Here is a 1,152,828-nt window from a genome sequence, read left to right as displayed (position 1 = left end):
GGCTGCTATTACAACCATTGAAGAGAAGCGTGTAAGGATCGATGAGCAACAAGATCAAATTCACAAATGTGTCTACCTCTCTGCAAAGCACTCTGTCTTGATTAAAAAAAAAATAACTTGAAATTGACTAGGGAGGCAGTGTTGTTTCCCTGTAGATTCCAGTACATTATAAAAGGCAAGACTTAAAAACACACAAACATTAGAATATTTGAAGGCAGCAAAAGTTATGACTTGTTCTCCAACTCTGAACCAAATACTTGTGGAAAAGATTTTAATGACTAATCCCTTATCTTTAGAAGAAGAAAAAAATCTGATTTCTTTCTTTGCTTTGAAGTTTCTGAATATTTCTGGCTGTTTGCCCCACATTTTGATCTTTGGATAAAGATGCTGTCCCCAGGCTCCTTGCCTTCTGAGGTCCACTAGGAAAATCTCTCTGAAAAATTTTACACATATTATGTTTAATACTTGATGGCCAAAAGATTTCAGGAAAAATCTAAACATACACTCAGATGCAAAACTCTATGATGCTCTGCAGGAACATGGTCTGGACACAGAATAGAGTGGTGCTGGGGGCAAGAAGTGACAGCTTCAGCCAGAACTCAGAGCAGGCTCTGCCTCTCACCTCTCCTCTGTCCTGAGGCATCGCTCTTCTTCCAGGTTCCAGCCTCCCTTCGGTGGGCTGGTTCACAGCAGACATTAGGTTGCTCCTTGGAAAGGGAGCAGGACTTTCCTTGGAACTGAGCTAAGACCATTCCACTGTTTTCAGCTTTAAATTTTGGCAATTTCAATTCCATGTTATCAGCCAGGGAACACCTTTTCAAATCAAAATCTAGCATCTGCCTAATTTTAATTTGAAAGAAGTCTTTCTCATTTTGGGCAGGGGGGAAGTTAACATTGTTTTTAAATGTTTGCTTGTTTCAAATTGAACTAAAACCAAACTCAGTAGAAAAAGATTTTTATGTTTATTTGTTCCTCTTTGAATTTGCTAGTCAAAGTCCCTTTAAAATGATGTGTATAGAAACCTTCCAAAAATTATCTTTTTCTGCTTGCTTTTATTTATAAAAATATGTTTGTATCAATGTTATGTATTATTTTTACATATTTCAACCCTTTTAAAATTGTGTTAAGGATTGTTTAAGTCAACCCTTTAACAACTGAAAAAAATTATGTCCAATTATATATGAAATACATGAGTGCCCTCTCTTGTCCATTTCTAAGTAAAGCAGTTTTTGTAATCAAAGGATTTTCTCCCTTTAGTGTCAGGAAACCAAATCAGCCATCTCTAATAATATGTTATTTGCCTTCTTTCTTTGAAAATTTGATATATAAATATATGATATATTCCATTAAGAGAGGAACTTAATAGAGGATAATGAATTTTATAGTGAACACCCTTTTTGCAAGTTAAAATGATAACCTTTCTAACACTGATACCAGTTTTAATACAAATATACATATATATATATGTTTTAACCTCAGACGGTACATTGAATGCAAGTAAACCTAACATTCAAAATGAGTTTTATTTTCATTTTGACTGAAAGGATTACATTATAAGCAAGCTCTAATTTCCCAGGAAGTTAAATCTATAAATGATAATGTTCTTGATTTCACTTTTATTAAACAACTGAAGGGAAAGCAACACAAATATATCTATTGTTTGGAGCCAATAATTCCTCATATTGAAAAAGGAATTCATAGGGCCTGAACTCCATCTCAGGCCTGTCCATGCTGGCTGTGCTCGGCTGCCTCTCCAGTGGACTCTGAACTCTCTGCTTAGTGCCTGTGAGGACGACAATGGAAGGATAAGACCCCCTCCAGACAGAGGAATCCTGAAGATCACATCTAGGCTACTCATTGCCTAAGAGGAAGCATACCGTAATCACATCTGTCTCCGGACAGGTCATAAACTTTTTTCGTATCTGTCAAGATGTAATCACAGGCTTATCGATTATTAACTGGTTGAAATGTAACTGCGGGCTTATTGACTATTGGCTGTTTAAGACACGTACACATGGGGCAGGTGGTGGGTTTAGACACGTACACATGGGGCAGGTGGTAGGTTTAGACACGTACGCATGGGGTATAAAAGATTTTCACAAATGCTGGACGGGGTCCTTGGCTAAGAAGAGACTCTGCCTTGGGCCCGCCGGCGTAATAAACTGCACTCCACTATCTGCATTGTCCTTCTGAGTGAGTCTGTTTCCCGGAAAGCGTGGCTATAACAATATTACTGCTCAGTGATGGAGCTGAAGAGTCACACTATGGTGCTATGAATTGTAAAGAACATTTACTTACCATTTCTACAGCCCTACAATTTTCCTCAAGGGGTATTGAACCAGACAAAATGTACATAAGTCTTTGTGCTTGATCTGAAAGACAAAATTGGAGTAGAGATTTCAGAATAGAAAGACCTTATATGAAAAGAAATTTAATGTTACACTCAATGAGACTAATGAGGAATGCTCTGGTAGGTGTCAGGAGCCTTAGCCCATTTCAATTTCCATTCCTTGAAAGTTCTGAGTAAGTAAGAAAGTGCTGGGAACTGTATAGTTGCCTCCTGGAATCTCAAATGAGACAGTCTTTACCATATATCCATAGCATTCTGTGTAAAACATTTCCTGGAAGCAGGACAGGAAGTTAGATTATGAGAGGGATTTTTGTAAGAGCAGCACAGGTTTCTAAATCGAAGAATCTAGACCCTCAGCTCTCATTACCCACCCCACCAGGGTTTTGCACTCTTGTCAAATGTACTGATTGCCACATGAGGTACTGTACTGTTACCACCTCTGCAAATCTTGTGGCAGAAATACTACAAGGATCAAGGTGGTCCACACTGAGTCCAGGAAGAGAAGCCCTCACCAGGTTCTTTGCAGAGTCTAGGATCACATGCTCAAGAATGATCTAATATCCATTTCCTTCTCCATATGCTGTAAATGATGCTGTCTGATTACCTTCCACATCCTATTTTGATAGGGATAGAGTAGGAAAAATAGTTTAGAATTCCCACCGGGGGATTATAAACAGAAAGGGAATTTTAAGAGACTTTGGGAGACTGTTGTCAGCTGATGACCACTCAAGAAAAGACTCTAGTAAGCAAGCAACAATCACATATGTACTTAAAGTACAAGACAACAGATAAGTGGTTTGAATCTTATTACATGAAGTAAGGGAGTCCTTAAAGAGAATTTTTTCTGCATGTAGCCAAGACAGAAATATAGGTGAAAAGGGAAAGAAACTAAGTGCAAGTGGATATTATACTGAAATCTGAGATGAATTACCATATTTTAGTATATGTTATCATCCTTCTGCTAAATACATATGATTTAAAACTTACCGTGATAGTCCCAGTTAGACCATATGGGGTCAAAGGAGGAATTAATGATTCAAGTCTTGACGTTTATACAAGACTGAGGAAGAAGGTGATCTTCTCCCCTCCCAAATCTTCCTTTGTTTATAAAAATGTGTCTCTGTCTTTCTTGGGCCTGTACTCCCTTTCTTGCCCCTTTGTATCTCTCACAAGCATCCCATGATAATAAACTCACTCTTTGCCCACCACTTTGCCTTACACTGAATTCTTTCTGTGATGAGACAAAGAAAGCTGGGCTTCAGGAAGTCCTGGGACTGAGTGAGTGGTTTCAATTAAAAGATAAGGGTTTGAGTCCCCTCCTAGGTCAGGGACTGTGGGTTCAAGTCTCAATATGAGGTGTGGCTCGGTTTGAGTACCATCTAGGTAGGAGCGTGGTTCAGTTTCACTAAAGAAGGTCTGCTAAGTATTGTAAACATTAGATGACTGGTCACCAGAATTGAACCTGATACTGTGCCTTTATCAGGAAAATCCATTCAGTAATTAGGGATATCTTCACAACTTCTCTAGAAAGTGGAGCCTGTTACCATTGCTATTTTACCTTGAGTGGTTAAATAAGTTCACCCATAATGGCCAAATTTACTAGACGGAGCTGGAATTTGAACCCAGAAGCCCAGCTCTGGGGTCTATGTTATACCTTATGATAGCCCTTTTCACCACACAAAAATCTTACCTATTTTCAAGGCTCTATTAAATTACATCCTTTCCAATCCTTCTTGATTCTCTTAAATGATCATAATTTCTCTCTTCTGAACTTCCATAACACTATCTTTAATCTTTCTCTAGTGTCAACTTCTAGCTGCTGATTTTATTATTTATCTATTTATGTTTTTTTTCTCTCTCCAAACAAACTGTAAGGTCATCAGAGTCATATTCATATATAATTCATTTTTATAGGAAAGAACACTTACAAACTTGATGGTAATTCATGAAAAAGTTAGCATTTTATTTAAAGTTGATGGATTTATAAGCTCTCAGTAATGTATTCACTTATTCTCCCAATATTTATTGAGCTCCAAATGATATGGCAGACCTATCACTAACAGCTACAATGATAAATGAATAAGCCAAATTGCAGACAAATTTTTATGAGGTAACTAATGGATTAAATGAGATAATATTCTAGTCACAAGTCTTCAATTAACGCATGACCTCATTATTCAGTTCAGTTCAGTTCAGTCGCTCAGTCATGTCTGACTCTTTGCAACCCCATGAATCGCAGCACACCAGGCCACCCTGTCCATCACCAACTCCCGGAGTTTGCTCAAACTCATGTCCATCGAGTCAGTGATGCCATCTAGCCATCTCATCCTCTGTCGTCCCGTTCTCCTCCTGCACCCAATCCCAATCCCTCCCAGCATCAGGGAACCTAGACAGCATATTAAAAAGCAGAGGCATTACTTTGCCAACAAAGGTCCATCTAGTCAAGGCTATAGTTTTCCCAGCAGTCATGTATGGATGTGAGAGTTGAACTGTGAAGAAAGCTGAGCACCAAAGAATTGATGCTTTTGAACTATGGTGTTGGAGAAGACTCTTGAGAGTCCCTTGGACTGCAAGGAGATCCAACCAGTCCATCTTAAAGGAGATCTGTCCTGGGTGTTCATTGGAAGGACTGATGCTGAAGTTGAAACTCCAATACTTTGGCCACCTCATGCGAAGAGTTGACTCATTGGAAAAGACCTCATTATTAACCGTCAGTTATTCATGGAAAAGTAACTTGCTGATCAACTTTACACCATTATTGACAGAATAATTCAGAGGCTGTCCACTGTATGTGAGGAGGTTTCTGGGGAACATTTTGGTATAAAAGTTAGTTTAGGAAGGTGAAAAATTCAGGAGATGGATGATGGTGAGACTTGCACAACAATGTGAATGTACTAAGTACCACTGAACTGTACAGATGGCTAAAATAGTATGTTTTATATTATATGACTTTTACCTCAATAAAAGAATTTAAATTTTAATAAAAAGTAGGCATTTTAGACAGAAAAAGGTTGCAAATCATTTTTACAAAAGCAAGGAGCCAATAGTTCCAAAGAATATGAAATTTTCTAATGTAAAAATATGGGTAGCCACTTGAAATGAGTTTCAGATAATATTTTTAAAAAAAAAGAGCACTAGCAGAAAGAGTACAGAGACATGGAGTTTTTAGTAAGAAAACATAAACCAGGATCTAGTTCTGTGTCATTCATCAAATATCCTCTCTATGTGATCAACTTGCCTGAAAAAGGTGAAACTTATTTAACATCATTACTTTCTGGGTTAAATTTTTTCCTGAAAATCTCTCTTTAAAGTGTTGTCCAGACCTGACTTTGTTCACCAGATAAAATTAAACCAAATAGCCTTAAGTTGTTTTGATCACTGATGAATGAGATTTGGAAATGGGGAGTCTAGAGTCTATGAGAAATTGCAGTCACATTGAGGTGATTGAGACTGCGTGTGGTACATCACTTTGATTTCTTCTACTTGGCCCATCTCAATAGATAACTTCTAGCCAATTCAAGTTTGCAAAACAAATAAAATAATCTGACAGCTTGTAAGTGTGGGAAAGGATGCTGGCTCATTTCCCTAAGGACTTATCTAATAGAAAGACCATATATTATATGAAAAAATATATAATTCAACATTTCTCTGCCAGAAAAGGCAGCCAAAATTTTTATATTGTTCCAGAAAGAAAAAGATCTTTCTGCAATTTCCATTTACTCCTTCCTTACCCAGACTTGACTCTTTTGGAGATAGAAATGGTATTGCAACAGTTTCAGGAAGTGAGCTTTAAAGCACAAAGAAGTTTCACTGCACAAAAAACCCAGCCTCCCTCCTCTTTCTCAGTTGAAACCTGTTGTGGTCTTTAGGTTCTCTGCTCTCAGTTTTGGCTTCCTGGTTACCTACATCATCTATTTCTCTGTCTTGTCTGACCCTTCACCACAACACTGGTATTCATTGTAATAACATGTGGGCCAGAATGAGCTCACACTGATTACCACAGAGTGTGTAATTCGATAGGAATTTTATTATAATTGAGCAATCGTTCTTATATACCTATATGAAAAATTTATCTGGAAAGCGAATTACAGCAGAGTGTTTCCCCAAGGCTCTTAATAACCTTATCTATTTTTAGGAGTTCTCTCTCCATATTCCTGCTCTAGACTAATTAGCTCAATAGACTTGACAAGAAAAAGAATGAAAGAGGCAGAGCTGTTTAAGTTATTTTTAGTCCAAAGCTGGGTTTATTATTAGTACCATGTCCCTATTGTGCCATTCTAGAGCATCCAAAATAATCTGAATGGAGTGGATAGAAAACTAAATTGAACACCAATCATCTACTAAATACTTGTTTTGCTTTCTTTCTACCCTACTCCCACCCTCTTTACATATTCAGGTATAGAGTAAGCATATGGTTTCTCCGGTTCAGTAGCTTACTGTGGATTGTTTTCTCATTTGTTTTGTCCTGGATAGGTGGCAGAAAAGGATGGCTATTCAGGTAGGTCTCAGGGTGGAGAGCAAAAAAGGGAATTCATTTTTATTTGTTCCTTTAGAGATAATAAACTGTTCTTTACACAGGTACTCTTATTCAGTACTCATAACTAAGCCAGAAGTTGCTTAAGTTGCCTTTATAAATAAGTAACTGAGTCTTCAAGAGGATAACATATCTCAATATACTGTTAGTTTTTACCATTTAAATATTACAGTTCCAAGCAGAGATTTATGCAATAGAAACTGTTTCTTTTTTCCCTCTACCCTCTCCTCAAATCACCCCCCTAAACACACATACACAAATGTACAAATTTAGACAATTATATACCTGTACCACCAGGCTCAGGAAAGCCTATCGTTCTAAAATGGGAATACAGTTAAGCATTTCAGTTGGTGACACTTAATAGATAGTGTGGCCATCAATGTGATGAACTAATACATCCTAAATGTATATCTTCACCCCCTAAGGCAAATTGTTCTTCCAGTTGTTTCTCACAGTTCCACTTAGTCATCCCTACCCCCTCATACTACCCATGCTAGAATCAGTTATCATAGTCATGTTTGATGATTTTCATATGGATTCTAATAACAAGTCATTTAGAGCAGACCTGCCCTTGGGGAAATGACTTAGGTAACTCCCTCCACACAGTATTAGCCCAGTTGACAACCGTGCAAAACATTTGCTTTCTTTCCTTTACTCATTTTGTTTCACTGGAAATCCAATGAATTCTTTCTTTCCTAATTAGTTTTCTGCTCAGGAGCTTATCAACTTTGTCTCTTGCAAACTAAATAGATCAAACAACTCTAGATCTTAGGAAACAATAAAGTTAAATCATTTGGGGGAGAGGTTAAAAATAACTCAAATCGAATCTCTATTGGGCTTTGGGGAAAACAAAAATGTTAATGTTTCTTTCAAATTGGCTGGCTGGGTTCATTTTTTGTCTCTAGCATGACAGTAAAATGCTTTTTTCTTTTTTTTATCAACAGCATGTCAGTGTTTAGATAAAACAGGGCAATCCTAGTCAGGCTTTTCCACTCCTGCATGAAGACAAGCAAAACCGTATGTTTTGTCAGTATGGATTTTTCTCCACCAAGCTCGTCCCCAGCTTGGTTCTACATAAATGTTATTAAACTCCACATTAAACAGCCTGCGTGTGTGGGTACAGAGCCCAGAAGCGCCTGACAGCTAATGAATAAACATATACTTTATTTCTAGAAAGGCTTTTTTAAGGGTATGATGGTGCCTGAATACTTTTGGTGAGAAGACCCATTTATTTTGTTTAAAAAACACATACACTCACATGGAAATGCAAGTAAACCCTGCAAGTATCACTCCAGTTGTTGACTTTATAAAGAGGTAAATCTCTGACGATTTTGCCTGAAGGATGTCAAGAAGACTCAGCCCCATTCAATTCATAGAAAATGCTCCTGTTGCATTTCCAGCTCCAAGCCCACCCTCAGGAGTCTGGTGTCATTTACCCATTTCAGGCATTCTGCAGAGCACTTATCTCTTTTTCAAAACATGAGGACTTGTGAATATTGAGTTCAAAGGGCTTTCCAAAGCACAGCCAGTTTAGCCCTTATTTGGAGAGAGAAATAAGGTTTAAAAAATTCTAACAAGGACAGCAGGTATACCCAATATAGAGTTTGGAATTAAATTTTCATTCCTTCATTGTGTGTGTGTATGCAGGTGCGCGTGACTATGTGTTTATCATTATTGTGTATCTGTGGACTCACATTATTTTACTGCTGTATGAAACATACACATGCCTAGATTAAAGAGTTTACCTTCTTGTAGCATCATTATAAAATGAAGGATTATTTATTACTTTTTGTCTCATTATTAATGAGCTTATTATCCATCTTGCCATAATTTCTTTCTGAGATACAAGGTCATTGATAACTAAGGATATTAGCACAGAAAGTTACCTACACTACATGTATAGCATGAACTTTATTCATTCAAACAGTGTATATAGAACTACTGAAACTAGAAGAGTAAGTGTGTATAAATTTCCACATATTCATATATATATATATATGGGCTTTTCAGAAAAAAAGCCTACTCCTAACCACACCCCACCGTAATGCCCCCTGGTTTACCAAAGCAGGAGGAACCACTCTGGTAACTACTCCTTTTATGGATGGCTGAAACTTGTATCACCCACCGAACACAATAAAACATTTGAGAGCTATTCCCCATAACAAAGTGGACATGTTCAAAAGGAAGTCCAGGGCAGTGATAATTGTTGACTGCTTCGTGGACAATATCCTGGGCTCATCTTTGCATCATCGCCTTGGCACTGGACCTGTGACTAACAACCAGTCAGCCTGGAACTGTGAGCCTCCTGATGAACTCTGTGCTTTAGAACAAAGCCATCATTCTAAGGAGCAGTTTAGTGTGTTAAAATGAACTGAAAGAAGGCAGAAAGTAAAGGCAGAGAGATACAGGCGCTCTGCTGGAAAGTGAGGTCATTAAAAATAATGAGCAGTCTTTCACTTCCTTCTTTTTATTAACTTTCTGCAAAGGACAACCTGACACTTTATTTTTCAGCACAGTCTCCACTTTTACTAATATCCGTTAGCAGATGGCTAAAAATTTTTCTACAACATGCCCCATAATACTTAGAACCACCCTGGAGAACATTCAGTGTCTTTTCCTTTCCCCTTTTCACTTTCTACATTTTAAAATTGACTTTTCTAATAACTGCCTCTAAACTAAACAAAAATGTACCACCCATCCTCACCTCTAAAATATCTAAAGATAGCACTTTAGGGGAGAGTTAAAAGCAGAAAGCAAGAACAAAAAAAAAAAGACTTGAAATGCTCATCCTAAAGGAAAATTCATTCTGAATTTCTCCCTCCAATTGCCTCTGCAGTGCTAATTCATGCCCAGGAATCTTTTGGAATAGTTTCCACAATTATGGTGCAATATTGCATTCAGAATTCTGATAGGAGAAGAGAAGACTGAACTAACTGGATGAATGGTCAAAAGCCAGAATTTTAGTCTTGAAGAGATTTCTATTATGAATTATGACATTTACTGCTCTAAGTTGGTACTGTGTTCCCTTGGAAACCTGCTGCCTTAGTGCCAAATAACGGAATTGAACCCTGATCTTTTCTACTTGTAGTTAGTAACTTAAGCCAAGCTTTTGATCAAAGGGAAGGAAGCACAAAGCTAAGAGCTTAGGAAATTACTGGCTTGACCAGAAGTCATTGTGACCTGTTGGAGCCAAGTGACCCAGGCTTATATTAATCAGAGAACAAGAGAGGTAGTATTTGAGTTCCTATTATATATCAGGTACTTGTCAGGTACTTTATTTATACTATTGCATTTAGTCCTCATGCAAACCCCATTTTTATCCATGAGTGATATGTTGAAACTTAGGGTCCATCTTTTCATTATTTCATTCAACAAATGTTTCTTGCCCAATAACAATGTTCCAGGCACTGTGTTAGATGCTGGGGATACAATGAGAAACTGGATAGACATGGTGCTTGCCTTCAACAGAACTTTTATTTAGTGAAGATGACAGGTGCTGCATAAGTATTTATAAGCCTGATGAGCATTAGAGAAGAGGCAACAGGGGCATGAGCATGTATATAAAATAGAGAGATCATTTACTCAACCATTCAACACATGATTATTGGGCTTTCACAAGACACACTAACTTTGAAATCTATTGCAAACTTCTGGCTTGAGAAACCAAGTAGTGCTCTTATGGAGATGTACTGTGTTCTAGATCACGGACATGTTCTATATCCTGTACATGTGGCTATTGAACTCCATGTAATTAAAGGACTGAATTTTAAATTTTCATTTAATTTAAATTAATTTAAAGTTTAGTTTTTAATAGTTTTAAACATTTTTTCCTTTTTTAGTTGAAGTTTAATTTACAACATTGTGTCAGTTTCAAGTACACAGTGAGTATGCAGTGATTCAGCAATACATACACACGCGTGCATGCACACACACACACACACACATATGTATACACATATTCTTTTTCAGATTCTTTTCCTTTGTAGGTTATTATAGAATACTGTAAAATTCCCTGTGCTATACAGTGCGTGTGCTAAATAATTTCTTTGGTCATGTCCAATTCTTTGCAACTATAGACTGTAGCCCACCAGGCTCCTCTGTCCATGGGATTTCCCAGGTATGAACACTGGAGTGGGTTACCATGCTCTCCTCCAGGGGATCGTCCCACCCCAGGGATCAAGCCTATGTCTCTTACATCTCCTGCATTGGCAGGCGTGTTCTTTACCACTAGCACTACCTGGGTCCTTGTTTACCTATTTTAGATATAGTGGTGTGTATATGTTAATCCCGAACTCCTCCTGGTTTATCCCTCCCCACCCCCAGCCCTGCTATCCCCTTCAGTTACTATAATTTTATTTTCTCTGTGGGTCTATTTCTACTTTGTAAAAAAAGCACATTCATATCATTTTCTTTTTTTTTTATTTTTTTTTTAATATTTTTATTAGTTGGAGGCTAATTACTTTACAACATTTCAGTGGGTTTTTCATATAAGTGATATCATCCGGCACTTGTTTTTCTCTGACTTACTTCACTTTGTATGGTCATCTCTAGGTCCATCCATGTTGCTGCAAATGGCATTATTTCATCTTTTCTTGTGGCTGAGTAATATTCCATTGTATATGTATATGGTCGTGGTGGTTTAGTCACTAAGTCATGTCCAGCTCTTTGCAACATTGTGGACCATAGCCTGCCAGGCTCCTCAGTCCATGGGATTCTCCAGGCAAGAGAATTGGAGTGGGCCCCCATGTCCTCCTCCAGGGGATCTTCCCAACCCAGGGATCGAACCCAGGTCTTTCACATTATACAGTCTTTACCACTGAGCCACCAGGGAAGCTAGAAAATGGCAACCCACTCCAGTATTCTTACCTGGAAAATTACAGAGAGTCATACATGAGTTAATGGCTAGATTGGACATGACCAAGCGTGCGTGCACACACACACACACACACACACACACACACACACACACAGAGTTAGTAGCTACCATATTTGACAGTATAATTCTAGACGATGCCCAGGTGCCTGGAAGGATTTTAAACTTGCCTCCTCTGTCATTGCATTTGGGGATATTTGAGTATCAGTTAGACTTCCCAGGTGGCACTAGTGGTAAAAAATCTGCCTGCCAATGCAGGAGACATAAGAGACATGGGTTCGATCCCTCTGTTGGGAAGATCCCTTGCAGGAGGGCATGGCAAACCACTCCAGTATCCTTGCCTTGAGAATCCCTCGGACAGAGGAGCTGGTGGTCTATGATCTATAGGTATGCAAAGACTTGGACACGGCTGAAGCGATTTAGCATGCACATATGGGTATTGACCAGTCTAGGAAGCTTAAAGGAATTTGTTTCTGCTGGAGTCATATTCAGACTCTTCTAATATATAAGATCATGGCATCTGGTCCCATCACTTCATGGCAAATAGATGGGGAAACAATGGAAACAGTGGCTGATTTTATTTTTCTGGGCTCCAAAATCACTGCAGATGGTGATTGCAGCCATGAAATTAAAAGTTGCTTGCTCCTTGGAAGGAAATTTATGGCCAATCTAGACAGCATATTAAAAAGCAGAGACATTACTTTGCCAACAAAGGTCCATCTAATCGAGGCTATGGTTTTTCCAGTAGTCATGTATGGATGTGAGAGTTGGACTATAAAGAAAGTTGACTGCTGAAAAATTGATGCTTGTGAACTGTGGTGTTGGAGAAGACTCTTGAGAGTCCCTTGGGCTGCAAGGAGATCCAACCAATCTATCCTAAAGGAGATCAGTCCTGGGTGTTCACTGGAAGGACTGATGTTGAAGCTGAAACTCCAATACTTTGGCCACCTGATGTGAAGAGCTGACTCATTGGAAAAGACCCTGATTCTGGGAAAGACTGAGGGCAGGAGGAGAAGGGTACGACAGAGGATGAGATGGTTGGATAGCGTCACCGACACAATGGACATGAGTTTGGGTGAACTCTGGGAGTTGGTGATGGACAGGGAGGCCTGGCGTGCTGCGGTTCATGGGGTCGCAGAGTCGGACACAACCGAGGGACTGAACTGAACTGAACTGAATATATAGGAGCCTTATTTATATTTGTAGGGTGGCTCCAAAGAAGACATAAGGTAGCTCTAAGAAACCAAGTCCCGTCTAGACTCCAATTAGATCCAATTCCCAAACAGATCAGCTGCTGCTGCTGCTAAGTCGCTTCAGTCGTGTCCGATTCTGTGAGACCCCATAGACGGCAGCCCACCAGGCTCCGCCGTCCCTGGGATTCTCTAGGCAAGAACGCTGGAGTGGGTTGCCATTTCCTTCTCCAATGCGTGAAAGTGAAAAGTGAAAGTGAAGTCACTCAGTCCTGTCTGACTTTTTGAGACCCAGTGGACTGCAGCCTACCAGGCTCCTCTGTCCATGGGATTTTCCAGCCTAGAGTACTAGAGTGGGTTGCCATTGCCTTCTCTGCTAAACAGATCAGAATTAGATATTAAATTGAAAAATTCTACTGGGGTTAGTCAATCTGGAATAATCCAGCATTAATTAGGACATTTCAGTGAAGAACAGAATCCCATATTTCCCTGCAATCCCTCAAAAATGATGGGTTCCAAGCGTTGCTAACATCATGGTTAGAGATGACAAGAGCAGATTTGCCTCTGATTATCTCAGTTACCTATAAAGGAAGATTATTTAAGTTTCCTCTCCAATAGGGTCTGAGCACTGCTGTAGGAAATAACACTGCCATGCACATACATACACCTTTTTGGTGTTGGTGACTATCAGACTTGGTGACCATATGTGCTTGACATAGTTGTTTTAAGCATTCTAATCAGGGAATAAAGTAAGAGAAAGGATGATTTAAGCCTAAATAAAAATGGAACTGAAGTTGCTTTACATTCTCTTGCCAAAGCACCTAATTTATCACTACTTTTAAATACAAAAATGTTATCAAGCAATAAATAAAATTAGTCTTGTCAGATATTTCATTATTCCATGATAAAATTTATTACACTGCATAAGCTCCCATATTTGCTAGGTCTCTTGGCCTCAGAGACATATCCTTTTAGCTCAAGACTATTTTTTAATAACATACAGTATGAAATACTTCATATTCCCTCTTGGATGGGATGACTTGATTGCTTTCCTTTGTCTCTGCTTTGGATCTACTGGATGCTACTTCCATAGGCAGCCACTTGACCTCACATCCCCTAACTCTGAGATGATGCTTAATGCCTCTGATGTTACTGCACCTTATTACTCACTCAGGCCAATACTGACAGACTGCTGCCTCCAGGCCTGCCATGGGATCCAGCAAACACATCAGGAAGCAACAGGAATTAGAGTTATAATTACCTCTTGATTTATTCTCAAGGAAAGGAATCAGAACATTAAAAATATGATGCATATTGTGTTTTAGTATGCTTGCCAGCTGCTAATTATCTTTTCAAAAATTGATCTTATGCAAGCACTGTTCAAAAGAAAATTGGCTTGGGGTGTGACTGACATCAGATAATTTCATGAAAAATAAAGTTCCCATTTAATGAAAGCCAATAATATTCTAAGATATATATTACATACATTCACTGTTACATTCAGTTTTCACAACCAGTGAGATAGAAAAAAAATTCCTATTTTTCAAGTGAAGATACACAACCTCTATGAATCTCAACAACTGGCCCAAGTTCACTCAGTTTGGAAATCACAAACTCATCTAACTCCTGCAGTCTGTGTTATTCTCATTCTGTCATTCTGTTTTCCTGTGAATTAGGTCCTTGGGAGGAGAAAGAGAAAAAGAGAAATGAGAATTGGACAGAGAGGGGGAGGTGTACAGGGAAGAACGCCAAGTTGTCTTATTTTATCAGGTTAGTAAAAGTGATAAAATGTCTGTCTTTCAATATATATCCTTTACCTTTGCCTCATATAATACTAGGCACAAATGAGGTATTTCTTAAGTGAAATAAATGTTCAAAAATCTGTTCTCAAAATATTCATTTGAAATATATTTTTCAGTGTGCATTATGTGCAAGCATTCTATTAAGTACTGGAACACTGGGGAAAACAAGAAAGAAAAGGCTTAAAGTCTGGTGGACAAGATAAAGAGACTAAGAACAGCAACGAGCAGCATAAATTCCAGACGATGCTGAGGACTATCAGGTGAGTAGAGCAGAGTGATGTGATCTCATGCTGTGAGTGAGAGTGAGGAGCTGGGGCACTAATAATTTAGATGGAGTTCTCAGGAAGTGCTTACTTTAGACCAAAACTTGATGATTCCAATAAGGAATTATCAAGATCTTGAGAAAAGTGTCACACAAATGAAACATCATATTGCATGGAGAGTGAGAAAAGGGAGGAATCAAAGATTTTTCCTGGAGTTTGTTTTCAGCAACTGAGTAGGACATCAACACTTTACTGAGACTGGAAAATTCAAAGGAAGCAAATGGTGTGGAAAAAAATCAAGAGATCAATTTAATTTCCAAAAGGCATTTCTATAATATTTACTTTTGAGCTTTTCTTTTTTGAACCAGGTAAACTCTTAAGAAACCTGTATGCAGGTCAGGAAGCAACAGTTAGAACTGGACATGGAACAATAGACTGGTTCCAAATAGGAAAAGGAGTATGTCAAGGCTGTATATAGTTACCTGCTTATTTAACTTGTATGCAGAGTACATCATGAGAAACGCTGGGCTGGAAGAGGCACAAGCTGGAATCAAGATTGCCAGGAGAAATGTCAATAACCTCAGAAATGCAGATGACACCACCCTTATGGCAGAAAGCAAAGGAGAACTAAAGAGCCTCTTGGTGAAAGTGAAAGAAGAGAGTGAAAAAGTTGGCTTAAAGCTCAACATTCAGAAAACTAAGATCATGGCATCTGGTCCCACCACTTCGTGGCAAATAGATGGGGAAACAGTGGAAACAGTTGCTGACTTTATTTTTTCTGAGCTCCAAAATCACTTCAGATGGTGATTGCAACAATGAAATTAAAAGACACTTACTCCTTGGAAGGAAAGTTATGACCAACCTAGACAGCGTATTAAAAAGCAGAGACATTACTTTGCCAACAAAGGTCCATCTAATCAAGGCTATGGTTTTTCCAGTGGTCAAGTATGGATGTGAGATTTGGACTATAAAGAAAGCTGAGTGCCGAAGAATTGATGCTTGTGAACTGTGGTGTTGGAGAAGACTCTTGAGAGCCCCTTGGACTGCAAGGAGATCCAACCAGGCCATCCTAAAGGAGATCAGTCCTGGGTGTTCATTGGAAGGACTGATATTGAAGCTGAAACTCCAATACTTAGGCCACCTGATGTGAAGAGCTGACTCATTGGAAAAGACCCTGATGCTGAGAAAGATTGAAGGTAGGAGAAGTGGACAATAGAGGATTAGATGGTTGGATGGCATCACCGACTCGATCGACATGGGTTTGGGTGGACTCCGGGAGTTGGTGATGGACAGGGAGCCCTGGCGTGCTGTGGTTCATGGGGTCACAAAGAGTCGGACAAGACTGAGTGACTGAACTGAACTGAACTGAAACTTGAAATAAAACATCTTAAATCTGGTGACTTTATATGAAGATTTTATACACTTAGTGAATCCAACAAATATTTCCATTTTGAAGCAAAAACTACAGGAAATGTTTATAATAATTTTTAAAAATTGGTTGTATTTAATAAAAAGCCATTCCAACAGGTGTGAGATATTTCATTGTGGTTTTGATTTGCATTTCCCTGAGGATTAGTGATGTTGAGCATCTTTTCATGTGTTTGTTGGTCCCCTCTAGGTCTTCTTTGGAGAAATGCCCGTTTAGATCCTCTGCCCATTTTAATTGGAGGATAATTGCTTTCCAATATTGTGCTGGATTCTGCCATACATCAACATGACGCAGTCACAGATATCCATATGTCCCCTCCGTCTTGAACCTCCTTTCTATCTCCTATCCCCTCTGCCCACTTTTAACCATCAGCTTGTTTTTTGTTGTTATTAAGTTATAAGAGTTCTCTATATTTTTTCAATATTAACCCCTCAGTGAGGTTGTAGAGGAAAGGAAACTTTCCTATGTGGCAGTGGAAATGTAAGAAAGTTCAACCACTATGAAAACAATATGGAGGTTCCTTTAAAAATTAAAAATAGGACCATCTAATTCAACGGTTTCACTTCTGGGTATCTGAAGAAAACAGAAATACTCATTCAAAAAGATATATGCACCCCAATGTTTTTTGCAGCCCTATTTATAATTGGAAAGATATGGAAACATCCATTGATGGATGAATAGATAAAGAAGACATTAGATACACACACACACACACACACACACACACACAGAACACAATGAAATACTACTCAGCCATAAAAAAGAAGGAAATTTTACCATCAGCAACAGCAAATTTGGACCCTGAGGGTTTTATGCTAAATTGAAATAAGTCAATCAGAGAAAAGCTAGTACTGTATGATTTCACTTATATATGGAATCTGGAAAACAAAGCAAATGCATAAAACTAAACTAAACTCAGGTACAGAGAACAGATAAGCGAGTATCAGAGGGTAGGAGTGGTATAGGAATGGGTAAAAAGGGTGAATGGGTCAGTTCTATAATGAAAAATAGTAACCATACATTGGTTACAATATACAACAAAATTGGCTCTGTTTTACAGATTTTAATAAAGGAAAACAAATCTTTGGGATATGTCATTTCTACTTTTTCAGACTCCCTAAAGAATTTTTAACTACTCAGTTGTATTCCTGAACATATTTTGAAAAGAAAGCTTGTGTTAAGTCAAAATTCAATATTCTGTTTGATCTACTGAAGAGTGTATAGAACGTCATAACAAAAGCCTTATTTTCTCATGCTCTTCTGTTTCTTGGACTTGAAGAAGATTAATAAAAATCTATTATTTTAAAAAATGCAGTGATTTTATAAAGTCAGTTTTGGAAGGAAAAATACCCTAATTATTTGTTACAATGCAATAATTGCTACAAAGGTGGCAAGAAGAAAGAGAATCATCTATTCTGTGTGGGAAAAGGAGTCAGATTGCTTAACCCAGTCTTGAAAGATAAAGCATTGCTTTAGCTGGCAATTGTTAGGGTTGTGAGAAGGACAAGCTGAGCTAGCAGAGACATAAAAGCCTGACTCTTTCAGAGAACATAATTTGCCACACGACTGGACACTTTAACATTCTACAGGTATACGCACCTTAAAAGAAAAAAAAAGTCACTTGTAAAACCTTGAGATCTGATCTTTCTTGATCTTTCGTTCAGCTTTTATCAAAGTATCTTTGCTCTTCTAGTTTTAGGACTACTTTAAAGATATAATATCAGAGATGATAGAATCTTAAAAGTAGATTGACTTTTCAAGTCGTTCTATGTTACCTTAAAACTATTCCAAAGAAATTATTTGATGTTTTAAACATAATTATCTACATATTTGAAGAGATATTTGTCAGAGTACTGACATTTGGCTGAAATTTTTATTCTTTAATTTTATATGTTAATATTATGTATTACTATTCTCTGTAAATATATCATTTTAATATAAACTCCTGGTGATTATAACTTTTCATGTACTTAGAGATGCCTATAAGTAAAAAGCACATTCAGACACAAACTTAATTTGAATGTAATGTGTATCTTAGCTAGTTTTTTGACCTAACAATTTAATCTCCATAAGTTACTGGGAATATTGACTTTATTTAAAGATAATTATAAATTCCAAATAATTTAAAATATGAAGGCTATATAACTCGGTCCATTTCTGCTGACTATTAATTATGTGATTAAAAATATGTATTTGTTAATAACAGTGGCTTAGATAATTTCTAATTTCTCATCTATACTTAGATTTAGCTGATAGCCATTGTTTATACAGTTTGATGATTTCTCCTTGTTATTCTAATTGTGAGAGCAGGAGAGTATGCAAATTACTGGGAAAATCTCCTACTGATAAGCTATGCAAATGAAACTTCATGTGAGTGGATATATTCTTTTGCGCTATTAATCAGTTAATTAAATGCTCCTAAAATGCAAGCATGTCAGGCTGGCCCCAGCTTTCAGGTCTCCAAAGAATCTCTTATGTTGTCAATAATGTAGCCAAGATAACAAATGTATATGCTCTGCGTTTAGGTTTAAAGGGCTGGAGGCTTTTAGTTATCTATGCAAAGACCCCAACCTATCTATCATACTATTTATAATAATATCATTAAAATCCAGAGCATACCTGGGGTAGTTGAACTGCTCAGCAGGCAATATCATAATATATGAGCTTTCCAGGCAACAGTTCTAAGGAAGAAAATCTGTTCAAAGAGAAAAGAGGGGAGAATTTCAAGTATTGTTTGTTTTCTTTTTCAACTTGGCTTTTCTACATTCCTTTTTCTAAGATGCCATTTGTACATACAAATCACTCGGTTTATTTTTAAAACCCACACATGGAGGTATTGTTTTGTTGTGGTTCGTCCTAGTCAGTAGAGGCCCTAAGCCTCCCATTGTGAGAGGAAATGAAGGGTCTTAGGCTGGATCTTTAAGAAGCCTCTGTATACACGTGGCTCCTTTTATCTGAGGTTTGTAACTGCTGAGATTCAACCTCAAACTGATTTCCAAAAGTAGCCTACTGAGAAAATCCTCAGTCTCTAACTCAAGATACATTAAAGAGGCTGGTCACAAAAATGAAGCAAAGTTTGTACTTACATTAGGAAGCAAAAGAACAAAGTCACTTTCCTGGTTCATCTAAAGCTCCTTCAGATGTAGCAGTATGCTGAAGTCACCTTACTACGAGGGGAGCCAAAGCACTTTGATAAAGCACAACAAAACATCAAGATGGATGAGTTCCCAAGACATCTAAATGAGATTTTTTTTTTCTTTCAGCTGCATACACCTGGAGAATGTTAAAATGTCCTGTCATGTGGCAGATATGTTCTTTCCATAGAGCACTTACTTGTATGCCAGGGTTGGCCCAGAGTGCCCTCCCCCGGCCCTAACATTTGCTTGTTAAGGAGATGCATTTTCTTCTAGGACTGGAATAAGAGTCTCCTCAAATGCAATTCCCTTCTCCAAAAGGGTAGAGGACTGTCTTCCTTCTTTCTGCCTTTGTAGCAATTATTACAGTACTGTGTTACTTATTAGTAACCTGACCTACAGATTAGATTGGACGAAGTTCCACGAGGGCAGAGGCATTCTTGCCAGGTTTGTACCCCTTGGACACAGCATGTGGTAGAACTCAATAGGTATCTGATGAATTGAGGCAGCAAGATCTGATGATCGGAACCATGTGTTCAAATTTAGGTTCAGAAAACTGGATCATCTGAGTGCTGGTTCTGATGTCTTCGGATGATAATACACTTTCTGGCACTTACTACCATCTAGCACATTTGTTTACCTGGAATGGGAAATTTAACCACTTCAAAATTGCAGGTGTTTCTCAGAGAAACGGGAGAGGAAACTAATAATAACTAACTAATAACTAACTAATACTAACTAATAACTAACTAATCTTTTCAAGTAGTATTATCAGACAAAAGAGAGCAATGTCATATTTTTTAATAAACTCATAATCAGTTCTTCACTGTCATTTTCAGAATATTTTGCAAAGCTAACAAATTTCTCTTCCCTCCTTGATTCATTTTTAAGCACTGTGTCTGCAAATCACCTAGGGAAAAAAGTCTCGGTTTATTTGTGAGAGGTTGATTACAATAAACTGGAAAATTCTGAAAGAGATGGGAATACCAGACTACCTGACCTGCCTCTTGAGAAACCTGTATGCAGGTCAGGAAGCAACAGTTAGAACTGGACACGGAACAACAGACTGGTTCCAAATAGGAAAAGGAATACGTCAAGGTTGTATATTGTCATCCTGCTTATTTAACTTCTATGCAGAGTACATCATGAGAAACGCTGGGCTGGAAGAAGCACAAGCTGGAATCAAGATTGCCGGGAGAAATATCAGTAACCTCAGATATGCAGATGATACCACCATTATGGCAGAAAGCAAAGGAGAACTAAAGAGCCTCTTGGTGAAAGTGAAAGAAGAGAGTGAAAAAGTTGGCTTAAAGCTCAACATTCAGAAAACTAAGATCATGGCATCTGGGCCCATCACTTCATGGAAAATAGATGGGGAAACAGTGGCTGACTTTTTTTTTGGGGGGGGTGGTTGCTCCAAAATCACTGCAGATGGTGACTGCAGCCATGAAATAAAAAGTCACTTACTCCTTGGAAGAAAAGTTATGACCAACCTAGACAGCATATTAAAAAGCAGAGACATTACTTTGCCAACAAAGGTCCATCTGGTCAAGGCCATGGTCTTTTCAGTAGTCATGTATGGATGTCAGAGTTGGACTATAAAGAAAGCTGAGGGCCGAAGAATTGATGCTTTTGGACTGTGGTGTTGGAGAAGACTCTTGAGAGTCCCTTGGACTGCAAGGAGATCCAACCAGTCCATCCTAAAGCAGATCAGTCCTGGGTGTTCACTGGAAGGACTGATGTTGAAGCTGAAACTCCAATGCTTTGGCCACCTGATGCGAAGAACTGACTCATTTGAAAAGACCCTGATGATTGGAAAGATTGAAGGTGGGAGGAGAAGGGGACGACAGAGGATGAGATGGTTGGATGGCATCACCAACTCAATGGACATGGGTTTGGGTGGACTCTGGGAGTTGGTGATGGACAGGGAGGCCTGGTGTGCTGCAGTCCATGGGATCACAAAGAGTCGGACAAGACTTAGCAACTGAACTGAACTGAACTGATTGCATCTCTGTTGTAGAAATCTATTTTACAAACATTTGTGAGATATCACTGCCCTTGTAAATGGTCTAAGGCCTTTAATTAAATGCTGTTAAAGATAGTTAACAACTGGAAATAAAAATTTACCATAGAAACCAATTAACAAAGCCAAAAAAATATATGTCCCTCTTATCCCCCAAATAAACTAAGAGAAAATACAGAATTGCTTATCAAATAATAGAAGTTGTAGTGCCAGTAACTATTCGAGCCAATTTTAAACCATTTCTTGAATTTTAGGAAGGACTGGTGTTCTGTTTGTTTGATGCTATTGTCATCAGTTAAAGGATGTCCCTATCTGAACTATAATTAGACACAGAAACCCTGATTTTTTTCCCCATTCAGTGGAAAGTGTTAGGTACAAGCTGGTTCTTTGCGGTTGCCAGCTAGAAGCAGGACAAGTGATGTCGAGATCCAAATAGCCTGCACCTTGACCCCCACCAGCATTACCGTCATCACTCTGTCTGCCCTGCCGTGTGTCTGACTACCCTCATCTATGCTGGGCCAGTCCAGAGCATGAGCTGAGTGCCACAGATGCTTCTGTCAGCTTCTATCTCAGAGCACACGGCAGCTGCCGAGGGTCACCCTCCCCAGCAGGCACCGCTGTGCCTCTTATTAGGTGGCACATGGACTCAAGATCTTTAATCACTCACCATCTGGTACAGAAACCCTGTATTTGAATATTTCAATGGCTAGTATAATTGTAGTGCTGCTTACCAGCTGAATATCAGCCTTGCCTAGAAAGTTCTAGTCTTTATAGGTTGCTAAATGATGGAAGTCTAAGTCTAATTCCCTTAAATTAGCCACGTCATCCTCTAGAGCCTGCATCATAATTTCTAGAAACTTGGCTTTGACACCCAGGAACATGAAGTGAGAAAGCAAAATAGACTACCTCTTATATTGTTCAATTAAATGAATCAAAGAAAAATGGGCACTTAGTACAAATCAAGCACTGTGTATTTTATCTCATTCAATCTTTATATCAAATCTGTTTTGAAAAATTTTTATTATAATATTACAAGTGAGAAAGCTGAAGTACAGAGAAGTTAAACAAATTCCTCAAGGACTAGTATTCTGGGGAGAAGATTAGACAGAATTCACATCTTCATCTCGTGGTCATCAGAGTCTGTACTTTTAACCACCATTTATACTGTCTTTCTGTTAAGTAAATGACTGATATATTTTCTCTAAATGATCGGCCTGCTGTTGAAAGCATAGAACTTTGATTTGAATTCTGGTTTCCTTACTTGCTAGTTGAACCCTTAGCAAAATTATTTTATCACTTGTAAGCATCAGTGTTCTCACCTATAAACTGAAACAGTAAAATCTTCCTCAAAACAATTATGAGAATTCAATAATATAATAAAAATAAAATGATCAGTATTGTACCTGAATATAATAAGTCTTTCCATCCATTATCTATTCCTAAGTGTAGCCCCTGGGCTTATCTGTCCATGGATTTTTTTTTTTTTTTCCCAAAAAGAATACTGGAGTAGGTTGCCAGTTTCTCCTCCAGGGGATCTTTCTGACCCAGGGATCAAACCCATGTTTCCTGCATCTCCTGTATTGCAGGCAGATTCTTTTCCCTTGAGCCACAAGGGGAAGCCCTTCAATAAGTCTTTAGTTCCTCTCCTTCTCACCAGGAGGACAATGATCATGGTTGGCTTGTTGTTATGACAATAATCATACTCACTAGCTGCTACAAATGTAGCCCTCAGAATGTGGCCAGAGCACCACTCTCTTTCTCTTACTTACATTATTTCATGCAATCTCAGCTACCTTCTTTATGGATGAGATTATATTATTTTATCCCCATTTTACAGGTGAGGAAGCAGGAGCAAGATATTTAGATGACTTGCTTCAGGTTACCCACAGAGAGCAAGTGTGGAGCCTGGATTTTCATCCAGACAGCCTGACTCCAAAGTTTGAGCTCTCAGCCACTACATTCATTCTTAGGATTTACTAAGGTTTCAGTAAACATTTGTAGAAGAAACATATAATTCCTGAAATTCCACAATTATTATTTCTTTTGTTAGCTTTAAGACTTCTGATTCCTAAGTAATATGAAATCTAATGGTAGACTGTTATAATTTTTTACTTGAACTTTTATGAATTTGTTTATTGGTCCTGTAATGAAAGCAAATTTTGATAAAAACGAGAAAATATGATGAAGTAAGAGACCCAGTTAATAATCTATATTAAAGTTGAGACTCAAAATTTGGTTCCAAATTTTCAGTAAATGGATAAAGTAAAACACAAAGCAGAAAATAATTCAATTGCAATACATCTTCTGGTCTGGATTGTCTCAAGAATGCACCAAATATAAACAATAAAATCTTAGGTATATATTAAAAAAAGAAAATCTTTGGTAAATGCTTTTGAATACTTCTACTTTGTCCTTCAATTTATTAAGAGTTTAAAATTGATTCCTGTATCATGTACAAGTAGGCCATCTGGAAACTTAGACACAAACATTAATAAACTTAGTTCATGCTAAAAATAAATACCCAAATTGTTTAATATGATTACTTGATCTCTATTATTTCTTTTGAGGATTTACACAAAATGTGTAAGTCCAAAACAAACTTCTAAGTATCTTCAGTGATTTTAAAGAGATAAAACTTCCCTGGTTAGATTTATTTTCTCTTCTTTACTGATGTTATCAGTGAAATAATTCCATGCAGTGAATTTTCTAATGTATTTTCTCACATTTACTGTGTGGCAAAACCCTGAACCTGACAAATGGGAAATAGGTTTAACTACATTATCCTTAATGTGGGTAAGAATTCCTTTTATTTCTGAGAGGTTCCTAACTGACTAGTCATGTAATTAGTAATGTGTGAAGATAAAAGTCATTTAAAGGTCATCAATAGCAACCCTGTGGTATTAACCTCTACATGTACAACCAAGTATCAGACTACATGGAAAAGAGAAAGATCTGAAGACCACTGAGCCTCTTGACATACTAATAACTTGAAAGTTGGCACATACCAATTTTTAAAGCAAAAGTTCTTTATGAGAGATATAGTGTAGGTCTGATTTTGAACTCTTGGATAAAGAATAACCATCTCTCACTTGCTTGAAAATTAACAGGACGCCAGTTACAACCTATCTTGAGCTTGAAATGCTCTCAAGAGGAAAATTCAATCATTTAAAAAGACAATAAACCATATGTGTTTTAGATTATAAATTCTAAAACTAGTCTTGGGATAAGTCTTGCCACTATCTTTATTGAATCTCCTCTTAAATGTCCTCATCTTTAAAGGGTTGCTGTAAAGAGTTAATGAAGTAACACATGTAAATTGCTAACACAGTGCCTGAACACATCCTTAACTCTTCCTTTGCCAGCCATTTGACCTTGGGAAACTCACCTACTTTGCTGTGCCTCAATTTTAGTTCTTACATAAAATAAGAAATATAGTACAAACTTTGAAGGTTTGCTATGAGAATTAGGAAACACGTGCAAAAATTTCTGACATTTAGAAGGTACTTTACAATTCCAAAGCAATTTTCATATTTGTGCATTCTGAATATGCTCTCTGATGCTTTTGAATTCTTTTTCTTGCTCTTAAACCCTCTGAGATATGGTCAATATTATAATGATTCATGTTTTGTCCCAGCAAAGAAAATCTTTGTTGTCGTTTCTACTTAATATAATTCTGAATCACTTGGCTGAGCAGCAGAAGATAACATAATATTATAAATCAACTATGCTTCAATAAAATAAAGTTTAAAAAAAATAGTGTCCAGAGAGAATAGAGTCCAGAGAGAAAAGTAGGTCTATAAGAAATCCAATGTGATTGTCAGTTTTCTGACTATCATATCATCCCACTGATGAGAACTTATGTGTTTGTCCTGGTAAGCCTATTCCAGATCAAATCAGACTCAAACTTTCTTTAGCCATTCATATTTTCTAGTATCTTTCAATGCTCCTATCCCCAGATGTACACACACACACACACACACACACACACACAGACAAACACACAAAATCTGAGATGGGTTTATCATCTAGTACTGCATATTCCAGCAATATATCATTAACATAAACACACTGGCAGGAATTGTAAGACTTCTAAGTCTGTGTTCTTTTGGCAAAATGTTCTATGGAGTGGCATAAGAGCCAGAAGCCTGAACCAACACAAGAGAGGATGGGATGGAGGAGGGAAAGGCTCGAAGGTGATGTCCATACTCTGCTGGCCCGCTTCAGGCCAGTACCCCAGGCTGGCCTCCAGCATGACTCCATCCAAAGCCTCCTCAGAAGACTTGGCTGATGTTACTTCCTGCCCCATCAGATTTGGCTCAACCACTTGAACAGGCCAAAGCCTGCTAAAGAGTCTGTTACTAGATTCAACGTTCAGGAATAGGGAGGAAGGGAGAGGAAATAAGGCAGGAGCTGAAACCTGTTAAAACACCATTATCTCCCCGTAAATGTCATCTTTTGTCAACAGAGCTCACATTGAAGACTTGTGAAAGGTTTGAAATTCTAAAAGGAGTTTTCTGTGCTGGACACTCCTCCATATTCAATGTAAGACTCAGAATAATGTTAAGTTTCTAACAATAAGAACCTGAAGAACATCAAAACCTCACCCAAAAAGAGAGTCAAAATAACTTAACAGGTCAGAACAATCATCATCAAAAAGTCTACAAACAATAAACGACTGAGAGGGTGTGGGGAAAAGGGATTGCCTTTACCTGTTGGTGGGAATGCAAACTGATACAGCCACCATGGAGAACAGCATGGAGATCACTTTTAAAAACTAGGAATAAACCTATCATATGATCCAGCAATTCCATGACTAGAAATATACCCTGAGGAAACCAGAATTGAAAGAGACACAGATACCCCAATCTTCACTGCAGTACTCTTTACAATAGGTAGGATGTGGAAACAGCCCCAATGTCCATCGACAGATGAATGGACAAAGAAGCTGTGGGACACATACACAATGCAATATTTCTCAGCTATAAAAAGGAAGCCATTTGAGTCAGTTCTTATGAGGTGGATAAACCTAGAGCCTATTATACAGAGTGAATTAATTCAGAAAGAGAAAGACAAATATTGTATGTTAAATATCGCATATATATGGAACCTAGAAACAGAGTACTGACGATCCTACTTGCAGAGAAGCAAAAGAGACACAGACATTGTGGACCCACTGGGGGAAGGAGAGGGTGGGATGATATGAGAGAACAGCATTTAAACATATGCACTACCATAGGCAAAATAGATAGCCAGTGGGAGTTCAATATACGATGCAGGGAACCCAAAGTCGGTGCTCTGAGACAACCTAGAGGGATGGGATGGGGTGAGAGGTGGGAGGGGGGCTTAAGTGGGAGGGGACATATGCACACCTAATGCCAATTCATCTTGATGTATGGCAAAACCATCACAGGACTGTAAAGGCATTATTCTCTAATTTTAAAATAAAATATATATTAAAAAATAACCTGACACAATTAGTCTATTCCACCAAGACTGTCTTTGAAAGAAGATACCTTGTTTGTTTAGATATTGGACTTAATTTTTAGAAGAAAAAATACATATGTCAATGTCGAATGAATCGGGAAGAAAGTCAGTTACATGTGGAATCACAGTGAGAAACGCAAGTAGGTAGCTCAGAACATTATCCTTCAATACTGTTTTTGAGACCTCATAGGTAAATATTTATTTTTTAAATTGCAGTATTATATACCTAAAGTGGGCTTCCCAGATGGTTCAGTGGATAAAGAATCCCTCTGCAATGCAAGAGACACAGGAGATGAGGGTTTGATCCCTGGGTCAGATCCCTTCCTGGAGGAGGGAATGGCAACCCTCTCCAGTCTTCTTGCCTAGAAAATCCCATTGACAGAGGAGCCTGACATGCCACAGTCCATGGGGTCTGGCGTCACAAAGAGATGGACGTGACTGAAGCAGCTGAGTATACACACCTAGAGTACTGTGGAAACTTTTGATTTTTTTGAATGATGTTGATGATGATGATAAAGACTAGGCTTACTGTATGCCAAACATGACATTCTGAGTTGTGTAGATAACTCACTTAATCCTCATAACATCTCTGTAAAGTAGGTATATTCTCATTATTCCCATTTAGCTGAGCAAAAGGAGGCACAAGAAACTTAAGAAGATGTCCTTACCCACCTAGCAACCTACAGAACCAGGATTTAAACCCATACTGCCTGGCTCCTGAGAACACAGCATCCGCCATCTCACTGTACTTCTTCTTAGTGAATAGCAGTCAATTTTTGCAGTCACTGAATCCTTCTAGCTTGCAGACTAAGTAATTCTAGGGATGGAAGCCAAGGATGGTGCTTAGCCATTCAAGGTGCACCCTCCATCCTCTGAAAGAGCTCCAGTTTGATAAGTTGCTGCCTGCTGGAAGCACATTGTACTATATTTCCTTCTCAAATTCTCATTCTCTGATGACTTGTTACTTTCAGGTTGTTCTCTGCCATAGCTCTATTTCATACTTTGGATGGTGACATTTATTCTACTTAGCTCTTAAATCTTCCTAACATAAAATATATATATATATAATATCTTTGCTTTGCACTTCTTACACAGTTTCTCTCTCAGAATAGGTTTGTTTGGGCTTTGCTGTTCTGTCTTCTGCAGCTGGGATAGAACAGTCTGGAGGACTAGAGGACTAGAATCCATTTGAATTCTGACAACTCGATATACAAGTGTGCCATATGCTTGAATGTGTAATGTCTTGAAGATACACTTTCACCATGGGCCCTGACCAAGACTGCTTATCTTTAGGAACATAACAAGTGAAGACTTTATAGTGGTTTCTCAAAATTATTGAATATATTCCTAGGCCTACCTCAAATCTCCTGGTAAAATTGTAATTATTCACCATGTGTTTGTAGCACACAAGTCAGCAAATGTTACCCTTTGGCTATTTACTGCAGGCTGGAGATTTATCCAGGTGCCTCCATGAAAGTGAAAGTGAAGTCGCTCAGTCGTGTCCGACTCTTTGCGACCCCATGGACTGTAGCCTACCAGGCTCCTCCCTCCATGGGATTCTCCAGGCAAGAATACTGGAGTGGGTTGCCATTTCCTTCTCCAGGGGATCTTCCCAACTCAGGGATCGAGCCCGGGTCTCCTGTACTGCAGGCAGATGCTTTAACCTCTGAGACACCAGGGAAGCCCAGGTGCCTCCATACATCACCCTGAACCAGACATTGGGCTGTTGGAGGAGACTAAGTGGCTTTTTTTATGTCCCAGCTGACCTATCACGAGCAACAGGACCGTGAGTTACTAAGGGGAGCAGGGGTGTCACAATCATTGGTCTCTATCCAGACTCAGCCAAAAACTTAAAAGAGAATGATGATTTTTCTTTAGGAATTAATCCAACAAATACTTGTTGAGTATAAATTATGCACAAAGTAGTGTGGTAGGCTATCAGTTCAGTTCAGTTGCTCAGCTGTGTCCAACTCTTTGCAACCCCATGGACTGCAGCACACGAGGCTTCCCTGTCCATCACCAACTCCTGGATCTTGGTAGGTTATGGGGCTAAACAGTTATAATAGTAGTATTAGTAGTTGAAGTAGTAATGGTTAATATTTTTAACTTCTTTCTGTGTTAAGCTCTGGGCTAAGCACTAAAAATTTCTTTTCTCAGTTGGTCCTCACATTATGCAGATCTTTTTATCTCATTTTAAAATGGGAAAACTAAGGCACAGTAAAGTAACTTGTTAAAGTTACAGATTCAGTATATGAAGGGGCTAGATTCTAGTTCTGACTTCAGTCTGAATCCAGAAATCTCTTTGACCACCCCATGCACACACACATTTGTAGGATAGAAATCAAACAGATGTACTGTCTATGCTTATTCTTGCTCCAAGAATTATAAACATCTCTCTGTCTCAGTCCCTCTTCAACTGTATCAGTGTGGGTGAGAGTTTTTTACTATATGATGTCAAGAGTTCAGCCACATTAGTGTGGTAGTTGCACACTAAGCAATATTTCAGACATTCTTCCTAGGTTGTTATAAAAGTAGCAGAACTCACAGAAACATCTTGTCCACAACCATGGTACTTTGAATTTTTTATTATAACTCCTGATGGCTAGAGCCACAAAGTAAGAGGAAAAATGGCTGCTGATTTCTTGTTGAACAAGCTGTTACAATGCTTTTTTTCCCATTGCAACTGCTGTAGTCTAGAGTCACATATCACAATATTTCATCTTCCATGTGTGTTTTATCATGAGAGGTTCACAATAGAATATCATCTTGATTTTTAAATTGCCAACATACTTTGGATCATAGAAAAAGCAAGAGAATTCCAGCAAAACATCTACTCTGCTTCACTGACTATACTAAAACCTTTGAGGTGAGTAGCACAGGAAACTGTGGAAAATTCTCAAGGAGATGGGAATACCAGACAAACTTACCTGTCTTCTGAGAAACCTATATGCAGAACAAAAAGCAGCAGAACTGGACATGGAGCAATGGACTGGTTCAAAATTGGGAAAGAGTTACATCAAGACTGTATATTGTCATCCTACTTATTTAACTTATATGCAGAGTACATCATGTGAAATGCTCGACTGGATGAGTCACAAGCTGGAATCAAGATTGCCAGGAATATCAATAACCTCAGATATGCAGATAACACACCCTAAAGACAGAAAACGAAGAGGAACCAAAGAGCCTCTTGATGAAGGTGAAAGAGGAGAGTGAAAAAACTGGTTTAAAACTCAACATTAAAAAAGCTAAGATCCCGGCATCTGGTCCTATCACTTCATAGTAAATAGATGGAGGAAAAATGGAAACAGTGACAGACTTTATTTTCTTGGGCTCCAAAATCACCATAGATGGTGACTGCAGCCATGAAATTAAAAGATGCTTACTCTTGGAAGAAAAGCTATGAAAAACCTAGACAGTGTATTAAAAAGCAGAGACATCGCTTTGCCAGCAAAATCCATACAGTCAAAGTTATGACTTTTTCAATAGTCATGTATATGGATGTGAGAGATGGACTATGAGGAAGACTGAGTGCCAAAGAATTGATGCTTTCAAACTGTGGTGCTGGAGAAGACTCTTGAGAGTCCCTGGGACAGCAGTGAGATCAAGTCAGTCAATCTTAAGGAAACCGACCCTGCATACTCTTTGGAAGGACTGATGCTGTAGGTGAAGCTCTAATACTTTGGTCACCTAATGTGAAGAGCCAACTCATTGGAAAAGACCCTGATGCTGAGAAAGATTGAGGGAAGGAGGAGAAGGGGGAGACAGAGGATGAGATGGTTGGATGGCATCACCGACTCAATGGGCATGAGTTTGAGCAAGCTCCAAGAGGTGGTGAAGGACAGGAAAGCCTGGCATGCTGCAGTAAACAGGGTCACGAAGAGTTGAACATGACTGAATGACTGAATAGCAACAACTAAGATGCAGGTGTCTAAGAACTACTGGGCAATCAGGTCCTTCACTGGTAATGTTTTATTCCTTTTCAGACATTAGAGCTGTTGGCTAGAAGGTTAAAGCCTGGAATCATGATAAGACAGTAAGCAGACTTGTGTGACATGCTGCAAAAGTTAGACTTTAATTTTATATTATTCTGTCCCAAATGCTCCAACTCCCAATGATTTCTTCCCAAAGTCTAGCCACATTCTTATGCTAATATTTGATAAAGACTTTCTCCTTGACCGAACTTCAGGCAGGCTCCTCTGAGAGGCTCCTCCTCTATGACCTTGTGCTCTGCTTCTGTTGTGCTTTGCCCAGCTTTAGCAAAAATCCTGCTGAGTCAGATTAACAAAAATCCCTTCCTTGATATTTTATCAATCTGGCCTAACTTCAGCAAAAATCTTGTCAAGTCAGGTCAGCCAGAATCACCTTAGCTTTGATATTTACTCAGTTATTTTCTATCCCCCGCCCCACCTTGTTCCCTGGCTGTAAATCTTCACTTGTTCTTAAACTGAATTAAGCACCATCCCTCCTTCCTACTGGAAAACTCTCTCTGCAGTTGTCCCTCTTGAAAGTTCTCCTTACCATCTTTAACACATGTCATGAAAAGCCTTTCATTAACATTTTTAAAATACTCTTGTCTGTCACTAGGGATGATTTTCATGTCTCTTCTCACTTTCTGAAAATACATGTTGGTAGGTTTTTACCATATGGACCAAACCCAGAAAATGGAGACCAGTTGAATCATTCAAATTCCATCTCCCTGACTTAATCTGGTCATTCAGATCATTCCTATAAGGGTCCTAAATCACACTAACATTCTCCCTGAGGATTATTTCTAACTGGTAATGAAATAAACAAGATGTGTTAGTTATAATTATAAAAGGCTTGCATAACTCAATTAGGGTTTCTGGCAGTTAGTTGATCAAACAATTTTTAGATTATAGCATTTTCCCCCATCTTTCCTTTTGTCCTCTTCTTCCTATTCCTTCTCTTCCCATACTTGTTTTTCTTTTTCTTAAAGAATTTCAAAATCAGGAGCAGATTCATTCTAAATAAACTCTTTCCAAAGTGTACATTTATGCTGGCATAAATTGGACAGGACCCCCAATACAAGGATATTTTCTGGGGGAATCCCAATTTTCACTGTAGAAAGCTGCCTTAATCTGATCATTCAGATTGCTCCTATAAGAATCCTAAACTACACTAAATTCTCCTGCAGGGAGACTTTCCATCAGTAGATTTTCTCCAGGTAAAGAAAGGATAAAATGAAAAATTTCAAAAATTTTGGCATGCAAGTTTTGAAACTATGATTTGATTTTCTATAATTATGAAAAATATCAAGGATCAGATGCAAAAACTAATAAATAATCACCCATTCACTCATAACTCAAATTCATCAAATTTTGGCATTTTCGCCATAATTTTTTAAAGTTACTGTTTTAATAGTGTTTCAGATTGTTGAAGCTCACAATGTATGTTTTCTTCAGTTCACTTTCTTTCCTTCCCAAATGTAACGACTATCTTAAATTTGTGACTTACTACATCCATAAATGTACTATCATCACAAATGATATATTCATTGAAACATTCTATCTTTTGTGCATTTTGAAAAAGTTTATTCCATGTATATATATAATTCTTGTACATTAAAAAATACTGTATATATAATTTGGGTTTGTATGTTCTTTAATATTCCGTATTTATATGTCCATTTTCTCCTGCTGATGGACATTTAGGTTGTTCTCAATTTTTTCCTACTATAAATACTTAGAAATTGGTGCTCTCAAGTTAAACAATGACAATTTTATAGAACATCAACAACAAACAAGGCCATTCTGTGACTGTGATAGGACAAAAACCTGGTGTACTATGTAATTATACTGAATATAGACAGAAACATGAACCTGGCTCAAAAAATAAAAATGACCAAGCATCCCTCTTTCCTGGCTAATAAAAATAACTGTTTCTCCTTTTCCAATTACAGTTTCAGATTCATTCTAAACTTCCCTCTTTCTATATAAATTCAGTTCAGTTCACTCCCTCAGTTGTGTCTAACTCTTTGTGACCCCATGGACTGCAACATACCAGGCTTCCCTGTCCATTACTCCCAGAGCTTGCTCAAACTCATGTCCATTGAGTCAGTGATGCCATCCAATCATCGCATCCTCTGTCATCCCCTTCTCCTTCTGCCTTCAATCTTTCCCAGCATCAGGGCCTTTTCAAATGAGTCAGCTCTTTGCATCAGGTGGCCAAAGTATTGGAGTTTCAGCTTCAACATCAGTCCTTCCAATGAATATTCAGGACTGATTTTCTTTAAGATGGACTTGCATTCCAAGGGACTCTCAAGAGTCTTCTCCAACACCACAGTTTGAAAAGCATCAATTCTTTGGCGCTCAGCTTTCTTTACAGTCCAACTCTCACATCCATACATGACCACTGGAAAGGCCATGGCCTTGATTAGTTGGACCTTTGTTGGCAAAGTAATGCCTCTGCTTTTCAATATGCTGTCTAGGCTGGTCATAACTTTCCTCCCAAGGAGCAAGCGTCTTTTAATTTCATGGCTGCAGTCACCATCTGCAGTGATTTTGGAGCCCAAAAAAATAGTCTGCCCCTGTTTCCACTGTTTCCCCATCTATTTGCCATGAAGTGATGGGACCAGATGCCATGATCTTAGTTTACTGAATGTTGAGCTTTAAGCCAACTTTTTCACTCTCCTCTTTCACTTTCATCAAGAGGCTCTTTAATTCTTCCTCACTTTCTGCCATGAGCATGGTGTCATCTGCTATCTGAAGTTATTGATATTTCCCCCAGCAATCTTGATTCCAGCTTGTGCTTCATCCAGCCCAGCATTTCTCATGATGTATTCTGCATATAAGTTAAATAAGCAGGGTAACAATATACAGCCTTGACATACTCCTTTTCCTATTTGGAACCAGTCTGTTGTTCCATTGGAGAAGGAAATGGCAACCTACTCCAGTATTCTTGCCTGGAGAATCCCAGGGACAGAGGAACCTGGTGGGCTGTTGTCTGTGGGGTCACACAGAGTTGGATACGACTGAAGCAACTTAGCAGCAGCAGCAACAGCAATTGGTACATCCATACATCCAGTAGTCATGTATGGATGTGAGAGTTGAACCATAAAGATGGCTGAACACTGAAGAACTGATGCTTTCAAACTGTGATGTTGGAGAAGACTCTTGAGATTCCTTTGGACCTCCAGGAGATCAAATTAGTCAACCCTAAACAAAATCAACACTGAAGATCCATTGGAAGGACTGATGCTGAAACTGAAGCTGCAATGATTTGGCCACCTGATGTGAAGAGCCAACTCATTAGAAAAGACCATGACTCTGGGAAAGATTGAAGGCAGGAGGAGAAGGGGACAACAGAGGATGAGACTGTTGGATGGCATCACCGCCTCAATGAACATGAGTTTGAGCAAACTGTGGGAGATGGTGAATGACAGGGTAACCTGGTGTGCTGCAGTCCACAGGGTCGCAAAGAATCGGATATGACTGATCAACAACAAAGACTTTAACAGTACTTGAACCAAGAACTTCCAAATGTACAAGCTAGATTTACAAAAGGGACAGGAACCAGAGATCAAACTGCCAAAATCCATTGGATTATAGAAAAACCAAAGGAATTTTTTTTTAAAAATCTACTTCTGCTTGACAATACCAAACCCTTTGACTGTGTGGATCACACCAAACTGTAGAAATTTCTTAAAGAGGTGGTAATACCAGACCACCTTACCTGTCTCCTGAGAACCTATATGTGGGTCAAAAAACAACAGTTAAAACTGGACATGGAACAATGGACTGGTTCAAAATTTGAAAGGAATACATCAAAGCTGTATATTGTCACCCCTGCTTATTTTACTTCTTTGCAGAGTACATCATGGGAATTGCCCAGCTGGATAAATCACAAGCTGAAAACAAGATTGCTAACAAAAATGTCAACAACCTCAGATATGCAGATGATACCACTCTAATGGCAGAAGGTAAAGAGGAACTAAAGAGCCCCTTGATAGGGGTAAAAGAGGAGAGTGAGAAAGCTGATTTAAAACTCAACATTCAAAAAGCAAAGACCATGGCATCTGGTCCCCTCAATTCATGACAAAGAGATGGGAAAAAATTGGAAACAGTGACAGATTTTATTTTCTTGGGCTCCAAAATTTCTGTGAACAGTGACTGCAGCCACAAAATTAAAAGATGCTTGCTCCTTGGAAGAAAAGCTATGACAAAACTTTGTTGTTGTTGTTCAGTCACTAAGTTGTGACTGACTCTTTGCAACCCCATGGACTACAGCATGCCAGGCTTCCCTGTCCTTCACCATCTCCCAGAGCTTGCTCAAACTCATGTCCATTGAATCATAGATGCCATCCAACCATTGGATCCTCTGTAGTCCCCTTCTCCTCCTGTTTTCAATCTTTCCAAGCATCAGGGTCTTTTCTAATGAGTAAGTATTGGAGCTTCAGTTTCAGCATCAGTCCTTCCAGTGAATATTTAGGATTGATTTCCTTTAGGGTTGACTGATTTGATATCCTTGCAGTCCAACAGACTCTCAAGGGTCTTTTCCAACACCACAGTTCAAAAGCATCAATTCATCAGTATTCAGCCTTCTTTATGGTCCAACTGTCACATCCACACATGACTACTGGACAAACCATGAGTGTGAAGTCACTCAGTCCAGTCTGACTCTTTGTGACCCCATGGACTGTAGCCCACCAGACTCCTCTGACCATGGAATTTTTTAGGCAAGAGTACTGAAGTGGGTTGCCATTTCCTTCTTCAGGGGATCTTCCCAACCCAGGGATTGAACCTGGGTCTCCCGCATTGCAGGCAGACGCTTTACCATCTGAGCCACCATGGAAGCCACCAAAAAACCATAGCTTTGACTAAATGGACCTTTGTAGGCAAAGTAATGTCTCTGATTTTTAATATGCCATCTCATAGTCTATTACCCTCTTATGCCCTCAATCTTTCCCAAGATCAGGGTCTTTTTCAATGAGTCAGCTCTTTGCATCAGATGGCCAAAGTATTGAAACTTCAGCAACCATCCATCCAATGAATACTCAGGGTTGATTTACTTTAGCTTTGATTGGTTTGATCTCCTTTCTGTCCAAGGGACAAACCTAGACAGTGTATTAAAAAGCAGAGACATCTCTTTGCCAACAAAAAAACAACTCTTCTTCCTTTTTTCACAATCCATTCCATTCAGTAGCTCAGTCATGTCCGAGTCTTTGTGACCTCATGGACTGCAGCATGCCAGGCTTCCCTGTCCATCACCAACCCCTGGGGTTTGCTCAAACTCATGTCCATTGAGTTGGTGATGCCATCCACTAGCAATGTCAGTAATAAACACTTACCTAGTAATATGTCCTAGGGTCCAACTGACAAGTATCTTATATTAGCTCATCTAATCCTCACAAATATCCCATGTTGTGTGTGCACTTTATTACAGCTGTTCAAAGATGAGGAAATCGGACAGAGAGTTTAAGCAACTTCCCTAAGGCCATTCAGCTCGTATATGGTTAAAACAGAATTTGAACTCAGGTAATCTTGCTTTCGGAGAAGGCAGTGGCAACCCACTCCAGTACTCTTGCCTGGAAAATCCCATGGACGGAGGAGCCTGGTAGGCTGCAGTCGATGTGGTCTCGAAGAGTCGGACATGACTGCGCAACTTCACTTTCACTTTTCACTTTCATGCATTGGAGAAGGAAATGGCAACCCACTCCAGTGTTCTTGCCTGGAGAATCCCAGGGATGGGGGAGCCTGGTGGGCTGCCGTCTATGGGGTTGCACAGAGTCAGTCACGACTGAAATGACTTAGCAGCAGCAGCAGCAGTCTTGCTTTACGGTTCATGCTTTTGGAGAAGGAGAGAATTTAAATGTTTGTGTTCATAGCTTACTTTATGCAGACATTGTCCAGTCTCTATTTTGAAATATTTTTCTAATCAAACTATTTTTTAGAAAGATAATTTGTTAATTACATAAAGGCAATATTCAGGGATAAGTCTGGTTTCATTGGCAAAAGCTATGGAGCTGGCCTCTTCCAGTCTGCTTAGTCATGGCTTGAAATCCTAAAGGAAGATTCTCCCTCTTTCAGGATCCACATATTAGAAATGATCATATGCATAGATACACTTTACCTTTTCTTCTCAACTATCTCTGTTTTCTCCAGAGTAGGATGTTTTCCAGTGTTCAGGTGGCAAGCTTCCTTCTGCATAATACACACCTAGAGCTGAGAAGCGGAAGGAATTGAATCAGCAACCATCCCCAGCCCCACTGCCTTCCCCTCACATAGCTTTTAATCTTTTTAAAAAGAATATTGTTTAGCTTGAACTTACAGTCTTTGTACGCATGAAAGTTGGGGTTGGAATTAGATTGGGTTTGTCTTTAATCACTCCCTGTTTTTTAAGTAGGCAAATCTTTAACAAAATTATAGCTTTCTCATTTTTCCCATGACTGTCTCTCACAGAGCTATTAGAGATTCTATTAGGAAGAGAGTCCCCACTGGTTTTTTCCTCCAGAAAAATTTCACCTTCACACCTGTCTTTCAGTTTGGATTCTCATAGTCTCTGGACTACTGATGGCCCTGTGCTGTTATGGACTTGTTTTATTTAGTATACAATTTCTATAATTTAATGGGGTTGAAGAGGAAGAATCCTCTCTATCTGTCATCTTGAACTGGCAATCAGAATAGAAACAGATTGTGAATTCTTGAAAAAGATTTCAAATTTCCCTAGATACATTGCTTGACTTTTACAGGCACAGAAAAATTAATGATTGAATGACTATTTCAAACAAAACATAGCCATCTTCTATCACACAACTGGAAGTATGCCAATGATCACAAAGCTTGTAGAATTTTGCAGAAGCTTTTCTTGGCTTCTCCGTTGGTGGCAAATATATTTTGCCACTTGCTTTCATTTTCATTTTATTTTAGAATTAATTCTCCAGAGTGCTGTGCTATGCTTAGTCACTCAGTTGTGTTCGACTCTTTTCGACCCCATGGTCTGTAGCCCGCCAGGCTCCTCTATCCATGGGGATTCTCCAAGCAAGAATACTGAAGTGGGCTGCCATGCCCTCCTCCAGGGGATGTTCCTGACCCAGGGATCAAACCCAAGTCTCCCACCTTGCAGGCAGACTCTTTACCAGCTGAGCCACCAGGGAAGCCTAATTCTCCAGGGTAGGGTGTCTTTTTTTCCAGATAACGTAAAACAAGGAATAAAACTTTTTTTAAAAAATATATAATATAATAATATATATTTTAAAAAAATCTCTCCATAATCTTTATATTTTGACTTATCAACCTCAAGGTTAAATGGGAAATTATTATAATAACTTGTAAAACTAAAATTATAAAAGTCGCTCATGTTCATTATAAAAAATTGGGGAAGACATACAAACATAATAATGAAATAAAACATATCTCCTAATCTTATCATCAAAATGAGGAACTTCTTGAATCTCTACTTGGCCTGTGAGTTCTCAAAGTGTTTAATAATGAGAACCAAGAAATTTATCAAGGACTTCACTCATCTGGTCTTTCTAATGATCAGTCAGTAAGTTGCTTTCCCACGGTCATACAGCAAGCAGCTCTAATGAAGACTTTAGAATTAGTTTTTCTTGACCAAGGCATAACCTAAGCTCTCAAAGATTTGACAAATTGCAATTTTTTTTATACATGTTCTCTTTATTTTTTTATTTTTTGGTCAAAATATAGATTCTTTAGTCATTCTGTCCTGACTCTAAAAGTCAGCAATCCCAAACCTGGCTTGCCAGTATTTTTCCTCTTTCTGTTTGTGCAAGTAAGATTTGGAAAATGCATGTGGGTTTTGAAACTCCTGCTGCACCAGCCACGATTTCCCATAAAACTGGGAACATTTATTTGTATATATGAAGACCTGGACAGCAGTACTTGGTCAGACGTGAGACAGATGTATGTGTGCACAGCTGTTTGTGTTTAAGGACAGAATACAGACATAAATAAGGTTAGATATTCTTGGTTTGATGCTAGAATATTTTCATACACCGTATTCAAAGGAATATTTGTCAGAACTGAAAACAAGGGGAAATTTATCAGAAACAGAGCACAGACCCCTTCCCTAGAGCCAGGAAAAACAAAACCAATATGCGCCTATGAAGCTACAGTCTTTTAAAATAAACTTCACTGTACAAAAGAAAACCACCTTATTTATTCATAAGAATATTGTCAGTTAGTACTGTCATTTATGAAATTAAAGACCAGAGGCAGATTTTTCTGGCTTTTCTGTTGCTATCAAAATTGCTATTATGTAGAAAGCTAATAACACTTGAATAGAAAGCTCCATGAAAGAACACTATTGCTGTCTTTGTCATTAAGTTTCCTTCTTTGGCTAAGACATACTAACATCCTTTTTCTTTCTTATTAAAAAGCTTGTAATGAAACAAAAACGAACACTTCTGTAGTATATATCAATGGCCAAATGATTTCCAAAGATGTTTTCTTGTGCTTGATACAAAAAGCATAGAACAAAAAATGACAACTCTGAGACTCAGGGTCACAGAATTTTCTAAAGAATCCTGGAATTTGTTTTATGAGATGATGACCCTGAAGTCTGGGAAGTGTGCCTCAGGAAAAAGACTAACGGAGTTTTTAAAATTCCTTTGTTTTTATTCTCTTTAGCTTAATCCAGTTAAGAAACATTATTTACATTATGTTCTATATTGATAAAGTAAATTAATTTTAAAACAAAATTCACTCAAATAACCTTTTCTAATTAATGGTATAGATAATACTTATTTTCACACTATATCTGCCAAGATTTTCACATTTCAAATGCTCCTTTCCCTCTCCCCAGGTCTTCCCTTCAAGAGCAACTCTTCAAAGTAACTACACATTTTGTTTAGAAAGCACTCTTGTTTTGATGAAAATCCTAAAACAACTCCTTTAAAGGGTTTGTTTAAAAGAATCCAAGATGCAGAGATATCCGTAAGACTGAAATGTTACACTTTATTTACACAAGTTCAGACTTTGAAGAAGTGTTTTGTTTTGTTTTCTTGTCAACTCAATAAATCATATTGAGAATCATGGGTGACTTACAATGTTCAAGACCCAAAGAAGACAACTTAAAGTAGTCTGTCCTTTTAACCTCTACTATGATAACTTGGTCATTATTAGCTTAAGACATGATGAAAACAGAAGACTAAAAGAATTTGCTGTCAGAATTTTTGCCTATGTAATTGAAGTATTTTATACTATGTCTCAAATCAGAAACACTTGCTAAGATTTTACATGTCTTCAAAAATTGTAAAATTTCTCTATATAGCCCTTGTTTATCGCAATTTTGAGAATTATATATTTTAGGTCATTAAATATAAAGAGAAATATAACCGGAAAACAATGGAAAGAAAGTAAAATTATGAAGCAATGAAAAGTCCTTTTCATTCATCTCATATACTTGAAATTAATACATGAAGCAGTGTTAGAAAGAAGTTCATACTGTAAAACGAAGTATGTTTTGATTTCCATGGATATACAGTAGCATCATAATTTGGAGGGGAAAAAGTAACCTGAAGAGTTATACATTCCCAAGAGGAAGTTTTTAAATTAAATTATTTTTTGTGTAAACTTCTTGAGAGAGTTCAAATTTTGTGACGACTATTTTATTCTCAGTCTATTTTTTGCTTTGAGTACAGCAGTTCCTCTACATGCAAACCTTCAAGCTGTGAACTTTCAAAGATGCAAAAGTGTGTTCCATCAGCTTCAGGCATGAGTGAAAACTGCAGCTTGCCTTCCATCTCCTATTGCTGATGATCCTTCAGCTCTACCGTCTCCCACCACCTCTCCCTCCTCCAGTCAATCACTCTTCTTGCCTGTTCACTTGATGCCAGTCCCTGTGTGCCATCTGTTGTACTGTACTACTGTACTTTTCAAGGCACTGTACTTGGAGATTAATTTTTTATTTTTGGCTTGCTTTTTATGTCTTATTTGTGTGAAAAGTATTATAATAGGTTTATAATTACAGGACAGTACTATATAGTCAATTGTGTTAGTTGGATACATAGGCTAACTTTGTTAGACTTAATGAACAAATTGGACTTTCGAACGCACTCTCAGAACAGAATGTTTTTTTTTGTATATAGGGCACTTTTTACATAGTGTTATGAATAAAGACTGAAGGCTACTAGCAGAGAAATAAAATTTGCAAATTTACAAAGTAAAGTACTGTTGTGAGTCACAAGAAAAATTATGCACTATATGATGATGCAAAGATTTCCCCCAATACCTGTTTTCCCCAATGCCTGTCAATGTAATACCTACAGCACTGGAGGGCAATGGCTTGTTTTCTTCTTGGTCTTTAACCTTGGACTTCACCAGGAAAAACAGGACCATATTTTAAGTCATTTTTTTATACTACCTACTTGGACAATGTTAGTTTTGTAGAAGAAAGAGCCAGTTTCCCCACATGAAAAATAAGAATAATACATCATAGTCCATCTGATAGTATCACCATTCCCAAGAGCGTTCCGTGTGGAACTTTTAGGCCCAGGCAGTTTTAACTTCTTGGTATCAGAGGAGCATCATCACTTCATCCTGTTCCCATAAACATGTATCCCAAATTCTCTCCTTTGGTTCATTTTCTATGACACCAGCCTAACATACACACACACCATTCAGTTTACTATTTCTGAGCCCGAGCAGAATCACTCTATCAGGTATAGACTTCTCACTGGGCCTGAACAGCCTCTGTGAAGCCCAGGCATTGTGTGTTTGTGTTTGTTTCTAGATCCCATCAGGGGGCTACTCCCCATCATAACTCCTCAGTGGCTCAGCTATAGAGTTCCTGGCCAATGAGATGTGAGTGTAATGGGAAAGAGCTAGAGTTCTGCCCATCTCATTATAAATGAAATGTTCCAAGTGTACAAAAAATTGTACACAATGAATCTCTGTGTATAATCTCTATATATAATAGCCTTATTAAATCTCAGTATTTTTCCATATCTGCTTTAGATCTCTCTTGTTTGAAACAAAGTATCAGTAGAACAGATATGGTTCAGTTCATCATGCCACGCACTTTGAACCCAGTCCCCCCTGCCCATGACATATATGAAGATCAACAGTATTCCATATTTGATGGATATCATTTCCTTGAGTGGCTTTGTACCTTTACTGTATCCTAAATATATCTATAATCCTTGTGTATTATTGACCTGTTTAGTTTACACACAGATATTAGTGTCATTTTTGTATTTCATTCTACAACTCTTCTTTCTTTCAACATTATATGGTTGAGATTTTTATCGATTTTGAGTTATTGCTATGTGCATACTCAGAAATATATAATAATTTAGAACCTAAGATATGCTCTTTATAATGTTTATGCATTCTATAAAAAGTACACTCATTGTAAATAACTAAATCCAAAAAATATTTCAAAAGCACTTCAAAAGTATGTTGTTGCAAAACTGCCAAATTAAACTCTATGTTTATGCATTTTGCCAGTAGACAAGCAATTACTCTGTAGGAAATGTCCTCAAAAATGAACAAATTAGTTGACATACGAGACTGCATGGCATGTTCATTCCTTACTTTTAAGATATCAAGAATCTCTCAGGCAACCAACTGAGAGCTGGCAGGAGTCTCTGACCACCAGAAAGGAAAATGTAGATCCACACAAAACTCAGTAGGCTGAAAGAAGGAAGAGAAAAAGAGGAGGAGACTGAGCTGGGACCGGATCTGCACCCAGGGACTGGGGGACCTGAAGCAGGGATGATGTCCCCACATCGGCAATCAGTCGGGACAGAGTAGGCATGTTTGAGGCTGTCAGAGAGTGAAGCAGCTGATCTGTGACTGAATGGAGTGAGGACTACACAGACGATTTGTGCTGCAGGCCTACATACCCCAGACAGGGACACAAGCCCCCTGGAACGAGCAGCAGCTGGGAGCTGGAGTCTAGAGCCTGGAGAGCAATCCCAGCGCAAGGACTGCTGTTGACTTCAGGAAGATGGCTGGAGAAGACAGGAGGGAGGAGGCTGCAGCACAGAATGCCTTTGGAGGAAAGCCGAGCAGCCGGGGAGGCAGAGTGCTACTGCTGATTCGTGCGCAGAGGGTGAAGCCATCACTGTAACCACTCTCTCCCAACAGGCTGGTGTCAGCAGCTGCCCAATAGAGAAAGACTTCAAGGGTAGACCTTTGAGCTCCTGACACATTGCACAATAGAGAAGGTCCAGCCAAGAAGACCTTTTTGAGCGCCAGCTGATAGAGGCTAGAAAAGGATTCTTACAGTTTATATCTTCTGTGCTCATGGCCGCTGGCTTCACTGCACGCATGCCGCCGCTGAGGTCTCCACAATTCAAGAAGCCCTGGTACCTCCACACTCGGTCCTCACTGCAGAAGAGCTGCCAGAGGCTAGCAAAAGACTTTAGTGGCAGCATATCTCCTGCACTTGTGACTGCCAGCTTCCCTGCATACCTGGCACCACCAGGGTCCCTGTGATCCAAGCAGCCACACCACTGCCACACTCAGTCCTCCCTGGGGAAGCGCTGCCAGAGTCCTAAAAAGGCCACATTTCCTGTGTCTAAGGCCTCCAGCTTCCCTGTCCATCTCTCATCGATGGGGTCAATGCAATCCAAGCAACTGTGCCACCTCCGCACCTGGTCCTCACTGGGGCAGATCCCAGTCCACCAGGGCAGCCTTGGGAGCAGACGCCTGTGGATGACTCACACGCAGAGGTGAGGATAAAACCACAGTTGAGCTCCAGGTGTGGAACGGCTAAGGAAGAAGATTGAAAACCTTTTCACCAGCTGTACAAGCTGCAGATTAAATCCATATGATCAACGAGGTAGATTCTGTCTATGGAATATAGAAAAGGACAATCATTGTTCCCACAAAAGAAAACGCCCTAGCTCTGGCAGCTGTGGACATTGGAGGTAAGAACACACAGGAGTAGGACCAGATTAGCATCTGAGTTGTCCCCACAGTAGGTCCAGAGACCAGATCCAGAAACCAGTCCTGCTCAGATTTGGAGGGCCTCCTAGGAGGTAAAGGTGGGCTCTGGCTCACAGTGAGGGAAAGGAGGCTGACAGCTGAAACTCAAGAAAAACATTTATTATTCTTATATTCTGATTCATTCCATAGTTGGTTTTAGGGATTCCCAGGTGGTGCTAATGGTAAAGAACCTGACTGCCAGTGGAGGAGACATAAGAGACTTAGGTTCGATCTCTGGGTCGAGAAGATCCCCTGGAGAAGGAAATGGCAACCCACTCCAGTTTCCTTGCCTGGGAAATCCCATGGACAGAGGATCCTGGAGGGCTATAGTCCACAGGGTCTCAAAGAGTCAGACACGACTGAAGCGACTTAGCACATGTAGGTGGCTTGGAATCTTTCTCTTCTTTTTTCTTCTCTGCTGCTGAGGTTGTTGTTTTTTATTGTTGTGATTATCTCCATTTAGGCTGTTGAAAACTTTTCTCTTTTCAATCACAGTTTATTTCCTTTATATACTTCTACTTCTATGTTGGCTTACTGTAGTTCTGTGTTTTTTTCTTTTTTTTTTTCCACCATGTTTCTTAGTCTGTTTATTTTCTTTGTTTTATACTTAAGTTGGCACTCTGCTATGGGCTTGTTTTCTGTTATATTTAATTTTGTTTTGAATTGGTTGGTATCATTTTGATTTTCCTTTGCTCATCGAGTCAGTCTCTTATTCTTTGTTTTCTATGGACTCTTTTGGTTTTGTTTCTCTGTGTATGTTCCTTTGTTTTTGTTTCTTTGTCTGATTTTGCCTTTACCATTTGTCTGGGGTTCTCTTATGTTGCTTTCTTGTCTGTTTGTCATTTGTTTTAATCTGATTTATTGCAATAACAAACAGTTTGTGGGATCTTGGTTCCCTGACTAGAGATCAGGCCTGACCTCTGGAGTGGGAGTGCTGAATAGAGGACACTAGACTGCCAGAGAACTCCTGAACCCAGGGTCTATTAATCAGTGAGAACTCCATGAAGGCCTCCACCTGTATCCAAGATTATCACCACCCAGCTGCCAGCAACACCCAACGCAGGATGCCTCACCCAAATAGCAAGCAAGACAAGAACACAAAGCCAATCATCAGCAGGCAGGATTCCCACAAACACAACAAAACCTGCTTGTCACACAGACTTGCCCATCAGAGGCAAGAAAATCTCCTCCCACCAGAATGCAGTTACAAGTTCTTCCCAAGACAGAGCCTACATAATCCCCTGGACCAGCCTCAGCCACTGAGGGTGGAGAACAAAAGCAAAAGCAACTACAACACTATATCCAGAGGAAAGGAGACCTCAAACAAAGTAAATTAGATAAAATGAAAAGACAGAGAAATATTGTGGAATGAAGGAACAACGTAAAAACCCACAAGATCAAACAAACAAAGAAGAAATAGGCAAACTACCTGAAAAAAAATTCAGAGTAATGATAGCAAAGATGATCCAAAAACCTCAAAAACAGAATGGAGAAAATGTAAGAATCACTCAACACATTTAACAAGGGCTTAGAAAAAATAGAGAATTAACAAAGAATTATGAATAACACAATTACATAAATTAAAAATACTCTGAAGGGAATCAAAACCAGAATAATTGAGACAGAAGAATAGATAGGTGAGTTGGAAGATAGAGTGGTGGAAACATCTGCTAAATAGCAGAATAAAGAAAAAAGAATGAAAAGAATTGAGGATAATGTGAGAGACCTCTGGGACAATATTAAATGTACCAACATTTGAATTGTAGGGGTCCCAGAAGAACAGAAAAATAAAGGGTCTGAGAAAATTTTTGAAGAGATTACAGTCTATAACTTTCCTAACATGGGAAAGGAAATAATCAAGTTCAACAAGTGCAGAGAGTTCCATACAGGATAAACCCAAGGAGAAATATGTCAAGACACATATTAATCAAACTAACAAAAATTAAACACAAATAAAAAATATTAAAAGCAGAAAGGGAAAAGCAACAAGTAACATACAAAGTAAACTCCATAAGGTTTGCAGCTGATATTTCAGCAGGAATTCTGCACACCAGAAGGGAACGGCAGGATATATTTAATGTAATGCAAGGGGAAAATCTATAACCAAGATTACTCTACCCAGCAAGGATCTCATTCAAAATTTATGGAGAAATAAAAAATTAACATACAAACAAAAGTTAAGAGAATTTGGTCCCATCAAAGCAGCTTTACAACAAATGCACCAAATCCACCACATTTCTTTTTTCATGGGATTCTCCAGGCAAGAACACTTGAGTGGTTTGCCATTTCCTTCTCTGGGATCTTCCCAACCAAGGGATTGAACCCGGGTGTTCTGAATTGCAGGTTTATCCTTTACCATCTGATCCACCAGTTTCGCTAAAAATACTTCTATATAGGCAGGAAAAACCAGAGAAGGAAAAGACCTACAAAAACACAGAACAATTAAGAAAATGCCAGTAGGAGCATTTATATTAATAATTACTTTATTTTATCTTTTATATTAATAATTACTTTAAATGTAAATGGATTAAGTGTTCCAACCAAAAGACACAGACTAGCTGGATGGATACAATAAGAAGACCATATACATGCTGTCTACAAGACCCACTTCAGACCTAGAGACACATATAATGAAAGTGAGAGGATGGAAACAGACATTTCATGCAAATGGAAATAAAAAGAAATCTGGAGTAGCAATTCTCATATTACATAAAATAGACCTTAACATGAAGAATATCATAAGAGGGCACTAGAAGGGCACTAGAAAATGATCAAGGGGTCAATCCAAGAAGAGACATAACAATTGTAAATATTTATATGCCCAACATAGTAGCACCTCAACACATAAGGCAAACACTAACATACATAAAAGGGAAATTGACAGTAACACAATAATAGTAGCATGCTTTAACACCCCACTTACACCAATGGACAGATTAGCAGAAACCAAAAAATTAATAAGGAACTACAAGTTTTAAATGACACATTAGAACAGATAGACCTAATTGATATCTTTAGACATTCTATCCAAATGCAGAAGAATACACTTTCTTCTCAAGTGCACGTGGAGTTCTCTTCAAGATAGATAACATCTTGGGTCACAAATCAAGCCTTGGTAAATTTAAGAAATTGAAACTATATCAGAAATCTTTTCTGACCACAACACTATGGGACTAGATAAAATTTACAGGAAAAAAAAACTATAAAAACACAAACACATGGAGATGAAACAGTATGCTTCTAAACAACCAACAGGTTACTGAAAAAAATCAAAAAGGAAATAAAAAAATCTGGAAAAAATGACAGTGAAAAACATAATGACTCAAAACCTATGGGATGCAGCAAAAGCAGTTCTGAGAGGGACATTTATAGTAATATATCCTATCTCAAGAAACAAGAGAAAAAATGACTAGACAACCTAAACTTATATCTAAAGCAACTGGAAAAGGGGGAGAAAACCCTGAAATTAGTAGAATGAAAGAAATTATAAAGATCAGAGTAGAAATAAATGAAAAATAAATGAAGAAAATGATAGCAAAGATTGATAAAACTAAAAGCTGGTTCTTTGAGAAAATAAACAAAATTGACAAATCACCAGACTCATCAAGGAAAAAGGGGAGAAGACTCAAATCAACAAAATTAGAAATGAAAAAGGAGAGGTTACAACAAACAATGCAGAAATACAAAGCATCATAAGACTATTAGGAGCAACTATATACCAATAAAATGAACAACCTGGAAAAAAATGGATAGATTCTTAGAAAAGTTCAACTTTCCAAGGCTGATCTAGGAAGAAATAGAAATTATGAACAAGCCCATCGGAAGCATTGAAATCAAAACTGTGATAAAAAAATCTTCCGAGATACAAAAGCCCAAGACCAGATGGCTTCACAGGTGAAATCTATCAAATGGTTAGAGAAGAGCTAACATCTATCCTTCTCAAACTCTCCCAAACAATTGCAGAGGAAGGAACATTTTCAAATTCATTCTGTGAGGCCACTATTACCCTGATACCAAAACCATACAAGGAAAACCCAGAAAAGGAGAATTATAGGCCAATATCACTAATGAACATAGATGCAAAAATCCTCAACAAAATTCTACCAATAGAATCCAACCACACATTAAAAGGATCATACCCCATAATCATCAGGTTTATTCAAAGTATGAAAGAATTTTTCAACATATGCAAATCAATCCATGTGATACACCATATTAACAAGAAAAGATAAAAGCCGTATGATAATCTCAAGAGAGGCAGAAAAAGCTTTTGACAAAATACAGCACCCATTTATGATTAAAAAAGAAAACTCTTCATAAAATTGACATAGAAGGAATCTACCTCATCATAATAAAGGCCATATATGATAAACCCACAGCAAAAATTATTCTCAATGGTGAAAAATTGAAAGCATTTCTTCTAAAACCAGGAACAAAACAAGGGTGCCCACTCTGGCCACTATTATTCAACAAAGCTTTGGAAGTCCTAGTCTCAGCAATCAAAGGAGAAAAAGAAATAAGAGAAATTCAAATTGGAAAAGAAGATGTAAAACTCTCACTGTTTGCAGATGACATGACGCTATACATACAAAACCTTAAAGATACTATCAGAAATTACTAGAGCTAATCAGGGAATTTAGTAAAGTCACAGGATATAAAATCAGTACACAGAAATTCCTTGCATTCCCACACACTAACAATGAAAAATCAGAAAGAAAAATTAGGGAATCAATCCCATTTACCATTTCAGCAGAAAGAATAAAATACCTAGGGAAAAACCTATGTAAGGAGACAAAAGAGCTGTATACAGAAAATTATAATACACCAATGAAAGAAACCAAAAATAACATAAACAGATGCAGAGATACACCATGTCCTTGGATTGGAATAATCTATATTGTGAAAATGACTGTACTACCCAAAGCAATTTACAGATTCAATGCAATCCTTATCAAATTACTAATGGTAATTTTCACAGAACAAGAACAAAGTATTTCACAATTTGTATGAAAACACAAAAGATGCTGAATAGCCACAGAAATCTTGAGAAAGCAAAAGGGAGCTGGAGGAATGGGCCTTCCTGACTTCAGACTATACTACAAAGCTACAGTCATCAAGATAGTATGGTATTGGCACAAAAACAGAACTATAGATCAATGGAACAATATAGAAAGTTCAGAGATAAACCCATATAACTATGGAAACTTTATTTTTGACAACAGAAGCAAGAATATACAATGGGAAAAAGACAGTCTTTTCACTAAATGGTGCTGGAAAAACTGGATAGCTATGTGTAAAATAATAAAATTAGAATACTTCTTAATGCCATTCACAATGATAAACTCAAAACAGATTAAAGGCCTAAATGTAAGACCAGAAACTATAAAACTCTTAAAGGAAAATATAGGCAGAACACAATATGACATAAATCATAGTTATATCCTCTATTACCCACCTCCTAGAGTAACGGAAATAAAAACAAAAATAAACAAATGTGACCTAATTAAACTTAAAAGCTCTTGCACAGCAAAGGAAGCCATAAATAAGATGAAAAGACAACCCTCAGAATGGGAGAAAATAATAGCAAATTTAAAAATTGACAAAGGATTAATCTCCAAAATATATAATCAGCTCATGTAGCTCTAACCACAAAAACAAACAATTCAATCAAAAACTGGGCAGAAGACCTAAAAGGACATTTCTTCAAAGAAGACATACAGATGGCCAACAGATACATGAAAATATGTTCAACATTGTTCATTATTAGAGAAATGCAAATTAAAATGAGATCCTCACAAAAGTCAGAAAGGCCATCATCAAAAAATTTACAAACAATAAATGCTGGAGAGGATGTGGAGAAACAGTTGGTGTCAATGTAAATTGATATAGCCACTAGGGAAAACAGTATGGAGAGATCTTTAAAAAACTAGGAATAAAACTACCATATGACCTAGCAATTCCTCTGCTGAGTATGTACTCTGAGGAAACCACAATTCTAACAGACTCATATACCCCAATGTTCGTTGCAGTATTATGTACAATAGCTAGGACATGGAAGCAATCTAGATGTCCATCAACAGATGAATGGATAAAGAAGTTGTGGTACATATACATACAATCAAATATTACTCAGCCATGAAAAGCAACAAATTTGAGTCAGTTCCAGTGAGGTGGATGGACCTAGAGTCTGTTATACAGAGTGAGGAGAGTCAGAAAGATAAAAGCAAATATTAACACACCTATATGGAATCTACCAAAAGTGGTACTGATGAACAGGGCAGCAACAGAGACAAAGACATAGAGAACAGACCTGTGGGCCACAGTGGGGGAAGGAGATAGCTAGATTGAGAGAGTAGCATTGAAAGATATATACTATCATATGTGAAAAATAGCCAGTGGGAATTTGCTATATAATGCAGGGAACGCGCCTCATTCTGTGACAACCTAGAGGGGTGGGATGGGGTAGGAGGTGGGAGGGAGGTTTAAGAGGGAGGGCATATATGTATACCTATGGCTGATTCATGCTGATATATGGCAGGAACCAATACAATATTGTAAAGCAATTATGCTCCAATTAAAAATAAGTATTTTTTAAAAGATTAAATTGTTGTTAAATAAAATAAACAAAATTTTAAAAATAATTTTTAAATTAAAGATAAATTTAAAAATAAATAAAATTTTTAAAATGATACCAAGATTCTATACAACTTTTAATATTCATCTGAATAATTTATAAAAAAGTTATTTCAACAAAAATGATTCTTGAAGTGAACATATGCATACAGATTTATTCTATTAACAGTTGGAATGAAATACAATGACTATTCATTTTAATTATTGAAATGTTGTCTGATACAGAAAAATATAATGAGCTCATCTCAATTTGTGTGAAAAATTACATCAAATATATACATATATTTTTTGAAAAAGGAACAAGCTGCTTAGATTTACTGAATCAATTGTAAAAGTTACAACCACAAGAAGGAGCCTTTGTGAAAAATACAAGTCACATATTTTGTTCCTAAATTACTGATACAATGATGGCAAAGAGCCAAACAAAGAAGGAGGTAGTGAACAGAAAGTGAAATATTAAATCTACTGATTTATGTTTCATTAAGGTGTTATCTAAAAACATATTGTCAATTGTTAACTGACAATATTTGTTAAATAGGCTTAGACCTTCCCTTTTATTTGTATATTATTTAAATTATATCAATATATTATTAGCAATGGCAATAACAATAAAAACTACATATTATCAAGCTTAATATTTGTATGAAGTGTCAATAGTGTATAGATGATATACTATACGTAAAATACATACATTATATAACATAGTTTTCTTGACAATCCTTTAAGGTAGGTTTTCAAGGGGGGTTTTGTTTGGTGTTTTTTTATTTTGTTGTAGTTCTGTTTCATCTTATAATTTAGGAAATCGAAATTTAGAAGGGTTAAGAACATTTTCCAAAGTTACCCAACTAATAATAAATGGCAGATTCAAACCCAGACCTATGATATTCTAAAGTAAGATTGCCAAATTTAACTGATACATGTGTGACAGCCAGTTATTTTGAATTTCAGATAAACAACTAATAATATTTATATACAAGTAAATCCAATATAGAATTTGGGACCTACATGTGCTAATTATTTGTTGCTTATCCAAACCTTACATTTACCTGGGAATCCTGTTTTCATGGGCAACACTACTCTAAAACTAATTCAGAGTCTTAATCTGTTATTTTGATCTCAAAAATTAGGAAGTCTGTCATGGATGAACAGCCATTGTTTTGCTTGTCTAGACAAGTGAAGGTCAGTGATCTGGGTCTAGTTGCCCTTTCACCATCATCGAGTAGTTCATGGTTTCCCAAATTTTAGTGGATGTAAGTACCATCTAATGTGCTTATTGTAAGTACACATTCTCCAACAGCCTTTGGCCTGTATACTCCTAGAAGTAATATTTTAACAAGACCCCAGATGTTTCTGATGTAGGCAGTCCTTGGCCTGTTGCTTGAGAAACAGTGAAATAGCTGGTTTACTCGAGAAAAATATAATGACATTGGTAAATGTGTTAGAAAAAGTAAAAATCATTTTTAAGGACAAGGTGAGACACCCTATGAAGTCTGACTAAAATTATTAGAAATGCAGTTTGAAAACGTATAAGCTGAGAAAAAAATCTAATTGAATGTCACGCTGTCATGACACCCAGAGGTCAATAATATTTCTTAATGGAGTAACCAATTAAACTCAATGTTCCTTTGATAGGCTACTAACTCCAGTACTCTTGCCTGGAAAATCCCATGGACAGAGGAGCCTGGTAGTCTGTGGTCCATGGGATCACTAAGAGTCGGACACGACTGAGCGACTTCACTTTCAATTTTCACTTTCCACTTTCATGCATTGGAGAAGGAAATGGCAACCCACTCCAGTGTTCTTGCCTGGAGAATCCCAGGGACGGGGGAGCCTGGTGGGCTACTATCTATGCGGTCGCACAGAGTCAGACACGACTGACATGACTTAGCAGCAGCAGCAGCAGCAACATTCTTCTGGATCCTGGCCATGGGAATTAAGGTTGATATTCTTGAATGCGCAATATACATCAAAATTTAATGTTTCCTTTTCTTCACTGCAAAATTACTCATTCCCATGACAAAGTCTACTTTAACTATTTAGGTTGGCCATTCAGGGCAGAGATGATTCAATCAATCTGATCTTCTTCCAGATTATTAATTACTTTGTGATCCTGAGAATCTTCATGTAGATTAAGAAATTAAAATCAGAACTAATTTAAATAAATGAGTGAAACTAATTGTTTTTCTGCTAAATGGTATAAAGGAGCCCAAATCCCAAGAAATCTTAGAAAGATATCATTAAATTACCTTGAAGTTTTATCTCTCCATATTCTTTCAAATGCTGCCTGCAGGCATTCTAGCATCTGTGTTTTTAACCCTTTTTGCTCTTTCAGTAAGGTAATGAAAATGAGGGTAAGAACCAGGGGAGATATACTAAACACGGGGATGAAGAGTAAATACTAAAGACATTTTAATGTTAGAATGAATAGGACTTGGAAATTTATTCAGTATGTAGAATGAGAATAATATCAATTTTTCTCTACTGTCATCATAATGATCATTTTATTAGTAATTCTAAGTCATATGATGTCAATTTTGGTGTCTATTGGACTGTGAACAATTCAGTTTCTTTTTTCCTTAATTAGAGGATGGCCTGATGATGGCTATTCTTTTAAAATGTCCACTTTCAGCAACAGTCTCACTTCCCCTGTTTTGCTCTTTTCTCCCTCCTAAGAAGAATTGAAAGCCACCAGTAGGTGACAGTTGATCAAGACATTTACATTAATAATCTTAATTTTCTACATTATCCAAAGAGTTTTCACAAGTTGTGCATACTTAAAGACAATGATGGATAGGTTTTGACTTGCAGTTAATCTCAGAGCCATGGCTCAGTTAACTAGGTACCATGAGCTTCAGAGAGGTGATGACATGTGAATTATTTCCAGCCATAATAGACACTGAAACCCTTTTTTCTGAGGTTCCTGTCATGGACATGATGTTCCATCAAATATACTTGCACAGACATACTCACTTAAAACTGTATATTTTATTTATGTTAACAAATTTTGGACTTACAGCAGGAGACTTGTATAGGCATTTTATTCCTCCATGAAGATATTTTGTTGTATGTCACTACTCTTTCTGGATAGTTGAGTTGCTGGGTAAATGAGATCGTACCATTCTGTCCTTGCTAGGAATTATATATTCTCATCAGTAGATAACATGTGTAACCCCACAAATCTAAAGAATTCTGGGTTCTCTGCCTTTCCACATGAATTTTTTAGTTGGCTTATCAATTTAAAAAAAAAACAGTTACTCAGATTTTGAGTAGGATTGCATCAAATCTATAGATTGATTTAGGAAAGATGGCCAGCTTATCAAATTGAATCTTCCAATTCATGAACATGGTCTTGCAATTCATGAAAATATTCCTCTACTTGTTTAAGTCATCTTTATTTCATAAAGTTTATTTTTAAGTTCTAGAGTTTCCATTTGGTTCTTTTTTTTTCTTTTCAGCTGAATTTTCATTTCTCTATTGAGACTTTTATCCACTGAAAACATGTCTTTTCATGTCTTTTGGGTTTTTTTTTTTTCTTTCTGTTCGGGGTTTCGTTTTACTTTATTGAGAAGAGTTATAATATTACTTTAAAATCCTTGTTTGATAGTTTCAATATGTAGTTCATCTTAGGTTCAGACTGGATGATTTTTTTTTTCTCTTGAGAATGTTTCTTTTTCTTGGTTTTTCCTACGTTGGGTAATCTTCAGTTGTATCCTGAGCTTGATGAATATTAAGTTGTGAGGATTCCAAATTCTGTTCTTTAGCTGTGATAAGCATTTGCTTTTAGCAAGCAATTTTCTCCACTGAGCTTGAACTACAAACTGCTGAATTTCTTGAATGACTTCTTTCATCTTGGTTCAGGTCTTTTGCCTTGACCTGGGTTGCTTGACTCTGCTTCATGTGTTCAGGTGTCAGTCCAAGTGTAGGCAGATAGAAGTTAAGGATTCATATTTTGGCTCTTACCCTTGTGAGGTTTATCTGCTCTCCTCAGTGGATCACATTTTGGGGATACATGTTTCTAATTTCACTGGCCAGAATGTCTGGATCTTTCCACAGGAGCCCCTACTCTTTCTCTGTTTATTCCCTGGAGTGCACGTAGCCCAGGATAAGAGCTGCTGAGAGGGGAATGTATTTAAAGAGAATGTCCCCTGTTTGCTCCTTCAAGCGAGCATAGACTCCCCATCAGTCGGTCTTCTCCTCACTGTCTAGTACCTTCAGGTGACTGTTTTATGTGTTACTTCCAAGTTTTAAATTATTTTCTGCCGATTTTTCTTCCTAGTAGTGTCTTAATCCATTGATCTAAGAAATGAAACCCTCTACATAAAAATCTGTTCTTCCAAACTACAGAAACACCATTGAATCCATGAATTCATCTTGGAGTTGTTTGAAATACCATCTCTACCCCACTAAAAACAACTCCCTAAAATTCTGTTGAGTCCAACATGACTATATTCTCTCAATTATTTAGTGATGGTCATTCTTTAAAATCTAGTTTCCAGTAATAATTCATGTTACCATGATATTACATTCTTTCTTTCATCAGTATGGTCATCAAAGGCAAAAATTTCATAGCAGTAAACTCCTGGTCATTGTTTTCAGAAGACTTTAAAAAAAATAGGAGAGATGCTGTATAGTTTTGACTTCTGTGAGATTTAGAAGTTCCATAGGAACTTCACGCTGTCCTTCATGCTTAACTCTGTTTTAGGTGTACTATCGTGTTCTGCCAAGTTTCTTCTTGACACCAGTTTTAATATCTCTTTTTATGCATTGGATTCACCAATTTACTCATTGCATATTTATTTTCTAAACTTTAGCTTACTTCTCCTAATTGCATTTTTTTCTCTACTACTTATCTGTTTCCCCTGTTTTCTTCTCTTTTAATGGGCCACCCACAAAGCCAGTAGCCTACCTTTACTATAATTTTTAACTGAGCAGTTTTTGTATCATTCTTTCATTCTCAAATCTATGCCCATTATGACAGAGACTGGTTACAAAATTCTGCGTTTCTTTCCTTCCTTGACATCGTCCATTTTCCCCCAACAACTGACTTAGAGTTGTTCTTGGAATAGTGTAAATATTTGCTTAGGATTTTATCCTAATATCCCACTCTGTGAGACATCCATGCTGCTAATACAGCAGAGATATGTCACAGAGAATTTTTGACATTCTACAACTTAAACTTAAGGGGATCATTCTTTAATTAAAATTTTTTATCTTATTTCTGCTCATAAACAGCACTGAATTTCTCAGGTCCCTTATTTGCATTTTTCATTTCCTTTAGTTATCATGTCTTGAGGTCTTGACTAGACATCATCAGAAAAGTCATTTTCACTTGAGTATGATTAACAAATGGAATATCTCTCTTAGGCATACTCTAGGTTTCTCAACAGTTTCAGAACAGAGCAGATCACTGTCAGGGCCATTATCTTTGAGTATCCAAAATCACACAGGTCTGGACATGTAATCAGAGAGGTCAGACAAGATATAAATCAGCTATCAATAATTATTTTAAAAGTATCTTTTACCTGTAGGTTAAAAAAAAAAGATAACGTATAGTTCTATATGGATAGAAAATAGTTCTGCAGTACTTACAAAGGAAAACCTAATAGTAAGTTGTAATTAAAAACATTAGCTGTTTTCCGTTGCTATCCTTTGTTCATTTTCCTAATAGGTTGTCTTTGTACTTTATATAAATTAAAGAAATTAACCTTTTGCTTGTTAAAAAAAAAACCACATTAGCTGTTTTTAGTAAAGTCTGGGAATTAGTGATGTAGGGCTGGTGAGATGGCAGAATTAAAATATTCTTACAGTTTTGCTCTGTCAACAAACAAGTGTGGGCAAGTAACAATGTGCAAGGTCTTATCTTGGTGAAGAGACACGAAGCTGGGAACAAAAATGACTTCATGTGGTGGGCAGTGGGTGAGTGTCTTATTTCTACAGAAGAGTGGAGAAATATGTATTTGATTACAAGCATCAAAAAAGGAAGGGTGTTTCTGGGAAATTGACCTCCGCTGCAGGCATGTAGCCAGAATCTGCAGAACAGGCTGGTCAGGGAGGGTGGTGGGCGTTCGGGGCTCAACCCTTTACAAATCATCTGGGAGCAGCAAAAAGGAATTTCTCACACCTGGTCGGAGCCTTGCTCTCTGTGGGTGGTATGGTCCACAGCTGTACATAATCTAAATATGCTAGCATCTTTTATGAGCTGCCTGTGGTAGAACACAAGAACATAAAAATATTGTGACCTAAAGAAATTGCCCTGCTTTGAACTCTGGGAAAAGTTGTAAACATTGCTGACATTTCTTGATGTCAATTGGATTGTAGTTTCTAGCATTCTTTCTTAATTGATTTTGACTTGACTGAGACATACTGATAACTACAGTGTCCTTAAGAGTTATATCTACAATTGTTCAAGAGTCTTTAAGAAACTAGAGCACAGTACTAAAATTGCTTGAGATAAAAGTTTAAAAATGACTTTAATAATCATGAACATAAAGAGCCAGAAGAAGAGACTTTTAGGCAAAATCTGAAGATTTTTATTTGTCTCTAATGTCCATAGCCTATTGAACTGGATGCTGTCTGAGCCATCATGCATTCTGTGCTTGCTTGCTGTTTGGAATGCCCTTGGAGAGGGTTGGGGTTTCCTTTCTACTTTTCATACAAAATTAGCACACTTAATAGAGACAGCATGCCTATATTCAACTCCAAGGTCATTGAAAAGGGAAATGAATAGTTCAAAACAAGGAAAAACACTAATTTTAACACATTGTTTGATATGTCTGTTTTAGTATATTATACTAAATCTAGTGAAAAGAAGGGGGGAATGTATTAATAAGCTATTACATTCGAGCAAAGTAAAAAAGACACTTATTTGAATTAGAAGTAGCAGCATGACATGACCTTCTGGGGAAAGGGAGGTAATTGGAATAGGTTGAGCTTGGGACAGGCTATATGTCTATGAGGATGCTTGACAAAGACAAAAAATATAAAGCATGCTAGAGAAAAGTTGTACCTACTGACAGGAGTCAAATGATCAATGTCCAATGTCTGCTAAAAATTGAGAAGATTTAGAGAACAAGCCATTCTATTAATAACAAGGATCAAATATTTTGATATGTTTAACTGATACATCCTCTTTCCTATAACTCTGATTGGGAAATGGAAAATATTAAGGAAACAAAGAACCAAAGAAATAAAGAAAGAAACATGAAAAGAAAGAAAGAGAAGGAAAGAGCAGTCCTGCTGAGTTGACACAGATGGCAGTTGGGATCCTGGAATGGGGAAATAAGAGCAGTCTTCAGACAAACTGAAGCCTCAGTTCACTGAGGAGTACTCTGGGCTTTAGGAAATTGATATTTGTTTTGCCCAGTATCTCAGTAAACATTCTGGAATGTACTGGAATTATTTATATGAGCCACTTGCTTCTGATGAGTGGGCCAGTCCTCAAAACAGCCAGATGTGAAGGAGATCAAGGAAGAAAGCCCTGTGAGAGTTACAAACAGCTTCTTCTGGCCTGGTAGAATCCTCACTCCTGCAAGTGAGTGATATCACTCACATCCCATAGCTTTTGTCATTGAAAACATTTTGCATCCTAGTCTGCTGGCGTCTGTCAGTAACACCATTACCTCATTGTAACAAAGGATAAATTCTAACTACTAGCAGAGGAGATAGCAGAATTCCCTTCTAAGTTAGCAAGTGGAAATTTTTTTAGGCAGCAAAGTCACATATACAGGAATATAAAGAGAGCAGAAATAAAATCAAATGTATTAATGTATTAATATAACTAAAAGATGCATAAATATTATTTACAAAATTAAAAGTGATCAATATTAATTCCCTTCTTAAATGATTTTTGAGATTAGGTTAAAAAAATTAGAAAATATATTTTAGGTAAAATGTACTACAAACTAGGTAATAATAAATAGATGAACACAATGGAATGGGCAAAAAGTGAAAAGCAGAATGATAATATTAATAACAGAGAAGGTATAATTTAAGAAAATTACAAAATAGGGTAATGACAATATATACTAACTAAAAGTCATAACTCATATACATCAAATAAAAAGAAGATAAATATACAAACAAAAATAAATACATATAGAACTTGATTAAAAACTTAACCTACAATGTCAGATTTAGTACAACTCCTTCAGAATCAGACATACTTGGTAGAATACATAAAAGAAAGAAATATTTTTTAAAAACCAATCTACTCCATTATTTCTCCACAAACAAGCCTAGATGAAATAAAAAATAGTAGAGCTTTTACATGCTACATTTTTTTCATCATAAATCAAATAAAGTATAAAAAGATAATAGGAAGTCTTATATGGAACTATCTGAAAATTAGGAATTATCTTTCTAAAGAAACTCTAAATAACAAGCTAAAACCAAAAATTATCAAACTATATACAGAAAAAAAAGAAAGCATTATACCAAAATCTCAGATACAGCTAGAACTGGAATGCCTTCAAATATAAGGAAGAAATACAGTGTAAAACCTAAGACCGGCAGAATTAACCAAAAAGATACATGGAAAAAAATCAAATACAAAATTTCACAGCTGATTTTTCTCTAGTCTTAAGAACAGGTAATCTCAGGATATGTTGGATCTTTACCTGACTATAGTAAAAGGATATAAATATTCTTAGTTTATTTTATCAAACCAGACTCCTCAATACCAAAACCTGATATGTATGCTCTGTGCTTAGTCATTCAGTCATGTCCAACTTTTTGTGACCCTATGGACTGTAGCCCACCAGGCTTCTCTGTCCTTGGGAATTCTCCAGGCAAGAATACTGAAGTGGGTTGCCATGCCTTCTTCCAAGGGATCTTCCCAACCCAGGGATCAAACTCAAGTCTCCTGCATTGCAGGCAGATTCTTTACCATCTGAGCCACCAGGGAAACCCTGACAGAGTACCAATAAAAGAGGAAGAGAGAGACAGAAACAGTGAAAGAGATATCAATAGAGACATAGAGAAAAAAGCGAGAGAAAAGAGAAAACTATTGGCCAATCTCTAAATACAATATTAGTTTAAAACTCTGATTAGTAACTCAAAAACTGACCATTCTATGACAAGGAACAGTTTATCAAGGAATACAATGTTAGTTCAATACTTTCTTCTGCTTCTGGCATACCCATTCGATGTTTATTAGACTGGTAACATCCTACAGCATTTGAATGTTCTGTTCTATTCTTTCCACTCTTTTTTCTCTTTGTGTTTCAGTTTGGGTAATATTTTTTGACCTCTCTTCATGTTCACTTGTGCTTTCCTTAGCTTGTTGCATCTACCCGTGGGCCCATCAAAGGCATTCTTCTTTTCTGTTAACACACTTTAGATTGTTAGCATTTCCACTTGATTTTGTTTGAATCATGCATCTCTGAAAAAAATGAGATTATGTTCTTGTTGGGGGTTGTGTTCTATGTATGTTAATTACTCCTTCTGCATTTTCCATATTCAGTTGAGAAAGGTGTATTACAGTCTTCACTAAGATAGCAAATTTGTCTCTTCCTTTCTTTTTAAACTGTTATCGGATGCATACAGATTTATGATTGAGATATCTTTCTACTGGAAGAGATCATTATGTAATGTTCTTCCTAATCTTCAATAATGCTCTGCGTTTTAAAGTCTGTATTGTCTTTTGTAAGAATAGTCACATCAGCTTTACTTTGGGGAGTGTTTGCATGCTATAGTTCTTTTTTTCTTCCATTTTCTCTTTTTTAATTTATTTTTTAATTGGAGGAAAATTGCTTTACAATGTTGTGCTGGTTTCTGCCATAAAACAATGTGAACCAGTCATAACTTTATATATGTGTATATATATGTGTGTGTATATATATATAAAATATATATAGCCTCCTTCTTGAGCTTCCCTCCCCTCCTCACAACTCACCTCTCTAGGTCATCACAGAGCACCAAGCTGGGCTCCTTGTGTTACACAGCAGCTTCCCACTAGCGATCTAATTTACACATAATATTGTATATACATCAATGCTACTTTCTCAGTCTGTCCCACCTTCTCTTTCCCCACTGTGTCCACAAGTCAGTTCTCTACATCTGCATCTCCATTACTTTCCTGCAAATATGTTCGTCTGCACATTTTTCTAGATTCCGTATATATGCATTAATATACTATATTTGTTTTTCTCTTTTTGACTAACTTCAGTCTAGATTCATCCACATCACTACAAATGACTCAAATTAGTCTCTTTCTATAGCCAGGTAATATTCCATTGTATACATGTACCACATCTTCTTTATCCATTTATCTGTCAATGGACATCAAGGTTGCTTTGATGTGCTGGCTATTGTAAACAGTGCTGCAATGAACACTGGGGTACATGTGTCTTTTAAAATTATGGTTTTCACAGGGTATATGTCCAATAGTGGGATTACTAGGTCATATGATCACTTCATTCCTAGTTTTTCTTTTTTTTTTTTAATGAACACATATCAAAGATTTTATTCAATTCCCTTAATTGAGGGAACCAGCTATATGCTAAAGCTGGTTCAAATAGCATTTTAAGGACTCTCCATATAATTCTCCACAGTGACTGTATTTCTTTTCAAACTTTCTGTGTACTTATATTTAAGAGGTCTCTAGTAAGCTGCCTGTAATAATCTTTTGACCCTTCATCCATCTGACAATCTTATTCTTATTTCTTTAACTATTTAGTCAATTTACTGATAGACAGGTAGATGTTTTTCCCACATCTTTAAGAAAGAGGCCTGTCACCCTGAGACAGGAAGCATTACCAGAAGAATGACTTTCAGCAACAGCTCCCTCAGGGCCTGCCTCCGTCGCAGGGGAACGTTCACCTCCACATTTCCCTGCTCTGTCTAGGGCTGCAGCATTTAGAGATTGAGCTGGTTGTAAATGCCTGGCCATTTCAACACAACCTAGGACAACTCTGAGGGCAATACCTGCCTCAAGAGCTCCCTGCCAAGTTGGCAAAGAATGTGTTGCACCTGAATTTCATTTTCACCTATTGCTCTGCCCAATTCTCCTCCCTTCGCCATTGTTAAGCACGATTCTCATGATTCTAGTTCTCAGCTAGAAGTTTTCCTTGGCTTTTTGCTGTAATTGAATGTCAAATTTTTATCCCAAGATATTTCTTGTTTTATAATTCCTATTGCTTACGCTTCACTCAAATCAGACTCTTTAGCGCTCCATTAATGTATCCCCTGGAGAAGGAAATGGCAACCCACTCCAGTATTCTTGCCTGGAGAATCCCATGGAGGGAGGAGCCTGGTGGGCTACAGTCCATGGGGTCGCAGAGAGTCAGACACGACTGAGCAAGTTCATTTTACTTTACTTTACTTTAATGTATCCCCAAAATCACCACTACTTGCCATTTTCCATGTTATATTCAGTCATTTTCTCTCTAAACATTTGCTTTAGAAATCCTACCTGTTATCAAAGTCACTGTTTAAGTACTACTTCTGTTATGAAAATTTCATTTATGCTCCAGCAAGATCTCATGAGTTTGCTTGCCTCTACATCTTCCTGTTGTGTGTGTGTGTGTATTAGTCGGTCAGTCTTTGAGACACCATGCAGTGGCCTCTGTCTATGGAATTTTCCAGGCAAGAGTACTAGAGTGGGTAGTCATTCCCTTTTCCAGGTGATCTTCCTGACCCAGGGATCAAAACCAGGTCTTCTGCATTGCAGGAAGATTTTTTTTACCAGCTGAGCCACCAGGAAAACCCCATCTTCCTGTTATATAGTTTTAACTTGTCCTTTGGTGCTTACTAAATTCTGTCTAACATTATACTGACATGTATATCTCTACTACCAAAATGTAAAATTTAGAAGTCAGGTAATATCTGGTAAAATATATACATTCATTAATCACATTTTGCTCAACAAAGAATAATAAACATTGGTAAATGAATAAAAGAGTGAGTCACATAAGTATTCAAAAATAAACTGATGTCAAATTGTATAGAGATTTTCTAGTGTGGGAGCCTATTCTCTCCCCCTTAAACTTTGCTTTTCACTATATTTCTGCAATCTTGGGGGTGGGGCTATTCAGACTACCTGTAGCAGTTGCTTGGACCAAGGTCAACCTCTTCCTTGCCTCTTCTGTTTTAGCCTGACCACCTTCAAACCCATCGCACAGACAGAGATGATTTGGAGCAAGTACAAAATATTTCGCAAAGCAAGATAATATGTTTGTTTTAATTTACAGTCAACCTTAAAGTTTAAAAATTCAGTATTTATCCACACAGTGCTTTCAGCACCTCAGAAGGATAACATAATTCAAATCCAAAGTGCCATTATGTTGTTATCTTCAGTTTCTCGGGTTATGAGGTCATGCTTATTACTCATGTAGTTGGATACTTTACATTTAACAAATACTTCCCAGAAACAGTCCCACCCTAAATAAAATTGTTCAAAGTAAAGACTCTTGGTTTTAAAGTATAAATAAATAAATTATGAAACTTGGTAAAATGATCTTTTAAACCGTATTTGGAACAAAAGAAGGTCAATAAAAAGCTTTATAAATGATGCAGAGAAACATTTATTTCTGCATCAGCTAAATTCCTTTCTCTTTCACCTGTGAAGGATCAATTGTCATGTTCTACAAAACTATATGAGTCATGAGTTTCCAACAAGTACTTGTCATTACCCATCATCAGCTTATATGGACTTGGAGTTGAAGAAAACAAGCACAAGAGTCTCAAATTTGAAACATTAATAATACAGTTGAAAGAGATTACAGCAGGAGATCTCTCTCCCATCACTGGATTATCTGATAAAAGCTATTTGGGTTGTATTTACATAAGAAAAATAAAACTATTTAATTCAGCAAATCTGGTTTTTGAAATGGATAAATTAATAGCTAATTGATGATGTGCAGCCTGTATTTAATACATATAAATCATGTAAATAAAACAACATATATGTTGTGATAGGTATAATTTTAAGCACTCCTGTCTCTACATTCCACCAGTAAATTGAAAATTAGCTGAGGATGAACATCAAGGTCAAGAGTGAGAACTCTGAAACCAGACTGCCTAGATTCAAAAGCCAGCTCCCAAATTAACTATGTAGTCTTAGGCAAATTAATTAAAATCAAGGTTCCTATGTATTGCTTACCTTGATTGGAGAGTTGGTTACTGGATGTAAAAATTTATCAAATTCCATTTAACTGAACATTTAAAATGTGTGGATTTTATTTTGTATAAATTATATCTCAATTAAGAAGAACAAAATTGGTTAAAAATCAGCATTCCTGTAAGAAGTGGGGGGGAAAAAATCACAGTAGTTATCACATAGGTTTGTTTCATGGATTAAATAAGATAATGCATTCAAAAATTCCCATCAAATCATAACTGTTATTATTTGAATAAGCCATCAAAATTTTGCAAGGTAAAATTTGTTTTGAACTAATGAGGAAACAGTCTCAGAAATGTGTACTAACTTGCCAGAGATTTGAAACAGAGCATTAAATCGTGGTCTGCTGAAGGCCAGAGTTTTCTGCACTCTAAGAGAAAATTACAGTGTGGATGTTTTAAAGGAAACTTAAAGTTGGATTCAATGAGCAGTTAAGTGGAGATTCTGGTTTTTCTTGCAGTTTCACCATGAGAAAAGAACTCAAAGATTCAAATGTTTTAGTTTAAAATATTCTGCTTGCAATAAATTTTAGTTTAAAAGTTTACGATTGAAAATCTTATAGTAGTAGTAGTGTTAATTGCTCAGTCGTCTCCGACTCTGCGATTCCAGAGACTGTCGCCCGACAGGCTCCTCTGTTCTTGGGATTTTTCAGGCAAGAATACTGGAGTGGGTTGCCGTTCCTTTTTCCAGGGAATCTTCCTAACTCAAGGATCAAATCTAGGTTTCCTGCATTGCAGGCAGATTCTTTACCATCTGAGCCACCAGGGAACGAGATATAATAGAAAGGAATAGTAATATTAGGGAAGATAGGAACTTCATTCTTGCTTTCTGCTAGCTACTAAAGGACTATTTCTTTGTCTCAACTATGTTTAGAACTGGTAATTTTCATACTGGCAGCCTAATGGATGATACTACAGAACAAATAAAGAGACTCTATTTCCTCATCAGGCATATGGAGAGATGTACATAAACATATGAAATTGGCTGCAAACACATTGGTTATATGGTCTGAAAAAAGAAAACCACTATGAAATATATGGTTTGTCTACATAAGCATATTTCCAAATGACACTTTGTAGGTTATGAAATATCTAAAATTACTTATCATTCTTATATTTTAAAAGTTTCCAAATTTTTGCTAAATTACAGATGAAGTTAGCTCCACTGTTTAGCTCATCACCTTTTGCCATGTGATGAGTATGATCTTGGGAATTAAGCAACACTTTAAATACTAAGTTATAAGCTTTGATTCTATGGAAGTATTATGAACTCATTTATATATTATTATTCATTCTAAGCTTTGTAATTCTAACAGTTTTTAAGTTTTTTTATACAGACCATTTTTTAAAGTCTTTATTGAATTTGTTACAATATTGCTTCTGTTTTATATTTTGGTTATTTGGCCAAGAGGCATGTGGGATCTTAGCTCTCGGAAAAGAAATCAGTCTCACCCCCTGCATTGGAAGGTGCAGTGTTAACCAATGGACCACCAGGGAGGTCCCTGAAATTCCAACATTATAAATAACTTATTTAAAAGATTTGACTATTTTTAGAAACCTTATTTAAAATGCTTTTTATATCGCTTTGTTCAGTTGCTGTCATATTCAACTCTTTTCAGCCTCCTGGACTGTAGCACACCAGGCTCCTCTGTCCTCCACTATCTCTTGCAGTTTATTCAAATTCATGTCCATCTGAGTCAGTGATGCTATCTAACCATCTCATCCTCTGTCGCCCCCTTCTTTTGCCTTCAGTCTTTCCCAGGGTCTTTCCAATGAGTCAGCTCTTCACATCAGGTGGCCAAAGTTTTATAGCTTCAGCTTCAGCAACAGTTTTTCCAAAGAATATTCAAGGTTGATTTCCCTTAGGATTGACTGGTTTGATCTTCTTGAGATCCAAGGGATTCAAGAGTCTTCTCCAGCACCACAATTCGAAAGCATTGATTCATTGGCACTTAGCCTTCTTTATGGTCCAACTCTCACATCTATACAAGACTACTGGAAAAACCATAGCTTTGAGTAGATGGACCTTTCTCAGCAAAGTGATGTCTCTGCTTTTTAATACTCTGTATAGGCTTGTCATAGCTTTACTTCTGATAAGAAAGCATCTTTTAATTTTGTGGCTGCAGTCACCATCCACAGTGATTTTGGAGCCTGAGAAAATAAGTCTGTCACTGCTTCATTCTTTCTCCTTCTATTTTGCCATGAAGAGATGGGACTGATGCCATGATCTTATTTTTCTGAATGTTGAATTTCAAGTCAGCTTTTTCAATTTCCTCTTTGACCCTTGTCAAGAGATTCTTCAGTTCCTCTTCACTTTCTGCCATTAGATTGGCATCATCTGCTTATCTTAGGCTGCTGATATTGCTCCTGGCAATCTTGATTCCAGCTTATGATTCATCCAGCCCAGCATTTTGCATGATATATTCTGCATATAAGTTAAATAAGCAGGGTGACATAATACAGCCTTGTTGTACTCCTTTTTCAATTTATATAGCAGCATCTTAATATAAAAAAATCACTATGTTTCCTTTATTCATCCATTAAATAGCACTAGTAATCACATTCAGAAAGAAAATACCTGTACTGAGTTTGGTATACAAAGGCATCTTCAATGAACTTTCAGTTTAGCGAGGGGAAATCAAATTTATGCTGAAGGGACTATGATGAAAATCAATGACACCATTTAACCCAGGACCCGTGGGAACAAAGCAAGAAGATATTTAGGAAAAGGCAATTTATTCTGAATAGAGGAAGTTTGTATGTGAAAATCTTATCTTTGATACAATAAGAATACAGTAAAGAGTATAACTGAGGATGATCTGAAAAGAGGAATCAAAATAAGCAGGTGACACAAGAACAAAGATTCAAGAGGAGAAAAATAAATAAGAAGATTAATAGCAATTGGTATAACTAAACATTTCGGGTAGTAGAGAAGTGAGAGATAAGTATTTGAAAGGATGGTTGGAATCAGAATTTGAAGGTCTGAGAATGCTAATATAAAGAATTTGCACTTTTATTTTTACTCTCCAGCCTCTGAAATCCTGGCTTTATCTTTAGCCAAAGCAGTGGTTCTTTTTTTTTTTCTCCATTTATTTTTATTAAAAGCAGCGGTTCTCAAAGTTTTGTCTAGGAAACATCAGAGCCTCCATGAGGTTTTCAGAATCCATGATACTATCTTCATAATAATAATAAGATATTCATAGCCATTGTCGCTCTCATTGTCCCACAGGTTTACTGTGGAGTTTCCCATGATGTGGGACATCACAAAAGATTAAAGGCACAAGCTGATGTAAGAATCCATGTGTCTTCTCTTAAGACAGACATTAAAGACATTTATAAAGCAAAAACACATGCCATTTTTCTTGATAAGTGTGTTTTGTTTTGGAGAATATAGCTAATTTTTATAAAAATGTATAATTTACATCAACATGTATTGGCTTATTCAAGTTAATTTATAATAAACTAATAAATATTTTTGAAGTTCTGTTTTATTTCATATATATATACATATATATATGAATACTATACATATACCTATATCAATGTAGATGCAATGTAGATGTAACTCAGCTGAACCAAAGCTCTTTGGAGTCTTCACCAGTTTTTAAGAGCTTAAAGAGGTCCTGAAACAGACGGTTAGAGAACTGTTGCTGTAACAGTAACTTGGCCTTGGTACAATTCTATCATGGCTTCTAGAGGACACATCCAGCCATTTTGTAAACATGGGGAAAATTGATTCAGTCACCAAAATAAAAGAACATAATTAAACAATTTTAATAAGCTCATATATCTAAAAGTATAATTTTGACATGTAATCAATGTAAAATGAGGTATAATGAATTCAAAAGAACATCATTTAAAATCCCACTTATCAATTCTTCTTGAGACTTCAGTGAAAAAGCTTTTCTACCAGAGGTGCCAAATCCATGTTCAGCTCATTTGGCTCAGACCCAGGTCTCTCGAGGTCTCCCTGCTTCAAATCACCTGAGCAGCTGTCTTCAAAGGAAGATTCCTAGGTCTTACCAGAACTTCCAATCATCTCTTATGGAAAATCCCATATACATTCAATCAAGAGTTGCACATTGAATACTGCCATTTAAAATTCTTGTTTTAGGATATTTGTGGTGTACTTAAAGATTTGACATGTGAAAAAAGCATCACAAAATGGTGGTTAAAACATGCATGGTGTCAGACATTTCACTTAACTGGAATTTCAGTTACCACAGATACAGGTGTTTTTCAACTAGAAGGTATCTCGTTGTCAGGCAACAGTTGAGAACCCTGACCTTTACAGAACTTGTCCAGAGAAAAATAGTTACTCATGGGTCCCTGAAAGTGAAAGTGTTAGTCACTCAGTTCTGTTCAACTCTTTGCAACCCCATGGACTGTAGCCCATCAGGTTCCTCCATCCATAGAATTCTCCAGTAAGAATACTGGAGTGAGTTGCTATTCTCTCCTGCAGGGGATCTTCCTGACCCAGGGATTGAACCCAGTTTTTGCATTGCCAGATTCTTTACCATCTGAGCCACCAGGAAAGCCTATGGGACCCTAGTGAGACATAAATTCATCAGACATCACTCTGCCCTCACGGAAGAAGAAAGTGTGGATAAAACCTGAACTTTGGAGACTTTAAGGTATACAAGAGAATCACCAAAGATTACAAAGCCAATATGTACTATATGATCATTTACAGAAAAAAATTGCTATCTCCTGCTCTAAATGAATACTTCTTAAACATTAACAAATTAATCTTTCAGAACTCTTGTTAAAATGCAGGTTCAGTGGATCTGGAATCAAGATTCTTATTTCTAATCAGCTCCCAGGAGATGCTGCTGGCCCACTGGCCACCTCAGAGCAGGTGTGAAAGGCAAGACTTCAGGTCAACTTCAGTCCTACTGAACTGGAAGCTGTTCTTCACCGGGATCCATGGATAAACCTCATGCCCACTAACAACTAAACCAGAACTGACGTAGATTACAAAAAAGGGTGTGACCCTTGACTTCAGACAAAGCAGAACCAGAATTTCTCCTTATTAGTCAGGGGGTACATGTGTGCATGCAAAGTCACTTTAGTCATGTCCAACTCTGCAACCCTATGAACTTTAACCCACCAGGCTATTCTGTCCATAGGATTCTCCAGGCAAGAATACTGGAGTGGGTTGCTGTGCCCTCCTCCAGGGGCTCTTCCTGACCCAAGGATCTAACCTGCATCTCATGTCTACCTGCATTGGCAAGTGGGTTCTTTACCACTAGCGACACCTGGGGAGCCCAGTCATGGGGGTGTCTGCATGCAGCTCAAATTCTCCAAGCCCCCATTTTTTCCACTTCTAAAGTAAGGACAAGAATATTTTGTTCACCCACCTCATAACTATTGTGAAAATCAAATATGACAATGGAAACAATTTATAAATAACACTAACACATATTGAAGCTTTACTATATCCAAGCTACTATGGAAATTAATTTACAAATAAAGAGATTGAGTATCAGCGAGGCAAAACAACGTGTCAGGATTCACATTGCAAACCAGAGAAGAGTTAAACTGGTATTTAGTCCCAACCAGTGGTTACCTGCTCCCACACTTTTTATGACCATATGATTGTGCAACTTTGAAGTTCTTTCAGCCCTATTCCAGTGTCTGTGTTGATGACTTCTATTTTTTTTTGCAATCGTACTCCAAAATATATCTCCATGAATAAATGAAAGAAATCTACAGTCTGGGGAATAGGGAAAATGCTGCAAACCATATTGCACACATTTGACCTTGCCAAGAAGTCAAAAAACAATGAAATAAATCATAATTGTCTGAACCCATATATTACATCAGAGCAACTTTATTAATTAAGATCAAGCTTCCAGAAATCCAGGAATGGTCAACTGTTAGGCTGACTAAATCGTATATTGAAGGAAATAGCGGTATACACATGCCTCAATTATACAGTCTCCTGATCTTTGAAATCACCTTTGAGCATTACTCTCAGGACAGTTTTTGGCAGCAAAGCCTCCATCTGCTTATAATTTCCCTTGCATTTTCATGGCCTTTTTCAGTCCTTGCTGCTTTACCCAGCAGGAAGTCAAATTGAGTGAATCATTTTCACCAGGCAATCCCCAACTCTGCAACTCACTTTCATTTTCCCTTCATACCCTTAGTAGAGGGTCACAGCCCTGGAAAACTGTCTTTGAAAGAGGAGCAACAGCATCCTCTACTGACTGTGGGTTACAACGTCAAAGGGGCACCAGTTCACTTCAGCATTTCAGTGTGATTTGCATCATTCTTCTCTAGTGCCCTTATCAGTGTTTTTTATGTCTTTATTTTAGGCTGTTTAAGAGTGAAAATAAAACCTTGGTATTTAACTTTTAAAGCCACTTTATTGAGGTATATAGCTGACATGGAAAAAACTGTACATATTTAATATATACAACTTGATGAGCCTGGAGATAAGACTAAACTCATCACCACAATCTATACCATAAACATACAAATCAGATCACAAAGTTGCCTTCTACTCTCTATTATGATTATTATTATTTGTGATAAGAATGTTTAACATAAGATCTGTTCTCCTGAACACTATTGGTGGGAACATAAATTGGTAGAGCCACTGTTGAGAACAGTATGGAGGTTTCTCAAAAAACTAAGAACAGAACTACCATACGGACCAGTAATTCCACTCCTGGAGATATATATGTGTGTGTGTGTGTGTGTGTGTGTGTGTGTGTGTGTATAAGCCAAAAACATTAATTCAAAAAGATACCTGCACCCCAATATTCTTAGCAGCATTATTTACAATTACCAAGACATGGAAGCAACCTAAGTGTCAATCAACAGATGAACGGATAAAGAAGATATGGTTTATTTATATGTAATGAACTATTCAGCATAAAAAAGAAAGAAATTTTGCCATTCGTAGTACTATAGAGAGTCTCAGAAGGCATTAGGAGAAGGAAATGGCAACCCACTCCAGTATTCTTGCCTGGAGAATCCTATGGACAGAAGAGCCTGGTGGGCTGCCATCTATGGGGTCTCCAGAGTCGGGCACGACCAAAGAGACTTAGCAGCAGCAGTAGCAGAAGGCATTATGGTAACTGAAATAAGTCAGACAGAAAAAGACAAAAACTATATATCACATGTGGAATCTAAAATATACAACAAAGAAGAAGCAGACTCACAGATATAGAGAACAAAGTAGTGGTTACCAATAGGCAGGTGAGAGGAGCAATATAGAGGTGGGCGAATGGGAAGCACAAGCTATTGGGTGTAAGATGGCTCAAGGATGGATTGTACAACATGGGGAATACAGCTAACATTTTGTAATAACTATAAATGGAAAGTAACTTTTAAAAGTGAGTCCCTGGTAGCTTAGCTGGTAAAGAATCTGCCTGCAGTGCAGGAGACCCTGGTTTGATTCCTGGTTCAGGAAGATCTGCTGGAGAAGGGATAGGTTACCCACTCCAGTATTCTTGGGCTTCCCTGGTGGCTCAGCTGGTAAAGAATCCGCCTGCAATTCGGGAGACCTGGGTTTAATCCCTGGGTTGGGAAGATCCCCTGGAGAAAGGAGCAGCTACCCACTCCAGTATTCTGGCCTGGAGAATTCCATGGACTGTATAGTCCATGGGGTTGCAAAGAGTCAGATATGACTGAATGACTTTCACTTCACTTCACTTCAACTTTTAAAAATTGAATTAATTTTTTTTCTTTTTCTTAGATTTTAAAGTACACAGTCTCTCAACTATCCCTGAGACTCTAGGTTTCCAAAGAGGTACACACGCAATCTCTCTATACATATAACAGGTTTGTATACTGTGAAACTAGTCCATAAAAGCATTATCCATGGTCCCACAGGTCATGATAAAAGTAGCAATGACAGCTAACACTTAAAAAATTTATTGGAGAGAGAAATCTAGGAAAATGGTGTAGTAAGAATCATCAAGAATCTGTTTTCCCACCTAGAAAACAATTGTACCAGCAGAACCTGTCTGATATAACCATTTTAGATCTCCGGCGCCTACTGAAGCTTTGCAACTTCCAGGGGATGGCGTGGACAGTAAATTGTGATCAATTTTAGTCAATTTGGGGCCTTCCCTGGTGGTTCAGATGGTAAAGAGTCTGCCTAAAATGCAGGAGATCTGAGTTTGATCCATGGATTGGGAAGATCTCCTGGAGAAGAGAATGGTAACCCACTCCAGTATTCTTACCTGGAGAATTTCATGGACAAAGGAGCCTGGTGGGCTATAGTCCATGCGGTCATATAGAGTTGGACACGACTGAGTGACTATCACACATACTCAATCAATTTCAGATTTAACTCAACAGCATACCCATACACCCTCCCCGTTCCCAAGGAAGACAGTCATGATATGTTCCTGGAGCAGCCTGCACATAGCTTGAGGAATCCAGGGTGAGCAATAAGGACCTGTCCTGAAAATGTGGAGGACACATGTTTTGTTCACTGTGAGCTGCTTCTGATCATGACAATACACATATGAAGACAGGCAGTTGCTATGAAACACATCCCCACATCCACACCCACTGTTGCAATCCCCTCACCCTCAGCCTAAGGAAACTTCCAGGAAATTTAAAGGGCGAGATCGTTTTCCCTCCTTTGCTTTTCTCTTTTGCCCCTATTGGGAGCCAGACATTAATGACCAAGACATTCAAAAGCAATTGTATTTGAATTTAGAAAGTCACTGTGCATGGTTTGGAAAAGAGGCAGACTCAAAAAAGATCTGAGAAGACTTTACACTTACATCCAAGTTGACTGTTGTTTCAGAGACAGCCTATAACAGTCCAAACCAAGAGAGAAACAACAAAAAGCAAATCTTTTTTGAAAAAGAGACTCTGATTGCCAGAATTTCTACATAATTAAATTTAAATGTTCTATTTTCAACAAGATGTCACAAGCGAAGCTGCTCAGTCATGTCTGACTCTTTACGACCCCATGGACTATAACCTATGAGGCTCCTCTGTCCATGGAATTTTCCAGGCAAGAATACTGGAGTGGGTAGACATATCAAAAAAACATGAAAGTACAGACCATTTGTCGGGAAAAAATAAACCAACAAAACAAAAACGCCCCTGAAAAAAGACTAGATGGCAGACCTACTAGATAAAGATTTTAAGAAGATGCTCAAAGAACTGAAGGAAGACTTAGAGAAAGTTAAGAAAATGGAAATAAACAGAAATAGCAGTAAAGGCATAGAAATTTTGTAAAGAAATTTTTAAAAACTATAATTGAAAAGTAAAATACACTAGGGAAATTCAAAGGAAGGTTTGAGTGGCAAGATAACCCGTTAACTTGAAGACAGGATAATTTAAATTATCAAGTCTGAGAAACAGGAAGAAAAACAATTGTAAAAACAAATGTGAATAGAGCCTAAGGGACCTGTGCCACATCCTTAAACAGACCATCATATGAATTGTGGGAATCCCAGGAGAAGAGAGAAAGGGACAGAGAAGTTATTTGAAGAAATAATGACCAGGAACTTTCCAAATCTGATGAAAGACATGAACGAAAGTGTACAGTAAGCTCAGTGAACTCCAAGTAAGATGAACTAAAAGAAACCCAAATTGACACACATTAAAATCAAACTGTCCAAATTCAAAAAGAAGGAGAGTATTGGAAGCAGCAAGAGAGAATCAACCCATCACATTCAAGTGATCCTTAATAAGATTTAGGACAGATTTGTCACTAGAAACTTTGGAGTTCAAAAGGCAGTGAGCTAATACATTCAAAGTGTTAAGAGGAAAAAAAAAATCAACCAAGAATCCTATATCTGGCAAAACCAGACATAGGTTAAGACATTTCCAGATAAACAAAAGATGAGGGAGCTTATTACTACTAGTCCTGCCCTGCAAAAAATGCTACAAGTAGTCCTGAAATTTGAAATGAAAAACACTAGCTAGTAACTTAGTTATAAGAAGAAATAAAGATGCCAATAAAGGTAAATAAATGACTCATTATAAAAGCTAATATTATTGTAAAATTGGTTTGCAACTCTAATTTTTTTTCTACATGATTTAAGAGAATAATGCATTATGAAAATCAATTACTGATTTATGTTTTAGATCACATACTGTATAAAGCTATACTTTTGTGACATCAATAACTGAAAAACATGGGAAGGAGCTGTAAAAAAATGCTTGTGTGTTTTTGAGGTTAAGCTGGTATAAATTCAAATTAGAATATTGTAACTTTAGAATATTAAATGTAATCCCCATGGTAACCACAAAGAAAATAGTTATAGAATACCACTAAAGGCAATAAAAGTGGAATTAAAATACTTTACTAAAAGTTATTGACTAAATACAAAAGAAGACAATAATTCAGGAAATGAGGCACAAAAATGAGGTACAAAAAAAAAATTCTGTACACCATAAGGCATACAGAATATAAATAGCAAATAACAGAAGTAAGCCCTTATCAGTATTTACTCTAAATGTAAGAGAATTAAACTCTCTAATTAAAAGATAGAGATTGGAATAATAGATAAAAATATGATATGCTGTTATGTTAATTATATGCTGTTTATAAGAGACTCACTTTAGTTCAAAGACAAAAATAGGTTGGAAGAATGGAAAATAATATTTCATGCAAATACTAAACAAGAGACAGCAGGAGAAGCTATACTAATAGACAAAATGACTTTAAATCAAAAAAAGGTATGAGACAAAGAAAGACATCATATATAAGTAAGAGTTTCAACACAGCAGGAAGATAAAATAATTAGAAGCATTTACACACCTAATAACAGATGACAAACATACATGAAATATAAATGGACAAAATTGAAGAAAGAAATAGACATTTCTGCAATAATAACTGGCGACACCAATGCTCTACTCTCAATAGTGGATAGAGCAATCAGACAGAAGTAAGGAAATAGAGAACTCGTAACACAATAAACCAATTAAATCTAACAGACATATACAGAACACTGTAACAACAACAGAACACACATTCTTCTCAACTGAACAGTGGACATTTTCCAGCAAGGACTATATGTTAGGCCACAAATTAAGTCCTAATAGATTTAATAAGACAGATATCATACAGAGTATTTTTTATTTATATAAATATTATATTTCATTTAACAATGAAGTTAGAAAACAAAATAGAACTAAAACTGGAAAATGCACAAATTTGTAGAAATTAGACAACACACTCTTAAACAACAAATGCATCAATGAAGAAATCACAAGGGAAATTAGAAAATACTTAAGAGATGAATACATTGAAAATTATGTGAGTGCTGTCTCATCCGACTCTTTGAGACCCTATGGACTATAGCCTGCCAGTTTCTCCTGTCCATGGGATTCTCTAAGCAAGAATACTGGAGTAGGTTGCCATGTTCTCCTCCAGGGGATCCCACCCCAGGACTTAACCTGTATTTCTTGCATTGGTAGGTGGGTTATTTACCACTAGCACCATCTGGGAACATAACAAAAACAATGCTAACCAGGCAATTTACTGTTACAAGCACATTAAAAAAGAAGAGCTATCACAAATCAACAAACTAACTTTGTAACTTAAAGAACTAGAAAAGAACCAACTAAAAATAAAACCAGCAGAAGGAAGAAAATAATAAGGATTAGAGTAGAGATAAATGAAACAACAGAAAAATAATAGAGAAAAATCAATAAAACCAAAAGTTGATTCTTCGAAAATATGAACAAAACTGAAAACCTTTATTTGGCCTAAGAAAAGAGACAGTAGAACTGAATAACTAAAATAAAAAATAGAAGTGGAGACATTACAATCAATAATAAATATAGACAACAAAAAGGATTATAAAGAGTAAGATGAGGAATCGGGTGGAGAGGGAGGTGGGAGGGGGGATCGGGATGGGGAATACATGTAACTCTATGGGCTGATTCATGTCAATGTATGACAAAACCCACTGCAATGTTGTGAAGTAACTAGCCTCCAACTAATAAAAATAAATGAAAAAAATAAATAAATAAAATAAAAATATCTGTATAGCAGGTAAATTAAAAAAAAAAAGAGTAAGATGAATAACTTTGTGCCATCACATTGGATAATTTAGATGAAATGGACAAATCTGAGAAACACAAAACCAATCAAGATTGAGTCACAGAGATACAGAAAACATGATTAAACTGATAACTAGTTAGGAGGTTGAATCAGAAATCAAAAGCATTCCAACAAAATTCCTGAACTTAATGGCTTCACTTGTGAATTCCACTGAACATTTAAAGAAAAACTAACACCAATTTTTCTCAAACTTTAAAAAAATAATTTGAAGGTGAGAGAACACTTTCTAACTTCAAATTTCTCATTCTCTGAGGTCAGCATTCCTCTAACACTGAAGCCAAAGACACTAGAAGGAAAGGAAACCACTGACCAACACCCTTATGAACATTGGTGCAAACTATGCAACAGAAAATATATACTTGCATATAAAGGACTAATATCCATAATAAAACCCAACAATAACAGCAAAAATAAACAACCTAATTTAAAAATGGGCAAATAACTTGAATAGACATTTTTCCAAAGAAGATATATGAATGACCAATGAGCACATAAAAATGCTAAATTTATTAATCATTAGGAAAATGTAAATCAAAACCACAATGAGATATTACCTTATATCCATGAGTGTGGCTACTATCGAAAACATGAAAAATAACCACAATCAATGAAGATATGGAGAAATTGGATCTGTCCATGGGATTATAAAATGGAGCAACCATTTTGGAAAACAGCATGAAGCAGTATGGTGGGTCCTCAAAAAAATAAACACAGAACAACCATATTATCAATAATCCCACTTCTGGGTATACACCCAAAAGAAAAGAGATCAGAGTCTCAAAGAAATTCTTGTACGTCCATCTTGACAGAGCATTATTCACAATAGCTAAAACACGAAAGTAACCCAAATGTTCACTGACAGTTGAATGGAAAAGCAATAGATGGTGTGTACAATGGAATATTATTATCCTTAAAAATAGAAGAAAATTCTGACACATGCTACAACATGGATCAACATCAAATAGGGAATTATTGTTTAATGGCACAGTGTTTCAGATTTCCAAAATGAAAAGAGTTCTGAAGATGGATGGTGGCAATGGCTGAACAAATTATGAATGTACTGAATATCCCTAAACTGAATTTTTTTTAATGGGTAAGGTGGTAAATATCATGTAATGCATATCTTACCACAATAAAAATGTTTAAGCAAAAATGATTTTTAACCTAACTTATGAACCTGACCTAGTGCCAAATTTTTATAGATTAATATTCCAGCCACAAAGTGAGAAAGATATTCCTAACAGCTCACATGTATAGTTACAACCATAATGTTCATAAAAAGTTTGTGATTTTCCCAAGGTCATAGAGCTTACATAAGCAGCAGAACTGGAGTGTAGACCTTCAGAACCTGCTGTTTGGTCACCATAGGCCTTTGGGGATTATTTTCTATGTTTAACATTAAAGAATATAGCTAATTTAGCACTTTCTACCATTCAAGGCATATTCACAAACAATAGCCCATTTAATCTCATAATTTATATATTAGGCAGGCAAGCAGTGAAATTTTTCTTCCCACCATTTTACAATTTACAACATTGAGGTTAAAGCTGTGTGTTTATTATGAGACCCAAAAGATAGAAAATGCAAAGCACATCAAAAACTCAGGCAGACTTAACTATGAAACACTGTGAATGAAATCTTTTTGCTTTGTTTGGTAAACTGAACAGGTTTTGTGCATTAAAAGTGCTGATCTACTCCATTCCAGGACTGGAATTAAATACACAATTAAATACTAAATAGTTTTGTTTCTTCTGGTTCAAAATGGCAGAGTAGAAGGACAGGCACTCATCTCCTGCTAGAGGACCAAAATCACAACTAACTGTTGAACAACCATCAACAGGAGGATGCTGGAACCTACTAAAAGAAGATACCCCATGTCCAAAGACAAAGAATAAGCCTCAGCAAGATGGTAGGAGGGGGTAATCATGATAAAATCAAATCCCATACCTGCTGGATGGGTGACCCACAAACTGGAGAACAATAATACTAAAGAAGTTCTCCCACTGTTGTGAAGGTTTGGAACCACATGTCAGGCTTCCTAGCCTGGGGAAGGGACTGACAAAGGGACTGGGAAACCCCAGGGAAGCTGACCTTGAAGGGCAAAGGGATTTGATTACAAAACTTCCACAGGACTGGGGGAAGCAAGGACTCAAGTCTTGGAGGGCACAAACAAAACCTTGTGCACACCAAGACTCAGAGGAACGGAGCAATGACTCCAAAAGAGACTGAACCAAAACTACCAGCTAGTGTTGGAGGGTCTCCTGTGGAAGCCTGGGTCAGCAGGGACCCACCACAGGAACGGAAGGACTGGCAGCAGCTTTCTGAAAGGTCCCCTTTGGCATAAACCCTGTTGGAGGCCACCATTAACCCAACCATACCATTAACCCAACCATTAGATCCAAGAGCTGGGTTGCCTCAGACCAAAAAACTACTAGGGAGGGAGCTCAACTCCACTCATCAGCAGATAACTGGATTAAGTTTTACTTGATTAAGTTTTCATTGTAAGTTTTACTATACAAGGCCCTCTCAACAGTTCAGTTCAGTCTCTCAGTCCTGTGAGACTCTTTGTGACTCCATGGACTGCAGCACTCCCGGAGCTTAATCTAACTCATGTCCATCGAGTCAGTGATGTCATCAAACCATCTCATCCTCTGTCGTCCCCTTCTTCTCCTGCCTTCAATATTTTCCAGCATCGGGGTCTTTTCCATTGAGTCAGTTCTTCCCATCAGGTGGCCAAAGTATTGGAGTTTCAGCTTCAGCATCAGTTCTTCCAATGAATATTCAAGACTGATTTCGTTTAGGATTGATTGGTTTGATCTGCTTACAGTCCAAGGGACTCTCAAGAGTCTTCTCCAACACCACAGTTCAAAAGCATCAGTTCTTCGGCACTCAGCTTTCTTTATGGTCCAATTCTCACATCCATACATGACTACTGGAAAACCTTAGCTTTGACTAGATGAAACTTTGTCAACAAAGTACTGTCTCTGCTTTTCAATGTGCTGTCTGGGTTGGTCATAGCTTTTCTTCCAAGGAGCAAGTGTCTTTTAATTCCATGACTGCAGTCACTATCTGCAGTGATTTTGGAGCCCAAGTAAGTAAAGTCTGTAACTGTTTCCATTGTATACCTGTCTATGTGCCATGAAATGATGGGACCAGATGCCATGATCTGTTTTTTGAATGTTGAATTTTAACACAGCTTTTTCATGCTCCTCTTTCACTTTCATCAAGAGGCTCTTTAGTTCCTCTTCAATTATTGCCATAAAGGCAGTGTCATCTGCATGTCTAATGTTATTGATATTTCTCCCAGCAATCTTGATTTCAGCTTGTGCTTCATCCAGCCCAGCGTTTCTCATGATGTACTCTGCATATAAGTTAAATAAGCAGGGTGACAATATACAGCCTTGACATACTCATTTCCTGATTTGGAACCAGTCTGTTGTTCCTTGTCCGGTTCTAACTGTTGCTTCTTGACTTACATACAGATTTCTCAGGAGGCAGGTAAGGTGGTCTGGTATCCCCATCTCTTGAAGAATTTTCCACAGTTTGTTGTGATCCACATAGTCAAAGGCTTTATTGTAGCCAGTGAAGCAGAAATACATGTTTTTTGAAACTCTCCTGCTTTTTCAATGATCCGATGGATGTTGGCAATTTGATCTCTGGTTCCTCTGCCTTTTCTAAAACCAACTTGAACATCTGGAAGTTCACGGTTCACATGGCGTTGAAGCCTGGCTTGGGGAATTTTGAGCATTACTTTCCTAGTGTGTGAGATGAGTGCAGTTGTGTTAGATAAATATAAATTCAAACGGTTGAATACTGCTTTCTACCCCCATCAGATCAAAAAAAAAAAAAGTTGACATGTCACTGAGTATGTAGATATTCTATTTTTACACAGAGGCAGTGGTAATTTACATTTATTCCACCCCTTTAGAAAGCAGTACTCTGGCAATTTCTGGTAAAGTTGAAGACAGGTGGACATAAAATCTTACTGTTCCCAAGGATCTTCTCCCTCCCTTGGGAGAAGATTGGGAGTCCTCACTCATTCCCATACATCTGGCCATCCGGCCCTGTAGGGGAAGTATATTTCCCTGTCCCATTGCCTAGGATTTGGTCATGTGATTTAATTTGGCCAATTGAATATGAGTATACATGGTACCCCTTCTATAAACAGAAGCTTTTAAAGTCATTGCAAATTTCTGTCAGCCCCATGCCCATATTTCCATAAGGGTGTACAGTAGGCAGGAGCTATTTCCATCGAAAGTGCAACAATTAGAGTAAAATGTTTCAGAATTTCTGAAGTGATTTTTGAGTTATAGACTTTTTTTGGTGAAGAATTCTTTTTTTCTTTTTTTTACATGTAAGGAAAATAAAAGCAAAGTCCCAATGTATCACACAAATATCTTTATTATTCAGATGCTTATAAATTATATGATTTTACTTATGAATAAAAACATTTCTAAAACATGTTATACATTTCATAATAATGTTTGTAACTGGTTTCAGGCACATAGTGCAAAATACTTCTTTTCTGATACAGAGATCCCTAAATGTTTATTTAACCACATTGGTACAAAATTGCTTTAGTACCTTATATGGTACATTACATCCCTAATAGTTTGAAAAAGAAAAACTTTGTGGGTAAAACTACTACACTACTATTTACTGGCAAAAAATTTATTATTAGATTCAGTTTTATTGGTTTATAAAGTAGGTTGTCATAGAAAAATATTATCTATGATTCTTTTAAAATCAAATGGTTGTATAATACACAATTAAATTATTCACCTAAAAAATCTCTTAATACCTGAGCATTTACTCATGAATAGTTAATTTTTATACTATCTTTCATGTTCTGGATTTGAGAGACCTCAGATATAAAATAACTTGAACTCTCTAGTAGAAATTTTGCATATGTAAATATCATTTTATATTTACCAAAATAGGTTCTTCCAAATGTCAATAATTCTTAATTTTCTACTTGATTAATAAAATACAGTACAAAACTTTGAAAAAATAATTTTTTTAAGAGTAGACATATAGGCATATAAGTTATAAAGACATGATACAATATAAACATTTTAAAAACAATGTATTGCTCTTATAAGTACAATCAAATTAGAGGTAGGTGTTTTTAAGTGAAATTCTACTATATCATATCTTATTCTGTATTATACCCACAAAATTTCATGTTTAGTATTTAACCCAACTACATACTTTAATTACAAAACTATACTATATTTTAGGATGATTTTTTGAAGCACCATAATGCAAAATTAAAAATTAAAGGAAACATAAAACAAGGTATCTAAGCTGTATCAGTAGAAAGTATAATGGCTATGTACTTTTTTGTTGTGACTATTGATTTGCTATTCTCCTGACAGATTCAATAATGTTTATGATTTAAGTTCATTTTCCTAATTTTTACTTGCTCCATTTTAACAAGTAGAATAAACATTTCATTGTACAGTAGGATGTGAGCAGAGATTTACATGTGTGCTTACAGGCAGAACATAATTCTGGTCCAGTGTAATCTGTTACCAGCAGTATTATCTTAGCACAATTCAAACATCCCTGTACGCCCAACCATAAATTATTTCATCCTTTTAAGGATCCTGACTAGAACCATGTATCGTTCAGTTTATTTCAAACGCCTTGAAAAACTAAGCAGTGACTGACTCCTCATGAGCATCCTAGAAAAAAGGCACAAATATTTTAGACATAAATCTCAGGAAGGACTAAAGAAACAAGCACCAGCTATTTGCAGGTTCCAGAGAATGTCTCCTCTTTGGGACACACTTTCCTTCTGAATGTTCACACTACTTGAATTGGGAGACCAGTAGTCATGTGAGGAATACACTTTCCACAGAACCCTCCACATCTGCCATAGACTTTGGTTCCATCCTGAAAATAGAACAGGCAGAGATACAGGAGAATCTGTTACATGCTGGCATCTGTGTGTACAAGGCAGAAAAGCAAACACTTTGAACCATGTGGCTGAAATAATCAGCCAAGGTTTCCTATAACAATCACACTTGAGGTCAAAGATCATGACATTTCAGGATTATTTGAAATCTGTGGTCACAGGAATTAGAGAACCCGAGATTCATATTAGCCACTTGATGATTATAAACCACACTCTACGTTAGACAATTCATCTCAATCCACGTATTTTTCATCAAGGTATCTATTCGCTTCAGTGAGTTTATTAAAACCTCTCCCAACTTGTTGTCCAGTGTTTCTCATCGACTGAATGAAAGAAAGGTACTATGGTTTTATATAAGATTCTCATAGACTAAATAAAAGAAGGATTTTATGCAAACTTGACCTTAACTTCAAACATCTCCTGGAAGCATTAGAAACACAGCTTGCAGAAAATACAAAAGGTGATAGAATGGAGGGAAGAAACTGGATTGAAAGTAATAATTATAATTAGACACAGAGGCAGACACAACTTAACGACTAAACAACAACAAAAAGGAGATTCTTCTTTTATTTTTGAAAAGCAGAGCTGCTAACTGAGGAATGGGTGGGCGGAGGCTGGTGAAGGAAGTGATGAGAACAGGACAGATTTTCTCTCCAGACTGTCTTCCACCTTTAGGTCCAAAAGTCAAAAGGCCTTTTGATCGGATGAAACAAAAATAGTTTGAACTCCTATGGTTTCTGAAGAAGATAAGTTTTGCTTTATTTATGTTTTTGTTTTTTTAATCTAAGTAGGGAGGATAGAAAAGGAAACTGGGTTCCTGAAACTTTTGAGGGTAAAGAATGTTTTGAGATCAGGGGCTTTTGAAGTTGCCTCTTCTTTCAGAGGCTTTCTATACTCTAGAGAATCTGAGTAAACAAAGAGGATGGCAGTAAAAATTCCAATTTATATACATTCCTGTTCTCAAATGGATTAAGTAAACCCCTAATCTTGTTTAAATTTACTAGGAAATGAAAATATGTGTTCATTTCCATAAGTACATTTGGGTTTCATAAGTCAGAGTTTCACACCATGTGTCAGATCTTAGGAAATACCTTCATGCGCAAAATCTTTGATTGAAGGAGAAATTCTCAATTAAGTAAACAAATAGTCTTTACAATAAAACTTAAATAGACATGAAAGGAATGGTTGTACTAAATATTCATTTTTACTGCTGCCCTTGGCCAGCTGTCATTTAACCAGAAGATACCTAACAACTAGATAAAGTCAGAATATCTCATTGCACTAAATTTTATACCTGCTCAGAACACATTTTAACTAAGTAATTGATTTATTTCCATTCTTCTACCCAAAAGGATAAGACCTAAATTTGCCAAATAAATATTTAGAAATAAATAGCCATTTTAAAAGCCTACTGTTTACCCATATGATAGAAATAATAAAAATCGAAATTCTTTAATTATTAAACACAATTTCATAATAGTCAGAAATAAACTATTTTAAGGTCTGCAAATATCAGAAAATTGAATTTCATTTACAAGTAGTATTCATATATAGGAATGAAGTCACTTTTAGCAAAAGAAAGAAAAACTATAAAACCTTGGAGTAGGCAGGGACTGTTGATGGTACTGATTTAAATGGTGCAATATAGATGAGAACACAAATTATAACACAGATCCTGATTTAATGTAGATAGAGTCATGCTATCTAAGGTGTGGTGATTCTAAGTACCAGCAGCCATCTCATAAATTTTATGTGCTAGCACACTACACCAGCACCAAAATTAGGAGGATAATACATTAGATAATACTTTAGATAATACATGTACTATAGGTAAAAATAAAATCCCAGTGCACTGGCCCTGAGCGCCCTGAATCATGCATTGAACGTGGACTGGCGAACTATTTCACACATGGTATTATACATGTTTCAATGCTATTCTCTCAAATCATGACAATGTTTTCTAAATAATGATAGATAAGGAAAATATTCATACAACCATAAAAATATTCCTAATTCTTGAAGAAACTATAAAGGATGTTCATTAAATGACAAATGACTCCATCACTAAATCACTAAATCAAAGCAGTGAGGTAAATAAACCAAAAATTTACCTCTCACTTTGAAGTATTAAAACATAAAAGTCTTTAATAATTAGAGTATAGCTAAAAAGACTACCTCTTTGTGAAGCTCCGTGTTTCAAGCCATTAGCCCCAAACTTGAACTACTTAAATCTATATGCTCTGGCACTTGATTTCATGTACAGATACCTATAGCCTAAACATGAATGTGAATATATATAAAACTTCCATAAGCGCATGAATAAAAATGAACCCCATTCCAAAATTTCATAAGTTAGTTATACCTCGTCATAATGTAACATACCCCATTATATGAAAGAACTCATTAGTCATTAACTTCATATAATTCTGAATTTAAGGTAGAGGAATTTAACAGTACTTCACAGCACAGAAGTATTTCAGACAGGCTTTTTGGTCCAGCAGGACTTACCTGTGATCTGTGAATGATCACAGAGGCATAACTGCCCTGAGCCAGCCACTTTGCTGTACTGGATATCTTCATCCCAGTTCCTGCCAAATTAATGCTGAACTGTCCCTGGATTATAGATAAAAAATAAAAAAAATAAGACCAGATGGAATTAGCATAAAATATTTAAGCATGTACTTGGTTGGAAACACATGAATTGGCATGATGTAAAAAACTTGCTTTCCTAGATTCTTTAGAAAATGAAGGAACATTGATACAAACCATACACTTTCTTACACTAAAGAAATGAACAAGCTAAAGAGTTTTTAAACTGATTACAAATAAATCTTCTCAATTACCAGGGACAACGGAAATAAAGCCAGATAGTGTTATTTGTTGAAAAGTGATTCTGTCCAGTCCTAGGACTCTAGTGATTGACAGTTAGAGCTTATACTCCTGTTGCATCAGCAACAGCACGTCTAGACAGAAGGGGCGTCATAGGGACTGGTACCAGACTAGCACTTACCCAGTTTCAATTTTTGACTCCTCACTGCTAACTTCACGGATAAGTTACACCTATTTCATGTATTTCCTTCTGTTACTGTGCCCTTACATCTATCACACAAAAACTATTGAATACGGTATTGTGGTCCCAGCTATCACATCCTTTTAAGTACCCAAAAGTGTTATGCAGACGTGTGATGCCACATGAATTACAGACATAGAATGTGAGCCCCCTAGTGGCATTATGCGCTAATTATTTTCAAGACACAAGAACCATTTTATGTCAAAATATTCTAGACTATCACTGCTAAAAACTACACTTTAAATATCTGTTAAGTAAGAAAGTGCATGACTAAAATGGGTAAAATTTGTGGCATTTATGTATATGATCTCACAGTACAGAATCACACAAGGAAAAGCTGAAGTATTTAATGAATGCTAATTAAGCCCACACCAATGTTCAATATACATATAGATTTAGAGCAATATTAGGACAATCTCAGATCATATCACAATATTCCATGGCCTAGGGCACAGGAATCTTGAGCAAAACTGTGATAAAACATTAAGGGTTATGTTACATGACTGGAAATATTATCTTTCATGGAAACAAAAGTAAAATGGATTTCACATATATTTGTAATATAAATTACTATAATTGCTAAAAATTATGCATCAATTCAGTTTACTAAGTTAGATTTCTTATCAATCACATACTTATTTAAAATCAAAATAGATTCAAATGCATTTATAATACAATGATAACATATGCAGAATTTTCCCCAAAACAGAAATAATTTGTTCTAGATAAATTCTAAACAAAGTTTATTATTATATACATCATTTGGTTATGGAATTTAAAATACCTGTAAGTTTGCTTCTTTGATGTAATCCTAGAGTCCAAAAGAAGGCCTAGGAACCCAGTGTGTGTGCATTTGGTCATTCAGTCATGTCCAGCTCTTTGCAACCCCATGGACTGTAGCCCTCCAGGCTCCTCTGTCCATGGGGATTCTCCAGGCAAGAATACTGGAATGAGCTGCCATGCCCTCCTCCAGGGTATCTTCCCAACCCAGGGATAGAACCCAGGTGTCCTGCATTGCACGCAGATTCTTTACTGTCTGAGCCAACAGGAAGGCCCATGTAGGTACTCAGTAAGTGTTTTTAAATGGATGAATTAAGTGCAACATTATAAATATTAACTTTTAGCATCATAAAAGTTAATATATAAATACATATCTAAACCCTTTATACTTGTGATAATGAATGACATTAACACTAGACACATCAGAAGTTTATATTAGTAAATATTTAAATTAAAACTAATTCTAAGGATATATTCTACTATTTGATACTTACTCATCTGATACAGATTTTGAACTAAATACTTAATCCCACATTAACTCATGTCAGCTTCTTACCAAATAAAAGAAAGGGAAATATATTCTGTGAAGTAGCTTTCCTGTAACTAATCATTTATGGCACTCTTGTTGTGTTATGCAGTATTTTCACATCTTAATATTTATCATTTACCTCCCTGCTCGATGTTGCTAGGAAGCATTCAAATGTATATGCACTGGAAGTGAAAGGAAAAAAATCCAACTGAGTAATGAGAGATTCAAGTGGCCATTAACACAATCAGTTGGGTCTAGAAATATCTATTGCTTCATTTCTCCAGATTAATTTTCAAGAGCTTTGTTTATGTCTTTAGTCCTTCTTCAAAAGTTACATAATTATATCAAGAAGTAGAAAAACGGTTCATCTGAAACTGGGGATGATATCAATTGAGGTAAAAATACATTTCACTCATTTGTTCAAACCTGAGTGGCAGACTTGGTGTCAAGTAGCCACAGGAGTGGAAAGGTCATTCCTTATCCCCACTCCCAAGACGGGCAGTACTAAAGAATGTTCAAACCACCAAACAATTGCACTCATCTCCCGTGCTAGTAAGGTTACGCTTAAAATCCTGCATGCTAGGCTTCAGCATTATGAGCACCAAGAACTTTCAGATGTTCAAGCTGGGTTTAGAAAAGGCAGAGGAACCAGAGACCAAATTGCCAACATTTGCTGGATCACAGAGAAAGCAAGGGAATTCTAGAAAAACATCTACCTCTGTTTCATTGAGTACACTAAAGCCTTCAACTGTGTGGATAATAGCAAACTGGAAAACTCTTAAAGAGACAGGAATACCAGACCATCTTACCTGTCTCCTGAGAAACCTGTATGCTGGTCAAGAAGCAACAGTTAGAATCTTGTACAGAACAACTGACTGGTTCAAGATTGAGAAAGGAGTGTGGCAAGGCCTGTTTACCGTCACCCTGTTTATTTAACTTATAAGCTGAGCACATGTGAGAAATGCTGGGCTGGATGAGTTACAAGCTGGAATCAAGATTGCCAGGAGAAATATCAACAACCTCAGATATGCGGATGGCACCACTCTAACGGCAGAAAGTGAAGAGGAACTAAACAATCTCTTGATGACGGTGAAGGAGAAGAGTGAAAAGGTCGGCTTAAAATATATAAAAAACTAAGATCATAGCAACCGGCCCATTACTTCATGGCAAACAGAAGGGGAAAAGGTGGAAGCAGTGACTGATTTCCTCTTCTTAGGCTCTAAAATCACTGCGGACGGTGACTGTAGCCATGAAATCAGAAGACAGCTGCTTCTTGGCAGGAAAGCTATGATAAACCTAGCCAGTGTATTAAAAAGCATAGACATCACTTTGTCAACAAAGGTTCATACAGTCAAGGCTATGATCTTTCTAGTAGTCATGTATGGTTGTGAGAGCTGGACCATAAGGAAGGCAGAGTTTCGAAGAATTGATGTTTTTGAACTGTGGTGCTGGAGAAGACTCGAGAGTATCTTGGACAGCAAGGAGAACAAACCAGTCAATATTAAAGGAAATCAACCCTGAATACTCATCGGAAAAGACCCTGATGCTTGGAAAGATTTAAGGCAGAAGGAGAAGAGGGCGACAGGATGAGATGGTTGGATGGATCACCAATGTGATGGACATGAACTTGGGAAAACTCTGGGAGATGCTGAGGGACAAGAAAGCCTGATGTGCTGCAGTCCATGGGGTCACAAAGAGTCAGACACAACTTGGTGACTGAACAACAACAACTATGGGAGTACAGAGAAAGGTCTTAGTCTTGATCTGAGAAGGGAAGCATAGATTGGTGGTTGCCAGAGGTAGAAGTCAAGGGGAAGGGAAGTGTGTGAGGGTGGACAAAAAAGAAAACCTTCCAGTGACAAGATAAATCACAAGTGGAAGGTAAGGTGATTCAAAAGAACTAAGAATTCAACAAATAGGAATGTCTTCCTTGAATAATTAGCATCATTAAAGGAAAATATACTTATGGATACGAGGGAAAGCATAGAAATAGATGCAAGCTTTAAAGTTCCATTTGGACTGACTGCTTGGTTCATATGTTCCCACTATGTCATTAGGTTTTATAGTTTTAAAGTTTGTTCCACCTATTTTACTATGAAAGGGGTCTATAAATCTAACACAATTTCAAAAAGAGAACTGATTCTAAAATTTATGTAAATTTATATTTCTTTTATAAAGAAATTAAAACAAGTTTGAAAGAAAAGAATAAAGTTAAAGGACCCACACTACTTTGTTTTAACACTTAGTATAAAGCTATCACTGGAGAAGGGCACGCAACCCACTTCAGTATTCTTGCATGGAGAACCCCATGGACAGAGGGGCCTGGTGGGCTTCAGTCCATACGGATACAAAGAGCCAGACACAATTGAGCCAGACACAACTTAGCACACATGTGAGCATAAAGCTGTCACAGGTGGTGCTAGTGTTAAAGAACCTGCCTGCCAATGCAGGAGATAGAAGAGATGTGGGTTTAACCCCTGGGCCAGGAAGATCTCCTGGAGTAAGAAACAGCAACACGCTCCAGTATTCTTGCCTGGAAAATTCTATGGACAGAGGAGCCTGGCAGGCTATGGTCCATGGGGTCAAAGAGTCGGATGCAACTGAGCGCACACACACACATCCACACACAAACATAAAGCTGTCATCACCAAGACAGTGCTGTGATGGTGGAGAGACATATGTCGATCAATGGATCAGAACAGACAGAAATAGACTCACACAAATACGTCCAATTGACTTCTTTTGGCCACACCACATGGCAAGTGGAATCTTAATTCCCTGACTAAGATTGAACCTGTATCCACTGCATTGGAAGCATGGATTCTTAACCACTGAACCACCAAGGAAGTCCCCTCCAATTGATTTTTGACAAAGGTGGAAAGGAGAGAAACAACTGCCTTCTCAACAAATGATGTTAGGACAATCAGATGTCTACAGGCAAAACTCTTCCAACTTTATTCAAAACTAGTTCAAAATCAATCATAGGTCTAGATGTAAAACATACAACTATAAACTTTTTTAAGAAAACACAGCAGAAAATCTTTGTAACTTGGACTAAGTCAAAGAGTTCTTAAATAGGACATTAAATGTCATAAAGGGAAAAAAAATGGTAAATTTGAATTCATTAAACTTTAAAACCTCCACTTAGTGTAAGACACATAAGAAAAAGAAGAGATAAGGTCCAGACCATGAGTAAACATTATATACAACAAAAGACTTGTATCCAGACTATACACAGAACTCTCAGGACTTCACTGGTAGTACAGTGGATAAGAATCTGCCTGCCAAAGCAGGGGACACAGATGTAGAAAGATTCTATCCTTGGTGTAGGAAGATTCCACACGTGATGGGGCAACTAAGCCCATGCACTTAGAGCCCATATTCCACAACAAGAGAAACCACTGCAATGAGAGGAACACACACCACAACTAGAGAGGAGCCCCTGTCACCACAGCTAGAGAAAGCTGGTGAGCAGCAACAAAGACCCAGGGAAGCCAAAAATTAATTAACTAATTTTAAATAAGGAACTGTCAAAACCATAAACATTAATGAACAATTAGGAAACAAAAAACTCAATTTTTCAGATGAGAAAAGACTTGAATATACACTTTACCAAAGAGGATACTCAGATGACAAATAAGCACATGAAAGATGCTGAACATTATTAGTGAAATATAAATTAAAACTACAAAAAAGATATCACTGAAGATAGGGAAACAAAAAACTTGAGAATACTAAGTGCTTACAAAGAAGAAAAACAACTAGAAATTTAATCTTTGCTGATGGGAATTAAAAAATGGTACAGTCACTATATCAAACAGTTTGGATGGGGGCAGGTAGAGGGGAGGTCCAAGAGAGCAGGGATATATGTATACTCATGACTGATTCACATGGCTGTACAGGGGAAAACAATACAACATTGTAAAGCAGTTATTCTCCAATTAAAAATAAATTAAAACAACAACAAAAATAGTTTGGCAGTTTCCGATAAAGTTAAACATCCATATAGCATATGACTCTACAATCTCACTCATAGGCATTTCTCCCAGAGAAATAAAAATACATGCTCACACAAAAGCCTGTACACACATGTGCATATCCGCTCTGTCCATAATTTCCAAAATCTATAAACAACCCATTTTCTTCCAACAAATGAACACTGTAGGATAACTGTATGCCATCTGAGTGATGGAATCATGCTTAGCAATGAAAAAGAACAAAGTACTGACACATGCAGCATGCAAAAAGACAGATGGACCTCAAAAGCATTACGGTGACCAATGTAATGAGAAGGAGGCCAATCTCAAGAGGTTACACACCGTGTGACTTCATTTCTATGACAGTTCTATGTCATCCCAGAAAATGCAAAACTAAAGCAATGGAGAAAAGATCAGTGTTTACCAGGAGGTAGGTGTGAGGGAGTTGTTCTATATTCAGATTATGGTGATAACAACATGAATTTGCATACATGTTTAAAACTGTATACTAATAAAGGCAATTTTACTATTATCTTTTTTCAACTTAAAATGTGAATGTGACCCAGCAATCCCACTTCTGGGCATACACACTGAGGAAACCAGATCTGAAAGAGACACGTGCACCCCAATGTTCATCGCAGCACTGTTTATAATAGCCAGGACATGGAAGCAACCTAGATGCCCATCAGCAGATGAATGGATAAGGAAGCTGTGGTACATATACACCATGGAATATTACTCAGCTGTTAGAAAGAATTCATTTGAACCAGTCCTAATGAGATGGATGAAACTGGAGCCCCTTATACAGAGTGAAGTAAGCCAGAAAGATAAAGAACATTACAGCATACTAACACATATATATGGAATTTAGAAAGATGGTAATGATAACCCTATATGCAAAACAGAAAAAGAGACACAGAAATACAGAACAGACTTTTGAACTCTGTGGGAGAATGTGAGGGTGGGATATTTCAAAAGAACAGCATGTATACTATCTATGGTGAAACAGATCATCAGCCCAGGTGGGATGCATGAGACAAGTGCTCGGGCCTGGTGCACTGGGAAGACCCAGAGGAATCGGGTGGAGAGGGAGATGGGAGGGGGGATCGGGATTGGGAATACATGTAAATCCATGGCTGATTCATATCAATGTATGACAAAACCCACTGAAATGTTGTGAAGTAATTAGCCTCCAACTAATAAAAAAAAAAATAAAAAAATAAAAATAAAAAAAAAATGTGAATGGGTATAACATCTAAAGAAAAAAAATTCCAGTTGACTTGAAAACAAAACCCAACTACATTCTATAGGTAAGAAACACATTTCAAACAAAGTGACTCAGAAAAGCCAAAATTAAAAGTATGTGCGGCAGTGAAGAGATAATTACTGTGTTGACTTACGGTGATCGTCTTTAAAAAAATTAAGATAAATTAATTAATTTTTTAAAAAGTATGTGCAAGACTATAAGGACTTCCCAGGTGGTGCCAGTGCTAAAGAACCTGCCTGCCAATGCAGGAGACATAAGAGACATGGGTTCAATCCCTGGGTTGAGAAGATACCCTGGAAAAGGGCATGGCAACCCACTCCAGTAGTCTTGCATGGAAACCCATGGACAGAGGAGCCTGTTGGGGTTCCAGTCCATAGGGTTGCAAAGAGTTGCACACGCCTGAGGTGACTTTGCACACACACATGCACGCAAGAGTATACCTGGAAAATGGGCATAAAAAGAGAGCACGTGTAGCAAATCCTGATAATGTAAAATAGAATTCAAGTCTGAAATCAGAAAAATATGACAAACAAGTGCTAAAAACCATGATCCACAATGAGGATATAACACACGAATATTATACGTCAAGGAACACAGCTACTTTTATGAAACAAAACTACAGGAGATGAAAGGAGACATAGGCAGAAACACCCTAATAATAGGAAATTGTAATATACCACTTTGAGCAATAAGATAGATCAAGAGGACAAGAATAAGGAGAAAGAGGACCTAAGCAATATAATCAAAAGGGTAAGCAAATATATCTAGCTCGACACATTATAATAAAGAATACACATTCAAAATATTTAAAAACTGGCTCCAAATACTCAAAACGTATGCTGGCCATGATCCTTTGGCACTGGGTATTTCTCCTGCTCTTGTGTAATCAATATTAATTACAAAATAGATAAAGAGATACACATTGGGGATTTCTCTTTTTTGTGGCTCTGTGAAAAGTACTAAACATTTTACTTCACTTCACTTTTGATATGTGTATTCTATAGTCATATCACACTCCTTAACTTCATCTTATATTACAAGATGGCAAAGTTTATTTTCCCTAAAGATTGCCATGTGTGTCCATTCTCTTTTTAACATTTATGTCCTGGGGTGCCCCTATCATATGCAAACACAGAGGATGTGGTTTTGATGAATGCTAAACAACAGAATAAGTTCTTTCTGTGACATGAAACATCTGGAGAGTATTCATGAAAATGTTGTATAAATTAACACAGAATCTGGTTTATATATTTGACAGAATATCTTCAAGAATACTGGGCAGTTTGTATTCTTAGTAACAGTAACTTCAGGCAATTGCACACAGACTGGAAAAAAAAACAATGGGCATATCTTTCTTTGACAGCACATACCTATGCCCAATAACATCTAATTTTGGAAATAAAGATTTGTGTTCCAGAAATGCCTAGAGAACTCTGTGGGGAAGACATCTCACCTTGATGAACAGGAGGAGCATTTTATCACTATAATGATTCTGCCTTTGACTTTCTCTAGGATCTTAGACAGGTTGTTGACACAGAGTGTTTCTTTCTCCAACTGTAAACTGGGGTTACCTAGTTTATAACTACAAAACTTTCTCAAGATATTGTATGGGAAAATGACCATTATGTTACTTATTTGTGTATCAGTCTCCTGTGAATTTTATTGATGTCTCATTGACCAGGGGCTTCCGAGGTGGTGCAGGGGTAAAGAATCTGCAAGAGATGCTAGAGACAAGGGTTCAGTATCTGAGTTGAGAAGATCCCTGGAGAAGGAAATGGCAACTCACTCCAACATTCTTTCCTGGAAAATCCCATGGACAGAGGAGCCTGGCAGGGTATAGTCCATGGGATCACAAAGAGTCGGACACAACTGAGCGACTGAGCACAGCTATAAACGTTGGTCTACAAGTCTCTGTGTGAACATATGTATACATCTTCTCATTTTCCAGACCTTATTCAATTCAACATGTTATAAAAAGGACCAGATTTCCAGAACTTCATGATCTTCCCAAAATGATGGTACCTTGTAGCAGACTCTTAACACCTCCAGGAGGCATCTTCAATTTCCTTCTCTCTGATTATATCAAGTACATGACTGGAAGGAAGAGATTAGAAGGAAAATGGATTATTGGACAAAGCTGAGCAGTCTTGACATGACTTGGTCATTGGAGAATGAATAATCTCCATTTAAAACAGTCAAAATGGAAATGTTATTTAAAAATACATATGTGAGGGAAAAGATTGTTTAGAGTGGTAAAAGTTTTAGACTGCACATCCTTGACCTTAGAACAGTTGTTCAAAGAGATGCAATATAAAACTTCAGAAGGGGGAGTTCATCAGGGGAAACACAGTCCTGGGAAGAGAACTAGATAAAAGGTGTAGGTCAGAGAGTCATCGTCTTGGAGGGAGACCAATTGTTTGGTAGACCAACATGAGTGAAGGAGAGAAAGAGAAGAATGGACATGAATCAAGCTAACCAGGCTCAAAGATTGAGTGAGAACTTGAGATTCCTCTGAAAAGTTATCTACCTTAAAAAATAGACTCAAGAGAGGGAGCACTTTTGGAAAGGCAATTTGAAGAGACCTGTGGACTAAAGAGTGAAACATAGGGAACAATAGGAATAGAGGGGAATTTCCTCAACTCAACTTGATAAAGAGCACATACCAAAAATCTGTAGCCAATAATACAGTTAATGATGGAAGTCTGAATGCTTTCCCCCTAAGATCAGAAGCAATTAAAGCATATTCACTATCGCCACTCTTCAAAACGCTAGAAGTTACAGACATACGTACTAATATAATTCTACCTATATAATAGACCAAAAAAAGACAAAAACTATGGAAAGGAAGACTAGATTAGTGGTTGCTAGGGGATAAGGTGAAGCTGGCGGTGCAAGGGGAGTAGTTGTCATTATAAAAAAGTCCTTGTGATGATGAAAAAGTTCTGTATCTTGATGTGGTGATGTCAATATCCTAGTTGCAATATTATACTATAATCCTATAAGATGTTACCATTTGGCGATACTGGGTACATGGGATCCCTGTATTATTTCTTAGAGCTACATGTCAACAGTTATCTCAAAACAAAATGTTTCATTTCAAGCATTAAAAAATTATAAAATACAACAACCATTTAAATTGTCTTGAAATTGTCCTAAGGTTATGCAACAATTGGAGAAACATTTATTCAAGAAAATCTATGAAATCTAGGTTAGAAGAGTAAGCATCTGTGACATTTGAACCATGACCTGTCTATGACCTGTCCTCTCTTTCCCCCATCTCAGCAAGATGATAGCTCCACTCTTCACGGGTACAGCTAAGAACAGAGGACTTTATTCCCCCCAGCTAGCTGTTAGGGATAAGCTTTCTCCCAGGGCAGCAGGGGGCAGCCGAGACACCAGCACTCCTCACACAGCTCTGCTACAGAAGCTGAATCAGAGGTAAGAACTGCAGAGATCTGAAGCTCCTTTCTGCCACTCAGTCCTTACTCATAGATCAGGAGATCTGCCCCAGGCACGGTCGGCCAAGAACTCAAGGCCGGAATCATTCCCACTTAAAATCACCGGTAGGGCACAGGTTTCATGCTGAGCAGTACAAGCCGAGAAGACCAGGGAATAATGTCAAGATCCAACATTCTGCTTATAGACTAGGGATGTTATTCTGCAAAGTGGGATGTGCCCACTCAACCCACGGAATGGGTGCAAAGGCTCTCCCTCGGGGAAAAATCAAGTTGCAAGAACATAAGGTTTCACAGATTTTCCTAAGTAGCCTGAGTATTTGGGACAGAAAATGGGGACGTTCAAGCCTAAAGGGGCTATCGAAAAAAAAAAAAAAAGGATTTTAGTGGCTTGTAGTTAAGAGCAGCATGGTGGTAACTGGGGAAGAGAGCAACAAGCAAAATAGCAGGCCAGACCTCAGTATAACAGAGAAAACCAGGGAAAGAGATAGCTAAGAATATTTCTTTTTGAGGTTTTTCTGACCTGACCTCAAAGACTGACCTATAAGCCTATGCTGGCCCTGGGGCTTGAGTTTAACTGGCTCAGACCATAGAGTAATTTATGCCTCCAGGATGTTATTGAAAGAACAGAGCCATCACCTACCAATTAGTAGTGGGTAAGAGTTGAGTGTGATATCAGTAGAGGCAGACCAGCTAGAAACTTCATCAAAGAGAGCCCGGCTAAAAACACTGTTATCCCAGAAGGACTGGGTGACTGTGTGCGTGTCTAGGGCTGAGTCCTCTGACACTGAAGGCTACGTATCACAAGGGAAATAGATGTCACTCAAATAGCCCAGTCAGGAGCTAAACAGATAAACATCTAAGCAAGCAACAAACCCTAAAGGGGAAGGAAAACTTAGCATCCACTGTTGCTAAAATATACTATCTAAAATGATCCGCTTTCAACAAAAAATTGTGACACATGCAAAGAAACTGGAAAGGATGACTCATATAACAGGGGAAAGGCAGCAGAAACTGCCTTTGAGAGGTTTCAGATGTCAGACTGTGCAGATAAAGATTCAAAGCAGCTATTAAAAATGTCCAAAGAACTAAAGAAAACCCATGCTTAAAAAAGTAAGAAAAGTATGATAATAATGTCTCATCAAAAGAGACTATCAATAAAGAGATAAAAATTATATTTATAAAAAGATCTAAAGGATAATTCCGGAGCTGAAAAGTACAATAACCAAAATAAAAATTCACTAGAGGGGATCAATCAGCAGATTGGAGCTGGCAGAAGAAACAGCAAACTTGAAAAGAAACCAATAGTGATGATACAATCTGAAAAAATAGCAAAAAAAAAAAAAAAGAGGAAAAATGAATAGAGCCTCAGAGAAATGAAGGGACACCATTAGTACACCAAACCATGCAGGATGGAAATACCAAAAGGACCAGATAATACATTTGAAGAAATCCTGGCTGAAAATTTTCTAAGTTTGGTGAAACTACATTAATCTACACATCTAAGAAGTCAAAGATTTCAAGTGAGTAGACACAAAGAGATCCACATCCAAATATATCACAAGAAAGATGCTGAAAGTCAAAAACAAAGGAAAAAATATGAGAGCATCTAGAGGAAAATAAGCACATATATGGGAATCTCAGTAAGATAAATCACTGAGTTCTGTTGTTCATCTAGAAGCCAGAGGAGAGGGTGATGGCATATTTAGACTCACAGACTTAGGGAATGAACTTACAGCTGCCATAGAAGTAAAGCATACAAGTAAAGATAATTTTATTAATAGCAACTATAAAAAACATTATAATTGTATGTTTCTTTTTATTTATTCTCAACTTATTTAAAAGTAACTGTATAAACCAGCATGTATGTAATCATACAATTGACAAGCAATATACAGAAATGTGGGCTTCCCAGGTGGTGCTAGTGGTAAAGAACCTACCTGCCAAAGCAGGAGATGTAAGAGACACTGATTTGATCTCTGGGTGGGGAAGATCCCCTGGAGAGAGGCATGGCAACCTACTCCAGTATACTTGCCTAGAGAATGCCACAGACAGACGAGTCTGCTGGCTATGGTCCACAGCCTGCAAAGAGTCAGAGATGACTGAAGCGACTTAGCACACATGCATACAGAAATGCGATATACTTGAGAAGATTGCCACAAATGAAGCAGGTGGAACCAAAGATGTTTGGGAATAATTAAATGAAAGCAGCTGATAACTGCAATCCACAGGAAGAAATGAAGAGAATCAAAAAGTTTCATACCAAAAAAAAACTATGAAATTTAAGTTCTCTCATTTCTTACCTTGAAAAGATATAAAATTATATAGTGAAAGTCACTCAGTCGTGTCTGACTCTCGGCCACCCCATGGACTATACAGTCCATGGAATTCTCTAGGCAAGAATATTGGAGTGGGTAGCCTTTCCCTTCTCCAGGGGATCTTCCCAACCCAGGGATTGAACCCAGGTCTCCTGCATGACAGGTAGATTCTTTACTAGCTGAGCCACAAGGGAAATCAAAAACCCAAAAATTATATAAAGTAATATTATAAAAATGTATTGTGGGTTTGTTATACAGATAGACGGTATATGCATTACAAATACAACAAAAAAGGGAAGGGGAAAAAGTATATGTAGGAGTAACACTTCTATGTCACTGTAATTAGATAATATAAATCTGAGTAAATTCTATTAAGATGTACATTGTAAGCCCTAGAGCAACTATTAAGAAAGCAATTAAAAATATAGTGAGAAAATTATTAAAGATATTAAAATGTTACACTTGAAAACATTCACTGAATTTTTAAAAAACAGTAAAAATGGGACAGAAAACCAGAAATGATATGACATATAAAAAACAAAATGGCAAATGGCAAAGATAAATTCAGATATATCAATCATAACATTAAACAGTCTAGTCAAATGGCAGAGATTCAACAAAATGCTCTCTGTAGGAGACACTCTTAAGAGTCAAAAATATATGAGTCAAAAGTAAATGGGAAAAAAAAGTAAACAGGAGGAAATACATACACCATGTACTATAAAAAAGCTGAGTTGCCACTATAATATCAGATAAATTAGACTTTAAAACAAAAAATGATACTACAGATAAAAGGGAACATTTGATAATGACAAAAGTGTCAATATATCAGGAAATTATGACAATTATAGGCATACAATCATGTGCAATAAAAATCTCAAAGTAAATATATTACATACAAAGTAAATGAAACGAAAAGATTGATGTGAGAAGTAGATAATTCAGCAATAATAGCTGCAGTTTCAATAGATAAAATAACTAGGCAGAAGATCAACAAGGAAATGGAAGAGTTGAACAATACTTTAAACCAACTAGCCCTGACAGACATCCAGAGAACACTTCACCCAACAACAACAGAACACACATTCTTTCCAAGCACACACTGCACATTTTCCAGGATAGCCATATGCTATGCTATAAAACAAACCTCAATAAATTTCAAAAGATTGAATAATACAAAGTGTATTTTCCAACCACAATGGAATGAAAGTAGAAATCAAAAACAGAAGGAAATGTGGGAAATTCACAACAGAGGATGAGAAGGTTAGATAGCATCACTGAGTCAATGGACATGAATTTGAGCAAACTCCAGGAGATAGCGAAGGACAGATAAGCCTGGTATGCTGCAGTCCATGGGGTCGCAAAGAGTCAGACAAGACTCAGCGATGCCAGAACAAAAACACTACACTCTTAGATAACCAGTGAGTCAAATAAGACATCACAAATGATAATAGAAAACACTCAAGATGAATGAAAATGAACGCACAACACCAAAACTTCAGGAATGCTGCAAAAGAAGTGTTTAAAGGGAAATTTATAGTTTTAAACGCCCATACTAAAAGATAAAAAGGCTCTCATACCAATGACCTAAACTTCTACCTTAAGCACTGAAAAAAAGGAGACCATATTAAATCTAAAGCAGGAGAAGGAAAGAAATGATAATGGAGTGGAAACTGAAGAAACAAATGAGAAAAATTACAGAGAAAATCAGCAAAATCAAAAGTTGGTCTTTTGAAAAGAACAAAATTAACAAAATCAAGAAAAGATGGGAAATTCAAATCACTGAAATCAGGAACAACTGTGAATCTTACAGGAATATAAAGGATTATAAGGCAATACTATGAACAATTGTAAGCCAACAATTTAGATAACTTTGATGAAGTGGACAAATTCCTAAGGAAAAAAAACTACCAAAACAGACTTAAGAGCTAGAAAATATGAAAAAATCCGAAAAAATCCACAATAAGTAATGAGATTGAATTAGTAAATAAAACAACATTCACAAAGAAAAGCCCAAGCTCAGATGGCTTTGCTGGTGAATCCCACCAAACATTACTTTTCCACAAACTTTTCCAAAAAACTAGAAGGGGAGGGGGGTACTTACCAATTTATTCCATGAAGCTAGTACTTCCCTGATATCAAAACCAGACAAGGACATCACAGAAAAAGAAAATGATAGGCCAATATCTTTTCTGTAAACAGACAAAAAATTCTCAACAAAGCATACCCAATCTAGTGACATACAAAATGGATTAGATATCATCAAGGATTTCCCCCAGGAATGCAAAATTGTTTCAACACACAAAAATCAGTGTGATACACCATTTCACTATCACTACAGTAATGAACAGTAACCACAGGATTATCTCAACAGATGTAGAGGAAGCATTTGATAAAATCCAACATTCACGATGAGCCTCACTGGTGGCTCAGTGGTAAAGAATCTGCCTGTCAATGCAGGAGAAGCAAGAGACACAGGAGATGGATTTGATCAGGTCAGGAAGATACCCTGGAGGAGGAAATGGCAAACAACTCCAGTGTTCTTGCCAGGAAAATCCCCAAAACAAAAAAGCCTGGTGGGCTACAGTCGATAGGGGGTCACAAAAGAGTCAGACACGATTGAACATACACACACAACATTTATGATAAAACCACTTAAATTAGGAATAGAAGGGCACTTCCTCAAATTGATCAAAGGCATCTACAAAACACAACTAACACAATAAATGATAAAGGACTTAATGCTTTTCCTCTGCAATCAAGAATAAGACAAGGATGTCCACTGTAGCCACTTCGATTCAACAGTATACTGAAAGTTTTAGACAGTGCAAAGAGGCAAGATAAAGAAATTAAAAAAATATCCAGACTGCAAAGGAAGAAGTAAAACTCTTTGTAGATAACATCCCTCTGTACACAGAAAATGCTAAGAAATCCAACAAAAATTATTACAACTAATAAATGAATTTAGCAGGCTTGCAGAATACAAGATCAATTTACAAAAATATGGACAAAAATTAGTGATTTACTGAGGCCTCAGATTTTGCAGAGTGTCTCCTTACTGGAAAACTCTGATAAAAGTCTTCTTTACCTTAAACTGGAGTCTTCTGTCTCATTAATATCTCCTTGAGTAACACATACTGATGCCACTGCTCTCTCATGACACTCTCTACATGTTTAATGATAGTTATCACAACCTCTCTCTCTCTTCCTGGCTACCTTCTTCATTTTCTTTACATAACATGACTTAAACCTTCCCCCTTTTCCCCCTGATTCTACTGCTAGATAAATTAAAATTTTATCTTTCTCAGACAGAAAATTTTAAATGAGTATAATATTCCACTGTCAAGTACAAATAAATCTTCTGGTCTCGACATTGTGTTTTGGTACCTTACAATTATACTGGGCAGTTTAGACATTACTACATGGTCTATATGAGTCATATTGAACTCAGCGTGGTTGAATAAAAAAACCTAAGTCACTTTCATATCACTTTGCTGTGTGCTGTGCTTAGTTGCTCAGTCGTGTCCGACTCTTTGCGACCCCATGGACTGTAGCCAGCCAGGCCTCTCTGACCATGGGATTCTTCAGGCAAGAATACTGGAGTGGGTTGCCATGGCATCCTCCAGGGGATCTTCCCAACCCAGGGATCGAACCCAGGTCTCCCCCACTGCAGGCGGATTCTTTACCTACTGAGCCACCAGGAAAGCCTAAGAATACTGGAGTGTGTAACCTATCCCTTCTTCAGGGGAACTTTTCGACCCAGGAATTAAACCTGGGTCTCCAGCATTGCAGGTGGATTCCTAACCAGCTGAGCTACCAGTTCAGTTCAGTTCAGTCATTCAGTCATGTCCAAGTCTTTGTGACCCCATGGATTGCAGCACATCAGGCTTCTCTGTCAGGCACAAACTCCTGGAGCCTGCTCAAACTCATGTTTCCATCGAGTTGGTGATGCCATCCAACCATCTCATCCTCTGTCATCCCCTTTTCCTCCTGCCTTCAATCTTTCCCACAATCAAGGTCTTTTCCAATGAATCAGCTCTTCACATCAGATGGCCAAAGTATTGGAGCTTCAGCTTCAGCATTAGTCCTTCCAATGAATATTCAGGACTGATTTCCTTTAGGAACCCCCAGGGAATCTGACTTTAGAGGCCAGTGGGATTTGATTACAGAACTTCCACAGGAATGGGGAAACAGACTCTTGGAGGGCACAAACCAAACTTTGTGTGCACCAGGACCCAGGAGAAAGGAGCAATGACCCTACAAGAGCCTGAGCCAGACTTGCCTGTGAGTGTCCTGGAGTAGCCAGTGAAGGTGTGGGTCGACAGTGGCCTGCCATGGGGTCAGGGCACTGAATAAAACAGCCCTGGCAAAGTCCTTTAGAAGGACGTCACCATTATCGCCATTTGGTTTAGTTGCTAAGTTGTGTCTGACTCTTGCAACCCCATGGACTGTAGCCTGACTGGTTCCTGTTAGGACTTTTTACTGACCAAGCTAAGGGAAGCCCATTACGCCATCATAGTTTGGCCTCAGGCCAAACTACAGGCAGGGGACACAGCCCCACCCATCAACCGAAAACTGGATTAAAGATTTACTGAGCATGGCCCCACCTACCAGATCCCCCCACAGTCATTCCCTCCAATCAGGAAGCTTCCACAAGCCTCTTATCCTTATCCATCAGAGGGCAGACAACTAACCAAACTGATCACTTGGATCACAGTGCTGTATAACTCAACGAAACTATGAGCCATGTCACGCAGGGCCACCCAAGACAGATGGGTCATGGTAGACAGTACTGAGGAAACGTGGTCCACTGGAGAAGGGAATGGCAAACCACTTCAGTATTCTTGCCTTGAGAACCCCATGAACAGTGTGAAAAGGCAAAAAGATACGACACTGAAAGATGAACTCCCCAGGCAAGTAGGTATGCAATATGCTACTGGAGAAGAGCAGAGAAATAGCTCCAGAAAGAATGAAGAGGCTGAGCCAAAGTGAAAACAATGCCCAGTTGTGGAGTGACTGGTGATGGAAATAAAGTCCTCTACTATAAAGAACAATATTGCATAGGAACCTGGAATGGAAGGCCCATGAATCAAGGTAAATAGGAAATGGTCAAACAGGAGATGGCAAGAGTAAACATCGATTTTTTAGGAATCAGTGAACTAAAATGGATTCCAGACGAGCTACTTCAAATCCTAAAAGATGATGCTATTAAAGTGCAGCACTCAATATGCCAGCAAATTTGGAAAACTCAGCAGTGGCCACAGGACTGGAAAAGGTCAGTTTTCATTCCAATCCTAAAGAAAGGCAATGCCAAAGAACATTCAACCTACCACACAACTGCACTCATCTCACCTGCAAGCAAAGTAATTCTCAAAATTCTCTAAGCTAGGCTACAATAGTATTTGAACTGAGAACTTCCAGATGTTCAAGCTGGATTTAGAAAAAGCAGAGCAACCAGAGATCAAATTGTCAACATCTGTTGGATCCTAGAAAAAATAAGAGAATTCCAGGAAAACATCTCAGTTCAGTCACTCAATCGTGTCCAACACTTTGTGACCCCATGGACTATAGCATGCCAGGCCTCCCTGTCTATAATCAACTCCCAGAGTTTTCTCAAAACTTGTGATCTGAGCATTTCCTTTGCCTAGATTTGTGCTTGTACAGGACTGAATGCATTTTTATGGGGAAAGAAAATGAACACAGGCCACATCTTCATTAAATACAGTGGAGGATGGATAATTAGTATTACAAAAGATGCTCTTTTCAATCACTTACTCAGTAAAGGAATTTTCCTGCTTGGTATCTGGCATTTGTGTTTCTCTACAAACCATAAAGTTGAAACCTTTATTTGTAATTTTCTTTGTACAGTATGCCAAATTAATATCAGTTCAGTTCAATCGCTTGGTCATTGACTCCTTGTGAACCCATTGACTGCAGCAAGCCAGGCTTCCCTGTCCATCGCGAACTTCTGGAGCTTACTCAAACTCATGTCCATCAAGTCAGTGATGTCATCCAACCATCTCATCCTCTGTCCTCCCCTTCTCCTGCCTTCAATCTTTCCCAGCATCAGGGTCTTTTCTAGTGAGTCAATTCTTTGCATCAGGTGGTCAAAGTATTGGAGTTTCAGCTTCAGCATCAGTCCTTCCAATGAATATTCAGGACTGATTTTCTTTAGGGTAGACTGATTGGATCTCCTTGCAGTCCAAGGGAATCTCAAGAGTCTTCTCCAACACTACAGTTCAAAAGCATCAATTCTTCGGCACTCAGCTTTCTTTATAGCTCAACTCTCACATCCATACATGACTACTGAAAAAACCATAGCTTTGACTAGACAGACCTTTGTTGGCAAAGCAATGTCTCTGCTTTTTAACACGCTGTCTAGGTTGGTGATAATTTTTCTTCCAATGACCAAGAATCTTTTGATTTCATGGCTGCGGTCACCATCTGCAGTGATTTTGGAGCCCCCAAAAATAAAGTCTGTCATGTTTCCACTGTTTCCCCATCTATGTACCATGAAGTGATGGGACCAGATGGCATGAACTTAGTTTTCTGAATGTTGAGTTTCAAGCCAACTTTTTCCCTCTCCTCTTTTCACTTTCATCAAGAGGCTCTTTAGTTCTTCACTTTCTGCCATAAGGGTGGTGTCATCTGTATATCTGAGGTTATTGATATTTCTCCCGGCAATCTTGATTCCAGCTTGTGCTTCATCCAGTTCATCATTTTTCATGATGTACTCTGCACATAAGTTAAATAAGCAGGGTGACTATACAGCCTTGAAATACTCCTTTCCCGATTTGGAACCAGTCTGTTGTTCCAGAAAGGAGTAAAACATGGTTGTATATTGTCACCCTGCTTCATTAATTTATATGCAGAGTACATCGTGGAAAATGCCAAATTGGATGGAACACAAGTTGAAATCAAGATTGCTTGGGGAAATATCAATAACCTCAGATATGCAGATGACACCACCCTTATGGCAGAAAGTGAAGAAGAACTAAGGAGCCTCTTGATGAAAGTGAAAGAGGAGAGTGAAAAAGCTGGCTTAAGGCTCAACCTTCAAAAAACTAAGACCATGGCTTCCAGTCCCATCACTTCATGGCAAATAGATGAAAAAACAATGGAAACAGTGTCAGACTATTTCCTTAGGCTCCAAAATCACTGCAGATGGTGACTGCAGCCATGAAATTAAAAGACACTTGCTCCTTGGAAGAAAATCTATGACCAACCTAGGCAGCATATTAAAAGGCAGAGACATTACTTTGTCGACAAAGGTCTGTTTAATCAAAGCTATGGTTTTTCCAGTAGTCATGTATGGATGTGAGAGTTGGACTATAAAGAAAGCTGAGTGCCAAAGAATTGATGGTTTTGAACTGTAGTGTTGGAGAAGACTCTTGAGAGTCCCTTGGACTGCAAGGAGATCAAACCAGTCTATCCTAAAGGAAATCAGTCTTGAATATTCATTGGAAGGATCGATGCTGAAGATAAAGCTCCAATACTTTGGCCACCTGATTCAAAGAGCTGACTCTTTGGAAAAAGCCTTGATGCTGGGAAAGACCAAAGGCAGGAGGAGAAGGAGATGACAGAGGATGAGATGGTTAGATGGCATCACCAACTTGATGGACTTTAATCTGAGCAAGCTCAGGAAGTTGATGATGGACAGTAGAGCCTGGCACGCTTCATTCCATGGGTCACAAAGAGTCAGACACGACTGAATGACTGAATTGAACTGACTAAAATGTACTGAAATGAGCTACCAGGGTAGCCCTCATATGCCTTTACCAGGTTCTATTTGTATTTCTGAATCTAAAATTTATATATTTATCTCAGTTAACTTTTTTCATATTCATTTGAGCCTATAATTCTAGTGACCTCCTTTAAGTGCACTTCTCTAATACAGAAAAAAATGCTCTTTTTTTTTTTTTAACATTAAGCATATCTTCCATGCCATTTGATGGAAATTGTGAATATGAAATTCCTAGAAGAGACAATACTAGCAAACTATTGACTATTTCTCTTCAAAATGACATCAATATTATAATTAGTCTTCCTGTGCATGATTTTTTAATTTTCTATAAATCTACCCAATGATGCTATATTCATCTAGATTTTATCTCTCCAACTTATTATAAAAATATTGCTCACTCATAACAACTTTATGAAATCCTTTATTAAAAATGAGATAGTAAATTTCTTCCAGGAAACACACTTTGTACTAAAAATCTCAAAGGTGACATAAAAAAATATATGAAGAGAACCCTGGAAAAGAAAGAATAAAACCAAGAAGACATGGAAATGTATTACTTCACAAATAATAGAAAATCATTCTGAGAATGTTACAGGCCCAGGCAGCTAAAATAACTGATGTTAGTAGCAGTGTAATGAAAATCACATGCTTGTGATGCATTTCTTTACCTTGTAATGTATGTCTATTCATTTCTAGGAACTAAGTGGAAAGATTAAAACTAATAAAGCATTGTGGAAGGAGAAACAGGATCTAAACTATTTTAAATTCTAATATTATACCTTTCAAACAAATGCAATATTAGCAAAGATGCTTTTCTTCTAAAGTTTATCTATAAACTTTGCAATAAATTTCATCTAAGAAGTTAGCATTTTCTATTTACTTGTTTTTTGCAGCACTGTGGTCAAGAAAATAAATGAGAAATATTATTAATTTTTTTCAGTGAGAAAATAATAAACAAATATGAAATACCTGTGGGCATCTGGCAGCACTATAACAATCTCCAGCTGTGGCAAATGGAACTGCATTTCCAAATATTGTCTGGGCAAAAAGAAGGTCTGTAGCTAGAAAATAATAAATGAAACTCTTTAGCACTGAGACACTGTATTCAAATCTTCATTGACTACAAAGCACATGGTCTTCACATTATATTCTTAAATACATTCATATAATTAATCCAAAAATTTAAGCAAAAATGTTGCACAATTGTTGTACATAACATAGATCAGGCTCTCAAATTTTTATTTAACATAAAAATGTTCATCTCAAAAACTGCCCTAGAAATGGCAGGGACATCTATAACTAATCCAGATATTTTAAAAGCTAAATATATGCTCTATTGTATTTTATATCACAGTGAACATCTAAAATAGAAAAAGTGGGGTCAAGGAAAAAAATTAGAAGAAGCATTATTTAAAGATAAATAGATGTGGAGACATGGGTTGGCAAGGGCTTACTACAGGGATGGTGGCAGTGGAAGGTCCCCTGGTGTAACCTCCCTTGGAGTTCACCATTAACCCTACCATAGAGTCTGTAGATCCCAGGTTGGGTCACCTCAGGCCAAACAACTACCAGGGAGGGAGCGCAAACCCACCCATCAGCAGATAATTGAATTAAAGCCTTACTGAGCAAGGCCCTGACCACCAGAGCAAGACCCAGTTTTTACCATCACCATTCCCTCCCATCAAGAAGCTTACATAAACCTCTTAGCCTCATCCATCAGAGGGCAAACAGGAAGAAGCAAGAAGAATAATAGTCTCAAAGCAGCTAAAACAAAAACCACATTACATAAAATTAATCATGATGAAAAAGCATAAAATTATGTCCCAGACAAAGGGACAAGATAAAACCCTAGAAAAACAAGTAAATGAAGTGGAGATAGGCAATATTCCAAAAAAAGAATTCAGAATAATGGTAGTGAAGATGATCCAGGATCTTGGGAAAAGAATGGAGGCAAAGGCAGGAGGTGAAAGAAATGCTTAGCAAAGACCTAGAACTAAAGAACAAACAAACAGAGATAAATAGTACACTAGAATCAACAGCAGAATAACTGAGGCAGAAGAACAAATAAACGATCTGGAGGACAGAACGGTAGAAATCTCTGCCACAGAACAGAATACAGAAAAAAAGAATGAACAGAAATGAAGACAGACTAAGAGACCTCGGGACAACATTAAATGCACCAATATTTGCATTATAGGAGTCCCAGAAGGAGAAGAGAGAGCGAAGGACCTGAGAAAATATTTGAAGAGATAATAGCTGAAAACTTCCTGAACATGGGAAAGGAAATAGTCAACCAAGTCCAGGAAGCAAAGAGAGTTCCAGGAAGGATAAACCAAGGGGGAACACACCAAGACACACACTAAAGAGAAATAGGAAATTCCAGTGGTTAGAAGCTTTCACTGCCCAATGGCCCAGGTTCAATCCCTGGTCCAGGAACTAAGATTCCACAAACTGTGTGGTGTGACCAAAAAAACAAAAAAATTTTAAAAAAGATAAATTATGACAAAGCAATACACAAGTGCTTATAGAGAGTACACATATCAATTCATTTAGGGAATTCAAAAATACCCAGCTAAAAAGTGTGCTATTTCTTTGATTTCTTATATTATTGCATTATATCATTATTTCATTCCTTTCTATTTTATTTTTGCTAATGGTTAACAAAATTTCTTGATTGGCAAAAATGCTGGGGATTCTACATAAAGTATCAAAAAAGTAGAGATTTTGGCTCAAAAATAGAAACCCTGAAGATAAGCTGGCCCAATCACTTTTTCATTTTTAAATCACTAAATAATATTCCAACCAATGTTCATTCAGTCAGTGGCTCTCACCTCTGCTAATGTTGTTTGAAATACTTTTCAAGAAGACTGCAAGACCATTGCATGCCCTAGTGATGACGCCAGTCCCCTAGAGGCTATCCCCAAAGGTAGCATTTCTGGAAATATTTATCATATCTCTAAGGGCAGTTTCCAAACCCAGGAGGCCTTCCATGGTATGCCAGGTCAGCTTGTACCCAATCATGAGAACAAGTTGGGTGTGCCTTTTCCTACCTGCATGCAAAATGAGCTCATGTTAGTAGCTTAAAATTGGTCATGGTGGGAATATATATATATGTCAAGAAACTGACAAATACTACAAATCAAACTTTTTTCCTGGTTTTTAAGAGTTGGTTGTTGAACATTTACCCATTGCTTATGCATGGCGCTAGGGTTAGGCTGAGGCAAACAGACACAATTTTCAAATCATCCTTTGCTATGGTCTTCTACACCATTACCTGGATAACCCAAAAATAGCTTTCACTTAAAGGGTCCAAAGAAAGCTGAAAGCTGAAGAATTGATGCTTTTGAACTGTGGTGTTGGAGAAGACTCTTGAGAGTCCCTTGGACTGCAAGGAGATCCAACCAGACCATCCTAAAAGAAATAAATCCTGAACATTCATTGGAGGGACTGATGCTAAGGTTGAATTTCCAATACTTTGGCCACCTGATGCGAAGAACCGGCTCACTGAAAGAGATGCTGATGCTGGGAAACACTGAAGGCAGGAGGAGAAGGGGACAACAGAGGACAAGATGGTTGGATGGTATCAACAACTCAATGAACATGAGCTTGAGCAAATTCCAGGAGAAGGTGAAGGACAGGAAAGTCTGGCATGCTACAGTCCATGGGGTTGCTAAGAGTTGGACACAACTGAGTGACTGAACAATAACAGGTCACAAGCTAAATGCAATTATCCTTTCATGCCACGATTAACATTTCATGCCATAAATCCCCATATTCTGTCTGTTAGAAAATCACAGAGTGTGCCTCTTTAATATTCCTCTCAGGTTCTCAGGCTCTCTGTCTTAAACCTCATCCTTAATAACTTAGACCCTCATCACTTTCTATCTGAACTATTATATTATTAATAATATTAGCTTTCTAATCATCTTCATGGATAAAATTTGCTTTCCCTCCAACTAAATCTGTTTCCTCCTCTGTTTATACTTTTACCCCAAAAGTCCTCATAACTTATAAGATAAATTCAATTTATAGTTTAGTATACATTGTTCTTCATGATCTTCTTTCTGGGAAATTCTTTAACAAGCTGCTACCAATGTCCATTCAATTTATGCTTAGGCAAAATTGGATGACAATCTATGATGGAACCAAGATGCTTCACCATTCCATATTGTGTTCAAGATGTCTCTGACTCCTGAAACTCAATTTTCTCTCTTTGGTTAATACAAATTTGGCTTCAAGATTTCCTCAAGATAGCTTCTTGAGGAAAGTTGACTCATTCAGCAAATATTTCTTTAGAACATATTATGTATTGGGCATTATTATAAGTACTGAAAGTGAATGAAATAGGGCCTGATGGACCCTGAGAGCTACCAGAGAGAGAGATAAGTAACAGAGTAGACACTATCATATGTTATAGGTGATTATTGCTCTAGGAAAAACAAATAACCAGGAAAAGGACAGGGGAAAAGGAAGTTTAGGCATGAAGAGGGTCTGGGATGCATTCATTGGGAAAGTACATTTAAGCAGAGACCCAAAAAATGTTAAGTGGTAAATCCAACATATAACTGTGGGTCAGTCATTCTAGGCAGATAGAACAGAAAGTGCAAAGGCTTTAAGGAGGGATGGGGTAGATGCTTGATGTATTCAAGGAACAGCAAAGGGACAAGTGTGTCTGAAGCAGTTCATGCACGGGAGGAATGTAGACGGAAAGAGCAGAAAGGTAATGGGTTGGGAAGGCCATGTTGAGTTTTACTGGCCACTGGAAAGGTTTTTATTTTATGAGTTAGATGAGAGATGTTTGGAGAGTTTTGAGCAAAGGTTGGAGGTGTTAATAAGATGAAATGAGATCATGTGTGAGGCATGACATGGCTTATGTTTTATGGATCACTCTGATTCTCTGCTGAGAAGAGAATCTAGGTCAGGAGTAGGAGGAAAGGTGAAAAGGAACTTTAGTGCTACCAGAGTAAACAGGGATGCCACTCCATAGGCATAACAATTCAGGTGGAAGAAATAATATAGACTTCCATCAAGGTGGTAGCTAATGAGGTAATGTCAATGCAGGACTTGGTGTGTGTCTTAGCTCAAGCTGCCTTAACAAATTCATAGATTGGGTGTCTTAACAGAAACTTATTTCTCCCAGTTCTAGAACCTAATGTCAGGTGCCAACATCATCAGGGTCTGATGAAAGGCCCCTACCTGGCTCGTAGAACTTGGTAATGGATGGCATGCAGGTGTGAGAGAAAGGGGGGAGTTAAAGATGCTGCTGTGTTTCAACAAGAGTAACTGGAAGATTATAGTTGCTATTTATTGAAATGATAAAAATTAGGGGTAGAAGGAGTGGTTGTGAAGAAACACTGAAAGTTGAGTCATGGATACATTGTCAGATGCCTATTAGATGTAGGTATGCTGAGAAGGGAGTTGAATCTTGAAATTCAGGGCAGCAGTCCAAATTGGAGCTATAAATTTGGGACTGTCATTTAATAGATGGTGTTTGAAATCTGTAAGTTGAAAGAGACCTCTAAGGAAATGATGGAGTCCTGAATTTCTTCAATACTCATTGTTGTAGAAGATAAAGAACCAAGTTTACAAACAGTGAGAAAAATGGAAGAAAGAGTGACCAAGACAGGCACCAAATGATGAGTGTGTGGACTCCTGGAAGCCAAATGCTGCTGATGGATCAAGTGAAATGAAAACCAAGAATTTGTCATTAGATTTAGAGAAATGGAGGGAAACCTGGTGAAGTAAGAGAGAAAGGAAAGCTTGCTGAAATAATGTTCTGGAGTTGGTTCAAAGCAAGAAACCCAGAGCACAAGTAGAGAGGGCTGCCTCAGATGGGAGCGGGAACAGTTCATCCACAGTAACCGGGAGAGAAGGCAAAATCTATAGGTCAAGGTTTAGGTGGGTTAGTAGTTGTGATGTTACCAAAAGTGGGATCCAACTGCTTGCCACTCTAAAGCTAATAAAAGAGTCAAGGGTGGTGAAAAGGAAAGGTTGCTTATTTCAGAGGCCACCAACCAGAGGATTGGGCAGGCTCCTATCCACAAACCAATTCCCCCACCACTGACAGTCAGTGGGCAAAAGCTTTTATAGACAGAGGGAGGGGGCGACAGGCAGAAACAGCACAGTCAGCTCTCAGAGTGGAATTAGTTATGCAATAGTCTGATCAGAGTCATCCTGATTGTTTTAAGCACAGTTAGTCTTTAGTTCCAGGCTTTCCAGGTGGTGCTAGTGGTAAAGAACCTGCCTGCCAAGGCAGGAGACATAAGAAACTCAGGATGGATCCCTGGGTCAAGAGGATCCTGTGAAGGAGGAAATGGTAACCCACTCCAGTATTCTTGCATGGAAAATTCCATAGACAGAGGAGCCTGGAGGTCTAAAGTCCATGGGGTCCAAAGAGTCGCACACGTCATGCGTGCACACACACACACACACAGTCTTCAGTTCCAGGATCAGCTTCTTCCCATTTCTTTGAGGCCAGTCCTCAAAAATTGTGGCAGCTTATGTGACAGCTACAGTCTGATGATCATCATGTAGTTATCTTCTTCAACCTGGTGGGAGTTTCAGTATCTATAAGACACCTCAAAGGATATGGCTCAGGATATTATCTGTAGCCCTTGGGAAGGAACTGAAGATCCTTGACTTTGCTTAATGACTACTGGTCTCCTTTGACTGTTTTCCTTTGTTTCTGCATTTTCTCACTTCTCTGATTAAACTTACTCTTTGGCTAAAGTTTCTCTACAGACAGAAGGCAGGCTGAGGACATGAAGGGCAAGGACTAGACAGGGTCCTGCTCCATTTCAGTGGTAGTTTGCAGAAATTCCATTCTCGTTGTTCTTAGTTTCTCAGTGAGAGAGGAAAGAAGATCATCAGCAATGACGGACTAGAGTGGAGGTATCAGAAATTTCAGAAGCTTGAAGCTGGAGAAGAGGCTGTGAGTTAAACATTGAGAGGAGTGGGGAAGGAATGGAGTAGAGTCCATGCAAGCTCAGGAGTCAGCATTTAAAGTATATCAGTCAGGAGGCCTGTGTATTATTTGCCATACACAGATTTCATGGTGCAGATGCAGAGCAGGTAAAAGGTTTAATTTAATCAAGCCTGGGGTTCTGGCACACCAGTTTGAGGAAGGACAAAAGAAAGCAAGTGGAAAGTGATTACATTTAATATTGTATCTTCACAGCCCAGCCCAATGCCTGGCAAAATGGCAGGTTTGTTAGATAAATGAATGAAAAATAAAAAGTTAATGAACAGCAAATAAGTTCCTACAGGGAATTTACTAGGTATGTTGCAAGTATTGTCTCTTAATTCTATCCAAAAACAAAAGATAAATAAATAAAAGAAGGAAAGAAAACATAAAAATAAAGAAAAAGCTTGATAGGCATCTTACTTTAGAAAAGAGGGGATTTAGGCTTAGCCAGAGATGCCCAAGGTCACAGACTAGGAAGCGGATGAAGAGAGCTTACACTCAGGAGTCTAACTTCAGTTTATGATCATATCCAAAGCAGCATAATGCTTCCCCACTACAGTAACGGTGGGTGTTTAGTAAATGGTAGCCACTATTACTAACAGGAATAGTTCACCATCATATGACTGCAAGTTAGAGATTACATATTCATGCATTCACTGTCTCAACAAACTTTCTTTGTTTCTTTTTATGATTTAAGCACTATGCTAGGCTTTGGTGATTTAATTTTGATTCAGAGTTTCTGCTTCTGAAATGAACTTCTTTGCCTTTTCATGTCACTATGTAATATCCAGGAGGGTAGACTGTCTGCCAGTCAGTGTATGTCAGGGTTCATAAATATACTTAAACTTTACTGTCCTATCAATTGCTTCCTAGAAAGGCAGCAGGTCCATAATCTGGGGTGGGTGGGAGGGACTTTATCTCTGCAATGCCAGTTACTAACTCCAAGAAGTGGGGCAAGTCACTTAATTCTGCAAGTGCACCTTAATTTTATCAATTGCAACAACATGATGAAATACTGCCTTATCTAGTAAAAGGTTGTTAAAAAAAATCAAAGGAGACAAAGCTTAAGAAAATATTAGACAAATTGTCACCTGAAACTAATGCTAATTATTACTTTAAACCTTTGCAGAAAGCTTATTGGACTACATCTAAAATATTGATTTCCTTATTTTTAATGTAATTTGGAATTTTAGGGTAGAGGGTTATATCTTGGAAGGGTGATATCTTTACTACAACAGTATCTTTATTAATAACAGTGTCACTACCACATTTTTATTAAGAATCCCCAAGGTACATGTTATTGCATCGAAGTATGTAGCTAATAACATTTTTTTTTATTTTAAGTAATTATTGTACAATGCTAGAGCCCAGTCACCACATACACCATATAGTATATTGTTAAACTTGCATTAGCAAATAAATGTTTCTCATTTTACAACTAGAGATTCAGTACTTACTTTTAATTTGCATGGAAGTAAGATCAACTCTTATTTTGCTAAAAACAGTGTGTCCAGCAGCCAGATAGTCATTTTTACATTCACAGTCTTGCCTCCTGCTTCCATTAAAAGGACATTCATATGGATTTTGTAGTCTATAACAACATTAGAATATTTTACTGTTAGGTACAGTTATTAGACCATAATGTAAATAGTAACTTTGGAAGTGGGAGGGAAAAAAGAAACCCTCTTCAATATCTTTTGTGTCAACAAGTTAAATGTGAAAGAAGTAAAAATCACTCAAGGTTAACATACAAAATGATCAATGGGAAAGTCAAGACCAGTTTGTAGAAAAATAATTCAGCTGAGTTCTCCTAGCTTTTGTTACCGGAATCAACTTGATTTCTATGAAAACATACACAGGTCTTAAATTCTACCCTCCTCTGTCATCCCATTGCTCACCCACAGCATCCTTCTTATTCAGTCTTTCTGTGAGTACATGTTAATATCCAAAGTTTAATTACTGAACAGGCATGGACAACATCTGGCTTACGTTCTAATATGTCCACCTGCTCTTAAATTACTTGTCCCGCTGCGAGCTATTCAACTACCACTCCGAACTCTGGAACTTCTAATTCTCTTGATGGACCATAAAAATGCACAGAGAAGGCAAAATACAGCTCATACCTAAAACCATACACTTCAGAAAAGTTGTCTTCTTCACCTTTGACCAATGATATATATTCCTTAGGGTTCTGCAAGTGCATGCCAGCACAATAGATCTAAAGGGAAAATACAAAGATCTGGAAAAGCTTGTTTCAAAGTCAATGGTCAGTGTTAAAATCAAATAGGAACTGTTTACATAATACCTTTGTTATTCTTCCTTTAATGTTAAGGTAATAGTCACCATCCTTGGTAATGTTGTTTTTCACTTGTATTTCTTTACAGCTGGTAAATGTTTTACCTTCAAGGACAAATACAGCTTATCAACAATGAACATATTACAGACACAACCTGAATTTAACTTAATTACACCAATATTGTTATATTCTGAAAAAAGAAACCTTCATTTTGTGGAGTGTATGACTACTCTAAATATTTTTTTTTAATTTGCATTAAAACTTCTTTAGAACACTTAGTTTCTAAATAGATTTTTGAAGTCTTTACTTACAGTCACTGACATAACATTTCTTTTGAGCATCTGGTTTTAAATGCTTTAAACATAAATCACTGGACAGACCATTATCGGTCATGCATTCCACTCTTCTCTCCATCATCCCAACTCCACAAGTCACAGAGCACTGTGAATAGAATAAAATTGGAAGGTAAACTATAAGACGGATAATAAGGCCAGTAAATACACATCTCCTCCTCCCTGACTAGGTCCTTTTGGAACAAACTGATGATCAGTAATGGCCAGGAGGCTGGAGAGTCACAGGGAGTCTAATCCTTAAGAGACTGAATCTATTCTTTCTCAGTTACTGACTTCTTTCCCTTCATTTTGTATAGTTACCTCAGCAGTATGTTGTAAATACTTGATAAATATTATTTAATGATGGTTATTCAAACTCCTGAGTTTTTACTCAGTGATACATGTTAAGTTTGCATAGCAATATTTACCTGCTTTCTATCAATTAAATTGGAAATGGAACAAGGTGCAAATAACCTGTATTACTCATATGCTAAATTTATTTACTTTTTCACTGAACTAAAAAATACTGCTTAAGTATCTGCTCAAAATGCAAGCTACTGTGCCAGGCTCTCTGAGGAACAGACACAAGGATTAGTTATAAAGCAAGTTATAGGAAACATAGAGACTAAATATTTGTACAAATAACTGACATAGTGATTGTTAGAAAACAGGTGGATGAGACAACTCTGATATCTACATAGATGTGCAGATAACCATACACCCCACAACTAGAAAGTCTCATTCATAAGATTTTAAATTCATAATTACATACTGACCTTGCTCCATTTTCCAACTTTCCAAGTGGCCATATGCAAACAGGTCCTAAAATTGCATTTGTAAACCTGAGGGGAAGGCAGCACAGGACACACTCGATAGTCTACAGGCCACAGCTCATGAAGCTTATGTTTCTCAGTAGATTGGACCCCAATGCAATACGTAATCCTTTGTCGATAACTAAATCCACAGTTACCTGCACACTGAAAAATACAGTGTTACAAGGGGTAAAGAAGATGCCTTTAAACTTAACCAGGGTTCACTACTTAGGGTCTCCCCACACAATCCTATTTATTAGCTTCATTTACAGATGGGTAAACAAAGGTTCAGAGACATTAGGCAACTTTCCCAGTAAATGGAAAGGATCCAGATTCAGGACTGACTGTCTATTTGTAGTGCCTATGTTTTTTCCTTGTTTTTTTTTTTTTTTCTTTGCTTATTCTTCTTGTTGATATTTAAGAATCGCTTAACTGAATGAAAATTTATCTCCTGATAAGCACAGATTTGGAAAAACAAAACATCAATGGTTCTTAACTGAAATAAAGGACATTTATTAGTCTTAATATACTTGTAACTCTATATAAGCATATATATATATGCTTATATATATATATAGCATACATATATATATAGCATACATATACACATAGCATATATATAGCATACATCTATCTTCATAGACACAATGTGATGTATATTGCCATTGACTAGAATAGGTAAGTGATTTAGATATAAATGAAAGATCCAGAGCAAAAATGGGCAAATAGATTTCTGACTCCAGAAAAAAAGGAATAACAAGGAATAGAGTTACCATCTAACCTAAAACAACAGAAACACCTGGACAAAATATATAAAACAATAGCTCTTAAGACACTGGATATTAGGTAGTAAAGGACAGTGATTGCTGGGAGGTGGAAACAAAGTGACCCTGTAATTCCTCCAGCTTCCTGCCTTGAGAGAGCACCCAGGTTTTGGAACAAGGAAAGGGACGCCAATGGGACAGCAGAGTTCAGACTAGTGTAAACATGTAAGGACACCAACTGAGGCCAAGGGTGGACTGATTAAAAACTCATGAATCACTGTATCTGGCTCTCACACAGGACCAGATATAGTGTCAGTTCCCTTCATTCAGACTGTAAAACCTTATATACATGCAGCAATAGGTACCGTATTCAAAAGGGTCTTGTGGCACAGTAGAGGGGAATAGCTAACCCTAGACTAAGCAATGCACTGTGCAAGCATGCTAAGTCACTTCAGTCATGTCTGACTCTTTGTGACCCCATGGACTTAACCCTCCAGGTTCCTCTGTCCATGGGATTCTCCAGGCAAGAATACTGGAATGGTTTGCCATGCCCTCCTCCAGGGGATCTTCCTGACCCAGGGATCAAACCTTAGGTCTCCTGCATTACAGGCAGATTCTTTACCATCTGAGCCACCAGGGAAGCCCTAAACAATGCCTTGGCTTTGGGATTTTTTTTACGTAAGACCAGTGTCACAAAGTACCTGTCTCACATAAAAAAACTGTAAGAGCTAGACAAGAGCAAACTGCTTACAAACAAAATAACTACATTCTGGAACAAAGTTCAAAATATACATACAGATACAGGAATAAAAACTATCCAGTAGCCAACACAATAAAAATAAAAATTCACAATAAAAAATAACTGGCATGGAAAGAGACAGGAAAATATAAACTATGATGAGAAAAATCCATCTATCAAAGCAGAGCCCGAGGGGTGAGTGACATCAGTGAAAATAGCAGAGCAAGGATGTCTGAAAATATTCTCTTCTATAAAGGCAGTGAGAAAACTGGCAAAACTTGTGAAAATCAACTTTTTCTGAGCTCTGTAAACTAACCAAAGGCTTGTAGCAATCCTGGAAGCATTTATTAAAGAAATAAAGCTAAATCTTGGTAAGAAGAGTTTTGTATGTTTTAGTTTGCCCTATTCCCATTCCCCCTCTTCAGCCCTATTGTGTCCTTGAAAATCAATATCTCAGCAAACATAGCGTGGAACAAAAGCCTGGAAGCCACCAGAGGAACTGAACTGTCTAAGCCTCATTTCCAGAAAACTATCATTATTTGAACTGTTTGGTGGTTTTCTGAAAGACCTCCCTTGCAAGTCTTTCTTTATTTGACTTTACTCAGCACTTGCCCAGTGCTAAAAGCCTTCTCCTTGGGGGTATTCTTGGACACAATTAAAGGCTATGTTTAACTTCGCAACTTCCACAGGAGGTGGGTAAGCAGGCAATCAATGGGCAACCCAAAAAAGCTTAAAGGCAAAAGCTTGGAAAAGAAATGTCCACAGGGCTTTAAAGGCTCCAGCAGAATCATAAACAACTAGGAGGCCACGGACATCCACAAGTTTATCCAGGGCTGTCGCAAACTTAGGAAATAACTGAGAAGTGTCTACACTCGGCCTCCTGACTGATGTCAAGGTTCTGCATAAGCAGGAAGTAAAGTTAAGGAACAGTTGTCTGTTGAAGGTGCTCACACATGTACACAGAGCCCCTTGGCAAAGACTGGAGATTATTGGCTCCAAATAACTCAGAAAATAATTACCCAGTCATATGTTTAAAACTAATCACACAGAGACTTTAGTGACCACATGTGACAAAGAAAACAGACGTTACAGCTAGTTCAGAAAAGTCACAAACAACAACAAATAGTAGTAAACAAACTATCGGGAGATGGGAGAACATGTAAAGAAAGCCATGTAGACCCATAAACAAGTAAATAGGTTTAATTAATATCAAAAAATTTCATGCAACCAAAAATCTAGGACTAGAGGCTTCATTGGTGAATTGCCCCAAATGTAGAGAGAAGAATTAACACCAACTCTTCCAAAACACAGAATAGAAAAGAACACTTCCTAATGAGACCAGTATTTCCCTCACGCCAAAACTAGATGAAGATATACCAAGGAAGAAATACTATAGACCAATATCTCTTATGAATATAGATGCAAAAATGCTCAAGAATACACTAACAATCCCAGAAGCAAATAAAAAGGATTGTACATCAAGACAAAGTGAGATTTATCCCAGGAATGTAATATTGTTTCAATATATGAAAATCAATCAATAGACTACATCATAGGAATAGACTCCTATACAAAGATCACAGAAGTATCGCAATAGATGCAGAAAAAGCATTTAACAAAATCTAACACATTTTTATGATATAAACACTAAGAAAACTAGATATATAAGGACATGATAATAGAATCTACAAAAAAATTCATAGCTAACATATTTAATTATGAAAATTGAAACGAAATTTCCCTCATAGAGGAAGGTGTCTGTTTTTACCACGTCTGCTCAACAGATTTGGAGTTTCTAGTCAGGGAAACTAGGCAAGAAAAAGAAGTAAAAAGCATCCATATATAAAGGAAGAAGTAAAACTACCTGAATTTGCAAATGATATACTTCTGCATATAGAAAAGTAATCTACACAAAAAAAAACTGGCCTCCATAAATGTGTTTTAACATACAAAAATTAATTATATTTCTGCACATTATACATGGATAAGCAGAAAATGAAAAGAGTACAATTCCATTTTCAGAAGCATAAAAAATTAATAAAATTCTTAGGAACAAAGTTAATCACAGACATGTAAGGTCTGCACAATGAAAATTATAAACTTTAAAGCATCCTTGAGAGAAACTAATAAGACCTAAATAAATGGAGAGACAGGTCATGTTCATGGATTAGAAGACATAATTAAGATAACAATATTCCTCAACTTGATCATGATTCAGTGATGCTGAAGTTTACACACAATATGACAAGCTGATCCTAAAATTTACATAGGAATGTAAGGGACACGGCATAAGCAAATAATCTTGAAAAAGAAAAGCAAAATTTGTTCCCTCCAGTTCCTGATTTCAAAACTTACTATAAAACTACCTTACTATAAAACCATGATTATGTGGAACCAATATAGGGATAGACACATAGGTCAGGTAACTGAACTGAGAGTTCAGAAACAACTCTTCAAAGACAGATAATTCAATGCAGAAAGAATAATTTTTCCAAAAATTGTGTTGAAACATCTGGATAGCCACATGCAAAAGGATAAAGTTGGATCCTACTTCACATCATATACAAAAAAAAATACAAAGTGGATCGCAGACCTAAATATAACAACTAAAGTTATAAAATTCTTAGAAGAAAATATAAGCTTTGTAACCTTATTTTCTTAGATATGATACCTAAATTATAAGTGAAGAAAAATAAATCTGACTTCATCAAATTAAATACATTTGTACATGAAAAGACACTAAGAAAATGAAAACACAGGATGAAAATTTACAACTGACATCACAGAAATACAAGTATCATAAATGATTACTGCAGACAATCATATACCAACTAATTAAGCAACCTAGAAGACATGGATGGATAAATCGATAAATTTCTAGAAATGTACAGTCTCCCAAAACTGAACCAGGAAAAAAACAAAATATATGAACAGACTGATTACCAGTAATGCAATTTTATCAGTAGTAAAGCTACTCTTAAAAAACAATCCAGGACCAGACTGCTTCACAGGTAAATCCTACCAAACATTTAGAGAAGAGTTAACATCTATCAATTCAAAATATCTATCTATTCAAAATAGCCAAAAAAATTGATAAAGGAACACTTTCCAATTCATTCTACAAGGCCAGCATTACCTTGATACCAAAACTTACAAGAACTAGACAAATATCTCACACACACACACACACACACACACATACATACACACAAATACAGGTCAATATCACTGATGAACATAGATGCAAAAATCCTCAACAAAATATTAGCAAACCAAATTCAAGTGAAGTTCAGTCCAGGGATGCAAGACTGTTTCAATATCCACTAATCAACATGCATGATACACCATATTAAGAAAATGAAGGATAAAAATCATATGACTATCTCAATAGTACAGGCAACATACCTAAATATATTAATAACAAAAATTATATATGATAAACCCATAATTAACATCACACTTAATGATGAAAAGTTGAAAACTTTTCCTCTCAGAACAGGAGCAAGTCAAGAATTCCCACTCATCACTTTTATTCAATATAGTTTTAGAAGTTATAGCCATAGTGGTCAGATAAAAAAAGAGACAAAAGGCATTCAAATTGGAAAGGAAGAAGCAAAATTTTCACTATTTGCAGAGGACAAGATATTATATACAGAAAACTCTAAAGACTCCACCAAAAAACTATTAGAACTAATAAATGAATTCAGTAAAGTTGTGGAATAAAAAATAAATGTACAGAAATCTATTGCATGTCTATATATTAATAATGAACTGTCATAAAGAGAAAAAAATTTTAATTCCATTTATAGCCTCCTTTAAAAGAAAAAATATCTAGGAATATATTTAACCAGTAAAGTGAAAGACTTGTACTTTGCAAACTATAGGACATTGGTGAAACAAACAAAATAAGACACGTAAAAACAGAAAGATATAGCATGCGCATTTGGACTGGAAGAACTAATATGTTAAAATGTCCATACTACACAAAGTCATCTACAGATGTAATGCAATCCCTATCAAAATATCAGTGGAATTTTTCACAGAAGTAGAACAAAGAATCCTAAAATTTGAGTTGAATCATTAAATGCCTGGAATAGCCACAGCAATCGTGAGGGGGAAAAAAAAAGTTGGAGGTACCAAACTCTTTGCTTTCAAACTATACTATAAAGCTACAGTAATCAAAACTCTATGACACTGGCACAAAAACAGACACATACATGAATGGTCCAGAACAGAAAGCCCCCAGATAAATTTACGCTTATGTGGTCAATCAAACAACAAAAAAGCTAAGAATATACAATGGAGAATAGACAGTCTTATCAACAAATGGCATTGGGGAAACTGGACAGCTACATGCAAAAGAATGAAACTGGACAACTTTCTTACAACTTATACAAAAATAAACTTAAAATGACTAGAGATTTAAATATAGTGCCTGAAACCATCAAACTCCCAGAAGAAAACATAGGTAACATATTCTTTCACACCAGGCTTAGCAGTGTTTTTTCTTTTTTTGTATATATCTCTTTAGGCAAGGGTAACAAAAGCAAAAGCAAATAAATGGCTCCTCAGCACGTTAAAAATCTTTTACATAGCTAAGGAAACTATGAACAAAATGAAAAGACAGTCTACTGAATGGGACAATATATTTGCAAATAATGCATCTGATAAGAAAATACCAAAAATAAATAAATCTACACAACTCAGTATCAAAAAACAAACAAACAAACAAACAAACAATCCAGCTACAAAATGGGCAGAGACTCTGAATAGATACGTTCCCAAGGAAGACATACAGATGGCCAACAGACACATGAAAAAATGTTCAGCATTATTAATCATCAAGGAAATTCAAATCAAAACCATGATATCACCTCATACTTGTCAGAATGGCTATAATCAAAAAGATAATAAAAAAAAATACAAGAGTTGGCAAGGATGTGGAAAAAAGGTAACCCCCATGCACTTCTGGTGGAGATATAAATTGATACAGTCACTGTGGAAAATATTATAGAGTTTCCTCAAAAAATTGTAAGTAGAATTACCATATGATTCAGGAGTTTAATTTCTGGATATTTTTCTGAAGCAAATGAAAACACTAACTCAAAAAGATATATGCACCCCAATATTCATAGCACTATTAATTCCAACATCCAAGATATGACAGCAATCTAATTTTCCATAAATAAATAAATAAAGTATATACTTTATATATACACCTTAAACTTGTACAGTGCTGTGGGTCAATTATACCTCAATAAAACTGGAAGAAAAAAAATTTTTTAAGCAGCCAACTAGGCAGGGCCAGCTGCCAAACAATTCCGGGTAGTTGATTTCACAGTTATCACCGCTTGACACTTCAGAAATGCACCAGAGTTTAACATGAATGTGACTATTCTGTATTTGCACCATTTAATCTCCCAGCGCTTTTAATCCTTAGGTTAATAAACACACTATTACCTGCTCCCATGTTCAAATTCAGACCCAGTTTCAACTGTATCAAAGTTGAGACTCAATTTTACTTTCCAAGAGTGAAAATCCTCAATTTCCTTTCTTTGCCTTACCTGGGATGAGTCTCCTGTTACCACGATATACTTGCAGGGAGAGTTTCTGCACTTTTTCATCGTGAGAGGTCTGGCTGCAAGGTCACAGAAACTCTCTCTCACTTGAACGTTTTGTGCATCCATGCACTTGACTTGCCGATATGTCTCTCTCTTCTTACACGATATTGAGCACTAGAAATACAATGATGAAGTGAAGAACACTCTCTCACGGAACGGCTGGGTGCAAGTTTACTGACAATACTCACATCCAACCACTCTCCGGCCACCCAGCGGTACTGCATGCAGTCCCGATGCCAACACTCTCTCTGAAAATGAGGCCGTGTGGATGGATCACACTTTTCTTCCGTCACTCGACCAACTCCTCTCTGTCTGCAGTACACATCCCTTTGCTGAACTCCGGAGCCGCAGGTCACAGAGCACTGTGAAGAAGCCCAAACGATTTAAATAATCAGCTAACAAATATCAAATTATGTAAAAAAAAAAATCACAAAATAGAGTCATGACCTATTTTCTTGTTTCTTTTAACATAGCCTGACATTATATCACGAATAAGAAAATACATGCAGGAAGTATTTTTAACATTGTCTGGTCTGGAGCAGCTATTTGAATACACAAATAGATGTTCTTTATTTTGCAATACTTATTCAAGTTGTATAGAAAGTTTGACCTGATACTCCATCCGAATTGGTAATTCTCTTCTGACCTAAACATGCTTAACATCTACAAAATTTGCCACAACAATCAAACTATTCTACTATTACATTGCTTTTGAAAATTATTTAAATCCTTACACTGTAGCATAATTTCCCTCAAAGCAACAATAATTTCCAAGTTTGGGTTCTATTCATCTTTATACCTACAGTAGGTACCATAGCTTGGGAGTCCAAATATTTGTTGACTCATGATTATATTTCAGTAGAGAGATATTTGAGGAAACTGCCTCAGCTTACAGTTTACCTAGGCAACCTTCCCTTAACCTCTCCAGGTCTCATTTGCCTTATCTGCACAAAAAAGATTTTGCGTTGTTTGTAAAATTTCATAGAACTCGTCCCACACATTTATTCCTGACAGTAGATCTCCAAAGAAGTACCAAGACTGAAGTCCTGAGACTCAGAGATGTTAAGTCATTTGCCTGAGCTGCTTCCTGGAGTCACTGGTGAAGCAGATTTAAGCTCACTTCTTTCCAAACTCCAGACTTTGAGCTCTGCTTGTGCTGCCTCCAGGGAACGGAGGACTTGGCAGCATCTCAGGGCTTTTTCAGCTCCGCAAGTCCAAGCCATAAAACAACAGAGCTTGACCACAACCAAGAGCTGTGATGCCAACAGTAATAAAGTATGGACAATGCCTAAGGGTATTTATTTAATTTGTGAGCTTGGTTTTTATACTCTTTGTTATTCCAGAAGGGATTGGAGGTCATATTGAATGTTATGTGGGCCCTTATCATTGTTCCCAACTGTGATAGTATAAGGGTAAAAATTCAGGTTTTTCATTAAGGTCTTTATTTCTACAAGATTCCCAGAGTCATTGATCTCTCTTTCCTAACAGTAAATATTTATCTGCAGAATATGGTTTCATCATGAATTTTAAAAAAGATTTAAAGCCCCAAATGCTAAAAAATTTAGTTTACTTGATAGATTCAAATTTCTCTTATAGACTCTTATAGCAGTTTTACTCTAGAGGCCCCTTTAAATTTAGTTTTTTGTTGTGTCTGTAAATAGCAACCACTGACTCAAAAGAGAATTTTTATATTATTTTTTAACTTACGAAGAATATTCTGCATATCTTATACATGCATGCTAAGTTGCTTTAGTTGTGTCTGAATCTTCATGATTCCATGGACAATAGCCTACCAGACTCATCTGTCCGTGAGATTATCCAGGCCCTCCTCCAGGGGATCTTCCTGACCCAGGGATCAAACTCCTGTTTCTTATGTCTTCTGCATTGGCAGGCTGGTTCTTTACCACTAGCACCACCTGGGAAGCCCGTAGGTTACTTATACTAACCCTCAATTAATGCTTTTGCAGTTGAATTTTGCCAACTTATTGAATGTTTTATAAAAAAAAAAAAAAGACATGACTCCTTTGTATGCAGATAATAATCACATATTACTTCGTGTATTTTGTCCAGTGCACAATTTTAAGCCCGCAAAGATGTTGGGATGTGGTTTTGCTTATTTGAACCTCTGGTGAAAATGTTTAGCCTATAAAATAAGACTCCTGTGAACATTTTCCAGCAATAATTACAGATATATAAACTATATTTAGAAAACTTTCTACCTCTAAACCTGAAAAAAAAATATTCCTGAAAAAGAAATTCACAAAGGGCAGCTTAGTAAAAAGTTTTGTCAGACAAATATAATATTGTGTTATTCAATAATCCAAGTTTCTGATTGATCCTGACTGACCATGGCACAGGTTTAGAAGGCCTCTACTGAGGCCATGAGTAACTACTATTGTGGAGCTCATCCTCAAGGGAAACAAACCAACAAACAAAAAAATGAAAAAACTGGACTATTGGACTACTGCTTGCTTTTCATTTCATTTTTTTTTTAAGAGAGAAGAATATAAAAGAGTAAACTGATGTATTTCAGATTTGAACAGAGAAGAGAATCCATTGCTTAAATGAAATATTTCTTAGCATAGTGTCATCAATAGCCCTAACTGCCAAGTCCAGCAAAAACTTTTCATGTCTTTTCTTAGTTAATCTCACTGACACATTCCGCACCACTAACCATGTTCTGTTGAGCCATTCTGGCTTCAATCCTATCTGGTCCCAGGTACTCTCCTCTTGGAGTCCTTAATTGACTCTATTTTCTTTGTTTAGCCTTTAAATGTTAGTGTTTCCCAGGGTCTATAACTTGCTTCTCTTTATACATTCTGAGATCTCTCTGAGCAATTTCTTCTATATAGCAATAATTTCTAAGTCCGTTCTCTCCAGCTGGAATGGCAACCCACTCCATAATTCTTGCCTGGAGAATTCAATTGACAGAGGAGCCTGGAGGGCTACAGTCCATGGGAATGCAAAGAGTTGGACACAGCTGAACAACTAACACTACTTTTTACACTTTTTTATGTATTGACAAGATTTTCATGTGTATTCTACATAGATTTGTCAAAGGCACCTCAAATCCAACATTTCCAAAGGAGAAATTATGGCCTTTGCCCATCAGCTCCTCTTCCAGTTGTAAATGCTGTGAAGATATGATAACTCACTCTTAAGTCCAGCAATGTATTGCTATTAGAATGACCTCCCAAAGTATACCCCTAACTCCAAAATAGGCACCTTTATTCAGCAGGTTTATAGAGCCACATATTTATAAGCATGCTAAATTTTGTCTTTCTTTAAAAATCCAAGTAACTCATATGAAGGCAATTTGAGGCTGTTATTACAAGTGTGACACAAATAACTGATTTAAGGCACTAACTCGCCACCACTGTATAATTTAATTCAGATAGGAAAAGTCTGCCAAATTTCCTACCTATGCATAAACGTACTACAACACTACAACTGTCCAACACAAGCCGGGACAGTGGAAGTGTAGAAGATAGATTTTAGCCAGTCCACAGGTCCAATAGCCACGTTAGCTACTACAGAACAGAGATGAAGAAATGTTAGAACATGCTTTGCCAAAATGGGTTCATTAATGCTAATTCACTCTGTCATTTAATAAACAATCATTTAAAATATAATAGTAAACTCCTTCCTCAATGCATTATTTATAATTTCTTGTTAATGGAATAAGATTTTGATTTTATTATAGTCAGTTATTGGAATTATTATAGTCAGTTATTGAATCAGTATTGGAGCAGTAGTAGAGGATTTTGAATTAAAAAAGACTGTAGAAATATCTAATTCCAATTTCTCTTCAGTACTGAAATCTATTTTATAGCAGTGGTGAATGAATGAACATCAAATCCATCCAGACTTCCATAGCTTCAATATAGGTACATTCACTATATCATGAAAGCATTCTGATTTTGGTTTGGCTGACTCTGAAGTTAGCAAATTCTCTCCTATATTGAGCTGAAATATTCTTCCTTAAACTTTTACCCACTGTGTAGAATCTGTCCTCCCTACCAACATAGAACAAATACATACTGACTTCCATGTGAGAAAGTATAAAGATGTGAGGCCTGGAACTGTGGCAGCTATTTTATGACCATTAGCAGTTGATCAACAGAACTACAGAAATCTCAATCCAGCACCCTTGCCATTGTAGAACTCCTGAATCTAACTTAAATCTAGTGACTTTCTGATTTTATTATGTAAAGAATAAAAGTCTTTGAGTTCAAGCCACTAATAATCAGGGCTTTTCCTGCTTGCAACAGAATACAATGGAACTTATACAGAATAGTTACAATTCAATTGTGCTTCTCTGGGGATTTGGTAATTTGCCAAGACTCTTCTTTTAGTGTAGGTCTCAGAATAGGTACTACTCCAAAAATCTGAGCAGAATTTATTAGTGCAAAGATATGAACACTTCATCTATTAATGTAATCTAATATGTTGCTAGTGATTTAACACATGATCAATAGAACCTTCAGTTATTTACCTATGATGTGTGACATCCGTGTATACCCTAAATTGATGCAACAGACTTTATTATATATAAATAAGCCTGTAATGAACTCAACACAAAATAGAAATTACATTTCTCTTGAATGCATTATTATGTGTAGCCCAGTGACATTCTGCAATTGTTGACTTTAGGTTCTTTGTAAGAGGAGCAATAGGTTGCTAAGAGAGTAAAAGACGTTGATAAGAAAATATAAAGACAAGCTAAGGTAACATAAAAATAAAATAATTATGGCAGCAATTACAGTAGGGAAAACTCAGACCAGTATTCAAATGCTTGCCCCCTCCCCATCGCTTCCTGCCAGTGACCTGCACAAGCTACTTAAACCGTTTAAGCCTTGTTTTCTCATATACATAATGAATAATACCTACAATTGTGAGGAATACAGAAGTCTCTCACATAGTGTTAGGAGGTCACTGACCCTTGCTGCTTCCTTCCTATTCCCATTTTTTCACTTTACTTACAGAGATACAATTACCCCTGCCTTGAAATTTTCTCCATACATGCCTCAAACCAAAGAGTATTAGTCATCTCAGCTCACGCAAAGACAGACTGTCTTAAGTATCAAGAAAGATGATAAAGGAAGAGATTTCACAGGCAGCAGACAAATGCAAAAACAGAATTGCTGGCACTATTGAGAAGCATATTCACCCAGTCCCAGAGCAAAGAGACATCCTCCTTCACCATGGGCTCCAAGCTGTCTTCCTGGAAGAAACACTCAACCTGCGTATAAAGATGAGGGGGCCCGTGGGAGCTTAAGGCTTACTATCTTTTTGGATTATAAAAAGACATATATGTATACAGTGGAACTTTTTCAAGTATGACTACATACATAGGTGCATGTGTGTATTTTGGAAATATAGAAAATATGGAATTGCAGAAATACCAAATCACTTAAACATGCCAGCATTTAGCAGAGAGTTTCCAAAAAAGTTTTTTCCAGATCAGGGGGTTTGGGAAAGGGGACACTAACCAATAGATCTGTGAGATTTTGGGAACTCATATCACCTTTGGATCCAGCTCTGATCTTAAAATACTAGAAGGAAAATGATGGGTCTCTAAGAAGGGGAACCAAGTAAGTGAATGTAGTCACAAGGCTTTTGATTCAATAGCAAGTCCTGAGATTAGGTCCTTTCTAAGCTGTCCAACAGGTTTCCCTTGTTCAAGGGGAGGGGAGAATTGTGAACAACTTTTTTCTGAGCATGTTAACTATGTTTGTATGGCACTGAACTAAGCATGAGACATGAGGAATCTAACACCAGCCTAGCCTTAAAAACTTGAATTTATAAGTAAACCTGGTACTCTCAAATGGATAAAATTAGGTGAAAACATAAAAAAATGTCTGGTTCCAAAAAGAAGAGGATGAGCCTTTTTTTTTTTTCTTTTTAAATGATTCTAGTATTTCTGTTGCATCTAATGGCATACATCTGGACCTAGGAGATAAAGAACTCTATGCAGTAATGTTTTTCCCTGTTTGGTTACAGTCATTAAAATGCATTACTAATACCTTTCATTTAAAAAAATGATATCAAATACCAAATCAGAGTGTTAACTTCAAAACTCATTGAGCACCTCTGTGGTCACAATTTGCCAAACGAATCTTTCCATTAGAGGTATAATGTAAAATAGTAATAAAATGAAATTATTTTCTAGTGAGTGCTATTAAAGCAATGTTACAATTTATGCAGTCAGAACAAAGTAGCAACCAGTAATTACCTCTTAACTACCTCTGAAATTACGCTTCTGTTAAATATATTATTATATGTAGCACAGTGACAGCCTGTGATTGTTAACTCCATGTGAGTACTTTTTATAGAATAAATCAAAAACCAACGACTTCACAAGTGGTCATTTGTTTCTAGCAGAGTTTTGGGTTCTGTGTGGGTGTATGAAGCTAATTTCTATGACAGGAAAACCAATTCAAAGAGAAGAAGGTCGACTCTGTACAAAAGCATCTGTATTTTTTATAGTCTTTACATATTCATATCTGTATCTTAGAAACCCCTGGAATATGTTCCTTTAGTGAATCTTATATAACTTCAGACTTGGTGGCAAGCCAAGGCCAAGTTGTTCGCACCAGTGATTGATTCGCTATTGCAGGACTGGAGGTCAAGGGTCAGGAAGAGTCCCTCAAGAATAGCAACCACAGCAGCTGCAAGGCGGCGAAAGAGTCCTGGGGATCACCGGGGATACTGGTGGCCAAAAGGGGCGTCTCTCCCACTCCCATCCCCCAGCATCTCCCACCTGACATCAGAATTGAAAGGTTTCTGCCACGTGCTGGGTGCAGTGCCTTTGGAATGTTTATCTCTCCAGTGGAAAGCTGCTTTGTCATTACCCTGCCACATCTTGGTCCAGATACAATAAAGCCTACCCCTGCCTTAAGCAAAACCACAACATGACAAATGTATAGATTAAGAGATGGCAGGTCCTTATTTTTTGCAACTGAAATATAGAATTCAAACTAAGAAGTAGGTAGCTCCATACTAAGCTGGGCACTTAGTGAACAAGATATCCATTGTATCTAAGATTTCGAGGCCTGTGATAAAGAAATAGGCATGGTTAGATAAGTGGTAAAGAATCTGCCTGCCAATGCAGGAGACACAGGAGACACAGGTTCAATCTCTGGATTGGGAAGATCCCCAGGAGGAGGAAATGGCAGCCCAGGTCAGTATTTTTGCCTGAAAACACCCAAGGACAGACGAGCCTGGAGGGCTACAGTCCCTGGGGTTGCAAAGAGTCAGACACAACTGAGCATGCACTCACGAAGACTTTAAACTAAGTCATAGAAGGATTAAGACTTCTTCCAGAGCTCATACTATATGTAAGTAAATAATGGCAAAAATATATGTTAAGAGGTCACCTGGAAACAGATGATGATGAACTAGACTGGGGTGGTTGTCATGGAGACTCAAGAGTGACTCTGATGGAAGAATTGAGAGGAACTGGGGAGTAACTAACTCTGGGGTCAAGGGAAACAGGATAGACCCAGTGTTTCTTGAACAACTTAGCGGGTAGTAGTGGCATTCACTAAATAGAACAGATTAATATGAAATCTTTTAAATCATGGTCTCTGCTAAACCACGAAAAATAATTTCACTTACTGAGTGTGCATGCTCAGTCACTTCAGTCATGTCCAATTCTTTGCGACCCCATGGACTGTAGCCCACCAGACCCCTCTACCCATGGATTTCCAGGCAAGAATACTGAAGTGGGTTGCCATGCCCTCCTCCAGGGCAATCTTCCCAACTCAGGAATCGAACCCATGTCTTTTGAGTCTCCTGCATTGACAGGTGGATTCTTGTCCAGTAGCACCACCTGGGAAGCTCCAATCTCAAGGAGTGAAGGATAAAATTTAGGGGCCCAGGGGAACCCCACTTCCAGCTCCTATCTGAGCCCCTATCTTCCTAATGTAGCTCCTACATCAGACAGAGACAAGGAAGTTCCGTCAACAGAAGATGGGTTTCTTTTTCCCATGGCAGGACTAACTCTTTAAAGAGATGGATACATACCCTGAGATACAGCAGCAAGGAGCCAGGTAGCTTTGCTGAAAGCATAGCCCCACTGAAATCAAGCCTCAGGAAATTATTCTGGTTAACATTTCTGGCCTCATTTATGTTTTTCTCCTCTTTACTATTACCCATGCTGATCTTCGCTGAACAACCACATTCAAATATATGCCTTTCCAAGTTTAGATTTGGAGTTTACCTCTCTGAGTGTGCCAAAGCAGTTATCCATCAGCCTTCTTCTATAACCTGACATTCTTAGCCCTGTTCTCATCTCAGTATAAGCTTTGATTTTGCTGAGTCTTCCCAAGTGTGTCCACTCTGGCCTTAGACCAGCCAGGCTCCCTGGTTCCGTCATGTCCCTAACTCTCAAACCATCTCCAATTACGATCCATCTGGAACTTACCAGTCCCTTTTCCAAGTTGCTACCTCAGCTCAAATCCAAGACTTTAGTGTGGTAACAAGGCAGTTACTAAATACCTCAACATATATATTTTACTGTTAGACCACCTGGAATAATGTTATCATCATTGGTAGCCTCCCTAGTATTTAGTAACAGAATTTCTTGTAAAGTTTATAGCCCCCAAAATAATCAAGACTAATTTTTTTTATTAAACTATGAACTTAGCAAACGTGTTAACACTGTATAGTATCAATTCAGAGCATAGTGTGAAAAAAAATGTGTATTAGAGTAAAACACATTTAGTGGCATAAAAGTTTCAAGGTTATTGAAAGCATGCAGAATGAATTAAGATTTTCTTTTTAAACGCAAAAATACATATATAACCATAAAACACCTTACATACCTCCTTCCATCTGTTGGCTTTCCATGAAGGGCATCGGACAGATCTACAAGCTTTATGTGTTCGAGGTTTCCGTAGATGACTGCAATATTTTTCTTCTAATTTCCCATGGAATTGGTCAATGCAAAGCACCTCACGGTATTTTAAACCTTTACCACAGGAAGCTGAGCACTGGAAGATAAATATGAATGCACTTGATTCATTTTACCTTGACTGATTTATCTATAAGAAGCAGGAAATGAACCAATCAAAACATCATTGCTTTGATATTTTCATCAAATTATACTTTGATATTTCCAAGGAGAGAATTTAAAATTTGCCAGTCTGCCCTAGACCATAAATCGATGTTGGTATCATAAGGTAATCATTTATTTTATAAAAAGTATTGATTATCTACCATACACCAAGCACTCTTCTGGCACATAAATGCTTTAGATCTTTTAATGTTAAAGACTATCTGCAACTACCTACTATTACCACACACATTCCAATAAAAAACTTGCTTTCAATTTTTGTACAGTCATGTCCTACTCTATTTTTAACCCTATATGTCTTGCCACAATGCAAACTATGTTTTGAATGTTAAAAAAAAAAAAAACTCTCAATGTAGGAAAATAATGAGAAAGCAGAAATTTTTTTTTCAATGCATTAATTTATTTGGCAGCATTGGGTCTCAATTGTGGCATGTGGGACCTTCCATTGCAGTGCACGGACTCTAGTTACAACACACGACTCTCCAGTTATGGCAAGAGGGGTTAGTTGTATCATAACATGTGGGTCTTAGTTCCATGACCAGGGATTGAACCTGCATCTGCTGCATTGGAAGGCAGATTCTTAACCACTAGACCACTAGGAAAATCCTCCAAATTTATTTTTTTTAAGCATGATTCAGTTGATTTTTTTTCTTTTAATCAATCTGGCAATGGTATCATTCCAACACAAACCCTCCAACTCTCAGGATGTTGATAATTTTCAGCATGACATATGCGCCAGGGAAGAGTTAAGCTAAGAAGACATGGATTCCAGATAACTCCTGTCATTCTTCTGGGATAGCTGGTCACATATGGTTTCATTTAGAAACATATACTGAGTTCTGAGAACATTGGATAATATATTATGCATTTTATGTGTGAGTTCAAAAACTGAGTATCTAATATAGACTGTAAGTTGCCTAAATATTTTAAATTAAAAAATGAACAGTTTGAGGATAATTTACCTTTGTTAAATTTGCAATGCTATTTCCCATTTGAATAGGCAATTAATTGAACTTGTTGCCTTGATTATTGAGGCTTATTACCATGTCTGAGATGTTCTCTTTCCATTAACACCTACACCCTTATGTGTGACTTAAAACATTCTTAATTCTGTGTGAATTGCTAACGGACCTTCATAAATTGTATTGTGTTCATTCTTTCTTGCTCTTGATCTTCTCTTTCATATCTACCTTTCTTTATGATGTGCTTCTCCTGGCTGTTTATCTTAGCCACTTCCCTGCCTGCTTCTTGACTTCAGTGTTTATTTTTTCAAAGAATATAACATATTTTATACTTTAGTATAAAGTATGCTAAACTTTTAGTATAAAGTATACTAAACTTTTAAAAGTCACATATTGTTGAATACCAGGCATATATTATCAGGGAGTATACATACATGTTCACACATAGAAGATTGCTTTTACCAGCAAGGACCTACCGTATAGTACAGAGAACTATACTCAAAATTCTGTATTAACCTATAAGGGAAAAGAATCTGAAAAATAATAGATATACATGTATGTATAACTGAATCACTGTGCTTTACACCTGAAACAAATACAGCATTGTAAATCAACTATACTTCAATTAAAAATATATTAAGCTGTGTTGTAACACACACACACACACACACAAAGAAAGTTTTTCTTCTCAGGTTCATATTATGTTTTCTAACTTTTCAATTGTGACCTTTTGAACAAAAGAGCATTCATGACTCTCCCTGAATGTCCCTTTTAAAAAGAAATCATTTGTGAATAGTCATGATATGAATGCAGCAATACTTATGGAAGATGGGAAAACATTTATTATTTTATTCTTTCTATGAATATTATTGAGTTTCTATCATATACCAAAAGTAGCATATAAATATAGACTCATTAAACAACTCTTGCCTTTGAGTTATCCTCAAAGCACTTATAATCCAGATGACACATATCACCTATTAAATGAATAATGCCAGAGTACATCTTAAATAATATTACTCAGTAAAGATCAGAATAAAAATACAAGACAGTAAAAAACCATTAAAATAATACAATAAAATTTATGATTAAATTAAGACAATCATGAAAAATAGCCATTTCTTTATGGGGTATTTGGTAAGCACTCAGGAAGATGTGACATTTAAACTCAGTCTTGAAGATGTAGGTTTGTTGATGGGCAAAGGAGGATGGTCTTATATATTTGTTTGATGTGTCTTATCTAGACATTGCCCTTGTGTCTCTGTTTTTCAGCCTTCTCATAGTTCTTTTATCAGTGCCAAGAATCCAAGAATCTCACAGTAAACATGCAGTAAATTGTTGATATTTCTTATAAGAATGACCAATTCACTTATGAAACTATGTAACACAAGAGGAGACATTCAGCCAAAGATACTACTTTAGAATGCATTTCCTCTATAAGCAACACCTTTGTATGGAACGTAAACTGTGACACTCTAATTCACTACTAAAGTGAAGACTGGCTTCTCCTCCTCTAACTCAAACTCTCCTTTGATTCTTTCTCTTCTTTGTTATTCTAATCTGTGGCCAAGACTATTGTTAAACATAATTTTAAGCATACTGCTTTTTTTCTTTGCTCAAGAACTGACAATGCATCTTTATTGTCTTTAATAGTAAACCAAACTTACACTCTTTGCCTTCTTGATCCACCAAATTTCAGTCAACATCCAACCTCGTATTCTGTTTATTTTCAACATACAACCTTTGCTCTAAGTGGGCATAATATGATTACCTTCCCTTTAAGGTGACATCACTCACAACAATGCCTGATTGATATTATTTCCTTTTACCTGGACTACTCACTTGCCCTGGTGTTTCTAAATAGTATTTATCTTTAAAGCTTAAAGTCAACTCCATGGACACATATCATTCACTTCCTTGAACTCTTCTGTCTCACTCTGCTTTGAGCACTTCATCATTTTCTATTGTTGTCACATCCTTTATCTACCCAAAGTTCTACAGGTCAAGGACCTTTTAGATCACCCAGGTGACCCACAACTGGTAGGTACAATAAATATCAGCTGATTAATTGATGTTGATCCTGGGTGCAAGCAGTTCTAATTTGTTTTTATTAAACTCTAAAATGATTTATTAAAACAGCTTATATTTCCATGAAATATATTCATTGGTATTAAACTCAAGGTCTTCTAGGAAAGATAGGCAAAAAATATAAAATCAAAGAATTGCTAACTAAATTATGCTTCAATAACACTTTTAAAGAACTCTTTCCCCAGGATCTGAAAAGTAATACATATATTATTTTGTCATGTCTGATGAATTTCATGTGGGGATTTAAGTAAAGAGAATATGTTATGCAAAGAGTCATGTTTTAGTTGGAATGAGGCAGTCACACTGTAAATAAGTAGTGAAATATTACTTTCCTTCTCTCAAACTGCAATACATTCTGAGTTGTAAAGATTCTAAAAAGATGGCTTATTTGATGGAAAGACTCAACTTGGCCGTTCTTTTCTCTGGGATCCAGTAATTCTTTTCATTGCTTTTCTCTATTTTATGTCCCTGATACAATTTTATCTCCTTGAAGATATATTAACACTGTATAACTCATTTCCAGCATGCTTCTCAGAATTTTTTCTGTAAAAATCACCTCTACACCTTTGACAGACAATCTCCTTCTGAGATTTTTCTGTAAATACTGTACAGGAGTAGTTACAGGAAGTGGTGACATTAAATACAAGTAACCTGAATTGACTATTCTTATAAGTTAGGTGAAGACACGTGCCTATTTAATGAAAACAGAACATTTGAAGCAAATGTAGAATTTGCAAGCCCTAAAAATGCAATGGAATATCCAGAATTGTGCAGGCTGGATGGCACATTCAATCCCAAAATGGACAGTTGGAATTAATGAGTCCATTCTCACAAGATTAACTTTGGAACAAGTCTAGTTTTTCAAGTGAAGTTGTATATAATTACAGAGTAAGATTCCTTCCGATATTATAAATGTGGACTATTGCTCTGTTTGTTTACATATAAGGATACTATAGAAGAATAAATAGACAATTTGTGAGAAAACTTGTTGATTAATTCTACAAACTTAAAGTGAAAGACAAAATAAAATAAGGAAATGAAGTTCATCTAGCTCCAGTTCTAGGAAATGGAAAACCATGGGGTCTGTGTGTGTGTGAGTGTGCACACACATTAGACTTTCATAAATTTTAATGGTGATCTAGGTCTCTATCATCTCTGAAAGTAGTGGGAAACAGACTGATACTGGGTTAATTAGTTTGTATCCTAATTAGAAAAAAAAATAGCCCTGAAAAGTAACTATTACACTGTACATTAGCCATGTGTAAATTGCCTTTTATTGACCACAAACTGGGTGACTTTAGGTAATTTTTAAAATCTCATTCAACCTCTATTTTTCATATGTAATATTAGTAAAAGAATAACTATTTCATATAAAAGTCTGGGTAAAGGTAAGGAATGGAGGAGGAAATGGCAACCCACTCCATTATTCTTGCCTGCAAACTTCCACAGACAGAGGAGCCTGGCAGGCTACATACAGCCCATGGGGTCACAGAGAGTCGAACACAACTGAACACATGTCATGACATGACACAAAGGTGAGGAGAAAGGGATTTTTTACACAAGAGAAATGGCCAAACTCAGAAAACTCTAAAGAATTTATAAAGCTACAGCAAAATGCAAAAGTAAATTAAAATTAATAAAGAATCCTGCAAAATATAATGTTGATTACATGAAGGACAACCTTGAAAATGTCTCTCATAATGTAAAAGAGAATGGGAAGATGACATAAAGAATATCATTTCCTGGAAAATGCTTTGCTCATCCCCAGATCAGGACCTTTGTACATGTCATTTCCTCCAATCCTAACACCTTTCTTCCACAGCCTCCCTATAAATTTTTCAGTGCTAAATTTTAAATCACATTCCTTCTCTCCTTTCCTGATATCAGAGCCCAGACTAGATTAGGTGTGGCTGTTACACAGCTTTTATACCTCAATACTCAATTACCTGTTCCATATCTCATTTACCTGCTAGACTATAAATTCTCCTAGGAACAGACCTACTGTAGGAAATCATGAAAACTAGAAAGAACCCAGAATCACTTGTTTTTAACTAAATGTGTTATGAACTATTCTTCTCAAAGGAAGAAGTTAATTCCTGTGTACCATGAACCATAGGTCTTCTAAAATAATAGCTATTTCACTGGTGGTACATGAGCTGATTTAGATGATATGTTTTAAATTTAATGCTTATTTTACATAGCAATGGTCACCCTCAACTTTAACTAAGTAGATTAAAAGATAAGAACGTAAAGTTTGGCCTACTGAATAACAAGCAAAGTCAAAGTTAAGTGTAAGAATTAATTATTAATTATTTTAATTAAGTTTGACTAGAAAGAGCCTGGCGGACTACAGGCCATGGGGTTGCAAAGAGTTGGACAAGGTGGAGTGACTAACATACAATTTATAAATACATTTAGAAAAGTATCTAGACTAGAAATTTGCCTAGAAATGCTTATTTCAATTATTTCTAATTGAAATAAGCACATAGTATTCTCTATGAACGAAGGAATATATTTTGTTTCTATGTATCCTACATAGTATTCTCTATGAACGAAGGAATATATTTTTGTTTCTATGTTCCTTATGTAAACTTTAGCTAAATAACTCTAAGGATAAGTATTAAAACTAACATTTGATTCTTCATATTCAAAAATTATTATTATAAATACCTAATATTAGAAAAGAGCTCTAACATCAACTGCAAGTTCTACATTACATATTTTTAATGACTATCAAGATAAGCAACCAATCAGTGAAAGTACAGATTTTAGAGAAAAACAGCAATTCATATAGATTCTTGGTTTTCAATTTAAAATTTCTAAATTAATTTGATATATAGCCTAAATAATTTCCAGTTTTCTAAATGGACTTCAGCCAGTAAATTTGGTGATGACCCCATTTTTAAAGTGAGCAGAGTTAGTCATTCATGGTCAATTCATCATAACTAGAAGTATCTTGTAACAATAAAAGTACAGCTTCCTTAACACTCTTCTTCAATTGCTGATAAGGAAAATATTGAACTATTATCAAAATTTGACAGTACTATTGTAAACATTTTATTCAATATTGCACTTTTTTCACAAACCATTTCAGGGATGGTTTAAGTTATGGCATTTGGTTTTTCAGCTGTCAGAAATACCTTGACTTTAGTTTTGTAATGATGTTATACAAAAAATGATTAACAAGAAAATGTAAAACTGGATATAAATAAGTTGAAAGTGAAAGTGTTAGTCACTTAGTCGTGTCTGACTCTTTGCGACCACATGGACCGTAGCTCGCCAGGCTCCTCTATGGCATTCTCCAGGCAAGAATACTAGAGTAGGTAGCCTTTCCCTTCTCTGGGGAATCTCCCCAATCCAGGAATCGAATGTAGGTCTCCCACATTGCAGGCAAATTCTTTACCATCTGAGTCGCAAGGGAAGCCCTATTAATCAATTTATCTTTGCTTTTCAAAATTTTTGGACTTTTCTGATTGTTTTTTGAAACTAATTCTTAAGTCATTAGGCAATCTGATGAAGAAACAATTTTTTACTTTATTTATAGATATTGCATCATCTCTTTGTGTCATATACAGCAAGGTTCACAGTTGTTAGTTGACAAAGTAAAAGCTCACAGCCAGATGACTGGATGTCATGTCTACCTGATTGCTTATGGTGTGGCAGATATTAGCTAATTTCTTCAGACAACCGAGAAAAATCTGCTACCAAGTGACAAAGGGGTTCACACAGAGTCTGTTTTAGGAGAGCTAAACTCACAGATATGCAATCATTCAATACACCTTCTTACTACAAACCCAAAATACTTTCCATCAAGACAAGTGCAACTGAATGAAAAGCATCCATTTACAAGGAATAAAATGGAGTGATGTAGATTTAAACACAAACATATCGTAGTAGCTAAAAACATAATCAGGTATTTGAAGTGTCTTTCTGGAAACAATTTGAGAGGATTAGTTGTGTTTTTCTTAGTCCTTGTGGCAACTCCAAAAATATCAATGGATATCTCACTGTAAGAATATGTATTATTTATCTTTGTTTTGTACTTTTCAAAACTAAATTGTCATATACTTCTGTAGCAAAACTAAATTTAAAAATTTTTTCATGGGATATTTTTGATCATTATTTTTCTAGAGAACTTTTTAGAATGACATTTTGGTGATCATGTTAAATGCCTTTGTAACATTTATGAAACAAAAGATTTGTCTATGAAATGACATATTACAAAGGGAAATAATAGAGCTTCAGGTCAAACAGACCAGAAATTAGATATCCAGCTGAATAAAACACTATATATGTTTCATTTTTTCTTTCTGATTTTTAAGAATAAAGAAGCTAAACAAACAAACAACAACAACAAAAACAGGCCAAACCTAAACCCAGGAGCAGCGTGGTTTTTGAAATTTCAGGAAGCCAATGATAACTATCTACCTAAGAGAAAAGCCCCCCAACAGAAAAATTGAGGGGTTCCCAGGTGGCACTAGTAAAAAAAAAAAAAAAAAAACTCTGCTGCCAATGCAGGAGACAAAAGAGACATGGATTTGATCCCTGTGGCAGGAAGATCCCCTGGAGGAAGGCATGGCAGTGCACTCCACCATTCCTCCCTGGAGAATCCCGTGGACAGAGGAGCCTGGGGGGGCCACAGTCCATAGTGTTACACAGAGTGGGACATAACTGAAGCAACTTAGCACTCATGCATGCACAGAAAAATGTTAGATGTGAATCTTGTACAACTACTTTGTAATTAAGAGCATTCCCTACAATGGTAGAATACTATTTAAAATTGAGCACCTAAATTATTAGAGAAGTAAAACATTAACATAGCAAGAAACAGCCAAAGTATAGTAGAGCATCTCTGTGTTTAAACAGAAGCACACACACAAAAAAGTCAAAATATGCATATTAAATGTAGTGTCAACTCTATAAAATAGTACTGCTACTGTTCCTTTAATTCAATGCATATGTGCAGTAAGGAGTAAGATACTAAATCTATCAACAGGGACCCCATTCACAGTATTTCCTGAAAGATTATACTTAGAGTTTTAAAGTTTAATGGAGTCTGAAAATTTCCTTTTTAACCTGTTACAGACACCCTTTGACTATGTAGCTTTAACAACCTAAGACAGCATTTGGTTTCCAAAACATGTACTACTGAAATATTTCATTCAGTTGTACTGCATCTGATTATATTTGAAATTTGCAAATTCAGACATCTAAAATATTTCAGGTCAGGTTTATTTGCAAAGATGTTTGAGTTTCAACTTAAAGGACAAAGAAACATATGCTTAATAAGAAACATATCCAATAAATTTTCACTACATTTATATCATCATAAAATTAGAACACTTACATTTCTATTTCATGTTCTAAAATTTTATTTTTGAGTATATATGTATATATTTATGTACACACACAAAATACATTTACAGTTCAAAGCTAATCAATGCAACATGATTATCTCATGCATAATTCATTTGGCTAATTCAATCGTAAGTAATGTTTAAAGATAATTTACTACATATAGAAAAGTTTTGTGATTATTTGCATTTTTAAATGTAAAACCCAAGGCAAAATTGCGTTAACTCAAGCAAGTACTTTATACAGAAATTTTCACTTATCATACATTATTTTCCACACACAAATATTAGAAAATCAGAATGAAAAATCATCCCAGTAAATGATAACTAAAATATTCAAAATTGGATTCATTTTCTTCAACAGTAAGACTTGACAAACAATCATTACAAACCCAGAAACATAAGTTACTGAACTCAGGTTTATTGCACTAGAAGCAACAGTAAATGTAATTCTAATTCAAAACATAAGCACTAGCAAAAAATTATCAAGAAAAACTGCTATTAATTTAAAGTTTATAGTTTATTGTTTTAACTTTCTAATAGTATGGTTTGTGTGTATTACAAAGGAGTAATGCACACTTCAGACTCCTCTATAAAATCTGCTTAGCAAGTGGAACTCATCTAAAGAGTTCCTATTCAGAGATCTTATTGACTCTGAGTAACACAAATCCTTACAATTATATGGCCACAGGACTGAAAAATGTCAGTTTTCATTCCAATCCCTAAGAAAGGCAACGCCAAAGAATGCTCAAACTACAGCACAACTGCACTCATCTCACGCTAGTAAAGTAATGCTCAAAATTCTCCAAGCCCGGCTTCAATAGTACGTGAACTGTGAACTTCCACATGTTCAAGCTGTATTTAGAAAAGGCAGAGATCGAATTGCTAAAATCTGTTGGATCATTGAAAAAGTAAGAGAGTTCCAGAAAGACATCTGTTTCTGCTTTATTGACTATGTCAAAGCCTTTGACTGTGTGGATCACAACAAACTGTGGAAAATTCTTCAAGAGATGGGAATACCAGACCACTGGACTTGCCTCATGAGAAATCTGTATGCAGATAAGAAAGCAGCAGTTAGAACTGGACATGGAGCAACAGACTTATTCCAAATCAGAAAAGGAGTGTGTCAAGGCTGTATATTGCCACCCTGCTTATTTAACTTACATGCAGAATACAAGAGAAACACTGGGCTGGATGGAGCACAAGCTGGAATCAAGATTGCCGAGAGAAATACCAATAACCTCAGATATGCAGATGACACCACCCTTATGGCAGAAAGCAAAGAACTAAAGAACCTCTTGATGAAAGTGAAAGAGGAGAGTGAAAAAGTTGGCTTAAAACTCAACATTCAGAAAACTAAGATCATGGCATCTGGTCCAATTACGTCATGGCAAATAGATGGGGAACAGTGGAAACAGTGGCAGAGACTTTATTTTTTTGGACTCCAAAATCACTGCAGATGGTGATTGCAGCCATGAAATTAAAAGACACTTACTCTTTGAAAGAAAAGTTATGACCAATCTAGACAGTATATTAAAAAGCAGAGACATTACTTTGCCAACAGAGGTTCATCTGGTTTTTCCAAGAGTCATGTATGGATGTGAGAATTGGACTATAAAGAAAGCTGAGCACCGAAGAATTGATGTTTTTGAACTGTGCTGTTGGAGAAGATTCTTGAGAGTCCATTGGACTGCAAGGAGTTCCAACCTGTCAATCCTGAAGGAAATCAGTCCTGAATATTCATTGGAAGGACTGATGCTGAAACTGAAACTCCAATACTTTGGCCACCTGGTGTGAAGAACTGACTCACTGGAAAAGACCCTGATGCTGGGAAAGATTGAAGGCAGGAAGAGAAGGGGGCGACAGAGGATAAGATGGTTGTATGGCATCACTGAGTCAATGGACATGAGTTTGAGTAAACTCTGGGAGTTGGTGATGGACAGGGAGGCCTGGCATGGTGCAGTCCTTGGGGTCGCAAATAGTCAGACACTACTGAGTGACTACACTGACTGAATTGAGGGAAGAAAAAAAAATGTTATTGTCAATATGAGAATAATATAAATCTTGTCTATTTTTAACAATTTGTTACGGGCCATTATTGTGCATTTACTTTTTCTCGATGTTTTTATACAAATGACAACAATTGGGACATTACTTTTGTTAGATGGTATGGCACATTCCATGATGCAAACCCACTCCTATTTTATCTCCTGTGAGCTTACTTTCAGAACCATGAGCATCTGCTTTCCTGAATGGAACAAAGCAGAAAACTATTCAGTGTGGGTGGACCATAAAAAGTTAAGGAGATCAGAAAAATATCAGAAAAACACTAACTGATACCTTTAAAAATATATTGACTTTCAAGGCATTACTTACTATGGTAACATTTACAAAATTCTTAAAATCAAGTGCTAACAAAATAGCAGGATTTACCATTTCAAGTTTCTTCAAATGTTTTGCACTAGCTGTGGGAATTAACAGAAGTCTGCTTTCCAGTAGGGGTATAAGGGTCTGAAAAGGAATATGTACCAAGAATTCTCCCATGAGAAATAAAAAATGAGCTCTGGGAAGGCTTTGATAAGGGAAACGTCAAAGCTGAAATTAAAGGAAGAATACCCATAGCACCTATTTATGTCTATTTGTGATATGCAATAAAACTTGTGAGAGAGTGTTATAAGGATTAATTCTGAGTGATGTTAAGCTAATTTTAAAATTATCTTAATCAGATAAATGTAAATTATTTATGTTAAAATTTAAAGTTGTGTTTTATAGTTTTTACTATTGTGTGGAAAATGGAATAATAAAAAAGACATGAGGTTAGAATCACAGACCTACACTTGAACCTCAACTCTCAGCTGTTGAACAGCCTTGGGCTAGATGCTTAACCTTGCTGGTCCTCAGTTTTCTCATCATAAAGTGGCAATAACAGCACCTACACCTCAGGGAGGTTGTGAGGTTAAAGGTGATAATGGATGAATGAATCTAAAACAGTGCTTGACACAATACTCTAAAGTCATATTAAATCTCTTTTCCCCTGTCTTTTTTCTTCCTTTCCCAGATCCTCAGGAAATATAAACTAGGTCATGAAAATACAATCTATGGGGTAGGTTTCTTTATTAAACCCTTGAATGGAACAGCTGCATTGTTCAATGCTCTTATATTTTACAACTCATTCATAGGTGAGAGAAGCAGGGTACCACTTCAAGTGAATTTCAGTAAGACCCTATCTTATTTTTCCTGCAAAATAATTCTGTTTACCAAGATACTAAAAAACACATCAGACATACCTCAAGTTATTTCAGAGTGGAGAGAAAGAAGAGAAAGGACAATAGAAAGAGAATAGACATATGGTCAAAAAACCATAATCAATTTCAGTTAAAAATGGTGGAGCGACCATATGTATTCATTTCCCCTCCCTGATCGATTTTCTTTTTCAACCCACAATATCAAAGTAAATAAACTAGATTTGGAAAAGATGCAAGAAGAGAAAAGAAGACCAATGTGAAGCGAGACAACCTAGTACCAGCAGGACCAGTGAGTGGCTCAGTACCTGGATGTAACAAGGAAAGCTACAACTCCTCCACTCCTCTTTAGGCAGGGAGTGAAAATCGCTCTATCCTGTCTGACTCTGCAACCCCATGGACTATACAGTCCATGGTATTCTCCAGGCCAAAATACTGGAGTGGGTAACCTTTCCCTTCTCCAGGAGATCTTCCCAACTCAGGGATCGAACCAGGTCTCCCACACTGCAGGTGGATTCTTTACCAGCTAAGCCACAAGGGAAGCCCAAGAGTACTGGAGTGGGTAGCCTATCCCTTCACCAGCGGATCTTCTGACCCATGATTCAAACCAGGGTCTCCTACATTGCAGGTGGGTTCTTTACCAACTGAGCTATGAGGGTAGATTAGGGGTTTATTCTACAGAGAAGTTAAACATGGGAGCCCCAGGACTGAGGATGCTGGAGGACGAATAAGGGAATTCTGCGCATTGAATTCTAGACCCCTGGTCTCTCGGCGCGTAGTACTCTTGCTCACAGGCAAGGCAGTCCAGGGTCCTTCTTTGAGAAACAGGAGTCTCCAAGAGAAATGATCTAAAATAGTGACTTAAAGAGGGAAAATCACCAGCCACTAAACTCTATCCAAATGCAGTTTTATATCAATTCTCTATTGCCTAACTCTTAAGTAAGAATGAGCTGCAGGGGATTACCAACTTTAGGGGAAAAAAAAAACAACTTCCTTAGGAAAACCAGAAAACCACCCCCACTCTTACCCTAAAAAAAAGGGTCCAAAGGATAAAGAGACAATTAAGAAAGACTCTCCCTTCAAAAAACAGTTATTAACGAGAGGTAGACTAGATGTTATATGGACAAAAGAATAGACTAGTATGACCCCAAACAATGAGAAGCCAAGAAAAGATTTTGAATAATTAAACATATCATAACATTAATAATTCAAGAGATGGCTTAGACATTGACAAAGTTTCCGATTAAGTAAACCCCAATGATAGAGATAGAAAATAAGATAATAAAAACTAAAGAACTAGAGGATCAATTCAAAAACTCTAATGTTCAATGAGAAAGAGTTGAAGAAAAGAAAAACAAAGAAAATAGTTGCATAGATATTCCCAAAGAAATAATAAAATTGATTTTCTCAGCACAGATCTCCTTAATGAAAAGGACTATAGAATGCCCATGGATTTCCCTGGTGGCTCAGATGATAAAGAATCCACCTGCAATGCGGGAGACCTGGGTTCAATCCCTGGGTGGGGAAGATCCCCAGAGAAAGGATTGGCAACCCACTCCAGTATTCTTGCCTGGAGAAATTCCATGGACAGAGGAGCCTGGTGAGATACAGTCCATGGGGTCGCAGAGAGTCGGACACGACTGCGTGATTAAGCTCAGCACATAGCATAGCACAGAATGCCGAACAAACAATTTCATTTATTTATTTTTTGCTCTTACTAGAGAACGATATTTATTTTTTTTTCATTTATTTATTTATTTTTTCAGTGGGTTTTGTCATACATTGATATGAATTTTAAACACACACACCCTGAGCCACCTCATGCAATATCAGAATAACAAGGACAAGGATACCAAAAGTTTCAGTGGCACAGGCACGGAGTCAAAGGCACTTACAACAAGGATTCAGAATCACCAGATTTCTCGAAAGACTAAAGAATCAGGTAATGCCTTAAAATTCTGAGGGAAATTATTTTTCTGCTAGAATTCTATAACTGGCCAAGTTATCAAGGAACTATGAGGACTGACTAAAAACATTTTCAGATTTGCACAAAAGGAAACATGCATCTCCCATTTGTCATCTTTCAAGAAGATACGGGGAAAAGTGTTTTCATATAAAAGAGTAAATAAAAGAAAATATGTGAGATGCAAGAAAAAGTCATCAAATAGAAATTGAGTGAAAAGACCTCACAGGATGAGAGAATGATCAACAAGTTTAGTTCATCCTAACCAGATCAGAGGGAGAAGATCAGGGTTTGGGGGTGGGTGGCTCTGGGAGGAGTTTAGGAAAGAGAAACTATCTGAGCATTTAGGAAAAAAAAAATTCATAGAACTTTTATATAACGGTTCAAGCTTGAAAGAAAAAATAATAATTGGAACGTTAAAAAAAAAAACTAAGCAAATTTTTAAAGGAGGCAATTATTAACTCTAGGAAAATCGAAGAGTTATTCAAGAAAGGAGCAGTGCTTCAAAGCACACTACTTGACTTCACAGTGACATGAGAAAAACTAACTATTGACTGAATCAAAACTCATTTGGGGTACTTCCCTGGTGGTCCAGTGGTTAAGAATCTGCTTTACAATGCAGGGGACATGGGTTTGATCCCTGGTCAGGGAACTAAGATCCATGTGCCATGGAGCAACTAAACCCTCATGCCATAACTACTGAGTCTGCATGGAGAACACTATTCATTACTTTATGAAAACATGAAAAGCATGCTTCCCAATTTACTTTTGACATAAAATTAGAAGGATTTATTTAACTGACAAAGGATTATTCTCCAAAATATACAAGCAGTTCATGCAACTCAATATCAAAAAAACAAACAACCCAAGCAAAAAATAGGTGGAAGACCTAAATAGACATTTCTCCAAAGAAGACATACAGATGGCCAACATGAAAAGATGTTCAACATCACTCATTATTAGAAAAATGCAAATCAAAATTACAAAGAGGTATCACCTCACCCAGTCAGAATGGCCATCATCAAAAAATCTACAAACCATAAATGCTGGAGAGGGTATGGAGTAGAGAACTCTCCTACACTATTGGTGGGAATGTAAATTGGCACAGCCACCATGAAGAACAGTATAGATGTTCCTTAAAAAAATACAAATAGTACTACTATATGACCCACTAATTGCACTACTGGGTTCATAAGCTGAGAAAACCATAATTGAAAGAGACACATGTACCCCAATGTTCATTGCAGCACTATTTACAAAAGCCAGGATGTGGAAGCAACCTAAATGCTCATCAATAGATGAATGGATAAAGAAGTTGTGGTACGTATATACAATGGAATATTACTCAGCCATAAAAAGAAATGAATTGGGATCATTGGTAGTGATGTGGATGGACCTAGAGTCCGTCACACAGAATGAAGTATGTCAGAAAGAGAAAAACAAGTATCAGATATTAATGCATACATGTGGAGTCGAGAAAAGAAGTACAGATGAACGTATTTGCAGGACAGGAATAGAGATGCAGATGTGGAGAAAGGACATGTGGATACAAAGGGAGGGAGAAGGAGAGGGATACATTGGGATAGTAACACTGACAGATACACACTGCCATGTGTAACACAGACAGATAATGCAAAGTTTCGTATAACACAAGGAGCTCAGACAGCTCTGCGATGATCTAGAGGAACGGCGTGAGGCGGAGGAGGCTCAAGAGGGAGGAGATGCATGTATACTTATAGCTGATTCACAATGCTGTACAGAAAAACTTACACAACATTGCAAAGCAATCATACTCCAATAATAAAATTTTAAAAATAAATAAAATGAATCCTGTCACTGGAAAAAAATCAAAAAATAAAATTCAGATATAAGAATTTAAAAAGATATGTGAATCCAAAATATTACAGAAAAATAGACGTTCTATACTTGTGCTTAAAAATATCTACTGCTATGGATAAATAAAATGATTCATAACCCTATCATATACTATACATATTAGGCTTATACTGATGTAAGACTAGTATAAAAAAGGACTAGGTGACTGCTAGGAACTGAATTTTGATGCAGTATTGATTATATTGGGCACAGTGTTCATTATCAAAGGCAGCAATATTCTTTCTAGCTATATTCTTAACAGTTAGACCATTTTTGCCAATGAATGAAATTCTAGATGTCAGATTTTGCAATTGTGATGATTGAAGAGCTGAACAAAACAGATATATTTAATGAGGAAAACAGAAAAATAGCTGCCTTCAAATATTTGCCCTGTGGAGGAGGAATTTGATGTATTCTTACTTCAGGGTGCAGAATGAGAGTTACAGATGGATATTTCATATATATAAATTTCAGCTCAAAATACAGAACAGAAATCACATAATTTACCTAGAAAGATGTGGGTTATGTTGTGTTATGTATAGTCTCCAACCTTTAGAAATGTTCGTCAATCTAGAAACTGTGTATAATTCAGATGAGGAACTTAGTAATGTATGCTTTGTGTAGTAGGGTAGGAAAGAGGAAATTGCAAGTCTTTTCCAATTTTAAAGATATAATACCCCAAAATGTAAGAAAACAGTATTTTTAAAATATTTCAATTATCGCAATGTATCTAACTCTTTAGATATATATACTTAGGGGTTTATTTTAAAAATTGTATTATTTACCAAAATGAGAAAATGCAAATTCGGTACATGTAAATTATAGGACATCCTTTGGTTGGAGAACATGCCATCCTTTAATTCTTAAGAATTTCAAATCAACTTTATAGTTTTATATTGCCTCATTTACTATGACATAGGTATCAAATGAAATCCTGAAGTTATTCCCAGACTTTTAAATTTTAATTTCTGATAAAATAGTTTTTAAAAAATAATCTTTTTATTACAACAGACGTAAAATAAACACATTCCAACTAATTTCTCCTTTAATATATTTTCTAGAAATTTCCTAAGCACTCTATATAGAAACATTTTCCCTATAGATAAGGAAGTGAGTTTTATTTACAAGGTTTCTACATATTTTGACTTTAAAAGTAACTATAAAGAAATCCTCATAGTTTGATAGTGACCCAGTCAAAAAAAACTTGAAAGTGAAAGTCATTCAGTCGTATCTGACTCTTGCGGCCCCATGGACTATCCAGTCCATGGAATTCTCCAGACCAGAATACTGGAGTGGATAGCCTTTCCCTTCTCCAGGGGAATCTTCCCAACCCAGGGATCGAACCCAGGTCTCCCTCATTGCAGGCGGATTCTTAACTTGAAGAAAATATTTAATTTCATAAAATACAAAAAAAAAAATATCTCCAGAGCTCTTCTCAATATAACCATAATCTTAAATGGCCTATTTAATATATCTAAATAAATACCATATCCTTCTTGGCACATTAGAAATTTAAATATTAGGATGATTTTCATGTTTAAATTATGCAACAACAAAATTAACTAGACTTTCTATCAAAGTATGCATACACATTAAAGGTGCTGAAATAAAGAATAAATGAGAATTCTAAACAATAAGGTCAGAAACCATATCTATAAATGTTTACTGAATAAATGCTATATAGAAAAAATGTATGAGCAAATACACACAAAGATTATTTAAATATGAAGTTTATGCTATCTGAATGAGGTAGAGTTGGATGAACTTTAGTTCTATAAAAATTATACAGAAAGGAAAGCTTCATCTAATTTAGATCTCTTTCCTCAAGATTTTTGATGTTGTCCTGATTCTATGGGGTACCCTGTGGGTCAGCAGAGATGAGAAGAATGCAATCTTCTGGTTGCGTCTAAAATTAAGATCTTGCAGCAAAATGCTGACTTGGAAATACGAGCCCATATGAACTCCTATTGTTCTTTGGAGCTTGGACAATGATGTGGGAGAAGCCAAGCCTGGTTATCTTCCCTATTCCAAGATGTGAAAATGCTCCAAAGGCCTAAGAATAAAGAGTAAAAAAGTTTCCCTTAGATAGAAGGGTGCAAACTTTGGCGGTAGAATATGGAAATATTTTTTATTAGTGTGGCAGTAAAAGTTTCCTTTTATTCTTTCATTCTCCTATAAAGACTATATTCTCATAGAGCACACATCACCATTTATACAGTATAATTTGCACATTTTAATTCTCATACTATATTTAATGATATCCCAAACATAGTGAATAATCTTTAATCACAGAAAATGATTTTTGGTTCTACCTGTCGAATATTATTATATTTCAGTTTGTTTATGGTGGGTAAAATCTACAATAAGAAAGAAACTTTTGTGAATACTTGTATTGTTGTTGTTTAGTTGCTAAGTTGCGTTTAACTCTTCTGAGACCCTTTGGACTGTAGCCCACCTGGCTCCTCTGTCCATGGGATTTTCTAGGCAAGAATACCAGAGTGGATTGCCATTTCCTTCTCCACGGGAATCTTCTCAACCCAGGGATCAAATCTGTGTCTCCTAGATTGCAGGTGGATGGTTTACCACTGAGCCACAAAGGAAGCCTGAATATGTCTATACCCTGAAAAGAATTACACCCTATAAACAAAAATAGTTCTACTGTGGATGAGCCTTTTTCCGGCAATCTTAATAACTGGACCAAATTCCCCAGAAATCTGATTACTTGTCACAGTATTTCCAATTATGTTTTTATTTAGATTTTGGAACTAGGTTGAAAACTGGCCTGGAAAAGATCAGTTTTCATTCCAATCCCAAAGAAAGGCAATGCCAAAGAATGCTCAAACTACTGAACAATTGCACTCATCTCACACGCTAGCAAAGTAATGCTCAAAATTCTCCAAGCCAGGCTTCAACAGTACGTGAACCGTGAACTTCCAGATGTTTAAGCTGGTTTCAGAAAAGGCAGAGGAACCAGAGATCAAATTGCCAACATCTGTTGGATTATCAAAAAAGCAAGAGAGTTCCAGAAAAACATCTATTTCTGCTTTATTGACAATGCCAAAGCCTTTGACTATGTGGATCACAACAAACTATGGAAAATTCTTCGAGATGGGAATACCAGACCACCTTACCTGCCTCTTGAGAAATCTGTATGCAGGTCAGGAAGCAGTTAGAACTCGACATGGAACAACAGACTGGTTCCAAATAGAGAAAAGAGTATGTCAAGGCTGTATATTGTCACCCTGCTTATTTAACTTATATGCAGAGTACATCATGAGAAACACTGGGCTGGATGAAGCAGAAGCTGGAATCAAGATTGCCAGGAGAAATATCAATAACCTCAGATATGCAGATGACACCACCCTATGGCAGAAAGTGAAGAGGAACTAAAGAGCCTCTTGATGAAAGTGAAAGAGGAGAGTGAAAAAGTTGGCTTAAAACTCAACATTCAGAAAACTAAGATCATGCCATCTGCTCCCATCACTTCATGGCAATAGATGGGGAAACAGTGGAAACAGTGTCAGACTTTATTTTTTGGGGCTCCAAAATCACTGCAGATGGTGACTGCAGCCATGAAATTAAGACACTTACTCCTTGGAAGAAAAGTTATGACCAACCTAGACAGCATATTAAAAAGCAGAGACATTACTCTGCCAACAAAGATCCATCTAGTCAAGGTTAGGGCTTTTCCAGTGGTCATGTATGGATGTGAGAGTTGGACCATAAAGAAAGCTGAGCACCAAAGAATTGATGCTTTTGAACTGTGGTGCTGGACAAGACACTTGAGAGTCCATTGGCCTTCAAGGAGATCCAACCAGTCCATCCTAGGGGAAATCAGTCCTGAATATTCATTGGAAGGACTGATGCTGAAGCTGGAACTCCAATACTTTGGCCACCTGATGGGAAGAACTGACTCACTGGAAAAGACCCTTTGGCTGGGAAAGACTGAAGGCAGGAGGAGAAGGGGACAACAGAGGATGAGATGGTTGTATGGCATCAGCAACTCAACGGACATGAGTTTGAGTAAACTCTGGGAGTTTGTGATGGACAGGGAGGCCTGGTGTGCTGCAGTCCATGGGGTTGCATAGAGTCTGACACGACTGAGTGACTGAACTGAACTGAACTGGAACTAGGTTAGAGTTATATTTCTTGCTGTTGATAAATTACACATTAAAAGAAACATTTGTCTCAAAATTATGATAGGCATAATTATATGTATAATTTGTGTTGTTCTAGTCTTTTCTTAACCAGCTGTAATATGTACTATCTTCTATCTCTTGATACTTTTGTATTTTTACCCTCCACATATAGTGCTGCATCACTAACACATTCTAACTGCTACGTAAATATCCAGTACTTCTTAGTAGATCAGTGATAATACAAAACAAAATATATGAAATCTTTAAGTAATGAGCCCTATGTCAACCACTTAACCTATTGTTCCTTTTAATACTAAAAAATGTCCTCTTTAGATAGGCACTATTTTATACTTTAAGAAACAAAATCTTAAAAATGTTAAGAAACTTTTCAAAAGTTACTCTGCTAAACAATAGCAATTTCAACCCAAACCTTGGCGGTGCTACCATAACTCTTAATCTCAAGATGTAGGAGAGACTTAATATTTAAAGATTCAGTAGGTTTAAGAATAATAGTATTGCTTGAAAGCTTTTTTGGTAAATGAAAAATTATATTTCTCTTGGTGAAGTCAAGATTATATTCTCTTACATGAAACTAATACCAAGCTATACAGCATCAAATGGGCTCTTCAATCTGCAGTTTGTAATCCTAATACTCAAGTCCTTGACTCATTGCCCCAAATGTTTACTCTCTCCAAACCCAAACTTAATTGATCTGATAATTACCAACCATGACTTTTCTCAGCTTTATTATCTTGACAATAAAGTACTTGACAAGGTTTTCTCTTATACATCTTTTCCTCCCATTTGTGAAGTCCAGTAGTTCCATGAATCTCTCCTCTACCGGCTTCATCTACTCCACTTACAGTTTGAGTGCTCTGAGTCATCTGTAAATATGTGATAATAACTGAATGGTCCCTAAATCATCACCCTAAATTTTTAGAAGAGTCCTGTCCTGGATTGCTCTAGTCTCTCATGTTCTGAACGTTTTCATGATGAGAAATGACTATTATAAATCTTCCTAAAACACCATTGTGATCCTACTCCAAAAAATTCAATGGCATATAAAAAAACTTACAGAATTTTCGACTTTTAAAACTCTCAAGTATAATACTCATTGGTCCTCCTTGTTGCAGCCCAAGTCATATTTCTAACTTTATTCCTGCCCCTTTTCTCTCACAAACCAACTGACACCAATCAAATGAAACTACTCTTTTGGCCTCTGGCTTTGCTCAGAGCGGTCTCCAATCTGGTACCTCTTTTCCCATTTAAATCCTCTTTCTCTATCAGGGCTCACGCCTTCTTCAGAAAGTCCTACGTTTCTTCAACTGGATACATAATATTTTCTGACTTTCCATGACATTTACTTCTGCCTTGTTGCAGTTATTTGTGTATTTATTTCTCCCTGAACTGTGAGTCCCTTGAATACAGTATGTCATTCTTATTCATCTCTAGCTTTTTTAGCCCAGTGCCTATTAAGGATGGACTCTTCTTGAATGGATTGATGGGAGATTTTTTTGGCAGCTCAGAAGCCACCATTCCCTTCAATAGTTACTTCCAAAGTCTCAGTTTTCCTGGGTCACAACTGCAAAATGTCAAAAGTTCAAGAAGATTGAAAATAGCTCAGAGTGGTCTTAAAGGGTCACCTTAGAGCACAGTTACAACTAGTATAGAAGAATTTGTTATGTGATCTACCAAAAACTTTGTAGTCCTTCATTGAACTATCACAAATATATGAATATAATATGATATATATAATTATATCACATGATACCAGTTTTAGTACAAAGGTCATATCACAATAGGACATCATAGAGTAACTTCCTATTGGATTTAGTTACATTGGTGTGTTTAAGTACAATCTTAGGGGTGGGGGAGTACAACCAGGAAGCAGATGATAGCGTCTATGAAAACAAATTACATAATTCCAGTCTTTACTCTGTAGTGTATGAGATTTTAGAGATGTTACTGAACCATTAAGTTTTAAGTGTATCTCAGAGACAATGTGATTCAATGGAGTGTCCAAAACATTTTTAATGATTTCTGTTCACATTTGTTTTTACCTAAAATAAGAAAATAAGCTTTACTATATGGAGTTATATGTCAGCCTGATATGTCAAGCATATAATACATCAGGTATCCTGGAAGGGAGATCATCACTTGCAACTCACCTTCAGGGTACTCACCAGATGTCACACACACCCATTTAGAAAGATGAATGATTATAGTTACACATTTATACATCTGTAACACTCTAATGAGATGAGTGTCATGACACTGCTGCTGCTTTTTTTCTGTTTTAGGCCCAGTGTGCTAAATCACTTCACTCATGTCCAACTCTGTGTGACTCTATGGACTCTAGCCTGTCAGGCTTCTCTGTCCATGGGATTCTCCAGGCAAGAATACTGGAGTGGGTTGCCATGCCCTTCTCCAGAGTTTTACACATTGTATTCAGAGTACCAAATGTGCTCATGAAGATGAATTAATTACTAACTCTATTGCAAAAAGAGGCTTGCCCAAAATTTGCCGAATTTTTTCTATGATAATGATAAAAATGTGATACCTGTCAAACAAATAGACTCATAATCTCTCTTTTAAGTTAAAGGAGACATTTAACACTGGATGAGAAAACAGTGCTTCTGGGGGACTTCCCTGGTGGTCTGGTGGTTAAGAGTGAAATCCCAATGCAGAGGATCTGGGTTCAATCCCTGGTCAGGGAACTAGAGCCCTCATGCCTCAATTAAGAGTTTTCATGCCACAGCTAAGACCTGGTGCAGCAAAAATAATAATAATAACTGCTTCTTTAAAATCCTTCTCCTACGGAGAGAACATTTTGAAATGCTTGGAAGTATTTCTAGTGTTATGGGATTTGTTACCATAAATATACCAACCATAAAAAGTCTCCATTGTATATTTTTAAAACTTTGGAACAAAATTTTCTAATATGTTTAAATTGTTTCCAAATCATTCAAAGTTTCACTGAGTTTTAACACTATTTGTTAAAATACAAAGATATAACTACTTTTAGTATAATACTTTTCAAGAAGTGAATGACAGAATGGAAAATGGAAATTTGTAAAATTTCAATAATTTTTTTTCATTAACTAGAATATTGGATTTAAATTGAATTACTACCTTACAACAGGAACATTCAGTGGTAAAGCTACATGGAGATACGCACTTTTGCAAAAGTAATTTTTTCAGCTATGGAAGCTACTGAAATCACATATTGGAATAAACCAGACTTTTGAACCACTACCTGTGCTGAACAAAGATTTTAAACTAATGAAAATAATGAAACATTCTACCACTTTTTAAAAATGAGATGACTATAACAAAAGCTCACTATTGAAAAAAGAGAAAAATATTATCCATAAAATAAAAAATATATTAAATATTCTTCTTATCCTCTTAAATTATTTGTATCTATTCTATAAATTACATTTATATATTAGTTTATGCTTGTACTGTATAGATATATAATAATATATAAGGGTATATGATCAAACTATTTTACTGAGAAATATACATATAATTAAAAAATTAGAAATTGTCTAGGAATGTCAAATAGACTTTTAAAAATATTAATGTTTGACTTTGTTGTTAATTATATAGGTATTAAATCTTATTCTCAAGCTACTAAAAGTTGATACAAAATTATAACAAAAAATCAGAGTATCTAATAGATATGCTAATAATGCCTATATACCATATATATAGTCTTATATAGCACATAGATATTGTAGAATACTGAGACTATGTTCTTCTGAAACATCTAAAAATCTATTTCCAGAGATTCTTAAATATTCTGAAGCACTATGCCTGGAAAAATAGAATTACAACAGAAACATGATTGTCTATTTTTTAATATTAAGAAAAAGACATATATCATAATTTAATGATATAGTTAACTTTAGTAACTACAAACTATAGTTAACTATAAACTATATAAAATTTTAGTTAACTATAAACTATAATGATAAAGTTAACTTTTTAGTTATTTCAAATTACATTCTAACTTCACTCAACCAAACACACACACAAATGTCTTATTTACATTCTCATCATTAGATTGTCTCCTTCAATTTTGCCTAGATTGCACATGTCAAACCTGCAAGGCCCATTTGTGCCTCCAAAACTGTTTTCAAAGCATCACAGCTAGGGCAAACTATAAATCAGTCCACATCCTCCCTTTTGGTGATTCATGAAATCTATGCATACACAAAAAAGAGAAAAAGATGTTGCAATTACACAAAAACTAAAGTATTCTAGCATAGAGACTTCAACACCACTCATCTCTTGCCAGGTTGTAATGGAATATATCATACTAGTTTAGGCTTTCTAGAAGGATTTGTTGGAAGAATAAGTATGTTGTCAAGTACAATACTTATTATAAATTCTTAAATAATTATAGTCTATTAAGCCCCTAATATTATGAGTCTTCAATATCATAAATCACAAGGTTGTTACTGAAAAGAGATAGGAATCCCATTCTGCTTCTGACCATCTGTTTATTTAGTACATTCACCACTAAACTGCAAATTCCTTGTACACAGAGACTGTGCCCGACCTACTTCTAGTGACTAACACAATGCCTATAAAATGTAGTGAATGCTCAGAATTTAGGGGAGTTACTGAATGTACCATAGAATGGTACGGCAATATAACAAATAGAAACATTATTTCAGTAGATTTCCATGATAAATTGGTAATGAAGTAGATTTCCAGCCCTTTGCTATACTTATATGTGTCTTCTCCAAATTTGAGAAAATAACCAATTACTATGGTTTTACTGAACACTGCCCTTTACAAAGAATTGACAGCTTCTTGAAACCATTTCCCCACACATTACCTTGTTCCCCTGGCTGCTGCTGGACTTAGGAGCAATGGAGGCAGTAACAAGTTCCTTTTTGAGTGCGTTCCACCTTGAGCAGGAGCCCACCCCCTCCACTCAGACCCTCAATGTTCTTTTGTAACACAAAACTATTAAATTGACAAACTGCAAATTTACTAGGTGTGTGCTGCTACCCCATGCTCATTTCTGAAAGTGTTTTTATTTGTCACATTCCATTGTATCTTAATGGAAATTTAGTCATACACACACACACACATGTATACATATATATGTTTTAACACAATACTACAGGAGGGTACTATTTTAAAAAGAAATGCTTTTGGAAAAGCACTAGGATCAAGAGGGTTCAAGTACCAAGGTTTCATCTTTGTAAAAAATATTTTTTCTTAATTTTAGAAGAAAAAACAATCTTAAATGAAAAAATTATTATCTTTACTTCTGTTGGATCATCATTAACTCCAGAAAACAATGGAATGCACATTATTTTCTTACCAAATATGAACTGATTTTATGTACAGAATGAAAACATTATAGGAAAATGAACCACTTAAATGAGGCCTACAGGGAAATATAGAAAAATTAATATAAATTTATTTAAAGAGCATTTGCTAAAATAGTTTATGTTACATGTAGTGCCCCTCATTTTATAAAAGAAAAATAAAAATTTTACTTACCTTTTAAAGACTATCCTGAGCATGAGTACATCTATTAATTTACTAAGTTTGCTTACACCATAAATTTTTATTTATTTATAATATATGAATATTAAAATTCCTAGTATTTAAAAATTGATAGCTCAACAATAAATCTTATTTTTAAAAACCAATGTTAGTTTCTAATAGGATTAAATAAAAATAGCAGTAGCTTATATACATACTCAGTAAAATTATATGAAAACATATACTATTCAACAATTAAATGTTTAATAAGAAAAATTAACAATTTGTTATTTAAAAAAACCATCAAAAGAAAAGAGGCATTCTTTACAATACAGAATCGGTTCAGTGACTTAAAACATTTTAGGTATTGGTTCAAGGAATAAAAATACAACATACACGTGAATTAAGAAAAGCACAAGGCCAACAACACATCATTAATAAGCAAGGGTTAAAATACAATCATTTCACATTGACTAGTCACAAAAATGCAGTCATTAACAGATAAGCTTTCTTTCTTTCTTTAATCATGCTTATAAATTGTTACAACACAAAGTTTCCAATATGGAGAAAATTTAAATATATATTTACAACTTTATTCCTAGCTACATTTTAATTATTTAGCAATTGGTATTTTAATTTTCCTTCAAAATGAAAACTGTTTAAAATTTCATGTCATTCATATATGTATACTTATATACATATACACATTTTTCTTAGTTTTCTAACCTAGTAAATAGGATCTTCTGAAATTAAAGTTATGCATTAAAGAATATTAACCTGATATGTTAATAAGAGGTATTCTGAAATCTGGCTAATATGTAGCAACACTGAAAGAGGTAAATTAAAAGGTTATAACTGGTTTTAACAATAAAACTTCAGATCCCTAATCCCTTTTAATATAAAAGGCTAATTTAAGGATTAAAATTCTTCATATAATAAGAAATCCAGGAACTTTAATGATATATATTTACTTTATTAAAAGTTAATAAATAAAATTATTGTAATTTTTAAAATTATCTTCAATTTATCAAAAAATTTACAGTTCTTTACTAGTGCAAAGACTGAATTAATCAATGAACTCCTTTGTGGAACAGACATGTAATAAACAATGAAGAATTATATACTTCTATTTTACTATTTTGTAATTTGAAATTATTGTTTTCTTGGTCACTTGTTTTTGTGAGGTTGACAAAGTTATCTCTGCAAAGGGTCTTTAGTGAACATTCGGGTTTTTCACTTATGACATACCAAAAAACATCATGATACAAATTATTGGAGTATAGCATTTGATGCATTCCAACACAATCAAAATTGTGTGAGGTTGTACACCTTAAACTTATACAATATGACTACATATCTCAATAAAGCTGGGGAAAAATTATGTAAATACTATAGTGAATATGTAGAAAAAATTGATAAACCTTAAACTATTTGAAAATATTAAACAAAGGATGAAAAAAATCTAAAACTGACCCCAAATGAATATTTGCAATTCCAACATGCTATAAATTTAGATATGTCAAATTTTTAAAGTTTCATGATGTTTATTAAATAGAACAGGAATCAACAAACTTTCCCCAGAGGGAAAGTCTCTATTGTAGAGGGCCAGTCTCTATTGTAAAAGCCTCTTTTGAGTCTAAGAAAGTCTCAAAAGCAGCCATAGATAATACATAAAAAACGTGCATGACTGTGTTCCAATAAAAGTTATTTATAAAAATAGACAATGGGCCAGGTTTGATAATTTGCTGATCCCTGATATAGAAGATCTGATTCAAACCACTTAATTTTAGGAACTTCAATATATAACACAAAGCAGAAGCATGAGTAAATGTTTAATGCTTTGTGAATGAATGAATTCATGAATGAATAGGGAAAATAAAACCTTTATGTCTGTTGTCCTAATTGAGGCAAATTCCAAGAAGGCAATCTATGGATTAAGTCTTATTAACGACTAGGCTTATAATTAAACCAATAAAACAAAAGAAAATGTAACAGATACAGTACAGAGAAAGTGAATTTCCAACCAAAAACGACTAACAAAAAAAAAATCTATCGTGACTTCTTACAGGACTTCAAATCTATCCAATTAGATTGTAAACTACATAGGGTAACAAATATGTCTTTATATTATCACGACAGTATAGTCCCTAGGATACAGCAGATGGTCAGTGAACATTTTAAGTACGTATGTGAATGCTTTCCATAGCAAAATGCTTTTGTTAGTTCCCAAAAAGTTATGTCTCTCTAATTCTAATGCAGCAATTTAAGATCTTCCCATAAAGTTAAAACGCTCTGCTGTTTTGTATCAGTCATAGTGACTAAAAAGATGAATTTAGTCTGAACTAGAACTTGACCTATTCTTCAAATAGCATGAATTGAAACAGGTTTACATTTCACTGTAAAACTTTGACCTGGGTGAAGCAAAACAAGTGTATACATCAGGTTCGGATATAAAATCAGAGTTAATTATTTTCCAAATAAAGAACTGCTTAACTTTATAATCTTAATTATAAATTAATTTAATTTAATAAATTTATTATAAATTATAGACTCCAATCATTTTATCTCCTGAAAGAAGTATACTTGGTTGTATGTGATTTGAAATATCAAAACTGACCAAAATGCTAGTTTCAATATATCTATATGTTAATTATTCTTCAAAGCCTGGGTAGTTGAAAAATACTAGAAGAAATTAATAATTCATGAATATTTATGCATTTTTGTCTATGGCTTCAAAAAATAAAAAATTAAAACAGCCCAAAACACAGTAACTCCACACAGTGGAAGATATGAACATTCATATAAATTACAATATAAATCATACTTTTTCATGATGTATGTAACAAATTGTAAACAATTAATTTACTTTGTGTAAGTAAATTTCTTTTTTAATACAATATTTTCACATTTCCAAATAAAATATTAAAGTTTAACAATGATAAAAAATGTTATTTGCTTTTAGATCAGTTACTGGACATTGACAGACAAAAGCCACAAACAGTTATACACTCAAACAAGACACAGCCTTAACTTGCCATTGTTACAAGCACAATGTTAACATTATGTACAAACGCAAATAGTAAAACATTTTCAATTAATTTGTGGCAAGCCAAAAGTGTACTGGAGAAACACACTTCCATTAGATTAGTGCTATGGTTCAAAATTCACTTATAAAAAATAAATATCTATAAAACTATTATATATATATATGTATACATTACAGTACTTGAATGAATTCTCTTTCAAACTATCAAATTTAATGACACAAGCCAAGATGTCCAATGGTCTGCTTTTAAAAAAAATTGGAAGATAAAATGTGTGCATCACAATTTATAAAGAGAGAAAATTAAAGTAAAAGGGACAGAATAAAACAAAACAGAAAGATAAAAATAAGAGTACTATCGTACCGATTTCCATGGTCCCCGATGCCATGATACATCATCAGGGCAAGCATGTACCTGACACTGTACCACACTAGGTGGCTTGTTCAACATTTCACAGTTTTGCTCTTGTGACAGTTGGCCATTGGGAAACTGACATATCACAAATCTTGATTTTATTCCTCCTCCACATGTTTGTGTACACTAAAAATAAAAAGGAAGATAAAGACTATGTGGCTTCAAAGAGAATATTATGTTGGTTTATTCAGTGATGAGTACATAATCAGAATGGCTAAAGCTTAAAGTTTATCCTTTCTTCATAACTCTCAACATTTCTTCAAAAATAAATCAAAGTTGCAGTTCCATCCTTTTTTTTAAAAAGACAAAATTTTGAAAATTAATACTGTAATAGGTAATAACTACATAATGTATGGTATCCTATCAAAAGATGACTATGTATCCATGAAGGGAAATCTAAATTTATAAAGATAGAAAGATGTACAGTATATCTATTACATGAGAACAGCAGGTGGCAAAGCAACATTATAATTAATGAACTGATTTCTGAAACCTACACAGAACTAAAGTCTGGCAGGAAATGTATCAAATATTAAAAGTTCATATCTTTTCACAATGTTTCAAATTATTTGAATTTTCACAAGAATTAACTCAGAACTGAAAAAGTTACTTTCATTTTGGAAAATAGTAAAAGTATATTTTAAAGACATACTTTTATATTTATTAACACCTGATCAGAAGTGTATCTTTAAACAATGATTTCCAAATTCCCTATGGAGAGAAAATAGGTACTGAAAATCATTAAACAGGGGACTTCCCTGGTGGTGCAGTGGATAGGAAACCTCCTGTCAACACAGGGGACAAGGGTTTGATCCCTGGTCCGGGAAGATGCCACATACTGCAGGGCAACTAAGTCTGTGCGTCACAATTACTGAGCCTGAACTCTACAGCCTATGAGCTGCAACTACTGAGCTTGCGTATTGCCAACTACTGAAGCCCATGCACCTGGAGCCTGTTCTCTGCAACAAGAGAAGCCACTGCAATGAGAAGTCTGAGCATCGCAATAAAAAGGAACCCCAGTTTGCTGCAACTAAGGAAAGCCCAAGCGCAGCAACAGAGACCCAGTGCAATCAAAAATAAACGAGTTAATTTTTAAAAAATCATTAAACACAAATATTTGACTAATTAAATTAGGTGGCTTGTTTTATTTATCCAAAGCCAATGTAAGTCTTTCTTCTTTCTCATGCATAATATAGGTGGAATTAGTATTCATTGCAACCATTTAAAAAATTATCCTCATAATCCCAGTGCCTAAAAGGTCAGGATGTGAAGAAAGTGCTCAATAATTGATAGCTATTTCATTTTAGATTCATCAAATGAATGGTTCCATAATTAGGATATTATCATGGCCTACATATCGCTGTTTTTCTGTCTTTGTATCAGTCTAATTTTCTAAGAAATTAAAACAATAATATATTAGTTTTAGAGAGGTATTAGGAAGTCACCTACTGGCTAGCACATAGGATTCTGAAAAAAATCTGGAGTATGTATTTCCTATCATAAATGAGTGATTTATACCACGACACAATGTTTAGTAAAAGATTATAGTTTTACTGACTCAATTTTTTAAAAATCTGTCTAGTATAGTCAAGTAAGATTATTCAACAGTAAGGGTATGAAGTGCTTAAGTTTCGGTCTTAGGGATGACATAATTTCCGCAAGTTTAGGAGAGAGTAGGACTTACTTCTCCCCAGCTTCCATAGTTCCACTGTGGACAAGGTCCTGAATCACAGTGCGTTGACTCTGGGGGTTTGGATGCTGCATCGCAGTAGCTGGCACTTTGTCCATTTTCGTCCTGGCAGACCACAACTCTGCGCTGAACACCTCCAGCACAGCTGCTAGAGCACTGGGAAGGATGGAACACGGGAACACACAAACTGAAGATTCCACGTCACAAAATTACATCATAAAACACTAAAGCAAAAGAAAAACGCTTCTTTGACTCAACTTCAAGCTCTCTAAATTTTCTCTCTCCCCCCCTTTGGAATTTTCTAATTTTCTCTCTCCCCTCCTTTGGAATCATAATTTGAAAAAAGAATATCTGTCAAAAAAAAACCTGGGTATTACTAGGGGTTTCATTAAAATTTATTGATAGGAAGGTAAAGCTTTAAAGTTTGCCGTAAAAAATTCACCCTTGTCCTAGGCGTTAACTAAAAAAGAATTCAAGTTTTCAGGTCTCACTAGAAAGGAAAAAAAACAAAACAAAAGATAATGTTAAGTTTCTCAACTATCACATTGTTTTTCTTTACTTGGTATCATTAATCTCATACAAGATACGAACCACAATTGTACTTTTTGTACAAAGTAATCATGGTTTTACACCAGCTTACTGCACTGTTACCATGGTAATTTCTGGGTTTGATTTTTTTTCTTCATAGACATTGGTAAGCTTAAGACTTAAAAGATTTCATTTTTACTATAATGTACTCTTAAGATTTTTTTCAAATGGATTCCTCTGTAATCATAATATCACATTAGTGTATAATTCAATTAGAACTCTACAGATTTGCAATCTGCATCAAAAATTGCTTAATCTTTTTAAGATTTAAACTACTGATCTTCAGAAATAATTAGCATTAAAAGCCTCTGATGTCATTATGTACATATCTGTTAAAAAGGCCATATAACATAACAAAATTACAGAATTAGTATAACTCAATAAAGAGGGCTTACTGATCCCCATGGTCCTGTTCTCCACTGGTTTCCTCTGATTGATGGATGGACTCCCTGATTTTGATTATCCTCTGGTTTGTGAGTTAATGGAAAATTCCTGCCTGGAAAATGGCTTGGCTGCTCAGAGGAACTCGGAAAGTGGCTGTACGTGGGAGGGCAGGCTGCCAGATTACATTCTTGTTCTATCACAGGGCGGACTTCATGGTCACAGTAATTCTCATTAACTGGCTGATGATAGTTGATGCATAAAACTTGTCGAGTCATTTTTCCACGGCCACAGGAAGCTGAACACTGATCACAAATTTAGCCAATAAACTGCATTACCTCAAAGTTCAAATATTATATTTAAATTTCTCATTTCACTTTTTTTTGCATAAAAGTACTTACAGGTGACCAATTCCCTGTTTGCCACTCTCCACAAGGGCTAAAACAGACAGCTATTTCAGCTGGTCGGGGTAAGTGGGCACAAAATGATTCATCTGCTATTCCATCGTGAGCATCACGACAACTTACATAGCGGGCTTGAGCTCCTCTTCCACAAGACACGGAGCACTGAAAAATTGAATCATACCAAAGCATTATATAGGACACTCCCGGATCCCTTACACTTGGTTGTTGTTCTAATTTCTGAACCTCAAGATTCTTGAAAAAAGTTAATTTATAAATATTATCATTTCTGAGTCAAAGACAGGGCAGTGAGTATTCCAATGAGTTTAAAAAATAAACTTCACAAATCAGATGTTTGTGATAATAAAACAAAACACTCAACATTTCAGAACAGTGATTAGCTATTTGTCAAAATTAAAGAAACAGAAAAGATTATAGATAAGAGAATCTTAAGATAACATTTAAGACAACTCTGAAAGACCTAGGTAATAGAGAAGATAGGATCTCATAATTAAAATATTCAGAGAATATATGAAACTTAAAAATATTTCTTTCATGTACGACTGAAGCAAGTGTATATTCCAAATCTAATAAAAGTCTAATATCACATCTGCTTCTCATAACAGCCTGTGACATAAATATTATCATCCTCATTTGGTAGGATTAGAAAACAGACCTAGAAAACTTAAATTCTTGCCCATGGAAACAGAGCTCTTGAAAGACGGAACAGGATTTAGTCATTAAATTACCTAATTCTAAACCCTATGCTCTTTCAATACCATCTCCATCAAAATACCTAAGAATGAATGCATATATTAATTTGGCAAATCTGGAGCAACTATTTTGTGGATGCCTGAAAGCCTCCATAGTAGAAATACTGTCTCTTAAAGAAATTCACTTACTGGGGTCCAAGAACCATATCGCCATTGTGCTATCTTTCTCATGGGAACAGCTGGCAAGGAAGTGGCCCCAATTTTAGGGATAACTGGGCAAGGTGTAATAATACAATCCTGTTCAAAAGAAAAATGGACCTCATAAAACATTAGTGAATTAACCACTCTGATTGATACTAAATCCTATACTTCTTTCAATTATGTAACTCAAGAACAGCTACATAGTAAACTACAAATAAGTGATATAAAGGTTTTTATTTTCCAAAAGTACAAAGTACTATCAAGGGCTAGAAGTGGATAGTATGACTCTGAAGGCTAAGTTTGGATCATTCTGCCTGATGATTTAAAAAGAAAAGAGTAATAGTCTTTCAAAAATAGCACTAAGCTGAAACCTTCTGAATGAACACAGATCACTACCTTAAGCAACACCACACACTTGAGAAGTTCATTATACTCCTAATAATGCATCATCCTTCTGTAGTTCAAAGGATGGAAACATAAATTATATGAGTTATCCAATATCAGATAAAGAGTAAAAACAAATCCCTCAATAAAGCTGGCAAAACCAAGAACAATAAACTCTCTGATGCCCACATACATTTTTAAGGCATATACGGTTAAGTGGAAAAATACATATGGAAATAATTTTAACACACCAATAATCTTCCTGTATCAACATTGTTGTTTATAATCCATGGAGAGGTGTCGTTTACCTGCCTGTCACTTGGGCGACTAGCTCCATGGCACAGTCTGTCATCTAGCATTGCACTATGTAGCTCGTTAACACATTTCACAGCACGCATCTGGTACCCCTGTCCACACGTGGCTGTGCACTGAAGAATATAAGCAGATACCAAACACCATTGCTCAGACATTACATAAACTTAATTTTCTTAACATGTACACAGTTAAGAATGTATTTTCAGTAGATGTTTTTATTAGTCCTTTATTCCAGATTCTAGATTTAAACTGAGCAAATTTAATCAATATACATCTTTATTCAAATTTATATAGATACTAATAAAATAGGCAATACCAAAGAATGCTCACTACCGCGCAATTGCACTCATCTCACACGCTAGTAAAGTAATGCTCAAAATTCTCCAAGCCAGGCCTCAGCAATACATGAACTGTGAACTTCCAGATGTTCAAGCTGGTTTTAGAAAAGGCAGAGGAACCAGAGATCAAATTGCCAACATCTGTTGGATCATCGAAAAAGCAAGAGAATTCTAGGAAAATATCTATTTCTGCTTTATTGACTATGCCAAAGCCTTTGACTGTGTGGATCACAATAAACTGTGGAAAATTCTGAAAGAGATGGGAATACCAGACCACCTGATCTGCCTCTTGAGAAATCTGTAGGCAGATCAGGAGGCAACAGTTAGAACTGGACATGGACCAACAGACTGGTTCCAAATAGGAAAAGGAGTACGTCAAGGCTGTATATTGTCACCCTGCTTATTCAACTTATATGCAGAGTACATCATGAGAAACGCTGGGCTGGTTGAAGCACAAACTGGAATCAAGATTGCCAGGAGAAACATCAATAACCCCAGATATGCAGATGACACCTCCCTTATGGCAGAAAGCAAAGAAGAACTAAAGAGACTCTTGATGAAAGTGAAAGAGGAGAGTGAAAAAGTTGGCTTAAAACTCAACATTCAGGAAACTAAGATCATGGCATCTGGGCCCATCACTTCATGGCAAATAGATGGGGAAACAGTGGAAACAGTGGCAGACTTTATTTTTGGGGGCTCCAAAATCACTGCAGATGGTGATTGCAGCCATGAAATTAAAGGATGCTTACTCCTTGGAAGGAAAGGTATGACCAACCTAGACAGCATATTAAAAAGCAGAGACATTACTTTGCCAACAAAGGTCCATCTAGTCAAAGCTATGGCTTTTCCAGTGGTCATGTATGGATGTGAGAGTTGGACTATAAAGAAACTTGAGTGCAGAAGAATTGATGCTTTTGAACTGTGGTGATGAGAAGACTCTTGAGAGTCCCTTGGACTGCAAGGAGATCCAACCAGTCCATCTTAAAGGAGATCAGTCCTGAGTGTTCATTGGAAGGACTGACGTTGAAGCTGAAACTCCAATACTTTGGCCGCCTGATGAGAAGAGCTGACTCATTTGAAAAGACCCTGATGTTGAGAAAGATTGAGGGCAGGAGGAAAAGGGGACAAGAGAGGATGAGATGGCTGGATGGCATCGTCGACTCAATGGACATGAGTTTGGGTAAACTCCAGGAGTTGGTGATGTGAGGGAGACCTGGTGGGCTGTGGTCCATGGAGTCGCAAAGAGTCGGACATGACTGAGCGACTGAACTAAACTGAAAATAGTGAAATTGAAATGGCAATTATTATTGTATCTTTAAAAAGTTATCATGTAAAATTCTCAATAGAAGCTTCATATTTTGGTGGCAGAGTCAATGCAGTTTAGGAAAACTAACTAGTTTTCAACATTGACCTGGTGTGTGCATGTCACTTAATATACTAAATAAATTTTGAAGAGATAAAGAAAGAAAAGAACAGGACAGTGTTAAAGGGTAGATGAGAGCAGGTTTCCTGGCAAGTATGGCAATCTGCACAGAATACTAAACTGCCCACAACTCATCCATCAGATTATCTCCTAGTCACCTTTTGGCAAAACTTCCCAACAACACCTACTCTAAGTACAGTAGACAGAATAATTTAGGATGTGAAAATGCTTATATTTTACATAAAGTTGATGGAAGCATAAGTTGTTTATTGAAGTATGGTTGATTAACAGTGTTATGTTAATTTCTGGTGTATAGCAAAGTGATTTAGTTATTCATATATATATTCTTTTTTGTATTCTTTTTTATTATGGTTTATGGCAGGATGCTGAATACAGAAATTTTTGGTATCGTGGTTAACAAAAGTGAGTTAAAAGTCAAAGCTAGAATATTTACCACAGCAAAATTAGCAGGACTGAAAAAATTGTATAGGTACTGATTTACATTTCAGGAATCTTTCTCCAAAAGCCACCCGAAAATTAGATGGAGCCACTAAAAGACTGAATATACTATAATTCTGTGCTATTCTGTAATGACGGATCAGAGCGGAAATCCATATACTGTCATATACTCACAGAACCCCAAGGTCCTACTTGCCAGGAAGTACATGCATGAAGCTCACAGGGTCTCTGCGACTCAGGCTTGGTGCTTGGGTCACAGAAGCCGTCACTGAAGCGGTCCTCCTTCAGCTGACACCACACCTGCCGCCGCTTCGCTCCTTTCCCACAGGTAACCGGACACTGGGAAAGACAGCTGACCGTTACTGTCAGCATCAGTCAGCACAAACACCCCCAAAACCGTAACGGTCAATTTGCATATTCAAATACAGTTAAAGATCATTCCTAAGGACATTTTCCCTCCACGCCTCAGAAAAACCAGAGATACTCATGAGGTAAAACCAGCCACCCCAAACTTCTGCTGCCCAAATCCCAGCACAACATCTACTTGTTCCAGAAATAAAGGTACAAAACTGACCTTGGAACAAGTATGTATCTCAGCCTACTGTGCACACCATGAAAAAGTACTTAGTCACTCAGTCATGTCTGACTTTTTGTGACCCCATGGACTGTAGCCTGCCAGGCTCCTCTGTCCATGGGGATTCTCCAGACAAGAATACTGGAGTGGGTTACCATGCCCTTCTCCAGGGAATCTTCCCAACCCAGGGATCGATCCCAGGTCTCCCACATTGCAGGTGGATTCTTTACCATCTGAGCCACTAGGAAAGCCCACTATGAAAATGGTTACAGATTAAATACCAGTTATGTCATTGTTGGTCAGACACTGTAAATAGCTTAAGGACAAAACATTTTGAAATTTTACTACCTTGATAATACAATTATTTACCAAATGATAAAGCAAATTGAAATATTTTTTGAATTACATAGCCTTCCATTACAAAGATCTCCTGTACAACGTGATAATAGTTCTAAGCCTCAAGTGTTTAATGTTACCTCACTCCACTCACTAGTGGCCCAACTGGGACAGGAAAATTCATTGCAATTCTCTATTGTCACTCGGGGAAGTTCCTGGCATTCTCTGTCAGCAAGACGGTGGCCAAAGTTATTTATACAGTAAGATTCTCGAGACCTCTCCCCTCCTCCACAACTTCTGGAACACTGATTAAAAAAAGAAAAGTGGTGAGAAATGGACACAAAATAAAAATTTTAATAAAACGCTACTCTGAAGTGACAAATATTTAATTAGAAGTAAAATGAAGGAGCAGCTTTTCTTAAGCTATACTTTTTTCTTTGTACCTGAGACCATTCTAAATAATGCCACCTTGTTAAGACACAATCACCATGGCAGGGTTCTCGGGTTGGAGGTTTAAGTTGGTCACCACAGTAGTGGTCATCTACTGGAACAGTCTGTCCTTTATGAATGGAATACTTCATACAGTGGATGTCCAATGACTTGTATCCTTGACCGCAAAGGGTTGAACATTCACTTTTGCCAATGATGTGCCACCTATAAAAAATGATGTTATTATGCTTAGGAGGTAGGCTGATGAACACAATTTAAAACATGGATTAAGAAAAATTCACACATATAATTCAATTTTTAAAATTATGTTAGAATTTATGGACAAGCCACAATAAAAAAATATTTGATATATCATTAATTTAGTGATGAAAACTTCTTAGAGATCTTAGAGTCCAAACTTTCATTATATAGATGAGAAAATGAAGCCCAGTGATCCTGTGCATTCAAATGGTATATATGCTTGGCTTCTGTCAGAAATTTTACTTTTCTCTAAATAAAATTTAACATTTACTCCAAACCCATAAAAATGGAGCTGTCTGATTAAAGCTGGAGGTAGAGAACCAGCACTACACCCAGGCATTTGGAGGAACCCCAAGCCTCACCCTAGAGGAACCCCAAGGAAATATGGGTTCTCTTCCTAGGAATCCCAAGCCTCTCCCTAGACTTTTGAAAACAACTGGCTGAGATTAAGATTGAGATTAAGGTTACTTAGTAGCAGATCTAAAACTATAACCAAATATATCTGACCTATAATCAGGTGGTGTCTCCCTATGCAACATCTTTATTTGACTGAGGATCAGAAGAACATCTGGGAACATGACTACATCAAAAGCCTTTAAAAGTTGGTAAACTTGTCTTTATAAAGCATATCACATTTTCTCATTAACTCATATAATCTACTTTTAGACATGTTTTCAGAGAGAACATTTATTTCCCACAAGTAAAATCTGCCAGCGTTAGCCAAATTATCCCAATTACAGTCTAGCAATCTCTCAGACAATATGAGTGCAGCAATACTGCAAAGAAGAGAATTCATGGAGCTTCTTTCCATCTGAAAAGCATCTCAAAGATTTCGTTGCACTTCACTCTACTGCAAGGCAGTGGATGCAACTTGTACATGCCGTCCTACCACTAGCCTTCTACCATATGTCTCCAAACACCACCACAAATACATAAAAATTCTCACCCTTGCTGAGTAAAGGAGATTCGGGCCATCCCTGAATGTTGACTGTCACCTGCTAGATGGGGTTATTGCTCTTAGCTTCACTGTAAGACCCACCACAAGAAAACAAATGACAAGGATTTTAGAAGGAAAAACTTGCCTGCCATGATCTAGGATCTCGTTACTTACAGTTTAATGGACGAAATGCTGATAAGGTAGACAAGTCAATCTATTGATTCTCTAATCCTCAAACTTTAAAAGTTTATTGGTACCTGAGTTCAGTGGGAATTAGAGGATCAAGCTATTAAATGTATTGTTTCAGAGCTTTAAACCATAGGTTTTCAGATTAGAGTTTTTCTGTATTTATTTTACGGACAAATTTGTTTCCATTTCTTACAAAAATATCGAGGTCTCTATACTGAAATTAAGTAAATACTATGAAAAAAAATCTCAAACCCAATTGTTGAGTTTCACAATAAATTAGCAGGTCTAAAGTTTTTTAAGGGAATGGGAAAGGACGGATATTAATTACATGTCCATCTTATACCAGGCAGTAGATTCTTTATATCTTATCTCAGTTATTTTTATCTGGTTACATTATACATTATTTCTCTTTTACTTACCTTAGTTCACAGTCTGTATTGCACCTTTCAGTCACCAGCAATGGAAGTGGTAAGTGGTCACAGCTTTGATCAGACATGACCATATGATCACTCTTACGTATACAAGTAATTTTTCTTCTATGAAGACCTTGGCCAAAGTCAAATGAAAATTAAAAATTAAATGAAAACTCACATAAGGAGATGTTCCATAATAATTTACTTCTGCTAACAGCTTGAAGGATGCAGCTAAGAAAGCAAAAACAATTCCAACATAGGATATAAATAGGCTAGCATATTGAACTAGTCAGGAATGACTTTCTACAATAAGCAAGCTGAATCCTGAAACATTGAGGAGTTTGCTGAGTAAGGAGATGTAAGGAAGGTGGGACAAGTGTGTGAAGTAGGAAGAAATTTATTACAGCTGGATGGAAGGGTTGCTCGTGGAGAACTGAGTGGTCAGGGTCCATGCTGATATGATACAGTATGCTACTGCTCCCCATTATTTGCTTGCCTTTTCGCTGTAACAAAATCACACATCTCTACTTGCTACAACATTTCTATAACTTCCTGGAGGAAGAGCAGACTTCCCTGCCCATTGACAGCAGGTTTGTGCCAACCACCTGGAAGGGAATGTGACTATTCCAGTTCCAAGCAGAAGTTCTAAAAGTCTTTTCTTGCTTCTGCAAACTCTTTTCTCTGTTTCCAAAACACCTTCTCCTGATGGGGCTGATCTTTCAGCCTGGAATCATGAATGAAAAGGTAGCATGGTCAGAATTCAGTTGATAATAATGGACCAATTGGAATAAATGTGCCACATGAATGCAAGATGGTAATAATAGGAGAACTGGGGAGGGGTTGTGGAAGAAGAGAGAATATGAGAACTTTTTATAGTTTTTGCTCAACTTTTCTATAAACCTAGTGTGAAAGTGAAAGTCGCTTAGTGGTGTCTGACTATTTGTGACTGACTACAGCCTGCCAGGCTCCTCTGTCCATGGAATTCTCCAGGCAAGGATATTGGTGTGGGTAGCTGTTCCCTTCTCCAGGGGACTTTCCCAACCCAGGGATTGAACCCAAACCTAAAACCCCTCTAAAAAAAATAGTCTATTAATTTGTTTAAAAATGACATGGATGCAGATAACAAGCTGAAGAAGAGTCAGAACCAATTAGCAGCCACCACACAGTATGAGCAAGAAATAAACATTTGTTGCTTTAAGTCATTGAGGTTTAGCAGTTGTTTATACGGTACATAACCACAGTCAAGGAAACTTAGAGAAGTCAGAGAGGCCAGAGTAGACTGAACTTTGCACTTTTTCCAATGAAGAGACAGGAAAAAGTTCAAGCTGTCAGTGGCATGATCAAATTTCTGTCTTCTCCAAGTTCAACTGTATACTTTCAGTTGGCGAAACATGAACATGCATGTTTATCTCTGCATGCATACCATCTGAAATAACTATAAAGAATTTTGAAAAGGCAAAAACCTGAAAGAACAAAAAGAATAAAAGAGGAAACAGTAGGCAGGAAAAGGGAATTTTAAATATGAAAAGAAGATGGAAATTACTATTTTAACAGAGCCAAGGAAGCTGAAACCTGAGCCTGTGGAGGAAGAAAGTAAGAAACAAACTATTCATGCCACAGAATCCAAGCAAAGCCCAGGAATCAAAAACACCTTCAGGTTCCTCTGAAGAGGTGAATGTGTGAGGCAGAGGCCTGAAAAAATGGAGAAGTGATCGAAAAGTAGTCATGAAGAACAGCCAGACTTCCATCTAAGAGTCAACAGTAGCGCCATCTAATAAAAACAATGTGAACCACATGTAATTTTCCATTGTCTTGTAGTGACATGAAAAAGTAAAAAGATACAAATAGCCAAATAGGATCATTTCCACACAGGGTCAACAGAAACACTATCGATGATATATTTCCCATTCTTTTTTCATACTAAGTCATACATACTTCAATGGGCTAGCCACATGTGGCTAGTAACTACCATTCTGGATAGCATAGCTCCAGAGCAGGTGAATTTGGGGGCACAGACACAGCAGCTGAGGGAAGCTGGGGAAACACTGTACTGAAAAGAGAGGGACTCAATAAAAGTCTCCATACTGAAATGATGAGATTCAGGCCCACTGGGCTCACCCTCCATTTCCCTCTGGCTCCAAACCAATTTTTACAGTTTCTCCAGTCCCCTCACTGGCCAGCAGAAGATGGGAGAATTCCTTTCTTAGAAAACTCTTTAGCTCAAGAAAAAAAGATTAAATAACAGCGACATTTGAGCCGTTCCCCCAATGACATAGTAAAGAACTATAAGAAGACTTATTTAACCCACACAGGACTTTCAATTAGCATTTTAGTCTTAAATATGAACAAACATCAAAGGATCAGTAGGCAATTTAGGAAAGACAGTCACACAAAAGAGACCAAAATAAGCAGAAACGGAATTAAGAGGAAACCCATATGTCAGGGAGCAGAAGAAAGTTCCAAAACTACAATTAATACTCTCACAGACACAGGTATTGCATCCACGAAACAAAAGCAAGCTGTTGATGAGAAACACTAAGAAAAAAATGTACATTTGGAGAGAAAATTATGAGATAAGAGATCAGACCAGGAGGCTGTATATCCAGATAATATAAATTTTACAAGATAGAAGAGAAATTTTAATGTAAAGACATTATCAAAGATATCATACATAAAACTTCTCAGATCAAAGAATCTGTGTTTCCAGTTTGGAAGGCGTCCTAATTACCAGGAAAATAGATGAAAGGAAAAGCCAAGCCAACACACATTGTCCTGTCATTTCTCACTCCCAGAATTTAGGAGGGGAGACACAAAATTTCCATACCAGGAAGTATCATATCCAAGCACTGGAAACTGGAAAACAAGATTTTCAGCATTCTCAAGGAAAATAATCTATCTTAGAATTTTATACGAGCCAAGCTATCAATCAAGGGTGAGGACAGAAAAAAATGCCATTTTCAGACAGGAAAGGTCTCAAAAACCTGCCTTGCTTTCTCAGGAAATTTCCGACAGATACGTTATCCTCCGTGGAGGAAATAAAGAGTGGAATTCACAGAATTTGGGCCCAGGGAATCCAACACAGAAGAAAGTTAAAGAGACCTCCCAGGATGATGAAGAAGGGAAAGCGTGTGATAACAGCCGTGTCACAAGCCTGAAAAGCAACATGGCCAGGTTAGAGCGGAGAGAAGAGGGCCAAGGGAGCAACAGACAAGAAAAAGGAAAGGAAAGCTGAAACCAATGCACTGAATACAGAGCTCCAAAACATTAACACAGAATTTACAGCGTTCACAAAACGTTTGGAGCCTGATCATTTTCAGTGACAGGGAAACAAGGAAACAAAACTAAAGAAACTTCACTTTAGAGAAACCCAAAGTGACACGCATACAAAAGGAACTATGATCATAGTATATACTTTGTGGCAACTGAATTACTAGCTCCTTTCCTTCTATGGGAAAGAGATCTTTCCTGGTCCAGACTCTCAAACTATCTCAAAATGCCTTCTCCAGCCTTTCATTTTTGGATCTTGTTGTGTGTTTATTTGGTGTGTCCCCCAAATTTTAGAATGTTCCTTCATTCAACTATGTATTTAGATTTCTTCTAGCTCCTCATATCTACTGCCACAGACCAGTTTACCCAGTTACGCTGGAATGCTAGTCCCAGATGCCCAAACCACTTCTATATGCTCTTCTATAAAGCACATTCAGATTCTTTTTGTCAAAATGAATGCCTCCGTCGTCTGTGTTACCAAAGCTTTGTTCTTACTTGCAGTGTTTGCTCCAGTCAGCCTGGCATCATCTACTTCAGTCTCCCTTCCCGGAGACCCTGTTCAAACAGGAATGCCTGTTTCCACACCAGCATCCGGGCACTGCTGTCCTAGAACCACAGGACCAAGTCTGTGCCTTTTGCTGGGATGGGATACCTCCACTCCTTTGGTACCTTGAGGTCAGTTTGTTAACATGCCCTTCAAGCTCCCATCTGTAATTACTGCCTCTGGCCACCTGCCTTCTCTCAGCTCATTTCTGAACTGTTCTGAGCTGCTTCTCCGCTGACTCACTGCTCCCCTAATTCCCAGACCTTGTCTCTCATGCCCCTGGGCACTACTTTTCCACTCCACACCAATTTCTATCTTCCCATTTCACCTCCTCAAACTGCTCACTCCATCTTTCCTGGGGTCTCCTCGATGCATACTTGTGGCACAGCTTTTATCATTTAAAATTAAGAAACTTTACTCATTCTTCTGTTTCATCCACTAGACTTTAAAAACTTTAATGCAAAATCAGGGTCCTAATAATCCAAAACAAAATAGTCTGTCAATAAACATTTACTGATTCAAACAAACGTAGCCAAACACAACCAGGTATTCATAATTACAGATTGCCCAAAGACACCAGTCTCTTCATTTGCTTTTCTACTATAACTGCACAGCTTTTTCATCCCCGCTGTACTCCTTTTAGTTATTAATCCATCAGTACAAACACATTTCCCTGTGGTCAGAGAAGGGAAATAAGAGAATGAGAGAATGTTGACCCCACAAGACTAAAAGAAGGAGATGGGTGTCTGGGAAAGTGGACGGAAGGAAAAGGACAAGAAGGTGAGCATTTCACTAGAAAACAGTGTCACGGTAAGGGACCCTTTCTGTAACTGCAAGAAAGAGATTAACGATGTGGTAGGAAAGGAGCTGTGATGGAAAATGTTGAAAAGGGTTGAGATAAGGGAGGCTATTAAGCATAAGAAGCCTAGAATGAGTGGAGAGAAAAGCAGACAGAGAACAAAGACGGGAAATCTTTGTAAGTCTGTGTGGTATAAGTATGTGGGTTCCACAAGCAGCCAGACTCAAGAGCACCCCAAATTATACCAGCATGCCACAGCTGAACTTATGTCCTTTTATTTAATTCTAGTGTACCTTGACACATTTTTGTACAGTCTTGCCATGGTCCATATGGGTCCCATGTGAATAGATCACTCTTCTCTTCCACGGGGATATTGAAGGAATAGCGTACGTCAGGGTTGTATAGATTACCCACACACAAAACCTCAATAAAAATACAAAGGGGCACACAATCAATTCATAAAAGATATATTCTTAAAAGACATCACTTTGTGTTTAATAATAAATACAAAGCACTTACTTAAGCATCATATTTTACTAATATGATTAAAACTGTCCTAGTAACAACTACTAAGAATTTACCTGCAAAACAAGTTCTTCTTCCAGTCGATCAGTACTATTAATCCTTTCAATTGAGTTGTTTGAACCACTGTATTCAAAAATAGCTCCTTGTACGTTGATTTCCCTTTTGGACATACTTACAACAAAATTCCCATTCAAAAGAAAATTCCCTTGAGTGTCCGATAATGCTGTAAAAGGATAGTGCTCATGAAACAGCAAAACCAGTCAACGGTCCAGAAACAGTTTTAACTTTTACAATTCACATTCTTTTCTTCTGCAGTTAGAGAATATAAATATAAATTAATATGGAGGAAATAAACTTTATTTTACTATAAAGTGGTATCTAACCCATAAGCAGCAAAACTTCAGCATATTAGCCAAACCCATGAAAATACATTCACTCTATAATTTTTCTTTCTGAGAAGGTCATCGTCCACAAAGCATGCAGCACCAGGAGAGACATACAGGAAGTGGAAAAACAGAGAGAAGTCATGCAGACAGATCAGCTAAATCAATCCTGGTCATCCACGGGGAGGAAAGAAAGGGCAGCCAGGCTGCTGTAGTGTTCTGTTTACCTTGGAAAACATGTACAAAGCTTCGACATCCTAGGGTCAATATTTCAAAAGCCCATCCCACTCCTCCCTCCGTAAACATCTGGACCTTTTTCATGGGAGGCACTCATCATTGCTCACGCCTGTGTGAGTGGCTACTTTTTCAGAACCCTCCCACCGCATCCTCTGTTCTTGCCCCTGGTGATTCTTGCTCTTTCCCATGGATAGGTATTAACATCAGCCTGTCAATTAAGTATATGTATGTCTCTCTATATACTAATATTTACATGTGTATGTGAGTACGGAACAGAGTATGTATTCATAATTTGTTACTTTTGTAAATACAAAATTGCATGCTCTCCACAGTGCTGTGGTAGTAAAAAGACCACAGGACTCAGTACAGTTGATTTAAATTCAAATTGTTCCAATTAATTACTATGTGATCTTGGATAAACTACTTGCTTTTTAATTGCATAATAGGAATAATAAAAATTCCCAACTCACAGGGTTTTAATTTGAATCAAATTTGGAAAATGTTTTTAAAGTGTATAAATTGTAAAGCACTGTGCTGTCAGTTTAAATTTTCAAGAGGGTGTCTAATATTTCAAATTTTACACTTATAAAACCCCCATGTTAATTAAATACATCTTTGCTGATTTACTATACTTCTCAATGGAATAATCTTTTTGGAAAACACTTACTTGGTCTTCCAAGAAATCCTACCCAAAGCACACAAGTTACCATGACTAAGCTTAACAAATACTACACACCTTGAACCAATGCTAAAGGAAATACTACCAAATATGTCTGGTGATTCTGTGTCTTTGTAGACTATTGTGATTGTCTTTATACACTACAGTGAATTCAGTGAAGAACCAACAAAATGAAAATCACTCTGTAAATTTGCACATTATCAGAAGTGGACAGGCCTGTTTAAAGGACTGCCTGTTACACTAAAACTAAGGGAAATAAAACTTTACTGAGAAAAACTACATGTCATCATTTTTAGTTACCAAAGCAAATTACAAGTCCTTTCTAAACACCCCACACATATATTTTGCTCCCCTGTTTAGATTTTGATATTTCCATTAGTATTTCTTTTACAAAGTATACTGATATTTTAGTAGTAAACATTTCTAATCTTTAAACTTAAGCAGAACCAAATATCTACATTTGGATCCTAAGAGAGACATAATAAATTATCTATAATACATATGGCATATGTCTATACCATATGATATATATGGCATATATCTATGTATATGCAAAAGAAAAAGAAGTGCAACTAAATGTAAACAGTTAAAACATTTATATTTGATTTTCTTTGGGAATTTTTTTTTGCTTTTTTTTTATAGAGGTAAAATTAACAAAACCAGAATTAACCATTTTAAATTGAACAACTTGATGGCATATAGTGCATTCACAATGCTGTGCAATCTCTACGAGTTTTCTAAATTTTTTCATCACCCTGGAAGGAAAATCTGCATCCATTCAGCAGTTGTTCTTTCTACAATTGACTTTATAAGGCCAAACATAATTTCTGAAATGGGCTGTTCACTATAGATTCAGATTCCCAGTCAATTCAAAGCATTGATTACTTGAGCCAATATTTCACATTTCATTAAAGTGAGGCAAGTGTTTTTTCAGTATCAGCTTTATATCACCAGCTTAGTGAATTACATGTAAGTCAATATTAAGGTAAAGTAATGTAAGTCAATATGTAAGTCAATAATCAGACAGAAACAAAGATTTGTAAAGCATTCTTTTCATCTCTGGGCCTAAGTGAAATGCTTTAAACTATAAGTCAATTTCCAAAAAGTAAATAACAACTGAAATGTATACTCTAGCAATAGCTAAAAGACAATATATTAGGACTATGTTCATTAACATCTAAAAATATGAAACTATAGCTCTCTTTCTGTAATATAAGAGCAATAAAAATACAATCACAATAAAAATTATATTTAAAGACTTGTGCTACATGGTAAAGACATTTAAGAAAACAAATTAAAAACACTTCCCTTCCCTGGTGGCTCAGATGGTAAAGCATCTGCCTACAATGTGGGAGACCCAGGTTCAATCCCTAGGTTAGGAAGATCCTCTGCAGAAGGCAATGGCAACCCACTCCAGTATTCTTGCCTGGAAAATCCCATGGACAGAGGAGTGTGGTAGGCTACAATCCATGGGTCGCAAAGAGTTGGACACGACTGAGCGACTTCTTTCTTAAAAACATTTAACCCCAATGAGGTTTACAACTAGAGAACTGTATTCTAAATACACACACAACTTTAACTGAATATAACCTCTGGTTATCTAAAACACCCTCATGGGGAAAAAAGCTTAATTTGTCTTCCAGAATTTAATTCAGTATCTTTAAAATGGGATATGGTATGTAATTCAAAAAGAGAACACATATATATGTTCTCAGATGACTTGGCTTAGTCTGAGCCGAAATTGCATGTTTATTCAAGGGACTCTTCTTGCCTTCTAAGAATTTACAACCACAGACCTCCATGAAACTGCACATACTGGCTGCCATTTAACTAAAAATGTTTACCCAGGTAATTGTCATCTTCTGGTTTTCCAGAATAGCTGTGCTGAAGAATATCAATGTTTGTTGCTCCTGGGGGAATCTTTACAACGACATTATAACCTGCAATATAATTTTATACATGTTAACTTTCACAAAAAGCAGATGGCCCAGAGGCTAGTACTGCTGAGTGAAAAATCTGAACAGTATAGTCAGACTTAATTTCATTTTATCTCTGAAAGATGATATGTGCTTATTCTTTTTGAATCACTGTCTTATACAAATTACTAAGGATTAAGAAAAAGTGGTTGTTGTCTAGAAATATACAGTTTGGGATTCTTAAGGTGTACCTCCTAATTTCTCTTACTTTTAAATTCTGAATATAGAATAAAAATGAATCTAGTAATTTAGCTCCTAAACTACTTAACACACACATTAATTTTTAAATGTGACCAATACTTTTACATTTTATACTTCCTAATGGGGAAAAATACAGGATTCCAAATGCTATTCACAAATCCGGGAGATATAAAAATAGTTGACCATTGCTAGATGTTTACACAGGCTCAGTGAGCAGCAAAATAGTGAACGTTAAAGAGAAATATTTTTCTTAAGCTTTTATGTTCCAGTGTAAGTAGAAATCTCCATAGCCATTCCCCAAATTTTACATTATTTTTTAAAGTCTACTAACAAATTGTCAAGAGAAAAGTAAAAAGTTTACTCTAGAGAAATGTTTTATGAGACCAAATTCAATAACACTGGCACTTCTCAAAATATGAGGAAACACTATATCAAATATACATTACATTACATATACAAATATACATTAAACAAGAAACATTTTTCCTGCACTAAAAGCACTCATGTCACATCGTTTTCCAAATACTCTCAGGTTTTAAGTCAACAATTAATTCTGCTCTAGCGATATTATTCTAACGTTTTCCTTTCTTTTATTAGGATTTTCCTCTTTCATTTAATATAAAAACAAAAAGAGTTGAAATTTTTCATATACATTAACTTTTATAAATATGAAATTAACTTTAGAAGAGGAAGTTTTAAAAGAGGTTAAGTCTCATATGAGATTATCTTGTGTTTTCAGAGCAGCCTTATTTATTTATATCTTTAAGATATCATATTTAAATAAAAGGTGATAAATGGTATGATTATTCTGTATACATTAAACGCATACTGGTTGTAAATTATAAGCCGACAAAAATAATTTGACTCATGATTCTTTTTCACTATAAAATGTTCCTACCAGCTCCACTATTTGTCTTTGCTATGCTTTTCAAGCAAGTATTCCAAGGCATTGCCAATGTGACAAGATGAAAGCTATCACTAGGGGGCAGTAATGTGACAAACGCTGTTCAGAACCTGCACCTGAATTTACTTTTTCCATTTGCAAGCTGATTAATTCATAGCACAATTTTAGCAAGGTCAAATTCTCATTTGGTGCAATTGGCCTTATATAGCAAAAATACGTTTCAGTGAATACAGACCAGACTTTGATAAATGTGTGCCACTGGTGATAAAAAGGGACCAAATATATATGGGTCCCAAGAAATAAAGAATCATAACAACTAGAAAAATAATGTCAAATCACAACAACTAGAAAAATAATGTCAAATAATCTACAACCAGTATGCGTTTAATGTATAAGAATAGTCATACCATTTATCACCTTATATTTAAATGTGATATCTTAAAGAGATATAAATAAATAAGGCTGCTCTGAAAACACAAGATAATCTCATATGAGACTTAACCTCTTTTAAAATCAAATAATGTCAAATAATGCCAAGTAACTTAGATGCATAAGCATGACCAGAGTAGTAAATGTTCTATACTTTTCATATAAATATAGTGTTCTAAATGACACTGCTTTAATTGAAGCAATTCTTACTAACTTAAACAACTCTGTTCAAAAACATGTGAATACAATTTGAAGCCTAACAATAAAACTGTAAAACATACATCATTTATTTTGCAAAGAAAGTTTTAAAGGGTTGTTTTTATTACCATAAAAATAAAAAACGTTTCTCAGAAAATTTAGTGGAAAATATCTGATATATTCTCATAAAAATTTTCAAGAAAAATGAAGCCATGGCCAAATAGCAATTATATCTGTAATCCAAACTTTCTGAAAAATCAAATGTAATGATAATTTCAAATTAACATTTAAGTTAATGGCTTCATCCTTCACCTTCAATCAGTTTCAATATATCATCAATAAAAAACAACAGATAGGCCAGGTCACACAAAAAACAGGTGGTTCAGATGATTAAAAATAATTGAAAGCAAATTTCCTGGAAAGATTATAAACATATACAATATAGATTACAGAAGCAGCAGTAAAAACACTTCATTAACTGGTACGACAGGGGGACTATTTACACATCATTGTCAAATTGTACTGGATTTATTCTAATAAATGCACCTAAATTTTTTTTAAGAATTAAACTTGTCTTAAGCAGGTAAATTCATTAATTCAACCATACAACTTGTACAAGATTTAATTAATCATTTTGAACTAAAATACAGAATAAACAATAACAAACCAACACTATTATTCCTTAATGATATAGTCCCATTATTATACCCAAAGAGAAAATTGGGAAAAAAATGCAAAGCTCACCATAATGTGCGCTGTTGAAGACACCTGCCATTGTCCTGCAGGAGGAGTTATCCCCACCACACACGCCACATTTGTCTCTCCTGGCCTTGGAGTTTAACACATGATCACAGCCAGCTTGCTTCAAGATACAATAATTACAGTCAAGATTATTAAAATGACCAGCGAAGCACTAATGGGGCTTTACAAAGTTCTTTCCAAAAATATTCTTTCAATTAACAGGAAATTCAATACAACAGGATTTTTTCAGGATAGCTAATGATCTTGTTACATGTACACCAGTATTTTCACACAGCTGTTCACATAATTGAAAAAGCACTGTTTTTTAAAGGGTCATCTACATACTTCCTGCATCAAAATCCCCGGGTGTGGGATTTAAAGATAGATTCTCAGATGTTTTTCAAAATCCCTGGAGGTAAAAAACTAAGAATCCACATGGTAACAAATATTGACAGTGATTCCTATTTCCATTATTTGAGAGTAATTCTTTAAGGACACGTGATTCAAATGGGACAAAAAGTAACACACTATAGTAACTTCAAAAAGAGGTCGTTCATGATTTACATTTTTTTTTAACTTATGACCTTAGAATTCTGGGGATAAATAGCATATCTGAAAGAAATAACTTATTTCTTTAAAATTAATATCCAGCATAATAAAGTGTTTAAGAAAAAAATGAGTAAATAAATAAAGGTGAGAGTAGAGTGTGACCCAAGGCTTGGAAAGAACAAATGCAGCTCTTTTCCACACAGACGGTGCCCTCTGCATGCACTGCAGTAACATTTAGTTCTTTGGAACACTCCTTTAAGTTTAGTGATCAGGAGAGTAAGAAAAATTCATAAGCCTCATGACTTTGTATTTACAAGGTAAATATTTCCAAAATGAAAATTTCATCCAGATATTTTCTGAAAGTAATATGCATCTTTATGTTCAAGCACATGTCATATTTTCTCATTATATCTGACTTTCTGGGGTTAACTTAGATAAAACAAGTTTTCAGGCACCAAGTGCCCTTTTTCTCACATTTAAAAGTCAGATGAAGTGAAGTGAAATTCACTCAGTCGTGTCCAACTCTTTGCAACCCCATGGACTAGCCCATGGAATTCTCCAGGCCAGAATACTAGAGTGGGTTGCCTTTCCCTTCTCCAGGGGATCTTCCTAACCCAGGGATCGAACCCAGGTCTCCCACATTGTAGGTGGATTCTTTACCAGCTGAGCCACAACAGAAGCCCAAGAATACTGGGGTGGGTAGCCTATCCCTCTCCAGGGAATCCTCCTGACCCAGGAATACAACCTGGGTCTTCTGCATTGCAGGCAGATCATTTACCAATTGAACTACTAGGGAAGTCCAAAGCTATTTCCAATCTGTAAGTTACTTTCAGTTTCTCTAAACATCTCATTAGCCCTTTGAGTACAAGGCCTTTATCACCTAGGTAATAGATGTTTGGTTATAGGGAGAAGAATTGGTCGTATTAAGTTCCACTTAAGGAATGAGTTCACAAGATGATACTTATATTCTTTAGACAACATTCACTATCCTAGTTCTCAAACTCACCATCCATGTTTAGGATTGCCTTCTGCAATTTGCACGCTTTAATTCAGGGACTCATCTGCTCTCACCTAGAATCCTGCCTGCGTGCATGTGTGCTAAGTCGCTTCAGTCATGCCCAACTCTGTGCAATCCTTTGGACCACAGCCTGCCAAACTCCTCTGTCCATGGAATTCTCCAGGAAAGAAAACTGGAGTGGGTTGCCATGCTCTCCTCTAGGGGATCTTCTCGACCCAGGGATCCAACCTGTGTCTCTTACATCTCCTGCATTGGCAGGCCAGCTCTTTACCACTAGCACCACCTGGGAAGCCCCGCTAAATGACCTACCTAACTCCAGTTTTCCAGCAACCCAGTACATTCTGAAGATTTTAACATGCAAATCAAATCACATTTCTTGCTTAACTCCAAATCCTTGGATCTTCAAGGACTTCAGGAAAACACTTTCATATAACATCAGCTGGTGGCCACCTCCAACCTGGGTCCCTTACTTCTTCACCTTTCTAAAACTTTCTTATCCTAATAATTAGATCCAGACTCACACCCTGCATGAGCCTTCCCCAAATCCTTTACCCACTTCCCCATAGAATAAGACACTCCATCAACAACGTCCGCAGGCCACCCTACAGATAAGCCCACAGCCCTGTGTGTGCCCATAGCCGCCACAGATCTGCCACCGTGTCAGAGGCAGGAGTTCTTGTCTATCCTTTCATCTCAGTGACTGGAACAGTATGTTGCATTCAGAGTGTGTGCGTGTGTGTGTGTGTGTGTGTGTGTGTGTGTGTGTGTGTGTGTGTGCTCAGTCATGTCTGACTCTTTTCAACCCTGAGGACTGTAGCCCTCCAGGCTCCTCTGTCCATGGAATTCTTCAGGCAAGAATACTGGAGTGTCCATGGGATTCTTCAGGCAAGAATACTGGAGTGAGTTGCGATTTCCTCCTCCCAGGGATATTCCTGACCCAGGGATCAAACCTGTGTCTCTGTGTCTCCTGCATTGGCAGGTAGATTCTTTACCACTAGGGTCACCTGGGAAGCCCACATAGAAATTTGGTAAAAGTTTGTCGAATGCATACAAGAAGTAGGAGAATGGACAGAGGGTGGGAGGATATCACTGCTTCCAACACAGAGGGAAAAAGTGTCACCACAGAAGGTCATGTTCAAAGTAGCAAAAGGACTTTGCATTCCTTGGGTCCTGAGACATCTTAGGAAGTTGACTTCATCCCTCATCTTGATTTTGAGCACCATAGGCAAAACAAAATCAGCAAATTCATCTTACTGCTTCGTGAGTCACTCCTGATGACAAAGAATAGCTCCTAACCATGTTCCTATAGACAGCAGGGCAGTAACAAAGGATGCTGCACTGAAATTCATAAGAATGTACATCAAGTTGCAGAAGTAATAGCTGGCTAGAAAAATAGAAGGAAAACAGTATTTGGAAAGTCATTTTAAATGAAGTAATTTTACTTACCCGACACAGACCTTGAACACAGATGTCATTTGTTTCAGTTCCACAAGGAGTACCATCGGCAACCCTGTCCTTCAATTGGTAGAAGTTAGTGGTTCCTGCCACCCGACAATAGAGTTTGCAACGATCTTTTATGGCAACTGTAAGAAAAAGTCAAATTTGGGTGGACAAGAACACAAGCTGTGTGTTCCTTTGTCTCAAAACTGTTTACAGCAAAAAAATATTCTAATTACTTACTCCCACTGTACTTTGGAAGCCACCTCACGTTAGGGGAGAGACCATTGATGTTGAAATGTTTACCATCAAAATCAGAGCACTGCTTCTCACGGAAGTCTTGCTTGCCTTTTGGACATGAATCAGTGTTACATGATCGAAATTTCATCCTGCGGCCAACACAGTACTTGCCTCCGTTTCTTGGCCTAGTCAAATTCATTACAGTTTAAAGCACATCAGTACAAGGTTATTTCTGCCATTTCATTCTAAAACTGTTCCATCCCTTTCCAGGATCCGGAAAACCACTGATGTCCCACTAACACTTTTTGTTTTTAACAGAAGTATGTAACATGGTTGGGAAGCAACTCTGAGGTTAATGAACTATAGAAAATCCAGTTTAACATGGACATTGTGGCCCAGAGGGCAGAAATGATGTCTTATTCACAACTAGATTAACTAACAAGGAACTAATGGTGGGGATTTGTTTACTCATTTTGGAGGCAGGGAGACATATAGAGTGAGCCAAAGATGATAACAAAGGAAGATGACACCATGTTAAAACTAAAAAGAAGTATATATGACTCTTTGTTGTGTATATCATACGTATCACTCAATTCAAAGAATTTCATGGTATCAATCTATAGACATCCAACTCCATTTCAATTTATGTTGGAAGATTAAAAACTTATATGAAGACTTTCAGCATAATTCAACTATTTTAAAATTCAAATAAATTAAGTCGTATTCTATTCATAGTATGGCATATTTCTGTATTAAAAATTCTTTACTTATATCTATAATAAGAGAGCCATTTTTTAAAATTCTTATGAAATCCCTAAATTCTTTTAAGTATTTTGGTGAGCAGGATCTGTGCTTCAGTACTTATTCAAGCTAAAGACACTGAAGCAACTATAAGATGAAAATAAGAAAAAGAAAATATGACATGACAAATTATACCAAACAGTAAGAAACGGTAACAAAACTACCTATTTTACCCAGGAAAACCAAAGCACAGTTGAAAGGGGCCAGGCTCTTTCAACAAAAGCACAGTAAAAGCAAAAATGCCATTATATTACTGTCATTATTTGCAACTATTTCTCAAATTTACACTAAGTCAAAAAAAAAAAAAAGAAAATGGCTGTCTTAACTCAAATTCTTAAAAGCATTTTACTTTTTTTCTTTTTTAAGGTCTGAATCTACCAAGATAGAAAGTAATATGGCTTAAAGTATTCCAGAAGTTTTCTGAATCTCAGAAACTTACAGACTGACCTCCAGTTTTAGAAGTGAATGAAACTGATGTTTACTTTCTGGTGCCTTGAGATAATCTTAATTTACAGTGACATAAAAAAGACATACTCGGGGCGATTACAGAGCCTGCTTGTGCTTTTGATTCCACCTCCACATGTTCTTGAACAAGAACTGTAAGGTCCCCATGGTCCCCAATCGCCATCTACAGGACGTGTTTCCATCTCTTTATTTACACATAGCCCATGGTGGCAATGCTATAAAGTGACACAAAGAGAAATGATTCATGTGTTATCTAGTTAGGACATCACAGTAACAAGAACAACAGCAGAAAGACCAGTCAAAGAAAATGCATGCAACTTTAAGCAGAATGTTATCAATTCAGAAATGAAATTACATTTGATACCATTTTGTGACTATTTCCTGAGTATACACTGAGTAACTGTAAACAGAGCAATAGAATGCAAAAAAGAACAAGAAATTTACTGTGCTTATGAGAGCTAGAGTCTCACTGGAGAGGGAAGACCTATACCTGTGGGGAAACCTTAATAATGAAAAGTATTTTTGAAAAAGAAGCAAACAAATATTTGATTAATATGGTATATAACCATGCTTCTACCTTTTATGCAAAGGTATCTATATAACCATGCTTCTACCTTTTATGCAAAGGTATCTATCACGCTCCTACTCTTTTAGCTAACTTTCTACTCTATCTTATTCAAAGTCTCAAAGATCACTTTGTTTCTTGTTTTCATCAAGAAAGTGGAAATCTACAAAAGAATGTGTCCAAAATCTCCCACAACCTCTTCTACCCACCCAACACCCAGAATCTACCACCATCCCTTCTGCCCAGTATTCAGCCTTCCTGCCCATTTGTAGACACGAAAAATCCAAAACCAGTCCCTCCATCGTGCAACTAATCTCATCTCTTCTCACCACTCCAGCAATTCTCCCATCTCTCCTACATCATCACTGTTCCAGTCGCCACTGTATGAAAGCTAACCAAAACTGTAGTCCATGCCCAGATGCTGGTCTTTGAACTAGTCACTGTCAACTGGGAGAAAATGAGTTACAAAAGATGAAAGTAAGCATTTAGAAACTTTCAGAAGACTTAGAAGATTTTGACAGATTAATTTTGTTTATTAAAGCTAATAATTATAAAATCAGCTTATATTTGCTTTATTTTTTAATATTTATTTATTCATTTATTTTTGGCTGTGCTGGGTCTTTGCTGCTGGTCATGGCCACTCTCTAGTTGTGGCAAGCAGAGTCTACTCTTTGTTGCAGTGTGTGGGCTTCTCATCGCAGTGACTTTCTTGTTGCAGAGCACAGACTCCAGGCAAGCAGGCTCAGTCGCCCTAAGGCATGTGGATTCTTTCCTGACCAGGGATCGAAACTATGTCCCTGTGTTGGCAGGCGGATTCTTAACCACTGGACCACCAGAGAAGCCCTGTTCTATTTTTAATTGTGGTAAAATTCACACAACTAAATGCACTCTCTTAGCCATTTGTAAGCGTAGAGTTCAGTGGCATTAAGAACATTCACATTGCTGTGCAGCCATCACATAGAACTCTTTGTCTTCCCAAATGGAAACTCTGCACCCATTAAACCTGACAACCACCATTCTACTGTTTCTATGAATTCAACTGCTCTGTATATTTCATATAACTGAAATCATACAGTATTTGTCTTTCTGCACACGTGCTAAGTCTTTTCAGTCATGTCCCACTCTGTGCGACCCTATAGACTGTAGCCCGCCAGGCTCCTCTATCCATGGGATTCTCCAGGCAAGAATACTGGAGTGGGTTGCCATGCCCTTCTCCAGGGGATTTTTCCCAAACCAGGGATCAAACCCTGTCTCTTAAGTCTCCTGCATTAGCAGGCAGATTCTTTACCACTAGCGCCACCTGGGAAGCCCATTTGTTTTTCTAGGAATGGCTTATTTCACTTAGCAATATGTCCTCAAAATTAATCCATGTTCCAGCATGTGTGAGAATTTCATTCCTCTAACAATTGAAAAATATTCCATTGTATGTATATATCACATTTTCTTTATCCATATATCCGCTGATGGACACGGGTTGCTTCCACTTCTTAGCTATTGTGAATAATGCAATTCTTTGGGATATATACCAAGAAATTTTTGTGTTAGGTTACATGTTTCCATTTTTAATCTTTTTGAGGAACCACCATTTTGTTTTCCTTTTGTTTTGGCTTACACTTGGAATATCTTTTTTCATTTTATTTTTACCATTTTGTACAATAGCATGTTTAAAAATGACCAGAAATATTTAAAAAAGAATCCTAGTCCTTTACAAGAGACAGTTTGAGAAGTACTCCACTCATTCTTTTTAAACAAAAATATTAGATCTCATTTCCTTCACCAGTTATTGTCCTATTTTTCCTTGAAGGAGTTGTCTTTGTTCATGGTCTAACTCTCTCCACCTCTTCTCTCTCAATACCCAGAGGCTTTCACATCCCACTTTCCACGAATCTACTCATGTGTGCATCACCAATGGCCTCCAGGACACCATGACCAGTGGCTAGTTCTGTCTTTGCCTTCTTTGACTTCTATGACATAGTGTGTGACATAGCTAATCATTCTGCCTCTTTGATACACTTTTTCTTCTCTTAGTTTCCAGGACCCCACACACTCTTGGTTTTCTTTTCTCTTTAACGATTTCTCTTTTGCAGTTTCTTCTTCCTTCTAACCTCTAAATGTCTCTGGGCTCAGATCATAGTCCTTTAGTCATCTGTTTCATCAATCACTCCCAGTCCAGATCTCTTTCCTGAACTCCAAACTCTATGGACAGCTGCTTCCTCGTTTTCATTTCAATGTCTAAGAGCCACTTCAAGGATAGCCTATCCAAAGTGGAACATGCCCCCTCAAAATCTGCCGAGTGGATCTCAGTTATCAGCCAAATACATAGTCATCCTATCTCTTCCTCCTCTAATATTCCATAGCTAATACATTAGCAAATGCTCTAGTTCCTTCAAAAACATATAAAGTTGACTTTTAATCATCACCTGACTTGAGCCACCAACATCTATTTTACTCCAACAGCTCCCTGAGTACATCTCCTCCTCGTCTACTCTTGGCCCTTAGAGTTTAGCCTCAAAAACTGTCAGAACAGCCATGATCCTTTTTTAACCTAGTTTAAAAATTAAATCAAATTAGGTGACTCCTCTGTCAAGTCTTTCAATTATCTCACTTTGAGTAACACAAAATTCTCATAACACCTGAAAGTTTTTCTAGTAATTCCCATGCACCTCTCTCTCTCTCTTCATTCCACTCCAGTCAAAATGTCATCTTTGCTCTTCCCTGAACACTCTAGGAAAATTCCAGATTTAGAAGTCTGGCTGTTCCCTTTGCCTGGAGCCCAACTCCCCTGCAATGTCCTCATAGCAAACTCCCTCACTTCCTTTAAAACAGCTCATTAGGCAATTTCCAATAAGATCATCCTTGACCATCATATTTTAAATTGCAATCTGTCCTCTCCTACAACACAACATCTAATCCCTTTTCTACTCTGTTTCTCTTATTTATGGTGCCATTATATTGTTTGTAATACTGCAGTATCCAACTAGAATATAAGCTACAGGACGGGGGCAGGGATCTTTCCTCTTTTGTTCACTGATATATTCTGAGTACCTAGAATAGTATCTGACATGTAGGAGGCCCTTGACAAATTTTTGTTGAATGAATTAATCCTATAACCAATATTATTAGCAGAAAAAAAAATGCCTTGTGCCCTCCATTAGAACAAGTCATTTAATATGAGAAAGCCATACTAGAAGTGAACAAAAACAAATCTCAAAATAGAATATACTGTGTGCATGTAAATTTTGTGGGCATCTTCCAGAAATGTTTAAATAATCCTGGCACATTCCCTTTTTATTTATTTATTTCTGAGGGAATAGAGCATGAAAAAGAATGTTATGTTGTTCATTGTGTAGTAAAATTAACTCATTGTCAGATGGGTTCAGCATGTCTACATGCAAACAGATTTACTACAAAAAGCGTTTAACAGACATCACCCATGTAAGATAGTCACAAGATAAAAGAACTAAAGGAAAAATTATAGGATATTTGTTTAAACTTTCCTTGAATAACAGGACCTCTTAATACTTAATATGGCTAATGCATAGGGGCTTACTATTTTCAGTTAATTTTTTTAAAGGGAGTTTATACCTAGCATGATTCACATTTTATGCCAAATGTCACCCCTACTTTTAATCTACATGGGTTTTAAAGTAGGTCTCAGTATCTCACCATATTTATCTGGATTTCAACAAACCCATGCTCCATACTGTCTCATTGGGGAAATAGTTAAGTGAGCTAATAAAAAAAGCTCAAAATTGATAATAATTAGGATAATACAAGTCAAAATAAGAATTAAATTCTATTTTGCACCCCCTAGAATGGCTAAAAGCTTGTTAAGGCTAACAAAATAAAAAATTGGCAGAGAATGCAGAACAATTCAAACTTTCTTATATTGGTTGGTGAGTCTAAAATGGTTCACATCCTTTGGAAAATAGTTTGGTACTTTCTTATGAAGTTAAACACACACCTACCCTATAACCTAACAATTTACTCAAGAGAAATACAAACATATGGCCACAAGAAGATTTATATAAGGATGCTCACAGTGGCTTTATACATAAAAGCCCCAAACTTGAAATGACCCAAATACCTATCAACAGAAGAATGGTAAACAAATTATAGCACAGCTGAATTAAACTGTAACATAAAAGAAGAAGTACAGATGCACACAATGATATGAATAAAATTCAGAAACATCATGTTGAACAAAAGAAGCTTGACCCACTAGCTCCTAGCCAAGAGACAGTATACTAGATAGCTTCATTTACTTTAAAATAAAGAACAGACAGGTGATGGGGCAAAGATAGCAGACCTTGAGTTCACCTCCTCCTAAGGACACACAAAAATTACAACTATTTATAGAGCCACTATCAATGAGAGTGACCTGAAGACCCGAAGAAAAGACTATAATTAAAGATATAAAGAAGGGATCACAACAAGATGGGTAGGAGGGAACATTGTATAGTTAAGACCCACACTCCTGGGTAGGCAACCTACAATCAAAAGAATAATTAGAATTGCAGAGGTTCTCCCCAAGGACCCAGAGGTCTAAACCTCACAGCAGGCTCCTCAGGCTGGGAGTCCTGCACCAGGAACACGAGCCTCACAGTGTCTGGCTTTGAATGCCAGCAAGGTTTACTTTCAGGAAAGTCAGAAAAATGTAGGAAACAGAGACTCCACTCTTAAAAGGGACACACACACACACACACACAAAAATATCACATGCTTCAAGACCCAGAGAAGATGCAGAAATTTGAAAGAAGCCTGGATCAGACCCATTTGCTGATCTTGGAGAGCTTCGCTAAAAGAAAGAAAGCATCTGGGACTCACCCTGGTAACACAGAAACTGACAGAAGGCATTCTAGGGAGCTCATCCCACCACGAGGACACGGCTACTGGCAAGCACCACTTTCACTCCTCCTGCTAGCTTACTAGCATCAGGACCTGGCCGCACTCACTAGTGTGCTGACACACATCTTGGGTCACCCCATGCCAAGCAGTTACCTGGGAGTGAACACAGACCCATCTTCCAGCCAGCCAGTTGCCATAGAACCCACTGAGACCCCAGCCACTCCAAAAGCTGGTCTTGCCCATGAGAAGGCCCAGGACCCAGCCCCAACCACCAGTGGATCATCACTAACCCCAAGGTTCCAAGGGATTTGCAGCCAGCCATCAGAGAAGATTCCACCCAGCAGGGGACAGGTACAAGCCCTTGTAACCCCTGGGCTCTGGCCATACCACCTGCTGGCCCACACTGACTCTGGGACCAGCAGGGCCCTGAAGCCAGGAACCCAGACCAGATTCAGCCACCAGTGGACCAGAATCAGTCTTAGGGCTTCCTGGGCCTTAGCCTACCCACCAGGAAACTAACACCAGCTCCAAGACATCCCAGGTACCCAGGGACCCCAGAACCCAGCTCCATTCACCATGGGCAACTACTAGCCAGATTCAACCACTAGTGGGCAGGGACAAGCGCCTAGACTCCCTGGACCCCACAGACACCATCTCTGGGAGTACCATGGCTCCAGAGCCAGCTGTGTAAAGACCTGGCCCACCCATCAGGAGGCCAGCACAGTCTGGGACACCCTTGGCCATCAGCGGGCTGGCATTAGCTCTGGGACCTCTTGGGAACCTCAGCCAACTGCCCTGGAATCGAGGTCCAACCACCACTGAGCCGGCACCAAGACCAAGCCTCCACTGACCATGCAGACAGCCACATCAGGACCCATCCAACCTGCAAGGGGCCAGCTGTCTCCACACAAGAATCTGGCAGCCAATAAGACCAAGAAGGCTGAAATCATATCAAGCATCTTTTCTGACCACAACTGAAATCAACTACAAGAAAAATTTTGCAAAAGAAAAAAATAAAACAGTGTGAAAGCTAAACACTGTGCTACTAAACAACCAATAGGTCATGAAAGTAATAAAAAAAATACCTAGAGACAAATAAAAACACAACAATCTAAAATCTATGTAATGAAAGCAAATGCAGTTCTATGAGGAACATTTGTAGCAACACACACCTACCTCAGGGAACAAGAAAAATCTCAAGTAAACCTTATACCTAAACCTTATTCCTAAAGAAACTAGAATTAAAAGAACAAACGAAACTCGGTGTTGGTAGAAGGAAAGAAATTATAAAGATCAGCAAGAGAAAAAATTAATAAAATAGATACCAAAAAGAGCAGAAAAGAAACTAAGATCAAAGAAACTAAGAGCTGATATTTGAAAAGATAAACAAAATTGATTATTTAGACCCATCAAGAAAATAAGGGAAGGCTAAAATCTGGTGACTCAGTGGTAAAGAATCTGCCTGCAGTAGAGGAGATCTGGTTCAATCCCGGTGTCAGGAAGATCCCCTGAAGGATGGCATGGCAACCTGCTCCAGTATTCTTGCCTAGGAAATCCCATGAACAGAGGAGACTGGCAGACTGCAGTCAATAGGGTCTCACAGAGTTGGACACGACTGAAGTGCCTAAGCAGCAGCAAATCAATGAAATAAAAAATGGAAAAGAAGTTACAACTGCCACCACAGAAACACAAAGGATCCTAGGAGATTACGATGAACAATTACATGCCAATAAAATGGACAACCTGGAAGAAATGGATGAATTCCTAGAAATGTACAATTGTACCTGATTGAATCAGGAAGAAAATATAAAAACACCAGTTTATGAAGTTCACTAGTAATGAAATTGAATCAATAATTTTAAAACCTCCCAACTCTTGAAAGTCCAGAACCAGATGGTTTCCCAAGTGAATTCTAACAAACATTTAGAGAAGAGTAACACTTACTTTTCTGAAAGTTGTGAAAGTCGCTCGGTCATGTCTGACTCTTTGCGACCCCATGGACTATGTAAGTCCTTGGAATTCTCCAGGCCAGAATACTGGAGTGGATAGCCTTTCCCTTCCCCAGGGGATTTCCCAACCCAGGGATCAAACCCAGGTCTCCCGCATTGCAGGCAGACTCTTTACCAGCTGAGCCACCAGGGAAGCCCATTCTTCTCAAACTATTCCAAAAAATTACAGAGGAAGGAATGCTCTGGAATTCATTCTACAAAGCCAGCATCACCCCGATAATGAAACCAGACAAAGGCATCACAAGAAGGAAAATTACAGACCAGTGTCACTGATGAACATAGATGCAAAAATCTTCAACAAAATATTAGCAAACTGAATTCAACAATACATTAAGAGGATCATACACTATGATTAAGTGGGATGTACTGTTCAATATCTGCAAATTAATATATGCAATAGATCACATTTCATTATCATGGTGAACCCAGTCACTTCACATCATGTTGGCAGATTTACATAAGTTTATCATTGATGCTAGAATGGATAAGATACAGTATGATTGACAGTTTGTATTAGAGATACAATGTATTCAAAAACACTAAAACCAATAAAGTTCTGAAGAAACCACTTAATACTTTCATTTATATTTCTCTGAATTTTTTAGGAGAAATGTATACAATGGTAAATCCTTAAATTTGGGAGTATTTCAGATATTTACTGACCTACTTATGGCTAGACACATTTTTAATAACAAGACTATAATATGCTTAGATAAGTAAATGTCCACATAATTATGTAACTATAATATCCATCTGCTTTATCTTGAAAACAGGATAAAATTTAAATTCTAATTCACTTGAAAACATACATCAAACAAATACAGCAAAAACATTAATTCAACTAGCAGAAGAAAATATGATGGTGAATAATGAAGCGTGCTGCAACACAGAGCAATCACATCCGTGGATAATCTCTTGATACAAAACTCACCCTTGGAGAAAACCTACCATCCCAGGACCACAGTTCGTTCCATCTGCGAGTGGCATGTGTTGAGTGCGACAGCCTTTGTGGACTCCTTCCGCACTGGTGCACCAGAGACGCCTGCATTGTTTCTGCAGAGTAAGAAAAGGCAGGCGAGCAAGAGTAAAAATAACACTACGACCCCCAGATCAGGTCAGTATCATGCATTGATTTATAAGCTGATCCTAGATACTTCCTGGTTTCATGGTCAGATAAGGAAACAATCAGTAATAATCTTTAACTAGGGCTTCACTGGTGGCTCAGACAGTAAAGAATCTGGCTGCAATGTGGGAGACCTGGATTTGATCCCTGGGTTAGAAAGATCCCCTAGAGAAGGGAATGGCTACCCACTCCAGTATTACTGCCTGGCAAATTTCATGGACTGAGGAACCTGGTGGGCCACAGTCCATGGAGCTGCAAAGAATCAGAGACAACTGAACAACTAACACAGATACACATAATAATCTTTACTAAGTCAGTCTTGGTCATCGATTTTCCTCTAAACACATAAAAGGGCAACATTTAGTTCTTAAAAAACTGGATTATCATCAAACACTGAACAATGGAAGAGATGACTTGGAGCGGAAGCATTCAAAATTACTGAGACAGTTTTCTCTCTTTGCAAGACATTTTTCTAAAGGATTTTTTGTTGTTAAATGTTATTCACAAGGAGTTTCCAAAAGTCCCTTTTGATCCAACAGTGGAATGTATGAATAATGTGCATAGAAAAACTGTATAATGTATACTGGTTTCCTATTTTATAAATATAATGCATACTTTCAATTCTTGAACAAAGGGTTCTGAAGTTTTCACAATATATGAAAATCCACAGAGGCTCACAGGAGCTATGTCCAAGATAATCCCTTTCTTTGAATTTAAATTCAAAGTTCATTCAGTGTCCAAGTCAGTAGGAAAAAATGCATTTTTTTTATAAAAAATAATTGAGGTAAATCTTCCCCTCTTCATAGTGGATATTTAAAGACATAAAAATTTGTTATTTTAAATTTAAGATTTTAGGAATAATATTCATTATATTCATTATGCTTTGTATGTCCCTACGCTCGCTGTTAAGTACCTTTCATTTATTCATCCATCCATTCATTCATTCATACATCATTCATGTATTCACTCATTCAACATTCAGTAAACATTTATATTTTTGGCTCCTATTATATGGCAGATCTGAACTAAACCCTGGGAATATATCTTTATTTATAATGAATGAACAAGGCGAGATTCCTGGTTCAATGATCTTCACAATCTAGTAGTATAGTAAGCAATTTGGCAAAGGTCTGCACAGGATTGAAGAAAATGAAATGCATATTCTGCTTGGAAAAGTAAGGCATGGAGTCACCAAAGTACTGACATTTATTCGAACTAAATCCTAAATTCACCCCCAAAAGAAGACAAAATCTTGGCTACAGATTCAATAAAAATGTCAACTCAACTTTTCCAGTGGAATTTTAAAGAATCTAACCTATGAAAAATCCTTGAAACCAATTATAAAGTAATGATTAAAGAAAACTAAACAATAGGCTCCAAATTTCATTCCTTTGGATTCAAATCTGTATAAAGGAAAATATAGTCTATGAAATTCTTGGGGTCTTTAATACAATTCCTTATCAAAGCATTCGCATTATCTCTCCCACCCACAAAACAACATCATTTGAAAATAACCATTTGAATGCTTTTAATTTTCATTAACCTGTATGTGACTCTGTTTTCTGACTGAGGATATTTCATAGGATTTTGTGAGAGTTAAAGATAATTTTTAAGTATCTAACAAAGTAAAAGTGAAAGTTAATCACTCATTTGTGACTAACAAAGAGTGACTCTTTGCGACCCCATAGACTATAGTCCACCAGGCTCCTCTGTCCATGGGATTCTCCAGGCAAGAACACTGGAGTGGGTAGGCATTCCCTTCTCTTGGGGATCTTCCCAACCCAGGAATCAAACCTGGGTCTCCCACATTGCAGGCAGATTCTTTACCATCTGAGCCACCAGGAAAGCCCACCTAAAACAGTACCTGGTGTATAATAAGTATTCAATAAATTATAGTTTCCCTTTTTTAAAAACCTCTTTCTGACAAACACCAAATTTTTCTAATATTTAAAAATCAAGATAAATTCAGCATACTACCTGTCCAAGAGAATAAAGTACATTTTGAAATATATCTTAACTACAACTTTACGGTAGTTTTCAAACAAAAGAACACAATTTTCCTTACTAAATAGGGACACACTTGTGATCCAGGACCAAACATAAGTTCACATTGCTTGTTTACATCATACATTAATCCAGGAAGCTGTGAAGATAGATCGTATATTCTTCCATTTGGTTTGTCAAGGAGACATTCCCCATGACCAGTACTGCAACGACAGGGAACAAAATATTGTGAATACACATGGATGTACTTCAGTGGAAGATTCTTTACCACATTTTTCTGTAGCTCTTCACTTTCAAAGAGAACAGCAGTATTTTTTCATAATTTAAAAACCAACTCACATCAAAGTCAATAAGAAAACCTCACAGTTTATAAAGGACTTATTCTATGTGTTTGTTCTCATTTAATCCCCACAACTGCCTTAAAGATAAAAAAAATTTTTTAAAGAATGATGAAAAATAAACAAAAATTCATCGAATATAACATTTAAAACATGCATTCCTATGTTGATCACACTACACTTTTGGTCTGCTTTACTATCCAACAGGAATGCCCTATATCTAATGTCCAATCTGTCAAAATGTAAAAAGTAACATTTTCAGATCATCTGAAAAAGTTCGTTTATAGTTGACAACAAAATAAAGGAATTTCAGAAAGTGCTATGCTGTCTCTGTCTCAAAGAGATTTCCTTAGGAAAAGAATGTAATGCAGAGTAAAGAATGCCAGCTCTGGGACTTTGCATTTGGGTGTCACCACTTTCTGAATTGCATGGTGTGAACAAGTTAGTTAGTCTCCCCTGAGTCTAAGACTTCTCAACTGCAAACTGAGAGTAGAAATGGCTGCCTTGCAAGTTTCTATTAAAGTGCATGATTTAATATCTTTAAAGCAGTTTGCAAAATAGTAGATAGTGGCAAAAATGTGTATTTGCTACTCCTAGTTTGTCAAGTAATATATAGTTTATGGAAAACTGAAAATGTTCAACCATTCCAACTCAGTTAAAAGCAACCATTTGTTCAACTTGAAATAATTAGAAGAAATATTTTAGGGGGAATTTTTTACTGGCTAGAGGGCAGAATAAATTTTGCCCAAAAATATGAACATGTAACTTTTAAAATACCCATTGGCAAGAATCATATCACCCCCTCCCAAAAATAAGCATATCTACTGGTATTTTTAATCAGCGCTTCAGTCAGCAATTGAACAAAGCTATATGCCACCATGTACAGATCAGCAACTATGTGCTATGCTTTTAAATCAAGTTCCCATAGAAGGATAAATAACCACTGCTAATCATAATTAATATATTCCAAAAGATGGTTTCATTCATTCCCGTAGTTCTCATAGAGATAGGTAAGTGAAACTGTATAAATTGGTGATTAGAATCTGTAGTAGAAAAAAATCAAACAATATTGTGTTTATACCAAAAGATTACCTGGAAAGAGTATGGCCTTGCTTTTAGAATGAGTTTCAATAACTAGGATAGAAACACCATTTGGATAAGCTGGGAAGCAGAGAAATGTAGCAGATGAAGAGGCAAGGCCAGATCAATCTGAATCTGAGCTAGCAGTAGCCTCCAAAGGACAGGTAAACCCAGAGACTCCACATCTCTTTAGGGAACTATTTGAAACATTCATAATTTGACTTCAGCTATTCTCTGTCCTTCAAGGACACCTCAAACTTGAGCCACTAAAACTCCTCTCAGAATATTACTTAGCAGCTTCTGAAGAAATACACAAGGAAATACACAAGGAAGCTTTGATTCCCATTAAGCATCCCCCTAAGAAGGAGTTTTTATCATAATAGGAGCCCAAATTTTTTTTTAAAAATGATAGCTCTTAATTAAATCCCCCACCAAAAAAATATAGTTAAGAATGAAATAATAAAACTCTTTTTCTTTAAACACCCATTTGTACAGTGGAAGCAAACTTAAATTTAAGTAATAAAAAACTCAACAGAGATTGAACTATTCTAAAAGAATACATGTTTCAAACTTTATAATCTAATAAATGTTCAATTATGTAACTAAAGTAACATGAAATCACTTACTCTAGGAATTCAGTGATATATTTCTGACTACATTTTGACCAGGTCCAAGGACTTGTGTGGTAATTTAAAGTTGGAGCCATGACATGATACTGATGTTTAATTCCAGTTTCCTTACACTTAAAACTATCATCGTGTGGAACATTAAACCTAAAAATAAAAATAAACACTTAAAAAAGAATAATAAAATGTATACAACATTAGAAACAGATCTCTTATTTTATAATATAATCTAAAATGCAGATCAATCTGATTATATCAGGATTTGTACTCTTGATCTCTTCATAAAGTACTGAAATGCTAAGGTTACCTTCATGTCTAGAAGTACATGATGTTTAAGAAATAGTAGATTATAACTCTGATCAATAGCACAGTCTGTTGCTTTGGTATGTCAATTTCAACAATCAAACTATTTGGATTCTGACTCATCTCATCACAATATTAACAAAGCATTCACATAAAAACAATTATAATTTCCAACATGCATACCCGAGGCAATGTGTGTGGGAAGATAAGGTAAAGGTTCTACCACAGTAACTTCCAGACTACTGACTATCACTACAGAATTAAACAACAAAAAAGCTTCTTTAATTCTTAATCCCATATCACTTTATGCTTCCCACCTATTTCACATGAAACAGCTTAACTGTTCTTTCTGGTTTATAATCATAAAGCGATGACTGATAGAACTGGAATAATAAAAATATTCCCAAATGGCAACCAAATCTTTACAAGGGCAATGACATTATATGATCAGCTGGCCAGCAACAGATTCTACATATTTTTTGAGGACCCCAGTAAAAATTACATTTAGAAGGAATATTGAAACCACTTGATTCAGTCCTTACCTGTCAAAATTTGTACTTAATATCAGTGTTTTAATTAAACTACTTACTGATATTCTAAACACACCTAAAGAGTTTCTCAGGAAGAAAATAAAAGGTAGTATCCTTTGCAAGAACACTGTACTAGTTAAGACCCTTGGTAACCAGCAAACACTGCCTTCAGGATGTTACCGCAATGCATGGTATACCTCGGGCATGCTGCCAAACCTGCTCTACTTCAGCAAACAACGTAAAAATCTGAGTGTGCGTTTGATGGGTGGTCATGAGATAGAACTATGTTACAGGAAACTGAGGAGGAACTAGCTTAATAAAAATTATATCTGCCTGAAATTATTCCAGTTAAATACACTAAGGATGTCAAGGCATGACCAGGAAAAGACAATGCAGTTCAAGAGAAGCATCTCCAGCTTCAATTCCTTATTAGCAAATAACAAAAAAATCAAAGGAGTACTGTGGGTACATAGGGAATCATTTTTCAGAGGATGAATTTCTAGGGGTTTCTGACTTTCTATGGGAGCTTCACGGGTATCTTGGGAAATCATGGCCTCCACATTCTTAGAGCATAAAACCCCAGGAGAATTTTTAATAATACAGGAACAGTTAGGAGTATTCCAAATGTTTACCAAAAAAAAAAAAACAACAACTATGGATCTGGGAGAAAAAGTTTTAAGAGAATATTTCAGTGATTAAGAAATTCCCACAGACCACATACTCTGTTGGGGCTCTGAGCAATAAAAGCAAGAAATGAATTGATACTACAAATATTTGGGGGAGTTCCCTAGAACCAGGGGACCCTACAGGCCCTCCCATAAGACGGTAGAGCACAGTACCTGGTCATGCATAGGATAACAAGGGATAGAGGCCAGAAGTGCTTGTCATATAATCCAATACAGTAAATGAAAGAAAAGAGTTCCAAAGTCCTAGTTCTTTGCTTAGTCTGTTGATCTGTGTAGCCTGTCTGACCTAACATAGATCACAAAAGAGCCAGAGTTAGCATTTCAGGGGTTAAAATTGCACCACTAATATTTTGTAAGGATATAAAGATGCTAATTACTCAGTTAAAGACAAAACTATAGACATCACGCAATGCTGTGTCGAAGGCTCACTACCGAGGCGACACAAGGTACTTACACATGACCAAGCTCATGGGCTATGGTGAAGGCAGCACTGAGTCCATTTTCTTCACTAATAGAGCAGCTCCGTAACGGGTCACACAGGGTACCTAGTTCTGCTAAACCTGGAAAATTTCATATTTGTATTTCAACAAAATGGGGAACAGCAGAATCACAAAGAAAGCACTAAAGCATTTACCACTTGGCATTACCACTTAGAAATAAATGCAGAGTTGACTGTTGATACTGCACAGATGTTTTATACGGCAAAGAAAAAAAAAAAAGAACAGAATGATTTATCTGTAGCTGAAACCATATACTTTTACTGAAGAAGATAATCCAAAATGTGGGATAAGCAAACAATTTTTTAAAAGACAGGAAAAACAAAAGGCCACAGGAAGAATGAAATTTTAGGCCACATTAATGTTATTAGTAGGAAAGGTAATGAATGTCTAAACTGGTAACAGTACTAATAAAGAAAACACTCCAGAACAATATAAATTATAAATTTTATTTAGTTTTTTAAAGCTTTGAAGCAGCATACACTTATTCAATTGCCATATAATAATTAAATGACTAAAAACATGTTAAATACTTAGAATAGTGCCTGGAGTTAATAGATGTTAAATAAGGTATGATAATGACATAATCATTGGAAGCACTTGATTTTGTAACCATTTCAGCAGTGGAAAACGTATCACACATCAAGATCTAGCCACTCATTTAAATCGCAACTTGCAACTGGAATTGCTGCTGAAAGATGATGACAATATGAACTGGCTGGACACCAAAGACAACAGTTACAACTGATATAGTCTTTTAATCTGGGATAAGAAATATAAAATAAATGCTCATAACAATATTCCATATTTCATCATCAAGTTAGCATTCCATTTTACTTTTTAAAATAACACCATGGCTTTTACTATTGTTATCCTTCAACATTTGCTTACAAATTTATATTCTCCTCCATGATGATTCCTTTGATTAAAAAAAGATTTTCATATATACAATAACCAGTTTCTTACTGTAAAAATTTTGCCTTTAGAAATTTCTTAATATAAAATAAACAGACATATTAGCTGCTGTGTTTTAGGTCTTTCCTATTACATGTGCCTAAAAAAAGAAATAGAAGTTAACTAAAGAATCTAAAAATACAGGAAAAAAGTCAGACTGAGTTCATTCACCATTACATTCTTAACAAAAATAAAAGATGTCCTCTTTCTGACTCTAATGCCAAAAAGCCTTGCTTGGGCAAAGTCCCCCCAAAAAGAACTTTTCCTTAGTTAGAATCAGGACCAAAGCAAGAAAGAAAAAAAAGAAAGATATTCTTTCTTTAATAGTCCTCTGAGAAAGAATGAGAGAATTATTATTTTCTTTAAGATTTTAAAATTCATACTGTATGGGCAATTTTTAGTCAATTTCGTATTTCTCCTTTGACAAAATAAGTTAAACTGTACACATTGCTTTTTAAGAATATGTGCTGTTCCCTTGCTCTCACTAGCATTTTCAATTTGCCTAGTGGCTCAGTCCCAATTGTACTATTCACTTACAGTGCTGGGTATTTGAAATACAATATTGACTCCATGGGTTTCCATGGTGGCTCACACCATAAAGAATCTGCCTGCAACGTAGGAGACACGGGTGCAATCCCTGCATTGGGAAGATCCCCTGGAGAAGGGAATATACCCACTCTAGTATTCTTCCTGGAGAATTCCATGAACAGAGAAGCCTGGCAGGCCATTCATTGCCCATGGAGTAGCAGAGAGACATGACTGAGTGACTAACACTTTCACTTTTCACTTTTTTCATTGACTCCATTACCACCCAAACTTTGCTTCATGCTTAAAGATGGATGGGACTTCCCCATAGCTCAGATGGTAAAGAATCTGCCTGCAATGTAAAAGACCCAGGTTTAACTCCTAGGTCAGGAAGATCCCCTAGAGGAAGAAATGGCAACTCCTTCCAGCTTAAAGATGGATATATTCTAAGTTGAAAATCTTAGTCACATGACATATCTGTAAAAATTAGCATTGCATATGATTAAAGATTAAGCTCAAGCATCTCCATTAGATAAACAAGACTAACAAAAATCAAAGTGAATGTATAGCCTCACAGTACCAAGCAGTTAGCTGAGAATTTATGCCTAGATTCACTCATTTTGATTCAGGGCTCTCTAAAACTTGGCAGAGATATTAATAGAATAAACTAGCACAGCTCAAATTTGACACATATTCCCTGTATTTGAAAGTGCAAGAAGCTGCACAGAGTCACCAATCTATCATCTTGAAGACTAACAACAATTTTTAACTTACTTTGTAAAATATGCCCAGAGACTTAGACAACAATACTTGCAAAAGGAGATATAAGCAGGAAACCTAGTAATTATTGCCAGTATCTTGTATTTGTTATTAAGAACTATTCTTAGTTATTTTTTCCACATATTTTAGAAGGGAAACTAAAATACTAAAACTTGGGTTAATACAAGTTGTGTAGCCTTGGGCAAATTATTTATCCTCATTTGTAAAATTGGAATAATATGTCTTCATAAGTTTGTTGTAAAGATTAAATGAGTAGTGTAGTGTTTGATACATAGGCACTCAAATATATCAGCTATCATTATAGTCACTGCTACTCTTGATTTCAAGGATAATAGGACTACTTTGATTTGCATAGTCTAAGTTTCTAGACATCAGTATGATTTATGTGCACAGGAGTAGCTGAAAACTGCAAAAAATGAATGGGGAGTGAATAACCCAAAATGTCTAGCATTAAATCATTTTTAAAAATAGAAAAATATAGCAAATATATTCATATTAACTTTTAGTATAAATATGTGAAAACAAGGCAAAGATAATCTAAGAAATATAGAACATATATGAGTACCAAGTCACTTCAGTTGTGTTCAACTCTTTGTGACCACATGGACTATAGACTGCCAGGCTCCTCTGTCCATGGGCTTCTCCAGGCAATAATACTGGAGTGGATTGCAGTACCCTCCTCCAGGGGATCTTCCTGACTCAGGCATCAACGCACGTCTCTTAACATCTCCTGCATGGCGGGCGGGCTCTTTACCACAAGCACCACCTGGGAAGCCTAGATATATAGAATAATACATCTAGATATATAAATATATCTAATTATATAGAATATATCTACAAAGTTAGAGAATAGCTTGCAAGGAGAAGAGAATGAGGTCTGTTGTAAAAATTAGAGTGGCAGGTGCCTGCTTCCACTTTTGTGGAAGATTAACTTCTAGACAGTCCTTCTACCACAAAGAAACACATCCAGTAATAAAAACTACTTTTTATTTATTTATTTATTCATTTAAAATTTTTCCATTTATTTTTATTAGTTGGAGGCTAATTACTTTACAATATTGTAGTGGTTTTTGTCATACATTGACATGAAAAACTACTTTTTAAATGAATATTGAGCTCATGATGTATGAGAACTATCAAAGCCCCACACCTCCGAAACCTAAGATATAGTCTCTCCCTGCCCATCTCATACCTAATAATGCATGCATACATACATATAAACAATTATATCATGTGAATGAAAGTCGCTCAGTTGTGTCCAACTCTTTGTGACCCATGGACTACACAGTCCATGGAATTCTCCAGGCCAGAATACTGGAGTGGGTAGCCTTTCCCTTCTCATGGGGATCTTCCCAACCCAGGGATCAAACCCAGGTATCCCGCAATGCAGGCAGATTCTTTACCAGTTGAGCCACAAGGGAAGCCCCACATGATTTATATCATGTGCAAAATCCTAAACGGCAAGCAAGGAATAGTAAGGATAGGAGTTACTCTGACAGCAAATACTGATAAAAGCAATATGATGCAGAGACTAAGAGCTTGCTAGAGGAAGCTTCAAAGTAGAGGATCTGATTCTGAAGTCTCTGCCTTAAGTCAGGGACCTTGGTTATTAACACCCTTCAGATTATAGCAAAAACAACTGAAAATCTCTCTAGAGAAAAGAACACTTTCTAAGCAGTCCACCACTAACCTTATGGATGATTTTTATAAAAATATGAACTTACACTTAGAGATCATGAAACATACAAACAAGTAAACACAGGAGAAAACGAGCAGACACCACACATTTGGCTATCAGATGTTTAGAATACGGTAACTGCCAAAGATGGAATATAAAATTACTCCAAATACAATGTTTCAGTAAATATGAAAGGCAACAATAAATATGAGCAAATATAAAAAGAGTATAAACAAAATAAATAGGCAGATTTTGAATAACAACTAAGTAGAATATTTGAAATTGCAAAACATGTCGAAATGGAAAATTCAGAGGATGAATGAAATACCAAATTAGATACAGACAAAGGAAAAAACAATAAAATACACATTAGAGATGCTGGAATAAAGCATGAAGGTAAAAAGAAATAAAAGGGTGGAAAACAATTATAATAAATGGAAATGGATTAACTTTGGTAGTAACAAAGATTATTATGGATATAATTTTTAAAATCCAATTATATGATGGATGTATCTAAAGAAATGAGACTCTGAAAAATTGAAACAAAAGATATATCCAGCAAATATTAAACAAGAAAGAGTTGGACTGGTTGTAGTATTGCTAGACATAGTATTATAAAAATAAAATTATAATGACTATATTTTCTTTAAAAAGCATTATTAGAGATAAAAAGTCACGATACAACTGCAAACAGTTCAAATCAAACTTATATGCGCCTAATAAGTTAATAAGTTAGCCCAAAAATAGATGAAACAAAGTATCTGAATACTGTAATTGAAGAAATTTTAATGTCAAATTAAAAATAAACAGTAACAAAGATATATTCATGTTTCAGGTTAGTGTCCTAGTAAGCAAAAAAAAAAAATAGTAAATACATAGTTGATTTGAACAGCATAAATTGATTTGACAGACATAGTTAAGAATACACATTCTGTGTGAACATACACAAACATTTTTTAATTGACCACATAATAGATGATACAGTTGAAGTCTAGCATGGAGGATTTTGAGCATGACCTTGGCTAGCATGTGAAATGAGAGCAGTTGTGCGGTAGTTTGAACCTTCCTTGGCATTGCCCTTCTTTGGGATTGGAATGACAACTGACCTTTTCCAGTCGTGTGGCCACTGCTGAGTTATCCAATTTGCTGGCATATTTAGTGCAGCACTTTGACAGCATCACCTTTTAGGATTTGAAACAGCTCAGCTGGAATTTCATCACCTCCACTAGCTTTGTTGCTAGTGATGCTTCCTAAGGTTCACTTGACTTTGCATTCCAGGATGTCTGGCTCGAGGTGAGTGAGCACACCATTGTAGTTATCTGGATCATTAAGACCTTTTTTGTATAGTTCTTATGTGTATTTTTGCCACCTCTTCTTAATATCTTCTGCTTCTGTTAGGTTCATACCATTTCTGTCCTTTATTGTGGCTGACTTTGCATTAAACGTTCCCGTGGTATCTCTAATTTTCTTGAAAAGAACTCTAGTCTTTCCCATTCTATTGTTTTCCTCAATTTTTTTTTTTTTTTTTTGGCATTGCTCACTTAGGAAGGCTTTCTTATCCCTCCTTGCTATTCTCTGGAACTCTGCATTCAGATGGGTATATCTTTCCTTTTCTCCTTTGCCTCTCTTCTCTTCTTTTCTCAGATATTTGTAAGGCCTTCTTAGACAACCATTAGCTTTTTTGCATTTCTTTTTCTTGGGGATGGTCTTGATCACTGCCTTCTGTACAATGCTATGAACCTCTGTCCATAGTTCTTCAGGCACTCTATCAGATCTAGTCCCTTGAATCTTATTTGTCACTTCCACTATATAATCAAAAGATATTTGATTTAGGTCATACCTGAATGGCTTAGTGGTTTTCCCTACTTTCTTCAATTTAAGTCTGAATTTTGCAATAAGGAGTCCGTGATCTGAGCCACAGTCAGCTTCTGGTCCTGTTTTTGCTGACTGTATAGAGCTTCTCCATCTTATATACACATAGAGAGAGCTTATATAGAAAACTTCCAGATGTACAAGCTGGATTTAGAAAAGGCAGAGGGAAAAAAAAAAAAAAAAGAAAGAAAAGGCAGAGGAACCAAAGATCAAATTGGCAACATCTGCTGGCTCACAGAAAAAGCAAGAGAATTCCAGAAAAACATTCGCTTCTGCTTTATTGAATACACCAAAGCCTTTGACTGTGTGGATCACAACAAACTGTGGAAAATTCTTAAAGAGATGGAAAGGAAACTACCTTACCTGTCTCTTGAGAAACCTGTATGCAAGTAAAGTAGAAACAGGTAGAACCGGATATGGAATAACAGACTGATGCAAAATTGAGAAAAGAGTACATCAAGGCTGTGTATTGTCACCCTGCTTATTTAACTTCTATGCAGAGTACATCGTGCGAAGTGCCAGGCTGGATGAAGCACAAGCTGGAATCAAGATTGGTGGGAGAAATATCAATAACCTCAGATATGCAGATGACACCACCCTTATGGCAGAAAGTAAAGATGAAATAAAGAGCCTCTTGATGAAAGTGAAAGAAGAGAGTGAAAAAGCTGGCTTAAAACTCAACATTCAAAATGCTAAGAACATGGCATCTGGTCCCATCACTTCATGGCAAATAGATGGAGAAACAATGGAAACAGTGACAGACTTTATTCTCTTGGGCTCCAAAATCACTGCAGATGGTGACTGCAGCCTTGAAATTAAAAGATACTTGCTCCTTGAAAGAAAAGCTATGACAAACCTAGACAGCATTTCAAAAAGCAGAGACATTATTTTACTGACAAAGGTCCATCTACACCAAACTATGGTTTTTCCAATAGTCATGTATGGATGTGACAGTTGTACCATAAAGAAAGCTGGGCACCTAAGAACTGATGTTTTTGAACTGTGGTGTTGGAGAAGACTCTTGGGAGACCCTTGGACTGCAAGATCAAACTAGTCAATCCTAAAGGAAATCAGTCCTGAGTATTCATTGGAAGGGCTGATGCTGAAGCTCCAATACTTTGGCTACCTGATGCGAAAAGCCAACTTACTGGAAAAGACCCTGATGCTTGGAAATACAGAGGCAAGAGGAGAAGTGGATGACAGAGGATGAGATGGTTGTATGGCATCACCAACTCAATGGACATGAATTTGAGCAAGCTCTGGGAGATGGTGAAGGACAGGGAAGCCTGTTGTGCTGCAGTCCATGGGGTCGCACAGAGTCGGGCATGACTGAGTGGCTCAACAGTAGACCAACAGGTGACATCAAAAGACTTCAAAGAATGGGCATCACATAGATCATGTTCTGCAACTACAATGCAATTCAATAAAAAACAGTAAATCTCGATACATTCATAAAATTTTAAATGCATTTCTAAATTAATAAGTATAGTTAATAAGTGAAGAAATCATGATGGATTTATACATACTTAGAATTTTTTAATTTTAAATGTCATTGAAAATATCTATAAAAACATGTAGGACATAGCACAATGATACCTTGAAGTAAATAGGTAGTCTTAAATAACAAAATTAGAAAAGAAAAACTTGGGGGGGGGGTGGTTTAAGCTAAGCAAGCATAAGCAAATTGGGGAAATATGAGAGAGAGAAAGCAGAAATTAAAGAAATAAAAATGAGATTAAAAGAAAGAGTTGATCCTCCAAAAAAATACAAATGTAATAGACAATTTTTCAGTGAAATTTATCCATTTAAAGAAGTTCAAAAAATATCAGAAATAAAATGAGGCTTGTAGACAGCTATAGACGAGAGTTTAAAAGAAAAATGCTATGAGAATAAGTTATAAATTTTACTACTGAACGAAACGGTGTAATATCTAGAAAAAACCGTTTTTAAAGCACATTCAAAAAGATTTTTTTTAAGTCTGATTATCCTTGGAGAAATTAAATGGTAAAGTATATCTCCACACAGGAAAGATAAAACCCAGATGGTTTTCTAGGTGTGATCTTCCAAGCTTTCAAGGTACAGATCACTCCAACACTACATAAAATCTTCCAGAAAATGGGAAAAGAAACAATATACTCCCAACAAATTTGGCATGGTGAATAAAACTTTGGTATCTGTGTCGCTGTTTCTACACTCATGACACCAACCGTCTCACTGTTCACACTGTCCGCACTTTTTGCTGAACCCAGGCTAACAAGGCGTGAGCTAAGAGGCTGGAAGGAGCCATAGGAACGACAGACACGTTTATTCTCTCCTGGCTGGCACAGTAGCCATAACACGGCCACTCTCCTGACTCACGCAGCAGTCGGAGCAGCAGCCACAACATAACCATAATGCAGCAGTAACATAGCCATGACATAACCTCATATAACATAACCATGATGCCACTCCAACGTAGCCCCAATGCCATAGCAGCTAGGGCTTTTATGGTGAAGCTCTGATGGGCGTAAGGCATAAAGCAGCTTGTGACCAAGTGATGCCCATGTGCAGTGCTATAAGTGATCTCAGCTGTTACATAGTTATTATTTACAAAACCTGCAGTGAGACAGCCTGACCAGGCCATCTTAGCTAATTTGCTCTCTCCTCACAGTATCAAAATCAGACAAATACAATCAAAGGAAGGTCATTTCACTCCTGAAAATATATGCATGGAATGAAATCTAGTGGTGTGTTTAGAAACAAAAAAAAGAAAGAAAAAAACCTAAATCAAGATTGGTTTAGTGTTACAAAACTCATAAAAGGAATTCATAAGATTAAAATAATCATATCATCATTTCTAGGTCTGCAAAAAATGTTTAATAAAAAGTATACATTTTATAAGTTTCAGAAAACTATGATAAGTTTATCAGCCAAGAAGAACCTGTGGCAAATATTGTTCCTAATGGTGAAACTTTACAAATATTCACTTTAAAATCCAGGAAAAAAAGGCTATCATCATCATTTCTATTCAACATTGAACAAGGTTTTTCCTCTTACTAAAAGACAAGGAAAAAAAAACAAGGAAAAGAAAAAGATTTTTAAAAAAGGAAAGAATATTACAAGGATTGAAGAAGGGGAAGAATAACAGCCATAATTCACAATGACATAAATGCCCACAGGTAAATTATGAGATTAATTAATGAATCAGTTGTCTATATTTAAAATCAATAATGCAAATAATTTGTCATATTTCTATCAATCAACATCATACACCAATACACTAATAAAAGAATTAAATGAAAGTTGGGCACGATAAACTCTGAAAGAAAATAATACATACTACTAAAAAATATTTTAAAAGACCTTCATAAATAGATAATTGTTTCATAATGACTTAACATACTGGTCTAAAATTTTTATAGGAGATCATAGGCCCAAGAATAGCCACAAACTCTTGAAGAAAATTAGATGACGTTATATACTCTATGAATTATGATGATTTATTATAGAGCTATATAATTTGAATTTATGGAATTGGTAGATGAACTAAATAAAAAGTATTGATTAATGAAATAGCAGGATGTTTGCACATGCCAGTACAAATAGAAATTTCCTATGTGGCACTGCAGATTCTAAGGAAAAGCATTGCAAATTCTAGGAAACTAATAAAAACATGAACTCAGGATATCCACACAGAAAAGAACTTTACAAAACTGGAGGCTTATTTGATACCATATCAAAAGAAACTCAAATAGTATAGAGATTTAAATGTGAAAGGACAAATTTTTAAATCCTTATGAGAAAACAGAATAATACATTCAGATTTTGCACTACAGAAGACTTAGAAGGCTATAATTTCATTAATAAGACATAAAATTTCTAACTGTAAAATTATAAATTCAGCTACAGTATACATTTTCATACAAACACAACAATAATCACTAAGGAACTAATCATTAAGAGATATTTACAATACATATAATCCAAAAAGGGTTTGGTATCAAGAAGTTATAAAGAACACTAAAAGGCATAAGAAAATGAAAAGTACTACAGCAGAAAAACAGGCAATTTTTTTTCATTTATTTCATTCCTCTCGGAAAAGATACATAAATGGCTAGTAAATATATAAAAAGATGTCCAGACTCATTAGTGACCAGAGAACTGAAAATTACTACTATAATGAAATACATTAAATTTAGATTGGCAAAAATGAGAAATTTGAAGATTCTTGTATTGATAAGAATATAATCAAAAGGAATGCTTATACACTATTGATAAAAAATGTAAATTGGTACCACTTTAGAAAATAATTTGGTATATCTTATAAAGTTGAACATGAGCACACTTAATGACATGAAATTCTAATCTTAGGAAAATGTCTTATAATAAAGTTCCTAATAGAAAAAAGCTGGAATCAGCCCAAATATTCACTGACAGAATAAAGACATGTGAACTGTGGTTGAAATATTGTGTAATAGTGAAAATGCATGAACTAGAGCTCAAAAATAAGCATACTCAAGCAATTTCTTTTAAGAATATATACAAGTGCTATAAAACTATTTTTCCAAAAAATGGAAGGAACAGGCACATACAAAATTTATGCAACTGGTTATCTCTTGGGGAAATGCAAGGGCTAGAATAAGGACTTAGAACAGGCCATAGAACAGTACTGCTAAATTTCTAATTCTTAAACCTAATTCATAAATCTGATAGTGGATTCATGGCTATTCATTTTCTTTTTCTTGCTTTAAATTTGCATATAAGTTGTTATGTACTATTTTGTATGGATCAAATGATACACAATAAAATACTTTAATTTAAATATGTCAAGCTTTGCACAGCACTTGATATTTAGTCATTGTTATATAAATAGTAGTTCCTAATATTCTTTAAAACTTATAGAGCAAAAATCAAATAATAGTGACACTATAATCATTAATCAAGACAACTAAACAAAATGATTAATATAAATTAAAAGAAAGATAATCTAAACATCATACTAAATAATTCAGTAAACAATTATATAAGCTATATTTACAAAATAACTTACCTAAAGTGTCGCATTTCTCTCTAGCTCCACAAATGTCTTCCCTTAAAACAAAAGATTTTGAAACATTTTCAGAAAATATTTTTGCAACAAGCCAAAGCAAAGATAAAAAAGCTTTAATTTTGACATGTCTGTTGCCCTAAAGTGACTTATAAGATCTAGTTCTCTCAAGTTCTCAATAAGTTTAAATCTAGAGTAATGCACCATTTTTGCATACCAATAAGCAAATAGGTACAGTATAAAAGTGACTGCTATAAACAGCTGAAGCTTAATCAATTTCAATGAAAAGCTTTCTTAATGTATTTTTCACCTCTCTGCCTTTACCTTTGCAGTAGTATATGTAATACTCTTTTCTTGATGTTTCAACATCATTACGAACTTCAGCTATTATTCTCTGCTGCAAAATAATGATGTTCTCAAATGTTACCAAGTTGCTTAAACTTTTTGCTTCTGCATTACTCAGTCTCTAACCATTCAATATGACAGTTCTCTAGTCTCTTTCCCCATGGTCTCCTCATTTTAGTCTGTTATCTCTGGCCATAACCTAGGGCATTCGAATACAGTGTATAAATGTGAGTCAATTCTGCTTTAGTTTGGAAAACAGATAAAGCACATGGACTGTGTCAGTTGTTTTACATTGACCGAAGGTTTTCATTTCAGGGTTCTAGAAAGTCAAAATTTCTCTGAGTCTGACCTTCAAGCAAAAGATTTTTTTCCCCTTTGGCCAACCAACCAAGCAAAACAAACTACAAACCTGGGATTCTTATACCATGACGGTTGCTAAAACAACAGTGTGAATTAACAATGTACTTGTAAAATAATCATTTTATAATAATAGCAGCTCTTTCATATAAATAAACAGGGTTGAGAAAAAGCCTAGCAAAAGCAGCCCGGTAATTAGATACACACTAAGCAGATAGATTTTTTTCTTAAAGTATAAGGAGTCCAAAATAAACTCAGAGGCTTTCTTTACCAAGCGACTGGAAGGTCAAATAGGGAAGAAACAAAATGCATTCTCAGTTCCATAACTATGTTAATTTTCAAATAATTTTCCTAATTCTGTTATTCTGTCACTAACATAATAAGGAAATCATTTTGTTTAGGTCAAGCCATTACTTAGCAACCTACTGCTGCTAATTTCCTAAGGAAATCAGGCCAGTGCTCTGGTCTGAAAGAAACAGAAGAATGCTTTCATTCAAGGGTATCTTTCATAATACAAGTTCTCTCTCAAGAACACTACTATGTACTACTGAGCGAGAATTAAGGTAACAAGAAGCACTAGTGACCATGCAGGAGAGAAAGGGTAAGCGATTTCATTGGAAGGGTTATTTCTAGAACTGTACCTTGTAATAAGAACAGCAGTATCATGGTGGGATGGGTGGGCATCATCAAGAACATTCTGAGTTTGTTGCCATAAACAGAAGTTGCGTAACGTGGTCGCTGCATTAAAACTGATGACTGGTCCTTCCTACGCACAAAAAAAATCAACAATTCAATATCACATCAAAACATTCATGCCCTCTCCCTTCCAAACTTGTCAGTGTTTATGCAATTCATTAAATAGCATTTTTATTGGCAAATGAAGAAGTCACTTCATTGCTCCCTCATACCTCAAGCATATTTTAGCAATCCTTAAAATGTTGCGATCAAAACAGAATTGAATTAGATGCTTCTCAGTGTAAGCATCCAATATTTTGGATCAAAAAATAACTTCTAAAAATTACCATATTTTAAAACTAACAGTAAAATTATAAAAAGTGAATACCTGATTGTTATCAACCTTAACTTTTTAAATTGTTTATTACTTTCTGTGACTTCCTCTGTTGTCATTTCATTTCCATCATGATGGAAAAAGTCAACCTCATTCCCTTCTGAATCAAGATTTTTGACATGTATTTTTCAATTATCCCATTTCATGATCGACATACATATATTCCTGCTAAGAGCCTACTACAACTAGAAATATTACTTTTAGAACTGTTTCTTACCTGCTCATCATGAATTATAACTAATTTTACAATTACTATGTTTATAAGATTTCCAATACTTGAGTCCTTGTAGATTGCTGCAACCTGCAAGGAAAAAGTATAAGATTTGATGCCTAAAATCAATACTTTTTTCTCAAAAGGAAATTAAAAGCAATCTCCAGCATCAATTCTCCAATTCAGTTGCACACTGGAATCTCCTAGGGAGCTTTTCATAAACCTTAAAGTTCAGGCCACATCCCCCCTTATCAACTAAATCAGAATCTCTAGGGTTGAGACCCAGGCATCAGTATCTTTTAAAACTCCCTGGCATTTTTCTGATTCCGGAAGCTAAGTTTGAGAAACAGTATCCTAAATCTTGTTACTGAGATTAATCCATTGATCAGCAGCATCCATATCACCTAGAACTGATTAGAAATACAAACTCTCAGGCCCCACCTGGACAAGTGAGTCAGAATCTTTAGTTTAATAAGATCTTCAAGGCATCTGAATATGCACTGGGGCTTGGAAATACTGTTCTAGATGATTCGGCAAAAAATTCACTCTATTCTATGTCACAATTCACAATTTATGTGTTCAAAATACTCCATAAAAATAAACAAATAAATTTTACCTATTCTTTGGTAGTTTTACCTAATCTTTCTTGTCATGGTTGGATATTTTCAATTCTGAATATGCTTATGGTTTTTAATTGCTTAGCACCATTAGAATCCATGGAGACAAATTCAAGAATCACAGAGTCATCAGTTCAGTTCAAGCACTCAGTTGTGTCCAACTCTTTGTGACCCCATGGACTATGGCACACCAGGCTTCCCTGTATATCACCAACTCCTGGAGCTTGCTCAGACTCATGTCCATCGAGTCAGCAAAGAGCCACAGAAGAAGTCACAATCTGGTCTTCCACTCTCAAAAACTGGAGAGTGCAATTCTACAAGGGACTCTGCATGGGCTCAGTTTGTGGCTCATAGTGAAAGTGTTGTACAATTCACCAATTAATATCCTCCTCTTACAGCCACCATGGAGGCTGTCAGACAGCAAGAGTGTATTCCATGACCAACACCTCTGCCTAGGATTTCTGTAGAGATACACCTTTCCGGAGCTGGGCCACCTATGCCATGAAAATTGCTTCTGAATGTGGATCACCATCTCCTGGACCACTGCCCAAATGAAGACAGCAATTCCTTCAGGTGGTGCTACTTCTTTCATTTATTTAATTAATATTCAGCAACTATTCCTTCCTTTGTTGGCTACAGACCCAAAGACAGGGAAGAGAAGATGGTCCCTGACCTTGTGGAGCTTAGTTTCCTAGAAGTACCAGTAGTGGAGCCCTGATCCGATCAGCCAAAGTTGCTTCAACATAATGAATAACATGAGAACCATCAGAACCAGACCCCAAAGCATCTCTGGAAATGCTGACCCTGTAGGTCAGCATGAACTTAAATAAATTTTCTAGCATTTTTCCTATTGTTTTAGCTATACAACCACAAATACAGATTAACCATTTTACCTGCAGTGATGTCTTTCGTTCTAGCATTTTTTTGGTAAGAGTGATGGTCACCCCAGTGGAGTTAAGAGTTCAGTTAAACAGAGACAGGCAGATGACTGGCAATTTCAAACTGGTGGGCTAGTATTGCAGTATTGCTCACTTTAAAATGGCAGCTGTGGAAAAATCTATGGCTGAACTAATATATAGAGAGTTACATGCAAAATGATCATCTATTGTAAAAAACAAAGTATATCCATATGTGTGCCTCTGAGTTATCCTCTGATCATGTGAGGTTAAAAGTAGATGCTTCCCTAAGTCAAACTAGAAGGTAAACAAAGCACCTCAAATGTAGGCACAAAGGCTCTTTTAATGAAAGCCAATTGCAAAGACTTGTCACTGGCCAGCATGCATTCCTGGTCCTCCAGAGAAAAAAGCTTAGGCACTGTGAAGTATCTAAATGAGTAATTTATCTATGCATTGCCTGAAATGTGCTGCCTACAAATGACAATCTGGATATATAATATAAACTATAAAATAACCACAAAAATGTTTTCAGTTTCAGAAGGAAACAGATGTGGCTCCTTGATTGAAAAGTGACCAACCAACCAGCTAGAATCTAGAAACCCATTCCCAGTGTTCTGACACTATGTTTTTAAATATATTACTTCAGCAAAATTTCTTTTAAAATTTAACTTTAGGAAAAAAGATAATTCAAGTAATTATGCAAGATGGGCAATGTTATGAGGCAGAGTCCTTTTAATTCAAATTTTAACTGCCACTTGTTGATAACACCTAATGACCAGGCTGCTATAAAGATTAAATGAGATGGTGTACAAAAAGCATTTAGATCACTAGAAAAATAGCACTGATGAGCCTATTTTCAGGGCAGGAATAGAGACACAGACATAGAGAAGGGACCTGTGGATATGGGTGGGGGGGAATGGAGAGGAGAGGGTGAGACAAATTAACAGAGCAGCACGGACATGCAATCACTACGTGTAAAACACACAGCTGGCGGCAAGCTGCTGTCTAGCGCTAGGAGCTCAGCTCCCTGCTCTGTGATGACCTCATGCACAGGAGGGAGTGGTGGGAGGAGGCTCAAGAGGGAGGGGATATATGCATACATACAGCCCATTCACCTCACTGTACAGCAGAAACTAACAAAACTTCGGAAAGCAATTATACTCCAATTAAAAACAAACAAAAGCAACAATACCAAAAAATAAAGAACACTACTTATTTTAAAGAAAAGCATTTAGATCAGGGTCAACCTCAGATATGCAGATGACACCACCCTTATGGCAGAAAGTGAAGAGGAACTAAAGAGCCTCTTGATGAAAGTGAAAGAGCAGAGTGAAAAAGTTGGCTTAAAGCTCAACATTCAGAAAACTAAGATCATGGCATCTGGTCCCATCACTTCAGGGGAAATAGATGGGGAAACAGCGTTAGACTTTATTTTGGGGGGCTCCAAAATCATTGCAGATGGTGACTGCAGCCACAAAATTAAAAGACGCTTACTCCTTGGAAGGAAAGTTATGCCCAACCTAGATAGCATATTAAAAAGCAGAGACATTACTTTGCCAACAGAGGTCTGTCTAGTCAAGGCTATGGTTTTTCCAGTGGTCATGTATGGATGTGAGAGTTGGACTGTGAAGAAAGTTGAGCGCTGAAGAATTGATGCTTTTGAACTGTGGTGTTGGAGAAGACTCTTGAGAGTCCCTTGGACTGCAAGGAGATCCAACCAGTCCATCCTAAAGGAGATCAGTTCCGGGTATTCATTGGAAGGACTGATGCTAAAGCTGAAACTCCAATACTTTGGCCACCTCATGCGAAGAGCTGACTCATTGGAAAAGACTCTGATGCTGGGAGGGATTGGGGGCAGGAGGAGAAGGGGACGACAGAGGATGAGATGGTTGGATGGCATCACTGACACAATGGACATGGGTTTGGGTGGACTCCGGGAGTTGGTGATGGACAAGGAGGCCTGGCGTGCTGTGGTTCATGGGGTCGCAGAGTCAGGCATGACTGAGTGACTGAACTGAACTGAATTGGGTCACAGTGATCAATGACAGCTATTTTTACTACATTCAGAAGAAAAGGCATATGCTATATATAATGTTTATCCTAGTTCATGTGTTTCAAATTAGTTATCATAGAATGGCAAATTGAAAGCAAAGGATCCAAAAGCTTCACAGTTTTATCTCTTTCAATATTTATTAAATATCTACTGGCTTACCTAATACCATTAAAAATTCGGTCTTCCAGGAGTAAAAGACACAGATGGTTCAATTTAAATAATTATTCATATATACCCCCAAACAAATCCTCAGGATGGTATTTTGTTTTAACACTAAAATGCCATGTTTCTATATACACTACCATGTGTAAAACAGATAAGCTAGTGGGAAGAGGCTTTGTAGCATAGAGTTCAGCTCAGTGCTCTGTGACAACCTAGAGGAGTGGGAGGTTGATATACGTATACAGGGGATATACATATACAGATAGCTGGTTCGCATTGTTGCATAACAGAAACTTACCCAACAGTGTAAAGCAAGTACACTCCAATAAAAATTAATTAATTAAAATTAAATGGCATATCTCTTCAAGGTCATTTTGCTTATTTAATTGTAGACACTTACTTCTTGCTGTTTTATGCACTGACGTTTATAATCTATGTGCTCACACTCCATACATATATATATTTTACAGTATTTGGATATTTAGAGGTGCTTTTATTGAATAACTGTTCAATTAAACTGAATGGTGAATCAGGCAGGTAAATGATCAGAAGGCCTACTTGTTATTTCAGAAGTCTTTCTAATTATCATGACAACATGCTTCTCTTATCCCTAAAACTGCCATCCCATAATAGGCCACCGTAATGATAGGGTATCATGTTTGCAATTTCCTCATAAATACATAACTAGAAATAATATTTATTGAATATTTACTGTGTATCAGATGTGATCTAAGTTTTAAATGTATTAATTCATTTAATAATTCTCACAAAAAATTTCATGAGCTGGAAACTATTGTGTCCATTTTACGTATAAGAAAATTAAGGTACAGAGAAATTCATAACACACTCAAGGTTAGGTAGCTGGAAGCAACAGAGTAATTTCCACTCAAGGCAGTCTAGCTTCAGCTCTGACTACTTTTGTCTGATCTTATGAAATTTCAGCACTCTATCCTAAGTACTTCCTAAATAGCTCTTGGCACAAAAGTTATTGCAGACCCTGATGTGATTCATGCCCTACCCCGAGACACTGTCCTGCTACAGTCACTTGACCACGGCCTCAGAAGTCCTACACAGACAGGCGACCTAGAATTCAGTTCTGGCTCTTACTAGTTACAAGCCAGTTGGCCAGCTCTGGAAATAGATTTATCTACTTTTTGTCTCAATACCCCCCACCACACTGAACACCAAGCACCCTTGGTCACAATGCCCTTGGTGTATTGGATTAGTGTTCACCAGAAGCTGTTGGGAAGAGGGTGTGAGAACATTTGTTTTAAAGAAAAAAATTATTCCACAGTTGGAGAAAAGTTGAGTAAAAAGATATCTTCATGGAGTCTTGACTAGGCTAATATACATGCATAAATATTAAATCTACAAGAGAGGTTTTTATTATATGCAGCATCTCACTCAACTGCCTGGCCAAATTCTCTTTTCCCTCCATGAACAAGCCACAGGACTAGTATCCCACCCCACAGACTATACTGTAGAACACACCAGATCAGATTTCTAAGGTATCTTTTCTGTTCTATAAAACCATGTAATATTATTATATATAACTGTAATCACTCCATTTTAGAGTGTTATGTATTAGAACTTTTATTGATCCAATTAAAATGTGTTCAATCTTTTATTCTGTGTTTTTTTCCCCTGGCATATAGAATTCATATTGCTTTGCAGGCCTCATAAAATAGTAAACATTGCTTCATAGATAATTAGCAAAAGGAAAAGAAATGCTATAAATTGTTTAAATATTTTAAGAAAATCTCAGGCAACATACTGTTCATGCAAAGCATGAAGCAAATTATATCTCTATTAACTGACCAACTATTTTGAAACAGAGCTTCAGCAAATGTTCATATATGGCATGTTTACAGACCATCTTTTTTTGAAAGCCATTTAAAAAAATTAAGACAATTGACATATATCAGTGTATTAGTTTTAGGTATACAATGATTTGATGTGTGTGTGTGTGTGTGTGTGTGTGTGTGTGTGTGTATGTATGTGTATGTATTGCAAATGACCACTAAAATAAGTTTAGTTAACATCCATCACCATATATAGTTGTAATTTTTTTTCTAATAAGGACTTTTTACATCAATCTCTTAGCAACTTTCAAATACAAAATACAGTATTGCTAACTACAGTCACCACGCTGTACATTACATCCCCAGGAGTAATTTATCTTATAACTGGATATTTGTACCTTCTGACAACCTTCACCTTTGAAGTTATCTATGAAAAAATCTGATTTTAACAAAGTGAACAGATTTTTTTACAAAGATCCTTGCTCATCAGAAAGATGTTATTGTTTTTAAGTTAGAAAATGACATTCCACATATGTCCAAAGAAAATATATGCAAAGAATGAAGAACTGGTAGAGCACTGAGTTGAAGGAAAAGGTAACATAAAATGGTTGAAGGTGATGTACAAAAGCAAATCATTAGTTTTTATTCTAATGTGGTTGAAAATTTTCCCCATCCTAAATAACATCAGTAAAGACAACTCAAAGAATTGAAAGCAATGATATTAAGTCAATGTAATGTAGGTGAAACTTTCTAGTTGATAAATGCCTCTAATAGCAACTGTGTTTTTAAAAATAGGGCTAATGCCTGACAAATGATGCTCTTGAAATTTACGTTATTAAATCTGTAACAAGGTAAATATTTTCACATCAAACTTTGTAAACAAAAGGAGTGTGGAGGCTTCTGACAATATTTCCAAGGTTTATTAAACAGTAAGTCATTGCATATCAAAATAAATCTGTTGAGAAAAGTAATTTTCCTAATTTAAATACATCTTAATAGTTTAATAATGAATTTAAAATGACATTTTAACCTGATAATGTCACCCAAATTCTCTAAGGAAAAATTTTAGAGTAGTGAAAAACTGAACATCTCTGCTCATTTAACACACACTTATTTCATTAGGTACACTATACACCACAAATGTGCTTTTCCCAGCTAATTTTAATGTTATTTCTAGAAACTCTTTGAATGGAGATCACTAAGCTATTTTTACAACATGAGTAAAGATCTCTAAAAGGTGAATTAAATCACACATTATCTCTATATCCACTGCACTCAGATATTGTTAAACTGTTGAAAGAAAAGGAAAAGTTTGAGAAGACAGCAGAATTGTTTACTTTGTATGGGATGAGTAAAGCTAGATAATCCCCTCTCTAACATATGTATACAATCCATCTGCTCAACGCTGAAAGCATTCGGCAATCTCCCCCAATATATCTGGAGCTCAACACAAAATCTCTTTCGTCACTTTGAACTTTTCTTTAAATGACTCTCAGTCATATTCCAAGTCTAAATCACATGTTCTCGTCTTTTTCCTAAATTACTATGACCAAAAAATATTAGCAATACACCAAGTGTGTCTGAATAAATACAGTTAATGTCTCTTTAAAAATTAGGACACACATAAAACCTGAATGGCTTCTTCTTCAACTGGCAACATTTGGGGACAGTTTTGGGGAGACAGCATTCCTCCTACTTCTTTAGAGCAATCTGGAAATGGACTTCACAAGTGCAGATAAAACAAGCTGGATTATATTTGATGAGTCTCCATGTAGTGTGACCAACTGTCCCTGTCTGCTCAGAACTGAGGGATTCCCAGGGATATAAGACTTTTGATACTAAAACTAAGAAACTCCCAAGCAAAACAAGTCTGTTGACTCACCAAGTTTCTTTTTACCTTTAATATGGTTTACATCTACAAACATAGCTATAGCCACTATTGTTATCTAATAAAATAACAATGCATGTCCAAAATCATAAAGTCTGCGGACTTTCCTATATCCTTATTTAAACATTTAATGAAAGAAAAAAGGAATAGAGAAAACAAAAACCCAGGTAATCTTAAGACATCCGAAATCAGACCTCTGAAGAGGGAAAAAAGCATGTATAAAACCAAAACTACCTCAAAAGGGAGATTTATCCACCTAAATTTTTCCTCCTATAGTCCATGGGGTTGCAAAAGAGTCGGACATGACTTCGTAACTAAACAACAACATCTATATTTGGAATATCCCCCCCACTCCTCAACTGGGGCAGTATTTCCCTGTGAAAGAAAGCTAAACACAAGCTAACTGACAGAATCTAGGAACATTTCACCTTAACTGAAACAGGCTCTCCTAATGGGATTAAACACCAAGGGAATGGTACGTGTATGCATTCGTCTTCACTTTCAAGCAATCTCAGAACCAGATTTACTTTCCATGATGTCAGAAGGTTGACTTTGTCACTGATGAATTCTGATTTTAAAACCCCCATGGACAACTTCACAAGGTACATCACAATATCTTTTAATTGATACTGTGATTATAATTATTTTTATCATAAAATACATATGACAAAACTTTTCTGAGGATGGCATCATCACCAAAACTGTATGAAGCTATTCAAAAATTACTCTTGTGTTCCTTTACCTCTTAGAGTCAGTATTTCCAAAGCACTGATATGGGAGTGGTCACTTAACATCAAAACCTGTTGTACTTATAAAATCTAATATTTTTCTTCAGTATCTCTATCACCTTCCCAGTTTTCTTAATGAATATCTTCTTCAACCATATAAAATTTCCAAGTTTAACCCACACTATTCCATATAAATGATATAGTTCCTTATAAATCAATCAGCATCCTTCATGTCAATGTTCTCACTAGAATCCCTTCACAATGAGCATGCGACACCAGTATCTAAATAATTACACATCTAGATAATTATACAGCTAGGTAGTTACTTCAGATTCAGAGGTTAAAAGGTAATCAACATAAATCTGTATGTAGAGCTGTGTTGTCACTTTAAAAATTCAATTCAAGTAAATAAAACACACACAAATTTCAAAAAAGCATTTTAGATGATATCTGTTTGTTGCCCATCATAATGTCACTTATTCTGAAAAAAGGATTACCTTAATCATTTATTTACTCATTCTTTTACTAACTACTGAGTGCTCATTTCATATCAGATACTTTGTTTAGGCAACAGAAGCACTTATAAGAGTTTAAGATAAAACGCTATATGTAAGGAAAATAACAAGGTCTTAGGGTCTTTCCAGTCACAATGAAGTTGATGGGAGAGTTCTTGCTAAGTGAAATTTATAATAGATGTGTCCTGGTCCATCTTTTCAGCCAAGCAGACCTGAATTCCCTCCCTGTGAATATGAGATATGATCCAATGCCCTGAATGTGAATAAACAGAGGAAACTATAAATTTCATCAGCTAAACCAAGATACTCCTGAGCATGAAAGAGCTGCTTTTAGCAATTACTTCCAAAGAACAGGACTTAATCCAGGAATGTCGCAGACAGTAGGTACATGTGTGTATATATTTGTGTGTGTGTGTGTTAGTCCCTCAGTTGTGTCCGACTCTTTGTGACCCCATGGACTGAAGCCCACCAGGCTCCTCTGTCCATGGAATTCTCCAGGCAAGAATACTGGAGTGGGTAGCCATTCCCTTCTCCAGGGGATCTTCTCCAAGGAATCCTTCCCACCCAGAAGTCAAACCTGGGTCTCCTGCATGGAGGCAGATTCTTCACCATCTGAGCCACCAGGGAAGCCCATACATGTGTACATGTGTGCCTATGTACGTTTATGTATACAGAGAGCTACCACTAACACGAAACTGATACTCTTCACTGACACTGGAAATCTGTTCATATGCTCACCACCACCACTGCTCAACAGAGACGTTAACATCAGATCAAAAGTGCTTATAGCTACTGTGATCTGATTGTTCGCTGTTGTTGTTCAGTCACTAAGTGACTGACTGACTCTTGTGTCTGACTCTAAGACCCCACGGAGTCGAGCACGCCAGGCTTCCCTGTCCTTCACTATCTCCCTGAGTTTGCTCAAACTCATGACCATTGAGTCCATGATGCCATCCAACCACCTCATCTTCTGTCACCCCCTTTTCCTCTGGCCCTCAATCTTTCTCAGCATCAGGGTCTTTTCTAACAAGTTGGCTCCTCACATCAGGTGGCCAAAGTATTGGAGCTTCAGCTTCAGCATCAGTCCTTCCAATGAATATTCAGGGTTAATTTCCTTTAGGATGGACTGGTTTCATCCCCTTGCTATCCAAGGGACTCTCAAGAGTCTTCTCCAGCACCAGTTTGAAAGCATCAGTTCTTCAGCACTCAGCCTACTTTACAGTCCAACTCTCACATCCACACATGACTACTGAAAAACCATAGCTATGACTTTATGGACTTTTGTTAGCAAACTGATATCTCTGCTTTTTAATACACTGTCTAAATCTGTCATCGTTTTTCTTCTAAGAAGCAAATGTCTTTTAATTTCAAGGCTGCAGTCACCGTCCAGTGATTTTGAAGTTCAAGAAAATAAAATCTGCCACTGTTTCCATTTTCCCCTAGTATTTGCCATGAAGTGATGGGATCAAATGCCATGATCTCAAGATTCTGTGGTCTTACATCCCAAGTTTGGTAAAGCAGCTCTATTAATAATAAAGTTCCTTTTATTACCATAAATACTTCTATAACTTAAAAGATGTGTCCCAATTTGATTTGGTGAATGCAGTAGTAGTAAAATTAGTATCCCCTCCATCTGTACAGAAACAAGATTAAAAATTCAGATTGAAAGGGCAAAAGATCAGTTCTGTCACTAGGGGGCAGAAGTCATTCACGTGATGAAGTGAAGATTGAAGCACTTTCTCTAAGTGGTTTGTTTAAAAGGTTTTTAGATTTTTTAAAAAGTTGTCCAAGTAGCAGAATGGAATACTTACTATAAATATCTATTTAAATTTCATTAAGATATTTTGGCTTAAATATAAACAATTTGCTTACATCTAAAGTTTGGGGAAATTTTTAATATATGTGAAAAAATATTATGTAAAACATTTTAGAAAATACAAAGGACCTTTTAAGTTTACTTACAATTGACATCAGAGTTAGTACGTAGTGCTGCAAGTTCTGTCCATGATGATGAACCATTTTAGAGTCAGCTGTAACCATAACTTCCACGTATCTTGGATATGATAAAAAACGTTTTTTCCTGGAATGGAACTGACTTCTTTCATCTTCCAAAGATATATTTTTTGAAGTGTATCCTAAAACTCTTTCCTCCTTTATATTGAGATTTTCATTCATGTCGCTGTAGTTATGAAAGGGTAAAGTGGTTTTCTTTATTTCACTTTCTGGTGGGGAAAGAATATAATAATGTAGAGTCATTAAATTAGATGTGACTCAAAATACTGCACAGAATAGAAGGGCCAAAAATATTTAATACTTTTACATCTGCTTCCAATGTGAAATATAAGGACAAAAAATTTATTTTAAAGTCTTATACTGCATTATCATAAGCATTACTATTACTCATAGTAATATAATCCTCACATTTTCATAGACTGCATTAACGAAACCATATACAAGTCTTACTTTAACAGCCATGACTATTCAAAACGTGTATTAACCCCTGGGGAGAAAATAAAAACAAATCAAGGAGAAATTAGGCTTTTTTCAGTAGGTAAATTGGGTCCTCAAGCCACTGACTGCATCTAATCTCATTACAGAGAAATTATATTTTATAGGATAAAGCTTCATAAAGTACAGAAAACAAATATATTTTTTGTTATGCAATATCTAAAGAGCACCAAAAGAAAATGAATCCATACAACAATAGATGGCATTCAAACCCAGAAGTTCAAATGTTGAAGTAAATTTTGTAATACTTGATTATATGAAATACCTGATTACTTTGACTATGTTTGTTTATATATAAATACAGCATTAAAATTGCTAAAACATTAGCGATTATTACGGCAACCACTTTAAGTCCGTCTATAAAAGTCACTTCTAAATTCACGATATTTGTGCTAACGGAAAAATCTTCATAGGCAGCTTGAGTGTTTGTTTTATTTCCTTTTCCTTCAATTTATTCCTCTACTCTCTTTCTTATTTTTCTCTGCTAATTTTTCTGATAATTGTTTGGTGAAAGTATTTAGAACAGGAAAGTGGATCAAAGAAAACAGGTAAGAAGAAATAAAAGGTTCTGGATAGTTCATAAGTCAAATCATCAATACTACAACAATCAAGATTTAGTTGTATTACAAGGGTTAGACAGAATATAAACCTGTAGTACAAAAATAATTCATTTCCTTTAAAATTAGTAGCAACTCTATGGTTGTGAAAAATGAAACTAAAGTCCTTGAACAATGTTTCTACAGATGAACTGCTTTTTCTAATTTCTAAAACTATCCTGCCTTTTAATGTTACTACGCTGTTAAGTTTTAAAATATAGTTCAGTGGGAGACTATGGGCGTCTAGAAAACTGAATATAGATTCCTGACACTTTGTCCTGCCGTATTTTTCCTAAGGTGAGTCAGCCACCAAAATGTGCTGCGCTGCGCCAAGTCGCTTCAGTCATGTCTGCAAGGCTCCTTTGTCTACGGGATTCTCCAGGCAAGAATACTACAGTGGATTGCCATGCCCTTCTCCAGGAGATCCTCCCAACCCAGGGGTTGAAACTGCATCACTTATGCCTCCTGCATTGGCAGGCAGCTTCTTTGCCACTGGTGCCACCTGAGAAGCCCACCCACCAAAATATTCATGACTAATTATTTGACTCTGGAGAAGATCCTAGATATATCTGACGTACACAAATTCCAGAGTTATCAGGAAAAAGGTAAATATGCATGTTTTAATTATTTGTTCACTCATTTCATTCATTCAAATAAAATTTCATTGAGTACCTGCTCAATGTCAGCAAACATCAGAAATCAAGCAGCAAATAGCATCTAATAAAGTTTATACTCTAGTGGGAAGAGTAAAAAAAAATGAACACATATCGAAGGACTTAAAGTTATCTCAAATTAATCCTTAAATAACAATTCAATCAAAAGATTTTAAAAAGTGACTCTACCTTAACAAAATGGCTAAAACTTAAAAGACTGATAATACCAAGTATTGTTTCAGCCACTTCAGAATACTATCTGGCAACTTTTAAATTACACATATACCTATCCTATGACCCTGCAATTACAATCCTGATACCTAAAAGAAGGAAAACATATGTCCAGAAAACACTTGCATAAGAATGTCCATAGCATGACCTGCATAAATAGCAATGGAATAAAGAACCAAGAAAGAAACCCTTACTTATATGGTCAAATGATGTTTGACAAGTGTGCTAAGGACAGCCCATGAAGAATGAATAGGTTCTTCAACAAATGGTGTTGGGACAACTAGATATGTCCATGCAAAAGAGTGAAATTGGACTTCATCTTACACCATATGTAAAAGTTAACTCAAAATGGATTAAGATCTAAAACTTTAAGATTAAGATTAGATTAAGGTCTAAAAATTAAGATCTAAAACAAAGATCTAAAACTTTGAAACTCCTAAAACAGAGGAAAAGCTCCATGACAGAGGGTTTGACAGTGATTATTTGGATATGACACCAAAGTACAGGCAATAAATGCAAAAAAACAAGACAAATGTGACTGCAAACTTAAAAATGTATGTGCATTAAAGAGTGAAATGCAATGGGAGAAAATACTTGCAAATCATATCTGATGAGGAGCTAAGAAGGTAATACCCACTACATATACATATGTACACATATACAAATATATATATATACATATATATTCTTATAACTCAATAAGGGCTTCCCTGATAGCTCAATTGGTAAAAAATCCACCTGTACTGCAGGAGACCCCAGTTTGATTCCTGGGCTAGAAAGATCCCCTGGAGAAGGAATAGGCTACCCACTCCAGTATTCTTGGGCTTCCCTTGTGATTCAGCTGATAAAGAATCCACCTGCAATTTCAGGAGACCTGAGTTTGATCCCTGGCTTGGGAAGATCCCCTGGAGAAGAAATGACTACCCATTCCAGTATTCTGGTCTGAGAATGCCATGGACTATATAGTCCATGGGGTCACAAAGAGTCAGACAGGACTAAATGACTTTCACTTTCATGACAATAAAAATAACCTGATTTTTTAAGTGGGAAAAGGACTTGAATAGACCTTTTACCAAAGGTAAAAAAAAATGGAAACAGCATATAAACAGATGGTCAATGTTACTTATCATTAGAGATATGCAAATCAAAACTACAATGAGATATCTTTTCAAATCCATTCGGATGGCTAGTATTAAAAAGAACAGAAAATAATGTGTTGATGAGGATATGGAGAAATTGGACCCTTCATGAACTGATGGTAGGATTATAAATCGGGGTGCAACCACTATGGGAAATAGTATAAAAGTACCTCAAAAGTTACATACAGAACTACCATATGATCCAGCAATTCTATGTCTCAGTATATATCCAAAAGAATTAAAAGCAGAGTCTTGAAGTAATATTTGCCCACTCATGTTCACTGCAGCATTATTTACAATAACCAAAAGGTGGAAGCAACTCAAATATCTGTTGATAGATAAACAGATAAATGAAATGTGGTATATGTAGAAAATGGATTATTCATCTTTAAAAAAAGAAATTGTTACATGCTCTGATATGGATGAATCTTGATGATAGTTTGATAACTAAATATGAGCCAGCCACAAAAGTATAAATCCTGTTTGATTCTATTTATTAGCTATCTAAAACCATCAAAAATAGTAGAAACAAAATTGAATGGTTGGTTACCAGGGCTTGTCAATATCTCCACCTGAGATAGCTCCAAAGTTCTGTCTAGCCTGGGTGCTACAAAATTAAACATCTCACTGGTTAATAGTAAGCTAAATAAGAACACAATCAAGGAAGTACTGTGGCTTGAAGGAGTCAGATTGACAGTAAGTTAGAATAGGTGACTCTGTGTAGGCTGAAATAATGAAAGAAAGAAAGAAGAATTCCAAACTGGAATGAAAACATTGGATAAACAATATACACAGTAAAAAAAAAAAAGAATCCCTAGAACAATATACAAATTCAAATTTAAAGTTCAATTCTGGAGTAATTGTTTAAAAAATGGAAAAAATAACATTAAGAAGATATTATAAACAACTTGATGCAAACAAATTAAGAAATGTTTTCTAGGACATTTCTGAAGAAAACACAACTTACCAAAACTGACCCATGAAGAATTAGAAAATCTAACAGCCACAAAACTTAAAAAAATTGAACTCTAATCAATTCTTCCCCAAAAACCCAGACTCAAAGTACTTCAACAGCAAACATGACTAAGCTTTTAAAGAAGAAATAGCACTACTTTCTCAAAATTTTTCTAAGAACTTTAAAAAAGGAAAAGATCTCAAACATGTTTCATCTGTCTTTTAAATGATGATATATCAGAATATATTCATAGTCTTGGTTTTTGTTTGAGAAAGGACTTTAGGACACAAAAAATACTAACCAAAAAGACTATTCATCTGAGTAAACTAAGACTTTGAACTGTGTTCACCAAACAACATTATTATGGGAAAAGGAAGAGGTATCTGGAATAAATATAAACAAAGGACTTAGATACAGATTACATCATTAACCACTGCAAATAAGAAATAAGATAATAATAAAAATAAGGGAGACTTGAATACTTCACAAAAGGCAAAATTCAAAGGCACAAACACAGGAAACAGTACCAGAAATTACCAATAATCCGGGAAACGCACATTAAAACACAATGAAATTTAACTGTATGTCCTCCCAAATGTCTAAAATGAAACAGAACAGACTTTGGAACTCTGTGGGAGAAGGTGAGGGTGGGATGTTTCGAAAGAACAGCATGTATATTTTCTATGGTGAAACAGATCACCAGCCCAGGTGGGATGCATGAGACAAGTGCTCGGGCCTGGTGCACTGGGAAGACCCAGGGGTATCGGGTGGAGAGGGAGGTGGGAGTGGGGATCAGGATGGGGAATTCGTGTAACTCTATGGCTGATTCATATCAATGTATGACAAAACCCACTGAAATGTTGTGAAGTAATTAGCCTCCAACTAATAAAAAAATAAATAAATAAATAACTAGGCATGGTAATATAATGCGGAGCTCCTGAACCTCTCATATACTGCTGGAGACAGCGAAAAGTAGAATAATCACTTTGGAAAATTTCAGTGGGCTAAGAAGGAACTGGGATAGGTCACATAGCTTAGTGCAAAAAAGGATATAGTTATTATATTCCTTTAAAATCCGTTAAGTATAGGTATGCGTATACACTGCTGTTAAAATAAGCACATTATCAAAGGAAAAATATACTCAGTACAAAGTGTTGTGGGATGACTTAAGAACAGAAAAATCAGCAAAAGTAAGGAAATAGAAAAAAAAAAAGAAAGAATAAAATTAATATGAAATACAAACAACACAACATATATTGTCTATTATAAATCAAGTAGAGATAATCCTTGAACAACATGGGTTTCAACTGTGTGGGTCAACTTATACATAGATGTTTTTCAATAAATATGTACTATAGGACTATGATCTGCAGATCTGAAGAACCACAGATATGGAGAGCGAGCTGTAAAGGTACATTTTACACTGAACGGGGGGTCAGCACCTCAAACTCCTTCCTTGTTTATGGGTCAACTTTTCATTTCTAACAAATTTGTTTATTTATATCAACTCATTTAATTTTTGTTTAATCACTAAGTATATCCCACTCTTTTGTGACCCCATGGACTGTAGTCCACCAGGCTCCTCTGTTCATGGGATCTTCCACACAAAAAGGCTGGAGTGGGTTGCCATTTCCTTTTCCAGGGGATCTTCCAAATGACTCATGAATGGAAACCACAGCTCCTGCACTGGCAGGCAGGTTCTTTACCGCTGAGCCACCAGGGCAGCCCAACTTATTTAACAGTGGCATATAAAGTAAGTGCTATTATTAATCCCACTTTATAGATGAGTATCCACAATAGACAGAGACTAAGGAGTTCACATACACAGTTAATTAAATCTGTATACAGGTCAGGAAGCAACAGTTAGAACTGGACATGGAACAACAGACTGGTTCCAAATAGGAAAAGGAGTACATCTAGGCTGTATATTGTCACCCTGCTTATTTAACTTATATGCAGAGTACATCATGAGAAATGCCAGGCTGGATGAAGCATAAACTGGAATCAAGATTGCTGGGAGAAATATCAATAACCTCAGATACACAGATGACACCGCCCTTGTGGCAGAAAGTGAAGAACTAAAGAGCCTCTTGATAAAGTGAAAGAGGAGAGTGAAAAAGTTGGCTTAAAGCTCAACATTCAGAAAACTAAGATCATGGCATCCGGTCCCATCACTTCATGGAAAATAGATGGGGAAACAGGGGAAACAGTGACAGACTTTATTTTCTTGGGCTCCAAAATCACTGCAGATGGTAACTGCAGCCATGAAATTAAGACACTTACTCCTTGAAGGAAAAGTTATGACCAACCAAGACAGCATATTAAAAAGCAGAGACATTACTTTGACAACAAAGGTCCATCTAGTCAAAGCTATGGTTTTTCCAGTAGCCATGTATACATGTGAGAGTTGGACTATAAAGAAAGCTGAGCACCGAAGAACTGATGCTTTTGAACTGTGGTGTTGGAGAAGACTCTTGAGAGTCCCTTGGACTGCAAGGAGATCCAACCAGTCCATCCTCAAGGAAATCAATCCTCAATATTCATTGGAAGGACTGATGCTGAAGCTGAAACTCCAATACTTTGGCCACCTGACATGAAGAACTGACTCATTTGAAAAGACCCTGATGCTGGGAAAGATTGAAGGCGGGAGGAAACGGGGACAACAGAGGATGAGATGGTTGGACGGCATCACCAACTCAATGGACATGAGTTTGTGAGTAAACTCTGGGAGTTGGTGATGGACAGGGAGGCCTGGCGTGCTGCAGTCCATGGGGCCAAAAAGTTGGACAGGACTGAGCAACTGAACTGACTGAGCTGAAAATGAAAACAAATAACTGGTTCATTTCAAAACCCAGAAAAAAAAGTAACTGGTTCATATACAAATAAAGGTAGCTTAAATTTGTCTATCAAAAAGCAAAAGTTTCATAGAATTAGATTACTAAAATCCAGCCACATTTAAGTAATAAGTAGCACATCTGAGATTGAAATCCTAGATATCTGGCTCCAAAGTCAGCGATTTTAACCACTAAACATATTGCTTGACAATGAAGGTTAAAAGAAAAATAGAAAGAAAACAGTAATTTAACAATAAACACACTGTTACCAATACAGATATCAAGAGTTTAATCTCTATAGAAAATGAAATAATGATAAGAATATTGTACAGACTTTGTCAAAAGTCTGTTTGAATGATTTGGAAGAAATCTGATTTTATGCTTTAACACACAATGATATGAGTGAATTTTGTTAACTACAAGTGACAAAAATGAAAAAAATTAAATCCAACACATTTTTATGTAGCTTAAAAAACAAAATAAAGATTTAAGACATATGTATGGATGCAGTAACACTACATAAAAAGCAGGGAGATGACATTTAGAATGATCAGGTGAGGGGAGGTAGGTGGACTAAAGGGGAGGGTGGGTGCAAGCAAAATTGTGTGGCCATATATGGGCTGTTGTCCAAATGCTGTATTTCATATTGGTTTATATATTCATGACTTTCATTATTAACAAGTTCTTAGCAAACAGTAGTTTACAAAACCAACTACTATTAAAATAACAGGACAGCTCTGATCACTATCATATAGTAGTTTTGGAAATGCTAAACGTTAGGGAAGAAATGCTGAATATTAGAGAGAAAGTTTTTTTGCTAATGTTTTGATTCTGCAAATCTAATTTTGCAAAGACAAATGGCTTTGGTAACTGAAATAACCAAGAGGCCACATTTAAAACTTTTAAAACAAACAATCCTCAGCAAAGGAGTAATTCAACAATGGAATGTTATGCAGATATGGAAAAAAATGAATGAGGTCTATGTGTTTTCATAAGGAAGGATGTTCATGATGCATTTTTAAGTAAAAAGTGTAAGTGGCAAAATAATATGAATGATAGTATGATCTCATTTTTGTGAAAACAAACTTTTACAAAATATACAGATTCATAAAAACTTATATGACGAGCCAAAAATACATGGGAGTATATACTTCAGACTTTTAGCACTGGTCAGAAGGAGAGGTGTGACTAGACAACTACTAAATTATTTCATTAATATCTCAGTCTCCTTTAAATCATTACAATGAATTTCTTTACTGGTTTCTAAATTATAGTATTATTTTTGAAAACATATCTGTAACTATCTTACAGGCTAAACATTTTATCTCATTACCTTTGTCTGATATTTATGCTTAGGCACTATAATAAATGATCATAAAAATGACCTTTCCAAATACTCTAAATAAATGAGCATTATGCAAAGCTCTTTGCCAATTCAATTACGTCATTTCTATGCAATGCTCGTCTTTCAATGTTCCATTAACGCAAATGTTTAAACAATGTCTTGTCCTTTATTAATAACAAGTGTATTATGACCCAAAACTAATTTAGACCAAAGCACTACATCTCAAACATCATGCAACAATGATAATCTGCTTACTAGAACATTAAAATACTTAAAATTACAAAAGCAAAACTAACTCTTGCAACAGCATACTGTATTCTAGAATGCAAGGTGATTAAATAATCTATGCAAATATAAACTACTAAAAAGTTTGTCAAACAATAATGCAATTATCTGTAATTTGACTTGAATGTTCTACTGACATCTCATATTCAAAGCATATAAAAATGAGTTAATTTTCCTTTGCCATCCTGAGTTTCCCTTTTTCTATTAATGTGGGCAATAACTTCCAAATACTATATTGAAACTAAACTGTATACCACAATTGGGCTCTTCCTATCTTTCCTTCACCCTTTGTATCTGATCACCAGTTTTGCCACTTCTTCACATCTTTCCTGGTATTGCTCCTGTTGTCAATAATATTATTGCTCTAAATTCATTCAGAGCTTTCTCATTTAAGAGCAACATTGTTGGAATCAGTTCAGTTCAGTTGCTCAGTCATGTCCGGCTCTTTGCAACCCCATGGACTGCAGCACCCCAGGCCTCCCTACCCATCACCAACTCCCAGAGTTTACTCAAAATCATGTCTATTGAGTTAGTGATGCCATCCAACCATCTCATCCTTTGCCGTCCCTTTCTCCTTCTGCCTCCAATCTTCCCAGCATCAGGGTCTTTCAAATGAGTCAGTTCTTCACATCAGGAGGCCAAAGTATTGGAGTTTCAAGTTCAGCATCAGTCCTTCCGATGAACATTCAGGATTGATTTCCTTGAGGATGGACTGGTTGGATCTCCTTGCAGTCCAAGGGACTCTCAAGAGTCTTCTCCAACACCACAGTTCAAAAGCATCAATTCTTCGGCACTCAGTTTTCTTTATAGTCCAACTCTCACATGTATACATGGCTACTGGAAAAACCATAGCCTTGACTAGATGGACCTTTGTTGTCAAAGTAATGTCTCTGCTTTATAATATGCTGTCTTGGTTGGTTGTAACTTTTCTTCCAAGGAGCAAGCATCTTTTAATTTCATGGCTGCAATCACCATCTGCAGTGATTTTGGAGCCCAAAAAATAAAGTTTCTCACTGTTTCCATTGCTTCCCCATCTATTCACCATGAAGTGATGGGACCAGATGCCATGATCTTAGTTTTCTGAATGTTGAGCTTTAAGCCAACATTTTTCACTCTCTTCTTTCACTTTCATCAAGAGGCTCTTTAGTTCTTCACTTTCTGCCATAAGGGTGGTGTCATCTGCATATCTGAGGTTACTGATATTTCTCCTGGCAACCCTGATTCCAGCTTGTGCTTCATCCAGCCTGGCATTTTGCATGATGTACTCTGCATGTAAGTTAAATAAGCAGAATAACAATATACAGCCTTGACGTACTCCTTTTCTGATTTGGAATCAGTCCTTTGTTCCATGTCCAGTTCTAACTGTTGCTTTTTGACCTGCACACGGATTTCTCAGAAGGAAGGTCTGGTGGTCTGGTATTCCCATCTCTTGAAGAATTTTCCACAGTTTGTTGTGATCCACACAGTCAAGGGCTCTGGCATAGTCAGTAAAGCAAAAGTAGATGTTTTTATGGAACTCTTGCTTTTTTGATGATCCAATGGATGTTGGCAATTTGATCTCTGGTTCCTCTGCCTTTTCTAAGTCCAGCTTGAACATCTGGAAGTTCATGGTTCATGTACTGTTGAAGCATGGCTAGGAGAATTTTGAGCATTACTTTGCTAGCGTGTGAGATGAGTGCAATTGTGCAGTAGTTTGAGCATTCTTTGGCATTGCCTTTCTTTGGGTTGGAATGAAAACTGACCTTTTCCTGTCCTGTGGCCACTGCTGAGTTTTCCAAATTTGCTGGCATATTGAGTGCAGCACTTTCACAGCATCAACTGTTAGGATTTGTAATAGCTCAACTATTCCCATCACGTCCACTAGCTTTGTTCAGAGTGATGCTTCTTAAGGCCCACTTGAATAGTAAATTAAAATAAGACACAAACTATGTCTTGAATGCTCCCACTATCATCAGTCTCTTTTCCCTCCCATTCACCCTTCATTTGTATCCAAAATGATTCATTTTTAGGACTATCCCTTTCATCCTTTCATCTCATCCTTATTCAAGAAATTACAATGGATCCTCATTGCTGATAAGATGAAGTCCCAGCCCCTCCCCATCAATCTAAACATAGCCATCCCCACTGCCATTGAGCAACACGCTCTGTAAGGCCTGAGAACACTGCTGGGCAATATGTTCTGCCCTTTGGATATGCTTAATAAATGTTCATGGAAAGAAAGGAAAAGGAGAAGGATGAAGAAAGAAAGTGAGGATGACAAAGTTGGAAGTGAGACAGAAAAAAGGAAGATAGAAGGAGGGAGATGGAAGAGAGGAATATAATGAGGAACAAGATAATAAATTTATCAGAGAAGCACATCAGAGCAGGTCATACAATCAGCTGTCAGCTGCTTCATGTGCAAATGGTTTCACCCATTCTGAGGGCTGTCTTTTTGTCTTGTTTATGGTTTCCTTTGCTGTAAAAAAGCTTTTAAGTTTAATTAGGTCCCATTCGTTTATTTTTGTTTTTATGTTTATTACTCTAGGAGGTGGGTCAAAAAGAATCTTGCTGTGATTTCTGTCAAAGAGTATGTAAAACAGTAACTAGTGAGAGCCTGCTGGGACCAGGGAGCCCAGCTTGGTCCTCTCTGATGACCTAAGGGAGTGGGTGGGAGGGAGGCTCAAGAAGGGGGAATAAATATATACAGAAAGCTGATCCACTTTACTGTAAGGCAGAAACTCACTCAACATTGTAAGGCAATTATACCTGAATTAAAAAAAAAAAACCTATCAAGTACAGCATTCATTCTGGTCTCTGGGCTGAGGCTGAGGCTGGAATTGATACTCCTGCTCTGTATTTAACCAGATGAGTTAACAAACTTTACATTCTCCAACAGCACGTAATCATCCATTTTAAAAACTAGCATGAAATCACACGAAGCTCATTCTAGACCTTCAATATTTCAAACTACTTCTTAAATACCCAATAGGACTCTCAGCTCAAAGAACTGAGTGTGCCTTGAAATAAAGGACGATCATATCAGATAGACTGAAATCTCAATTATATTTTCTCATGATTTAAAATTGCTTTCTGGATCTAGTATATGTCCTATATTGCAACCCTATTGAGTTTTCTTATTAATACTACTAGCAACAATAATGGCAAACATAATATTCAATGAATGCTTACTATGTATCAGGTACTTATAAATTAGCTCATTATTAACAACTTTATAAGGTAGGTATTTTGATTATATTTGAAGAAAGCGAGGAACAGGAGGGTCAAGTAAACTGTACATGCTAACATAGCTTATAACTATAATTCCAGAACATATTTTTTCAAACAGTAGTATTCCATAACATAAAAATTCATAAAAATCTGTAGTTCTCTGATTTGTCACTATTAGAAATATCAACCACTGTTAAAGAATTTGCTTAAAAAAAAGAATTTGCTTATAAAGGATTTGCTTTATAATTCTTTATTTCAAAGAGGTTCACAAGTTAATAATTAGAACCCCATCGATTAGTGATAAATGTGCAGAACATCATGGACTTGCCTGTGGCCAGCTGAAACATGAAATATAAAAGCATTATTACATCATTAGTCCTCATTACATCCCTGAATCAGCTACTATTATGGTGTACTTTTTAAAACAGAGACATGTGACACCAGTTACATAAAATTTCAACAGCCACCAAAAATAAGTGGCATAACAAAGAGATGAATTCATATTTTCTCAGTATCAATTATTACATCTGAATTCCACATCACATGACCCTTTTAAAGGTCATGTGTGGGTAATACATGCAGAATGTTAAGAATTTAGTAATTAGGGTTATAATGGAAAATCCTGTCTCCTACAAAATTAAAAGAGGAGTTAGTCATGTGCATGAAAATATGGGGTCTTGTCTTCTTTGCATTACAGAACCACAGAGTTGAGCTAAAATTCTGACATAAAGGGGTTTAGCTTGACCTTTTACTTTACTTTTTAGTGGCCCTCAGGGAGAAAAAAAAGGGGGGCACTGGAAACCCCCAAATTACTCCCATTAATCCTACATACAGCAAGAAATTCTAGTTCCTTCTGCTGTATGTTCTGACAGGGCAAAGGGTACATTGGTAAATATTACAGAGTAAATACCTTTCTTCTACATTCTCAAAAGTCAACCCTTGGAGCTAGCTCTGAAGATGTACAAGACAATTTCTCTAATAAGCTGAATCAAGGATTCTTGCATAAATCAAGAGTTAAAAACAAGCATACATTCATTCATAAATTCAAAACCTTTAAGATTTTTTAAATGGAGAGGAATACACATCCATTGTCTCCTATCAGCTTTTGGCACCCCAACCTCCATAGAATAGGAACACTTGCATTGCCCTTCGCATTTCAGGAAGTGCCTTTTCAGGTCTTAAAATCCTATCTCTTTTCAGAAATTCTAAGAAAAGTGAGACTAAGACAAACTAACCAAATGATACAAATGTAAGAAGAGTTTGGATGTACAATTACATATATTGATATAACAATGTTATATTGTATATTAATAACAACTGCTTGAAAAGATGCTGAAAATCTTATCAATGAGTTAAATTTATATCCTTAGCAACTAAACATGTAAATGAAATGTGACATTTCATTCTTTAAAGAAAAGTCAGTTTAGAATTCATGCTGAACACTACATATCTCATTAATATGTAGTGAGCTTATTTTGCAAGAGTGCATGACTACTGAAATTAGAACATAGCATAACACTATTAAAATAGATACCAATTGAGAATTCTACCTCATTAATCTTCTCTTCCTATTTTCAGATGAGCTTTCATGGCAAGCCACTCCTGAACCATAGCCACTTACTATTACTTAATAGTAGATAAAATAACTCCCTCTGCTTTTCAAACTTTCCATGACTTGCTCCTAGAACTCCATTTCCCCATATTATCTGACAATCTGCCTCATATGGAATCATTCCAGAACTGCCTTGAGATAATTTTTAGTACTAAGCATCCTAAAACACCTCCCAAAGTACAAAGTTAGTTCTAAGTAGGCATTTATAAGCATTACACGCTACTTGGGTCTTCCCTGATGGCTCAGCAGTAAAGAATCCGCCCTCAATGCAGGAGATGCCCGTTTGGTCCCTGGGTCTGGGAAGATCCCCTGGAGAAGGAAATGGCAACCCACTGCAGTATTCTTGCCTAGAAAATCCCATGGACAGAGGAGCCAGGCAAGCTACGGTCCAAGGGTTGCAAAGAGTCGGACACGACTGAGCATGCACATGCATCCTATTTTCTCTATCCCTGAACTGATATACTATTTTTCCACACTATTACTAAGTAACTCTTTAAAATCTTAGACTTCCTGTAGTGTTATTAACTATGATTTATGTCTTGGATTTTTTGGAAAATAAAGTTATAACTCATAAAAATATAATATGTAATGCAAAGATATACTTTAACTTATTCTTTATTCCAATGTTACTGTAGTCATTACAATTTATTTCTTAAACTATATATGTACTCTTCCTGACTCTAAAATTCCTGAAACAGCTTTGGCTGAAAATAGACTTCTTATATGAAATATTCTTTGAAACTTGAATATTTGCTTAAAAAAATTTTTTTAAAGAAATATTAAAGGTATTTCCCAAAGTAAATATAACAGTGAAAAACAGAGATCTAATTAAAAGACAGTCATTAAATGAACATAAAATGTTAAAAATTAAAACTTTATGCAATATCTTAACAGTAATTAACATCTTTATTATAGACTAAATTTTTATTTACACCACTTTTGTAAAGGCTTTTATTAAGTCCCGTTATTTTAGTTGCTGACAAAAGTGGGGGAAAAAATCAAACTCTGAAATCACTGATAGATAGAATTCTTATTTGCAAGCAGGTATTTTGTTTATTTTATGCTACACTTCAGAATTTAACAAATTACCACTGTCTAAAAGAATATTTTTGTCAACCGTACACCAGGAAGTTATTTTATATCTAGAAACATTTGTATTTAGGCAAAAGAAGTTGCAAACTGCAGATCAGATTAGAGTGGGAAGGGAGTTTTCCTCTTCAGTTTTCTGGCTCTCTTCCAAGGAAGAAAAGCCCAAGGAAGAAGCCTCCTTAGGGAGGTCCAGAGATCTGGATGCTCTCCACATGAAACAGATGTCTGTCGCTGACCTGACCACTGGCCCAGCTCTCACTCTACCAGTAATGATCCTCACAAAGAATGGAACACCAGCTGGGACTAGCCAAGAACCTGGCCCATCCTTGTGCAATTTTCTCCAACGTTTGTACTCATTGTAAAAGTAGACAGTCTCATGTCTTGATGTCTTTAAACAGAGCTGCTTTTGAATGCTGCAATTCTGAATTAGACTTCAATTGCAAATAATTAGAATCTTGCATCTTCTTCATGAGGAAAGCATCACGCAACTCAATACTGGCGATCAAAGATTAAAATTTACTTCACTAGCATTTGCAGTTAAGTCATGTGTTGGAAGATCAAAAGAAAACTGTAAAATGAACAATCTGGCTGATTAGTAAACTAATACTTTACATAGAAAATTCTACATGTATTGCTCTCCAAAAATCTATTGAATTATTTACTTCTTTACTTTTTGAGTAATTCTAAAAGAATATCAAGTGTATAAAACAAAAATTACTAGATAGCTTATATTTCATAGTCCATCATTTTAATCATTCTTTTCTATAGTCCTTCATCTTCCTTGCTCTTTCTATGCAATAAGGGAAAAATTACAAATCAAATCCATTCATAAACATAGACGTAGAAACTCTAATGAAAATATCACCAAAACTAGTCTGATAAGAACTCAAGCCAGATTTGCCATTTGAGAATCAAATAACTGAACAAAGGGTGAAGGTACATGAAGGTACATGAAGGAAAAAATGTTTCGATAAAATTCAATATCCATTCATAATAAAAGTTCTTTATGAAGCAGGAGTTTAGGGGAACTTTCTTAATCAGATAAAAATAGATTTTTCTTCCTAAGAAAGACCTGCAACATTTTGTTGTAGACATTTTGCACATCAGAAAACATCAAAAGCTTTCATTCCAAAACTGGTAATGAGGCAAGAATTTTCATCACTGCAATTTCCATTCAACGTTGTTCTAGAAACCCTAGTCAGTGCAATAAGGCAAGAGAAGAAATAAAATATGGAAATAATCTTTCAAAGAAAGAAATAAAACTGTCTTATATTTTCATATACAAAACCCAACAGTACCCTGAGAATCCATCTCTGGCTGACGTAGCCCAGGATTTCTTTTCAAAGCCCCTAGCACAGATGAGTCCAAGACGTTGGGCTCTTTGAGGGTCAAATACAACTGTCCCTGAGGCGAGATCACATTCAAGTTTGGGACAAGGAGTCTTGCCCCTTCATTTTTTCAGCTTCTTTCCGTGGAACCAAAACCCTCAGGTTACAGTTTGTATGTGAAACCACTGTTCCAAGTTCAACTTAGAAAAGACTGTTGACACACAAGTTGGAATGGTTCCAATAGCCTACTTTGCAAAACGCTTTGGATTCACAGAACTTCCGTTGTAAAAGCAATAAGAGAAGTGTCAGTTTTCCATTTAGATCAACAACTTCAAATTCTCAGCATGGAGAACTCAGGGAAGACAGAAGTAGTTCTTTTTGCTTGTGGGTCCTTTAATCCTATCACCAACATGCACCTCAGGCTGTTTGAGCTGGCCAAGGCCAACATGAATGGAACAGGAAAATATAAAGTTATCAAAGGCATAATTTCTCCAGTCGGCGATGCATATAAGAAGAAAGGACTCATCTCTGCCTATCACTGAGTTATCATGGCAGAACTTGCCACCAAGAACTCAAAATGGGTAGAAGTTGATACATGGGAAAGTCTTCAGAAAGAGTGGACAGAGACAGCCAAGGTGCTAAGACACCATCAAGAGAAGCTGGAGGCCAGTATCTGTGATCTCCAGCAGAACTCACCTGTGCTGGAAAAGCCTGGATGGAAGAGAAAGTGGGCTGAACAAAAACAAGATTTCAGTGAAAAGAAATCCCTAGAGCAAACAAAAACGAAAGGTGTGCCAAAGGTGAAGCTGCTGTGCGGAGCAGATTTTTTGGAGTCCTTTGGTGCGCCCAATCTATGGAAGAGTGAGGATATCACCAAAATCCTGGGAGACTATGGGCTCATTTGTATTACTCGGGCTGGGAATGATGCTCAGAAGTTCATCTAGGAATCCGATGTGCTATGGAAACACCAGAACAACATTCACCTGGTGAACGAATGGATCACCAATGAAATCTCCTCCACGAAGATCCGGCGAGCCCTTAGAAGGGGCCAGAGCATTCACTACTTGGTACCTGATCTTGTCCAAGAATATATTGAAAAGCATAATCTGTATAGCTCTGAGAGTGAGGAGAGGAATGTTGGAGTGGTCCTGGCTCCTTTGCAGAGAAACACTATAGAAGTTAAGGCATAAGAAATTCTACAGCATGGTATTTTAGACTTCTTTTTTGGGAATTTGAAACCATGTGAGTGTTAGTAACTAGGGGAAGAAATTGTTATCCTATTTAATAAAGTTTAACAGTTTGGTAAAATCAGTAGTAAATTAAAGTTAGGTTTATCTTTTAAAAAAAAGAAAACCAGTATAAACAGATAAACAGAATACATAAGCAGAACAAGATCAATATAAAAATTTGCCTGCATTTTTATGTATAATAATTAGAAAATGTAATTGTTATATATAAATTTATACATTTTATGTATAATAATTAGAAGATAAAATTTAACTATATCATTTACAATAGTGTCAAAGCTGGCTGAATACCCAGGAAGAATCCAAATATACAAGACCTCTACAAAGAAATCTAGAAGACATTAAATGAGAAATTAAGCAGGACTTTATGGATATGTCATATGGATAGATTAGAAGATAATACTGGAAAGATATCAATGCTTCAAATTAATCTATTAATCCATTTAAATCCAATAAAAATCCCTTTTATTCTTTTGTGGAAATCAACAATATGTATATCAAGAATAGTCAAAACAATCTTGAACAAATTTTGAATAAAATCAAGGATATGTTGTACCACATTTCAAGACTTATAACAGACCTATAATATTTTTAGGACTGCTTTTAGCTTTTCTTGTCTTGGCACAATATCATAAACAGGCCAATGGAAGAAAAAAATTATATCTAAAACAGATCCACATATATGCACACTTTTCAAAATAAATGTTATGCTAAATGTTTTAAATTCCTATGAAATATCTCAATTGATTTACATGAAATAAACTTATTTACACTGCTTTCAAAAGCTTTATTAAGTTCACTATTCCTGGATTTTGACAAAAGGAATAAATCAAAGTTTGAAATGGATAAATTGAGCTCTTAATTTCAAAGATATAGTTTATTTTATGCTGCATTCCAAAGCTTAATGTATCACCTTTTCTCCAAAAGGTTTCATCATTGACAGGATTCGTCTTCTCAAAGCCTAAAGATAGTTAATCTAAGTCTCCTTCATAATACCTTAATTTTATGAATTTTATTCTTGAAAATATTCTGGAACCCATTCTAATTAGCACAATACTTAGGGTCACCAATCATCTCTACTTTGCAAAATCCAATAATCAGTTCTATATCTTCATGTTCTTTGAATTCTCAGCACCATTTAGCCAACTAGTCTTATCTTTGAAAAATCTTTTATCACTTAGATTGGGACACTAATTCCTCAGCTTTTTTATTATCTCCCTACTTTTCAGTCTTAGTTTTCTCCTCATCTCCACAACTGCTAAAAATCAACATGCCTCATTGTTCAGTCCTTGGACTTTTTCTCTTCTGCATCTAATCCATCCCGTATAAAATATTATACAAACTTATCTTAAAACATCATTTATGGTCTGACTCCAAAATTATTATCCCAAGCTGAGACTCCTTAATGATCTTCCAAATCATATATTCCACTGCCTACCTGACTATTCTCCTTTTGGATATCTAATTAGCACCTTAAATTCAAAATATCTAAAGGCTAATTTCTTGATATTCTCTTCTAATCCATGGTTTCCATAGACTTCCCCATCTTGGTAAATGACAATTCTATCCTTCCATTTGTTCAGGAAAAACAAACAAATATAAAACTTATAAATAATATGTGACAATTTTTACTCTCAACCCTCACCTTCACTTCACCTATTAGCTTGACAATTAAGATGTACACAGTATCTGTGTACATGGCTAGCTTCATGGCTATTGCCCCAATTCAAGACATCATTTATCAACATGATTACTGCAATATCCTCTTAACTTTCCTTGCTTCTGCTCTTCTGCTGGCTTTGCAGCATTCCTTACAACAATCTGAGTGATATCTTTAAAAAACAGGCTGATCAGGTCACTCCTCCATTCAAAATCCTACAGTGGCTGCCAGTGTTGAAGTTATAGCCAAAGCCATTATTGTGTCTTACAATGTCCTACATGTTGAGGCGGGTTCACCATGAATCTAAAATAGCTTAACTTTCAGTCTCTCACTTACAAAGTCCCTTTCAAAGACCTTGAGGGAAACCTAGAAGCTTTTGTACTCATAATTTATTTATTGTTTTTCTTAAAGAAGCTCCCCCTTGTATAATCTCCAGGTCCCACAACCTGGATTCACCTACATCTAGGATCTAGTCTCCCACCACCACGTTTACTTAATCTCCTTCTATCCTCTCACCCTGCTCCCAGCAACTGTACTTGTACAGGCTGGTCATGGGATGGGTTATACAGCCCCAGCACCACCGTAGCATCAGTGAAGGAGCTGATCAAATATATATATTATGAATGAATGAACAAATGAATAAACAAATCCATGTTAGGGTCAAATTGAGCCCTCATCCTCCAGAGTTACTGATGTAGAACAAGAACCAGAGTCTCCTCTGATCAGTCAGCTCTTTTCTCCACTTATTCAATTCAAGCTCATCCCAGAACACGGGGCAGGGGGAAACTGCACACACATTTCACCACTGGACTCTTCTTGCGTCCCTTCTTCACTCTTCTAGCACACCACAAGACGGACAGGTTTTTTATTTATTGACCCTACATCATATATTTTCTCCTTCATGCTGAATGCCATAAATGGAGTCCCCTAGGGCTAGTAGTGAATGTACTACTATAGTAAAGGAGAAAGAATTCAGAAATCTCTTCCATTTTCTTGTGGCACAAATTTAAAAGTCATACCCTGAATATCATCTTGGTCTTTCTATCTGCATTCTCTCCATCACCAAAATAAAAAACCGAAAGGTGGTCATGAAATCCAAATTTGCTAGCATGTATGCAAAAGTACTGAATACCAAGACAGCAGAGAAAAAATGAATTGACTGAAAATTCTGGACAGTGTTACACTAAGAACAAAATTACTAGTTCTCTTACTTTTACCATAGCTTGTATTTTAGTTATTAATGTCTCAGTCCTCCACTCACTCTGTATATTTCAACACAAAGTTCAGCTACTAATCTTTTAATGTCAGAAATATTATCTTCATTCTATATTTATCAGTTGTTGGCATTTTCTTTTGCCAGTGCTCAATTTTTATAACATCAATATTATAACTGCCCATCTTGTGTTTCTGCACAGTTTCCCCTCTCCAGCATTTATTCACTTAACTTCTCACAACAGTCCTCAGTTTCTCTTTGGATATCTATCCCCATCTATTCACTTAGTCAATAGTTCCAGTTACACTCACCTGACCCTACCAGCAGAGTGATGTGGCTGATTACATCTCTGTCTCCCAATAACAGCAATTAATTCAGACCAAGTCAGGCCAAACAACATAATCAGATCCCATATCAGGATCTTTGTTTGACCTACTTGAGGAGATGACTTTCAATATCTATGGGATCAGTGTTGAGGTAAAGCCCAAACTCCTAATCCAGTTATACTGACCTTCATGAGCTTTCCCTTGTTTATCTCCCCAGTATTAGGTCATCCTGTTTCTGTATGGAATACTTCTCACCCTCTCCCTGTCTAATCCCTACTCTTCTTCTGGGTTTCAGATAATGAGTTATTTTCTCAAGTAAGCTTCTACAACTTTCATATCTGAGTTAGACTCTCTTTGTATGATGCCCCAAATTATCTTCTAAATGAACCTCATCTTCCATACCTATCTGTAAGCAGTACAGTTATTTTAGTACTAACAATTTCTCAACTATTTACACAGCATGTATTATAAGCATAACATAGTATTAGTTGCTGTGAAGAATATAAAAAATGAAATAAAATATACTCTTTTGGTTTAAGGAGCAGAAACAAAGAATCTTAAAACTGAGATATAGGATAACAGAGCACATAAGAAATTTTAAAACAAGATAGTGTTAACTATGTGCAGAATAAATAGAGCAACCCCTAAATCGTGAGATGTTACAGAGCCAGAAATTCAAAAGTCCATGATCTTAATCTGACAAAATCATGAGCAGGTACATTAACCATAGGAGAATAAGTAAGATGCTAATTACAATTAAAATGAATAGTAACTTTTAGTAGAGTAAGAAACTATACTAAGATACAGTTAGTAAAAGAGCTAAAAACTAATAATCCCATTCACATTTTTATCTCTATAAGTGAAGAGCATCTTAAATATCTAAATAAACTTACATTTAGAGCAAAGGGATTTTATAAAAATTTGAGGAGACACCGCTCACTGTAGAGAAAACATTAAGGAGAAATTTCTTTAAAGAACAAGTAGCTAAGAGTATGAAAGAAGCCAAAGGAAATATATGGTGGAGACAGGGCACTGAAGAACAAGTACTGCTACAATAAAGGGTAAATGGAGATGTATTCAATTCTAACGGTGAGGCTTATATTACCGTCAAGTTAAAACACATAGAAACCTAACCAAGTTGCAAAGTGACTAAGAACACTACAAAAGAAATTTCAAAACAGGAAGTGTACCAATCTAAAACAAAGACAGAAAGTTCTTAATGGAGGTGGAAGAGAAACACAGATGTACAGTGCATTTCAAAGAAGGATTAAGAATTTCAGTCTCACCTCAACAGAGATTTGATGAACACATGAACCAGAATAAGCTGACATCAGAATGCCTAGCAACAAAAAAAGCTGCAATTTTACAGCAAGAGATAAGCAAATATTCAACAGAAACATAAGAAGTGGTTTGGCACTATTATATTTAAGACACAGGTGTAGTTTACTCTTCAATTAGGGGTTATAATTATGATCGTTTCTTCTATACCTCGAGAAGCACAATTCTCCCCATCAATTCCCAAGTTAGTACAAAGACAACATCAAGAAAAAGACTATGCTTCAAAACTAGAAGAATGGATCATTATTCCTACCAGCGAAACATTCTCCAGTTTAAAGACAGAGTATGAAATATATCATCCCAATACAGAGGAAGGAAGATTTTTAAAAACTGCTAAATTTTGAAGAGTGGGTAGTCTTCAGGTAGTCCTTCCTGAAAAGAACTTGTTACTACAGTTAAAATATGAAGGATCACAGTGACGTTTCATGATACATATTTTCAAAATGCACCTGTCAGACTGGATAAACATATCCTCTGGTTCCCAGCATGTGGGTTCCCTTCTTCATATCCCATTTAATACACAATTCACCCAACGGGAATCATTAACTTCATTACAAGTAAAACTAGATAATACAAGACTTTGAAAATAAAATAGGACTTCAAAGTTCTGGGAACTGCCACAGGCATAATAACGACACCACAAAGTAAGTATCAAAAATGGCAGACTGATCCTTCTCTTTGGAATGGATTATTTAATACATGCACATTTCACTATTATAGCAAGCAGAACACACAATTGGTAAAATAGGTCAGCTAATAAAATAATGCTATATGCATAGAACAAATAATTGTCACAGCAACACTAGGTCTTCCCCTCCCAGAAAACACGCATGAGCCAAAGATGACTACAGCTCAGAATTACTCTAAGGAACAGTGACACAAAACTATAAGGAGTGCTTTGAAAAGTATAGATCCATATATATATATATACATGGGCTTCCTTGGGGGCTTAGCAGTAAAGAATCCGCCTGCCAATGTAGAAAACGCAGGTTTGATCCCCGGGTTGGGAAGATCCCCTGGAGAAGGAAATAGCAACCCACTCCAGTATTCTTGCCTGGGAAATCCTATGGACACAGGAGCCTGGCGGGCTACAGTCCGTAAGGTCACAAAAAGTCAGACATGACTGAGTGACTAAACAACAACAAGATAGATATATATTTATTCCATGGCATTCACAGTCTCAAAATCTTAATAGGTTGGTCAAATTTCACAGTTTGGGATTTTTCTTTTCTTGGGATGAAATTGAACGTAAGAACATTGCTAGTACAATAAGATGAAGAATAGCCGCTTAAGCAAATAAACTACTTTTATGAACTTTAGAATGCTGATTAACGAATCAAAAAAGAAAACCTGAAGACTGAGGCAAATAATCTGTTACTCAAATAAAAATCAATCTTTTCTAGTTAACTAAACAGGACTTTAAAAAGTAATACTTGTTAAGTTTGCATCATATAGCATATGCTTAATTTCAACAGAAATTTGAACACCAAAAACATGCCGGCTTCTTTTTGGGAGTGCAGGTAAAAAGGGAGATGGGAAAGAGAGTAACTTTGGATTCAGATGTATTGAATTTAAGATGCCCTGGGACATCCAAGAAAACACTGGCATGCAGCAGTTGTAACTCTGAGATTTCTTCTTAGGACCAGCTGAAGATGAACACATTTTAAGTTCTGTATCACTTAAATTAGTAGCTAAAAATTGGAGAAATACAAAGAAAATCACATAGACTATATAAGAAGTGGCATAAAGTGGTGGCCAAGAAGTGAACTTTTAAAAAATGTTTAACTTAGAAGATGGGAAAGCAATAACAACCAAGAAGAGAAATGGGAAGAAAGGTAAGAAAGAAAAGGACTCTGAGGTGAGACAGAGCAGGATGGCAGAATGGGAATAAGGCTCACCCAGCCTCCCAAGGAACACAGACCAGCTCTGATCTGCCTTGAAGAGTAAGTAATGGCAGAACCACACTTAACAGAATCCAGAGGGTTGTTTTCAATCCTATCAATCTTTTCAGCATTTCCCTTCCCCTTGGGTTTTAATTTTGTTACTGCGTGGTTATTTGTTCTGTTCATCTCATGGGTTTTATGAGCTTATTTTGCCATTTCCACTGGATTTTACTCCTAATATGTCTGATATCTACCTGGAACCTGGCATCCACAATGGCTAAGGTTCAGCTACCAAACATAACTCATATGGCCACATGATGAAATCTGATGTAAAAAACAATTTAATCCATCAAGACTGAAGCGACTATGAATTATAGCATTTTAGAATTTTAAATAAACTTAAATCAATAGAAATATGGGAAAAAATGACTTTTTCTTTTCCAATTAATTCTTTTAGTTCATAAGTTAAAGCTTTAGGCCTACCTACTTGAAGAATTCCCCTCAATGAGGGTTCACCTTTAGAATATATAAGATTCTGCAAGTATTACAGAACAGCAGCGTGTGAACTGGGGACGAAGAAAAAAACCTTTGATAACATTTTACTAATGACATTTACAACTCTCCATTTTACTAACAGGATGATGATTAGCAGCTAATTCTTTAGGCCATTAATTGATTGCCTTTTTAGTGATTAAAAATATGTATGTTAATTATACCTAAAAATGTAGGTAATTTAAGAATTGAGAAGAATGATACTACTTTAACATTTTAGTAGATAAATGTTTTGGGAAAATATATCGTGATTAAAAGAAAACTAAAACTCATAGCTTTCTATTTGCTTGTTATTTGTAGTTTTTATAATAAATCTAATTTAGTAAAAGTTTTTTTTTTTTTAATTTTTTAAACAAAAGGGCCTGGCTTTTCTTGAACCATTCTCTTTCTGATAATGAACAGATTGTGAATGCAAAACCCTGCATATCATTATGTGAAACATTTATGCATTCAGAGTGTCTACTTGGTGGCTTTCTTCTTAAGAAGCTAAACAATTCATTAAACAAGCTGCTCGTGAATGGTGGATCAGAACAAGCATAAGCTGCCTTCCGTAGAATTCTATTGTGGAGCTGTACCCATTTGTGTTTTCTTTGAAGCCATAAAAATGAAACCCTTATGCTCATATTAAAAGCATAAGAAAGGCATCTATTATGTCAATAGATTTAAAACACGGCCTTAGACACAGTGAGAACCACTCCAAAATGGCACTCATATAATAGCAAAGGTTAAGAAGTGCATTCCCAGGGAAAACCTTCAAAGGCCTACATATCATTATATCCCAAAACAGATGGCATTGCAGTGTTTGGAACCATAGTTCACGGACACCTACAATCTCAAATAAATCCCTTCTAATCCCACTCTTGTCTAGATTTTATACTTTGATGGTAAGTGCAGGTGCTTTTCACCATTCTTCATAGAGTGACATAAAATGATATGAGTAAGAGCCATGTATATTATAAGGACACAGCTCTTAATACAACTTCTGTGCAATATACAAGTATTCTACTAGCAACAGACAACATTTTCTAGAAACCATCAATTCCTAAATTCTAAACCATGAATAATCTTCATTAGTTTGAATTTTACAGGAAAAAAAGAGGAATATACTTCTCTCATATATTGTTGGAAATAAAAATTGATTAAAAAAAACACTTTGCAAAATAATGTGGAATTCTCTAGTATCAATGTGTATACTCTGGATGGACTCAAACACAGGAGATGAGGATGAGAATTTTCACAGCAGCATTTTTTTATAGCAGCAAAAAACTGCAAATAATCCATAAGCTCATTGACAAGAAGATGGATATGTGAACATACCCTGCAATGAAAACGAACAGCTGCTACATGTACCAACATGGATAACCCTTAGAAACAATGCTGAGCAAAAAAGTCCCAGAAAACTATCTGAAATATTTCCTTTAAACAAATTTAAAAGTATGTAAAGTTGAGCAACATGTTATTGTTAATAAGGTTCAGATTTTTCAATCATTTAAATTCTGCTGAGAAAAATCATACTACTGTCACTAACAGATTAAAGTAAAAAATTTCTGATTCTTTGTTACAAATCTCAAATACAGTGGACTCTGAACACAGGTTAGAATTGCACAGGTCAACTTTTATGTGAGTTTTTCTCACTAAATACATACTACAGTACTATGCAATTTATGATTGGTTGAATCCATGGATGTGGAGCTGCATATAAGGAGCATTAACTGCAAAGTTATACATGAATTTTCAACTGGGCAAGGGATCAGTAACCCTCATGTTTTTCAATGACCAACTCTACTGAATACTTTTTTGAATGTAAACTTAATGTACAACAAAATTGCCTATAGATAATTTCTAATGGATCCCTCAGGTCAAGAAAATTTGCTTAAAATATCACATACATCAAAATTTAAAGAAAATACATAAATTCTAAACTAAAAAAGATAAAAATAATATTGCAATTTTACCATAAAGAGTTTTACTTCACAGTTTACCTGAAACATCACAAGGCTTGTGAGACTGCAGAAAATAGTTCCTCTTTAATTCCTGTCTGTATATAAGATGTGGCTTGTTATGATCATCTTCATGTTCACTCCCATCTGCCTTCATTATAGGTTCTAAGAAATATTCACCATCATGTGCTTTAAATGTTCCCATCTGGAAATAAAGAAAATAAAAATGAATTTTCTTCTGTCACTAAGTAGAAAAAGTGTGCTGTCCCACAGGTTAAAGTGAGGACACAGAACAAGATAGCCAGGAGTTCATTCGCTAAAGTCATCAACTGAACATAATGTTTCCTTTCCTGGCTCATGTCTTCTTCTTATGTATAAGTCACAGAGAATGAATAATATTCCAATAAACAGTTGAAATGACAGGCATTCCAACTATAAAGAATAGCATAGGCAACAGCATCAAAATGGCCAAAAGCTTAGCACATTCTAGAAGTGAGAAAGCCTGTTTGGCTTGGTCTATGTAAGGTAATAGTGTGAGACAAGACTTAAAAGGAAGGCTAGGGTCAGATAAAAGATCTTGAGTGTGATGCTAGCAATTTAAAATTTGTGAGAAGATGAGAGCCATTGAAGAGTTTTCACAAAGACCTGTCTCCTGAACTCCAGAATGCAATATCCAACTTGCTTTTTGACATCTCCACTTAGATCAACAGTAGCATTCTCAACCTCAGCATGTCCAAAGCCAAACTCTTTATTTTCTGTCCAAACCTGCTATTCTTCAATGCTCCCTCTTTCAGTAAATGGCAACAGTATTATTCAGATTGCTTCAGACAAAAGTCCTTAAAGAAAAATGAAGGATGGCTCTCTCTCAAATCTCACATTCAATTCATCTGCAAATCCAAATGGCTCAACCTTCAAGATATAATTGAAATCCAACCACTTCTCCCAAATTTTACCACTATATCCATGAACTAACCTAACTTTCTCTCCTTCCTGAACTAAATCAATAGCCCTCTATCATCTCTACAGAGGAGCCACAATAATTTGACTTTAGTAGAGATCATGTTGCTTTCAAAAAAGAATAAAAACAAAAAAAAAGTATTATAACTTTTCAAACCACTCAGTAAAATCCAAATTCCTTATCATGGTCCACAATGTCCTGCACGATCTGCCCACTCCTTCCCACCACCCCATCCCTCCAAACACACAGACAACCAAGAGCTCTGACTTCATCTTCTGCTCTTCCACCTTGGCTCACTCTCGAGCTCCATTCCTGATGTCTTTGCTATTCTTTAAACATGACAAGTATTCTCCTAGCTCAGGACCTATGACTTACTAAACCTGCCTCAAGCACTTTTCCCAGCTGGCTCCCTCTATGACTTATTTCAGGTCCCTGCTCAACACTCACGACCCTATATATTAAAATGTTACCCAGCCTCCTATGTCTATCCCCACTATCCAGTTTTATTTTTCTTCATAATGCTTATCACCACCCAATAGATTATTATTTATAGGTGTTACTTGTCTGACACCATCCACCAAAATATAAGTCCATGAGAGTAGAGCTTTGTCTATCTTCTCTGCATGCCTGACATGCCTGCCACATAGCATTTTGGATAATATATATTAAAGGAATGAATAACTGTAGGCAATAAAAGTTAGTCTAGTGACACTGTGTGTTAAAATACTAGAATTTATAAGGTAGAAGCTATAGCCCAGAAGGGAGGTAACAAAACCTAAATTACGGTGAAGTGACGGTACAGCAGCTGGAAGAGAAAGATTACATGACGTCAGTGCCTAAGGAAAGCAGAAAAACAGACAGTGAGAGGGAGAATTTAAGACAGAGATGATTTTCTGGGAAAATATTATTTACCAAAATGACTTCAGAAATGGTAAAAATCCAACAAACCTCTTTACTACCAAACAATAGAAAAAGGTATCAGAGTTACATCATAGAAACTCCTGGCCTTGATAATTTCATAGAGGAATCCCACCAAACCTAGCAAGAGCAGATAATTCCACTGTTATTTTCACCGTTTCAAAATACGAAAAAAAACACTAGTTATTTTTATGAATAGTGCAAACACATGGTAAAACCTAGTAAGATAGCACAAAATCAAAACAACTACAAAAAAAGCCAAAACAAATATAGGACAAGCTCACATATGACTATCAAGCTAAAAATCCTAAATTATATAAGCAAACAAAAGTCAGTAACATGGGAAAATGACCAGATGGAGTTTATCATAAGAATATAACTATGGTTCAACATTGGAAATCTTAATTCATCATAGCCACTTACACAAATGTGAAAAAAAATCACAAGCTTTTTGAAAAAAGTCAACATTCTTGATTTTAAAAACGTCAATAAAATATAAATAGACAGATGCTCCCTAAACAAGATAAATTCTATCAAAGCCCACAGACAGTATCATGAATAACAAAGATATACTCAAGGCACTCCCACTTAGCTCAGGAATACAAGAATGCCCAGTATCACCTGTTCTAGATAACAGAATTAGATAAAAGATTAGAAACAAAAAATTGTAAGAGTTAGAACTGTCATCTTCATCAATGTACACCTTAACAACTAAAAACTGAAAAACTACTATAAAAACTAAATGAATTTAGTGACAGAATATACAGATTAAATAGTATTCACATACATAAAAAACAATGAGAAGGTATTATGGAAGAAGCAATCCAAATTACAAATGAAATATGATCCAGAAACACCACCACTGAGCATATAACCTGAAAAAAAACATAATCAGAAAAGACACATGTACCCCAGTGTTCATAGCAGCACTATCTACAATGGTCAAGACATGGAAACAACCTAAAAGGCCATCAACAGATGAATGGATAAAAAAGATGTGGTACGTATGTATAATGGCATATTATTCAGCCATAAAAAGAAGTGAATTTGAGTCAGTTCTAGTGAGGTGGATTAACGTAGAGCCTGGTATGCACAGTAAAGAAGTCAGAAAGAGAAAAACAAATACAGTGTATTAACACATATGTACAGAAGCTAGAAAAATGGTCTTGATGAAGCCATTTGCAGGGAAGGAATGGACATACAGATGTAGAGAATGGTCTTGTAGATGTAGTGGGGGAGGGAAACAGATCTCTTTCTCTAGTTTGGTGAGGCTAAATCATAGAGAACAGGCATTTATTATAGTCTCAGTAGCTAATTCTGAAATATACAGCAGATATCATTCATATACATTCATCATTTATTTCTACCTACCAATAACTCTGAGGCAAGTTATTATTATCCCTACTTAACAGGTGAGACAAAGGAAGAACAGTGAGGTTAAACACCTTGTCCAGGTCTTACACCTAATAAGGAACAGGATCAAGGTGTGAACCCAGGTAACCCGGCTCCATAGTTTGTGCCTTAATACAGTGTACTGTGTTCGTGATCGGACACCAATTCTGATAAACCCGCAAAACAGCTGACAAATATTTAAAGAGCAGGCAGAGGTCAAGAGACTAAACATATCGAGGTCAATGTGACAAAATCTCTTTCAAAGAATTCATACTTATGTGGGAAAATCCAGATTAAAAAATGCAGTATGCCTGGTGGTAATAAGTGCAATAAAGAAAATAAAATCAGGCAGGGAGACAGAATCCCAGAGGGTGTGGGGATGGAGGCACTCTGGGCTGAGGCTGGAATAATGAGGAGGCAGCCAAGGAAAGCTCTGGGAGAACACTGAACACAGAAGAACAGTGACTGAAAGGCCCAGCGACGGGGAAAAGCTTGGCAGGTTCAAGGGGCAGAGAAGAGCGAGGCTGAAGATTTGCAAACAAGGGGATACACAGCAGAAGCTCAACAGGCAGGAGCCAGCTGTACTCGTTACATTTGACGGTGAAAAGCACTCGGCGCGCCTCCAAAGACACAAATATACGTTTACCTACATGTAAAACTTGGCAAATTTCCACTTAGAAAAGCATATTTCTGGGAAGAGCCAATTCAGAAATGAATCACGGAATTATGGATGCTACGACAACTACCGTTTTAGTGAATGAGGCTTCATTTCCATTTCTTAATTAGAATATCCTTAAATTATTTAGGGATAGTAACTTTGAAATTGTTGCTTTAAATTTCATTGTTAATAACATTTTTAAATCACTATTTTAACCGAATAGTCACTCAAAGCTATTTAAATGATTCAGGCAATTACAGTCATAAATTCTTCTCTACATTCATAATTATTACCACACAAAAGTAACCAAGTCTTTACTATTTCTACAGTTCCAAATCTAAACCATTGCCTGAGACATAATAGGCACTCAACACATATCTATAGAAATAAACATTTTTGTAACATGATAATGTACCTGATTTCCCCACACCATATATACACATTACTGATCTTTTATTTTTTTTTCTCTAATATTTTTAAGTTACAATAGTTTAGGGACTTGGCTGAGATATAGCATGATTTCTTTCAATGTTAAAAATTTAAATGTTCAGGCATTCTCGGTAACATAATGTGCAAATATATTAGGAATACACATTTTAAAGGCTTAATATAAATGAAATTTCATCAGATATATGGACATTCTATAAAGTAGAAAAGATACATAGGTATATATATAACAAATTCATCTATTTCTTAGTATATTATATTCTAGCATATTTCGTTCATTCTACCAGTGCTTTTTTTCAAACACAACTACAAATCACTTATTTTCAACACATATCAGAATTCTAGCATTCTTTGCCTTCTCAGAAAAATAATTAACTATACTTAGAAGTAACAGACTATTTCTGAAACATGAGTAAATGGACCCATAATGAAAAATCACTTTCTGCCTATTTTAAAAAGCATGCTGAGGAGGGAAAATGTGATAGCATCCTGGTAAAAGATACAAATAGACATGAGGCGGCTTGTTACTCATCCCAGAAATGTTTTGAATAATGTCACATTTTTCTCAAGCAATGCTGAAAATATCTATATCTTGGAAACTATTTTATATTCCTTTTGGATCAAAATTTTAGTGTGGGGTACTTTAGTGGTAATGTTCAAATAAACCCACACACAGGTCCAACTTTCGTTCTCATGTGAAAGGTGAATATGGTTGTATCAAGTCCATTAGTACCTCCTGGAGTCATGCTAGAACACTCTAAAAGTAGAAGTGTTAGTTGCTCAGTCATGTCTGACTCTTTGCAACCCCATGGACTATAGCCCACCAGCGTCCTCTATCCATGAATTATCCAGGCAAGAATACTGGAGTGGGTAGCCATTCCCTTCTCCAGGGAATCCTCCCAATCCAGGGATGGAACCCTGTCTTCTGCATTCCAGGCTGTTTCCTTACCAACTGAGCCACTAGGAAAGCCCCTAGAACACTACCCTGCTAATAATAATACTGACTTTACAACTCAAACGTCTTTTCTTCAACAAAGTTTCATGTTTTAAAAGTATTAGTTCAAGAAAAAAATAATTGTCCTCAAAGGGGTTTACCCGTATTTATCAGTGAAGGAAGTATTTTGCTTCCAACAATTTTCCTATAAACCACTCCACTGCAGAGGACTTTCTGCACAAATAATAAAAATATCAGAGCTTTGCCTAAAGGCTCCTAACGAAGCACTTAATTTTTTTTTTTTTAAACTTGGAAAGGAACCTGGTAAGGCATTGGAAGACTTAATAAAACAGGTGGCTCATAGAATTATATTTAGAGCATGCCGTATTTTTAGCAACTGCCTATGTACAGAGTCATTGCAACTTGGTTCATGAGAAATACCAATCAAATTCCAAACTCTTCCTTTTGATGACCATTAAAAGCAGAATAACTAGCTTTCACTTGAGCAAGGGGGGTCCAAATTTCTTGAAGCAATAATCTGCTACTTGCCACACTGTTTTGAAAGGCAGTAAGTAATTATACAATAAGTTCTAATTTGCTCTCACAGGCCAAAATTTTTATGTTTAGAGGATTATCATACAATTGTTTTTCCAAAATGTTTCTATTTCACTATTTTCACATTCATTCATACATATTTTTTTCTAATAACATGGCAAGCACATGTACTGCGGCCACAAACAATAACGTACTGTCAGATTTTATTAAAGGGTAAAAACAACAAGCACAAAATATAAACCATTTGGACTCTTTTCCCAAAAACTTACAGCTAATCACATTAACATTGGCAACTATAGAACTAGTTCAAAATGAAGTACTATTGAACAAGACAATTAGAGCCAATATTGAGAATAAATTTTAGTGACAAATTGCTCCCAACTATTAAAAAAAAATTGGATTTTTATTTAAGGATTGAATCACTGGTAATTAATACCATGAAGTCAAAATGTTTAGTTTCTCAATCTTTAATCATCAAGTCATATGAAAATCACTTTGACCCTATTTGTAATAAGGAAGTCTGAATTCTCGCTTTGCACTCATGGAATCTTGGGCAAGCCACTTCATATCTCAAACCTCAGTTCCACAACTTATAAAACAAACAAATAATTCTATCTATCTAACTTCCTTAGAAAGGCAATGTGTGTTAAAATGATGTCACTGGGCTTTCCAGGTGGCACTAGAGGTAAAGAACCACCTGTCAATGCAAGAGACATAAGAGACGTGGGTTTGATCCCTGGGTCTCAGGAAGATCCCCTGGAGGAGGGCATGACAACCCACTCCAGTATTGCTCCCTGGAGAACCCCTTGGACAGAAGTGCCTGGAGGGCTAAGGCCATAGGGTTGCAAAGAGGCAGACACGACTAAAGAAACTTACATGGCCCGGCACCTAACTTCCTTAGAGAGGCAGTATGTGTTAAAACAATGTCAGTAACTGTTTTGAAAGTGAGTCAATTTGATACAGGATGGAAAAGTCTCCACTAAAACCACAAATGTTACAGCCACTCTTTTTTACTCTAAATGAAGTATAAGTATTATATAATAAAAAATGATAAAGATTAACTCTGAGATTTATCTTTATTTTAGGGTGCTCTGTTCAATGCAAAAGAATTTTTCCCCTGACAGCTCCTCACTATTACACCACTAATCACGCCTAGGAAATGGTGTATTATACACAAGCACACACTGAATGAATGAACAGATGACAGGAAGAACATGTAACTGGCCCCAGGAGCCTATAGCAGAAAATTCATTGCAAAGTTTTTGAAAAGATGGGTCTTCTCTCGTCTGGTTCAGTTCAGTTCAGTTCAGTCACTCAGTTGTGTCCGACTCTTTGCGACCCCATGAACTACAGCATGCCATGGCTCCCTGTCCATCACCAACTCCCAGAGCCCACCCAAACTCACGTCCATTGAGTGGGAGATGCCATCCAACTATCTCATCTTCTGTCGTCCCCTTCTCCTCCTGCCCTCAATCCCTCCCAGCATGAGGGTCTTCTCCAATGAGTCAACTCTTCGCATGAGGTGGCCAAAGTATTGGAGTTTCAGCTTCAGCATCAGTCCTTCCAATGAACACCCAGGACTAATCTCCTTTAGGATGGACTGGTTGGATCTCCTTGCAGTCAGAGGGACTCTCAGAGTCTTCTGCAACACCATAGTACAAAAGCATCAATTCTTCAGTGATCAGCTTTCTTTATAGTCCAACTCTCACATCCATACATGACTACTGGAAAAACCATATCCTTGACTAGACAGACCTTTGCTGGCAAAGTAATGTCTCTGATTTTTAAATGCTGTCTAGGTTGGTCATACCTTTCCTTCCAAGGAGTAAGCGTCTTTTCATTTTATGGCAGCAATCACCATCTGAAGTGATTTTGGAGCCCAAAAAAATAAAGTCTGACACTGTTTCCACTGTTTCCCCATCTATTTGCCATGAAGTGATGAGACCGGATGCCATGATCTTAGTTTTCTGAATGTTGAGTTTTAAGCCAAATTTTTCAATCTCCTCTTTCACTTTCATCAAGAGGCTTTTTAGTTCTTCTTCACTTTCTGCCATAAGGGTGGTGTCATTTGCATATCTGAGGTTATTGATATTTCTCCCGGCAATCTAAATTCCAGCTTGTGCTTCTTCCAGCCCAGTGTTTCTCATGATGTACTCTGCACATAAGTTAAATAAGCAGGGTGACAATATACAGCCTCACGTACTCCTTTACCTATTTGGAACCAGTCTGTTGTTCCATGTCCAGTTCTAACTGTTGCTTCCTGACCTGCATACAGGTTTCTCAAGAGGCAGGTCAGGTGGTCTGGTTCTCCCATCTCTTACAGAATTTTCCACAGTTTATTGTGATCCACACAGTCAAAGGCTTTGGCATAGACAATAAAGCAGAAATAGATGTTTTTCTGGAACTCTCTTGCTTTTTTGATGATCCAGCAGATGTTGGCAATTTGATGTCTGGTTCCTCTGCCTTTTTTAAAACTAGCTTGAACATCTGGAAGTTCACGATTCATGTATTGCTGAAGCCTGGTTTGGAGAATTTTGAGCATTACTTTACTAGTGTGTGAGATGAGAGCAATTGTGCGATAGTTTGAGCATTCTTTGAGATTGCCTTTCTTTGGGATTGGAATGAAAACTGACCTTTTCCAGTCCTGTGGCCACTGCTGAGTTTTCCAAATTTGTTGACATATTGAGTGCAGCACTTTCACAACATATCATTTAGGATTTGAAATAGCTCAACCTGAATTCCATCACCTCCACTAGCTTTGTTCGTAGTGATGCTTCCTAAGGCCCACTTGACTTCACTTTCCAGGATGTCTGGCTCTAGGTGAGTGAGCACACCATCGCGATTAACTGGGTCATGAATATCTTTTTTGTACAGTTCTTCTGTGTACTCTTGCCACCTCTTAATATCTTCTGTTTCTGTTAGGTCCATATCATTTCTGTCCTTTATTGAGCCCATTTTGCATGAAATGTTCCCTTGGTATCTCTAATTTTCTTGAAGAGATCTCTAGTCTTTCCCATTCTATTGTTTTCCTCCATTTCTTTGCATTGATTGCTGAAGAAGGCTTTCTTATCTTTCCTTGCTATTCTTTGGAACTCTGCATTCAAATGGGTATATCTTTCCTTTTCCCCTTTGCTTTTCACTTATCTTCTTTTCATAGCTATTTGTAAGGCCTCCTCAGACAGCCATTTTGCTTTTTGGCAATTCTTTTTCTTGGGGATGGTGTTGAATCCTGTCTCCTGTACAATGTCAGGAACCTCTGTCCATAGTTCATCAGGCACTCTGTCTATCAGATCTAGTCCCTTAAATCTATTTCTCACATCCACTGTATAGTCATAAGGGATTTGATTTAGGTCATACCTGAATGGTTTAATGGTTTTCCCTACTTTCTTCAATTTAAGTCTGAATTTGGCAATAAGGAGATCATGATCTGAGTCACAGTCTTGTTTTTGCTGACTGTATAGAGCTTCTCCATCTTTGGCTGCAAAGAATGTAATCAATCTGATTTTGGTGTTGACCATCTCGTGATGTCCATGTGTAGAGTCTTCTCTTGTGTTGCTGGAAGAGGGTGTTTGCTATGACCAGTGCGTTCTCTTGGCAAAACTCTATTAGCCTTTGCCCTGCTTCATTCCGTACTCCAAGGCCAAATTTGCCTGTTACTCCAGGTGTTTCTTGACTTCCTACTTTTGCATTCCAGTCCCCTATAATGAAAAGGACATCTTTTTTGGGTATTAGTTCTAAAAGGTCTTGTAGGTCTTCATAGAACTGTTCAACTTCAGCTTCTTCAGCATTACTGGTTGGGGCATAGACTTAGATTACTGTGATATTGAATGGTTTGCCTTGAAAACGAACAGAATTCATTCTGTCGTTTTTGAGACTGCATCCAAGTACTACATTTTGGACTCTTTTGTTGACCATGATGGCTACTCCATTTCTTCTAAGGGATTCCTGCCCACAGTAGTAGATATAATGGTCATCTGAGTTAAATTCACCCATTCCAGTCCATTTTAGTTTGGTGATTCCTAGAATGTCAACATTCACTCTTGCCATCTCCTATTTGACCACTTCCAATTTGCCTTGATTCACGGACCTAACATTTCAGGTTCCTATGCAATACTGCTCTTCACAGCATGGACCTTGCTTCTATGACCAGTCACATCCACAACTGGGTGTTGTTTTTGCTTTGACTCCATCCTTTCATTCTTTTTGAAGTTATTTCTCCACTGATCTCTAGTAGCATATTGGGCACCTACCGACCTGGGGAGTTCATCTTTCAATGTCCTATCATTTTGCCTTTTCATACTGTTCATGGTGTTCTCAAGGCAAGAATACTGAAGTGGTTTGCCATTCCCTTCTCCAGTGGACCACATTCTGTCAGATCTCTCCACCATGACCCGTCCGTCCTGGGTGGCCCCACATGGCATGGCCTAGTTTCATTGAGTTAGTTGAGTCTGTGGTCCATGTGATCAGATTGGCTAGTTTTCTGGTGGCATTCTTTATTCCCCACTCGACAGGACAATTACAGATCTCCAGTGTGAACATGAGAGGAAACACTGCTGATACTCACCGAAAAAGACAATGCTCTCACCACATCCTGACCCATGAGGATTAAGAATATCAGACAGACTCTGGTTCCATCTACCCAAGATTCATGCAGTCAAATGACTCAGCTATATAAACAGTGTCCCAGTGACATCACTAACAAGGAGGAAATTCTGCAACATTTCTCTTTCCTGGAGGCACTAAGATGTGTTTGAAGTCACGTGGACTCACTAGAAGTGGAGAGAACTGTCAAAGAAATGGCCATACTCTTGCGGGGTCTGGGTAGTGATCCTCAGAAAAGTCTCTCCTAACCTCTTACTAAAATATCTGTGAAGACATAAGGCCTAAAGTCATTATAACAAATTATAAATTACAACAATAAGAAATGATTAAGAACTACTCCATAGATGTATAATGGAAAGATGTTCATGATCTACCATCAAAACATTATAAAGTAGTATTACTTAACAAAGATTTATATGTATTATACATATAATAGCTAGAAGGACACATATCATATACCTGCCAGACCATCTGTCATATTTACAGCATATATTTTCCTAGTTTCACTTTAAATTTTCAATTTCTTTACAATTATTCTGACATATGGCACTCTTCCATTATTAAGCAAATATCATCTTTATCACTCGTTATGTCTCCCTTTACATTTTTCTCTAACAATTATAATATACAGTAAGTTTATTCTACCAATACTTCTTTAATACAGGTGGAATTTGGTTTACCAGTAAGATGAGAATTCAGTATTTTGCTTCTCTTCATAGAAGAGTCTTGGAATTCACAGATTTAATGTAAATGCCTTTTAGGTTTTGGTAACTGTCATAGGAAACTAATTTGAAGCAATTATCAAAACTTGACTTCCCATCAGAAGTCAACCTGGTTTTTGAGATTACATTGTCCAAGATACATGGGCCTAGACTAAAGAAGACCTGGACACTTTCATTGTAGAATAATCTACAGACCCTCAGAATTACCCCAACATTCTGCAGGAAGTTAAAATTTGAATTACAGTCATGCTGTATATTGTGTTGGGGGTAGTGCAGATAATTTACCTTTTAATTCAGTAATTGCTAAACCACAAGAAGCCACATCTGAACTTTACGGCCAAGACCGTGCATTACCCAGAGATCCTACATATGAGCAGAAACAGTGCCCCTGAAGGCTTGTCTCCTTATATACAATATAAACACATTTGAAGTGTAAGAAGAGAAAAGCAAAGATATACTTGGTATACAGAAAAACAGCCTACAGTGAAAAGTGTTGGTGATCACAAGAATCTACTCTCCTCTCTTCCTCGTGGGCACAGCACCATCCCCTATTTTCTAGCCCCTGACATCTAGGCAGAGCCAAGCAACAAGTTTTCATCAACAAAATGTACATAGAAGTGGTGTGTGTCACGTTTGGACTGAGGGAGTCAAGAGGTTAGGTATGCCTTTCCAATTCTGTTACTATGGTAAAAAAGCACTTATGTAACTCATGAATATTTTTAATTAATAGACTTACTGCTGTTGTAATAAGGACATGACTGTATGTCTTATATAACAGTGGCTGGTACATTAGAAAGGGCTGATAAGGATCGTTTGAAAAGAATGATCTATTTCTTCCTCTAAATATTAGTATGAAATGGACAGCTTAATTAACATTATATTATGGGAAACAGCAGTTACAAGATAAACAGAAATAAAGCCACAAGTAACAAAGGTGCAGTGTAAGCCCATATAAGTGTTAGTCTTTCAGTCAAGCCCGACTCTTTGTGACCCCATGGACTGCAGCCCATCAGGCTCCTCTGTCCATGGGATTTTCCAGGCAAGGATACTAGAGTGGTTTGCCATTTCCTTCTCCAAGCCATATAAATGAAGTAATAAGTGGAACACCACTGACTTGGATATCTGAAAAAGATTCAATCTATACAAAAAAAATTTTAAATATGTCCAAGTATTTCAACTAAAATTGATAAAATAATTTTCTTGCACTGAATTACAGAAAAGAATTAACCAAATTACCTGGAACATATAAATAAAAGTTGCATTAGATCATTCATTCAAGTACTGAACATTTATATATGCTATACTGGATGCTAAAGTAAACAGGACTATCATTCTCTTACTTAAAATCTATAAATGACAGAAATGTGGACAGATAACCACAATTCCATATATGATGATTATAAAGTCTGGTGGTGGAATGAAGGTAGGCCTGGTCAGCTCTTCCAAGAGAAGATCAGGGCAAAGAAAGGAAGGCTCGGGATGGCTCTAGTAAAATGAGTAGGAGTTTTAGGAAAAGGACATGCTAGACAAAGAGAAGAGTAAATATGAACTCAAATCCTTCTGAAGATTAAACCCATGGTAAAATTAAACATGTTTCTAGAATAAGTATCTCTTTCTTGCCACCTCCTCCTGGTATTGACTTTCTTGGTTAATGGCTACAGGATCACTCAGTCATTTAAGTCATGAGTCACTAGAACCATATTTTTTGACTGCTCTTCTGGTCCAAAATTCTAATAGGTCTCCTACAAGGTTGCATAACTTCAGCACCATTGACATTTTGGTATGCTTCATTGTTCTGGGCATCGTGGGATGTTTGGCAACATATCCGGCCTCTATGCACTGGATGCCACTAGCTTCCCCTGCCCCCTGCCCAGCTGTGACACCAGCTGTTTCCCCAGACACTGCCAATGTTCCCTAGGGGACAGAACTGCCCCAGCTAAGAAACACTGGTCTCCAAGTGCACTGCCCACAGGGACCCACGCTTCTCGCCACTGCACCCACATTACTTCCAGCGGCTCCCCTCCCCTGCCCACACAGGGGTCGTCCTTACACAACGGAGGTCTTCTCAGGGCCTCTGCTCCCTGCACAATGCGCATAAGGGGAGACCACTCCTAACACACTGGACTAACATACCACCCACAGTTCAAGCCCTCACTCTCTCATAATACATTCCAAGCCTTAATCTGAACTTAACCTTAATTTTCTCCCTTACTCCACAAGCCACTCTGCGCTTCAGCAGCTGAGACCCACAAGCAGCCCTTGAATTTTCACATCCCCAAGTGTTTAGTCATCCCTCCAAATCCAGCTGAGAAGCCTCCTACAGCCTAGGTCTCATAACACTCTGACTTGCGCCTTTCTCAAAGTTCACCCAGCACTTCTTGTACGCCTCTGTTAACAGCATTTAACAGACTATTTCATTGAGTGGAGGTGTGTGTGTGTGTGCCTGACGTCACTATGTGGTGGCCGAGAAGGCTGAGCATAATTAGCTAAGGACTCCCACGGTAGGCTTTGAAATCCATCATGCTTGTGCCCCAGCAATATCTCCCATGCACCCATTCAGTCAGTAACCAAATGTGGCCTGGCTATGGCGAGGAAACTTTCTCTTAGGAGGCAAGGGATTCCTCTGCCGGACAAAGAGTCTTGAGGGGGAGCTTTGCTGAACCTTGCTTAGACTTCCCTGCAACCTGGGGTACTTCTACCCAACACTGTCATCCTCTCTTCACCGGTTTCAGACTCCACTCCTCTCTCCCTGTCTCTAACACAGACACTTCCCCAGTTAACCCCACCTTGCCATCTGAGGACCTAGGCTAACACTACAATGTTAAAGGCAGAGCCATAAGAAATTCTCCCTAGTGTTGTTTATTTAACTGAGTATGGGGATAAATAAAAGGGGTCCTTGTGAATTTTACCAACAAAAAAATACAGAATAGCATGTGTAATGATCTAAGGCTATATGACTTCTGAGCAAATAGAAACTTTAGAAAATAAAAGTTTTACAAGAAGACAGAACACAGTAAAGACACTATTGAGAGTTTCCATGCAGCTATTTCCTGTCTGAACAAGGAGTTACTAGAGCACCTCAATAATCAGTCATCAGAGGGCATTAGTGTCTGACATGCTGCAGAATGGTTCACATGAGAAACTTCAAAAAAGTACACACAGACACTGCAAGCTACTCCGTGAGAATACTGTAAAAGCCAGATGCAACGTCTGGTTTTATGACATCTGGAAACTGTTTCTTTCAACCAAAAAGACTGCATTGCTTCAAATCCCACCAAGAAACAGTGAAGTTAATTGTCTAGGCAGTCGGGTTAGTCCCTGAGGGCCTCTGGAAGAAGGGGACCCACCAGGTAATGTAAGAGAGGGGTTGTCAGGAACGTCTCTGTACAATTTACAGATGCCATCCTGACAAGGATATGCCCCAAATATTATATCTTATGGAATACTGACCTCTACTTTGGTAACTGTGTATCAACATTATGAGAAGATAGATAATATGACCATGAAAAAAAAGTCTGTAGTTGAATCTAGGGGTATTAAGGCCTGATAACTATATAGTCTGTGACCTTATCAATGAACTAAAAACAGAGTTTGATTAGCCATTATATTGCTTATAGATAACTTTATGATTTGTCTCTATTTTCATATCTACTATAGATTTTAGAAACATCAAAATAATCAGAGATGTTTGAGTATGTGATAAATCCTTATACTTATGAGAAAAAAAGATTACAGGGAAGGTAAGGTTAGAAAAGCAAAAGTTATACCCACATGAAACAAAGAAAATTTCTGGCAGACTCATAGCCCCTTCTGGTTCTTGGGCCCAAAACACTTAAGAAAACTAAACAATACAAGTTATGGTTCAGCAGTTTAGTGAAAGAGAAAAACATGTAAAACCTAAGACTTCCAGAAGTAGGGGAAATATAGCTATATAGAAATTAAAAGAAAGCTTTAGTTCATATATCTGAGTTGCAACACTAGCAACTAAAAGGAATCAATAATTATGTTGTGGTGTCAATTTTTTTAAAGGTTGTATGTTCGGAGGTGTTTGGAAAATAGTAATTTGTTTTTTATTCCCTTCCTCGAAAAGTCAAGTTCCTCAGCAGCCACCAGAGAAAGGAAGAGCAGATGCTACTTCAAGTGAGAAGATGGAAGGGGAACAAATCAAGTGAATGAGACATGAAAGGGGAACTTAGGGCATTCCAGGAAGAAAAGAAGGATGGGTGCAAAGGGAACAGTTGGAAGGAGGCATGTGCGCTAACTCTTCTACTGGGGGGTTAAGGTCTGGAGGCAGAAGGTGAGTTAGATAGTCCAGGGGGACTGCCAAGATAAGTGCTTCAGCGTGCTACACAGGATTCGGGGAGGGATTTCTCTCTGCAAGGCCCTCTCACATACACACTGAACTAAGAGGCATGGCAGAGTCTGGCAAGGGAAGGAATCAAGTCCCCATGTCCTGGAGGGTCTCAGAGCCTTAGTGGGGTCTGGAAGATTACCGATGACATCACCAAACCACCTTACATGGGGACAGCACTGCACAGGAGTTAGGTGACCCTGTGTTGAGGGCTGCACATTGCATCAGGCAGACAAGAAATCAAACAGGTGTTGCAGCCAGAACTCAGAGGGATACACAGCACTAGAGAGAACCCAGGAGGGAATGAGTCAGTGAAACCCAACTGAACAAAGAAAAGCCATAAGTTCTCAGGCTCAGAATATAGCTGCTGGTGCCAGAAAAATGCAGAGAGACCAAGGCACAAAGGACATTGGATGCCAGAGGAACTAGAGGACAATATGATTTCCCCACGCTCCTCTCAAGCAATACAAAGGCCTCAGAGCACTTTATGGCCCTGTATGAGGTCATTTTCATCAATGGTCAACATTTGCCTGAATCCAGCAATGTTCAAGATAATGAACATTAGTGGGGGAAAAAAAATGAGGAGGTCTCACTCATTCAAGATATTTAGGAAAAGCATTTGATTGAGTACAACATCAATTCTTGATTAAAAGCAAAACTAAAAGCAAAGAGCAACCACAAAAAGAGAACCTCAGTAAGACTCGCTCTAAATATCCTTCAGTAAATCTCAACTTTAGCCATTAACGGACTGACAGAGATCAAAGCCAGATCATTACAGCAGCACACATACAAAGTTAGAGATGAGTTGGGAAGCGAGCAGGAGCAGGGCTGTAGGTGAGCATTACTGACAACCTGGGCATTGCCTCAAGGTGGATCTGCAGAAACTCAGCTGGTTCAGGTTGTGGGTAATGCAACTTTATCTGGATCTAAAGACTAATCTGAGATTAAAAAAAGAAATCTGGTGTTATAACAAACGGACTCTAAAGCCTATAGATTTACTACCACAAACCTGCCATGGTCAATATGTTTTCTTGATTTAGTATTTAAGGCATGGAAAAAAGTCCAGATGGGAAACGTTATTAGGAATGATGTTTCTGCTCATGTTGATTCATAATGTTGGAGTAGTTCAAATTATTTTTCAGCATCTCCTTTTTGAAAATGTTTTTAAGTCTTAACAGAAGTTCACCCTTTTCTATCATTTCATCAATTTGGACATAGTTGTCTAGTTATCCTGTATTATTAATTTATGTATGTACTTTGCTTTTGATAGACTTATTGATATTATCAGAGTTTAATTTGATTTAACATTTAAAAACATATTTTTCATACCTACATAACTCAGCTTTATCTCACTTTCTTTTTCTGCGTTGAAGACATCAGTCATGCAGAGATAGAAAATTTCCAGTAACACAGCAAATAACTAGCGGTACCAGGATCTAAAAATCTTTTAGAAGTGTGATCTGGACCAGTTATAAGTCTGAATCACTAATGAGATTAGTGACATTTCTTTGATTGTTTTCACTTATGATATTAGTACTATAGCAGATATTAGCTATTATTTTGGGCTTCCCTTGTGGCTCAGCTGGTAAAGAATCCACCTGCAATGTGAGAGACCGGGGTTCGATCCCTGAGTTGGGAAGATCCCCGGAGAATAGAAATTTATCTATTTATATAGGTAAATTTACATTTATCTATAGAAAGAAAAGGAAAGAAAATTGTTGAAGGCATTCCTTGTATGTATAAATCAAAATAATAATTTTATATACATATATAAAATATCTTGAGATATATATATGTAATATCATATATATATACACACACTAAGATAATAGCAGGGAAAAGAACAAACAGACATTCCAAATCTACTTAGTAATAACCAATACTCACACCCAGAAAGACATCTTACATCAATTAACCTGAAAGGAAGTATTACATTTGGCCTAGAGGGAACTGTTATCAATTTTCTACTTCATCAAAAAGTAAATAATGTTGATGTTCTGAAATTCTTCTAAATTTTGACGAACAAAAGCCAGAATACTTGGAGAGAATCCTGTAGCCAAATTATTAGTGTCTTCTTGAACACAAACTTACATGAAGTAAGTTCATGTATGTTTTAACATTAAGTGTTCACAACTAAAGGTTCTGTGAACTTGGGTAGAAAAGTGTTACATCTTTATTTCCCCTAAACTCTGATACTTAGCCTTTCCTTCAATTATGACTGCAGGTAAAACTACAGACATTGTGACTCTGTTAGCAACAAAATAATAGTTGCGCATTCACGCTCAGTTGCTTCAGATGTGTCTGACCCTTTGTAACCCCATGGATGATAGTTCTCCAGACTCCTCTGTCCATGGGTTCTCCAGGCAAGAATACTGGAGTGGGTTGCCATGCCCTTCTCCAGGGAATCTTTCCAACCCAAGGATCGAACCCTCATCCTCTGTGTCTCTTGTATTGGAGGTGGCATCTTTACCACTGAGCCACCAGGGAAGCCCCAAAATAATAGCTACTTCAACACTAACATACTGCAATATGAAACGATCTGGATAATTTATTCTCCTTACCGCCACAAAAGTATAGAAGTAGGTAATCTTCTCCCCAATAGATATTACTTAATGCATTAATAAAGAAGAAAGTATTACGATATCACAAATGCTAATACTTATAACATTTTGCTTATTGTTAGTATTTAAAAGGAAGCCAATTAAAGAACATGTATGCTACTTTACAGTAAAATTATGCTGACAGGAGGTTCTGGGTTTCCTCTAGAATGCTGAAAAAGTTGATGGGGGGAACAAAAGAAGGTTTAGAATCTCTGTTTTAGACGGAGAAAAGCAAATAAAACACAGAATCCAATATTTCATTTTATTTCCTCTCTCTGCAATGAGAGTTTTACAAAATCCACATCTTTTACTCTTGTCATTCTAATAATCATTTCTCATTTGCTGGCACCAGATCTTTGTAGATGCTCTACATTTTTAAGTATACATTTTAAACAGACAGATTCAACCTTTTCCCTATCCTGTAATTCACAAATTAATGATTATCCCCACACTAGCGGGGGGTGGGGGTGGGGGAACAACTCTTTTCAAACCCTATATTCATTCTTTTTCTCCTATCATTCTTCATTCAAAGAACATACTTAAGTAAATTCAGGGGAGTTGGCCTCAACAGAGAGTCCAGCATGGATGTGTAAGTGAAAGAGCCTGCCCTCCTGCTGGAAACCGCACTTCAAGTCAGGGCAGAGAGCCCTGCCTGCCTCCCCGACTAGCTCAGCATCTGACACTTTTTCTCACAGCTTTGCAAAAAAGGGTCAGTTGTGCCCAGCAGGGAGGGACAGGCTGATCCTCCATATCCTTCTCCCCCTGCAGGAAGGAGTGGCCTCTGGCTTGGGTTCATCTAGGTGTTAACCCCTCTGGTGGCGCACTCTGATAGCTTGGGTCCACCAACCGCGCACTCGGGAAAAGCCAATGCCCGGCTTACTGAACTGGATCCCAGGAAAACGCTAAGGGACCCCGGGGCGCTTACCAAGCCACCACAGAGGCTGAAGACGGCTGTGTGGTCCTCGCGAGCATTGACCTGGCCGCGATAGAAGCAGTGGCGCAGGTCTGGGGGCGCCGCGCTGCGCTCCTCCGTCCGGTGCGCAGGGGTGCCCAAGTGCACCTCGGTGTATCCCGCAGCCAGGAAGGCCGCGTCGGCGCTCAGGTTCAGCTGGAAGAGCTGCCCGTAGGCGCGGATTCGGTAGTGGGTTCTGAACGGTGTGGGCTCCAGACTCTCCGAGCTGCGCTTCCTCCGGCTGAAGTGGTGGCTCTGCGGGAACACTTCGCCGAACTCATTGACCCGCGCGGGGGTCACCACTTCGTAGGAGGCCAGTGTCCTCACTAAGGCTTCTGCAATCACAGCGATACGGCCATTGAGCCCCCAACCGTTTCCAACTTCCCAGCCTCGAACTTCTTCAACCAGACTTCCTTTCCAAAGAGCCGAGGCCCCAGGTCCCCATATCCCCGGCCGGGCGCGACAAATGGACACACGCTGGCCAGCGCGCGCGCGCACACACACGTGCGCTCTGTGAGTGTGCCTGCCTGCTTTCCCACACCCCCGATTCTCTCCACCCTCCCCAAGCAGGGACTCTGACATTCAGGGTCCTCAGCAGCCACCTCCTTCCCGCGTCCCTCTTCTCCTCCCTGTGGCCGCCAACTCGTGCCCCGCTGGCGCGCTCGCCATCCTGCCCCACGCGCCCCCGCCGCGTGGTCCCCGAAGGGAGACGTGGTCCCTGCGCGCGCGATTCCTAGGAACTCCGCATAGCCGCAACCTCCGGGGATGCTTCGGGCTGACGGATCCCGGAGTCCCGAGAGCCCCGGCAGGGCTACGGTCCCCCAGAGGACAGAGTCGCTCCCCCCGCCTCCGTCCTCCCGCCCCCTCTGGCCCGCGCCCCACCTCGCTGCTGAAGGCGCCCCGCGGTGACCTTACCCTGCCTGGGGTGGAAGTGAACTTCCCAAGACCTGGTGATGAACAGCGAGAGCTGGTAGAGCAGCCCCGTCAGCCACTTGACCACCCGCATGGTTCCACCGGGGGGATCCCGACCGGGGAGGCCAACGCGAGCCGCCCGCCGTCCCGCCGGCTTCTCAGCGCTCCGCTGCCTCTCCTCCCTCTCGCCCGTCGCTCTCCGCGCCGGCCGCCGCGGCGTCTCAGCAGCCTGCGGAGCAGCAGCCTCGGCCCCGGGCCGGCCCGTCGCGCCACACTGCCAGTCTTCGCTCCCTGAGCCGCTGCTTCATCTCACTGCAGCCCCGCAGCCCCTGGCTCGCTCTCCGCAGCCTCGCTTCGCTTCCTGCGCCCGCACCGCCCTCAGAAGCCCTCCACACCAGTCCAGCCCAGCGCGAGGAAGCCAGCCGACCTAGCAGGAACGGTGCCAAGATAGCCACCCCGGGCCGGGCTAGCGCGGGGGAGAGCCCGCCCCCAGGGGCCGCGCCGGGCCAATCAGCGGGAGGCGCGGCCCGGGCTCGCCCTCCAGCGAGCGGCCCGCCCCCAGCTCCCAGCCGCACGCGGAGTGCGGTCCCTGCGGGCTCCCGCTGTGGGCGCGCAGCGTGGTGAGTCGCCCGAGGCCCAGTTGGACGCCATCCAGTACCCGTAAAGCCTAGGACTCAAGTTGCGCGGCCGAGGTCCAGATAGGGGATAAGTGTGTGAGGTTTTAGTTCTTACAATGAAATGGCAAGCATCAGATGAAAAGTTTCTGTTACTTATGTATCATGGTAATGTTAGGTTTCTCAAACAAGATAAAGTAAACTACAGCGGGAAAATCTCGTAGGCAGAGGATGCTACCAATGAAGCTTAATGGCCAGGCCTCATTTGCAAGGCCTCTTGTGCACCCGAGGAGTTATTGAGAGTTTAGAGTGGAAAGCAAAGGTGCAATCTACAAACACTTCTGGGGGAGAATTTCTGACAATCACCTAAAGAAATTCAACAACAAAAAAAAGGATCGCAGTCTCCAAAGTTAGGGTAGTCATCGTCATTTTTTTTTTTCATTTCAGTATTCATTTTTGTACCTAATTTTCATAAAGGGCCTCACCAAATTATGTAAATATCAGCCACCACAAAATTTGGATCTACCCCTTTCTGTGGGCCATTGTTTTTATGAGACTTTCTGCGGGTAGTTTCACAGTATTCATATGCCCTTTGTTTATAAATACCCAAATAGCCCCATGTATTCACAGTTATCTTCCTCAGCATTTATTGTAGCTCTGAATCCAGCTGTGTCATCGTGTGGCTTGTTAAGTTGGATAAAGCTCAGTGGCAGCAAAAAGTGTCATCATTTCAGAACTCCTTTCTCATTACCCAAATCCATCTGTTTAATTTGCAGGTTCCATATTGCTCCTCTCAATAACCAATATGAAAAAAAAAAAAGAAAAAGAAGAGGAAGCGGTCAGATATTCTCCAAATCCAACCAAGGGAGAGAAAAAGTATGAATATAAAAAATAAAGGAATTAGATGAATAAATCTTCACAAACATAAAGAAATACACTGTCAATTGAGTCCCTGGCTGTCCTTTCTCCTCTGAGCTCTCAACAATGAAAATACTGTTCACTCTGAGTTGACCTCTCATGACAAACCTCTGTTTCATGCCCTTGGTCCATCTGCTCACCACAAATGTGGAAGTCTTGTCCAAGGAAGATTTTCTTACTTTTGCCAAGGAAATTATCCAGCTTGATGATGGTAATTCTTCCACAATCCATCCCCTTCTCATCTACCCCTTGCTCACAAGTGTCATTTTTATTCATCACAGAATTACAGACTTCTCATGGTGTTTTTCTAAATTAATCCTACTGTTACTCTAAACAAAGCAAAAATGGACTTGACCCACGACTATTTGGTGGTTACCTTTAGTATACTGTAATTTAGAGTCATTCCAATTGCCTTGCAGCTCTGAATGCATCTTTACCTTAGGAGTCATGCCTGTGTGTGCATGCTAAACCACTTCAGTCATATGACTCTGTGCAATCCTATGGACTGTAGCCCACCAGGTTCCTCTGTCCATGGGATTCTCCAAGAAAGAATACTGGAGTGGATTGTCAGGCCCTCTGCCAGGGGGTCTTTCCAACCCTGGGATTGAACCTGCATCTCTTATATCTCCTGCATTGGCAGGCAGGTTCTTTACCACTAGCGCCACCTAGGAAGCCCAGGTGCCATGCCTACCTTCATACAAATAACAGAAAATAGAACGGCACCAGTTTAACTGACTATCTGACTGCCTACTGCAGGCAAAATAGATATTTCATTTTCATCACAGAATGTTTGTCATTCAAAGTAGTATTTGCAGTGGAGCATTTGATTTTTTTCGATCTGCTTTAAGTTTTTGGAAACAATGTCCTAGGAACAGGATTGTTTTTTCTGGTTTTAAAGAAGCAGAAAGATGTATGGGATATGTATTTTATGTCATTATAATCTGCACAGTGTTAAGTAAAGAGCATTATTTCTTTCCTTTTTTAAAAGATAAATGTTACACAGTATCTAAGTAACTAACTGGATTTCTACAAACCCTGACACCAGAGTTTTTTCATTATTCCAGACTAGAACTGTTGTGATGAATATCACAACATTTATTTATCTCTCTTCTTATCTCACATTGTTTGTCTCTCTTCCTTTCTCCTTTCCTACTGGTGAATATGTCATGAATAAACTAATCTATGCCATCTAAATCAGGCATTTCTGCACGTGGACAATTATAGCTACCACTTATGGAATTCCTTTGACATACCAAACACTATACAAGGGACTTTAGAAAGGTTACCTTATTTATTTATGCATTTTCCCCCATAAGACTTAGAAAAATTAGGTAATTCAACCCAGATCACATATCAAGTTAGACTCAAATCTCTTTGGTTTCAAATTCCATACTTTTTAAAAGAAGACAGTTATGGAGTTGCTGCCCTGTACATTTTAGAATGTTCATCAGTATCCTTGCCCTCTATGCATTTAATGCCAGGAGTCTCTCAACCCTGTTGTGACAACCCCAAATATTTCTAGACATTGTCAAATGTGCCCCCAGAGAAACAAATTGGCTCCAGTTGAGAACTGACCTAACAGGGAGAAAAAGTTGGAAAATGGTAAATGCTCAGAAAATGGGTTTGCCGAGAGACCCCCATAGTTGCTGTTTAATTTTTAATTAAAAATGACCAATTGTTTAGTAGAAACTCTTTCTATGTTGTAGCAGATGAGGAAATTTTTCATTATTGTAGTTAAAATGGTACAAGCTGTGGCCATTGAATTAATAACTTTTAAACCATTGTTATTTCCAGTATTCATATACAAGTATACAGAAAAAACCAAGCTCCACTTCCCAAGGATTTATTAAGCTATGTTCTAATTGTCTATTTACTTGTCTGCAAACAAAACTAGATTATAAGCATCACGTGAAGAAGAACTATAAACAGACTGTTTGAGGAAGTATCCCCCATCACCAAATGCTGTGTAAGTACTAGTATTAAAATTTCTATAACCTAGGACAATTAGTGGAGAAGGCAATGGCACTCCACTCCAGTACTCTTGCCTGGAAAATCCCATGGAAGGAAGAGCCTGGTAGGCTGCAGCCCATGGGGTCGCTAGGAATTGGACATGACTGAGCGACTTCACTTTCACTTTTCACTTTCATGCATTGGAGAAGGAAATGGCAACCCACTCCAGTGTTCTTGCCTGGAGAATCCCAGGGACAGTGGAGCCTGGTGGGCTGCCGTCTATGGGATCGCACAGAGTTGGACACGACTGAAGCGACTTAGCAGCAGCAGCAGCAGGACAATTAGGGAAAATTACCAGTCAATCTTACAACAGACTGGTTCCAAATAGGGAAAGGAGTACGTCAAGGCTGTATACTGTCACCTTGCTTATTTAACTTATATGCAGAGTATATCATGAGAAACACTGGGCTGGATGAAGCACAAGCTGGAATCAAGATTGCCAGGAGAAATATCAATAACCTCAGATATGCAGATGACACCATCCTTATGACAGAAAGCAAAAAACTATAGAGCCTCTTGATGAAAGTGAAAGAGGAGAGTGAAAAAGTTGGCTTGAAGCTCAGCATTCAGAAAACTAAGATCATGGCATCCAGTCCCATCACTTCATGGCAAATAGATGGGGAAACAATGGACACAGTGACAGATTTATTTTGGGGGGCTCCAAAATCACTGCAGATGGTGACTGCTGCCATGAAATTAAAAGACGCTTACTCCTTGGAAGGAAAGTTATGACCAACCAAGACAGCATATTAAAAAGCAGAGACACTACTTTGCCAACAAAGGTCTGTCTAGTCAAAGCTATGGTCTTTCCAGTAGTAAGGTATGGATGTGAGAGTTGGACTATAAAGAAAGCTGAGGGCTGAAGAATTGATGCTTTTGCACTGTGGTGTTGGAGAAGACTCTTGAGAGTCCCTTGGACTGCAAGGAGATCAAACCAGTCCATCCTAAAGGAAATCAGTCCTGAGTGTTCATTGGAAGGACTGATGCTGAGGCTGAAACAACTGACTCATTTGAAAAGATCCTGTTGCTGGGAAAGAATGAAGGTGGGAGGAGAAGGGGACGACAGAGGATGAGATGGTTGGATGGCATCACCAACTCAATGGACATGAGTTTGAGTAAACTCCAGGAGTTGGTGATGGACAAGGAGGCCTGGGGTGCTGCCGTCAATGGGGGCACAAACAGTCAGACACAACTAAGTGAGTAAACTGAACTGAAGTGATCAGCCAATCTTATCTCTCTTTTAATTATGATATTTATGCCATTTATACTTAATATAATTATATGTTTACATTCAAGTCTATTATCCTGCTATTTGTTCCCTATTCCCTTCTCTCAGTTGAGGTTTTTTTTTTTCTCTTTCATAATTTAAAGATTTTGATCTATTGTCTTATTCCTTGAGTGTTTTGCCAATAAAGATATGTCATCCTTATCTTCTATATATGGGGTATTTTTGGAATGACTGTTTTTATGCTTTTCTCTCTCGATCACTATTGTTGTGTGAATTGTTTATGGTGTACCCTGAGGTGATTTTTTTCTGTGTCTTGTTTTTGGAGTTCATTGAATTTTGGGGACTGCAAGTTTATCATTTTCATCAAATGTGCTAACTTGGGAGCCATTATTTTTTCAAATGTATTTTTTTATTTTTCCTTCTTCTCCTTTAAGGGTTCTAATTATACGTATATGAAATTGAATGAAATTGTCTTATAGCTGCCTAAGGCTCAGTTCTTTAAATACTGTTTCTTCCTTTCTGTGTTTCATTTTGGGTTTTTGTTTTGTTTTGTTTTGTTTTTTGCTGTCTTCAAATTCACTTGTCTTTTCTTCTGCAATGTCTAATTTTACAGTAATCCTATTCAATGTATCTTTTGTCTCACAAGCTATAGTTTAGAACTTTAGCTTGGGTCTTTTTTTGTAATTTGCATGCCTCTGCTCAACTTCTTGAACATATGGAATGCAGTTGCAATCATTGTTTTGATGTCTGTTTTTAACATCTGAGCAAAATTCTTAGTCAAGTTTTGACAAATTGATTTTTTCCCCTCAGTATTGGTCATACTATTCTGCACCTTTGAGTGCTTGATAATTTTTGACTGGATGTGAATATTACATTTGTGAATATTGTGAATATTACCTTTTGGGGTGCTACATATGTTTGTATTCCTATAAATCTTCTTGAGCTTTGTTCTGGGATGCAGTTAGATCCTTTCTGATTCTACTTTTAAAATGCATTAAGCAACAGTGAAGCAGTGCTCAATATAGGGATAATTATTCCCCTTATTTATTATTATTATTATTACTGATAACTATTTAGAGGCAAGACCTGCCTGTGTACATCAATGCTTATGAATGGGAAGGTTTTCCTGTCTGTTTAGTGGGAACAGACACAATTTCTAATCATGTAAGTGTGAAGGGCGCTATTACTTCTGATTCTTTTGGGTGGTTCTTTCCTTATTCTTGTAGAATTTCTCACATGCATATGCACTATTTTTAAAGACTGGCATAGTTCATATTGTTCATTTATGGTGGAAAAGTCAACTGAAAAGATGAACTTTGCTGCATAAATTTGGATAGTTCGCCTTCTTCTGGAAATTCCTTTAAAAAACAAAGGATAGGGGGGAGGAGCCAAGATGGCGGAGGAGTAGGACGGGGAGACCACTTTCTCTCCTACAAATTCATCAAAAGAATAACTGAATGCAGAGCAAACTTCACAAAACAACTTCTGATCGCTAGCTGAGGTCATCAGGCGCCCAGAAAAGCAGACCATTGTCTTCGAAAGGAGGTAGGACAAAATATAAAAGATAAAAAGTGAGACAAAAGAGCTAAGGACGGAGACCCGTCCCGGGAAGGGAGTCTTAGGCGGCCTTGCTTGGGCTAGGGTCCGGGCCTGAGTGCCCTGAGGACAATCGGAGGGAGCTTCTGTGAGGTGCCAACTTGAACTGTGGGAGACCAAAAGAGAGAGAGAAAATTAACCGGCCGGAACACACTGCCTGCCGTTCGCAGAACAAAGGGACGGAGAAAGTCCCGAGAAGAGCTCGCAGGCTGCGGACGGGCCCAGCCCCACCGGAGGCAGGAGGCAGGGGGGAGGGGAAGGTCGCGGTGAGACACAGGGCATAGGCACCCGACCGGCGCGGGCGCGGACTGGGGCTGGGGACGCAGAGGGCGGAAGGCGCGCGCACCCGACTGGCGTCAGCGGAAACTGAGACTGGGTCCGCGGAAGGGAGTGAGTGTGCCACACCTGGGGATAGCGCGCCCATCAAGCCCCTCGCTGCCTGGACCGCTCTGACGGGGAAGGCACAGAGAGCAGGCGCAGCTTTTCCTTCCGCGCTTTTGTGTAACACCCGAGGGCTGGAACCTAGCGCAGCGCGGGGCGCGCTCCATATAGAACAGCCGGGAGCCTGAGCAGCGCAGACGGAGAAAGCAGCGTCAGCCCCTCCCGGCAGCGCCAGCCCGCCCCCGCAGGGCCAGCCCCTCCCCGCAGCGTCAGCCCCTCCCCGCAGCGTCAGCCCCTCCCCGCAGCGCAAGGGAACTAGCTACCTGAATAAGAGTCCACCTCCGCCCGCCTGTGTCAGGGCGGAAATGAGGCTCTGAAGAGACCGGCAAACAGAAGCCAAATAAACAAAGGGAACCGCTTCAGAAGGGACTGGTGCAACAGATTAAAATCCCTGTAGAAAACACCGACTTCACCGGAAGGGCCCTGTAGATATCGAGAAGTGTAAGCTGAAACGAGGAGCTATATGAAACTGAGCCGAACCCACACTGACCGCAACAGCTCCAGAGAAATTCCTAGATATATTTTTACTTTTTTTTTTCTAAGTAAGGAAAAAAAAAATTTTTTTTCTTTTTATATTTTTTCTTTTTTATTTTTTCTCTTTTATTTTCCTTTAAAATTCCCTATTACTCCCCCATTACTCCTTAACTTTCATTTTCATAGATTTTTACGATTTTTTTAATTAGGGGAAAAAAAAATTTTTTTTTTCTTCCTTTTTTTTTGTTTTTTTTTCTTTTTTTTCTTTTTCTTTTTTTTTTCTTTCTTCTTCTTTTTCTTTCTTTCCGTTTTCTCTTTTATTTTCTATTTTTCTTTTTCTTTTATTTCTTTTAAAGTCCTCTAGTACTCCTCTACTACTCTTCATTTTCATTTTCACTACACTATAACCTTACAAAAAAAAAAAAAGAGAAGCCCTATCTTTAAACTGAAGATTATTCTCTCCCAATCTTGACTCTCTGTTTTCTACCTCAGAACACCTCTATTTCCTCCTTTCCCCTTCTCTTCCCAATCCAATTCTGTGAATCCTTGTAGGTGTCTGAGATACGGAGAACACTCTGGGAACAGACAGCTGCGTAGATCTGTCTCTCTCCTCTTGAGTCCCCCTTTTTCTCCTCCTGCTCATCTCTATCTCCCTCCTCCCTTTTCTCCTGTTCATGTAACTCTGTGAACCTCTCTGGGTGTCCCTAATGGGGGAGAATCTTTTCGCCATTAACCTAGAAGTTTTATTATCAGTGCTGTATAGTTGGAGAAGTCCTGAGACTACAGGAAGAATAAAACTGAAATCCAGAGGCAGGAAACTTAAGCCCAAAACCTGAGAACACCAGAAAACTCCTGACTACATGGAACTTTAAGTAATAAGTGACCGTCCAAAAGCCTCCATACCTACACTGAAACCAACCACCACCCAAGAGCCAATAAGTTTTAGAGCAAGACATACCACGCAAATTCTCCAGCAACACAGGAACATAGCCCCGAATGTCAACATACAGGCTGCCCAAGGTCACACCTAACACATAGACCCATCTCAAAACTCATTACTGGGCACTCCATTGCCCTCCAAAGAGAAGAAATCAAGTTCCACGCACCAGTACACTGACACAAGCTTCCCTAACCGGGAAACCTTGACAAGCCAATTGTCTAACCCCACCCACTGGGTAAATCCTCCACAATAAAAAGGAACCACAGACCTCCAGAATACAGAAAGTCCACTCCAGACACAGCAATCTAAACAAGATGAAAAGGCAAAGAAATACCCAACAGGTAAAGGAACATGAAAAATGCCCACCAAGTCAAACAAAAGAGGAGGAAATAGGGAATCTACCTGAAAAAGAATTTAGAATAATGATAATAAAAAATGATCCAAAATCTTGAAAACAAAATGGAGTTACAGATAAGTAGCCTGGAGACAAAGATTGAAAAGATACAAGAATTGTTTAATAAAGACCTAGAAGAAATAAAAAAGAGTCAATTAAAAATGAACAATGCAATGAATGAGATCAAAAACACTTTGGAGGGAACCAAGAGTAGAATAACGGAGGCAGAAGATAGGATAAGTGAGGTAGAAGATAAAATGGTGGAAATAAATGAAGCAGAGAGGAAAAAAGAAAAAATGATCAAAAGAAATGAGGACAACCTCAGGGACCTCTGGGACAATGTGAAACGCCCCAACATTCGAATCATAGGAGTCCCAGAAGAAGAAGACAAAAAGAAAGGCCATGAGAAAATACTCGAGGAGATGATAGCTGAAAACGTCCCTAAAATGGGGAAGGAAATAGCCACCCAAGTCCAAGAAACCCAGAGAGTCCCAAACAGGATAAACCCAAGGTGAAACACCCCAAGACACATATTAATCAAACTAACAAAGATCAAACACAAAGAACAAATATTAAAAGCAGCAAGGGAAAAACAACAAATAACACACAAAGGCATTCCCATAAGGATAACAGCTGATCTATCAATAGAAACCCTCCAGGCCAGAAGGGAATGGCAGGACGTCCTGAAAGTAATGAAAGAGAATAACCTACAACCTAGATTACTGTATCCAGCAAGGATCTCATTCAGATATGAAGGAGAACTCAAAAGCTTTGCAGATAAGCAAAAGCTGAGAGAATTCAGCACCACCAAACCAGCTCTTCAACAAATGCTAAAGGATCTTCTCTAGACAGGAAATGCAGAAAGGTTGTATAAACGTGAACCCAAAACAACAAAGTAAATGGCAATGGGACCACACCTATCAATAATTACCTTAAATGTAAATGGGTTGAATGCCCCAACCAAAAGACAAAGATTGGCTGAATGGATACAAAAACAAGACCCCCATATATGCTGTCTACAAGAGACCCACCTCAAAACAAGAGACACATACAGACTAAAAGTGAAGGGCTGGAAAAAAATATTTCATGCAAGTGGAGACCAAAAGAAAGCAGGAGTCGCAATACTCATATCAGATAAAATAGACTTTCAAATAAAAGCTCTGAAAAGAGACAAAGAAGGACACTACATAATGATCAAAGGATCAATCCAAGAAGAAGATATAACAATTATAAATATATATGCACCCAACATAGGAGCACCGCAATATGTACGGCAAACACTAACGAGTATGAAAGAGGAAATTAATAGTAACACAATAATAGTGGGAAACTTTAATACCCCACTCACAACTGTGGATAGATCAACTAAACCGAAAATTAACAAGGAAACACAAACCTTGAATGACACAATGGACCAGCTAGACCTAATTGATATCTATAGGACATTTCACCCCAAAACAATCAACTTCACCTTTTTCTCAAGTGCACACGGAACCTTCTCCAGAATAGATCACATCCTGGGCCATAAATCTAGTCTTGGAAAATTCAAAAAAATTGAAATCATTCCAGTCATCTTTTCTGACCACAGTGCAGTAAGATTAGATCTCAATTACAGGAAAAAAATTGTTAAAAATTCAAACACCTGGAGGCTAAATAACACGCTTCTGAATAACCAACAAATCATAGAAGAAATCAAAAAAGAAATCAAAATATGTATAGAAATGAATGAAAATGAAAACACAACAACCCAAAACCTATGGGACACTGTAAAAGCAGTGCTAAGGGGAAGGTTCATAGCATCACAGGCTTACCTCAAGAAACAAGAAAAAAGCCAAATAAGTAACCTAACTCTACACCTAAAGCAATTAGAGAAGGAAGAAATGAAGAACCCCAGGGTTAGCAGAAGGAAAGAAATCTTAAAAATTAAGGCAGAAATAAATGCAATAGAAACTAAAGAGACCATAGCAAAAATCAACAAAGCTAAAAGCTGGTTTTTTGAAAAAATAAACAAAATTGACAAACCATTAGCAAGACTCATTAAGAAACAAAGAGAGAAGAACCAAATTAACAAAATTAGAAATGAAAATGGAGAGATCACAACAGACAACACTGAAATACAAAGGATCATAAGAGACTACTACCAGCAGCTCTATGCCAATAAAATGGACAACTTGGATGAAATGGACAAATTCTTAGAAAAGTATAACTTTCCAAAACTGAACCAGGAAGAAATAGAAGATCTTAACAGACCCATCACAGGCAAGGAAATCGAAAGTGTAATCAAAAATCTTCCAGCAAACAAAAGCCCAGGACCAGATGGCTTCACAGCTGAATTCTACCAAAAATTTAGAGAAGAGCTAACACCTACCTTACTCAAACTCTTCCAGAAAATTGCAGATGAAGGTAAGCTTCCAAACTCATTCTATGAGGCCACCATCACCCTAATTCCAAAACCAGACAAAGATGCCACAAAAAAAGAAAACTACAGGCCAATATCACTGATGAACATAGATGCAAAAATCCTTAACAAAATTCTAGCAAACAGAATCCAACAACATATTTAAAAAATCATACACCATGACCAAGTGGGCTTTATCCCAGGAATGCAAGGATTCTTCAATGTCCGCAAATCAATCAATGTAATACACCACATTAACAAATTGAAAGATAAAAACCATATGATTATCTCAATAGATGCAGAGAAAGCCTTTGACAAAATTCAACACTCATTTATGATTAAAACTCTCCAAAAAGCAGGAATAGAAGGAACATACCTCAACATAATAAAAGCTATATATGACAAACCCACAGCAAGCATCATCCTCAATGGTGAAAAATTGAAAGCATTTCCCCTGAAATCAGGAACAAGACAAGGTTGCCCACTCTCACCACTACTGTTCAACATAGTGTTGGAAGTTTTGGCCACAGCAATCAGAGCAGAAAAAGAAGTAAAAGGAATCCAGATAGGAAAAGAAGAAGTGAAACTCTCACTGTTTGCAGATGACATGATCCTCTACATAGAAAACCCTAAAGACTCTACCAGAAAATTACTAGAGCTAATCAATGAATATAGTAAAGTTGCAGGATATAAAATTAACACACAGAAATCCCTTGCATTCCTATATACTAACAATGAAAAAACAGAACGAGAAATTAAGGAAACAATACCATTCACCATTGCAACAAAAAGAATAAAATACTTAGGAGTATATCTACCTAAAGAAACAAAAGACCTATACATAGAAAACTATAAAACACTGATGAAAGAAATCAAAGAGGACACAAACAGATGGAGAAACATACCGTGTTCATGGATTGGAAGAATCAATATTGTCAAAATGGCTATTCTACCCAAAGCAGTCTATAGATTCAATGCAATCCCTATCAAGCTACCAACGGTATTTTTCACAGAACTAGACCAAAGAATTTCACAATTTGTATGGAAATACAAAAAACCTCGAATAGCCAAAGTAATCTTGAAAAAGAAGAATGGAACTGGAGGAATCAACCTGCCTGACTTCAGACTCTACTACAAAGCCACAGTCATCAAGACAGTGTGGTACTGGCACAAAGACAGAAATATAGACCAATGGAACAGAATAGAAACCCCAGAGATAAATCCACGAACCTATGGACACCTTATCTTTGACAAAGGAGGCAAGGATATACAATGGAAAAAAGACAACCTCTTTAACAAGTGGTGCTGGGAAAACTGGTCAACCACTTGTAAAAAAATGAAACTAGAACACTTTCTAACACCATACACAAAAATAAACTCAAAATGGATTAAAGATCTAAATGTAAGACCAGAAACTATAAAACTCCTAGAGGAGAACATAGGCAAAACACTCTCCGACATAAATCACAGCAAGATCCTCTATGACCCACCTCCCAGAATATTGGAAATAAAAGCAAAACTAAACAAATGGGATCTAATGAAACTTAAAAGCTTTTGCACTACAAAGGAAACTATAAGTAAGGTGAAAAGACAGCCGTCAGATTGGGAGAAAATAATAGCAAATGAAGAAACAGACAAAGGATTAATCTCAAAAATATACAAGCAACTCCTGCAGCTCAATTCCAGAAAAATAAATGACCCAATCAAAAAGTGGGCCAAAGAACTAAACAGACATTTCTCCAAAGAAGACATACAGATGGCTAACAAACACATGAAAAGGTGCTCAACATCACTCATTATTAGAGAAATGCAAATCAAAACCACAATGAGGTACCATTACACACCAGTCAGGATGGCTGCTATCCAAAAGTCTACAAGCAATAAATGCTGGAGAGGGTGTGGAGAAAAGGGAACCCTCTTACACTGTTGGTGGGAATGCAAACTAGTACAGCCACTATGGAAAACAGTGTGGAGATTCCTTAAAAAACTGGAAATAGAACTGCCATATGACCCAGCAATACCACTTCTGGGCATACACACTGAGGAAACCAGATCTGAAAGAGACACATGCACCCCAATGTTCATCACAGCACTGTTTATAATAGCCAGGACATGGAAGCAACCTAGATGCCCATCAGCAGATGAATGGATAAGGAAGCTGTGGTACATATACACCATGGAATATTACTCAGCCATTAAAAAGAATTCATTTGAACCAGTCCTAATGAGATGGATGAAACTGGAGCCCCTTATACAGAGTGAAGTAAGCCAGAAAGATAAAGAACATTACAGCATACTAACACATATATATGGAATTTAGAAAGATGGTAACGATAACCCTATATGCAAAACAGAAAAAGAGACACAGAAATACAGAACAGACTTTTGAACTCTGTGGGAGAAGGTGAGGGTGGGATGTTTCAAAAGAACAGCATGTATACTATCTATGGTGAAACAGATCACCAGCCCAGGTGGGATGCATGAGACAAGTGCTCGGGCCTGGTACACTGGGAAGACCCAGAGGAATCGGGTGGAGAGGGAGGTGGGAGGGGGGATCGGGATGGGGAATAAGTGTAAATCTATGGCTGATTCATATCAATGTATGACAAAACCCACTGAAATGTTGTGAAGTAATTAGCCTCCAACTAATAAAAAAAATAAAAAAATTAAAAAAAGGATAATGGTAACTCCAAGCTTATAGAACAGTTACTACAAACAAATAAATAAAGAAAAGGAATAAATAACACATTCACAAAGGAAAAAGAAGGCTTGGCAGGCACTGATATCAAGTAATATGAGGGGAAAATACACTTTCTCAAGATGAGTATTCGCCCTGTTTTTTGAAAGTTATAGACTTTGTGTGAAACACTGAAAGTTGAGTATGTGAGCAGGTTCATCAGCAGGAGTTCTCCTAGACCATGTTTTATGAAGACAAGCAGAGGAACCGGGCTATGCAGACAATAAAAAGGAAGCCAGAGCTATAGGAAGCTTTGTGATGAGACAGAAAGAAAGTAACTGGAAAGCTACTGCACCTCTCAACCCCAACAAGTAAGTAGCTGAGCTAGTCCAAAAAATTCAGTTAGCTCAAAGATGGCTTTTCTTTGTAAGGATTGCCCACAATAAATGCAAATATACTCTAAGAAGCAAGCTGGGAAAGAGGATCAAAATTTACCTACCACTGGAAAAAAGAATGTCAGAGAAACCTGATTATGGAGCAGATAGAAATTGTGACCAAATATTTTAGAATTAAGTATAAAACAATGAAGAGTTTTCTTTTGAAATTAGACCTCAAATCTACAGGATTTGAGAAATACAGGAAATCAGGGACAGTATAGAAAGATAAAAGGAAGAAATCAAATATATTCTAGCAAAACTTAGAAAAGAAATGGGGGGAGAATCACAACTGAAACAAAACTGAAAACAGTTTAAGAGAAAATTGAGGGAAGTGACCATGTTGAAATGGAAATTGTGGCAGGAAAGAAAAGAAGGAAAGAATAATAGATAGATTAGGGAGGAAAAGATAAAAAGATATGTATTAGAAATCAACATGCATGTATTTTGAGTCATCCCTGAAGACAAAAAAAAAAAAAAAGAACAGAAAAAAAGTTGTTAAAGTCATGATTCAAGGGACCTTTTGTTGAAATAGAACACCTGAATCAATGTATCTAGAAAGACACACTGGCTATAAAGAAAATGACAAAAAACGATCAACATCAAGACAATTCCTAATGAAGTTATTGGGCTTTAAAACAAAAAGAAATTTTTTTACCCAATCAGATAAAATAAATATTATTTATGAGAATAAAATAAATAGGTTATATTCACATTCTCCACAGTAACATTCAACATCTCAAGACAGTGGAATGATATCCTTAATATACATACTTGAGGAAAAAAAAGCGAGCCAAGGATTGTATCCACCCAAATTATCCTTTAAGTACAGACAATAGACAAACAATTTTGAATACAGAAGAACTCAGAGAATATTTTTCTGGCATCCAAAATGCAAAGAGAGGATAGGTAAATGATGGCAAAATGAATGAGAGTTTTGAATAATTTTAAGTTGAAGCTAAACTGAAACAAATGTTGAGTAACAGAACAAAATGAAAATTGTATCGAGTAAGATGATTTTGAACTGTGATGTTGGAGAAGACTCTTTGAGAGTCTCTTGGACTGTAAGGAGATCAAACCAGTCAATCCTAAAGGAAATCAACACTGAATATTCATTGGAAGGACTGATGCTGAAGCTGAAGCTCCAGTACTTGGGGCGCCTGATGCGAAGAGCTGACTCACTGGAAAAGACCCTGATGCTGGGAAAAATTGAGGGCAGCAGGAGAAGGGGACGACAGAGAATGCGATGGTTGGTGGCATCACCAACTCAATGGACATGAGTTTGAGCAAGCTCCGGGAGCTAGTGAAAGACAGGGAAGCCTTACATGCTGCAATCCATGGGGTCGCAAACAGTTGGACATAACTAAGCAACTGAACAACAAAGATGAAAAATAAAATACAAATACATCACAACTTTAAATATAAAACCATATTGCATAGAAACAATCACCACATAGTAGAAATTGAATTAAAAGGAGATACAAGAAAGAACAGATTAATTTCAGGAGTTTTTAAAACACATCCATCAGTTCATGACATAGCAGAGGGCAAGAACATAAGTGAGAATAGAGAAGACCTAAATAACATAAGTAATAAAATAGTTGTATCTTGAAATATGACTTTTGTATAAGCAGGTAACATGCATAAATTCCAATAAATAAAAATAGTTCTGACAGCAACAGCATTCTCTGATCACAGTCTAATAAAATAAAAAAATAACAAAAGCAGGAAAATTAAAGGTGCTTTTAGAGAGAGTTTTAAAATAATTCTTAGGTCAAATAGAAAACATGTACTAAAGATTTCTAGAAGATTGTTTTAGAAAATCAGCAATAATAAAAAGCTGAACATAGGGATAAAGTAAAACAAGACTCAAAAGAAATTCATTTTATAATTTTAAAATTTCAGATAAAATTTCATTTTATAAATTTTAAAATTTCCTTTATTAAAAAATAAAGGAAAAATTAATTTAGCAAGTAACTCAAATATTATTTTAAAATTAAAGGAAAACAGAATGAAGAAATTAATAAAGATGCAAGCAGAATAAAATACTAGAAAACAAACTGTAGGCTCTTAAATTATACTAAAGATAATGTGTCTAAATGACTGCTGGAAGAAAATTGCCACAAAAGGAGAACTCAAAAGTCTCCTTGAGAAGTTAGTCTGTAAACATGTGTAGCTTAAATATGTGTAGTTACATTATCCTAGTGACAAACTTTTTTTGATTTGTTTTGTTTTTTGTCATGGGGGATAAGGGAGAGGTTCCAAGAAAGAGAAAAACAAAAAACAAAAAACTAAACATCTTATTTCTGGTTCATAAATAAGAGGGAAAAAATAATAATAATTTTACAACAATATCACTAAGTAATAAAACTAAGAAATGATAGCAAAAGAAGTATGTGGAAAGATACACACTAGTGTCAGTGATGGTATTGTTGGATGGTAGAGCATAATTAATATGTATTCTTAACTTTAGCTGCAAAGGGCATGTATCCCTTAAATAGTAATAATTAAAAGAGGATCCTCTATCTCACAGCAGACCCAAAAATCAATTCCAGATTTACTGCATATCTAAATGTGAAAGATAAAGCAGTAGACTTTTAAAGAAAACATGATATATATGTGACCTTGGGATCAGCAAAACTTTCTTTAAAAGGATTCCACATATATGTGTTAATATAGAATATTTGTTTTTCTCTTTCTGACTTACTTCACTTTGTCTGACAGCCTCTAGTTCCATCCACATCTCTACAAATGACCCAATTTTGTTCCCTTTTATGGCTGAATAGTATTCCATTATATACATGTACCACATATTCTTTGTTCCTCTGTTGATGAATATTTAGGTTGCTTCCTTGTCCTGGTTACTATAAATAGTGCTGCAAAGAACCCTGGGGTGTATGTGTTTTTCTGAATCATGGCTTTCCCAGGGTATAAGCCCAGTAATGGGATTGCTGGGTCCTATGGTAGTTCTATTTTTAGTTTTTTAAGGAACCTCCATACTGTCCTCCATAGTGATTGTATCAATTTACATTCCTACTAACAGTGCAGTAGGTATCCCTTTTCTCCACATCCTCTCTAGCATTTATGGTTTGTAAATTTTTTGATGATGGCCATTCTGACTGGGGTGAGGTGATATCACACTGTAATTTTTATTTGCATTTCTCTAATAATTAGTGATATTGAGCATCTTTTCATGTGCCTCTTGACCATCTGTATGTCTTCTCTGGAGAAATGTCTATTTAGATCTTCAACCCATTTTTGGATTGGGTGCTTTGTTTTTTAATATTGAACTGCATGAACTGTTTGTATATTTTGGTGCTTAATCCCTTGTCATTTGTTTCATTTGCAAATACTTTCTCCCATTCTGAGGGTTGTCTTTTCATCTTGTTTATTGTTTCCTTTGCTGTGAAAAATCTTTTAAGTTTAATTAGGTCCCATTTGTTTATTTTTTGTTTTTATTTCCATTACTCTAGGAGATGGGTCAAAAAAATTTTTGTTGTGATTTATGTCAAAGAGTATTCTTCCCATGTGGAATCTAGAAAAATGGCACAGATGAACCTATTTGCAGGCAGGAATAGACACACAGATGTAGAGAACAGACATGTGGACACGACAGAGGTAGTGGGATGAGTTGGAAGATTGGAGTTGACACCAGGCTCCTCTGTCCATGGGATTCTCCAGATAAGAATACTGAAGTGGGTTGCCATTTCCTTCTCCAGGGAATCTTCCCGACCCAGGGATCGAACCCAGGTCTCCTGCATTGCAGGCAGGCGCTTTAACCTCTGAGCCACCAGGGAAGCCCACATATACACTACTATGTGTGAAATAGATAACTAGTGGGAAGCTGTTGTATAGCACAGGGAACTCAGCTTAGTGCTCTGTGATGACCTAAAAGGGTGGGGCTGGGGTGGTGGGTGGGAAGTCCAAGAAGGAGGGGATAGTGGTAGTGTTAGTCACTCAGTCATGTCTGACTCTTTGTGACCCCATGTACTGTAGCCCGCCTCTGTGGGCTACAGAATCTTCTGTCCATGGGATTCTCCAGGCAAGAATACCAGAGTGGATTTGTCATTACCTTCTCCAGGGGATCTTCCCAACCCAGGGATTGAACCCAGGTCTCCTGCATTGCTAGCAGATTCTTTACTATCTGAGCTACAGGGAAGATGCATACTTTGCAGAGTGACATCCAAATCATTTGGAAAGCTAATCTGATTTATATGTCTCATTATCACCAGGCAATTGTTCTGACTTTTGAGGAAAACACACACTGCTTCTAAGAGCCTCCTCTGTTCTTTTCTTTCTTCATCCTCCTAACACAGTCTGTAGATCTTGTCAAGAAAAATTTACAGTAAGCAGGGTCTGTTGCATAAGACTGTATTGATAATAATATTTGTCTTTCAGAAAATACTGTTTCTTTCACTTAGCTTGTTTGAAACTGAGACAGGTCTGAAAAGGTGGTTGAGGTATAAGACAAAGTCATCCTAGGTGTCCATAAGTTTCCCAGATGTTTTTTGAGAATAGGGAAGGGAGTGAAACAAGAAAGGAAGGTGATCATAAAAGAATCACTGAGAGGAAAATGAAGAGTGGGATATATGTGTATATATAGCTGATTCACATCGCTATACAGCAGAAACTAACACAAAATTGTAAGCAACTATACCCCAACTTTTTTTTTACAAAGGATTCAAAAGTGTCAATCAAAAATGACTGTAGTAAAGATACCATTAGAAAAATAAAGAATGTGGAAGACATGCTTTGCAAATCACGTGTGTGACAAAGGACTTGTTCTAAATATATACAGGTAAAAATTTTGCTTGGAATTACAATAAAATTAAGAATTCCTGTTGGAGACACTATTAAGAGAATGAAAAGTATGGAAGAAATGATTTATAGTACATTTATCTGGCAAAAATTTGTAACCAGAATATATTAGAAAAACTTGATATAAAAAAAGACAACCAAATCTAAAAATAATCAAAATATTTTTAAAATATTTGGTTAAACAGTATATCAAAATAGCCAATAAATGTAGGAAAATGTGCTCAATGTCATTAGTCACCAACAAAATACAGATTAAAAGAGAAAAACACACAATTTTAAAATTACACATTTTATCACATACCCACAGAATGGAAAGATGGAAAGATGAAAAGATGAAAAGTACCAAATGGTGATAATGACTTGATATACTCAGACACTGCTGGGGGTGCAAAGCCCTATGACCATTTTAGAAAGTTCTGAACATATGCATAGTATATAACTCTTGAGTATATTCTCACAAGAAATGCATTAGTGAGTTCAAGAAGAGACATAAAAGACATGTACAAGAATGTTCACAACAGCACTATTTTTGCAATAGCCAAAAATGATAAAATACCACAAAATCAATCAACAGTAAAATAGATCAACAGATTGTGATATATGTGCCTAGTGGAATGCTAGACAGAATGAGGATGTATAATCTACAACTACATGCAATAACACAAATGAATTTCACCAAAAAAATATTATTTAAAGAAAGACTTAGAGCCCCCTCCTCCCAAAAAATAGTGCATACAAAATTATTCAATCTATTTGCAATATACAAAAGCAGACAAACTAGTCAATTTTATGAGAAGTGGCTAATTTTCAGGATGGGGAGAATAAAGATTGAAGTAAAGATGCATGAGGTTCTAAGATGATGGTGCCTTTTTATTTCTTGATCTTTGTTCTAGTTGTACAGGTAGTTTGTGAAATTTCATATATCTGCAATCTTGTGTATTTTCATATCATAATGACATGTATCATTTTTCTGTGTATATGTGATGCAATACATTCTATATAGACATTTTTAGAGTAACATGTTACTATAAAGAAACTTCACTATTTTTTTGCTATCTGGAAAAACATTTGAAAGAAGTTCAGGTAATTAAATATTAAAATAATCTTTTAAGATAAATATTTAATTCCAGACACAGTGTAATCCAAAACTAAAGTCATAACTAGAAATCTCACAAGTCAAAATTGTCAGGAAAATCTGATAAAAATAACTTCTGTTGGTTGTATAAACATTATCGGATTATTTGATAGAAGTATTTTGGACACAATGGGTTCATATTGAATACATTAACTGTGTTTCTATAGAGACAAATAATAATAGTCCATGAAAAATGGAATATAATTGGAAGCATCAACTGCTTTAAAAGGATGTAAGTTTTTCAAAACAATTACACAATTGTTTCTGTTTAAATGGCCTTTATAATTGGAATTCTGCAAAGTATTATGAATTGATGTGTCTTGCTCATGAAAGTTGGTCTTTTGGTCGAAAATTATTGAATGCAAGTTCTTGATTGTTTATAGTATAAAGATACATATAAGCAAAATGCTTCCTTCTGGACTTAAGTAATATATTGTTCATTTCATTTTGCTAATGAGACAAAATTCGAGCAATCTATTAGGGATAGAAAACGTCAGGAAAAATTATTTTCACTAAGCTTTATTTAAAATCCTGCAGTAGAGAGCAAAGATATACTACATTTAGAAAAAGTAAAAATAGCTTTCCTCTAAGGCGGTGTTAAATTGGAAATGAGCACTGTGGCATACAACCAGTAGTTTTTCGCCAGGGAAAATAATGGCAGAAGATCAGAAAACACAGGAGCCATTCTTGAAGTTTACCCTGGTAACATGATTGAACGCCAAAGAAGCTGAAATGCCACCCAGATGGAGTGAAAATAAAGCAAGGAACCTTCAGCAAACCAATGAAGGAAAGGATGTTATCTTCCCAAGGGCAGAAGAAGAAAGAGTGCTCTTACCCAGCCCACCTTGAATTACAAAACTCTGGAAGCAAGGGAGGAGCTAATAATACAACTCCGTTCTAGCTGGGGAGGTGCCTGGAAACCCATCAGGCTAACAAGATGATGATCGAGTGTTTAAATATAAGACTCTACCAGTGTGTTTGCAAAAAGCCAAGTACAAGCCTGCACTCAGGAGAAAATGACTCTGAGCAAAAATCCATCTAGGCATTTCATTTCAACATACATTGTCACATTTTTCAAAAATTATAACCATTTATTTTATAAAAATGTGGACTAGTTAGACAGATACTCAAGAACAATGTCACAAAAAAAGAGCAAACATGTCAAATCTCTTTACTTAGCCTTTTGAGGTCTCTGTGTATTTTCTTATCAATAAATTATGAAGACAGGACTGGATAATTTTGGTGACCATTTACAAGCCTAACATTTTATGTCTCTGTAATTTTATGACTTAAAATAAAATATAAAAAACACACAATCACCAGGGAGTGAAAGAGTTTGTGGGCTAAAATAGGTCAATATGGATATTAGATCTTCATTTTAAAGGAAGGGTAGCAAAAATGGACAGTGCATTTGGGGATATAATACAGGAACTTGAAGAAATTCTTTACTCCTTTGTGAAACAAAATATGGTGGGAACCAAAAGCTAAAACCAATATTTCACCACCCAGTGCAGGTCTGTGCAGCTCAGATGAATTACATGTAGTCAACCAAGTTTCACAAACTCATTGAAGTGAAAAGAATGTATTTCACAACCATTTTTGAGATGTTTTATAGAAATAAGATTCCTGCACACTGATTTTTTTAGTTCCATCCTTTTACACTGCACACAAATATAGAAAGAGCTCCTTTAACTATAAGGGTAATAAAAACTGAAACAGACTCAACAGAAATGCAGGATCTCTGTTACTTCATATACTCATCTGTGTAAACTGAGACAGAAAATGTATTTCATGTAAAAGCATGACATTTTTACAGAAAAGTTAAGAAAAACGTTATGAAGCAAGTATAATTCTATATTATTTTCTGGTTGTTTGCTTTTTCCTAATTTTGTCTGCAAGTGCCGGAAAAATGCTTGGAAAATGTACGTTTCAGAGCCCAGTTACGAGTCATATAAGAAAATCACTTTACCTGTTTTATTGCTACATACATTTTATTAACCCATTGCCCAAGTTACATATTTTACCAGACTTACTCCCAGTTGAGTAGTGAATGTATTGGAAATTCAAATACATGTTATGGCCTCCATTGGGGACCTTAAAATTTCTTTTGTAGTGGCTCCAAGAAAAATTCTTTAAAAATTATTTCAATCTGTTTTAAGAAACAGTAATAGTCCCTATCACATAGTGCAGTAAAAGCAAATATGTTTTGTTTAATATTTTAGGTGAAAATATTCTTATTTTTAGAACTGTGAGCATAACCTATCTATCTATCTACCACATAATCTGCTTGACCAAAATTATCCAATGTATATAATTAAAAGATAAAACCATCTTCTGTCAAGCACAGCTAAATTAAATGAACTCTTAGAAATCACTTTGAACATATATCTTCCTAAGCGATTCTTTATATAGCTTTTTTTCGCTTATGTGACTTTAGATAAATACAAATAGGTGCTATTCTAATTTTCCATTACCTTTGAGGTAATGCTGAGAACACACACAGTTTGTAGTATCCAGAACAGAAATGCTGCTGAAACACAAACCAGATATCATCTCTTACCATCGTATTCTCCCTTCTTCCAGAAGTAAACAAGTTTTCCAACATGCCTGCTGAGCTTGAGCCATATGAAGTTGGAAATTTGGAAAATACCTAAACCCCTATTTCCTTGGATGAATACAAAGTAAGGAATAGTAAGCTAAGTTACATATTTTTGACAGTGGTTTTCCACAATCTGGATCAGAGCTTAAAGCACTGAAATATTTGTTAATTATTCTTGATAGTGCTTTGTCTCATTTAATGTAAGCCAGAATGAAGATAGGAGGAGCAGGGTGATGAGCTCTGCCTAGCTGTGAAATCACCATGGAAACCAAATCTATGACTAATCAGTGAGAACAGGCAGGCATGATTCTGCACTTATTATTACAAAGCCCCACATGTGAACTTATTTGAATTCCCTCTCACTTTGTCTCTCTTTTGAGTTAAAACAATACTCAGGGTTTTATTTTTTCCAGAGTAGTGTCTGAGCGCCATGTAACCAGAGATCCCCAGCAACCTCTTCTCCCAAAATCTGGCCCAACATTTCTCAAAGCATATTGAAAACATCTATCACCTCTCACCCTCTGTCTCTCTTTCCCTCTCCCAGTCTCTTTCTTTCACTCTGCTCTGCCACCATATCTTTTTTTTAAATATAGTAACAAGCATAGAGATATGCCCACCTCGGCATGTTTGGTTCATCACAGTTGGAATTGGAATAAAGAGCTGTTGGGATGGTTCAAACTGCTGTCTTAAACATTACAGCATACTAACACATATATATGGAATTTAGAAAGATGGTTATCATTAGATAACCCTATATGCAAAACAGAAAAAGAGACACAGATGTACAGAACAGACTTTTGGACTCTGTGGGAGAAGGCGAGGGTGGGATGTTTCAAGAGAACAGCATCGAAACATGTATATTATCTATAGTGAAACAGATCACCAGCCCAGGTGGGATGCATGAGACAAGTGCTCGGGCCTGGTGCACTGGGAAGACCCAGAGGAATCGGGTGGAGAGGGAGGTGGGAGGGGGGATCGGGATGGGGAATACATGTAACTCCATGGCTGATTCATGTCAATGTATGACAAAACCCACTACAATATTGTAAAGTAATTAGCCTCCAACTAATAAAAATAAATGGAAAAAAAAAATCAGGACAGAATGTTGAAATATGATTCAAAATTAGATTGCTTAAGAACCCAAGTATTTCCAGAAGGACAGGTGTAGTCAAGGAAGAAGGTCAACTAAAATGAGGAGTGATAAATATCTATTGGATTTCACAGAAAGGAAATCATCGACGACCTTCATGGAGTCACTGATTTAAGACTGGAGTGGGATTAATGTGGAGGAGGGGTGAGGAGGTGCAGACAGTGAGTGCAGAATGAAGTTCAAATAACTTCTTTGCAAAGAGAGAATGGCATCTGAGAGATGTATGCTTGAAAAGGGCTTTGTTTTCTAAACATTTTAAAGGCAGAAGTGTCTTGAGTAAGTTCAAACACTAACAGGGTGGAGCTAGTAGAGAGCAAACAGTTGAAGACAGAGAAGTCAGAGGCGGGAGGGGATAGTATCCTGGGAAGAAGCAAATGGACTGGCCGTGGGCAGAAAGAGACACCCAGCTGGTAAAGGGTAGGTTTTAACCCAAATTAACATCTCAGTGTGGTGGCAGGAAGTTAAGGGAATTCTACATTCAGACCTAGACTTTCACCCTAAGGTAAGTAACCAAGTCACCTTCTGAAAAGGATGGTCAGGAAGCAGATGAGAGGTGTCAGGTAAGTTGAGAAAGTCTGAAAGGTTTTGGTCCTAATGAGGGCACAGAAAGAGAATCTGGGGGAGATATTCAAGGATGGCCAAGAAGCACCAAGAAGCCACCTAAGGCTGGAGAGGAGTCTATGGTGGCATCAAACCCATGTTTAGGCCACTTTCTTCAGCAGGACCTGGTCACCTAGTAGAAAAAAATATTGGGTGGGTGCTAAGTCGCTTCAGTCGTGTCCAACTCTGTGCGACCCTATGGACTATAGCCCACCAGACTGTTCTCCATGGGATTCTCCAGGCAAGAATACTGGAGTGGGGTTACCATGCCCTCCTCCAGGGAATCTTCCCAGCCCAGGGATCGAACCTGTGTCTGTTATGTCTCCTGAATTGGCAGGTGGGTTCTTAACCACTAGGACGAATTGAGGAAAAGTAAAGTGGCCTTCTAAAATAGTCCTAAGATTACATCGCCTCTTGGAAATTATTTTTACCAGCCTTAAAGACCTATTTAAATACATGCATACACAACCTTTTGGAAGGCACACCAAATTCCTCATATTTCTAGGAATTAATCACTGCAAGTCTATTTGAGGCCAGAGCTATGCCTTTCTGACACTGTGCCCCAGGATCTAACAGGGCCAAGCACATAGCAGACAATAAATGTTGTTAAATATTTATTTAAATCACTGCTATGGGTTTTGCTATGAGATGGGTTTCTTCAATATACTGTGAAAACAAAACACTAGTCACTTGCCTTCAAGACCAAAAGAAATCAGTATAAAGTATCAATGTAAAAAGATCAGTATAAAATATCAGTGTAAAGTGCCTTCCCTGGTAGCTCAGACGGTAAAGAATCTACCTGCAATGTGGGAGACCTGGGTTTGATCCCTGGGTTGGGATGATCCCCTGGAGGAGGGCATGGCAACCCACTCCAGTATACTTGCCTGGAGAATCCCATGGACAGAGAAGCCTGGCAGGCTACAGTCCATGGGGTTGCAAAGAGTCAGACACAACTGAACGACTAAGCATGCACACATATCAGTGTAAAGTAAAAGAAGGGTAGGTTACTTACTGGCAAATTGCATGTGGAAAGACATACATGTACTTTTAGTTATTACTAAAGAACATGATTTAAAAGAGATCCAGGTACATTTGCTAAAAGGAGATCATCATATTTAACTATTGTGTCAGGAGAAAGTAGGAGACAGTAGCCAAATGACAGAGGGCTGACCTCAGGGAATGCAATCAGTACAGATACAAATTTCACATCCTCAGTTGATGATCCATGGACTTAATCATGAAACCAGAAATAACAGTAGTTAGTCATTATTAAAATAACATTCTGGGTTATGTATTATGTGCCATGTTCTGGGCTCAGCACTTTAGATGAACTCTCTAATCTTTACAACAACCATGGGAGACAGGCACAATTAGCACCCTCTTTTTGTACAAAGGGAACTATACTTAGAGAGATAAAATAACTTGCTAATGAGTACAGATTTGGTAAGGGTCAGGGTTCATATTGGTTTAGCTCCTTCTGTCACCGGAGTCTACTCTCTTCCCCATGCTGTCTTCTTGTCTAGTACAACCTTTCATTTGTCTAATGTGGAAACCAAGGCCTGGGGAATAAAGTGAGTTGTCTGTATTCACACACTTTGTTAATCATAGACCCGTGAATAGAACTCAGGTCTCTTCATCCCTAGCCCAGCAATCTCTTTTCCATTCTTGAAAGCCATAAACCCTGATACATTAATTCCATATTAATGTAATTTCATTAATTCAAAATACCATAATTTCAAATACCGCCTCATTCCAATTCATTGACTCAATGAACAAAATTCACCCTTAGCTAAGTGACTGGATCCATTTTTTATCTTAACAATTTTGACCAAACTGAAATGGATCTAGTGTAATTCATAACTTAGGAACATATTTTTAACTCAGTTGAGAGAAATTCTGTCATGATAATCTTTGCTATTATTCCATTATTGTAATGTGAGAGCAGCCAGAAACAAAGACCACTATAAGAAGAATGTGGGAGAATATCAAAAATAGAAAAAAGCAACAGTAGGTCCTAGCACTTCATAGCAAATAGGAGGAAAAGTGGAAGCCGTGACAGATTTTGTTTTCTTGGATTCCAAAATCACTGGAGTCTGCTATCACAGTGGCTGTAGCCATGATGCTTGCTTTTTATAAGGGAAGTTATGACAAACAGTGTATTAAAAAGCAGAGACATCACTTTGCTGACAAAGGTCTGTGTAGTCAAAGCTATGACTTATCCTGTAGTCATGTACAGATATGAGAGTTGGATGATAAAGAAGGCTGAGTGCCAAAGGATTGATGCTGTCGAACTGTAGTGCTGGAGAAGACTCTTGAGAGTCCCTTGGACAGCCAGGAGATCAAACCAGTCAATCCTAAAGGAATTCAACCCTGAATATTCTTCAGAAGGACTGATGCTGAACCTCAAATACTTTGGCCACTTGATGCAAAGAGCTGACTCATTGGTAAAGACCCTTATGCTGGGAAAGATTATAGGCAAAAGGAGAAGGGGGTGGCAGAGGATGAGATGGTTAGATAGCATCACTGACTCAATGGACACAAATTTGAGCAAACTCTGGGAGATAGTGAAGGACTGGGAAGCCTGGCATGCTGCAGTCCATGAGGTCACAAAGAGTGGGACACGACTTAGCAACTAAACGACAATAGTAGCTAATATTACTATGGTCAAGCAATAACCTAAGCTCTTTAAATTTATTATTCATTTATTTATTTTTTATTTTATTTATTTATTCATTTTTTACATGACTTTGATATGTAGTTTCAAGCCAATTACTCAGAGAGAAATTAGGAGAAATGGCTGAGAACTCATCTTGAATATATCCATTCTAAATTTAGAATGGTTTTTAGGATGTAGGAAAGAATAACAGGAATGCAGAAATAATAAAAACATTCATAAAAGTAACTCTGAATATGTGTGCCTTGGGTCTTCAGAGTAGAAGAGAATTAAGAATACTCTGATATAAATTTATAAATATATATATATATATATATATATATAAAACCCTAACCCTAACCATATATATATATATATGTATATATATATATATATATATATATATATATATATATAATCTCACAATATTGTCTCACAGAAGATGGGAAAAAATAGCACTCCATTTTTCAGTTCAAGGAAGTGAAGTACTGGGTGTTCCTGTCATGTATCTAAGAAACGGCAGACTCTGAATTTGGACCTTGCCTCTCTGGCTCCAGAGCCCACACTCTGGAGAACATCTCACTCATATTCATATTTAGGCATGTGCTGATTATGCTTGTTCACTCAGTCGTGTCCAACTCTATGTGACCTCATGGACTGTAGCCTGCCAGGCTCCTCTGTCCATGGGATTCTCTAGGCAAGTTTACTGGAGTGTGTTGCCATTTCCTTCTCCAACATAATGTGCTTATTTTCCTATAAACATAATTTAGGCATATATTTAGTTACATAAAAGAGTAGTAAATAAGCCTTCTACAGCATTCTTGAGTCTTCAGCTGAGGTCCCAAATCTGAGGTCAATGGATAAAAAGTACTATGCCTCTGATCTAAAGGACTCAACATAACAGGACTTACCATAGCTATTCTGGAAGTCATCACTTCTAAAAATCTATGGAAGATCAGGATAGAGTTTCATTAGACATTCCCTGGGGGTTTTAGCAAGATGAATTCCTAGCAATGGGAGCAAAGAGCAATCATTAGATAGATGCCACCTGATGGAGGTGGCATCAGTTCAGTTCAGTCTCTCAGTCGTGTCCAACTCTTTGCAACCCCATGGACTGCAGCATGCCAGGCTTCCCTGTCCATCACCAACTCCCAGAGCTTACCTAACCTCATGTCCATCAAGTTGGTGATTCCCTCCAACCATGTCATCCTCTGTCATATCCTTCTCTTCCCGCCTTCAATCATTCCCAGCATCAGGGTCTTTTCCAATGAGTCAGTTCTTCACATCAGGTGGCCAAAGTATTGGAGTTTTAGCTTCAGCATCAGTCCTTCCAATGAATATTCAGAACTGATTTCCTTTAGGATTGACTGGTTGGATCTCCTTGCAATCCAAGGGACTCTCAAGAGTCTTCTCCAACACCATAGTTCAAAAGCATCAATTCTTCAGTTCTCACATCCATACATGACTACTGGAAAAACCATAACTTTGAGTAGATGGACCTTTGTTGGCAAAGTAATGTCTCTGCTTTTTAATAAGCTGTCTAGGTTGGTCATAGCTTTTCTGCCAAGGAGCAAGTATCTTTTAATTTCATGGCTGCAGTCACCATCTGCAGTGATTTTGGAGCCCCCAAAAAATACAGTCTATCAGTGTTTCCATGGCTTTCCCATCTATTTGCCATGAAGTGATGGGATCTGATGTCATGATCTTAGTTTTCTGAATGCTGTTTTAAGCCAACTTTTTCACTCTCCTCTTTCACTTTCATCAAGAGGCTCTCTAGTTCTTCTTCGCTTTCTGCCATAAGGCTGGTGTCATCTGCATATCTGAGGTTATTGATATTTCTCCCAACAGTCTTGATTCCAGCTTGTGCTTCCTCCAGCCTGGCATTTCACATGATGTACTCTGCATATAAGTTAAATATGTAGGGTGACAACATACAGCCTCAACCTCCTCCTCCTTTCTCAATTTGGAACCAGTCCATTGTTCCATGTCCAGTTCTAGCCGTTGCTTCTTGACCTGCATACAGATTTCTCAGGAAGCAGGTCAGGTGGTCTAGTATTCCCATCTCTTGAAGAATTTTCCACAGTTTTCTGTGAGCCACACAGTCAAAGGCTTTGGCATAGTCAATAAAGCAGAAGTAGATGTTTTTTCTGGAACTCTCTTGCTTTTTCAATGATTCAACGGATGTTGGCAGTCTGATCGCTTGTTCCTATGCCTTTTCTAAATCCAGCTTGAATATCTGGACATTCATGGTTCACATACTGTAGAACCTGGCTTGGAGAATTTTGAGCATTACTTTGCTAGCATGTGCGATGAGTGTGGTAGTTTGAACATTCTTTGGAGGTGGCATACTCATAAGTAAAGGTAAACGGACATCTCATTCTCCCATTGTATGCCTCTTTCTAAGTGGATAAACCCCTTAATTCATCCTGGTATAATACAAGAGTGAAGTAGAAGAGTCCTTGAGAGAACCTAGTGAATCTCTGGAGTTCAGAGGGCAGAGAGCCTAGGTATGAGATGTACCCCTGGAGCAATGTAGCAGTGGTATCTGGTGCAGTGGCCTTTGGCAGCTAGCTGAGTAGAGAGAAGAGGGTGGAGTAGTTGGAAAGACCAACTTGTGTTTCCAGAGTTTGGTAGAACCTGGATGCAGAGCCCAGCTCTGGTGGACCAAACAAATGTCACTGAAGTAAGCCAGATCCTAGCCTAAGAGAGTTGTCTGGTTAGGGCGTAGGAGTCCAGCAGAGAAAGACTATGTCAGCTCTGCCTCCAGGACAGAGCTTGAAAAGCTGAAAGTTGCCCTGAAAGATAAGCTGGAGAAAGTATCACCCATGACAGGGGATGTTACAATATGGAGATCCTGAGACCATTGGGGGTGGGTCTCAGAGGAGCCACAAAAGAGCCTCCAAGAGAGGAAAAGAAGCATTCAGCCATCTCCTATAGAAGCCCAGGTCTTTTCCCCACTTTTTGATTGGGTTGTTTGTTTTTCTGGCATTGAATTGTATGAGCTGCTTGTATATTTTGGAAGTTAATCCTTCGTCAAGTGTTTCATTTGCTATTATTTTCTCCCATTCTGAGAGTTGTCTTTTCACCTTGCTTATAGTTTCCTTTGCTGTGCAAAAGCTTTTAAGTTTAACCAGGTCCCACTTGTTTACTTTTGTTTTTATTTCCGTTACTCTAGGAGGTGGGTCATAGAAGATCTTGCTTTGATTTATGTCATCGAGTGTTCTGCCTATGTTTTCCTCTAAGAGTTTTATAGTTTCTGGTCTTACATTTAGGTCTTTAACCCATTTTGAGTTTATCTTTATGCATGATGTTAGGAAGTGTTCTAATTCCACTCTCTGGAACATAGCTGTCCAGTTTTCCCAGCACCATTTATGGAAGAGGCTGTCTTTGCCCCATTGTATAATCTTGCCTCCTTTGTCAAAAATAAGGTACCCATAGGTGTATGGGTTTATTTCTGTTCTTTCTATTTTGTTCCATTGGTCTATAATTCTCTTTTTGTGCCAGTCCCATACTGTCTTGATGACTTGTAGTATAATTTGAAGTCAGGAAGACTAATTCCTCCAGCTCCATTCTTCCTTCTCAAGACTGCTTTGACTATTCAGGGTCTTTCGTGTTTCCATAAGAATTGTGTAATTTTTTGTTCTAGTTCTGTGGAAAATGCCATTGGTAATTTGATAGGGGTTGCACTGAATCTGTAGATTGCATTTGGTAATATAGTCATTTTCACAATATTGATTTTTCCTACCCAGGGACATGGAATATCTCTTCATTTGTTTATGTCATCTTTGATTTCTTTCATCAGTGTCTTATAACTTTTGTGTACAGTTCTTTTGTTCCTTAGGTAAGTTTATCCCTAGATATTTAATTCTTTTTGTTGCAATGGTGAATAGAATTGATTCCTTAATTTCTCTTTCTGATTTTTCATTGTTAGTATATAGAAATGCAGTTGATTTCTGTGTGTTGATTTTGTATCCTGAAACTTTGCTAAATTCACTGATTGACTCTAGTAATTTTCCAATACTATCTTTAGGGTTTTCTATGTACAGTATCATGTCATCTGCAAACAGTGAGAGCTTTACTTCTTTTCTGATCAGGATTCCTTTTATTTGTCTTCTCTGATTGCTATAACTAGGACTTCCAGAACTATGTTGAATAATAGTGGTGAAAGTGGACACCCTTGTCTTATTCCTGATTCTGAGGGGGAATGTTTTCAGATTTTCACCATTAAAAATAATGTTTGCTGTAGGCTTATCATATATGGCCTTTACTGTGTTGAGGTAGGTTCCTTCTATGCCCATTTTTTGAAGAGTTTTAATCTTAAATGGGTGGTGAATTTTGTCAAAGGGTTTTTCTGCATATATTGAGATTATCATATGGTTTTTATCTTTTAATTTGTTAATATAGTATATCACATTGATTGATTTGTGTATATTGAAGAATCCTTGCATTCCTGGAATAAATCCAACTTGATCATGGTGTATGAGCTTTTTGGTGTGTTGCTGAATTTTGTTTGCTAAAATTTTGTTGAGGATTTTTGCGTCTATGTTCATTGGTGATATTGGCCTGTAGTTTTCTTTTTTTGTATTGTCTTTGTCTGGTTTTGGTATCAGCGTGATGGTGGCCTCGTAGAATGAGTTTGGAAGTGTTCCTTCCTCTGCAATTTTTTTGAGATAGTTTTAGGAGGATATGCATTAGCTCTTCTCTAAATGTTTGATAGAATTCTCCTGTGAAGCCGTCTGGTTCTGGGCTTTTGTTTTTCGGGAGATTTATGATCACAGCTTCAATTTCAGTGCTTATAAGTGGGTTGTTCATAATTTCTATTTCTTCCTGGTTCTGGTTCAGTCTTAGAAGATTCAACTTTCCTAAGAATCTGTCCGTTTCTTCCAGGTTATCTATTTTATTGCCATATAGTTGATAATAATAGTCTCTTATAATCCTTTGCATTTCTGCATTGTCTGTTGTAACCTCTCCTTTTTCATTTCTAATTTTGTTGATTTGTTTCTTCTCTCTTTTTTTCTTGACGAGTCTGGCTAAAGACTTGTAAATTTTGTTTATCTTCTCAAAGAACCAGCTTTTAGTTTTATTAATCTTTACTATTGTTTCTTTCATTTCTTTTTCATTTGTTTCTGCTCAGGTATTTATGATTTCTTTCCTTCTACTAATGTTGGGGGTTTTTGTTCTTCTTTTTCCAGTTTTTTTAAGTGTAAGCTAGATTGTCTGTTCGACCTTTTTCTTGTTTCTTGAGATATGATTGCATTGTCTGGCCTGCGGAGTTTTTGCTGAAAGATCAACTGTTAAGCATATGGGATTTCCCTTGTATGTTACTTGTTGCTTTTCCCTTACTGCTTTTAGTATTCTTCCTTTGTGTTTAGTCTTTGTTAGTTTGATTAGTATGTGCCTTAGTGTGTTTTTCCTTGAGTTTATCCTGTATGGGACTCTTTGTGCCTCTTGGACTTGATTGACTATTTCCTTTTCCATGTTGGGGAAATTTTCAACTGTAATCTCTTAAAAAATTTTCTCATACCCTTCCTTTTTCTCTTCTTCTTCTGGGACCCCTATAATGTGAATGTTGGTGCATTTGGTATTGTCCCAGAGGTCTCTGAGACTATCTTCAGTTATTTTCATTCTTTTTACTTTGTTGTGCTCTTCTGAACTTATTTCCACCATTTTATTTTCCAGCTCACTGATTCGTTCTTCTGCTTCAGATATTCTGATATTGATGCCTTCTAGAGTATTTTTAATTTCAGTAATTGTGTTGTCTGTATGTTTATTCCTTAATTCTTCTATGTCTTTGTTAATTGATCCTTGCATTTTCTCCATTTTGTTTTCAAGGATTTTGATCATCTTTACTGTTCTTATTCTGAATTCTTTTTCAAGTAGTTTGCCTGTTTCCTCTTCATTTATTTGGACTTTTGTGTTTCTAGTTTGTTCCTTCATTTGTGTACTATTTGTCTGCCTTTTGCGACAGCGCACAAGTGTGGGCAGCTGTGATGGCACACAAGTGCAGCCAAGAGGAGCTACCACACGTCCGAGGTAAGGAGCAGCTGAACTTTGCTGGACCAGCCGTGAAGAGATAACCCACATCCAAGGTAAGAGAAAACCAAGTAAGACCGTAGGCACTGGGAGAGGGCATCAGAGGGCAGACAGACTGAAACCACAATCACAAATAGCCAATCTGATCACATGGACCACAGACTCATCTAACTCAATGAAACTAGGCCATGCCATGTGGGGCCACCCAAGATGGACGGGTCATGGTGGAGAGGTCTGACAGAATGTGGTCCACTGGAGAAGGGAATGGAAAGCCACTTCAGTATTCTTGGCTTGAGAACTCCATGAACAGTATGAAACGGCAAAAGGATAGGACACTGAAAGATGAACTCCCCAGTTCGGTAGGTGCCCAGTATGCTACTGAAGATCAGTGGAAAAATAACTCCAGAAAGAATGAAGGGATGGAGCCAAAGCAAAAACAACACCCAGATGTGGATGGGACTGGTGATAGAAGCAAGGTCTGATGCTGTAAAAAGCAATATTGCATAGCAACCTGGAATGTTAGGTCCGTGAATCAAGGCAAATTGGAAGTGGTCAAACAGGAGATGACAAGAGTGAACATTGACATTCTAGAAATCAGCGAACCAAGATGGACTGGAATGGGTGAATTTAATGCAGATGACCATTATATCTACTACTGTGGGCAAGAATCACTTAGAAGAAATGGAGTAGCCATCATAATCAACAAAAGAGTCCGAAATGCAGTACTTCAATGTAATCTCAAAAACAACAGAATGATCTCTGTTTGTTTTCAAGGCAAACCATTCAATATCACAGTAATCCAAGTCTATGCCCCAACCAGTAACGCTGAAGAAGCTGAAGTTGAACAATTCTATGAAGACCTACAACACTTTCCAGCACTAACACCCAAAAAAGATGTCCTTTTCATTATAGGGGACTGGAATGCAAAAGTAGGAAGTCAAGAATCACCTGGAGTAACAGGCAAATTTGGCCTTGGAGTATGGAATGAAGCAGGGCAAAGGCTAATAGAGCTCTGCCAAGAAAACGCACTGGTCATAGCAAATACCCTCTTCCAACAATACAAGAGAAGACTCTACACATGGACATCACCAGATGGTCAACACCAAAATCAGATTGATTACATTCTTTGCGGCCAAAGATGGAGTAGCTCTATACAGTCAGCAAAAACAAGACCGGGTGCTGACTGTTGCTCAGATCAAGAACTCCTATTGCCAAACTCAGTCTGAAATTGAAGAAAGTGGAGAAAACCACTAGACCATTCAGCTATGACCTAAATAAAATCCCTTATGACTATACAGTGGATGTGAGAAATAGATTTAAGGGACTAGATCTGATAGACAGAGTACCTGATGAACTATGGACAAAGGTTCGTGGCATTGTACAGGAGACAGGAATCAAGACCATCCCCAAGAAAAAGAAATGCAAAAAAGCAAAAGGGCTGTCTGAAGAGGCCTTACAAATAGCTGTGAGATGAAGGGAGGCTAAAAGTAAAGGGGAAAAGGAAAGATATTCCCATTTGAATGCAGAGTTCCAAAGAATAGCAAGGAAAGATAAGAAAGCCATCCTCAGCGATCAATGCAAACAAATGGAGGAAAACAATAGAATGGGAAAGACTAGAGATCTCTTCAAGAAAATTAGAGATACCAAGGGAACATTTTATGCAAAGATGGGCTCAATGAAGGACAGAAATGGTAGGGACCTAACAGAAGCAGAAGATATTAAGAAGAGGTAGCAAGAATATACAGAACTGTACAAAAAAGATCTTCACGACCCAGATAATCACGATGGTGTGATCACTCACCTAGAGCCAGACATCCTGGAATGTGAAGTCAAGTGGACCTTAGAAAGCATCAATATGAACAAAACTAGTGGAGGTGATAGAATTCCAGTTGAGTTATTTCAAAGCTTGAAAGATGATGCAGTGAAAATGCTGCACTAAATATGTCAGCAAATTTGGAAAACTCAGCAGTGGCCACAGGACTGGAAAAGGTCAGTTTTCATTCCAACCCAAAGAAAGGCAATCCCAAAGAATGCTCAAACTACTGCACAATTTGCACTCATCTCACACACTAGTAAAGTAATGCTCAAAATTCTCCAAGCCAGGCTTCAGCAATATATGAACCGTAAATTTCCAGATGTTCAAGCTGGTTTTAGAAAAGGCAGAGGAACCAGAGATCAAATTGCCAATATCTGCTGGATCATCGAAAAAGCAAGAGAGTTCCAGAAAAACATCTATTTCTGCTTTATTGTCTATGCCAAAGCCTTTGACTGTGTGGATCACAATAAACTGTGGAAAATTCTGAAAGAGATGGGAATACCAGATCACCTGACCTGCCTCTTGAGAAAGCTGTATGCAGGTCAGGAAGCAACAATTAGAACTGGACATGGAACAACAGACTGGTTCCATATAGGAAAAGGAGTACGTCAAGGCTGTATATTGTCACCCTGCTTATTTAACTTATGTGCAGAGTACATCATGAGAAACGCTGGGCTGGAAGAAGCACAAGCTGGAATCAAGATTGCCGGGAGAAATATCAATAACCTCAGATATGCAGATGACACAACCCTTATGGCAGAAAGTGAAGAGGAACTAAAAAGCCTCTTGATGAAAGTGAAAGAGAGTGAAAAATTTGGCTTAAAACTCAACATTCAGAAAACGAAGATCTTGGCATCTGGTCCCATTACTTCAGGGGAAATAGATGGGGAAACAGTGTCAGACTTTATTTTTTGGGGCTCCAAAATCACTGCAGATGGTGACTGCAGCCATGAAATTAAAAGATGCTTACCCCTTGGAAGGAAAGTTATGACCAACCTAGACAGCATATTAAAAAGCAGAGATATTACTTTGCCAACAAAGGTCCGTCTAGTCAAGGCTATGGTTTTTCCAGTGGTCATGTATGGATGTGAGAGTTGGACTGTGAAGAAAGCTGAGCACTGAAGAATTGATGCTTTTGAACTGTGGTGTTGGGGAAGACTCTTGAGAGTCCCTTGAACTGCAAGGAGATCCAACCAGTCCATCCTAAAGGAGATCAGTCCTGGGTGTTCACTGAAAGGACTGATGCTGAAGCTGAAACTCCAATACATTGGCCACCTCATGTGTAGAGTTGACTCATTGCAAAAACCCTGATGCTGGGAAAGATTGAGGGCAGGAGGAGAAGGGGACGACAGAGGATGGGATGGTTGGATGGCATCACCGACTCAATGGACATGAGTTTGGGTAAGCTCCAGGAGTTGGTGATGGACAGGGAGGCCTGGCCGTGCTGCAATTCATTGGGTTGCAGAGAGTCAGACGCGACTGAGCGACTGAACTGACTGACTGACTGAGCATTAGTTCCTTGGTTGTCTAGGATCTTGGAGCCAGTGCTCCCACTACAAAGGTCAGGGCCTGATCTCTCTCCAAAGATCAGCCTAGGTCCAATCTACCAAGAGGAATTTCACCTGAAATGAAAGGGCCTTTACTTGAGTTCCAGAAGCCAGTGTACAAGAACATGACAGAGATATTTGATTCAGCGTAAACTTGGTATTCCTGCCACATGGACAGGCCTCGTTGGACTGCAACAGATGACTAGAGGGTTTCCCTGTAGTTTCTTAACTGGTCACCTTATCTTCAGTCTAGCAGTTCTTTATCCAACATTTACATTGCTTTCAAAAATACTTTTCCAAAAGAAATATTACTTCCTTGCTCTGACCCTTTTTTTAATGCTTGCTCCCTCCCAGTTAAGATTGAATTCTTCAGTATTCATGGAAGGGATTCAAAAATCTATTTTCTGTATTCATTTTCCAACATATAAGTATTTTGACGTGTATTTGGACCCACTATGAAGAGGAAAATTTTAATAGATCTCTAAGAATACATTTTGGCCCCACAAAGTTCTGTGGATCTGGACTTCTATTTCGCCAAACTTAGGAATGTCACAACTCTGTCTCTCAAGCTGAAATGCTTCCATAACCCTAATCAAAATCCAACCACTCTTCAAAGTTCAGCTCAAATATCACCTTTTCTTAAATGTTACCTGATTCCCCCAGTTGGAATCAGTTAGTCCCTGGTCTGTATTCTCCTGACCTTTTCTGTATTCTTTTCATTTTGATCTTGTTTCATTCTGTTTCATATTATAGTTAGCCATGTAGAAAGGGTGCAAGACAAAAGCCCCAAATGTACATTCACTCCCAATTTTCAATTTATCAGGAAATAAAAAGATGAATTTATCAGATTCCAGTTACAAGAAGATTCAAAGAGTCTGCTTGAACGAGCAGTGACTGAGACCTTTGAACAAGTCCAGGGTCAAGCGAACCCTAGTTACCTATGAGGAGTGTGGCCTGCAGATGAACCTGAGTGAACAGTGTGGAGGTGGTAAGACTCACTCATGAAGTACCAGCAGACATGCACCAGGGACAAATCCGAAAGATCCATAATAAATGGCACCAGTTCCCAACACCTGGGTTTAGAAACCTCAGGAGAAGAATTTAAGAAATTGAACTTATGAAAGGATTTTTATCTCCAGAGCACTGCAATGATGCTATTTTGGAACCAGTTAAGAGTTTTTTCATATGGTTTCCACGGGGGGAAGTATAGGGGAAGGGATAGTTAGGGAGTTTGGGATTGACATGTACACACTGCTGTATTTTAAATGGATAACCAATATGGATCTACTGGAGAGGACATCGAACTCTGCTTAATGTTATCTGGTAGCCTGGATGGGAGGGAAGTTTGGGGAAGAATGGATACATGTATATGTATAGCTGAGGTCCTTTGCTGTCCATCTGAAACTATCACAATTGTTACTTGGCTATACTCCAACATAAAATGAAAAGTTTTTAAAAATTATTTCATTGGAGGGAAGAAAGTTATTTCTTATTTCAGCTGAAGGTAAGAGTGATCGGGGACAAAAAGAAAGTACTGAAAAGCATGAGGATATGGGCATGATATCCGAGGGAAGATGACAAACCCTGAATTGTGATTTGGTCTTTCCGTTAAGGTTGCCATGAGAGGCCGAGCAGCAAGTGTGTGGGCTCAGTGTGTGAACAGGCACAGAGGAAAGGGCGTCAACAGACCACACGTGACTGTGATACCATGACAAATCAGTAGCGGCGGCCTGACAAATTAAAGAATTACTTTGGAATTAGAGAAACAACGTCTTATGGCTATAGGGTGTCACCCTAATGTGACAAGACGCTTGAGTAAGTCACTCCACCAGGGAAAGGGATTTGCATTTGAGTTTCACCTACTGCTCACTCCTATATTCCAAGACAGGAGAAACTGAATGTCAAGGATTACAGTTGGAGACACTTAATAAATATCCATTAAATAAATAATAAGGATGTTGTCATGTCTGTGGAAGATCTCATTATCAGTTCTTGCAAAACAGTGTGTCTGGCAATTCTCTTTGTATCCTTAATTTTCTGTAGAGGGCTTCCCCTCTACAGAATGACTCAGATAATGACTCAGACAGTAAAGAATCCACCCGCAATGCAGGAGACCTGGGTATGATCCCTGAGTTGGGGAGATCCCCTGGAGAATGGAACGGCAACCCACTCCAGTATTCTTACCTGGAAAATTTCATGGACAGAGGAGCCTTGCAGATTATAGTCCGCGGGGTCACAAAGAGTCGAACTTGACTGAATGACTAACACTTTTAACCACTGGTGGTCCAGTGATTAAGACTCCACACTTCCACTGCAGGGGAGACAGGTTATATCCCTGGTTGGGGAACAAAGATCCCATATGCCTCATGGTGCAACCAAAAAAATAATTAAATTTGGTATTTTGGGTTTCCCTGGTGGCTCAGATGGTGAAGAATCTGCCTGCAGTGTAGGAGACCTGGGTTCAATCCCTCAGTCTGGAAGATCCCCTGGAGAAGGGAATGGCTATCCACTCCAGTATTCTTGCCTGGAGAGCCCCATGGACAGAGGAGCCTGGTGGGCTATGTTTATGGAATCTCAAAGAGTCAGATATGACTGAGCAACTGACACTTTCACTCTCACTTTCAGCCACCTGTATCTTTACCTGCTGAACATGCCCTTTTCCCCTTCCTCAAGTAAATGCAGTTCTTCTTTGATGGACCTGATCCTCCTTGCTCTAAGTTTTGACATTAGTGAGGCTGCCAGTCATGGGCACATGAACCAGGCTTGCCATTCAAATGGTTCCATTGTTTTAGCAACAGGGACTGGTAAGAAGAATTGACACAAGACTCAAATTTTGGTGAATCAGCATTTTTCTATAGAAATGTCATATGCAGAAGCAGGGACCCTATCTTTCCCCACAGTAACAAAGCTACCATGTTAACAACATTGGAGCTGCGGCTCCCAGCCATGTTCACGATCATGTGGAGAAAAAGCCAGCATGGAGGAGAAGAGAATGAAGGCCAGCAAAGATAAGCACAGAGATGTGTGTGTGTGTGTGTGTGTGTGTGTCTAAGAGAGAGAGAGACTGAGACAGTAGAGAAAATTTTTATTAAGAAAATAGCAATTATATTTTCAGTGTACATTTTCTTCATTAAACATTTTCCTGCTGTTTAAACAAAAATTATTTTTTGAAGTCAGAAGAAAACACAAACGTATATAATAAAACACATATTGGGAGGACACATGTGAATGTTTATCATCCTTTAGCTGATCTAGCCTCTCCAGACTTGCCTGTTTTAGACTGTTTATTTCCACTCTGTCACCATGTGTGACAGTAATGAAGATTCTGGCTTCATAGTCCATATGCTAGAAGCTGCATTGTTTTTGGTAACACTCTGGGACCCCACTATAAATATTTAAAGCATGTCAAGCTTGTTATCTACAAAGGAGATTCCGGGTAAGAACTGAGCTCTAAAGCTCTCCTAGAACATTAGCATGGGTTGAGAGAGTCATTATAAATCCATAAAGCTTTGTAAAATTCAGGCTGACTTCTTATTTTAGAAGTTGTCTTTGATTTTTCTCATATATCTTTCTTTGTATATCCTGTTTCTGACTCAATAGCCTTGCTTAATATTTATAAAGGAGATCATCACACTGATTCTTAAAATCAAAGAACTTAAGGAAGAGGAATTTAAAAAAACCAACAACAGGGGATGAAAACTAAGCATAAAATAAAATGCTAGGGAAAAGTAAATCAAAATTGTCATGAACCACCAACAGACTTGAAATTTGAATTATTCAAAGCGGCACATTTTCTGGATTCCAGCTCTATGCTGCAAGAATTGGAAACAGAAAACAGGGGCATTGTTATATACTTTTCACTGCCAGCCTTCTACTGCCACCACAAAGCACCCCAGTTCCTGTCCTGACTGCCAGTCAGCAAGAACCTTGCATGGAAATTAACAAGCAGAGTCCCTGGTTTTGTTTTTAAGTGATACAGGTTCACATTTAGATTTCTTCAGAAAGCCTACTCCATCCAAAATTTTACCAAGCAAATTTGTCTAATAATCTATCAGGGAAGATTTGCTTTAATCATTTGCTTTAACATGGGGCACAATTGCAAATATAAAGACTGGATATAATAAAGCAGTTAATTTCCAAAAGGTGGATACAGATCCTATCATTTCTGTCCAACTTGTGATCTTTAAATTGACATTGCAGCATTTATCCTAAGATCATATAAGTAATAGACCATCTCCAACTTTCTTACAAATTTGCTGCCTCCCAACTCCATATGTTTTTTGATAAAAGACTTCAGCAAAACACTGCAGTCATTCTTTTTCTTCTTCCCTTCTTTTCAAATAAACTTTAAAAAAATTTTTTTTTTTTTTTACCTTCACTTCCATAGGACTATTCATGGGATTTATTTCTTCATGAAAGCAGAGTAGTCTCTGTGTGGTTTGAAGAGCCTTGCCCACAATACTTTTTTTTTTCTCTTCTCAGACTACTTTTTGTTAATTCCTGAAATCTCTGGGAAGCCACAGTAAGGCTGTTGAACAATGCCTGAAAGGAAAAGAGGAAGAGAGAAAGCTGGAGTGGGTTAGTCACTGTCTTAGAAGGGCAGGCTCAAAAAGGGAGTGTCATGGTGATGTCCAGCAAAGGAACACCTGAAAAGATGTAGCAAAGGAGAGGTGAATTTTGTTGCAGACAGGTGAAGTTTTAAGTCAACTTTTTCACTCTCCTCTTTCACTTTCATCAAGAGGCTCTAGTTCTTCTTCGCTTTCTGCCATAAGGGTGGTGTCATCTGCATATCTGAGGTTATTGATATTTCTCCTGGCAATCTTGATACCAGCTTTTTCATCCAGTCCTGCATTTCTCAAGATGTACTCTGCATATAAGTTAAATAAGCAGGGTGACAATATACAGCCTTGATGTACTCCTTTCCAATTTGGAACGAGTCTGTTGTTCCATGTCCAGTTCTAACTTTTGCTTCTTGACCTGCATACAGATTTCTCAGGAGGCAGGTCAGGTGGTCTGGTATTCCCATCTCTTGAAGAATTTTCCATCATTTGTGGTGATCCACACAAAGGCTTTGGCATAGTCAATAAAGCAAAAGTAGATGTTTTTCTGGAACTCTCTTGCTTTTTCAATGATCCAATGGATGTTGGCAATTTGATCTCTGGTTCCTCTGCCTTTTCTAATCCACCTTGAACATCTGGAAGTTCATGGTTCACGTACTGTTGAAGCCTAGTTTGGAGAATTTTGAGCATTACTTTGCTAGAGTGTGAGATGAGTGCAGTTGTGCAGTAGTTTGAGCATTCTCTGGGATTGCCTTTCTTTGGGATTGGAATGAAAACTGACCTTTTCCAGTCCTGTGGCCACTGCTGAGTTTCCCAAATTTGATGCTTTTGAACTGTGGTTTTGGAGAAGACTCTTGAAAGACCCTTGGACTGCAAGGAGATCCAACCAGTCCATCCTAAAGGAAATCAGCCCTGAATATTCACTGGAAGGACTGATGCTGAAGCTGAAACTCCAATACTTTGGCCACCTGATGCGGAGAGCTGACTCATTGGAAAAGACCCTGATGCTGGGAAAGATCGAAGGCTTTAGGAGAAGGGGATAACAGAGGATGAGATGGTTGGATGGCATCACCGACTCAATGGACATGAGTTTGAGTAAACTCTGGGAGTTGGTGATGGACAGGGAGGCCTGGCGTGCTGCAGCCCATGGGGTCACAAAGAGTCGGACACGATTGAGCAACTGAACTGAGCTGAACTGAACTAGGTGATGTAGGGATTCCCGGTAGTTCAACTGGTAAAGAAAGTGAAAGTCGCTCAGTGGTGTCTGACTCTTTGTGACCCCATGGACTATACAGTCCTTGGAATTCTCCAGGCCAGAATACTGGAGTGGGTAGCCTTTCCCTTCTCCAGGGGATCTTCCCAACCCAAGGATCAAACCCAGGTCACCCACATTGCAGGCAGATTCTTTACCAGCTGAGCCACAAGAGAAACCCAAGAGTACTGGAGTGGGTAGCCTTTCCCTTCTCCGGGGGAACTTCTCCACCCAGGAATTGAACAGGGGTCTTTTGCATTGTAGGCAGATTCTTTACCAACTGAGCTATGAGGGAAGCCGAAACTGGTAAAGAATCTGCCTGCAGTGCAGGACACCCCAGTTTGATTCCTAGGCTGGGAAGATCCCCCAGAGAAGAGCTACCTTTTCCGGTATTCTGGCCTGGAGGATTCCACGGACTGTATAGTTCATGGGGTCATAAAGAGTCAGACACAACTGAGCAACTTCCCCTTCACTAGATGATTTAGCCTAGGAGAAAGCATTACTACACAGCTTGGCAGAAAGAGCTTTTGTATAGTGTCCCTTTTTCTGCCCTTATTCCTGGCTGTCCATGTAACGGAGAACTAGCCCGATGGGGGACATAGCCAAGATCCACCCCCTCAAAAGACTAAATGTCCACGTTTCCAGTTTCCAACAGATCAGACGTAAGCTAACTCAGTACTATGCTTGTCCTAAATAATGCATGTCTAATGAAACAAGTTTGGAAGGACTAAAAGTTCCCACTCTATCTCTCAGCTAAAATTGCATACAGATGCTGCTCCGTGCCTGTATTAACTTGTAACTGTGAACAAATTATAAGGTTTTAAGATCACAGAAAAGTTTTTGAAGTTGAAAATAACCACCATTACAGACAAAATAACCTGTCACTTCTTTTAGAGTTCAGGGAAATAAAATGTTGGTAAGAAAATAAAACATTCTGGCTCCATGCCAGAACATAACATTGTACTCTCATGCACTTCTAAAGTGCTTATCTTAAGTGTCAGCAAGTGGTTGTTTGTTGAAATCCATATTCCTTAAGCATATTTAAGATCTTTTTGATTGACAACACGGAGTGTCTGTTATACATAAGATTATATGTTAACTTTGCTCTAAAGAAATAACATCCAAACCTTTATTTCATCTGATTCAAACTTATATTTATTTCAAAACCATCCACAAATCACAGAAAGACAAATATTTAATATATTTCATGAAAGAAATAACTGTATTTCAACTCTGTAATGTCATTATCGTTTCCTAGTTTTGATTATTTGAAGCAAATAATACATACAGTTTAGAATCTGGCTAGGAAAATTTTATATTTCTGTCTGGATACTAAATCTAATAATAAGAATAAGGTTTTAAGACATGTGTAAGTTTGTAAAAATGAGGCTTAATTATAATTTTATGCTGTGGTTTTGATGGTTTAATCATAGTGGTTAATCATAATGGTTTAATCATAAAGAATAAATAACCAATATGAAATTTAAAGGGAAGTGGTTTTTACCAACACTCTGGTTAATCAGAAAATGTGCAATGTTAGGTCTCAAAAAGGAGAAAACCCTGTTCTCTCGAGACTTCTCTTCTGCAGCTGTATTATACAGAGGTCTAAACATCACTGAACTGAATTGCCCCAAGGCTCAATCCAAGCTTTTTGTTTGAAGGGCACACTGAGGGTAAATTTTTGAGCCTAATTATTATGCCACTTCTAATACACTCCTCCAGTGGGATCAGTGGAACAGAGCCATCCACACACAGGTTGAGCATCTCAAACGTCTATCCTTCTGACCCTTTTTAGCTCCTCTTCCTGCAAGCCGAGCTATTCTGGCTTTTATTTTCTTTATTCATCTTTCCTACACTCAAAGAGAAAAAATGAATGTGAAAGGAACTGAGCCACAGTACCAAGTTCTTGGGCATATAATATATAAGCAGGTAGATAGACTCTCTCATACTGAGATTTTTAAACTCTGTGTGTAGTTTGTTTCAAATCAGGGAAATAACTTTTCACTTTCAGTAGCAATATAGGGCCTATATGACATGTCATACATGCCAGGGAATTCAGTGTCTGACAGCACCTTCTGAACAGTAGAATCGATACATCAGACCATTTATCAGACATGTTATAATTTAATTCTGCCTTTATGTTCATAGGTGTAATGTTTTCGGCTAATTTGGTATTAACTGGTCTAAAGGTCAGGAATTCTAGATTCTACCCTGCCTTTAGAACTCTTTGTTACCTTGAGAAATTCATGTAAATGACCTGTTCTAAATCATTTGTTCCCTCATCTGTGAAGTAAGGAAGTTGTATCAAGTTAGTTTCTAACCTGTGGGTCAAAAACTTATTAAGGGCAATGAAGTTACTAAAAAGATTCAGAAAAATCAAATGTACAACTGAATAAACCCTGCTATCACACTAACACATGTATTATTAATGTTTCAAATGTATGCATATACTGTTGCTTTTAGTAGAATATAAATTTATTTAAAAGGCTTACCGAATTCAGAAAAGCATTTTGTTATTTTGCATTTTGTATTAATCATCTGACAGTAAAATTACAACTGAAATTATGTGAGAGGTCCTACTAAAGTATCTGGTGAAATCTGAGATTGTGCCAACTCTGAAATGTTAAAAATCCTTGAAAAAAATTCCATGGAAAATTCTTAGGCTGCTCTTTGGAAGGGCTATAGTAATGTAAAAATAGAGCTATTGGGCACCTCTTTATCCTGTTTTCTGCCTCACTATTAAGGTGACTCTTTCTGTGTATATGGCTGTCGATTCTAACCACAGTGTCTTCAGATTCCAGCTTAAACGAGGAATACCAAAGACTGGAAACATGTCTATTTCTTTTTTTCCAGGAAGATAATCTAGCCTGTAACAACTGCAACATTCTTCTTTGAACACAAAGCTTAGGCTGTGAAATTCCATATTAGAAAATAGTTTTGAGACTTGACATGAGAAAAATGAAATAATTCCTTCAGAATAAAAAAAAGAGATAACATACTTTGTTGGAGAGATAATATACCACAGAAACAGGAAAAACTGTATACTATATTCATTGTAATGCTTTGGACATAATACACGTATTATATAAACATAGTTTTTTTTTTCCTTTTGTTTTCTTTCATTAGTCTTATAATATATGTATCTAAAACTGAAAGTGAGCTGAAGTTCTTACTAGGGATACCAACTGATCAGTTGTCAAGATAATCAGAGTAAATCTTTCCTTCTTTAGTTGATTCTTCCATACTCTTTATCTCTGTTGCCTATATACCCTCACAATCCTTTTAATGGAATTTTCTGTTGTTCACATCTTGCAAATATCAGAGCACGGGGATTCCTCTCAGCATCAGTCAGAAAGTTGGTGCTTACCTACTGTCTACACTCTGATTTCCCACAGGTAGAGTTCACTTTGTCCCAGTGAAACCGCAAATTCCTACTCCTGATTGATTCCAGGTCACTTCCTACACAAGTCCGTTCTGCTCTGCCATCAAAATTGTTTTTCTGAAATAGATTTGCTTATATTAACAGCTGCACCCAAGTTTTGAAACCCCATTATCATAAAGAGACATTCTGCCCTACTTAATCTAGCCTACAAAGTTTCACAATCCGGATGTGAACCTCCTTTTTAGCCACATCTTGAACCAGCTAAATCTTACTATTACACTATGATTTTTGTAACTCATTGTATTTACTATTATACTTAGTGGATCTAAATTATTCTCTTTCTAAAGTCTCCCCGATCCTATGTCCCTACCTGTCAAGCTTTTATTCTTCAATATCCAGAGTAAATATCCACTTCTTTGCAGCTTTGTGTTACTCCTTTCCCCTTGGGAGAATGAACTGAACCCTTTGTGCAATAGTAACTGAACATCTATGTGTGATATCATACCAGATACTTTGGGTACCAATGTTTATAATGAGAAAAACTCTTGCCTTCAGTGGGCTTTCAGACTAGTAAGGGATACAGTTCTGAAAGAAAGAAATGCCACTTAGTGCATCAGTTCTATGACAAAAATCTATACTCAGAATGGTTGAACACAAAGAAGAAGGTGATCAGTTCTAGAAGGGGGTAAAGGAGGTAAGGAGGAATAGGTCCAGAAAAACATCATAGAGAAGATAGTTCCTGAGCTGAATCTTGAAAACATCAATGGGCATACAACAGGGGATAAATAATAATCAAGAGGAAAGGGAGAGTCTATACATGCAGTCATTCAGTTGTTCATTCAGCCATTTATTGAGTGACCATGATATGTCAAGCACTATACTAAGGGTTGAAAACATAAAAATAAATTAAAATACATTCTTATCTTGTAAAAGGCAAGCAAGTAAAATAAGCAATCATATGATAATGGATACAGTAGACAGCCTCTAAAATAGCCTCATGGAACAAGGAATCTGACTTCAATTTCATTTTGCTCTTTGATTCCTGACACCTCTCATGTCCTATTCTCCCCCTTTCCCTTCCACCCATATCAGAGCAAGACAGTGAGAAAGCCTTGGGGCTCCATCCACTGGTTCCGGTGGAAAAGTTTAAACTATCCAAACTCCTTTCCCGTGGGAACCCTGACCAAGGCCCCACCTCCTCACTATAATAAAAACTAAAGCCACTGTCTTCTCTCTTCTCTCAAGACATTCCAGACTGGCTTTTATGCCTGCCCTACTTTCTTCAGAAAGACCCCATTATGTAAGAAATAAACATTTTTGTACCATCTTGGTGCATATGTGGTGTCATCAGTCTGGACATGACAACCAATTATGGGTGGGATTTATTTATTGCTGTCACAGGACAATCACAGAACATCTTCAATGATCCCGGCCTGGGTGTTCCAGGTCTTGTATAATCCCCTCCATTTGAATGTGGGCTGAGCCTAGTGACTTGTTTCTAACAGGTGTATCCTATCACTTTAAAGAAGTTGTACGCCTCTGTGCTAAGCCGTGTCTGACACTATGACTTTGCGACCCCAAGGACAATATCCCACCAGGCTCTTCTGTCCTTGGGATTTTCCAGGCAAGAATACTGGAGTAGGTTGTTGTTTCCTCCTCCAGGGGATCTTCCCAACCAGGGGACTGAACCCTCATCTCCTGCATTGGCAGATGGATTCTTTACCACTGAGCCACTTGAGAAGTCCCTTTAAAGAAGTTAAAGTAATCCTCTGTGATTAGAATGCAAAAGACTTGTCTGCCCCTGCTCATCCTCTCCTGCTGTCTTCCTCAGTGTGATGGAGACCAGTTACCATGCTGTGAGTTACCTATGAGGTCCACATAACGGAGAACTGAAGGAGGCCGGTGTCGGAAGCCAATGGAGAACTGAGGCCCTCAGTCCCTCAGCCTATGTGGAACTGAACTGGCCAAGAGCAAGGTCAGTGAGCTTCAAAGTGGATCTTCCCCTAATTGAACCTTCATGTGAGACCACTGCTCTGATCAACACCTCTTACAACCTTGTAAGAGACCCTGGATAAAGAACCCAGCCAAGCCATGACCAGATTCCTGACCCACAGAAATTATGGTCCAGTAAGTCGCCTACATACGAGCCTTCAAGTTGTGAACCTTCAAAGATGGAAGCACGCTTTCCATCAAAGTCAGGTGTGAGTGAAATTGCAGTTTGCCCTCCATCTTCAATTGCTGACAGTCCTTCAGCCCTACCATCTCCTACCTCCTCTCCTTTCTCCAGTCAGTAGCTCTTCTTGCCTTTTCATTTGATGCCAGCTCCTGTGTGCCAGCTTTTGTACCATACTACTGTCCTTTTCAAGGTACTGTGTGGGAGATTAAAAATTTTGTGTGTGTGTATGTTTGTTTTTTATATATTGATGTTATTTGTGTGAAAAGTATTATAAACCTATTACAGTATGGTACTATATAGTCAATTGTGTTTGTTGGGAACTTAGTTGGACTTACAAATAAATTGGACTTAAGAATGCATTCTTGGATCAGAACTCATTCATATGTAAGGGACCTACTATATAATAAATATTCACTGTTTTAAGTCACTAGGTTTGGAGATGATTTACTAAACCTCAATAGGTAACTCATACAAAAGACTATTACAGTGGTGAAAATACATAAAGAAAATATGCTACTTCGGGGCATAAGGGGTAAAGCATGCAGACATGAGAAGCTTGGCAAATGTATGAAATGTGTTGCTTAAAGTAATTCAGCATCACTAGACTAGAGAGTCTGGAGAAGGCAATGGCAGCCCACTCCAGTACTCTTGCCTGGAAAATCCCATGGTCAGAGGAGCCTGGTAGGCTGCAGTCCATGGGGTCGCTAGGAGTCGGACATGACTGAGCGACTTCACTTTCACTTTTCACTTTCATGCATTGGAGAAGGCAATGGCAACCCACTCCAGTGTTCTTGCCTGGAGAATCCCAGGGACGGGGGAGCCTGGTGGGCTGCCGTCTATGGGGTCGCACAGAGTTGGACACGACTGAAGTGACTTAGCAGCAGCAGCAGCAGCAGACTAGAGAGTCAGGGTAGGGTTTGTCTCCAGCTGACCCAGAGAGATGTACTAAACCCCTATAGGAGAGTGCACTGTGAGGTCATGGAAAGTGGAGAGAAAAGAGGCATTGAAGAATTCTAAACAGCAGGACAACACGATCATATTTATGTAACTTGAGCCTGTGCTGTTTTCTTCCTCAGATTCAGATATGTCTGGACAGGTTTTTGAGGGTTAAGTGGTGCAGACCCTCAGCAGTCTGTTTGCATGAGTGATCAAGAAACATCCTGGAAAATAAGTCAATCTATAAGAAGCAAGAGTTCCTAGGACTCTTAAGAGTCAGTGACAAAAGAGCAGTGCTTAAAGCTTAGCAACGCAATGTCTGCAGCTCTGATTATCCTTAATTCCTATCCCTGTAGATTGATGCTTGAGGTTCAAGAAGAAAGAACTGTAGTGACCAGCGAGGAATCTATAAAACTATTTCAGGAACTTCCCTGGTGGTCCAGTGGTTAGGACTCCAGGCTTCTACTGTAGAGGGAATGGGTTCCAACTCGGCCTAGGGGGAAGATCCCACATGCTGTGTGGAGTGGGGGGAGAAAAAAACTACAATTAAAAATAAAATAAATACACTTTAAATTTTTTCAAAAAAATAAACAAAAGGACTCTTTCACAAGATTCCCATGAGAATCTCAGATCCCAAGACAATACCATCAAATCAACAGCAGTGGAGTCAGTAGATTTGGCAGGACGAAAGGTACTGGCTGCTTTGCAAGGACACTGGAGCCTTAAACTTTGGACACCATCATTGGCATCAGTGCCCTGGCGAGGACTCCAGATCTTTCAGCAGAAAACATTATTCTCTTTTTTCTTTAGGAGGTAGAACCAGGGAGAAGGAAAATAATGGATGACCAAAAGACCACATACTTCAGAGTATACACGGAATGCCACCAGTCCCCCACCAGGCTCCCACATTTGGAGAACAATTTGAGAGATCTAGAGGTTTCTCAATGGGGAGGGGTCAGTGAAATATAGAGAGGAATACTATTTTTTATTAATAAACTTTATTCTTCATAACAGTTTAAATTTATAGAAAAATTGAGCATATAGTAGAGAGTTTTCACTGCTTTCCCCTATTATTAACATCTTACATCAATACAGTACATATATTATAATTAATTAACCAATACTGATATATGATTATTAACAAAAGCCCATAGTTTATTCAGATTTCCTTAGTAGCTACTGTATGTCCTTTTTCTGGTCTATGATCTTATCCAGAATACCATCTAGAATTACATTTAGTTGTCACATATCCTTAGGCTCCTCTGAGCTGTGACATTTTGTCAAACTTTCCTTTTTTCAATGACCTTAACAGTTTTGAGGAGGACTAGCCAGGTAGATTATAGGACTCTCCTTTATTGGAATTTTCCTGATATTTTCACATGATTAGACTGAATTTTGGGGAGGAGAAAAACTATTTTGATATTGATGTTGTGCATATATTTATCTCTACCGCTTTGCCTGGGAAATGTAAAATGTTATCATATTTGTATTTCAAAAAATCACTACTATAGAAGCAGCATGGAGTAGGGTCAAGAAACTAAACAGTATGACCAATTTGAAGACTATTGCAATGATTCAGATAAAATACAATAAGGATCTGGGCCAAGGAAACTTTGTAGGAAAAGAGAAGAAGGGAAAGATATGAGATGTGTACAGAATCTTGAAATGGCAGAATTCTCTAGCCAACTGTATATGAATAGGAGGATCCTGCAAAAGGGACTGAGAAGAAATGGTTCAAAATGGTACAAAGAACCAGAAAGAGCAGAGTGCAAAAGTCAAAGAAAGAAAGTTTCAGGAAAGATGTAGTAAGTCAAATTAAAGAGGACTGATTTGATATTTGAACTTGAAAATTAATAGGGTTTTTGAAGTCAAGGCAGCAGCATGGTTGAAAGAGCTCAAGTGAAATGAAACTGAAAGTGAAAGTCACTCAGTCATGTCTGGCTCTTTGTGACCCCATGGACTATACAGTCCGTGGAATTCTCCAGGCCAGAATACCGGAGTGGTTAGCCTAGCCCTTCTCCAGGGGATCTTCCCAACCCAGAAATGGAACCGGGGTCTCCTGCATTGCAGGAGAATTCTTTACCAACTAAGCTATCAGGGAAGCCCTGAATTGAATATAAGGAAATAAAAAAATAGTGTCAACATTCTAAGTGTTCTGATCCTAAAGGAAAGGAGAATGACCAGAGTAGAAGCTAGAGAGATACATAGAATGGAGGACATTTATTGATAAATGAGACCGGAGCATTTATTTGTAGACTGTATAGGGTAGAAGGAACAAATAAAAAAGATCAAAAATATAGCAAAATGAAAAACTGGTCTTATAGCAGATGAAAAGATGGGGTCGTTCATGATAATAACAACTATACGTACTGAGTATTTACCTAACCATTCCAGGCACTAGGGTAGGGCTTCAAAGCATTTTTTGTATTAACCTTAACAACACTCCTAAGAGGTAAATGTTGTGATTATCCTCATTTTCTGGATGAAAACACTTAAGCAGACAGCAGTGTGAGTCAAGACTTGAACTCAGGCAGATTAACTCCACCCGCTGCTGTCCATGGGGTCACACAAAGTTGGACACGACTGAAGCGCCTTAGCATGCATGCATGCGTTGGAGAAGGAAATGGAAACCCACTCCAGTATTCTTGCCTGGAGAATCCCAGGGACAGAGGAGCCTCTGATGGACTGCCATCCATGGGGTCACACAGAGTCGGACACGACTGAAGAGACTTAGCAGCAGCAGCAGCCTAATCACTCTTATATACTGCATCCCCAAAGCCAAGGTGGTAGTCTGAAACAGCAGAAGAGGTATCTGTACCATGGGGGAAAGCAGCATATCTGGGTGGCATATGGTGGTTGCACAATAAATATTTGTAGAATGAATGGAAGAATAACAGAGTGCAAATATAAATAACATAGCTATCAGGGCAGGAAGTTGATGGGGGTCACACTTTATAATGTTGATTACATCAGCATTGATTAATCTGTAACACTTCATACATAAACAGTATAGCACTTGTTTCATTATATTACAAATCTGTATTTCACCTCTGTGTCCTCACTTACCTAAATCACACCTCCTCAGCAAGAGAGTGGGTGGGGCTGATCTATCCCTTGAATTCCCTAGGGCAGAACTGGAAAAGGCTTCAGAAGATGTCAGAGGCAAGGAAGAAGCAGAGCACAATGAGAAATTGAAATCCAATGAGTTGAAAATCAGCGGTCTCCAAACAGATGGGAGGAGCAGAAGCAGGTTTGGAATCCAAGAGTGTGTCACTAGGGATTTGGAATCCTGGGAGTCAAGAGCCAGAGCGGAGGCCTGGAAAAATGATTTCAACAGATGTGGGCTTTCTTTCAGTCTTAGTTTCAGCTGTCAGTCACAGTAATGAATGCCCAAATTGGCTAGTTTAATGGGCTATGTCTTTGTTAAGCATAATTATGTCCCTTGCATACAGTGCCTGGCGTAGTGAATGTGGTTCGAAGCTGATAGGATATGTGGAGGGACTGATCAGGAACTAGGAGAACTAGAACTTAATTGATAATTATTGTTGATGCATGTCAGTATTTCTCAATCTCTTCCTATTTCTGGACATACAGAATGATTATCTCTTGAACTTAATCAAAGTTATCTGACTTGCTTTGATCAGTAAAATAGGAGTGGTAGGTAGCACTTAAAAAAAAACTGAATGGGATGGAACACTAATCATCTGTAAGTTTAAGCTAGAAATTTTAGCTGGAGCTCCTAGTGAATATTTAAATAAGCATATTTGAATTTGAACTTAATAATTATGCTGTAATGTCACTTGGATTTTCAGTATGTCCCTGGCTTATCCTTGGACACTATTGACATATAATATATAGTCCTATTTAAAATGATAAATGATTACCCTTCAAAGGGAATGATAATAGAACTGTGATTCCTAAGTGTATTAATCATTCTCTCTAATTGCAGGTATTCACAGTATTTCCAAACATTTTTATTGAGAACATATGCAACCCAGATGCCTCTCTCTAGTCTTCAGGTTTCCTCAAGCGTATCAGTTAGCATTTGATCAGGGAAGTGAAAATGCTATAACTGACATAGAATAAGGGATTTTTTTAAACTAGGGATTGGTCCTTAAGAAATTGTGGGAGCTGATGAAGAATTTAATGGAAGATACTTGTGCATCTGATGATGGGTCTGAAGTGCCAGCAGGTCAACAGTGCCCAGAGTCTGGGTGTGAAATGGGAATATATGTGAGGGCAAAATGGGCAAAAGGACAAACTGGAAGCCACAAGTACAAAGTAGATCCCACATCTGTCTCCCAATGTCTGCAAGCTTGAGATGTGGATGACCTGAAGAAAGGGCTCGTCCCCTTCTCCATGGCGCTGCACACCCTCCTGGCCCAGGACGCTAAGAAGCTAAAGGGAGAGTTGGGGCGAGCTGCGGGGCTGCAGGCCAGTGGTGGCCCGACACCAGCACCTTGGGCCCGCAGATCAGCAACAATGAACTGACACCCTCCACTGACCAGAGCGTGGTCGCCGCTGCTTCACGAGTGCCTTCCAGTTTCTCCCTGGCCAATCCTAACCTCAAAACATGTTGAGAAGGAGTTCTTGGGAACGTTATTTTATAGAAGCTGAGTTGATACAACAGAGAATCACCACATTAAGCAATGCTAGTGTGTTCTGCAAATCTGTGTCTCCCCTCACACAGGACCTCCCCTGCTCCAGAGCTTTGCAGGTCACCTCCTTTTGCCTCCCAAGTATTCTGCGAGGTTGTTCTCTTAGTATCCTGTTCCCTCTCTCGGGTAGGCACGGCTAAGTCACTACTGAAATTATCGATACCCTAGAGTAATGGAAGTATGTGTGACCCAACACTAGAAGTGGCCGAGGCCACCATGCTTCCTTTTATTTCCACCCAGCAATGAGAAACTAGATGTCAACATCACCCCTGGTTCCTAGATTAACCACCCTGAGTACTAGACGAAGGAAGAAGAGTTCAAATTCCAGACTCCACATGGCTCACACGCAGCTTCTGTTTCTGCCTTGGCCTCCCCCTCCCTCAAAGCTCCCATGGGTACATAAGAGTGAGAACACACACTTCTTCAGGGAGAAACCCCCTCCTGCACTCACCCAGTGTGCTAGGGCCCCGTGGCCCGGAGAAGGGAACAACAGCGGGCACCCCAGCAGGGTTCTCAAAGACAGCGAAATCCGCCTTTAAAAACACTCGTGTGGGATACCAAAGTGAAGCTAGGTTAGGGTCTTTCCCTGCACAAAGAGGAAGAAATCAGGTCTGTACTTTTCTGCTACAGTCTAGTCTTATGGACCTTGTAACAGCAATGTTTAGGCAAGAAGAAAATTCTCTCTCTCTCTCTCTCTCTTCCCCCAAGAATTATCAGTACTTTTAGGCATTTGGAAACTTAAAAGCAGATTTGGTGGGAGGGAGGAGAGATTCTGTCTTCAAAGTGGAATGGTCCTGCTGAAAGTGTCAAGTGTTTAGTACTGAATAGAACCCCTGACATCTCAGTGGAAGCATTATCTTTCAAGTTCATGGTTGGGTCACCATTTCTTCCCAGGAACATTAGGGGATATTTGTCTTATACTTGTGTAAGTTAAGCTTGGCTTCTGGTGGTTCCCATAACCTCCACCACCAAATCAAAATCTCTTCCACTGGTGAATTGACAGCTCCACCTCCAGATGGAGAAAATTGTGACCAACGTGTAAAGAATTCTTTCCTAGTTAAAAAAATTAAAAGTTCAGATATTCCATTGCCTTTTCAATGCACCTCCCAAAGGAGGAGATCTCTTAGCCTCGATTTATGGAATACTTTTCTTGAAGGAGAATTATAAGAAATAAATGAGATGTTGTCTCTTAGCAAAACTTTCCATATAATAAGTATTATATTAGTATTATAAGTATTAGTATTACATATTACTCATAATATTCAATTCATATGCACGTATGTATACAAACATATATGTGTATATATGAATACATATCCTTATATATCATTGCTTACATATATCAGGAAGAAATAATTAGTTTACATATTGAGCACATATGTAAAAAGGAAAGAAATTCATCTCTCCAGGGAGTGGGAAGAAGAATGGAAAAGATAAAGAACTATTGAGTGAGGAAAATTTCAGTGAAATAAAACAGACACTCTATAAATTAACTGTAGCAAAATCTCATTTATATTCCAATTTTGGATCTACAAACAGACATCCTTGAATAGTCTATATTATCTCAAATAAACTGAAATAAACATCCCTTGACCTTTATTCCTACTGTAAAAATTACTAAAACTTTTGAGGACAATGAGTTCTACCAGTTTTCCAAGGTTTTTCATAAGAATAGATGGTTGTGTGTTAATTTTTCAACTTATTTTGAGCTATTAAATCATAGCATGTGTTTATTATGCTTAAATGTGCAAAGTTGAAACAATGTTAATTTTTTCTTGGCATTTTATATGCTTCAAATGTATTTATTGTTTTCCTAAATAAGACTATTTCAGTCATATGGAGGAATCTCTGTATTTACCAGGTTTTTCGCATTTAGCAAATTAATACAGATAATAAATCATTTGCTTCATGTCGCTAATGAATTCCTTCATGTACCCATGACTCACTGATTAATTTTTGAAATCATACTGAGTGCCAGGTACTGTTCTAGACCCTGAAGAAACAGAAACAAATCTTAGTTTCTGATTCAAACAGATTTATTGAGCCTGTTACCAGTGTAGACAATTTTTTCAATCACTACACAAGGTAATCAGAGGTAAATGTAAAATACTGTATGGTAAGGAAGTAACAAGTGTTCTGTGGAGAAGAGAGAGAAGTTAGAAAATAATGATACAATAGAGGTGACATTTTAAATGGGTATTAAAAGAGAGGTTTACACAGAAATAGTGGAAGACAGTTTTAAGCAGAGAATAAAACACAGTAAGTGTCAGGGAGAGTGGAAAAATCACGTGAGCTGCTGGGTTATGGCAAACAAGGCCCAGGGGAGAGAATGAGTTGCAGAGTGAAAGCAACCCCGCAGGTACCTTTGGAAAGGCATTCTGAAGAATTTTCACTTGGTCCTGTCAGCACAAGGCCCCTTAAGGACTGACATAGTTCAAATATTCAAAAAGTGAAAATCAAAGAAAATGATATAGAACTGATATTTCCTTGGTATTTCTTATTGAATTTTAACTTGGACATCATATTATACTAGGTTTCCAATCAGTTTGGAAAAGGTCTGTTAATAAACTATATGACAAAGTTTCAAAATCAAGAAAGTTTAACTGATGTGAGTCTGGGAGAAAGCTCAGAATAGGATGCTACTTCCAGGTGAAAGTTCTCTCTGTAGTTACAGTGTGGAAAGTCTTAGTCCTTACACTGTGGAAAGAATTTGACCTGAAATATTCCCTTACCTCCTGGAATATTCAGGAGACTTTCTTCCAGTTTACCTATCATCAGTGATCGTAAGCTATCTGTAAAAATATATTTATAATGACTCATCGCTATAAAAATGTAAATTAATATTTTAAAAAGTGTAAGAGCAATATACTTCTTTGGGGGATGGTATCTGCATAGGAAAGATAGAAGAAATAACAGACAGGATTTCAAGGAGACTGACTTATCAGAAGACATGAGAAGTTTTGTGTGTGGACATTTATATTGTGATACACAGTCTTTGAATAAATAACAAATAACTCCAAGCAATGTTTAAATTAATACCAGAAGCTAACACTATCTAAAAAGAAGCAAGAAGCAGAATTTCTAAGAGCTAAAATAAGAATGATCCTTTATTAATTTTAATTTTATAGAAAAAGTCAAATCTATTTCAACTTATAACCATTTACAGCCATTGGCTCTTATTAATTGGCATAGATATGGTGCACATAGTTGTTATTAGACAACAACTAATTGTTATTATTAGACAGTATACTCAAATTTGTGTCTTCATTCACCAGTTCTTTGTATATGTATATTCGTACACAGTAGTCTAATTACTGTAATGTATTATAATTAGGATCTCTACTTGAACCAATTGGACAAGTAATTTCTACCATTTCCATCTAAAAAATCACCACCATTCATGATCAAGTTCAATTGCATTTGAAAGTACACTAGACCAGGAATTAAGAAACCATATTTTAGTACCCACTGTACTGTTGATAACCCCAAGTAGGTTGCTACAAGCTATTTCATCTTCTTCAAACTCCATTTTTCCAGCTATTAAATAAAACAGTTAGAAGGAAGGTGTAGGTATCTTCCAGACCCCAGATGCAGATCCTGATATATAGCATTCATTCATTCATTTATTAATTTATTTATCCATTCAACTGATATTTACTGGGTATCTTGTCTGTGTCAGTGTTGGAGATATAGCACCTGGGATACAGCAATGTGAAAGACCATCAGAAGTCCTTACTCTCCTGGAATTTACATATTCATGATAGGAGATAAAAAATAAATCAACAAGTAAATGCAGTAATTTCAGATAGTTATAAATGCTGGTAATATGTTTAAGAATATCTGATGAGGAGCAAGGATTTGGTTTAGGTACTGTGTACAAATTGATGTACAATGCGTAATGTACCTTACCCCATACTACTTCATATTTGAATAACAAAGTTTCTTGCAATTAAATTTTTTTACCCAGTGGTATAAATAGCAAAAATAGCTTATCGACATCTTATATATTGTTCTTTGTAGATTAGCTGCCGAATTTAGTTTTATGCTCAGTCGTGTTCAACTCTTTGTGATCCCATGGAGAGTAGCCCACCAGATAGTAGCCCTCTGTCCATGGAATTCTCCAGGCAAGAATACTGGAGTGGGTTGCTATTCCCTTTGACCCCTTTTGACACAGGGATCAAAACCGAGTTTCCTGCATTGCAGGCAGATTCTTCACCTACTGAGCCACCAAAAGTCTCTTTTAAAACATGATTATAATCTAGAGCATTTAGACAGATATTAACATGGAAGTAAAAAGATATTAAAGTGAAAAGGATATGAGAAGAAGGTCATTCAGTTGTTCATCCTTGGGGCACCACGATAGATCAGAAGGTGGTTAATATTTTCCATGTCCAGAAGGGCAGCGCAAAGCTAGAATCAATACAACTGTGAGTATCAGGCTTATTGATATGATTTTGCATGGATTATGCACACTTATGTTTCCATTTTTCTTTTATTAAATGACAAAAATATTTCCCTTTCTATTTTATATAGGAGACATAAAGACAACTTTATCATTTCCTTTCATTTGAAACGCTGCTTGCTACCATGTGCATACTGAGTTTACAAAAAATATGTTCATCACTGAAGGAATCAGTATGTGCAGTAACAGTCAAGTAGAGCTTTGTTAGGATGGGTTTTGAAAGCATTCATAATGTCACTACACAGTGATTGTTGTTGTTTTTTTTAATTCAAGTCTATGCTTTAAGTCATAAATAATCCTTAGAGTTGTTTTTCTCTTAGCTGATTTGATGAACACATTCTGTATTTTCCAAACAGGTCATGTATAAACTACTACAAATGGTACTCTGCAAAATGGAACAGAATTGCAAAATAATGGACCAGTAAGTCAAACTATGGATAATGAAAGATACTGATGTATTTGTTCACATAAGAAATTTGGAAAACAGTGTTAAATATGCCCCAGAATTCCAGAGAGGAGTGGATGAGGACCTTCCCTTTACACAGACATCACATCCAATGTAAAAAAATTAATAGGTCAAATTGTACCTCCTTTAAAACAAAGATGGATAAGACTCAGAATGCTAATCACATCAATTTCTCAGCAGAACATCTGCTGCCTGAAGATGTTCTGCGCAGTGCAGTAAGACAGGAGGAATAAGCTGGAATTGGCCAGAGAACTATAGCAATGTAACAGCAGGGGGGAAAAAAAACCACTCAGTTTCCAAAAGTGACAGAATACTTTGAGAAAGTACCTCAAAGTAAAGTCAGAGTTGAAGATACTACCCCTACTTATTTAGATCTAAAATTTCTCTTTCACAGTATGAAAATAACATAGAACACATTTAAAGCATTTTAGATTAGATTGACTTACTTGTGCAAAGAGTTTTTAATCTCAAGATACATATTTTTCAATCTGTTTAAAACAGTACATAATGACCCACTGCAGTCCATGGGGTCTCAAAGATTCAGATACGACTGAGCAACTGAACTGAACTGCACAGGGAAGACTATCAATCTTTGAAACAATTATTTGGTAATTATAAGTGCTATGAAAATAAAAGAAAATGTACTGTAAGGTAAAAGCTTCCAGTCATACTAGGTATCCTGAGATATAACAGGAAAACTTATTCCAACGTAAAAAAATATATGTGACACTCAGAAGTGTCACACTGGCTAAGTTATTAGAAACGCATCTAAGAGCATTGTTCCGGGTGCCATTGTCCACATAGCCTCATGAGAGGTTTGGTGTAACTGTGTTGTGACATCCCAGCTTTAAAACAAGACATTTGTGAGCAAGTGTTTCTTTTCTTTCAGTCCTTCGCTCTTTGCTCGAGGTACACAAGCCCAGCTGTCACAGCACAAAGCTGTAGACAGGAAAATGGCCTGGATAACGTCAAGTCAACCATGCTGTGACCAAAGATGGGGGAAGAGCTGTCCAGGCACAGAGGCCTTGTGACTTGACTATGATCCTTTTCAGACTGATGCTGAAGCTGAAGCTCCAGTACTTTGGACACCTGATGCGAAGAACTGACTCATGAGAAAAGATTCTGATGCTGGGAAAGACTGAAGGCAGGAGAAGAAGCGGACGACAGAGGATGAGATGGTTGGGTGGCATCACTGACTCGATGGACATAAGTTTAGCAAGCTCCAGGAGTTGGTGATGGACAGGGAAGCCTGGTGTGCTGCAATTCATGGGGTCACAAACAGTCAGACACGACTGGGCAACCAACTGAACTGACAATCCTTTTCCCCCTTGGATCAAGAGTCAATTTGTATCTTGTTTTTTAGATTAAATATGGAGTATGAATTTATTCAGTGGACACACCACTTCTGCTTCCAGTCTGAGAGAATGCATTTTGCTCTAGTGGTTCAGTGAGCCTTCAAATTGATGTGAATGGCTATAATTCTGTGCACAGCAGTGATCCTCAGTATATGGCAATAAGAGGCTACAGTGTATTCTTCCCCAAAAGTGGATGTAAAATAAACAAACTGTCCTTCTAATCTTAAAATAACATCCTGTTTCACTGGCATGCAATAGCAGATTAGCAGAGACAATAGCAGAGACCTGACCTCTAACTGCATTAAATCTACAGAGCAAACAGAACACTTAAAATATTTCTAAAATATGAGAGAAATATGTCTTAACTCTCAGGGTATAGACAAATAATACTTGATGGTTGACATAGTGCAACTTTACTTACTCTTTTTTCTTTTAATTTACTCCCACTGTTTTTCCCCTCTTACCCATTATCTTTTTTAAAGTATTCTAAACAAAGTGTTCACAGGGATCTAACAGTGACTCAGCTTATATGCTTCCTTAAAAACAGCATAATTGCTTTTAACTCATAGCAACCCTTATTACTTTTAAATCTGTTGCTGCAGGTCAATGAATGTCTTGTAATTGCTACATGTCCTTGAAATATTTTTTGTTAAGTGTTCAAAGACAGAGCACCAATAAAGAATGAAAGAAGGAAGAATGAAGCCATGTGCTTGGGTGAAGAATGCCAGTTGTGTGGAAGTCCAGAATCAGCTTGCCTGATTGCTGCTTTGACACCTGCTGTAGAGACATCACTAGTCTAAAGAGATAAGAGTCCACATACACATGTCACCAACTTGGGGTAGGAGGCATTCGGCATCCACTCTGTCTAGCCACGAGAGCTTTGACTTTGTTGTTTATGATGCTGCTGCTGAATATACTTATAGGAAGGGAGTCATTTGATACTTACTGAAATATATATTAGTTTTAAAAGAATCGAAGTATGGGGGACCAAACAGTGTATTGAGCTAATTATACAGTATAGCTGCTGCTGCTGCTGCTAAGTCACTTCACTCATGTCCGACTCTGTGCGACCCCAGAGACAGCAGCCCATCAGGCTCCCCCGTCCCTGGGATTCTCCAGGCAAGAACACTGGAGTGGGTTGCCATTTCCTTCTCCAATGCATGAAAGTGAAAAGTGAAAGTGAAGTCGCTCAGTCGTGTCCGACTCTTAGCGACCCCATGGACCGCAGCCTACCAGGCTCCTCCATCCATGGGATTTTCCAGGCAAGAGTACCGGAGTGGAGTGCCATTGCCTTCTCCGACAGTATAGCTACTATTTTGTTATTCAACAGGTAAAAATTTGTCACCATGGGTCTTATTGATGGCTAAACCTAGGATAGGCAAAGCTCGAGTGGGGAAGCTGGAAAACATCTGAGGAGCCACAGGAACTGCTGCTGCTGCTGCTAAGTCACTTTAGTCGTGTCCAACTCTGTGCGACCCCATAGACGGCAGCCCACCAGGTTCCCCCATCCCTGGGATTATCCAGGCAAGAACACTGGAGTGGGTTGCCATTTCCTTCTCCAATGCATGAAAGGAAAAGTGAAAGTGAAGTCGCTCAGTCGTGTCCAACTCTTAGCGACCCCATGGACTGCAGCCCACCAGGCTCCTCCGTCCGTGGGATTTTCCAGGCAAGAGTGCTGGAGTGGGTTGCCATTGCCTTCTCCAATAGGAACTGCAGACATGCTTTATTCTCTAATGGCTGCTACTGCTGCAGCAGCAAGCGATTTTCAGGTGGTGCTTATAAAGGTATACAGAACAAAGCGGGCATGTGGCCAAGCAAGTACATCATGGCGCCGATGGGCATTGCTCTAAATGATCTCAGCATAACCATGCAAAGTCATTGTTTACAGACTGTGGGGTGACAGCGAGAGGACATGGGGAGAGAACCTGACCACCACCATCTCAGCTAATTGCTATTCCTCTATATGGTAGAAGTCAAATGTGCATTTTCTGAGGATCTCATTAATGCAGGTGTTCTCCCAATGTCAGCCTTCAGTCCTCATTAACTCTCAACTTCATACTCCCCATGGGGAGTAGCTTCTGTTCTCATTGCTTCAGTTGTATCACTAAACTCACAATCCCCAAATCTTCTATTCAACCCAGTCCTCTCGCTTGGACTTCTAACCCATGTATGAAGCTACCTTCCAAATCTCCCGCATTTGTCCTACTTTTCGTCTCCAAATCCAAATGAGTTCTTCCCCCTGTGCTCCTTTATTCAATGTATTTTGTCCATTGAATGTCATCATCATTCATTCAGTTATCAAGGTCTAGACTGCAGATTCTGACTTCATCGCTGCTCCTTCCCTGATATAATTATTCCCTGATATAATCAATCCTGGTAGTTTTTTCTGTTTCTTTAATATTGCATCTATATGAGATGATGGATGGCACTAAACCTATTGTGATAATCCTTTCATAATATATGTAATCCAAATCAATATATTTATACCTTAAACTTAAACAGTGCTGTATGTCAATTATATCTCAGTAAAATATATAAATATATCAAAAATTTAAAAACACAATACCAGCACAACCTACTTTTCCATTATTATACAGTGATTCCAGAAGCTATCGCTCTATTCATCATGGATGACAACATTTTATCTATACAACACTGAAGTTTCAAGGACACTAAAGTAGGAAATTTATACCTGTGGCTGATTCATGTTGATGTTTGGCAGAAACCAACACACGTCTGTAAAGCAATTATCCTTTGATTAAAAATAAATAAATTAAAATTTTTTAAAAAAGAAAAAAGTTACAAATAAATAGGGCTTCCCTGGCAGCCCAGTGTTTAAAAATCTACCTGCCAGTGCACTGGGTTCAATCCCTGGTCTGGGACAATTACGTGCAGCAGGGCAACTAAGCGTGTGCAATACAGTTACTGAACCCTCATGTTCTAGAGCCTGTGAGCTACAACTTCTGAAGCCTGGGCGCCCCAGAGCCTGTGCTCTGCAACAAGATTAACCACTGCGGTGAGAAGTCCATGCACCGCAACTAGAGAAAGTAGCCCCCACTCCCCTCAACTAGAGAAAGCTCGTGCCCAGTAATGAAGACCCGACATAACCAAAAACAATAAATAAATAAAATTTTTAAAAATTACAAAGAAATAGACAAATAAATAAATAAAAAGAATCCATGTGTTTCATTCTACCTATGCTAAAGCAGTAGAGGAACAAGGAAATCCTAAACCCACTTGTGACCAGAAGACACTGATGCACCAGATAGGGAAATTTCTGGCTATGGTTAAAGCTCATGAGTTTTCTATTCACTTTATTTGGTTATTATTATCTTAGAAAAACCCTAATTCCAATTTCTCTATCCTTATGGACTCAAGAAGAGCTCATTTAATAACCTAATGAAAATTCGTTTTAATGCTGAGTTCCTTTGTTAGTCTGGACAAATTTGGTATGGCTCTATCAGCTTATAGAACTTGTCATTTTGGCCATATCCAGGTTAGGAAAAACTCAAACCTGTAACAATTAATGGTATTCAGACTTTTTTTTTCCCATGAGTTTTGTCTTTCTTGTTTTTTTTTTTTCCTTTCTTCTTTCATTCCCTCCTATTTTCCTCCCAATTACTTCTAAACTGTTAATATAGTATCTGTTTGTTTAGAACCATTGTGCAATCTACACACTGAGGAGGTATAATATCAGAAGTTCCTTTGTACATTCTTCAAGACTGGTGACCAATATCCTAAGAAAAGATGACTCTAATTTTCCTTGTATCTGATGAAATGAGTTGGGACTAATGAATGTCAAAGGGTAAGGATCAAGGGACAGAATATCCATTTGCCAGAATCATTGTAGGAGTTTTCAAAGGGCAAATCTTTGTGTTGGACCCAACATCCATTCATAAGAAACAGTAGACATCTTTTTTGTTGCTGTTGATGATGATCTAATGGTGGAAATTCCCTGCATACTTGCCAACAGTGAAGAAATGTTGCTTCAAGCAGGATTACTGATGCCATTCCATTATAACACAGAAGACTGCCAATGTAAAAACTTAGCTCAAATTTCCTCACCCCCCAAAGAGGAGAGATCATGTATCTTGAGAGCAAGTAAGGAAAGACAGAAAGAGCATTAACTACAAGCTGGGGACTCAGAAAGCTAGTTCTGGGCTCTGCAACTAGCTTCATGTCCCGAACCCTCATTTCTTCAACTGTGAAGTGAGAATATTGGATTAGATGATCCTTAAAGCCCCTTCTGAGGCAGCATGGCAACCCACTCCAGTATTCTTGCCTGGAGAATCCCATGAACAGAGAAGCCTCAGTTCAGTTCTGTCACTCAGTCGTGTCCAACTCTTTGCGACCCCATGAATCGCAGCACATCAGGCCTCCCTGTCCATCACCAACTCCCGGAGTTTACTCAAACTCATGTCCATCGAGTCAGTGATGTCAGCCAGCCATCTCTTCCTCTGTCGTAGTGGGCTACAATCCATGCGGTCACAAATAGTTGGACATAACTGAAGTGACTTAACAAACCCCTTACACCTCTAACACCCTTTGTTCCATAATTCATCATGAAAACGATTTCAAAGAAAAAAATAACAGTGGGGTTTAAATAAAATAAATGAATAAAACAATGAGGAATATGAAGGATAGAGTGAAGAGTATGATGAAATAGCTCCAAACTCCTTGACTGAATAAATACAGTCTTTTAAAAAATGAGTAAATGAGATCGATTTAACTGACAGATTCCTGCAATGCTTATATTCTACGAGTGTTCTAAGTAAGGAGGTATTTTCCCACTGCAGATCAGAACCTCCTCTGGTAATGAGGCTGAATTTCAGCAGTGAACTTGAGACTCCACAGAACATAAAGGATGTGTTTTAGGGAGATTACATGGACTCCTAGGAGGACTTGCTAGAGAAGCAAATATTCCCTGTTCTGTTTCACAGAAGCGGCTTGGCACCAAATCCACAGGCCCTAAGCTTACCACTTGCTTTTCCTCATACTCTCTCCATGAATGAAGGGAGCCAAAGAAATAGAAAGTACCAGTGAGAGAGTTCTGTTACTCACCCCAAACTAGAGGCTTATAGCTTGATAGAAAAATGTAGTTTTTAATTTTATAATCTCATTCCTTGAGTCTCAGGGAAACGAAAATTGAATGGGAAGGGTGTTTCTTCTCATTTTTTTCTTTCAGTGTAATCATTTTAGGAAAGTTACTTTGCAATGCCAATTTTAAAACTTTCCCACTTAACTGTTCTTTCATTTCTGCAGTGCCTAAGCAACTCCCAAAGTTCAAAGATCACAGTCCTTTACAAGGCAGCTCAGTATAACGATTATGTTCACACAGAGCAATGAACTGCAGTATTTCACGCTCTTTCAGAGTGGTAACTGTTGGCAGGGCAAAACTATTGGTAATCCTTTCCACAGCTGCAAAATCGCCTCTGTGTATCATATCACTAGATCTAATGGCAATCAAAATGCACACTACCTTAACAAATCAATGTTAAATTGTATTGAGACTCAAAAATTCAAGATGACTGAAATTTTACATCCTAACATCAAAAGATGTTTATTTATTTATAGTGGGTGTTAAATTTGTTTGCAACCTTGCATGAAATATGCATTAAATTTAACTAATTTCATCTGACAGTAGTTTATTTGGCTAGGATGCACAGTACGATGTATGTGCCAGGAAGATTGCTATTTAATAAGTGGAAAAAAATGGAGCTCATAAATGTTTGTGGAGGACTGGAATGTTCTACACTAAGACTAGATTTCAGTGATGCATTATTTAAAAATTATAACAGCACTTTGGAATTTGAAGTGTCTGATGTACTGTGTAATATAAAACTGTGTACAAATACCCTCTGTTTCGAGACAAATCCATTAGCTTCAGCCTCTCCACTGCCACCCAGAGGAGTTAAAAATCAACAAACAACAGGAAACATTTCTCCTGAGTCAGTTAGGAGGAGAAACCGAGTTTCTTCAGGAGTTTGTTTTTGGAGAACATCAGCCAAAAGATAACAACAACAACAAAACTTTAGGGGAAGATTTCAAGTGACCAAGAGATCATCAACTGGAATTCAGACTTAACAAATGTGCAGGGGCATAGGGTTTCAAGTCACAGCCCGACACAGGTTTTCCTGGTGGAGGGCAGAAAATAGAGCATCTCTAAGCATGACCCATTACTTAAATGCATAAAAGCACTGACTGGAACAGCTGAGTTTTTTCAAAGCTTTTACCCTTCAGTTAGTCTGGATAAAGTAACTTGTTTTAAAGTTAATTGTAGGTTACTTTTAAATACAGTGTGAGGGGTCTCCAATTTATGATTCTCCTTTTCATTTATTGCAAAGATAAAAGTGGAGTGTGTGAGTGTGTGTGCGTTTCAGTTGAAAGGCTTTATAAATTTATGTCCTGAGAGTACCGTGATGGTCTTCTTAGCAGAGATATATTTTTGTTTTATTGATACATTTCTGGGTAATTTTCCATTCTTTCTTCATCTTAATATGTTTTATGCATTTTTGGTCTTTTTGACACTCTTCAGTAGATCTTAAATAGGAAAGGTGGGATAAACTGCCCCAACTTTTTTAGTCTAATAAAAGATGCTTTCATAAAAAGGCATTAAAATTCCATTACTATCTCTGTTCCAGGTCAATGGAAGACAGAGACACAAATGTTATGGTTAATTCTTACCTTCCATGAAGCTTGTGACTTAATGTATACAGTAACTATTAAATATGTATTTCTTTATATACATGCTATATGTATTTAGTATACTTCCCTAAAATTAATATTTTAACATCAAATTCTAGTTTTGTTTTTTTTAAGGAGAAACAAGTTTTGCTTTTGTTTGTTATAGAGTTACAGGGAATGTCCACTGATATTGTTTCATTTTATAATTAAGGTATATAAGTGAGGTAAATCTTCATATTTTTAAAGTCTATAGTTTGATTAGTTTTGACATAGTAACTGGCTCCATGGTAAAGAATCTGCCTGCCACTGCTGGAAGTGCCAGAGACGTGTGTTTGATCCCTGGGTCAGGAAGATGCCCTGGAGAAGGAAATGGCAACCCGCTCCAGTATTCTTGCCTGGCAAATCCCATGGAGAAAGGAGCCTGGTGGGCTACAGTCCATAGGATCACAAAGAGTCAGACACAACTGAGTGAGCACACACGCACATATACCTGTGAACACCACGATCAAAAAGAAAAAAATTTCCATCACCTCCAAAAGTTATCATGTGACCCTTGGTAATCCATCCCTCCCTTCACGCAGTCTCCAAGCAATCATTGATCTTTCTGTCCCTATAAATGAGTTTGCATTTTCTAGGGTATTATACAAGTGGAATTATAGACCATGTACACTCTTTTATCCAGATTTCTTTCACGCAGCATAACCATTTTGTGATTCACTATTTATGTGTATTGATAATATCTTCCCATTTTATAATTTTATTTATTTACTTTTGGTTGTGCTGGATCTTCTTTGCCTTGTGCAGGCTTTCTCTAGGTGCCGTGAGTGGGGGCTACTCTTCCTTGCAGTGCATGGGCTTCTTGTTGCGGTGGCTTCTCTTGTTGCAGAGCATAGGCTCTAGGCACAAATAGTTGTGACACGTGGGCTCAGCAGCTGTGGTCCCCGGGCTCTAGAGCACAAGCAAAGGCTCAGTAGTTGTGGCAGCATGCAGGACAACTTAGTTGCTTTGCAGCATGTGGGATATTCTCGGGCCAGGGATTGAACCCATGCCCCCTGCATTGGCAGGCAGATTCTTTACCACTGAGCCACCAAGGAAGCCCAAAAATATCTTCCTTTTTACTGATGAATAGTATTCATTGTCTGACTATACAAAAACTTCTGGATTTATTCTTTGGATCGGCGTTTGGGTTGGTTCCAGTTTGGGTCAGTTCTTCAAATCTTAGACATTATTTTGTGTGAGTTCTCATTGTGGTTTTAATTTGTATGTATTTCCCTGATGATTAACAACTTTGAGCATATCATCTTCCATTAAAATGTTTGTCTATTGCTTACTTGAAACAGTTCTCTATATATTCTGGATACAGGTTAATGTTTTCATCTACATTTTCTTATAAAAATTTTATCATTTTAGATTAGATCATTTAGATTGTTTTTAAACTAATGTTTATATATGGTGTATAGTAAGGGTTGATTATTTTTCCCATTCAAATTCTTGTTTTGTTCTGCTTGTGAATGTGTCTATTTTATCATCAATAGCAAACTAACTACAGTAAGTCTGGAAATTTACTAGGGTAGATCCTCTAACTTTCTTCTTTTTTATGGCTTTGTTTATTCTAGATCCTTTGCATTTCCATGAAAGTTCTATGAAAATGTGTTTTTACAAAAAAATTAAAAACTTGAATTTTGATTGGGATTGCATTGATTTTATAAATCAGTTTGTGGATCTTAAGAATATTTGCCATCTGAAGATATTTTCTTGAAGATTTTTTAAAGTATTCATCAATGACATTGGCCTGTCATTTTGGTGGGGGTGGGGGTTGGAGTGTCTTTGTCTGGGTTTGGTATCAGGATAATAGTGGCCTAATAGAATGAATTTGGGAGTGTTCCAACCTCTGCAATATTTTGGAATTGTTTGAGAAAGATAGGTATTAGTTCTTCTTTATATGTTTGGTAGAATTCCCCTGTGAAGCTCCTCTTAACTTTCTCTGCCTCTATGAATTTGGGTGAAATGTTGCCTATTTCAGTTCTTAAAGGGATGTCTTCCCATGGGAGTGTTCTACAGGCTGTGTGTGCTCAATGGGTGGGAGGCCTGGATTTGATGAGGACACCAGTTATGTCTTTTCTCCAATTTCTGCAGGCAGCTATCACGGTGGGGTGTGGCTGGGGTAGGGGGGCTAGTCCTTGTGCTGGGTGTGAAGCCGGACTTCCTCTCTGCTTATCGGCCATCACCACCCTCCAGGGGTGGAGTCTGAGCCCAGTTGTTGGAGCAGAAGCCCTGAGCGTCAGGCTTGAGCTAGCTTTGTTCCCTTTAAGTTTGGGTTTTCCCTTTCTCCATACCAGGACCTTTGCCCCAGGCGAGGGGAGTGCTGAAGCCAGTGCCCCCCGCCCCCCACAGACAGAGGTCCAGTGTACTTCTTGTGTAGGCGTCTGGAGCTCCATTCATATGCAGCCTCGGGTATAAGCCTCTTTTGTCTCCCATCGCTGCTGGTCACTGCCCCTGCCTCTGCCACCCCCACCCTTTTGTGAAAGTGCCTCGCAGGGCTGGCAGGGACCCGCGTGAAATCTCAGCCTGTGTCAGGAGGTTAGCTGTGGGAGAATGGCTGCCATCAGGGATTTTGGCAGCTTCTGTGGTGCTCCGTAAGCACCAAAAATGGCGGCTGCTCTACCCCAACTCCACCCCGGGGGCCAGGTCGCCTCTGCAGCCCACAGTCAAGTCTTTGCCCTGGTTCTAGCCCCAGATCTAGTGCCACACTGTGGCTTGGAGAGAGTGGGATTCGCTCTGCTGGAGCTAAGGTGTGCAGAGTGGTAGTCACAGGAAGCCCAGCAACTGCTGTGGAAGACCTCTCTCCTAGGAGCAGAGTCCAGTTTTCTCCAGCCTTTCTACTGACCCAGCAGTCCTTCAACCAGACAAGGGGACTTGTTCCTAGACGTTGGACCCCAGGATTAGGATGCCCAGACTGTGGTTCAACTCAGCCACTCCCCATAACGGGTGTCTGCTCATGCAGTCTCCATTTTCCTACCAGGGGCCTAGGTCCCTATCTGATTACTTTTCTTCCCTTCAGACACAATTTTGTGAGCATCTTTCTTTCTTTATTTCTTTGTAGTTTTTACTTATTTATTTATGGCTGGCTGTGCTGGGTCTTTGTTGCTGATCCTGGGCTTTGTCTAATTCAGGTGAGCGGGGGATACTCTTCACTGTGGTTCAGGGGCTTCTCTCGTTGAAAGCGCAGAGAAGGGCTTCAGTAGTTGTAGCTCATGGGCTCTAGAGTGCTAGCACAATAGTTGTGATGCACAGGTTTAGTAGTTCTGCAATATGTAGGATCCTCCTGGACCAGGGATGGAACCCATGTCCCCTACATTGCCCAGTGGATTCTTTAACCCTGAGCCACCAGGAAAGCCCAGGTGTATCATTCTTAAAGCCTTGGTTGTGTAAGAGGTCTGCCAGTTTGGGGTTGGTTTGCAGTGAGAATTGTTCCACCTGGAGATACATTTGTGATATGTTTGTGTGGGAAGGTGAACTCTACATCTTATTCTGCCAGCTTAATGTCCACTTTTCCATATTTGTAATCACAGTATTTTCTTTATCGGATGTTTCTTTTGCAAATAGTTTCTCCCAGTCCCAGGCCTGTCATCTAATTATCTTTATATCATTTTATGCAGAGCAGAAGATTTTATTTTCAGTGAGTCCAATTGATCAATTATTTCTTTCATGAATTATGTCTTTGGTATTGTATCATAAAAGATCATCTAGATATTCTCCTATATTATCTTCTAGAAGTTGTGTAGTTTCGCATTTTGCATTTAGGTCTATGATCCATTTTGAGCTAATTTTCATGAAGTGTGTAATGTTTGTATCTAGATTGACTTTTTGTATGTGGATGTTCAGAAGTTCCAGTCCCATTTGTTGAAGGACTATTTTCCTTCCTTTTTTTTTTTACCTTTGCTCCTGTGTCAGATCTCAGTTGACTATATTTAAAGAAGTCTGTTTCTGTGTTCTCTGTTCTCTTCCATAGATCTATTTGCTTATCCTTTTGCCAACACAACACTGTCCTGATTACTGTAACTTTATTGTAAGTTTTGAAGTTTCATAGTGGCAGATCTCTAACTTTGATCTGCTTCAAAACTGAGTTGACTATCCTGGATTTTTGCCTCTCCATGCAGACTTTTAGAATCAGTATGTATATATCCACAAAATAACTGGCTGGAATTTTGACTGGGAAAATGTTGAATTTATAGCTCAACTTAGTTAGAACTGACATCTTGACAGTAGTATGTTTTACTATCCATGACCGTGGAATATCCCTCCATTTATTTAAGTTTTTCTTTGATATATTTCATCAGCTTTATAGTCTTCCTCATATAGATCTTATACATATTTTGTTAGGTTTATACCTAAATTATCATTTGGGGGAAAGCTAATGTAAACAGTAATGTGTTTTTAATCCAAAATTACACTTGTTCATCACTGATATATAGAAAACTGGTTGACTTTTGTACATTAACCTTTTATCCACACCTTTGCTATAATCACTTATTCCAGCATTTTTTTTAATGTTCCAGCATGTTTTTAATAATTTCTTTTGGATTTTCTACATAAACAGTCATTTCATCTACAAAGACAGTTTTATTTCTTCCTTCCCATTCTGTATAGCTTTGTTGTCTTTTTTTTGGTAACTTATTGCATTAGCTAGGACTTCCAGTGTGATATTGAAATGCAGTGATGATAGGGAACCCCCTTGCTTTTCTCTTAATCTTAGCAGGAAAGACACATTTCTCCCAGTTAAATGTGATGTTAGCTATAGGGGAATTTTGTAGGTATTCTTTTTAAGGTAGAAGTTTTCCTCTATTCCTATTTTGTTAAAAGTTTGTTTGTTTGTTTGTTTTTACCATAAATGGTTGTCAGATTTTACTGCTTTTTCTGCATCTATTCCACAAAATCCTGTGATTTTTCTTTTTTAGTCAGTTATATGATGAATTTCTTTTCAAATGTTAAACTAAACTTGCATACCTGGGATAAATCCCCCTTGTTTGTGATGTATAATCCTTTTAATATGTTAGATTAATCTGTTAATGTTCTTGAGGGCTTTGAACTACTATTGGGTTACTGTCAATTTCTTTCTTCATGTTTGTGAATATTTACTTTATGTATTTAGGTGTCTTTATGTTGGTTGCATATATGTTGTAGTCTTTGTTTTCAAGTCTATTTTATCTGATATAAGTAACACTACCTTTGCTTTGTTTTTATTTTCATCCGCATAGAATACCCTTTTCTATCCCCTCACTTTCAGTCTGTATCCATTCAGCTATCTTTTGATTGGAGCACTTAGTCCATTAACATTTAATATAGCTATTGGTACATATTCACATGTTTCCACTTTGTTAATTGTTTGTGGGTTGTTGTTATAGTTCTTTTTTTGTTCATTTCTTCTGTTGCTCTCTTCTTGTGATTTGATGACTCTCTTTCTGTTTGGATTCCTTTCTCTTCCTTGTGTGTATATCTGTTACAGATTTTTGGTTTGTGGTTACCATGAAGGGTGTGAGTGTGTGTGTGCGTATGTCTTAAGTTTGAAAGTATTCTAACAACCCTGAATTTTCCTCCCCTTCCATTTACTGTTTTTCACATCATATTTTGCATATTTTCATTTTGTACATCCTTTAACTACTTATTGTGGATAGATATGATTTTATTCCTTTTGTCTTTTAACCTTCCTAGTAACTTTACTACTGGTTGGTCTATGGCTTTTACAATATGTTCACCTTTACCAGTGAGATTTTTCTTTTGCAATTTTAATATTCCTATGTCTGTGATTTCTTCTGTTTGTACAAGTCCTTTTAACATTGTTATAAAGCAGGGTTTGTGTTATTGAAGTCAGTTAGCTTTTGCTTGTCTATAAAACTTTTGATCTCTTCTTCAAATCTGAATAACAGTCTTACCAGGTAGAGTATTCTTGGTTGTGAGTTTTTCCCTTTCATTAATTTAAATATATCATGCCACTCCATTGTGACCTACAGAGTTTCTGCTGAAATGTCAGTTGATAGCCTTATGGAGGTTCCCTTGTATGTAATTTGTTGTTTTCCCTCTCTGTATTTAATTTTGTCATTTTAATTGCAATATATCTTGATGTGATTTTCTTTGGGTTCTTTCTGTTTGGGACTCTCTGTACATCTTGAACCAGGATGTCTATTTTCTTTCCTAGGTTAGGGAATTTTTCAGCTTTTATGTCTTAAAATAAGTTCTCTGCCCCCTTTTCTCTATCTTCTCCTTCTGGGACCCATATAATGTAAATGTCAGTACTCTTGATGCTGTCCCTAAGGCCTCTTAAAGTATCTTCAATTTTTAAAATTTTTTTTCTATTCAGATGCAGTGATTTCCACTACTCTGTCTTCCAGTTTGCTGATCTGTTCCTCTGTATCATCTAAATCTACTGCTGATTCCTTCTAGTGTATTTTTATTTCAGCTATTATATCTTCAGCTCTATTTGTTTCCTTATATTTTCTCTTTGTTAAACTTCTCACTTTTTGTGAGTGGTAGTTCAAATCTTGGTTCAGTTCTAAAAAATACATTCTATGCTTGTTTGAGCCTGTCTACAGTAAAAAAAAAAAAAAAGAGCCCAAGATATCTGCAAATTTATACACAGAGTTAAAGTATCTCTTCTCTGGCTCTCTCTGCTTTGAGACTATCTCCTCATTCTCCAGTCCCCAGAGCCTCTTTTGCTAGTTTTTCTGATTATAAGGATGGGCTTTCTATTGAAGATTTAGCCACTCATGTATCCACTCCATTATATGCTGCTCTGTGACTGGGATCTACCCTTGCAAAGCATAGGAGAAAAAAAAGTGGGAAATATACCTTGTGTCTTTAGTTTTTAATCCATTCCTCAAAAAATAAACTTTCAGAGTTCTCAGATAGTATTTTTTTCCCTGATATTTTAGTTGTAATTAGTAGAAAATATGGCTATAGTTGGCTTACATAATCATGCTGGACACAGAAATTCCATCCTTATTGTTAAAATCAATGTTTCTCAAATTGTGGATCATGACCACTTGTCGGTCATATACTAACTTTAGTGGATGTTGATTCACATTTTAAAAATTAAGTGTGTTAGCAACTTGTCTAGATTATATCAGATTGCATCACATGTAGTAAAAACTAACTTATCTCATAAAATTTTTCTTGCTTTTTATTCAACAAGAGTTTATTGAACACCGGCTAAGTGTCAAAAACTGTTTTTAATCACAGGGAGTACAGTAGTGAACATAATGCACAGATATGCATTTTTAAAATTTTTTATTTATTAGATTGGGCTGGGTCTTCATTGCTGTGCATTGGCTTTCTCCAGTTGTGGCGAGAGGGGGCTGCTCTCTAATTGTGATGCATGGGTTTCTCTTTGCTGTCGCTTCTCCTGTTGTGGAGCATGGGCTCTAGAGAACATGGACTTTCATAGCTGTGACTCCTGGGCTCAGCAGTTGTGGAGCACAGGTTTAGCTGCTCTGTGGCATGTGGAATCATCCCAGACTAGGGATCAAACCTGTGTCCCCTGCATCTGCAGGTGGATCCTTAACCACTGAACCATCAGGGAAGTCCCAATGCATACTTATTTTTAAATGGGTTTGAGGTAAAAATATTTCTTAAAAGTTAGTTCACTCTATAGTAGTTAGACAAATAAAAGAAAAAAGTCCACCTTACCTGTCTAGTCTTGTCTGAAGGAATTCTTTGGGGAAAGTGGAAATTGTACCCTATCACAAGAAACAGAAATCTAAGCTTCCTAGGAGGTGGTCTGCAATAATGTGGACCAGATAAGGCCTAAGAGCAATTTTACGATCGCTACAGTATAGGGTTTTGTGGGTTTGGTTTTTTTTTAACAGAGCTTACGTAAACAAGCGTCTTTTCCTCCAAAATGTTTACGCTGATTGTTTTACATTGTTTGTTTATGAACATAAAGATAAAAGAGCTTACATTATGTCATAGAATGGAAACCTAGAACCATTGTTGTTAAAAATTCTACTGCCCCAGAATCAGGAATCCCCTATTGACTACATTTAAGTTGCAGGCCCCAACATGGTGCTTGATCTCTCTCTTTCCTCTCTCCCGTATTATCTTCTCTGCTACTCACCATCATCACATTCCTGCTTATTTCTTATACAGAACGGTGTCAATTTTCCTTTCTTTAACTTCTTGTCTTCAACTTCTTGCCTCAGATCTGATAGTATGTCAACCTCAGGACCCATTCTACAGCCTCTTATCACTCTACCCTCCTTAAGCTAGAAAGGCTATTTTTCCTTTGCATCTGGAGTCTTGTTATATTATTAGGAGTTTTATTTTGGATCTGTACTTGGGAATGGAGCAACAGAAGGCTCTATTGTCCTCATATCCAAAGAGTCCCCTTGAGTGAAAGTAAGAGAATGAGAGTATGCCTTTCCCACTTCAAAAGCCTCTGGTAACTTATTGGAGAGTATATATCAATACATAGAGTCATACATGCTTTATCCTATTCAAATTTTGTTTGTTACAAACATGTTTGTTTTTAGTAGAAATGTTCTTCATCTATTTCTGATATGGCATTAATATTGGGGTGGGAGGCATAGCACCCATTTCATACGTACAGCAGAGATCACTAAGGAACAGTTCCCTATATCCCACTTCCTTCACTCTTAATTTTTTTCTCAAAACAGCCCTAAGTCAGCCACTGCCGATCAAACCATATTGAAACAGGAGATAAATTATATAGTCCCTCTCTTCTTTTGTTCTGTTCATTTGTGTCCGACTCTTTGCAACCTCATGGACCACAGCATGCCAGGCTTCCCTGTCCTTTCCTATCTCCCGGAGTTTGCCCAAACTCATAACAACAACAACAAAAACTTTCCCAGAAAGTTGTGTTTTTGCCAATTTTCACAAATAAATTTGCATTCCTGTAAGGAAATTGGAGAAAGCAATGTCCATTCTAACTTGTTCCAGTTTCTCTAGGCACCATTTTCAACCAAAAGAAAATTAACTGAGCATACATAGCTAAAGAAAATGCACATTTAGACAAACACAGTGATTCTTTTTAAAGAACAAATATTTCTTTCTAGTCTTCTTAAAATAAAAAAGTGCAGATCTGGAAGCAATTTGGTAAATTTACTGCATGTAAATTATAATTAGCTTTAGACAGAAATCATTTGTTTTCCTGAAAAGAGGTAGATAAACTCAAGGACAAGGAGATCAGGTTCAAATCTTAATCCCAGAGTTAAGTGAGGCAGAAAGAGACCCAATGTACAATGTCAACTATAAATATATGCTAGGCTCTTTGAATTACTATGTTACTGTCTACAATGTTGCATTACTATTTTGCTATAATGAAATCTTACACATTTATGGCTTTGACTACACAGAGACTTTGTGAATATGATTACTTTAGTTCAATATGCTTGCATATAAAATTAGAATGAATTAGAGGTTATATACCATAAGCACCAAGCCTGAAAATGCAATATCAAAGTTGGTTAATTTGAGTGTTAGTGAATTTAAAAAGGACACTGTTCAAGGAGTAAAATAAATGAGTTGAAGCAGATATTTAAATTCTGCTTTACAAAAACGGTGCTGTGGAATGTCTATTCTATCAGACTCTCCCCAGGAGGATCTTCTGTCTCTCACAGCTTTTACCGGGTAAACAATGGACCATATGCTTTTAACTCTTCACACCACAGATAGCTAGATAGGTGTCAGCAAGTAACACTAAGGTAATCCAACATTAAGTCCACCGAAGTCTATAACATGATTTGGTATGAAAGACTACACAGGAAAAGTAGAGCTAAGTCAATCAGATTTACTGTGTCAAGCTGAAAACAACAGATATGGAAGAAAATGCCAGTTGGTGGTGAGCTGTGAAGCTGGAAGGTTAAGTAGACTCAAGACTAGAATGTGCATTTGGACAATGAAAAATAACCAAAGTTAAATTTTGAGAGGAGGAAAGAGAGGGAAAAGAAGAAGAAAAGCATAGAGAAAAGCAGATAATTGAGCAACACTTAAAATAGAAAAACTAGTTGTGCCCCCTCTGTCCATCAAGGAGTCTGAGATATTGACTTTTCCTGGAGACATCCCTCAAGGATGAGGGTTTGAAAATTGTATCTGTATTAAAACATACCTGAGCTGGGCAGTGGATAAGGTTCAAAGAAGTTGTTGCCACTGGCTACTACAGTGGCTACATCAGCCTGGGAGTTAAGTGCTCTGAGGAGGTGACCACAGCCACCCATGGAACCATCATCCTGCCCAAGATTTCCACTGTTCCCTTTTCTACCGTATTTTCATATATTCACTTCATAAATACAGCACTTTGCTTGGAGAAGGCCCAAAGTACCTCTTTCCTCCTATTCTGGGACCCACTCCCTTGTGTCCCCTTAGACCTAACTGCCTTATCAGATATGCAGCTCTTCACTCTTTTCACTCAGCCTAAATCTCAATATACCACCAAATCTCTCATCTTAGCTCTGCATCAGCACTGCGTCTTCATAAAGCTAAGACTTGTCTTTTCCCTTCCTTTCTCAGTTAAGCATTTTGAAAGCCTAGAGATGGATCTATACTTCACACTTTTCATTAACCCCTCAGCTTACTGTGAGCTGGCTTCTCAAATTGCCAAATATAATCATCTTTTTTAAAACCTGAGAGGAATATTCTTTACCCCAGCAGATTTACTCTCCACTCTTTCCCAATTTGCTTGTTGCTCAGGGAAGCTGACCTGGATGAACCTCCTCCACTGCGCTTCTTTTTTCTTTTGGCAACCCGTTGAGTTTTGTCAGTGAGAGTCCTGTAGGAGACCAGAATATGTGTGGGAGGTCTATGTCAGGGGGTTCTTTTCTACAGCACAACCTCTCCATCTCTCTCTCTCAGACACACACATACATACTTGGTAATTACCCCATTTGAAGGAGCCAGTTGTCTCCTGGTGAAACTCTGACTGATTCAAGTCCTAAAAGTCTTTGTCAAAATTGTCTTACAATGGAATTTGGTACTCTTAAACATCTCTTCCTTCTAGATAATCTCCAATTTTTGAATTCTTAATTTTTGACTGCTCATTCTCAACCTACTTTATCCATTCCTCTCTCTATGCTGCTTCTGCTGCGGCTGCTAAGTCGCTTCAGTCGTGTCTGACCCTGTGCGACCCCATAGACGGCAGCCCACCAGGCTCCCCCGTCCCTGGGATTCTCCAGGCAAGAACACTGGAGTGGTTGCCATTTCCTTCTCCAATGCATGAAAGTGAAAAGTGAAAGTGAAGTCGCTCAGTCGTGTCCGACTCTTAGTGACCCCATGGATGGCAGCCTACCAGGCTCCTCCGTCTATGGGATTTTCCAGGCAAGAGTACTGGAGTGGGGTGCCATTGCCTTCTCCAGCTCTCTATGCTACTCTTTTTATATTGGTGTTTCCCAGAGCCCATTATATTTATTTCACATTTTCACTAGGATAACCCAATCCAATCCCCTACCTTTAATACTCACCAAAACACAGTGTTTGGTTTCTAGTAGGCACCCAACACATATTTGCTATGTGAGTGATTGAACATGTACAATGATGACTACCAGATCTTATCTCTACTCCTGATCTCTCCCTTAATCTTCTTAATATGTATTATTAGTCTCTACTAAATGTCACCATTTGGATACCTTCACAAACATCAAAAACTCAACATGTTCAAAACAGGATTAATTATCTTTACCTACAAATCTTAGTTTTTGTGTCCCGTATCTTATTTAATGCAAACCTATCCACCCAATTGCTCAATTCATAGATATAGGTGTCATCTAAATAACCACCTAATTCCACACTTTGCTCCCTAAATCTAGTCAATTCCACCAGATTAAGTCCTCTCTTCTTCATACTTTGTTCTCTATCTGCTACAATTTTCATCAAGGACCTCATGGTCTCTCATTTAACTAGTGCAATGTTTTCTTGTCTGTGTCCCCTTGATTCCTGCTTTATTCCTTTCCAAGTTATCCTGGAAACAGCCTTCAAGGTGATTCTTTTATGTTACTTGTCTACTTAAAGTGATTCAGTGGTTCTCATTTGCATGACCTTCTTGGTCATGGTAGGTTTCCTATCTAAGTTTCAAGCTTTTTATCTTTTACTTCCAATATGTAATTTACATTAAACAAGTTAACAATACTCAAAATAACTCTTATTGTTCTTTTGGTTAGAATTTTCTCCTCAATTTTATCTTTTAAGCATCTTCATATCATCTAAAACCTAAAGTGATCTCCTCACTGATGCCTTTCTTCATTCTTCATTCTTTTTACCTCTCTGTTCTTCTTGTCTTAGTTAATTCTTTGAAAAGTATTATTATAGCTCTGAATAAATTGTGTTGTCATTACCTATCTATCTGTCTCACCCAAGAGACTGTAAGACCCTTGAAGATATATCTTTACTTAGTTTGATGTATTGAATATAAGGCTTTCTTAAATTAAAAAATGCAAAAAGATAAAGGAAAACAATGAATTGGAAAGACTAGAGATCTGTTCAGAAAAATTGGAGATATCAAGGGAACGTTTCTGCAAAGATGACATGATCAAGGACAGAAAAGTCAAGGACCAAACAGAAGCAGAAGAGATTAAGAAGAGGTGGCAATCGCTTCTTGGCCTTTTGGCTTAGATCATGTGAAGAAGAGGTGGCAAGAATACACAGAATAACTATATAAGAAAGGTCTTAATGACCAGGATAACCATGATGGTGTGGTCACTCACCTCAAGCCAGACATCCTGGAGTGTGAAGTTAACCGGGCCTTAAGAAACATTACTAAGAACAAAACTAATAGAGATGTTAGAATTCCAGCTGAGCTCTTTAAAATCCTAAAAGATGATGCTGTTAAAGTGTTATATTCAATAAGTCAGCAAATTTGGAAAATTCAGCAGTGGCCACAAGACTGGAAAAGTCATTTTTTCATTCTAGTTGCAAAGAAGAGTAATGTTAAAAAATGTTTAACCTACTGTATAATTGCATGCTCATCTCACATGCTAGCAAGGTTATGCTCAAAATCCTTCAAGTGAGCTTTCAGCAGTACATGAACTGAGAACTTCAAGATGTACAAACTGGGTTTCAAAGAGGCAGAAGAACCAGAGATCAAGTTGCCAGCATCCATTGGATCATGGAGAAAGTAAAGAAGCTCCAGGAAAACATCTCTTTCTGCTTCATTGACTATGCTAAAGCCTTTGACAGTGTGGATCACAGAAAACTGTGCAAAATTCTTAAAGAGATAGGGGTACCAGTCCACCTTACCTGCCTCCTGAGAAACCTGTATAAAGGTCAAGAAGCAACAGTTAGAATCATACATGGAACAATTGACAGGTTCAAAATTGGTAAAAGAGTATGTCAAGGTTGAATATTGTCACCCTGATTATTTAACATATGCAGAGTATATCCTGGGAAATGCTAGGCTGGAGAAATCACAAGCCAGAATAAAGATTGCTGGGAGAAATATTAACAACCTCAGATATGTAGATGATACCACTCTAATGGCAGAAAGTAAAGGGGAACTAAACAGCTTCTTGATGAGGGTAAAAGAGGAAAATGGAAGAAGCTGGCTTAAACTCAACATTCAAAACACTAAGATCATGACACATGGTCCCATCATTACATGGCAAATAGAAGGAGAAAAAGTGGAAGCAAGACAGATTTTATTTTCCCAGGCTAAAAAATCACTGTGGATGGTGACTGAAGCAGTGAAATTAAAAGATGCTTGCTCCTTGGAAGGAAAGTGATGAAAAACTAGACAGCATATTAAAAAGCAAAGACATCACTTTGCTGACAAAGTTTCATATTGTCAAAGCTATGTTTTTCCAGTAGTCATGTACAGATGTGAGAGTTGGACCACAAAGAAGGCTGAGTGCTGAAGATGCTTTTTAATTGTGGTGCCAGAGAAGACTCTTGAGAATTCCATGGACAGCAAGGAGATTAAACAAGTCAATCCTAAAGGAAATCAACCCTGAACATTCATTGGAAGGACTGATGCTGAAGCTGAAGCTCCAATAATTTGTCCACCTGATTTTAAGAGCCAGCTCATTGGAAAACAGCTTGTTGCTTGGAAAGATTGACTGCATAGGAGAAAAGGGTGGCAGATGATGAGATGATTAGATAGCATCACCAACTCAATGGACATGAATTTGAGCAAATTCCAGGAGATAGTGGAGGACAGAGGAGCCTGGTGTGCTACAGTCCATGAGATTGTAGAGACTGGGATATGACTTAGCAACTGAACAACAGCAACAATATGAATGGAATTCAATAATAAAATTCAATGAATTCTTCTTTCAATTTCTGCTATTCTTATCCAAGGTTTTCATGGAAATTGTCTTATGGGTTAAATGGTTTCCCCATCAAAATACCTAATTCCCAGAACTTTAGAATGTGACCTTATTGGGAAACTGAGCCTTTACATAGATAATCAAGTTAAAATGAGATCATTAGTATGGGCACTAGTCCATAAGACTCAGTTCATTAGCGCAGTCGAGTCCGACTCTTTGCGGCCACATGGACTGCAGCACACCAGGCCTCCCTGTCCATCACCAACACCCAGAGTCTACTCAAACTTATGCCCATTGAGTCCATAATGCCACCCAGTCATCTCATCCTCTGTCGTCCCCTTCTCATCATGCCCTCCATCTTTCCCAGCATCAAGGTCTTTTCAAATGAGTCAGCTCTTCGCATCAGGTGGCCAAAGTATTGGAGTTTCAGCTTCAGCATCAGTCCCTCCAGTGAATATTCAGGACTGATTTCCTTTAGGATGGACTGATTGGATCTCCTTGCTGTCCAAGGGACTCTCAAGAGTCTTCTCCAACACCACAGTTCAAAAGCATCAATTCTTTGGTGCTCAGCTTTCTTTATAGTCCAACTCTCACATCCATACATGACCACTGGAAAAACCACAGCTTTGACTAGATGGATCTTAGTAGGCTTTTTAATATGCTGTCTAGATTGGTCATAACTTTTCTTCCAAGGAGTGAGTGTCCTTTATTTTCATGGCTGCAGTCACCATCTGCAGTGATTTTGGAGCCCCAAAAAATAAAGTCTGCCACTGTTTCCACTCTTTCTCCATTTATTTGCCATGCAGTGATAGGATTGGATGCCATGAACTTAGTTTTCTGAATGTTGAGCTTTAAGCCAACTTTTTCACTCTCCTCTTTCACTTTCATCAGGAGGCTCTGTAGTTCTTAGTCACTTTCTGACAAAAGCTTTAGCATAGTAAATAAAGCAAAGGTAGATGTCTTTCTGGAACTCTCTTGATTTTTTGATGATCCAATGGATGTTGGCAATTTGATCTCTGGTTCCTCTGCCTTTTCTAAATCCAACTTGAACTTCACATTTCACATACTGTTGAAGCTGGCTTGGAGAATTTTGAGCTTTGCTAGTGTGTGGGATGAGTGCAATTATGCAATAGTGCAATGTGCAATTGTGTGATAGTTTGAACATTCTTTGGCATTGCCTTTCTTTGGGATAGGAATGAAAACGGACCTTTTCCAGTCCTGTGGCCACTGCTGAGTTTTCCAGATCTTCTGGCATATTGAGTGCAGCACTTTCACAGCATCATCTTTTAGGATTTGAAATCGCTCTACTGGAATTCCATCACCTCCACTAGCTTTGTTTGTAGTGATGCTTCTCAAGGCCCACTTGACTTCACATTCCAGAGTGTCTGGCTCTAGGTGAGTGATCACACCATCGTGGTTATCTGGGTCATGAAGATCTTTTTTGTATAGTCCTTCTGTGTATTCTTGCCACCTCTTCTTAATATCTTCTGTTTCTGTCAGGTCCATACCATTTCTTTCCTTTATTGTGCTCATCTTTGTATGAAATGTTCCCTTGGTACCTATAATGTTCTTGAAGAAATCTCTAGTCTTTCCCAATCTATTGCTTTCCTCTATTTCTTTGCATTGATCGCTGAAGAATGCTTTCTTATCTCTCCTTGTTATTCTTTGGAATTCTGCATTCAAATGGGTATATATTTCCCTTTCTCCTTGCCTTTAGCTTCTCTTCTTTTCTCAGCTATTTGTAAAACCTCATCAGACAACCATTTTGCCTTTCTTTTTCTTGGGGATGTTCTTGATCACTGCCTCCTGTACAATGTCATGAACCTCCGTCCATAGTTTTTCAGGCTTTCTGTCTATCAGATCTAATCCCTTGAATCTATTCCACTGTATAATCATAAGGGATTTGATTTAGGTCATACCTGAATGGTTTAGTGGTTTTCCATACTTTCTTCAATTTAAATCTGAATTTGGCAATAAGGAGTTCATAATCTGAGCCATAGCCAGCTCCTGGTCTTGTTTTTGCTGACTGTGTAGAGTTTCTCCATCTTTGGCTGCAAAGAATATAATCAATCTGATTTTGGTATTGACCATTTGGTGATGTCCATGTGTAGAGTCTTCTCTTGTGTTGTTGGAAGAGGGTATTTGCTATGACCAGTGCGTTCTCTTGTCAAAACTCTGTTAGTGTTTGACCTGCTTCATTTTGTACCCCAAAGCCTAATTTTCCTGTTACTCCAGGTAGCTCTTGACTTCCTACTTTTGCATTCCAGTCTCCTGTAATGAAGAGGACATCTTTTTTGGGTGTTAGTTCTAGCTAAAAGTTCTTGTAGGTCTTCACAGAACTGTGCAGCTTCTTTCACATTAGTGGTTGGGGCATAGACTTGGATTATTGTGATATTGAATGGTTTGCCTTGGTAACAAACAGAGATCATTCTGTCATTTTTGAGATTGCATCCAAGTACTGCATTCTGGACTCTTTTGTTGGCTATGATGGCTACTCCATTTCTTCTAAAGGATTCTTGCCCACAGATATAATGGTCATCTGAGTTAAATTTACCCATTGCAGTCCATTTTTAGTTCACTGATTCCTAAAATATCAGTGTTCACTCTTGCCATCTCCTGTTTGACCACTTCAAACTTGCCTTGATTCATGGACCTACCATTTAAGGTTCCTATGCTATATCACTCTTTACAACATTGGACTTTACTTCCATCACCAGTCACATCCATAACTGGGTGTTGTTTTTTCTTTGGCTCCGTCTCTTCATTCTTTCTGGAGTTATTTCTCCACTCTTCTCCAGTAGCATATTGGGCACCTACCGACTTGGGGAGTTCATCTTTCAGTGTCATGCCTTTTTGCCTTTTCATACTGTTCATGGGATTCTCAAGGCAAGAATACCAATAAGACTAGTGCTGTCATAAAAAGAGAAATTTTGGATACAGATACACAGATGGCCGAAAGATGAAGTAAAGAGAAGATGGTTAACTACAAACCAAGAAGAGAGGCCTGGGCACATCCTTCCCTCACAGCCTTCAGAAGGTACCCACCCTGCCAGCACCCAGATTTTGGACACAGTAAATCTGTTGTCTCAGCCACCTAGTCTGTGGTTCTTTGTTATGACAGCCATAGCAAACTAATACACATCAGCAGTTATTTCTATGCAAGTTTGTCTATATGTTTTTAATTTGCCACTTCTATTCAATCTTTAATACCATTGCTGGATGCTGAGCAATTTTCACTGAGCTTGGAGTTGGCAGTGTTTTCATTATTAAATGTTAATGGTATTCAGTTAACTGAATATCTTTTTAACTTAGCGAGTTAAAATGCAACTACTAATGTATTCTTGTTATGTGGTGGTGGTTTGGTCACTAAGTCATGTCCAACTCTTATGACCCAATGGGCTGTAATTTGCCAGGCTCTTCTGTCTGTGGAAGCATATCTCTTGTTATACTTCTCCTATCAAACTTCCAATGGATCTTGAAAATATTTCACTGCATTTAAATTCATAACTATATTACCTGAAGTTTATTTTGCATTGCTCTGGCTCTACTAGTTTTTTCACCATATAGTACTTTCCTCTTAGATGTTTCCCCTCAAGTTAACCAGTAGATGTATACCATATAACCTCCTCTCTCTGAAACCATACTACTGACTCATTTCTCAGATACTAATTGAGACCTTAAAGGTTTCAACAAGTTGTCCAAAGTACTGAGGGTGGTAGAAGAATAGGGCATCACAAGGGGGGAGAGGGTGTGGGAGAGGGATGGATTGGGAGTTTGGGGTTAGTGGATGCAAAATATTATATGTAGGATGTATAGAAAATAAGCAAAATATTATATGTAGGATGTATAGAAAATAAGGTCTTACTGTATAGGACAGAGAACTATGTTCAATATCCTGTGATAAACAATAATGGAAAAGAATACACACACACACACATATACATACTACTATAAACTAAATTTTAAAAAATAAATAAAATTTAGATAGTAAAAAAAAAAAAGAAGAATAGAGCCATCAAATGAAGCCTTGACTACAAAAAGCATGCAAATTAGTATAAAGGACAAAATTAATAAAATGGATCTTGAAATTATTACACATGTGCCCAAAGACATTTGCTATCTCCAAATACCAGCATATAATTTCATTAGTGACTCCTAGCTAAAATTGATATAATGATACAAGAATTGCAGGGTTGTTTTGACAATTAAATGAAATAAGATATCACAGAGAGCAGTACTGTTGCCCGAAGTCCGCAGATTCTGCGTGTCTGTCTAGACTTTCTTACCTGCTCTATGACTCATGCTCGCACATCAGCCTTGAAGCACTCACAATTCAAAATGATACCTCAGCAAATATATGTCACAGACTTCTGTTTTCTTAAAATTGCTCAGATGCCAAGAGTTTGCCCTATTCAAATGGCCACCATTTAAGCAACAAGTAGGGATTCAGAGGAAGGAGAAATCACACCTGATTGCATTAGAAGATCCTGGGTTAAATAAAATAAAATAGCTATTAATACAGGAATTTCATAAGTTTTAATGCATGAATGTGAATTATTAATACTTCAGAAGGGTTAAGTATTATAGAAGTTTCCCAATGTATACGATCACTAAAGAGTTGGACATGACTTAGCAACTAAACAACAAACAACAAATATGATCACAAAGACCCTTTTCATGGAAGAAAACATGGTGAACTATTGCTCATAGAACTCCAGCCTGGCAATTTTGGCTTATAAAATAAATCTGAAATTCCTGAGCATAAAAATCTTTTCAATATTGCTCAATTCTGTCTTTTTATTATTGTCTCAGTATCTTATTTTGATTCTCTTCACTCTAGGTTTGTAACCCTCTCTGCATTTCCACAACTTTTTTTTCTACACTGTACCGCTCCCGGGATCTTTGTTCTCTGACTAGGGATCAAACCTGGGCCCATGGCAATGAAAGCATTGAGTCCTAACTACTGGACCACCAAGGGATTCCGTCTATACTTTATGTTCTTATTCATGAAGCTCAGCCTGCCTTTCCTTATCTCTGCACACCCTCAATCTTTGGAGCACATGAGAAAATATTTCTTATCAGTCAAGACATTGGGAAAAAAATCATACTTCTTTTTTTCTCTGAAAACTTCCTACTTCCTGTACACTCAGCAGAATTATTTTTGCTCTTTGTGTTTTTGTTGTTCAGTTGCTAAGTCATGCCCAACTCTGCAACCCCACTGACTGCAGCACACCAGGCTCCCCTGTCCTTCACTGTGTCCTGGAGTTTGCTCAATTCATGTCCACTGAGTCAGTGATGCTATCTAACATCTCATGCTCTGCCCCCCTTCTCCTTTTGCCTTCAGTCTTTCCCAGCATCAGGGTCTTTTCCAACAAGCCAGCTCTTTGCAGCAGGTGGCCAAAGTATTAGGGCTTTAGCTTCAGCATCAGTCCTTCCAATGAATATTCAGAGTTGATTTCCTTTAAGATTCACTGGTTTGATCTTGCAGTCCAAGGAGCTCTCAAGAGTCTTCTCCAACACCACAATTCAAAAGCATCAATTTTTCAGTGCTCAACCTTCTTTATGGCCCAACTGTCACATCTGTACATAACTACTGGAAAAACCATAGCTTTGACTATTGAAATTTCCTACATTCTAGCGTATTTCATGGGTAGAAAATTATTTGCTTGTGACTATTTTTCCTTATTAGGTTGCTACCTCCTTAGAGACAAGAACTGAATTGAATTCCTCTTTCCATAGCTAGGACTCAGCACAGTTGCTGGCCCATGTAGTATCTCCTCAATCCTTACAAATGAAACAATTAGATAATTGAAGCTAAATAATACAAGTGCATAGAATTCATCAGTCAGGTTTTGACTATCAATAATTACCACCTAGCAAGTGGAAACTAAAAAAAGGGAAAGTTAAGATCTGAGTGGGAATTGCAGAGAAGTTGTAAATGTCTGACTGAAATAGTTGGCCATAGGAAGCAATCTATAAAAAGAAAGATGGAATTAAAGAGATGATGAAATGAGAGAATTAAGGGAAGCCAAGGGATTCAAGAATCAATGGGTACTCAATGCAGGTTCAGTAGGTCCCAAAATTAGAAAGATAAAGCACTTCAAGTCAGAAACGTTATTTTTAGAGCTTAAGATTTAGTAATGAAGATAGAAATGCAACCGAATGCTTGCCTCTTTACAGAATGTGTAAAAGTTTGAAGAAGCTGCAAAAGTTAGGATTGATCAGTGAAAATTACAGTAGCAGCAATTTCCAACATCACTGTAAGTTGCCAACGAAGAATTATTCAAGCAAGAATTATTCAAGCTTTGTGTAATAAAACAGTAAAACACTGGAGATGGTGAGATGCCAATGTAATAGATATAAAATGAAGATAAGTACGCTGTGATCTAACTACTTATGGAAGAAGAGAGGTTGTCCTAGAAGTTAATAGATGGTGTTATAGACAATATGAAAGTGAAAGTCGCTCAGTCCAACTATTTACGACTCTCTTGGGCTGTATTGTCCATGGAACTCTCCGGGGCAGAATACTGGAATGGGTAACCTTTCCCTTCTCCAAGGGATCTTCCCACCCCAGAAATTGAAACGGGGTCTCCTGCATTGCAGGTGGATTCTTTACCAGCTGAGCCACCAGAGAAGCCCAAGAATACTGGAGTGGGTAATCTATCCCTTCTCCAATGGATCTTACCAACCCAGGAATCAAACTAGGGTCTCCTGCATCTCAGGCAGACTCTTTACCAGCTGAGCTACCAGGGAAGCCCATCTATATGAAGACAATAATAAAAGAAAATGGTATAAACCTCAAAAAAAGAGAAAGACTGTTTATTGATAGTGGCAAAGAGAATGTTGTTTTCTTCTTCAGGCCTAAAGAATTACATGGAAGAGGAAAATAATTCAGTTCAAGGGTCAAGGGCAAAAGAAGCTTATTAATGAGGCTTCTCTGAGGAAGTGAGAATTGTCAGTGGAAAGAAAACATGCAAATATACATAGCAAAATATTAGCAGGTTTGTGTGCATTGACAATGGCAGATTTACTTAGGTGAAGCTGGAAATATTTTGTTACTGTGTATTAGAATGAAGAACTTGGAAGTGAATTTTTGCCTGTAAATGTACAGTGCAAAATATCAGAAAAAGTATTCAAATACTTAATAGTAAACTTTAATAGTTTTTGTTTATAAGTTACCTTTTGGTGTCTTGTTTCAAAGCCAAAGTACTTAGATCCCTTAAAATATCTGAGGTTATCCAAAAATCTATTATAAAAGCATTTATCATAAATTTAGAAGGGACACTGACAAACTGGAAAGTGTTTCTGGTAAATGTGACTAGGTTGAAAGGATCCAGGAATCAATGCTACATGAAAAATGATTTTGAAGTATCAATGCATAATCTAGAAAAGTCTGAAGCAGAGGCATAATATGTCCCTTCATACTCTTAAAGGACCTTTCTTGGAGAGAGAGTAGACATCTGTAGACTCTCAGAAGATAGAAAAAATATTGATCTGTAGTAGTATCATTCCTATAGGCAGGTGGAACTTGAAGAGAAAACAAATTAACTAAAATTTTTAAATTTTTTTTAAAAAGAAAAACTAGAAAGTAGCCAATAACAAATTGGCTATCTTGTAGGGTAGCTGGCTTCCTGAAGGGAGAATTGTCCAACAAAAAAGCCAAAACATGAGGATTACATTACTATATATTATTACATGGTTCTTGCATTGGAAGACAGTTAGATTAGATGACGGCTGGAGATTCATGACATTGTACAGGAGACAGGAATTAAGACCATCCCCAAGAAAACAAAATGCAAAAAAGCAAAATGGCTGTCTGAAGAAGCCTTACAAATAGCTTGGAAGAGAAGAGAAGCAAAAATCAAAGGAGAAAAGCAAAGATATACCCACTTGAATGCAGAGTTTCAAAGAATAGCAAGGAGAGATAAGAAAGCCTTCCTTATTGATCAACGCAAAGAAATAGAGGAAAAGAATAGAATAGGAAAGACTAGAGATCTCTTCAAGAAAATTAGAGATACCAAAGGAATATTTCATGCCAAGATGGGCTCAATAAAGGAAAGAAATGGTATGGACCTAACAGAAACAGAAGATATTAAGAAGAGGTGGCAAGAATACACAGAAGAACTGTACAAAAAAGATCTTCATGACCCAGATAATCACGTGGTGTGATCACTCACACTCACCTAGAGCCAGACATCCTGGAATGTGAAGTCAAGTAGGCTTTAGGAAGCATCACTACAAACAAAGCTAGTGGAGGTGATGAAATTCCAGTTGAGCTATTTCAAATCCTAAAAGATGATGCTGTGAAAGTGCTGCACTCAATATGCCAGAAGATCTGGAAAACTCAGCAGTGGCCACAGGACTGGAAAAGGTCCGTTTTCATTCCTATCCCAAAGAAAGGCAATGCCAAAGAATGTTCAAACTATTACACATTTGCACTCATCTCACACACTAGCAAAGCTCAAAATTCTCCAAGCCAGACTTCAGCAATACATGAACCATGAACTTCCAGATGTTCAAGCTGGTCTTAGGAAAGGCAGAGGAATCAGAGATCAAATTGCCAACATCCATTGGATCATAGAAAAAGCAAGAGAGTTCCAGAAAAACATCTATTTCTGCTTTATTGACTATGCCAAAGCCTTTGACTGTGTGGATCACAATAAACTGTGGAAAGTTCTGAAGGAGATGGGAATACCAGACCACCTGACCTGCCTCTTGAGAAACCTGTATGCAGGTCAGGAAGCAACAGTTAGAACTGCACATGGAACAACAGACTGGTTCCAAATAGGAAAAGGAGTACGTCAAGGCTGTATATTATCACCCTGCTTATTTAATATATATGCAGAGTACATCATGAGAAACACTGGGCTGGAGGAAGCACAAGCCGGAATCAAGATTGCCGGGAGAAATATCAATAACCTCAGATATGCAGATGATACCATCCTTATGGCAGAAAGTGAAGAACTAAAGAGCCTCTTGATGAAAGTGAAAGAGGAGAGTGAAAAAGTTGGCTTAAAACTCAACATTCAGAAAACTATGATCATGGCATCCGGTCCCATCACTTCATGGCAAATAGATGGGGAAACAGGGGCTGACTTTATTTTTTTAGGCTCCAAATCACTGCAGATGGTGACTGTAGCCATGAAATTAAAAGATGCTCACTCCTTGGAAGAAAAGTTCTGACCAGCCTAGACAGCATATTAAAAAGCAGAGACATTATTTTGTCAACAAAGGTCCATCTAGTCAAGGCTATGGTCTTTCCAGTAGTAACGTATGGATGTGAGAGTTGAACTATAAAGAAAGCTGAGCACCGAAGAATTGGTGCTTTTGAACTGTGGTGTTAGAGAAGACTCTTGAGAGTCCTTTGGACTGCAAGAAGATCCCACTGGTCCATCCTAAAGGATCTCAGTCCTGGGTGTTCATTGGAAGGACTGATGTTGAAACTGAAACTCCAATACTTTGGCCACCTGATGCTGATTCATTTGAAAATACCCTGATGCTGGGAAAGATGGAGGGCATGATGAGAAGGGGACAACAGTGGATGAGATGGTTGGATGGCATCACCTACTCGATGGACATTGATTTGGGTAGACTCTGGCAGTTGGTGATGGACAAGGAGGCCTGGCACGCTACAGTTCATAGGGTTGCAAAGAGTCAAACTCAACTGAGTGAATGAACTGAACTGAACAGAACTGAAAGTTCCTTTTAAGCTCAACTTCCCAGTTCAATAGTACTATATGTTTAGAAATCTATTTTACATTTTAAGCAAAATTAAATTAAGTCAAGAACCTTACGGAACCAAATACATATTTTACAAGCTCCATTTTAGTGAAATATTTAAGCAGGTTGAAATATAAATAAGTGTTTTTAAAACACACTTGGTTTTTAAAAGAATAGTTTTTCACCCATGACTGTTTTGTAAAAGAAGGAAAAATGTTAGTGACTTATGTTTATTAAATGGATTTGAAGGACAGTAACTCATGATTCACTTAAATGAATTCAAAGAGGTTGACTAATGTTTTTATACTTTCTGTCTAGACTAGAAGCTTAAAAAACACACCTGTGACTCCCCAAGCCTCTGCTAAATTATGTCTGGTAAGACAGTTTTGTAAGAAGAAGAAAAACTCTTCACCCACAATACCCACAAGTATGAATCTATAGATGGGAAGCCGAGAGTCATCATTGCATGTGACTTCAGCAGAGCTTCCCAAAAGCTTTTGGCCTTTGTGCAAATATGCAGAATGAATATTCCAGCAGGAGCTTAGGGAGGGCTGATTGTGGGAAGGAAAAAAAGTGTGAGCCATCTGTTAGTTTCCACTCCATAAATTCTCACCACCCTTCTTCATAAATCAATTCCAGGGGCCTTGAGTCTTTCTCTCCCCTGACACTCCCAACGTTTGAGGGTCTCTCTTTCTCCCAGTTTAACATCTGAGAAAGACTGGTGTTCAATCAATAATGCTGAGTGTATTCATTGTGTTTTAAGCTAAAATGCAATAGATTTCTTTTATTTTATCTGATTGGATAACTACTGATTTATTAATCATTGGAAACTATTGGTTCCAAGATTGCCACATGATAGAAATGAGTAAAATAATCCTTTCAGTCATTAAAAATATTGGTAGCAGTTTTTCAGCTTTGGTCTTCAGAGGCTGAACAGTTATATCCAAGAAATTGTACTGGTTCCTCCCAGTTACAACTGTAAAAGGGGTCTGAAGTCCACTTACACCACTTACCTTTAAATCACCCATTAGTTCCAGAGGCATCTCTGTGACTTAATAAATGAGGCAGACATGCAAATAACTAATACAATAGAAGACAATACAATAAAATCTATTGGGAGTATTTGAACAAATATCACAAAGAATTAGCATTTGCATTGTACGTTAAAATCAAACAGGGTTTTGGCAGAAAATGTGAAAGGAAAAGGAGGGCAAGAAGGTAAGTGAAGGAAAAGTTGAAAGAAAATTCACAGAAGCTTAGAAGTAGAAACATGTTTTAAGAACAAGTCCCAGAATGTAGACTCTTTGTTCTTGGTTTCCTACAAGTTTTTTTGTTTCTCTCTCCCTCAGGAATTGTTCAGCTAGGATGGACACAGCATTGCACAGAATAGGTCTGCAGGATCTAGAAAAGGCTTTTCCTCTGCTATAAATAAGCTTGTCATCCAAAGGGGAGCATGAGACAAGGGTATCAAGTATCATCAATGTTAATATAGATATCTGAGCACTTACCACTGATTCCAAGAGTCATTCAGAGGTAGCAAGCTTCCTCAGTTTGGTTTGCTCATTCTTCTTTTACCATTTATACTCTCCTAGTCCCTGAAATTTTCTCAAATTGATAAGTTCAGAGGGAACAAAAGATATAATCAGATCACAGTGTACTGGAGCTTTTTTTGCCTCTCAAGTGAAATGAAGGGGTTGGCATAGAAGGTCATGAACACTCTTTCAGGTTGTAATGCTGTTGGATGCTACAAGTACAAATGTAGTCAGCACTTAATCCATCTCTCTCCTTTCCTCCCTCCTATTCTCTCTTTCTTTCTCCGTCATAGATGTTTATTTTGTACAATAAAAATGACATACATTTTTGACAACAATGATTTTTAAAAACTACTTAATCTTTAGGCTAGTCTGACATTTTTATACAGAGGCATTTTATCCCTAAGTGAATATTCTTATAGTATATTTACATATTTAGCCTACTAATCAATATAAAAATATATGTCATGTATATATGTGTATGTGTATCATGGTACACATATAAATCAGTTGTGAAGAGAGTCTATATAAAAAAGTGAAAGTGAAACTCGCTTAGTCATGTCCGACTCTTCACAACCCCATGGACTATAGAGTCCATGCAATTCTCCAGGCCAGAATACTCGAGTGGGCAGCCTTTCCTTTCTCCAGGGGATCTTCCCAACCCAGGGGTCGAACCCAGGTCTCCAGCATTGCATGTGCATTCTTTACCAGTTGAGCCACTGGGGAAGTCCCTAATACAAAATGGCTAATGTCAAATGTGATCAACATCCCCATTCAACCCAGAAAGAATATGAGAGTTTGCTCTGAGAAAGGAAAGTCTAATAGTTAATCATTTCAGTAGCGTTCCTAAGGCTCATCAGAGCTCTTCTTGCCTCCAGGACTGTGATTTAGAGCAGTAGTTAGATCAAATGTAGGGATTTTATTCTAATGGACACTGACCATTAGACTAATACTTTAACATAACACTTCCTCAGTCTTCACAGAAAAATTAAATAAATTTTTAGCACCCTTGAAGAAGTGGCAATCCTGAATCCAGAGTCCACAAGGGCTCCATGAAACTTTCAGAACTGGTTTCAGCAGGGTTGAGATATGTAAGTATAGTATAAACCCAGGCCCAGGCACTCTACTTCCACTTAGAAGTCCAAATACTCACTTCTGGGAGGTTGGACTCCACACTCTCAAAAGAATTCTGATTTGTGCTGCTTCTTAAATGCTGAATGTTTGGAAGGAAGGTGAGAATTGAACTATGCAAAAGTGAATATGCTGATCTAGCCCATTAAGTAGAAACACCCTGGAAGGTTGGGAAAGCACAGGCAATAATCAGTTAAACAGGTCATACAAAATTAATCTCAAATAATTTTTTATTTCATACAAGTAAGGACATTTCTCTCAATCATGTTAAATGTAATCAAGAGTACTGGAGTGGGTTGCATTCCCTTCTCCAGGGGATCTTCCCAAACCAGGGATCGAACCTGGGTCTCCCGCACTGCAGGCAAACGCTTTACCGTCTGAGCCACCAGGGAAGCCCTGTTAAATGTAACTAACTCATTAAAACTATTTGGATAATATGGTGAGAATATTTGGATAATATGAGAATTAATAGCAGCAGACTAGACTGTAACAAAATGAACCCTTACAAAAAGGTACAGGATAATCTGTTTATAGGAAATTTCATAATCTGCAAGAAAGATTTATTTAGCAATGTCTGTACCACTGTAGAAAAAATCATATGGAAATCCCCATTCAGCAAATCTCAGTAGTCCAAATACTTGTAGATATATTAAATTTTCTGTCTCTTTCAGAGTTTTAACAAACTTTGCCTTACATTCTAACATCTTGTATGTAGGTTAATAATATATATTCCTGGAGGAGATATTTAATTTTCACTAGAGCACAGCGAAAAATGATTTTCTAATCAAACAAACCACACTATAAACATACCCTTGAAATTAAACTGAGCAAATTTTATAGACTTATCGAATTAGACAAGCCTTTAATTATAACAGAACTATTACTTCTCTGATGGTTAAATTATGAGTTGTCAGCATTTCCTTACATTTAGTAATTAATAACTTGATCAGGAAATTTTACTTTCAGCTAAGGCTTGAAAAGGAAAGGCCATAATTTAATCATAACAGCAGTAACAACAACTTCATCGAAGATGCAACCAAAATTCCTAGAATTTTCCAGGAATTCAGTTTTTATACCTTTTTCAATGTTATCCATTTCAGGCTCATATTGGTTAACTTTAGGTTGTTAGTACTTGATACAGGCTTCTCCAGCACTTCTGTGGCACTAAAGAAGCCAAATTCAACACACTAAATGCAGGAGACTTCAGTCTGATCCCTAGGTCGGGAAGATCTCCTGGAGGGAGGGCATGGCAACCCATTCCAGTATTTTTGTCTGGAGAATCCCATGGACAGAGGAGCCTGATGGGCTATAGTCCACTGGGTCTCAAAGAGTCAGACACGACTGCAACAGCTGAGTATGAGCGCACAGAACATAATTCAAGCTGTGCTCATATGTCATTCATATTAAAAATCAACTTTAATACAACTTCAAAAATAAGATTTTTATGTTTCCATTAACATTCTGTACACAGAAGTGGTTAATAGTGACAAAGTAAAAGTAGTAAAACTATATTATACATACAGTGATTATAGAAAATAATAGATTATCAATTTGGTATTTCAAAGTCACAACCAACGTACTGTTTCCATCTGTTGGATCGTTTATTTGATGAAACAATTGGCTTTTGAGCTTTTGTTTTAAAAAAAACCATAATCATATGACAAAGTCAACATGATATTTGGAACACATTACTGTAATTTTTAAGGCAAGACTAATTTTAAACTTTAAATTACAAAATTATTTCAAACCATTTGAATTTCTAGGAAATATATTTTTTTAATTGCTTGTGAGTATGTGATAAATTACATATTCTCCCAGAGAACAACTGAAGTATTAGCTACATGTTTTAAACTAGTTTTCATAAGGATCAGATTAAACACTGAATAATAGAGGAAGGACTTCCCTGGTAGCTCAGCCGGTAAAGCATCTGTCTACAATGTGGGAGACCTGGGTTCAATCGCTGGGTTGGGAAGGTCTCCTGGAGAAGGAAATGGCAACCCACTCTAGGATTCTTGCCTGGAAAATCCCATAGACAGAGGAGCCTGGTAGGCTACAGTCCATGGGGTTGCAAAGAGTTAGACACAACTAAGCGACTTCACTTTCACTTTCAATAGAAGAATGATTTTATGTCCAAAGGTAAGGAAAATTATTTTTCAACTTCTCTCCTTTAATACCATAGTGAAAGTGAGTGTCTTAAATATTATTAAGTACTGTCTTACAGAAATATTAGCTGTCTTACAGTCATATTTATTCTGTCCCACAGTTACTTTAAGAGGGTTTTCCAGGCTGCTCAGTGGTAAAAGAATCCACCTCCCAGGGCAGGAGATGTAGGAGATGCCAGTTCAATCCCTGAGTTGGGCAGATCCTCTGTAGGAGGAAGTGGCAACCCACTCCAGCATTCTTGCCTGGAGAATCCTGTGAACAGAGGAGCCTGGCGGGCTATAGTCCATAGGGTTACAAAGTGTCGGACACGACTGAGCGACTGGACACGCACAGATGATAACTCCAAGATGGTGACTTAAATATCTAAATCTTAAAAGTTTGTGGTTAAAATTTAAATATGGTTGCCCTAAATTCTGAAACTATAGTTATTTCAGACAATTGAGTGAATTGCCCCAAATCAGTCATTGAATGGTCCCATGTATATGGAAATGAGATACAGAATTCATGCTCTCTTCCCAAAGTTTGCAAATGTTTCTTGATGACGTAATTCAATTACTTAGCAATTTGGAGGATTAAGATGGTAAAGAGAAAGCCCCAGGAAGATACTTAAAAATATCCCATGCTAAAAAGATTATGTGCTTTAGGCTTGACAAATGTGAAGTGACATCTGCCGACCCTTTTGTAGAAAAAGATAAAGGAACTGGTTCATCAAGGAAAAAAAAGAATTCTTACCAGGAACCAGTGAGAGGAATGACGCATCATCAAAAAGAAGCAGGGCTAAGCAAGTGATACTGCTTTAGGAGATGAAAGGCAATGGTTTTTAATGGTTTTTAATTCATTTTATTAATACGTAGACCACAGATAAAGAATCTTCTAGATCAAAGCCTAGAGACATAATGGAAACTAGTTGAATACAACTAGATCTAAAAACATCTGTCAATGGCTTAATGTGCAAAAATGAAATACTTTGGTTCTACTAGATGATCTTTAAAAACTCTTTCAGCTCTATTGTCATATAATATTATATTATGAAACAAAAACCAAGAAGACATGTATCCTTTCATGCTAATACTTTTTAATGTTGGGAAAAGAAAGTGTGCCTTGCTTAGCCATGAAAAACTGGGCTCTGGCAAATGGCTGTAGTATAAGAACTTTAAATTACACAAGATTTTTGAATGCTGTTCCATTTTCAGGCAAGACTGCCTAAATTTTAACATTCAAATGTGACAATTATCAGAGAAAATGTTCACTACTTTAATATTAATTGGATCATTGATCATCTATTAAAATTTGTCAACTAACTTAAAACTACCAGGCTCATATCTCTGTAATACTTTTTTCTCTGTGTTAAAATTGTTTTACACATATAGCAAAGAATCCTATTAGTGGTTGTTACCCACCACAGAATGAATAGGTAACTTCCTTTAGTGAAGACTCACTTAAGTGTGGGAGCCATGGTCCCCATTATTTTATCCAAAGGATAAGTTACTTGAAAGAGATAGACCTTCCTTATTCTGTGGAGAATCACTTACACCATCTCCCTTAGTTATGTAAATGTTTGCTTAGCCATGGTCCTGTCAGAAATATATGATAAAAGCATTTTTGGCTCTGAGGAGTTTTCTTAAAAGCATGAACGTGTGCTAAGTCACTTCAGTTGTGTCCGACTCTCTGTGACTCTATCGACTGTAGCCCACCAGGCTACTCTGTCCATGGGATTCTCCAGGCAAGAATACTGGAGTGGGTTGCCGTTCCCTCTTCCAGGGAATCTTCCCCACCCAGGGACTGAACCTTTGTCTTTTACGTCTCCTGCATCGACAGGCAGGTTCTTTACCACTATTGCCACCTGGGAAAAACTGCCCCACTCAAGTGTGGGAACAAGTTAGTTATTTGGGGAGATCTGGCCTTCAAGGAGGCCCAGGATACTTGTAGAACCAGAAGACTCCAGAACTATGCTAAGAAGGAACTGGAGCCTTGGAGAGGGAAAGATTGATCCTTTGCACTTCCTTCTTAAAGGAGCTAAAATACTACAGCCTGGGGATAGGCTGGAGAACATTCTTTATAGCTCAGGAGGAGCAGAGTATGTATGACAAGCTCGGAGCCCTAGGGATGCTAGATGTGTATATGACCTGAGTGATGAGCACTGGGCAGCCTATCTATATACAAACGGGCAGATGCTGATTTTTGCCAGAGGAAGTGTTTTCACTGAGAATTGTCAGCCTTTCTGATTTTTTTCAGAAAACCCAGGAATATTCGTGTGAAAACTCTGTTTCCAAATGAAGCCAATGAATTTATGATTTTATTAAAACATTGTGAAGGGCCATACAAAGCAAGTCTACAGGTGGATTCAACTCTGAGTGGGGGCAGGGTGGAGGGGGTTGGTCTCTAATGAAATCAAGTCAAAACAAGTAAGAACAGAGCCACTGAGAGTGTGGCCTGAAAACAGCCACATTTATGTGGAAAGCTTTAGCTTAAAAAATTGCCTCCCCTGAGATCATTTCCACTTCCAAGGTCAGTCCACATGATCTTAGTCGCTGCTGCTGCTAAGTCACTTCAGTCGTGTCTGACTCTGTGCGACCCCGTAGACGCAGCTCACTAGGCTCCACCATCCCTGGGATTCTCCAGGCCAGAACACTGGAGTGGGTTGCCATTTCCTTCTCCAGTGCATGAAAGTGAAAAGTGAAAGTGAAGTCGCTCAGTCATGGTGTGACTCTTAGCAACCCCATGGAATGCAGCCTACAAGGTTCCTCTGTCCATGGGATTTTCCAGGCAAGAGTACTGGAGTGGGGTGCCATTTCTTACTCCAGGGGGTCTTCCCAATCCAGGGATTGAACCTGAGTCTCTTGCCTCCATTAGCAGGCAGATTCTTTACCACTAGCGCCACCTGGGAAGCCCCACAGTCAGTTCACATCCAATGACTAATCTACAAAGAATATAAAGATCTAGCCTCCTTGTGCCAACCCCGGATAATCTGAAGGACCACTTCAGTTCCAGAGCCTCCCTTGAGACTATCACTGGGGCCATAACATAGCTCAACTTGTTTCTCTGCTCACTTCTGCTTCTGTCACCTCCTTTTTCCCTAGAAGAATACTCCCTAATACTTATCCCATATACTAATCTCTTTTGAGTTCCTAGGGAACCCATTCTGAGATATAGATAGAAATAAGAATGATTAATTTTTGTGGATTTCATGGGCTCTTTTTTTTTACATTCCTGAGAAAATACTACTTAGGGAAAATTTTATAATACAAGTTAAGATGACAATTTTAGAAATTGGTTTTGGAGTCTGAAGACTATTTGGTTTAGATTTAAATGATTCTAAAAGGAATTTTGGAAGATAAAAACAATTAGATTATTGTTTTCAATAATTCTAGATATAGAATACTGAGTTCGATTCCTGGGACAGGAAGATCTCCTGGAGAAGGGAGATCTCCCCACTCCAGTATTCTTCTCTGGGTAATCCCAGGGACAGAGGAGGCTGGTGGGCTATAGTCTACTGGGTCCCAAAGAATTGGACACAATTTGAGCGACTAAGCATGGACAAAGACATTGGTATAAGAGTATAAGGTTGACTTTTCAAAGGACACATTACAAATTTGAGGTTATGTCATAGAGCAATTTTGTCTAATGTACCAAGGAAAGGAAGAAATTTGCCTAGCCTTTTTATTTCCAATAATCTGTAATTTTACAAATAGACTTAATTGTATAAACTTATAATTGGACACACTTCTTGGATTTATGTTTAATTGGAGTTTTATAGGAGAAACTGATAATTAGGCAACTTAAATATAATTTCCTGAAATACTTTAAGTTTGTTTTTGCATCCTGGCAGTTTGAATGACCTTTGGTCAGATGGTATTTTCCTCAGGAACTTCCCAGAAATACTTTCTTTGAAAGAAATTGAATCTGTCTACTAATTGTGTCATTTAAATTTATTTCTTAATTTGTGGAAACAGTTTTTGAAATTTTATGAAATGACGTTCACTTCCATAGCTCCTAGAAATGCATACTTTTTTTCTAAAATGTTAAGTTCTGTCTGCAATATACATTTAAAAATGCAAAAAAAAAAAAATGCCCTTAAAATCATGTCTGCATTATCAGTTTAATGTTGATTTTAATTGTAATGCCTAATCATGCATCCATTCTTCTAATTAAAATAATGATTAAAACATGTTCTGAAAAATATATTTTTATACTTTGGTTTAGAGCAGTAAAGGTATGACTTTCTTAAAATATGGTGATTGAACTCTTGGACTATTTACATATTTGTAATATTTATGAATAATTAATTCAGATGAGATTGAATAATAAAATGAACTCCACAGTGGAGTTAAATTTTTATCACAACGTTGGATATACCATCCCATAAAAGAGTGAGACTGCTGGTGTGTCATGGAGAACACATGGATTTCACTACTTAATAGCTTTCTGAATGTGGGCAATTTACTTCAGTTCTAAACCTCAACTTCTTTATACAGAGACTGTAGCTCACAATGTGATGGTGAGATTAATTGGGATAATATTGATATAAGGAAAACGGTTAGCACATAGAAAATACCTGGCCCATAGTCAAGATTTTAAAAATTATAACAATCATTAACATTTGCATCAGAACACCTAGATTCCTGTCTCTATCATTAGCTATGAGTCCTAAATCCTCTAACTTGGATTTTTGTCATGAGGAATATGAGGAATTAATACTACCCGGCCTTCTGTACAAGGTTGTCTTGAGGATTAAATGAGATAGTAGATGTGAAAGGGAAATGTTAATCACAATGATTCTAATTTTTCAGATGAGGAAACTAAAGGCTAATTATTGGAAGCAAACTGTCAAAGGCTACATTGCTAGCAATTATTAGAGCGCAGATTTGAAACCAAACCTTCAGTCCCTGAACCCAGGTCTTGGTTCAGTTCATTTTATCACACAGCTGCTTCTCATAAAGTTTTCTTGCACTTTCTTTGCATAGGCCAGATTATTCCCAGTGCCTGGGGTAGGATTAAGCCAAAAAAAGAAGTGAAAGAGCCTCAGCTGCTGGGGTGAAAGGGCACAGGAGTGGAGGGTAGGGACAGCTAATATACTAACCATTCTGTTAATAGTCAGTTCTATTAATAATAGAACTAATAATAGTTCTCCCAGTATCCTGAATTCAATGCTCTGAAGTCAATCTTTGACTTTCCCTTCATCACCCACAGTTGTGTTTCTAAATCCAGCCATTTCTTCTTTTAAAATGATTCTATTATCCATCTTTTTCTCCCCATTTCCACTGCTACCATTTCTACATATTGCTTTATGCCTAGATACAACAAACAGCCAGATAACTTCCTCTGCCAAATTACCCTCAGCAATATTGCTAGACAACTCTTACAAAGACTTCACGTTTAAGAATTGTGAAAACTGGGATTATACAGGGACGGGCTGGAGCTGGCACACACCAGCTGGCAAGACCAGACTGTGCACATTTCAATTCTGAATTCAGTGTGAGTAGCTTGAAGCTGGCTATGGTGGGGGTATTTATGCCACAGAAGTCAGTGAATATTATTAATCAGGGCCCATTTCCCCCCAGACAGCCAGTTGTTAAGCATTTAGCAGGCCTGACTACATCTGACATATCCACTCCTTATAGACCCTCTGCAAAGTACCAATAAATACATATACTAAAGAAATTAAGGGCTTCCTTGGTGGCTCAGACAGTAAAGAATCTGCCTGCAATGTGGGAGACCCAGGTTTGATCCCTGGGTCAGGAAGATCCCTTGAAGAAGGAAAAGGCTACCCACTCCAATATTTTTGCCTGGAGAATTCCATGGACGGAGGAGCCTGGCGGGCTACAGTCCAAGGAATCACAAAGAGTCAGACATGACTGAGCAACTAACACACAAATAAATTAAGTAAAATCACTCAGCTCCTCAAAAATATATACATGTTCATTCCTCACAGTCCATAGTCTAACTCTGCTGCCTAACTTTCTAGACCTGTTTGATTTGGTTCTTTCTTACATGGCTAACATTTTTTATTCTTCTGTAAGACCCAAGCCCCCACTGGCATTGGCATAATCTATGATGAGCCCAATCCTTGGTGCCAGTACTCATGCTCTGACTCCCACATAGAAAGATTTCTCTTTCTCCTACTTTTCCAACTTTCTGTTATTCTCAAACCTTTTGATCTCTATAGAGTTTGTCCATTTATTTGGCATGTATTTCCTTTGTATTCTTTCACTCCTGCTAGTTTTATTTCTGGAGCTATAGCACAAATGGTTTGCAAGCAGTGTCTATGTGGTTGTTTGTATTTCCAGAATCAGGTAACTTGTAGTCCAACTCAAGAAGCTCAGCTAGCCCAGTGGTTTCCAAACACTTTTCCGTGGTCTGATATTATTGTTCTGGTTCAAAACATTCTTCCAAGATAAATGCTGGGCTTCTCATTTTTGAAGCAGTTGGTGGCCCCATCGCACTCACAGTCCTCATGTGAAGAGAACCAGTGAACCCCCTTCCTGCAGCCCTCACTGGCCAGTCACCCCAGCATGTAACTAAAAGTATGGTGTGGACTGCCTCAGTTTTTCCAGAATATTCCTAATAAAGTAAAATTGATTTTTTTCTAATTTTGGTCAGTGTTCTCATGTGAAATAATATTTTCTAAGTTTAACTATGAAAAAACCACATAATATGGGAAAAAGATTGGAAGAATAAGTTCTACTTCGTTAATACATAATAAAAAATAGATTCCCAAATTGACAGCTGTTCAAAAAATAATTACACATAGGAATGCCTTATATATGTTATTATATTATATATTTACCCATTTTAATAACATTTGCCCTTTGTGTGCCACATATACAATGTGAGTGACACCTCCTGATTCAATTCAGGGCAATATGAGGTTTACAAGAAAGGACTAGTAATTCATCTGCAAATAAGATTCTATTTAGACTGTAAATGGTTGAATGCTTACAGTGTGGTTTGCTAAAATCTCAGAGGATACAAAGATATTGGTTTGACCAAAAAGTTTGTTTGCGTTTTTCCATAATGTCTTACAGAAAAACCCAAATGAACTTTTTGGCTAACCTAATAGATCAGATAATGTTCTTTCCTCACATGTTTTACCATCTAATGAGGGGGACAGGCCAGGAGGCTACACGCTAACTGTAAAGCGAAGAGCTTGCTATAAGTTCAGATTCACCAGGCCATCTTTTTTTTTTTTCTCACTCAAAATAATCAATAAACTCACCATCATTTATGGAGATGGAGCACAATTAGGCAGTTAGGAACACAGATGGAAGAGCTGGAATGTCAGCTCCATTGCTAGAGGGTTTGTGAACTTTGCCAAGTTTTCTCAGCCTCTCAAATACCTACATTTCCTCCTGCAGAAACTGTTGGAAATAATAACAGTATCTACCTCGTAGGGGTGTTTGTTGTTGTTATTCAGTCCTAGGAGTGTTAGGAGGTTTTAAATAAGTTAACATTCGAAAACGTTTAGCACAAGGCCTGACACATGGTAAGTGCTAGATAAATGTTGATTAAGTACCTATTGTGGTGCTTAGAGATTTTTTTTTTTTTTGTCCTGTTTGGTTTATCATTCTTAACATATTTCATCAATTTGAAGAGTTTAGTCAGTTTATGTTGATTTGGGTTCATTTGGGGATAGGACAAAAGAACATAGAGGAGGGAAAAGCATCTATATTTGTGTCATTGCTTTTCTTCACCATCAGTAGAATGAAAATGTAGTTTCTGGTTCTGGAAAAAGTGTAACAGACACTGGAGGCCCGTCACTTCCTAAAAACAACCATGTGCAAACATTTTTTTAATTGAAATGAAAATGAAATCATTTCAGTCATGAAATTAAAAATTCTTAACCAACAGGTGAGGAAATCAAAGTCAAATTTAAAGCTAGGTGAGAAAAGGCTTGAATTATTTTCCAAATTCCATTTGCTTCTACTGGATTAGATGATTTACAACAAAAACTGGGAATTTCAGTGGCTCGTAAACAACACAAAATCAAGGTTTCAGTGTATCTCATAATTATCTTCTGCAGTCCAAACACATTGACAGAATCAGTTCAGTTCAGTTCAGTCACTCAGCTGTGTCCGACTCTTTGCGACCGCATGAATTGCAGCATGCCAGGCCTCCCTATCCATCACAAACTCCCGGAGTTTACTCAAACTCATGTCCATCAAGTAGGTGATGCCATCCAGTCATCTCATCCTCTGTCGTCCCCTTCTCCTCCTGCCCCCAATCCCTCCCACCATCAGGGTCTTTCCCAATGAGTCAACTCTTCGCATGAGGTGGCCAACGTATTGGAGTTTCAGCTTCAGCATCAGTCCTTCCAATGAACACCCAGGACGGATCTCCTTCAGGATGGACTGGTTGGATCTCCTTGCAGTCCAAGGGACTCTCAAGAGTCTTCTCCAACACCACAGCATCAATTCTTCGGTGCTCAGCTTTCTTTATAGTCCAACTCTCACATCTATGCATGACCACTGGAAAAACCATAGCCTTGACTAGACGGACCTTTGTTGGCAAAGTAATGTCTCTGCTTTTTAATATTCTATCTAGGTTGGTCATAACTTTCCTGCCAAGGAGTAAGCGTCTTTTAATTTCATGGCTGCAATCACCATCTGAAGTGATTTTGGAGCCCAAAAAAATAACATCTGACACTGTTTCCCCATCTATTTGCCATGAAGTGATGGGACCAGATTCCATGATATTAGTTTTCTGAATGTTGAGTTTTAAGCCAACTTTTTCACTCTCCTCTTTCACTTTCAAATAGATAGGTACAAATACTTTTAGAAATTGCCCAGAGTCTAATGGGAAAATGTATTGGAACAATAACAAAAAAGACTTTGGTGTTTGCTGCATTGTCCTTATACTAAGAGAGAAAACAAGAACCAAGATACACAATAATTATGTACCCACCTCTGACATATTTAAAGGAACAACTGACCCTTTATATGTTGAGATAGGCACATGCACATTATTCCATAATTATTTATTCAGGCATAACATAATGGTTATTTTGACTTCTTTTTTGTTTACTTTTTTATCCTATTGATTTGAGGCAGACTTTTCCTATAAGAGGAATGCTAATCTTGAGTCGTTGACAACAATCAAGCAGTTATAATCTCTCACTTTCAAGATTAAATCTGCATATTTAACTTCTGCCACAACTCCTTACCTGTTAGAAATGATTCTTTTGAAATGTGATCCAAAAAATAACTTTCATTGATTTCATGTGAAGGTACTAGATAATGCTGTAATAAACTGTCTAAAATAACTTCTCAGAAACTCTGAGCAAAATAGACAGTTTTATTTTTACAAAAGCCATTTTAAAATACAGGAAAAAGAAAAAGTGATTCCATGGAAGTACCTGAGGTATAAAGTGAATCTATCTCTCATGCTTTTGCTTCTTACCTGCTGAGATTTTTTTTTTTAATGAAATAATAGCAATTACATAATTAACCCTAAAGAAAGAAGAAAGGGCTAATAAATACAGGAAAATAAATAAAAATATATTTAAGTGAAATATACCAATAATTAACAATGTAAAAGAACTAAATACTGCAATTATAACTCAAAAATCACTAGAATGAATTAAATAACAACTAATGGTTCCAGAATCATTGTGGATGGTGACTGCAGCCACGAAGTCAAAGATGCTTGCTCCTTGGAAGTAAAACTCTGACAAATCTGACAGTGTATTAGAAAACAGAGACATCACTTTGCAATGAACAACAACATATGCTTACAAGAGAAACATCAAAAAACACATAAACATCCAAAAATATTGTTTTTAAGTAGATAATATTATACACACAAATATAAACTGTAAGAAGCAGTATACTTGCATTGCTATACTTATGTAGCTGAATCAGACAGAATAAACTTTAAGGCAGAACCTTTACTAGAAATAGAGACATTTCATTATGGTCGAAGTGTAAGTCCACCAACAAAAAATGTAAAATTCAAATTTTTTTATGCACATAGTAACATAGCCTCAAAGTATATAAAGCAAAATTTGACAAAAATTAAAAGAACAAACAGACAAATATGTAATCACAAGGATAGATTTTAATACACTTAGCAACTGATGAACAAGGACATACACAGTGAAGTCATAGACAGTTTGAATAAGACATTTATCAAATTGACCTAATTAGCATAACACCTCACCTCAAACTTCAGAATATGCATTATTTTTAAGTGTATATAAAACATTGACCAGAACTGACAATATGCTAAGTAACAAAGCAAATCACAACAAATTTAAAATAATTGAGTTCTATAGGACTAAGCTGGAAATCAATACCAAAAATACCATTTTTAAAACCCCAGATACCTTGCACTTGGGAATACACTTCTAAATAGCCCATGGGTTGAACATGAAATATACAAATTTAAAAAATATTTTGAGCTGAATCATAATGAATGTATGATATTTCAAATCTTGTGTTATGCAAGTAGTTGTGAGTGCTCAGTCGCTCGACTCTGCCACGGTATGGGCTGTAGCCTGCCAGGCTCCTCTGTCCGTGGGATTCTCCAGGCAAGAATATAGGAGTGGGTCGCCATGCCCTCCTCCAACCCAGGGATCAAACCCAGATCTCTTGGGGCTCACGCATTGACAGGCAGGTTCTTGACCACTACCACCACCTGGGAAGCCCCATTAGGCAAGTAATGCTGTGCCTCAAGGAAAGTTTGTTGTTAAGTGCTTATATTAGAAAAAAGACTAAAATAGATTATCTAAGTATCTGTCTTAGGAAGTTAGGAAAAGGAATAACAAATTAAACCCAAAGAAAGTAGAAGAAAAGAAATAATAAAAATAAGAGCAGAAATCAATGAAATATAATAAGCAAAACCAAAAGTTTATTTTTTGAAAAGACTAATAAAATTTGTAAATCTCTGAGAAGATTGACCAAGGAAAAAGAGAAAAAGATACAAATTGCCAATAACAGGAATGATTTCTATTTCCCACCAATATTTGAAGACAATAAAAATCATCAAAATATTTATGCCGATTAACTTGAAATTTTAAATGAAATAGAAAATTTCTAGAAAAACACAACTTATCAACACTGACAAAGAAGTAGAAACTTAGAGTCCTATATTTCTAAATATATGTATTTCTACATCATTACATGAATTGAATAATAATAAAAATCCTCTCACAAAGAAAAAGGAGGGAGAAGTGAACTGGTGAACTGGTGAATTTTACTAAACATTCAAGAAATATTAAACTTATCCAAGGGCTTCCCTGGTGGCTCAGTTGGTAAAGAATCTCCCTGCGATACAGGAGACCCAGGTTCAATCTCTGGGTCTGGAAGATCCCTTGGAGAAGGAAATGGCAACCCACTCTACTATTCCTGCCTAGAAAATCCCATGGACAGAGTAACCTGGTGGGCTATATAGTACATGGCATCACAAGAGTAAGATACAACTTGGCAAATAAACCACTACCAACAAAAACTTTATCCAAACTCTTCTCCAAAATAGGAAATAGGAAACACTTCCCAACTAAATGAAATTTGATTAAAAAAAAAAAAGAATGATGATAAGATTTAAAAAATAGCTTAGGAAAGTATGCATCTTCAATAAACTTTAGATATAAATACACTTTTATGATTTTTAGAAATTCTTTTTCCTTGTCCTAATTTTGAATTTTAAACAGTTCAAAAAGAAACTGCTTCTTGGTGTAACTCCATTTGTCTTAATGGAATAAAGGAATTTGGGTCTTCTAAGTATTTATTTTTTATTTCAATACTTCAATAAGTATTTATTTTTATTATTTATCTCCTTTCTTTTTACCTTCCCTCCTGAAGGTGGGCTTTTCTCGCCTGTGTACAAAACACTCAGTTACTTTCATCCCTAAAATTCCCCCTCAGCCCTATAAATTCCTGGTTCCCTAGCCTGCCTTTAACCAACTAGATTTGAAAAATGAACCTAATCGTCCATCTCTAATTTTTCATATTCCATTTTGTCTTTCAGCCTCAGCAACCTGATTTCCAACTGCACCATTCCACTCAAATTGCTTTCAGAAAACTCACCAATAAACTCCAAATTGCTGAATGAAATGTAATCTTTCTGTCTTCATTTTTTTCTGGATCTTTCTGCTTCATTAACTCTGCTCACTTCCACAGCTTCTCCAGACTTTTCTCCCTTGACAATAACCGCTTCTGGCTTTCTAATCACTATGTTTCTTTGGCGCCTTCCTCCTCTGACAATATATTTCTAAATAGATGCTCTGTTCCACTTTTTAACATATGCAATACCCTTATTTATCAAAATAATTTGCATATCCACAATTGCTGTGCTAAAGCTTTAAAGAAACATTGTATTTTTTAAATTGGTTGAATATTGCCTACTATTTTTACTGCAAATGTTCTTATTACCAAAAATTTAAATAGTCTGTAAAGCTAATGTATGTTAATATGTTATCACAAATTCTAATTCAGTGAATTTACCTGAAAATGAATTAATTAAAATTGCTGCCAACTCCACCTTCCATTAAGTTGAAACATTCTAAGTAATTTTGATGCATCTTAATGAGTTGTGTTTTGAAAGCAGAAATAGCTACAAATTTAAAGCCTATCTTGCTCATCTTTTAAAAATGCAGGATCACCTTTTTGCCTTCAAGATAAATCACAATTTTCAGATTTTAGAAAATGAGTGACAAGGCTAGTAAGCTATCTGTTACTTTCTCTCAAACCCATGAAGAGAAACTTGCTAATCACTACAGCTTCAACCTCATATACAACATAGAGACTGGGATAGCTTCTTTCTAGAAAAAATTCACAATTGGCCCTTTCTACCCCAATAAGAACAAGACAGTAATCTTCGCCTAATAGCCCAAAGCCTGTCCTTTGTAGTCACTTTGGTCTGAATTAAACAACATATGAATATACAAATCAATAATTGGAGCTTGAGTACCACGAGAGTCCTGAAAGATGGTAGAAAATTAGGGCTTTTCTACAGGAAAGTATTTAAATTAACTTGTCCCTTTGGGTCAAAAAGTTGAGGAGCAGTTTTTGCATTTGTCAAACACTTGTCTTGGATTACAGTGAGCTATTTTCCTCATTGTAAACTGTCAGTACATTTTAAAGTCCAAATGTATTCTCAGATTAAGAAGAAAATATAATATGCTAATTACCACCTGTTACCAAACCAAACTTGGGTTTACTTGCTCAACTTGCAGCAAAGCCAGTTTACTGATCCTAGGTTGTAATGAAGGAAAGTACAACATTTATTGTAAATTCAAACAAGGAGAACAGGCAGCTAATGCTCAGAATACTCAAACTCCTAGATGGCTTTCAGGGAAAGCTTTATAAAGGCAAGGTGAGGAAGTGCATCCCAGGGTACCTGATCAGTCCGTGGACATTCTTCTGATTGGTTGGTAGTGAGGTAACAGGGTGGTATTTTGGGAGTCAGTCCTCGACTTCAGTCAGTCTGGTTTTATGTATTCATTGTCATCATGCAGTTAGCTTATTCCACCTGGTATGATTTAAATATCTGCAAAACAACCCAAGGATTTGGCTCAGGACATTGCCTATAGCCCTTCTTGAGGAGGAACCAAAGGTCCTTGATTTTGTTTTATGGCTGAACTATTACTGTTTTGTCTTTCTTGTCTGCTTTCCCTTGTTTCTTCATTTCCCACTTCTGTGATTAAATTTGCTCTTTGGAGCTTGGAGACAGCCTAGGAGTCTAAAGCCTTTCTGCAAACAAGATACAGAGGACACAAAGGTTTGCCCCCATGAAGGTCCCCCAGGGTCCTGCTCTGGTAAATTCCCTAAAATCATCATTTACAATCAAACTGTAGAAATTTACAAAATAGTAATACACATGTTGAATTAACCCAAATAAATCATTTCAATTACTATTTGTCTTTGTCTATGAATTATAATCCCACAGGGGCTTTCATTGACTCATCCCATAATTTGCAGCCTAGTGGTTAATGATCTAGTCTATAAAATCAGAGAACACCAACCATTAAAATATAGAATACTTGTTTTAAATTATCAAATCTTTCTAAAAATAATTTAAAGATGTTGTCTAATGAAAAAGTATATTCTTTAATCTTTAGCTGAATTTATCTCTAATTCTTATATAATCCTATCATTGAGTGAATATAAATCATTAAGGTATGGAAATTTTCTAAGTAGGAAAGAAGTCATGAATGAAAAAGAATTTGTGTGGAAAAGTTATTCTACTTGCAAAGGTAAAGTTAAGCTTTTAAATAAAACTTACTGTTTTAAAGGACCTATTATTAAATTGAAATAGAATCTGTAATTCCTTCATTGCATTTCAATTTAGATAAAATTTATTCACCAAATATGAGGTCTTTTAATTCTCTCTCCCTATGTAAAATACCCAGCAGCCGCTTAAGCCCTTTAAGTCACTGTAAAAAAATGGATCTATGAGTCCAAATTCGATGCATGAAACAGGGCACTCAAAGCCGGTGCACTGGGACAACCCAGAGGGATGGGATGGGGAGGGAGGTGTGGGGGGGTTCGGAATGGGGACACATGTACGCCTGTGGCTGATTCATGTCAATGTATAGCAAAAACTGCCACAATAGTGTAAAGTAATTAGCCTTCAATTAAAATAAATAAATTGGTTTAGAGAAAAGAAAGGGAAAAACAAACAAAAAAGAATGGGTCTGTGAAGGGCAAATACATGCAGTGGCACATAACCAGATTCTAGGAAGGAACTCAGTAATTCCAATTCAGATAAGTCTTAGTAGAATAAAGCATGTTTTAAAAATGCTGTTGCCTTTTGAAAGGTCCACATCTCATAAGATAAAGATAGAATAAAGGATGCCATAACAGTGCATACGATGTCTGCCTAAGGTAGATTTGAGCATTTACAAGAGGCTTTTGGACTATCTGCTTCCCATTAGTGATAGAGCAAAGCCCAAGAGGCGTACCACCTCTGCCTCCCTACCCACTGCAGCTCACCCCTGTCAATCTTCTCCGCAACACATCGCTCTCCTAACTGACATGAACAGGAGGGCTCCACTATGAAACCCTATCTTTTGACAATGGCTTTCTGCAAATCAAGCAGAACCAGGATAAGATGAATGAGGCAGGAAAGAAAATTGAATCAGAGTATCATTTTGCTAACCCTAGCCTTGCCTTCTTTCCAACCCAGGTTTCTTGTCTGGCCCTGAGCACAGAAGAGAAGGGGCTATATGTGTCTAGGGTTTCTTTTCATACCCTTTCAACTCCCACATTCTTCTCTCTCCCCATCTTACTAGTCACCACACCACATCTCCCTTCAAGGCAAATCCCTGTTTCCCATTAAAAAAGACTTTCTCAGGTTTTGACTACTAACAAACTCTGAATTCTTCCAAAATGGCTAAATTGAAGTAATAACTGTAATAAATTAATCCATTCTAATGGAAATGGATAGAAAAGCCTGAAATCGCCTTCCATCCTCCTCAAATAAACACATTTTAGTAATAATTTGGAATAGTAAAAGATACTTTCTGGTCAAATAAAGAAGGAAAAGATCAGGGAATTACATGGAACATGAATATCTTCTCCTCTTTTCTCCTCTTATAATATAACTTACATCTTTTCTGTTAAGGTAGGCATGCTATTGTAGAGAAGCTAAATACTAGAATTTTTTTTCTTTTTTTCATTTATTTTCATTAGTTGGATAGAGAAGCTAAATACTAGATTTTGAAACCCTCTCTGTACTCACAAAGTATATTTCCTAGAACAAGTCCTTATTCTTAAAACTTAAGTTCATCAACTATAAGTGGAGTTTAAAAATTATTTAATCATAGAATTGTGTGGATCAGGTTGGTTTTATGTAAATCTAACAAATCTTATAAAAATAAAAACTTTTCTTTTGTAATTTAAATAGTCTTATCAGAAACCCCACTGGTGCCATTATCTGTGTCTGACTTATGGGACATAAGGATATTTTTTCTAGTTTTAACCAGTAAGCAATAAGATTCTTCGCTGCCACATTTTAAAATTTATTACAGTTTTCACTCTTTACAACTGAAAACATTTCCCTAATGACTACATGTGATACATGGTTTATAATAAATAACCAGGCAAGAATAACTAAAAGCAAAATCTTGACATGTGGCCAAGCTGTCATCATTGAAACTGGGTTTAGCTTATGTGAAGAGAAATGGTTGAATTTCCAGACAGTCCAAGAGCAGATATACATTGTCCATATGCCAGGCAGGCAGCAAAGAAATTAAAGCTTAGTAATAATATACCTGCAACCTCTGGCATAACTGTGGAAAACATGGAAGAAATAGAGCAGATGCACTAATTCCAGGAAAGCTATTAGAAAAGAAGTGGTTAACACTAAATAAAATGTTGGAAAGTCGTAATGTGGAAACATAAAATCATGAATAGTGAGTGATCAAATCTCTCAGCAGTCACAGTAGTGGCCCATGGTTAACACTTGACATGTAGCTACTATGAAAGGCATACAGGCATAAGCTGACCAATACAGCAAGGCTTACTAAGTATAATTACCTATTTTATTTTAAAGTCTCTGGCAATCATTTCTTCTCACAGATTATTAATCTAAATAGTTTCTTAGGCAAGAAAAAAGAAGTACAATGGCTGGTTAGCTCAAGGGAACACAATCCTAAAAAAAACAACTAAGAAACAGATATCTTGTAACCATTTTTGATATTGCTAAAAGAGATAAGGATAATTGTATCCCCTTCAAACATCTTTCTTGTTTGGAACACATTCTTCACATTAATTTAAACATCTGTAATCATGTTAGATGCTGACCTCTGGCTTAAAAAAAAATCTATTATAGAAAAACATGATTCCATTCAAATGTTAAAGTAGATGAAAATTTATTTTTGAAATAGGATCTCCTTCACTATCTCTTATTTCCATGGTAAAATCACTTATCTTGAAAGGTCATGAACTCTTTTTATAAGAAAAAAGTTCATGAGGATTCATGTCATCATCTGTGACCCATTATCTTTCTGAAAACATACTGACAACTTTGCTTTGACTATGAGAGATCATTTCAACTATTGTGAAAGGATAAAAAAACTATAAGGCTAGATTAATGAAAATGTGTGTGTAAAAAAGTTTCTTATAGCCCTTTTATAAAAATCAGATTGTGTTTAGATAATATAAATCTTACTTTTATATCTTATATCCAACAACTCCAATGTTAAAAATTATTGATTTTTTTTTCCTTCTTATTTCTTCAGGTGGAACATGCTTTTACCTGAGGCCAAAGGATCTCTTCCATGCTTATTTCTGCTCTTTGAGCTATGAATACTGTCATACTTATTGTGGGAAATGGTTGTGTTCTTCTACTGTGAAATTTTAGGTTAATTACTTGAGTGCATTAAAAAACTAATGATTTACCAAAAATAGTGATTTTCTCCCAATACATAAGAAATACATCTCTTCAAATCTTGAAAATATACAGTAAATTTGCAGATGTCTCAGGGAAAGAGAAAAGCTGACCTGGTGGATTATAAAGCAGAACATCTATGAGATTTGGATAGGATGATAGAGTTTAAAAAAATAGAATTAAGAAACAAGAAAATGAATAATGACACCACATCAAGTAAATATGCATTATTCAAAAATTCCTAGGATATTAGAACAGGGCAAATGTGGCCAAATAAAAAGCCAGTGGTCATCAAACACTCTCTTCCAACAACACAAGAGAAGACTCTACACATGGACATCACCAGATGGTCAATACCAAAATCAGATTGATTATATTCTTTGCAGTCAAGGAAGGAGAGGCTCTGTACAGTCAGCAAAAATAAAACCTGGAGCTGACTGTGTCTCAGATCATGGACTCCTTATTGCCAAATTCAGATTTTAATTGAAGACCATTAAACCATTCGGGTATGACCTAAATCAAATCCCTCACAATTATACAGTGGAAGTGACAAACAGATTCAAGGGATTAGACCTGATAGACAGAGAGCCTGAAGAACTATGGACGGAGGTTCATGACATTGCACAGGAGGCAGTGATCAAGAACATCCCCCCAAAAAAGAAAAGCAAAATGGTTGTCTGATGAGGGCTTACAAATAGCTGAGAAAAGAAGAGAAGCTAAAGGCAAAGGAGAAAAGGAAAGCTATACCCATTTGAATGCAGAGTTCCAAAGAATAGCAAGGAGAGATAAGAAAGCCTTCCTCCGTGTTCAATGCAAAGAAACAGAGAAAAACAATAGAATGGGAAAGATTAGAGATTTCTTCAAGAAAATTAGAGGTACCAAGGGAACATTTCATGCAAAGATGGGCACAATAAAGGACAGAAATGGTATGGACCTAACAGAAGCCGAAGATATTAAGAAGAGGTGGCGAGAATACACATAAGAACTATACAAAAAAGATCTTCATGACCCAGATAACCACGATGGTGTGATCACTCACCTAGAGCCAGACACCCTGGAATGCGAAGTCAAGTGGGCCTTAGGAAACATCACTACAAAGAAAGCTAGTGGAGGTGATGGAATTCCAGTAGAGCTATTTCAAATCCTAAAACATGATGCTGTGAAAGTGCTGCACTCAATATGCCAGAAGATCTGGAAAACTCCGCAGTGGGCACAGGACTGGAAAAGATCAGTTTTCATTCCAATCCCAAAAAAACGGCAATGCAAAAGAATGTTTAAACTACTGCACAACTGCATTCATCTCAAATGCTAGCAAAGTAATGCTCAAAATTCTCCACACCAGGCTTCAACAGCATGTGAACAGAAACTTTCAGATGTTCAAGCTAAATTTAGTAAAAGCAGAGGAACCAGAGATCAAATTGCCAACATCCATTGGATCACCAAAAAAGCAAGAGAGTTCCAGAAAAACATCTACTTCTGCTTTATTGACTAAGCCAAAGTCTTTGACTATGTGGATCACAACAAACTATGGAAAATTCTTCAAGAGTTGGGAATACCAGACCACCTGACCTGCCTCCTGAGAAATCTGTATGCAGGTCAAGAAGCAACAGTTAAAACTGGACATGGAACAACAGACTCGTTCCAAATTGGGAAAGGAGTATGTCAAGGCTGTATATTGTCACCCTGCTTATTTAACTTATATGCAGAGTACATCATGCAAAATGCTGGACTGAATGAAGTTCAAGCTGGAATCAAGATTGCTGGGAGAAGTACCAATAACCTCGGATATGCAAATGACACCACCCTTATGACAGAAAGTGAAGAAGATCTAAAGAGCCTCTTGATGAAAGTGAAAAAGGAGAGTGAAAAAGTTGGCTTAAAACTCAACATTCAGAAAACTAAGATCATGGCATCTGGTCCCATTACTTCATGGGAAATAGATGGGGAAATAATGGAAACAGTGAGAGACTTAATTTTGGGGGCTCCAAAATCACTGCAGATGGTGACTGCAGCCATGAAATTAAAAGACACTTGCTCCTTGGAAGAAAAACTATGACCAACCTAGGCAGCATATTAAATAGCAGAGACATTACTTTACCAATAAAGGTCTGTCTAGTCAAAGCTATGGTTTTTCCAGTATTCATGTATGGATGTGAGAGTTGGACTATAAAGAAAGCTGAGTGCCAAAGAATTGATGCTTTTGAGCTATGGTGTTGGAGAAGACTCTTGAGAGTCCCTTGGAAATGCAAGGAGATCCAATCAGTCCATCCTAAAAGAAATCAGCCCTGAATATTAATTGAAAGGACTGATGCTGAAGCTGAAACTCCAATACTTAGGCCACCTGATGTGAAGAACCAACTCATTTGAAAAGACCCTGATGCTGGGAAAGATTGAAGGCGGGAGGAGAAGGGTACGACAGAGGATGAGATGTTTGGATGGCATTACGGACGCGATGGACATGAGTTTGAGTAGGCTCCGGGAGCTGGTGCAGGATGGGAAGCCCGGTGTGCTGCAGTCCAATGGGGTTGCAAAGAGTCAGATAGGACTTAGCGATTGAACTGAACTGAACTGAGAATGTAGTAAACCTTTTGTCTTTTTAGGAAGGTCAGATTAAAAATATATCTAAGGCCAAAAAAAATCACAAATTACAATTACACTCTACATTGTTAAAGGAGATTTATCCTGATATGTCCTTACCTTTGTGACACTGATATTAAAAACTGTCAAGACTATGTGGCAGAGGAGATCCAACACAGAAATTTATAAATGCATTTTAATGGAAGCTGTTATATCATAATTATGATATTAGAGGTAACTTGTTATAGGTTAATAGAGCATTTTTTGGCAGTCAATAGATATATGAGTTTTAAATCTTAAAAATAAAAATCTGATAGATATTACAGTCAAGAAGTATGAAATGTCCAAGATTTTACCCTACCTGAAGCTAATAAATCAGTCTGTCACATTTTCCTGGATGCTTGTGGAAGACAGGAGTCTCTGGAGTAAAAGACGAAGTTCGCTGCTAACAGCAATAGCAGCGGGCTACATATCAGCCTTTTTCCTGTGTCCTTGAGCCCCATCTACGTAGGGTGATGTACAGAGAGCCAGTGATGTCTGCACATGTGGTAGGTTACATTACAGGACTGAAATCCTGAGCTTAGGGAATTCAAATCTATCATAATGGGCAGGAAGCCTGTCTGACCTTCTACCAAAGAATAACATATTTTTACATCGACAACAAAGAAATCTGCCTTTGCTTTAAGGGAGATACTATTTCTATCTCCAAGGCTATTTGCGATACTAGGTGTCAGCAAATTTTTTTTGTAAAGAAAACGGGTAGTAAATATGTTAGGCTTTGCAGACCATCTGGTCTCTGTTGCAATTACTCTACTGTTGTTATTATAGTATGAAAGCAGAAATAGACAATATGTAAGTAAATTGATGTGAGTTATAATAAAACTTTATTTACAACAACAGATGGTGGACCAAATTGATCCATGGGCCACATCTGGTGTAAAAACATCCTTCAAAATTAAACAAAGTCCAATCATATTAAACAAAGGCCAATCAGTGTCTCTGCTCACAAGTTATACAAAAAAACTGGAAGCCTCCCAATGTTATGAAGCAGTTTTCAGCTCTAGTTTAAGGCTAGATATTTTAACTATAATAATTCCCCTACATACAAACCTTCAGGTTGCAAACTTTAAAAGATGTGGACATGTATACCAGCCCTTGCATGCCATACTGTTGTACGGTACTACTATACTTTTCAAGTAACTGTATCACAAGATTAAAAATGTTTTCTTTATTTTTTGTGATTTTATGTACGTATTATTTGTGTGTAACGTATTATAAACCTATTATGGTACTGTTAGCTGATTGTGTTAGTTGGGTACCTAGGCTAACTTGTTGGACTTACGAACAAATTGGATTTACAAATGCATTCACAGAATGGAACTCATTCACAAGTAGGAGATTTACTATATTTAAATATCTTGTGATACACACACACACAAAGATAATGATATATCAGAGAAAATATCACTGAAAATGACTGTATTAGCTGACCAGTCAAACAAATGTATTCAGTAACCATATACTGACCATCTACTATGTGCCAGATTTTATTCTATGTGCTGAGATGCAAATGTGAACAAATCAATAGAATTTCTATTATAATTGCAGGAAAGAGGTTTTGAACAAGTGAGCAATTTAAGTGTAAACAAGTGCTCTGGAGAAGGCACTTAATGCGTAGAATGACTTAATATAAAATTTATCTCACTATATAGAATTAAGACAAAATAAACAGACTTATGCATATAAAATAAACTGCTACATGACAGAAGAAACAAATGGAGAAAGTGTGGCAGAGTTAATATGCAGCACTTGAAAACTGGCAAACAAAATGGAAAATAAAACTAATTTTACCTCAGTAATATATATGTCTAGATTAATAATCTCAAAAAAATGTAAGATATCTGAGAACATGAAGTATATACGTCAGGTTGTAGGGAAAGCTCTTCTTTCATACATTATTCAGTAGTATATGTCCATACTGAAGGATGTCTGTATGAAGATATTGTATATAGCAGCAAAAATTAGAAATAAATTAAACATCCATAAATAATAGGATAGATAAAATGTGGTACATATTAAAGGTGAAATGCTGTAATTTAAGAAAATAGTGTTTTAAAATTATATCAATGCAACTTCATCCCAAAAAATTTTTAGTAAAAATAAGCCAAGTTGAAAAAATGATCAGACTAGCTTTTTAACATTTTGGGGATTACACACAAAAATGTCCTACATTTTCTATGGATGTATTTGTATTGAAAGGTAAAAGGTTCTTAAAAGGAAAACAAACTAAACATGGTTGACGTCTAAGGGAATGTAGAAAGAGCTGGAATTGGGAGCAAATATCACATGGGATTTTAACTTTATCAACAACATCCTAAATTTTAACTTAAATGGTCTATATACTCATATGGTCATAGGTTGAACATGCCCCCCAACCAAAGATATGAGATTTTAATCCCAGAACCTATAAATATTCTCTTATATGAAAAGATACTGAAGGTGTGAATTAACTGAAAATTTTGAGATGAAAAGATTATCTTGGATTATCTGGATGAGTTCTAAATGCAATTGTAAGTGTGTTTATAGGAACTTTCCTGACAGTACAGTAGATAAGAATCCACCTGCCAATGCAGGGGACGCAGGTTCAATCCCTGGTCCAGGAAGATTCCACAGCCACAGAACAACGAAGCCTATGAGCCCGCGTGCTGCAACTACTGAAGCCCATGTTCCTAGCGCCCATGCTCCTCAACAAAAGAAGCCATCACAGTTAGAAGCCCACACACCACAACTAGAGAGCAGCCCTCACTCTCCACAAGTAGAGAAAGCCTGCGGGCAGCAATGACCCCGCACAACCACAAACAAAATTAATTAATTAATTTTTAAGTGGCTAGACCATTTTATTTAAAAAAAGAAAAGCATGTTTATGACAGAGAGGTAGAAGAGATTTAACACAGACACCCAAAGATGGAGGTAATAAGAAGATAGAACAGAGGTTTGAAGATGCTGACTTTGAAGACTGGAGAGACACAGCCACAAGCCAAGCAATAGCAGCCGCTACCAGAAACTAGAAGAGACAAGGAATGGATTGTCACCAAGAACATCCAAAGGGAACATAGACCTGAAACTATCTTGTGTTTTTGGCCTGGTGGAACATGTTTCAGACATAGGTTCTGGAGAACTAAGATAGAATAAATTTCTGTCATTTTAATTCACCCACTTTCTGCTGATTTGTTACAGGAGCCACGGGAAACTAAAACTAAATACACAAAGGGAAAAGACCAAAAAGAAAAAGAAAAAAATCCCCAAAAGCCAAAATGTTAACGGCTATCAGTTCTGGGTCATAGGTTAAGAGTAATTATTCATTTCTTCCTTCTCTGAATTTTTAAAACTAAAAAAAGATACTGATAAATATCAAGACAAGGAAAATGCAAATCAACTCACTCTACGAAACTGTCAGAGGATTAGAGCATTTAGAAAATTTTACTTTGGAGCCAAATTTTTCAATTAGGGTATTACCTGTAGAAAATCAGTTTAAAGATTACAAAAATGAATTAATGTCACTCAATCTATGGCATAGCCTCTAAATTAATGTAGTTCATTCACAATTTCAAAGCCTCTGGTATACCTCAAAGAAAATCTAGGTTCTCTGGAATATTCTCCAGGTCTCTTGGTTATTTCCAGATACCCTCAAGTTAGCATTCTGCAGGCAACAAGCTCAGTCTAACAGAGAGCCTGAGGTTTGAGCTAAGCTTATACCTCTGTATGCACTACCTATGCTGGAGGCTGCTGTCACTCCTTGGCTCATAGCATCATCACTGCAGTCTTCATAGATATATTTTAAATAATTGGTTACAAAAGGACTCCACAATGTCTCAAGACTCTACCTGAGAAAGTGCCTTTCATAAAAAGGCAAGTTTTTTCTTGCCCATAGCCCCTTTCATCATAGCCATTTTCCTCTTTATAAGGGAAAACATAATTCTTATCCATCCTGAGTCTTATTATAGTATATTGTTTCAGGAAATACACTTAGCATGGATAATCATCTATGGACACAAACTAATTAGTAGAGCTAGCAAAATTTCCATCTCATTAAGAGATACATTACCAATAAAAGTTTATTTTTGTATTTACCATTCATTATCAAAACATATGTACTTTATCAGTTTTGTATTCATAATAATCCTAATGAAAACTTAAACTATTTTTACTTAAAAGTTGTATGGTCACAGGACATAAAAATCTAAATTCCAATATATATACATATTTTTATGGCAAATAAGTATGAGAGGGAAGTGTTAGTTTGGGTCTACAAACCAGGAGCTTGAAGAAACCAGAAGCTTTTATTGTTGTTTAGTCACTCAGTCGTGTCTGACTCTTTATGACACCACAGACTGTAGCCCACCATGTCCATGGAATTTTCCAGGCAAGATTACTGGAGTGGGTTGCCATTTTGTTCCCCAGGGGATCTTTCTGACTGAGGGATCAAACCTGAGTTTCCATGTCTTCTGCATTTCAGGTGGATTCTTTAACACTGAGCTACTCTGGAAGCTCATAAAACTTGGCATTTATTTATAAAAATTAGTTGCATTCACAGAGAAAAATCCAAACTTTATAAGCTTGATGTAAAATGTTACTCGCTTTTCTTATTTGAGAAAAACAGATCAAATCAAAAAGGTCTCATTTTCATAATACCCTCATCAGTTCAGTTCAGTTCAGTTCAGTCGCTCAGTCATGTCCGACTCTTTGCGACACCATGAATCACAGCACACCAGGCCTCCCTGTTCATCACCAACTCCCAGAGTTTACTCAAACTCATGTCCATCAAGTAGGTGATGCCATCCAGCCATCTCATCCTCTGTTATCCCCTTCTCCTCCTGCCCCCAATCCCTCCCAGCATCAGGGTTTTTGCAATGAGTCAACTCTTCACATGAGGTGGCCAAAGTATTGGAGTTTCAGCTTCAGCATCAGTCCCTCCAGTGAATATTCAGGACTGATTTCCTTTAGGATGGACTGGTTGGATCTCCTTGCAGTCCAAGGGACTCTCAAGAGTCTTCTCCAACACCACAGTTCAAAAGCATTAATTTTTCGGCACTCAGCTTTCCTCACAGTCCAACTCTCACATCCATACGTGACCAATACAAACCTTTGTTGGCATATTAATGTCTCTGCTTTTTAATATGCTATCTAGGTTGGTCATAACTTTCCTTCCAAGAGGTAAGCATCTTTTAATTTCATGGCTGCAATCACCATCTGCAGTGATTTTGGAGCCCAAAAATATAAAGTCTGACATTGCTTACACTGTTTCCCCATCTATTTGCCATGAAGTGATGGGACCAGATGCCACGATCTTAGTTTTCTGAATGTTGAGCTTTAAGCCAACTTTTTCACTCTCCTCTTTTACTTTCATCAAAAGGCTTTTTAGTTCCTCTTCACTTTCTGCCATAAGGGTGGTGTCATCTGCATATCTGAGGTTATTGATATTTCTCCCAGCAATCTTGATTCCAGCTTGTGCTTCTTCCAGCCTAGCGTTTCTCATAATACACTCTGCATATAAGTTAAATAAGCAGGGTGACAATATACAACCTTGACGTACTCCTTTTCCTATTTGGAACCAGTCTGTTATACACAACAAATTATTGGACACATCTGTACATATGGGTACACTATATTCTTAGAATATTTTTACAAGTAACTTAAAATCTGATTTGGCAAATCATTCAACTGAAAAGTATAGAAGAGCTATAATTCCATATGATTGTAATTATTCTTCATATATTCTAAATATTTACCACTTCTCTTACCTGCTGGTGATTTAGTCACTAAGTCATGTCTGACTCTTCTGACCCCATGGAATGTAACCTGCCAGGCTCCACTGTCCATGGGATTTCCCAGACAAGAACACTGGAGTGGATTGCCATTTCCTTCCCAACCAGGGGATCTTCCCAACCCAGGAATTGAAACTGGATCTCCTGCATTGCAGGCGGACTCCTGTGCCACAGGCAGACTTTACCAACTGAGCTATAAGGGAAGCCCTTATCTTACATAGGATTTACAAATATTTTCTATCATTCCATAGGTTACCTTTCAATCTGTTGATTGTGTCATTTGATGAACACATGTTTTGAAATATTGATATATTCCCATTTGTCTATTTTTATCAAATAAAATCAGTCACCGGTGATGACAATGATTTTTTTTTTTAAATTTGGCACTAAAAGCAAAAGCAACAATAGTGAAAAGAAACAAAAGGGACCATTTAAACTAAAAAGCAGAAGATTTTCACAGCAAGGGAAACCATCAAACAATGTAAAATCAACCTGGAGAAATGTTTATGAATCTGTTTTCTGATATGGGCTTACTACCCAAAATATATCAGTACCTCATGCAACTCAATAGCCAAAACACAAAAAGATTAAAAACTGGATGGTGGAGCTGAACAGACACTTTCCCAAAGACACACAAATGGCCAACAGGAATATGAAAATATGCTTTAACAAGGACTAAAAATCCAAATTATTGGGAGAAAAAGAAGAAAGAGGGAGAGAAGGAGAATGAGAAAGGGGCAGGAGGGCTGGATTGGTTGTGCCCAATCCCGAGAAGACACAGGATCGGTTCAGTTCTGCTCAATCGCTCAGTCATGTCTGACTCTCTGTGACCCCATAGACTGCAGCATGCCACGCCTCCCTGTCCATCACCAACTCCTGGAGCTTGCCCAGACGCATGTCCATTGAGTCATGATGCCATCCAACCATCTCACCCTGTCGTCCCCTTCTCCTCCTGTCTTCAATCTTTTCAAGCATCAGGGTCTTTTCTAAAGAGTAAGTTCTTCGCATCAGGTAGCCAAAGTATTGGAGCTTCAGCTTCAGCATCAGTCCTTCCAATGAATATTCAGGACTGCTTTTTGGAATCTCAGGAGTAGTTTGATCTCCTGGCAGTCCAAGGGACTCTCAAGAGTCTTCTCCAACACCACAGTTCTAAAGTATCAGTTCTTCGGCACTCACCTTCTTTATGGTACAACTCTCACATTCATACATGACTGCTGGAAAAACCATAGCTTTGACCAAATGGACCTTTGTCGGCAAAGCAATATCTCTACATATTTAATATGCTGTCTAGGTTTGCCATAGCTTTTCTTCTAATGAGTAAGCATCTTTTAATTTCTTGGCTGCACTCACCATTTGCAGTGATTTTTGGATCCCCCAAAAGTAGAGTCTCTCACTGTTTACATTGTTTCCCCATCTATTTGCCATGAAGTGATGGGACCAGATGCCATGATCTTAGTTTTCTGAATGTTGAGTTTTAAACCAACTTTTCCACTCTCTTCTTTCACTTTCATGAAGAGGCGCTTTAGTTCTTCTCCGCTTTCTGTTCTAAGGGTGGTGTCATCTGCCTATCTGAGGTTATTGGTATTTCTCCTGGCAATCCTGATTCCAGCTTGTGCTTCATCCATCCTGGCATTTCGCAAGATGTACTATGCATATAAGTTAAATAAGCAGGGTGACAATATACAGCCTTGATGTATTCCTTTCCCAATTTGGAACCAGTCCTTTGTTCCATGTCCGGTTCTAACTGTTGCTTCTTGACCTGCATACAGATTTCTCAGGAGGCAGGTGAGGTGGTCTGGTATTTCCATCTCTTGAAGAACTTTCCACAGTTTCTTGTGATCCACACAAAGGCTTTAGCATAGTCAATGAAGCAAAAGTAGATGTTTTTGGAATTCACTTGCTTTTTCTATGATTCAACGGATGTTGGCTCTTTGGTCTCTCTCTGGTTCTTCTGCCTTTTCTAAATCTAGCTTGAACATCTGGAAGTTCTTGGTTCACATACTGTTGAAGCCTGTCTTGGAGAATTTTGAGCATTACTTCGCTAGCGTGTGAGATGAGTGCAATGTGTGGTAGTTTGAACATTCTTTGGCATTGCCTTTCTTTGGGATTGGAATGAAAACTGACCTTCTCCAATCCTGTGGCTACTGCTGGTTTTCCAAATTTGCTGGCATATTAATTCAACAACCTTGACTATATGAAAGCAAAACTGTACATGTACTGGCAAAAGGGCTGAGTTCTCCCAGCATCAAGAGAACTGACCTTAGATTTTTTAGCTATTCATTTCAATTTTCTATTGCTTAAGCACACAGGTCTCTCTGTTTGCCTTTCTTATTTGATGTATTTGCTATTCTAAAAAAAAAAATCTCAGAAAAGAAATGTAGATCTAGTTTTAATTTTGCTCTTGCAAAATAGTTCATCCTCCAGACTTTATACTTTGATACTATAGTCAAACTTCTCTGTCTTTAGGAGAACAAACAAACCAAATTTACAGCCTTATGGATGTTTAAGGCTTTAGGAATACTGAGTGTTTCATTAATCCTAAACACTGCATTCAAGTATCCAAACATCTTGAATTATAAAGGGCATTTTAACAGGAAGACAAATAATTACATTAACTTTAGTCTGGGCATTTGATCAAGAAGTTTCCTGTCACATTTAGGCAGGAATTTCTATTTAGATTACTAGTCAGATAGATGCCCTATCATCTTTTTAATCAAGCTAACAACTCTTCAATCAAGGTTTCAATGAAATCAAAACACATATAGGAACACACATTTTATAAATAGGAAAAATGCAGGTCATGACACAGTACAATTAACTGTTTGCTCTTAGGGGAAAGGCTCTCATTGTTTCTTTAATAAAATTTAAAAAGTAAATTAAAAACCACTATAATTCATTTCAGGTATATCTTTCAGGCATACAGCAACATGGTACTAGTCTATAAAGTAATTCACAATCTATGCATATTTGATAAAAAAGCTTCCTAAGTACTCTTGTGTGTTTTTTTAAATGATACCCTCTCATTTTTCTTTAGCTACATGGATTCTCTTTTTTTTCCCAAAGTGCTCCATCTATGAAATTTTATACTCAAAGTCAGATTACGTAAATCATGTATTTCTAGCAGTAACTAGTCAGAATATAGCTAATCTTTTAGCTCTCCCACTGCTAGACCATGGCAATACTGATTAAAAAAATTATATAAAATAAAGGCCTTCCCTTTTTGAAGATTGTCCCTAGCTTCACAGATGCTGAACTGGGAGTTTGAGGCAGAAGTGCTTGCAGGTAAATGGAAGAGTGAAATAATGCTAATTTTGGTGTTTCTCTAAATATATCAACACTCTCGCATCAAGACATAGCCCAGAGTGTGTTTCCCTACCTCTTAACCCTTAACTAATTCTTAGCGCCAAGGATCCTGTGGCCTGGTTTCTATTGAAAAGTTGTTTAAAAATCCAGAGAGATGAAGTGTTTTCTTTTCTGGATAAAATGTTTAAATTTTTATTTAAAAAAATATTATTATTCTCTAATTTAAATAAACACTCAGGTAATTCTTAATTTTGAAAAGAAATTTAATTATCAAGGACAAAAGCTCCCTCTTTTTGTTGAAAAGCTGAACAAGTTTTCTACTGTTTCTTTTTAAGTGGAGGCCTCTCATAATGTTCCACCCTCAATAAGAAAACTCTGGGGTGGACCCATCAGCTCTGAGGACATCATTATTTTTCAGGATGATTGGTGATTAACAAATGCATTATATCATCAACTTGCATTTATTAAGTGCCCAAATGAACATAATGTTATGCTGCATGCTGTATGAGGCAAGTTAAATACACAGTCTCTACCCTCTAGAAGGAAATTATTTCTATTTATCAGATAGCAGCATGATGTAATCCATGGAGCATTGAATGAGAGCAGATTTTATTCATGAGAGTATCACTAACTGAAATATATCCTTTAGCTACTCCTTAGGCAAAAGAATGAAGAACTAGAAGAATTACTCCTGTTTTTTGTCTAGGTGTTCTAATAATGACTCTAAATCTCTGCTTCATATCACAAAGGGATAACCTAGCTACCTTAAAATAAAATTTAGGAAAATTTCTATTTTATCCAGTAAATTAAGGTGGTTATAGCAGAGATTCCCAAAGAGTAGCAAACTTGTCATTGTCTAAAAATAATTTTAGGGAGTACAAAAAAAAACATTTTAATAATAATAAATTTATAGTAATACATATTAGAAGTGATTTATGTATTTGTTCCCTAAATCTTTGATATAAAATTTCCTTTTAGATAAATTTATTTAAGTTTAAAAAATGGTTATATTTTTTAAAATATGTTAAATGCCATGGAGATATGACAAGTCATGAAGGCAAAAAGGAAGATGATGAAGTTTGGGATACATTGGGTTAAAGTATGAACTTAGCATGTAAGTAGCAACAGAACAATACCAAAATAGTCTGTCTGGACTTTCACATAAAATTGTCTTGTTCAAAGTTGTGATGTCATTTTTTTTCATAGAAGCATAACAGCTAAAATATCATGCAATACAAACCCATCAAAACTGTTCATCAAATAATTCACAATTAACACACTGAGAAAATAAATACCATTCCAACTACAATATTATAAAAATTATAAAATATTTAGGATAAAAAATAACAAAGGAAAAGCAAGAGGTGTTCTGAAAACCAGAAAACACCATTGAGACATACTAAAGACCTAAAAAAATAGAAAGGTACCCATTGTTCATAGATTGGAAGACTTGATATTGTCAAGATGCAATATGCCCCAAATTGATCTATAGATTCAATGTAATTTTGGGAAATTCCCCAGTTGGCTCTAGGGAATAAGTAGACAAGCTAATTCTACATGAAAATTAGAAATTAGAAAATTTACATGGAAATTTTAGAGACCCGGGATAGTTAAAACAATCTTGGAAAAGAAGAAACAAGTTGGAGAACTCACATTTCTTGACTAAAATTACTACAAATTTACAGTGATCAAGACAATGTGGTGTTGGCATAGCTAGATGTATACCATTGGAATAGAATGCAGAGTCCAGAAATAAACCCTTACATGGACTGATTTTTGGCAAAGGTGCCACGAAAACTCAATGGCAAAAGAGTAGTCTTTTCAAAAAGTTTTGCTGGGACAAATGCAAATCCACATGTAAAAGAAGGAAGTTAGACCCACCTCATGGTGGTGGTGGTGGTTTAGTCGGTAAGTTGTGTCCAACTCTTGCGACCCCACGGACTGTAGCCTGCCAGGCTCCTCTGTCCATGGGATTCTCCAGGCAAGAATACTAGAGCAGGTTGCCACTTCTGACCCACTTCATATCATATTCAAAAATTAACTCAAAATTCACCAAAGAACCAAATGTAAGCACTAAAACTATAAACCTCTTAGGAGAAAACATAAGCACAAATCATTGTGACCTTGATTTAGGCACTGGCTATTTAGATATGACAGGCTTCCCTGGTAGCTCAGCTGGTTAAGAACCCACCTGCAATGCAGGAGACCCCAGTCCAATTCCTGGGTTGGGAAGACCCACTAGAGAAGTGATAGGCTACCCACTATAGTATTCTTGGGCTTCCCTGGTGGCTCAGCTGGTAAAGAATCTGCCTGCAATGCGAGAGACCTAGTTTTGATCCCTGGGTTGGGAAGATCTCCTGGAGAAGGGAATGGCTACCCACTCCAGTATCCTGGCCTGGAGCATTCCACGGACTCTATAGTCCATGGGGTCGCAAAGAGTCAGACACAACTGTGACTTTTACTTTCACTTTTAGATAAGACACCAAAAGCACAAGCAACAAAAGAAAAACAAAGATATATTAGACTTCACCAAAGTTAAAAACTTTTACACTAAAAAAAAAAAAAAAGTTAAAAGATGACCCATAGAATGAAAGAAAATATTTGTAAAGCGTATATCTGATAAGAAATTTGCATCTAGAATATAAAGAATACTTACACTTCAAAAATAAAAAGACAAACCACCCAATAAAAAAAATAATAGCCAAGTAATTTGAATAGACATTTCACTAAAGAAAATATATAAATGACCAACAAGTAGATGGAATACTGGTCAATGTCATTAATCATAAGAGAAATGCAAATTGGAACCACAATGAAATGCCACATCATACTATAGAAAAGCTATCAAATAGAGAGATAATAAGTATTTGCAAAGATGCAGAGAAATCAAACCCTCATACATTGCTAGTGGAAATATGAAATGATGCAGTTACTTTAGAAAAGTTTCACATTTATTCAGAAACTTAAATATCGAGTTACCATATGCTCCAGCAACTCCAATCTTAAGTATACAACCAAGAGAAATGAAATAATATGTCCACATAAAAACTTACAGATGAATGTTATAGAACCTAATAACCAAATAGTATAACTAATCCAAGTGTTCGTCAGCTGATGAAGGAATAAACAAAATGTGGTATATCTATACAATGAAATATTATTCAACCACAAAAAGAGGTGAATTATGAAACTGAAATACACTACATGTTTAAATACGTTGAAACCTTGAAAGCATTATGCTAAGTGAAAGAAGCCAGAGACAAAAATACACATATTGCTTGACTCAATATATCAAATGTTTGAAAAGGCAAATTCATACAGGCAAAAAGTAGACTAGTGATTGCCAAGGGTTGGGATAAGGGACTGATTGGGCATGATGGCTAATGGGAATATGGTTTGTGTGGGCAAAGATGATGATGATAATATTCTGGAATTTGATAGTGGTAACGGTTCTATAACTTTTTTAATATATGTAACAAAGTATATTTTGTATTTTATATTTTAAAAGAGTGAATTTTATGGTATATGAATTATCAGTTCAATTCAGTTCAGTTGCTTAGTCATGTCTGACTCTTTGTGACCCCACGGACTGCAGCATGCCTCTTTAAACAGTATATATTACTAAACTAGTAGCATTAGTTTCCATTTTTAAAAATATGCATTAGCTTTGTTTCTTGTTTCCCTAGAATGTTGTTCAAAGAATAAAAATAAGCCAGAGTCAAGTACCATGAATATATAACTAGTAATTATTAGTTTCTTACAGCTGCTATAACAAATCACCAGAAACTTTATGGCTTAAGATAGTAAAAATTTATTCTCTCATAGTTCCAGAGCCTAGGATTTCTAAATGAACATTTTAGGGAGACCATATTCCCTCAGGAAGCTCTAGGGGAGAATCCTTTCCCTTTTGCAGTATCTGGTGACTGACTATGCTCCTTGACTTGTGGCCAAATAATTCTAATCTTTGCCTCCAGGGCCACACTGCTTTCTCCTCTTCTGTGTCTAAGATTCTTCCGCCTCTCTCTTACTGGTCACTTGTGATGACATTTAGAGCCTATCAAGATAAAGCAGGATAACCTTCCTATCTCCCTTTTTCCATAGAAGGCAACACTCACAGGTTCCAGGCCTTAGCACATGATATGTTTGGGAGAAATTATTCCATTCATTCTACCTCCAGTACATTGCAGCATTGATAAGTTTTAGTACATGAATCTGACCAAACTCCAGGAGATGGTCAAGCACAGGGAAGCCTGGTGTGCTGCAGTCCATAGGGTCACAAAGAGTCAGACATGACTTAGCTACTGAACAACAACAATAATATAATCTCCCTGCTGTTGTGCTATATGAGAGTATTACTTTAAAAATTCATCCTTTTTGGAATCTAGACTGCAAAAGAAGTAAACCTCTCATTGTTTGCAGATGACGTGATACTATACACAGAAAACCCTAAAGATGCCGCTAGAAAATTACTAGAGCCAATCAATTAACTTAGTAAAGTTGCAGGATATAAAATTAATACATAGAAATTCCTGGCATTCCTGTATACTAACAGTGAAAAATCAGAAAGAGAAATTAGGGAAACAATCCCATTCACCATTGCAACAAAAAGAATAAAATATCTAGGAATAAACCTACTTAAGGAGACAAAAGACCTGTACACAGAAAACTATAAGACACTGCTGAAAGAGATTAAAGATGACACAAACAGATGGAGGGATATATCGTGTTCTTGGATTGGAAGAATTAAATTGTGAAAATGACTATACTACCCAAAGAAACCTACAGATCCAATGCAATCCCTGCCAAATTGCCAGTGGCATTTTTTCACATAACTAGAACAAAAAAATTCACAATTTGTATGGAAAGGCAAACGATCCCAAATAACCAAAGCAATTTTGAAAAAGAAGAATGGAGCTGGAGGAATCAACCTTCCTGGCTTCAGACTATACTTCAAAGCTACAGTCATCAAGACAGTATGGCACTGGTACAAAAACAGAAATATAGATCAGTGGAACAAGATAAAAACCCCAGCGATAAACCACACATATGGGCACCTTATCTTTGACAAAGGAGGCAAGAATATACAGTGAAGAAAAGACAACCTCTTCAATAGGTGATGCTGGGAAAACTGGACAGCTATGTATAAAAGAATGAAATTAGAACACTTCTTAACACCATACACAAAAATAAACTCAAAGTGGATTAAAGGCCTACATGTAAGGCCAGATACTATAAAACAGAGGAAAAAACAGGCAAAACACACTTTGATAAAAATCACAGCAGTAGCCTCTTTGACCCACCTCCTAGAGTAATGCAAATAAAAACAAAAATAAGCAAGTGGGACATATTTAAACTCAAACGCCTTTTCACAGCAAAGGGAACTATAAACAAGATGAAAAGATAACCCTCAGAATCAGAGAAAATAATTGCAGATGAAGCAACTAATGATTAATTTTCATAATATGTAAGCAGTTCATGCAGCTCAATACCAGAAAAGCAAACAACTCAATCAAAAAGTGGGCAGAAGATCTAAACAGACATTTCTCCAAAGAAGACATAGAGATAGAAAACAAACCCATGAAAAAATGCTCAGCATCACTTGTTATTAGAGAAATGCAAATCAAAACTACAATGAAGTATCACCTCACACTGGTCAGAATGGCCATTATCAAAAAACTACCAATAATAAATGCTGGAGAGCATGTGGAGAAAAGGGCACTCTCTTGCACTGTTGGTGGAAACTGATACAGTCACTATGGAGAACAGTATGGAGAGTCCTTTAAAAATTAGTAATAAAACTATCATATGACACAGTAATCCCACTAGTTGGCATATACCCTGAGAAAACCATAGTTGAAAAAAGACACATGTACCCCAATATTCATTGCAGCACTATTTACAATAGCTAGGACGTGGAAGCAACCTAGATGTCCATCAACAGATGAATGGATAAAGTTGTAGTACATATATACAATGGAATATTACTCAGCCATATAAAGGAATACCTTTGGGTAAGTTCTAGTGAGATGGATGAACCTAGAGCCTGTTAAACAGTGTAAATAAGTCAGAAAGAAAAAACAAATTTCATATATTAATGCATATATATGGAATCTAGAAAACAGTACTGATGAACCTATTTGCAGGGCAGAAATAGAGATAGACACAGAGAACAGACTTTGGACACAGAAGGGGAAGGAGAGGGTGGGACAAATTGAGAGAATAGCACTGAAACATATACATTCAGTTCAGTTTAGTTGCTCAGTTGTGTCTGACTCTGTGACCCCATGGACGGCAGCATGCCAGGCTTCCCTGTCCAACACCAACTCCCGGAGCTTGCTTAAATTCAAGTCCATCAAGTCGGTGATGCCATCCAACCACCTCATCCTCTGTCTTCCCCTTCTCCTCCCGCCTTCAATCTTTCCCAGCATCAGAGTCTTTTCAAATGAGTCAGTTCTTCACATCAGGTGGCCAAAGTACTGGAGTTTCAGCTTCAACATCAGTCCTTTCAATGAATATTCAGGACTGATTTCTTTTAGGATGGACTGATTGGATCTCCTTGTGGTCCAAGGGACTCTCAAGAGTCTTTGCAACACCACAGTTCAAAAGCATCCATTCTTCAGCACTCAGCTTTCTTCATAGTCCAACTCTCACAACCATACATGACTACTGGAAAAACCATAGCTTTGACTAGACAGACCTTTGTCAGCAAAGTAATGTCTCTGCTTTTTAATATGCTGTCTAGGTTGGTCATAGTTTTTCTTCTAAGGAGCAAGTGTCTTTTAATTTCATGGCTGCAGTCACCATCTGCAGTGATTTTGGAGCCCAAAAAAATAAAATTTCTCACTGTTTCCATTGTTTCCCCATCTATTTGCCATGAAGTGATGGGACCAGATGCCATGATCTTAGTTTTCTGAATATTGAGTTTTAGCCAACTTTCTGACTCTCCTCTTTCCCTTTCATGAAAAGACTCTTTAGTTCTTCTTCACTTTCTGCCATAAGGTTGGTGTCATCTGCATATCTAAGGTTATTGATATTTTTCCCAACAATCTTGATTCCAGCTTGTCCTTCATCCAGGCTGGCATTTCACATGATGTACTCTGCATATAGGTTAAATAAATAGGATGACAATATACATTACCATATGTAAAATAGATAGCTAATGGGAAGTTGCTATATAACACTGGGAGCTCAACCTGGCACTCTGTGACAACCTAGAGGGGTGGGATGAGGTGGGAGGTTGGGAGGAAGGCTCAAGAGGGAGGGGACATATGTATATTCATAACTGATTCACATTGATGTATGGCAGAAGCCAATACAATATTGTAAAGCAATTATCCTCCAATTAAAAAAAATTTTTTAAATCCTTTTTAACAGCCATAGCAACAAAAGCTGTCTTCGTAAAAGTGGTCCTCTTGGAGCAAGTACACTCATTACCACTCTACTGGTCTCGGTCACTGTATTTTGGGACCATTTCTTGGGAATGTCTTTAGGACCACTTTATAAGTCACCAGGAAAATCAACCTGACTATTGTATAAAATTACACTCAGTATAGCATTATCTGCCTTATCCATACTACTTACCCCTAGATAACTTCCAGCTCTTTAAAAATATTAAATTTCTCTGATATTGTATAGCTCTGTTGATTTTACATATTCATAGCAGAAAAAAAATTTAAGGAAAATTATTTCTCATCCTAGTCAAAAATGAGCTGCTTGGTATATTACATATCCACATATTTTTCTATGCAAGAATATATAAAAATATTATCAGTCACACATAGTCTTCTGTCACAAATAGGACAAACTATTTAAGTGTAAGTTATCATTATTATTGCTAATTGAATTATAACTTACTTTTTAATTTAAATATGAACATGTTTCCATGCTAATATTAATATACTAATATATAAAAATATTAATGCAAATTAATATTAGTGGTTGCTTAATTTCCATTCTTGATTTTACCACAATTTATTTAATCAGTGCCTTGTTAGAAATTTGTGTGGTCCAGATTTTCTTCTACTGTTATCACTATGAGGTACTAAGCCACCTCAATTGTAAATCTTTATGAAATTATGCAGTTATTTCTTTTAAAATACTTGTGGAATCTAAAGAACAATACAAATAAACTTATCTACAAAACAGAAGAAACTTCAGAGATGTAGAAAACAAATTTATGATTACAAAGGGGAAGAGAAGGAGGAATAAAGTAGGAGTTTGGGATTAATAGATACACATTACCATATAAGAAATAGACACATATATAAACAAAGATTTCTTGTATAGCACAAGGAAATATATTTAATATATTTATATTAATATCATTAATATATTATATTAATATAATATATTAATATTATGATATATTAATATCATAATATCTTATCAGGGCTTCCCTGGTGGCTCAAGAATCTGCTTGCAATGTGGGAGACCTGGGTTAGATCCCTGGGTTGGGAAGATCCCCTGGAGGAGAGCATGGTAATCCACTCCAGTATTCTTGCCTGGAGAATTCCCATGAATAGAGCAGCCTGGCAGGCTACAGTCCAAGGGGTTGTAAAGAGTCGGACTCAACTAGGCAACTAAGGACAGCACAACATTGCAATATTCTATCATGAAAAAGAATCAAATATATATAAAACTAAATTACTTTGTTCTTCACCTGAAAGAATACTTTGTTCTTCCCCTAACTCAATATTATAAATGAACTACAACAACAAAAAAATGTTGTTAAGTATGTAGAAAAGAAATTGCTGAGACAAAGTTTGAAATTTTAATACATCTTCCCAAATGGCCATCTATATTTATCTCTGAAATACTGAGTGCCAAGCATGTCCCTAGCTCTAGAAATAGTGTTCTAAGAATGTATGTGTTGCATATGGTATGATAAAGTCAGTGTAGCCACAAGAAGAAACAAAATGAGGCTTGGAAGGAAGTTTATTATATTCACAGAGAGCGGAGTTACCATATGCCTCTAGAGTCACAGGAGGAAGTACCAGTGTCAGTCAGGACAGGGGTCCCCAACCCCTGAGCCATGGACTGATACCATCTGGGCCACACAGCAGGAGGCAAGTGGTGGGTGAGTGAGCAAAGCTTCATCTGTATTTACAGCTCCTCCCCATTGTTTGTATTATAGACTGAGCTCCGCCCCCTATCAGGCCAGTGGCCACATTAGATTCTTATAGGAGTGCAAACTCTACAGTGAACTACATATGTGAGGAATCTAGGTTGTGAGCTCCTTAAGAGAATCTAATGCCTGATTATCTGATTCTTCATTATGTTGAACTGTATAATTATTTCATTATGTATCACAATGCAATAATACTAGAAATGAAGTGCACAATAAACATAATGCAGTTGAATCATCCCCAAACAATCCCCACTGACCAGTCTGTGGAAAAACTGTCTTTCACAAACCTTGTCCCTGGTGCCCGAAAGTTTGGGGACCACTGGGTCAGGAAACAAAAAGCACAAAAGGAAGTGCTGGCTAGAGCCTTTATTGGGATTTTCTTGGGACAGGCAAGATGTGTACAAGATTGCCAAGATGACTGTACTCAGATAATTTACCCTCTGTTAGAATGGATACACTCTAGACAAATAAATAAAAGTATGATTAGTGTTTAAGAGAGGAAGTACAGGGTGTTTTGGTTGCCTAGAAAAGGAGGCTCTCACCATCTAGGGTTTCCAGGAATGCCCCACTGAAAGATGTTTAAATTAAGACCTTGAATAGTAAGGATTATGCAGGAAGATTGGAAATGATACAGTTGATGAAACAGGGGCAAAGTAGGAAATAATTGGATTTTCATTTTGTAGGAAACAAATGGATTTGAATAAGACTATTGTATATATATCAAATAAAGGTTAATATCTTTAATATGGGTAGAATTCTTACAAATAAATAAGCAAAGCTGACCATATCAGGGGGATCAGGCAATTTACCAAAAAAGAAACTGAAATGTGAAATATTTTAGAAATAATCAGTAAATAAAGATTGCAATTTAAAAAGTGAAAAAAATCTTAAAAATTATTTTGCATGTTGTACTAGAAATGCTTTAAAATAACTAGGATTTATAATTGGAAAGGGGTACTGTGGGTAATTTGCAACCCGCTCCAGTGTTCTTGCCTGGAGAATCTCATGGACAGAGGAGCCTGGCAGGCTACAGACCACAGGGTCACAAGGAGTCAGACATGACTGAGTGACTGAGCACAGATACCCGCACTCACTGTGGGTGATGATGCACCGTGCCTAGAAGCTTGGGCTGGGAGCTATATTTCCTGGGTTCAAAACTCACCTCTCACTTATCACCTGTATGATCTTTGGCAAGTTTAATCTCTCTTAGTTTCAACCTATAAAAATAATTCCAGTACAACCTCATGAGGTTATTGTGAGGTGAGGATTAAATATTAAATAATATGTATCAAGTGATTAAAGCAGCAGCTGGTGCCCAGTAAATTGCTGTTGTTATTTTGTGACCCTGCCCAGTGATTTTATGTGGTACTGAATCCAAATACTGAATCGTCACAGATATCTGGGCTCATTTTCCATCAACTTGTCTAGTCTTACACCATACAATAGCACTTAATTTCATAATGCATATTCATATAATACATGTTAATTGCTGAAGACTTATGTTAATATGTTAAAATATATGCTAATGATAGGATAAATTCTCTGGTTATCATTCTAATTTTGAAGACTTTCCTGGCTATTTTTGCATGATTTTTTTTTCCTAAATGTCCTTTAAAATCTTTTAAAATTTTTCAAATTCCAAAGTAAAATGCTCCAAAAACAAGGCATGGAATGAACTTAATTATAGATGAATGTGGAGAGAGAGTCCTCCTATCTATGTATGTGCTATTTTTCTTTATTTTACTCTTTCATCTTCCCACATGAATACAACCACGATAGTATGATTTTGTACATTTTTTCACATAGTCAAAGAAACAAAGCTCTATGTGCATGCATGTGTGTTTGTGTATATGTATATATACATATATATTTATACACAAACACAATGTATTTATAAATAAAATTCTATAGGAAATTCCAAAACAAGTATTTCTATAATGTAGGAATAAGCATATCACTTCCAAAAATAACTCCATTAAAGGATAAAAGTATTTATTTTAAAGTAAGAATCTATTTATCTAAAAATTAATCCCATTTCTTTATAATTAAACTGTATTTCAATAACCAATATGTATAAAGTGTTAAGAAATTCTGTTTTTGAGTGAAAAGCCCTGCCAGTTAATCTGACAAAATTATCATATATATCCACACACATCAACACACCCAACTTTGTATTTCTTAATCCAGCTGTGAGTGCTCACATGTTGTACATGATTATAGTCATTACATTTCATGGCATTTGAATTTCTATATACTTGAAATATTCTGTTTAATCAATACATACAGAATGAAGGGACACAATTACGATGGTTCTTTACAATGGGAAAATTATCCATTAATCATTCTCCTTCCAAAAAATCAAAGTCAAAAACACCTTACAATCTCTTATTATAGAGAAAACAAAAGGGCAATTTCTAGATTCCAGGACATGGACCAAAACAGGCTCTTTAGCAAGAGTCCTAAGCCTGGGCCAGACTGTGAACTTCTATTCTGCGAAATAACAAATTCAACACTTAGCCCAAAAAGTTCATTAAGTCAAATAGAGGACCAGGTGAGGTATAACACAAATCAGTGGCAAAAACAGCACAAAGTATAATACATACTATAAACAGCCCTGTGGACAAGCAAAGGCAAACTTACCACAAAGCTAAAGACACTTCAGGGCCTTGCCCTTGCACTGGCCACCTCCAAGACCCCAGAAGCTGCCGAATCAATGTGGTCATATGTTCACTTGTTTTATTTATGTTTTTTACACTTTTTATTTATATTTTTAAACTTTTAATTATTTCTTTAATTTTCTTTTTGACTGTGCTAGGTCTTCGTTGCTGCACATTTGGGCTTTTCTACAGCTGTGGTGTGCAGGCTTCTCATTGCGGTGGCTTCTCTCGTTGCAGGGCATGGGCTCTAGAGTGTGTGGGCATCCGTAGTTGTGGCACGTGGGCCCTAGAGCACGTGGCATGGGCTTCGTTGCCCCATGGCATTGGGGAATCTTCCCAAGCCAGAAATCAAACCCATGTCCCCTGCATTGGCAGGCAGATTCTTAACTACTGGACCACCAAGAAAATCCTATTCACTTGTTTTAAACTTATAAAGGTATTTTGCCTTCTGATTCTTAAAGAACCCCCTCCTTCCCATATTGACTATCCATTTTAGGGAATTCCCTGGCGGTCCAGAGATTAAGACGCTTTGTAACAACATGCAAACTCCAGTATTCTTGCCTGGAGAATTCAATGGACAGAGGAGACTGGTGGGCTACAGTCCGTGGGGTCGCAAATGGTCAGACATGACTGAGCAACTAACAGCCTTAATTTAGGGAATTCCCAGGCGGTCCAGTGATTAGGGCTTGGTACTTTTTCACTGAGGAAGGCCTGGGTTCAACTCCTGTTGGGGAACTAAGATCCCACAAGTCTATATATATATATATATTCTTATATATATTCTTTTTATTTATTTATTTATTTTGGAGACTCTTCTCCCCTAAGTGTAGAGGGCCTTCACTCTCTTGGCTTTGTTAACACCTCATCACTCTTGGACACATGCATCCTGTCCCCTCCAACCCCAGTACCCAAACAAAAGAAGTGAAGGATAAATTACTTTTAACTCATTTAAACTTCTGCTCAAAAAGGAATAGTTTGGAGAGAAGCGAATTTTAGTACACAAAACGTTAGTGACCAACAAATAACACTTGTGTACTACAAAACACATATCGACTTTTTAAATTCCTACCGATGGTAGAGAAAGAGACCAAGAAAGCCCTCTTTGTATTATCGTCCCCTCCTTGTTTTAAGACAAGGATGCTTCCAGAGGCAAAGAAAGGAAAGGAATGGGCCGTAGATGCTTCAAACTGTCCATAAAGTTTTATTTTGGTTACATTTTCATTGCAGGACAGATGAGAAAAATGTTAAGATTAATAAGGAAACATATCATTTAATAAATGACATCTGTTGGAAAATAGCCTTTGAAAATTCAGTCTTTTCAAGTGAAAAAACATTAAAAATCCTCTAAGCTTCCCTCCCCAGAGTAAAATATAAATTGAGCAGAGCATTTCTGGGGGGAAAAGGTGTAGCACATTTTTCATATTTTGCAAATGCAAGTGCAAAAGTAAAAGAAGACTGCGGAAAACAGGGTACTAATAATGAAGTAAGAGGTCACCAAAGTTGAAACATTCTTGAATTAATATTCTCTTTACACGTAGAACATAAGTTACTGGACATTTCTTCCTCATTTCATAATTTATTCATCAAAATATGCAAATATCAAAGAAATGCAAAATCTAACATTGTTACAGTCAGTGTTTGTTGTAAATATTTGTCTGCAACAAATTTACATCTTCCTAATTCTTTGAGTTTTTTCAATTGAGGTATAGTTGATTCACAATTATTAGTTTCAGGTGTACAACACAGTGACTCAACATTTTTATAGATTAAATTCCACTTAAAGTTTTTATAAAGTATTGGCTATATTCCCTGTGCTGTACAATATATACTTGTAGCTTATTTATTTTGTACATAGTAGTCTTCACTCTTAATCCCTTACCCCTATCTTGCCCCTTCTTGCCTTCTTCTCACCACTGATAATCATTAATTTGCTCTTTATATCTCTGAGTCAGTTTCTTTTTTGTTATATTCACTAGATGGTTTTATTTTTTAGATTCCACATGTAAGTAATGACATACAATATTTTTTTTTCTCTGTCTGATTTATTTCACTAAGCATAAAACCCTCCAGGGTCACCCATACAGGTACAAAGGGCAAATTTTCATTTTTAATGACTGAATAAGTATTCCACTGTACATATATATACCATGCTTCTGATTCTCTTTGATGCTAGCCCACTAGCCCCTAGCTTCTGTTAAATGGTGTTCATCTGAATTTGCTTCATCTGATCTGCTTCAAGCAACTGTTTGTTCTCTTCATTTTCCCCCATACTCAAAGCAATAATGTAGAAATATAAAATTACTAAAATGTTACTGTACTATGAAGTTTTATTTTAACTTCAGATAACTTTGAGCAGTTCTTTTTACTTGACCTAGTTTGGTATACTAACAATTAGAAGTTCTAGCTAATGTTACTCTTTTCACTTATTTTTTGTGTGTTTAATTCCAAGTATATTTCAATTGCAAAATTGACATAATGCATAGTAGGTTATAATATATAGCCTTATTGTGATTTTTATATGAAAATTTTATGACTTATTTGCAATAATCCCTAAATGACTAATCAAAGAAATTAAATATTTCAATTTTTATTGTTTCCAGAGAACCCTTAACCTAAAGTAACTCATACATGGTGGCAGAGATTCCTCCTTGCCTATTTACTCTCCTCTCCTCGTTGTTCAGTTGATAAATCGTGTCCAACTCTTGCAAACTCATGGACTGCAGCATGCCAGGCTTCCCTCTCCTTCACTATCTCTCAGAGTTTGCTCAAACTTACGTACATTGAGTTGATGATGCCATACAACTGTCTCATCCTCTGTCACCACTTTCTCCTCCTGTCCTCAATCTTTCCCCAAATCAGGGTCTTTTCCAATGAGTTGGCTCTCTGCCTTAGGTAGCCAAAGTATTGGAGCTTCAGTTTCAGCATCAATCCTTCCAATGAATATTCAGTGTTTATTTCCTTTATTGGCTAGTTTGATCTCCTTTCTGTGCAAGGGACTCTCCCAAAAGTCTTCTCCAGCACCACAGTTCAAAAGCACAAATGCTTTAGCTCTCAGCCTTCTTTATGGTCCAACTCTCACATCTGTTTATGACTATTGGAAAAGCCATTGCTTTGACTATATGAACCTTTGTCAGCAAAGTGATGTCTCTGCTTTTTAATACACAGTCTAGTTTTGTCATAGCTTTCCTTCCAAGGAGCAAGTGTCTTTTAACTTCATGGCTGCAGTCACTGTCTGCAGTGATTTTGGAGCCCAAGAAAAGAAAATCTGTCACTACTTCCACTTTTCCCGCTTCTACTTGCCATGAAGTGATAGGACTAGATTCCATGATCTTAGTTTTTTGAATGTTGAGTTTTATGCCAGCGTTTTTACTCTCCTCTTTCACCTTCATCAAGAGGCTCTTTAGTTCCTCCTCACTTTCTGCCATTAGAGTGGTATCAACTGCATATCTGAGGTTGTTCATATGGTTCATGTACTGCTGAAGCCTAGCTTGAAGAATTTTGAGCATTACCTTGCTGCCTGTGAACTGAGAGCAATTGTGTGTTAGTTTGAACATTCTTTGGCATTGCCTTCTTTGGGGTTGGAATGAAAACTGACCTTTTCCTGTGGCCACTGCTTAGTTTTCCAAATTTGCTTGAATATTGAGTGCAGCACTTTAACAGCATCATCTTTTAGGATTTGAAATAGCTCAGCTGGAATTCCATCATCTCTACTAGCTTTGTTCTTAGTAATGCTTTCTAAGGCCCACTTGGCTTCACACTCCAGGATGTCTGGCTTTATGTGGGTGATCACACCATTGTGGTTATCTGAGTCATTAAGGCTTTTTTTTTTTTTCCAATGATTCTCCTGTGTATTCTTGCCACTTCTTAATCTCTTCTGCTTATTTTGGGTTCTTGCTGTATCGGTCCTTTTTGTGCCATCTTTGCATGAAATTTTCCCTTTGTATGAAAAATCTCCAATTTTCTTGAAGAGACCTCTAGTCTTTCCCATTCTATTGTTTTCCTCTATTTACTCATATTGCTCACTTATGCTTTCTTATCTCTCCTTGCTATTGTCTGGAAATCTGCATTCAGTTGGGTTTATCTTTCCCTTTCTCCCTTGCCTTTTGCTTCTCTTCTTTCTGCACCTATTTGTAAAGCCTCCTCAGACAACTGCTTTGCCTTCTTGCATTTCTTTTTCTTTGGGATGGTTTTGGTCATTGCCTCCTGTTCAGTGTTTTGAACCTCCGTCCATAGTTGTTCAGGCATACTACCTATCATATCTAATCCCTTGAATCTATTCATCACCTCCACTATATAATCATAAGGGATTTAATTTAGGTCATACCTGACTGGCTTAGTGGTTCTCTCTATTTTCTTCAATTTAAACCTGAGTTTTGTAGTTCGGAGCTCATGATCTGAGCCAAAGTCAGCTCCAGGTCTTATCTTTGCGGAATATGTAGAGCTTTTCCATCTTCGTCTGCAACGAGTATAATCAATCTGATTTCAGTACTGACCATCATCTGGTGATGTCCATGTGTAGCGTCATCTCTTGTGTTTTTGGAAGAGGATGTTTGGTATGACCGGCGTGTTCTCTTGGCAAAATTCTGTTACTCTTTTCCCTGCTTCATTTTGTACTCCAAGGCCAAATTTGCCCGTTATTCCAGGTAACCTTTGACTTTCTATTTTTGCATCCCAGTCCCCTATGATGAAAAGACATCTTTTTTGGTGTTAGTTCTAAAACGTCTTGTAGGTCTTCATAGAACTGTTCAGCTTCCACAGCATTAATCACTGGGACATAGATTTGGATTACTGTGATATTGAATTGTTTGCCTTGGAAACGAACAGAGATCGTTATGTTGTATTTGAGATTGCACCCAAGTACTGCATTTTGGACTCTTTTGTTGACTGTGAGGGCTACTCTACTTCTTCTGAGGAATTCTTGCCACAGTAGCAGATATAATGGTCATCTGAATTAAATTCTCCCATTCCAGTCCATTTTAGTTCACTGATTCCAAAACTGTTGATATTCACTCTTGCCATCTCCTGCTTTCCCAGGTACAATTTACCTTGATTCACGAACCTAACATTTCAGGTTCCTACGCAATATTGTTCTTTACAGCATCAGACTTTACTTTTACCACCAGACACAAGCACAACTGAGCTTCATTTCTCCTTTGGCTCAGCCTCTTCATTCTTTCTGGAGCTATTTCTCCACTATTCCGCAGTAGCATATTGGACATACAGACCTGGAGGCTCATCTTTGGTGTCATATCTTTTTGCCTCTTCATATTGTTCATGGAGTCTTCTCCTTCTCCATAACTAAAGAGCTTTTGACATTTTTGGTTGGACTTATGGATGTCCAGAATATGAACCATATTTCCTGGTCTCAGTTGCTCAATGGGCAAGTGACTGAATTCTAGCTAATAACACGTAAGTTTCTTTAAAAATATTAGGCCATACCTTTTGATCCTCTCTTGGTCCTTTTTTCCCTTTCTGCCTTGAAAACATTTGTATAGCAGCCAATTTGGATAATAAGCAAACCTTGGGAATGGAAATCTGTGTATTACAAAGCAAGATAGAAGGCATCTCGTTCCCAAACACCTTGCAAGATAAATCTCTTCTACAGCATTGCACTGCCCATTTTAGAAATTTACTTGAGAAGTAAATTAATTACTTTCTTATTTAAACCATTGTTATTTGGGTTTTCTGTTACTGGCAACTGCACATTACCATATCCGACATTGGCTATTGCACCAACTAATTTTCTTGGATATTAGTGTTAAGTACTGAGATCTCTCTCTACCATGTATGGGCTATTAAAAATATCAGTGCAAGGTGCTAAGTCATCTTGAGAGGGACAGCATTTCTCCTCACACATAATGTGCAAGTTGTAGAATGACTAACTGGAGTACTTAGCCACAGTTTAGATAGAAATAAAAAAGGTGGAGTTTGCAGAGACAGAACTAGAAATGTGGTCGTAAGAGTCATCAAGACTGTGACTAAAGAAGATCTAAGCAGGCAAAGATCCAGGTCAACAAAATTAGCAAAGGTAGACTGGAGTTGGCAAGTACTAGGACCCTGATCAGAAATCAGTAGATCAGGAATATGTGAGGATTTGAAAACACACTAGAAGAATGACACCTAAGATTAGAGATTCTGGGCCATAGAAGATCAGAGACTCACGTCAAAGAGCTTAGCACAGCGGGCTTTGTTGTTGTTGTTTAGTTGCTAAATCATGTCCAACTCTTTTGCAACAGCATGGTCTGTGGCCTCCCAGGCTCCTCTGTCCATGAGATTTCCCAGGCAAGAATGCTGGAGGGGTTGCCATTTCCTTCTCCCTAAAGGGCTTAGGTTTCCATTAGAAGGCTTTAAGCAAACAGTCACGGATAATCAACAGTAAAAATGAGGTCTATTATTGAGCTGAGGAGTCTGTACTTTAAGGGCTCCCCATATGTTTAACACAGGGCTAGAATTTATCTCATAACAAGTGACTGATCTGAAACTTCAGATACCCTTGGCTGGGAAGAAGGTATAAAAGAATTAAAGAATAAAGATATTCTTGATACAGGGATCCAAACTCCAGGTATGTTAGATTTTCTTGAGCTAATTTATGAGCATGATAGGATTTTCTGAAATACAAGATCACAATAGTTGTCATGAAAATGTAGCCTCTCAATCATGTCTGACTACTTATGACACCATGGATTGTAGCCTGCCAGGCTCCTCTGTAGCCATGCTCCGGGCAATACTGGAGTGGGTAGCCATTCTCCTCTAGGGCATCATCCCGACCCATGTATCAAAGTCCGGTCTCTTACATTGCAGGAAGATTCTTTATTGTTTGAGCCATCAGGGAATAGGATCCCTTAAAGTCAAGAGATAAGCCAATTTAGTGAAGACCATGGTGTGACACTCTCACTCTGGTAGAATTAAGTATTACTGATTAGTCTTGCATTTTCTCAAGCATAATGCATAAACTATATATATCCTACATGGGAGCATGAAATAAGACAATTTGGTTTCATATATAAGAATGTGAAGTTTGTTTGTTTGTTTGTTTGTTTTCCTTTTTGGCTCTAGGCCTGATAACTAAACACTGAAACTGGAATAATCTAAGAAAGAGGTCGAGGCAACTTGGATCATAACATCCACCATGTTTTCATGCTGCTATGAGAAAAAAAAGCAATCAACACACAGAGATAGGCAATATCTTGATTTTCCTACAGAGATGAAGAGACAGACAGAGATAGAGAGTGACCAGCAGAGAAAGAGAGGCTCAAATCTTTAACAGATACTGAGCCCCACATTTATACCAAAATCAGCTTATTTATTTTGATGCAATCTACCCAAGTCTTCACAGAAATTTCTATCTTACCCAAATTTTACCTACTCCTGAAATTCTATCATATTTAAAACAGAATAAAATCCTAGTTTTTAAACTTTAGATTGATAAAAAATGAAGAGGCAGAGATAGGGTTATTTTTCAATCCGTATAGTTAGAAAGTGAACTCTAATTAACAATATGTGTGTGATTAACAGATAAATTTCAACTCGTTCTGCTACAGTGAGAAGAGAAAAATAGTAAAATTTGAACAAACAGTAGATATAGAGATAATACTATAAGAAAATCAACAGAACAAGATTCCTAAAGAGAAAAAAGAGAAAGAGAGAAGAAATCTAAAGTAAAGGGGTAAAATTACAAATGGGCTTTCAGACAAGCTGTAAGTACTCCAGGCAATGAAGGATGATTGAAGACTGGAATTAAAAACAGATTCAAACAACAAGAAACATATTTTGTACAGAGGGACATATGTAATGGCTCAAGGGGAAGAAAGGAAGTAAGCGATGGAGCAGTGAACATGAAAGAGTGATTCACTCTGCAGTCACAGCAAGGTGATCAAGGGATGAGGTTAGAAAGCACAAAATGACTTTTCAAGTCAAGCAGGAAATTTCAAATTAATTTCAGGGTCCGATTAGACATAGTGAAATGGTAGCTGATACAAAATTAATCCTCTCCTGTTCTTGAAAGTCTTGAAGTAGGAAAAAGGGAAGTTTGTAGGGAAATGAATAGGGAGAAGTTCAAAGATATTAACAGCTATTTATATGTAAATGCCCAAGTAGGAAAAAATTTTTAGCAAGAGACAACTCATCAATCACCTAATTTAATACTATCAGTGTGCAAAGTACTGTGGTCCAGATGAATGCCCTAAGGTTCAAGGCTTGGTTCCACCTCTTACATTATCATCTTATGCAACATCCTTGTTTCTTTGAATGAAAGGATCTTTGTCTATAAAATGAGGATAATAATGTATATTTAATAGAATATTATCAAGATTAAATCCAATAAATTGTGCTCAAATGCTATGTAAATAGTACATATTATTGAAAAATAGAAGTGGACATTTACCTTACAGTGGTTTTAAGCAGCAGAAGAAACAACCTAGAGAAGCTGTCTTTTACTGACAGGGAAACAGAGTGCAGGGATTCACTCAAAGCAATGTAACTAAAAAGTCTGTGATCCTAAAATACTTAGCTTTACTGCCTCAGTCCCGGATCTCAGGGACTCTGCAATCTAGTTGAGGGGGAAATATGTGGAATGTTAAATAATGAGACAACAGAAAAACAACTATCACAAAGAAACCCATAATTCATATTAGATGAGTGTTAGAGATACAGAGGTTTATACTGGAACATTCTTAGAAGAACTTCCTGGAAGAGAAAAGACTTGAGCCACGCTTTTAGAATGATTGGAATTGACTGATCAAATGAGGAATAAGACAAGAAGAAAATGGCAAAATAATAAGGCTAGAAATATAAAGCATAGATAGTCAGATTACTTAGCCAGTCTATGTTAGAGAAAGAGGTAAAAAATTTAAATGTAATAGAAATGTTAAATGTTGCTTACATATTGAAACAGAGGAAAATAGCTGCAAATAATAATTTAACTCCAATATATAGAAATGTTAGATATAGAACATATAGAATAATATAAAATAATTTTCTATTAATTATTAATTAATAATTAGTTAATAATAATTAATTAATAATTAATTCTATAATTATATTAAAATAAATGTCTATGGGAGGAAAAGGGGATGACAGAGGATGAGATGGTTGGATGGCATCACTGACTCAACGGACATGAGTTTGAGTAAGCCTTGGAAGATGGTGAAGGACAGGGAAGCCTGCATGCTGCAGTCCATGGGGTCGTAGAGTTGGACATGACTGAGCGACTGAACCACAAGAAGAGGATATACTAAACAGAAACCAAAAAACAATAAAAAAAAATGTAAGCCAAAATGAACACAACCATAATCTTGATAAGGCTGTATTTATTTAGACAAAATTTATTGATTTAGGCAAAATAATACTATAACACTAAAAAATAAACTTATTTTAAAATATTACTTCCGGATCTTAATGCTTATTTCAGATTTAAGGTTTAACAAATTACGTCCAGTTTCATAAATGCTTGTTATCATTGGCCTTAAAAAAAGAGAAGTTAGAAAGAGAAAAATTGAATCTTAGGACTTTTTTTATATATTATTGAAAAAATTGATAAATCTTACCACAACATGGTCTTACAAACTATAAAAACTGCATTGAGTCATCAACTCATTTTGAAAGCTCTAAGTTGAAATTCAAAAAGTAGAAACACAAATGTAACATATGTGAGAGAAAAGGAAAATGTGCTTAAGTTACAAGGTGCTTCTAGGGAGCATGGAACTTAGAACAATTCCTGCTCTCTTCATCTCTCTTCATCCCTCTTCTTCACCCTTTTGGCTCCTGCTGAAACTGTCACAGGGAATGCTGTTGCGTTAGAAATGTGAGCAACACTGTTTAAGTGGTCCCTGGGCAACTTTGGGGTGAGACCTTACCACATTGTTACCAAAACATTTTTTCCACTAAAGCATTTCTTATGAAAATGCAAACAGTCTCTGGCGGGAGTAATACATTCCACTATTAAAACTGTGATGAGCATTTCATTAGCAGCTTGGCTATCTGTTTTTCTAGTAGGACTTGTAGTCCTAGAGGATTTATTTGCAGGAATGGGAAGTGAGGAAGACCTTGGCATGGCTTGTGTATTATTTAGGATTCTTTAGTAACAAGCAACAGAAACCAAACCTGGCTAAATTAAGTCAAAAGAAAATAATGATATGAGTAGCATACATACCCTTAGGGAAAGCTGAACAAGGTCGGAAAAGTGGAACCAGACAACCCCAGAAGGTCTTCCCAATCCCGTGTGACCATAAATGCTCAAACATAAACAAGTTTTTTCTATCTCTCATTACCTCACTCAAGTACTCTGTTCCCTGGACAGCAACTGATTAGTCGTATTAAGACGCTTACCTTACTCTTGACACTACTGGGGAAGGTTAGAGGAAGCGTTTGGCAGGAACAGTCAATGAACTTCTTTGTTTTCTGTAGGAACTAATCAAGCACTTGGGTTTCCATCATGGCAATACTTCACACAACAAAAGGTGGCTAATGTGAAAAGAGCAAATCAGAGTGCTATTAGGAAAGGGTAATAGAGTCTGGCAGCCAAAAAAAAAGAAAGAATCAAATATTGAGTGGCTACAACAGAAAATTTCTGTGGAGGTTTTTCAAGTGAAGCAACCCTATAAACTAAATGGTCTAGAAAGAAATAACAGCTTCAAATGCATGTTCACTCAATACATAGAAAATAAGCTATTAAAACAACTCAATAATTGCTATTTGAGTATTGGCAAAAATGATTGAATATAGAAAACACTTAGAAAACAAAACCCAGTAAAAATGGAATGCCAAATAAAGATAAAAGCTAACTAAAAAGAAGTTTAATGGATATTCTATACTTTAAAAAAAAATACTACCTGTAAACACAAACTCTGGAACTAGCCTGATTTTATGACTCTGAAGGAGCTACTGTATCTCAAATAAATTGTATAACTTTGTATGCCACAAATTGTTTTGATCCCACAGACAATCCAAAATTCTAGTGGCATATGTAACATTTACAAATTGCCATGTAGACTTGGGGTACCTGCATGGGGTCACTTCTCCTATATTTTTCAATTAATTCCTTAAGCCCATATCTGCCTCTTCAGTAGTGCAGCATCTCTCTTTGGGATCCTCCTTTCCCCTGAACTCTCCAAAAAACCCTGGCTTTACCCAGTAAAAAAGGGTATCTTCCACTCTGAAGCAGAGAGCCGGTTCTGCTCTTGTTTCTTTATGCTACCTGGTGCTACTGTTGAAATCTAGTGCAATAGACAGACTGTGTTCATATGACGCACACCCCTGTTCAGGTAGCCTCAGGTCAGGAAAAATGTATGAGCTTTTCACCCAGGAAAACCCCACAAAGTTTGCCCCACACTTGATTCCTGAGTCACACAGGGCTGTTTCCATTCTTTATCACATAAAGGACCAGAATCACTCTCCTTTTTCTTTTCCTTAAGATGTTGGGGTATTTTGCTTTTAAATTCTACAAACTCAAAAACTCTTATTATGTCCTATTCCTCCTGACAAGAAGTCTTCTCAAAAATTGTCCTAAGGACAGAAAAAGAGACACAGATGTATAGAACAGACTTCTGGACTCTATGGGAGAAGGCGAGGGTGGGATGATCTGAGAGAACAGCATCAAAATATGTATATTATCAAGTGTGAAACAGATCACCAGTCCATGTTGGATGCATGAGACAAGTGCTCGGGGCTGGTGCACTGGGATGACCGAGAGGGATGGGATGGGAAGGGAGGTGGGAGGGGGGTTCAGGATGGGGAACACATGTAAATCCATGGCTGATTCATGTCAATGTATGGCAAAAACCACTACAATATTGTAAAGTAATTAGCCTCCAACTAATAAAAATAATTGGGGAAAAAATAATAAAAAAGATTAAAAGAGCATAAAAAAAAAATTGTCCTAAGGAATGATATGCTCAGGTCTCCGGGGCATTTCCACCCCTTCCCCTAGCCCCACCCCACCCACCCCACCCACCCACACACACACACACACACACACACACATACACACACACAGTTCTGAAGGATACCACTTTTAATGTCTGCAAAGCAATTCATCAACCTAAGGGAAACTACCCAGCTGATTATAATCACTTTCAGCTTCTCTATTGAGTCTATGTTTTCTTTGAAATCAGATTTAACCACAATTTCCTTACTTTATATTTGCTAAGAAATCTTCAACTGTGAATACCCATGCTAAGTTAGTTATATGAATTCCCATTAACTGAATTCTCAATGCATGCAGAATAGATCCATGGTCTGTAGGGCCTTATATGATCTGACTCATATCATCCTGAATCTTAACTCATACCATGTAACCCATAGCCCCAGTAACATTAGCGTTTTTTTTCCCCTTGAATATGCTAAGCTCATTCATATCCTGCTCAATGCCTTCCATTCCGCCTTTCCTATGAAGGCTTTCTTTTCCATGACTCTTCAAATGTCCTATCTAACTCCTACCTTCTTAATTTCAGTGTCACTGCCTCAGAGAGTCCTCTCCTGAAGTTCCTCTGTTCACTGATTCCACCACTTGATCATTTCTTATCATTGTAAAGTTATTAAAATTTGCTTTTTTACTTCTCTATTGTTTGCAACCTCCCAACTAGAAGTGTCCTTCTCTGTCTTGTTTATTGCATTTCCAGACCCTAGAAAAGTTCCTGAAATACAGTAGGCATTCAATAAATATTTTTTAAATAAAATGAACTAATATACATGAAACATAACTTTTTTATAGCTGTTCCTTTTTTTGTGAAATGGAGATGACATCTGTGCTTTGAGGACTGAATAAGAAAAGAGCTTATGAGTGCTGGTATAGTACTGCTACAAATACATATTAGAGTTGTGCATAAAATATTAGAAAGGGAATTGAGAATTTCTTAAGCAGTTACCTACCAGGTTGTGGGCTCCTCAAGGGCAGGAATTCTATCTATTCCTGCTATCACTGTATATTTCATGCTTAGCATAGTGTTTGCCAACTAAAGAAATATTTGTTGAATGAAGAGATGACTCAATTAAGTGAGCACAGCTTCTCTCTGTTTCCAGAAAGACTTGCATCCAGAAGGAATAAAGTTAGCTGTAATCCTTCAGAAGTAATTATGCCAATATTATTGTACTCTATTCTTCATTTGTTCCTTCATAAGAATCATTGAGGACCTACTATGTGCCGCACACTGTGTGTAAGATATGAAGGATACAATGATACAAGTAAGCCAACCAATCAACCAAAAAATGTTGCTCCTGCCCTCATGGATGCCATTATATGATGAGACATTCATCAAATAATCACAGAAATAAATTTATAGTTTCTTTTTTTTTTTTTTTATTAGTTGGAGGCTAATTACTTCACAACATTTCAGTGGGTTTTGTCATACATTGATATGAATCAGCCATAGAGTTACACGTATTCCCCATCCCGATCCCCCCTCCCACCTCCCTCTCCACCTGATTCCTCTGGGTCTTCCCAGTGCACCAGGCCCGAGCACTTGTCTCATGCATCCAACCTGGGCTGGTGATCTGTTTCACCATAGATAATATACATGCTGTTCTTTCGAAACATCCCACCCTCACCTTCTCCCACAGAGTTCAAAAGTCTGTTCTGTACTTCTATTTTGCATATAGGGTTATCGTTACCATCTTTCTAAATTCCATATATATGTGTTAGTATGCTGTAATGTTCTTTATCTTTCTGGCTTACTTCACTCTGTATAATGGGCTCCAGTTTCATCCATCTCATTAGAACTGATTCAAATGAATTCTTTTTAACGGCTGAGTAATATTCCATGGTGTATATGTACCACAGCTTCCTTATCCATTCATCTGCTGATGGGCATCTAGGTTTCAAATGAGATAAATGCCAGGAGTGGACTTGAGTTACTTTGGAAATATGCATAGCTATTTAAAACAGATGTTACAAAAGTTTCTCAGACAGAATATATATTTTGGATATTAAAGAAGATAACTTTTTGAAGAGAGAGCTGGATCCAAGAATATACAATGTAAATTAAAATTTTTGTCTCATCTACAAAGTTTACTAAATTGACTATAGAATGATTTGCATGTTCAAATATTTGTTTACAAGGAAAATTTCACCTAACTCTCTTCATCCTTGAGTTTGTCAGTTGCCTTTAAAAATTACCTTCATCCAGAATGCCTCCTTGTGCTGTAAAAATGAAAATTTCCTCTTCTTAATGTTTTGAATGCCTAACTTGATATTAAGATTATGACTTCAATTTGATATCAAAATCATGACTTCTTCTTTCTGTTTGCATTTGCCTTTGTTCACAACTTTATATTCAACCATTAAAAATATTTGTTTTAGGTGAGCCTGTTGCATATAGCATAAAAGCACAAAGAGTGATATCTTTCCAAAAAAACTTTTCTGGGATTAAGCCAATATAAATGTACTGATAAATGTTTTGGGCCTCATTTCTACTCCAGATTACTGTTTAATTGAAAGTTTGTGTCCAAAACCAAGATGGAGTTAGACATGCAAGAGATGACCAAGGATACTGTCTCTGAAAGCTAAGGTGAGAGGAAACAGAAATAGACTGGAAAAGCTTTTAGACCATGGTACAGGTCAGAAAATTGAGAAAAGAGGAGAAAGGAGGGACAGCTGGTTAGGAAAGAGCCTCAGGCTAACGCAGCTCCCTGAAAACATTATGACCAGTCCAGAGAGAGTCTTCAGAGAGACTGCCCATTGAGGGGTCTCTGCTATCCATGTCATCCAAGCCACTGGCTGCAGTTGCAGACAGAACATGTCAGCTCCAGTGTGTCAGCACGTTCTGAAGATGCTGCAGCTGGAGGTGACAGGCTAATAGCTTGTCACATGGCAGGGTCACTTTTGAAGGGATAGCTGAGTGAAAGAGTTCAGTGACTGCCACAGACATGCTATTTTACTCAAATGTAAAATACTCATACTTAAATGTAATCCACATACTTAAATCTTAAATGTATACAGTCTAATGAGTTTTAACAAATTTATAAATCCCATTTATCCCATCCCAAATAAGATGTAGAAGCTTTCCTTTACACAAAAATATTCTCTCCTGGCCTTAGATCCAACCTCCCTCCCTTCTGCCCCCACCGCACACACATACACACCGAAACACCAACTGTTCTGAGTTTTATTACCACAGTTTATTTTGCATTCTTTGAACTTCATATACATGGAATCACAGCACATGTTCTCTTTGTTCCTGGCTTCCCCCATGCAATACAATACTTTTGATATTCATAAATGCCTTTGCATGTATCCTAAAGTTTTCCTTTTATTGTCTGAATACACCACCATTTCTTTATCCATTTTCCTTGTATAGATGTTTGGGTTGTTCCCAATTGCTGATTATTACAAACAAAGTCACTGTGAACATTTTTGTACAACATTTTGTAAAATTTTGTGGATGTATATTTTCATTAATCTTTGATAAATATTTAGGAACTGGACTGCTGACTCATATGATAGGATATGTTTAAATATATGAAAAATTGCCATATAGGACTCCAAATTATTTGTGCCATTTTTTACACAGTTGGCTGTGTTTCGATTATTATTTCATTAAATGTACACACCAATTTGGGATGATCTGACTTCTCAACAAAATTGAGTCTTCCACTCAATGAATATCATATCTATCTTCATTTTCTTAGTTTTTTTCCTCTCAGAAATATTCTCTTGTTAATGATATAGAGGACATGGAAGCATTTGTTAAACATATTCCTAAATATTTCATGTTTTCATGCTATTGTAAATAGTGTTGTTTCTAAAATACCACTGCTCAATTATTTATCACTATTATATGGAAAAAATTTTGACTTTTGTACATTGAGTTTGTGGTTTGTGAACCGGCTAAAATCATTTATTAGTTCCAGTTATTTCTTTTGTTCCTGTAGATTTCTTTGTATTTTCTTGTATGAAATCATATTGCCTTCCAAAGATAAAAATTTAATTTTTCCTTTCCAAACTTTATGCATATCTCTTCCTTGCTTTATCCATCCATTGCTAGGATGTCTAGTAGAACAAAAGTGATGAGTGTAGATATATTACCATTTTTTTCTGATCTTAACAGAAACTATAATATTTCACCACTAAGTTTTTTCTTAATTATGACTCATATTTTCTGGCTTCATTGACTGTTTTATTTTTTAAAATTTCATCCCCAGTGTTACATATAAAGGATCATCAGTATTTTTTAGATAATTTCCCAAACAGTATAAGTTCCTTCCTAATTTGGCTGTTGGAAAGAAAGGCTGTTTATTCTGAATCTTCCTGGGGCTTGAGTTGTTCTGAGGATAGCCCACAGTTTAATTAGAGTGGGTTTACTTACCCTCAGATATGGAAATAACATGGCTGTCTACTATCTTTAAGAACTCATCTCACCCCAGTACTAAGTCCATCACACTTCCTGGCATACAGAACTCTTTCATAATTCCCTAGAAAAGCATAATTTTTATTTTGTCCCAGATTTCCTTGTCATCACAAACACAAAGGTTTTGGGCATCTTAACCACTAATATTTTGTCATTTCTGTGTGTACGTAAGTCTTTGAATATTTAGGAGAGTTCAATTTCGTTCTCCTTACCTTTTTTATCCCTTATATTCTTCTACTTGTCTACTGTTTTTGATACTTGCTTCAATTGCATCTTCATTTCTCTGGTGGTTTTGTTTTTGTCTTCTGCACCTTTTTTGAAATCTGCTGTCTCGGGTTTCTTCTCATCCTCCATTTATCATGTCTTCTGTTTCCAATGTTCTTTTCTGTCTTCTTCCATTTCTTTTAATTTTTTGGCCACACCACATTGCATGTGGATTCTTAAGTTTCCCAACTAGGAATTGAACCAGCACCCCCTGCACTGTAAGTATGAAGTCTTAACCACTGACAGGGAAGTTCCTTACATCTCTTTTTTGTCTTCTTTCATAGAAGTGATTGCTTTACCAAAAAATAAAAGTATGTGTCACAGTTTTTATCTTCTTTAAGGTCACTCTTTTGCAGGCTGTTAGTAAATTTTGCTTCTCTTTTCTACACGTTTATCTTTTTCCCCCACATATTCATCTTTGTATTGAGACTGACAGTTTTCTTTGTTACTCAGTATTGAATGACTTGAATTTTCCTGGGCCAGTTATTTGCAGGAGGTTCTTGGTTAGGAGGGTAAGGCCAGGATAATCTTCCATGATTTATGACTCAAAGATTCTCTCTTCTGCTTCCTACAAATACTGATACAGCAACATTATTTGAGACGAATTTTTTAGCCTCAAACCAGGTTTGGCAGTATTTTTGCCACCAGCCTACCTACTGAATTTTTCTCTCTAGGGTACACCCCTTATGTTTAGAAAAAGCATTTCTTGCTGTTTTTGAGATCTGCTGTTACTGAACTCTCTTGTCACTTTTCCCCCCCACTTCCTACCGTGCAACTTTTTTCAGGTCTGCTGCTCTTGGCAGTATTTACATGCACTTTAAATTTACTTATCATATTGTTTGCTGATTTTAAAAAATGCTATTTTCCTTATTGCATATTGCTATGATTTCCATTCAGGAGAAGGGTGAAAAAGCCCAGTTACACAACCACATTCATATCACAAGTCACCTGAAGGTGTTTTGGCAGAGACTTAATGACTTATAAGACTTAATGTCTCTTGGATGACATTAAACCCAATTATAAAAACAGTAACTGAGGATTTAACTGTTAAGTTCTCTAATTTGCCATATTAAACACATGTGAAATATTTCCTAATAGCTCCAACTAGGAGAAATTCTATTCCACTGCAATTACTAGAGCAATTAAGCTGATTATCAAATTGCTTTACTTGATTTGTCACCTAGAAAGTGACTGCATGATAAAAGTAAACATTCTAACACTTCAGAAACAGGCAGAGAAAATTCTGAAATAGTCCCCAGCTTTCCTTAGAGCACTGAAACACAGAGAATACTCAGTAGAGTTAGATGAGTGACGAAGGGGTTATAAGTACTAGGATATATTTCACTGTGAAATTAGAGCAGGCATTGAAGTTGAAGGCTGTCTCCTACTGAGTTTTCTTCTGGGAATACTAAGAAACCATCAGTACAAAGGTCACAGAAGTATCTTATGAAGCCAACAACATGACTTTTTGTGGCTATGGAACTGATCAAGTCAGTTGTCAAATGTAGACTGAGAGCATGGGGGCATGAACCAAAGAGAAAGAAAAGTAAAGGAGAAACACAAGGAAATAACTATGAGTAGTCATATTTATAGACATATATTTTCTAATATTTTTTGTTTTTAACATAGCCTTTAAAAGGCAGAATCATCATACACTCCTCCACTTTCTCTGGCTCTATATAATATAGTGTTACCAGTCTCTTCTTTCATATGTAGAAAATATTTGTATCACACTAAAGTAGGCTAGAAAGAATTCAGGAGTATGAATTAATGAAAAAAATTATTCTCTTTATATAAATATAAGAAAAATAAAATACACATACTATGGAAGACAGTAAGTATTTAAAATATATAAAGGTTAAAATATTTTCAAAATTTTAATAAAGAATTTGAGCTTGCTTCTCTAATCATGTCTTAATCATGGATTTTGTGTGTGAAATAGCAACATCTACACACTTCCTGGTCAAACTTATGATTAAGAGAATAATAAGTGACAGTGTATAGAAATAGTAAATACTACATATATATATATATATATACATTTTGTGGGAAAACATTTAATATTTTTAAATCTTTTACAATCATTCAAACTTTCAGTTCAGTCCAGTCACTCAGTCATGTCCAACTCTTTGCAACCCCATGGACGGCAGCATGACAGGCTTCCCAATCTATCACCAACTCCCAGAGCTTGCTCAAACTCAACGTCCATCGAGTTAGTGATGCCATCCAACCATCTCATCCTCTGTCATCCCATTCTCCTCCCGCCTTTAATCTTTCCCTGAATCAGGGTCTTTTTCAATGAGTCAGTTCTTCACATCAGGTGGCCAAAGTATTGGAGTTTCAGCTTCAGCATCAGTCCTTCCAGTGAATATTCAGGACTGATCTCCTTTAGGATGGACTGGTTGGATCTCCTTGCAGTCCAAGGGACTCTCAAGAGTCTTCTCCAACACCACAGTTCAAAAGCATCAATTCGGTGCTCAGCTTTCTTTATGGTCCAACTCTCACATCCATACATGACTACTGGAAAAACCATAGCTTTGACTAGATGGACATTTGTCAGCAAAGTAATGTCTCTGTTTTTTAATATGCTGTCTAGGTTGGTCATAGCTTTTCTTCCAAGGAGCAAGCGTCTTTTAATTTCATGGCTGCAGTCACCATCTGCAGTGATTTTGGAGCCCCCAAAAATAAAGTCTGACACTGTTTCCACTGTTTCCCCATCTATTTGAAGTGAAGTGATGGGACCAGATGCCATGATCTTAGTTTTCTGAATGTTAAGTTTTAAGCCAACTTTTTCACTCTCCTCTTTCACTTTCATCAAGAGGCTTTTTAGTTCCTCTTCACTTTCTGCCATAAGGGTGGCATCAACTGCATATCTGAGGTTATTGATATTTATCCTGGCAATCTTGATTCCAGCTTGTGCTTCATCTAGTCCAGCATGATGTACTCTGATATAAGTTAAATAAGCAAGGTGACAATATACAGCCTTGATATACTCCTTTCCCAATTTGGAACCAGTCCATTGTTCCATCATATATTCAAAGTTTAAAATGCTTGAAATCATTTTTGAAGGAATTTACTCTTCCTATTTTTCTTAAAAAATTCAATGTTAAAATTTTTCATGACAATAGAAATGATTCTTGAATCTAATCCAATGTCTCTTATCAATTAATCACACAGCTCTAATCTGAGGAGCACACATCGTTGGAGCAGTCCTCCAGCACCTAGTCTGGATGTTATGACTGTTTTTTATTCTTCTAGTGATCATCATAAACATTATACCACATCTTTCCAATTCATCAAAAATTAAAGTCAATCAATATATTTATCCATTTTTACAGATAAACTTACACTGTTGGTACATTTTAGTTACCTCCCAGGTGATATGTTTTAATTTATCATCTTTTTTAACCTCGAAGATATTATAGACATCAGCATTTTATCAAGTCAATGCTTGGTTTTATTTAACTACATATTTACCACATTTTTTGTTCATCACTTGTTGCTCTACCTTAGGCTTTTCATTTGGGATCTTCTATCTTCTGCTTGAGGATTATTTTTAATTTCTTCTGGTGATAAGCTTTCTGAGTTATTTCAATATATTTCATCACTACTATGGAGTTAGCTATCATATCCTGAGAATAATCTTTACCTGGATGTTTTTAAGATTTCTTTTTATTACTGATATACTACATATTAACTATTATATATCTCAAAGTGGCTTTATTTTTACTATTTGGGATTTATTGGACTTCTTAAATCTGTATTTTACTGTCACATTAGCTCCAGACATTTCTCAGTCACTATCTGTTGAAGTGTTGTCTTTACCTTATTCTTTCTTTTTTTCAGATTCAACTCCTTCAGATTCCAATTAAATGCATTTTGATTTTCTCACTGTAACCTTCATGTCTTATCTCTGCACTTTTTTGTTGTTGTTGTTAACCCCATTGTTCCATTCTGGATTTCTTTAGGCCTATATTTCAGTTTACTTTGTTATTTCATATCCTAAAGATGAGCTATGAAAGTTGCACTCAATATGCCAGCAAATTTGGAAAACTCAGCAGTGGCCACAGGACTGGAAAAGGTCAGTTTTCATTCCAATCCCAAAGAAAGGCAATGAAAAAGAATGTTCAAACTGCCACCCATTACACTTATCTCACACGCCAGCAAAGTAATGCTCAAAGTTCTCCAAGCCAGGCTTCAGCAATACATGAACCATGAACTTCCAGATGTTCAAGTTAGATTTAGAAAAGGCAGAGGAACCAGAGATCAAATTGCCATCATCCATTGGATCCTAGAAAAAGCAAGGGAATTCCAGGAAAAAAACTACTTCTGCTTCATTGACTACGCTAAAGCCTTTGACTGTGTGGATCATAACAAACTGTGGAAAATTCTTAGAGATGGAAACACCAGACCACCTTACCTGCCTCCTGAGAAATCTGTATGCGGGTCAAGATGCAACAGTTAGAACCAGACACAGAATAACAGACTGGTTCCAAATTGGGAAAGGAGTACATCAAGGCTATATATTGTCATCCTGTTTATTTAACTTATGTGCAGAGTACATCTTGCAAAATGCTAGGGTGGAGGAAGCACAAACTGGAATCAAGATTGCCAGGAGAAAAATCAATAACCTCAGATACGCAGATTATACCACCCTTATGGCAGAAAGTGAAGGGGAACTAAAGAGCCTCTTGATGAAAGTGAAAGAGGAGAGTGAAAAAGTTGGCTTAAAACTCAACATTCAGAAAACAAAGATCATGGCATCTGGTCCCATCACTTCATGGCAAATAGATGGGGAAACAATGGAAACAGTGAGAGACTTTATCTTCTTGGGCTCCAAAATCACTGCAGATGGTGACTGCAGCCATGAAATTAAAAGACGCTTGCTCCTTGGAAGAAAAGGTATGACCAATCTAGACAGCATATTAAAAAGCAGAGCCATTACTTTACCAGCAAAGGTCTGTCTAGTCAAAGCTGTTTTTTCCACTAGTCACATATGGATGTGAGAGCTGGACTATAAAGAAAGCTAAGCGCTGAAGAATTGATGCTTTTGAACTGTGGTGTTGGAGAAGACTCTTGAGAGTCCTTTGGACTGCAAGATCAAATCAGTCAATCCTAAAGGAAATCAGCCCTGAGGATTCATTGGAAGGACTGATGCTAAAGCTGAAACTCCAATACTTTGGCCACCTGATGGGAAGAATTTACTCATTTGAAAAGATTCTTTTGCTAGGAAAGATTGAAGGCGGGAGAAGAGGATAAGAGAGGATGAGATGGTTGGATGGCATCACCAACTTGATGGACATGAGTTTGAGTTTGAGCAGGCTCCAGGATTTGGTGATGGACAGGGAATCCTGGCACGCTGCAGTCCATGGGGTCGCAAAGAGTCAGACATGACTGAATGACTGAACTAACTGAACTGATTTTGCTTTCGATTTTGTGTAGCTATTAAACTCATTTTATTACATTTTTCACTTCTAGAAAGTATATTAGTTCTTTTTCAAATATGCTAGATAGTATTTTAGTTTTCTTGTTTCCTGCCTATTTTCAAGCTTGATTCTTACTTCTTTAAAAGTAGCCAACATGAAGCCCACATCCAGAATTTTGAAGGTCTATTTATACCATCTTTTGCTTCTGCTGACACTCATGCATGATGTATTGCTTCTTCTTCTTTTTTTTTTTCTGTGCTGCTTAGTGTCTGAACATAAATGGGAAACCTGGGATAAGTTTCTTCAAGAGAACATTTGTGCTAGCTTCTATGACATGGAGTCACTATCACTTAAGTTCAAACCAAGTTCATGGCTTAAGAGTCTCTGGATTCTATAAGAAAAAGTATCTGGGCTTCAGCTTTGGCTCCATGTTTTACCCTTCTCAAGTTTCTTAATTGCACTCTATCTCTGTGCCCTCATCTATAAAATAAAAATAACAGTACTTAACCCACAGGTAAGCACTTACTGGTAAGATGTAAAATGTTAAACACATAGTGCTCAATGATTAAAATCCCATTATCATTATGTTTCCCCAGCTTGCTTTAATGTCATAAAGCATTAGAAATATGCATGCAAATTCAGAAATGGGAAGAAATCAATCACTAGTCAATAAGCAAAGTACACTGAGGCACTTAGCACTAGGAACCAGCAGAGCAAAGTACTCATCACCACGGGCTTGAAAACAAGGAGAGCCAGAGTAAATCTTCTTTGAAAACTAGGGTAAGTTACTTAACCTCTTCAAGCCCTAGAATCTTCACTTGTAAAATGAGAATGGTTACATTCCCTGAGAGCTGGTTCTGAGTTGTAAGCAAAATTCTGCAAGGCATTTAATATTTAAATCAAAAGTGGTTATTTTATAGGTAGTGATGACAAAGATGAAGAGATTAAAATTATTTTGGCAATTCACGCAGAAGTGGAAAGTCATTATAAGGAGTTTCAATCCTAATACTCTAAATTTTCTGTGAGGATAAAAGACTATTTTAGAATTTTCCTGAGACACATATACTTACCAAGTAAATTTACCTAGGTGTAAATTTTTAAGCCTGCTACATATGAGGCATGGATGGGTACCTGAGGTATAAAAATGAATGCCCTTGAAGATTTAGTATAGATGACCAGATATTCACTCAAATAAGTATAACATGGTGTAGGACTGTTGTAACGACACAGATTTCACAGATGAGACATTTATTTAGCCTAAGCAGAGAGGAATGGGGAGGTTGAGAGGCAAAACACGAGAAAACTTGCTATATTTAGCAAGGAACAAACAGAACTTAACCAAAAGGTATGTTTCACAGAACAGGAGGCAGATGACACTTGAAAGATAATCTGAAGCCATACTGTGCAGGTCTACATGTGCTGTCTTTAGGAATATGGATTTTCATTCCATTAATACTGGGAAGCCACAGAAATGTTATATAGTCTCAACACAATGACAGGATCAGATTTCTACTTTTCAGGCGGGGGAGGAGGGTAACTGACATTAGTATACAAAGATAGACCAGTTAGAGTGAAGAATGGGGGCAGTCAGTTAGAAAATTATAACAACAATCAAAACGAGAGACAATATGTACATTAAAAACACAAATCATCAAATGCTTCATATGAAATTAGTTTTCTCTTTCAATGCCTTGGAAGAATGCTCTTAGAATCAGAATAGCTGCTTCTGTTTGTCCATTGGTTTCTAAATGTAAAAAGTGCATTGTTATTATTTACATATCATAAAATCTATTAATTTCTCTTAAGATATTTCATGGAAAAACTAGTTTCCTTTTGAAAATCATATGCAAAAAACCCAGCACATTTTATCATAGCCTAAGGAAATTATAAAGTTTCTGTTAATAGAGTCTTAACCTTCCCTTTTCAGAAACAAACACTAGCCTTTTATGATCAGGGGTGGGGGTGGAAACAGTAAATCAGCTAGGATTAAAACCCTATTGTAGTGAAAAATTCAGAATTCTGACTTAAAGAGTCTAAGAAAATGCCAGTAAGGCTTACCAGAAAAGGGTGACTTGGAATCAAAGCAGAAAGAATCGAGTTCCTAACCCTCTCCACTCCCCACTCATCTTGTTGCTCAAACACTCTCAGCTGAGGAGTGACCAGTTCTTTGTTCTCTTCCCCCTAAAAACAACCAAATGGTTCTTGTTTTGACTCCATGATTAAATTTCTCCTTTGTAACAGAAAATATCAGTAATTGAGTTGAGTATTTAGTAAGGAAACTGATAAAGGAAAGGCAATTTAATGTTTCTTTTATTTTGCCCTATTTTCCAATGTCTAAATATAAATAATTTCATGGGTATCGTGACTTTTCTCCATAAGTAAAATTTTCCTTTAGTAAGATAGGGTCTGTGTACACAGGCAGAGTAAATTAGCTCCTGCCTCCCAGTTGCTGAGAAAATGAATTGCTTAAGAAGATTAGAGTCATTTTCTTTACTTAAAGGTATTCCTGATAGCCCACACTGAAATTACACAAGATTAACTCCATTAAGAGAGTTATTACACAAGATTAACTCCATTAAGAGAGTTATCTCCATATTTTAAGAGAGGATCTCACAATGCTCAGAAATGCTAATACAAGTATCATTTAAGGATTCAGAAAGTGGTGCTGAGAGGTCAAGAAGCCTATTATTGGTCCTACTTTGAGCCGGAAGTGATATGCAGACACCATCTGTTTCTCTCTTCGCCATCTAGTGGTGTGCATACTCTTTTTGCAGATGGCATTTCAAATCAAATGATATTGTCAAGGATATCCTTGAAAGGCAGGGATATTACTGATTTGTCTTTCCCCATTGCATCTTACAGAGTGCTGTGAATTTAGGGGCATGTTTTGTGGCCTGTCAAAAATAGGCAAAGGGAGAAGGGCTTAGGAAACTAGATTAAAACAGTACCATGAGACATCAAGCTATCCTTAAGAATCTCTCTGAATCTGAAAGCAAAATCTATAGCACAGGTACTACATTTTAAACTATTTGTATTGGGAATTCCCTGGCAGTCCAGTAGTTGGGATTTCACGATCTCACTGCCGAGGGCCTGGGCTTGATCCCTGACCCAGGAACTAAGATTCCCACAAGCCATATGGCATGGCCAAATAAATAACTAAATAGATAAATTAATTAATAAACTATTTACATTAACCACCATTAGTATTGTGAAAATGTACAATGCATAAATTTCTGTCTCTCTAGTGATATGTTGGTTTGAGCAACCAGATCATTCTGAAAAAATGCAATCATAATCCCTCAATTTCCTCACCTTACACTTGCTGAAATTTCAGTACTCTTTAAGTATTCTTCAATTTCAGAAGTAAATAAAGAACAAATATGACAAGTCCTATTTTTCTTCCTCTCCATATCTCCCCCCGACCTCCTCTCCTATCCCAATATTAATGGAAGAAAGTTTTCCATTGTTATATGCAGCTTCATTTCTTCTTTGTCTCTTAAGGGTAGTTCTCAGGTGGAAAATATTGAAGAACACTGACCCAGATAGTTCTTAAAGATCTAAATTTGAAGGAACTGCTGAATTCCCAGATTTAGAAATATGTAATTCTTTCTACTTATAAAAAATAAATAAATGTAAACGTGTGTTGAATTATAATCACTTTATGCTAAAACAGAGTCAGATCAGATCTCAAGGGAAATTCATTAGCCATTCAATTATAAAACTTTCAACAGAGAGCCCAGTAATGTAATATTAACTAAAATAACACTAGTTATATTTATCAAGAATTTGCTAGGTGCTAGACACTGTTCTTAGTGTTTCATAAGATTTTCTAAAAGAAAATCCCTATCAGTACAATTTTAAGATACGACATGTAATCATTAGTACTTGTGCTTATAATATATTGAATTTGTGTATTTTTCATTATTTTGTTTGATGCTATACTGTCCTGGACTGGGAAATGATTACTAACATTACTTCACATCTGACATCACAACAGAGAAATTCAGTGGGTTACTAAAGTTACCACACTAACACAGTGACAGGCCCTCTCTGAGTTCAGGTACTCTATTTCCCAAATTTCAATCATTCATGTATTGCTGTTTTAATTACTGCTATATCTATACTAGTAGTTGCTTATTACCTTTACATTGATTTCCTCTTTTTAAAATTAAACTTATTTTTCAAAGAAACATCAAAAAAGTGGAAAACCAATATTATTTGCCATAAAAAAATATGTACCTAGAAAAATAAAGTCAATAAAACACAGCAGTATTATGAAATTCTCATTAGATATTATGGCCTAGTGGTACTCCTGGGCCTAGGGCCTGTACTTGCTCTGTTAAAAAGGTAAACCCAGCAAGTGAGATGTAAATGTGAAACAGTCACCTTTCTCCTTGTCTTAAACAGAACGGTTGATGAAAAGGTTGGAAGAGTACTGAGAAAACAAAGCAATTTTCTCACTGTACTTTTTATGAAATGTAATATTGTACCAGGTATCATCTAAAGAAACTTTCAATAGCCTATAATGGTGTTGCCTATCATTCAGATACAAGTCCCCAAATATTCTAGAAAACACCCCAAAATGATTTGGAAGTTCCCTAAATGGTCTCTGGGGTTGCACAGAGTCGGACACGACTGAAGCGACTTAGCAGCAGCAAATGATCTCCTATTACTTTTATTTTGTTCTCAGAATCTCAAAAGTAATTTTCTTTCTCTCAAGACATGCCCCAATATGCCTATTAATCAATATCAAGAAATATTAAGTTGGTAGAAATAGAAATTATTATTAACCAAAAACTTGTTTTCAGAAGGCAAATATTAAGGGGATGAAGGCAGTACTGATCTAGAAGCATAATAAAGTTCAATCAAATACCATCTTGCTTGAACTTGAACAGGTCAGTAAACCACTCAGATATTTTCTCATTTGCAAAAACAGGGAAAACACTACCCACCTACAGGGTGGAAACATGGATTACAACAAGAGGAGTGGAAGTGCCTGTTACAACACTCAGCAAATGTTACTTGGATCAAAGTTGCATATGACTTTATTATAACTTAAAAAAATCTAAGTGTTTTTATCTTAATAAAAGACCTAAATTTGTTTTACCTTAGTAAGCCTGAGTCACTATTGCTGTTTCAAATATTACACTGAAAATTAAAGCAAGTCCGAAGATTCTTCTGAGAGCCTAAAATGCTCCAGAAAAACTGCAAAACCCTATGTGACTACTCTTCATTTGATCCAAAGTCTATTCAAGTCCTTACTGGGAAAAAAAAAAATAGAAATTAACATGGAAAATATTATAATATATTAAATAATTTTCCACTTGAACATTATCTGAATACATTTTATGGTAACTTGAAATAAGTTTAGTGATCTTTTCTTTACACAGGGCCAAAGTGCTTAAATAGATAGCTAAAATTATAGTGCCACCTAGAGGCAAAGAAAATACTGTCAATGATGGCACACTTAATGCTTTCATATTTTCTAATTGCTACCCAATGTTTAAAAGAAAATTGGGATTTAATTATTTAGCAATTCACTTTCAGATTATATTTACAAGATATAATTTATCATATAAAAGTTCAAACATTATTTCTAATTTTTTTTTACTACTTAATACAGCATCATTTCATTTTCAATGAACATTAGGTAATAAAGGTAATTTTGAAAATCCACAGTACAACAATCTGCAATTTTTGTGTCCTGAATTTATTAATTATTAAAATATATAAAGACAAAACAGGAACCTTCTAGTATTAAAAAAATCCCAAACATTCTATGATCTTAACAGAATGACCTTTTCATTTCTTTCTGTTCCCTTCCAAACTTGGATTTGTGGACATTTATTTAACAGCAACTAAGTGCTAGGCACTTTTCTAAGCTGCTTTACATACATTAACTCAGAAAATCGTCACAATAATCCTAAGAGGTATGTTTATTACCATCCCTGTTTTTATAGAAGTTGGAACTGAAACACAGAAACTCATAAGGCCATACTGCTGTAAGTAGCAGAGCCAAGCTTCAAACCAGAGGAGTTTGTCTCCAGTATCCATGTTTTTAATCACTATTCAGAAGTGCCCCCGCTGTGTAAAAGCTGCATTTAGTGTATACACTCCATTTGTGTTTTACATATACTTTTGAGGGGCAATATTTTCTCACATACATAAAACCTTCATTTTTAATACCTACATGTTTTGCAATCAAACTGTTCCACCTCATTTTACTTTAGGTTAGCTAATGCTGGACTTTAAAACTGATTCTTTCTATATATAAAAATGTGACACTAAGCAAATTCACATTGCATATAGTTTTTTTCTTCTTTTGAATTTTATTTCCTTATGTTAATATATCCAAAATGGTTTGACTGACTTAAATATGTAAAAGTACCACATTACTAACATATAATACTTTCTACAGTATTTTAAATTTAAATCATTATGTAATGCTACCAGCAATAAAAGAATGCTCAGATTTTTCCAATCAGTACATTCCATTTCCTCCCCAATTCAACTGATATAAAGTGGTTAAAGAGATTTGTGACATGGAATAGTTAAACTAACAAATATTTAGAATTGAAAAAGACACAGTACCCCAATGTTCATTGCAGCACTATTTACAATAGCTAGGACATGGAATCAACCTAGATGTCCATCGGCAGATGAATGGATAAGGCAGTTGTGGTACATACACACATGGAGTATTACTCAGCTATAAAAAAGAATGCACTGGAGTCAGTTCTAGTGAGGTGGATGAAACTGGATCCTATTATACAGTGAGGTAAGTCAGAAAGAGAAACACAAAGACAGTATATTAACGTACATATATGGAATTTAGAAAGATGGTGATGATGACCCTATATGCGAGACAGGGAAAGAGACACAGATGTAAAGAAAAGACTTTTGGACTCTGTGGGAGAAGGCGAGGGTGGGATGATCTGAGAGAACAGCATTGAAACATGTATATTACCATATGTAAAACAGATGACCAGTGCAAGTTCATTGCATGAAGCAGGGCACCCAAAGCCAGTGCTGTGGGACAATCCAGAGGGATGAAGTGAGGAGGGAGGGGGGAGGGGGTTCAAGATGGGGGGACACATGTACACCTATGGCTGATTCATGTCAATGTGTGGCAAAAACTATCACAATATTGTAAAGTAATTATCCTCCAATTAAAATATATAAATGAATACAGTTAAGACATACTTAAATTTCAGAATGGGTAAAATGTTTTCTTCCTCTAGAAACATTAAAAAGGTGGAGATAATTCTATTAGGTGTTGTTTATGAGGTTGGTGCCATCTTGATTCCTTAAATGAGCCTCAAAAAGAATCAATAACACTCAGTCACTAGTAAGTGTCAGAGCTGGAGTCTGAGCACAGATCTGACTCTAAAAATTTATGTTCTAGATGACAGAACAAAAATTACAAAAAAGTGGGGGGTCAGTATATGTCAAAATAAAGAAACTGTATAAAAATGTATTTCAATGTTCATTAAAGATCATTTATTTCATAAAGGGGATATCATACTAATACTACCCTGGAATCAGTTCAGTTTAGTTCAGTCACTCAGTCGTGTCCAACTCTTTGTGACCCCATGAACCGCAGCACACCAGGCCTCCCTGTCCATCACCAACTCTGAGAGTCCACCCAAACCCATGTCCATTGAGTTGGTGATGCCATCCAACCATCTCATCCTCTGTCGTCCCCTTCTCCTCCTGCCGTCAGTCTTTCCCAGCATCAGGGTCTTTTCAAATGAGTCAGCTCTTCGCATTAGGTGGCCAAAGTACTGGAGTTTCAGCTTCACCATCAGTTCTTCCAATGAACACCCAGGACAGATCTCCTTTAGGATGGACTGGTTGGATCTCCTTGCATATCATATTAATAAATAGAGAGATAACATTTTCCTGAAGTACTATTCTGATCAATACTTTCAAAAATAGAAAAGAATGGCACTAATTAACAAAATGCTTCATCTTTCTCTCCAACCATATGTTTTCATTACAACTTAGTTTAATCTACATTTTAAGCAAGAAGTCTGGGGATATAAACATTACGCCAAAAGCTTTTCTTTAATGTTTCCTTCTATAATGTTATCTTGCAGTATGCTCCTAATAGTCCAGAAAGATTTTAACTTTTATAGCACAGAATAAAGGTCATCGAGACATTAGATAATAGAAAACAACAAAGGCTTTGGAGTCTTAAGTTCAGATTTTGCCACTTACTAGCTATATGTCCTCTTCAATGTGAGTATCAAATTCCTACTTCATTGGGATGGTGTGTAATTAAAGGAGATAACAATGATAAAGCTCCTAGAACATGGTAGACACTCAAGAAGTTTTAGCTCCCTTTTCACTTTCCTTTAAAAAGTGGCACACACATGACTATATCAAGTGTATCAGTTTTAAAAGTCATGCTTCATTATTTCCCTCAGACAAACTGTAGCATAACACGAAGCATCAAGATCAAAAGAGATCAAAAGGGATAAAGTTGCTTCATCAATGTGGGAACCTTCCTTCTTGACATCAATACCATGGTCTTCCATCAGCTGGTATGAGAGATTACAGGGATGTTTCAAAATCTTCCTATAGCACCCTGGAACATTCAGTTTCAGGGTAGGTATTTTAAATTTACATGTCTGTAGTCCATCTCTGCTGAGTACTTCCTGGTACCACTGCCCTAATTTGTTTTTAGGGTACTGAATGTTGTATCCAAGAACTGGAAGAACCACCTATGCAAGGGAAAGGGGAAAAAAAGGTTCATGAAACAGCCTTCAGAAAAATATATGATCATTTCTCTTTTTTTTGGCCACCCTGCACAGCACATGGGATCTTACTTCCTTAACAAAGGATTGAACCCGCACCCCCTGCAGTGGAAGTATGGAGTCTTGAACACTGGACTGCCAGGGAAGTCCATATGCAATCACATTTTAAATTTACTTCTATGACTGGGACTTGACTATGTAAAAACACACTCAGAATACAAACATTACAATCGGTCTAAAACAGGCTACTGAATACTATACTATTTTGATTCTTTTTAATGCTGCCAGGCAAAAAGAAGAGCTAACTGAAATCAAGAAGGACTCTTAGTTAACAAGGTAACCAACTCAAGTCAGATATTATTTGACAAATTGCTGCTAAGGTATAAGAAATGGAACAAGAAGTTGAGGTACATCTAATTACCCAACAGATTTAATCTTTGTGCAGTCACACAATGCTAAAAGCATATTCTTTCTGGAACAAAAAGAATAATCCATACTGCTCCATCACATAAAACTTGACAATTTTACATTTTCCTTGCTTACTTATTAATAAAAACATGAAAGTGCACAAGAAGCTGCAAGATTAATTTCTATTTTTCTCAGCTGCTCATGAGTAAATTTTGTGGAGGTTTCCTCCTTTGCTGATGACTTCTAGATATTTTTCCTTTAACTAGAACCAACATGTAGTCAGGAAAAGGCACAAGATAAAAAACTCAAATATACACAACATGAAAATTTCAAATTCATTATGCTCATTGGAAGAAGCCAGACACAAAAAATCACATATACTTTATGAATCCATTTCTATGGCATTCTTTCAAAGGCAAAACTGTAGGACAGAAAATAGCTGAGTTGGGGCTGGGGCAGGGGTGAGAGAGGACTACAAAGGGGCACAGGAAGTTTGAGGGAGACAGGAAACTTCTTTATCTTGATTCTTGTGGTGGTCATATGATTGTCTACATTTATCAAAACTCATAGAACTATAAACTAAGAAGTGAATTTTACTATATATAAAGTATATCTGAATAAAAAGTGGTAGAAAAAAGGAGACGGGGAGGAGAAATGGTTAGTATACTATCTTTTCAGCACAATGTCTACATTTAAATCTAAATGATACTAATTTTTAAGCAAGTTTACCTGATGTATCGCATATGTGTTAGCTGATTCCTCTTCTTTGGTTACTAGATGAACCTATTTTTAAAAACATGATGAAAATACAGATGATTCTCAAATGTTCCAAATTCCCTCAATTTTTCCTAACTCTGTTATGTATAACACAACTTCTTAACTGAATATACTCATACTCAAATAAGATCTTTTCACAGCTTGTTTCTATAGGAGCAGACTACTTAAAAATGAGAATGATTGCTTTAACCCGATAACTGCAGGGGAAACAGACTGGGGCAGCTTATCACTCTGAAGCAACACCTTCACCTCAGTTACCAATCATCTTTTTCTAAATCGCAAAGTATTTTTTTTTTTTATTACACTGAATCAAAAATCTGTTTCCATGAAATCCCTCTCCAACCTCTGTCCCCAACAGGTATCATAATACTCTACGAGAACTAGTGCTTCTCAAAATGTGTTTCATAGACTAGTAATAATTGTCACACGTACACGAGAAAAAAAAAGAAGTGAATGACAAGTTTGAGAAATGTTGCCCTAGGACGCAGAATAAATAATTTTGATTTCTCTGAGACACGAAAGCTCAAAAGTATAAAGGCAGATACCATCGCTCCATGAGGATCAACACAGTCTCATTTTCCTAAAGCATTCACCATATAATGCCTAGATCTTCTCTAAACTTGCTTGCTTTCCCAATTCTCCCTACTCAGATCAATAATATCCCTCCATTTTGGTTTTTCATTTTGGGTTTATTTGTTTGTTTACATGTTAATTACCCATTTTAACTGCTGAATTCAGAAATGGACGTAATACTCTAGATGTGATCTGACCAAAATACATGGGGCTATCATCTCTCTTGCATCATCAATTCCAGCTCTTTGCCTTTCACAAAGTCATAACCATTCCTAAAATACTACAATTTAAGCAATTTGTGAAAACACTGAACAAACATTTTCAAGTACAAAACACTGTAGCTCTCTTTAAAGAGCTCCCTCCATGCTGACATCAACTGATGAATTAACCATTCTTTTGTCATATGGCAGCTCCACAAAGATGAATTCACCTGATTTTCTCATTGTATAATTCACATTTCTCCATCTTACTCACAAAAAAATTATGAGAATCTGCCAAGTCACCTGAAATTAAGCTACATCTGTAGGCCTAGTACTCTTGCCTGGAAAATCCCATGGACGGAGGAGCCTGGTAGGCTGCAGTCCATGGGGTCGCTAAGAGTTGGACAAGACTGAGCGACTTCACTTTCACTTTTCACTTTCATGCATTGGAGAAGGAAATGGCAACCCACTCCAGTGTTCTTGCCTGGAGAATCCCAGGGACGGGAGAGCCTGGTGGGCTGCCGTCTATGGGGTTGCACAGAGTCAGACACGACTGAAGTGACTTAGCAGCAGCAGCAGCAGTAGGCCTAGTAATTCTATCAAAAAGGGACTCAGATTAGTTTCCTATAGTTTCCTACAATTTTTAATGTAGATGCACAACATGAAATATTCTACAGATATTAATTTGTCTTTTCCTTTTCTGTATTTTCCATATTTTATGTCCTGAGCCTCCAATTCTTGCCTTTTCTTTTCTCAGTGCTAATTAATAAAGTATAAATAATCGATTTAAAAAATACAGATACCTTTTACTGCTAATAAAAGGAAACTCTGTAAAATGTGAAAGAGAAAATGTTTTCTTTTCTCCTATATCTCCTGAAGGAAAAGCAGACAAAATCCTGATCACAAAAATATCCTTGCAAATGTTATCTGGAACAAAGTCTTATCAGACACATGCATTATGAGACACATAGATTATTGCTATATCTTGTCAAAGTAAACTTGAACTTATGAAAATCTGAATTAGAAATGGCTGACTTACTAAATAATGTGTTGCCAAGAAATTAAAAGGACATGTTTTCTGAAAAGTATTAAAAATTGAATCAACTGACATAGCTCTTCTTCCATTTATATGAGGTAAAATAAAACCTAAGCTGCTGCTAGATTTCTTTTTATGCAGTTTCAGAATCTGTGTCTCAGTTAAATGACCATTCTTAATGAAGCTCCTAGTGATCACTTTTTTTTTCTCTTAATTTTTCTTAGATTTTATTGTTTGACTGTGCCGGGTCTTACTTATGGCACGCCAAGATCTTCGATCTTGTTGCAGCGAGCAGTATCTTTACTGTGGCATGAGAACTGCTAGTTGCGGTATGTGGAATCTAATTCCCTGACCAGGGATGGAACCCAGGCCCCTGCCTTGGGAGCACAGAGTCTTAGACCCTGGATCACCAGGGAAGTCCCTCACTTTCTTATCTAAATATTCACAAGCCATTCATTTAATAGAATAGTAAAGCAGATCTCTTTGTTCTGGCTCACTCATCACTCAGCCTTGACTCCTTTTCTGATAGTGTATCTGCAATTTCCTGGGAGCTTCCCTCCCAGTTCTTGATTGTGGTTTGGGTGGGATGGTTGCAGGAAGGAGTTCTTGGAACAGAGGCTTTGCCAGTCACATACAGCAGTCCACAGTAACTGGTCTGGGGACATGGAATACAAACTAAGCCATTCTGAGACTCAATTCCATGGCTTTGACTGAAACTGTTAGGAAATAAAGGACTTCTTTTCTGAAGAAGAAACAGAATGGATCTAACAGAGGGGAAAGCAGAGCTGAAAGATGAAGAAAATGAGATGGATGATTTAGGACACTGTTTTAGCCCCTTGATACAGCTGTACCTGAATCAATCATGGACTTTCAGTTATGAGGGCCGAGAAATTCTTGTCTGCTTTCCTTAAGTTAGTCTGAGGTAGGCTTCTATCACTTGAAACAAACAAACAACAACAACAAAAAATCCTAACTTACACATCTAAAACTCTGCCGTTAATTTAGATAAATCATCCTTTATGGTAAATTCAGAGTCTATTTTTTCTCCATTTTTGAGAAATAGGACCATGCCCTATCTCCACATGTTGATACTTTTCTATACCCCATGATTTCTCTAGTAGAGACCAAGCTGGGCTAGGAATCAGATAACTAGGTCTTCTGAATTCTGCTACCTACACCACTTAACCTGTCTACTCTCCAGCCTGGGTCTCAATTTTCATTTCTATGAAATGGGAATTAGAAAAGAAGTGTCTAAAATATTTTTCTCCCCTTAAGTTCAATGATTTTATGATGTTATATACAAAAGCACTACTCAAATCCCTTCATTAATTTTTAAAATATATTTTTGAGATATAATTAAGATAATGATGAATAGTCTCCTCTTTTGGCATTACAATGTTATGAAATGAATTTCTTTATGTGATTTATGGAATTCAATTTCATTATTTAGGTCAAATCCACAGAGATTAAAATACCATAAAAATACTAGTTGGAAATACCAATATCCAAAATATCCAAAATACCATGGAGGAAATGAAAGGATCAATTTTATAAGACAAATTATATTTCATTAATATAAATGTCTCTAAGATACTGTTAAGAGAGAAAAAAACAAATTGTAAAACCACACTTATATAAAAGAAATGACACTTCATATCCTATATAGCATTATTATAGAAATTTTATTCTTTTTCCTTTTCATAGTTTGACTTTCGAGTCTCAAAATTCTGTATGTTTTCTTCATTGTTAACGAACAATAAAAATCCACTTTCTGTGGATATTTATGGGAAAGCATAGAAAATGGTCTAGAAGGAAATATGCCAAAAGAGATTGATTTTCTGACAGTGGCAGAGGAAATCACAATAAAGTGGTGGCAGGAATGACATCTCCATCTGCACTGTTTTGATTTTTAAGGAGCCTGTTCCATGCATTGGGTGGGTGCTCAGTTGCTCAGTCTTATCTGACTCTTTGCAACCCCACCTTCTGTAGCCCACCAGGCTCCTCTGTCCATGCGATTCTCCAGGCAAGAATACTGGAGTGGGCTGCCATTTCTTCCTCCAGGGGATCTTCCCAGCCTGGGGATGGAACCTGTGTCTACTGCATCTCCTGCATTGGCAGACAGATGCTTTTACCAATGAGCCACTTGGGAAGCCTGATTCAAGAACTGCTTGTGTAGTTTTCTAAAGAACGTGTTCTTTTAAGGAAGGCTTACTATCTTTATAACTCTCACTTCATACCACTGACCATTTTTGTACTTCTATTTAATGACATGTTAAGTGTCAGCTGTCAGCAGAGTAGAAGCCGATGAGCAGATACAAGTTTTAAAAAAAAAAGCATGTTTAGTTTTAAATTTTTTCTAAAATAAGAGTTTCTGAAAATAAGTGCTCCTTGTACATAACTACTCTTGATGAAATGATACTTACTTTACTACTCGGTAACTGCTCATTGTCAGTATCTTCATCCAAACAGACCAAGTCACCCTCCACAACTCTTGAGCCATAAGTTGCAAGTCTGTAAGATACTGCCTCATTCCAGATCTTGCTGCTGTAGGCATGAACGTAGAATATGCGCATAGAATGGGGGAAGGAGAACCACGCCTGGATGCAGCCCTCCTCTGTCACGCCAAAGCGGTGCAGTGACTCTAGCAGTGCTCTCTCCCGAACTTTGAATTCGGGCATCAGTGAAAGTGTGCCTTTAGCATCCTCTGAAACAAAGAGATCAATCAGTTCCTTTTATTCAAAGGCCAGTTATTAAGAGCTTTACCACACTCTCTAAATGAATTGAGCTATCCTGGGAACCTGAATATGAAGATGAGGCTCAGCACCACCTATAAACCAGAGCTACATTTGAAGAGGTTTTTTGTTTGTTAAAAATCATTACTCTTAGTTCATTCACTTTCCCTGCTTTAAAAAGAGCACATTAGTAACTCCAAATTCAAGATGGAGATGAACTAATTTGCAGTTATTTAGAACATTTTTTTAAAAGCATTATATAAGTCCCTGAGCTGAGATTTTAAAGAGCTATTATGGACATTTTACAGAATTTTTTGAATAAGAAAGGGTTGACATCTGGATCCTTCAAGTATCCCATTCAGTCATTCTACTATTCAGCATGCTTTTTAAAATTAGATTACTGGACTCCATGGCAAAGCTGCTTATTCAGGTAGGGCCTCGGAGTAAGTGCTTTAACAAATGCACCGGGTTTCTTGCACACACTGAAGTTTAACAATCACTGCCATAAGGAAATTATTTTCTCAGGACCCACAATAGATGTAATTTTGAACTTTGTTTTAGTATTACTTAGATTATTCATAACAATGTGAAATGCTCATATGGTTTACAGATTTGGGTGTGGCACAAAAATATTTTTCACCTATTAATCATTATATATATAATATGTACATAATTAAAGATAATGGAGATATTAGAAACTGATGTCCTTTATTTCTATGCAAGTGAAATTTAATATGCACGTATATGTTGATCATATATTTAATGAATCTAAAATTTTATGGTTGCTGTTACTACTTACATACACATAATATTTACTAGGTATTCAGAATAAGCCAGGCACTATTTTAAGAGCATTAAATCTATTATTTTATTTAAATATTAACAGTCTTTTAGGTATCATCATTATTAGCTTCAATTTGCAGGTGAAGAAATTAAAGCAATGAGGCTAAATTACTTGCATGAGACTATATGCTGGGAAGTACTAAAGTTGATTATTAAACCCATGTAGACTGACTCTAGAACCACATTCATAACAAATTTTTTTTAGTGCTTCTCATTAAGTATTCTACATATACTGAGCTAAAGTTTTCAAAATTAGCAATCAGGGCTAAATGGAGACTAAATCAAAAACAATGCACCAAGTACCAGATGTAACAAATATACTTTTATTTAGTTTCTTTTTCAGTCTCCTGAGTGCAGGGAATTATACTTCTATCCATGCCAGTTTAGAATTGGGAATTCTGTCTTTTTTGAGGATTTAGGCCAAGAAAAACTCATAAAAACCCCTCACCCAACCCCGAAGCAAGAGTTATACAAAAGTCCCATAAAAATGGAGTACCTAGGGCACATAATAAAAATGCTTAAATATACAATATATTACAGTCTATTTCTTATCACATTTATGTTGTAATGAATGCTATCCTGATGATATAACACTTATATATCTGCCTAGCTATATATGAGGTAAAGAAACTTTTAAAGTACCAGTCTGAAGAAAATATTTCTTTGCTCTATTTACAGGATCATCCAAATCTTCTGGTGTGAAAAACAATTTTACAGCCTTCACCTTTAAAGACCAAACAAGCAAATATGCATTAGATGAAAGTGACAAATTACTTACTTAAAAAAAAAAAAGGTACATCTTGATAGAATAGGCATTTAACATGATATTTGACATGACAATTCTATCTTTAAGCATTCTTAAGCTAAACAATTTAGAATTAACCTCCAGTGCAAGGCAACCTAATACACAGATTTAAAATCTTATGAACTGGAAAAGTGGACACACACCCATAGATCTTATTCTGTCATTTTTTGCCTCTATTATAGAAGTAAGAACACAGTATTAAGTGATGACGTAAAACTCAGGCTTATCCAACACACACAACAAAAAAAGGGGATAGAACAAGCATAGGCAAGTGGCAAGTCACTAATTTCATTTGCGTTCTCAAGTTTCAGAACTCTTTGTCTTTGGTCTTAAAAATAAATTTTTAAAAAAATAAATGTAAATAAAGGTTTTGAAAATTCCCAACTTTAATATTTTCTTTTAAAACATAAACAGATTAAAAGATGTTCCTTTAAAAAAAAGATATCTACTAGTTCCTGTATTTTATCACTGTCTCCAGTACTACAACTTATTTCTAAGTATGCATCTTAGAGTAGGAAAGGATCTTAAAACAGGGCATTCAATCTAGCCTCCAATTCATTCTTCTTTTACACTATTCATTCATTCAAACAAATATTATTCAGCATCTGCTTTGCTAAAAAGTGATATCATGAACATAGTGGCTGCTCAATAAACATGATGTAATGTACAGTACATATATATGGGGGTATACATGCATTTATATGCTGGGTTAAGAAAGCAATGAGCTGGCTCATGTAGTAAGTTCATCTGACAAAACAGTTAAGTTCATATCTTTTCAGAATCCATACCGTTTCACTCTTCAGCAAAGCCAATCCAATTTGGTCTGTGTGAACTTTCCTTCCCATCCCAAATCTCTGTGGTCCATAGTAATTCACAAACCCTTTATTCTATAAACACACAAAAAATCAGTTAACTAAAAATATATTACTATAGACTCATGTCTGTGTCCTCCCAAAAGTCACATGTTGAAACCCTAACCTCCAGTGTGATGGTATCTGGAGGTGGGGACTTGAAGAGATAATTAGATCATAGGATAGCAGCTTCATGAATAGGATAAGAACTCTTTATAAGAAAAGGTGGCAGAGCTAGCCAACTCTCTTTCTACCACATGTGAATACAATAGGAAGACCAGGCAGGTATCCTGATCTCGGGCTTCTAGCCTCCAGAATTATGCTAAGTATTTTTCTCTTGTTTAAAAATCACCTTGCCTATGGTTCTTTGTTACAGTCTCAAACTAAGATAAATAAATACAATTATTGTGTCAAAATATGTAACCAAGTCTTTGTCTTTATTGTAATAAAAGAACCCTGTAATTGGCAATACACACATGGATACCAAGTGGGCTGAGAAACACTATATGGTTAAAGAATACAAAGGAAAAAAAATAAATGATTGAAAATTAGAAAATAAGTGAAGAAACTTTAAAAATATGTGACTTTTCATTCCCATTACTGAGGCATTTTCTGGCATGTGGGACTCTTGGTGCTAAAATCAGGAAAGTTCTGGGAAAACTGGGATGAACTGGTTACCTAGTACTGCATCTGTTCTGATCCCTGAAGCTCCTTCTGATTTCAGGGATTCGGCTGTCTGCAGATGCTTGAAATATGAAGCAGATTTATTTTCAAACCCAGCAAGTCCTGGCTTTTTTGTGTATAATGGTTGGTTTTTTGATTATCTCAGTTTCTGAAAGTCTGGGCCAAGACAATGGCACATCATCACTTCAGTAGGAACAGAAAATTGGTATTTACTACTGCAACCATTGAGAACAATGGTCGGTGGTTAAACATGTCCTCACAAAGCAAACAGGCCCATATGGTTTCCTGAACGACAAAAGAGCTCTCTACACTCACTCTATGGGGGGAATATATTAATATATTCATTCAATGATGATTATCGAGCACCAACTTCAGGACTGTTCAATAAAAGATGCAAATAAAAGATAATCTGTAATCAGCATGCTACACAAGGAATTGCATCTTGACCTCATGCCACTAAGATCAACTGCAGATAGAATAAGTACCCCCTGTATTAAGTCTCACAGTTAAATACTTTTAACTATTTCAAATTTGGAAAAATAACATTAGACAATATCCTAAAAACACCAGAAGAGTTTTAAGTACCCCTGCCAAGTTATTCAGGGTTAATTACAATAAAATGTTTATAGCAATCCGAGTTATAACCCTTTAAAATAAAACTCCAAAGATTTCTTATTTTCAGGACTTCTCAGGTGGCTTCCCCTCATCATGAGAACTAAAGGACAGTTGGCTAAATCTAAGATTATTCCTATGGAGATTTAAAAATGTATATGAATAGGTGCCAAATGAAAGATGGGCAATAAATGACATCAGAGTTCAGAAAGCCCCACTCCCTTTTATAAGAGACATCTTTCTAATAGTTTAACAGGGGGAAAAGAAAAAAAAAAGAATCTTAGGTAGGTCTAGAGAAAAGGAAAAAATAACTATATGAGGATTTAAAATATCTTTGGGGAAAATATTTTCCTGACTGTTAGGTATAATAGTGATTAAAATCTGGTTTCTGTTTGTTTTCCTGTTGGAGAGGCATAAAATTGTATGAAAAGGTCTTTGTGGTCAGAAACGTGCAGCAGAGTTTCTCAATGTTAGTTGTGGAGTAGAATCACTTAGGGAGATTTTTTAAAATGCTAATGCCTAAGCTACATCCCCAAATTTTCTTATTCAATTAGTCTGGGAGAAAAAACAGATTGAGAATTTCTCGTCCAGATCAGGAGTTGGCAAGCTATTTAACTGGCCCACAAATCAAATCTGGCCCTGTAACCACTGTTTTTGTATATAAAGTTTTATTGGAAGATGACCATGCTCATTCATTTGTGTATAGTTCATGGATGCTTCCACACAATAGCACTAGAGGAGCTGCAACAGAGACCATTTGTCTACAAAACACGAACATTTCTTTTCTGGCCCTTCACAGAGAAAAGTTTGCTGGCCCACAGTCTATATGATCAGAATGAAGGCTATGGCTATATGTGCACATTTAGATGCCCAGCAAATATCATTTTAAAACTTACAGTAAGTAATTTTTTACTGTATGAATGATAAAATGTATATGATCTGCCATTGGCATACATTGAAACAAAATTCAAAATTAGATTGAAAAGAAAAAACATTCTGAAAAGTAATATAAAAACTATTTACCAAAGATTTCTGAAAAGAAACGCTGAACAAAGTCTCCCCCCAAATTAATCTCTTTGCCTGTAATACTACTCTAAATGGCAGACGCTTAAAAAAAAAAAAGAAATCTGTCCTTTTAAACAGATAGATTTTACCCTTCCAACTGGGGGAGTCTATAAAATATTTTAATTACACTAAAGTTTTCTTTTTTTCAATACAAAGATATATACTAAGAAGAAAAATTAAAAATAAGTAAAATGGACCCAATTATCATTTTTTAAAAATAATTATACATACACATAAAAAGAAAATATACAAAAGAAAAAATTTCCCTTCATATCTCAATGTAAATAAAGACTTTCCTAAAATACTCTACAGTGCAGTTTTCTTACCTTAACATTTTCTATTGCCTCTAAAATTCTCTCTCTCAGGTTTGCAGAATCATTTATTTGATTTTTTAAATTTCTGATGACAATATCAAAGTGATTTCCTTTGAGCTGACCAAGTCTAAGGGAATCCTCTACAGACCGAATGTTAAACACATTCATTCCTTTCTTTTCAACTTCTTTTTCAATATTTTTCAACCTATAAATGATAAATCATTAATTATTTAGATTCAGTTAACTCTTACATTTAAAAAATGGTTTGTGTTTAAACTAATGTTAAAAATTATTAATATGTTCAAAATGTTAAAAATGTCAAAAATTAATTTAAAATAAAGTTTAAATGACAGATGGCAGACAACCACTTATACTGGAATACTGAAAACCTGGGGGGATTATTTCAAAAACACATCTTTCATTTATTTCAACAAATGTGCACTAAAAACCCTTTATCATAGAATTATATTAACAGAGTTATTCTAATAACTGGAACACATATTCCTAATGCTATCACTCTATGTAGTCTTCTGACTTCTCCCTAGTTCAAGTGATAGAACCTCTTAGCTGTTCTTTGCTCTTCTGTCCTTAGACTTTGCTCTTTTCCTCCTCAGTTTTTCTCCAATGTTACCAAAAAACCACAAGTGCCAGAAGACTTTCCTAAAATTCTGTTCTGAACACTTCCTTACTCAAATTTTCAGTTCTTCACCAATATTAGATTCCAATTGTCTTATCCTAATTTTTAAGATCCTATAAGAACTGATGTAAATTTTTCTTTACATCTATATTTTCTGTAGTCCTTAAAGGAACCATCTGCTTTATCAGGCAGACTGTTTAGCTTACTGGCCCTCCAAAATATCTTCAGATTTTCTGCATCTGCTAAAATCTTACTATTGGTAAAGGGTAATTAAAATTCCATACTCATAAGCCAAATCAAACTACTCTTTCCTCCTAGAAACTAATAAAATATTTTGTCTTTGGTGGTTAAAAAACAGTTCTTAACATCTAAATACCTTTCAACATCTAAAGTCATTCCTTCTTAGTACAGTGCACTTCTTGACTACTAAGACAAAATCCTAAACATTTTTCTGTCCCTCATATAAGAACTTAAAAATATCTACCAGAAAATAGTACTTAAATATCTGATGACTAAAGATTAATATATTTTTAATATGTCAAGTTAGGCAGAATTTTAGTCCAATGATTCAACTTTTTTGAACTTTACCTTAAGGAAAGCATCCACAAGGCACAGATTTAAGTGTAATAAAATTAATCATAATAGTATTTACAGTGAAAAATTGGAACAAATTTCTATATCCAAAAATAGAGGAAAGTTAAACAAATTAGTCCATATAATGAACATGACTTTGAAATATTTCATGACATAAATTTTCATTAAAAATACTATTTTATTTTTATAAGTAAAATACAAATTCCATATACAGTATGATTTTCACATATATAAAAAAGGCCTCTGTAGCATCTGCATATATCATAGTCTCTGAAAAATGTCTGAAACAGACCAAAATGTTTTTGTGGTTATTTCTGTGTAAGAGAAATTTTAGTGACATTTAATATATTTTTATATTTTTCTAAATCTTCTACAATAAACATGTATTACTTTTACAATAATAAAAGTCTATTTAGAAGATAACTATACTATTAATGCAGAATATGCTGATCAATAAGCCAATGATCAATTACTATTGATAGTGAGGTTAATATGCTCCCAGCATTATTCTCAGTTTTTAATCTAGTATTTATTTATTTGATGCAATAAGAAAATAAAATTCTATCCTTTAAACATCTTATTACCTCTCTGGTGTTACTTTTCTAACCACCATCGTTTGATAAGTGATGGCTTTCTTGTCTTTAAGTCCTGCATAACTAAAATCCGAAGGAATCACGCCAAGTTTGACAGCTAAAAAATCAACTGCTTCAAACATTTCTAGATTTTCCTTTCGTAGGGTAAAAGCTGGAACAAACAAAAAATCCTCAGTTATAAAAAAAGGCAGCTAAATACATCATTTACATTCTTAGCAAACTGAGAGATCATTATAGTGAATCAAATCATTAATTTAGATGAGTATTTTTTAATCAAAATAGAATCAGTAAAATACAAACCTCACAGATTTCAGCTCTCATTTTTAAAATGCTAGTTGGTTCACTAAAGGCTTACAGAAAAAAAAATCCACATTCCCTGATTAGGCATTCATATTGGCCCTAATCCACCCCTCCAGTCTGCACTTGGGTTATCTTATATATCCTATAATTGTAACCCAGAGAACTTGTCACAATCCTTGGATGAACTGCTGTGGACTTGTGTGCATTGAGGTCCTTTGTCTAAAACACACACTCCCTCCATTTATTATTTGCCACATTTCTTTTCATGCTTCAAGATCCAAGGGCCACAGCAATTTTCCCTCAAATTCCTTCCAGGTCCTCAAGGCTGAATGCTCCCAAAGTAGTGACCATGTTTGTTTTATTGACCATTACACCCTCAGGCTAACACATAGTAAGTTTTCAAATATTTGTTGAATAGATGAAAACACGCACATTACAAGGAGTTGATTACTTAAACCTACATGTCTTCGCAAGCTGTCATTATCTACATCATGACACTGAACACCATGCCATAATTTCTCTCTGTAAGTTTATGTACCCCGTAGACTGGGAGTTCCAGGCCAGGAAATCAGTAAATAAAACAGAGCTTGTTGCCTCATGGTAGATCCTTCAAATGTCTATGAGATGAGAAGATGAGAATGAGATCGCAAAAGTGGAAGGAGGAACAAGCCCAGTAACAACTACCACCAAGCATTACCCCCCACTCCCACCAACTGTCGGCCTATATAACCTGCCAACATTGACAGTAAGAGAATATCTCAGTCCTCGCTGCACCATAAACATATAAGACACTTCAAAGGACTGCCCTCTTCCCTCAGATCATGGAAAGGAAATTCAAAGTATTCTGCAGAATAATTTCTATTTTGCTCAACTCCTGTAACCATCATTAGGAGCTACAAGAGTCTCTCTGAAGAGCACTCTAAGAAAAATGAACGTTTAACATAAGCCTGACTCACGAATTAGAAGGGTGTGAAATCTATCTCTGAATAAATGAAATAGCTAAACAAAAGCTTATAATATCTGTTCTTTAGAAATCATGTTTAAAACAAAAGAAAAGAAAGATCTATATGTTCTTTATATCTCTCTATGAAGAATCTCTAAAAACATGGAAACAGCAAGTTTCAAAAATATGCAGGGTGTATATTATTTATGAAAAGTTTTAAAAATCTGCAATAATGATTCGATATTTGAACATATTATAAAATGACCACCACAATAAGTCTAGTCAACATTTATCACCACACATAATTACAAATTTTTTTCCTGTGATGACAACTTTTAAGATCTATTTTCTGCAACTTTCAAATATACAATACAATATCATTGACTATAGTCACCATGCTATACAGGCTTCCTGATGGCTCGTTGGTAAAGAATCCAAAGGTTTGATTCCTGGGTCGGGAAGATCCCCTGGGGAAGGAAATGGCAACCCACTCCAGTATTCCTGCCTGGGAAATCCCATGGACAGAGGAGTCTGGCGGGCCATAGCCCATGGGGTCCCAAGGAGTCGGACACGACTTAGCAGGGCACAGCCAGACAGATTGCAGAGTTGGAAACGACTTAGAGACAAAACAATAACAATCATGCTGTCTGTACACTATATTCCAGGACTTATTTATTTTATAACTGGGAGTGTGTACCTTTTGACCACCTTCATCGATAAACATAAATTCATATTTTTAAAAATTCATTTTAAATTGCCAATAAGTTAAACATAATTACAACATAAGCAAAACCTGTTTGAGATCCATAATAATTTACAAGAACTATCCTAGTCCTGGAGCCCAAACTTTGAGTATCAATTAGCAATAATGTGAAAAAAAAACTAATAGTATTTTAAATATACCAAATCTATGGAAATAGACAGATATCACTAAAATATAAGTTTAGGAAGAGCCTGGCTAGGAATTGCAAACTGTGAAAAACAGACCAAGAAAGTGTATTACATAGAGTAAAAATCAGAAATTGATATCAGGGCTTAGAAATCTCTCAAAGGTTCTTTTGATGATAATAATGAATGCAAAATTTCAAGAATCTCTTCTTTAAAAGATGGACAGTGTCAAACAAAGGAACTCCCTGAAAGTCTGCAGGATTCTTTCCATCGGCTATGAAGTCTGGCTGTTCTAGATTACAAGGTATTTTCTTCACTTCCCCAAGTACAGCAAACATATTTTCCTTCTCTCCAAATACTTAAGGTAAGTTTCAAAATACAAAATCAAGATTCACCCCCGTGAGATTTATTGAACAAAGTAATTCTTTAACTTTATACATTTGTGACTACATTAACTATAAACATGTGTTAATCACACTTCCATCAATAAGGTTAATATTTTACAACTAGTATATTTTGAAAGGCTTATCTTCCACTTAAAAAAGGACCCATATATTGTTTTCAGTATCCCTCTGGACATGTCTATTTAATTCATTTGAAATTATACAGATTTCGTGCAATTTTATCTAAGTTTACCTAAGAAAATGGTAGTGATATTAAGTTACCTGTGTATATATCTTTTCTTCCCTGGCATTCATGAAGAGACCTCTTCCAGTGTTTGTGTGCTTTTACCCGAAATCTTACAGTTATCACTACATTTGGATTATCAGCACTGTAATTCAGTTCAGGAAAGGATTTGGTTTCCACTAGATTTCCAAACTTTTTGTTGACAAAATGGTGGACAGCTTTCCTGTGTTCTTTGTTTGTATCAGGTTTAAAGGTAAATTTGGAATTTTCTTTCTTTGCATCCAAATATTTAAAAAAGTCAAATGCTTCCTCTTCAGATACCAAGTGACAAAGTTCTTTATACTCAAGATTTGGTCTTACAACAATTTCACTGTTTTTTCCTACAGTTATTAAAAAAGGAAATTTCTGCCTAATAGCACTATGCAAGGTAGCCCTCTGGTTCTTGTCAAGGATTCTGCCTAACGAGAATTCAGGAGATGGTCCAATTAGCTCAGTTTGAGAGTCCCACTTCTCTTTTATATCACAGGCAAACTGATTCAGTAATTCATTAGTTTTTTCATCTAACAAGGAGCCTAATACATCAACATTTTCTTCTTCACCTTTGGAAGTTCTATCTCTGACAGTATCTTCCTTTTCTGAACAAGGCACAAAATTGTGGTCATCACTGGAGCTCCCAGCCAAAGTACTGACTACTTGATTGCTTGTCTCTTCAAAAGATAAAATCTGAAGATCTAGTTTTGCTTTTTTAGCTAAATTATTTGGCTCAGGTAGTACTTTACTAACATTGTAAACAGGTTTGTCACTGGCTTTATTAACTAACTCTCCCTGTTCATCAATCTCAATAACAATGAAGTCACTTGGTGAGCTTTTTATGGTGCCATGAAAACCAACATGATCAGTTATGAAACACAAAGAACTAAATCTGATTCTGAAATCTGTATCCTCTTCCATTCTTGAACAATGCCTACAAAAGAAACAGAGGTGATCAATTACCAGGAAGAAAAAAAATCTGGATAACAAAAAAAGAAATGGGTTTGCAGGATTTATTTAATTCTGCTTCTCTCTCTCCCTTCCAATTCTGAGTCCCCTTAAATAACATTACTAATTTATTTCTATATATCATGTGTATTTTGACTCTCCTATACCAAGATGGCATGTCTGGTGATTTGCATCTTGACTCTTCGCCCACTCCAGGCTTTATAAATTAAAATTCCAGGATTAAAATGGGTTAGTTTCAAGTTCACTTTTAAAATATCATTGGTAGACCAACAAAGAAGAGACTAGAACATACATTTTTTTTTACAATGATTTGTCTGAACTCCATCCCTGAAACCTAAAATTTCCAGTTAATTTCAGAGAATCTGTGACTAGCTACTTATATAAGGAGGGATAGGGGTAGGGGAAAGGCTGAGGAGAAGACAGGAAAAAAAACAGTCCACACTGACATATAATGAAGTTCTAAAAACAATCTGCAGGATTTCCATGGTTGTCCAGTGGTTAAGACTCCAAGCTTTCAATGCAGCGGGCACAGGCTTGACCCCTGGTCAGGGAACTAAGATCTGCTGGGCATGATTCCGAGGCACATGGCCAAAAAAAATAATTAAATAAAACCGACATGCAATGTGATTAGGCTTCAAGGAAGGCTTATGTTAACCTTGGACCTTAAACCTTCATGAAAGCTCAGATACAAACTTTTTCAGTTGACCCGTAAGAAAATTACAACCATCTCTCTCTGGCATCAGAGAGAAGACACATTTACAGAGCTTCTTGAAATAACCTTCACTCTTCGCACAACCCATGGCTACCACATGGAGTTTCAGGAAAGATAAAATGCCCAAGGAACTGGTACTGCTCCATTCTTTGTGTTCATCACACTCTCCAGGTAATACATCATCTGGACCTGCATCCCATTTCTACAGTGTATTCTATTCATCTGAACCAATTTAGAAAACCACTTCTACTCCATCCTTTCTGTCACGTGGAACTCACAGAAGTTTCTTAATATTCTACTTTCCTAGGAAATAAATAGGATATATTTATTTTTCCTCATCTCTTAATTTCCTACAGTTTCTACACAGACTCCTCAGTTTCTTGCCTGAACTGAAACCTGGCTATTTCCCTTGGGCTGCTTCTTCCATAGTCCTTCTACGTGACAGCTATTTTTCCTTTCATACCCACCTGGGGACCTGGAGGTTGTAAATATTTTCCTTGTTTGCCACTGCTCCTTCCAAACCACTTCTTCTTCCTCTACCTCCTCAAATCCCATTTCCTTTGAAGTTCATGCCATCAGGCTGTACTGTTTTGCTGCCACCCTCTCTCTGGTCCCAGGACAATTCTTCTTCACTCACTAATGACTTTAATACCTAGCTTAAAACCTACTATCCAGCATCACCTCCACGACCATCCACATGGATGATCCATTTAACATCACCGTCCCTCAGTTCCTTAATCTCAACCTCAAACCTTCCACTTTGTCTCAATCTTAGCTTTGATTTTCTCATCACCAGAAGTTGCATTACCTTTAAGCATCTGGATCTCTGATTACTCCTACTGCCCTTTCAACACCTCTATTTTAATACATCCATTCCAGAAATTCTTATACACTGTGAAGGCCTCTAATCTCTGCTTCTATTAGTAGTCCACCATAGTCAATTTTCCACATGGTAGCCAGAATGATGATTTTAAAAGGTAAATTGAATCATATCACAACCCCATTTAAACCCTTTAATCACATTTATAATAAAATCCAAATTACCTACCCTGGCTTCCAAAGACTTCTAAGATTCTGAACTCTGTTCTCCAAATTTATCCTGTACCCTTTCCCCATTATCCACTATACTCCAGCTACACTGGTCTTCTTCAGTTCCTTTATGCCAACTGTTCCTGTTGATTAAATCAGTCCCTCTTCAATAATATCCTTAAAGAGATCTTCCTTGACCAATAATCAGAAGAAACCAGCAAGTCACTAATTTTCATAAAATCTTATTTAATTTTCTGCATATAATTTCTATTTAATCATTTTACTTCACTACTTACTATATACCTACTCCAACCAGAATGTTTGCTCTATGAAAGCAAGAACCCTGTCTGCCTTATTCACTGATTATCTCACAATTAGAACAGAATCAAGCACATAGTAGGCACACAATCAAAACTGATTATTGAGAATTTAGAAAGATGGTAATGATAACCCTATATGCAAAACAGAAAAAAAGACACAGATGTACAGAACAGACTTTTGGACTCTGTGGGAGAAGGCGAGGGTGGGATGTTTCGAGAGAACAGCATCGAAACATGTATATTATCTAGGGTGAAACAGATCACCAACCCAGGTTGGATGCATGAAACAAGTGCTCGGGCCTGGTGCACTGGGAAGACCCAGAGGGATCGGTGGAGAGGGAGGTGGGAGAGGGATCGGGATGGGGAATACATGTAAATCCATGGCTGATTCATGTCAATGTATGACAAAAACCACTACAATATTGTAAAGTAATTAGCCTCCAACTAATAAAAATAAATGAAAAAAAAAAAAAAATAAAAGGTCAATCAACCAAAAAAAACTGATTATTGAATAAATAAATTGACTAGTACAAAATAAGAGCAGTAAGAGTGAAGAAGAAGAAAGAGGGGATCACTTTTGCCTAGAATAATCAGTAAAGCATAATGCAAGAAGTGGCCACATTTTCAAAACAGTTCAGGAGACAGAAATGAGGCAAAGGCATAAGCAAACTATGCAACGTGTTAAGAAAAAACTGAACAGCCCAGATACAGAGCAGGAGGACAGTTTTCTAGCACAGTTCTGGAAAATATGGCCGGATTAGTGCCGAACTAGGTAAAACACTTAATGCCCTGTCAGGGGCTTAGAATCCATTCAGTGGTTAATCGACGGCCACTGGAGGTGTCTGAGCAGAAAAATAACACAATCCTAAAAGATGTTTTAGTAAGATGACTGATAGTACTGAGCAGGATGAATCTAGTTGAACAGTTAGAGGAGATCGAAAGCAGCAAGACGTGATCAAGAGCTCAGCTGTAGGAAGAAGATATGAAAACATTTTGAGCTAGTGGCATAGGAGAACAATTTGAGAATACAACGATGGGGGAATTACAACCAAGCATCTTAGTAAGAGTGGAACCGTGCTGAAGGGCAGCAAGGAATCCACACAGAGCTGAGTTCCCATGCAACAGATGTGTCGGTAAGCCTGCCGGGCGGACATGGAGAAGGCAGTTTGGCTGACCCAAGGCTTGGGAATTCGGGTTGTGGCTAAGGGCAGAGTCTAGGAAGATGTTAAAAAATGACAGTAGCTCCTCCTGCTCCTTCCACCGCCAAAGCTCCACCTAATTCACTCCTACTTCCTACTTCTGCCACCAACCGGCAGGACTGTCTCCTGCAGCACAGACTTGAGGCGCTTTCAAAAGCACCCCCGACACAGCCATTGGCTCCACGGGCGTCTTCTTCTCCCCCATCCCCGCCTAACTCAAGGCGCGATACTAGCTCACATCGCGCTCCTCTTGGGGACAGAGGGTCAGGGTCTCAATGCCAATGCTGTCATCGCCCCCAGCAAAAGCCCGCGTGGCGCCAAGAAGCTCAGCCCGCTCTACCTCAAGTCCGGCTGAAGGGTTTCCTCCGCACCTCGCCGTGCGCATGCCCGGAAGCCATAAAATAGCTAGTCTCCGACAGAGAGTATTTAAAGGGACAGGCTCCCACTTAAAAAAGCGCCTTTCTGGGATTTTTCACGCAGTGGAGCGGCCAGGAGGAAGCACTAAGAGGAAGGGGGCGGAGCGGGGGCGGGGCATGGGCTTGGGGCGGGGCATGGGCAGGAGGGGGAGGGACCTGACGGATTGGGCACGCCCCGGCCCTTCGTAATACCTGGGTCCTGAGGTCGCTGGCTCAGCCCCACGGCGCCTCGCGCCGGGACAGGTAAGGGGTTCCGGACTTGCGCGCCACCTTCTCCGCGAAGTGTCCGAGGTCTGCGCCCTGGCCTCAGGGTTGTGGAGGGACTGCTCGGAAGGAAAATCGACTTCTCTTCGGCCCAAGTGAGAAAAGTTAGAGGGGAAGTAGGTTGCATGGGCAGCGCCTCCTCCAGGATAAAGACTTGGGTGGGTCCCTAGGGATTAAGAAAATTGGTGGGACCCGTGGAGGACCGTGGGGCGAAGAGAGACGTCACTCGGTGGCTCTGTCGGACCTCGCCTCGAGTTTCTCAACTCCCGGGCTATGTGTTCCGAGAACCCCGTTTACGAAATGAAATCTCTTTTCCTGAGAACCAGGAAGTAGGACCAGCAACCAGCAAAGATGCTGTCCGCGTGGAAAGCATTCTGAACCCCCACAAGATTCTAATTAGCTGGTTTCTCAGGCTTCCAGGAAATTAGACAACGGAGCGGCATTGTCAGCACGTTATCTGATGGGGAAAGTGTACCGACAGCCTGGAAACAGAGGGAAAACGGGATGAAAAGCAACCTCAGAAAGCATTTTAGCCATTTAGGATGGGATGCTGGGAAAGATTGAAAGCAAAAGAAGGGGTGGCAGAGGAAGAGATGATTGGATAGCATCACCGACTCAGTGGACATGAATTTGAGCAAATTCCCAGAGATAGTGGAGGATAGAGGAGCCTGGTGGGCTATTTGGGGTCGCAAAGAGTGGGACGGGACTTAGCAACTGAACAAGTGCCTCTAAAACGTCTCTGCCTAAAGAGCTGAGAGCAGAGAATATTCAGATTTGCCTTTTCCCTTTCTGGGGGTAATCCTTGAAGAGACCTGTCAGAAAGTTAAGATTTCTTTTTTCTTTTGTTTGCATGCTAAACGTTCATTTGACGTTTGCTTACCCCTGTCCAAACAAATCCTGAACTTTCAGGCTAAACATGCTCCTTTCACAGTCTTCTCCATCTTATTGTAAAGGTCAGGAAGCTTGTTCAAGCCAAAAACCTTGGTGCCAACTTCTCACCCTTCATAGCAGCATGCAGGATTCTGTGTGACTTCTGAGGTTTCTACCTCAGAAAATATCCATCATCCTAGGAAGTCTGTCTTCTTTGCTACCACTCTGATAGAAGCCACAAGCACCTCCCACCTGGATTATTGATGTACTGACTTAATTGATCTCTTTCTGCTTCTCTGCCCTCATTTTATTTTATTTTATTTTTTTGAGGTGCTAAATACTCTTTATTTGATGCTATACATAAACCACACTAAAATGCCTTTCATTAAGTAAAAGGCTAAATTTTAGAAAGAGAATTTTAATTAAATTGGCATAGTTTATAAAACCAAAAAGATAAAGTGGAATTTGTCAGTGTATTTTCAATTCTTGCCTTAACAGGCTAATGAACACAACTTCAAACACATCTGAATCCTCCTCTGTTCTATGAGACAGTGAAGGGACCTTTTCAGTATTTAAATATATTAATATAACCAGTTATAGAAATCTAAATATAAAACCAATCTCTTATAGGGTTTGAGAAGGAATGCACCATCTCCCTAAGAAGTTTAATATTCCTTATTCAAGTTCAATCATCTCTTTAGAATGGGAAAAGTGATAGTACTTGTTGAACCGGAATTACTATCAAAATTAAAAAAAAGCTGACCATATTTGTTTAGCCACAAACCAATCTTATTTAAATCAGGACTGTCCAACAGAATTATTCCATCAGCCGTTCATGATCTGAATTCTAGTGTGTGAGATCAATTTAAATATGGTACACATAAAAAGTCATGAGACACTTCTGTTTCATAATAAATAAGGCAGTGGCCAACTATTACTCATTGGTAGCTTTTTTGAGATAAGCTATCAAGTCCTCCCTCTCTCCCTTCTTCTTAATGCCAGCAAAGATCATCTTTGTTCCAGGGATGTACTTCTTGGGATTCTCCAAGTACTCCATCAGCGTCTCCTCTCCCCAGGTGATACCTTTGTTCTTGTTGGCATCTGTGTAAGAGAATCCAGCAGCCTGACCCGTCTTTCGTCCAAACAGACCATGGAGGTTTGGCCCAGTCTTGTGCTTGCCTCCCTTTTCCACAGTATGGCACTGGGCACACTTCTGAACAAAAATCTTCTTGCCCTTCTCAACATCACCCATTTTTAAATCGTTCTTTCTCTGGGCGCGACCAAGAAGTTCCCGCTCGCAAGCCGAACGCCCCGCTTTCTAACCCTCATTTTAATATATAGTTTATTCAACAATAATTTAAACAGTGATTAAACAACAATAATTTTCAGCAGCAGTCCCCAATGTCCTTTTAAGACACGAGTATAGAGCATGTCTGTCCTCTTCCAAAAATCTCCCCTGTCTTCTCATCTCCCTCAGAAAATAAAAATGAAGTAGGACCTTAGGGGACCTGGCCCCATTACCCCTCTCTTCTATTCTGCCTTCCTGCTCCCTATTCTCCAGTCTTACTGTCCCCTTTATAGTTCCTCAGTGAGCCCATTCCAGACCCTTACATTCTCTATTCCTTTTGCCCAGAAACTTTTACCACAGATATCCCAGTGGCTAGCTTTCTCATTCCCTTAAACCTTTAATCCCATGGCACCTCATTGAGGCCTACTCTGAGTACTCTATTTACAATTAAAACCCCTTCTCAGTTATTTTTTTTTTTTCCTTTTCATTTGGCATCATATAAAGACTTCCCAGTGGCGCTAGTGGTAATGGACCCACCTGCTAATGCAGGAGACATAAGAGACTTGGGTTCTATCCCTGGGTCGGGAAGATCCCCTGGAGAAGGAAATGGCAATCCACTCTAGTAGCCTTGCCTGGAATATCCCATGGACAGAGGAGCCTGGTGGGCTACAGTCCATGGGGTCACAAAAGAGTCGGACATGACTATAGCGACTTAACAGAGCACAGTGTACTGTAGAGTAAATGCTTATTACCCATCTTCATCTATTAGAATACAAGTTCCATGAATTCAGTTAATATTTTTTCTTATTTTCCTAATGCTTTATCTCCAGGGACCTGGATCAATATCCAGCACAAAATAGAGACTCAGTAAATATTCATTAATGAATAATATTTTGGTTTTCAAAAAATATATCCAAAATGTTTCAGATTACTTACCATTAAGTTAAATTGATTTTTGAGGATGGTATTAATATATTATGTTTAATTTATGGCATATTAGCAAACATCCCAATTTGAGAAGGGCAGCCCTGTATAACTTATTCGGTCTAGAAGGTATCACAGGCTTTTGTTCATAATGATGGTGTTGGGTTGTCCAAAAACGGACAACCACTTTTGAGCTAGGTAAATGGTTATCTACAATACTTTACTGAAGAAAGCATGGGAGTGAATAATGTATTTTGGGAAGATTATAAGCATATTAAGGATACTATGCTTAGTAACATGACTGTCACCATGAAAAGTTCAGCTGTGTTCTCAGACCTCTTATTTCCACTTCCTCTCCTTCAGTTGCCTTTCACTGCTGTTTTGAAATTGAGCTTAAATAAAACGCTGCACGTTTCTTTTTTTTAAATGTGACATAAGAATAACTTCTGCCTTGCAATAATCATCACTACATTTTCTTTGATCACTTATTATTGCTAGGATTAGGCATCTTTTGATTTTTAATCTATACAGAAATTATTAGATGTGACCATCTCCGGATTTCAGATGAAGAAGCCGAAGTCCAGAGAAATTGAGTTATTGACGCTAGTCACAGTTGGCTTGTGGAAGAGCTACATTAGAACCCAGAGACTTCTTGGGAAATGTATTTCTACCATGCACTCATTGCACCACCAAAACTGTTCTTAAGTCACCCAGAGGCCTTTTGGTTTCCAAATTGAGCACACCATCAGTATTTATCTGATCTCTCAGGGACTTTTATACCAATCTATACCCCATTCTAGAAATCTCTGGTATGCTACTCTCCTGGTTTTCTTAACTTCCATGATTTATCAATACTTTTTTTAAAGTTTCTTTTTTTTCCTCTTCATTCCTCACAGTCTTTATATTCCTAATAGGCAGGCCCATATTTCTTGATGCTTCAGCCAACTATTCATACATGAATATGTGAGAATGCTCATACGTGAGGATTCATTACCAAAACTTCTACCCTAATCTCCAGACTGTTTATTTAGCTACTTAGTGCCAGCTTCCCCAGATGGTGCTAGAGGTAGATATTTCACATTTAATGTTGACCAGAACTGAACACGGGGCAACACACTCCAGTATTCTTGCCAGAAAAATCCCGTGGACAGAGGAGCCTGGCAGGCTATAGTCTGTAGGGTTGCAAACTTCTGAGCGAGCACGCATGCAGAACTGGACACATTATTTCCTCTATCAACTACATAATTACCCAAGCCAAAAAAGTTAGGAATCAGCTTGTTTTCCTCAGTCTCCCATCTTTCTAATGTTGTGATTTTCCTCCAAAATTTTTGAAGCTGTTTCTTCTTCATTCCCTGACTGAATGTTTTTTAAGACTTTCATTTCTAGATTATTGTAAAGTTTTCAAACTGGTCTCTTTCCTTAATATGCACCCCTTCAAGTTTTATCCAGAGGAATCCAGTTAACCGAATAAGATCACTTCCCACCTTTCCTTAAATCGTTCAGTGGCTCCCCTGTATCTTTTAGTATGAAGTTTAAATTTCCCATTGTAGTATATGAGGGGCATGATGACTTGGCCCTGCCTACCTCTCCAACTTCATATTTTACTGCTTAATGACATGTATCCTAGGGTCCAGCCATAGCAAACTCCTGGCCTTAGCCTAACCGGTGCTCTCCCATGCTAATCCTGCTGCCTGGAATTCCCTTTGGGATTTATCCTCATTCCTTCCAACTACCCACCCACCCAAATCTGTCTTCAGACTTCAGACTCTTTAGACTTCCTTCAACTGATGCTTCTCCTCTGGGCCCCATTAACACTGCTCACACTTCTTGTAACATTTATACTGAGTGTAAATAGTTATATCCCCCATTAGACTGAGAAGCTTGAAAACAAAGATTTTCTCATCTCTGTAGCTCCTGTCACTTAGTGCAAAGCCTGACATGTATCTTTATTAAGTGTATGAATGAATGAAAGGAAATGACTGGTCTTTCTAGAAAAGAGAATGACATGAACAATGAATTGAATTAGAGAAACAGGGATATATGACATGAATTTGGAGTCAGACATGGGTTTAAGAACTAACTTTCACTTACTGTTTTCATGAAATAGAGATGCCAACCCTGCCTTAGTCACTGTGAAGATCAAGTGAAATATGTAAGTCACCTAACATGGGCAAGAAATTCATTCATTTGTAATACTGAATACCAATTTCTGGGGTATGCTAGTAATTAGTTATATATCAGTGAATAAAATGAACATTACCTCTGAATTCATGGAGCTTATAGTATAATGGCGGAGACCATTATAAGCAGCTAAACAAATAAATATATGATTACAAACACATTGTGCAGGGATGAAACATAATTAGGTTGAGAGTAGGTGGACCTACCTAGATGTGATCAAAGAAGGCCGCAGAGAAGAGACTGCCAATATAGAGCCTAAGACACAGGAGGACTTCTTTCTTCTTACCCTTTTGTAGCATCTGAATTTCATACCACATGAATCTAGTGTTTACTCCCAAATTAATTATATTGCACTTTTAAAATAAAAATATGTAAGGGAGCAGGAGAGTAATTGATAGGAGAATATTTAAATCTCCTTGTTTTGATTCATTAGAAGGAAAGACCACTGGCCCGCTGAGAATGAGTGAGGTAGAAATCAAATAAATTATGGGGAGAGCTAAAGGTGTGAAATAGTCACTCGGGAGGATGAGCAAAGGCAAGTGAAAGGATAAACAGCAGTGTTGAAAAGGGGTCCCCTAAATTGTATTCACACCAGTCTGCTCAGTTACTGGGTTCTCCCCAGCTACATTCAGCAGTGCTGGTATACAAGAAAAATTGTGAGGTTTGTCCCTAGCTACAGCTCTCCAGGATGGAGTAGAATAGGGGACTGAGTAACTAAAGAGTAGTTACGTGGTAAACCACAGGGTTCACCTTAGTAGGGAATGAATTATAATCAGGCAAGTCTGATGAACTCAAAAATTGTGGCAGAGTCAAGGAAGAACATGTTACATAAAAAGGTAGTGATTAGACCATCTTTGAATGCAATACAAATTATTTCAGGACTTTTTTTTTTTTTTACTTCTACCAAAGAATGTTGCATAAATATTTACTAGTAAATAAATACCAAAATATTTTAAATTGAAAAATATTTTTCATAATACATTTGGTTCCTGAATATGTTTACACGAATTTTTATGAAAAAGTACACTTTTTGCACCTTTTTGTAAATTTCACTTAGAAAATATCAATGTTAGAAAAAATAATCCTGTCATTTTTAATTAATATTTAGAGGTGGAGAAAGACTAAAATATCAATGTCTTGACCTTAGAGTTTTCCTTTATTACACTGTAATAAGTTGCCAGCATTTCCTATGTTAGAGCAAAGTGTGATGTATAAGCTTATACATGTCATCACTAAAGCTACTGTAAAATTTTAATGAGAATTTTCCATATTTTAGGAATAAAAGATGAACAAACCCATAACAGCATCAACATATGTGCGCTACCTCAGTCTTGGACTAATTAGAAAGCTGTCCGATTTTATTGATCCTCAAGAAGGATGGAAGAAGTTAGCAGTCGCTATTAAAAAACCATCTGGTGATGATAGATACAATCAGTTTCACATAAGGTAACATAGAAATCTTTCTCTTTTTAAAGTCTTACATCACAATTTAGAATGATTAATAGGTACAAATACTGTCTAATGCTGCAGTTCAGAAAATAAACCTCTCTCTAGGGGAGGTAATGGTAATAAATCCCCCCTCTTTTTTGTGTGTGTGACTTTTGCTTCATTCTCCAATATATCAGCCAGGTCAATACTGTGATCTTGCAAGTAAGTTTTTACAGTTAAATTCATGTATGAGTCTCTAATGCACTTAAATGACATATTTGGGAAATTCTTCAAATTGATGATTTAAAGTTGCTTGTACATGTATACATCTGTAAATCGACTTCTTAGTTCTTACCCTGGATTTTTCAACACTATCTTCAGAAAAATTCCATTCTATTTGTCTCTACTTGATTCAGTGTGAGATATAAGTACAAATTTTGTTTTTGTCAGTTATTCCAGCCCAAACTTATGTCAAAATATGTCTCTGGAAGCAAAGGGAAATAAATTTATTTGTGACTTTCAGCATTAACCTGAAAAAAATCTGAAACTTTAGTTTTCATTATTAGTCCATCCAGGAAATGTTTTCTCATGTGAAGGATGAGCATCTTAAATTATTTGGAGGAAGCTTAAGTTTAAACCTCAAAAACCATTTTTATAGACAGTTTGTTGATATTAACTATTAAAGACCTTGGGAGAAGGGACTTCCTTGGTGGTCCAGTGGTTAAGAATCTGCCTTCCAAAGCAGGGGACGTGAGTTTGATCCCTGGTCGGGGAGCTAAGGTCACACATAGCAGGCATGGGGTAGTTAAGCACGCGTTCAGCAACTACTAAGCTCATGTGCTCTAGAGCCTGTTCATTGCACCTGGAGAAGCCTGAGCACCGTGATGCAGCACAGCCAGAAAACAAACAAAAAAAAACATTGAGAGCATAGTTGAGGGAATGAGGAGAAAAGATTCTTCTTTACAGAATAATGGCAGCAAATATTGAAAGAATGAGAGAACTAAAAAATTATCAGTTTACAAGTACCAGTGAGTAATTGATGATGAAGGGCTCATTAGTGAGTGCTGAAACGCCAAGGCAAAAGGGTGTTGATGAACAAGATACCCACATGATTTCAAAGTGTATTCCACAGATGATTTATGAATTGCAAAGGGGAAAGGTGCTTTTGCAGAGAAAAAATCTACAGTAACCTCCTTAACCAAGTAATCCAACTGGTGTCATCAGCATTGGTACAGACTGCCGTTTTGTGCCCCCGGATGTGATGCAGTCTAAAGGACACATTGTCATCTATGCAATGTTCTTACCAACAGTTTTTCATCTGAATTTAAAAATGAGAGAGTCATCAGACAAACCTAGACTGTGACAGTTCTACTACACGTCTGGTCTAAGTTCTGTAAAGTGAGCACCCAGACAGAGATGAAGAGGGAGAGGGTGAAGCACAAACACGGTTAAACGTTACCTGGTCGTTCGGTGAATCTAGATGGTTGCTCATGGTATTATCCTTTCAACTTTTCTGTAGCTTTCAAATTTTTTGAAATAAATGAATTTTCAGGAAAAAACAGGGAGAGCTAAGTTGTTTAGGTTTTTAAATATTACTTTCAAAACTATTGATAGTTATTTTCTTTTTTATGTTTTTTTAATTTTTACAGTGTTGTGTTGGTTTCTGCCATACAACACAAATCAGTCATAATTATACATATATCCCCTCCCTCTTGGGCCTCCCTTCCTTTCCCCCATCCCTCCTCTCTAGGTCATCACAGAGTGCCAGACTGGTCTCCCTATGTTATGCAGCAACTTCTCACCAACTGTTTAAAGACATTTTTCATGAAAAACTGATCTGTTTTTCCCTCAGTTGAAATGGAATATAGTTAAGATCCAAGGAATAATTCTCCAAGTGTATGTATTTTCTATTTCTTTAAGCAGCCTGCTTTATTAAAAATCACATGGCTAACAGTGTTAATAAGTCATGTAGGGAACTAGTATAGCTTAGCATGTTGAGAGTTCACCTGTGTATTCAGTGAGATAGCAGTTTGAATCTATCTATTATATACAGGTTTATTGGCTGTGTGACTGTGGACTGCTTATCTCTCATGCTTTCTCTTTAGTACATTAGCATGATATTCACAGTGTCTTTGAGAATTATATGAGTTCATGTTTTGCATCCTGTAGCCCACTGTAAGTACTGAGTATCTGTCAACTTATCATCACCTTCAGCATCTTTTCTTCCTTCTGCCCGAATTTCCTGTTCTCTAATTCTTGCTGACTCTCTTTCTGCCCCTTTCTTTTTTTAATCATAGGAAGTGCTGTGGACAAGAGGGGGACTGAGGGGAATAATACCTACTTATGTGTTAACTCTGCTTACATACTCATCTTATTTCTCTGTTACTTGCTTTAAGGAGATTTGAAGCATTACTACAAACTGGAAAAAGCCCCACATGTGAATTACTGTTTGACTGGGGCACCACAAATTGCACAGTTGGCGATCTTGTGGATATTTTGGTCCAAAATGAGTTTTTTGCCCCTGCAAGTCTTTTGCTACCAGGTAAATGGAATACGTCTACAGAATCAGTGGCTAGGATGGAAAGACAAGTGACAGAAATAGGAATGTTTCTTCTCTTACTTTTTTATCAGAGTAGATGAACCTTACCTTTAAGAGTCTTCATTCTTTCAACTCTCCCCAACTCTTTAACAAGCACCCCAGATGCTGCAAACTTGCTGCTGAGAAAATCCTGAAGCTGGTAAGACTTCAGGATTCAGTCTAAATGTGCAGTTAAAGTCAGGTAGTTTTATGCCAATAGGAAGTTTGCTTTTTCCCTTTGATGCTATTTACACCAGTAGTTCTCACCCTTCAGAGGGCATAAGAATCACCTGGAGTTCTTGATAAACATGTAACTTCCCAGGCTTTACTCCAGACCTCATTATCAGAATTCTTGAATTAAGTTCAAGATCAGTATGTTAAAACAGGTACTTCAGTGCTTCTGCTGCAGGTGGCTTATAGGCCACTATTTGGAAACACTGCCTTGCCCATCCTTATCGAAATTTACAAATTCTTACTAGGTAAGTTCTTATGAGTGCTATGAAAGTATGGGGCTAATGGGTAGCAACTAGAATGATGTTAAGTAAATTGAGTTCCTAATTTAACTTTTTCACAAACACTTTTTCTTATGTAACAACAACTTGTATCTTATTTCACTTGTTAGATGCTGTACCCAAAAATGTTAATACACTGCCTTCTAAAGTCACTGTAACAGTTCAGCAGAAACCAAAGCCCCTCTCTGGCAAAGACAGGACATCTGTGATATCTGATGAGAATCTTGAACAAAACTATGTGCTACCTGACTCCTCAAGTCCAGAAAATACAAGTTTAGAATTTAGTGATACACGTAAGTAATATTTACCATGCTTTCTGCTAGTGAGTTTGTCGTAAGACCATCACTGCTTTAAAATAAAGCTCTTCTTTTGTCTATATACTCTGGCAATAGCTCTTCTGTGGTCTTGTTTTCCTCCTAATTTATTAGGCAGCGTCTTCATTGTTTTAGTGTTATAGGTGAGTAGATGTAATAGGACATTTACATATGAACAACCACAGAAGCTGTGAAAAAAAAAATATTGACATAGTTTGAAAGGATCATTTTATAAAGAAAATAAGTGACTAGAGTTTAAATATTTGCATAGGTAGTAGAGTTTAAATATTTGCATAGGTATGAGATATCCAAATTGAGAAAATACTGGAATTACGAAAACCAATTTCTTTTTTAATGAAGCACTCTTTTTCTTATTCTATTGACATTACAGGTTTTCACAGTTTTTCATTTTTTGAATTGAAGGATGTCACAAATAACTTTGATGAGCGGCCCATTTCTGTCGGTGGCAACAAAATGGGAGAAGGAGGGTTTGGAGTTGTGTATAAAGGCTACGTGAACAACAGGACTGTAGCAGTGAAGAAGCTTGCAGCAGTAAGTTATATTTCTGGAAGAGAAAAAATTACAGGAACAGTTGTTTCCTAGTGTGCTGTATGTGAGTGCATGAAAGTTGCTCAGTCTTGTCCGACTATACAGTCCATGGAATTCTCTAGGCCAGGATACTGGAGTGGGTAGCCTTTCCCTTCTCCAGGGGATCTTCCCAACCCAGGGATCGAACCCAGGTCTCCTGCACTGCAGGCAGATTCTTTCCCAGCTGAGCCACAAGGGAAGCCCAAGAATACTAGAGTGGGTAACCTATCCCTTCTCCAGCGGATCTTCCCGACCCAGGAATCAAACAAGGGTTTCCTGCATTGCAGGCAGATTCTTTACCAACTAAGCTATGAGGGAATAATAAATATTAAATTAATCTTTAGGAAACATATTATTTCAGTGTGTATTTTCTCTCAGTAAACATCATTCTAAATTGGCTGTTCTTAACATTTAAAACCTTGTTGAAAGCTACAGACACTCTCTACAAGAATGTAGTTATATTCACGTACATATAATTATACACATAATTTGGAGAGATTCATAAAATAAAGAAGCCAAACTCTACACAATGCTCCATGTATAATCAATATTAAAACACTAAGATTCTAAGAAAATTCTATAAAAATATCTTCCTTACTTACTTTTCTCATTTAAAAATAAAGTTTAGAAAATATTGCAATAAAAATTTTTAAAAATTCTCATCTGCACCCTTTGTTCACATTTCTATTAGAATATCTTATATTTTAAATCTATTATTATTCTAAAATATCAATACAGTGCATTTTTTTAATAATAAAGATTCCTTTGTCATATATGTTGCAAATACTTTTACACGTTCTGTTTTTCTTTTTGCCTTCAAAATTGCTTGTGTTTTCTGACACTGAATTTTTTTTCAGAATGTTTATACAGTAAAGTCTCATTATTTCATTTTGTTCCCACAATGACTCACTGAAGTATATATAGTTACATGAGTTATATGGTTTTCTTCCTTCCACTTAACCAGCCATGAGACCTTGAGCAAATCACTCATATTTCTAGTTCTCAGTTGCTTATAAAATGGGGAAAATGATGACTTACATATTTTAAAAAAGCAGGATCTGCCAGATGATCTCTTGTACCCTTCTAGCTTTAGGAGCCTCTGGGTTATTGTATGGTATTATATTGTATATTATTTTATATTTTTAGATGGTTGACATTAGTACTGAAGAACTGAAACAACAATTTGATCAAGAAATAAAAGTAATGGCAAAGTAAGTTACTTTGGCAATATGGTACCATGGAAGAGAGCAGGACAAGAACGGACCTATTTCTTTCCCAGAGTGTGCCATGAACTGGTGATATTTTCAAATATAGTCTAAAATAGTTTAATAAACTTGACAGAACTTTGACTCTACAATTCTATGGCTACATATACTCACTCATATGTGTGTAGATTAAATAGCAGCCGTTATTCTAAATCATGGCAAAATTATATGGAATTTTCACTATCTGGATAGTTGATAATGGAACTATCATTCCATTATCATGTTTTCTGTTCCCCAAATTTATGAGCGGTAAATGATAGTATATTATATATACACGTGTGTATAAATACATATTTATATATTAATATATACATGGCAAATAGTCCATTTGATATGTTAACACCATAAACCAGGGAAGTGTTATATGCAAGAATATTTAGAAGCCATGGACTCAGTATGTTTGAAAATTGTCAGAAAGAGAAGGAAAAACAAATTGGGAAATTTATCCTAATAATTATAGTGATTGATACTTGAGTATAAGTTGTTCAGTCACCAAATCGTGTCTGACTCTGTGACCCAGTGAACTGCAGCACACCAGGCTTCCCTGTCCTTCACTATCTCCCTGAATTTGCTCAAACTCATGTGTATTGTGTCAGTGATGCCATCCAACCATCTCAACCTCTTGCCCTCTTCTCCTCTTGCCCCTAATCTTTCCTAGATCAGGGTCTTTTCCAGTGAGTCAGCTCTTCACATCAGGTGGCCAAATATTGGAGCTTCAGCTTCAGCATCAGTCCTTCCAATGAACATTCAGAGTTCATTTCCTTTAGGATGGACTGGCTTGATCTCCTTGCTTGATCTCCCTCAGGGGACTTTCAAGAGTCTTCTCCAACACCACAGTTTGAAAGCATTGATTCTTCAGCACTCAGCCTTCTTTATAGTTCAATTCTCACCTCCATACATGATTACTGGAAAAACCATAGCTTTGACTATATAGATCTTTGTCGGCAAAGTGATGTCTCTGCTTTTTAATATGCTGTCTAGGTTTGTCATAGATTTCCTTCCAAGAAGCAAGCATCTTTTAATTTCATGGCTGCAGTCACCGTCCACAGTGATTTTGGAGCCCAAGAAAATGAAGTCTGTCACTGTTTCCATTGTTTCCCCATCTATTTGCCATGAAGTGATGGGACCAGATGCCATAATCTTAGTTTTTTTAATATTGAGTTTTAAGCCAGCTTTTTTACTCTCCTCTTTTTCACCTTCTATACAATAGACCAAAAACTGTAATGCATTAACCAAGTGTTATAATCACAATTGTTGTAACCACCCCCAATACACACACTTTTTTTTTCCCACTGAGATACAGAAACATTATATAACTTTATCCAAGGTCACTTGAATATGTAGGTTTCAAATCCAGATCTGTCTGACTCCAGAACTTGCATTTTTGAAATAAATAGGATTTACCAATTTATTTTCATTAGACCTATTGTTATAAATCGCCAACTCTAGTTGCTTAACTTCAAGAAAGAAAGAATAGATTGGAATTAATTTTTTCAGTAAAACTAATGTACACTGAAAAAAATAAAAAGACTGTTCAGGATTTGTTCTTTCTACCCCTACCTCCACTCTCCAGTCCTAAAAGTAACTTGTTCAAGATAGATAATCTGGAAAATACAGGAAAATATTCATCCCTTGAATCTATCACTCAGAGATAACCACTGCTAGTATTTTGATGTACTTGCTTCATGATGAGTGTGTGGTATTTTTTCTGTGTTGAAACATTTTAAATTATTGCATAACATTCTAGCATATATACAAATTATGTTTTATTTAATCATTACCCTTCCATATGTGTTTCTAATTTTCAGTATTACAAATTAAAACACCTTTAAATCTCTTTGTACATAAATATTTAAGCACAAATCTGCTTTTTTCATCAGGAGACAGTCCTGGAAGAATTACTGGTTCTGAATGCATGAACTTTTTAAAGACTTTCTGAGTATTTGTCTAAATGACTTTGTAGTTGTTATAATAATTTGGTGGTTCAGATGGTAAAGAATCTGCCTGCAATGCAGGAGACCCAGGTTCAGTCCCAGGGTCTGGAAGATCTCCTGGAGAAGGGCATGGCAATCCCCTCCAGTATTCTTGCCTGGAGAATTCTAATGGACAGAGCAACCTGGTGAACTACAGTCCATGGGGTCACAAAGAGTCAGACATGACTGAGTGACTTTCACTTCACATACTTCTACCAGCAGTTTATTGCAATTTCACAACTGCTACCACACTACTATTAAATATTATTGCTGTTTTTAAAATGAATATCAATCTCTAGCCCTTACTAGCAGAATGACCTCAGCAAAGTTTCTTAGTTGTCTGTTTTCTCATCTGTAAAATGGGATAATTATTTTAATAATGAAATGTTTCATTAAGTTATTTTAAGGGTTAAGTAAAACAAAGCAGGTAAATCTAGTACCACATGCCTTGTTAGTATAAACTCAGCAAATGCCATCTACTCATTTTTAAAGTGTGCCAATTTGGTGGAAAACGGAATACTTGCTTTTTTAATTTGCACTTCATAGACTATATTCTGGGCTCTCATATTTGTTACTGTTTAGTCACTAAGTCTTATCTGACTCTTCTGTGACCCTCATAGACTGTAGCCTACCAGGCTCCTTTGTCCATGGGATTCTCCAGGCAAAAATAACTGGAGTGGGTTGATGTTTGCTTCTTCAGGGGATCTTCCTGGCCTAGGGATCGAACCTGCATCTCCTGCTTGGCAGGCTGATTCTTTACCACTGAGCCACCAGGGAAGCCAGAGGGCTCTCATATATATTTGCTCATTTAATTCTCACAGCATGTATGTTACATAATAGGCATTGTTACCCACATTTACCAGGGAAAGTTGCTGAGGCTCAGCGAGGCTGTTAACTTGTGAAAGGTCATATTTCCAGGAGGTGGCAGAGCTGTACTTTAAACTTAGGACTCTGAGCCCAGATTTCTTTGTATTTACTGTCCCATAGATGCCTGCAGTTTTGTTATACTTCACCTTATTTAGTCTTATTACTCTCAAGTATATAAAGAAACTCAAATTAGGTTATAAATAACCAGATACTAGTAAAGATCAAAAATGTATAAATTAGATGTAATTGAAAATCAGATATCTGTAAATCAGTGCTTTGAATGTGTTTGAGAATTCTTGAAAGGGTTGTCGTACACATTTCAACACACTTCTTGAAATCTTGTTTGCACTATCTTTTAAAATTATGTGAAACAAAGGTAAACACCTACCTAGTTCTTAACCAAACTATTATATGTGAATTATTGAGCTTTAATTTTAAAATTATGCTGATTAATATTGACTCAAAGGGAACTGTTTACAGAAAATTATAAACAGTTGTAATAAACATATATAAAGATTTAGAAACATACCTATCACATTGCAATAATGTATAGCATATAATTATTTCTTTCTCTTTTTTCTTTCAAAGCTCTAAATTGAATAACATAACCTTCAGGTAAATATGTGTATATATCATAATAATTTTGGATGGAAAATTATTTGCCACAGGTGTCAACATGAAAACTTAGTAGAACTACTTGGTTTCTCAAGTGATGGAGATGATCTCTGCTTAGTATATGTTTACATGCCCAATGGTTCATTGCTGGACAGACTGTCTTGCTTGGTAAGATGTTTTTTTATTATATTGTTTGGCTTCTTGTTTCTGTGTTGGAATTCTAATATTTTCTCTGTGACAGAATCTTTTAAACTGTATTAGTATCCTACTTTGTGAAAACTATAGAGTTGTCATGTAAACAATTGGAATTCCCTTTCTATCAGATGATAATCTAAAATGTAAAATTATCAGTCAAGGCTAGACTTTGAAGATGCTCTTATATATTTTAATTGTTTGATAAGAAATGCTAATTTCCATTTGATCTTATTTAGCAGCAGCGGCGATTATTGTTTAACAACTTAAAAAGTGGTAGTTCTAAATTCTTAGCAATGTAATAATGTGGTCAGTGGCTGCTTAGAAGAAATGTTCTGTTATATATTTTCTATAGATTTTTTTTTTTATTCTCCACTTTTATTTTTAATTGGTTTGTTTCTTACTTCGTAAGGATGGTACTCCCCCACTCTCTTGGTACATGAGATGCAAGATTGCCCAGGGTGCAGCTAATGGCCTCAGTTATTTACATGAAAACCATCATATTCATAGAGATATTAAAAGGTAAATGCTGCCTTTAAAAAAGCTTTTGGAGAACTGTCTTTAAAGAGTAATTTTCTCTCTTTCTATTCACAATTGACATGAACTTCTTAACCTGGAACATGCCATGAAAGCTTGTCTCACTAAGGAAATCTATAATCTCCCTTATTTCAAACCCAGTGACCTATTTCTAGTACTCATCCTAAGTAACCTGTGTTTTTTTTGTTTGTTTTTCACAGTATGTTATTATGTTCTTCTTGTCAGAATTATTTTCTGGATCATCACTCTTTTTTGAATCACTTTCGTTCTTCATGAGTACATTTCAGTTATCTTCCTTGTTATGTATTTATTTAGTTAACAAATATTAATTGAGCATCCACTATACAACAGGTACTATGGATGATATAGTTAGCAAAAGTAGCATTTGCAGCATCTGTCAGCAATCAGATAATCACAAAATAATAGTAGAACTTTAGTGTATAGTCTATAGGATTAATATAAAAAAGAGTTTCCTGAGAAAATTATACTTAAGCAGAGATCCGAAGAATGAACAGGACATAAGTGAGTACAATTTGAGGACAGCTGTAGAATATGGGGAAAGAGTATTCTAGGAATAAAGGAAACACATTTGTGAGACCAGTGTTCAGAGGGAGCATGATGGGTTACAGGAGGTTAAATAAATGACTGAAGTGCAGAAATTGAAGGAGTGATTGATAGATAAAATTATAAAATAGGCAGAGAGCTAAGCCCTGTGTAGAACCTAATAGACCAAGATAAGAGCTTTAATTTTATCATAAGTATAATCAAATGCCATTGAATAATTATAAGGAGGAATGTGGCATCATAGTTAAGTTTTGAGAAGATCACTTTGGCTTGAGAATAGAGACTCATTTGTAGGAAAGGGTAGCTTGGATCCTGTCATAGAAGATTTGGTGGTAACAGTTTATATGAAGAAATGTGAACAGATTCTTGCTTATTCTTGGCTGCAGGGTGGGTGGGTGGCATTCAGGGAGAGAGACACGTCAGGAATGACAGCAGGATTTATGGCTTCCAGAACCTCATTCTGGAATCATGGTGGCATGATTCACTTACAGAGAAAGCAATGAAAGAGGACAAGGTTGGGAGTGGAATATGTGAGTTCTCTTTTGTACATGTTGTGTTAGAGGTTCCTTTAAGATACAGAAGTGAGTAGAGATATTAATCAGTGTGGCGTACATGTTGGAGCTGAAAGAAGTCTGAGCTGAAGATATCTATTTGTGTGTGACTTATGTATAGGTGTTAATTGAAGAGCTAGCATATAGTTGTCTTAACTTTAAGAAAGATATAGATTAAGAAAAGATTCCAAGATTTGTCCTGAGGAACTTTAAGACTTAATGGCCAAGTAGAACAAAATGAGTCTAAAAAGTAATCTAAGGAAGTATGCAAGGAAGCTGAAAACCAGGAGAGTGTGGTATCCCTGAGAACAAGGAAAGAGAGTTGCCTGAGAAGAATTAGTCAAAATTTTCAGTTGCTTTTTAGAAGTCAGAATGAAGGCTGAAAAATGACCCATTTAAAAAAATATTTAAATGAGGCATTTGATTAGTGCCATGAAGGTCATTAGTGACTTTCCGGAGATCTGTTTCAATGTCGTAATTGGGTCAGAATTCAGGTGGTAGTGAGGAGAAAGTGAAATGTGAGTATAGACAAGTCTGGTGAGACACTTATTTAGCCCATGAAGGGGGATAGCTGGAAATCAATGTGTCATTCAGCAGACTTTCTTTTTTTTTTAAGATGGCAGAGACCAAAGCATGCTTTTATGCCTGTGGGAAGAGGAACGTGATAGAACAGAAGAGAAAAGTGAGATAGTTTATAGAATAAGGTTCCTGGGAATGTAGAAAGGAGTCCAAGTAGAGGGATCGGGCTTAGGAAAGAGAAGGTACACCCTCTCCCATCCATTACTCGTTGGTGTATTCTAACTGATGTGTATTCTAATTGAATCCTACCTCATTGTCGCTTCTGTTAATCCTGCATGTTCTTGCTGAGGGATATGTTGACTTCAACTGTTACCTCCGTGTGGGTGACTCAGACCTGTATCATTAGCCTCCAGTCCTATATTTTCAGTGTCTCTAGACCAAATCACCCTACTACAATGCTCCATAGCAGTTCCTAAGTCAACATGTTGAAAGTCAAATTCATTTCTCTTCCAACCCAAATTCTTCCCTCTGTGTTTCTTTCCTGATCAAGCGAAGTCAGTATTCATCCTGTCTTCCAAGCTAAAGACTTCCTCATTCCCCATACCATACAAATTACAAGGTTCTATTGAGTGTACCTCAAAATTTGCACCTCCTTTTCTCCCCAGCCTTTATTTACACTTTCACTATCTCTTATTTGCTTTTTTACAAACTTCCCTTGTCATCCTTTAACTGGTCTGTGCCAGTTCTTGTCTATGCTCTAATATACTGCCAGGTGTGCTTCTAAAAATCAAGTTTGAGAACATCAATTCCCCACTATGAAACATTTAGCTGGCGTCCTGTTGCTCCCAGGATAAAGTTCAAGTTCCCCTCACGTTCTATTGACACCAGTTACTTCAAATTGATCATATGTGTTTTTGTTTTCATCACTGTGTCCATGCTGTTCCATTTGCCTGAAATGCATTTCTTTGCCTCAGTAACCTCAACTTCTAATAATCCTTCAAGACTACACCCACTTTTCACCTTCTCCTTGGAGTTTTCTGCAGTTCTTCTGCACACACAGTTGTTCTCTCAGCATTTTGTACCTAATATCACCATTAGGGATTTTTAAAAATTATTTCTATACCTTTATCACAGACAAGATTCTAAGATTGTCCCCATGCCCAGCACTGAGCTTAAATACTGTAACACGTTGTGGGTCTTCAATAAAGTTTTGTTGGATGAAAGTATGATTGTATGAGCAAATGCATAAAATAAATGAATTAAGATCTTTTAGCCATGTTCTTTCCTCTTCAAAAGATTTCAGAGAGAGTACCCCCTAAGAAATGATACAGTTGAGATACTCTGGTTGGAAGTTTGTTTTTAAATGAACTGAGAAATTTTAGGGGAGGAATTAAGAAGGGTGCTTTAGCATACTTTGAGGGAAGGTACCCCATAATAAATTATTTGTAATAAAAATATCACTAATGTGAAGAGTCTTACTTCATTTTTTTTTTCAAATTTTCCTTAAAGAAACAAAAAGGAAGACAGTTTTATTCTTCTTTAGCGATAATCCTTAATCCAGATTTATTTACATAAATTCAAGCTTTTATGATGTGTATTATAAAATGGTTACTCTGTAAATACATACAGTGATACACCTTCCTAAGGAACTGTTTGATTTGTTTAAAAAGAAAAACTGTTTTTCAGTGCAAATATCTTACTAGATGAAGACTTTACAGCCAAAATATCTGACTTTGGGCTTGCACGGGCTTCTGAGAAGTTTGCACAGACAGTCATGACTAGCAGAATTGTGGGAACAACAGCTTATATGGCACCTGAAGCTTTGCGAGGAGAAATTACACCCAAATCTGACATCTACAGCTTTGGGGTGGTAAGTTTCATATAAATGTATTTATGTATACATGTAATGGGCTTCCCAGGTGGTACTAGTGGTAAAGAACCTGCCTGCCAATGCAGGAGGTATGAGATACGGGTTTGATCCTTGAGTCAGGAAGATTCCCTGGAGGAGGATATGGCAACTCACTCCAATGTTCTTGTCTGGAGAATCCCATGGACAGAGGAGCCTGGTGGGCTACAGTCCATGGGGTCGCAAAGAGTCAGACATGACTGAAGCAACTTAGCATGCATGCACACACACTTGTAATATGCTATATTTTACTATATATATAATTAGTAACAATAATCATTTTGGTTGTACTTGTGAAATTGAAATAGAATATTTTGAATACACCTATGTTGCTTAGCTCTCATATGTAAAGATGTAAATTGCTCACTTTAACCTCTAGTTAAAAGAGAAAGTGATAACTTCTCTGAATTTGTAAGGCTTTTAAATTGATTTATGAAATTACTGTAAGAAATAATTTTTTTGCCACATGAATTAGCATGAAACTTAGTATATAAATTGTGTCCTACAGTATGCATTTTAGTGTCATATTTTAAAGAGGAAATTTTTGAAGGAAAGATGTTGTGGCATTTTCCGATCTATCAGTTTGATAATAACCTTTTATGATGGCATAAGGAGTGGGGTGGGAGTGGTTGAGAATTGGAAAATCCTTTATCTTTTACGCTCATATGTGTTTCCTTTATGGATGTCTACTGTCATAACACTGTGAAGTTAAGGCATAAGTTCCTAGGATATGCCTGAGGTTTAGAAAATAGTATTCTCCTAAAAGCCAGAGAAAGTTATACTTGTGAAGTATCTTCTGCAAGGCAGAAAAAGAGTATGTCCAGAACACATATTTAGGGGGCTGATTGTTTAGTAAGTTGCCAGGATTAAAGAACCGCGTGTGGAGCTGGGTGGGTTCTGAGGTGTCAGGGAAGAAAGGGTGGTAAGAAATGACCACAGCCTGTATTCTTTCCACTGTCATGCCTAAAAGGCATAATGCAGTGTGTGGAAATGGTTCATCAGATTTCATAATCAAGTGCCATGTTCCTTCCAGTTTCTATATGTTGTCTTGAGTCTTACTTTGAGCTTTACTTTCTTCTTAGGTTTTACTAGAAATAATAACCGGACTTCCAGCTGTGGATGAACACCGTGAACCTCAGTTACTGGTAATCGAAAGATTTCACTTTTCTAGTTCTTGTCTCTTTCCTTTATAATCTAAATTTATGTAGATAAATTTGGCATCTGGAAATGTCATTTTCTATTGGCAATCTTTCTGTTGGCAATTACATAGTGGCATATGGAAAAAGCATCAATTATTTCTAATCTCAGCTCTGCCATGAAATATTTGTGAAGCTTGGAAAAGACACTGATATATTCTATGTTCTAGTTTCTTTGTAGCTAAAATCACAATGAAGCTGTATGATTTCTGAGATCTCCTCTAGTGTATTTTTATTTTGTTACTTTCATGGTGATTACTAACACCATTTTCAGCTTAGAGAGGAAAAACAACATTGCTTCCTTTGAAATTTGTGTCAGACTAGAATTGCTAATAAAATTCTTTCTCCATCGCTCTTGTGGAATATTTTTTAATGAAGTTATTATAGAAAATTTTACCTGTGTATTATATAGGGATTCATTGACAATTATATAAATAGACTAACTGAATGCTATAACTACAGGAAAGTTATGCCATGCCTCGTTTTCCTGTATAATAAATTTTAAAAACTTACAGGGTCTTATAAAATAAAAAACTTACATAAATACTACCACCTATGTTTTTCATAAAATTATTCAAATACCTCAATTCAGCTCAGTCACTCAGTCATGTCCAACTCCTTGCAACCCCATGGACTGCAGCACGCCAGGCCTCCCTGTCCATCACCAATTCCAGGAGCCTACTCAAACTCATGCCCATCACATCGGTGATGCCATCCAACCATCTCATCCTCTGTTGTCCGCTTTTCCTCCTGCCTTCAACCTTTCCCACCATCAGGTTCTTTTCCAATGAGTCAGTTCTTCACATCAGGTGGCCAAAATATTGGAGGTGAAGCTTCAGCATCAGTCCTTCCAATGAACACCCAGGACTGATCTCCTTTAGGATGGACTGGTTGGATCTCCTTGCTGTCCAAGGGACTCTCAAGAGTCTTCTCCAGCACCACAGTTCAGAAGCATCAATTCTTCGGTGCTCAGCTTTCTTTATAGTCCAACTCTCACATCCATACATGACCACTGGAAAAACCATAGCTTTGGCCAGATGGACCTTTGTTGGTAAAGTAATGTCTCTGCTTTTTAATATGCTGTCTAGGTTGGCCATAGCTTTTCTTCCAAGGAGCAAGCATCTTTTAATTTCATGGCTGCAGTCACCATCTGCAGTGGTTTTGATGCTCAAGAAAATAAAGTCCCTCACTGTTTCCATTGTTTCCCCATCTATTTGCCATGAAGTGATGGGACTGGATGCCATGACCTTAGTTTTCTGAATGTTGAGCTTGCAGCCAACTTTTTCACTCTCCTCTTTCACTTTCATCAAGAGGCTCTTTAGTCCTTTGTCACTTTCTGCCAAAAGCTTTAGTGTAGTCAATAAAGCAAAAGTAGATGTCTTTCTGGAACTCTCTTGCTTTTTCAGTGATCCAGCGAATGTTGGCAATTTGATCTCTGGTTCCTCTGCCTTTTCTAAATCCATCTTGAACATCTGGAAGTTCACAGTGCACGTTCTGTTGAAGCCTGGCTTGGAGAATTTCGAGCATTACTTTGCTAGCGTGTGAGATGAGTGCAATTGTGCAGTAGTTTGAGCATTCTTTGGCATTGCCTTTCTTTGGGATTGGAATGAAAACTGACCTTTTCCAGTCCTGTGACCACTGGTGAGTTTTCCAGATTTTCTAGCATATTGAGTGCAGCAGTTTCACAGCGTCATCTTTCAGTATTTAAAATAGCTCAACTGGAATTCCATCACATCCACTAACTTTGTTCGTAGTGATGCTTCCTAAGGCCCACCTGACTTCGCATTCCAGGATGTCTGGCTCTGGGTGAGTGATCACACCATTGTGGTTATCTGGGTCATGAAGATCTGTTTTGTATAGTTCTGTGTATTCTTGCCACCTCTTCTTAATATCTTCTGCTTCTGTTAGGTCCATACCATTCCTGTCCTTAATTGTGCCCATCTTTGCATGAAATGTTCCCTTGGTATCTCTGATTTTCTTGAAAAGATCTCTGGTCTTCCCCATTCAATTGGTTTCCTCTATTTCTTTGCATTGATTGCTGAGGAAGGCTTTCTTATCTCTCCTTGCTATTCTTTGGAACTCTACATTCAAATAGGTATATCTTTGCTTTTCTCCTTTGCCTTTAGTTTCTCTACTTTTCTCATCTATTTGTAAGGTCTACACTGACTTTATTCTAATTTCTGTGTTCTAATGGGACAAACCACTCTGACAAATTCAGACTTGTGTATACCAGATTATTTCCCTAGAACAAGGATTAGAAAGTCAAAAGGTATAATATATTTTCTCTAAGGCTTCATACCATATTTTTAAGAAAAACCATTAATGTAATATCTCTATATTATAATATTGCTACAGATGTCCCTTATATAAGTATATATTATAAAGCTTTCCATCGGTTCTTGGATATGTATAATGAATATTGAAAAGTGAAAGTGAAAGTCGCTCTGGCATGTCCACCTCTGCAACCCCATGAAGTATATGGTCCATGAAATTCTCCAGGCCAGAATACTAGAGGAGGCAGCCTTTCCCTTCTCTAGGGGATCATCCCAACCCAGGGATCGAACCCAGGTCTCCCACATTGCAAGCAGATTCTTTATCAGCTGAGCCACAAGGGAAGCCTAAGAATCAGGAGTGGGTAGCCTATCTCTTCTCCAGTGAATCTTCCCAACCCAGGAATCGAATTGAGGTCTCCTGCATTGCAGGCGGATTCTTTACCAGTTGAATATTACATGGTATCTAATATTTTACAGTAAAGTATATATATAAAGCCTCCAATTATTGTGAGAAGTTAATATTTTCATAATATTTTATACACTGTGAGTACATGCTCAGTCATGTCTAACTCTTTGCAACATCATGGACTGTTAACCCACCAGGCTTCTCTGTAGCACGTAGTGAAATTTTGTCTTTATCAAAGAAATAAATCCTCTGTTCCATTGGTTATTGGAGGTCAGGAAAGAAGCCTGGGCTGGAGTTACAGTTTTTGAGCCATTCATGTAAAGGCATACATAAAGCTTTGGATGTTGATTGTATTATACAGAGAAAGTGTATAGATTAAAAATATAGGAGGGAAAAAGATTACCACCACAAAAATAGGACTTTCAATGACAGGTTTACTCTCTCATAGTTCTGGAAACCAGAAGTTGAAATCAAAGTTTTGTCCAGGCACCATTCCCTCTGGATACTCTAGGGGACAGTCTTCCCTTGCCTCTTCCAGCTTCCAGTGGCTGTTGACATTCCTTGACCTGTAGCCACATCCCTCCAGTGTCTGCCCCTGTGATCACATTGTCTTCCCCGCTGTGTGTGTGTGTGTGTGTGTGTGTGTGTCCGTGTCTCTTTCTTACACAGATGTTTATCATTGGATTTAGGGCCTCCCTGGGTAATCCAGGATGATCTCATCTCAAATTGCTTAACATAATTACATCTGCAAAGACCTTTTTCTCCAAATATAGTTACAGTCACAGGTTCTGGGGCAGGACTTGGACATTTCTTTTGCGGGACCACCACTCAATCACTACAGCATTCTCGTTCTCCACCTCTCTCCTTATGCGTTACCTTTTCATCATGGCCTTGCCCCCTTTTTCCTCCTCCCTCTTTTTGATTCAGCAATCTGAGTACCCATAGAGCAGTGTGCTTGTGCAGAGAGGAGGATCTACATTCAGAATTGGAAGTGCGCCATTGGGAGCGCAGCAGAGGAGCAGACCTCACTGGGCCGGAAGCCTGGTAAGGGCTGCCAATGAGCATGTGAGAGGAATAGACAGAAACGCAAAAGTCAGGAGGCAGATGGCTGAACGTTTCTAGGAAGGAGATATGTATGGATGTATTAATATAAGTAAGTAAGTAAGTAAGTAGAATTTGTCCTAGATGTCCTCAGTTCTTAATAAGGTTACAACAGCATTCAGTAAATACGAGTAAATGTTATTATAATGTAGATTAAATAATTAAAATGTATTATTTTATAGCATAGTAATATTAATTCATTATACATATAATTTATATTTACTTACAAATACATTTATGAATTTACCTGATTTGTTTCTCTTTTATTTGAAGCTTTTAAAGTTTTAACTTTTGCCTTAAAGCTAGATATTAAAGAAGAAATTGAAGATGAAGAAAAGACAATTGAAGATTATATTGATAAGAAGATGAATGACATCGATTCCACTTCCATTGAAACTATGTACTCTGTTGCCAGTCAATGTCTGCATGAAAAGAAAAATAAGAGACCAGACATTAAGAAGGTATTAATTTTTACATGTATTTAAAAAGTGAAGGAGGTGGGGTTTGTCATTTTTTCCCACGTGTACATTTCCAATCAATTATTTAATGCATTTGTTTTCTCTTTCTTTATAAAAGGTTCAACAGCTGCTAGAAGAAATGACAGTTTCTTAAAACTTTACTGGAATAGACTCTTGGATTTTTATATACAGTTATCTAAATCATTTTTTAAACTAAAGTTTTTTTTTTGTAAGTATTCTTTATCTTTTATAAGGCAGCATGGTGAAATGCAGTGGTTATTAAAGCTTTTGTAGAACTCACATATAGAGGACAAACAGTAGTAGAACCACTTTTGCAACACTTACCCCAACTTTCTTAGAGTCACTCTGAGTTCTTACAGTAATCCCTGAGATAACTCCTCGGAATCTCAGCAAACACGGTTTGAAAACTCAGAATTAGCTAAACAGAGGATAGGACTATAGGGTGAAAAGACCCTGGGCTGAAGGCTGACTCTACTGCTAATTTTCTGTAAATATTTGGGAAATGTCTTAGCTGCTTTGAACCTTATTTTTTTCACCTATACTGTTGAATTAATATCCACTGTGCCTCTCTGACAGGTAGTCATGATGCAGAGTATGTACAAGCACTTTGTAACTTGTAAAGGGATATAAAATTTAATGTTTATATAAATAATTATAAAATCCTATTATAGTTTTCATTTGTTTATAGGGTCATGTTCACAGTGTGCTATTAGCAATCATTCATCATAAGCCAATTGTGCCCTGATGATACTCCCATGATAATGTGGCCATTATTAGAATATGTTATGTAGCAAATTTGAAGGTGTTTTGAGATGCAGTTAAGGTCCCTCATCTGCTGACTTTTGAGTATCAATAAGAAGATACTGTTTTGGGGGCCTGACCTAATAAGGTTAGCTGTTACAAGAAGTCTGAGCGATCCTCCTGTGGATCTTGAGGTAAGCTATCATGTTGTAGGAAGGCCACATTGGCTATAATCTACTGGTAGCCTCTAGGAGATGAGAGCTACCTTCCAGCTATCAGTCAGCAAGAAAAATCTGGAACCTTGGTTGTGTAACACCAAGAAACTCAATTTTCCAAAAACCTGAATTAGCTTAGAAGAGTACTTCAAATTTCAGATATTACCATAGCCCCTGTTGACACCTAAATTTCAGCCTTGTGAGACCCTCAGTAGCAAACATGGATTTCTGTGCCTGGACTTGTGACATACAAAATTGTGAGATAATAAATGAGTTGCTATAAGCTACTAAGTCTGTGATATTTTTTTTTTTTAAGTCTGTGATTTTTTTTATGCAGCAATAGAAAATGAATATAGATATCCCCATGATTCTCCCATGGGGACATTCCACCATGTTCATAGGTTATGTCCACAATACCAGGTTATCTGCAATTACTCATTCATTCAGTAATCTTGATATCATTAGTTCTTTCATTAACCCTCTCAAAAGAAGAATGGGCAGAGTGAGCTATAGTACAAGATGATTTTCCTCTATATTATTTAGACTTTCCTAAATGCTTTCTTGAGAAACAAAGATAGTACACTTTTCAAATCACCTTTATAAACTAAGCATTTAAGCAAAAAGAAATGTTTGCTAGTGGAAAAGGAAAATAAATAAAATCACTTCATAACAGTCTCACTGGGAACCCACATAATTTGAGGTACAGTATGGCTTATAACTGAAAATTATGCTGTTTGAAAATATAATGAGAATTTAACTATTTCTTGAAATAAAAAGGTAAATGAGGAGCCAGGTTTCAAACCCACTCTCATATTTAAGTCTATGCTGTTAACCCCTCAGCTTTCTCTCTTTCTCCTCACCCTTCCCCCACCTCTCAACTAACTTATCTCATGGTTATTGGGATCCCAATGGTGCAATCAGTTTTCCTCCTAACTATACAGATCCTTTCTCACACTGATTTTTTTCATGATTGCTTTTTTACACAATTGAGTCTATTCTTAACTGAATTAGTTGGTCATCTTTTGCTGGTAACTTTAATTTTTATTCATGTCGTCATACCAAGCTGGCTTGGTATCATTTTGGATAATATCTTCCCTAACATCAAGCTTCTGTGCAGCAGTCGCATTTGGCCTTTGTTTAACCACCTCATGCACTCTTGAGTGGATTTTCCTCTATATCTTTGACAGTTTATGGATAAACAAAGATGTAAAAGAGACAGGATGTGTCTGAGTTTATTTATCCTGCCTTTGGCAAAGGAGTCTTTGTCTGCAAAATGAAAGTGGTTAGAAAGCAAAAATAGGATTTAAAAAAAAAAAAGGATGCCTACAGTATAGATGTAGCAAGCTCTGTGTTGTATGCAGTTGAGATTTCCCACACCATTGGGACCTTAAGGACTGTGAGATAGGTTGTTTGAGAGGTGGGGGAGGCGTGGGAAGGAAAGACAGAAAATGATGCTCTACCCTTCAATTTCACCATAAAGAAATTGTCCATTAAACCTGGGATCTGGGTTGTTTGCTAACCACCTCTCCAAAGCATGAATTTGCTCAGGAAATGGGCTTTCAGAGAGAAGAGAAGGATGTGCATTATTAGCTAAGACCCTGTCTCTCCCCAGGGAAAGAGCCAAAAGGTAGCAGAAATGATGTTCTTAGTTTCATAAGATTGCACAGGGTACCTGATCTGCTCCGTCACACTCAATCTCTTTTAAGTTGGCTTCCTCCACTGTGCTCTCTGAAAGCTCTCGTGTGGCAGGTTACCTTTCCTTTACCCTCTTTATCAGTCAAATAATTTCATAAGCATCTACTTTGTACTCAGCATTTTCTTATATACAGGCCAGTTGCCTGATGTGGCTTGGCTGATGTTTCAGGAAGTTTTCTTTGTTGTTGACACTGTGCTTAATGCTCTCCCTGGATGATCTGCTTCCATATCCAGAACAGTCTTACAAGAAAGAGTCTATTAACTGTAATTTACAAAAGAAAAAGCAGGCAGAGAGAGGAGAAATGACTTGTTAAAAAACACACAACTAATCAAGGGGCAGAGCGGGGATGCTCACCCCACTTCCTCAAATTCTAAAGCCTGTACATTTTATGACTATCAAATAGCAGAAAAGTGAATAGGAACTCCTCCGCCACTGTTCTTCCCATGAACAAAGTGGATTCTGTTGAGGAAAGGTAAACAAAGAAGAAAATTGCTTGGTCAAATAAAAACGAATGTCATTGCTTGGTTAAATAAAGACAAATGATATTACTAATCAGGTGAGCAGGATCTCCAATGCTGCTGGGGGAAAAAAAAGTCAGGAAATCATTTATTTTCAGAAAAACACTAACTACACAAATATAAATTCTTCTGAGTAAAAATGCCAAGAACACTAATGTTGTCTTCATCTTAAATAGGCCTTTTCTAGTTTGGCTGGCATTGAAATATTAGAATTTGATCTTTAGTCCTCCAGAAAAAACAAACGAACAAAAAAAAGCATATGTATAAAATAGCATGTATGTAGTTGTTATGGACTGTGTCCAAACTATATTAAAAAATTTTAAATGAGTAACCCATTTCACTGATTTTGAAATTTTCACAGTATAATTTGGTAGATATTTCTGTTCCATTAAATGGAATTGATATCAGACTTACAGAATTAGATATGGCTTGTCTTTCAGGATACGACTGTATCTTAACTATTTTGAAAGCAGCAGTATAGTAAATACAAGATTTCAAAGCAAGATTCCACACTGTTTCGTGGCCGATGGTTATGTGCTGTATGATGGACCCCTGAGTTTGTGTGACTCTTAGCTCTGGGAATGAATGACAGAGAGGTTGCCCTCAACTTGCAGCTGAACAGGACTTGACTAAAGTTCTGAGAAGAACAATGTAATGTATGAGCTCTTTTAACTGTTTCCTCAAGGCAGAATTTAATGGCCTGTAGTGACATCTAGTCGAAGCATTTTATTAACTGCCTTTGGAATATGCTTCCCCCTAATCTTTTATAGAAACAAAAAATCAGACAGATTTTTCAAAGAACTGTTTGGTGGAGACTTTGATGTGAACTTTTCATGTTGCCTCCAACAACTGGTTGTGCAAACCAATAAGTAATGAGAGCAGGGTTGAGAACCAGTGGCCTGCCCCATTACCAGAAAGAAAAATTGCTTTTTTCTCTGTATTTTTGACCCATTGAATTTTGCCAACTAGCCAACTAAATTTTTAATTCTAAATTCCTCTAGGTTCTATGAGGAACAAGCAGATAATAGAAAAAAATAGTCAATGTTTTTCTTTACTTTTCCTGACATATAATTAAGACCAATTTAAGACATTCTGAAGTATTTACTCGACTTCCCTGGTGGCTCAGTTGGTAAAGATCTACCTGCAATGCAGGAAACCTAGGTTCGATCCCTGGGTTGGGAAGATCCCCTGGAGGAGGGAAAGGCTACCCACACCAGGCAGTATCCTTGCCTGGAGAATCCCAGGGACAGAGGACCCTGGCGGACTGTAGTCCATGTCGTCGCAAAAGTCAGACCCAGCTGACCGACTAAGCAAACACAAAGCATTTATTGCTGTGTTCACCTTTTGGTTCTATAGCTATATAAAATGACTATAGGTCCCAGCTATCTATAATTCCTTTTTTCACTTTCAAAATAAGCATCAGTTCAGTTCAGTCACTCAGTCGTGTCTGACTCTTTGCAACCCCACGGACTGCAGCACTCCAGGCTTCCCTGTCCATCACCAATTCCCAGAGCTTATTCAAACTCATGTCCATTGAGTCGGTGATGCCATCCAACCATCTCATCCTCTGTCATTCCCTTCTCCTCCTGCCCTCAATCTTTCCCAGTATCAGGGTCTTTTCCAATGAGTCAACTCTTCACATGAGGTGGCCAAAGTATTGGAGTTTCAGCTTCAACATCAGTCCTTCCAATGAACACCCAGGACTGATCTCTTTTAGGATGGACTGGTTGGATCTTTTTGCAGTCCAAGGGACTCTCAAGAGTTTTCTCCGACACCACAGTTCAGAAGCATCAATCTTCGGCTCTCAGCTTTCTTTATAGTCCAACTCTCACATCCATACATGACCACTGGAAAAACCATAGCCTTGACTAGACGGACCATTGTTGGCAAAGTAATGTCTCTGCTTTTTAATATGCTGTCTAGGTTGGTCATAGCTTTTCGTCCAAGGATCAAGCGTCTTTTCATTTCATGGCTGTAGTCACCATCTGCAATGATTTTGAAGCCCAAGAAAATAAAGTCTCTCACTTTGTTTCCCCATCTATTTGCCATGAAGTGATGGGTCTGATGGCATGATCTTAGTTTTCTGAGTGTTGAGTTTTATGCCAACTTAAATAAGCAACAAAATAAGCATATGTTCTATTTTTTTTCCAACTTTATGGCAGTATAGTTGAAAAAATTGTGTATACTTAAGGTGTTCAACATGATGCTTTGATATACAGCCCTCAGTATCCCCAAGGCATTGGTCCCATGGCCCCATGGATACCAAAATCCATAGATTCTCAAGTCCTTTCTATAAAATGACATAATATTTGCATATAACCTATATACATCCTCCTGTATACTCTAAATTGTCTTTAGATTACTTATAACATCTAGTACAATGTAAACATGATGTAAATAGTTGTAAATACAACGTAAATAGGTAGGTAGTTGCCAGTGTGGCAAATTCAATTTTGCTTTTTTGACACTTCTGGAATTTTTTTTTCCCCAAATATTTTCACTTCATAGATGCAAAACCCATGGATAGAGGGGCCCAACTGTTCATTTTGAAATGAGAACCACAGTCAAGCTAATTAACACATCCACCACCTCACATGGTAACCTTTTTAGTTATTTTTGTGTGGTGAGAATAATTCAGATCTAATATTTTAGCAAATTTCAAGTATATAATGCAGTATTACTAACTTTAGTCACCATGCTGTACTTTAGAGCCCCCAGACTTACTTATTTTATAATCAAAACTTTAACCCTTTGACCAACCTCTCCCCATACTCCTTCTAAAGTTTGTATTATCCCACTACAAGAATGGACACAGATAGGATTGGCTTTTTAATCACTCAAATTCTAGTCTCAAAAATAGTATGGAGGCAACTGTAATGAATCTCCAAAATGAATGCTCAGATTAAATTAGGAAAACATGAAATATTCTCACCTAAAACAAAAATCATTAAATTCAACAAGTATTGATTGTTTTCTGTGGTACAGGCACTTAAAAAAGCAATGTATATATCCAAAGTCCTTGTTCTCAAGAGAAACTTTTTGTTCAGATAATGATAACATACAAGTAAATAAATAAAACAGCATCAGGTAATGAGAACTGTTAAGAAAACATTAACACTATGGGTTGTCATAGACTCCCTTCACAAGGAACATTTAACAACACCCAAACTAAAAAAAAAAAAAAAAAGGAAAGAAAGAAAGGAGGCTACCAGTAACTTTAAAAAAGATAATTAAAAAACCTAAACTGAATCAGTTTTTTTGTTTTTTTTTTTACGTTACTCTGTTATCAGAGACCTCTGGGTCTCAGTGAGCCAAGAAGACTTTGTTATAAAGTTTCTACTACTAATACTATCCTGGGGAAAGGAATACTGTGTTTCAGATTATGTCAGATGTTTTCCTCTACTGGCTATTTATGCATCAAGGTAATTTGGAGGAGATAGTGGTTAAGGTCATCTAATCTGTATGCCTGTGTGCTCAGTTGTTCAGTTATGTCCGAGTCTTTGCAATCCCGTGGTCTGTAGCCTGCCAGGCTCCTCTGTCTATGGGATTTTCTCGGCAAGAAATACTGAAGTGGATTGTCATTTCCTCCCCCAGGGGACCTTCTTGACCCAGGGATTGAACCCATGTCTCCTGCATCTCCTGCACTGGCAGGAGAATTCTTTACCATTGAGCCACCAGGGAATCCTTCGCTTTGCACGAATGCCGTGTTTATCTGGCAGCCTTTGATTTTGATTTTTTGGTATGGGTTCACCTTTTGGAAGATAATGTACAGTGACAAAGACTGCTGTAATCTACATATGTTTCTACTGTGGAATGACTTTCTTTAAAATTTCGTTTGTTTATTTATTTTGGTTGCACTGGGTCTCTGTTGCTGTGAGCCGCCCTTCTCTAGTTGCGGTGAGCGGGGGCTCCTCTTTGTATTGGTGCACTGGCTTCTCAGTGCGATGGCTTCTCTGATTGCAGAGCACAAGCTGTAAGCACACGGGCTTCAGTAGTTGCAGCATGTGGGTTCAGTAGTTGTGGAACACAGGCTTAGTTGCTCTGTGGCACATAGAATCTTACCGGAACCGGGATCAAACCTGTGTCCCCTGCATTGACAAATGGATTCCTATCTATTGTGCCACCAGGGATGTCCAGAATGTATTTTTATGATTAGGAAAATCACATTCTAGTTTATAATGAAGTATTTTGAAAATGTAGGTAGTATGAATTAAATCTTCAGAGACTGATCATCTCAGGCTATTCCACAATACTGATATCTAAACTCTAGATTGTGACAGGCCCCTTCTTCTGCTACTGACATTCTAACAGCCAGATAGTGTCTTTACCTCTTTTAAGAATTAGAAAGGAGCTAGCAGTATGGTGGTAATCATTTTGCAAGATGTAAGTGTATCAAATCACCATGTTATACACCTTAAACTTACACAATGTTATGTGCCAACTTTATCTCAGTAAACCAGGAAAATAAAAGAATTAAAAAGTTAAATGGAGACCTCATTCTTAGCCCATCCTCTCCTTTATAAAATGTGTTAATAATGATAGAACTTTTATTGTCAAGAAATCATATCCCATTATATATTTTAGACAAAGACTAACATCCTTTATAACCATAATAGAGTTTGACTATTATAATTTAATATTGACCTTAAAAATATTGACATGCTAACCAATATCTGTTTAAAAATAATATCACTTCCATTGTTGGCATTCATTGGTCACATATTCTTAAATCAATTCGTAAGTTAGTGAAGGGAACATGCCATTACTTACTCTGTTAAGCGTATTAGGAAGCCCTGCCATACCAACATTATTCTTTTGCCAAGAAAGATTAATAATAGCATCAGCCCTTGAATATTCAGGCCTAGAAAATGACAAAGGAGCTTTAAAAATTCTTCTCCTCGTAGAAAAAATAAAGGCCAGCAAAAATTGTCAGAATTGACTTTTTCAGAACTGGAAATTAATGAAAGGCTTGCAGCAGCCCCATGAGCAGTTATTCAAGGAAAACAGCTGAATCTCAATAAAGACAACAAACTTTGTGGCATTTTAATTTACCCTACTCCCATCCCCTGCTTCCTAGCTCAGCAGTAACTTTATAAAAAAAAATAGCCCACATTTTTGGTACCAGAGGGAACAGAACAGAACTGGAGTTCTTCACAGCCTGATTCTGAAAGAACTACAATTGTTTAACGTGTCTGGCGGTTCCCTGGAAGGCTCTCTTCAAAGGTTCATCTCTATTTGATGTGACTAAAGCTAACATATCACTAAAAGCGTTTATGTGGAGTCATTGTCAATACCATTTATTGGGAAATTTATATATCAATGTAGTATAATTTATTTATTTTTTTGGAATGTAATTGCTTTACAATGTTGTATTAGTTTCTGCTCTACAACATCGTGAATCAGCAATATCATATGCCCTGTCTGTTAAGCCTCTCTTCCGCCTTCCCATTCTGCCCCTCTAGGTCATCACAGAACATCAAAATGAGCTCCCTGGACTATACAGCAGTTACAGGGGAGGAAGGGGGTGGGGGTGAATTGAGGGAGTAGCATTGATTGATATATGTATATAGTTTAGTTGCTAAGTTTAGTTTGCAACTAAGTCGTGTCTGACTCTTGCAACCCCGTGGACTATAGCCTGCCAGGCTCCTTTGTCTAAATCGGGTAGCTGGCAAATGTTTTAATCACAGCTGCCTGAAGTGATGAATAACCACTGGTGCAAACAACAGGCTAAATGCTTGAAAGGAAAAACTGAGGGAGAAGACCTCCATTATGGCTTTGAAAGGTCTTCGACACATTCTTAGGGACGCAGAAAGCCATGCACGTGTGTAAAGGCCACGTGCATGCTCAAAACATCTGTGATGGCCTAAGCTCTAACCTCTGGCTGACCTTCAGGCTCTGGACAAGCAGGAAGTGAAAACTAAAGCAGAGTCTAAACTGCCTGGCTGAGTGTGGATGACGTGTCTCAAGGTGCACACGGAGCCTGTGGCAAAAACTGGGGGATTTATCAGTGTCAGACATTAAGCAGTCTTTATCCATTCATCAGCTGATGACTAAGCTGAGTTGAGATTTCGGTGGCCACATATCATGAAGAATACAAACTTTGCAAAATTAACTCATAAAGTCACTAAATAAACAACAACTCAAACAATTAGCAACAGCAACAAAACCTTGGGGAGTAGGCAATGTCCAGAGTTTCCACATTATATTATATTAAATTCCCAGCTTTCAATAAAAGTATACTAGACATGCAAGGAAACAGCAAAGTATGATTCATATCTGGGGAAAAAAAGGTCACTCAAAACTGTACCTAAGGAAGCCTAGATATTGTGCTTACTAGACAAAGATTTTAAATCAGCTATTTTAAATATGTTCAAGAGCTACAGGAAACTGTGTATAATGAATTAAAGGAGAATGTGAGAACAATGTCCTACCAAATACATAACATCAGTGAAGAGATATAAATTATGAAAAGAAGGCAAAGAGACATCCCAAAGTTGAAAAGTACAATAACTGGAATGACAAATCCATGAAAGGGCCTAACTAGATTTGAGCAGGCAAAAAACAAAGAATCATCAATCTTGAAGAGAAATCAGCTGAGGAACAGAAAGAAAAAGGATGAAGAAAAATGAGCAGATCCTCATAAATCTGTGGGGCAGCTTCAAGGTGACCAAAGTATGTATAGTGAGAGTTCCAGAAGGAGAGGTGTGAAAGTGCTACAAAGAATATTGGAAGAAAGAATGGTTAAAAACTTACTAAACTTGATGAAAAACGTTAGGCCACTCAACCAAGAAAGTAAGAACTGCAAGTAGGATCAACTCAAAGAGACCTTACTCCCAGATGTATCATAATAAAGACAATCGTGAGAGCTGCAAGAAGCAAGATATTTAGCAGATATAAGGGATCCTCAAAAAGATCATTATCTAATTCTTCAGCGGAAAACACAGACATTCAAGGACTGAAAGAAAGAGTGTCAACCAGTAATTCTAACAAAACAATTCTAAAGTCCTGAAGAAAATAAGACATTGATAGATAAATGTTGAGAGAATTTATCAGAAGAAAATCTGCCCTTTGAGAAAAGAAGAAATCCTTCAAGTTGAAATGAGAGAATGCTAGAGACTAACTACAATCCACAGGAAATAAATAGAAATAAAAACACCAGTAAAGGCATTATACACATAAATGTAAGAGGCATCACAAATGTATTGTGTGTGTGACTAAACCAAATGATTATAAATGTCATAAAGCAATAATTATAAATCTGTGTTGGTAGACACACAGTGCATAAAGATGTAATTTATATGACAATAATAGTTCAAAGAAGGGGGCTGGTACAGATCTACACAGGAACAAAGTTTCTGTATATTATTGAAATCAGGTTTATATTACTTGAAACTAGATTTTTGTGTAAGTTAAGATGTTAATTGTAATCCCCAGGATACCACTAAGAGAATAACTTAAAAAATATGCTAAAAGAAATGACAAGGAAATTAAAATATTATCCAGGATATACATAAATATGTGTGTGTATATGTGTATATAGTCCTTCAGTTCCTCCACTAATGCTTTTGTGTTAAATATATATTTATATATAGGATAATATATAGTAATGTTAATATTATGTTGATATATAATAGTCACAATAAATATATATTATCCCTAATATTATATTATGATACATAATAAGTATATGCTTTCCGGGTGGCTCAGTGGTAAACAATCTGACTGTCAGTGCAGGAGACTTGGGTTCGCTCTCTGGTTGGGAAGATCCCCTGGAAAAGGAAATGGCAGCCCACTCCAGTATCCTTGCCTGGAAAATCTCATGGACAGAGAAGCCTGGTGGGTTACAGTCTGTGGGGTCGCAAAGAGTCAGACAGGACTGAGTGACTTCACTTTCACTTGAGCAACTAAACAACAACAACAATCCTCATAACAATCCTATAAATTTGATAATATTATCCACATTTTATAAATGAGGGGATTGAAGTAAAGTAACTTGCCCAATATTACACAGCTAGTAAATTGCAGAGCTGGAATTTTAACTCAGACATCTGACATTGTTCTGTGCACTTTCCTATGCTGTCTGTCATCATATTGATCATAACCATCTTCCCTGTCATTTGTTGAGAGCTAACTGTTGTGCCAACATCCGTTGGATCATTGAAAAAGACAATATAGAAAAATATCCAGAAAAACATCCATTTCTGCTTTATTGACTATGCCAAATCGTTTGACTGTGGGATCACAACAAACTGTGGAAAATTCTTAAAGAAATGGGAATACCAGACCACCTGACCTGCCTCTTGAGAAATCTGTATTCAGGTCAAGAAGCAACAGTTAGAACTGGACATGGAACAACAGACTGGTTCCAAGTAGGAAAAGGAGTATGTCAAGGCTGTATATTGTCACCCTGCTTACTTAACTTATATGCAGAGTACATCATGCTAAATGCTGGGCTGGATGAAGCATAAGCTGGAATCAAGATTGCCGGGAGAAATATCAATAACCTCAGATATGCAGATGACACCACGCTTATGGCAGAGAGTGAAGAAGAGCTAAAGAGCCTCTCTTGATGACAGTGAAAGAGGAGAGTGAAAAAGCTGGCTTAAAACTCAACATTCAGAAACTAAGATCATGGCATCTGGTCCCATCTGCTAAGTCACTTCAGTCGTGTCCGACTCTGTGCGACCCCATCCCTGGGATTCTCCAGGCAAGAACACGAGTGGGTTGCCATTTCCTTCTCCAATACATAGAAGTGAAAAGTGAAAGTGAAGTTGCTCAGTCATGTCCGACCCTTTGTGACCCCATGGACTGTAGCCTACCAGGCTCCTCCGTCCATGGGATTTTCCAGGCAAGAGTACTGGAGTGGGGTGCCATTGCCTTCTCTGTCTGGTCCCATCACTTCATGGTAAATAGATGGGGAGACAGTGACAGACTTTATTTTTGGGGGCTCCAAAATCACTGTAAATGGTGACTGCAGCCATGATATTAAAGGACGCTTACTCCTTGGAAGGAGAGTTATGACCAACCTAGACAGCATATTAAAAAGCAGAGACATTACTTTGTCAACAAACATCCGTCTAGTCAAAGCTATGGTTTTTCCAGTAGTCATGTATGGATGTGAGAGTTGGACTATAAAGAAAGCTGAGCACCGAAGATGCTTTTGAACTGTGGTGTTGGAGAAGACTCTTGAGAGTCCCTTGGACTGCAAGGACATCCAACCAGTCCATCCTAAAGGAGATCAGTCCTGAGTATTCATTGGAAGGACTGATGCTGAAGCTGAAACTCCAACATTTTGGCCATCTAATGTGAAGAACTGACTCATTGGAAAAGGCCCTGATGCTGGAAAAGATTGAAGGCAGGAGGAGAATGGGATGACAGAGGATGAGATGGTTGGATGGCATTACCGACTCAATGGACATGAGTTTGAGTAAACTCTGGGAGTTGGTGATGGACAGGGAGGCCTGGCATGCTGCACTTCGTGGGGTTGCAAAGAGTTGGATACAACTGAGTGACTGAACTGAACTGAACTATTATGCCAAGCATTATGTCTACAGCAGAATCACATTTAATAGCTCTATAATGTAGGTCTATTTTTTTTTCTTATTGAGAAAATTGATGCCCCCAAGTTTAAGTAATTTCTCACTCATTTTCATTGTGTTAGACAGCAATTCTGCACTCTTCCCTAGACCCACGCCCTTTGCAATATACTTCTGTAATTCTTCCCATCAAGAGGTGAATTTCATGTCTCCAGTCCTCGGATTCAGAATGGCCTTGTAACTTGCTGTGGCCAATAGACTGTGGACAAAGTGATGTATTCCTGGGTCTCCAGAGCCCCTGTGCACTACTTTTCTCTTCTGTCTCTTGAATCGTTGTCTGCTGCCATGAGAACAAGCCAGGGCTAACAGGCTGCTGCTGAGACCGTACTGAGCAAAGACATCTCAGATGACATCATTCTAGACCAGCCAACCTGCAGCAGACCCCAGCTGTGAGAGAGGTGAGCCAACCAGGAGACTTGTGGAAAATAATTGCTATTTTAAACCACTCCATCTGGGGGTAGTTGTAGCTACCGTTAGTATGGTAACAATACATAACTGATGCAGTCACGTAGCCAGAATGTGACAGCATCTCCCTCTCTCACACAAATACACACACACAGACATGACCTGTGTGCTCTGATCCACGCAGCTGGATAATAGGAGACTAGGAAATTAATTTAACCCACCTCCATTCATGAAGCCATGAATGTGGAGGGGGCACAAGGAGACCCCCTGCCCTAGCATCAGATTTGGCCGAGTAAAAAAAAGAAAGAATTGGTCGAGTAGGAGGGAAGAGAAGGGGAGGGGCCTCAGAGAACTTTCCAGCCTCTTCAAACTAAGAGACATCTCTGTTTCCCCGTCTCAGTTCCTTTCTTAAGAGACCCACCCCTCAGCCTGCCCCCCTTCCTTCCCCTCTCCCTCACCCAGACCTGGCGGATCCTTCAGACCTCTTCCTCTTTCACTTTGCTGGTGCGGGTGCTATTTGTATGTGGAGAGCAGATCTTTGAAGTTCCTGTTCTTTTCCTTCCCAAGTCTCTGGGAATGGAAAGGTGGAAGGGATACCAGTTAACAGATTTTTAAAATATAAATAAAGGTTTTTAAGATACTACAGTCTGACTGAATTCTAGCAAACACAGATGTAATGGATCAGCACTAGCTGTTGAGTAGAAATTGGTCTTTGGTCTTCACAGAGCAGTCCACTCAGGAATGGGTCAATACTGGTTTCCTGGGGTAGAAACCATGGTCTTCTGAAGGCAAGAGGCCGGGTCAGTGCTAGTGACATTTGCCCTGCCCAGAAATACAGCAGTGGAGGCCAGTGCCCCCGTGCTGAACCTATCACTGCTTCAATTGCTCCTTTCCCCACTGTCCAAGGAAAGGCAAAATCTCATTTTATTTATTCAACAAATGAAGTGTCCACTATGTCCTAGACACTGTTCCAGGTGCTGAGGATGTATCAGTGTAAAACCCATCAAACTTGTATTTTAGTGGAGACAAGCAACATAGATACATATTTCTTAAGTGCTTTGAGGAAAAATAAAGCAGGATTAAGGTGTGAGGACAGGAAGTACAGTCAGACTTGGGAGGTCAGGGAAGACCTTTCTAGACAGGTGACACTTGAGCAGAGGCCTGCATTAAATGAGGGAGGAAGGCACATAGATCCTGGGAGAGAGAGGGTGAGGAACAGCCATTTTCCTGAGGCAGCAGCCACGCGCTTGGTCCTTCGGCGGTCCTGCCAGCAGCTGAGTCGATGCGACTGATCAAGGGATGTGGAGAGAGCCATGGGCCAATTATCACCATTAATCATAACCACTATAGACCAACAGGTAGGAATATTTTGTGGACTGGAGGGAAACATTCAACTTATATCATTTAAGGCAAACTGTATCCTGGTCATGGCTACCCATGAATCATTTGTGGAACTGTGATTCCTGGGCCCACCTACTCTTTATCAAAATCTCTGGAGATGAAGCCCTAGAATCAGTGTTTTGTTTTTTTTAAAAGAAACAAAACCCCTCCAATCTTTCTAATGTATGCTCGTATATGCAAAGAAAACACGTGAAAGGATGTATATACCAAGCTACAGTATAGGAACCTCAGGCATAAATGAGCAGAAATGCCTTTAAGAATTTAACTTTTTAAAACAGTTCTCAAAATTAGCCCTTTTAATGAAATTCTGTCTTGGTAAAACTGCTACCAAAGACATCCAGTTTGTAATATAGCCCTAATAAAAAGGACCAATTTGATCCTTTATTGCAAACCAGAATGCACTCAGTATTTGTTGGATGAATGTCTCATAACAGCTTACTGTCAAGTCTGTTGGTCACCTTACCCTACTGGGTTGCTGCTATCACAGTAGAAACTAATAATGGCATTTATTATTGCTGCAGTAGTGGGAAAGTTCTCATCTATTAAGCACTCTATTGATACAACCTGCTTAGGTTTCAAACTAGTTAAAATCCTTTTTGATTTAGATAGGTTAATTAACAAACAGATGAATGGATTTCTAACCCATCAACAGGTATCGCATTATTTGAGTGAAAGTTGCTCACTCATGTCCGACTCTTTGCAACTCCGTGGACCATACAGTCCATGGAATTCTCCAGGCCAGAATGCTGGAGTGGGTAGCCATTCCCTTCTCCAGGGGCTCTTCCCAACCCAGGGATCAAACCCAGGTCTCCCGCATTGCAGGTGGATTCGTTACCACCCGAGCTACCAGGGAAGCCAATTGCATTATGTAGACTTATCCAAACATTAAAAAAGAAAGGTTATACTAGAAAACCAACTTAGGACGCAATTTAAAGAGAAAAATTTTATTGCAATATAAAACGCACTTATAAAATGTCCACAGAAGGCATTCTTCACTGCTATATAAATTTACTGGGAATACTTTATTCACTTTCTATTGTGATGACATCACCTAAAACATAAACGATGAGTTATACTCTATAACAAATGCATCATTGATTTTCAACAATCATTGGTTTAATAATTAGTTTAAGATTATATAATCACATCTATATTCTGGAATGTCCACTTTCATGTAGTGTAATAGAGTTTAAGAGTGTAATTGCACAGGGATGGTATAGAAAAACATTCACTACTAAATTATTTTATACCATTATGACAGGTTAACATTCTTCCTGACCGAAAATAAGAGCTTCAGCAGCTTGGTCTATAGTCAGCACAGTTCCAGGATTCTCAATGCAGTAGTGTGCATGTGTTTGTGTGTGTGTGCACCCACCGAAAAACTTAACTCTTTTGTGAAAAAGTGCAACATTACCGTCAATTATTTTGCATGTTTAAATATGCAAATATTATTTGTAAACAAACAAAACCCCACACAAATACTCTTAATTCTAGGAAAAAAAAAAATCTGTCAACTCATAATTATTCTAACATGCTTTAGTTGAACACACATTGGATTTCTGAAAGGTGCATATATTACCTTAGATAATAAAGTGTAAAAATGACTTTACTTCATACTATGAAATGTGGATGTCTGATATTTGCTTTATGCAGCATTAAGTTTAGATCAAGAAATCCTAAATCCTGGATCCCCACAATTCACTTAGAAAAGTCCTCAAAATTATGGCTCTTGCAGCAGGTTTATCAGATTACACACAATGAAGTGTTCTAGCTCCCTCTATTTCAAGTATTGAAGAAAATGAGGCTCAAAATCTCTGGAGGTTGTAACTAAAAATGTAAAGCTTTAGAAAACAGTTAAATGTTTTTGAAATAAATATAAATTGAAACAATTTATCTGTGTTAGGCTGATGAGTACTAGGACTTTAAAATAATTTTATTAAATCTGAACATTCACTCAAAAATGATAAAGAACACAATTTGCCTATTAGTGTATGGTTTTAGAGAAATCAATCATGATGTTTAAAATGTTTTCAATATTGTTGACATCAGTTTTGTTTCCTTTTGAATATTAACTTGATATTCAATTAAACATAAATATTTTGCCTCACACTACATATAATGAAATGACTTACTTTTGAAATAGAAAAGATTTTATAGCACTAGAATGAGAATTTAACTAAAGTTATTTAAACATGTCTTTCAACATCATCAGAAGTCCTACAGTATAGAAAATATCTAGTACCCTTAAGGTTTCAGAGTGAGCTGATCTTCTGCAATTTTAAAGCCATTTAAAAAACCAGAAAGTCAAATAGAAAAGACTGCTGCAATAAAGCACTGTTTCTAAACATTGCAGATATGACCCCATGGTCTGAGTGAGCACTGCTCTTCAGAGCAAGCAACTTTCCACTTTTCCCTAGGCACATGAAGTTTTCAGCTTAGAAAATAACCTAACCTGGTCCTTAACATATTCATTAAGTGGAATGAATATTTTAAGGTCTTTCTCCCTTTAAAAAAAAAAAAGTATCACCAAACAGTAATAAGACTTGCATCTTACTTTTAGACATTAGCCTTTTCTGGAATTGGCCCAACTGTATAAAATTTTAACAATTATATGAAAAGTGTGGAATAGTCACTCTATGAAAACTGTGATGAAATTAAACATCATTATATTGAACTCTTTTCTAGATTTAACTCAGAAATCATAAGTCTTCTTTAACATTAATATTATAAACATACAGAAGTGAAAAGTGCTAATTTTCAAAAAGTACAATTTTCCCCTCTACTATATATCAACATGGAATGATTTCAGTTCTCCTGTACTAAAAGCTGGACTTTTAAAAAACTAGTGTTATAATAATTTTAATCAGTAGTAGCTTCAGTTTCAGCTGGACCCCTAATTATTCTTCGAATTCCTCTTTTTCCTGAAGGGCCTTTTGGTTTTGCAAAACTTTGTTTATGTGCATGCTGCTTGGGATGTACTTCTTCATAAAGGAAGTCTGCAGTCAACTCATCCCCATTGTCTATCTCGATCTGTAAGAGGTGAAATTAGCAAAGTGTGATGCAGTATGAATAAACACAACATTCAAAACCTAATACAAACAACGTTTGCAGGTGTGAATGCTCACAGATAAATACATAATACCCATTCCAGCAAGAACGAACCCAGGACCATATGAAAATAGTTCACTTGAATCTTTTTTGGGGGGAGGAGGTGGGCGCTAAATGGAATTGCCTGAATATATAATCCACTATATTTATTTTCTATTTGGTTCTTTCTTCTCCAGTTTAACGTTTAAAAGTAGTATAGTAGGAATCATCACTCAAGCTGTTCTGCTTTAGTACACTATATATTTTCCAGAAACATTACTAATGGCCCCTTCATCACTTGGGTCACTTGAAATCACTCTGTTACACAGTTGGCAAACTGTGGCCTGCAGGACAAATCTAGTTCAAGTTACGAGTGTGTTTTGTATTTCTAAAGGGTTGTAAAAAACAAATAAAATGATAAAACAAAAATATATGACAAAGACCATATGTGGCCTGGCAAAGCCTAAATACTTACTATCTGGTCCTCTGGTAGAAAAACTCAGCCAGCCCCTGCTATAGAAGGTGATTCCTAAGAACTTTAAAAGCTCTTAAAATGCTCAGTACCTAAAACACTGGTAATTTGTAAGGACCTGTGTTTTAAGAGTTGAAGGGCTCAAGAATAAACCATATCTCACCTGCATTTAAGAAAACTTGTAACTTAGTTCCCCAAATTTATGTTATGCCCATTCTCTCCTTTCCCAACCACTGGAAAGATTCTCAACATCCCATGACTCAGTCATAAATGAAGACTGTGGTTTCTTACTAATAAAGTCTTGAGAAGATCAGAAATATGCAGCTTTAGTAGCACTGTCCAACAGAATTTCCTGCAATGTGGACTTATTCTCGAAATTCGGCGCCAAATACAGTGCCACCAGCCACATGTAGCTAAAATGAGCACCTGAAATGGGGCTAGTGTTTCTAAGGAACTGAAATTTAAATTTCATTTAATTTTTATTTATATTTAAATAGCCACATGTACCTTGTGGCTAAACATTAGATCTACAGGGAGGCTGGGATCATAATAGACCATCCCCAAGGACTTAAGAGGATTTCCTAAGGATTCATGATGAGAACAAGAAAAGAAAAAAAAAAACACTTTTCATTTACAAATTACATCATGAATTACATGAAAAACAATAAAAATGTAATAAAAATTGAAGAATTTTAAATAGGTATTAAATATATCAATAAGATAAACTAGGTAAAATAAATTAGATAAATAATTAGGTAATTACCTTTCTGATGACATCCATTTGTAGTTGTCTTTCTACAATCTCTAGCAGAGGGCTCTTGCAGCTAGAATACAGCATTCGTTCTCTTATACTGCATGTGTATCCAGGCATTGAATAAATAAAAACTGTAAATTAAAATAATAATAAACCAATTAGCAGCATATCAATTAAAGCAAATACTAAATCTTGTAAAACTACAACTAAGCCCTCTGGCCAAGAAATAAGAAAAAATATAGTGACGAAATGACAATCAGCAAACAAAAAGCAACATGTTAAAAAAAAAAAAAAAAAAGTGCCATATACCTATAGACTCCAAATAGTCTCCTTCATGGGAATGTTTATACAGAAAGAAATGATAACGTGCTGCATCTTTGGGAATCCTCTTTGGCAAATCTTTTAGTTCTGTATTTATTGTGTTGGCCAAAATTATAATTTCATTTTTTATATCTATTTCCTGTCAACAAAAACAAAATACTTATTAAAATAGATACATAGAAATTTAAAATTTATAATTAAAAAAACAAGGAGATAAGGAGAAAGTCAATAATTTCACTTTTTCCAATGAAGATATTTGCTTTTGTAAGTTTAAAAACAATGAATAAAAAATAAAGATTTAAAATCCATTAAAAACAAACCTTATATTAATATAAGCCAAAGGTACCAAAGAGAAAAGCCACTTCATAATAATCATGTCTCTTACCAATTGCACATAGTTCAGCTGTCTGTTATTCAATTTTTCCAAAGCTTGAAAAGCTTCTCGAGAAATAGGAAATGCTACTCCTTGTAGTGTTTGATGCTTAGTGTCCACACTCACGTCACTCTGTACCTAGTATGACAGATTCAATTTACTGATGAATTTTAGCATTAAGCAGTGTCATATGGCAAAGAAAACCTAAACTCTACAGAGTGAGGCCATTCCACCCTTTTAATAGAATTAATTCTGCCCATTTTAATATAATGAAAAGTAACACTTAAAACACTATGAACTTAAAAGGGCAAACTGTTCACATTTGTTTCAGGTTCTGCTAGCACTGTGTCAACATGCAGAGTGTATGCCACATTTTGATGAAAATGCCAAAAGTCAACATTTGAGTGAGTGTGCAATGTTAGCAGGGCTCTGTTTATATGTTTGGTTTGGCACAACTGCCACGAGCTATACAAGCTCTTTGAAGTATCTTCAGATTATACTTTTAATTATGACATTTTACTTGATAAAACTTATGACCACTGTGATATAAATACAGTATGTGTAAACTTTGTTCTGCTAGACATAAAGTGCAACACAAACGCCATGCAGAGTTGCAAGGAGTACAAACAATATACAAAGACACAACATAGCTCAACAGTTGTACTACTGCAGAAGTTCCAGACTTAAGAGCTTTCATTCCTAAGAACGTGGTGTGCACGTATTGGAAGAAGAGTACTTCAAGAAAGCTTTCAATGCACATATTTAAGACTTTTATACTCAATAAATGACATTTTAGTATAGGGTCTCATTTGTAGTGTTGCAACAAAGTCAAAATTGAAAGTTTACTCAAAAAAAAACATGAATGGAGATTCTACAGCATAAATGGCATTGGATAATGAAAACATTATAGAACATATGCAAATGCATACCCCAATAAGATCCTCTGGGTTCTGATTGCAAGGAATAAAACAAACTATCAAACTTGTTAAAAAAAAAAATCATGTAAAAATCCATACTCCAATAACTTGAGTTAAAATAATAATGATAGATCCTTGCTATCAGGTCAATATAAATAATATTCATTTTCCATGATTCTTATTAGTCTGTTACTCAGACAAGTGAACAGTAGTTTCTGCTACTTGTTCTCTTCTGTAAAATTCCAGTAGAACTACAGTAGCTATTCTAACTTAAAATTGCTGCAGTAAACACATTAAAATGATAAATTATAATATGGATAAAATTTATTGACTCATATGCCAAACAAGTACTCCTATAACCATTTCCCATATGTATATATATGTGCACACACCCATCCAGGCAGTGCCCATAGACAACTTACAGAGCCTCTAGAAATCCTAAACACACTATAGCATATGTATTTTACTCTCTTTAGTCATTAGTATTCTCTGAAATAACAAAACAAACCTTCCTCAGGTAACCTTATTAGATATTATATCCCTCACACTATGTAAGTAACATATACTTTTCCCATTTATTTAGTATTCAAAGTATAAAATTAAGGAGAGCTGTACTTCTAAAAGGAGGATTACTAATCTAACCCATACGTTATAAAGACAGGAGAAAGCTATTTATGAAACTGACAAGAAATTTAATATTCACTTCCAACTTTTTCTAAAAACACATTGAACACAGTCTTGTCTCTAAACGGAACAGAATGTTAGCTATTCAACTTATTTATTCTCTAGTTACCTCTTCATCTAGTAATTAAAAATTACAATAGTTTTAAGCACTTAAAATCTTGCAAGATTTCAAAATGGTAACATACCTCATTAATTTTAATCTGTCGTAATTCTTCTTCAGCTGCAGTCAGCGGGGCAGGAGAAGACTGTGACAGCAAGTATTTTTTATACCCATGTAATGATACATCTTCCTGTAAGCACAGAAATTGTTACTAGCTGTGAGGCTACTTTAGGAAAAACAAAATTATTAATTTAACAAAAAAATATTTTAATTGACAATAAATGGTAACAAGAATCTTACTACTCTACTTTTAAAAATACTCTATTCTACAGTTTTCAGAAAGTTTTAAGGGGAGTAGCTATGCTTCATTTCCTAAAGCTTTGTAATTACTACTTTTTTGTATGTGTAGTGGTGGAGACACATGATGAACCTGATCATGCTTCAAGTCTACAGGACAATTACTACTAACCTTCTGGGGAAGCCTTCCCCATAATTATTTAATAATCAACATCCTCAGATTATGAATTCTGTACTGTAATGACATATAATTATTTATAGAAAATAATTATAGTTCTTATTTAAAAGAAAAATTACTTCAAATAAATTTACTTCTCATCAACATTTTGTGGTTTGGAAGAAACTAGAATTGAGAAACCAGACCACTGCACAATTAATGTGAATAAGGAAGCATTCCCAGCTAGTCTTGTGCTCTAACCATTAGAATGTATTACTCACTGAATCACAATAAAAGCTCTGAATAACAACAAAAATTTTTTCAAAAAATATACTGTAATTTTCTTAATTTGGGGGTATATGTAAAAATACATGTATTTACCATACAAATTTTAAAATGAAATAAATTCTTAATCATAACATATATATTAATCAACAATTACCCCAATCATCAATTTACCTCTCAATATTCTAGTTTAAATAATAGTTATTGCTTCCATATTATGAGTATTAATGTCCAAAATACCTAAAAACTACATTTCTTTTAAGTAGTCTCTCATTTTTCTGAGCCTATTACCTTGTCCTTAAAATGAAAAGGTTGAACTAAATGAGGGGTTGAACTAAACGATCTCTAAGAGACAATCTAGCCTTTGAAGACTGAGATGTCAACATATTTTAAAAGGGTATTGTATGATGTCTCAGTTAATGTGTACATCATATGAAACAATGTTTTCTCTTATTCTTATGTTTACAGATTTACCAATCAGAATTCACATTAATTAACCTATTACCTAGAAGTTCTTTAAGCATTTTAACTGCAACACACAGACTCCACATAAAATATAAGTTTTGTACCTTTACTGTTCCAAACACTTCATCTTTAATGTGGCCACCTCCAAACTCCTTTTTCAGAGTTGCTCTTGTTGCTGCATACAACATTTTTTGACGAACCTGGTAATTGTGAAAGTTTACTTGTAACTTTACAGGTGAAAACTATCATTACAAAAATAGCATTTAATGAATGTATTGAAACCGTCAAGCACATTAAAAATAAACTGTGACAATGTCCATCAAGTGTAACATGCTAAAACGTGTGTATACAGATAGGCATCATTACTTTGGCATCTAAAACATCAATAGCTACTAAGGTAGATATCAACTTATAAGTCATCTTTCAAAAAGTAGAAAAAGCTAAATTTTACAAAATCCTTCATTTTTTCAAAGTATAAAATGAGTTCAAGAATTAAAAGAAGCTATTTAAAACACTACTTTAAAGTCATTGAGATAAAGTAATCTTGATAGTGACATTTTACTCAAAGCAAGTCTAGGTGAGATATTACTAATTAAAAATCAAATATTCACGGCATAACTATGGCATAAAACATTCTATGAAGGACAAAGATGAAAAGAATTACAAAATATACTATTATTAACGAGTCTGATATTTATAGCATCTATGGGAAACTACTAAAGATAACTGCCAACCAATAGAAATCATTTCATAATTCTGCACTGTCAAATCCAATATTTCTTTCAGACAAGATATACAGAGTTAAATAGGAGGGGATGACTTTTGAGAATGATATCTACAAAACTTTAAAAATTATTGTTTTTCTATAAGAAGAGAGAATTAAGTCTTTAAAATATTGGGCTGTATCCATATATTAATTTTTTTGTTCTATCACTTAAGGGCTTCCCACATAGCTCTCCTGCCTGCAGTGCAGGAGACCCGGGTTCGATCCCTGGGTCGGGAAGATCCCCTGGAGAAGGAAATGGCAAACCACTCCAGTATTCTTGCCTAGAGACAAGAATAGACATAGGAGCCTGGCAGGCTATAGTCAATGGGATTGCAAGAGTTCAAGAGTCGGACATGACTTAGTGACTAAACCACCATCACTCAACTTTCCTAAAAGAAATACTTATCTGTATGTATGCTCATCACCTGAATGGTAGCTATTAAGAATTTCATATAATGTTCAGTTAGTTCTGTAAAAATTATATGTTATTATGCTCAGAGCAAAATAGTAACCTTTATTCTTCAGAGGTCCAGAGAGTCATTTATAATAGCCACAAATTTTTTAATTTAAAATCAATAATAATTCTTCTGATTTCAATCAAGGTCAAGATTTCTGAATCTCAGTAAATTATCCCTGGTTCTACATTACCAACCCAGGGATTTTTTTCCATCGTCATTCCTTTCTATGAGAAAGACTATTGCTTCTTAACTCTTTCTTGGCCTAGGAATATTTCAGAAAAAATTTTTCTAGCTTTTAATGTTGAAGTGAAAGTGAAGTCACTCAGTCGTCTCTGACTCTGAGACCCCATGGACTGGGCTCCTCTGTCCGTGGGATTTTCCAGGCATGAATACTGGAGTGGGTTGCCATTTCCTTCTCCATTTAATGTTAAACAAGTTACCAAAAAATTACTTACATGAGAATGATCAGGAGACCACGCAATGAATATCCATTCATATCCTTGGGCATTCTGAGAATCTAACCTGAATAATACATAGCATGGTTGTTTGTCCTCCAACAGGGGTAAAACAAAGGAATCATAATCCTGATCCCAGGAGTCTGAAGGCTCCCTACACGACCCAATCACAAGTTTCTCTGTGAAGAACAATTTTTAAGACACATAAATGGTTTGAAATACCAAATGGTAGAATAATGAAAAATAGAAGAATAAATTAATATGTAATTAATTATTAATTGCTCTAGTCACATCAATATATGAAAAGGACCTTGGCTGTAACAATACAATATATAGTAGTATATATGAAAATATAATATAAAGTAGTATTAAAAACATGTAAAAATTATGACCAGCACAGGTAAAAGAATGTTATGAAAAACACAAGAAAGGAACACACAAAAATGATTATAAATAGCTGAGTTGGATAGTTGAAGAAAGGGTAGTTATAGTCTACTTTCCAAATGTTTGTTATAAAGTATCAACAGAATGTATTTAACTAGCATCCTACCACTCAAAGGTGTAATATCTGAAATTAACATTGAATTCCACAGTTAAGAAATACTAAATAAAAACAGGTTTAGCTCCTACTTGTCCACAGTATTACAAATTTAAAAATCTGTCCACAAGAATAAATTGGTACAGTCACCTTGAGACATTATTGGGAGAATCAAGACTGTACTCTGCATTGAGAATCTCTTGCACATATACAAAGGTATTCACTGCAGCACTATAAAATAACAGTGGAAACTGAAAATAGCCCATATGTTCATCAGTAAGAGAATGGACATAAAATATGTGGCAGTCATAAGATAAAATTCTATTCATATTTAAAAAGAATTAATGAGCCTCTATAAAACTAATTATAAAAATAATATTTATAGAAAAAGAAAAAAATAATAATAATATTTACAGAAAAAGGAATGATGCAGAAAAAGACATCAGTTCATGTGAACTTAAAAACTCAAACACAGCACTATATGTTATTTAGGGATTGCACACACAAAAAAAGTTCCTAATATAGTTTCCTCAGAAGGTTGGAAAGTACAGTTGTTTAAACATCAAATTACAAAGAGTTTGAAGCAAATATGATAAAATGTTAGCAGTTATTAATTTAAGAAGAGATGGAAGTATTTGTCATTTATTCTTCATAATTTCCTTAAAATTTTTTCTCAAAAAAAACCCAGAGAAGTGACAGACAAAATATTGTCATTTTTCTGTTGTAGAGATGTGAGTTATATCAACTTTTCCATTTTACTTACTTAAGTAAGTCAATTAGAAAGTGGCAACACTTAAAAAATTTTAGTTCAATAGTTCTAAAACAGGCTACTTTACAGTATATGTTTATTCTCATTGCCTGTATTAACATATGTAGAACTGCATATTTTTCAAACTATTTTAGTATTTTTAACATATAAGAGAAACTGGAAACCAAATTAGATTTACTTCCAGTTTATGAAAGAACAAGGTATTTTTCCAAAGCAAAATATTTCAAGGTAATTAAGAAATTAGGCCAATGGGATGTTTTATCATATTCATTTGAGATTAAGTAATTACAATTTAATTATTCACATTCAAACCAGCCCAATTAAAAGACTGTCCCACCCAATTAATTTCCCTGCTTACAGCTTTATTTTGAAAGGATCAATTTACAGTTTATTATATTCCCAGAACTTTTTCCCATAACGAGAAAAGGGAATCATTTCTACAGAACACATTACAATCAAGTTGAGAAAACAGGCAGTTTAAAACCCTTTCTTTCTACTCAAACTAACTTTATTGAAAAATAATTCACAAATAACTGTTTATTTTTCAGATAATTGGCTGTTACTGATTTTCATTCCAGAGATGCAAGCACTGACATTAGATACAGAGCAATACAGAAAGTGAGACACAAAAAAGTGAAAGAGGAAGATGTCACACCAAAACCAACATCTTTTTGTTTCTCTGATGGTCAACTACAGAATTCAGAAGGTAAGCAGGGGCCTTCAGGAAATGCCCAAAATATAGAGGATCCAGGTTAACCAAAGGCAAGCTCTGAACCTGCTTCATATTTATTAACAGGCCAAATCACTGACAATGATTTAGCTTTAAAACATAACACCCAATAATTCAAGAACAAAAAATGTTTAACTAACCATTTTCAATAGATATCTTCAGAAGTCTGTATTTTCCATTTCTTGCTCTGGCAAAGATATCTTTAACATCTTCAGTTGCTGTGCAAAAAGATACAGAAAAGTAATATTTATGCATTAATACTTTCTAATGCTACAATAATAATGCCAGTTGAATAAGGAAAACATGAAATACAAAGAAAACATCTTGAGTATGCAATATTTTCTTATTAACAGTTATTTAAATTATAAAACTTAAAAGGTATACCAGACACTGAACACGGCTTTTGTTGTTGCTATTGTTGTTCGGTCGCTAAGTCACGCATGTCTAACTCTTCTGCGATCTCCTGTTCCGTAGCCCGCCAGGCACCTCTGTCCACGAGATTTTCCAAGCACCATACCAGAGTGGGTTGCCATTCCCTTCTCCAGGGGATCTTCCCTTTCCAGGGATCAAACCTGCATCTCCTGCACTGGCAGATCGGTTCTTTACCACTGAGCCACCAGGGAAGCCCCATATACAGCTAAGAGACATAAGTATGTTTTAAAAGTATATTAATTCTAACCTGTTCTAGCTATGTTAGAATTGGGAATGAATATATTAAAGTTTCTCAAACCCAATAATGAACAAATTACAAATCTGAGAAATACCTTATTGACTTTGAAAAATGCTGAAAATCTCCTTTCATTCTCTTCTGGTCCAATTTCAAGTTTATGATAAATAAAAACACCTTCTTCATCAATTCATTTTCTACATTTTCATGTTTAAAGATGACAATAAACGTCAAATGCCCCATCCTAATTGGAGTCAATAAAATTCTTTGAAGTTTATACTTCTGGTCACACTTTTCTGACTCGTATTTCTCAAAAAGCTGGAGTAATCTCACTGAGCAAAGGTATACTTAATAAGCTATCCCTTGTGCTATTAAAACTTCAATTTCGTTCTGACTTTGTTCTTGGGGTGTATATTGACAGCAAGAACCACATTTAATAGTGCTTGCTATTAGACTCAAGCATCAAAGTCAATAATTAGATATCCATGCATCAGAACTAACGCAAATGAAAGAGTGCTTTTAGATTTGAGACTATTTTGCTTTTCTTTGTGTGTGCAGGAGGAGGTATGGGGTGGTGTCAAAGACTCACGAACAAAACACAACTAGATGTTCATCTGGGGAAAAGATTCGTTGTCTATTAACAGGAAGACCTTGCGTTTATACTAGAACTCGTTAAGTGATCGCGAGTAACCCCGGGACATATTATTTGATTCTGATGAGGTGAGAGCTTTCAGACTGCCCATTTGCAAACCAGGAAATAACACAGGTCAATTAAAATTGCACATTCAACTGCGTGAATGGGATAATTACACGATGCCACACAGATCAGACTTTTCAGTTCCCTGAGGAGTACCTAACAACGACCGAGACGCCTCCTACTCAGGATACATACAACGGTGCGGATGTTCCCATTTTGGAAGAAAGCGCGGAAGAGTTTGGGAAGCATTCTTAGTAGAAATGAAAAAGATTCCCGCATCTTTCTTTTTATAATTCAAATCCTGTAACAACTCTTCTGGACCGTGAAAAAGAAAACTCCCCTGTCACTCGACAATAAAAGGACCCCAGTGGCCTCCACGGCTCCAGGTCTTCCCAACCCGTAAAGTTGGGTTAAGGTCGGCTGCTGCTGCAGGCACGCCCCCTTCACCCCGGCCGCCGCCGGACCCACTTCCTTCGCTCGGCGAATTTCGGGTCGGTCCGCAACGTGGCGGCGGCCGGGCCCCGGCAGGGAGGGAGGCAGGCCGAGAGCGCCCGGGACACGGGAGCGCAGAGAGACTCAGAGGCCCGGCTCGCCCCCGACACCTATTCCCAGTGCTTCGGGCCCGACTCCGGCCCCGCCCGGCCTGCCCGAGGCCTCCGGGGAGCCCCTTCCCCAAAGGCAGCGCCGGCGCCGTTACCTTGGATGCCGGTCTGGTGGGACATGGCGGCGGCCGCGGGCTCCCGGCTCCAGCGCTGAGTGCAGCGAGCGGCCCCGGCCGGCGGCTCCAGGAAGTGGCCGCTCCTCCGCCGGCCCCGGCGCGTCATCGGCCTGCGACCCACCGCCGCCCCGCCCCGCTAGGCCCTCGGCGTCCTCGCGCGCCCCCGGCGCTCCCGCCGCCTCCGGTCACCGGGCCGGCCTCCCAGCTGCGGGACTGCAGGTCCACGCCTTCGGCCCTCAACTCCCGCTACTCCAGCCTTCTGCCGGGGGTCACTGTTTCCGGGGTCTGCCGCCGCTTCTCCGGCTCCACCACCGTGAAGCACCACAGGACTGGCAAGATAGCTTTCCCTTGTGGGGTCTACCCTGCCAGCGCCTTTCTCTGGTTCCTCAAAAGGATGCTCAAAAACGGAAACGAACGTTTTACTGAACACATGTTTTCAGCTTTAAAAAGATGTGCAAGATATCCTTCTTGGTTTACGCTTTTGCTATGTGTACAATTTAATGTAAAGGGTCCCGCTCCTCCCCATTTTTAAAAAAGAATTAATAGGCAGTTTCCCATCAAAATTTGAAAGGCTCTTAAATTAATTTCAGACTTACCCTTTCTTTCTTTAGTTGGGCACATTTAGAGACAAGGTTTTCCTTTCTCTTCATTCCAAAAAGAAACAGCCAGTGAGAGTAAAAAGATGAGCTGACTTGAGTACTCCTCTGTGGTCAGGTCCATCATTCCAAACTAATACTGCTCTGCTTTCTATTGGTCCTTTATTAAGGTGACTATTCAAGATTTATTTGGGAGGATAAAGTTGTAGCATATTATTAAAAACTATTTCCATTCTGTGCTTTTATGAGCATGTGTTTCCATTTCTAAGGATAATTTATTTATTTTTTAAATTCCTGGCTGTACTGGGTCTTTGTTGCTGCCCATGGGCTTTCTCTAGCTGTGGTGAGCAGGGGCGGCGGGGGCTACGCGTAGCTTCGTTGGGGTGCACAGACTTCTCATTGTGTTGGCTTCTCTTGCTGTGAAGCACAGGCTCTAAGGCGCATGAGCTTCAGTAGTTGCAGCATGCAGGCTCTAGGGTGCTCAGGCCCCAGTAGCTGTGGCTCGTGGGCTCTAGATTGTGAGCTCAGTAGTTGTGATGTGCAAGCTATAGTTGCCCACAGCATGTGGAACCTTGCTGGACAGGGATCGAACCCCTTTCACCAGCACTGGCAGACAGATTCTTATCCACTGTACCACCAGGGAAGTCCCTTTAAGGATCATCTTTGTAGTTACTTTTGTACTACTTTTCTAGGACTCCTGAATTGTAATTTTCTAGGTAGCAAGCTAGGTCTTTTATTTTTAGGGCCTTGAACTGACAAGTATAAAAACGTACAATCTGATTATCAACAAATACTTTGACCAGACCAATAATATAAGTACAAGTTAACAAAATCACTATTGAAATGTGACATATTTTTAATTAGCAGGTAGGTAATTGCTTTGCTTAATGGGGTTCACAGCAAGAAAAGATTGCTGTGTTCTGTTCCTTGTTTTTTAGGCTCTATTTCTCAAACACATCTTCATATTTTGGAATAAGCAAAATTTAATCTGAGTGTTATAACTTGTTTGGATTTAAGAAATGTAAGGAGGAGTTCCATTCTAACCAAATCCTTCCTGACACGACAGTTCACCCTGATTTGCCAGTTTTCATAGCATTGTTGAACACAGAGAGTGCCTCTGCAATTTTCTGACTCATGTTCTGGCGAATAGGGAAAATTGCTTAAGGAGGTTGACATTACTCAAATGTACAGATGAGAAAAATTAATTTTCCCATATTGATCCTTAGAAAAGATCCCTGTATGTTTAACCCTGAAGAGGAGGAAAGTTCAGGTAGGTTGGATAAGACCACCACAGCATCTGCCAGATAATGCTTTCTTTTCTACCAGTACAGTAGTTTGAGTTAAAACTGCAAGGAACTTGTCTGCATTGTTTATTAAACAACAAAGTTCCTCTAGCAAAACAGGAAATCTGAGGAGGGAAGATGTTAAGATGTGAACAGCATGGCCAAAATGATTTTTTGTTTTTAACTGTCCATCAGTGTTCCTGCATGTAGTCAGATAATTTCCTTAGCAAATGGATTCTTGATGCCTTCATTGAATGTTGTTTTATGAAAATGTTTCTGGTCAATATTGACAGTACACTTAAATTTCATAATTTATTATGTCTCATGTTCATTTCAGGTTAGGTTATTGTACTAACTTTAGAGAAATGGTTTATTGAGTATGTAGAGTGCTAATGGTACTTGTAGTTTACCTATTTAAGAGATTAGATTATGATAGAAATCTTGTTTGGTTAATCTCTCTTGCTTGCATCTTTAATGTGATACCAATTACATGACTTCTCATCTTTTTTAAAAAATTGTGATAAAATACACATAAAATTTACCATCTTAACGATTTTTAAATGTTCAATTCAGTCATGTTAAATACAGTCGCCTGTTATGCAACCAATCTCCAAAATTCTTTGCCTGTTGCAAAATTAAAACTTTATATCAACATTAAATAACTTCCCATTCCAACTCAACCTCCAGGCTCTGGCTTACATCATTCTATGTCTGTCTCTATGAATTTGACTGTTCTTACTACCTCATATAATTGGAATCATACAGTAGCTGTCTTTTTGTGATTGGCTTATTTCACTTACCAAACTGTCCTCAAGTTTCATCCATGTGTAGCATATAGAATTCCTTCCTTTTAAAGGCTAGATAATACTTTAGTGTGTGTATATACCATGTTTTGTTTATCCATTCATCCATTATGTCTTCTTGTTAGCAAAATCAATTGTATTATTCTCAGATATTTTTATCAGTTTCCTGTAGTTACTAATTAACAAATTAGCACAAAGTAGATGGCCTTACACAACAGAAATTTATCCTGCCACAGTTTTAAAGGCCAGAAATCCAAAATCATAGTTGCCGTCCCTCTTGAGGCTCTAGGGGAGAATCTTTCCTTACTTCCTCCAGCTTCTGGTGGCTGGTGGCATTTTTGTGGCCCCATCACTCTAATCTCTGCCTCTGTGGTCACATTGATTTCCTCCTCATATGGGGTATCAAATCTTCCCCTGCTTTAGTTTCATAAAGACACCTGCCATTGGATTTAAGACCCACTCAGATACTCTTGCCTGGAAAATCCCATGGACAGAGGAGTCTGGTAGGCTGCAGTCCATGAGGTTGCTAAGAGTCGGACATGACTGAGTGACTTCACTTTCACTTTTCACTTTCATGCGCTGGAGAAGGAAATGGCACCCCACTCCAGTGTTCTTGCCTGGAAAATCCCTTGGATGGAGGAGCCTGGTAGGCTGCAGTCCATGGGGTCGCTAAGAGTTGGTCATGACTGAGCGACTTCACTTTCACTTTTCACTTGCATGCATTGGAGAAGGAAATGGCAACCCACTCCAGTATTCTTGCCTGGAAAATCCCAGGGACAGAGGAGCGTAGTGGGCTGCCGTCTATGGGGTTGCACAGAGTTGGACACGACTGAAGTGACTTAGCAGCAGCAGATAATCCAGGATGATTTCTTCATTTCAATAAACTTAATTGCTGCATCTGCAAAGATCCCTTTTCCAAATAAAGTAACGTTCACAGGTTCCAAAATTAGGATGTGGACATATATTTTGGAGTGTTGTTATTCAGCCATCAGTCCACTATAGATCCCTGAGGCTTCTGATACCCTTGATGATTGCTTCTTCTTGATATACTCCTTTTTCTCTTCTTTGACCCTGCACTTAACTGATCTTAACTTGGCTGGGCCACAGTATCCAGAGTATTATTGTCATACTTTAGTCTGTATGTTACTGTGAGGATGTTTTGGGGATGAGATTAACATTTAAGAAGATAGACTTTGATAAAGCTGATAGTCTTTCGTAATGTGATGGGCCTCATCCAATGAGTTGAAGACCTTATTATAACAAATACTGAACTCTAGAGCAAGAAGAATTTCTGCCAATCTGACTGCCTTTGGACTTGTATGGAAACTTCCCCCTGAATCTCCAGTCTGTGGGATTACCTCATCAGAAATTTTTGTACTCGTCAAGTCTCCACCATTGCCTAAGCCGTTGGCTTAAAATAAATATCTCCTTTCGTGTATACATACATCCTGTTGATTCTGTTTCTCTGGAGAACCCTGATACCCTTTAACTCTTCTGTCTTCTTTACCTCCTTTGTCAATATTTGTGAAAAATGAATTAATTATATCTTTATCAAACTAGCCCTACTCTAGACTTCAGTACTTCTCAGTGTGATATCATCACTTAAAAGCAGGTCCTTCTAACCTGCCACACAGCTGCCTCCAGACCTTGGAGACCTTGCTTATAATAATCACATCACAGGTATCACACACAAAATTAACATAGTTGTTATTTAGTCCCTAAGTCATGTCCGACTCTTGTGACCCTGTGGACTGGAGCCTCCCAGGCTCCTCTGTCCATGGAATTTCTCAGGCAAGCATACTGGAGTGGGTAGTCATTTCCTGCTCCAGGGGATCTTCCTGACCCAGGGACTGAACCCAGGTCTCCTGCATTGTAGTCAGATTCTTTACCAACTGAACCATCAGGGAATCCCTCACTTATACGTCTTTCAACTTGTCACATCCAATTATCTTCCAGTTCTTACAGACTCAGCTGGTTTTGCTCCTGAAAGCAGAACCCATTTTTAGGTTCCCTTTTTGTTTGTTTGGATTCCTTTTTTGTGTCTCGTTGCTCTACTCTTCTTACCTTCCCTTATTTTCTATATTGGCCCTATATGAACAAATCCACGCTCAATTGTCAAGTTCATTTCCTGAAGTGCTTTTCTGACTGGTCAGTCTCCCACATGCTGACTTTCATTGCCTCTCACTGCTTACAGAACATGGTCCAAACTCCTCATCTTGGCACCCAAGGCTCTCTGCAGTGTCTTTCCTAACAGTGTCCTATGGCCCACATTACACGTTGTCTTCTGCTGTTTTACTAATCTGGAAGACAACCCCTCACTCTCTAGCTATACGCCCAGTTTCCGCTGTCTCTACGTTTTAATAATTAAAAGTTAACCCGCCCTTTGGAGTCCTATCAACCTCCATGAAGCCGTTTTTCAATCTCTAATATGTAAGAAGTCTTGTGTCTTCAAATACCTTTAGCATTTCATGTGTCTTTTCTAGCACCTCTCTTACTCTTCCATGTAGTCACAGATGTATGTGAACTGACCCAGTCTTCCTATTAGACCATGTAGTCCAAGGACTTTATCTTGCTGCTTTTTGCATCTCACATGTATCTATTATTCATTCATTCAATTGTCCTTTCATTCACTACATTGTTTCTGAAATTGGGGATGTAATCATGATCACTGTGTTCTGTAAACATTTCTGGAATTTAAAATATCGTGATGATTTTCATTTTACATGTGGAAATGAATGTTGCTAAGTCACTGATCCTCAGTGGAATTGCAAAATGTGAGTGCTGAGCAGTTTCTCAGGGATGTTCTTTTAGGTTATCAAATCATGTGATTCTTTGGTAATTAAAATGATTGTATATCTACTCAGTAAAACAACTGTTTGGAGACAGTTCCACTTAGTTCATGCAATTTAATGAAATTTCTTTTGAGAAATCTGTATTGTAATATTTTTCTTTTAAAAACCTTTATTTTTATGGTAATTATGTTTTCAGCAGTGACTACTCAGACAGAAAAATTGCATACTCTAATGCTACCTCTTTCTTTAGAAACTAACTGATATAAAACAGTGGCACCTTATTGTTGGCCCTGTCAAATTATGTGTTCTTATTATTTATAAATATGAATCCTCTGCTCTAACCATGAATATTTTCCCACTTTTTCTCATCTATTTTGTCTCCAGTTGTTTAACATTTATCAGAACTGTCATGATACTAGTCCCTTAGATTTGTAGAACGGTTTAAAGTTTTAAGGGGCTTCCCTGGTGCCTCAGACAGTAAAGAATCTTCATGCAATGCAGGAGACCCAGGTTCGATCCTGGGGTTGAGAAGGGATCCCTTCACCCCTGGAGAAGGGAATGGCAACCCACTTCAGTATTCCTGTCTTAAGAATTCCATGAACAGAGGAGCCTGGCGGACTACAGTCCGTGGGGTTGCAGAGTCGGACACGACTGAGCAACTAACACTTTGACACTTAAAGTTTTGAAAGAAAACAAATAGCCTTGTTTGAGCACTGAAATAATCCTGTCTGACAGGCTGAATGATGTATTCTCAGGTTTTATTTTTTAACTTTCAGAGATTTGAAAATTGAAGCATAGAGAGAGGAAGTCAGCAGCTTTCAAGATGAGGGCAAATGTTTCTAAGAGACAGAAACCATTTAAGACAATGTATGCAAATAACAAGATTTATTATAAGGATACAGGGCCTGGCTTCATTTCTGCTTCTCTCTTTTTCTCTCTCTTTCCTAACGGGATCTCTCTATGCACTCAATGATAGAGTATGGCCACCTTACCCTTTCCAATTGACAGTCACAGTTCTAGCCACATGCAGAGATTAAATAGTTGTTTCTAAGTTCCAGATTCCTAGGGGAGCATATGATTGAGCCTGCTTGGCTCAGGCATCAAATCATCCTGGGCCAAGTTGGCTAGTTTAGCCAATACACACTGTTCCATGAATGAAATGCAATTACTATAAGAGGGGAGATACATCTTGGATTTGACAGTCTTAGAATTTCTGCTTTTTAAAATTTGGTGGAGCTGGTGCTTAGAACCTCAGTTAGAAGTCACCAACTCACAGCATCCCAAGGACAGTTAAATAACATAAATGAACAAAACTGACAGACGGAGGCTGCAGGACCCAGATGGGGCACAGGATCCATTGAAAGGGAGCTGCAACTGCTCAGTTTCAACTGACTGATGCTCCATGGGAGTCTGGGCCCAGATAACCAATCTTCTGATTTTCAAGTAAACTCGGAAATTGGGATTTTATATAAAGTTCCTGTTTAAATTTTTTAAATCCCAAATGAGTGAGAAAACAAAAGCAAACCAAAATCCATGACTGCGGCTCATGGCTGACCTATCTGCCGGTAGTTTAGGACTTCTGACCTGGATCTGTCTGGTCAGTTGTCACATAATGACGTATAAGTTCTCACATCCTCCATGAAGTTTTTATGCAATGAAAGAGAAAACAATGTGTGCATCATTAATGTGTATAGTCCACGCATTTGTGTATGCTGGGTATACAAATAAAGCATAAAGCATCATTCATCTACCTTGTCTCTGAATGAGAAACTTGATGAAAGCATATCTTCTTCACTTTGTGAGATAATTTATTATAAGAGCTACACTATTTGCTTTAGGCTTTCCTAAAAAAAAGATGATGCTGTGAAAGTGCTGCACTCAACAGGCCAGCAAATTTGGAAAACACAGCAGTGGTCACAGGACTGGAAAAGGTCAGTTTTCATTCCAGTCCCAAAGAAAGGCAATGCTAAAGAATGCTCAAAGTACCGCACAATTGCACTCACCTCTATGCTAGCAAAGTAATGCTCAAAATTCTCCAAGCCAGGATTCAACAGTCTGTGAACTGTGACCTTCCAGATGTTCAAGCTGGTTTTAGAAAAGACAGAGGAACCAGAGGTCAAATTGTCAACATCCATTGGATTATTGAAAAAGCAAGAGACTTCCAGAAAAACATCTACTCTGCTTTATTGACTATGCCAAAGCCTTTGACTGTGTGGATCACCACAAACTGTGGAAAATTCTGAAAGAGATGGGAATACCAGACCACTTGACCTGCCTCTTGAGAAACCTGTATGCAGGTCAGGAAGGAACAGTTGGAACTGTACATGGAACAACAGACTGGTTTCAAATCGGGAAAGGAGTATGTCAAGGCTGTATATTGTCACCCTGCTTATTTAACTTACATGCGGAGTACATCATGAGAAATGCCGTGCTGGATGAAGTGCAAGCTGGAATCAAGATTGCCGGGAGAAATATCAATAACCTCAGATTTGCAGATGACACTACCCTTATGGCAGAAAGTGAAGAAGAACTAAAGAGCCTCTTCATGAAAATGAAAGGGAAGAGTGACAAAGTTGGTTTAAAGCTCAACATTCAGAAAACTAAGATCATGGCATCTGGTCCCATCACTTCATGGCAAATAGATGGGGAAGCAATGGAAATAGTGAGAGACTATTTTTTGGGCTCCAAAATCACTGCAGATGGTGATTGTAGCCATGAAATTAGAAGACGCTTACTTCTTGGAAGGGAAGTTATGACCAACCTAGACAGCATGTTAAAAAGCAGAGGCATTACTTTACCAACAAAGGTCTGTTTAGTCAAGGCTATGGTTTTTCCAGTAGTCATGTATGGATGTGAGACTTGGACTATAAGGAAAGCTGAGCACCGAAGAATTGATGCTTTTGAACTGTGGTGTTGGAGAAGACTCTTGAGAGTTCCTTGGACTGCAAGGAGATCCAGCCAGTCCATCCTAAAGGAGATCAGTCCTGGGTGTTCATTGGAAGGACTGATGCTGAAGCTGAAACTCCAATGCTTTGGCCACCTCATGTGAAGAGCTGACTCATTGGAAAAGTTCCTGATTTTGGAAAAGATTGAAGACGGGAGGAGAAGGGGACAACAGAGGATGATATGGTTGCAGGCCTCACCGACTCAATGGACATAAGTTTGAGTAAACTCCAGGTATTGGTGATGGACAGGGAGGCCTGGCGTGCTGTAGTCCATGGTGTTGCAAAGAGTTGGACACGACTGAGCAACTGAACTGAACTTCCTAGAGAGCAAACCTTGTTTTAGGAGAAAAAAGCCATGCAGAATCTATATGTCCCTGAACAAAATTTTTAACTTGAACCTCATTTTTCTCTTACGCCAATATCAATGTCTCATGATTGTCATGGATATATGCTTTTATAAAGCTTTTGACATATTAGGTGCTCAACATATGTTAGGCTTCATATCTGCTAGTTGGAATTAAGTTCAACACAGTACTTATTTTTAAAGCATACAGTATGAAACATGCAGTATGTTTCAAAATAATGTGATTAAAAACTGGGCAAGTAAAGTTATAGTGAATTTTCAAACATCAGAAGCACTGACCCAATGTCGGTTTCTTATGAGCGCTGCTCAGTCACTTCAGTCATGTCTGACTCTTTGTAACGCTATGGACTTAGTCTGTCAGGCTTCTCTGTCCATGGCATTCTCCAGGTAAGAATACTGGAGTGGGTTGCCGTGCCCTCCTCCTGGGGATCTTCCCAACACAAGGATTGAACCTGTGTCCCCTGCACTGCAGGTGGTTTCTTTACCCACTGATCCACCGTGTTTTCTTATACAGGTCCATAAAACCACAGTATCCCTAACTGCTTTGTCTTATTTATATTTCCTTAGAGTTATACAGCATCAAATAAGAAAAAGAAAAACTTATAAAAGAAAAATAAGGGTTAGGCATTAAGCAACTTTTTCATGCATGTAATTATAACCCCCTACAATCTGTAATAAATACCTGGCAAGATTGCTAGAACTTTGAACACAATAGAGTATATTACAGAAGATTCTTCCATTTCAGTGGGGCTCTGTGTTTGAATGAGTCACCAAGGAAACAGAATAGTTTGGGTTAAAGATCAGTTCAAGCAAATAATATCTCTTTGTCAGTCTCCCTGAGTGAAATCTAGGCTGAAGTAATCTTACGCACTTTGTAAGGAAAGAAACAGTGAACACTCAGGTCCAAAAGAGCTGTTTATAATGATAAGGATCCATATTGGAATCAAAGTTCAGGAAAGCACAGAGCATCCAGCTTTTTAATGCATTATTTATAGTGGGATTTTCACCCCGGTTTGAAGAAGTGCCTTAGCAACGGGATCTTGAACCTCATTCTCATTATCTCTAATGTCTTTATGTGGGTAGGACGGTTTAAATGGCTAATGGGAGTATTTGCAGACTCCTTTGAAAATAAAGTGCTCTCTCTTTCTTTCCCTGTTTCTCTGTCTTTTCTAGTGATTCTAATTAACCCCTAAAAGCTCGTCTAACATTTAGCTTTCTAACATGAGAAATCCTGTCTAATACTAATTCCAAGATGGGGGACAACCATCTATGTCCTTCTAAGTACTTTAGTAGTCTCAACAAGAAGCAACTTCAACATTTCCATAGTAGAGGAATTTAGGGCTGGAATCTGCAGTCTGGCTGGAAAGCAGTGCAAGACATTGTGAAGTTGAGCTTACTTAGCAGTCGGTTTTATGCTTGTGTATGTTTATCTGTGTGTGAAATAAATTTGAGAAAACTGTTCATATCAAGTAATTGGGGGAAGGGTGGAGGTGGAGCTGAGCAAGATTAGGGGAGAATTAAGGCCTCTTCACCCACATCCTTAACTACCCTTTGGAGGTGTGTGAAAACCATAGTTTCCTGGTTGGAATCCAAAATGGATTAACCTTTTACTAAGTACAGTTGCATAACAAAGACTTTATACTAAAGCTTCAGTGCATCTTTTTAGTGGTAGACTAAGTCCCATGTGGTGGCTTTATTTAGGGATGTTAGGGCATTAACTAACATTTTATATGTTAATGATGGGAACAGTCATACAATGACTTCCAGGAAAGGGATTGTTCAAAAGTCATTAAAAGAATTATATTGGATCATATGTATTTTTAATGCGTCAATAATATATTTTGGTGAGACTGATGGGTATTAGACAATATTCTTCCTTAAAAGAAAGTTCAAATTTTATTGACATGGCTAGGTACCCAGATAAAATTTGCATTTCCATCTCCCTTGCAGCTTGATGTGACTTTGTGATTAAATTCTGGCCAATGAGATAGAAAAGCTATTGGGTGAGTCTTGACAGGCTTCTTAAACCAAAGCTAAATAGCTGGTGATAACCCTTTTTAATTTCCCACTTCCTCCTGTTTCCTGCTAGAATAAGAATATGATAACTGAAGTTTTAGCTGCTGTATTGGACCTGAGGTAAACTTGATGAGAAAAGCCACAGATTTGGAGAGCTGAAAAGAAAGAGAGGAGCCTGGGTTCCTGTTGACTGCGGCTTTCTCGTATCAGACCTAGAAAGCATACCTTCAGACTTCCTTTACGTGTAAGAATATTTAAGCCACTGTTATTGCCAGTCTTCATTATTAGCAGCCAAATATATTTCATAAGTGAGACAGTTTGCTTCACCAAAACTATTTCGTTTAGTTCTCTGAGACTCAGGATAGCAGGTCTGTAAAGTGAGAGGTGTTGTTATCCAAATTCCTTTGGTTCCTGAATTTTGGATAACAATTAGTGAGAATTTGGAAAGCAAGGGATACAGGTAGTTTTAAACTGATATTATCACTCGTTGGTGTTTTACATGCTCTGTAACCACAAGATGTGTCTGTGTGTTAATCATTCAGTCTTGTCCAACTCTTTGCAACCCCATGAACTGTAGCTCGCCAGGCTCCTCTGTCCATTGGATTCTCCAGCCAAGAATACCAGAGTGGGTAGCCATTCCCTTCTCCAGCCAGGGGAGTCTTCCTGACCCATGGATTGAACCTGGGTCTCCTGCATTGCAGGCAGAATTGAGTGGAATGGGACCAAGGACTCCTCAGAGACATGAGGATTCATCCTTTTTCTTTCTCTTTACTCACTGCCATGCAGCACATTTGAATACAAGTCAGGTGTACCTTGGATTTAATACAGTAAAAGGAAAGTGAAGGGTAGATTGGTATACCAGAGGTATACCAGCTATACTTCCTCTGGTATACCAGAGAAAGAAATGGCAAGTTCTTACTTTTGTGCTTGCTATTCAATTATTAGGTTGACCAAGGTCTCACTGGTTACTAGATCCTTCCATGTACTTCTCATTCCTACCTGCCAGTCCATCACTAGCCCTTTTACTTTTTTGTGGTTTTTTTGGCTACGCTGTGCAGCTTGTGGGATCTTAGTTCCCCGATCAGGGATTGAGCCCTTGGCAGTGAGAGCGTGGAGTACTAACCTTTGGACTGCCAGGAGATTCCCTGATGAATCTTATTTAAATTGGTTTACTTTGATCCTAGGGCTGGGCTGGTCTCCCATTAAGAAGAAGCTGACTCTGCCACTTGGTTCCCAGGTCATTCAGCTTCGCTGTAGAACTGTTCTACTTGGAGTCACATGAGTCACTGGCTCAATGTCCATCCCTGAGCCGACACAATAATACTTTTACCAGCCTTCCCGACGATGCTGGGTTTCATTCAGGCTTTCTGAACTGGTTTTCCTTCTCACCTTTCATATCCTGAATTTTTTTTTTCCTGCCTCAGAAATAACATCCCAGCTTATTTCTTCATACTGTAGCCCTTTGCTGTTGCAGCTCATATGAGCCCACAGCAGTCCCATTTCTCCTGTCAGGGTTCATTAGGCTCCCTCTCAGAGAGGCTCATTTCACAGCCCTTATTCACTAGCTGTTGTTTCTTCCTGAACCATTCTTTCACAGGATGACAGGACAGGTCCAGTTAAGTCACAGTTCACTTTCCCTGTCTCTAGACACAGTAACCTCCAACCCACTTTAACTTTGATCCTGTTCATTTTTTAAAGTTGTTTTTCCTCCCTCCTTCTAGCCTTTTACCCCATCTGCCTTCCTTCCCTTACTTCCTCGTACAGCCGTTTTCAGTGCCCTGATGTTTTCATGTCACTATCCTAGCTTGTTAACAGTGAAGAGAAATAGAGATTCCCCAGTGGATCCCCTGGTAGATTCTTATTGTCGTGGCACATCTTAGATGTTTATTATGGCGCTAGAATAAGCGTTGTGCACTGCAAGCCCCATACTTGCTCAGCCTGAAGACTGAAGGGCCTAGACTCTGAAAGAGCCAAGTTTCACGAGTAGCGGGAGCTTATGTGTTAGAGGTGAGGTCCTGGAGTAACATCTACCATGGACAGCAGGCAGGATATGCTGGCAGTCTTTGCTACCAGGGAGGGATGAAGTTATGGGGGAACTGACATCAAGTTGACTCTTCAGTTACCAGGAAAACCAGTGGAGGAGCAGGCCCCTCACCCCCGCCTTTGATAAGCTATCATGGTGGAGACGTTCTGATCTAAAGATAGAAATACCTCTAGCTGGGGCCAAGAGCAAGTATGTTAGCATGTACTAATTAGGCTTTATAGTTAAAGAGGAAAGGTCATCCCTGTGAGTAGGGTGTAGGTGAGGTAAGGTCTGGTCAAGCAGGAATGTACAAAAAGCAAGAAAACAGCCACCGTGGGTAACCTAATTATATGGTGTTCAAGAGGATATAGATCTTTCTGTTCTACGATTCAAGTCCAGAAGAGAAATACATTGAGATAATGGTAATGGGCATGAGAAAAATACAGCTCAAAGTGAGGTAAATTGCATTTTTAGAATTTAAAGTCTGAATGTGCATATGGGAGGCTGTATTTCCCAGAGAGGAAAGCTCTGGTTTTAAGCTCTCATCCATGACTGCCTCACTGTGTGATGGCAGTGAGACGCTGAAGCTGCTCAAGGCATTGAGAAAGTGAGACATCGAAGCAGGTAAGGAAGGGTGATCGCCCTGTAGTAAGCTTTGAGCTACAACAGAGCCCCAAGTTGTTTTGTACTTTCTTATTTTTGCTGGTTTTTTTTTTTTCCTTTCTGTTCTCACTGCCATCCTCTAACATTGCAGTAATTTTGTGATTCTCCCCTGGTTCCTCTGGAGGGTGTCTCATGCGCGCCTACTGGTGCTGGGCCCTCTGCTCTGGACCGCACCACTCCTTCCTCCTAGCCGGCGAATTTGTCCAGGCTGTCACTTGTTCACAATACTTGCCAGGTAACCGGAAGCCAGTCCGGTAAAGTAATTCACAGCAAGGTACTCGTTCACAGATTCATTAAACATTTACAGAGCGGTCCAGCTCCTGGGCTCAGCGTGAATGACTGACCAGGGCTGTTCAGCTGCATTATCAATGTATCCTGTGGCAAGCTTGGGCTTTGGATCAATCAGTCCTGGGTTTGAATCACATCCTGTCACTTGCTAGATATCATCCTGAAAAAATTTACTTAGCCCTTCTGGAAGTCTCACTTTCCTCATCTGTATAATGGATACAAGACTATGATAACTCCTTGCAGGAGTTTTGGGGTTTTAAGGACAACTATATACAGTGGCTAGCTCAGAGTAGATTTTAAAGAAATAGTGACTTTAATGACATTATTGGTTATCCTTTCCAGATATCATTTATGGGGACCTTTAACACTTTAAGTTTGGATGTAAATTGCCAGTGCCTTAGCAATAATGAGAATTATAAGTCATACATATAACAGGTTGTGAGAGACATTTAAGGAGTCAGAAGTGTTTCCCCACCTCCCACCCACACCAGTTGTCTCAGTTCTGACACTAGAATACCCAAGTATCAGCTGTCTGAGGAACTGAAGCGGAGTGGATTGCTGAAGACAGGAGAGGTGTTATAAGGATACACAGAGGTATGTTTTCTAATGAGGCAGCCTGGCTCTAAAATGCCCGGAAACAGCAACAGCAGATGATGAAGTGAAAAATAGGTCACTTGTTTGGAGTCAAGGTGTCAGGTAGCATGCAAGGTGAAGAGCCCAAAGCCATAAACAGTAACAGGCTGTGAAAATTGCTGCCGCAGCCGTAAACCAAATGGCTGCCTTCCCACATACACCCGATGGGTAGAACTGCTGGTCATGCAGTGTCTTTTTGCCACACTTGCACACATGCAAAACAACACCATCAGCCATCCGCAGCATCATTTTGAACAGAGGACAATGCTAAATCAAGAGACCAGACAGCTGGTTATGCAAAAGGGCAGGAGGGCAGAGCAAAAGAAAGTGGGAGTAAAGCTCTCCATTTATTTGGTTTGCCACCTAAATGTGTGTTGTACTTTTTAACTGTTTATGGCTTCAAGCTATAGTGTGTCAAATTTCAGGGTGCCTAAATGAGACATCTGCTTGTTTGCAGATTCTTAATACATTGAGTAAGCCTTCTACTGTGGTAGGATGCTTCTGTGTTGTGAAAAAAATTTATAAATACTTACTCTGCATGCAGGTTGTAAAGGATTTTAAACTCAAAGCTGGGGGCTGCCACTTCAGATGGCATTTGAGCAGTCATCCGGGATTGTCAGCTTTGGGGGAAGGGAGGAGGTAAACAAAATGCTGTTTGGATGGTGAGGGATAACAGTGGGCTGTGCGTTCTGCCCCATTACATGCACCGTCATCCCACAGTTCTCTCTTCTACAGTATTCACCTCCTGCGCATTACCCATGACAGCCTAAAACTCTGGGGAGATGACTGAGATAGGAGTAGCTGAGGGAACAGCGATTTTGGTGAACCCTGGATTTAGAAGCTAGTTGCAAAGAAAGAAAAGACTTAGCTATCACATGGCTAGTGTCTTGCAAATTCTCCAAATTTCTTAAGCTTCTGAAACTAGCTACATTATGATTCTTACTTTTTAAAAGTGACTTACCTATCATGAACTAAAGAGTTATTTAAAGTAACATATTAATATTGTTGAGCTTGTGCCTCAGCCATGTCTGACTCTTTGCAACCCTTTGGACGGTAGCCCACCAGGCTCCTTTGTCCATGGATTTTTCAGGCAAGAATATTTGGAATAGGTTGCCATTTCCTCCTCCAGGATAATGTTGCTGAAATTACTGAAAATAAATTTTCTGAAACCCAAACTGTGGTATGATGTTAGGATTATTTTCTCTGACGTCTGATATATATTAATATTAATTTTATTGCAAAAAGGGTATAACTGAAATTTCACAAAACCTAAATTCATGAAGAGTTTAAAATAAATTGAAGTTATCTAGAAGCTAGGGACTGTGAAAGGATACAGAAATATCCTAGCTTCCCTAACCCTTTCAGTTGTCAAGGAGCACACTGGATTCTGGAGCATTTGAGCAGATAAAGGGCCTTTGAAAAGTCAATAAGTAAATGAATATAAATATTGGTTCAAATATGCTCTTTAAAAATAAGACTAATTGATTCAATTGAATAAAAATTCATATAACTTTAAGTTGCTGGAAAAAGCAGTTTGTGTAGACAGTGTAACTGTTAACCTACTCTCAGCAAGTAATTTTAATGGATCTCTATCAAAGGCATTGGCTTTACCTGAAAGGATAACAAGCTGATAAGGGAAATATATTCCTGTTAGAGTTATGTTTAAAAAGTAAGTATTGAATAAAAATTCTTCTTGGAAGAAGAATCAAGAGTGGTTTAGGAGATACTCCCTTTGTTGTATGATAGAGAATATGTACATGTGTTTATTTCCTTTTGAAGTCCTGACTTGACAAGGGCAAAAGTTGAGTGTATGGTCTTAAAGGACTGGAATGGGCTTAGGATTTTTCATGAATTTAGACAGCAACTAAGGAAGGCTTCCACTCCTCCTGAAGGCAATGGAAACTATTTTAATAATTTAGAGTCAATGAACAAGGACTACACCATTCTTTTGAGCTTTTTTAAAAGTTATTTTTCAGACTATAAATTATGTTAGTATATGAACACATTTGTCTTGGGGTATTTTGGATGGAACACTCATTAAATTGTTTGATTCTGCTTAGCACCAGTGCAGAATTTATAAAAGCACAGTTTTTCCTAAACTCAGGCTGAATGTTGAATTATTTCTTTATTTCCAATTAGCATAAAATTTACTTATATCAGCGATATTAATGCAAACATAAGAGTTTTATTCTTCAGAGAGGTTAGTTTTGTGATCTAAATTTAGAGCTGCTTCTCAGTTTATCTCATGAGTGATGATGTTATTTAAAAAAACATAGAAGCAAAGAAACTTTATGGCCACTTTGCCTTATCTTCTTAAAGATGTGTACTTAGAGAACAGGTATATGCTTGCATTTAATTATCAGCTCAAAAATACGGGACAAGAAGGTCTTGCTTTTCAAAGATGCCTCTTTAATGAATTTGTAGAATCTGAAGTCCACCTTAAGAGTGCACTTAGGACTTAGATTTTTTCCTTACTTGCATTTTAAAACTTGCAGATAAGGTTATACAAATAGATTCTCACTTCTACCCATTTATGCATGATTAGTTCTAGATATTTGAGTGAATCAAAATTTCTGTGGGGAATAAAAGTACATAAAAGTATGTGCTGACATTTTTAAACATTACATAATGAAAAAAAAAATGAGCTTTTAAACAAATGTTTTCCAATTTATAAGGAATCTACGCTCCCTCCTCTCCACCTTCAGTTCAGTTCAGTTCAGTTGCTCAGTCGTGTCTGACTCTACGACGCCATGAATCGCAGCACGCCAGGCCTCCCTGTCCATCACCAACTCCCGGAGCTTACTCAAACTCATGCCCATCGAGTCAGTGATGCCATCCAGCCATCTCATCCTCTGTTGTACCCTTCTCCTCCTGCCCCCAATCCCTCCCAGCATCAGGGTCTTTTCCAATGAGTCAACTCTTCGCATGAGGTGGCCAACGTATTGGAGTTTCAGCTTCAGCATCAGTCCTTCCAATGAACACCCAGGATTGATCTCCTTTAGGATTGACTAGTTGGATCTCCTTGCAGTCCAAGGGACTCTGAAGAGTCTTCTCCAACACCATAATTCAAAAGCATCCATTTTTCGGCACTCAGCTTTCCTCATAGTCCAACTCTCACATCCATACATGACCACTGGAAACACCATAGCCTTGACCAGACGGATTTTTGTTGGCAAAGTAATGTCTCTGCTTTTTAATATGCTATCTAGGTTGGTCATAACTTTCCTTCCAAGGAGTAAGCGTTTTTTAATTTCATGGCTGCAATCACCATCTGCAGTGATTTTGGAGCCCCCAAAAATAAAGTCTGACACTGTTTCCACTGTTTCCCCATCTATTTGCCATGAAGTGATGGGACCAGATGCCATGATCTTAGTTTTCTGAATGTTGAGCTTTAAGCCAACTTTTTCACTCTCCTCTTTCACTTTCATCAAGAGGCTTTTTAGTTCCTCTTCACTTTCTGCCATAAGGGTAGTGTCATCTGCATATCTGAGGTTACTGATATTTCTCCTGGCAATCTTGATTCCAGCTTGTGCTTCTTCCAGCCCAGCGTTTCTCATGATGTACTCTGCATATAAGTTAAATAAGCTGGGTGACAATATACAGCCTTGACGTACTCCTTTTCCTATTTGGAACCAGTCTGTTGGTTAGCCTTCTCTTTTTAATTTTTTATCAGTTCTCTTAATCTTAACATTTTAATACCACCTTGGTGGGCTCAGTTCAGATTTTGATTTATTTTTTAATGGAGTGAGAAATAGAAATCAGAGGGATGTATATGTCCATGATATTTTAAAGAACTACATATCTTCATAATATCTCTCCATTCTTGATTTTTTTTCATCACTTTCCCTTTCCTGCCTTGTCATTTGTTCTTTCAACTTGAATTACCTCTCAGTATGAGGTTTCCTTAATTCCCCATAATGAACCACATACATTGAGAACACAAGGGTAACACTAAGCCAAAGACTGAAATGTAGGGGGAGAGGCAGCACTAGGTCACGGCCACTGATTAAGTCACTAAACAAGTTGGGGGAGGAGTCTTTGTTGAACCAGTTTGTTGACCTAATCATTCACTTTCTATGAAGTGGTGTAGACACAGTCTATGCCATGCTTTTACTTGTTTTTTTCTTAACTTTAGTGAAGGAAAAAAAGAATACGGGCCTCTACCTGTCTCTGAGTCTCTATCTACTGCATGCAGGTTTTTCTGATTTTCAATTCTAAAGCTTGATTGGTGGCAGACTCCACTGTAAGACGAACTTCCCTATCTTGTTTCTTGGAACAGTGTTGCATTTCCCCTTATGATATTTCAGAAGGCATGTTTGATCCAACAGCATTGATTTTCTCTATTATCCTAGTTGTGACTAGGTGGTTAAATTGAAATATGCATCATTACAGCACATAACTCTTTAGGCTGATGGGGACTTCTAGAAAGAGTAGTATTGTCATTCTAATCATTTTGTGGTCCTTTTCTATATGGAAGCGATCTAAGCTTATGTTTCCCAGATAAAGGCAGTTGCATAAATATAGTAAGATAAAATTAGAAAAAGAAGAAAAAGCCTATGTTTATCCATTGCATATTTTTCAGATATTCCAGCTCTCTGGTTCTTATGAGCATGTAATTAAAGGAATCAATGTAGAATCAGTGCATTGCTGTAGAAAAATAAGGAACAAGCATTCTTTATTTTGCAGATGTGCAATTTCATGCATCTTGCCCATGTTATTGTCCTCATAATCAAAAATCACTGGGAGGAAGAGCACTGCTCTCCCATAAATATAAGACAAATTAACCTCAAATACACAGAGACAAATAAATGATTTAAATCTTTACAAACCTGTCTATCTATGAGAGGTTTAAAAAAACAAAATGAATAAAATTTGCATTTATTACCACTTGGTATAAATTATTTAGAACTATAGAATCTTACAGATTAAATAAGCTCAATTGTCTGTGTGTCCAATACCCCTATTGTTCACATGAAGAAATCTTGTGTATGTATGTTAGTAAAAGTGCACATAAGTACATGGAATTCCAAACCTGGGTGCCGTGAGGTCCTAAGGAACAGAGATTTATGAATTTATCCATGGTGATATAGATTGGCAGATCTGTATTGGCAGAGCTGACTAAACCCACCTTTCTTGGCTCCCTTCCTTTCTTTTTATTTTTTTTAAAGGGATGTATCTTTAAAAAATTTTTTTTTGTTTATTTTATTTATTTGGCTGCACTGGGTCTTAGTTGCTACATGTGGGATATTTAATTGTGGTTTGTGGGATCTAGTTCTCTGGTAAGGGATTGAACCCAGACCCCCTGCATCACAAGGAAAGTCCCCTGACTCCCCTTTTAATTCTCCTTTGTCATACTTCAAATGTGATTATTTGCAAGACTACTGAATTATTAAATCACTGTGTTTCATTAGTGGGGAAGGACAGGAATTTGGACCTCCTCAAGGAAAATAAATTTTTCTAGTAATTTATTTTGTGTATTTCTTAAATGTCAGCCATGAGGTTATAGAAGAAGACCATGGTGGGTGAACTAGATGTGGGTGTCCCCATGTGGGTGTGGGCTTAGCATGATTCTGTTTGTCTCTTTCATGGGGACAACTACAAAGAAGTAAAAGATGATGAGCCTCATAAAGTTCCATAAACTTTAAGAGAGCTGGGCATTTGTGGATATGGAACTGATACTCAAGAATTCAAGACTTCTCTCTGAGCACACAAGATTCAGCCCACATGCTTACATGTATCTTGGTTGTTGTTTAGTCACTAAGTTATGTTCAACTCTTTTGAGACCCCATAGACTGTAACCCGCTAGCCTCCTCTATCCATGGGATTTCACAGCCAAGAATACTGGAGTGGGTTGCCATTTTTTCCTCCAGGGAATCTTTGCAAGCCAGGGATTGAACCTGTGTCTCCTCCTTTGGTAGGCGGATTCTTTACCACTGAGCAACCAGGGAAGCCCCATGTGTATCTTTACGAAGGGACAAATGTGAACTGATTTCTATGAGAGGCCAGCTGTGGAAAGACAGCCACATAGCTGTCTGGGTTGTGTGAACCCAGATAATCACCCACACTCACATTAAAACAAGATTTTTCTTTTCTTGCTCTTAAGTCCTACAGAGAAATTCATATGAAGTAATAAAAACTTTGGTTTTGTAGATTCAGGTAAATTCATGATTACTGCTTGTTCAGTAGTGATAATATTGTAACATAAGCCAGTTACATGATAAAACTGACTTTAATAATTTTAAAAATGGCTATAATTAATATTTATAAAATTCTTAAAGGTCTAAAGAGCACTGTAACATTTTTTTATTATGTTTAACAAATATGAAAAAGTTATATGGTATGATATTTTGGAAATAGAATCTTTTTTATAAGTTCCCTGGATTTACCTCTCTTAAATGCAGTAAATCTATTTAGGGACGAGGCATTCATACACAAAGCAACCTATGGGTTCACAGAAAAGAAAACAAATTAATATAAAATAATGTACAAGTAAAATATTATTAAAATATTCTTTATTTGTAAGGATAAAATTCTTTGCATAGTAATCTTGTACTGTCACCTGTTACTACTGCGAGTCCTATGTCTCTAGGCAAAGCTAGCGGTTCATAGACTACTCATTCCTCAGGTTCTATGTTGTAATAGAATGATAATAATACTGGTCTTTTTCTTTGAAAGATGAGCTTATATAATACATCTTATGTAAGATAATGCTATCTTAGTTGTTTCTACAGTACACAGTAAATGCTTGCTAGAAGAATGAATTAAAATATTGTTTGAAGTGGTGATCCATTGAAATTTGACAATCTATTTATGTACAGAGAATTCTATTCAATAGTGGTAATTATAACAATATTAGACCTATTGTACAAATTGAACCCATAAAATATATTAGAGAAACTGAGTGAAAGTCATGGACCCCAAGGGGTTGATGAACTTTTTCACTAAAATTTTGGTGAGATATTCATATAGGAATTTTATTGTAAAAATGTGAGACCTTTCATGAGATCTGTTATCCCTAGAAATGAAACTTATAAAGAAAATAATGGATGTACCAGAATATGCCAGATATTTTATTATTTTGTTTAGTTCACTGTGTTCCATAACTTACACATTATTAGCTAAATATTTTAGATAAGAATATCTGTTTTAGATAGAGTATATAGCAAAAATAAGATTTGAACTCAGGCCTGTCTATCTATTAATAACTCCAAAACCTCTACTAATCTTTTCTTCATTATACCTGTTTACTCAAGGTAGGAGATGAGATGGTCAAAAACACTCTTTTGAGTAAGGCAGAAAACTATCTCAAACAAAATTGTATGAGTAAGTTTTATTTTGAAAAATAAATATTTAAAACAAAATTTATTTTTTGTGTACTGATAACAAAATAGTTGAAACACTTTCCACATCAGCTTAAATGCTAATTTTCAAGTTTTTCCCTGTTATTGCAGATAGAAAACACTTTGTGCCAGCTTAGCAGTTTTAAGTGACAAATTAATTATATTAATGTATATATCCTCCCAGCACTAAAACACTAAAAATTATATGCAGATGTCCAGTATTGCTATTTTCAAAAATAATGGCTAATCCATTAGCTGGTGTTTGTATATTTAAGGGAAACAAGAGATTTGAGGAAGTTCATTATCACAGAGTAGGCCCTGCTTCTCAAATTTCTCTTACCGAATCCAGCCTTCCAGGGACCTAAGGAAGCTTTCTGGTTCCAAACCAGCGCTGCTCCATCCCAAAGAAGAGTGATTTACTGAGGGGAGGGTTCATTCCGGGGAACCCAGATGTCGCTGATTTGCGGTGGCAAGGAGCCTGGCCTTGCTGTAGAAGGCAGTGGTATCAATGTCGGTGTCAGACTTCACCTTGGCCTGAGGTGCGTGCTGCTCCCAGGACAGCTGCCCCACTTCTCTCCATGTGACCTGAGATGTTGGTGACTCCAGCTCCAGGAAGTGGCCTGTGCAGCAGAGGATAAAACCAGAAGGTGAGGGAGGGCCTGTTTTATGTGATTTTCCTCTCTCTGTGCCATGCTCAGGGGGACTGGGGTCAGTGACAAGAGGTACTTGGAATTCGAGGGGACTGGTATGCAGAGGGTGGGGAAAACTGAGAGGATAAAGCCCCTTGATAGAGTATATTATAGGACTCAAAATGACTTCAGAGGCCAGGGGTCCAGGCAGGTAACTCAAATGACTAGAGAAGGCCATTTTGGAGCAGCTGTTTTGCCATTTAAGAATATAGGTGGGGCAAGGCCAGTTCTTCTGACAAGTTTTCTGACAAGCTAGGCATTCACTTTTTAAAATGTGAAATCTATTTGTTTTTAAATATTTGCAACTAAGTTAGAATTTTTTGTTTTTTTGACCTCGTTATGTGGCATGCAGGATCTTAGTTCCCTGACTAGGGATGAATCTGTGCCCTATGCTGATGGAACCACAGGGTCCTAGTTGCTGGACCCCAAGTTAGAGTTTTAGAGTAGTGTGAGGTCAAACGAAATAATTTAACAGGCCTAATTGTTTACCAATTTGCAAGCTTTGATATAGGGCAACCATTTGGGACTCTGGAGGGAAAGGACCTGCCACATTCCCTCTGATAGAGGGATTTCATTGGTCTGGGATGAGTCCCAAGCATCAGGTTACCCAAATGTGAAGTTGAGGTTGAGCCCTACTCACTTAATAGGTGGCATGAAGTGATGGAATTCCAGGTGCTGCAAGGCTGTATCAACAAGGCTTCCCTGGCTGCCTTTTCTCCTGCATTCTCTTATGCAACTTCATCAACAGAGCTATAACTTCAATAATTCCCTCTATCTATGTTTCTCCAACTTCAATTGTATATAAGAATCACTCAGGAGCTTATTAAAATAGAGATTACTAAACACACTGCAGGAGATTCTGATTCAGTAGGTGGGTTCTGGAATTTGCTCTTAACACTCACATTAGTTTACTGTAACACAGATGGTCTGGAGACCACACTTTAGAAACACTGACTCATAATGGATACTGTTGGCTGGCACATCTGTTATTTCAGTCTGAGTTTCTTGCCTAAGTTATAGGTCTGCATACACAACTGCCTGCTGGAAATCATCATCTTTATCTGGATGTCTCAAACTTATTGTCTGAATCCAAATGTATTATTTTTCTAAAGCTTGCATGCACATTTATTTTTTTATTTCCCAAAATGTGTCATCATCAACATAGTTGCCCAAGCTAGAAATCTGCATTTGTACCTTTGGTGGGTAGGGACTAGCATTCAGGATGCAAGGGTATATGGTGGGCAACGGCATGCCCCCCAATCAGCTGTTTTCCTATCCAGTTCTCTGCCTTGTCTGCTAACTATCCTCCTGTGGCTTTCTAAGTGTAACCTAGCTCTTCTGGGACAAGCCAATAATAATAACAACTTTATTTATTGAGGTTTACTCTGTGCCAAGCACTATTCTAAGTGTTTCATATGTATTAACTCAATCTTTTCTTGAAGCCACTGAATTCTGTCTAGTGTTTGGCAGCTCCATAACGCCATGAGGCTAAATCTGCTCCCCATCTAACCAGTTGCCAACTGGGATCTTCTGCTTCAAAATAGATATTGTCATCTTCTTCCCACAATCATACCACTCACCTAACTACAGATCCCAGGATCTAGGATCCCTGCTAGGGATCCCCCTAGGATCTAGGATCCCAGGGATATTGATGGCTGCCTGAATTGAAATCATTTTTAACTATGGTGTAGTAAATCAGGTTGCCATGTCCTCTAAAACAGTGCAGTGCTAGAGTCGGAAGGGCATTCAGAGATTGTCCAGTGCAATTTCCTTATATTACAGACTTGGAAACTGAGGCTTAGGAGCTTGTAGTGGCTTTCTAAGGGTAAGAAAGATGTAGGAGAGCTGGAGATCAAACCCCAGGTTTCCGTTTCTGTGTCGAACGATAGAATGCAAGTTCCCATCATTCTAGGGGAGTTACATGATACAGGGGAGTTTTGCTGTCTATTATCTGTATCTGCCTACATGTAGAATAGTGCCTGGAACAGTGCAGTGATTGCAAATATATACACCACAGATGTATTGATCTATGCTAGGTTGGCAACACAGAAAACCACTTTGACATGAAGGACTGTCACTATGTTGCAGGAATATTATGTTTAATGTAGTATGTGGATTACTTAGCACCTCTAGCAAAAATGCAATGTAGGAAATAGACAGAAGGTTGTGGCAGCAAGGACCTACCTTGATTATTCTGCACAAATGTCCCTCAAGAGAAATCTGCCCTGGCCACCCTTTCTAAAGTTTCCATATCTTTCTCCATGCTCTGATTCTGCCTGTCTTTCTTTTTTTTTTTCCATTGAAGTGTAGTGGACTTACAATATTGTATTAGTTTCTGATGTACAGCGCTGTGATTCAGTATGTTTATGGATTATACTCCATTAAAAGTTATTGCCAAGATAATGGCTATAATTCCTTGTGCTATGCAGTTATCTTCTTGTTGCTTATCTATTTTATATACAGTAGTTTGTATCTCTCAATCCCATACCCCTAATTTGGCCCTCCCACCACTACCTACTTTTCTTAATAGCATTTCTCACTACCTGAAGTTGTATCATTATGCCTTTTGTGTTTACCACCTATACACGCACTAAAACAAGCTATATGAGAGCATTAGCTTTGTTTTTTTTCACCACCACATCAACAGAAGTATCTGACACAGTAGAATTTCCTGAAAATGATGGTTTTACATTTTGGAATGGAAACTTAAATAACATTCAGCACTTTGGCACTTAGAGGCATAATGCTGCTAAGTCGCTTCAGTCGTGTCCGACTCTATGCGACCCCATAGACGGCAGCCCACCAGGCTCCGCTGTCCCTGGGATTCTCCAGGTAAGAACACTGGAGTGGGTTGCCATTTCCTTCTCCAATGCATGAAAGTGAAAAGTGAAAGTGAAGTCACTCAGTTGTGTCCGACTCTTAGAACCCCATGGACTGCAGCCTACCAGGCTCCTCCATCCATGGGATTTTCCAGACAAGAGTACTGGAGTGGGGTGCCATTGCCTTCTCCGAGAGGCATAATATACCTCTCCAAATAGAAGCAAAAAAGACGCAGGGCTGTACAATGCTGGAGTCGTAATGTGAGAGATTGGATAACATTATTCAGAGGGATATTTACAAAAAATACTTTATCATTAAGTAAATGACTTCTCCCATGTATTTTTACCCTATATTGGAGGAATAACCCAGTACTGCAAGTAAAACCATGACATTTGGACAGGGGATACTTACTTATTTGTGAATACAAACATAATAGGTTGAATTCCTCCAAGATTCAGATTCACTTGGTAACTCAGAAGTGATTATATTTGAAACTAAGGTATTTATAGTTGTAATTAGTTAAGGATCTTGAAATGAAATCATGCTGGATTTGGGGCAGGTCCTAAATTCAATGACTGTATCTGATTTATTTATTTATATTTTAAAAAGTTTTTCATCTTATATTGGAGTATAGCTGATTAACAATGTTGTGATAGTTTCAGGTGAATAACAAAGGGTCTCAGCTATATATATGTATATATATATGTATGTATACATGTATGCATTCTCCCCCAAACCCTCCTGCCATCTGGGCTGCCACATAACATTGAGCAGAGTTTCATGTACTATTCAGTAGGACCCCATTGGTTATCCATATCATGGAAAACATATATACATGTTGATCCCCTATCGCTCCCCCCAGCAACCGTAAGTTCATTTTCCAACCCTGTGAGTCTGTTTCTGTTTTGTAAATAAGTTCATTTTGTATCATTTCTTTTTAGATTTCACTTATAAGGATCCAATGACTGTATCTTTATAAGAGAAAAGACAGGAAGATTTAGACACAAAGACACAGAAAAGAAGATGCCATGAAGATGGAGGCAGAGATCAGAGTAATAGAGCTGACAAGCTGAGGGACACCGGGAACCACTAGAAGTTTCAGGTAAGAAAACATTCTCTCCTAGAGTCTTTGGAGAGAGAAGACCCTGATGGCACCTTGACTTCAGAGTGCTGGGCCCTAGAACTGTGAGAAAATAAGTATCTGTTGTTTAAAACCACCATTTGTGGTAATTTGTCACAGCAGCCTAAGAAACGAATACAATGAAGACAGGAGATAATTTGCTTACTTGTAGATAGAAGAATGTGGATTGTACCATATAAATTAGTCTACAATATTTTGAAGTTAAGTATCATAATACCTAATTCACTAAGTGAAGAAATCTCTCTGTGAGACTTATCCTTTTTAAAAAAATTAATTAACTTTTATTGAAATATAGTTGATTTACAATATTATGTTAGTTTAATGTGCACAGCATAGATTCAGTATTTTTGCAGATTATACTCCATTGTAGGTTATTACAAGATAATGATCATAATTCCCTGTGCTGTAAAATATGTCCTCGTTGCTTATGTTTTATGTATAGAAGTTTGTATGTTAACCTCATACTTGTAATTTGTCCTTTCTCCTCCCCTCTTCTCTTTGGTAACCACAAGTTTGTCTTCCATGTCTGTGGGTCTGTTTCCATTTTGCATATACATTCATTTGTATTTTTTAATCCACACGTGAGTTATAGCATACAGTCTTTGTCTTTCCCTGTCTGACCTATTTCACTGAGTATAGTATTATCTTAAAGTCTAACCTCATAAGGCTCCAGCATTCTCTTCTACAGTGTACAGGCCCATGTCAGGGATGTGCGCTCAGTCGCTCAGTGGTGTCCACCTCTTTGCAACCATATGGACTATAGCCCACCAGACTCCCCTGTCCGTGGGATTTTTCCAGGCAAGAATACTGGAATGGGTTGCCATTTCCTACCCAGAGGATCTTCCCGACCCAGTGATGGAACCTGCATCTCTATCCACATTGCTGCAAATGGCATAATTTCATTCTCTTTATGGCTAAAATTCCATTGTGTACGTATACCATATATTCTTATCCATGTGAATTTTAGGATTATTTATTATAGTTCTGTGAAAGATGTCATGGATATTTTGATAGGGATTACATTAAATTTGTGGATTGCTTAGGGAAATATGGCCATTTCAGCAATATTAATTCTTCCAATCCAATAGCATAGGTTATCTTCCATTTTTTATATCATTTTCGAAATCCTTCATAAGTGTTTTATCATTTTCAGAGTATAGATCTTTCACCTCCTTGGTTTATTCCTAGATATTTTATTCTTTTTGATGTGATTTAAAAAAAAATTTTTTTTTTAAAAATTTTCTCATTCTGATATTACATTATTGGTATAGAGAAATTCAGCCTTCCCAGGTGGCGCTAGTGGTAAAGAAGCCAGTTGCCAATGCAGGAGAGTTCAATCCTTGGGTAAGGAAGATTCCCCTGGAGAAGGAAATGGCAACCCACTCCACTATTTCTGCCTGGGAAATCCTATGGACAGAGGAGCATGGTGGGCCACAGTCCAAATGGTCGCAAAGAGTCAGACATAACTGAAGTGACGGAGCACATACACACATACAGAAATTCAACAGATTACTATAGATTAATCTTGTATCCTGCAACCTTACTGAATTCATTTACTCTAATAGTTTCTGGGTGGAGATTTTAGGGTTCTCTATATGGAATATTATGTCATCCTTAAATAGTGACACTTTTACCTGTCATTGTTTGCACAGACTTATCTTTTTAATGATATCCTAAAACTCGGAGGAGTGGGCCAGGCAGGCCTCTGGGCTGAGCAGCTATGATGGAAGAGAGGACCTAGGCACTGAAAAAAAGGCTTGCAAAGCCCCTCCTTATCTTTCCAAAAGTTGAGACAGTCGAGGGTGGCGGGGATGGCTCCCCTTAACCCTTAAGGGAGGCAGGGAGAACAGTCCTTCTAGTCGATGGGTAGAGTTAAGCTTCTGTTTTTCATTTCATGGCTACATGAACACATGGCTATTGTCTTAAAATACAGAAGTAAATCATTTTCATTTCTTAATTTTAAAAATTCCTGCTGCTAATTATTTCTCTTACCTTTTGTTTTACTCTCCCATATCCTATCTTCCTGCCCTGAAGCTCTTAGCACTAAAATAACTGGAACTGAAAAGTCCGTTTTCAACAAACTGGCTTTCCCTACTTCTTCAAAGACTTTATTCAGTACCGCATACAACCTGTTCCTGTGAATGGGCCATAACGTTCCTGACTCTTCCAGCTTCTTCTCCATATCTCTTCTTCCCACTTTCTCTCCTACTGATCTTTTCTCTCTTTCTCCCCTGCTTCAGTGTGTACTGACTCAAACCCTTATGAGTAATGAGCATTGTTTCTGTGTATTCCCCTTTGCCTGGAATTTCTTCCTTCTCCCTTTTCTGCTTATCTAAATTCTCTTTATCCTTCATTGTTTGCTTCAAACATCTTCTTCCATCTGGTGTGATACAGCAATTCCTAAGGATGGCTTTTTTCTCCATTTCAAATTTCTATAGACCTTATGGTCAGTTAAATGCATTTGGCCTTCATCACATGTCACCTTTCATTAGTATTTATGGTGATTTTAATCCATCTCTTGTCTGCTTATTTACATCCTGAGTTTCCTGAGGAAACAGACATGCTGTGTTTATCTTTGAAACCTCAGCACCTTGCAGTGCTTTAATGGACTAGTTGCTTTGCATAGATTTATAGATTGGGTGGTGTATTTGATACTTTACATGAAATCAAGAGGGTTTTTTTTTTTCTCATTTTTTTCTCTTTCTTTTGTATTTTTTTAAATTATGATAACACATTTACAGGAGACTTGGAAAATACAGAACATAGTCACATATATTCCACTATATGTTACCATTATTTTTAAGTAGATAAATTAAGATTTTTAGTTGGAGTTTCAATATCAAACTCAAAAATTAACAGAATGAATATTTGGAAAAGTAGATAGTAGATCTGAAAAGCACTATGAACCAATTCAACATAGTTAAGATTTATACAGTTTTCACACAAGAGTAGGATACAAATTCTGTTCAAGTTCCCACAGACCATAAACCAGGAGACATTGGAACATCTCTAGGGACATAAAACAAGGTGCAAAAATTTCAGGCTCTAAAGGTATTGAAATCAAACAGAAGCTGTTCTCTTATCACTGTGGAATTTTGTTAGAAATCAATATCAAAAGATATTTGAAAATAACCCACATATTTTCAAGTTCAATGTGACAGTTACCAAGAGAGATCTTTGACTTAACTATTGAAAGCCTCAATAAAGTTAGAAGGCTGAAAAAACACAGAGGGTGATTGCAGGGAAGAAAACATTTAAATGAGAAATTAGTATCAAAATGAGAAATTAATATCAAGGATACTTAATAAAAAACATGTATTTGGAAATTAAATATCCACTCTAAAATGATAGGTGTATCTAGAAGCTATAACAAAGAAAATTAGAAAATATTTTAACAGAATAAAAAAGAAAAGAGAATTTATCAGAATTTGTTGCATGCAGCTGAAGCTGCTAATCAAGAGTTTTGAAGTCCCTCAAATCTAGTCTCTCCCCCTTGGGCTGTCTATGAAACCTGTCTAGTGGATCTACTGGAAACAGTCTGAAGAAGAAAAAAAAAGGCCATTTGTTTTATGAGAAATGAAGCAGGAAGAAAGTGAAGGTCAGCTCAAAACTTCCCAAAGGTAAATTTGCCATTTGAAACCAGCAGTCACATTCCTGTGGATGAAGTCATCCCCAACCTCAGTCAAGCGCTGCTTCCTGGAAATGAAGGACTGGTCAGTTCTTAGGGCCTCTGTATATGTAAGAGTGGGTGTGAGGCAGAGGGGAGAGATCAAGAAGCGGCAGTAAAAACAATGAAAGTGAGTGGGCAGTGAAACAACTGACCCTCTCTGTCATCATAGCAGAAATGGCTCTTTGAAGGAATTGCTGCATTTATGCAGATTCTTCAGGATGGGCGTGAGACAGGGCAGATGCTGGTCAGCAAGCAGGTGACAGCTCTAGTCTTCCTATGACTGCTAGTCTACACATTGTTTGCATGACTCTTTTGTTTTAAAACCTGTACAGAAAAATCCCTCTGCCAAGCCCTTTATAGGCTAAAGTGGGGGCTAGGTGAATCAGTCATTTGGTAAAAGAAACTCCATGGAAATATAAGCAGGGCAGGAAGGAGATAAATAATTATGATAATAAGAAGATCATTATGGAGAACTTAATATGAACCAGGCCAAATGTTAAAAGTGTAAGACACATTATTTAATCCCTCTAACAACCTATAAGGCAAGTACTACTAATGTACAGAGGTCCAGGAATTTGCTTATTATCACATTGCCACTATCTGGGCAGAACCAGATCCCACAGCAAAGGCTCTAATGGTCCAAGCAGTAGATATGTGATGATCATCTTTCCCCAAGCAAAATTCAGGACATGCGGACTAACTAAAATATATCAGAGTACACTGGGTACCATGGGGATAGACATTCACAGTTAGGATTGCTGAGAAGAATCCTGGCAATAGAGTCACTGGCCTTTAAATACCAGAAGAAAATTATGGATCAGCTTCAAACTTCTCTTCTTGCCTCTTTGGCAATAAGGAAATTATGCTGTTTATGTTTGGAGTGTGCAATTAATATCATCCTGACTGACCTATTGGAGGTTAAAAATAGTTTTGCTTGAAGTTCATCAAATCATTGATGAAAGGATTTCCAGATACACTTGGTATGGATTACAGATGCTTCCTCCTATAGTTTCCTTTTGGTTTCAAAGGTCCGTTTAGAGAGGATCATTTGGTCTGATAAAAAGTTTTCACCAAATTTTGAAATGTATATTGAATTTGTCTTTTTATTTTTTTTCAAATGGAGTATAGCTCTATTATTAGTCTAATGGGATGAGGTAAACAGTAAAACATCATCTCATGTGGTTACTTCTAATTTCTGCACTCGGTTGGATTTTACAAAGAAATTATATGTAAACAAGACACATTTTAAGCCTGTCTATTGGCAGGGTTGACTCTGCTTGAGGAGGTGGAGTAGGCAGATTGGAGAGTTTTCATTTGAGAATTTCCTACTTCCACTATTTCTATCACTGCCCAGACATTGTCTGAAACTGGGGTCAGTTTGCTGCCTATAAAGAAACAAAATGGAGTAGTTTGGTTAAAATATGGATGGGCTAATGGGAGATACATAGCCCTGCTATCTTGGCTTCTTTCTGGGGCTTGTAGCTATACCATTTTCAAACACTGCTGGCCAACACTAGACAAATGATTAATTTCTATGAGTAAGCAATCATCATCTGTGTACTGGACCAATAGACTCTGACCTGAAAAAAGGTTTTCATAGCACAATAAAGTTTGATGGGAAGGAAGAATGGCCTTTATTGAGCACCCATTATGTAACTGGTATTGTATAGGTGTCTTATACAAACTAAGGCATTTAAAACTCCCAATAGGTCTGTGTGGTAGGTAGCAACTGGGATGGAAAGTGACTAGAGAATAAGGATAACAGTAACCTAATGATGAAGAAAAGAAGCCCTAGGGATTCTTATTGTAATTTTATAGTAGCAATTTGCTCAGGGTGTGGCTAGGGTTGTAGTGGAACCAGATTCAAACCAATAGTCCCTATTCCAGATCTCCTAACTGTAAAAACCCATATCCCTTTTGAGGTACACAGGAGGAAGTATACGATGAGAGGTTGAAATGTGGGCTGATGAGATCCATTGACTGGTTTCTGATCCTGACCCCACCACTCGGACTAGTCATGAGATCCAGTGTGAACTGCGCCATCTCTGTGTGTCTCTTTCCTCAAAGGCAACATGGAAGGGAAACTAACAGCAGCTATCTATCTCACAGGCCTGTTGCAGAGATTTCAACATTTTAATACATGAAATGGGTATTAATAAGCCTTCAATAAATCAAGCTTTTATTGTTGCATGTTAGTGAGAAAGATCAAATGTAGAGGCTATTGCCCTGTCTGGTTGTTAGGGCTGAACTGGAGATCCTGGGTGGCTTACCAAAGCAAAGGACACAAGCCTCTTGATCAGTGGTAAAAAGGGAACATTGTTATTGAAGAAAATTCTGCTCATTTCAATATTTTGCCTTGAAGTGGTTCTGGAGAACTGTATTGTTTAAAGCTTGAGACCTCTCAGTTAAGAACAACTAGTAAGCATTGGTTAATCTTATTCTTAAAATTATTATTAAAGGAAGCCAGACCATATGTTAAGAAGATAGGGATCTAAAGGTAGGGTAACAGCACCATGTAAAAGAGGCCAGACAGTTCAGTTCTGATTAACTGAAGTTCATTCTAGTAGACACCTGTGTAATGCAACCAGTCATAGAGTGGAGCAAGTTCTGTCTCTCAAGTAATCTGAAGAGAAGTTGCTCAATGATTTTCACCCCATTATCCTCTGAAATACAATGTGTTGTACACTCTGTCTTTCAGGGATAGGAAAAGTGCCTTTTGTTTTCATTTGGCTTGTTTTGGGGGGTGGGGTAGTTAGTAAGCCACAGGCCTCAGTATTATGCTGCACAGTTCTTGAAGTTTTAAGGTTTTCCAGTTTTAATTGATTAAAGACTTCTTGCTCTAAATGAAGATGTAAGGAAAATATAACACATGGTGAAGATAAGGAGAAAAGGGAACTCTATTACACCGTGGGTGGGAATGTAAATCAGTGCAGCTACTACAGTAAACAGTTCCTCAAAAAGAAAAAAAAAACCAACCTAAAAGGAAAATTAGCATATGATCCATTAATCCCACTCCTGGGTATATATCTGAAGAAAGCAAAAACATGGATTCAAAAAGTTACATATACCCCAGTGTTCATGTGCATGCTCAGTCGCTCAGTCGTGTCCGACTCTCTGTGATCCCACGGACTGCAGCCTGCCAGGCTCCTCTGTCCTTGGGGATTTTCCAGGCAAGAATCCTGGAGTGGGTTGCCATGCCCTCCTCCAGGGGGTCTTCCCAACCCAGGGATCGAACCCAGGTCTCCCACACTGCAGGTAGATCCTTTACGGTCTGAGCCACCAGGGAAACCCAATGTTCATAGCAGCCTTATTTACAATAGCCAAGACATATATGGAAGCAACCCAAGTGTCCATCAATAGATAAAAAGATGTGGTATATATTTACAACAGTAAACTACTCAGCTATAAAAAAAAAAAAAAGAATAAATTTCTGCCATTTGCAACGGTGTGGGTGGACCTAGAAGGGTATTACGCTAAGTCAAACAAAAGCAAATATTGTAGGTTGTCACCCCTACATGGAGTGGAATCTAAAAAATAAAGCAAACGGATGAAGGCAACAATGACTCAAAGATATAGAGAAAAAACTAGTGGTTACCAGTGGGGAGAGGGGTGGAGGGAGGGGCAACATTGGGTAGGGAATTAAGAGGTATAAACTAGTATGTATAAAATACATAAGCTACAAATATATATTGTACAGCACTTATATATTGTTTAGCCCTTAGTTTATAACAACTTTAAATAGAGTATAATCTATAAAAATATTGAATCACTCTGCTGCACATCTGAAACTAATATAATATTGTAAATCAACTATAGCTAAAATATAGGACTTTCCTGCTGGTACAGTGGCATATATATGGCATATGGTGTGTGTGTGTTCACTTGTTCAGTTATGTCTGACTCTTTGCAGCCCCATGGACTGTAGCCCACCAGGCTCCTCGGTCCATGGAATTTCCCAGGTAAGAATATTGGAGTGGGTTGCCATTTCCTACTTCAGGAGATTTTCCTGCCCCAGGAATCAAACCCACATTTCTTGTGTCTCCTGCATTGGCAGGAGGATTCTTTACCTCTTTGCCACCTGGGAAGCACCATATACAGCATATGGAGCTCATGTTAATTAGTTACATGGTTTAACAAGTTTTTTTTAAATATAAAAGGATGGTAGACTTGAATGGTTAAACTGTGGAATTAATCTGCTATTTATTGAACCATTACCATAACTCAGTATGTTCAGTATTGAGGATGCAGTGGTAAGATTTAGTCTCTGCCCTCAAAAGCATTTATAGCTTAATGGGGGAGGAAAAGACATAAAAAAGTACAGCAAATGTAAAAAATGTCACAGTAAAATGTACAAAGTGCAAGCATAGGAAACAGCTCTTCCTGGGAAAACATGTGAAAGCTTCACTATGCTGAGTTCAATAAGATGATCACAAACTGACTACAATGGGGATTTATGTGGTCACTCTCAGAAGCAGAACAAATGTCAAACAGTGAGAAGTACGGCAGTAGACGCCCAGTAAACCCTGTGTACACTAGCTACACTGCAGGACTTGGGAATGGCTCTCTCTAGCCCATTTCAAAATCTGCTGACATCTCAGCTCTCCCTCTTGCTGCCCAATCCATTCCTGAATCATGCTGATAGTCCAGGAGAGAGGCTATTCTCCTCCCAAGTTTGCTACTGGAAGTAGCTATAAATTGTCCCATTTTCCATTTGACTAGACAAACTAGTGACCACTTCCATTAGCATGGAATATCAGTAACCCTGACAGCAGCTTTTAATACATTATAAGCAACCTGTAAACTGAGGCAGCAGTTGTTATTGGGCAGGGAGAGAAACAAAGGCCACATATACATACAGTAGGAGAGATGGTACATCAGGAAGAAAGGAACCGGTCAAATGTGGTCAGAGGGTCTTCCTCCTGCATGCTGCAAGTGAATCATTTAAGCACCACAGAATGTTAGTTTTCTGAGCCTCAGGCTGCAAAAGTATGTGTATACACATATACATATGTGTATATGTATATACTGGAGAAGGACATGGCAACCTACTCCAGTACTCTTGTCTGGAAAATCCCACAGTCGCAGGAGCCTGGTGGGCTGCAGTCCATGGGGTCGCGCAGAGTCAGACATGACTGAGCAACTTCACTTTCACTTTTCACTTTCATGCATTGGAGAAGGAAATGGCAACCCACTCCAGTGTTCTTGCCTGGAGAATCCCAGGGACGGGGGAGCCTGGTGGGCTGCCGTCTATGGGGTCGCACAGAGTCGGACACGACTGAAACGACTTAGCAGCAGCAGCAGCATATGTATATACACATATACTTCTGTATACAGGTGTGTGTACCATTGCATTTATATGTGTATATATTAATGTATATGTTTGCATGTGTACATTTATCTGTTCATTTCTATGTATGTATGAATGTGTGTGCTTATAAACATGTGTATACATGTGTGAATATATTAGTGTGTGTGTGTAAGCGAGAGAGAGAGAGCAGGAGAGAAACCAGACAAGCTGGAAAGTAAGTTTAAGACTTTTTCACATCCTCTGGTCTCTGTCTCTCCCCATCCCCACTCCTCCACACCAACAGACAAAAGCAGAAAGGATGCCCTGTGACCTGACTGTATTAGAAAGTTTGCAGCTCTTAGCAGGACGTTCCACCTGGGAACCTCATTGGTTCCCCGCAGGATGGTGGGTTTTATAAGAAATCTCCTATTCCCCCGGGAAGGGACTGCTGCTGACAGGCTGGGCTGGAGCGCGGCCGCCCCCGGCCGCCACCCCCACTGCTCTGGGTACCAAAGTCGGCCCCCGCTCGCCGCCGCGCGCTCTGCAGAGGAGGGCCGGGCCGGGCAGCTCGGCCCCGGCGCTCGGCCCGCGGCGCGGGCGCTAGGGGAGGGAGCGGGAGGGGAGGGCGGGGGCAGGGGCGGCGGGAGGCCATGCCTCCAGCTGCCGAGGCTGCCGCACAGCTGGAGCCGGCGCGGTCATCGGCGCGGCGCCGTCGCCCTCGCGCGCCCGCTCTCGCTGCCCGGCCCGCGGCCGGCGGACTTTGCGGAGGGCGCCCGGCGTAGGCGGCGGCGGGTGTGGGCCGAGCCGGTATTTATAGCTCGGTGACAGCAGCCGCGGCAGCGACGCCGCTGGCCCGTCTCGTCGCGCGTCCCAGAGAGGCCGCGGGCGCGGCAGAGGGCTTCGCTCCCCCGGGTCTCCCGAGTGCGGACGCCCAGAGTCCGCGCGGCCCCCTCGGTGAGTACGCGGCCCGGGCGCCCGGCGCGCCTACCCCGCCTCTCGGTCCCGCCGCGGCAAAGCCCTCCCGGCCCGGCCGCCCGCAGCCGCGCCGCCGCCTCGTCTCTGCGCGCGACTGCGGCCCCGGCCGCGGCCCCCGGCCGGCTGCCCTGCGCCGCCTCTCCTTCCTTCCCGGGGCCGGCGCGCCGAGGGGTCGGCGAAGTGGCCGGGAGGGGAGCGCGCACCTCCCCTCCTGAGAAGGGGCGGAGGAGGCTCCGGGGAGGGCTGGGGCGGGGGTACCCTCCAACTCCGGGCTCCGGGGGGTGAGGGACGTCACCGGGGTGAACGGCGAACTTTCCTCGCTCCAGTGATTCCTAGGATGCGGACAGAGTGAAAGCCCCAGCATGGTGCATTAATTAAATTAACAGGTTGTAGTTCGGGACTGTTCTCCTTAAAAACAACCCCCCCTCCCCCCAGACCGCACAAAACTTGAGCGCTTTTGAGTGTTTACTGCCTTCATCATGATTAATGAAGCTGTTTATCTATTCCTACTTTTGACAGTGCCAGAGGCCCACAAGTGTGTTTGACCCATGTGGGTCCACTTTGGCTCCCTTATTCATTCTACCCGCTGTGGAACAATAGGCGAGTGTGTGGGTATGAGGGATGCTAGTAAACATCACATGCTTGTTTTAGTATTTATGTGTAGATGGAAGTCTCCTGATTGACCAAGTGTTTTTTTGAGTTAAAGTACATTGACTACATGTGTTTTCCCTCTAGTTATAAATGATACGTTGTTTGAAATCCAGAGAAGGACTTCTAGGAAGATTTCGGGGTTTTGTTTTGTCTTCAGAATAAAGTTCTTCCCGTTTTTTGAATGTAAAGTGTAGTAAGAGTCCCTGTAAGAGCTATTTCTGTTGTGAAACACTGAATTTTTGTCTTGTTTATACTCTCTAACTCCATTCTTCCTTCCCCAATCTTTGTATTTTAAAGGTAATTATGGATTTTGACATTTTGGCTCAGATACTTATTCTCACCCCACTCCACCTTCATCTGAGCCTTGTATTCAGAAACCAGTACTTGTTTATTGTATTTAATTTGCTTCTTCAAATTGTCAGTCAGTTAAAAAGCAATTTTGGATATGAGTAAATTTTATTTTATTCATTAACTCTTACTTTTTTTGGTGTTGTGTCTGGAATATGATCATATTAATTCTTTATCAACACATGTCTCTGAAGAGACAATCTGAATATTTTAAAAGAATTAATTGTTTATTATTTTTCGACGTAGGACTTGAGAAGGCTGTTTTTGATGGGAAAATTGGCTAATGTCATGTTTAGAGGGAACCCCAGACCTGCTCTGCTTTCAGATTTTTCTATTTTAAAAACTTGCATTGGTTCAGTGCTTTGTTATCCCAAAGACTGGAGGGTAATAACAAGGAAAAAAAGTAATTTAAAAATTGGAACAATGTGAAGAGAAAGTGTAGGAAGTGATTTATGGATGTGATCCTCTAAATTAGCTAGGGTACCACAAGTACAGACCTGATATCTGTGCAAAGCCACTTATAGTGGTTTCATTGATTGACTTAAAAGGTTGCTTTTTATTTAAAAGGCTGTGTGGTCTCTTGTATTGGACTGAAAATGAGAAGTTCTAACTTTACTTCTGTTGTTATTGCTGTTTGTATTTTTAAAACCTGTATTAAGCACTGGCATTACATAAAATACTATGTCATTTCCTCATGCTTGCCTTTTCATCTAACAATTCAAATAGTAAACTAAGACCTATTCTTACCTCAGGACTGGTCCAGGCAAATATGTATGTTTGGTTTTCTCACCTTCTGCCATTTCTCTTTTTACAGACTTGGATATCACATTATCAAGAGTCTGCTCTGTCTGGTATAGAATCTTCAGTGCTTTTTTTTTTCCTCACACAAGTCTGGTCTGTTACCCAACTGTCATCCACACATTTACTTTTTCACTTATTCATCCATCAGCAAAGATTTTTTGAGTGCCCCGTAGGTGTAAGTCACCACCTAGTTCCTACCCTTGCTTCCTTCCCATTGGTACTTTTTAGGTTACCCTTTTCAGTGTAGCAAATACACAGTAATTGACTTTGGGGTCATAAAGAGGTGGTTCTGCCTGCTTCCCCCAGTTGGGAGCTGTATGACCTTGGGCAGATGACCTTTTAAAAACTCTGTTTCTTCACTGGTAAATCCAAAGGTTGGGTCTAAGGGCTGACTGAGATAATGCATGAAAAGTACTTGCCAAGAGCCCCAAATATAAAAAGCACTCCAAAATGTTAGTCATTATGTCGCCTATATCTGCTCCAGAGGTATTCATCTCAGGAAATGCATTCCCTATCTCAGGAAATGGCAAATCCATTCTGGGGTTTGTCAGGCCACGTCCACATCCGGTCCATCAGGATATCTTGTCATCTCTTCTTTTTTTAATGTATCCAGAATCTGGTACATTTCCAAGCATCAGGCAGAGTGCTCAGATTGTGTCACTCTTCTGTCCCCCATTTGCACAGAGAGAAGCCCATGTGGTAGGATGGCCTCAAGGCCTGGTCAGGATCCTGCCTCCCAGATCTCTAGTCCTTTCATACTCCCCTGCACCCACATGCTGTCCAGTCACTAGTCTCCTGGCTTTTCCTTAAATGCTCTAATCATGTGCAGCACAGGCCTTTCCCTTTGTCTGGATCATTCTTTCCTAAGATGTCTGCTTGCCTGACATCCTTCTTACACGTCTGCAATTGTCACCTGATAGTGAGACCTTTTTAACTTCCCTGACACCCCATGTGAACTTTTCCTTTTCTCCATCAACTTGTAACTTTCTGAAATACTGTCTGTTTTGTTTTTCTCTGTTTAATGTCTTTTTCTCTCAATCTAGATCCTAAAGTTCAAAGCAACAGGGGTGTGGTTTGTTAGTAACCTTCATGTGTAGGCCAGTGCTTGTCACAAATATGCAACAGTGAACATGTGAATAGTGACTAGTGAACAAATGAATGATGAAATTATGGAATTAGTATGGAATTAGCAAGTCTGGACTTCACCACTTTCTATGTATGATTTTAGACAAGTAGCTTGAGCTTTCCGAGCCTCGTTTTCAATATTTGTAAAGTAGGATGATATTCATCCTTTGTGTTGTTATGGTAAAATCCCGAGACACTGAGAATAGCATATAAAAACCACTCAGTAAATGTAATATAGAGTTGATGTTATTTCCATGCTCATGTTTAATGGGAATGACCAGGAGTCACTTGCATTTTAATAGTGGTCCTCAGGTAAGGAAGTGTCTGAAAGTGACCAGGCACTTACAAATGAAATCCCCTTTAGTCTCCACTGCCAACCTGTGAGGAAAGTATTTTCGTTAGGATTCTGCTGGTGAAGAAGTGGAATCTCAGAGTGGTTAGGGATTTGCTCAAGGTCACTGAGCTAGTGAGTAGCAGGTAGAAATTTCAGGTAGAAATTTCAGGTAGAAATGGACCATATTTCCCCCATCACCATTTGTTTTGCCTTTCTGATGCTTTTGATCATTTGGGTAAAGTCATTCTAATGATGTGATTTCACCCAATAAAAACACTAAGAGGTAAAATGTGATATAAACATAGGCTATTGTTATTTATCTTTTAAGGAAATAGTATTAAATGATTTAAAGCTCTGTCTGCCCTTTTGATAGACAATTTTTGAAGTGATTATTTCCCAGGGAGTAAATGAAATGATTGTATCAATAAATAGTGTTCTGTCAACTGCAAAGAGCTTTACATACATTAATATAATACTATATAGCTAGATAACTGAAGAAAGTAACCTTTAACTTTGTCTTATACTAAAACAGCCAAGAAGTATCCCAAACACAGCTGTCTGGAGCACAAAGTGCATACCACAAAAAACAAAGTACAAGGAGTCTTTTTAACAATTATTTTTCAAGAAATTAGATTTAAGGTGCTGAAATAAAGTTCACACTTTTGGCAGGGTACAGACATGGTTATCTTTAATAAGCCCTTTGACAAGAGCTAAGAAGGATTTCAGGTGAATTTTCAGACAGAAATACCAAGGAGCTTCAAAACATTTGGAGAAATTCTTTTTTTTTATCCTAGCACAGTGCTGCACAGTGCAAATGATGTTCATTTTACCTGGTTAGGTATCACTAGATGCTAAGACCTGCATTAGCAGAGCTGGACTTTGGGGGCACTTGGCTAGTAATGATGTCTTTTGTATAGCATAATTTTTTTAGTTCATCAAGGACTTTGCCACATGAACTCATACTTTTTTTTTTTTTTAAATGGATGTGATACACTCCATCTTGCTCATACTTGTCATTATGCATAAAGCATCACCCGAGCCAGGGTTCCTGCTGAGGGAAACATGAAATTTGTACTCTTGAAGTCCTTGAGAGTTTCACTTATTTGGAAAAACCCCAGTAAGTCAAGAAGGCAGGGTGCTTTGGTCCAATCAGGTAAATGATTAAAACAATTATCAGGGCTTTGATGTTCTCCTGGTCCAGTACTTGATTATCTTTAATGTAAACTGTTGGAGCTGCCTCCCAGCGAGTGTTGCCGTTTTCATCATGCCTCTTAACCAGTTTGTCATTTTCCAAGTAGGCGGAGAAATCTTTCAAAATCCTGCTGCAAGCAATTGTACTGCTCTTCTGCTTTGAAGACTTTGATTCTGTAGTCTCTAATCAGTAAAATAAAGAACACTACTTTTGTGTAATCTTCCTTAAAATAGCCCCAGATTATCCTTAACTATCTGAGGGTGCCCCCGAGTGCTGTGTGTGTTCCAGCCACACAGAACTACTGATAGATCTCTCTGTCCCAGACGTCCTTTCCTGTGCCTTTGCTGAGCTCCTCCTCCCAACTTGCATGTAATTACCTACTTTCCACTTTTCCATTCTTAGCTGTTAGTACCAGGTGAAATGGGGCTTCCCTGGTGGCTCAGCTGGTAAAGAATCTGCCTGCAATGCAGGTGACCCAGGTTCAATCCCTGGATTGAGAAGGAAATGACTACCTACTTCAGGATTCTTGCCTGGAGAATTCCAGAGACAGAGGAGCCTAGTGGGTTACAGTTCATGGGATCCAGAGTCGTACACAGCTGAGCAACTGACACTTGCACTTTACTTCACCAGGTAAAATACTGGCTTGTAGTAAAATGCATGACATTTCTGATACCTACACTAAATACCAGTCCCTCTAGAGTGTAAACCATGACTGAAGGCCTATGGATTATCAGGCAGGGTAGAAAGTTTCAGCCTGTCACTGCTGTTAGGTGAAAGCAGCGGCTTCCAAGATTCTGATGGTGGCATCTATCTCATGATTTTATTATTATGAGAGAAAATTGAATAGTGTGAATTAGTCTAGTTCTCAGAGGTGCAGTGTTCTGTATAAGTAGAGTTGGAAAATCCGAATAAATGTCAGTGATGCATTGCAAAAGGACAGTCAGATCAACTCAACTACTTATACTGTTGCTCAAAGGAGAAGGGAAAAAATTAGGGCAATCCTGGTCAGTCACATGATCCCAGTGCTTTCCAATCATGGTATCAAGTCAGTTTGAATAGTAATAGTAGATTCATTTATCTTAGAAGTACTATGAATCTTTAATATCAATTGGCCTTATTATTAGGAACTTTCTAAACAACATGAAAAAGGCAAGATTTTGGAATCTATGTCTTTGTGTGGGGAAGATGTAGTATAGAATGTTGAAGGCATGTGGCTTGAATTTGAATCCTGGCTCTGGCGTAGGTTTGTTCTGTTCTTTGATGCAAGCTACTAAACTCAGTTTAAACATTGCTTCCAATAGAGTATCTCTTCATTAGGTTGCTATGAAATTTGAATGAGATGTTTGTAAAGCCCTTCAGCATGGTGTCTGCGAAATGGTAAGTCTTTAGTAAGTGTTAACCTTGGTAATAATGAGAACAGTGCAGAAACTGGTGCTGAAATGGGATGGTAGCTGTAGGGATGGGGTTGAGGGTGTATCAGTGCTTGTTACTGGCCCATCATTCTTGCAGTCTTTGGATTCAGCTGCTCTTCTCTTTCCTTAGTGGAAGGAATGGCAGGTTGCTCTGCCTTCCTCTCATCTCATTTATACAAGGGGGCTTCTCTTTTGTAGTTCCACTCAGTTTATCCAGTTTATTAATTGCCCACTATGAAGCCAGCACTGTGCTATGCCCTGAAAGTAAACAGCCCTTTCCCTGGGGACTTTGTGATCTAGGGAGGAAGACAAAAACATATAATTTCACTATGATCTGCTAAGAGCTAAAAGCACATTTACTTAAGATAAAAGCTCAATATGGAAGCAGAATTGAATTTTAAAAAATTTAAAAAATGTTTTTAGACTGTGTATACCATGTAGCATAGTCAGTTTGAACAGCCTCAATCCTGGATTAACAGTACAGTCACTGAACGTTTGTACTGATTATCAGAATGCTTTATGGGAAGTACAGAGGGGAAAGCAGTTTTGGTGGTCTGGACAACAGGCTGATATCACTAGGCAAACTTCTGTCAACCTCCTCATGTAGGGAGTCAGGAAGCGGAGATGAGCGCTGTTGTTCAGGTTATGTAAGTTTTGAAATTTGGGGCCCACTAAGATGCATTGATTCCACTGTGGAGTATGAGGCAAGGATATATAAACATGTTTACCATAAAAGAAAAAGACCAGATGATCCCATTCACTCGGCTAGTGTCTAAGTCACTGAGTCTGTTAGGGGAGATGAAGCTGTAAACGTGATTGGAGATATTTTTGGAAACACTTCCAGATTTGTTGGGGTGTGTTAGAGAGCTCAAGGGCCAGGGATGGCTTTTGATTCAAGTTCTGGCTCTTCTGCTCATGGATCTGTTAATTAAATAGGCAGCACCTGCTCTGCTCCTGTGTTTTCTTTTATCAGTGTTATTATATGAGTTTATTCGTGGCGGCCCTGGATCTTGGTTGCTGGGCACAGCCTCTCTCTAGTTAAGAGAGAGGTAAGGCGGGCTGCTCTTCATTGCAATGAGCAGGCTTCTAGTTGTGGTGGCTTCTCTTCTTGCAGAGCACAGGTTCTAGGCACACAGGCCTAGTAGTTGTGGCTCCTGGGCTTAGTTGTGCGATCTTCCCAGACCGGGGATGTAAGCCATGTCCCCTGCATTGGCTGGTGGACTCCCAGCCACTGGAGCACCAGGGAAGTCCCTGCTTTGTTTTCTTACCATTCATAAGGGCGTGGTAGTAGCATGCATAGCTTGGCTGCGGGAGTTAGGACCTGTACTAAGGCGGGATTGTTGCTCAGTAGTACAGCTCTCTCTTGAAAGAATATAAATATTGGAGAGGAAGAGCTACCTCCAAATTTTTTTGAATGTTGTAACTCAGTTTGGACATGTGGAAATTACAGAGCCCACAAAGCAAGATTCTGAAGTTAAAAACAACAACAATAAAATAAATATATGTCTGCTTTCCACAAAACACTTATTTAAAAGTGAATCAGAGTTATATGTATTTAGTCGTCTACATCCAGCTGCCTTGCTTGTATGTGGGTGGCGAAGGAAGTTGATGGGGGAACCACACCAGAATTCCTCACTGGTAGGAGAAGTTTCAGAGAAACTAACTTCTTAACTGACGGCCCTGTCCAGTTCTGATGGGCATGTAGCAACTATTTCTGCTTCAGGACTCATTGGCCTTGAGGTGTTTCTGTGTATTCTCTTCTAAAAGTGGTCTTTGGACACTTCCAAAGATTTTGCATGAAATCGAGTTGACAGCTGGCCCCTTCTGGCATTCTTGCGTATTGAATACTGTGAAAATGCATGATGTTTGTCTTTGTTCTTAACCACTTTTATCTGCTTTCTTTGGTGTAAGAACAATGTAGGTCTGTAACTGGGTGATGAACCTCACATTAAAAAAAAAAAAAAAATTGCCATCCGTTAGTGATTTGAGCTCCAGCCCTTAAGAACAGATATTTCAGAGTATTTATGAAGAAGGAAATTGCTTAAAAAGTTTTATGAATACAAGGCACAATGACTGTTTGTGTTGTTAAATTTTCCTGCCAGTCTTTTTGTGTGTTTCCATAACTTTTCTAAATAATTAAGCCAAGTCTTCATTAGCTTTGATTGTGGTCTTAATTGATATTCATCAGCCCAGAATGTTGGACTGGAACTTGGGAGGCAGCCTTGGAGCCTATTCTCAGATCTTCTGTTGACTTCAAGTTAATTCAGGCTTGTGACTTGATCTTTGTATCTTTAGCTACATGTAAAATGAGAATTTTATTATTATAAATTTAATCGGCTTTATTGCTGGATAAGAAAAGAGTTACAACTTAGTCTGAGCACCAAATGGGCTCACCAAGACTGAACCCCAGAATTAGATAAATTAGTCATCCAGTTCCAGCCCTGGAGGACCCAGAAAGGTTTTTGTTCTTATGGGCAGACTGGCCCCCAAAGAGGAAAGAGAGAGGAGCTGAGCAAGACTTAGGGGTGGGGCCCGGGTATCAGCATTTTAAGAAAGCTTCTGTACTTGAAGTGCACATCTGTGTTAGGGCCTAGCTCTTTAGGCATGTTACATATTTTGCAATGCCTCTGGACCCTTGCATAAACCTAGGTTAAGCATCTGTGCATTCTTCACTGGGAAAAAAATTCTATCGATCCTCCAAACTCCAATTTGAATATGTCCTCCTCTGTGAAATCTTTGCCTGCCTTCTCAGTTCACACAGACAGAGTTGCCCAAGTTCTCCTGCGTGCAACTATTCTGCCAAAGACTTAGCTATTTCATGAAACTTATTCCATGCTGAAATTATTTGACAAATAAGACTGAACATTTTTACAAAAGTCTGTACATGTGCACACATTTTTCAATGTAAAAAAAAAGATCTGAAAGTATATGGCACAAAATCATTAAGGGATCTTAACTCCATGGAGAAGGATTTGAGCAGAAGAGGATGTTTATTTTGTGATAGTTTGTGATCAGTTTACCTCTGTTTCTTTAATTTTTAAATGATCAGTTTTATGATTAAACCATAAAAATGATAATCTAAAATAGGAAGAGTCATCATCCCAATGTCAGACCACATTCTGCCCTCTCATATCCGTTTCTGTCTCCCTACTCTTTTACTTCGCTCATATGATCAGAAGTATGATGAGATAACAGGGAAGGGACAGTATTTTCTATTCAGCCTCAGACTTGTCTTGGTACCATAACCAGGAATTGGTCTTTTCCAAAGCCCTCTTTATTGAGTTGTTGTAAATCTGAACAGATAACAGAAAGAGAGGGACTACTTGTTTTTTCGCTCTAACCCTGTGTATCTTTTCTCATGCAGGTAACCTGTGGAAGTGAAGTTGTGAAGGATGGGTAAAGACTTTCGTTATTATTTCCAGCACCCCTGGTCTCGCATGATCGTGGCTTACTTGGTCATCTTCTTTAACTTCTTGATATTTGCGGAGGACCCAGTTTCTCATAGCCAAACAGAAGCCAATGTTATTGTTGTTGGAAACTGTTTTTCATTTGTAACAAATAAATATCCTCGAGGAGTTGGCTGGAGGCTTCTGAAGGTGCTTCTATGGCTACTTGCCATTCTCATAGGACTAATAGCTGGCAAATTTCTATTCCATCAGCGTTTGTTTGGTAAGTACCCATGAAATGTAATGTAGGTAATTATTAAATTCTATTCTCCAAGATAGAGCTTTGTTATTTCCAAATGCCAGTTTAGAATGCATTTCATTTGCCTTCCAGCGTTAATTTGCTATGTGCTGTGGTAGCTCTGGCTCTTCAGGTATTCTCTGTTGAATGGTATACTTGTCTATGGCCTGAGGAATATTAGCATGCAGTAAAATTAGTTCTAAACTTAATTAAAAAAAAAAAAAAAGGTGTTACATCTAAAATGAATGTGTGTGAAATCTTACTTAAGATGTGTAAATAGCTCTTTTCCCAGAAGTAGTACCTAAGTGTGATGTCATAAAGGGTTTGTAAATCATAAACAGAATGATTCCATATCATTAAAGTAGGCTAACCATTGCCCATATATTTACACCTATTGTTCATTCAGGGAATTAGAATGGGAACTCTAACTTGTTACTTCCATTTCTTTCCTTTTTGTTTTTATAATTTTGAATATTGGTTCTAGATGTTTATTTTGAGCCTTCTGGTCAACCAGAGACCAGTACCATAGTAAGGAATCTCTTGGTAGTAAGCAACAGAATAAGAGACTAAATTAGTTTATGTTTAAAAATAACTTACTATTTGGATTTTGGGATATTTCACAGAGACCAGGGATAGAATTTGTTTTGATAATTGCGATAAATGGAAACAGGGGCTTGAATTCTATCTGGATGATGAGACAAAGGATGTTCTTTGTCTCAACTTCTCTATCATATTTGATTTATTCTCCTTTCACCCTGAAATTTATTCACCTTTCATCCACTTAGAGTGTCTTGACTCTTGTTCCTGAGTTTAAACTCTTAGGTTTAAACAAAGTTGACTCAGTTTGGGTGTGGTTCCTACCTCTGGCCCAAACTATTTTGGCCAGGAGGTGGGTACTATTTATTCAACAAATTCATCGGTTACTTATTATGCCAGGCACTATTCTAGACTCTGAATCAAAAACGCAGGGTATCTACTCTCATAAACACATCCTACAGGAGGGAGAAAGGTTCTTATCAACTAAATGTATAAAATGCGAAGAGGTGGTAAGTGCTATGGGGGAAAAGAAAGTTTTAAATGCTCCTGGGTCAGTTAGGAATAGAATTTAGCAATGAAACTTTGAACTTAGCAATTATAAGATCATGGGTAACTTAGTGTGGGTATTTTTAGTCTGGAGGTTTGGTTAGAAACAGATGGCAGTGGTTTAGGAAATAAACAAAAATATATGTACCCACATACACATAATGTTACATATTATATTCTTCTCAATCTCTGCTCCTCAAACTGTAGCCATCTGTCTCTATTACATAAACACAGAAAACGTACATCTTTTATATTTATTATAAAATATGTGGTTTCAAGAAATTTGATGAGGAAATGGGAAGTAGCTAAAACTGGAAAAGGGGCCAAGGGGAGATTTTGTTGTTATTTCAGGTGATGGTGGTTTTATTTGAGAGGTGAGATTAATTGATCTGCATGTCATTGTGGGGGAAGAAGTTAGACTGAAGCACAGGTAAAGATATAGAAGGAAGACAGTATCTCTGAAGGTTTCTTTGGTTTGTGACTTAGGACCCAGGCACAAATAGTGGTCTTAGGACAGTAAGAGAGACTTGGTTCCTCAGAGAGAGTCATGAGTGAGATCAAGGTTGGTACTCTAGTAGGTACATTTGAGGCAGAGGAGTGGAGAGGTGACTGTCCTCCCACCTGGAGATTTCTGTTTCACTGTGAGGAAGGAAGAGCTTAAGATAAAGATGGAGGGATTGATGAACAAGGGGCTTAAGAAAGTGTTTTGTTTTTGTTTTTTTTTTAAGAAATCTTATTTATTTATTTGGCTGCATCAGGTCTTAGTGCATGGGCTTCTCTCTAGTTGTTGCTCATGAGCTTAGTTACCCTGAGGCATGTAGGATTTTGGTTGCCTGACCAGGGATCAAACCCATGTCCCATGCATTGGAAGGTGGATTCTTATCCCTGAAAGTAGTCAACGTTTGAAGGAGTTTCAGTAGGGAATGTGGATGTGAGCTGACTAGGACAAGGGTTACTGATGATTGCCGAGGGCTGTGGTGATTAGTCACTATACATCTGAATGACAGCAGTCTGAATAGTGGAGCAACTTTCTCTGTGAGAGCTCTGTCACCTGGAACAGAATTTGAGTGATTCATCTGTTTGGGGAATGCTCAGGCTTGCTGTATTAGAAACAAACGATGGAAAACAAATGGAGAATTCTAGGGAAAGAGTTATTGATATGATTGGCAGAGGGTTCTGGGTGGACGTGGAAAGGAGGTGGGGAAGACAATGGTTTGGGAGGAGTGGACAGGGGCCTGAAGATGTGGATGAAACCTAACTGATGAACAGGTACTCCTGTTCAGAGAAGGGGAAGGACTGATGGGTGTGGTAAGATGGCATGTTGTAACAGAAGTAGAGCTGTGCTTTAGTGGTGGTTCCCAACTAGGGTGTGTTCTGAAGATAGTGGGTGCTAAAGTTAAATGGAGAGATGGGTCATTGACACGAAGGATAACTAGGAATTGGATATGCGCTGGGCCATCCACTGAACATTGAGCAGGTGTGGTGTTATGATACTAATCACATGGATATAAGAGGTCAAGAGGAAGGGTAAGCAGGAGATGATCAGTTTTCAAAGATGGATGAAAGGTGCTGGACAGACAGAACAATAGATGTCAGTTATAAGCAATGGCTGCATGTATCTGTAACCCATTCCATAAATTTGCTCAATATGGAAAACTAATGCAAATTCAGACCAGAATATCCAGTTTTGTCTGGATTATCTGCCTATATTATAAAAGATTGAATGAAAATCATAAGGTGAAAAAAAAATTATAGGTGAAGGTAATGGTTTTAATAATACAGGCAGATAATTTGGCTTTGTAATTATTACATTTTGTTAAGTTACTCTATTGCAGTCTTATCTCTTATACTAAAATTACATTTAATTATGGCTTTTTAATTCTCTTACTGATATAATTCACCCCTGAAAAAAAAATCACTCTAGATTTCATGTAGTTTATTGACTACAAATTATTTTAAAATAATGCAAAAGTGTGTCCTTGGTTTTTTTTTTTTTTGCTTACAGTAGATAAGATTTTATAGAATAGTCAGCTTTCTCACTTCTATTTGGTAAGTTACTTTGTTCTTTTCTCCCCTTATTAAAAGTCTATGAAATTATGTGCGGTATTAGAAAAGGGATAATAATCTTCAGCAACTCTTGGTGATTACTGGATAAGATAACTGGGCTCCTGATTTAATTTTTTAATGAACTCCAGTCTCCTCCTCTCTTTCTCCATGGCAGTTGTTTCTTCCTTCACTCACAAACTCTTATTGGTCATTTGCTCCTGATAGTTCTCTCCTCCTTCAACTCATTCTGGATTTTGCTACTAGAATGAATATATATATGTACATACATATATATTTATTTTACGTGGGTAGATGGCTCCTATCAGCTACAGAAAAAAATCGGAACTTCAAAGCACATCATTGTCTGCTCTTGCCTGACTTGTAACTGGTCTCTTTCCACGTGCCCTGGGTCGGTTTGCTAGTTCTCAGACCTGCTGTCTGCTCTCAGCTCTCTGTCCCTTTGCATGCGTGCTCTCCTCTGCTCATCATGCTTGTCCCCTTCTTGTTAATTTGGCCAATTTCTCTTTTTCCTTCATATCCAAGTTCAAGTATTGTGTTCTCTGTGACACTCTCTCTGACTCCCTCCTATGAGATGAAGCTGTTTTCGCTCCAGCTCCCACCGTGTCCACGGGCACCAAAGCACGTTCAGGAGGGTACGCTGGAACCGAAAGCCAGGTGGCCCTGTGGGAAGAGCCCACATTTTAATGCAGCACACTTGTTGTCCTCAGGGATTTGGAATGTGATGAATGTTTTCATCTTTGTTCCCCTTTGTACATAATTCATTTTTTAAAAGGGCCATATTTAAACCTTTAACAATTTGTAGATGCAAGCTTGTGGTAGGTGGTGGTAATGGTGATGATGGTTGATGTATCTTAAGAGGTATGGGATTATTCAGTATAAGCACAGACACTTTTGTGGGAATGCTTTACAAAATAATCAAAATTATTGTTGACCAAGTAAACAGTTTCTTTTTTTGTAATTCTCTAATGAAATAAAAATAATAAATAGAACGTCTCTACCCCTTTCATTTCACTCATTTGTTGAATTTCCCCTCATTTATTTTATTATGAAAAGTCTCCTCTTAGTATATTTCAGAAGGCCAACACAATATTGCCATTTTAAAGTGTGTGTGAGGAAGAGTGAATGATGGTATGAGCACACAATTTAATCCAGTTCATTGGTTATAAATCTTATTTTTATGAGACATGAAAATTATAAGCAATTTAGTTCATAACATGAAACCCTGTCATGATTTATAGTTTGTAGTGGGATTTGTCCTAAATAAAAATACCGACCCTTGCAAATTGGAAACTGCTTTTTATCAGAGACAGAGATGATTACATGCATTGAAAACTGTCCCCTCTCACCTGTGCTGTATGACTGGAATAAAGTGAGAGAGTTGGTTTTCCTCCTTATTAGCACTAAACTTGTAAGATTTCAGACTGGTCACAAATCCCAAATTTCCCAAACGTAGAACATAATTTAAGAGCACATGTGAAATCAGAATTAATACATTTCAATTAAATTTCTTTAGGTTTAACACAATCTTGTTGAGGTATTATATTAGGATTTACAAAAATTGGATTTCATTGGACTATCAGTTTGTGCTTTTCCAGTGCCTCTGTTTTCCATTTTTCTGGATGATGCCATTGTTTAAAAAACTAAGCATGAATTTAAATAATGCCTTTTATAGGATTGTACATTTGAGATATCCATGAATAAAGAAACCTTAAATTATTATGCCTGTAAGACTTATTATGCCCCAAACTCGGGGAGATGTGAAGGACAGGGAAGTCTGGTGTGCTGCAGTCCATGGAGTTGCAAAGAGTTGGACATGACTGAGCAACTGAATAAGAACAAGAAGACGTATAAAAAGGGGAACTTGATTTTTTAAACTTATCCAAGAAAGTTTTTTATTCCAAAAAAAGGCACTGAAATGATTTACAAAGCATTTATGTTTAGCACATATGTTTTTAGAATAGAAAATCATTCCATAGAATCAAATATGTTTTGATTTCATGAGTTTTGCTACCTTGTAGGTTTTGCGCTTTCTTAGAGGCTGGACATGACTGGAGCGACTTAGCAGCAGCAGCAGAGGCTGGGCAAAAGGGAGTGTGTGACACATTATGTAGCTTTGGATATCAGAAATGATGCAAATTGCATTTCATAGGGGAAGTTTTCTGTGCAGTAAATTCTGGAATTTCTTGCCCTAAATTCTAGCAAGGAGTTTTTTGGTTTTTTTTTTGGTTTTTGTTTTTTGTTAGTTTGTTTTTATAGAAAACACTGGATGATGAGGTGGCAAGTGCAGAAATAGATTTCTTATTGTGTTTTAAAACGAACTTTCTTAAAAGTTTAGAGTATAACTTTTAAGCCTAAAAGCAGTTCTATGATATTGTATTCCCTGAAAGGAATTCTATGAAAGGCAAAAGTGATCAGTCTAAGTAATGCCTTCTGGTTGAATAGCTTTATCTAGGGATGGATATTAAAACATCAAGATTGTGACAGACTTATGCCTCAAACAAACCACTCCTACTATTTGTATTCCTTTGTTTCTTTTTGTTTTCTAACATCTGCAGAGAGCCTCTCTATTAGTTGCAGTTTTCTTTTTAATTTGGATGAAGGGCAGGCAAAGTGGATGAAGTGAAGGTCCACTAAGAATGAACTGATGGGATAGTGTATAAAAATGACTCTGGGCCTGTTAATATTGTGTAGTTCCTTTTTTTCAAACATACATATACATAATTATTTGTATAAATTATTTATTAATTTTTTATTTCCTAGCCATACCATAAGCCTCACAAGGTCAAGACTTATACTTTGTTGCTTATTATTTAATCCTCAGTGCCTAAAACAATGCCTGGAACATAGTATTATTTGATACATTTGAATGAATATATACATTAATTTTTTTGTCTTTTACATGTTATCTTTGCCAGTGTTGCCTTTTTATTGTAAGCTATAGAAGAGTATTCATTTATTATAAGATATCAGACATGGTCCCTGCTCTCAGGGAATTTAAAATCTGGTTAAAGATAAGATGCATATGCATGAAAAATTAATTACTCTGATAATACAGGAAATGCATATCAAGTATTAAATGAATAGAACAGATAGTGAGAGCTGTGGGAATTCAAAAAGGGAGGTCATAATGGACCAACAAGGGGAAAGAAAACTGCTGCCAATGTGAGATTTAAGGGAGTCTGAAACATGAGTGAGTTTAAAATGATCAAATATGAAGCCAAGGATTCATTACAGATTTCAGGTCATGAAGTAGATGGTGTAGGCAGAAGAGATGAGAACTTTTTTTTAGAGTGGAGGAAAACTGAGGAGGTCATACTCATTTTGACTGGAGTGAACGGTTTGTGTTAGGAAAGAACAGGAGATGCAGTGGAAAGGTAGGCTGAGTCTAAATTCTTTGTCTTATACAATGGTCTCAGACTTTATCACTGCAATATTTGAATCAAGGAAAGTATCCGAACAAGATGGGAGATGATGACAGGATTAATCTTGAAACAGAATCTACTGGAAATTGGAGAGGCAGAGATTAGGGGAGTAGAAAGAAGTAGGAGAAGAATTGATGCTTTTGAACTGTGGTGTTGGAGAAGACTCTTGAAAGTCCCTTGGACTGCAAGGACATCCAACCAGTCCATCCTAAAGGAGATCAGTCCTGAATATTCATTGGAAGGACTGATGCTGAAGCTGAAACTCCAATACTTTGGCCACCTGATGCGAAGAACTGACTCATTGGAAAAGACCCTGATGTTGGGAAAGATGGAAGGCGAGAGAAGGGGACGACAGAGGATGAGATGGTTGGATGGCATCACCGACTCAATGGACATGAATTTGAGTAAACTCTGGGAATTGGTGATGGACAGGGAGGCCTGGCATGCTGCAGTCCGTGGGGTCGCAAAGAGTCGGACACAACTGAGTGACTGAACTGAACTGAAAGGAGTAAGAAAGTATTTTGGGAGCCTCGTGTTTGGGACTTCTCACTCAGGCCAGTTTGGCATAGGGGTGAGATGGTGGGCAACAGAGTGGGAGGTACTGGAACCTTTTGCAGCTTCCATAGCTAATGAGATGTGAGGAGGTGAGAGTAAGGGTGAGGTAATGGGGATCTAGGAAAGTTGGGATGGTTGACTAAGGGAATGATAATCTTATTAGAAAAAGAAAGTCATTAGGAGAATCCAGTTAGAGTTCAGTAAATGATAGGTTCAGGTAATGAGAACAAAGGTGAAAGCTGACTTACCTTGACCCATACTCAGTAAGCACAGATTGGATTCACTTATCTTAATGCAGGCCCACCACTGCTTACCCAAACCTGGAGACCAGATGTGTTTAAGATTTCAGTGTTTGTACTTATGTTAATATTTAGTAGGTTCCCCTACGGGACTGAAGAAATACTCCATCATCAAATACATCAATATATCTGTAGTGAATGTATATGTAGTCACATGAAGTGGTATAAAGGCTATAAACACCCTCAGATCAGCTCAGGTTAGGTTTTGCTGCTAAGTTTGCTACGAAGTGAATTCAATCAAAAGGTTGAAGGCAAAAGGAAAAGGGGGCAGCAGAGGATGAGGTGGTTAATTAGCATCACCAACTCAATGGACATGAATTTGAGCAAACTCTGGGAGATAGTAGAGGACAGAGGAGCCTGGAGTGCTACAGTCTATGAGGTGGCTGAGAGTCGGATGCAACTTAGCAACTGAACAGCAACAAGAATTCAGATTTGGTCAGGTCTTGCCAGTAAATCAGTTGCAAAGATGGAGACTTTTGGTTTTAAGAATTACAAAAATTGGATAATGGATCTGTACTTGACTATAAGCAAAGTTTCATATAAATCTTTGTTTTTCCTCAAGATATCTATCTGCATAGAAATCACAATTCTTTTTTCAAAGGTTGTAATGAAAAAAGTAATGATTTGACTGATAAGAAACAAAAGAAAAATACATGTTGAAGGTTTCTTTTTCTTGTGTTTATATTATGCAAAATATTAAGAGTTTGCTGTCTTCTGTGTACCTAGGTCTGTTTTAGTTTTAAACAGGAAGTTCTAAATAAAGCATTCTCAAAACATCTAGAAATTTGAGGAGACAAATTCTAGGAATTTTTTTCCTTTCATTTTATTTAAACAAAAGTCTGTCATCTATAAAATATCAAGTAACTCAACAATGTTTTGTCACTTAATGGATTTAATAAAGGTAAAAGCTTGTTTATTTTCTGTTGTCTTGGCTTTAAGTCTAATTTGAAATTTTTTTCTTTGTATTTGAGTTATACATATGTTTTTATCATTTCAAAATAGAAAATATTCAGACGTTTCAGAAAGTGTGGATAAGATAGTCCTCAGGATACAGGAATGTCAATAAATGAAGGAACAGATTTAATCAGATATCTCATAAGGAAAAATTATTAATTTAATGCAATGATGTGAATATGATCCAGTCTCTTTTGTGCTAATTTGAGATCTCAATAGCTGAATGGTATAAATGACCCTGAAAGTTGATAGTAACTATCCTGATAGTTTATAGGACATTAAAAATATGTGTATTTATTATTACCCAAAGTGATTGTCTGATTGACTTGTTTTTAGTATTGCATTCTCAGATGCTAGGTCCTTCATTTTGGAGGAGAACAAATGCCATACATGTAGCCAAATGCTATTTACATAGAATATCTAAAGTTTTCAACTTTGTCTTCTCAAGATACAAGATCATGTTTGATACTCATGATAGATACTGTTTAAATGTTTATCACCATCTTTGTTCTCAACCAGTGTATACACAATGCCAGAGTCTTCATTTTTCTAGACACTTGAATTGTCAGCACACAATTTCCTTTTGCAGAGTAAAATAATTTTAGAGTCAGAGTGACCACAGAGTTCATATTGAAGAAAATGTTACACCATTGTGTGGAGTGGCATTTAATATGGGAGGAAAGAAGCAAGGTTTTTGATATGTGAAGTTAGGAAATGTAAGCTGGGAAAATGAGATTGACATTTAGCATTAAAATAACCCCCAAGAAACACCCCTCTTCATAGGGGAATTTGATGTTTGAGAGTTATTAAACTTGGCAGCCCTTTCCAAGAAACTTCTATTACTTTAACGTTCTTCTCTGTCTTTGAGCAGGAAAGGAAGGTGAGGCTGGAGACTGCAAGTCTGTGGCCATTTCTTCCCACACCTGCCTCTTAGGTGCCTTCCCGTAGTTTGCAGTTTAGCCAGCTGTGCTTCCATTAGCACCAAAGGGCCATCAGCCGCAGCTTCCAGTGTGTTAGGATCCTCTGGCTGCTCTGCTTCCCATAGGACAGAGGATACAAACACTATAAAAGATACCTCAAGGACTTAACTAAAACCAATTCAGTTTAGGACATGGTAATTAAGCAATTATTAACCAAGTACCTTTCTAGGTACATTTTTACTGTACTTAGTAGAGATGAGTCATTCAGGGGCCAAGGCACTCTTTCCTTTCCAGAGTCAATAGTGGCCTCCACTTTCTCTTCTCATTTCCTACTTATGGGAGGTAATGGTAGAAATTTCTTATGAAAGCAACTATCAAATGGAATTGATTGCAGCAGAGAGACGCCCCCCACCCCACACACACACATGGTGTTAAGAGAAACTGCTTCCACTGATGAGCGAAATATAACTAGCCAGTTAAACAATACTTAGTAAAATTTGAAGTGAAGAGTGCTTGATCACTTTTCATTTAGAATCACATTGCTGAGGTTTTGTTTTTCAAATAGTAAAATAGCCCTGGGTGGGAGAGGAATGTGATTTGAAAGAGTACTGACAAATAAAAGTTTTCCCTGATTTGTTTCTTTTCTCTTTTATTAATACCTGTACCTTAGAATCATTTCTTGAATGTTTTTATTTTTTTACTGGGTCGAAGTGTTATGCTACTTGGGAGGGTGATGAACTAACAGAGATGTTAACAGTTGACATCCTTGGGAGATCTAGGTTCCAAGGATAGGTGCTGGTGGATGGGAGAATGCTGGAGAGTGTTCTGATGTGGTAGGTGGGTTGCTGTGCAGAATTCTAGGTAGAAGAGGAGAAGAAAACCCATGAGAAAAACTGGAGGAACACAGGGAATCAGGCTGGAACATGAGGTGCACAGCCTTGCCAAAGACAAAGTGTAGTAGCTCTCAGTGGTAGACCTGAAACTGCACGTTTGATTTTGAATATCAGTGGTGGTTGAAGTAGTCCTCTTGTTCTCGGTATTTTTTCTCATGGCTGAGACCCAGACTTATTGCTGATGGATAAACAGAAATGTTCAGGGTTGATTAGCTTGGCTCCAAGGTCACAACAATAGCCAGCTGTAAAATTGGAACACAAACTGAAGTCTTCTGGTGCCTGGACAGGCGCCTATTCAGGTTCTCAGATGGTGAACTGACAGCCTCACCTGCCTCAGGACTGGTTTTTGCAGGGCCACTCCCAGATGGTGAACTGACAGCCTCGCCTGCCTCAGGACTGGTTTTTGCAGGGCCACTCCCCATGGCTTCGTTCCAGTTTGCCCGTGTGCAGGGATCTTTCCTGGCACCTCCTTCTGCCTGACCAGCCCTCTCTTTTGGACAAAAAATGTCATTTAGCTGATCCCGCAGAATGTCATGCAGTTTCCAGGGAAGAGCCTGTGGTTGGTGCTGACCTGGAAGATCTGAGCATGATGCTGTCTGCTTATGCAGCCATCAGTAATCTCACAGCTTTGTTGGACTTCACTTCTTCCCCAGATTCCAGAGGAATGTGATCACATGTCAGGATTTCCCTAAGCTTGTCTGTGCTTGTGTGATTATTTGTGTGTTCTTCAGAACATGCCCATTGAAATGGAGAGACTCGCTAAGAGTAAGTGTGTGAGCAGACATGTAAACTTGGGAAAGTGAGTCAGAACTTCCCTTCCACCAGCCCCGGAGTGTTTGCATTGTAAGTTGAATATTTGTTTGTAAATTTTAAACTTCACATTCTCCTGCTGCTGCCACATTCCTGCAGACACTTGACCCAGGTGACCAGGGGCACCAGGGTGAGGAGGCTGGCCTCTGCCACAAGCCCCTCTTCTTGAACTCCCTGGACTGTGACCTGGTGACATTCAGTGAATGCATGCTCAGTTGCTAAATCATGTCTGACTCTTTGCGACCCTGGGACTGTAGCCCACCAGGCTCCTCTGTCCATGAGATTCTCCAGGCAAGAATACTAGAGTGGGGTGCCATTTCCTCCTCTAGGGGATCTTCCTGACCCAGGGATCTAATCTGTATCTCCCTTATTGGCAGGCGGATTCTTTATCACTGAGCCACCTGGGAAGCCCTACTGGCATTCAAACACACCAGTAAAATCCATCACGCGTTTTGTGTACCTGACCCTGCCCCCCTGTAAAGGTACTTGCCCATGGGTCCTTACTCTCCGCTCCCTGCCTGGCTGATTGAGCCTGGTCCCTTGGCCTCCCATGCCCCTGTCCCTGTGTGGCCCCCTTGTGGCATGCAGTGACTGTCCCTCTAGAACATGTGAGTATAATGTTTTCCTGTGTCTCTCCTTGTGTTTCCTCTTGTGACTGCACCTGGCTGACCATCTCATGGGAGAATATAAAATGGTGTTTCTTGCAGCTTCTTGACCTATCCACTCTTTCTTCCTGTGTGAACTGTACCATTTTCAGCATCATCAGTAATAAACATCATTTGCAAAGGACACTGCTAGATGCCACGAGACATTGTCTTTTAGGAGGTTGCAATGAGCTAAGAGATTAGACACATATATGAAAAGATAGCTGTACTATAATGGCAGTCCCAGCATGTGAAAATTGCCATGTAAGCAAGATGGGCAGTCTATTTTGAGGGGTCTATTCTAAACAGAACAGTCTATTCTAAACAGAAATGGTTAAAAAAGTCTCTGTAATAGAATTCGAAATTCACAGGAACCATAGAATCTTCGTGTGAATGGACTTAGTGAGAGCATCCTTTTTATATTTTCAGCCAGCATTTGAGCATCTCTAATAGTGGCAAACTCACCATCTCTCAGGAAGTGTGTTATCTGACCACATTTGTACAACAGTTCTTGATTCTGAATCTGAGTTTTCCCTTGCACTTCTGGTAGAATTCTGCTGGATGGAGGAGGGCATTCCAAGCTGGAGCAAGCACTACTGGATAGAGGAGGGCATTCCAAGTTGGGAATGGTTTTGATAGAGTGAGAATCTGTAGCAGCAGATGTGAGTTGACTGGAGGCAGGAAAGGGAAGGTGCAAGGCCAGTTGTGGAGAGTATTGAATTTAAAGTTCAGGAACTTAAAATTTACTTTGGAAACATAGCAAGTCATGGAGCATGTCCAGCCCATTTTAATTTTAAATTACACAAGTAGTATAATATTGTAGTGAGGAAAAACCCCAACCCCCAAAATATGTGAAATCAAAGAAGAAAATCAAACATTTTGACGACAAGATGACAAGATCAAGATACTGTTGTAGGAAGATGAAGACAGGATCAGTTGGCCCTGGGGCAGGAGGTATGCTGCAAGGGCTCGGGTACACCTGACCTCAGATAAGCAAGGCTTGATTTAGAAGCGGCAATGAAGATGGAGTATCAGGGAAGGACGGGGGAGAGGGTGTGAGGGAAGTCCTAGCCCGCTCACTCTTCTTTTCCTTTTAAAATAAAATCTTCATTTTAAGTACTTCTGTTTCCTGAGTCCATGCCCTGTCATTTATTGGACATAAAACATATTGATCTATTTCTAAGATTGAAACTTAAATTATCATTAGATCACCCTACCTTCTTTGCTCAGTTTGCTGAAAGAAATGAATGTATTTTTCTGGTTATTTGTAACATTAGAAGACCTTTAGGAAAAAGTAGATTTATGCTTTTATATATATATGTGTGTGTGTGTGTGTGTGTGTGTATAAAGCTGTGAAGACACTTACAGCGTTGAATTTCTGTTTTGAAGCTTAGTGTTTGCCTGCTCTTGTCTTATCTTTTGAATCATGCTCTTTGATTTGTCTCAATTCACTTGAAAAGTATAGCAGCCTTAATTATTTAGGGCTTGATTTTGTTTGTTCAGTAAATGCTTACCGAGCATTGTCTTGGCTCTGGGAATCCAGTATTGAGCAATACAAAGTCCTTGCCCTGGTTGAGTTTACATTCTAGGGGGAAAAATGTACAATAAGCAAGTTATTACATATTGTGTCAGAGGGCAGTAAATTCTGTGGCAACAAATAAAGCAGGAGATCTTTAGGGAGGGGCCTGGGAAGTTGCTGAAATTCCCTCTCTGTAAAGGTGGCATTTGGGCAAAGGCCTGAAACAGATGAATGAGAAACCCAAGAAGCTTTCTGGGGAGGAAACTAAAAAAGAAGAGAGCAGAGCAAGCCCCAAGGCAGTAGGTTATTTTGAGTGTTTGATGAACAGCAAAGAGGCTGAGCATTGTGAGCAGAAAATAGGAGTGGGGTTGACATGTGCTGACAAGATTACAGTCATTTCATTGTAAACAGTCCTTCTCCCTTAAGTAAAAGGGAAATGCTAATAAGCAGATACATCAGTGTAGCTTTAAGAATTTAGTTCCTAATATAGTTATACTGTATTTAAAATTGGTATTTCAATGAAACTCTTGAGCCCTGCTGCTTGTTTACTCTGAAATACTGCACAATCAATGACTTTTATTCTGTCAATTTCTTTACTCTTCTGAACTCCCCATTTTGCTCCTTTATGGGGGTACCCACCCCCCTCCAGTGGGATATAGAAAAGAAGAAAGCTGCTTTTTTAAAAGGATGGGTGAGTTTTTAAGTAATTTTAAAGGCACTCTCCTCTGCCTGGCGTGCTGCAGTCCGTAGGGTTGCAGAGTCGGACGTGTCTTAGCCGCTCAACACCAGCTCTGTGCCTGTTCGTATGCCTCTGCCGGCAGTGTTAACTCTGTGGTAGTGTTTTTAGCAGTACAGGGGGAAAGACATTACTGAAGGCATCAGTTGTGGGGCAGTCCCAGCTGTCTGTCCTAACTCTCATATTTCCCCCATAGAGTAAGAAAAAGCATCTTTTTTTTCTCTTGGGATGAATAGATGTTCAGTCCATATTAGGGGGTGGGGTGTTATCGAGCTGGAGGTTCACAGCCCTTCCCAGGTTTTTTCTGCTTTATAACCCCAGCCATAAGTCTGTTGGTTTAGTCACATGAAAAATGACCCTACTCATTTATTCCTAGGTTGTTTTCCTGCTTCTATTGAGAGCCTAAACAGATCACTGAATTTTGTAAACATAAGCGTTTGTTTAAACCAAGACAGAGAATTTAATGGTAGATTAAATTGGAAAATGAAAGAAGACTATTTTTACTCTTTCTCAGAAAACTACCAGCAGTGGGTGGAGGAAGATTTTCAGACAGAATACTTTGAGCAAATCTAGATTTTCTAGTCTTAGATAACCAAGAAAGATTAATAAAAGAGATGTTACATGTTCCTTCAAAAGATATTCCTAGTGTGCCTGTTATATGGGAGACCCAAATCTAGGCACTGGGGAGACAATGGTAAGTAATAATAGAAACAAGAAATCAAGATTATTATTCTCATATGTCACATACTCTGGTGGGGTATAAACAGTTGTGGTCATTCATGCAGTTGATCAGATGTTTCTGTCTCACCCTTCTCCACTGGGATTGTACTTTGTGGTCTTGTGATTAACTCTGTGATCACGCTTGTTACTAACACTGACTAGTTAGTTGTAAGCAGGCATGGTGTGTAGCACTTCTGATCTAGAGCATTTGATTCACGTGCAAGACCCTCCAGCTTTGGTTCCTCATTTCTTGAGCAAGCAGCAGTCTTCCAGGTAGCTGCTGCTCAGAGTCCCAGAGTGAAGGCAGTGTGGAATAGAGCTCTTAGCTTTCCCATAGTGGACATGTAGTTTGGGAAAGGAATAAACCTTTGTTGTTTAAAGCCATTGAAATTTTGAAGTTGTTTGTTGTCATTGCATAACCTGACTGATATAGTAATTTAAAAATAAACCCAATTTTACAAAGAGATAATTTCAAATAATGCTAATTATATAAAGAAAACAAGGCAGAGAGCTGATGGAGAATGCTTGGGGTGTGTGTGGGGCCTGCTTTAAATACAGTGGTCAAATTAGCTCCCTTTCACTAGGGTAGATTGGAACTAAGACCTGAATGGTGAGAGGGAGCTAGCCAAGGGAAATCTTGAAGCAGTGCACTTCAAATGAAAGGAACAGCAAATAAAAAATCAAAAACTGAAAAAAATCTCTTTTGGTATGCTTGAGAAACATCAAGGATGTTCAAGGAGGCTGAAGAGGGAGGAGGAAGAAGTAGTTAAGAGCTAATGTTGTAGGCAGGTCATAGTAAAGAAATTTTATTTCATTTTAAGACTAAACCAGCATAGGGTTTTGAGCAGAGAAATTGCCTTACCTGACTTAGGTTTTTATAGTGACTATTTGGATTGCTCTGAAAAGGATGGCTTTATGGACGAAAGAATGAAAGCAGGGAGACTAACTTCTAACTGGTAGTTTGGTGACTGCTTGCTGTATTGGTCCTCATGAAAAAATATGATGGTTTGATTCAGGAGAGTAGTATGGAGATAGAGAGAAGTGGATGGGATTAGGATGCATTTTGGAGGTTGATTCTGTATGATTTGATGATAGATTGAATGTGGGTGATACTCATAAGACTTAAAGAGGGATTGTGTGTGTGTGTGTGTGTGTACATTTTTGAGCAACTGGATAGATTGTGTTGCTACTTAATAAGGTAGGGAGATTGGGGGAATAAAATATTTGGATATGAAAAATCATGTCTCTGTTTTGGACACACTGATTTTGAAATTCCTATCTATAATCATATTTATTCAATACACATTGGATGTGTTTGAGATTCCAGTTAGTAATATGCAGTAGCTTATATCAGACTAACTTCCCTGCAGATAGAAATTCTAACGTTTTATGCTTCCTCCTCCCCCAATACTACTATTTTAAGGTACTGGAGAATTACCAAAAGAAGGCAGAAACAGGAGAGGATTTAATTATGATAAAAGGGAGCCATACTGGTGAGATCCATGTATATATAGCTTTAATGCTGAAGGTATTTCTCAGTCTGTTAAGTAGGGGAAGAGCAATAACTCCAGTAGAAAGACACAGTTCTTTAGATTTGAGGATTCAGAATATGCCATTCAGGGCTGATAGAGCAGTTGCAATGTAATGAGGGAAATCCTGGGAAAGTCATATCCACAGAGTGGCATGCCCTGTATTTTATGTGTAAACTATGCTTGAATGTACTCTGAGCTGTACATTCTAGAGGAATCTTCAAAAATCCCAATAAAAGCACTATAGCTGGTTGAAGAGCTGGATGGAGATTTTACTGACTGTCCACCATTGGACAAAAAGTTTGGAATTTGAGTCCTGCTAAGTTAGAAGAAAAGAAATGAAAAAGAGCAAAATGGCTATCTGAGGAGGGCTTACAAATAGCTGTGAAAAGAAGAGAAGTGAAAAGGAAAGATATTCCCAGTTGAATGCAGAGTTCCAAAGGATAGCAAGGAGAGATAAGACAGCCTTCCTCAGTGATCAATGCAAAGAAATAGAGGAAAACAACAGAATGGGAAGACTAGAGATCTCCTCAAGAAAATTAGAGATACCAAGGGAACATTTCATTCAAAGATAGGTTCAATAAAGGACAGAAATGGTATGGACCTAACAGAAGATATTAAGAAGTGGTAGCAAGAATACACAGAAGAACTGTACAAAAAAGATCTTCATGACTCAGATAATCATGATGGTGTGATCACTCACCTAGAGCCAGACATCTTGGAATATGAAGTCAAATGGGCCTTAGAAACAATCACTACGAACAAAGCTAGTGGAGGTAATGGAATTCCGGTTGAGCTATTTCAAATCCTAAAAGATGATGCTGTGAAAGTGCTCCACTCAGTCTGTCAGCAAATTTGAAAAACTCAGCAGTGGCCACAGGATTGGAAAAGGTCAGTTTTCATTCCAATCCCAAAGAATGCTCAAACTACAGCACAGTTGCACTCATCTCACATGCTAGTAGAGTAATGCTCAAAATTCTCCAAGCCAGGCTTCAGCAATACATGAACCATGAACTTCCATATGTTTAAGCTGGTTTTAGAAAAGGCAGAGGAGCCAGAGATCAAATTGCCAACATCCATTGCATCATTGAAAAAGCAAGAGAGTTCCAGAAAAACATCTATTTCTGCTTTATTGACTATGCCAAAGCCTTTGACTGTGTGGATCACAATAAACTGTGGAAAATTCTGAAAGAGATGGGAATACCAGACCACCTGACCTGCCTCTTGAGAAACCTGTATGCAGGTCAGGAAGCAACAGTTAGAACTGCACATGGAACAACAGACTGGTTCCAAATAGGAAAAGGAGTACGTCAAGGCTGTATATTGTCAGCCTGCTTATTTAACTTATATGCAGAGTACATCATGAGAAACGCTGGGCTGGAAGAAGCACAAGCTGGAATCAAGATTGCCGGGAGAAATATCAATAACCTCAGATATGCAGATGACACCACCCTTATGACAGAAAGTGAAGAGGAACTAAAAAGCCTCTTGATGAAAGTGAAAGAGGAGAGTGAAAAAGTTGTCTTAAAGGTCAACATTCAGAAAACTAAGATCATGGCATCTGGTCCCATCACTTCATGGGAAATAGATGGGGAAACAGTGGAAACAGTGGCTGACTTTATTTTTTTGGGCTCCAGAATCACTGCAGATGGTGATTGCAGCCATGAAATTAAAAGAGGCTTACTCCTTGGAAGGAAAGTTATGACCAACCTAGATAGCATATTAAAAGACAGAAACATTACTTTGCCAACAAAGTTCTGTCTAGTCAAGGCTGTGGTGTTTCCAGTGGTCATGTATGGATGTGAGAGTTGGACTGTGAAGGAAGCTGAGTGCCAAAGAATTGATGCTTTTGAACTGTGGTGTTGGAGAAGACTCTTGAGAGTCCCTTGGACTGCAAGATCAAACCAGTCCATCCTAAAGGACATCAGTCCTGGGTGTTCATTGGAAGGACTGATGCTGAAGCTGAAACTCCAATACTTTAGCCACCTCATGTGAGGAGTTGACTCATTGGAAAAGATCCTGATGCTGGGAGGGATTGGGGGCAGGAGGAGGAGGGAACAACAGAGGATGAGATGGCTGGATGGCATCACCGACTTGACTCGATGGACATGAGTTTGAGTAAACTCCGGGAGTTCATGTTGGACAGGGAGGCCTAGCGTGCTGCGATTCATGGGGTCGAAAAGAGGCGGACACGACTGAGCGGCTGAACTGAACTGAACTGAACTGAAGTTAGACGAATCGGTAAACATCTTGGGCTTTCCACTGAAACTTAGAAGGGCTACCCCTTAGAAGGCTGTATCCTAGAGCTATGCGATTTCTCCAGACCTGAGGAGGAAACCAACACAGACCTCTCCTATCCAGGTATAAAATCAAACCTACAGAAGTTCAAGATAATTAGTCAATAATTTAAGTGAATGGTTGAACAAGAAATCAACACTCTTTAGAGGAAGATAGCATAATGCAGAGTCTCTACAATGTATCATATATAATGTCTAGTATAAAATAAAAATTGATTTTATTTACAAAAACAAAAACAAAAGCCCAGCACAGTTTTACCCATAGTCCAAAGAAAAAGTAGTTAATAGAAACAGATACCTAGATTGCCTAGAACTCAGTTAGCAGACAAGGACTTCAAAGCAGTGTTTATGGATTATTGGTTGGCAGGTAGGATAATACAAAGAAGACCACTAGCAAGTTCATAATCAAACTGCTAAAACCAAAGATAAAATGTTAATCTTGAAAGCAGCTGGTGAATAAAGTCATATTTTATGTAGGGGAATAATGGTATGAATGATAGCTAACTTCTTGTTGTGAACAAGACCAGAAAATATCTTTAAAGTACTGAAATAAAAATTTCAATCCAGAATTCTACATCCAGCCAACATACATTTCCAAAATGAAGGTAAATAAAGACATTTCTCTCTAGCAGACCTTCACTATAAGAAGTGCTTAAGAAGCTTCTTTAACCTGGAAAGCAGTGAGAGCAGACAGACACTGAAGTGTATGGGAGACTGAAGGGCACTAGAAATCACAAATATGGAGATAGATTGGAAGACTGATTTTTTAACTTTTCTTAATTTCTTTAAAATCAGATGTATAAAGGAAAAAATACAATATTATGAAATTTTGTAAAATATATGGCAGTAATAACACAAAGGATGGCAGTAAATGAAACTATACTGTAGTGAGATTCTCATATTTTACATGAGTTGGCACCGTGTTAATCTTAGACTACAGTAAGTTAGGAAGTCATGTTGCAATCTTTAGAACAATCACTGAAAAATAATACAAAGAGGATAGGTGAGAAATCTAAATAGGAAGTAAATGAAAATTAAAAATTTTTGATTATGCTAGAAGAAGACAGGAAAGAAGTAGCAAAGTATACAGGTGGGGTAAGGATAAATTAAATAGCAGAGTGGTAGACCTATATCCAATGATATCTATAATTAGATTCTATGCAAAAAGGCTAAACATTCCAATTAAAAGGCAGAGTTTGTCATTACCGAATTTAAAAAGCTTTATCCAAGCATGTGCTCACTGTTGTAAGAGATGTACTTTAAGTATGAAGGCATAGAGCAACTGAGGTTGACAGGATGGAAAATGAATATATCATCTAAACAGTATATGAAAACTGGTGTGAATGTCTTACTATCAGACGGAGTAACCAAGGCATATATTTCAAAATGATGAATGGGTCAATTCATCCAGAAGATACAGCAAATATATATGCACCCATATATAGAGATTCAAAACACCAGAAACAAAAACTAACAGAATTAAAGGGAGGAAAGCAAAACTATAAATATAATTGTATAGATTTATTGTTCTTTTCATAATTTATAGAATTGACAGAATATTTAATAAAAATATAAGCTATTTTAAAACTAATATCAAGCATCAAACAAAAACCATCAGAATATACATTCTTTTCAAGTGGAATGGAATATTCACCAAGGTTTATTCTTCTCTAAGGAAAAGGGAGAATCAAGGATTTTTTATTTATTTAATTTATTTACTACTTGGAATGTTTAACAAGTTCAAGTTAATTTCAGAAGATACTAATACAGAGTATGTTTTCTGATCACAATGGAATTATAATTAGAAATAAACAAAAACACATAGCACTCAATGCAGACAGGAAATCAGAAGAGATTAGAAAATTTAAAAACATGCTTTAAATACCTATGATCAAAGAAGAATTTAGAAGGGAAATTAGCAAATATTTCTAACTGAATGATGATGAAAATATAACATCAAAGTTTATGGGATATAACAAAAGTAATGCTTAGAGGTAAATTTATATTTTAAATGCTTATATTAGAAAAAAAACAAAGATTTTTAATCACTGCATTAAGTTCCCATCTTCAGAGGTTAGGAAAAGAAAAACAAACAAAAAATAACTAGAAAGGAGAAAACAGTGAAGATAAGAGCAGAAAAGAAAGAGAAAAAGGACAAACAATGGACAAAATTAACAAAGCCAAAGGTTGATTATCTTGAAAAAATAAGACTTGAAGTTACACTAAGATTGATCAAGAAGCAAAGATAGAAAACAGTTTACCAATATCAAGAATTAAAGAGGGAATATCACTACAATTTCTAAACATGTTAAAATACAGGGAATATCAATTTATTTATGCCAGTAAACTTCCCCCAACCCCCACAAAAGCAATGGATAAATTTCTTAATAGACTTTGTTTAACAAAACTGAAATAAGGATAAATAATCTGAATAACTTTTATATCGATATAATACATTGAATTCATTATCAAAAGTCTATCCACAAAGAAATTTCTTGGGTTAAATGTTCCCATTTCTTGTGGCCTTGAGGACTTAGTGTTATTCTCTACGCAAAAGAGAGATTCAAGGATTTATTCATTCATTTATTTAATACTTGTATAGTAGTTATGTGCCTGGCATTGTTCGAAGCACTTTACAAATGAGAACAAAATGTCAGATGTTTATGGTGGTAAGGACATGGAGAGATGAAGGAGAATTTCAGGAATTCTACAAATTCTACCTCCTACAAATGTGCTATATAACGTAACAGAACCTGGCTGTTTTCCTCCCCCAAGTGACAGACACTTGTGGGCAAACTGAATCATGCTTTCCAAATGTCTACTCTGATACTGTGATCAGTCGGTCAGTGTCTTATTCTCATTTTCTTTCTGCATGCAGAATAAAACACAATAGGTTAAAGTCTGAAATATGAGGCCCAGTGGTCTTGCTTTCTGTTCCCTGTTCTTGCCTCATCATTTTCTGCCTTTCGAAGTCATGCTGTCTGTTCCCTTACATCTCTACATGTCAAACCTTATCTGTTCATCACAGTTTATTTCAAATGTTGCCTCCTTCCTGATTTGTCTTTGTACAAACCCTTTGCATATTGCACATTGTAGGGATTTAATAAGCATTTCTTGAAGCACATGAATAGATGAGTGAATGAAGGCCAGTGTCTATTATGTTAGATGATTCAAAGAAGCAACCTTCTCATTGCAGCTTCATCCTCATTGGTATCGTGCTTTAAGACTAAAAATTAACTCTGAATAAAATGTCTAGTTTGGCTGCACAACAGTGACTAGTGTTTAATATAGCTGTTTAAGCTGTTACAGAGCAATTTTGCAACACTTGAGAGCAGGTTGACTTGATATTGATTTGATTTGATAATTGATGTATGTCAACAAGAAGTTAATGTTTCATGAAACATTAGTTAGAGGTATTTTTCTAAGCATTTATGAGGGATATATTTTCCCTGTGTTCAGAGTACAGTAATAGGTCTTATTGGATCTTCAACAATTCATTCAGGTGTTGTTCTGATAGAAAAAAGCACCGTATCAGCTTTCTAGGTCCTATCTTAATTCCTTAATTCCTTAGTCAACATATTTGTTTATTATTAAATATGTAATTGGGACTAAATCATAAGTGGTAATTTCTTAAAGACTTGATGTAAATGAGTATAACAGTCTTTGCTATTTCATGGGGTGAGTTGTGACTAAGGCTTTTCAAAGTTCCCTATCTTCAGAACCACTTGCTACGTATACAAACCACAGGCTCATCCTTTTCCATTTTTGGCTTACATCCTATAGTAATCAAGGATTGGCTTGAAAACAGTATTGGCACAGACCATCTTTATGAGCACAGATACCATTCTAAAAATAAATGAAAAAATTGTCGTAGAAAACCTGTGACTAAGGCATTGTACCTATTTGGCCAATGGAGAACACAGTGACACAGCAGGTATTAAGAAGGAAGAAAATTCTTTTAGGCATCTAATTTGCTAATTTTTAGTTGAAAATTCCAAATACTTCTCATCTACCGTGTATGAGTGTTTTAATGTTACCAGAGAACTAGCTTACTCAAGAGTGAAAGATTATAAATCATTTTATGACCTACTTGAAGGGGTTGAGCATGATTTGTTGACAATCCCCCAGTTGCAAAGGTACTTTTGAATCTTTCCATCTTTAAATTATGACATTTAAGATAACAATGAGTTTCCCTACTCTACCGTCAAGTGTTACAGTGTGACCTGCTCCATGATGCAAAGAAATAATGTCATGAAGTAAATTTAGCCATCTTTGAATTCTTAATATCCTTGCAAGCATTCTGCAGTTTCTGTAATATCCACAGATTATAACCTACTTTTCTTCTTGTGGTTCTCTTTTGTCAAAGAGAAAGAAGGAAACAAATGATGATACAATTGAGGTATTTTACTGCATTGGAAAATATATTGAAATAGAAGATCATAAAGTCAGAGTCTAAAATGTAGGGGCAGTAGCTGAAGAGGGTGGAGGAAGACCAGTAGAGAATTCTTCAAAGATGCCATGGGAAACAAACATTTAAGACGTGGGTGATCAGTAGAGATGGATGCTTAAAGAAAGACAGAAGATGTCGCAAATAAAGAGTCGTTAAATGTGCCGATAGTTTAAAATAGAGACAGTGTTTGTTATCAAAACTGCTTCTATTTTATCCTTTTTATGGAATGATAATACTTTATAGATTTAAATTCTTAGAGTGTTATCCTTCAGTTTAAAAATGGAAGAAAATCTTACATTTCTTTTTAAAGAAGCTTCTTAGTATAGTATAAGCTGGCACATTTAGCAAGGGCTGTGTAGCATAGGAATTATTTAGAAAGTTAATTATTTAAGGATCTGCTTTAATCAAAACCTTTTCATATATGAGAGTATATCTATATATTTCTGAAATCTGTTAACTCTAGTGTGTAATATGAAGGAATCAAGCTCATCCAACACGTTCAGATGTTCACAGTTTTGATGAAGCTCTAATTTATCAGTTATTTTTCATATCAAATTTAATAAAAAGTTTGAATCTGCTCTTGTTTTTGCTTGTCATGGATATTAACTAAAATCAAACTTACACTAAAGCAGGAAAACATTTTGGTTAGTTTTATGTCATTAAAAAGAAGCTGCTCATTTTCATTTTAATCTTTTAAAGGTTTTTTCTTGCTTTACTTTTCTACTCATTTTTACAGTATTCTTTTTTTTGTTAGCTTTTATTCCTTACCTTTTCTTGTCACTTCCTGTTTCATTCTGAGAGTTTGTCTCTTCTTGCCTTTTACCAAGATCAGTCCTTGAGTTTCTGCTATTTTGTTTTTGTTTCTTGCATGCTTTTTATTCTGCTTTAAAGTTATCTGCATATACTTGCTTTCGCCTTTATTTCTTTTTATTCTTTCAATAATTTTTCCTTATTTATCATTACAGCCAGTAATGAGTTATCATTGTTTTTGTAGTAGCTTACTTTTACTCTGAACTGAAAATTCCATGCATATCTTCACTCACTGTCCTTTCATCTGTTTTGACTTCTTTTCATTTCTTTATTTTACTCTTGTTTTCCTATCCTGGTTTCTCCCACTTTAGTACTTGTTGGTGTTTTTTCCTTTGGACTAATGGACTAAACTTTCTTAGTTCATAATTCTGTAGGAGGGAATTAAAATACTAAAGATTAGAGAAACTTAGTGAAGACTAAAGAGAACCTTTTGCTTTTCTGTCACAGTAAATAAGAAGGTATTATGGACTTTGTCTCTTCAGGGGTGAGAGGCCAGAAAGACTTATCAGCAGTAGTAAATCCTGGAAGATAGCCTCATCTTGTCTGTTTCTCCAATCTCTATTCCCTCTTCTTGTTTTTAATCTAAGCAAGTTTTTGGATAGTTGATCCTGCACTCTTCGTGTTCTTTTTAATTTGACTTGTTCTTCAGTTTAAGTCCTTTGTTAGTACTTGGCACACAAATAACACACTGGACATATCAGTTAAGTTAATTTGAGCTCCTGTCTAATGTACTGGCTTTGTCACCACCTAAATACACACCTAAACCTCTAATTTCTGGAAGGGTAATGGTGATACCAAATTGGATCTTGTGGGATGGAGTGATGCCAGGATGGCCTAAACTCTCTGGGGATCCAGGAGGGAATTATGTTTTCTCACTAGTAAATAACATTTGATATTTGATAAGTTTTCTTTCCTGGTTTCTCAAGTAATGGAAGATCCCCAAGGGAGCTGGACTGGTTAATACCAACTGTGTTAATTCTTCTCTGTGAAAAACAAGTTACCTTCAATCATTTATTAGAAACAAGTTGCACCAAAGTATTATATAAATGATGTATTTTTTAAAAAAGAAATACAAATAGTTTATTTGTATCATTTGCTAAACCCCAGGACAAGGGGCTGAAAGGAATGATGGGGAAGAATACGTGTATGTGTATATGTGGAGTGTTTGTGGTGTGGTGTACAAGGTGTACATAAACAGAGTTAGAGTCTAGTAGGGTAAGAGGATAAGCCAAAAGGGCTAATCTAAGGTTTCTAGGAGATCCAGTAGCTGTGTGTCTCCTACTAGACATAGACCTGGGTGCTCAGACCTGTGGACCAGATGTAACTGAGTTTTAACTGGAAATCCACATCTTTTCTTCTGAGATATGTTACTGCTTTATGCTTCAGTAGCTCAGGCAATTCAATTTGGTTTCTGTGTTTCTCATTTCCATTCTAAAGGTCATGCTGGATTGTGTCTAATAGAGTTTCTTTCATAATTCATGTCTCAATCTCTTTATTTTATTTGCTCTTTCCCTTGACTGTGATTTTGGCTGGATTGATCATCTAGCTGCTTAAAATTCAAAGAATCTAATTTGGGACAGGGCCTAGAACAAAAGCATTTTGGGCTGCTTTATACATTGTTGAAAAGAAGAGTGACAAATTATCATACCATTACTGAGTTTGGGTAACAACGGGCAAGGGAAAAAACTGTGAGGAGGCCATTTTGCCTTGTCTTCATGTCTCATTCTTTTTTCTTTCCCTTATGTATTACTTTTTCAGAATGATGTGCGTCCACAGGCCCAATCCACTGGAGCCTCTGCCTTTAGTCTCATTTGGTAAACTTACTCATGTGGAATAATTTAAACAGCTTAAACTTTTAGTCTGTTCAAATTCAAATACCTTGTTGGGGTAGTTTTGATTGACTTGGTCCCTTTGGGTAAACTCATTATTTCAGATTTCCTCTCCCTCTCCAAAATGTCATCTTGAATTATGATAGAGGAGCATGCCTTTCATGATCTGCATGGTGTCCAGTGGCTCATCCTGTCTCCGTGGCCTTGTCCCTTTCATTCTGGTTCTTGTTTGTCTTGCATGTATGGTAGATTAGCAGCTGATAAAACTCGTGGTTTGGTTTCTCTTAGATTATTCAGGTGTGGTTGATTGGGCTCTCTGGGTCTTTGACTGGTTCATCTGCTGGCTCCTACCCAAAGTGTTCCACCTCTTTCTCACCATGGCTGGCCTCAGCCAGGTTTGGTCTGTCCACTCAGTTTCCTTTGGTGGTGTTCTGTCATCTCTAGGGTCATTCAGGAACTTAGGCTGATCTTCAGCATATGGTTCTCAAGGGCACTCCTTTCACTTATATCCAGCTGTCAGATAGAGGACAAGGGGATGGAAAAGGCATGCTGTATTGTGCATATTTGCTCAGTCATGTCCGACTCTTTTTGACCCCATAGACTGTAGCCCGCCGGGCTCCTCTGTCCATGGGGATTCTCCAGGCAAGAATAGTGGAGTGGGTTGCCATGCCCTCCTCCAGGGGATCTTCCCAATCCAGGGACTGAACCCAGGTCTCCTGCATTGCAGGCAGATTCTTTACCAGTTGAGCTACCAAGTAAGCCCCTGGAAAAGGCATAATTCCTTTGCTTGGAAGTGGCACAGATTATTTCTGGTTATATTCTATTGGTGGGAATATTGGAATCTTAAGATATGTCCTGAGTTTGTCCTATAAATTTGATTTTCAACTTGAAGTATGTTTATTAAAAAACAGCTGTACTCTTTGACCTATTGATTGGAAGAATCTATTCACTGATGTCTCAGATGGTAAAGACTGCCTGCAATGTAGGTGACCTGGGGTCAATCCCTGGGTCAGGAAGATCCCCTGGAGAAAGGAGTGGCTACCGGCTCCAGTATTCTTGCCTGGAAAATCCCATGGACAGAGGAACCTGACAGGCTATAGTCCATGGGATCACAAAGAGTTGGACATGACTGAATGGCTAATACTTTCAATGTCACACTTTATACTTCAGAAATAAAACTGGCTTTATGTAAACATATGTTTGAACATTTATGGGACTTGTAGCAACAAATAGCTGAAATCAATGTGAATGACAACAAATAAGAAAAAGTTGAATAAAATGTGGACTATCCATGTTACATAGTATTATGTAGTCATTAAAATTATATCTGTTGACCCACAGTGATGTCCATGATGCTAAGGGAGAAATACAAGTTCCAGAATAATGTACGTGTAATTTTGTGTTTATAAAACCAAAATGCACACACACATATATATACGTATAATTACTTTGTGCTGTGCTTAGTCGCTTAGTTGTGTCCGACTCTTTATGACCACATGGACTATAGCCTGTCTGGCTCCTCTGTCCATGGGGATTCTCCAGAAAAGAATACTGGAGTGGGTTGCCGCACCCTCGGGTTGCCGATTCCTCCTCTAGGAATCACACTTTATATGTATATATTTAAAATTTGTTTGAAAATAGAGTTGTGAAAAGATATACTCAGCTTTTAAAACGTTATCTTTTTGTCACATGTTACAATAGGGAAATTTTACTTTTGTAATAAAAAGTTAAAAATCAGGAAAACATCACAGCTCTGAGAAACCACTGTAACTTTTATGCAAACTACTTTCTAGACTAGAGAGCTTCCTGCAGTCCCTAGAGGAATTTCAAAGCTTTGAAGAGTGTGCCCTGAAGTCGGGATGACTTTTATAGTTAACTTAATTGTTATATTATTTTACACAGGAAAACAGCTAAACTGTTGGGATTTATCCAGTTATTGATGTTCTCAGAAAGACTGCTGAAAAAACCTGCTTACATCCTGGCCTGGTTCATGTCAAGAAACCAGTTTTTCAGAAGTGGAAATAGTGGATGAAATAGCAGAAGTGTATCAATTTAGGAAGTTTTTAGAACTAATCTATAATTTTTGGTAGATAAGTGGGAGGAACAAATTTTGTAGCAGCTAAAAATATGAGAATCAAATAGGGTGGAAACAATAAGATGTAGCTAAATTTGTGCTTTTGGTAGCTCACTAGGTTTATGAGATTTTGATTGAAATTTTATTTTTACATAGGAAAACAGTAAACAGTTAAAAGGGAAATTTTTTTGTATGTTTTAGAAATTTTAAAGCATGGTATTGTAGAAAAATCATTTTCAAATGAGACATTTTAGTAATTTAAAGAGCAAAGTACCTACTTTATTTAAAAAAATAAAATTGGTTATTGCTCATGGATAAGAGTTTGATAATTGAAAGCCCCTGAAGATACAGCACAGTGACTTATATATAATAGTGACTTAATATAATAGATGATCAGTTTAGAAATGTGTACCAGTGATACTCGGAAAGTATCTATAGAAATGGGTCCCTGGAAAGCTGTGCTTATTCTTGATTAGCCAAAACAAAATATATTTGAGCTGAATTATAAGTGATGATCATAAATGCTAGTCATACATACTGACTGACTCATGAATAAGTTTGTCAAACATTATTAGATTAGGGATCCAAACACTAGAAAGTGAAAAGTGAAAGTGAAAGTGAAGTCACTCAGTCGTGTCTGACTCTTTGCAGCCCTGTGGACTGTAGCCTACCAGGCTCCTCTGTCCATGGGATTCTCCAGGCAAGAATACTGGAGTGGGTTGCCATTTCCTTCTCCAACCAAACGCTACCACTACATTATTTTAATATGGTTGTGTTTCAGATGCACATATAAATAGATTTATCCAAGGTATATGTTGAAATTATTCCTCTCCTGTAAGAGTTTCAGAATTTAAACTCTAATCAAACCCTGGTCTCCCATATTGCAGGCAGATTCTTTACATTCTGAGCCACTAGGGAAACTCAAGAATACTGGAGTGGGTAGCCTATCCCTTCTCCAGCATATCTTCCCAACCCAGGAATCGAACCCAGGTCTCCTGAATTGCAGGTGGATTCTTTACCAGCTGAGCTACTAGGGAAGCCCCCATATGAGACATAACATGGGTTAAATGAATAAGGCGGATTTTTATCTTATATTTTGTAAAACTTTATAATCAATAAACTTTAAAGCATTTTTATTCAATAATTGTAAGGCATTTATAAAACTTTATGAACAAAAAATTTAAAGTACTCAATGAAATTGGTAAAATGGAAATGAAAATCTTCCATGGTGGTTGTTGGTGACACCATATATATCAGTATATAATTCTGTCTATAATCCCATTGCTAGCTCCTCACATTGGTGAGGTCAGTGAGGGTAACACATCTCTCTGAAGCAACCTTTTATAAGCTGTGCCACTACAGGACCCCAAGCAGGAAATAAGTTCGTTTTGCTATTTGGTGAGGCAAGTGTATCTGCAGTTAACATGCAGAGAGGGGCAGTTCTTACCTATTCCTCATTACAGGTCTGATGTGGGCAATGGCTTTTCCATAGAGAGGCTGGATTCTGAATCATCATCTTTCACCCATTTGCTGTATTTTAAGGAGATCCCCGACTCCTCTCTGCAGATTTCATCAATGTATATTTTATCAGTATGCCCAGGTTAAAACATTCACTTATTCAAGTTTATCTAATTCAGCTAACTGTTAATTTGTTCCTACTGCATTTGGGGTAATCTATCCCCAGGCCTTTCTGTGTTGTCTTGAATAATTGAGAGCCTGCTGGTACACAGAGCCACATTGCTATAGAAGCTGTTGCCGAACCTCCATGGCTCGATTGAGAGTGATTCTGGCTGGCTGGAAAAATTGTACATGAAGGTTGTAACAGACCTTGAGAAAGGAAATCTGTTTTACCAGAACAGAAGAATAATTCATATATAAGGAAAATAAATGAAAGCTTCCTTCAAGTCACTGGAGTGCCTCCCTCTAGTGTCTGTAACATTTTTCAAGTGGCATTTTACTTTTTACATTCCTTATTTCATCAGCTTTCAGTAGGAGACTTTCTAAGTCTTAGTTTTCTCATTTATAAACTGAAGTAATAACTGCCTTCAGTTCTACAGTTTTGTGAAGATTAAGTAGTTAGAGGGATGTAAAAGCTCCTATAAATTTGTGTGCCACTCCAAGGCATTATTTTCTCAGGTTTTTTTTCTTTTTATTACTTTGATAAATTCCTGAACTATATATTGTTACTGCTACTTGAATATAACATATAACTAACCATGTTACATGGTTAGAGGATTATTAAAAATTTAATTTCTCACTAACTTGAATTTTTATCTTTTATTTTTTTCTGTGCATAAAGAAAATCAGCCTGCAGTCACTGATTTCCAATTTCAAAATTGTCTTGTAAAATAAAGTAGCTGAGGCTTTGCAGAAGCTTGGGGAGCATGAGGACCTGCAGATGAGTGCCCACTCGTTCTGGATGTTCAGATCCTAAGGAAAAAGTTGTATTGCCCAATTTCAGCTAGTTATGTCTTGGAACTGGGCTCAGAGGGCCCCTGAAGACTTGCCTGCAGGCCCAGAGGCAGTTCTTTCCTTCAGGCACTTTTCCATTGAGCCACAATGTGTGACCTCTTGCTGCTGCAGGTTCACAAAGAGATTGTATTTCACTGTGCTCATAAACCCATCTTGTAAAAGAAACAAGGTTGTCTTTTAAACTTGTGCTCCTGTTGACAAGAAAAATAAAACCCAGCCTACTTTCAGGCAGGACTCTAGGTCCTTAAAAGGATTCTTAGCAAAAATAAACAGTTTCAACTTCTCTTATGTCCTAATGAGAAGTCAATCCTTTTCATTTTTGTTGAGAATACTTTTGTATCAACTTCCCATTCTTCATGTAGAAGTGCAGCCTATTATGAAGAAAAAAGAAAAAAAGAATCAGGATTGATAAATAGGCCATTTATGCTTTTTTTCTTTCTGGAACTAGAAAGTTCCAACTATCAGGGCTGGTTAAATAGAGAGTTCTACAACCCATAATGAAAAGATGCTTGTTAAATTTGCTTTTTAATCCTTGATCTTTGTTTTTATTATTATTATAGGCATGACATGTAATACCCGTCTTATGTATGTGTAAATTTTCAACTATTTGCTCTGCCATATCTTCCTAAATATTTTATACCTGGCTATGTCGGTAACAGATATTATTAGATAAGGGTAGGATCTATTTTGGGCTTCCCAGGTGGCCTTTGTGGTGAAGAACCTGTCTGCCAATGCAGGAGACATAAGATATATGGGTTTGATCCCTGGGTCAGGAAGATCCCCTGGAGGAAGGCATGGCAAGCCACTCCAGTATTCTTGCCTGGAGAATCTCACGGACAGCGGAGCCTGGCAGGCCACGGTCCATCAGGCATGGTGTCAGACATGACTTAAACAACTTAGTGTGCACAAATTAGTCTTCAGTTCAAAGCTTATGGAGATGAGGGAATTTAGATCAATTATTTTTATATCATTTATAAGAAGAAAGCATTTGTGAATTTCTTTGTGTCAGTAGTGAGGGTAAGAAATAATCTATTTGCATTTTTGCTTGTATATATTATTTGACCCTCAAAAATAGGCTGGATGTTTAACTTTTTAATTGTAAATTGTTTGGTTAGATTCTTTCTCTCTCTTTTTTAGAGCAGAGAAAGGTTTATTGCAGGGCCATACGAGGAGAATTGGTGGCTTATGGCTCATGCCAAAAAAGCTGAACTCTCGGATGATTTTCAGGGAATAATTCTTTTGGAAAAGATTTGGGGTGAGGGCTGCAGGGTATGTGACTTTTTTCTGATTGGTTGGTGGTGAGGTAATAGGGCATTGTTATGGGAATCTTGTGCTCAATCTGTAGTTACAATCACTCACCTGGGTGGGGGCATTAGTCATTAGTAGCTGCATGTGACAGTTGAACATCTGAAGTGAGGCTGGTACAAGCTGAGATGTTGTAAAGTGCACACCAAAATGAGCACAGAAAAGATATAAAATATTTCACTAATAATTTTTACGTTGATTGCATCTTGGAATGATATTTCAGATAAATTAAATAAGATATAGTATTACAATCAATTTCACTCTTAATTTTTTTGATTGTGATTGCTAAAACATTTACAATTGCATATAACATTCTTGAAATGGTGACATTACAGAGATGAATAACAGGTTAGTGGTTGCCAGAGGGTATGTATTCCCTTCAAAGTAAAAGTTATTTAAAATTTCTCAGGGGACTTAAAGTTGTCCTATTCAGCAAATTAATTTTTTGGTTCAGTAAATGTTTGAGAAAATCTTTTGTTTGCATCATATTATTTTGATACAGGGGATACGCAATCCTTGCTTTGAGAAATTCACTAAAATGCCACATAGGAAGCCTCTCATTATATGGAATTATATGTTAAGCCATTTGGTGGGGAAAATGACCCACCATGTATGAGAGGCTCAAAGAGAGACAGGATATAAAAAAATAAAATAAAATACATGTGAGACTCTCTTACTTCTATTGCACAGTACTGCTCTAAATAGTTTTGATATAGTTGTATTATGTTTAGCTCCTTCTCTTCACTGAGTTCCCTCATTTTACCCCTGAATTTGAAAGCAATTTAGGGAGATGTTCACTTTCCAAAGGCAGTAATTTTCTTTGTTTCACATCAAGAATTGTATTATTTCAAGGGCTTACTCATTTCTTAGAGGTTTCATTTGTAAAAAGTCGACTTTAACTTCGCTTTGGGTCAGAGAGCATGAGCGTTCTGTGGTTCTGTAGCTGTGTACAGAAAGGAGGCTCTTCTTAGGGACAGGGCACCGTCTTGTGGAATGTACTGAGTATAGCAGCTTATTTCAGCCATCAGTTGTAGATTTTAAGATCCTGGAATAGTCAAGTAATTTATATCAGACATTTGGAGAAAGAAACTAAGACCAACAATAAAGATGTCCACTTCTCTGTAGCATCTTCATTCATAACTAGGGCTTATTTAAGTTCGGGGACTGATTTTTCTTAGTTATGTGATACTGAAGTTGAGACAGGATAATAGCATTCTGATTTGGTGTGCTTTTGAAAAATATAAAGCTCTCATTCAAGTTCTTGAGCTATTTTTTCCTTTATCAAATTTCCAACTGAGATATTTGTATCTTATTATAAAAAGAGTTCTATATTTTTGCCCTTTTTATTTGCAAAACAGAGTGTTTAAATTATTTGATGCAAATAAGTAAGCACTGTTGGATAATGGAGGGAGAAAAGATTCAAACAATTTATATTAAATTCTCTGAAACTGATTTTAGTTATTTGTAGACATGAATTTTAAAAAGGGAAGCTATTGAAAGAGTCTGGTTCATATATTTATTATTTTTTAATGTTTCTTCTTGATGTATCATGTGTACATATAAAGATTAATTATTCAGTTTATATCTCTTCATCATCCCATTTCATATTCAAAGCCTGTCAAAAGTAACTGCCAGATCACTGAGATATTAATACTGAGAACAGAATAGATTTCTCATGATTCAAAATTATAACCAAGTCTAGCAGAACAATTAGTAGATGAGGCGACATCCAGCCATTCAGCTAACCAAAATTCTCCAAAGCTTTTATTGCCTTTTTAAGTTGATGTAAGAGAAACTACATATAAAGAGTGGCTAGGAGGGAATGGGTCATTTTGATTTTCCTTTCATTTGGAGACCCTAGCAGCCTGTTTCTAAAATTTGCTTGTTTTATACATATTACACTTTTTGGAACCCAATAATTATATGAAAAACCATTCTGATTGTGAAAATCTAACACAGATACCAGGACAATTCAAAACCAAGGAACTAGCCAACCAAATATGTCATAAGAAGGAAGCATAAGGTTGGGCTTGCCGCATTAGAGAATGGAGACGTAAGTTACCCAAATTGACAACAAGGAGCTGAAATAATTGTTCCATTCTTACGAAAATATTATTGCCATTTATTGCTTTATTAATTAAAAAGCCTTCCTAAATTTCAATGTGGGAACAGACTTTAAAATCACTATTTAATATTGCATAGTATTTATTTACTAGATGGATCAGTTCTCAATGGAATAAGAATTTCATTTAAGCTCCCTTTCCCCGAAAAATCAACTTTTAAATTTACAGTATTAGTTTTAATGATGACCATTGTTCAGTTCTGTCTAGCGTTTCCAGAAATCTATGCTTGTTTCGTAGCCTCTAGTAAAAGTTTCTGTTGATGAGAGACCTTGACCCATGTCCTTTCAGGAGAACTATATATATATATATATATATATATATATATATATATATATATATATAAAAATTTTTTTTTTTTTGGTAAAGAATCCATTTCAGTGGAGTTTTCCAAGCAACTGTTTCCACCATCTCCCATGTTCTTGCTCCTTTCCTACTGTTTTTGTTTTTCTATCCCATCCCCTTTGTGAAAGCGAGGCAGTGAGCCAACAGACACCTCATGGATTAGTAACAATCTCAGTCACTTGAGCGCAGGGTGGCTGGCTGGCCTCTTTTGGTGTGCACAATTCAGCTCTGTGTGTGTTGGTCCTAGTTAGGGCGGGCTCTATAAGGACACTGTTTGAGATCAAGGTGCCCCGTGCCCAGATAGGCTTGTTGTCAACACGTGAGTGCATCAAAGAGAACAGGATACAGCTCCGCCTCACTGTTCTCTTGCTCTTGATAGAGGTGGAAGGGACTCACCTATTTTCAGTGAGGCGTTGAATGGTTGCCCCTGCTGTCGTTCTCTGGCATGACAGGAAGTCAGGACTACTGCTTGAAACAAAGCTAGAATCCAGTTCTTGGGAGATTTCCTAGGAGAAAGTGTTATTTGGTATCTTGTAAATAGCTGTTCTCTAGGGAAAGTAATGATTAGTGCAGGCTAAGAATAAAGAATGTACTTTTCTGCCTGCTACTTTCTGCAATGTACACAAAACTGATTAAAACAGATTGTTTCAGGTTGCTGTTTCATGGTGCATGAAAGCATCATGAACATTTGAACAGTTGGAAGGCAACCTTTGGTGACAAATATAGGGGCTTCTATAAGAAACTAAACTAAATCTGCTCTTTAAAAAGGTGTAACTGGAGTCTGTTTAGTGTTCGGTATACTCTGTGACCAGGACTTTGAGCCAGTGTAGACATGGGAGCTCAGAACAGGGGCCCTCACAGTTCTGATCCCACCAGATCTAATGTGCTGCCTCTCACTGCCAGACCTGGAGGACCAGAAGGAATAGTAGAAATTACACTCATTTGGGATCAGAGTGAGGGCTGCTGTAGCCTCACTACACTACAATGCCCAGATAAAGGTCAGTCTCCTCAAGGATGACAGGGGCGAGAAGACAGATTCCATGGACTAAGCATGGAAGCAAAGGGAATGTGGGACTGAAGAGCAGAGTGAAGAGCAAATTGGGGATTAAAGATTCCTTCTTTCTGCTCTGCAGGCTGTGGTCTCCAAGATGACTCTGTGTGTCTTTGTATTGCTGGTATGCCAGAGGTCTGTATGGGGCAAATCTGTAGAAGAGTAAAGCAAAAGAGATCTTACAGATTAGTATAAATATCTATATGCAGGAAAACTAAGTTAAATTTTGATTCTACCTCTTAACAGATGGGTAATCTTGAACAATTTACTTACTTTCTCTAAGCATCATCAGTTTTGTATTGCCAAAGGGCATAATACCTACCTCATAGTGTCTATTTTTTGAAGATTAAATATAGTATGTAAAAACAATCCAAACTGTACCTGCCATATTGTAAATGCTCAGTAAGTGCTAAGTGACTATTATATATCAGATTCTATATAGTATGAATACTACTTTCTCATACCTTAATGATCAGCTGTGTTATCCATGAACTATGCACATGATTTGTAGTTGCATGCTCTTAATTATTAGGAGTTTGTATCATCGGTGTAAATGCATGGCTGTTAAGGGAAAGCAACTCTGAGCTCCTGCCCCGTTGCTAATGAGCGGAGAGAAGGGAAGGGGGATTTGTCCAGCTCTTACTATGCACTTTGGGTACATCCCCTTAGTTTACTTATGCAACAATTTGATGAGATAGGTGCTATTATCTTTTTTGTTTATAGTGAAGAAACTGGGAATCAAAGCGTTTAAGTTGTTCAAGCTCACATGGATTATTGGTGGAACTGAAGTAGTGGTTTTAAAAGTCAGGTGTATGCTTTTGCACTTTCATCATATTTAATTTTTTTAATGAAAGAAATTTAGGAGGTGGATATACTTTAATAACCACTTTGATAAAATTGTTTAAAAAAAAAGTAATACATAGATTCTATTTACATTTCATTCTTAGAACGACAGGTAAATCATTCACCTTCCAGGAAACCATTGGATGAGAGTAGAAAGGGAGTGGGTGAGGTAGCTCTTCATCAAAGGACCATTCTTCGAGAGGGTTGAGAGTTGGAGCTGGTGGCTGACAGCATTCCCAGCAGCTTGGAAAACAGATCCTTCAGTTTTGAAGGGGAATCTGGTAGGTTTTCCTAGCATCCATGACACTGTGGTGACATGTAACTTAGAAAAAGGAGACAAGTAGCATTTAATATGGGCTTCCCTGGTAGCTCAGTGGTAAAGAATGCCCCTGCTAATGCAGAAGATGCAAGAGATGTGGTTTTGATCCCTGAGTCAGGAAGATCCCCTAGAGTAGGAAATGACAACCCACTCCAGTATTCTTGCTTGGGAAATGCCATGGACAGAGAGGCCTGGTGGCTGACTACAGTCCATGGGGTCACAAAGAGTCAGATACAACTGAGTGACTGAGTACACACATGTGGAATTATTGCCTATGTTCTGTTTTCCTACCAGTTATAAACTGTTTGAAGCTTAATTCCCTTTGTTTCCCTTTCAAATGGTAACAGTTCCCTTTGCAACTTCTATCCTAGGTTGACTGTTTCCACACGTTAGTTTTGCTTTGAAGACCATTGTTGAAAATCTGTTAATAAATCTCAGGCCAAGTAGTGTAAAATAGTGTAAAATTGTTTTCCTCTCCAGATTAAATGAAGGTCATTTGTATGTCCAGCCATTCTGGATGGATTTAAGATAAAATTAGTGTCTTTTTTTCATCAGGTTTTAGGCCTAGGGATAAGGACTTTAAAGATTATTTTATTATGAATATTATTAAATAAGGCCGTGATTCAGTTCAGCCCAATTAGATATTATGCTACATATATTCTAAGAGTATTTTAGATTCATGTTTCTTTTTTTATCTGAAGAGGAAATCTGGGTAGAAAGAAAGTACTTTTAGTTACTCTCATTGATTTCTTAATGACCTTCCCGGAGAGTTGATCATGGACCTTACCTCTTCTCTTCCTGGGCCATCCTCCTCTAAACCTAGCAGCCTCTTACTGTACTGAGAGGTATGAGATAATCATATTTGATGTCTCTCCATCCTCCCATATTTCAAGCTTTGTGTGTTTCTCATCTTTCTTGAGTAGAAGAATACATACCTTGTGTTAGGTCTCTTCTAGATGCTCAGAACATGCCAAAGAACAAACACTCTGAAGTCCCTGACCCCACTGAGCTCACAGAGTAACTTACATTTGTACTAAATAAGTCCTTATTTCCATTCTTAATTCCATTTCTTAAATATTTTCTTTGGAAAATACCTATTGCATCTTCAGGCTTTCTACATGTATACTGATATTCACTTTAATATACATAAGTATATATGTATGTATGTGTATATATATATATGTATATATATATATATTTATATTACAGTCAGGCTACCCTAAAACCACAATGCTTTCTTAATTTTTCCCTCCATTGTCTGAGTAGTTTGCATCTAGTATCCCATCTTCCTTAGTTCTCCATTCCCAGTAATCTTGTAATCTAATACCTTATCTTAAAAGTTTGCAGTTTTTTTTCTGGGAAACTATACTCACATATTAATCTCTTTTAGCTTCCACTGCTGCCACCTTGCCTTTTTCTTGGACCACTGAAGCATATTCTTTCCTAACTGGCCTCTTTGCCAATAGTTACTTCAGTCCTCAAGTCCAGTTTATACGCTGCTGGCAGAATATTCTTCATTGGGAAGTTCCCTGACACCAGCTCCAGTTTTGATGATTCACCAGGACTCAGAGGCCACAGTGTGTATTGCTCAATGGCTGTGATTATGTCAAAAGGATACAAAGCAAAATCCAGGAGAGGAAAAGCTACGTGAGGCACAAACCTGGGAAATCAGGCACAAGCTTCCAGAGTTCTTTCCCAGTGAAGGCATGCAGAACACACATAATTCTTCCAGAAAGGAGTTGTAACAACTATGTGAAGTGTTGCCAATCAGGGAAGCACATTAGAGACTCAGTGCCCTGAGTTTTAATTGAGGGCTGGTCACATAGGCACCCTCGGCCTCTGGCGCATATCCAAATTCCAGACTCCCAAAAGGAAAGCATGCTTTTAGCATAGTCATATTATTTATGCAAACAGTTTATGATGAGATAGCCTTATTAGTTATAGATGATGGGAACTCTTCCAACATCCAAATTCCCATGTGTCAGCCCACGGCCAGCGTTGTCAGCTGGCCTTTCTAAAGATTGCTGCTCAGGACTGCTATTTTAACTCTTTTCTGCACTCCTCCTAAAGAGTAGCTGTGATGTCAGTCATTCACTAAAAGCTTAGTAAATATCTGAAATGCATTACGTACAGTGTTAGGTATTGGAGATGCAGTGGTGAGCAAAATAGATAAAATTCCTATTTTGGGTAACACAGTATCAGGTGGTAATCAAGGTTATGAAATACAATAAAGCAGCTTAATGAGATATAAAGACCAATGAGATAGAGTGGGTGCTGTGTTAGATGGAGTCACAAGGGAAGGCCTGTCTGAAGAAGTGAAATTTTAGTAGAGACTCAAAAGAACATCTAGGCAGAGAGAATAGCCAGTGAAATGCCTAGAATGAAACCGCCACGATTAATGTAGCTGGAATGGAATGTGAAAGGTGAGAGAAAAGAAGGAGTTAAGTTTGAAGACATAGTAACTGGATTATATGGGCTCTTTTCAGAGACCATGGTAAGAAGCTTGAATTTTATTCTAACTGTGATGGAAATTTCTTAAAGCTTTTGGAACAGTGAATAACATAGTCTAACTTATATTTTTAAATGATTGTATTGGTTGCTGTCAAAAACTAGGGCAAGAGTGAAAGGACACTCAGTTCTAAAAGTCTTAAGATGTCTTGGAGGGTTGGACTAGAGAGGGAGCTGTGGAGTGATGAGAAGATATTAGGACACTTTACTTCTTAAGAACTGCAGCTACCCAGTGGCTACAATATGCAGTTCTGATATCTTACTTTGCCTTCAACACATTTTTTATCTTGAACCAGTCTTATTCCCACTAAAAATTTCTCAAAATTTCCTCTTATATATTCCATATTTATTTCAGCATAAGTCTCTGGCTGTTAATTAAATATGATACATTTCCCCTCACTTTCATGATTGATTTTATACTCAAGTCTTCCTATGAAAAATTACAGTCCCCTTTAACTGTTCTTTTGCATCCACATGTTACTTATTCTTCAAAACTCCTTTTCTATGAATGCTTCCCTATTTTCCACTTTGGAATTGATTTCTCTACTTTATTTATTTTTTTCACTTCTTTATTGCTACTTAAAAATCTAACCTAAACTTGGTGACTTAAAATACCAGTTTTACTTTGCTCGTGATTTGTGGGCCAGAAATGCAGAAAGGGCTCTGCTACACCATTCACCTGGTGTGCCATCAGCGAGAGTCTCTGGGATTCGAGGACCCATTTCCAAGATGGCTAGTTGACTCCCTCAGTGCTTCTTGGCTCTTTTCCATCTCCACATCCTTCGTCCTTCAGCAGGGGCATCCATTTTTAGGTCTGATTCTCATAACCGTGTCTGAGGTGTATGGAGAGAACTTGCCATCCTCATATTACAGATGAGGACCAGTCAAGAGAACTTCTGGCAGATATAGGCTTGTAATTTGTCCTGTTTATTTCCAGGGCAATGATACACCATTTGAGGTTTAATGCCTAGGCCCTCCATAGGATAGTCATAAATCTACCCTTCCGTTTATACCTGTCACTACACTTTTAAGTGGAGTGGCTCAGATGGTAAAGAATCTGCCTGCAATGCAGGAGACCCGAGTTCAATCCCTGGGTTGGGAAGATCCCCTGGAGAAGAGAATGGCAACCCACTCCAGTATTCTTACCTGGAGAATGCCATGGACAGAGGAGCCTGGTGAGCTACAGTTCATGGGTTCGCAAAGAGTTGGACATGACTAAGTGACTATGCTTTCACTTTTCACATGTTAGGTACTGGATATTCTTCTCTTATCAACAGACGGAAAAACTTTCTCATAATTTTGCTGATATTTCCCTCTAGTTTCTTTTTATTTATACTTATATTAAAATACTAATATAGATTGAGATGCTACTTTGTGAGATACAAGGCACTAGAGATATAAAGGTGAGTGGGAAATGTTCGTCACCCTCAAGGGATTCTCACACTAGCATTTAGAGATGGTGTCTCCTAGTTGGGGCCTCATCTCTCTTTCACTTCCTTTTCCCATCTCTTGTTAAAATCCTACTCATTTTTCAGATGTCAGAAAAAAATGTCACCTCCTCTATGAAGTCATTTTTGTTTCTCTGGTCATCTTGTCATTTTTATATTGTAGGTTTTGTATTGTTCACAGTTTGTAATTGTATGGTTGTCTACAACTTCTTTGGGTCTCCTACTCTATTGATACTCAGCAAGATGCAAAATTTGGGCTCAGTTTATAGTACCTAGTGTGATATATGCACCCCTACCTGTTGGAACACTGATGACTTTCTAACAGCTACTTCCAGTTTGCCAGAAACAAACATATCTTTTTTGGTCCCTGCCTCCTACACAGGAGAATTCTGCCTCAGCCATGGCCTCTGCTGAAGGCCCTGATGACTATGATTGTCTCCAGGGCCTGTGATCATTGTCACCTGTGACTTCCCTTTGCTGCAGTTGTTTGGACTAGGAAAAATGCACATGACCCAAGGCTGATGAACTCATTAGCTGAACTGCAGCTTATCAGCCTTTCAGATTTTCTAATGAGTTTGCACTTAGACTGGAAAGTTTCCATTTGTGGTAGATGTTTGCCCTATAATTTAATATGTTTTTGAGTCAAACGACCATATTGGTCTGTGCCCAAAGAGAGAGACAACAATTGGAGACTCTGAGAGTGTGGCTTTGGTTGTAGTTGTTCCACAGTTCAGTTTCCTCTAAGTCTGAACTTCACTTTATAGTTTCTTTCTTTATGAGATTGCCTCTCAGATGACCATTGAGATCTTGATCTCATGGTCTTGATCTCATACATTCACTTGAGTATGTTTTGCAACCCAAAATGCTTTGACCAAAACATTGCCAGATTCAATCTTTTTTCAATCCACATTTTTCTGTCTCTCACTACATTTTAAAACTGATGGACCACATTCTGAAAAATGTTATGTTTTCCTTGGCTTTTAAAACATTGATTATTTTGACTCCTCCCTCACCTGACATCTCCTTCTGTGTTTGCCTTTCTTTTTGTCCTATGAAATACAGGCATTCCCAGTGGTTTTTCTTTTGGGTTTTGTTTTCTTTGCTCATACTTTTCTCTTGTTTTTCTGTTCCCATGGTATCAGCTGTCATCTCTATGAAGGTGACTATTAAATATACTTCATACACACATGCACACAGCCTTCATAGTCTTGACTTCTAAATTCCACTGTTTGCTTATTGGCATATGAAACGTAACTAGTCAAAACAGAATTCTTAATCCTTCCCTCCAGATGAGTTCAGACAGCTACTGGATAATTTTAAAATTACTCCTATGAATTTGAGTCCTCATGACTTTCTTATTCTCTTTTAATAGTGTTATGTTTCTCTTAGTAACATAACAAGAATGTTATTTATACACTTCTAGGTTTTCAGTGTTAATCTAGACTTTCAGAATACATTATGATTAAGAATGATTGACCACAGACCCTACCTGAGTCATAATTAATAAGAGTAGACCCTACTTGAAGTTCACCTTTCTAGACCTGGCCTTTATCTGTCTACTGAGTGGGAGGCTATTTTCATCTCACCTGTAATCCATTGTATATGTCTGGGATGTAGGAAAATAGTGACTGCAGAGTCACAGCGGTGAGTTGACCTTGTTGACCTGATGCAGTGTCCGCCCGCAGTTCTGTGTGGGTGAGAGCGCCGTGTGATGTTGGTGTTGAATGACTGACTTCACAGCGTCCAGCACACTAGTTCTTTGTGCTCTACCAGACTGCTCCTCTTATACAACACTTCTCTTGAAACTCAACTCCTGAACTGATTTGTTAACCTTTGCAGTAGAACCAGACAGTCTGAGACCTACAGAAGGTAGGATTGACTTTAAGATGAAAGCGGCTTTACAGGTAGTTGGGAAAGCAACCTATCTGACTAATTCAGGAACTTCCAGATTCTTAGTCCTGCCAAAGAAGACAGCAGTCCTCTTCCGCTTGGCATGGAGCAGCTGTCAGTGAATGAGTATCAATCAAATATATGTGATAACTGAGCATTATATCTGTTATCAAAAAGATCTTGAGAATGAAGCCTCTGCCCCCATACATGAACCTTTCAGACTAATGAGAATTCAATGCAAGGCCTAATTCAGCCACACGAGAGAGTTGATGATGGTGCTGTTTTTTGAAACTCATATTGCTTGAAGTCTGGTACAGAGTATGTTTAATTAAGAACTGAAAATGTTTTCTTTAGCTCCAGTTGAAGCCATCCTAGTAGTAATGAACTTTGTAAGGTGTGAAGAGAAAATTGGATTGTGTAGAGCACAGTTTCCTGAATGTCTTTACTGATGGGTCCTCTGTCTAGACCACGGTGGCAATTTCATGATTTGTGAAAGATTCCAAACTGTCTCCTGGACTATCAAGAGACAAACTTATTTTCAGGGTATGTTAGAGAATTTTATTGTGTAACACATTGGTAGTCTATATTTGCATTTTGAAGTAGCAGTATGAAACAGTCTTATTTCCTGATCATTCTGAATAAACAGAAATTTACCACATAGTGAATTTTGCATATTGGACTCATGTGGAAAACTGTTTTGCAATGAATAGAGGCTAATTTAATGAATAGAAGACCTTTGAAATTCATTTTAGGCATATTTTTACTACATTTTAATTCTTTTTTGAAGTGAGAATGTACAAAAATCACTAACTTCCAGTGGCTGTAAAAATAACTGTCATTATCGAGCACTTGCCCAGCGCCTAGCACAGTTCAAGGTACTTTACAGTTGTTCTATCTCGAATTAGTAGACTCATTAGCTAAGTAGTGTATTAGAAAGAAAATGAGCTTTGGGGGCCAGCAGAGCTGGATTTACCGCTGTATAGATGTGTAACCGTATACAGCTGTTTTTCTTCTCTCTGGAGAGGTTTGTCATACCGTTCATGTGTGCTTGTTTTATCCTCATATGTATGTTCATATAAAGCTGGTCAAAATCAACAGCACCCAGTAAGTGTTTATGTTAATCCCTGGGGTGAGAGTTGAATGTGAGTTTTTATTTTGAAATTTGGAGCCCGCCTGCAGTTTTCTCAATCGGTTCTCAAGTTGTCTGATTTCTGCTAATAGCAGTAAAAATCTAAAAAATCTACTGGTGGGATCAGGCAGCTGGAGCTTGCTACATTGTATTACATTTGAATAAGGTATTTAGATACAGTGTTTTTGGTGTATTTGTTTGCTTGCCTGCTTTTTTCTTAAGATCCTTAAGATCTTGGGGGCCTTAGAGTTCTAAGGATAGGAGCAGGTAATATACAGAGGCAGATTAAGAAGTTACAGCACTGAGTGTGACTCTTTTTGGGAAACCATCCCTGTTAACAAATGAAAAAGAGAAGTCAATTAGATTCTTTATTATACTTGAAGATACTCTCATGCTTTAAAAATAGTTTGTATTCTTTATATTTTTCTAGGTTAACAGCAATACTTAGTATAGAACTTTTGATATCTATAGAACCAAATGTGCATGCAATAGAGAGGAAAGAAAATTAAATTCATCTACCATTCTACCCTGTTGATGGGAAAGATTGAAGACAAAAGGAGACGAGGGCAGCAGAGGATGAAGTGGTTAGATAATATTACCAACTCAGTGGACATGAATTTGAGCAAACTCCAGGACATAGTGATGGACAGGGAAGCCTGCCACGCTGCAGTCCATGGGGTCTCAGAGTTGGACACACAACTTAGCGGCTGAACAACCCTTCCACCAGTCTTGCCTAACCATATTACAATTTGGATCCTGATTGTTTTCCATTTTATTTTTATAAGATAACAATTTAAAAAGACTATATTGTTTCCTATCATATAGCTATCCTGTAATTTATTGAGCCAAATTTCATTGATTACATAGGTCATTTTTTTCTGTTGATATAAATGAGGCGTTTCTGTGTATAAATCTTTGCCTGAATGTCTAACATTTTAAGGGAAGACTCTTAGGGAATTATTTGAGTCAAAATAATTTAATTTTTTTAAAATTCTGAAAACAAATCATACAATAGCTTTTTGAAAAGAATGGAACAAGTTGCATTTCTGCCAGTAGCATAGTAGAGTTTTGTTTTGTTTTGTTTTTTCCCCAGATGCCTTCCTTTTTAACAGTATGTTGGTGAATTTACAGTTGGTTTTGTGTATCTTGAGACAGAGTCTGGCATGGCAGTGCTCAGTCCGTTGGACGAGAGGAAGTTTAAGGAGTCTGAAAGTTGGAACTAGACATGCCCTTGAGTGGAGGAGGTTGAGGTTAGGATGGGATATGGGACCAGGACATAACTACAGACATTGGGAGGATGTCCATTCAGGAAGGTGCTCTGTTGTATACAGAGCGCAGACATAATGGTTTTATCAGGACAGAGAACCAGGCACAGAGGGATGTGAGCAAGAGACCTAGTTACCACATCTAAAGGATCAATTGGGACTAGGTTTCAGGAACAAGCCAGAAGTCTAATTGTTAAAACTTTGCCAAAGGATCAGTTATCAGAGTTGGACTAAGAGTAAGTTTGACTTGATATCTAGTGCCCTACATTGAGCCAGAGTTTGTGTCTCATGAGGATGCTATTGGTCCAAAGCCTAAGATAAGACTGAACATCCAGGAGAGATTAAGTGGCTCCTACTCTGCAGAAAGGAGCTATGGGGTTGGAGCATATTGGAAGCAGGCAGACCACAGTAATATCACTAAAGGTGACTATCAATGTTTTAGAAGACGTTAGAGAGATATATGGTGATGTAGAGGGGCCAGACCTAGATATAGTGCCATTTAACACTTCTCTTAAATTGATAAATTAGAGAACAAGCCATTCACTATTCAAATGACATTAAATAAAAATAGTAGCTTGTAATTTGGGAAATTAGATTTCAATATTATCTTGAAAAACTGGGTAAATGATTAAGACCCAGCAGTAGCTTGGCAAGGACAAATGTCCAACAATATCTATAAATAGAAAAACAAGTGCTACCAATAAATTATTTCTACTCAATTACAGACTAAAGGATTGAAGACCTTTATTTTCTAGTTGACCTTTTCTGGAAAACTCATGAGCTATTAATGGATTTTTAAATTGAGACATTAGTAACTTTAGTCTTAGCAGTTTTAATATCTCCTGAAATGTACTGGATTTTGTAGTGTTCGGTTACATTTAGAACAAGAATAAAATATGTATCAGACCTCTCTTTGGTGCCAATTGGCAGGTACTTTTTAGAATAAGTATTGTATTTTTTTGGCTCCACATCAAAAGAAAGTGGATACCATGAAATTATGAAAAGGAAAATCTGGTTTCTCTAGTGCTGGATGGGAAAAGGTCACTAAACAGTACTGATTACTGCTTCTGCTGCTGTTTTAATAAAAACTTCTTAAGAAATTGAGTGTTGAGGACCTGAGGTCAATTGAGTACAAAAGGGAGTTATTGAATATAGAGCAGAGAAAAATACAAATTAGCGGAGGAGACATTGGAATGAGTCATCCCACTTTTTATAAATGGAAATATCAGTGCAGCAGGAAATTTTATTAGGATGATTTTCATGTGTTGCACTAATAGTGTGCTTTCAGTTTCATTTAAAAATTTTATAATACTTGAAAGCTATAACCCACTGATGTGGATTTTTAGATAAAGATGAAAAGGTTAGTGGTAAGGGAATGAGGGGACACTTATAGCCTGAGATACGGGCTTTTCAGGAGCCCTAACATTACAGAAAATGGAAAAATATCTGACATAACTGTGCTTTTAAAACCAGTTTCTGCCAGGGGGCTCTTTTACTTGCAGGTGATTCAAGCCAAGCAACCTTCTTTCTGGCAGCTCAGCTCAGCCTTGGCCACTTATATGCCTAGCCATGGGTTTCTGGTTGTCTGACCTCTTGAAACAGGAATCCTATCCTTTTTAGTCTTTCTGCCACCAAGAGTGGTTGAATGAGTGTTAACTTCTGCCTCAGTGTCTCCTTTATGTACTCAAGTACCATTCTTCTGTTGTCTTAACTTCTCTTCCACAAAAGCTGAGTTCTTTAATCACTATCATATTTAATAATTATGCATTTACAGAGTATTGTGTTTTATCTAAGTGAATGCATGATCATCTTGCCAAGTAATATAATTTAAGAAAAGAAGCAATTCAGGTTTTCTGAAATCAGTTTACCTGAGCAATTTAGCATCCTCACAGATTAGAAAGGATTATTTGAAATTATTTTTTCAAAATCATAGACTAAACCAGATTCTTTAAGTTGTTCACTAAAAGAAATTTTATTTCCTTAAAAACAACTTTTTAATTTAAAATCCTTTGTGATATTAGTGTTTTAAATGATATTTTCATCTTTTAAGTGGGAATTTCTCAGTATACCCTGGATTGCTGGCAACTATTTATAATGTGGACAATTGGTTTTTAAAAGATTGGGAAAATGTCCCTTTCATTTGTGAGTGAAACAAGCATTGAAATTAGTGGAAAAAGTCATGGTTAGACAGAGAAGGCATTATCCTGTTTCTAAATCTAGATGGCAGAGGAGAATGTGTTTGAATCAGAAAGATTTGTTGATGATGACTTGATTTTAGAGTTGCCACTGAATTTCTATGGCCTGAAGAAAAATCTTTACTCACCAGGGAAATGATTTTCAGTTCCACCTGCATATATTAACCTACATTTAACTTCAGGCCTAAAGATTGCGTGAATGCATTAGATTACCTATAGCATGTATTAAAATAGATTTTGATAGTACTAGTCCCAGAGTCCTCACCATGTCCTTTCATAGGAGAGGTCCTGGCCAACTCTTTTGTACCATTTTGTCATCCCAGGTGGGTGTCTTAGCTTCCATCTCTCTAATCCTTTACGCATCTGAAGATGGAAAAGCAATCATACAGCTAATACTCTCTGTATCCAAGAAAACCAACTTCTCCTTGTCATTATACCAAGCAGGTTAGTCCCTTTATTATTCATTTCTTCATTCCAAAAATAGCATTTGCTTCAGTATTTGCATATCAAAATCTGTTTTTTAAGCCTCTGTCTCTGTGTGTGTGTGTGTCCAGTCTCAAGATTTCTAGCTCCCTAAAATCTGCAGTGAGAGTTTTCAAATGGTGGCTTCAGTTGATAGGCATCAGATGAGTTTCTTAGTACTCACATTAGAGTACTTGTTGTTTTTCTCATCCCCGGTATGTACCCAGTTGAGCTTTTGAGGCATGTGATGGAAGGGTTCGATGCTATAAAGAGCAATATTGCATAGGAACCTGGAATGTTAGGTCCATGAATCAAGGCAAATTGGAAGTGGTCAAACAGATGACAAGAGAGAACATTGACATTCTGGGAATCAGCGAACTGAGATTGACTGGAATGGGTGAATTTAACTCAGATGACTATTATACTAGTACTGTGGGCAGGAATCCCTTAAAAGAAATGGAGTAGCCATCATAGTCTACAGGAGTCTGAAATGCAGTACTTGGATGCAGTCTCAAAAATGACAGAATGATCTCTATTCATTTCCAAGGCAAACCATTCAATATCACAGTAATCCAAGTCTATGCCCTGACCAGTAATGCTGAAGAAGCTGAAGTTGAACAGTTCTATGAAGACCTACAAGACTTTCTAGAACAAACACCCAAAAAAGATGTCCTTTTCATTATAGGGGACTGGAATACAAAAGTAAGAATTCAAGAAACACCTGGAGTAACAGGCAAATTTGGCCTTGGAGAACGGAATGAAGCAGGACAAAGGCTAATAGAGTTTTGCCAAGAGAACGCACTAGTCATAGCAAACACCCTCTTCCAACAACACAAGAGAAGATGAGAAGACTCTACACATGGACATCACCAGATGGTTGACACTGAAATCAGATTGATTATATTCTTTGCCGCTAAAGATGGAGAAGCTCTATACAGTCAGCAAAAACAAGACCAGGAGCTGACTGTGGCTCAGATCATGAACTTCTTATTGCCTAATTCAGACTGAAATTGAAGAAAGTGGAGAAAGCCACTTGACCATTCAGGTATGACCTAAATCAAATCCCTTAAGACTATACAGTGGAAGTGAGAAATAGATTTAAGGGACTATCTGACAGACAGAGTGCCTGATGAACTATGGACGGAGTTTCGCGGCATTGTACAGGAGACAGGAATCAAGACCATCCCCAAGAAAAAGAAATGCAAAAAAGCAAAATATCTGTCTGAGGAGGCCTTACGAATAGCTGTGAAAAGAAGGGAAGTGAAAAGCAAAGGAGAAAAGGAAAGCTATACCCATTTGAATGTAGAGTTCCAAAAATTAGCAAGGAGAGATAAGAAAGCCTTCCTCAGTGATCATTGCAAAGAAATGGAGGAAAACAATAGAATGGGAAAGACTAGAGATCTCTTCAAGAAAATTAGAGATACCAAGGGACCATTTCCTGCAAAGATGGGTTCAATAAAGGACAGAAATGGTATGGACCTAACAGAAGCAGAAGATATTAAGAAGAGGTAGCAAGAATACACAGAACTGTACAAAAAAGATCTTCATGATCCAGATAATCACGATGGTGTGATCACTCACCTAGGGCCAGACATCCTGGAATGTGAAGTCAAGTGGGACTTAGAAAGCATCACTATGAACAAAGCTAGTGGAGGTGATGGAATTCCAGTTGAGCTATTTCAAATCCTAAAAGATGATGCTGTGAAAGTGCTGCACTCAATATGCCAGCAAATTTGGAAAACTCAGCAGTGGCCACAGGACTGGAAAAGGTCCGTTTTCTTTCCAATCCCAAAGAAAGGAAATGCCAAAGCATGCTCAAACTACAGCACAATTGCACTCATCTCACATGCTAGTAAAGTGATGCTTAAAATTCTCCAAGCCAGGCTTCAGCAATACATGAACTGTGAAGTTCCATATGTTCAAGCTGGTGTTAGAAAAGGCAAAGGAACCAGAGATCAAATTGCCAATATCCGCTGGATCATTAAAAAAGCAAGAGAGTTCCAGAAAAACATCTATTTCTGCTTTATTGACTATGCCAAAGCCTTTCACTGTGTGGATTGCAATAAACTGTGGAAAATTCTGAAAGAGATGGGAATACCAGATCACCTGACCTGCCTCTTGAGAAACCTGTATGCAGGTCAGGAAGCAACAGTTAGAACTGCACATGGAACAACAGACTGGTTCCAAATAGGAAAAGGAGTATGTCAAGGCTGTATATTGTCACCCTGCTTATTTAACTTATATGCAGAGTACATCATGAGAAACGCTGGGCTAGATGAAGCACAAGCTGGAATCAAGATTGCTGGGAGAAATGTCAATAACCTCAGATATGCAGATGACACTACCCTTATGGTAGAAAGTGAAGAAGAACTAAAGAGCCTCTTGATGAAACTGAAAGAGGAGAGTGAAAAAGTTGTCTTAAAGCTCAACATTCAGAAAACTAAGATCATGGCATCGGGTCCCATCACTTCATGGCAAATAGATGGGGAAACAGTGGCTGACTATATTTCTGGGATCCAATAATCACTGCAGATGGTGATTCCAGCCATGAAATTAAAAGATGCTTATTCTTTGGAAGGAAAGTTATGACCAACCTAGACAGCATATTAAAAAGCAGAGACATCACTTCATCAACACAGGTCTGTCTAGTGAAGGCTATGGTTTTTCCAGTAGTCATGTATGGATGTGAGAAGTGGACTGTAAAGAAAGCTGAGCACTGGAGAATTGATGCTTTTGAACGGTGTTGTTGGAGAAGACTGTTGAGAGTCCCTTGGACTGCAAGGACATCCAACCGGTCCATCCTAAAGGAGATCAGTCCTGGATGTTCATTGGAAGGACTGTTGTTGAAGCTGAAATGCCAATACTTTGGCCACCTGATATGAAGAACTGACTCATTAGAAAAGACCCTGATGCTGGGAAAGATTGAGGGTAGGAGGAGAAGGGGACGACAGAGGATGAGATGGTTGGATGGCATCACTGACTCAATGGACATGGGTTTGGGTGGACTCTGGGAGGTGGTGATGGACAAGGAGGCCTGGCGTGCTGCGGTTCATGGGGTCACAAAGAGTCGGACATGACCGAGCCACTGAACTATCTGATGGGAGTGTAGGAGGCAGTCCTGATGAGGAGTGGGGAGCAGGATCATCTTCCTTCTCTTCCTCACAGACTTCATGGGTCTAGACTTTTCTCCCATTACAGTGCTCTTTTTACATCAACTGTTAAATCAATTCACATATACTTTTAAAACCACTTGTTTTTTATTCAAGTGTGTGTATAACAATAACATCAGAAAAATGCCATGTCTCGACTTTTTCTATGTAGTGTAAGTGTGTTAGAAATAACCTGAAATGTTCAAATTAGAGAAGGATGAAGACTAATTTGTCCATTTAATTTAATAAAGTTACTTAGGCTTGGAGCAAAAGCTTTCATTTTCCATGAAGATTTCCATGAATTCCTGGGTCTAGCTCTAACAACTTATTCTTTATAGAGAAGGGAGTGAACTCTGCCCCCAGTCTGTTCTTATTGACAGTATCGTTTTTTGTTTTCTGCATGTTTTCTTATGATCCTCTGCTCCCAAATCCCTAAAAGTTTTTCTATTGGTTTTGTTCAGATCAGATGAGTGAATATAGTTAAGAAAATATACTTTCTTAGAATTATCATGCTCATAATATCATTTATTTCTTTATTTTCATGTTGTGGTTACAATGATTCTGTTCATTTTTACCAAATATTTTTACTAGCATGTTAAATATTACATTGTATTTTGGAACTACCTTTTCTACCTAAACACTATTTTCTTTATAACATCTTTTCTTTTTATTTGTATTTTACTTTTACTATTTTATTTCTGTTAATACTTATTCATAGTTGATCTATGCATGCTGTTGTTATTCTGCTGCTAAATCATGTCCAACTCTTTGTGACCCTGTGAACTGCAGCTCGCCAGGCTTCCCTGTCCTTCACTATCTCCTGGATTGCTCAAACTCATGCCCATTGAGTCAGTGATGCTATCCAACGATCTCATTCTCTGTCATCCCCCTCTCCTCCTGTCCAGTTTTTCCCAGCATCAGGCTCTTTTCCAGTGAGTTGGCTCTTTGAGTCAGGTGGCCAAATATTGGAGCTTTATTTTCAGCATCAGTCCTTCCAATGAATATTCAAAGTTAATTTCCTTTAGCATTGACTGAGCCCAAGGGACTCTCAAGAGTCTTCTCCAGCATCACAGTTTGAAAGCATCAGTTCTTTGGCGCTCAGCCTTCTTTATGGTCCAACTCTCACATCCCTACATGACTACTGGAAAAACTGTAGTTCGACTATACAGACATTTGTTGGAAAAGTGATGTCTCTGCTGATCAGTACATGTTAGATGAATTATTAAATAAAGATGGTAGAATGGAAGCTCCATGAAGACTCGGATTTTTGTCTGTATTTTCAGCATTTACAAGAATGCTCAGCACATGGTAGACACTCAATAAATATTTGTTCAATGAATTAAAAATGTGATTTCCCCCCTGCCCCCCTTGGTTAATATTATCCTTAAGGTGCTGAGGTTTTGGGGGCTTCCCCAGTGGCTCAGCAGTAAAGAATCCCAATGCAGGAAATGCAAGAGATGCAGGTTCGATTCCTGGGTCTGGAAGATCCCCTGGAGAAAGAAAAGGCAACCCACTTCAGTATGCTTGCCTGGAGAATTCCATGGACAGTGGAGCCTGGCAGTTTACAGTCCATGGGGTTGCAAAGAGTTGGTGAGACTAAGCACATGTGTGTTTTAATGGTGGTTTTCCATGTGATTTTCAGTTAATATGTAGCCTTTCATCTCCTGAATGTCCTAGGAAATTACTCTCATTTCTTTATATTTTCACTTCAACCAGAAATAAACTTCACAGTTTAAGTGTTTACCAATCATTGTTTTTCACTATGATTTTGAATAACTTATCTTTCCCTACTCCAAGGAAAACTTGGCATCATTGAAATTATTCACAAAAGATGTCCTAGGCTTTGAAACATTCCAAAAGAAAAGTTCAAAAAATGTTTTGAGAAACTGGAAATGTTTTGAGAGATGGAATTCTTTTTAAAAGCTCCAAGTTTGTCGTTCTTAACCTCACTGGGGCCACCAATCCTTCTGAAAATTTGTTATCTATCAAACATCCGACCCTGCCAAATGGACATACCAACATTTAACACACACACAGTGTGTTTGCCTTAATAAGCCTCTGAAAGCTTATTTGTTGCTCAGATGGTAAAGAATCCACCTGCAATGCAGGTGACCTGGATTCGAAAGCTTATTCATGAACTGTCTATGGGTTCTTGGACTCTGGTTAGATAACCTGACTTCAAGGGCATAACTGTAATACCAAACTTCAAATCTTTGAGCTCAGTGTCATTCTGATTCATCTTACACCACAGAAAAGTGCTTTATGCTTAATAAATATTAAGTGAAATGGTATCTAGTGATAAAAAAGTCATAGTTTTATGATCATATTTTAAACTTTTTACTATCAATGTGTTTACAGAAGTTAATAAAATTTGTCTTGGGTATTTGTCCTGTCATGTTGTAGTATAAAGGACCTAATGATGTCCAAGGGGAAGAGAGCTAACAGAAGGACTTTTCTTTATGGAAAGCTGGGACTATCTAAGTGGCATTTGCGTGGGAACTGGACACAGAGGAGCAGAAACAGTTAGAGGTATATTTGACCATGTGCAACTGTTACTTTAAATCTAAGACCCAGTTGTTCTCTTAAGTTTATGAATCTTACCCATTTTTGCCACTGTGTGACAAGTTGCCATGACTGCTCGACTATATTATCTCTAGGAAATCAATGTAGATTGGATTTGTGCAAGGCACAGAGTCATGCAATATACTTTGATATGAGAATAAAGGAAACTCTTGACTTCTGTTTTTCATTAAGCACTTTGTTCACTTCCATCATGGCAAAAAGAAAAATAATTATTTGTTTATAGAAATACAATTGAGAGCAGCAGTATTGCAAGTAAGAATATTAAATATATCTTGTCAGATAAGATAAAAGGTATCATGAAATCTTCTATTTATATGATGCATTTCAATAGACTTAATTTTAATTCTCCCATGTTTTGAGGATGTTAGGTATAAGTACCCAGATTTGAAAGGCAGAAATGCTTTATCCTTTTCATTGTTTCTCTGGTGCATCCTGGGTAGACAGGGGAACACAGGAGAAGTTTTGGGCTACATTCAATTTAGTGCAAACCCAGATCCTGCAACCTGATGTGTAATTGATGTGTGGGAGAGTGGGAGCCAAGAAGGAGGGTAAGGAAAAGATAGGTTTGGAGGGCTTGGTGCTAGCAACACTTACCTACAGAGGAAAATTGGAGTTAGTAAACTTGTTCTGACTCTGATTTGGTTTTACTCCTCTTCTTCTCCATAAGTCTTTTATTCCCATTCACCTACCTGCAGGTCTCTTTAAGAATCTCAATGAAAATGAACACACTCCTCATTCTTCCTTGAGACTGTGATCACTTCTTATTCTTCCTTGCTTCAAGTATGATATGGTGATTACGTGAACTAACTCATTCATTTCTCAGATCACCATGGAGCTCCTACTGTGTGTCAAGCACTGTGCTAGGTATTCGGTGGCAAACAGAAGAGACACAGTTCTTGCCATTGGAGCACTAGGCCTCTGCTTAAATGCGTGATAGAGAGACACATGGGGAACAGTGTGTTACCCTTTCGGTCTCAAACTGATAAATCTCCATGTGGAAGGGTGCCGGGATTGATGAAACTGGGCAGTAGTAGTGCTTCATCTTTATTCTTCTTGTGCTCATTCGTGAAATCAACTCAATTTTAAATTGATTGACTGTCTAAAAAAAACTGGGATATATGGGAATGTTGGGATCGAAAGGAGAGGAAGCTGAAAGCTTCAGATAGTAGGGATTTGCTCTTATTTGACTTGTTTATAATGTAACAGTTATGGATCACTTGATAATACCCAGTGATATAAATTCACTCCCCCCCTGAAAATATAAACTAAAACCAATTATACATCGGCATATCAGAAAGTATACAGCATCTCCTTGGGGAGTTCCTTCTCCTCCTGAGTTGCCGAAGAGCCCCAGCAGCTTATACTGTAAAACGATGGTCTGATTGACTTTCATCCCCAAAGCAAAGCACTGATACCTGAACAGTGTTATCGCCATTTCTTTCTCTGCTTCCACACCCTGTCAGTATTGAATGACAGTCCCTCTCAGGCCCACAGGTAGCCCTGTTCTGCACCGCCCTCGGGGTGTAGGTCCTCCGCATTGTCCTAAGAATGAGGTTTGGCCCACCCCTCAGGGACCTTTACTGGAGGAACTCCACACTTAGGTTTCCGCTTCAGTTAATACTCCCGTGACCAACTGTTGCCCCCGGGGGTCCAAGCACTGTGACCGGTGGCTGGAAATGGAGGACAGAATCACTCCTCTTCTATAGACCCTGGACATCTTTGGTTTATCAGCCCACAGCTCTCTCTGCCTCACCGTAATTTCGTTTTCTAGAGCTTTATTGCCCTTTTTTGTCCCTGACCAATTAATCTCCCTAACTTCAAATTCCATTAGTTTTTTTATACTAATTGATGTACATTCCGAGCAATGATAACTTTGCATAGCCAAACACTCTTGCTTGATCACAAAAGGGTTTATTGCCCTTAGTCCTAGGATACTGGCTGTAGCCCTAGAATTGCCTAATTAGAGGATTGCTCAGGTAAGGGGGCATAAAGAATTGTTCACTTTCATTATTAAAAGAAAGAAAAAAGAAGGAAGAAGAGGAAAGAGGGAAGGAGAGAGGAAGAGAGGAAGGAAGGAAGAAAAGGAGGGGAGGAAGGGACAGAGGAAGGGAAAAGGAAAGAGAGAAAAATCCGGTAATGTTTATTGAATATATATTATATTCACATAGAAGGGGAAGTGAGGGTAAGGAAAAAGTTTTTTAAATGGGAGGATGTGATCACAATTCACTGTTGCTACTACAAACATTGTTACTTCCTGCCCTCAGCACTAACAGTTCTATTTGATCTAGAGATAGAACTGCCACGCCCATTATGGTGAATAGTGTCAGGGAAAGGGTGAGGACTGGGTAGGGAAAAGGGGGAGGCCAAATTTATAGCTACTACTAACTCATTCTTCTTTTTCTGGCTATATTTTGGGGCAACCTGATTGTACTGATCTCTTTGGCCATCAGAAGAGGGAAAGCCTGGAGGGAGAAAGGTTCAAGGGGAAATGGAGACGTGAGGGGGGATTCCCTGTCCCAGCTGTTTGCTCTTCACTGCCAAATGTTTTCAGTGACTTTAACACAAACTATGTTAAACTTTTAATTTTCTTAAAAAAATTGCTTCAATTATTAAGCTAAAGTAAGACTATTGTATAGAATTTAGAAACTGTAGCAAGATTCAGAGAAGAAAATTTCTCTTGTAATCCTTTCATCTAGAGACCACCTGTGTTAATATTTTGACGTTTTCTCTGAATAAGCATGCACTTAGACTGTCTATTCAATATTTATCATAGTCCTACCCATTCCAGGCCATTAAACATCATTTTTACACACACCTTAATGGCTGCATGGTTTTGTCACTTTATTGCACCCTGATATTGGTTGAACATTTAGGATGTTCATGAGATGCCACCTTTTTAAACTAGTTACATCACTCCAATGTGAACATCTTAGCCCATACATTTTTCTACATTGTTAGAAAGGCGAACCCAGTGAAGTGTTTGGCATCACTGCTGCTGGAATATGTAACTGCTGGGTCCTGGTGGGGCTCTCCCTACAGTTCCTGGGACTGAAAAATCAAAGATTATCTGTAGCAATTTTCCCACTCCCTCACAGGACTCATATGTTCCCCAGGGCTGAAGGGGCTAAACCATAAGTCAGGTAGATATACTGGGCAGAGCCTCTCCTTCCTTCTGATTTCTTATTGTCATAAAATAGATGCAGGCTTCTTCTGGCTGATACAATTTCAGTGTTATGCCCAATGCTTCTTGCCTGGAGATTCCCATGGACAGAGGAACATGGTGGGCTACAATCCATGGGTTGCAAAGAGTTGGACATGACTGACGCGACACTTCCCTCTGCAGCTCCTCCTAGTGGCCCATCCTTCTTTGCTGCTATAATTAATCCAAGTTAGGGTTGGCGCTTCCCAGAGCATATTCATATTATCTGAAACCACTTTTAAGACCTGTCTATGCTTAGTTGTAAATGTGGTGAGTTGCATACAGAGATCAAATGTGATTCACTGATGTACAGATAAAATAATAACTCACCTTGAGCACATGCCATGTATCAGGTACTAACAATCCCATGATACAGTTAATATTATTACGCTCATTGGGCATATGAAGACCCAGAGGTGGGGTGGGGTTACATAGCTGGCTGTAGGTCATCCCAGTGGGCAGTAAGTAAATCAGAATTCAAGCCTTTGTGGTCTGTTTCTTGAGCCCTCACCCTTACTCATCAATTCAGTTCAGTCGCTCAGTCGTGTCTGATTCTTTGCAGACTGCAGTCCGCCAGGCCTCCCTGTCCATCACCAACTCCCAGAGTTTGTTCAAACTAATGTCCATTGAGTCGGTGATGCCATCCAACCATCTCATCCTCTGTTGTCCCTTTCTCCTGCCTTCAGTCTTTCCCAGCATCAGGGTCTTTTCCAGTGAGTCAGCTCTTTGCATGAGGTGGCCAAAATATTGGAGTTTCAGCTTCAGCATCAGTCCTTCCAGTGAACACCCAGGACTGATCTCCTTTAGGATGGACTGGTTGGATCTCCTTGCAGATCCTCCTCTGCTTTTTAATATGCTGTGTAGGTTGGTCATAACTTTCCTTCCAAGGAGTAAGCGTCTTTTAATTTCATGGCTGCAGTCACCATCTGCAGTGATTTTGGAGCCCCCCCAAAATAAAGTCTCTCACTGTTCCCCCATCTATTTGCCATGAAGCGATGGGACCAGATGCCATGATTTTAGTTTTCTGAATGTTGAGCTTTAAGACAACTTTTTCACTCACCTCTTTCACTGTCATCAAGAGGCTCTTTAGTTCCTCACTTTCTGCCGTAAGGGTGGTGTCATCTGCATATCTGAGGTTATTGATATTTCTTACTTTTCATGATGATAATATTCATCATGTATATAATAAATATATGTGTATAATTTTTAGTTTAATTTACTTTTTTAAAAGTTCATAGGCTAAAATAAAACCAGAACATTTCATAATTCTTACCAGAATTTTTAAGCCAATTATTTTACTTGCTTCTAATATTAGGTTTCTTTTAAGACTTTTGTCAGGCAAAAAAGCAAAAAGTTTCATGAGGACTTTTAAATTCAGAATGTTTCAGCTTGAGTGAGGAGTCTCAGCAATGCCCTTGTCCTATTGTCTGGTTGTATAGACTTAGGTTGTGATTTTAGACCTTGGCTGGTTGAGGTTGATTTAGATTTCTGCTCTGATCTCTATTCCAGTCTCTTGGTCTGTGGCACTGAGTCATCCTCACTGGTTTGATAGATATCTTACTCTTCTCTAGTGGGGAGGGGAATCCTTCAGTTTCCATTTCTGCTCCACCAGAATACTCTTATCAAGGACACAGGCTGTGATAAAACATAACTGCCAAATGTACTCACATTGTTTGACAAAATTATGGCCTCCATGGTGCTGTAGGACTCCTGGCAAATCATAGACCTTACCAGAGACATCATTCTGCCCTTGCCCAAGCATTTCTTTTTTATTTTAATAATAAGTGACTGTGCCCTTTTTGTTTATGCAGGCTCCATCTGATGTAGTCTGATGGAGGTTGATGGTTATTTTTATGTCATCAGCAATCATATTTTTTGTTCCATTTTTAGAACATCTCTTGCAGGCATTTTGAAAAAAAAAACCCTCTTTTTTAACTCTTCGCCAAATTCCTGCAAAGGTTAACAGCAAAGTTTTTCAGCGCCAGCCTCACTTAAGAATTAATCACTGCCTAAACAAAAGGTTATTTCACCATGCCAATCCTTTTGTTTGGCTTTGTATAATCGAGTAGTTAATTAGAAGCTGTTTCTGATTCTGTATTTCAAGATAAATGCTTTCTGGACTCTAGACCTGTTCTTGGATTTTTTTTTCCCTCCCTTCTCCCTTTCTCTGTCTCTCTTCCTCTCCTTCATTCCTTCCCCACCTTTTTCTTTTTTCTTTTTTTAAACTAATTTTGATACTTGCTTGGTGCAGTCCTTCCTTCATGTGGATCTGTTTGCTCTTGATTCTGTGTCAGCCTCCTGTACACATTTTTTTTTTTTTTCCTTTTGGCTGATCCACATGACTTGAAGAATCTTAGTTCCCAGACCAGGAGTTGAAACCGCATCCTCAGCAGTGAAAGCACAGAATCCTAACCACTGGATGGCCAGGAACACTGGGGATTATCCCGTGTTCTGCTGAGCTCACAGATGTCTGCCTTAGCCAACGCTCAAAGCCACTGCATCATTCTCACCCTGCTTCTGGAAATGCTTTCTTCAGTCTCAGATGACTATCTTCACACCAAATTCTCTTTCCTATCTTCATTCTTTTTAATTTCTACAAAATTCGATACTGTTCACCATACTCTCCTTGATATTTCCTCGTTTGATTTCCATAGTGAATGTTATCTACTGTATTACTCTGCTTTTTCTTCTTTTTTGTCTCCATTTTTTTCTTATCTTCCAGTTTCCTATAAGTACTAAGGGAACTGGATAACATCGCTGCTTCTGTGATTCAAAAACTCAAGCTTCTATGATTCGGACACTGGAGAGCATGCTGTGTCCCTGGCCCTCCTTTCCATTCTTTTCTTCTTTCCTCAACGGATGCTCTCTCTTTCAGTAACTCTGTTTACTCTGTAGAATTCACTGATTGGCTCTGGCTTGATGAGGTTCAAGTTTGTATCTTTAGGTCCAATAGCACACATGTTATTTCTATCTCTTTTAGGACCTTTCCATTCTGAGATTTTTACTAGAACTCTGGATTTCTCTCTGACAGCTGTCCATCTCTGCATCTTTCTCCTGCTACTGCCATTACCATTTCCCAGGTTCCTGAATTTGAAATGCTGAAGCCATTCTCTGACCTCTGTCTCCTTTATACTCAATAGGCTATCAGTTGCCAAATTTTTTAGATTTTATCCCTTAAATGTTCTGTGCCTCTTCCTACCCCCTCCTTTTTTCTTTCTTTTTGCCATCATAACAATTCAAACCTGTACTCTTTCAATAGCATTTTAAAATCTATTCTTTACAATGTGGATAACTTTGTATGAATGTATCTTCTGAAGCATAACTCAGAGAATGCCTCTTCTCTTTTTGGAAACCCAGTCATTCACTGTGTTTAAAATGAAACTTAGATAAAATAATACTTAGATATTTGAAGTCTCCCACAGCCTGACTCCAGTTACCTTTCTGCTTTCCCTCCTGTAGCCTGCTTCCTTTATCTCATACTGCGTTTAAACTACTGTTTTTGTTAGTCACTGATCTGTACTTGCTTTATATATCGTTTACTCCTGGTGTCATTCATAACTGGGGTCTTTGACTCCCGTTATAATAAACCTGCCCACTTTTCCATCTTTTATTATGCTTTAGTTGGTTCTCTTAAAATAATGTCTCTATCCTCATTGGAGCTGTATAGAATTTTATGGGTTTTTTGTGCTTTTCTTACTTAGCTCTGCATTATTCCCATTTGCTGATCTGTCAGTCTCTCTTTACTCAACTACCTATCAATAGCCTAGAAGCTTCAACAATGTAGCACATTTTTTTCTTTCTGATCATTTCCCCACAGCACATGCATACTTCAACAGAGAAGGTAGTTAATAAATACTTGGTGGATGCATAGATGAATGAATTATATTTTGCTCATTTTCCAATGCTTGGTTTTCTTTATATACAGTTTCTTATGTTGAAAAATTATTGTTTTAAAAGAGAAAGAGATTTGTAATCTGATAGAACTAGCTTTAGATTACAGATATCTGATTTCTACTTGCATGATCTGGGACAATTTATGTAATTTTTCTGAGCCTTTACTTTCTCATCTGTTATTGGGGAAGAATCATACGTGGTGCTCACTATGACATTTGAGTGAGATACTATGTGAAAGACCTTGGCAAAGAGAAGAATCAGTAAAAGTTTTACTTTCCCCACTCTCTTCAATTCTTTCTTCTTTTTTTTCTCTATTATCATATTATCATGTTACTGCTTGTCTCATCTCCCCAACTAAATGTCAGGTACCTTGAGGGAAGGAACAGTTTTTATATTCATATCAGCAGTTAAGACTAGGCTCTATGTAGAGAGTTGCTCAATAAATATTCATTGGATAAATGAGGTTTACCTCTTTACTCAGCTGACATTCTTTCCATTCGATGGCTTTTTTATATCGGCTGTTTCTCCATCTTTTCCCCTGTTTGGCCTCTTTCCTCTTGTTATTCACACTTCTCCCAAATTGCACACTCATGCTTTTAAGGTAAGCTTTCTTCCTGAACTCCTCTGTTGTTTTATTGTTCAGTTGCTAAGTTGTATCCGACTCTTTGTGACCCCATGGACTGCAGCTTGCCAGGCCTTCTGTCCCTCACCATTACCCGGAGTTCGCCCAAGTTCATGTCCATTGAATCAGTGATGTTATCTAACCATCTCATCCTCTGCTGTCCTCTTCTCCTTTAGCCTTCAGTCTTTCCCAGCATCAGGGTCTTTTCCAATGAGTTGGCTGTTTGCATCAGGTGGCCAAAGTGTTGGAGCTTCAGCTTTAGCATCATTCCTTCCAATGAGTGTTCAGAGTTAATTTCCCTTAGGATTGACTGGTTTGATCTCCTGTCCAAGGGACTCTCAATAGTCTCTACTGTACCTAGTCCTAAATCTTTCTTTCTCCAAAGTGCCTACACTAGAACACCTCTTGTGAGCAGGACCAGAGAAAAGCACAATATGGAGTCTTTTTGTTGGATTTAACACTGAATCAAATATATCTCACAAACGTTGGTTTCTCTCAACATTTAACTAGTTATTCCTTTTCTCTGGTGTTAGAAAGCAGTAAGCTTGCAATGGATTCTGTCAATAGGAAGGACTGTATATTTAGAGAATGGCGCATTACCTTCATTGTCTGTAGAGGTTCATTATGAACCTAATTCTTTCGAATTTTTTGTTTGAACTTAAGGACTTTCTTGATGATTTCCTGATGGTGATGGAAAATAGAGAATGCTACAGAAATTAACATACAGGCAAATCTAGCCTTATTTGTGCCTCTGGTTTAATTATACTTAATCATTTAAGTGTCTGTGGGATTTTTTTAAGTAAAGGCATTACAATAAAGTGATGAATTTGGTGGATTTATGTTAGCATGACATCATCTTAATATTATGTTTCAGTTGGTCTAGAAATCAGCTTTGCTTTGAAGTTTTCTTGGTTAAACCATGTTGATTATTAACCTAACCTTTGCTTAAATTCTCTGAATCTCATTATTGTAACTCAAACAACTGAGGTAGTTTACATTAGTATAAAAGTTGGAATTCATGAAAGTATTGGTTGGTGTCTGAATGGTTTTATTTTGTCATTTTGTAGGGTATTTAGTTATTCTAATCACTGATGTTTTTAAATTCTTTAGAAGATCCAGGAAGAAACACCCCTCATCTCTGCCCAAGTTCCAAATCAATTAAGAAGTAAGACATAAATATTATGGTGATCAAGATATTATTTCTATTCTGGAATAATGTAAACTGGAGAGTATGTGTAGCTTGAATCTGCAGGCAAGGGGACTTCTCAACACTTAACTCTAGAGTTAAGCAGGCTTCCCAGTCCAGGCAGTACTGCACTGACATGTCTCCCCTGGAGGAGCAGAGCAGAATTTGTTGTGCTCTCCAGAAGAAACCAGATCTCTAGAGAAAAGGCAGTAAACAAGATATGCCAATTTTCTTCTTCCAAAATGATCAGTCAGATAAGTCACTTCTGCCCTGTAAGTGGAGACAGGTTAGAAGTGATGTAGCCAGTGGAGCATTCTCTACCTGGAAGGAAACAACCTGGGGTAGGGAATAGACATTCCCTCAACAGTGTTAATCATCTTGTGATAAGTTGGTGGTTAGGAAAAATGGTATGGACAATGAAAATATATTTGTCTTGGAATATTTAATAAAAGGAATAGCCAAGAGTTCATGTATTACTTTGCATTTAACAACTACCTAAAAATATTTTTTTTCATGTATTTGATGTGCAAATTAGGGTGGCATCTGGTCACACATTTGCAATTACACAAATGATTCCCAATATGCTCCTGTAATAGGTATCACTGTTTTATCTAAGTCTTAATGATAAACCACAGTAGCATCTAGCCTGTTACAATATCAGTATTCATCATCACCAACACGTCGTAAGTTATTACTTCTCCTAGACAGTGAGAAATAACTATTTTCAAGTCTGTACAAGAGACTAACTCAAAAGAGCCATTTGGAAAGATTTTCCTACCAGTATCTCTGAAACTGTTGGTTTACATACTTGATTAAAAACAAAATTTCCTGTCATAATTTCAAGTTGATATGCCACAAAAATAGTCAGTTTCATTTTGTATAGTCATGGAACTGCTTTGAGGACAAACAGTTCTTTGAATTGAAAGTATCAAGAAATATACCAATATTCTAACCACAGATTTTCATGCCTTCACATACAGAAAAAAAGTGTCAGTAATATTCCACAATGATTAAGTCATAGAAATAGTTGTGATGTTCAGGATGGGAAATAAATTTGCATATATAATTTTGCATATACATTAATATTTAATATACAAATATTAAATAATCTCTATCAAACCTTATAATAAAGCTACATAAATAACTCTTTAATAAAATACCTATAACACAACCTTGAAGTCCATAACACTATGTATGCATCCACATATTATATAAGAACTAAATTAAAAAGTGGATTCTGTGGAAGTAGGAATTCAAACAAGAATGGAACAGTGGATTCTAATGGGTTGTATATGTTTAGCTCTTTTCTGTAAAATGCATTTTGTTGGCTATCCAGAGTGTGATGTGGTTCCTTATTTGTTTTCCTTGTTTATTCTTTTTATATCAGAGATAAATTGTAAACATTACCAAATTAAAACTTGAAAGCAATATTGCTTGCATGCTCAAAGATAAAAAAGTACCCCTAACAGCTAAATTATAATGTATTATTATTCATTCAGTTTGCATGGACACTGAATGAATAGGTCCTTTAAAATAACTAATCCTCTAAAATAATAACAATGAATAGATCCTCTAAAATATAAACACACATAGATCCTTTAAAATAACTCCTATCTTTTTTATTTTATTCATAATATATGAATCAAAACACTAAAAGGTTATAAAATATGGTAAGAAAATGACACATCATGTGAATTATAGTAGCGATCAAAAGAAAATATCATTAGTGACATTTTCTACACAAAGGTTGCCCTTTAAAATTACTCAATTATTTCAAGACTTTCATGCTGTGAAGATTCTTTCCACAAAGTTTGTTTTGCTCTGTCATCATAATGTCACTTTATTAAGGTAAAGTAAGCATTATTTTCTATTTTGTGATATTAGATCTTTCATCATAAAATCATATATCTTATTAGGTTTTGTTATTTCCATGCTTCAGATTCTCCAGTGGCTCCTATTAGCTGTCAGAATAATTACACAGCTTAGAGTTTTCATTGCTAGGTAACAAACTATCCCAAAATGCAGAGGCTTAAATCAATAATAAATATTTTTGATGTCACAGTTTCTCTGGGTTAGGAATTTGGGAGGAGTTTGACTGGTTACACCTTGGGATCTCTCAGGAGGTTGTGTGACTGTTTCAGCCAGGGCTACAGGCATGTGAAGGCTGCCTTGAAAGTTCTCTTCCAGGATGACTCTCTCAAGTGGATGGTGAGTTGGTGCAAGCTGTTGGCTGGAGCCCTCAGCTCCTTACCACTTGACTGTCCCTAAGACATGACAGCTGATTCCCCTAGAGTGAGCAATTCAAGAGAGAGACCAAGGTGGAAACTGCAGTGTCTTTCAAACCTGGTCTTGGAAGTCACTTATTGTCACTTCAACAATTTATCACCTGTCAAACAAGCCAGTCACAGTTCAGTGTGGGAAGATTCTACACAAGGGATAACTGGCAAGAGCGGAGACTCGGGAGGAGCCATCTTGGAGTTTGCTGTCACAATTTACAAATGTTTACTTTGGTTAAAAGTATTAAATTGGATTAGAGGGTCACATTTATACACTCTGGGAAACAGTGAAGGACAGGGAAGCTTGGCATGCTGCAGTCCATGGGGTCGCAAAGAGTCGGACACAGTTGAGTGACTGAACAATAACAGAGGGTCATATTTATATGCATAAAACAATTTCACTGACTCTTTGAAACCTCTAATATCTAAGCTTCTTTTTGTATACTTTTTATTTTGTATTTACAAAATACAATTACTTTTTATTAGCAATGTGATTAACAGTGCTCTGGTAGTTTCAGGTGAAGAGTGAAGGGACTCAGCCGTGCGTATTCGTGTGTCCATTGTAGCCTCCTTCTAAATCTCAAACATTGATTTCTCGCAGTCCCCGGGGCGTATCATAGAGGCTGATGAATCTACATTCTGTCTTAGTGCCTTCCATGGTTGTCCACTGCCTGGAGGTGGGGTGGGCTTGGGGCTGGCAGAGGCTGGTGCTTCCGTTGCTATGGCTTCATGTTTGAGATCCATGCCTATCCTCTGGTTTCCTAGTGCTCCCAACATTATAATCTCTCAAACTGCTAAAATAAGGATGAACTCCATGAAATCCTTCCTCTTTCAGATTTGTACCAATTTCCACCCAAGAATGGAAAAAATGTTTCTATTTGCATCTCTGAATTGCATATTATTTTATTCTTAAGTACCTGAAGAGCGTGATGCTTCTGTGTCTCACGGGGCTTATACTTGGATTCATGGGCTGAGCTTCATGGTAGTGTGTACCATGATGCTTTAGAAGCAGTGTTGTCTTGCCTATTTCTTTTTATACTCAGCTGAAATATTTCAAGAATATAAAGTTCTTTATTAGAATTTTTTCCTTTAAATTCATCAGACCTCTCTGAATCCCAGCTTTAGGCTCAAACTAGTCACCTGCCGCAATCTGCACAACATGGTATGTGTTAAACAAATCTATCCCCAGTACTTTTAGGAGCTGCATAGATAATATTTTTGGAAAAAATACTGAAATTAGAAGATTGCTAACCTATGTGCTATGCTGTGCTAAATTGATTCAGTCATGTCCGACTCTTTGCAACCCTACAGAGGCTTTAGCCTGTCGGTCTCTTCTGTCCATGGGGATTCTCCAGACAGAAATACTGTAGTAGTTTGCTGTGCCCGCCTCCAGGGGATCTTCCTGATGGAGGGATCGAACTCTCATCTCTTACATCTCCTGCATTGGCAGATGGGTTCTTCAGGACTAGCACCACCTGGGAAGCCCTTGTTGATCTTTGTGGTCATTAAATATACGTTGAAAAAAATGAGATTTGGTTTTGTATGTCTTGGAATTATTCATTGGAAACATGAATAATCTTTGGTACCATAATGAAATATTTCAATTTAAAATGGGCAGCGTGAAATTCTTACCTAAACTCAGGAAAAAGCACCTGGCATATTCCTCCCAAATATAGATAATTGATTTTTCCTACATTTTATGTAAAGTGCTATGTAACTATAGATTGAGCCCTCTTTTCCCCTCTTCCAACTGGATGTTTGTACCAAGCTTGTAGCCTATAGGATTTCAGGAACTGCAATGCTTAAGTTCTTCTGAGAAATTTTTTTCATAAGCTATGGAATATGTCTGAGAAAAAATAACAACATCTGAATTTCCAGTTTAAATTAACATTAGCCATCTTAGTCAATATTTACTCTTTTAAATAAATATTTTAATGAACTATAAAGTCCTAGAGGAAAGAGTTTTTGAAAGATTGAAATTAATTGTTATTTGAATGTTTAAAAGAGGTCCTTATCAAACTGTCTGGATATGATATTCTCTTTATAGAAAGATATTTGAACTACTGAAGAATTTTTTTTCATGGTTTTAGAATAATTCAAGTTTTATGCTTCCTTAATCAGTTTTGGCACATTAAATATTTTTCAAAAAATGTGTTCATTTTGTATCCCATTTTTTTGGTGTTTGTGACTATGTGCCTTTTTCATTTCTAGTACTTTTTTCAGCCATTTCCCTTTTTCATTCATTAATCTGGTAAGAGAGATGCCTGTTTTATAAAATGTCAACATTTTTGGCTTTGTGGTTTCTTTGTATTTTATTTTTACCTCCAATTTAATTATTATTTGTTCTTGTCTTTGATATCACCTTCCAGGTATATTCTCTTTTCTTTAAGTTGAATATTTAGTTTATAGAGGTTCAGGCCTCAGTTCAGTTCAGTTCAGTCGCTCAGTCATGTCTGACTCTTTGCGACCCCATGAACCGCAGCACGCCAGGCCTCCCTGTCCATCACCACCTCCCGGAGTTCACCCAAACTCATGTCCATCGAGTCGGTGATGCCATCTAGCCATCTCATCCTCTGTCGTTCCCTTCTCCTCCTGCCTTCAGTCTTTCCCAGCATCAGGGTCTTTTCAAATGAGTCAGTTCTTCATATCAGGTGGCCAAAGTATTGGAGTTTCAGCTTCAATATCAGTCCTTCTAATGAACACCCAGGACTGATTTCCTTTAGGATGGACCTCTTTGTGGTCCAAGGGACTCTCAAGAGTCTTCTCCAACACCATAGTTCAAAAGGATCAATTCTTCGGCGCTCAGCTTTCTTTATAGCCCAACTCTCAGATCGATACATGACCACTGGAAAAACCATAGCCTTGACTAGACGGACCTTTGTTGGCAAAGTAATGTGTCTGCTTTTTAATATGCTCTCTATGTGGGTTCAGGCCGCCTTTTGTAATGTAAGCAATTGGTGACTAAATTTCCCATTTTGTAATGCTTTTTTTGGTATTCTACATATTTGATATGGAATTTTTTGGAAAGAAATCCTAGTGTAATTTAAATATTTGAAAACTGCCTTTTGGTACAATTGTTTATCTGTGTTTTTCTGGGAAAATGTTTTAATACCAGGGCTGCTGACTGGTTTTCTCTTGTGGAGATTTTTTTTTTAATCTCCTAATTTGTGTAAAAGTTGTACCGCATTTTAGTTTACTGGATAAGCTTAAAACAGTATTGTAGAAAGCTTATTCAAAGCTATCCTATGTCTTCAAATATTATAGAAAATGGAAAATGTACAAGTAAATTCTGTTGAAAAAAAATTGTTCAACTCTAAATATTTCTCCACTTTGGTTAGAATTTTTGTTTTATGAGTGAATTATTTTGAAATATGTTTTAAAATTTTCTGAACTGTGAGATATAAAAATCATTAACTTTTTTTTATAGATTCCTAATTAATTATATTGTGTTTGGAACTGTGGTCTGTGTGATATCTAATCTTTGAATTTTGCTAAGATTTCTTTTGTAACATAATACATGATCAACTTGTAAAGTTTCAATTCATGTTAGAAGAGTATGCATTCTCTAATTGCTATATGCAGAGTTCAATATGTCTATTAATTCAAGTTTTAATTTTATTATTCAAATATTCTGTTTGTTTGTTAAAGTTTGTTGTCTACATGACCTATCAATAAATATCAGAGGGATGTTCAAATCTCATACTGTGTAGTAGTTTTCTTAATTTCTCTGTCTAGTTCTATCAGATTTTGTTTTATATATTTTGAATTTATCTTACATGATGTACTATGCCGGCTTGAAGATTATTGTATTTACCTGGAGAATTTAATGTTTGTCACTATGTAATATCCTCTTTAGTCCTAATATTATTTTTTCACTTAAAATCTATTTGTCTAGAATTCATACTCATTCTAGCTTTCTTTTGGTTAGTTTTGTCTGATATACAATTTTATACCTATTGCTTTCGACCTTACTATATTCTCATGTCTCTCTTGCAAGCATTCATCTTTGATTTCATTTTTCTGTCAGTTTTCTGTCTTCTAACACTTATTATACTATATATGATCAATATGTTACTTTTATATTGTGATCTGATTCTCCCACTTTTTTGTGTTTTTTCTATTATGTAACTTTTCCTTCTTTTTGTCCTTTTTTGGGAAGGGAGGATAAACAAATTTTGTCCTTTTTTCTGTTCCTTTCTCTTTTCTATCCCTCCTCTACTCCTCCTTTGGTTTATAAATTATACTTTCAGTACCTACCCTTTTAGTGTCTATCCTTGAAATATCACTATTTCAAGTAAAATTTAAAAACCTAGCAACTGTACAGCTAATCAATATTTTAAACACCTCCAAAATGAAAAATTATTAGAATGTTTTAACTAAAGTCAACAGTTTCTTGTATGGGATTGTTGTTGAGTATTCTGTTCTTTTTTTAATTCCATGAAGTAGACATTAATATTTTTATTATACAAACATTGTTTAGATTTGATATGTGTTGATCAGTTTCTTTTCTCACCATTCTTTCTTGTCTCAGCTATTTCTTTCTATGGAAATGAAGTCATTCCCAGAGTCAGGGTCATTTTCCTTGAAGTACAACCTTTACAAATTTTTTGAAGGTCTGTAGAAGATAAACGCTCTCAATTTTTATTTTTCCTTCAGTTTTTTTTTTTTTTTCCCTTTTTTTTTTTTCCTTCAGTTTTTAAATCCTTGTGACAGTTGTCTTTTAATTACAATTTTAGTGCATTTGCCCTCATGTAATTACCAATACATGCATGTTTAAATCTATCATTTTGCTACAAACTAGCTTTTTGTCTAATATTTTCTAAGTTCTTTTTTTCTTCCTCTTTGTTTTCCTTTAGATAAATAAAACAATTTTTGTATTTTATTTCTTCTCATTCTATTTCTTTGTTTATTATACATATTTTATTCTTTTAGTGATCACCCTGCAGTGTAAATACATAATTGACTTATCAGAGTCTATCTTTGATTAATATTGCCAACACTTTACAACACTTTATAGCTTTTAACTCCATTTATCCCCTCTGCCTTTAGACATATTTTTGTCATAAGTTCCACATATGTGTTAAACCTAAGTGGTTGTATAATTATTGTTTTATTTAATTAATTAGTTTATTTATTTTGGCCGCACCGCATGGCATGTGCGATCTTAGTTCCCTGACTAGGGATCGAACCTATGCCTCCTGAAGTGGAAGCATGGATTCTAAACCAATGAACCTTCAAGGAAGTCCCTTGTTGTTTTATTTTAAAACAATATTATCAAGGTATAATTAGAATACAATAAAGTACATATGTGTAAGTGTACAGTTTGGTAAGTTTTGACATATGTATACATCTGTGAAACTGTCACCACAGTCAAGATAAATGTTTCTTCATGAGCTTTTGTAATTACTTTTTCTGATCCCTTCAAACTCAAGCAACTATTCTGCCTAGTTTGCATTTTCTAGAAACTTATATAAATGGGATTATACAGTGTGTACATATGTGCCTGCTGTTTAATTGATATATTGGTTTTTCATTTTAGTCATTAATTTTTAGTTTTTGACTTTCTAGTTGATTTCAAAAATAGATGCCAGTTCTTTGATAAAAATCATAATATTTTAATCTATTCTCTTGAGCATATTAATTACAGTTATTTTGATTTCTATGTGCATCATTAACCACTTTATATTATCTGTCTTTTCCTATTGGGTTTTAAGTAATTTTCCTCATCTTATTTTCCTGTGTATCTATTTTCTTTAAAAATTTAACGTCAAAGGTAATATGTGAAGAATTATATAGATTCAGGAAGATATAATCCTACTAGGGAAGATTTAATTTTCTTCTTGAATGCAGATAGAAAATGAGTTTTAGACCTTGGACTGGTTTGTTTCTGGTTTGTCGTCTTGTGTTATAGTCCTTTACGTACCACATATGATATCCTGGACTGCATTCAGAGTTCCTGGTGTATTCTGATTTGGTGTATCCTGAATTCCAGCTTTTGTTTCATCAGCATTATGAGACTACTAGAACCTATATTTAGGGATTTTCTTGTATCAGTTATTCTTCACTTGGTCTTACCTCTGTCGACTTAAAAAAATGTACAACGTGAAAGTTGAGAGCTAAGTTTTCTTTGGGGCAAAATGAGGACTGCAGTCTGGGAGGCAGCACCTCAGATAGTGCTGGGAAACCGTCCCAATGAGGTATGGGGAGAGGACAGTAGATATGTGATTTTGGTGAAGGCGGAACACGTGCAATCTAGCATTTATTTTTCCTGAAGTTTTCTACTAGTCTTGTGAAATTTTGCTGGTCATGAGGAACAGTTGTCACCATGAAGGATTTTAGAGCTTCTGTGGATGCGGAGATATAAGTATTGGGCTCATAAAATCAACTCCTGAAAATACCTAACTATCTGAAGGCCTGTCTTGCCAGTTTTTCTCTGAGCACAGAATGCCTCATCTCTGTTCTCAACCCTAAAGTCCTTTCAAGGTTTGTGAAAATCCGAAGCTGCAGCAGCACGTGATTTAATCCTTGCAGAGGTAGATGGCAAGTGCCCACGGCAAGTACCAGTTTGTAGCTGATACGTCTCATCTACATAGTTTAGGTGTCAGCAAATACTCTACAGGAAATTGTGCTGGAATTTGGGGCTTACTTTCTGAGTTTTTCTTTTTCTGGTGGTTGGTCCCTTGTGTTCTAGTAGTATTGGTAGCCAGAAATTCAATTTCTGTCTTACCCAGTGATTGCCCCAGATTATAAGCCACAGTGTTCCATATGGTCCCTGAAAACCAGAAAATCTCACAAGAGGAAAAGACAGCAATAAGAGAGGAGCACAGAGAAATGACTTCAGAGATTTGCAGATCTCTTTTAAGTCTTCAGTTGAGTCATAATGAGCACGTACCTGTGAGGAAACCACTCAGGGTAGGGAAGGAACCATTCAAAAGGATCAGGGGTAAAATCCTTGGCTCTCACACAGGGCCAAGAATAGTTTGTGTCCCCACAAGTCCAAGAGGCAGAGCCTTGGAATTTATGGTTCATCAGGTAGAGTGGAGGGGTGATAGTGGGACAAAGTTAGCCCTAGATTAAAGGCTTCTTTGATTCTACCTAACAAAGCCGAAAAACTAGGCTCAATAGGATCAAATGATTTCCAGGTAACTTAAATACATCTCAGAACAAAACCCGAAAGTACTTAATGAGAATACAAATATATCTAGCAGTTAATAAGATGAAAATTCATAATGTCTGGATTTCAGTAAAAAAAATTATCAGGCATGCAAAGATGCAAGAATATATGACCCATGATGAGAAGAAAAATTAATAGAACAAAGCCAGAATTGATACTGTCAGCATAATTAGTTAACAAAGGTATTAAAAATTATTAGTGTAATTCATATGTTTAAGAATGTAGAGGATGCTAGCATGTGTTGAGACAGCCAATTTAAAATACTTTATGTTTGGTGATTCCAAAATCTGAAGTCCTTGTGTGGTCTAAATATTCTGTTTGCTGTTTCTGTCAACTCATGCATGGTAACATTTCTTTTTGTATTTGGTAACTATTAACTCTGAACTCACATTTTAATAACATGATCTATGGGAATTCTGAGGATTTAAATTAGGCTTGTTTTCCTGTAGAATACATTTGGGTTTGCCAAGTTTGGAGTCCAGGAGACACTATTCTTTTAGGACAACTGTAGACTCTTTGGAGGATCCTGATTTACTGTAGAGCTGCAAGTTCTATTCCTAATATGTAGTATCTCCACGCTTAACTTCATTTTCTTAGCTCTCTTATGGGCCATGGCCCTAAAGGAACACCAGATTTTAAATGTGCTCACTAGTACCTTTAAATTTTAGCTTACTATACTTCTTCCTTCCTGGTCCCTTTGCAATACATGAAAATGTACGTTTGTTGTGTTTTCACAATTATATTTATATTACATTACATTTATAGTACATAGCCAGACACATAGTAGGTGCTCAACAAATGTGTAAAAAATATTTTTATTGTGAAAAAATATTACCAAGAAAATGAAGAATTTTCCATATGAACTACTAACATGAACATCAAAATCTGTTTTTGTCTTTGAGTATGCCTTGTAATTTTTTTCTTAATAGCTGGACATGATGTACCAGGTATACATAGGCCTTTGGTAATATGGCAGTAAGATGTGGAGGGAAGGAGGCATTTTATAGTTCTGTAATTAGGTCTCACTTTTCAGTGAGCCTATGCCCCTGGACTGAACCTCCATGTGCTTCTTAGTTATCCCACGGGTCCCTAAGGTGGGAGAGGATAGCTTGAGAGGCCTGGAGTTGGGCACTTCCTTTCCTCCAGATCAGTTAGATTCTGATTGAAGCAGCTTCTCCTGAGGGCAGTCCTTGTGAAGAAGAATAGAGTGTTCTGGAGCATTTTAAAAATGAGCCTCCCTCCCACCCCTGCCATGGCTAGGTGTCTGGAGTTTTTAACTTTCAGTCACGCACACACGGAGTATTCTTGCCTGGAAAATCCCATGGACAGAGGAGCCTGGTGGGCTATGGTACCTAGTGTCACAAAGAATCAGATACAGCTGAAGTGACTTAGCATAGCACTTGTACCCACTGAGCCTGCAGCACTAATTACAGTTCAGGTTTTCCTATGCCAGCCCTGCCTGGTTTCCAAGGCAGTTTTTTTGTGGGTTTTTTTTTTTTTTTTTATAAGTTTTTGCTGTAATCAGCTGTGACTCTTTGTACTCACCTGTCTGCCTCTATAATGGTTTGACCTCGCCTGCGTTACAGGTCTTAGAAAAGTTATTGAGTTTTCAGTCTGTTCAGCTTTTTGCATAAGTGGCTACTTCCAAGCTTCTTATATCTGGAATTGATAACCTGTTAATAAATTTTTAACACCATTATTTAATTAATCTGTAAGTGGAATGGGTAGAAAAATAGTAAGTTTGCAAATACAAGGAGCCAGTCTCAACGAGTTAGAGGTCTTGTGAATGAAAGAGGAAATCTTTGAATGAAAACCAATTTCAGAATAGAAGGCAGAAGTCATGTATCAGTTCAGTTCAGTCGCTCAGTCATGTCTGACTCTTTGAGCCCCATGGACTGCAGCACGCCACACTTCTCTGTCCATCACCAACTCCCAGAGCATACTCAAGCTCATGTCCATTGAATTGGTGATGCCGTCCAACCATCTCATCCTCTGTCATCCCTTCTCCTCCTGCCTTCAATCTTTCCCAGCATCAGGGTCTTTTCAAATGAGTCAGTTCTTTGCATCAGGTGGCCAAAGTATTGGAGGTAAAGCTTTGGCATCAGTCCTTCCAATGAATATTCAGGACTGATTTCCTTTAGGGTGGACTGGTTGGATCGCCTTGCAGTCTAAGGGCCTCTCAAGAGTCTTCTCCAACAACACAGGTCAAAATAATCAGTTCTTTGATGCTCAGTTTTCTTTTTTTTTTTTTTAATTTATTTTATTTTTTTTTATTATTATTATTATTTTTTTCCAGTGGGTTTTGTTATACATTGATATGAATCAGCCATGGATTTACATGTATTCCCAATCCCGATCCCCCCTCCCACCTCCCTCTCCACCCGATTCCTCTGGCTCTTCCCAGTGCACCAGGCCGGAGCACTTGTCTCATGCATCCCACCTGGGCTGGTGATCTGTTTCACCATAGATAGTATACATGCTGTTCTTTTGAAATATCCCACCCTCACATTCTCCCACAGAGTTCAAAAGTCTGTTCTGTATTTCTGTGTCTCTTTTTCTGTTTTGCATATAGGGTTATCGTTATCACCTTTCTAAATTCCATATATATGTGTTAGTATGCTGTAATGTTCTTTATCTTTCTGGCTTACTTCACTCTGTATAATGGGCTCCAGCTTCATCCATCTCATTAGGACTGGTTCAAATGAATTCTTTTTAATGGCTGAGTAATATTCCATGGTGTATATGTACCACAGCTTCCTTATCCATTCATCTGCTGATGGGCATCTAGGTTGCTTCCATGTCCTGGCTATTATAAACAGTGCTGCGATGAACATTGGGGTGCACGTGTCTCTTTCAGATCTGGTTTCCTCAGTGTGTATGCCCAGAAGTGGGATTGCTGGGTCATATGGCAGTTCTATTTCCAGTTTTTTAAGAAATCTCCACACTGTTCTCCATAGCGGCTGTACTAGTTTGCATTCCCACCAACAGTGTAAGAGGGTTCCCTTTTCTCCACACCCTCTCCAGCATTTATTGCTTGTAGACTTTTGGATAGCAGCCATCCTGACTGGCGTGTAATGGTACCTCATTGTGGTTTTGATTTGCATTTCTCTAATAATGAGTGATGTTGAGCACCTTTTCATGTGTTTGTTAGCCATCTGTATGTCTTCTTTGGAGAAATGTCTGTTTAGTTCTTTGGCCCATTTTTTGATTGGGTCATTTATTTTTCTGGAATTGAGCTGCAGGAGTTGCTTGTATATTTTTGAGATTAATCCTTTGTCTGTTTCTTCATTTGCTATTATTTTCTCCCAATCTGAGGGCTGTCTTTTCACCTTACTTATAGTTTCCTTTGTAGTGCAAAAGCTTTTAAGTTTCATTAGGTCCCATTTGTTTATTTTTGCTTTTATTTCCAATATTCTGGGAGGTGGGTCATAGAAGATCTTGCTGTGATTTATGTCGGAGAGTGTTTTGCCTATGTTCTCCTCTAGGAGTTTTATAGTTTCTGGTCTTACATTTAGATCTTTAATCCATTTTGAGTTTATTTTTGTGTATGGTGTTAGAAAGTGTTCTAGTTTCATTCTTTTACAAGTGGTTGACCAGTTTTCCCAGCACCACTTGTTAAAGAGGTTGTCTTTTTTCCATTGTATATCCTTGCCTCCTTTGTCAAAGATAAGGTGTCCATAGGTTCGTGGATTTATCTCTGGGCTTTCTATTCTGTTCCATTGATCTATATTTCTGTCTTTGTGCCAGTACCATACTGTCTTGATGACTGTGGCTTTGTAGTAGAGTCTGAAGTCAGGCAGGTTGATTCCTCCAGTTCCATTCTTCTTTCTCAAGATTACTTTGGCTATTCGAGGTTTTTTGTATTTCCATACAAATTGTGAAATTCTTTGGTCTAGTTCTGTGAAAAATACTGTTGGTAGCTTGATAGGGATTGCATTGAATCTATAGACTGCTTTGGGTAGAATAGCCATTTTGACAATATTGATTCTTCCAATCCATGAACACGGTATGTTTCTCCATCTGTTTGTGTCCTCTTTGATTTCTTTCATCAGTGTTTTATAGTTTTCTATGCATAGGTCTTTTGTTTCTTTAGGTAGATATACTCCTAAGTATTTTATTCTTTTTGTTGCAATGGTGAATGGTATTGTTTCCTTAATTTCTCTTTCTGTTTTTTCATTGTTAGTATATAGGAATGCAAGGGATTTCTGTGTGTTAATTTTATATCCTGCAACTTTACTATATTCATTGATTAGCTCTAGTAATTTTCTGGTAGAGTCTTTAGGGTTTTCTATATAGAGGATCATGTCATCTGCAAACAGTGAGAGTTTCACTTCTTCTTTTCCTATCTGGATTCCTTTTACTTCTTTTTCTGCTCTGATTGCTGTGGCCAGAACTTCCAACACTATGTTGAATAGTAGTGGTGAGAGTGGGCACCCTTGTCTTGTTCCTGATTTCAGGGGAAATGCCTTCAATTTTTCACCATTGAGGGTGATGCTTGCTGTGGGTTTGTCATATATAGCTTTTATTATGTTGAGGTATGTTCCTTCTATTCCTGCTTTTTGGAGAGTTTTAATCATAAATGAGTGTTGAATTTTGTCAAAGGCTTTCTCTGCATCTATTGAGATAATCATATGGTTTTTATCTTTCAATTTGTTAATGTGGTGTATTACATTGATTGATTTGTGGATATTAAAGAATCCTTGCATTCCTGGGATAAAGCCCACTTGGTCGTGGTGTATGATTTTTTAAATATGTTGTTGGATTCTGTTTGCTAGAATTTTGTTAAGGATTTTTGCATCTATGTTCATCAGTGATATTGGCCTGTAGTTTTCTTTTTTTGTGGCATCTTTGTCTGGTTTTGGAATTAGGGTGATGGTGGCCTCATAGAATGAGGTTGGAAGCTTACCTTCCTCTGCAATTTTCTGGAAGAGTTTGAGTAAGATAGGTGTTAGCTCTTCTCTAAATTTTTGGTAGAATTCAGCTGTGAAGCCATCTGTTCCTGGGCTTTTGTTTGCTGGAAGATTTTTGATTACAGTTTCGATTTCCTTGCTTGTGATGGGTCTGTTAAGATCTTCTATTTCTTCCTGGTTCAGTTTTGGAAAGTTATACTTTTCTAAGAATTTGTCCATTTCATCCAAGTTGTCCATCTTATTGGCATAGAGCTGCTGGTAGTAGTCTCTTATGATCCTTTGTATTTCAGTGTTGTCTGTTGTGATCTCTCCATTTTCATTTCTAATTTTGTTAATTTGGTTTTTCTCTCTTTGTTTCTTAATGAGTCTTGCTAATGGTTTGTCAATTTTGTTTATTTTTTCAAAAAACCAGCTTTTAGCTTTGTTGATTTTTGCTATGGTCTCTTTAGTTTCTATTGCATTTATTTCTGCCCTAATTTTTAAGATTTCTTTCCTTCTGCTAACTCTGGGGTTCTTCATTTCTTCCTTCTCTAATTGCTTTAGGTGTAGAGTTAGGTTATTTATTTGGTTTTTTTCTTGTTTCTTGATGTAAGCCTATAATGCTATGAACCTTCCCCTTAGCACTGCTTTTACAGTGTCCCATAGGTTTTGGGTTGTTGTGTTTTCATTTGCATTCATTTCTATACATATTTTGATTTCTTTTTTGATTTCTTCTATGATTTGTTGGTTATTCAGAAGCGTGTTATTTAGCCTCCATATGTTTGAAGTTTTAACAATTTTTTTCCTGTAATTGAGATCTAATCTTACTGCACTGTGGTCAGAAAAGATGACTGGAATGATTTCAATTTTTTTGAATTTTCCAAGACCAGATTTATGGCCCAGGATGTGATCTATTCTGGAGAATGTTCCGTGTGCACTTGAGAAAAAGGTGAAGTTGATTGTTTTGGGGTGAAATGTCCTATAGATATCAATTAGGTCTAGCTGGTCCATTGTGTCATTTAAGGTTTGTGTTTCCTTGTTAATTTTCTGTTTAGTTGATCTATCCATAGTTGTGAGTGGGGTATTAAAGTCTCCCACTATTATTGTGTTACTATTAATTTCCTCTTTCATACTCGTTAGTGTTTGCCGCATATATTGTGGTGCTCCTATGTTGGGTGCATATATATTTATAATTGTTATATCTTCTTCTTGGATTGATCCTTTGATCATTATGTAGTGTCCTTCTTTGTCTCTTTTCACATCCTTTATTTGAAAGTCTATTTTATCTGATATGAGTATTGCGACTCCTGCTTTCTTTTGGTCTCCGTTTGCATGAAATATTTTTTTCCAGCCCTTCACTTTTAGTCTGTATGTGTCTCTTGTAGACAGCATATATAGGGGTCTTGTTTTTGTATCCATTCAGCCAATCTTTGTCTTTTGGTTGGGGCATTCAACCCATTTACATTTAGGGTAATTATTGATAGGTGTGGTCCCGTTGCCATTTACTTTGTTGTTTTGGGTTCACGTTTATACAACCTTTCTGCATTTCCTGTCTAGAGAAGATCCTTTAGCATTTATTGAAGAGCTGGTTTGGTGGTGCTGAATTCTCTTAGCTTTTGCTTATCTGTAAAGCTTTTGAATTCTCCTTCATATCTGAATGAGATCCTTGCTGGATACAGTAATCTAGGTTGTAGGTTATTCTCTTTCATTACTTTCAGGACGTCCTGCCATTCCCTTCTGGCCTGGAGGGTTTCTATTGATAGATCAGCTGTTATCCTTATGGGAATCCCTTTGTGTGTTATTTGTTGTTTTTCCCTTGCTGCTTTTAATATTTGTTCTTTGTGTTTGATCTTTGTTAATTTGATTAATATGTGTCTTGGGGTGTTTCGCCTTGGGTTTATCCTGTTTGGGACTCTCTGGGTTTCTTGGACTTGGGTGGCTATTTCCTTCCCCATTTTAGGGAAGTTTTCAGCTATTATCTCCTCGAGTATTTTCTCATGGCCTTTCTTTTTGTCTTCTTCTTCTGGAACTCCCATGATTCGAATGTTGGGGCGTTTCACAGTGTCCCAGAGGTCCCTGAGGTTGTCCTCATTTCTTTTGATCCTTTTTTCTTTTTTCCTCTCTGCTTCATTTATTTCCACCATTTTATCTTCTACCTCACTTATCCTATCTTCTGCCTCCGTTATTCTACTCTTGGTTCCCTCCAAAGTGTTTTTGATCCCATTCATTGCATTATTCATTTTTAATTGACTCTTTTTTATTTCTTCTAGGTCTTTATTAAACAGTTCTTGAATCTTTTCAATCTTTGTTTCCAGGCTATTTATCTGTAACTCCATTTTGTTTTCAAGATTTTGGATCATTTTTATTATCATTATTCTAAATTCTTTTTCAGGTAGATTCCCTATCTCCTCCTCTTTTGTTTGACTTGGTGGGCATTTTTCATGTTCCTTTACCTGTTGGGTATTTCTTTGCCTTTTCATCTTGTTTAGATTGCTGTATCTGGAGTGGGCTTTCTGTATTCTGGAGGTCTGTGGTTCCTTTTTGTTGTGGAGGATTAACCCATGGGTGGGGTTAGACGATTGGCTTGTCAAGATTTCCTGGTTAGGGAAGCTTGGGTCAGTGTTCTGGTGCGTGGAATTTGATTTCTTCTCTTTGGAGAGCAATGGAGTGCCCAGTGATGAGTTTTGAGATGGGTCTATGTGTTAGGTGTGACCTTGGGCAGCCTGTATGTTGATGTTCAGGGCTATGTTCCTGCGTTGCTGGAGAATTTGTGTGGTATGTCTTGCTCTAAAACTTATTGGCTCTTGGGTGGTGGTTGGTTTCAGTGTAGGTATGTAGGCTTTTGGACAGTCACTTATTACTTAAAGTTCCATGTAGTCAGGAGTTTTCTGGTGTTCTCAGGTTTTGGGCTTAAGTCTCCTGCCTCTGGATTTCAGTTTTATTCTTCCTGTAGTCTCGGGACTTCTCCAACTATACAGCCCTCCTTTCGAAGACAATGGGCTGCTTTTCTGGGCGCCTGATGACCTCAGCCAGCGATCAGAAGCTGTTCTGCGAAGTTTGCTCTGCGTTCAGTTATTCTTTTGATGAATTTGTAGGAGAGAAAGTGGTCTCCCCGTCCTACTCCTCCGCCATCTTGGCTCCTCCCCTCAGTTTTCTTTATAGTCCAGTTCTCACATCTATACATGACCACTGGAAAAACCATAGCTTTGACTAGACGGACCTTTGCTGGCAAAGTAATGCCTCTGCTTTTTAATATGCTGTCTAGGTTGGTCATAACTTTTCTTCCAAAAAGCAAGTGTCTTTTAATTTCATGGCTGCAGCCACCATCTGCAGTGATTTTGGAGCTCCCCAAAATAAAGTCTCTCACTGTTTCAATTGTTTCCCCATCTATTTTCCATGAAGTGATGGGGCCAGACGCCATGATCTTAGTTTTCTGAATGTTGAGTTTTAAGCCAACTTCTTCACTCTCCTCTTTCACTTTCATCAAGAGGCTCTTTAGTTCCTCTTCTCTTTCTGCCATAAGTGTGGTGTCATCTGCATATCTGAGGTTATTGATATTTCTCCCAGTGATCTTGATTCCAGCTTGTGCTTCCTCCAGCCCAGCATTTCTCATGACGTACTCTCCATATAAGTTAAATAAGCAGGGTGACAATATGTAGCCTTGACATACTCCTTTCCTGATTTGGAACCAGTCTGTTGTTCCATGTGCAGTTCTAACTGTTGCTTCCTGACCTGCATACTGGTTTCTCAAGAGGCAGGTCAGGTGGTCTGGTATTCCCATCTCTTTCAGAATTTTCCACAGTTTGTTGTGATGAAGTCATGTATGCTGCTGCTGCTGCTGCTGCTGCTGCTAAGTCGCTTCAGTCGCGTCCGACTCTGTGCGACCCCATAGACGGCAGCCCCCCAGGCTCCCCCGTCCCTGGGATTCTTCAGGCAAGAACACTGGAGTGGGTTGCCATTTCCTCTAATGCATGAAAGTGAAAAGTGAAAGTGAAGTCACTCAGTCGTGCCTGACTCTTAGCAACCCCATGGACTGCAGCCTACCAGGCTCCTCCATCCATGGGATTTTCCAGGCAAGTATACATGGATACAAATAATAGGAAACTTGGGGTACATGGTAGAATTTTGGCTCTTGGCTTTATTTTGGCTTCCCAACCTTCCCAATATGTATGGTTGTGGGAGGGCCAGTCCCTCCTGTCCCATCACCACCTATGATCAGGGAGCCAATGTCTGAGCCTCATATTGATCAGGATTGCTTGGAAAAATGGATCAGCCTTCAAGGGATTAGTCTTTTGACAGTTTAACTTTTCTTTTTCAGTTGGATCAATATTATGCCCAACACTAAATTAAAACCTAGTTTAAAAGTATAAATGTTATTTTTATCAAAGCTGGTGTCCATATAATAATGATGATGCAAAATCTTTAATAATCGTGATGATATTGTCATTCCAAAAGGAAATGAATATTCATTGGAGGGACTGAAGCAAAAGCTTAAGCGCCAGTGCTTTGGCCCCCTGATGTGACGAGCTGACTCACTGGGAAAGACTGAAGGACAGAGGAGAAGGAGTTAGCAGAGGAAGAGATGGTTAGGTAGCATCACTGATTCAGTGCACGTGAATTTGAGCAAACTCTGGGAGATGGTGGAGGACATGGTCTGATTCTCCTTTCTTTCTAGAACCTTTTGAAGTGTACATTATAATGCATGTTACAATACATACATTATACTTATAATGCATATTATGATTTTTAGTTTCATACGCAATTATGTTTCAACTCACCATATTTGATTTTCTGTCAAACTCAATGAATCACAAATATTTTCTGTGTAAACACCTACTTCTAATAAGGAATGATAGCCATCTGTTCAATGTTTTTAAATTCTTAGTACACTGAAGTAAGAAGATTTGATCTAAATATTAATGAAATGGTGTCCTCAGGGTAGAAAAGTTTCATCATTTTATACTTATTATATAAAATTATGTTTGCCTAACTAGAATAGCCTTCATCCTTAATGATATTCTGGTGTGTTTTGTTATATAATTTTCTTTGTCGGGGTCCTATCCATGGACTAAGTCTCTAATTGTTGTTATTTTTATTCTGTTAGCATTTTAAAATTAATATCATTTTCTTATAAACTATACATTTATACAAACCAGTCATGAATTCTTCATATACTTATTTTAGTCTTATTAGAAGTGAAGTTCAATTAATTTTAAGTCTCTGATCCAATTTCATTTTACACTTTATCCTCTTCTAGACCTAGGAAATAGAACATATTAATTGTCAAGTATGCTAATATTTAAAATGTTAAATATTAATGTTAAAGAATCTTATCAGTGTGTTACTTTGGGTTCATTTTATATTTTAGAGAGGCATGCAATGATAGATAAAATATAAGAAGTAATACTTTGTCTCTTAACGAGTAAGACTAATTTCTTTTTGTAACCTAAAGACTTTTGAGTTAGCAGACTTTGAACTAATCTCTCATTTAACAAAACAGTCCTCAAGATAAAAGTCATGTAACCCAACCTTTTACACTGTGCTTGACTATCATTGCATGCATTGTCTTCACTGGAGGAAAATTATCACCTCCTGTGAGAATCAATCCTGTAAGCTCTTCTGGCTATTACTCCAATATATGAAATATTTGACAATGAAGGAGATTTCCTAGAGGAGATCATGTCTGACCTTAATTTTAAGGTCCACAGGAAATATAGGTGTTATTCAAGTGATGGAGGAAGAAGAATACCCCAAGCAGAGTGTTCAGCATGAACGTAGGAAACTGATGTCTGTTTAGTGTTGATGGAACTAGAGGGAAAGCTGGTGAGAGAGATGAGCCTGGGTCAGGTCAAGCAATGCCTTCTATACCATGGTAAGGAACTTGCATTTTATTCTTTAGGTGAGGAGTGGTCACTGAAAGATTTAAAGTGAAGGGGTAGTATGACCATAGTTATGTTTTAGTTAGCTCTATTGTGGGTGGATTGAGATGGGAAAGGAGGCTGGAGTAAGGAAGACCAGTCAGATTTTTGCCACAGTCCCGCTGCAACAAATTATGGGAGAAGAGGATGCATGGAAGTTTATAAAATAATAAGACTGTCGATGGAAATGGAAGGTGTGCAGGAATCAACAATCGAGAATGAATCTAACCTTGTCATTTTGAAAATGATAAGATGATGAAGTCAGAAGTAGGGGTGGATTTAGGGTTGGGAAAGATCAGATTGGAGTCATAGGTAAACGGTGTGCTGGGACAAGAGGTGGAAATTTTGAATTCTTTTATTTTTTAATTAACTTACTTATTTATTTTTTGTCCGTGCTGGGTCTTTGTTGCCGTGCTCAGACTTCCTCTAGTTGCAGCAGGCGGGGGCTACTCTTCTGTGGTGCGCAAGCTTTTCAGTCGCAGTGGCTCCTCTCCTTGCAGAGCACAGGCTGGAGATGAGTGAGCTTCAGTGGTGGTGGTGAATAGGCTCAATATTTGTGCATGGGGGCTCAGTAGTTGTGATGCTTGGGTTTAGTTGCCCCGTGGCATGTGAAATCTTTCCAGACTGGGGATTGAAACCGTGTCCCCTGCATTGGCAGGCAGATTCTTAGCCACTGGCCCACCACGGCATCCTGGATTCTTTCTTGTATACTGAGTTTGAATCGACAGTAGGACATCCAGGAATACAGCGGGTAGGTTGTTCTTCCAGTCTGAAGCTCAGGAGGAAAAGTCTATGCTGGAGATACTGGATATTAAACCCACAGAGTGAATGAGACTCTATAGGGATATGACAAAGAGAAAGACGGAGGACAGACCGTGGGGAACATTGGTGTTTATGTGACAAGTGGAAGAGATGCCCCACAAATGGATGAGAATAAGCAAGAAAGTAGAAAAAGCGCAAGGAATATTTGGTGCCAGGGAAACCAGAGAAGTAGAGTATCAAGAAGGACAGAGTGGGTAACTGCTGTGTCAGATGCAGCCTGTAAATTGAAGGCCAGTTTATTTCTACTGTATTTGGCAATGGTGAGGTCCATTAACATTTGCCAGAACAATTTCAATAGTGCTTGCATTGTATGTAAGATCTCATGATGGGGACTGATGAAGATTACTCTCTTGAAGTCTGGATGAGAAGGGAAATTGTATGGATGGTAGTTCAAGGACATGAGGTCAAGAAAGCACTGTTTTTAGGATGGACTTAAGAAGCTTAAGAGGCAGAGGGAAGAAAACCCATAGAGACAGAGATCGGACAGAAGAAGGAGAGAAAAGATGGTTGGTGAAACAAGATACCCTCCCCAAAAGAGGGGAGGCTGTGGTTTTAAAAGCAGATGTGATGTTTTTGCAGGAAGAGCACAGAGAAAAACAAAAGAAGACGGTAGGAATAGCAGAGAAAGTAGATAAATGGATGGATGGATGTGAGTGGGAACAAAGTTGAAGGAAGTCATATTAAGTGGTAGCAAAATTTGCTTGAGGTTGAGACTAAGGCCACATTCTGAGAGTGAAAGTGGCTTAGTAGGAACTTTGAGGTGTAATTTAAAATGGATGTATTGATGTGCAGTGCTGTGGTAACAGCAGAAGTTGGGGGTCTTGATTATGTAGTAGTGCATCAACCCATTGGTGTAGCTTTTCCCACAGAAGTTTACTGAAATTGGAGAAAGCAAATTGTAGCTCTGAGTCAGAGTTGGGGTTTTGTTGGGCAAATATAAAATAAATCTAGGGTGCACACGAAACAAGGGTGCTGGGGAGAAGAAAGTATGATAAGGAAACAGGAGTTTAGTGCTGAATAGGAGGGAACAGATCTCAGAACGTGGTTAATTGGGATCTCAGGACATGGTTAATTGATGGGGAGAAAATGGGGAGGAGGTGAAGCTTAACCTACAGGGCTCCACAGGGCTCAAAACGTGGGTGTAGTTTAGACACCAGATTTACAATGACGGGGGTTTTTAGTTGTATAGTGGAATATTGTTTGCTCATTTGTTTGTGTGTCCCTTCCTTTTTTAATCTATTGGACAAATATTTATTTTTTGAAACGTGCCGTGTGTCAGCGCCATGGAGACACCAGTGGTGAGGAAGACAAGCATGGTCCTCACTGTTTGCAACTTATACACAGGTGTGGTGCACGCACCGCAGGCGGTAAGCTTCACAGTCTTGAGCATTAGGTTTTCTGAGGTTGAATTATCTGAGAGATGACTACGTCATCACCAACAAGATGCGTTTCCCTGCATATTGTAGAATGTTTTGGAGGACTTGAGGGCAGATCTTAATTTTCCTTCCAGAATCTGCCCATCAGTATTTCATCCAATAAAAATATTTTACTGTGTGTTCTGCTGAATACTGGGGACATAAAGAAAGATAAGAAATAAAGATTCCACAACTTGGACCATTATAAACCCCATTCCTTCTTTCTTACCTTCTCAGAGCCTTTGATTTACTGATCATCTTGTATCTGGTAAGACAACACTAGCTGCAGTAATAAAATCCTACAAAATATAGAGTGACTATATCTCACTTGAATGTCTCACTCATATAAAGCCCAAAACATGGCAGATACTTCTGTCTGAAGCAGTGATTCAGGGACCCACGGACTTTTCCTCGTAGGGCTCCACCTTTTTCAACTTGTTTGCAATACTTGCCTTGCATTTGTGGATCAGTGTAATGCTAGGGAACTAATTTTGTCTGGCTCTGGGAGTGAAGCATGTGACATAGGCTTAGCTAATCATTGCTTTTCATAATTCTGGCTATGGTTATTGGTTCAGGATCCAAACAAGCCCAGGTAGAGTTAATCATATGATTTTCTTGAGAAATGCTCCCACAAATCATTTCTCCCTAGACAAAAATGAAGACACATTCCTCAGGATTGCTACAGTCATTTTAAAATTACAAAAATTATGTGCAAATGTGTTGAAGGAGCTGGTTAAGATGGGACCCCACCCTGAAGAATGAGCTGGGAAACAGAGATAAATCAAGCCTTGGTCCGTATTGTTTGAGTGGGGGATCAAGCCTTTCTTGAAGTCATATTATTGTTTAGTTAAACTAAATCTACATTATTTTCTAAACATTTATAGTAAGGAGAAAATTATTTTTTGTTCAGGGAACAAATATCTTTTTTTTTTTTTTTCAGAAAATGTGAGAAGCCATAAAGATCAACTTATTATAATTTAAGCTGATACTAGTTTTCTGTTTTATTTATTTAAATTTTACAATGGTATCTATTTAACGTATTTTTTCTCTTTTTTTTTCCATTTATTTTTATTAGTTGGAGGCTAATTACTTTACAATATTGTGTAACACCATTTTTGGAGTACATCAGAAGCCCAAGTATTCCATAGTGATAAAAAGCAAGGGTTTGGAACCATTGTTTTTGTTATTGGCAACATAGAATATTCTTACCGGTGTGTAGGTTGCCTGCTGTGCTGACTTTGATTGAGTTTTGACTGCAGCAAATTAAATATATTCCTTTAAATAACTGCAAATTATGTATACCAGTATGTACATAATTATATACATATTATGTACACAATGTATATTATGTATATGTATACTTTATGTATACATTATATGTATGTATACATTATATGTATATTATATGTATACATTATATGTATGTATACATTAAGTAGTTGCACATATAAATTATGCGTGTAATTGACACATTGTATATAGGAGATTTTGGAGCAGAAGACTTCATGAATAGTAGTGTTAGCTTCAGTTTGGCATCTTCTTGAGGAAAGTGCCTCCTTTCATATTTCCTGGTCAGGATAGTATGTGTAATGCCACATTTTCTCCTCTAAATTAAATATCTTGCTCAGACTTCCTACTTACTGAGGTGAACAGAGAGTACAAAACTGGTAATTTTTAGAGCATCCTTCTTATCTCTAAAATTTAAAGCAGTCCCAAGGCTTATTGAGTCCTGGAAATAAACCCTTGAGTCTGCATTCACCTGTCCTTCCCCTCTCCTATTGCTGCTTTGGTGATGGTCTTTGGCACAATGATGCCATCTAAAAGCGTGTAGGTTTGCAACCTCAGGAACTTGCTGGTGAAATCTGAAACTGGCCCTGTACAAGGAGGGAAGGAACAGACCAAAGCATGAAGCAGACTGCTCCAGATTGGTAGGCTTAGCAAGCAAAGGAACTTATGTGTGAGGCTTATCTCGAGTGGTCGCAAGACAGTAGATCTCTGCATCCACACACCAGAATCAGAGGTTTATACAGAGGTCTTCAATGGGTTCAGTCATATAGTCCATCCTGATGGTCTCAAAAACACGTTTCTCTCTTAAGACTGTGTTCTTGGAAATGGTTTCCATTAGGGGAACAGTGTGGGCTTCCCCAGTGGCTCAACAGTAAAGAGTCTGTCTGCAGTGCAGGAGCCGAAGAAGATGCAGGTTCAATCCCTGGACTGCGAAGACCCTTTGGAGGAAGAAATGGCAACACACTCGGTATTCCTGCCTGGAAACTCCCATGGACAGAGGAGCCTGATGGGTTACAGTCTGTGGGGTCGCAGAGTTGGACACGACTGAAGCGACTTAGCCTACAAGCACAGGGAGACTGTGGGCAGCGTATACCCCAAGTCCAGGAACGGGGGCGAGGAAACTCTCACTGCCCGGGTTCTGTTCCTGGGGCAGCCAGCAGTCGTGTCCTCTTGATGACCTCCACCAACAGACTGCTGGAGTCCTCCCCCGGCTGCTGTGTTCCTAATGAAAGTGGGTGGCTGCTCTACTGGTTGCTCTTCCCTCGAGGCCAGCTCGGTCTCTTTACTTGAATTCCAAGGCCATGACCCTTGATGCTTTGACCTTTACCAGCATCCATGGACTCAAACCCACGTGAGGTTCTGCCACCTTGGAGACCAGAATCTTTGTATCCTCTCTGAATCTAGAAGCCCTCTACTCAACCTTGCTTCAACAACTTCCCAGGAGTACCCCCATCTCTTAACTGGAAGCACTAATGCTTCTCCTTCTCCTCTTAGTTTAGCTTAGTCCTTCTCCTCTGAGGTTGTTTAGTTTATTTCTTTGTTCAAGGTCTCCTGCTGAAAACTGCTTCTAAAGAAAAGGGACCCAGAACTTAGCATACAAGTCTGGCTGTGAGGTAAAGAGCAAATGTTCCTTTCTGTTCTTTTGCTGATGAGAACACAGCAGTAAAAAACCCAAGAAACAAAGTAGTTTCTCCCTAATTCTCTTACACCTATCTACTTCCATCTTCCACAATACATGTGAGCTCATCATATGTTTTAAAATTAGCTTTTAGGTCATTATCCTTGTTAGAATCTTATGATTCTTAGTGGTTCTAAACCTACTGTATCTCCAGGAAAGATTCTGAGATTCTAGGCTATTTCGGTACTTTAAAACAACATTTGTGACAATTAATCACTGTACCCTCCAACCCTCTCTTCTAACGCATAGACTTGTGTACCTCTTTAATGCTGCCGATCATTTTAAGATTTGTTTTCCAATTACCTTGACCATATCAGAGGTGATGGCCCATACAGTCCAAGACACATTTTATTAGTAACATAAACATACAGTAAGATTTACAAATATACATATGATTAAAAGTCATTTATCACCTTGTCAGTGATGTATCCCTCTTAGTGATGTCTTATTTCAGTTGACTGTTTTCACTCGGGTATCTCCTGAATCTCCTCTAAAGAAGAGTGTTAAAAAATTCTGAATTCTTTTACCTATATGAAAGGTGGCATATAACTTACTGTCCAAACCGCTACGCTTCAGAAAGGAAGGGGACACTCTTAATAATTATGCCAGGACAAGAGTCACAAGCCACTGCTGTCCCAGGGAAACCAGATGTGTGGTCACACCACAGGGTGGAGATAGGTCACTTTCATGTGACGTCCTTAGGTAACTCTCTGAGGTTCCTGGTTTGATTAAATTGATGGGGAGTCAACTGATGACAGTCCGTGTATACATATTTCTAGCATTAGGATGGTCACTCAATGAGTTAACCTTGAAATAGGTTATGGGAAATTTTTTTTTTGAATATGATTTGACTCAACATTTGGGTCACTCTGGTTCTGCCCTTAATATATTGAAGCTCTTTTATTGTGTGTTTCAAGTGAATTGCAAGTCATATTAGCCTGCCATTTTGTTATAATGGCTGTAATGACTGAAATTAGTGCCAGGCAATGAGTTCAGCAATGACAGCATAAATGATCCTGTCACATCTCTCGTTTTACTAACTCTTTATTATTTCAGTCGCCATGTACAGTTAACCCACTGTATTTTATTTGCAAAGCACTCTTGAGTCTTTGACTTTTAAAGTATATCCATTAGTGACATTTTTGACATATGCATATGTTAAGAAAGAAATTCACATTTTAATTTCAAAGAACTCTAATTTCTGGCCTTAGCAGTTCTTCAACATGTCAACTGCTGAATTAAATAAATAGATCAAGGCTGAAAGACTTGCAGCAAAGAGAACACTGAGTCCATCAGTCTAAAATAAGATCACATTTTCATTAATTGCTCAGATGATGGCTGACTTTGAACATCTTCCTGACCTGCTCACTGCTGTACCTCTAGCCCCTTGATCCGCAGCTGGCATGTAAGAAACACACATTCAATATTTGTTCAAAGAATGAATGATATTCTTTGCAGTTTGCTTTAAGATATTAGTGGCATGGATTTTTCACTCTCAAGCACTCTCTGTTTAATATCTATTTATAATATTCCTGACAAGGTGTTGTGTGGAGACTTGCAATTCCCTGGATTTCTATAATTATTGATTCAATTATCACAAGTTGTGTAAGGCTGTAATTTGCAGCATCAGTATTCTTTGCTTCAGTAGAACATTTTCTTCTGAAACATTCTTCTCTCAGTTATAATTCACTTTGCCTCTGACTTTCAGATTTGTCCTTTGCTTCTCTTGTACAGGCCAAGAAACCAGGTGAGGCAACCAAATCGCCCATATTTGCTCCATTTAAAGTTTTAGCTGGGGTAATGTTTCTGTTGGCCTGGTTTCCAAATGAAATCTAAAGTGCTCTTTTAGTAAAAGAAAGGGGTGAGGGAAAATTGGTTAAATCTTAAAAGATGATTTCTTCCTATGCTCAGAAACCTATGTGAGAGCTACTGTCTGTCCCTAGAGAGATATTTTCCAGATGGAAATATATATATATTTTCCCATAGCTTTGACATATCATCAAAAAGAAATATTTTCTCTCATGAAAAATTTTACTATAAGATTTCAGACCTACCCTATTTTAATTGTAGTTCCTATATGTGCATCATCTCTTTTCTCATTATTTGGATAAACTTTCTCTTAGGAGAAACCAGGATGGCCTATGTTTATTTTTTCTTAATCTTGTTTGTTTTTTTAAATCTTCCTCACCTTTCAGGATACTAGTGCTCTCAGTTCTCTTTATCATAAATCATAATATTTATCTGGCCTATTTGTGATACCAGTAATTTTTACTTTAGTATTCATCTTAATACATTTTCCTCCTTGAAGTATTTGCATTTTAACATTTTCTCTTTTTTTATTGAAGTGTGGTTCATGTAGAGTATTATATGTTATAGGTATAAAATGTAGTGTTTCACAGTGTTTAAAGGTTATGCTCCACTTATAGATGTTATAAAATATTGGGCATATTCCTTGTGTTGTACAGTATATCCTGTAGCTTATTTTATACATAATAGTTTGTACCTCTTAATCCCTGTATTGCCCCTCCCCTTTCCTTCTCCTCACTGGTAACTACTAGTTGGTTCCCTCTATCTGTGGGTCTGCTTTTTTCATTGTTATTATGTTTACTAGATTGTTTTATTTTTTAGGCTCTACATATAACTGATATCATACAGTATTTATCTTTTGGTCTGACTTTTATTTAGCGTAATACCCTCCAAGTTCATCCATGTTATTGCAAATAGCAAAATTTCATTCTCCATTATGGCCTTATTCCTTATGTATGTGTGTGTGTGTGTGTATTCATATGTTGATGGACACTTACGTTGTTTCCATATCTTAACAATTGCAAATAATGTTACTGTGAACATTGGGATTCATGTATGTTTTTGAGGTAGTGTTTTTTGGCTCATTTGGTTATATACCCCGGAGTGGAGTTGCTGAGTCAAATGGTAGCGCTATGTTTAGTTTTTTGAGAAACCTCCATACTGTTTTCCATAGTGGCTGTGCCAGTGTACATTCCCATCTGTAGTGTAAAGGGGTTCCCTTTTCTCCACATCCCTGCCAACATTTGTTATTTGTGTTCTTTTTAATAATAGCCATTGTGATAGATGTGAGATGATAGCGCATTTTAGTTTTGACTTGCATTTCCCTGATGATAAGTGATACTGAGCATTTTTTCATGTGTCTGTTGGCTATCAGCATGTCTTCTTTGGAAAAATATCTATTCAGGTCTTCTGCCTGTTTTTCAATCAGGTTATTTATTTATTTATTTGATGTCCACTTGTTTGACCTATTTATATATTTTGGATATTAACTCATTGTCAGTCATATCATTTGCAAATGTTTTCTCCCAAGTTGTCATTTTGTTTTGTTGATGGTTACCTTTGGCTCAGTCAGTTAAGATTCCACCTGTGTTGCAGGAGATCTGGATTCGATCCCTGGGTCTGGAAGATCCCCTGAAGAAGGAAACAGCAACCCATTCCAGTATTCTTGCCTGGGGAATCCCAGGGACAGAGGAGCCTAACAGGCTATGGGGTCACAAGAGTTGGACACGACATAGTGACTGCACCACTTCCACCTTTTCTCTGTGCAAAAGCTTTTAACTTTAATTAGGTCCCGTTTTTTATTTTTGCTTTTATTTCCTTCAGTTTAAGAGACAGATCCAAAATTGCTACAATTTTAGTGAGACAGTATTCTGCTTGTGCTTTCCTTTAGGAGTTTTGTGGTTTCCAGCTCTACATATTGATCTTTAATCCATTTTGAGTTTATTTTTGTGTATGGTGTTAGGGAGTGTTCTGATTTCATTCTTTTATGTGTCGCTGTCCAGTTTTCCAAGCACCGCTTATTGAAGAGACTGTCTTTTTTCCGTTGTGTGTTCTGGCCTCCTTTGCCATAGGTTAATGACCATTCTCTCCATTTTTAGTAATTATCTTTGTAAACAGATATTAGGCATGATTAGAAATCATGTTTTGCTGGGAACCACACTGACTCCATAACACATGTGCATGCTGCCAGACCCCACACACTTGTGCACCAGCCTGTATGTGGAATGGATATTTTAGCTACGAGTAAGGCTAGTAAGCCTTCTGACTCTCATGATAGAGACTTCATTTTTACTGTTCACATTTTCATGTGCTTTAATATAAGTGAAATTTACCTATCATTTGACCAGTACTGGGAATGGGCCTGTGGGAGCAAAAGGGAATTAAGAATTTATGCAACATGTTTACCATTTGCCTTACTTAAGTAGTTTCAGTAAATGAACCAAAAACATATTTCTGAAATAAAAAATATAAGGTAAGTGTTCTAATTAATCTTATTTTCATGCCAGCATAATGAGCGCTCTCTGTACACTAGATTTTCATGCTAGTATTTGCTCTAGAATGATGAGGTGGAGATTGTCTTGGACTTCATCATCTATTTACAAAAGAGCAATAAGGACCTTAGGTAGTAGTTTCTCTGTAAGACAAGTGCTAGGGTCTAAGACTTCAGAATATTAGTGAGATAAAAGAAATTAACTAAAACAAAGCAATGCTGTATGTATTTTGAGTTGCAAGGTACACTGATGTCCAATAATAATTATATTGCAGGTCAGTTGCTCCGGTTAAAAATGTTTCGTGAGGATCATGGGTCATGGATGACAATGTTCTTCAGCACAATTCTCTTTCTCTTCATCTTTTCTCACGTATACAACACGATTCTTCTGATGGATGGGACAATGGGGTAGGTTACCTTTCCCCTTCTCCTGTGGTGAGTGTTATATTTGAAACTCGTAAGAAGTCAGTAACTTTTTAGTTTGTGGTAGCCTGAATCTTCATTATCAATTTTATATCTTAAAATATATTTATGAATTTTTCTTATATAAGACATGTAGAGTCTTTTCTCCAAGAAGCTTATAACATTTTATAATACTTACATTGTGTTCCTTATTCTTTAGGTCTTCTCTTGGGGTGGTTTGAGAGCAGGCAGTAACCTTACTATAGAGACAGAATATGAGAATCAGGAAATCTTGACTTGTTTATAGTCACACAGTCAGTAGAACTGTGCTGAAATGAAGGTCTCCACGTTTACAGTTTCACTGCTCTACAATGCATGGCTAAAAAAAGGTTTTTTTTTATACTGGTGGAAGGTTTTTTTTTTTTTCAACTCTCTGGCAGTTGCAACAGAGAGACCTTTGTTATAAATGGGCCATTTTAAAAGTGGGCCACCGTGTATTAAGTCCAGGGTTGTAATCTATACTTATCAAATCACTAATCAAATCACCATGGCATGAAGATGTGCTAACAAGTAGATTGTAGATTTTTTTAAACTTCTCCAGTTATTGGTTTGCTCTTTTTAAGTTTTAAGGGCACAATACAAGGAGAATGGCTTAATTTACAGTGTTAAGAATTCGATTAGTGACAATAAGTAACCACCTTAGATATTTGTTGTGCACTGAAACAGTTCCTAAGGAAAGTTTTGATCTATTCTCCCCAATAGATTGGAAAGCCAGCTAATACCCTTTTCTTCTAAATGTAGTAAAAACACGTCTGTCGACCAGCTCTATGGTGCAATTGTTTTGATGTTATGTATAGATTTTAGCCACCACTGTTCAATGCTGAGAGGGATGGCTCAATTAAAACTTTATTAGTTTTTCCCCGCACCATTAAAGGAGATGAATAGTCAAGGAAAAGCAGGTATTTCACAAGATTTATACTTCAGTCCGTACTCACAAGCGGTAAATTCAAGAATGTGATTGTTTAATAGATCAAACATTCAGGCTTTAGGAAGCTATTAAAACCCATCATCTGTTAGTTATTTCTTGGGCTTCAAATGATACCATTCATACTGGGTCTATTTTTAAATAGTGGAATTGCAGATTCTAACCCATGGCTAGTCAGAATAAGCCTCAGCCTTAGAACAGTACCTGTGTAATGAAACGGGTAATGGTGTTCTTGGAATTACCTAACCCAGTTGAAAGTCTCTGAATGGATGCATGTATATGTATGGCTGAGTCCCTTCACTGTTCTGAAACTATCACAGTGCTGTTAGTTAATTGGCTATACCCCACTACAAAATAAGTTTTTAAAGAAAAGTCTCAGGAGAATTGTACATTCTTACCCCTGGGACCAGAAGTGGAGGGGATCTATGTAAAACTTACTTTTTCTAAGCTGTTGCTGGAAATAAAATTTTAAATACTGTTTGTATATAAAATATATCCTTTGCTTAGAAGTTGACTTTTCATTTGATTCTGCTCTCTTTTTTAAAATGGAACTAAATGAGGTCTGTGATAAACAGAAGTGCTTATTCTGAAGAAAGAAGCAGATTTAAAAGTAATAAATGCAGCAATGCAGATTCCCTGGCACATTGTAAAGCACTCACAGATAATAATAAAGCTAATTTTAGTGAGAATTAGCAAGAATCGACCACTCAGTAACAGACCTGAATTGTTTCAGACCTCACAGGACCCCTCTAAAATAGGTATTTTTATTATCTCCATTTTACAGATCAAGAAACTGAGGACCAGAGAGGTTTCATCACTCAAGCAATAATAGAGAAGGTGTTGAGCCATTAACTAGTGAATTCTAGTAATACAGCCTGCCCGAAGTTTAGCACACATTTGAGGGATGGTTGATCCTGTTGTTCCAACACGATATGGAAACTTTCTTTGTATTTTTGTCATTCAAACTGAATTTGAAAATTGAAAGAAGTAGTAGGTATGTGCAGGAAGAGAATAGTTTAGAATTTTTATGTGTATCTTAAGTAAAATGGAAGGTGATTGTCTTTTATTCTCAGACTAAATATAGTATTTCATATTCTTCTGTAATTCTTGAACTCTTCACCAATAGGCTGCATCTTTGTTGAAGAGGATCTTTTCTTGAGAGGACATTTTTAATGGTACCACTGAAAAAGAAATCCAACCAAAGGAAAAATGGTTTAGTTCTGCAGATTAAAGAATTAAATCTCCATTTATACAAGATGTATTATTAATTATTTTGACATATGTCATTTGAACTAGTGAGCACTTTAATGTAGGACTGCAAACCTTGAGGAAAATCAGTTCTCAGAGCAGGTGGATACCACTGTGCCTTTGAGGTAGATGTTCCATGTTATCGGAGGCATTGCTTCTCCTGTTTAAGGCAGGGAGTGATGGAGCCAGAGGGTACAGAAAGGATAGCAGGCTCACAGATATCATGATTGACAGATTTTCTATCAGAGGATTGGTAGTGGTAAAGAGGAATTCAGGATTCTTTACCCTGTATCTGATTTGCATTGAAGATTCTTATGTGTACTGGTCTGTAGATCTTTCTAGGAATATTGGTCTAGAACTGTTCCAAAGAGGACTTCAAGGATTTTCTATGATGGCTAAGCTTTTGTTGATGTAGTTTAGATCTCCTTTCTAGAACAGAATCTGTTAGGCCTACAAAGAGTGAATTTAGGATTTAAGACAGGAAAAAAAGATGTTGCCCTAGAATGATTTGCTTTTTTCCTCCACCCCGCACCCCAATTTTAGAATTGATTGTAAATCTAGGCTGAACCAGAGTCCCTTGATCCCTTATTACCAGGAACAAAATCCCTAGATTTATTTGATCAGAACCTCAATAGTTTTAGCCACAGCTTACTTGATAGTCAAGTTGCCTGCTCCTAGAGTTCTCTTTGCAATGAATTTCTTGAGGTATGTACTCACTCATGGCTTCAGCTGCCTGTGGGGAGCTAAGCTGAGAGGCAATGAGATGAAGGGGGTAAGAGGAGAATTAGAGATGGGCTTAAGGGACCCAGGTTCAGACAACCCCTGTTCCTCTCATCTTTGATTCTGCTTCCACCGCTCCATGTCTCCTGCCACCGAAGTGCTGCTGTCGTAACCTCTAAGTCACCAAGATGAAACTAAATTTATCTTCCATTAATGTGTGAGGTTGCAGGTGAGGGTTCTGCTGCAGAGAAGGCTCTCAGCCTGGGCAGAGTTTTACATCTAGACATTTTATAAGCAACTTCCTTTTGACAGGGTGGCCGACTAGCTAACCTGAAGCCTCTCCTCCTAAAAGACATTTAGAGACGCTTAAAAATTCAGAACAGCCTTAGACCTTTCCCCCTCTCGTTTCATATTATTTGTTTATTTTTCTCTTTTATATGTGATTAACACTGACTGATTGAAATATAGTTGGCGGGTAATATTATGTCTGTTTCAGATGCACTGCCTAAGTGATTTGGCATTTGCGTACATTATGAAATGATCACCGTGATAAGTCTCGTAACATCTGTCCCCATACAGAGTTATTACAGTATTGTTGACCATGTTCCTTATGCTTTATATTACATACTTGTGGCTTATTTATTTTATAGCTGGGAGCTTGTACCTCTTAGTCTCCTTCATCTATTTCACCCCATCACCTCCCTCCCTTCTGACAAACACCTGTTGTTTCTCTGTATCTGTGACTGTCTTCATTTTATTTTCTTGTGCCTTTGTTTTGTTTTTCAGATTGCACATAAAAGTGAGATCATACAGTGTTTGTCTTTCTCTGACTTATTTCCATTAGTGCAATACTCTCTAGATCCATCCATTCTGTTGTAGTGGCAAAGTTCCATTTATTTTATTAAGATTAACATTCCATTGTATATGTAATACCACATCTTCTTTATCCATTCATATATGGATGGATATTTAGGTTCTTTCCATATATTGGCTATTATAAATAATGTTGGGCAGTGAACATAGGGGTGCATATATCTTTTCAAATTAGTGTTTTTATTTTTGGGATATAGATACCAAGAAGTAAAAATGCTAGATCATATGGTAGTTCTATTTTTATTTTTTTTGAGGACTCTCCATACTGTTTTCCATTGTGGCACCAATGTACATTCCCACCAAAATATACAAGGGTTCCCTTTTCTTCACTTCCTCATCAACACTTGTTATTTATCGTCTTTTTGATGATAGCCATTCTGACAGTTGTGAGATGATATCTCACTGTGGTTTTTATTTGTGTTTCTCTGATGGTTAGTGATGATGAGCATCTTTTCAAGTGCCTATTGGTCATCTGTGTGTCTTTGGAGACCAAATGTGTATTCTGGTCCTTTGCCCATTGTTAAATCTTATTTTTTAATGTTGAGTTATGTGAGTTCTTTGTATATTTTGAATATTGACCCTTTATCAAATATATTGTTTGCACATATCTTCTCCTATTCAGTAGGTGGCCTTTTCATTTTATTGATAGTTTCCTTCCCTGTACAAAAGTTTTATAGTTTGATGTAGTCCCATTTGTTTATTTTCACTTTTGTTTCCCTTGCATGAGGAGACAGATCCAAAAAAAATATTGCTAAGACTTATAGAAAAGAACATACTGCCTATGTTTTCTCCTGGGAGTTTTATGGTCTCAGGTCTTACACTTAAGTCTTTAATCCATTTTGAGTTTTTGTGTATGGTTTGGGAAAGTAGTCCAGTTTTATTTTTTTGCTTGTAGCTGTCCAGGGTTCCCCACATCCTGATAGACTCCTTATAAATGCATAGTTGTGCTTACCCAAAGATCAAGAAAAACCCTGAGGCCAATAATGAAGAAGGATCTGAACACCAAGACAGTGAGTCTGTGAAGTGACACTGAGGCAGTGACTTAAGGACCTGAGTTTTAACTTTCACGTTGGGATTAGAAACAAGGAACTTGGGTCCTATAAGTGAGAAGCTGAACTGGAAGCCTCCACATTAGATGGTCCTGCAAGCTGCCTCTGAGAAAAAGGTGGGCTGGGAACACATGGCCGCTGGCATAGGGAGCATCTTGGAAGTTTGATTTAGAGCCTTGGGTGGAACACAGAAAATCTGCCAAGAACTCATAGCCACAGGGGTGACTTATGGTTTTCACATACATTTTCTTTTGGATTTAGAACACCCGCCAAATCTCCCTGGCTGCTCTTTTCTCCCAATTTGAAGTTTCTGCTTCTCTCTGGAGCACCTCCCCACCCCCAAATAACTTCCAGAATGCTTCTGTTGGCTTATACAGAGCAATTTAGTTCCCTCTCTCTTCTCAAATTGTGTCCACTTTGATTTACTGGGGCTTTTCGTTTCATAACCAAAATCATACTGCTACACGTTCCAATCAAGAGAACCAGTACTCTAAGATGAATGCTGTCGTTCTCAGAAATGAAGGGGCTGCGGACATGGCATTTTGCCGTGCTTTAAAAATAGCAGTTATCCTTTCTCCTTTCATTGAACTGTGTATTTAATTAACTTTCTCTTGGGAGAGAAACACGAAGATGCTCAAAGATAAATGGGGGCAAAGCAATCAACCAAGTTAAAATTAAGGTTATGTAGTAATCACATTCCATAGTATGCTGCCTTGTTTACATATAAGACTGAAGCCTCACGGCAGTGAGGCATAGATGGGAGAGAAACAGGAAACCCTTTTCTCCTATAGTTATAGGACTTGATTAAAAATGATTCCAAATGAATCTCTCTCCAGTTTTTTAAATTATGTGTGTTCATTAGGTGTGTCAAAGCCAATCTATTAGAAATTCTCTGTGGGCAGAAATGAAGGGCTCTGCTCTGGGTCCAGACTGAGGGTCTCACTAATAGAAACCGAGTGAGTCACATAGGGCTGGGAAGGGTTTTCGGTGTTTGGACACTTCAAACCCCTTTAATGTTGTCTTTCTGAAGAGCTTCTTATGCATGGAATTTTTTTAGAATTGGAAGTATTAAGCCCTAATTTAGGGAATGCTTACCTGGTCTTTTCAGACCCCTCAAAGGCTAACACACGTGGTGGTGTTCATTTGCTCAGTCCTACTCTTTGTGACCCCTTGGACTGCAGCATGCCAGGCTTCCCTGTCCTTCACTATCTCCCAGAGTTTGCTCAGACTCATGTCCATTGAGCAGGTGATGCCATCCAACCATCTCATCATCTGTCGCCCCTTTCTCCTCTTGCCCTCAATCTTTTCCAGCATCAGGGTCTTTTCAAATGAGTCAGTTCTGTGCATCAGATGGCCAAAGTATTGGAGCTTCAGCTTCAGCATCAGTGCTTCCAATGAATATTCAGGACTGATTTCCTTTAGGATTGATTAGTTTGATGTCCTTGCAGTCCAAGGGAATCTTAAGAGTCTTCTCCAGCAACACAGTTTAAAAGCATCAATTCTTTGGCGCTCAGCCTTCTTTATGATCCATCTCTCACATCTGTACATGACTACTGGAAAAACTGTAGCTTTGACTATATGAACCTTTGTCTATAAAGTGATGTCTCTGCTTTTAATACGCTGTCTAGGTTTGCCATAGGTTTTCTTCCACATGTGTAATGTGTGAAAAATAAACTGGTGGGAAAGCAAAGCATTTGCACCAAGATTGAGGCTTATATTTTTTGGGGCTTCAAAATATCACTGCAGATGGTGACTGCAGCCATGAAATTGAAAGACGCTTGCTCCTTGGAGGAAAAGCTATGGCCAACCTAGACAGAATATTAAAAAGCAGAGGCATTACTTTGCCAGCAAAGGTCAGTCTAGTCAAAGCTATGGTTTTTCCAGTAGTCATGTATGGTTGTGAGAGTTGGACTATAAAGAAAGCTGAGCACCAAAGAATTGATGCTTTTGAATTGTAGTGTTGGAGAAGACTCTTGAGAGTCCCTTAGACTGCAAGGAGATCCAACCAGTCCATCCTAAAGGAAATAAGTCCTGAACATTCATTGGAATGATCATTCATTGATGATCCAATGAATATTCATTGATGTTGAAGCTGAAACTCGAATACTTTGGCCACTTGATGCGAAGAACTGACTCATTTGAAAAACCCTGATGCTGGGAAAGAATGAAGGCGGGAGGAGAAGGGGACGACAGAGAATGAGATGTTGGATGGCATCACTGACTCTATGGACATGAGTTTGAGTAAGCTCTGGTAATTGGTGATGGACTGGGAGGCCTGGCATGCTGCAGTACATGGTGTTGCCAAGAGTCGGACACAACTGAGTGACTGAACTGAGTTGAACTAAGGCTTATATATAAAAAGATTCCGAAAAGGACCACTTGATGGCAGCAAAGGGCACGTTTTCATCGCTCACTGCCAGTTTTCAGTGTATCACAGGCAGGTTTACTCCTTTGAAAAGAAGTCTCCTCCCTCTTCTGAATTTTTGAAACTTGGTGTTGAAATATTTGCCCTCTCAGTGGTTAATGGCCATTTTAAGAAATCCACATAGTGAGCTCTCTAACAAGTACCTGTTTTGTGATGTGTTTGGCCCCTTTTATGTTCTAAAGCAGGTTTAAATATAGTGTATATAAACATCTCTATGCACACATACACTTCTATGTTTATGAACTTATTCCAGTGTTACAAGGATAAATATTGTGTTTAGCACTGAAGAAATGAGACACTTGATTCACTGATTAAAAAATTCCTCCATGAACTAGAATAAGTGTCTGAAGAGTACATAGTCTTTAGGGCAGGATATGAAGAAGCTGATGTTTTCTAGTGTTAATCACAAAGAAATGTTTTATTTTTCCTGATAGAGAGCCTTTTCCAGGGGAGTTTTACAAATATTAATTAATACGTTAATATGTGTGAGTATTGCAATGACAGAATTTGATAAATAAGACACAGTAATTCAGGCAATTTTGAAAATGGAGGTAAGAACTAGGTGGTGGGTGTGATGACAGTGGAAGAGACTCTCTCTCTTCTGTTTTCTTTCTTTACATTTCAATAAGAAATTGTCTGGAGCATTCACTGAATGAGCACGGTGAGCATTGTCCATGAGGGTTTGTGGTAAGGACAGTTGGTTGAGGGGAGTCGACAGGAGGGAATATTTGAAATGGACACTGTTTTAAAATCTAAGATGCATGGCTTGTATGTATAGAGTGGGCAGCAGAAGCAAGCAAGGATGAATCAGAGAAACAAGTGAGAGACTGGCCTAGACTTGTCTGTAGGTTGCATGAAGTCATTCAAGATCTAATAATGCTTTGTAAAGTCCACATGTGCAGCTGCCCAAGGCCTTTGCCTGTCACCCTCTTATCCTTTCTTTTTTTTTTTTAAACAATGACCATACTCTGGTTCATCAGGGTGTGCATACATTGCATCAGAAAAGACTCAGCTTCTGTTGCCAGGGATGTAGGTTGCAGCCCAATATAAAAAACCGGGGTGAAATTTTTTACTCCAGGCAGTACTTTTTTCTTTACTAAATTCACTATTTTTTTTTTTTTTTTTGATAAATTCACTATTTTTAAAACCTTCACTAAAGCTTTAGTTTCCTTGATCAGACTTTTTTCTAGTCACCAGTAGTCTAGAAGTAGGAGCCCTGTTACATGTTTTTATTGTTAAGAACTGTGGTTTTCATTTGCTTTTCAAATACAAAGTTGGGAGACCTACTGGTAGCTGCATGCTATGGAAGGAGTATTTTTGTGAGTTTGTTTATCTGTTTTGAAAGATGATTAATTTATTTTGATAAAATGACAAGAAAAAATTTAAATAGTCTTTAATAATGTTAAACAATACAGTTTTCCTATAACCTAAACTGACAAAACTATTAAGTGCAAAGCTGTCCATTTCAACTGTAGTAAATGAAAAAGGGCCCTGAGACTCCTTTCAGTGGTATGTAATAAAACATTGAATTTAGGGATGGGTAAAGGATGGAGGCCTGGTGTAAGGTTCAGGAGCTGGGGCGGGGAGAAAGCCTAGCTGTACGAGGCTTTTAAGGAAGCCTGGAAGTGCTTGAATCAATAGCTGAAAAGCCTGATTGGCTGCTAATATAAGGCTGAATGCAAATTCTGCTGGAGTGGTGCTTTAGATAATTTGTTGGCTTCACTCTTAATTAGGCTAAACATTGACTTGCTTGTACATTTAATTCACAATAATAGCACAATTAATTACTAAGGCTGGGAGGGAGGCACAGAGCTGGTTGCCTGGAATGGACTGGTGAGAAGAAAAGCTGCAAATGAAGACTGAGTCTGGTCAAGGGGGCTGACCTAGGGAGGGAGGCTGGTGAGAGAGACAGAAAGGGAGAAAGGGAGGGAGATTGAGAGAGAGAGACAGACAGACTTACTTAGCCAGAGGCAGTGTAGTAACAAGACTCAAGTGGCTGCTTTTAATACCATTGGTTGCACATTACTTAGTTTTGATAGTATTAATATAAAGGTAAAATAGTGCAGTGTGTCTAAATTGTCACAGGTTTACCTCTAGTGTTGGTTAAATTGATAAAATTTTAAAACGTTAATGAAAACCACACTCAATTTTGCATCCTTATTTAGCTCAGTTCAGTCACTCAGTCGTGTCCGACTCTTTGAGACCCCATGGAAACATGCCAGGCTTCTTTGTCCATCACCAACTCCCAGAGCTTATTCAAACTCATGTCCATTGAGTTGATGATGCCATCTAGCCATCTCATCCTCTGTCGTCCCATTCTCCTCCTTCCTTCAATCTTTCCCAGCATGAGGGACTTTTCTAGTGAGTCAGTTCTTCGCATCAGGTGGCCAAAGTTATGGAGGTGAAGCTTCAGCATCAGTCCTTCCAATGAATATTCAGGACTGATTTCCTTTAGGATTGACTGGTTTGATCTCCTTATTATTCTGTTGCATCCTTATTACTCTATGGGAATGCATTATCATCTGTCTAGAATTGACACTGATTTGACACACAGGTGTTCTGTGATCATTGTTCATAGTTGCTTATTTCAACTCTCTTGTTAGTTTATCAGCTGGTTATTCTTGTTGCTTTTGTTGTTCAGTCATTCAGTCATGTCTGACTCTTCGTGACCCCATGGACTGTAGCACGCCAGGCCTCCTCGCCCCTCACCATATCCTGGATTTTGCCCCAGTTCATGTCCATTGCATCAGTGATGCCATTCAGCCATCTCATCCTCAGCTTGTTACTGGGGAAGAATTCTGACCCAGGAATCAGATATCTGGATTGTACCCCATCTTAGCTACTTACTGGCAAAAGTAACTCAAAAAAGTTAGTTTCCTTTTTTTTTCTTTTTTTTTTTTTTAATAAATAGGTTGTTGTGAGAGGGTTTTTATTATATTACTGTTATCACCTTCCTCATTATTATTATTAATCTGGGGGAAACGCATGCTTCTAAATTGGAGTAACAAGCTAAATTAAACATAAGGTTGCCAGAAATCTTGGTTGCCGTTAGTTTTGCTTGGTATGGAAGGCAATGTGGTGTAGTAGAAAGAGCATGGACTTCTGTCCTGACGCCCTTTAACTGTGTCACCTTAGGTAAACCTTACTTACTGAGCCTGAGTTCCTCAACATAAAATGGGGATATGTGTACCTAGCTTTGTGTTGCTGTGACAATCGGAGATAACAAAACAATTGATGTGGTGTCTGCTATCCGATGAGCTCCTGATAAATGCAAGCTGCTGTTAGAATAATTGAAAATGTAACACTTTAGTTTCTCAAATCTTTAGCTCTCATTAAATATCAGTTGTTTTAATAACAGCAAGTACTTTGGTTAATATAATGAAGTGATATACTTTATGGCAATGATCTTATTACATTATCATCAATCATAATAATTACTATCAATTTCATAAAAAATACCCAAATCAATGTTTGGCACCTGTAGGTTTTCAATAAATATTAGTTTCCTATGTCATAAAACATCATACATAATCATAAACTTACTTTATTTAGAAGTGAAATCAATGCATGTAATACATAGCACCTGGCTCAAATGCTTTTGGAACACATCTTTATGAATGCAATAAGCTATTCTTTTCTTTGTTTCTCATCAGTGATGCTCAAAGACCAGTCCTGATTTAAGCAACATATTAAATGAATGTTCTTACCCAATTAAAAAGATACTGTATTGCATCATTTATAATAAAAGATCAATAAAATGAAAAAATTTGAAGAAAGTAAAGGGGTATTAGATTTTAACTTATATTTTGTAGCCTAATATTTTAATTATCTCTCCTTAAAAATACATATTTTAAAAAATTAGGAGGATGGTTCCTAGATATGTTGAGAAGTGTAAAATATGTCAACATCATGTGCAGTTAATAGGAAAAAATATATATTGCATATGAAATGATTGTATTCTTCTAGCAAAAAAATTAATAGATTTGTTTGATTCATCTCTTCATATACTATTTTTAATGTATATTATGTTATTGTAATATATTTGAAAATATACATTATATATAATAGATATTATTCAATACACTTATATACATGTGTATATATATAAATGCTAATTATTAAATAATCAAATCTATTTATTAGTTAAGCCATTTACTTTTATTAGAAAATTTGATGTGCAAACTTTTAAAGTTAAGCACCTAAAATAATTCACTGATGATAAAGTTATGAGTAACTACCCAGGGAGGAGAAATTGTAGCAGTATGTATGTAATGAACCTTACAACTATCCAGGGAGAAGAAATTGCAGCGGTATGTATAAAATGAGCCTTACAAAGTCATCTTAATTGAATATGTGGATGTACATAAAACAGGAATAATTAAGATTTTGTAGGTGTTAAGTGAGCAACAGATGTGATATTTATGTGGGGATTATGTCAAGTTAATGCACATACAAGGTTCAGAAGAAAGGAGAAAGCTAAGTCAGCATCTTAATTTAAGTGTCTGGAGAAGATGGTGTTGATTATCATTTCACTACACTACCTACAGGTGAGTCAGCTTAGGGTAAATTTATGAAAATTCAATAACCTAAACTAGTGAAGAAGCTAAATTTGCGCACCTATTTGGTGAATTGCTTCCAGGAAATTTGCTTATTACTTAGACCCTCAAGCTGTGGGACAGTTCTTAATTAAAATTCACAATAGCCATTTTTCTTTATGTTTCTTAGGAACAGGGTCTTAGACAAAACCAGACTATTGACATTGTTAATTTTCCTGAACTTGGCCTCATTGATTTAAAAATACACTTTTTGAGTACTTCCTTATAGTCCATGAGGTAGTAAAGAGTTCGACACGACTAAGCAACTATCACTCACTCACTCACTTTGAGTAACCAATCACCAGTTATAGAGATTGATCTCCCTGGGATCAAAGAAGTTTCTAGAGCTGGTTCAGGAAGCAGGTTATAGGCACATTTAATCATGGCCAGACAATGGGTGATGATGTATTACAAAGATAAGGTAAGAATCTTGGACTAGGAGAGCCAAGTCAAGGTCAGTAACAAGAGATTACCTGTCGTGGTTGTAGACTAAATGTGTAGATTGCTTAAGAATCAGCAACAATTTTTTTAAAAAATCTGCAACAAGATAGAGCTGACATCAGGAGTTTTGGGGAATCCAATGATCACTGTGGACCCTCATCCCCAGAGTCTCAAATTTTGTGTATAATATGAGAAAGTTTATGGACTTCATTTTGAAAACCATTGAAGTATGTGTCTCAGAATTAGGAGACTAGATAGGAAACTCCAAGGAAAAGATCTTAAAGCTAAGATGTATCAGTCAGGGTAGATTAGTGTCTGTATTAGTAACAAATAAATTCTACTTAGTTACAAATATATCGCATTTATCCTTCCTATGTGAAGTGCCTTTAATAGACTTCTCCACCTTCTAATGCAGCATCTTTCTTCCTGTGAAGGGAATAGATATAAAATGATTAAAAAGTCATTATCTTGTAATTTGACATAAAAGGCATAGATGAATTTCTCATCAAAATCTAATACTCATTTGTATATGGTGATAATATTAGATGGTCAGTCAGGTTGTTAATGATTGATTGGAAGAGAAATCTATTTGATAGCAGGAAGGAATGGTACCAAGGTTCATTAGACTGGTGGTAGCATGCTCTTGGTTCAGTTCTTCTTACAACTAGTATGCATTCCAATTTGGTGACTACATCCATTCTGAATGATACTTCTCTTGCTATGTCTGTTCTAAACACTTTGAATCCCTGGTTAATAGAAATAAATGAGGTAAGTTAGTAAATTCAGGAGAAAAGACACAGGTCAGTGAGATCTTAGGAAGATATTGATAAAATATATAATAGATCAGAGGTATCATGGATTTTTTTTACATTTTAGGTGTACAAAATTGAGATGAGTCAAAAACACAGCTTTAATTCGATTAGTTGGTAGAGAGGAGCCAACTGAGGCTGAACTTAAGCACTCCTGGTTTCCCTGGCAACAGGGCCCCCTTCCCAAGCAAGTAATATTTTAGTGTGAGTGAAGTAATAACTGGAAGTAGAAAAATATGTGTTCACGTCAATGCCTACTTCTGGGAAGGTTAGGGGAGGAGTTTGCTGAAGGCAAAGGATGAGGTCATGAGAGCGGAAGAATTTAAATTAAAAAATAAAAAAAAAGAATTAAATTAATCTTGAGCTTGAAAGCTTCTGGACATAGGACTGCACATAGCAATGCTTCTTCCCTGACTTTGGTTGAAGCCAGGGTAGATAGTAAATCACATGGTTGCATATGTAATATATTATCTCTTCCATCATAGCCCAGAGAAAGTACTGGGCTGAGAAATGGTGACCTGTGTAAATTGGCTTGGATTGGAGCCATCTGCTGTATGGATTTCTCTGCCTGCTTTCATATGTACTTACCCAGGAAGTTCTCATTTGCCCAGATGGATCAAGAGGCAGTCAAAACAGATTTGCCCATGTATTTCTGTGATTAGTTTACTTTGTTTTTAATGTTTCCATAAAGTGCTATTTTTCTTGCCAAATGTATCTTTTCAAATTCTGCTCAATGGTCTGAACCTTTTTTACTTTTGTTAAATACCAGTTGGAGTTTGTAGCCCTGCTTGGAGAACTGAGAGCCTGGGAAGAGTCCACAATGGGAACCTCACTGAATTCTATTTTTCCTTCTCTCTTCCAGAGGAAAGTCTTGACCTTGATGTGTACATTGAGTATTCCTGGTTGGAACTTATTTTCAGCCAAGTTCTTGGGCTTCCCTTGTGGCTCAACTGGTAAAGAATCCATTGCAATGTGGGAGACCTGGATTTGACCCCTGGGTTGGGAAGATCCCCTGGAGAAGGGAAAGGCTGTCCACTTCAGCATTCTGGCCTGGAGAATTCCATGGACTCTATAGTCCTTGGAGTCACAAAGAGTTGGACACTACTGAGTGACTTTCACTCTCTGTTATAATAAGGACCATGAGATTATTTGAAGATTAAAGATCTCATTGCTGTTTTCCAGGAATAAACGGATATCAGGTTAAAATGTAGTAAGAATGAGTTCATAGGCAAAAAATGAAGTGATAGGGATCCATATTCACAGTGAAGCCTCAGAAAGGGCCTTAGTGATTGGCAAAAAAAAGGCCATGGTTAAGGGTTGATAGACAAATTTGATTCCATTTTCTGCACCCATGGCTGTAGTTTAAGGAAGTTAAAATCAGTTCCATTTTGCTTCGGGCAGTATTATGAAGCCCCATTTTTTTTCTTTTTTGTTTTAAAAATTTTTTTATGTGAACCATTTTTAAAGTTTTTATTAAATTTGTTACAATATTGCTTCTGTTTTTTGTCTTGTTTTTTTGGCCACAAGGCATGTGGGACCTTAGCTCCCCAATCAGTTATTGGACCTTCACCCCCTGCACTGGAAGGTGAAGTTTTAACCATTCGCTGGACTGCCAGGGAACTCCCGAAGCCCCATTTTCTCCTCCCAGATCCCAATAATAGTAAATAAGTGTCCATGTCGTATAAGAATATGATTGTAGCTATGTGTGCAATCAGCAGTCTCTGACATGGTCCCAGTGACCCTCCTCCTCGTATTCAAGCCCTTGTGTTCTTCTCTCCTTAAGTGTAGTTTGAATCTAGCGGCTCACTTCTAATGAATTGAGTATGTAAAAATGATGGGTTGTTAATTCCAAGATTAGACTTCTGTATTCCCTCCCCTACCCTTCCTGCCCCTCCCCCATCTCCTCTTTTCCATCCAGTCCTTACTCTGGGGAACAAACTGCCCCATTGAGAGTTGTCTTATGGAGAAGCCCAGCCGGCAAGGAGCTCTGCCAAGAGCAGGCAGCAAGGACCTGAGGCCTGCCCATAACTACATGAGTCAGCTTGCAAAACAGATCCTCCCCATATCAAGCCTGGAGAAGATTATAGGCTCAGCTAATATGGTGATTATTACCTGGGAGAGACCCTCAGCCAGAAGACCCAGGTAAACTGTGCTCAGATCCCTGAGCCACTGAAACTGGGAGATAATAATTATTTGCTATTTTTAAATTGCCACATTTTGGAATAATTTGCTTTCCTCAGTAGATAATAAATACACTGTTTAAAACAGAGGGTTATATGTGATGAAAACATTCAGAAAGAACGCTATATACACCCATGAATGCATGCTCAGTCGTTCAGTCATGTCCAACTCTGAGATCCCATGGAGTGTAGCCTACCAGGTTCCTCTGTCCATGGAATTTACCAGTCAAGAGTACTGGAATGGGTTGCTATTTCCTTCTCTGGGGGATCTTCCCAGCCCAGGAATCAAACCCACATCTCTTGCACCTCCTGTATTGGCAGGTGGATTTTTTAACCACACACACATCCAGAAGGGCCACAAAATCACTGTGAATGTATGGTAGCTATGAGTTTTTTTCTATGCTTTCCTCCATTTTACCTTTCTCTGCACTAATTTTATTTTCAGCTATGTTTTTCTGACTATCTTCTTCCAAGGTGATGGTAGGGAGATTTTAGAACAGTCCCAAAGAGATTAGCAAATAATTAATGGATAATATCAGGCACAGTATGAACTGTGTGAAAAGGTAAAAAGATAGGACACTGAAAGATGAACTCCCCAGGTCGGTAGGTGCCCAACATGCTACTGGAGATCAGTGGAGAAATAACTCCAGAAAGAATGAAGAGACAGAACCAAAGCAAAAACAACACCCAGTTGTGGATGTGACTTGTGATGGAAGTAAAGTCCGATGCTATAAAGAACAATATTGCATAGGCACCTATGCAATAGGAATCTTAGGTCCATGAATCAAGGCAAATTGGAAGTGGTCAAACAGGAGATGGCAAGAGTAAGCATCAACATTTTAGGAATCAGTGAACTAAAATGGACTGGAATGGGTGAATTTAACTCAGATGACCATTGTATCTACTACTATGGACAGGAACCCCTTAGAAGAAATGGAGTAGCCATCACTGTCAACAAAGAGAGTCTGAAATGCAGTACTTGGGTGCAATCTCAAAAAATGACAGAATGATCTCTGTTCATTTCCAAGGCCAACCATTCAATACTATAGTAATCCAAGTCTATTCCCTGACCAGTAATGCTGAAGAAGCTGAAGTTGAACAGTTCTATGAAGACCTACAGGGCCTTCTAAAACTAACACCCAAAAAAGATGTCCTTTTCATTATAGGGGACTGGAATTCACAAATAGGAAGTCAAGAGATACCTGGAGTAACAGGCAAGTTTGGCCTTGGAGTACAGAATGAAGCAGGTCAAAGGCTAACAGTTTTGCCAAGAGAATGCACTGGTTGTAGCAAACACCCTCTTCCAACAACACAAGAGAAGACTCTACACATGGACATCACCAGATGGTCAGGACCGAAATCAGATTAATTATATTCTTTGCAGCCAAAGATGGAGAAGCTCTATACAGTCAGCAAAAATAAGACCAGGAGCTGACTGTGGCTCAGATCATGAACACCTTATTGCCAAATTCAGACTTAAATTGAAGAAAGTAAGTAAAACCACTAGACCATTCAGGTATGACCTAAATCAAATATACGGTGGAAGTGAGAAATAGATTTAAGGGATTAGTTCTTTTTTTTTTTTTTTAAGGGATTAGTTCTTATAGAAAGAGTGCCTGAAGAACTATGGATGGAGGTTTGTGACATTGTACAGGAGGCAGTGATCAAGACTATCCCCAAGAAAAAGAAATGCAAAAGTGCAAAATGGTTGTCTGAGGAGGCCTCACAAATAGCCAAGAAAAGAAGCTAAAGGGAAAGGAGAAAAGGAAAGATATACCTATTTGAATGCAAAGTTCCAAAGAATAGCAAGGAGAGATAAGAAAGCTTTCCTCAGTGATCAAAGCAAAGAAATGGAAAAAATAGAATGGGAGAGACTAGAGATCTCTTCAAGAAAATTAGAGATACCAAGGGAACATTTCATGTAAAGACAGGCACAATTAAGGACAGGAATGGTATGGACCTAACAGAAGAAGGAGATATTAAGAAGAGGTGGCAAGAATACAGAGAACTATACAAAAGAAGATCTTCATGACCCAGTTAACCACAATAGTGTGATCACTCACCTAAAGCCAGACATCCTGAATGCGAAGTCAAGTGGGTCTTAGGAAGCATCACTGCGAACACAGCTAGTAGAGGTGATGGAATTTCAGGTTAGCTATTTCAGATCCTAAAAGATGATGCTGTAAAAGTGCTGCACTCAATATGCCAGAAAATCTGGAAAACTCAGCAGTGGCCACAGGACTGGAAGAGGTCAGTTTTATTCCAATCCAAAGAAAGGCAATGCCAAAGGATGCTTAAACTACTGCACAATTGCACTCATCTCACACGCTAGCAAAGTAATGCTCAAGATTCTCCAAGCCAGGCTTCAGCAGTACATGAATTGTGAACTTCCAGATGTTCAAGGTTGTTTTAGAAAAGGCAGAGGAACAAGAGATCAAATTGCCAAGATCCATTGGATATTGAAAAAGTGAGAGAGTTCCAGAAAAACATCTACTTCTGCTTTATTGACTACGCCAAAGCCTTTGACTCTGTGGATCACAACAAACTATGGAAAATTCTTCAAGAGATGGGAATACCAGACCACCTGACCTCCCTTCTGAGAAATCTGTATGCAGGTCAAGAAGCAACAGTGAGAACTGGACATGGAACAACAGACTGGTTCCAAAGCAGGAAAGGAGTCCGTCAAGGCTTATTGTCACCCTGCTTATTTAATTTATATGCAGAGTACATCAGGCAAAATGCCAGGCTGGATGAAGCACAAGCTGGAATCAAGATTGCTGGGAGAAATACCATTAACTTCAGATATGCAGATGACACCACTCTTATGGCAGAAAGCGAAGAACTAAAGAGCCTCTTGATGAAAGTGAAAGAGGAAAATGAAGAAGTTGTCTTAAAAGTCAACATTCAGAAAACTAAGATCATGACATCTGGTCCCATCACTTCATGGCAAGTAGATGGGGAAACAATTGAAACAGTGAGAGAATTTATTTTTGGGAGCTGCAAAATCACTGCAGATGGTGACTGCAGCCATGAAATTAAAAGATGCTTGCTTCTTGGAAGAAAAGCTATGACCAACCTAGAAAGCATATTAAAAAGCAGAGACATTACCTTGCCAACAAACATTCATCTAGTCAAAGCTGTGGTTTTTCCTGTAGTCATGTACGGACATGAGATTTGGACCAGAAAAGAAGCTGAGCACCGAAGAATTGATGCTTTTGACCTGTGATGTTGGAGAAGACTTTGAGAGTCCCTTGAACTGTAAAGAGATCCAACCAGTGCATCCTAAAGGAAATCAGTTCTGAATATTCATTGGAAGGACTGATGCTGAAGGTTCACCTCCAATACTTTGGCCACCTGTGCAAAGAACGACTCATTGGAAAAGACCCTGATGCTGGGAAAATTTGAAGGCAGGAGGAGAAGGGGACGACAGAGGATGAGATGGTTGGTTGGCATCACCGTCTTGATGGCAATAAGTTTGAGTAAGCTCCGGGAGTTGGTGATGGACAGGGAGGCTTAGCATGCAGCAGTCCATGGGTTCGCAGAGAGCCATAAATAACTGAGTGACTGAGCTGAACTGATCAGGTACAGAGACTGTATAGTGTATCATATGTTGGATTTTAGAGGCACTATTCATCTTCTTATGGAAGTCAGAGATAATTTTTCTATGAATTGTCGTATAAAAGACCCTCAGTGATCTTCTTAGTAATTTTCTTACAGTAACTAGAATAATGAATTTTAGTGAGCTGATTCTTTCCCAGTGTCTCAGTATGGTCTTTATTTGCAGTCTTAAGGACTAACCTCATTGTAGGTGTGGCATCCAAGTGGAAGTCATTAGTTTCCAAGGAGAGCTTATTACCTATTGGGCTTTTTCAACAATATCAAGCATCATGGCAAAAGTTTTTGCCAAATTTTTTTTCTGCAAATGGATGGTTTCTTTTAGACATAAAGTTCTACTTGTGACCAAGGAAAAAGCAATTGTCAGGTAATATCTTAAAGTTTTCCAGTTATGTAATTCCATGATTTGTTGTTAGACAACCTATTTTTTAAGTGTTTGTTTCTAAAAAGGTGTATATTTGGCTTGAAAACCTGATGAAGGAAGGTTAATTCAAGGCAACTTCTCATTCTGTTCTGACTATAGGGGTAGCTAAAACTCTGCAGGCAGGACTTTTCCATTTCTTTCTTTAGAGCAGTGTAAATTCTCTGAGTCATCAGATTTCAGGTGCCATATACCACTTTAATTTAGGAGTAATTGTGTAATGCTCTTTAAGTTAGGCATGAGAAAGTACCTGTATTTAAAACTATTTCCAGACTTGGCAGTTTTTACGGCAGCCTGCACTTGAGCAAATAAGTCTTAACTAAAATCACCTAACACTTCCTCGTGAGCATTGTGTGATGCACTGATAGATATGTATATCCTTTTAGCAGGAAATGAGTTTGAATTTTACTTCAGGAAGTAAGAATTATATTATAAGCAGAAATATAAAAAGATATGATAAAATACTTTCAGCTAGTAATGTCATAGCATCCCTAATCAGAGAAAGCACAACAGAGCCATGGGAACATCCTTTTACTTTGCAGAATGAAGCAGAAAATTCATGTAATGGTTTCAGGTAAAGATGGGAGCAGATACTCTTTGTGATAGATGTCTGTTAGTGGGCTGCAATTTATTATCATGCCTTTAAAAATTAAAGTTATACCCTGCCCTCATATAAAACCCCCATGAGGCTTCTGGCACTCACTTTGGAATTCTTCCAACCTGTCATCTAGCAACTTGCTGATTATTCTCTCTTACTCATGTGAAAGGCTTTAGCACCCATCTCATCGGCTTGCTGTCTGCTGTAAATCTTGCCATTGTTCTGGGTGTGTCTAAAATCTACACTATCACCTATCACCTCCTGTCAAACCATCTAATGGATACTTCTTAGTCTTCATTTTACTTGACCTCTTCCTCCAGCACTTGGCACTTGGGATCATTTCTGCTTTTTTGAAATGCTATATATTCTTGGTTTCTATGTCCATATACTCCCCTCTTCTTTTTATTCTCTCCTCTCAAGTACTGCTTTTTAGTTTTCTTTCGGCTCTCATCAGCCTTCTTGTATGAGACCCATCCTCTTGGCTTGATTGACAGTTCTAGAATATATATCCCTTATTTTTCTTGTGGGATGCATATCATTTTAACTGCCATAAGTATCCACTCAAGCATCTCAACAGTATTTACCCTTGATAAATCACAAGCTGAACTCAACTCAAATCTCACACTGCAGCCCTGCTTTGTTCCATACAGTGAACGGCACTAGTATCTAACCAGTTACTGAGTCCAGACACTTAGGTACTGTTCATTCTTTCTTGTTTTTGCTTATTTTATACATGCGACAAGTCACAAAGGTTCTTTGATTATACCTGCTAAATACTTCTCAAATGGGTCTACTTAGGTCTGTCCTTACTGCTACACTCTTATGGTTTCTTCCTTGGATTCTGCAACAACTACCCCTTCCAATTCATTCTCCACACCATGGTGATTCCTCTTAAAATGCAGACATTCCTGCTTACAGTTCTTCAGTTTTCATTGTCTTCATAATAAAGTCCAACTTCTTCCATGGCTTAAAGGCTCAAAACAATATGGCCCCAGCTTACCTTGTCATTATGCTCTTCTGTTACTTTTGCCCAAAGACTAAGTTCTATCCAAAGCAAACTTTTAGTTCTATTAATAGAACATTATCTTTTTCACCTCTGGCTAACTCTATCTATTCAGGTCTCTGCTTAGATATCACTTCCTCTTAGAAAATCTTCCTAACACTTAAAGGTCAGGTAAAATGGTCCTTCTTTATATTTGCATAACTCTGGGCATCATCCACATCATAACATATTTACCACACTGTTTTAATTGCCTTTTTACTTGTATATATTTCCCATCAAATTACGAGTTTTATGAGGCTGGTAGTTTTTTTTAATCTTTTTTTTAGTTGAAAATGCACTTTATTAACATTTGTGTACATTATGAAATGATCATCATTATAAGTCTAGTAATCAACTGTCCCCATACAATGTTATTACACTATTATTGATCATATTGCTTATGCTATAAATTGCATCCTCATTACTTTTAAAATTTTATAACTAGGTGTTTGTACCTCTTAATCCCCTATACCTATTTGCATCCTCCCTTCTCCTTTGGGAGCCAACTGTTTGATTCTGTTTTAATTTTTTGTTTTCTTGATTTGGTTTTCAGATTACACATGTAAGTGAGGTCATGTGACATTTGTCTTTCTCTGTTTAACTTACTTCACTTATCATAGTTCCCTCTAGATCCATTCATGCTATGACAAATGGAAATATTTTATCTTTTAATGGCTGAATATGGTTTCATTGTGTATATAGATATCACATCTTCTTTATTCTTTTATGTGTGGACACTTAGGTTGCTTCCCAGAAGTGAAATTGCTGGATCATATGGAAGTTCTATTTTTCAATTTTTGAGGAAACCTCCACACTGTTTTCCATACCAGCTGTAATTTACATTCCCACCAACAGGGAGCAGTTTTTCTCTATGTTTTCACCAAGACGTTATTTGTTACCTTTTGGGTAATAGCCATTCTGACAGATGTGAGGTGATATCTCATTATGATTTTGATTTGAATTTCCCAAATGATTGCTGATTACTAAGTGAGCATCTTTTCATGTGACTATTGGCCATCTGTTTGTCTTCTTTGGGAAAAAAGTATATTCAGGTCCTATGCCCAATTTTTAATCAGTTTTTTTTTTTTTTTAAATGTTGAGTTGTATGAGTTCTTTGAGTGTTTTGGACTTAATTCCTTATTGACCATATCATTTGGGAAATACCACCTCCCATTCAGTACATTGTCTTTTGGTCTTGCTAATAGTTTCCCTCACTGTGCAAAAGATTTTTAGTTCAATGTAATCCCATTTGCTTATTTTTGCTTTTGCTTCCCTTGCCTGAGGAGACAGATCACCAAAAATATTACCAAGATTGATGTCAAAGAGTTTACTGCCTAGCTTTTCTTCTGGGAGTGTTATGGTTTGAGGTCTTACATTAAAGTGTTTAATCTGTTTTGTGTTTATTTTTGTATATGGTATGAGAAAGTAGTCTGGTTTGATTTTTTTGCACAAAGCTATTCACTTTTACCAGCATGTATATTTAAGAGGCTATCTTTTTCCCGTTGTACATTCCTGTCTCCTTTGTTGTAAATTAATTGACTGTGTAGTTTTGCTTTATTTCTGGGTTCTCTATTCTGTTCTATTGATCTGTTTTTGTACCAGTACCAGAGAGTACAGGTGATATCAGGAGCATGGTACCTCTGATTTTTCTTTCTTTAGTTTGCTTTGGCAATTCAGGGTCTTTTGTGGCTCTATTTCCATACAAATTTTAGAATACTTTGTTCTAGTTCTGTGAAAAATGCCTCTGGTATTTTGATAGCGATTGCATTGAATCTGTAACTTGCCTTGGGTAGTATTATCATTTTATCAATATTAATTCTTCCAACCCATGGGTACAGTACATCTTATCATTTGTATGTATTATGTTCAATTTTTTTCATCAGTGTCTTATAATTTTCAGAGTACAGGTCTTTAACCTACTTTTTGTAATAGTTGTTCCTAGATATTTTCCTTTTTGCTACAATTGTAAATGGGTCTGTTTTCTTATTTTTGTCTTTCTGATAGTTTATTATTAATGTATAGAGATGCAACTTATTTTTGTATATTAATTTTGCATTCTGCAAATTTACTGAATTAATTGATTAGTTCTAATAGTTTTTGGTGATGTCTAGAATTTTCTGTGTATAGTATCATGTCATCTATGAACAGTGACAGTTTTACTTCTTCCTTTTTAATTTGGATTTATTTTATTTCTTTTTCTTGTCTGATTATTGTGGCTAGGGCTTTCTATACTGTGTTGCATAAAAATGGCAAGAGTGGGCACCTTTGTCTTGTTCCTGATGTTAGAGTAGATGCTTTTAGATGGCTTTGTCATATAGAGCCTTTATCACATTATGTTCTATATCCGCTGTATTGAGTGTTTTTACCATAAATGGACGTTGAATTTTGTAACAAGCTCTTTTTCTGCATCTGCTGAGATGACTGTATGATATTTATTCTTTATTTGTAAATTTGATGTATCGTATTGGTTGATTTGTGGGTATGGAACCATCATTGCATCCCTGGGAAAGGTCAAACTTGATTATGGTATATGATCCATTTAATGTATTATTGGATTTGATTTGCTAATATTTTGTTGAAGATTTTTGTATCTATGTTCATGAATGGTACTGGCTTGTAAGAGTGTGTGTATGTGTATATGTGTATCTTTGTTTTGTTTTACTATTGGCCTGGTGCTTTGAAGGTGACTTCAGTAGCATTCTTTCCTCTTTAATTTTTTTGAATTGTTTGGGAAAGATATTAACTCTTCTTTAAATGTTTTTTAGGATTCTTCTCTGTAAAAGAAGTTCTGAACTGTTTGGATGTTTTTTAATTACTGATTCAATTTCATTACTGGTAAATGGTCTCTTCATATTTTCTGTTTTTCTTTGCCTTCTGATTCAGTCTTGGAAGATTGTCCATTTCTAGAAACTGCTCATTTTTTCTAGATTGTCTATTTTATTGGCATATATAGCTGTTTGTATTAATTTCATATGATCCTTTGTATTTTGGGGTTGGTTTTCATGTCTCCTATGTCATTTCTGATTTTATTTCTTTGAATTCGCTCTCTCTTTTTCTGTTGGTAAGTTTGGCTTAAGGTTTATCAGTTTTGTCTCTTCAAAGAACACAGCTCTTAGTTTCATTGAATGTTCTATTTTTAAAAATTCTCTATTTTATTTCCTCTTTGATCTTTATTGTTTCTTTCCTTCTATTAGCTTTGGGTTTTGTTTTTCTTCTTTTTCTAGTTCCTTTAGATGTAAGTTTAGTTTGTTTATTCAAGATTTTTCTTGTTTCAGAGGTAGGCTTATAATGCTAAAACTGTCCTTCTTAGAACTTCCTTTACTGTGTCCCATAGATTTTAGAATGTTGTGTTTTCATTTTCATTTGTTTCCAGCTATTTCTTGATTTTCTTTCGATTTCTTAAGTGATCCATTGGTTGTTTGTTAGCATGCTGTGTTTAAATTACATCTATTTGGAGATATTTTTTCTAGTTTTTACATGCAGTTGATTTCTAGTTTTATACCATAGTGGTTAGAAAAGCTACTTGATAAGATTTTAAGCTTTTTAACTTATCAAGGCTTTTAAAAATTAGCATGCTATCTATCCTGGGGAATGTTCTATGTATTGAAAAGGATGTGTGATCTGTTGTTGTAGAATGGAATCTTCTGTAAATATACCTATTAATTCAGTCCAGTCTAATGTATCATTAAAGCCAATGTTCTGCCTATTTTCTTTGCTGTGATATTGACAGCACCTAGTGAGATGTCGACTGAAGTGACTTAGCAGCAGCAGCAGCAGTGAGATGTCTGCCTCTTGAGAAACCTGTATGCAGGTCAGGAAGCAACAGTTAGAACTGGACATGGAACAACAGACTGGTTCCAAATAGGAAAAGGAGTATGTCAAGGCTGTATATTGTCACTCTGCTTATTTAACTTATATGCAGAGTGCATTATGAGAAATGCTGGGCTGGAAGAAGCACAGGTTGGAATCAAGATTGCCGGGAGAAATATCAATAACCTCAGATATGCAGATGACACCACCCTTATGGCACAAAGGGAAGAGGAACTAAGAAACCTCTTGATGAAAGTGAAAGAGGAGAGTGAAAAAGTTGGCTTAAAGCTCAACATTCAGAGAACTAAGATCATGGCATCTGGTCCCATCACTTCATGGGAAATAGATGTGGAAACAGTGTCAGACTTTATTTTTTGGGGCTCCAAAATCACTGCAGATGGTGACTGCAGCCATGAAACTAAAAGATGCTTACTCCTCGGAAGGAAAGTTATGACCAACCTAGACAACATATTAAAAAGCAGAGACATTACTTTCCCAACAAAGGTCCGTCCAGTCAAGGCTATGGTTTTTCCAGTGATCATGTGTGGATGTGAGAGTTGGACTGTGAAGAAAGCTGGGTGCCAAAGAATTGATGCTTTTGAACTGTGGTGTTGGAGAAGACTCTTGAAAGTCCCTTGGACTGCAAGGAGATCCAACCAGTCCATCCCAGAGGAGATCAGTCCTGGGTGTTCTTTGGAAGGACTGATGCTGAAGCTGAAACTCCAATACTTTGGCCACCTGATATGAAGAGTTGACTCATTGGAAAAGACCCTGATGCTGGGAGGGATTGGGGGCAGGAGGAGAAGGGGACGACAGAGGATGAGATGGTTGGATGGCATCACCAACTCGATGGACATGAGTTTGAGTAAACTCCAGGAGTTGGTGATGGACAGGGAGGCCTGGCGTGCTGCGGGTTCATGGGGTCGCAAAGAGTCGGGCACAAAACTGAGTGACTGAACTGAAATGAACTGAGTGAGATGTCTACCTGGCACATAGTAAGTACTCAATGAGCATTTGTTGATTGAATGGATTACTGAATTTTCTTTCTAAAAGATTTATTATTAAACAGGCTATAAAGGTGACAGAATCACAGACAGCTCCCCAGGTGGCACAGCGATAAAGAATCTGCCTGCACTGCAGGAGATATGCATTTGATCCGTGGGTCAGGAAGATCCCCTGGAGTAAGAAATGGAACCCACTCCAGTAGGAACCCACTCCAGTATTCTTGCCTGGAGAATTCCATGGACCAAGGAGCCCAGCAGGCTATAGTCCATAGGGTCACAAAGAGTCAGAGATGACTGAAGCATGCACAAAGGTGACATTTTAAATGATACTACAGTGAATGGAAAACATAATTCTCAATTGCCTAAATGCTAGCAGAGAATGAATGTCCAACACACAGGAAATCTTATGAAAAGTCAGTGGCATAATACTGTGGTATTAATTTACTCATCAAAAAGTAATATGCTGATCACATGTTAATGAAATAATGTGTTTTGAATGATTTTTTTCTAGGAGTGATGTGTCTATAGAACTACTGTGTTTACTACTGGCATTTTACTTATTTAGTTCTTTAGATTTAGTAAACCTTTCAAAACTTTTCAACTTGTCATATTTTGTCAGCTTTCCTCCATGACTGGGAGTTTATAGATAGGATGAAAATATGAAGCTGCTTTTCAGCCAAAAGTTTTTATTCCAGGTTAAGTGATGGATGCACACTTTTTCCTTTTACAACATTGATTTTTTTTTAAATTTCACATCTTTATACCTTGATATCTGTCTGAAGGTGCCAGATGCAAACATGGCTATGTGAAACCAATTTTTAATTTTGATTCCTGTGTGATTTTAGCTTGCTTGATCATGGATGGTGTTAATGTGTGCAGGGCAAAATTTGAAACCTTGTGTGAGTCAGATACTTACAGTTAGTACTCCTCACTGAAGCAGTTCAAAAGATTTGTTTGTGGCCATTTTGATCACCATGAGCACAAATAGGGCATGTACTCTGATATATTTTCTGTGGTAATTCTAGATTTCTGACCATTTCCTTGGGCTCTCTTGTATTTTTTTTTTTCCTTCATGGAGAAATATAATTTTTGTTATAGATAAACATGTTTGGGAAGTGTTACATTTTTCTTCATCTATTTCTTGCTCTTTTTAGAAAGTGAAAGCGTACATAGAGGAACCGAGCAGACAAGACTTTGGAGCTGGAATAATGGACAGTGGTTGCAGGTTTAGGGGATATGGAGACAAAGTGACTGTAACTGGGTAAATGTAAGTTTTTCAATAAGGCGGTGGAGCTTTGAGTTTTGGCTCTGTTTATTAGCTGTCAGAGCTTATGCAAATTGTTTAAGTCTTTAAGCCTCAATGTACATATCTGTAGACTACCTTTTAGACTTGTTTTGAGAAGCGTAAGAGATGATGATGGATTTGAAAGTGTTCACGTAATGGAAAGTGAGGTAACCCTTTAAATGATGATATTTTGTTGTTGGCAATTTGTTTTTCACTACGTTTTGTTGTTGTTTAGTCACTAAGTCGTGTCCGACTCTTTGTGACCCCATGGACTGCAGCACACCAGGCTTCCCTGTCCTTCACTATCTCCTGGGGTTTGCTCAAACTCGTGTCTGTTGAGTTGATGATGCCATCCAACCATCTCATCCTCTGTTGCTCCCTTCTCCTCTTGCTCTCAATCTTTCCCAGCATTAGGATCTTTTCCAGCAAGTCAGCTCTTTGCATCAGGTGGCCAACGTATTGGAGCTTCAACTTCAGCATCAGTCCTGCCAATGAATATTCAGGGTTTATTTCCTTTGGGATCAACTCTTTTGATCTCCTTTTAGTCCACGGGACTCTCAAGAGTCTTCTCCAGCTCCACATTTTGAAATCATTTCTCCACATTATAAAATAGTTAATACTTTGGAGTGCATCAAGAGTGAAAATCTGAAACAAGACCAGCAGCCCTTTGCAATGGCACGTACTTTGGGACTGCCGTATGCTTACTGCTGCAGAGCTTTTCATTCAAACCTACTCAGGCAACATTGGGTCCTTGGTTTGGGATTAGTTTCTGAGATGGCATTATTCTTATTGAGATACTTCTTTGGATGCCTGGCATTTAAAGGATACTGCAGCTGAATTTCGTGAACTATTCCTAAGTCAAGATTATGTTCCATTTTTATATGCCATAATTTAATGAATTCTAATTTTAAAATAGTGATATTTGCTTGAGTACTGAGGCACCTGTGAAGCCAAAAAAAGATAGTTTTGCATAATTTTGTCAGTTTAGGTATATTGAGCAAGAATTCTTATGGATTATAGAAGAATTCTCTGTGACCTAGTCTTTTCCACAGAACCATTCTAGTTGTCAGGCAAGAGAAATAACGGTTTAATTAAACAGAGTAAAGTAACTTTTTCTATACCCTTCAGTCATTTGAGTTGAAGCCACAATTGGAAGAATTTCCTGCCTTTGTTATACTCTAGAAAGATCCGTCTGTGTCATCCTGTCTGACATCACATGAGACAGAACTGTGGCATTTCACCATCTTTTGTCATTAATCTCAGTGTCTAGAGAAGACCTGATTGAACATTTCTGGCTGAGTCCCAGTATTAAAGACTTTAAGTAAGCTTCAGAATTTTAAAATTTGATTTTATTCAGAAACTTTTTTATTCTATAGGAGAATATTGATGTTATTGTTTGTTTATTGTTTTTGTTTTAACATAAATTTATTTATTCTAATTGGAGGTGAATTACTTTACAATATTGTAGTGGTTTTGCCATACATTGACATGAATCCGCCACAGGTGTACATGTGTTCCCCATCCTGAACCCCCCTCCCACCTCCCTCCCCATCCCATCCCTCTGGGTCATCCCAGTGCACAAGCCCCAAGCACCCTGTCTCATGCATCAAATCTGAACTGGCGATTTGTTTCACATATGATAATATACATGTTTCAAGGCCATTCTCCCAAATCATCCCACCTTCACCCTCTCCCATAGAGTCCAAAAGACTTCTATACATCTGTGTCTCTTTTGCTGTCTCGCATACAGGGTTATCGTTACCATCTTTCTAAACTCCATATATATGCGTTAGTATACCATATTGGTGTTTTTCTTTCTGGCTTACTTCACTCTGTATAAGGGGCTCCAGTTTCATCCACCTCATTAGGACTGGTTCAAATGTATTCTTTTTAATGGCTGAGTAATATTCCATTGTATATATGTACCACAGCTTTCTTATTCATTCATCTGCTGATGGACATCTAGGTTGCTTCCATGTCCTGGCTATTATAAACAGTGCTGCGATGAACATTGGGGTGCACGTGTCTCTTTCAGATCTGGTTTCCTCGGTATGTATGCCCAGAAGTGGGATTGCTGGGTCATATGGCAGTTCTATTTCCAGTTTTTTAAGGAATCTCCACACTGTTCTCCATAGTGGCTGTACTAGTTTGCATTCCCACCAACAGTGTAAGAGGGTTCCCTTTTCTCCACACCTCTCCAGCATTTATTGCTTAGACTTTTGGATAGCAGCCATCCTGACTGGCATGCCATGGTACTTCATTGTTGTTTTGATTTGCATTTCTCTGATAATGAGTGATGTTGAGCATCTTTTCATGTGTTTGTTAGCCATATGTATGTCTTCTTTGGAGAAATGTCTGTTTAGTTCTTTGGCCCATTTTTTGATTGGGTTGTTTATTTTTCTGGAATTGAGCTGCAGGAGTTGCTTGTATATTTTTGAGATTAATTCTTTGTCAGTTGCTTCATTTGCTATTATTTTCTCCCATTCTGAAGGCTGTCTTTTCACCTTGCTTATGATTTCCTTTGTTGTCCTATTGTTTGTTTAAAATGAAAGAATATGAAGCTGGAATTATTCTTTGGAAAGTAAACTTTATGATGGACTTACTGTATTTCTGAGTTCTTGATTCTTTAACATATTTTTAAGAGTGCTTAAATACACATTAGACTGACTGATACCTGATAGTAGAAGAATGCTTCTTTCTGTTTTCTTGAAAGAACTAAATTTCTGTTCTTAATTCTCTTTGTCTTCTTCATTGAGTAACTAAGATAAGCAAATTTTTTATCTCTCCCTCTGTCTTACCTTACCTTGTTCCAGATGAACATTTTTGTTGTCTTTTATCCCAGTTATCATGTATTTAATACAGCCGCCTCAACTTTATTACAACATAGAAATAGATATTTCTTTTACTAGAAAACCTAAAAGTAAACAATTATGTATTTTTGTATCTTTATATTCTTCCTCCCCAGCTTTACTTAGATATAACTGACAGAAGTTGTATTATATTTAATGTGTACAATGTGATGATTTGATATACATAAACACTCTGAAGTGATTACTAAAATCAAGTCAATTAGCATATCCATCATCTTAGCTAGTTACCTCTTATTTGTGGTCAGAATCTTTAAGATCGACTCTTTTAGCAAATTTCAAATGTATTATATAGTCTTATTAATTTTGGAGAAGGAGATGGCAACCCACTCCAGTACTCTTGCCTGGAAAGTCCAATGGACAGAGGAGCCCTGTAGACTACAGTCCATTAGTCACTATGATACATACTAGATCTCTAGAATTTCTTCATCTTGCATAACTGAAACTTTATGCTTTTTGACCAATGTCTCCCATTCCTCATCCTCTACCCACTGTCTCCAAACCCCTGGTAATCACCATCTTACTCTCTGCTTCTATGAGTTCAACTATTTAGATCCACATATTGGTGAGATTGGGCTTCCCTTGTTACTCTGGTAGAGAATCTGCCTGCAATGCAGGAGACCTGGGTTCAATCCCTGGGTCGGGAAGATCCCCTGGAGAAGGGAATGGCAACCCACTCCAGTTTTTTTGCCTGGAGAATTCCATGGACAGAGCAGCCTAATGGGCTATGGTCCATGGGGTCACAAGGAGTCAGACAAGACAGCAACTAACACATAGGTGAGGTTATGCAGTACTTGTTTTTCTGTTAGTGGCTTATTTCACTTGGCCTGTTGTCCTCAAAGTTCATCCCATTGTTGCATATGACAGAATTTCTATCTTTTTAAAGACTGAACAATGTTCCACTGTATGTGTGTATGTATATACATATATGCACACACATATTTATATGTCCTTTACTCATTCATCATTCTATGGACACAATTTGGTTGTTTCCGTATCTTGGTTACCGTGAATAACACTGAAATGAACATGGGTATTTCTTTAAGATAATGATTTTCTTACCTTTAGGTACATACTCAGTGATGGAATTACTGGATCATTAATGGTAGTTCTATTTTTAATTTTTTGAGGAGCCTCTATACTGTTTTCTGTAATGGCTGCACCAATTTACATTCCTAACAACAGTTTACGAGGGTTCCTTTTCTTCCATATCCTCAACAACACTTGTTTTCTTGTGTCTTTTTGATGACAGCCATTCTAAGAGGTGTGAGGTGATATCTCATTGTGATTTTGATTTGCCCTTCCCTGATGATTAGTAATGTTGAATGTTTAAAAATATATATTTGTTGAAGACTTGTATGTCTTCTTTTGAGATTTTTATCCTTAGTAATATTGATATGTCTGTTAATATTATGTCATGCTAATGAATAATGAATTTAATGCATAATGCATAATAAATGTATCTTCCTAACCTTAAGATCTCTAGACTGTATTCATCATGCATAACTGAAATTTTGTGTCCTTTGACCAATATCCCTCATTTCTCATCCTATAATAATAATAGACTCCCATAATAAATTTAGGGGTAGTCTAAGGCCCAGGAAGGTTAGAGAGGTCATGAAAATTTATGGTAACCCAAAAAATAAAAATGCCATCCAGCATTTGCCCTCAAATACTTAATAGCAGAGGAATTGTTGCTGCCTCATGAGTGTCCCGCTTTGAGCTCCTGCTTTTCTACCTTGTAGCTCATCTCGAGCTTGTGACCTAGTTCTTCAGTTCAGTTGCTCAGTTGTGTCCGACTCTTTGCAGTCGCACGAACGGCAGCACGCCAGGCCTCCCTGTCCATCAGCAACTCCCAGAGTCTTCAAACTCACGTCCACTGAGTCAGTGATGCCATCCAACCATCTCATCCTCTGTCGTCCCCTTCTCCCACCTTCAATCTTTCCCAGCATCAGTGTCTTTCAAATTGGTCAGTTCTTTGCATCAGGTGGTCAAAGTATTGGAGTTTCAGCTTCAGAATCGGTCCTTCCAATGAATATTCAGGAATGATTTCCTTTAGGATGGACTCGTTGGATCTCCTTGCAGTCCAAGGGACTTTCAAGAGTCTTCTCCAACACCACAGTTCAAAAGCATCAATTCTTTGTGCTCAGCTTTCTTTATAGTTGAACTCTCACATCCATACATGACAACTGGAAAAACCAGAGCCTTGACTAGACAGACCTTTGTTGGCAAAGTAATGGCTGCTTTTTAATATGCTGTCTAGGTTGGTCATAGTTCTTCTTCTAAGGAGCAGGCATGTTTTAATTTCATGGCTGCGGTCACCATCTGCAGTGATTTTGGAGCCCCCCCAAAATAAAGTCTGCCACTTTTTCACTGTTACCCCATCTGTTTGCCATGAAGTGATGGGACCAGATATCATGATTTTAGTTTTCTGAATGTTGAGCTTTAAGCCAACTTCTTCACTCCCCTCTTTCACTTTCATCAAGAGGCTCTTTATTTCTTCTTCACTTTCTGCCATAAGAGTGGTGTCATCTACATATCTGAGGTTATTGATATTTCTTCCAGCAATTGATTCCAGCTTGTGCTTCATCCAGCCCAGCGTTTCTCTTATACTCTGCATATAAGTTAAATAAGCATAGTGACAATATATAGCTTTGACGTACTCCTTTCCTGATTTGGAACCAGTCTGTTGTTCCATGTCCAGTTCTAACTGTTGCGTCCTGACCTGCATACAGATTTCTCAAGAGGCAGGTCAGGTGGTCTGGTATTCAGTCTTTTTAAGAATTTTCCACCGTTTGTTGTGATCCACAGAGTCAAAGGCTTTGGCATAGTCAGTGAAACAGAAGTAGATGTTTTTCTGGAACTCTCTTGGTTTTTCAATGATCCAGGATATGTTGGCAATTTAATCTCTGATTCCTCTGCCTAGACCTTAGCCTGGTTTTTATCCTTAAGTTGTCACTATAAAATCTCTAAGTAGGCTGTGTCTTTGGTTCCATTGTTTCTCTTACCAGTCTCAAAATCCTATTTTTATTTTCTATGACATCAAATGATAGGATCAGGAAGACTGGTTGTATTTTCTAAGAAGAAAAAAAATTAGTTGTATGTGTCCTTGACTAGGCATATTTGTAGTAGCTTTGAGGTCAAGCTCTGCTTCAAATCCTGCTTCTGATGCTTTTCTATCTCTCTTGTCTTTGGCTATAAAAATTATAGATAATGCTTATTAAGACTTTACTATTTTCCAAGTGCTGTGTTACATGATTTCTATGTATCATTTTATTTAATGCTCATGAAAATCTTAGAATAAGAGTTGGCTCACAAAGGTTAAGTACCTAATATTGTATTGGACACAGTCAGAATTCAAATGCAGGTTTTCTGACTCCAGAGAACCTGCAGTTTTAACCACTTTGAGTTTTCCCAGCTATAAAATAAAAATAATAATACCTGCTTTATAGGATTCATTTGGTGATTATTAATATAATATATGAATATTTTTTTCATTTATTTTTATTAGTTGGAGGCTAATTACTTTACAATATTGTAGTGGTTTTTGTCATACATTGACATGAATCAGCCATGGATTTATATGTATTCCCCATCCCGATGCCCCCTCCCACCTCCCTCTTCACCCAATGATAGTCTGCTATAATGCTTTCTGTTACAGAAAAGTACACTGCATTCTCAACTAAACAAAGATGATTATTGCCAGAAACCCAGTGCCTTTATGATAGCAATTCATTATCTTATACTTAAAAAAGTACATAGAGTGTTTTGGTTTTAGGATTACAGGGAGAAGCACATGTTAAAAAGACCAGTAGCAAGATTCCCCTTAGCAATTCTAGTGGTGTGCTACGGGGCTCTGGGTCTTCCCCTGGCCTGTCAGCATATCAGCAGTGTGGATGATGGTAACGAGGCTGAGAAACTGAACCAAATTAAGAATCCTTGGGCTTCCCATATGGTGCAAGTGGTAAAGAATCCTCTGCCAATGCAGGAGACACAGATTCGCTGGGTTGGGACAATCCCCTGGAGAAAGAAATGGCAACCCACTCCAGTATTTTTTGCCTGGAAAAGTCCCTGGACAGAGGAGCCTGGTAGACTACCATCCATGGGGTGGCAGACTCAGACACAACTGAGCATGCACATACTGTGTACCCACAGACTCGAGTAATGGGTTGAAAGTAACAAGAGGAAAATTAGAGACAACTTTAGATCCTACACTTGGATTCTACCAGAAAAATACAGGCTGTACTTTTAAATTTTAAATTTATTTATTTTTTTAAATTGAAGGATAGTTGCTTCACAGAATTGTGTTGGTTTCTGCCAAACATCACCATGTATCAGCTATAGGTATGCATATATCCCCTCCCTTTTGAACCTCCCTCCCACCTCCTCCCCATCCACCCCTCTAGGCTGTTCCAGAGCCCTGGTTTGAGTTCCCTGAGTCACACGGCAAATTCCCATTGGCTGTGCATTTGACATATGGTAGTGTCAGTTTCCATGTTTCTCTCTCCGTCCATCCCACCCTCTCCTTCCTCCCCCCATCCACTGTGTCCGTAAGTCTGTTCTCTAGATCTGTGTCTCCATTGATGCCTGCAAATAATTTCAACAGTACCGGGCTGTGCTTTTAATGAAAGCTTGTTTAGTAAAGCTCTTAAGGTTTCAGCTGACTGGAGGCTGAATGGGAATCACTAGTGTGAAATGACTATTAGGAGAGCTCATGCCATAATACGTAGAGCTGTTTCCCAAAATAAGGAAAAGAATCATACTCAAGCAGGAGCAGGCCGCGTCTCATACATTTTGATCAGGTCTCATTTCATATACTAAAAAGTTAATCAGCCATCTGCTTGTACTTGGAGACCAGACCAAACTAATAAAGAATTTTCTGACTGTTTGATTCGAGGAACTGTTAAATCTGGATTTTAGTCCCGGGAATGTTATCTCTGTCTTCAAATACTTGAAGAGCTGTCATGTACAGTTGGGAGTAGTCTTAATCTTTGAAGTGCCAGAGGGACACAAAAGAGAAAAGATGAATGAATCACAGTTATAGAGAATCAGATTGGGTTTAATATAAGACAGAGCTTTTAAACTATTAAAGCCATTTGAAACTAAAGGGAATGTTTTACTTGGTAGAACAATGAGTTAGTTCCCTGTCAGGGTTCAAACAGCTATTAGTAAACCACTTGTCAGGGAGAATCCTGAGAAGATTTTTTCTTTGGGTGACTGGTTAAACCTGATGACCTCTAAGGTCTTTTCTAAGTCCAGAATCCTTTATTGTTAAGAAAAAAAAGGAGACATTAATGTTTGCAACAGAGCAAGACATTGCCTCATAAAATGACATCTAAATGAGGAGGAATATGAGTTCTACTATGGAAATTACCTTTTCAGGAGAATTAGCTTTTAATTTTTAAAATTTGTACAATTTTAAAATTTATTTTATATGTAGTTTTACTTGTACTAGTTCACTTCAGTTCCGTCCAGTCGCTCAGTCGTGTCCAATTCTTTGTGACCCCAGGGACTGCAGCACGCCAGGCCTCCCTGTTCATCACCAACTCCCAGAGTTTACTTAAACTCATGTCCATTGAGTCTGTGATGCCATCCAACCATCTTCTCCTCTGTCTTCCCCTTTTCCTCCCACCTTCAATCTTTCCCAGCATCACAGTCTTTTCAAATGAGTCAGCTGTTCACATCAGGTGGCCAAAGTATTGGAGTTTCAGCTTCAACATCAGTCCTCCCAATGAATATTCAGGATGATCTCCTTTAGGATGGTCTGGTTGGATCTCCTGGCAGTCCAAGGGACTCTCAAAAGCCTTCTCCAACACCACAGTTCAAAAACTTCAATTCTTCAGTGCTCAGCTTTCTTTATATAAACAGTACTTTTAAAAAATCTGCAAGTAGGAATATGAATTTATTATTTTAGGACAAAACTACAAATGTCAGGAAAATTGGGTCAGCTTAAATAGTTTTCCTAAAGAATACAATATTGAATTCAAATTGTCAGAAGGATCCAGGGTGAGTGTGCACCTGAACAAAGGGGAGTAGGTGCACAACTGTTTACTTACATCGGTTCTAATGCCTCCATCTCCACAAAAGGGAGAGGTTGCTAGACAGACTCAGAAGCCCGTGAACAGTTCATGAACCCCATGAACAGTGTGAAAAGGCAGACTCAGTAGACCCATTGACTTGACAGGTGCCCTCTTTACTAGGCATAGAAAAAGACAGGTCTTACCAAGAAATGCACACTCTTGTTTTCTGGCCATTTCCCTTCTAATTTAATACACTTAAAAGATGGTACCTTGGATCAAGTTATAGTTAAATCCAGTAGGCTTGTAGTTAGTTATTTTAAGATACTTTTATTTTTGCTTGAACCCTCTATGTATGCTTTATTGCCCAGATTTCTCATGAAGTACATTATTATGACCCATTCTTTAAATTTTTTATTTTATAATTAATTAAAAATTACAGCATAATTGATTTACAATGTTGTATTAGTTTCTGGTATATAACAATGTGATTCAGTTACATATGTGTGTGTGTGTGTATATATATATATATAAACTTTTTCAGATTCTTTTCCATTATAACTTATTATAAGCTATTGTGTATGGTTCCCTGTGCTATACAGTAGGACCTTGTTTATCTATTTTATATATAGTAGTTTGTATCTGTTAATCTGAAACTCCTAATTTATCCCTCCCCTCACCCCTTCCCCCTTTGTTTTCTGTGTCCCACCCTAAATTTGTTTTCTGTGTCTTTGCATCTATTTCTGTTTTGTAAATAAGTTCATTTGTATAGTTTTTTTTGGACTCCACATATAAGTGTGACCCATATTTTTAAATTGCCTATTTTGATCAGGTTTCTATAAAGTATTCATGAAGCCCAGAGTGAAGTCTCTTTTTAAATTAATGGTGAATTTACAGACTTCGAGACTGAGCTTATGGTTGCTGGGAGGCCAAAGGATGGGAGGAAAGGCTAGTTAGGGAGTTTGGGGTGGGCATGTGCACACTGTGTTTAAAATCGGTAACCAGAAACAAGGACCTGCGGTACGGCACGTGGAGCCGGCTCCATGTCGTGTGGCAGCTTGGATGGGAGGGTGGTTTGGGAAGGAATGGATACACATCTACATATGACTGAATCCCTTCGCTCTTCACCCAAAGCTATCACAACATTGTTAACTGGCTATACCCCAATACAAAATAAAAAGTTAAAAAAATTAATAGTGAACTTATTATGATTTAATTTTTTACATCAGTAAAATTTTTCCCTACATATACTTGACAAGTTTTTGAAATGCCTTTGTAATGTGTTTTCACTTTGCTCATACTAGGGAAGGGTCTCTATTTTCTTTTAAAAATTACTTTGTCTGCCAAGTTTCTTCAGGAAAAATCACACCACAAATTCCTCAGCTGTAGTCTCTCCTGGAAGTAACCTGGAAATAAAATAATCTTTCTTTTACTTCTGTTGTGATATCACCAGTCAGAAAATAGAGAGCATTTACATATTATTAATATATATTTTGTTTAGGAGCTCAGCCATCAAAAACTTGAGCTGCATAAATTCTTGGAAAAAAAATAACATTCTTTGACCCCATTTCCCCTGGTTAAGGATTTCTTAATGTGTATCTTTTCAAGCAAGTTCTTATTTTTAAAATCTTACTATAAAAATGAGAACGATGAAGCTGAGAAAGCTGCAGAATAAACCACTCTAAAATTGAGTGGCTTAAAGCCAACTTATTTAATAGTTGCTTAAATGAAATAGCCATTTTATTTGTTTCTGTATCTATGGGTCAGCAATTCAAGGTGGATATTCCTTTGCCCATCTCATTCAGCTGTAGTCTGACATGCTTTAGGATGACCTTACTCATACATTTGCTCATTTCTGCTGTCTGCTGGACCACAAGTCTGCAGCCGACTTGTACGGGCTTGTTCACGTGGTGGCAGCATTTCAAAAGTTGCAAGAGAGAGTTCCCAGTAGCAGGAAGAGAAGTCTGATGAAAAAGCAATTTTTAAGCCTCTGTTTGTGTCACATTTGCTTAAATCTCATTGGCCAAAAGAAGGCATATGTTGGTAAGGAAGTGGATGATGCAGAGTCATGGATGCAAGGAGATGTGATTAATTAAGTTGTTTCTATAGCCAGATATCATATTTGTGTGTACATTTGTTTTAATTTTTGATGCATTTTAATTTTTTATTTTTGTCAATGTAATATGAGTGTAGACTCAAAGTAAAAGTGTGGTGTGGACAGGAGGGAATAAAATATTAATACATTGAGAGTTCATGGTCCTAAGAACTTCACATACTTTATCTCATTTAATTTTGTGAGTTGGAGTGAAAAACTAAAATTAAGAAATACAAGATTAAAAGCCTTGTGTAAGGTCACAGTTAACAAGTCTATGGTCTCAAAAAGCATTTTTTAAAAAAAGAATAGAAAATATTAGTTATGATACATATTACGGATAGGCACTCTTTTATAAACTATATTTATTCTTATGTGTTGGTTCACAATGCATAATAACATTCTTGTAATGGATAGGTTTTTAAAAAGCTTTCAAGCCACTCTATTAGCCCATATGGCCTCCCTTGAGTGTATGAAACCAGAATGCTCATAACTAGGGGGATTTAAAAATATACTACTATTTCCCATTCCTGCTTTATCTGAAAGGTGTACCTTGACTACTATATTACATTGACATAGTGTTTTAATCAGGTGACGAGCGCCTGACCTTTTCCACTGCAGTTAATCTCTTTTTATCAGCATCTACCAACATTTCTTTGAGACTTAAACAAAATCATGACCTTAGGAAAGATTTGATGTTCCAGAGTGGAAGAGATTAGAACATACATTTTCCTTATTGATAAACCCTTTTAGAAACCAATAAAGAGCAAAAGAGGCATTGAAATAGTTTGGATGCAATACTGTGGTTTGAACTGAAACATTTGTTACTCAGATTGGGTGTCTGAAAGAGGTGCGGGGAGAGCCTCCTATCACAATCTATTACTATTTCTTTGTTAATCTCATTTTTCTTCAATCGTACAAAATGAAATGTTCATTTTAAAATCAGCACACATACCAAAATGTCTTCTTTTATTTGCAAAATGGAACCTTTCTGTTAAACATGGGAAGAGAAAGAGATTTTTAAGGAAATTAAGAGCATTTCTATTAGAAGTTTCTTGAACTGAAATAAGTTTCTGCTCGATGAGTTTATTTGAAGCTTCTCCCTTTGAGATTATTTTTTTCATACTTACCCAACATGAGTAAAAATTGCAAATTAATAATATGGAAATCATTTGATAGAAAACAATAGAAAGAAAATGTTCATAAATTCTTACAAATCTCTGCATGCAAAGAATTTAAACAGTAACTTGAAATTCTCAAGAGTGCTTTAGAGATTGATTAGAGATTTTTTAGAGCCATCATCGTCTGTGCCCTCCAAGTAAAGTGTGGGCTGAAAAGTTATTTTAAAGTCATATTATTGCAAGGAAAACAGCAGGATTCTTCCAGAGCCCAAATGCTAGTAAAATTGCAATGAAACATTGAAAATTACAAGGTCAAATCTTTATATTTATATGAAAGCAATATTCAGACAAAAAAGGTGATATTTTTCTAAAATGTGGCGTATTCCAAAGAGATGTGCTGTGTGTGCGCTAAGTTGCTTCAGTTCTATCTGACTCTTTGTGACCCTGTGGACCATAGCTGTCCACGCTCCTCTGTCCATTGGGTTCTCTGGGCAAGAATACTGGAGTAGGTTGACATGCCCTGCTCCAGGGGATCTTCCTGACCCAGGGATCGAACCCATGTTTCTTATGTCTCTTGCATTGGCAGGCAGGTTCTTTACCCCTGGCACCTCCTGGGAAGCTGCACGTTTTGACAATTACCCCCAATTTAAGAAATACTAATGAAGAACATAATTTTAAAGACATGACATTTTTTCATTTTAAAAATGCTTGTGAAATGTAATTGTGGGATGACTATTTCTTATTGAGTTTATTTTCAGATACTGCTTTGTATTTGGAGTATTGTTTTGGAAGGAAAGAGTCAGCAACGACAATCAGCTTGTAATTAGTGCCAGGTATGTCAAAATGTTTTTAGCAAACAAATGATAGAAACTGAAAATGAAGGTGATTAAAAGAAGGTAATTTCCCAAACAGAGCAAGATTAACTGAGTATAGAACCCCAGCAGGATTCCTGTTTTGGCTCCTTGGGCCACACTTTTGACTGCTGATAAAATAGGCTCATCCGTGCTGGACCCTGGAGAAGGAAATGGCAACCCACTCCAGTATTCTTGCCTGGAGAATCCCATAGACAGAGGAGCTGGTGGGCTGCAGTGCCTGGGGTCGCAAAAGAGTCGGACACGACTGAAGCGGCTAAACAGACTACAATCTATGCGGGAAGAGGGCTCTGCAGGGGGCCCAGTGGTAAAAAATCTGCCTGCCACTGCATGAGACACAGGAGTTGCGGATTCCTGCTGAGCAACGAAGATCTCCTGGAGGAGGAAATAGCAACCTGCTCCAATATTCTTGTGGAAAATCCCATGGACAGAGGAGCCTGGTAGGCTACAGCCATAACATAGGGTTGCAAAAGAGTCAGACACAACTGAGCGACTTGAGCACATGCTAGGAGAAGAAACCATTAGAAGAGATCTGGTGTGGCCACTCCAAATTGAAGGTTCTATAATTTGTTGGTTTAGGCTTCCCTGGTGGCTGAGCTGGTAAAGATGTGCCTGCGGTGGGGGAGACCTGGGTGCAATCCCTGGGTTGGGAAGATCCCCTGGAGACGGGGATGGCTACCCACTCCAGTATTCTGGCCTGGAGAATTCCATGGACTGTATAGTCCATAGGGTCGCAAAGAGCTGGAAATGACTAAGTGACTTTCACTTTCATAATTTGTTAGTTTAATAATATTTTGTTATACAGTGTTATAAATCCATTACATTTGAATTGCAACTCACTCTCCCACTTATCTTCAGTTGTCATTTTGGGGTAACAGATTTCATCAGATAAGAGTTTAAGAGCCTTTGAATGAATACTTATATGTTTAGGTTCTTTTTCTACTTTGTGAAATTGTGGTTTTGTTATAAGTACCTTTACTGTTTGCAAAGTTATACCAAACAGTAAACAACCCAATACACACCCCCCCTTGACTGTCCATCATTTAAGCATAAATGATTCAGTTTTCTGTTAACCCATTTAACATTTTTTTATCTGATGTATAGTGGATGTATTTATTATGCTAGTTTCAGGTGTACAACATAGTGATTTGACATTTGAATATCCTATGATAAGATCCCCACAATAAATGAGTCACCACCTACACATCTATTATTAAAGTATTGTTAACTATATTCCTTATGCCCTTTATTACATCCCCGTGGCTTATTTATTTTATAACTGGAAGCGTGTACCTCTTAATCCCCTTCACCTATTTCACCCAATCCCCAAACTCCCTCTGCTCTGATGACTGCCAGTTAGTTCACCCTATTTATGAGTTTGTTTTGTTTTTTCATTTGTTTTATTTTTTAGCTTGCACATAAAAGTGAAATCATATGGTAATTTGTCCTTCTTTGTGTGACTTATTTCACTTAGCATAATACCCTCTATATCCATCCATATAACCATAAATGCAAATGGTAAGATTTCTTTTTAATGCCTAAGTAATATTCCATTGTGTGTATGTATATACATATACATGCACATCACATTTTCTTTATCCATTCTTCTATTAATGAACATTTAGGTTGTTTCTATATCTTGGCTGTTGTCAATAATGCTGCAGTAAACAGTGATGAATTTATCTTTTCAAATTACTGTCTTTGTTTTCTTTGGTTAAATACCCAGACATGGAATTGCTGGATCCTATGGCAACTCTATTTTTAATATTTTGAGGAAACTCTATGATTTTTCATTGTGGTTATACCAATTTACATTCCCAATAACAGTGCATGAGGTTTCCCTTTTCTCCACATCCTTGCCAGCTATTGTTATTTGTTGTCTTTTTGATGATGGCCATTCTGATAGGTGTAAGGTGATATATCATTATTATTTTGATTTGCATTTCCCTGATAATTAGTGACATTAAGCATTTTTTTTCACATGTCTGGTGACCATCTGTATGTTTTTTTATTGAAGAAATGTCTACTCAGGTCCTCTGCCCATTTTTAAATCAGATTATCTCTTTGATATAGGGTTTTGTGAGTTCTTTGTATTAATATATTTTAGATATTAAGCTCTCAACATATACATCTTGCAGATATCTTCTCCCATTAAGTAGGTGGCCTTTTCATTTTTTAATGGTTTCCTTCCATATGCAAAAGGTTTTTAATTTGATATAGTCCTATTTATTTTTGCGTTTGTTTCCCTTGCCTGAGAAGACAGATCACCCAAAGCAATTACTGAGATTGATATCAAAGAATTTACTGCCTGTGGTTTCTTCTAGGAGTTATATGGCTTTAGGTCTTACCTTTAAGTCTTTAATCCATTTTTAAAATGTATTTGCTTGTTGTTATTTTTATCTTAAGCTGTGTTGGATCTTTGTTGCTGTGCATGGGCTTTCTCTAGTTGCAGTGAGCAGCAGCTGCTGTTTGTTGCAGGGTGTGGGCTTCTCATTGCAGTGACTTCTCTTGTCGTGGAGCACAGCCTCTAGCCCCATGGGCTGCAGAAGCTGCAGCCCAGGGACTCAGTCGTTGCAGAGTGCGGACTGTGGTGCGTGGGCTCCATAGGTGTGTCGCAGGGCCTTAGTTACTCTGTGGCGTGTGAAATCCTTCTGGGCCAGAGATCAAGCCTGTGTCCCATCAACTGGCTAGCAGATTCTTATCCACTGTGCCATCAGGGAAGTCTGTTTTTAATCCAGTTTGAGTTTACTTTTGTATATGGTGTAAGAAAGAGATCCAGTTTAATTCTTCTGCATGAGGCTTTACAGTTTTCCCAGCAGCATTTACTGAAGAGGCTGCCTTTCTCCCCACTGTATATTCTCACCTTCTTTGCTGTAGGTTTAGTGACCATATGAACGTGGATTTACTTGTGGGTTCTTTATTCTGTTGCATTGGTCTTTGTGACTGGTTTTGTGCCAGTACCATATTGTTTTCACTACTAAAGCTTTGCACTGTAGTTTGAAATCAGAGAGTGTGATCCTTCCAGATTTGTTCTTTTTCAAGATTGCCTTTTCTATTCAGGGTTTTTTGTTTTTCTATACACATTTTTGAATTATTCATTCTAGTTCTGTGACAGTTGCCGTTGATATTTTGATAGGACTGCATTGAATCTGCCTTGGTTAGCTGGCCATTTTAACAATGTTAATTCTTCCAAACCATGAGCATGGAATATATTTCCATTTATTTGTGTTGTCTTCATTTTCTGTCATCATTATCTGATAGTTTTCAGAGTACAGGTCTTTCACCTTGTGGATTACTTATATTCCTAGATATTTTATTCTTTTGATGCAGTTGTAAATTGTTTTGATAATTTCTGTTTCTGATAGATTGTTATTAGTATGTGGAAATGCAATGTATTTCTGCACATTTTATATCCTGCAACTTTGCTGAATTCATTAATGAGTCTAGTAGTCTTTTGGAGGCATCTTTAGATTTTCTATATATAATATCATGTCATCTACAAGTAGTGACTGTTTTACTCCTTCCTTTCCAATTTTGATACTTTTTCTTGTCTGATTGTTATGGATAGGGCTTTCAATACTACATTGAATAAAAGTGGCAAGAGAGGGCATCCTTGTCTTGTTTCTTATGTTAGAGGAAACACTTTCAGCTTTTCACTGTTGAGTGTTATTTTAACCTTAAGTTTGTGTAAATGACCTTTATTATGTTGAGCTATGCTCCCTCTATACCCATTTGTAGAGAGTTTTTAGTATAAATAGATGTTTAATTTTTTTTCAAAAGGTATTTCTGCATCTGCTTGAAAGATGCTTCTTATTCTTCATTTTGTTAGTATGGTGTACCACACTGATTGATTGGCAGATATTGAACCATCCTTGCACCTGGGATAAATCCCACTTGATCATGATATATGATCCTTTTAATGTATTGTTGAATTTGGCTTGCTAATATTAATGCTTTGTTGAAGATTTTTGCATCTCTGTTATTCATTGATATTGGCCTGTAAGTTTCTTTCTTTCTTTTTATTTTTTCTTCTTTTTTTTGGTGATGTCTTTGATTTTGTTATCAGACTGACGCTGAACTTTTAGGATGAGTTTGAAAGCATTTCTTATTCATGAGTTTTTTCTAATCTGAGAAGGATGACTTTAACTCTTATTTAAACGCTTCATAGACAGCATCTGTGAATCTGTGTGGTTCTGGGTTTCTTGAGAGTTTTTGAATATGGATTCAACTTATTAGTAATTAGTCTGTTCACATTTTCTATTTCTTCCTGATTCAGTCTTAGAAGATTGTATGCTTTTCAGAATTTATCCATTTCTTCTAGTTTGTCCATTTTGTTGGCATATAATTGTTCATAGTAATCTCTTATGATCCTTTGTATTTCTGTGGTGTCAGTTGTAACTTATCTTTCATTTCTGATTTTATTTTGGGGGCCTTTTTTAATGAGTCTGGCTAAAAGTTTGTCAATTTGGTTTATATTCAAAGAACCAGCTCTTAGTTTCATTGATCATTTCTACTGATTTTTAGTCTTCATGTATTTCTGTTCTGATCATTACTTTTTTCTTCTTTCTACTAACTTTGACTTTTGTTTGTTCTTCTTTTCCTAGCTCTGTTTGATGTAAGCTTAGATTGTTTATTTGAGATTTTTCTTGTGTCCTGAGGTAGGTCTTTATGTCTGTAAACATCCCTCTTAGAACTGCCTTTGCTGTATCCATAGATTTTGGAATTGTGTTTTTATTTTCATTTGCCCCCTGGTATTTTTTTTAACTTTCTCTTTTATTTCTTCAGTGATCCATAGTTTGTTTAGTATTATATTGTTTATATTCCACATTTCTGTATTTTTTTTACCATTTTTTCTTGTAGTTGATTTCAAGTTTCATAGTATAGTGGTTGGAAAGCTGCTTGATATAATTTCAGTCTTCTTAAGTTCTTAAATCTTCCTAAGGCAGGAGGAGAAGGGAGCAACCAAGGGGTGAGATGGTTGGATGGCATCACTGAATCAATGGACACGAGTTTGAGCAAACTCAGAGAGAAAGTGAAGGACAGGGAAGCCTGGCATACTGCAGTTCATGGGGTCACAATTAGTCAGACAATGACAGTGATTGAACAATGACACCAAATAATATTCATCCTGGGGAATGTTCCATGTGCCCTTGAAAAGAATGTTTATTCTGCTTTGGGTTGTAATGTTCTGTATATATCTAATAAGTTGATCTATGTGTCATTTAAGCTTAATGTTTTATTTTTGATTTTCTGTCTGAATGATCTGTCCATTCATTTAGGTAGGTATTAAAGTCCCCTACTACTATTTTGTTTTTATCAAGTTTTCCACTATGTCAGTAAATATTTGCATTACATGGTTAGGTGCTTGATTCTCTTTTTCTTCTCCCAACTGGCTTCATTAAGTCTGGGTTTGCATTCTCTGGTGTATAGGGGCCTTTCAAATAGTTTCTGAATTTCTCACAAAAGTAATTTTTCTGAAAATTGTTGCTGAATTAGTGTGTTTGGTGGTGGTTGGTGGTAGGATGAACCAGCTTACAGTTTTTAATTAGTTTCTTGGGAGTCTTGTGTGCCCAGGTCAGTTTAAAGAAAAATAATCCAATGGACAGAAGTTGAATCTCATTTTAATTTGTTTTACTTCAGGTACTAATGAGTTAGAACTTTTAATACACTTAGTGACAGGTGTCACTAGTGGTAAAGAACCTGTCTGCTAATGCAGGAGATGTAACAGACAGGGATTCAGTCCCTGGGTGGGGAAGATCCTCTGGAGAAGGAAATGGCAACCCACTCCAGTATTCTTGCCTGGAGAACTCCATGGACAGAGGAGCCTGGCAGGCTACACTCCGTCAGGTCGCAGATTCAGATGTGACTGAAGTGACTTAGTGTAGCATAACATTGGCTACATGTATTTCTTCTTTTGTAAAGTTAGGGTGAGTATACCTATTATCTTTTGAAAGTAAAGTGAGTTCATTTATCAGCCTACATTCTCTGATGATTCAGGGTTAGCCATTTCTGAGTACTGTCATATCTGCAAGTTACGTCTTTCTTGGCCTCCTCCAGAAAGTTGAAAATTAAAATTCATTTCTATATTTGGCAGGAAAATACACGGGTGTTTGAAAATGAGGTGGAACCTTGGTTTCAACTGTCTTTAATACCTGCAGTTAATCATAGAAAACCACCAATTTCAATCTCTCAGGATACTGTACCATATTCTAATTTTGTAACAACTAAAATAGTATACTCCTTTTCCATTAAAACTCCTTTAGAATCTTAGTCTTAGGAAAGGTATTAGGTGCTTTGGAAAACATGATCTCTTGGAACATAATGGAAAAAGTTTCAGTTAAATATCATCTTATAAATGAATAAAATAAGATACTCTGTGGTAATAGATCTCCACAAAAAGGGCACGTAAGACTCACTTGTTGGTTAAAAAATATAGAAGATGCCTGACAGTGTTTGCAAAAGTGAGATACAGGTTTATATGCTTGTGTTATTTAACCCTTGGTTTAGAATTACTCTTCACAAGAGATAAAAGAGTGTGAGTTACAAGGTTCAGCATATATAAATTCCATATATGTCACATATTTTTCAATTTTTAATGACTGAAAATTGTCAGTGTCATAATTTATGATTATACTACAGTAATATATTAGTGTTTTATTTGTTGTTGTTGTTTTTAGGAAAGCTATTGCTAAATCGCTATAGATTTGACTGAAAGCCTTAAGGTTTGATGAAGTATGATACATTATAATGCCTTTAGAAATTCTATAAAGCACTACACTAAATATTTAACAATAGCTTCCAGTGGAATTACATGGGACATAGGTTGGGAGGTCAATTAGAAGTTGCTCAGAATCATAACTGGCATTTTTTCAAAACTGTTGTATGTATTTTAGTGTTTGTTAAGTGTGATACATAAGTGAAAAATCATTCCTTTTTTTACTTATAAGCAATTTTTTTTTCCATTGATTTATAAGTTGGACATGGGAAATAGATGTCACCTAAGAACCAATGTCACTTGATAGTTAGTAACTATGTGAGGGTGATGTTTTCAAGAGGATTCAAAGCAATCCTAAGCAAAGATGTTCAGTGGAAAGTATCATTTTCCAACAGTGTGGGGTGTTTACTGACCCTTCTGCAGGTGCTAATAAGATAGCAAATGTTACAACCAATTTTTCATTATTTGGTCCTTATAAAATATTTTGAAAATAGATTTACAGATGGCAAATTTACTGCTGCCAGCTTTATTTTCATATTTCTGGGATGGGTTTTCAGAATTTGTTATTCTTGGGCATATGATTATTTTATTCATTGCTTTCCAGTCACCGCTCTGATTCAGACCTTACTGGAATTGGAATTGGGCCGGTGGCACTTTTGCAGTTATGCTTTCCTAATAACTCATTTGTACTTGAAATTTAGTTTGGGTTCACAAGTGTAAGGTCTAGAATCTCTCTACTGCTATATTTTCTTTAACTGTAATTTTATTCAATATTCTACAGTTTATTCTACCCATGGTTGGTTTGTCTATCCTTTTTCAAAGCCTGGTTGATTATCTGTGAATGTAGCTTAACATTTGGGTACTGGAGATTTCAGCTCTCACTTAGAAGATTCCAGTCAGATTGATGACCTCCTTTAATTTAAATATATGTATTTTCTGGACAGTTGTCTTCTCTGTTAGGGGATTCTGCACTTAGCTGCTTAAGTCTTCTAAAATGTCAAACTCTTTTTTAGCAAATGCCAGCTCCATAGAATGTGTTCCTCTATTTCTCAAGTAGTAGTGGCAATAATAATAACAATTATTGTAATCATTTTGATTTCCACCTAAGATTTTATTCTTAAAAGTCAACATGGAATGATTTACCTACATTTATGAGCTTAGATATTAAAATCTCTTTTATCTTCACCATCAGTAGCATTTCCTGACTCCCAAAGAAAGAGATTTTTATTTCTGTATTATATCTGAATACTTGAAGGCAATATGTTTGAATGAGATAATGGCTATATTATATACTTGCTCTCAGATAGCATTTTAGGCTGTATCTCCAAAATGAGAAACATGCCCTTCGGTAAGATTTAACCTAGTATATAAATCAAGGCCAGTATATTCCTAATGTAGAAGCTGATCTGTCTTAGGAAATGTTAATTGTAAGAAAAATGATTAAAAAAACGCAACAACACAAAACAGCCTGTTAAAGGCAATTCTTGGAATGAAGGGTGTTAGAGCAATGGATCATCACCCACTCAGTCTACAACTCTAGCTTTCCTGGCAGTCGTTAACTCTCTGTCCACTTTAAATACAACACATGACATGGGTAGACAAATGTAGGTATTGAGGGTCAAGCAAATATGAGGTCTTTTCTTTTACAGTTTCAGAAATTGGATTTGTAAACTATTTATCATCCAAAAATGACTTCAAGGTAACTCCTTATTTCCTTTTAAAATACTATCATGAGATATTTCACTCTCTTCTGGAGTTTTAGAAGATGAAATTTAGATGAGTGCTTTTAATTTAAAAGGTGAGAACATTTAGAAAATGATCTTGTATTTAAATGTTTTTATACCTCACACTGTAAAAGTTTTGTATAATGCTGTATATTATATTAATTCATTTGTATGCATCTTTTAGTTCATTTAAATTAGTTAGACTTTAATCTGCTGGATCTTTGATTCAAAAATCTCAAAGTATCTTGCCTGTCTGTATGAGCTTATTATTTTTTCAGTATGTCCTGGTGAGGTAGTGGTTAAGCATTAGTCCTTATTTTACAAATTAAGTACAAATGAAGCTGAGAGAGGCTTAAGCGACTTGCTTAAAATCCCAGAGCAAGTTAATAGCAGAAAAGCAATAAAGGCATAGTTCCCTGACTTGAGAAATTTCCCATCTTTCCTCAAAATATATTCCTAATTCCACTCTAAAATGCTACATTGTCTATGAAAATTAGCATATTATTACAAGCCCAGTGCTTTAGGAAATTAAAATGTACCTAAGAGGAATTTAATATTGATAAAATATCTTTTTCTCTGTTACACTTTGATAGGATTTCCAAAGAAATATGTGTGATGTAAGTATCCTTATGTATACTGGTACAGTAAGATATTTTCTTTCATCCAGTCATATGAGGAGCACTGACAAGAGGCATCAGAAACAGTAACCAGAGGAGAAAATGGTGACTCTAAGTGTGTTTGAGATTAATGGTAATTTTTCTTACTAATGGAGAGTCTTAAAAGCTCAGTTATTTTTCTGTTAACTAGCAGGTGTTTGTCCTTCAAACTCACTGAATCATACAGTCATTGAAATGTTAGTACTATTGGGGGCTTTAGAATTTTCTGGAAGCTTACATAGAAAGCAGGATTTTGTTCTAAAACATGCTTGACAAGTCATCACACAGGCTCTGCTTGAGCACTGTGGGAGATGAAAACTTACCTCTTTTTAAAAAACATTGTTCCACTAGTGAATAATTGTAATACTCAATGCACAAATATTTATTGGGCGCCGTATATATATATATGTATATATTAACCTGTATACAGATTTATTTTATATATGTTACATAATGAAAGAAATAGAAGATAATGTCTGATTTTGAGGACATTGGCCAAATTAGTTTCTGAACCTCATTTTCCTTATCTGAACCTCAAATTCCTCATCTGAACCTCAAATTCCTCATGATGAAAAATTGTTCTGAAGACAAAATGAGTCAAACATAAAACATATGGGAGAGCGCCTGCTACGTATAGTAAGTGCTCAATAAATTTCAATTCTTATTGTTTTTTGAAGAGAAACCAGAGTATCTAGATTGTGTATTAGAAAGCAGAGACATCATTTTGCCAACAAAAATCCATATTGTCAAAGCTGTGGTTTCTCCAGTAGTCATGTATGGATGTGAGAGTTGGACCACATGTTGACGTATGGCAGAAACCATCACAATATTGTAAAGTAATTATCCACAAATTAAAATAAGTTAATATTTAAAAAAGTAAGGCTGAGTACTGAAGAATTAATGCTTTCAAACTGTGGTACTAGAGAAGACTCTTGAGAGTCACTTGGATAGCAAGGAGATCAAATAGTCCTAAAGGAAATCAGATGGTAATTGCAGCCATGAAATTAAAAGACGCTTACTCCTTGGAAGGAAAGTTATGACCAACCTAGATAGCATTTTAAAAAAGCAGAGACATTACTTTGTCAACAAAGGTCCATCCAGTCAAGGCTATGGTTTTTTCAGTAGTCATGTATGGATGTGAGAGTTGGTCTATAAAGAAAGCTGAGCACAGAAGAATTGATGCTTTTGAGCTGTGGTGTTGAAGAAAACTCTTTTTTTTGAAGAAGAAGAAGACTCTTGAGAGTCCCTTAGACTGCAAGGAGATCCAACCAGTCCATCCTAAAGGAGCTAAATCCTGGGTGTTCATTGGAAGGACTGATGTTGAAGCTGAGACTCCAATACTTTGGCCACCTGACGTGAAGAGCTGACCCATTTGAAAAGACACTGATGCTGGGAAAGATTGAGGGCAGGAGGAGAAGGGGACGACAGAGGATGAGATGGTTTGATGGCATCACCGACTTGGTGGACGTGGGTTTGGGTGGACTCCGGGAGTTGGTGATGGACAGGGAGGCCTGGCGTGCTGCGGTTCATGGGGTCGCAAAGAGTTGGACACGACTGAGCTACTGAACTGAACTGAAAGGAAATCAGTCCTGAGTATTCGTTGGAAAGACTGATGCTGAAGCTGAAGCTCCAGTACTTTGGCCACCTGATATGAAGAGCTGACTCATTGGAACAGACCCTGATGCTGGGAAAGACTGAGGGGAGAATGAGAGGGGGAAGACAGAGGATGAGAAGGTTGGAGAGCTTCACCAACTCAATGGACGTGAGTCTGAGCAACCTCTGGGAAACAGTGAAGGACAGGGAAGCCTGGCATGCTATAGTCCATGGAGTCACAAAGAGTCTGACATGACTTACGGATGGTATGACAATTGTTTTCTATGTATAAGATGACAGAAAGAGAGAGAGAAAGTTATTTATTTGTTCTCCACCCCATTGCCTTAAGTCAGCCCCTCATCACTTCTCACTGGAACTACTGAAGTAGCCTCCACACTCTTTCTCTGTTTCTAGCCTCTACCTTTGCAGTCCATTTTCCCACACAGAAACAAAAGAGAAATTAAAATGCAAACTGAGCATGTTAATCACCATCTTAATAGTCACTGCTCTGCATATACTTCAGTATGAACTGGTTTATATGACTGAGAGTGTCCTTGATCCAGCCCCTAACTGCTTCTTCAGATTTATCTATACTACATCTGTCCTCTAACATATTCCACATTCTGAAATTTAGACGATATGTCTGCTCTCCATGCTCTCCCAGGTCTGCAGGTCTCCAGGTCTCCAGGTCTGGCCTTGGCCTTCATTCTACCCCTTGTCTGAGCTGCAGTATTGTTCCCATCACCTGACCTGTTTACTTCCTTCCCTAAGGCGTTGTTCCTACTCTCCTGTCAAGGTTCCATTTATTCACCTCCACCAATAAGTAATTTGATCTGTAAAGTGCTCTCAGAGACTTTTATTCCTACATTCCTACCTACTTACCACATGGGGCTACAGTACCCTTTTTGTCACTTCCTGCCTCTAAACTCAAGAGCCTGGAGATCAGGGACCATGTTTTATTTACTTGTCTTTCTCTAGGGTCCTTTTCTTGGCACATGGTAGATACTTAGCAAGTGTATGTTGAATGAACAATAGACAACAGAGTGAAACTGTTGCTTCAAAAAGAGTGTGATAAAAGTTACTGAAAGGGAAGACTGTGCCCTGACTTGTAGGCAGAGAAAGGAGCACAGAGATGAAAGTACTTGAGCTGGAAGATTTTTCTTTCTGGAGTGAAAGGCATTCAAATAAAACTCCAGGGCATCAGTTAGTCAAACTGTAGTCCTTGTGCCAGAATGTAATCCCTACTGAACTACTTCCTACCTACTTCCTGTCAGACATTATACATCTATACAGTGGATATTATAATGATATCTATTACTATCAATATTATATACCACAGCTCAATTACATATATTTTAACTCTTTTGAGAGCTAGGTTAAGGAGATGTAAGTTGTCTTCCTAAGCCTGATGGTTGGGAACTCATATGAGTTTTGTATATCATTGAGTTTTGTTACTTTTGAGGACCAGAGATTGGAAAGCAAGCAAACAGGCCTACACATAAGCAACAACTAGTAAAGTCCAGGATTTTGGAGATCAGCAATAGGTACATGGTCCTGCCATCTCATATATGTCTTTCTTTTTTCTCTAGTAGTACATTTCAGTGCTCCTTTTCCTGTTCAATGAATTGAAAGGCTTCTATTTTCCTTTGTCAGCAGGAATATGTGTGTTCAACGGAAATCACATTTTGTATTTACTTATCTGACATATGATTATTAGAAGGTGGCCTTTGTTAGGACTGGGAGAGAAGAAGAGAAGGAGAGGGGTTGGGACGGGGCTTGAAGGAGGAAAATGGAGTTTTGATTCGTGCCTGGTGTGTCCCAGTCCATATGTATATTGCAGGTTTTAGCTCATTTATTTCATATAGCAGTCCTGTTGTATATTAGGAGCAGCATCTTTGTTATAAGTGAGAAAATAGAGGCTTCAGAAATTAAGGAATTTGCCGAAGGTCGCACGGCTTGCAAAATTGGCCTTTAACCTCATGTTTGACTCTGAAGCCTCTAAGGCTTTTGTTTAACCCCCATGAGATAACCATTTTTGAAAATTGGTGTCTTCTAAGGGTTGTTTTTAGATGCCCTAGTGTTTTTAAAGCTGACAGTACCATTACCAGATAAACTGAAGCTATTTTCCCACACTCTTTAAAGAGCTGGAATAGCCTTCAAAGAGGAAAGCAGCCCCAGTAGTTAGTTGTCTTCTCATTAGCTAGTCTAGCTGGTACTCTGGACTATAGAATACTGAGTGATCCTAAGTCCCAGGCTGTTAACTCAAAAATCACCGAAGCATTAATGGTAACAGTACACAGCCAGATGACATTAGCAACCTGTGGGGTTTTCATGGGTCATCTCTGAAAACTTCATCTTGCAGGTCTCTCTTTAAATAAGTACATGTTCTCCAGATAATTTTACAAATCCTATAGAAGGCACAAGAGAGTTAATAAAACTTCTGTCTCAGGCTCTAGGGTTGTTACTAGGGTGATAAACTAACTGGGTATGAATGTGTCTTAGATACAGCAGAAATTTAATCTGAAACATGTATGGAATAGATGATATTAAAACAGCAATAATAATAACAGAAATCTTTTATTGTTTGCCTTCTGTGTAAGTAATAATAAATCCTGTTTAAGAAAAAATGTAGTACAGTAAAACATTTTTATGAAAATGAAAATTATGATTCTGTTATCTATGAAAAACACTGTTAATATTTTAGTGCATTTTTTTACAGTGATTTTAGTATATATTGTCTTCTAAAATCTAGATTGTGCTATATATGCAATTTTATAACCATTTTTACTTAAATTTAATGTATCCCATTTCACTGAAACGTATCATTAAAATTTTAAAAACATTATTTTATAATTATTATTTTTATATTTAAGGGGTTTGAAAATATAAATCTATGGGGTTTCCCTGGTGGTCCAGTGAATAAGACTCTGTGCTGTCAATGCAGGGGGCCCTAGTTCGATCCTTGTTCTGGGAATTAGGTCCTACATGCCACAACTTTAAAAAAAAATTTCCACATGGTGCAACACAGTTTGAAGATCCTACATGTGGCCCCTAAGACCTGGTGCAGGCAAATATATATATGTATATATATTTATGTATATATATAAACATATAAATTTAGTGGGTATCTGTGAGATTTTCCTCCTAGCATCATCTTGTCTCCTATTCCCAGTCCCCCACTGGTGTAGGAGAAACCACATTCTTATTTAACTATATCCCATTGGCTTATTTGGTTCGACTGGGGGTATGTACTGGCTAAACTCAGCTAATTGGAGTGCTTCCCCAGGAAATTTTTAAACTTGGAATTGCTCTGGTAGCTGAAACCCTGGCAGCTCTCATTGGCTTTGTTTGTTGGGTCCTGTGTACATTGGGTGTGCACAGTCGCTTAGCTGTGTCTGACTCTTTCTGACCCCATGAACTATAGCCCACCAGGTTCCTCTGTCCATGGGATTCTCCAGGCAATAACACTGGAGTGAGCTGCCATTTCCTACTCCAGGGGATCTTCCGGACCCATGGATCAAACCCTGCATTGGCAGGAAGATTCTTTACCACTGCACCATTGTTGGTCTTAGTAAGAAAAAATTAAATTGACAATGCAGAGAGCAGATACAAGAGTCAGAAAAAAGGACCCCACCAGTATCTCTAGTTTCACTTGTTCTTGAAACTCATCTTTATTTCTGACTTCCCATGACCCATATGTTCTAACTTTATATTGATACCTGAGCTCATTTAAGCTGGGTTTCTCTTGCTTTCTACAAAATATTTTGACAAGCACATTAACCTTGGAGGTTAGTTATAGATGAGAAAACTGAGTCTGAGAGAGCTTAGGTAAGCTGGAAAATGGTAGAATTGTGATGGCACTCAAATATATTTGACTCCAAGGTTTGCACACTCAACAATTAACATTCATATTCCTGGAGCAGAGATTTTTCTGGAACTTCTTATTTCCATGTGTTTCTCTCCCACAAAAATAGCAGCAAGAACAGGAGAAATGATACATAGGCACCTGTTAATTTTAGTTTAGTTTTAATTTTTTATTTTTTTTCTTTTCTGGTACAGGAACAGAGAACTGAATATGAAACAGTGAAGAAAAAGTGCCTTTGTGTTTGTGTTTCCCACCTACTCTGTTAATGTGGGCTTCCCAGGTGACTTTAGTGGTGAAGAACCTGCTTGACAATGCAGGGGACATAAGAGACATGGGTTCTATCCCTGGGTTCTGCAATATTCTTGCCTGGAGAATCCCATGGACAGAGAAGCCTGGTGGACCATGATCTATAGGGTCACAAGGAGTCAGACATGACTGAATGATTTAGCATAGCACCGCACAGCACTGTCAATGTATGCCCTGTCAGGAATGACCAGATTACTTCTCACCCAGCTGGGACTAGTTGTCAACTGCTTTATTAAAGATACTTGCTTTCTTGTTTCTTCCTTTGCCCTCCCCATTTTCCCATAACTCTGAAGTTTTAAAGATAAGATCATCTACGTGGACCCTGTGATGTTTCATCATCATCATCACTACATCATCACCGGTGTTAATATTTGCTGAGTGATTGTCATAGGCCTGGAGTAATTTAGGCACTTGATGTTATTTTCTCATTTAATTTTTACTAATGAGACTTTTTAGGTATTTCTACCATTACTCTTCTAATTGATGCTGTTGCTATTGTTTTCTCCATTTTACATATGAGGAATCTCTTAATAGATACCTTTTTGAAGGTCGCATACATAATTGATGGAGCCCAGATCTGAATTTGACTCAGTCTTCTCTGGAAGTCCATGCTCATACTCGCTCTAATACTACTGCTTACAACCTGACTCATTTGAAAAGACCCTGATGCTGGGAAAGATGGAGGGCAGGAGGAGAAGGGGATGACAAGGATGAGATGGTTGGATGGCATCACTGACACAATGGACATGGGTTTGGATGGACTCTTGGAGTTGGTGATGGACAGGGAGGCCTGGCGTGCTGCGGTCATGGGGTCACAGAGTTGGGCATGACTGAGCAACTGAACTAAACTGAATTGAACTGACAGTGTATTCAGTGGTAGGCATGGTTCCCTCAACTTGCACTGGGAAAGAGCGGGTGATAAGGAGGCTGTATCCTCTTTAGTAAGGGCTTCCCTGGTGGTGGTTAAGAATCCACCTGCAATATGGAAAGATGAGTTTGATCCTTAGGTTGAGAAGATCTCCTGGAGAAGGCCATGGCTACCCACTCCAGTATTCTTGCCTGGGAAATCCCATGGACAGAGGAGCCTGGCGGGCTACAGTTCATGGGGCCACAAAGAGTTGTTTAGACTTAGCGACTAAACAACAACATTCTTTTTAGTAGTGGGACTCACTGCTGGGCCAAAGGGGTCAGTGTTTAAAAGGGTTGTGGAATCCAGTAGTCAAGATAAGATCGAAGATTAAAATCCATCTCAACTGGTACAATATTCAGATCACTTTCAAGGAGCATAGTGGTTCTGCTCTAAATATAGGGTGTAAATTACTGCTTGAGAATTACAGAGACAAGGTTATCCAGACATTGGAAGAGAGAAAGGCAAGGACTGGAAAGGTGGTCAGAGCTCCAGCCAAGAGTATAGCTGTCACTGCAAATCTCTGGGCTTCCCAGTTGGTGCAGTGGTAAAGAATCCACTTGCCAGTTCAGGAGACTCAGGAGATGCTTGTTTGATCCCTGGGTCAGGAAGATCCTCTGGGGTAGGAAATAGCAATCCATTCCAGTATTCTTGCATGGGAAATCCCATGGACAGAGAAGTCTGGCAGGCTACAGTCCATGGGGTCTCAAAGAGTCAGATACGACTGAGTGACTGACCACGCATGCACACAGATCTCTAGATTCAGTCAAAGAATTGAAATGCATTAGGAAACAAAGTGTGGTTGTGGAAACTGACTGATCCCAAGCAGGGTTGAATGGGAAAGTTGGAGAAGTGAGTCTGTGGGAGCTGTGGCGTCACTGCAGATGTGTTAGCGTGTAGGTATGCTGTATTAGCCAGGGTTCTTCAAAGAAGCAGAACCGATAGGAAATACGTATATATACGTATGAGAAAACATAAAAACTAGGTATAATATATGTGACAAAACATATATATATGTAAAAATGAGGTTCGTTTTAAGGAATTGGCTCATGCAGTTATGAGGCTAGGAGGTTTTATGGTCTACTCTCTATAAGCTGGGAAGCCTTCTGTGTAAATTCCAGTCCTGACCCAAAGGCCTGAGAACCAGCAGGGCTGATGGTGCACGTCTCAGCCCAACAGCACCAGCCCGATGCCCCGGCTGAAGCAGTCAGGCTGGGAGAAGAGATTCTCCCTTCCTCTGCTGTTTTCGTTCTATTCAGACCTTCAACAGATTGGATGGTGTCCATCCACGTAGGGGAGGGCCATCTGCTTGACTGAGGCCAGCAGTTCTGATGCTAGTCTCATCAGGAAACAGCCTCATAGACACATTCAGAAATAAGGTTTAAACTGAGCACCCCATGACATAGTCAAGTTGGTACATAAAATTATGCCAGACAGCAGCCACTAGAAAGACTAATTTTAGAGTATATCAGCCAATGGGCAAGACCACCAATTTGGAGATTAGCCAATACTTGCTTGTTGCTTGCTGACTGACCTTTAGCAAATTATTTCACCTCTCTAAGCTTGAATTCCCTTATCTGCAAACTGAGGATAAAAGTATCTATCATATACAGTAGCTAGGATGCCTGATCAACTTATAATTTACATGTAATAGAAGGCTATTTTCAAATATTAAAATGAAAATTCTTTGGTTTAAAGAAGTGAGGGTAGGAGGAGAAATATGTTAGTCAGGGTTCTCCATAGAAACAGAACCAGTGGGGGATGGAGTGAATGCACACACATGTACACGCACATACCACACATACATGCCACACACACACACACACCACACACCACAGACATACCACACACACACCACACACACATGTACCCCACATACACATACCACAAATATACCACATACGCATACCACAAACCCATATACACACCACAGACATACACACACACACACTACATGCATGTACACTACACACACGCCACAAACATACCACACACACCACACACACACATATACCCCACGCACACATACCACAAATATACCACATACACACACCACAAACCCATATACACACCACAGACATACCACACACACCACACACACACATGTGCACACACACACCACACACATATATCACACACACCACACACACACCCCTGTACGCTACACACCACCACACATACTCAACCAAGGATTTTCTCATGTGACTGTGAGTTTGAAATCTGTAGAGTAGTCCAGCAGGCTGGAAAGTCTTAGGCAAGAGCTGATGCTGCTGCTGCTGTCAAGAAATAGAATTTATTCTTTTCAGCAAAACGTCTATGTTGCATTCAAGGCCTTGGAGAAGAATGCATTAGATGAAGCCCCCATACAATATTGAGACTAAGGCAACTGATTTTAGATGCTGACTATGTCTACATCTACAAAACACCCTCATAGCAACACCTAGAATAGTGTGTGAGTAACTGGGTTATTCAGATTGACTCAGAGAACTAACCATCACTGGAAGTGAGACAGTAAGACATCTGTGGATGATGGCCACTGAGAATGCCCAGGAGGCTTTGAAGGGGCATAGCACAGGAAGAAACGTCTCCTCAAACACACTCGAGGACCTTGAAGAAGGGGAGCCCTATGTATTACTCATTGTGTACAGCCTGGGAGGTGGGAATCCGTGCTCATTAGCCTCTTCATTCCTGGAACATAGTGGTCGCAGAACAGAAATTGTTGCAGGTAGATGGGTCAAGGCAAGTGAATGGACAGGTAACCTTATAGAATTCCAGTGGGAACTCTGGTGCAGAGAATAACAAATTCCTTTCTGCCCTTGCCTCTGACAGTGATGTGGACATGTTCCCTCCACAGGTCAGGTGAGATGGGGAGGATGAGAAGATAAGAAAAATGAGCAGAAGACCTTAGACCTGGGCCATTGAGGAACTGCATTTATCAGGACTAATATGAAGTTTCTGCTTCCAGGCAGAATATGAGTTAGAGGTGGGAATTTCTATCGCAGCAAACATAAAGTGATATTTTTGCACACATGGGACTATAGACTAAAGCATTGTAAGCACAGTACTTGGCATAGTGCCTGTCATATAATGAGCACTCAATCAAGCAACACTAACCGTAGGAGTAATAGTATAGTGGTGAGCGGTGGTAATAGAGAAGTGGACTGTTGGAGACGGTGATGGTACTAGTGATGTTGGTGCATGGATTACCAGTCTCAGGGTGGGCTCAGAGACTAGATGGACCAGGGGCGGGTGGTGGTGTTGAACAATGGCAGTGACGTTACAGCTTATCTTGGTCTCGGATATGTCAGGGTTCTATGTGGAATTTTTTAGAACACTCATCTACCCTTACCCTCCACCTGCAGCCTCATACAGTGTCCTAGTGAACCTCTGATAGTGACGGACATGTGTCCTTTCTTTCAGGTGTGTAGATGTCGGCTGGAAGTCTGAGAGCTACACAGATTTCCCCTTATTTATTTACCTTATTAAAGGTTGAGGCAACTGTCCCTAAGGGCTCAGGGTAAAATTAATTGCTGGGACTGAACCCAGGCCCTCTGCTACCCAGTAGTATTTCTACCATACCCCCTCACTTCTCCTCAGGAGAAACACACAGCCACTTATGGCATGTAAAGGGCACATCTGTATATGCATTGAAGGAAATCAGAATAATGAAAAAATATGTAGAAATATACCGTTGGAAGAATACGAGGTTCAGTTTCTAAAGCTCAGCTCCATGAAACTTAAGCATAAAATATGAACTTTTCATAAATGATGTCTACATTTGGTGAACAGTATCCTTCAGGAAGTCTTGAATATTTAGAAAGGGAAACTTCATAGGAAATTCTGTTTTTAGTGTGGTGGTGATGATAAGCTGCATTCCAGGGAATCAGATTAATGACTAGCAAAGTAGTCATGGTGAAACGGACTCTAACATTACTGTTTAGGTTTCACAGAAGATGATATTTTGATGTCCTGGGGAAATATATGTTGGGTTTAGTGATCCTTGTTTCTCAGACTTTTAGGAAATTGGTAGAAGTGACTTTCAGCAATAATCTCCAGGTTTTCTTGAAACAAGAGCCTGAGAAAAAATCGTCGGGACCACTGTTCTCCAGTAATTGAGAGCAATCCCCTGTGTAGATTCGCTTTACACAGCACACAGCAAAGAGCTGGATAAGACAAAGGGTGATGATGAATCAGGCACCGAGTGGACACAGAAACCATCTGTTAGTGCTTGGGTCTCTTCTCTGACATCCCTACTAAGCCTTCTTCATGTCTTTGCTCAAATGTCACTTAACCACTGAGGCCTGTTTTGGCCTTATTTAAATTCTATCCTGACTCAACTCCTGTGCTCCCGAACCCAAATATCCTGCTTAATTTTTTCATTTAGCATGCTTTATCATCTAACTTACTGAGAATTCCTTCATTTAATGCATGTTATGGGTTAGACTGTGTCTTCTTCATAAAAGATGTGGTGGAGTCTTAATCTGCAGAAGGATTAAGACCTCAGAAGGTAACCACTTGGACAGAGGGTCTTTATAGAGGTAATTGAGTTCAATGAAATCAGTGGGCAGGCAAAATCCAGTATAACTGGTACCCGTGTCACAAAAAGGGAAGAAAGAGACACAGAGATAGACACACCTAGAAGGACGGTGATTGAGAGACACAGGGAAGAGACAGCTGTCTGCAAACCCAGGAGAGAGGCCAGGAACTGACTCCTGCCTTACGGTTCTCGGAAGGAAGCGACCCTGCTGACAGCTAGGTTTCAGACCTCCAACCTCTGTAATTGTGGACAATCCATTTCTGTTCTATAACCCACCCAGTTTGTGGTACTTTGTGATGGCAGCCCTAGGAAACTAATATAATATGTTTACTATTTAAGGTGTGTTTTATTCTACTGGAGTTATAAACTCTAGGAAAGAGATTTTTCACTCTTTTGTTCACTGATAGATCCCAAGCATCTATAGAGAACAGTTCAGTTCTTGGAACATAGTAGATGCTCAATCAGTGTTTAAAAATATGAATGAATGGGTAATTAGGCTTAAGCACGAGTAGTCTTAAGGAGCTTGCTACCTGTATCATCAGGTGGATATTACCGTCTTCTTTACAAAGGTGAGGCATTACCCATTACCATGGGTTGTGTATCTTCTGAAACTTGATTAATCACCTAGATGTTGCAAGGAAAACAAACACTTGTATTTCCATTCTTGGTTATTACCGTTTTTTCTTTCTTTAATGTTGTGCTTTCATGTTGGCTCTCTTCTTTTTTCCCTCATTTTCTTTGTTCTCTTTACTGTGATCTTTCTTTCAAAACCCAATTTGTTGTATTGTATCCTGTGAAATACAGTGATAAGTATGTGAGAATAATATAATTTAATTAAGCTTAAGATAAATTATCTTTCATTTAGCCTGAGGACAGCACAAAGCCTGCTATAATTTCTATTATTAACTTCACTTCGGAGGTTTTATTTGTTGAGGGGTATCTGAAAAACCATGGAGACTCAGTTCAGAAAAAAGCAAATTGGGCGACTGCAATAATAATGTTTAAATCAGAGATCTGAGATTTTAGACACAGGTGATGAAGTTATCATGGAAAACATTTTTCCCCTTTGGCTGTTATTACTCTGTAACTAGCTTTAACATTTGTATGGGAATAGTGCATCATCCGAAGAAAGGAAACTGGACTTCAAAAAAACAGAAAATAGAAAATTCCAACCAGAAAAAAAATCTGTCTTAAATTGCTTGTTGTGTCCATACTGATGTTCTTAATTAAATAGAACAAAACTGAGGGAGACCTAGATTAATTCCTCCAATAACATATTTTTGTGTCATGATCAAGTGAACAGTGATCAAATTTTGAGTGTATAATAAATTCAAATGATATTTACTAGTATTTCTCAGATATGAAATTCTTAAGATTGTATGGTTCTGAGATTTCTAAATACATATAGCCGTTTGAGATATGGGAAAGGATTTGCTCAGAGAACTTTTTCATTTTTTTTGGTGTGTGTTGAAATGGCAATTAAAACCACTAGAGGGCACTGTGGATAAACACTTGTACCAAAGAGATCTATTCAGGAGATTCAACTTGTCTGAATTTGGTAGTACAGGAAGTCTTCAATTACCCACATGTACTGTTCCAAGATTCTGTTTTTAAATTACTACTTTGGAACTCAGAATGCATTTTTCTCATAGAATCAATAAAAAGAGTAGTGATATGTTCCTAAGTTAACCCCTAATAGTCCATTGAATACACATTGTAACTAAGATTTATTGGCTGTACAAAAGTAAAAATAACAAAACAACAGAAAAGCCCCAGTAAAATTATGCAACTCATTTATACGTCATGGGGTTAAGAAAAACTGAATGTAGAGGTTTTTGAGGGGCGAGGGGTCAATTTAATTACAGAAGCCCGCTGGCTTAGAAATATTACAAAGCTGCAATTTCGGCTCCTTCCGAAATGATGGAACAGAAATCGTCAGCAGTGAGCTGCTAATCTGCGGGTGTCCCCACTAGCTAGACAGCTAGCACTGGCCCCCTCTTCCCTTCTGTTGTGGCTGAGGGTGGGGTTGACTGTGTTCTGCTTCACTGGGAGCCAGATTAGCTACTTTGCTTTCTGATGACCACTACTTATGGGCCCTCTGCATCCCCACCTGGTATTCTTCAGGAGCATTTCTTCCTTTTTTTTTCCCTCTATGTTAAGAGGCAGCCATCTGTCCAGCCAGCTGTATGCGTGCAGCTATTTCCTCTTGGCCTCAAGCTAGCGAGGGTGATTTCTTTTAGCACCTGTCCTGGATCTAGTTTCAGGAATTCATTCAGCTCACTTCCCAGGAGGGCGTGGGGCCACCCCTTGGCCGCAGCAGTCTCCGGTCTGTCCCTCTGTCCCCTGCACTGGGAATGGTTCCTTCTGCCACTTTTGTCCCCTAACTTAATGACTATTTCCGTAATATCCAGTTTTCCTTTCTCTAGGGCTTTCACTCCATTAGTCTACATTTTCAATCAGTAAATATTCTAATCTAGATGGGAAATAGCACCATTCATCCCTCTCCTCAGAGTTGAAAATCAGTTTTCTTTATTCTCTTCAGAGCTCATGGGGATGAAGATGGAGGAAAAGGGTGAGCAAAATGTCTGAAGATGTGTGGGTGAAAGGCCCTTCCTCTCTGGATGGTAAACACCATAACCGCCCTCAAAATTTAGGTTGTGTCAGTATCACCTGGGAGTGCTCATCAAAAATGCAAGTTCCCAGAGGTGTGGAGGGAGAGCCAGGAAGCATCCTCAATGATTCTGTGTGATTCTGAGGAGGGTGGTATTCAGGCCACACGCTGATAAATTATGCAGCAGGCCCTCCATCCTCAAGCCTCTTTCAGGCGAATGTGTTGTGATTTTAGAGTGCAATCTTTTGTTTATGGGTTTTTGTTTTAGGGCAGCACATGTGTCACTATCACCAAGGAGACAGGAAAGGTATTTAGTTGGTTTGTTTGGTGAGGTTATGAAAAAATAATGTTTAGTGAAGATGGGCATCGATCTGATCTGCCCATTTAGGAGTATGCGTGTAGCATTTCCACTACACTTTCTACAAAAGGGGAAAGCATTATTCATGAAACCTTCTCCATGTATGTTCTTTTTAGATGATAAATAATTGAAAGTAAAGGTTGGCATCAGTATGCCATCTCAGGCTTTTCTTTTCCTTCTTTTTTTTAAGGGTAATGAGGAGACAGATGGTGTTTTTTTCTATAAAAGCCAAATAAAAAGAAAAGAAAAAAAAAACACCCCTCCCAAATCTCACAGTTGTGGAAGCAAGTCTTACAGTTTCCAAAAGCAGATCTCAGATCCTGCTGGCCCCACCTTAGCCCCCAAGGACAGTGAATTTCATGAACGGTAGATTTACATATTCTGAATATATGTTACTGAATTGACTAAACGGAGGGGGTTTTGGTTGAAACCAGGTCTTTCTAAGTATACAGAAAATAAACATCTAAGAAGTGAGAACCAGCTGTGTCCAGGTGAATAGTAGTGGCTACATTTCAAATATGCTGAAGTTTAAATGAGTAATAGAAATTACACTACCCCCCATACACATATCAAAATACTGTTTCATTTTAGTGCTTATAGCCTTTCACAACATCAAAAGTAACATTATTACTTAAATGGAAGAAAGAAATCCATTTTGTTTTGACGAGACAGATGATGGCAAAAAAATTCCAACTCTGCTGCATCATTTTTAAATAGATCATTGAAATGACAGCACTTTGATTTTTTCAGTGTTCTTTTTAACATTTGACAAGTCTAAGCGCTTCTATCTACATAAGTCACATACTAATTAGCAATTAACCACTGTTATTTAATTAGACTATCTAGTTGGTGGATCACGCATTAATCACTCCCAATTTGTTGTATGCTGGCTGTTTGTGGTGACTGAGACCTTTCTGCTGGGCTTCATTTCATGCTGTGAGAGGCAGCTGTGCCCAGACACAACCTCTTTCTGCCTTTGTCTTGAATTTACAGAAGCAACATCAAAATGTGTGGAATTGTGCTAACCCTAGCTAGTCAAGTAGACTTCCAGAAATGGTTACAAAAGACAAAAAGGAGAATCTGCTGATTGAATAAAGGAAGAACCGTTTCACTGAAGAGATTCATTATGTTTTCTTCATTCCTAAGCATTGGATTTTCTCTCAGATCATTTGAAAATGACATGTATGCTTTAAGGAAAGGTCAAAATTGTGTCTTACACCTACTGAATTTGTGGAACTATCTGTACAATAAAAACTCAAATTTTCAACACTTTTCTAAAGCTTTTGGTGAATAGGGTATATTGGATGAAATGTATTTGAAAGAATTTTAATTAGAAATGGCCAGAGTAATTTAGAGACACTTATTTTAAGAAAAATGTTATGATTAGACTAACTCTTTGTATTTTTATTCTATTGGTTGTTATATAAATGGGGACTTCTGCTATTATGAATTCTTTCAACAGCATATAATATGTCTTGAAAAATAGCTCCTAGGGCCTTATCAATTATTTTATCCAGAAAATACTCTTGATAATTAACTCTCCCCTCTTGTAGCTGCACTTAACCAGGAATAGACTTCATCTAAGTCGGTGGTTCCCAGCTCTGGGCAAAGGTCAAGGAAGAAGATGATTTATGTATCCTAATTACCCGTGGAGGTTTTTGCTTGTTTAATTGTGTTTCTGTGTGAAAGACTGTTGTTTCTGGTGGGGCTTTATCATGAAAGGCAGCCATTTTTTCCCCCAGATGGTGGGACAAGCTCATTTGGTGTGACGAGACTCGTTGTTCCCCCAGAATGTGAAACATGCCAAAACCTAAGGCAACCATCATTTCAGGCAAATCTGACAGCAGTCTGACTTCCCTGAGTGACTGCTTACTGGCAATTCTCAGCTGGAAGATCCATTACATTTCCCAAGCATGCGCACCTGCAGCAGCCCTGAGAGGGAGGCAGCATAGAAACCACAGCTTTGAGAAGGTGTTGACTCATTCATGTTTGCACGGTTAAAAAGCCCTGGAATCAGGACCAGGACCCAGTTTTTTCCTACTGGTCTGGAAGTCTCTTCACTGTATATTTCTCTACCTTCTCCTCATCTTCCTTTTCTTCCTCTTTTATCTTCTTTCGGATAAAGGCATTTAAACAAAAAAATTCAAGTTTAGTGTGGCCATTATTTTAAGTTGTATGTAATGATTTGGTTCATAAACATAATTTTGTGTTAACTTTTATTTCTTTAAAATGGCAGGTTCATCAATCAGCTTAAATATGTATAGATTATCAACTAGTTAAGTGTTACCTTTTATGCTGCATGCATTCCTAATTATTGAAAAGTGGAATTATATCTCTGGAAGTATTTTAATAAAGGTTCTGTAATCATGAATAATGAACCCCCCTAGCTGCTTTGACTATTCTCTTTCCATGTATAACCCTCAACTTCAGAAAAAAAAGCTTCTTTGAAACAGAATGAAGCTCTCTTCTGTAAGCAGGAGTGCTGTCACATAGTGATAGAAGTTGATTGGTGATAATACTCAGCAAATAGAAATCCTTCCTCCTCTACCACTCGGTAGCACAGGAAATATTTTAGTTGCTAATAAAATTTCCTTATAAATTTGCAGTTATTAGCTATACTAATTAAACATAAATTTAGAATTAAGAACAAACTGGGATTAAAGAATTCCAGGTCTTTTGGGCAAATCCAGTGATCAGATCTATGATATATTTGGTAAGAGAAACAGCTTACCTCTTTTTAAAAAAGATTTAATGCAATTTTTAAAGGTTGCTTTCCATTTGCAGTTATTACAAAACATTGATTATAGTATCCATGTTGTATGTACATCCTTGAGCCTGTTTTACACGCAGTAGTTTGTATCTATAACTCTCATACCTCTATATTGCCCTTCCCCCCCATTGGTAACCACTAATTTATTCTCTGTGGGTCCGCAGCTTAACTCTTTCAGTGAACATGCAAGCTTCTGTGTTAGCAGTATTCAGGTATCATGATCAATGAATCAGTTACTTCATGTTTTTAATTTACATGGAGCCCAATCTGACAAGAATCCATGTTCTTGAAAGAACACATGGTGTTCTGCTTCATACTACTTTTTGTACAGTCTTCCTCTGATCAAAGACCAGCTGTGAGATTTATAAAGTGGTAGCATGGCATAGTAGAACTCAATAACTCATTTTGAATTCAAGATTCCTGACTTCTAGTCTGTAATTGCTTACCATCTAGTGTTGTGATTTTGGGACATCATTAACTCCCATCTGTAAATGGAAGGAATTGGCCTAACATTAACATTTATGCCTTTTAATCCTAAAGTTTTATGTGAATATTTAAGCAAATATGCTTCAAACTCTGGGCAAACTCCCAGGCTATGAATGCTGATTGAAATCTGGGACTAGGGAGTTTCCATTTAAACTCTAATGATTTTACAAACATTCTTGAGTTCTCAATAGTCAGGGTATTTTATGGATATTTTTAAGGAGTTGGCAGTTTGCTAAAATTAGCTAGCAGCTAGAACTCAGCCTACAATCTCTGCTGTGTTTAGGAGAATGCTGAAAACAGAACAGAGGCTATGATACACAGAAATGGCAAAACCCAAAATTGTTCTTCAGTTTACTCATCCGTTTGTTAAACCAAAAATGTATGCCATGATTTCTAGTGATACTGAGGTTGGTGATAGAAACTACAAAGCTTGAAAAACCTAGACGTTTCTTTTTTTCTACTCAGAGTCTGAAATCAGAGCAAAACTTATCAGCACGTTTGTTAAAAATATAAACAGGAGGAGAGCTCATGTATTTAATTTTTATTCTTTTCCACTGCACGAAGTAAATGACATTTAGTCTTTCAAGCGGAGATTTGTATATTATTATGTAAATGACCCAAAGATGGCATCTGTGTACGTATTAGCCTAACAAGGCCTCTATGTTCACATCATAGCAGGCTGAGATAGTTAGCTGGCATCAAACTCAAATTCGCATACGTTGGGTTGCTTTCCTCCGTGTCCTGTGTGTTCCTCCTTGGGTTTATCCTGCCTGGGACTCTGCATTTCCTGGACTTGGGTGACTGTTTAATTTCCCACATTAAGGAAGTTTTCAGCTGTCATCTCTTCAAATATTTTCTTAGGTACTTTCTTTCTTTGTCCTTCTGGGATGGATACCTATAATGCAAATGTTGGTGCATTTAATATCCCAGACGTCTCTTAGACTGTCTTCATTTCTTTTTATTCTTTTTTCTTTATTCTGATATGGGGCAGTGGTTTTCACCATTCTGCCTTCTGGCTCACTTATTTATTCTTCTGCCTCAGTTTTTCTGCTATTGATTCCTTCTAGTGTATTTTTTCATTTCAATTATTGTATTGTTAATCTCTGTTTTTTCTTTAGTTCTTCTAGGACTTTGTTAAATAGTTTTTGCATCTTCTTAATCCTTGTCTCCATTTTTTTTTTCTCTGATATCTTGGATCAGCTTTATTATTATTATTTTGAATTCTTTTTCTGGTAGTTTGGCTATTTCTAATTCACTTAGTTGTTCTGGGGTTTCATCTTGGTCTTTCCTATGAGACATATTCCTCTGCGGTTTCATTGTGCCTAACTTTCGGTGATTGTGGTTTCAGTTTCAAAGGCTGCAGGATTATAGTTCTTCTTGCTTCTTCTGTCTACCCTCTGGTGGATGAGGCTGTCTAAGAGTACTCTTGCCTGGAAAATCCCATGGATGGAGGAGCCTGGTAGACTGTGGTCCATGGGGTCGCTAAGAGTTGGACATGACTGAATGACTTCACTTTCACTTTTCACTTTCATGCATTGGAGAAGGAAATGGCAACCCACTCCAGTGTTCTTGCCTGGAGAATCCCAGGGACAGGGGAGCCTGGTGGGCTGACGTCTATGAGGTTGCACAGAGTCGGACACGACTGAAGTGACTTAGCAGTAGCAGTAAGAGGCTTGTGCAGGGTTCCTGACGGGAGGGATTCCACTGTTGGGTGGAGCTGTGTCTTATCTCTCTGATGGACAGGACCATCATCAGGAAGACTTTAAGCAGCTGTCTGCTGGTGGGTGGGGCTCCCTGTTAGTTGTTTGACCTGATTCATCTCAGCACTGGAGCTACAGATTTTGAGGTGGGGCTAATGGCAGCCTCTAGGAGTGCTCATGCCAGCGAATATGCCCCAGAATTGCTGCTGCCACTGTCTTTGTCCCTGCAATTAATCACAGTCACCCTCTGCCTCCACATGAGACCCTCAATACTATAAGATAGGCCTGGCCAAGTCTCTTACAAGGTCATTGCTTTTACCCCCCTGGATTTTGGTGTGTGCCCTCCAGGAGTGGAATCTCTGTTGAGGAATGTGAGCATATTATAGAAGCAAAATGTTTCAGAGTAGATGATACTCAGTTCTAAAAAGCCATTAGGACTTTGGGAATAATTTAGCATTTCTGTAAAAGACAACTCTGAAAGTAAATAGTATGAAATATTAAAAAATATAATATTCAAAAATAAAAATCCCTCTAATGATCAAAATAATTCTCATATGTCCATTTTTATGGTTCATGTACACATAGTCTTCACATATATTATACTCATACCACGAAAATATTACCCAAGTACAGAGATGAATTTATAAAAACCAAGGAGGCTTCTTGTTTTAATTTAATTTCTAGACAATGAATTGCATCAATGAGTTCTAGTATCTAGTAAAAACTACAAAAGAAGAAACAGATTAATTATAAGATTACAGTTCACTGGCTCAAACGTGATGCTGACTTTCGTGCTTTAATTCATGTTGGTTTGACAAACTCGATCCTCTTAACAGAAACAACAGACTGTGCTTGAACACCAACAGTAAGGTGACTTAGTCTTTCAAAAGCTGTCCTCATGAGGACAGGAAGCCCTTTCCAGAAGATTAGCATGGTAAAGTGGGATCAGAATGCACAATGAACTATTGACGTTTACTGTTTGTGAACCAATGCACAATACTGCTAAGCACAGCTATCAGGAGATGTGTGCAGTTGGTCTAGCGCATGGCATTAAAGGGGTTACAACAAAGACAGAGCAACTAAAATAAAGAAGTTAATTTGTACATCTACTTAGACTATATGCTGAGCCACAGAAATGCCAGTGATGGAAAATGAAGTCAAATAAAATAGGGTGACCTGGAAAATGTATACAATAAAAATATTATTGCTTGGTAGGCAGATGTGAAGGAGAACACTCCTCAACCTTGCAGTGTTGATTTCTGTGATGAATGATTTAGAGAGCATGGATTGACCATATGCCCTGATAAAAGCAAATTATTAAGAAAAAAGCAAGGAGATTATTTAATGTCTATTATATGACACACATAATCTTCTGGGGAAGAAAGCAGGATACAGCTGAACAAATGCAAGGAGGGAAAGGAGGGAGAGAAGGATAGAAGGAGAGAGGGAGGAAGAAAGCGAAGGGGGGAAAACAAATAACAAATGCAAAGAAGTCAAGATATTACGGTGATTGAGAGACAAATTTACCCAAACATTTCTTACTAGACTTTTTTAACATATGGAAAATTAACCATTAGTCAGTGTAGGTATAAAATATATACATACACATATATGTATATTTTTGGATATATATATATATTTATATGTATGTGTGTGTATTATATGTATATGTATATATAGCTTCCCTGGTGGCTCAGTTGGTAAAGAAACTACCTGCAATGCAGGAGACATGGGTTCGATCCCTGGGTCAGAAAGTTCCCCTAGAGAAGAAAATGACACCCCACTCCAGTATTCTTGCCTGGGAAATTCCATGAATAGAGGAGCCTGGTGGGCTACAGTTCACGGGGATGGAGACATGACTTAGCAACTAAACCACCACTCTCTCTCTCGCTCTCTGTGTGTGTATGTGTATATATATATATATATATATATATAGACAGATTAGTTAAATTTCTGTTATAGCTAAAAGATGACTAGGTTGCTCCACCGCTTATATAATAGGACTCTTATATAGTAACAAAAAGAGTTAATGACCTTAGATAAATAAGTTGATTTTGCTAGGCTCTACTTTCCTCTTATAGAGAATGGGGATTGTAACTCTTAAATGGTTGTAAGGAGTAGATGAAAAAAATGCCTGTAAAATTTGACGTACATTAAAGATTTAATTTTTCATCAACATTAGCACACAATGAGGGAGATGGCAGGTGAGCAGATACAATTTAGGAGCATTTGATCATCATAAGCAAGGAATATACAACTGTGTAGATTCATGCAATGCTGGTTTTCATTTAGGAAGGAACTAGAAAAGTTGAATTTGTTTAAGTTTTCATAAATATTCATCCTCGTTAGGCTTCTCCTTCTGAGAAGAAGGAAACCTAACATAAAAATAGCCAGAATTGAGACTTTAACTCATGTGTAAATTTAGGAAAACAAACTATGTGGGTAAATGAAAGATTTGGAGAAATGAGTAAATGTTAAAATTGAATTCACTTATTTAAAGGTAGAAAACAAAGATGAAGAGAGAAATTCCTCTTTTTTTTCATTTCTCTATTGATATGTGTTAAAAAGGACTTTTCATGAGTTTAGGAACATTTAGTAATGAAGTACTGGGACAGTTTGTGAATTCAGATGTTGTATTTTAGGAAAAAAGATGATGCTGGCAGCCTCAATGATGCTGGAACATCTCATTTTTTTATTCTACAAAATTTGTATTAAAGAATCTTCTTTCTTTGCAAAAGGAACATTTCTAGAAGATTTCTGAAGTTTAAAAATGGTAACAGATGGTGTTTCAAATCTTCTGTCAATTGTGTATGTGATATAATTCCAAATTTAGATTCATTACACAGCTGCAATTCTGACTGAAATATTATAAAATTCAGGTTCAGTCAGAGGGATATCCACTCCCACATGGACCACTTATATATATGTTTGGAGGAAATTTCAGATTGCTCGGGTCACCTGTCCTTCTCTTCAAGGATGATTCCTAGAGTGGTTACTCTTTAGTTGCCAACACAAATCAGTGTGAGACCAAAACCCTTGTCCACCCTTTGCATGATAAAGCATATTGACTAGTGTGAGGCTGTAGGTGACCCTGTTAGTCTATGACTTATCACTTCTTGGCTTGTGATTTTTCTGACTCTTTCACTTGAATGAGAAGCACTGGCTTTTTCCTTACTCTGGCTGTTTTCTAGTTGTCTATGATGGTATTCCTTTGTTTGAAGCTTGCCCATATGTCCAAAATAATACCATAGGCTATTCTGATTTTATACTTCTGCTGCTTTGGTTCCCTGCTGCTGCATTTTTCTTTCTGTCTTTCCTTATAGATTTAGACTGTAATCAAAAACCTGAGACCACTTCATGACCTTAGCACATGCTGTCCTATATACCTTGGGTGCTTTTCCTGAGGTTTCCATGTGTCTCTACTTATATGTCCCATTCTCAGAAAGACATTCCCTGTCCTTTATATCATTAGTTCCCACTGATGGTTCCCACTGGTTCCCACTTCCCACTTGCTTCTGTTATTTTTTATTTAAGTATTGTGTTTTTTGGTAGCACTTATCACAGTTTATAATTGTTATTGCTGTTGTTTAGTGGCTCTTTGTGACCCCATGGACTGTAGCACGCCAGGCTCCTCTGTCCTTCACTATCTCCCAGACTTTGCTCACATTCATGCCCATTCAGTCAGTGATGCCATCCAACCAACTCATCCTCTGCTGCTCCCTTCTCCTCCTCCCCTCAATCTTTCCCAGCATCAGGGTCTTTACAGTGAGTCAGCCCTTCGTATCAGGTGGCCAAAGTATTGGAGCTTTAGCTTTAGCACCAGTCCTTTCAATGAATATTCAAGGTTGATTTCCTTTAGCATTGACTGGTTTGATCTCCTTGTTGTCAAAGGGACACTCAAGAGTCTTCTCCAATACCACAGTTCAAAAGCATCAATTCTTTGTCTCTCAGCCTTCTTTATGGTCCAACTCTCACACCCATACATGACTACTGGAGAAACTATAGTTTTGACATAATTTATAATCATTTATTACATATGTTACTTAAAAAATCTTTCTTTCTTCTCTACAGTATTAACGTGGGTACCATGTCTACCTGGAACATTTTTATATTCTCAGACCCTTGAATAAGATATCCAGTTATTTTCTTTTCCATTTATTTGACATGCTTTAAAGCTTGTAAAGAAATTATAAAATAGTAGAACTCCCAGATATCTAGATTCACTATTAATATGTTTGCTGTATTTGCTCTATCATTTTATCTTCATATAACCCATTTTTATTATATATAGACCTCCAAATACTTTGACTTACTTTCTAAAAATGTCTCTTTTAAACACTTTTTTGTTGTTTATAAACATAAGACAATTGTAAAAATCGGGTCACTTAACACTGATATGATATTAATGGTTACTCCACAGTTCACATCCAAATTTTGACATCAGTTCCATTAACATCTATCCTGGCAATTGTTCTATGAGTCCAGGATACAAGTCTTGATCATGCATTGCATTTAGATACCACATCTTTCTATTCTCCTTTCATATCAAGTCCTTAGCTTTTTAAAAGCTTGGCACTTCAAGAAAGGATAGTTCAGTAGTGTTGTTGAGTATCTGTAAATTTGGTTTATCTGATGGTTCCTCATGATTAGATTCATTTTTGTCAAGAATGTTACCTAGGAGGTGTTTCTGGCTCACTGCATCATATGGTGAGGCACATAATGTCAAACTCTATGTTTTACTCAAATTTCTTTTTTTTCTGAAAACAGTTAAGTTCTAGTCTCTTAGCAAATTTCAACTATACCACCAACGTTATCAACTATAATCACCAAAATTATATATTAGATCCTCAGATCTTATTCATCTTATAGTTGAACATTTGCACCCTTTTACCAACCTATTTCCCTCACTCTCTGGCCCTTGGCAACCACTTTTCTACTTTTTGTTTGTATGCGTTTGACTTTTCTTTCTTTTTTAAGATAATAAATATTGCCATGCAGTAATTTTTATCACTCTGGCTTGTGACATGCATGTATGCATGCTAAGTCACTTTAGTCATGTCTGACTCTTCACAACCCCATCAACTGTAGCCCGCCAGGCTCCTCTGTCCATGGGATTCTCCAGGCAAGAATACTAGAGTGAGTTGCCATGCCCTTCTTCAAGGGATCTTCCCGCCCCAGGGATTGAACCTGTGTCTCCTGTCACTCCTTCATTGTAGGCGGATTCTTTATCTCTGAGCCACCAGGGAAGCACCTGGGCTTATTTACACTTCCATCAAATTTCTTAACAGTGAATGGTGGCGAGTTACATCCTAGAACTCCGGACATACTGTTTGTCAGTATGCCTTACAAGTGGTATTCATGAAATTGTTCAGAACTAGAGATGATTGATGTGTGAATCCAGGCCTCTGGGCCCTCTGTCAAGTCTAAGTTAGATGTTACACACTATTAGCTTTTCTTTTTGTATTTGAAGTGTACCCTTGTTATTTACTGTCACTAAGCTGTATGATGAGGTATGCTGCTGTGAAGTCACTCAGTCCTTCCTGTCCAACTGTTTGTGACCCCATGGACTGTAACCTGCCAGACTCCTCCTTCCATCGGATTCTCCAGGCAAGGATACTGGAGTGTGTTGCCATTGCCTTCTCCAATGATGAGGTATAGGTTATTGTTATTTTAAAAAACACACATTTCCATGCATGTGTCTATGTCTAGAACATAGGCATGAGGTAGATTAATCAATGAACCAGTGAGTCAGTGTTCAAGGTTAGATTTATGCCATGGTATTATGCCAGTTCTGAAAATCGATCCTCTGATTGTCTCCATAATATGTCCTTGGTAGAACCATACCATGTCATGTCATTAGGGCATTTCCTGATTTTCCTCACACATTTTTCAGTAACAGGTGAAATAGCTGAGTTCTTAAAACTATGGAGTGGTTTGCTCAAGGTCACATACTGATGTGATTGGGATTTGAACATTTCTTTAACAATGACTTCCATATTTGGGGGTAATTCTCTTAATCTCTTCAACAGAAAGGATTTTCTAAATGTAGAAGCATATTTTGACATCAGTTTCTAGGTTTCTTCTTTCTCCTTCAAGGATGACTGAATAGAATCTAATAAAAATGCTTTTAATGTAGCTCTTCTTGATTGGAGCTGGGTAATGGACTAGATGGGGTTCTGCCAAATAGATGTACTCAACTTGCCTTCAGCTTAAGGATGCTGGTGATTTTCTCAGGATGGAGTCAAAGACCATTAATAGAACTTGATGTTTTCTTCCGTTCAGTGGAGAAAGATGTACTGATTTTGCTTTTTATTCTCATCTACCTTGTCAACAGCAAAAATCATTTGTGTCATCATTGTATTATTCATTCTTTCTCTGATGCTGTTAATCTTAGAGAACTGTGTGCATTTTAAAATCCCTCAACCAAAGAAAGATAAGAAAAATAAGGAGATGGAAAATGCATTCTTTCTTAGGAAAGGGGTTATACAGCTATTTCCTGCTTTTCTGAAGTTTGCTTTACACCACTTCACTTTAATGAAAGACCGACATCAGTACTTGTTTTCACTAACCGAAAGAAATCTTGCTTTTGTGAGGAAGGTGAAAGTGAAAATAGGGTTTAGGGTTTGTTCTGTTGCGCTGAGTCATTATGGAGACAGCACACCCCACATCATCATGAGAGCCGCTGCCGGACTCCTTCCCTGGGAACCATGGGCAGCATCTCAGCATCAAGCTGCCATAGCTTTGAAATGTGTTTCTGGGCATTGGTGCTTTTTTTTTTTTTTAATTGTTTTGTCCATCCATTAGCAAAATATGTCCTAAGGTAACTGCTCCTTCACTTTGCATTTTTTCAGCTTTTGAAAGGTTTCATAGGAACTCTACTTTTAGTTAGTGGGAGAAACCTGCACTTCCACTTATTACATTATGATAGATTTTATATCAGAGAAATCCTCCTGTTACAAATGTCTAGAAATGCTGGATAAGATACAGCCAACAACATTACTAATGTAATTAGTAGCTGTGGCCATAAGAAAGTAAAAGAAATTCACAGGGACCGAACATTGAGAGTGATGAAAACAGGGGCTCTGGCCTTGCTTTTAGTGGTCTCGTGGGTAAATCAGTAACATTTGGCTTTGCATAGTATAGTATTGGTATTAGATTTGAATACTGATAGATATTAATAATAAAATAATGATTTAATCAACATAAATAGTAGTTGTTAAATTAGTCCAAATAAATTAAAATATATTTGTGACTTTTAGTGCTATTAAGTTTATGATGACTGCTCCTAAAGTCATGCAGATGCAGAATTTTAAGTTTTTGGTAGCTATGGTAGATTATAGTCTTGGATTGAAGAACATTGCTAAGAAAGAAGGCTCACATCACATTTTAGTGATTGAAAACCTACCAGAGCTGTTGACTCCACAAATCACACTCAAGTAAAATATTAAAAAATAAAAATGAATGATTATTTTATATTTTGGAAAACCTAAAAAAATAAAGAGAACTCCAGATAAAAAATCTACTTCTGCTTCATAATCATTTGCTTTTCCTCATATATTATCACATATACATCCTTTTTGATGAATATATTATTTATTTTTGCATTTATGGAACTTAATATGAAAAATGTATGTCTTAAGACTTGCTTTATTTCACTTAACTATTTGTCTGAGATGTATCTATATTGTTATTCATGACTAAGTTCTATTCATTTTCACTGCTGTATTACATTGAGAAAAATACCCCACATAATTTGTCCTTTCTGCTCTTAGTAGAAATTTTGGTTGCTTGTAGTCCTTTTGCCATTTCAAACATGGTTGATAAGAACATTTTTGTACGTGTCTGTTTGTGTACATGTATACAGCTAGAAAATATGTTGCTGTTGTTCAGTTGCAAAGTCGTGTCTGACTCTATGCGACTCCCATCAACTGTAGCACACCAGGCTTCTCTGTCTTCTGCTATCTCCTGGAATTTGCCCAAATTCATGTCCATTGAGTTGGTGATGCTATCTAACCATCTCATCCTCTGCCACCCTCTTCCTCTTTTGCTTTCAATCTTTCCCAGCATCAGGGACTTTCCCAAAGAGCCAGCTCTTCACATCAGGTGGCTAAATTTTTGGAGCTGCAGCATCCATCCCTCCAATGAATATTCAGGGTTGGTTTCCTTTAGGATTGATTGGTTTCACCTCCTTGCAGTCCAAGGGGTTCTCAACAGTCTTCTCTAGCACCACAATTCAAAAATATCCATTCTTCTGTGCCCAGTCTTCTTTATGAACCAACTCTCAACATCTGTACTTGACTACTGGAAAAACCATAGCTTTGACTCTACGGACCTTTGTAAGCAAAGTGATGTATCTGCCTTTTAATATGCTGTTTAGGTTTATCATAACTTTTCTTTCAAGGAGGAAACGTCTTTTAATTCCATGGCCACAGTCACCATCTGCAGTGATTTTGGAGCCCAAGAAAATAAAACCTGTCACTGTTTCCACTTTTTCCCCTTCTATTTGCCAAAAAGTAATGGGAATGGGTGCCGTGATCTTAGTTTTTTGAGTGTTGAATTTCAAACCAGCTTTTTCACTCTCCTCTCATCACGAGGCTCTTAAGTAGGAATCAAATTGTAGGTTGTAGGTTATGTGTATTTCCACTTTGTCAGATACCACCAAATTATTCTCTAAATTGCCTGTTCCAATTTACACGTCTATCAGCTGTGGATCAACTTTTATTTCTTCACCTTCTCATCAAACTTTTAAACTTTTTCCCATCTCGTAGATATAATATGATACCTCCTTGGGGTTTTAATTTTCATTCCCTTGACTATAGATGGAATTGAGTGTCTTTTTATGCTTAGTGATGTTTCATATTCTTCCGTGGAAAATATATTTGTTGCCCCTACTCCACATTTTTGCCATTGAATTCATTATCTTATTAAATTTTTTATGAGTTCTTCAAGTGCTTTGGAGGTTAATCTTTTTTTTCTAGGTACATGTGTCATTAATAATTTCTTTAAATTTATAGTCTTAGATATTTTATTATGAGACATTTCAAACATAGCAAAACTAGAGATTAGTGCCCTGAGCATGGGTACCATTGCTTTGCTACAATAGTATCAATTTTCTCTTGGTGTATGCTGTCTAGTTTGATCATAAGTTTTCTTCCAAGCAGTAAGCATCTTTTAATTTCATGGCTGCAATCACCATCTTCAGTGATTTTGGAGCCCAAAAATATAAAGTCTGCCAGTTTCCACTGTTTCCCCGTCTATTTGCCATGAAGTGATGGGACCGGATGCCATGATCTTTGTTTTCTGAATGTTGAGCTTTAAGTCAACTTTTTCACTCTCCTCTTTCACTTTCATCAAGAGGTTCTTTAGTTCTTCTTTACTTTCTGCTGTAAGGGTGGCATCATCTGCATATCTGAGGTTATTGATATTTCTCCCAGAAGTTTTGATTCTAGCTTGTGCTTCCTCCAGCCCAGTGTTTCTCATGATGTACTCTGCATATAAATTAAATAAACACGGTGACAATATACAGCCTTGACATACTCCTTTTCCTCTTTGGAACCAGTCTGTTGTTCCACGTCCAGTTCTAACTGTTGCTTCCTGACCTGTATACAGATTTCTCAGGAGGCAGGTCAGGTGGTCTGGTATTCCCATCTCTTTTTTTTTTTTTTTTTGCTTTATTTATTTATTTTTTTTCCCCAGTGGGTTTTGTCATACATTGATATGAATCAGCCATGGATTTACATGTATTCCCAATCCCGATCCCCCCTCCCACCTCCCTCTCCACCCGATTCCTCTGGGTCTTCCCAGTGCACCAGGCCGGAGCACTTGTCTCATGCATCCCACCTGGGCTGGTGATCTGTTTCACCATAGATAGTATACATGCTGTTCTTTTGAAATATCCCACCCTCACATTCTCCCACAGAGTTCAAAAGTCTGTTCTGTATTTCTGTGTCTCTTTTTCTGCTTTGCATATAGGGTTATCGTTATCACCTTTCTAAATTCCATATATATGTGTTAGTATGCTGTAATGTTCTTTATCTTTCTGGCTTACTTCCCTCTGTATAATGTTGTGATCCACACAGTCAAAGGCTTTGGTGTAGTCAATAAAGCAGAAATAGATGTTTTTCTGGAACTCTCTTGGTTTTTCAATAATCCAGCGCATGTTGGCAATTTGATATCTGGTTCCTCTGCCTTTTCTAAAACCAGCTTGATTATCTGGAAGTTCCTGGTTTACGTACTGTTGAAGCCTGACTTGGAGAATTTTGAGCATTACTTTACTAGCATGTGAGATGCGTGCAGTTGTGTGGTATCCATTGTTGGCTATCATTTTAAACATAGCGTGTTACATGCCCATCCCAAACCCCCTCACTACCCCTTCCTTCCATCCTTCACCCAGGCAGCCATAAGCTCCTTCTTAAAGTCAGTGAGTCTGTTTCTGTGTTGAAAGTTCATTTGTGTCATTTCTTTTTAGATTCTCTTGTAGCTTGTTTTTCACATTTTTGGTTGTTCTGTTGATACATAAAAGGTTTTAATTTAATGTAGTTGAGTTTATTAGCTATTTTTCTCCATAGATTAATGTGTTTATAGTTCTTGTTTAAGAAATCCTTTGTAGCTGAGATCATGAAGACATTCTCCTATCTTTTAAATATTTTAAAGCTTTCTTTTTTCACATTTAAGTTCTTACTCAATTTGAATTAAATGTTTATGTATGGTATGAGATATAGGCCTGATTTTCTTTGTTCATTCATTTTCTTTTTAAAGAATGACTGTTTGTCTAGTAATACTAGGTCCCTTATACCCTTCCCATCCATTCTTTAATGCTATTGCTAGTATATATCAATCCTCCAAATTTGTGAAGATGTATTTCCAGGTTCTTTATTCTAACGTGGTCATGTTATCTTAATTACTATAACTTTATAATAAATTAGCATTAGTAAAGCAAAAGCTCTCAACCTTGCTCTCCTTCAAGAATCTTGACTATTCTTGGAGCTTTGCTCTGTCTTGTAAATTTTAGAGTTAGGTTATTAAGTTCTACCAAAAACTTTTGAGTTGTTTATTGGCATCACAATCCATGTATAGAAAGATTGGTGGTGAAATTATATATTTCAAATTTGGAGGTTGAAAACATGAATGTGTTATATTATTCCATTTGTTTAGGTTTTTTTTTTCCTCTCTTTATTCTTTTCTTTAATTTTTTCCTTCACAATGAGGTTTCAGTTCAGTTCAGTCGCTCAGTTGTGTCTGACTCTTTGCGACCCCATGAATCACAGCACGCCAGGCCTCCCTGGCCATCACCAACTCCTGGAGTTTATTCAGTGAGGTTTAGCCTACTTAAAATTGTAATCCTCTTTTACTTGCATAGTGTTTAACCCCATATTACAAATTGTTAGAAGTGAGAGAAGACTTTTATCTGTTTGGTTATTTCCTAAAGATACACAGTAGGTACTCAATAAATTAATTAATTTTTATAATATCCACCATAAATAGCATTTATATCTTTTGATAGATTCATTCCTTGGTTCAGTGATTTCCTGGTAAATGTTTCACAGTTGGTTTTCTGAGCTTAGGGGAGAAGAGGAATAGTTTTTAGAGATTGCTGATATTTATGGTATAAATTATCCTACCATGGCCAATTTCAGGCTATGGGGTTGGGTGCAAAGTTCCTTCAGTTTTTACGTAAAAATAAAAGACCCATTTTTCACTTTCACCCAGAACTTTATTGAACATTGTATTCACCATTTTCTCCCCCAACTTCTGCCATTTTTCAGGCAATTTCATAATTGTATGTCTTCAAAACTTTTTCACTCTCTGAGCAAAGAATGTGCCTGGGAGCTTTTTACAGTCTTCCAGAGAATTGAATATTTTTCCATTAAGAAAGTTTTGTAGGGAATTCCCTGGTGGTCCAGTGGCTAAGACTCTGCGCTCCTGATACAGGGGGGCTGGGTTCGATCCCTGGTCAGGGAACTAGATCCCACATGCCACAACTAAGACTCTATGCAGCCAAATGAATAAAAATAAATGTTTAAATTAAAAAAAAAATGCTTATTCTAAAAAAAAAAAAAAAAAAAAGAAAGTTTTGTAAAGACTGAAATAAATGGAAATCCAAAGGTAAAATGTCTGGTGAACAGGTGAATGAATGAGAATTTCCCAGCCTAGTTGGAACAGTTTTTGCCCGATCATGTAAGAAACATGTGGTCTTGTGTTATCCTGGTGGAAGATTATGTGTTTTCTGTTGACTAATTCTGGACACTTTTCATCAAGTGTTGTTTTCAGTTGTTCTAATTGGGAGCAGTATTTGTTGGAATTAATCGTTTGTTTTTCTGGAAGGAGCTCATAATAGAGGACTCCTTTCCAATCCTGTTGGGCTTCCCAGGTGGTGCAGTGATAAAGAATCTGTCTGCAATGCAGGAGACCAAGGTTCACCCAATTGGTAGAGAAGATCCTTTGGAGAAGGGAATGGTTACCCATTCCAGTATTCTTGGCTAGAGAATTCCATGGACAGAGAAGCCTGTCGGGGCTACAGTCCATGGGGTTGCAGAGTCGGATATGACTGAGTGACTAACACTACTACCCTTCCAACCCTACCATATATACTCCATCACCTTCTTTGGATGAAGACCAGACTTTGCTGTGGTTGAAGTGAAGTGTTAGTCGGTCAGTCATGTCTGACTCTTTGCCACTCTATGGACTGTAGCCTGCCACAAGCTCTTCTCTCATGGAATTTTCAGGGCAAGAATAGTGGAGTGGGTAGTCATTCCCTTCTCTAGGGGACCTTCACAACTCTGGGTCTCCTAAATTGCAGGCAGATTCTTTACCATCTGAGCCATGCATGGTTGGTGGTGGTTTATTTCACTTCTCCTCTCCCCACAATCTCTTCCATTACACATTATTGTATAATATCCACTTGACATCACCCAACACAGTTTGTTTTTAAAACAAAATATTTTTATGTTTTTTTTTCTATCCTTTTTTTTTTTAATTTTATTTTTTTTAATTAGTTGGAGGCTAATTACTTCACAACATTTCAGTGGGTTTTGTCATACATTGACATGAATCAGCCATAGATCCACATGTATTCCCCATCCCGATCGAGAATTGCATGCAGAAATATGGTCAAGAAGGTTTTTTTGCTTAACTTACATAGAACTCTAACATCAAAGCAATGAACATAACCAAGCTGGTGCAAATGAGTTTTGAAACTTGATTTGGGTATTTTGAATATGTCAGCTATCTCCTGCATGGTGTAATGTTGATTGTTCTGAATTAATGTCTCAGTTTGTTAGCTATCAACTTCAACTGGTCTGCCTGACTGTGGAGCATCATCTAGTTAGAAATCTCCAGGACAAAACTTTGCAAACTACTTCTGACATGTTTAATCAGTCATAGCACCTTCTCCATACACTGAACAAATGCGTTTTTGCATTTCAGTTGCATTTTAACCTTTCTTGAAATAATAAAGCATAATATGCCAAAATGTTGCTTCTTTCCTTCCATCTTCAATGTTAAAATGGCTACACAAAGATTCACCAATTTTGAGAATTTCTTTAATGCATACTGATATGACAGCTGTCACAATACAATCTAACAAATTTATTTCAGTGAGATTAAAGGCAACTAAGCTCTGCTAGAGCCAGGTATGGAAAAACCTGAATGAACTTTTTGTCCGGCCCAATATTAATGTGAATGTAGAACTGGAAAGAGATATGAAGTAACACACTATTGTGTAGTATTCCACCAAACAGAAATAGTAGATGTAAATAAACTCAAAGTCACAAATAGTTGCAAAATGTAATAATGCAGCTAGGTATTTAATGGTATGCTTATATATTTTAACAATGGCTTTAACAGTTGACTTGCACAATTCTTGAAAATTTAGCAATGAATTTTTGCAAGCTGTACATAGTGACTGCAGAATACCACTGTCTAGATTCTTTATGTTTCATGTGATTGTTCTAGATATCTTTTCTCACTTTGTAAAATTAAGTTTTCTAATACTTTTTTGTTGGTGTATGGGAATGCAATTAAGTTTTATGTAATGTCCTTATATTTGGCAAACTGATTATAGTCTATTCTTAACTGGAATCATTTATATGTACATTCTTCTAGGCTTCTTTGTTGACAATCTTATCATCTATAAATAATGACAGCTTTATTTCTTCATTTCCAGTCCTTATACATTTTATACCTCATTGCTCTATTATTGCATTGATGTGAACCTCCAGTACATTTTTGTGGTAATGGGAAGTCTTTTTCTTCTGATTTTCAATGAGTGCTATAAGATTTTCTTTCTTTTTGATATCTTCTTAGACAAAAGCTTTGTATTATTCATAGTTATATGAGAATTTGTTTCCTTTTTTCATTAGTCATATTAAATTTTATATGATTATTCTGTATCTATTGAGATGACCATTATATCAATACTATATAACAAAAAATGTTTAACTTGCTAGTAGTATTTTGTCACATACCTAGTAACACAGTATCACAATACAGGGAACAATGATTGACAGAAGTAAAAGGAGACATGGAAAAATAAGTACACAGAAAAAATAAATGTATGTGAACATAATTACATACTTGATCTACTGGAAGAAAATAGAGCACTCCATTGAATAATATAAAAATACAGAATATTCTCAAGTCTCATGGAATGTTTACAAAATTAGTCACTTGATAGGTCAGCTATAAAACAAGTCTCAGAAAACTTCACAGAATCTATATCATGCAAGCAATTTTCTTTGACCACACTAAGCTTCTTAACTACCTTTGAGTAACATCTTATTTATATACCATTTCACTCATTCTCGTTTTAGCCACATGTAACTTGACTTTTAGTTTATTCATTTTTTTTTTTCGCATTTATCATTGTAGTTTTTAAGTCCTAAAGTTTTATTAGATTTTTCAGGAAATCTGCCAAAGTTTGTTTACTTATATTTAATGATCTCTTAAAATCTTGGCAAAAAAATTCTTTATATTAGATTACATGCTGAATATAATTTCAACATTTTTTGTATGATTTTACTGTTGTTTTCTTCTATTTCTATATTCTGGTTGCTTATTTCCTCATGTTAGTATAATATAGACTCTTGAACTTAGAGTAGATGAAAGTTTTTGAGTTTTGCATTTAAACTGCTTTACTGCAGAGAGAAGGTGAGTTTGCTTCATGCATTAACTATAGCCTCTAGCAACCTTGTATTACTTGATATTAATATCTTGGCTTGAGATTTTTTTTTTCATTTATTTTTATTAGTTGGAGGCTAATTACTTTACAATATTGTAGTGGTTTCTGCCATGCATTGACATGAATCAGCCATGGATTTACATGTGTTCCCCATCCTGGTCCACATAAATATTGTGAATTCAGTCTCCAAATCCCTTACCTCTGTCTGTATTCAAGACAATTTTTCTTCCTCTCATTTCCCTCTGTAGGGTGTATTTTATTTTCTAACTCATTATTTTGTAGAGAGTACTGTTGTTGTTGCTTAGTCACTCAGTCATGCCTGACTGTTTGTGACCCCATGGACTGCAGCACGCCAGGCTTCCCTGTCCTTCATCATCTCCCAGAGTTTGCTCAAATTCATGTCCATTTAGTCGGTGATGCCATCCAGCCATCTCATTCTCTGTCATCCCCTTCTCCTCCTGCCTTCAATCTTTCTTAGCGTTAGGGTCTTTTCCAACAAGTCAGCTCTTCGCATCAGGTCACCTAAGTATTGGAACTTCCGCTTCCGCATCAGTCCTTGCAATGATTATTCAAAATTGATCTCCTTTAGGATTGATTGGTTTGATCTCCTTGCTGTCCAAGGGACTCTCAAGAGTCTTCAGTCTTTCCCAGCATCAAGATGTTTTCTGATGAGTAGGCTCTTCACATCAGGTGGCCAAAATATTGGAGCGTCAGCTTCAGCATCAGTCCTTCCAATGAATTTTCAGGGTCGACTTCTTTTAGGATTGACTGATTTGATCCCCTTGCTGTCCAAAGGACTCTCAAGAGAGTATTACTTTTTCAAAATTTTTGCTTTGTTCAGGAGTCTCTGGTTTTACTGGCTAATTTTCATACTCCATTGGCTTTGTCTACAATTCCTTACATGATTATACACTGTAAAACCCAAAGTGCTAGGCTTTCAGGGAAAAATTCTAAATTGATCAAAGTGTACCATTACTGGGTATGGTTGACGTATTTTGTTTAGAATATTTGCATTTTTGTCCGTAGGTGAAACTGACTTCTGATTTTCCTTTTGCATCAATTTCTTTTTTTTTGGATCAATTTCTTATCAGAATTTAATATCAGTGTTACGCTGACCTAAAATAAGTTGAGAAAAGTTCCCTTTTTACCTATTCTCTGGAAGAGTTTGTATAATGATTTTTTTTTTCTCTTAATGTTAGTGGTATTCCTCTTTCTCTTTTCTATTCTGCTTTCTCTCTTGTATACATTAAAGGCTATACATATTCCTATACAATTATACAATAGCTATAGAAGAATCTGACACATTTCGGTGTATATTGTCACTTGCAAATCTTTTTTTTTTTTCCTGCTGTTATGGATTAAAACTGTTTTCATAGCATAACATACAGGGCAAAAATAGAGGTCACAGTTAAATGAACAATAAGTGTTTCAAAGCATCTTCTATTCCTGGCAAGGTAGTGTGCTCCATTGGTTAAGAAAATTTTTAACATGGTAAAATAAAGTCATACCAGTTGGCCAAAACCGTGTAAAGTGTATTTGTCCACACTAGCTGTTAATGGCTGTGAGCATGTTAACATTCAAAGCATAGGAAATAAAAATACACACCATTTGGGGTGTTTTTTTCTGGAAAAAATAACACTTCCAAAATAAATAGTGTTATAACCAATCAGAATTTCATAGGAATGATGTTTAATGATGTACTGATGTTTGCCTTTATATTCTTTACAGCTCTTGGCACAGTACTGATATTTGAATGAACAGTATTAGAAAATGTATATTAAACAGTGGATAATTCCATCCTAATTTTAATGGTAGTTGGAGAATCCCTGTGTTAGGCCCTATCCGTGTCTTTATTTCTTTGCTTGTGAGAAGTTATGTGTGAGTGCTAATAGACAAGTGTATATGTATTCATGCATAAAATATGGCCTTAAAATTACTTTACAAAATTATTCATCTAAAGTTTCACATTGCTTGTAAAAATAATGTTTACCCACAACACACATTCAGGTATAATTTGAAGAATTAAATAATAAATAAATGATTACAGTTTTGCAGAGTATTATTGTGGGATTCAGACTAGAAAGAGTGTAAACACCTGACATTTTTATATTTTTAAGAATTAATCAAAACATTGTGTTCAAAAATTATATATTATAAAACACAATTAAAACTATGGGAAACATAAAGGAAACTGAAACAAAATTTATTTTAAATATAGTTATACCATTTAAGAAATGTTAGAGTGTAATCATTTGTACCCTCATATAAATGAAAGGCAAAAAATTTAACTTTTGATTTTTGTTACCTTGTAAATAAAAAACATTCCAGAGCAAATGATGATCAATGCTCAGTGAATAATAAAACTTGATTAGGCAAGTTTTACAAAAAAGTTAACTGGCGTCAATATTTGATCAGCCAGAGGGATAGAGGGACGGGTAAGTCAAAGCAATCATTAATTCACAGTTCTACTGCAGAATGAAGGCAGGTAAGGTGTGGAGTTGGAGTGAAGAATTGTGGAGGCCCTGAAAAGCTAGGAACCCAGCAGGGGCAGAGCTGCTGGGTAGGTGGGGAAAACAGACCGCAGCCTGTGTTTGCTGGATGGGGCTTTCCAAAGGGCAGCTAAAGCAGTGAGAACTTAGAGCAGGCCAGTCTACCTTGCTGACGTTAGGTACTGAGAAGTTGATACGTAGATAAACCTCTGTCCTGATTGTCTCCACCAGCTCTTTGTCCCCATCTCTCTGAATTTGTTTTTGCCTCTCCTTTAAAAATCTTTTTAAAATCTAATATTGATGGCACAAGCCTGTTTTGAGGCACTGTGCTTGCTAGGTACATTATCTCAAGGAACTTTCAGTCTGGTAAGAGAACCCTTCAGAGATCTGCTGCTTAATAATATAGTTCTAAAGAGTAATTTCTTAAACCATTTTTATCTGTCACCTTTTGTTTCACAAAGGATGTCTTATATTCCCTTGAGTTAAGAATTTACATCAGTAAAGAGTGAAGATTTAATCTTGCTGACAGCCCCAGGACATTCAAGGGCGATATCACCCATGTTCTGGGAAGTTTAGGAGTGAGAGTGATGGCATGTATTAAAGACATTCAGATTGCTACTTCTTCTCAATGAAAATTTATTATTTCATTATTCCTGAGCTTTTATTTATTACAATCCTTGGGATTTGAGATAATTGAAGACAACAATAATAATCCCTTTATGTGTTATATACTGTGGAGTTGAAGGATTCCCAACTGTATCGCAGACTTCATATAAAGTCCAGGGTGGGGAGATCCGAAATGGTGAAAGAAATGCGCACACACACACACACACACACACACACACACACGGATGCCCTTGATGTCCTGAGGGGAACTTGCAGTTTTAAAATATGATAAACCCTGTGGAATGTTAGAGGTGTTGCAAACCCTCCCCCGCCCCCCCCCACCCAGCTAACAGGAGCTATAGCACTTTGATGCTAGAGGGAGGATAATAACAATGATGATGGTAATAACAGATAATATCCACATTTGTTCTAATGAACAACAGTAGCAAAAGCTACGCTATATATATATATATACAGAGACACACACACACACACACACACACACACATGCAAGGAATGTCAAACCTCTTTTCATTTCTCAGGAATAAATGAATAATAAAGTACACTGGAAGCCTGGAGGTATAATAATTAAAAATTATTGTAAAACTGGACCCTGGGAGAACTAATGTTGTAAGAGGAAATTTGAGCATTATGTATTCTTTCGCTACATATTTCCCTTCTTGTCAAGTGGAAAATCAGGTAACCACTTAGAAGCATCTATGATAGTTGGATTTTCTATAATCAAGTTACTTGACAATAGAAATCATATCATCTTGATCAAGAAGCTGAAATCCATAAAATGGTAACTAATGACTGGGTGAATGGGAGCCGTGGTGAGACAAAGTTGGGGATAATGTGGGGGCATTAGTCCCTGAATGGCCATGTCCCACATGTTCCCCACTTGTTATTCAAGTTAATAGAGAAGCAACTAACCTGAATATGTAGTAGGAACTTTAAAATAAATCATATGGACTTAATCATTATCTGCTTCATCAATATGGTTTTAAAAATTGACATTCAGTTGGCAACCTAATGTGATACATTAATGAATGGCACCATCACTGCTGTCAAAATAATCTGGATTCAGATACCAGCTCTACCCCAAGTCAATATGGAATACTGGTAAGTTATTTCATTTCCCCAAGTTTCAGTTTCCTTATCAAATATAAAGATGAAAATAATAGTACCTATAGTTCATAGAGTTATTGTGTAGATAAAATGTGGGTGGCACATAATAAAGCAGTACATATTAGCAATGCTGGTAAAGTTATAGGAAGACATTTATATCACTGAGTGATTCATTTCCTTCAATATGTTCGAGGCATTTGGGGGGCAAGGTTCTATGGGATTTGTTCACCCTTTCCAATCCCTTGTGATGAAACTGAGCCCATATCATATGACTTTTCTGGCATCTTTTAAAAAATAAATTCATTTGGCTACTTCTAGCCCTCCTTGAAGCAGGCTCATTGGGTCAGGGGCAATAATCAGACCTCCCACTGTGCTTAGTGGAAAGCCTCTCTCCTTCTGACTCGGGTTGCTTCAGGCTGACTGTGGGAAATAGGCAGTGGTTGGCCTCTTTGCTTCATCACCTAGCACTCTGATTTCTTTTCCCGATTTTCTCAGCTGCCTCCGGCTCCTCCAGCAAAGGAAGGGCAGAGAGGTAGGAAAGTCATACTTGACTCTAACTGTCATGGCAAGCTCTGTTGGCACGCTCTGGGCAGTCATAAGTGCTCTGTGGTTCCTTGAAGACCCTGATGCTGCCTTGTTGGGAATTTCTCCCTTGTAGTTCCCTTGATGTGGATTTCTCTTTCTATCAATTCTGGTTCCACCCTCATTTCCCAGGCACTTCTGGTCTCTCCATTCTGTCCCAAGGACTTTCTTGGCTAGAATCTAAGACACCTCTTGTTGGCCCTCTGAAGCATGTCCTTTATCTGACCCAGGGCAAAGAGCTACAAAGCCTTTAGCTTAGCTCATTCTGCAGCTGGGGTCTGTCCTCAGTGCAAGGAGCACTCTCAGGGAGGCTGTTGAGATAGGTAGCCAGAGTCTCTTCCTTGTTAGATTTCTTAGGTGTAGACTGTCTGTGTCATCTTAATTCTGGAAAACAGGTATGAATCTCTCAGATTCTGCTTTCCCAGGGCTTAACATTCAAGAACATCACTCCCTGATCTCAAGCAATACAAAGAAAGAGCTCTTGTAATTTGCAGCCTCTCATCTCAGTCTCTCCTGCCTTAGATGTGGGTATCCAGTTCTGGATTGTTGAGAGGTTTTTGATCACCTCCTTTGTAAGGTTTCTTTACTGGTCTCTAACACTAACTGGGCATCCTGTAATTTAATTCAATTCAATTACTAACTATCCTAGTTAGCACAGGCCCTACAATTCAAGGGTCTGAGTTCCACATGACTGTTCTCATTTCAAATGCTAGCTGCAAGTCCTCCATTCCAATGCTGTCTGCACTTCTGTCCAATTTGGTTACAAATTCAGGAATTTCAATACTCCCCCTTCAGGTTTGAAAATCCATTAGAATGACCCAGAACTCAGGAAGGTGCTATACTTACAGAGACTATTTTATTAGAAAGGATACAAATGAGCAGTCAGGTTAACTTGATTCTTAGAGTAGCAAGTTCTAGAAAGCTCCTGAGCACAGAGCTTCCAGGCCCTCTCCAGGCACATACCTACAGAACACATCAGTATGTTCACCAAGATCTCCAGTCCTCAGTGTTGAGAGCTATCATCTAGATTTTAGTTCATTGATGTGATTAATTCATTGGCAATGTTATTGAACTGTTTCTAGTCCCCTTCCCCTCCCTGGAGGTTGTGGGGTATGGTTGAAAGTTCTAACCCTCTAATCCTGCAGTTGGTTTCTCTGGCAACCAGGCTTTCCATCCAGAAGCTACCTGGCCATACCCCTTCTCCCCCACCACCGTGGGTCACCTTGCTAGCGTAAACTTCATATGGCCCAGAGTGGCTTGTATGAGAAACAAGAGGCTTAGGAAACCCAAAGATTTCTGAAACTTTGTGTCTAGAGCCTGGGACAAAGATCAATTTTTTTTTTTTCTAATTACACCATCACCTTGAAATTTGGGAGTGACTGGTGCCTATTGTGTAAAGCCCCAACCAGAAGTGAGACACGAAGAATCCCATTTTACGTTCTGTTAATAGTGAAAGTGCAACAGAACTATGCTGATGTAAATGTTCGTTCATAGAGCAGTGTGACCTTTACATTTGGGTGAGACCACTTTCAATGTTTTTGGAATTTTGTAATCATAAGTGAAAGAAATGATTCAGAACAAAGCACTTGCTGAAAAATGACGTCCTTGATAACTAGTGACATGTTTTTAATGTTTGCTGTGAACACCATGAAGGTTCTACGTTTGGTGAACCAATTTGAATAGAGATTCCCTGGGCACCAAAGCATATATTGAGAAGAATATTTTATTATTTTGAAAGGTTTGTATTTAGAAAGAATCTATGTGCCTGTAAATCTTAATCAAGGATTAGAAAGGAATAATTTATCTGGTAATTTGTAAATTTTCAAACATGTCTGAGGGAACTAGACTGCTTTGACTTTGAAGAACGCCTTGGGGTCATATTGAGACTTCTCAAAAGGCTGCCCTTTTCTATAATCTGAAAATTGATTTTCTTGCAAATCTCCCTGAATGTATGAACAATCAGTTTTGAAATTCAACTGAACTGCATCAAAGGGTTGGTTATAATAATTGTGAAAGCTGCATAGAGAGGTTATCTTAAAAACCAGATGTCATCTTTCAAAAAAGATGTCATAATATAATTTAGAAACTGGATTCTTTGCAAGAAATGTTTAAAGATCAGAAGTACCTGTTATCACTTGGAGCACAAAGTTCTGTTAGCTTTTAGGCTTATGAGTTAGACTGTGTGATGAATGATATTTTAGATAACAAAAAGATTGTTGAGGTAGACCTGTCCTATTCTGTATGCCCCTAAATACCAGCATAGTCTGTAGACCAGCCGCACCATGAGCTAGCCTGTGTGAACCCTGCTTAGATATTTAGCAGATAGCCACATGTAAAACTGATGGTGATCGTCAATCAAATCCATTTCATCTGCCTTCACTCATTAGTGTTGTTTTAATTGTTGCTACAAAAGACTTGCATGTCCTCAAATTGGCATGTCACCTACCTAAGAAGGTGTTTACCTGAATTGTTTTCAAGCAACTTGGAGTCAGCTATGTCTAGTTTGAACTGAGCTGGTTAAGACTGGATAGGATCTTTGACTCTCCAGATGGGTACAAGTGAGTGTCTGCTCGGTGACCTTTTGAAGTCAAGGGGCCAGAAACTCCACCCTCAGATCTTGCTAGTCAGCACCTCCTTTTTTGAACATGTAGAGACCTGTCACTTAGCTACACCCCCAGAGACTGACAATTATTTTACCCGTTTCCAGTCACTTTTCCCCACACTCCCCACATTCCCCACACTTTAAACCTATTACTTTATTCTTTATCCCATAAATACCCCGAGCACCTAGCTTTTAGGGAGGCAGATCTGAGCCGTGTTCTCCTATCTCCTGGCTTGACTGTCTTGTGAATAAACCCTCTTTGCTGCAAACCTTGGCATCTCAGCCATTTGACCTGCTGCATATCAGGAAAATCAAGCCTGGTACTTGGTAATGTATTTATTACTCTATTTATAATAGGTAGACAATGGTATGGTTTAAATTCATGCAGTTAACCTAGAAAACAACTTAGATGAAGGCAAGTATAAATCTATGATACAGACTAATTTACTAAGTTAGCAGGATGCTTATTTTGTTAAGTAAAGACTGAAAATTCAAATTAGACACATGATTAAAAAATAGAAATTTTTAAAATCTCTACTGATTATTTACATCTATGACATCTTTTTTTTCATGAAAATAAATGCACACTTTGGGAAAGAATAAACATTTAGCTGTTGAGAACAGTTTTTCTACAAATAACAGAAATTCACTGTAGAAAAATTTTAAATATGAATAGTCAGATCAGTTTTAGGAAAAAAGTCTAGTGAAAAGAGTGTGGATGTTGGAACAGAACCCTTGAGTTCAAATTGTGGTGTGTCCACTTACTAACTGTGTGATGCCAGGGGGATTTGCTAACCTCTCTGTGTTTGATGTTCCTCATTTGTAAGGTGGTAACAATAACAATGTTCTTATAGGGTAGGTATGAATATTAAATTAGTTGATATCTGTAAAGTGTTTAGAACAGTGTCTGAAATAAATTGTGTGTGTGTGGGCTATGTTGCTTCAGTCGTGTCCAACTCTTTGTGACCCTATGGACTGTAGTCCGCCAGGTTCCTCTGTTCATGGGATTCTCCAGGCAAGAATACTGGAGTGGGTTGCAGTCCCCTCCTCCAGGGGATCTTTCTGACACAGAGATCAAAACCATGTCTCTATGTCTCCTGCATTGGCAGACGGATTCTTTACTACTAGAACCACCTAGATATTGAGTGCTTATATACATGTATTTTAAATAAGTTATATATTAATACACATGCTCTTTGAGCAAAAATTTTGTCCTACTGTATATCTTGATCCTGTTTTTTTCATGTATGTTACCATTGCAAAAATTTTGTCCTACTGTATATCTTGATCCTGTTTTTTTCATGTATGTTACCATTTTCACATTTCAATTATTTTATGCAGTTCAATTATTAAACAACAATTTATCACACATTTAATCCAAAAAGTATATTACCTATTATTATACTTTTAGCTTTGTTGACTGAAAGAAAACACACAGTATAAAAGCTGTGAGTCAAGTCTGTTGAGTGTCTTAGTGAGGACTATAGCCCAGGAGACAGGCTCTCAGAGAGCGCTGAGAAACTGGTCAGAAGTGAGGGGTGAGGTCAGTCTGCATGGGATTTTGGTGAAGGGGGTCTGTGCAACCGCACACACGTGCCAGTGGAAGATTGCTGCTGGTCATGAGTAATAGACATCTTAGTTAATGATTTTAGTGCTTTTCTAACTATGGTTTAAATGGGAAGGTGCAAGAATCAGGTTCCTAAACATTTCCTCCTGAAAACCATCTGAAGACCTGTGCTGCCAGTTTTCCCAGAGCACAGAATGCCTTATTCTCGATCACTACCCTGAAGCTGCTTCCAGCGTGTGTTGAAGGTCAGCAGCTACAGTAGCTGATGACTGACTTTGTTTGAACCACATGACAAGTGACATTCTTTTGTTGGCAGCTTGCTTCCAGCTTTTTATTTTTTAAAACAAAATCATAATCTATATTAGTGGCAGTCATGATTTACAGGTGGCATGGTTGGTAAAGAATCTCTCTGTCAATTCAGGAGATGCCAGAGACGCGGGTTCCATCCCTGGGTTGGTAAGATCCTTTGGGAGAGGAAATGGTAACCCACTGCAATATACTTGCCTGGAAATTCCATGGACGGAGGAGCCTGGCTGGCTATAGTCCATGGGTTTGAGATAATTGGACACGACTGAGCACCCATGCACTAATTTTAGGATAAGTTGTAAGAAGTGGAATTATAGATGCATACATTAAAACACATATGTGAGCGTTTTAAAATACATTAAAAAATTGTTTTTTAAATGTCCCACTAATTTTCTTCCCAGAATCAGAGAATGAGGTTATTGCTACCCCCTAAAGGGTAGGGTAGAACTTCAGTTCTCAAACTACCTGTTTATGTCATGTTGGGAAAGATGTTTCCAACACAAACTTTATCATTTGTCAAACTAACGTTTTAGCTTAAATTTTGACCTCTTTTCCTTCTAGAGATTAAATTTTTAAAGTTTTAATTACACTTACTTGAACAGAGAATTGGAAAAAAATTTGGAATTTTAAGCAGTTGTGGGTGTTAGAATACAGCTTTTAAAAAGTGTATGTGTGGCAACTTTAGTAGATAGCATGGACTTGAGCTTGATTGTCTCTTTTGTATTTTAACATAAATTTATACTTAAAAGACAGCTGTAGAAAAGTGCATGACACAGAAGGAAAAATGAACAATAGGTTGTCCATTCAACCTGATAACAACAACTAACACTTGAGCCAGGCACTAACTGATGTGTATGTATGAATAAGTATAACTATAAATATACATAGCACATGTATTTTACATAATCTCAAGTCTTCATAGCTTTCTGGGACAAGCTGTATTATTATCCCAGTTTTGAAGACCAAGAAACTGAGCTACAGAGAGGTTTTGTAACTTGCTCACGTTTCCATAGTTATAAGTGATGGAGTCTCACAATTTAAACCAGGGATTCTGGTTCAGACTCTATGCTCAACACATATTACCTTTCCAAATCCCTTAAACCAGGAATCAAAGACAAGAAGGAAGCCACAAATTTGAAGTTTGGGGAAAATTGCCTTCAGAAAGTGGAGCTATAAATGGAGCCTATGTTGTGATTTCAAGGATTGAGAAACAGCAGCCTTGTTTAGGTGACCTAAGGGTCAATGAGTCAAGTATGGAATAAAGCTTGGACTTCTCTTGTGGCTAAGCTGGTAAAGAATCTACCTGCAGTGTGGGGGACCTGGGTTCGATCCCTGGGGTGGGAAGATCTCCTGGAGTGGGAAAAGTCTACCCACTCCAGGATTCTGGCCTGGGGAATTCCATGGACTATATAGTCCTTGGGGTCACAAAGAGTCAGACACGACTGAGCAGCTTTCACTTTCCCTTCACTTTCATGGAGTGAGGCTTGGGTTGCTCTTAAGGTTGGCATGAGCTGTTACACAGAACAGACACGAGCAGGTGCCTTGTGTAGGGTGGAGGAATGGATGCCTCAGCTTGATCAAAGCCAAGTCTCGGGACTGTGAGTTATCTCAGACTCTCCAAGGGAAAGCCAGAGAGAGCCGGTACCTAGGAATATAGAAGGAAAGGGCTTTAAATAACGATTCTTCCATTTATACAGCTTAAAAATTCGTATATTTAATCTGTTGCACTGCAATGTTGTGAAGTAATTAGCCTCTAATTAGCAACTAATAAAAATTTTAAAAAAATACACTTTAGGTAAATAAATTACTTTCATAAAAAAAAATTTGTATATTACTTTGAAGTGTTAAATGTGGTTGCTGTATTATGTGACCCCCTGACTCCATTAGAAATGTAAGCTACATGTCTAAATTACCAAGTTGGTAAGGGTGTTTTCTGAATGAATCACTTAGTCAACAAAAAGTTTCTTGGTCACCTACTGTGTACCAGTTACAGTCCTGCTTCAGTTCTGGAGATTCATGCCTAAATAAAACAAATATAAACCTTGCTTTTAAGGAACTTCTAGTGGGAGGCAAATAATATGCAAATATACAAGATAATGACAGATCAGACAGGGAATAAGTCGTTTCAGGAGTTAACAAGGGTCTCATCGAAACAATGCTATGTGAACTCCCCGGACACAAACTGCTTGTGTGCAACACTCATATCTTGAAAGAGAGTAAAAGACGTTCTCCTCTAAATCAGCATATGGTGTCAGATAATGTCACAGAGGTTCTGAGAGAAAATTTGCCATAAAAAGTCAGTGCTAGGACTTCCCTAGTGGTCCAGTGGTTAAGACTTCACCTTCCCGTGCAGGGATGCGGGTTCAGTCCCTGGTTGGAGAGACGAGATCCCACATGCCTCATGACCAGGAAACTAAAATATAAAACAGAAATAGCAATGTGACAAATTCAGCAAAGACTTTAAAAATGGTCCACATCTGTGCTACAACTTTTTTATCCATTCATCTGTCAGTGGACATCTAGGTTGCTTGATGCCCTTGCTATTGTAAATAGTGCTGCAGTGAACATTGGGGTATGTGTGTCTCATTCAGTTACGGTTTTCTCACGGAGTTTTCCCAGTAGTGGCATTGTGGGTCATCTGGTAGTTCTATTCCTAGCTTTTTAAGGAATCTCCATACAGTTGCCCATAGTGGCTGGATCAATTTACATTTCCACCAACAATGCAAGAGGGTTCCTTTTCTCCACACCCTTTCCAGCATTTATTGTTTGTAGACTTTTTTTGATGATGGTCATTCTGATCTGTGTAAGATGATACCTCAATGTAGTTTTGATTTGCCTGTCTCTGATAACGAATGACGTTGAGCATCTTTTCATGTGTTTATTAGCCATCTGTATGATGTATGGCAGAAACCAACACAATATGTAAAGTGATTATCCTCCATTCAAAATAAATTTTAAAAAAGTGATCCACATAAAAAAATCTTTAAAAAAAGTCTGTTAAAAAAAGTCAATACTATTAAAAAAGGTAAAATATACATGGCCAACTAATAGATTAGAAAACTGAATATTTGTCAAAAAAAATAAGACAATTGCAATGTAAATTATTGAGGGCAACCTGAAGAACACTCTTCAGAGTGTTTAGAGATCTAGACTCTGGGCCAAACTCTGCCATTGATGAGCTGTGTGACTGCAAGGTAATCCGTGAACTTCTCTATTTCTTGGTTTGTTTATCTAGAAATAAAATTATAAAATATATATCAAGATAAAACTGAATAACAAAGCTTGCATGAAGCTGATTTGTTTTACATTAAATGGTGTCTGTGTTTTAAGCAGTAGTGGCTGAATCTGGTCTATCTAATGCCTTTATAGGCTTCAATTCATAATGTCAGGATTTCACCAGTTTTTCCAATTTTGTTTAACCAGGTTGTTCTATGTAAAAATAAATCATTGCTGAAACATTTATTTTATTCCAGTTGTGTTGATAATAAGCCATTTGAGAGCAGCTGTGTTTCATTGTTTATTTTGATTCAATATTTAATTTGGAGAAAACCAACAATACAAAGATGTAGGAAATAGAGGTGCTCTTTTCTAGAACAGTCATCGTACTTGTTGTTGACATCATTTACTGGACAATTTTAACTCACTCAAAATAATATATTCACTAAGAATCTCAGCAGCCTCTAGTCAAAAATGAAAGCTCACTTATACAACAAGAGATAGTCAAATCAGTATGACAAAATCTGAAACCTATATTTTCTCACTGAACATGATCTTCTATAATCACAACAGAAAGCTATTTCATCAGGTATTACCCAGGAAGGCACTGGTAGGTAATATTATCTGAATCAGTTTTTCTATGCTGTGAATACCAATGTAATCACTTTCTTGGGTTTTTGTATTTTTCTCCACTATCCGTTTAAAGATGAACCAAGCACTGGTTCTTATTTTCAGGGTACTTCTCCCTTTACATTGTTTCAAGCAGTTGGCAAATTCATATACTAAAGGAGTAAAAGTTGTCATGGTGATTTAAAAAAAAAAATCCACATAGCTACATTCATTCTAAAAAGTGTTCCTTCTTTGGCAGGGGATTGGTTTCTGTGATGTACATACAGTTATTGCAGTAAACTGCAGTTGTGGATGTGAAGCTGTGTAGATTCATATGCATTCAGCTTTTAGATCTTTCCTTCAGCTTTTCTTGGTTCACTGTATTGCCAATGTATTTTGTACATTCTCCTTTGTCAGTTTTGCAGATCAGAGAAATCTTTGTATGAACTAAAGAAGGAAATAATGTATTTCAGTTTATTCAGAGCATCTACAGTATAGAAAGAAATTAGAATAACAGAAATGGCTTATTGATACCCACCTTCTTATCACTTTATCAAAATCTCTTTAAGATAAAGATAAAACATACAAATAGCTATGGAAGAGTTATATATCACATTTTTTGCCAGAGTCCCCATTATTCTGAGGAGAGAAGCTCATCGTTTACGACAATTCTGTCAATCTTTGTGCTAGCAAATGTATTTCAGTAGTTCAGAAATACGTGATAACCTTGCTCTTTCCTTTTGGGGAGGTCCTTACTTAAAAAAAAGAGTTTAAATGAGTCATGGCATCGTTTTGTAAGTCATTTGCAAAAGTTTGCACTATTTTGTCTCTTGTCACATTGAAGAAATAAGGCATATTTTTCGTGTTGTCAGCAAATCACTCTGTGACAGGCAAGTACCTACATAGTGTATACAGCAACCTTCTCTAATGGATTGCATGCCCCATATAAGAACTTGCAGTGTGCTCATTAAAATTACAGCAACAGAAAAAGCAGAATAAATTGCCACCAAGTATTTGACTATGACATTTATGTGTATTTCTTCCTGACGTGCCTATGGGCATGTCACTGTAAATTGTCCATGAGGATTGTAGTGACAGCTTTATGGACTAAAGTTGCAGACCCATCCTCTCACTCCGCTAAATGGTGACAGTCTAAATAAGAAGAACATAGTGAGAATAGCTTATATGTTGCTATACAATTCTGTTATGGCACATTTTAGCAAGGGTTATCCCAAGTAACTTGGGGATCTGAGACATGAGAAAGTAAGCATCATCAAATGATTTCCAATTATGACAAATATGAAGGCTCCTAGCCCTGGAACAATTACACGTGCAACAATGGTATCTACTTTTTAGGATTGTTGAGAGGATTAGTGAAAACTCCTAGCCCAGTGACTAAGATATAAGAGAGACTTCATAAATATTTCATTTTTTCTTCTTTTCTGGCATTGTCCCTCTCTTCCTTTAACAAACTATGTAAGGGAACTCATATGAGGTGCAAAAGCGTGGTATCAACAACATCCAGTGCAGTCATTCAGGGGGAAAGTTGGAGCAACTGAAGAAGAATCAAGGGAGAGGCAGTCTAGTATTTGAAGGGGCTGGGTATGTAAGTTAAAGTTGGGCGAAATACAGAGATTATTCTGACAAGAGGCCCTGCAAGAGCAAAAACTGCATGGCAGGGGTTCACTTGATGTTTCTGACAGTCAGTGGAGGAAGAGCTGAGATTGGAGGCTAAAGGCAGAGGACTTCAGCCTGATATACCCAGAAAACTGTGGACTTCATCTTCTCGCCATTGGGGAAGTAGTTGAATAATTTTACTTGCTAGAACAGTGGTGACATTTATAGAGAAACATTTGTCTGAAGAGGAGCTGTTTTCAAAGGTAGGAGGATTATTCACTTTTAGACATAGGAGATTTTAAGAGAAGAAGGAGGCACAGTAGAAAGTGTAGGGCTGTATATATCAAAGCCATTTAGTTAGTTTTTAGAGACATACACAGCGATAGAGAGACACACATACATAAAGAAACACGGAGAGAGGTACAGAAAGGGAGGGAGGGATGGTCAGAGGGAGAGAAAGACACAGAGGCTGACAGGCAGAAGAGGAGGAGGAGGACAGGACAAAGAGGGGAAAATACAAGGGCTTAGCTAACTTTGGCATATGCTCACATTTAGCAGATGGGAAGAGGCAACAAGAGAGTGAAAGAATGGTCACTGAGGGAAAAGGAGAAAGAAAAGCAGAAAATTGTCTACTGTGCTGGGAGGGATGACTTTCTTTTTACTAGGTCCAGTCACTGTATGGGTGACTTTAACTCACTTTATTTTTATAACAACCCAATGAAACACTATCACCAAATTCCAGAACAGAAAAAGAAGCCTTTATAATAAGGAGGTTGTTAAATAAGGCCATCCATGCGCTTTTTAAGTGGCAAAGTTGGATTTGCACCAGGGATTATCTGACTACAAGCTCTGCTTTTGTGATCACATCCCCAAGGCGAGAGTTCAAAGAGGAAGGTTTTTAGTGGTTCTGAGAAGATACCCAAAAGAAGAAAATTAGAGAAACCCATTGGCTTTGTTTGTTAAGAGACCTTTGATGAAGGTCAAGAAAATAGTTTCAATTGAGAACTGAAAAGATTCATTGCATGGGAAATAAGGAGGAGTTCATGGTTAAAAATCAGAGCCTGAGGTCCTCTATTCTCTGGGGAAAGTGGGCAGTGCAGGAGAGAAATCTGATAGTAGGTCTTTGGTGTCTGGAGTCAGAGGAAGGTTTTGGGTAGTGACATGAGAGCATGTTATCATCTTAGCAGCTCGTATAAGACCATCTTTGTAAGATAGGAAGAACTTCTCTGAGAAGATGATTGAGAGAAAGCTGCTGGAGCTTGGCTGGGCTATGTTTTATATTGGAGTGAAAAAAAAAAGTACTCTGCAAGATAAATTAGGGAGAAAGAGGAAAGGCTTAGTCTCAGCTCTTTCTAGTTGGTGGATTTCCTGGCAAGATATAACCCTTGGCCAAGGTCAAGAAAAGAGACTGAGAAAAAAGTGTGTTTAATGGAGATTTTTTTTTTTTAGTGAAAAATCTATGCTTCATATGACATGACACCTCCTGGTATCCTTACACATGTCAGTAAAACTACAAAATTCAAAATATACTTGCTGCTATTAGTTGTTTTTTTTTTTTCATTTATTTTTATTAGTTGGAAGCTAATTACTTTACAATATTGTAGTGGTTTTTGTCGTACATTGACATGAATCAGCCATAGATTTACATGTATTCCCCACCCCAATCCCTCCTCCTACCTCCCTCTCTACCCGATCCCTCTGGGTCTTCCCAGTGCACCAGGCCCGAGCACTTGTCTCATGCATCCAGCCTGTTTTTGTTTTCTTGTAAGATTTACATCACTGTTTGTAAAGTACTGAAGTAGTCATTTCATAAGGAGGAGGGCCCATATTTCATGAGCATTTCATTTGTTGTGGTTGTTTCATATTGCTTTAAGATTAGATTAGCCGAACTAATAAACTTCTGGGGTAGCAGAAGGAAGTGGTAGAGAGGAGAGATCAAAGATGTAGTGTGAGGTTAGATGGACTCAAACAGGTGTGAGGAAGCACAGTTGAATGTTGGACTTTGAGGAAGGCAAAAGTATTGGCCCATATGAGTAAACAAGTGAATAAAATGATTGCTAAGGGACATAGAAAGATAGTTTCCAATGCTATTGCATTAGTTTTTATAAATTTTTCTAGCAATGTTGCCTTTTGAAGTACAAATGGATAAAGTCTAGGGGTATATTTAGGTAAGGACTATATGTTTCCTTCAAGTGTATCAGGAAGGTATATGACCATTTTATTAAAAAATAAATTTCCACTAAATGTAAGTGTCTTAGGGCACCTAATAATTTAAGTGTCTATGTAGGTGTCCATATCATTTATGAAATATCTCCATTTTTTGCTTCTGAGACTCAACCCTTGGTGGAATAATCCAAATGTCATCCACCCTCTGTATTGACTACTTCACAATTTTGCTCTTATAGGCTGTATTACATATGTTTCTTGTCATTTTCTCTACCCATTGACCTTAGAAGGTGAACTTTCATGTTCAAAGTTCCACTGAAGGGATGGACCTGGGAGGCATGGTTTTAACCAGATTGAATCTTCTCTGGACTTCACCTGATTGGAATACGCGAGTCCCCTGACAATGCGACAGCTAAGCTGTACTTACTTGGTGACTTATGATCCATGGCCTAGCAAGAAAAGATGAGCTGGGCTGATATGTTTCTCTCTCTAGAGAGTGTTATTTGATAAATGCTGTGACAAAAAGCTTCAAAAGGTTACTGAAATTCAGGAAAGAATGTCCTGAAATTTACTTGTGGCCATAAGGGTGGGGTAATCATGAATTTAGGTCCAGTTTCTAAAAGGGCTTTAAGATGTGACCCTAAAATATGATTTTAATACTTAGTTTTTAAAAAGCATTAACTCTCCAGCTCATGGATCAAAGGGTGCAGTGCATCTTGCTCTCTGAGCTCTGATGTCCTCTCCCTTGAACAGTTGCAACATTTACCTGAAACTGAAACAGTATGGCCTCACTTCCAACAGAAATGACTGTTCTCAGAACTAGCAAAGAGACTCAGACTGCAAGTACTGTCTCCAAGAATCTTTGATCATTTTATTCACTAAAATATGAGGACTGTATATTAGTATTTCTTCAGTATAGATGTATTTCTATTTTGAAGCAAGAGGAGATTTTTAAGAGTATGAAAGAATGCTAAAGATCCATTAAATCCCTCATTGACAGTTTGTTGTCTTGGCATAACCTTGAATATTTTATTAGCAAGGCCAGTTTGCTTTCAAAATGCAGTCTTACTGCTCAGAGTAATCTCTCATAGACTAGCCGGTTTAAAAAAATAGTTGTTATGCAGTTAAAGAGGACAAAAAATTGTCACTTCTGGTTTTATTTCTTCACTCTGTATATTGTTCTTACTTCATTTCAGTTTTGGGAAATATAATAAGGCCAATTAAAATTCTGTGCAATTTTCTGATGTTGTAAAGGTTGCATGACTCCAAGGGAAGAAAGTGGCTAAAGGTGGTTGCTAGGAGCAACCACAGAAGAGGCTGTAAATTAATAGGCTTGCTCCTTTCAAATATGGCATTAGTCAGAAGGAAGGAGGGAAATTTAAAATAATTTCTTAAAGGAAAAACTGTGTGGTAGGGAGATTAGTAATATATTTGTATGCCAAGATGAATTTATGGGCCTCTTGGGAGCCTCTTCGAAGGGATTGTTGGGCGACATTTCTGAAGAGAGACCTATGACTTACTTGCTGGATCAGAAAAGAAAATCACAGAGCTTGAGGTGATTCTCTAAAAAGAGAGATGATGAGGAACTTCTGGAATGAAGCCAAAATTAGATATTGGGTTTTTCCTAACAGCCATGGAGACAAGGTCAATCAGTTGGCATTATTTCTGTTTTGCTTTGGAAAAGGTTTAAAGAGTTTCTGCTTAAATTTGATGCTGATTTTAAGTTAATTTAAATACTAACTGTTTGCATAACATGTATGTTTTTCACTGGAGAAGTGTTTGGAAGCTCATGCTAATTTTTCATTTCAGTAAAGTTTAGGACTTGTGATTTAAGTCAAAAACAATCCATGATTCTGCTACTAACGTGCTAAAGTCACTTAATTGCAAGAGTATTTTGTCAAATGGCCCTTTGAAGAAGCTGTGTGCATGTTCTGCAAGTCTATTGGTGAAGATTTCTATGAAATGTGTTGTAATTCATAGGTATAATGACTCAGGTGATGAATCCATTTTTAAAACAGTGTTTTCTCTCCTGAATGGTATGATTTCCAATGTGATATAACAAACTACTCATTCTCTCTTCAGTTTTAAGCAGTAGTAGGCTTATGCTTAGTTGAGTGCACAACTACAGAATCCCTGTTATCTTAGTTTTAGTAATATAACCTGATAAAGATTAAAATTAAAAATAACAGTAAACTATAAACTCCATGGGTCTTCCCTGGTAACTCAGCTGGTAAAGAATCCGCCTGCAATGCAGGAGACCCTGGTTCTATTCCTGGGTCAGGAAGATCCCCTGGAGAAGGGATAGCTACCCACTCCAGTATTCTTGGGCTTCCCTGGTGGCTCAGATGGTAAAGAATCCGCCTGCAATGTGGGAGACCTGGGTTCAATCCTTGGGTTGGGAAGATCCCCTGGGGGAGGGTATGGCAACCCACTCCAGTATTCTTGCCTGGAGAGTCCCTGTAGACAGAGGAGCCTGGCGGGCTGCGGTCCATGGGATTGCAAAGAGTCGGACATCTCTGAGTGACTAAGCATAGCACATAAACTCCTTGAAGCAGAGACTTTGGTTATTTTCACCATTATCCTCAGTGCCCAGAATAGTTCCTGCATGTTTTTTGAGTCCAATGCATGTTTATTTACTTTTTAAAATATAATTGACCTACAACACTTATGTTAGTTCCTGGTGTACAACATCATGATTCCATATTTCTATACATTACAAAGTGATCAACATGATAAGTGTAGTTACCATCTGTCACCATACAAAATTATTACAGTATTACTGACTATGTTCCTCATGTTGTACATTTCATCCCTGTAATTCATTTGTTTCATAACTAGAATTTTGTACCTCTTGATCTTTCTCACTTATTTCACTCAAGTCCTAATCCTCCTCTATTCTGGCAACCACCTGTTTGTTCTCTGTATCTAGAAGTCTGTTTCCTTCCTGTTGGTTCACTTGTTTTGTGTTTTAGAATCCACATATAAGTGAAATCATAAGGCACTTGTGTTTTTCTGTCTAACTTATTTCACTTAACATGATACCCTCTAGGTCCATTCATGTTGTCCCAAATGGCAATATTGCATTCTTTTAGTGGAGAAGTATATAGACTATGTCTTCTTTGACCATTCATCTACAGCTGGATATTTAGATTGCTTCCATATCTTGACTATTGTAAATAATGTTGCAGTGAACATAGGGATGTATAAATCTTTTCAAATCAGTGTTTGTGTCTCAAAAAATGTCCAGAAGTGCAACTAATTTTAATGAAACTCTGTACTGTTTTTCATAGTGGCTATACCAGCTGACAGTCCCAGATGCAGTGCACAAGTGTTCCGTCTCTCCTTACCCTTACCGACACTTATTATTTGTTGTCTTTTGATAATAGCTATTCTTATGGGAGGCCTGGCGTGCTGCGATTCATGGGGTCACAAAGAGTCGGACACGACTGAGCGACTGAACTGAACTGAACTGATTCTTATGGGTGTGAAGTGGTATCTCATTGTGATTTTGATTATATTCACCTGATGATTAGTGATTTAAGCATGTTTTCATGTATCTGCAGGGCGTCTGTGTGTCTCTGAGAAAAAGGACCTATTTAGGTCCTTTTTTAATCTGGTAGTTTTTTTTTTTTTTTTCAAGTTGAGTTTTATGAGTTCTCTGTATATTTTAAATATTAACTCCTTATCATATAGATTGTTTACAAATATCTTTTTTTGTTTATCAGGCTGCCTTTTCATTTTGTTGGTGGTTTCATTCATTATGTACAAGCTTTTTAATGTAGTCCCGTTTGTTTATTTTCAGTTTTGTTTCTCTTGCCTGAGCAGACAGATCCACAAATACATTGCTAAGACTAGTATCAAAGTGTACTGCCTGTGTTTTCTTATAGGAGTTATATGATCTCAGGATTTACATTTAGGTCTTTAATCCATTTTGTGTTTATTTTTGTATATGTTGTGAGAAAGTGGTCCAGTTTTGTTCTTTCACATGTTAAGCTGCCCAGTTTTCCCAACACCATTTATTGAAGAGATTGTCTTATTCTCATTGTATATTCTTGGCTCTTGGTCAGTTGACTGTATAACTGTAGGTTTACTTCTGAAATTTCTATTCTGTTTCATTGGTCTACCTGGCTGTTTTTGTGCCTGTACTATACTTTTCTTGATTATTTTAACTTTGTAGTATACTCTGAAGTTAGGGTTCAGGATACCTCCCACTTTGTTTTTCTTCCTAAATGTTTTCATTATTTGGGGTCTTTTGTGTTGCTGTACCCATTTTAGAATCATTTGTTGAATTTGGTTTCTTAATATTTTGTTGAGGATTTTTGCATCTATGTTCATCAGTGTTATTGATCTATGATTTTTCTTTTTACTGGTATATTTGCCTGATTTTGTTGTCAGGATGAAGCTGGTCACATAAAGTGAATATGGAAGCATTCCTTCCTCTTCAGTATTTTTGGAATAGTTTGAAAAGTATTGGTGTTAACTCTTCCTTAAATGTTTAGTAAAATTCACATATGAAGTTGTCTCATTCTGGACTTCTGTTTTTGGAAAGATTTTGATTATTGATTCACTTTCATTACTGGTAATTTGTTTGTTGTTTTCCTTCCTATTTCTTCATGCTTCAGTCTTAGAAATTGTACATTTCTAGGACTTCATCAGTTTCTCTCGGGTTGTCCATTTTATTGACATATAATTTTTCATAGTAGCCTCTGGTGATCCTTTGTATTTCTGTGGTGTCAGTTGTAACTTCTCTTTCATTTCTAATTTTATTTACTTCTGGCTAAAGGTTTATCAAATTTGTTTATCTTTTCAAAGAAGCAGATCTTTGTTTTGTTGCTAGTTCATTTTTAAAGTGTCTATTTCATTATTCCCACTCAATCTTTATTACTTATTTCCTTCTCCTAACTTTCAGTCAGTTTTGTAATGTTTGGCATCATCATTTACGTCTTTTTGTCTTGTGTATCCCTTAACTACTTACTGTGGATATAGATGATTTTACTAGATTTGTCTTTTAACATTCTTTCTAGCTTTGTATGTGGTTGATCTACTACCTTCCTGTATGTTTGTCTTTACCAGTGAGATGTTTCCTTCCACAATTTTCATATTTCTAGTGGTTTTCTTTTCTGATTAGAGAATTTACTTGTAAAGCTGATTTAGTAGTGCTAAACTTGTTTAACTTTTCCTTCTCTGTAAAACTCTTTATCTCTCCTCCAAATCTGAATGATAGCCTTACCTGGTATAGTGTTCTTGATTGTAGATTTTTTTTTTTCCCTTTCATCATTTAAACTGTATCATGCCACTTCCTTCTAGCCTGCAGAATTTCTGCTGAAAAGTCAACTGGTGGTCTTATGGGAATTCCTTTATGGATAACTAACTACTTTTCTCTTAGTTCTTTCAAGTTTCTCTTTTTGTCTTTAATATTTGCCACTTTAATCATAATGAGTCTTGGTGTGAATCTCTGTGTTTCCTGCATGTGGATATCTGTCTCCTTTCTCAAGTTAGAGAAGTTTTTAGAGAACTTCAAAAATTCTTCTCTCTTTTCTCTCTTTTTCTTCTCCTTCTGGGATCCCTATAATGCAGATATTTTTATGCTTGATGTTGTGCTGAAAATCCCTTAAAATTTCCTCATTTTAAAGAACTTTGTTTTGTTGTTCAACTTGGGTGTCTTCCACTACTCTATTCTCCAAATTGCTGATTTGTTCCTCCATATTTTTTGGTTATTGTATTCTTCAGCTCTGTTTGGTTCTTCTTTACATTTTTTCTCTGTTGAACTTCTCACCATATTCATCCATTTTCTCCCAAGTTTGTCGAGCATTTTGTTTTCATTACTTTGAAGTCTTTAACAGATAGCTTATTTTCATTTAACTTTGTTCTGTTGGGATTTTAGCTTGTTTCTTTGTTTGAAGTATATTCTTCTGTCACCTCATTTTGTCAAAATTCTGTTTTTAATTCTATATTTTATGTAGATTGGTTACGTTTTCTGATCTCATAGAAGTTGCCTCATGTAGCGGACAGCCTCTGGGGCTCAGGAGCACATTCAGTCTGGTCATCAGAGCTTTAGGGGTCCCCCTATGTGGATTGTGTGGGCTTTCTGCTGTGATGGGGCTGACGACTGTGGGCACACTGGTTAGTGAGCCTGGGCTCCTGCGGGGTTGGCTGTCAGACCCTATCTCACATGGTAGTTCCTGTCCCTCTGGTGGGCAAGGCTTGGTCCCAGTACATCTGGCTGCAAAACCTGGAAGCCTCAGGGCTGGAAGTCAGCCAGCTGCTGAGCAGATCTGAATCCTAGTTTGATGGTGACATGGGCCAGGATGTCCTGGGACTGGTGCTGGCCTGGTGGTGGGTGGACCAGGTCCTACAGCAGCTACCAGCAGTTCCGAGTGGGCTCAGAGATGTTGCCAGCTTGCTAATGAGCAGAGCTGAGTCCCTGCAAGACTGGCTGCTCAGCCCTGGGGAGTCCCAAGACTGGTGCCAGCTGGCTGGTGGGTGGGTAAGCCCCTGCACTGATAGACTAGAGGGAAGACTCCTAAATGTCACTTCCAGCATCAGTGTTCTTATGGTAGAAGGAGTTCCCCAAAATGGCTGTTGCCAGGTCTATGTCCCCGTGAGGAGTCCCAGTTTCCTCCTACATCTCCGTGAGGCTCTCTAAGATCAGCCGGTGGGTCTAACCCAAGTTCTATATGAATTACTGCATATGCACTGGGTCTCAGAGTGTGTGAGATTTCCTATGCACTCTTTAATGACAGAGCCTCTGTTTCCTATAGCCCCCCGGCTCTCCTCTACAAAAGTTCCTACTGGCTTTCAAAGCCAGGTGTCTTTCCTATTTAACATCACCAGGCTGGTGAGCCCAGTATGGGCTCCTGGAACCTTGAGGAGAACCTCTGCAATTGTGCTTATCCTCCTGTTCATGTGTTGCCTGCTATACTGGGTCTTGATTATATTGGGGTGCAGGTCTTGATTATACCAGATCTTTGTCCCTCCTACCATCTTATTGTGCTTCTTTTTTTGAATCTTTGGTTGTAGAAAATCTTTTCTAGTATTCAAGTCATTCTCATCAATAGTTCTGTAAATATTGTTAATTTTGGTGTGCTTGTGAGAGGTTAACTTAGGGTCTTATTACTATACTATCTTGGCCACCCAGTAATTATTTCTTGAAAAAAAAAAAGGATAGATAGTTCATAGAGAAATGTATATATAAGATTATATTTTTATTTTATTAAAGTTAAAGCTTCAAAAAATTTACAAATCTTATTTTGTAAAAATCTATGTAAATCATTCAGGGTAGGGGACTTCATAAAGCCTTTTGAACTGAAATTTTCCTTAAAACCAAGAAAGAGTTTATATGGTAGGCAGTAGAAATGAGATAAAGAAGAAATCCCACTCTTGCATAGATAAACAATTATAGCTGAAATTCAGTAAAGTTGTTACTGAGTCCAAGTTCATAGTGCTCACCTTCTGATAGGTTAGTAAAGTGAGAAACAAGTTGTTAGGGCAAAGAATAGTGACTTCGTGTGGAAAGCCAGCACACTGGGAAGATGGTGGACTGATGTCCCAAAGAACCATCTTACCTAGTTAGAATTCAGGCTTCTTTTATACTAAAAGGGGAGGCAGGTAGTTGGTTGTTACAAACTTCTTGGTGTCAGAATCCTTTGTTCTTGTATCTGTCTAGGCTCATATGGTCATGATGTTCCTGTAAACCTCTGAGATGACAAATACTATTCTCTGTTCTGCAACTCTTCGTTGTTCAGTTGCTCAGTCTTGTCCGGCTCTTTGCAGCCCCATGGATTGCAGCACATCAGGCTTCCCTGTCCTTTACCATCTCCCTGCGCTTGCTCAAACTCATGTCTGTTACTCAATGGGTGGTGATCCATTACTCAGTGATGCCATCCAACCATCACGTCCTGTCGTCCCCTTCTCCTCCCACCTTCAATCTTTCCCAGCATCAGGGTCTTTTCTAATGAGTCAGCTCTTTGCATCAGGTGGCCAAAGTATTGAAGCTTCAACTTCAGCATCAGCCTTCCAATGAATATTCAGGATTGGTTTCCTTTAGGATTGACTGGTTTGATTTCCTTATAGTTTAAGGAACTCTCAAGAGTCTTCTCCAACACATCAGTTCAAAAGCATCAGTTCTTGGGCATTTAGCCTTTTTTATGATCCATCTCTCACATCCGTACATGACTACTGCAACTCTTTATATAAATGGAAAAGTGTTACTCCTTTAAAGGTCAGAGCCTTGAGAGGGACTATCCTTTATACTTTCAGACTGTAAGCAATATTCCTAACTTGTAGCAATAGCAATAGTATACAAAGGTTAAAATCAAAGAAATGGACCCAAAACAGAGTCAGATATATTCATCCCTATTACAAGGTGGGGCAGCAATTTACATTGTTACCCTTGTTACATGGGCCCTCTCTCCATGTTAATGAGGCTATAAAGAAAACATCACATGCACATGAAGTAAACAATAAATAAGTTTTGAGATCCAATTAGTATCTTTGAGAATGATGGGGGGCAGAGTCTGGCAAGGGTTTGGGGGATAAGTAAGTGAGATTATGGGAATGGGCCTTAACTTTAGAAGCAAAAGATGGTGTTCTAAGCATTCTCTGGAACTGTTGATCTTCCTACTCACTTGGTGAATCAGCATAAACAAGCTAATTATTTTGAGTTACTTGTGTCAGCTGTTCTGATTTGAAGCCATTGCTTAATTGAAGGCAACCCCAGGCCTTGAAGAATATGGACTGTAAATATTTAGTGCAAACAGTTTTGTAAATTGACATGAGTATCTAACATGTAAATTGGCATGACAGCCAGTTGTCACAGTTGTTTTTCTTGATTCTTACCAGGGAGTTTGAGCCCACCCAAAGGATTTAAAATAAGTTAAATGGGGAATCACCATTTAAATTTCTACTCCTTATGACTTTTAATAATGCTTATTTATGTAATGGTTTACTATGTGTGTGGCTTGTTTTCTGAAGTACCTCAAATTTTTTTTGGATGTCGTTATGGCATAAATAATAATTTTTTTAAAATGTTAATCTTTTTACATTTCAGAAAAGAATAAACCCTCAAGTATTAAATCAACTTTTTGAGTGAAACCTGTAGTTTTGGGGAAATATATGAATTTGTATTAATTTTAAACATTACATGGTTAAGTAAAACAAGGCTAGGCAGTGGAATTTTTTGCAATTTGGGTAGCAGAAAGGCCTTACTTAAAGGTAATAACATTTTAACAGAGACCTGGCAGAAGAAAGGGAATGAGCCTGGCAGATATCGATGGGAGGAACATTCGGGCTGATAAAACAGTGAAAAAAAAAAGTCTTGAGTTAATAAGAATGTACCTGCTGTGTTGAGTCAATACCAAGGAGTAGAACAATCAGGGGAAGATGGCCAGCTATGAGATCCATGAGTTCAAAGGGCAGGGTGGGTAGGGCTTTTTTGGGCCTTGGGTGACATCCCTTTGGGCCTTTGGTGATAGATTATGGCTTCCCTGATAGCTCAGTTGGTAAAGAATCCACCTGCAATGCAGGAGACCCAGGTTCGATTCCTGGATTGGGAAGATCCACTGGAGAAGGGATAGGCTACCCACTCCAGTATTCCTGGGTTTCCCTCATAGCTCAGCTGGTAAAGAATCCACCTGTAATGTAAGAGACCTGGGTTCAATCCCTGGGTTGGGAAGATCCCCTGGAGAAGGCAAAGGCTACCCACTCCAGTATTCTGGCCTGGAGAGAATTCCATGGACGGTATAGTCCATGGGGATCACAAAGAGTCCAACACGACTGAGCAACTTTCACTTTCACTATGGACAGAAATCGAGTAGGAGATGGTAACCCATTCCAGTATTCTTGTGTAGAAAATGCCATGGACAGAGGAGCCTGGCAGGCTACAGTCCATGGGGTCCAAAGAGTCAGACATTACCGAGCGGCTGAGCACACACACATGGACAGCAAAAGATGTCACTGACTCTCACTCGTTATTTCTGGCACCTAAGTTTAGAATTGTTGTGAGAAGCCTGGCTTCTCTTCCCTGGCTGATGCATTACTATATGCATCCAGCCTCTTCCAGTGAGAGACTACTGCTACTGCTAAGTCACTTCAGTCGTGTCCAACTCTGTGCGACCCCGTCCCTGGGATTCTCCAGGCAAGAACACTGGTGTGGGTTACCATTTCCTTCTCCAATGCATAAAAGTGAAAAGTGAAAGTGAAGTCACTCAGTCACTACTGAAGGGCATCTGCTCTCGCTGAAGGGTTGTAGACTGTAATCACTCTGTAGCTTTTTTCCCCTTGGTTATACAAGATCTGAGCTCCTTGGGGCAATGCAAAAAGTTAAGGAGTATGGAAAAACATTATTCTATAGACAGAAGAGGCAGAGTCAGTCTCCTGGTCTGTGACACAGTGGAAGAGTTGCTGAAAATTCATGGATAGAATGTTTTTTTGGAAGAAACGTTTAACATGCACCAGGAGAACTTTTTGTAAAGGCAGTATCTTTTTATTAATTTTGTGAATTACATGATTATTTTATAAAGATAACAATTGCCCTTTGTCTTTGACTAAGTCTGTGGTTTTCTCTTGCTATAAGATGTGCTTGATGCTGGGTTTCTGAGTGGTTCTGAGGAGCAGAGCAGCCGCTCTCTGTGTCAGAAAAACATTTTTCCTCCTGTCTCAGAGTGGACGTAGTTGGCAGGGGCTCATGTAGCTCTTCAGCCTTAGATCCATCTTCTGTCCAGGTGTGCATTCACCCTTCCCTTTCACAAGGCTGATGCTTTATCTGAGAGACCTTGGGACTGAAATAATTAATGACCCAAGGCTCCAACTTGGCTAAAAAAGAACAGCAAGGCCCTCATATTAGATATAAGGAATAAAAATGTAAAAAACTATAAGGAATGGAAATTTTAACTTATTTATAATATTGAGAAAGCAAACTGCATTTAATCCTTTCAACAATGTGTGAGATATTACTATGTTTTACTACTGTTTGTGTTTTACAGGTAAAGAATCTAAACCATACAGATGATTAAATTGCTTAAAGTTACAACCAGTAAGCAACCAACAACTGAGTTTTGGATGCAAGGATAGTTTACTCATTTAAATACTAACAGTTTTCTGTGTCGTAAACACTCTGGCAGAAACAAACAAACAAAATGACTCTAGAGAAAAATTAGAAAAGGTGGTAAAATTCAAGGAAGTCTCAGGGACCAAATTCAGAAATAGGTAATCCTATAATTATCCTATAAATGAGATTTGTCATGGCCTGTTTTAAGGTCAGTGTGGTTGGGTCACAAATATCGATGTGCTTAAAAATCATTTGGGGAGTTTGTTTTAAGATGAAGATTTCTGGACTGTAACCCAGAGACTCTGGTTAAGTGGGGGTGAGGCAGAGTCTGGAAATCCCCACTTGGTAAGTATCCAGATAATGTTGATGCAGATTCTCTGCAAAAACATTCTGAGAAATATTGCTCAAAGTGGAAATTCACTAGTCAGAACAGCACCAAGAAATCAGGAGGCTTCCAGTCTTACATCCAGGAATTGAGAGAAAACAGACCGATGCACTGCTCACAGATGAAGATAAACAGGTTTCCTCCAATACAGACTTTTCCCATTTATTCCAATCTGACTTTGAGAATAAGAGAAGGCATAAAAGAAGTAAAGTAACTCCCTTTTTAGGTAAGATTACAGAAATTTAAAACAAATGCAGAAGAGGAAAATGTACAACACATTTATTATTCCCTCCCTTATTTTCATTCTGTAATTTTTTATTTCACTCACACAGCCCGACACACTAGAAGAGATTCTCAGAGGAAGTTAAAAATACTGCTCTTGTCACTAACAGACTTCACATCCCTGTTGCTTCTTTTTTTTTCTGAATCCTTAGTAGAGAAGTGTATCTTTTGTCTCTTGCCTTTTTTCTGACAAAAATTAGGTTCCTGGGCTCTGCATTACTTTTGCGATAGATTCTTGTCTCTCTGGCTAAATTCACTAGATCTGCATTGAGGCCAATAGTTTAGGTCCCTGGGATGTCTCTCAGGCCTGTCATTGGGCTCAGGTTGAGCAAGGGCTTTGTTTTAAATAGGGAGCTCAACCCGGCAACACAAAGAATAAAAGAGAACAAAAGTCCCAAGGCTGTAGTCTTGAACGTAAGTTTGTTCTGTCATTCAACAAATGTCTATTGAGTGTTTATTGTCTGTCGGATATGTGCTGGGTGTTAAGCTGAGAAATAATTTATGGTTAAAAGAACTGATTTAGAAAACCTCATTGTCTTTGGTTTCCTATTGAAAAACCTTTAAAATTTGTTCATCTATTCTGTATTATAAGCTTATCTAAACATATGATTAAATTACCTTTGAGCATTTATGATGCCTGTTATCTGGAAAATTCTATTTTCTGTGCCTGGAGAACTCTATGTATTTTGGGGTCATGTAAAGAAGAACAGTACTAAGACCATAGACTTAAAGAGTCAAACCAACTCTGGGTCATATCTTGCTTTTGATTCCTGTTAGCAGGGTGAACCCAGCTGAGTTATTTCTTCCCTCTGAGCCTCATTTTTGAAAAATAATCTGTAAAACTTTAGAGGCTTTCTGAAGAGTAAATAAAGAATATAAAGGATTTGGCACATATTTAGTAGTTAATACATTTCAGTTACTATTATTATTGGGGCTTCCCTTGTGGCTCAGATGGTAAAGAATCTGCCTACAATGCAGGAGACCCGGGTTTGATCCCTGGGTTAAGAAGATCCCTTGGAGAAGGGAATGGCTACCCACTCCAGTATTCTTGCCTGGAGAATCCCATGGACAGAGGAGCCTGGTGGGCTACAGTCCATGGGGTTGCAAAGAGTCAGACACGACTGAGCGACTCACATTAACACTATTATTATTGAGATTTCCCTAAAATCCATGAGGAGCCTATGGTATAGACAGGGACACAGATACGTCTTTAAGGGTGAAAAGCAAGGCTCTGCAATGAGCACCATGGGTCAGGGCGGCACCATCTGCTGTGGAGATGGTGGCTAGGAGAGGTGTTGGGAGCAGCCTCCTAGAGCCAGGCCCCACCATGTGGTGTGGACACAGCATGATGCCACCCGCTGGCTCTGTATTCAAATCGATCTTTAGTGTGCAGTTCTTTATTTTGAGCTACACAAATCAAGAAATATTAAAAAAGCAAATAACAGAAGAAAAAGAACAATTATTTTTGTAAGGGAAAGTTAAAAGATGTGTGATTATTTTAATCTAGGAACATGGGTTCTTAATAGAGTTTCTGGTACATGGACTATTTTGGAAAGGCAAGAAAAAATACAAGACAAGAAGAAATCTAATGATAGAACTTTTATTTTTCATTTTTATTGCCTTCTCATGCCTCATGAAGGGATTACAGGAAGCAGGTGCCAATTAAGTATGATGATGAATGAATGTTGATGAATGAATGAATGAATGATGAATGAATGATGAATGAATGTTATTTCCCTCTTTTCTGACTGATTTTTGCATCCAAAGCCATTAAACAAGAAAAATTTTTGTTAAAAACAGTTTATCTGGAATGAGAGGACTGGTAACTTTTGAAGTTATACCAGTTGCATTATAGTCAGGGTGATCAAAACATCTGTCATTCAGAAGAGGATACTTTTGAGAATAAAAAGGGATTCTTTATTAATATCTAAGCTGAGATGCATGTCAACTGGGCTTATCCTGGGTAAATTGAATATGTAGGCAGCATAATGATAGTTTTTACTTATTAAATATCTGTCATTAGTTGTTTCCTAATTAATATCAGAAATAAATTCATAGGTCCTACAAAACTAAGCTTAAAAAAACTCAGTCATGCAAACGCTATGAGAAAAGTTAAATGTTTAACATGAAGGAAAGAAATGAAGATAAATAGTTATTGAATGATTATTTATTAGGCGTCATCTCACTCAATCATAGATATAATGCCCAGAGAGATAGGTAAATTCCTCAAGGTTTCATTGCTAGTAAGTAATAGATATAAATGAGGTTTTAATTTCAGATATCTCTGACTTGGGATTTTATCAAAAACTACATCAACAGTTTTTGTCTTAAAGCAGAAAGATGTTTAATAGCTGCATTTAAGTAAAAATTGTGATTCTTAAAATAATTCACAGTGTCTCAGAAACAGCAATATAATTTCAGAGGAAGAGGTAAATTGAATCTTTCTATGAAGGTTAGCGTCTCTCTTCCTGGAATCCTTCAGAACATGGGAGCGCCCCTAATTCTGAGGTAATTTAAAACAAAAATATAGAAAGGGATGCAAGCTACTTTCCATGTACACTAATGCATTATTTTTTCCTCGTCCATTTCTTCTGTACTCCAAATGTATGCAGTTTTCCCAGAAACGGAGTATTTTTAATTTACCCTTGCTTGTGCTTTTCCCTTGGTGCTAAGCGCTGAGTTCTTAAACTGGCTCACTGGTGAACTTGTCTCTATGTAAGAAAGTAGACCAAGGTTACTTTGTGATTCCCATCTTGAACCTGAGCTGTGCTGTCACATCTGAAGGATAATGGTGATATTGCAAGAGGACTAGAGATCCCGGTGACCTTGAATCTGGGCACATAATGCTGGCTATAGTCAGACCTCTGTTTTCAAATCTCTGTGTTCAGGCATGCAGTAGCTGTGTGGGTTTGTGTAAGTTCCTTCACTTCTCTGTGCAGGGCTGGCTTCAAGGATGCGTAGTCTGCAGTTACCCAGCGCCTGGTCCTCAGGAGGACTCCTTTGTTCTTGTTCAGTTGCTACGTCATGTCCGACTCTCTGTGACCCCATGGACTGCAGCATGCCAAGCTCCTCTGTCCTCCACTATCTCCTGGTTGCTCAAATTCATGTCCATTGAGTTGGTGATGCTGTCTAACCATCCCATTCTCTGCCACCCCCTTCTCCTTTTACCTTCAGTCATTCCCAGCATCAGGGTTTTTTTTGTTTGTTTGTTTTGTTTTTTTTTACAGTGAATCAGTTCTTCTCATCAAATGGCCAAGGTATTGGAGCTTCAGCTTCAGCATCAGTTCTTCCAATGAATATTCAGGGTTGACTTCCTTTAGAATTGACCGGTTTGATCTCCTTGCAGTCCCAAGGAACTCTCAAGAGTCTTTTGTCGTACCACAATTTAAAAGCATCAATTCTTTGGTGCTCAGCCTTCTTTAAAGAGGACTCTGTCCTTGGTTTAATTCTTTGCTGTCTCTATCTTTAAATTTGTAGTATTTTTCAAACACAGAGCTTTTGCGTTTACATTTGGCACCAGGTCTCATAAATTATGTAGCAGATCTTGTTTCTAATCCTTATTTTATTATTTTGTAAATTTATAAAATTCTTTTTAATAATTTATAAAACAGGGATAGTTTTCTTCATCTTAGGGTGCATGGGCTCCTCCTAGGAAAGGGCACGCCAATGGGAAGGTAGAGTCAGGCAGTGAGCTTAGTCCAAACTCTTTAATTTATTAAGGAGGAAGGTTGAACTTGGTCATCACATGATGTTCACTGCTCTCAGTGTCTTTTGGTTTAGCCAGCTGTGGGCATGCGCCATGGGTGGGGGCAAATAAAAGTGCTTTTTTAAATGAGAGTATCTAGAAAACAGTAGAAGCATAAGGCAAAGATGGATGGAACCATGGTCAGGTAGTATGGCATGATAATTAGGGAGAGTGTTTTTCTTTATGTCAGCAAAATTGGGCTGTGGTCCCACCATGTTGGTGCTGGCATCATGGCATCAGGGTCATAGCTTAGGGGACTGGCATTGGCCAAGTGCCAGGGGCAGTGTTGACAGTGGTGATAAAGTTTCCTTTGAGGTTTTAAAGGGCCTCAAAGAGCAAGCAGAAGATACACTCACAGCCACTACCATCATGAAAATGAACTGACATTATCCTGGGAGGAAGTGGAGGAGAATAGCAGATGTCAGGTGCTTCCTTAGGCACTGTATGAAAAAACACAGGTGAGAAATATTCTGTACACGCTAAGAAATAATTGGAATGGATTTTGTAAGGCACTAGAGGTACTTTAAAAGCTAATGAGGAAGTGGCATCAGAGAAAGGTGGGTTGTTGAGAAAATTAAGACCCTATTCTGAGTTATTGTGGTCTGTGACATATAGGTTACCTTGACAAATGAGCCTCCTTTATTTTGTTAATTAATGTTGGGAATAATTGTATTTCAATTATATATTTAAGGCAATGTAAGTGAAAGTGTTAGACATTCAGTTATGTCTGACTCTTTGCAATTCCATGGACTGTAGCCCTCCAGGCTTCTCTGTCCATGAAAGTCTCCAGGCAAGCATCCTGGAGTGGGTAGCCATTCTCTTCTCCAGGGAATCTTTCCAACCCAGGGATCAAACCCAGGTCACCTGCATTGCAGACAGATTCTTTACTGTCTGAGCCACTAGGGAAGTCCAATAAGGCCATGTAACATTCTAGCAAATCATAATCTGAACACCAAAAGCAAGGGAAAATAAACCTCAGTAGAAATGTTACTAATGCATCCCTTCTTTATAAAAAATGATAATGGATTGTTACTGTGGTGTTTAGGAAGGTTTTTATTTCTTGCTAACACCTCACAGCTCATGAAGTTAAAGGCCATTTAGTGCAAGTGGTGGCTCAGATGGTAAAGAATCTGCCTGCAATGCAGGAGACCCTGGTTTGAATGTTCTGGATCAGGAAAATCCCCTGCAGAAGGAAATGGCAACCCACCCTAGTATTCTTGCCTGGAGAATTTCATGGACAGAGGAACCTGGAGGGCTTAAGTCCATGGAGTCAGAGTCACACACGACTTGGTGACTAATATGCAAGTGAATTGACTAATATGCAAGTATGCAAGTGAAGAAATTCTGTTCATAATCCTACATTTATACCGTGGAATTAAATATGGATAGCAAATCGGCACATATTCCCAGTTAGCCAATACTGCTATATAGTTGAGTAAGCAGTGTCCACAAAAATATCTTAATTTCTGGTAATGCATAGATGAAAATAATTGGCCTCTTAATAGATGAACTTTGTGGTTGAGAGCAATGAGGATGAAGAGCTGATCATGGAAGACAGTACTTTCAGAGATTATTTCTATAGTTCATTAATGTGTCAACATTCGAATTATAGGGGTCCCAGAAGAAGAAGAAAGAGGGAAAGGGCCTGAGAAAATATTTGAAGAGATCATAGTCGAAAACTTCCCCGACTTGGGAAAGAAAATACTCAGGAAGTGCAGAGAGTCACATACAGGATATACCCAAGGAGGAATAAATGCACCAAGACACATATTAATCAAACTAACAAAAATTATTTAATAATTACAAGGAAAGAGCTGACCGTGGATTCACTTGCCCAATGGAAGAGAGAAAAACAACAGAAACAAAAGCCACCACCCATTTCTAGGAAGGAAAGTAAAGACAGGACTTAAAATATTCATTTGATACTTGGTACAGTGTATTTAAAAAAATGTAACACTGAGAAGCAGATTTCTCAGCCTGCAGTGCCTGCCATGGAGAAGAAATATGCCATTTAGCAAGTACCTCACCCAGGTGTTTTTGCTCCTACCAGCTGGCAACTACAGAATATAACACCATCTTATACTCACCAGGAGACATTACAACAAGTTCCTGGGGAGTTAACAAATAGAAAATATCCAGGCATGCTCAGCAGGAATGAAGCTTTAATATTCTTAACCTGCTGAAGGCAGTGGAAAGTGTTCATTAGAACAGTTGCTTAAATAAGTCACATTTATATCACCCTCTAACCTATTTCTTTACTGAACTATTCTGAAGCTGGCATTTCCACAGGTATAACAACTTGCTGCAAACAGGTCAAGAACTCTGCTCTGAATTTTCATAAAATTTGGAGAGTTTTGTTTGCATTTAATGTTTGAACCATTTTGGTTGATACCCTATGTGAGAGTATTTGCCAGAAGACTTTTTGGGGGGCTTACTTTGGAATGGTCTGAGCTAAATTTATCACTTAGAAACATTAAACAATAGCTTGAACTATATACTTTCTAGTCCCCAAAGTGACCAGATACAGTGTCATGCTTTAGTCCTGAGCTTTGTTAATTCACTGCATCTTTATGTTGATTTGAAGAGAATGACTCCTGGAGGATTTTGTTCTCATTTTGAAATATCATCTGCTAAATTGCCAAACTATGCTATAAACATTTTTTTTTTTTTAAATGAAGATTACCTTCTAAGAACAATTTAGAAACATTAAGATAATTTCACTTGTATTTGTGACCTTGAAAAAGTTGCAAAATGTTACTGCTTCGTGATTTTGGCAGAGTATTTCAAACCAAACTAATGATTCCAGCAGCACTATTTTATTATTCAGTTTGCTAACAATTCCAGGTTCCTGCTACATATCTTAAATTTTCTTATTCATAAAAAGTATTTCCTTCTCATAGATGTAGCTTTAGAAATTTTCTGATACTGAAATATGTTGTTAAAATACACAAACTCAAAATTTGAGGGACAAAGCTAGTAATTCAAAAGAAATGTAAAATCAAGAGACAAAATTCAGAAGGGAAAATTGTAGGAATTAAATCACTGTAACTTCTGTGTTGATAAAAACTCAGAAAAAAGAAATGTTGTAATTACTTGAAATGTTTAACTTTAATAAAGGGAACACCATTTGTTTAAAAGACATTTTCATACTGTTAGTCCCCTTATTTTCCTTCAAGGAATGTTTTGCCAGAGCATTCCTTTGGAGCAGAGAGATGCGCCAACTATCCATAAATATTTAAGATCTCACAGAATTATCTGATTTCTTGTAGCAGTTAATAAAACTGTATCAAATAATTTAAAGTAGATAAGCTGGCTGAGAATAGATGCCATGCAGCACATATGAAAGAACTATTTAACATTCTAGGAAAGTGGCTCTCCTCAGCTGGATATTCCATTTTGACACTGTTTATCACACACAGCTGGTTCATCCAGGGTGGGTCATTTGTGATGTACTCAGTGAAAACTCAAGAATGTATGCATGATTGGATGAACCACACAGGGAAGGCACTTTGACTCAACTTACAATATATCTGCTTTTACATGTTTCATTTCTAGTGTTTAAAGATATATCAAGATATTTTGGATAAGGCAGATCTGATGAACTCAACATCAGATTTTATAAGACCAAAGGGAGACATTGCAATATTCATCATCCTCAGAGAGGTACTTTTAAAAATGAATTCAAATTAAATGCAACAAAGGAGTTTTTCTTGGAAGAATATTGAGGTTTGGTAATTCTATCCAAAGTACCATTTTAGAACTTTTAAAGCCATATAGGAAAGACAATTTTTTTTTCAATGTCATCCAAATGCTGATAATTTTTGGAAAGAGGCTTTTCTTAAAGAATAACTTTATATTCTTACTGAACTTCAGGTTCAGTAAACTATGGCTCATGGATCAAATTCCGCCTAGTGTGGTATGACCCATGAGCTAAGAATGGTTTTCACATTTATTTTAAAGTTAACATTTATTGAATAGGTATTCCATACCAGGTGCTACATGTCTTAACTCATTTAATCTTCCCTATCCTTTAATGAGTTTAGCATTAATTATCATAGTCCACACTTGTCAATGCGGAAACTGAAACGGAGAGAGCCAGAGTTGCCCAGCTAATGAGGGTCAGAGCCAGGAGACGGCAGTTTGACTCCAGAATCTGTGCTTTCAACCTTCATGCTACAACACCTCTGAAACACAAACTCCCTGATCTGTGCCCTTTTACCACTTGCTTTGTCCTTATTCCTCCGTAGTTCACTCCAGACGTCTTTGGCTCTAGACAAACTCTTTTCCATTCCTAATGTATCTTCTAATCCATGCAGGCTGTGGATTTTCACTGAAATTTGCCTTCTTCACTGAAATACTCTTAACCCATCTCTGTCTTTCCAAGTCCTGCCTGCCCTTTAAGAACTGTCACTAGTAATAAGCAACTGGAAAATGCTCTTTTTATTAACACCAAAATGTTTAGCAACCAACTAAACAGAGGAGATATTTACAGAATCATAGGAGAAAATTTGAATAATTTGACTGGTATTCATGTATTTAAATGGTTGGAAAAAGAGAAAAATAATATTTCGTGACATGTAGAGATTATGAGAATGCAATTTCAGTGCCCATAAATAGTGTTACTGCACTATAGCTATGCTCATTCATTTCTGTATTGTCCATTATATATTTTTTGTTGTGTACAGTTGCTTTTATGCTGAAATAGTGGAGTGGGGCTTCCCAGGTGGCCTAGTCATAAAGAACCCACCTGACAATGGAGGAAGGAGATGGAAGAGACGTGAGTTCGATCCCTGGGGTGGGAAGATCCTCTGGAGGAGGGCATGGCAACCCACTCCAGTGTTCTTGCCTGGAGAATTCCATAGACAGAGGAGCCTGATGGGCTGCGGTCCATAGGGTTGCAAAGAGTCAGACACAACTAAAGTGACTTAGCACCCACTCATACGCAGTTGTTGCCACAGGGACAATCTGTACAAAGCCTAAAATATTTACTATTTGGCTCTTTACAGAAAAATTTGCCAACTCCTGTTCTAAATTAGTTTCTGATTTTGATCTACAATGGTATACTGAAAAAGTACATAGTTTTTAATAAATGTGACTTTATGGCATAATTATTTTGTCATAATTATTTATGAGCTAACATTGTGAATGAATAATCATAACATGTTTGATTGCACTAGCATTTGCATGACATGTAGTAGGTTCCCAGTAAATACATAGTTTTGAAGACATGTTTAATTTAGTCATATTTGTCATCTCCCTGAAGCCATTAATTGCCATAAATTTGAAAACAATACATTTGTGAAATCACAAACCATATTTGTGTCTGATTTAACTCAGCTAAATGTAATCCTAATTAGATGCATGGTGTTCTAGCGTTTCTTGTTTCCAATTCATTTTTTATGGTTCCTCTGTGCCATGCAGTATTAAAAATATATGCAAATCTCTGTGACTGTTCTCACTGAGAGACAGAATTTTCTGTGATCTGTACTCGTCTATTTATACATAAAGAAATTGATTTGTAAAGAATCAATAATTAGATGGCCTTGGAATATAAATCTTAGCTTTCTGCTGTAGAATGGCTTGCTTCTGGTTGACACTTCTCTAGGTTCTGAGTCTGAGCCTTCCACAATTATTGATTATAATTATTTTTAAAGTTACTGACTCTCTTGTGACTTCTTTCAAGGCTGGAGTAAGTCCAAAATGCAAAACTTCTGAGGGAGTTAGTAAACAAATAAATCTCTAATCCTATCAAGCAGGTGCTTTACTGGAAGTTGTGCTTCACAACTGGAAGTTGTGAGAAACAGTGTCTCACAATTCCATTAATAAAGTCACATCAGCATAACGCAATAAGTCACATGTACAACAGTGAGGTTTTGGAACCAGAGCCAGCGAGTGAGAGGGAGTGAGTTGTATAAATCTTAATCTGAGAAACTATTAAAACCTTTTAGAACAGACAGGGATATGAGAAAAAGTTTCCTAGGTAAAGACTGACTTCTCTTTATGAAATAGTAAGCTGTATATTTGAAATATAAGATTGTTTGGACAAAAATGACTATTTGCTTATATGTAAAATAAGTAGAATAATTCTCTTAGAATGACATTGAACCATATTAATCTTTATTTCCACTGATACAAAATAAAAAGCTGTATTCATACTATTTATTATGTCTCTGATAGTGTAGAAAATTTGAGTAAGAGTTAGAAATGAGCTCAGCAGTTAACATTTTTAAGTCTCTTAGTATAAAATCAGTTTTTTCACTAGGAAAATTTGAAATATAATTGGTACTTCTGATCACTTAACATGATCTCTAAGTATGTATGAAGGAAATATTTTCTATAGGTTCTATAGCTACTGTTTTCCATAGGTTTTCTTTTTTCACATTAATCTGTCACTGACTCAATGGACATGAGTTTGAGCAAGCTCTGGGAGATGGTGAAGGGCAAGGAAGCCTGGCGTGCTTCCTGGCATGCAGTACATGGGGTCACAAAGAGTCGGACAATACTGAGTGACTGAACAACAATGAAATGATAATTATGTAACATGGTGTTACATGTAAATCTTTAAAGAGTTTTAAATATACCAATTTACAAATACAAAATAATGCATGTAACATGCAGGTATGTAATATGGCACAATGATGTAAGGAACACCACTGCCCGCATCAAGAATCAGAACACTAGTATCCTGGATTCCTTCAGACATTATTTTGAATTTTGTGTTTGTTGTTCCCATGCTTTTATTTTAAAATAGTTTTACGGGGAATCCCTTGGCAATCCATTGGTTTGGACTCAGCACTGTTACTTCTGAGGGCTTGGGTTCTATCTCTGGCTGGGGAACTAAGATCCCACTGAAAGGTTGTTGCTGAACGATAAGACGCGGGATTCTTGGCCTCCGGAGGAGACGAATTCAATCCGGGGCCAGAGACGAGGCTGGATCGCTCAGAGCTTTTGTGTAATAAAGTTTTATTAAAGTATAAAGGAGATAGGGGAAGCTTCTGACATAGGCATCAGAAGGGGGCAAAAGAGTACCCCCCTCCTAGTCTTTAGCTGTATGTTATATAGTCACTCACAGTCTGTTAATGAAATGAAAGGAATGTCATAAAATTTAGAATGGCATCAGATAATTCATCCCAGGCCATAAAACGATTGACTTGAATCTTTTAGAAGGGCAGAATACCAACAAATAGTTCCGTTTACATAGATTAGGAGAACAATACCTGAGGAAGTAAGTTAGGCCGTTTAGCAGAACCAACTTGAAGATTGAGTCTGGGGTTCATTAACATAGCTTAAGACCACATTTCCATACGAAAAAGGCATGTATTGGTTAACTCAAAGTTTGAGAGTGGTTAGCTTTAGGTGAGACCAGGTGTCATGGCAACACAGAATGTTAAGAGAAACCTCCTTTTAAATTTGTATAGAGAATGAAAAACAGATCGCTGGTTTGTTTCTTCTTGCCATTTAAGAGAGATAAAAATGTCTGGCACTTACAGCCTCTTTCCTCCATTTGGAGACCCCTGGCCTTCCTGCCTGTTACCCTCTCACCACAAGCCATGGCTCAACCAACAAAAAAACCAGTTTCATGTATCATAACTACCCCCCCGACTATTGTCAATATTGCTTACCTTTGAACTTTTTTTATAATTTATTTTTTCTATCCCTGATACTGTATCTGGCACGCTTTCATTCATTTTCTCTGCAGTAAAATATTCCACTGTGTGAATATGCCACAAGCTGTTTATTCATTATCCTATCTTTGGACATTTGGGCAAGTTTGTTTTCTGCCTTATTTTTCACTGTGCTGCTATTAATATTAGTGTAAGTGTCTTCTGACATTTGCAAAATTTCTTTGTGGCATATAATGAAGAGTAGTTTAAGCATGGAAGATCATAGTTTATCCAAATAATGACTTTACTATATAGTGCCAAATTATTTTTACCATATGGCACATTGTTTTAAAAATGCATATACAGATCTATTACCAGGAACATTTGATTTGATCTGCATCCTCACTAGCACTTGGTATTGTCAGAATTCTTAATTTGTGCCGATCTATTGTGTGTAAAATGATATCATTATAGTCTTGATTTTCCTTTCCCTAATTACTAATAAGAATGAATATCTTTATATTTTTATTACTTTTTCATATTTCTTCTTTTATGTGTCTTATCATGCCTTTTGTCCATTTTCCCCCCACTCTATTGGGTTATTTGTCTTTTTCTTATTGATTTTTATTAAAATCCAATTTAAAATTATGATCTCCACCAAAAGAATGCTCATTTCTGATTAAATATTATGTTGAAAGGTAGATACCAGACTAAACCATATATATATAATATTATATAGATATTAACCTATATATATATATGTATATATATACATATATATATTATCTGGAAATATGTTTATGTTTTTCAAACCCAGAGCTAAAAGTGAACTTTCATCCTAAAGCCTCTTAATTCTAATATGTCTATTATTGGGACAAGTTGAGTACTAAACTTGGCTTGACACTTTTATTTTATGCTAATTAGTTATCATTTATATTATACCTGGTACTTTGAAAAGTCTTCCAATATTCATTGAATTAAAAAGTTCATCATGATAATTATTTAGGTCATTGCTATCATATCTGTAGGTCATTTTTATTTTTAAAGCCCTTCCTGGTAGTATGTCCTTATGCCATTGTCAGTTATAACATTGTATCAATATAAAAGCTACTTAAACATCATTGTTAATTATTGTATCTATTTAAAATGCAACTTTAAAGCCAAATTGTGCTTTAAAGTGATATTTCAAATGTAAGAGGAGAATCTATTCGTTGAAGTATGAGCTTTCATTCTTTTCTTCATCCTTATCGGAAAAGGTCACTATCTGGAGATAATTATTCACTTCATCTTTCCTACCAAATGTGATGACTTGAATTCCCAAATGTCTTTTCTTTTTAGAGCTCCTCACTGTTCCTCAGGCCCCCCATGCTAAGTCTAATTTACTCCTTAACTTCGTATGTTTACAGTAGCATAACAATGACTGTGTTGAATTACATGCTGAATATATTCTCCATGCTGTTGCTTTCTGTATCAAAGAGAACTCTACTTTGCTGGTATCATCAGACATTTAAACCAGTGTTCCCCAGGTAGGATGAGAGTTCATCTTAAATCCAGTTTCTGAGAAGTAAGGATAAGCTGGAACCAAGATTGCCAGGAGCAATAACAACAACCTCAGATCTGCAGATGATATCACTCTAATGGCAGAAAGTGAAGAGGAACTCAAGAGCGTCTTGATGAGAGTGAAAAAGGAAAGTGAAAAAGCTGGCTTAAAACTCAACATTTAAAAAACTAAGATCAGGGGACTTCCCTGGTGGTCTAGAGGCTAAGACTCTGTGCTCCCAATGCAGGGGGCCAGGGTTCAATCCCTGGTCAGGGAACTTGATCCCACATGCTGCAGCTAAGGCTGGGAACAGCCAAATAAATAAATAAAATAAATAAATAAAAAAAAAAAAAAAAAAAAAAAACCTAAGATCATGGCATCTGGTACCATCACTTCATAGCAAATAGAAGGGGAAAAAGTGGAAGAAGTGACAGATTTTATTTTCTTGGACTCCAAAATCACTGTGGACTATTACTGCAGCCATGAAATTAAAAGATTCATGCTCCTTGGAAGGAAAGCTATGACAAACCTAAACAGCATATTAAAAAACAGAGACGTCACTTTGCCGACAAAAGTCCCTATGGTCAAAGCTATGTTTTTTCCAGTAGTCATGTATAGAAGTGAGAGTTGGACCATAAAGAAGGCTGAGCGCCAAAGATTTGGTGCCTTTGAATTGTGGTGCTGGAGAAGACTCTTGAGAGTCCCTTGGGCAGCAAGGAGATCAAACCAGTCAATCCTAAAGGAAATCAACCCTGAATATTCACTGGAATGACTGATGCTGAAGCTGAAGCTCCAATACTTGGGCCACATGATGTGAAGAACCAACCGATTGAAAGAGGCCCTGATGCTGAGAAAGATTGAAGGCAAAAGGAGAAGAGGGCAGCAGGGGATGAGATGGTTAGATAGCATCACCGACTCAATGGACATGAGTTTGAGCAAACTCCAGGAGATGGTGAAGAATAGGGAAGCTTGGCATGCTGCAGTCCATGGGGTTGGAAAAAGTCGGACACGATTTAAAAACTCAACAACAAAGGAAACCTTATATGAGATAACTTCTCTGAGACTTTTGCTTCTGTTACTATCTAATATTAGCAGAACTTCTGAAAATTGCATTCAGTAGTTGCTGTCTGTGGGATGAATACATGCCGTGTGTAAGGTACCAGGAAAGATATATGGAATACAAAGAATGATAAGGGGCCCCCTGGACAATACTTTAGAAACTGCTTGTATAAAATGTGAAGTGGTAATAAATATTTGTAAATTATTAAACCACAAATTATTATCAAGTTTGCAATGCAGTTTAACAAATATTTTGCATTTGACTTCCCCACCAATAATACTGTGAGATGTCATTGTGCAGGTAGGAAAAAAAAATTACATTCAGGAAAATTAAGTGATTGGCTCAAGGGAGCTCAGAGTAAAATTAAATTCAGTTCTTGCAATTGCAGAGCCTATGCGTTTTTCATTATAACATATTTCCTTTCATACTTGTGTAACCTGAAAATTCTCCATGAAACTAGGTTAGTTGAGTTCAATCAGGTTCCAGCACACTCTCTAGAGCATCATTCGGTTGGAAGCAGATCTGAATTCTCCATGTAACTTTAGAGATATCCTGTGATATCTGATTTAGCTATTGCTGGGTGACACTTGAGAGGTAGAGTTTGTTCATGGGTAACCCACAGATTTGGAGGTCTTTCTTATTTGGATCCTGGGATTGCATCCATCATGAGTTTTACCTCTGAATGTACATTTACATGTACATTTCAGAGAGGCCTGATAGGCATAAATAGTAATTGGCCACTGCTCAAGAGTCAGTGGATACTTCAACAGACTTGTTAAACTTCCCCTAGGCTGACCTGTAGCCCCGGCACAAGACTCAAATGGCTGATGGCCAGAAGCAAAAGTATCAAATACCATTTCTCTGGGAGCTGGCCCTGGTGTATTTATCTCTTTGGAGGACTGCACTTTCTATGCTGTCTTTAAGCTTTAACCTTTGAGCAAATCAAAATAACACCATACACCCTGTGAATCCAAAAGGATGGGGTCAAAGACCATTCTTTATCTCTATTGCTGCTCGGGGCTTTGATTCTTCAAGTAATAAACATGAAGAAAATATGGATCACAGGTGTAAGGAACACAAGTATGTTCTGGGTAAGAAACTATACGTAACAATGTTAAATTTTCTTTGAAATGAATGGAAAGGAAGGATAGGTTTATAGAAATGGTGTAAAAAGCTGATGGTTTTCCTTTCTTTGCAGTAAATTTATCTAGTTATATGAAAAATAATGACTGCTTTACTGAGATAAAAAAAATAGTAATATATTCTTGACTATGTCTTTCATTTGATTTACTTATCTGCTTAAACAAAGTAAAACACATGATAATAGCTATCATAATAAAGCTCCTTTCTACTGACTGTGAAGAGAGAGTCCTCATTTCTCCACTTGGCATTTAGGTGCTTTGTTATTCTTGTACCCAATTCAAAACCACCATTTCCACATGGTCAGCACTTCTTCAAACAATCACCCTACCACCAGAGGGATCTCTCTATTACTTCAACCCACAGATGCCCACCTCTGTACTTTTGTTTGCTTGGTTGTCTCAGCTCAGAGTATTCCTCCCTCATTCCTTCCTTCACTGGCTTCTGCTCATACTTTGAACCCTTCTTTACTTGGCCAGCGCAAAGCAATCTAGAAGAGTAGGGGTTGACAGACTTGTTCAGTAAAGACAGTAAATATGGTAGGTTTGGTGGGCCATAAGGCCTCTGTTGTAAATACTCAATTCTGCTACTGTAGCACAAAAGCAGTTTTAGATAGTATTTTTAAAAGTGAGCATGGCTATGTTCCAATAAAATCACATACAAATAATTTATAATAATTATTTATATAAAGGAGCCATAGTTTGCAAACTCTTGTCCTAAACATCTATTGTGATTTGCAGTCGTTTGTCACGCACTTTCTTTTTTTCTTACTGTTTCATGTGTTTATCCGATACTTATCCAGCTAGACCATAAGCTCTATGAAGACAGTCTTTGTTTTCCATACATCTTTCCTGGTACCTTAAATATGGCATATATTCAGATATTTGTGATTTATTTAAACATCCTTTTAAATTGAGTAAAATGCCTGATTCCGTCTTTACTTGCATTCTGTTGCCTTTGTGTGTGTGTGTGTGTACTGTTGGCTCAGAAGGAAAGAATTCACCTGCAAAGCAAGAGACACAGGTTCAATCCCTGGGTCAGGAAGATCCCCTGGCAGAGGAAAGAGCAACCCACTCCAGTATTCTTGCCCGGAAAATCCCATGGACTCAGGAGCCTGGTGGGCTGCAGTCTGTGGGGTCACGAGTCGGACACAACTTAGAGACTGAACTACCACCATCACCGCCACTGATGTTTGATACTGCATTTATGTGTTGGTTCTTTGCTGTGTGCAGACACAAACCCATGCTGAGATGTAGTGTATCGCCTCTCTATGGTACAACATGTATTACAGATCAGGATAAATGCTTCGACATGTATTCTAAGAAAAGATTTTATGACTTATTTGCTGACAGAATGGTTATGATGAGACCTTTCGCCTAGCCTGCCAACACAGCCCTAATTTCTTAGGAGAACAGAGTATCACAGGTTGGCCTCCTGATAGAAAGCCTGCTGAGTTTCACCATTTAATAAAATAGAGTACACAGTGCAATTTGTACAATGTCAAACTTCAGAGAACAATTTATAACAATAATGTTTCTATTTACAGCATGCCACTAAGGAAGGGACAATAAAATGTCAAGTTTGACAATGCCCACTGATGGATGTTAAGGTCAGAAAGGAAAAGATTTCTGTTCTCAGCATCGCAGAGTCAGTTGGCACAAAAGAGGGCAGAATACAATCAACTTTGTATTCTTTCCAAATTCAAGGCTTTGGGAAGGACAGCAGTCAAGATGTTATTTACCCAAGAGAAGCTTGAGTAGAAAAACCAGAAACAATTGAACATTGCATAGCACACAGTTTTACTCCTCTCTGCTAACCTATAAAAAGTTCTGATAAATGTAGTCCAGTCATCAGTTTTTATCCATGCTATGCTGTAACCATCTATTTGGATATGTTAGCTGATCCTTGCAAAAACACCCACATTTTCTGGCAACAAAGATGGGGCCTGAGAAGATTAATTATAAGCCATGAGATTTGTAGAACTGATGAGGGGGCAAATACAACCACCCCAAGTGACAGGGAATACTGAGCTTAGATGACTCATCTTGGAATATGAATTAGCATGATTCACTAGTAGCAAAGAATGGTTGGGGTGATCACAGTGAAGTGTCTGGTATATGTCAGCTACCTCTCTTTATAATAAAACGGCCCAAAGCTAAGTATAGTAGTAAGTCCTTCTCATACCACAGTGTGTGGGATTAAGCGCTCAACTTTGCGTAGGCTGTTATTGCGTTCTGGATTCTTTGCATACTGATAAAATTGTAGAATTTCTGAAAGTTTATTTCTCAATCACATCTCTTATCAAAATGTTGCTGTTTCAACCTACGGTACAGCTCAGGGAACTCTAATCAGTGCTGAGCGGTGACCTAAATGGGAAGGAAATCCAAAAAAGAGGGGATATATGTATGCATAGAGCTGATTCACTTTGCTGTATAGTAGAAATTAACACGACATCGGAGAGCAACTATATTCCAATGAAAATTAATTTTTAAAAGGGTGTTGCTGTCTCAGAGTGACCCAGTGGGCAGTGGAGCTCGGCACTGTGGCCCAAGTACCAGGCAGGGCATGGAACCTGGACCTGGAGGTTTTCCTGAGTGACTGGTGATGAAACCAGCTCACCCAGGAGGTGGAGGAGGATGTACTGTAATGCTGCCTTCTGTAGATGACATGACTTTATCAGCACCTAGGGAACACCCAGAGGCATTGCAATTGCATCACCTTTTACCCCACACTTAAGAGTGTGGTAATGCCAAAGGAATAGCCACTGTGGAAGCCAACTCTTAGGAACAAGAAGTACTGAAATCATTCAAAAGTAGGCAGACCACATAGAGAACCAGACAACTCAAGCTGTGTGGAAGAGCTTCAGCACTATCCACATAGAGATTGAGAGACTGTGTTTTAGTTACTCATTTTTTTTTTTTCCTTTTCATAGCTGCTGAGCTTGAATGCTGTGCCAGGGGACAGACGTGAACAGAATCAGACAGATATTACCTCTGGGTGCTTCCCAGGTGGCTCAGTGGTAAAGAACCCACCTGCCAGTGGAGGGGGCTCAGGCTCGATCCCTGGGTCAGGGAGATCCCCCGGACAAAAAAATGGCAACCCATTCCAGTATTCTTGCCTGGAAATTTCCATGGACAAAGGGGTCTGGAGGGCTACTGCCCAAGGGGTCACAAAAGGGTCGGACATGACTGAGCAACTGAACCAACAAAACCGTGTGCACATGGAGCATATATTACAACCAAGTAGCTTTGTGATTATATCTTCAGGTGCTGCTAAAGACGAGCAAGGGTACTTTGAAGGTCTGTGATAAGGGGAATTGACCTGACCTAGTGTGAAGAAGGGTTGGGGACAGGGAAGTTCCACTGAAGCAATGACATTTACAAGTTGTAATCTGAAAGACGATTAGAAGTTAGACTGTAATGAGGGTAAGAAGAGAGGACAAGTGTTCCAGAGAGACGGAGAGCCGATCAAAGTTCAAGGTGAACATGATCAAGTTCTGGATCTACAAAAATACTGGTATGGCTTCGAGCTGGATTAGGCTAAATTGCTTTTTTCTGAAGAAAGAATAACAACAGATTTTCTCATATTTTTCAAATTAAATTAATGATTCCCAATGTCCTAAAGTATCAAGTCAGAAAATTCTTTTCTTTATCATTTTAGTATTCTAATTGTTACCACTTTCATCAATCCCATTTTTATCATAAATCCTGTAATTGTATAGTTTTTATTAAGTTTATCAAGTGTTTTTACATATAACATTCAATTCTCACAATTAATATGAGTTATAGAGACCAGGATACTTTTCTTTTCTTTTTTTTCTTTCTTTCTTTCTTTATTTTTTCAGTGGGTTTTGTCATACATTGACATGAATCAGCCATAGATTTACACGTATTCCCCATCCCGATCCCCCCTCCCACCTCCCTCTCCACCCGATTCCTCCGGGTCTTCCCAGTGCACCAGGCCCAAGCACTTGTCTCATGCATCCCACCTGGGCTGGTGATCTGTTTCACCATAGATAATATACATGCTGTTCTTTCGAAACATCCCACCCTCACCTTCTCCCACAGAGTTCAAAAGTCTGTTCTGTACTTCTGTGTCTCTTTTTCTGTTTTGCATATAGGGTTGTCGTTACCATCTTTCTAAATTCCATATATATGAGTTAGTATGCTGTAATGTTCTTTATCTTTCTGGCTTACTTCACTCTGTACAATGGGCTCCAGTTTCATCCATCTCATTAGAACTGGTTCAAATGAATTCTTTTTAACGGCTGAGTAATATTCCATGGTGTATATGTACCACAGCTTCCTTATCCATTCATCTGCTGATGGGCATCTAGGTTGCTTCCATGTCCTGGCTATTATAAACAGTGCTGCGATGAACATTGGGGTGCACGTGTCTCTTTCAGATCTGGTTTCCTCAGTGTGTATGCCCAGAAGTGGGATTGCTGGGTCATATGGCAGTTCTATTTCCAGTTTTTTAAGAAATCTCCACACTGTTTTCCATAGCGGCTGTACTAGTTTGCATTCCCACCAACAGTGTAAGAGGGTTCCCTTTTCTCCACACCCTCTCCAGCATTTATTGTCATTTTTAAAAAAAATTTATTTATTTTAATTGGAGACTAATTACTTTACAATATTGTAGTGGTTTTTGCCAAACATTGACATGAATCACCCATGGGTGCACATGTGTTCCCCATCCTGAACCCCCCTCCAACCTCCCACCCCATCCCATCCCTCAGGGTCATCCCAGTGCACCGGCCCTGAGCACCCTGTCTCATGCATCAAACTGGACCGGCGATCTGCCTCACATATGATAATATGCATGTTTCAATGTTACCCTCTCAAATCATCCACCCTTGCCTTCTCCCAAAGAGTCCAAAAGACTTCTTTTCATCTGTGTCTCTTTTGCTGTTTCGCATATAGGGTCATTGTTACCATCTTTCTAAATTTCATATATATGTGTTAGTATACTGTATTGGTGCTTCTCTTTCTGACTTACTTCACTCTGTATAATAGGCTCCAGTTTCATCCACCTCATTCAGTTCAGTTCAGTCATTCAGTCATGTCTGACACTTTGCGAGCCCATGAACTGCAGCACGCCAGGCCTTCCTGTCCATCACCAACTCCTGGAGTTTACCCAAACCCATGTCCATTGAGTTGGTGATGCCATCCAACCATCTCACCCTCTGTCATCCCCTTCTTCTCCTGCCCTCAATATTTCCCAGCATCAGGGTCTTTTCAAATGAGTCAGCTCTTTGCATCAGGTGGCCAAGGTATTGGAGTTTCAGCTTCAGCATCAGTCCTTCCAAAGAACACCCAGGACTGATCACCTTTAGGATGGACTGGTTGGATCTCTTTGCAGTCCAAGGGACTCTCAAGAGTCTTCTCCAACACCACAGTTCAAAAGCATCAATTGTTCTGCACTCAGCTTTCTTTATAGTCCAACTCTCACATCCATACATGACCACTGGAAAAACCATAGCCTTGACTAGACGAACCTTTGTTGACAAAGTTATGTCTCTGCTTTTTAATATGCTGTCTAGGTTGGTCATAACTTTCCTTCCAAGGAGTAAGCATCTTTTAATTTCATGGCTGCAATCACCATCTGCAGTAATTTTGGAGTCCAAAAAAATAGTCAGCCACTATTCCACTGTTTCCCCATCTATTTGCCATGAAGTGACGGGACCAGATGCCATGATCTTAGTTTTCTGAATGTTGAGCTTTAAGCCAACTTTTTCACTCTCCTCTTTCACTTTCATCAAGAGGCTCTTTAGTTCTTCGCTTTCTGCCATAAGGTGATGTCGTCTGCATATCCAAGGTTATTGATATTTCTCCCAGCAATCTTGATTCCAGCTTGTGCTTCCTCCAGCCCAGCGTTTCTCATGATGTACTCTGCATATAAGTTAAATAAGCAGGGTGACAATATACAGCCTTGACGTACTCCTTTTCCTATTTGGAACCAGTCTGTTGTTCCATGTCCAGTTCTAACTGTTGCTTCTTGACCTGCATACAGGTTTCTCAAGAGGTGGGTCAGGTGGTCTGGTATTCCCATCTCTTTCAGAATTTTCCACAGTTTATTGTAATCTACACAATAGAAGCCTTTGGCGTAGTCAATAAAGCAGAAATAGATGTTTTTCTGGAATTCTCTTGCTTTTTCGATGATCCAGTGGATATTGGCAATTTGATCTCTGGTTCCTCTGCCTTTTCTAAAACCAGCTTGAACATCTGGAAATTCTCAGTTCACGTATTGCTGAAGCCTGGCTTGGAGAATTATAAGCATCACTTTACTAGCATGTGAGATGAGTGCAGTTGTGTGGTAGTTTGAGCATTCTTTTTTTGGGATTGGAATGAAACTGATTCAAATGCATTCTTTTTAATGGCTGAGTAATATTCCATTGTGTATATGTGCCACAGCTTTCTTATCCATTCGTCTGCCGATGGACATCTAGGTTGCTTCCATGTCCTGGCTATTGTAAACAGTGCTGTGATGAACATTGGGGTACATGAGTCTCTTTCAGTTCTGAGACCAGGATACTTTTCTAGGGAAATAGAGGTTGTCAGCACAGACCTCACAGTTTCGTTTTAGGTCAATTCTGATATTTACAGTGAAAGTCAGACAGATATGTACAAAAATCAATTCTGATTTTTCAGCTCAACTATAGGAGGTTCCTGATTTTTTCTGGGGAGTTATAAATCAACCCCCTCATCATTTTTTTCATTGAATATGATCTTTTAAACATGTCACTTCTTTGATGATTAGTGATATTGAACATTTGTTTTCATTTACTATTGACTATTTTTGTGTCTTCTTCAGAGAAACATCTGTTCATATCTTTTGCCTCTTTTTTTCCTCCAGCTTTATTGAGATATAGTTGATATTTAATATTAGGTAAGTTGAAGGTATACAACATACTGATGTGATACACTTTATATGTTAACAAATGATTAGGTGTTTGCCCTTTTTAAATTAGGTTTTATTCTGTTTTACTGTAAGAGTTGCTTATGTGTTTTGGATATTAACTTCTCATCAGATATATGGTTTCTGAATTTTTTAAAAATTTATTTACTTTTAATTGAAGGATAATTGCTTTACAGTATTGTGTTGGTTTCTGCCATACATCAACATGGATCAGCCATAGTTATACATATGTCCCCTCCTCTTGAACCCCCTTCCCACCTCCTACCCCACCCCACCCCTCTTGGTTGTCTCAGAGCCCTGGTATAAGTATCCTGAGTCCTACGGCAAATTCCCACAGCCTTGGTTTGTGAATTTCTTCCCCCTTCCTTGGGTGCCTTTTCACTCTGTTGATTGTTTCCTTTATTGTGCAGAAGCTTTTTCGTTTGATGTGGTCTCACTTGTCTATTTTTGCTTTTGTTGCCTGTGCTTTTGGTGTCATATCCAAGATACTATTGCCAAGATCTATGTCATGAAGATGTTTCCCTCTGTTTTCTTCTAGGATTTTTACAGTTTCAGGTGTTAAGTTTCAGTTTTAATCTCTTTTGAGTTGATTTTTGTATAAAATGGGTATTTTTCTTTCTTTCTTTTTTTTTTGCATGTAGAAATCCAGTTTTACCTGCACCACCTGTTGAAAAGCCTATCCTTTCCCCATTGTGACCTTGTTGAAGATCAGTTGACCATATAAGTGTAGATTTATTTCTGGGCTCTCTATTCTCTATATATTTCATTTATTTTCATTTCTCTAGATGTTTCATTTGATCTCTATATCTGTTTTTTTATGACAATTCTATTCTGTAAGACCATAGAGAAATGTCACCCCATAGTGAGATGTCACCTCGTCACAGTGAGGACAACCATTATCAAAAAACAAGAAAAAGCAAGTGTTGGTGAGGATGTGAAGAAAATGGAAAACTGTGCACTGCTTGTGGAATGTAAAATGCTGGAGCCACTATGAAAACAGTTATGGAGGCTTCTCAAAAAAATTAAAACTACATCTTATCATATGTTTCAGCAGTTCTACTTCTGGATATATATCCAAAAGAATCAAAATCAGGATCTGGAAGAGATTTGCCTTCTCATTCATTGTAGCATTTTTCATAGTAGCTAAAATGTAAACCTAAGATTGATGTCCATCGGTAGATGCATGGGTAAAGAAAATGTGAGATACACAGATACATGCACCTCCCACCTCCCCCTTCCCCCGCACACTGGGCTTTCTGGTGGCTCGGTGGTAAAAGAATCTGCCTGCCAAGTAGGAGATAGAGATTCAGTCCCTGCGTTGGGAAAATTCCCTGGAGAAGGAAATGGCAACCCACTCTAGTATTCTTGCCTGGGACATCCCATGGAGGGAGGAGGCTGGCAGACTTCAGTCCATGGAGTCTCAGAGAGTTTGACATTGACATGTACACACACATGTGTGCACGCGCGCGCGCGCACACACACACACACACACACACACACAGAGGAGTTCTATTTAGCCTTAAAAAATGAAATCCTATCATATGCAGCAATATGGATGGATCTTGAAGGAATTATGCCATGTGAAGTAAGCTAGTCACAGAAGGAAAAAATACTATATGAGTCCAACTATATGAGATACATAAAGTAGTCAAAGCATAAAGTAAGATGGTGATTATAGAAACTAGGGGCAGGTAGAGAGGGAATGGTAGTTGGTTTTCAATGAGTGTAAAGTTTTAGTTATGCAAGATGAAGATATTTTAGAGATCTGTACAGCATCGTGCTTATAGTTAAGAATACTGTATTATACAGTGAACAATTTGTTAAGAGGGTAGATCTCATACTATGTGGGTTTTTTTTTTACTCAAATGTTTGAAAAAAGAAATATAATTAACTCATTACTTTATATTGGATGCTGTGTGTGTGTGTATGTGTGTGTGTTAGTCACTCAGTAGTGTGGAACTCTTTGCAACCCCACGGACTGTAGCCCACCCGTCTCCTCTATCCATGGCATTCTCTAGGCAAGAATACTGGACTGGGTAGCCATTTCCTTCTCCAGGGAATCTTCCTGAGCCAGGGTTGTACCCAGGTTTCCGGCATTACAGGTGGATTGTTTACCATCTGCACCACCAGGGAAGCTGATATTGGATGCCACTAACAGACAAAACCATCTGAGGGACAGAGATGTGGAATACATGTGAGAAAATGAATTCTTGGAAGAGGGCTTATAGACTGGATGACCACTTAAGATTCCTTTAGCTATGGGTTTCTATGATATAAGAACACTTCTGTTTGAAGAAGTGTGAAGTGGTTTGCATATCATTAAGAATGCTGTCTCTAGTATAGGGATAATTTAGTAATGCTAATTTACTAATTAATATACTAGTGGTGGTATTTCAAGTGCTGTGGATTCAAATAAAATAAGGAGACTGAAAAGCAAAGTGCAAAAGGATCTGCTTTAGCTCTGTGGCATTTATGATGTATTATGGCCCTTGTTTGATACATGACTGTAATAAAGCGTTGCCATTCAATTAGAGTAAGTTAAGTTTAAAATTAATATTGTGCCTATGTTTGATTCCATTTAAAGGGCTGGAAAAAGGGAAGAGGATTTTGCACCATTCACTATGCATTAGCTTCAATGACAGACTATAAATCATAGTAAGTCATGGGCCTCTGCCCAGTTGTGATCGCTGTGTGGTACATGTCAATGTCAAACTTTAAAAATGTGCACCTCAGTTAGAACGGCATGCATTTAGTAATTGGACAGAAGTAAGTGGAATGAATAGGAGGTTAAAATCTGGCCCTTTGGAAATGTTTTGACACTTCACCCAGGAGCCTGCATTTATTAATAGTAATGGTTTCTAAATTTTTATTTTGGCCAGCTTGCTGATTATATAGAAAGCCCTAGAAGAGTGATGAAGGAAATACATTAGTAAAAAGTATTAAAAATTATCTTTGACATCTCCAGCATAAGGAGCAAGATCAGATGGTTGATGAAAGAGCTTAATTCAATCAATAGGAACATCCATTTTAGATTTTTTCTTTCTTGTTCGATATTTAATTCTTCCTATTCGTGTTATGAAGATACATCAAGAATTCCATTATTACTAAGAAAATTCATCCTGTGGGCATACATTTTGAGCTTTGAATTTTGAACTTTCTCAAAATTCACTTATTAGCAATTAATGAACAGAAGAAATTAGAGGAATAAAGTACACACCTGTGTAAGTTTATGTATATAGTATATACTCAATTGAAGAGAAAAGCTTTGAGAAGGAATTAAAATTTCAAAATTCCTACTGTGTCAGAGATTCTGTTAGACAGTAACTAATTGGTAAACAACCAACAAGTATTATTTGCTTGAGAATATATGACATTGTTTAATATTCATTTACCCTCACATTTTTATATTAGTTGTATGATATCATCAAGATTGGTTAATTAATTAGTTACATTATTGCCATGCCGATCAGCTTTTTTTTTTGGTGGATGATGATAAGACAAAAAATACATTATTCAGGCATTGAAGTCAGGCAATGGATTCACTACATCAGTACAGCTTGTTCTTTCTGTGTCTGCAATGTGGTAAGCGGCATAAAGGAACAGCATTTGCCTATTATATACATACCTATCCCACCAAAACAAACATTACACAGCCACATACCAGCCTTTTAATGAGAGTCTGAGCCTGAAACATCAACATATTGATTTGCTTTATTCAGTTTAATATTTTTTTCTGGCATTTTGTATATGGAATCTTCAAGTCAGACAATGCCTTGGCAACAACGTTGAGAAAAAATAAGCAAACTCATCCAGTGATGAGGATTGGGAAGTCATCTTGCATAAAATTTGCATTGAAGATGGTTTTGAATGAGGGGATGAATGACTGACAGATAGAAATTTGATGGGATAACATGGCAATAAGTAGGAACATGAGATGAGAGATAGAAATTATTTATTAGAAATAGAGTGGAATGGAGGTTGGATAGTGAGTATATGTCAGTACAGGAGTAGAAATGAGAATTTAAAATGGGCTCTTAGATTCAAAGGAAAGTTGAAGAAAAGCAGCACTGGGGATGAAGAGGAAAGAGAGAAGAAAAGACTCAGTCCCACAGTTCCTGCTTACTTCCAGTGTACGTGTTAATTCCCATGACTCAAAGATGGCTTCTAGATCTTCACTAGTGGCCAAACTGGAATTATGTAAACCAGAAATAATCTGGAATGGGTCAGAGTGAGTGCTTATGATGCTTGGGGACAGTTCAGATATGCATCCATAATGAATTTTGAAATAAAGAATATAAGCTATCCCTCCTAAGAGTTCATATTTAATAGATCAGAGCAGATATGGGTAAAGTCATATTTAGAATAAAATTTCCCTGGGTCAGCAAGTTCTACAATAACCTGATTGGATATTAATGTATTTGAAAATAGAATGTTTATTGGCTAGACTTTCAAACATAGAAAAAGGTGAGTTGAGTTCCTTCAGCCCACAAATCTAGATTGAATGCCTACCAGACACCAGACACAAGACATAGTGATGGACAAGAAGACAATGGCCTTACCCCCACATAGGACTTATAGTCATTGAAGTCACTGTTGGAATGATGTGGCTGAGGCTTGTCCAGGAGAGAGGATGTCAGTGATAACCCTTTTTCATTGCCCAGAGCACCTCTCCTTTAAAGACAGAAGCAGCAGGTACTTTTGTTTTTTATTACTAAAGAACTGAATTATCTAACTGATGTTGCTTGAGTTCATGTTAACCATACAGGTTTCTGGTAATAATTTTGTTTCCCAGATATGTCTGCTGATAGGGAAAGAATACACTAGTTGAACAAATATGAGGACTTTCTTTGGTCCTTGTGATATTTGTATTTCCCTTTTGAGATGTGGACATTAGCATTATCTGTATTATTAACATATTATAATATATAACAACCCCTTTGGGATGGAGCCCTTCTTAGACTGCTGCCAAAATCAGGTTGTTGAGTCCTGGAGGCTGGGGGCCAGACCGTATACTATCGTCAGTCTCTCGGTCTCTTGAGAAATAGCCGGATTGGCTACTTGGTGACATCCGATATTTCTGGTTAGCTATTCTTGTTCGCTCTTAACATTTCTGGAAGGAATGGATCTTGTTCAGTTTCTTCAAATAATACAGAGCATGGGTTTGAGAAATGTTACTTTTAAATTAGCCGTGGAATAGGTAAGCTCGTCTTTTCTTGCTTCCTCTTAGTGGTTCCTGGTGTCATTCCTTGATCTCACATTATCCCAGGCATTTCCTGCCTCAGGTGTGGCTGGCAAAGGGCCAGCCCGTCATCTTATGTGTGTTTCTGCTGCTCAGGGATCAGAGTGGTCTCTTGATTTGTTAATTTGCTTTACTTTGTTTCAGGTCCATCTGCCTAGAAATCTGCTGTTATTTGGTTATAGGCAAAGCCAGCTTCAGGCTATATATTTTAAAAAAGACAGAAAAGAAAACCTGAAATTACCTGCCCTTTTTTAAGGAGATTGTAAGTAGAGCAGCCACTAATTATCCTTTAACAAAATGTCTTGTTCTGGTATCAGCATTTTTCTTTCCTTCTTACTTTTTAGAACTTTCCAGCACAAAATACTTAAATAGGTTTGTGCCTGATGACTATATCTGTTTTTACCATTGTCCTCTGCAGATCTCAGTGGTATTTTGCTTTTATTAACCTAAGTATTATGATAGTTCACAGTGGACTTGGTTGAAAAGATTACTATTAGCACTGTACTTTTTTCATCCAAATTTGAAATGGGAACATGAATACTTTTCTTTTATGGTATACGTACTGGGGTATTTGTTTAATTATTTGTCATTACTTAGGTTTGTGAAAAACCTAACAGGATGTTTAAAAATTTAAAAATCATTTGATTTTGATTTTTTTTTCCCCAAACTAGTAGTAAACTTTCTTTCCATGAAATATGGTGAACCTGATAAACAGAGAAAGACTCTAGCTGAAGCCTGGAAGGACAGATGAGTTTGGTGGAATCCTGGCTTAGAACTCCATACAACACAGTTTTGAAATCTAGAGGTCAGAATTTCAGTGTCAGATGTTATTGGTGGAGACAAAGAATATTACTTTGCCATATGTATATGGAACAGAACTTTGAAAAAGTCCACCAGGAAAAACTGGTATTGATAGAAAGGCTAAAATGAACCTAAAAGCCGTTGCAAATTGGGAGCAAAGGAAGAATGTGCCATGAGATGAGGGCCGTGAGATGAGATGACACTGCATTAAGGGGAATGCAAGTTACAGATTGTAGGAGAACATTGGAATGCAGACTGTAGAAGCTTTCAGGAACTGTTTAATACTGTATTAAAATTTGAAAGATTCTTTTTGAGCGCAGCAGTCAGGCATCGCAGGACTCCAAAAATAGCGACAGAGTTCAGCTCAATACATTTATCCTCTATAATGAGCCAGACACAGTGCTAGGTACTTTGATATTATATGGTGTACTGAAAATAATGTTGAAGCTAAAAACTAAAAACATGGGTTATTTCATACCTCATAAACATGCCAGATGGGAATCACTAGCATTCTATTACCTGCTAGTATATGGAGTAATGATATATAGTGACCAGTAGTGTTAGAACTGAGATTTATTCTTTGTATTTGTAGCACGGGTCATTTTTTTCTGCATGGGCAGTGCTAGTTAGAGTTTGGAATATACAAAAATATCTATACATGCCAAGACAAATAAATTCCATTTAAATATCTAATCATCTCAGATTTATTGCACATATTAATGCTTAGATACAGCATACCGTAGGAGTGTTTAGTGCCAATTCACTCTATTTTTAGCTAAGGCTCACTCATTGCCAAGTTCTGATGTGTTTTCATCCATAAAAATGTAATGCTTGATGATACTTTGCTCATGTTTTGCTTCTTCTCTTCGACCTGTAACTTTTCCCAGAGCAAAACTCCTCTGACCCTTCAGTTTCCTTCAGATTTCCTCACCATCACTGTGAGACTCCCAGATTGGATAGTTTTTCTCTCTTTTTCCTTCTGACTCAGCCCACTGCAGTTTGTTTGGGCTCCCACTGCTCAGAACAGGCAGCCCCTGGGGTCACCACAGCAACGTGCCAAGCTCAGGCCCTGGAGCTTCTTGGCGGCCCCGGGGCCACTCTTCCCGTTCTCCTCCAGCTTCTTTGACTGCTTGCTCTCAGTCTCTTTCACGGGTTCTCCTCCCTCTGTTCATTAATGGCCCTTGCATGTGGATTCACATCTTCCATTTCTATAGCATTTGCCTTGATTTGGGACTCATCACCTCTCACCTAGTGTGTTTCAGGAAACACTGAAAGCCCTAATTATGGGGCACAAACCTCTCCCACCAACTCCAGATCAGACTATTTAACGGTGGCCAGAATAGTCACCCCTTAAGACAAGCCTAATTCTCCACTCTATCAAAACATACATTGCCCAATGAAGAAAACGAAAGTCTTCACCAAGGCACACATAAGCCCTCTTGGGAGGAGGATAGGCACTCTGTCTATCAGATCTAATCCCTTGAATCTATTTCTCACTTCCACTGTATAATCATAAGGGATTTGATTTAGGTCATACCTGAATGGTCTAGTGGTTTTCCCTACTTTCTTCAATTTAAGTCTGAATTTTACAATAAGGAGTTCACGATCTGAGCCACAGTCAGCTCCCAGTCTTGTTTTTGCTGACTGTATAGAGCTTCTTCATCCTCGGCTGCAAAAGGTCTGTCTAGTTAAAGCTGTGGTTTTTCCAGTCGTCATGTATGGATGTGAGAGTTGGACTATAAAGAAAGCTGAATGCCAAAGAATTGATGCTTTTGAACTGTGGTGTGGGAGAAGACACTTGAGAGTCCCTTGGATTGCAAGGAGATCAAACCAGTCAATCATGATACTGGAAAGATTGAAAGCAGGAGGAGAAGGGGACGACAGAGGATGAGATGGTTGGATGGCATCACCCACTCAATGGACATGAGTTTGAGCAGGCTTCGGGAGTTGGTGATGGACAGGGAAGCCTGGCGTGCTGCAGTCCATGGGGTTGCAAAGAGTCGGACAGGACTGAGTGACTTTATTGAACTGAACTGAAGGCACACGAGCCTCCTGAGTCAGGCTTCCCTTCTCCATCCCTGCCTCACGTCCCTTCTCTCTCCTCTCTGGCGGAGACTGACACCTCTGAACTCCTGCTCCTGCCCATGTATCTGTCCACTTACCAGTCTGAGTCTCCAGTAGCTTTAATCTCATTATGCCCTTTTCCCCATCAATGACAGTAAGGGTAACTGCAAAGTCTGTATTAAGAGGAGATTGTGATGGCCAAAGGAAATGTGGCCTGTGTAACTGGTGAATTTCCTCCAAGCATGGTACAATGATCTGTACCTGTTCATTGTGGCTCCTGTTTTTAGATCACTCTGAGGTGGGCTTGAAGGGATTGGCAGAGGATGCTCAGGAAACCAATAAGGATAATTAAAAGCTTAGAAAATTAGAACCATGGAAAATAGGTAAAAGAATAATTATTCAGCCAAGAGAAAAAAAAGCCTAAGGGGAGATATAAGAGTGAAAAATTATTTCCTAGAGAATAAACACAGACCATTCTCCATTAATATTGAGAAGAAAACACAGCAAAGCATGTAGGATTTATATTTGCCATAGGAAATTTGTATTTCCCAGATAAGGGATTGGCTATGTAGAATTGTTTATTCCTGAAACTCCCCAAATTTGTTTATCTATAGATCTAAAAAGATATATTTACTTCCATCTAACCAGTTTAGGCATGAAGTGGCCTGCATGCAGAGAAGTAACTTAGGGATCTTGTATAGTCCCTTTTCTCTCAGTAATCTGTCTCTTTTTGCCCCTATTCATCTCTCTGAATGTCTCTCTCTGGCTTCCTGTCTCTCTATTTCCATTTCTTGTCTGTTTTTCTATCTCTTTGTTCTCTCCTCGTTTTCTCTCTACCTGCCAATATCTCTGTCCCATCCTCCAGCCCCAATATGCAGTATAAGCAAATGTTTTTCAGAAATGGTCCTACTATTCTACTCTTCTTATCTCAAATTCATTGTGGTTTTTGGTTGGCATTAAAATATTTGGGGTTAGAGGAAAATTTCTATGTCTGTAATGAGTTGAGGGCTAAAGAATCTGCCTGCCAAGCAGGTGATGAGGGTCTGATTCTTGGGTCAGGAAGATCCCCTGAAGAAGGAAATGGCAACTCACTCCAGTATTCTTGCCTGGAGAATCCTATGGACAGAGGAGCCTGGCGGGCTACAGGCCACAGGGTGGCAAAGAGTCAGACACGACTTAGCAACTAAACAATAGCAGCGATGAGTTGAGGACAGAAAAGTTTTATGACCACTTTCTTTGAAACTTTCTGTTGCCACTTTGGATAAAAGTTTTATGATTACTTTTTCTGAGATCTTCTTTTTCCTGCCATATAGTTACTTCTTTTAGCAAACTTCATATCTTTTCCTTTTGAGAAGCTTTTTTTCTACAAATTTTGAACAGAGCATTTGACCAGAGAAGTTCCTGTATTGCCTGATATTGGAAGTCCAAGGGAAGGGGTATTAATCATGAAACTGATCTGAGAAACACAGAGCCCTGCTCACCTTTGACCAAGAGTTTTGCAGGTCCCGTCTCTAACCTCTGGGATCTCATAGATTGTAGCTATTACAGTGTCTTTCTTATGTGTGGGTGTCCCTTCTTTCTTTTATTGATGCTTGTGGTGTTCTTTGTCTTTCAATAATGTCACCTCATATTTATTCCCTATGATTTTTTTCTATTTTCTTTCCTTTTTTAGTTTTCAGCCTTTGGGACAGATTTCCCCTTAGCTTTTTATGAGATTGACTTTTCATGGATTGACTTCACTAGAATCCTATCACTTGGCAGGCCAATGGATCCCACCACCTACTTCTAGAATCCACATAGCAATGAGGTGACAGATGTTAATGCTCGTGTTATTTGTGAGAGTCATACGTCTGAATTGATACAGCCATTTTTCTTTTGTCGTGAGCCAAGACAGTATTTCATCCTTGACTTTTTTAAAAATCTGGTGTTTACCAGATTTTAGAAGTTAAAAGGTAATTTAATTTTGTTCCTTTTTTTTCAAACTAATTCATGTCATAGTTGAAGAGAACAATCTAGTGTCCAACATCACAGGTACACTGTGACCCAGCAAACCCCAGAAGTTGAGCTTTGTAATATAAACTATAGGAAGAAGAGTGAAATTGGCACTGCTCTTAAAGTGTAGAAGAGAAGAAATTAAGACAAAAGAAAGGATTGGTGGTCACTGTATGCCAGATGTGGAGTTGCCAGTGTATGAATAACCACTCGGGACTGCTATTTCAACAGGTGCTACCAAATGATAGCTGCCCTGGAATGGTTATTGGGAACTGAGTGTGAATAATGCTGCTATAAGGTAGAATTCTTAGTTAGTAATATTACCTGTAACTGCAAAATTAAGTCACTTAAATTATAGCTTTGGGTTCCCGCCCTCCATTTATCTCTTCCTTTACTTTTAAAATTATTTTGAGCACACACAATCAGTTTAATCAAAATTATATTATTTAAATGTTTTCAATTAAGTAGTGTTTAGGTTGCATTTTTCATGTGTGTGCCACAAACATTTATTGAGCCAGTATCATTTGCTAGGTGTTACTAAAATATCTTATTTATTTATTCATTTAAACCCCACAAAGGCCCTATGATTTATATTATCTTAATTTTAAGTGTATGAAAGCAGACACAATTTTTTAAGAGGGTGAATAACTTGCTTTAGGTCAGACATGACTATTATTGACAGAGACTAAGATTTTTGGGAACTGGACTCCAGTTTTCTTTCTGTTATACCTTCAGTTCAGTTCAGTTGCTCAGTCATGTCTGACTCTGTGACCCCATGGACTGCAGCACACCAGGCCTCCCGGTCCATCACCAACTCCCAGAGTTTACTCAAACTCATGTCCATTGAGTCGGTGATGCCATCCAACTATCTCATCCTCTGTCGTCCCCTTCTCTTCCCGCCTTCAGTCTTTCCTAGCATCAGGGTCTTTTCAAATGAGTCAATTCTTTGCATCAGGTGGCCAAAGTATTGGAGTTTCAGCCTCAGCATCAGTCCTTCCAATGAAATATTCAGGATTGATTTCCTTTAGAATGGTCTGGTTGGATCTCCTTGCAGTCCAAGGGACTCTCAAGAGTCTTCTCCAATACCACAGTTTAAAAGCATCAATTTTTTGGCACTCAACTTTCTTCATAGTCCAACTCTCACATTCGTACATGACTACTGGAAAAACCATAGCTTTGACTAGATGGACCTTGGTTGGCAAAGTAATGTCTCTGCTTTTTAATATCCTGTCTAGTTTTATCATAACTTTTCTTCCAAGGAGCAAGCATCTTTTAATTTCATAGCTGCAGTCACCATCTGCAGTATTTTGGAGCCCCCCAAAATAAAGTCTGTCACTATTTACCCATCTGTTTGCCATGGAGTGATGGGACTGGATGCCATGGTCTTAGCTTTCTGGATGTTGAGTTTTAAGACAATTTTTTCACTCTTTCACTTTCATCAAGAGGCTCTTTAATTCTTCTTCACTTTCTGCTCTAAGTGGGTTTGCTGTCCCAATTGGTCTTTTGTACTGAATGGCAATTATATAATGTTATAATATTGAGTAACAATTATAGAATATATATCTGGAAAATACAATGGAAATAAGGAAAATTTCTTCTCTTATTTATATAATCCAAATTAATACTTGATATCAAATTAATAATTGACAGAGTGATACTCAGTATTTTGCTTGAGGAATAAAAGATGAGTTCCAATTATAGATAGAATATTTCCTTTATCAGATTTCGAGACTGTTTAGTCCCATTCATATAAAGGTAGACTTTCTTTTGTAAAACAGAGCTTATACAGTATTTTACTTATTACGCTATATCCCTTTTCTCTCTTTTAGGCTATTTTACTACTAGCATTGCACTGATAACTTAAGGTATCTTCCTTAGATGGCAGTCAGAATGAATGATTATGTGTCTGCCTATCAATAAAGTATAATAAATTTATGATGGTATAATAAAACACTAACAACAGCAGACACACCACATTTAATAAATATGTTTTAGGAGTCAGATAAGAAGCAAACTTTCCCCTGTTCCTCAGGGGTAGTAAGTTGTAGGGGGAGAATTTAAATCTGGGTTTGCATGCCTCCAGAGCTCAGAGTATTAACAGCTACCAAAAAAATAAGGAAAAAAGTAATTTTAGGAAATACAATTTTTTTTTTAATTTAATTTAAAAAATACTAGAAATCCAAGAACTCTTTGGACATCTGCTCAATCCACATAGTTTCTTTGAAAAAGCATTAATATTAAAATTAAAATGAACTTTTATAGAACAGCCTTATTTTCTTTGTGAACAGATGGCCAGAATTATATCTATGAAACACTTTTTTTTTCATATTCTAGAGACATGATATGCAGTGGTTGTAGCATAGAGCTTATAAGAGTTCTCATTTCCTACACTGAACCAATTTAATAACATGACAAAATATCATTAGTGTCTGGCTTGACTTCTAGGGGCCAAATAGGCCTTTTAGTATTTGTTTATTTGAGTCTATAACTTTATTTTTCATTCTGACACTTCATAGTAAAATAAGTAAGATCTTCTGAACAGTTTAAAGTGGACAAAAATCTTCATTCACAGATGTGTTTGTTGAACTGTGATCAATGCATTCACCAGAGAGAATTTAAAAGGAATAGTTGATCCTTTATTTCTCTTTATTTGTCCCACTAATCACTTTTGCCAAAGGGGACATATTATTTAGTTGTTTCTGTTTTAAAGAAGGGCTTCCCTGGTGGCTCAGAGGGTAAAGCATCTGCCTGCAGTGCAGGAGACCCAGGTTCGATCCCTGGGTCAGGAAGATCCCCTGGAGAAGGAAATGGCAACCCACTCCAGTATTCTTGCCTGGAGAATCCCATGTAGAGAGGAATCTGGCAGGCTACAGTCCATGGGGGTCGCAAAGAGTCGGACAAAATGGCAACTTCCTCTTCCATATTTCCTTCTTCTTCCTCTGCATAATGGCAGTCAGGAATGAAGCAGTTGCTAATGCTTGCAGATGAGCCGCTATGCAAATTGCACTGCTTTGTGGCAAGATAAAACTCATAGAGGGCTCATCTCTGCATCTAGGACTGTTTTTTTTTTAGCAATGTATTGGATGAACACAATAACTCAGAGGATTCAAGAGTACAACTTGAAGAGTACAACTCTTGTATTCAAGAGGACAACTCTTGAATAGTTGAGCATATGCCTAAATCAGGTCTTAGATCTGCTTGACCAAAGAAACTGTTCTCACATCCACTTCTGGTTCACTCTGTAGCCTCTGAAAGTAATTTACTCTATGCTTTGTTTCCCCTCTAGTCAGTAAGGCTAATCATACTTAAGACACACCTCCTTCACAGCAGTCTTCTGAGATTAATAAAAGAGTGTCTACTGAGCATCATGTATGCTGAAAAGTCACTGCCTGAGTAGTACTAGTAGATGGTGTAAAGGGTAGAGGTGGGAACACATTACATTCTTCTAAGTATTATGTAATAAAGCAAACACTATTATTTGCTATTAAATGCTGCTTCTCCCAGATTCCTACATGGAGACTTGTAGCCACGCTAGTTTGGTTTTTATAAAAGAAAGAATCTGAAACAAGCCATGCATAAAATACCTCTCTAGCCTTCAACTCACTGTAGGATTTTCTTTTTAAAACTTTATTCTGAATAAATCTTCAGAAAAATAAAATGAATCACAGCTTCTCTTACCTTGCAGAGCCGGGTGCATGAGCTGTTTTGGGGTTCATGAATAATGTAGCACATGTGTCACCCACTCCTCCTTTTGCACACATTGCAGACATTGCTAATCCCATAAAGTCCACCCCTACCTGAGTAAAGAAGACCCTTAGACTTCTGCATAACTCAGTGCTGTGATCAGTCTGTCAGACTTGGGGGTGAATCAAAACCTTTATCATTCCTCATCATATTATTGGAATTTTTTAAACTAAAGTCATGCAACTTTTTTTTGGTGTCAGATGAACTAAATCTCAGATGTACATGTCCCCCTTCCAGTTTTATTCTGTGACATTGGGTTGTTTCTATAATTTTTAGGTCTGGGTGTACTTCTAATACAATATTCTTTATATTCTTCACATTCTTTCTGATTGATTGCCTCATTCATCTACTCACTGATTAAGTAACATTTGTTGACCCACTGCCACATCTGAGTTAGTGCCTCTGCAGTAAAGCAACTTAGAGAAAAAAAAGTCATGTACAAAAATAGCCATGATACAGGATTTTGTGAATTCTGATTCACTTCTCTCCATTAGAAACGCGATCGTGTGTCTCTCCTTAAGCCTATGAGGCCTAATTATCAGTGTGCCTTTCTGTCCATGTATAGCCAGGCTTTTGGAATTAAAGTGAATGCCTGTACTCATGGTCTCCTTTTAATTCCTTCCTAAGTGTGATCAGACTCACTGTATTCTAATATTTGCCTCTACTCAACCAATCGCATATTTCTGTTGAGGTCAACAAATGATCTGAATGTTAAATATAAGTTATATTTCAACTCTTAATTTCTCACCTCACTTAAGTATTTCATACTGTCAATTATTTTCTTTTTAAAATTTCTTATTTTGTTCCATTTTCTTGAATTTCTTGTTCTATTTCATTGTACTTAGTCACTCAGTCATGTCCGACTCTTTGTGACCCCATTGACTGTAGCCTGCCAGGCTCCTCTGTCCATGGGGATTCTCCAGGCAAGAATCCTGAAGTGGGTTGCCTCCAAGGGATCTTCTCAACCCAGGGATCAAACCCAGGTCTTCCACATTGCAGGTGGGTTCTCTACCATCTGAGCCACTAGGGACACCCAGGAATAGTGGAGTGGGTAGCCTCTCCCTTCTCCAGGGGAACTTCCTGACCCAGGAATTGAACTAGGGTCCTCTGCATTGCAGACAGATTCTTTACCAACTGACCCAGGAAACGCTATATTTCATTAGTATATGCCAAAGTTTTTCTGTCTCTGGACAGATTCTATCTCTGGGTCAGTCATCTCTTTAGGCAGCGTGGATTATTTTCCACTTCCAATTGTTTTGAGGTTGATATTCTTGGGATTCTCACCTCAGTTCCTCTTTCTTTTCTTTATGGAATTTTACCCACTTTTATAACTGTGAAGAACAAGCTGTACCTCTAAGCTAAGTGCTCTTACATCCTTCTGTGCATTCCAGTACAGACTTATATATTCAGCTATCTATTGTGCATGTCTCCAGTGTTCCACAGGCAGATAAATCTCAGCTTTTCCAATACTGAGTGTATCTCCTTTTTCACATGTGCTTCTCTTCCTGTATTTTCTAATTTGATGAATGGCATCACTGCCTGCTCAGTTGCTGAAACAGAAATACAAAAGTTTCTCTTAAGTCCATCCTTTCTCTTAGCATCCTCAACCTGCAAATGAGGAAATTGTCGGTTCTTGTTCCTTGTTAGCTTTGACTGTGTCTCTACCTCCTCCTCTCTGCTGCTGGTTCCTTAATCAGGCCTGTCTTTCAACTAACTCATTTTAGCAGTCTCCTGACTAGTCAAATTGCACCTCATTGTGGCCTTATCAATCAAGTCTCCATGTTGCTGTCAGCTTAGTATCAATAGAATACAAATTGACATCTGATATACAAGCCCAGGATCAGTGAAAGCCCCCTTTACATTCAGGATTAAATGCAAACAATTCTTTCTTCAGGATCTAGTTGCTACCTGCATTTCCATCTTCATCTGTCATCACTCTGATCCCCTCTATGAATTAGCCCTTGGTTTGGGCTTCAGTTTCCTAGCACTTTGAGCTCCTTGAATGCATCATGACCTTTCTTACCTAGTTATTCTTGCACCTGAAATTCCCCCTGTTCCTCTTGGCTTCCTTAAATTGACTCATACATTGAATTTAAATTCTGATACCATTTCTGCATTAAAGCCTTCCTTGAGTTATAGCTTATTTTTTAAAAATTATAGCACTTTCTGCATAGCATTGTAATTGTCCTCTCTAATCTTTAGCTGTCTATCTCAGTGCCTTTTACTATTCATAACACATGAGTTGAATCAATGGCACCATAATTGGTTCTGTCCCCAATATCTATCCACTCTGTCCCAGGGCTTCTGGATGTACCCTTGACAGAGTTCCTCTGCCTGGGTTTGCTGGTGCATTGGCTAGTGGTAAACAATATGCAATATCTGATCCTCAAGTCACTAGGAGTTTGAGACAAAACCAGGCTGTTTTGCTTTTGATTAGTGAGGGAGAGAAAGATAAAAGGACTATGAAATAACTTCCCACTTAATTTAGAGCATCATTTTAATGTCATCTATATTGGGCATGCAAATCTTTTATCTTTGTGGTCAGTCATTACTATTCACTTTACCATGAAAAATATCAGAATGATACTGTTTGACTTGTTCAAGTACTTCCTGCTTCTTCAAGTCAAGAGATCTTATCAGTAAAATGTCTTACTGTATCTTTGCATTATACATTTATTGGGGCGTATTGATTCTCAGTTGTCTTCTTTGAAATCATTGTATAATTTATTTTTATAAGTTATTATCCATCTAGTTATCTATCATCTCTCTAATCTTCTGCCACATTTTATCCTTACCCACATCTTAATATTTTTATTTAGAAAATATGTAGAAAATATATTGGAAGGAAATTGTAATAGTTGTGAATAATGAAATGTCAGAGCATATCTTCCCTCCAATCTTTAATGCTTTTTGTTTTAATAGTGAACCTTTTTTTACCTTTATGATTAAAAAAACAGAAAGAAAACCAACAAAATAGAGGGAACATATATATATATGAAAAATAATAACATTTTATATTCAGACCAGTCTCTTTCTCAGAGAATAATGACCCAAATTCCTTTTTAAGACTTACTTAGCCAACAACAGTTTATTAAGTGCCTTAACCAAGGGGGAAAGTGCTGTGATTTAGAAGACAGAAAACCCAACTCTGCTTTAGAAGCTAGAAGAGGACAAGGAAGAGAAACTGATACTGGAGCTTTATTTCAAGAGATAGGCAAGAGTTGACTGCTGAAAAGATAAAGGAAGCTGTTTCAGGCATAGGGAACAGCCTTGTGTAAAATCTCACAGAACTAGAAAAGCAAGGAGGAGTCAGTTTGGCTGGAGATTACTATGCATATGAGCCAGAGAAGACTAAAAAGATTGTTTGCCAGGTAATTTTGTTCATCCATAGATTTTGGTAGGTATTGATGAAAGGAAAATACTTTTTCTCTTTTTGGAACTTAATTTTTTTATTTGAAGGATAATTTCTTTACAGAATTTTGTTGTTTTCTGTCATACATCAAAATCAGCTATAGGTACACCCATCTCCATTCCCATCCCACCCTTCTAGATTGTCACAGAGCCCCTGTTTGAGTTCCATGAGTAATACAGCAAATTCCCATTGGCTGTCTATTTTACATATGGTATTGTAAATTTCCATATTACTCTCTCCATACATCTCAATGTCTCCCTTGTCCCCTCCCCCCATGTCCATAAGTCTGTTCTCTATGTCTGTTTCTCCATTGCTGCCCTGAAAATAAAGTCATCAGTACCATCTTTCTAGATTCCATATGTATGTATCAGTGTGCGATATTTATATTTCTCTTTCTGACTTACTTCACTCTGTATAACAGGCTCTAGGTTCGTCCACCTCATTAGAGCTGACTCAAAAGCATCCCTTTTTATGGATGAGTAGTATTTCATTGTATGTATGTACCACAGCTTCTTTATCCATTGATCTGTTCATGGATATATAGGTTGCTTCCATGTTCTAGCTATTGTAAATAGTGCTGTAATGAGTTTTGGGGTACATGTGTTCTATTTCAGTTTTGGTTGCCTCAGGGTATATGGTAGTTTTATTCCTAGTTTTTTAAGGAATCTCCGTACTGTCTTCCATAGTGGCTGTATCAGTTTACATTCCCACTAGCAGTGAAAAAGGGTTCACTTTTCTCCACACTCTCTCCAGCATTTACTGTTTGTAGACTTTTTGATGATGGCCAGCCATTCTGACTGGAGTGAGGTGGTAGTCATTGTAGTTTCGATTTGCATTTCTCTAATAATGAGCAGTGTTGAGCATCTTTTCATGTGTTTGTTAGCCATCTGTATGTCTTCTTTGGAGAAATGTCTGTTAAGGTCTTTTTCCCACTTTTTGATTGGGTTGTTTGTTTTTCTGGTATTGAGTTCTATGAGCTGCTTGTGTATTTTGGAAATTAATTCTTTGTCAGTTGTTTCCTTTGCTATTATTTTCTCCCATTTTGAGGGTTGTCTTTTCACTGTGTTTGTAGTTTCCTTTGCTGTGAAAAAGTTTTTAAGTTTAATCAGGTCCCACTTGTTTATTTTTGTTTTATTTCCATTACTCTAGGAGGTGGGTCATAGGAGATCTTGCTTTGATTTATGTCATTGAGTGTTCTGCCTGTTTTTCTCTGTTTCTGCTCTTACATTTAGGTCTTTATTTTATTTTTGAGTTTATCTTTGTGTATGGCATTAGGAAGTGTTCTAATTTCATTCTTTTGCACATAACTGCCCAGTTTCCCCAGCACCACTTATTGAAGAGGGTGTCTTTGCCCCATTGTATATTTTTGTCTCCTGTGTCAAAAAACCCACAGGTGCATGGGTTTATCTCTGGACTTTCTATCTTGTTCCATTGATCTATATTTATATCTTTGTGCCAGTACCATATTGTCTTAATGACTGTAGTTTTGTAATATAGTCTGAAGTCAGGAAGGTTGATTTCTCCAGCTCCATTCTTCTCTCTCAAGACTGCTTTGGCTATTTGGAGCCTTTTATATTTCCATATGAATTGTGAATTTTTTTGTTCTAGTTCTATGAAAAATGCCAATGATAATTTGATAGGGATTGCACTGAATCTGTAGATTGCATTGGGTAATATAGTCATTTTCACAATATTGATTCTTCCTACTCAGGAACATGGAATATCTCTCCATCTGCTTTTGTCATCTTTAATTTCTTTCATCAGTGTCTTATAGTTTTCTGTATACAGTTCTTTTGTCTCCTTGAGGATTCCCTGGTGGCTCAGACAGTAAAGCATCTGCCTGCAATGTGGGAGACCTGGGTTTGATCCCTGGGTCGGGAAGATCCTCTGGAGAAGGAAATGGCAACCCACTCCAGTACCTTTGCCTGGAAAATCCCATGGACGGAGGAGCCTGGTATGCTACAGTCCATGGGGTCGCAAAGAGTTGGACACTTTAGGTAGGTTTATTCCTAAATATTTTATTCTTTTCATTACAAAGGTGAATGGGATTGATTCCTTAATTTCTCTTTCTTATTTTTCACTATTAGTATATAGGTATTTCTGTGTATTGACCTTATATCCTGTGACTTTGCTGAATTCACTGATTAGCTCTTAGTAATTTTCTGATAGTATCTTTAGGGTTTTCTATGTATACTATCATGAGATGGTTGGATGGTATCACCGACTCAATGGACATGAATTTCAGCGAGATCTGAGTGTTGGTGATGGATGGGGAAGCCTGGTGTGCTGCAGTCCAGGGAGTTGCAAAGAGTCAGACACAACTGAGTGACTGAACTGAACTGATCATGTCATCGGCAAACAGTGAGAGTTTTACTTCTTTGCCAATCTGGATACCTTTTATTTCTGTTTTTTTTTTCTCTCTAATTGCTATAATTAGGACCTTTAAAAATATGTTGAGTAATAGTGGTGAGAGTAGACATCCTTGTCTTGATCCTGATCTTAGATTGAATGCTTTTAGTTTTATACCATTGAGGATAATGTTTGCTGTGGGCTTATCATACCTGGCCTTTACTATGTTGTGGTAGGTTCCTTCTATGCCCATTTTTTGAAGTGTTTTTATCATGAATGGTGCTGAATTTTGTCAAAGGCTTTTTCTGCTTCAATTGAGATGATCATATGGTTTTTATCTTTAAAATTTTTAATCTGGTATATCACATTGATTGATTTGTGGATACTGAAGAATCCTTGCATAAAAACCCTGGAATAAACCCTACTTGATCATGGTGTATGAGCTTTTTAATGTGCTGTTGAATTCCGTTTGCTAGAATTTTGTTGAGGATTTTTGCATCTATGTTCATCAATGATATTGGCTTGTAATTTTCTTTTTTGTGTGTTGTCTTTGTCTGGTTTTGGTGTCAGGGTGATTGTGGTCTTTTAGAAGGAGTTTGGAAGTGTTTCTTCTGCAATTTTCTGGAAGCATTTCAGAAAAATAGGCATTAGCTCTTCTCTAAATGTTTAATAGAATTCTCCTCTGAAGCTCTCTGGGGTTTTGTTTTTCGCGAGGCTTTTGATCACAGTTTCAATTTCAGTGTTTGTAATTGGGTTGTTCATAATTTCTATTTCTTCCAGGTTCAGTCTTGGGAGGCTGAACTTTTCTAAGAATCTGTCCATTTCCTCTAGGTTGTCCATTTTATTAGCATTTAGTTGCTCATAATATTATCTTATGATCTTTTGTATTTCTGTGTTGTCTGTTATACCTCTCCTTTTTTTATTTCTAATTTTGTTGATTTGATTTTTCTCCCTTTTTTTCTTGATAAGTCTGGCTAAAAGAGAAGGGAGGGAAAAGCAAAAAGGAGCGGGTAGAAAAAAAGGTGACAAAAAAGAGAGAAAGAGAGTAAAGGAAAAATAGAAAAGCAAAGATAAATAGACATATGTGAAAAAGATTTATATATATTCAGCAACAGCTACTGCTAGTAAAGAACTATAAGAAAGGCAGTTGAATATATCAAAACACAATCAGAAAAATCAGCCAAAAAAAGGGTGAAAAAGAAAAACGAAATCTTTTTGAAATCTTTTTTTAAAAAAATGAATTTTTTTAAAACAAGAAAAAACAAAGAGGAAAACTCCATAGCATCGCAAAAGGCTAATGTGAGGGTAGAAATATATAGGGGGAATAAGCAGTGTGATTTATAAGAAAAAAAATGTTCTCAAGGTCTTAGTTCTTCTTGGTTGTGAAGTCTGCCCCTGTGGATGGGGTTGGGTTAGTGTTCGGTGATGTTTTCCTGGTTGGGGGAGCTGGTGCCTGTGTTCTGGCTGATGGAGCTGGATCTCGTCTCTCTGAAGGGCAGCGCAGTGTCCAGGGTAGGTTTTGGATTGTTTGTGGGTTCAGTGTGCCTGTGGGCAGTCCTTCTGGCTTTGGCAGTGTAAGACACTTCTATTTCCACAGCCGCTTCAAAGTGGCCCTCTCAGCATGTCTTCACTGCTGCCAGCCCTCTCTTTATCCCTGGCATCATTGCCAGTGCTTCTGTTCCCTGATCCTGCCCTTTGCTGCTGGCCGAAGCTTGCTAGGTAGGGACCTGTGTGGATCTTTTCTTGTCTCCCCGACCGTGCCCTCTGCATCGTGGAGACTTGTGTGGGCTTCCCTCGGCCCCCTGAGCCCTCCCACTGCATCGCGAGGCTAATGCGCACTTGGCTCAGGCTCATGGGCCTGCCCTCTGCACCTCACAACCTGTGTGCACTGCAGAGGTTGGTATGCCACCCCTCTCTAGGCATGCCGGCCTGCCCTCTGTGCTGCGAGGGTTGCGTGTGCTGGAGAAGTTTATATGCCTCCCCACTCTTGGCACCGCAGGCTGCAGGGCTTCTATGGGCTTCTCCCCATTCCCCGAGCCTACCATCTGGTTGGGTCCACAGTCTGTGAGCTGTTCATGGGCTGAAAAGTGCGACTTTTCTCTGTTTTCTGCCCTCTAAGTCCCTGCTTTGCTTGGTTTTCCAAGACTCCACAGTTTTCCCCCTTGGGCCCACCTGCAAGGGAGCTTCCCAGTGCATAGGAACTCCTCCTGTTTCAGGACTCCCTTCTTCCCTCGTGGCACAAGGTCCCAGCCAGGATTTCTCCATCTTTCTCCCTTTTTATGTCTCCATCCTCTTTCCTACCTCATTTCAGGGGGCTTAACCCGCCCCCCTGGAGGCATGGGGTCTTCTGCTGTCACCTAGAGGTTGCTTTGTAGTAGTTGTTCCATATCTTGATGAGTGTTTGATGTATTTGTGGGGAGGCTGGTGATCTCCCTGTCTTACTCCTTGGCCATCTTCTTCTGTCTTCTACTTTTTCTTTCTTAGTTAGCCCTAAGTAAGTATATCATATGCAGTATATCATTTTATGCAATATATCGTTTTGTTAAAATTAACATGCATTGAATTTTTTTCTTCAGCCTTTATTTTCCAGGTATTAGTACTATTTTTTAAATTAATTTTGATTGGAGTAAGTATTTTGGCCTGGAAAAATCTCCTGGACAGAACAGCCTGGCGGTCTGCAGTCCATGCGGTTGCAAAGATTCAGATATGACTTAGCGACCGAGCATGCATCCGTAGTTGCTTTAAGTATAAAATGGATAACTAATCAGAACCTTTCCACTTCTTTACACTTATCACAGTTTATTTGTATAACCCCCTTTGGATGAATCTCGTTATATTTTTGTTTTATCACAAGTAGTTTCATATTTGTCTGTAGTTTTAAAGCACAATTCTTGCATTTTATTTTTCCCATTTTCAGGCATCATTGGGGAATATAAAGTAGCCATTAACAGAGTGATTCTCACATTTCTAAAGAACCTAAAATAATATTAAATTGCTCATCTTGACTCATAATTCATGTTTGTTCCATAGTTAATCTTATGGGAAAACTTACTCCAAAGTGAATAAGAGCAGTTAGGGCAGGGCTATATTAATTTCTTTTACTCTACTTTGAATGTAGTGGTACCAGGCACATCCCCTTATGATCACAGCTCATTTCAACCAGAAGGTTTCTAATTTAATAAATTCTGGTTTTGTTAATCATCAAAGGTATAAAATCATGTCATCATATGCTGTGTGCTTTTAAATCAGTGATTCTGAAGCAGATTGTTCTTTGATATTTCCATCATTTTTTCATGAACTGGCATCAGGAACTTTGGCAGCTAAAAGAATTCAAGCACTCTGAGCAGAGTTTAGATGTCTCCTGATAGTGGGATAGTCACAGTTATTCTGAATGAGATTGACTATTATTCTGAATGAGATTGGTGAGCACTCAATCTAATAAATAAATGAGGGCCTTATTTGAAGTCAGGAGGTTGTAAATGTTTCCTTTTCTTAAGCTCCAGCTTTGATCATTTTTCATCTGTCCAAGTGTACTTAAATGTGTCATTTGGTGCTTATAACTCTTAGGGAGCTTACGATTTTTAGAATATAGCTTGCTTTACAGGGGTCCTTTGTAGTGACCCCCAAGAACCTTTGTAGATCAGTGTGGTCTTGATGCTTGCCCAAAATTGCCTTCCAGACCACCAGGAGTAGTGTAAAGAGGCCTTAGCTACAGTGGTGGTTTCCAAGTCTGGCTGAGTGTTAGCATGTCCAGGAAATTTTAAAAAATGCTGATGTCTGCAGCCTACACCAGCTTAAGTCAGACTCTGTTGGAAAGGAGTCCAGACAATGATGTTTCTTAAAAGCTCCTGGGGGGAGTCTAGGTGTGACAGACTGAGGATGAGTTGAGCATGGTCAAAACTAAAGAGTGGAATGGGCATGCTCACCTATTAGCCATGGTGAAGGACCTGGGAACCAATGTCAGTCTGGGCAGAGAGGAAGAGGCAGGCATAAAGTCAATATATTGATGACTGGAGGGCTTGAAGAGGGAACATTCAAAGCAGATGGTAGGAGAAGGGGGCCGTGCATTACCTGGTTCCCTTGAAGCTGTGTTCGCAGATCAGGTAAAACTGTATTGCAAAGAGACAAGTTTGGGGAAAAAGGACAATTAGTTAAAAAGATAACAAATACTTGAAATTTGTAGAAATAGTAGTTTTTCTCTCTGCTGTCTTCTGTTCTCAATTTTGAGGGCAGCTGATTTGCATGTGGATTGTTAGACTAACTAAAGCCACTGACAACTTTGTCAATGCAATGTTAAGTAAAAGGTCCATGTGCTTGGTTTTCCTTACAAGTGTGCACTTAATGCATTGCCTATTAAAATCAGGTAAGGTTCACCAGGCTCCGACACTGATTTTCTATTTGGAGATCTCCCTGGGGCCTGTTCTTCTGCTCATCTGAAGTGCTCCTAGCATGCCCTCGCTCTAGCTACAGGAGCTAGATGCAAAGCTAACCGTATGTGTAACCAGAGGGTCTGCTTTCCATCTCAGGCGTTGCTCCCAGCTTCCCTTGTGCCTGCCTACGGACATGGTCTGGTTTTGTACTTTGGTGACCATGTTTCTATTAAATCTCCTCCCTGGAGCTGCTGATTTGATTTTTTTCAATTGACTGAGCAACTTTAAATACACCTTAGTTATCTGTTAATCCTTGATTTAGAAACCCAGTTCAGACTCTTGACTGCTCAGCTCACTTCCTGGATTCTGGTTGTTGGGACACATACATGGCAACCAGTACTAAGAGGCTGAGAGGTGTGTCCCATGTCCTCTTCTGCCCTGTAACCAACCAGTTCGCAAGGACTCTATAATGATGTCTAGAAGCATATTTTTTAGCATGAATAATACTCAAATGGAACTCATTATAGATTAAGGTACAAGTCTGGGTTCTTGGAAATTGAATTAAAATGTCAGAACTACTGTACTATTTCAGTATTTATTCAATATTTTTGAATGATAAAATATTAAGGTTTAGCTAAATCAGTATGGACTTCTCAGAGTATTGATGAGAAGTATCATCTATATTTCATGAGATTCTATTTATATTTTTGTGTGTATGTGTGCTAGGGAGAGTAGAGGCAATGCTACAAGGATTCTGTGTTAAATTCTAAATTTACAATTATAGAGATTTTAAAATGTTGTATCAGATGTTGATGGAAGTTATATTTTGATCGGGATGGGGAATACATGTAAGTCCATGGCTGATTCATGTCAATGTATGACAAAACCCACTACAATATTGTAAAGTAATTAGCCTCCAACTAATAAAAATAAATGAAAAAAAATAAAAATAAAAAAATAAAAAGCAGAGACATTACTTTGCCAACTAAGGAAAAAAAAAAAAAAAACAAGTCCATCTATAAAAATTGGGAATATGACTTCTGTGCTGGTTTGTTTTATGTGTCAACTCAGGTAAGCTCTAGTACCCAGCTTTTGAATTCATACAAATCTAGGTATTGCCAAGAAGGTCTTTTGCAGATGTGGTAAACAGCTGCAATCAGTTGACTTGCAGTAAAGGAGCATACTTTCCAGAATGTGGTACTCCCCATGAAATCAATTGAAAGGCCTTAAGAGCAAAAACATCTGGAAGTTCACAGTTCACGTATTGCTGAAACCTGGCTTGGAGAATTTTGAGCATTACTTTAGTAGCGTGTGAGATGAGTGCAATTGTGCAGTAGTTTGAGCTTTCTTGGGCATTGCCTTTCATTGGGATTGGAAGGAAAACTGACCTTTTCCAGTCCTGTGGCCACTGCTGAGTTTTCCAGATTTGCTGACATACTGAGTGTAGCACTTTCACAGCATCATCTTTTAGGATTTGAAATAGTTCAACTGGAATTCCATCACCTCCACTAGCTTTGTTCATAGTGATGCTTCCTAAGGCCCACTTGACTTCACATTCCAGGATGTCTTGCTCTAGGTGAGTGATCACACCATCATGATTATTTGGGTAGTGCGAATCTTTTTTGTACAGTTCTTCTATGTATTCTTGCCATCCCTTCTTAATATCTTCTGCTTCTGTTAGGTCCATACCATTTCTGTCCTTTATTGAGCCCATCTTTGCATGAAATGTTCCCTTGGTATCTCTAATTTTCTTGAAGAGATCTCTAGTCTTTCCCATTCTATTGTTTTCCTCTATTTCTTTGCACTGATCACTGAAGAAGGCTTTCTTATCTCTCCTTGCTATTCTTTGGAACTCTGCATTATCTTTCTTTTGCTTCTTTGCTTTTCACTTCTCTTCTTTTCACAGCTATTTGTGAGGCCTCCTCAGACAGCCATTTTGCTTTTTTTAATTTCTTTTTCTTGGGGATGGTCTTGATCCCTGTCTCCTGTACAGTGTCATGAATCTCCATCCATAGTTCATCAGCCACTCTATCAGATCTAGTCCCTTAAATCTATTTCTCACTTCCACTGTATAATCATAAGGGATTTGATTTAGGTCATACCTGAATGGTCTAGTGGTTTTCCCCACTTTCTTCAATTTAAGTCTGAATTTGGCAATAAGGAGTTCATGATCTGAGCCACAGTCAGCTCCTGGTCTTGTTTTTGCTGACTGTATAGAGCTTCTCCATCTTTGGCTGCAAAGAATATAATCAAGCTGATTTTGGTGTTGGCCATCTGGTAATGTCCATGTGTAGAGTCTTCTCTTGTGTTGTTGGAAGAGGGTGTTTGCTATGACTAGTGCGTACTCTTGGCAAAACTCTATTAGCCTTTGCCCTGCTTCATTCTGTGCTCCAAGGCCAAATTTGCCTGTTACTCTAGGTGTTTGTTGACTTCCTACTTTTGCATTCCAGTCCCCTATAATGAAAAGGACATCTTTTTTGAGTGTTAGTTCTAAAAGGTCTTGTAGGTCTTCATAGAACCGTTCAACTTCAGCTTCTTCAGTGTTCCTGGTCTGGGCATAGACTTGGATTATCATGATATTGAATGGTTGGCCTTGGAAATGAACAGAGATCATTCTGTCGTTTCGGAGATTGCATCCAGGTATTGCGTTTCAGACTCTTTTGTTGACTATGATGGCTACTCCATTTCTTCTAAGGGTTTCCTGCCCACAGTAGTAGATATAATGGTCATCTGAGTTAAATTCACCCATTCCAGTCCATTTTAGTTCACTGATTCCTAAAATGTAAGTGTTCACTCTTGCCATCTCCTGTTTGACCACTTCCAAGTTGCCTTGATTCATGGACCTAACATTCCAGGTTCTACGCAATATTGCTCTTTATAGCATCGACCTTGCTTCTATCACCAGTCACATCCACAACTGGGTATTGTTATTGCTTGGCTGCCTCCCTTCTTTCTTTCTGGAGTTATTTCTCCACTGATCTCCAGTAGCATATTGGGTACCTACCGACCTGGGGAGTTCATCTTTCAGTGTCCTATCTTTTTGCCTTTTCATGCTGTTCATGGGGTTCTCAAGGCAAGACTACTGAAGTGGTTTGCCATTCCCTTCTCCAGTGGACCACATTCTGTCAGGCCTCTCCGGCATGACCCATCCGTCCTAGGTGGCCCCACACAGCACTGCTTAGTTTCATTGAGTTACACAAGACTGTGGTCCTGTGATCAGAGTGGCTAGTTTTCTGTGATTGTGGTTTCAGTCTGTCTGCCCTCTGATGCCCTCTCTTAGTGCCTATCGTCTTACTGGGGTTTCTCTTACCTTGGACAGGGGGTATCTCTTCACAGCTGCTCCAGCAAAGTGCAGCCACCGCTCCTTAACTTGGGTGTGGGGTGTCTTCTCACAGCCGCCGCTCCTGACCTTGGATGTGTGGCATATCCTCTCGGCCGCCGCTCCTGACCTTGGGTGTCAAGCTCACAATTTTTAATTAAAATGAAAAAAACCAGGAGCTTCTAGTTTGCATCCACTGAATCATCGAAGAAGCAAGAGAGTTCCAGAAAAACATCTATTTCTGCTTTATTGACTGTGCCAAAGCCTCTGACTGTATGGATCACAATAAACTCTGGAAAATTCTGAAAGAGATGGGAATACCAGACCACCTGACCTGCCTCTTGAGAAACCTGTATGCAGATCAGGAAACAACAGTTAGAACTGGACATGGAACAACAGACTGGTTCCAAATAGGAAAAGGAGTACGTCAAGGTTGTACATTGTCACCCTGCTTATTTAACTTATATGTAGAGTACCTCATGAGAAACGCTGGGCTGGAGGAAGCACAAGCTGGAATCAAGATTGCCAGGAAAAATATCAATAACCTCAGATATGCAGATGACACCACCCTTATGGTAGAAAGTGAAGAAGAACTAAAGAGCCTCTTGATGAAAGTGAAAGAGGAGAGTGAAAAAGTTGGCTTAAAGCTCAACATTCAGAAAACTAAGATCATGGCATCTGGTCCCGTCACTTCATGGCAAATGGATGGGGAAACAGTGGAATAGTGGCTGATTATTTTTTTTGGACTCCAAAATTACTGCAGATTGTGATTGCAGCCATGAAATTAAAAGATGCTTACTCCTTGGAAGGAAAGTTATGACCAACCTAGACAGCATATTAAAAAGCAGAGAAGTTACCTTTTCAACAAATGTCTGTCTAGTCAAGGCTATGGTTTTCCCAGTAGTCATGTATGGATGTGAGAGTTGGACTATAAAGAAAGCTGAGTGCCAAAGAATTGATGCTTTGAACTGTGGTGTTGGAGAAGACTCTTGAGAGTCCCTTGGACTGCAAGGAGATCCAACCAGTCCATCCTAAAGGAGATCATTTCGGGTGTTCATTGGAAGGACTGATGCTGAAGCTAAAACTCCAGTACTTTGGCCACCTGATGCAGAGAGCTGATTCATTTGAAAAGACCCTGATGCTGGGAAAGATTGAGGTCAGGAGGAGAAGGGGATGACAGAGGATGAGATGGTTGGATGGCATCACCGACTCAATAGAAATGAGTTTGGGTAAACTCCAGGAGTTGGTGATGGACCGGGAGGCCTGGTGTGCTGCGGTTCATAGGGTTGCAAAGAGTCGGACATGGCTGAGTGACTGATCTGCCTGAATTGACTGAAGAGCAAAAACGGGTTTCCCGAAGAAACAAGAAATTCTTCCTGATGATTGCAACATCACATCCTTCCCAAGAAGTTCCACCCTACTGGCCTGCCCTGCAGACCTAGGCTTTACAGTTCCCACAATTGCACAGGCCAGTTCCTTGAAAGAAATCTTTTTGTTTATGTTTATTTATATGTGCGTGTGTACATATGCATGTCTGTCTTTCTAAGTCTTTTTATCTGCTGTCTGTCTATCTATCTGTTTTATCTATCTATCATCTCCTACTGGTCTATTTCTCTGGAGAACCGTTACTGATAACAGTTTCCCAAATGGAAAGCATTTTAAAGACATGAAGTAGATAACATCCAGGTAAATGCTAGGATACGGAAGTTGGAGATTATGGTTCTGATGCTCCCATTTCAGTAAAGTATTTTAGGAAGCAGATGGTGAAGGCTGTGCAACGCCTTCCGTGATACAGCCCTGGCTTCCTGGCCTCCCTTCCTGTCTCACTGTGCATCCAGCAGCAGCCCCGAGTGGCCCTTGCTGCTCCCTTTAACATGCTTGCTGCTTTCAATTCTGTCTTTGTACATCTGCTTCCTTCTACTTCAAACGCATCTTCCCTCCTCTGTCCCTCTTCTGTGAAGCCTGCTCTTCCCTGGCCCCTCTCTTTCACACCAGCAGAATTGGGAGCCTCTCGTCTCTGCCTCTCCCTGGTGTGCAGCATTGTCCACATAGGACTCTGTTGACTTATTTGCATGTTTTTTTTTTCATTTGCTGAATGGTAATGACCATGTCTTGTTCATGTTTGTATTCCCAGCACCTCACACAGTTCCAGGCATACAGGAGGTATTCAGTCAGTATTGCCCGAAGAATGAATAAGTAGCTGACCCTCTCTTTCAAGTTAAATTGCAGCCTGGGAGGCATTTTTAGTGGCTATTTTTTAGGGTTGGATATGCTCCTTTTATCTGAAGAGGCTGAAGAGAAGTCTCTAGGCAGACAGACCTTTAATTCCTACCCAAAGCCTATGCTTTTAGTGTTTGTGGAGGGTGATATATACACCAAGCAGATTTAAGCTGATTGGGCAGAAATCTCTGGCATTGTATATTGGTGGCATGAATGCTTCACAAACTCAGAGTACAACTTTGGTCCTGATTTATTTTAACTTTTCACATTTATGACTTGAGACTCTTTCTGCATTCATTAGCAAGGAGTCCAGTCTCCCTTTTAAAATTTAACCTACCCAGTTCAGTTCATTCACTCAGTCATGCCTGACTCTTTTTGACCCCAGGGACTGCAGCATGCCAGGCCTCCCTGTCCATCACTAATTCCTGGAGCTTGCTTAAACTCATGTCCATCGAGTTGGTGATTCCATGCAACCATCTCATCCTCTGTCATCCCCTTCTCCTCCTGCCTTCAGTGTTTCCCAGCCTCAGGGTCTTTTCCAATGAGTCAGTTCTTTGCATCAGGTGGCCAAAGTATTGGAGCTTCAGTCCTTCCAATGAATATTCAGGATTGATTTCCTTTAGGATTGACTGGTCTAATCTCCTTGCAGTCCAGGGGACTCTCAAGAGTCTTCTCCAACACCACAGTTCCAAAGGATCAATTCTTTGGTGCTCAGCTTTCTTTCCGTACCCAGTTGACCTTAAATTTTGTGCCTTACCTGATCCAATATGCGGTCCCTGGAGTCTTTTTCAAATATGAGCCATCAAGGAAGCTATTGATTATTCTTCGACTGTTCTTGGATCTAGCTGCCATGTAGTATGACATTTGAAGCTTGCACCCACATCATTACACACACTCCTGTCCACTATATCTTGGAGTCCACCCTGGCCCAGACCCCACCTGGGCCATGAGCATATGCCCCTTCAGAATGTTTAGAAGTTTAGAAGAGCTCCCATCAGTCACACTTTGCTGGCAGGTTTGGTTTGGGGAGGCCTCAGGATTCCGTCCTACCCCTGGGCAACAGTCACATCCTTCACAAGCCTGTGTCCCTCTCCTCTTGAGGAGTAGATGGACCCATTTCCTCCCCAGTGAGCAGCTCTGCATGTCAGGGACCTTGGAGAATTTTTGCAAGAGTCTCAGAGGTTTAATACGCTCTTTCCTATTCCCTTCCCCAGTAAGTTTCTTATCCTAGTACGTGGAACTTCTGGGAAATTACCAGCATGATTCTTCCTGGAACCGAGAGAACACGTGCTTTGAGGTGACTTTCTGCTTCATCCCTTGAAATCAGTGGAGCAGATCTCCATGTTTATGAGTCTTTCAAATGGCACTTGATTTAATCTCTACCTTATCAGGCATTATGGATGGCAAAATGGTAGTCCTTGCATTTGATAAGGCTATATCACCACTTTTCCATTAAGAGATACCAAGAAACATGGTTAGTTAAAAAGCAGAAAGCTGTTTAAAATGCAGTGTCTTGTGGAAGAAACTCTAAACAGTCTAAATTCCAAATGTGAATTGTCCACAGGCTCTGAAACAGGGAGTAAATTACCTTGTGAGTACTCCATGTCCTTTCCCACATCATTAATTTTCAGCTTCATCTTTTATGATTCCTTTATATTGTGCTTGCTCTAGCCAAGATAGTTCACTACTTGCACTGCTCCAATACATGCAGACTTGCTCATATTTCAGGAATTTTCTCTTGTTCTTCCTCTTCCCTTTGTGGGACCTTCCAATTCAACCTAAAACTAATTTTTCTTTTGCTAGCCCAGTGTTTCATCTATGACAGTAATAGCAACCATTTCTTAATCTTTTCTATAATAGCAAGTACTTTCTTTTTGGTAAGATTTTTTTAAATATAGAAATAACATACCTACATGAAAGCATATAGAACACACATATATGTAACTTAATTATTGCTTGCATGCATGCTAAGTTGCTTTAGTCATGTCTGACTGTGTGATCCTATGGACTGTAGGTCGCCAGGCCCCTCTGTCCATGGGATTCTCCAGGCAAGAGTCCTGGAGTGGGTTGCCATACCCTCCTCCAGGGGATCTTCCCCACCCATGTATCGAATCCAAGTTTCCTGTATCTCCTGCATTGCAGGCAGATTCTTTACCACTGAGTCACCTAGAACCCCAACTTTTATGAATTATCAAATATTTTTAAGTGACGCCCATGTTATCCATGTTATTACCATTTGTATTAAACAACAACAAAAAAAAAATTGCCAGCACCTCAGAAACCCTCTGACTGCCTTTCCTAATAATAAACCACTGTTTCTCCAAAATAACCCATATTTCACTTGTATGCTCTTTACTTTTTTGCTTTTCTTTGTAGTTTTACCACTTAGAATACTTCCCTAATCACTGTAGTTTCATTTTTCCTGTGTTTTGAGCTTTATATACTCATAATCATACAACATGTTCTCTTTTATTTTTGTCTGGCTACTTTTATGTAAGTTTCTGAGCTCCTTCCAGGCTTTCTATAGTAGTAATTTGTTCATTTTCGTTGTTGAGTAGTCTCCATTGTATGACTGTGCTGTAATATATTTATCCATTCTTCTGCTGATAGACATTCATGCTGTTTCCAGTTTCAGGCTATTGTAAATAATGATACTATAAACATTACTGCTCATTTCTCTCGGTGCCCATGTACACATCTGGGCCTGGAATTTTCCTGTGGAAAACTTTCTAATTATAAATTCAATTTTGTGAATAGATCTATTTTTTAAAACTCTTTTTTTGTTCCTATGTACATTTTGGGTATTTGTTTAAGTGTTTTTCTACTGTGTTGATTTCATCTAAATTTCATAAAATGCCCTCCTATTATTTGTTTAATATCTACAGGATCTGTAGCAATGCCCCTTTTTCATTTGTGACATGTTTACTTTTCAGAAATCTTTATCTGTACCTTCTCTCTTTATATTTGACCCGTCTTGCTAGAGAGTTACCAATTTTATGTCTTTTCACAGGACCAACTTCGCTCATCTTATCTATTGTATATTTCCATTTTTTCTTCCGTTTAAATTCTAATTTTAGAATTTTTAAAATTATTTTTATCTTTTGGGGGTTTATTTTACTACTTTAATTTCTTGAGAAATATTTTTAATTCATTAACTTTTAGCATTTTTCTTTTTTAATATATTTATTTAAAATTGAAAGTTTAAGCATGGCTTTAGGTGTATCTCATGATATTTTGTATTACTTTCCAGTTCAAGATATTTTCTCTGTCCCACTGAGATTTTGATTTTGACTTATGTATTACTTGGATTTGTATTTCTTAGTTTCCAAAGATTTGGGGATTGTCAAATTATCCTTTTATTGTTGATTTTATGGTCTAGTTACATTATGGTCAAAGAATATCCTCTATGTGATTCAGTCACTTAAGAATTTTGAGATTTGCTTTGTAGTCTTGTTTATTTTCTTTTCATTTTCTTTTTGAAAATGTTTGCCTGTTTATTTCCAATATGTTTAATATTCTTTGTTGCACTAAAAGAATGTATATTTTGGACTTATGTATATATGTGTGTGTGTGTGTTTGTGTGTGTGAATGTGTCTGTTTTTTCTTGCCATTATATTAATTTACTTTAATTCCTAAATTTTGATGGCACATTGTATCTTCCTGATGGGTTTAATTTTTTGTCATTAGTAAGGCTCCCTCTTAATTTACAATAATATTTTTGCCTTAATTGATGTTACTATAGCTATACCAGATTTCTTTTTGTTATTGTTTGCATGTTGCTTTTTAAACATTTTTTACTATTTTTCTTTGAACACTTATGTAGTCTTAGTTTTAGTTGTACTTTTTGTTTGTTTGTTTGGTTGAGTTCTTTTTGACATCCGAGACCTTAGTTCCCTACGTGTGTGCGCGCGTGCCAAGTCACTTCTGTTGTGTCTGACTTTTTGTGTCCCCACTGACTGTAACCCACCAGGCTCTTCTGTCCATGAGATTCTCCAGGCAAGGACACTGGAGTGGATTGCCATGCCCTCTTTCAGGGGATCTTACAGACCCAGGGGTTGAACCCACGTTTCTTGTGGTTCCTGCATTGCAGTCAGATTCTTTACTGCTGAGTCACAGAGGAAGCCCCTAGTTCCCTGACCAGGGATCACATCTGTGCCCCCTGCATTCAAAGTGTGGAGTCTTAACCACTGGGCCACTAGGGAAGTCCTGTTGTATTTTTCATGTGCTGTGCTTAGGTGCTCAGTCATGTCCAACTCTTTGCAACCCCATGGACTGTAGTTCACCAGGCTCCTCTGTCCATGAGATTCTCCAGGCAAGAATGCTGGATTAGGTTGCCATTCATAGACAGCATATAATTGAATTTTTACTTTGCATATCAGGAAGGTATTTTTATTCTATCTGTACACTTTTTCTCTGCTTTTTGTATTGTCTATTTCCTCGAAGTTCCTCATTTTTATTTAGTTTTGAGCTTTTTTGTTGTTAAAAATTTACCTCAATACATGGTAATGTGTGAAGTGTGTTCATTCTCAGTAGTGGGCAATAAAAGATGATTGGAAAGTCTCTGTGCATAGACAGGTTTGTGACCAGTAAGACTCGAGTAGAAGGGGATGGTGGTCTATGGGAATTGGCTTATCTCATTGGGTGATCTTCAGCTGTTAATGACTTTTGGGGGAAGGGCAGAACTGGTCAATTTTTTTGAGATGAAACTTTGTCTTTAACCCATATAAATAGTATTTTAGGTAATGAGACTCACTGTTTAATATTAAAAAATATAAATTTTTGGCTTCTATTTTCATTAACATGTCTAACTCTGCTTGAATTTCTCCAGATATTGCTAGCAAATGTCCTTCTTAGCTAGGTGAGACACAAGTAATTTTCTGCGTTTATTGGCTGGAAGAAAGTAAATAAACTACTTATCATGCAGGATTTCCAATCCTATTTTAAGTTCCATCCTTTCCCTCTCTCACATCCAGAAATACTGAACCTCCTCCAGTCCCTGAGTATTGTGGAGGTTCAGAAACAGAATTAGGTTCTTCCTTAATATCCCCAAAGAATTTCATACTACAGGGCAAGTTGAAACCATCATCATCTCTCAATCTGCTTTATAAAAACTTTATTAATATTTCTCATTTCCTGTTATCTCTTCTCCCACTTTGCAAGTTTATTCTTCTCTTCCTATACTGTCATATTGTTTGAGTTTGGTGAGGAGAAGCACATCTTCTCACTCCACCAAGTTCACATGCAATCCTGCCTCTGAAGTACTGTTATGTATGGCACCAAAGAGCCTCCTGGAAGATAACACTGAATAAGAAGTAAAAACAAGGATATCTTGCTTAAGGACAATGGGCAAGTGTTGAAAGGGAAGGAATTATGTGAATAAATCATAACATATTTTATTCCTATCCCCATGGATTTACATGTGATCCCTAAGGTGAGAGAAGATAATTGCAAACCATCGATACAATAATTTCTCTGATGATTAGTGATGGTGAGCATTTTTTCATGTACCTATTAGGCATTTGTATGTCTTGTTTGGAAAGATGTCTATTTTAGTCTTCTGCCTATTTTTAATTGGTTGTTTGCTTTTTTGATATGGAGTTGGATGAGCTATTTATATATTTTGGATATTAGCCTCTTATTAGATTTATCATTTGCAAATATTTTATCCCATTTAATAGGTTATCTTTTCGCTTTATCAGTGGTTTACTTTGCTATGCAAAAATTTAAGTTTAATTAGGTTTCATTTGTTTATTTTGCTTTTGTTTCTTTTGCTTTAGGAAATGAACTTAAAAAAATATTGCTGCAATATTATGTCAAAAAGTGTGCTACCTGAATTCTCTACTAGGAATTTAATGGCTTCTGCTCTGATATTTAGGTCTTTAATCCATTTTGAGTCCATTTTTGTTTATGGTGTGAGAAAAATCTTCTAATTTCATTATTCTACTTATTAAACAGACTGGCTTTTCTTCATTGTATATTCCCGCTTCCTTTGTCATAGATTAACTAATCATAAGCATGCATGGGTACTGTGAGTGCTGAGTTGCATAAGCATGCATGGGTACTGTGAGTGCTGAGTTGCTCAGTGGTGTCTGACTCTGCAACACCATGGACTGTAGCCTGCCAGGCTTCTCTGTCTACGGGATTCTCCAGGCATGAATACTGGAGTGGGTTGCCATTTCTTTCTCCTGGGGATCTTCCTGACCCAGGGATCAGACCAGCATCTCCTATATCTCCTGCATTGGCAGGCAGGTTCTTTACCACTAGTGTCACCTAGGAAGCCCATCAATCATGTGTTGGGTTTATTTTTAGGCTCCTTTTATGTTGTTGGTCTGTCAATCTGTGTCAGTTTTTGTGCCAGTAATCTGTTGTTTTGATTACTGTCATTCTTGTTGTTTAGTCACTAAGTTCTGTCCAACTCTTTTATGATTCCCTGGCCTGTAGCCCACCAGGCTTCTCTGGCAAGGGGATTTCCCAGGCAAGTATACTGGAGTGGGCTGCCATTTCCCTTTCCAGGGATCTTCCTGACCCAGGGATAGAACCTGTATCTCCTGTATTGGTAGGAGGATTCTTTACCACTGAGCCACCAGGGATAGCTTTGAAGTATTGTCTGAAGTTAGGGAACATGATATCTCCACCTTTGTTCTTTCTTTCTTAATATAGTTTTGGCAATTTGGGGTCTTTTGTGGTTCCACATAAATTTTAGCATCATTTGTTTTTGTTTTGTGAAAAATGTCATGGGTATTTTTATAGGGATTGCATTAAATCTGTAGATTGCTCTGGATAGTATGGGCATTTTAACAATATTAATTCTTCCAACCCAAGAGCATGAGATAGCTCTCTGTTTCTTTTTATCATTTTTTTATTCTCTTCATCAAAACTTTTATAATTTTCAGAGTATAGGTCTTTCACCTCATTTATTCCTGGGTATATTATTCACTTTGGTGTGATATTAAATGGGATTGTTTTCTTGCTTTCTATTTCTGATAGTTCCTTATTAGTGTATAGAAAAGCAACAGATTTCTGTATACCAATCTTGTATCCCACAACTTTTCTGAATTCCTTTATTAGATCTAATAGTCTTTTTAGTGGAGTTTTTCAGGTCTTCTTGGAGAAGGAAATGGCAACCCACTCAATATTATTACCTGGAAAATCCCATGGATGGAGGAGCCTGGTAGGCTACAGTCCATGGTGTTGCAAAGAGTCGGACATGACTGAGTGACTTCACTTTCACTTTTCACTTTCAGGTCTTCTATATTTGTAGCATCATGTCATCTTCAAATAGTGACAGTTTTACTTCTTCCCTTCCAATTTGGATACCTTTTATTTCTTTTTCTTGTCTTATTGCTGTGGCCAAAAAATTCAATACTGTGTTAAATAGAAGTGGTGAGAGTAGACATCTTTGTCTTTTTCCTGATTTTAGAGGGTAGGTTTTCAGGTTTTCACCATTGAGTATGATGTTAGCTGTGGATTTGTCTTAAATGGATTTTGTTATGTTGAGATATGTTCCCTCTACCTAAACTTTGAGGAGGATTTTTATCACGAATGAATGTTGAATTTTGCCAAATGGTTTTTCTACATCTAGGTATATGGTCATATAATTTTTATCCTTCCTTCTGTTAATATGATGCATGTATGCTCAGTTGCTTCAGTCATGTCTGACTCTTTGCAACCCCATGGACTGTAGTTCACCAGGCTCCTCTGTCCACGGGACTCTTCAGGCAAGAATACTGGAGTGGGTTGCCATGCCCTCCTCCAGGAGATCTTCCCAACCCAGGGATTGAACCCATGTCTCCTGCATCTCCTGCATTGCAGGCAGATTCTTTATCACCAAGCCACCAGGGAAGAAGTCCTGTTACTGTGGTATATCACAGTATTTGATTTGTGTTTATCGGACCACTCCTGCATCTCTGGAATAAGTTACACTTGATCATGGTGTATGAACCTTCTTACATATTATTTAATTTGATTGCCAATATTTTATTAAGGATTTTTATCTATACTCATCAGAGTTATTGGCTGGTAATTTTCTTATCTTTATTTTTTATTTCTTGGTAGTGCCTTTGTCTGATTTTGGTATTAGGCCTCCTAGAATGAATTTGGGAACATTCCATGCTTTTCTATTTTGGGGAATAGTTTGGGAAGAATTGATACTAGCTCTTTATATGTTTGGCAGAATTCTCCAGAAACTAGAATTTTGATGGTGAGCATGCTTCAGTGTATACAGAAATTGAAATATAATGTACTCATGAAACTTATATAATGTTATAAGCCAGTGTTAATTAAAATAATAAATACTAAGCATTTTCCCATATTCTCTGTGGGTATTTGAAGCTTTAGGGTATCAGCAGCACTGTTGATATTAGGATGTGTTGGGATAGAAGTAAGGTAATAATGTGGGTACATTGATGACTGATCTCAGAATTGGGTAAGGTGGCAAAAGGCACAATGACAGAATTACAGTGTACCTTTGGGTCTTGACACATACACTGACAACATAAATAGTTGTGGTAACAGCTTTAGTGGACATCAGTAAAAGAGAGGATACCTTTGGTACCATCTTTGACATCTGTATCACCTGGAAAAAAGTTGCTAAGGGTACTAGTTCTAAAAGCACAGATGAAACTCTATGAAAACTCCTTGAATTATTTGGGAGAAAATTGGATGGACTTGAAATGTTCAGAAGTGGGTGAAAGTGTGGCCTTATTTCCTTTTCTTGTTACCGTAGGCTGGGGTGGTATAGCCTGTGAAGCAAACATTGTAAAAATCAGAAAATGAAATTCTTTATTGTTAAATCAAAAGAAGTTATATAATTAGTGAAATTGCAGAGCAAATTTATAGGGCAATAAGATTGCTCTCACTTCTAATTTGAAGCACATTTGATAATAATTGGGCATCCATAATTAGGCTGAAGAGATGCCCCATGAGTGAGCCTGACTCTTAGACTGAGGGTCCAGGCCCAGAGATGTTTGAGGGCAAAAGTGTGTGCTAGTTGACACATCAGTAGGGTTTAACATCTGGAAAATATTTAAGAGTCCTGTATTTGCTACCCTCAGTCATCTATACTGTTGGCAAACTCAATTCCAGACTCCTCTCACAAGCGTCTGTGAAACTTTCTCAGCTCTGTATTCTTTACTATGATGTCTACTTAAGCCTATCTTTTTGTTACCTTCTCCTGACACTTTGTAGGAGACTTGTGAAAATCTTTAATCTGTCAGAGATGCAGCCTCTGCTCTAAGCTACACTTTCTCTGTCTTTGTTTAGTCTTTTGTCAACATGTTTTATTTTAAAATCAAGCTCCCTTTACATTAGCAGTCTAAGAGATGTAACCTCTTATCTACTTTTTATCTGTTAAATGCAGATACTCTCTGTCACTCAGTTGACACCCTCTCATTGTGTGTCCTGCATCTCAATGAGACACATTCAACATACTGGTTTTAACTAAAATATGTATATACATTATTTTTAACTGGGGAGAGGAATCTTATTTTAAACTTTAGCACATTTAGAAAATGTGTGTATGTAAATAGTACATTGACATTTAAACAAAGCTCTCCTCATTGTCTGGAACAGCATCATAAAGAGTGGGCACAATACATTTGTCCTTGTTCTTTTTAGGAGGAGTCTGAAAACTAACCTAAGTCTATCAGCCAAACTGATGATCCTTTACCTGCAGCACATTTAGTGGCATTCCTTTCTAAAAGGAAAAAAAAAAAAAAGTATTGTTAAAACTGAACAAAATATTCAAAACTGCATTTTTAAGCTCTAAATTTTTTATTTGGAGAATAGTTAAGGGCTTCCAGGTGGAGCAATGGTGAAAAATTGGCCTGCCAGTGCAGGAGATGCAGGAATCATGAGTTTGATCCCTGGATCAAGAAGATCCCCTGGAGCAGGAAATGGCAACCCACTCCAGTATTCTAGCTTGGGGAACGCCATGAACAGTATGGAAAGGCAAAAAATATGACGGCAGTATATGAGCCGACCAGGTCAGAAGGTGTCTAATATGCTACTGGGGAATAGTGGAGGGCAGTTACTAACAGTTCCAGAAAGAATGAAGCTGCTGGGTCAAGCAGAAATGGTCTACAAGTGTATGGTGGTGAAAGTAAAGTCTGATGATATAAAGAACAGTATTGCATAGGAGCCTGGAATGTTAGGTACATGAATCAAGGTAAGTTGGACATGGTTAAGCAGGAGATGGCAAGACTGAACATCAGCATTTTAGGAATCAGTGAAATAAAATGGATAGGAAGGGGTGACTTTAATTCAGATGACCATTATATCTACTACTGTGGACAAGAATCCCTTAAAAGAGATGGAGTAGCCCTCTTCTACAAAGCTACGCTAGAAAGAGTAGAAAGCTGAGTGCTGAAGAATTAATACTTTTCAACTGTGGAGTTGGAGAAGACTCTTGAGAGTCCCTTGGACTTAAAGGAGATTAAAATGCAAGGAGTCAATCATAAAGGAAATCAGTCCTGAATATTCATTTGAAGGACTGATGCTGAAGCCGAAACTTCAATACTTTGGCCACCTGATGCAAAGAATTGACTCATTGGAAAAGACCCTGATGCTGGTAAGGTTGAAGGCAGGAGGAAAAGATAATGAAATGACAGAGAATGAGATGCTTGGATGGCATCACTGACTTAATGGACATGAGTTTGAGCAAGCTCCAGGAGTTGGTGATAGACAGGGAAGCCTGGCGGACTGCAGTCCATGGGTTGCAAAGAGTCAGACACGACTAAGTAACTGAACTGAACTGAGCCCTTATAGTCAACAGAAGAGTCTAAAATGCAGTATTTGGGTACAGTTTAATAAACAACAGAATGATCTTGGTTCATTTCCAAGGCAAACCATTCAACATCCTAGTAATACAAGTCTATGCCCCAACCATTGAAGCCAAAGAATCTGAAGTTGATTGGTTCTACAAAACCTTCTAGAACCAACACCAGAAAAAAAAGATGTCATTTTTCATCATAGTGGATTGGGATGCAAACGTGGGAAATCAAGATATGCAGAATAACAACGGAGGTGACGAATAGATTGAAGTTTGGCCTTGGATTACAACATGAAGCAGGGTAAAGGCTAACAGAGTTTTGTTAAGAGACTAGGCTGGTCATAGAAAACATCCTCTTCCAACAACACAAGAGATGACTCTACACATGGACATTACCAGATAGTCAATACCAAAATCAGATTGATTATATTCTTTGCAGCTGAAGATGGAGAAGCTCTATACAGTCAGCAAAAACAAGACTGGAAGCTGTGACTCATATCATGAGCTCCTTACTGCAAAACTCAGGTTTCAGTTGAAAATAGGGAAAACCACTAGGCCATTCAGGTATGACCTAAATCAAATCCCTTATGATCATACAGTTGAGGTTGTTAGCTGCTCAGTTGTGTCCGACTCTTTGCGACCCCATGAACTATAGCCCACCAGGCTCCTCTGTCTGTGGAATTCTCTGGGGAAGAATACTGGAGTGGGTTCCCATTTCCTTCTCCAGGGGATCCTCCCAACTCAGAGATTGAGCCTGGGTCTCCTGCGTTGCAGGCAGATTATACAGTGGAGGTGAATAATATATTCAAGTGGTTAGATCTTATAGACAGAATTCCTAAAGAACTATGATTGAAGGGTCATAACATTGTACAGGACGCAGTGACCAAAACCATCCCCAAGTATAAGAAATCCAAGAAGGCAAAGTAGTTGCCAGAGGAAGCTTTACAAATAGCTAAGGAAAGAAGAGAATCAAAAGGTAAGGGAGAAAAAGAAACATATCCTAACTCAATTCGGAGTTCCATAGAATAGCAGAGAGAGATAACATGACCTTCTTAAATGAACAATGCAAAGAAATAGAGAAAATAGTCAAAGCTATGGTTTTTCTAGTAGTCACATATGGCTATGAGAGTTGGAGGCGAGGTGCCATAGAACTGATGCTTTTGAACTGTAGTGCCAGAGAAGACTCTTGAGAGCCTCTTAGACTTCAAGGAGATCAAATCAGTCAATCCTAAAGAAAATCAATCCTGAATATTCATTGGCAGGACTGATGCTAAAGGTGAAACTCTAATACTTTGGTCACCTGATCCAAAGGGTTGACTCACTGGAAGAGCCCCTGATGCTGGGAAAGATTGAAGGCAAAAGTAGAAGGGAGCAGCAGAGGATGAATTGATTGGATAGCATTGCCAACTTAATCAACATGAATTTGAGCAAACTCTGGGAGGACAGAGGAGCCTGGCATGTCCATGGAGTCACAAGGAGCAACTGAACAACAAGAACAACTCTCAGAGGATAGAATGTCATCACCAGTAATCACTGGGCTTTTCTTCGTTCAGCCTCCTGGAAAGAGATTTCCTCTTTCTCTCTTTGAGTCTTGATTCTAAATTACCAGGAAAGGGAAAAATAGGATATCAGCAAATTTGGTTGTGACAGTATGTGGGTGCCTGCTAGGTCGCTTCAGTCATGTCTGACTCTGTGTGACCCTATGCACTGCGGCCTGCCAGGCTTCTCTTCCATGGGATTTGCCAGGCAAGGATACTGGAGTGGATTGCCATGGCTTACTCTTATTACAGTGTATCTATGTTCAAAGCCTGCCCCTGTGACTCTGTGGACTGCGGAAATGTGATAATGGGTTGAAGAAATTATTAGACAAGAGGTGCTGGATGATAATCCAGGAAGTGATACCTAACTTTGGGATGCTATTTCTTTCCTCTTGGAAACTTTTGAGTTTACAAATACTGGGTCCATGATTCAGAAAATAGGGAGACTATAGGGATTTACTTAGTGAGTAATGAACTATGTCAATTTACTTAGTGAATATGAGCTATGCTTTGGAGAAGGAAATGGCAACGCACTCCAGTATTCTTGCCTGGGAAATCCCATGGACTGAGGATCCTGGTAGGCTACAGTCCATGGGGTTGCAAAGAGTTGGACACGACTGAGCGACTTCACTTCACTTCATGAGCTATGCTTATGTAATATAAATTCACGTGCTACAAGAAGGGCTTCTCTGGTGTCTCAGATGTCAAAGAATCTGACTGCAGTGCAGGAGATCTAGGTTCAATCCCTGGGTCAGGAAGATCCCCTGAGAAGGGAATGGCTACCCATTCCAGTATTCTTGCCTAGAGAATTCCATGGACTGAGAAGCCAGGTGGGCTATAGACCATGGGGTCACAAAGAGTTGGACATGACTGAATGACTAAGCGCACACACAGCACATCATAACTGTTTCATAATAGATATGCAAATAAAGGATAGATCTCTGACCTACTAGCTCCCTTTTCCAAAATAATATAGTGGTCCAGAAAAGAAAAAAAATGGGGAGGTCAGACAAGATGGCAGAGAAGTAGGAAGTAGAACTTGCCTCTGTTCACAGAAACGATCAAAATATATCTACAAATGGAATGAATCACACAGAACGGCTACTAAGCACCGACAGAAGACGTCAGATGCACAAGAAGATAAGAAAATTCTCACATAACTGGGTAGGACAAAAGAAAAAGAAGGAATCAGAGTGGGGCCTGTGCCCTGGGGGAAGCTTTATATCCCTTATTTCATGTAATCCTCAGGAAATCCTTGTGAGGGAAAGATATACTTATTCTCATTCTACAGATAAAGGAATGGATTATTATCAAGCTAATCATTTATCCCAGGTCACAGAGTGGGATATTGCCACTCCAAATACTCCAATATTGCCAAACCAATACTTTCTGGTTCTAGGACTCCTGTGCTTCTAGTATACCATTTTAATTCCCCAGAATTTACCATAGTGGCAGTGAAGAATTTATAATAAGGTGAGGATGATCACAGGGAAACAAGAGGCTATTGTGTAATTCAGATTAGAGATGGTTATGAACAGAGTTAAGATATTGGTAGCAGTGATGACAGAAAAACAACATAGCTTGAGGACCTATTAGAAGTAACCTTATGAAAGGTTACATTAGATTAACCAAACGTTGAGGGTAAAAGAGAGGGAGGAATTGATGTTATACTAAGGTTTCTGTATCTACTACAAATGAATTTCACTGAGTAGGCTTAAGCAAGACAAGGAATGAAAGGAAGAGTTGATGTAATATGAGTGTGCCAGCAGTCAGGGTGGGTTTGTCCAATAAATACGCCATCTGCAGTCTTATATATCTTCTGTGTAAAAATTAGAGATAATGAATAGCTAAAGTTGGGGAATTTGAGTTGGAGCTTTACTTGTAAACGTTTTTAGGTCCAGATGCAGTTTTAGTCACTCTAGACTCTTCCCTGGTGGCTTAGTTGGTAAAGAATCCACCTGCGATACAGGAGACCTGGGTTCGATCCCTGGATTGGGAAGATCCCCTGGAGGAGGGCATGGCAACCCACTCCAGTATTCTTGCCTGGAGAACCCCGTGGAAAGAGGAGCCCAGTGGGCTGCAGTCCATGGGGTCACAAAGAGTCGGACACATGGCTGAGCGACTAAGCACAGAACTCAGTCTCCTTCTGACAATTGTCTGCAACTGTTGTCACCTTCCAGTGAATTTTGCTCCATAGCTTCACACCCTAGGTCTTTCCTGGAAAGTTCATACACATGTATTGATCTCCTTCTAAGTTTTTCAATAGTCAAGAAGTAGAAATTTTGAGAAGAAATACTAAAATGTGGTTATTTGGATAATAGTTGAACAAGTGGCTAGATTAAAGGCTTTTAATCATTTCATTACAAAGAAAAAATCTAAGAAAGGCTAATATCATAATATGTTTAATTTCTGGCATTTTATGTGGACAGATTTTCACCTTAAGCCTTAAGAACACTTAGAGTTTTTGGTTGAGGTCCATTGTGTTTAATACAGGTCTGTACTCATGTTAAGTCAACTCCTTATCCATGATTTACGTGTCTGTGAAGCCCCCAATCTGGTTTATGTTGCCCAAACATGGCTGAGAGAAACAGCTGTGACATTGTGAATCCAGCTGGCCACAGATGGATCTTCAGTGAAGCATGAATCCATTTTGGGTTGGTGATCTATGTTTACTGCCTCTTGTTAAACTTCCAGAGATTCAGCTCCTAAATCACCTGGCATTGACTGAATCCACTTATGTATAAGTAATAGACTGAAGTAAGCTGGAGCCTTTGTTGCTTGTGCTCAAGACTCTCACCTTTAGGGCCAATTCTTTACATTATCATTTTATTGACTAGTTAGTCCATGTTAGAGTCTGTTTAGTTTATGGCCATTTAGCACATAAGTTTCATTAGGTGTAATAAGCTTAGTAGCTCATGTTTTGAGGTTACGATGATTATGAGCCTTTCCAAGATTTTGTTGACATTTCCACATTTATGTTATGGATTTGACAGTTAAACTTGAAATCTCAAGGAGGGGGGAATGAAGTTGTAGCCTGAGAAGAAATTCTTTTAGAATTTTTAGAGAAAATATCAATGATAAATGTTTACCTGCAAGGCTGATAGGAGTGCAGGCTTTTTTAGATCTATGCACGGATAACCAGTTAAAGCACAAAGCAAAACAAAGATGTATGAATAATTGAAATAATTAGCTAAAACTGAACAAAACTGAAACTGTATCAGTGGCTTCTAGCAAATAAAATTTGATTTTGAATCAGTATCCAAAAACTCTTGAGTGTATAAGCTCCATAACTTCACTTTTTCAGAGTCCAATGTGATATTCAAACTGGCCAGAATTGCTAATATAAATATATGCACACTGTGTCCTTTACAACCTGAGTAGGAAATACTATTAAATGTTAATAGATATGCAAATCTGTGAACTCATGGTTGAAAGTTTTTATGGCAGGTCTGCCTGTTTATAATTCTTCTTTACATTTGTCCAGAGCAGCAAAATTTAGAATAACTGCTAAATTTTTTGATACAATATATTCTTTTTTTTTTTTAATTTTTTTTTAATTTATTTTTTTTTGGTCATACATTGATATGAATCAGCCATAGATTTACACGTATTCCCCATCCCGATCTCCCCTCCCACCTCCCTCTCCACCCGATTCCTCTGGGTCTTCCCAGTGCATCAGGCCCGAGCACTTGTCTCATGCATCCCACCTGGGCTGGTGATCTGTTTCACCATAAATAGTATACATGCTGTTCTTTTGAAATATCCCACCCTCACATTCTCCCACAGAGTTCAAAAGTCTGTTCTGTATTTCTGTGTCTCTTTTTCTGTTTTGCATATAGGGTTATCGTTACCATCTTTCTAAATTCCATATATATGTGTTAGTATGCTGTAATGTTCTTTATCTTTCTGGCTTACTTCACTCTGTATAAGGGGTTCCAGTTTCATCCATCTCATTAGGACTGATTCAAATGAATTCTTTTTAACGGCTGAGTAATATTCCATGGTGTATATGTACCACAGCTTCCTTATCCATTCATCTGCTGATGGGCATCTAGGTTGCTTCCATGTCCTGGCTATTATAAACAGTGCTGCGATGAACATTGGGGTGCACGTGTCTCTTTCAGATCTGGTTTCCTCAGTGTGTATGCCCAGAAGTGGGATTGCTGGGTCATATGGCAGTTCTATTTCCAGTTGTTTAAGAAATCTCCACACTGTTTTCCATAGCGGCTGTACTAGTTTGCATTCCCACCAACAGTGTAAGAGGGTTCCCTTTTCTCCACACCCTCTCCAGCATTTATTGCTTGTAGACTCCGACATAAATCACAGCAAGATCCTCTATGACCCACCTCCCAGAATATTGGAAATAAAAGCAAAACTAAACAAATGGGACCTAATGAAACTTAAAAGCTTTTGCACTACAAAGGAAACTATAAGTAAGGTGAAAAGACAGCCCTCAGATTGGGAGAAAATAATAGCAAATGAAGAAACAGATAAAGGATTAATCTCAAAAATATACAAGCAACTCCTGCAGCTCAATTCCAGAAAAATAAATGACCCAATCAAAACATGGGCCAAAGAACTAAACAGACATTTCTCCAAAGAAGACATACAGATGGCTAACAAACACATGAAAAGATGCTCAACATCACTCATTATTAGAGAAATGCAAATCAAAACCACAATGAGGTACCATTACTCGCCAGTCAGGATGGCTGCTATCCAAAAGTCTACAATATATTCTTCTTTAAAAAAAGCTTCTCTTGTGTCTCAGTGGTAAAGAAGCTGCCTGCAATGCAGGAGTCACAGGAGATGCAGGTTCAATCCCTGGGCCAGGAAGATCCCCTTGAGGAGGAAATGGCAATTCACTCCAGTATTCTTGCCTGGAAAATCCCATGGACAGAAGAGACTGGAGATTTTTAAAATTTTGTATCAGGCATTAGCTGATTTATAGTATTGTTAGTTTCAGGAGTACAACAAAGTGATTCAGTTTTACATACATCACTTCCTTTTCAAATTATTTTTCCATTTAGGTTATTACAGATTTTTGAGCAGAATTCCGTGTGCTGTACAGTAGGTCCTTGTTGTTTATCTGGTTTAGATATTGTAGTGTGTATATGTCAATTCTAAATTCCCAATTTATCCCTCCCTCTCTGCCTCTTATCCTTGGTAACCATAAATTTGTTTTTACATGTGTGGCTCTACTTCTGTTTTGTAAATAAGTTCATTTGTATCAGTTTTTCTTTTAGATTCTGTATATAAGCCATATCCTATGATATTTGTCTTTCTCTGTCTGACTTTACTTAATGTAATAACCTCCAGGTCCATCCATGTTGTTGCAAATGACATTATTTCTTTCTCTTTAATGACTGAGTAGTATTCCACTGTATAATATGTACAACATCATTTTTATCCATTCATTTGTCAATGGACATTTAGGTTGCTTCCATATCTTGGATATTGTCAACAGCACTGCAATGAATATTGGGGTGCATATATCCTTTCAAACCATGTTTTCTCCAGATACATGCCTCGGAGTGGGATTACTGCATGGTAACTATATTTTTAGACTTTTAAGGAAACTCCATATTGTTCTCCATAGTGGCTGTACCAATTTACACTCCCACCAAAGTGTAGGAGGATTTTTTCCCATACTCTGTTTATCATTTATTGTTCGTGGACTTTTTGATGATGGCCATTCTGACTGATGTGAGATGATATCTCTAGGTAGTTTCGAGTTTTATTTCTCTAATATGATTAGCGATGATGAGCATCTTTTCTTACGCCTGTTTGTCATCTGTGTGTCTTCTTTGGAGAAATGTCTAGGATAACTAATAAATTTTAAATATCACTCTTCACTTTTAAATAATTAATTTATCCTTAATTAAATTCTGTGTGCTATCTCCTCTGCTTTATCATGGCGTCCAGTACTTACCACGTGCCCACAGCCACAGAGGAGGGACATTCTCCTGTTTTATGCTGTTGTATCTTTCTACATGAATATAGGATAGTTATTCTGCCATCAAGGAGATACAAATGTAGTTGGAGAAGTGAAGTAAACACAGAAAACAATTTGAAAACATGTAATAGTTCTTCATGTCAATCTTATTTTATTGCTATTTCTAGGGTTTAGTATATATAAGTTTACTTGTGTAATATATCAATAAATATGAATAACTTGGGTCACTTTGTTAATTCATAAATTAAGCAGATGTTTACTGATTACTTACCACTTGTAGGCAGTGCTCTAGGCTCTGGGGTATCAACAGTGAAAAGAATAGATAAAAATGACTTACAGTCCTCCTGGAACTTATGGTCTAGTTTTAGCTATTGTTTACTCTCTTGGTTTTCAGGATCTTGATAGGATCTTGTTTCTTGACATTCTAGTAACTTTTGATTCAATGATGGATTTTATAAATAAAAATAGATGATATTTTATTCTTCCTGAAAAGGTTCAGTTTTTCCTCTGTTAATTGCAAAGAATAGAAGCTGATCACCTTAATTCAGTCATGAAATGGACTGGATAAGGGTTGATTTACAGTTTCAACAAGGACCCATACATCACGGGTTTTCTTTAGTCTTTCATACCCTTGTATATCCTGGGCCATTCTCTCAGAATGTTCTGAACTATAATAGTTTCCTCAGCATGAAGTAGCCAGACCTCTGCTATACTTTACAGAGACTTTCTCCCATCCAAGTCCTAACCAGGCCCAACCCTGCTTAGCTTCTGAGATCAGACAAGATGGGGTGTGTTCAGGAAGGTATGGCCACAGACTATAGAGACTTTCTGCTTAGTCTCTCAGCATTCCTCGTGCACAAGTTCACAAGTTCATAATTTGGCAAAAGTCTTGAAGACTGGCTGTGTATCTTACTCTCTTCTCAGCATCCCCTTTCTCACAAGAATCTTGGCTCCTTAAATTTCAAACATTGCTTCTTTAACCTACTGAGACTGTTCTCTGCCCAGGCAAAATCCAGGTTCTTGTCTTGCCTTGAATGTCGAATCAGCTAATGTCCGCAGAGAAAATACAGTTAACTTTTCTATAATGCTCGCCAATCTGGTATCTTGGTTTTTCTTCTCTTCAGTGCTTCATCAGCTCTTAGATGACTTAAAGCAGATTTGGGGAGTTATTTTTATATTTTGTTTAGTTTTTTTAGGGTTTATTTTTTTTGCTGGATCATTGGTCTGTTGCATGCTTGCTATCTCATCCTTGTTTTCAGAAACTGAAATAGAAGAATTATGCCTTCTCTTACATACATCTGTACAATCACAAAGAATGTAGCCAGGAATTTCTATCCTAGCCCAATGTATTCTGGAATTAATTGGCAGAGTGAACAGGTAGAAATAAAACATTGAACAAAATCTTCAAAGCAAGTGTCGTTGAAAAAGCTGGACAATTAACAGAGCTAATATTCTTTAGTACCCTGAGTCCAATGACCAAGAGCTGCTTAGATGGGTGAACTCAGTATAAGTGGGAATGTAGAAGTGCTGATGGTAGCTCTAGGGAGTTGTAGCTTCTGGATGCTTCTCTGGGCTTCTTGTTATGAATTATCCCCACAGAAAGTAATCCTTGATTGTCATTGTCTTATTAAAATACTGGGGAACAGAGATGTTCTTTGTGCTTTTTGTATCTCCACTGACAGTTGTAGGAAGAAGGTATAGCACAGTAGTTAAGTACATGGATTTGGGGATCAATCAAATGTATATTCAAATCTTGTCCATTTATTGGATGCTCAAACTTGAGAAGGTTGCAAAAACTCTCTAAAGCCTTCCATATCTTTGAAATGGGAATAACAATACATTTCATTGTTCTGATATGAAAGTTGATGGGGACTGTGTTTTTAAAATGCTAATAACAATCTCTGGCACATTGCTAGCATGAGGTTTTTGGTAGCTAAAGTTTTTCTTTTTTTTGGCTACTATGGAAACGCATGGAATAAGACCCAGAATTTTGAGATGAGACCTTAAGATATTTACATAGCCCCTCCAAAGTAAGTAGATGAAGCACATGGGAAAAGAGTTGTTTTAAGAATTCGTGTTTGTTTTTTGTTGTTAAATATCTGTGTATTTGAATATCAGATTAAAAAAACTATCTTAAATAACTCCAGAAAAAATAACTGAATTGGAAGCAGCTTTACTCTCAATGACTTCAAAAATGTGCTTCTTCATAGTTTCAATAGATAACTAATGAATATTTATCTACTGCATATTGTTTTAAAGTTAATCTAAGGAGAATTATGTTCAATGGGTACTCTAAGTTGTATAGGTATTATCATGTTTAAAAAAAGGAACAAAATTTAAAGTAAAAGAAAACTGAGTAAAAAAAAAATACTTAGAATTAAAAAATATGTACAGAGAAATTTGGCTTCTAGGTACCATTCATTAGTTAGGTGGTATTGATTGGCAGGGTAAGTGATATTTTTGAATCCCAGTTTTCTTAGTGAAATTACAAATGGGAAAATGATATTTATGATTTTCTTGACTATCAAATGAGAAAATGAAGATGCTTAATAAGCAATAAGCATGATCTTATTACCTGTTTTTAATAGTCGAGTGTACCTTTGAACCTTTCTTTGAGCTGTGAGGAATATAAACTTATTTTTAATAGCAAGCAAACAATAACTAGTTATGCCAAAAGAGTGACGAAGTGGAATCTGGCCATTGCTATTAAATAATAATTTAAGTCACATGTATTTGAGTAAAATTTTACATCACTTCCCTACGTGGAAATTTTTTCTCAAATCTTGACTTTCTTCTGAACATTATTCAGATATGACAATATACTTAAAACTTACTCCCAGCATCTTTTCAATAGTTCTTACTTTGAGAAGACAGAACTGGAGGAAAGTAAGCTCTTCTCTTCGTTTCTAGTTACTCTAATTCAGGAATTGTTTCTGCTCCCCTCATACTTGAGTGAGCATGGAATAATGCCTTTGCTGAGTATTTCTGTTTGATTTTCAAAAGCTGTTGTCAGTCCTACAGCTCAAAAATGAAAGGCACATGGTAATTGGTGTAGCCACAGTCAGTTTTCAAATCTAATTGGAACTGACCCAGACACCCTCAGAGCTCCTCTTAGCCTTTCAGATTTATAAGCACATCTGGTGAGACAAAAGCAAGAAAGTTTGTTAAAAGGGGGAAAATTCCCTTTTGAGTGTTGCTGAACCAGAAAGCTTTGACTGTATGGTTCTCTGAGTCTGGACAATGTCTTGTGTGTTTGTTTCCACAGAGCATATATCATTACAGACTATATGGGCATCCGAAATGAAAGTTTCATGAAATTAGCTGCAGTAGGGACCTGGATGGGGGACTTTGTCACAGCTTGGATGGTAAGAAATTTCAACTTCACCCACTTCAAATGTCAGATGGAAGACATGCTCATAATGTTATACACACTATTTTTCTTTTTAAACCAATAGCCTCATGAATTATTTTATTTCACGTTATATTTCAAATAACATTCCAAAGTGAAAAAAGAAGGATCTTGTTTCCTGGTTAGTATTGTTGCAGTTGTGCAAAGCCCTCAAACATGAGAAAGTCTCATTTATTTCACCAAATTTAAACAGTCATTTCAGTAACAGGCTTGTTAGATAATCCAAGTCCAGTTATCCCTAGTTTTCCAAGCAGTAAGTCACTGGAACCAGCCCCTTTTGAACATAGCAGTGCTGTTTATTCTGTTACATCATTCCTCTGTCCTCCCAAGGGTTAAAGATACAGTTTTATTTTCTCAACTAATGTGAATTGGATTTTATGCAATACACACTATTTTTCATGGTTTAGGACAGAAGTTACCTCGCTTGCAAGGGGAACAAATTCATGAGAAAGACAAATCTAGAGATTATATACAATATCCATTTACCTCAGGAAAAAACATCAATACAATTATAGTACTAATGATGACTGTCTACTGAGATATATTTATATATAATGTATGTATATATGTGTGTATATGTATATGGATAGACATGTATGTATGTGTGTGGGACATACACATACACATTCATCAAATTAATGGAAAACTCTTCTGGGAGATTTTAAATAATTTTATAAGGATTGTTTGCTTGATTTGACATGTACACTTTTAAAGTAAGAAATACTGTTCAGGCTGTCTGATAAGACATATGAATATCTTTAAGGACTTTAAAAATGATTTTCTGCATTTCTTTTCTTCACTGAACCTACTAACTTAATGGTAACTAAGGCGTTCTGAGAGTTATCTGTTTTAGTCTCTTTTGTGCCTTATCAGTCTTTATGTCTGCAGCAATTAGACAAACCATGTTTCATGCTGGGCTCATCTGCCAGGAGAGTAATTTCTGTATTTAACCACTGAGTTAATTAAAGACACTATGTAGCTTAAAGGCTCTGGGTCCTATAAGTTTATAAGAGTCTCAGAATGCAAAGAGCATTGTTGTTATTGTTTAGTCTCTAAGTCTTATCTGACTCTTTGTGAGTCCATGGACTATAGCCCACCAGGCTCCTCTGTCCATGGTATTCTCCAGGCAAGAATACTGGAATGGGTTGCCATTTCCTTCTCCCGATATTTTCCTGATCCAGGGATTGAACCTGTGTCTCCTGCTTGACAGACAGACTCTTTACCATCGAGCCACCTGGGCTTATAAAAATGGAACACTTTAGCATTCACTGACACCTTTCATAATTGTATTTAACCCTAATTAGCTTTATTCAAATTCATTCACTTAAAAATGAGAGGACCTACCAAAAGAAAGATCATGCCCAAGTTAAACACAGCTTGTCAGGGACATGCCCTATAGATGTGTTCCTGATACTGCAGGGAGATTGTCACAACTGTTACTGCCATTTCTGTTAATAGCTTTGCTTCTTACCTGAAATAGGTGTTTTCAGGGTACAGGAAGCAGTTATTTCTTAATAGCAACTACTGTCATCATTTTGCAAGTGACCATAAAAGTATCAAGTGACCATAAAAGTATCAAGTGACCATAAAAGAGTTTGCCTAGACTGTTTTTTAACTTCCTCCCTCCTCTATTTAATTTTAGAATGTTATCAGAACCCATTACCAGATGCTCTCCATTTTATTAACTTTAAAATTGAAATTTGAAAACATTATTTGTTTGTAATCACTAGAAATAGGAATGAGAATAAGCTAGACATTAAGACCAGGCAGCCTCATCTGTTTCCACTGGGAAAAACTATTTAAAATGAAAGATCAACTTTAAACTCATAATTTCCTTAAAATCTGAGGTGATGCCTTTTGGAAATTTTTGCATTAATTGCGGATTATGATTTTGATTCATTTTAAGATGGCTACTTAATAAAATGCAAAAGAGAACTGGATCAGTTCAGAAATTTGGATTCTCTAATCTTGCCACCTATGGTTTGACCTTCCACAAATAATATACAATCCTTTGAGCCTTAGTTTGCACATGTCTTGAAAAGGATTAATAGTTCCTATTGGTGCTTCTGGTTTTTTTGTGAAGATTATATGTGGTTCTGGGACCAGACTTAAAATGCTGATGTGTAAGGGAGATATAAATGCTTTATTGTTATTGTTCATGTTTTTGAACCCCCATCCTCTTGGCTGGTCCCAGTCCCTTGAAGTAATGCAAAGGAAGGTCATCGATCCAAACCTTAGGCTTCAGAGACTTTCTATTCCTCCTGTGAAGCTCCAGGAGCATAAGAATCCCACCTTATCTCAGACCTGGGGTCCAGGCATTTGAAATTTTCTACCTATGGCCCATGCTAGAGCAGATGAAAACAACAATATGGTACATTTCCTTTTCACTTCTGCCTGACACTGCCCCTTACCAAAGGCAGGGGAGAAGCCACAGACTAACGAGACATAAGATCTGTTTGAAGTTTGCAGGCTCAAGTCAGCCATTCGACACATAAACCATTTTCTTTTCCATGATGACACCGTTATTTATTTGTGACCCAATTCCACCCAACTTCTCAGACATTCCCACAAAATAGTGTTTCCTAGGCCATATAGGAGTTTCCCAGTAGTACAGTGGTAAAGAATCTACCAGCAATGCAGGAGATGTAGGTTCCATCTCTGGGTCAGGAAGATCCCCTGGAGAAGGAAATGGCTACCTGCTCCAGTATTCTTGCCGGGAAAATTCCATGGACAAAGGAATCTGGCAGTCTGCAATCCATGGGGTCACAAAGAGTCGGACACAACTGAGCGACTGAGCACACACACACATACATAGGCTATATATAGCTCTGCCCGTATTTACTGGTTATGTTATTTTTATAATTAAACTATTTTTCTTTGGAATTGTAAGGTCGGGTGCAATGTCCGGGCAGCGCTGAGAGGCAAATGCAGGGTACGACTTTGACCAAAGACCTTTAACCCTTCCTGATTGGATTTCTACCAGGCAATCTTCTGCCCTACTCTTGTAGTTTAAGGGAATACCAATAATTCCACAGTTCAATCTGTAGTCTTTCTCTCCATCATCCGGATTATCTTCAGAGTTTCTCTTAAATTTACTACTTTAATTTCTTCTATTTCTACTAGCTAACCTTATAACGTTTTACCTTTTCCTATACTGTAGATTAAGACTAGATTGAGAGTCAAGAAAACTGTGTTACAGGTTTAAGCCAGCAAACCTTCTGAGGTCTCTCCTCTCTTCCTTTCTGTAAAGCAAGGAAGAATCAAAATCCCTTTCTGCTTATGTTATCTGAAAAACTGACCTTTCCCCATTAGTCACAGGGACAGAGATGGGAAAAAAAAAAAGTTTTCTCCTGATTTGAAAGTTCAGTCACACAGAGAGGATTCCCAGAGCACATCATTTCTATTCCCATTTCTATTCACTGACTAGGCAGTACATTTCCATATAAATATTTATATGTCTACATATGTGTGCATTGATAACATTTAAAAAAATAATAGTTTTCCTCATGAGAGGAGCCTAGGGAAGCTTTGACCTTCATTTGTTCAAAGAATTCTCATCATGAAATGAATACCAATGATGAAGGTGACTTGTGGAAAAGCAAGTGGTTATTTACGTTTCCGATAAAAGTATGCCTTTCAATATACTTGAAAAATAGAGAATTTTTCTCCGGTGGAAATAATTCAAAAGTTTTCCTTGGTTTTAAAAGGCACATCAGAACTAATGTAATCCACAGGTGAGGCCAATATGAACCAATCCGGCAAAAATCCTTGGCCTCACACTACTGAGTGTCAGGCTCTGCTCAGTTCAATTCCCTGGCGGTCCTGGGTATTCCGGGCTCTGTGGTGTGCCTTGGGCAGAGGACAATGTGTCAGGGCTAAAGTTACTATTTTGTTTTAATTAGGATAAAAGAAATATAAAAAATGACCAGTTATTTAATTCAGCATTGAGCCGGCCCTTTATGTTAATAGTTGCAGAGACACAAAAGCAAAGCCACAGGTGTCGTCTGTGACACCATGGCCATCTATCCCCATATTTGCCCACACTCTGTGCCATTTAGCAAGGCGTTGAGGAGGGTCAGACAGTCCCACAGCACATGGCTTCAGCTTGACCACCTCCCCCTTTGAAAGACAGGTCACAGCTCTGCTGAGGTATAAAGTGACAGGAGATAAGACACGGTGATGGCACCTGCTTCTGTCCCTCACCAGAAGAAAAATTACTTCCTGTCTATCCATACCTAAATCATCATCCTTTCCCTCAGCCCCTGATACCTCCTGCTCTGGTGACTTTCTTTTACAACTGTAGTTGGTACATCACTCATGATAGTCACAGGGACATCACATTCTCGGTTTGAAGTTCATGGCTGTGGGGAGGTGCTTGCGTGGGTGCTAAGTCGCTTCAGTCATGTTCGACTCTTTGTGACCATGTGGCTCCTCTGTCTATGGGATTTCTCAGGCAAGAATACTGGAGCGGATTGCCATTTCTTTCTCGAGGGGATCTTCCTGACCCAGGGATCGAACCCAAGTCTCTTCATCTCCCACACTGGCAGATAGGATTTTCCCACTAGTAGAGAGGTGAAGAAGGATAAAAATAAAGTGAAGACAGTTGTGATGGTAAACACTAATGTCATGAGAAAGCACCCTACATCATAAAACCACATACTGTGTATACGGGCATTCAAAAAGGTGTTCAAGAAATATTTATTGTGGGAATAAATAGATATATTCTAAGAACACATAGCAGTAACTTCTTTATCTTCTTTTTTTGTTCAGTTTTGTCACTTTGTGTTATAAAATGGGCATTTTAAAGTATTGTAAAGGTGGAGGGGAGAGAGCTGTACTGTTTGGGGCACTTTCATATACCAGCTCCCTTCCCGCCTTCCGACAATAAGGCTGTGCACTTCCTCCTGCTGAGCCTGTTTCCATAACCAGGAGGACATGAGCTAGGAAACACCCTTGAATGGAAGTAATCAATTGTTTTTAAAATTTTTATTAGAGCATAGTTGATTTACAAGGTTGTGGTAGCTGTAGGTATACATACAGCAAAGTGCGTGTTACACATATATCACTCATTTTTTAACTTCTATTTCCATATAGGCCGTTACCTATTTTATATATAGTAGTCTGTATATGTAAACCCCGATCTCCCAATTTCCACCCCCACCCCCGCCCCTTACCCCCTTGGTTTATTTTCTACATCTGTAGCTCTATTTCTGTTTTATAGATAAGTTCATTATATCTCTTTCTTTAGATTCCACATATAAGTGATGTCATCAAATTTGTCTTTCTGTGACTCACTTCACTCAGTATGACATACATACATATATATATATATACATATATATATATATGTTCTTTTTAAGATTCTTCTCCATTATAAGTTATTACACGATATTGGTTGCAGTTCTTTGTGCTATGCAGTAGGTACTTGTTGGCTATTTCTTTCATAGATCATGTGCTTAGTTGATCAGTTGTGTCTGACTCTTTTGCAGCCCTATGAGGGTCCTCTATCTGTGAAATTTTCCAGGCAAGAATCCTGGAGTGGGTTGCCATTTCCTCCTCTAGCGGATCTTACCAACCCAGGGATTGAACCAGCATCACTTGCATTTCGTGCATTAGCAGATGGGTTCTTTCCCACTGTTACCACCTGGGAAGCCTCCAGTAGGAGTATGCTAATCCCAAACTCTTCGTGTATCCCTCACCCTTTGCCCCTTTGGTGACTGTAAGTTTGTTCTCCATGCCTTTGAGTCTCTCTGTTTTGTAAATAAGTTCAAGTGTATCATTCTTCTGAATGGTGATGTAACCTTTTATACAATACACAGTCTTTGCCAGTATAAAGATTGAACTTCTCAGATCCCACCAGAAGGTTTCTTGAGTGGTCATTGTTGCTTTCAGGGGCATAGTTCTGCTCCTGGGGGCAATGGAAGAAAACTAGGTTGAGAAATATCCCTTCAATCACTTAAGCAGAGAGCTTTTACTGTACTATACAAGACAGAAAATTGGTTAAACTTCATTGGACAGAGGCAGGAATAATTAAAGAGTGCTATATACTTGAAAATAATTTATACTTTGGGGTTAGTATTTATTTAAAAATCTAGAGCAGAATAGAGATGAGAAATATCATTGCAGCATTCAATGGTAAAGTATTCTTTCTAGCTTAAACATAGAAAATATGAAATAAATTTTGTGATTATGAACACATACCTGAAACTTGGTGAGTTTTTCTATTGTCCCATGTTTATTGCTTGCTTACTAGGGAAAGGGTGTGAATATATATACTATTTTCATTTCACCAAATTAGTCATAGTTTATTTAGTTCAAATTTTTCTGTTATATACACATCATTTTGAGGACTAAGTTTGTCAGTGAATACTAACCTGGAATATAGCTAACATCACATCTAGCTTGTTATTCTTTTTGAAATTGCGTTTATTAATTTGTATTATGATCAATGCCAGTTTTCTAGTTATTTCTTTACACTGATATTTCAAAATGACAGAATAAAGAGTATAATTGAATTGATTTAATATCTAAAATTAAGTAGCAATAATAGCTTTACTGAACTTCAAAATAAGAGAATTTAAACTGTGAAACACTGAATAGAAGGACCACAGTCAGCAAACTCATAGAACAAGTATATATGAAGACTGAAGGGAAAAATCAGAAACCTGTGTGCAGATTTAGAAGCAGCAGAACTGGACATGGAAAAACGGACTGGTTCAAGATTGGGAAAGGAGTACGTCAAGGCTGTATATTGTCACCTTGGTTATTTAACTTATATGCAAAATGCTGGGCTGGATGAATCACAAGCTGGAATCAAGATTGTGGAGAGAAATATCAACAACCTCAGATATGCAAATGATACCACTCTAATGATAAAAAGTGAAGAGGAACCAAAGAGCCTCTTGATGAGGGTTAAAGAATGAAGAAACTGGCTTAAAACTCAGCATTCAAAAAACTAAGATCATGGCATCCAGTCCCATCACTTCACAGCAAATAGATGGGGAAAAATGGAAACAGTGGCAGATTTTATTTTCTTGGGCTCCAAAATCACTGGATGGTGACTACAGCCATGAAATACTTGCTCCTTGGGAGAAAAGCTATGACAAACCTAGGCAGTGTATTAAAAAGTAGAGACATCACTTTTTGACAAAGATCTGCATAGTCAAAGCTATGGTTTTTCCAGTAGACATGTACAAATATGAGAGTTGGACCATAAAGAAGGCTGAGTACCGAAGAATTGATGCTTTGAATTGCAGTGCTGGAGAAGACTCTTGAGAGTCCCTTGGACAGCAAGGAGATCAAACCAGTCAATCCTAAAGGGAATCAGCCCTGAATATTCATTGGAAGGACTGATGCTGAAACTGACGCTCTAGTATTTTGGCCACCTCATGGGAAGAACTGACTCACTAGAAAAGACCCTGATGCTGTGGAAGATTGAGAGCAGGAGAAGAAGGGTGTGACAGAGGACAGGATGGTTGAATGGCATCACTGACTCAGTGGAGACTTACAGCAGAGACAATGGATATCCTGGAGATAGTGAAGGGCAGTGAAGCCTGGTGTGCTGCAGTTCATGGGGTTGCAGAAAATCAGATATGGCTTAGTGATTGAACAACTGTTGGAGCTGGACCCAAGAGCCCAGCATCACTCTGAGATTTTTTTCTTTTGCTCTCTCTGCCTGTTCATTGAGGCTATTTCATGACTGTAATCTACTCCATGCTTGGTAAATATACATTGCTTTTCATTATTTTATACAGTGAAATTGGAAACTGGATCAGTCATTTAAATAAGTAATATGCTATCTTTCTATGAAGATTCTCTCTTAAGTGAGATACCACAGTACATGGTATGCCAGTGGATTTGGAAGCACATTGAGGAAATGCTCTTCAGGGAAATCTGTAAGGAGATGAGAGAAGCAAGGGAGAGCTGGGGAAGGAGGAGGGCAAAGATGTGGTCGTAGTCCCGGGTAGTCCATCCTTGGCTCAAACCACTGGGCAGGTTCCTGGGAATTGGAGTCTACCACTAGGTGAAGGGGACGTGGGTGGGACACACCATTGACTCTAACACAAAAAACCCAAGAACATTATACTGAATGGCACCCGTAACTGTCAAAAAACATCATCAGCTCACTTGATTATTTGACTGAAATGAAAAACCTAAGGGAGGAAATATTTTTTACATTTCCGTTTTATTCATTAGACAATTTAGAGGGAACCAAATATGGTCATTTTGACTTTGCATGTATAAATATTTTAATGTATCTATAAATATTTTAGCATTGTGTTTCATGTTCCTTCAAAATAATAAGTTCTTACTAAAAAATTAATAAGACTGGAGAGTCTAACCTCCTATTTTCTGATAGCATCACAAATGGTGATCAAGAGTCTTTCACTTTTTAGGGTTCTTGGATTTTTAAAGTACTAACAGAATATGATGTTAAAAAAAAAAAGGATTTCTGAGTAAAATAGATTGTAGTATAGAATATAGATATTTAAGAATAGAGGCACAAAGTCCATCCCTGCTGTAACTCTCCTAAGCTCAATATCTATCAGAAATTCCATAGTATGGTTTTTTTTTTCCATTTATTTTTATTGGTTGGAGGCTAATTACTTTACAGTATTGCAGTGGTTTTTGCCATACATTGACATGAATTTACATGTGTTCCCCATCCCGATCCCCCCTCCCACCTCCCTCCCCACCCCATCCCTCTGAGTCTTCCCAGTGCACCAGCCCTGAGCACTTGTCTCATGCATCCAACCTGGGCTGGTGATCTGTTTCACCCTTGATAATATACATGTTTTTGATGCTGTTCTCTCAAAACATCCCACCCTCGCCTTCTCCCACAGAGTCCAAAAGTTTACACTATGTATGTAATTTATATTTATTTATTAAAAATTTATGGAATATATTATTCTAAGCATATGAAAGGTACCAGGAAAGTGCATTGGATTGATGTGAAAGACACTATGTACATCTCTTATAGAGAGACACTCCCACTAGAGGCAGGAGATGCTCACATTCATCTTTTCCATCCGTAGCTTAGTTTTAGCATCTTTTCATTATATTATATTTCTATTACTTGGTTTGTACTTCCTCAAGGCAGGTGTCCTTTTTGTCTGCACATTTGTTGTGATTTTTCTAACTCAATATTCCACACCTTTTAGAGCACCATTTATCAATCATTTGCCTGAGGTTTAAATAAAAGCTAGGAGACATTGATATTTTTCCTCTGAAAGTCCATTATATAGTGAAATGAATGCTGGTTATTAATATTAGCACAGAACCCTCAAAATAGAAGCTATGTGCTTCTTTATGTAGTAATTTTGAAAGTAGTTGGATTATTCCTCTTTTACATTTTTTTTTAGTTTAGTGCCTTTCCTGTGGGTCAAGCACTATTTTGTATATGTGTGTGTAAAATTTCAGTTAGTTCTCAATGCTTTCAATTACTATACTATACTGTCAAGTGTAATACTTTTCTTGAGGGTATTTAATCATAAACATTAACAAAACATGAAATATAGCTTTTGTTGATTTGAGACTTTTTTCCGCCAGTGTGTCAATAAAATTTGTTTAATTTTGTCATTAGTTGGGAGAGGGGAGTGTGTATCTTTTAGGTACTAAGTGATAAGTACATCACATCTCAGCCAAGCTAATACTTTTAAACTTTAAAAAACACAGACATTTTTCCTGTTCCCTTTTAATAAATATAGATGCTTGAAAGCATCTTATTTCTGAGACTGGAAGAAAATAGAATAATAGTTTTATGTGATATTTTTAAGATAGATAATTCAGTTCCTGATTTTTTAAGTCCCAAGTGTTTTGTTTACATAAAATTGTTATCCTATAGCAGTTGTTTGCCCCAAGGATTTTTTGAGCCATAAAGATTTTTTATATTCACAGTATATGTTGCATTTATAGTTAAATGTTCTATAAACATCAAAATGAAATTTATAGCAATGAAGTGCTAGTACTTATGTTTCATTGCTGTTGTTTATAAAAGCTCGTACATCATATTTTAAGAGACTGAAGTAGTTGAGTGAGCAGAGGGAATATTTTGATAACGAATGATTAAGTAAAACCATGTTTGCCATATATTCTTCTCTGTTCTTATATATCTGAAATCTGACTGGGAAATAAAGAACTTCCTTTTGCTCTTTATCCCAGACCTGAGCTTGACTCCAGTATCCTTCACTAGACTACCAGTTGATCAAAGAAATACCTTATGTAGCTTCCTGAACATGCTACTGCGCAAGGAAAGGACTCAACTGTGTATACAATACTAATGGAACTTATCGGTTAAGTATAATATAAAATAAATGACCTTTGACATTTATGAAGATATTAAATGGAACAGAAGATTAAGTTCACATCAGTTGTTCCATTAATGCTAAATACCAGGGATCACAGAAGGAAAGTCAGGACACCACCCATACCAACATAAAAATTCCAAATTATTCTTGACTACTTTGCTGAGAATATATTTTATAACTATTACCTAAATGAGTCAGGTGGTTGAGATGAAATAGGAAACCTGGAGAGTAGCCTTCCATTTTCATTGAAAAGAATAGCACCTCTCATAAAGGTTTTAAAATACATCATGAAAAAGATGCTGTGAACCTGTAACTATTGAAGAAAAATGAAAGCCAATAATTTTCAAGATCTGAGTACTTTTTCCCTTGACTTGTCATATAATTATCCTAATTTCTATTTGACATTTTCAGTTTCAACTAGAGGTGACAAAATCAATGGAAGATTTTTGACAAATCCAAGTGCAGATTCAAAAAACCATAATGCATCTTATTTTGCTTCAATAAAGATTAGCAGAATGAATCAACTTTCTGTCTAACCATATGCTAGATATCTAAGTTGATTTATTCATTAAATGAGTATTTATATAGTGACTTAGTACTTTACTGTGACTGCATGTTCAGTTGCTTTAGTCGTGTTTGACTCTTTGCGACCCCATGGACTATAGGCCACCAGGCTCCTCTGGTCATGGAATTCTCCAGGCAAGAATGCTGGAGAGGCTTGCTATGCCCTCCTCCAGGGGATCTTCCTGACCCAGGACTGGAACCCACATCTCCTGTATCTTCTGCATTGCAGGTGGATTATTAACCCCCTGAGCCTCCTAGGGAGCCCATACTTTACAACCTTATTATATAATGCTTTTGAGTGTTAAAAGGGGACAAAGGATAATTAAAATTATAAAATTGTTGAAATATTCTTTTTACCAACAAACTGGATTTACTCTTTTGGTAGAGATATAAAATGTCTTGTCAAAGACCATTTAAAAAATATTTTTTCTAAAATACAAAAATAACATATATTCATGTGTAGTAAAGCAAATATATAGTTTACAAATCTTTTATTTTGATTATATAAACACTTAAAATACAAGCAGAATTATTATTCTTTGTACCTATTCACATGTTTTACTTTCTTAATCTTGAAAGTCTCTATACTCTCTGTCCTATGGACAGAGTCTGGCGGGCCACAGTCCACAGGATCGCAAAGACATGGATGCAACTAAAGTGACTTAGCACACATGTGCATAGATCATATTTTTGAGAAAATATGTTCTCTAGTGTCAAAAGCCCTGTGAAACTAAGAATGTATTCTACTAAACAGAGGATTGTACAATTTTATTTTAGCCTGAACATTTCCACAGATACCATATTTTTGCTACATTCCTACTATCTTTTTATTTTTACAAATATTTTTACATGATAAAACTCATGAACTAAGTTGTCTCTAAGTGTAATTTTAAAATAGTTTACCAAATTTTAATGCTGCAAAGTAACCTAAAACACTTCATTCCTTATTCATTAATCTCACCTATTAAATACATATTAATAGTAAGCAACTACAGGTGTTTCCCTGGTGGCTCAGTGGTAAGGAATCCACCTGCCAACGTAGGAGATGTGGATTCGATCCCTGATCTAGAAAGATCCCTTGGAGAAGAAAAGGACAACCCAACTCAGTATTCTTGCCTGGAAAATCGCCATGGACAGAGGAACCTGTGGGTTAGAGTCCATGGGGTCGCAAAGGGTCAGAAATGACTTAGCAATTGAACAACAAAATCACCTACAGAGTAATAACAAGTGAGTGATGAAGTAAACAGAATATATTAAATATTATAAAATGGAGTTCTAATATCATTGCATTTAGTGTTAACCTCCTCTTATTAAAGGAATCTCCTCAGTGCCTTGCCCCAGCCAGCCCTTCACAAGACTTGCTGAGTTGGTATGTATTCAGGCTGTGTAGGAATTGTTGTCCTACACCATCTTTTAGTCTATTCAGATCTTCCCCACCTTCTTTCAGTATCCTGAGTCATTAGTTTGTGGTGAAGTTTCAGTAAGTGACAGTGGCTTTCTGTGTTAAACTTGCATAAACAATAAATACTGGAGTTTCAACTTCAGATGCTCTGAGGGCCAGGCCACTCGAGTACAGTGTGAAATATCTGGTATGAGATAAAAGGGTATGCAGTAGCAGGGTGGAGGAGAAGCTATGTTGAACCAGAGAGCATATTTCCACAAAGAGACAAAAGAATTCAGTTTAGTGCAAAAATACCAGGAATGAGGAGACTGTAGCTTCAGCACAAATTCTACCCACTTGCCACCTGCTCCTTGCTTTCTTGAAACTGCAGACTGACACATGACGTGAACACAGAGAGACGGGTATGAGAAGTGAACTCTGGACAGGTGCCATTTTGGAACATCTCAATCACACCTCCTAAAGTGATCCATTCTCTAAGGGCTGGTTCCCCCTGTTTGGTGATGGACCACTGACATGTAGGGGACTCAGGACGTACCTATGCTCTGATCACAGCTGATGAGAACAACCCAAGTCCTTGTACCACTTAGCGCTCATCTCACCCAAACAGTGAAGGCTCAAGTAGGCAAAAACAGTTTCCCAGTAACACTTTCTCAAGTGTTAATGAAACGCTTGTTATTGAGGTCAGGCTCGCCATTACCAGCATGGGTGCCAAGAGACCTAGCAGTCTTGCTGGATTTGTTGACTGACTGACTAGCTTTGACTCATCGCAGGGAAACTGTGTGCAGATGGGTACCTAATGAAAATGCATTGTGCAGATCTTAAGTGAATGTAAATATCATTAAGGTGTCAATATCTATAAAGCTCTGAGGCAGTTTCTAAATACCTACAATGAACCATGCTTACTGCTTAATTGGTAGCCCCAATCAGTTTTTTTATCTGCATTTCACAAGGCAGTGTTTCCCAAATTTGTCTTTACTTTGGAGTCTCCTGGAGTGCTTCAAAGACCACTATGTCTGTGTCGATACAAAGGGGGCTTAAATTGTCTGGATTGTAATCTGGTGTGGGATTCCTCCAGCTCTAATGTGCAGGCAAATTTGGGACCATTTCTCTTAGGTGATCCCAGTAAGTTTGATGTGGGACTATTTTGACATATTCTTTGGGGTCATAAGATATTAAGGCTGAAGGGAATCAAAGTAAGGAATCTTGTGTTGCTGCTGGGAGACTGTCCAGGACAGGGATGAAGCAGGGAGTGAAGGCAGAATGGGTGAGAAGAGGGCTGGTCTCACTGAGCTGCAGCACCCTAGAGGCACACACATTGCCGCAAGGTTATGGAAGTGCTCAGTACATTTCCCCTCACCTCCACTGGTGTATGTCTAGAACTTGATTTAGGCTTCTTACAGAGCAACTTTGACTTCCTTCTGATACACACAGCAGACTGTCCTGAATGTACACCAGCTTTGCTAAAAAGCTAACCAGTAGCATCTGCCTTGGCTTTGGAACAAATTATTCAAGAAGTCTGCCTCTCCAGAGAGGACAGGCATCCCGCACCTCCTCCCAGTTCACAAGATGGAGAAGGATCGTCATGTCATCGTTTTGCCTCTTCTTATAGAGTATCTTCTACATAAAGTTCCTTTTAGCCCACACTCCCACCAGCAAATGACCCACTCCCCCAATTCTCTTTGTGCTTTAATTTGATTATTTACTTCTCATTAAATGTTACTAAGTATTGTTGCATTAAGTATTGTTGCCATTTGCTCAGAGGGTGGGTTACTTTTAATAATTATTGCTTAGAGAATATGACTGTGAACTGCTGTGAGATAAAGATGAAACACGTGGAATTATGACTGTTCATATTGTGTTACTTAATTTAAAAATTATAGTGTTTCATAAATGAGAACATCTTAAAATATAGTCTACAATTTGCATTTTCTGAATGAAGACTTTTTTTTATTTTACTAATTTTAACATCTTTTTATTTTTACTATACTGTACTGTCATTCCCACAACTAAGCTAAACTGAACTAACATCAAGATTGTATATTCATATTTTACACTTTTTTTTTAAAATGAGGTCAGCCTTAAGTAGCTCACTCTAAATTATAAATATGCATGATGCTAATGTTATATCATTTGCTAGAATCTCCTTTGCTTATAGGAATTAAGATATGAATTGCATGAAATATGTTTAATGATGAAAGCTCCCACTGAAAGGCTTATATCCTTTAACAAATACTTGTCTGTCAGCTAAACTTTCCAAATGATGATAGGGCTATCTTGGGTAAATAAGAGTTCATATTTACTGAAATAAGTGATTAAAAAGTAGCATTGAAGAATGCTGAATCTTGATGCAAAGTAGATAATTTAAAACTTTAACTGCCATCAAACTTAATCTTATAATTTTTCTCTCTTATTTCCAATAGTATTGGAATTCCTCTATCAAGATTAGAGGCAAAAATACACTCATTTTAAAAGATTTCTTGCCATATATTTTTAGTCCTGTTTATTTTAGTAGGGTCCAGGTTGCAGATTTTATGAAAATACTAATTTTATAGTCTCTAAAATGGATTATATGTTAAAAAAAATTATGAAGGGAGGAAGTTTGGGCTAAATATGCCACTCAGGAAGCAAACTTGAGAAGCAGATGCATAAAGATGACATTTTCCTAGTCAATGACAATTATCAAGAGCCTCTCATCTGATTTTCCTGCCACATTATGTTTCCACAACAGTTCATTGACTTGTCTATAAAAGTAAAGCTTGGAGTCAATTAAGGTGTGACAACAAAGGAATTCAATAGAAAACCCAGGGGAATCAAAAGATAAGGTAAGTGTAGATTTTAATTCGGAAGATTTGAGACAACAGCTGCGCAAGAACAACAGCTTTTGATGCGAAGTGGATCTTGACAGAAGCTCAGATCCCTGATATTTCAGTCCTGTTCATTTGTCAACATAAAGGCGAGAGAGAGTCTTATGGGATTAAGCAAACTCCATGGCTAAAAATATGGTTTGACATTTCTTGAATGCACTTGACAAGACTCCACATAAAATTATATCAGCATTCTTTCCAGCTAAGAGAAGATTTTTAAGGGAGGCCAACTTTTTAAATTCAAATTCAAGTTTCATCTTTGGTTGCCATGACATCTTAAGAAATTTAATCCTATATTGTTCAGTATTAAATGTTGCATATAGGGTGTTTGAGTATAGGTGGAAAATAAACTTTAAAAATGTTATTGTAAAAATTAAATTGCATTTGGACACTTTTAAAAGAATGAGCAAAGCCTGGAAAAGTCAATTACAGAGATTCTACACGATAGGAAAAGTGATTATTGACCGTATTGTCAATAGCTGCCTGTGACTACCCTGCTCTCTGGTTTCCTTGCTGCGGTACATCTGGCTGACAGATTGTGGCTAATGCGCAAGCAGAGGAGAAAGGTGGTGAGGAGGAGCTGGGGTTGTAGGATAGAGGATGCCAGCAGCCTGAGAAACGGGGCGATGCCTATGTGATGGCCAGCACTGGGGAGGGGAGAGGATCTGTGGTGAAATTCTGTCGTGATTGGGGTGATTGGAAGTCAGGGGTGAATGAAAAATATTTAATGGAAAGCAGGTACCTGTCGAGCCTCAAAATGCTAAGAGCTTCTCTTCATATATATTTACCGTCTTACGTTCCTGCCTTAAAATCTCTGCCTTCTTCAATTGTCCATCCCTTCAGAAAATATTATTTGTCAGCTCGTTAGACTTGAAGTCTTATTCTCTTTTCCTGCAGGAACAACATACTGCAGTGTCCAATCACATTATTTACTTTTAAAAAACCTTTTTTTTCTCTCTCTCTCTTTATTATTTTAAGAAACAAAAGCAAAGTCAGATGGTTTAGTTTTCTAAAGTGAATGCAAAGGTGTGAATAGTTAATCAGGCTGAAACAATTGCAGAGCTGTGCTTTTGAAAGCTTACCAAATGTTAGCCCCACTTTCAATGTTAGCATTTTTTCCCCCCTGAACAGTGGGTCCATAATTTTTAATGAAGGCTTTACCCATTCATCCTTGAAATTCATAAGTATAATGTGCAGCCAGATAATCACACGATTTGGTATCAAACTGTGAGTCATGTAATTTCTGCATGCCTATGAATTAGCCCTTGATACCCTCAAATTTCAGTGTATTTCCTGTTTTCCCTAAACATACCATTGAAAGTAAAATGCTGCCAAAATTATTATTAAATTACTTATAGATCTGTTGCAGTCATCAAAAGAATGAACTTAATTGGGATGGTTCTTGAGATACTAAAAGTGACTTGAGAAAAGAATCCAAGCTACCAGATTGCCTGGTGAGAAACAGAGTGCTGCTGTGGAGATGACAGAGAAGGTACAGAAACAAATGTGGGCGATTTAGAATAATGTGCGTCTCCACCCGGGTTCCTAGTTTCAAATCAGAGAGCGGAGGAAAGCACAAAAACCCTGGCCAATGGAAGACTGCGAGAGAAGCGGCAGATTGTAAATTAGCAGGACCCTGCCACTAACCTGAAAAACAACATGACATTTCCTGAAGGTGTTCCAAGGATAAAAATAAAGGCTGAGAGTGTGTAAATATCCAGGCTACTCCCTGGAATAAGGCTCATGCACTTGCAAACAGCATTAACTCTTTTAAATCACTGAATCAGTTATCATCTTGGTGAGCATCTAAGTTATTTTGGTCATGTACTTCTCTCTCTCTCTCTCTCACAATACATATATATATATATATGTATTTCACTATATATATATAGTGAAAAGTAAAATATTAGTTGTTCAGTCATGTCTGACTCTTTGCGACCCCATGGACTGTAGCCCACCAGGGTCCTCTGGCCATGGGATTTTCCTGGCAAGAATACTGGAGTGGGTAGCCATTCCCTTTTTCAGAGGCTCTCCTGCATTACAGGCAGATTCTTTACTGTCTGAGCCTCCAGAAAAGCCTCCAAATGAGTGATAAATATATTGGGCTTCATCCCCCGTTCCTGGGTAATTTTGAATTAATTCCGAGCTGGAGCACGGGAAACTGTTATTTGCAAATACTACAGTTACCATTTAGAAATATGTATACGACCTAAGTTTTCTTTTGAGAAAAACTACCCACCTATATTAAAAAAAAAACTGCCTTGACAAAAACAGTCCTTGTTTGACTAATCATTTTGTTTCTTTAAGTGATGAACGTATGCAACGTTGGACCCTTGATGAGTCAGCGTTTCTCTGTGGATACATATCTGTGTTTACGCGCTGTTAGAACAGAAGTCATTGTATATAGGAATGTTGCTTTGAAGCAATATTTGCAAAACATGCAAACTTCTATATCTGTATTTGGAAAAAAAAACAGGTTTTTTGTTGCTAATATATACATACTCTATCTATATCTATATAGATATATATATAGATATATAGGCTTCCCAGGTGGCTCCATGGTAAAGAATCCACCTGGCAATGCAGAAGACGCAGGAGATGCAGATTCAGTTCCTGAGTTGGGAAGAGCCCATGGAGGAAGTCATGGCAACCTACTCCAGTATTCTTTCCTGGAGAATCCCATGGACGGAGGAGCCCGGTGGGCTGTAATCTGTGGGCCCACAAAAAGAATCGGACACAACTTAGTGAATAAATAACAACAATGTGTGTGTGTGTGTGTATACGTAATTCATTTTAGAGGAAAGATAATATATAAAAATCCAAGTTTCTTCGTTTTCCCTTACTTTAAAAATTTTTCATTTTGGAAAATAAATTATAAAAGGAAATGATTGGTTAAAGTGCAAAATAATCCATCAATGAGTATTATTTTAATGAAAACTGTTACTTATATTTAAAAATTTTGAGTTGTACGTAATTTTCTATGAATACAACCACTGACTAATATTGGATTTTATTATACTGTTTATGAAGCTCTTCTGTCAGCTCTCTGATTCTAATTGGTGATTCCAAAGAAATTATTGTAGTTGCCATAGTAACAACAATCACATGTAAAACTTATTGTGCTCATGTGCCGGAGCCCCTTCTAAATGGTTTCAGTGAAAGTCTCTCAGTCATGTCTGACTCTTTGCAACCCCTTGGACAATACTATTCATGGATGTCTCCAGGCCAGAATACTGGAGTGGGTAGCCTTTCCCTTCTCCAGGGGATCTTCCCAACCCAAGGATCGAACCCAAGTCTCCTGCATTGCAGGCAGATTCTTTACCAGCTGAGCCACCAAGGAAGCCCAAGAATATTGGAGTGGGTAGCTTATCCCTTCTCTAGTGGACCTTCCTGACTGAGCAATGGAACTCCGGTCTCCCGCATTGCAGGTGGATTCTTTACCAGCTGAGCTACCAGGGAGGCCCAAAAAATCTTGTTTGAGAGTGAGCATTACATATCCCCTTTCATCAACCTGATCATCTCCCCATTGTTAGTAAATTAAGGTAACTTAAAGTGAAAGTCGCTCAGTCGTGTCCGCCTCTTTGCAACTCCATTGACTATACAGTCCATGAAATGTTCCAGATCAGAATATTGGAGTATGCAGCTGTTTCCTTCTCCAGAGCATCTTCCCAACCCGGGGTTCAACTAGGTCTTCCATACTGCAGGGGGATTCTTTACCAGCTGAGCCAACAGGGAGGCCCATGAATATTGAGTGGGTAGTATCCCTTCTCCAGCAGATCTTCCTGACCCAGGAATCAAACTGAGATCTCCTGCATTGCAGATGGATTCTTTACCAGCTGAGCTAACAGGGAAGCCCAGAATGTTTTAAATCTACTGATGTATTTAAACCCAGTGCTAATATATAGATGTATCATTGCTCCCATTTTACAGTTGAAGAAATGGAGGCATTGTATGCCAGAGAGTGATCACAACCAAGAAGTTTCATAAGCCTTGGGCAATGGGATAATTATGGTTATTGAGTTAACGTCTCATTTACTTGACACCAAAAATAGAGTTTTCTCCCACTTAATATTTAATGCAAATAAAAGTTAATTCCTGGAGGTTTGTGATTGTAATTGTGCTTTGATGAAAATGTTTCTGAATGTCTCTGTCTTAATAAAAAATGATAGAGATAAGTTAACACTTTTTATTCATAGTGAAAATATAGTTGAGTTTGCCTAGGGCTGGGTTTGGATCTCAATCCTATTGCTTAGGTGTTACACGATATGAGCCTCAGTTTCTATATTAGTAAAATGAACTGATACCTACATCCTTGTAAAACAATTAGCGTGGAACTTGGGCCATCATAAATGCTAGCTGTTATTATTTTTATTGCCTTAAAAACTTCATTTCCTTAAAAGGAAAGTGAGTGTAATGTCTACTTTGTAGGGGTTTTGTGAATTAAATCACCTAAAGCAATTAGAGAAGGAAGAAATGAAGAACCCCAGGGTTAGCAGAGGGAAAGACATCTTAAAAATTAGGGCAGAAACAAATGCAAAAGAAACTAAAGAGACCATAGCAAAAATCAACAAAGCTAAAAGCTGGTTTTTTGAAAAAATAAACAAAATTGACAAACCACTAGCAAGACTCATTAAGAAACAAAGAGAGAAGAACCAAATTAACAAAATTAGAAATGAAAATGGAGAGATCACAACAGACAACACTGAAATACAAAGGATCATAAGAGACTACTACCAGCAGCTCTATGCCAATAAAATGGACAACTTGGATGAAATGGACAAATTCTTAGAAAAGTATAACTTTCCAAAACTGAACCAGGAAGAAATAGAAGATCTTAACAGACCCATCACAAGCAAGGAAATCGAAACTGTAATCAAAAATCTTTCAGCAAACAAAAGCCCAGGACCAGATGGCTTCACAGCTGAATTCTACCAAAAATTTAGAGAAGAGCTAACACCTATCTTACTCAAACTCTTCCAGAAAATTGCAGAGGAATGTAAACTTCCAACCTCATTCTATGAGGCCACCATCACCCTAATTCCAAAACCAGACAAAGATGCCACAAAAAAAGAAAACTACAGGCCAATATCACTGATGAACATAGATGCAAAAATCCTTAACAAAATTCTAGCAAACAGAATCCAACAACATATTAAAAAGATCATCCACTATGACCAAGTGGGCTTTATCCCAGGAATGCAAGGATTCTTTAATATCCACAAATCAATCAATGTAATACACCACATTAATAAATTGAAAGATAAAAACCATATGATTATCTCAATAGATGCAGAGAAAGCCTTTGACAAAATTCAACACTCATTTATGATTAAAACTCTCCAGAAAGCAGGAATAGAAGGAACATACCTCAACATAATAAAAGCTATATATGACAAACCCACAGCAAGCATCACCCTCAATGGTGAAAAATTGAAAGCATTTCCCCTGAAATCAGGAACAAGACAAGGGTGCCCACTCTCACCACTACTATTCAACATAGTGTTGGAAGTTTTGGCCACAGCAATCAGAGCAGAAAAAGAAGTAAAAGGAATCCAGATAGGAAAAGAAGAAGTGAATTAAATCAATAGAATTGTATATGCTATCATTTCTAAGAGCTTCATTTCTAAATGCGTATGTGTGTGGTATACTCTAGTACAGTGCTTCACAGTTAAAATTCAATAAGCATATAGATTAAATGGGTTAATGCAGACAAAGCACTTAGAAAAATGCCTAGCACATATGGCACATAGGAAGTACTTACTGCCTATTAGTTATTGTTATTGCTATGGTATCATTTAGTTTCCATCCTTTAGTTTGTGCTCCTGTTATATTTATTCCCTATTCTCTGTTGATCTATGTTTGCTGCTGCTACTGCTGCTAAGTCGCTTCAGTCGTGTCCGATTCTGTGCGACCCCATAAACGGCAGCCCACCAGGCTCCCCCGTCCCTGGGGTTCTCCAGGCAAGAACACTGGAGTGGGTTGCCGTTTCCTCCTCCAGTGCATGAAAGTGAAAAGTGAAAGTGAAGTTGCTCTGTCGTGTCTGACTCCTAGCAATCCCATGGACTGCAGCCCACCAGGCTCCTCCGGCCATGGGATTTTCCAGGCAACAGTACTGGAGTGGGGTGCCATTGCCTTCTTTGTGATCTATGGTTAGGATAGATTAATTCATTCACAAAATTTTGTTATTTGTTTTCGTTTGCTAAGTCATGTCCTACTCCTTGTGACCCCATGGACTATATCACGCCAAGTTTCCCTAACCTTCACTATCTCCTGGAGTTTGCTTAAATTCATGTCCATTGGATTGGTGATGCTATCTAACCATCTCATCCTCCACTGCCCACTTCTCCTTTTCATTCAGTCTTTCCCAGTATCAGGGTCTTTTCCAATGAATCAGCTCTTCACATCGGGTGGCCAAAGTATTGGAGCTTCAGCACCAGTCCTTCTAATGAATATTCAGGGTTGATTTCCTTTAGGATTGACTGTTTTGATCTCTTTGCAGTCCAAGAAACACTCAAGAGTCTTCTCTAGCACCACAATTCAAAGGCATCAATTCTTCAGGCCTCAGCCTTCTCTGTGGTCCAACTCTCACATCTGTACATGACTACTGGAAAAACCATAGCTTTGACTATAGGGATCTTTGTTGGCAAAGTGATGTCTCTGCTATTTAACATGCTGTCTAAGTTTGTCATAGCTTTCCTTCCAAGCAGCAAGCATCTTTTAATTTCATGGCTGCAGTCACTATCCACAGTGATTTTGGAGCTCAAGAAAATAAAATCTGTCACTTCTTTCACTTTTCCCCCTTCTATTAGCCATGAAGTGATGGGACAATATGCCATGATCTTAGTTTTTTGAATGTTGAGTTTAAAACCAGTTTTTTTCACTCTCCTCTTTCACTCTCATCAAGAGACTCTTTAGTTCCTCTTCAGTTTCTGTCCTTAGAATGGTGTCATCTGCATATCTGAGCTGTTGATATTTTTCCTGTAAATCTTGATTTCAGCTTGTGATTCATCCAGCCTGGCATTTTGCATGATGTACTCTACATAGAAGTTTAAAAAGCAGGTGACAATATACAGCCTTGTCATACCCTTTCCCAATTTTGAACCAGTCAGTTGTTCTGTATCCAGTTCTAACTGTTGTTTCTTGACTGGCACATAGGTTTCTTAGGAGGCAAGTATGGTGGTCTGATAGTCCCATCTCTTTAGGAATTTCCACAGTTTGTTGTGATTCACACTTGTTCCAGTTGATGTGTTAGATCCTTATCACCAAGATCTATAATTCAAGAAGGTGAGAATTAAGTGGTGAGGAAGGTATTGAGATCTGCTGTTGGTTTGAGGTGTCTATGGGACATCCAGGTACAGAAGTGAGTCAGCAGTTGAATACAGAAATTAAATTGGGCTCTAAACAGCTCTTTGGGAGTCATCAGAATTTGCCTATTCTTTGAAACATGAAAGAGAATTTAAAGAATAAGAAAAGGAGTATGCTGTATTTGAGCTCCAGAAAAATAGACTTTGTTTTCCACTTGTTATTTGTTGTATTAAGATGGAGTGAATAAATTCATAGATGATGTTATGATAGTCCTCAGACTGAATAAATGCTGATCACTCAGAGACTTGAGGACCTGTTCCATTTAAAACATCTCTGATGTCATCTTGCCTCTGTTTCATAAATGGAGACTAATGTCATCTAGTTGTGCAGTCATCACCATGGGTATTATAGACTTGCCTTTCTCAAAATTGAGCATTGAATCATAGCTTAAAAACAAACAGCCTTTTCCAAGCTATTTTTGTACCCTAGGGAAATCTTCACTGATGCTATCTGTATATTTTGACTGGTCAGCAGCACTGGATAAATACATGTAGTTAATTTCTGCTTTGCCATTTTATGGATTAAAGACACTTCCTGACCAGCCTCAGCCCTCTTTTCTGGCTCACTTACTTTCTTACAGAGGACCAGTTGAAGAAATAAGCTAGAAAACTTTCGAGATGGCTTGCTACAAAGTTTACATGTTGCTCTTCGGGAAAAAAGAAAGCAATTTAGCAAATTCATAAGGTTTGCATTTAAACAGAAGTCTAGATACCAGCACATTTAAGAAATGAGATTAAAAATCTTCAATAGCATGGGCATCATTTTTGAATTGCTCACCAAGGCTTTTCAAACATCCTTAATACCTATGTCTACAAGATGATTCTATGACATAACATCTAGGGATATGGAGAGCTTAAAAAATGCTCTAAGATCATTTTTTTTTTTTAGAAAGAACTCTACATTTATCTAGTAATAGAATAGAATTTCTGTCTTTATTGGAGTCTGCATTTCTGAAATGATCTTTCATGGAAATTTCAAGAAGGTAATAGAATCAGTCTGTAAATAAGCTCTTATCTTTGCGTGCTTTGCTTTAGAAGCAATAGGTAAATGTGTGACACCTTTGAGAGTACAGTGATAAAGATTTTTGATAGTCATCAGTTTTGTGAGCATTTGTAGCATTGAGCATGAAAAGAGAAAACCTGTCTTTATTTTACTTAAACTAGAATGATGATTAGAAAAACTATTTCATGACTCCACCCAGAAGGAAATGATGAGCATCATTAAGCTATATTAATTTCAAACATTGTTGGATTGCCATTGATTAGCTAGTATTCAGAAATGGGAGCTCTAAAATGTAACATTCTATGTAGCATCATGATTACTTTTATGTTTTAAGACAAATCTTCTAATGGTATTTAGCATCATTGAAGCCACTCATCATAATTCACCAAGTCACCTGGATTTGTTTCTGAAGCACTTTCTTATTTTCACTTAGCGTTGAGCCCTAGATTGGAACAACCTCTTGTTTTTTCTCCCTTCTCAAATGAGAAGAATCCCAAGTTAATTGAATTGACTCCGAAGACTCCTGGGAGCATGAGCAGGAGCTAGGGTGGGTTTGGGCATAATGTCTCCTCCGTAGTCATTGGAATCCACAATGGAATGAGAGAGACTAGAGAGATCTCAGGACCAAGGGGTCAAAATGTAAAACCAAAGCCACAGAATCATACCATTCTGAGCAAAGGGGCAAAAGCCCTAGTCAAAGACAATAGGATGGAAATGTAGAATAATAGTTTTGACATGGAAAGAGTAACCTAAGAAAATTCCTTAATAAAGAGATTTCTGAATTAAGAGACTGGCAATTTTAGCTGTGATTGAGTGGGCAGTTAGAGCAGCAGATATGAATACAGTGACCCTGTCTGTATTCTGAGACTTGCTTAAGCTAAGCAATTCTGGATGTTACATTAAACCACCTTCATGGTTAGTAGCACTAAGAACTTCAGTTGAGCTTTTTTTTTAAGTGAATCTATAAAAATGAATATTTAGGAGAGGTATATCAGTAAATTTTGTGGAAGAAGTGAAGCTTCACATTATCTTTGGACCAGAGTCAACTTGAATCTCCTTACTAAGAATAGTCTACTGGGGAAAACTAGCCTAAACATTGAAAATGCTTGCATTTGGGCAAGTTGTCTGTATGGGGTGAATTTCACAAGACCCGTTGGTTTCTAGATGGACAAATCAAATTATCTGAAGTAAACATGTTATACTATTTAAGTGGTCATGCTGCTATAAGCCTTGCAGTTAAAAAATTATTAGCCCTCTAGTCAGACTATGTTCACACAGATTTAAGCATTCTGCAAAATCTTCCATATTGAGTTGTTAAGAACAGAATTCTCCAGGTTGTCTGTCTTTGAAATTAGCCTTCTTAGCCAAATTTATAAGGCTTCTTATCAACCATAGAAATAGCTTAAAATATACCCACAGTCTGTCAAAACTTAAAGCTATAATATTTTATTCCATAGTAGTATTGTAGCTAGCCCACTGTAGTTGACTCATAAATGCTTGTTGAGGGAACACTCTTCTTGTAAAAATTGCCACATCTCTTGTAAGATTTTTACACCTTTCTTCTACTTGAGTTTCCCAGAAATTTGGGATCTGTACAATAGGATAGTTCCTAGAGGATTTTTTTTGAATGGATTTTTATCTAAATTCATGTGCAGTAAAATGTACTTTGCTATATACTAGACATGAATTTGTTGTACACCATAGGAAATATCTCCACAGATGATTCTGCTGTCAAATCCTCCAGCATAACAATACTGAATGCACTGTAGTCCTGCTGGATTATAAAAGTTATTAAATTTTCCTCCCCTTAGAGACTAATACACTTTTTTGATGTCTGGGTACACTCTTCTTGCCCCTATTATATTTGATGTTTACAGTGTAGAAAATTATAGACTCTGAAATCAGATAGTTGGAGTTCTTGCTGCAACTCTGCCACTTCCAGTCTGTGGGACACTGAGTAAGTTACATAGCCTTGTTGAATCTAGTTTCTTTCCCAGTGGGGTAAAGAAAGTGATGTATACAGATACACGTATCTGATGTTGCATTACATAATACAGTTCATAGTATGCATAATACAGGTGTGTAGTTCAGAGCCCTACACGGTTGGAGCTAGAAGATAAAGTATTTATCTCCTCTTGAAAATTCTAAACTGTTCTTTTATTTCCTAAGTTCCTATACTGTTAAGCCAGATTAAAAAAATCTCAGATCTGCAGCATCAATGGACCACCCTGTTTGCTGTCACAATTAACCACCTAAAACATTTATTTGTCCAAGAAATATGTGGGTGTTACTGAAACAACGGAAAATAAAAAAGAGGAAAAAATTCACTCATATTCCTACTACCTGAGAAAACCATGGTTAATATTTTATTTTAAAATTTTATGCCATTTTACATTATTACAATTACATTTCAGTGTTAATCACTTAGCACACTAACAATGAACATTTACTCAATGTTACCAAAATCTTTTCAATGACTGCAACATAACTCTGTGTGGTCATAATCTAGTTTGTTTACATTCTTTCTAGTGTTGTGTATTCTAAATAATGATGCATGTTTTGCGTGAAGCTTTTTCAATTTTTTCGTGTTATTTTCTTAATTGAGATTCCCCAATTAGAACTTTTGAACCCCCTACATATGCACTTAACTTTTCTATTGTGGTAATATATACATAACATAAAATTTACCATTTTTTTTTTTAGTGACATACCGTCAGATTGCCAAGGCAGGGGCAAAGAGTCATAAAATCTAGTGTTGGCAGAGATATGTAGAAACGATAATTTTCATACATTATCAGGGATATGTCCATTTTTATAAACTTTTAAGAAAGCAACTGAGGCACATATCAAAATAATAAGTGCACTATTTTTTGATTAGCAATTTCAATCCTAGAAATCTAGCCTTCAAAGATACTTGTACATTGCAAAAAAGTATATATGCTAAGAATTTCACTGCTATGTTGAGTATTTTAAGGGCCAAAAATTGAAAATAACCCAAGTGTATATCAGTAGAAGAAGAGTTAAATTATGATATGTTCAGATTTTATAATATAATACAACCATTAAAAAGAATAAATTAGGGATACATATGCCTTCATGGAAACTCTTCCATGATGGAGAATGTTAAAGCATATGAGCTAAAATATTAAAAGTTAACATTTTTTAGTTATACACTTCAGTGGCATTAATTCACATTTTTGTGGAACCATCACTACCCATTAATCTCCACCACTTTTTTATCTTTCCAGACTGAAACTCTATATCCATTAAATAATATCTTCTGTTCTTTCCTTCACCCAGCCCCTGGCAAAAACTGTTCTATTGCTGTCTTTGTGAATTTGACTACTCTAGGTTCCTCTTATAAGTAGGATCATATAATATTTGTCTTTCGTGACTAGTTTATTTTACCTAGCACAATGTCCTCAAGGTTCATACATGTTGTAAGCATCCACTGGAGTTTCTGTCCTTTTTAAGGCTGAATAATATGTCACTGCACGTATATACTCTCTTTTGTATGTCTGTCCTCCCATTGATGGATATATGGGTTATTTCCACCTTTTGGCTAATCTGTGGCTGTGAATGTTGGTGTACAATACCTCTTCAAATCCCTTCTTTCAGATATTTCTCCAGAAGCGGAATGTCTGTATCATATCATAATTCTTCTGTGTTTCATTTTCAACGAACCACCTTGCTGTTTTCTAAAGCAGGAATATGTTATTTTGCATTCCCACCAGCAATGCAGAAGGGTTCCATTATCGCCAACAGCTGTTATTTTCTGTTTTCTTCTTATTATTATTTTTACTTTTTTAGTAATAGTTATCCTATTGGATGTGAAGTATTTCACTGTGGTTTTAATTTACATTTCCCTAATGATTAGTGATGTTGGGAATCTTTTCCTGTGCTTATTGGCTATCTGATATCTTCTTTGGAGAAATGTCTGCTTATGTCCTTTAACCATGTTTAATCAGATCGTTTTCTGTTATTGGGGTTTGCCTGGTGGCTCAGATGGTAAAGAATCTGCCTTGCAATGCAGGAGTCATGGGATTGATCCCTGGGTCAGGAAGATCCTCTGGAGAAGAATACTCCAGTATTCTTGCCTGAACCCCATGGACAAAGGAGCCTGATGGGCTATAGTCCATGGGGTCACAAAGAGTCAGACAGGACTGAGTGACTCACATTCACTTCCCTGTTATTAAGTTGTAGAAGTTCTTGATATGTTTTGGATATTAAACCATTGTAGATATATGTTGTGCAAATATTTTCTCCCATTCCATGAGTTTCTTTTTCACTGTTGATAGTGTCCTTTTAATACACAAACATTTTTAATTATGATGAAGTACAATTTATCAGTTTTTTGTTTTGTTGTCTGTGCTTCACGTGTCATAACCAAGAAATCATTGTCAAACCCAATGTCATGAAGCTTTTCTCCTATTTTTTCCCCTAAAATTTCAATGTTTTAGTTCCTATATGTTTAGGCTTTCTATTTACTTTGAGTTAATATTTGTATGTGATACAAGGAAAGGGTCTGACTTCACTCTTCTGCATATGATGTTCAGTTTTATCAACACTGTTTGTTGAAAAGACTGTCCTTTCGCTTTTAATGGTCTTGGCACTTTTTTCAAAAATTATTTGACCATATATGTGAGGTTTTATTTCTGAACTCTCTAGTCTATTCCATTGGTCTCTGTCTGTCTGTGTGACATTATTGTATTATTTTAATTGCTATAGTTTTGTAGTAGTTTTTGAATCAGGAAATATAAGACTTTAGCTCCATTTCTCTTTTTAAAATGAAGTTTTAACTGAATTTTTATATAGACATATGCACATTCATTTCAGGCCAACAAGGTCTAAAAGAACCAAGCATGATTCTTTCTACCTTCTGGAGGGAAAACCAGTAAAATTTTTATCCTGATGGATCGATGCACTCTTTTCCCTGTGAGTTATTTTTTTTTTGTTTGTTTTAAACTAATTTTTTTAAAAAATAATTTTAGGCTGACAAAAGAGTTTCAAAAATAATGCAGAGAGTACCTTTCTATCCTCCAATATACTTCCCCTAATGTTAATGTCTTATGTAACCATAATTCATTTATATGAAAGAGAAAATTGACATTAGTACAACATTATTAACTAAACACAGATCTTATTTGAATTTAATCAGTTTTTCTGCCAGTGCCTCTTTCTGTTCTATTTCATTCAGAATCCCACATTTTCTCTTTGTAATTGACAAAAAATAAAAAAAAACTTTGAGGATATAACTTTGTTGTTGTTGTTCTACAGCACTAAGTCATGTCTGACTCTTTGCAACACACCAGGCTTCCCTGTCCTTCACTATCTCTCGGAATTTGTTCAAACTCATGTTATTGAGTCGGTGATGCCATCCAACCATCTCATCCTCTGTCACCCTCTTCTCCTCCTGCCCTCAATCTTTCCCAGCATTGGGGTCTTTTTTCCAATGAGTCTGCTCTTTGCATCAGGTGGCCAAAGTACTGGAGCTTCAGCTTCAGCATCAGTCCTTCCAATGAGTGTTCAGTGTTTGTTTCCTTTAGGACTGACTGGTTTGATCTCCTTGCCATCCAAGGGACTCTCGAGAATCTTCTCCAGCACCACAATTCTAAAGCAACAATTCTTAAACCTTCTTTATGGTTGAACTTTCACATCCATACATGACTACTGGAGAAATCACAGTTTTGACTATATGGACCTTTGTCAGCAAAGTGATATCTTTGCTTTTTAATCCACTATTGAGGTTTGTCATAGCTTTCCTTCCAAGGAGCAAGCATCTTTGAATTTCATGGCTCCAAATATAACTTTAAGGCAGCACAAATATTTCTATTTCTCTTCAAACTTTTGCCAAGTATTTCTAGCATCCATTAGTGGATTTTGCCTGAAACAATTATTACTGTGGTATTTGTGTAGTGGTAATTTTATATTTCCCTCATTTCCTTTTACATTCATTGATTGGACTTCTTTCGAAAGGAAGAACTATCCCTTCTTCCCCCATTTATTTATTTAGATCACATTTTTTAAGCCTCTTAAAAAGAGGTACAGTTAGCTAACTTGATTCCTAAGAGATTTCACCCAAATTATGCTTATTAGCAGTAGTATTTAATATGTAATAAAGCTGTTTTGCTCCTTCAGTGGGCTCACATGTCTCAGGACTCCCCCAATTCTAACATTCTCTGTTTTAAAATCTGAGCACTATGATAGAGAATATCAGGGGATGGTAGCTTAGAGGTATTGGTCAGAGATAGTGAAATATTTGCTCAGACCAGAAGTTTGAGGAAGAATCAGGCAGAGAGAAAATGGGGGGAAGAGTATTCCAAACAGAGGAAACAGTGTGCGCAAAGACCTGAAGCTGCTAAGTCACTGGTGGATTCAGTGAACTCAAGGAAGGCCAGTGTGGTTGGAGCATAGTGGGCAAGGCAGAGGTGCTTAGGAGATGAAGTTGGGTGGTAAGCAGTGGCCACATCAGGCAGTCTTGAAGACTGTTTGAAAGGATGACTTTTGCACTAGGAACAGTGGAAAACCATTGAGGGACAGTTTTCAGAGGTTGTTTCAGCATTGTGAATTCTGTTGCTAACTGTATTTATTTCCTAGGGCTGCAATAACAAAGAATTACAAAATAGAGGGTTTAAAAATAATTATTCTTCCACAATTTTGGAGGCTAGAAAACTGAAATCAAGGTGTTAGCAGCACCATGTTCCCTTTGAAGACCTTAGGGTAGGATCTTGCCTTTTGCTAGCTTCTAGGGGCTCTAGGCATTCTTTGGCTTGTGGCCTAATACTTTCTCATTTCTGCTTCCACCTTCACATGACTGACTTCTCCCCTTGTATCTTTATATCTTTATATAGTAGCCCTTCTCCATCACCCTGTGTCTCTTTCTTCTTCCTATAAGGATGTCAGTCATAATGCGTTAAGGGCTAACCAACCCTATTCCAGTGGAACATCTTAACTAACTACGTCTATGAAGATCCTATTTTCAAGTAAGGTGACATTCTAATTAAGGTACTAGGGGGAAGGATTTCAACATTTCTTTTAGGGAGACATCATTCAACACGTAATACTGCCAGTATTTCTTTTTCACTTTTGCATACCCACCTATATGGTAAATTTTTGTAATTTTCAAAATCTCTTTTGATCTTATATTATTAATGTAATAACTTCATGTATTTTGCTCAGGATACAAATTCAAAGTATTTTTGCAATGAAATTTTATAGTTGGGAGCCATTTACCCTGATGTTTAGTTTGATTGCCTTCTTTTGAGTAACAATGTGCATTTTTCCATACATTTGTGAGATATATGTAACTTCATGAATTGTCTGTTTTGACACTTATCCTTTGATCACTTAGAACACAAGAATTTTTCCTGTTATTATCTATAAGTACTTAATATGGAAATTATATTAATTTTCATCTGTTGTATTTTCTGCACAAAACATGCATATTTGGTTTTAGTACTTTAAATATTTTTTTTTATAAAATGTTTTGTTTGGGTTTTGTTATATGTTTCAGTGTTTTTCTTTGACATTTCTTTTCAAAATGCATAGACAAGAGCGTAGAAGATCCTCCTTTATCAAGAGGTCAGATTGAATAAGCTCCCCGTATTTTCCTCTAGTTTTCTATGGGTGAATTTTCTTTAAATTTAAATATCTTTAATGTTTATTTTTCCTAATTACTAAGATGATGCAATCCATATCTACTTATAAATGTAAAATAAGTGGTTAGTGTTTAAGAAAATTTAGAAAAGTTTGAAGGAAAAACATTTTTCCATACCTTTATGACTTGCTGGTAACTGCTTTTAACTTTTGACTTGTTTATTTTCAGGCTTTTTTCCATGCCTGTATTTTTAACCATATTGAATAAATCTCGGTGTAAAATTTGCAGAGTCTCAGTTTTCTTAAAATTATGATCACAGCATGTTATTGAACATACTTTGTAAATATTTTTCAATCAGTTGGTTCATTGGCTCAGTCATGTCTGACTCTCTGTGACCCCATGGGCTTTAGCACACCAGGCCTCCCTGTCCATCACCAACTCCCGGAGCTTGCTCAAACTCATGTTCATCGAGTCGGTGATGCCATCCAACACCTCATCCTCTGTCATCCCCTTCTCCTCCTGCCTTCAGTCTTTCCCAGCATCAGGGTCTTTCCCAATGAGTCAGTTCTTCCCATCAGGTAACCAAGGTATTGGAGTTTCAGCTTCAGCATCAGCCCTATCAATGAATATTTAGGACTGATTTCCTTTAGGATTGACTGGTTTGATCTCCTTGCAGTCCAAGGAACTCTCAAGAGTCTTCTCCAACACCGCAGTTCAAAAGCATCAATTCTTCGGTGCTCAGCTTTCTTTATAGTCCAAGTCTCACATCCATACGTGACTACTGGAAAAACCATAGATTTGACTAGATGGACCTTTGTCGGCAAAGTAATGTCTCTGCTTTTTAATATGCTGTCTAGGTTTGTCATAGCTTTTATTCCAAGGAGCAAGCATCTTTTAATTTCATGGCTGCAGTCATCAGCATCTGCAGGGATTTTGGGGCCACTCCCCCTGAAAAGTGTCTCATTGTTTCCATTGTTTCCCCATCTATTTGCCATGAAGTGATGGGGTCGAATGCCATGATCGTCATTTTTTGAATGCTGAGTTTTAAGCTAAATTTATCACTCTTCTCTTTGACTTTCATCAAGAGGTTCTTTAGTTCTTTTTCACTTTCTGCCATAATGGTGGTGTCATCTGCGTTTCTGAGGTTATTGATATTTCTCCCGGCAATCTTGATTCCAGCTTGTGCTTCATCCAGCCTGGCATTTTGCATGATGTACTCTGCATATAAGTTAAATAAGCAGAGTGACAATATACAGCCTTGATATATTCCTTTCCCAATTTGGAACCAGTCCATTATTCCATGTCTGGTTCTAATTGTTGCTTCTTGACCTGCATACAGGTATTTCAAGAGGCAGGCATGGTGGTCTGGTATTCATATCTCTCGAAGAATTTTCCACAATTTGTTGTGATGCACACAGTCAAAGGCTTTGGCATAGTCAATAAAGCAGAAGTAGATGTTCTTCTGGAACTCTCTTGCTCTTTCGATGATACAGCAGATGTTGGCAATTTGATATCTGGTTCCTCTGCCTTTTCTAAATCCAGTTTGAACATCTGGAAGTTCATGGTTCACATGTTGTTGAAGCCTGGCTTGGAGAATTTTGAGCATTACTTTGCTAGTGTGTGAGATGAGTGCAGTTGTGTGGTAGTTTGAACATTCTTTGACATTGGACTTTCTTTGGGATTGGAATGAAAATGAACATTTCCTATCCTGTGGCCACTGCTGAGTTTTCCAAATTTGCTGGCATATTGAGTGCATCACTTTCATAGCATCATCTTTTAGAGTTTGAAACAGTTCAACTGGAATTCCATCACCTCTACTAGCTTTTTCATAGTGATGCTTCCTAAGGCCCACTTGACTCCACATTCCAGGATATCTGGCTCTAGGTGAGTGATTACAGCATCATGGTTATCTGGGTCACAAAGATCTTTTTTTGCGTAGTTCTGTGTATTCTTGCCACCTCTTCTTAATATCTTCTGCTTCTGTTAGGTCCATACCATTTCTGTCCTTTATTGTGCCCATCTTTTCATGAAATGTTCTCTTGGTATCTCTAATTTTCTTGGAGATCTCTAGTCTTTCCCATTCTAATGCTTTCCTCTATTTCTTTGCACTGATCACTGAGGAAGGCTTTCTTATCTCTCCTTGCTATTCTTTGGAACTCTGCATTCAGATGGATATATCTTTCCTTTTCTCCTTTGCCTTTTACTTCTCTTCTTTCCTCAGCTGTTTCTAAGGCCTCCTCAGACAACCATTTTGCCTTTTTGCATTTCTTTTTCTTGGGCATGGTCTTGATCACTGCCTCCTGTATAATGTCACAAACCTCCATTCACAGTTCCTCAGGTACTCTATCAGATCTAATCTCCTGGTCTATTTGTCACTTCCACTGTACAATAGTAAGGGATTTGATTTAGACCATACCTGAATGGTATAGTGGTTTTCCCTACTTTCTTCAATTTAAGTCTGAATTTGGCAATAAGGAGTTCATGATCTGAGCCACATTCAGCTCCTGGTCTTGTTTGTGCTGACTGTAGAGAGCTTATCCATCTTTGGCTGCAAAGAATAAAATCAAACTGAAATTGCTATTGACCATCTGGTAATGTCCATGTGTAGAGTCTTCTCTTGCGTTGTTGGAAGAGGGTGTTTGCTATGACCAGTGCATTCTCTTGGCAAAACTCTGTTAGCCTTTGCCCTGCTTCATTTTGCACTCCAAGGCCAAATTTTCCTGTTACTCCAGGTATCTCTTGGCTTCCTACTTTTGCATTCCAGTCCTGTATGATGAAAAGGCCACCTTTTTTGGGTGTTAGTTCTAGAAGGTCTTGTAGGTCTTCATGGAACTGTTCATCTTCAGCTTCTTCAGTGTTCCTGGTCTGGGCATAGACTTGGATTACTGTGATATTGAATGGTTTGCCTTGGAGATGAACAGTGATCATTCTGTTGTTTTTGAGATTGCACCCAAGTACTGCATTTTGGACTCTTTTGTTGACTATGAGGGCTACTCTATTTCTTCTAAGTGATTCTTTCCCACAGCAGTAGATATAATGGTCATCTGAAATAAATTCTCCCAAAGCCCTCCCATTCCTTAAAGATTGCCAAATATACTGTTGTACAGATACTTTACTAAAGGAGTCAGAGAACTCTGGCCCGTCGGCCAAATCCACCCTACTGTTCATTTTTGTAAAGAAAGTTTTATTGGAATGTAGCCACACTCATTTGTGTCCATATTGTGTGTGACTCTTTGTGGTACCTTTGCAGAGTTGAGAAGTTATGACAAGTTACAAACACCAAAAATCTTAAGTGATTACTATCCCTTTCACAGAAAATGTTTCTAAACTCCGCTCTAATATACTTTACTATTCTTTGAGTTTTGCAACCTAAATTGTTTACTTCTTTTGACTTAATATATAACATAGCAGTGAAATTTTGCCTATTACATTTTTATTTATCTTTAGTTTTTTTAGGTCGGAATATGAATAACTTTAATATAGTCATTTGTTTATTCTTTCCTTTATTCAACAAAGATATATTGAATGTATTGTTTTATAACTAATGGTATATTAGTTTCTGGGGATACACTTACAAATAAGATATACATGATCTGTTCTTTAATAGAGTTTACAATTTAACAGAAACATATATATCAAAATGTGTTGAGCATTTAGACAAACATTTTGATAAGCACTATACAGAACTTATTTAATGAGATTATCATACATCAGAAAATCCTGGCTTAAACTGAGGAGATCAGGACACTTTTTTTTTTTTCTTAATGGTGGCATGTGAAGAATGAAAATCAGTCTTTGGGTGGAAGAGTGGCATTGGCAGCAAGAATATGGAACCTCAGGGAGAAGCAACAAAATGAAAAAATCCAAAGAGAGATTCAGAGAAGTATAAGGACCTTGAAGTCTCAGGATTCTGCCTGAAGTACAGGAGTAAAAAGGAGAAAGAGCTGCAGAGATTGAAGGACCAACTCTCAAAGACTTTTTTTTAAGGCTATGGTAATTGTCTTGAATTGTAAGTGTATAAGAAACTATTTAAGCAGATTTGCTCACAACTTTAGCAGGAAAATGGAGACTGTTTTGGAGAAAATGAAGTGTCAGTGCAGAAATATAGGGAGTTCAGGCCAGAGAAGATGGTGATTATGGTAGAGACAGAAAGATGGGAGTGTTATTTGAGAGGTAGGTTGGAGGCTGTGTTGAGAAAATGCTGTGATAACTGGTGGTGGGCTCTGAAAAGGGGGAAGAGCCAAGGATGACCCTGGTTTCTGGCTTATAAATCTGGGAAGATCTTCATGTCATTCAGTGAGACAGAGAGCACTGGAGAAGGAGGAATTTATTGGGAATGAGGATGGGGATTATGATGCTGAGTTTGAGAGGGCTGAAAGATCCTGAAGCCTCATTACTTGGCAAGAGTACATTGTTGGAGATACATATTTCGACATCTGTGGCCAACAGATGATTATAGATGTCATGGAGGTTGGTGGGCGTACAGTGTAAAGTAAGGTGAACATGATAGCTTAGGAAAAAGGCCCAAGGAACATCAGGATTTGGGGCTAGTTCAAGAAGATATAGTTATGAAAGATAGATTAATAAAAGCTCCAACACAAATGAGAGTAAATCAGGAGAATAGTATCATAAATCAAAGGACAGAGAACTTTAAAAGGAAGAAGTGACCAACAGTGAGAAATGTTGCTGAGAATCACACAAGCAAAATACTGGAAGATGGATTACTGGTTCGATTGAAAAGGATGGTCTTTAGGGATACGTATGAAGTTAGTTCCATTGAGTTATGATATAGAAATGACTTGGAGATAATTGGGTTAAGTGGGAGGTGAAGATAAGGAACAGTATGTGTATGCTTAGTTGATCAGTTGTGTCCGACTCTTTGCAACCCCATGGACTGTAGCCCGGCAGGCTTCTCTGTCCATGGGGATTCTCCAGGCAAGAACACTGGAGTAGGTTGCCATGCCCTCCTGCAGGGGATTTTCCCTGGGATCAAACCCAGGTGGATTGCAAGTGGATTCCTTACTGCCTGAGCCACCTGGGAAACCCAAGGAACAGTAAGTGGAAATGATTTATTAAGATGTTTGTGAAAAAAGAGAGGTAACATGGAAGCTCAAGAATGAGGTGGAACTAAGGAAAGTTTTTTGTCTGTTTGATTTTTAAGAAAGAAGAAATTTTATCTTATATGTGTTCCAAAATTTCTTCTTGAGCATTTTACTAATGTGTGCTTCCACCACTGGCGTGTGAAAGTGCTTGCCTCACTTGGGGCTAACTACAGTAGTAGAATTTAAGCTCTGCTAGAGCATGGACTTTTTAAAAAGATCTTTTTGTTCTTAGCTGTACATGTAACACCTAGAATGTAATGTTTGGTGCATGGTAGGTGTTCAATAAATTCATCTGTGGAATGACTGAATGAGTGAACCGCACATTGTTGTGAAACTGAGATATGTAATTCGTATCTCATTTGTGCTTAAGTGTGGAAGTCTTTGTTAGCTAGTAATCCCGTGCATAGACATCCCTATTCAACTTTGAACTCCTCAGTGGATCTATGGTTTGTTAATCTATGGATTCCCATCATCTTGTATGTAGTTTATCACCTGTTGTTGTTCACTTGCTAAGTCATGTCTGACTCTTTGCGATCCCATGGACTGTAGCATGCCTACAGTGTCCATCCTCCACTATCTCCCAGGATTTGCTTTCATTCATGTTCATTGAGTCAGTGATACTATCTAACCATCTAAAAGTTTATCACCCAATAGGCCTTAAACATGTTAGTTCAAGTTCAGAATGACTAAATTTCTGCCTTACGTTTGTTGGGTGGGAGGTGTGCAGAAGAGAGTTCAATGAACAACCTAGATTCCAAGGGACACTGAACAGAGGGCTTGTTTTCAACATTTTAACCTTGGTTTACTAAACTAAAAGGAAGTGTTTTTTCCTTTAAAAGTAATTCTGTTGGAAGACTAAAACTGAGTGGTCTTTACTTTGCCAAAAAAGGTCCATCAAGTCAAAGCTATGGTTTTTCCAGTGATCATGTACGGATGTGAGAGTTGGACTATAAAGAAAGCTAAGAGCTGAAGAATTGATGCTTTTGAACTGTGGTGTTGGAAAAGACTCTTGAGAGTCCCTTGGACTGCAAGATCAAACCAGTCCATTCTAAAGGAAATCAGTCCTGACTGTTCATTGGAAGCACCGATGCTGAAGCTGAAACCAATACTTTGGCTACCTGATGCAAAGAACTGACTGATTGGAAAAGATCCTGATGCTGGGAAAGATTGAAGGCAGGAGGAGAGGCATGACAGAGGATGAGATGGTTGGATGGTATCAGCAACTCAATGGACATGAGTTTGAGCATGCTTCGGGAGTTGGTGATGGACAGGGAAGCCTGGTGTGCTGCAGTCCATGGGGTCACAAAGAGTCGGACATGACTGAGCAACTGAACTGAGCTGACACTTGACTCCATAGTCATTTCACTTTCTGCCTTGTTCCACTACTGAAATTCTAGTTGGTGATGGAAAGAATGTTATATGGTGATCTCAACATAATTAAAATGCTGCCCTCAAAGAATTTTATAAAACAACATAAGAAGAGAGTGACCAAGTTAAGAAGGGAAAAAATAGCTACTGTGAACTCTGGTACAGTGTAATGGAGGACCAGCCCAGAAAGCAAAGGGATCTAGTTAAGTGTAACTTGTAAAATACCTAAGGCTTATCACATAACTCATGTTGACAAACTTGTATCCCAGCTGCATTTCTCAGACTTAAAAGATTGAATTATAAACCATTAAAGAGATGCAAGTAGCATTTTCAGTAAGAAAGCCCATTCCTCACTGGTTTCTTGTAGAGGCATTGTTTATAATGCAGTACAGACCATCTTAGGAAGGAGACAGTGCTTTAGAACACAAAGATACCCAACTCTTTGGGGGCAAAATGGTCAGTTACCTAAATCTGCAAACCTTGCTGGATGAACAGAAATATACTGGGCAAAATATTGAACATCTGTCTTCCTTTTCTTCTTTACACCAAAGATTTACTGTTATAGATCATTTCAGGCTTAATACCAAATGAATAATCGCTTGGCAGTCCCATCACCTAAATCTTAAAGCAATCTACCCTTTCCACATGTATAATCACAAACCTTGAGTGTAACAGAAATGTTTATATATTTATAACTTATTTGTGTTCTACATTTGCCTGTGGCTGTGATTCTGCAGGTAACGTGAAATGGACTGTTGCAAATTTAATTAATGGTTGCAAGCTGGGTATACTCAGTCAGAAACCCCTCACACTTCTTTTTCTTAGATCTTTGCATCCCCTGATTCACTGTGCCTCAGGAAAGTTATTAATAGTTCAGTATTCACACCTTATAAAGTGAAGACTGATTGAGCTATGAGTTGATTAAAATTTACACTTATCCATTTAGTTGTGGTTTCTAAGTTTTTGTTTTTGGTTTTTTGTTTGTTTGTTTCTCAGTTTTGAAAGAGAATGTCATGATGATGTTGTTTATTTTGATTATCACTGGATTGTTGCCTACAACTTTGCCAGTGAATTGTCTAGGATAGGCTTGGATGCCTCCAGTGATGGAGTTCTTATCACCTCATGGGGAAACCCTTTCTAGATCTTGATAAGTCTGACTGTTTGAAAACTTTTCCTTTTAGTGACCTGAAATCACTTCTCTTAAGCTTATATTTTTGGATTATTGCTCCAACTGTTGCGGACATACCAAAACTTCCTATTATATATTTAAAGGTACATGACATAATTCACCTAAACATTTTCTTCTCAGGGCAAACAGCTACAGCTCAAGTCATTTCTCAATTGACTTGACTTCAAGATGGCTTGATACCCCAGTCAGTATTTTGTCAATATCTGTCTTGAAATGTGGATTTTGCACTATAAATCATTGCTCCAGCTATGGCCCAGCCAACCCAGGAAATAACTATACTATCATCTTTCATGTTTTAGATACACTAGTAATTTAGGCCAAGATTACATTTGTTTTTAATAATCACATCAATTTATTCATTCATATTGAATGTACTGAAAATTATACTTTGTTACATAGGCTACTGTTAAGCCATGCCTCTCCCATTCTAGTTTGTTTATTGCCTATGATGATAGAAATTATATTTAACCTTATTTAATTCTAACTTGTAAAATCTAGGACATTTCTGCATTTTAAAAAAATATATGCTTTGATCATTTTTTGTAATCTAGTCTGCTTATTCTGCCAGTGCCCTGCCACCCGCTGGTTTGAATCATAGAACTGTACGTCATCCAATTCCTTGACTGATAAATTAAACTTCAGCATTCCCCCTAGGTGGGTGTCATTTCATTAATCAAACTCTTTGGATAAGGTCATTCAACCAATTTCAAGCCTGTAAATACACATTGTTATGAGTATGTGTAGAAATGTGAGAAATCCTAAATAAGATTCTCAAACTTCCCATATAAAAGATGTAATATTTTAATTATCTTTGATAAATTATGCAGTTCTTCTATCTTATTTTTTTTTACCCTTAAAAGAGAATGACATAGCTACATCTCAAAATCTGAGAAACACTTTAAATGGAACAGAGTATGTAAATTGCTTGGCAAAATGCCTGGCACATAGTAAGTAGTCAGTTAAGACTGGGTAGCTTCATCATTGTGTTATTTAGGGGAACATGTGCAGCAATACCAAATAACTCCAAGATTTTAGTACCATATAACAGTCAATATGGGCCATGCTGGCTGGCAGGTCACTTTCTTCCATGTTATGATTCAGGGACTTGGACTCTTTCCATTTGGGAAAAGATACCATTCCTTGAAAATCTCATTGTCTTCTTTATCTAGGTAGAATATAAAATGGAGGTGGAGAAAGCATACCCACTCATAACTTCTATCACCTAGAAGTGAAATAAATCACTTCAACTCACATTCCATTGGGAACTAATCAGATGCTTCACCCAGCTGCAGGAAGGGCCCAGGAAACGTGGCCTCTAGGTGAGTGACCACTTCCTGGTATTAACTTAGCCCTGGGTAATACGCACAAGCACACATTTTTGGTGAACAGGTTCCCAGCACTGCCTCAATTGCCACCTTATTATCATCAGTATTCCCTCATTAAATCACATGCATCTCATGTCCCTCTATCTTGTCTAGTAAGATCTGTCAGCAAAAATGACAGAAAGAACTGCCTGACATTTCACCATGTCCTCTCTATGTACTAAAAGGTTTTGAGGCATGATAACATTATTACAAACCCAGAAAAGAGCCTGATAGATAATTCAGGCACACACACCCTGACATGCCTAGACATGCAGCTGTTTGAAGGTATCTCATAGCCTGGTTGCACTGTTGGCAAAGGCTTGATGAATTGGCCAGTGGCACCTCAATCTTACACATAGAAAGAATTTCTTTTGATGTCTAATTAAACAAAAAAAATCCTCTTCCTCCAAATGTTTAAGTTAAATAACTTTCTACATCTATTAGTTGCCTACCCTATCTTATTATATATGCTTACTTTTTTCATATTTAGGGTATTAAAAGACTCCTGTGGACATCGTTATAACCATTTGTAATCAATTATTGTATGTTTTTTCCTATGTAGGATTGTATGATTTAGTATACTCAGAAATATACAAATGAAAAAACAAAGCATTGCCAATAATCCTCAGGTAGAGACAGTAACAGTTTAAATTCTGGTGTATTTATAATATTTTTCTCATTCATATGAGAGAACTATTATTAATGACCATGTTACGTTATTTGGTAAGTATAAATATGCAGTCGTTCATCCAAGCATTCCCTGTTATTAGGTGCATGTCCACATGGTTGTTGTTGCATGTGCCATAGTATTGCAGTCTGCTTCCTGAAACAGGTAGAGGGCCTCTGCCCTGTGATATCATGGCTTTGGGGTCATTTATTTGTTGCCCACTTCTGTGTAACATGGTGCACAGGAGAAAAGAAGCTGATTGCTGTTTGAGATTAATCAGTGTATGGGCTCTTGTTCATTCTCAGACCTACCCTAATATATACAGACAAGCTTCTATATTCTTACAGTGTTATTATTAGTGTCTTTCCTCACTTGCCACCTATCAACCATTCTAGCAGATGGCAGAAATTTAAAAACAGGTCACCAGAAGGTTCTGCAGCAATATAAGCCAGATAATGATATGTATCCAATAAGAACTTCAAAGGGCATTTATGCAGGAAGAATAAGAATGATCAGCAGATGATTGGCCTAGAGTCTCTGCCAAGACCTCCACTTTGTGAAAAGGGCCTTTGGGAGTTGTGATAATGAGGTGTGGTTAGGATTTTGACGTCTGCTCTTACAATTATCATGGGAAGTCCTAGTCCTTCCAATACCAACACTGACAGCTGAGTCAAGCAATCACTGTTGACTTGCCTTCCCACTGAACCTTATGCCTCAATGAGAGTAATCAGAACATTTCCTCCTTCAGAGATGTAGGGTTGGCAAACAAAGAAAAGTTAAATGAGAGCAGTGTTCTTCGCTTTAGGACTTGTTTCTTTAATTGATAGCCAACTTAGCAAATTCTCTCTGAGCTGTTAAATGCTCATGAAAAGATACAGAGAGAGAGACATGCGTGTGTAAATTGCTTACCTTCAAACCTCCCCATATGCTGTGTCACACTTCACAAATTTTTCTATGTAACAGGATAGGTGAAATGAGAATGATTCACTATCATAATAGCCTATTTTTATGAGAAACATATAAATCTAGTAATTTTCAAAACTCTGTGCAGTTTAACATAATTTTGAGTAGCCACCTTGTATATTGAGGAAGACTAATTTTACTGTCCCTAATAGAAGGACTACCTTAGCATCCTTCATTTTATAAAAACTCTGTGGTAGAAAACCAAAAGGAAGAAAGTTAAAAATATAAATAAAAAAGTAAAAAATAAATAAATAAATAATAATTACACTAGAAAAGCAAAAGTAATTTCATCTCCAGTCTCCCAAATCATTACTACTCCGTGCCCAGTGCTTCAGAAACACGTTAAATTTCAGTTCATGAGAGTAAGAATCAGTAGTGGTTCTCTGGTGGAATGAAGGAATTACCATTTCTTTAAGCATGCCTGACATTCGCTTCAGGAGTGATTTGAAGTGAGAGAACCTGGGAGTATATAGAAAGTAATCTTATATTAAACCAGCAGTAATTTTATATTTAAGCATCCTCATTTAATTCTGAAGGCAGTCAAGTTTTCTAGTACATATTAGTTTCTTGCACAGATGGACTCTCACTGGGGAGGCTTCTTAAAACTCTTTAATGTATATGTGCTTTTTAATTGTATCCAGACTTCTATATTTGCATATTTATATTCCCCATATCAAGCTAATCTAGATGGACAGAAGTAAACAGGAAAAAAATATAAAGGTCATTAGAATCTTTAATATTTTCTCTGGTTCCTTTAATCTATATGTTTGTTAAAGCAAAATTCTCATCTTTTTCTATTTTTCAAAAATACATTATTTTGTGTTATATGCTAAAAAAGGAATTTTGGCTATATATAGTTTCTCATATTATGCCCTTTAGAGCTAATGTTGTTAGCCTAATATTTATATTATCATTTAATCATTTATCAAATATTTCAAAATCAATGAAAGGCAAGGGCCATATATTTATAATGTTTGGTCCTCAGTAATGTTTTTTTTTTACTTTATATTTTATATTAGAGTATAGCCACTGGAGAAGGGAATGATAAACCACTTCAGTACTCTTGCCTTGAGAACCCTATGAAAAGTATGAAAAGACAAAAAGATATGACACTGAAAGATGACCTCCTCAGGTCAGTAGTTGCCCAGTATGCTACTGGAGATCAGTGGAGAAATAACTCTAGAAAGAATGAAGAGATGGAGCCAAAGTGAAAACAACACCCAATTGTGGATGTGACTGGTGATGGAAGTAAATTCTGATGCTGTAAAGAACAATATTGCATAGGAACCTGGACTTTTCAGTCCATGAATCAAGGTAACTTGGAAGTGGTCAAATAGGAGATGGTAAGAGTGAACATTGACATTTTAGGAATCAGGGAACTAAAGTGGACTGAAATGGGCAAATTTAATTCAGATGACCTTTATATATGCTACTATGGGGAAGAATCCCTTAGAAGAAGTGGAGTAAATGGAGTAGCCCTCATAGTCAACAGAAGAGTCCAAAATGCAGTATTTGGGTGTAGTCTCAAAAAAGACAGAATGATCTCTGTTCGTTTCCAAGGCAAACCATTCAATATCACAGTAATCCAAGTCTATGCCCCAACCAGTAATGTGAAAAAAGCTGAAGCTGAATGGTTCTGTGATGACCTATAGGACCTTCTGGAACTAACACCAAAAAAAAAAAAAATGTCCTTTTCATCATGGGAGACTGGAATGCAAAAGTAGGAAGTCAAGAGATACCCGGAGTAACAGGCAAATTTGGCTGTGGAGTACAAAATGAAGCAGGGCAAAGGCTAACAGAGATCTGCCAAGAGAACACACTGGTCATAGCAAATATCCTCTTCCAACAACACAAGTGATGACCCTACACATGGACTTCACCGGATTTCAGATTGATTATATTCTTTGCAGCCGAAGATGGAGATGCTCTATACAGTCAGCAAAAACAAGACCGGGAGCTGAATGTGGATCAAATCATGAACTCCTTATTGCCAAATTCAGACTTAAATTGAAGAAAGTATGAAAAACCACTAGAACATTCAGGTATGACCTAAATCAAATCCCTTACAATTATACAGTGGAAGTGACAACAAGATTCAAAGGAGTAGATCTGATAGAATGCCTGAAGAACTATGAACGGAAGTTAGTGACATTACACAGGAGGCAGTGATCAAAAGCATCCCCAAGAAAAAGAAATGCAAAAAAGCAAAATGGTTGTCTGAGGAGACCTTACAAATAGCTGTGAAAAGAGAAGTGAAAAGCAAAGGAGAAAAGGAAAGATATACCCATCTGAATGCAGAGTTCCAAAGGATAGCAAGGAGAGATAGGAAAGCCTTCCTTGGTAATCAGTGCAAAGAAATAGAGGAAAACAATAGAAAGGAAAAAAGCTAGAGATCACTTCAAGAACATTAGAGATACCAAGGGAACATTTCATGCAAAGATGGGCTCAATAAAGGACAGAAATGGTATGGACCTAACAGAAGCAGAAGGTATTAAGAAGGGATGGCAAGAATACACAGAAGAACTGTACAAAAAAGATCATCATGACCCGGATAACCACAATGGTGCGATCACTCACCTAGAGCCAGACAACCTGGAATGTGAAGTCAAGTGGGCCTTAGGAAGCATCACTACGAACAAAGCTAGTAGAGGTGATGGAATTCCAGCTGAGCTGTTTCAAATCCTAAAAGACGATGCTGTGAAAGTGCTGCACTCAGTATGTCAGCAAATTTGGAAAACTCCACAGTGGCCACAGGACTGGAAAAGGTCAGTTTTCATCCCAATCCTAAAGAAAGACAATGCCAAAGAATGTTCAAACTACCGCACAATTGCACTCATCTCACACGCTGACAAAATAATGCTCAATATTCTCTAAACTAGGCTTAAACAATACATGACCTGAGAACTTCCAGATGTTCAATCTGGATTTAGGAAAGGCAGAGGAATCAGAGTTGACATATGCAACATCTGTCGGATCACCGAAAAAGCAAGAGTTCTAGAAAAACATCTACTTCTGCTTTATTGACTACACCAATTGTTGTGTGGATCACAACAAACTGTGGAAAAGTCTTAAAGAGATGGGAATACCAGACCACCTTACCTGCCTCCTGAGAAGTCTGTATGCAGGTCAAGAAGCAACAGTTAGAACTGGACATGGAACAATGGACTGATTCCAAATTGGGAAATGAGTATGACAAGGCTGTATATTGTCACCCTGCTTAACTTATATGCAGACTTATATACATCATGTGAAATGCTGGGCTGGATGAAGCACAAGCTGGAATCAAAAGTGCTGGGAGAAATATCAATAACCTCAGATATGCATATGATACCACCCTTATGGAAGAAAGCGAAGAAGAACTAAAAAGCCTTTTGATGAAAGTGAAAGAGGAGAGTGAAAAAGCTGTCTTTAAAACTCAACATTCCAAAAACGAAGATCATGGCATCCAGTCCCATCAATTCATGGCAAATAGATGGGAAACAATGGAAACAGTGAGAGACTATTTTCTTGGTCTCCAAAATCACTGCAGATGGTGACTGCAGCCATGAAATTAAAAGACACTTGCTCCTTGGAAGAAAAGTTATAGTAACCTAGACAGCATGTTAAAAAGCAGAGACATTACTTTGCTGACCAAAGTCCATCTAGTCAAAGCTATGATTTGTCCAGTAGTCACATATGGATGTGAGAGTTGGACTATAAAGAAACGAGCACTGAAGAATTGATGCTTTTGAACTGTGGTGTTGGAGAAGACTCTTGAGAGTCCCTTAGGCTGCAAAAAGATCAAACCAGTCAATCCTAAATGAAATCAGTCCTGAATATTCACTGGAAGGACTGATGCTGAAGCTGAAGTTCCAGTACTTTGGCTACCTGATGTGAAGAGCTGACTCATTGGAGTAGACCTTGATGCTGGGAAAGATTGAACACATGAGAAAAGGGGACAGCAGAGGACAAGACAGTTGGATGGCATCACCAACTCGATGGCCTTGAGTTTGAGCAATCCCCAGGAGCTTGTGATTGACAGGGAAGCCTGGTGAACTGCCATCATTGGGGTCGCTAAGAGTCGGACACGACTGAACAATTAAACTGAACAGAACTGAACTGAATATCCAGTTAACAGTATTGTGATAGTTTCAGGTGGAGAGCAAAGGGGCTCAGGCATACATATTCATTTATCCATATTCCTCCAAATCCCACTCACATCCATGCTGCCCCATGACATTAAGCAGAGTTCCCTGTGCTATATAGTAGGTCTTTGTTAGTTATCCATTTTAAATACAGTAGTGTGTACCTGTCCATCCTGAACTCCCTAACTATCCCTTCCTCCCACCCTTCTCCTCTGGTAACCATGAGATCATTCTTGGCCAAAAAGCACGTGAAATGATGTTGAACATCACTAATTATTAGAGAAATGCAAGTCAGAACTACAGTTGAAATATCACCTTACACCAGTCAGAATGGCTATCATCAAAAAAAAAAAAAAAATCCACAACAATGAATGCTGGAGAGGGTGTGGTGAAAAAGAACCCTCCTACACTGTGGTGAAAATGTAAATTGGCACAGCCACTGTGGAAAACAGTATGGAGGTTCCTTAAACCACTAAAAATAGAGCTATCATATGACACCACAACCTTACTCTTGGGCATATATCTGGAGAAAAACATGGTCTGAAAGGATGCATGCACCCTAATGTTCATTGCAGCTCTGTTTACAATAGCCAAGATCTGGAAACAATCTAGATGTCCATCAACAGAGGAATGAATATGGAAAATGTGGTGCAGATATACAATGGACTATTACTCACCCATTGGAAAGAAAGAGATAATGCCATTTGCAGTAATATGTGTGGACCTAGAAATTGTCATACTGTGTGAAGTAAGTCAGGCAGAGGAAGAGAAATATCATATGATAACACTTATATGTGAGATCTGAAAATAAATGATACAAATGAACTTATTTACAAAGCAGAAACAGACCCAGAAATGTTTTTCAAAATAATACTATGTGCCAAGGAAAGTGTGAGGGGGTTCAGGTTGAATACACTGGGATCTGTAACCTAGAGGCACTCAGTCTAATGGGGGACATGGGCATATTGTATTTGTGCTGGATCTTGGGTCATAAATAGAATTAAACCAAACAAAGAAGTAGGCAGCTTCTCAGGCAAAGCACTATGTCCCAGTGTTTGAAAATCAGTTATCTGCTGCCCTTAGAAACCACAGTGGACCATTAGTATATGGTTTTTGAGAAGGCTGCTTCATGTAAGGGTGTAAATATGAATGTATTGAACACAGAGATGCTTTGTGAGATCCTCACTGACTCATTCTGGAGCTCTAACCAATGATTTACTTAGCATTGATCTGTCTGTCCATGAGGTCTAAGGAAGAATCAATATGCTAACTTTCTATTTCAAGAGGCAGCCGATAACATTAAATCCTTTTTTTAGGTGGATCTGAGAATTGCTTAAGAAATGAAGTAAAAAAAATCTAACCTAGTGTTTGGGGAAAGAACTTGTACATAATACCTCTTCCAGGACAAGTTTGAAAGGTGTATTGTCCAATAAAATAATTATGAGACACCTCATGAGTCAGGAAGGCTTACACTCAGGCCTTGAAGATCACGTTAAATTGCTGGGGCAATGTGAACTACTTACATCTCCATATGTAATTTTATTTCTTCCTATTTGGGCTCCTCTTTTAGGCCCGTGGTTCTGTTTTCTCTTGCAGTAACTTTAGTTATCTTCCATTTGAGCATCTAATAAACGACTTTGACTTTGCTTTTCTGCTGACCGTTTGCTGCTAATCCTGATTCAGTTTAACTTCTTGTTTTTCTGATACTGGTTTTCCATCTTACTGCATCTTAATGCTTAACTCATTCAAGGGCCCCTTAACTCAGTAAAGAGAATCTGAGAGTTATGGGTGTTATCATGGTTTCTAGAGCAACTCAGCCCTACTTGTGGCGTTTCTAACTAAGGAGACCAGCAGACCTTACTGACGAGCCTCCTTGCTCCTGTTGCTCTGTGTTAAGCATCGTGCACCTTCTGTCCATTTTGCTCAAATGCCACCGTCTCAATGAAGCCTGTCCTTTTCCCCCAAGTACAGTTGCAATCATCCCCATCTTGGGCTGCTACTTGCCCCTGGCCCACCCATCTGTCTTACATGCTTCTGTTTTTCTTTTTTCCATGTCGCTTGTCAGTTTATAATATGTAACTTTTTCATGTTTATTGTTTAAATGTTTCTCTCACTAGGAAAATTCCTAGGACAGAGGAACCTCAGGGCTACAGTCCATGGGGTCACAAAAGAGTCAAACAGGACTTAGCAACTAAACACCAACAGAATGTTAATACCATAATTTTTGTTTGTTTCATTGATGTAGCCCAAGAATCTAGAACAGTGTATTAACACATTGATAATTCTTAATTCATGTTTATTGAATAAATGAGTGAGCGATTCCCATGTCCAATTCATTGCCATAATTAGGAATGGATTTATTTTACATTCTCAGTACTTATTTCAAATAGCTACTTGCTGGAATCTTCCTTTCAGTCAAGTGCTGCTACAGAAAATGGTTTTCCTCTGTATTGAATGAAAAGATTTGCTATCACTGTGAAAAATACGTAAAGGTTTGTGAGAATGGTTTTGATAAGCTAGAGATGCTAAAAGAATGTTAGATTTTCTTCTATAGAACAGTATACTCTTGGACATAAAGGTATTTACCTTAGGCTCATGTTATCATGAGTATGAATTTTGTTAAGTTGTTTGTAACATACAAAGGGATATGACAACATGCTATACCTGAAATAAAAATTAAAATATCATCTTGTTACTCCTCAGAACAACAAAAGAAATCTCAATAATCTGCAATGCTTAAATATCTCGTTTGTAAAAGGGAAAGGGAAAAAGGTCCAGAAACCTTAGATAGGCAAAGAAAAGCAGTAATATGCTGCTATTCTTCAACACAAGGAAAGAACTTAGAAATACTATCAAAATTAACTTCTCTGTATCACTATAAGATGATATAGAAGTGACTTTAGAAAAATTAGTTTTTATGAATAAAAATCCAGAGTTTAAATAATTTCTTCTGAAAGAAAAAAGTGACATACTAGATAAGATGGCTGAAAATGTGTGAAATTCTGGGGTTACCTGTTCTAAAATGAAAAGCAACCTAGCATGACTTTTTTTTTTTCAGTTATTTTTATTGGTTGGAGGCTAATTACTTCATAATATTGCAGTGGGTTTTGTCATACATTGACATGAATCAGCCATGGAGTTACATGTATTCCCCATCCCGATCCCCCCTCCCACCTCCCTCTCCACCCGATTCCTCCGGGTCTTCCCAGTGCACCAGGCCCGAGCACTTGCCTCATGCATCCCACCTGGGCTGGTGATCTGTTTCACTATAGATAATATACATAGCATGACTTTTTGACAGAGCTTCATAGAATTATGCCAAGAGCTGATTAAATTGCTCAATTAAAGGAACAGAGAAGACAGACAGGACCAGCTGTAGACCAAGCATTAGTCCACATCAGCTGTGTACACAGTGTCAGCTATAGAAGTGTCCAGCTAGGGAAAGTAATAATAGATAATAGATAAGATGGCCACTCAAAATACAGAATTTAATGAAATGAACAACCCACTTTCATGATGTTCTAATACTTCTAAAATCTAGTGTCCAAGATGCTTAAGTTTTGATTTTCAATTTTGGATTTGGGGAGTGGTTAACTTAATGTGAAGCATTCTTTTTTGTTGATTTTCTTAAGTTATTAAACAAGTATGCTCAGTCATGACCTCATGGACTATAATCTGTCAGGCTCCTCTGTCCATGGAATTTTCCAGGCAAGAATACTGGAGTGGGTTGCCATTCCATACTCCAGGAGATCTTTCCAATCCAGGGATCTAACTGTTTCTCTTATATCTCCTGCATTGGCAGGCAAATTCTTTACAACTAGCACCACCTGGGAAGCCCTAATTAAGTCAGATAGAAAGACATCACTTTGGTGGCAAAGGTTTGTATAGTCAAAGCAATGGTTTTTGCAATAGTCACGTATGAATGTGAGAACTGGACCATAAAGAAGCTGAGTGCTGAAGAATTGTTGCTTTCAAATTGTGGTCCTGGAGAAGACTCTTGAGAGTCCTTTAGACAGCAGTGAGCACAAGCCAGTCAATCCTAGTGAAATCAGCCTTGAATATTGATTGGAAGGGATGATGTTGATGCTCCAATACTTTGGCCACCTGATGTGAAGAGCCAACTCATTGGAAAAGACCCTGATGCTAGGACACATTGAGGGCAGGAGGAGAAGGTGGAGACAGAGGATGAGATGGTTGGATGGCATCACCAACTCAATCAATGGATGTGAGTTTGAGCAAACTCCAGGAGATAGTGAAGGACAGGGAAGCCTGGGGTGCAGGGAAGTGCTGCAGTCCACGAGGTTGCAGAGTCAGACACAATTTCGTGACTGAACAACAAAAGAGCAAAAATATTGTCTTCAAAAATATTTGAAATCACGGCTCTCATAACACGGGTGTATAGAAAATCATTTGTAGACTTTGGAAAAGATACTCAGTCCTGGATTCTACTTCAGACAAATAGAATCTGAGTGCCCTGGGGTGAGACTCAGCAAGCCTGTGACAGGAACACTACTTAGGTGATTCTGACGCCTGTTGTTGGCTTCTGCCAGGAGGAGAGCCCATTTGTCTACATAAATCTGTGGAGAAATGAAAGGAATAAATTGAGTAAGAAATGGATGAGGAATACTTGTTTCAGTTACACACTCCTGAGGTTTATAACTCTTTATCCACAATTCCAAAATCTCAAAAGCTTTGAAAGCTAAAAAAGAAAAAAAGATTTTATAACTCACTTCATGGCAAAACCTACATTGCCTTCATTTTTTGGTAAAACCACATCTGAACTGACATGAGACTCTTTGTGCCCTTTATTTACACCAACAGTTGTGAAGACTCATGTGTTTTGTTACAGAAACACAATATGTTTTATTGTGGAAGTGATACCTGATAGATTGTATGTCTACCACATTTCCCTGCTAGAATCTGAAGAATTCTAAATTCTACAATATATCTGGCCCCAATAAATTTTAGATAAGCGATGATAGACTTGCAAGGGCCTCAGCTCACATTTTGTTCTGTCCTGCAGCGAATCAATTTGAGTATATTTCTATTTCCTGGTTCTAATCTCCTTGAGGACAGGGACTTATGCTTATTTTGTTCAATAATGACCTTATGTATTGGATCACTTAATAGTATCTTTTCCTCCAAGCCTGTATTAGTCAAGACTCACCAGAGAAACAAAACTAATAGGAGGTGTATATATACACAATGAAGATATATGTCTGTGTGTGTATATGTATGTATATGTATGTGTATATATATAGTATGTATATATATGTATGTATATATATATAGTAGATATATATACAGGTGATATATATATATATACATATACATACACACAGGTGATATATCTCTGCATATAGGATATATATACACACACACATACACACACATAAGATATATATATGTATATGTATATATATATATATATATATATATATATAAGATCATGGCATCTGGTCCCATCACTTCATGGCAAATAGATGGGGAAACAATGAGTGAGAGACTTTTTTGGGGGCTCCAAAATCACTACAGATGGTGACTGCAGTCATGAAATTAAAAGATGCTTGCTCCTTGGAAGAAAAGCTGTGACCAACCTAGACAGCATATTAAAAAGCAGAGACATTACTTTGCCAACAAAGGTCCATCTAGTCAAAGCTATGGTTTTTCTAGTCATGTGTGAATGTAAGAGTTGGACTATAAAGAAAGCTGAGAGCTGAAGAATTGATGCTTTTGAACTGTGGTGTTGGAGGACTCTTGAGAGTCCCTTGGATTGCAAGGTGATCAAACCAGTCAATCCTAAATGAAATCAGTCCTGAATATTCATGGGAAGGACTGATGTGAAGCTGAAGTTCCAATAATTTGGCTACCTGATGGGAAGAACTGACTCATTGGGAAAGACCCTGATGCTGGGAAAGAATGAAGGCAGGAGGAGAAGGGGACAACAGAGGATGAGGTGTTTGGATGCCATCACTGACTGGATGGACATGAGTTTGAACAAGCTCCAGGAGTTGGTGATGGACAGGGAAGCCTGGTGTGCTGCAGTCCATGGGGTTGCAGAGTCGGATATGACTGGGCGACTGAACTGAACTTAACTGATAGGATATATACTGGAGTGGGTTGCCATTTCCTTCTCCAGGGGATCTTCCCAACCCAGGGATCAAACCCGGGTCTCTCACATTGGAGGCAGAGGCTTTAACCTCTGAGCCACCAGGGAAGAATATATATATATATACACACACACACACATATATATGTATATATATATATATCTAGGATATATACATAGGATATAGGTGATATATATATATGCACATAGATATATATACACACACACATAGGATATAGATATAGGATATATGTATAGGATATAGGATATATATATATGCATGTAGGAGATATATATATATATATATATATATATGTGAGAATATTTATTATAGGAATTGGTTCCTGATATTTTGGAGGCCAAAAAATCCCATGATCTGCCATCTGCAAGCTGAAGAGCCAGGAAAGCCGGTGGTATAATTCAGTCTGAGTCTGAATGCCAGGGAGTCAGAGAGTCTGAAAGCCAGGGGTTCACTGATGTAAGTTGAAAAGCCTGAGAATAGGGGGCCATGGTAAAAGTCCCAGTCCAAGTCCTGAAGGTTCAAGAACCAGGAGCACCAATGTCCAAAAACAGGGGAAGATAAATGTCCCAACAGGAGTTAAAAAAAAAAAAATCACCTTTCTTCCACCTCATGGTCTATTCAAGGTTTCCATGGACTGGATGGTGCCCATCAATGGAAGGTTTATCTTCTTTACTCAGCCACTAAATACTAATCTAATGATCACTAAATACTAATACATGATCAAATACTAATACATGATCAAATACTAATCTCTTTTGGAAGCACACTCACAGACACACTCATAAATAATGTTTCATCAGGTATCTGTATTCCTTAGCCCAGTCAAGTTAGCACGTAAAATCACTCACCTCAAGGCTCACAACAATCTTGTGAGGGACACAGGGCTTATTATTCTCATTATTAGGATGAACAACTTGAAACAAGTCAGTGAACTATCATAGCGCTTAGTGGAAGCCACAGAGTTAATGATCAGTGAGTATTTAGTAAACTGAACATTGCTTTAGATTGAGTTGAAAAAGCAGCTGAATTGTTTTCCCGTATGTAAAGAAGTGCATCAGTGTGTGGTTGTCAAAATTTTAAAAAGGAAAAATTTAATAAATACTTGTAAAATATATAAACATTTTCCAAGTCTTGTGATGAAAAATAAATGAGTCAGTGGATACACATATTATTTTATTTATGATCAGAGTCAGCTGTCACATAAAGAGGGATGTATAAGGGTGAGTTTGACACTAAATTGTGGCTCTAAAATGTTTCTTCCTAATTTTCAGATTTAATACATTAATCACCCCTCTTTTATACAATTTCCTCAAATCATGTTTTCAATTTTAGTGGACTAGACCAGTAAAAGTGTTAGTCACTCACTTGTGTCCAACTCTATGTGACCATCGACTATAGCCCGCCAGATTCCTCTGTCCATGGAATTCTCAAGGCAAGGAGTGTGTTGCCATTCCCTTCTCCAGGGATCTTCCCGACCCGGGGATTGAACCAGGGTCTACTGCATGGTAGGCGGATTCTTTACCATCTGAGCCACCAGGGAATGGGTTAAAAGGGAACAGGATTATCATGTGTTGACATCACTCTTTCTCCAGCAGCAGAGTCTTCAATAGCAGAATCAGGGGCCACATATAGCATTCAAGATCCTTCGCAGTGAAGCTTGGGCCTGAGTTTCCTGCTCCGACTCTTTGTCTCTCAAGGATATGGTAGATGTTAGGTATTTTCAGTCTTTTCTAAAGGGGATTATCATTTTCCAAATGTTAAGTGTCAGGGAAGGGAGCAGATTAAGAATAAAATGGCTTACTTTGACTGTAATACTAAATTGTTCTGTGCATGTCATGAATCTTCTCTGTGTCTGCTTCCCCATTTGTTAAATGAAGAGTGTCAAACTATTGAATGACTATGGACACATGTAAGCTGATGTTAATAAGAGTGCTCTGCAAATTATTGTATATTTAATGTAGGTGAAGTATTGATTGAATGCATTGACTAAATAAAGTATGCTTCTACAAAAAGTTCTAAAAATAGATGGTAAATTGTGTGTTGAAGTAAAACATCATTAATATTAATGAAGTAGACACAGGGCACGCTGGCTAACAGCTTGGACTTTAGAATCGGACATGCTGACATTTAGTCTCCATCTCAGCTCGGCCACAGTGTGACTCTGGACCAGTTATCAAGCACCTTCTGCTCCCCATACTGGGAATATAGTAATGCCAAGATCATGGAGAAAATGCATCTTAATTGACTGTCAGAAAGCATATATTAAACTCCCAAAGATATAAAGTGAAAACTTGATTAGCATTTTCTCTGCTTCATATCAATTAAGATAGAAATAAGGTATGTGTGGGAAGGGGAGGCATTTCTCCAGTGTCTCCAGCTTTGTACTTATAGACTTGAAAACAAAACAGAGAACCTATGAGTTTATTTGTCTTTGCACCTTTGAAAATTATTAAATATCTTTATTCATTCTAGAATTAATTATTTCTAGATGTTAGTCAGGCCTTTCTAGGATTAAAGATGAAAACTTGGGAATCTTTTTTTTTTTCATTTATTTTTATTAGTTGGAGGCTAATTACTTTACAATATTGTAGTGGGTTTTGTCATACATTGACATGAATCAGCCATGGAGTTACATGTCTTCCCCATCCCGATCCCCCCTCCCACCTCCCTCTCTACCCCAGTGTTCATCGCAGCACTGTTTATAATAGCCAGGACATGGAAGCAACCTAGATGCCCATCAGCAGACGAATGGATAAGGAAAACTTGGAATCTTTTAAAATGTCATGTTCTATGTGAGGGTGATAGAAAAGGTGTGGAAAAATTAAATTGTTACTAGAAATATGGTGAGGCAGCTGAATAAACTAGGGAAAAGGCTAATATAGTTTTGCCAAGAGAATGCACTGGTCATAGTAAACACCCTCCTCCAACAACGCAAGAGAAGACTCTACACATGGACATCACTGGATGGCCAACACCAAAATCAGACTGATTATATTCTTTGCAGCCAAAGGTGGAGAAGCTCTATACAGTCAGCAAAAACAAGACCGGGAGCTGAATGTGGTTCAGACCATGAACTCCTTACTGCAGAATTCATACTTAAATTGAAGAAAGCAGGGAAAGCCACTAGACCATTCAGGTATGACCTAAATCAAATCCCTTACGATTATACAGTGGAAGTGACAAATAGATCTAAGGGACTAGATCTGATAGACAGAGTGCCTGATGAACTGTGGATGGAAGTTTGTGACATTGTACAGGAGACAGGAATCAAGACCATCCCCAAGAAAAAAAAATGCAAAAAAGGAAAATGGCTATCTGAGGAGGCCTTACAAACAGCTGAGAAAGGAAGAGAAGTGAAAGGCAAAGGAGAAAAGAAAGATATACCCATCTGAATGCAGAGTTCCAAATAAGACAGCTTATTAAATTTGCATCTCTAACATCTCCTGCATTATAGGTGGATTCTTTACCTCTGAGTCACTAGGAAGACCCAAACTCTACCATGCAGTCAAAAATTACAAAAGACACAAAAAAACAAGTAACAGCAATAAATACAACTAGCAGAAACAGACTCATACAAAGTTTAGTTTTTAGACTTTTCCATATAGAATATAAAAAGATATTTTCCAATAATACATTCAAATAAATAAAGAAGAAATTGAAAGTATAACTAAGGAATGAAAGACTGGATAATTTGAAAATGACCCAAACAGAAATTTTAGGAATAAAAATATATAATGATTGAAATGAAAATTTTAGTTGTTGAATTAAAGAGCCTATTAAGCAAAGATAGATAATTATAATTATTAAAGTATAAAATACATCTGAAATATATTTTCCATAATGATGTACAGAGAAATAGAAAACATTTAAAAGAAGGTAAAAGATATGAAGTAACAAGTTTTTATGTGCCTCTAATCAAAATTCCAGAATGTGAAATAGGATGGATGAAGTAATATTTGAAGGAAAAAAAAGGTTTCAATTTTCCCTAATTGTTGAAATTATGAATTTTCAGCTTCCAAAATCACAACAAATTCAAAATTTTCATCCCTAGACAAGTGAGAGTGAAAATATATATTATCAAAGGAAAAAATATCCTTAGAAGTAACAAGAGAACAAAAACAAGTTATCTGAAATGACAGATGGATGATTTCTAACCAGCAACAAAGGAGTCCAGGAGAATATCTTCCATGTGCTAAAAGAAAATTAGAACAGCATGCATTGTAAAAGTTGTTTTGTAATGAAAGAGCCAATAGAAACTTTCTGAAAAAGTAAAGCAAACTTTATCTTTACAAAATCCTACTAAATAAACTTCTCAAGGCAACATATAATTAAGATGCAAGAAAAAATGATTTTTAAAAAAGCAAACAGATGCTAGAAGGGATAATGGACCAAAAAATGTTTAATATGCTTTTAAATATAAGCAAAAATGACTGTGAAAAAGTACCAAAATGACTTATTTGTTAAAAATAGGCAGGTGATAATCAAAGCCAAATAAAACTAAGATTCTGAACAAATTAGCATCTAAGTGGGAAGGGGTGATCAGAGTTCAGTCACTGTAAGTTCATTGAATTGTTTGGGAGTAGAGTGGTGATATTGATTAACTATATTTTACTTTTTTTCTAACCTTATTTTTAAATTTATTTTTTAATTGGAGGATAATTGCTTTACAATGTTGCTGCTTTCAGCTGTACAACCGTGTGAATCGGCTGTAAGTGTACATACGTCCCCTCCCTCTTGATCTTCTCTTCCCCCACCCCATCCCGCCTTTAAGTCATCACAGAACAGAGCGTGGAGCTGAATTCCCTCTCCTACACAGCTGCTTTCCTCTTCCTGTTTATTTTACACACGAGAGTGTATATATGTCAGTGCAACTCTCAATTCATCCCACCCTTTCCTTCTTCCACTGTGTCCACAACTACATTTTCTACACTTGTGTCTCTATCTCTGCCCTGCAAGTAGGTTCATCAGTACCGTTCTTCTAGATTCCATATACATGCGTTAATATACAGTATTTGGTTTTCTTTTTCACTTACTTCACTCTGTATATCAGGCTCTAGGTTCATCCACTTCAATACAACTGACTCAAATTCATTTTTTTTTTTTTTTTGTGACTGAGTATTTTTGTATACAGGGTAAGCTTTCTAGGGCAAATTCCTAGTAAACAGAAATAAATACTATAGCATCCTAATCAATGGAGAAGAAAGAAATGAAATACAAATAAAAACTCAATCAATCTGAAAGATGCTTTCAACTTATGGTGCTAGAAAAGACTCCTGAGAATCTCTTGGACTGCAAGGAGATCAAACATGTCAAGCCTAGAAATCAATCCTGAGTATTCGTTGGAAGGACTGATTCTGAAACTGAAGTTCCGATACTTTGGCCACTTGATTTGAAGAGTTGACTCATTGGAAAAGACCCTGATGGTGGGAAAGATTGAAGGCAGAAGGAGAAGGGGGCAGCAGAGGACGAGATGGTTACATAATATCACCGACTGAATGGACATGAATTTGTGTAAACTCCAGGAGATGGTAGAGGACAGAAGAGCCTGGTGTGCTACAGTCCACAGGGTCAGAAAGAGTTGGACATGACTTAGTGACTGAACAACAATAACAATCTGAAAAAAGGCAAAAATGAAGGAAAAAAAGAAAAGTTGAAGCAATAGAGGATCAAAAATGAAGTGGTAGATATAAATTATATTAGTAAGGACAATTAGTTTTTAAAGGGCAACACTGACAGATTAGGTTAAAGCAATTTTAAGCTATGTGCTGTGTATTAGTTTTCTGTTTCCACACACGTTATCACAAACTTAGCAGCTTAACAGAAAATCACATTGCAGATTTCTAAAGGTAGACATCTACATGAGCTCTACTGAGCTCTCTGTTTCAGATCTCACAAGTCTGAAATCAAAGTATTGACCATCCTAAGCTCTTACCTGGAGGAGGTGGGGAAGAATCCACTTCCCAGCTCACTGAGTTTGTTGACAGAATTCTTTGGATCCAACAGGCAAGGATCACTGGGGATCGTTCTTAGAATTCTACCTTGCTGTTGTTCAGTCGCTCAGTCGTGTCCAACTTTTGTGAACCCATGGACAACAACACACCAGGCTTCCCTATCCTTCATCTCTCAGAGCTTGCTCAACTCATGTCCATTGAGGCGGTGATGCCACCCAACCATCTTGTCCTCTGTCATCCTCTTGTCTTCCTGCCTTCAACCTTGCTCAGCATCATGGTCTTTTCTAATGAGTCAGTTCTTTGCATCAGGTGGCCCAAGTATTAGAGCTTCAGCTTCAGCATCAGTCTTTCCCATTAATATTCAGGACTGATTTCCTTTAGGACTGACTGGTTTGATCTCCTTGAAGTCCAAGGGACTCAGTTCAGAAGCACAATTCAGTTCAAAAGCATCAATTCTTTGGTGTCAGGCTTCTTTATGGTCCAACTCTTACACCCATACATGACTACTGGAAAAACCATAGCTTTGATTAGACGGACCTTTGTTGGCAAAGCAGTGTCTTTGCTTTTTAATATGCTGTCTGGGTTGGTCAAATCTTTTCTTCCAGGGGGCAGGCATATTTTAATCATGGCTGCATTGATTTTGGAGCCCAAGGAAATAAAGTCTGTCACTGTTTCCCCATCTATTTACCATGAAGTGATGAGACCAGATGCCATGATCTTTGTTTTTAGAATGTTGAGTTTTAAGCCAGCTTTTTCACTCTCCTCTTTCACTTTCATCAAGAGGCTCTTTAGTTCTTCTTCACTTTCTCCCATAAGGATGGTGTCATCTGCATATCTGAGGTTATTGATATTTCTCCCAGAAATCTTGATTCCAGCTTGTGCTTCATCCAGCCTAGCATTTCACATGATATATTCTGCATATAAATTAAATTAGGATGGTGGCAATATATAGCCTTCACATACTCTTTTCCCAATTTGGAACCAGTCTGTTGTTCCATGTCTGGTTCTAACTGTTCCTTACTGACCTGCATACAGGTTTCTCAGCAGGCAGGTGAGGTGGCTTGGTATTCCTATTTCTTTAAGAATTCTGTCTTCCACATGCTGTTTTCGAGACTCATGCCTCAAATATAAAGAAAGAGAAATTTTGAAAGTAAAGGAATGGAAAATACGTACTAGGGAAACACTATCCAAAATAAAATTGATATAATTGTGTCAATATCAAGCTAAATGGACGTTTGGGAGGGAAAATAAGGCATTTTTAGGGTTGAGAAGAGTTACCATGTTGTGATGAATAAAATGAATTCACCAGGAATGTGTAACAATTTTAAACTAATATGTACCCTATAACATACCTTTTATAAAGGATAAAAATTGACAGACTTTAGCAACTGATACATCTGCCATCATAATATCAAAACATATATTTAAAAAAGAGATACTGAAAATGAATAAGTATTCAGTATTAATAACTTAGGGTGATTAAAAACAGGAGAATCAGTTTTAAAAGATAAGGAAGAAATATATGAGCAGAGATTCATATAATAAAGACTAAGGTACTATAAGAGAAATTAAAGTAACCAAGAAAATTTTGAAAGCCTAATAAAATTAAAAAGTTTTTATGAGATTAATCAAAATTAAAAGAAAAAAGGTACAAATAAGCCATATGAAAAATGAAAGATAAATGAGCAATAGAGATACAGTAAATATTGAAATATAACTGTATGCTTTATTCTAGATAAATATCAGCAAAATGAATTTAAAAAGCCAGATACAAGAAAAGTACACTATATTATTCTGTTTATAAATGTACAATATAGATAACTAAACAATATTTTATTATATTTATGGTTACAACCAGATGATGTAAAAGCACAAAGAAAAACAGGAAAATGGGAATTATAAATGACAAAGTTTAGAACTGTGGTCACCCTAAGGTAATTTGACTAGGAATGAGTACCTAGAGGGCTTAAAAGTCTTTGTTTTTATTCTGTTTTTTCCAAGGTAAATAGTGGGAACATGCTGTACTGTTTATTTGTATTCTTAATGCCGTAATCTACATAATATGCTCTTTGATATAAATACAATTTTTAATAATTTTAATTAAAGCATCTTAAATATGTAGCTGCATGTGACATATTAACAACAGAAAACAGCTGGGTTAAAGGATACTTCCTGGGTTTAATTTTAAAATACTCCCTAAAACCAATATTTTACTTGTATTAGAAATGAAAATACTTAGTTTTACTTTTATGAGTGCTGAAATAATCCTATTGCAAAGATGCATGTTTAGGTCACTGCTATTGAATTCTGAGCTTGCTGTTACATCACCCAAACATTCAGTCCATCTGTCTTCAGGCAACAATGGAGCATAGAAATAATGCTTGCTTAAACTTATAAGGTGTGTTACTCAGTGGCTGCCTTACTTGATAATCTCTCAAATTTATGGAAAATATGGACAACCGATGAAGATGGTTATGTCAGATGGTTGATATAAGTTCATTTTCTTGGACTTACTATTTACTAACAATAGGAATGTTAAGTCAACTGAACTTTTCAACCTACTGGTCTGGAGATTTGTCACCTATCAGAGTTGACTGAAATATTTTAATAAATTTTGTGCAAGCAATATGGCAGGCTATATAATGGTGCTGGCTTTGGGAGACTGAGCCAGCTGCTTTGGTTCTCTCATTAGAACTAGCTTGTCATAGACATATCATTCGGAAACTAGAGTGCTGAGGTCCTTAAAATGACTTTTATTTTCCCTTAGAGGAGATATTTGCTCTTTCTATGATATAAGGGCTGTTGATGAATAATGATTCTTACAATCACATTTCTGAAAGCACCTTTTCTTTGTCTTTCTATCAGCCTTCCACTCATATGTACAATTATAAAGCTATCATAACATGGCCTATTTTGTATAATTAATTTCTCTAGTAACAATAATACCTATTTTTAAAAAATAAGGAAAGTCTGGAAACTGTAAGCTACTTATTCTTTCAAGTCACAAAACAAAAATAAATGCTTCACCATATAATATTGAGCTACTGTCATTTAATAATTTAGCCACTCTTAAAGAATAGCATATCAGAAGATAGTGTAAATATTTTTCTGTTGGCTTCTTGCTTAGAAAAACCAGTAGTAATTTTCATTCTTCCCATTTTTTTTCTAAATTATAATTCAGTGTTGTAGACAGCAAATTGTACTGGGGCACATCATATTTATTTTGCATCTGTTAACACACTGTTGGGAACTCTGCAGACCTTGCCTGGGAAGGTACTTTTAGATTGTCTCTATTTCTGTATTCAGGTTATTCAGGTATCTTTTTCTAAATGCTTCTATATTCTGAGACATGCCTAATTTCCTTACTTAATAATAAAACAGCCCATGACTCATTGTAAATCAGTAGGGATCCAGCAATAAGGTGCAATACATCACAAGAGCAGTGCAGCTATCATTGGAGATAATAAGCAGGTGCATTAATATTCATGCTCTATGAAATCCTGGTTGTGCTTCTAAAAAGCTGTAGAATACATTCCAAGTTTAATGTTCACCAATAGATGTTTGCCAGTGATTTTCAGATAACTCTTGTAGCAATTCATTCAAGGCATCACTAGGTAATTTAGAAAACTTTCATCCTTGGTTTCCATTTACTTAATTGTATACTCAGCTCATGTACCTCGGTGAACATGCATAATCCTTCCTGGTTGGACTTTGGCTCTTTCTTTTTCTCAACTGGAAGTGCTGTTGTATAAGGCAGATTGTATGTGAGTATCTGTGTATGCGTTATGGTGTGTGGGGTGGGGGTCAGATGGCAGTGAAAGGGAGAAAACTGCATGCATTATCCTATACGGTACAGTATTTCCCTAGTGTCAAAGAAACACATTTAGACTTTGTTTCCGTATGAAGTGACCTATGAGTGAGGATAAGAAAATAATACTTTGCTATATGGGGTGCAGAGATACCCATAAAACAGGAATACCACATAAAAATACACAGGCTGGGCACTGTCCATGTCCAGAGGCCACCACACACCACCCCCCGGAGTTACACAATGTAGCAACACCGCAAATAAGGCACATGAAAGTGTACTCCTGTGCACCCTTTAAAGCAGATGACTAGTACATGTCCTCATTTAATTTATCTATAAATAAATTTATAATAAACCAAATATGCACATGGATAATTTTTGGTAGCATGCATCTTAGACTGAATATCCTTCTTGTTTGCAATTGTTTTTTATTTCTTTATTTTTCCAGGCATTGATAAAGATCTTTTCCACCTCTTTTGGAATCTTGACTATATATCTTCTGTGTCTTCCTAGCTTCCCAAGCACTGAAGGGACAGGGTTGGGAAGAAAAGGAATATTCTACCATCCAAAGAAGAGTGGATGGTGAGGCTTAAAAGTAGTCAGCAGTCAAACATCAAGCAAAAAAAAAAAAAGAGTCAGACCCCTTACCCCAATTCTGATGATGGTGGGAGAAATCTGGGGATATATGGCTGCAGTATGAACATGGATTTCCCATCAATCTTCTTAGAAACATAGAAGTAAGATGAACATTTTCAAGAAATACTGGAGCCTTGCTCACCATCTTTTCCTCCTGTCCAGTTTAAGTGCTGACATTTCCTGCTTTGTGACCAATGACTTTTTACTCACTGCCATGCTCATGTTACTAATAATGATAAGCAGTCTTTCTTCTTGGCCTGGGTATGTGAAGATTCACTCATTTTGATGTTGGCTTTAACTATTGGTAAATCAGTGTGTCTTGAACCATAATTCTGTGGGCAACTAAAGCCCTCAAAAATAGTTCCTTCAATATTACAAATTTAAAGAACTTTGTAACTTCTCATCCTGTCCCTGAATGAACCACTGTAGGGAATTTCAAAGCACATGCCAAAATGTGAATCTGCTTGGTATTGAATATTTGGCATTAGTTGACTATTCCTGCTTAGTAAGTACCAAATACTGGCTTCTCATAATTCCATCGAAAGAATTTTGTACAATTAGTATGTACAAATTAATATGTGTGGTATACCTCAATCTAAATAAAAGTAGCATCAGTAAAGTCAGGGAAAGAATATTGCAGCTCTGGTGGATAATTATTACATTACTGATCATCTCAATTTACTTTCTTACTTGGACAAGGAAGTAAGACATGAACAGACAAAAAAGACAAATCTTGGTCATAATAACAATTATACAAGGACATTTATTCAAGTGTTTAAGAAATAGTTGTAGAAATCCGAGAAGATGCTCATGCCACATGCCGACAGCATATGTGCTGCTCAGTCACTGCAGTTGTGTCCAGCTCTTTGCGCCCCGTGAACTGTGGCCCGCCAGGCTTCTCTGTCCTTGGGATCCTCTAGGCAAGAATACTGGAGTGGTTGCCCTGCTCTCTCCTAGGGCATCATCCCAGCCCAGGGATCAAACCTGCGTCTCCTGCATCCCCCGCTTGCAGGAGGATTCTTTACCCAGTGAGCCACTTTGGAAGTCCCTGCTGATGGCATATTTTGCTATAATTTTCATGACATGAGAAAACTCCTGGAAAATGATTAGCATTATTATCTTTAAGAGATGAAAATTATTAATGCTCTTATAGAATGCTTATCATTCCAACTAAACACTTTTTCAAATTTCACTTATCTGATAGATATAGGTAGCCAGATAGCCTAATTAAAATTTTGTTGCATATATACTATATTGAATATAAAGCAAAGCTTTTCTTCAAAATACTCTCTAAGAAAATCTTAACCTGCTTTATGTTCAAATAACTATAAAATCACATATTGTGTTTAATTATTTTATTTTGAATAAAGTTGTATTTGGGGAAGGCATTAATCCAAAACAATGTTAAATAAAAGTGAGCTTTGAATGTTATTTAGGTCATCTGACAGATGCTATTAAAAAAGGAGACAAGTATATCACAGATGTAGTAATTATTTTTGATGGTCTCAAAATTGCCAAAAATACATATCATTGTAAGGAAGCCTCTTAATAATCACTTTATTTTATTTTATTTTATTTTTATGGGATAAAAATTTTTTTCCATTTATTTTTATTGGTTGGAGGCGAATTACTTTATTATATTGTAGTGGTTTTTGCCATACATTGAAATGAATCAGCCATGGATTTACATGTATTCCCCATCCTGATCCCCCCTCCCACCTCCCTCCCCACCCCATCCCTCTGGGTCTTAATAGTAATATAGAATTTTTATTTTAAAATAGAAGATGTAGGCAGTGAACTCAAAATGTAGAGTATAAGTATCAAAGAGTCTAACTTTATCTTAAAGAGGAGTAAATCAGATGCTTCATCTGTGATGGAGGGTTGCCAAATGTAGTGACAGTCAGCCATGTTTCAAGACAGTGCTAAGTGGAGATATGATGGCTCCTGGTCTCAGGCTCAGATGGCAAAGGACAATTCTCCAAGGTAGGTGGTACTCCCTGAAAGGCCTGGGATAATGGTGATAGCTTACTTTGGTGTTGCTGGATTTGTGGTCTTCAAAGGAGATTTAACAGTGGGACCAAAGACAGGTCTCAGTCACTCAGAGCTTTGTGCAGCAACTAATAAAAATAAATGGAAAAAAAAAAACAACTTTTATTTAAAGTGACAGGAGAGAAAACTTTTGACATAGACGCCAGAAGGAGGTAGAGTCCCCACCCTCATTAGTTTAAGCAGCTCCCCCCTTTTTTTTTTAACTTTTTTTTTTTAACTTGTGGCCTCGCTGGCCTGCATGAGCCTTATATACTTCTCAGCTGGCTGCTGAGAATAGATAAAAAGAATATCTCAAGGTTTGTAAAAATTCCATCAGATCCTTTCCCAGGGCATACATCGGATAATTTTGACACAAGATTAGCCAGGGAGAATGGGTTCTGGGTGAAAGTCTCTGGGTGAGATATATTGTTGCTGTGTAATCAGGGGGACAAGTCTTGAGAAACAGGTTCCCAGGCAACATTTGTTACAATTAAAACCATTAGCCTCAGATTGGGAGAAAATAATAGCAAATGAAGAAACAGACAAAGGATTAATCTCAAAAATATACAAGCAACTCCTGCAGCTCAATTCCAGAAAAATAAATGACCCAATCAAAACATGGGCCAAAGAACTAAACAGACATTTCTCCAAAGAAGACATACAGATGGCTAACAAACACATGAAAAGATGCTCAACATCACTCATTATTAGAGAAATGCAAATCAAAACCACAATGAGGTACCATTACTCGCCAGTCAGGATGGCTGCTATCCAAAAGTCTACAAGCAATAAATGCTGGAGAGGGTGTGGAGAAAAGGGAACCCTCTTACACTGTTGGTGGGAATGCAAACTAGTACAGCCGCTATGGAAAACAGTGTGGAGATTTCTTAAACAACTGGAAATAGAACTGCCATATGACCCAGCAATCCCACTTCTGGGCATACACACTGAGGAAACCAGATCTGAAAGAGACACGTGCACCCCAATGTTCATCGCAGCACTGTTTATAATAGCCAGGACATGGAAGCAACCTAGATGCCCATCAGCAGATGAATGGATAAGGAAGCTGTGGTACATATACACCATGGAATATTACTCAGCCGTTAAAAAGAATTCATTTGAACCAGTCCTAATGAGATGGATGAAACTGGAGCCCCTTATACAGAGTGAAGTAAGCCAGAAAGATAAAGAACATTACAGCATACTAACACATATATATGGAATTTAGAAAGATGGTAACGATAACCCTATATGCAAAACGGAAAAAGAGACACAGAAATACAGAACAGACTTTTGAACTCTGTGGGAGAATGTGAGGGTGGGATATTTCAAAAGAACAGCATGTATACTATTTATGGTGAAACAGATCACCAGCCCAGGTGGGATGCATGAGACAAGTGCTCGGGCCTGGTGCACTGGGAAGACCCAGAGGAATCGGGTGGAGAGGGAGGTGGGAGGGGGGATCGGGATGGGGAATACGTGTAAATCTATGGCTGATTCATATCAATGTATGACAAAAATAATAAATAAATAAAAATTAAAAACCAAAAAAATAAAAAACCATTAGCATAGAGCCTAAGAAAAGCATTTCCATGAGGAAAGCATTGTGTGTAGTCATTAGTTCTGGACCTAAAGAAAGGCGAGTTCTTGGGCAAGATACATTGTGCACAAGGCTTAAGGAAAGCATGAGTGAGAATGTTCACTTCCTCCTTAAAGGCCTTGGACCTCCTGCCTAAGCTTTAACTCTCTCCATGGGGATGGGTGTTTTGACTGGGAGAGGGCTCTGCCACCCTTCAACATGAGCCTCTTGCAGAATGCTAGTCCAGGAGCAAATCACATCATTCAGATGGCAATCCATTCCAAAGGAGCCAGTAAGAGAATTTTGTTATTAAGAATAAAAAGGAAGAAAATAATAAGAAAGTCCAATAATAGTTGAAGGATCCACCACCAGAAAAATGATACCACAAACCAGAGGAAAATTTTGATAAAAAAAAATCTCAGTGAACTAATAAAATTAGAGAAATCATTTTCTTTATTAAATAAGGTTTCAAAGCAAGCATTTAGAGGAAAAAAAGAGAATTTAGAGAGGGTGGTGTAAGACAATAGAAGATGAAATAAGAGATGATAGGCTCAAGGAAGGACATGCAGAGGAGAAAAAGTAGAATGAAAGTCAAATTGGAATCTCCAGAAACATTCATCAACACACCCAAAATCATAGTACAGGATATGACTGAGGGAGTAAAATTGAAAAGAGGTGTAGACATCGAAGACAGAAAAAGTAAAAGTAAGCACCAAAGACTTAATAGAATAAAGACAGACTTGAATCTTTAGACTTTTAAAAGGCAAGTTGTGTCTAGAAAAGAGACAGACAACAAAAACTTAGCAAAATTATTACACTTTAAAAAAAAAGAATAAATACTATAGGCTTCCAAGCAATAAAAAAAATCCAGTTAACTTGCAAAAAAAAAAAAAAATGGGGAAAAAAATTCAGGCTCCAGTTTTCTGATGTTTCTCCTTGCTATCACTCAATAGTGTTAGGGTCACGAAGAATCAGACATGACTGAGCGGCTGAACTGAGGGCTACATGGCAGAAATCAACACAATTTTGTAAGCAATTATCCTCCAGTGAAAAATAAATATAAATTAGGACTTCCATTGTGGCAGTAGATAAGAATCCACCTGTCAGTGCAGGGGACATGGGTTTGATTGCTGGTCCGGGAAGATTCTGTATGCCGCAGAGCAACCAAGCCCATTCACCACAGCTACTCAGCCCATGTTCTAGAAGCCACGAGCCACAACTACTGAGCCCATGTATCACAGCTGCTGAAACCTGCCCACCCTGGAACCTGTGCTCCGCAACAAGAGAAGCCACTGCAATGACAAGCCCAAGCACCTCAACGAAGAGTAGGCCCTCTCACTACAAGTAGAGAAAGCCTGCTCAGAGCAATGAAGACCCAGCACAGCCTAATAAGATAAAATTTAACACATATGAATGTTAAAAATAAGAAAACAATGCCCTCGGTTCTAAGGAAAACAATTGTGACTCAGTAACTTCATATTCCATCTAATTACTGTGTGTGTTAGTAGCTCAGTCATGTGCAACTCTTTGTGACCCCACGGACTGTAGCCTGCTAGACTTTGTCTAAGATCACGACATGTGGTTCCCACACTTCATGGCAAATAGATGGGGAAACAATGGAAACAGTGACAGACTTTATTTCCTTGGGCTCCAGAATCACTGTGGATGGTGACTGCAGCCATGAAATTAAAAGACACTTGCTCCTTGGAAGAAAAGGTTTGACCAACCTAGACAGGATATTAAAAAGCAGAGGCATTACTTTGCCGACAAATGTCTGTTGTCAAAGCTACGGGTTTTCCAGTCGTCATGTATGGATGTGAGAGTTGGACCATAAAGGAAGGTGAGTGCCAAAGAATTGATGCTTTTTAACTGTGGTGCTGGAGAAGACTCTTGAGGGTCCCTTGGACTGCAAGGAGATCAAACCAGTCCATCCTAAAGGAAATCAGTCCCGAATATTCATTGGAAGGACTGATGCTGAAGCTGAAACTCCAATACTTTGGCCACCTGATACAAAGAACTCATTCACTGAAAAAGACCCTGTTGCTGGGAAAGATTGAAGGCAGGAGAAGAAGGGGATGACAGAGGATGAGATGGTTGGGTGGCATCACTGACTTGATGGACATGAGTTTGAGCAAGCTACAGGGGTTGGTGATGGACAGGGAAGCCTGGTTTGCTGCAGTGCATGGGGTCGCAAAGAGTTGGACATGACTGAGCAACTGAACTGAATTGAAGTGTAGAGAAAGAATTTGGTTGTAGGCTGCATTGTTCTCATGAACCTCCCCAAAGAATGTATTGTAGAAAAAAGTTCAGGCATTAGACATAGTGGAAAAACTCTAGCTATAGTGCTGGAAAAGATGGTTGAGGAAATTTGTTTGCAGGACTAAGGTAAAAAAACTACATGGCTTCTGATTAGAGACCAGAATGTACATGTATTCCCAAACCATAACAACATAGAAATGATATATGATGTAAGAAAGTACAATATTCTGATGTTCTCATCTGTTTTAGATGAGGTGAAAAGGTATCATTTAAAGATGGTAAATAAAATAGGGATTTAAGATATTTTGCAAATCAAAAAGTTAATAGGAAAAATAAAATAATAAGTACTATAAAGGGATGGAGGGGGAGACAGCAGAGGGAGAATAATCAGAAAAATAATTTTATCAACATTGTAGTCGGGAGTAAATAACATTGAAAGAAATAACAAAATACATCTATTAAAGGAAGTTTAATTAGAAAGATAATCAGAAAAAATAGAAACCTTTTTATATTTCAGTAGTGTGTGTGTTTTTGCTTAGTAACTCGGTCATGTCCAATGCTTTGCGACCCCAATGGCTGTAGCCCACCAAACTCCTCTTTCCTTGGAATTTTCCACATAGGAATACTGGCGTGAGTAACCATTTCCTACTCCAGGGGATTTTCTCAACCTAGGGATCAAACCTAAATCTCTTGCATCTCCTGCATTGGCAGGCATTTCTTTACCACTGTGCCGCCTGGGTAGCCCATATTTCAGTGAAACTGAAAAGTGAAATTGAAGTCACTCAGTTGTGTCCAACTGTTTGTGACCCCATGGACTGTAACCTACCAGGCTTCTCTGTCCATGGGATTTTCCAGCCAAGAGTACTGGAGTGGGTTGCCATTTCCTTCTCCACATATTTTAGTAGAACACTCATAAGATATAGGAGAGAAAAATAAAGGAAGAAATTATTTAAATAGCTTTTCATGTTCTGTTGTGTAATATTCAAGGTATATGGTTAAGTAGAGAAAAGTTTCAAATGAAAATGCCAAATTGTATGTGTATATTTGTTCATTAATACCTTTAATGTATATGCTTAATAGAATAGCACTATATCCCTTAAATAATACTTCACTGCATAATAGCTATATCAAGAGAGGCACCATGTAACTACAGTTATTGTTATTATGTTTTGATATTGTATCCCTAATAAATCAGTATTTTTAGGAATATCACATGCTAAACATAAAACTGTATGTAGTACCTACATACAGTTTGGAGAAGGAAATGGCAACCCACTCCAGTGTTTTGCCTGGAAAATCCCATGGACGGAGGAGTCTGGTGGGCTACAGTCCATAGTATTGCAAGAGTCAGACGTGACTTAATGACTAAACCACCACCACCACCTACTTTTGAGTACCTGCATGTATAATTGGGCTAAGAAAATGAGACTGGAAAAGTTGGGGAATGTTAAAATGCAAATGAATCCTCAGTTATATTACACAAATCTTCCAGGAAACTGTCTTAGATTGTTGCAGCCTTTTGTTGCTGACCTCCATTGCCTTACTTTTTAACAGCAATTTTAAACTATAGCATATTTTTAACATTCTAGGATATTTTTGTCATTTTCTAACACTTCGATATATGATAGTCTTGTCTTTATGGAAATGATGATTTGATTGTCAATCTCTTTGACTCCAAATCCAGTTATTCAACACAGTCACAGGAAGCAGAATGATTGGGTAGAAGTTCCAGATATCAATCACAAAGCATCAGTTATTATTATAACACCTGTTAATATGTATTATGTGCCCTTAGATGAAGAACAGTGGCTCAGATGGTAAAGAATCTGCCTACAATGCAGGAGATCTGAGGTCGACCCCTGGGTCGGAAAGATCCCCTGGAGAAGGAAATGGCCACCCACTTCGGTCTTCTTGTCTGGAAAATCCTATGCACAGAGGAGCCTGGCAGGTTATAGTCCATGGACTGTGCAGCTAACAGAGAGATGATGAAGAAGAAACTGAGACACAGAGAGTTTGATTATTTTGCCCCGAATCTAAAGCTAGTTAGAGATAAAACATGGATGAGAAGTAGGGCAGGCTAACTGCTGAACAAAATATTAATAGTACATTAGTGTAACCCTGCTCAGTAATTTTTCTTTCTCTGTGGACAAAAGGTGGGAAATAATGACATAAAATTGAACAATTGTTAAGAAAAGTACATCTAAGAGTTTTTAATCCATTACGTTCACTAGCAAACGTAAGGTATTACTGACATTATTGTTATTTTCCTGCTGCGCTGTTATGTCCACATCACATACAACACACAGGAGCTAAGTTTTCACTTAGATTCCTGTAGAGATTACTTTCTTTCATATTCAGTGGATCAGATGGTAAAGAACCTGTCTGCAATTCAGGAGACCTGGGTTCAATCCCTGGGTTGGGAAGATCCCGTGAAGAAGGGAATAGCTACCCACTCCGGTATTTTTGCCTGGAGAATTCCATGGACAGAGGAACCTGGTGGGTTATAGTCTATGGGGTTGTAAAGAGTTGGACACGATCGAGCAACTAACACTTAACACTGATTTTAAAACTCAATATTCATCTACCTCTCTATAAAAGTAGAAATACAATACAGAAATTCATGAAACCAGAAGTTTTTTCTTTGAAAAGATCAATAAATATAACAAACTTTTAGCCACACAGACTAAGATAAGATAGCAGATTCAAATTACTAAAATCTGAATGAAAGTGGAGACGTTACAATTGATTCTACAGAAATAAAAAGGATTATAAGAGGTTATTATGAACAACAATACACCAAAAAATGGAATAATCTAGATGAAATGGAGAAATTCCTAGAAATGCAAAACCTACCAAAACTGCATTATGAAGAAATAGATCTATAACTAGTAAGAAAACTGAATCAGTAATCTAAAATATCCTAACAAATAAAAGCCCACTGGACGTAATGGTTTCACTGGTGAAATCTACCAAACATTTAAAGAACTTAAAAAAAAAGCAACTCAATATTCATGTTTCTGGTCAGATTGCACAATGAAAATGAAACTTTTAAGTCGCTCAGTCATGTCTGACTCTTTGCGACCCTTGCACAGTAGCCTGCCAGGCTCCTCTGTCCATGGGATTCTAAAGGCAAGCATACTAGAGTGGGTTGTCATTTATCAAACCTTAAAATAAGCTTGTATTCTACTGAGTAAGACTACCTTCAAGGCATATTGCAATAAGGAACATAATGAAGTTCTAAGTTTTGTGCCAAGACCTAGTAAAGAGGAAAGGGTAAGGGAACAATTGTGAAACTCAAAGAGTTAAACAAATATCTCTCAGCTTAGAAAGTCCCACAATTTCAAATTCTAATAATCTTCCTTAGATAGAAGCATCAGCAAGTTTTGCATTGTATTTATGTTACACAGCAACCTTTTTTTGCATCGTCCTCAGCGCCCCCTTTCCTGCATCTTTTCCCACAAAGACTGTCCTTGACCAACACAAGAAATGAATTTGATTTCTCTAATACAGAAGGTAATTGGATTTTTCTTTATTGAATGCATCCCTTTAATGACTGTCTCTGCTCCTGCCAATTTAGCTGCAAGTGACCTGACATTGATCTGATGATATGACTTAAAATAAAGAGTTGGAGCTGGAGGTGAAAAAGACCAGCTGTCTGGCATCAGAAAAATGTTCTTTGCCTCATCTTGCCATTTTCCTGAAAAAAGCCTTTATCCTTGGATGTCATTTTTACAAAACATGCTGCTGTTATAATTGGTGTATATCAGCAGATTGCCTCCTTCTAGAAAATATAATAAGTATTTCCCAGAAAGTGCCCTGGAGAAAACATTGAAAATTGAATAAAATCCACCCAGTAATCATTCTGTACCTTGAAAATATTTATTACCATGCAGCCGCTTTCTGAAACAGGATAAATATTGCTGAACAGAATTAATTAAATCTGTTACAAAACTGGTGAAACATGAAATATTTATTTAAGTATTTATTTACTTAACCTTGAGGTTTTGTAAAAAATAAAATTTGACAAGAGAATTGTTATTCAAGATGGTTGTGAAGGAATAGTGGATGAAGTCATTATATTTGGAAGAATAGCAATTCTTTCCTCAAGGGGAGTTAAGATATAAAACTTTTTATGCCCAAGAATATATGGAATTTAAATGTCTCTGCTTTTGTCTTTACTCATTTTCTAGTAAGCATGTAACTCACTTGATTCATGGTTCCCTTTTATTCTATCATCTTCCCTTTGTTCATTCTGTTAAATATCATGAATCTTTTTTGATTGTAGATACAATCTATAGGCAGTAGTCTGAGTGAGAAAATAAAATCTTGTAACTGTAAAGTGTCATGAAGAAAATAAATAACAAAGTCATTAATAAATAAGTCTCCTTTAAAAGTAGATGAAACAAGTGTTTTTCCTTTTGAATTCACAATATTACTTGCATTCACAATTACCAAAGTCATTAACAATTTTTTTTTAATTTTTATTTATTTATTTATTTATTTTTGTCATACATTGATATGAATCAGCCATAGATTTACACGTATTCCCCATCCCGATCCCCCCTCCCACCTCCCTCTCCACCCGATTCCTCTGGGTCTTCCCAGTGCACCAGGTTCGAGCACTTGTCTCATGCATCCCACCTGGGCTGGTGATCTGTTTCACCATAAATAGTATACATGCTGTTCTTTTGAAATATCCCACCCTCACATTCTCCCACAGAGTTCAAAAGTCTGTTCTGTATTTCTGTGTCTCTTTTTCCGTTTTGCATATAGGGTTATCGTTACCATCTTTCTAAATTCCATATATATGTGTTAGTATGCTGTAATGTTCTTTATCTTTCTGGCTTACTTCACTCTGTATAAGGGGCTCCAGTTTCATCCATCTCATTAGGACTGGTTCAAATGAATTCTTTTTAACGGCTGAGTAATATTCCATGGTGTATATGTACCACAGCTTCAACTGAAAGTTAAGACTACTTATGCTTGAATCTTCAGATTCAGTAATAAAACCACATCACACAAAGTTGGTATAAGCCCTGAGTTAGACAAAGGTATAATAAATTCAGTGTTACTCAGTGACAGTCCATGAACTTGCTTTGGCTCTCATCAACCAAGAGAAGCTTGGGAGTTCTATCCAAGAAGTGATATTGAAAATAGACTATAAAGAAGAAATGAGTGACTATTTCCTGGACACTGGGCTCCTCACTGTCTGTTCTGATTACATCTTAATCACTAGCATGCCGGTGAGTGTTTCTAGAGACCATTTCTTAGATATATAGTACGTCAAGATGGGCTTGCTTGATCACTGGTGTGCCTTCCACAGAAATTCCAGTAGTGTTGAAGGGGTCACTGACCCAGAAGACATCCTCTCTCCACCCAGTCAAAATCCTCCATCATAAATGATTAAATCTCACCCATTCCATTACAGTCAAATCACTGTTGGAAGTCACACTTAAATGTAATGTTAACACTTTAAAGAGCAAGAAAAAGTATATTTTAATGGATGGTGAAAATGCTTCCTTACTCAATTCAGTATATCTCATCCTATATATTTTCTTAATTTTGAATTTGTTTTGTGTGAATTTGAACTCTATCAATTAAATATATAATTAATGAAATGCTGTTCTCTTAAAAGGAAGGTATATTTTGTGGAAAAAGGAACATGTGTGTGTACATACACAAATACATTTTCTTTTATTAGAAAAAGTAGATTCCCCATCTCTATAAGCTATTTAAAAATACTTTTGTAGTAGGTTATTTGCTTATGATTATATTTAATACTGGCTAGAACTATTAATAGGAGATGTGGCCAGTGAGCAGTTTACTTTGTTAATGCATTTTTGTGCTTTTTAAAATTGAAGTATAGTTGATTTGCAGTATTATATTAGTTTCAGGTGTACAACATAGTTCAGTATTTTATAAATTATACTTGACTTAAAGTTATTATAAAATATTGACTATATTCCCTGTGTTGTACAATATATCCTTTTAGCTTATTTATTTTATATATGGGAGTTTGTACCTCTTAACCTCTTACCCCTATCTTGCTGTTAATGCATTTGTGAAAACAAGCATGCATTTGTATCAATTGATTTCCTTGTATCTTCTTTGAGCAAATATTTTGACCTTTATGTAAAAGATTCTTAGACATTAAAAGGGAAGCAAAGACAAATCTTCCCCTTCAAGAATTTTAAAATGTAGAGAAGAGAGGGGAATGGTACATAAATGAGTAAAATAGAAGGTGGAAAGGGATAACGTGATGTAAGAAGGAGGACTGAAGAACCACAGCTGGAAGGAACAGGGAAAACATCACAGTGGTGATGTGACTTTACCCACGATGTCAGGATCTGTGCGTGTGAGAAAAAGAGGCAGAACGTTTTTGAGAAAATGCTGGATAATTAGAATACATGTGCTATAAAAAGGGTTCAAGTCATGGGACTTCCCTGGTGGTCCATTTTTTAAGAATCCACTTCCCAAAGCAGGAGACATGGGTTTGGTCCTTGATCTGGTAACTAAGATCCCACATGCCTCGGGGCAACCAGCGCATGTGCCACAATTAGAGAAGAGCGTGCATGCCACAAGATCACACGTGCTGCTACTGAGACCTGAGGCAGCGAAATAGATAAATAAATATATTTTTTTAAAGGGTTTGTATCATTGAAAGGGAAAAGGGAGAAAAAAGACGCCACTATTTTGACTAGTAGTACAGGACAGTAGTACACATCTGGAAATATTTTAATATGACATTTAATTTAAATATTGTGTTTTTGTTTCTATGTAGAAGTTAACAGTATCTTAAGATGCTTCCTTATATAAGATCATCTGGATGGATGTTTTTTGATATGTTGAATGACCTTAAATATGCTCATTCATTATGTAAAGTCAAAGGAACTGTGAAAACTTTTAACTGAAGGAAATATACCCTTGTAATTTTTGTCTCTGCATGTGTTCTAATGTTAAAATACATATTTTATTCTTAGCAAAATGTGGATTATATATATATATATAATTTATGTATATGTATATATATAATTTATGTATATGTTGTGTATGTGTATATATATATATATATATCTGAATGGAAGATTTATGAAAGTGCCTAAAAAGTTTCTTTCATTGTTGCAGGTCACGGATATGATGCTTCAGGACAAACCCTATCCTGATTGGGGAAAATCTGCAAGAGCTTTCTGGAAGAAAGGAAATGTTAGGATCATTTTATTCTGGTAAGAGACTGTTTTATTTATTGACTGTGTCTTGCCTCATTCACAAAGGACTTGAGTTGGATTTAGTTTTCTTTACATATATAGAATTCTATCTAGAGAGGCATTTCTGGTTGACACTATACTCCATCATTAAAATGATGAAAACCATTATTCTAACTAATCACTTTGTGCCTACACATTGTTACATATACCCATTTACAAGAGATACCTTTATTAATACAGTTAAGCAACTAAGATTTTATCAGGGGTAAGTAGGTTTTTGACTCAGTAAAAATAAGCTAGAATATTCAATGAAGTCTGATATAAAATTCAGTAAATGCTGAATTTCCAGCATATTTGACAGGATGTAATTTTGCTTTGAAGAAATCGTAGAGGGAGGGAAATTCTCTACAGCTCACATCTGGCTCATTGGCACTTTATGTAATTTCCTTTAGTTGTCCAGCCCAATTATTGCAATGAGAAAACAATCCGTGTCTTATGGAACTTTGGTTTTTTGCAGAGTCAGTGTTATTTATGTATATTTGAACAAGCTTAGACAGAAATGGTAGGAGTACAGAAACAGCAAGAAGGGCATTCCCCAGGCTGTGTGACACCGCCCAAGCGCGGGGATTCAGCCTGATGTGTGAGAAGTTACCTACTCTGACACGCGGAAGCCTTGTAATTGATGATAATTTGAACTTCATAAATTGCATAAAGTGCATGCTGTTTACCTGCATCTCAAAAAGAAAAAATAAAATCTCTTTATTCTTGGATTTAATTCAGAGGGTTTATTTATTTTTTTTCATGTACAGACTACAAAAATCATGGTCACTAAGTACTTGGAGGAAAGTATACACTCTAAGCGATCTTTATGCTTTAGCAATGTTACTAAATGCTGCTGTAGATATATAGTATTTTGAATTCAATTATTAGCAAGTAAACAAATATAGATTTTTTAATAATATAAAAATGAATATGATTTTGTAGATGTTTATTCACAACTTGTCTCTATGAGTCAAGTGTGGCCTATTTTTATGATGCATTTAACTTTATATCTTTTCCTATTTGTAAGCTCCCCATGTTGTTTGACCCAATAATATATAATATAATAATTATAGCATGTATTTACTGAAGGTATGTTTTGCTCCAGTCTCTGTGCTGAGTATTTATTCATTTCATCCTGACAATCCTATAAGTAAGTGTTATTACTATAAGTATAGGTCTCTGACTTTAAGGCTCCAGTTCTTAATCTTTACACTAGACTATCTCTAGAAAAATCAAGGATACATTGGTGTGCAAATTCCAAATGATTATCCTTAATCATTATTTAGGTAATGGTGCTAAATAAGAGTATGAAATTCTGGAAGATCATTCTACCCTATAGAATTCTGTACAGGGATTTTAAGAATCATGATTTAAAAGGAGATAAACTCAAATATTGAAAGTGTTTATGGGCTATGTCTCTTTTAAAATATCCATTTACTGTGGGGGATTTCCCTGGCAGTCCAGTGGTCAAGACTTCATGCTCCCATTGTGGGGCACATGGGTTCAATCCCTGGTCAAGGAACTAAGATCCCACATGCCCCTTGGAGTGGCCAAAAATAAATAGCTAAGATAGATATTTATTTTTTAAAAATCTATTTACTGTGTTTACAGATATTTTGTATTATTAAATGTATCTTCAAAGGCAGCCCATTGATTATTTGCAGGCTGTGGTTGCAGAGTCAGACACAACTAAGCAACTAACACACACTTTGTTTATTAGATAATATATTTGAGAGATGATTTTTCGTTGTTATGTTTCAGAGCATGGAGAGCATAAAACAACTGGAGGAAAATTTAAATAGCACTTTGAACATGTTTTTTCCTATTTTATCCGTTATATACAGTCAGATTATCTTGACAACAGTATTCATGGTTTTTAAAAAGGAAAATCTGACGTCAAAAGGTGAATAAGGAAATTATGTGGGAAGCAAAGAAATATCCTTTTGTTTCTACTTTTCAGATAAAAGGAATTTAGCAAGTATAAAGAACATTTGTTTTTTTAGCTCTAGGAGATAAAAATATAGAAATCATTGGCAAGGTTTTAAATGAAATAAAAGATAGTATTTACATACTCTGTGTCACCCATTCAAAAAGAAGTGGTTTTTTTTTTTTTTTTTTTGGTTTTTCCCTAGTTAAGGAGAGATGAATTTATGTAAAGAAAAGAAGAAATCTGTAGTAAAGAAATTTTGCAAAGGAAAGCCGTTATAAGTTGCAATGTGATTATGTGCCAGAGTTTAAACATTACAACATGCAATTATATTGTGGTAAATTTATCTTTTACCTCTATGTAGCTGCTTTAACTCACATTTCTGAGTCTGTCAGAAAGTATCCATTTGCAACTATGTGGCTAAGTTCTTCCTTGATTCTTAGTGATAGATGTTTCTACATCTGAGGAAATGGTTCTTCTTTCTTTCAGTAAATGTGCAAAGGTATATTTCATGGGCCTTTAAGCCTTGCAGGAGACTCAACTGTGGTAGGTTTGAAAATACTAAATGCAAACGGACAGACTATAGAACTACCCTTCCAAAGCCCCATTCCCAGGCCTTTTGTTAACTACAAAGAATAAAAATTTAAAATCTAAATCTTAAATTAATGCCATAATGTGTATGTGATCAGTTGTGTCTGATCTTTGCAACCTCATGGACTATAGCCTTCCAGGCTCCTCTGTCCGTGGAATTCTCCAGGCAAGAATACTGGGGTGGATAACATTCCCTGATCCAGGGAATCTTCCTGATCCAGAAGTCGAACCCGGCTCTCCTGCATTGCAGGATAATTCTTTACGTCTCAGCCATCAGGGAAGCCCCAAGTTAATGCCACATACTGTTCTATTTTCCAGAGGGGTGCCCAAAGCCTATTTTCACTCACCTGTATCTGAAGTAAATATGTACATAAACATGGACATAAAATAACAAGTAGTATAGTGTTTATGTTAGCTTCTATCTCCCTGCTTTATTTACACTCTGGAGACACAATTTATATGCTTTTGAGGGAAAACAGGTTGCAAAGATATTTCCCAAAGTCTTATATTAAAAAATAAGGGAAGACACTCTTCTGTAATTAGTAGGAGAATCAGTGGAAGAAGAAACTAGGAGAGCTGGTGGGTCATTCGGGCTTCACAGATACTTCAGTTCCTTGCCCTGGAGACACATTAAGAGGATTGCACTTTTCTGAGCCCTCTGATCACATGACTTGTTTTGACCAATTAAAATGTGAGTGGAAGAGACATGCGTTACCTCTAAGTAGAAGCATTTAATTGCCAATGAGAAGCATTGCAAATGGCTCCTTTCCTGGTAGCCACTGTTGGAGTTTGTGTCTAGCTGGAGCCCTTGTCATTCAGGCTCCATCAATGACCAGAATAGAGCCAGCATGCGTAACACATGTAGTGTGAGTAAGGAATAGGTCTTTGCAAATGTTAAGCCACTGAGATTTGGGGATGTTTGATGGGGCAACAAAAACCAGCCTGTCCTGATGTATGCTAAAAAGTGGAGTGCTGTCACAGCAGAAAGTGAACATTTTTGTCTTAAGGGCTGGACAGAAAATGGCAAGGAAACCAATGATGGAGGCTAGAAAGCTGGCAGTGAGGATGTTATAGTGCCAAAGCATTTGGTAAAAACTGTGGCCTGTGGTTAGTTAGATGCTTAGACTTGGAAAGCATAGTGTGTGGCTGTGTGTGTCTGGGTACAACCGACCTCTTCCATTCTACTATGTTGCATAGAAGAGATTGCATTTCATTTTTTCTGTATTTAATGATTCAGTTCAGTTCAGTAGCTCAGTCATGTCCGACTCCTTGTTACCCCATGAATCGCAGCATGCCAGGCCTCCCTGTCTATCACCAACTCCTGGAGTCTACTCAAACCCATGTCCATCAAGTCGGTGATGCCATCCAGCCATCTCATCCTCTGTCATCCCCTTCTCCTCCTGCCCCCAGTCCCTCCCAGCATCAGGGTCTTTTCCAATGAGAGAGCAGAATATGGATTGCTATAGTCTGAATGTTTGCATCCCTCCAAAATTCCTATGTCCAACTCTTGATGCCCTGTGTGATGGTGGGACCTTTGCGAGGTGCTTAGGTGGTGATGGTGGTGCCTGTAGAAATGGGACTAGTACATTTTTAAAAAAGACCATATAGCCCATTCTACCATGTGAGGACGCATTGAGAAGGCACCAGCTATAATTAGGAAGGAGGGCCTCACCAAACTCGACCGTGCTGACCTTCATCTTGCACTTCCAGCCTCCAGAATTGTGAGAAATAAATGTCTGGTGTATATGTGTCACCCAGTGTGTGATACTTTGCCATTACAGCCCAAATGGACTAAGATATGAGTCCATGAGTCTAAGTCCCATGAAACAGATTTAGGTCCAAGTATGAAAGAATGCCCTAATAACATGAGCCTCTGAGTGCTGAATGAGCCTGCCTGATGTACTGCTAAATTCCCCATCAGTGGAAGTATTCCTGCTAAGACTACATAATCCTTCAGGGATGCTATACAGGATTTTCACAGTGAATGAGAAAAAAGGTAAATCACTTAAATTTTTCATCAAACTTCAAGATTCTCTGACTCTACATTTTTAACTAGAAAAGTACTGCATATTGATTTTTAATAGAGAGGATACTAATTATAATTTAATATGTTCTGTATAATTCCATCATCATTATAGCAAAATTTTTGCAGTAGGCAATAATTCATGAAAAGTTCCAGGGGCAACTAGAGTATGCACAGTTTTTTGCCTCACTTCCCAAGTAATAAATTAGCCCATATCTTTTCTCTGGATGGATTTTGTCTTATTGCCTTCAGCCTTCCTTCCACCTCAACATGTCTCTTTGTGTAGTTGTATATCTTTAATTAATATCTGCCTCTGTGAGGAAAAGTAGAACATTTTTAGCCCAGGTCATGTAACTGTACCTATTGAATCAGTCACCTTCACTTTATACACTACACTAAGTTAACAGGCTCCATTTAAATCTTCACAGTGGATGGATCCAAGGATATGCTTCACCTGATTTTCTTGCTAAATGTTGAGTTTCCTACTGCTGGATAAATAGATGATTGATGTTGCATTACTGTTTTGTCAGACTGATGTGTTATATCACTTGGTGATTTTCATGTAAAAAATAAATTTTATATTTATGCCTTAGGGATTTAACTCTCAATCATATATTTATGCCTGGGCATTAATACCCATGCCCTTTGAGACATAATTTTGCTGAATTAAGAAGAAGTCTTATTCTCATTAACTTGTTTAAGTAAATGCTTAAGCACTGGTTACAATATGGTTAGAAGTGGCTAGCAGCACAACTGGAGCAGGTTGCCTGACTTTCAGTCCTGGCTTTATTGCTCACCATTTTGTGTCAGTTGTTACTAGTTTGCTTTACCTGGTATTATGGTATGTTATGGAAACAATGACAGCTTTTATCTTCTTGGGCTCCAAAATTGCTGCGGATGCTGACTGCAGCCATGAAATGAAAAGACGCTTGCTCCTTGGAAGAAAAGTTATGACACACCTATGCATGCTCAGTTGCTCAGTCATGTCTGACTATAGTCCACAGGCTCCTCTGTCCATGGAATTTTCCAGGCAAGAATACTGGAGTGGGTTGCCATTTATTTCTCCAAAGAAAAACCTAGACAGCATATTAAAAAGCAGAGACATCATGTCTGACAAAGGTCCCTATAGTCAAAGCTATGGTTTTTCCAATAGTCATGTATAGATGTGAGGGTTGGACCATAAAGAAGGCTGAGTGCCAAAGAACTGATGCTTTCAAGCTGTGAGCTGGAGAAGACTCTTGAGAGTCCCTTGGAAAGCAATGAGATGAAACCATCCTATCCTGAAAAAAATCAACCCTGAATATTCACTGGAAGGACTGATGCTAAAACTGAAGCTACAATACTTTGGTCACCTAATGCAAACTGGTGACTCATTGGAAAAGACCTTGATGCTGGGAAGGATTGAGGGCAGGAGGAGAAGGGGGCAACAGAGGATAAGATAGCTAGGTGGCATCACTGACTCAACGGACATGAGTTTGAGCAAACTCAGGGAGATAGTGAAGGACAGGGAGGCCTGGTGAGCTGCAGTCCATGGGCTTGCAAAGAGTTGGACACAAATGAGCGACTGAACAACAGCAGATGTTACAACTGGTGTTATGAGCACCAGGTGCTCTCTGTGATGCTGAGAATACAACTTTGAAAGAGAAAATAAGAACTCTGACAGCATATTGTTCTGTCCTGTGAGAAATATGGTGGTAGGAGGAAATACCTACCAAGGTATAAGTGTTGTGATGTAGTTTGAGGTGAGCTATAGGGATGGTTTATCTAGGGGTGAGATGTCATCCAGGATAAGGAGTAGCCAGAAACATGATGATTCGTTAGGTATGTGGATTGAGGTGAGGCAGAGGTAGTTCAGGGTGTTGTTGAGTGGTTAGGCTTGAGCCACTGAAAAGGTACTTATGGTACTCACTGAGACAGGAGATCCGGGTGGAGGACGGAGTCTTAAGTAGAGGTGTAGTGAATCTAGACTTGAGCATGTTGAACTTGATGTACCAAATGAGATACCTAGTATGCAGTTCTCTATATGGATATGAAGTTAAGGAGTGATGTCTGAGACAAAAATACAACTAATGTTTATATTTTGATTTACATTTTTATACTTTTGTAGATGTCATTATCTACATATATACAGTGTTTGAGTGGATGTAGAATAAAAAGAGGGCTTCCCGGGTGATGCTAGAGGTAAAGAAGTGGCTGCTAAATTAGGACTCGTAAGAGAGTGGGTTCGATTCCTGGGTCAGGAAGATAACCTGGAGGAGGGCATAGCAGCCCACTCCAGTATTCTTACCTGGAGAATCCCATGGTTAGAGGAGCCTGGCAGGCTATGGTCCATAGGGTTGCAAAGAGTAGGGCATAACTGAAGTGACTTTGTGCTGTGCATGCGTGCGTGCGCGCACACACACACACACACACACACACACACACACACAGAGTGAAAAGATCTGCTAGAATAAACCTGCAGAGCTCTTTTATTTAGGAACAGGCAGAAGAGACATCTGCAGAGAAGACAGAGAAAGAGGGGACAAAAAGAATGAAAATTCCAAAAAGGTGTGTCATGGATGCCAAGAAAAGAGAGACTGTCAAGAGACAGTAATGTCAACAGTGAAATGTTGGTGATATATCAAATAATATCAAAATGCAAAGTGTCAGTGGGACTTCACTCTAAAATTACCATCAGTGATGAGCTTGACAAGAATGGTTTTCTGGAATGTTGCTGATAGATTCCAGACTTGTACCTCTCTTGTAGCAAGGGTCAACCCATGTTTACAAGAGGAGGAAAGAGGAACAGTGAGGAGATTCAGAGGATAAGAGAGAAAACTAGAGGAACGTTTATATTTAAAAGTTAATATTTCCAAGGAAAATTTAAATGTAGTTTACTGGTTTGGTTATTAATGTATTTGTTTCATCCAGAGCATATTCATTTTTCCCCCAAGAGATAGAGCTCATTTCAAATTATTTGCTGCCCAGGTATTGAATGGAAAGCTCTTAAATTCTGTGGTGAGAATTTACTGTTTGTTATTCTCATGTTTTAGTAGGAAGATAGAGAATAAATAGTTAATCGAGTTTTAAATTAAAAAATCTTTAGAAGTTTAAAGAAATGTATTAAAGTCAAATGGTGACTCAGTTCTCTCCATATTTCTGCTCAGATCACATTACCTGAGAGCATAACAGCATCTTACCGTGTCCCTAGGACTGTGTTCCTGGTACACAGTAAGCATTGAATATACCCTTGTCGTGTTGACTATTTTGGTGAGGACTGTCAAATCTACGATACTCTGTGACATTACTGAAAATTTCTTCAGACAGAAGACTTCATTGAAAATGATGAGGATAATTAAAAGCATTTTGACTTTTTGATTAACTGATGTGTTTATAAGAAGACTGATAGTGCGTAGGAGTTTTTTTTCTGAAAAATGTTTAGAAATGTTTTGAATTTTCAGTTTTTAAAAAATCATCTTGGTTACAAATTATGTGCTTTATCTACACTAAAAAGTCAATTAAAATAGCATGGGATATGTTTCTATAGTGACTTAACATTAGCCACACACTGACCCTGAAATTTTTAACTTTAGGATCTTTCCCTCATCTCTTAAAGGTGAGTTAAGTTTAAGGAAAAGGAATTCAATAAAGTGGTGTTATCTTACTTACTAGTACTTCCCTCTTATGGGGCTTCCCAGGTGGCCCTAGGGGTAAAGAACCTGCCTGCCAATGCAGGACAAGTAAGAGATGTGGGTTCTATCACTGAGTTGGGAAGATCCCCTGGAGGAGGGCATGGAAACCCACTCTAGTATTCTTGCCTGGAGAATCACATGGATGGAGGAGCCTGGCAGGCTACAGTCCATAGGGTCACAAAGAGTCAGACATGACTGAGCAACTTAGCACACATGAACCTCCCTGTTATAGGTCTTTATTTTAATTGCTAAGCCTGGAATAGCAACCCTGAGTGAGCCCAGGAACAATCCTTTGACTTATAAATCTTTGAAAGAAAATGCCCTTTAATAATGGGTTGGAAATACTGCGTAGTTTTTCTGTGTAACAGTTATTGGTAGAACAGAATTATTCCTCTGCAGTTTTAAATTTACTGGTCAAATGGAGTACTCCCCTGGACTGGGAGGCCTAAGTCATACTTATTACATTTCTAAAGTATAGGTCATGTTTTCTAAGGTCCCTGAGTTCACATATAATAGTATAAATGCACAAAATTAAAATAGAAACAATAGATTCTAGAAGAAAAAAAGGAGCATTTAGCCAAGTGTAGTGACTCGATTCATCTCAGCAGTGTAGGAACCCTTGCCCGTCTTTTCCTTCCTTCTCATGAATGTGCCCCATCCCACTTTCTCTAATAGAATAAAAATGCAAGTCTTTCTTATTAACAAAGCTCCAAGTATTTCTATGACTCTACCTATTAGAAAGCCCAAATATTATCTTCACTCTTGCTATTTCCCTAATAACTGTTAGTGGAATATTTTGAGGTGTTTATCTTCATCCTGTGTATATATTTATATACAAAGTGCCACAGTACAAATGTCTTAAGCTGTCTTTGCTAGCATAATAGTCCTCCCTTAAAAAAAAAGTGTTTGTTTTTGTGGGCTTTGGTCAAAACCTGCCTGTTAGAATTAAAGTTTCCTATTCAGGAGATAATTAGCATGTCAGAAGAGCTGTCAATCTTTATTTAAATCACTTGCATCATAACTGTCCATCAGCTTTTTGCAGGCTGAACAACACCAAAGTCCCAGTGTCACCAAGAACAGCTGGTTATTAGCGTCCATGATTCATTTTGGTCCACCTTCAGTGCTGAGATGGGCGAGCCACTGTTGGAAACACAATTGATTGGTTTGCAAACCAGGATTGCTGCTAAATAATACTTCAACTTTCTCTGCAAGGCAGATCTTTTACTGTTACCAACTGGAAACGAATCATTGTTTATTTCATGAGCCACTGATCAGAACTAAGGCAGTTAAAGAATACAGGGCAAGGTTTATCCAAGACAAGCTGAGGCCTGTGACAGTCCCCACCCATGTTCGGTTTCTTTCTTTCTGAATTCCCCCCAGAGGTTCTGGCTCCTCAATGCCAGCTCTTGTTTTCAGAATATCCTATTCCTACATTTTCCCCTGCTGGGCAGATCTCCCTGTACCTTCTCTCTTTAGAAGAAGGGATGGATGCATTAACCATGTTAAAGACTGAACTGCCTTGATATTTGCTGTTGCACCTGGGAAGCTTTCTGATGAACTAGTGATAGCATATATAGGCAAGTGTTGGATCAGATGAGACTAAGTTTGTTCTCACGTGTGTATTTTTAGCCTAAAGTGAAATTGAAAGTTGCTCAGTCATGTCTGACTCTTTGTGATCCCGTGGATTTCTCCAGGTCATGGAATTCTCCAGGCCAGAATACTGGAGTGGGTAGCCTTTCCCTTCTCCAGGGAATCTTCCCAACCCAGGGATCAAACCCAGGTCTTCTGCATTGCTAGCAGAATCTTTACCAGCTGAACCACAAGGGAAGCCAAGAATACTGGAGTGGTGGAGTGGGTAACCTATCCCTTCTCCAGCGGATATTCCCGACCCAGGAGTAGAACCAGGGTCTCCTGCATTGCAGGCGGATTCATTACCAACTGAACTATCAGGGAAGTCCTTTATTTACCCTAAAGGTTAAATAAAATCTGATTACAATGGCTGGGCATATGAGTGACCCACATTTCAGAAACCAAACAAGAAACAGTGTCTCCATGTGTAAGCTGGACAAAGCTTTGCTATGGGGTGATCAGCAAAACATGCAAGCTTGTTTCATTCATTTATTCATTAGACGGTAAAGAATCTGCCTGCAATGCCGGAGACCAAACCTGGGTTGGGAAGATACCCTGGAGAAAGGAATAGCAACCTACTCCAATATTTTTGCCTGGAGAATTCCATGGACAGAGGAGCCTGGTGGGCTACAGTCCATGGAGTCACAAAGAGTCGGGCACAACTGAGTGAATAACACACTATTGACTGTATTAGGCGTTCTACTGGGAATGCAACACTGAACAGGAAACATACATAGTTCTTGTCTCACATGATTTGCAGTCTTTCTTACCAAGTAGATTATTGATTGGGTAGAAATAAATAAGCAAATAAAAATGATAAATAATGATAAGTTCTAAGAAGAAAACAAATACCAGGTATTGTAACCTTTTCCAACTCTCTCCCTCTTCAGCTCACATTTCTTGAAAGGATTGTCCACGTTTACTCTATACCTTGGGCTTCCCTGGTGGCTCAGTGGTAAAGAATCTGCCTGCAATGCAGGAGATTTGGTTCCCACCCCTGGGTCAGGAAGAACCCCTGGAGGAGGAAACGGCAGCCCACTCCAGTATTCTTGCCTGGGAAATCCCATGGATAGAGGAGTCTGGTGGACTATAGCCCATAGGGTCAAAAAGAGTCAGACATGACTGAAGTGACTCAGCACGCATACATTCTCTACCTTGCCATTTGCCAATTACACTGTCATCTCTGCGCTTCTTCTACTCCATGGTGCTTTCTTGTCATCAGTTCTCCTGAATTTCAGCTTTTGTCAGATTTCTACTGCACAAACCAGCACCGTTTTGGAGGTTAACCAAGCACTTGTGACTTTGGCAGGACATCCTTTATTTTAAGGTGATCAATTATGGAAGGACATAGTTGAGAAGTAATATCTTGACTTTTTAAACATTCTTTGATTCAGATAAGGAAGGGGAACTTTTGCATACGGGTACTAGACATTATGTTATTTTCTTAAATATAAAATGTCATTTTAAAAAACTTTATACCAGGATTGTTGTTGTTGTTCAGCTGCTAAGTTGTGTCCATCTCTTTGTGATTCCAAGTACTGCAACATGCCAGGCTTCCCTGTCCTTCATTACCTTTCAGAGTGTGATCAAACTCATGTCCATTGAGTCAGTGATGTCATCCAACCATTCCATCTTCTGTTGCCCCCTCTCCTCCCACCCTCAATCTTTCCCAGAATCAGGATCTTTTCCAATGAGTGGGCTCTTCACCTGAGGTGGCCAAAGTGATCTTCAGCATCCAGTGAATATTCAGGGTTGACTCCCTTTAGGATTAACTAGTTTGATCTCCTTGCTGTCCAGGGGACTCTCAAGAGTCTTATCCAACACCACAGTCTGAAAGCATCAAAGCATCTTTGGGCCTCAGCCTTCTTTATAGTCCAGCTCTTACCTCTGTACATGACTGTTGGAAAAACCGTATCTTTGACTATGCTTTTCATTGTTATTTAGAATAAGAATGAAACTCTAGAAAAGCACTTTCTCTTCATTTTTAAAATTAGTACATATGTGTTGCATGGTCCCTCACTTTGTACAGGGTCTTGTATTTTAGTATTTACAAACTTCTGAGTTTTAGAAATGGATTGAGGAGCTTTCATTTTCAGAGGATGTGTGTGGTTGGGGAGGAAAGATTTGGGATGCCTGAATGACACATCAAAATTTGGAACAAAATATACTTCAAGAGGTAAATAAGAATGTTAAGAGAGCTTAGAGGTAGGAGACAGATGTTACATGGGCATGTATTATAAACTGAATGCCTGTGTCTCTCCATAACTCATACGTTGAAACCTAATCGCCAGTGTGATGGCATTTGGAGGGAGATCTTTGAGAGGGGTTTAGGTCATGAGAGTGGAGGCCTCATGAATGGGGTTAGTGCTCTTAATAAAGAGGCCCCAGATTGCTCCCTCACCTCTTCCACTAAGTAAGGACAATGCAAGAAGCTGACTGGCATTGAGCCAGGAAGCAAGCTCTTCCCAGACTCTGAATCTGTGGGCGTCTTGATCTTGGACTCTCCAGACTCCAGAACTGTGAGAAATACATTTCTGCTGTTTATAAGCCAGTCTATGGTATTTTGTGATAGCAAACCCACTAAGACAGCATGTCCAACATAAACAATACTTTAAATATTTTGCTGATTTGAATTACAAATCTTATGTTTTTATTTTGAAATATTTATAGCCTACAAAATTGTGAGAATAGTAAAAAGAATTCCTGCATACCTTTCATCCATGTTCCTCAGCTGACAAATTTTAAAATCATTTGCTCTATCATTCTTTCTCACTTGCTATATAATTAGGTAAGGATAATGTATTGATATTAACTTCCTGATTTGGACAATTAGACAATAGTCATGTTAGAGAATGTCCTTCTTTCAGGAAAGGACAAGTACTCTATGTATTTCCTAAAACTATTTTCTTTTAAGAAAGAGTAATATTTTATTTCCTAAAACAAGGATATTTTCTCACATAGTTCAGGTGTCAAAATCAGAAAATTAACATTGATACAATATTTTATTTATAGGCCTTATTCCATATTCACCAATAGTCTCAATAATGTCCTTTGTATGAAGAGAGAGAGGGGGAGATAAAAAAATAAAAATTAAAAGATTGTTTTGTTTTCATCTGGTTTAGTACTCATTACAGAAATATGCAATATATTTATTTGTCAAACCTGTTTAGAATTCTTTAGATGCATGTTCTTTTATGGATGCTGAAATAAAATATTTTTATTAATCTTTGAAGATTGAATAGAACTTTTTCAAGATTGATGAGCTTTAGATAGCACATTACATTATGAATATTTTCTTATAATATGTACATTTAGAAATTGAATGTATTCTTAGTATAACACATTTTCAGCTTGGTTCAGTGAACTTTTGAGAAGTAAATGCTGCTATCTGCCAATCTTCTTTAAACCTGTCCATATATTTGTTTTATGTAGTTCAGAATCAGCAGTACTTTAAGCAAGCATTCAATAAGCTGCTAAAATAGATTCCATGTTGGGCTCAAATTGTGGAAGAGAGAGAAAACTTGTATTGGATTTCAGCTCCCAAGATCTATGCAGTTGATTTGGACAAATCAAAATGCTAATACAGTGATTGCAGGTCACATGAGATGGTTCATCAACAGAAATGATCTCATGCGGAGCATGAGTTCCATTTGGAAATAGAACATCACAAAAGAGGATTAAGGTTGTCACGGAAATAGTCCCAGAGGAAACTGAATCTACTCAGGCTCTTGAAGAAAGCAGAAGTCAAGAAGAAGCACAGAGAACCAGAACCTTCAGATCATGGAAGATTCAGCAAGAAGAAAAAAAGAGTACTCGTGACAAAATTGGAATAGTTAGCATTCTCACGTCCAAATGGGTATCTGGCAAAAAGAAACTTTTTGTATATGAATAATCTTGTCATAGGGCCAGGGTTTCAGAGCAGAAACTGTCCATAGTCCTTAGAGGCACTGGGGTGAGCTACGCATAGTGACTGAGCCCATGAGTTACACACACACATGAATTTACCTGAAAGGGTAAGGTTGTCTCTCAGGAACTGCCAGAGGCCTGTTGACCATGACTAGGCTCCAAACTCAGAGTCAGACAAGCAACAGTGTTGGCCTGATGCTGAGTCCCTGGGGGGTTGAGTTGAAGATAATTAGAGGCCTCTAATCTCTAACAAGAGACAGGGATTTACAATTTAGGCTTTTATTCCCACTTATGTTAAGAAAGTTGGCATTTTTTTGTGGTTTTCTTACAATGTTCCTCCAACTGTGAGTTCAAGGAAGGGATCATGTTTTGTTTTGCTCAGTATTCCCAGGGCCTACTGGCTATTTAATAAACATTTGTTCAGTATCTGATGCCAGAATAAATGAGTACAATCTTCTTTGGTAAACAAAACTAGGGCCTTCTTATATTTTTTTTAGCAGAGAATTGCCCTGGAATGAGGACATCCTGGTGTAGAGGGGCTCATCTGTACAAGTAGCCCCAGTTTCGTCCCTTGGGATCTTGCCCTTCCCTTGGGGTTCTCTCATTTATATTCTTGCCACCATCACCACAACCTTGGCCAAGCATAAGAAACACATTTTTCATTTCTCTTTGTCATGGTTAATGAGTCCAAAATGTTCCAGAAGACCAGTACAAAACATTAAAACAAAAGGTATTTTCAGAATGTGAAGATGTCATAAACACAGTCTGGTATCCTACATACAGGTCTGTGATCCTCTACCATCTCCTCCATTCAGTTCAGTTCAGTCGCTCAGTCATGTCTGACTCTTTGAGATCCCATGGACTGCAGCACGCCAGCCCTCCCTGTCCATCACCAACTTCCGGAGTTTCCCCAAATTCGTGTCCACTGAGTTGGTGATGCCATCCAACCATCTCATCCTTTGTCATCCCCTTCTCCTCCCTCCTTTAATCTTTCCCAGCATCAGGGACTTTTCCAATGAGTCAGTTCTTTGCATCAGATGGCCAAAGTATTGGAGTTTCAGCTTCAACATCAGTCCTTCCAGTGAATATTCAGGACCGATTTCCTTTAGGATGGACTGGTTGGATCTCCTTGCTGTCCAAGGGACTCTCAAGAGTCTTCTCCAACACCACAGTTCAAAAGCATCAATTCTTCAGCACTCAGCTTTCTTTATAGTCCAACTCTCACATCCATACATGACTATTGAAAAAAAACATAGCTTTGACTAGATGAACCTATGTTGGCAAACTAATGCCTCTGCTTTTAAATATGCTGTCTAGGTTGATCATAGCTTTTCTTCCAAGAAGCAAAAGTCTTTTACTTTCATGGCTGCAATCACCATCTGCAGTAATTTTGGAGCCCCCCAAAATGAAGTCTCTCACTGTTTCCATTGTTTCCCATCTGTTTGCTATGAATTGATGGGACCAGATGCCATGATCTTAGTTTTCTGAATGTTGAGTTTTAAGCCAACTTTTTCACTCTCCTCTTTCACTTTCATCAAGAGGCTCTTCAGTTCTTTTTCACTTTCTGCCATAAGTGTGGTGTCATTTGCATACCTCAGGTTATTGATATTTCTCCCAGCAATCTTGATTCCAGCTTGTGCTTCATCCAGTCCAGCATTTCTGATGATGTACTCTGCGTATAAGTTAAATAAGCAGGGTGACAATATACAGCCTTCACGTACTCCTTTTCCTATTTGGAACCAATCTGTTGTTCCATGTCTAGTTCTAACTGTTGCTTCTTGACCTGCATACAGATTTCTCAAGAGCCAGGTCAGGTGGTCTGGTATTCCCATCTCTTGAAGAATTCTCCACAGTTTGTGGTGATCCACACAGTCAAAGTCTTTGGCATAGTCAATAAGGCAGAAGTAAATGTTTATCTGGAACTCTCTTGCTTTATCAATCCAACAGTTGTTGGCAATTTGATCTCTGGTTCCTTTGCCTTTCCTAAATCCAGCTTGAACATCTTAAAGTTCATGGTTCATGTACTGTTGAAGCCTGGCTTGGAGTTTTGAGCATTACTTTGCTAGCCTGTGCAATTGTCAGACATTTGTACAATTCAGAGACCTTTTACCTTTTCTATTTGATATTCTGCCTGATTCTTTGTGGTTCAGGCCACCATATTTCTAACTGGAGTCTTCTGAATGAGTCTGGCACAGGGTTACAATTACTTTTCCAGTTATGAGTCTGAGTTATTGTCAGACTGTGGTGATTGATCCAGGATTGGTCTTGACCTCTAAGTAGCTATTATCCTACCCAGAGTATTATATATGAACCATGACAGTGGTGATTTTGTCGCCAAGCCATGTCCAACTCTTGTGACTGCATGGACTGTAGCCTGCCAGGCTCTGTTATACTTGGGATTTCCCAGTCAAGAATACTGGAGTGGGGTTGCCATTTCCTCCTCCAGGAGATCTTCCTGACCCAAAGATTGAAACTGGGTCTCCTGTATTGCAGGCAGATTCTTTACCACTGAGCCACCAGGGAAGCCCATATATAAACCATACAGGAGCCCATACCTCCCTAGGAAAATTAGCTCCAGCCACAGGGTCGCAAAGAGTCAGACATAACTGAGTGACTTTCACTTTTTCAAGTCCTTTTTATATACTTTCAACCATATAAACTTTTCTGTTATTACCTCACTATTGAAATATCCTTAGAAATCTATTCCAAAATTAGTATCCTGTATTGAGTGTTTCCTATGTGGCCAGGATTGGGTGTTCACTGTCATCGTCTCATTTAATCCACACCACCACTCTGAAAGGTAATTATCATCATTATCTGAACTATAAAGAAAATCTCTGTCTTACAAAGGTAGTGTAGCTAGGGTTCAAGTGCAGGCTGGCTGATTTCAGAACTTGCACAAAATCACACTGAGCATCCTCACTTAATCCAAAATTTTAAGACGTTTAGCACAGTTAATAATTATTAGTCACATTTTCACAAATAAATTGTTGTAACCTTTTCTTTCTTCTTGCAAATGAATTTGGGTTGATAAATAAAGAGACAAGTCCGAGAATCCTTTGAATTTATCTACTTTTGTTCTAATACCCTCATATTATTGACAAAGAAATCAAAATAAAAATCAGTTCAGTGACCTGTCAAGGTAACAAAATTATTATCTCTATGCCAATGAACACTCAGGACTATTGGTTCCTTGTTTAATATACTTTTGTTTCCTATTTCACATTGCTTCTCTATATTATTTTTTAATTGATATAATTTAGACTAAAAGAACTTGCTGATGATTGGATATGTTAAGGTAACAGGTCATATAAGCCAATAGTAATAATCAGAACATTCTGTGTAGTTTAAATTAGTGTAATTGTATATTATTTGTTCTCAATTATAGGAATTAAGCAAGAAGAAGATGTACAATATGTAGTTTAATATGCCAATAAAGCATGATGTATTAACAGAACCTTCACTGAAGTGTTTATATGAAAAGGCAATTGCTGTTTTTCTTATTTTATCTTCAGGAATTTCAAGGACTTCATTTCTTTAAAACATATTTGCAAGGTTGAAAATAAAGATTACAGTTGATGTCCTAAAAGCTGGCACTAACAACTATAGTAAAAATGCAGCATTTTACTAGGGGACACTAGAAGTGTGAAGATATTAAATATTACAGCTAGTCAAAGGACCTTCTCCTTGGAAAATAGTGAATTTAATATTTCTGCAGAAAATATGCCAGAGAGAGAGAATAATTCAGCACTGATTGCAGGAATAAACTAGATGATATCCAAAGTTCTTGAGATTCTAAAACTCTGTCATTCTATGTAGATGATTTCCTTATCTAAGCTTATCTATGTGTATGGACAGACATGAAGAGTTCAGGATATTGATTAAAGCAACTCCAAGTAATATTGTAAGGAAATGTTCATTTTAGCATGCCTATTTTATGGAAAACTATCCAGCCATTAAAAGCTGTGCTTTGGCAGGATATTTAATGACATGAAAGGTGGAGATGAATAAAAAAGATGCTGATCTAAGTAAATGTGGGAAACTGTTTTGATTGGGAACTGAAAAACCAAGAAAAAAGGAGCTAGAGATAAATAACTACTTATTTGGTAAAATTATTTCTCATGGGGATATGGGTTAGTAATTCTGAGCCTGCTTCACATGCATACTGGGGTTGATCAATGAATAAATGAATGGTGCATGGTTTTCAGCGGATTTCTAACTGTGGAATTGGAAAGTTAGGAATAAGCAAGGTGGGTGGGTGAGATTACAGTGAGCAATGTAGTACTAGATTAGAGTCAGAAATGTCAGTATAAATTCATGTTTAGCTTAATATAAAGACAGATGTATACTTACAGAAATAATTTTAGGTACATTTGTATATATGGGTTGGAATATATACATATATTTCCTGTTCTGTACACTGAGAGGGCTTAAGCAGAATGACACTCTGGTAGCAAAAAGTACATCTAGGGACCAAGTCTTGGTTTTTAATGTTGCTCTTCAATGAAAGAAATCAGGTTACTTTGGAGAAATGGTCGACCCTAGATCTGGGTCAGATAATATGTAAAGTGATCCTAGAGTATCTTGAAGTATACCAGAATTTAAAGTTAAACTGAAAGTGAAGTCACTCAGTGGTGTCCGACTCTTTGAGACCCCATGGATTGTAGCCTACCAGGCTCCTCCGTCCATGGAATTTTCCAGGCAAGAATACTGGAGTGGGTTGCCATTTCCTTCTCCAGGGGCTCTTCCTGACCCAGGGATCGAACCCACGTCTCCCGCAATGCAGGCAGACACTTTTACCATCTGAGCCACCTGGGAAGCCCTGGGAACCAGAAGTTAAGGAAGTAAAAACAAAATAAGAGGCATGTCAAAGGGACTCATGAGTCAATTTGAAAGAGCTTCTAATGACCAAAGTTAGAATAATTTGATCAGCAAAATAAATGAAATAGTACTGAGTTATGATTCAAAGTATCAAATAAGTATTCATGAGTCCATACCAATATTGAATAGACATAAATGATTGAATGGGTTTCCCCAATGACTCAGTGGGTGAAGAATCCACCTGCAGTCCAGGAGAAACTGGAATCATGAGTTCGATCCCTGAGTTGGGAAGATCCCTTGGAGGTGAGCATGGCAACCCACTCCGGTATCCCTGCCTGAAAAATCCCATGGAGAGAGGAGCCTGGCAGGCTACAGTTCGTAGGGTCACAAAGAGTCAGACACAACTGAGCAACTAAGCCAGCAAGCAAGTGATTGAATAAATAACTGAAGAAGAAGATAGAAGTCTCCCATGTAGAAGAATTCTAAATAATTTATGGAGAAACTCCTTCCTTCAAGATAGTGAAGCTCAACTGCTCACTCATTGAATGCAGGCCAAAGTTTTTGTCTTGCTTCCAAAGGATAAAGTAAGAAATGGGTGAAAAAAGTCACCTGCCAGTGGAAAACTCTGGCAAACATAGCCCCAGTTCTGTGTTCAAGCTTAACGTCATCAGTGATGAGCCATGTTGGTAGCATATAGATTGACCCCATACATCTCTAAAATGCTGTCCTGTTAAAAACATTTTATATTTACTTGGGCTTAGTTTTTAAACACTGTATCATCATAAGATCAGAAAGAAGAAAAGACCATTTATCTCCTTTTCTAATATTTTGAGGGGCCTTCTACAAAATTGTTAAGTAAACTCAGTTGTTTATGGGAGAAGATGCCTCTTCTGGATGACCTCCTGGCTGTAGCAGCCACAGGCTTCATATGGCCAGTGTTCTAGCCTTACAGTAAGATTCTAATTATGGACTTTCTGTTTTATTTACTGATCTCATTCCCATCTCAATGTAGAGCTATCTCGAACATATATATGTTATAGGTAGGTAAAGAAGTTAGAATATATTGTGATCTCTATCATGCCTTCCTTATAAGTCTGCTTCCAGTTACTAGGATTTATAGGTTTTGGAGATCATAAAAATTTTTTTAATTACTAAGTAATGATACTTCTGAGGCTTTGAATCTAAATGGTCACTTTTAGAGGACTCACTCTTACTTAAAAGTCTGTCTGTTTGGGGTTAATGTTTAATTTTTTCAGATCTCCTTTCCCCTCTAGACTTTCTTGCTTCACTTGATGATAGAGGAGAGGAAACGCTCTGTATCTGCTGATCTCCACAGTAGAGTTGCTGATTTAGCTTTATCTGTGGACAGAGATGACTGACATACGATTAATTCTGTCTGACCTTTTAAGTCTTTTTCTACTTAGGGATTCCATGTGCTCTTTCCCACTCAAGTCTCAACAGCCCCTTTGTCTTGATTGCAGGCCTGTGCTGTCCTCTCCAGGAGGTATTTGGAGCAGGTTTAATCTCTTGTACATAGTCCTACCCCTCTATGGTGTCCGAAAGCTGTAACAGCATTCTTTTGTAAGAAAGACCTGCCACTTTCCTTGGACTACAGCCAGGGAAACCCTGATGTGCTTGAGTACTTTCTTTTTTATGTGGTCATTTCTACACATCACTGCTTCCTCCTTAAAGTGGACCCTGGTTGTATAGGGGGGTAGGATACTTGCTGTCTGGTCTTTTCATCTGTCTTCTATCTTTCTTTTACTTCTAATACTCACGGCTGGAAAAGCCAGTTTCTCCTATTTCCATTCATATTGTATCCATCCTGTATTATCTCTACTCCTCTGTTCAAGACAACCAGGGCTCTTTATAGAGGAGCCCTGAGATAATAGAAACCAGGAATTGCCAAGGATGCCGAGGATTAAAGTATATTGGCTTAATCAGTCAATGTTAGTCGCTCAGTCGTGTCTGACTCTTTGCAGCCCCATGGACTGTAGCCCTCTAGGCTCCTCTGTCCATGGAATTCTCCAGGCAAGAATACTGGAATGGGCTGCCATTCCCTTCCCCAGGGAATCTTCCCTGACCCAGGGATCGAACCCATATCTCCCACATTGCAGGCAGATTCTTTTACTGTCTGAGACTCCAGGGAAACCTCCATAGTTTCAGAATATAATCCTCACTGCATCTCTGCCCTGGCCTTGCGTGCATGCCCTATGCTACACTTCCTAGGAATTTAAATCTTTTCAGAATACTTTATTCTGTAAATCATGTGTGGTGGTTGTGGATCCAAGAAGGTGCCGAAACTATGAACTTTGGGGAAAAGTCATGAACTGCAAATTTGAAAATTCTCCTTGAACTTTCATTTAGTCCCCAGTCCCTGGGCCACTCCTAGGAATTTCTTTATACTAAATTCTCCTTATTCCAGCATTATAATGCCAGCATTCCTGTAGATGACTTCTTGGGCCCTTCAGCTGTGTTAAAGAACTCTCAGTCTCCACCCCAGACCTTCTCTCCTCATGGGGGGGGGGGTCTACCTGGACCATCATTTGGAACTTGGTCCTTCAGTTTTTATGCATTTTTAAAAAACACGTTGAATTTCAGTGTCTTTCTTACCACCAATATGAATATTTACCTATGTTTTATACATGGTTCCAAACAAAGGCTATTAAAATATTCTGTTTTTCTCCAACTTGGCACTTACTTTGCTGCTAAGAATATGCCACTCTTAAAATTTTTTTAATTAGAAGATAATCACTTTACAATATTGTGATGCTTTTTGCCATACATCACCATGAATCGGCACTCGGTATCCAAAGTGCTCCCTTCCTCACAAACCATGAGTTTCCCACAACTTTAACTAGCTCAGAAAGAAATACTGAGAAGCTTCTCGGTATGATTGCCTCCCTCACCCTGCCAGTTGGTTGGGCCTTTTCAGAAGATGAGGACTTCCTGGGATGTGATCCATCACCCTGGCTGTCAGCACACCTCCCTTGCATCTTACTAAATTTGTACTGTTTACAAAGCTTAGTGTTCATCTGTTTTTGATAAATATTCTTCTCCCCATGACCTACCCCTTTTGCTTTTCTTCTTGTGCAAGGAAAATACCTGCAACTTCATTCTGAAATCTATTACCTGCCTTTGCCTTAACTCCCTTATACATTACGTACACAAGTACAACACCCCTGCATGTGCACACACATGCACACACACTTAGGTGCCCACACATTCTTTGCACACACAGATGCACCTAAACCCACACATATGTATACTCACAGGCAGACACATATGAACATATATTGAATTGATCATAGTCCTTGGTCTATGACAGTTTTATTATTGATTCATGCAATATCATCTTTATTCTACACAACTAGATAAAGTCAGTCTTAGCCTTTATGGATTTCAATCATTGTCAGTCTGCCTGTGCTCTGCTGTGCTTAGTCGCTCAGTCGTGTCCGACTCTTTGCAACACCATGGACTGTAGCCTGCCAGGCCCTTCTATCCACGGGGATTCTCCAGACAAGAATACTGGAGCGGGTTGCCACGCCCTCCTCCCAGGGGATCTTCCCAACCCAGGAATTGAACCCAGGTCTCCCGCATTGCAGACAGTCAATCTACCTGAGAACCCAGAAAGTACAATACTTTACATCGGACTCTTTTTCCATCTGCCTCAAATCTACATACTCTTTGACCACCTTTCTCTACGCTGCTTCATCTGTGCCACGTCAAGAACAACGGGCAGCCAAGAATCAGTAATTATTTTTAGAAATATTTGTTTTTTTAATAAAGTCTTAAGTTAAAAGGAAATTTCCTTTGGCAAAATTTCAAGTATTAGAAGGCATGTGAAGTAGGATTTGGAAGTCACTGGCAGCTTCATTTTTGCTTCTGAAACCCTACTGTGTAAGTGTGATCCCCCAGTCCCTTTGTGAAGCTGGCCTTTCTGCTGAATATTCTTTTAGTAACCAAACCATGCCAGAGGCTATGTGATTCCCTAAGATAAATCAATGAGTGCAGCTGTCATTGTCGGAGAAGTGGAGAATTTAAAAAACATCCCCATAGCTTTGTTCTCCACAGGCTCACTGCATTTCAGTCTTTCTCAGCTCTCCCAGGTCATGTCTCCCCAACATGGTCTTCCAGAGAAGCTTAGGGCAGAGCAGCCACCCGGACCACCAGGCTTCCATCTTCCCTGCATCCATAAGGGATGGGAATGCTGAGCTCAGTGCCCCAGGATGTGCATGTTTCATTCACATCTGCAGCTCTGAAGAAGCAGAATCACTGCATGCTGTACGCTCTCAGCACAGCATTGCCATGTGTCTTGGTGTGGAGTGCTAAATATGCGGGAGGGAAGGGAACAGGAACTGTATGTTGAAAGAAAAATACTTTGCTCAAATGAGAAAGAGCACACCACTTTTAGGTTTCCCCTCACACTTCTGAAATGCTGGCTGAGATTCTCTTGTATTGTGAAGCAACTTAGTACTTAATGAAATGAAATTTGAGTATCAGAGAAAGGAAGTGACAGGCCAAAACACTGCCATGAAACCGCATTAAAATGTACTTGGCGTACATTTGAATTACCCCAGTTGCATTGCAAAAATAGTGCAGCAATAGAGTTACTGGAATTAAAAGAACAGAACGTTGCCAAGGTTGAAACTATCAACAGCAATTTAGTGTCTGTTTTTTTTAATCCTCATGAATAAATGAGTTTATATTTTCTTTTGTACAAGGTATGTATGTGTCTGTGTGTGTGTTTGTGTGTGTATATAAATCCTATACTCTTCAGCTGGATTCTAGTTTCACACAAATGTTACATGAAGACAGTTTATTATTTGTTACCCTTAAAGCAATTTTAGTATATAAATATCCTCATCAGTGATTTTACCATGGTGTAATTTTTTATGCAAAATATTGTGGTGCCAACTGAAGGTCTCTGAGGTTAATGAATTGCTCACTTAGCATCATTGCTTATAGTAAATCTGTCCTTGCTGTAGAAGACTCCAGTTAAGTGATCCCTGATTATTTATCTACACTGCAGCAATAGTCTTTAACAAAATTGTGTCCACAGTGGATTGAATTTACTGGACTGGATTGGGAGAAGGAGAAAGGATACTAATATCTCCGAGACCGTACTGCAGTTGCTGTTTTAAATATATTATCACACTTAACTTTTGTGAAACCCAATGAGCTAGATGTTATTATCCTTTTTATACACAGGAAGAAACTCAGGCTTCTAACTAATGTCATAAAAACAGTTTTAAAAACACATACTCATGTTTGTTTCACCTTATCATGGTGCTTTGAGAGTTCCCTGAATGGCAAAGAGATCAAATCAGTCAATGCTAAAGGAAATCAATCCTGAATATTCATTGGAAGGACTGATGTGGAAGCTAAAGCTGAATACTTTGGCACCTGATAAAAAGAATTGATTCATTGGAAAAGACCCTGGTGCTGGGAAAGATTGAGGGCAGGAGGAGAAGGAGATGACAGAAGATGAGATAGCTGGATGGCATCATTGACTCAATGGATATGAGTCTGAGCAAACTCCTGGAGATAGTGAAGGACAGGGAAGTCTGGTGTCCTGCAGTCCATGAGGGTCACAAAGAGTCGGACACAACTAAGTGACTGAACAACAACAATCATGGTACATATACATTCGATGTCTATACAGTGCTCTACATGTTTAAACAAAGAAATAGAAGAATATGATGTAGCCCCCTTCAAGAAGTCCTTTTGTCCTTTGGGGGAGCCTCCACATTTTCCCAGAGTCACGTGGAATCACTGCCAGTGTTGGCTCAGAACTTGCCCTTATACACTTACTGTAGTTTGTTAGGATACCGTGGTCATCTCCTCCATGTTGGTGGGCATTGGGCTAAGATATGGGCTCTGTTTCTGGATAAGAACAGGATGGAGGGCAGAGATAAAGATTACTGGAAATGCCCTTCAGTTTAGTTCAGTTCAGTCGCTCAGTCGTGTCTTGACTCTTTGTGACCCCATGATTCGCAGCACGCCAGGCCTCCCTGTCCATCACCAACTCCTGGAGTTTACTCAAACTCATGCCTATTGAGTCGGTGATGCCATCCAGCCATCTCATCCTCTGTCGTCCCCTTCTCCTTCTGCCCCCAATCCCTCCCAGCATCAGGGTCTTTTCCAATGAATCAAATCTTCACATGAGGTGGCCAAAGTACTGGAGTTGTAGCATAAATAGAATGAATTATTTCTTTCTGAACAAGTTATAAAGGCAACCAACAGACCCTCTGGCTTTAGTATGATCAGTTCAGTTCAGAGCTCAGTCATGTCTGATTAATACTTTAGTATCTGATACTAATACTTTAGTATCATAGATTTTCTTCTGCCCTGAAGTGCAGAGAGTTTGCCTCACTTAAACTCCAGTGAAATCAGTATATATACTGAACTCAAAACATAGATATATAATATAGATAATACATGTAGATAATAGATAATATATATATATCATATACATGTTTATGGACTGAATATATCTCTCCAAATTCATATTAGAAGTACTAACCCCCAATACCTCAAAATTTGACTATAAGTAATTAATAGTATTTAAGTTTAAATAGTTATCAAGTTTAAATTAAGTCATTAGGATGGACCATATTCCAATATGACTTATGTCCCTATTAGAAGAGGAAATTAAGTCATAGATACATATAGGGTAGATCATGTGAAGACACAGGGAGAAGATAAAGGAGAGAGGCCTCAGAAGAAGCCATCCAATAACTTCAGGGCTCCAGACTTGAGAGAAAATAAATTTCTGGTTTTCATGCCAGCTGGTCTGTAGTACTTTGGTATGGCAGCCCTAGCACATGCATAATATACATATAATAAAAAATTAGCCCAACTGATCCCAATCCCCAATGAATTTTATTAATAATAATAAAGAGTTAAATAATACAAAAATAATCTAATGTCATAGATTTTTGCAAAGGCAGTTTCTAAGGTCTAGATGCCGTTGGCTCATTCCATGTCATGTCTAATCTCCCACATGTTCACCATTTGCATTACAGAGGCACAGCTATGGTTGATTTGCAGAAACATGACCCTGGGGCACTTTATTATTTGCAGCCATGGAAGAAAAGATTCAATCATATTTAGTCTATTATACTTACGAAAGCAAGAAATGGATTATTAGATTTTTCAAATATTCACAAGTTGGAACAAAATGGCTTTGCAAGTTAGCTAGAAATTCAGGTTACTCAGACAGCTTTTTCTGCCTAATCATGTGTTCAGTTCAGTTCAGTTCAGTTGCTCAGTCGTGTCCGACTCCTTGCAACCCCATGGACTGCAGCACGCCAGGCCTCCCTGTCCATCACCAACTCCCAGAGTTTACCCAAACTCATGTCCATTGAGTTGGTGGTGCCATCCAACCATCTCATCCTCTGCTGTCCCCTTCTCCTCCTGCCCTCAATCTTTCCCAGCATCAGGGTCTTTTCAAATGAGTCAACTCTTTGCATGAGATGGCCAAAGTATTGGAGTTTCAGCTTCATTATCAGTCCTTCCAGTGAACACCCAGGACTGATCTCCTTTAAGATGGACTGGTTGGATCTCCTTGCAGTCCAAGGGACTTGCAAAAGTCTTCTCCAATACCACTGTTCAAAAAGCATCAATTCTTCGGTGCTCAGCTTTCTTTATAGTCCAACTCTCACATCCATACATGACTACTGGAAAAACCATGTGTTAAGGAAGAGCAAACTTTCCTGAAAACAAACCTTTTACTTCCACCTATATTTGAACAGTAAATCTAACATACATACTTTGTGTCTCTGGTGTGCTTTGCAACCTGTAAAGGACCTTTCAAGGATTGTCTCCTCTTCGGCAAGACCTTCCAGGGCTCTGTTTGATCTCATGTCACCCAGCTTTCCCTCTGTTACAGCTTTCTTTGCACCATCATGTGGTCTGTTTACTTACATGTTGATCTCCAAAGCAGCAACTGAGCCTGTTCACATTTCTGTTCCCAAGACCCAGCAAGGTTCTGACATATGGCAGGTGTCCAGTAAATAATTGTGAAGCTTTGTGAAGCTTCTTATGCCTTTTCAGAAACACTGATTTTACAGCTGAAGAACCTGACTTTCGGAAAGTTTTATTGACTAGTCAGGTTAAGGAGAGACAAAAACCAGAAACTGGAATGGGCAAGGTAATGATATGGGAGTCCTAGTGGGCAGTCAGAGCCTGAATCAGTTTAGGTGTTAAGATTTTGTTCTAAGGGAGATGGAAAGTCACTAGACACTTTTAAACAGATGCACAATATGATTTCATTTATATTTGTAAAGATTTCCCTAGCTGCTAAAGGAAAGAAAGAGACCAATTAAAAGGACATTACAGGCATCCTTAAGAGAGACAGTGGTGGCTTCTCAGGGAGCAGCTGAGGTGAAAAGATATAGCTTGATGCAAGATGTATTTTGGAAGGAAAACTGTTAAAGATTTGCAGACATATCAGACATGGGGAGGTCATTTATTAATTTGGTAAATATTTATTACCTGTTATATGTCAGTAACTGTTTTAGAAACTGAACTGATACGAGAAAAATCAGATAAGGTACCTGGTAAACCTGCAGTAAGGTGAAGTTATACGGGTAAAACCGAACAAGCAAGCAAATAACTAAAAAACCCATAATGGTTTTTGCCATAACGAAGACAAAACAGGGTGATGACCCAAAGAGGCTACTTTGCACTGTATCATTAGGGAAATTCCCATGGGTCCTTAATTAGAGAACTTAGTGACAAGAAGGAGCCAGCCATATGAAGATCAGGAGAAAGCATTCCATGCATAGGAAATGGGTCATGCCAAAGCCCTGAGATAGGAACAAGCATGCCCTGTTCTAAAAATAGAAAAAACCCAGTGAGGCTTGCAGGGAGAGAAAAGGTTGTGGAGAGTCCTTCAAAATTACATAACCCCAACAGGCAGTAGTGGACAAGATGTGGTTTGGAGTCTGAGGGTCAGAAGGCCACTGTGAAGTTTCAGTCAATATTTAAAAATAGTCATTCTAGTTACTCTGTAGACAATGAATTGTAGGAAGGTAATATGAAAAACAGTGACCTGGGCAAGACCTGATATTGGCTTGCACCAAAGAAGGTGGTGATAGAGATAGAGAGATGTTCATAGATTCAGAATACATCTTGGAGGAAAAACAGACATGAGGAGGCACAGAGAGAGATGATCCAAGACGACTTGTAACTTGTATCCTCGAGCACCTGGGCAGATAATGATACCATTTAGAGATGGGAAATTGGCAGAGAAGCAATTTGGAGAGGAGAATCAAGATTTCTCTTTAGATAGGTGTCTTTCAAACATCGAAGTTATTATGTCAAATAAGCTGAGGATCAGAGAAAGAAAAAGAAATGTTACTTCCAGAGTTTTTGGAAGTGAGCAATACAGTATTAAACGTCAAGTTGAGATGCCCATTGAACATCATGTTGGAGATATTAGTGAGACATCCTAGCTTATATAGACCATTCTACCTTAAACAAATCAATACCAAATAAAAGAAAAAACCCAAACTCTGTATTTATGAGTGATTGGAGCAGCACCACCCTGACTTCTCATAGGTTGAGACAAGGTCATCGCTCCTAGTACATAGTAGTGAGAGAGGGACATGGACTTACTGAGCTCAGATGAATGTACTGTGCTAGAGGAAAGGCATATCACACAGTTCATGCACATTGCATAGGGATTCTAGAGTGGCTCACTTCCAGATTACTCCATCTCCCATTTTTCACTTTTTAGACACCATCTTTTGACTCCTCCTAGTCCCTGGGAGCCTTTCCCACACTTCTGCCTCCTGCCTTGTAAAGTTGGTAGAGACCATAGATATGCTTCTATATCCGGCAACTGCACTGTTTAGAAGATTTTCTTTGGGAACTACAATTAGTGTTTCAACACCTAACAAATGTTCACTACACTGAAAAAAGTGTATTGTAATTATATGTGTGAGCATTGGGGGAAATGTTGCTCTTTATTTCAGTGCTTTTAATATGGAGCCACATTCAACACACAATAATTTCATAAATTAGTGGAAATGTTTACTTCTAAGGTTAACATAAACCAGACTAATTTTACATTTTAAAAATCCTCATTTGTTTAATTTTGTGAGCTCTTAACTCTGCAGCTTCATGTGTGTGCCAGTGATATGCTTTTCCATACATCATCTAAAAGCACCCTATAATTGTCATTCTAGATTTAGATTTGGTGTCAAGGCACTCTTCTGACCTGAGCAAGGTGTTTTTATGCTGCCTAATTGAATCACCACATCAATTCTGGAGAGTAGTAATGTACAAGTTTCATAAATGAGGGCATTCCTGATGCCTGATGTGGTAAAGAATTTGCCTGCAATGTGGGACAGCTGGTTCAACCTGTGGGTCAGGAAGATCCCCTGGGGTAGGAAATGGCAACCCACTCCAGTGTTCTTGCCTGTGGAATCCCATGGACAGAGGAGCCTGGCAGGCTACAGGCCATGGGATCGCAAAGAGTCAAACACAACTAAGCAAATAACACTTTCAACACTTGTACATGAGTAAACAAGAGTGGTCTGGTCCGTGAATTGTTTGATATCATATAGTGAGTAAGTAGAGGAGCTGACACTCATTCCTGCTTTTGAATAACGATCAGGTTAAATTGGTTTCAAGTTAATTATGCCATCTTGTCCTATTATAATTAGTCTTTCAGTTTGCTGTTTGTCCAGTTTACTGAATCACATGGTATGGTTTTCTAGAAATATTTACTTTCACTCACTATTAATTTTCATATTCCCAAAATACAAAGTATAAAGCAAATGATGGCTCCAGTTTCTCTCCACCTGGGTTTTACCTGAGATTCAGATTTATGAAAGAATCATTAGAGCAGAACCTCTATTGTTTCGCTTTTATATTCTCAGTGCCTGGAACAGTAGACGTCCAATAAATATGCACCAAATGTGTGATTAACGCTGTTGCTTACTGAATATCTCAATTTTAATATCCCAGAGTCTCCCAAAGGGAACTTTCTATTCTATTCTGCTCTTTTCTCCTCTCTTCCAGCCCACCTCCTGTCTTTCTGTCTCTCTCATTCTCTCTCTTTCTGTATCAGAATGGCACTATCATCAATTTACTTTTATTTTTCTACTCATCACCACTATATCCAATAATTCATCAAGTCCCCAAAATTCTTCCTTTTTGTAGCTGTGGAATCTGCCCAGTATTTGCTATCCTTTCTGCCATTTCCCTAGTTCAGATCGTCACCCTTTTTCTTCTGAAATACTACCTAACTCGCCTTCCTGCCAATATCTTTGCTCACTCTTAATCCATTCCTCACTAAAAGCCAGAATAAAATGTCTATTTTGTTTAAAGCCTTTCAGTGGCTTCCATTTAATATGGCACTTATGATAACTTCCAAAAATTTTAATAAGATTTCAAACTGAATCCAATAATATACTGAAATGATCATCCACCATGATCAAGAGGGATTTATCCAAAGGATGTAAGATTTCCTCAGTATCCATAAATCAATCAATGTGATACACCATAGTAACAAACTGAAGAATAAAAACCATATGATCATCTCAGTAGATGCAGAAAAAGCTTTTGACAAAATTCAACACCCGTTTATAATAAAAGCTCTCCACAAAGTGGGAATAAAGGGAATTTAACATAATAAAGGCGGTGTATGACAAACCACAGTTAACAAACACCATTCTCAACAGTGAAAACCTGAAAGCACATTCCCTCTAAGATAAGGAACAAGGCAAGAAAGTCCATTTTCACCACAGTTATTCAACATAGTTTTGGAGTGGCAATCAGGGGAGAAAAAGAAATAAAAGGAATACAAATCAAAAAAGAAAAGTAAAACTGTCACTGTTTGCAGATGACGTGATGCTATTCATAGAGAATCCTAAAGACAACACCAAAAAACTATTTGAACTAATAAATGAATTCTGTAAAGTTGCAGAATACAAAGTCAATTTATAGAAATCTGTTGCATTTTGATACACTGATAGCAAAATATCAGAGAAATCAAGGAAACAATTCCCTTTACATGGGTACCCCATAGCATCCAAAAGAATAAGATACCTTGGAATAAACCTACCTAAGGAGACAAAAGACCTTTACACTGAAAACTGTAAGAAGAAACTGGAGATGACACAAACAGATGGAAAGATACACCATATTTTTGTATTGGAATAATTAATATTATAAATATTAATAAAAAAATAAAAATAAATAAAAATAAAAATAAATAAATATGAATATACTACCATGTAATCTATAGATTCCATGCAATCCTTATCAAATCACCAATGGCATTTTTCACAGAACTAAGACAAAAACTTTCACAATTTGTATGGAAACACAAAAGACCCCAAGTAGCCAAAGCAGTGGTAATAAAAATGGAGCTGGAGGTTTCTTGACTTCAGACTATACCAGGATTTCAAAGTCAATTTTATGAAACTTATGTTTGACTCTAGCTTCATCCCTTGTCACTTCCCACCTGCAACTCTCTTGACACTGTTCCCTCTAGCCATAATGAATGTCTTTGATTTCCATATGACTTGATACTATCACTTGCCTTTGTATCTTTATACATTTTATCCCCTCTGCCTGGAGCACTTAAAACCTTTTTTTCTTTAAAATTATGAAATAAAACACACCCAGAGAAAAAGACTTAAACATAATATATTATATAGTGAGTAATTATAAAGTGATCACCTGTGTATCCTCTACTAAGTCAAGAAAAAAAAAAATAATAATATCAATGTCCCAGAGGCCCACCAATGATTGTTTCATGTTAAAGCCTCCTTATCTTCTTCCCTCCACAGCCAAGTTAACCACTATTTGAATTTTATTCCCTTGCTTAAAAAAATAATAGTTTACCAATCACACATGAATTTCTAAATAGTCTGATTTAGTTCTTTCCCTTTTTAAGATTTATGTAATCATGCTCTATATTTTCCTTCTTTCACTCATAATCATGTTTGTAAGACTTAAACATGCCTTGGTGAGTGTCTTGACTTAAATTCATGTGTCAGTTCTCTGCTTCCCACCAAAACTGAGATTTGTGGCTTAGATGGTAGAGAATCTGCCTGCAATGCAGGAGACCTCGGTTCAGTCCCTGGATTCCCTGGAGAAGGGAACGGCTACCCACTCCCGTATTCTTGCCTGGATAATTCCATGGATAGAGGAGCCTGGCAGGCTACAGTCCATGGGATCGCAAAGAGTCAAATGACTGAGCGACTTTAACTTTTCACTAAAACTGTAGATCAATCTGTGAAGAATTCACATTGTGACCATTTTGAATTCCATTTCTTGAACATGGATACATTTTCCTTTACTTGGGTCTTTTAAAAATGTTTCTCAGTAAATAACACAATTTTGATATATTACAAGGCACTTCATATTTTTGGATACTACTGTAAATTATGGTCTTTTTGATAGTTTCATTTGATTTTTTTTGCTGTACATGGAATAAAACTAGATTTTATATATTGATTTTGTGTCCACTTTGTATCCATCAAGCTTAATAAATTCTCTTGGTAAATTTTAATGATTTGTATGCAAGTTATCTGGGTTTTCATGAACAACAATAGTTTTTATGTTTACTTTTTTCAGTCCTTACACCTTTTATATCTTTTTTGTGCCTTTCTTTGATGACTAAAGCCACCAGTACAGCACTTGAGTAGAAGTGAGAAGAGTTGTTCTTGATTTCAATAACAACTTTATTAAGTATGATAATTGCAGTAGGCTTATTTGTACTTTGCCTTTATTAGATTAATAAATTTTTTTCTATTCTTAGTTTACTTAGAACTATATTATGTATGGATGTTGAATTTCATAAAATGATTTTCTGCACTTCTGAAGATAATCATTTGATTATATATTTTTTAGTTAATGTGATCCATTACATTGATTGATTTTCTTATGTTCTTTCCCTTTGAAACTCAAGTACACAGAATTAGATTAATCATAATTCTTGAGTCAGGACACTAACATCTCTGGCTCTTTCATGCTCACCTTAGGTATTTACATAATTATTTTAATTGACTGTTTGTAATAATATATTAAGTTTGTGTAGCACTGCCATGAAAAGCAACACTGTTTCACTCACAAAAATTGACATTTACTTACAAGACCTGCTTCCATATCCCCCCTTGTCCACCCAAGCAAAAAATAATTGTGAAATCTTTTATTTTCTTTTTAAAACATTTTATATCTTTTTTATTTGTATAAAAAAGATATCATGGTGACACTTTTTCACATAATATTTTGTTGCTTAAGTTTACCCATATATTGCATGTATATATAATTATCTTTTTGGACTACTGAATGCAATATATTGTGTGAATATAGCATAATTTGTTTATTCTCACTTGGAAGAACATTTGAGGGTGCTCCAAGTTATTTTACATTATTCACAGTGCTTTTATGAACATTCTTGTACATTGATTAATTTTCTAATATTAAACCAATCTGCATAATCTTGTATATATACAACTTATAACAAAATTAATTATATATATATACATGTGTATGTATATATTGCAATATATCCTTGTAGCTTTTTTATATCTAATAGTTTTTAGTTCTTAATCCTTTACCCCTGTGTCATCCTATACTCTTCTCTCTCCCTGTTGATAACCACTAATTTTTTCTTTGTATCTGAGTCTGCTTCTTTTAAAAAAAAATATTCATTAGTTTGTTGTATTTATTTAGATTCCACATAAAAGTGATATCATACACTATTTGTTGTTCTCTGTCTGACTTATTTCGCTTAGATAATGCCCTCCAAACTCATCCATGTTGCTGCAAAATTTCATTCTTTCTAATTGCTGAATAGTATTCACTTGTACAGTTTTACCACATGTTCTTTATCCATTCTTCTGTTGACAGATACTTAGGTTGCTTCCATATCTTGGCAACTGTAAGCAATGTTGCTATGAGCATTGATTGAGGCGCATGGATCTTTTCGAATTATTGTTTTTGTTATTTTGGAAATATACCCAGGAGTGGGATTGCTGGATCATATGGTAGTTCTATTTTTAGTTTTTGGAACTTTCATACTGTTATCCATAGTAGTTTCATTAATTTATATCCCCATCAACAGTGTACAAGAGTTCCCTTTTCTCCATATCCTTGCCAACATTTATTTCCTGTTTTTTTGATGATGGCCACTCTGATAGGTGTGAGATGATACATCACTGAATTCAATTGTTAATACTTCTTTAGGATTTCTGCATCTAGGTTTACACATATTATAGACCTCTATTTTTATTTTCTTATACTGCCCTTGTGTATATATTCTGGTTATGCTAACATTGTAGAATAAGTTGGGGGTCACATGCTCTCTTTCTATTCTCAGAAAGCATTTATATAAAATTAGAATTTTGTTCTTTTTAAATGATTTCATTTTAATTAAATAATAATTAATTTTAGTAAAATTAATTATTTTACTTCTTGAATATTTGACAGAACTCAGTGAAGGCATTTAAGTCTAGAGACTTTCCTGTGAGAATGTTTTCTTTGCGTTAGTTGCTCAATCACATCCGACTCTTTGCGACCCTATGGACTGAAGCCTTCCAGGTTTCTCTGCCCATGGAATTCTCCAGGCGAAAATACTGGGGTGGGTTGCCATTTCCTTCTCCAATATTTTCTTTGTAAATATTCATTTTCTTTTATTGTTATAGGCTGATCTATAGTCACATTTTAAGTTTTGTCTTAAGTTTGTTATGATAAATTACGCCTATCTCAGCATTTATCCAGTTTGCCCTATGTTTTCAAATTTTGTCAGAAACTTGTTCTTAATATTCTGCAAGATTTGTAGCTATGATTCTTTTTCATTCCTGATATTACTTATGTGATTCTATTTTTTCTGTTATCATTCTTTACAGTTTCTGAATAGTAGTATCTTTTCAAAGAACTAGCCTTGTCTTTGTTAATCCTCTGTTTTTTACTACTGTATAGTTGTTATGCAGTATTATGTTTCAGGAGTACAACATAGTGATTTCACAATCAAATACATTAGGAGAGTGTCACCATGAAAAGTCTAGTAACTATCTGTCACCATACCAAATTATCATAACACATTGACTATATTTCCTACTCTGTATATTGTATCCTCCTGACTTATTATAACTGGAAGGTAGTATCTCTTAACCCTCTTCACCCTTTTCACATTCCTCTCTTGTAACCGTCAGTTCATCTGTTTCCATTTTGTCTTTGTTTTGGTTTGGTTTGTTTTTAAGGTTCCACATAGGAGTGAGGTCATACAATGTTTGTCTTTCTCTGTGTGACTAATTTCACTAAACATAGTACCCTCTAGCACCATCCATGTTGTCACACATAACAAAATTTCACTATTTTTTTATGATTGGGTAATATTCCTATATATATATATATGTGTACCACATCTTCTTTAATCATTCATCTATGGAAGGGCATTTAGGTTGCTTCTATATCTTGGCTGCAGTGAACAGAGAGGAGCATATGTCTTTTCAAATTAGCGTTTTTGTGTTTTTTAAATACTCAGAATTACTGGACTGTATGGTATTTTTATTTTTCATTTCTGAGGCATCTCTATACTGTTTTCCACAATGGCTGCACCAATTTACATTCCCACCAACAGCATACGAGGTTTCTGTTTTCTCCATATCCTCACCAGTATTTGCTATCTTTTTGATGATAGTCATTCTGACAGATACGAGGTGGTAGCTCATTGTGGTTTGCATTTGCGTTTTCCTGATGAATGATGATGTTGAACATTTTTTCATGTATCTATCACCTATTTGTATGTCTTCTTTGAAAAAATGTCAATTCATGACCCTTGCCCATTTGTAAACCAGTTGTTTTCTTTTTTTAATTGAGTTGTATGATTTCCTTATGTAATTTGAACACTAACTCTTTACCAGATAGATCATTGGCAAATATCTTCTCCCATTCCGTGGGTTACCTTTTTCTCCTAGTTTTCTTCACTGAGCAAAGGCTTTTTAGTCTGGTGTAGTTTCATCAGTATACTTTTGCTTTGTTTCCCTTGCCTGAGGAGACAGATCCAAAAACATATTGCTAAGACCGAGGTCAAATAGAACATCATCTATGTTTTCTTCCAGGAGTTTTATGGCTTCAGGTCTTCCGTTCAGTCTTTAACCCCTTCTAAGCTTATGTTCATGAGTGGTGTGAGAGAGTAGGCTAGTTCATTCCTTTGGATGTGGTAGTTTGGTTTTCCCAATGCCACTTTTAGAAGAGACTCCTTTCTGGGTATGTTCTTTCCTCTTTTTGGTTGTAAATTAATTGCCCTTGTATGGTCAGTTTATTCCTGGGCTCTCACTTCTGTTCCATTGGTCTATCTGGCCGTTTTTCTCACACCATACTATTTTGATTACTATAGCCTGAGGTGGGTATAGTAGGCTTCCCGGTGACTCTGTGGTAGAGAATCTGCACGCCATGCAGGAGACACAGGTTTGATCGCTGGGTGGGGAATATCCCCTGGAGAAGGAAATGGCAATCCGCTCTGGTATTCTTTTCTTTTTTTCATTTATTTTTATTAGTTGGAGGCTAATTATTTCACAATATTGTAGTGATTTTTGCCATACATTGACATGATTCAGTCTTGCCTGGAGAATCCCATAGACAGAGGAGGTCTGTGGGCTGCAGTCCTTGGGGTTGCAAAGAGCTGGACACAGCTGAGCACTCATAGCTTGAGGTAAAGTAATTTGAAGGCAGGAAGAATGATACTTCCAGCTTCGTTCTTTTCTCTCAGTGTTTCTTTGCTATTCCAGGTCTATTATAGTTCTGTACAAATTTTAGGATCTTTTGTTTTATTTCTGTAAAAAGATTCATTGGGATTTTGATAGGGATTGCATTGAATCTGCAGATTGCTGTTGGTAGTATGGACATTTTAACAATGCTAATTCTAAGAGCTCTTTCCATTTGTACCTTCTTCAATTGCTTTCAACAATGTCTTACCGTTTTCACAGTATAGGTCTTTCACTTCTTTGATTAAGTTTATTTCTATGTATTTTATTCTTTTGATGCAATTATAAATAAGATAGTTTTCTTAATTTTTCTTTCTGATCATTACTTGTGTTTAAAATACTGCATACATTTCTATATTAATTTTTTATCCTGAAACTTTACTGAATTTATTTATGAACACTAATAGTTTTTTGGTAGAGTCTACAGGGTTTTCTATATATAAGCATCATGTAACCTACAAACAGTGACACTTTTACTTCTTTTCCAATTCAAATGGCTTTTATTTCTTTTTCTTACTTGATTGCTGTGCTTAGGACTTTCAATACTATGTTGAATAAAAATGGCAAGAATGTGCATCCATGTTTTGATCTTAATCTTAGCTGAAATGCTTTTAGTATACACCTTTAAATGTATTGTTGAATTCAGTTTGCTAATCTTTTGTGGAGGATTTTTACATCTATGTTCACCAGGGACGTTGGCCTATAACTTTATTAATTTTGCAGTGTCTTTTTCTGGTTTTGGTATCAGGGTAGTAATGACCTCAGAGAATAAATTTCCTCTGCTTTATTTTTTTTTATAGTTTGAGAAGCATAAATATTAATTTTATTTTGAATATTTAATTGAATTCACCCGTGAAACCCTTTGTTCCTAGGCTTTTGTTTGTTGGGAGTTTCTTGATAACTGATTTGATTTCATTACTAATGAAATTGTTGGTCTGTTAAAATTTCTATTTCTTCCAGATTCAGTCTTGGAAAATGTATGTCTCTAGGAATTCATTAATTTCTCCTACATTGTCCAGTTTGTTAGCTGCTAGTTTTTCATAGTAATTGCTTATGATATTTCATATACGTGTGGTGTCAGTTGTAATTTCTCATCTTTCCTTCTGTTTTTATTTATCTGGGCCCTCTTTTTTTTTTCTTTTTTCCTTGAAGAGTCTGTCTAAAAGTTATCAATTATGTTTATCTCTTTGATGAACCAATTCTTAATCCTGTCCCTCTCCTCTATTATCTTTTTGTCTCTGTTTCATTTATTTCTGCTCTGATATTTATGATTTTTTATTCTACTGTCTTTGAATGTTATTTGTGCTTATTTTTCTAGTTCCTAGGGTTGAATTATTTATTTGAGATTTTTTTTTCATTTCCTGAGGTGGATTGGAGTTGGTTTTGCTGCATTCCATGATTTTGAACATTATGTTTCTATTTTTATTTGTCTATAGGTGTCTTTTGACTTCCTCTTTGGTTTTCTACAGAGACACACATTGGTTATTTATTTTCATGTTGTTCAGACTTCATGCATTTGTGTTTTTGGCAGTTTTTTCTTATAGTTGATTTCTAGTTTCATAGCCTTGTGGTTGGGAAAAATGCTTGATGTAATTTCAGTGTTCTTGAATTAATTGCAACTTATTTTCTGCCCTAATATATCATCTATCCTTTAGAAAGCTCCATATACAATTGAAAAGAATGTGTATATTACTGGTTTAGGTGGAATGTCCTATAGATAGATAGATAGATAGATAGATAGATAGATAGGTTATCTATTAAGTTCACTTGACCTAATATGTCTAATATGTCATTTAATGCCACATTTTCTTGTTGATTTTCTGTTTGGTCTATTTATTGTTAGTTCAGTTCAGCTCAATTGCTCAGTTGTGTCTGACTCTTTGTGACCCCATGGACTGCAGCATGCCAGGCCTCCCTGTCCATCACCAACTCCCAGAGTTGGATCAAACTCATGTCCATTGAGTCGGTGATGCCATCCAACCATCTCATCCTCTGTCGTCCCCTTCTTCAGCTGCCTTCAATCTTAGCATCAGGGTCTTTTCCAGTGAGTCAGTTTTGTGCATCAGGTGGCCCAAGTATTAGAGCTTCAGCTTCAGCATCAGTCCTTCCGATGAATACTCAGGACTGATTTCCTTTAAGTTTGACTGGTTGGATCTCTTGCAGTCCAAGGGACTCTCAAGAGTATTCTCCAACACCACAGTTCAAAAGCATCAATTCTTTGGTACTCAGCTTCCTTTATGGTCCAACTCTCACATCCATACATGACTACTGGAAAAACCATAGCTTTGACTAGATGGACCTTTGTCGGCAAAGTAATGTCTTTGGTTTTTAATATGCTAAGTTGGTCATAACTTTTCTTCCAAGGAGCAAGCGTCTTTTAATCTCATGGCTGCAGTCACCATCTGTAGTGATTTTGGAGTCCAAGAAAATAAAATGTCTCACTGTTCCATTGTTTCCCCATCTATTCGCCATGAAGTGATGGGACAGGATGCCATGGTCTTAGTTTTCTGAATGCTGAGTTTTAAGCCAGCTTTTTCACTCTCTTTCACTTTCGTCAAGAGGCTCTTCAGTTCCTCTTTTCTTTCTGCCATAAGGGTCGTGTCATCTATATATCTGAGGTTATTGATGTTTTTCCCAGCAATCTTGATTCCAGCTTGTATATTAGTTAGGATCATGTAAACTCAGATTTACAGAAACGTAAGATTAACAGTGGCTTGAAAGACTCCAGAAGTGAGCAATCCAGGGTCAGTACAATGATGCGTGATTTGCAGATTTTCAACCTTTTCACATTTTGCTTCACTGCTCTTTAGCATTGTAACTCATAAGCCAAGGTAGATACTGGAAATCCAGTTTGAATCTTCACATTTCAGTCTGTGGGTAGGGGAAGGGACTAAGTAAGCGCACACATCTCTCTCTCTTCTTTTAATGGCACCTCCCCAAAATTGCACATATGACTAATATTTACATCCAAACTGCCTAACTCTAATTACATGCCCACTCTTGGTTTGCCTGCCAAGTACATATGGAATAATCACATGTTTATCCCTTTGGAAAAGGAGGGAACAGACTGCAACAACTTGTGACCTTTTCATCCTCTCCAGTCTCATCTCCCAGTCACTCAGTTCTCCTGGAATCTATTGCTAACTACATTTTGTATCATTTTAGAAATGATGTGTGTGAGTACATTTATATTTTATACATATATACATGTATATATTTAATTGCTTTGTTTATTGTATACTAGTGTTATGAGAATATGTTATAGACATTTGTTCATCACATGCTTTTTGTTTAATAATATATTTTTAATATATTTCCACATAGCATAGATGAACCATAATTTACTTAAACCACTCCCCTTTTCATACACATTTATATGTTTTCAAATGTTTGTAGTGAATATTTTCTTAACATATTATTTCATATTTGTATGAAATAGTATATGTCACTAGAAATGTAATTATTGTGCTAAATGGCATATACACTTTTAATTTTAATAGGTTTAATGAATTTATTTTCTTGGAAGTTGTGCCAAATTGTACTACCACTGGTAATTTATGAGATTATTTGATAGTTTGTATTTTATTAGACATTTTTACCAACACAGCATCTTATTGGAATTTTTAATCCATGCCTTTGTCAGGTTAAAAATGGTGATTCCTTTTAGTTTTGATTTTTATTCCTCTTAATTTGATGGTATTGATAATTTCCTTTTTATTTGGTAATGGTGGGCTTTTGTGGGTTTTGTGGTGGGTATTTTGCCTTGCAGAAGTATTTTATTTTTATGTAGTTTAACTTATCAGTCTTCTATTTATCACTTCTAGGATTTGTATTACAATTAGAGAGTCTCTCCTGCTCTGAGATTATGAAAAAAGGTTTTCTTCCTTCTTCTGGTAGTTTTATGATTTCAGTTCTTTGTGCTTAAGCCTTTGATCAATCAGGAATTTCTCTTGTTTTAGACAATAAGTTAAGAGATCTACCATTATTTTTTAGGCTGAAAATCTTGTAGTCCTACCACTATCTGTTGACCAAGCCTTCTTTCTCTCACAGATATGACCTACTTCAATACTTATAGTCTAATCTCTGAATTCTTAAATTTTCTTTAGTGATGCACATTTTTCTCCCTTCTATCAGTACTAAATTGATCAGGTTGTCCATTTTATTTACATACAGTTGCTTATAGTAGTCTTTTATGGTCCTATATATTTCTGTGGTGTCAATTATAACTTCTCTTTTTTCATTTCTCACTTTCTTGATTTGGGCCCTCTCCTGTTTTTCCTTGATGAGTCTGGCTAAAAGTTTATCAATTTTGCTTATCTTTTCAAAGAACTGGATTTTAGTTTCATTGATATTTTTCATTGTTTAGTCTATATTTAATTTATTTATACTCTGAAAAAATAAGCTGTATTAGTTAGTAGAACTTTGTACTTTAATATCTATAGGAGTAGTCCACATTTGTTTTTCATTTTCTGAATTTTCTTGATTGTTCTATCTATTTTAGATAAAATTAAAACAGGTATTTTATTTTAGAGTGAGCTTATGATACTTAAAAATCCTATTCACATCTTTATTAAGAAAGATTATTCTCTTTTTACCAGTGACTCTCTCCCTTCCTTGCTTTTCTTGTTTTGCATATAGTACAGAAATCCCTTTTTTGATATCTTTAACATTCCCCTGAAGTCATCTAGTCACATTTTTTCAATCAATAGTAGATAACTGTAGAAATTAAAAGTCCTTAATATTCTTGTGTCAATCTTTGATTTTTAATTCATCTTGTGTCTTTTTGTTCATTGTCTTTTCAATACTGGCATTATCAGATATAGGTCATATTAGAAGTAATGTCTTCATAGAATATGCAGAAATAGCCTCTAGGTTACTTTCTTGTATAATTTAAAGCCGGGATCAATTAATTAGAAGGCCATGACTGAGAAACCCTGGAGAGGACTCTATTTGTCATTACTATCTAAGAGTTTACATATTACATTGTCAGGTTAAAAATCAAATTAAATACTAAATATGAATGAATTCAAACCACTTATTCTTTAAATTTAATTATTTAAGGGAAAAATTGGGGGAAAACTAAGAAAGTACTACTGAGAACTCTGGATGTAAGAGCGCTAAAATGAGCACTTTCGGTAGACATGATTATTAAGCGAAAATGGTAGTAGGAACAGGAAAATGGGACTTTCTATAATCTCAATTTAGCTTACATTCTTAGATGGGAATGACCTTGTAAAAGAAATGTCTTACATGTACACTGTACATAGCATTTCTATAACTCCATTTGTGCTGGGTCAAAACAATCAACGCATCATTTTGTAGAAAGTGCTTTCACTCATTCTATGTGAGTCTAGAGGTTTAAGAATTTTAATTTGACCACAGTCTGTAGGATAGCAAAGAGGTGAATAAATATGAAAATTATAAGATCAGTTTCTCAAGTTGAACCACATAAAGTTAAAATTCATTAGTTTTATTTTATCTTAATAACATATATATGAAGGTATAAATTTTGCCCAGGGGGGTAATGTACACTTCACCATTTTTAAGTCTGTTTATCAAAGAATGTTACGAAACATTTAGCTTTCTTCCTTGAGTAGAACTAAATCATATTGATAACATAGTCTGTGCTTCAGCTTTCTGTTTCTGAATTCAAGAAATTTATGTTTTCCTTCTATAAATATATTTACCACATGAAGGAGAGCTAGAAACTGGCAGAATAAGATATTAATATAGCCATAGTGTTTATTCCATCTTTAAAGAAGACAGCGTGCTTTTGCATTGAAAAATCTATTACAGCTTTTTTTTCAGCCTCTGTAACTTTGTTTGCTGCACGTTGTGTTTTAAAAAGTCAATTCAGACAAGATGTTTAGTGTCACCATTTCAACATGCCATTTTCTCCTGCTACAAGGAATTTAAATGACAGTCATATATTTTGAGCAATTTCTGAAAACACACTTTTTCTTTTAAACTATACACAAACTCAATTAGCGTGCAGGTCAGTAAGTGGGAAGGCATTTATAGACTCAAATCATTTTGGGTTAAGGAGTAGACACCCTGAAAGCTTACTAATTAATGGAATGGAAATAATGCTTGGAACCTCTCCAAACAGTAACAGTCTCAATGGAGCAATTAAATATGTATGAAGAATGTTTGCTGAGAAGTTCAAAGACATCAACTGGGGGTTTATATTTTTGTTTTAATTTATTCAGCACCTTCCAGTGAGCTGATGCCTGATGGTCTAAAGACGTTTCTGGGCCCCTGTGTATACTGTATCCTGCACGGAGCTTTGACTGACAATCAGTCAGAAACAATGTTTATTTTAATTATTTAAAGAAGTGCAAGAGAGGAGGGAAAATAGGAGTTTGGGATTAGCATTCAGGTACCTAGATCTGCCTCATGAATAAATTGGGCACTATTAAGAGTATGCCAGACAATCTTCAGCCCATTTAATTGAAAGTATTGGCATTAGCAAAACTCCCATTTCTGCTCACAGCAGTGGCATTTAGGCCTTCAAATTATAGCTCACTTATGTTATTGCTGTAATCTGTATCTTCAGATCATTACTCTTCCCTCTCACAAAGGGAAGTCTGTGTGGTAGTGACTAGCTGCACTTTATGTCCTTAGTGAGAATGCAGCTATTGTAATATTACTGATTAAATCAACTATAAAAGAGATTTTTGCAAAAAAAAAAAAAAAGGCAACAGAATGAGAAGGCAATATTTTCTTCTGTGCTCTAGTCTTTTTTTAATTGCAAGAAACATAAATATATTTAATAGAGAAAGGTTGCTTTGTTTGGTTTCCTGGGGATTTCTGTTCAAATGTATGTGGGGCTATACTCATAAGCTCTCACTGAGCATTGTTGCTCATTATTCTAGGCTGCAGGAATTGAAATTATCAAACAACTGCAATCCATATAATGGGCAAAATATCCAAAGAAGGTCAAGGTTTTGAGGGGGTTCTCAGTGGCATGATCGCTCTGCTAGATGCCCCTACCGTTTCCCCTTTACATATAATCTCATCCTGGGAAAATGGCTTTACAGGGACCAGAGCCACACTCCAGAGTGAGTGACAACTCTGAGGAGGAGCCATGAAGCCCAGGCATTCGTCATTGAAATAGATTTACAACATTTATTTAAGGAAAAAGCTGAAGCATCACCATAACTTAACTGGATATAAAATGAAAACAGACCTTCCAAAATGAAAACCTGAAATCCCAGGGAGGCATTTAAACAGTGGTTACTGACAGTTCTGTCATGGCCAATTTATAAGCTGTGAAAGTGCCCTGCTTTCAAAGCTTCTTTTAGAACCCTGGCATTTGGGGCCTATCAGCCATCATTTGGATGCTTTTCTTATACTGAGGAAATCCTAAAGGTGCTTATAAGATAATAGATTCAGCTCCCCTGAGACCTGGCACTTAATGGTCTGTGATGGCAACATGAGACCAAGCATAGTCTGACCATTGTCGCAGATCACCGAGGAAATGGTTCATAGCTCTGTCACGTATAATATAAAACTGTAATTAAATTATCGAATAATTATAACTATTGAATAATCTTATTAGTTGACACTGAATTTACCAACACTCCTAACTAATCTTTTAGTTAGTGACTCTGTACTCTAGATGGTTAAAGAAAATGGTGTTAAAGATATTCACCTGTAGGTAAGTCAAGCATGCATTTCTGAGGTCACAGACAAGTAAATGACAAAGGAAAGCATCTAGCACTAGCTTCTTAAAATGCTGACTGGACCAGATCACTCTCAGAAACCTTTACTCTCAAAATACTAATATGCCACCCAGAGATCATCCCCACCCCAGGCTCACCACCCCCTGCCTTCAGCTTCATTACCAACAGCAACCAAAAAACGCAGCTTCATAGCATAGTGTTCAAGGCTTTATCAGGCTCACCTCCATTTACTGTTTGCATCTTTGAACATCTGTAAACCAGCTTACCTGCCACCTGCTCACAGGAACAAGAGCTTTCCATGCTCTCCTGGGAAGTGGGGGATGTGGATCATGTTCCACTCTCCCTAGAGGGCTTTCCTCCCTTTTCCAGTTAGTCACCTTCATACATATCCAAAATTCATCTTAAGTGCCATTTTTTATGGAGTCCTGCTCCATCTCTGTTATTTAGGACTTCTTTTCATTTTCACATCTCTTGATTTGTCTTTACATTATAGTACTGTTTCCTAGTCTTTGAGTTGGGTGTTGATGGGGGCTTGATTTACACTGAGATGAAATACCTTTCTCAGTTGAAAGACTTAGAACACTTTGTTTAACCTTCTGAGCCTCACTTTTTCCACAGGGTTGTAGAAAGCATCTAAGGGTGTTTGACACTGGGTAGGCATTAAAGACTTTTAAGGAACTGTCAGACTCACCTACCCCTGTCCAAAAAAATATATCTGTTGTTCTTCAGCAAAATGAGAGCAATAAAGGTTATTGACTAGGATTTTATGGTTGTTGCTGTTGATAGTTGTTACTTAGCAAAAAGAAGACAATAATTAAGAAAGAGGAGAAAGAGAGGGAGAAGAAGGTGAAGCAGAAAGATAAGAATGCAGTCCTCTATTGAGCCTCTAATTAAAAATAAAAAAAAATCAGTGCTTGTAACATAAATGTCAAGAGCCAATGCATATTTTAAATGTTTTTTATTATGGCAAAATATAAAATATAATGTAAAACACACTGTTTTAATCACATTTAACTGTACAGTTCAGTGACACTAAATACATTCACATTGTTGTGCAACTCTCACCGTGACCTATCTCCCAAAGTTTTTACTTTCCTAAACTGAAGTTCTCCTGCCAGTAAACACTAACTCCCCATTCCTCCTTCCTACCCATCCCCTGGCTTCTGGCATCTACCAGTATACCTTCTGACTGCATTTGACTATTCTAGCTACCTGGTATAAGAGGAATCAAATAGTATTTATCTGCACCTAAAGCATTTTTGAACTATGGTTTTAAATGGTATGTCTAATATTACATTTATATCTTTAAAAAATTACCCATCAAAATACAGGAAAGAAATAAATGAGAATTTTTTAAACTTATTTTTTATTGAGAAAATTATGGCATGTCATGTTGTATAAGTCTGAAGTATGCAATGTGTTAATGTGATACGTTTGTTTATTGCAATATGGTTACTTTTTCACATTGGTAATGAAACATTAATGAATAGGGTGAGTATCTGTGCATTAGAGAGGTCATATTTGACCTGATATATTATCTTTTTTCAATTATACAGTTAAAACATTCTCATATTAGCCCTAGAATCAAAAAGCAGATGCAAATATTAGCATACACATTGCTGAAATTTTCACCATATTTGGAAAGGATATTCAGGGTGATCAACTTAAAATGTGGGCTCCTATGGTTTATGCACAATTCATTCTGCCCTAAGGAGGCACCTTAAGGCAAGAAGCAGCCATCTTCTCAACACACTGAAGCTAGAAAACTAGAGCATAACCATGTTAAGGGATGGAAAAAGTCTGGAAATAGGGAATGAACCAGCTGCTGTTAAACACTATACCAAGAAGCCTGCAATTATTTTTCCTATAAATAATTAGACAGTGGGTGGTGAAGGTGGGAAGGCAGTAGACTTACATGAGCCTCCCCACATTCTAAGCCACAAGAGCAGAATTGCTGAATTTCAAGTGTTGGTTGTGAGGAGCTCCTTTTCCTAAAGACAAATCTATGTAGTGGGCTCAAGGAGACTAGAAACTGCGATTGTTTGCATGACTCCATTAATTCAGCAGGAAGTTCGTATTCTCTAGGCACTTTATATGTTGACTCCATATCATTCTCATGGCGTCTGTGTGAGGCTGACATTGTTACCCACACGTAGGCCATTTGAGCAGACAGATTAGGTAATTTATTAAGGCCACACACTGGTAAATGTAAGAGCCACAATATCCACTGTGATTTCAGAATGCATAAAAGCCGTTATGCTATACTGACACCTTCTACATGAACCCTTACAAATACACAGACACAATCAAAGAGAAGCATTACAAAAACGTGAATAAAGGTCTCGTCAGTAGAGAATCTTGGAAAATGATCTTGGGGAAAAATTGTCTGGTCCTCCTTTCTTTCCTTTTACTCCATTTGACCAAAAAGAAAAAAGAGAGAGAGGCAACAATTCAAGTAAGGTAATAGTAAAGTGAAGTCACTCAATCGTGTTCGACTCCTTGTGACCCCATGGACGGTAGCCTACCAGGCTCCTCCGTCCATAGGATTTTCCAGGCAAGAGTACTGGAGTGGGTTGCCATTTCTTTCTCCAGAGGATCTTCCTGACCCAGGGATCGAACCTGGCTCTTCTGCGTTGCAGGCAGACACTTTACCATCTGAGCTACCAGGGAATCCCAAGGTAATAGTAACCATTATGAAACAAAAAATTAAAAGACAAAGATTAGAATGGCTTATGAATAGTTAAGTAAACTCAACAAATTTCTAACCATCAAAAGAAATGAATCACAAGTCAAAAGACTGACATATTGACTATATATCTGTGTATATTTGCTTATATATACATTTTCAATAGAAAATAGTTTTAAAACATTTTAAATGATTGAAGGAAATGATTAATATTCTTACTAAAGAATCAATCAATTTGAAAAACACTGTGAAAATGAAGTTTATAGAAAATACATAAAAATAACAACATGTAAAATTAACAACTTGATTATTGAACACAGATATTCTAATGAAAACTGCAGGATACCATCTTCACCCATCAAATTGGCCTATATATTTTTTAAGTTTCTACTGTATAAGATAAAAATAGACACTCATACACTGCTGGTGATGAGTGTAATTTGAATCAACTTTCTAAGAAACAACTTTTAAAATACAGAAAGTACCCTTAAATAGTCATAACTTTTTTCCCCTTTATTTATTTATTTATTTTTTCAGTGGGTTTTGTCATACATTGATATGAATCAGCCATAGATTTACACGTATTCCCCATCCCGATCCCCCCTCCCACCTCCCTCTCCACCCGATTCCTCTGGGTCTTCCCAGTGCACCAGGCCCGAGCACTTGTCTCATGCATCCCACCTGGGCTGGTGATCTGTTTCACCATAGATAGTATACATGCTGTTCTTTCGAAACATCCCACCCTCACCTTCTCCCACAGAGTTCAAAAGTCTGTTCTGTACTTCTGTGTCTCTTTTTCTGTTTTGCATATAGGGTTATCGTTACCATCTTTCTAAATTCCATATATATGTGTTAGTATGCTGTAATGGTCTTTATCTTTCTGGCTTACTTCACTCTGTATAATGGGCTCCAGTTTCATCCATCTCATTAGAACTGGTTCAAATGAATTCTTTTTAACGGCTGAGTAATATTCCATGGTGTATATGTACCACAGCTTCCTTATCCGTTCATCTGCTGATGGGCATCTAGGTTGCTTCCATGTCCTGGCTATTATAAACAGTGCTGCGATGAACATTGGGGTGCACGTGTCTCTTTCAGATCTGGTTTCCTCAGTGTGTATGCCCAGACTCTTGAAGCTCAATTCCAAAAAAATAAATGACCCAATCAAAAAATGGGCCAAAGAACTAAACAGACATTTCTCCAAAGAAGACATACAGATGGCTAACAAACACATGAAAAGATGCTCAACATCACTCATTATCAGAGAAATGCAAATCAAAACCACAATGAGGTACCATTACACGCCAGTCAGGATGCTGGAGAGGATGTGGAGAAAAGGGAATCCTCTTACACTGTTGGTGGGAATGCAAACTAGTACAGTCGCTATGGAAAACAGTGTGGAGATTTCTTAAAAAAAGAACTGCCATATGACCCAGTAATCATAACTTTTGATTCAGTAATTATTCTGCTTGTAAAAGTATAAGTTAAGAAAATACTAGATATTGACTAGGGTGTATAATACTGACATATTAGAAACAAATAGCAAGTCTAAATTAGTTAAATAATTTTTTGTCATGGAATATTATTTAACATTAACTGTTTAGCTAAAATAATATTTTTGAAGAACATTAACATTTTCTGATAAAAATACCCACAATGTAACAAGTTTAGTGTAAAATCAGGATACAAACTTGGAAATGGCTTAATCATAGTTTTGTAGCACACACATGTGGGCACATGCATTTGCACATACACAGGTATGCGCATATAGCTACAAAAAAATACTGAAATGAAATACAATCAAAGAATTACAAAACACTAGCATGAAATCATCCATCAAATTATTATTGGAGTAATTTTATTTTCTATTATGTGCTTTTCTATAACTATGAGCATTAAAACATAATTTTAAAATGGAAAATATGTTTTGGAAAACCATCCTTTCATATTTCAAAATGAGGATACATCACTGGATAGTGATGATCACTGCAGCATTGTTATTAAATGAAGTGTGCTATTGATCACCTGACTTAAGGAGCCAATCCAGATAATACCTTAGATCCCCAAGGGCATTTGATATTACATTATTCATTTCAGTCATTTATAACTCCAATTACATTGCTGGAAACACTACTTAGGGGCATCATTTGTGGTCAGCAGTTTTGAAAAAACTTTGTTTTCAAATTTACACATCACTTTGCTGCAAAAGGTCCATATAGTCAATGCTATGGTTCTCCAGTAGTCATGTGTGGATATGAGAGTTGGACCATAAAGAAGGCTGAGCACCAAATTGACACTTTTGAACTGTGGTGCTGGAGAAGACTCTTGGGAGTCCCTTGGACAGCAAGGAAATCAAACCAGTCAATCCTAAAGGAAATTAACCCTGAATATTCATTGAAAGGACTGATGCTAAAGCTTAAGCTCCAATACTTTGGCCACCTGATGTGAAGAGCTGACTCACTGGAAAAGACCCTGATGCTGGGGAAAATTGAGGGCAAGGGGAGAAGGGGGGCTACAGAGGGTGAGATGGTTGGATGGCATCACCAACTCAATGGACACAAGTTTGAGCAAACTCAGGACAGGAAAGCTTGGCGTGTTACGAGTTCATGGGGTCACAAAGAATCTGACATAACTAAACAACTGAACAACAACAATATACCCACATACTATGTATACACCTATATGGACATATAAAGATAAGATACAATTTATCTTATATATAAAATTTAATATATATTTGTATGTTTGTATATAATAAACAACATATATGTTTTGAAGAAATAACATACCTTTTCTGGTTTTTTATTGCATTTCTGCACTTTTAAAAATTGCAGCCACATGCAGCCATATTTAAAGCTCTGTTGGTCAGTTATATAGAATCTCATTATTATACTTAAAAGAAGTTAGTATTGAATGTGGACCCAAAATGTCATGTTTTAACCTTTTAAATATGAAAAAGGAAAGAAATATGCAATCACATATTTCAATAAAGCTAAATTTCGTTTTCAGCCTCATCTCATTATTTATGATTTGATCAGAATCACAAGATGAAATTACTCTTATAAATAATACATGGGTATTTCATGTGGATTTTGATGTATTCAATGTAGAGTCTTAGTGCCTTATATTACCATGCATTCTTGCATTTTATACCAAAAGTTATGGCCAGTAGTAATATAATGCATTAGAATTTAGTATGATGTCACAAACCCCAAAAAGAATTTACAGATACAATTGAAAAGTAGAAAATAACATAGGCTTTTATTTTACTTGATTTCTGCTTCTGAAAATAGCATTATTTGGATTAATAAAATACCAATGCCTTTAAAGCATTTTCATTATCTTTAAAAATGCACAATTTTTTTCTACAAGTTATTGAGTTTTACCAGTCCCATCATGTGATGATAATTTGTTTGGTATTAAGTCTTTTTCAAAAGAGTTTATAACTTGGGACATTATTTGGATAAACAGCCCTGTTTTATGCATAGCTTCTCCCTATTTCCAAGTCTGTGGCTGGCTCCTGTTGCCCCTGACAAATGGCCCCTATCCATCCTAGTTAACCCTTCCTCACATAAAAGAAAAGGCTTCCCAGATGGTGCTAGTGGGAAAGAACACGCCTGCCATTGCAGGAGGCACGAGAGACTCAGGTTAGATCCCTGGGTCGGGAAGATCCCCTGGAGGAGGGCACACTCCAGTCCCCTCAAAGAGCCCATGTCGCTGGAAGAGAGGGGAAGGGAATGTTGGACACCCATGAGACTCTCCTCTTTCTCAAACACCACTCCAGTCTGGACACCACTCGACTCTCAGTACATTGGTTCTACTCAGTGAAACAGAACACATCATTCAGGAGAGACTTTTTGTTTTGCATGTTCTTCTCAGAACAAAGAGTTATAATATGCAATAAGGGGGAGATCCATGAGAAAATGTGGTATTTCTGTTTTCAATAAAGTATATATTGTGCACATATGTTGAGACAAAATTCTTTTTACTATAACAGTTCTTAACTTTCTTAACTCATTGCTGTTCAGTCATAACTGTTAATTTTCATACTTTTCTTTAGTATAATTTGTATCCCATAATCTTTAAAATAAGCAGATTCAGAAAACCTAGAGGTTATTAATGCTTCTTGTTGTTCAGTTACCCAGTCATGTCTGACTCTTCATGACCCCATGGACTGCAGCACACCAGGCCTTCCTGTTCCTCACCATCTCTTTGAGTTTGCCCAAGTTCATGTCCATTCCATGTTTATTACCTTTAAATAAAGAGAAAACATAATTTGAAATGGAGAGGCATTGGTCAAAGGGTACCATGTTTCAGTTATGCAATATAAATATGTTCTGGAACTCTAATGTACAGCATGGTGACTATAGTTAATTTATTATTTTGAAATTTACTGAAACTCAGTCTTGAATTTTTTCATCACACACAAAGAAAGCAACTATATGAGGTCAAGGATTTGTTAAGTAGCTCAATTGTGGTAATCATTTCATAATACATGTGTTTATCAAAACATTACATTGCACACCATAAATATATACAATTTTTGTCAATGTGTTGCTTAGTCACTAAGTCGTATCTGACTCTTTTCTGACCCCATGGACTGTAACTCCCCAGGTTCCTCTGTCTGTGGGGTTTCCCAGGCAAGAATACTGGAGTGGGCTGCCACTTTTTTCTCCAAAGGATTTTCCCCACCCAGGGATTGAACATCTGTCTCCTGCTTTGGCAAGTGGATTCTTTACTTCTGAGTCACCAGGGGAGCCCTTTTGTCAATTGTTGGAAGAGGGTGTTTGCTATGACCACTGCGTTCTCTTGCAAAAACTCTATTAGCCTTTGTCCTGCTTCATTCTGTACTCCAAGGCCAAATTTGCCTGTTACTCCAGGTGTTTCTTGACGTCCTACTTTTGCTTTCTAGTTCCCTATAATGAAAAGGACATCTTTTTTGGGTGTTAGTTCTAGACAGTCTTCTAGGTCTTCATAGAACCCTTCAACTTCAGCTTCTTCAGCGTTACTGGTTGGGGCATAGACTTGGATTGCCATGATATTGAATGGTTTGCCTTGGAAACGAACAGAGATCATTCTGTCATTTTTGAGATTGCATCCAAGTACTGCATTTTGGACTCTTTTGTTGACCATCATGGCTACTCCATTTCTTCTAAGGGATTCCTGCCCATAGTAGTAGATACAATGGTCATCGGAGTTAAATTCATCCATTCCAGTCTATCTTAGTTCACTGATTCCTAGAATATCGACGTTCACTCTTGCCATCTCCTGTTTGACCACTTCCAATTTGCCTTGATTCATGGACCTAACATTCCAGGTTCCTATGCAATATTGCTCTTTCCAGCATTGAACCTTGCTTCTATCACCAGTCCCATCTGCAACTGGGTGGTGTTTTTGCTTTGGCTCCATCCCTTCATTCTTTCTGAAGTTATTTCTCCACTGATCTCCATAGCATATTGGGCACCTACTGACCTGGGGAGTTCATCTTTCATTGTCCTATCTTTTTGCCTTTTCATACTGTTCATGGGGTTCTCAAGGCAAGAATACTGAAGTGAAACTTCAGAATACTGATGGAAACTTAATTACCTTTTTACTAAGAATTTCTTGATTTAGCTTAGCTTTGATATCAACTCAGTAGGTACTGAAGCATTAGGTAGACATTTGTGAACAAAATAAATCTGTGGCATCATGTTTGATGTTAGACAGTAGTACAAACCTTTCCAAAGCTTAAAAGAAACTCCATATTCATTCCATTAAGTTTTTAAAAATACGTGTTTATATTTTTCCTTTGACATTAGCTCTTGTTACCTTAGGCAATTACAGTCTAATTGTCTACTGTCTAAAACCAAATAATTTGAACAGACATGGCTTCATTGAATAATGGTTATTCTACTTCTTTGAATAGTTTGAAAGACGTGTGGCTCATATGGCTGATTATGAAGTTTCTTTCACTTATGAAAAAAAATTTTCTTTCCTGATGACATATGGTGTGTATTCTAGGAAAATATTTTTAACATTAAGGCATCACTGGGAAAAAAAAAAAGATTAGAGTGTTTTGACATTTCTTTTATTTAAACTCTTAGAGGAGAAAAATCAACCTTGTTAGATGAAAGAATCAATATTTATTCCAACCCTTTTGAAGAAACATTAAAGGTGGGTTCAAAACATTTGTAATTACGTTTTACCTTGGAAAGCTTTTCACAATCCAATAGTCAATGTTTCTTTTAAGGCATCTCAATGGAGAAGATAGATTTCCTCGAGAATCGCATATAAAAGAATTAACAAACACAAAGCAGTGGCTGTGCTCAGAAGCTGCTGGAATGTTGAGATGAGTATTGATCAGTTAAGCCTCTCATCCGAGTGTTTCATTAGTCTGCATTTTCCAGCATGGGGCCATCAGGAAGAAGTGGCTCCTGAGTTTGTGAAATATGGCAGTCCGAACAGAGATGCACAGTCAGTGTAAAGTATACCATGGATATAAAGGATTTAGTAAGAAAAAAAATGTGAAATATCAACCCCCTAAGTTTGTCTTGATTATAGGTTGTAATGATAATGTTTAGATACACTGGAACTAAATGTATTATTAAAATAAATGTCACCAGACTTCTCTGGTGGCACAGTGTATGAGAATCTGCCTGCCAGTGCAGGGGATACAGGTTTGATCCCTGGTTCAGGAAGATTCCAAATGCTGCGGAGCAACTAAGCCTGTGCTTAGTCGATCCTGTCTTCCAGGACCTATGAGCCACGGCTACTGAGGCCGCAGCAGTAATATAGCACTAGAGCCCATGCTCCGCAAGGAGGCGTGCACACCACGAGGAAGAGGAGTGCTGCAACTAGAGAAAGCCTATGCAAAGTAGCAAAGACCCTGGGCAGCCAAACATAAACAAATAAATAAAATTTAAAAACCAAAAAAAGCTAAAAGAGTCACCTTTTCACTTTTTTATATTTGTTTTTTAATTGAAAGATAGTTGCTTTACAATATTGTGTTGGTTGCTGCCATATATGAACATGAATCAGCCATAGATATCCATCTGTCCCTCCTTCGTGAACTTCCCTCCCACCTCCCACCCCATCCCCGCCACCCCAGGTGGTCACAGAGCACTGGGTTTGAGCTCCCTGCGTCATCCAGCAAATTTCACTGGCTGGCTAATTTTGCATATGATCATGTGTCTGTTTCAATGCTGCTCTCTCTGTTTGCCCCACTCTCTCCTTCCCCCACTGTGTCCACGAGTCTCTTCACTGTGCCTATGTCTCTATTGCTGCCGTGCAAATAGGCTCATCAGTACTATCTTTCTAGATCCATGTATATACATTTATATACAATGTTTTTGTCTTTCTGACTTACTTCACTCTGTGTAATAGGCTCTAGGTTCATCCACCTCTTTAGGACTAACTCAAATGTGTTCCCTTTTATGGCTAAGTAATATTCCATTGTATATATGTACCACATCTTCTTTATCCATTCATCTGTTAATTGGCATCTAGGTTGCTTCCATGTCCTACCTATTGTATTATAAATAGTGCTGTGATGTACATTGGGGTATATGTGTCTTTCTAAATTATGGTTTCTTCAAGGTACTTTTCACTTTTTTTAATGTGGCTATTAGAAAATTAAATTTTATGTATGTGGCTCACAGTTGTGAGTTGTATTATATTTCTGCCTTTGTGTACAGAACATTTGAGTGAAAACATGCTTCACTATTCATGTCCAAGTTATTTTCTTACTAAATTACATATGAGGAGGAACTGCTTTCTTAATAGCCTGAGCTGGGTCCTTCTATGAGGAGTCAAGCCTTATACTCATTGTTCTAGTTATACAATATGGCAGCCTACAATATGAATCCCTACAATGTCCTGGGTGAGTTACATAAATTAACACATTTACTTTTCTCAACACACAATGATATAGTTATTAACTAATCCTAGGTTTAAATGAGGAAACTGAATCTGCGATGGCTTAAAAACTTGCGTGATATTATAGAGTGACTAAGTGTTTGAGTCAGGATTCAAAACTAAATTAGAGTCCTTATAGCCCATTTTGTGTGTGTGTGTGTGTGAACTGGTTTTCTTTCTTCTATCTCAAGGCTTTCCAGGAAATCTAAGATATTGACTTGTATCAAGGTGTGATGCCAAAGAAGTGTATTAATCTTTGGGGGTGGTGATCATGATTAGGATGATTATGGGCAACAGTTATACCAGATTTCTCCAACCTTAACTGCTCTACAAGTTGTATGTAGTTAAATATGTAACTTCAGGAACAATAAATATGTAACTTCAGGAACTGAGATGGGCACTTCGATATTTCTGTGCACATGTATCATTATAATGTTTAAATAATAACAGTGCTCATATTAAAAATTAGCATTAGCATCTTGGAACTAAAATTATTTTTTAGAGAGAAAAATGCATTGGAAACTAAATATATACTATAAAAACTCATCAAACTGTTTATACCCTTGTCCATATCTAGTGTTACTAATATTTGATGAATAATGAAAATTTTTTCTTTATGAAAACATTTTAAAAACTAACATGAAAATTAGGAGAAGGAGGCAACAGAGAATGAGATGGTTGGATTGCATCACCGACTTGATAAACATGAGTCTGACCAAACTCCAGGAGATAGTGAAGGATAGGGAGGCCTGGTGTGCTGCAGTCCATGGGGTTGGAAAGAAACAGGCACAAAGTTAGCAACTAAACAACAACAACATGAAAATGATTACAAAGGTACATGACATTTGAGAACATTTAGAATATTGTGTTGACTCTTGCATCAGGTAGGTTATTCTGATTTGCTTTACTGGTCAGCATTGTCTGTGGGACATCTTCCCGTATCAGCTTACCTGGCCAAGGGAGGGACTGGTGGCCGGCTTCCCTGGTGGTGCTTGTGGTAAAGAACCCGCCTGCCAGTGCAGGCAGATGCGAGAGACACAGATTTGATCCCTGGGTCAGGAAGATCCCCTGGAGGAGGACATGGCAATGCACTCCAGCATTCTTGCCTGGAGAATCCCATGGAGAGAGGAGTCTGGTGGGCTACAGCCCATGGGGTCGCAAAGAGTCGGATGTGACTGGAGCGACTTAGCACACACATGGGGACTAGTGGTACCTGATGTGTTTTTCCAAGGCACGTAGTGCTGTCCAGAAGACTGGCCTTGGCCACCAAAATAATCCCACAGTTATCTATGGCTAAAGAAAGGTAAGAAAACACATTCTTAAGCAATTTGTAGTCATTGCTGTGTTTACAATGAGAACTCTTATGAAATGGTGCCTTATAAATTCACTTGTGATTTTCTGACTTCTCTTCTGGCTGGGAGAGGTCTAAACTTTTCCTCAGATCCTGCCTTGATCACCAGGTACACAGATATAAAAACTCCTTTAATATTATATGAGAACCCGTGTGACATCAAAAGAAATTGTACCTAAAACATGCTATAATTGTTACTTATCAAAAAGAGGTCCTTAGTAAGAAAAAAAAATTCCATTTTGTAGGCACTAATACTGTCTATTTTCAAACCATTGGTCATATTATCTATTATTATCTCCTACAATAAATACAAAAAAAAAACTGTACATTATTTCTTATGTGGTGTTTGGGGAAAATACTATTCAGAGTGAATTCATTTTTAAGCTGGCTATATCGATGACGATTATTTATGACAACATGTACTTCAGTTCAGTTCAGTTCAGTCTCTCAGTAGTGTCTGCCTCTTTGCAACCCCATGGACTGCAGAAAACCAAACTTCCCTGTCCATCACCAACTCCCAGAGCTCACTCAAACTCATGTCCATTGAGTCAGTGATGCCATCCAACCATCTCATCCTCTGTTGTCCCCTTCTTCTTCCACCTTCAATCTTTCCCAGCATCAGGGTGTTTTCAAATGAGTCAGTTCTTCACATCAGGTGGCCAAAGTATTCGAGTTTCAGCTTCAGCATCAGTCCTCCAGTGAATATTCAGGACTGCTTTCCTTTAGAATGGATGATTGGACCTTGCTGTCCAAGGAACTCTCAGGCGTCTTCTCCAACACTACAGTTCAAAAAACATAAATTCTTCAGCGCTTAGCTTTCTTTATAGTCCAAATCTCACATCCATACATGACTACTGGAAAAACCATAGCTTTTACTATACAGACCATTGTCAGCAAAATAATGTCTCTGTTTTTTAATATGCTGTCTGGGTTGGTCATAACTTTTCTTCCAAGGAGCAAGTGTCTTTTAATTTCACGGCTGCAATCACCATCTGCAGTGATTTTGGAGCCCCCAAAATAAAGTCTTTCACTGTTTCCATTGTTTCCCCATCAATTTGCCATGAAGTGATGGGACCAGATGCCATGATCTTAGTTTTCTGAATGTTGAGCTTTAAGCCAGCTTTTTCACTTTCCTCTTTCACTTTCATGAAGAGGCTCTTTAGTTCTTCTTCACTTTCTGCCATAAGTGTGGTGTCATCTGCATATCTGAGGTTATTGAGATTTCTCCTGGAAATCTTGATTCCAGCTTGTGCTTCATCCAGTCCAGCATTTCTGATGATGTATCCTGCATATAAGTTAAATAAGCAGGGTGACAATATACAGCCTTGATGTACTCCTTTTCCTATTTGGAACCAGTCTGTTGCTCCATATCTAGTTCTAACTGTTGCTTCTTGACCTGCATACAGTTTTCTCAGGAGGCAGGTCAGTTGGTCTGGTATTCCCATCTCTTGAAGAATTTTCCACAGTTTATTGTGATCCACACAGTCAGAGGCTTTGGCATAGTCAATAAAGCAGAAATAGGTGTTTTTCTGGAACTCTCTTGCTTTTTTGATGATCCAAAAGATGTTAGCAATTGGATCTCTGGTTCCTCTGCTTTTTCTAAAACCAACTTGAACATCTGGAAGTTGATGGTACATGTACTGTTGAAGCCTGGCTTGGAGAATTTTGAACATTACTTTGCTATCGTGTGAGATGAATGCACTTGTGCGGTAGTTTGAACGTTCTTTGGGATTGCCTTTCTTTGGGATTGGAATGAAAACTGACCTTTTCTAGTCCTTGGTCACTGCTGAGTTTTTCAAATTTGCTGGCATATTGAGTGCAGCACTTTCACAGAATCATCTTTCAGGATTTGAAATAGCTCAACTGGAATTCCATCACCTCTAACTAGGTTTGTTCATAGTGATGCTTCCTAAGGCCCTCTTGACTTCACATTCCAGGCGGTGTGGTTTTAGGTGAATGATCACACCATCATGGTTATCTGTATCATGAAGATCTTTTTTGTATAGTTCTTCTGTGTATTCTTGCCACCTCTTCTTAATATCTTCTGCTTCTGTTAGGTACTTCAGGCTACACAAATTTAGAAGGAAAAAAAAAGGACAATATCACTTCATGGAGAGAGTTTAGTTTAGTTTTTTTTAAACTATCTTCCCATGCTTCCTGACTTCCCACTACTTTTACAGTGAGAAACCATAGGCTAATTATAGCCCCATCTGCTGGAAGAGAAGCAGATGGGCATAAATCTTGAGGTTAAGCATCTTAATCAGACTCCACAAGTAAAAAGAAAAGATTTTAACAAGTTGCTTTAAATATATTCTGGTTTGTTTTTATGAGTTGCAGATTAGAATTTATATAGCATATACTTCAATATACTAGTATCTCTGTTAATTGGATGAATTGGGTTCTTCACAGTTTGTCGTGGAGTTTTCATTTAGTAGTTATATACATGATTACAAAATTATACTGTTTACTGTCCTTAAAACATAAATTTTAAAAATATAAAAGTACAAAAACTTACAAGTAGAACACATTGATATTATTTAATAAAGTTGATCCACAGCCTTTACTATATATTTCCCTTTACTAGTGAGATTTTTTTCTTCCCTATAGATATTGATTTCTTACTGAAGACCCTTTAGCATTTCTTTTAAGGTGAGTTTAATAGAGGTGAACTCTTTTAACATTTCATTTGTCTAAAAAATTCTTTATCTCTCCTTTGGTTCTAAGTAATAAACTTGCTGAGTAGAGTATCCTAGGTTGCAGGCCTTCCCTTTCAGCAATTTAGTTTATGTATTGTTTTTATTTTTTTCTTGTTGTTGGGTCGCTAAAGTCATCTCTGACTCTTTGTGACCCCATGGACTGTAGCCCACCAGGCTCCTCCGTCCATGAGATTCTCCAGGCAAGAGTACTGGAGTGGGTTGCCATTTCCTCCTCCACCCTTTCAGCAATTTAATATAACATACACCTCCTAGGGGTGCAGGTCCCAACCTGATTGTTTCTCATGCCTCTCTGCCTGATTCTGTGTGTTTTTTGTTTTAACAAGAGTTTTTTTGTGTGTTGTTTTTTTTTTAGCAAGAGTTTTGTTTTTGTTGTTGTTGTTGTTTTTAGCAAGAGTTTTTTAGCAAATCAGTTTTCAGTGAGAACTGCTTCACATGTAGATGTATTTTTGATGTGTTCTTGGGGGCAGGTGGACTCCATGTCCTTTTAATCCACCATCATGTTTTCCACCCACCATCCCCCAGGGAAATCAGGGTAGATATTATCTTTTTCTCACAGATGAAGACACTGGGGCTAGAAGAGGGTAAATAATTTGCTTATTATCACATAATTGGTAAGTAGTAGAGTTGTGATTAAATATGCTGCTGCTGCTGCTAAGTCACTTCAGTCGTGTCCAACTCTGTGCGACCCTATGGGCTGCAGCCTACCAGGCTTCTCCGTCCATGGGATTCTCCAGGCAAGAGGACTGGAGTGGAGTGCCATTGCCTTCTCTGGTGATTAAATATAGGTCTGCCTAATTTAGAAACTAATTTTGCATACCAACACCATTGATCAAAATATCAAAATATAATATGGAAAGTGCTTAAAATCTGAAGTTTTTGGTTCCTATAGAATCAAAATTCTGGAGTTTTGGTGTCTTAGCTAGAAAGTCTTTTGATATCATTGAAGATTTGGCCTGTTGGTACCACATTTACTTAAGGCGTATATTTGAAAAACTTAATGCTGCAAATGTTTGTATTATTGTTATGCAAAAAAGTCATATAAAAAAGTAAAGCTTAAGGAAGCAGTCCAATTTAATCATAGGACATAGACAGAAGATACTGTGGTGTTCAATAACTCCTGCTGTTGATATTAAGCCATTTAACTGGTAAAAAAAAAAAAACCACTGTAATTTTCCCAGTTGAGTAGTAAATTGAAAAGTAGGACTGTCTTAAAAACCTTAACATGTGCCAGCCTTTTGAATGGAATTTGGAACAAAGCCTTATAGTAAAGCTCAATTAAAAGCAAGCCCCTCTGAATGAAGTTCTGGAATAACATTTTTTTTTTTAACTTTGCACCCCGTGAAATTCACCTTATTGTAATTCTTTATTGATTTTAGTATAAATTACAAGATAATGACTTTTATTCAAAGTTGGAAAATTACCTTGTTTAATGAACTGGAATGTAAACAGCCAATGTTTTGCTATTAAAAGAAAATCCATAAGGGCTTTATGTAAAAGAGAAACCCTTAAGGATTAATATAAGTGTGAGCCAACTTCTTCAGGCCTTTCCCCAAACATTTTTTATACTACAGACAAGTTCTGTCTTAAAAGTAAAAAAAGTATTATACGGACTAGTCAATATTCTAAAATTTGAATGTATCACAAATTTTTCAGTTTATCACACATGCATATATTATGTAATGTGTATGTATATGTGTTCCAATTTCTATAAATTTGAAAATAAACTTTATTTTTTGTAACAGGAAATTGTAATACTAAAGAAGTAAAAACTCAGTTTTCCTTTGGAAGTATATGGTAGGGATTGAACCCAGGTCTCCCCCATTGCAGGCAAGATTCTTTACCAGCTGAGCCCCAAGGGACGCTCAAGAACACTGATGTGGGTAGCCTATCCCTTCTCAAGCGGATCTTCCCAACCCAGGAATTGAACCAGGGTCTCCTACATTGCAGGTGGATTCTTTACCAACTGAGCTATCAGGGAAGCCCAAAGAGAAAGTGTTAGTCACTCAGTTATGTCCGACTCTTTGCGACCACATGGACCATAGCCCGCCAGGCTCCTCTATCCTTGGAATTCTCCAGAGAAAAAGACTGGAGTGGGTTCCCATTCCCTTCTCCAGAGGAACTTCCCAACCCAGGGATTGAACCTGGTCACTCGCATTGGAGGCAAATGCTTTACCATCTGAGCCACTAGGAAAGCCCTTTGTTCACTCAATGAGACTGAAAGAATATAGAGAATTCTGTTCATTCCTGTTGCTTCCACAAATGTATATGCTTGAGGAAGATGAAGGAGGTAGCTTGTCTGAGGTACAAAGGTAATAGTAATGGATACTTTATAGCTCCCAGAGTAAAGTTTAATGTGGTTTGTGTTCCATTTTGTACAATTTTATAGCAATTAATATGATATACCACTATTTCCATGAAATGAGATTCATTTTTAATATTGCTCTCTTACTAAATGAAGCAGTTAACTGCAAGAATGGATGCTGGGAAAAATCTCTTGACCAGAATTTGTGTTAATCCCTGCTCTGTTTTTTAAGTAGTATTTTTTATTGAAATTGTACTTGGTAGAAAGCTATGATATGTGCTCTTTCACCGAGAGGTAGTGGCATTTATAAGTTAACACTTTAATTTAAATAGGTTGGTGTTTGAAATAGATAAAATACTTTCAATTTGGGAAGTTAATGATATGGTAAAATAAATTTAGAATTGCTTTTATGTATATCATAAAGTTTTTTTAGAAATGTAATATTTCTCTGTATGTTTGTTTAATATGATTTCTTATGCAGTTTAGAAAAGCATGAGATCAGTTCTGCATTTATTATTTTAAGCATTTCTTGAATGACATGGCACCTTTAAGGCAAGATATTGCCATCTAGATAAGATGGGTAACCCTGGAGATAATTGGCCATTTCATTGAGCTGCCATCACTGGCGCAATAGCTTTTTTGGACTTATTTGTCATTGTGCCTCTCGTAAGGAAAAAATAATGGAAAAACATGTTACTGTACATGAAAAGCATAAATGGAAAATGCACATATCCCTTCACTGGCTAAAACAAAATAGAGTAATCAGGCCATATTCTTGTAGTTCATAATTTATTTCATTGAAGGTGCATTTTATATCCTGGAGGATCACATTAACATTTTCAAAGTAATTGAATGGTTTAATGTTTTACAGCATTTCAATTTTATAATTAGAATCCATGTTTTAGGCTCTAAAATGTTACTTACTCAATTTCATGGCTTTCTAAGGAATTTTCAGTATATCTACAAACAAGCTAACACTGACTATGTATATGAGTTATACATAGTTAATATGATAGTTAATATGATATGATATGATGGTTAGTTACTATGATAGAGATATCAGTTTAATGGGTGATTGAAAGTGAAAATATTAATTGCTCAGTCATGTCCAGCCCTTTGCAGCCCCGTGGATCATAGCCTGCCAAGCTCCTCTGTCCATGAAATTCTCCAGACAAGAATACTGGAGTGGGTTGCCATTCCCTTCTCCAAGGGATCTTCCCTGACCCAGGGATTAAACCCCAGTCTTCCACATTGAAGACAGATTCTTTACCATCTGAGCAACCAGAGAATTATGAGGTGGCATATTTTTCTTTCTGAATATATTATTTTTCGTCTGTTTCCTATTCATTGTTTCTGTTTCTTTTGTCTACCTGAAAGGTCTACCACCAGCTGGAAATTCAGAATTCGATGTGGTCTCCCACCACCTTGATTTTGTAACTATTAATTAAGCTTCACCCTTTGGCATTTGTTTTCTTCACAAATCACAAATGTGAACATTGAGCCATTTGCTTCAGAATGACCCACTAGCAGTGCTATTTCCCTGAAAATCTGTTATCTTAACTCTGAGACTCTGGGAACATGGGGCAGTGTTTCTGAGAGGAAGGGGTGTGTGTGTGTGTGTGTGTGTTGGTGGGGCCGGAGTCAGAAGCCCACTCAGAGATCCCTCAGATGAGAATTACACTGATGAGGAGATATAAGGGAAGTCATAGAAGAGAAGAGAATTCTCACCTCATTGTTGCAGAGGAAGTGAATGACGGCATGAACAACCTTTATTATTCAGTGTATATGTGTGTGGGCATTACTCAGAGAACAACAGAAATTTGACAAAACAGGTGATTTTCTAGCTAACATAAAACCAACAAAAGAACACATAAAGATGTGCTTTGACTACATATTGTCAATTTTATTTACATATTTGTAATACCGAATTTCACCATGTGTATGGATATCCACTGAAGGAACCTAAATAAATAATAGTAATAATAGTAACTAGCATATATTAAAACTAGCAATATTTTTAGCATTGTAAAAACATTACCTTGTTAAATCCTCACAACAACCTTATGAGTTATGTACAGATAATATAAGTCGTTCCCAAAGTGACAGAGTTGGAATTAGAAGCCAGGCAGTATAATTGCAGAAAATGTGAGATGGGGATAGTGGATGATGAACACACAGATGAAAAACAAACAACAGAAAAAATATCAGCTTTGCAAAGATGTCTTCTTGAGAAGTAAAATAAAATGACATGAAAAAGAATACTTGGGTGACTATTTTTGATTGGGAGTTCAGGGAACACTTATCTGAGGTTTAAGCTGAATACTGTATGATAAGAAACCAGAAAAGCAGAGATGAGAACAGGGATTCAAAGGCCGCAAAGCAGGAAGGAACTTGGTGTGTCTAGGAACACGGAATAGACCAGAGTGAAAATGGTACCAGATGATATTGGAGATAGGAAAAGGTAAGATCATGTAAATAGAAGGTACGGTTTTGGATTTCCTTCCAAGTATAATGAGACACCATCGGAGAAGTGAGTAATACAGCTTGGATTATGTTAAACAGGCCATTTTGGTGCTCCGTGCAACGTATCATAGAGAGTCAAGAACTACAAGCAGTAACTAAGTGTGTTCATGTAGTCCAAGTGAAAGAGGACAGTTCTTTAGAGTGTGGGTAATGGACACGGAGACAAGTGGGCACATTCAGGATATGATTTTGTCTTTTTTCAACCTTTATTATTATTTCATTACTGAAGTGAAATTGACATGAAAATTTAATAATTTTAAAGTATACAACCAGTAACATTTGGTATATTCAAAATGTACAATTATCACCTCTATTCAGTTCCAAAATATTTGCATCACCCCAAAAGAAAATCCTGTACTCATTAAGCAATTGCTCCTCATTTTTTCCTCCCTTAGATACTCACCAATCTGTGTTCTGTCTCTATTTATTTACCTATTCTGGATATTTCATACAAATGGAACCATATATGTAGCCTTTTATGAATGATATCTTTCACATAATATTTAGGTTTGTTTATGATGTATCATTTATTGATAACTTGTTACATTTTATTGCCAAAGAACATTCCATGTATGGACAAAACACGTTTTGTGGGGATGTCTTTGGCAGTCTAGTGGTTAAGACCTTGCCTCCCAATGCATGGAGCACAGGTTTGATCCCTGGTCAGGGAGCTAAGAACCCAAGATCCCACATGCCTCACGGCCAGAAAACCAAAACCTAAGACAGAAGCAGTATTGTAACAAACACAATGAAGATGTCAAACACACACACAGACACACACACATACACATTAGTCAACAGTTGTCTGCCTTTCTCAACAATTTACTTCATCTGTGCTTTGGTTTTACTGTTCTTCATTTTCTAGTTTCTTAACGTGCAAAGTTAACTTACTTATTGGAGATCTTTTTAAACATAGGCATTTACAGCTCTTTTTCTGTAAATAGTCCATCTGATAAGATTTTATTTGCTGTGTTTTTGGTTCATGCATTTTGGTGAAATATTTTGCATTTTCCCCTGCAGTTTTTCCTTTGATCCATTAGCTGTTTAGGAGTGTGTTGTTTTATTTCTACATATTTTGAATTTTGAGTTCTATGTGATTTGTATATATTCTTTTGCATCTTGCTGTTTTTACTCAGCGTTGCATCTCTGAGTTTCCTCTGTGTTGGTGCTCCGTGCTTCACGCTGTTACTCAATCATGTCCTACTCTTTGTGACCCCACGGACTGTAGCCCTTCAGGATCCTCTGTCCATAGAATTCTCCAGGCAAGAATATTGAAGTGGGTTGCCATTTCCTACTCCAAGGCACCTTCCTGATCCAGGGACCAAACCTGCATCTCTTGAGTCTCCTGCATTGGCAGGTGGATTCTTTACTACTGAGCCACCTGGGAAGCCTGTGTTGTTGGTGTGTGTTACTTATTTTCATCACTGCAAATATATATTTGCATTAATACAAGGTAGTTTACATATCCATAGAATTAGTGCTACCTCTAATTATCTTTTTGTTAGTCATTATGATCAATTATGCTAGAAATATTCTAGTGTCATTGCAAGAACTGTGGCTTGTATACTATGGGCATTTTCAATTTTATTACATAGCAGTAAACGGTTTTCCAAAGTGGTGTAACAGTTTAAACAACATAATTCAGTTCACACTGCTCCATATCCTCAGATAACTTGGTATTGTCAGACTCACATTTTTGTCAAACTTGTAGGTATGTGGAAATATTTCTTTGCGGTTTAAATTTTAATTTCCTTGAACTTTAATTAGTAAGACCACAATTTCATATTAAGATTGACCCACAGTTTTCCTTTTGTTTCTATCTTTGTCAGACATTAAATGAATTGGGAAACTTTCTCCTGTGTTATATAATAATATTAACTTTACGGAAGTCTGATGCCTAAGACATGATTTCTTCTGCTCTCTTGTCTGGCATTTAAACTAGAATGGTTTTGTGGTTTGTGATGTGATGTTTTATTGCCCTATAACTGATACATGCATTATGATAAAAGACAAAAATTGAAGTGGCACCAAAAGACTTAAAATAAAAAGCACACCATTACCACCTCTAGCCCCACTCCTCACAGTGGCCAATTAAAACTCTCCCTGTGTTTAATTCTTCTGTTTTTTCTAATCCTAAACGATTGTATTGAAAGTGAAACGGTTAATCTCTCAGTCCTGTCAGACTCTTTGCAACCGCACGACCTGTAGCCCGCCAGGCTTCTCTGTCCATGGGATTCTCCAATCAAGAACACTGGAGTGGGTTGCCATTTCCTCCTCTAGGGAATCTTCGGGACCCAGAGATCAAACCCTCTGCAGGCAGATTCTTTACCATCTGACCCATTTTTTAATTGTATCAACTTTAAACAATAATAACAACAAACTATCAAGACATAGCAAATTTACTCTCCTATACTTTCCTGGTGGCTCAGATGGTAAAAGCACCTGCCTACAATGTGGGAGACCCAGGTTCCATCCCTGGGTCGGGAAGATCCCCTGGAGAAGGAAATGGCACCCCACTCCAGTACTCTTGCCTGGAAAATCCCACGGACGGAGGAGCCTGGGAGGCTGCAGTCCATGGGGTCGCTAAGAGTCGGACACGACTGAGCGACTTCACTTTCACTTTTTCACTACCTTCTAATGCCCCTCCAGCGCACTCTGCAGTGTTTTGTATTTATTTTCTTAGTATTGGTTCTTCTATTTCTCTCCTTTAAATAATGGCCCCATGTTTCTCTGTACCTTTTTGCCCTTCCACACTCTTCAAACTTCTATCAGCTACATTATTTTTTTTATACTGTTGAGGTTAATTACACACTTGTCATTGGAACTGTAATTGCCTTCCATGTTTCTTCTATTGATTCAGACCAACATTTGTAAACCCACTAATGATTTTTAAATTATATGTTGTATTTTAAATTTGATTCCCTGAAGAATCAAATAAAATGACTGATCGTGCAATTAAGGCAATGACATTAAATCTGACATTCAGTGAAGACCGTGTAACCAGTACCAATGTCAGACGGATTCTCTTTTGTACTCGAATAGCTGCCCAAAACCATGGATAGGAGGAGAAGAGAATAAAGAGAATTCTATCAGGCTTATTCCCACTGTACCTCTCTTCCTGTTTTTCATGCCTGCTGTCTCCTTGCTTTGAGTTCCCCGGAATGTTACTGAAACGAAGGCCTACTAAGCCTCTGTCGGTGCCTCTGCTCCGGCTGCCTTCATTCTGAACCACACATATCCAAATCCAATTATCTTCTTCTGAAAAGTTATTAAAAATCTTTCTCCCTCATATTCTCCTTGCTATTACGGATTTTCTTCCTTTTGTAGATCATCACTAAAACATCAATGGGATTTGAAGTGGTTAACAAAAGAACACAATTTATCATCTTGATGTAAAAGATGTTTATCTTTGGATATCCAAGAAACTACCTAAAATCTTTAATAGGTTTCTTAATTTTCAGCTAGCTGGGGTTTAATATTTGCTAAAAGTCCATAACTACACCACTACAAAAAAGGCTATTGGTAGAAAAGGTAAAAATTAAATGTATGACTTTTGATCCTAAAATAGCTTTCCAAACCTATCTTTTCAAATAGCCTTAATCTATGCTTGTTTTTACATTTTAAAGGCAATAATCTAATCATTCTTTAGTCTTATTTCTCTAAATTATTCAACAGGTATTCAAGGATAAAGCTACTATATATATATATATATATATATATATATATATGTATACACACACACACACACACACACACACATATTTTTTCAAGTTCTTTTCCATTATGGTTTATTTATTAGATTAGCCAGCAAACTTAGTTGCTTCAGTCATGTCTGACTATTGGCAACCCTGTGGACTGTAGCCCATCAGGCTCCTCTGTCCGTGGGATTTTTCAGGCAAGAATACTGGAGTGGGTTGCCATTTCCTCCTCCAGGGGATCTTCTTGACCCAGGGATCAAAGCCTAGTCTCCCTCATTGAAAGCAGGTTCTTTACCATTGAGCCACCAGGGAAGCCCTATTTATAAGATATAGAATGTCATTCCTTGTACTATATAGCAGGACCTTGTTTATCTAATTTATACATATATATATATATATATGTATATATATATATTAGTTTGTATCTGCTAATCTCAAACTCCTAATGTATCCCTCCCCACTCCCTTTCCCCTTTGGAAACCATAAATTTATTTTCTATATCTGTGAGTCTGTTTCTGTTTTGTAAATAAATTCATTTGTATCAAATTGTAGATTCCATGTATAAATGATATCATATGGTAGTTGTCTTTTTCTAATTTACTTCACTTAGTATGATAATCTCTAGGTCCATCCATGTTGCTGCAGTGGCATTATTTCCTTCTTTTCTGTGGCTGAGTTTTTTGTCTCTATGTATTGTACTGTGCAGAGACATTACTTTGCCAACAAAGGTCCATCTAGTCAAGGCTGTGATTTTTCCAGTAGTCATGTATGAATGTGAGAGTTGGACTATAAAGAAAGCTGAGCCCCAAAGAATTGATGCTTTTGAAAACTGTGGTGTCTCTGGGACTGCAAGGAGATCCAGCCAGTCCATCCTAAAGGAGATCAGTCCTGGGTGTTGATTGCAAGGACTGATGTTGAAGCTGAAACTCCAATACTTTGGCCACCTGATGCAAAGAGCTGACTCATTTGAAAAGATCCTGATGCTGGGAAAGATTGAAGGTGGGAAGAGAAGGGGATGACAGAAGATGAGATGGCTGGATGGCATCACCGACTCAATGGACATGAGTTTGAGTATGCTCCGGGAGTTGGTGATGGACAGGGAGGCCTGGTGTGCTGCAGTTCACGGGGTCGCAAAGAGTCAGACACAACTGAGCGACTGAACTGAACTGATTGTACTGTATTTGAGCTTCAGCTCTATGGCAGCATTCCCCAATCCCACTTCCTCTGTACGTCTCACCTCTTCTCAAAGTGGCCCATCTGGGGTCTGGAAGCGGGAAGAATGTAGGAAGAAAGAGTCCCCACTAGCTAGTACCAACATTTTAGCCTCCTATATCCCACAATGAACAGTTTGAACTATTATCACAAACATAAGAAAAATAGAGGTTTGACATTTCTTTTGAAGGTTCCCATCCATTGTACTATAATAGTGCTTATTGGGCTCATGCAGTCCCAACATCTTGTCATCAAACACACAGTTAAATTTATGTGACATTGTCAGTGTTGAATGATCTATGCATGAGAAAAGAATATAACATCTAGTAGTGGAAATGAAGGAAAAGGGATGACCTTCTAAAATCTCTGAACTGGAAAGGAAGGCAGAATGGCACTAGAGCCTTTCTTTCTTAGATGAGGAATGGATGGTATTAGAGAGCTAAGTACCTAAACTGTAGCTTTAAGGAATGAGGACAGTAGACTGAGTAAAATGTACAAGTTTGAACTGGATGAGTCCGGTTCATCCAAAGCTTGGGCCTGGTGCACTGGGAAGACCCAGAGGAATCGGGTGGAGAGGGAGGTGGGAGGAGGGATCGGGATGGGGAATACGTGTAAATCTATGGCTGATTCATGTCAATGTATGACAAAATCCACTGAAATGTTGTGAAGTGATTAGCCTCCAACTAATAAAAAAAAAAAAAAAAAGTTCTCCCTTTGAAAACTACCTACCAGAGACTCTTGCATCTCAGATCCTTTAAATGTTCTTGAAATTATCATAATATGATGATAAGTTTTGAAAATCACCTAACTTCATTAGGTCAGTGGATGATACTTTCCAAGTCTCCGTTGGGCCAAATCAGACATTTCTGTGCCTGTACAGGCCTGACTCCAGAGTGCATGGCCCTTTTATCTCATAATGCCACCAAACAAGGCACAGAAAATTATTGCCAATGAGAAACATGGGTTTGTGTATTAAACACATCAGCTCTAATTTAAAAAAAAAACATTTAAGTCTTATAATTCAAAAGAAACTTTCCTTAGCTATTTGAAAATGAGATAATATATAGTATAGCTTTATCCTTGAATACCTGTTGAATAATCTGGAGAAATAAGACTAAAGAATGGTTGGATTATTGCCTTTAAAATGTAAAACAAAATATTTAAAATTTTCATTTATTGCACATATATCCCTCACGGCATTGTAAATAGAGAAGCCAGGATAGCAAAGTGGCTGAGAGCTTGGCATTGAAGTCAGAGATGGACCTGTATGCTTGCTCAGTTGCTTCAGTCCTGTCCACTCTTTGGAGACCCTATGGACTGTAGCTCGCCAGGCTCCTCTGTCCATGGGATTTTCCAGTCAAGAATGCTGGAGTGTGTGGCCATGCCCTCCTCCAGGCGATCTTCCCGACCCAGGAATCAAACCTGCATCTCTTACATCTCCTGCATTGGCAGGCAGGTTCTTTACCACTAGCACCAATTGGGAAGCCCCTAAGTCAGAGATACCCTGATTTAAATCTAAGCTCCCTATTTGATTTAAATCTAAGCTTTGTGATCTTGGGCAGGTTACTTAATTTCTGAAAGTCTAGTGTTTCTTATGCAAATGAGGTGATTAATAGTACTTACCTCATAGAATTGGTTATATGAGAATTGAATGCAATAGTATACTATCTACTACATTATAACTGCTATCATTATCATTTACTTCTTCTTCATCATCATCATAAACATTGTCGCCATTTCAGAGATAAGAAATTAAGCCTTACTCTTCTGAGTACTCATAAATAAGTACTCTAAGCTATGACCGTTTTTTCTTTTTCCTTTGACAAGGTTTCTTTTTAATATGTATGAAGAGCTTGTCTCATGGAGTAGATCCTGACTAATAACCTTTTAGAGCAAAGATAGTTAAATTTAACTAAGAGAAATTGCTTTTAGGTATTAGATGGCATTTTAACATGCTTGAATGCACTTTGAAAGCATCTTTCTTTCTTGTTACATTTTAAGAAAAGACATTGAAAGAACCTTCCCTCTACAATTATTTGTGCATTTGAAGACAAGTAGCTGAGCCAAGTTTTCTTCTAAGGCTAATTTTGTTTTTTTTTTTTTTTAATTTATGTGAGCATTTTCCTGTGAATAGATGTTCCATGGCAGCCTGAATTTATTTTCCAGATTGGATAGGTAATGATTTTGACTGATCTTAACTATGTCAGCTATCAAGAGCTAAGCATTTCTATTCTATATCTGGCCTGGAAATATTTCCAGTAAGCAATTATTTTAGGATTCCAAGAATGCTAAATTTCTAGAGCTGTATTAGTTTTCTATTGCTTCATAACGCATCACCACAAACTTAGTGTCTAAAAAAACAACATTTTTTTCTTCTTCTAGTCTGTAGGTCAGGTCTGGTATTATGTGGCTGGATTCTCGGCTCAGGCTTTAGACAGGTTGTCAGCTGGCTTCTCATCTGGAGACAGGGTCTCCAAGCTCATTTCTGCTGTGGGCAACTTTTACTTCCTTGTGATTATAGGACTAGCATCCCCATTTTTGTGCTGTCTGCCAGGGTGCTTCCTGCTCCTAGACAAGAATGACCCCCTCCATTTCCACAACAGAGAAGCCTCCCTCTCACACTGCGGAGCTCTCCATTTCCCGTTACTGCCTCTAGTCTCTGCTCTGAAAGAGCTCATGTGGTTGGGTTTGGCCCACCCAGATAATCTCCCGTTTGGTTACCCCAAGGCCAAGTAATCAGTGATTGTCATTAAATATGCAAAAATCCCTTCTGATATGTAAAGTAATATAATCACAAGAATGATATCTCACAATATTCATAGGTTCTGCCCAGACTCAAAGTGAGGAGATTGTACAAGGATAAGGATCATTGAAGGTCCTCTTAGATTTTGCCTGCTCCCAGCACCCAGCGAAATATCAGAGGGAATATAGGTTTCTGTGGCTCTCTAAAGAAAGACAGCTCATAATCTGTTCTCACACCAACTTTCTTTCCATCTTCCCTATTTCAGTAAGTATCATCCGGGTTTAGCATGAGTTCTATTAATTTTCCTTTCCAACATATATACATATATATTTTATCCTCTGTATCATTATAACCACGCCATTCATGCTTTACTGCAGTTGTCTATGTTCTATTCTCTTTCAGTCTGTGCTTCAATTTCCCTCTAGGACTGAAGCTATTCGGCAAAATGATGATTTTGCTTGAGATATTTGAGTAAATGCCAATAAAATTGTCAATTACTGGTTAATTGCAACCAAATATCTTAAGTTGATTTTCCAGATAATTTCCTCAATTGTCTCTTCCTCTTTGCTAGTAGAGATCCTGGGAGGAGAACACAAATTAGGCCCATGTCTGAGTTTACATCCAGTTTTGCAATTTTCAAAGGAGTCTATATGTTAAAGAAAAAAAAATGTCCTCAACAGTGGTCCATCTTCAGTCTTTATCCTGTAAAACCTCTACCTAGTATTTGGTGTTTTGAACACATATTCATTCTTGAAATTATCTTTCTGGCTTCTATAATGTTTCTTTGGCTGCCCTGGGTCTTCATCGTAGCCGTCTGGTTCTTCGTTGCAACTCTCCTGCTTTTCTGATTGGGCTTAGCTACCCTCTGTCTTGTGGGATCTGAACCTATGTCCTCTGCACTGGAAGGTGGGTTTTTAACCACTGGACCACCAGGGAAATCCCCTGAAGTATTGTTTTATTTTGGATTTTTTCGTATATCATGTCATATGTCAGTGGCCTTCTCATCCTCCAACCTTCTCTGGATATACCATAAAAAGAGATGATCCTCAAGATTCTGTCATTGACTGTCTTTTTTTTTTCTTTTTCCTTTTTTTATCTGAAAAATCTTATTACGCTTCATGTCTTTAACAATTATGGATTCTTACATTGGCTCAATGATAAAGAATCCACCTGCAATGCAGATGTGTCAGGAGCCATGGATCCAATCCCTGGGTGGAGAAAATCCCCTGAAGAAGGAAATGGCAACCCACTCCAGTATTCTTGCCTGGAAGCTCTCACTGTACAGAGGAGCCTGACAGTATATGGAGTCACAAAAGAGTCGGACATGACTCAGCAACTAAACACACATGTTAATAATTACTTGTATTTGAATTAACCAAAATCCAGGGCCTGATCTTTCCTTGGCCCAAATTCCTATTTCCAACTGACTATTGATCATTCCTATATGGATGTCCTACCAGTCCCTTAAACTCAACAAGGTGTTTAAAACAGGATACAAAATATTTCATTCCTGCTTTCTTTCATATTTCTTACTGCAGTGAATGACTTCACAATCTTTTTAGTCACACAGTCTAGAAACTTTGGGAGTATCTGTCACTCTTCCTAAATGTTTCACTACTGCCCACTGCTACTATTTCTATATTTTCTTTCAAATTTGCCTTTTATATGCAATATCCATTCCACTATTGCAATCTACTCATTTTTAGCTCTAATTTCATTAAATGTCCTAGCTACTTTTCATACCTGAATAAAAATAAATCAAATATTCCTGAAAACTTCCATAGCAGCATGGTTTTTGCTTAACTTTGTATTTGTTTGTATATGTTGCCTTCTTTTAGCTGGTGATAAGTTCCTTAAAGGCAGAGATCATTCCTATGTCCCTTCACTTTATGCCTGTGCCTTACATGCTCAAATATTTCTTGAATTTTCTGCGTCCATGCATGTGTTACAATATGACTTTCTCATTCAAAAAGCAACACTATTTGTCATTCTTGTACATTACCTGAAATAGCATTATTTTCTCAGGGAGCTATTTAAGTTCTTGATAAAATTGCACTTTTACATAGCTTCAGAATTTTCCACTGAGTTGACCAGACAAGATGGATGACCTACTTTTCAAATGCCAGCAATCTGCTGTTAATTAAATCAAATTTATAAGTTGGTTCTCTGATCACTAGTGCTGACATGCTCTTTCCCTCTTTTTTAGTGAAGTAGTTTTCTTTTCTTTCTAGTTTGTCCTGAATTATTTATAAACAAATCAAAGATTCTTCACAGGTTCCCAAGAGAAAATAAATATATATCTGCAGTAATAAAGCTTTAGATGTTTTTAAAATCTTTTCCATTAGAATTCAAGAATGGAGCATGTCTCTTATGAATCCTAATATTAATTTTTTGATCTTCCATTGTGACATGACATAATTTCTTTTACATATTTTTGTAAGACTGTTGGGAATTTTCTATTCCTGTGGTCTATTTTGTCATCTTCTTTCATAGAAGTATTTTATGTTTGTAATATCTGCTTTCCTAGCTATTATATTATGTGCCCAATGTCTTTGAAAAGATTCTTTCTTCCAGGGGTACTTAAGTTCTGAAAGCATTCTTCCCAGTGGACAGTCTCCTAATAATACATCTTCTTCAAGAGATATTTGAAAAGATACTGAAAATATACTTTTGGCCTTGGCTTGACTTATGTAAACATCTTGGCTTCAACAAAGTCACATAATTTTACCTGAACCTCCATTTTTAACCCAGTATATAAATTCATCCTAGTTTTTAAATCAAATAAAGCATACTTGGGTTCTGCTTACCCCATAAGATCCTAGTTTCTCTTCTTTTTTAAAAAGTAAATTTAACAGGAAAACATGCAACATGGTATATTTAACTTAAAACTTCTGCTTGGCATTTTTAAAAGTCAAAAATATGTTTGGAATATCATAGCTCTTATTTTATTTTCATTAAACAAACAAACAGGGGTATAGTTCTTGTTGGCATTATCTGTAGTTAATAGGCATTTATGTATAGCTTTATCTTTATTACCACTTTCATTACTGATTTGCGGTAACATTTTATACCTGAGGTAACAATTAGTTGAGTATGTTTCACATGCTTTCTTCTGTTGGATTGGTGAATTATTTAGTATGTACATGATAATTCACTAGGAAGAAAAATTGAGTTGGTGAGTTTGCTAAGAGACAGAGAATTAGCATGCCCATTAGGTCCATGGAACCTAATTTTGCATTGCACAGGCCTCTTCCTTTGCTCTGTAAATACTGGAGGAAGTACCATCAGTTGCAGAAGTATCTGAGCTTGGGGGAGGGTGGGGAATAAGTACTATTTACTCCACTCAGTTCAGGTCAGTTCAGTCGCTCAGCCATGTCCAACTCTTTGCAACCCCATGAACCACAGCACACCAGGCCTCCCTGTCCATCACCAACTCCTGGAGTCCACCCCAACTCATGTCCATTGAGTCAGTGATGCCATTCAACCATCTAATCCTCTGTCTTCCCCTTCTCCTCCTGCCCTCAATCTTTCCCAGCATCAGGGTCTTTTCCAATGAGTCAGCTCTTCGCATCAGGTGGCCAAAATATTGGAGTTTCAGCTTCAACATCAGTCCTTCCAATGAACACCCAGGACTGATTTCCTTTAGGATGGACTGGTTGGATCTCCTTGCAGTCCAGGGGACTCTCAAGAGTCTTCTCCAACACCACAGTTCAAAAACATCAGTTCTTCAGCCCTCAGCTTTCTTTATAGTCCAACTCTCACATCCATACATGACTACTGGAAAAACCATATATCCTTGACCAAATGGACCTTTTTTGACAAAGTAATGTCTCTGCTTTTTAATATGCTGTCTAGGTTGGTCATAACTTTCCTTCCAAGAAGCAAGCGTCATTTAATTTCATGGCTGCAGTCACCATCTGCAGTGATTTTGGAGCCCCCAAAAATAAAGTCAGCCACTGTTTCCACTATTGCCCCATCTATTTGCCATGAAGTGATGGGACCAGATGCCATGATCTTAGTTTTCTGAATGTTGAACTTTACTAGACTAAATCAATTGATTTATTCTTACTTTTTTAAAAAATATCAGTAATGTGCCAGTCATTGATAATTAATAATGGATGACACAGCCCAAATCCAAAGAACTTTGCAGCGTACTAAGTAATTTTTTCCTAAAACATGTGTTTTGTTCCACATCTAGAATTATGAAACACAAAGAAACTAAATTGATTTCTTCTGACCAAAATTAACTATGCTCTGTATCAATAAGCTACTTTTAAGTACCTCTGAATAAACTGACATCACTCAGACACAGCTAGAGAAATTCAGGCCACTAAAAGGAATGTGGCCATTTCATTTGCCACCTCTTATGTCAAAATTGCCAACGGCCAGGACTCCACATTAAGTTGCAATGGTTGGACACTGCAGAACTCCAAGGGGCATTGTTTATGTAGATTAGCATGCCAGGACCCCATCCACATAAATTAAAATCTGCATGGCCAGATGACCCAACCCAGAGGTGCCTTTTTCAACCACCTCTTTCATGCCCTATCAGAAACAAGAGTTGCTAAGTAGCTTCTTCGTTTCAACTTGTTCACTGCTTTTTGAGCTCCTGCTGTATTCAGGGCATTTTTCTTCATGGAATAATAGAGAGATATAAAGATAAATAACACATAAACATATAGTTTAATGGATAACATTAAAGTCTAATGATTTACTTTACCATCTCCAAATCCCAATAGAGCCACAAACAGGGTAAGTTTAATAACTGCATCTTGTTTCACAGGATCCTATCTTAACACATGTGTTCAGGTTGGCCAAGAACTGACTGTAGCATTTCCTTAAAGAAAGCCACATGAGAAGCTGTGCCCTTTCCTTAGGTCACTAAGCAAGCATCACCTTTGTGTTCCCTTGGGGTGCTTCTTGCTCCTAAGAGTGGGAAACAGGAAGGACACTAAAACCATTTCTTTACAGACTTCTCAGGAGCAATCTTGACTTCATTAGCTAGGTGATGGTGCTGAGTAAACCCATGAATTTCAGGATGAACTGGCTTGAGAACCCAAGTGGTGATTCTTTTACTAAGAGTTGCAATGGTAACATTGATCATTAAAACAAGCAAAAGGGAAAGTGTCAGGATTCTCTCATGGCCATCTCTCAAGTCACAACTTCTGTGTGCTGGTAGTTGGTGTTCCAAATGGAGCTGGATGTTTAAACTGGCTTGCAGTTTTACAATGGAAAGTGAAGAAGAGTATTCTTCTGTTTATGCCTGCTTGTTTTATTTTCCCCTCTAAACAACATGGTGAGAAATAATGATTCTAAATCATTTTAAATTCTATTGGCATGGCACATTTCATTTTGTGTGTTTAGTACTTTAACATATGAAATCTTAATTATAAGATTAAATTTGCTGTCTTGATCCATGCATTCATTCTTTTTTATAGTGATAACATTAAAACTTTCATTTTTAATAAGATTCACAGATTTTTATTTTCTTATGAGAAATTATAAAATACTATCTGACTTGTTTTGATTGAGCTCCAATGTTTTAACACAAGTACTATAGAAAAATTAAAGTGATTTTTACTTCTTTTAGCCACTATAGTAATTGTGCAACATAATCAGAAAAAAAATCATAATCATGACTGGAATAAAAGATTATAAACATTTTAGAACATGAGTAATGGCTAATCTATTAAAACATATGAAAACATATTTATTATGTTGAATCACATGAAATTGCTATTTTTAGTAGGATAAAACATGATCAAATTTTGATGATTTTGTTTTACTCAACATATAATATACGAGTTAGGAGATTCTCTACATCCCTGCTGCCTGGTTTAGTCAAAATGAAATTGTGTGATGATTAACACTGAGTTAGCCCTCTGTGGATAATCCAAGCTCAATGCCAATTCTTCTCTCTCTTGATTTAATCTCTGATTTCAGGCTATTTAACTGTGTAATAAGTCTATCTTACAGTGGCTATGAATGGAAGAGGGAAAGAAATGTTAACTAATTTAGTTACTTAAAATAGAAGTTCAGTAGTTTTTTAAAAATCAAGAAATTAGAGTGAAAGAATGGTTAAGGCTATGAATTAAACCACTATTGGGGAATTATCTTGATTCATTTACATGCACTACTCCGTTTCCAATCAACATACGTAACAGATATTTGAGTAGATTATAAAGTATGTTTCCAGATGAGATCCAGATGATATTAAATTTCTTAGCATATCTACAGATTTTCAGCCAAAGAGAGAAAGTAGTTTACTACAGGGCAAGTCCTGGCTCAGAGTCAGTTCTCATGGTAGTTCTGTCCCTGGCAGTCCGTGTGACATGAACAAGTTCCCTAACCTCTCTGGAAGCATTTAATTTTCTCATTTAACTGACAACTCGTAGTACACATATAAATTCACAGTTCCATAGCAACCCTGTGGTTCCCAGGAGCCCACCCCAAAGATTGGGAAGCAGTGAATTAGAAAAGCTCTTTTAACCCTTCTTGGTCTCACATTCTAATTCCTATTAATTTAAGAGGAGTTAACAGCAATTGAGGAAAAGCAAACACACTGGAAATTTGAAAACACGGAAGTAAGACTAACCACTTGAGCTGATAATTATGTATGAGTTCTTTCTGTTTGACTGGTGGCCAGAAACCAGAGACAGTGGAATTGATGAGCCAGAATGTCCTGCTGCTGCTGGCTGCAGCTTGAAAGGAAATAATCCAGATAATTGTTTAATTGGATGCTATTTAAAAAGAGAAGTTGGAACTCCCAAGAATCATGATCCAGAGTAAACATCTTTTCAACCATATTGGTTAAATAAAAACCAAAGGATGCTGCATTGATGGCTAGCATCCATGAGGTTCCATTTTCACTTCCATTTTCACTATCCCTTTTTAACCATTTCCTGTCAGTTCTTGTTAGAGGTTCTGCCAGTTTTACTTTTCAATGTTTAGTATTCCTGGGTGATATCCTTCCAACATTATACTTACATTAATAATAAAAATGGAAAATGAGTTAGATCTTATGTACAGATCTAGTAACAAGAGGGTAAAATCAAGTGCTTCAAATGAGAGGCAGTATGTACAACAGTTATGACACAGACTTTCATGAGTCAGCCTGGGTTTGAGTCATCTTATATCTTTTATTTTATGTAGTTGGTAAAATCCATAGCACATGTTCAGTTAACTGAGTTTTCTCTGACTCAGTTTCTGCACTTGCAATTTGGAGTTAGCCAATATTGGATAGTAGTAAGCATTATACACACACACATAGGAATTATACTAGTTAATTTGTGTAAAGCTCGTATACCAGTTCCTGACACGTTGCAGGTGGCATGACTGTAATTTTTTGTTGTTGTTTAGTTGCTAAGTTGTGTCCGACTCTTTTGTGACCCCATGGACTGTAACACACCAGGCTCCTCTGTCTATTGGATTTCCCAGGCAAGAATACTGGAGTGGGTTACCATTACCTTCTCCTGAGGATCTTTCCAACCCAGGGATCGAACCCACGTCTCCTGCACTGCAGGCAGATTCTTCACCTGGGAAGCCCATGACTGTAATAGTAATTTGTTATTGTTACTGTTTCCTTCATAGAAGTTTCACATAAAAGTGACTGTTTTTGTATAACCTAATAGAGTCATGGCTCTTTGAAACTGGTGCTTTAACTGAATTATCATAGCATGGTAAAATCTATCAATTTTATGAGGTGGCTCAGAAAAACAAACCACAAGCAATAGTTTTACTTCCACAAACTGTCTATGTCTTATCTATATCTAGATAAGGCATTGAATGTAATTTTGGAGGTGGAATAACCAATTAATGTATTTTGATCCTCTTTTCCTTTTCTTTATTCCATCCTCTTGCCTTTATTTTTAGAGCTCCTTTTCTGAGCTGTATGCATTCATATTTAATGATTGCCATTTTTATTCTTTTTGTAGTATTAAATATTAAATATCAGGCAGAATACTTCCTTTAATTTCTCTTTGGAGTAATAAAATATTATCAGTAACTTTCTCTTGAGATCTGCAGCAATACTCTTTGTCAAAACAGAAGTAATTAATAAAACCAGGAAAGCATCTATGAAAAGCTCTTAGAAAGAGTATTATTATTTACTGGGTAAATAAAATATATCAAATAAACTAAACATCTAAGACATGAATTGGTATAGATTTGGTCTCAGGAAACTCTGGGACATTCTGCTCTCAGGAAGTTCTGTAGAGCTCTGAAGCTCTACAACAGACATTATGATAAATTCTAATTACCAAAGAGTTTTAATGATTAATTTTAATGACTTTATTCACAGTGATATTATTAGCATAAGTAAGAATGACTCCTTTGAACGGACTGTGGTTGACAAGGAAAAGGGCTATAAGGGGAGGGATGAATGGGGAGTTCAGAATTAGCGATGCAACAATTTTATATAGAGTGGATAAACAACAAGGTCCTACTATATAGCACAGGGAACTGTATTCAGTACCCTGTGATAAACCATAATGGAAAATATGAAAAAGAATATATATGTATATGTGTGTGTGTGTGTGTGTGTGACTACATCACTTGGCTGTACAACTGAAATTGACACAACATTGTAAATCAACAATTCTTCAATAAAATAAATTTTAAAAACAAAATAACTCCTTTGTGAATTTTGTAATAGGTGAGACTTGTGATTACTCATCAAACACTTATTTCAAAATCTCTGATTTTGTCACATAAAAATATGCCTCTGCATTAATATTTAATTTACAGTATCAGTTTACATCCTTAGACCAATGAAGTAACAGTAAATATGAATTCCTATGTAATCAACTGTCTTCACAAAAATAAGATTTCAGGTGTCTCTTGGGGAAAGTGCAGCAATGACATTAAAAATACTAACATGAGACAAGTGCTCGGGGCTGGTGCACTGGGAAGACCCAGAGGGATGGGATGGGGAGGCAGGTGGGAGGGGGGTTCAGGATGGGGAACACATGTAAATCCATGGCTGATTCATGTCAATGTATGGCAAAAACCACTACAATACTGTAAAGTAATTAGCGTCCAACTAATAAAAATAAATGGAAAAAAAAAATACTAACCTATCAATCGTAGGCTCAGACCAATAGGATGGATGCTGGCCTTAGAGCTGCAGTAACCCTGTTTCACCAAGACTTCACCCTCTTGTCCTGGATAACAGGAGGGTGGGGGAGCCTTGTGAAATAGGCAGAAAAGGACGAGCTTGAGAGAATTGGGATCCCAACCATTTACCAACCTGTATCAGACAGGGAAGCCTGGTATGCTGCAGTCTGTGGGATCGCAAAGAGCTGGAGAAGACTGGGTGACTGAACAATGGTCATACAGTGTATACTAAGAAGCATATATATTCATAGCATCCTTGTGAAGCACACATATGAAAAGCCAAGAGTGATGAGGAAATACCTTTATTACCAAAAAAGAGCTTCAAAAAATAGTCAATATCTATCTGTTCTTCATGAAAGTTGTTATATTCCTATTGACAAAAGAAATTGTAATTCAATTCAAATTTGCTTAAAGTTTTTCAAACTCAAGAAGACAAAAACAAATTGACTTAAAATTTGTTTAAAATTCCATTGTTCTTATGTTTGACTATATGATATTTGCAATTTCTTTCTGTTGTAGTTTAATAATTATTTAGGATTTATCTCATGCTCATTTAATCCATTTGGATTTCAGGAAATGCTCAAAGATGTTCTAAACAGTAGCATAGATAATTTTTAATTTATACTTTGGAGATAACAAGTCAAGTTCTTTAGAATCTGCAATTTTAATAAATTTTAAGAAATTTTTATTTTCTAAAATTTAAAAAAATGTATCTTTTCTATTCATAGGGTAAAAATCTAAAAACGAGTTCATTATACTCATTTTCTCAAAATATAACCTGTTCCAAATAGAAAGTTGTAAAAAGGAAACTCCAAATTTCAGTTTAGAAATTTGTATTTTGTTCAATTGTTAAGAGAATTCTAGGATGGTTCATATTATTCCATTTCTTTTCTCTATTTTATTTATTCCTTTACGTTAAAATTATTTTCAGAATATTTTTTCTTTTTCATTTTTCTTCTTATAATTCAAAACAATATCTTTGTACAAAGATCACTCTGAAAGCAGAGGCTCTATTACATTGGCAGATTGCATTTTCACTGCCCACATTTCAGATTCACTTTGAATATCAATATTATAGACCAATTTAAGTATTTTCTTTAAAACTTTATTTGATAATTGTTACAGTTTCAACAAATGTTCTTTGAACTCCATCTGCATATAATTATGTAAGATTTTAGGGAGGCTACAAAAATATGTGAAAGAAAAATCTCAGGCCCCTAATATCTTATGGGCTTCCCTAGTAGCTCAGATGGTAAAGAATCCACCTGCAATGTGGGAGGCCTGGGTTCAATCCCTCGGTTGGGAAGATCCCCTGGAGAAGGGAATGGCTACCCACTCCAATATTCTTGCTTGGAGAATTCCATGGACAGAAGAACCTGGTGGGCTACAGTCCATGCATTCACAAAGTCGGATATAACTGAGCAACTAACACACACAGTATCTTATAACTAGGGATGGGGGAATCGGACATTGTGTGACCTGGATAAGTCACTAGGCCCCAGGTGATCTGTGATATGAGTCCCATTAGAAGAGGCTATGCATTCAGCATGTAGAAGTGATTCCTCTACAGAGCTCGTCAGGCTTTGGGGATGATGAAGGAGACCCATCTATCTATATCCTCTCTTTTGTAGGATGATCATGGAATTCAAGGACTTTATTACCCATCTGCTTTATGTATGTCTGCCACCTTCAGTAAAACAATGTATATATATAATGAGAGTTACAACCAATGCTCTCTTTGGAATATATAGTGCACTAAGTTGGGCTTCCCTGGTAGCTCAGACGGTAAAACGTCTGCCTACAATGCGGGAGACCCGGGTTAGATCCCTGGGTCAGGAAAATCCCCTGGAGAAGGAAATGGCAACCTACTCCAGTATTCATGCCCGGAAAATCCCATGGACGGAGGAGCCTGGGGGGGCCCCAGTCCATGGGGTCGCAAAGAGTCGGACACGACTGAGCGACTTCAGCTCAGCTCTGCTCAGCAAGTAAGGTTATTTATAATATTTTGTTGTAATTATTTGTATTATAATCAGTGCCTTATTTTTCTTTAGGAAAAACCTTGAAAGAGATACTATCATACCTTTTTCTAATTGCTTTTGAAAGAAAGCTCAAGTTGATTCTTTTTTCATCTTCGTTTTGGGGCCTATGCCTTAGGATAAGTACTTGGCAAAGGGTAGATGTTTAATACAGCAGATCATGTGCACTCCCCACTGTTTATATTATTACTCTAATGTTCTTTACTGTCGTGTTCCTTGCAGGACAGTTCTTTTTACTCTGACGTCTGTGGTTGTACTTGTCATTACAACTGACTGGATCAGCTGGGACAAACTGAATCGGGGATTTTTGCCCAGTGATGAAGTTTCCAGAGCCTTTCTGGCTTCTTTCATCTTGGTCTTTGACCTCCTTATTGTAATGCAGGTGAGTGTCTTTGTATTTTCTTCCTCTCCTGAAGCCACCCCAGGTGTTGTTCTCTGTATTATAAACATTATTCAGTGAAAGGCTCCATAAAGCTAGAGAAATGCATAGTTTACAGTTGCTATTAATGGAACCTTCTCTGATCATATTTTCGGCACTTTTACTGGGAGTATAAGCCAAATGGGCTTTTATGAGAGGGGCACCAAAAAGTCATTGTATGACCATTGCAAGGTGGCCCTGGAAACCACACAGAATGGTTTTGTTTTTTTGCCAAAGCTTCAGGGGAAAAAAAAAATCACTGTCATTTAGTAAATGGAAAGCTGCAGAGATGAGGATGATATAAAACCAACGAAGCCAGAATAAGCAACTGCCAAAGCAACTCAGGGTTTTAGAGCAGTTGAAATGGAATAATATAAAAATGCTTTTTCTGGTTATGGAAATTATCACTGTCTTTCAGTATTCACTGGAGATCATTCCATTTTTGTGTAAACAATATTTCTGCCCTGCTTAGCAACAGATTGTTTGTACAGTGGTTTTGTGCTAACCAGTGCTACTCATGTAATCTTCTGGTGTGAGTGCTTTGGGGTCTTAGGGATGTTCCTTTGAGTCAAGCAGAAAGAGACATTAACTATTACTTGGCACTTTGTCTTGTTCATTAAATGTCCATCCACTTGCTAGACATTTTCTCACTGCTTTCATAAGGCATTTTTGTGTTTTCCTCTCCAGAGGCATCGTAAGTCACCAGAACAAAGGCTCCATTGCTGAAGGGGAAATAAACTTCATTATGTTCAGAATTTATGTGAGATTTCACAGGATACTAGACTGGTTTTTCTCATTTCTAGAGGCAAAGAGATGCCTTTATAAAAGATATTCTTTAGTGTTTTGAAAGAGAATAACAATCTGTTTTGCTTTGTGGTTATTGTTGTTGTTTTTGAGCGGGGTTAGGTTTTTCTTTCTTTGTTTTGGTATATAACATCGCCCAGGCATGAGACTCAAGATGGTTCTTAGGATATATTAAAATTTTGTGCTGTGCTTAGTCACTCTGACTCTTTGCAACCCCATGGTCTGTACCCCACCAGCCTCCTACGTCTGTGGTGATATTCTGGGCAAGAATACTGGAGTGGGTTACCATGCCCTCCTCCAGGCGATCTTCCCAACCCAAGGATGGAACCTAGGTCTCTTGCATTTTGCAGGAGTATTATTTACTGTCTGGGCCACCAGGAAATAGTATCATTTTAATGGATGAAAACTTAAAATACATTATTGTTTTTAAAAAATTGAATTATTGTCTCATCTAAAAATTAACATACATCTTTTTATTTCCTGTGTGATGGTTTAGCACAGTGAAAAAAGCCCTAGGGAAGCCCTGGCAAGGTCCCTGTCTCTCACTTGCTGTGGGACCTCCTCTGGATATTTATAATATTGAGTTTATAGCACTTACACAATAGTGTGTCATGCGTTAGTTGTTTAAAGACTATTTTTATTTTCTTTCATCTAACACTCCTCTTAATGAATATACTATCATTTGTGAAATATCTACTTTGCCCAAGTGGCCTACTGGTACCTCTTGAACCCATCTTGGTGTCAGAAGTATCCATAGCCAAGTAGACCATTGTCTTTTCATTTGTATGTGTTATAAGCATAAATGTCTTGATTTTCTACTACCATCCACCACCTTTCACCTTCTTTTGTAGTTTTAATTATTCTTCCAATAGGTTCACTAAAATCAGGGATTGAAGTGGGAAAATGTAATGTTACAATTTACAGATGTTATGGGTCACTCGAAGAGTATTTAATAAGAGAGAGATGGAAGGAAAGATAATCAGGATTTATGCATGCAGAGTCAGCAGGATTTGGAAGGGAAAGGCATTCTAGATGCAGGAAATGGCATGCAAGTGTGGAATCAGTAAATCTGAAGTGTTCAGAGTGGCCAGAACACCTTGACTGAAGATGGAGAATTTCTGGGGAGGAATGTATCAGTTTGGACTGTTTGAGCTACAAGTAACAATAACCCTGTCAAGCCAACTTCATCAAAGGGGAAAGGGGGAAATGTGTGGCTGCATGATGAGGCTGTCCTGCAGAATTAAAGAGGAGGTATGCAGCAGCATTTTAGTGGCACATGAAAGCAGAGACTAAAGTGTAACAGGAAGCCCAGACCAAGCTCTGATTCTCCAGCTCTCATCTTTTTTTCTTCACTTCTACTTTCTTACTCTCTTTTGCTGTAAAGCAGCTTTTTCAGCTTCCCAGTTCACATGGAAGAAGATGGCCACAGTCAGCACCTGAGAGAGAGGCCGCTCTCTGGCTGTTGGGTCTAACTCTGGATTCCAGGGAAGGAGTAGCAGGGACTGGATTGTCCTGCATCCACCTGTGTCCTGTTGGGAGTGAAGCAGTCCTAAAGAGAATGGGGGAGAAGTTGGGCCTCAAAACCCAGATTAATAAATATCTAACACAAGGAGGAGTCGAAGATGAGGCCCCCCAGAGGAGGTCTGATTAAGTTCTTTGCCCTCTGCCTCAACCCTTAGTAAGCCAGCCAGGCATACTGATTCATCACTTGCTGTGTCTCTTGTGGGGCTTCCCAGGTGGCTCAGTGGGTAAAGAATCTGCCTGCAGTGCAAGAGACACAGGAGCTGAGGGTTCGATCCCTGGGTCAGGAAGATCCCCTGGAGAAGGGCATGGCAACCCACTCCAGTATCCTTGCCTGGAGAATCCCATGGACAGAGGAGCCTGGCGGGCTACAGTCCACAGACTCGCAAAGAGTTGAACATGACAGAAGCGGCTGAGCACGCATGCCTCTTGTAGCCTTATCTTTCCTTCTCATTCTCTGCCACCATTCCAGTCCTGACTCCTCTGTACTGTTGTAAACTAATCTCCAGTTGAGCCTTCTGCCTCCAGATGTCTCTTTGGCCCGTATGCCCTATACAACTCACCCTCCTAAGCTTCCAGTCTGAAACATCATGGTGTATATGTCAGTTTTCAACCAAAAATATTGACAGTGACTCCCATTGTCGAAGAGTGAAGTCCGGACTCCAGGCGCTCTCTCAGTGCCCTGTGTGGTCTGACCTTACCTATGTCTTCTCTCACATCTCTGATCTGGCTCTGCCCCAGCCCCGAGGACTGCTGCCTGACCCCGGCAGCTTTATTCCAGGATGTCTGTGATCCTCTGTTTCTTTCCCAGATCACGTCTCTCTCTCCTGCTCTGCCTGTTTAGACTTGACCATTGAATACCATTCCAATGCCCCCTCATTAAAACCATGGGATGACTTCCTCCTTGCAACTCCTGAAGCACATTTTACCCAACCTGCAAATCAGCATTTCACCTTTTCCTGCTTGGTAGAGCATACGCCGTTGCTTATAACTATCTATCCCTGGAGCCTCTCTAGCACAGAGCCTTACATGTGCAGCGACAGACTCAGAGTAATAACTGTTTGATGAAGATAAAGTAGTGGCATTTTGGCACCGAGTTTCATGCAAACTTGGTCCCCCTCTGGGAGCATCATGTTGAAGTTCAAGGAACTAGTACATGTGGTGAGAGAGTGGATTTAAGGAATCAGAGCCTCAGAAGGCATATATATTCAAGCTTTTAAAAATATCTAACACAAACGTCCTAACAAGTCCATAACCAACTAAGCTCTGATCTAATCCACTTCATATCCACATATTTCTAACAAAAGAGAAATAGAAAAGTAGTAAAATTGCTGGAAATGGAGAAGTAGTTTTACTAAAAGGTTTTGCCTCATTAGAATTATTTAAGTGATTTAAAAGTAATCGATTCTAGGCTTTTATAATGGTAGGAAAATTCAACTTATACGATTGAAAGATATTTTAATGTTTGGTTAAAAAAAAGAAACCATTAGAATCTTATAGTATGGCTATAAAGATTTTAACAGAATTAGTAGGCCCATTCTGAATATTTTCAGAGAAAGTACAATTATTTATTTTTATGACTTTTAAATACATTTTTGTGAATACTATTTGTTGTATCACATTTTTCTGAGTTTTAGTAAATTCACTAGAACTAAGGCATAAACAGATGCCAATAAACTATACCATGACTCATATAAATCACACGTTACTGTAGAACACAAGAAGTAAATTGTAAAGAACCCTCCCTCTGAGGAAATCTTGTCTCAAATTTGTTTCTGTCATTTAACTTTTATATACTCCTTGAATTCCTTCCTTAAGTATTTAATCTGCAGTTATATTCCACCTGGGATTCCCTGATAGCTCAGGTGGTAAAAAAAAAATCCACCTGCAATGCAGAAGACCTGGGTCCAATCCCTGGGTTGGGAAGATCCCCTGGTAGAGGGCGTGACAACCCATTCCAGTATTCTTGCCTGGAAAATCCCCATGGACAAAGGAGCCTGACAGGCTACAGTCCATGGTGTCACAAAGAATTGGACACAACTAAGTGACTAAGCACGTATATCCCACCTACTCATCTTTTCTGCTAGATTGAAGAAAAGATATACCTAAGACATATAAGAATTAAAAACATATGTTGTCCGGTAAGCAAGGGATTCCCAGGTGGTGCTAGTGGTAACAAACCCATTTGCCAATGCAAGAGATATAAGAGATGTTGGTTTGATCCCTGTGTGGAGAAGATCCCCTGGAGGAGGGCATGGCAACCCACTCCAGTGTTCTTGCCTGGAGATCCCATGGACAGAGGAGCATGCTGGGCTATGGTCCATAGAGTTTCAAAGAGTCAGACACAACTGAAATAACTTAGCACACACACACACAGTAAGCAAAGAACGAAATGTATCTTAGGGGTTCACCAAAAAAGAAAAATAAACAAAAGAGAGATAGCAGTGTAGACAGAACAGTAGGGAGAAGCTTCAGAGAAGAGATTAAATTAAGACAGGCATCTTGAATTTTAGAAGTTAGAACAAGGAACAGGAAAAATTTTCCAACTAGGAGTAGTATCGTAGTCATCAATGTGAGAACTCAGTTTTGTTCCATTAAGATAAGAAAACAAACAAACAAAAAAAGATAAGAAAACATTTAAAAATTCATGTCTAGTGTTCATCTTACCAGGTGCTGGAGACAGAGGATGGGGGAAAGGAGATCAAAGATCAGTAACACAGTGCATAGGAGTCTGTAGCTGCAGAGAGGAATTCACAATTTAATGGAATAGATTTGAGTAGAAAAATAGAGATATTTGAAAAAGACTGTATTTCGATGAATTATTCAGGTTGAAAGTAAAAATTCCTGCCTCGACACTTTTAAATTCAACGAACCCACCCTCCCAAGATCTAGTTGCTGATATGAAGGCTTTAGGAAAAGGAAATTCCTCTTCATAAGCTAGAGAACATTCTCAGGTTTTTACTAGACAAGAAGAGAGAGTGAGTGAAAGAAGGGAGAGAAAGGAAGAGAAGGAGGAGGAGAGGTGAGAGGCTAGAAAGATAGATATAGGCAGGAGTGAGTGGAGGGGCCAGTAAAATTTTCCAGTGTGTGTGAGTGTATGGAGGTGGGCAGGATTAGGCAGTGGTGATGACCACAGAGGCCAATGATGCTGTCAGTTCAGTTCTGTCACTCAGTTCTGTCCAATTCTTGGCAACCCCTTGGACGGCAGCACACCAGGCTTTCCTGTCCATCACCAACTCCCAGAGTTTGCTCAAACTCATGTCCATCAAGTCAGTGATGGCATCCAGCCATCTCATCCTCTGTCGACCCCTTCTCCTCCTGCCTTCAATCTTTCCCAGCATCAGGGTCTTTTCAGATGAGTCAGTTCTTCTCATCAAGTTGCCAAAGTATTGGAGTTTCAGCTTCAGCATCAGTCCTTCCAATGAATATTCAGGACTGATTTCCTTTAGGATGGACTGGTTGGATCTCTTACAGTCCAAGGGACTCTCAAGAGTCTTCTCCAGCACCACAGTTCAAAAGCATCAATTCTCCAGCGTTCAGCTTTCTTTATAGTCCAACTCTCACATCCATACATGACTACCGGAAAAACCATAGCTTTGACTAGATGGACCTTTGATGGCAGAGTAATGTCTCTGCTTTTTAATATGTTGTCCCAGTGGGTCATAACTTTTCTTCCAAAGAGCAAGTGCCTTTTAATTTCATGGCTGCAGTCACCATCTGCAGTGACTTTGGAGCCCCAAAATATAAAGTTTGCCACTGTTTCCACTGTCTCCCCATCTATTTGCTACAAAATGATGGGACCAGATGCCGTGATCTTAGTTTTCTGAGTGTTGAATTTAAGCCAACTTTTTCACTCTCCTCTTTCACTTCCATCAAGAGGCTCTTTAGTTCTTCTTTGCTTTCTGAGATAAGGGTGGTATCATCTGCATATCTGAGGTTATTGATATTTCTCCCAACAATCTTGATTCCAACTTGTGCTTCATCCAGCCCAGCGTTTCTCATGTACTCTGCATATAAGTTAAATGAATAGGGTGACAATATACAGCCTTGACGTACTCATTTTCCTATTTGGAACCAGTCTGTTGTTCCATGTCCGGTTCTAACTGTTGCTTCCTGACCTGCATACAAGTATCTCAAGAGGCAGATCAGGTGGTCTGGTATTCCCATCTGTTTCAGAATTTTCCAGTTTGTGGTGATCCACATAGTCAAAGTCTTAGGCATAGTTGATAAAGCAGAAATAGATGTTTTTCTGGAACTCTCTTGCTTTTTTGATGATCCAACAGATGTTGACAATTTGATCTCTGGTTCCTCTGCCTTTTCTAAAACCACCTTGAACATCTGGAAGTTCACAGTTCACATATTGTTGAAGCCTGGCTTGGAGAATATTTAGTCATTACTTTGCTAGTGTGTGAGGTGATATATCTGTTGTTAAATTTTTATTTATTCTTAGTTTATCATAAATGCTTTGCACAACTGAACTCTGATGGATTGGTGTGGGAAGATTAAAAAATGTTGAGCTTCACAGCTGGATTGGTATAGCCTAGCATCAAGATAGCATCTGTTGAATAAAGAACCCAGGAGGTGGAGGAAGTCATGAGTTAAATTGCTGGAATTTACAGGTAAATGCGGGGAGGTTTTGAACACATATGTGTTTCCTTGAACTTTTCTTCTCTTTAACAGCGTGTCCTCTAGAAATCTTCTCACTTCACCTTGTGTGATTCTTAGATATATATATATGTGTGTGTGTATATATATATGTATGTATATATATATATAAAATATGCATATAGATAGATAATATGGATTAAATATTCATTGTATATGTAATAGCTTTATGTATTTCAGGGTGATGGGAGAAATCTTTTAAAAGAGAGACTTTTAGAGGGAAAAAAGAAAGATTCAAGGATTATATTTTGGTGAATATGTGTGAAAACACTGTTGATGCATCTTTTCAATGCTTCTCTTTCTTGTAATTTATCTATGCACCTGCCTATTACTTTCATACTTACATACCTACTTTCCTCCTATAACATGTGAGCTCAACGAGAGGAAATGTATTTTTTCATTTTCACAGCTAATTCATGTTCAGTACATTGCAGCTTTACCATAAATACTTTGCTGAATGAAAGAGTAAATAAAGGGATGAACATAACATTATTTCCAGAAAGTCGAAGAATATGAGATTTTTCAAGAAGTAAAATGTTTACGAACAGCAGGAGAATGAACCATCAATACTATCAGATTAGGTCATTTCCACTGAAGTATGATCCTACAGTAATTAAATATCCAAATAAAAATCTGAATAAAATGCTCAGTTAAATATTAAAAAGGACTCTTTGGTCTAGTTGGAAAGCACTTAAAGAGAAGTAATATTTCCTGGAAAGTAATTATTAATGCACTGAAAAAATAATTATAAAGATTACACTCAACAATCATTTCACTGAATTACATTTACAAATCTAAATTGTATTTCTTTTCTGTCCCATGAATAATTGACTATTTAAAAAAATAGGCATTGTATCTCTTGATAGACTTTATTTAAAAACTCTGTTCACCTGACTTTAGTAGGGCACTTGTTTTGAGAGTGGAATCAGTTCCTTTAGAACATGGGGCAGAGCAACAAGCATGAAGCTATTTTAATTAAATAGCCATAGTGTTTTGACAAGTTGGCATATATTTTTAGGATGAGTTATTTCAACTGTTTTGTTTACAGCTTACTTAGAAAGGGTTGTTTAAATGTCTGTCCTCCAGTTTTAGCATCTTCTTCAGCTTTGGGAATACTTTATATAACTTTCTTCAAAGTATTTAAAACTCCTCTTCACATTTGTTTTATATCTTTATTTTCCTTATGCAATGTCTACACTCCCATTTGAAGACACAGTAAGGGTAATTTCTGTGATAGGTCGACATGATGACATGAAATAAAGGTTTATCCTTTAAATAATACCTAGATTAACTATGAATGCTGGTTCTCTTCATTATATGTGTCTAGGAGATCTAATCACAGCTTTATTGTCCCCATTTTGTGCTTCTGACATCATTGTTGGTCCAAGTGGATAATAGAGACATTCAAGTTGTAGCCCCATTTAAATGCTTCAGACCCCGAAGTATTTTGTTTAAAAAGAAAAGTTAGAGGATCATCTCAGAGGGGAACCTCAATATGTTAATTAGTATTCCCAGAAACTGGTCTCCAAATAGCAGACAGACTTACCATAAGTCATGTCCATGCAGCATGACAGAGGCCAACCAAGCAGGCAGGAGGTGCCAGAGAACAGATTTTGGCAGAAGGTGATAGGTAAACTGGAAGCATTGGGGTTATCAGGCCAAATAAAATTTAGGATTCAATTACAGGTATATGACAAACACACTCACTCGAAAACAAAACTAATAGTCTGGTTAGCATATGAAATAGATCACAGTTTTGAAACAAGCAGGAAGATCTATGAGGGATTATCGTGAGCAGTAAAGATCACGCAAGTCTTTTTGGATAATCTGGGGGAGAATGTAACTTGAAGGAATTATAAGATTTGTTTAAGCAAGTGGAAAATAGAGACATTCAAGTTGTAGGCCCCTTTAAATGCTTCAGACCCCGAGGTATTTTGTTTTTTAAAAAAGAGCTAGAATATGATTTTTAAAAACTAGGAAGATATAAATTCTATGCTATTGCACTTGAGCAGTAATTTTTTCAAAGCCACACTGAGGCAGCAAAACAGAACTCCATTAAATTAATATTTTTCCAGTGGATGCATTGTTTCCAGGTGCTGTGGAATGATCAGTGCTTGATCATCACTCCTAAAGAGTGTTCCAGCCTTGGACCCTACCCTATCTTTGTGCGTATGTATCATGGTTCTCCCTGGACCTCATGTATTGTGTTGCCACTTGTCATTGCATCAATTATACATGATAAAACAAAGTGTAATATTGAAGACTAACACAGTCAGTCATTTCATCAGACCCTCAGCTTCACTGGGGCAAGTTTCAAACTGGAAGTATTATACTACAGGTCAGAGTTTTATAGGTTTGTTGGAGGAGGTGATGAAGAGGATGTGACCCCACCAGTTGACCCACAGGTGGGATCTAGCACTTGAAAGGCTCCTATCTGCTCCTCTGTGTTTGTATATCTCCTGTTCACATCATTCCCATAGTGCAAGCCATTTTCAAAGGAGCAGTCTTGAGAGAGCAAAGTGTAGTTGAGACCATGTGATAGGTAGTTTCTGAGTCAAAGGTCCATTAACTCTGGAGTTGGACATGCAAGATGAGCCTTGAGGAATACTGGGTAGAAACTAATATAAAAGGCTAGCATTCACTGAGCACTTACTATATTCTGGGCAAAGACCTGGATGCTTAGGCACACAATATCTTATTTAATCTTCTCAACCCCTCCTACAGGATTGATAGTGTTATTTGTTGTCTATAATTTAACAAATGAGAAAAGTGGGAACTGCCCAAGGTACACAGAGTCTGACTTCAGCAGAACTGGGATTTAAAAAAACACAACTGTTATGATTCCAAAGCCTATAGTTTTTTCAGATCTTGTAGTATTGTGCATATCAAATTAATTAATATACACAAATATACTCAAGTAATGGTCAAAGCAAAGCCCTTGACATATAGCAGGAAGCTTCATGAATGAAGGGAACACTCCTGCAACAGGCTAGAGACAGGATTCTAAAGTGTGATCTTGGTTAAGTCACTTCTCATCTGCAGTGTGACAATGTTTTCCTGACCCATGTTATTTTTAGGATAGTCTTAAAAAGGTACTTGAAGTGTGATGTTTTTACATATTGAAATTATATAATCTGGTTAGAGGAAAATGATTTGGTTAAGAAGTATTTCAGAGTTATTTTGTGAATTACAATTATCATTTAGGCTTCTTTTGATCTTAGTTACATGGCTCAAGGGTAAATAATGTGCCTGCAATGCAGGAGAGTCAGGAGAGGTAGGTTTGATCCCTGGGTTGGGAAGATCCCCTGGAGGAGGAAATGACAACCCTCACTAGTGTTTGGCTTTTTTTTTTTTTAATATTTATTTGTTGATTGGTTGATTTTCTAATTGCTTTACAGATTGTGTTGGTTTCTGCCAAACATTAACATGAGTCAGCCATAGGTGTACATATGTTCTCTTTCTCCTGAGCCTCCCTCCTCTCTCCCTCCCTATTCCACCCCTCTCAGTTGTTACAGAGCCCTAGTTTGAGTTCGCCAATCATGCAGCAAATTCCCCTTGGTTATCTGTTTTACATATGGTAACATATGTTTCCATGTTACTCTCTACATATATCCCACCCATTCCGTCCTCCCCCTGCAGCTGTAGTTTCTGAGTCAAATGTCCGTTCACTTTGGAGTTGAACATGCAAGATGAGCCTTGAGGAATATTGAGTAGATAGTGGCTCAAAGTCCAGCCTAGTCTAGTTATCCTAGAGATTGGGTCCATTACCTGGAGCCCATAGTAAGAACCTTTCTTAGTGGAAATGACAAACAAGCTATGAAGAAGGGCAGAATTTGCAGTGTAAACAAAACTGGGCTAAAAAGAAAACAAGGATGAAGAGAGAAAAGGAAGCAGGGAAACAGAAAGTGTCAAGAAGTCTGTTCTCTATGTCTGTGTCCATTGCTGCCCTGCAAATAATTTCATCAGTGCCATCTTTCTAGATTCCATATATATGTGTTAGTATACAGTATTTGTTTTTCTTTCTCTGACTTATTCCACTCTGTATAATAGGCTCTAGGTTTATCCACAGCATTAGAACTGGCTCAAATATGTTCCTTTTTATGCTGAGTAATATTTCATCATATATATGTTACCACACCCACAGCTTTTTTAACATTCATCTGCTGATGGACATCTAAGTTGCTTCCATGTTCTAGCTATTATAAATAGTGCTGTAATGAACATCGAGGCACATGTGTCTTTTTCAATTTTGGTTTCCTCAGGGTATATGCCTAGTAGTAGGATTGCAGGGTCATATGTTGGTTTTACTTCTAGTTTTTTAACGAATCCTCATACTGTCTTCCATAGTGGCTGTATCAATTTACATTCCCACCAACAGTGCAAGAGCGTTCCCTTTTCTCCACACTCTCTCCAGCATTTATTGTTTATAGACTTTTTGATGATGGCCATTCTGACCGGTATGAGGTGATATCTCAATGTAGTTTTCATTTGCATTTCTCTAATAATAAGTAATGTTGAGACTCTTTTCATGTGTTTGTTAATCATCTGTATGTCTTCTTTGGAGAAATGTCTGTTTAGGTCTTTTCCCCACATTTTGATTGGGTTGTTTGTTTTTCTGGTATTGACTTGTATGAGCCGCTTATATGTTTTGGAAATTAATCCTTTGTCAGTTGTTTCATTTGCTATTATTTTATCCCAATTTGAGGGTTGTCTTTTCACCTCATTTATAGTTTCCTTTGCAGTGCAAAAGCTTTTAAGTTTAATTAGATCCCACTTGTTTATTTTTGTTTTTATTTCCATTACTCTGGGAGGTGGATCATAGAGGATCTTGCTGGGATTTATATCATAAGAGTGTTCTGCCTGTGTTTTCCTCTATTTTATAGTTTCTAGTCTTGCATTTAGGTCTTTAATCCATTTTGAATTTATCTTTGCCACACTAGTATTCTTTCCAGGAAAATCCCATGCACAGAAGAGCCTGAAAAGCTATAGTCCATAGGGTTGCAAAGGGTTGGACATGACTGAACTACTGAGCGCACATACACACAGAAAACTATAGTAATGTGATGATATATAAAGAGGCTGAAGTCTCAGTGTATTGCCTCCATAATCTGCTAATAGAGATGTACACTAAGGGGATGATTGAAACCCTTACCTGTTTGGAAGAATCACCAAAACTTACAAAAGTGTGAATTCTCTGACTTTAGGGAGATTGGCAGAAGTTTCTCATTTAGAAGTATACAGTGGGGCCGAGGGATCACTAGGCATTACAGATGATTCTTGTGACTCCAGTCACCTGGGAACCACTTTAAAATGCAGATTTTCAGGTCTTCTTGTAGCTAGAGGATTTGGCCTGTGAATATGAGTTTTTATTTGCTCAAATGGATTTCTCTGAAACTGATTGTTCTAAGGTAATGCCCTAGTTATAAGTGAATGTCTGTAGTTACTACTATTCAGATGGCTATACATAAAATTACATAAAGGAACCCCAAGAAAATTCACATTGCCAGATGGTACTCAGAATCTATCACATTTGATGAAGTTTGGGGAATTATTCTGAATTTTGCATTTCCCCTATAAAAATACATCATTCTTGTGGTGCATATTGTGAAAAACTGAACAGTTAACATCAAATATGTATGTGTTGCATTTTTCTCTAATTTTTTATGAAAATATATTTCTTAAATATCCCTTTGCTAAAAAATATATTTCTGAGATACTTACCATTTATTTGTTTAATACTTGTTTGATAGCTGAGTGCATTTAATTGGCAAGTTGAGAAGAATAGAATAGCATGAAACCAAAGAAGTATACATTTCTCAGTTTTATAACACATTTCTACATAAAAGTGTGCCTGGAGAAAGCAATGAAAATTGGTTGTTTATAATTATTTTCATTCCTTCTAAAGTGACTAGGTGCCAAGGAATATCTTCTGTTTTAATGAATAGAATGATAATATGGATGCAAAATTAGGAAACTTGGGGACATAGAGGGGCTTCCTACATATGCAGTAGGATAGTAGTAGGAGCCAGAAGCTTAGAAGGAGTTGTGGGGAAAGAAAGAAAGAAGACATAGAGATGGCAGCTGCTACAGGTAACAGAACTTAGGAGAGAGAGAGGATTTTCTGGAAAGTTTGGTTCTATCATACGCAGTGTTATATCCAGCTTCTCAATGAAATTTTGAAATATATATAATATTCTCTAATCCTTTTGGCATTATTTTCCCCCAGTCCCATCCTCCTATTTTCAGTTCAAGATGGGCTTCTGGGCAAGATTCAGGGAAAGGACAAGGTCATGGAGGCCAAGGTATATTCTGATTATACACATATGAAAATTAGTGGGTCCTTACATGTAATGAGTAAGTGCAGAAATAAGATCTGATGGGGACATTCACTTTATCTTATGACTGCCTCTTAATTATTGAATATTTAAAATTCTTTCCTGTTTGATTTCCATGGGACTACCTATTAGCACAAAGACAAATTATATGTTTCTTTCCTCTCATGGCGTTGATATATCAGTATACCCTGAGGTTCTTCCCTAGCCTCTTTATCTTTTTTCCCAGATATTTTTCCAAGATAGTTTCCTCTCCATTATGGCATGAAGTCCTCCATTTAAGGTGGTCTTTCTCTAATCTTTCTCAAATCTAGATGCCTCTGCTGAATGTGAGATTTGGATATCTAACTGCCCACTACGTATATACTCCTAGATGTTCCATGAACTTCTCTGGGTTATCATATTTAAAACAAACCAATCATGAATCCCTCAGACTACTGTCAACTTAGTCACTCAAGTGAAAAAAAACCAAAACTCGGAAATATAAAACATGTTTCTCTCACCTACCTTCCAGCCAACAGTCAAGCTTAAGCCTTGTCTTTGCTAAACATCTCTTGAATTTGTTTCTCCTGTACACCCTTATATAAACCTCCGCTTCAGTTTATGTGCTCAGTCACTTCAGTCATGTCCAACCCTCTGCGACCCTATGGACTGTATCCTGCCAGGCTCCTCAGTCCACAGAGATTCTCTAGGCAAGAATACTAGAGTGGGTCGCTGTGCCCTCCTCCAGGGGATCTTCCCAACCCAGGGATCGAACCCGCGACCCTTATGTCTTCTACACTGGTAGGCAGGTTTTTTACCACTAGTACCACCCAGGAAGCTCCTGCTTCAGTTGGGTTACCATCAACTTTCACTTATATGACTACAATACCGTTTCTCTTTTTTTAGGCTTACTCCATTTCTCCAAAATAATCTTTTTCACATAAAAATTTGATCCTCAGAATTCTTCGAATTTTTCACGCACTATTGGGCTTTTTATCATCTAATCCATGCCATGCTGCTGGCTTCTTCTTGGCCTTCACCTTCCCTTCCCTCCCATCCCCCACCATTTACAGCTTCAGTTCAGTTCAGTTCAGTCGCTCAGTCATGTCCAACTCTTTGCAACCCCATGAACCGCAGCATGCCAGGCCTCCCTGTCCATCACCAACTCTCGGAGTCCACCCAAACCCATGTCCATTGAGTCAGTGATGCCCTCCCACCATCTCATCCTCTGTCGTCTCCTTCTCCTCCTGCCCTCAATCTTTCCCAACATCAGGGTCTTTTCAAATGAGTCAGCTCTTCACATCAGGTGGCCGCCAAAGTATTGGAGTTTCAGGTTTAACATCAGTCCTTCCAATGAACACCCAGGACTGATCTCCTTTAGGATGGACTGGCTGGATCTCCCTGCAGTCCAAGGGACTCTCAAGAGTCTTCTCCAACACCACAGTTCAAAACCATCAATTCTTTGGTGCTCAGCTTTCTTTATAGTCCAACTCACATCCATACATGACGACTGAAAAAACCATAGCCTTGACTAGACGGACTTTTGTTGGCAAAGTAATGTCTCTGCTTTTTAATATGCTGTTCCTTTAATTCTTAAATACCTACTGGTTACCAAAGCCATGATGTCTTTGTTCATGGTGCAGGCCTTTGTGTGTCCTCAGTGTGCATGTTTGGTTGCCCTTAGCCATCTTTAAATCCTCAGCTTAAATGCAGTCTTCTCTGTGAAGCCTCATCTGCCTCTCTCAGATAAACCTAAGTGATTCTTTTCTTATATGTCCATGGCAATTTTTATAAATTTCAATTAGAGTTACTCCCCTATTGCATTGTGTTTATTCATTTGTATGTATATAACTCTCTCACTACTTCAAAAGTTGTGAGAATTACATGGCAGAGTTAAGTCAAATATAGAGAATATTCAAGAGGTGTTGGTTAAACTCAGACCAGCACCTAGATCAGTACATGGCAAGTCACTGGGACTCATTAATTATGTTTTAAATGAGAAGTTTTACAATATTTACAAATGGAAGTGATTTTATTATCTTTTTAGGCTTTGGGGCCGGTGTACTTTTATGAGCTTCTTATAAGTTTTCTACATCAGAATTGTGTTTCTATTGATCAAAAATCAAAATGTTTGTTTTTACAGGGCTTCTTTAAGGTCCTGTTGACATTATACAACTTACACGTTAAATGTGGTGTGGGTTGTAGAAATATTTATCATCTGACATTTTGCAGGGCACAATCATTGTAGACCCAGAGTAGAGTCTTTGTTCTAACCTTACTGTGTTTTTCCCTGAGCCCATTTTTCTCTCAGGTAAACTCTTCTAGCTGAAACTGGTGTCCTCCATGACCACCATTAATGTACCACTTATAGACAGCTGGAAAAGAGGCTGAAAGAGTGGGAAAATGTGGTGCTATGGTTGTTCCTCCCTGTATTATGAAATAGGTTAGAAAAATTGTGATTTAAAAGTCATCAGAGAGAGATTAGGAGCATGACAAACCTTTTTTATTTTTTATAATTCCTGGAAGAAGGAAAAGAGGTAAGAATATTATGACTGAGCCTTGACTTAGCAGAAGGGCTTTCTTGAGAATGGAGTGATAGATAAACAACGACTTGCTTTCTCATTAGGAAAAAAAATGTCTGTTATTGTGGGTAGGAAGACTACACAAAATGAATTAATGCTTAAAACTTTAAAAGCTCTTAATCCTAAATATAGTCATAAAGAATCCATGATAATTTATTAATTTATAAAAATAACAATCATCTGTTTTCAACCCTTTACCACATAATGTTAATAATGACATCAGTCTGCTTGGTATTTAACATAGAATCACTCAAAGGTTCAAACTTAGTAACAAACATACCTTTAAATATATGTTTACTATATTTTACAATAAAATTATGCTATATTTATTTATAATAAAATTATATTATAATTGAAAAGTTATGGTTGATTTTAATGAGGAGAGGGGAAAATTGTAGATTTTAACAAAGTGGGAGAACTTGAAAAAGGAATTCTAATAAAATGAGATGTTCTAACTGGAAAAATATATAGCTGTGTGAGATACAGTATAATGAAATATAAAAAGATAATAATTTCATTAGAATACAATTACTTGACATTTATGAGACAAACCTTGTCATTTTGAGAAGACTCTAAACTTAGCATCTTCAGCATGGTCCAGGTGTTAATTCTGTCTGCATTTGTATGATTAGCAGCTCAGAAACCTTTTCTGTTTGACTGCTAGAATTCTGTTGTTAATACAATGTGTATTTTCTGAGATGGTCCCCCCAAAATAAATACCTAATGAATAATGAAACTTCTCTAAAATTATTGACTCCCAGAGATCTAGAGTGTTGAAGCACTCCCACCTTTTGTGTTCAAATTCATTCGGACCCGTTATCTCAACACTAAAATGGCTTTCTGATCCCCTCATCCCTCAATAAGAATAAGTCTGATGTGTTTTTGGATGTTTTAGAAAATTATTCCCTTATCTGAACAATTGTAACTTGCTTTTGAGTCAGAAAGAGTAGATCATCAGCCCCCGAACTTGATGGAGGAGGACCAGTGTAAATATTTTCTTTCTTTTGAGATCTGTTTTAAAGCTGTGCTTTAAAGGGAACTTGCAAATCTAATTAATATACAACTGTAGTCCCATGATGCACAGTAACCTGCAGGGACATTTTAAAGTCAATCTGCCAGAAAGATTATGATCATTTATACACCCCCAACAGTGACTGAAGATACCCGGTGTGGTAGGCAGAATAATGCACCCCAGCGCACACACACACACACAAAGATATCCACATCTTAATCCTTGGAACCTCCAAGTATGTTAAGGTATAGAGCAAAGAGAAATTAAGTTTGCACTGGAATTAAGGTTTCTAATCAGCTGACCTTAAATTAGGGAGATTTTCCTAGCATACCCAGGAGGGCCCAATGTCATTACAAAGGTCTTTAAAAGAGGAAGGCAGAACCAGAAGGATAGCGGCTTGAAAAAGAGTTGGCCCGATATTGCTGGCTTTGCACATAAAGGAAGGGAGCCAGTAAGCCAAGGAATGCAGGCAGATTCTAGGATCAGAAAGCAAGGAAGTGGATTTTTCCTAGAGCTTCCAGAACAAAGACAGGCCTGCCAATACCTTCATTTTAGCTCCATGAGAACCATTTTGAAATTTTGACTTCCAGAACTATAAGATAATAAATTTGTATTGTTTTAAGGCATGAAGTTTGTAGTAGTTTTTTTGTAAGTAGTGCTAGAAAACTAACATCTTTTTCCAATCTTTGCTAATATGGGATATTATTGCTTTTCATATCTTTTTGCTAGTCCATAGGTCAAAAATACCTTATTGTGTTTCAGTTTTTTAAATTATTCGTTAGATTGAGCTTATTTCCTTCTGCTAGATATTTGATCAATACTAAAATTGTTTTATGAACATCACGCACATGAGCTGATACTATTAATTACTGAGGTTCTAGGTTTTTTTTTTTCTTACAGATTTGTTTGATCATTGTTTCATTTTTGCTATTGTTGTCTAACACGTTAAGAAAAGCATTTGCTAAGTTTTTAATCAGGAATTTGTGTGTGTGTGCGCTAAATTGCTTTAGTCATGCCCGACTCTTTGCAACCCTATAGACTGTCACCCGCCAGACTCCTCTGTCCATGGGATTCTCCAGGCAAGAATACTACAGTGGGTTCCTATGCTCTCCTCCAGGGGATCTTCTCAACCCAGGGATCGAACTCAAGCCTCTTATGTCTCCTGCATTAGAAGGCAGGTTCTTTACCACTGTGCCACCTGGGAAGCCCAGGAATTTATGGTGAATGTTTTATAATATAAAGCAGCTTTTCAACATCATAGAGGTGCTGTTTCTTAGTATGTTTGTTAGTTTGCACTCTTAGTGTAGTAAACTATGAGAATAGATTTCTTACTTTGACCCATCCTTACACCACTAGAGTTATTGCTCTTTGTGATACTGCATTATTTATAATATACTGCTGCAGTCAATTTTGCAAGTATATTTCTAAGTGAGATGTGTGTATCCTTTCCTTCCTGCTAATTTTTATCTTGGATATGTTAGTCCTATAAATAAATTAAAAGTCTCTGACTTTTGTTGTGCTCTGGAATCATAAAGGAGCTGTTTGTATTACACTCTATTGTTCCATGCCTTATTACGCCTCTTTCTGTACACGATTTTTGCATAAGAACAATAATCTCTATGTTTAGAGAGTAAAAAAAAATACTCATATTATCAAACTACAATTTTGAGGTAGAACCTCTCTACCCCCATCTTTTAAAATTAGAGGGTTTTTTGTTTGTTTTTGGTTTTTTTCCCCACATCTTTAAGCCATTCCTGTCATTATGGGAGGAAAAGGAGGTGAGACATGAGAAGCACTTCTCCCTGGAGAAGTGTTGTTGGCAGCATAGCTTCTGGTTGCCTGTAATTTCATTAGATTTATTTTCCTATGATGTTTTATTGTTATTACTATGACTGTCATTATCATGTGTTCATAGTTGCTCAGTCTTGTCCAATTCTTTGCAACCCCATGGCCTGATGCACCAAACAACAAAGGACCCCAGGCAAGGAAGCCCTCTAAGCGCCTGCATGGGCAGAGCTAAGGAGAAACACTGGCCAAACAGGCCTTCTGGTTGCCAGCTATAAGAGGCTCTAAAAAAGACTCTGATAGGGCTATAACTCCTACAGTGGAAGCAGTCCCTACCCCTGCACACTGCCTCCATCAGGGTCCCCCCAGGCCAAGCAGCTGCACCAGCTTCACACTCAACTCTCTCTGGGGCAGAGCTGCCACAGGCAAAAAAAAGCCTGACATCTATGCGTGCAGGGTCGCTTCGGTCGTGTCCGACTCTTTGCGACCCTGTAGACTGTGGCCTGCCAGGCTTCTCTGTCAGGGAGGGCGGTTCTCCAGGCAAGAATACTGGAGCGTATTGGCCAATACTGGTCGCCAGAAGGGAATCCTTCTAGAGCACTGTATTTCCTGCTGCCCTAGCCAACAGCTCCACCCCTGCGACCCAAGCAGCTGCACCACCTCCACACCTGGCCTCACAGAGGCAAACCCAAGTCCTCCAGGGCAGCCTCAGGAGCAAACCCCAGTGGATGACCCACATGCAGAGATGGAAATAAAACCACAATTGGAATCCAGGGGCAGTGTGACTAAGGAAGAAGGCCCAGAACCTTCCCACCAGCTGTACAAGCTGTAGATTAAATTCACAGGATCAACTATTCAACTAGGCAGACTCTGTGTCTGTGGAATATATAAAAGGTCATTGAGAGCTCCCTCAAAAGATGCACTAGTTCTGATGGCTGTGGACATTGGAGGCAAGAACACACAGGAGAAGGACCAGATTAGAATCTCAGCTGCCCCCACAGCAGGTCCAGAGACCAGCAGTGTTGGAGGGCATCTTAGGGAGGTGAGGTGGACTGTGACTCCCAGCGAGGGAAAGGACTCTGAGAGCAGTGACTCAAGAAAAACATTTATTATTCTTATGTTTTGACTTGTTCTGTAGATTCTTTTGGATTTTTTTTTTTCTTTTTTTCCCTCAAGCCTCCCCCACCCCCGCCCTGCTGTTGTTGGCGTTGCCGATTTTATTGGCACTATGAAATCTAATTAAACTTTTGAGCTTTTTTTTTTTTCCCCTTTTTTTCCTCAGTCACATTTTTTATTGTTTTTATAAACCTCTGCCTCTATGTTGGGCTTTTGCAGATCTGGGGAGTTTTCCTTTTTTTCCCTGTTTTTCTTTCTTCTTCTGTTTTTCTTTTCTTTTCTCTTTTTATAATTTTAACTTTTAATTTTTTAAAATCTATTATATTTTCTCTAGATTTATTCCTTTGTTTGCTTTTCCTACTGTTCTTTTCCCCTTGAGGTTAATCTTTAATGTATATGAATCTTCATCTACCTCTATTTAACTTTGCATATCTATTATTTTTGTTTTCTTTCTTTTCTGTCCTCTCAACATATTTGTTAGTTTTGTTTTCATTGCTTTACTCCCTACTTGGCACCTTGCTTTAGTTTTGTTTTCCAGTTTGTGCTTTAGTTACTTTTGTTCTTAACTGGTAAATATAATTTTTTATTACCTTTGCTAGATCAATCTACTATATTTTTGTTAGACTGTTTGACTTTGCTCATGAGTGTATATGTGTATGTGTATATCCCATTATTTTAATTCTCATTTGCCTGATTTTTTGACTTCCATTTGTCTGGGGTTCATCTTTGGTTTCTCATTTTTGGATATTTGTTTTAATTTCACTTAATGCCATAACAAACCACTTGTGGAGTCTTCTTTACCGACCAGAGATCAAGTCCTGAGCCTTTTGAGTGGGAGCACTGCCTCCAAGACCCTAGACTACCAGAGAACTAACCATACGGAGTATCAGATAGTGAGAACTCACACAAAGGAGCCACCAGAATACAAGACCCAGCATCACCCAACCGGCAGTAGCACCCTGTGCAGGACACCTTTACCTAAATAACAAACAAAACAAAAATACAAACAGTAGACAAGATTACTACTTCACTCAGACTTTCCCATCAGAGGAAAAACAACCAAACAAAAACTCCGCATAAATCTCACCCCTACGGGAAGCTTACACAAACCACTGGACCAACCTTAGGAGGGCAGAAATCAAAAGGAAGAAAGAATTCAACCTTGAAGACTGGGAAAAGGAGACCTCAAACACAATTTGTTTAAAAAAATAATGAAAAGGAAGAGAAATACTACAGAAATGAAGGAACAAATAGAAACACAAAAGTTCAAACAAATGAAGAGAAAATAGGCAAACTAAGTGAAAAATAATTCAGAATAATGATAGTAAAGATGATCAAAAACCTTGAAAACAAAATGGAGAAAATGCAAGAATTAATTAACAAAGACCTAGAAGAATTAAAGAATAAACATGCAAAGACAAACAACACAATTATTGAAATTAAAAATACTCTAAAAGGAATCAATAGCAGAATATCTAAGGCATAAGACTGAATTAGTGAGCTGGAAGATAAAAAAACTTCTGAAGAGCAGAATAAATTAAAAAGAATGAAAAGAACTGAGGATAGTCTCAAGAGACCTCTGGAACAATATCAAAAACACCAACATTCAAATTATAGGGGTCCCAGAAGAAGAAGAGAAAAAGAAAGGGTATGAGAAAAATTTTGAAGAGATTATAGTTGAAAATTTCCCCAACATGGAAGGGGACATAGTCAATCAAGTCCAAGAGACACAAAGAGTCCCATAAGGATAAATCCAAGGAGAAACACGCCAAGAAACATACTAATCAAACTAACAAAGACTAAACACAAAGAAAGAATATGAAAAGCAGGAAGGGAGAAGCAACAAGTAACATACAAGGGACACCCCACACACTTAACAGCTGACCTTTCAGCAGAACCTCTGCAGGCCAGAAGGGAATGGCAGGATGTATTTAAAGTACTGAAATGGAAAAATCTACAACCAAGGTTACTGTACCTGGCAGGGATCTCATTCAAAATTGATGGAGAAATAAAAAGCTTTTCAGACAAGCAGAAGTTAAGAGAATTCAGTACCACCAAACCAGCCTTACAACAAATGTTAAAGGGACTTATATAGTCAAGAAATACAAGAGAAGAAATTATATCTACAAAATCAACCCCAAACAATTAAGTTTTCTTAATTTTTGCCATTTTTGGCAACAGGAACATATATATCAATACTTACTTTAAATGTAAATGGATTAAATGCTCCAATCAAAAGACACAGACTGGCTGAATGGATATAAAAACAAGATCCATATATATGCTGTCTACAAGAAACCCACTTCAGACCTAAAGACACATATAGTCTGAAAGTGAGAAGATGGAAAAATATATCCCATGCAAATGGGAAGCAAAAGAAAGCTGGAGTAGCAATCCTCATATCAGACAAAATAGACCTTAAAGTAAAGAAGATTATAAGAGATAAGGAAGGACACTGCATAACAATTAAGGAGTCAATCCAAGAGGAAGACATAACAATTATAAATATCTATGTCAGAAACAACTGAGCGACTTCACTTTCACTTTTCACTTTCATGCATTGAAGAAGGAAATGGTAACCCATTCCAGTATTCTTGCCTGGAGAATCCCAGGGAAGGGGGAGCCTGGTGGGCTGCCATCTATGGGGTCGCACAGAGTCGGACTCGACTGAAGCGATTTAGCAGCAGCAGCAGCAGCATGCACCCAACATAGGAGCATCTCAATACATAAGACAAACACTAATAGACATAAAAGGAGAAATATACAGTAACACAATAATAGTAGAGGACTCTAACATGGCACTCACACTAATGGACAGATCATCAAATCAGACAATTAATAAGGAAACACAGTTTTAAATGATACATTAGATGAGATGGATCTCATTGATATCTTTAGGACATTCCATCCAAATGCAGAAGAATACACCTTCTTCTCAAGTGCACATGGAACATTCTCCAGGACAGCCCACATCTTGTGTCACAAATCAAACCTCAGTAAATTTAAGAAAATTGAAATTGTATCAAGCATCCTCTCTGACCACAACACTATGAGACCAGATATCCATTAAAAGAAAAAAGCTGTAAGAAAAACAAACATATAGAGATTAAACAACACGCTTCTAAATAACCAACAGGTTACTGAAGAAATCAAAAGGGAAATAAAAAATTTCTAGAAACAAATGACAATGAAAACACAAGTCAAAACCTATGGGATGCAGCAAAAGCAGTTTTAAGAGGGAAGTTTATAGCAATACAATCCTTAAATCATTAAATAGACAACCTAACTTTATATCTAAAACAACTGGAAAAAGAAGAAAAAACCCCCAAAATTAGTAGAAGGAAAGAAATCATAAAGATCTGAGCAGAAATAAGTGAAAAAGAAATAAAATAAACAATAGTAAAGATTAATAAAGCTAAAAGCTGGTTCTTTGAGAAGACGAAGTTGACAAACCTTTAGCCAGACTCATTAAGAAAAAAAGAAGAATCAAATCAACAAAATTAGAAATGAAAAATGAGAGGTTACAACAGACAGTGCAGAAATACAAAGGATTATAAGAGACTATTATGATCAACTCTGTGGCAATAAAATGGATAACCTGGAAGGAATGGACAAATCCTTAGAAAAGCCCAATCTTCCAAGACTGAACCAGGAAGAAATAGAAATTATGAACAACCTAATTACAAACACTTAAATTGAAGCTGTGACTTAAAAAATCTCCCAAAAAACAAAATCCCAGGACCAGATGGCTTCACAGGAGAATTCTATCAAACATTTAGAGAAGAGCCAATGTCTATCTTTCTAAAACTCTCAAAAAATTGCAGAGGAAGGAACACTTTCAAATTCATTCTACAAGGCCACCATCACCCTGATACCAAAACCAGTCAAAGACAACAACAAAAAAAGAAAACTACAGACAAATGTCACTGATGAACATAGATGCAAAAGTCCTCAACAAAATTTTAGCAAACAGAATTCAGCAGCACATCAAAAAGCTCATATGCCATGATCAAGTTGGGTTTGTTCCAGGAATGCAGGGATATGCAAATCAAACAATGCAATACACTATATTAACAAACTGAAAGATAAAAACTATATGATAATTTCAATAGATACAGAAAAATTCTTTGACAAAATTCAGCACCTATTTATGATTAAAACTCCAAAAAATGGGCATAGAAGGAACCTACCTCAACATAGTAAAGATCATATATAATAAGCATACAGCAAACATTATTCTCAATGGTGAAAAACTGAAAGCATTCCCCCTGAGATCAGGAACAAGACAAGGGTGTCCACTATCACCACTATTATTCAAAATAGTTCTGGAAGTCCCAGTTACAGCAATCAGAGAAGATAAAGAAATAAAAGGAATACCAATTGGAAAAGAAGTAAAGCTCTCACTGTTTGCAGATGACATGATATTGTACATAGAAAACCCTAAAGATAGTATCAGAAGATTATCAGAGCTAATCAGTGAATTGAAAAGTTGCAGAATAAAAAATCAGTGCACAGAAATCACTTGCATTTCTATATACTAAAAATGAAAAATCAGAAAGAGAAATTAAGGAATCAATCCCATTCACAATTGCAACAAAAAGAATTAAATACCTAGAAATAAATTTACCTAAGGTTGCAAAAGAACTGTACACAGAAAATTATAAGACATTGATGAAAGAAATCAAAGATGACATAAGCAAATGGAGAGATAGTCCATGTTCCTGGGTAGGATGAATCAATATTGTGAAAATGACTATACTACCAAATGCAATCTACAGATTCAATGCAATCCCTATCAAATTACCAATGACACTTTTCACAAAATTAGAGCAAAAAATTTCACAATTCATAAGGAAACACAAAAGACCCCAAATAGTCAAAGCAGTATTGAGAAAGAAGAATGGAGCTGAAGAAATCAACCTTCCTGACTTCAGATTATACTACAAAGCTACAACCATCAAGACAGTATGGTACTGGCACAAAAACAGAAATATATACAAATGGAACAAGATAGAAAACCCAGAAATAAACCCATGCACCTATGGGCAACTTATTTTTGACAAAAGAGGCGAGTATATACAATGGGGGCAAAGACAGCCTCTTCATTAAATGGTGCTGGGAAAACTGGACAGCTACATGTAAAAGAATGAAATTAGAACACTTCCTAACACCATATACAAAGATAAAGTCAAAATGGATTTAAGACCTAAATGTAAGACCAAAAACTATAAAACTCTTAGAGGAAAACATAGGCACAACACTCGACATAAATCAAAGCAAGATCCTCTATGACCCACCTCCTAGAGTAATGGAAATAAAAGCAAAAGTAAACAAGTGGGACCTGGCTAAACTTAAAAGCTTTTGCACAGCCAAGGAAACTATAAGCAAGGTGAAAAGACAACCCTCAGAATGGGAGAAAATAATAGCAACTGAAACAACTGACAAAGGATTAATTTCCAAAATATGCAAACAGCTCATACAGATCAATGCCAGAAAAACAAATAACCCAATCAAAATGTGGGGAAAAGACCTAAACAGACATTTCTCCAAAGACATACAGAAGGCTAACAAACACATGAAAAGATGCTCAACATCACTTATTCTTAGAGAAATGCAAATCAAAACCACAATGAGATATCACCTCACACCAGTCAAAATGGCCATCATCAAAAAGTCTACAAACAATAAATGCTGGAGAGGGTGTTGATAAAAGGGAACACTCTCTCACTGTTGGTGGGAATGTAAATTGATACAGCAACTATGGAAGATGGTATGGAGATTCCTTAAAAAACTAAGAATAAAACCACATATAACCCAGCAATCCCACACCTACGTGTATACCCTGAGGAATCAAAAATTGAAAAAGACACATGTAACCCACTGTTCATTGTAGCACTATTTCCAATAGCTAGAACATGGAAGCAACCTAGATGTCCACCAACAGATGAATGGATAAAGAAGTTGTGGTATATATACACAGTGGAATGTTACTCAGCCATAAAAAAGGAATGCATTTGAGTCCATTCTGATGAGGTGGATGGACCTAGAACCTATTATACAGAGTGAAGTGAGTCAGAAAGAGAAAGATAAACATTGTATTCTAACACACATATACGGAATCTAGAAAAATGGTACTGAAGAATTTATTTACAGGGCAGCAATAGAGAAACAGACATGCAGAATAGACTTATGAACATGGGGAAAGGAGAGGAGAGGGTGAAATGTATGGAAAGAGTAAGATGGAAACTTACATTACCATATGTAAACTAGATAGCCAACGGGAATTTGCTGTGTGGCTCAGGAAACTCAAACAGGGGCTCTGTATCCACCTAGTGGGGTGGGGTGGGGAGGGAGAGGGGAGGGAGGTTCAAAAGGGAGTGGATATATGTATACCTATGGCTGATTCATGTTAAGGTTTGACAGAAAACCACAAAATTCTGTAAAGCAATTATCCTTCAATAAAAAAATAAATTTTAAAAAATATTGACTTTATTCCATTGAAATGCAATTGATTTACAGTATTGGGTTAGTGGAAAGAAGGCTTTCAACTTTTCATTTTTCAGTATTATGCTGACTGTGGGTTTGTCATTAAGGGCTTTTATGTTGAGATATGTTCCCACTATACCCACTGGGGAGAGTTTTTATCATGAATCACTGTTGAATTTTTTTTTCAAATGCTTGCTTTTTCTGCATCTATTGAGATGATGTGGTGTTTGTCTTTTCTTTTGTTAATGTGCTGTATCAAGTTGGTTGATCTGGATATGTTGAATCACTTTTGCAACTCTGGGATGAATCCCACTTGATCATGGTATATGATCCTTTTAATGTATTGTTGAATTCAGTTTGCTAATATTTTGTTGAAGATTTTGGCATCTATATTCACCAAATATATTGGCCTGCAATTTTCTTTTTTGCAGTGGGTTTGTTTGGTTTTGATATCAGGGTGATGGTGGATTCATAGGATTATTTGGGGAGTATTCTCTCCTCTTCAGTCTTTTCGGGTAGGTTGAGAAAGATAGATATATGTTCTTCTTTGTATATTTGGTACAATTTCCCAGTGAAGCCATCTGGTTCTGGAGGAGTTTTTCTTTACTATAGATTCTACTTCACTTCTAGCTATTAATATCTTCAAATTATCTGTTTCTTCTTGACTCAGTCTTGGCAGAGAGTTTGTTTCTAGAAACTTGACCTTTTCTTTTACATTGTCCAATTTGTTGGCATTTGGTGTTCATAGTATTCTCTTACAATTTTTTTTATATTTCTGTGGCTATTGTTGTTGCTCAGTCACTAAGTCAAGTCTGACTTTTTGCAACCCCATTGATTGCAGTGTACCAATCTCATCTATCCCTCACTGTCACCTGGAGTTTGCTCAGATTCATGTCCATAAATCAGTGATGCTATCTAACCTTTGACACCCCCTTTTCCTTTTGCTTTCAATATTTACTAGCATCAGGGTCTTTGCACCAGGTGGCCAAAGTCTTGAAGCTTCAGCTTCAACATCAATCCTTCCAATGAATATTTGGGGTTAATTGCCTTTGGGATTTACTGGTTTGATCTTCTTGCTGTCCAAAGGACTCTTAAGAGTATTCTCAAGCACCACAATTCAAAAGCATCAGTTCTTCAGTACTCGGCCTTCTTTATGTTCAACTCTCACATCGCTACATGGCTACTGAAAAAACCTTAGCTTTGACTATATAGACCTTTGTTGGCCAAATTTCTGCTTTTTAATGTGCTGTTGAGGTTTGTAATAGCTTTCCTTCCAAGAAGCAAGCACCTCTTAATTTCATGGCTACAGTCACAATCTTCAGTGATTCTGGAGCCCAAGAAAAGTAAATCTATCACTGTTTCCATTTTTCTTCCTTCTATTTCCATGAAGCAATGAGAATGGATGTCATGATCTTAGGGTTTTTAATGTTGAGTTTTAAGCCAGCTTTTTCATGCTCTTCTTTCACTCTCGTCAAGAGATTCTTTAGTTCCTCTTTACTTTATGTCATTAGAGTGGTATCATCTGCATATCTGAGGTTGTTGATATTTCTCCTGGCAATCTTGATTCCAGTCTGTGATTCATCCAGCCCAACATTTTACATTATGCACTCTGCATGTAAGTTAAATAAACAGAATGACAATATATAGCTTATTGTATTTCTTTCCCAATTTTAAATCAGTCCATTGTTCCGTGTCTGGTTTTAACTGTTGCATCTTGACCTGCATACAGGCTCTCAGGAGACAGGTAAAATGTTCTGGTATTCCCATCTCTTTAAGGATTTTCCTTAGTTTATTGTGATCCATAAAGTCAAAGGCTTTAGCATAGTCAATAAAGCAGAAGTAGATTTTTTTTTTTTTTTTGGAATTGCCTTGCTTTTCTATGATCCAAAGAATGTTGCAATTTGATCTCTGGTTCCTCTTCCTTTTCTAAACCCAACTTGGCTATCTGGACATTCTTGGTTCATGTACTGCTGAAGCCTAGCTTGAAGGATTTTGAGCATAACCTGCTGGCATGTAAAATGAGTGCAACTGCATGGTAGTTTGAACATTCTTTGGCATTGCCCTTCTCTGGGATTGGGATGAAAACTGACCTTTTCCAATCCTGTGGCCACTGCTGAGTTTTCCAAATTTGCTTACATATTGCATGCAGCCCTTTAACAGCATCATCTTTTAGGGTTTTAAATAGCTCAGCTGGAGTTCCATCACCTCCGCTAGCTTTGCTTGTCATAATGCTTCCTACAAGGAAGTCAAGACCCACCTGACTTCACACTCCAAGATGTCTGGTTCTAGTCTGTGACCACACCATTATGGTTATCCTGATCATTAACTTTCTTATATAGATCTGTGTATTCTTGTCACTTCTTAATCTCTTCTACTTCTGTTATATCGTTAATGTTTCTGTCCTTGATCATACCCATGCTTGCATGAAATGTTCCCTTGATATCTCCAATTTTCTTAAAGAGATCTCTAGTCTTTCCCATTCTATTATTTTCCTCTATTTCTTTGCATTGTTCATTTAAGAAGGCCTTCTAATCTCTCCTTGCTATTCTCTGGAACTCTGCATTCAGTTGAGTATATCTTTCCCTTTCTCCCTTGCCTTTCACTTCTCTTCTTTCCTCAGCTATTTGTAAAGCCTTCTCAGCAGTCGTTTTACCTTCTTGCATTTCCTTTTCTTGGAGATGCTCTAGGTGACTGCCTCCTATACAGTGTTATCAACCTCCATCCATAGTTTTCAGGCACTCTGTCTACCAGATCAAATCTCTTTTATCTAGTCATCACCTCCACTCTATACTCATGAGGGATTTGATATGGGTCATACCTGAATGGCCTAGTGGTTTTCCCTACTTTCTTCAACTTAAGCCTGAATTTTGCAATAACGAACTCATGATTTGAGCCACAGTCAGTTCCAGGTCATGTTTATGCTGACTGTATAGATCTTCTCCGTCTTCGGCTCCTAAGAATGTAATCAACTTGATTTCAGTATTAACCACCCGGTGATGTCCATGTATATAGTCGTCTCTTGTCCTATTGGAAGAGGTTGTTTGTTGTGACCAGTATGTTCTCTTAACAAAACTCAGTGTTTTCCCTGCTTTATTTTGTACTCCAAGGCCCAACTTGCCTGTTATTCCAGATATCTCTTGACTTCCTACTTTTGCATTCCTATCCCTTATGATGTATAGGATATCTTTTTGGTATTAGTTCTGGAAGACCTTGTAGGTCTTCACAGAATTAGTCAACTTTAGCTTCTTTGGTATCAGTGACTGGAACATAGACTTGAATGACTATGATTTGCCTTGGAAATGAACTGAAATCATTCTGTTGTTTTTGAAATTGCATCCCATTACTGCATTTTGGATTCTTTTGTTGACAATGAGGGCTACTCCATTTCTTCTAAGGCATTCTTGCCCACAGTAGTAGATATAATTGTCATCTGAATGAAATTGCCCCATCCCTGTCCATTTTAGTTCATTGACTCCTAAAATGTCAATGTTCATTCTTGGCATCTCATACTTGACCATGTCCAATTTACCTTGATTCATGGACCTAACATTCCAGGTTCCTATGCAATATTATTCTTACAGTAGCGGACTTCACTTTCACCACCAGACATATCCACAACTGTGCAGCATTTCCTCCTTGGCCCAGCTGCTTCATTCTTTCTGAAATTATTAGTAATTGCCCTCTGCTCTTCCTCAGTAGTATATTGGACACCTTCCAACCTGGGAGGTTCATTTTCTGGTGTCATTTTCTTTTTTCTTTTTTTTTTTTTAGCTTTTCATACTGTTTATGGGGTTCTTATGGCAAGAATACTGGAGCAGTTTGTAATTCCTTCTTCCAGTTGACCATGTTTTGTCAGAATTCTTCACTATGACCTGTCCATCTTGGGTGGCTCTGCATGACATGGTTCATAGCTTCATTGAATTATACAAGTCCCTGTGCCATAAGGCTGTGAGAAAGGAAGAGGATTTCTGTAATATTTATTATTTCCCCTCTTTCATTTCTTACTTTGTTTATTTTGGGTCCTATCTGTATTTATTCTTGGTTAGCCTGGCTAGACATTTGTCAATTTTACTTTTCTTTTCAAAATATCAGCTCATGGTTTTGTTGATCTTTTCTATTGTTTTGTGTTCTCTATTTATCACTTCTCTGATCTTTATTAAATCCATCCTTTGCTGATCTGGGGCTCTGTTTGTTCCTCTTTTTCTAATTATTCTTGGTGGCAGATTAGGTTGTTTTTTGAAAATTTTCTTCTTTTTTAAGGAAATCCTTTTGTTGCCACAAACTTCCCTCTTCAAACTGCTTTTGCTGGATGCCACAGATTTCATATCATTGTGTTTTCATGGTCATTTGTCTCAAGGTATTTTCTGATTTCCTCTTTGGTTTCATCATTGAAGCATTGATTTTTAGTAGAATGTTGTGTTATCTCTATGTAATCATTTTTTTTCTTCTTTTTCTTTCTGCAGTTGATGTCATTTCACATCATTGTGATCAGCAAAGACACTTGAAATAATTTCTATCTGCCTAAATTTGATTTCCATTTGCATGAAATACCTTTTCCCATACCCTCACTTTCAATCTATATGTGTCTTTCTCTCCAAAGTGAGTCTCTTGTAAGCAGCATATTACAGGTTCTTTTTTTTTTTTTTAATCCAATCTGCCACTCTATGTCTTTTGATTGGATCATTTTGTTCATGGGCATTTAAAGTAAATTTTAATAAGCATGTATTTCCTGTGATGTTAAACATTGTTTTCCAGGTGATTTTGTGGTTGTTCTTTCTTTTTTTGCTTTTTTTTTTCTTTTTGTGATTTGATGGTTTGTATTATGCTAAAGTTCCTTTTAGGGTTTTGTGAATCCATTGTATCTTTATGATTTGTGATTACCCTGATTTTCGAATTTAACCCATAACTATATCTACTTGCTTTAGGCTGATAGTCATATAAGTTGAAACACCCTCTAAAAGATCTGTATTTTTACTCCTTACTTCCATATTTTATGATTTTTGATGTCCTATTTTACATCTTCATGTTTATCCTTTTGATGTTAATTATGCTTATAATTGCTTTAAAATTCTTGATTGTCTTTCAATCCTTGCCTTGAAATTTAAGTGATCTTCAGTCCTTTTATATATTTTCCTTTCATATTGTCTAATGTGGGATCTTTCCTATAGATTCTTGCCTATTTTCTATTCAAGAAGACCTTTTAATATTTCTTTTAGAGTAGGTTTAGCATTGCTGTATTCTTTCAGTTTTTGTTTGTCTGAAAAACTTCTAGTTTCTCTTTGCAATCTAAATGATATTATTGCTGGATAGAGTATCTTAGGTGGCAGAATTTTCCCCTGCAGGACTTTAAGTATATCCTGCTACTTCCTTCTGGCCTGCAAAGTTTCTGTAAGCACATAGCCTCGTGGGAGCTCCCTTGTAACTGACTTTTTGTTTTCTCTTCCTACCTTTAGAATCTTTTCTCTCTTTTGTTTATTTTTTAATTTTCTATTTTATTTTGGAGTGTGGTTAATTTACAATGTTGTGTTAGTTCCAGGTGTATAGCAAAGTGATTCAGTTACACACATACACATATCTGTTCTTTTTCAGATTCTTTTTCCATATAGGTTGTCACAAAGCATTCAGGAGAGCGCCCTGTGCTATGTAGTAGGTATAGTAGGTCCTTGTTATAGAGTCCTCTTAATCTCTTACTTTTGCCATTTAATTATGATATGTTTTGGCGTGGGTCTGCTTGAGTTCATCTTATTTGGGACACTACATGCTTTCTGTAGGGCTTCCCAGGTGGCTCAGTGGGTAAAGAATCCACCTGCAATGCAGGAGATGCTGTTCAATCCCTGGGTCAGGAAGATCCCCTGGAGAAGGGCCTGGGAACTCACTCCAGTATTCTTGCCTGGAGAATCCCATGGACAGAGGAGCCTGGTGACCTACAGTCCAAAGGGTCTCAAAGAATCAAACACAAATGAAATGACTGAGCATGTCCACACATGCTTTCAGTACCTGTATATCAATTTCCTTCTTTGGGTTTGGTAAGTTTTCAGCCATAATTTCCTCAGATACATTTTTGATCCCCTTTTGTCTTTCTTCTCCTCCTGGAGCCCCTATCACACATAGGATGGCACACTTTGTATTGTCCTATAGATCTCATATGTTACTTTTTTTTTTTTTGTCTTTCTGTCTGCTGCTGATTGGGTGGTTTCCATTATTCCATGTTCCCGATGACTTATTCATTCTTTTGCATTATTTAGTCTGCTATTCGTTGCTTTAAGCTCACTTTTTATCTTGGCAATTGAGTTGTCTAATTTTGATTGGTTTCTCTTTATAGTCTCTAGTTCCTTGTTACAGTGATCAGCATTTATGTTAAGAATCTTCCTTAAAAAAAAAAAAAAAACTTCCTTGATTCCTTTAGCATTTTTCTTACCCCCTTTTTAAACTTGGCATCTGTTAGACTGATGAGACCTATTTTACTCTTTGTTCTCTCAGGGAATTTCTCTTGTTCTTTTGATTGGGAGTAGTTTCTCTGCTTTTTCCATTTTACTTAAGGTTCTATGTCTCTATGAATTTAGGAGAAACAATTATCTAATGTGGTCTTGAAGGGCTGTTTTTATGTGGGAGCATCCCTCCATAGGGGCTTCTCAGGTGGTGCTAGTGGTAAAGAACCTGACTGCCAGTGCAGGAGATATAAGAGGGGCAGGTTCAATCCCTGAGTCAGGAAGATCCCCTGGAGGAGGGTACAGCAACCCACTCCAGTATTCTTGCCTGGAGAATCCCATGGACAGAGGAGCCTGATGAGCTAGGATCTCAAAGAGTTGGACACAACTGAAGCAACTTAGCATACACACACACACCCCTGCATAGACTGTGTGAGTCCAATATTTTTGATGTGAGGGTTGTTTTTGGTGTGGATGCCTGCTGTATCTTTCCTCAGAGTATGCTGGCTGTTATCCCCTTGATAGGGGCTGTGATTGATTGGTGTTATGGTGACTAGAGCCTGAACAGGATGTTGGTCAAGGTCTCCTCTTCATTCTGTGGCTGCCATAGGTCTGTTGGGGTTAGGGTTGGCTCCCCAGTTGGAATAGAAGCCCCCAGATCTGGCTCCAAGCTGCAGTGTGGGGTCAGTGGAACTGGAGTACCCCTGTAGGGAAAGGAATGGCTGAGTACACCTCTACAGGGTCTGTCTCTAGGATGTGAAATTCTGTGATGCTGCCCACCACTTGGTGTGTACACCAACAAAATCTGCTCCTGCTGGACCTGCCCTTGGATCCGTTCCCCCTAGCAGAGATGACGATCGGCTCAGATGTCAGCCCTGTTCCATCCTGTGTGTGTCACAAAGCTTGCTGCCACTGGAGCCAGGCCTGGTGATCTCGCGGACAAAGGGGTTCACGGCAGACCCATGCCCTGTCCTGTGCCCAGTGATATGGGGGCTCCTACCGTGGCCCTGCATCCCACTCTGCACACATTAACAATGACGGCCCGGGACCACACTCTAGGCCCTTCTGGCTGTCTCTGTGCAGCTAGACTGAGTCTTCTCCCAGGGACTATCCACTAAAGCCTGAGTTTCAGCGCCTAGCACCTGTGCATATCAGCAGTCCCGCCCATCTTTTGTTTCCAGTTTGGAAGTACAGTGACTGGCAGCCATCAGTGCCCGCCCATCCCTCGGGCAAGCCAGCACTTGCACACCTGTGTGAGCAGATTCCGTCCCCACCAGGTCTCTATCTGTCCTTGGAGGCCTCTCACCTAACAGTGGGGGTTCCCTGAGCAAGGGAACATTTCCTGTTTCACAGATCTCTTCCACAGGCACAGGTCATATCATAATTAATGTCTTATAATTTTATCAGTGATGGTATTAACAGATTCCCTATTGTTAAACGTTTGCTTCCATTTTATTACTATTTGTGGTGCTTCAATGAACATGACACAGTGATTATTTCCTTGAGATAAGTTCTCAGAAGTTGAATTGCTAGGTAAAAAGTGTTGCATGTTATAATGACTTCTAATATGCTCAGCTAAATTCCCCTCTAGAAGTTATTTTCTTTATAATCCCATAATGAGCACCAGAATGTGACCACTCACCTCAACAGCAAAGAATATTGGATTTATATTAATAGTTTCCAATTTGATTGGCAAAAAGGAGTATTTTATTTTTATATACATTGCTTTAATTACATATGTCCATGATCATTAATTCAACTCTTAAAACTTGGATTTCTTTTTGACTTTCAGCAAGATAATACAGAACTGTAGATTCTCCAACCACCTCAAGGGGCCTTAGGTAGCATAGTCAACTATAAACAAAAACATCCTTCTGCATCCCTCTGCAGTGAAACATGAATATCCACAATGAGTACAACATACAGAGACCATCAATACCCTCTCTTCTTGACAGGTTTTACCACCAAATGAGCTCAAGTCAGATTAAATTTTACTGCTGTATCAATGCTGGAAAAAATCTTTATTTTCAGAGCTTTTCTACTTCCATATTGAATATAAGGGATGGTAGACATGTAATCAGGATGGTCATTTTTTCCTTCTCAATTGGCTATTTATATTTATTCTTTTTATAATTTGGTTGTTCCCTTTTTTAAAGATACTTACTATTTTCTTCATTGGCTGCAATTGCTATCTGCACATTGAAGATATTACCTCTTTTCTTGTTATATGTATCATAAATATTTGTCCTGAGCTTTATTATTAAGATTATTTGCAGGTGTTGTCAAGCTTGAGTCTGCTCAAGACTCACCTGGTATATCTGCATGTGGTGAGAAGTGGCTGTGTGTGTGTATGCATGTGTGTGTGTGTGTGTGTGTGTCTGTGTGTGCACATACATGTCTGATGAAAGTTCCTGAGCACTGCTCATAGAAAATACAATATAAAAGGTAAGGATAAGATTCTGGAGTCTGAATCTTAGAAGGCCCAAATATGATTCTGATGCAGGTAACCAGAGACTCACATTTTTGTTTGTGACTGAGTTTGTTCAGTTTGCAGCTATTTTCACTTTAGGTCTGGTGAAATCTATCAATCTTTTCCTTTGTGGGTTCTGCCTTTCATCCTAAACTGTGGGCACTGTGTTTCAAGAGGCATTGACAAACTAGAGAGCTTGCCCAAAGGTCAACAACCAGGATATTGAAAGAAGCAGAATGACAGAGGAATGATGGAGGGAATGGGATGTTTGGCTTAAAGCATAGACTTTAGGAAGGAACATACTGGTTATCTTCCACTGACAAGTGGAACAAAGCATGTAGCCATTCCCTGTTGTACCAGAAGGCTGTACAAAGAACAGCGTGTCGAAATTCAGAGCATCAGATCCATCTCCCACCTTGAATTTCCTTTTACACAGCGTCTCTCATCATGTCACTTCTCTGGAATCTCTTATAGCGCTGGTTGTCTTCAGGAGAACCCTCAGTGTCCTATGAGAGCCCTCCCAACCCCAGCCTCATTTGGCAGCCTCACACTCACTCCTGTGAGCCCTTTCCACAGTCATCAATGTGCTGCCCAAATAAGGGCTTGAATTTTCTCAAAAATCTACACAGATTTGTGAGTCTTTCCTCCTTCTCAAACCTGAGTTTCACAAGTTATCTGATCTATTAACAGATAGATCTTCCCTTCCCTCTGCCCTGAGCCAGATTGCCCAGAATCCTTGGGATTTCATTTCTTACATGACCTTTTTCTGAAGTTTCACCACTATGACCCTCTCAGAAAAAAGTCATTGAAACACTCAAAGATGTGTTTATCTGCTCTTGCATATATTAATATGTAGTTAATATTTATTAGGTATAGGCTAGGAACTGGGGCTACAAAGATGAATAAAATATATATCATTTATTCTAAGATTCTCAGCATCTCTGAAAATAAGAATTAATGAAAATTAAATGGAAAAGTTCAGTGAATATTTAAAAATTGGAGAAAGGATCACAACTACATAATTCACATTTCCACAGTTACTGAAATTCGAGTGAATTTATAATGCATTCAGATATAAAACTATGTTTAAGAGGATAAGTATAAAAGAAAATAATTAAATTTGCCTGACTTATATAGAAGAGTAGCAGCATTGTATTCTGAATCAAACGCATAATTTTTGCCAAGTTGATTAAGTGGAAGATGTTTATGCTTCCGTTGGAAATTTGATTGGTGTTATACAGCATGTTAATTGAAAGACATGCTCATTTTTACTTGCTTAGGAATCCTTATAATGTTCAATAAAGCGACTGCATGTTTTTGCATAACAAAAGAGAATGTGCATAGTTAATCACTGAATGTCTTGGGATAATGAGCATGTTACATATTTTAGCATCTGTTATATTTATATTTCATTGGGGCCATTAATGGATAATTTTCCTTTCCGCTGTATAGAAGAAAATTTTTTCTATTGTTGCACAGCAGTTTGAAGTAGGAGTTGTAGTTTTTCTAGAAGCAAATTACTCAAGCGTATTATTGTATTTGGAGTCAATCCTTTCAGATATCAGTGTGCTGTGCAGCTGAAGTTCCGAGTCAGTAAGAAACCCACAGTTGGGGGTCAGAAGCTCTCAATATTTTAATGCCATATCTCCACACTTTCAGAGTTGACTAGAGAGCTGTCATGAAATGCCCATTAAGGAAAGTGTATTCCTCAATATTATACACATGAGTTAATTAGCCAGACCCAAGACTGAACTTCTGGGAAAAGTTCTGTGAACTTCTGTGAGAAAAAAAAAAATGTGGTTTTCTCTGTAAAGCAGTGAGCCAGCTAAATAATTTCTAAATAGTAGACTTGTCATCCTAATGCAGCTTGACATTATCTCTAGTTGATCAAAAACCCAAGCTTTTTCTCAAGGTGATTAAGAACTCTTTTATACTTTGACTATGAACATCTTGAAAGTTGATACTAATTGTATTAGCTAAGGCTGATTTCCTTTGCAAGTTCCAGAGCAGTGCAGGATGCACTAGAAGGCGGAAGCCATCATACTTATCTTAGAATCACCACCATTTGGCCAATGTGATGCAGTAAGAGTTCCCATAAATATGTATTGAGTTGAATTAACTTCATTTGCCATGGATTATGGAAACTACCAAGAATTTCAGCAAAACTAACACTGTCAGTTCTACGTAGAGTTTGAAGCTTTAAGGAACAGTGCATTTTATTCAGCCAGTAAGTAAATGTAGCTATGAGAAAACTATTAGCTCTTGCAGTTCATTCATTCAGCTACTTACAGAAAACTATTATCTCAGACTAGACATTCTAATACTAGCCAGGCAAATTCTAGCCAGGCAAAACAAATGTCATAATCAGTGTTATAATCCCTAACTAAAAGATACCTTTGCTTGAGGTATGGAACATTTTTCCCTAATGTGCATCTTGAATTTTTGCTACCATTTCAGCTCATTTGTTTTCAGTGAATTCTAGAATCTTCCTTTTACAGAAAGATCTTCTCATTACCAGGAGTTCAGAGACCATTAAAAAGCCCAGTGTTATGAGGTAAAGGAAAAGTCAGAAATAGTTGTTAAAAGAAAGATTATAAACAAAGTCTGTTGCATCCATGATGCCTTTCCTCAATGACTCTTGAAATCAGAGTGAGTTGCTTAAGGAATTTGGGGAAATGATATGATGTCAGAAGTAAGAAAATATATCTTAATATACATAGACACAATTGCATTTCCAAAACTCTAGCTTCTGCAGATATGTCACAGAGGCCACTGAGGGGAACACCAGGACCTTAAAACTGGTGGTAAATGGAAGTGGGACTATCCCCCTCAATCAGAACACCTTCCATTTTGTTGCAGATTCCTATACAGTATCTCTCAGAGTTTCTGTTCAAAATATTTGAACACCACACCTCTAGAACAGTAGACAAACGTAATTTTAAATTATTTATGGAGAAGTGTAAAGCTGCAAACATACAGAATAGAGGCTTAGTAACAACCGGCATGAAAACAACTTATTGCTGAATATGAACCATCACCTTGCTATGGCTGCCCATAAACAAAAAAACCAAAAAACTTAATAGGAACTAGGGCTAACAGAAATATCAGTTCAAATTTGACATGAGAAATTCAGTTCTAGTCTGAACTGCTCAGCTGACTTATCCAGAATTGTGTTCAGAAAAATTCCTGTAAAACTGGAACATTTTCAGAAAACTTATCCAGGATAGTGAAGATAAATACAAAACCTGGAAGAGAAAGTTTTAAACCAAATTAATTTTCTTAAAATACTGAGACACTAATATAAGACAGAGATTTTTGTCTTAAAGACAAAGTCCTTATCCTTATTAAGAGATGGAATTGAAGTTTTTAAAATTCAGACTATGAGAAAAAGAGAAGAGAAGTCCATGATGGGTATGAGTCATAGCTTGGTTTTTTTGGTAATTTTTTTATTGTGGTAAAATAATGATAACATAAAATTGACCAATTTAACCATTTAAGTGTACAGTTCTGTGGCTTTAACTATATTCACATTATTGTGCAATTGGCAAAGACTCTCTCTGTGACCAGGTTCCCCATGACTTAGCAGTAAAGAATCCACCTGCAATTCAGGAGTCACAGGAGATGCAGATTCCATCCCTGGGGCTGGGAAGATCCCTGGAGGAGGGAATGGCAACCCACTCCAGTATTCTTGTCTGGAGAATTCCACGGATAGAGGAGCCTGGTGGGCTACAGTACATAAGGTCACAAAGAGTCGGACACAACTGAAGTGACTTAGCATACACACAGCACCCACTCTCCTTGACCAGAGTCTAATCAGGCTTCTCTAAGAGCTCTCCTCTGCTAGACTTCCTGCCTTGGCCTTATCCTCAAGCCGGCCTAGCCCTTTGTAGCAAAAATCCTACTGTGTCATCTTAGAGTGACTGCTTGATCTTTATCTAATCACCCCTGGCTGCCTTCTTCAAGAATACTGTTAAGTTGGCTTAGTAAGAATTCCATATCCTTGATGTATTCTCTTAGTAATTTTCCATCCACTGACACCACCTCCCACCCTCTTACCCAACCACTCCGCTCCTTAGATATGAATCCCCATTGGTCTCTACTGTATTTAGAGTTGAGCCCAATATCTCTCCCCTATTACGGTGGTCTTGGCACCTACTGCAATAGTTTTGAATAAAGGTGCCCTTTTAATAGCATCAGAATATTTTTTTTGCTAACACAATCATCACCATGATCCATCTCCATAATTTTTTCGTGTGAAAGACTGAAACGCTATATTCATTAAACAGTAACTCCTCATTCTCTCCTCACCTCAGTTCCTGGCAACCACTATGCTGCATTCTGTCTGTATGAACTTGACTACACTACATATTTCATAAAAGTAACATCATATGATATTGTTTTGTGACTGGTTATTTCACCTAATACAATATCTTCAAGGTTCATCCATCTTGTACCACATGTCAGAATTCCCTTCCTTTTTAAGACTGAATAATATTCCATTGAGAAGAATCAACTCATTGGAAAATAACCCGATGCTGGGAAAGATTGAGGGCAGGAGGAGAAGCAGGTGACAGAAGTTGAGACAATTGGATGTCATCACCCACACAGTGGACTGAGGTTAAGCAAACTCTAGGAGATAGTGAAGGTCAGGGAAGCCTGGTGTGCTGCAGTCCATGGGGTCACAAAGAGTTGGGCAGAGTTAGCTATTGAACTACAACAGTATTGCATTGTTTGGATATGCCACATTTGTTCATCCATTCATCCATCATAGAAACTTGAATTACTTCTACATTTTGGTTACTGTGAATAGTGCTGTTGTGAACATGGGTGTACAAATTATCTACATGAGTCCTTTAAGTTATCTTATATATATAACACAAGTGGAATTGCCATATCATATAGTAATTCTAATTTAATTTTTTGAGGAACTACCATATAAATTTCCATGGTGACTGTACCAGTTTCAGTTCTGACCAATAATGCCCACGGGTTCCAGTTTCCCACATCTTCTCCAACACTTGCTATTTTCTGGGTTTTTTTGATAATACTCCTTGTAATGGGCATAAAGTAGTTTTCATTTGCATTCCCTAATGATGACCCATTCTTGTTTTTCTTTAAAGTTATGAACATTTTTGTATCAGTTAAAAGAAAAGCTTTATTTCCGAGTTATTTGGAGTTCTACCTCCTAATAACCCTAGGATCCCTCTAACCTCCTAAGTTCCTATACTGTAAGACACCTCTGTCCAATAGAAATACAATGTGAATGATCTATATAATTTTAAGTTTTGTAGTAGCCATATTTTTAAAAGAAACATATAAATTAATTTTAATAATATATTTGAATACAATATATCTAGAAAACTATCATTTTAGCTTGTAATCCATATAAAACTTGAGGAGTTTTATATTCCTTTTTCATGCTAAGTCATTAGTGTGTAGTTTCTACTAATTTGCTGTTGCTGTTCGGTTGCTCAGTCATGTTCAACTCTTTGCTACCCCATGGGCTGCAGCATGCCAATCTTCCTTATCCTTCACCATCTCCTGGAGCTTGCTCAAACTCATGTCCATTGAGTCAGTGATGCCATCCACCATCTCTTCTTCTGTCATCCCCTGCTCCTCCTGCCTTCAATCTTTCCCAGCATCAGTGTCTTTTCTAATGAGTCAGCCCTCTGCATCAAGCAGTCAAAGTATTGGAGCTTCAGCTTCAGCATCAGTCCTTCCAATGAATAGTCAGGACTGATTTCCTTTAGGATTGACTGGTTGGATCTCCTTGCAGTCCAAGGGACTCTCAAGAGCCTTCTGCAACACCACAGTTCAAAAGCATCAACTCTTTGGTGCTCAGCCTTCTTTCTTAGTTCTACTAATAGCACATTTCAATTCTTACTGTCCCCATTTCAAATACTCAATAGCCCCATGAGTATTTGTGGCTATTAGCCCCCAATAGCTAGTGGCTACATATTGCACAGGTCTAAGCTCTTGATTCTAATTAAATACTCACTAAAGTTATGAAAAATTTGAAGACAAGAACAACCAATTATCAATACATGGAAACGGTGGGAGACTTTATTTTGGGGGGCTCCCAAACTCACTGCAGATGGAGACTGCAGTCATGAATTTAAAAGATGCTTGCCCCTTGGAAGAAAAGCTATGACCAACCTAGACAGCATATTAAAAAGCAGAGACATTACTTTGCCAACCAAGGTCCATCTAGTCAAAGTTATGGTTTTTCCAGTAGTCATGTATGAATGTAAGAGTTGGACTATAAAGAAAGCTGAGCTCCAAAGAATTGGTGCTTTTGAACTGTGGTGTTGGAGAAGATTCTTGAAAGTCCATTGGACTGCAAGGAGATCCAAGCAGCCCATCCTAAAGGAAATCAGTCCTGAATATTCATTGGAAGGACTGATGTTGAAGCTAAAAATCCACTACTTGGGCCACTTGTGAAGAAACTGACTCATTGGAAAAGACCCTGATGCTAGGAAAGAATGAGGGCAGGGAGAGAAGGGGACAACAGAGGTTGAGATGGTTGGATGGCATCACGGACTCAATGAACATGAGTTTGAGTAAACTCCAGGAATTGGTGATGGACAGGGAGGCCTGGCGTGCTGCAGTCCATGGGGTCACAAAGAGTCAGACACGACTGAATGACTGAACTGAGCTGAACTAATACACAGAAATCCCGTATACATGGGCAGCTTGTGGGTAGATGAGGACATACTGCCACCTCGCCACAATCCACATGTTGACCACACATATTCCTGCCTGCTGCCAGTCACAGATCGAAGGAAACCTCTTTCTGGACAATAGCAGCCAGAGGGTCTCCATTTTGTTATGATACTGTAAGGTGACAGTACTATTTTATACTATTTTACATTTCTTTAAAACTCACAGTATCTCAACTAAGCTAAATTGTAAAATGTGGTTCAGCTAGTATGAACCACAAATACTTTGATTGCCCAGGAACCAGTATATAAACAAAGTTTGAAATCATACCATTTGTGAATTGGTCAGTTTCTCTATAGAGGTGACTTCTTCAGCATTTGATTTGTAGATCAAATAAAGGCTAAAGGCTACTTTTGCCCCTATTGGCATGCTTTTTAAATTTTCTTTTTCCTTTGGACAAATTTTAAAGTTTTTGCTGAATTTGCTACATTATTGCTTCTGTTTTACGTTTTGGTTTTTTGGCCATGAGGCATGTGGAATCTTAGCTCCACAACCAGGAATTAAACTGGCACCCCCTGTATTAGAAGGCGAAGTCTTAACCACTGGACTGCCAAGAAGTCCTGGCATGCTTATTTTAAGTTTTCCCCTTCTTTTTTCTTTTTTTCCAGTAAACAGTGAGTCACAGAAGTGGTACCATTCAAATTTCTTGATTGTCTAGGTGTCTTTTTAATTCTGCAGAAGCAAAGGCACTATACTTTAAATATAACACCATGGGTACCAAATCAGAAACTGTCACATGACATATTAGATCCTGCGAGATCCTTGTCAACTTTAATAATAGCAATATTTCATAAGCCAAGAGTCCCCTCTGGGGCCAGCCTAACACTAATAGCTGTTAAGTTCTAGCCCATTTCAGTGTTCCTCAGGGTTTCATATGTGTTTCTTCTATGTTCAGCCTGCATGCCAAACAGTTAAAGAGCTTTTAAACAATTAAGAAGGAACCTCTTGTCAATTTAAGCTTAACTGTTGACAGTTTGGATTACAGGGTAATTGCTCATGAATTAATGATGCAGTGAGGTTCATTGAAATTGAACAGACAGTATTGACTACCTTTCTATGCCTCCTATAAAAGTCAACATTTTTTTACTACTCACAGTGTCGGATACCCTTTCTTGTACACTGGATTTCTCCCTCCCATCCAGAGGGAAGCTGTCTGGGGACTAGATCCCAGCCTGCTGCCACTCTTCTGTCCCTCAGGGCATCCAGCTCCACCACAATGCTCAGTGACACTTACCCATGGGCTGAAAAGGAAATTTTTCATCCTTATCACCTTGGGCACATGGGTTTTACCTATGCTTCCAAAAATAGATTTAGCTCATTAAAGTCATATTAGTTCAATAATTAAATGAATGCCTACCAAGTATCAACTCTGTGCTGGAGGGATCACACTTACTAACTTATCACATAAATCAGGCACTGATGTTCTTCTGTTACATGTATGTAAACTGAGGCCCAGTGAAGGCACACCCTGCATGGGTCACTTACCAGCCCTGGTGCAATGGATACGCATGGAACATCTCTGGCCTCTGGCTTCCCTGATTTAAGTGATGGGATCAGCAACACTGCTACCAAGTGTTGCTGTAAGAAATAAATTATGTAATATTTTATTTTAATCCCTTTTCTTCTTTTCTTCAGTTTGCAGAAATGGAATAGGTTTTTGCAGAGCATTTCACTTCTTAATAGAAGGTGAAAAAAATATCTCCTCATTTAGACTAAAGAGCCAGTCTTTCACTGTGTTATACCAGATTGTTCTGTATCAAAGAACTGGGCCAAATGAAAATAAAACTAAATGTGCTTATTTAAGGCTATCTTTAAATATTTTTTAATAATATGACCACTGATGAAATTGTTCTGTAGAAACCTATTGTACTCTAAGTTAAAATTTAGATCCCAGCATAATTAATATATAGGATCTCAGGCACTAATATAATCCTATGAAATTTCTTTTAGGCAGAATCAATTTATAGCTAAAGGCTTATAAAAATGATATTAAACTACATATACATAAATGTATGTACTTGGACTTCCCTCATAGCTCAGTTGGTAAAGAATCTACCTGCATTACAGGAGACCTGGGTTTGATCCCTGCATTGGGAAGATCTCCTGGAAGAGGAAATGGCAACCTACTCAGTAGTCTTATCTGGAGAATCCCATGGACAGAGGAGCCTGGCAGGCTACAGTTCATGGGGCTGCAAGAGTCAAACACAACTTAGTGAATACCCCACAGTTCAGTTCAGTCACTCAATCGTGTCTGACTCTTCGTGACCCCATGAACTGCAGCACACCAGGCCTCCCTGTCCATCACCAACTACCGGAGTCCACCCAAACCCATGTCCATTGAGTCAGTGATGCCATCCAACCATCTCATCCTCTGTCGTCCCTTTCTCCTTCTGCCCTCAATCTTTCCCAGCATCAGGGTCTTTTCAAATGAGTCAGCTCTTCGTGTCAGGTGGCCAAGGTATTGGAGTTTCAGCTTCAATATCAGTCCTTCCAATGAACACCCAGGACTGATCTCCTTTAGGATGGACTGGTTGGATCTCCTTGCAGTCCAAGGGACTCTCAAGAGTCTTATTCAACACCACAGTTCAAAAACATCAATTCTGCTGTGCTCAGCTTTCTTTATATTCCAACTCTCACATCCATACATCACCACTGGAAAAGCCATAGCCTTGACTAGACAGACCTTGGTTGGCAAAGTAATGTCTCTGCTTTTTTACATGCTGTCTACGTTGGTCATAACTTTCCTTCCAAGGAGTAAGCATCTTTTAATTTCATGGCTGCAGTCACCATCTGCAGTGATCTTGGTGCCCAGAAAAATAAAGTCAGCCACTGTTTCCACTGTTTCCCCATTTATTTTCCATGAAGTGATGGGACTGGATGCCATGATCTTAGTTTTCTGAATGTTGAGCTTTAAGCCACTTTTTCACTCTCCTCTTTCACTTTCATCAAGAGGCTCTTTAGTTCTTCTTCCCTTTCTGCCATAAGAGTGGTGTCATCTGCATATCTGAGGTAATTGATATTTCTCCTGGCAATCTTGATTCCACTTGTGCTTCTTCCAGCCCAGTGTTTCTCATGATGTACTCTGCATATAAGTTAAATAAGCAGGGTGACAATATACAGATTTGATGTACTCATTTTCCTATTTGGAAGCAGTCTGTTGTTCCATGTCCAGTTCTCACTGTTGCTTCCCGACCTGCATAAAGATTTCTCAAGAGACAGGTCAGGTGGTCTGGTATTCCCATCTCTTTCAGAATATTCAACAGTTTATTGTGATTCACACAGTCAAAGGCTTTGGCATAGTCAATAAAGCAGAAATAGATGTTTTTCTGGAACTCTCTTGCTTTTTCGATCATCCAGCAGATATTGGCAATTTGATCTCTGGTTCCTCTGCCTTTTCTAAAACCAGCTTGAACATCTGGAAGTCCATGGTTCATGTATTGCTGAAGCCTGGCATGGAGAATTTTAAGCATCACTTTACTAGCATGTGAGATGAGTGCAATTGTGCGGTAGTTTGAGCATTCTTTGGCACTGCCTTTCCTTCTTTGGGATTGGAATAAAAACTGACCTTTTCCAGTCCTGTGGCCACTGCTGAGTTTTCCAAATTTGCTAGCATATTGAGTGCAGCACTTTCACATCATCATCTTTCAGGATTTGAAATAGCTCAACTGGAATTCCATCACCTCCACTAGCTTTGTTCGTAGGGATGCTTCCTAAGGCCCACTTGACTTCACATTCCAGGATGTCTGGCTCTAGGTGAGTGATCGCACCATCATTATTATCTGGGTCATGAAGATCTTTTTGTATAGTTCTGTGTATTCTTGCCACCTCTTCTTAATATCTTCTGCTTCTGTTAGGTCCCTACCATTTCTGTCCTTTATTGAGCCCATCTTTGCATGAAATGTTGCCTTGGTATCTCTCATTTTCTTGAAGAGATTTCTAGTCTAGTTTCCCATTCTACTCTTTTCCTCTATTTCTTTGCATTGATCATTGAGGAAGGCTTTCTTAGCTCTCCTTGCTATTCTTTGGAACTCTGCATTCAAATGGGAATATCATTCCTTTTCTCCTTTGCTTTTCACTTCCCTTCTTTTCACAGCTATTTGTAAGGCCTCCTTAGACAGATATTTTGCTTTTTTGCATTTCTTTTCCATGGGGATGGTCTTGATTCCTGTCTCCTGTCCAATGTCACGAACCTCCATCCATAGTTCATCAGGCACTCTGTCTATCAGATCTACTCCCTTAAATCTATTTCTCACTTCCACTGTATAGTCATAAGGGATTTGATTTAGGTCATACCTAAATGGTCTAGTGCTTTTCTCCACTTTCTTCAATTTCAGTCTGAATTTTGCATTAATGAGTTCATGATCTGAGCCACAGTCAGCTCCCAGCCTTGTTTTTGCTGACTGTATAGAGCTTCTCCATCTTTGGTTACAAAGAATATAATCTATCTGATTTTGGTGTTGACCATCTGGTGATGTCCATGTGTAGAGTCTTCTCTTGTGTTGTTGGAAGAGGGTGTTTGCTATGACCAGTGCGTTCTCTTGGCAAAACTCTATTAGAATTTGCCCTGCTTCATTCTGTACTCCAAGGCGAAATTTGCCTGTTACTCCAGGTGTTTCTTGACTTCCTACTTTTGCATTCCAGTTCTCTATAACGAAAAGGACATTTTTGGGGTGTTAGTTCTAAAAGGTCTTGTAGGTCTTCATAGAACCGTTCAACTTCAGCCGCTTCAGTGTTATTGGTCGGGGCATAGACTTGGATTACCCTGATATTGAATGGTTTGCCTTGGAAATGAACAGAGATCATTCTGTTGTTTTTGAGATTGCATCTAAGTACTGCATTTCAGACTCTTTTGTTGACCATGATGGCTACTCCATTTCTTCTAAGGAATTCCTGCCCACAGTAGTAGATATAATGGTCATCTGAGTTAAATTCACCCATTCCAGTCCATCTTAGTTCACTGATTCCTAGAATGTTGACGTTCACTCTTGCCATCTCCTACTTGACTATTTCCAATTTGCCTTGATTCATGGACCTAACATTCCAGGTTCCTATGCAATATTGCTCTTCACAGCATCGAATCTTGCTTCTATCACCAGTCCCATCCACAACTGGGTGTTGTTTTTGCTTTGGCTGCATCCGTTCCTTCTTTCTGGAGTTTTCTTCACTGATCACCAGTATCATATTGGCCACCTAACGACCTGGGGAGTTCATCTTTCAGTGTCCTATCTTTTTGCCTTTTCATGCTGTTTGTGGGGTTCTCGAGGCATGAATACTGAAGTAGTTTGCCATTCCCTTCTCCAGTGGACCACATTCTGTCAGACCTCTCCACCATGACCCCTCCATCTTGGGTGGCCAGACACGGCATGACTTAGTTTCGTTGAGTTAGACAAGGCTTTGATCCATGTGATCAGACTGGCTAGTCGTCTGTGATTGTGGTTTCCGTCTGTCTGCCCTCTGATGCCCTCTCTCAGTGCCTACCTTCTTACACCGTGAACGTGGGGTAGGTCCTCTCGGCCGTGCTTCTGTGCCATCCGTCACAGCCGCCCTGCTTCTGCGTAGTTCTGTGGTGACTACACCACCACTATACATCAATGTAGAATTATTTCACTATGGAAATATTGATATTCCATTTATATTGAATATGATTTATTTCTAGCCAGGCATTTGAGTGTGTATATACATAGTTTCAACTAATATCAGAGGATTTTAAATATCTGTAACTTTAAATTATCTTAAAAATAATTTTGTGTAAAGGTATACCTTTTCAGTTGGAACTGATACTAGCAAATTTAAAATAGGTCTTTGTGTATTGACAGTTTTTTTTTATCATGTTATATATATTTTTACTATAATTGATAAGTGTGATAGATTACTAAAGAGTGTTGCTTAATATTTTCAAACCAAGAAACAATTGTGTTATCAAAAACAGCTCAGGCAACTTGCACATCTCTCACCTCTCTGAGACTGTGTTGTTCATACTGGAAGTGTCTTTGATCAACCACTCCCAAGTGTCTTGCTTCAGACCGCAGGGTATCAATATCACTTGCTTGACAAGTACCTATTAAATGCCAACAATATGCCAGGTCTGGGGCATTAAATGTGGTAGATAAAAATGGCATTGCCCTTTTGGAGCCTGGAATCTAGTGGCAGAACTAGATATTAATCAATGAAGTATAGAAATATATACAAAAGAACAAACTATGGTGATTTTTCTTATGGAAAAGTACAAGAAGATATGAGAATATTGAAAGGGGGGACCTGGTATGGTCTGTGGAGCTTGATTACAGATTACCTCTCTGACCAATCAGCTAGGTGAAGAAGGTGCTATAGGGAAAGACATCGGACTTTGCATGGATATAAGCTTGATTTTCAAATATGTCTTCCTTGTCCTGAGGTAGGTTGCTGAAATTATCTGAAATCTCAATTTTCTCATTTATAAAAGGACTCTCTTGTATTTACCTCAACACAGTTCTTGAAGACTGTAAACTAGATTTGTTAGTGCCTGGCATACAATGAGCACTTAGTAAATAATAGTGTCCTTTCTCTCCATTGCTCCTTTAATGACAAACTTTTTCTTAACACCTAAAAAAATTTCATTCTTCTTCTTAAATATTCTTACAAATTCTATCCAAGTCAAAGACAGGTAATTACAATATAGAATTTTACCTGCAGTGGAAATTCTGGTGTTCAATTTACCACATTTTATTTCAAGTCAAGTGTTTGACCAGGAGTGTAATTAAGGGAATGGATTCATTGACTTCAGGAAAATAGCATTATACATATCATTAGCTTGCCTGAGTAAAGTCATGTGTCTTAATGGAAAACCCACCAAACTAAGAGCTAGGAGAATGTGATTGCAAGTGAGATGTTGAAAAGTCAGGGTGCAGCTCTGGGCCTCAGGCCAATTCCAAATCCCTTTTAGCTCAATCATCATAGGAAGCTGAAAAATTAAATTAGGGCCTGTTTCACATGATTGACACTTATTCTTTCTGGGATTCTTAGCTTAAGGGTCACCTCCTCTGAGAAACCTGCTCTGACTGCCTAAGGTTTGGTCTATTGTCAGTTCCCTGCTGCTGCTGCTAAGTCGCTTCAGTCGTGTCCAACTCCGTGTGACCCCATAGACGGCAGCCCAGGAGGCTCCCCCATCCCTGGGATTCTCCAGGCAAGAACACTGGAGTGGGTTACCATTTCCTTCTCCAATGCAGGAAAGTGAAAAGTGAGAGTGAAGTCGCTTGGTCATGTCCGACTCTTAGTGACCCCATGGACTGCAGCCTACCAGGCTCCTCCATCCATGGGATTTTTCAGGCAAGAGTACTGGAGTGGGGTGCCATCGCCTTCTCCATGTCAGTCCCCTCAGCTCCCTTAAAAGAAAAGGCCACTGTTTACTGCATGTGTGTGCATAGGACTAAACCTTCCCACACTATGTTCTCTGTGAGTGGGCGAATAGTGCCCACCTCACATCTGAGCTTGACACAGTGCCCGACATTTAATAGGCACCATGCTGCCGAGAGAGTATTTGGTATGTCACCTAAGACAGAAAAAGATCACCAATTATATGCCTAGCACCATAAAAATGTTGTGAAAAACCACATCGACTGAACTTTCACCTTAAGGAAGTTATAGTTAAGTGAAGAGAGCAAGACTAAAACACAAACAAAACTCAGACACTATAAGAAGGGCATCGTAGAATGAGGTATGTGCCGTAAGTTCTTCATGGAGTCCAAGAATGGTCATGGGGAAGACGGAGCTTTGAAGACTGAAATAGAGTTGACTGAGGGGAAAAAGAAATAGCAGAACGCATGGGAAGATAATGAGTATGTCCAGCAGGATGCATGGGGGTTAGTGGTGGGGACTGAAGCCTGAAGTCAAGTTATGAAGGGTCTTGAAAATCAAGAGGAGCCATCTACAATTTTTAGAAATTTCATACATATGATTTCATATAATCCCATAATAATCCCTTCTTAAAAATCCTCTACTAATATTTCCCCCTCTTACTCTCCCCTCAGGGAACCACTAGTTTGTTCTCTGCATCTGTGAAGTCTGCTTCTTGTTTGTTTTCTTCACTATTTTTTAGGTTCCATATATCATAAAGTGGATATCAAGTGATATTATAAAATGATTTACTTTACTTGTCATGAAAGTGAAAGAAAAGTGAAAGTGTTAGTTGCTCAGTCATGTCTGACTCTGTGACCCCATGGACTGTAACCCACCAGGCTCCTCTGTGCCCTCCAAGTCCATATATGTTGCTGCAAATGTCAAAATATCATTCTTTTTACGGATAAGTAGTATTCCATTGTGTGTGTGTGTGTGTATGGATATATACTACATCTTAGTGCATTTTTCTGTTGATGGACACTTAAAGTGCTTAAATACTTTGGCAATTGTAAATAACACTGCTATGAACACTGAGGTACATGTAACTTTTCAAATTAGTGTTTCTGGAGTTCTCTGGGTATAAATCCAGGAGTGGAATTGCTAGGTCATATGGAAATTCTATTTTTACTTTTTGGAGAAACCTCCATAAAGTTTTCCGCAGTGTCTGAACCAATTTACATTTTCACCAGCATAATAGGAGGGTTCCCTCTTCTCCATATCCTTGCCAAAGTTCGTTATTTGTATTCTTTTTGATGATAGCCATTCTGACAGGTGTGAGGTAACATCTCATTGTGGTTTTGATTAGCATTTCCCTGCTGATTAGTGATGTTGAACATCTTTTCAAGTGCCTAGAATTTAAAGAATCTTTCATTCAAGAAAAAGAAAGTTCACAAAAACCATAATAAAGGCAAGTTAGGGGAAGGTTTAGAAGGAAGGTGATCACAATAAATAATGAGTCAGTTGAGTGGCCTTATCTTGTATCTGGGAGAAACTTTCGACAGAAAATTAAATAGGTGAGCATTACCTCACTCAGCCATGTCTGACTCTGTGACTCCATGGACCGTGGCCCCACCAAGCTCCTTTGTCCATGGAATTCTCCAAGAAAAAGTCCTGGTGGGTAGCCATTCCCTTCTGCAGTGGATCTTCCTTACCCAAGGATTGAACCCGGGTCTCCTGCACTGCAGGCAGATTCTTTACCGTCTGAGCCACGAGGGAAGCCCCTTTGAGTGCAGTATGGGAACAAAAGAAAGTTGTTATTGTTCAATCACTCGGTCATATCCAACTCTTTGAGACCCCATGGACTGCAGCATGCCAGGCTAGCCTGTCCTTCACCATCTCCTGGAGTTTGCTCAAACTCTTATACATAGAGTCAGTGACGCCATCCACCCATCTCATCCTCTGTCATCCCCTTCTCCTCCTGCCTTCAATCTTTCCCAGCATCAGGGTCTTTTCCAGTGAGTCAGCTGTTCGCATCAGGCGGCCAAAATATTGGAGCTTCAGCTTTAGCATCAGTCCTTCCAATGAATATTCAGGACTGATTTCCTTTAGGTTTGACTGGTTTGATCTTGCATTCCAAGGGACTCTCAAGAGTCTTCTCCAACACCACAGTTCAAAAGCGTGAACTTTTCAGTGCCCAGCCTTCTTTATGGTCCAACTCTCAAATCCATACATGACTACTGGAAAAACCATAGCTTTGACTATATGAACCTTTGTCAGCAAAGTAATGTGTCTGCTTTTTAATATGCTGTCCAGGTTTGCCATAGCTTTTCTTCCAAAGAACAAGCATCTTCTAATTTCATGGCTGCAGTCACCATATGCAGTGATTTTTGAGCCTAAAAAACTAAAGTCTGTCTCTGCTTCCTTTGTTTCCCCCCCTACTTGCCATGAAGTGCTGGGACCAGATGCCATGATTGGTTTTTTGAATGTTGAGTTTTAGCCAGATTTTTCACTCTCCTCTTTCACCTTCATCAAAAGACTCTTTAGTACCTGTTCACTTTCTGCCATAAGGGCAGTGTCATCTGTATATCTGAGGTTATTGATATTTCTCCCAGCAATGTTGATTCCAGCTTGTGCTTCATCCAGCCTGGCATTTCACAGAATGTACTCTGCATATAAGTTAAATATGCAAGGTGACAGTATACAGGCTTGACATACTCCTTTCCCAATTTTGAACCAGTCCAATGTTCCATGTCTGATTCTAGCTGTTGCTTCTTGACCTCCTTACAGGTTTCTCAGGAGACAGCAAAAGTGGTCTGAGATTCCCATCTCTTTAAGAATTTCCCACCGTTTGTTGTGATCCACACAGTTAAAGGCTTTAGGGCAGTCAATGAAGCAGAAGTAGATGTTTTTCTAGGATTCTCTTGCTTTTTCTATGATCTAGAGGATGTTGACAATTTGATCTCTGGTTCCTCTGCCTTTTCTAAATCCAGCTTGTACATCTGGGAGATCTTGGTTCACATACTAGCTTGGAGGATTTTGAGCATTACCTTGCCAGCATGTGAAATGAGTACAATTGTGCGGTAGTTTGAACATTCTTTGGCATTGCCCTTCTTTGGGATTGGAATGAAAACTGACCTTTTCCAGTCCTGTGGCCACTGCTGAGTTTTCCAAATTTGCTGGCATATTGAGTGCAGCACTTTTACGGCATCGTCTTTTAGGATTTGAAGTAGCTCAACTGGAATTCCATCACCTCCACTAGCTTTGTTCGTAGTGATGCTTTCTAAGGCCCACTTGACTTCACATTCCAGGATGTCTGGCACTATGTGAGTGATCACACCATTGTGGTTATCCAGGTCATGAAGATTTTTTTGTATAGTTCTTTGTATTCTTGCCACCTCTTCTTAATATCTTCTGTGTCTGTTGGGTCTGTATTGTTTCTGTCCTCTATTATGTTTTTTGCATGAAATGTTCCCTTGGTATTTCTAATTTTCTTGAAGAGATTTCTAGTCTAGTTTGCTGTAATCCCTAAAAGAAAGTAGGGATTAGAAATATAAAGAGTTAAGGGATAGAGGGAAACAAACAAACAAAAAAACCCACTCAATTGATTGAGAATTTATACCAGCTTTGGCTCAGACTTTTTTTTTCTTGCTTACTTTACATCAGTTGTGTTTAAATATTTTAATAAAGAAAAAAACCTAGAGGCCCATACACTTGACGGGTTTGATAATGTGGGCCTCTGGTGGCATTGTACATGAAACTAACATGCTCATAATAAAGTTTCTAGAAACTTAGGGTAGATTCTTAGGATAGTACATACATGCTAAGTCAACTCAGTAGTGTCCAACTCTTTGTAACCCTGTGGACTGTAGCCTGCCATACTCCTCTGTCCATGAGGATTCTCCAGAATACTAGAGCGGGTCGCCTTACTCTCCTCCAGGGGATCTTCCAAACCCAGAATTGAACCCGTGTCTCTGAAGTCTCCTGCATTGGCGGGTGGGTTCTTCACCACTAGTGCCTCCTGGGAAGCCCTCTTAGGATAGAACTAAATCTAAAAGAAGTAAGACAATGTAACAAAGTCATTTTAGAATAATACTTTATATTTAAATCACATTCTTATTATCTAACTCATGCCCATTTCTTTTACCTCATTGATCATCATAGCAGTTCAGGCAGGTAGAGTAGCATTTGCAGAAGAACAGATACTCGGAGTGAGTTAATGCAGAGTCAGGATTAAAAGGAAGAATTTCTGAATTTCACATCTGTATCATTAAAGTTAAAACTAAAATTTATTAAATGGTAGCAGTGTTATGCGTGCATGCTCAGTCACTAAGTCATGTCCCACTCTTTTGTCACCTCACAAGGAACCCGCCAGGTTCCTCTACCCATGGAATTTTCCAGACATGAATACTGGAGTGGGCTGCCATTTCCCCTTCCAGAGGACTTTCCCAACCCAGGGATTGAACCTGCATCTCTTGCATCTCCTGCATTGGCAGGCAGATTCTTTACCACTGCATCACCTGGGTATATGTTTTCTATAAATAGAGTGAATTTAAGACATGGCAATCAACATGTTTAACTTAATTTCTTGAATTCTGTTAGCTGTTTCATAATTTTTAGCCAGAGAACAATGCTAAATACTTTAGGGTAGTCCATGTAGTATATGTGCTGAAGAGGACTGGTCCTGGGCTCAGATTTGCTGGGATAAACCCTGATTCCCATTTACTAATTTGTTATCTTATGCAAGTTTCTTAACCTCTGTAAGTCCTATTGTCTTTGTCTATAAAAAATGGATAATAATAATAATAAATTTTATGATTCTTTTAAAATAGGAGAGGAGTAAATAAATGAATTGATGGTAAGGAATAAAAAGTTCTCATGCAAGCAAAACCACTGTTGTACATATATTTTGTACATAGGTACAGACATACATGTATTTCCTATTTGCCATGAACTACTAATTTGTATTTTAGGACATGTATAACCCATTTCATTTTCTAACCATTCACCGTAGAAATGACACAGTTAGTTTTTCAGGAAAATGGAATGCAAGCTTCTATGACATTTTACTGATTTTTAGTGATCTGTATTGATTAATGAAGCTTTATTGGAAACCAGAAGCAAATAATTCCTAGATTCCTGGTTTTAGGTTTTAAAGCACTCCATTAGGCATTGGAAAAGTGCCTGAAAGTTACATTTTAAAGGTTTTTCTTTTTAAACCAAAGCCTTTTCATTTTCCCAATAAGGTCTCTATGTAAAACATGATATCACTCGTGAGTAAGTACATGTTGGTAAGTACATGAGTAAGAGTACTTTATGACTGTACTTTATAAATGCTTAGATTTAGATATTTCTTCCTTGCCCTTCCTCCCCTCTCTCGCTGCACTCCACAGTTGTTACAAAATTATTTATTCAAAACAGTGTGAGTAAACTTCAACAAGACCCACTGTTGGCTAGAGCAGTTTTTGTATGCCCAGAAATTGAAGCTGCTGACAGGAGTAGTGCTATGAATTTAAACACGTGAGAAGCAAGATTGAGCTTTTAAATTATTATTTGAAACTCAATCCCTTCAGTAACTTCTACTCCTTTCTGCTATGTATAATATTCCTTTGTGGTTGTGGAAACTTGTAGAAAACACCTTGTGGAATCCAGTAAAATAAGAATGTGACAGAGCTTCTGGGAGGGGCTAAAGAGGTACAAGGAGGTGGAGGGGGGGATCCCAGTTCTGGTCAATCATAGCCTCCATCCTTCAGAGCCACCCTCTGCTATAGACTGGAAACCTGACTCCCTGTTTCGAAAGGACCAAATCACACCTTTGTCTGAAAAGGAAAATAATGTATCTTCTGACGGAGATGAGGACAACCAGCCTTGCAAGAGACCCTTAGGAGTCAGAGTCACAGCATGTATATGCCATTCTAACACCCACATTTTCGCATCTAACTGCATCTCAAAAGCCAGTGGATACACATAATACTTTATTCCTATATTCTCTTCATCATTAAAATGATTATTAAGTTGTTAGTACATCTTATAATTGAGTTTATGCATTTACTTTATGTGTAGATATATTATTATATTTATTAGATATATGCTTCATATAGGCACATAGACATTCAAAATATTTTGGCATTGAGAAGTACAAAGTAGTTTGGACAAAATTGTATAAATTAAGTGTTGACAAATATATGTGCAGTCTAACAATATTTCATTCCTTTGCAACTGACAGAACAGAAAAGGGAGCAATGAATGATTAAGAACCACTGATCTATGATGGGGAAATGCTGACAATATTTAAAGTAGATAAATTTTTTATTTTAAGGGATGCTATAGGTGTTACATTAAAACTGAGGTTTGTAGAAATTTGTTTTTAAAATATTTTTATGAAAAGTATTTTTTAAAATTTATTGAAACAATTATTTTATGAAATGGGTCTTGACCTCCTAGGAAATTGTGAATTATTTGAGAAATTTAACACAACATCTTGATCTAAATTAAGGTGAAGAAACGTTGGATAAGTGTGAGCATAGTTTAGTGGGTTCAGAACTGATTGAAGATTGGACTTAATATTTTAATTAAAAAAATCAATGTCAGTCTTTAACGTGATTTCTAAAGGTTTGCAGCAGGCTTTTATTTTTAATCCTCTCCTATTTAACTTCTTTCTAAGTAAATTGCATTCTGGTCAAATTTACAGGTGAAACTAACTTGAAAGGTATAGATAATATATTGGATTATAAAACTCTAGGCCATATCTAATAAGATGCAACTTAACAGAAGTAAAAGGTGGCTTCTACTCTTTAAAGACACACACGTGTGTGTGCACACATGTGCACACAGAGACACACATGGAAAAGATGGTGGAAAACAGGTTTTAAAGTAACATGTATCAATATAGAACATTTTTTTAAAACAGTGGATGAATAGTGGATATTTATTTACCATAAATTGGCTTTCAAAGCAGGAAGCTAAAGGAACTAAGGTGGAAAAAATAGACCATAAAATTATAAATGAGAAGAGCAAATAACCATGAATATAGAGCAAATTAAAGGAATAATTTCAAAAGTATTTCAAAAGCATTACGCAAATACATTTATATATGTGCACATAGGCACACACGTTTTCAAAAGCCAGCAACATACTTAATGACTAAATATTAGAATTCTAAATGCATTTCCTTTCAATTTAGGAACAAGATAAAGGTATTCTATCATTAGAATTGGTTGGCAGATAACAGAGCCATTCTAACTAATAGTATTTAGATACGGTCACATGTCAGAAGTGATTATGAAATGATTTGAAGACTGTGGAGTAAGATCTAGGCTTAGCTTGCAAGTCCGTCACCCAGAATTCCAGTCTAGAACTGGCCTGCCAGGAGAGCTGCTGCCACCATTGGGATTACGAAGTAGGGGAAATCCAGCAATCCCAGCAGCTGGCTCCATGACCACACCATCTCAGACATGACCTATGGCAGCAAAACAAGTGCTCTGCCCACTACCTCTCCATACCTACAAAAGAAGGCATTAGACACAGGGTCTCTGTATGATTGAGGAAACCTCAGGACGTCTATGACGGTGCTCCTGGTTTATAGTATCAACAGACCAGAAGCATGGCACAGTTTGCCTCACTCCCACTCTCCAAATCTCATGAGGAGACATTTTCTTCTTCTCAGTGTAAGCTAGATTATAGGTCAGATCTAAGCTTGAAGTGACCCTAGAACTAAGCTAGAGGCTTAGTCTCCTAGCCTCTAACAATCAATAAGTCATTTTAAAAAGAAAATGAAATGGCCATGATTGGAACGATCTAGAACATCTGCCATACTATGATTCCATTGCTCAGAAAATAGTAGCCAATGAAATTAACCAAGAGAAAGAAATCAGAAGTATAAAGAAGGAAGCAGAATTATCATGTTTTTAGTTAGTAGGGTCATATGCTCAGAAAACCAAAAGAATCAGCACAAACAATACTAGAAACAGTGTTAGAAATATATTTGGTTTTAAAATTAGTATATAGAAATCACATAGCTTTTCTATAATCAGTAACCATTTAGACAATACAATAAAAGAAGTTATCCCATTTACAAGTGCAACCACCACAACAAAAGATATACCAGCTCCCATAAAGTTAATAAAAATGTTTATGTGAAGAAGGTCTTGAAAATTCCTGCTAGAAATATATATAACTATATATAATAAATATTAAAATTCTGGTGATATTGAACCTTGCTATTCAAAGCAGAACATGATTTTATATTGCTTTTTCTTATATATATTTATAAATTATATTTGGTATAAACATAATTATTAATATATTTATATAATTAATAGTAAATATAATATGCAATTCCTATATAATTAATAATTATATATAACTGTTTCTATATTTATATAATTATATAGTAATAATTATATAAATATGTTTATATATTATATATAGTAAACATAGAATATAATGTATATAATTTATATAAATATAAAGATATATTTATAAATATATATAAGAAAAAAACACATTCTGTTTCAAATAGCAAGGTTCAATATCACCAGTATTTTAATATTTTTTAATCATGTGTAAAATATATAAATATATAACACATGTTTTACAGTATATATATATTTTTTTTTCCCCAAATCAACAGGACTTTTTTGGACCTGACAATTCTGCATTTAAAATGAAAAATACATGTGCAAAATTAGCTGTGAATATCTGAGACAGATATTAAAATACATCATGAAACCATAGCTAAAATAGTTTCTGCATTAAGAAGTAATAGAAACTCACTGGATTAAGATAGAGATTTAGAACACATCTAAAAGATATATAGAAATAACCTAATGTATAATGAAGTTGATATTTCACATCAGTGGGGAAAAAATAAATTATTCAATAACTGCTGAGGTAACAGGCTAGGTGCTTGCAAAAAACATAATAGAATTGGCTCTCAACCTAAATATTTAATACCAGAATCACTTCTAGGTGAAATAAATATATTAAGGAGAAAAATGAGTATAAGACATAGTTGATAAATGTAAATGGGTAATAAACATTAAAGGAGATTCAACTTCACTCATAACTTAGAAAAAAAACAATTAAAAAAAAAAAGATGATTCATTTTTTGCCTATCAGATATAAAGTCCATAGGACCTCATTTATGAACACTGTAATCTGGCTGTAATTTCTACTTTTCTGGAAAGGCTAGCCAGTATCACCACAACTCTATTTTAGCACATTTGCCTACTCACTTTTTAGCCAATTTCCAGCTATGCAAGGCCTTTCCTGTTAAAATATATGAGGCTTGAGGAAGAAACAGCTCAACCCTCTCATCTCTAGCCATTTAACTACTTAGCTGTGCATGTAAAGAATTTGTTTTCTTAAGAGATACCATGTAGTTGCCTTTGGTGGGGGCGGGGGCGGGGGTTGCGGGGGGAGATGTGGGCTAGAGACTTTGAAGGAGGGGAGGGATTGTTTTTAAATTAGAGGCATTTATATGCCTACAGGCTCTACCCTGGTGGCTCATAGGTAGAGAATCCACCTACCAATGCAGGAGATGCAGGTTCAATCCTACATCTGGGAAGATCCCCTGGAGAAGGAAATGGCAACCCACTCCAGTGTTTTTGCTGGGATAATCCCATGGACAGAGGAGCCTACTGGGCTACAGTCCATGGAGTTGCAAAAGTCAGACACAACTTAGCAACTAAACAGCCACCACCACATATGTCTATAGGCATGTTTGAATTTTTGACCATATGCACGTTTTCGTGTTTTAAAAGCGGCATAACATCTAGAACAGGCTTGGTGTTTGTCACACTCTTTCCTGAGGGGATGAACTGGGTTGGCATTGGGTTCAGATATAGGCACTACTTTCTAAGATTGGTCTGTGAGCTAGCCAGAACATGTTAGAAAAAGTAACCACGTCACAAAGAAATTTGCAGTCTTGCCAGAACAGGCATCAGGATATGTTATATAGTTAGTTGAATGAGGAACTGGGGTAGAAATTACGGCAGTGCTCATGAAAGAGAGTCTGGAAAAGGAATGAAAATGTGTTGGCTGTGGGCTCAAGGGATAGGATGGCGTTGGGGAGGATATTAAAGGAAATTGGACTGATGGAAGAAAAAAATGCTAAGCAGCAAGGCTCTCTGAGGAGGCTGCTGTGGTCAGTAGTGAATTCTCTCATTCAGAAAGCTCTTCAGGACTCAGCCTCCTGTCAGTCAGGTAAGGGGAGCCAAGGGATAGAGATCAAGCTTGGGATTCTACAGGTTCACAGACATAGAAAACAGACTTGTGTTTGCCAAGGAGGTTGGGAGGTGCAGAATGGGGGGATTGGGAGTTTGGGATAAGCAGATACAGACTGTTATACACAGATTGGATGAACAGCAAGATCCTACTCCATAGCCCAGGGAACCAATTCAATATCCTGTGATAAACCTTAATGAAAAAGAATATGAAAAAGAATGTATATATGTATCTGTACATGTATATATATATATGCATATATATATATAGATGTAGATATCTCTGAATCACTATGCTGTACAGAAGAAATTAACACCACATTGTAAATCATGACTATACTTCAATAAAATAATTGTAAAAACTCAAGATTCTTAGAGGTTATCCTAATCCTTCTGGTATTCACTGTTGGTAAGAGCCCTTAGATATTTTAAAAGACAAAAAAGTTCTATATAAGAAAACAAGCTTAAAATAGGTCGTAAAGCTAGCAGTCAGCCAGCTAGTCTCTCAAGAACTCTTCTGGGGAACCAGCTCTTTAAAGCAGAACCACAGCAGATTGCTAGTCATGTCTAAAGGCCACAGGACCACTTTTATCAACTTTTCCATTTGGCTTTGCTATTTTTTCTAAAGGTTAGCCAGCTTTACCACATCTTAACATCTTGGAAAATCCAGGGAACACTCCCTTCTTTTCAGCTTGCTCCCAGCTGATGGATTTGAGACAGCTGCTTGTAGGCAGCAAGAGGAGGTATGACCTTGGAGCAAAGGTGGTAAAGCAACTTTGGTCTCACCTTCCCTTTCTCAGACCACCAAGTCCTGAAAGTGAATGTTTAATACCCTTGGGAAGATTTCTGGCCTCTGTTCCAAACAATTACTGAACTAATCTAAATTACACAAACACAGACCATTTATCAAGGTCAGCCTGCAACGATTTGCATATCTAGGCAAAATATTCCCAGTACAAAGGGTGAGCAGGGGATAAATAAAGCAGAAGTAAGGTGCTGGTTCAGTTCAGTCGCTCAGTCCTGTCCAGCTCTTTGTGACCCCATGGAGTGCAGCGTGCCAGGCTTCCCTGTCCATCACCAGCTCCTGGAGCCTGCTCAAACTCATGTCCGTCAAGTTGGTGATGCCATCTAACCATCTCATCTTCTGTCGTCCCCTTCTCCTCCTGCTGATTAGTCAAAGAAACAAAAAAAAAAAAGGTGCTGCCTAGTCAAAAAAAAAAAAATCATTACATACTTAACAATGGAAGAGTTAGCTGGTTACCTGAATGATATTTTATTAGTATGAGGCAAAAACGTGCTTTTCTTCTTTTATAATAACCTAAGAAACAGAAACCTTTGCAATTTAGATGGAGACACTAAGACTTTGAAGGATGTTAACATTGTTGACAAATAAGGGAGAAATGAAGAAAAAAGAGACAGCCAGCTTGAGGGAAGTGGTAAAAGAGACAATATTTACAACCCAGAAATCAACTCCAACTCTCCTTTTCAGGCCTTATTTCCTACAATGATAAGCAGATTCTCTAAAACTTAGTGGTTGTCTATTAATAGCCCCTAATTAGAACTGTGATTCTCCTCCAGTTCTACACATTCACCTAAAAATATTGTTGGTGGTGGTGAATTTCAGGTTCTTCCTTCATCTCAAAATAGTTGGGAGATGAAGCAGAGAGGTAAAGTGAAAATTTATTTAACCAAGGATACACTCTTAGAGGGAAAGTGGGCAGGCAGATGAGGAGCTGCCACATTGAGTTTCTTTGGCAAGCTAGTTATGAGGGGCATACAATGAAGGGGAGGAATACTCACTGGTGAAGGAGGAGTTTAGGGGTCGGCTTCCCTGATTTTCATCCCAGCTCCATTTTCCTGAGGGGAGGAGGGATTTCTGCCCCCATTAGCGTAAATCAGAAATATTCTGGGCTTCCCTGGTGGCTCAGATGGTAACGAATCAGTCTGCAGTATGGGAGACCTAGGTTCGATCCCTGGGTTGGGTAGATCCCCTAGAGAAGGGAATGGCCACCCACTCCAGTATTCTAGCCTGGAAAATTCCACAGATAGAGGAGCCTGGTGGGCAGCAGTCCATGGGATCCCAGACCGTGGGATCACAAAGAGTGGGATCACGAAGACTTGGACACAGCTGAGTGACTAACACACACGGAACTGTCATGGTGTTGGTGCATTATGAGTAAGGTAAGGAGAGCACTGTGAGCAAAAGCTTACTTTTGGACTCGAGAGACTCCCACCTTCCCCCACCTTTCTTTGCTACTCAAACCTCATCACCCAATTTCCCGTCATTTCCTGCTTTCCTTTGTCTGCCGATGGGCCCCCAGTGTGTGATTTCCTGCCACCTGGCCCCTGCCCCCATTTCTCTGCTGGTATGTAACTATCTGCCGGCTGTAACAAATTCACATCAAAAGTTAATATCAAATAAGTCCATCCCCCCAAAAAAGTGTTGCATTATATGTTTCACTTATGTGGATACCTAGAGTAGTCAAATTCATAAGGGCAGAAAGTAGAATGGTGGTTGCCAAGGGCTCAGGGGGCGGGACATAAAATAGAGAGTTATTATTTTGTTAAACACAAGAGTTTCAGTTTGGGCAGATAAAGTTCTGGAGATGGATGCGAATGAGGCTATGCACCAGTGTAAATGTGCTTAACTCTACTGAACTTAAAAATGTTTTAGATGGTCAATTTTATGTTATTTTACCACAATTTAAAAGAAACAAAAAAAGTTAAAATCAGTAAATGATAATCAGTAAAAGACCCTTATAGTGACTGGCTTTAAATGTTCACGGTTTCACATGTGCTGTTTCACGATCTCTCTGAAATAGTATTTTTGGTGGGAAGAGCTTGGCACTAAACTGATCACCCTTGAGTGTGTTTGGTAGGCTGTGAGTCAGGACCATGTCCATGGCCTTGACAGGGAGTTTGAAAGCCTGATAGAATCACACGGGGAGGGCAACCTGGATTGGCAGGTTGCCTGGCTTGGTCAATGCTGAGCTCAAGGGCAATGAGGGGAAAATACTAAAGCAGGTCTTAGTTTAGAAGTAGGAAAAGGCAGGCTTGCTTTCAAAACCACATCGACAATGTCACAGAACTATAGGTAACTAATTAATGACAACTGAGAAAAGAGTTATGATGAAAAGCACATGTCTGCTGCTCTACGTATTTTTAGTAACAGAGGCAATGAGTGGTTTTCACGTCCTCAGAGGAAAGCCAGCTGGGAGCATGATTTTCACCACGTTGACTGAACAGGCCTCCGGAGCCAGCATCATGACTGCAGTCTGTACAGTCACACGGGTCCTGTACTCAGAGGATCTGCACTTGGTTTAAGGCTCTGCTTCGAGGGTCTCGAAATTTCTCATACGTTTTGAACAAGGGATATTTCACTTTGTGCTGAGGTCCACAAATTATGTAACTGGTCCTTCTAGAACATCAAACTTCTACCTAGGTTAAAATATCACCAGTAATGCAAAGAGGTAGATGCACAAGCCTAATTTGGGCAGATAAAGGCATATCACCAAAAGGACTGATATTGGTACAGAGTCTGGTGGGGTCAAATAAGGATCACAGACAGTAAACTGTGTAGTATTGTGTATGTATGTGACTCTAAGCATGCTTATGGGGTCACTGCTAGGGACAGAGCCCTCATTACACAGTCAGGCAGTTGCACATTTCTTTTCTTTTATCTTCTACTCATGCCATCAGTACTTCATGAAGGAGATCCTGGATGCAAAAAGGCCATGGTTCTGTCTCCTGCTCCCCTAGCTGTTAGGAGTCCAAGTATGCTCTGCTCACCTCACAATAGGCCAGTGAATCTGAGAGATGAGGTGTCGAGGCAAGGAACAGGGACTTGACTTGGAGAGCTGGCTGACCCAGAAGATGGCAAACTAATGGCTCAAAATAATCATCTTACCTGGGTCTGGATGCTGTGTTCTTTTATGGATCAGAGATAAGGGGAAGTGAGGAAACAAAAAAGCCATTAACCTTGCAAATACCTCCCAGAATAGCAAGCCTCAGGCAGGGGGGGTGTCAGTTGCTTCCTTCCTGCCATCTACAGGAGACAGGGTTCTGAACAAAGGCACTTTAAGGGGCAGGATTCTCTGAGGCAAGCCATTGTGTATGATTATAATAACAAGAGTAACCAAAAGCAAGTTAAAGAGCCAATTTCAATATGGAGTCAGAATTGATCTCTCCCTGCAACACAGGGACTGTGAGTTGCTGGATCCCCCTTACCTCCCACCAGGATGCCTTTTATTTACTTTGTTCTTGCCTCTCTTGATATTATCTTTCACGTTAGCCCCCAGCAGAGTAGCCTGCCCAGATTGGCTGCATTAAACCAGTCACTGGTGGTGGGGCTGGGGGTGGGGGTCAGACCAAAGATTTCAACTAACTGGAAACTGGGAAGGGAAATGGGATTTCCAAGCTGCAAGCTGGGACTTCAGGGCTGGGTGAAGGGCAGAAGGAAGAGAGGCGGCACCTTGGGTGCCTGGTGCGGTGGGAAGGAAGATGGAGCCATGTCAAGGGCTGTCACCTGAGGAGGACGGCTGTGTAGGTGGTGTTCACTAAGCTTTGTCGTCTGGAGGGAATTGTGTTAGCTCTGAATTTCAGCTCATTTCACCGGCTCCCCTTTCTTCAATGTGTGTTCTCCTCAGTTTCCTTTTTTATGTAGAATGGTGGAAAGAGCAGCACCTTGATTTCTGTCTGACCTCAACTCATTTTCCAGAATTGCCACAGAGCAGATGGAGCATTTTGAGTATGTTATGTTACCTCTCAGATCTGTTTACATCTTCTTAATTTTATAAAACAGATGAAACACACTTTCATAATATTACTGTGACAATTAAATAACGTATGTCAAATGTAGAGCACAAAACGTATCCTAAATGACTTGTATCTATTGTTATTATCTGCATGATAATTGTCATACAGATAGTGAAGGACTGAACACAGACCAGACAGACTAGTACAAAAGTCTTTAAGGATTAAGGTGAACAGAGAGCTAATTGTGATCCATTTACATAGTCAACATATCATGATTATTACTTTATTTTCTGATTGTTAATGTTATTTTTCAATAAAGATGTAATTAATTTTACATTTTAAAATTGAAAGTATACTGAATAGTGAGCCTGGTACTGTTAATTGTCTCTTTTTTTTATGGTTCTGCAAATAAAATGACAATTAGGGACAATATAGCTTCTTATCTTCTACCAGATAATTTATCTCACTTGTAGAAAAACAGGATATTTTAAAGGTAAAAGGGACCTCACAGATCATCTACTAACTAAGGTTTCATCTTTTAACAAATGGAGAAATTTAGATCTGTGAAACTGTGTCCTTTATAGCATTGAATTACTTTCTTCTAAAATTCTATCCATTCCATAAAAATAAAATCATTTTGTTTGTTTAATTCGATTACCTTTAAATAAGTTAACTTACATCATTTCAATCTAGGTCTTAGCTGGAAAGCAAGACTTCTATTATTTGTTCCCACTGCTCTCCTTTTAGTATGCTCTAGAAAAGATTATTTTGGACAAATGTTTGGCAGTGTATTTAATTCATAAATGACATGTTGATTTAGTAATGGTGGATGCCACTTGCAGTATTCCATGTGGGTGGATCTAAATTATCTTAACTGCACAACTTTTAGTTCCTACATAATGATGCCTGTACTGTGTCCTTCACTCTTTAAATGGATTAATAGGGTTTTGGTCATCCTCTGCATTCAAAAGGCAGAGTGTGTTTGTCCATAATCTCTTCTTCAAAATACACAGGCAATGTGCAGCACACCAGATGCATGACAGAGCCTCTTCCCCTCCTCTCTCTTCCTCTTTTTCCTTTTCTCAGCAGTCAAAGGACTCATAAGTCTGTTTGTCTCTTAGACTCTTGCACACACTGCATGATAGTTGAAGTTGGAGCAGCAGGACATGCTTTGTTCTGTTTTCCAGGCTGTGTCACTTCTGCATATGTTGCTGCGTTGCTCTTCATTGTGTCAAATGCAGCTTGACCAATTTCCTCCAGAACACAATTTGAGTCAGCAGAGTGATTTCAGAGTTGAGTGCCTACTCTAGCTGACAGTTTATGTGAATTTTAACTGAGTTTTCCAACACAGGGGGAAAGATGCAATAGGCCAAATGTAAGTAAAATCTTCAGTTCACTGAAGTGGTTGTCCCTTTGCAAATAGTTGTATTAAGTAAGCATATCATTGAAAATAATGTCCCTCCAAGGGATGCCCTGTGAGAAGAGATCATTTTAGAAGCCAATGAATTAATTTTAATTGCTTTTTCTCTGATAAGGACATTGATTTGCCATTTCTTTAGACAACTGAATATAATTTGTTAATTTTATCCATCAAGATTTTTATTCAGTCTGTCTTTACATATACACACAGACACAGACACACACACACAAACATAGTATGTGTATGTGTAATCTTGTAATTAAATCACTCTTACCTATCCTGTAATATTTTATTCCATGGTGAATAGTTTTCTAAATTAAAAGTTTGAAATTTTCCCTGTAGGCAACAGATTCTGGAAGGATTTCAAAGCCATGGATATTAAACCTCAGATGTAGAAATAAATTTGAACTCCAAAAAACTCACAAATGTGATAGAATCATAAAAATCTCTGATGTGGACCCAAGAATACTCTTGGGCTCAAAGGCACTTAAGTTTTAAGTATTCACAGAGGAAAAAGGTATTAGTGTCTCTGAATGATTCCTATCTTGCAGCATATCCTCACAGTTTTGGTAGCACGCTTAAATATGTATTTAGTTGCAAAAGAAACTCTCCACATAAATCCTAAACCCTCCACACATGAGCACAGGAGAGTTCTGAAGAGACAGTCATCAAGGTAATTAATTAATTTTCTTATATCTGGCTCTGTTCCCAAAATAATTTACGGTCGTAGCATTCTTCAAGTAAAATGTCACTTCCCTCTTAGGGAACTTTGTGTTTTGCTTAATAATAGAGATGATTTTTTCTTACAAGAGTTACCAATCATTGAACCAAAGTGACAGGACAACATTTTTTAAAACTCAAAGAAATAGTAAAAAAAAAATAATAAATAAGTACAAAAACAGTAGCTGTCCCTATCATTAGAATTTTTCCGTAAAATGTTTCTATAGTCAGCTCTAAGAGCAACGATTTCAAATCAGCTGCATATTAGAATTTCCTGAGCTGTTAAAAAAAATACCTATATTTGAATCTCACTGTAGAGTGATTGAGGTGCTAGTGGTAAAGAACCCATCTGCCAATGCAGGGGATATAAGAGACACAGCTTCGATCCCTGAGTCGGGAAGATCCCCGAAAGGAGGAAGTGGCAACCCATTCCAGTATTCTTGCCAGGAACCTAGGATCACATAGGGATCACATAGGGATCAGTCCATGGGGTCACATAGACTTGTACACAACTGAAGTAACTTAGCACACAAGCAGACAGAGTCACTGAAGTGACTCTCTAAGAGTAGTATCCAGTGAGTCAAGCCTGAGCATCATGGCCTCAGAGGGATATGTTTATGATTTAGTGAGAGGGTTAATCACAAACAGGGACCAACGGAGTAATAGAAAATACTTGACTCAGCTTCCAGTTAGAATCTTATATGGGCATTGTGTTTGAAAAACAAAAAGAGAGGGACCTTTGGGAGTTGTGTTTGGGAGGCTATAAGAAGTGTTTTTATGGAGATTTTCTTAAAAGAACAACAATATTTAACACTAAGGACATCTCAGAAATTACAAAAGCATAGTTTAAGATAGAACACAGGATAAAAAGTTCATAGTGCCTAGTAGGTGATGGTATTATTAATTACCATGTATATAAGTATATGCATTATATCTAACTTTATATTTATTGAATGTATATCTCAATTATTTTCCTAAATTTTCTTTGGACTGTTAATGCTAGACCTAGTTATATGAAAAAGAACAAAGGAGAAAGCATTTTATTTCAACTGTAGTTCTTGTTTTTAGATTAAGAAAAGGAGACTTTTGTTATCTTTGGGGTAATTTGTGCTGATGACAGCAAGGATCAAACTAAAAAAAAAAGAACCCAAAACACAGAAGGAAGCTTGAAGTAAAGCATTAGGATTATTACAATAGACTAGACCTCTTTTCCCGTCAAGCATTCATGTTTCTCTACAAGGATCACTTTGTCATCCTTAAAGGGTGCTGTGTTTGCTAAGGAGCTGATTCCTTTACATCCTAGCTTGTATCTCTAGGTTTAAAGTCTTGTGACAGTGATTTAATAAAAATTTGGGGGTGAAAGCCTTTCTTAATCACAGTGAGTACTGAAACTATATTATTATTATTAGTCAAGTATACATTGAGATTCACTGGTATAAGAATTCAAGCAAACTGTATTTTTGCCCCTCTTAAAATACCATAGACTGATATCAATGATACATCTCCTTACCACTTTCAAAGGCTTAGATCATAAAGTGTGATGGACTATCTTCAAACTTTTGCAAATCTGTATTTAATTTTTTTCCATGAAAGTTAGTAGATGATAGATCAATTTAACTCATTCTTCAGGCCCTCTGTTACACAAATTTTCTATTGTTTGTTTAAACAAACAATAAGTAAATTTATTTATTATAAAACATGCTAAAAAAAAGTCACCCATTCAGTAAAATATGAATAAGGTAGTTATTTTAACAACTATGAAAACTGGAATCAGGTTGTCAGGGTGTTTTAGCAGAATTCATAATGGAGAAAATTAAGCTCGTTTAGAATATGTTGGTTTAAGCAGTACAAGTTGTTTCTTTCCAAGTGCTTGTAATATCCCTCCATTATTAACCACAGCCTGGCAATTGACATTCCTGTCAGATCAGAGTGCTGGGTGCTGTTCTATGTCTCGTTATGTGAGAATACATTCTAGAATCTACTTTTTCGGTTCCCAGAGAAGTGCTGAGCACTCTTGGAAGTAGCATCCTTCTCCCCCTGAGGACTTAATCTGTCATTTTTTCCCTAACTTAGTAAAATGCAGCTGCCTTATGGAATAGATTCAGTCACTCACTCATTCTTTCAATTGATTTTTTATCCTCTTACTCTGTACTCAAAACTATATCAGGCATTAAGAACATATAAGATGAATAAGACATAGTTCTTGCCTTCAAGTTATTACAATGTAGCAGAGGAGAAAGACCAAATCAGCCAACTTGACATAGGCAGGGTGCTCCTAGTAAGCAGGGTGCTCCTAATAGACAGTGTGCTTCAAGACCATAATGGTCTTGGCTTCAAATGTCAATTTAAGGAAATGAAAGACAGGTAAGATAAAGTAGCCAATCAATGGGTTATGTTTCCGACTGACCCAGTTTTTATCCAAAGTGTATGCCCATATCATTGATACTTTCTTAAAAACTCTCAGTATTATTTTCTCTTTCTTCTAAAAATAGTTCATTTCTGGGAATAACCTATCTTCTTTAGGAAAGACTTGCCTGCCGTACTTTTTAAAATCATTCAAGGCATACAAATAAATTCGGATTCTGATACAGAAATCTGATATGAGTCACACAGGGAAAAAATAATTATCTTTTACTTGTGGATTTTTAATAAAAATTAAAAATTAAAATCAGGCTATTGCTTTTGTCAAAATTCAAGTGAGTTTATAGCAATTAGAACATAGTTTGGAATATTTTCTGACAGTTCATCCCAAGTGATTTCTAAAATCAGAACTGCTTTTAGAATGACATCCCTATTCTCTACACAGCACTGAAATTGGTAGATATATCACCATGGCATAAAAAAAAAAAAACAAAAAAACACTGAAATTGCATTTCCCAAGCAATCACCCTCAGTAAAGCCTTTTCTGCATTGGGGTCATTTAGGAGACTAGTGAACAGATTTATCTTCTTTTCATTTTTATTTACTTTACTTGCCTTTTCCCCTTTTGTTTCTTAAGACAGATATATATATGCTTGATAACTAAAAGCTGAAAAAAGAACATTTTCTTGAAAAGAAAGCTAAGTGTTTTTAATTTGGGGAATAATTTTTAGTAGTATTAAGCTATAAAGAGGAAGAGTCATAGGAAGAAATTTTATGTCATCTCAGTTCTTTTGAAAATTCTATGCAGAACCATAATCACTGGGAAAAGCATGAAATTAGAATTAATCTGACCAGCACACTTATATAACTTTTTATTAGTATTAAAGATAATAAAATCAGCAGACCCAAAGTAAATGGACATACAGTGCTGTTTTTTATTATTATTTCCAAAGGCCGAGGAAACTAAAATTTCATGCATGATATTGTAAAACTTAAATGATGCACAATAGTTTGAAACATGAGTTTTTTCCTTATATAACTTGGCCTTTTCAGCTCTATATATTTGTTTAGAAATCTGTATCTTTTGGATTATATTGCTTTACAATGATCAAGTTTGTGTTTGAACTTAGTAATGAGATAGTGTTTTGAATTTGTCAAAATGAATGTCTAAAACAAAAAGAGATTTAGTTGTGTTTTATCTGAAACTTCCTTTCCACTGGCTATTTGGAAATTACATAAACTCTACCTAGTTATTCTGTTTGAGACATGTGGTATTACCCATGATCACCCAATCTGTGTTTCCCTTGAATCAGCTATGATCAGATATGTGTGGAGAGCCCTGAGGGACTGGCTTATGAGGAGTTCATTTGTATGATGGACTGGGGAGAACTGGGGGGAATATCCATCCTATGGGAGGAATAGAGGAACTTGATAGACTAGGCTATATATAGCACCACAAGAATGGAGTGCATAGAACGGAAAGAATGCCTGAAGCAGGAGGCTGGATCAGCCTGAGAAGAAGCAGAACTGAAAACACTTTAAACAGTTATTAGCGGGAGGCAAAGCCAGCAGTTCTAGAAATTCTAGGCTATTGAGAATCCTCAGTGTCTTTCCAGTATTTTCCTAGCAGGTTCATGAACATTATCTTCTGTGGTCGATGTCTGTTGTAAGTCAGGGGAAAAAAAAAAAAGAAATGGAAAAGGCAGATGCCACTTGGTAAGAGAGAGAACCAAGTTCATGTGCAATTGTGAGACTCATTGGTCAACTTCCCAGTAATAGTGTATGTGTGGTAGAGGGTGGGGGATAATGAGGAAATTTTTTAAACATAAAAGGTCTTGAAATGCCTCAATATCCTTTTCTTCTGGAGATGCCTTGGGGAAGACAGATGAGTAAGAAAAGAATGATAGTGACAAGATTACATGTAAAACAGATAAAGGAAAAGAACCACATTCGTCAAACAACAACAAAATTAAACCCAAATGTAAATTATAAAGGAGAAAAGTGTAGTTAAATTAAGCTCCTTTCATTCATTCCTCATTTATAGTATTGTCTTTTGAATGAGTTCATGGAGTCAGCAGAATTAGCAGGAGAAGAGGTATCATCTCAGTGCCTCACTTGTTATTCAACTGAGTTCCTCTAAACAATTTTATTTTGTTTATTTTATTTGGAATATTTTTTTCTAATTTCTTTTCAACTTTGACCTCTTCCCCAAGCTGTAGACTGATAGACCACTTGACTTCTGGACACTGCCACTGAGTATCCCATAGGAGTCTCATACTTGACATCAGAGCTTGTTTTATGACCTTGCCATTGTCCCCCAAATTGCTCTACCTCCTATATTTTGTGGTTGTTGTTAATGACGTCACCATCTATTCAGATTCGATTTTGTTTCTTCCATACCTTTGGTTCTTATATCCAATATATTGACATCAATACCAACATTAATTTTTCAAATCTCTCTCCCAACTTCCTATCATTGGCATCATCATGCCTTGCATAGACTTTTACAGTAACTTTTTAGTATAAGACTCTCCCCACTCTAATCATTAATCTTCCTACATTATTGCTACAGTCATCTTCTTAAGGACAGATTTGATCTCGTCATTCATCAGCTCCAGAATCTCTGTTGGCCCCACTGTATGTTACATAAAGTCCAATCTTGGAAATGTTGGAAATAAAGCCCTTAGCTGGTCCCCCAGCCCCATCCCTACCACTCAGTTTTCACCCACACTGAACTTCTCACCCTTCCCTGCACAAGCCTGGACCATTCACACCTATTTCTATGCTCTTTGACAATTGCTTTAGTTGACAGAATGTTAACCATCTTAGTCATCTTTTCAACAGATAAAGATCACCTTCTCTGGGAAGCCTTTTTAAATGCTCTCAGGCAGGATACTCTGTCCTTTGGCATTTTACTTTCTACCTGCAACATGCTGCTGCTGCTGCTAAGTCACTTCAGTTGTGTCCGACTCTGTGCGACCCCACAGATGGCAGCCCACCAGGCTCCCCCGTCCCTGGGATTCTCCAGGCAAGAACACTGGAGTGGGGGTTGCCATTTCCTTCTCCAGTGCATGAAAGTGAAAAGTGAAAGTGAAGTCATTCAGTTGTGTCCGACTCTTAGCGACCCCATAGACTGCAGCCTACCAGGCTCCTCCATCCATGGGATTTTCCAGGCAAGAGTGCTGGAATGGGTTGCCATTGCCTTCTCCGTAGCACTGCCGTATTTGATTATTTTTCTATCCTGGCATCTGTGTCCCGTTAGACTGTGAGATCCTGTAGGAGAGAGAAGTATCAAACCTGTGTGTTCCCAGAGCCTCACAGGGAGCCTACACATTACCTGCAAAGTGTTGGCTAAACAAATGAATGAAGAAGCAAAGCGTAGTGAAATGACTTAAGTCAGAGGAAGGACACTTACAGCGGTTTCAGAAAGCAGAACAATGGAGGGCAGGATCTAGTTAAATGCAGAGTAGAACATGCTAAGTGTCAGAGCTTTTTTTTAGAAAGTAAAAGTGTCCATTTTCTACAAATGCTCAGAAAGTGATTGACCACTCATGAGCAGCTGGCTAAGGGATTTGTACATGAGATAAGGGGTGGCTATACTAAATGACCTCTAATTCAATTCAGAAGTTGTGTTATTCTTCCTTAGTAACAATGCCTCAGATCATCTGATGATTTCTAGTAATCAGTAACAGCTGAATTATAACCCTGGTTCTGGGAGCTTATTTCTCATAAATAATTGAGGATGCACTCAGTTGGAACTCAGCAGAGCCAGGGAGAACAGTATATTAAGCAAACCCAAATGGCACACTATATTTTCAGAAGATTGTACATAAAAACCAAAATATCATGGTTTTAACATTGCAGGAGTGGGGTTTGCCTTTAGCGCGCTCAGAGCAGGGAGCCACTTCCTCCCTCTCCTGCCTCGTAGGGATTGGCATTAAGGGACATTGTCTGGCCTGCATTTGGCTTGAGTCCAACCCTGTCTGCTTGTGGTAAATTGTAGCTCTAATATCTCTGTGGGTTTTATAAAACATAAATAATTATAATGCATTGTTTTTATATAGCCTCTTTCTCTATGGAGTCTAAAGTGCTGCACGGATGTGTTATCTCATTAAATCTCACGGCACACTGGGGACATTGGGAGAATGCAGGTGATATTATATCCCCTTTGAACCCAGAGCTGAAAAAGAATTGCTTCAACGAAAAGTAAATAAAAGCATGATTGAATAAAAGCAAGATTTATAAGACAATATAAGGTTAGAGTTTAAAGAAAGAAATTGACTATTAGAATTAAAGAGAGATTTTTTAAAAAAAGGAATTGCTCTGAAAAATGTGTGTCTAGAGTGTGCCTATAAATATTTCAGCTATGAAATTAAAATAAAATGTGAACACTTTAGAAATTTGAAAAACAAGGGCTTTTTAAACCATCTGTAATTCTACCACAATAACAGAACAAATTTGGTATATTATCTCCATATTGCTAGTTTTTAATTTGGATTTTTATTTACTGTATATAGGCAAGATTATACTTATAGTGTACATTCAATTTTATAAATTATGTATTTTTAACTTAGCAATATGTCATAAAGTTTGCATAATTATAATTCTGAGACGCTTATACAATTTTCCATGGAGTGATATGCCATAATTACTTTTATTCTTCTGTCTAAGTTTGTTTCTATTTTTTCATTAGATTGGGTAATAATAAATTGAAACTATGCCCAAGGTTTTTTTATTTTAAGTTATTTCCTTAGTAGAAAGATTTCCACATGCAAAATTATCAGATTAATATGGATGTATAAGTATGTTATAACAAGTCTATATAAACATACTCCAAAATTATCATGTAAGTCAGAAAAAGAAATAGTAAGAAAATAAATCTGTCTAAAGACTTACCATGTTTATAGGTTGGCAGAGCAGCCACTTTAAAAGCGAAAAATCAATTTTTTGTCAACGTTCAAACAAGTGGTTTGATTTTATTTTCCGTCATGTCTTTATTTAATTTAATTACTTTGATAGTGTGAAACCAGATAGAAAAGAGAAAGTTGACTCAGAGAAAACACAAATTTGTACCAGATGGAGGAAAATAGATTTACTTGGATAGAACAGATAATTTCTCTGCCCTTTTAATTTACATGGCCAAATGTTCTCTGAAAATAATTAGGTGTGTATGTGAATACCAATATCTAATGTCCCATTTCAGGGAGGTAAATAAGATTGTGGTTTTCTTATTAATTATAGAGGCATTGGGGGAAATGATATGCACATAACTGTTTTCAGTGGTGAGTTTTTATATGGTTATCTGATTTATGCCATTGTCATTTACCGAAGTAATTATCTTGACTCAAGGATAAACAATATTGGCTTTGGTTAACGTAAACATTAAAAAGTTTTGAAATGTGATGTAAATACTGGCCAAGGAAACTGCCGGGCTGATGTTACTCTAAATAACCATCAATCTAAATGATAACTTGAGTATGAAATCAATACTAGCTTAAATATGGTTAAGGCATATAGCATTAACCATGGACTTGGGAATCCTGAGGTTTTAATCACTTTTCTCAGTATTCTTATGGATCTTAACTCATATGCCCATGTTTAACTGTTTTATAGTTGAAAGCAATGTTGCAAATTGACTTAGGTTTATGTAGGACACCAAAAACATTTCTACTAGCTCACAGAAATTTTGCAAAGCATTCGCATTTTTATAGCTTTAGCAATAGTGTTCAAATAATATGCATTGAACATTGTGGCAGCTCTATAGGTTGCATTTTTTATTTTACTACGTATTCTAGTAAGAGGATCTATCTTGGGGAAAACAGAACTTACATCAAAATGTTATAAGAAAAGAGGATTGGTGAATTGACCAAGATGGCAGAGTAGAAAGACCCTGAGCTCACCTCCTGCCCTGGACACCCCAAAATTACAACTGTTTAAAGAGCAATTATCTATGAGAGTGACCTGGAGAGAAGGAGAAAAGAACTTCTACAGCTAAAGATAGAAAGAAGGAACCACAGTGAGATAGGAGGCATGGAGACACAATATAGTCAAGACCCCCCCACACACACACCAGTTAGGTAACACATAAATGAGCATTATTACAATTGCAGAGGTTCTCCCCAAGAACTGAAGGGTCCAAGATCCACATCAGGTTCCCAATCCTATGGGTCCTACACTGGGAAGGCTGAACCCCTAGAACATTTGGCTCTAAAGACCAGTGGGGCTTACTTTCAGGAGAGCCAGGGGGCTATGAAAAATACAGACTGTATTCTTAAAGGGCTCACAGAAAATCTCAATGCTCTATGACCCCAGGTAGACACAGTGATTTGAAAGCAAGCTGAGTAATACACACTCATTGATCTTGGAAAGCCTTTTGGATAGGGAGGAAGCAATTCAAATGCCCTGGGACTTAGAAACTCACAGGAGCCATTTTGGGGAGCTCACCCTACTACAAAGACATGGGTGCCATTAAGCACAATTTTGGAATCTGCCTTCTAGCTTACTAGCTCCAGGAGCTGGCTCTGCCTACCAATACCAGTCCTAGGACACTGCAGGTCTATCAGCTAGCTGGGCAGGGACATAGCCCCACCCACCAGCAAGCCAGCTGTCTTAAGACTCCCCAAGCCCCCAGTTGTCATAGGACCAGGTCTTACCCACCAGAGAGCCCAGACCCAGCCCTATCCACTTGCCAGCCAACAGTCACTCCAGAAGCCTCAGGATCCTGCAATCAGAGACCCTGGAACACAGCTCTGCCCACCAGTCAGCTGGCACTAACCATAGAACTCCCTGGGTCCTAAAACTACTTACCAGCAGGCTTAAGTCAGCTCTGAAACCTCTGGGCCCTGTAGCCAGAGACCGTAGGACCCAGATCTGCCCACCTGTGGGCCAGTATTAGCCCCAGGACTAGTGAAGCTCTACAGCCAGCCATGTCAACACATAGCCCATCCTCCAGCAGGCTGGTGCTACCAGGGATGCTGGTGCTACCAGGGCCTCAGCCCTACCACCTAGCAGGTTAACACCAATTCTGGAACACCCTGGAGCTCTTAGCAAGTCGTGTCAAGATCTGGCTTCACCAGCAGATCATCACCAGCTCTGTCATGTTGGACCCCTCCCCTTTCCCCACCTACCCCCCATCCAATAGCAGGCAGACACCAACCATGCAACCCTTCCCCCACCATGGTCTCAGGACCTCACAACTAGCAGCCATTCTAGGACCCACCTCCACCCATGAGTGGGTCAGCACTTGCCTTAGGACCCCCAGCACTCCATAACCAGTTGCCTCTGGGCCAGCCTCAGGACCAGGATGCCCTTGACAGTGCAGCCAGATGCACCAGAACCTATTCCTGCCCACCAGCAGCTGGCAGCCTCCACACAGGCAAGGTCAGATAGGCAACAGATCAGTGGCCAGCTTTTCTACCACACTGCCCACAGTAGTCAGCCCACCACAGCAGAAAGACCCATATAACCCACATAGGAGGACCCCTAAAACAAATAGCTCTGATGACCAGAGAGGAGTGCCCTGCTGGGTCCCATAGGACATTTCCTACATAAGGTCATTCCTTCATATCAGGAGATAAAACTAACAGCAAATACAAAGAAATAAAAGCAGTGAATTAAGTAAAATGAGGTGACAGAGAAAAGTATGTTCCAAATGAAGGAGTAAGATAAAACCCCAGAAGAAGAATTAAACAAAATGGAGATGAGCAAAATACTTGAAAGACAGTTTAAGGTTATGATCATAAAGGTGCTCAAAGAATTCAAAGAAGAATGGATGAACAGAGTAAGAAGTTAGAAGTTTTTAACAGAGTTAGAAAGATGTGAAAAAGAACCAAACAGAGCTGAAGAATAATTTAACTAAAAGAAAAAAAGATAGAAGAAATCAATAGTAGATTAAATGATACAGAGGAACAGATCAGTGAACAGAAAGAGTAGTGGAAATTACTCAAGCAGAATAACCAAAAAAGAGAGAGAGAGAGTAGATATCAACTACAAGAAAAGAATTGCAAAAATACACATATGGAGGCTAAACAATATGCTCTAAACAACCAATGGGTCACTGAAGAAATCAAAGAGGAAATTTTTAAATGCCTGGAAACAAATGACACGAAAACAAAATAATCCAAAATCTCTGGGATACATCAAAATCAGTTCTAAGAGGGAAGATTATAGTAATACAAACCTGCCTCAGGAAACAAGAAAAATCTCAAATAACTTAACCTAACACCTAATGAACTAGAAAAAAAAAACAAATACAACCCAAAGTTAGTAGATGGAATGGAAATCATAAAGATCAAAGGAGAAATGAATGAAATGGCTACTAAAAAGCAATACATATGATTAATGAAACTAAAAGATGGTTCTTTGAAAAGATATACAAAAATGTCTTTAGCCAGACTCATCAAGAAAGAGAAAGTGCCTGAAATCAGTAATGTCAGGAATGAAAGGGAAGTTACAACTGAAACCACAGAAATACAAAGGATAGCAAGAGATTATTATAAACAATTATACACCAATAAAATGAACAACCTGGAAGAATTGGACAAATACCTAGAAATGTACACTCTCCCAAGACTAGAAAAGGAAGAAGTCGAAAGTATGAACAGACTAATTGCCAATAATGAAATTGAATCATTCGTTTTAAAAAAAAAAAAAAAAACCGTCCCAACAAACACAAGTCCAGGATCAGACCTTTACAGGTTAATTCCAGCAAACATTTAGAGAAGAGTCAACCTCTGTCCTTTTCAAACTACTCCAGAAAATTGTAGTGGAAGGAGTTCGTCCAAACTCATTCTACAAAACCAGCATCACCCTAATAGTAAAACCAGACAAAGATATCACACACAAAAAAGAAAACTATGGGCCAGTAACACTGATGGACATAGAGGCAAAAATGAACAACAAAATATTAGCAAACCAAATCTAACAATTAAGAGGTTCATACACTGTGATCAAGTGGGATCACAGAGATGCAAGGATTTTTCAATATCAACAAATCAACCAATGTGATACACTAGATTAACAAATTAAAGAGTAAAAATCATATGATCATCTCAATAGATGCAGAAAAACATCTGAAAATTTTCAACATTCATTTATGATAAAACCTCTCACAAAGTGAGTATAAAGGGAACATACCTTAACATAATAAAATCCATATATGACTAGCTTACAGCTAACATCATAGTCAATGGTAAAAAGCTAAAAGCAGTTTTTCAAGAGGAAGAACAGGCTAAAAATGCCCATTATTGCCAGTTTTTATCTAACATAGTATTGGAAGTCCTAGCCATAAGAATGAGACAAGAAAAATATAAGTAATCAAAATTGGAAAAGAAGTAAAAGTGTCACTCTTTGCAGATAACATACTATATAAACAGAGAATCCTAAAGACACCAGTAAAAAACTACTAGAACTCACCAATGAATTTAATAAAATTGCAGGATATAAAATTAATATACAGAAATATGTGGTGTTTCTATACACTAAATTATCAGAAAGAAAAAAAATCTAGAAAGTCCCATTCACAATTGCATCAAAAATAATAAAATACTTGGGAATAAAACTAACTAAGGAAGTAAAAGACCTATACTTGGAAAACTGTAAGATAACTGATGAAAGGTATTGAAGGTAACACAAACAGATGGAAAGATACACTGTACTTCTAGATTTGGAAGTTGTTAAATTACCATAATACCCAAGACAATCTTCTGATCCAATGCAATCCCTATAAAATACCAAGGAATTTTTCACAGAACCAGAACAAATAATTTTAAGACCTTGAATAGACAAAATAGTCTTGAGAAAGAAGAAGAGGCTGAAAGAAGAGCAATTTCAAACTATAGTGCAAGTTGATTTCAAACTATAGGACAAAACTATGGTAATGAAGACAGTATAGTACTGGCAGGAAAACAGACATACAGATCAGGGAAGTAGAACAGACAACCCAGAAATTAATTCACACTTATATAGGCATTAGTCTTTGGCAAAGTAAACAAGAATATACAAAGGCAAAAAGACTCTTCAGCAAATAGTCTTGGGAAAACTGGACAGTTACATGCAAGACTTACACTGGACTACTTTCTCATACCATATTCAAAGTAAATTTAAAACCAATTAAAGACTTAAATGTAAGGCATGAAACTATAAATCTTCTAGAAGGCATACAAAGTATGCTCTTTGACTTCAGTCTAAGCAATATTTTTTTGTATATTTCTCCTCAAGCAAGGGAAACAGCAGCAAAAATAAACAAACAGGACTGTAACAAACTAAAAATCTTCTTCACAGAGAAGGAAACTAAACGAAATGAAAGGGCCACCTACAGAATGAGAAAAGATATCTGCAAACAATATATTAAACAAGGGGTTCTATTTCCATCATTATTTGATTCATGCCCAACTTGTTCACAAGCACCGATACATTATAGTGTCCATAGGCTTTTTTCCACCATTGTATCCCAAGGACCAAGCAGAATACCCTCATAGAGAATTGAGCACTTGCTTTGCACAATATTCTCTTCTCTTTGTGTGGTTGGATCAATCCCATCCTCAGTTCTCAGATCAGGTCTCACTTCTTCCAGGATGCCTCCTGCATGGCCTCTTTGTTATTCTCTTTCTCAGTCTTCACTTTATTTCCTTCACAGCACTTACTAATTTTACCTCATTTCACCTAGTTGACTCTAGTTCTTTCATCATTTGCTCTCTCTGTATGTGCTATCATGCTCAGTCATGTCTGACTCTTTGCAACCCATGGGCCCACCAGGCTCCTCTGTCCATGGGATTTTCAAGCCAAGAATACTGGAGTGGGTTGCCATTTCCTACTCGAGGAGATCTTCCCTTTACCCAGGGATAGAACCCACATCTTGCCACTGTGCCACCTGGGAAGCCCTCTTGACTTAAGTTATTATACTTGAGAGTGGCATCTCTGTTGGTCTGTTTTGTTCCCTGTTGCATCCATAACATACATCACATTACCTGGTACCTTTCACTTGAGGGGTTTAATCTACCTAGAGATCCTCTCTAGCCCTACTTACAGTAACTTCTCCTAGCCAATCATCCTAGCTTATTTTCTCTTTGGCACTAATCATTTTCTGAAGTTATTCTGTTTGTGTGTTTATGCTACATTCAAACTGTAAACCTCATGAAGGTAGAGCCTAGAACTAGATCAACTTGGAAATACTACTGTATGGCCAATGTGGAAAAGAGAGGCTGACACAGCAAACTGCCATGTGTACAAACATTTAGCCAATAAAAGATGATGTCATGAAAGGAAAAGACAAGCTACGTTAAAAAAAAAAAAAGCAGTAGTTAAACCAACACAGTAATAGGTCATTTAGAAGCAATATATGCTAAATTCCTACTCATCCTTCTAAATGGGGTTTAAAAAACAGCAGATATAAGACTGAGATGACCGGGGCTTGGCTCCTACTTTTCCACTTATATATTACAGTAAGTAAGTCAAATACCTTTTCTGAACCTGTTTCCATAACTGCAAAATGGGAAAAGGAAAACTCACCTTGTATCATTATTTTAAAGATTAAAAAAAAATAAGGAAATGTATGTAAATAACTATGCTGGTGCAGAGCCTGTTTCATTAGCTCATTGAATAGTGGCTGTTTGTCATAACAGTTCATGTCTCAGTGCCTGGCTGGAGGGATGGCAAGCAAAATGTTCAATAATATTAGTAAAAGGAAATTCATTTCCTTACATTTAAATAACTTTAGAGGGCATATCTTTATTTTGGATCATAGAATGCGTAACCTATAGATCATGCTATATAATTGTCAGTGAGGGCATACTAAATCATAACCACTGACTTGAAAAAGAAAAATAGAAAAAATGTTAATTATGATCATGTATATTCTTTCTCATTGCATGTAATTGAGCCTCAGGAAGTACAATTGAAATCTTTCACTGATTCTGAGTTAATTAGTATCTCCTGTAGTTGCTTACATTATAACCCCCAAGCATTCTTTGTCTGTATTTTTCCAAAAAAGAAATATGAAGAAGTCTGCATTTCTGGCTAATGCAATCATGTATCTATATTTAAAGGCAAATGATACCTGATTCTTTGAAGTTCTTAGTATGGGTATTTAGTTGTTAAAGAGTGGATTTATTATTTAAAAGAGAAATACAATTTTTAAAAACCTAGTATCTCTGAAATGAGAGTGGGAGTGGGGATCTGTCAGCAAGCTATAACTTTGTAAAACAAGTTGGAACCTTTATAAAACTAATTTCTGAAGATAGTCTATTACCTGGACAGTTTCATAATGATGTGGATTGGCCAACTTCTCCTCTAGTGAGAAGTAATAAATCAAGTGCACCTGGATTTATATAGGAAAAATAACATGTTAATTGATTTATCTATATGTGTTACAGATATCCATAAAGCAAAGCCTTTGGCAACTGCAAATGTAATAATTTCAAATTTGCCTATGACTCACCAAGTACAATTCAATGCTTGAAGGCAAAATTTTATGTTTTATGTTTAGTTTTTATGATTGCTTTCATGTAGCTTTTCTGTGCATTAAAAGTCAATTTTCAGAACCATAAGCTTACCAATTTTACAAATAAAAATTTTATGAGATATTGTCCTGAGGTAGTATAAAATTATTTTCTGATCATTTTTACCATCTTCCCAAAGTTCATTGTTACTTTGTTTCCACAGGGTATTGTTTGTAATATTTCTAAATATGACACATTTCATTAGAAATCTAATATATTGCACAGAGCTATTATATGGGGCTTCAATCCCATAACATTAGTGATGTACTTTTCAATGTTGCTTGCACTGATAATTCTGTTTAAAATCAAATATCAAGACAGGCTTTAAATGGATTATTAATAACATTATATTTATAAAAATTGTGTCATTTTCTACCTATCATAATTATTAGCAAAAAGAATTAATCCTTGGAGAGGTTCCCAGAAACACAGTAACTTCAATAACATATAGAACAAGGAAGACTTGAGATAAAATAAAATAGATTTTTTAGAGAGTTATGCAGAATATATATATTTTTGTATTGTTGTTCAGTTTCTAAATCATGTCTGACTCTTTGCAACCCCATGGACTGTAGCAGGCCAGGCTTCCCTGTCCTTCACTGTCTCCTGGAGTTTGCATAAACTCTGGTCCATTGAGTCAGTGATGCCCTCCAACCATCTCATCCTCTGTTGCCCCCTTCTCCTCCTGCCCTCAATCTTTCCCAGCATCAGGGTCTTTTCCAATGAGTCGGCTCTTTGCATCAGGTAATCAAAGGATTGGAGTTTCAGCTTTAGTATCAGTCCTTCCAATGAATATTCAGGGTTGATTTCCTTTAGGATTGACTGATTTGATCTCCTTGCTGTCCAAGGGACTCTCAAGAGTCTTCTCCAACACCACGATTTGAAAGGATCAGTTCTTTGACACTCAGTCTTCTTTATACACATTACATAAAGTCATAATATATATATAACCATATTTATATATAAACACAAGAAAGAAAGCTATAAAGATAATATGTGTTATGTGTGTTATATTGTTCTTATAGTTATCTTTCTCATGTTTTTGTGCTACCTTGAGTTACCTACATAACACAAAATTTTATCACTTCATGATATGTCAAGCCATAATGCATTAGTAGCACAAATCTCACTGCTATACAACTTCCAAAGAAACATAAAAGTTGTGTCTTTTTAGGAAGTTGCAAAGTTTAATAGCCAACACTGAAGTGAAAGTGATAGTTTCTCATCATCATCCGACTTTTGTGACCCCGTGGACTGTAGCCTGCCAAGTTCCTCTGTTCATGGAATTCTCCAGGCAAGAATACTGGAGTGGGTAACAATTCCCTTCTCCAGAGGATCTTCCCAACCCAGGGATTGAACCTGGGTCTCCCACATTGTAGGCAGATTCTTTACCATCTGAGCCACTAGGGAAAAGTCAACACTAGTGGGCAAAAAATCGCCCCCAAATCCTGTTTTCTAGTACAATGATACAGGAGTCTGCCATTAGAGTATGATGAAAATATCCTCAGGTGAGAAAACTGAAGTGCAAAGAAGTTGGGAAGAGAGTATTCATTACTAGAAGTATTCTAAGTTTAGAGCCAAATCTATGAATTGGCAGTAAAAATTCTAAGATGGCCATAAACCATCTAGGGGCTTCCCAGGTGGCTCAGGGGGTAAAGAACCTGCTTGCAATGCAGGAGACACCAGAGATATGGGTTCAATTCCTGGGTTGGGAAGATCCCCCTAGAGGAGGGCACGGCAACGCACTCCAGTATTCTTGCCTAAAGAATCCCATGGACAGAGGAGCCTGGTGGGCTACAGTCCATAGGTGGCAAAGAGTCAGACACAGCTGAAGCGACTGAGAACAGCCCAGCACAAACCATCCAGAGTTAAATGTGCACCTCAGCCTGCGTATTTGCAGCTTTGTGAACACAGACCCACTGCCATTCTTGGACTTTGCAATGGAAATGAGACAGGATTCCCTCCTCATGTGCTGCAGGTACCAAGATAATTCTAAGAAAATATTATTTCAAGATGAGCTACAACATACCACTAATGGGAAAGTTTTAATTACAGATGTAAGTTCCAAGGTAAATACACACTGACATGACAATTGGCTTTTAGGTGGGAAGATAGTTGCAATGTTAGAGCATAATGAAAAAAGTAATGAACAAGCTTGATACGATATAAAAAAAAAAAATCTCTGGAGTCAGACTGACCTGGGAACCAACCCTTTTAATACTGATTGTGCAGCACTGGGCAAGCTACTTGACTGTTCTCTGATCCTCAGTTTTATTCCCTTATAAAATGAGAAAAATTTTCCTTGCCACATGTATTTGCATGTGGTTTATTGTGGATCAAGTGCTTGATACAGAGCAAGTTTATGATAAATGTTGGTTTGCTTTTCTGAATATAGTATGAAAATACAATCTTCTTAACAGGATTTTTTTTCCTGTTAAATAGAATTCTTAATAAGGGGGATGCAGTGAAACACAGTGATACTGATTTAACTTCATCTAATCTTTTCTCTACCAGTTGTCTGTTGGACTATAATATGAGAGGAGTCTTGTGACATCACTGACCCTCATTGTCTATATCTGCAGAAGGAAGAGCATAGTTTCTTTATTTATTAATGCCATTTGATATTCTTTGAGAATAAATGCATTGCATATAGTTGGTATTCAATAAGTGTTCAATTCATTGAATTGTATGATACAATTCAATTAATAGATACAATTCTATGTGGAAGTAGCATAAGTTACTAGGAATTTCTTGTATAGACTTCACATTCAGTCTAAAAGTGCTGAGTGGATTCTATAAACCAAGCCCACTATAGTCACCTCGGGCTTTTCTGAATGGAACATGTCAATATAAAGACAGGCAACTGCTGACATGCATGCAAGGCTTCTTTACCCCAGCTTGGAAACTTGTTTTTCAAAAGGACCCTGAGGGTGGTAGAATCACTCTCCTAGGTTTCCAACAAGTAAAACAATGTATTTTTGGTTTTTCTTGGCCAATGACCTCTGAACTAAAAATAGGTTCAGAAAAGTTAGATTCACTGAGGTATAATTCTCCAACAACAAAATGTATTTTGTTCTTTCCATCCCTCCAACCTGCCTCTATATATCTTGTTTTTCTAGCCTTTACTCTCTTACTTGAGGGTTGATAATTTTTCTCTAGAGCTCAGAGGATGAACACTCTTGACCTAAAACTCATTGAAGAAAGGCCTGGGATTTCTGGTAGTTCAAATCCATTGCTCTAAAGGTTTTACTTTCTGTTCATGTTATTGCCAGGCAGTCCATGGGGTCAGAGGCAGACACTCTGTGACTGTCTTCTTTGAGAAAGATGAAAACAGAAGGAAATCACATTAGTAGAGCAGCAAGGTTCCAGCCTATTGTTTCTAAAACTCCACTGCATTCTAGATACAGTAAACTTAGCCTAGTGTTGTTTTGTTTTGTTTCAGAAAAGCAGCCCTCTTGGCTTCACAAAGAGTGATGGTCAGAATATTTAACTACTGATACAGTGGAGGTATTGATCAACCAGAGGAGACAGCAGCTGTTAACAACCAGTGCATCCATGCTGGTGCACACATTAGCCCTTGCAGAGCTGTTGAAAATATAAAAAGGAAATTTCAGGTCTCACTCAGAGTCCCCTACTCGGTCCACATTGACTTTATTTTATACTAACACTAATTTATTTGAAATTAAAAGACTTGTAGTCTCTCTCCGGCCTCTCTCCTGCCTCTTTACTCTGTTCCTACTAAGAGCAAAGCTCCTCGTAAGAGATCTATAATTACTGTCTCTACTTCTCACTTCCCATTTTCTCTTGAACCAGGCAGTCAGGCTTTTGTCTCCAGTTCTAGCTTCCTCTGGAGCTTGGAGATCTTATCAAGATCAACAGTCCCGACATTGCTGCATCCTATGGTGAACTTTCAGTCTCTTCACTCAAACTTTCAGCTGCATTCAGGGAAGTTGACTACTTCTTTCAACACTTTTTTCACCTGGCTTCTAGGATGAACTTTCTCTTGTTCTTCTTATAACATATGGCATTCTTGTTCTGTTTTCCTTACTGGCTTCTCCTCTTCCAAATTCTAAATGTCAGTCTGCCTCAGTGTTCAGTTCCTGGTTATCTTCTTTTGGCTTTCTATACTCCCTTTCCAGATGATTTTACCCAGCTCTGTGGTTTTATATCATTGTGACTCCCACACCTACATCTCCCATCTTTGTTATTATTATTATTATTTTTTTTTTTTGGCCATGCCACATGGCCTGTGGGATCTTAGTTCACTAACCAGGGATAGGACTCGGGCCTCTGCATTGGAAGCTCAGTGTCTTAACCACTGGACTGCCAGGGAAGTCCCTACATCTCCAGTCGTGGTTCCTCCCCTAAGTTTCCCAACTGCCTACATAATACCTCTACTCAATGTTTAATAGCATATTCTAAATAGATCTCTAGATTTCTTATCCACCTCCCTATCTTCCACAAGTTGACTGGTTCCCCAAATTCTACCTTCTCAGTAAATGACACTGTCATTTACCAGTTGCTGGAGCAAATGGTAAATTCAGAAGCTCAGTTGGTGCTAAGTCAAAATACACCTTGATCTGAACACCTGATCACCATTGTTGAACCACCATCACCTCACACCTAAATTACGACAGTCATCTTGTGTGCTGTGCTTAGCTGCTCAGTCACGTCCGACTCTTTGCGACCCCATGGACTAACGTCTGCCAAACTCCTCTGTCCGTGGGGATTCTCCAAGCAAGAATGCTGGAGTGGGTAGCCTTTCCCTTCTCCAGGGGATCTTCCCAACCCAGGGATCGAACCCAGGTCTCCCGCATTGCAACTGGCCTTTATTCCTCCTGTAGCCAACCTACCACTTTCCACATCATTCACCTTCCTATGCGCCCCTTACATTCTTGCTGTTTCTTGAACATTTCCGGTTCATTTCCTCCTCAGGGCCTTTGCATTAGCTCCTTCTTCTAGCTGATATCCTCCTCCAGAGATGTGCAGAGCCGGTTCTTTCATATGAGTCAGCACTCCATACAAAGATCACCCTCAAAGAAGCTTTCTTTTGACTAACTAAACTAGTACCCACCCCTACCTCACCGTGCTCCATCCCTTTAACCTGCTTTATTTTCTTTAGAGCACTTATCTCTATTTGACATCATACTGTATTTCTATTTGCTGATTGGTCTCTCTTCTTTTAGAATATATGCTCCATGAGACATTGTTGACAAAAAATTATGAAAAAGGAACCTATTCCAAGAAACACTAGAGCCCTTTACCTTAATCATACATCTGATATTTAGATCAACCTTATATCCTCTCTATTGTTTGTGAATATTTTTATATTGAATTACATTTATCCACTGATCTCCACTATTATTATTTTTTCACAGAGAAAAATGACTTCAATATTAAATTAAAATTTTACCAAGGGCAGTATCTACTCTTTTGACAGTATGCAATTAATTTTCCTATATAGCTTATAGAAGAAATTAGTCATCCAGACAATTGTATGTGACCATTCCTGGCAGCATGCATAGAGCCAGAACAGATAACTGGAGCACTGACATTTTATACCAAATGTGCAAATACAATAAAGCACAAAATAAGCAAGGGCTGTTACTATTGAACTGCAGCCAGTGTCTGAAAAATAACATGAAAATGTGATGCTCAAAAACTTTCTTCCACCAGACTTCACATTTTCCTCTTTAGGAAAGGAGTTATTAGGTGCTCTCAATTTTAAAAATATCAACTTATTATATAGCTAGTATTCATTCATCTTAAGGGCAAAGTAAGTCAAGTTGTTGTTTGATGATGGATGGAAGATTTTATCCAAAAGGATCTTTCATTGAGTTATGACACCATGTTTGTTTAGTCTTTGCATTAGCTTCAGTTTTCAGCAACTTGTCCTAGTCAATGGTTTGCCGGCTCCCTACCCCCTCACCCCCACACACACGTAGGAGTCTATAAAACGTCAAGCACTCTTTCGGTGCATATTGGTGAACTGTACTGCCCTGGTGAGGGATATTGATTTCCCATTATTCCTAGAGGCCACATGATGCATTCTGTTAGCTGAAAACACTTACAAGAATGACTTTTATTTTGTCCTTTACCACATCTGTCTGCCAGGGCAGGACATCTGTAAATGAGGCCTCATGCTTTTCATCAGACATTCTTCCACCTTGGTGCTTAAAGGAATGATGCCTTCAAGCTGTCTAGATATAATAAAACTTATCTTAGAAAACCTACCGCTTTGGTGCCAGAACCTCATGGTAGTCTCTTAAAAATAACAAACTACACTCACTTCTCAAATCTACTTTGGGCTTGACTTATTTGCTTTCTCTATGGGCACTAAACTGTTACTTAAATCTCATTGATGTACGTTGGCTTCAAAATTAGCCAGGGAAATTCCTATTGGCCTTTGCAAGTGAGAAGGATTACTGATGAAGAAAATACATTAAACCACACTATAAAATATGCCTTTAGGATGAATTAGATTATTTAAACAACAATTCTGAGAGTTTATCTGTATCTTGGAATGTGTAAAAATCTTGAGTCAACTTCTTTCAACATTTTAAGTAAGGATTTACAGTTTGACTTGGATTTGTCTTAGTGATGAATGAGATCTGCTATCTCTTCTACTCATTGAAAAAAGCCTACTTCAATCAAAAAGACAAGATTTCTCCCCAAAACTTTTAAATCTTTTAAGTACCATAACTGACTCCCGAGAGAGAACTCCAAAAGAGTATGGAATTCATTTGCCCAGAGGGGGAAAAAATGATGAATATTAGGAGAAAATGAGAGTATAACTTATAAGAATAGTTGTTAAAAGATAGCTGATTCATGTCAATGTATGGCAAAAACCACTACAATATTGTAAAGTAATTAGCCTCCAACTAATAAAAATATATTAAAAAAAGAAGAAGAAGAAAAAAAAAAAAGAATTAACCTGCTGATCTTTCTCTTTTGTACATCCTTCATGTTTATTGCTAGGCACCTCTGATATTCATTATTGCCTTGATCACCTTCCTAGTGTCACCCATTGTGGGAAGCGAGCCTCCATTTTTTAATCACATGTTGGTTTACATTCTCTTTTCTTGTTCTCTGACTTGGTTGAACGTGTCTCATGAGGTTCTTTACACTTATATGGGAATTAAAAGGGTGTCTTGGATCATCGCAACGAGCATTTTTACTAATTCCCCAAATAGTAACTGCCTCATTTCACAGTATTTAAATTTGACCACTTTCTTCCTCCCATTATATACTGTCTCCTTTCTTCTGTGATCTTTGGCAAATGACTTAATCTTTGGGTTAAAGGAATGATCTTTCAAGCTGTCTAGATGTAATAAAACTTATCTTAAAAAACCCACTGCTATCATGCCAGAGCCTGATGGTAAAGTTTCTTAAAAGTAATTACTGTCTGTGTAATTGTAATACACCTTGTTTATAGGGGAAAAAAACATTTTTTTCATTATAATGAATCTCAGTTTGATGTGTAATATTATTTACAAAACCACATATGTATTGCCCTGTTTACCTAAATTCCATTTACATGAAACCCAAAAGTAATTGCATATCTTTAACTTTCAAAGAGCTCCATTCATGAACTCATCAAGTATTTGAGTTCTTAGTATATAGTACAGGTATGGGGAAATGTAACAGTGAACAAAACAGGAGAAAATTCCTTATGTTCCTTGGAGCTTACATTCCAATGGGAGAGGCAGGTAATAAACAAACAAATAAGCAACATCTACTGTACGTCCGGGTTTCCAAGGATTTATTCAGGTAAGTGATACCATAGCAGTTTTGCCAATTAGGAGAAGCTTACTGGTGCTGAAAGAAATCAGGCACTTGAGATTCTTAATAAGAAGCAAAAACATCTTCCAAAGCATGAGTACAATTCTTCAGGCCACCACTGTTCACTGTCATCTCAAATCTTGTTGCTAGGACACGGTAAGCATAGAAAAACCAAGGACACTTTACAAGCTGGGGACATTTTGGGTACAATAATGTTCTGATATTCACGGACCTATATTCAGTTCTGAAATAGGAAGAATGGAGAGTAACAAAGGGAAACAAGCAAATCTGTAAAGTTGAATTTTGAAATCATTTAAATCCTTATCATCTAAATGTCTATAAAGAGGAGATATGCAAATTATTACACTGAAGAATGGTATTTTTAATCAGTATTTAGGAATCTGTTGTCAATTCTATTCTAAATTGTTATCTATACTTTTGGCAATCTGTTATCTAAATTGTGTCTTAAATTTCTCAAAAACCAAGTGGCCAGTCTTTAGCTCCTAAAATATGATTTTTGTTCTGATACCATGGTTTCATTTTTGCAAGGTAAAGTATTCACTGTTATTATATTTTTATCCTCTAATGCTTCTCTAAATAGAAGTGGGGGCCCCTTCATTTGATTTGGGAAATTGAATGCTAGTTGGGGAATTCAAAACCGTATTGGTTTCAAGCTTGAGTTCCTCTGCACAGTACCAAGTGCTTTTCCTGGACCCCAGGGCATGTACCTCAATGAGAAAATGTGAGGAAATGATGAATCCAGGATATCTTGAGACTATATATTGAACAGTGTCCTGAAAGTCTATCCAGATGTGATCCATGAATAATAGAGCCACACTTGGATGGAATCACATTTGGACACATCAGTCCCAAATTACTTGTCCAAATGCAATTTGGACATCAGTGTTCAAATGTGATTTTTATAGCTATAAGCAAAAGCAAACCCTTGTATGTAAGAAATCTGAGTAGATATATACCATGACATTTCTCATTTATTTTTATATGGGAAATATACCCAACTGAATAAAACTTAGCTGTTTCTCATACATGAAGCGAGATACAAAGTTGGAAGTCTGTTCATCACCATAAGCTGATCATAACCAGAGTAGGGTGAGTGACACAAGGTACTTAAATCATTCTCACATCACTGAGCCACAGATGGGACAGACGGCTGCAGGCGTTGTTGGATTTGATAGGAGACCATAGTAAGGAAGCTTTGAATTACTGAATACTGATAGCATTCCTTAAAGAACAGAGTAAATGAACATTTTATAATATAAAACCACAGGACCAACCTGTCTCTACCCCAGTCTTGGTAGCGGAATACATCTTGCTTCGTCATTCTCTTAATTCAGTGTTTCCATCTGATGTTCAAAATATAATTTTTAAAATGTATGCAGAAGGAAAGAACACCATGGCTCTCATAACATGTACATACAATCTGTGTGTGAAACTGCTATACATCCATAGTTTTGATGCCAAGAGAATCTCAGTACCTGCTAGTAATCTCCTGTTGGTCAAATCTCCCTACTCAACAGTCTGATTGGAAATCAGTGGCCTCTGGGACAGTTGATTAATGGAGAAAAAGTTACAGTTGATCTTCTTGGTCAAATTAGGATTGAATAAAATATGAGAAACTTCTGGGGTTGGGGTGGGGAAATCATTTAAAGCCACTCATAGAACTGACTTTTGGTGAGAGATGAACATGCAATAACTGTTTATCAGTGATTCTCAATAAGAACAGGTACAGTGTACATGCCTGCTCAATTGCTCAGTCATGTCTGACTCTTTGCGACCCCATGGACTGTAGCCCACCAGCTCCTCTGTCCATGAGATGATCCTGGCAAGAATACTGGAGCGGGTTGCCATTTTCTCCTCCAGGGGATCTTCCCAACCCAGGGATTGAACCCATGTCTCCTGTGTCTCCTGCATTAGCTGGTGGATTCTTTACCACTCTACCACCTGGGAAGCCCCCAGAACAGGTATAGCAGGTATAGATAATTCTAGTAATGAGTCTAAAACAGTTAAGGGTCATCAGTTTTCATAGTTAGAGGCAGCATAGCCCAGCAGAAAATATGTATTCTTTTGCCTGTGCTCTGCCATATGACAGCTACCTCATTTTCTCAGAATTTAACCTCTCTGAGGCAAATTTTTCTTTTCTGTACAATGAGTTAATAATTGCAAGATTTGGGGGTTATTTTGTATGTAAATATAAACATGTAGCTTAGGATGATGCTAGAACATTGCCAGTGCTTGAATGTTTATGATCCAAGTGTCCCTGGGTTTCTTTGGCCTTTAGTTTCACGTGTTGCTAGGTGAACAGCTCCTGCTCTGAGGTAGTGTGCCTCCCCCATCACAGGGAAAGTCCACCACAGTCACTCCTGGAGGTCACTACAGTGTGAGACACACATTGCACAAGAAACTAGCTTGCTCCTGTTCTTCTGTCCTCCACTGAGGTCACTCACGTGTCCCTTTGAGAGAAATGACCTTCCCTGTGGTCCTGCTCCTGGGGCCCTGTGGGAGGACTCTGCTGTGACCAAAGTCCCATCAGAGACTCAGGAGGCCAGCACTGTGCAGTGGATGAGGGCAGAAGATAACCTGCGTCCTTTTCCACTTGGACCCTGAAGCAGCTTTGTGTGTGATTCTCCTGAAAACAGCCCTATCTGCTGCCTCTGCTTTACTCTCAGGGACACTCTGACCTTGAATGATGCTGGGAAATCAGCCATGCTTGTTGACTGTTTCTCTGTCTCTTCCCTCTGTCTCCAGCAATGTGCTAGTTGCTGTCCAGCCATTATATCACCTTCCCAAGAAGCCTGTAGGATTTGGAGATGAAGGTGGGGATTGAGAATATCATTCTTCTTCCTCTTTTATCTCCTATTAAAAAAAAAAAAATACCTGAGGTATCACTACCCTCCGATGCCTCCATTAAGATGAGCCCAAAATGTGTTGGAAGTGGTAGCAATGCTTATTATACCATTCCATTCTAAGTCAAGGTCAAAATTTACACTGATTCAACAATGGGTCTGCAGAAATATACAGAGTAGGAACTAAACAAGGGGCTTCCCTGGTGAATCAGATGTTTAAGAATCTGCCTGCAATGCAGGAGACCCAGGTTTGGTCCCTAAATCAGGAAGATGCTCTGAAGAAGGGAATGGCAAACCACTCCAGAATTCTTGCCTGGAGAATCCTATGGAGAGAGGAGCCTGGTGGGCTACAGTCCATGGGGTTGCAACGAGTCAGGACACGACTGAGGAACTAAACTACAAAAACGAGAGTAGCAGGGAGAGGGTGGAGGCAGGGAGTTAAAAGACTCAGGAAAACAGTGTTTAAAACCCAAATCTGGTGATTTTGTTTATTTATTGTTTGGCTGTACTGGGCCTTCCTTGCTGCAGGGGCTTCTCTCTAGTTGTGGCGATCAGGGACTACTCTGTAGTTGGGGTGTGTGGGCTTCTCATTGCAGTGACTTCTCTTGTTGTGGAGCAGGACTGTGGGTATACAGGCTTCGGAAGTTGTGGCTCCGGGTCACTAAAGCACAGGCTCAATTGCTGTGGTGCACAGGCTTAGTTGCTCTGAGGCATGTGGGATCTTCCCAGACCAGGGATCGAACCCATGTCTCCTGCATTGGCAAGCAGATGCTTTACCACTTAGCTACCAGGGAAGCCCCTGGACACTATAAAGGGGGAATCTGAGAGACTTTATGTATCATCTCTTTTATTAGTTCTTTGTTTTTAATTTCTTAGATGGTGTAAGATACCACTCTCACATTTTCCCCCAAACTCTCTGCCTTCATCTCTTTAAAAAAGAAAAGAAAAGAATGCCATCTTCTAGAAGAAGAGGAAGACTTTCTCCTGTCCTCTAGTCTACTTTTGCTGAATGCCTCTTTCTATCTCCAAGTACAGTTGGGATATAATTAAGAAACTATTTGGAGGTGGGGGTGAGGATTTGATCCCAGTCTACAGAAATCTCTAGAGATTACTTTCAAACTAAAATCAATTTCATACCCAGGGAGAAAGCTTTCATTTCATGAGATGAAAAGCTAAACAAAAACAGTCCAAGAACATCTTTTCAAAAGAAAGTACACTTGCCCAATTACTACCAAGAAGTATTCACTCCCCCCCTTTTTATTTTAATTGAAGTGTAGTTGATTTACAATGTTGTGTCAGTTTCACATATATAACAAAGTGATTCAGTGATTCTTTTCAGATTTTTTCCATTAACAAGGAATTAAATATAGTTCCCTGTGCTATACACACAGTAGGTCCTTATTGTGTGACTATTTTATATAGATAGTAGTGTGTATCTGTTAATCCTACATTCTTCCTTAAACCAAGAAGTAAGAAAGGGAATTGCCGTATTGGTAATGTTTTATATTTCTTATCCTGGACTAGTGAAAGATTATCTGGTTATCATTGCCAAGCATAATTTTTTATGGCAGATGTCAGTTATATTATAGCAAAGGACTAGATTCAATTTTAATTCTTTGCAAATGTCTTCTGAGTAACACAGAGCAAGATGATATCAATGAAATAAAAAGTGCACTTTAATAAAATGCAGTAGTTCACAAGTATTATTTCAGTCCATTTTCTACTGATATTTTAGATCAAAATATTCCAAATTCATCCAGCATCAGTGCTTTGGGTTTTCTGGATTTCCAAAATTACATGTCTGTTTGCTGCTGATATCTGAAAAACCAGGAGTGGCAAGACCAACAAGATACTGGCATACACACCAATAGTAAAGGATGATATTGCATCATTTTATTTTATACTTATATATTTATTTCTTATAACTGGCTTAAAGTTATCCATAGATCAAGAATTAATGAACATTGAAAACGTTCCTGATTACCACCACTTACATATTCTTCTTTCCTTTAACGTTTGTTCTCCCTTAATCAGAATTTGCTGCAAAGAGGGAGGTGGAATGGCTATGGAAACTCCTGAAGTATTCATGCACGTTATTATCAGCACACCTCTATTAGCTTCATATAGAGAAATCACAGAAAAATTTAACTTTTTATGTCAAAATAGTGGATTAAAATTTTAAAGTAATATTTTGTTATTTTTTCATCTCCAAGTTCTTTAGAAAATATTCACTAAATATAGAACTGTTTGTTAATTTAGTGATAATTTTATTACTGGAAATAAAAACATGGATTCAGCTTAAAGGTTTCTTCGTTATTTAGTGTATTTCTTCTTCACATGCTAGTTATGGACTTTAATTTGGTGCTTCTATCCAAAAACCAAGAGCAGATGAGTCACCTAAAAATATCCTCATTTGCATCTTTTTTCCTTTCTTGTGAGAAGGAGGGTCATCCCACATGATTTTGCCTTGACAACAAGGAAATAACTAATGACAGTTTTGGAATTAATTCACTGTGCATCTCTCAGGCTAGCATGTCAGGCCCTCCATCATTTGGTTCAAATTGATGCTCAATTGCGAGAGAACAGGACAGAACATTTTGGCATTTTTCCATTCCATATAGTTGCTAGCACAGATGATTAATAAAACTCCCTTGATGTGAATTGAAGAACTTGGTTAAATGAATTAGATCCTCTTTGTCTTCTTACAGAAAATATGCTGGTATAAATTTCTTATTTTTAAAAAATAGTGGAACAAAAAATAACTAAATTACCCCATATTTATAAAATATGGATCACTTCCTTCCTATAAAAATTTAAGATCAGATCTCCATAATGAAAGAAAGAAACATATATTAATACACATCAATTCTGCATTGGTTTCTTATTATCACATTAAAGAGAAAATCTGAGGATATAAGTTATGACTTAATTTTGATTTTGATTGCATACTGCTACCTAATGTACATAAAACAACCATCACAGAACAAAACAGATACACCCAACAGCTGGCTGCATTTAAATGATTTTAAAATAAGTGCTTATAAAAAGTCAATTTTTGGTGTTTTGCTGCTTAGGAACAAAACAAATCACAGATATGTTGTCATGTTGGTTTTCTCTGACAGGACTGGGAATTTCCACATTTCATGGGAGACGTTGATGTAAATCTTCCTGGTTTGCATACTCCTCATATGCAGTTCAAGATTCCTTTCTTCCAGAAGATCTTCAAGGAGGAATATCATATCCACATAACAGGTAAAATTTCGAACATGATTTGATTGTCTCCTAGTTAGAGTCATGCTGGTTGATTTAAAAATGAGAATGGTAACAGTTTAGAAGCATCTGGCAATATAGTTGAGTTTTACTCACTTAGCAGTGCAAGGTGGTTCCAGATCAGTGTGGGGCTCTGGACCATCATTCTGGACTTAAGTTCCTGGTGCTTTAACGATTTCAGCTTCAGCATCCAGTGGGCAAATGGGAATAAAGAGAATGGGGAAAATGACTGAGAGAGTTTGTCTGTTTCTTAACCACCTGGCCTGGAAACAGAACATGTCACCTCCACTTACATTCCATGAGGATAACCTAGTGAGATAGCCCCACCCAGAGTCAAGGAGAGCAGAGAGACATGACCTGCCATTGAGCAGCCCCGTGGCATCAGGTCTTGTATTCCAGCCTGGGAATATCACTAGCTGTCTCTGCCACACTCCATAGGCCACTCTGCCTGGATTTTGATCATTAGATGGGTTTCTTTTTTTCACAACATACAGCTCAGTATATTTTTTCAACATGAATACTCTTTGTCCTTTCTTCTTCATTTGCTGCTGAGATCAAAACAATGGTATCCTACAGCTCCAGTCAGACCACGTGCCTTTAGGGAGTTCAGGCCACTTATTTGATTGAGCGAAACTTACTGCTGTGGCAAGGCTCATGTTTGCCTCAAGTCATTCTCTTGTGGATCCTTAGATTATTCCATTTTCAAATGTGTCCTGCTCTTGAAATGGCTTGAATATGATTTATTATAATATTCTTTCATGATATCTCAGTCATTCTCATCTAAAAAACAAGGCTTCTTGGAGTTATGTTTTTAATTCTTTTTTTTTTTTTTAGCAAGAATCAGTAAGCTACATAATCAAATAAAGAATGGCATTAGTTCTCAAGCTGTTCAAATGCAGGTAGTGAATGAGTGTGTTTTAAGGACAATGGCCTAGGATCCTACACCTGCTATAATAAAAACTGCCAAAGAAATCTGTGCTTACACGACCGTCTGTGCTGCCGAATAAAAATAGCCTGAGCGCAGAGAACGTGAACATCTGAGTGCTGCAAAAAACCTTTGCTTCCCAACTTGAAGGCTGTTTTTTGCTTTGAGCATGAGGCGACCTTCCTAAATTGGAGAATGAGCTCATGAATAGGGAAGATATAGCAGGTTTCTTTTCCTATTCAAAATGAATGAGGCCCATCTATTAAATTTGCTGGGTAAATCAATCAATTTGAGTTCAGGTCACATAGTGTGGTTTCAGAGTCCCCACTTAATCTCTGCAGCACGCTGCCCTCTCAGACTTCTGAAACAGCCATCACACACATGGTATCATCATATCCCTTTGGGTGGGCTTTTGCCAGAACCATCTGTTCTTACTATCAGCTCTTGTCTCAGACCATCATGGCACTAATATTGTCTCTGACTATCAGAAGTCTTTTCAAAAATATCCTGTTTGAGTGCAGAACATCAAGTTTAAAAAAAGGAGAGGAGAGGTGGGGAGGGAGGCTCAGAGAGTCCATTGGCCAGAAAGGAAAATAAAACTGTTAAAAATATTTAATTCGGGGCTCTCATGCATAGCTTTGTCATATATGCTGTCATTTATAGACAGGGGTAGGGGCAAGTTTTGTGGTGCCCAAAGCTTACATAATTCGGAATGTTCTACTTAAGAATGCATATGTGTGTGCACCAGTCACTTCAGCCATGTCTGACTCTTTGTGACCCTATAGACTGTAGCTCACCAGGCTCCTCTGTCCATGGGATTCTCCAGGCTGGAATACTGGGGTGGGTTGCCATGCCCTCCTCCAGGGGATCTTCCCGACCCAGGGAAACTGAAGAAAATCAGAACGTCCCCCCTTTTGTTTGATCTCTGTTGTTCTCTTTGTTCTGTGAATCGAAAGAGGTTGCTGAAGCCATTCTGGAGTACCACCCATCTCCCCTGAAAGGCCTTTGACTTTACTTGATATTGTAAAATAGTTGTTTCCGGGCGAACCCAGGTAAAATCTCTAAAACATAGTGCACTGTGTTGTACTTTAATATGCTCAATAGTTAGTAGCCCATCAACGTCCAAGAGAACCACAAATGCTAGCTTGATAGCTTCCTCCAAGTCCTGCTTCTTTTTGTAGGGAGACCTTAATGCTTTCCTGGTCAGTAAATAAAGAATCACCCCTGGGATCATTAAGCATGAAACACTCTCTATCTGTCAATAGTTCTGAAACTTTAGTTTGTATGGGAATCACCTGGAGAGCTTGCGTTTGTAAACGATCCATCAGCCACACACCCAGAGTCGGATACCCCAGGTATGAGGTGGAGCCCGGAATCCACCATTCTCTGGAGCACCACCAGTGATGCCTATGCAGGTAGCCAGAGGACCATACTTTGAAAAATACAGCTACTGAGAAACATTTCCTGTAATCAGAATTCCTCTCATTTTTTCCTCAGCATTTATGTACTTTTTATAAGCCTTATCAAATAAAACCCAAGGGGCAGAATACACATTTCAATAGAAATGGGGTAGGGACATCCCTGGTGGTCCAGTGGTTAAGAATCTGCCTTGCAATGCAGAGGATCTGGGTTTGATCCCTGGTGGGAGAACTAGGATCCCACATGCCACAGAGTGCAACTCAGCCCATGTGCCACAACTACGGAGCCTATGAGCTCCAGAGCCCCTGTACCACAACTAGAGACTCTGCGGGGCAATGAAAGATCCTGCCGGACACAACGAAGATCCTGCATGCCCCAACTAAGCCCTGATGCAGCCAAATAAATAAATAAAAATTTTAAATGGGGTAGTCAGCAAGAAAGGCGTATCTGAGAGGAGTTAGAAAGTTCAGAGCTGGGGCCAAAACAGAGGAGGTCCCAAAGCAGAGCATGACTGGAGAAAGGTCTAGAAGAAGCTGGAGACAGGGCTAGAAAAAGGTCCTACAGACTGCCAGACAGCTCTGTCTAATGCTTTCTCTGTGTTTGTTCTGCACCAGAAGAGCCTAGACAAGGATGGCTGGGATTCTTCCAGGGTCAAGGATGGCTTGATGGTCTCAATTATCATTTCTCTATGATCTAGAAGAGACGTTCAGTGCATGCTGAGGCAATGGAATGTAAAGATTTGGTGTGTAGATTCCAGCCCTGCTGCTAACTGGTGGCAGGGCCCTTGTCAAGCTCTTTAACCTCTTAGAGGTTCAGTATTTTCATCTGTTAAATGGGGACAGTGATGGTACTTATCCCATAGGATTGCAGTGAGGATGAAATTAATAAATATGTACAAGGCACTTAAAACATTGCCTGCCATGAAACAAGCACTCAGTAAGTTCTCACTGCTTTTACCTAAAGCTTTTCCTTTTATCCATTCAGAATCTGCTTTCCCTATAATTCAAAAATACTAGGTAGCCTGAGAGATTATTATCTGATTATTTATCTCTGATTATTTATCCATTATTCTGAGTTCTTTGCTGTTATGTAAATAGCAGTTATGTTCTGAGTCCTCGAGAAAGACAAAGCTAGGAATTAAAAAAAAAAACTCTCTCCCAATGAAATGCTCTATATGTGAGGGTTATCTGACACTGATGAGTTCCCATTGACATTTTAAAAGCCTTTAGGATTTGAGTATTTTTTAATCCTGATTCCTAGCTAGTTTTATTTATGCATGTCAGAAATAACTTGAATTGTTGCATCTGTTTAGCTCATCTGGATCCCCCCGACAGATGGTTTGCTGCAGTATGTATGAGCTTTCATTTTATAAGCTAAGCTACAGCTTATAAAAATAAATCATCTCTTTTCCAAGGGTGTGTTAAAATATTTTTTTCTGGGAATTTTGACTTCAGTAATAAAGGGGATAAATGGTTAGTGATTTGGTCACACTGGTGCCTTTAGCTCAAGTCCACTGTTCATTCTCCTAAAAGTAAATGCTAAATACAACCGTATACTTATCTCTTTCACCCTCTTCCCTTTTCCCTATAAGGTAAGTGCAAAGATGGATTCAAAATGTGATGTACTAAGTCTCTGGAGGCCAGAGAGGAATGGCCTCTCAATTCAGACTCAGAAGCTCCCCAAGTCCTATTAATGCCAATCCCGGTGGAAGCTCTGCCATCTGTCATCCCAGTCAGACAAAAGAAGTGTCCCACTGGTGGCCATCATCTGAGTAAATTAGGAGAGGGTTGGGGGAAAGGCCAGAAGGAAGGCCTGTGCATCTGTGAGGAGAGAATTCACACTACTGGCACGACGATGCCCATGGGAACCTTTCGGCAAAAACGGGAACTGGAGCAGTAAACAAGCCTCCCTAGGTCTGTGTTCTATTTCAGTTTCCTGAGCAGTGTGAGGGCACAGGTGCTTCACAATGGCGAGAATGTAGAAAATAATGCATAAAAATAATGTCCTTCATCTTATTTCCATAGGTGCATGATTTCTGGCAAATGAGTTCCCAAGGATTGTTTTTTAAGGAGCTCTCCTGTGTCAATCAGATCATGGAAAGTGCTGGCGAGGGCAGGCCAGTGGTCTGTCCAGCAGAATATTCTGTCTGGCAAAATTAGCAAGGGACTTGTTATAGGGAAATGCAATGCATCTTCTTCACCCTGACAGTCCCCAATGATCATGAATTTATCCAAAGCATACAAGGATCTCTTGCTAGTCTCTTAGTTATGAATTTTTCTGAACCTTTCCTGCAGCAATTTCCATTTCCAACACATTTGTGAAGCTCTAGCATTAACTGTTTACTTCTACTTAAAGCAGCAATTCCTTTTATTTGTCCCAAACTCATCTTCTTCAAGGCCATGGTTGCTCTGCCCATAGCCTGTCAGCTCTTGCTGCCCCTAAGCTGGTCTGTCCTGTCCAGACTGAGGTGTCCTGGGTTCATTTATGCATAGATCAGGGTTTTTGTAGTAAAACTCACATGCTTTTCAGGTATTTCTCTTTATAGCCAGAAGACAGACTTGAAATATATAACTAATCATATTCTTTGAGACATAGTTTGTTTTTCCCAATTTTCCAGACTTTATCTGATTTTAGCAGTATCTTAGAATTCACCAAATCATTGTGACAATGGCATTTGATTTGAAAGACTAGAACTTCACTCCTTGAAATTTTTCTGGACATAGTATTTCAGACTTTACTTATTGATTAATGGGCACTTTCTGACTTAACATGTGTCTAAAACTAAACTAGGATCGAGGGAATACAGAAATGAGCATAGCACAGTCCCCAGTCTCAAGAAAGTCAGAGTGTGATGGTAATCGAATTCAGTACAACTTCACATCCTTTTCTTTTGCTTTTCATCATCACAAGTTTCTACCTCTATTCATCATGTTGAATTATGTCCTAAAGGAGTAGTCTCCTACTTAAGAAAGTAACAATGACGTGAGAGGCATTTTGAGAAGCTGTATTCATTTGCTTTTAAGTCTTGAGATAATTTACTAACTCAGTTCTTATTAGTTCACAAACTTTTTAGTAAGTATCTTCAATTTGCTCAACCATCTCCTCATGACCCAAGCGTTTAATGTGGTTTCTGGATATTCTTAAATTACCTGGTTGCAAGGGGGGTGGGGGGAGATGGGGCCAGTGCTTAAAGAGCCACAAACTCAGAGTGCCATGTTTACACTGATCAGGTCTGGAATGAGAGGATATTGAACATGGCCAGGAAACCTATTACAGCAAACTGTTATATATTTAGTTATACAAACCTCATCTTCTTCAAGGTCAAGGTTTCCTGTGATCACATAATGGATGCTGGTGACTTTGTGGAGCATGGCCCCTGGGCATAGAGTCCGCCCAAATGGTAGCACCACTTGCTATAGAGGTGCTAACAACACAGCTCAACCTCAATGCCAACTGGCAACCCTACTGAGTAAAAGATTGTTTTTTTAATATTATAATTGCATATTTGAGTCATGAAAGGTTCATTATAGGTGGAAATGTCAGCACATATAGTAGTTTTCCTTAGTTGAAAAAAAAAACAACACTTTTCCCCAAACTCTTGTCATGTCCTATGCTAAAGTGAGGCTGATATTTAATGAAGAATTCTTTTAAAATTAACTAGCCCAGCTCCCACAAAGTAAAATGATAAAATTACCATGATAATATCATTTTTGCCCATCAGTAAGATTCATTACAAGCATACAACACAGGAAAGAAGCAATCCCATAACACCACGCAGGGATTTCTCATTAAAGGAGACAGTGAGGTATTTCGAGAAGGAGATTAATAGAAATAATGTATGGATTCTTACCCTTCCTCCTTGCTGATTTACATTATGCTATGTAGTTGAAACAACAGGGGGAAATGCAAAAACTCTCATACAATTAATGCCAAAATACCAAACCTCTTGTTATGGTTAGTTGACTGTACATTCACAACAACACACATGAAAAAATGGCAATAGAAGCACTGTTAGTCTTTTTTTTTCTGTGTCTTACACCTTTTCATGTGAGTCATTTCAGAGACTCAAATTTATTCTTTATGGTAAACAGCACTTCTGAGAATATACAGTCTTTTTTTTTTTTAGGAAATCTTTCTCCATCTGAAAAATGTGTATTGCATCTTTTTTGCTCTAATGGTGAGATTTCCTGCTCCATCATAAAACATTAAGGTTTAGGTAGTGTTTATTTCATAGACTCATCAAGGAGACGTTTAGGACTAGGAAGAAATCTTGAGGGTTATATAACTCAACTCCTTCACTTCACAGACAAGTACACTAAGTTGAGTTGTCCCACTTGATTTTGCTTTCTAGTTTGTGGCATCTCATAAAAGTAATTTTTTAAAGAGGAAAGAACATTACGAAGGCAACAAAACACTGTTTAGTGCCGGGAGCCGTTATGGGAGGTCCCGCCCGTGACGAGGTCATGAAGAAAATACCGGGCAGGCAAGGCCGTCCGGGACCCCATCCAGGACGAGGTCACGAGGAAAGAACCTGACAGGCAAGGTCGTCCAGGATATAAGGGACCCTCCAGGTTGGCCTCGGCCTCTACCCCACCCTGTATCCTCCCCCCTTTATCTGCTGTTGTTCTTGTTTGCCCTGCTGCGGATTCTTGTGTTGCCTGCCGAGAGCTCTCCTGCTCCTCTTTCACTGAATAAAGACCAACTTAAAAGCTAATTAATAAATCTCCTGGACGCTGGTACCCTATGAAGGGGGCCAGGGATGAAGGAAATGCTTCCATTCAAACATTTTGCTGGCATTCTGGCTTGTTTGATAAATGTGTGATCTCATTGCACAAAATGCTCTTGATTGTTCTAAACATCCTAAGCACAGTACGCTAACAAAAGAAACTATTAAGCATAGGCCCCTTCGTGGGGTGAGAAAAGCTCCACAAATATGATAGCCACAAATGTGCCTAATAGAAAATACTTTAGATAGAGATTAGCTGGCGACTTCTTGCAGGTAGTTAACGTTTAGACTAAGAGCCTGTTTTGTGCTATATCTGCCGTTTTTGCAGTCCTTCGCATTTCTGTTCTGTAAAAATGTGATCCTATCTAGTTCCCATAGAGATGACGCTATTAGAAAGAAAATAGATTAATTATAAGAAAAACAGGGTCGGCTACTGAAGTTGCTTAAGTCACACCAGGTGCAAGCCATAAAATGTTAGCAGGCCTTAAAGCCAAATGATAAGAAAGACTCTTGTGAACGAAAAATTATGTGGGTGACATCCAGTTTCTGTTGAAGGTCAAATTGCTGTGATGTTTTGAGATGACCTGTGTGTAAGCAATATGCACTTCCCCCAAAGATGATGTTAAGGGTATAAAGGGGCCGTGCAAAAATAAACTTCGGACTCAGCCCCGAGCTTTGTCTCACTCTCTCTCTCATTCGCTGACGCCGTTCATCCTGAGGGTTCCCCTGGATCCTGCTGGGGCTGGACCCCAGCAGTGTAGGAAAATGGAAAAAAGGACTGTAGAGAAAGATGGACATCCTTCCTCTATCCCGATGGGTAAGTGGAGCAGGAGTTATGTCAGGTGGGCAGGATGCAAAAAGTAAGAAGAGCCATTTCTTCTCTATTTTCAGCAGTTTCATTTTCAACTGAGCAACTACAACAGTGGGGGAAGGGCGAGGCTACATTCACAGAAGCAGAAAAGGAAATAAATCAATTGGAATCCTGCCTCATCTAATTCTCTCCCCTCTACATTTCCCCACCCCAACGTGGTCTCTCGGCTGTGGAAATGGAGTCGGGGTATGGGGAGAATGTATACCCTGCTATTTAGCTTCACATTTTGTGTGCGTTTCTCTGGACTAATACTACTGCAAGCTGTAGACAAATTATCAATTGCTCGGGATTTTTAACATGTTAAATATGCGGATTCACAACGCATATTTACATTTAGATACACACTGGGGCCTCCGGTAATTAGTTTGTGAAAGTAAAACTGTTAGTCGCTCAATCCTGTCTGACTGTAGCCCGCCAGGCTCCTCTGTCCATTGAATTCTTCAGGCAAGAATACTGTAGTGGGTTGCCAATTCCTCCTCCAGGGGATCTTCCCCCCCATGGATTGAACCCAGGCCTTCCACATTGGAGTAGATTCTTTACCATCTGAGCCAGCAGGGAAGCCCAATTGGTCCAGTGATATCTACCTATTAATGTCACTGCTCAGTAATTCATTCTGTTTAATCTAAACTGAAACACTGAGGGTATATCTTTGTTAGAAACCATTAACATTCTCTTCTCTCTACTTAGATCGTATATTAAGTGGATTGAAGAAGCAGAAAGAAGATATTGTAGAAATAATAGTACCCTGCATTTTGGGCAAACAATATATTTCAGAGAACTCTCAAATACCACTTATTGTGCTTGCATGCATGCTAAGTTGCTTCAGCCGTGTCTGACTCTGTGCGACCCAATGGACTGTAGCCTACCAGGCTCCTCTGTCCATGGGCTTCTCCAAGCAAAAATACTGGAGTGGGTTTCCATGACCTCCTCCAGAGGATCTTCCCAATCCAGGGTTTGAACTGGCATCTCTTACATCTTTTGAATTGGCAGGCAGGTTTGTTACCATTAGCATCACCTCACAGGTCCACAACTTTTCATTATATTCTGTGAAATGAAAACATCTCCTGCCATATTGATAAACAAGAAATGTCACAATCATCACCGATATCTGGCCTCCAAGTGTGAATGAGGACTCCCAAAACTGAGATCCAGCAGATGCTGCCACCCCCACAGTGATTGCTCAGGGGCTAGGGGATGCAGGAAGCAAGGTGAACAAGGAAGTAGGATTGGCCCCAGATGGCTGAGGTGCAAAGAAAAGGAATGAATTCAGTGAGCCCAGAGGCTTGCATCTTCCCGTACATACAGTGCTAAATTCCTTAACTTGATACCTGATCTTTGATGTTCAAACTGCCTGCTCCCTTTATTGCAAACTTGTATATAGCCTGACTTCCCCCCCTGCCTCCTAAGAGCATTTTTCTCAGAGCTACTTCCCAGATTTAGAGTCTTAAACCGTCCCTCCAAATGAAGCAGCTCTCTACTTTCAGGTTGTGACTATATTTTTTAGTCGACAATCATAATAATCCTTTGAGGTGGTTTGAGGGGTGTCTGAATAACCTGTATGCAGGTCAGGAAGTAAATGTTAAAACCAGACATGGAGCAAGAGATGGGTTCAAAATTGGGACAGGAGTATGTCAAAGCTCTATATTGTCACCCTATTTATTTAACTTCTATGCAGAGTACATCATATGAAATACTGGGCTAGATGAAGCACAATTTGTAATCAAGACTGCCAGGAGAAGTATCAATAACCTCAGATATGCAGATGACACAACGTTAATGGCAGACAGTGAAGAGGAACTAAAGAGCCTCTTGATGAAGGTGAAAGAAGAGAGTGAAAAGCTGGCTTAAAACTAAGCATTCAAAAAACTAAGATCATGGTATCCAGTCCCATCACTTCATGGCAAATAGATGGGGAAACAATGAGAGATTTTATTTTCTTGGGCTCCAAAATCACTGCAGATGATGACTGCAGCCATGAAATTAAAAGACACTTGCTCCTTGGAAGAAAAGCTATGACCAACCTAGATAGCATATTAGAAAGCAGAGACATCACTTTGCCAACAAAGGTCCAGATAGTTGAAGCTATGGTTTTTCTAGTGGTCATGTATGGATGTGAGAGTTGGACCATGAAGAAGGCTGAGCACCGAAGAATTGATGCTTTTGAACTATGGTACTGGAGAAGACTCTTGAGAGTCCCTTGGACAGTAAGGAGATCAAACCAATCAGTCCTAAAGGAAACCAACCCTGAATATTCATTGGAAAGACTGATGTTGAAGCTGAAGCTCCAATACTTTGGCCGCCTCATGTGAAGAGTTGATTCATTGGAAAATACCCTGATGCTGGAAAAGATTGAGGGCAGGAGGAGAAGGGGATGACAGAGGATGAGATGGTTGGGTGGCATCACTGACTCAATGGACATGAATTTGAGGAAACATGGGGAGATAGTGAAGGACAGGAAAGCCTGGCATGCCACAGCACATGGGGTCACAAAGAGTCAGACATGACCGAGTAACTGAACAACACTGGTGTTATTCTCCATTTCACAGCACAAAAAATTGAATGTACATAGTTAACATATAGAAGGGTTTGGGGGAAGAGGACAGAATCATAGAACTGGAAGGCATCTATTTCTGTTAACTCAATTTGAAACTAAAATTGTTGAGATCTGGAGAGGTTAAACACGTTACCCACATTTTACTGAATATTTGATCCCCATCTGCTGGTGTCCAGGCTGCAGTTTTTGTCCCTATGATTCCCCTGTCACAAATCAGTAAACATGTGTTAGAGCAGAGTAATGGTATCCATGTCAGGCAACACATTCTTAACTGGTGTCTCCTTCCTCATGTCTTAATATATAGACACCAGGTCACTTGAGAAGTGACATAACATGATTTTTTAATGTGAATGTTTAGTGGTCAAGCTGATCCAGCACCATTCAACTTGGGTAGAGAAAATAATTTGAAAGTATGAAAAAAAAACTCTATCTGCAGGGTTCCTTCAGTTTGATCAATGTACATTCACGACCACTTTTATTCCCTGATTTTATTTTATTTTTTCCTTTTACTGTTATTCACTGAGCATCTTCTAGCCACCAGAAAAGCACCCTTCTCTAAGCTCCATGAGCATTCCTCTTTTTCCTTTCTGATTCTGTGGTGCTGCTTATGTTCAATTTCTGACATCATTACCCTAGAAACAGAAACCCCGTATGGGAGACTTCTCTATTCATGAGTTGATAAATGTGATCTAAACAGGGTTTTTCCAATGGGCCTTTGTGAGCTCAGATGGTAAAGAATCTACCTGCAATGTAGGAAACCCGGGTTTCCTCACTTGGTCAGGAAGACCTCCCAAGAAGGAAATGGTTACCTCCTCCAGTATTCTTGCCAGGAGAATTCCATGGACAGAGGAGACTGTTGAGCTACAATCCAAAGGGTTGGGAAGAGTCAGACATGACTGAGAAATTAGCACTTTCACTTTTTTCACTTTGTGAGTCAGGAAGTTGATGGCCAGTCATTCAGGTTGAAGGACCTCTTCCCCTCCCCATAGCCTCATAACCCATGTAGTTCCCAAAAGGAGAAGAAGTATGGATCTCCTGCAACAGAGAAGGACCCAAAACCCCTCTTCCAACTGCTTCAATCACGAAAGCTACAAACTTAGTGCCTCTGTGGTACTGGATGAGAATCCCTGAACTTTTCATATCACCTATCTCTCATTTTGCTGTGCATTCTTTTCCTACGATATTCTCCATTCTTTCCCTTCTCTCTGTCCCCTCTCTTCCACATTAGCTGATCTTTTTCTGTACATTCTATCTGCAGCATAATAAAAACATATACTAAAAGAAACAACATTTTCCAAACTGTTCCCTGTCCTCCTTTTCTTTCTCGACTACATGAATTGCTACTTCCTTCAAAATCCTTTCTACAGAAGTTAGCACTCAATTTTTATTCCATTTTCTCAACATCTTCAGCTTTATGGTTTGTATCACTCCTTTGGCACCTCTTAGATGTGGCCTCTTATTATTATTACTTATCTGTTGATGTCTCTGTTGTGTTTTCTCCCATAAGATAAGTTCCTTCCTTGAAGGCAGTGACATATGTCCTCAGGATCTACTAAGGTATCCTCCACAGAGTCTATTATGAATACAATAAATATCTGGCAATGATGCCCGCCTTTGTATTTGGTGGAATTTCTCTGGCTTGAGCTTTCTTGATTTATTTTATGGTTGATTCTGTTTTCATTTTGAAGATACAAGAGGGCAGGAGTGGCTTGAGCTTAACAGTACAAGGTGTTATAAGCATCTTTTCATATCTGGAAATGTTTCCAGTGTCTCCACTTAATTTATAGTTTGGGTGTGCCAAATTAATCATTCAGACAAGAATTTTCATTACAAATATTATAAACCCTGTGTGGTTGAATGATTTTAGGACATTTCCCTTCCTGTGGTTTAAATAAATTCTCTTCATAGAGAAGTTGTACCTTTCCATGCAAATGAGGACATTATCATGACTTAGGCAAAGCTTTGATGATAATAATAGTGACAATTACTGAGTTCCTATTATATAGCAAATATTGTGCTTAGTATCTAATAATCTCACGAAATGTTAACCACTTTAATAAGTACTGTTATTTTCTGCTTGTAAAGAAATTGGAGTTTGGAGAATTTAAGCAACTAACCCAAGTTAATGTAGCTAGTAGGTTTTGGAATCTAGACATATTTGCACCTAATAGGAGCTTGAAAATGTGTAATGATGATGATAAAATATTTTCCTAACCTCCTTTCCTTACCCAAGGTCATATTTAAGCTATGTATTCTATTGAAGTATGTATTACAAAATACGTGTTTACCAGTTTTAGTAAGACGTTTTCCCAAGAGCCTAGCTCTCATGTGAGGCAGTAACTTAATAATGTTCAATATCATTATTTTTAAATACAAAATAATTTTGACATAATATATATAATAATTATAACTAAAGCTTTTAGAATCTGTAAATATATAACATTATTTGCGATAGCAAAACTATGAGGTGTTACTAAGCTAACACTTCATACTGTAAAATTTGGAACAAATAATAATAAAAATTGTAATGGAATATAGTATCCCTTCAAAGTTTTTCTACATTATCTCCATTTAAAGATGCAAAGATTTCACTAGATAATATGTCTCTAAATAATATCTTATTTATATAGGACTTTTAAATCCTACAAAGAAGTCATAGTGGTTATAGTCTCTCCAAATCATATCATCTAAAGCTTTGGTTATATTTATATGTCTGATGAATGGATTCTGTTCAATGAGAATTTGATGCAATTATTTTTAAAGTCTTGAAATGAATGCTCAAGGATTATTGATCTGAACCACATCGACTAATAGTTTAATCAACAGGTCACCAACAAACAGCAATGTGAATTCAATTGATGCACTGTTGTGCTTACACTGCAAAATGATTTATTTCTTTCCCAGACATAATTATAAAACCATAGGAGATATTCAATCATATGTTGGACTTTTCCAAGAATTTTATTAGAACTTGTTTTTAAACCTTAATTGAAATGTTCTAGAGAATAACCTACATGAAACCCAATTAGAGTATAGTGGTGGTGCCTTAAAAGCCAGGAGACTTTGTCTAGTTAGTGTAAATACCATAAATTACTGGCTCTAGAATCAAGAGTTACATTTTCACATGCTTAACATCCATTTAGGAAATTCCCTTTGCCAATTGACTTAATGGCAGCATAGCACTCTCAAAAAATTAACAGGTCTAAAACATTAACAGTTTATGCTATAATACCATTATCTCCATTTTATAGGAGAAAACCCTATTGCAGTTTTACCAGTCTTTGACTAATACACAGTATTTCTTTTTTAATGCAGGTAAATGGTTTAACTATGGAATTATCTTTCTCGTCTTGATTTTGGATCTTAATATGTGGAAGAATCAGATATTTTATAAGCCTCATGAATATGGACAGTATATTGGTCCAGGACAGAAGATATATACAGTCAAAGACTCAGAGAGTCTAAAGGATTTGAACAGAACCAAGCTATCCTGGGAATGGCGGTCCAACCACACCAACCCTCGGACTAATAAAACCTATGTTGAGGGAGACATGTTCCTCCACAGCAGGTTCATAGGGGCAAGCCTCGACGTCAAGTGTCTGGCTTTTGTTCCAAGTTTAATAGCTTTTGTGTGGTTTGGATTCTTCATTTGGTTCTTTGGACGGTTTTTGAAAAATGAGCAAGGCATGGAGAATCAAGACAAAACTTACACTCGCATGAGAAGAAAATCCCCCTCTGAGCACAGCAAGGACATGGGAATCACAAGGGAAAACACCCAGGCCTCAGTGGAAGACCCGCTGAACGACCCCGCCTTGGTGTGCATCAGATCTGACTTCAACGAGATCGTCTACAAGTCTTCCCACCTCACATCAGAGAACTTGAGCTCGCACTTGAATGAATCAACCAGCACCACTGAGGGTGACGGGGATCCAACGACTTCCAAAAGTACACCGACGAACTAGATCCACTTTTGGGGAAAGCACAAAGAGCAACCTGGAGTGTAACTTTCAGAAGTTAGTCTTTCCTTTCGTAAATGTGAGGTTTACATAGCGTTAGGTAAAGAAATACAAATGATGCCACAACGGTGCTCAACATGCTTTTTCTAGGACTCATTGTTTTTTTCTATTTGTATTATTATGATACCTGTGCCTACAGTATATCTAACAGTCCTCTAGAGATTGCTTTTCACAGTTGCACAAGCTATTTACTGACTTTACAGCCTACTAGATTAGCTGGTTACCCGCGTATCCAATGTTCAACCATAGTGGTGCCTTGAGACATTAAACTTTTTAACTGTACCAGAAATGAAGCGTGGAACAGTTCTCTAACCTACGTCACATGGGGTTTTTTTTTGTATACAATTATTTTGATCTCCACTTGGTGTCTGAGCAGGAAACAGATATAGCCAAGATGTGGTTCAGAAAGTATGTCTCGCTTTCTTATTCAGCAGTGGAGTTGGTGACTTTGACAGCTGGACTGCAGAGAAGCATAGTGATTACCTTTGAATTTTTATTGGCTTCCTGCCAAATATAAATACAGATGCAGAATTCAGTAATAGGAGAATGATAATTCAGCATGGGTCACTACTTGTGAAATGTGACTTTCTCCAACCAGTAATTGCAATTAGATGATAATATGTAATTATGTTTTCCTAATTACAGATAAATTGCTACCTGATTAAAAATCCTGCCCTTCACCTTTGGGACCAAAGGTTGAGAGGCACAGTTAGGTAAACTCTGAAGTTTATTGGCATTTACACAAAGCCCTAGAAAACCAAGGAACTGAAGTTTTAATCATGTGAGGGTTGTGCAGCCTACCAGCTACAATATTTGTACATCTTTCTGTAAATATGGCTCTGGACAGTGAAAATTGAAAAATATATGCCAGCCCTGAGCAAGGGAACACCTCTAAAAAATCATGCCATGGAACTTTGTGAGGTAGAAAAGAAGATGCGCATGAAAAAGTCTGTTTATTGGCTTGTTTTGTGTGTGTGTGTGTTTGTGTTGTTTTCCTTTTTTTTTTTAAGAACTAAACATCGCACATTAATAAATCAGAATTATAAATCAGTAATTATGTGGTCTAGTTGTTTGTTTATAATAGAAGGATCAATGGTATCTTAGTTTAACAACAGCCCTTTTAAAAAAAAAAAAAAAACAACTCAAAGCCAGGCAAGCTACGAAATGGAACAATCCCAACTTGCTTTTAATTTTGTTGCATAAATTGTGGTTACATGTTTCTTGAGGGGGTTGAGGAGGATTCACTTTTGAGGCAAAATTATTTTCTTGTCACATACCAACATAGTTCTATTTTGTCTTTATGATTTTTTAAACCTCTTTTGTTTTGATCTATCTGCTTTTAAGCTTGCTTCATGTTGAAATTAACATGCATAATAGAACTATGCATTTATCTGTCACTTGAGAGTCAGCTTTAATAAACATCTTTCTACCATTGTTTGCTCAGCAATTGGAACCATGCCCCTGCTGTTTCTTTTACCTTTAATAGCATGCATGGGGTACTTAGGAACATAAATATCTCTGACACTAAAATTGCAGAGATCAAGCTCACTATGGTAACCCATTGACCCTTCTGTGCAAAGGAACTTATCACATTATCCCTGATATGTAGGAACATTGGCCATTACCAAATCTCCATAGCATGGAGCATTCAACTTTTGGCTCTGGGACAAGTAGATAATGCCACTTAAGACTATATTTTTATTTTTTCTGAAAGTCATTGTCTTGTAGAATGAGGTAGAAATTGATTTAGAAAGCAGGTGTTATTATCTGTATGTAGTCCTTATTAAAATATTATTTGAGGATATTTACATGGCTCTTAAGGAAGAAGTACTTCATGAAGGAATCTTGTCAGCAGAGATAAGATAAAACACAAACCAATCCATCAACCTTAGAGCACTATGCTTAGGTGATTTAGGGGGTTGACTGGAGAAACTGGATATCAGCTGATATGAAAATTTGTCTTTAAAGTTTCCATGAATTTTAGTATCAAATGGAATAATTTCCAAGGATGACATGTTAAAATAGTCAAACAAGATTCAAGCCTTCAAAGGCTTCCAGTATTCAGTTGTATAGACCACTCTTGACCTTTTCATCTGCTCATGGGTCTCCCTCCTTTTGCTACTTCTTTTGTTGTATTGTACATTCCATTTGCACCTACTCCAACTAAAGATTAGGAAATGAAATAAAATCAAAGTCAAAATCACACCCATCCATGCTTAGTCTCAGATCTGGACTTGTATGTCACTGGGTTATGACTCCACAGAGCTTTATGGATACCAAAACTTTTGGACTATCAAGAACACTTTAAAAATAAAATGGAGAGTTAAAAGAAGAGGATTAAAAATTACTAACCACAATTCTAAAGAAAGCATAACAAATGTGATGATTTAATTGCTGTGATGCTTAAGGACTATAAACAATTATATTTCTACTGTTCAGTAATTATAGTATTTTCTTCTGTGCAGTGTAGAAATTGTACTAATTTGACATGATTTTAGTATCCTATATCACAGAGTACTTCATTAGCAGTTTAAACTGAAAATTAAATAAACACTTGCATTTATTCCTTATAATATATTCCTAGACATAAATCTTATCATCACATGCCCATTTAAATTATATAACCACAGTCAGTTATCTCATCTCCCCGTGGTGGCTCCTTATTGTGTTCACTTATCTTCTTGCACATCTAAGATCATCAGTGAATCCTGAATATTAAGAATTATTTCTTCTTCATGTATTCTAAGAGTCCTCAGACACAAAATCCCCTGTCACCTTTATAGCATCAGACTTCACAAGTAGTGTCCAGTAGCACTACCAGCTAACAAGACAACAGAAAGTTGTTCAACACAGACACTCATATCTGAAAGTAAGAGTTGGTAGCACTGTCATATCTCATGACTGGGCTCTATGAGCAATTCTGTTATACTCTTTGGCTGTCTTCTGAGTCCCATGCATTCATGCTAAGTCATGTCTGACTCTTTGCAACCCTATTGACTATAGCCCATCAGGCTCCTCTGTCCAGGCAAGAACACTGGAGTGGGTTTCCATGCCCTCCTCCAGGGGATCCTGCCAACCCAAGGACTGAACCCACATCTCCTGTGGTATCCTGCTTTGCAAGCGAGTTGTTTACTGTTGAGCACCTGGGGAAAATAGTTTATGATGCCAACTGTATTACCTGACAGCCAAAATCTCAGCACCCTGCCATTTCTTACCACTTACTTGTCCTCACTGCAAACTGACACTTCACTCTTGGGTTACCGTTGTTGTTCAGTCACTAAGTTGTTTCCGACTCTCTGCTACCCCATGGACTGTAGCCTGCCAGTCTCCTCTGTCCATGGGATTTCCCAGTCAAGAATACTGGTGTGGGTAGCTATTTCCTTCTCCAGGGGAAGCATCCCGACCCAGAGATCAAACCCACGTCTCCTGCACTGGCAGGCAGATTCTTTACCTCTGAGCCACCAGGGAAGTCCTCATTCTCGGATGCTACTGCTGCTGCTGAGTCCCTTCAGTCGTGTCTGACTCTGTGCAACCCCATAGACAGCAACCCACCAGGCTCCCCCGTCCCTGGGATTCTCCAGGCAAGAACACTGGAGTGGGTTGCCATTTCCTTCTCCAATGCATGAAAGTGAAAAGTGAAAGTGAAGTCACTAAGTCACTCAGTCATGTCCGACTGCTCGCAACCCCATGGACTGCAGCCTACCAGGCTCCTCTGTCCATGGGATTTTCCAGGCAAGAGTACTGGAGTGGGGTGCCATTGCCTTCTCCCATTCTTGGGTATGCAACCCCAATCTGGTATTGTGCTTTTATTGACTTTTCTCTCTCAGATGGAGCTGTGACTTCCTAATCTATCTGGCCTGATTTCCCCCAGCTTTGTTCCGCAGAACCAAACTCTATAATCTATTAACCACTTCTGCCCTTAGGAAGGAGAGAGCAATTGAATTAGTTTTGCAACAGATAAACTGGCACTTTTCTTCTTTATCCCTATTTTTATTTTTAAACATGTTTGTGTACATGCGGTTATGATTAACAAGAACAAACATAGATAAGAGACCCAAGGTCAGGCCTGTTTGGCTTGCTACCTTTCAGGCTGGACCAGGCTGTACTGTAATTGAACAATTAGAGAAGTTGAGATGTAGCATTTGTGGCTTACAAGTCGCTCTTGTTGAAGATAATTGGAAAATGACATGGATATTTATAACTGAAAGAGAAGGTTAGGCAGATGGTAGAGCATGGATGGAAACGCAGCAAGGAAGTCTTGGAAACGAAAAATGGCAGTTTTAGTGCAAAAGGGCCTTGAAACTTCAGGGAATGGAGGGAGGCTCTTGTCAAAGGAACTTCAACATGAAGTTATCATGAGGGCAGTACTGCTGCCTGTTAGGCAGGAGACTCAGAAAGATGTTGAATACAACTGAGCGGGTGACGCAAAAGGTTGGATGGTTTCCTAAGCATCCTTACACTCAAATGATGCCACATCTGCCCCACGGAGTGTGGTGAGACCCAAAAGTGGGGGTATGGGACCTTGGAAACAAACTACAGACACAGGTGTTGGTGGAGGGGGCAACACGAGAAGAGAAGGACAAAATCAACACGTAGCAGTTGAAAGGCTGCAGCTTCCTTGATGAGAGAAAAGACATGAGGGCGAAGTCTGTAGTGTATTATTAGCATATAAAAGCTGGCATCTTGTGAACAAAAATATCTTGCAGATCCTTTGGGATAGACATTCTGAAAATTTTTAGTGAGAAGTAGTGAGAAACACTAAAAAAAAGTTAGGTAGTATTATTACTATTTTAACACATGTAAAATACCACTGCTTTTGAGTGTTAAGTATCAGTTACTTTACTTCAGAGACTATGAAGCACATCTAATATATTTCATAGGCTTATTTCTAAGCTCTGTCCTCTAACATAATTTTTCATACGGTTTCAAGTTTTTTAACACCACATAGTTTTACTACTAGGTTTTTTAAGGGCTTAACCTGCATGATTGAGAAAGACCACTATAATTTACAATTCAGAACTACAGTAATAAAACAAATTTATAGATGTTCCTCATCTTAAATATTTTGTTCTATCTAGAGCTTTGTTCATTCTTCATATCAATATTATACCATTTTGATTATTTTCTATGTGCAAACAAATTATCCCATTTAATCTTCCCATTAACCATTAAGAGTAAGTATGGACTCCATAGACTGTAGCCCTCCAGGCTCCTCTGTCCATGGGATTCTCCAAGCAAGAATACTGTAGTGGGTTACCGTCTCCTGACCCAGGGATTGAACCTGCATCTCATGCATTGGCAGGCGGATTCTTTACCACTGAAACACCTGGGAAGCCCTAATTTAATCTCATAGATGATGAAATAGGTTCAGAGAGGTTTATTAACTGGCCCAAGATAATAAAGCTAGCAAATACAAAGTTAAGATTTGAACCCAAATTTGCCTGAATCCAATGCCCCATGATTTTCCGTTACAATCCTTCATAAAGATCCATCTAAACTAGAGTATCTTTCAAACAGGATCTTTGGTGAGGATGACCTGAGAAGCAGTTGTAACACCATAAGATGCATGCTTTCTAGCAATTCTTATCTCTCAAAAACCTAAATTAAATAATTTCAAAACAGCTGTCTGGAAGCAATTTGCAAGTTAAATCATATAATTGAAACAGGTAAGTTTGAATTAAACAGCATTCATTGCCAGGTGTTCTGATTTAAGCTACATTTATAGAACCACAACACAGATTTGTCCTAATACAATCTCCAACATTGGAACTGGTTTCTTGCATGATTTCACTTTCCTGGTGGGAAAGGAAAGAATGGACCTCTGCATATTTTAAATGAACCCTCAGGCAGATGCCAGAGTAATAATACGTAGTTAAGTTAGTTAAACTATATAAAATGCTTAGTGATTGGCCAGTTTTAAAAAGCATAGTTTGAACATGGTTTTTTGTATTTCCATACAAATTGTGAAATTCTTTGGTCTAGTTCTGTGAAAAATACCGTTGGTAGCTTGATAGGGATTGCATTGAATCTATAGATTGCTTTGGGTAGAATAGCCATTTTGACAATATTGATTCTTCCAATCCATGAACACGGTATGTTTCTCCATCTGTTTGTGTCCTCTTTGATCTGGAAACAACCATATTTTGAAGTAATCATCCATAATTTATCATTTAAAGTCTTTACCAAGGTGAGCAAGCTGTATTGTAATAAATAACCACTGATCTTGAAAATATGACCCTTGAACACTATGAACTTTAGTTTCTCATCCATAAAATGGGAATAGCTCACAGAGATTTTGAAAAGAATAAGCTTAGACTGCATGTGAACACATCCTGTGAACAGCAACAAGCCGTGCAGGTGGGAGGTAATGTCCCAGGCCTGAGGTTCATTCCCTCCAGGGCTTATCTTTCAAGGGAGCTCGGGGGCTCCGCCTTCACCAGCAGCTCCAGACAGCATTGAACATGGTTAGCCTGTTTGTTCCCAGTTTTCTGTCTCTCTGTAGTGGTTTTGAACTCTGCAAACTGCAATGTAATCACTTTTCACTTTTAACAGAAGTTCAGATTCCTTAGTTTGAAACAAGTGGCTAAATTGTCTGAAATCAATGACCATAATCCCTTGGAGCTGCTGAGCCAAACTTATTCCTCAAGGTTTCCTCTGCTCTAGAGTTCTTCAATTATTTCCTTCCTTTTATGATTGCTTTACTAGCTTCTCCTATCGAGACTTTCTCATCGTGCCAGTAATCCACCACCTTTCATAAATCCTGAAGTGAAAGGGCTGTGTCCTCACATTTAAACAAGAGCCAACACACACACCTGAGCCCCTGCCCTTCGGCATCTTCCAACTGTATTAGGATGCAGCCGAGGTAGCCATTTCTGAATCGGGGTGTTGCTCCAGCCTTGCCTATCAGAAAAAGCCCAATTGCATATCCCATGGCATTAAGGCGATCCTTCAGCCAAGCCGTGATGCTTCAAAGAATGATATTTAAAAACAGGATTGTGGTTTTCCATTCGGCTTAGAGACATCTGCCTTGAATACATTATTTTATCTGGATAGTACAGTTGACCTCAATCTAACCAACATGAGAAAAGATTTGTACTTAAAAATCACCCTTGAATGAAACAAAATGTGTTAAGATGGGAGAAGGAGCAATGGCCAAATCGAGAACGACAACTCTAACAATTACTATTCAGATTTGACAATGATGAAATTACTATAAAACTATCTTTGAACAAATTATAATGTTCCTGAATTTTATGAGCAATATTTAGAGTTTCAAATATGCCAGAAAGCCGGCAGATTCTGCCATTTACATATCGAAATGGTCTCCAGTGGGAATAGACTGCATTTCCTTTGTGTCTCATAGGTCTTCTCTCCTACTGTCTGTCATTGTCATTGACTGCCACACAGAGATCTCATTGTCTCTCCCCAGGATGGCTGCAGTGTTCTTCCCAGTGCTCGCCTTTATCCAGTGTAACCCATTTTCCACACATTAATGAAACAATCTTTCTAAATCTGGTCATATCACTTTACCTTTTCAGTGACCACTTATTGCTCAGTAGTAGTTTTTAATATTATTGTGCACAACTGCAAATTCCCCATGCCTACACATAATAGGATTTCATTTCTTGTTCGTGTTGCAACTGAATCAGGTGTCCACTGGGTGGCCTTCCATTCAGCCATTTGGGCATCCAGACATATTCGAACAATGGTTCCTTGACTCTAGAGTTTTCTGTGTCTTTAAAATGATGTCTGGTGGGAAAAGAGAAAAGGTGCGGAAAATCTCATAGTAAGTTTTAAGAACAGACCTAGAAGTGCCCCACCTCACTTTCAGCATGAAGCCACATCTTCTGCCTGCATCTCCTGCATTGGCAGACGAATTCTTTACCACTTGAGTCACCTGGAAGCCCATGCCATTGGCCTAAATTCTGTTTCAGAGTCTGCCTAACTACAAGGGATTCTAGGAAACACCTTTAGCTCCCTGCTTACAAAGGACAGGGGCAGTTTGTGTAATTTCTAGTTAAGAAGCATTTACAAAATGTAAACCCAGTCATGTCTCACATCTAGGAGTTCAAACTCAGTGGCTTTAGGATAGAACTGCTACTGAGCTGAGTTTTAAAAGCTCCAAAAGGGATTGTCTCACAAACATCAATTCAGGGATCATTGCTAAAGTGCAGAATTCTCTCTGGCACTAAAGACTGTCTCTGACTTTAGTGATCAGGGTTCTGATCATCCATCCATGTTTAACTACTTACTACTCCCCTAGTGAGCCTCCATATCACTCAACCCTGCTATTGCCAGTGTCTCCTGTTTGAAATACCCTTTTCCACCATGACCCCTAGGATTAACTCAAGTGTCATCTCTTTAAGGCTTTCTTCACCTTCCAAACTGAAAATGACTCCCCATACATGGCCAACTTTCATCTATCAAAGCGTCTTTAACATTCTCTTCCTTTATAGGTTTGCATGTCTGAATCTCCTATTCAATTATAAAGTCCTTGATCTTGCATATAGCAATGACTTGAGGAAAAATTTGGCTGAATGACTATATAGTGAAGCAGTGTACTTGTACTTGGAGCTGTCTCATTTGAGTAGCATAATATTCTCAAATTCTCTGACCCCCTTGATGATAAATGTTGTAGGGGAATGAACTCAGCCAAACAATTTCTTTAAGTTAGGTGGGAAACAGAATACATTTTTGCATTTGAACTGGGGAGTGAGAGGTATACTCTCTGCAGAAACAGAACTAATAGAACATATAGAAGATGTACAGCTATGTGCATATAGATATGAAGATTTATTATGAGGAATTACCTCAAAAGATAGTGGAGGCAAAGAAGGCCCACAGCTGCTCTCTGCAAGCTGAAGACCCAGGAAAGTGGTGATATAATTCAGAGCTCTAAGGCCTGAGAACCAGTGGAACAGATGCCACAAATCTCAGTACGAGGGCAGGAGAAGATGAGATGAGATGTTCAATCTCAATCAGCAAAGTAGGAAAAGAAAAGTGGACTGCTCCTTCCTCTGACTTTCCATTCTCTTCAAGCCCTAAGTGGATTGCATGGTAGCAAACTCTGGGCAACCGTGGCCCTGGGTTTCCCTGTTGGCTCAGTGGTAAAGAATCCACCTGCCAATTCAGGAGACACAGGTTTGACCCCTGGGGTGGAAAGATCCCTGAGAGAGGGAAATGGCAACCCTGAGAGAGGGAAATGGCAACTCCAGGGTCTTGTCTGGGAAATCCCAGAGGAGCCTGGTGGGCTTCAGAGGAGCCTGGTGGGCTACTGTCCATGGAGTTGTAAAGAGATTAAACTTAGTGACTAAACAATAGCGACAATGCATGGCCCCTCAAGTTGACACATAAAATTAACCATAATCTCATTGAAATGGAGTGTCACAATTGAGCCAGAAAATTACAAACTCTTCCTTGGGTAAAGAAGGCTCAAGATAGGTGTTGAGAAGCAAACCAGGACAAAGCATGAGAGGCAATTAAAACAAAGAGCAGCCAACCGGAGTGGCAACTGGAAGTCCATGTTCCAGTCCATGAGACAGAGGTTCTATATCCTCACCTGAATAGTCAGTTGCTTCTGCTACAGACTAGCATGGGTGAGTTTACTGTGATTGATTGCATAGGGTCACATGATGACTGACCATGTCTTCTGAGATGCTGGTTTTAGAAGAAAGGAAATACACCTATCTCATCCTACGTAGCATTGTGAGCAGTTCACAGCTCTGTGCAGACCCAAAGCACTCGGGGTCCACGGGAAGGATACCACAGAGCGAAGAGAGATGATGAAACAGATTTGCAAGATTTTACATGTTGTTCTCTGGAAGCCAAAATTAGAAAACAAACATGAAGCAGGAGCTCTAGGACTCAAAGGAACAGTGATTATAGCGGTACTCTTATAACTTGTGTCTCAGAATTCCTTAGAAGACATTCACATATTGAAAACATCAATTATTCTTCCCATTTGAGATATGTAGTTCTCATAATCAATTGCTTTGAGTCAATGTTTAGAATTATTCATGAAAGAGTTATATTTTAGTGGCATTTGATGAGAACCAGCAGCGGCATCCATTAATTTGATTAGTTTTGTAGGGGCTATAAGAAAGAACTGGCACACAGCCCTAACTGAATCAACTGTGCGGGGTCTAAGTGTAAGTATCTCAGCCAGCCTCACAAGCCTGAGATCCAGCGGAATGACAACTGTGTGGGGAGAAAATCATCAGGGAGGAGATGTCTCATGTCTTCTCATTCTGCTGCCTCGGCATTTTATCATCAGTCACCTGTTAGTGAAAACAGTGACAGATTTTATTTTCTTGGGCTTCAAAATCACTGTGGATGGTGACTGCAGCCATGAAATTAAAAGATGCTTGTACCTGGAAAGAAAAGCTATGGCAAACCTAGACAGAGTATTGAAAAACAGATATGTCACGGACAGAGGTCCACACAGTCAAAGCTATGGTTTTTCCAGTAATCATGTATGATTTTGAGAGTTGGACCATAAAGAAGGCAGAGCACTGGAGAAGTGATGCTTTCAAACTGTGGTGCTGGAGAAGACTCTTGAGAGTCCCTTGGACAGCAAGGAGACCAAACTAGTCAATCCTAAAGGAAATCAACCCTGAATATTCATTGGAAGGATTGATGTTGAAGCTGAAGCTCCAATACTTTGACCACCTGATGTGAAAAGCCAGCTCATTGAAAAAGACCCTGTTGCTGGGAAAGATTAAGGGCAGGAGGAGAAAGGGGCGACAGAGGATGAGATGGTTGGATGGCATCACTGACTCAATGGACATGAGTTTGGGTAAACTCCGGGAGTTGGTGATGGACAGGGAGGCCTGGTGTGCTGCAGCCCATGGGTCACAAAGAGTCGGACATAACTTAGCAACTGAACAACAACCTCATAATTCCAGGCTGTGAATGTATGCTGTATCATGCTCCAACCCACCACCACCCCACTTCCTGTTGTCTTTTCTAAAGGACAGAGTAGAGAAGTCTTTTTCTGAAACCCAAGGGCTGAAGTATGTGTCAGAGTCCAAACCTGAAAAGCAAGGTAATGAATTGACATTGAGGAAATTGAGAGTCAGAACTGAGGGTTTCATTTCCCTTTGCAGTTCATCCATTTGAAAGGGCCAAGGAATGATCATTCAAGAAGGCAGAAAATGCTTTGTATCCAAGGGATCTAAGGTGAGGAGTGGCAGTGGAATCTGCTAAAGTTGGCACAGCACTGTCATGGTTCCAGAGCAATCTGTCCGGCCTGAAGCAGGAAGCTCTCCTAGGGGAGGCCCAAGCAGGGTTACAGGGATGGCTCAGGGCTTGGAGATTGGCCAGTTTGTGTTTGCTGGGGCACTTGGCCTCTATGCAGTCGTGTGGGATTTAAGGAAGGTTACCAGTAGAGCTGGCCAGCAGGTGACAGAGCAGGCTGTGTTCTGTCCCTGCCAACTGGACACACCAAATATGAAGGTAAAAATTTCTTAATGCCCACCCTACCCCAAACAGGAGCTGGCTTATGAGAACACATCACACTGCTGAGGATGGCTCTCCTGGGATGTTGATAAATTTGGATAGGGGTCACTCAACTGAACAAGACTGAATCCACAGATGTGTCTGGGTTAGTTGTTTAGTTGCTAAATTTTGTCAGACTCTTTGCGACCCCATGGACTTCAACACGCTAGGCTTCCCTGTCCACTATCTCCCATAGTTTGCTCAAACTCATGTCCATTGAGTTGGTGATGCCATCCAACAATCTCACCCTCTGTTGTCCTCTTCTCCTCCTGCCTTCAATCATTCCCAGCATCAGGGTCTTTTCAAATGAGTCAGTTCTTTGCATCAGGTGGCCAACGTATTGGAGTTTCAGCTTCAGCATCAGTCCTTCCAATGAGTATTCAGGACTGATTTCCTTTAATGGCTCGTTGTATAATGGGCCATTATTTTATACAGAGTGAAGTAAGCCAGAAAGATAAACACCAATACAGTATACTAACACATATATATGGAATTAAAAAAGATGGTAATGGTAACTCTATATGCAAAACAGAAAAAGAGACACAGATGTACAGGACGGACTTTTGGACTCTGTGGGAGAAGGCGAGGGTGGGATGTTCTGAGAGAACAGCATTGAAACAAGTATACTATCAAGGGTGAAACAGATCACCAGCCCAGGTTGGATGCATGAGACAAGTGCTCAGGACTGGTGCACTGGGAAGACCCAGAGGGATGGGATGGGGAGGGAGGTGGGAGGAGGGATCGGGATGGGGAACACATGTAAATCCATGGCTGATTCATGTCAATGTATGGCAAAAACCACTACAATATTGTAAAGTAATTAGCCTCCAACTAATAAAAATAAATGAAAAAAAAAAAGATTGACTGGATGGATCTCCTTGCAGCCCAAGGGACTCTCAAGAGTCTTCTCCAACACCACTGTTCAAAAGCGTCAATTCTTCGGTGCTCAGCTTTCTTTATAGTCCAACTCTCACATCCATACATGACAACTGGGAAAACCAAAGCTTTGATTAGACAGACCTTTGTTGGCAAAGTAATGTCTCTGCCTTTTAATATGTTGTCTAGGTTGGTCATAACTTTTCTCCCAAGGACCAAGTGCCTTTTAATTTCATGGCTGCAGTCACCATCTGCAGTGATTTTGGAGTCCCCCAAAATAATCTTCTCCAGCAGCACAGTTGAAAGCATTGTCTGGGTTTACATACACAGATAACATGCAAGTGGAAAGGTTATCATGTATCTTAGTTCTAGCTCTGGTCCACTCCTTAAAGACAAAGCAAAACAACAAAGAACCTTGTTTCTGCAAATAGTTGTCCCCAAACACCAACAATACCAATAACATCCTCTTAATGATTTGTGGTGAACTTGGAGATGAGCTGCCCACATCAGCAGACATCTCCAACTGTCAGTTCCCCAGGCCAGTCTCCGCTGCAGAGACACTTTGCCTAGGGACTCAGCCTTCCTGTAGCAAATCAAGTGCATTATTTTCTAAGTTAACCAAAAAGGAGTATCACAGCCTGGATGGGAGGGGCGTTTGGGGGAGAATGGATACATGTATGACTATGGCTGAGTCCCTTTGCTGTCCACTGGAAACTGTCACAACATACTTAATCAGCTATACTCCAGTACAAAATTTAAAACAATTAAAAAGGAGTATCAGATTGCACTCACATGAATCAAACTGAAGTGCTTATTTACGGTGTATCGAAGGAGAACTCTCTTACTCTTCATCAAAACATGGTCCAAAGAAATCTGGATCATTTAGACATCTTACAAAACTTCACACTGACTCATTTTACCAATGCTATTCTATTTGCAGGGCCGAATGAGCAAAAGATGGCTAACATACAGAAGGTCTTGGTAAGAGATATGTGTCCTATAGGATATGGGCCCTTAGAAAATACAAGTACCTGATACATTTGTAACATTTTCAGGGTCCAGTGGTTGAGAACATACTGTGACATCCCCTTCAAAATTAGTGGATCTACCACCAAAAAGAAAAGAAGAATCACAATGCCTAATATGATTTCAAATATAGTAACATAGCCCCAGTCCATATAGCAGGCAACATGAAAAGCTTCCAGATTTAAGTGGATTTAAGCTTTGATTAAGAAAGGACTGCAGCAATTTTTTAGGTGAGGAACAAAAAACTCTGCCACCGCTTGGACCATAAGATCAACAGGCCCTATAGTGCCGGAGGCATCAGTGATGTGAAAAGAGGCTGAGTGGCATTTGTGCCATGTCCCACTGAGAAAATCACAGCAGTTTTCCTGGGTTTCTGGAGCAAGGCCATGCCATCTGCAGCAGAGTATAAAATATGTGTAAAACAACTCTTGACATGGGACTAGGCCCTCGTAGAGATGGAACACCACTTAACCATATAGCTCAATTGCTTATAAGCCAACTATAGGTTGGGTACACCCAGGAAGTGTTCACTGTAAGATAAGAGTGATACCTCTGGCTTCAGGCACAGGCAGGACCAGAGAGCACGTATAAGGATGAAAGAGGGTAAGCCAGACCCCATCCCACCACCATGGCATCTGCTGTGAACTGAAGGTTTGTATCTTCCCCAAATTCATATGTGGAAGCTTAATCCCCAGTGTGACGGCACTAGAAGGTGGGGACTTGGGAGGCAACCAGGTCTGGATGAGGTTTTGGGAGTAGAGACCCCATGATGGGATATGTACTCTTACAAGGAGATAAAGATCCCAGAATGAAATCTCTCTGCCACGTGAGGATGTTGCAAGATGACAGCTGTCTCCAAACCTGGAGGCTGGCCCTCACCAGACACCAAGCTTGTTGGTAACTTGATCTTGAATTTCTCAACCTCTAGAAATGTAAGAAATAAATGTCTGTTGTTTAAGGCACTCCATCTATGAAATTTTGTTATAGCAGCCTGAACTAAGACAGTATCTGCTTCTATTATGATAGTATCCTTTCCTCATCTGTTTTTCAGATATGTGACAGATACCAAATGACCAACTAAAAGGGAAAAAAAAAAACTCAGGCTTGGTTTATGGATGGCTTGGCTTGGAATATGACGGTCAGCTGAACACCAAATCTAATATGGCTCATTAAGGGATGGCCTTGCGAAACATTGGAAAGAGAAATTCTTTCCAATGGGCAGTGCTGTGGTTGGTTTACCTGGTCATATATTTTGTGTACAAAGAAAAAGTAACCCATATTTGGAATGTATATAGACTTATAGGTTGTGGCAAGTGGCCTGGCAAGCCAGTTAAGGGTTGTGGAGGCATATGTACAGACATAGGAGTGATGAAGTGTTAAGGTCTTTGTACCAAATGCTAATAATGCTCACAGAAAGTATTCACCCTGAAAGAGAAATTAAACAACCAAATAGAAAAAATAACTCAGCAGTTGATGTCAGCCTCTATCATTGGACATCCCAGGTTAAGAAAAAAAAAAGATATATATATACACATATGTGTGAGTGTGTATGTGTGTGTGTGTGTGTGTGTGTGTGTGCATATATATGACATATGCTGCTTTCAAATCTTCTGTTTGTGTATTTGGGAAATTGCTGAGGCTGAGTCATCATGGGGCAAAAAATTGACAAGGAATAAACTAGAACAAGTAAGCTGGATTGGCAGCTTCCACAGGAAGAAACCTGAACTGCCCACTGAAAACACATGTTATGAAAGATGTTTTGTCCATCATAATCCAGAGATGTTTTTCAGCAAAATCAGTTAGTTTGTGCTCCTTAAGACAGCAAAAACAATCTGTCAGCCTGACCCTTCTCCACCATTTTCCTGTGAGCCTTGGGGCTGTCCAGAAGCTTTGGGGAGACCTACCTACATGACAGTTGATTAGAATACTTCAGCAAGATGCTGCTATGAATAGGAATTCTTAAATAAAGCAGTGAGCTCCTTCCTCATTCTGCCTGGGTGCTCAAAGACTTTCTAAGGATATTGGGATGCTTTTTCAGAGAGTCTATTAATTAGGGAATGTTGGGTCAGATGTCTTCTTCCATCCAAAGAACATGTTTATTCCAGCATTGTGAGGTCAAAAAGCAAAATATAGAAGATTAGCAAAGAAACAGACAGGTACATAGATGCAGCCTTATTTTTATTGCACTATTAATAATATTCCCTTTATTGAACAGATGCAGAAATATGTGATAATCCACAAAAAGTGAAAGTCGCTCAGTCGTGTTCAACTCTCTGGGACCCAATGGACTGTAGCCCGCCAGGCTCCTCTGTCCATGGAATTCTCCAGGCCAGAATACTGGAGTGGGTTGCTATTTTCTTCTCCAGGGGATCTTTCTGACCCAGGTATTGGGAACCCAGGTCTCTTGCATTGCAGGCAGATTCCCTACCATCTGAGCCACCAAGGAAGCCAGGTGAGAATTCATTTATTCTAGTACCACAAAAGTTGATGCGTTAGGGTATGGATATTCATGAATACGAGATGATTAGGCAAGTTGTCTTCATCATTACCTCCTCAGTGTGGGAATCAGAAGAAAAGATGAGCAATGCTTCCTTAGGAGCCAATTATCTCCATAGACAGATGAGGAAGCTCCCACCCAGGGCATGCTTTCTAAGGCTTTCATCTCTAAGTAGTGCGTTACAGAGCTTTTATTTTTTATTTTGTTTTGCAAAACAAACTTATACACCAAAATAGCAGTCACTACACTAAAACCAAGCAGACCAGCCTAAGTATTCTGTCCTCCCCTAAATCTATAAACACAACACTTGCCAATCATGTGTGCACACACACATGTACATACACACACAAAGTGAAACAATATAGCACAAAGTGATGATTTAGATTTTCAGATTATACAATGTTTCATTGGCAAGAGAGTAACAAATTGAACTTAATCATAATTTTTTATGAGCTACTCTATGAAACCTGTCTGGTTGATTGGATTATTGACCCATCATAGCAAAAAACCATATCTTACAAAGCTGTCTATCTTAAAGAGCATCTTCAATAAATACATATTGATTGGATAAATAAATAAAGGAATTAATGAATGAATAAGTGGATAGATGAATGGAAGGATTAATGAATGCAATGTAAGTGGTATGAGAGCTTTGCATAATATATGATAAAATCACATATTATGATTTTCATTTTCCTAACTAAAATCTTGCTTGCCCAAATTATCCAGAATCCAGTAACACCTCTCTAAAGTGTTCTCACTTCAATTGTTAACCTAGGTCACTCAGTCCTGTCTGCATTTGAGAGAAATGCCAAGTCCATTTTCATTATTGATTCCTCGTTGCCATACGGAGTTGCTGTTGGAAATTGGTCCCTTTTAGTCACAGGGGTTGATTCACACTGCTAAGATGACACCCTTAGGAATTTACAGCCTTTAAAAAGAATAGGCTCAAGAGGAATCCCCCGCTCCTGTCTTTGAGTTCCCAAAGTAGAGCTCTTTAGTTTATTTATCCTCGGTGTAGGGCCATTTTTTATACAAAGCACAATGCAGTGGACAGGATGCTGGATTCTAAGAGTTCATCGGCCTTGGTGTCATGATGGACTGAAAGCAGTCCTGCCTCCAAAGCATTTTTAAACTTGGTATTGAACCTAGACTCTCCCTTTCCATGAGACTCACGCCCCTTTAGGGCCTACGTTGTTCCTTTTTGCCAGATAACTAACTAAAAGCGTGGGATAATATTGAATCCCAAAGAGGTGATGTAGATCTTTCTCCCTCCCAGAAGGTTTCTGGGCCCCATATTTTGACTCTCCTCTACATATCAAGGGGAATTGAGAGGGAATTCCCTTGTCCATGACCAAATGGCCTTCTCCTTCTTCCTCAAGGGAAATCAACCTTTACATAACTGAGAAGAACTACTCATCAGACTCTTATCTAAACACAAGAGAGCCACCATAGCAAAGGACCACAGCTGCTGCAAAAATTTCAAGTTCAGTCTCACCCAATACTGCACAGCCATGCACACAGTGACATGTATTGAATCCTTTACTGTGAACCAGGCTCTTTTTAAAGCATGTCATACTCATTAGCTCATTTGATCCCCAGGTAATCTCTGTGATAGACATAAGCATTGTCTCCTTTTTACAGATTAAGAAACTGAGGCTGAGGGCAGTTCAGAAATGTGGTGGGCGATGTTGCAGAACTAGTAAGGAGTATGGCCAGATTCAAGTTTAAAGGCATGTAAATTATCTATAGATACACAGTTATCACAGGTGAGCAAAGCTTGCTACCACAACATCTCTTTGGCTTGCGGATTATTTTGAGATGAAAACACTCTAGGTTCAAAAGACTTGGAGAAGAAATCTTGAGTTTATCCAGTTAACTGCCTAAAAGAATTCAGGTAGGGGTCTGTTGCCAGAATAAAGCTATCACAAGTAGCTGTTGTTCAGTTGCTAAGTCATGTCCGACTCTTTGCAACCCCATGAACCGCAAAACACCATGCTTCCCTCTCCTTCAATATTTCCCGGAGTTTGCTCAAATTCACATCCATCAAGTTAGTGATGCCATCCAACCATCTCATCCTCTGTTGTCCCCTTCGTTCCCTGCCTTCAGTCTTTCCCAGCATGAGGGTCTTTTCCAGTGAGTCAGTTCTTCGCATTAGGTGGCCAAAGTACTGGAGCTTCAGCTTCAGCATCAACCCTTCCAATGAATATTCAGAGTTGACTTCCTTTAGGATCCACTGGTTTGATCTCCTTGCTGTCCATGGGACTCTCAAGAGTCTTCTCCAGTATCACAATTTCAAAGCATCAATTCTTTGGCACTCAGCCTTCTTTATGGTCCAACTCTCTCACCTGGATGTGACTACTGGAAAAATCATAGCTTTGACTATAAAGACTTTTTTCAGCAAAGTGATGTCTTTTTTTTAATACACTGTCTAGGTTTGTCATAGCTTTTCTTCCAAGAAGCAAGCATCTTTTAATTTCATGGCTGCAGAATATCACCAGATATGTTTGCAAAGAATATGGACTGGCTGTGGTGGAGGAAACTCCAGGCAGGGCCTACAGATCAGAGTCCACTCTGTGTCCTGTTGTCTCTGCCTGCCACAGCAAACATTTGCTTTTCCATCTCCCTGTGAATTGTCTTCTTCCACTTGGAGGTCTCAAACAACTACTCTTAACATCCTCTTTTGTCTTTTGCTGAAGATGGTATTTAAGGTGAGGGCTTTGGCCATCTTGGGCAAGTTTCTTAGTTTTCCTGGATCTCTACCATGTATACATGTCATTAAACTTCTGCTCGATTTTCTCCTGTTAACCTGTCTCATGTCAATTGAATTCTATGGTCAGCCAAAGAACCTAGAAAAATAGGTAACTTCTTCCTCCCTGACAGTATGTGTAGCCTGCTCTGTGTGTACACTGACTTCACATCAGTAGTGCGATGGGAAGACAGCAGGAGGCCTGGGAGGGAGAAATCAGAGATCCTAACAGAGTTCGACTCATTCTTTTTGCCTATGCCATTGTGTTCCAGTGGTCATGTATGGATGTGAGAGTTGGACTGTGAAGAAAGCTGAGTGCCGAAAAACTGATTCTTTTGAACTGTGGTGTTGGTGAAGACTCTTGAGAGTCCCTTGGACTGCAAGGCGATCCAACCAGTCCATCCTGAAGGAGATCAGTCCTGGGTGTTCATTGGAAGGACTGATGCTGAAGCAGAAACTCCAGTATTTTGGCAACCTGCTGTGAAGAGTTGACTCATTGGAAAAGACCCTGATGCTGGGAGGGATTGGGAGCGGGAGGAGAAGGGGATGACAGAGGATGAGATGAATGGATGGCATCACCGACTCAATGGGCATGAGTCTGAGTAAACTCATTTTGATGGACAGGGAGGCCTGGTGTGCTGCAGTTCATGGGGTCGCAAAGAGTCGGACAGGACTGAGCGACTGAACTGAACTGAACTGAATTGTGTTCCTTTACCATGGCCTTACAAACAGAATTTATTTTTCGTGCTTTCCCTGCAACATATAGAACTTAAAGTGGGGGAAGTCTCAGTACCATTGAATCAAATTTGATTACAGACATATTGTATGTTTCATTTTCTGCAACACTCAGAGAGAATTAACACACTTAAAATTCCTACATGTGGAAATGTGTCATTTCTTTGGCCAGTTTTGCTCTGATAGGATTTTTCTTTTTCACTTCTTTGGAAAACCAGTTTACTCAAATGCAGATCCCAGTAGGGGGAAAAAATGGAAAACCGCTAGTGAAAACCGCTTTTAGCTTTTGCTATACGCTTCTACTGGCAGAGGATTTTACATGATACCAAGGAAAAGCAAAGAATAAGTAAATTTGAAAAGGGATTGTTTCCAACGATCAAAATCCTCCTATTATGCATAGCTATATATTTTTGTAAAATGTCAGGATTTACATAAGCAAATTATTTTTCCTTAAAACCATCCCTCTTCTTGTATTACAGATCTTGCTGTTATGTAAAAATTAGTTTAAAATTCTTCAACACACGGTGATACAAAATGTGCATATTTGTTTAAAATATATTCTAGGCAGTAAGTGGTCCTGATAGGAAATCTCATTTCTAGGGGAGTCAGCTAGCAAGCTAACATTAGATCAGAAAGGTTGCACTTCAAAATGCTTTCAACAGTGTTCCAGTTACGTTGATCTGAGCTGATCTTACTACACAGTATGATGAATGCCAGAAATCATCTCTTATTGGTGAAATTAGTAATATTTTAATAATATTTAAGTGGTGAATATATTTTAATGATACTTCTCATTTTTGGATGAATGCAGAATAAAAACCTCACACATCTGGTGAAAGGCACTCAGAGAAGGCACTCAAAATTTAATCCCTACAGGACCATTGAGATCCAGACACCAAACCAGAGAATCCTTGTTTCCTGATGGTTACCAGAAAAGTGACCACATTCTGCCTCTAAAATATTGTTCAGTCTGCCTCAGGTGAATCTTTCATGCAAGTTGTTTTAAGTCACTTAAGAGAACAGAGAGATGGGATGTTGATAAGATTACAAGACAGATTGCATGCACTCTTTCATGCCTGTTTAGAAAATATCTAATAAATGTTGACGTGGGAGGCAGAATTTTATCTAAGATCTGTTTTCATTATGATATGCTGCCCTTAATGCATAATACATAATCTTCATTATCTCAAATTTTTAGAGACTACATTTATCTATAGAAGCATCTAGAGGGATGCCTCATTCAATTAACTTAAGTCTGTTTGCATTTGTTTATTGTTAACCATTCATCTACTTACAGAAGCCAGAAACCTCAGCATCAACTTTGATATTATTCAATTTTTTAAAAAATCTATTGAAACTGGCAGCAAATCTAAACCTAAATATAGCTCAGATACCTTCTTCTCTACCTCCACTACTACCCACCCAGATTAACTTTTTATTATCTATCACTTAGATTATTGCCACAACCTCCCACCTGTTTTTCATCATGATCTTGGTTTTCACATTTCTGCCATAATATTTCACAGTGTCATCCACTATTTAGAAACCTTCAATAACACCCCCAATCCTTCTTTTCCTTTTCTCAGAATAAAACAGAATTCCTTACATTAGAATTCAAGGGCTGTCACCAGTTTACTGTCTGGTTTCATCTCATTCTCCAGTTCTCCCACAGTTGCACACGCCTGTCGGTCATTGCCAAGATCCTTGCTATTGCTCCTGGGGTTCCCTCTGCATAGAACACACACTTTTTCTTCTTTAACTTTCAAAGCTTAAATGTAAATGTCACCCCTTCCACTAATCTTCCTGATCCCCTTACTCAGAAATAGTCTTTCCTGCTTCTGTTACCACATGTATCTAAGTTTAATAAGCACCATAATTCATATTTTATTCTGCCTCCTCTACTAAATTTGAGTGTTTGAAGGCATGAATCACATCTTCATTTGATGTTCTTTATAGCACAGTGGTAGTATATATCCACCTGATACCTCTGAATTGCCTGCTATGCATTCAGGGCTTCTCTGATAACCTGCAATGCAGGAGACCCTGGTTCGATTCCTGGGTGGGGAAGATTCCTTGGAGAAGGGGATCCACCAGAGAAAGGATAGGCTACCCACTCCAGTATTCTTGGGCTTCCCTTGTGACTCAACTGGTAAAGAATCTGCCTGCAATATGGGAGACCTGGATTCAATCCCTGGGTTGGGAAGATCCATTCAAACTCAGTTTTAAACTTAGTGGTTTCTTAAATGTTTAATGTAAAAGCAGTGGCATTAACAATTTTTTTAATTAATAAACTTATTTTAATTGGATGATAATTACTTTACAATACCGTGATGGTTTTTGCCATACAAAAACATGAACTGGCCACAGGTACACATGTGTCCCCCCAACCCTGAACCACCCTCCCTCTTCCTCTCCCTACCCCATCTCTCCAGGTTGCCTCAGAGCATAGACTCTGGGTGCCCTGCCTCATGCATCGACCTTGCACTGGTCGTCTCTATTACATATGGTAATGTACCTGTTTCAGTGCTATCCTCTCAAATCAGCCCATCCTTGCCTTCTCCCTCTGAGTTCAAAGTCTGTTCTTTATGTCTGTGTCTCCTTTGCTGCCCTACATGTAGGATGATGAGTGCCACCTTTCTAAATTCCATATATATGTGTTAATATACAGCATTTGTCTTTCTGGCTTACTTCACTCTGTATAATGGGCTTCAGGCTTATCCACCTCATTAGAACTGACTCAAATGTGCTAAGTGAATGTAGGAACCATGGTGGTGGTGGTAGGTGAGGAATAAGAAGGAGTCGTAGTTCCAGATTCCTCACCTCAAACCCCAAGGTCCTGACCTTGGATCTAGAGCAAGCACTTTAAAACACACAGCCCAGATTAATTCTGAAGCAGATGGTTCCAGGATCACATACTGGTATATGAGTGGGTATATGGAAGGGCATGAACAAGGAAATGTTAAAGTGAGTCCAAGAGAAGAACTCACTGGCCCTGAGAAAGGAAACCTGGAGAGCTAGTGGGCAGAATGTCATTCTCTTTGGGTTCTGTGTCTCCATAGTTCAGCAATCAACCCAAATGGATGTTGTAGGGTTTCACTAAAGAACGAAGTGATCTATTACCAATCCTTTCTTTTGAATTACTCTTAAAGGCCACCTGCAGGAATATACCAGTGTTGATTATTTCCTTATTTTGAACAGAACATGCCAGAAAGTAACAGACTTTGGTATTTAAGTTGGCAAGTTGGTAGGTGGTTGGTAGAAGGAAAATCTAATAAAATCCCATCACTGCAGGCTGAAACGGTTTTTAACCAATCAGTGGTTGTTCTTCTGCAATCATTAATTCAAGTGCGTAAGCCCAATTGTAGTATAATAAGCAAGTGAAACAAATAAGCAGTTGATCATTTAAATGGATTAATTTCTTGCCCCAGCTACAACATGTAAAGGACTTGAAGGCTCCCATCTTTACACCATGAAAAAACTGAACTAACTGAAAATCAACAACTTTTCTGAGATATGTCAGAGAAATTGAGGCCACAGGGGCATATTGTCACCTTGAGAGTGGGAAAGACAGGTGAATACAGAGGATCCCAGCCAAACACAGAGAATCATAGGGGACATCTGCTTATCTGGATTAGGAGTTACTGGAGCCAAAAACTGGTAGGAACACTTAAATGATGACTCTGGTACATTGCTAGAGTTTGAGTGTAGACTAGCTTTACAGTGAGAACTCTTGAGGGTCCAGTCTTTAGGGCCCTCCACTCTTTCCTGGGTTCACCTTGTAGAATCCCCAAGTTCTCAAGATGAACAGCTAAGAAAAAATTCCCCTATTTCTTGCAGGGAGAGTGGGAAAGAAATCATTTTGAGAAAAATCCATTCTTTATAATAAAAATCTAATCTCTAAGAAAAACAGCTTTACCAGATCCTTATCCACCTGAGGGAAGAGTAATTATCCAACTCCAGGTCCTTCTAGCCCTTCTGTCTCACCTACAGAGAGAAAAAAGTAACTTTAGAACATTTGTAAAAGTCGTAGGTCAGGAACACAGACCCACTAAAAGGTTGAGATTCAACCATAGAATTGTAGAATGTTTCTGGTGCCCCAAACCTCAGGATTGTATCAGTAGGGCTTCAGTATCATTATAATGGATTACAGCTAAAAGATCTGCAAGATACAAATTCTATTTAAGAAGCAGTTCTTTGGGAAACCCAAGACAAGAGAAGAAATATAAACAAGGACATTAAAGGAAACTGAAAAACTGAAGCCTCTGCCACCCACAGCTACAATAAGCACTAAACATGACACAAGTCCCAGTTAGATCAGCATAAAACTTCACACTAGTTGCTATATACCTCAATTCCCTTTATCTTATGCACATTCAGCTTTCAACAAAATATTACAATGCATGTTAAGAGACAAGAATAAAATACAGTCTAAGGAGAAAAAAATAACTATAATAACCATACTCAGAGATGGCATAGATTTTAGAATTATCAGTTAAGGAATATAAATACTATGATTAATATATCAAGGTCTCTAATGAAGTGCACAACATAGAACAGATGGGTACTATAAACAAAGACAAAACTCTACAAGGATAAACAGGAAATGCTAAAAATTAAAAACTGTAGATAAAATGAAGAATGCCTTGATGTGCTCATCAATAAACTAAACACAGCCAAGGAAAGAATAAATAAACTTGCAGATATGTCATTAGAAACTTTCTAAGTAAAATGCAAAAATAATAATAAAAATTTAAAAAGCTGAACATCCAGAACTGTGGGACAATTGCAAAAGATTTATGTACTTTTACACTTATGTAATTGGAATACAAGAACGGGAAAATAAAGCAGAAAAAATGTTAAAACTTAGAATATTTGGGAATTTTCCAAAATCAATGATTGTGGGAAAATAAACAAGATGGCGCCAGCAGGGCTCCCTCACCCCATGGGCTCTTGCTCTTGCCCCATGTTTTGTAAATAATGATTATGTAGCAGCTGAGATCACACATAGCACTATCTACACACGTCACGAGGTATTCACCTGGCCATGGGCTGCTTTGGGCAGTATGCCTGTGTGAGCTTCACCGTAAAAGCCCTGGCTCTTGCTGCCCTGGGCTACACTGGAGCCATATCATGTTTTATGTTATATGAGGTTATGTTCCGGCTGTGTTTGGCTGCATTATGGTTATGTTTCGGCTGCTGCCACAGCTCTTGTTTCAGCCGGGAGAGAGACTGTGTTGAGGCTGCCATGCCAGCCAGGGGAGAAAAAACACGTCTGCAGTTCCTATTGTTCCCTGAGTCTCCTTGCAGCCTCTTTGCTGGTTCCTTGCCTATCCTGGGTTCAGCGAACAGTGCACACGGTGTGAGCAGCAAGACAATGGGTGTCACAAACAGGATCAGCAGTAGAAGTGGCACAGTCAGTGGGATGAGAAGCAATACAGTGATAGACGCCAAACCACAGGTAAAGGAAGCTGAGAACAACAAGTATGATTAATAACAAATAATCAATATATAGACATATCAAACTCAGAAAAATCAAAGAAAAAGAGAAAACTGCAAAAGAAGACAGAAAAAATATGCCTAAAGCCAAAAGGAAGGAGGATAAAAGTTACTTGGACTCCTTGTCAGAAAACCATGCAGGCAATAAGAGAGTGAAATATTTAAAGAGTTGAAAAAAAAATCAGCTTAGAATTATATACTGAGTTAAGTTATCATTTGTGAGAGTTGGACTGTGAAGAAAGCTGAGTGCCAAAAAATTGATGCTTTTGGACTGTGGTGTTGGAGAAGACTCTTGAGAGTCCCTTGGACTGCAAGGAGATCCAACCAGTCCATCCTAAAGGAGATCAGTCCTGGGTGTTCATTGGAAGGACTGATATCGAAGCTGAAACTCCAGTACTTTGGCCACCTCATGCGAAGAGTTGATTCATTGGAAAAGACCCTGATGCTGGGAAAGATTGAGGGCAGGAGGAGAAGGGGACAATAGAATATGAGATGGTTGGATGGCGTCACCGACTCATTGGACATGGGTTTGAGTAAACTCTGGGAGTTGGTGATGGACAGGGAGGCCTGGCGTGCTGCAATTCATGGGGTCGCAAAGAGTCAGACACGACTGAGTGACTGAACTGAACTGAACTGAACTGATCATTCAAAAAAGGAAATATAGAGTCTTTTTAAAACAAAAACTGAAGGAATTAATTTCTGGTAGACCTGTTCTATGAATGTTAGAAGTTCTTCAGAGAGCAGAAAAATTATATAGGTGAGAATTTTAATCTATATAAAGAAACAGAGTTAGAGAAAGAATAAAAAAGATAAAATATTTTACTTTTCTTCTTAAACAATGACATATAACTCTTTGTCAACAATACAATCATACTAACCAATATTTGGGGTGACTATGGCTTATGGATGAGTGAAATGCATGGTTTTACGGGATGCGAGGGTGATGGTAATACTTGGCTATAAGGTAACCACACAGCATATAAAGCAATACAGCAATATATGAAAGTAGACTTAGATTAGTTGGCAGATACATTGCAGACCTGACAGCAAGCACTAAAAAGAACCTTAAAAGAAGTATAATTCGTATGCTAAGAGAGGAGAGAAAAAAGAATTATATTAAATGTTCATTTCAAACCAGCCAGAGAAGGCAGAAAAAGAGGGTAAGTTCTTTTTTAAAAGAAAAAAAGGAAATAATAGAAAGGACCAGTGCAACAAACAGAGAACAGTAACAAACATGGTAGATAATACATCAACTGTAACACCGTATTAATTGGCTCAGGCTTCCATAACAACATACCCTAGACGCAGAGGCTTAAACAGTAGAAGTTAATTTCACAGTTCTGGAAGTTAGACATTCAAGATGGAGGTTCTGCCTGACTCAGCTTCTCTTGAAGATTCTTGTCAATATTTGCAGACACTTTCATGCTATGTGTCCATATGGTCTTCCCTCAGGGCATGCTGAGATGAGAGACACAGAGAGAGAGAGAGCATGAGGAAAGGAGGGAGAGGGAGAGATGGTGGGCTCTCTGGGGTCTCTTCTTGTCAGCGCACTAATCCTGTTAGATCAGGGTCCCACCCTTATTACTTCCTTTAACCTTAATTACTCCCTGTGAGGAGAAGGAAATGGCAGCCCACTCCAGTGTTCTTACCTGGAGAATGCCATGGACAGAGGAGCCTGGCAGGCTACAGTCCATGGGGTCGCAAAGAGTCAATCCGCATCATCAAATACGATCAACCTGAGGTTTATGTTCAAAATGTTTGTCTTATTTATTTAAAAAAATTACTTAAGTAGAAAAATATAAGTATATAATACATGTTGCAGTATAGTTGTCTTGTTTATCAGATCGTAATGGAATTTCTGAAAGATATTAATTTATAGCATATTACAGACAGGTGTGTCACAGATAGAGTTATATAAGGGATGCTTTAGCTGAGTCTTCCCACTTTCACTCTCTGACTGCATATAATAATTATAGTGGTGTTGCAGGAAGGAGAACCCCTTCCACGGCCTGAGAATGGACTCATCTAACACTCGGAAATGAATTATCCAAGGAGACACATACGCTGACAAAGAAAGAGACTTTGTTGGGAAGGGGCACCCAGTGGAGACAGGAGGGTAAAGGGACCCAGGAGACCTGCTTGGCCATGTGGCTCATAGTCTCTGGTTTTATGGTAATGGGGTTAGTTTCTGGGTTGTCTCTGCCAATTATTCTGACTCAGGGTTCTTCTTTTTTTTTTTCATTTATTTTTATTCATTGGAGGCTAATTACTTTACAATATTGTAGTGGTTTTTGCCATACATTGACATGAATCAGCCATGGATTTACATGTGTTCCCCATCCCGATCCCCATCCCACCTCCCTCCCCATCCCATCCCTCTGGGTCCTTCCTAGTGACACATGCATCACTCCGCCAAGGTGGATTCCAGAAAGAAGGATGCTTACTGAACACTTAACTATGTTCTGTCATGGGACTATTAAAATCTCAGTAGCTATGGAGTAGACAGTATGATAATCTTTAGTTTATTGTTGTTTAGTCCCTAAGTCATGTCTGACTCTGAGACCCCATGGACTGTAGCCTGCCAGCCTCCTCTCTGTCCATGGGAATCTCCAGGCAAGAGTGGTTGCTATTCCCTTCTCCAGGGGGTCTTCCCGACCCAGGGATTGAACCCGAGTATCTTGCATTGCAGGCAGATTCTTTACCACTGCACCACCAAGGAAGCCCTAATCTTCCTTTTACAGGTGCGGAAATTAAGGCAGGGAAGGATGACATGATGGCCCAAAGTGTCCCAGTTGGCAAGGGTGAACCTGGCATCTGAACCTTGCTGGTCTGTGTGTAAAACTCCGCAGTCCATAGCCTCTGCCTCTATGCAGGTCCATGAAGTCCTCTTGGAAAAAAAAAATGTTAAAATTAAGGTTTCTCACGAGTGTGAGATGCCAAACCCCACGCTCGCAGGCCCTAGCACAGCCGCTGGAGAGGCCCCAGCCTGTGCGACCGCCTCAAGGAGAAGAAAGGCCACACAGCGCTGGCAGCCAGATCTGTCCCCAGAGGAAAAGCCATTGGGATGTGCTTTCAGGGACCACACAAAGAGTTCATAACTGTGACCCGGGGCTGCCCTGTGACCTGAGACCCGGAACTATTTCTCTCTACCGTGAGGCCCCAGGAGAGCTGCAAGTTCAGTTCAAGACCTCGTGTGACAGAGAGATGAGGACACGCAGTCATCCCGAGAGACACAATCAATAAGGACTGTCTGGAAAGAGTTATTGTTCCTCAGGAGTACCTGACCTCCTGATGAGCCAAACTAATTTCCTTCCCTCATGGAGAGAATTAGACTTCACTATTTCCAGAGAGTTCCAAGTAGGATTACTCTTCTTGTCTGCCCTCTCCTTCAACTGCCACTTAGAAATGCTTCTTCCCAGTGATCACATTGTTTAATTAAGAAGCTTCATTAAGCTCTGAGACAAGGCTGGGCCTTCCAGGAGGAGAGCATTTAGTGTTTATTTAGAGTAATTTGATTTTCTGTTTTAGAAATGAAAGAAAAATCTCTATGCTTAACTGTTTAACTCACCTAGTAAAACCATCTCCCTTGTCTCCATTGCTAATAGAACTTTAATTTTTACTTTAGTGGCAAAGGGCACAGGCACTATATCGCTTTTTTTTTTTTTTTTTTTGGACTTATGTGATATTGGGGAAGTTACTTATTTGTGATTTGGTTCCTTCATCTACAATAACTAGAATAATAAGATTGCTGGGAGAACTATCAATAACCTCACTTAAGCAGATGACACCACCCTTGTGGCAGAAAGCAAAGAGGAACTAAAGAGACTCTTAATGAAGGTAAAAGACGAAAGTGAAAAAGCTGGCTTAAAACTCAGTATTCAAAAAACTAAGATCATGGTATCTGGTCCCATCACTTCATAGCAAATAGATGGGGAAACAATGGGAAAAGTGAGAGACTTTATTTGCTTAGGCTCAAAAATTGCTGCAGATGGTGACTGCGGCCATGAAATTAAAAGACACTTGCTCCTTGGAAGAAAAGCTATGACTAACCCAGACAGCATATTAAAAAGCAGACATCAATTTGCTGACAAAGGTCTGTATAGTCAAAGCATGGTTTTTCATGTGTGGATGTGAGAGTTGGACCATAAAGAAGGCTGAGCACCAACGAATTGATGCTTTTGAATTGTGGTGTTGGAGAAGACTCTTGAGAATCCCTTGGACTGCAAGGAGATCAAACCAGCCAATCCTAAAGGAAATAAATCCTGAATATTCTTTGGAAGGACTGATGCTGAAGCTGAAACTCCAAAACTTTGGCCACCTGATGTGAAGAGTCAACTCACTGGAAAAACCCTGATGCTGGGAAAGATTGAAGGCAGGAGGAGAAAAGGATGACAGAAGACCAGATGATTGGATGGCATCACCCATTTAATGGACATGAGTTTGAGCAAGCTCTGGGAGATGGGGAAGGATAGGGAAGCCTGGCGTGCTGCAGTCCATGGGCCACAAAGAGTCATACAAAACTGAGTGTCAGAACAACAACCACCTCACAGGGTTATTTGAGATTTATAAGTTAATACAAGCAATTAGTGCAGCCATTCTGATTATTATCCATGAGGAATGGAAGTCAAGAAATCCACACAGGGTTGATTATGCTAACAATTTTGTAGTTTATCTGTATACTGCTCCAGTTCAGTAAAGTTCAGTCCCTCAGTCATGTCCAACTCTTTGCAACCCCATGGACTGCAGCACACCAGGCCTCCCTGTCCATCACCAACTCCTGGAGTTTACTCAAACTCATGTTCATTGAGTCGGTGATGCCATCCAACTGTCTCATCCTCTGTCGTCCCCTTCTCCTCCCGCCTTCAATTTTTCCCAGCATCAGGGTCTTTTCAAATGAGTTAGCTCTTCGTATCAGGTGGCCAAAGTATGGACTTTCAGTTTCAGCGTCAGTCCTTCCATGAATATTCAGGACTGATCTGCTTGAGGATGGATTGGTTGGATCTCCTTGCAGTCCAAGGGACTCTCAAGAGTCTTCTCCAACACCACAGTGCAAAAGCGTCAATTCTTCTGTGCTCAGCTTTCTTTAGAGTCCAACTCTCACATCCATACATGACAACTGGAAAAACCATAGCTTTGACTAGACGGACCTTTATTGGCAAAGTAATGTCTCTGCTTTTTAATATGCTGTCTAGGTTGTTCATAACTTTTCTTCCAAGGAGCAAGCATCTTTTAGTTTCACTCAGGCTAGCTCATTTCATCCCTCCTTTTCATCTATATGCTTTGTATTGATGATGGCTAATTCTACATTTCTAAAACCTTGCTCCTGAAATTTGGATTTAGATAGATAAAATGTACCTGCCAAATGTATATACTTGAACATCAGAAGCATTGAATTAATATGTTTAGTGTGTCTAAGACTTTCCCACCATCATCACCAACTCAATAGACATGAGTTTGAGCAAACTCATGGGAGATACTGAAGGACAAGGGAGCCTGGGGTGCTGCAGTTCATGTAGTCGCAAAGAGTCAGACACAACTTAGCAACTGAGAAAAAACAAAGACTCCCACAGGTCTTCCTATTTTATTGATAATCTATTTTAACCCCTTACATTAAAATTTTACTATATAAACAATGTGAAGTAGTTTTAAGTTTTAAACAGTTTTACAAGTTAATTTCATTCTATGCCCTAAGGGGATTTATTAGTATTAGAAGTATCTCATCAGAAATCAAGCTTCAATCATTGTTACTAAACATTTGAATTACCATTATCAAAATCTAAGACCCTCAATTAATTAATTAGTCTAAAGTATATTAGAACTTTAAAAAAATAACTATTAAAATATGAATGTGTTCAAGAAAAATGACTGGCTAGGAATGTTCTACAGTCTTCACCTGCAATAACAGGGAATAAGAACCCAGCAAGAGCAATGGACAGGGAGTCCTGGCATGCTGCAGTCCATGGGGTCACAAAGAGTCAGACACAACTGAGCGACTGAACTGAACTGAAGAGCCTCTGGCTAACACGCCAACAAGGGGCATCTCCCCCTCGACACAGAACTCTGTAACCTAACCAGGCTAGAAAGCTGTCTGCCCCTTTTCTCAGAAAGCTCTGGAATCATTTATCCTACGCCTTTTCTGCAAGGTGCTGGTCAGGTGGCCAATGCAGAGTGTGGCGCTGTTTTTGTGTTGTTGTTCAGTTGCCAAGTCATGTCCAACTCTTCACGACCCCGTGGACTGCAGCACTCCAGACTTCTCTGTCCCTCACCATCTCCCAGAGTTTGCCCAAGTTCATGTCCATTGAACCGGTGATACCACCCAAACATCTCATCCTCTGTCACCCTCTTCTCCTTCTGCCTTCAATCTTTTCCAACATCAGGGTCTTTTTCAGTGAGTCAGCTGTTCATGTCAGCAGTCCTTGTGCCTTTTGGCTAGTCATGTTTGAGTTTTTAGTAGAATTTGGCCTAAGACCGGCTTTCACAGTGGCACATCATCCAGTAGCAAATTTGTGGCTAAGAGAAAGCATAGACACCCATCTACCGCTGCTCCGCCAGAGGATACCATATTTACCAAATAAGCTGTTGTCTTCTGCCCTGCCAAACTGGCTTTAAAACAGTTTGCATCCATTTCCTATTTGATGACTGGTCTTACAGTTCACCCAGATGTTCAAGTAATGAAAGAAGAAGTTATCCTTGATGATTTTCTTTCTCTGACTTCAGTTACTCCATCACTCCACATACCTAGTCTCTACATCCAGTATGTCGCTTCAACTATATCCTTACCATGCGTGCCATAATTCAGAAGCTCCCTCTTTTTCCTGGAACTCTGAAAACACTTAACTTTCCCTCTCTTTTATCTTGCCATACCTTCTAACACATTCCACATGGCAGCCACTCCAATGTACTCACAAGTCTAACCTTATTCCTTATTCCACTGCCTTACACCACCAGCTTTCCTGGTTCTCCAGCTTACAGACAGCATATTTTAGGACTTCTTGGCCTCCGTTATCACCTGAGCCAATCCTGGTAATAAATATATATTGCAATATATTGCAACAACTTTGTTACATGGTCTTCTGTCTCCTAGACTGAGGGTTTTAGGGTTTGGTTTGGGGAGTTTTTTGTAGGTAGGGACAGCATCATCCTTGTCTATCAAGCCTTAAACACAGTCTCGACCATGCTCTACTTGCTCTTTGAAGTGTTATTTTCATCTACCAACCCCCTCTGCCTCCTCTCTAAATCACATCTTTCCTTTTCAAAGAGCATTCAGAGAAGAAAAAAGTGAAGATATTTATCATCCTGAACATTTTCTGACCTCAAACTGACACCACTTTAACCAAAAACAACTAGACATTTGTCACTTTTTCTAGCTGCCTTGATGATGCTGGGGTGAAAGAGGCACAGCTCCTTAGACCTTGCCCTGGACAGCTGGCAGGAGGAAATTGCTTACCAAGGCACAACAATTCAAGCTTATGCTAAAATCTTCAGCTAATGTCGTTCAGGAAGAAAAGGTTTCTGATGAATTTCTGCCACCCAATTCATGCATAGAGAAATAAAGAACAGTAGCCAGTGTAATTAGCAAGCAGACCTTCCAGCAGCAGAATTTACACCTGGACATAAACATGTTCACTCTGGTTGGGATGAGCATTTGCTAAGGTAAATGCTCTTTGCAAAACTGTAAAGCTAATGATCTTGCACTGACAGCATAACCTTGAGCTTACTGCAAAATAGAATGCCAAGTGTAAACACTTAATGGAAGCAAACAAGCAATGATAATGGTCCCTCTTGTGAGCTCCAGATTAGTGACACTTTGAGTGTTTTTGAGGTCAGTGGAAACACTTTCCAACTTGCTGGTAGTTTTTTTTATGCAGCTTTATGTATTTTATGATCTGACTTGATATGGATGAGAAGCACTCATCAGTCAGTGCAAGATGCAATAATTGCTTCTCTTCCTCTGATTTCTTATACCCAGAAGTGGAAATGATCAGCCCTGAACTGCAGTAGGGGCTAGTTATTATTTTGAAATATCAATGAAGTCTATAGGTAAAATCATTGACACTTATTCTTCTGGATTAGGGACATTTGTGGAATTTATCACGTGTCAAGGTAGGGAACAGGAACCATGTGAAGAAAGTTGAACACACAAGAAACTTCCTCTCATTCAAAATTCCAGTAGCCAATCCTCACTGTTAAATAGATGAATGGCATAGTGAAAGAAACACAGGATATAGAATGAAAGGACTTGGGGATGAATTCTATCATCCAACCTCAAATAAGTTCAATCATTCTCAACTCCCAGTTGCCTTATCTCAAGAAAAGGTGGATAGTAATTTAGGGATTATAGGGTTGTTATTAGAATAAAACAAAATAATAATATATGTGAAACTGATTTGTATAGTACCCGGAATAAAGAGTTCAATAAATGTTACTGGACAAATGTGAATAATGAACATTCATCCATGCTTTAAATTAAATGATATCCATATTATAATACTTTTCTTTCTTGCTTTTTGCCTCCCCAACATCTTATTAGGTGATTATCACATACATTTTTATGTGATAAAGAGCCCGGTTAATTATTATAGGAGCCAAAATAGGAGATACACTCTCTACTTACTTCCAGAAAACCAGTAACAGGCACATCACCCTATTATATATTTTGCTTATTTATCAAATTTATCATTATTTTCTACACTTTCTTCAATACCATAAGCTTCATAAGAAAGAGCACTTTTATGTATTTTGTTTGTGAGGAGATCCTCAGCACCTAGAATGTAGCTTGACACACTCAAAAAACTCAATGGATTAGATATTTCTGCCCATAATATTCATGTGTGCATGCTAAGTTGCTTCAGTAATGTCCAACTCTTTGTAACCCCATGGACTGTAGCCCACCAGGTGCCTCTGTCCATGGGATTCTCCAGGCAAGAAAACCGGAGTGGGTTGCCATTTCCTATGCCAGGGATCTTCCTAACCCAGGGATCAAACACACATCTCTTATGTCTCCTGCATTGGAAGGCAGGTTCTTTGCCAAAAGTGCCAGCTGGGAATCCCCATATTATTGATTTATTAACAAATAATGCAGAAATTAAGGTACAGTTAAAATTCACACCAGTTGGTGAACCATAGATGTCAAGGTGTTCGGAGGAGGCACTCACCAGAGATGATGTCCACAAAAACCACTGCGCAAGCAGAGAAAGCATCATGCTAGAATCGTCAGTTTCCAGAGCCGTCTAGGTTCCTGCCTGTTTACAAAGCCTGCTTTAGTAGATTCCCTTAAATCTTGTGAGCTACTCAATATCCTTTCTGTTATTTATTTTACTATTATTTTCTAAATGATTATTATCTTTTTTGGCCATACTGCACAGCATGCAGCATGGGGAAGTTTTATTTCCCTGACCAGCAATTGATCCCACATCCACCACCAGGGAAGTATCAATATCCTTTCTACAAATCCATTTTTTCATAAAGCAGATCTGATTCCTATTGCTTCCAGCTATGTGACTGATACTGAATTTATGCTTCTTTGGTGCCTATAGAGGAGTGATTGCTAAGATCACAGTTAGTAGGAACATTAGGACAGAAGCAATCCCATTTTGGTAGTGTCACATATGACTTGAGCTGACCACCCATATGTTTAATCATTAGCTGAACAACTGGGGTGACTATTAGCTACATTAGAGCCATGCTCTGCCAGTTTTAATAATTTTAAATTCAACAATCATATAACCATCACTGAATACCTGCAAAAATTGCCTAGAATTAGAAATAATTCTTGACTATAAAATGGTGACATTAACATAAGCAAAGATTTTTTTTAGACCATAAATAGTACTTACATAAAAGATATTTAAATTTTTGCTCTTTAAAATATGATTTTAAGAAAATAAAAAGGCAAGCAACAACAGGAAAAATATTTGCAATTTCTAATAAATTATTTATATCCAGAATATATAAGTACTTATGAAAATAAATTGACGTTAGTATAAATAATATATAAAACACTCTTACAACTCAACAATAAGAAGACAAGTCAGTTTTTAAAATAAGTAAAAGCTTAAATAGATATTTTATAAAAGAAGATATAAGAATGCCAATAAGCACGTGAAAAGATGCTCAACATCTTTAGTCATAAGGGAAACACAAAATAAACTCTCATACATTGCTGGTGGGAGTATAAATCATATAACCACTTTCAAAGACATGTAATTAATCTTTATATAGATAAACAATGCTTATAAAATCCACCTCTTTGACCCTGAGGTATTTACACAAAATAAATAAAATCTTATGTGCACAAAAGGCACCCACACAAAGGCTCACTGGGCCTGCAGTCAAAACAGCCCAAACTGGAAATGACTAAATGGTCCATCAATGAGTGAATGGATAAAGAAATGATGGTATATCTATATAATTGAACACTACTCAGCAATGAAAAAGAAGAAACTACTGATACACAAAACAACATGGGTAAATTTCAAATAGTATACTGGGTAAAATCAATAAAATTCTAATGAGTTTGTATTATATGATTTATTCTAGCCCTATAATTGGCAAAGTAAGCTCTAATGATACAAATTTGATTAGTCATTACTTGATATAGGAATCAGTGGGGCAAGGGGGACTGACTGCCAAAGGGATGACAGACGTCCCTGCGGTAATGGAAATGGTCTATATCTTGATCGAGTTGGTGGTTGGATGGGGTACACATATGTCAACTCCTCAAACTACACAGTTACAACATGTGTATTTTATTATACGTAAATTTTTATCTCAATAAAATTGATAAAAAAGATAATTGATAATTTGAATACACAAAGCATGAGGCAGGATGTGGTAGGTGCTACCATAACAATACAAAGTTAAATATGAAAGGAGAAAAGAAAAATTATTTTCACCTGGAGAAGTTAGGCAAGGCCTAATGGAAGACAGAGCGTTTGAGTGAAGGTTTTGGGTCTGGATGGCATTTCAATAGAAGACAATGGGGGAGACACATGGATAGAGTATGCATAGGAGATGGCAAAGAATCAGGTATAGCTGAGATGCCCATTGTCTTTATTCATTAACTCAGCAAATATTTTATTGATGGCCTGCTAGAACCAGAGACTCCCATGGAAGATGATATAAAGTTCCTGCTTTCATAGATCTTACATTCTAACATGGAGACATATATAAAAAACAAATAAATTTATAATATACCAGCTGTGCAAAATATATCTGGGAAAAGGAGAAAGAGAATATAGGGGTGTGGATTTGGTAGCTCTGTTAGATGAGGTAGTCAGCAAGGATCTCTCTGAGAGGGTGACTTTTGAGCAGAATCATGAGTAAAGGACACTGCAAATATCTGGAAACGGGCTTCCCAGGCAGCACTAGTGGTAAAGAACCTGTCTGCCAATGCAGGCGATATAAGAGATGCGGGTTTGATTCCTGGATCAAGAAGATCCCCTGGAGGAGGAAATGGCAACGCACTCCAGTATTCTTGCCTGGAAAGTTCCATGAACAGAGGAGCCTGGCAGGCTACAGTCCACGGGGTTGCAAAGAGTCAGACACAACGGAAGCGACTTAGCACAGCAGGTATCTGGAGGAAGTGCATTTCAGACCGAAGGAACAGTTAATGCAAAGACCTTGAAGATGAAGCCTGACAGATGCACTCAGAGAACAGCAATGAGCAAGGAAGGATGTAGTGATCCCAGGGCAGGACCAATGGGGAGCATGTCAAAAAGTGATGGGGAGTGTGGGAGAGGGACAGAACTCAGAGGGCCTTTCTTCTCATTGATGTGCAATATGAACAACCTGAAGATCTCATTAAATCTCTACATTTGGATTCAGTTGGTGTGGGGATAGGACCTGAGATTTTGCACTTCCAACAAGCTCATAGGTGAGGCAATGATTGTTGGTCCACAGATCACTTTTAAATAGAAAATAGAGTAGCATTATCTGCCATTTGCCTCTAGGGGGTCAAAAGCAGAGTCAGGAAGAAAGGAGTCTACTGAAATACTTTTGGGGGATAATGGTGATTTGGACTAAAATAGCTATGGAAGAGTGACAAGAAGTGGTTGAATTCATGATGTAGTTTTCAAATAAAGCTGAAAAGACTTTTACTGACAAATTGTTTTATGTGCTGTAAGAGAGAGGTCAAAGATGACTCCAAGGATTTGGTCCTAGCAAATGAAGTATTATATGAATCTGTAGTTCAGGGGAAAGACAGACATGAATTTAGAAGCAGTGAGGATTGAGATGATACTTCTTGCCACGAGATGAGAGGAGATCATCAAGTGAAGACAGAGAGATATTCTAACACTGAGCCTGGGCATCCTCTGAAATTTAGAAGTCAGGAGATAGGTAGAACCAGTAAAGGAGATTAAGTGTAAATGGCCAGTGAGGTATGAGAATTGAGAGGATAATGTCCCAGAAGCCGAATCATGACAATTTTTCAAGAAAAGAGTGATCTCGACTTTCCTGGTGGTCTAGTGGTTAAGAACCTGCCTTGTGATACAGGGGACACCAGTTTGATCCTGGGGCCAGGAAGATCCCACATGCTGCTAAGCAACTGAGCCCATGCTCTAAAGTCCTTGAGCTGCAACCACTGAAGCCCACGCACCTTGAGCCTGTGTCCCACAATAGGCGAAGCCACCACAATGAGTAGCCCATACACCACAATGAGGAATAGCACCTGCTCATGGCAACTAGAGAAAGCCTGCATAGCAACGAAGACCCACCATAGTCAAAAATATAAAAATCAATCAGTCAATCTTTTTTTTTTTTAAAGAGTGATTCATGTGTTGAATCTGCCAATTAGTTCAGTAAGACGGAGACGGAGAATGGTCATTGGGTTTAGCAAGGTAGGGGCCACAGTTGATAAGAGCTATTTTATTGGAATGGTGAATTATAAAACCTGATTAAGGTGGGTTTTAGAAAGAATGAGAAAGGAGGAAGTGAAAACATTGAGTTTCTATGGTTCTATGGTGATCCCTTGGTAAAAGGGAGAACAGCAAAATGAGACATAGGTGGGAGAGAAAAAACACCATGAGAAGAACTGTTATGAAGGAAATTATTACTTTATGCTACATGTTGCTAGGCATGACTCAGTAGAGAGAGAAAGATAAGGGATAATAAGGGAAAATTGCTAGATATTCTCAGAGATGAGAGACTGAAGTAGTTAGAGCACAGATGGAGAGTAACTCAGAGCCATGGAAACAGGTGGGAGGGCAGAGCATAAGTGTTTAGATCTAGTGAGTAGGGAGCTACAATGTGACCTTGTAGATCTCCATGGAGTGGAAGGTCTTACTGGTTCAGATTTTGGGGTTTTTTTCCCCCTCAATGAAAGAGAAAACGTCATTAGGTAAGAGGGGATGAAAGGTGCTAGAATTCAGAAGGGAGAGGATAAGTTGTGACATACTTGTCTGAGAGGATGAAAGAAATGCTAGGGAAACACTGTCAGATTGGCAGACAACACAATGGTTAGTTTTGAACTGAAGAATAAAAAGTCAACATAGTTACTTGTTTTCCAACCATGACATAAACTGTGAGTATAGACCTCCAATAGGCAGAGAGTTGGCATTAACAAACTTCAGTCAAACCAATATGTTGTAGGAGGAAAAAGGCACAAAAGATAACAGTACACAAAAAGAAAAAATAGAGAGATGGAATATGGGATGTAGGCATATAAGGAAAGAGAGTACATAAAAAGATGAGAAATACTGTGAAGGTGACCATTTGGTTATATGCCTCTATGAACAGAGTCACAGAATTTTGAAATGTAGATACCAGAGACAGTAAACCAGTTAATAGATTATAATCGCTTCCCTGGTGGCTCAGACAGGAAAGAATCTGCCTGCAATGTGGGAGACCTGGGTTTGATCCCTGGGTTGGGAAAATCCCCTGGAGGAGGGCATGACAGCCCACTCTAGTATTCTTGCCTGGAGAATCCCCATGGACGGAAGAGCCTGGTGGTCTACAGTCCTTGGGATTGCAAAGAGTCAGATATGACTGAGCAACTAAGCCCAGCACAGATTATAATCAGAGAGGAGTGTTGAAATCCATATTACCAAGGTTTTGCAGGCTTCCCAGGTGGTGCTAGCGGTAAAGAACCCTCTTGCCAATACAGCAGATGTAAGAGAGTCAGGTTCCATTCCTGGGTGGAGAAGATCCCCTGGAGGGCATGGCAGTCCACTCCAGAATTCTTGCCTGGATAATTCCATGGACAGAGGATCCTGGTGGGCTATGGTCCATAAGATCACAAAGAGTCGAACATGACTGAAGTGTCTTAGTGGGCACACACATGTGCAGGGAAGGTTGTGTAGTTATCAGCAGTAACATGTCCTAGGATTTTCCATGAGAGGGATGTGGCACAAGCACAGATAAAGATGAGAATATTGCAGAAGACATTAAGGAGCCTAGGGCCCACAACATTGGAAAGGTCGTCTATAGGACACTTAAATCACCAAGATTTAGGACTAGATGGGAGAAATTCCCCCCAGTTTGGTTGAGAATTTCAACAGTTGGTCATATATTTATGGCAAAGCTACCTTTGCGCTAACAGGGGGCCAAATACTAAAATAGTCATGAAATGGTGATGGGGTATAGAGGACTACAGAAAAGAAAAAAAAAACATTGCAGGATATCACCTGGGATTTCTACAGATGTACAGAAGAAGGGGAAATGGTCTAGAAATAACAGTGAAGAGTAAGAAGGACACAGCATTTCTCTTGTCTGAAAGGGCTTCAAGGGAAGTGATGATTTAAGAGGAAACTTAAATTCAGTCAGAGCATGAAGGCCAAGAGAACATTCAAAGAAAAGGATGATGTGGAAGGGATTGTTAATTTGCTGAGGATTGGCCAGAAATGTGAAGCAGGTTAATGCAAGATGGAAATGAAATTGTGAGCAAAGACCAATCATGGAGAACTGAAAATAAGAGAGAGTTGCAAAAAACTATCAGGGAATACTAGGAAAAATTTAGATACAATTATAGAAAACTATCCTGATGAATAATCCTCCTGCAATGCAGGAGACCCTGGTTCGATTCCTTGGGCTTCTCTGGTGGCTCAGTCTGTAAAGAATCCATCTGCAGTGTGGGAGACCTGGGTTCGAACCCTGGATTGGGAAGATCCCCTGGAGGAGAGCATGGCAACCCACTCCAGTATTTTTGCCTGGAGAATCCCTATGGACAGAGGACTGGTGGGCTATAGTCTATAGGGTTTCAAAGAGTTGGATGGGACTAAGCAACTAAGCCCAGCACAGCATCCTGGTAAAATACAAATTTTCAAAATTAATCCCTTAAAAGAGTAAAGTAAATGATCAATTGCTCTGGAAGATTTTGGGGAATCATTAAAAAGGTACCATTAAAAATTTACCAGAGACAAGAGGTTATTCAAACTGGAGTTCTTTCTTAAAGAAAGCAATATTTTTCCTAAGCTATTATAAGATTTAGAGGAAAAAATAGAAAGCTCTCTAATTTCCTTTACTAAAACTGATTTTTTTTAAGTCCAAAAAGTTTAAGCAAATATTAAGACTACATTTTAAAATATTATGACTGCATTTTAAAATCATATTTTGTTTGCATTTCCAATAAGGGTTTTAAAAATATATGTTTGTAAAACTATTATAAAACTCAGGTTTCACTGCTCACTCTTCAAAAACAAATACTCTAGAGGCAAGTATAGGAAAGGAAAAGGTTGCTTTTCTTTTTTTGAACTTGTGTCCTGGAACCAACTCTGAAGACTCCACTCAGCCGTGAAAGATTTTAAAGGGAAAAAAGGAAAATGATCTCAGTTAATTCTTGAGGTAGGAGGTCAGATTCTTTACCATCTCCCAGGGCGTGCAGGCTTGTTAACTCCATGTGATCTTTTTTAGATACTATCTGTTCACACTATCTGCTCACAAGATTACTGAAGGGGAAGTTGGGGAAGTGATCTAGTCATCCATTAATTACGTATTTTTTATTTCTGCTTCTTTAATGTAAGAAAAGAATCAACAGGTTAAGTGAGTCATCGTGTGATCAAAAGATTTGAAAGGTGTGCTTTGTTCAGAGGTTAGTTAAGCACAGGGTCACCTGGTATAAAGGTTAGTTAAAATATAGCTTTGCCAAAATGACAAGACAAAGGAACTTCTGCAAAGAGCTGCTTAGATTGTCGTACATGATGCATTGTTGTCTTCATAAATAGTACTTTAACATTTTGCAATATCTTTGCCCTTTAGAGTTTTTAGCCTTAAATTCTCTTACCTAATACTGATATTGCCACTGTAACTTTATTAGAATCCTTTCATTTTCCATATGATATTACTTTGTTTTAAGGGTATTTTCTATAAGTAACAATGCCTAAGTGTATTTTTTTAACCAAAGTGATCATTCCTGTCTGTATTTTTTATTTTATTAACCAATGAATCAATCTGGCTGTGTCAGGTCTTAGTTGAATCACGCAGATATTTTATTGTGGTGCACAAATTCTCCAGTGATAGGACACAGGCCGAGTAGTTGTGTGGACAGGCTTAGTGCTCAGCAGCATGTGGGATCTTAGTTCCCCAACCAGGGACTGGACTCATGTCCCCTGCATTGCAAGGCACATTCTTAGCCACTGGACCACCAGGGAAGTCCCCATTCCTGTTTCTAACAGAATTTATCAGGCTAGCCCCATCGAGTGCTATCAGTAACAGTGTGGTCTTCTTTTAAGTGCAGCTGACGTGAGTGACTGCTACCGTGTTTTGGTTTCCTATTGCTGCTTTAACAAATTGCCACAAACTTGGTGACTTAAAACAGCACAAGATTATTACCTAACTGTTCTGTTGGTTAGAAGTCTAACATAGATTTCAAAGGGTTAAAATCAACGTATCAGCAGGACTGTGTTCCTTTCTTAAGACTGGTGGCTCAGACGGCAAAGCGTCTGCCTATAATGCGGGAGACCTGGGTTCAATCCCTGGGTCGGGAAGATCTCCTGGAGAAGGAAATGGAAACCTACTCCAGTATTCTTGCCTGGAAAATCCCATGGACGGTGGAGCCTGGGAGATTACAGTCCATGGGGTCACAAAGAGTCGGACACGACTGGGCGACTTGACTTCACTTCTAATGAAGGATACTTACTTTTTCCAGTTTCTGGAAGACCCGAATTCCTTGACTTATGGACCTTTACTCCTTCTTGAAAGTCAGTGCTGTGGCATATTTTTGACCATTCGTCTGTAGTAAAAACTTCCCCTGTCCATATCTTGGAAAGTTTCTATGGAAATGACTCATATGCTCAGACTGACAATCTAGAATCATTTTCCTATCTCAAGGTTCATCACTTAATCACATTTGCAACGTCCCCTTTGCCATGTAACATAGCACATTCATGGGGATAAGAACATGGACATCTTTGGGAGGCTATTATTCTCCTCATCACACATCGTTGAGGTGCTCTGGGTCACCCAACCTCTTAAGGACTGTCCCGATCGCAGAGTGTTCCTTCTTTTTAATTATTATTATCTAGTATTCCTTTTGTGTGTCTCCAAACACTCTATTGTTAACTATTTAGATTTAACTATGTAAGTGCAGAACTAGTTGCTCAAAACTAATGCCTTTCCTTTTATACATCTCCTATCATGAAGTTTCTGTTTGGATCCATTTATGTCTATTCTTGAGTGATTTTTCTCTGATAGGGTGGTAGCATGCCATATTCTTAGAATTTGTGTATCGTCAAATTTTTCATCCTAACTGGTGGAGAATTGGAGAAGGAAATGGCAATCCACTCCAGTATTCTTGCCTGGAGTATCCCAGGGACAGAGGAGCTTGGTGGGCTGCCATCTATGGGGTCACACAGAGTCAGACACGACTGAAGTGACTTAGCAGCAGCAGCAGCAGCAGTGGAGAATATCACGCTCAGAGATTCCTAGGTTGGAGTCATCTCTTCTTATCAGTCCTAAGGTTTTTTCCACTGTTTCTAGCTTTTATTGCTGCTACTGAGAAGTCTGATACAAAATTGGTTTTCCTTTTGAAGAGTTTTCATTGTTATTGGAAACTTATATGTTTTCCTCTTCTTTTTAGAGTTCAAAAATGTTACCAGGATATCCCTAGGTACATGTGATGTGATTTTTTTTTTTTCAATCCCTTCCTGGATCTCAGCAAGGCCTTCTAATCTATTGATTCAAGTCATTCTTCAGCTTGGGTGAAATTTCTTCTCACTCCTCTTCCTTCTCTTCTTCTTTAAATTATAGCCTTTCTTTTCTATATACTCATTTACCTTCTTCTGGAATTCCCATTAAATCTATGCTCTGTTTATTAAATCTGTCTTCCAAGTCTTTTACATACTCCCTGATGGTTTGCATACCTTTGTGTTTTTCCCCTGTATTTTGAAAAACTAAGTTCTCTCAAGCATTTTGGTTCTCAATAATTTCAATTCTTTTTTAATATTCATTTATTAAACATTCAAGTTGAAAATCAGTCCTTTGAGAGGCTATAATTGAATGTCTTTAAGGACACTGAATTTTCCTTTAGAGAAGTTAATATATTTTGTTGCCATACATAGATATATTTACAATAGGGTCTTTAAAAAACTTCCAGCTACTTCTTGAGCAGCAGTATTCCCTTGTGTGCTAGTGAGAGGACAGCAGTTTCTGTTGCTGTGGGCTAATCTGGAAAGTTGTCAGTCCCCTCTTGGGGTCAAAGAAGGACCGTGGCCTCTGTTCTTCCTCAAGCTATGAAGCCTCCTAGTTTCCAATTTCAGGAGCGGAGAGGGCTCAGCCCACTGTGAAACTCCCCTGGCTTAGAAGGTGAGGCTAATAGCACATCCTTAGAAGAACAATCAAGAAAAGTGGTATTACTGTTGTTTTGTTAATTTTTTTTGAAAATCTGTGAATCTCTATGGACCAAGATCATCCCAGGATCAAGAACCTCTTTTCTTTCTCTAAAATGTGAATAATATTTCTGAAAGAAAATTATACATGTAAAAATGCAAAAAATAAAGTTAGATGCCCTGTGAAAAATATATGCACTTGATAGATGAATTACGTTCCCCTATGTTCCTCTTCCTCCTAGGTCAAGTTTAAAAAAGATTTATCTTCTAGTTTAAGGCAAGCAAATATATGCACTTTCATATATATGAATTTATTTTATTTCCACAAAAAGACTCATGAACAAGCAGTATTCTTTAGAGATAAAAATGTTAATCAGAGTTTCTATGAAGGTTTTACAAAATTCAGATTCAGACCTTTGATTCCAAGGCCAGTGTGTTTTCCACTATTCCACAGAATTGCCCTTACAATGTAATACCATGCCCTCTAGCTTCAAAGAACATCATTTTAAGGGCTGTCCATTCTGAAATCATTTATTAATATACGTCTTTTGCAAGTCATATCAGCTATTATTTAATGACATGCAATAAATTTATGCTTGACTTTAGTTTATGAAAAAAATTCTGTTGACTAGTTTAAATATTTTTTTCTGTCAGAATGTCAGTGCTACATAATTCTCCCATCTCCTTTTTTTTTCTCTAATGCCAGAAAATTTAATTCAGTGAAATTAAGGTCTAATTATGGCAATCAAATCATCTTGAGTAGCTAATAACACTGGATCCCTTTACTTCCTAAATTTAAGGAATCTTCTCTTACATTTTTTTCTTGAAAGCATCATCAAATAATTTTGAATAAATAATTTTTAAAATCCACAATAAATAAAAATGAGTTGTAACTTTCTGCAATTTTGACAGATATTTTAAGTGGCTCTGGGTCCAAAACTTACAGAACAGCCAGATTAGCTATATAACTTGGGGGGCAATTTGGGTCATAGATGAGGAGTAAGACAAACAGATAACTAAGCTGCTCTCCTTAAGAAATTAAGGAAAATTTGCTAGGGTTGGAGAAAAGTGATTTGGGGAAGAGAGACAAGGGAGAGGAGACTGAATCAGAGGGAAAAATGTATAATAAACACTGGAAGTGTAGAGCTCAGATAGAAGAGATGAACAGTGAAAATCCCTCAGGAGGTCTCATACACACATTTAGTCCAATCACCCTTGATGCAGAGTTCAGAGACTGACATGAGTATACACTCATCAACCAGCATCCTTTAACTCTCCTTCTGCTCCTGTCCCTAGACTTATTAATATATCCCTTGGCTCTTCATTACTGAAGTCACATCAATACTGCCACCAGCCACCAGCCACAGCATCCCTCTGGAACATGGAAACTCCTGTCTCCTTGGCATTGTGATCTGTTACTTCTATCTTCTCCTTGCAAATACAGGCTGTTCTAACTTCCTATCTGTTTGGTGCTGGTCTCAGCCTATCAATAACCAATGATGCGACTGGATCATCCTTAGGTTCTTATTTTAATTGCCACAAAATTTACCAATGTATCAGGAGCTCTAGAGCTGGGAGAGACCTTTAGAGTTGCCCAAGGTTGGAACAAGGACTTGAACCCTGCACAAAGGGGTGATATCTTTGGGGGATCACTTCAGTTCAGTCACTCAGTCAAGTCCAACTCTTTGCAACCCCAACGGACTGCAGTATGCCATGCTTTCCTGTTCATCACCAACTCCCAGAGCTTACACAAACTCATGTCCATTGAGTCGGTGATGCCATCCAACCATCTCATCCTCTGCCGTCCCCTTCTCCTCCCACCTTCAATCTTTCCCAGCATCAGGGTCTTTTCAAATGAATCAGTTCTTCACATCAGGTGGCCAAAGTTTTGGAGTTTCAGCTTCAACATCAGTCCTTTCAATGAATATTCAGGGCTGATTTCCTTTAGGATAAACTGGTTTGATTTCCTTGCAGTCCAAGGGCTCTCAAGAGTCTTCCCCAAACACCACAGTTCAAAAGCATCAATTCTTTGGTGCTCAGCTTTCTTTATAGTCCAGCTCTCACATCCATACACAACTACTGGAAAAACCATAGCTTTGACTAGATGGACTTTGGTTGGCAAAGTAATGTCTCTGTTTTTAATATGCTGTCTAGGTTGGTCATAGCTTTTCTCCCAAGGAGCAAGCATCTTTAAATTTGATGGCTGTAGTCACCATCTGCAGTGATTTTGGAGTCCAAGAAAATAAAGTCTCTCACTATTTCCGTTGTTTCCCCATCTACTTGCCATGAAGTGATGGGACCGGATTCCATGATCTTAGTTTTCTGAATGTTGAGTTTTAAGCCAACTTTTTCACTTTTATCAAGAGGCTCTTTAGTTCTTCCGTTTCTGCCATAAGGGTGGTGTCACCTGCATATCTGAGGTTATTGATATCTCTCCCTACAATCTTGATTTCAGTTTGTGCTTCATCCAGCCCGGCATTTTGCATGATGTACTTTGCATATAAGTTAAATAATCAGGGTGACAATACACAGCCTTAATTTACTCCTTTCCTGATTTGGAACCAGTCTGTTGTTCCATGTCCCATTCTAACTGTTGCTTCTTGCTTTCTCAGGAAGCAGGTAAGGTGGTCTGGCATTCCCATCTCTTTAAGAATTTTCCACAGTTTGTTGTGATCCGTGCAGTCAAAAGCTTTGGCATAGTCAATAAAGCAGAATTAGATGTTTTTCTGGAACTCTCTTACTTTTTCCAAGATCCAACGGATGTTGGCAATTTGATCTCTGGTTTCTCTGCCTTTTCTAAAACCAGTTTGTACATCTGGAAGTTCATGGTTCACATACAGTTGAAGCCTGGCTTGGAGAATTTTGAGCATTACTTTGCTAGTGTGTGAGATGAATGTCGTTGTGCGGTAGTTTGAGCATTATTTGGCATTGCCCTTTCTTTAGGATTGGAATGAAAGCTGACCTTTTCCAGTCCTGTTGCCCTGCTAAGTTTTCCAAATTTACAATGCCAAAGAATGTTCAAACTACCGCACAATTTCACTCATCTTTGGGGGATGAAGGAGGAGAAAGTGATAGAAGAATGAGTTACCAATCAATTCAATACAGAACATCCACAATCTTTTTGCTCTTTTGTCTTTGACTTGCTTTTTTCAACGGCAATTTCCATGTCATTTCCCCCAAATTTTAGTGGCAAAAAATAAAATATGCCATCCTAGGTAAATGCCAAGCTGATTTCCTTCCACAGTGCCACAAATAAGAAAGTACTCAAAAGGGATAGCAAAGTCAGAAAAGATCATTAGTCAATGAAGATGACCTCCATATTGTAGGAGCATCATTCATTCTAATAGTCACAATCAAATGGTACATCCGCGTTAACCCATAGCAGAGGTTTTGAACTTATCACCTCCTCTTTCTCATATTAGACCTTTGGAGACCTAAACAAATAATATAACAAATTGGAACTCAGTATAGAAAGTCGCTCTCAAAGAGCAGTATTGCATTCTCTGTTAAGATTTGCTCATTACTCCTAATTTAGAAATCTACACTTCATCTTCAAAGTCTGCACAGGCACAGACTACACCACAGAAATGGGGATTACTGAAACAATATTTCCCTCCACAGCACATCGAGCACAGATTCACAGTAAAAGGCAGTCTTATTCAAATGATTTCTGGTAATGGCACTTTAAATTGCATGAATGCTTTTAAATCTGGGATAAGCTATGTAACTTTGAGCAAATCACTTTCCCCCTTGTCTCAGTTTATCTATCTTAAAAGACACTGGGGGAAAGGGAGAAGCAGAAAGTTAATACCTGTTCTGTGCAACAACCAGGTTTGTTCTGAGGATGAACTGTGTTAAAGCAAACAAACAAACATAAAACCAAAATCTTATGTACATGATTTGCTCAATGGTACTATAGTATGATAGAGGGATTCTTAAACTGAGTGTGCATCGGAATTACTTGTAGTACTTACTTCAAATGAGATTTATAGGCTGTATTGCAACAGATTCTGATTCAGTAATTCTGGGATAGAGCCCAGAAATCACCATTTGTAAAAACTACTCAGACAATTCAGATACAAGTAGTTCAGACCCACATGTGCAGAAATATTCAGAGCAGCATAATTGTGGCACCCATGTTGCCTTCCCCACTCTTGGTTATTGGCACATGGCCGTGGAAAATGGTGCTCAATGGTCCCGAGCCTCAGTTTCATCACATGAACATCTGGAATTAAATGGATCTTACTTGAAAGAACTGCACTAAGAAATGAAATGGATATTCTTTTTGAGATGCAAACTATCCTGTAAATGATTGTTAGTAGAAATTTATGTCATTACACCGGGAAAAAGGGAGTTTACCAGGAATAGGTGGATACATGGTTAAAGTGATACAGCTCAGGAAATGTCGGTGAGAAAAAGGCAGAAAAAGAACATAGGTGACATTCTTCTTGGAAAGGTAAGAGTAAGGAGTGACACAATGAACTAAAGTCTGGTTCTCCTCAAATCTGATTACTTCCAACAGTATTCATTTTAATAACATCCCAGGACTATTCCTATTTCTGTATAGGAGTCATGACTTAACAGAGATGCATCTTTCATGATAAGCAGTATAAAAAGTGCAGCTTTTGCTCCATTGTAAGTTTCCACTAGTATATTCTGCCTTAAGTTTAAGAGTAGTATAGCCATATACTCACCAGGATGAATCAATTATGATCAAGTGCAAAAAATGGCTTCCAGCTCTGATTAAATCAACCCTCCATTATTCCTATCTCTGAAGTGAAGTGAAGTGAAAGTCGTTCAGTCATGTCCAACTCTTTGTGACCCCATGGACTATCTAGTCCATGGAATTCTATAGGTCAGAATACTGGAGTGGGTAGCCTTTCCCTTCTCCAGGGGATCTTCCCAACCCAGGGATCAAATCCAGGTCTCCCACATTGCAGGAGGATTCTTCACCAGCTGAGCCACAAGGGAAGTCCATCCCTATCTCTAACAATCAGCAAGATTAAGTAAGTTAAAATTCATAATACATTTGGCAGTTATTTAAAATAAAAAGCACAATCACTCTAACCTTGTACCTTTTGCCATGTGGAGACTGTTCAGATTTCTCTTTGTTAAATCACTACCACCCAGCTTTGTAGGTGATGAATAGCTTTCTTCCAATTACTTAGGTAGCCTTAACATTTACTGAGCACATTCAAGGATAGAAAGCTCTATGGAATTGAACTTGGAAGGAAAGGGTGGTTATAGATATACTCATAGCACCCTCAGTAAGGCCTTATAGAATCACAAGATCTAACCTTGAGAAGTTCTGCAAAACTGTCAAATATGGCTTGTAAACTGTGCATCTAAATAAGAAAAACATGTATTTCACTGTCAGGAGGATGCAAAACTTGACTGAGTCTTTTCCTGGACCTGTTCATCTCACTGAGGTTATAAATGGGCTGTTGATTTCTCCCTCCACACAGCCTGTTGAGGAAAACTAGGAGAGGTACCTGCTCAGTAAGAATCAGGCTAAGGTTAATATGCTATAAATATGAGATGCTGGAAAAGTTTTGACAACATGTAGCACTAATTAGTGAGCACCACTCAGAACACAAAGCAAGTTTCCATTATATGAAACATTTAAAAGTCTGTGTCCCAAATCTTATCTCAGGTTACTCTGCCATTAAGGGCAGTGCTGGACTAGCACACCAACTATTAATAGTACTTCCTTCTCTGCAAATAATGACGCCTTGAAAACATTCTTTCAGAAAATCACTGAAGAAATTTGGATCATTTTTTAGGGGCACGGACGTATAACTCATTAGAAGAAAACAATATCATGATGCAGAGAAAAAATGAATTGTATATAAAGCCACTGTTGGTTCTAAAATTGTCATATAAAAAATTCAGTCATTTTCTTTCTCTATACCAACATCAGGAAACCAAGTCTTGTGTGTGAAGTGAATGTTAGTCACTCAATCGTGTCCTACTCTTTGTGACCCCATAGACTGTAGCCCACTGGGCTGCTCTGTCCATGGGACTCTACAGGCAAGAATATTGGAGTGGGTTGCCATTTCCTTTCCCAGGGGATCTTCCCAAACCAAGGATTGAACCCGCATCTTCTGTGCCTTCTGAATTGGCAGGCAGATTCTTTACTGTCTGAGCTACTAGAGAAGAACTTGCGCTTATTGAGGAGTAATTAACACTGTGAAAGGACCCAATGCTTGGTAACTTGCACATGGTAGGAAATCAATCAGTAGTTCTGCACTCTAGAAATAAATTATTTTTTGCCTTTGATTTGTCAAATTGCCATATTTATAGTAATAGATCTGTTGAGACCTTGCACAAACAGCTAAATGTTATTAATTGGAATTAATTTAATAGGTCATAGTCAGTTGAATGGATCAAACAACTTCTAAAGGATGATGACGACCAGTGTTCAAACTCCAGGAGAGAAATCTCAAAGCAAACTCAGTTTCTCTCATGACCAAGTCATTGGATTGCTCTGAAAAAGTCCTTATTGTTATAAATTGGAAATTGTGTTTTATGTGAGCCTACATGGTATATAAAAGTGTTTTTACAGATAATTTCTACAAACATTTACAATTTTTTTTCAAGAACCATTAGTCTGCAAATAAGTGTATTTAACTCATTAATTGCCCAAACTTCTTTAGCCTTCTTAATCATGAATGAGACATTAGAGTGAGGTGAGCTCTGGTTTCAGATTGCTGTGCTTAATCCTGGTTCTGCCCACTTACTAGTTGTAACACTTTATAATGTTCATTTCAGCTAACTATGCCTCAGTTTCACCATCTGTAAAGTGGGCCTAATGAGAACACAGTTGAAAGGATTAGTTATTTGCACTAGTTCATTAACCTAATTAATAACGTGGACTTCCCAGGTGGTGTTAGTGGTAAAGAACCCACCTGCCGATGCAGGAGACATGAGAGATGTGGGTTTGATCCCTCAATCAGGAAGATCCCCTGGAGAAGGGAATGGCAACTCACTCCAGCATTCTTGCCTAGAGAATCCCATGGACAGAGGAGCCTGGCAGGCTACAGTCCATAGGGTCACAGAGTCGGACATGACTGAAGCTGCTTAGCAAAATCGCATTCATGCTCAAAGTCTCTAAAAAGGAGAACAAAGTAAGCATTTATAAACGTTAGTTATTATGGTTATTCATGGTGATGGTGGTTTAGTTGCTAAGTTGGGTCTGAGTCTTGTGATCCCATGCACTGTAGCCCACTAGGCTCCTTTGCCCTTGGAATTCTCCAGGAAAGAATATACTGGAGTGGGTAGCCCATTTCTTCTCCAGTGGATCTTCCAGACCCAAGGATCAAACTCAAATCTCCTGTTGTAGTTGGTCTTCTGCATTGCAGGTGGGTGTTTTACCACTAAGATAGTTATTCATGATTTATTTTAATACAGAAGTAACTTGGTCCTCACACGAGCATATATATAATTGAAATAAATTGAGTGAAGGCAAGTCAAAATGTATATATGAATCCATGATCCGTAACTTGATTTTGATCAGTTCCACCTTTTGGTTTTCATTTTACTAGACTCTAAGTCTCAGAGACTTATTTTGGAAAAAAAAAAGCTTATTTTTAAGATACCTTTATTATATTTCAGAATGATCAACCCATAGCTATATAGGGATTTTTGTGGGATCATTTGGGTTAACTGTTTGCCAATTTTCTGAGCTTATGAAGAGTGGCTTTTGCTCTTCTGGGTCATAAGTTCCCAATTCCCTTCAGAGTTAATGGTGCATCCAAGTGCTCAGTAGTCACCTTGATTCCCTCTCTTCCTCGTATTCCACCTCTAATCCATTAACATTGATACTTTTGTATTTCTGCTTCATCTATTAATACTTCCATATCTCTCCAGAGCTACCATCTTCCTCCCAAACTGATAATATCTCTTTCTCCTTTATCTCCAGTCATATTTACCTTCTATATTCTTTAGATATTCAGGGCTTCTGTATTTGCTGTTCCTGTGTCTGGAATAATTTCTATTTGAACATCTCACAGGGCTGTCACTTTCTCAGCTATGCTATGGGCTGAATTGCATCTCTCTAAAATTCATATGTTGAAGCCCTAGTTCCCAGTGTGATGGATTTGGACACCAGGCCTTTGAAAGACAATTAGATTTAAATAAGATCATGAGAGTGATGTCCTCATGATTGGTTTAGTGCCTTTATTAAAAAAAGCCACCAGAGAATTTGCCCTCTCTCTTTTCCCACCACATGTTGCTATTGTTTGCTGTTTCCGTTGTTAAGTCGTGTCTGACTTTTTGTGACCTCATGGACTGTAGCCTGCCAGGCCAGGCTCCTCTA

General features: G+C 37.7%; 6 protein-coding genes and 1 pseudogene across 15 annotated transcripts; 3 read left to right on the top strand and 4 right to left on the bottom strand.

Moving 5' to 3' along the window:
- Positions 1-80,210: 80,210 nt before the first annotated feature.
- On the bottom strand, positions 80,211-282,993 carry ADAMTS20 (ADAM metallopeptidase with thrombospondin type 1 motif 20). Of its 3 annotated transcripts, XM_043886575.1 has the most exons (40): positions 282,982-282,993; positions 269,516-269,889; positions 268,574-268,935; positions 249,554-249,716; positions 223,533-223,792; positions 212,916-212,999; positions 212,271-212,395; positions 210,931-210,971; positions 200,050-200,155; positions 198,077-198,223; positions 196,094-196,235; positions 193,854-193,958; positions 185,553-185,698; positions 184,221-184,402; positions 183,987-184,123; positions 180,977-181,094; positions 178,369-178,464; positions 175,282-175,448; positions 174,994-175,123; positions 170,097-170,223; positions 168,305-168,515; positions 168,002-168,166; positions 167,126-167,290; positions 164,725-164,844; positions 164,021-164,128; positions 163,119-163,283; positions 162,732-163,022; positions 161,743-161,904; positions 160,008-160,184; positions 131,216-131,383; positions 122,576-122,749; positions 122,331-122,501; positions 115,228-115,428; positions 114,431-114,560; positions 114,129-114,223; positions 113,947-114,041; positions 113,281-113,414; positions 105,829-105,920; positions 84,228-84,332; positions 80,211-81,697 (listed from the first exon to the last, which is right to left on the bottom strand). In XM_043886575.1, the coding sequence occupies exons 2-40, from the start codon at positions 269,604-269,606 to the stop codon at positions 81,608-81,610; spliced, it is 5,748 nt and encodes a 1,915-aa protein (XP_043742510.1). In that variant the 5' UTR covers positions 269,607-269,889; positions 282,982-282,993; the 3' UTR covers positions 80,211-81,607. The 3 variants fall into 3 exon arrangements, with proteins under 3 accessions (XP_043742510.1, XP_043742519.1, XP_043742529.1); XM_043886584.1 differs by lacking the exons at positions 164,021-164,128; positions 282,982-282,993 and having other exon boundaries at positions 269,516-269,914; XM_043886594.1 differs by lacking the exons at positions 212,271-212,395; positions 212,916-212,999; positions 223,533-223,792; ... (2 more) ...; positions 269,516-269,889; positions 282,982-282,993 and adding an exon at positions 199,749-199,881.
- LOC122683066 lies at positions 239,697-240,587 on the top strand (annotated as a pseudogene).
- Positions 282,994-435,319: 152,326 nt separating the features above from the next.
- Positions 435,320-456,553, bottom strand: PUS7L (pseudouridine synthase 7 like). 4 transcript variants are annotated; one of them, XM_043886548.1, is made up of 9 exons: positions 456,415-456,553; positions 451,854-452,779; positions 449,049-449,208; positions 447,246-447,438; positions 444,496-444,594; positions 443,545-443,626; positions 441,751-442,031; positions 437,471-437,524; positions 435,320-436,300 (listed from the first exon to the last, which is right to left on the bottom strand). In XM_043886548.1, exons 2-9 carry the CDS (start codon positions 452,764-452,766, stop codon positions 435,974-435,976), a joined length of 2,109 nt encoding a protein of 702 aa, XP_043742483.1. In that variant the 5' UTR covers positions 452,767-452,779; positions 456,415-456,553; the 3' UTR covers positions 435,320-435,973. The 4 variants fall into 4 exon arrangements, with proteins under 4 accessions (XP_043742483.1, XP_043742472.1, XP_043742489.1 ...); XM_043886537.1 differs by having other exon boundaries at positions 456,313-456,436; XM_043886554.1 differs by lacking the exon at positions 456,415-456,553 and adding an exon at positions 453,994-454,976.
- Positions 456,554-456,635: 82 nt separating this feature from the next.
- On the top strand, positions 456,636-483,124 carry IRAK4 (interleukin 1 receptor associated kinase 4). 3 transcript variants are annotated; one of them, XM_043886505.1, is made up of 12 exons: positions 456,636-456,733; positions 463,294-463,463; positions 465,842-465,987; positions 466,646-466,828; positions 467,241-467,401; positions 468,584-468,648; positions 472,211-472,325; positions 472,762-472,871; positions 476,207-476,390; positions 477,509-477,571; positions 481,705-481,863; positions 481,979-483,124. In XM_043886505.1, the coding sequence occupies exons 2-12, from the start codon at positions 463,303-463,305 to the stop codon at positions 482,012-482,014; spliced, it is 1,383 nt and encodes a 460-aa protein (XP_043742440.1). In that variant the 5' UTR covers positions 456,636-456,733; positions 463,294-463,302; the 3' UTR covers positions 482,015-483,124. The 3 variants fall into 3 exon arrangements, with proteins under 3 accessions (XP_043742440.1, XP_043742449.1, XP_043742431.1); XM_043886496.1 differs by having other exon boundaries at positions 456,706-456,849; XM_043886514.1 differs by lacking the exons at positions 463,294-463,463; positions 465,842-465,987 and having other exon boundaries at positions 456,654-456,733.
- Positions 458,392-458,944, bottom strand: LOC122683033 (cytochrome c). The gene has a single exon (XM_043886525.1). It carries the CDS (start codon positions 458,874-458,876, stop codon positions 458,559-458,561), a length of 318 nt encoding a protein of 105 aa, XP_043742460.1. The 5' UTR covers positions 458,877-458,944; the 3' UTR covers positions 458,392-458,558.
- Positions 483,125-497,381: 14,257 nt separating the features above from the next.
- TWF1 (twinfilin actin binding protein 1) lies at positions 497,382-510,368 on the bottom strand. The gene is made up of 9 exons (XM_043886485.1): positions 510,143-510,368; positions 508,222-508,299; positions 506,045-506,223; positions 504,470-504,565; positions 503,247-503,351; positions 501,473-501,598; positions 501,076-501,226; positions 500,776-500,897; positions 497,382-499,483 (listed from the first exon to the last, which is right to left on the bottom strand). The coding sequence occupies exons 1-9, from the start codon at positions 510,267-510,269 to the stop codon at positions 499,313-499,315; spliced, it is 1,155 nt and encodes a 384-aa protein (XP_043742420.1). The 5' UTR covers positions 510,270-510,368; the 3' UTR covers positions 497,382-499,312.
- Positions 510,369-532,411: 22,043 nt separating this feature from the next.
- On the top strand, positions 532,412-1,101,929 carry TMEM117 (transmembrane protein 117). Of its 3 annotated transcripts, XM_043886463.1 has the most exons (9): positions 532,412-532,556; positions 536,360-536,520; positions 555,719-556,023; positions 647,666-647,798; positions 832,914-833,013; positions 908,453-908,550; positions 991,060-991,219; positions 1,086,217-1,086,346; positions 1,100,175-1,101,929. In XM_043886463.1, the coding sequence occupies exons 3-9, from the start codon at positions 555,747-555,749 to the stop codon at positions 1,100,819-1,100,821; spliced, it is 1,545 nt and encodes a 514-aa protein (XP_043742398.1). In that variant the 5' UTR covers positions 532,412-532,556; positions 536,360-536,520; positions 555,719-555,746; the 3' UTR covers positions 1,100,822-1,101,929. The 3 variants fall into 3 exon arrangements, with proteins under 3 accessions (XP_043742398.1, XP_043742389.1, XP_043742408.1); XM_043886454.1 differs by lacking the exons at positions 532,412-532,556; positions 536,360-536,520 and adding an exon at positions 546,162-546,470; XM_043886473.1 differs by lacking the exons at positions 532,412-532,556; positions 536,360-536,520; positions 555,719-556,023 and having other exon boundaries at positions 647,720-647,825.
- Positions 1,101,930-1,152,828: the final 50,899 nt, after the last annotated feature.

The sequence above is a fragment of the Cervus elaphus genome, chromosome 3 (assembly GCF_910594005.1).
Source record: "Cervus elaphus chromosome 3, mCerEla1.1, whole genome shotgun sequence".
NCBI lineage: Eukaryota > Metazoa > Chordata > Mammalia > Artiodactyla > Cervidae > Cervus > Cervus elaphus.
This window is presented reverse-complemented; position numbering and strand designations above follow the sequence as displayed.

Coding starts and splice junctions, on each gene's coding strand:
- TMEM117 (XM_043886463.1), top strand. CDS start 555,747: ATGGGTAAAGACTTTCGTTATTATTTCCAGCACCCCTGGTCTCGCATG. Junction 556,024..647,665: donor ATTCCATCAGCGTTTGTTTG/GTAAGTACCCAT, acceptor ATTATATTGCAG/GTCAGTTGCTCCGGTTAAAA. Junction 991,220..1,086,216: donor ACCTCCTTATTGTAATGCAG/GTGAGTGTCTTT, acceptor TTTCTCTGACAG/GACTGGGAATTTCCACATTT.
- LOC122683033 (XM_043886525.1), bottom strand. CDS start 458,876: ATGGGTGATGTTGAGAAGGGCAAGAAGATTTTTGTTCAGAAGTGTGCC.
- PUS7L (XM_043886537.1), bottom strand. Junction 447,439..449,048: donor AGAAAAGTAACACCAGAGAG/GTAATAAGATGT, acceptor TATCATTTATAG/GTTGAAAAATATTGAAAAAG. Junction 437,525..441,750: donor AGCAGTTACCGAGTAGTAAA/GTAAGTATCATT, acceptor TTTTAAAAATAG/GTTCATCTAGTAACCAAAGA.
- ADAMTS20 (XM_043886575.1), bottom strand. CDS start 269,606: ATGCGGGTGGTCAAGTGGCTGACGGGGCTGCTCTACCAGCTCTCGCTG. Junction 168,516..170,096: donor AATACAGACTGTGAACTAAG/GTAAGTAAAAGA, acceptor CATTTTTTATAG/GTGGCACATCATTGGCAAAA. Junction 115,429..122,330: donor TAACAGGAGACTCATCCCAG/GTAAGGCAAAGA, acceptor TGTATTTTTCAG/TGTGCAGGTAACTGTGGATT.
- IRAK4 (XM_043886505.1), top strand. CDS start 463,303: ATGAACAAACCCATAACAGCATCAACATATGTGCGCTACCTCAGTCTT. Junction 466,829..467,240: donor TTTAGAATTTAGTGATACAC/GTAAGTAATATT, acceptor TTGACATTACAG/GTTTTCACAGTTTTTCATTT. Junction 477,572..481,704: donor ACCGTGAACCTCAGTTACTG/GTAATCGAAAGA, acceptor TTTGCCTTAAAG/CTAGATATTAAAGAAGAAAT.
- TWF1 (XM_043886485.1), bottom strand. CDS start 510,269: ATGACGCGCCGGGGCCGGCGGAGGAGCGGCCACTTCCTGGAGCCGCCG. Junction 508,300..510,142: donor CCACCAGACCGGCATCCAAG/GTAACGGCGCCG, acceptor CTTTTTGCACAG/CAACTGAAGATGTTAAAGAT. Junction 500,898..501,075: donor AGACTATTTGGAGTCTATAG/GTATATGGCACT, acceptor TTTAATTTACAG/TTTTTATTTATTCAATGCCT.